This window comes from Tachypleus tridentatus, chromosome 7 (assembly GCF_004210375.1).
Source record: "Tachypleus tridentatus isolate NWPU-2018 chromosome 7, ASM421037v1, whole genome shotgun sequence".
NCBI classification, from domain to species: domain Eukaryota; kingdom Metazoa; phylum Arthropoda; class Merostomata; order Xiphosura; family Limulidae; genus Tachypleus; species Tachypleus tridentatus.
Genome location: NC_134831.1, coordinates 152,883,251 through 154,036,683, shown reverse-complemented (window position 1 = coordinate 154,036,683; position 1,153,433 = coordinate 152,883,251). Strand labels below are relative to the sequence as shown.

At 33.2% G+C, this 1,153,433-nt stretch overlaps 13 protein-coding genes, 2 long non-coding RNA genes and 1 other non-coding gene across 58 annotated transcripts in view; 7 read left to right on the top strand and 9 right to left on the bottom strand.

Annotated features, from left to right (window-relative positions):
- The window catches only part of LOC143256941 (ileal sodium/bile acid cotransporter-like), an 18,220-nt gene extending 4,122 nt beyond the window's left edge, over window positions 1-14,098 (top strand). The window contains exon 3 of the mRNA XM_076514851.1: window positions 11,869-14,098. Coding sequence (XP_076370966.1) covers window positions 11,869-12,506 — 638 coding nt within the window. The 3' untranslated portion in view covers window positions 12,507-14,098. The remainder of the gene's footprint in view (window positions 1-11,868) is intronic.
- A 16,512-nt stretch (window positions 14,099-30,610) lies between these two features.
- LOC143256940 (uncharacterized) lies at window positions 30,611-73,099 on the top strand. The gene is made up of 3 exons (XM_076514850.1): window positions 30,611-30,786; window positions 33,961-34,083; window positions 68,359-73,099. Exon 3 carries the CDS (start codon window positions 68,374-68,376, stop codon window positions 71,950-71,952), a length of 3,579 nt encoding a protein of 1,192 aa, XP_076370965.1. The 5' UTR covers window positions 30,611-30,786; window positions 33,961-34,083; window positions 68,359-68,373; the 3' UTR covers window positions 71,953-73,099.
- Window positions 50,649-59,340, bottom strand: LOC143256943 (uncharacterized). The gene is made up of 2 exons (XR_013031633.1): window positions 58,236-59,340; window positions 50,649-53,204 (listed from the first exon to the last, which is right to left on the bottom strand). It is a non-coding gene; the product is annotated as an uncharacterized LOC143256943 (long non-coding RNA).
- Window positions 73,100-164,225: 91,126 nt separating the features above from the next.
- On the top strand, window positions 164,226-202,343 carry LOC143256939 (ras-responsive element-binding protein 1-like). Of its 7 annotated transcripts, XM_076514845.1 has the most exons (5): window positions 171,306-172,076; window positions 173,805-174,294; window positions 192,411-192,626; window positions 193,266-193,510; window positions 194,337-202,343. In XM_076514845.1, exons 2-5 carry the CDS (start codon window positions 174,279-174,281, stop codon window positions 198,870-198,872), a joined length of 5,013 nt encoding a protein of 1,670 aa, XP_076370960.1. In that variant the 5' UTR covers window positions 171,306-172,076; window positions 173,805-174,278; the 3' UTR covers window positions 198,873-202,343. The 7 variants fall into 7 exon arrangements, with proteins under 7 accessions (XP_076370958.1, XP_076370962.1, XP_076370963.1 ...); XM_076514843.1 differs by lacking the exons at window positions 171,306-172,076; window positions 173,805-174,294 and adding an exon at window positions 164,226-164,336; XM_076514847.1 differs by lacking the exons at window positions 171,306-172,076; window positions 173,805-174,294 and adding an exon at window positions 167,849-167,982.
- Window positions 202,344-232,758: 30,415 nt separating this feature from the next.
- Window positions 232,759-305,820, bottom strand: LOC143256938 (sodium/hydrogen exchanger 3-like). Its single transcript, XM_076514841.1, has 12 exons — window positions 305,267-305,820; window positions 272,729-273,189; window positions 268,886-269,142; window positions 260,114-260,331; window positions 253,165-253,367; window positions 252,773-252,862; window positions 252,336-252,409; window positions 251,326-251,541; window positions 243,214-243,382; window positions 237,860-238,067; window positions 235,023-235,235; window positions 232,759-234,492 (listed from the first exon to the last, which is right to left on the bottom strand). The coding sequence occupies exons 1-12, from the start codon at window positions 305,616-305,618 to the stop codon at window positions 233,870-233,872; spliced, it is 3,084 nt and encodes a 1,027-aa protein (XP_076370956.1). The 5' UTR covers window positions 305,619-305,820; the 3' UTR covers window positions 232,759-233,869.
- A 53,770-nt stretch (window positions 305,821-359,590) lies between these two features.
- LOC143256937 (ras-related protein Rab-22A-like) lies at window positions 359,591-390,599 on the bottom strand. 2 transcript variants are annotated; one of them, XM_076514839.1, is made up of 8 exons: window positions 390,344-390,599; window positions 389,695-389,760; window positions 387,309-387,388; window positions 383,865-383,946; window positions 373,863-373,934; window positions 369,239-369,362; window positions 367,490-367,582; window positions 359,591-364,227 (listed from the first exon to the last, which is right to left on the bottom strand). In XM_076514839.1, exons 2-8 carry the CDS (start codon window positions 389,728-389,730, stop codon window positions 364,139-364,141), a joined length of 576 nt encoding a protein of 191 aa, XP_076370954.1. In that variant the 5' UTR covers window positions 389,731-389,760; window positions 390,344-390,599; the 3' UTR covers window positions 359,591-364,138. The 2 variants fall into 2 exon arrangements, with proteins under 2 accessions (XP_076370954.1, XP_076370955.1); XM_076514840.1 differs by lacking the exons at window positions 387,309-387,388; window positions 389,695-389,760 and having other exon boundaries at window positions 390,344-390,470.
- Window positions 390,600-397,965: 7,366 nt separating this feature from the next.
- Window positions 397,966-429,400, bottom strand: LOC143256936 (glycogen-binding subunit 76A-like). Of its 9 annotated transcripts, none has more exons than XM_076514832.1 (3): window positions 429,298-429,347; window positions 424,491-424,687; window positions 397,966-399,060 (listed from the first exon to the last, which is right to left on the bottom strand). In XM_076514832.1, exons 1-3 carry the CDS (start codon window positions 429,330-429,332, stop codon window positions 398,312-398,314), a joined length of 981 nt encoding a protein of 326 aa, XP_076370947.1. In that variant the 5' UTR covers window positions 429,333-429,347; the 3' UTR covers window positions 397,966-398,311. The 9 variants fall into 9 exon arrangements, 8 of the variants coding, with proteins under 8 accessions (XP_076370947.1, XP_076370949.1, XP_076370950.1 ...); XM_076514834.1 differs by lacking the exon at window positions 429,298-429,347 and adding an exon at window positions 425,055-425,475; XM_076514835.1 differs by lacking the exon at window positions 429,298-429,347 and adding an exon at window positions 425,133-425,475.
- Window positions 429,401-449,055: 19,655 nt separating this feature from the next.
- Window positions 449,056-472,045, bottom strand: LOC143256933 (single insulin-like growth factor-binding domain protein-2). Of its 2 annotated transcripts, XM_076514827.1 has the most exons (5): window positions 471,940-472,045; window positions 468,123-468,175; window positions 467,259-467,319; window positions 458,149-458,272; window positions 449,056-449,434 (listed from the first exon to the last, which is right to left on the bottom strand). In XM_076514827.1, the coding sequence occupies exons 3-5, from the start codon at window positions 467,303-467,305 to the stop codon at window positions 449,288-449,290; spliced, it is 318 nt and encodes a 105-aa protein (XP_076370942.1). In that variant the 5' UTR covers window positions 467,306-467,319; window positions 468,123-468,175; window positions 471,940-472,045; the 3' UTR covers window positions 449,056-449,287. The 2 variants fall into 2 exon arrangements, with proteins under 2 accessions (XP_076370942.1, XP_076370943.1); XM_076514828.1 differs by lacking the exon at window positions 468,123-468,175 and having other exon boundaries at window positions 471,940-472,036.
- Window positions 472,046-475,302: 3,257 nt separating this feature from the next.
- LOC143256930 (lon protease homolog 2, peroxisomal-like) lies at window positions 475,303-581,872 on the bottom strand. The gene is given in 21 exon segments (XM_076514818.1): window positions 475,303-478,413; window positions 487,567-487,677; window positions 489,393-489,596; window positions 490,398-490,610; window positions 494,490-494,728; window positions 495,231-495,366; window positions 495,739-495,835; window positions 502,064-502,143; window positions 505,831-505,978; window positions 516,702-516,861; window positions 516,864-516,886; window positions 517,343-517,417; window positions 518,882-518,928; window positions 525,694-525,745; window positions 530,347-530,504; window positions 532,240-532,392; window positions 540,801-540,910; window positions 542,137-542,332; window positions 544,732-544,825; window positions 558,848-559,043; window positions 581,760-581,872. Coding segments are annotated over 20 exon segments (2,559 nt in total). The 5' UTR covers window positions 558,997-559,043; window positions 581,760-581,872; the 3' UTR covers window positions 475,303-478,299.
- LOC143256934 (uncharacterized) lies at window positions 521,985-1,018,317 on the top strand. 18 transcript variants are annotated; one of them, XR_013031615.1, is made up of 7 exons: window positions 521,985-522,075; window positions 959,837-960,008; window positions 960,869-960,983; window positions 971,194-971,393; window positions 1,001,840-1,001,969; window positions 1,002,790-1,002,851; window positions 1,018,094-1,018,317. It is a non-coding gene; the product is annotated as an uncharacterized LOC143256934 (long non-coding RNA). The 18 variants fall into 18 exon arrangements; XR_013031625.1 differs by lacking the exon at window positions 960,869-960,983 and adding an exon at window positions 998,875-998,959 and having other exon boundaries at window positions 1,018,094-1,018,305; XR_013031617.1 differs by lacking the exon at window positions 1,018,094-1,018,317 and adding an exon at window positions 1,007,844-1,007,996.
- LOC143256929 (chromodomain-helicase-DNA-binding protein 7-like) lies at window positions 609,414-793,269 on the bottom strand. The gene is given in 47 exon segments (XM_076514817.1): window positions 609,414-610,022; window positions 610,317-613,647; window positions 621,045-621,149; window positions 621,656-621,787; window positions 623,812-624,008; window positions 629,302-629,428; window positions 630,131-630,780; window positions 630,932-630,998; window positions 631,319-631,612; window positions 635,396-635,518; window positions 642,004-642,623; window positions 643,060-643,184; window positions 645,005-645,212; window positions 649,964-650,172; window positions 660,598-660,671; window positions 666,056-666,168; window positions 669,075-669,241; window positions 670,229-670,328; window positions 674,834-674,934; window positions 684,852-684,941; window positions 691,606-691,783; window positions 712,369-712,480; window positions 713,144-713,231; window positions 714,896-715,194; window positions 715,698-715,988; window positions 720,907-721,074; window positions 721,703-721,821; window positions 727,816-727,892; window positions 735,947-736,154; window positions 736,703-736,859; window positions 741,240-741,320; window positions 741,938-742,099; window positions 748,080-748,256; window positions 748,614-748,668; window positions 749,043-749,231; window positions 749,881-750,008; window positions 750,407-750,931; window positions 750,934-751,095; window positions 756,844-756,964; window positions 760,290-760,363; window positions 760,790-760,855; window positions 762,976-763,107; window positions 764,809-764,914; window positions 772,693-773,045; window positions 778,464-778,742; window positions 787,054-789,342; window positions 793,063-793,269. Coding segments are annotated over 45 exon segments (11,259 nt in total). The 5' UTR covers window positions 789,253-789,342; window positions 793,063-793,269; the 3' UTR covers window positions 609,414-610,022; window positions 610,317-612,396.
- Window positions 740,176-740,274, bottom strand: LOC143258293 (small nucleolar RNA U6-53/MBII-28). The gene has a single exon (XR_013032260.1). It is a non-coding gene; the product is annotated as a small nucleolar RNA U6-53/MBII-28 (small nucleolar RNA).
- LOC143256928 (ras-related protein Rab-2) lies at window positions 809,547-850,892 on the top strand. The gene is made up of 8 exons (XM_076514816.1): window positions 809,547-809,719; window positions 822,440-822,511; window positions 828,052-828,119; window positions 831,157-831,239; window positions 831,916-832,008; window positions 837,310-837,421; window positions 842,063-842,131; window positions 847,117-850,892. The coding sequence occupies exons 1-8, from the start codon at window positions 809,674-809,676 to the stop codon at window positions 847,216-847,218; spliced, it is 645 nt and encodes a 214-aa protein (XP_076370931.1). The 5' UTR covers window positions 809,547-809,673; the 3' UTR covers window positions 847,219-850,892.
- LOC143256927 (retinoblastoma-like protein 1) lies at window positions 863,894-931,001 on the top strand. The gene is made up of 24 exons (XM_076514815.1): window positions 863,894-864,158; window positions 876,954-877,090; window positions 878,003-878,203; window positions 878,401-878,465; window positions 880,043-880,168; window positions 882,121-882,281; window positions 888,399-888,463; window positions 888,679-888,859; window positions 889,393-889,562; window positions 893,645-893,726; window positions 895,186-895,323; window positions 897,322-897,404; window positions 898,643-898,763; window positions 899,247-899,345; window positions 901,733-901,844; window positions 902,240-902,476; window positions 902,654-902,892; window positions 903,505-903,684; window positions 904,293-904,364; window positions 904,880-904,994; window positions 913,535-913,692; window positions 916,201-916,257; window positions 925,331-925,501; window positions 927,357-931,001. The coding sequence occupies exons 1-24, from the start codon at window positions 864,021-864,023 to the stop codon at window positions 927,534-927,536; spliced, it is 3,288 nt and encodes a 1,095-aa protein (XP_076370930.1). The 5' UTR covers window positions 863,894-864,020; the 3' UTR covers window positions 927,537-931,001.
- LOC143256931 (C-Maf-inducing protein-like) lies at window positions 972,912-1,053,324 on the bottom strand. 7 transcript variants are annotated; one of them, XM_076514824.1, is made up of 19 exons: window positions 1,052,539-1,053,322; window positions 1,034,351-1,034,479; window positions 1,033,302-1,033,352; window positions 1,030,772-1,030,843; window positions 1,022,681-1,022,770; window positions 1,019,608-1,019,715; window positions 1,012,169-1,012,249; window positions 1,011,308-1,011,411; window positions 1,010,338-1,010,439; window positions 1,008,319-1,008,408; window positions 1,004,413-1,004,478; window positions 998,506-998,532; window positions 988,382-988,532; window positions 986,906-987,160; window positions 986,494-986,541; window positions 975,222-975,368; window positions 974,207-974,281; window positions 973,465-973,535; window positions 972,912-973,213 (listed from the first exon to the last, which is right to left on the bottom strand). In XM_076514824.1, the coding sequence occupies exons 1-18, from the start codon at window positions 1,052,737-1,052,739 to the stop codon at window positions 973,512-973,514; spliced, it is 1,821 nt and encodes a 606-aa protein (XP_076370939.1). In that variant the 5' UTR covers window positions 1,052,740-1,053,322; the 3' UTR covers window positions 972,912-973,213; window positions 973,465-973,511. The 7 variants fall into 7 exon arrangements, with proteins under 7 accessions (XP_076370939.1, XP_076370934.1, XP_076370938.1 ...); XM_076514819.1 differs by having other exon boundaries at window positions 974,207-974,312; window positions 1,052,539-1,053,312; XM_076514823.1 differs by lacking the exon at window positions 1,034,351-1,034,479 and having other exon boundaries at window positions 974,207-974,312; window positions 1,052,539-1,053,324.
- A 13,049-nt stretch (window positions 1,053,325-1,066,373) lies between these two features.
- Window positions 1,066,374-1,152,697, top strand: LOC143256926 (N-acetylglucosamine-1-phosphodiester alpha-N-acetylglucosaminidase-like). Of its 4 annotated transcripts, none has more exons than XR_013031611.1 (11): window positions 1,066,375-1,066,557; window positions 1,078,484-1,078,842; window positions 1,091,068-1,091,161; window positions 1,101,916-1,102,055; window positions 1,102,316-1,102,424; window positions 1,118,813-1,118,941; window positions 1,119,653-1,119,903; window positions 1,125,134-1,125,262; window positions 1,127,723-1,127,842; window positions 1,135,564-1,135,630; window positions 1,135,865-1,135,934. XR_013031611.1 is itself a non-coding variant. In XM_076514813.1 (10 exons), the coding sequence occupies exons 1-10, from the start codon at window positions 1,066,475-1,066,477 to the stop codon at window positions 1,150,997-1,150,999; spliced, it is 1,428 nt and encodes a 475-aa protein (XP_076370928.1). In that variant the 5' UTR covers window positions 1,066,374-1,066,474; the 3' UTR covers window positions 1,151,000-1,152,697. The 4 variants fall into 4 exon arrangements, 2 of the variants coding, with proteins under 2 accessions (XP_076370928.1, XP_076370927.1); XR_013031610.1 differs by having other exon boundaries at window positions 1,127,689-1,127,842; XM_076514813.1 differs by lacking the exons at window positions 1,127,723-1,127,842; window positions 1,135,865-1,135,934 and adding an exon at window positions 1,150,933-1,152,697 and having other exon boundaries at window positions 1,066,374-1,066,557.
- The last annotated feature ends 736 nt before the right edge of the window (window positions 1,152,698-1,153,433 follow it).

The following is a 1,153,433-nucleotide window of genomic DNA, read 5'->3' as shown; positions in this document are numbered from 1 at the left end:
AAGGCCCGGCATGTCCAGGTGGGTTAAGGCGTTCGACTCGTAATCTGAGGGTCGCAGGTTCGAATCCTGGTCACACCAAACATGCTCGCCCTTTCAGCCGTGGGAGCGTTATAATGTGATGGTCAATCCCACTATTCGTTGGTAAAAGAGTAGCTTAAGAGTTGGCGGTGGCTGGTGATGACTAGCTGCCTTTCCTCTAGTCTTACACTGCTAAATTAGGGACGGCTAGCGCAGGTAGTCCTCGAGTAGCTTTACGCGAAATTCAAAACAAAGAAACCAACAATATAAACTGTCTTCCCACTTGTTGCGATGGCTACCTTTTATACTCATTAGGCGAGATATTCTAAATTCAGTTGGCAACAATACTTGCAACCATATATTACATACACACGCATCGTACATAAATTTAGAGAACAAGCGGGACTTTCGCAGTACATACTTAACAATATAAGTTACATTTATTTCTTAAGATATATTAAACTGAAATAAACACATATATTAAAATAAATGCAAAACAGCGAATCCTTTACATTCGGTAGAGTTTTGGGCATCATACAGTGATGATATGTAACGTCTAGGAAGTGTCCAACTGTTGGTATTTGACGTGATATCTCGAACTTTCATGAGATGTGTGGAAAAACGAATATCATATAAGAAGAACAGAGCAAGTTAATTTTATAAGTAAGCTAATCAGTTATATACTTTAAATTTTGAATTTGTATTTCAGCAAAGTGTCAAAGTAAGTGACTGTTTAGTTTTGTACGAAAAATGCAAAAATCTTTTTTCACAAAAAATGATATTATTTGTTTCACTTACTAGTGAGATTGTCACTTCAACGTGGTAATGGGGTTGAAGGCTTTCGAAATACGTTTGCGCAGATCAAAGCCTGCGAGAATAATGTTGTACCACACTTTCAAATCAGGCAAAGGTATACTACTGTGTTATCACAGATTACCTATTTTTACAGCTATTCCAAGTAACATATTCAAAGTAGAGAACCTAGATTTTTCACAAGTATCCGTAAATCCCCTTAAGATTGGCTTGACCAACGCAGGGTGTGGATACAGACATAGGATTAAATTGGTACAAGCATCTTAGCATTGACTTGCATAACTTCCGAGTAAGGGATTAGTGTGTGCTGACAATGTTTCAATAACTGATTTAAAAAGACGTCATTAACTACATGGAGTACGCTACAAGAAAGCTCAAAAACAATACCCGAAAAATATACCTTATAAAAAATATATCCTATACTAGTTATGAAAGGATGTGGTTAAAAGTTTTTTTTTTATCATGGCATAGAAGTTTATTTACTTGTTTTTGGCGTTTTTGGATATTCGCACAAAGCATTTCAAGGTTTTCTTTTTTTCATTATTACACTAAGGTCCATAATCGTAACAGACTGGAGGGAAAGTAATAGGATTTTGCCATGTTTTGGGGTTGCTACTCTTATCTGACAGAACAACGAAATTTTACAGCTTTTGTTATTACGTACCAACAGCCTCAATGCTCTAGCACAGTTTTTTTGTTTTTTTTTCCGTTAACAGGACACGAAATATAAACCAGCAGATTCATAGTTAGCGCTATTAACCCAGTGGGCTACAATCGGTCCAAATCAGTAGTACAAAACAATCCTAGGCCATGAAAGCTTGTTTTAAACAATTTGAATCTATTTTAGTATTAGTACATGTAAAGTTGACCTACATTTTTTTCCCCGGCGAAACATGTTTTAAGCTCTAAAGATAAGCCGAACGTAAATGTTACATGATATGCTTTTTGTTTTTGTATTCTAACTAGAAATACCGGTTTGGAAAATTCTCAGGCATTCAATATATTCTAAGCACGTGTGCGTGACAATGTTCAAAAATAAGATTATTCAGTTCTGTTTCAATTACATTTTACACACGTAGTGGCTGCATGTCCCCCGCTGGTACAGCGGTAAATCTTCATATTTACAACACTAAAATCAGGGGTTTGATTCTCTCGATGGACTCAGCAGATAGCCCGATGTGGTTTTGCTATATGGAAACACACAAACACCCACTAGCTACAGTGTAGATATTTAATGATTTATAGTCGTAATACTACTATGAACACTACAATTTAATACACGAAAAAGAGACACAAAAATGAAGAAAAAGGAGGCTATTCTTATAGGAAGTGCATTCTCTGTAATAAATAAGAAGTATTATATATCTTAAAATAGAAACATGTTCATAAATGTGATAGTATTGATTGCATTCCAAGTTTTTACTCTTAAATAGGTTATTGAATTGCTTCTTTTTATTTTAAACTGTTATGTATAAATTAAAATTAATTCTTAAATCATGACTATAATTGCTCTTGTTATTTCAAAGCTATTTTAGACTGGGCATATTAATTAATTAATTTCTCTATAATTCCATTATTCGCTGAGTAATGTCTTTGACTGTGATAATGATTCCACATGATTTGTTTTATTACTATACTACTATTGTGTGGTCGGCGGGTTTGTGAGAGATAGTCGACAGACCCTTCAATTTATTGTTGTGCAGGTTATTTTCAGTGTAGCTTTCACATTCGGATCTATGGATTGTTGTCCCCCGCTAGTACAGTGGTAAATCTACGGACTTACAACGCTAAAATCAGCTGTTCGATTCCCCTCGGCGAACTCACCAAATAGCCCGATGTGGCTTCGCTATAAGAAAACATACACTCTATGGATTGTAATCCATATGTCTGATATGAACCGCTTTATATTAAAATGAAGATCTTAATTTTATTATTAGCTGAAAGTTCTCTGACTTTGCGACATACTGCAGTCTTACAATAATATTTGTTCAACCAGTGGACCAGCGGTAAATTACGCACTTAAATTGTAAAATATAGCGTTCGAATCTCCATGGTTGGCAAAACACGATTAGCTTCTTTCGTTAACGTTGGGCCCGGTATGTCCAGGTGGTTAAGGCACTTGACTCATAATCCGAGGGTCACGGGTCCGAATCCACGTCTCACCAAACAAGCCCGCCCTTTCAGCCGTGAGGACTTAATAATGTGACGCTCAATCCCACTATTTATTGATAAAAGAGTAGCTTAAGAGTTGGCGGTGGGTGATGATGACTAGCTGTCTTCCCTCTAGTCTTACACTGCTCAATTAGGGACGGCTAGTGCAGATAGCCCTCGTGTAGCTTTGCGCGAAATTCAAAACAAATCAAACCAGTCGTTAACGTTGCGCTGAAACAGACAAACGACAAGAAACCCCACGAAACGATTTTTCTGGATTTGTAATTAATTAGTAATTGGCTGTTCTGGTAGGGGCGATGTGGGGGTTTAAGGGAGATTGTTTCAACTACACACTTCCAAAATGAGAGATGCATCACCACAGATAGTTTTCTGTTGTTTGTTCGAACTTGCGAGTTCCCCGCTAGTACAGCGGTATGTCTCCGGATTTACAACGCTAAAATCAGGGGTTCGATTCCCTTCGGTGGGATCAGCAGATAACCCTTTGTGTCTTTGTTATACGAAAAAAAAACACACACACGAACTGGCGAATATACACTTATATGTTATAACAGCACAGTCTGTATGAAAATACGCGTATTTCATTTTAACGGATGTAAACTACAGGTGAATGTAAATATACTTCAGTATACATTTGTAAAACGACATATTAAAAGTTTAACAATAAAGGTTTTAAAGAAACCTGAAGTCAGGTGGTTGAATAACGTTATACGTTTTTATTAACAGTTTTGAATGCGATAAAGTTCAGTCCTAACTATACGAAAAAAAAACTTTCACAAATAATAGTGTTATCTCACTTTGGAATATAAGTAAGTCGTAATTAATAAAGGCTTGACAAATTTTATGCCTATGACAAATGAACTTATAAATTTCGGTGTCTCCAATTAAAATTCTTCTGTATTATTCTTGAACTCTTGTATTTAAAGAACTACTGTTGCAACAAAGATATTAACTTGACTGCAAATGTTTTACGGGTTTTTGCTGGTAAATGAATAGTGTGTGAATCTGCGAATACTACGCATAATTTTAGTTTCTGATGCGATTTTGGATACAATATATATTTACTCAGATGCGCATCTTATCTGGAGCATTGACATTGTGGAGAATTTGTGGATAGTTTGTCAAGATGCGTTGTCTAATCTAAAAACTTGATTATAGGAAATAGTGTGTAACCAAGGAGACTGTTCTGAACAGGAATTGTGAAACGGATGGTTTAACGGTAGCACATGACCTAAAATAACGATTCGTGAGACGTGCAGTTATCGTGATAGCTAATCCATGAGTCACATATCAAGAATGTGGTCACTGGTACCGCATTGGAAAAAAATTCAACACTATACTTTTTGTAAAGTTTGTTTGTTTTTGAATTTCGCACAAAGCTACTCGAGGGCTATCTGTGCTAGCCGTCCCTAATTTTGCAGTGTAAGACGAGAGGGAAGGCAGCTAGTCATCACCACCCACCGCCAACTCTTGGGTTACTCTTTTACCAACGAATAGTGGGATTGACCTTAACTTTATAACGCCCCCACGGCTCGGGCCAACTCTTGGGCTACTCTTTTACCAACGAATAGTGGGATTGACCTTAACATTATAACGCCCCCACGGCTGGGAGGGCGAGCATGTTTGGCACGACGGGGGTGTGAACCCGCGACCATCGAATTACGAGTCGCACGCCTTAACGCGCTTGGCCATGCCGGGAGTTTTTGTAAAGTACATTATCAAAGCTATTCATCTTGGTATGAACCATATCACAATCTGATGACGAAGAATGGGCAATATCAAGCTCTTTTAAATGAGTAAAAACATCGACTTTTAATATCCAACTCCATCAAGTCATCATGTGTTGTCCGCAGAAGAAATTTGGAGCTATATCCTGATGTACAGTACATTACTATCGACATTGTAGAATTGATTTACCATAAAGGAAGATTTAGAAACGTTTAAAAAGAACAGGGAAACTATTGTTGATGACCAAATTCGAGTACATAAGATCTCCCAAAATTTAGCGAAATTTAGCCTTTGACACATACTTATAGGGCCGCTATAATGCAAATTTAATGCTTGAAATACTATATTTATTTACGTGCTATAATATAATCCAATGTCATTCTGGAGGTTCGTTTTCAAGGAATCCCTGTAAAAGTGTTTACGTGAAATATCCGGATTCTCTAAGCGGTTGGTGAAAAGTTTCAACTTTGTACAAACTTTGAGACTGAGTCACCGAGATGATTCCTTAGTGCTATTTAGAAGTTGGTGCTACCAGCAGTTTAGAAATTACGTGATGCACAGACGCTGAATCATATTAAATAGAAAATATATCTCCTACTAAGTCGTAAAATGTTTCATTTTATATTCTCTTCTTAACGATTTTGTAAAATTAATTGGTTTCTTTTATAAATTCATCACAAAGATAAATCATTTCACGAAACTTGTATACTGTACAAATACATAGCTAACTAAAAGTGTTCTTAACTGTTTCTCTTAGACATTACGTCCACCTCAAAATATCAATGGTCCAATGATTCTCCTCCCCGAACCGTATATATTTTTTTCAACTGGATTATTGATATAAAAGCGGATGTTAAAAAACAACGTGTAAGACCAACAGCTGGAACAACAATCATAGAATCTCAGACACGAAGTATCTACCACATTTTGAATAATTATAATTATTATTTGCACTCTAGTGAAGTTCACTAGAGCCAGTCCTACTACAAAGGATTATTCACTACGAATTCAAAATAGAAAGTTGAAGCCGCAAAAAACAACTACAATGTTGTGGATAAAAATACACAAAGAAAACTGTTCCAATACATCAAACCTGAAGCTGTCGATAAAAAGGAATATGTCACTATGATTAATCTTGAATGTAAGCTAACAGAGTCTCTATTGAAAGAGGACATCGCTGAAATTCAAGACATTTACAACGAGTTGTAGAGATTGAGATTTAAAATGAAAAAAAAAACTTAAACCAGCAAATGTGTTAGTTTTGAGTTGTTAGTTGCGAATCACAAGTTAGAAAGAAAGATCCAGAGATATAAAGGTGACTCTAAAGAGTTATCGGCAAAGATGTTGAAATGGTTTTGATCTGAAGCTAAGAAGGTAAGATATAATATGTCGTGGCGACCTCAATAATCAGAACTCACAGTAAACTCCGTATTTATTCCAACATATTCCAAACAAAGCAGGAGATAAAACTTGGTAAGTCCAAAGGCTAAATCCATGGAACAGGATATAGTTTGCACAATCTTCAGAGGTTTCCGCTTAACTTTAAGCTATTTTATTTTTTAAAAAAGTTAAAAATGACGCTTGTGTAAAACACCCATTTACAATGAAAAGAAATACAACGGTAAACTATTACATAATAAATAGTTATTCAAAACAGGGACTTGCCCTAATATGATTCTACGTATGTCACAGTATCTGTTACACCATCTTTAGATTTTTTTGTCGATGCCCGTTGATGTTGTCATCGTAAAAAACTTCGACATCTCATAGTGGATAAAGAGAGACCAGTTCAAATTTCACACAAAACTTGTATCATATACCTAAAACTGGCTATTTCTGGCTTAGCAACACAATTTTTTCTCATTTGTTTCTGTCTTTAATAATGCGGGTGATGGACTTAATTAAAAAAATAAGTATAGCATTTGTCCATTGTGAGTTGCAGGATTTATGTTTTGTTTGTTTATTTTGTTTTGAATTTCGCACAAAGCTACTCGAGGGTTATCTGCGCTAGCCGTCCCTAATTTAGCAGTATAAGACTAGAGGGAAGGCAGCTAGTCATCACCACCCACCGCCAACTCTTGGGCTACTCTTTTACCAACGAATAGTGGGATTGACTGTAACATTATAACGCTTCCACGGCTGAAAGAGCGAGCATGTTTGATGCGACCGGGATTCGAACCCGCGAATTACGAGTCGAACGCCTTAACACACTTGGCCATGCTGAGCCTTGCAGGATTAAAATTACAATTTTTTTATAGAAAATTGTTTGGTTCGCGGCAAATTTAAAATATCAAGTGTTTCATAATTACAGTAAAGTTATTATGAGGATACTAAAAATATATCTTAATTATGTCGAAAATGTAAAATATTCTGATTTTCAGAGCATGTTGGAAAAAGCCTGCATTTTTCAAATTAATGTTTTATGTATCTATTAGAAATCTAGATATCCACTATTCGCCTGTTTTCAACTTTTTTATGCTCTGGATAGCTGAAAAGCGGCATATACCCCAGAGGAAGAGGGACTGTGCTAGACAGATCTTCATATCCAGTTTCTATGACCTGTATGTGTATTAACACTGTTTTTACTCCTTCACTTTGTAACATAATATGAGGGTTTGCTGCCTAAAGACACCGATTATATAGCGTACAAAAAGCACTGAGGATACTATTCTAAGTGCTACAGTCAGCTAATGTTCATCTATTATTGGTTGGTAATTCCTATTTCGTATAAATTCCTTGGTACGTATTTAGGTTAAATTATGCCGCCCGCTAATACAGCGGAAGGTCTACGGATTTACAACGCCAAAATCAGAGGTTCGATTCCCCTCGGTGGGCTCAGCGGATAGCCCGATGTGACTTTGCTAAAATAAAAACGCACACAAACACAGGTTAAATTATAATTCCGTTCTCCCGAAGGAGGACGAAAAATAACCCGGGTCAGATGTAGTTAGTTAAACGCTTGACTTGAGATTAATTAACTACATTGGAGGATGGATGTAATATATACCTTGGTTGTCGTTTTATCGTTTTATGGTCTCAGTTGTGCAAGTTGGTCAAGCTGTGAAGAAATATTTCGTGTCACTTTGTACTTAAGTTTTTTCTAAAGGAACATCATATATTTGTAAAAAAAAGCTGACTTCAAGAGGTAATCAACAACATTTACACGAAAATTATGATATTTTTAGCTTATGTAAAGTGCAGTAGAAACAACTCGACTTTTCAATACTCCCACAACCTTCACAATACCTTATACCTTTAGTATTTTACAAAAGTATGAGTACAATATATCAATCACAAAAAACTATAAGAAAATTGTAGTTAAGCAGAAAGCTGCACAATAGGCTATCCGTGCTCTGCCCACCACAAAGCTGCACAATAGGCTATCCGTGCTCTGCCCACCACAAAGCTGCACAATAGGCTATCCGTGCTTTGCCCACCACAAAGCTGCATAATAGGCTATCCGTACTCTGCCCACCACAAGGATCGAAACTCGATTTTTAGCATTGTAAATCCGCAGACATTACCGCTGTATCTTTAGGGAGATATAATAATAATAACAATCACAAACAGGGCCTGAACAAGAATAAAAAATCTCGGTTTTGGCTATTCACCGATTTTCGACTTTGCGATGGCCTGGATATCTTAAAAATGTCATATACACCAGAAGTAGAGCGACTAAGCCAGATAGCTTTTCATATGTAGTTTCTGATAACCTAAAGAGAAGAAAATCAAGATGTCTTTTGAATTTTCCATGTCATCCCTATATAGAAAATACTAGTGTACTCTCCGATATTTGCAGACAGACAATTACAACCGTCAATCCATTATTTTTATTTTTAAGCAAATTAAACGAGTAATCTGATGCGTCACGTAGTGTATTGTAATACTAATACTAGACACGGCGCAATGTTTCTTGTACAACAACAAAAAAATAACCCTGATAATTCAATATTTGTTTGTAATAATGTGCAATAGAATCCAAGCTGCCAGTACACTACAGACACTGTTTAGGTTGACCATCGTATAGCATTTGTTGAGTTAGTGGTGTTTACGTATTAATAACGTCACATCAGGAAAAAATAAAAGGTGGTGTTTTCACCACACTTACTCGGATCATTGTAAACCACTGAGTGTGAAATACAGACTTTAAAATGAGCCACATTCTAATATTTCAGATAAGTCAGCAAAATATTTCACGTTAAGATGAATAAACAAATTATTTAAGATTGAAATATTGGCAGTTATAGGTTATAGTAGGCCATTTTGTTTTTATATGTTCAATAACGTATAATTTTAGTAGAATTAATTGCTTATAAAATTACTATAAAATGCAAATAAGCATTTCAAAGAAGATTTTGTAGAAGTTTTTGATTTCTGACAAGAAACTAAACGGAAACATAGGTAGTATTAGTGTTATGTTGTTCATGTAAAGTATCTTAAAACACCGCTCAATGTATAACATTACCTTTAAATACTACACTTTAATAAGATGATATTATACGTTACTTAAAAAAAAGAAAGAGAAACTAATTTACATAATAAAAGAAGTTATAATGTTACGGTCAATCCTACTATTCCTTGGTAAAAAAATAGCTCAAGAGTTGACGGTGGGTGGTGATGACTAGCTGCCTTCCCTCTAGTCTTACATTGCTAAACTAGGGACGGCTAGCGCAGATAGCCCTCGTGTAATTTTGTGCGAAATTCAAAAAAACAAAAATATTTCACGCAGATATTTTGCGCCATCTCATAACAATTTTCATAGTCGTGTTCAAGCAGGATTAAATTCATTTAATCACAGTTTTGACATTATCTACATAATTGTGTGTAGAGTTTGGACTTTAGTTACGCAAAGAACGTAAGCATGAGTGAAAACATAAATATATTCAAGAGGGGAAAAGAATGTAAGCAGGGCATCACCTTTTACAGTGTAAATAAAAAAGACTAACGCACATACAGATTTACAGTTTTAATCATAATTGTTAAAAATGATCAGTTTAACTATGATGCTAAATTTACATCATAATTCATGCAATCTTTTGTGAAATGTAAGGGAGTAAATGCATTCTCTTGCCCCTTCCTGCGGACGCCCATGAATGCAAGTTTCAAAGATTTCAAAAAGCACTATCATTAACCACGATAGTAGTTCATAGTAGAGATCGCGGATAAATTAGCTCAAAACTCTAATATATCTTTCTAGCAAAAACTACTTTAAAAGTAGACTTATTCTTGAAACAATTACCAAAACCTTCGTTTTAAACGATTAAGAGTTAAGACTACCCAAACACTGATAATAGGCAAAATAAGTGATTTCACGTATTTAGAAAAAGTCAAAATTTGCCCACTTGTTCGCGTTGTAATTATTCATATTATTGTTTCAAAAGCCTATAAGAAAATCAACTGGGTATTGTACACTAAAGGCTAAACAGGTATACTATATGAAGCTTTGTGCAAGTCCATGACTGTAATGGATTTACCGTAATACGTTTATTTTAATACATACGCTTGTTTCAGTATAGTTTTCTTTTTCCCTGTAACGTATATTCTTCACTCTGTATTGCTCAAATTCCGTCTGTTCTCGAAGTCTGTAAAAGATTCTTGAGAGTAAGAATAAATAATATTTGTTTCATGAAAACAAGCTAGAACATTGTTGAAACTTTGAGAAAGTCGCATGATTCATATAAAATTTGTTGGCTGAGGGATAGAAGAAGAATATTATTTGGTCTGCTACAGTAATTGTGCTATAGGTCTCAGAAACTACAATTATGATTAACGCCTATTAATCAGATAACTACAGAATTTGGCCAAGAATGTTTATAGATTTCGAACATTACAAACCATTCAACTTAAGTAAATTAACTTCGGACGTTAGTATTTCTACGAGGACATTAGATATTGTTGTCGACTAAAGCTTATGGATGCTCCAAGCTAGCTAGCCGTCAAAAGAAGTGTACAGATATATCAGTAAAGAGTTAATTTGCTCTTGGTGAACCTCGATAAAAGATTCAATTCTAGACCGGATAGAAGACTCAGTATAGTTTGTAAGTTTGTAAAACTGTTGTCTGTAAACCATCATTTGCAGTAAATATTAGAAATAACAGTTATTATAAATTGTATTGTTTGTATATTAAAATGTTTGTATTAGAAAAGATAATTGTATGTATCACTCTTGTTGGCAAAAACCATAAGTTTGATACATAATAACATTTGATTAACTTCTAAGTTCAAATTCAAATTTCTGGTTATTTGAAATAGTAATACGTAATAGACGTAACAAAATAAATCGGAGACTTGTTCGGAATAAATTATAATACGTAACTATTACCTCTTTAAAAGATGATTATTTTTTGTTAAAATGTGATTTACGTGGTTATAAATACATAATAGATGTTCTTTGTACTCGTCGCTTGCTAAACGCGTATTTATATGAACCATGGCTTGGTAAATAATGGTTAGGTGGTAAAGAAGCCAATGTAGCAGTAAACTGTTGAAAAACATATAACGTTCAACTGAACGCATATGCACATATGTTGCTTAAAATTTATTCTTTATAAATGGACTTTAAAAAACCTTAAGAAACAAGATAATTATTGGTAAATTAAAAGGGGAGGGATAGAGATCGTCGTAAGAATTCAGAAAAAGTTAAATCAACATATAAGTATTATGTTTTTAAGGCTACAACGAAGTTGTAGGTTGAAAATATAATATTTTCATCTTGATTCAATTTGTTTCTGTACTTTTTGGACGATCCGTATCCGTAAATGAACAATTTTTACTCATATTTTCATAGTTGTAAATGTTGCAAATCATATCTATATGATGTTTTACAATTGATATAAAAACTGATCAGAGTGAAATTTCATAGTAATTACATTTATCAGTAATAGCTGTGGTTCATGTACTATTAAACCTCATGCTCTATCAGGTAGTATCAGTCTTCATAAATATAATTACATTCTCAAACATAAATTGATGTATTTAATTGAATTATTGATTACAGAGAATATGTTCAAAACACTGGTTTAACAGTGATAGTACTCTTATCGTGTTTAAGACAATATGAAAAAAGTTTCAATATGAAATAAGAAAAAGTACATGCACTTTATTTTGGGCTGTTAACATTAGAAATTGTTGATGTTTCAGTTATGATGCCTCTGTGGATTTTCACTCTCGGTAAGACTCTTTTCAGTGGAACCACCAGAATTCCGTTTACAAATATTTTTGTATCATTGGTGAGTATGGTGATCCCTATGGGGATTGGACTTATAATCCAGAAATACCTTCCTAAAGTGGCCACGTTTGGACGTCGTATCCTTGCTACAACCTGTTTAATCTTAATCATTTACATTGTAGCTTTCGGAACATACGCCAATCTCTACATGTTTAAGCTTTTCACTTGGCAAACAGTAGTAGCGGCTCTCATTAGTGTCTGGTTTGGATTTCTTTTCGGGGCCCTTGCTGCTCGCTTCAGTGGTCGACCAGTAGAAGATGTCATCGCTATTTCTGTTGAGACCGGGATACAAAATTCAGGAATTGCCATCGTTCTCCTGGCTTTTTCCTTACAGCAACCAGATGCTGACCTAGCTTCTGTGATGCCAGTTGCAGCTTCTATCATGATGCCAATTCCTTTGACGATGCTTTATATTTCTCAGAAAATAAGAGCCTGTTGTTCCAGACAGGAAACCATAGACACTGAAAGTTTAATCTCTGAAAACAAACACATGCAAAGTATACAGTCAGACATCAACGAAACATACAACTCAATGACACCTATGAATTAATACATTTAAATCAAATAAACAGGCGTTAAAGATAAGTATATTTTGCTTATTTTCATCGTTTGAAAATTTCCGTTTTGAAATATAAAAACTACATATTCAAGTTTTTGTTAAAAACTTATATATAGTTTGAGAGAATATTAATACTAAAGAGTTAAGTAAAATCAAATCAAAATTAAAAGGAAGGACTGCGTTAAAAACAGCAAATCCAAACATCTGACTAATATTAGTCTGTTATAAACAAACACAATATTAGAAGAGGACATGTGAGACATCTTTTGCTATTATATTTTATAACATTTACGGTAATATCATTACTATAATCAACTGGCTAGGCTTAGCTATACTTTACACAGTATGTTATTAGTTAAGGTTGTCACACTTAACTACATAAAGACTGAACAATGTAATGGAAAAGTGCGTCATAGTTAGCAGCAATGCACATTCATTGAATAATTGAAAAAATTTTTCTTAACCCAAACCAGCCGTTTTTACATATATAAGTTTCTAATTTCTGTTCCTGTTCCTTTGTTTTATTTCTTCATGTAAGACTGGCGAACGGAGGTTAAGACTAATATACGGCGTATCCTCACCGCAATGTGGGTCCTATTTCCTCAGTTACCTCCAAAACCTAGGGTATATTTTATATGCTACATTATAACCTGTACCATGGGGTTCCTTTTAATTGGTGCATCATTTTTTATTTTTTTTCTGCTTGTTCTGTTTATAACAAACTGCATATCGTTTGATATATATGTTACACTATTCAAGAACATGTGGTATTGGCTTGGTATATCGTGCATTTTATCTGTAGTTTAGATATCAAAAGTAGGGAAACAATGAAATAAAATGTATCAGCAAAATCAATTTTATTATACAAAAACCTACTTTACACCCCAAAATTACCTGATTCTGGAATACAAAGTACAATTCGTTTATTAATTAGACTTAATTGAAAGCTGAAATGTTGTTCAAAATGGATGGAAATGAGCTAAATTATATCTTCTTTTATAGTAAATTCAACTTAAGTTTCTTCTTTTAGAACATTTCTAATTTGATTATAACAGAGGTTCAAATTTAGTGATGTAAGTAATACCTTTTCGTTACCCAATTTCTTTAAATTGGGCATTGTAGGCACTTAGTCGTTGTTGTTTTTTAGGAGATTTGTATTTTTACTCGGGAAAAAATGCATTATTTTAGGTGAGGGACCACATTTTAAGTTTCTTGTGTTTAAAAAATTATAATTTGGCATTACAATTTCGTGCATTTTACACGTGGCGTAGGCATATAACCTATTTATTTCTCACTTTTTTATTCAACGTTAATTCATTTTTCAATTGATATTATTATTATTATTCAAAATACAATTAAGTAATTTTATTTTCCGTTGTGCTTTATACAGGAAAATTGTTACTGAATTCAACGCGTTTTATGGTTCTAATAATGTACATATATAAACCTTCGACTTGTTTAAAAAATTACTTTTCTGTCACAATTAAACCTCGGCTTTCAAAAGAGGGAAATATGTATTATTAACTTCTGTAATTGATACATTTTGCTGCATGTATTGGGTCATTAAAATAGCTTTTCTATCACTGTGTATGTATGAGTTTTGAGTAACAACTTTAGATGTTCTGATCTTTGTTTGATTCATATTTTTGAAATATTGGAAAAAAAAGTGGTATACATATTTTAAGTTAAGTTCACTTACTGTAGTACACGTGTGTATCATATACATGGAAGTTGTAAAAATGTCGTATCGGTACATGTTTATTTGCTGCGTATTTACTAATTAATAGTTATCATTATAATTCACCACCACAACAACCGAAGTTTTGCAATATGAAAAAAAAAGAACAATTGTGTGGAAAATCAAACATGTATATAAATTTGTATTAAGAATTATTCATCTCAAAAATCTAACCTAAAAACATTCAATGTGTGTACGTTACGTTTGATTTTCCCAAATAGAAGTAGTTATAAAAGCCAAAATACATTTATACAGATATTATAGTTCTATCACTGTCTGTCCATTACGATTTTACTGACAGAGTATAAGGGGGCCATGAGGGAGATGTGCCATGAAACCATAAAAGTGTATTGAGTGTTGGTATAATAATCCTACAATAAAAACATCGTGTGAAATCACCTGGCCGAGTGCACAAAATTTATTATGAAACTAAAAATATAAATTCAGTTTTATTAGACTTTTTTTTCTGAATTAAGCTATTTTATATCACCAATTTTTTTAATCAGCGGATACTCTAAGTTAAGACATCAATAAATTACTTTTCTACTTTTGTCGTCTATACGTATCATTTTATACTTCCAGTATATTTATTAATCTTCATATTTAGTAACACAAAAAATCAGTAGAAATGCTTGAATTCAGCAAACATTTAATATGTTTTGTGTCCCCCTTTTGCTTTAATAACTGCAGACAGTCTTTCTGGCATTGTTGCAATATATTTAATCAAATTTTCTTTGGAATTTTACTAGAAATGCCTGTAATACACTCTCATAGAAGTTTCTTTGGAAGTAACCATTCCTTTGTCAAGTTTTTGATCAATTAAAACCCAGATCTGCTCTTTTGGATTGAGAGCGGGGCTTTGTAAGAATCGTTGCTTCATTGATATGACTCCAGCAGCTCCTTTCTTAGCTAAGTAATCTCTGTATAGGTTGGATGAATTATTTGCAGCAATTTGTCGAAGAGTCCAGCCAGCATAATGTAGAGCTTTTATACAAATTCCCTGTTCTACTGACGCTTTTTGGACCATGGCATGATAACAAAATTTAATATATAGTGTAAAACACTGTTTTTATCATGGTTTATTTGTGGCGTGTTATTAAATTGATTTCTTCTAGTATGCACCAGTATCATATGTTAGTTTCTTTCTATATAGTTAAGACACTGCATAGAGTACCATGGCATTTATTCCAGACCCTGAATTTGACCCTTATGACATACCCTTGATACAAGTGTGTGGAAATTCTGAAGAATGATAAGTATTCTCACCCTAGCTCATTGAGTTGTCAACAAGGATCAGTGAAGCATTATAACAGTCTTAACATTTACATTCTGTAACAACATGGAAGAATTAACCCATGGAAAGAAGAATAAAATATACTCTTGTACCTACACGTTTGCACCGTACACTACGTACACTGCTGGTCAAAATTCGAAGGCCAATGAACATAAAGAAAAAATATGCATTTTGCATTGTTAGACTCAACCACTTATTTGAGTAGAGCTTCGAAAGATGAAAATAAGAAAAGGGAAAATAAAGAATAAATAATGAAGATCAGTAATGTCCAGTCGTTATTTTGCACATGTCTTCAGTAATATATTCTTGAAATTCACACTGATAAAGGATAAAATAAAGTTTTAATAACCAAAAGTTCAGCTCAAATCATTGCACTTTATCAAACTTGTTGAATAATAGTGTAGTATGTTTTGCGATAATATTCATTACATAATCATATATTACACTCCTTAACAAGTATATACTAATATTTGTAAACAAGGACTTTAAAACACAGCAAAAGTAACAGGCTGTTCTGTTGTGTGAACAAAAGAATGTAATTTGGGACGACAAGACACCAATTACAATAGATTTATTTAAAAACTCAGATTACTCAATCGCATGTGAGTGCACAAGTCAACCAATATGAGAAAATTTACAAGTAAGGTAAGGGTGAATTGATACAGAGGATAGTTCCATATTAACAAATATGCACTTTAGCAGAAGGATATGAAAACTTATAATGAATGAAGAACGATAACATCGATTATATAAAATTTTACATTTTCAGTAACTTATATTAGATCTATAATGTTCTAATCGTATCACCATATTACTTATTTAACTTTAACTAATTTTGCATTACATGTTATATTTTCATCTGGCAGTATTACTTGTGAGAGAAAAGTAGCGATAAAAACTGAAGTTAGTGTAGTGCAAGTATCGCATGTAGAGATATACTGCCATTATCTGTCTGAATGCTTCGGGAACTTTGTTAAAAGAACTGGAAGGTCTGGAGCAACTCTGATATTGGAGATAACTACGCTTTTGGTCCAGATACATCAAATTTTACATTGTTTGGCAGCATAATACATTCAAATTCATGGGGATGAACTTTGAGGTGATTGGTCCAACAATTAGAGTGAACCTGTCTTCTTTTAGTCATTGGTTGCCCAGTAAACAAGCGCCAAACTTTTTTCACAGGGGGCCAGATTACTTGGGGAATGAGAAGCGCGGGCCGCATGATCATTATGTTCAATACGCATAAGATAGAGAGGCCCGGCATGGCCAAGCGCGTAAGGCGTGCGACTGGTAATCCGAGGTTCGCGCCCGCGTCGCGCTAAACATGCTCGCCATCCCAGCCGTGGGGGCGTTATAATGTGACGGTCAATCCCACTATTCGTTGGTAAAAGAGTAGCCCAAGAGTTGGCGGTGGATGGTGATGACTAGCTGCCTTCCCTCTAGTCTTACACTGCTAAATTAGGGACGGCTAGCACAGATAGCCCTCGAGTAGTTTTGTGCGAAATTCCAAAAACAAACAAAAAACAAAACATAAGCTAGAACGGAAGCTCTCTGTAAAAGACCTAACACTACGTTTAGGATGCCACATTAGCCATGTGGGAGTAGCATGCAATACACACATATAATAAAAAAACAAACAGAAATACAACCAACATTTTTCTTTACCAAAAAGTTATCAAAGAAGGTGACATTAGCGGGCCGTAGTTTGGTGATCGCTGCTCTATAGTCTGTCTTGAATAAACGTTTTTTCAACTAAGTGGTATCAGAGTACATTTCACATCTCTGAACACAATTGTTTAAACTTGAATACCCATCTAGTTGAATAACTTTACATCCTAATCCTCTCCATTACCACTGATATGTAGACAATGTTAGTGACAAGTGTGTTCAATAGCATTTCATAACTATTATACTGCAACACTACCAAAATCCATTAGTTTATCTTGGTCAAAGCATGTGTGTATTGTAAAGTAGCAGCCTATCTCATCGCAAAGATCTGAAATATTTGTTTAATATTTCACAACATAGCTATGAGTACAAATACTTTAGTTAGCGTGTAAGAAGGTATAGCTGAACTCTTTGATTATTTTAGGGTGATTCACAAGGAAATTATTTCATTAAGCAACCCTTGGATTACGAGTCGAGTGCCTTAACCACTTGGCCATGCTGGGCCTAATGTAAGGAACTCATTATTATAACTATATATAGGAAAAAGAAATTCGTTATACTGCCCAGAGTATTAAATCATATCACAAGTTAGGTGTAAATTAAAGGCATAATTGTGTGTGTTTTTTATAGCAAAGCCACATTGGGCGCTGAGCCCACCGAGGGGGATCGAACCCCTGATTTTAGCGTTGTAAATCCATAGACTTACCCATGTACTAGTGGGGGGCAACTTAAGGGTATACAAACTGGGGATTATAAGACCCTAGAGTGTAAGGAACATGAATTCAACTTAACTGATACTAACTTTTTTGTTCATGCACTCATTGCTGGAGAAAATCTAAGAATATTTTCCAATAAATAATATATTTACAGTGAAATTTGTTTGTTTTAGAGCTAAACTACATTGTACATGTGTCCACTGAGGGGAATCGACTTCCAAAATTTCATTCTAAGTTTGTATATTTACTGCTGTCCCACCGTGAAACCACAAGGTCAAAGGATAGAACATTTCAAAGAAGAGAGTTGTCAGTGTTCTCGGTGTTAATGACGAAACTGTTATAGATCGTTTGTGATAACAACGATTCCCTGGTGAGACAACGGTAAGTTTACGAAGTTACAACGCTAAAATCTGGTGTTCGATTCTCTGCAGTGAGGAGATAACCTAAACGATCTTGAGAAAACAACCAAAATTCGATGCATTGATCAACTTTCGTATAATGTCCTATTGGAATACATGTTTCGTCATCATCACATGTTGATGTTCTTGTCTGGATTGCATGTTATTGCTTTTGATAATGCATTTTTGAATAATAGTGTTCTAATTTCTGTTTTTGTGATGCAAAATGACATATGGTTACTACGATAACCTGCAAACAAGTTCTCGTATAAACCAAAGTCTTAAATTCATATTTCAATTTTACTTTTGGTAAGCAAGTTAAATATCTGAAATCTTATTTGTCTCATAAAATTGTTACTCGACAAACAGTACCATTATCACAGTGTTCTTAAGGTTGAAAGTAATGGTTATAATAATATATGTGCGCGCGACAAAGTACATAATCATACGCATGTGATATTCCCACTAATCACAACTAAAATAACGTAAACTCCAATGAGCTTATAAGTTTCATTTAATTACCTTATGTTGAGCAATCTTCCTTAAAATAACGACCAAAGTTCATTATTTAATTTCTATCATGCACAGTGATGTGTTGATGTGTAAAACATATTTTATTTCATGTAATGAACACTTAGCTCTTAAAAACTTAGAAGAAATAATATTATCAATGAATCGGACGAATGCAAAGGCTTTGTGGTTATGAGCAGAAGCATTTACGAACAAAAAATATTTGATCACCTAAAAGACTAGAATAAATTTTGTATTCTTAACAGCAAAAAAAACTTGAAGAGATTATTTACCAGCGAACAAAAACAGCAACCTCTCTAAGAAGCTTTCAGACAAGCTTAAATCTTCTAGCAGTCGGATTTGGAAATCACACGGTTTACGAAAATGAAATAAACCGAATTTGTCACTCAGTTCCAGTCTATGTATGTAGCAGTGCCACTGAAAATCTGTCTTGGTTTATGCATACAATTTTAGTGCTGTCAATAAATTACTTTCCAGCACACTTAATACACGAAATATGCTGTCGTGATTCAAGAATGTGTCTGGCATAGTAACGAACACAATACTTTTTTATTTACCTTGGGCTCTATACTTATCCACACATACAGAAAATGGAGTCATTGCAGTGTGTGAATTTGTGTTGAATCACATGAAGAATTTGAGAGAGACTGTCAGGCTAATCTTACATTTAATTATTCTCAATATATATTTTTGTTTTCACAACAAGCTACATCTCTAAGTGCAGTCACTGTTGTTTATGCCGTAATATTTATGCGCGTTGAAAAAAAACCCAACAACCCTTAAGAAATAGATCAACACTGAACCTGACCTCTGACTAAGATATATCGTTAGCGAGTCTGGACTACGGAACCGCGATCTTCCTTCTTTGATAAAGTTGTTAGACTTTTAAAACTCCATGGACCCCAATATCCAGTTTACTCTGAACCATTTGAATGAAAAGAGGATTATTGACTTCTTGACGATACTTTAAGGATCGCCAATGACAGTAATGTACAATCTATCTTATTTTATAAACCCGTTCGAAAACCTCTTTTTCTTAACTTCAGCTTCCAATAAATGTACGAATCCCCGTCACATCAAACATGCTCGCCCTTTCAATTGTGGGTACGTTATAATGTGACGATCAATCCCATTATTCGTTGGTAAAAAACTATACCAAGAGTTGGCAGTGGGTGGTGATGACTAGCTGCCTTCCCTCTTGTCTTACACTGCTAAATTAGGGAACGGCTAGTGCAAATATCCCTCGAGTAGCTTTGCGCGAAATTAAAAACACACAAACAAACCGAGGTAAATTATAATACGTAACGTACATAACATCCTGAGAACTTTCAGGACAGGAGTGGAATGTTGTTGGTGAGTTTAAGTAGAAAAATAACAATTGTTTTACAGTACTTGAAGAAATCGTTTAATTATCCTTTTCAATAAGTAGCGTGTATTTGCTGTTCGTTCCAAGGTTATATTTAGAATGATTTTCATTTTATTTCTTCAAGCAAAAGCAAATTTAAAAATTCATAATAGTTTCAAGTTTAAAAAGAGTAAATCAATCCTATAACCCGTCTCATCTATATTATATTTCTGCTTTTTTAAAATTAATTTTGGGTTTTATCATTTGCTTTCAAAAAATGACTTAACAAAGCATGTTATTAATGGAACGAAATTTTTCAAAAATTTATATTACATCAGTACTATATACTATTACTGTTATAGTTATTCGACTACATACAGTTTCTAATTTGTTATTTCAAAGGATCAGTGGTTGGTTTGAGGGTTCACAACGCTTAAATTCAGATTTTTGTCCTTACTATTGGGCTAGCATAGATAATTTATTATCAAACTTTATGTTAAAAAAATTTCTGCGAATGAATATAACCGTATAGCGTTATTTGACAGGAATCTCTTTTGGAACTAAGGCGCACATTCATTGTGTTGTCAAACAAAGTACACAGCAAAAGTTTGCTTTCCTTACTTAAGTTTGTTTTTATATCGTTTTAAATATCTTTGTGGTAGTATTTTAATAGAAATCTTAATGATCAGAAGTAACGTTCCTGCACGTCCTCTAGTTCTTTGGCGTGCCTTACTTTTAGTTACAAAACTTAATGACAGTTGTTGTTTTTGAATTAAGCACAAAGCAACTCAATGGGCTATCTGTGCTCTGCCCACCACGGGTATCGAAACCCGGTTTTAAGCGTTATAAGTCCACAGACATACCGCTGAGCCACTGGGGGGCCTGAGTGACAGTCCTTATTAGTGTGTCTAAAAGGTGTTCTTTGGTTACAGGAAATATGGCAGTCCCTATTCATTTTACAAACAAAAACAGCTGAGCTATAACACTAGATGACGATTTCAGTTAACAGCTGGAAAGAATTTTCTTACAACTTGTGTGTGTATTTTAATATTCTGGAGGATTAATTATATTAGCTTGATTTATCAGTACATATTTCAATTAATTGTATTTTGTACTAGAACAAAAAACAAGATATATAATTTTAAGTACATTTATCTGAACAGAATGGATAAATAGAATTAAAGTTTTACTCATTAAAGGGGAGTTTAGGTACCTAAAAGATATAAAATTATTGAGACGGTTAGACAGCATTACACTATTAATTTTTGAAATTAGAGAATGCTATTCAATTATGTATATGAATTTTGGAAAATAATAGCACCATAGAGAAAAACGTGCCGATTTTTCTATTAGCGTTCTCCACAAAAATAGGTTATTTTAAGCCTGAACTAAAATAAAGTTTACTAAATAGTTTCTTCGCCATAGGCAAATAAACAGTTCTGATCATATCCGCTTGTTTCAAGTTAATTTTAAGCTTCAATGTGTAGAACAGTGACAAACACTCACTATCCTTTCAAAAAAAGTGAAGAAACTTCAATAGTTCATTGACTCCTGACTATCCAGTTATCTTTGAAGATATGCGATATTACTTTAGGCAGTAAACGGGAGCGAAGTAAGAATGACCGAACTATTTTTTATTACTATATTTTGCATGTTTTTGTTGTTGTTTTTTGACTGAATATATTATATTTAGAAATGTACATAACTTACGCTGTTAAAACTGTATTACGAAATTCACACCAATTCACTAAAGCTGTAGAAGATTCTCGAATGAAAAAAATCAACAATATATGTCTGTACGTAACCACTAGAGTATTGTCAGTAACGTTCTGCAGGATGAAGTTTCTAGAAACTTTCCTCATACCCTGTAAATGTAATCAATTCGACGCGCCAAGATATAGTGTATATTATTAGTTTGCTATAGTTGGTATACTATAAACCTCGGAAGTTAAAATTGTGATTAACGCTTATTAATAGAGATCTTCAGATATATGACTAGGAACATTTATAAATTTTGAACATTGCAAACCATTTAACTTCAGCTGATTCACGTCAGACATTTGTATTTTTTATAAAAGATATAACTTCAGTTATGAAAAACTGATTAGCAAAGAGCAAAGAACGCCTAATTAGCCAGTTCTCTGTTAAGAGAACTGTATCTTCATGAACTCGAAATTAACTCGTTCATCATGAGCTCTTGATAAAACACCAAGGAAGTTCCAGACTCAATTCTCTTTTGCAAGTTTGTAAAACTTTGGTACAAAGACCATTATTTGTAAAATATATTACTTTAAATCGTATTATTGTTTGTATATTAAAATATATTTGTATTAAAAAAAACTATGTGTACCAATCTTGTTGAAAAGGATAATAAGTTGAATATATATCGACATTTATTTCACTTCTAAATCTAAATTACAATTTATCTCAGTTTTAAGCTATTTGAAACTGTAATACGTAATAATTGTGGTAAATGAAATAATAATTTGATCTAAGTAAAAATTGTTGTTGATTTTCTTCCAGATTTGTAAAAATTCTTTACGTGATAGAGAAATAAAAAGAGTATTATTTTTCAAATCTGCTTAACTGAATTATAGAAAACCCATTATTAAAACCAAAACAGCTTTAATAAAGTTTAATTTCACGGGCCTGTGTAATTAAGTCTTAACTATGAGTAATAGACAAGCTACTAAAATCATCTGTGAACATCATGGTATTGGTAATCAGTTGGATAAAATCTGTTGTTAGTGATGTTTTGGGAAACATTAACTCTAAAAGCCGGTTTTCAATACCCGTGGTGTTTAGAGCACAGATAGCCCATTGTGTAGCTTGGAGCTTAAATTACAAACAAAGAAACATTCCACTTAACAAGAAAGAAACAAACAAAGACCTTTTTTAAATCTAGAATTTCTAAACTCGAGTTACTTTTGCAGTTCATTTAATTTTTTCATCATTACTTTAAATGTGGTATAAGCTAATAGTCATTGGATTTTGTTTTTATTTATCAGTCATTTTCAATAAATGAAAATAAAAAGAACCAAGGGTTGAGCGGTAATGTTTTTGTCCAAATACATGTACCTATTTTTATTATTGTTTTGCCAAAACACATGTGAATAAAAGTTTTAAATGCCTTAAGATTTCAGTTTGTTAAAATAGTAATTTACTAATCTTTTGAAAAAAAAAAATATAAAGCTACAATAACAACACTAGCAGTTTATTTCTCTAAAAAAACCCTACTAAATGCACTTGCGCAGAATCTCCGAAAGTGTTTTGTTTCAAAAGTATCAGGTCATTCCGTAAGTAATGTCCGATTTTAGGTTTAGAAAAAGAGAAACGATTTCAAACGCTTTTAATGTTATTTAATCAATAATGTATGTTCCATTATTACCAATTACTTCCTGCCAACGATTCACAAGATTCTGAATGTCACTTCTGTAAAATTCTCAGGGTTTGGAGGAAAAGAACGTAGAGAGGATAATTTTGACATTTTCATGTGTTTCAAGCTCTTTTCCATCAAGATAGTTCTATAAACTTCGGAATAGATGATAATTGTATGGGGCAAGGTCTGAAGAATAAGGAGGATGTAGAAGTTTTCCCCCGTCTAGCTTTTCAACCTTTGCAGATGTGATCCTTGCTGTTTGAGACCGTGCATTATTATTGGTGTAACACAACATCTTTACGATTGATCAAAGCAGGCCTCTTCTCTTTCAGTGCAACATTCAAGCGCTCTAACTGTTGACAGTAGAAGTCTGATGTAATCGTTGCATTGAGTGGCAGCAACTCAAAGTGGATCACACTAACAATATCCCACTAAACGCTTAACAAGACTTTCCTAGGGTGGAGGTCTATTTTGGGCTATGCTTTAACCTGTTTACCTGCACGGAGTTATTGTCTGTAACACTAAATATTTTTATAATATATCCATTTTTCATCTCCAGTCATTAACCTGTCCAAAAAGGTAAAATACGTTTACAAGAGTGCAGAGAAGTAAAAATGACTACTCTTGCTTTAAGATTGGGGGACCAATTTACCAAGTTTTGACATCTTTTCAAGCTGTTGCAGATGACGATGTACTGTTGAATAGGTTAAATTATGCTTTTGTGCTAGTTTTTCAACTGTTACAGCACAATCTTCATCAAGTGCAGCCAGCAGCAAGTCATCATTAAGCTCAACAGGACGACTTGAACGTGGCGCAACACTTAAGCTGTAGTCACCTGATCTGAATTTCTGAAATAACCTTCGACATTTTCTTTCATTGAGAGACTCCGCACCATAAACACCTTGAATGTTGCGTGTAGTTTCTGCTGAATTATTGCCTTTTTTAAACTCACATAGCATTATATTCCTAATGTGCTCCTCAGACACATCCATCTTCATAAGGGTTAATTTGATTAATGATCTAAAAAAGTGGAGTTGAGTTAGTTTCTTTTATTTGTCTGAACATTTTTATACACGTCCTACTACATATTTTAGTCATTAAAGCTTTCTACAAAGACGGAAGTGATGACGCACTTTCTGTACTAAATTTTCGGACATTACTTATGGGATGATCTGTAGATAAAGCCGAATATTAAAATTAACAAATAATTTTAGTTTGTGCTTTTGAAGTTCATATGTCATACCGTGTTGTAGCCTATAGAGTACACAATTCTTCTAGGCATTTATGACATGCATGCATTTCATTGTCGTTACGACAGTACAAATTGTAACGTTAGACGTTTCTTGTGATGTCGTTTTAGTGTCTACTGACCGACTAATAGACAATACACTATTATATTGTGGTGCGAGTGGTAAAAGCAGGTGATCCTTTCCTGCTGCCTTTGGCCCCCTTTCGGGCAAAATTGGAAATGTTAAGTACCGAATTTTGAAATTTTAATTAATGTAAAGCAATTCAACGTGTTGTCGGACTACAATTTATATTATTATTATAAAATATAAATAGAGAACGTAATTTTGAAATACTGATATAATTGTTGAGATATTAGCTTTAATTATTCTATGCTCACTGTTGTGTATACCTAAATGCTTGTAGTGTTCATAGTTCTTGAATTAACATGACAACGTAATAGAACATTTTTAACTGGAAAAGGCTGTGTTTCTTGTGTAGTAATCATCCCTAAAATGTTTGTATGTATTTTATAATAACACTATTCCTTCCTTAATATAATTTTGGTTAAAATGCTACTTAGATTTTTATACTAGAAATAACTTGAATAATGTGACGAATTATAGCCGCTTTTCATTACGTAGATTACATCTTTGGCTTACATTGTTTTTATGCCTAAATATGTATTTTATGTATGTATTTTATAATAACACTATTCCTTCCTTAATATAATTTTGGTTAAAATGCTACTTAGATTTTTATACTATAAATAACTTGAATAATGTGACGAATTATAGCCGGTTTTCATTACGTAGATTACATCTTTGGCTTACATTGTTTTTATGCCTAAATCGGTAGTTATTATGTGAATTAAATGGATCTGCGATCACTGGGGACAGAAACCTTTTATTTTACCTGGTAAGGTTGTCCAATGCTGTATAACTCTGGTTTTTATCAAAACTCATGGTGATGTTTTCTTTTCTAATATACAGTCGTGGGTATCTCTGCAGGGTATATAACAGAGGGAGGCAAGAGGACAAAATAATATCAAAGTTGTAACTAAGAAAATGTAAATTTAATAATGCAGGAGAGCAAGTGTCATTTGCGAACGCTTATGCACGTGATATATTTTTGTAACCTTCCTCTTTTACTGGGGAGTTTTAAAAAATATCTGATAAATATAATTCAGCACGTAGTCTAAAGGACAAAAATAAATTAGTTTCTTTCTTCCATTAACGTTTCTACAAGCTCGAACACTTCTTCATTGTCAAAAAATGTTGTAAGCCTACGTTACAAATGGTGTTTAAACCTTTTTAACAATACTAGGACAGATTTAAGATAAATATGTTTGTATAAAGTAACTCAATACACGCGAAAGCTAACACAGATTCAAATACTTCACGAAAACACACTTTCTTTATGTTGCAAAGCAAACTCTACACTATTGTAACTATCTTGTAAGTATAACCTTCTTTCAAGTATGCTACTCCACAACTTTCTATATGGTTTTGGCCTATCTTGTTGGCAATTTTATCATATTGTCATCATTTGGACTAGCAGCTTCTTCTAGCTAATATATTATGACATTAAAAATATAAATTGTAACAAAGGACGAAATAACATATACTGGATAACCAATTCTTTAAAGGTTTCTGAGAAGAATCACTAAGATCGTTGAGAGCCTCATAAACAATGTACCTCCAATAGTTTTTGAAGATGATGCCGTGTACAAGCATAAAAAATTGAGGGCACGGTTAATTTTAGCCTGAATTTTTCCTACTGTTTTCAAACATTCTGTTACTTTTGAGGCTTTCATGAGCCACAGTAGCATAGCAGCATGTCGGTGGACTTGTACCGCTAGAAACCGAATCTTGATACCTGTGGCGGCGGAGCACAGATAACCCATTTTATAGCTTTGTGTTTAACTATAAACAGATAAATGCTACAATGCTACAATTTTTATTGCAACTTAACACATGTACATAATCAATATTTTGATGTAAAAAAAAATAAAGAATTACTCACGATACTGAAAATTTACCATCTTGGTGAAACTAAGTTTAAGATATTTCTCTAATGTTATTATTCTTTAGTGAGAACAAAATATTTAGGATAAAATTAGAGCAGTAGCTCTCAAAATCACTCTTCCATTAAGACCAAATATCATTCTCCATAGTTGGATTCACTTTGTTATGTCTACATAACAATGCAAGATTATTTAATTATGCAAAACATTTTATTTTATATGAAAATTACATATCACTCTTGTGGTGCAAGACATTTGCATATTAAAGCAGGAAAATAGTGTTTATATTTAATCTCATATATTTAACTGTTGTTTACTTTAGAAAAATATGACAAGTTAGGAAATTACAAAGAATATAATCTTTCATGTGTAAATAAAACCGTAAGTTATAAATAGATCAACTTTATAGTTATATAATTAAATAACTAAAAATAAATAAGACGTGTCACCTTTCAATAACAATTTCTTAATTTGCTGTTGTCTAATCTGCATGATGTAATATACGTCCAAAATTTGTGTAAGTACATTTGTGTCTTACTCTAACTTGTATATACCTAAATTTTCATGATCAGTAGATTTTACCATCATCTTTTCTTCAATAAAGTCCACAATGTCCTTCTTCAACTTGTATAAATTTACAATAGTGCAATAATAATTTTAGTCTACCAGCATTTACAATAAAAAATCAAAAGATTAAAATATAAATCAAATTTTTCCTAAATACTGATTTTTTTCCAGAAAACGGCCATGTGGGTAATGTATGTCACAAGTGATTTCACAAACCTTAAAAACATGTTTAATAACGTACAGAAATATCAATGACATATGTCTGCTTTTTTCAATTACATACAGTACATTGTAGTAAATTAGTTTCAACAACACTAGAGGGATATATTTATCTACAGCATAATCAACAATTATTGCCATTAAATGTACGCTTTATAATTATGTGCTAGCAAAAAATTCTGCTATTTAATGTGAGAAACATTTCTGTGGTACTTTGTTTTCATCTGAACATGCAAATATACAACCGACAATGTGCAAAACATTTATAAATCTAAAACATTTAACTGTATTATACACATTACATTTAAATGTAACAGAATAGAAAGGTGTGTTGTGTTTTCTTGTAGCAAAGCCACATTGGGCTATCTACTGAGCCTACCAAGGGGAATCGAACCCCCTGATTTTAGCATTGTAAATCCGGAGACTTACCGCTGTACTACCAGAATAGAAAGGCATATACATATATATTATAATAAAACTAAGCTTGCTCTATTATAATCACTCTTTTATATACCCTTCAGTGGCATCAATGATGATTTTCTTGTTGCTCAAGCATTAAAGTATTTTGGGCCACTTATTCTGCATATCGATTATTTTTCTTAATGGCACTGACAAAGGGGTTCGGTTGGAAGAGGCTGTCTGCAAAAATTCAGTATCTTATGTTATTCTGAAAATGAATCTATTGACAGTATTAGGCCTATATTTAAATGTTTCCAGGCTAAGTCATAACGTTGCTGATCAGATTATATTTATCTTAATCCATACAAATTAACCCAAATTTTCTCTCTTACCCATTAAGGGAAGTAGTAAATTTAATAAATTTCTACCTTGACATTTAATGATAGCATTATAAGTGAATGTACACAAAACTTGTGCCTGTACACAGTTTATGTTTTGGTGACATCTCTGTATATACTGATTGGCCAGGAGGCAACATTAGAATATCAAGGATGATTGTTTCAGCTTATAAGAGCTTAACATTGTCAGCATTTCAAATTAAAAGCTGCCAAACTGTCAAGCCGACCTGTGTAGGTAAAACGGTTTCCAAAAAAGACTCGCATATACATATATTTAAATACTTTTAAACAAGGTGTAAACATCCACGCCAATTCAATGTCGCCACCTTGACCACGACTCCCACTGTAACTTAATATATGATTTTAAAATGTTTTATTTACTCGTGAAATCTAACAGCTAACACCTTTGACTGTTGGTTACGTATGTGTAACAGATGATGGCATAGTGTTACGCTCCCTTTCTTCTTTCGGATCATAACTTAAACGAGCGTCTGTTACTTTCAGCTATTTTACATTTTCTGCTTGTTCTAACTTCAACACATAGCAATAGCGGATGCATACGTATATGCCCCTCAATGATAAAGAGTAATATCTAGTCAATCTAGTGTAATTTATACCTGTGACAACAATATTAGGAAAGTCTAGTACAACAACTAAATTGCGTAAACAAACGTACAATTCTGTCCTAATTATCGCTTTTAAATTAATTTCTTTTTTAATACTTTTGTTATAAAAACTAAATAATCATTAAATATTAAATCACTAAATAAAGTAATAATACTCCTAAATTGAGGTCTTGTATATCCAGCACTTTTTCTTATTTTATAAACCTGACATGATATATTCCTCTTAATTTATAATATACTTCGTTAGCTAATTCCAACTAAAAATATATAATGTAGTAACAAAATACATGTGCTTGGAAATCACAACAATTCCACTATTCGTTGGTAAAAGAGTAGCCCAAGAGCTGGCGGTGGGTGGTGATGACTAGCCGTCTTTCCTCCAGTCTTACACTGCAAAATTAGTGACGGCTATCGCAAATAGCCCTCGTGTAGCTTTGCGCGAAATTCAAAACAAACTAATCCAAACCATATACATTTTTAGCTTTATATTGAAAAGAGTGAAAGACTGAGAATGGGTATGAAATATCTTCTAATAACTGAGACAAGAGACCGTAAAAGTCTACAAAAGAACTGATTGTTTTTTAATTTCGCGCAAAGCTAAGCGAGGGCTATCTGCACAAGTCATTTCTAATTTAACAGTGTAAGACTAGAGGGAAGGCAGCTAGTCATCACCACCCGCCACCAACTCTTGGGCTACTATTGTACCAACGAATAGTGGGTTGTACAGTAACATTATAACGCATCTATGGCTGTAAGGGTGAGCATGTCTGGTACAACGGTCATTCGAACCCATGACCCTATGGTTACGAATCGAGCGCTCTAACCACCTGGCCAAAAAAGGACTGAAAACCTGTAAAATACCTTCTAAGATTCTCTCTTATTGCAGAACATTTCTCGTTTCAGACAGTATAAGCACTTATTAATTATAATTTCTTTAAATCTGCAGTTATTTTCCTTAAACTTAGTCTCATTATATGATTCCATATAGGCAATATTTAGCATTATAAACCTTTTTCTAAATTAAAAGTGTCCAGTCTTTTATAGTTTATTTGTGAATTTCGAATTAGGTGTTAACGTTTACATTCAGTGCGACAAATCACATGTATATACGTATTGTTAAGGCGTTATTTTTGTTAGCACATTCTTCTAACTTATCTGGTTGATGTTTGTAATTAAGAACAAAGCTACATAATGGATTACCTGTGCTTTGACCGACACAGGTATCGAAACCGGATTCTAGCGTTTTACGCCCGCAGACAAACCGTTGTACCACTTGGGGGAGCAAGTTATCTCGTAAAAATAATTAAATGTCCACCCAAAGTAACGATAATATATTACTTTATTTTCCCATTAGTGTTTCTTTAAAACTGAAATATTTGTTATATACTTTAGTTATTAAAAATATCCTTTACTGCATTTTTATGTCAATTTTATGACTTTTTTGTTTATGAAATGTTTTTAATGCAGTATATAATACATTATTGAAAGTTTTCTGTTTCCTCATTTGGTCTTTTTTCTAGCTTGTTTAAACCGAACTGCAGTGCTGGAATGCGGTTTCACGCATGCGCAGATTGAAGTGTCTTTGTTCATTTGACGCCATTGTAAGAGGAGGGATTTAGACCGGTATTTAGCGAAGAAATAGTCTGATTTTAGAAAGCGCGAAGCCTTAATTTAGGATAAACAACTATATAAAAAGTTTATTACATCATAACAGAACATTTTGCAGCTACAGTTTTGAGGGTAAGGCTTGAGTGTCGTACAAAATTGAAAGTTAAATGTTTGTGGATGATTTCACTTAAAACATTTTGCTAATATGGTTACTAAACTTATTGTTAGTTGTTACTAACTTAGTAAGTAAATCAATACATGTTTTTAAAACTTATTGGATAGTGCAATATAATTTAAACTTAAATTGGGTAACAGAAACTTTTGTATAGCCTTTCTCTCGTTCTTTTTTTATAAATTGTTAACAGTAACATCGAATAAGAGTAAGGTTATTAGACTAGTGAGAGTAACCTGCTTTACGGCTAGAACAACCAGCTTTATCAGTAATAATTTGTTCTTACATAAAGTACAATGACTGAAAGTTTGTGTTAATTAGCCTTCAGTTTTTAATTTGTTTATATTTAGATTCTAATAATGTGATGATAATACTGTTATGTTAATATAAAATGTTTGCCTTCTACTGTATACTGGTTTTATAATTTGCTAAGTGATAGAAAGATCCTGTTTATAGTCAATAGAATTTAGAAACTGCAAACTTTGTTTTTAAAATTCTATCTAATGTACTCTTGTGATAAACATAGTCATACAATAAATTTGTAGTAAATGAAGTCAGTGGATTACATTAACCTTTTAACCACAAACTTCTTTTATGACACATTGAATCACAAGTGATCAATTCAGCCTTACACCCACCACTATACCGGTACAGGTATGTTGATGATACAATTGCTAGATTCACATCTACAGAACACATCTTCATTTTTTCAATCACATTAACTCAATACACCCCAACGTTAAGTTCACCTATAAACAGGAAAAAACTAACCAAATAGCATTTCTTAACTTCAAAATCTTTAAAACTGATACACAATTCAAAACACAAATCCACAAAAAACTCACCCATACTGGATTATACATTCCCTGGGTCTTAGCATGTGAAACAAAACAAAAACTCAACATATTAAGAAACCAAATAAATACATACAAAACTATGTCCACCCAATAAAATTAATATGAAATCAACAAAATAAAACACTTCATCAACATCAAATTTCCTCAAACCATGGAAAAAGTACACGCACACACCTAGAATAACAAACAACAATAAATCCCAAGACAACAAACTACAACTTTACAGTACCAAACATTACTATGTATATTTCAAGACTTAAGTATGGTACTAGATTCTCTGATGTTATTCAATGAACTGAAATATTCACTTCATTGTTAAAATGAAGAAAGCATGCTGGTAAATAATTGGAAGCGTTGAGTATCCTTTGTAATTACTTCCTTGGTCATTTGATCTATTCAAAAGAATTGGTTCTGAAAGGTTAAATAATAAGGTTCAGTATTATGTCTATGTGATTTTAACTGAGTAAGTCAGAACACACACACACAAATATGTAAATGAAGTTAATGAACAAATTTAAAGCAAAAGCTTTATTTTTATACAAACCTTGTTTTTTATTTTATAATAAAGTTATTAACACTAACTTCATGTTCCTGCCATGCTTATATTTGCCCTTGAGGCTGATAAAAGCTTATTACAGGAATTTAACCACCTTCAGAAGAAAATGGTCAAGTAAAAGTTGTATTTGGATTGTAACAGCTTCATATATTTTGTTTTTTGATCTGGTTTCCTTTCATATTGACTTCATCTTTGTTCTGAAATAATTATCTAATGAAGTTACATTATAGAAAAGGTTAAACAAGTTATAAATCAAAAACAGTTTGAAAGTTTTAAATTAAAATAATTAACAGTAAATGTTTCAGAACTTTTTGGGTTTGCTTTAAACAATTTGTTTTCAGTGGGGGTGGAGTCCTTTTTGGTTTTGGCTGCCCTTATTTTGAAAGATGGAGACATTCATTTAGCTTGATGTTTCTCCTGAGGTATTTAAATTGCCTTTTTTGTTGATCTGGAGAGAATGTTGATCCTGTTTCATGAAACCTTTCTTTATGAAATCAGCTTCTCACAAGTATGATTTGGATCAAACTCCTTTTTTTTCAGCTAATTATGTGGATTTGTGAGAATTTGAGGCTTTTGTTTGTCCACTCTTAGTCTGGTTCTCCCTTGTTGATGGAAAGGTTGGGGGGTATTTTGTTTTTCCTTCTTTACCTGATTTTTCTTGTTCATGCTGTGAGATTTTCTGTTTTATTACATAACCAAATAGATAGACCTTTTGCCCTCATTTGTATTTTTGCTTGCCTTGGTTTTCTACCTCCTGGTAGAAGTGTTTTTTTGTTGTTTATTTTGGCTGTTGATATGTTATAAGATGGAGTTGCTGGCATATTAGTAGGACTTCGTTTAAACACCCAGTTGTGGCTTTTGTTGTATATAGTTTCTTTCATTTATAGTGTCTGATCTTCAGATTCTTTAGTGATGTTGGCTTGCACTAGATGAACTGTGGATTATTTTTGACATCAGATAATCTTTTATGTACACTAATTGGTGTTTTAATATTACCTGTGTAAGTCAAGCCATACTTAATTAAATATGGACACAAAAAATGCCATCTTGGTATTTGATTTTATTTCTGTAGAGAAGTTACAACTGAAATGTTTAAAACATTTGGAAATTATAAGTGTACAAAATATTTAGTACTTAATGTCTTGTAATTGTTAAATGGAAGAGACCATTACACTGTTTTTCTTGAATTAAAAGTTAACCAAAAGCTTGGTTTATCAAACACTTACTAGTACATATATTTGATGTAAGAATTTTAATATATTTTCACATTTTGAACAAGTGCAGGTTTTTTCTTAATTCAGAAATTTTCTTGACGTACATACCCATTTTTTCTAACAATTACAAGTTTTTCTTATGTCAGAAATTGAACCACACTGATATTCATTGTGTACACCTATTGATTTATTAATTTTATCTTTCTCAAAAAGGCAAATAGTTTTGTTTTTTCCTAAATCATCAGGAATTTTGAAAAAAAAATTCTGCTGCTTTGTGACTTTATTTTCAATGTTTTAATATGGATGTTATCACTCAACACATTGTTTAAGGGTCCATTAGAAAATGTATATGATTAAATATTGGCTTACCTTACAAGCTCATTGCTTGAAAAATGGTCAAAAACAGTTTTCTTTCAATAGTTTACTTAATTTTGGGACTTGCATTTATCCTGTCTTGAAGTGCAAGACAGTTAACAATCCTAAGCAAAACTCTTTCTCTCTCTAAAGGAAAAATAATTTAGAAGACTGAAAGCAGGGAGTTTCAAGAAGAACATTTTTTATCATACAAGACAAGAAGCTATTGAAAAAAGTTCAACTGTGTTTGAGACCACTTTTTCTTTGAAAACAAAGGTAAACAAAAGCTTGGTTATTTACAAAGGCAACGGTCTGTTCTTGAATCTACTCGCATTTGTGTTGCTATTTACTATCTCAACTTTTGTTTTGTAAAGGTTTAATAAAAATACTGTACATCTTGAGTAAAACCTAGTCAACTCTGGAGAAAGGGCATTTCCACATTTCTGTTGCATCTTAAGAGTACAACTTGTCCAAGAAACTTGGGTAAAGGATTTCTCAAGGAGAATACAAAATCAGCTAAGCTACTGGTGTTAGCATTACATTTTACTTCATGTCTTTCTGGTTTTCATTTGTGAACATCTCAAAGACTATAAAGTAGTGAAAACACAAATGAGTTTTAAATAGTTGTCAAGCAAACTTCATTTCACCTCGGTTGTACAAGAAAACTGTCAAACTTCACACTTGTATATTCAACTATTTTCATATACAAGTATAACAAGTAAATTTTTAGGACTTGTACAGATTACTATATAACACATTAAATATTCAAATTGCAGAGGTGGAGAAAACCTTTTCAGATTGACCACTAGTTACAACATTTAAATATTTATGGAACTGGAGAATAAGGACAGTAATAAAAATGGAGGGTTGGAAGATCTTTACTCATTGCATTGATATTTTGGGAAAATATGAAAGTATTATACGGAGCTTATAAAATACAAAAAAAAAAACAATCTTTCACATCTAGTTTTTGTTTTGTTCCTGTTAAGTAAAATTTAGGAAGCTACAATGTAGAATTGACAACAATATCACCTTAGAATTAAGTGATTCTTTTGCATAAGGTCAGATTCTCCATAATTTTTAAAATCGACATATCAAATAGCACAGAAAAAGAAACTGAAGTTTCTCGGAAATTATTAGTATCAATATCACATATTTTCTAATTCTTACATTACTATACTTAATTAAACTGGCTGTGGCACTCTTCTTTAATTGCATTCTTCTCTTAGCATTTAAAATGTCTTATGAGTATACTGCAATATTTTATGTAATTTCCTCCTTGGTCATTTGATCTATTCCAATGACTTGGTCATGGAAGATTAAATGATGTTAAGGTTCAGTATTTATCTATGAATTGGACACAGTGTAAGTCTGGACATGCAATAAACAAATCAATACTTTGCAAATATCTTGCAGTCTAAAGATTTTCAACTTGAACTGCTGTTACACTTCAGAACAAATCCCAGAAGCTCCTTCCTGTGAGTTTAATGCTGCAGTATTCTTGTGAAGATGTGTTATTTTACACATTTGCAAATTTCATAAACAATTTCTTAAAAGGGGTTAAATTTGTTGAATAGGATTGATCTGGTAATAATAGGTTTCTACTTTTATTGAAATCTAATTGACCACTTTTTTACAAAGTATATATCAACTTTAAATCTTCTGGAGGAGAGGCTTCACTTATTGTTTAAACCAGATTAAAATAGCATAAATGTTTCGGTAGATAATTCTCGTTGCAAGTTAATTAAGTTATTTAACATGGAAAAAGTGCCCTTTTTACTACATCAAATGTTTCCATTTAAATATACAATTCATTGATATCAAAGAAATTGGAACATTTTATTTTAAATACAAACAAGGAAATAAAGGCTGGTTTAAAAAATCTGAGCTCTGCAAAAATATGTGGATTAAAAAACTCCATGACTGGTAATAAATGCAAGTAAAATCTTGTTTAAAAGGAATAACTTAATTACGAAACTGTAATACGAAATTCTTAAATTTTAGAAATGTGTAATTGAACTATTCACACAGTATTCAAGAGCTTTTAAATGATGATTATTACAATGTCAAAAGTATAGTTTTTTTGGGCAAAGTCATCACAGGCATCTTTAATTCAAACCTAAACAACACAGTTTAGTTTTCTCTTGTTAATATTAAAAAAATAAGTGAGTTATATACCAACATGAATTGATTACATTTTCATGTTGTACTGGATGTATTTTGTAATTTGTGCAATAATATATTTGAGTCATCTCCCTATGGCAAATGTGTCACAGTGTTCACAAGAGTATGTGAAGACACTAAGAACTGCTTATACTGATACTCTAGAGTTTGCATGCCAGCAGCTAGGTAAGGATACTGTATGGCTGAAGAAGTTTATATCAAAATCGTGAAGGAGCAAATGTTCCAGTCACATTTTACTGTACGGCAGCCTTCCCTAGAATTTGGCACCAAACTGTAGAGCATCTGACAATCAGTTTGGATCTATCTAAATTAAAGGACAGAACAGGAAGCTGCTGCAATTAAAAAATTTCATAATTTTGTCTCAACTTGCACATACTAACTGCTGTTTTTTTATCTGTGACATCAGTTAATGTAACTTATCACTACTGTAATCTAGGTCAGTGACTTGAATTTGCCATTTTGATTATCATGTGAATTATTCATGGTTCAAGATAAAGAAAATAAAAATTTATTGCTCAAATGTATAAGTACATAAATATTTAAACTAACATGTATTTTATCAAGGTAGTCTGGCATACCATTGTACTATAAATATTTTCTCCTGAAACTGGAGTCTCTTAAACATCAATTCTTTATATTGGGTTGAGGAATAATTTGTGAGCATTTTTCAAATTAACAAAATATATTCATAAATGAAACACTTTTGCAAAATATTTCATGTCATTTGGTAGATAATTTTTGCTTTAAAAGATGGTGTGTTTGATTTTCATATGTCTTTAATTTTTGCTTTCATTTTCAGCTTATTAAATGGAATGTCAAGTGGACAAAATCAAGCATTTACGACACCATCTGCTTTTCGCATTTAATTTCTTGCAATTTCGTTTAAAACAATGCATACTATATACCTAGGTATTACATGAAATAAAGTATCATAATAAATGTTTTGGGTGTAATGTGTTCATGCATTGAAGTATTGTATAGTCTTGCATGTAATGCTTGAATGAAATTATTTAAAAATGCTCACGAATTATTCCTCAACCTAATATTTAGGATTGTTTTTTTCCTGCAAGCTGCAGTAATTGGATTTAACATTTGTGTGTGGATTTATGCAAATTCATTTTTTGTTATTTTGAAATACAAACATTTTCATCACATTATTTATTGATGGGGAAGCTTGTCACTCAGAGTTTTGGTTTCTTCTCTATTGGCAAAAGTCACAGAATATTTGTTTCTGGTTTACTAGTGGTTATATAATGTTAAGTCTTTCTTTTTATATAATTCAATTTGACATTTCTGCAGAAAAACAACACTACCTTTTCACAATGATAATTCTATAGCCAGTCATGAAGAATGTTTTTTGGTATTAAAATATACCATTGATAATTATTATTACTGAATGAGCACCTTCACAGCAGCAGCTTAACTTCCAGTTGTATATAACCACATCATAAAAGAGCTTTTGGACAAAGACATGTTAGTATTAACATATCTTTTATCTTTACATTATAAGAATTGCCTTCTGATTAGGTTTGATAGTATTTTAAATCAACTACAGACTGTTTAAAAGATATTTCAAGCTTTGATTGAATACAAGATGTTTGAAGTTAACTTGGAGGGGTTGTATATTCATACATCTTGTTTTAAATATGTGATTATTTGGTTCAAACAGTACAGTGGTATCAGTAACATGCTGTTAATTTTTATCTTGGGAATATATCACTAGACTATAACATTTATTAAACAGCTAATTTTTCAACTAATTCTTTAACAGCAGTTGCCCATGCCATTTTATTCTCCATGATCAAGAGCTGCTTGTGCTACGTTTAGTTTAGTAATGTAAATCAGCAATAGTATCCTGACTTTGGTGGGAGCTACTTAGCATTTTGATTTTTCTCTTTTAGCAAGGAAACTTGTTTGCGAAATATGAATTGTAACAGCTTTTAAGAATTAATAAGAGAAATGTAAGATGTAATCATCCAATCATTTACTATGCATTTTATCGAGTGAAATGTAGAAATCGAGAAATATTATGTAAACCAATCAAAACTAATCTACAAAATGGCCTAAGATGTTTTTTGAAGTTCCTGTTTCTCAAAATGTAATACACAGTTAAAAATTTTTTTTTTCCAAATCATATGATTCGAACTGACTTCAAAGCATACCTTGCATAAGAAAACTAAAATCAGAATTTTTATTTAATGTTCTACGAGACAGATTCTAATTTAATTCTGTATACAGGAGATCAGCCTATTTATTTTAAACATAGGGGTTTGTATGCTTCTGAAGCACTTGATAACCAAACTGAACATAGTTTTTCATGTAGTTCTTGACCTAAATTGCTCACCTCAGTGTATGCATGAAAAGCTTGTTTTGTTAGAAACAAAACTGCATACCACAACAACAGGGTATCTTAAAATTACAAAGACACTCTTAGTTGTTTCTATGCTACTGCTTTCGGTTGTCTAACTGGACATATTTTGAAACGAAGAGTGGACTGATGTGGCAGCTCTTTTAATGTGGAACTTGATCCATGACAGGCTTGCTACAGGGCATTTAAACAAGCTAACCAGTTTGTAGTTGGAGCAGTCTTCTTAAACAGCATCTGGCCTCATCATTAAAGGATTAAACAACTATCTGTATGTCAAGACACCAAACACTTGTGTGTGTCAGAACGTATATTTGTTTTTTTTAATGCAGTTGCAATTCATTTCACTTCCCTCTTTCTTTTCTTCTAATTTGAACTTGAGTCATCAAAACTTTGCCTGCTGAATGTGTAAATTGCATCTCTTAAGATATTAAAATGTGAGTTTGTTTACAAATTAGTGAAAAATACAAAAATATAAAATGTATACACATGGCAGAAGGTATGATGTGTGTCTTAATGTTATGGATGTAAAGTAAATATTTTATTCAACAAGCACCTATTTACAAAGAGGTGTGTATATATCTTTACAAGGTTAGACCAAAGAATATAAAGAAACATTGAGGGTGTTACCGTACTAATATAAAAAGGTTGAGAATGATCTATGGGGCTTCAAATTATCAGTGTCATGTAACCCATTTGCAAAATGACAAATGAACGTTTAAACAATATTAACCTCACTTAAATCATAGCTGTCATACTGGGGAAGATAGAGTACACTAGAAATGAGTAATTAAACAAATAATGTCCAATCTTAGTAGTACTGACTTCTGTTGAAACAAGGATAGTAATGTGACTTGATGAATGTTACTCTACAAAGAGGATAGGTATATATAAATCTTTTCTTTTTAAAATATCAAAGAATTTAGGAAACACCTGAAACAATATACTGGGAAAAGCGTTATCTATATACACGATATTTTAGTGTGGGTGTGATAGTGTCAAGTTTCACAACAATGGAACATTGTACCTGTTTGCAAAGTTACAAATGTTTGTTTTATATGCATATAACAAATGTTGACTATCTACAAAGTTATGCCACGTTTACCCTAAAAATGTTTCATTGCATTGTTTCAAATATACATTATCTATTGTATTCTCAGTGCTCTTAAACTCTTATTGAGATGTTTAGAAACAGAAAAATTGCAAAGTGTTACAGGGGAGGATTCACAAATTCTTAATTTTTTTCACTTAACATTGTTCAGCAGAAAAAAATTTTCAAGCTACATTTGGTGTAATTTGAATTGATATTGGAGATGCACTGTAAAATATTTAATAAATGAAAACAAAGAAACAGGTTTTCATGAAGTAATATAACACAAGTCAGTTTACTGTATAGGTTTAACATAAATCAATGTAAAACAAAAAAGTTAAATGCTTATATTAGCAGTTTTTCTGTATGAAGACAGAAAAAATGAAATTTTTCTGTCGTTTTCAATCATTTAATGGTGCAATCATCTACTACGATAAAAGTATGCATAACTTCAGTTTTACACATTTTAATTTGTTTGTTAATGCAAATGATATTTGATAGTTTTTACTGTGTTAAAGCACTCCAACATATTGTCCAGTATGAATTGACAGTAGTGATAAAGATGCTATGTTTGCAAAAGACTTTATGGTGGACCTACTTTGAGCAGTGGTTTTCTCTGCTCTTATGGTTTTTATAATTACCAGTCGAAAGTTCTACATTTTATGTAAGCTTCATGATATAGTATTTCCTCTGATTTTTACCATATTAACATGCAGTGAAGGAAATTAGAATCATATTTTTATTATTTTAGTTTATACTGTTGACCTCCTAATTATCTTTACTGAAGTAATTTAATCATATTAGTAAATTTTAGGATACTCTTGGCCTGTAGAGTTACTCTTGTAAAGCCATTCTCTTATGACTTATTAAAACGAAGATATTGTGCATATAACTAAAATCTGACTCAGAGTGGTTTAAACTATAATTATTAGTTTGCTCACCAATTTCTAAATAAATACCCCACATTTATTTTTTTCTTCCATTGGACAGTAACAACTTTTGCAGAAAAAATTTCAACCAAATTTATTATTCACGTGTAAACATTACATGTTTAATGTGAACAAGAACAGTTGGAGAAACAAAAATTCTTCTTTCCAGCCTTGGTTCTATGATTGTTTTGGTGGTGCTAAGAAGAGAAGGGTTAAATCCATGCTGTTACTTGTAAGACAAAGGGCCTGTGGTTTTTATCTCCAGTTTCAAGTAGCACAAGTGGATGAGAATGACGACATACTTTATATGGAGAGTGTGCCAGTCCATCGGAAATGTTAGTAAAAAGCAAAGAAAGGGAGAAAAAAATAAAAGACATGTTTTGATTCTTTGGGGAGCTTTAATATATGGTAGATAAAATGTTCCACTAGAGAAAAGTGACTGGCTTTTGTTTTAAATGTGTTCAACTTTTATTACAAACTTTTCTCAAAAATTAACAGAATTTATTCCATGTGCGAACCTGATTTTGTCCTGGATTGTGTTTCAACTTGGCATTCAGCAACCGATACTTAGCTTTTGTATGAAAACATTACATACAATATGCAGCGTACATGAATACTGTGAGGACAATCTTACCACAATCAAATTTATTTCCATTTGAGAAGTAATTATATGAATTGACATTCACGCAGCTTGTGTTTCTGGCTACATTCCTTGTTCCTTCTTTCTCTTTTTCAGTTTATGAACTTTTAAAGTCTAACAGAATTTGAGAACAAAATATACAGTAACTGTTACATTGTGTTATTCATAGCTTTGTTCATAAACTAATTTACAAAATGAATCTATAAACTGAATACTAAGATGTTTACGTCATATGGTACTGTGAACTGCATATATGAATTTAAAAATCTTGGGGTCTGTAATTGTGTGATTATGTAGATTTCAAAAATTTTAAACAGGAAAGGTAGATATCTTTTGATAGATACTCAAACACTATGAAAGAGACGCATGAAACAAAAGCAGTGTAGTCTACCTACATTATATTTTATTACATGCTTCCTTTTTGTTGCAAGTTACTTGTTTGTTAACTGCAATCAGTTAATTGTCATTAAGTAAAAAGAATAAAACTAATGAAGTAAAACAACATCAGTGAAAACAATCTTAAAATTGGGTACATGTTGACCTTAAAGGTTTTTTAAATATATTTTTCCTGAAGTTTTAGTCACCAGGATACCAAAGTATTGATTACTGGGCCTGGAATAACACAAGTCACACAGAAGAGTAAAGTTCATTAATCATTTAATTCTGCTAATAAATGTGTTCCTTATTTATTTTATGAAAAACATAAATGAGTTAACCAACTTTTTTGGTTGGTTATTTACAATGAGTGCTCCTACAGACAATGTAAAATTATCTTTAATGATGCAATAATTTGATGAGTAAAATATTATACAATAAAGCCAAACAAACTGCTCATATTCCACAACTATATGAGGCCTACTTTATTTGCTTCCCTTTTTCACCCAGACGTGATGAGCTGTGAATGCAGCAAAACCAGCCTGCTGTAACAGAAGTAACAAGTCAAATGATATATTAGGACAATACATGTTTTTTCATCTTCAAAGTTCACTTGTTGGTAAAAGAAATTAATGAATAAATGACGCATGCATATGTGTGTGTTTTAAATCTGAAGACTCACTGATGTTGCACCAAAAGACCCATTAAATAGATAAATAATGCAATAATTTGTGAATATTCTTGCTGAAGTCATTTAACGGTTTAATATGATTAATATAAACATTAAAGAAAAAACAGCTTATTAATGTTTCAAACTTTCAACATTTTCAGCCTGTCATGTTTTAAAATATTCACGACAAAATTTGAATGTTTATGTCAAAGCAATACAATGGGTTATCTGTCTACTGTCAGAAATCAAATGCTGGATTTTAGTGTTGTTTGAGTTTTGTGTAATTGTAGCATTGTATGCTGATAAACTTTCCATTGACTTAAATACCCAAGTACTGTTTTAAATGTATATATTTTTAGCCATTTTAAATTAAAATATCTAACCTTTTCACATCAGCTGCATTTGTATTGGAAATGAGACCCTAACAATAGTGCATGGAGGAATAAACATTTGCTGGAAAACCAGATGATCTTCATGATGTCACTAAACATATATATGTATCACCCTTTCAATTACACCACCACTAAAGTTTGTTCCTGAAAAAGAAAGGTCCACCTTTCAAAAGGGTTTGGGTTACAAGGTTTCTGTTTCATTTCTTTCGAGACTTCTTAAACCTACGTGCTTTTCTAACATCATGAATTTTACTGGCACATGTATTAATAAACCTTGAAACAAATGTTTCATACCAATATTCAGTTTTCTGACTGGTACTGACAATACTTGATAAACTGGAAAAGAAGCCTATGTTAAATTTTTAGTGGGATCAGCAGTTTCTGTATTAGATGCACTGCTACTTTTCTTAAGGTTTTGAGAGAGCTGAAGAGTTTTGCTGAATGAAATAGCACTGACATGAGAACAAGATTAAATTTGTACATGAGAAGAGCTCTGCAGTTGGTTAACATGGACCAGAAGGGGGTTATTGTGCATCTTGATAATTTACAAACAGATGTAAATATTAGAGCACAAATAAAAAGACTAAGACATAATACATATTCCTAACATCTTACAAGCAGATTATATTAAAAAAATTCATCGTGGATGTGTTAGTAGAGCTTTTGGCCTGGCTGAGGCAGTGCAAAAGAGGGGTCACAACTAAGTTTTTTTTTTCTAGCAAGAATGAAACTACAGTTTAGAATTTTGAAACAAAAAACCCTAGATGAGCACTTTTAGGTTAACTTGGTTCTGTTTTGTAGGATGGAGTGCAGCAGAAAGGTCTGCTTGAAGCTGTAGCAGTTCAAGTGAGTAGAGCTTGTAACATGGAAGACAAACTTGTCCAGGATACGCTTTGACAAAAACAAATGACCAGATTCCATGGTTGATGTTAGGAATTGTGGTGATAAAGATGTATGCAAACCTTTAAGCAATTTTGAAGCTGTTCTTGTCAGGGTTAGGTGTCAAACTCCACAAGTACTAGAATAATAGAGATCTGCTAAAGTTCCTATCTCTAAGCATCTAAAACATCACTCATGAAAATAAAAGGAAATGCTCTACTGTCCAGAATGTACAGTGTTACTCCTACTTTCTCTGCCTTGTACTTATAGTTTTGCTTTTGGTTGTTGAAACTCTTGTTTACAAGAGGGACTGCAGTTGTCATAATAGAAGGAAATTAACTGAGAAGCTTTGTCAGTTTTAATGATCACAACTAATTGATGATAATACTGATGTCACCTGTATTTTAGGATTATGACCCTTAGCCAAACATTGCTCGTTTACTAGCTTGTTCTCAGAGGGATAGGAGAATTGAGTTTTTAAGAGCTTTATGTTTGATGAATAATGAAACTGCACCAAATTTTTCTTTTGCTTATGAACCATATTTACCTATTTATAAGAAAGAATACAAAAAGGTATTAATCATATAAAGGCAATTGCATAATAAATCTTTTTTAGCATAAGTATCTGTAGTGAGAGTTTTTGGGAAACTTGTAACTATTAAAAGGGTGAATAGTTTACTATTATGGAAAAAATTGCATGGTGATTATAAAGTCAGTATAAGTATTTGGACAGACTTCAGGGTAAACTAAGTAACATAGGAGACATTTTTATATACATGCATAGTGAATCATGGGAAATACTTTTCACTGTTTGGTGGAAATAGCACCTAAAATGTCACCCTAGAAACTATTCAGTGTCTGCTCTAACAATCTTGCTGAATATTTCAGTTTATAACATCTCTGTATATCACCGGAACTAGTCTTAATATGATTCCTTACTTAAGTGGTTGTTGGGATATAGTGAAAGTCCTTATTTGAAAAATTTCATATCCAATAGTCATCAGTTTTCTTATGAATGACTGTTGTTTTATAAGTAACTTAAAGCATCAGCAGCTAGCCATATATGTGTACTTATGTTCTTTGTTGATCTTGCTGTTGTATGCTTGGAATGTGCCTCATTATTACAGTAACTTTGAAAGTACAGGTCCATCAACATGATCTATTGTTATGAAATTAACATCATGTTATGTGTTTTACAAGTCACCAATTAATAGTTTATACTCCAACCTGTATTTATGTACTAAATGCTTCCTGATTTCATTTCCAGAAACCAGTGATTCATTATTCAAATACATATTTTGCTTGCATTTTCATGGTTTGTCCTACAGACTATTCCCAATACACTGTTAACTTTATAATTATCCTGTAATGAGAAACATAAGTATTTCCTGAAAGAACCTAATCACAAAAATTGAAATTTTGGTTTTTATAGTTAACTAATTAAACTTAAAAAAATTTTGAAAACAGAAGGCTTGAAAAATATTTTTGATAAACAACAGTATTGTGCCATCTTAATTTTAAATCTGAACATAAAAACGTTTGGCCTCATTGGAATTTAAATTGTAAATTACATATACTTAAATAATTACCATTTCAAATTTAATTTTTAAATTTTTTTGATGTTATGAATCCATAAAATTCAAAAACAAATTTACAAAACAAAGAGCTAGATCAGGGCACACATGTATTCCATTCAACTTTTCTTGCCTTTGAATATTAAACATCAAATAAGGCAACAGCCAGTGCAACATGATATTTAACACTATTATGTGTGATATTACAACAAAATAAGACTGATAGTTATTGAAATTATATCAGTTTTAATACCCCCAAAGCAAATCCCTACCCCCAAGAAATGTTTAGAGTAATATTCCAAGTAGTCACTTTTATTGTATGATTCAGTCAACAAGGACTTTCTACAATACTAGTATTCATCAAGCTGGCTGGACGACAAAATAGAAAGCTTTATATGAAAAATATATATCAGTTTATGAAATCAGATGTAGTGGATAAAGTGTATGAAGGTACTTTTGTATATTTAGTATTAAACTAAGTACTAGTTCGGTAAACAATGATGTGATTGTTAACATTACTGTTGTGTAATATTGCTTGGATATATTATTTTAAAATAACATTCTACATTCTGAAATATTTGGTATATTAAGACTTGTTAAGTGACTGGCATAAAGAGATATTCAGCTGTGACTGCACATTGTAACTATACTAGTCTAATGAATTCTGGTATTAAGAGAAAAATGTTGTATTGATTAAAGACCCTCATTGTCAGTGAAGGATAATGAATGGGGTGTATTGAAAATTTTATGAACTTACTAGAAATATTTGGTCAAGAATGCATAGTTAATAATTTTCTTTATAACACGTGTACATATAGCAACTCAAAGAAATTAATTTTAATGTGAATGAAACACCTTGAACAAGTTTGTAGCATATAAATTTCTGTAGAAGTGATTTTAGTCTATCAAAAAAGATGTTAGTAAGTAGAGATCAAATGTTGAGAGTATCATCATGCACACTTCAGCTTATGCCAAAATATAGGAATCAGTGAGTAATATACTGTGTTCATTCTGTTTCATATCTGAAAAATTTTGGTATTTATTGTGACAAGTCAGGAGGGATGCTTGTAAGTTTATCACATACTTCATTGACACTATAATAAATTTCTTTGATTCATAAATACTGACTTGTCTGTGATACCAACTTACAAATATTAGCATGCCAACAAACTCAAAAGCATCTCTGACAGTATTTGAACAAAATCATTTTCAAAATAAGCTTAGTAAATGATTGTATGTACTAATGCTGGACAAAACAAGTTTTTATTTAAAACTCTTTAGACCATCTAGTTATTATAAAGATCTTATCAAAATTGGAAAATCTCAGTAATGAAATTTTGTCTACATGCATATCAGTTTTAGGAGGAAAAAATTAATCAGCTCAGGTCAGTTGTATTTCATGTAGTACACTAAAGCAAATTAAGTAAATTTGTAAAAAAATATGAAGTTTTTGAAGCTGGCTCATTCTTTCCACTAACCTTCATCCATCTGTCAAAACTGTTTTCAAAAACTTTGTTTCTAATTATAATCATCAACTAACAAACATTAACACTTTGGAAAAATAAGTCACATCAATATTCATGATTAGTCTTTCACACTATGAACTCTCTGCAAATAGTATTTTTAACTGTGGCATAATAGTTGATTTTATTTTAGTATACAAAGTTTCAGCTCATAGCTTTATCTCTTAATCGATTTGAGATGTAATTACAGCCAAAACTATTGAGGATTCACTGTTGTTTTTATCACTAAAATTGCATATTTTAAAATTACTATAATGCATAGTAATATGGACAATTACTATTTGAGAAAGGTATTTTGTTTAATTTGTGTATTATTGAGGATCATTTTGATAATAATAATAATAAAATAAAGCCCATTATAGGGGATGATAAGGAAAGCATTTTGTTTCTTCTGTACAAAGTTATACATAGACAAACTAAAAGGAGGTCTAACTTTATAATTAACATTAAGTGGTCATTTGCTAATTTTGTAATATCTGTAGCACTGTTTCTTCCTTTGGATACAAATTCACTGTTTACTGAAATCAAACTAATTGGCATATAAACATTAGCTCAGTAGTCAACCAACAAAATTTTCTAATCTTGCCTAACTCATGTATTATGACATTTAAATTGTTTCCTAAGCTTTAAAGAAAACTATAAACATTAAGCCACACATTCTTCACGTTACGTTAAGAACTTTCCCAATCCAAAATCAATATATCTAAATGATGAAAAACATTCATAAATGTAGTCATTAACAATCATTAAATTATTAAGTATGTTTAACACTGTACAATCAAAATGTTGACCAACAATTTTTTACTTTATTTACTGTCACTCACCTGCCTAGTTACTAAGTTCCTTTATCTTGTTTCCCTTTACTTAGGATATAATATCCGAATACCTCTTGTTCTTTATCTGCATTGTTGTCATTCATTCATGGAGGTTTATGGAATCCACTGATGATTTCCTCTCTAGTGATACTCTAGAAGCCACTTCAGCAGGTTGGCTTGCATCTGGTGAAATATCCGAGACTAACAACGTGGCTTTCCTCACACAGACATACTTCCATAGACGGTCATGAGGGTTGACCTATGACTTCAGTTACCCACCTTTCTGGATTCTTCTTTCTTGCACACTATGTTGGCTGTTTTTGTTATCTTGTGCTTCCCTGGAAGTCCAATCTCTGGTAGTGTAAATATGGAGTACAACGGAGATTTCCTCATCATGAGTAGTGAAGATGTTCAAAGGTGTAGGTCTCAGTATGCAGTCTTGCTCTATACCAATTATCCACAAGCCATATTGTATAGAATTCTAACTTTTCTCTTGGAGCTTCATGAATACATTTCCTGCTATCCATGGTCTTGCATTATTTGTATAAGTAACTTCCTATCTTCCAGTATAAGATTGGTTAGAAACATATTAGTTGTAGAATTGGTATCATTCAATATGTTGCAAGGCCTCTCATCATTGAACCCAATGTCTTGTAGAGGGTTTTATTAAAATCATGAATTTTTTTATCTCTGTTGAACAGATGCAGTATTCTCATCCTCAGAATACATTTTTTATTGGTTTATTATCATTGATTTCTCACAGTTACAAACTGTAATTTCATATTTTCTATTCTTGTAGAAACTTCTTTGCTGTTATTCTTTGAGAGCAGTTCTTGATAGTATGTACTTTTAAGTTGCACTTGAAATACCTTCTGGTCTGTGATTTACTCTCCTTATTTGGAGTAAAAGGTTGTCTAATTAAAAGTTTTATGGGCAATTCCTTGTAATATATCTTTGTTCCTTTGGTGTTTGTTATATTCTAAATTAACTCATGTTTTTGGGTTTTGAACTTCCATCAGTGGAAGTTGATAATTCCAAACTATCTGTTCTGATGGTCTCATGATTCCTGAAAGGTAAATTTAGTTGTTTACCTGCAAATTATCATTTCAAATTCCATCATCAGATGAAAAGTTTATTAGAGATGTACATCTATTTTTCTTTGTTCTGATTTATGTCTATTAACCACAATCTTGGAGAGTTCAAAGTGCAAAACTAGCAAAGTGAAGAATGTGATTCAGGGTAAACAAAACGTGACAGGACCTCAACAACAAAAGCAAAATAAAGGAGAAGAAAAGTAGTTCCCAATTAACCAGCAATACCTGTCATGACACATTTGCTTTGCTACCTCTGCAGTAGATTCTAAAGTCATGAGGGTGCCTACTGAGCCACATGCATATTGACACTGAAAAAGAACAAGTGATCATTGTGGATTTGGCTGATGACTGGTATTATTGTGACTCAATCACATGTTAAGTTCAACATTTCATTTCCTTCTTGTGTTCCTAAACTTTGCTTTAGAAACTTCATTTTGATATGACTTTCCATATCCTGTTTGATAAGACAGCACCATTTTTTGGTAGTTGTTATGGCTTTGAGTTGAAAGTTTGCCTAATATATTTTTAAAGCTTGTCTTTTTTAATTTATAGAAAAATGAATAGCTTTCTGTTCACTACTCTATTCATCTTAGAAGTTGTTTTAAACTGTACTTGATATGCTTTGCATCTAGTTTGCAATTATAATCTGTTGGTTTGTCTGTGCAATATTGTTACACAGGTATGCTAAATTCCATAGCTTAATGCAGATGGGTTCTCCAATTCCGTATTCCATAGTGTTTAAAGTAGAATTCTTGAGTTGATACAAAGCAATATGTAATTGGTTTGACCAGTACTTTTGGCATTTTGTTTTATAGATGTTTTTTTTTGAGTTTATGCTTCACTTATCTTTTCATAATCCTGTTATTTGCTATGACTTGCTTATTCCTGCACCTACTGACTTGTTGAACTTTTTTAACCTATTTTTACAATTCTTCTCATTTTATTTCCAGCCTTGTTGTTAATCCTTTTTTACACATTGACCATGACTTCAGTGGAATTTTTGTTGTAAATACTCTAAATCTTGCATCACTCTTGTAATTTCTTTTAATTTTTTTCTTTTTAATCTTTTAATTTGCTACCTCTGTATTATTGTCTTTCCACTATCTCAGCAATGTGTCGATTGTGAAGTTGTTTTTAGATTTTGTACTTTCTTTTTTAGCAAAGTAATCCTATTTCTGAAGCCAGAATTGTAATAGTTTATTTTGTTGGGTGTAGTCTCTTGTTATTGGATGAAACATAATGCAAAGTTCAGTTTTAATAAAGATAAATGTTTCATATCTTTGACTACCCATTCTATATTTGTGTGATTTTGCAAACTAAAATAGGTCTGACTTTAAAAATAATTAATGAATTACTTGCTAATTTTCTCATTATATATTTCATCATCAAAAACACATTCAGTACTCACAAAACTAAAGTGACAAAACAGGTAACAATTTTGTTAATATAAAAATCAATCAAAAAACATAATCTGAAGCAGTATTTTACACCTCTCCATAAATAAATTTGTTGTGGAAAAACAAATTACAAAAAGTACTCAATTACTCGTGAATTTTATTGAAAATTGTTTATAGAAAAATAATGAAGCCTTTCTGGAAACTTAATGAATTTAAAATTTTGTTAATGGAATAGTTTGTGAAACTCGCTTTTAGATTTACTGTATGCAGTTCTTTAAAAGAAATGTGATAGTTATTTGACTTATTTTTATTAAAAGTACAAGTTACTGGTTGAATATTCACTTGTTTAAAAAAATGTTCTCTGATAAACTGGGAAATATATCAAGTATATAGCTCAGAAACAACTCGGTTCTTAAACGTGTTAAAGTGTGCAATTTTTGTTTTGTGAATAGAGTTGAGAATGAGCAGCAGCTAAAGACTATACCAAGTGCTTTCTAATATAAACTAATCCTTGAATCGGAATATGTTTGTCTTTTCTTCTAGATTAGATTAAAGAATGTTCACATATATTCTTCATGTATGTATACAGAACCCATAAGATACTAGAAGAAGTTTAACTGGTGTGCATGTGACTCAGTGTTATTTTCAAAGATAATTTGCAATGTGTACACTGCTAAAACAGTTTTGTTATTTATGATGGCCACAGATCAGATAGCCCATTGTGTAACTATGCACTTAACACTTGTGGGTTCAACTATTCATTTGCAACATAGTAACCCAAGAATTGGCTATGAATAGTTATAACTTTTTGCCTTCCCTCTAATTTTACGCTAAGTTATAGATGGGTAGCACAGATAGCCCTCATGTAGCTCTGCGCAAAATTCAAACTAAATAAACAAAATATCTTAAAAGTATTTTTCTTGCAAAATGTTTATTTAGCACCCAAACTTTGCAACATTTCCATCATATTTCTGAAAACACTTTTGATTAATGAAATACATATCAATTGATTTTCTCACAAATATTGATTAGTTATCATTATCTTAGAGAATAAAATATTTCACATTTTCTAACATATGAAATTAAACTGAGTCGAAATTGGCATCAGTTTCTTAGTTTATGTGCCAAAACCACTCAATACAGAACTAGTTTCACAAATCCAGAATCAAGTAAGCCTTGTTTTACATGTGGCCCTTATGATAATTTATTAAATGCATTGTAAATATATAGATCTACACTGTTGATTTTTTATCTCCTCATATATCAAATAATCTGGGAACATGTTTTGAAGAAATTTACTCATTGGGGGGAAAGGGTCTCACTCATTTATTTAAAAGATAATTTTACAATTACAGAAGAAATATGTATTTCTGCACTTACATTTTGGAAAAAATGTTGTTCATATGTGATTAACAATTCTGTAGCATGAATAACTTCATCAGGGATACCAGTGTGCATTTAAATTTGATGAAAAGGTTTTTACAACAGCAGTCTTGACTACGACAGCATTTAACTGACTCAACACTGGGTTTGGATATTTTTTCATATTTGAATGTATCGGACAAAAACCAGCTGACTAAATGCAACACTGCTTTTCAAGAAACAAAGACATTGCCAATAATACTATTTAATTATTTAAAGAAAATTTTATAAGCTTAAATGCTATACAAGTATTAGATGAATTTTTAGTACAAAAACATACAAAAATAGTTAATGGCTTGTGAGGTTTTTGCTACATATTTAAATTCACAAATATACTGTACTTTTGCATTTGAAGTTGTTTTGAAATGGCATTAGTACAGTTGTCAGTACTGTGAGTGATCTCTTTTCACTTTCAAGGGTTTTAGTAAGTCTAAATGCAAGAAATATATCTTTTAGTGTATGAATCTTTGTGACTTGGGTCTGTGGACTGCATCATTGATTGCCAACATACACTTTCTTCAAAGCCAGTCAGACTAAGTATGAAAACTGAAATGCTTGCTTATTAAACAGTAGTTTCAGTCTGCATGGTCAGACTGTGTCACTGGTTCATGTTCTTACATCAGTGTAAAAACAGTAAAACAAAGTGTAACTTTAATGTTCAGTGACCATGTCTAAAGATAAAAACAATAACTTGTTATTACATGCCAGTAATATTATCTACACAAGATTAAGACATTTACTTAAAATTATAATGATCATTATACTTATGATAACATTAAATTATTAAACTTTTAAATGGTTGACAGTGATAGGTAAAGAAACACCAACCAGTCAGCTGTGAAAATAAGTCTTCTCTTAGTTTGTGGTACAACAGATTACCTACACTGCCCACTTACTAATACGTATTTCTGGTCCAGACATCATGAAAGTTTCAAGATTAATATGCAAGCTTCTTAGGCCAATCTGATTTCATGGTATTTCTTTACTCATAATAAAAGTGTACTTAAAATTTAAATAAAATAATTATAATTATTGCTATTACTGTTACCTTAATATTTTTTTCAACACTGTTTTTAACTTTAATTGTACATACATTTTCTTTAGATAATATATGGTAATAAATTTGATAAGAAAACTGAATTATAACTGCAGTCAAAAGCAGAATGCTATACTTTTATCACCTCTGATAACTACTCTTGTAATGTAATCACATTTAATTAAATGTTTGTTAATAAATTACCTCTGTACTAAGTTCAAGAAAATACAATCAATTAAAACAGTTTATATTATTCTTTCCACATAGTAAATGGTTCCATAATTTTCCTTTATCTTCTTTTCTTCCTTCTAACTACAGTTTATTATATCTCACAAATACAAACTTACATTAACATGTATATTTATATACATGCATACATATATACACACAGGCTGTGCAAGTTTTTGCTAGGAAAAATATAAGCCATAAGTTTTGGTCAAGAAATTTGAATTGAGAGAAGTCACACCAAAAGAAATAAAATAAAAATCCAACTAAAAGGAATACAAGCATAAGATGTTGTTTTACCAGCAAAAATGAAAAGATTAAAAAACAATAAACTGTAAATCACATGTAAAAAACAAGGAAGTACAAAGTGAAGAGTGCAGTAACCATTAATAATTAATTCATCAATAGCATATTGATGAGATGCCATGTATGATGGGACAGTCCATTAAAAAAGAAAAAGGTCAGCAGGGCTAAAATCATTCAGATTATCCTTCCAGTAGTGGGACTTCACATCTCGGATCAACACTCGAGAGATGAGAGTTCATGCCTGGCATCTACTATCTAGTGATGGGACTTATGCATGACATGACTACAGATCCATCATTGGAGCTACTTGTTGTTGACCACTGTTTCTCCTTCAGTGCATCTTCATTATGTCCAATGTGGATGCCACTTGCTCTTCAACAGACCATTAAAATTAAACTTGAAATTAAAGATACTAAAGTGAAGTTGAGGAGAGTTAAATTGAAATTACTAGAATCATGGTTCTCTGCACAGTCAGACTAACCTGAAAAAAGAAAAAAAAATTACATTTAAGGCAATTTTGTGATAAGCTGGTTATTTGTATATATTTGTTGAACACAAGCTTTTTTACATAGTACAATACCATTTTACATTTCATTTTAAAGCAATCTCTTACCATCATATTGTGCAACTTTGAGTTTGCTAACTTCAAGCTGTGCCAAAATTAAAACTTTTTGTTGGATTTTGTTATTTAATCCTCATAAAATTGAGAAGTGCTGCTTATCAAAACTTTGCATACCACTAAAATTTATGGAATAATTTTACTTAATCTTGTGTTAAAGCTTAAAAACATAATAAAGCTTTATTTACATTTAGGCTTATATGATGTAATGTTTATAGGAAGAGCTTAAAAGAAATATTAAGCAGATTTATTCCTTCTTCTTTCCAAAGTTGTGATATGGAGTAAATGGACATACACAGCATTGCCAAATTTAAACCTGTCATTTTATTTCCACATTGATCATTCTCAGAGTTCAACAATAGCATTATAACTTTTATAAGGATACAAAATTCACAGGTAACTGCACTCTTCTATGCCATTTCTACAATCTCCTGCTTTTTAATTCCATAGAATCTGTATACAGCTTCTAATAAAATTACTCCGAATAAAAGCTGTCATCATAAGAGAGATTGTGAACACAAAATTTAGAATAAATACACTCAACTTTAGAAAGTTGAAAGATAGTTTTGGTTCATAAGTTCAATATTTATTTTGAAGTTAAACTTGAATTTTGTTTCACCTATTAAAATTTCATTATTATTATGATAAAACTAATGATTTAAAAGTATCTCACTAAATCTGTTGACATTTCTCACACTTGGTTGTTTTGCACCTTACCAGTATTTTATTACTATTTTTATTATTTCTTTCTTCTATCTTTACTTCATTTTCATATCTCATTAGTATAGCTTTAATAAACATATCAATCACTTGAAGTTGAAATCTAAACCTCAACAGCTATCAGATTATTAATGATTTTTGAACTGAAACATAGAAAGATTCCCATTAATTTCCAGATCATGTGACAAGTGGGCCACATGCACACTGTCACCTCTATATGGACTTCTAAGGATGTGAAACATATTAACTGCTAAGAGTAAAATATGGAAAGTTTTTATCAACAGCATGTATGCTGTGCAACTGACTTCTACATCAGTTTGTCATTGCTTGTTCTAAATTGTACTAAGAGTGGATAATATTTAAATTTTGTAACAAATGGGTAATTCCTATTTGACTAGCAACTCTCATTCACTTGTGCTTATAATTGTCTGAAAGTAATATATCCAATATCAAAATAATGGTAAATGGAATTAGATATTAACTATTCCTATATTTCATCGTTTGGCTGTTTTAAAGGACTTGACACACATTAAAACAATAGCTAGTTGGTGATATAGTGAGTATAGCTTGGCAGTTAGTGAAATATCATTATCAGTTAGTGTAATTTGAATGTTGATTAACCAGTTACATTCATATAAATGAGTATTATCACAACATTTTAGTATTTGAAATAATCAAAAATAGCAATAATCAGAAACATTAATTTCAATTAATTATCTTGAATTAATGAAAAATAGTAATGTGAAATCAAAATGGCAATATATATTGAATATCTCAAGATTTGAGTTGGAATAATTGGAAACAGTAATAATTAGAAATTCTAATTTCGATGAGTTATTTCTGTAACAATCAATTTAATCGTAATTTTACTTTTTTTTTTAATGTAACAATTTCATGTAACTGATGATCAGAGGTAATTGAGTTCATCTTCCAGCTCTATTAGTGAGTAGTGTTTCTTCCAGCTGAATACTGGTACTTTAAAAATTTGGTAAATTAAAATATATCTTGCCAGAGTCATTGTAAGTTTTGCAGAATTATCATGCCTCACCAGTATATGGTGTTTGATGATAACTAAAACAAACCAACAACCTTGTATTCAATCTTGTGAAAAAAGCTTCATAATATACAAACTTTTCTTCGTGTTTTGATGTTTCAAAGACCAAAATATGAAACTTGTTAGAAGTATTATGCTTCACTACAAAATTATATAACATGTTTCAAGCAATCTTACCGACACTGGTATTTAATTGTCTTTATTGCAGATTACTGCTACTTAACAGTTGTTATTGTTGATTATACCACATGAACTAAGTTCTCCTGGGATCTGATAATGTTCACACTGTTGAGAGTGAACAACATTTCATCTTAGTGAAAGTAAATACAAACTAAACAATTTCAAGTGTTTATAGCATCACACACACTTCCAAAAGTAAATTTTGTTAATTTTTACTTAAAACAAGTGTACAATGGTAAACTGCATTACATAGATAGTTATCACTACTCAGTTTTTATCATTTATTCAGTTATTTTTCTGTAGTTTTTAGATGTTCTGTAGTCAAATCCAACACAAACTGTTGCTTTGAACAGTATATGCAGATTTCAGTTATTTGTAACTGCCTGTTAATAATCAGCATTATCTGTGATTGCCCTTAAATTCCAACAGTAGGTAATGGGGAAAAAAAAAAAATGATCATGACTTTATCCTGAAAGGTATTAACTGGCAATGTAGATAACCTCTAGCAGGTTGTCAAGGCATTACAGTGCTTATGTTACTAATTAGAAATTCACTGAATAATAAGATGCTTTTTCTGAAAAGCCTACAAAAACAATTCAGCATTCCATTGATGTAATTTCTGTCATTGGTGCATTTAATAGTAGCAGCTGACACTAGGCCATCTTCTGCTACCTTATTATTGGTAATAAATATGTTAAATTTTATTAATTTGAAAAAAAAACTTGTATTTATTAGTGCTCTGAGATTGTTTAACAAACCTCTTCTGCTCCAAAGAGGTAGTGTGTAACTTTATCATAGCTAAATACTGGTACTGTACACAGTCTTCTATTACTTTGCAATACAGGAAATGGCTAATGTTAAACCTTGTTGTGAAAATTGGTTAATTGGAATGAGCACAATGGATAATATTTTTCTCCTTACCCCATGAACAGTCTGTTAACACTTCACTGATGGTTTGCATGTTTTGCAGTATGGTATTCTTAGATATACTGATTTCCATTAAGGCATGCTTCTGTCTCTCAGTTATTTTTTGCTGCTACCAAGCATAGCTGTAAGCTTAGTCATTACCTGAAGAGACCATTCAATGTGCTTTGAAAACTGGTGTCCAACTCATTGGTGTTTAGCTGCACAAAGTGTCATTCAGAAACGTCTGCCCAACAAGTATCATTAGGTTAAGAGAATAACCTATGAGACATTACTAATAAGCTCTGTAAGACATCATAATTTGCAGCTAGTGTTCATTATAATAATTATTTATAGATAATAAAAGCATGGATTTTGCTGTCTAAACTGTTCTATTATCCCTTTCATTTTAGTGGAGATGATACAGAATTTCCAGGATATTTAAGATCCCATGAATATCATACTTTGCTGGAGATGATAGAGAGTTGTAATCGTGTTTAAGATCAAATGATTTCAATACCTTTACCTGTATAAATTTGTAGATGATCCAGGTCTAGAAGTGAAATTTTCAGGAAGAGAATTAGTAACAGTATATGCAATGAATAAGTCTTCATTCACTTTTCAAAGTAGTTGATAGACTAGCAGCATATATATTAAATGCATATAGTTGTTGCATCACTAAGAAGGAGCATAAATTGAGAAGGGCCAGTAAAAATTGTTGGAAATGACTACCAAAGAAGATACTATCAAGATTCCTTTACAACTGGTACTTGGAATTTCCTACACATTTGTAATACTTGCATCACTTACCCATTAGTAACTTTTTTGCTATTACATGAGCACATATGCAGTTGTGTTGATTATTTTTATGGTAAACCATTAGAAAAATTTTCATTTTTAATTGTCCAGCATCATGAGTTGTAATATTTACAAGCATACATGTTCAATGCCAGAATATATGTCCAGTACAGCAAACTATTTTAAATACCAGCACACTGTATTTCACATCACTGTGGAATTTGATAGCCCATTGAGGTCTCACCTCAGTTTCACAATGACAATATTTTTATTGCTTATCTTGTAAATTTTAACTGTGACTTACCATTGGTGTGTACATGATGCTCAATAGTCATGTGAGGACTTATTTCTATCATACTTAACTTTTAAGTGGATTTGAGCTTTGATGTACAAGAATATTTTGTAATAAACTCTAGAAGACTGCTTAGATTTTATCTCTTGACTTTCCTCCATCCATGTGACAATGAACAGCTATTTACTTTGGGGTATTTCCCTGTTCAGAATGTCTAGTATTTCTATTGATTTGTGGTAAATGATATATATATATTTGTTTTGGGGAGTTTTATGAAACTTCATCATGGGTACCAGAATGGGAAAAAAAATTAGAACTAATCATTCTTTCTCTTAAACTGTTTGTCAGATTTGCTTTCAGGAGATAGAGCATCACAGTATTTTTTCCACATAACACCTGACAAGTTGTGTTGGACTTCAGTACTTTCCCCATCTTCATTAAAATAGTGAGACCAATAACTGCTTTTTTTGCATAACAGCAGTTGAAGCTTTTGGAAATAGTTCAATTTTATTAATCTATTTATCATTGATGGCTGGAGAAATGGCTTGAATCAACTTCAAAAGGTTTTACAAAACCCTTGAGCCAATACAACATCTCATTTAGAAGTCCTACCATTAACTTGTCATCAAGAAAGACTACCCTGTCATATGTAGACACCTGGGGCATGTGTTGCATTTTTGTTTCGGCTAATGAATACACGTCAGACCTATTTTTAAAGAGTTTTAAATTCAGCTTGTTGAATAACTTATTTTCAGGATCAAATTTCTATCACCTCTTTCAAAATATTCCATATCATGCATCTACTGTTCTCATGCTCAATAATGCAGAGTGCTGGCCTTCAGTCTCAGACACTCAATAACTCGTTGTTTTTTTCACTCATTTTATTTGTATATATGCCTAAATTAAATCAAAACCCTTGACAGATCCATAAAAATGAAGGATTTACCTGCTTTTCTTGGTTTACGAAGACAGTTTTTGTCTCATCACTAGCATTTCGTGATTCTGATAGGCTATTACCATCTCATTATGCCCTCACTTTTGTTTCTTTTGCTTTAGTAGTTTTTCAAGGCACCTTAAAATTTTAGTATGGAGAATCGTTGACATGCGTGCTGTATATACTCGGTTCACCTACGTTCCAAAATGGGTCCACATTGCTGTCCAGATAATTCCGACTGCCTGCCTCTTTTGTCAAGCTTCTTGCAGCCTCTGCCCATTGACGCTAGAAAGGAATATTCCTGAAACACAAACCTAGTAGTGTAAGCATTCATGTGGTTGAATTGTAAGAATTTCATACTGAACATGAGGTTAAGTGCAAACTTCCAAGAAGCTGTTTCCCTTCCATTTCAAATGCTGTTGACTACTCAACCGTCTTTAGAGGCACATGCTAGTAGAAAAAAAACTCATTGATCTGGTTATCCGAAAGAAGCAGGAAAATAAAGTTTAAATACAAAGTCAGTGGATCATGGTCAGGGTGCTGCAAAATTTTACTTTTTATTTTTTTTTAAATTATATAAATCGATTTAAAACCTTGGTTACACAAACACTTTATAAGATGTGTCACATAATATTAAAACCCTCGAGCTAAAAGCTTATCCCTTGTGATATATTTACAACTACATAAAAAAATGTTTGTGGAAAAACTTCCTGTTAACCCATCCTGAAACATTGAACATATTTTATAATCAACATGCTTTGAGATTTGGCTTGAAAGGAACGATGTGTTCTCACGAAAAGCTGGAATCAAAGTCCCAGAAGTCAAACTGTCGTTTCGCTGCAACATACTTCTGGTACAACCAACTAAGCTAAGTTGCAAATTTAACACACAGCAATTCCACATTAATCAAATATTTGCATCTGCAATCTAAAGCTTTGTAACTGGACCACGTGCAAATGTTAAACTCCACATACAAACATTTAAAGTACAGATTAATTAGTTTAGGTAAAACTTAAAACGTTTAAAGGATTCAATTCTGAAACGAAACAATAACCTACAATATGTCAACTTTAAAAATAAAAAATATCTTGAATAATTGTACACTTACATAAAATAAAACCTTTTATCTAAACCTCAATCGATTGTTAAATTAATGGTAACTTTTAAGCATTAATCTTTAAATAGCCAGGATAGAAACGCAATTCAATTAGTTATGTAAATTTGGCTTTTTTTTAAGGATAAATAGTAATAACTATAATGCGCGTTTATGATTTAAACAAAGTGAAAGTTTCTAGTTTAATATATAAAATTACGAATTGAAGGTTATTTTTGACACACCCAAGAAAAACTATTTTTGATTTTTGTCTTGAGAGAAAATAGAATACAATTTGAAAGCAATTGACGTAAAAGTCATATGCATAGTACATCATGATATCATTAATTATGATTCTTAATGGGGATTGCAAGAAATTACACAAAGCGTTAATAGAACGCTCGGGCACAAAGTACCTGAAACAGTAAACATTCATTTCTAACAGTTTAAGTCCCCCGCTGGTACAGCAGTAAATATACGGATTTACAACGCTAAAATCAGGGGTTCGATTCCCCTCGTTGGACTCCGCAGATAGTCCGGTGTGGCTTTGCTATTAGAAAACAAACAATTTAAAACCTTTACTGCTGACTGTTAAGGCTGTACGCATGTATATATATACGTGTAAATGTAACAAAAAAAAACGCATGCATGTCAGGCTTGCAAGGAAAACAACATTTCAAAACAGCCCTTTTGTAATTCTTTTTTTCCTTATTATTGCCCTCTTGCAAATCTACAGCAATAAACGTCTTGGTATATTGCATCTAAACGTTTCGTAGAATACCAAATAAGGTACTGCAAAGGTAGAAGTATTGAAAAGCCGATTTGTCTCTTCTGCATTTTACATGAGCTAAAAAGTGTCGTAATTCTTGTGGAAACGATGTTATCAATATCCCTTGAAGTTAGCTTTCTTACGAATATCTAATGTTCTCTTTTAAAAAAGAAACTTAAGTACAGGGTGAAACAGGAATTACCAGTCGATAATCGATACACATTAAATGACTATCAAGTAGGTACTCAGTGCTTTGTACAATATACAGTCGGTGTCTTTAGGCAACTAACGCGTATTTTACGTATGAAGTGGAAGAGTATAAAAAAATCAATACACCTGATATTAAATTTTATTACACACATTTGAAGAATAATTAAAAGACTAAAGTTTATTTAAAGTGATGTGTCATAAGTCTATGCTTCATTTGGAAAGGCTGCGTTTCCACTGGTAAAAGTTTTTCGCGATAAATCGTGTATCTCAGTGTAGCCATATATCTGCCAATTGCTATGCATTATATATAGAAAATTCATCACACAAAAACTATAAATGCTCACTGTATTCTCGAGCAAATCTAGCTGCGGCTTAACATTTTAGCTTAAACTAATGTAATCAAGTAGTCAAAAGCTGCAACAACTCATCTGAAAGTACTTGTGAAGTGCTATATATGCTTTTTATCATTACAAGGTATAAAATTAGTTACCATATCAAGTGATTCTATGCCTTAGTTGAGCACAGAAAAAAGCTACAAATAAGATAAATAAAAACTGGAAATTTAAAAGCCTGCAAATACGAATCGTATAAAGAGTAAGGGATAAAAAACTGGAGATACAATAGAACATTGTTTACTAAAACTACAAGTCCGTATCTCGAGTCCACCAAATGTTGCAGCATGGAGCCAAAAGATAGGTTTGAATGTTTGTAGTTTGAATAAATGTCTTCAGTACCTCCAGCCTTGTTTCCTTACATCTTTACGATCCCTTTGCAGGTTTTAATTCCAAATTTTTTATTTATCTTGTTAACTTTAAATTCACGACCAAATTGAAAGACAAAATGATTTGTTTTTGTGACTTGTCTAGCAACGTACTTTCGCCTAAGCCATTTAAACTAAAGAGCAAACTTAGGACGTATTAATTCCCTCTAACGAAAAAATTCTATTTACAACGTGAAGCTCTGTGAGTGAACCACGTGTGATTCATGAAGTCAGCCAACATCATGCTCACTCTCTTTATTTTTTGTTAACCCACATATAGAAGAAACTTCTTATTTGTTTTATAACCTTTCCTACTTTCCTTAAGTTCCAAATCGGCCGGTTTTACTATTACTCATCCACTCTTCTTTTATTGCTATATCACCACACTCTATTCCAATATTTCAGACATATGTGGTTTAATACCACGCATAGTAAGATATAGTCAACTTTTTTCCTTCTAAATCTTGATGACTAATAATTTTAGGATGGGTAAATATATCTGTAAACGATTGTATATTTATTGTTCAGGTAGTCATTTAAATATAACGAAATAAAAACAAACTGAAATATCTGTAAGAAAAAATGCATAATTAATTTGCAACTCAGTTAAGCATTACAAATTTGTAGTTTGATGTTAACTTGTGTTTTTAGTGTTTAAAGAAAATGAAATTTATTAACTAGTAATAATAACATTACCAAATTTTGTCATAAAAATTAACTTTAAACATTCGTCTTATATAGAGATTTTTAATCCATTTAATAATGTTATACACATTTAAGTTGTAATTAAAGTGTAATCTACATCAGTCGTCAGTGTACTACAATACTAGTTTTCAGTACGGTGTTTATGACTATAAACACCGATTTTATTCGTGTAACATCAAAGATTTGACTACTAGTATGAATATCAAAGTATACTTAAATAGGCAAAGCTGTATTCAAATAATATACATAAAACCTAACAGTTTTATTAATCATAATATGTTAATCAATATCATTCGCTAAAAATGGCTATTGAATAATTATTTTACGTTAAACAAACGTGATTTCAGAGACAGTTAAAATTTTGAATAGAGAAGGACGTCTTAAAGGTTCTGTTGTACTGCAGCGACACTGACACTCTAAAAATATAGCACTAATACACTCGATAAAACTAATATATTTTAGGGAATACATGTGTTTAGGATGAGTTTGACCATAACGTTTCTGTAATCATTAAATGGCACCTTGAAATGTGGAAAAGAGAAATATTAAAACGGTTATAGTTTATACTGAGTTAAAACGATTTTAGTAGGAAGCTTTTCGTCATATTTTAGGACATTTTCAGGCTTTGTATTATACTAATAATTCTATATGTTTGCAGTCAAGTTCTGGGAATGTCTGTAAATATCATAGCAAAAAGTTTCAATTTCTTTTCTTTGTTTACTATTATTACATGATACATCAAAACAATGGTATAAGCTAGTTTCACCGAGGTGACATAGTTTCAAACGGAGTATCCGCTTTTGTAAGTATTATTAATAACTAGTAATATCCTTTTTTAAAACCATAATTCTAGTGTAAACGATGCTATCGTTACCCTTTGAAGTTTGTTTTCTTACAAATATCTGATGTTACTCCTAAAAGCTTAAGCACAGGGCGAAACAAGAATTACCAGCCAATAATGGGTAAACAATAAATATTACAATTGGAATCTCATTGTATTTAGAACTTTGTTACAATTAAGTCTTCATATGTCTACTGAAACACTGCAAAATAGCAACAACAAGCAAACAAGAAAACTTAAAAAAAAGAAGTACGTATAGGGATGGCTAATAGCAATCATCCATACATAATAGCAAAGGAAAAATTAACATATAGCAATATATATAACTATTCAGTCACATCTGAGTTTAATTTATCCAATTTTTGTCTGTTAACTTTCTACTCCATTGTATGCCTATGATATTATATCGGGATGATGCAAGTCAGAGGCGTGCAGATATTAAGAAATAAATTAACATAGTAAACAATACATTAGAGAAAATTAGCAGTCTACCAGGGGCATACAATGATTTGGTGGACTATAAGATACATAAAAATGTACAGGACGGTAAATAAAGATAAAATTATTTGTTGTCATTAATCATATTTAAGATTAAGTACTTCTAATTAAAGATCAAAACAAGACATATTCAGATACTTTATACTTATGTGTTGATTCCACTATCCTTTCTCTTAGAAACTATCAGTCTTTATTTTCAAGTCATTTGGATCCTATTTGACAGGTCAGAAAAACACTTGATTTCTTTAAATGGGATTTCAATAATGGATTACATTTCTCGCACAAATTAATCAATTCCACATAATTTTTAGTAGACTAGTGATACATCATGACCTCTAAATGCTAATTGTTATTCACCCAAATAGTATACTGCTTCCATTTTCATTGTGCATTTGCACATTTATTTTGTGTTGGCTATTTAGTTGGAATTCATTCCTCGATTATCCAAACCTAGGTAGGCCTGGAGTTGAAAATATATGACTGGAGGAATTGTCACATCTTTTAATTGCCCTACGCATATTATTTAAAATAATCAAATTCATGTCCAAAATTTACTGTTAAATAATAAACACAGCCAGAAAAAATGCTTCTGCAAGTAAGGAAAAGCAGTTAACAAAGATTTCCTGTCATATTGGTTTATATTGAATTTTCGAAGGCACTGCTTTGTTTTTCCAGTCAGGCTTAGAGCTGACATCGATCTACCATTTCGGATAATGCTTTCTTTATCACTAAAACTTTGTATACCAAACTTGTTCACTAATAAGCTTTCAATAATACAGTTACAATGTTTAGTATTATATTCTGAATCAGTATTAAAGTCTGAAGGGTGATACTTCATAAAAAAGTTATATATACAAGATATAACAGTATCATTTAATATAATGCCCGAAGCACCTGCACATCACGTAACATCAGAGAGTTAACAAAAAGCCACTATCGCGAGGGGCAGGTCATGAAAAAACAAATGTTTCCAAATACCGCAAGAAAATTAACTGAATTTTTTTCTTATTATACTTGATTTATTTATAGTACATTTTAATTTATAAAATAGTAATTACGAAACGCTAACTTATTTCGCTTAACTTTTTTATTGATTTAAATTATTTAATATGTAGACTATAAATTGTCAAAAAGTTCCAATTTTGCGTATATTTTGAAGTAAGATGAACTGGTAATTGCTTCCTTTATGCCATATAAGAGGCCAATGTAATATTCAAGAGGTGTTTTTTCTTAATTCGAGTATGTATTTGAAATTTTTGATTTAGAAAAGTATTCATGTACGAAGCATTTTATAGTTTAAAGAAATTATGTAACAAAAATGTTTTTAATTAGAAATAAAATATTTTCTAGTCGAAAAAAACAACTAAAAAAAGGAAGCATTTTGCGAGTTGTAGTTCAGATTCTTTTCAACAATGCTTTCTCTCGTACAAAGTGATTACTGATCATGTACAGTATAATGTCATATGTAGCTGATAATTAGAAATTATTATTTTTTAATATATTGGGGAAGTACTGCTTTCCTTGCTATCATGGACCACACACCTTTGATACAAATGCCGTCCTTACTGTCTTGTTTGAATTGTTTTTGAAGGATTGATATTAGCCATGCCTACATTCACTTCCTTCATTAAAAAAAGATTCTATACTTGTTTTACAACTCCAAATGGAGTACGACTTTTCTCTGAATCAGGTTACGGAAGATGGCGTCACTCTTATGATGCTCTGCGTTTCAATCGTTCTGCAACAAATAACACAGATTACATTATTGTATATTTAAGAATAAATAAATAAAGTGTATGAAAATTTTGACAGATAAGTTTTTTGGGTAGTGTTCACTATGAGATTGTTTATATAATCAGAAAAAGTTATATTGTATTTTACTACGAGTTCGGTAAAATACTGAAATACTAGTGTCACAACAGCTAATTACATAATGAAATAAGACCTCAATTTTATTTTTCTAGAGTAGGTTTTGTACTTCTATCTCTGTTGAAGGTGCAATGGCGAAATGTTAACTGCAGTGAAGTTTATTATTATATTTAGAGGACAGTTCGTGTTTTAATTTTTTTCCTTTTATATGTTTCTTTCTTGAGTTGTGTCGTTTCGCTTCTTTTTGACTAGTTACTCTTTTCTTCACTAGGACCCTTCTCTTTAGTTTGTTTTTTATGTTGCTAGATAATAATTTTACACTATATACGTGTTGCTGAGTTTAAAATCTTTAATGATATATTGACGACACGTTGAAAAATCATAATGATTTAACACCCAAATAAATACAGTTCAAAACCTACATGTATTTATGAAAAGAAATTTGATACAGTTATTGAACTACTACTTTTTTCTCATGCAGAAATACAATCTTGTGAAAACCCCATGGATATTGAAATAAAAAGTGACTAATAATACACTGTCTATGTGTATCTTTTTATTCAGAAACGAAGTTTAAAACGCAAACCTTATAATGTAAAGAAAAGAAAGGCCGTGGTATAGAAAGTTTTCTTTCCTTTGATATTTTGATACTTTTTTTACTAAATGGAATTTTGTTATTATTCTTGTACAATTGAATTTTTTAAAGCTGATAGACTCTCTTTTGTATCTTAACACATTTTAGATATTTCAACTAGAAAAACAATGTTAATATTTTGTAGAATTTTACTAAATAGCTCGTGGTTTAGATAAATGACATCAAGAAACTACCTTTGAGTTTATTAGTGCGGTACAGGGGTCACTCAAATTGCACTCTTTGGTTACAAAGGAGAATCCCAAGTTTTGGCCGTTGATTAGCTGCCTTTTCCTTAAGCCTTTCAGTTGCAGAAATAGAGAAGGCTTACGCGTATACTCTCTTGATCTGATCATCTTTGCGCGAACATCCATAAACAAACAAAAAATTTATTAAACCGTTTCTCCATGTATAATTTGTAAGTACAATATTCAAAAGAAAGGATAATTGGAGGTTGTAATATTATGACAAACAAAAACCACGTGTAATGTCAGTCGGCCCCCTTAGTTTTTCTCATGAAAACCAGGAATCTTAAATTCAAATGTTTTATTATTTAGTCTATACTACATTTTGTGACCCGGCATGGCCAGGTATTTAAGGCACTCGATTCGTAATCCGAGGGTCGCGGGTTCGAATCTCCGTCACACCAAACATGTTCGCCCTTTCAGCTGTTGGGGCATCATAGTGTGACGGTTAATCCCACTATTAGTTGGTAAAAGAGTAGTTCAAGAGTTGGTGGTAGGTGATGATGACTAGCCCCCTTCCCTCTGGTCTTACAATGCTAAATTAGGGACGGCTAGCGAAATTTAAAATAAACCAAACTATATTTCTTGGACTTGTATGAAATTGTGACTTAATCCTTCGCCCACAATAAATGCAGACGATTAATATCTGTCAATTCTGAATAGTCACACCTGTAAATTTTGTTTTGTTGAATTTTGGGCAAAGGTGTTGTCTGTAATTATGAAGCCCCCACGATTGAAAAAGCAAGCATGTTCAATTCCGGGATTCGAACCTGCGATTCGCAAGTTGTGAATGGAATGCCCTAACCACCAGTCCATGTACAGAGTTTGAAATCGAAGTTAGTTGCTTGTAGCCATTTACGGACATAATTTCAACATGGATGGTTAGAAACATACCTGATAGTGCCAGTCTGTATTCCAAACGTTCAAAGAAGTAAAATCCATTAATATTAAAGTCCAGTCAGCTCACCTGCAATAATAACAAGACATATGCCTATTGCATCAACCACATTACCATGGAGACAAATGTCCAGCCTATGCTTATTTGGGATGAACATTTAAAGAGAACCTTTCTGTTTTTATGCAGTAATATAACACGTGACTATAATAGAAAACTGGTGTGGGTTAAAATAAACATTGGCGAATATAACGACTTCTACATTTTGTGGAATGGTGTAATTAACGCTACTTATTAAAGACCCGTGTTTAACAGTTTACCCTGACTTAATGGGTAATTATTTTGTGAAATACTCTTGGAAGACGCATTATATTTTGTTAAGTGACGAGACTCTAAATATATTCTAAAAACAGCTCTTTAAAAGGAGTTATCGAGAATAACTAGGAATTTTATCAACTCCTTGATTTTAAACATGCAACGTTGGCGGCATGCTGACCTTTCTGTTCGTGAGTCATGACAACCGTACGCCATATTGAAATGAAGTATAATAAATTATAAAGATGAAAAATACATGTGTGAAATGCCAATTTTGGAGCATTTCATATGCATTTCACGTTATATTATAGATCATCAGACGCCTGATTTGTGTAACAAAATAATTAAGGAGGTGATTAATATAATTTCATAGCTGTTTTTGCTTATCATTGTTGTAATGTTACAAATTCTGATTGCTTTATTATTCTTGAGTAATACGTTAATTTTAATTGGAAGCGTTTCCCTGCTGGCCCAAGTTGTATACGTTCACAATAAAAGGACAGCAACTACTGCTAGTTGCTATAGAATATAAGTAAAAATGGAAAGCATGTTAGGTAAATATTTGGTTGATAGACGAATTCAAATATTAAGGCAAGTGAAATTAAAACAGTAAGTTACATTTTGTTTGCAAATGCATTATCTGTGAAATAGTTTAATTTACCCTTACATAGGTTTGTGTGATACTTTATAACCTACATTAAGTTCATTTATAAAAAATATAAGTTGGTATATGATTTAAATAATAATATGATACACAAATCATTATTGCTGAAAATTTTACGAAATTATATTTGTTACCTGGACATGGTAGTAAAATTGGGAAATTTTACTCTTTAGATTTCATAAATCCTGTAAAATTCCATGAACGTTATCATCTTTTCTTGCAAGCATCATATTACACCACTTGAGAATTAAAACATTTAATTTAATTGCAATAGTTTGTAATACTACAAGGGATAGCATTTATGCTTTGAAATGGTTTTAAGTTTATTTCTACGTGGTATTAGGGAAGATGTGTGCTTAAAAATTATTGTGTGTGGTTATGTATTAGTCGGATTGCCAACTAACTTAAAAATTGCGTCATTTAGAGTAATTAATAGTCAAAGATAACTTTCCTCTTTTAATATTTTCATATTTGTCTATGCTTGAAGCGATGTATTATGCACAAATCTCCTTAATATTTAATATTAGGTTCATAAATTAATAGATCCTAGTTGTGTAAGAATTTAAAGTTATATTTTATTGTTTATGAGAAAATGTTCAATACTTTTGCACAAATACATGCTTTTTTTATTTTTCAATAGGTTAGCCAAGTAAAAATGTCTGTTATCATAAGACTACAGAACCTTCCATGGTCTGCCAATTCTTTGGACATTCGGCGTTTTTTTAATGGTTTATCCATTCCAGAAGGTGGTGTACATATTGTTGGTGGTGAAAAGGGAGATGCTTTCATTGCATTTGGTACTGATGAAGATGCCAGACAAGCTATGGAGAGAGATGGGGGAAGAATCAGAGAAGTAAAGGTGAAGTTGTTTTTGAGCAGCAGAACTGAAATGCAAAGGGTTATAGAACAAGCTCGAACTCAAAGTTTGGGAATCCAACCATCTGTGCCACAAGTACAACCAAAGGGATTATCAAAAGAAAGAGACAGTGAACGTAAGCACACCCCTGACAAACCTAAAAGCCCTGATAGACGACGTGATAAAGAACGATCCCCAAAAGATAAAGAACGGAGCAAAAGGTCAAGTCGAAGTCACAGGAGCAGAAGTCGCAGTCCTCGACGGTCAAGAGATAAGGATAGAGATAGAGATCAAGACAAAAGAAGTGATCGACAAAGAAGAGATGAAAAGTCCAGTGATAGATTAAAGCCACCTGATCATCCTTCACAGGTTAAAGATGATGATATTAGGGTCCTAAATCCTGTACTTGGTAGAGAGCAACGAGATTCATTTGCTTCTGGAGGCATTTCTAATGGAGGAATTGGTATCTCTTCACAGGCTAGAGGAATGATTTATGAAGAACAAACACTAGTTTCAGAAAATGAGCATATGCATCTAGGTCACCCAAAATTTCCACCAAACTATGATCAAGCAAGACAGGTTAGCCACTGGGGCCATAGTTTCCCACATGAAGACACCAGAGACCAGTGGAAAGAAGAAAGACAAGGCCTTTTAGCACCACCAGGTCAATTTGGGGGAAGATCTGACCCAAGAGGAACTCCTTTTATCCCACATGACAAACATTACCATGGTGGTGGTGGTACTTCATATAGAGGAAGGCACCCAGGTAATGAAGATAGACATGGTGTTCCATTTTCAGACCGAAGAATTTCACATGATGAAGATAGAAAAAATGGATATGATGAGCGAAGAGGAAGAGGAGTGGAACCAATAGACAGAAAAACACCTCATGTTGGGCCAGGATTTGAAGAACCAGGTGCTGAACAAATGGAATATTTTGAAGCTCCACTGCATAGATCTGGTGGACATCCGCCTCATGATGACTATGATGGTAGAGCTTATCCTTCTTCTGGAGATCCACGTGGACGAGGAGCACCACCTGGACCTAGAAATTCTGTACCCAGAGGTCAAGAGCCTCGATCCTTTAGGCCAGTTAAAGATAGACCAACGCCACTTGGTTCTGCTGATGTAAGACCGCCACTGTTGAGTGGGCGAGGCCATTATCCAGGTGGCCATTATGACCCAGAATATGAGCCATATGGTGAAATGCCACCACCTGGACTTCCAGGCCCTTGTGTTGAAATCCGTGGACTACCCCATGATGTTCGCCCTGTTGATGTACATGAATTTTTTCGAGGTATTCATGTTCCTTCAAATGCTATCAAACTTGCATATGATGAACATGGAACACCAACTGGATATGCTTATGTAAGGTTTACAAAACCACAAGATGTTGTTGAAGCTTTGAAGAGAACAGGTCAAATGATTGGAAACAATTATGTAGAAATTTTTAACTGTCCAGAAAGAATGTTTATAGAAGCAGATGTATATCCTGGTCCACCACCCTCTGGAAGAAAACCTCTTCCATCTGGATCATTCATGGAACATCATCCACCCAAAGAGGATGATTTGTGCATATCCTTGCGTGGTTTACCCTATCATTGTTGCGATGAAGATATCATAAATTTTTTTGATGGATTGCGAATTTTGGACATTTTTATTGAATATGATAGAAGTGGAAGAGCAATTGGTACTGGATTCGTTGAGTTTGGTACAACAGAAGACTTTCAAGCTGCTTTAGCAATGGATAGAAAAATGATTGGACACAGGTACATTGAACTTTCAATAACAAGTAAATCTATGATGAATGAAGTAAGAGGAGGAGGAGAATCAGGACCAAATCCTCCTGGCTGGATGGGAACCAGAAAAGAGCTTCTCCCTCCACCATCTGAGCAAAAAGGACCCTCATGTGTAGCTTTACATGGCCTTCCAATAGAGGTTTCAGATCAGGAAGTTGCAGACTTTTTTGCTGATGAAGGTGTTATACCTCGTGCTATTCATATTATGTTAGGGCTTAATGGATTACCTTCAGGAGATGCTTTTGCTGAATTTACCTCTAATGAGGAAGTAACATCAGCACTCAAGAAAAACCAGCAGTATCTAGGTTTGAAAGTTGTTGTTGTTAAGCCAATACCCTATCAAGAAATGATTGACATTCTAGAAGGACCACCATCTGAACAAGATGCACTTTTAGAGCTCCCTGATCCAGTTCAGTCTCAAAGACATTCAGGAAAACCATTAATGGACACTCCTCCAGAAAAAGGAAGATATTTAATGGAACCACCAGTAGGAAGAGGACGTGGCAAGCCATTGTTAGAATCTAGGGGTAGAGGAAATCCGCCTGTAGAACCAATGGCAAGAGGTCGTGGTAGGCCATTATTAGAACCTGGGGGCATTGGGAGAGGTCAGTCACCTATATACGATGAGCATATGCAATCAGATAATCTTGGTAATCATTCGCATGTGCTTCCTGGTCGTCGTGGGCCACTGGGACCAGATCAGTGGAATGGTCCACAGGAAGGACTTCCTATGGGAAGAGGGCCTCGTGGATATCCTTCTGACAGACCATTGCTACATGAACGCTATCAGGCTAGACTAGAAGGGTCAGGTGGGCCAAGATTTCATGGTCCAAGACCTGAAGAAGGTAATGGACCTCCTGATCGCTATCGTCCTTCTGGTCCCCGGGGTCCATCTGGATGCCTGATAGGTCCAACTGGCAGAGGACCACCAGAGGGTCCAATGAGGTCGGGTAGCAGAGGACCTTCAGAAGGTCCAGTGGGACCAAGGAGAGGAACACATGATGGGCCAATGGGGCCAAATAGAAAAGGGCCACCAGATGGCTCAACTGGACCTGGTGCAAGAGGAACTCAAAAAGGCTTGGAGGGTCTTGAAAAAATGCACAAAGAAAAATCTAATCAAAATTTGAGCAGAGGATTATTAGATGGTTTAGGAGGACTTGATAACAGAGGATTACTAGATTCTTCACATGGTCCTGGACAAACTGGAAATGTAGGAGAAAAACAACTAGGGCCAGGTCGTCTAGGTGCACTAGAAGGAACAGATTTCAGAGGGCTACCTAAACCAAGAGGACTCCGTCCACCGAGATCTCTTGATCCAGGGCCAAAAGGATTTGGTAAACCAGGTTGTGTTATTGCAGCAAGTAATGTACCATATCGTGCTACAGTTGAAGACTTGTTAAGTTTCTTTGAAGGTTACGAATTAACGAAAAATAGTATCATAAGAAGGTTTAATGAAAGCGGTCAACCAACAGGAGATGCAAGAATTGCTCTTAAATCTGTAGACGATGCCCAGAAAGCTGTTAAGGAGTTAAATGGGAAGGAAATAGCTGGACGTCCAGTGACCTTGCAAGTTGTTTAGTGCTAACTTAACATTGTATTAAACCGATATTGCATTATATTTCAAGGACACTCCACAGTTTAAATGAAACTGAAAGTAATGTGTTGTTTTTTATTGAGGGTATAACTGTCGTGTTGTTTTGGGTCCCGCATAAATATAATGTTTACAATAGTTTCTGTTTTGTTCTTTCAAATAGTAGCGTAATTTTGATCTAATTTGTCTATTAGGTTTTGAGAATAACATGTCCGTACTTACAATAGGTTTAGCTGCTGTTTGTTCTTGACACCTAATTATAATCAGTCGCAACCAAATCTATCCTGGCATTGAACTTATGTAACTATTAACTCAGTTTGTATTTAATGATCAACATTTTTTTCTGTTATTTGTGTGTATATACATATCTTTTAGGTATGTATGTCTGTATATATATAAATTCCTTACTGTCATTTGATTTAAAAGTGGCAATCCAAGCTGAGCCACGAACTTGTGGTTAAGAAACCTAGTTCGTGTGAATTATTGTCACGATAATGTAGATCTATGTATTTTGAATTTCTCTTTCCTTTCCGATACATTATTTCAAAATAATGAAATCAGGTTACTGATGACGTAGAAATAGTTCATTTCTATAAAACATCAGCAGAGTGTATCTTATATAGCAGCAGATAAAAGAGCACTGCATGTGGATGTATGTTCATGAAGGTCTGATACAAACAGGTTACTTTTGTTAACATTTATTTCATGTATAAACTTACGTATTAACGCAAAACAAAGTGTGCCTTTTTTATTTTTCACTACTTCATACTGTTTAAAATGTTTGTGTTCATAAGACAAAAAAACTTGCCATTCAATATTTCAAATGACATATTCATTACTTTTGTAAAAATAAAATTTATGCTCACTAGAAACGTGTATGTTGTATGCAAGTTTTTAATGTTTTTAAAGATAAGATTCGAATTCTGACGTCAGACCTGATTAATTTGAGATATATAATTGTCACACATTTGTTTCTAGATTAGTCAGGTTTCATCCAGGGTATACAGGGTATGCTTTTTAGTTAATACGCAAGTATGAAAATGATCATAGTCGTCTATTTCCAAAGTTTTTTGTCACACTGTATGGTTAACAATTACGAAATAAATCAGTGTTTTTTTGGGGTTTTTTACGAAAATAGTTTGTTCATTACGTGCGGAAAAACATTTTAAAAATACTACTACTTGTAGTATATTAGACATTCCTTATTATAAATAAAAAATTAGTTCATATTAACACAGAAATAATAAAATATGTGAGTAATGCTATTGTAATATTTTATTCATTTTTTATTTACTTTATTTGGATTGTCTTTCCTGCTGTTGGCCGAGAGCTGTAGATCACTCAAGTTATATTTTAGGGCCTAGAATTTATGCACGTTGAAAAAAAAAAAAAAACCCACACCAGAAACGTAGTTCATTGATATTTTCTAAATCGGATGCCTTTGGTAAATGTCATCACTGATGCTATACAAGTTCTACTTAAGCAAAGATTTTTATCCTTACCACATAAACTGAAGTTTGTGTCATGTTTCACTGTATGTGATGAATTTTTACACTACGTTGTTACTGACTAGCAGTTGTTGCGAACAGACGCTTATATTTTTATATTTATACCTGACGCTTAATTTATAAAACAACAACAATCAAATATAGAATTTTATTATAAAAGATTTATAATTCTTAACGTATAAATTAACTCATTAAAAAACTAAAAATCCCGGTCGCATCAAACATGCTCGCCCTTTCAGCCATGGGGGCTTTATAATGTTTGGTCCATCCCACTATTCGTTGGTAAAAGAGTGGCTCAAGAGTTGGCGGTGGGTGGTGATGACTAGCTGCCTTCCCTCTAGTCTTACACTACTATATTTGGGACGGCTAGCACAGATAGCCCTCGTGTAGCTTTACGCGAAACAAAACAAACAAATAAAAGATAAAACGTTAAATTATAGCAGTGTTTCTCAACTACCGATATGCGGATCAGCGTCACAACCATCTCGACGGTTAATGCAGTTTTACGAAGGCAAAAACAGAATATTTATATATCAACCGTAACGTGTTTTTGTTACACTTGTGTTTAATGGTTCGTGATAGTTTAATGACGCAGTGAGCCTATCGTTGGTATAAAAAAGGTTGACAAACACTGAATTCGAATATTTTCAAGTCCTATTATAGTACAGACTGGCTACAAAACGTGCAAAATATAAACTACAAAATAATATAGAATTAACTGTATATGTATGTCTAACCTAATGTACGCATCGTACATAACGATAACCAGTCAACTTTATCAGTCTCTTATGAATATTTAAGTTACGGCTGAAATTTTTGCTAATTTGACTTATTCATTATTTTAAGTTCTGCTAGTTTATTAATGTTAAAATGTTTAATGGTACAAAGCTGGTCAGGAAGGAAGAACGACATACCGATTTTTACCTTTTGACGAAAAATTTGTTACTGAGGCGAGATAAAGTTGTAATACAACCATCTTCTTTCCTAAAATGAGCGTATATTGAGTCAATTTAATAACCATAATTAAAACCCTAAGCCCAGCATGGCCAGGTGGTTAAGGCACTCGACTCGTAATCAGAGGGTCGCGGGTTCGATTCCCCGTCACACCAAACATATTCGTCCTTTCAGTCGGGGGGCCTTAAAATGTGACGGTCAATCCCACTATTCGTTGATAAAAGAGTTGCCGGTGGGTGGTGATGACTAGCTGCCTTCCCTCTAGTCTTACACTGCTACATTAGGGACGGCTAGAGCAGATAGCCCTCGAGTAGCTTTGCGTGAGATTCAAAACAAACAAGAAACCAGTGGAACTTTTGGAATATCTGGGCGCAAATTGAATAACATAATTCTACAGCAAAATTAAAACAGTTATACAAGGTAGGAAAACCTTTGCTACAAGGATAAGTTAAGTACGACAAGGTAAAAACTTCAGAATATATGTGACAAACTGTTTAAAAACGAGTTTTTTTTATTTAAAGTTTCCAAGTCTTGTAGAGGTTGAAAAGATAACGTTAGGTTATGATCTCTTATTTTGTTTCAAAAACTCGGACATCGATCTTGACTTGATATTGGGTGTTGTTTAATCGGATGAAGTCAATGATTTTAAAGTAGAAATAAATGCTTAACGATTTCTAATTGTTTCTTACAAGTCTTAAGGAAATTCAAAAGGAATAAGAATATTATAATGACCAATTAGTTGTCCTGTTAACAATGAAACAAAACTGAAGGATTTAATGTAGGACGAAAATGCTTACGAGGAAGTCAGAGCTAACCCACTTCTCATGAAAATATCAGATTTTAACAAGTCTCTCCGAATAATTCCAGCTGGTTATGATTTCTTAAAAATCTTTAAATGAATAAATTATTTTTCTGTCGTGTAGATACGGCTTGCTAAAACACGGATCATGTCTGCCCTAGACCTATAATATAATATTCAGTGTAAGATCAGTTACTTGCTCAGTATCCAATGGCTATGTACAACATCAATCTCCTGCTGTATAAAAGTCTTTATCGCTAAATATTCTGAATAATATTGATTTTGCCAATGAAATAAAAAGCTAAATATAATACATAAAACTAGCAATGTCAATAAAAAAAAAATATGGAAAACTCACTAATCTAAAAGTTACCAAACACCTCTGAAGGTTATTTTAATCCAACCTCTTTCTGACTTTATACACTCTAGAGCAGGGGTTCCCAACCGGTGAGTCGCGACCCCCCAGGGGGTCGCGTAGCCTTGTTAGAAGTAGCTTCGGATAACATTAATTTTATTTCATCAATTACATTTTCATGCTCTTACATTTTTTTTTTTTTGTTTCGGTGCAAAGCAAAACGTGTGCTACGTTAGTTCAATGCCATTAGGTGATATTATGGGTGTATGTATGCGTGCCTGTGAGTGAATGTGTATGTGTCTGCAACTGTATGTATGTGTGTACTAGTGAGTAGCGAGTATGTGAGTGCACGCGCATGTACGTATGCTTCTGTGTCTGTTTAGCTGTGATTAAGTGTGTGTGTGCTCGCTGTCGACACGTGAGTCACATGTCCGTTGCTGATTGGTGGATGATGAATCGCGCGGCTGGTCACGCTCCTTTCCCGCCCAATACGTACCCCATCATTACTCTACCTGCACCCCCCACAAATAATCAGTGTAAGATCTACAGTTGCCAAAGCGTTCATTATTCAACATTTTTATTTTATTTTAACAAGGAGATAAGTAAGCAGTAGAGGTGAGTTGTGTCCATGGCTAAACGGCGCAGATACTCAGAATGCTACCTCAACATTGGCTTCACCACTGTGCTCGCCAACGACGGCATCGAGAAACCACAGTGTGTTTTGTGCCATACTGTCCTGAGTGCAGAGTCATTGAAACCATCAAAACTCAAGCGTCATCTCGAGACGAAACATCCAGAACACGCAAAGAAGGGTTTGGATTTCTTCAAACGGCATGAACGGTGTCTTAAAAGCCAAAGAATCGATAGAAGTGGGTCGTTTCAGCAGCAGAGTGCAGCCATAGTGGAAGCTTCATATGAGATTGCATTCGAAATTGCTAAACAAAAAAGCCTTAAACGATTGGAGAAACACTTCTTAAACCCTGCATGATGAAAGCAGTAAATCTTATTATTGGAGAAGCCAGTGCAAAGAAGATGCAGCAAGTATCCCTGTCAAATAATACTATACAGAGGCACATTTCTAAAATGTCTATGGATGTGAAGGAACAGGTTTTGACTGAAATTAAGGGTTCCCCTTTGTTCTTCTTTCAGCTCGACGAGTCAACAGATGTAAGTTCATGTTCTCAGTTGCTTGTCTTCGTGAGATACATTAATTCAGGTGACATCAAAGACGAATTCTTATTCTGCAGTGCACTTGAAACCACAACAAAAACTGATGATGTCATGGAAAAAGTTTCAACTTTTTTTCAAGACGAAAATCTTCAATGGGGAAACGTGTGTGGAGTTTGTACGGATCGGGCACCGGCTATGTTGGGATCGAAATCAGGATTCCAGTCGAGAGTGAAGAAGCTAGCACCTCAAGTAAAGGGCATCCACTGCATGATTCACCCATATGCTCTCGCCAGTAAGACTCTCCCTGCCTCTCTGCAGGAAGTGCTTGAATCTGTAATCAAAATTGTAAATTATGTGAAGACTTAAGCACTCAACACTCGCCTATTCAAAGAACTATGCAAAGACATGAATGCTGACCACGAAGTCCTTCTCTTCTACACAGCAGTACGTTGGTTGTCGAAAGGAAACGTTATTAATCGTGTCTTTGAAATGAAAGATGAAATAAAGCTATTCCTGGAGACTCAAGAAAGGAAAGATCTTGTAACTAACTTCAAAGATAAAGCATGGAATAAAAGGGTTGCGTACATAGCCGACATTTTTGACCAGCTGAACAAGCTCAATTTGAAGCTTCAAGGAAGGGAAACACATGTTCTCCTTTTTCAAGATAGTCTTCGGGCCTTTGTTTCCAAACTGCAGACCTGGCGTCGGAAAACCAATCTTGGAAACATCGCTATGTTTGAAAAACTTTGTGGAGTGACGGATGAGTCTCAGATCCAACTGGATCAGTTCCTCAAGGATGAGATTACCGAACATCTTCAGTATCTAGAAAAGGAAGTCGAGCGTTACTTCCTTGAGCTATCACAGGAACAGGAGGCCTTGGTAAGGAACCCATTTTGTACTGAACTTGATGTATCCAGCATCCCAGATGATATCCAAGATGAATTTCTGGATCTAAGGAACGACTCTTCAGCTCGTGATCTCTTCAAGGTGAAATCCGTGACTTAGTTCTGGTGCGCTATGTATCAGTCATACTCCAAAGTCAGCATGATAGCTTTACGTGTCCTTTTTCCATTTGCTTCTACCTACTTGTGTGAGGCAGGATTTTCTACTCTTGTCAATATGAAAACAAAGAATAGGAACAGATTGGATGTTGGAGATGACACGAGACTGGCTCTAACAAACGCTCGGCCACGAATTTCAAAGCTTGCTGCTGAAATGCAACATCGGGCATCTCACTAGCTGGGTTGGATAGCTGTTCAAACCTATGTTAATATTATTTTAAGAAATATATGTTCTTTTTGTGAATTCAGGTTGGACCAATGTGATTTAATTTGCTAATAAATAATTACAGAATTTTTACATATTTTTTTAGATGTTTCTTTCCCTCTCCTTCACAGAAAATAAAAGAAAAATTAAGCTGCTGATAGTAAGCCCTAAGTAGGGGGTCACATGGGTTTCAAACTTTTAGGTAAGGGGTCGCGAGTGCCAAAAGTTTGGGAACCCCTGCTCTAGAGCCACTTCCGGTGTTTCATAAAGCTGGATTGAAGAGGACACGTGAAAGTGACAAAATTTGTATCCATATAAATTTGTTGTTGTTCCATAAAAGTGGATCTGAACTTAACTATAATTGACTACATTTTATGTTGTGATTTGTTTAGTTTATATTTATTACGCGTTGTATGTGTATTATATTAATTGCATGTGTTTTGTTAAGGGCATATTAACCATTTGGTTTGATTTCACAACGAAGAAGATATAAACAAGCAGATCTCCTAAAACTTCCAGGAATATTTCATAAAGGTATTATCAATTGTTTTCCTTTAAATAAAAAGAGTAGGTTCAGCTGTTGCTGAAGTTTCGATACTGAAACGCCTGACTGTGTGGAATGTTTGTATAAGATAACGCTATTTGTTGTTATCTTGAGTTCATACGAAATTTCCATACAAGTTAGATAAAATGATTAAATTATTTAATCCTTCGAGTGTCAGAGGTTATTAAAAATTTATATTTTTACAGTTTACAATTTAAGTAAGTTACACTTTTCTTCTCGCATTTCCGAGTTAGCACAAAAGTTACTACACATACATTTTTTTGACATACAAACTCAATTCACCCCAGATTGACTTGCTACATTATCAATTACGAGCAGCTGGTTTGAAACATCAGTTTATTATTGTTAGGGTATGTGTATATATACTCTCTTATACCTGTGTTTTGCTAAACAAAAACATTACTTCATGTCGAGTCCCCCTTACAGAATATGTAACAGAATTTTTGCGTAATGCTACACAAAAGCCGTGTCTAACTTTAAATTAATAAGCTACAAGGTTTGTTTATTTTTGAATTTCACACAAAGCTACAAATCCGCACACTGGATACCATATTTTGATTTCCTATTCATAACAGGACGAATAGCAACATCTCAGAAAAATCCTCCTTTCTAAGTTTTTGTGTCATCTTCTTTGATTTGTTTGTTTGTTTTGAACTTTGCACGAAGCTACACGAGTGCTATCTGCGCTAACCGTCCCTAATTTAGCAGTGTAAGACTAGAGGGAAGGCGGCTAGTCATCACCACCCACCACCAACTCTTGGGCTACTCTTTTACCAACGAACAGTGGGATTGACCGTAATATTATAACGTCTCCACGGTTGAAAGAGCGAACATGTTTGGTGTGACGGAGATTCGAACTCGCGACCCTCAGGTTACGAATCGAGTGCCCGACGCACTTAGCTATGTCTTGGCTAAACTAAAAGAAAGAAGTAAGCGAACAGTATCTACTGCCATTTCTTTAGCTACCTTTATCTGACGGAATAGTATGAAATGACTATCACTCTTACACACACAAACATCTGAAGTGTGGAGCGAGGTTATTATTTGTTGCAATGGACGTGAACCATGAATATCTCTGATTCATGTCTAGGGATGTTAACCACTAGACCATACTCGGCCAGCCAAATAAAATTCACCAGAAACAAAGCCAATCGACACTTCCTTTACCAAGATATCAAATACAGGTATAAATAAGTCTTATGATCTAAATACAACTTCCTCGATGGTATTGGAAAAAAAATATATATATATATATATGATGAGCATAAGAAATACTAATTATATGGTTCTTGACCAAACCCCATCCATGTTATTAAAACAAATGTAACTCATGCACAGGCTGTGTGCACATAATATGCACATGTTAATGATAGAAATGTTAAAAGAGACATTGTAATTTGTTTAAATTTTTAATCAGAATAATAGTAACTTCAATATTTCACTTTTTTGAAAAATAATTATATATAAGAGAAGTATTGTTTGTTTGGTTTTGAATTTTGCGCAAAGCTACTCGAGGGCTATCTGCGCTAGCCATCCCTAATTATGCAGTGTAAGACTAGAGGGACAGCAATTAGTCATCACCACCCACCGCCAACTCTTGGGCTACTCTTTTACCAACGAAAAGTGGGATTGACCGTAACATTATAACGCCCCCAGGGCTAAAAAGACGAGCATGTTTGGTGCGACAGGGATGCGAATCTGCGACCCGCAGATTACGAGTCGCATGCCTTAACTCACCTGGCCATGCCGGGCTTGGCAGAAGTAAGACACTTTTACTATTATATTGAATTAATGCAAAATACATATATTTTTATTATCATTACTGAAAATGTTGTTCCATGTCACCTTCGTTTCAATTTGTATTTAGTTTCAATAAAGTTTTTTGGTTAATTAATAACCTACGGCTTCCATAACATCTTCTTTATGCAGAATTATTTATATATTCTCATTTTAAATGGTCTGGCATGGCTAAGTGGTTAGGGCGCTCGCCTTTTAATTTGAAGGGTGTGAGCTCAAATCCCTGTAACACCAAACATGCTCGCCCTTTCAGCCATGAGGGCGTTATAATATTACAGGCAATCCCACTCCTCGTTGGTGGTGACGATTAACTGTCTTCCTTTTAGCCTTGTTCCCCGCTATTACAGCGGTAAGTCTGCGGATTTACAACGCAAAAATCAGGGGTTCGATTCTTTCGGTGAGCTCAGTAGATAGCCCGATGTGGCTTTACTATAAGAAAAACACGCACACACCTTTAGCCTTGTACTGCTAAATTAAGGACGGCTAGCGGAGGTAGACTTCGTGAAGCTTTGTACAAAATTTAAACACAAACAAATTCATTGGAAACTTGAATATTTGATGACACAAAATTAATGTATTTATTATACCTAAATTATAATCTGACGTTATTAAGAATTATATATAGATATATATAATTAAGAAACGGCTTTCAATAATTTGTTAATTTTTGTTTCCTACTTAGACAACAGTTATTAAAATTAAAAATAAAACTGAATATTATCAACGTGGTTTAGGATATTAACACTAAGAATGTGACCTAAGTCCCTGAAAAATGTCCCTTCCACTACGTGGCTCAGGCGAGAGTCTTAACACCTGTAGTGCTGAAACGAAGTTTTCAGAGCACATATAGCTCTTTGTGCAGCTTTGAGCTTAACAATAAACAAATGAAACAAATTCTAAAGGATATTACACTTGATATGTCTCAACTTGGTACAATCTTGTCCCATGTTGGCACTGATTTCAGTCCACCTAAAATTTTAATGTGTTTCTTGTCAAAGACAAATCCACATATTGAGCTATCAGTGCTATGCCCATCACGGCCATCAAATCCGGTTCTTAGAGTTATAAGCCTTTAGAGTTACTGCTGAGCTACTGTGGGGAAAGAAAAGAACTGTAAAGTCGATTTCCGCTGTTCACCAATAATAAGTAAAATTTTCGTAAATTTCAAAAAACCATGTCGATATCAGTACATTACAATTTAAAAATTTCGGTTGTACGCAGACATGGCAAATAAAACAGTAAACAATATAGAAATGTTGTTCTAACACATATAATAAAAAAATACATTAACTGCAGAGGATTTTGTTTCAACATTTCTCCTGATTTGTCCATTTCGAATTCAAAATCAAAGACATGTAAAAATGGCTTTTTAGATCTATCTTTTGTCTCACAAATCGCTGCTCAAGAGACCTTTTGCTATGATCAGAAGTCGAAAGTTGGGCTGGACAAAGAAATACAAATTATCTGAAATGCTGTTTACACATGTAATATAATACTTTTACAAAATCGTGATTCAAATGCCGAAAGCTGGCGAACCATTAGAAAAAAATGAGTTTGAAATGCACGTTGGTGCAGTCTATGTCACCACGTTCGTTCATGCTCTTACTGACGATCGTGCATCTTGACAATAAGCCTTGCAGTATAGTGTTCACTAGAAAAGACTCTATTGTAATGCTGTCATGTCAAAGTCACGCCCCTTCTCAAATGATGTCCATAATTTATCTAGAGTAAGATAAAGAAAGTTTTCCAGCGCCTATTTCAACAGAAATATATAGGCCATGCATCTGGTGACTTTATTGGTATGTCTGTTTATGGAATAACATGAATTCCTGTTTTATTCTCCAGCTGCGACGGTTGAATATCTACGGTATGGAAGTTACATACGTATGTGTATCTTGTGTCACTTTTACAGACGGAGATCTGACTAATTATGTATGGAAGTGACATACGTATGTGTATCTTGTGTCACTTTTACAGACGGAGATCTGACTAATTATGTATGGAAGTGACATACGTATGTGTATCTTGTGTCACTTTTACAGACGGAGATCTGACTAATTATGTATGGAAGTTACATACGTATGTGTATCTTGTGTCACTTTTACAAACGGAGATCTGACTAATTATGTATGGAAGTGACATACGTATGTGTATCTTGTGTCACTTTACAGACGGAGATCTGACTAATTATGTATGGAAGTTACATACGTATGTGTATCTTGTGTCACTTTTACAAACGGAGATCTGACTAATTATGTATGGAAGTGACATACGTATGTGTATCTTGTGTCACTTTTACAGACGGAGATCTGACTAATTATGTATGGAAGTTACATACGTATGTGTATCTTGTGTCACTTTTACAGACGGAGATCTGACTAATTATGTATGGAAGTGACATACGTATGTGTATCTTGTGTCACTTTTACAGAGTGAGATCTGACTAATTATGTATGGAAGTTACATACGTATGTGTATCTTGTGTCACTTTTACAGACGGAGATCTGACTAATTATGTATGGAAGTGACATACGTATGTGTATCTTGTGTCACTTTTACAGACGGAGATCTGACTAATTATGTATGGAAGTGACATACGTATGTGTATCTTGTGTCACTTTTACAGACGGAGATCGGACTAATTATGTAAGAAAGCGACATACGTATGTGTATCTTGTGTCACTTTTACAGACGGAGATCTGACTAATTATGTTGTTTACTGCTGTAAGTAACTTTTGTTTTCATGACTTCTTAACTGTTACAAGTTACACTTTGTTTACCACGAGTGAGATACAGTTTGTTGTAGGTCTCTTTCTGGACTGTTCTGGTTATCTACGTTGATCCATATTCTCATGTTATCCAGTACCACGTACAAAAGATATTTCTACCTTGGTTATTTTTATTCCGCGATCTCTGCATCTCTTTAAGATTTGAGTGTATGAATATTTTGCGTCGGAAAGGACTTTTATGTACCATTCAAAAAAACAACAAAAAAGACCGTCCAGTTTTCGGTAACATCACTCTACATACGAAATGTTAAGCGATGTAAAAATTAAATTCTGATACACACAATTTCACCGCAAGTTTTTACTATAACGTGTCCAACACTTTGTTTATTACAACTACTAACACATCAACTGCACAAAAATCAATGATGTTTTTAAAGGATGTTGAATATTGATATCACAGAAAAACTTAAAGCAATTCTGATAAAAGCTCTCATTGCAAAGCTTGTTATTCTATGCATTGGGCTGTAAATTTATTATTGAAATAAACGTGTATTGAATTATACGTGAAAGGTTATATTGCGATTTAGTTTGTTTGTTTTTAATACAAAGCTTTTCTTGATTTCCTAATTAGTTAAACTTATTTTATCAAAGTAAGTAATTCCAAACTTTCTGAAATGTTAATGAAACAAGTAATGGATTGGGCTTAAATACTTCAGCATTTTTTGTCTTTGATGAAACCAAAAAGTATTCGAAATACATTAATTCTTTCTTCAGAAAAATTCAACAGTATAAAGAAATTCAGCAATTAATCACGCCAACCAGACTACAAAAACTTCATAAAAATGCTAACTTCAAATTGATCTAAATCTCTTTCTCATTTTAGTAGATGCCACTAAAGATAGGAATTTCCTGTTGTAAAATATAAATGATTCCTTTCAAAACCACCATGTTTTAAGTTCGATGTCTTTTATTTTTATGCATAATATTAAAGTCTCTATTACATTGTAGGGTGTCTTTCCTCTTTTCTTTCTTGCCTGTCTTTTGTTATCATTTTTATGTAATGCGCCCTCTGGCGTACTCCAGATATCAATTAAAACTTATTTAAGGAAGATATTATATTTTTGATAATTGCTTCGTTGACACATTTATGCGTCTCCACCTGTGTTCCTATTTCATTCCATTTCAGGAATCATACTTAAGTCAGGTCATTTTTAGATAAAGAAAAAATATCAATTTCGAGCTAATATTTTCAAACACCATAGAGGGTGGTGTGCTTGTTTACCTTTCTTGGTTTGATTCACTACTATAAATGAAATGGGCGCTCGCATTTCTCATCGTAATCCTGTTTATGATTCAAGAATAGTTTGTATTTCAAAGAATAAAATAAAACAAAGAATGATTACAATTTGTTAGAGGGCGTTTTCATCAAAATGTTCTTAAAAATTCTTAGTAAAACCAGGTGGCACCCAATAACAGAACAAGATTGTATGTATTTTGTTGAATCGAGGTTGGAATGTGTTATGAAATTACTAATATACTTTTTGATAATCAGCTTAGCAAAGTATTCTTTGTTAGGTCATTTCTTTTTGTACATTATCTACTTAACATTACTCATAAACATAACGTTATGGAGAAGAGCTTATTCATGCCTGTCATATGAATTGTAACGTTCCCTAATCATTATATCAAACATTACAAGCAAAATAAACGTATATTTACATATCTTTAGTATATAATTAAAATATATTTATACTGTCTTGCTGCAAAGAAACTATCTCTTAGGAAGTTATTACTATTACTTTGTAAACGAAACAAACAACAATAAATACCATAAACTACATTACATTCAGTGCTAGTATTTTTCTTTCTTTGAAAATTGTGTTTACTGGTTGATTCGTTGTGTGTCATTACAAGTTTTTGTATTGTTCTACATTTTTTAGCGTAAAAGTTCATATATAATTTGGTATGATCATACCATTAAGGATCTGTATAATAAGTAGAATTTGCAGTTAATAAACCCTGCTCTACTGACTCTGTATTTAGGTATTAACTTCTTACGTGAGTTTTAGGCTTTAACAATGTAAAAAATCACTTTATAGGTTCAATTGGTTATATTAATGCATTTATTTAATAAGAAGAATGTCATTCTATACCTTAAATAGTTATATTGTGTTGTTACATACAGAGTCATAACGCTTAATGAGTCCCTAAAAATTTTAAAGCACAAAGACTTCCTCTTATTGTGAAAAAGTAATTTTTAATTATAATTTGACAAATATTTTAAGCTTAAAATTGCCGCCAAGGAGTACTTTAGTCTCACTTCTTTCTTTTCTTTTTCTCGAATTTATTAGGGTTTTAATTAATATATCGTAAACATTCACAGTATAATGACAAGAAATCAAAAATAAATTAGCGCATGCTCACCATCTAACATTAAAGAATACTACATGTCATTTGCTATATTTCACGAAACACGATAAGCTATTTGAACTAAATTTGATTTATTTTGAAAGATGCTTCAAAACAAAGTAAATTATCAGGTTTGAAATTAATATGAAATTCTGTGATTTATATTTAACTACGAAAGCACAATTAGAAAACAAAACGCAATTACTAAAGAAATAATCGTTACTTACTTCTATGCAGAAGTTTTCTTAAGGATTATTGAAACTTTCTGGTAATAAGCAAAACAACATAATATTATCTCTAACATTCCAACCTGTAGTTGAATACTCTCTTTAGGCCTGATAAGAAGTCCAGTCTATTGTAATATATTTAGTGTTTAAATGATCCCTTGGAAACTAGTTGAATTTTTTTTTTCACTATCTCTTGTTTATGGTTATAGCATTTTGACAAGAAGTCCAGTCTATTGTATCACTACTAATGTTTAAAGGATTTCTGGAGATTCAATTGAATTGTTTATGTAAGCCTTATTTATCACTAATAATTACCTATCAATAAACAAGCCCAATCTCGCAAAGTATCGGCCACTGCTAAACATGTTTCGTTATAGTATTATTTAAATCATCGCTTTATGTTTTATGAACGAATGTGGGCACAAAGAAGTAAGAACTTAAATTTTCTTCACTTTAATCCCAGTTTTGTTTGTATGTTTCTGAGGTTTATCTTATTTTACATTTCTTTCATTTATTTATTTTTAATATATGCAAGTTTGCACTTGCCCCTACTATGTGTGTAATGCTAAATAGTTTTCCTGACATTATAGACCAAAAGAATAATATTAATTCTACTAGTGACTACGCTCTAAGTGATACATCAGTCAATGAACCCTCAACTACACAACAAGTATTACAGTGGCTGATGAACCCGTTTCTATATTACAAGTAATACCTCTGACAAAGAACCCCGTAACTGTACTAAAAATAATACCTTGGACAAAGAACCCATAACTACATAACAAGTAATACCTCCGACGAGGAATCCAAACTTATACTACAAGTAATACATCGACCGGAGAACCCTTACTTAGGTTAAAAGAAATACATTGGGCGATGATCTCGTAAGTGTACAACAAGTAATACAATGATAAAAAAAAACCGTGCTTATACTAAAAATAATACAGCAGAACTGAAACCCGTACCTACAACAACAATTACACGTGTCCCAACTAACTCGGAAAATATAGGAACACTATCACTTACATCTATACATATACAAAAATATACCAACAAATCATACGCTAGTAGTTATCAATAAGAGAACATCCTTAACAATAAAATTACTCGACACAGGCAAGACCTGAAAAAGTAACCGAACATAAGCAGCAAATTATTAGGATTAGGTTCAAAGTTAAGTACAAAGCTGCACAATGGGCTGTCTGTGTTCTGCTCACTATGAGTAATGAAACCAGGTTTCTAGTGTTGTCAGTCTGCAGCCATGCCACTGTGTCACGGGGGGAAGGAGACAAACCATAAAGAAAACTACCAAAATGCAGTCAGTAATGCTAATATCTCGACTCATTGAGAAGGGGTAAGTAAACTCACACTTAGTGTTGTCTTTACAAGCGTATCGTATAGCATTACCATTGAAGAAGTAAAGAGAACTCCAAGCCTAAAACATTTTCATAATCAAAGAGCAGTTACATCCTGGTATGAACCTGAAAGAACAAAGGAATAAAAGTGTTATATTATGGTACACCAATTACACAGTAGAACCATTGAATCCATTTAATAACCCGAACATTAAAGGAAGAAACTGCTAAAAATGTGGCCTTCATCTAGGGCAATGTCTATTTTTATTCGTTACTTAAGGTGTGAACAAAGCCAATATTTTTCACAGTGTACACAATTTAGAAGCAGCTCAATATGTGCTAACTGGCAAAGACAAGGTAGTTCTTCATATAAATGTTTAGAAAATTACAGAATTCGTAAAACATAATCAGCAGATAGAATTGCTTGAGAATTACAAAAACCTAATAGACCAGCGAAGCAACAAACTGATAGACTTACCCAATCAGTGATAATACGAATGTCACTAACAACCCAAGAATACACAATACATCACCAAACACTACCTCAAATCAACTAATACATTCAAAAACCAATAGCACTCACACAAAAACCCAGTACACTAGCAAATCAACATCAATAAATTAATAGAGTTACCCAAGCAATGATAATACGAATGCCACTAACAAAGAATATTGAATACCACTTTACAAAACACCACCTGAAAGAAACTCGTACATGCAAAAACCCAGAGTAAGCACACGCCCAAGCAACCAGATACAATACAATTCAGGAACAAGAGTTTGATTCAGTTGGTAACTGATAACATAACGTTGTTCGTATTGAGTATTTCCAAACTTTGTCATTAAAGAAGATTTAAACAGCAAGCACCCAGCTTATAAGTGCCATTACAACTAATAATAATGAAAATAATAATAATCAAATATATGTATGACCAATTGTTTCTAACTTATCTCATATACCCTAAAAACACTTGGTTGTCAGAATAACGTCTGTAAATATAAAAATTGCTGGTATTAAATTAAGATTTATCTAAACTGAACGATCTGAAACTCAAGCTATTATCTTCTCACGTGAAGTAAAGCAAAACACCAACTTAATGACGCACAACATAAACGTTCTTTCTCGGGCCGTCTGCTAAGTCCACCATGAGGAATCGAACCTCTGGTTTTAGCATTGTAAATCCGTAGACTTACAGCTGTACCAGCGGGGAACCCATAACCAACTAATTCAAAAGTCTAAAGAAAGGACTCTATTAATAGCATCTATTAGAGTGGTTCTCAACATTTTTTTGGGGTCGTAGCCCATATGTAAAAATAGATGGCCAATCACGACCGTGTAAATAGCTTTCGTGCGAAAATATACGCTTGCTAAATTCTCATCCGTTGGTTTAATGGAAAGTTCGAAGGCTTATAAACTATTTTGATACCCAAGGTGGGCATATCACAAAAAAACCTATTGTGTAGCTTTGTGCTTAATAACAAACAAATAAAAAAGACCATTTCACAAATTCTGACGACCCAGCTTTGGATTGCGATCCATAGATTAAAAAATGCTAGTCTATTTTGCAAGAAGCCTTACAGATCAGTCTCGGACTAAACACATATCACCATATAACATCACCAGATATGTACGATAAAAAGACTACATGATAAATCAGTTCAGAATCAACACGTAACGGCTTATCACTAACATCTGAAATGTGAACGATCTGCTATCTCGCCTTTCATCAGTAAGAGGTTCCGTTTACTTCGTTAAATATGCCTCTCCTTTTAAAAATCGCACAGTGGGTACCACATTTTGATTTCCTGTTCGTAAGAGAACGAATAGCAACATCCCAGAAAAATCCTCCTTTCTAAGTTTTTGTCATCTGCTTTGGTTTGTTTGTTTTGAACTTCGCGCAAAGCAACACGAGGGCTATCTGCGCTAGCCGTCCATAGTTTAGCAGTGTAAGACTAGAGGGAAAGCAGCTAATCATCACCACCCGCCGCCAACTCTTGGGCTACTCTTTTACCAACGAATAGTTGGATTGACTGTCATATTATAACGTCCCCACGGCATGTTTGGCGTGGCAGGGATTCGAACCCGCAACCCTCGGATTACGAGTTAACCACCTGGCCACCGGGCCACTTTGGTTTGTATGTTACAATAGTTAAAAGTAAATGGTGATGTCTCATGTCCAAGAACGTTTGGTTTCTTTTACCTCATTAAGACCATCGCATGCTTATTTTTCAGCGCTTAATTACAAATTCAATGCCTAATTATTCATTGTCATCAACGTCATTAGTATATAAAATGGATTTATTAAAATTGGCAAGTATTTTGTTCTTGATAAGCTGGTGATTTCATTTTTAGTAATAGGTCATAATATCGGAAAACCAAACCATTATAGTTCCTTTATTGATGTATCTAATGTTTTATGTTTTTATTTTATTATTATTTTACTCCTTATTACTCAAAAATAATTATTTTACGTCCTTCATCAGAACTTTCAAATGGATTAGCTAACAAGCTTCGAGATAAATTTTTATAATTATACATTTGGCCAGTTTAAAAACTGACTTGTGACTTTAGTATATTTTAATCGTAATCTATATGTAACTATTCTTATCTCTGTTTAACGCAAGTTGGAGTTTATCGTGAAACATTTCTATGCGTGAACTTGTAGGATATCGATAGCTCCTGATGAAGCTGTAATATCGAAATATTGAGCTAATAAAGTTATATTTTGAAAATATAGATCGTGATCTTATTTACGTTTATAGAAATTAACTAATAAATGATTATTTTTATTTTAAAATTTCTGCTTGTCTTCCGCTAGAAAGCACTTTTTTTTTTTTTTTTACTAATTGGTACACATCAACTTATAATGTTTCTTAGAGGTAATTTAGTTTTTCTCGTAATATTGTTTCATGCATAGTGATACATCATAAATGTACTGTAAGTTTACACACTGTTTCCAACTCCTTTGAAAAAAAAAAAAATAACGTGTTACTAAACTTAACGTTCAAGTACATCATCAAACAGGCCCGGCATGGCCAAGCGTGTTAAGGCGTGCGACTCGTAATCTGAGGGTCGCGGGTTCGCATCCCGGTCGCGCCAAACATGCTCGCCCTTTCAGCCGTGGGGGTGTTATAATGTGACGGTCAATCCCACTATTCGTTGGTAAAAGAATAGCCCAAGAGTTGGCGGTGGGTGGTGATGACTAGCTGCCTGGCCTGGCATGGTCAAGCGCGTAAGGCGTGCGACTCGTAATCCGAGGGTCGCGGGTTCGCGCCCGCGTCGCGCTAAACATGCTCGCCCTCCCAGCCGTGGGGGCGTATAATGTGACGGTCAATCCCACTATTCGTTGGTAAAAGAGTAGCCCAAGAGTTGGCGGTGGGTGGTGATGACTAGCTGCCTTCCCTCTAGTCTTACACTGCTAAATTAGGGACGGCTAGCACAGATAGCCCTCGAGTAGCTTTGTGCGAAATTCCAAAAAACAAACAAACAGACTAGCTGCCTTCCCTCTAGCCTTACACTGCTAAATTAGGGACGGCTAGCACAGATAGCCCTCGAGTAGCTTTGTGCGAAATTCCAAAACAAACATCATCAAATTATTTTATAGCATGTGCGAAACTCGTACGTTTAATTAAGTGTGCCAGATTTATAATACAGGATGCTTTCACGCCCAATTATAGAAAGACTTATTCGTGTTTGTAACTTTCGTGTTGAGTAACCATATTTTATCATACAACGCCCCTAGTGGTGAACATATTATTTTGTTGGACATTTTATTATTCATGCATGTGTAAGTACAAAGTATTCCAGCTGTACAGTACAATAAACACGTATTAAAATACTGGATTTTTTATGTGTGGTTCAAACTAATTCAAGTAATCGTTTTTTTATGATTTTTATCTCAATAGATACTTTACATTTACACTACTTACTCATTGTCTGAAAGTTTTTTATTACTCATTTATATGCACATGTGTGTGTTTCAAAAATTATCTATCGGTTTACCTCATCTTAACTTACATTGTTTTGTCAAAGCCTATATTTACTGATATATTTATAAATATATATCAAAGTATCCGACATTAGTGTAGAGTATTTATGTACTGGTATATGTGTGTGTGTTTGTACTTATATTTTACAGTCATTCGTGTGCATGCGGCACAGTGGCATGTTTGCGGACTTACAACGCTAGAAACCTGGTTTCGATTCTCGTGGTGAGTAGAGCACAGATAGCCCTTTGTGTAGCTTTGTGCATTTTTTAATTACAAACAAACTCGTGTGTATATATATTATAACCATAAATTTTTAAGCCATAAACAAAGCACACTAATATGAAAGAAAATACGCTGCATATTTTAAAAAAAGTTAAATTAAATATTTACATTCAAGTGAAGCTAAATGAATAAACGAAATCACGAGGAAGAACTGCGTTAAAAAACTGCAAATCCCAAACTCTGATTAATTATAACCATAAATTTTTAAGCCATAATAAAAACACATTAGCATGAAACAAAATACGCTGCATATTTAAATATATATATACTTATACATACTTCAACAATTTTGTATTCATTTATTCGACTTTAACTTTCACTGTTTTATCAAAGCATGTAGTTGCTGCGTATGTGTATAAATACGTTAAAAAAGTTATGAATTATCCAACATTAAGTTATATTATACGAAATACTTTTATACTTCACATCATATTACTGTTGTTCAGGAAAAATGGTGATACAAATAATGTGAAAACACCTGAATGCGTCTAACGTATCCTAACCATCCTGATAAGTACTAGTATTAACGAAACGTCTAGTTGGTACTGGATATAGGAAATACAATGTGAATGACATATTCTTCTTTACTTTCACTTCTTACAGTTACGTTATGTAGCTACTCATATAGATATTAACATATATATTTGAAACATCTTATATCGGCCCGTTACAATATACATTCCTGTGTGTTTTATTGTTATTATTAGGATTTTCTCTAAATATAATACACACTTTATTTTTCATCTCTTATGAGTTTTGCTAGTTCAATCTAAGCCTTTTTTTTTGTTATTATGTATTTCTGTAGTTACAATATATTCTTAATTTTTCATTTATTATAAGTTCATCTAGTTTCAAAATATACCCAAGTCGTCTGTGTAGTTTTAATGTATACTCAATATTTTTGCTCTTACATCTGGTTATTATCTATATGACATTTACATTCTTATTTAATTTTTTCTAGTTCCAATATATATCTTCTACTTTTCTGTTATTGGGATGTTTATTGTTCAAAGATATACCGTACGTTTCTGTTACTATGAGTTTTTCTAGTTTCATTATGTACTACAGTTTGTGTTATTATAAGTTTTTCTAGTCGTATTATGTACTACAGTTTGTGTTATTATAAGTTTTTCTAGTCGTATTATGTACTACAGTTTGTGTTGTTATGAGTTACTCTAATTTTAAGATATGCTTCAATTGTCTGTTATTACGAGTTTCTGCGATAAGAATGTGTATATGTATTCCAGTTTTCTATTATTTTAAGTTTTTGCAGTAATAACGTATATATACTTTAGTGTTCTCTTGCAACGAATTTCTCTCTATATAGTATGTACTCAATTTGTCTTGTACAGGGTGTCCCAAAAATGTATACATACTTTGAGTGATTATAAATACAATGTTTATTAAGATATATCTAGGTTTTATAATCAAAGTTTAAGAAGACAAGTGTAGAATCTTTTGAGTTATCACAGGTGTTCGAACTGATGACCGTTCTGATCCAGGAACTGCAGATAACGCGGACAGATGGAATTGCAAGCTTCATGGATTATTTCATTTGGTATTTGGGTGCATTCTCTTTCAATTGCTGCTCTCAGCTCACCGATTGTTGCAGGTTTTGTGCTATAAACCTTATCTTTGACGTGTCCCCATAAAAAAAAAAAAAACGTCTGTGAGGTCTGGTGAACGTGGGGGAAATTCAGTGCTACCTCTTGGCCCAATCAATCCGTTCGGCAATTTTTCGTCAAGATAAACGCTCACATTACGTTGGTAGTGGGGAGGTGTACGTTGGTAGTGGGGAGGTGTACGATGGTAGTGGGGAGGTGTACGTTGGTAGTGGGGAGGTGTACGTTGGTAGTGGGGAGGTGCTCCAGCTTGTTGGAAATAAAACTCCTCATCTCTAAATTGCTCTCGAATGCGTGGCACGACAGATTCTTACAGCAAGTTCAGATAAACGAGACCAGTGACTGTGTTTTCGAAAAATAATGGTCCAGTGTCACCCAACGCTGATAATCCACACCACATTGTAACCCCTGGTAAGTTTACGTAGTTTTCAACCGTATTATATGGGTTTTGTGGTGCCCTGTTGATGCAATTGTGGCGATTAACTGAGCCATTTAACTAAATGTGGCCTCATCGTTCCAAAAGATCTTGTTTGGAAACTGCATCTTCGAAAGATTTTACCAGATACCACTCAGAAAATTCAACACTCCCGTCAGGATCATCTTCATTGAGGGCGTGGATTAATGCCGGAATAAAACTTTTTCAATAAATGCGCTTCAACATGTGATGGACACTCGATTTTTAGATTCCTGTCTCACGGGCTGTTTGCCGAACAGATTTTTTTAGAGATCGGTGGAAACTTTCCAACAGCTCTGCTTCTCGTATGGGACTGGTGGATGACCGCCGTCTTCCAGAACGCCCTTTATGGACGTCTTGAACAGTTCAATTTGTTTCAATCTTATCTTTTATGCGAGTAATGATGAGTCACGTTGGTGGATCTGTTTGAAACTCCCTTCTAAACCGTTTTTGCACTACAGCTACGTTCTCGCACTTCCAGTGCCATTTTAAGATAAATACCCTTTTCTCAAAGCTTAGTCTCGCTTCTGCTATTACTTTAAATCAGTTGCACCTGTAAAAAAGAAAGTTTGAGTGAGTTATAATAATTCAAAGTATGTATACATTTTTTGGGACACCCTATATTATGAGTTTCACTAGTTGTTATATACACCCAAGTTTTCTGTCAATACGAGGTTTTCTACCTTCACAATGTGGCCCTTTTCTTTGTAATTATATATTTATGTAATTACAGTTTATCTTATGGAATACCAAGACTTACTTTGATTTTATGTAATTATAGGACGTTCTTATCCATGACATACATGTTATGCTTTTTCTCAACTTGGTATTCGATATCTGTGTTAATGTCGAGATTGATTAATTTGTACAATTGAACATATGTTTGAACTTTTTTACTTGGTTTTTAGAAATGTTGCTAACCTAAGTTTTGGATAAGTAGATGAAGTGAAGTACTTTTGTGACTAGAAAATTTAACCCTACAAGTGATAGGAGACGAAGAGTGGTTTCCATCTCTGCTATTCTCGAACCAACTAATAACTAACTTAAATCTCATTAAACGTTATAGAAATTCGTTGAAAAACATGTATGAATACTCACTTACTGCTAGTAAAAGAAGATTTAAAAGAAAATAAATGCATATCAGTTTTATAAAAGTTACTTTTTATGTTGTTATCCCTTTTCTTTGAAGTATGATTTAAAGCCGATAGATGGCAGAGCAGTATTGTAACCATTTACGCTTTGCTTTCAGATGAATTTTGATTGATAAATCAAATCGAAACACAAAGAAAGGTTAACTGACTCTACAAACATATGTTGAAGCTAACTTTCCTGTTATCATGACTGAGATTTGATTATGAAATCATACAGCTTGCACATTTAAACATATAGACTTTTTTATTATTTTACAAAGACATGCATTCATCAGTATTTATTTTGTTCATAAAACAATTGGTAATTTTTCATCAATTTTAATGTTCATACGATTTTAAGGCCCAGGTTTGCATACGTTTGAACATTGAGTGTTATTCATTAGATTGTTTGTTTGTTTTTTACTTTACTATGATAAGATTTACTTCCATTTATAAATATTATAGGTCTCAACAACAGATTTTTTTCCATATCTAGTGCACTTTGAGTTAGATTATACATACAAATATCCACATTCTGTGTTTAAGAATGTTTTTAATGAACTTTGGAATTTCCCACTTTTCTCTTTACATAGATGCTGTTTAGTTGTTTACATCCACTGTTATGAATTGCACATCTCTCTACGTCCCATTCGCATGATTGTTATTGGTTGAAAGATAATTCTGTTGTCATGGTAACTCGTTGTGTTTTGGATACCTGGACTACTTGGGTAAACATCTCGTGCAAGTGAAGGAGCCACTGACCTGTCTTATCATTTATAGGTTTTGACGTAGACTATGAAAATGGCCTATTATTATTATTGTGTAGTGTGCTCGTTGAATACAGTTTAAAGAACACTGGCAACTGTTTTAACGCAATTTCCGTTTATGAACGATCACAAGAAAATGGAACTGTTTTTTAATGTATAGCTGAAAATGTATTTGTGCCTTTAGAAGTATTTAATTGTTGGAGTTTTAAGCGGCATCAAACTTTACATTGATTTCTCTGATGGAGTGTTTGTGTATGAAAACTTAAATTAATCAAGTTCATCTAATTAAATAATTACTTTTAATAAAATAATTACGTATTTTGTTATTGGTTTAATTTAAAATGGTTTTATGCTTTCATTGTTTTTATCTTTATGGTGGGCATGATGACTAAAAATAGGATTCATATTTCACGGCCTATTGCTGCAAAAAATGCAATCGGATTTTGGGGTTATAGTTTCGATTTAATAGTAATGGTTTGTTTGTTGTTAGACACAAAATTATGTGGGATATTTGTGCTTTGCTCTTCACGGGTAACAAAACTCTATTTTTAGCCTCATAAGCCAGCAGACGTACCGCTGAGCTGAGCCACTGGCCAAATCCCATTATTCAGTTAGAGAAGGGTAGTTTAAAAATCGGCTGTGAGTATTATAAGTGTTATCTTTCAAAATTAGGGACAGCTATGTGGAAACATCCCATCTTGTAGCTTTGTGTGAAAATTCTGAAACAAATAAGTAAGAAAAAAATGCCTGTAAGAAATCTGAAATTGAATTGTTCACTTTAAATAAATCGCTTCCGAAACAAAGTGAATATTAACAGATATAAAGTATTTTGACAAATTATGTACGAGAATGTTTTTAATACTTACTTTTGGAAACTATGTTAATATGGTTTAAGATCGTTTGGTTTTAATTATTAGCCTTCAGCTAATTCCTTAAAGTATCGCTTTATTTCATAGATCTAAATCTTCTCTTTAAAATTTTTTGATATTCTAGTTTTGAGACAAATAGCAGCATCTTTCTTGCCTTTATTGTACAAGGTTGTTAGTTAGTGTCTATGATGGTTTACAGCTTTCATATCTACAACGTGTTAGCACTGTGAAAGTTCAGAAGCCACCTTCATTGTATAAAGATTATCACAACCATAATTAAGACCACGAATTCGAAGTTTTCCGTTTTTTTTTTCTTAAAATGTTCTGTTTCCCAACAATTTATCTGTTTGTTGGTTTTTGCATTCAGGAATGGTTTCAGTCAAGGATTACATTATGTCCAGTTATAGCGCAATTTCACTACCATCAAGGAAGTAAGTAAACAGTCTACATTGTAAGATTCAACTTATTTACAGTGACCTCTGATTCGTCACAAAATAATTTTATATCTGCTCTATCGGATAATGCTTTAGCCCAAAGCATAAGTGTTTCAATGTTTAATCAAGTACGTCATTGAGTCTCTTCATCAAAAGATCGAATTCTATTACTCGTTTTAACTGTTCTTTTTACTGAAATTCTTTGAAAACCGGAGCATTTCTAGCCCAAATAACTTCTTTTTTCACTAACTATTGACACACATATTTCCAAAAGTCAACTTGTTTTAGTATCTCGTACTCCAGGACTACATTCACTGTTCCATGCTTCTTCCACTACCATACACAAGGCAATATACTTACTGGAACACCTGTGAACCTGTATATTGCAGTTACATATCCTCTTGAATCATAATGGATGTAATGCAAGTCTACTCCTTTCGGCAGAGATACATAACTGTCAGAGTTTATTTTTCGAGAAATATATATGTAAAAACGGCTCGTTTGGGTTGAGAAAATATTTTTCGTAGAGGAGCGAACAACGTTTCGACCTTCTTCGGTCATCGTCAGGTTCATAAAGAAAGAAAGAGGTAACTGACCGGAAGCTGGCATCATGTTTGAAAGGGGTTGTGTAACTGAGTGTCGGAATATAGAGGGCGGGCTTAGATGTTTCAATATATAATTTTATATTATTTATTTTATTATTTTTAATATAGGTATAAAGGTGTTCCTTTCTATTGGTTTATTTTGGGTTTAAGTTGTTGTATAAGTAAGGCTTCTTTAATTTTGCGTTTGCCAAATGTTGGTTATTTTTTCTGCTGATGTCGGGAATATATGGTGTGCAGCAGTATAAGGTTTTGTAGTTTGTTGTATCTTGGAATTTATTGTTGTTTGTTTGTTGTTGGTCTAGGGGTGTGTGTATAATTGTTTCTACGGTTTGTGGAAGAATACCAAATTTATTCAAAAAACAGGCACAAAACTGAGGTATATACTATGTAAAAACTACACTGACAAACACCACACCAACATTATTTATAAAATACAATGTGATAACTGCCACGACTTCTATATTGGAGAAACAAGTAGAACAATGGAAACCAGATTCAAAGAACATAAAAAGTCACCTTCACACGTTTTCGAACACTGCAAGTCAAATAAACACAACATAACCATAGAAAACTCTCAAATGCTAAATAAAGAAACAAACATAAACAAACGCAAAATTAAAAAAGTCTTACATATACAACAACTTAAACCCAAAATAAACCAATACAAAGGAACACCTTTATACCTATATAAAAATAGTAAAATAAATAATATAAAATTATATATTCAAACATCTAACATCGCCCTCTATATTCCAACACTCAGTTACACAACCCCTTTCAAACTTGTGGTCAGCTTCCGGTCAGTTACTTCTTTCTTTCTTTGTGAACCTGACGATGACCGAAAAAGGTCGAAACGTTGTTCGCTCCTCTACCAAAAATATTTTCTCAACCCATACCAGCCGTTTTTACATGTATATTTCTCTACAAGTGGGTTTTCTCGACATCACTGATTATTATTTTTCGAGAATAGCATAATTATCATGGGAGGAAGTCCTAATGAGTTGGTCTTTGTGCTGAAAAAGTAGTTTAAAAAGTATTGTGAAAGTCCTGATGAGTTGATCTTTGTGCCAAAAAAGTAATTAGAAAACATCATGAAGGTTCTGATAAGTTGGTTGTTGTTCTAAAGAAGTAGTTAGAAAAACATCTCATCAGAACCTTCACGATGCGGTGTTTCTGTGTTTTTTTAACTACTTCTTTAGAAAAACGACCAACTCATCAGAACGTCCACGTTGTGTTAAAGAAGCAGTTAGAAAACATCGTGAAGGTTCTGAAAAGTTGGTCGTTGTTCTAAAGAAGTAGTTAAAAAATATCTAATTTATTCTTCGTCATATGAAAATGAGCTGGCTGGTTTACAGGACTTACATCCTGGAAAATCTTTCAATGTTTACTTCATCAGGTTTAACACAGAGGTCGCCCGTATCTGTAAGAGGTATGTTAACAACGACAATTTCATCAGTGTTCTTTTTGTATTTCACAATCGTATTTTCAAGGCAATGATTTATTAGTAGTATCAACATGAGCTGGGAGAAACCTAGTATTTAGGGTTCCAGACTGTAATTTCGAGGACCCATGGCTCACGTCTCGTTACTGCAAAAACCGTGGTGGGTGGTGTTAACTATTTGCCTTTCCTCTAACCTACCAAATCCAGCTTAGCGACAGATACTGAAGACAGTTGTTGTGTAGCTCTTTGTGAATTTTCAAAACAACGACAACAATTTTATCAGTTATAAAATCCTGGGTCGCTAACCGTGTGCGAGTGCTCGTGTTCAATCCTGGTTAAGCACTTGTGGATCTTGAATTAACTCACATTTTTTCTTAAATTGCAACATTTTGGCATCTAAAGTTTTTTGTAGGTGGCTGATCTGAAAACGTGTTCATTTTGACAGTTTTTTTAAATCATGTACTTTTCTTTCCCCCACTTTTTATTTACTTTCGGTGTTTAACTATTGTCTTACTTTGTTCCATTATATAGGTATATCATTCAACACTTGAACACAATTTTTTTAACAACTACAGGCATTTAGCTACAACGTTATGACTATTAACAGCATTGTTTTAACTTAACAAGCTTATATCTGAGCTGTACAAAAAATTTTAAACATTCATTTACATATACCATTTGGGTGACTTTGTACGTTATCTGCAACAGTCTCTAACTCGCACAAATAAAATGAAATTCAGAACTAAAATCAGTTGTTGATAAGATTCACAAATAAGGTTTGTTACTTGATAAATGTATGCAATATCTATACGTCTACTAGCTTTCTTACAAATTTGCTGAGATAGAAAATTTAAGTATTTATTCTGACAGTGTTCACAAAATATTTCTTATTCTCAAATTGTTGGTGTAAAGTTCGACAAACCTCAGAAATAGTTTTGGAGAACTATAAATACCACACGTCGATTTAGTATTGCATGCAGTTGTGTTAATAAAGATAAATCATTTGATTTTGTTTATTGGTTTATTAAATTTTATTTACCTAAAAATATACTTGGCGAACTTATAATTTCCTACCAGCCACACCAAACATGCTCGCCCTTTCAGTCGCGGGTACGTTATAATATGACAGTGAATCCCACTATTCGTTGGTAAAAGAGTAGCCCAAGAGTTGGCGGTAGGTGGTGATAACTAGCTGCCTTCCCTCTAGTTTTACACTGCTAAATTAGGGACGGCTAACGCAGATAACCCTCGTGTGGCTTTGCGCGAACTCCAAAAACGAACAAACAAACATACAAGCCACATAGTCGATATTAAAGCTCACAACAGCTGTCTAACTAATGCCAACTTTTTTTCATACAAAGTACCACAACTAGTAAAATTCTCGTTATTTGGAGTATATGATGTTCCTTTTACTTCTTTAGTTAATATCTTAAAGGTCGAAGTTTGCTGATCTTGTCGACATTTGGAGTATTTTGAAGCGATGTATCTGTTATGCTGCCAAGTATACTGTGTTAAATAATAATATATTGGCTTTGGTGCTGGCATGTAAGTGGCAGGGTTCCTTGTTTGTTTGTTGTTGTTTTTTTGGAATTTCGCACAAAGCTACTCGAGGGCTATCTGTGCTAGCCGTCCCTAATTTAGCAGTGTAAGACTAGAGGGAAGGCAACTAGTCATCACCACCCACCGCCAACTCTTGGGCTATTCTTTTACCAACGAATAGGGGGATTGACCGTCACATTATAATGCCCCCACGGCTGGGAGAGCGAGCATGTTTGGCGCGACTCGGGCGCGAACCCGCGACCCTCAGATTACGAAGCGCACGCCTTAACGCCCTAGGCCATGCCAGGCCTTCCTTGTTTGTTTGTTTTAGTATTAACATCCGCAAGGAGAACCACCGCATTGTTACTACAAAATATGCTAAATTCTTTACATGTCAACGTATTTGTACACTCGTAAACGTTCATAACTATTTTTAATTACTTGTCTACGAACATACATACTCGTGATTTTTAACGATAGTTTTGTCTCTATCACTCTAACTGCACTTTCGTACTCGCACTTTTTACATATTTGCTTCTACTTATTATCGCGACTATGTAATCGTGAATTTTACATTATTATCTTCCTTTACACGTCAACGCTACTGTGTACTCGTAATATTTTAAGGATTGTTTCCTCTTGCAGTTTCCAGATAGTTGAACATGTCATTTGAAGAACGGACACCAATTCAAAGTTTCCAAAAGTCAACTTGCCCTAGAACAAGGTACCAGTTTTTTATATTTTCGTTTACTTCAAATTAATGTACGAGTACATGTGAACAGGATATACATCTTTGTGCAAATTAATTGAAAGAAGACGGAAAATTACGATTTTTTCAATTTTTTTCGTTTTATTTCTGAGAATCCAAAAATTACTCGGAAATTAATACATGATATACCCGCCTTTAATTTTCAGATAATTAATCCGCTTTGGCATCAAGTCCACGAGTTGACTGCAATCTTTATTAATTTTTTGGATCGCGGTACCACATCTCAATTATGGCCTCAATTAGCTTATCTTTCGTAGTACAGTCTTTTCCCCGAAGTCTTTCTTTACAAATCGCCCAAAGAATTTCCAGGCCAGTCCAGCACCTTTATTCGCGTTGTAGTCATAAAATTCATCACAAGTTTCGATGTGTGGCACGGAGCCAGATCTTGCTGAAAAATGCCGCATCTGGAAATCTCTTTTTCAATTCTGGAACGATTCTTCTCTGCAAAACTTCGATGTACTGTGTTCCTCGCATCATACCTTTTATGATATGTAAGCCTCCGACTACATAGTAGCTGAAAAATACCCAAAATATCTTCTTCAAGAGATGTTTTACGAACTGATTGATGTGAGATTTTCGATGTTTCTCACCTGGAGACCTGCGAACATGCAGACTTCTTTGGCCCTGTCGAAGAAATGAGTCTCGTCACTGAATAACACCTTCCTCCATTGTTCTTGCATCCAGTTCTTGTATTTCAGACCCCATTGATACTGTTTTTTTCTTCATTGAGTTGGTAAGAAGTTGTTTTTTGACTAGTCTCCTTGCCCTTCTAACGCAATTTCGAATGACGTAATATTCCTCAAAATTTCGTCATATATCCCAAAAATAAAACACAGTTAATGACGCCGTCTGTGTGAAAAATGACTATTAAAGGAAATCAGTGGGTCCAGCGAGCCTACACTGGCCGCCATGCTGAAAATATTGTAAAATAGCCATTTGTTTCAATTAATTTGCACAAGGGTGTAAACATGGCTGACAAAAAACCAGCAACGTCTGGTGCTAGAAGTCAACGTCTGGTGCTAGAAGTCAACGTCAGAATTTATTCACGGAGATAAGATTTAAGTGTGGATTAATCGACTTTCAAAGCACATTGGAGACAATGTCCCTGTCACAATAACGTTCCTATATTATCGCCATTTGTCTTACATACTCTTTCAGCTTTATCATGGTCTACCTTCCTACTCTAAGGTCATGGTCTACACTCTCGCTCTGAGGTCACTTAATCTGTATCAACAATTCATTAAAATTTTTTGCAAGGAACTCAAGTTAATTAGCTATAGGATATGTGAGCAAAGTACATTTGCAGTCTCTCGACTTTTGTTTATAATGCTCGTTGTATTCTGAGCTTGCAGAGTATGTAGTGGGGGTTTTACATAACTAATTTTTCGATGGTAGTAATCCCCTTCACCCCAACCACACCTCATAAGGTCAACAGTGTGGGTGTTCTTGTGTGTTTTGTTAAGTGATTTTCGTTATAACAACACCTCTTTTATGTAATACGAACAGAATATATACTCTTCAAAAAAAGAAACGCAAAAGGCAAAATTTGAGACATATTGTTAACAAGTTTATTCCGGGTAGTTCTGTATGACATGTGTGAAACTTTGCACATTCACTGCTGAACATCCAAAGTCTGCAAAGGCGAAGTCCACGCTCACTAGTTGACGTTTAACGTCACTCAACGTCAATAACGAGTATGCCCCCCGTGAGCATCAATAACTGCTTGGCATCTCCTGCCCATGGAAGCGATAAGATGACAAATCACATCCTGTGGAATGGCTGTCCACTCAGCCTGCAAAGCTGCTGCAAGCTGAGGTAGAGTCTGCGGTAGAGGTTGTCGCCGTCGCAGACGGCGGTCCAATTCGTCCCAAAGATGTTCGATGGGGTTTAAATCTGGTGATCTGGAGGGCCAGGGAAGAACGTTGATGTTGTGGTGTCTCAAGAAGACAGTGGTGAGTCGGGCTGTGTGAGGACGGGCGTTGTCATGTTGAAAAACGTTGTTGACGTTCACCATGATGGGTTGCACATGCGGCCTAAGAATCTCGTAGACGGTTGCGTATGGTCTGATCGGAAATTCTACGCAGCCCTGGTATGGTTGAGGTAGTAGACGTCGCAGTGGTGGTCCTATCCCGAAGGTGACGTAACCGGATGTAGCGATCTTGTGTGGGTGTGGTCACACGAGGTCTGCCAGATCGTGGACGGTCACGAGTTGATCCATGTTGTTGGTGACGATTCCATAGCCTTGTGATGGTGCTTGGGTGGACATTCACAGCTCTGGCAACATCTGATCGAGATTCGATTGCTTCCAAGCGACCAATGGCGTTGTTGCATTGTGCTTCAGTCAGTCTTGGCGTAACTGTATTGCGTGTCGGTGGCTTAACACTGAGCTATGGAAACCGAGAACCCGTCACTTTTTATAGGGATTCTGCACATGTTGCACTTGCAGAACATGCAGATCTATCAAACAAATTTATTGGACACGCATGCGTTTTGGCGAAAATCCGATGTTTTCCTCCGTTTTCAAAGTGCACAACTTTTATTGTCATTTTGGTCTGACAATCAGTGCCTTTTCACGTGTAACATCACATACTCTGAGCTTGTAGCGTTATTACATATATTTCTCTTTAAAATAACAAAAATATCCCTTTTGCGTTTCTTTTTTTGCAGAGTATATTTGTACTTTTTATCATTTGAAAACAAATATATATATTGTTATATGGATTTGTGTTCAAACACAGTTTACTTCTTTATAGTATGTTATTATCTTATTAATCCCATTGAACTGGTGCAATTTTATTCTAAAGTTTTTAAAAGCTCTTCTTGTAACTCTCCTTTCGCAGGTGTCTTAATACAAATATTACCTTTTTTATAATTTAATGCAAGTTTTATAATTCTTGAGTATTTGAGTAATTTTTAATTCATTAATATCCAATTCAGAACAAGTGTTTTAAGTATGTTATGTATTTATATTTCAGAACAAGTGTTTTGAGTATGTTATGTATTTATATTTCAGAACAAGTGTTTTAACTATGTTATATATTTATAATTGACACTCATTTGGAACGTTTCTCATTTCTTATAGGTTTGTTTGACTTTGGTGAAAGGAAAATATGTTTTTTATTAATAACAACTAACACACGTAAAGACAAAATAGTTTGACTTTCTTGTCATTGATTGGTTAATTGAATCATCCGGCACATTTATTATATCAGCCAAACAGATTTGAAGCAGTCTTTGTCAGTATTCTCAGATTAAATCTGACACTACCTTTTTTTCTGTAGAAATGCTCACATTTTGTATAGTAAAGATCTGTATCCCTCCAAGTTTCATACAGTGAAGACATCTATCCACCATACTTCTGTGTAGTAAAGATCTGTATCCTTCCAAGTTTCATACAGTGAAGACATCTATCCACCATACTTCTGTGTAGTAAAGATCTGTATCCCTCCAAGTTTCATACAGTGAAGACATCTATCCACCATACTTCTGTGTAGTAAAGATCTATATCCCTCCAAGTTTCATACAGTGAAGACATCTATCCACCATACTTCTGTGTAGTAAAGATCTGTATCCTTCCAAGTTTCATACAGTGAAGACACCTATCCACCATACTTCTGTGTAGTAAAGATCTGTATCCCTCCAAGTTTCATACAGTGAAGACATCTATCCACCATACTTCTGTGTAGTAAAGATCTGTATCCCTCCAAGTTTCATACAGTGAAGACATCTATCCACCATACTTCTGTGTAGTAAAGATCTGTATCCCTCCAAGTTTCATACAGTGAAGACATCTATCCACCATACTTCTGTGTAGTAAAGATCTGTATCCTTCCAAGTTTCATACAGTGAAGACATCTATTCACCATACTTCTGTGTAGTAAAGATCTGTATCCCTCCATGTTTCATACAGTGAAGACATCTATCCACCATACTTCTGTGTAGTAAAGATCTACATCCCTCCATTTTTTTTATACAGTGAAGACGTGCATCCACCATAGTTTTGTGTTGTACAGAGCTGTATCCGGCCATGTTTTGTATCGTGAAAACTCGTATCTGTCCAAGTTGTGTATAGTAGAGGCATGTATCGTTCATTATTTGTATGGTGATGACCTGTGTCCGTACAGGTTTTATATACCTGATTCAGGTCCTAGTAACTGTCTATTTGATCTTGTGGTATTTCAGTCCAATCTTCTGTAAGTGCTTATTTAGTGTTTATAGTCAGACTCGGGTATGACTTAGTCACTAACGTGCCAGGCTGTGGATCATAAGGTCCAAAATTTAAGCTTGTAACATATTGCAGAACACGTTTTGCACTTTCAGCTGTAGGTGTGTTATGAATATGGCCATTCGATTTCGTTGCTCAGAAGTAGGTAGTACTGGGAAGTTACCCTCCCTCTGACCAACAGTTCTAATTTAGGGACTCTAAACTCCGTTTAGTCCATGAGCCGTATAATGTTCCATTCAATACCTAATACTTACACATACTCTTCGTCTAACCTTTCTCATACTATCATTAATTGTCTTCTCTTGTTACGCGCCTGCTAGTTAAATTCTTCGTTTCTTTTTACAGCATGATCCAAGTTTACACTAAGTACAATTTTACTTGCAAGCAAAGAACACGCGACTGGGTTTTGAGTGCCTTAGTTGTTACCTTGAAAATATTTTACAGTCTAGTAATGGTGCTGCAACAGATATTTTTTGTTTAGATTTTTTTCAGTTTCTCTAAGAAACAACAATAACTTTTTGTTCCAAGCAAGACACACGCGATTCCTACAGTTATGTCTACTAAAAATGTATTCGAATTTTACCAAATTTTCTTTCTTTTTACCTGTGCTTATAAATATTGTTATAAACTGTGTATTTTTAATACTGTAATTTGCTTGTTAGCCACAAGGTGTACGACATTAATGTATACCTAGAACACGTAAAGAGTTATAAAATATTTGAAACCAGGTTTTCTTGTTATAATTGAGGAATAGTTAAAAGTTAGTTAAGAAGATGGTGAATTTTTCTCAGGCCATATAATGAATCAGTTTATTGTGTTTTCGATCTGTTTTAGTTTTTGTACATTTTGAGTAATTTTGTCTGAGTAATCTTTATACCATAGTGTACTGTAGTTAGCTTTGGAGTAAACACGGTCTACAGCTTACCACAGTAATTAAGCTTATAAACATGCTATTAAAGGAGAAAATAAACTAATTTGTTATCAAAATCTGTCAACTTAACAGTTTTAATAATTTCCGATCAAATGGGGAATGAGAACAGTATTTCCGAGTTAAAATTATTTCAAAAATATATGCAAACATGATATAATAGAAATCAAATTTTATTTTCTAAAAATGCAGTAGATCTCAGCTTTAACATTAAAATTGAAGGATCAGGGATTCTTATCGTAATGCTGCTGACCATAATTTGCATTTTCAGTAGCGGTGGATATTAAAAGTGACAGTCATTCCCTCTTTTCAGTTCAAAGAGTTTTGAACAAAACCCTTGTGGCAGCGGGTATAACTATCCAGCTGCTTTCCTTTTGATCAATAGTACAAAATCAGGAACGTCTGGATCCGAGGAGAATTTTGTCTTTGCCATTTAGACCACTTATTTACTTTTCAGGTTGAAAATTGCAATCCCTATCAAAGTGAAAAGTACTTGGAATTCATAATTTCTAAAAGAACTTTTCTATGAATATTTATCAAATAATAATTTTACGGAATTTGAGTAAAAATAAATTTTTGTCATTCCATTCTTAAAAGTGCCTAAACGACATCTCTAAATCCCCCCAGTGACACAGCGAAATGTCTGTGGATTTACTACGCTAAAATCTCGGGTTCGATATCCCTGGTGGGCATAGCACAGATAGCTCATTGGATAGCTTTGTGCTTAGCTTCAAATAAAACATATCTAAATATTGAATTATACTTGAGAATCTTTACAATTTATTATACTATTTTGATAATGATATTTTACATCGGGATAAGTATGATCTTACTTCACTTTTTTTTATTAAAGCAAGCAGGGCGTGACTTAATGGTTATAGCGATCGGACTTTAAGTTTTAAAGTTCATGGTTCGCGACCCCTTTGCTAACAAAAACGCGTTCTGCTCTTTAGAACAGTAAATGCACCATGAGAGTAAAGATTAACTCCCACTGTTCGGCCAGACAAGGGTTGGTTAATTGGTAGTGAATGCCGTTGCTGTCTGTCAGTTCAACATTAGGGACAGCTATTCGCAGTTAATCATTTGTGTGGTTTTATGAGATAATTATGTAATGCAACTAACTCACAGCCTTTTTAACAGAGATAATCACCTACCATAATAATTATAATTATAACCTCTCATAATAATTCATATCAGCATAAACTCTATATTCGAAGATTTGACTTATAAATCAAGCAATGAGTGTATACGAACGAACAATCACTTCACACTGTTAGTAAGATATTTATTGCAGCTGTAGGAACTAATCTGGAGCTATTTTTAATTAACTACCACTGCTGCAACTGTACCATTCCGAATTTAACGCATAGCAGTTCTATTTTAAACGTGTATTTCTGTGAAAACTGATAATTTGCTTCAGAAAACTCGTACAGTCAAATGATTGTCTACTAATGAAACGAAGATAAGTACCTTTAATCATCTATTTCAGTCGAAATAATAGGCATTCACAAGAGTTAAAAACTTATTTATATGCATATTAAATGAAGTTTAATATAAAAATAATGCAAATAATACAATAATAGTTGACCATCCACAGAAAAATCGCTAATTTATGAATTACGACATTTTTATAGATCATCAGTGGTTAATATTCTCATGGTTGACTTAAAAATATTTATGCACTTTCTCATCTATTTACATGAAGCTAAACTTAATATTTTAGTTAAAATATTTGGCTAAACAATGCTTTCTTATTCCTAAAGAAATTTAGACACTCTGTTTTCCAATGGTGGTAACAACTGGTGCTTTTATCGAAATAAAATTGATTCACGCGACTTTTGAATTCGATTAAAAAAACAAAAAACATCAACAATTTATATCATAACTAATTCTACAAAAAGTTATTTTTTCTTTATTATTGGCCCTGCATGGCCATGTGGTTAAGGCGTTCGACTCGTAATCTGAAGGTCGCGGGCTCGAATCCCCGTCACACCAAACATGCTCAACCTTTCATCCGTGAGGACGTTATAATGTGACGATCAATCCCAGTATTCGTTGGTAAAAGAGTAGCCCAAGAGCTAGCGGTGGGTGGCGATGACTAGTGCCTTTCCTCTAGTCTTACACTGCTAAATTAGGAACGGCTATCGCAGATAGCACTCGAGTACCTTTGCGCGAAATTCAAAACAAACAAACAAACCAAACCTTTGTTATTATTATTTTGCAACTTTATTACTGATAGGAAGTTTTCCCACTGCCAGCGAATCCCTTTAATGAATCAACAGTAAGTCTAAAAGTTTGCGACACTAAAATTCGGGTATCGTTACCCGTGATGGATATATCATAGAAAGCCCATTATGTAGCTTTGCGCTTAACAATAATCAATGCAAGATTTTCCAGATAATAATATGCTATATTATATAAGATGGCGTCTAAATTGAAAGTTCCACTTCATCTTACTGGTCCCCTGCTGGTACAGCGGTAAGTATACTGATTTACAACGCCAAAATCAGGGGTTCGATTACCCTCGGTGGACTCAGCAGATGGTCCGATGTGGCTTTGGTATAAGAAACCACACACACGCTCATCGTAATGGTCCCATCAGCAGTAGCTAGATGTGGTTTTACTCTCAAACCATCCCACTAATGATGCTCATATAAACTATTTTTGTACAGTTTGTTAACTTACAAAAGCAAAATTATAATATTTTTATAGTAGTTCACTAAAAACCATTTTACCAGTTTACATATACCACAGAACATCTGTAACTTCGTTCAAATTACAAATCTTACAGGCCCGGCATGGCCAGGTGGGTTAAGACATTCGACTCGTAATCTGACGGTCGCGGATTCGAATTCCCGTTGCACCAAACATGCTCGCCCTTTCAGACGTGGGCCGTTATAAAGTAACGGTCAATCCCACTATTTGTTGATAAAAGAGTAGCCAAAGAGTTGGCGGTGGGTGGTGATGACTACCTGCCTTACCTCTAGTCTTTCACTGCTAAATTAGGGACGGCTAACGCAGGTAGCCCTCGTGTAGCTTTGCGCGAAATTCAAAACAAATCAATCTATCTATTCAAAATTATGGACGGCTAAATGGTTGTTTATTTACTATTATTATATTAAAGCTCAGGATGTCTAATTATTAATATTAAATTTAAGTGTTGTAGGTATAATATCGCTGATGCTATAGCCTCAAATATAATTATTTTTTATGTTACGTACTCTATTGTATATAATACAATTTAATTTGTAATACTTTCTTAAACGACAGCATTAAATTACTTTGTAGATTTGTTGGGAATAAACCATACATCTTATTAAATAACAAATGTTTCCAAGGTAACTCATCAGTACGCTTGAAGATTTACAGTGTTGAAATTCAGGGTTCGATCCCTGATATGTACAACTTTGCGCTTATACAAAAATAAACAATCAAAAATAAAACAATGAAGACATGTAGAATAATATCTTAAAAACGAAGTTTATATTAACATGTGATTTGTTGTGACAGGTTAGTGGTTTTTCTTTACTTATTTCAAAGTTGAAAAAACTGGTATACATGAGCTCTGACACGTGGGTGGTGTAATTTACGTGTGACCCATGACCGCTTTTGGCAAGCCTCCTTGGAAAATAGAAGACAGTTTCCTCACTTCAATATTACTCGAATATCGGAAACGTTTACCCATGAATTTCCAGGCCTAAAAGTCCTAGAAGTGTGTCTCAAGGATATGAAAGTTTAATAAGCCCTTTGATATTAGTATATAAAGTGTCTTTAAGTCAAAAAGAAGACATGTAGGTTCTTTGATGTCACGATCACTAATGGAAGACAGTACCAAAGCGGGTTGTTGCTGTTAATTCAGGGCTCACGAATTCTTTTGTTTCTTTTATAATAACATGTCGCAAAAAGTGGGCAGGCTGGGCGGTTTACATGGTGTCTTTATCCCAACATTCCGTGCTGCGTGTTTTTGATTTGATCTGTACTGAGGTTATTTTACGGGCGGCGTCCAGGACCGATGTCCCCGTGAGAAAAGCAATGTTTCTGTGCTTTTGTCTTCCTGTAATCAAAACATAATTAGTGTTTATATCAGTTGGTAAAATTCCGCCCATCACCACCCACTCTCCTTCTCCTTGACATCGCATCACGCACAGGTCTCCGAATTTAAGGAAAACGCTGCATATAATTATTCCTTTTGTAACAGTTATGGACTAATCGTCCCCGAAAGAGGTGGGAATTGGTAACTGGGACACCTAATCAGATGTTAAGGAGCGCCGTGTGTGACATAAAAAGAGCATATCTGTCAGTTGTTTAAGTTAATTTTTAGTGGCTCAAGATTTCTGTAAGTTTTTCTTGAAAATCCTTGTCGTTGTCTATATGTGATGTTGTCGTTTCGTCAGGTAAGGCTGATTTATTTAGATTGCCACTAATGTATATATTTACCTGAATTACTAATATACAGACGTTTACTTGATTCAAATATTAGTCCTCACTTGGTTTCTCCATATGTGAGACCTCAAATGTGTGAAATAGAGTGATTTAAAACGAGCTTATAAACTTTTGTTGATTAATTAGATTTACGCCACTTTATTCATAGAATAATTTGTACCTCTACTGGCTATCGATTTGTTTTAAATGCACATTTAATAACACACTTCAAGCAGCTTTGGTTTATTTGTGTCCACTTTATCGTAAATGAAATGGTTTACTCTGAACAATATCCGTCAGAAGTCTCACATACCTGACATTTTGAATATGTGAATATTGATTTTGAAAAGAACGATCACTAAGAAAGTTCCATACAAGGCACGCATGTGTGGTGAATTAACCTTGATAACACTTGTAACACTGCAAGCCAGTGTGGTGATTCAGTTTGATAGCAATTGTGTACATCACGCACGTGGTGAAATGAGTCTGATAATTTTACAAGGTACACTCACCGGTAAATTGAGTTTGATAAAGGTTTAAACCCGGCACGCTTTTGTGATGAACTGTGTTTAATAACAGTTTTACACAGTACGCTTAGGTGGTAAATTAAGGCTAATAACAATTTTATACGGTTTTACACTTGTGGTGAATTAAGCGTGATAATTTTAAACGGCATGCTAATGCGGATAAATGAGTTTTAGTGTGTGTTTTCTTTTAGCAAAGCTACATCGGCTATCTGCTGAGACCACCGAGGGATATCGAGCCCCTGATTTTAGTGTTGTAAATCCGTAGGCTTACCGCTGTATCAGCGGGGAACAATTGAGTTTGATAGTAATTTAAATACATCTGATCATGTAATGAATGAATCCACGGATGTACAATGTTGATTCATAAAAATATTCACGTGTTTGTTTCTTAAAATTTCTCAATGCTGGACAAGATTAGCCAGCAATTAAAAATACGTAATAATTTTTTTTTTAATTCTAGGTTAATCCTTTATCAAGTAAAGTTACCTATGTTTTCGTATTGTCGCATAAAAAAAATTAAAACTAGACTTTTCATCATATGAATTTGTTATTGATATGAATTAGAAGAAATAAATATAAAATCGAATAATTCTTATACATTTGTTAGTCACTGCAGATTCGTCGTTTTAGTTCACTTTTGTTCGTGTGGAATTAAGCACAAAGCTACAAAAAAGACAACGTATGCTCTATCTGTCGAAAGTATCGAAACCCGGTTTCCAGTAATGGAGTCGCAGACACACTGAAGTGCAATGGTAGAAAGTAATGGTTTCGTACCCTTTCAAGTCGTCGTAGATGGCATTCAGTGAAGACAGAAAGAAATATATTAAATGTGTATATATATGTATTACATGTCTCTCTCGTGAATAAATCTTAGCTCAACGAAATTTGACATGTTGATATCTATATGTGTGTGTGTAGCCAGTGAAATAAAAATTTAAAGATGCCGTATTTGTAAGATGATAGCCCAGGTGGCTATGGCGTCTGTCGTTCTTGGTAGACCAGCAGGTTTAGGGCTCACTTCATCTTAGTTTTGGCGTCTGTCATTCTTGGTAGACCAGCAGGTTTGGGACTCACTTCATCTTAGTTTTGGGGTCTGTCATTCTTGGTAGACAAGCAGGTTTGGGGCTCACTTCATCTTAGTTTTGGCGTCTGTCATTCTTGGTAGACCAGCAGATTTGGAACTCACTTCATCTTAGTTTTGGGGTCTGTCATTCTTGGTAGACCAGCAGTTTTGGGGCTCACTTCATCTTAGGTTTGGGGTCTGTCGTTCTTGGTAGACCAGCAGGTTTGGGGCTCACTTCGTCTTAGTTTTGGGGTCTGTCGTTCTTGGTAGACCAGCAGGTTTGGGACTCACTTCATCTTAGTTTTGGGGTCTGTCGTTCTTGGTAGACCAGCAGGTTTGGGGCTCACTTCATCTTAGGTTTGGGGTCTGTCGTTCTTGGTAGACCAGCAGGTTTGGGACTCACTTCATCTTAAGTTTGGACCTGCAATAATCATCTCAACTGATCACAGATGCTTAGTGGTCTATCGTAACAGAGAACTTAAGTCTTATCCTGAGTTACGTTTTCATGACATCTTAAAGGATATTACAATTTTTTATTATAATATATATCGTTTTTAACTTGTTTTGTACGTTGATATTGATAATGTTTCATATTGCATTGTAGATTTTGCAGTTGGCTTAATACAAGATATTTGTTGACGACTGACTGCTTTTTAGGTGTTCTGGCACTCTGTGATCTACTTTTTGAGTCGGGCGTGGCCATTCGGTAGCGTACGCTGGGGATGTGCATACACTAAAGAGTGTCGGTATAATCCTACTATTGGATAAGACAAAAGTAGCTCAAGAGTTGGCGGTAGATGATGTTAAGTAGTTGCTTTTCTTTCAGTCAATCAGTTCGAACTTAGAAACGATGCGCAGATAGCCTCTTGTATTGTCTTGAGATAAATCCTGAAATAAACCGACAACCTTTCGGTCAGTTTCGGCAAAACTCGTTTAAACTACTAGCTTTACAAACACAAGGACAAGAGAAGATCCTTGATAGTTGTGGCACTTGAAATTATTTAAGGAAAGATTAGAGTAAATTAATCTATGAGACCTATTTTCCCGGTTTTTGTTAACTATATTTCTCTGCGCCATCAATACCAAACTTAGGCGTGGATATACCCGATTCAACGTCATTACTCATTAGGATTTCTACCAGTCTACCCTCAAATTTAAAATGTTTTAGGCACGATTAGAGTAAATTAACTTATCCGACCTTGGGCATGGTCAAATAAATCAAATGAGAGGGTATGACCTCTTAAGTCCAAAACTTTAATTAGATCTCAATTCGATCAAGAGATGACGGAGTTATGAACCAAAAGTTTGTACTGGGAAAATTCAGAGCTGTTTTATGAGCCACTATATTGCGGCTGAAGATGAAAGAACAATAAAATGATTTTTAATTGAAAACTCTGAATAAAACTGTTCTATGATATGCAAGTGCTATAAACACATAGTTAGAGTTATTTTGTTTTCACAGTCAAACATAACAAAATATAAGTAAATAAAATAATCTTAGTCTCAACATAAATCTGTAAAGCAGTTTGATACATCTTAGGAACTTTATAAACCTGGTTGGACGCAAATTGAGCTGTTATAAAATTATCTAAAATGTATTAAACTGGCTGAGGTATCACATGAAATATGTAAAATATTTTTATGATTTTATCTAATTCTCATACATTACAAACCCATTTGAAATACCCTAATATTTTTTGGAATAAAAAACATATTTTTGTTACTGTTTAAGCCAAATAAAAAGCTACTTATATGAAAGTCTAAAGTTTAGTTATCCTAAATTCAAGAATTGATATTTCAAGAGGATAATTTATATACAAAAAAATTATAGAGTAAAAGTTTCATTTAAGCAATGTTAGACCGAATGTACTAGAACCCGTTCGCATCAAACTAGAAGAATATAAAGACAGAGTAATAAAGAGTAATAGGTAACCTCTCGTACTTTTTTTTTTTTTTATGAGCCTTGTGATATTATTAGAAGAAAGTGTTTTATATTATTGTATTGCAAACATGAGATACTTTTGTATATCAAATATCAATTTTCTTGAACTATTTCGTTTTTTATAATGTTAACCTCTTCTTTCCATGAAGGGTACATTTATGGATGTAACTCATAACGTCCATTACATTCTATAAAGTATATTATAGACTTAATGACGTAATCTTTAAGAGTTCTTAGTATAAACGTACATGCACAGAGTTGTCAGTTTGGATTTATTTTTCACTGTTTCCATGACTAAATCTTGAAATATGTAGTGTATAGTAATAATATGAATGATATAAGAATATAACCAAATACATATCTTCTTAATAACATGAACTGTGTAAGATTGTTACCAAGTGTATAGATTCTAAATAACACTAACTGTGTACGAATGTTACCAAGTCTATAGTTTCTGAATAATATTAACTGTGTAGGAATGTTACCAAGTCCATAGTTTCTGAATAACATTAACTGTGTAAGAATGTTATCAAGTCTATAGTTTCTGAATAACACTAACGGTGCTAGAATGTTATCAAGTCTATAGTTTCTGAATAATATTAACTGTGTAAAAATGTTATCAAGTCTATAGTTTCTGAATAACATTAACAGTGTAAGAATGTTACCAAGTCTATAGTTTCTGAATAACGCTAACGGTGCAAGAATGTTATCAAGTCTATAGTTTCTGAATAACGCTAACGATGTAAGAATGTTATCAAGTCTATAGTTTCTGAATAACACTAACGGTGCAAGAATGTTATCAAGTCTATAGTTTCTGAATAACACTAACGGTGCAAGAATGTTATCAAGTCTATAGTTTCTGAATAACGCTAACGATGTAAGAATGTTATCAAGTCTATAGTTTCTGAATAACACTAACGGTGCAAGAATGTTATCAAGTCTATAGTTTCTGAATAACACTAACGGTGCAAGAATGTTATCAAGTCTATAGTTTCTGAATAATATTAACTGTGTAAAAATGTTATCAAGTCTATAGTTTCTGAATAACATTAACAGTGTAAGAATGTTACCAAGTCTATAGTTTCTGAACAACGCTAACGGTGCAAGAATGTTATCAAGTCTATAGTTTCTGAATAATGCTAACGATGTAAGAATGTTATCAAGTCTATAGTTTCTGAATAACACTAACGGTGCAAGAATGTTATCAAGTCTATAGTTTCTGAATAACACTAACGGTGCAAGAATGTTATCAAGTCTATAGTTTCTGAATAACATTAACTGTGTAGGAATGTTATCAAGTCTATAGTTTCTGAATAACATTAACTGTGTAAGAATGTTATCAAGTCTATAGTTTCTGAATAACACTAACGGTGTAGGAATGTTATCAAGTCTATAGTTTCTGAATAACACTAACTGTGTAAAAATGTTATCAAGTCTATAGTTTCTCAATAACACTGACTGTGTAAGAATGTTATCAAGTCTATAGTTTCTGAATAACATTAACTGTGTAAGAATGTTATCAAGTCTATAGTTTCTGAATAACACTAACGGTGTGGGAATGTTATCAAGTCTATAGTTTCTGAATAACACTAACGGTGCAAGAATGTTATCAAGTCTATAGTTTCTGAATAGCACTAACGGTGCAAGAATGTTATCAAGTCTATAGTTTTTGAATAACACTAACGGTGTAAGAATGTTATCAAGTCTATAGTTTCTGAATAACATTAACTGTATAAGAATGTAACTTATTCTATAGCTTCTGAATTACATGTAAGTTTTAAAAATATAACTAAGTTTATAGTACTTCATGCCGACTGGGATACGACAAACTGAGCAGTGGTCGAGACACACTATTTTTATCATCCATTATTGACCCACAATTGTTTCTGTATGAAATAAATTAAGTTGGTCAAGTGTAATTTTTATCAATTTTACTTAAGTCATTAAATTCTAAAATTCAGTTCATGACTTCCTTTATTAATATTGCATTATTTATTTATTTTAACAGTAAACTGCTTGTTGAATAATATTTTTTATTTATATCTTTAATATTGAATTACAGGCGAACCAGTAAGCTAGCTAATCTTTCGATCCCGTAGCAGGTCACGTGACCACAATGTCAGCGTGAGAAGACCTCTTTAGTAATTATAAATACTCGAGAACGTAGAGAAAAATGTAAATGATATGTCGGTTTTTATCATCAGTTGTTTGGACATCAACTGTTTCGGTGTGGACAAGCTGGTGATTGTAATTTTTATCGATTTTATTCAAACTATTGTACATGAAAATTATATTGATTGTGTACGTGTCTTGGCTACATTATTGTTTTGTTTTGAATTTCGCACAAAGCTACTCGAGGGCTATCTGTGCTAGCCGTCCCTAATTTAGCAGTGTAAGACTAGAGGGAAGGCAGCTAGTCATCACCACCCACCGCCAACTCTTGGGCTACTCTTTTACCAACGAATAGTGGGATTGATCGTCAAATTATAACGCCCCACGGCTGAAAGGGGCGAGCATGTTTGGCGCGATGGGAATGCAAACCCGCAACCCTCAGATTACGAGTCGCACGCCTTAACACGCTTGGCCATGCCGGGCCCTGGCTACATTATATTGTTAAGAACCAATAGGAATAGTGAGCAACCTCTTTTATGTCTAGATAGTCACTGAATTCTGAATAAGAAAGCTCCATAATTACGTTTGTTTAGTTCCTGAAGGTTTTACTTTTCTCCATTTGAAGTTACAAGATTATAATAATTAGTTTGTTTGTCTAGAAATAAGCACAAAGCTACACAATGGGCTATCTGTGCTCTGCCCACTATGGGTACTGAAACCAGATTTGAGTCTGCAGACATGCCGCTGTGTCACGTGGAGAGCTATAACAATTACAAGAATCACATTTCCAACTAAGTAGCAACCTTTTTAGAAGATATTCGATTTGTACAACTCCAAGCGTGCTTCTTTAGAACTAGAATGTAAAATATTCTTAACGCAACTATAAAGTATTACTCGTGCGACTTTAAACAAATCGTAATGGTAGTGAAGCTCAGAACACAATATTTAAATGAACTGAAAGCATATACTTTCAGATCGTTTTCTCAATTCAAGTATGCACAATTAACGGAATGAAAACGAAGTATAATCTGAATCATGAATTATCGTTAGTCACTATATTGTAATCAACAACAACCCAAAACACGTATCTCCCCTAAAGCATAAAATATAAAGTAACACTTGCAACCCTTATTACTTCAAGCATTATTACAAGATACGCAGCAACATTATCTTCCTCCTGGTAATTAAAATATCCTATTACAACACAAAATATGAAGCTACTTTATTTCTCCCTGTTACTTAAAGCATCAGTAACACAATTAAAATATGCAGAGTAGTAGTGTGTGTGTGTGTGTGTGTTTTCTTATAGCAAAACCACATCGGTATCTTTGCTGAGGCCACCGAGGGGAAGCGAAACCCTAATTTTAGCGTTGTAGATGTGTAGACACACCGCTGTACCAGCGGGAGACGGTTTAGTAGTGCAACTGAAAAGATAAATTATAAGAATATGAACTAAAACTGTACTCGCATAAAGTTGGAGAAAAATTAACATCTTTAAAGTTAAGGAGTTCTAAACTGAATAACTAAACTTGACTGGCTATAATGGAAATGGAAATATTATTTATTCAAATTGGTTCCAAATAAATGTGGATAAAATAAAATGTTTTTCGAATATCTCTCATGTTCAAATTCTAAGTTTACTCTGTGCATGTGGTGGTGGCGCTAACAAAATATTTTAAAATATCACTGACCGTGTATGCACTAACAAGGTATATTTAACATTAATTAGTTTACGAAGTCTTAAGTCACTTAAACATGAATTTCACTTATTGTTGCATCAGCAGAAATGCAAAAGACATCCTGAGCTTCTATCATAGAACTCCAACAAAGGACAATAAGTTAAAATGTAATTACATATGTATACACACGTACTTTTGCTTTCAGATAATATAGTTTAATGTACTTTGAAGCTCTCATCTTAGAAGTTATTACGTTGTGGGTGATTTGTTGTTTGCTTTACTTTTAAAGGTTATAAAAAATATGAAACCATATACGAAATAAATCAAGGATGTGTTTGTTTTTAACTTGTATGAACAAGTGTAGGGGATCGTATAAAGGTCACAGGCTTTATATGAATAAATGACATACAAATGTACGTTTAACATTATATTATTTACTATGCACTTAGAATAAGATCTAGAATTGGATCAAGCGTAATCTAATGGCTAGCGTGTTCGGCTATGGATTTGGAAAGCCTAAAGCTTGAGTCGCAATGTCACTAAATAAATTTTGCATTTTCAATTGTATGTGTGTTATAAGAGTGGCGGTGAAATCCATTATTCGTTTCAAAACGGTAAAATGCTCCTATTGTGGCATATTTTACCGATTGTCTGCTTTCCGTCTGATCAGCAAATGAAAATAAAGGACGGTTGTACTCAAACAAGAGACCTCTAGCACGGCCATTCACTCCGTAAGTGTAAGAAGGTGCTACCGTTCAGGTTGAAAATACCAGTACCTAAGAATGTAAGTCATGTTTCGTGGACAAAAAATGTGTGTATAACAGTTTTTAATGATTCAATGACACGAAAAATACCAGAGAATGTAAACAGTGAATAAAGAAGGATGTGTGTGTGGAAGATTAGCTTTAATATACCAAAACCAAAACCAAATGATATAAGTTGATATTAATGAACATTAGAATGTTTTGGGTAACAGTTTATTAGTTATTTCACTCTAAAAATAGATCTGAAGGATGAACTGCAGCGTATCGGTGTACCAATTATACAGGTAGTGGAAAAAAAAAAAAAGAAATACCAATGTAAAGTCATTTAATGGGGTGTTGGACCACCACTTGCGGCCAGTATGACTCGTATGCTCCGTGGCATTGAGTCTAGAAGCATCTGAAATCCTGCAGAGGGAATGCAACATCACACTTCCACGAGAAAGTCGATCAACTCAAGCGTAGTTGATGGAAGTGGAGAACGTTGTCCCAGATGTCGTTCTACAATATTTCATACCTGCACAATTTGGTTCAAATTTGGTGATTGAGAAGGCCATGGCATATGGATAACGTCACTAACACGTTCCTCTAATCACTACTTCACCACTCGTGCTCTAAGGACGGGACATTGTTATCTTGAAAGACAGTCCCTCTCTGCAGGACAGAAATGATGTAACATGCGATGAAGATGATCACTCATTACCTATAAAGTAACGATTAGCACCAACCTTGCCTTCTAAGGACATGAGTGCACCCAAACCATAGTAGAAAAATGCGCTCCACGCTAATGCAAAACCACTAGAACCCTTCACAGTTGGAACCAAGCACTGAAGGCTATAGAGTTCTTTAGGTTGGCGCCACATGCGAACTCGTCCAGTTGTCGAAAACATAATAAAGGATGATTCATGGGACCTTATCACATTTCTTCACTGTTCGATAGTCCATATCTTGTGCTCTTTGCACCACTGGATGCGCAGTCGTGCATTACCAGGTGTAATGAGCGGTTTGTGCGCTGCAACTCGTCTATAGTATCCCATTCTGTGGAGTTCTCATCGGACTGTTTTTGGTAAAACTGGCTGCTCTCACCTTAAGTTGAAATTTATGGTTAATTGATCTGTAGATTTTCGTCTGTTTTACTCTGCAGTTCAGATTAATACACAGACATCACGATATTGGAGTATGTGCTTTCACTGTAATCATTTGCTGATGATGTTTTTCTTTGGAGTTCTTCACAGACATAACCTTAGACATCATTGTTCGTAACATATCAGCAAGATGAGCTGTCTTGATCGTTGAAGTTCCCGTCAAACGCATCCCAAGAATCACCTCTCTTTTAAAGTCACTGAGATCTCGTGCTGCATCCACGCTAGCCATGATTATAGGCAACCAGGCTTACCCAGCCTTTTCATACATGAACATGTGCATATCTGGATGTTATCTGCTTAATTAATGAACGAGCCACACTTATGTGGTAGCCTCTGCATTGCATATAATTTTTGTCCTTCATTTACTCAAGCCTTTCGTTGGTCCACTACCTTTATGGTTTAATTGTGTATTTTCTGTATATGATAACTTTTGAATACTATTCGAATATTTAATTTAAATTGAAACTTCACAGACATTTTTCCTAATTAATCATATTTTATCAAAGTTATACTTATTCGTAAAGCGAGGTTGTTAAATGTATAGAACAAAAGTAGATAACAATCTAAGAGAGTTATTACTGTTCTGGATGAAATCGGAAAATACCCTATCGCAAAGCGTTAGTTAGGCAATAGGCTTCTCATTCATTCCCTTAAATCAATAATAGCAAAACTGCAATTCAAAAAATTAAGGCTATGGTTACGAAAATGAATCTTCTGGCCAAAAAAAAAAAAAAAAACATTGACATGAAGCTGGACATATATCATGATAAACCGAAAGTTCGTAATCCTCTAGCTTCAAAATCAACGTGTGATTTTATTACAAAGTCAACTGAAGAATCTGGCATCACGACAGTGCTTTTCGAACTGATGTAATTTTATGGACTATTTTGCCTTTGATATTCTGGAACATAATGTTAGAGAGTATGATAATTTGGTGGAGAGTCTGTGGGAAGTTTGTCAGGGTATGTATCCTGTGACTGATCGCGTTGCTCCTCGGAGAATTTCGTTACAATGGAAAGTTCGGTATTGGACAGCATGTGTAACCATTGCTGTCAGACTGCTTAAGATAATAAAGGGAGTAACTTCATAAGAGATTTAGAACATCACTGTATAAAATGCGATTGCTCTTCACTATTAATACAAATGTTGAGTGTTATTTGGATGAACTGGTAGCCTGAAGGATACGTTTTATTATTCACTCTCTGTGGCCTGTCTTAAAATACGTCGTTAAATTATTTTCTTTATTTATTAAAAGCTTTTGCATCACAACTGTCGGCTGATAGCGAATGATAGGTTTGGTGCTCAAAGTATATGTTCATATATCTTTTGAACACTGAAAACATGTTTGTAAGATAATAGTAAACATGAAGAACACATGTATATACTTTATTTCTTTTGATGGAAAATAAAAATAAGAACATTCTCTGGAATAACCATAAAACAGGTCAATTATACACAACTGTGTTCATTTCACGTGATTCAAATGCGTTTCTATGGAAAGAACTGTACAATTTTGTGTAAGGGACTGCCGCATTAAACTTTGTTGTTATGGCAACGACTGCAATTTTCACCAATGCTTCAGTTTTAATAAGTACCGTATTTGATATGATAGTGACCCTTGATTGTATAAATATGTAGATATATTGTACATCACCCCGCTAGTACAGCGATATGTCTTCGGATTTACAACGCAAAATCAGGGGTTCGATTCCCCTCGGTGGGCTCAGCAGATAGCCCGACATGGCTTTGCTATAAGAAAACACACACACACATATATTGTACAAGTAGCTTTCAATAAACTTATCTTAATCAAGTTCGGTTCCAGTCTTTCAATAACTATTGTCTTTCATATTCTTAACCAAAATACTCATCTTGATGAAAAATTAGAGAAACAGATAGGGCTAACTTGGCCAAAAATAACAAATAAATGGTATTTGGAAACTTTTTGACAACTTACTAATCTTCCAATCTATAACAATGATAGTTAAAACACTATTCAATGAGACAAGAATAACTTGAGATTTTATTTAAAATTAGCAATTGCTATGCTCGAAATTCTGAAACAAATTTAAAACATTCGTATGATAAAGATGTGACATCGGGTACATTCAAAACTTCACTAACATGGGTTGATACCATTAAAAAGAAATGTAAGGGTATGTGTAATACATCGTTTCCACTTTTAATGTTTGTCATTTCAGAATTTAGAGGCAACCCTTGTATATAGAGTGACAAACCTCATTAAGGCATCCAGCGTATATGCTTTACTACAATGTAACAATATTAAGCGCTCCTGCCCTTATAATTTTTTTTCTTAGCTTAAGTCCCTTTGAGTTCTTTCATTACATGACGCCTTTTGTGAATAGAAGAAATTAAGTAAAACTGTTCCCAGATGTAGACGGCTTTGTATTATAGCATCTTCTAAAATTATAACCAAAGAGTAGGTCGTGAGTGACGTTTTAAAAACATTTTCATCGTTTGAAATTTCACAAATTAACAGACTACCTATTTTGCATACCTCTCTGACCATTGATGAGGTATTTAAAACGGTGCCTTGTTGTGATATTATTGAGGGATTATATACAAGTAATATTTCTGTGAACATCGAACATTTCTCTTAACAGTTTATGTCTGAAGATATTAAATTTTAGATCATCGTCACTAGGTGGGGCTGAGTTAGTCGTAATGAGTTGAATTGTCGCTAGATAGTTTACCTGTCATGTACGAGAAATGTTGCAACACTTGTGATCATAAAAGAATGTGGATTTTCTTTTTATTTATAAAGTTGCAACATGATAGACTATAAAACCTAATGCTCTATAATTATATAAAATTCCAGAGATATTATTTGGCGTATTTAACGTATTCTGAATATAATTACGTCCAAAGACAAAAATTTCAACAAAAGCTTCCGTACTTACATGCCATATAACAAAATAATTTGCTCATATGTACAATTTACAACATCGTTTGTATACCGCTGGTACAGCGGTAAGTCTTCCGATTTACAACGCTAAAATCAGGGGTTAGATACCCATTGATGGACTCAGCAGATAGCCCGATGTGGCTTTGCTATATGAAAACACACACACATAACATCATTTACTCAAACATAAAAAAACCAAAATACGTATAATCTTGTTTTTTGTAACAATATTACAGGTGAGCATAATTAAAGATTTTATTTGCTCATTATTTTGATGTTTTAAATAAACAAATATATTTTGAATAGCAACTAAGTTAAACCTTTCATGCTCTTTAACTTAACCTTTTTAAAATTGTCTTCACTTTCAGTTCCTTCGAGTAACAAAAATACATTATACACACTAATATCATGGGCGGTTACCGATGATGATTAGCGTATTGATCAATTATTGTTATTGATTTAATCAAACAAATCATATAGCCAGATGAAGTAACTCAACTTGTTTAACAATGATTGACATCAAACTGCTGAACAAGTTCGTCTAATGGTTTTGTTGCCAACAGCAACTAATTTCCTTGAAACATTTACTGGTTTATTTGAATAATATTTAATAATTGTTTAGATTCTGTGAGTCGTGAGATGTTTCCTTTCTGAAGGACGATGAAATGCATGCGGGTTGGAAAAAAACAGATCAAATAAGTTTCGATATTAAAATAATCCTCAGTATGCTGACGAGAACAGGCAGAGCTTCACTCGTGGTTATGTTTATTTTTCAAAGGAATAATAGTGGTAGTGTTGAAGTGTTTTTGTTTTTTTAACGATTGAAGTGCTATTCCCTAATTAATTTGAATGTAATACATTGTTACTGTACCAAGAAATACGTCCTACGATTGGATAGCGGTAAGTTTAAGGACTTACAACGCTAAATTTCAAGATCTCTTTTCTGCGATGGGTACAAAAAATAGTCTAATGTGACTGGTTTGTTTTGAATTTCGCGCAAAGTTACTCGAGGGCTATCTGAGCTAGCCGTCCCTAATTTAGCAGTGTAAGACTAGAGGGAAGGCAGCTAGTCATGACCACCCACCGCCAACGTTTGGGGTACTCTTTTACCAACGGATAGTGGGATTGTCCGTAACATTATAACATCCTCACGGCTGAAAGGATGGGAATGTTTGGTGTGAAAGCGATTCGAATCCGCGACCCTCAGATTACGAGTCGAACGCCTTAACCCACCTGGCCATGCCGGGCCCTTTATATTGTGTCTACCAGCAATAAAATTCAAGATAGCTAAAAAAACATTTAATAAAAGGCACCAAAGAGCATTTCGAACATGTGTAGTTAGTGTTGATCTGTCGGATGTAGGTTCTTGGAGTTTGAACATTAAAATGCGGGTTTGATTTCCCACAGTGGACAGAGCTCATATATTGTGCGAGTTTCAGCTTACCTGTAAACTGCTTATAACTTTGGACTTCTGGAGTATTTCGTGTTGACAAGTTAGAAATAAAAATGTAACCAGTACTTATAAACTTGATAGTTTTTATAGCATATAGAAATGTATTTGCTCATTTTCTTCTTCAAGTCTTATTAATTTAGTCATATGCACGTTTGGTAAGAATATAGAAATATGTGTTTATTCGTACGTACGTTCAATAAGAATCAACATGTAAGTTATTATACCAAAACCACGTTTTTTATACTAATGAAATAAAAGCATGTATATAACCGTTAACACCGGGATAAGAATGAAATAAAGTAAGTCAAATTTATTACTTAAAAATATTTTCGAAATCTTAGCCTAATTTATGTTTTTAAGACTTAGGGTATGTAAACAAGTTTCATACACAAGTAATTAGTCGATACATGTTATTCTGTTGCATATGGAATCTTATTATCTCGTTTAACATTTATTAAGTACTGTGTTTTACATTTTTCTTTAGCACTCACAATCTACACTCTTTTAATATACTCTGAGTTAATAAGTTTTCCTATTACAATTAAACTACTGAGAGCGGGTGAAAGAAAGTTTGCTTGTTTGTTTATAATTTCCGCTCAAAACTATGTAAGTGTTATTTGCACATATATATATCCTTAATTCTGAACTCATAAACATGTAAGGAAAGATCTAGTCGACAGCACTTACCGTCTACTCGGATTGCTTTTATCTGACTAAATAACGGGATTTGACCCTCACTTGTATAGCACATTTACGACTCCAGAGTGCAGAGCAAATTTCTTTAGCAACAGGCCGCGAACCATAAACCCTACAGTTCACAATTTGAGAATCCTGACTGTTGACAGAAAGACAACATGAGTGATGTTAAAGCATACAGTTTTCATTTGGGTAGTTTTTCATTAGTGTCGACGTACCTGAACTAGATATTTATGTTTTTCACGTTTCTCACGTGATGTCGGTTCCTGATAAAATGAAGATTCAAATCGAATGTAACAACATGATTTACTTCCATGTCACCTGACGACAGCTTATAGTAAGGGAAACATGTATGTCTCACATTTATAGCGTGAGTACTTGTACATAAAAGTAAAAGTCTGTGCGTATATTTTCATATAAAACTCTGAATTGTGTATCAGTACCACCAGGTTAAAATCTCCATCCAGCTATCAGAAAAGTTCGTAAGTCGCAGTTAAAAATGAGCAACTCGAGCAGTGGTGAATCCATGATGAATAAAAGGCGTTTCTCGAAAGCCCTGGGTTAGCCATTCTTTCCTTAATTTATAAAGGCGTTACTCCAAAAGCCCCTGGGTTAGCCTGTTTTTCCTTAAGCTTTATAAGGTTTTATGATAAAAAATTAATGTTATTGCTAATTTACTTTTCCTTAGAGTTGTTATTTACTTTCTAAACTGAAAAATAACGAAGATAACGAAACAAGTTAGATATAAATAATTTGACACAAGTTTCGTATGTACAACACATTCAGAAATATAAAAAGATTTAGGCGTCTTTCGAAAAGTTTTATTTGTATGCAGATTCGCTCGTTTCTATTATAGGCAATACTTCTGTCATACAAGACTTGCCTGTTTATCAGGTGGAATTTGAATTGCAAAGATCCGGGAAATTTCTGCTTTAATTTAAAGGAGAAGCTAGATAGCAGGAAGCAAGAATTTTGTTGTTGTTTATGATTCACCTCTTTGAATGTGTTACTTGTCATACATTCCAAGGAAGGTGCCTCGTTTCCGTTAAAGATGACAGCCGGACTCTTGATGCTAGAACCTTCACATATTTTATTTTGAATTTTAAACTGGAACAGAAAATATTGAACTATTCTTTCTGTATATTTGGGCTGAATAAAATCTATTCAAAACCAAATAACGTTATAAAATTCAAGATTTTTCTAGCTTTGTGTAATTAACAGTTTATCGTGATAATAAAAATATAAATACATAAACAAGAAAGCCTTGCCTGAGGCTCAACTCACTCCTCACCTGTTCGTGGAGACTTTAGCAAGAACAAGGATGAATCAGAACTATACACTGGTTTCCTTTTATAAAGTAATTTAGGCCAAATAAGGTGTAACACAAGTAAGCTATACTACCACTCCTCTGAGGTGTGTCTGTAAACTATTTTTTATTGACAGTTCCTCAGCGGATTAGAGATAAGTCATTCACGTGCTTTATGGATAAACAGATGAAAATGGCAATAAAATTGTGAAAGTATGTACGATTACATAGAGGCACTTTAAACTATTGACAAATATCAAACTTAATGTTAAAAAGATGTATCAATTGATTTAATATAGATAATAATGACAAATATCAGAATTGGATATTAAAGAAATGGATTAGTGGACTGGTATATGTATGTATGTATATATATATACAAGTGTCTGGAATTAAATTACACTAAAGTTCACACTGTCATATACATTTTGTGTAAGATAAGTTATGTATAAAAAAAACTTAAATCTATATAAAAAAGCTTAAAGTAACATTTGCTGTCCAGTATTCCCGCTACAACTGTGTATTCGTATTTACAGAATATACTTCTCAAGGTAAAACTCAAAATACGTTTGTTTTATTTTCATTTTGTTGTTGTTTTTGTTTACCCAGATAGTAATGTGCGGGATAAAATAATTTTATTTAAGTATTTTCTGTTAGGAAACAGTAAAAGGACAATAACTAATAGTGCATTTTAAGTTACTAAGCCTGTAAATGAAAATAAACGCAAATGCAGTATTATCAACAAACCTATAAAATTATTAAAATGTGGTGTGCGAGAGATAAAAATACAATTCAATAAAAAAAACAGTTTATATTAAGATTACTAATTTCAGGTACAAACAATCTACTAACAAGTTTAAATAGAGAAAAAAGAGCTGACGAGACATAAGAGTGAAAGTAGAAAACGCTAAGGGTTTTAGCCCCTAAACGCTGGTTTAGAGGGGAAAGAGATTCGTTCAGACAATCGATACCCTAAAAAAAAATATTTTGTTAATATTGTATTTTTGTCGCGAACGTTTTCTGTATAACTGATATTTCATACTGGGCACATTAATATGTAAAAATATATGAATCACATTGTTGACATCATTGTTACAAATTTGTAAACGTTGATTCAAATTGTACTCTCTATAATTCCATTTATTGATAATTACAACTGTATGAAATGATGAAAACGTAAGATAAAATAACCTTCACATAGGTATGTTGTATTTATTAAAACTGCTTTTTATTGTTAATGCAGACCATATACTGAATAATTGGTTTGTTTCACATTTCGCGCAAAGCTGCACGAGGGCTATCTGAACTAGCCGTCCCTAATTTTGCAGTGTAAGACTAGAAGGAAGGCAGCTAGTTATCACCACGCACCGCGAACTCTTGGGCTAATATTTTACCAACGAATAGGGGGATTGACCGTAACATTATAACGTACCCACGATTGAAAGAGCGAGGATGTTTGGTGCGACAAGGAATCGAACTCGCGACCTTAGGATTACAAGTCGAGCGCCTTAACCCCCTGGCCTATACTGAATAAATTGTATGTATAGATGTAACTATAATAATGTAATAGAACGTACAAAATATCATCTAGACGGATGAGAACATCGATAGATTTTTAACGGTTCAATTAGTAAGAATTTATTATTTTTTCCACACATATATTCACACAGAGGTTTTACACTTTTTTTGTAGAACGTAGATGAAATCGTGAATAAATATCCACCACCTCTTCCAGATCAGTTGTTTCATAATAATTTACACGAAGTAAGGTAAGTACACTTACCTGCTTCTGACCCCCTGATGCCCTCATTTATAATTATTAAAATGTAAAGCGACTTACGCTCGCGTGAAGTTACAAGTAACGTGCACGTGCACACTGACTTCAGTAATTTTTGTTTTTGAATTTCGCGTAAAGCTACTCAAGGGCTATTTGCGCCAGCCGTCCTTAATTTAGCAGTGTAAGACTAGAGGGAAGGCAGTTTATCATCACCACCCATCGCCAACTCTTGGGCTACTCTTTTACCAACGAATAGGGAGATTGACCGTCACATTATAACGCACCCACGACTGAAAGAACGAGTATGTTTGGTGCGACAGGGAATCGAACTCGTGACCCTCAAATTACGAGTCGTACGCTTTAATCAGCCTGGCCACGCCGGGTCAACTTCAGTAATATCAGGACGTTAGGAAAAAGAAGAGAATTGCAAAGTTTTAAAACACTTACATGAGTAACTGGTCGATACGTCGAACATTTTAGTTTCCAGATTGTGATTTCTATGTCACGTAATTCCATTGAAGGTAGATCATTTTTGTACAGTTCCACTGCATGTAATAAATACATCTGATGACACAAGACCGAGTAGTGATACCGAGATTTAATAACACATGGTCCAGAAGAGGAATAGCCACTAAAATAATTTTGGATCATCACCATATCGTTATATTCCATGTCGCCACGTCAGGTCATACTTTATCTGAAAGTCATGAGTCTTGACAATAGCCTCACAGCGCAGTTTCTACTACAAAAGGTTCCGTTGTAAGGCTATCACTCAAATATAACAAAGCGTTCAATTCTGACAACTTTATTAACATGTGTTCCTATGGGATAGCTGGCGTCGCTTTTCCAGACAGAGGTGGTTCTTAATTATGTTACATACTCTTACCCGGACCATGTGGACAGATTTTGCCATTGATCTTTGTGTTCACGGATTCTCAACTGTCACATAACATTGCACTTTGCTTACTAATATCATTAAATGCAGTAGATATCTCTATCTTGAAGTATCTGAATCCCCAATCTGAACATATCGTAGATATGATCTGAATGTATAAATATTTTGCGTTTCAGAAAGGTTTCTTACACGCTGTTACCAAAAGAGATCAATGTTCGGTAGTGTCAAACTACCTACGCAACACCAAATATTGTCATAATTTTGTTCTGATAAACGCCTTTTTACTGCGACTATATAAGTTATCAAGTCAAGTGACAAATTTACTCTGTCACGTGATTTAATAATTTGCATATTCAAAATCGTTTTAATATAACGTTCGACACCTTCTATAAATGCATTACTGCTAGTGTTTTCAGAATTGGAGTTCACGCAGTTTTTCATTGTTTTATTAACAGTAGTAACTGCAAATTAATATGTGATTGTTTATCTTATTTCTAAGTATTTAAATTATATTGTAGTTCCATATTTATTTTTGATATGATTTATAGCGCAATCAAGTGAAAGTAAAATTTTGCACTTTCATTAAAAGGGTTTGTGTGTTTGTGTTTTTCTTATAGCAAAGCCACATCGGGCTACCTGCTCAGCCCACCGAGGGGAATCGAACCCCTGATTTTAGCGTTGTACATTAAAAGGGATTAAACAAAATCGGTAAAAAAAAACTTTCTGAATGTAACCTCTAACTTCCCGCTTGATAGACAGTTTAATATAATGTTTGTTGAATGCTGACACTAGTTTAAGTTTGATCCAGTTTATAAAATGTTCTCCGTTTCTAAACCTGCTTTATTTCCCAGATTTCTTTCCTTTTTATTTTTGAAAAATGATAATAATCATGATTTATTAATGCTCATCATTTTAGTATCATGAGGCAGTTGAAATAATATTTAGAAAGTATGAAACTGATGAGGAGTGGAAATATCTGAAACTATCATAACACACGTTGATTTAAGTATAGATTGAACTGGAAGTTAGACTTTTAAATTAAACAATTTTCGGAATATTATATTTGTTTATTATGGTAAGAAAGTAATTAAATTGTATGATTGTATTTAAATTCAATCTATACGTAAGAAGCTATAGAACAAAAATTAATTGTAATTTCTGTCTTAATTAGAAATCTTTACGATTCGGAACGTTAATACATTTGTTTACAACATCAACAACCAGATAAATTCATCTTCTGGAAACTAATGATATTTTTGTTCGTTTATCACAACTTTCAAGATGGGACAATCAGCAAATTTAAATGTTTTATACGAATATTTCTAATCTTAAAACGAGATTCAAATCTTACGATAATATATGGATAACAATACTAATAATGTCGAATAAAGAGTAATGCACAAACTACTGTTATTATCTGGAACCTAACACAGACATACACAAGAATAAATGTTCAAGTTTATATAAGGAAACAAATACCTGATTGGTTAAAGTAATGTTACATTCTAATTGTACTAAAAACATATATATATGATAGCATACAGTATCCCTGAAGTAAAAAAATATATTATATATATATGATAACATTCAGTATCCCTGAAGTAAAGAATATAGATATATAAATGTACAGTTTCTGAAACAAAGAACATACATAAATAACATACAGTATCCCTGAAGTAAAGAACATACATATATGATAAAATATAGTGTCTCTGAATTAAATAATATACATATATAATGTCGTACAGAGTTTCTGAAACAAAGAACATACATATATGATAATATATAGTATCTTTGAAGTAAAGAACATACATATATGGGAATATAGTGTCCCTGAAGTGAAAAACATATATATGATAAAATACAGTGTTACTGAAGTAAAGAACATACATATATGATAAAATACAGATTTTAAATTTTAAAGCAACGTTTAAACTGTCACTTTGGTCTGAAAGCCTTCATGTATATATCGTTGTCGTGGACTAAAGTAAAGAACATGCATATATGAAACTATACAGTGTCCCTGAAGTAAAGAACATGCATGTATGATAATATACAGTGTCCCTGAAGTAATACGAAGAATCGTCATCAGCCTGTAAATTCAGTTTAAATTCTCGTATGAATTTATAGATCTAACAACAACTACAAAAAATCTTTCTTTACGACGACTTTATAACGTAAACTGCTACTACTTAAAAGTAATAATTATAAGTGGAAATTACCAATCCCATAGAAACGATGTATTTCTACATGTATCGGTGCGAATGAAATTATTAGCTGTTTCCAACAATATCATGGATATATTATTGTATCTTGCTTAAACATGGACATGACAATATCATGGATATATTATTGTATCTTGCTTAAACATGGACATGACAATATCATGGATATATTATTGTATCTTGCTTAAACATGGACTGAGAACGTTTTATCTGTGGAACGAATACAAGCTAGAAAATAATACCTTATTTAAATAATGATAGCATTTTACTAGAGAAAAGGTGCAAAAGTGATTTTTCTTTTATAACATTATATGAGAGATACCTCTAAAAATAATTAGTTAAATATATATGCGAGTGTATTTAGGTGTGTGTGTGTATTCTTATATATGTTATTTTATGTTTCAACAGTTTAGTATCTCTCAACTGAGAAGACAAGTTATAGCTTCCTTACTGCAATGAAACTGTTCTAGTAATCCTTTACTAACCTTTTGAAGAGAATGCAATTAAATCCACAAATTGTACACACATAATTATAATTGAGAACTTTTGATATGAAGTAATTAAATGAAATGGACAAACAAACTATATTTGTCATGCCATTTTGTATAAGCTCGCAGTTTTATTTTTGAGAGTCTTATGAAAATCGTAGAAGGTAACTATTTCTTAATCTCCAGTTTTCTTTTCTGAGCGATTTGTATTGTCCCTGTTTCGTTGGTTCCCTGAGTCTATTATTTATTATGTTATCATCTGAATTTTCTCGGCTGTGGTCATTTGGATTTCAAAATCTAAACGTTTTGTACTTCAATAAAACCCCGGTAGCACAGCGGTATGTCTTTTGACTTAATTGCAAGAAACCGGGTTTTGATACCCGTAGTGGGCAGATCACCTATAGCTCTTTTTGTAGCTTTGTGCTTAACTAAAAACAAATAAACAAAATATACTTCAATATAAAAAATATCCATATTTTCAAAAAGTACAGAGTTTAAATGTCATTTCAGTGTGAAACAAGCAACGTATAAACTGTCACTTTGGTCTAAAAGCCTTCATGTATATATCGTTGTCGTGGTGATCGTTAAGAAACATTCGCTGACAAAAGTGAATTGAAGGAAAATTAGTTTAGGTAGATACCGAAGAGAAGAGTGAATAAAAAGGGTTGAGTACATTATATTACAATTATTTGAATAAACAAATTGCAACTTGATAACCACAGTTTAATATTAAATTCTGGTGGAACGGAATGTATCAAAACTACATTTTGACTATTTGCGTAGTGTGGTGCCACGAACAATTTATTGGAAGGAGAGTATGTAACATTTCTTTCCGAGGCAAAATGAGTATACACTCATATCATAAAGACAGCATCGATGATTTAGCAAAGACGGAGATATCTCTTGTACTTAATGGAACTGAAAAATAAAAACGTATAGATTAACTTGGGGTTCCACCACCCAGCAAGACCACCAACAAATCATACTCCAGCCTAGGTAAGATAAGTGTGACATCTTGCAACAAGTGAGAATTCACGAAAACCGACGGTATAAACCATCCAAGGAACATAACTAAGAATGGTCTTCTGGAAAATCAACAAATGTTATGGGTACATAAGCAGGTTCTTCGATATATTCTTTAACAATTACATATTTCAAACAGCTGGGAAATGAAACGGCTATTCATGTTGCTCCATAATGACTTATTAATCAAATCCGTAAGATCATACTATTGAAACTAGCGCTTAGGCTAGAGTGATTGGGTTAGGAAGTAATGGTGTACTTTTGACGCAAGGGTCTTACGACAGAGCCTTTTGCAAAGAAAACTACTATGCAAGGATTACGTCAAAATATACGCTTACAAAGAGAACATATCTGAACTTGTCGACATGGACTATAATGACACGATGAGGCTCCAAAGTCGTTTTAATATAATGTCCCCAATCTTTGTATGACGTTTCATTAGTTGTAAATAAAATGATAAAATATTTTTTAGTTTGGGTTATAGAATTTCCAGAGTAATATCACTGAATTTCAAGTAACAATGAAGCAGATTCACACTTCGTAACCAGACCCAATCGTAACGGTGTCTTTGTTCACAAAGTCTATTTGTGAAAGCTGCTTCTCGCGATATGTAGCCAGTTGTTTTAACTTTGCAGTTCAAAGCTTTCACAGTGTGGCGCTGTCATCGTCTTTTGGATGAAAGTTGAACTACTATAAATTCGACACATTTCGTGATAATATCCCGGTAATTTTTATCTGAATAGAAAACATCTGCCAAATGTACTTGTTGATAATGTATTCTAAAAGGAAATAACAGTTCTAATAAAGATCAAGTAATTTTCGGAATATAAAATTTGTCATTCACGCAATTATTTTAATAGGAAAGTGTTAGGGTAAATGTTTCGGTGACGTTGAAAGAAATACAATATGTCATTTTATTTTGGTAGCGTTCATTCTTGTATTAAAAGTAATATTAGGGACATTTATAACAAAACTTTAATATTAGATATGACTCACAATAGCAATGGCATGTGATAAATGAATTTATTAAAATGTGTTTTATAATATAGATATATTTAGAAAACAACTAAAAAGACCATTTTAGAACTTCAAATGGTTTGTATTATTCGATTAAAGTACATAAAGATCTGAAAGTGTTTTATATACGTAATGACTCCACAAAATAACCTGTAAACAGAGTTTACAATCAACGTGTAATTACGTAATAATTCATAAATCAATTTAGTGGACCATGTTATATTAATAGTTCAGTTGTAAGGTCTAAAAATACCATTCCCATGTGTAGTTGAAACTCACTCATTCATAGTATTAGCAATAAGAGTGTGTACAGTTTCTCAAAAAGTATAACTATTTAGAAAATCTGCATGCAATTTAGATGATAGGACAAACTGTTGAGTTGTTTATATTTTCTGTAATGCATCAAAACAATATTCACATTTATTCCTGGATTGAAAAATACATAAACAATTTACTTACTATATGTGTAGCAGAAACCTAAGATTAAAAAAAAGTCCTCGATGAATTCAAAAGAAATGTTTACACTTGAACATTTTATCGCATATTCCCGCGACAAATATATTATGTTACATCACACATATACTTGAATATTTTATCGTATAACCTGGTAACAAACGTTTTCTGTCACGTCACTTATTCTTCTTTATCGTATGTATTTATGGCGAGACTTACAAATGATATAAAATTAATATTCCAGTGGTATCAATCGTATTCTCGGTCTTAACTTTCGGTTTTGTGGTGGTAGTAACAAAAGTTTAATTTGTTTTGGAATTTCGCACAAAGTTACACGAGGGCTATCTTCGCTAGCCGTCCCTAATTTAGCAGTGTAAGACTAGAAGGAAGGCGGCTAGTCATCACCACCAACCGCCAACTCTTGGGCTACTATTTTACAAACGAATAGTGGGATTGATCGAACATTATAACGCCCCCACGGCTAAAAGGGTGAGCATGTTGGGTGCGACGGTTATTCGAACCCGCGACCCTCAGATTACTAGTCGCGTACCTAATCCACCTGGCCGTGTCGGGCCGCTAATAAAAATGCTATCGAGATAATTAAGTATTGAACAAACAAACCTTCCCAAATGAATGACTTACTCTCATTTGTTTATAAGAAATTAGATACTATATGAAGATCGCGACAATGGTAGTCTATACTACTGTTATTATTTTCGTGTCAATAAAAAATGTATTACTTACAGTTGAATCTTCAGATAGTTTATTTATGCAATAAACTGTTAGATATATGTTATTAATAATAAGAAAAATTATATACCGTATTAATGACACTATTTATCATCTAAATTAAGTTTCCAGGCCGACGGTTATCAAGTGGCGACAGAAGTGATGGGGCTATATTATTGTGCTAAACACAAAGACTGTAAACTTTCTTTGGCCACTGGTTTTCAACGGTTGGTCGAACTTCCTGTCCAATAAAAGCCACAGCCTTAAGGTCCGTTCTGTTTCGGTTTGGTTCCCATGACAACCGTTACCGCAACCAGGTAAGCTTACGATGCCGAAAAAGTGGTTCTTTTATGGACAGCAGGATATTGTAAGAAAAGCTTAGTCTTGGTTGATCTACATTTCGCTACATTGAGTGTTTGTTATTCAGAAAGAAATGTTCAAATCACTTTATAAAACGTAATCGATAATTAGGTTCATAGCATGAGGTAGTTAACAGTAATAAATAAATGGTAATGATCATGTAATGTGCTCGAATCAGATGTTACGGGCTAAATATAGAGATGTTTGGGTATCTCTGTTGTTATCTAACACAATTATAATAAGTTATAGAAAAACTATAAACTCATTATTTTTATATTTATTGGTATTATGGAAGTTTGTCTAAAACTTTCATACCATAATTTAGTGAACGTGACATAACTTCTTAACTGATGCACAACTAAACCGTGATTGTATAATAAGGAAAGTATTTTCTAGTTTTATTATAAATTAAATGTATGCCACTGGTGTTATTGATGTACGCTAGCTCTCAGAAACTAAACGTTTCGAGGTATATGTTCAGTTCATCATAATAAGAAAGTTATATGCATATATGAATCGTTGGTGAACTTGTTCCCGACCTCAGAAATGTTAGCCATCCTTAGTTTAGTAGTGTAAGACTCTTGCGGTACTTTTTTGACAACGAATAGTGAGATTGACCGTCATACTTATAACGCCCTCACAGTTGAAGGGGCGAGCATGTTTAGTGTGGTCGGAATTCGAACCCGCAACCCTCAGATTACGAGTCGAGCATCCTAACCGGCTGACCATGCCAGCCCCCGAAAGTTTTAGTAATATGATATATCAATCTACGTAAATCGAATGTTGGGAAAGTATGTTTCACACATTTGTGTTATACAGAATGCAGAAAAATGTACTTGAGTACAAGAACACTCTCTAAACACAGACCCTTAACTATAAAAGTTAAAATAATTCATGAAAAACATTACACTGGAATTAATTTTGTTAAAGGGTTATTGAAAACAGGAAATATTTAACATTTCATTACCCTTAAGACAGCTTACATCATGCCAAATGCTTCTTTCAGTAACAAAAAAGAAAAATACATTCTTATGCCTGTTAAATTATGTAACTTTTAATATATTCTTGTTTCACAACAATGAGACTACTATAAGCTAACTAACGGAAGCTATTTGTTCTACACTATTTGAGTAACAACAATGACACTACTATAAACTTACTAATGGAAGCTATTTGTTATATACTGTTTGTGTAACGACAATGCGACTACTATAAACTTACTAACGGAAGCTATTTGTTCTACACTGTTGTGTAACAACAATGAGACTACTATAAACTTAATTTACTAACGGAAGCTATTTGTTCTATACTGTTTGTGTAACAACAAAGAGACTACTATAAACTTACTAACGGAAGCTATTTGTTCTACACTGTTTGTGTAACAACAATGAGACTACTATAAATTTACTAACGGAAGCTATTTGTTCTATACTGTTTGTGTAACAACAAAGAGACTACTATAAAGTAACTTACGGAAGCTATTTGTTGTATACTATTTGAGTAACAACAATGAAACTACTATAAACTTACTAACGGAAACTATTTGTTGTACACTGTTTGTGTAACAACAATGAAACTACTATAAACTTACTAACGGAAGCTATTTGTTCTATACTGTTTGTGTAACAACAATGAGTTTACTATAAACTTACTAACGGAAGCTATTTGTTCTATACTGTTTGAGTAACAACAATTAGACTACTATAAACCAACTAACGGAAGCAATTTGTTATATACTGTTTGAGTAACAACATTGAGACTACTGTTAACTTACTAACGGAAGTTATTTGTTCTATACTGTTTGAGTAACAACAATGAGACTACTATAAACATTTCTAACGGAAGCTATTTGTTCTATACTGTTTGAGTAACAACAATGAGACTGCTATAAACTTACTAACGGAGTGTTTTTGTTCTATACTGTTTGTGTAACAACAATGAGACTACTATAAACTTACTAACGGAAGCTATTTTTTCAATACTATTTGTGTAATAACAATGAGACTACTATAAACTTACTAACGGAAGCTATTTGTTCTATACTGTTTCTGTAACAACAATGAGACTACTATAAACTTACTAACGGAAGCTATTTGTTTTATACTGTTTGTGTAATAACAATGAGAATACTATAAACTTTCTTATGGAAGTTATTTGTTCTATACTGTTTGTGTAACGACAATGAGACTACTATAAACTTACTAATGGAAGCTATTTGTTCTATATTGTTTCTGTAACAACAATGAGACTACTATAAACTTACTAACGGAAGCTATTTGTTTTATACTGTTTGTGTAATAACAATGAGAATACTATAAACTTTCTTATGGAAGTTATTTGTTCTATACTATTTGTGTAACGACAATGAGACTACTATAAACTTACTAATGGAAGCTATTTGTTCTATACTGTTTGTTTAACGACAATGAGACTACTATAAATTTACTCACGGAAGCTATTTGTTCTATACTATTTGTGTAACGACAATGAGACTACTATAAACTTACTAACGGAGGCTATTTGTTCTATACTATTTGTGTAACGACAATGAGACTACTATAAACTTACTAATGGAAGCTATTTGTTCTATACTGTATGTGTAACATCAGTGAGACTACTATAAAACGTACTAATGGAAACTATTTGTTCTATACTGTTTGTGTAATACGTTTAAGACCTTTTTCCTTTTTTTTTCTAAATAGAAAAAATCTCATAATCGTCAAAGAGAAAACAGTCGATCGTATTAGCCATAAGCAGTTTAATAAATTATATATTAATTTAACATATTATCTTCAACTAAATAGAGCCAAATAATAAAGTTTTTTATCGGTAGAATATATAGTCATATGGCTGTGCTTGGCGAACTAATGAAACTTCTTTCTGTTTAAAAATGTAGTAGTTAAATTTTATGTAACTACATAATGATGCTCAGAATTCAGCTTCCAAGCTGGTTATAAATGAATAATAAAACCAAGTAATAAGATGTATTTTTTGTTAAAACAGAATACTAAAATTAGACGTGACCAAGCAATAGTTTCTGTTAATGTTAAAAACTGGGCACAAATAATCCAAACAATGGGATCTGTTAATAGTAGAAGCTTAGCACAGATAACTCAAGTCATGGGACCTGTCAGTTGTAGAAGCTGGCACAGCGAACTCAAGTAATGGGACAAATTGTTTGTAGAAGCTAAGCACAGATATCTAAAGCAACAGGGCCTATTAATGGTAGAAGATAGGCAATGATAAGACAATCTGAACTGCTTAAATAATGATGTTTTTAAACTACATACAAACGCATAATAAGACCTGTTACTGGTACGACTTTTTATTTTAACGCTGGATATTGTCAACTAGTTAGATCTAACGTTTATTTAAGTGTATTTATGAAATCATGAGACTTGTTATTGGTAAGAATTGTTGTGTTTACGCTGAATGTGGTCAACTACTTGGACCTTCTGTTGATTTGAAAGTGATTTTCAAACTGTAAACAGTCAACTAATGTAACAAACCTAATATTGATTTGAAATGGTCTTTCAAGTAGTGTGTATAACAAAACAAAAGGGATTCTTTTGGTGACATAGCAGTATGTCTGTGGACTTATACTGCTACAAACTGGATTTCGATACCCGTAGTGGGGAGAGCATAGATAGCCCATTGTGTAGCTTTGTGCTTAATTTCAAACAAACAAAAGGAACATGACACTGATATTTGAAAATGTATTCTTCCAATCGGGTATAACCAGTTATTGAGACGTGATAATGATCTAACGTGCACTATCCAGGTTGAATGTGCCTAAGTAATGAGTCCTGATAGTGACTGAGAAATGGGTTCTTCAGAATTAACACAGACAGATAGTGAGGCCTGTTGTTGGTATGAAATGGCGCACTTACAAAAAATTTGACCAACTAATTAGACCTGAAATTGACTTAAAATACATTCTTCAAGTTTGATATAAGTAAATGCTAAGACCTGATATCAGTTTAAAACATATTCTTAAAATATGGCGTCAGTTGCTAATGTCAGATATTAGTTTAAAATACATTTTTCAAGTTGGGCATTTATGATTTTCTTAGGTAAATCGGAATCCATCAGATACATATTAAGACCGCAAAACTGGTGAATTGTAGGAAATGCAAGAAAATTGTGATCACATTAGATTCTATTATGAAATAGAAAATATTTTATTAATTTTAACAGCTTGTGATGGTGACTCTAAATCCTTACAGAAATGGTGAAAATAGACTAGACCGCTTTATATAAGACCTACTTCAAATAAATTAACCAGGCTCGGTATGCTCAGACGGTTAAGGTACTAGACTCGTAATCTGAGGGTCGCGGGTTCAAATCCCCGTCGCAGCAAATATGCTCGCCCTTTCAGCTGTGGTAGCGTTATAATGTGACGGTCAATTCCACTATTCGTTGGTAAAAGGGTAGCCCAAGAGTTGGCGGTGGGTGGTGATGACTAGTTGCCCTCCCTCTAGTCTTACACTGCTAGATTATGGACGACTAGTGCAGATAGCCCTCGTGTAGCTTTGTGCGAAATTCAAAAACAAAAACAAACTAATTCACTTTCCAAGAGGCTTCACCATATACGTTAGAAGACTAGTTTCATTATAAAAAGGGAAACTAACATTTTCCACGTGTCACTTTCTTCTTATTTCCAATATGTAAGATCTCACGGTGGAAGAATTAATGACAGAAGGAAATACACTTGCACTAATCCTAACTTAAAGACTTGATTAAGCATTGTTCGAAGCTGAGTACTTTCTATAAAAGTCTAAAGACAGATAAACTGTAGCGAAATTTTGAAAACAAATTATCTAAATATACCTGAATAAAGATATATTCGTTTTCTATATTATAAAAGGAATAAATTCACAATACATGCGTATTACAGCTCCATTCTTCAGAACTGTCCTTGGTGTAACTTTTATTTTTGAATGTGAAGCTAGACTTTAACGAGACTCTATGACAACTGCAGACGATGACACGTACATGTTTATTTTACAAAGCACAAAATATAGGAAATATTTTTAATGATAGAAAACTGTGTAAATATTTAAAATACTTTAGAGCGTAGAAGTGTAAAGTAAAATTAAATACGTTTTAACGTAAAACTAAAATTACGTATCACGTGAATGAAAAACCGTTTTGCGTTATTAGAAAGTTGAAAAAGGGAATTACATTTACATTATAGGCATATAATATTTAATATTCTACAGCTTAAACACACACACTTTAAATTCATAAACTTCCCACTTATCTACGTACTTCTAACTTGAAGATTTCGTAATTTCTTATATTATTAATTTCACGTATTTGTTACAATTAAATTCTTTATTCCCTAGATTTTAGTTGTTTTTCAACATTTTAGATATGAATAATTCGCGCTTCTCTATATCACCAGTTTCTACAGCTTAATGTTTATGGAACTGTAAATTTATGGCTTAAGATCAAGCATATAAACTCAGATCTCTAGTTACACCTTAAGTGTGTAGACTATTTGACCTTTAGTCTTACAAATTTTCACAAAACACACAAACTATCAAGTTTTCTTAACCACTTTTAAAACACCAGCTTTATACAGTAACGTTTGGTCCAAACTTTAGCTCAGGATTTGAAACACGAAAATCTTGTTTTACTCTTTGCATCTTAAAAATATCTGTTCTCACTCTTAACATGAATATGGCTTTTTATATAAAACATGAACGGATTGGAAATAACAAAATAAATCAGTCTTTGTTAGGACGACGTTCAGTGATTAACATATGGTTAAACTTTAGTTAACACTCAAATGTTTCTTAAATAATCCACAGAATTTCGAATGCCACATTTCCTGCTGATTCTGTTGTTTTAACAATGTATGCTTATGTTTTTCTTTTTACAAAGCCACATCGAGCTATCTGCTGTGTTCATCGAGAGAAATGTTCTAACAATATGTAATCTGCAAAATACTTAGGTACATCTGAGATATCCCACCATAGTTAGATCTTTGGAGCAAAATGCCAAATCTAATAACAAAATAGTTGAAACTGCTAGTACAATCCCGAAACATATTGCTAAACCTTTATGAATAGCTTTACAAGAAATGATCACTTAATATAATTTTTGGGAGCCAAACACTATAATATTGTATTCTAATTTCAATTTACTTCTATTAGAAATTTGAATGTAGCTCAGATTAAATAATCTAACTGCTTGTATGGAATATATATCAAGAATATATTCAGTAAATGCTTAAAACATGGAAATAACTCAAGTTAAAGCTAATACTGAAAAGCGCTAAAAATATAAATTCCTTATTTTTGAAACAAGCTAGCCATTGTGATATCATTTTACTCAGAAAATTGAACATGTTATTTTGCCGAAATCAATGAAATACTTGGAGAACCATGTTTTTCCCTCACTGCAAAGTACATTACGTTACGGTCTTGAACAAAAAACAACAAAACAAATATCTGTAATCGTTTATCTAAATAAAATATATATTCACCATCATAAAGCAAATGCAGAATCCAGTGTGTATCTCTCTCATTGTATTTTTAGTGCTAATCACGGAAATATTTGTCACATGTCTCAATATTCCGGCCTCAGTTTGTTATTACCTGAAAATTGTGTTCTATGCATGTTTACATTCATGTGTGTGTAATATAACGAACATAAAGAAACCCATATATACTATAAAATGCGTGCATATTTCATATACACAAAACATAACATGATATACTAAATTTAGAAAAAAAAGGTGAAGCCAATCACATTTTGAAATAGGAATCAGATTCCTGCTTCGAACTTCCTAACTTTATGATTCTTGTTCTAACCAAACTTTAATCTTCTAACAAAGCTTTTTAAAAATTTAGTTCGCTATCTTGAAGTGAAATATCATTCATTCTCATTTCTCCCTATTATAATATTACAGTAAACATTTTTATTAAAAAGTCGTGCTCTCTCTCATCAAATAAATACAATATAATTGGTAATAAATGTTTTATGAATGCACAATACATAAAACTTTGTTAATAACTTTGGACCAATTTAAAACAGTAAATCACATGATAGAAATTTTTCTTAAGATAATAACGAGAGATCATGGAGATGTCGTATGTGTATGTTTTGTCCTAGAATCTCTTTTGACATATATCTCTGTACAGGAAGTTACGTTTTCATTACTTCAAACTTCAGTCATAGGTTTCAAATATTATATGACAGATTAACAATGACTCATACTCTGATTGCATTAATGCTGGTAAGTATGGAATACATCAATTTACAGTATCGAATGTAAGGCAAACATCGTAAACAATTATACAACTTTCTTGTGGTCATGATTAGTTACGAACACCCCTAGCCATGCCTTCTTCTATAGTGTTGCCATCTGTGGATTGTAAAATCTACTACATAAGGCATCATGATAAAGATTATTCAGACAAAATCCAATAAAACAAGAAGTTTACTACAATGATTTACCATAGTTCAAGTTTTTTTGTAGTGCTTGTTTAAGAGCACAAGTCACCTACGCAACTGAGTGATTGACCCACACTTACTGGACTCGAATTTTTGTCATTGTTTTTTGTATAGGTGCAAACTAAATTCAAATCTAAATACACACAATAAATCCCAGACAAACATCTACCAGTTCTCCATATGTAATACAACCTGCGTGCTTGAAAATTACTAAATCCTTTCAGTCTTTCATTATAGGATCAACGTTCTAGATAAACGTCTGATATCCACACTATATTAAATGTATTGTAGTGAGTCATGAGCACTTGTTCCCCACAGAAACACTTCCATTTTCCAGTGAGTAGTTGAGGAAGTAAGGATAGTCCTAGCTCATCGCCTGTTCTTTTTATAGTCCCAACTTTCATCTATACAACTTTCGTAACCACTGTAATTGAGTTAGTAACACTAAATATCCTGTAAACAGTTCATCATGAAATTTCACTTAATAGCTCAAAAAATAAAGGTCACAATTTTTCATGTTTTATCGCAGAAAACGAACTCAGCTGCTGATTGTTTTTACTTAGACATATCAGAATGGAGATTAACGCTCATCTTTTTGGCAAATGTCCTAAACAGTTAGAAATTATACGCTAGGCTCGCTATAATTTCGCTAGTAACAATCATAAGCAACCATATCATTATTTATGACATTTTCCTCCTTCATCAGCTAAGTCAGATTATATGGTACCTGCTCTTATTGTCTCCTATCTCATTCAACTCCTCGACCTACGACTTCAAATCCAACTACTGCATGAGAGGTTTGTCAGTAGCGTGTGGTTTCATCTTGTCAGTGTGCTTAAAAAATTTATATGTCACATCACTCTGCAGCTCATAATATGTTGGAATGAACACCGTTTCACAACAAACTTAAGACTAGTTCAGTTCTGTTACTTTCATGCTGCAGGACCATTCTAAAGCTACACTCAGTTTCCATGTTTTACTTTCCTTTTTTTTTAATTGTCTTATAGTAACACCACTTTTGATAAATATCGAGTTTACACATCTGTTGGCATGCAAGTTTATTTGCTTCAACTAAACCATATCACAGTCACTCTAAATAATCTTGTTAACATTGTGTCAAATCTCCACTGAAAATGGATCTAAATCATATTCAAGGCGAGCTTCACTTTACAAGTGAACACTGGCAAGGTCAGTGAATAAATAATTATAATGGATTGTTGCTAAACTTTTCTATATGTTTCCAGTGAATTTAGTCAAAATTTGCAAACTCTGAAAGTTAAGTTTCACAATTTTTTTAGGTTCTTCAGCTAAATTATCATACATAGGGTAATATGAAGCAGTTCACATCTTAATCACATCTAACTCATTCACAGCTCTGCAAACAGTTAGTTATCTAAGTTGCTACTTGATTCATGTGGATATCTTTATGTGATACTGACTTGCCAGTGATGAACTTTAATTAAACTTCAACTCTGTGTGAAGTAATTGAACACATAGTGAATAATGATTTTAGTTTGAGGAAAGGACAACCAATATCTAAAGGTATTATTTGACCAATATCTAAAGGTATTATTTGACCAATATCTAAAGGTATTATTTGCAAAAGAGAATTCAAGCTCTTTTAAGGTAACTTTCTCAATAAAGTCTGAAGTATTTCTTGCCTTAAGGCCATCTCAAACACTAACCACACCACAGATAATGCATACATTAATGTGGCTTATAGCAGTAGTACAACATCCGGCTCTCATAGTTTCTCATATAAGTACTGCACATTCTGTGCATATTTACTACATTCGTCAAACTATAAAGGCTTATACTTCACCTTGCTGCATGGTAAATAACAAATGAGCTAGATTTGATCTTTCCGTTTCTACTCTTGAAACTTCTGATGGTCTATTTTTGGTGCACACCCCCTGCTGTAATCATCATTACATGTATACAATTTCTCAATTTCTTCTTCATCTATGAAAAACTGTTTCAATTCCACTATTACTGCGACTATTATTTAAGGTAAATGAACAGTTTTTCATAAGTTAAGCTAAAAGAAGAATATTTTCTTTCAGTCATACATTGTAGTCAGTTTCTAAACAAGATACTATTTGCAGGATCAGTGAAACTTCATCCCTGCCTTCTACGTGGTATTAGTGCACACTTTTCAGGCTTCAGTTTCAAGCCTGCTTTCTTTATCCATCTATGAAATCTATGGCAAAATACCAGAATGCTCATTCTTATAAATGCAACACCTTTCCTGTTATAGTTCTCTCAATATAAACTCTATCAGTCTCCCAGAAATAACAGATAGGTTATGTAATCTAAATATGTAATATTATTTAAACATTCTTACAAGCTATATCAGTTGCTGAAAGTAGTTTTATATCCACTTTTAATGCACAATTGACTTTCTAGGCAACAGTTCATATTAAGTATAGGGAAGGCATCAGTGTGTGGTATCCCCTTATTCTTCTGTAAAATTACTACTGGAGATGGTCAAGCCATTTCGGAGGCTGTATATTTTTAGCAGTGATAAAATTATTATTGCACAAAGAACAAGGCCTACATTGAAAATTGTTTTACTGCATGTGCATCACCTGTGACTCTGTGTTGATGGGTGACTTTATTTTGTACATTCATCATTGGCTCTACAAACACATTAGCAGTCTTCTAAAATTCTGTTGCTGTTCTTATACCAAATTGTCTGCAAAATATTTATTTAAGTGGCCACAATTGTTCTGCAATGCAGCTTGAGCACAGTAATTATAACTATAGCAACAACTTCAATATACTTTTGTCTAACTAACAACGCTAACATTCATTACACTTTACTGCTAAATATCCACTTAACCAACATTGACACAAAACTGGTACTCCGAAAGCAATGTGTTTCATACATTAGCCCTATCACCACAGCATTCAGTAAGTGACAACATACTAAATTGACTGTTTAACATAGAAGAAAATATTTTCATGTACAAATACACTTTGGCTACCTCATAAACATGCACTTATGCATTTTACTATTTATGAGGTACTATTAGTTGCTATTTGTTACCACAAATATCTAAGCTCAAAACTCAAAACCATGCTAACTTCTGTAGCTGGTCAATCTCTCAAATCCCATTGTACAGTTACATTGGTTCAAAGAGAAGCAGCATCAATGTTAAGGTGACAATGCGGCTCTCCACCTACTTAAAACTTATCTTCAAAATCCAAGGTACGTTCAGTACTTATAGGCAGAATAGTGGGTTCATTCGGAATACCTGATAACTTACGAGTCCTAACAAAGTCTGAAAGCATCAGTATCCATAAAATGCTCAACTTGAAGTCCGTGTATTTTCACAGTCGTGCCCAGTCTAGAGTGATCTAAACTTACCACCATACTTTTGGACAAAAGGAGTTTGATGCACCCCTGTATGTGATTAGAACAGCTCAGTCTTCATAGATTAAAAGTAGCTGGAAGAATAACAACGAAAGTTTATGTATGACACTCTGCTCTACAGCCTAACACTTGGCTAGAAATGAACCGTTTATTTTTCTGTTACATAGTAGGTATGGATGGTTCATCTTCTAGTGACCAATCAGCCTGTAATTGAAAGTGTAGTTTCATCCCTCTCAGTTAAAACACTATCTGTAAAGACTTGACCACTGAAAAGATGGTGTTATTTTAACAGGGCTTTGGTGACCCTGACTAATAGCAAAAAATGAAGCTGCACTACAATAAAGGATGATGCTTTTAAAAGTGAACCAGAAGGACATTGTTTTGACTTCGCTAGATTCGACACTCCAAAGCACATTTTGGATTATATTTAGTTACTATAGCCACTGATATCAGCTTCCACCTCTCTGATGACCTATTTGACAAAATTACTTTCAACCTTCCCACGCGTAAATGGCCTCAGTCACGGAGAAAACATTTATTACACCATCACAGCTCGCTTATTTGCTTTACATCACTGTTGTCACTGGATTGTGGCAGTGAATACAACAATACCAGCTTCATGATTGACAGGTACTTAAAACGCTTATAACATCAAATACATTAGTTCTTCTTGGCGGCTAAAGCAATTTTATTCATAAGCATGTGTCTCTTACTCACAAAGTGACATATTATGGCTTTGCATATGTCATTTCATGCCCATACTTCTAGCCTATAAGACGTTTGACAATATTAAGGTTCACCAAGTTTCTCCTGGTAGACTTTCTCTTATAAGGGCCTAAGTTACTGACATGTCTTAAACCAATGCAAAGGAACACCTTTATACCTATATTAAAAATGATATAATAAATAATAATAAATAATATAAAATTATATATTCAAACATCTAAGCACGCCCTCTACATCCCGACACTCAGTTACACAACCCCTTTCAAACATGTGGCCAGCTTCCGGTCAGTTACCTCTTTCTTTCCTTGTAAACCTAACAATGACCGAAGAAGGTCGAAACGTTGTTCGCTCTTTTACGTAAAAGAATTTCTCAACCCAAACGAGCCACTTCTAGATATATATTTGACATGTCTTTGTTAATTCCAACGAGCATTGCGTCTCAGCTTTAGTGTTGATGAACATCTTGGGGTCTTGCATAAATTGATTCACTTAGTCTCAGGATGCCTAACAGTCCAACATCATGCAACCGCATATAAAGTGCATACTTTCTCTCAAACCCCGAAGTAAACATAAAAAACTGAACAAAATATGTAGTTTAGAAAGGTTATGGCCACCATTCTACTCACTAGTATAAAAACCATGAAAACATGGACACGGATCTTTAAATCTGCAGTGAAAGGTCTTCAACAAGTAATGAACTTTTTCTGGCCATATCACATTCTGGAATTTTAAAGTTAATTCAGTGTTTATTTTTCTTCTTGACACTAAGCCACTCATGCTATTTTCATCTTAATTAAAATTTACACTCATTAAAAAACAAAGATGTAAAAATAAAGAAGTACAAAACTTTGCTTTTTTTTCATTTCCACGCAAAATTACTTGAGGACTGATCAGTGCTAGCCATTCCTAATTTTGAAGTAATAGAATAGTAAATCTGGGTAAATCTAACGTTTACAGTTAATCATTAAGAGAACAAAACAAAATCGTGAATGATTAATTAAAGCTTGTTTGTTTTTTTGAATTTCGCACAAAGCTACTTTAGGGCTATCTGCGCTAGCCGTCCCTAATTTAGTGGTGTAAGACTAGAGGGAAGGCAGCTAGTCATCACCACCAACCGCCAACTCTTGGGCTGCTCTTTCACCAACGAATAATGGGATTGGCCGTAACATTATAACGCCCCCACGGCTAAAAGGGCGAGCATGTTTGGTGCACGGGGATTCGAACTCGCGATCCTCGGATTAGGAATCGAACGCCTTAACCGGTTAATCTGGCCATGCCGGACCTTACTTAAAGAATTTCAGTCAAAGAAAAAAAAAGACTAGTACAGTTATTTCCATTCAAAATGAATAAAATAAATACTGAAGGTGTCCTTAACTATAATTTATACATACTAAATGGCAACTGATAAGTAGAGATGTATGAATTACTGCATTATACAAAGACAGCAAGCACAGATAGCCCTCGAGTAGCTTTGTGCGAAATTCCAAAACAAACAAACAAAGACAGCAGTAGTTCTGATAGGAGTAAAAACGGGAGCAGTTCTCAATAGAAATACTTACTTTGCTTGAAACGACACTTAGTGGCCACTTTATTAGGTACGCCCCTTCTTTAACCCAAATAGCCAAACATCAAATCATGTGGCTGTAAATTAATATATAAAGCATGCAGACATGGTCAAGATGTTTAGATGTTGTTCAACCTAACATTAGAATGGGGAAGATGCGTAATCTAAGCGACTGTGACCGTGGAATGATTGTTGGTTACAGACATGGTGGTTTCAGCATCTCAGAAACTGCTGACCTCCAGGAATTTTCACACACTACAATCTCTAGAATTTACAGAGAATTGTGCAAAAAGCAAAAAACATCCAATAAGAGGCAGTACTGTGTGCGAAAACACCTTGTTAATGAGAGAGATTAGAGGAGGATAGCTAGACTTGTTTAAGCTGACAGGAAGGCTACAAATACTCAAATAAGCACTCTTTACAGTATTGGTGTGTAGAAGGGCATCTCTGAACAGCGTCAAAACTTTAAGGGGAAGAGCTACAGCAGCAGAAGACCACGCCAGGTTCCACTCCTGTCAGCTACGAACAGGAAGCTGAGGCTATAGTGGACAAAGAATCATCAAAACTGAACGACTGAAGAATGGAAAAACATCGCCGAGTCTGACGAATCTCGATTTCTTCTGCAATATGCAGATAGATTAGATAGTAGGGTTGGAAGTTGATGTAAACAACGTAAATCAATGGATCCGTCCTGCCTTGTGTAAAAGGTACTTGTTGTTGTTGGTGTAATACTATAGGGAATATTTTCTTGGCACACATTGAGTATCATTTGAATGGCACATCGTACCTGATCATTGTCGCTGACAATGTGCAGCCCTTTATGCCCACAGTCTACTAGTTTTCCAATGACTACTTCCAGCAGGATAATACGCCATGTCACAAAGCACGTATCATCTCTAGCTGATTCCTGGTTCCACGAACATGACATTGGCATCAGTGTACTCCAAATGTCATGTAGATTACCCAGATCCCAATCCAATAGAGCATCTTTGAGATGATATGAAACGGAAAATTCGCAGCATGAATGTTAGGTCGACAAATCTGCAGGAACTGTGTGGTACTATCAAGTTAGGATAGACAGAAATCCCTAAGGAATGTTTCCAGCACCTTGTTGAATCCATGCCGCGAAGAATTCAGGATGTCCTGGAGGCATAAAAGGGTCCTTCCTGGTACTAGAAAGGTGTATTTAATAAAGTGTCCAATGAGTGTATAATTGCATTTACTCTTTGCAAACACTTCCAAGAAAGCTTTACAATACACACATCAAAGGACAATATTATAAAATAAAATGTAACATTTTTGAGTGATTGTTACAGCAGTATTTCAGGTATATCATAGAAAGATTAATGAGTTATCTAATACAGCTTTCCCAATGTAAGAGTCCCTCTCGTGAGGCCGTGAACTTTTTCTGAGGGGCCGCCAAAAATGGGCCGAAAACAAAAATGCTGAGTTAATTTTGATTCTAAATAAACAGTACGCTCATAAACATTTTGTTGAATAATTAAATTATACAGTATGTCGAAATGATTTGTTATTGTCTTTAGTAAGGCACCATTTTCAATAACCATGCTAAAGTAGTGAAGAGAACATTTTGAGGCATTTTTATACATTGGGGACCTCAAAATTTTCTATTCACTTTAAGGGAGCCTCAAATTAAAGAATTTGGTAACCACTAATGTAGTGTACTAGCTACTATCACACACATTTGTACTAGTCCTGTATGACAGCCGAAGTGCAACATCCTTATTTTATTTATCAAGAGCTTTTAAGTAGGTGTAAACAACTTCTGCCCTATTGTTAAAATTGTAGTCAGAAGTAAACGAATAAAGTTGTATTCATAATTTATAGTGTAAAAGGTGTTATATTTGTAATACTGGTATTTCATACAGTCAACTAATTGTATCTGATTCTAAAATTACATAAGATATTCTGGTCGAGCATTACCGACTAATGAGACCTCATAAAGATTTGAAATAAAAGCTTTAAACTAGATACGACCCTCTAGTGAGACCTGAAATTGATTTAAAACTGAGTATTCAAAGTAAGTGTGATCAATTAACGAAATTTAATATTGAATTGAAATTATGTCTTAAATTTATGCTTGATTCAATTAAAAAGATCTAATACTGATTTAAAAGAGAGTTTTCAAATGAGCATGTCCAAGCAAGGCAACTTTAGACTGTCAAAAAATGTTGTCTTAATAAGCCCTGTTATTAACTTTACGACCAATATTCAAACAGGGCATAACCAACTAGCCAGATATCTTATTCATAAAAAAGTCTGTATTATGCTTAGCCATGTTTAACTGATGATATCTGATATTGATATAAGCACCAGTTTTTAAAATTAGTATGATCTATTGGTTAATAAAGTTTGATATTGATATGAAATGTTGACTTCAACCTGTGTATTGACAACTAGTAAAACACGATATCCATTTAAAACTGAGTGGCCAGAATTGACACGATTGACCAATTAAACTTGAAAGCGACTTAAAACTTTCCTCAGTTTCGACCTGGTTCCCTACAGTGAAATCTAATATTAACAGGAAACGTATTCTTCAATTTGTGTAGCCGTCTAATGGGAGACACAGTACTGATATAAAATGAAATATATTAAATTAAGTATAGTATGTTAATGAAACCTAAGACAGAGGTGTAGAAACAGAAATTGCTAAATCGCCCTACTTTTACATATTTAGATTATATAGAAACTGTAAATGATATTAGTTTTCTGGAAGCATGTATTCAGACTCCTCTAAATTGAGCTGATTTTGGTAGCACACGAAAGCTACTTATAACAGCTTCTTAGACTTTCAATCTATCGCTGTAAAATTCACTTCTTCTAACCAAGTAGCCACACTTAGCAACCTCTTCCTACACCCCTGCTGGTAATGAATGTAAATGCTGTCTCAAATCTAAGCAGGATCAACTAATAAGATGTGTCAACGGTTAAAAATGAGTTTTCAAAGTGAGCATAGCCAGTTAATACGACCGCTTTGTTGTATATGTTATTTTAATCTTTAAGTTATACATAACTAAGTAATGAAACATAATATTAATTTAAAATACTGTCTTAAACATGGAAAAAGTTTGTTTGTTTTTTGAATTTCGCGCAAAGCTACTCGAGGGCTAACTGCGCTAACCGTCCCTATTTAGCTGTGTAAGACGAAAGGGAAAGCAGCCAGTCATCTCCACCCACTGGCAACTCTTGGGCTACTCTTTTACCAACGAACAGTTGGATTGACCGTTACATTATAACGCTCCCATGGCTGAAAGGGCGAGCATGTTTGGTGCAACGGAAATTCGAACTCGCGACCCTCAGATTACGAGTTAAACACCTTAACCACCTGGCCCACATGGCAAAAGATGACACGTGATATGTGTTGGTATGGCCTTCTAGCTGAAGGATATATATTTTGATGACTTTCATGCTGGGATAGACGAGTGTCATACTTGTTAAATGGATATAAAATGGGATTTTTTTATATTTATTTTTCCCGTGTATCGTTCATATCCCGTTATTTCATTTCATTATATTTTTTCTTATATTCTCCCGGTGGAATAGCGGTAAGTTTATAGCCTGACAACACTGAAATCCAGAATTTGATTTCCGTGGTAAAGAAGCAAATAGTCCAATGTAGCTTTAGTTACTGAATAATGGTGGTGTAGGTGAGTTTGTGGCTAGGCCTTCTTGGTGTCTGTAGTAGTTGTATTGATACAGAACGTTCTCAGTTCCACTATCTTGAAGATTGTTAGCTGAGTGATTTACTTGAAAGCTCCACCGTTTTCAAGCTGTTGTGTACTACAAGGTTGGTACGTTAGTGAATTTGTTGGATCCATATAAATTGACCACTGTACCTTGTGAAGTTTGTAGTGAGTGTTTTTGTAATCTTTAAAAATTGGACTGTATTCTTAACAAATAAAGATGTTTTACTAACTACAATGATATTATATCTACTAGATATCTAGGAGGTGGCATGGTGGATGGATGTCGGCAGTTAATTATGTAAGAGCAGCTTTAAATTTTATTTTTACTGTAGATATGTGGAGAGGTGCACTGTTGGAATGTTGCTGTTTTCTTTAAGTTCTTTTTTATTTTTTTCTTGGATAGTGAATTTTCATTATTGTCTTAGATGTTAGATTATACTTGGTCATCTCTAGGGTCAATCTTCCACTATCTCTTAGGGTCAATTCTTTATTTTTATTCCAGGTTTTGTTTTGTTAAAATAGGGTTTTGATTTGATGCCTTTCTGCACTGATGACTTTATTTGGACAATAAATTCTTCTCTTCCTTCTTTAAATAGACCGTTACTTGTAATTTCTGGGATTATAATTATGTTTTTTGTAATTAATCACGAATCCACACAATGGGCTAGCTGTCCACCACTGTTACCAAAATCAGGTTTATAGTGTTATAAATCTGAAGACACTGAGGGGCTGTAATTAGCAATTGTTAGTGTTAGGGCAAACAAAATTCTTTACTTAGTACAGTTGTTTTTTTATGTTAATTGTTATTTACTTAAGATTCGTATTACATATTTAAGTGAGTCTGTAGTAGACCTCTTAATTGTTGAGAACAGATAATAATATATTTTCTTTAGAAAGAGTATTTTTGTGTGAAATTTAAAAACTAGTGAGTCTCTTGATAGTTTTTTATGTCGTCTGCTGTAGTATTTAACTCTAAATAGAAACCGCCAATGTTATCCTGTTTGTGTATACGATGGTAGTTAATCCTTTATTAATTATATTTTGAAGTTAGTCTCTGGTATCATAAAGTCTTTGTAGGTAATTAACTTTAAATTCGTGTGAAATTACGCTCTGCTATCTGCATTTATGAAAAAGGCGAAAGGTTTATTTATTTTAACACTCCTACGAAAAGACGTTTCTAGTCCTGATTTCTCCAAGCCCGTTCCCCTGGCTGTGGTTTCACTACATAGTAGATAGGGACAGTGGGAATCTCGTTAATCCATTCATTAATGGATTTAAATGGCAATTTCATTTAAATACAAAATTATTAGCCTAATATTAATAACCTTTCAAGTTGCTCTGGGGCTGACTTGCAGTTGAATGTTTCTAATTTTTTAAAATTTCTCAAACATTTCGATGTTATAGATGATGTTAAACTGATTGCAGTTGAATGTTTCTAATTTTTTAAAATTTCTCAAACATTTCAACGTTATAGATGATATGTAGCGATCGGATACCAATCCTAGTTATGGTTAATAGCTTATATAAGCTCCTAATTCTAATTATTAATTAGTTACTTTTTGACTGATTGAAATTACAATTAGATGATCGTAATATAGCCTAATAAACACATCCCAACTTTGTTGCAAGTACAACTCACTTTATTTGTTCTACTGAAATTACAGTATTTGTAAAGAAGTAAACGCCTTGATGTTTTTTACCGTAGTGAGTGGGCCCGGCATGGCCAAGTGTGTTAAGGCGTTCAACTCGTAATCCGAGGGTCGCGGGTTTGAATCCCCCTCGCACTAAACATGCTCACTCTTTCAACTCGGTCAATCCCACTGTTCGTTGGTAAAATCCGAGGGCTCGCGGGTTTAGCTTTTCGAAATCAAAACAAACAAACCGTAGTGAGTATATTTTCTTTCGTATTGAGTTTAGGAAGTGAATTTAGTTGACTGATACTGCTTTGATGGATACTAAACATGCTCACTCTTTCAGCCGTAAATTATCAAATGACAGATACGTTTTAATTTTTAGTGGTCAACTAATACTTTTCAGAAATATCATCATTCAAAGTCAAGCCTACGAACTTTGAGATTTTTCTCGTAACATTTTAGTCTAAACTATATATGTTTTGGAATATTTGAGCACCAATAAATGTTTCACAAAATTGTGATGTATAGACTGCTGGGATACTTAACTGTGCTATATGCGATGTTTCATTGGACATTTTTCACAAATTTGAGTTCGTATTATATGTGCCTAATGTCACGTGCACATAGTGTAGATGTCATTTCCTGTTAGCCTTCAAACGGCTTAGGTCTGACTGACTCAAATACAACAATTAGTTACAACAAGAATGAGCAATACTCATTTTAAAGTTTGAGACTTATGGTTAACATTAGTCGTTTTTCTTGTATTATCATTATGCTTGCTTTTATATTATATCTTTAATTCACACTGATCTGACAACACAATTCTGTGGATTATTATTTCACACTGATCTGATAATACAATTTCATGGATATGGCTTTCAAATATTATAATTTTTAATCAATTGATCCTGGAAAGTGTATAACTACGACGGCGACTCTAATCAAATAAAGTTCTTAAGAATTGATCAGAACGAATATCTGTAGAAGGGTTAAATTTCGATGAGCCATGTTTCATAACTTGTATATTCTACTTGTCTGATTGTGGGATTTTAAGTCGCAGCTCATAGAACGGCTCAGAGTTTTTGGTGTTTTGTGTTTCCACGTTCTTTTATATCATAAATCCGTCATCTATTGATCGATTTGAGAACTAATTTAGTTTTGAACACTGGAGATCAACTCCTTTCGATTGACGTATTTTACCACGCTCAAGGTTTCATGAAATATATTATTCTAATCCTGCCTGTAAGAAGTTCAGTTTGAAGGTATGCTGGTAGAGGTCCCGATGAGCAATAAAATTAAATAGGGTATGCGCGCGCCCCTCGCGTGGTATTGCTGGTGCACATAAAATGTAGTAATAAAGAGGAAAACAAAGGTCTTATAAATTAATTTACTTTAATCCTGCCTAAAATAATTTCAAGTGACGAGCTATTATGGATTTCTTCTTGTCTCTTTCAGTTACTAATTACTGTACGAACTTTCAAACAGGTGTGATTGGCTGTGTCACTAAAAATGCTGTAACAGGAACCTGTATAGTTTATGGAAACGATTTTTCGATGTGTATTACATAAGCCCGTCACACTAAACATGTTAGCCCTTTCAGCCGTGGGGACATTATAATGTGACGGTCAATCCCACTATTCGTTGGTAAAAGAATAGCCCAAGAGTTGCCGGTGGGTGGTGATGACTAGCTGCTTTCCCTCTAGTCTTACACTGCTAAATTATGAAACTAGCGGATATAGCCCTCGTATAGCTTTGCGCGAAATTCAAAAAAAGAAAACAAACCAGAAAAACACGTCGGTCGATCCTCAGAAATACCGTCATCTTGCACTGAGTCAACCATTTTCTACATCCAAATTTTTAAAATTATTATCTCAGTCATTATTTAAATTATAACCTAATAACTAATAACCTTTAAATTAGATGAACAGAATGCTTCTTCAAGTGTACAGTTTATTACTTCTAATAAAATATTAGAAACCATTCCCACTTTTCAAAATTCTATTTAACGGTATTAGTAACAACTTTCAAAAGTTAAATATTCTATTTTAGATTAATTCAGGATGTGATGTTGATTGTTAGCCACAGTAGTGCCAAGCCTTTGTTTGTACTATAATGTCGTTTTATACGTTATCTTACCCTAGCGTATAGTGTATACGCAATTTTTAGTACTCATATTTAATACACAAGTTCAGTAGTTTTTTGTTTTTTTCTAAGGATCAACATGACGTTGATTATAACGTTAGGAAATGTAAACATAAATCAGAACTGTCTCACACCCGAACTAAACATCAGCTTTATCTGGATTATACACTCTATCTGCTCTCAATTCGTGTGCTGTATCTACTAAAAAGTAAATTTTATATTCATATGCATTACAACAGAAACTTATACGAAGTGACTTTAAAATTAATTATTTTTTTTAACCATGCACTGATTCCTCTCAGCAACTTAGCGGTAAGTTTTACAAGGTTTACAATGCTAAAAATCAGATTTTTGATACCCGCGGTGGGCAGAGTACTAATAGCGAAGTGTGTAGCTTTGAACTTTACAACAAACAGATAAACAAACCATGCATTTAAAGGTTTCAAACAGATCCTTTTTTTTTAATTTATTGTGAACGTTTTCAAAACAGTTAAAGCTAGAAATGCGACATTGAAGACAAGTGGGAGTGGGGGAAGAGTAAACTGCAATATCACATGTAGAAAAGTGGTTTATAATTAGATGATAAACATTGTTTATACACACAGGTTTTCTATTTATTATATTCTTTCCCTGTCAGTTGCTAAACGGCTTTTTTTATCTGGCCAATCAACGTTGCGACGCGAAACTGAAGCTACTTCTACGGTTTGAGACGACCATGTGAAAAACAATTCTGTGGCGTGTTTGTTGCTTGACACAGGTCACTTTTTTGTCCCTGAATTGTATGTGATGAAAATTCAAAGCAAAATAAGGATGTGAAGGAAACTTTCTTTCTACTGTTTGCCTTGACATTCTTTATCCCTAACAACAATCTACAACGTGCGTGGTAGAACATTTATAACAGGCAAGTCTTATCAAGCTGTGTAAAACAAGAGATGCGGATTAATTATTCTTTAAGAAGTATGTAATTATAAGGTTAAGAATAATTTTAATTAAAGTTAGGTAAGTGTATATTTAATAGTAGGTAAGATTTACCTTACGTATGTTCAGTATGACACATATTTTATTCACTTTCATTAATATGACTGTGAAGTAACATTAATACGAATAAGCTTTGTTATAAGTAGAGCTTGTTTTCTGTAGTGTCAGAGTAGGCGTTGCTACTGCGCAAGTGCTATGTTCAGATGCAAAATGAATATGGACAACTTCTATGTTAAGTAAAGTCTTCATACCATTACTTAGAGTAAACACCATTCAGCACTTAAGCGTTTGCTGTCTTGATAAGCTGGAAATTCTCCAATAAATTATTATTTTTTTGGTTTTATACTTCTCTAGACGGCCCGGTATGGCCAAGTGGTCAAGGCGCTCGACTCCCCATCACACCAGACATGTTCGCCCTTTCAGCCGTGGGAGCGTTATAATATTACAGCCAATCCCACTATTCGTTGGTAAAAGAGTAGCCCAAGAGTTGGTGGTGGGTAGTGATGACTAGCTGCCTTCCCTTTAGTCTTACACTGTTAAATTAGGGACGGCTAGCGCAGATAGCCCTCGAGTAGCTTTGCGCGAAATTCAAAAACAAACAAACGAACAAGCTTTATTAATAAAAGTGTTAACACCCATACCAGCCGTTCTGAGATATATTTTAACTTCAAGTGGGTTTCTAACAGACTATCATGACAGATTTATTTAAATATTTGCCCGAATAAAAAATAAATCTTTGTTAACAATGCTCCTACTGGAGGAGCATCTACTTCCATACTCCAACTGGACAAGCATCCTGCTACTGGAAGGGTGCTTTCTATGATGAACATTGGAAAGATTCTTGTTTTTGTGCATTACCTGGTAAAGTAAGCATAAGATCTTGAGGAATCACCTTAAAAATATCATGATCTAGTTTATTTATACAAATAAACGAAGGGGAATGTCGATCTAATAAAGTCACATGGAATGAAAATGTAGTCAACCCCAATATCAAACGATGTCATTGTCCTATCCTTGTCTAATATTTATTTATTTTTATTTATTGTGTAATAAAGCTCAATTTTCTGGCTGAATTAATCTGTAAAGGTATTATTCAAAATAAGTTAATAAAATGAAGTGACGTCATTTTACTAGTTTAGCTTAATGTAAGAAATATCATTGGACGTTTGCACTCATGGTATTTAATAATTAGAACAATATTTAATTACAAGTAATAATAGTAGCACACACTCAGTTATTTAGGTATATAAACAAAAAGAACAAAAGGTTAGTTAATTAAATCTCTAATCACAAGAACATTCACACCGTTTCTGAAAGTATACATTGAAGAAAATCATAGAGACGTAATATCTTCATTCGCTAATGAGAGATTAATCTGATTTGTTCTGAGATGGTGAAAGCATTGGTTTATTGTAATTGGACTAAAAGGGTTATTTCAAAAGTTCTTAAGGCCCGTCCATTTCAAAATATATGTAAATATTAGCACTAACAAGCTATTATTTCGTCACCAGATTATTTACACGCTTGCAGAATATAATTTAATAACGCCATTTATAAACCTAACTACATCATGAAATTATCGGAACTACGGATGTATACATTACTGCAAGATATTTTAAGTTTCTTCCTTTTTGTAAGATATAAACATGAGAAAAAGGAAGAAAAGGTATTTTATCGTTTCATACATATTAAATTTAAATGTAAATCAGGAAATGAACAATTCATTTGTTTTATGAAATGAAATTCTTCCCCTAGAAATTATCAATAGTTGATCTTCTGTTGGAAACGCTATGGGTTATATTCTTGCCTGAAGCCAGCCCAGATGCTACTTATAGGCGAATATATCAAATCATCTCATAAGTAATGTTCGAAAATTTAATACAGAAAGTGCATCATCATTTCTGTCTTTGTAGAAAGCTTTAATGACTAAAATATGTAGTAGGACGTGTATAAAAATGTTCAGACAAATAAAATAAACTAACTCAACTCCACCTTTTCAGATCAGTAATCAAATATAACCCTTATGAAGATGGATGTGTCTGAGGTGCATATTACGCATATAATGCTTCACGAGTTTAAAAAAAGCAAGAGTGCAGCAGAAACTACACGAAACATTCAAGGTGTTTATGGTGCGGAGTCTCTCAATGAAAAAAAATGTCGAAGGTGGTTTTAGGAGTTCAGATCAGGTGATTACAGCTTAAGTGATGCGTCACGTTTAGGTCATACTGTTGAGTTTAATGATGACTTAATGCTGGCTGCACTTGATGGAGATTGTGCTGTAACAGTTGAAAAACTAACACAAAAGCTTAATTCAACCCATTCAACAGTTCACCATCATCAGCAATAGCTTGAAAATGTGCTAAAACTTGGAAGATGGGTTTCCCATGATTTGACAGAAGCCAACCTAAGAACAAGAGTGAACATTTGCACTTCTCTGCACTCTCGTGAATGTAACTCACCTTTTTTGGACAGGTTAGTAACTGGAAATGAAAAATGGATATTTTATAAAAATATTAAGAGTCTCAGACAATGGCTCAGTGCAGCTACACTGGCTAAAGTACAACCCAAAATAGACCTCCACCCTAGGAAAGTCTTGTTAAGCGTTTGGTGGGATATTGTTGGTGTGATCCACTTTGAGTTGCTGCCACTCAATGTAACGATTACATCAGACTTCTATTGACAACTGTTAGAGTGCTTGAATGTTGCACTGAAAGAAAAGAGGCCTGCTTTGATCAGTTGTAAAGGTGTTGTCTCACATCAGGATAATGCACGGCCCCATACAATAAGGATAGCATATGCAAAGATTGAAGAGCTAGACTGGGAAAACTTCCACATCCTCCTTATTCTCCAGACCTTGCTCCATCTGATTATCATCTATTCCGCAGTTTGCAAACCTATCTTGGTGGAAAAGAGCCTGAAACATGTGAAGATGTCTAAACTACCATCTCTTCATTCTTTTGCTCCAAATCCCAAGAATTTTATAGAAGAGGCATTCAGAAGCTTGTGAATGCTTGGCAGGAAGTAATTGATAATAATGAAACGTACATTATTGATTAAATAACAGTAATGTAGCGTCTGAAATCCCTTCTCTTTTTCTGAACGTAAAATCGGACATTACTTAAGGGATGACCTGATATTTGTTTTGATAAATATCATTCTGTACTATCCTTTCAAGTAGTAGCAATCAATTGGCTGTAAAGTATCGTATATACATAAAGTTACTAAAAAAAAAACCATAAAACTGCTGGGAACTTCCGTTATGTTTCTCCATAAAAACAGGCGTTACTTGTCACTGAACTGTTTGGTTTGAACTTCGCGCAAAGCTACTCGAAGGCTATCTGTCCCTAATTTAGCAGTGTAAAACTAGAGGAAAGGGAGTTAGCCATCACGACCCACCGCCAACACTTGGGCTACTCTTTTACCAACGAATAGTGGGATTGATTGTACATTATAACGCCCCCACGGCTGGGAGGGCGAGCATGTTTGGTGCGACCAGGATTCGAATCCGCGACCCTCGGATTAACACGCTTGGCCATGCCGGGCCCCGAACTGTTCATCTAAAGTAAATTTTCTAATTGGAGGTCCAACAAAAATAGAATATAAATATAACAGAATATGTTTGGGGTATTTAATACAACTTATTGTTGCCATATGTGTAAAAGTACATATGGCGTTTTGTGAAAAAACAAAAACTGTACGCGATGGAGAAAAACTCGCATCGTTTTCGGATTCAGCATATAGGAATCACTGTGGAACATATGAAACTTTCAAGACAATAAAACCATCGCAGACTTGTGTTATTAGTTATGTGCGAGAAAATTTCATATACTTTATTCATTGCGATTTTTCTGCGTAAATTGAAGAGCTCTGACCAACAAATAAATATAGAGGTATATCTTAAGTTCGTCTGTTTTGTTTTGTTTTTAATTTCGCGAAAAGCTACACGAGGACTACTGCACTACGCGTCCCTAATTTTGAAATGTAAGACTAGAGGGAAGGTAGCGAGTCATCACACCCCACCACCAACTCTTGACCAACGGCTAAAATGCGACAATGTTTGGTGTAAGAGAGATTTGAACCCGTGACCCTCGCATTACGAGTCCAGCACATTAACCACCACACTATATATGTTAGGAAAGAAGTTCTTATATCTTATCATCTATTCGATCACGAACGGAAAAAGCATGAGAACAAAATATATAACACTTCGTTAAAAGTGAATTCAAAAGGTAAAGCGATGGTTTTTATCTGGACAACATGGACAATGAGTGAGCTAAAAAGGATTGTATTAGCTTTCTGGCTAATTGTTAGAAATGAGAAGAATTTAAACTCTATCTTTCATTGTAGTATTTGAATTTTTATGGATAAATCTATGGTGAAGAGTGGCCAGTTCTGGGGTGTGATGAAAAACGAAAAAAGTTAAAATATTTTGCAAGTATATCATATTTTTAGTTCAAATTATAAAAGAACAAAGGAAAGAAATGTTCTTGTTTAAGAGTAATTTTTATACAATGATGCGATAACTTTTAATGTTTAACTATCTAGACCTAGTTCCCCTCTCTTCTCTGCATACGTGTTAGTGACGGTAACTGGCAGCTTGTTTGGACTAACAATAATACTTGGGGCTGCCTAAGGCAGTGGGTACGTAGGAGAACCTACGTTCCTTCTCTCCCCGTGGTCCGGTAGCAATCTTGTTGCCTACGGGTCTCTTTGTTTCCATTCTCCTCTTGACGTGGGGAAGTGATGTGGACGGATACTTGTATGTGGGCTGTAAAGGCAGGTGGTAGTGTTCAACTAAATCTTCTTTTCTCATGAGTCTGAAAGCGCGCTCTGTTGTTGGCGACTGCAAAATGTCTTGGCGCTATACACAATGTGAATAAATTTCAATTTGTGCCATCGAATCATGGTAGGATATTATAACATTGTTAAATGGCATATTGAAACAAATTAAAGAGTCATCAATGAGTCAATAGAAAATAAGAAATACACAAATGAGAAACATATGTATAATAAAATGAAACCTTTTCAATTTCATTCATGGAGTATTCCCAGTAAGCAAGGTTTAAAGTAGGGGGTTAACCTTTTAATTGAGGGTGTTATAAAAAAAAATACACCAACATTTCTCTATACGTACAGCAGTCATACAGCATTACATGTAAAGGAATGTCAATCATTAAACATGATGAAAGTAAAATAATTACAAAAGCCTGACTATAAACTTAAAGACAACTGATGTCGTTGGTCGAAAATATCAAGTTGTGAGCATGTTTCCCAAAAATCTGTACATGAGCGATATTTCATTGATTTTATGAGCCTCTGAACACGTAGTTAGAATAGCCTGTAAAATACCAGAATTATAGGTGGGTGCTGGTGTGTTTTTCTTATAGCAAAGCAACATCGGGCTATCTACTGAGCCCACCGAGGGGAATCGAACCGCTGATTTTAGCGTTATAAATCCATAGGCTTACCGATGTACTAGCAAAGGGGTTGTAGGTGGTACCAGTAATTCTGTACCTAAATAAATAGTTGCAGCAACCTGTGAAATACCAGAATTATGGGCTGTACCAATCATACTGTATCTGACTGAATATGTTATGTAATTATAGATCGTACTAATCATTTTGTGACTAAATGTATAATTAAATTCGATGAATCGAGCTGTGAGTAACATGTTTTCTTATTAATAATATAAAAAGGCATGAACTGGTGAGAATTAGATAAATAAATACTTTGTACCCATGGGAATGTTACTTATTACAATTTTGTTTTCCTTTTCTTTTCATAATTCTTTGCACAACCTTCTCAAATATTAATATCAGGAACCTTTATTTTAACTATCTAGTAAACGTTTGAAATATTCAACTAAACATAACCCATTTACTTAACATTATTAACTAAAACCTTATTTATGAAGAGCACTTTTATGCAATCGGCGTAATACTAAAATCTACCTTCTGAGGTTTTGTTGAAATTTCATTATGTGCATATTTTACAATTGTAAACAGTAGTTAAGACAATTATTTTTAATTTAATTCTAATAACTGATTTTTTTCAATGACGAAGGAAAAAGGTGCGAAGTAGGGGTGCTTGGCTAGACATGCAAATTTTACAAAGAGATTGCAAATGTAAAAAGTTGCCAAAAGCAGCTTAACCTAGGAAACTCTAGGAACATACTCTCAGAAAAATAATATAAAAATATCACTTATTAGTTAACTATGTAAAAGTGGGGATTCTGCAATAACCCCGGTTCCGACGCCTCTGATTTTAGTCTAAGATTAAACAGCATAAGCTATATTAACACAAGATTTGAAAATACTTTAAAAAAAACTTGTTTTCATCTTAGAAAGAATACAGCTATAGAACCAGTGGTAAGATTTTACTTCTAAGAAACCTTTTATCACTTTTTTATGTTAGGCCTGTAAACATTAGGTCTTCCAAACATTTGGTTATTTTTCATTCTCACAACTTGATGATTAAGTCTTATTAAAGATTAACCTTAATAATGTGTATTTTAGAAAGCTATAATTATGTAAGATTTCTAAGATAGGTCGATATTTATAACATTGCACTAAGGACCCTTAGCTATATCTTGATATTTCATCATTTGCTCCCACTATTTTAAGTACTATTTCATATCCAATAGAGTATTTTTAGCTAAGTCAATCTAATCAAATTATTATAATCTGTCAGTACTACTTGTTAAACCTTTATTAGTATATTTTTTCAAACAGTTCAATGTAAGCCAGTTTTACCCAATAATTGAAAACCAATATTGATTTATTACTCTTGGGTTCAGTGTTTAATTCCCTATGACACGTTACCGTCTTAACTGGGAGATCGACTCTTTTTTAAGAATTCGAGATTTATTAGGAATAATAGTTATAAAAAGTAAACTTGAATATAAATTATGTATCTAGTTATGTAATTTAGCTTCATTGTGTGTTATAACAGCTCCCAGTGGCTCAGCGGCATGTTTACGGGCTTACAAAGTTAGAAACCGGGTTTCGATACCTGCAGTGGGCAAAGCACTGAGACCAAATGTGTGTAGCTTTATGTTTAATTACAAACACACTTTCAGTGATTGAGGAATCTACGTCAGTGGTTTTAGTTATACGTGGCGTAATCTAAGTTATTGTCGAGCAGTTACTTTCAGTTGATCAGTAAAATATGGAAATAAGCCTTAGTCTTGAAATGTAAATGTAAAAGGGGGTAAGGGAGGTTGTGGCATGTTAATGTAAACCGATGGCGTTAATTCTATGATACAAAAAGTGTGATCTACATACAGTTAAAGTAAGATATCGGACTAACGTAGTAGATTTAGATAGAGGAAATCCTAGTAGGGAGGAAGGAGGGTAGAAACGACTTCTATATTTATCACAAGTCCATGCTTGAAAGCCTCTGATAACCGTAATGGCATGCCATTATAAGAAATAGGATATACTGACCAATAGACATTCTGAATTTGGAGGGGAGACCACGGTTCGTTGCCCTCGTGCAGAAGGGTTCGTAGGTTGCGTGTGATGGTTACTTGGCCGGAGGCGAACAGCCAAATATCTCGAGATGGGGCAAAGCGACTAGCTGCTGACATAGGTAAGCACTATTGCATTATTCTGGAAGATAACTCGATTGTGAAGCAAAATACATCAAATACACGAATTTTATCGGAAAGATTAAAATAGTCTTAAGACTTCGTAGATGTGTAAGTTAAAATAAACATTAGAAATTGTATCTATTATCTTAACCCTTTAATTACAGTCTTGGGTATATTATGTGTTCTTATTTAATATTCAGCATTTTGTTAAAGCGTATTTGTATTATTCCATTAACAAACAAAAGTTCACAATCTCTCATAATGATTTTCTTTCACTTACTGTAAACTTTCCTTGACTAATGGAAATATAAGTGGACATGCAAGCTTCTTTCGTGTAACTGTACTAAGGCTGAAAATCGTATGTGATAGATAATAAAGTTTTCCTGAGGTAAGAATTTCGACAACAAACCATAAAGAAACAAGAATTTTGCTGTTTAAACATCGCGTTGTATTTAGTTATTGACAGCGAAAAATTAAACAAGAATAACTCTTTTTTTATTTCAATCTTTACATTATGAAACTTATTGAACTGGTTTTGTTTGGTTATTTTTATTTTACGATCACGTTTAGTTTACATTTTTAAGGTAGACGTTATTCACTAAAGTTCAGACAAGATTTATTGAAAAGTTAACAGAAATTACGTATGCGCTCCCCATTGGCAAAGTGGCACATCTGAGGACTTACAACGGTAAAAACCGGGTTTCGATACCCGTGGTGGGAAGAACTCTTTGTTGTGTAGCTTTATGCTTAATTCAAAATAACAGCACGTACGCAAATTATTATTTTTTTACATTCTGTAGATCAATTTGCTTTTTGCAAATATCTGAAGTGACAAATCATTGTAGAACGTATATTATTTAGAATAATATACGTGTTTTTGTATGATAAATGATTCAGCGTAGAATTAAACGGCAGAAAACGTTGACGTGTACTTGGACGTCATGACCAGTAACAGGTTGGTTTTTACAAACACCTACGTTCTGAGCAAGCAGGGTCTTTGTTCGCCAAGGATCTGTGAAGCTGCGTGGAACGTCACGTGCAGGTGAGCGGAGCGCGAGATGCGGGAGAGTGACTCAGCCCATCTCCTAGGTGACGCGTATACCAAGGTGATGTGTTGGCTGCCCTCTGGGTGTGGTGTCTTTTACTGCCTTCCATGTGCTTCTTGCATCTTACATAGTCGTTTTTTCTGCCTCGCTGCAACACTGTATACAACCGTTTGTGTCTTCATCCTTCGCTGCGTAGGCTCAAGCGTTCTTTTGTTAGACTGATTCTGATTTCCGGTTATATTTAATTACCAGAAAGTTCTGAGTATACATTTCCTAATCTCTTGTTTTCATTCGAAATATATTTACTCTTATTTTCATGAAACCTTTAATCGTTTAATACATATATTCGTATGTATGCATGTACATAAGAGGTAAAGTCTAAAGTGTAAAGAAAGACAAGTACAAAAACGCCCCTGCTATAACAAGAAGCCCCCCAGTGACTTAGCGGTATGTCTGTGAACTTACAACGTTAAAAACCGGGTTTCGATACCCGTGGTGGGCAGAGCACAGATAGCCTATTGTGTAGCTTTGTGCTTAATTCAAAACAACAACAACATAACAAGAAGCATTCTTTAATGTGATGTTTCGGAATTTACACGTTTCATCATCATTGAGATAAAGTGAAGCACATTCAACGCATGGCGTAAAAGATAGAAATATCAACTGCCACAAATAAATGTAAATTAAGATCTATTATTTAGCACAAGTAGCTGTATGACTATTTACGCTGACGGTTGGATGGAACAGAAAATTATAAGTTAACTGGAAGGAAATTAAGTTATTATTTAAAAGTGGGTCTTTATTTGAAATTGCTTAACCGTCTTTGATTACAAGTTCGTTTTTCAACGAGCTTAAAGCAAGAATATTGAAATTATTTGTTGAGATTGGATAGTTGTTGATTTCGCTGCACATGCGTATGGAGAGAATGAAGAATTTATGAATTTTTTATTAGTTTTTCTCGATAATATTTCATGGTTGTATATATATAATCGGCATAAGAAATAAGAAACCTTTGAACTTAATACGTGTGTTTGTTTTCTTATAGTAAAGCCACATCGGGCTATCTGCCGAGCCCACCGAGGAGAATCGAACTTAATATGAAACTGCATTCGTATTTCAACTTTTTTTTTGTCAGTTTCATTTTCTAATACAGTTTCGTTACCCATTCAAGCCGTTTCCAATCTTTATCACTTAAGGTTTCCGACTTGCGATTCAAAACAATTTTTCTGTTATAAAATTGATCCTCGATGGCTTATGGGTAAGCCTGAGTGATTATGTCACTAAATTTTCAGGTTTTATTCCTACGGTGAACGTAACGGGGATAATCCCACTGTGCAGGTTTGCGCCTTACAACAAGCAAATATAGTGTTAAAACGATGATAACTGAACTAAGTAAAACAGTCTAATAACGAGATAATAAAAACAGAACAGTTTTGTATGTCCCTACTGTCAGTAAGAGCTGGAATTACTGGTTTACCTCAATCTGTCCACCAGTCCTGATCTTGCGAACAGAATATGAATGAATGGATTTTGATTAAACTTACGAAACAGTTACTACATACAGATCCGGACCTGATTAGCTTCTGAAGGTCGTGGGTCAAAGATGAGACATAGGTTTTTCTTAAACATAAATTGCACTTGTTTTCCTTAATGCTTTAAAAACAAGTATTGTGTGTTTTTACGTATAGTATATCCCCCATCGTGCTATCTCATGGTCCACCAAGGATAATCGAAACCCACTGACTTCAGCGTTGTAAATCCGAAGACTTATTGCTGTATCAACGGGGGGCAAAACAAGTATTCTGATATCCAGACATCAGATTGAAAATAAAGTCTTTTTTCCATAACAGTTAACATATTTTTAGGTTTATGGTAATAAGATCATAATTAAATAGTCGGACAAATTTGAAGTGGGCGTTAATCTAGTATTCTGAGTCACTTCTATATCATCTTTGGTTTGTTTGTGTTTAGAATTTCGCACAAAGCTACACGAGGGTTATCTGCGCTAGCCGTCTCTAATTTAGTAGTGTAAACTAAAGGGAAGACGGGTAGTCATCACCATCTAACGCCAACGGTTAGGCTACTCTTTTACTATCGAATAGTGGGATTGACTGACACATCATAACGCCTCCACGATCAAAAGGGCGAACATGTCTGTTGTGGCAGGGATTCGAGCTCGCGACCCTCAGATTACGAGTCGAGTGCCTTAACCACCTGGCCATGCACTTCTGTATCACCCAGAAGAATCTTTGCTGGAGTTTAAAGAACATAAATTAAAAGAAAAAGATCATGACATTGAATTGCTGCGTATAATTGCTACTCATGACTTTTTTCTGTGTAATGATATGTCTTTTCAGGGAACACTTGCATCTTTCTAGCATAACCTATTTACCTCTCTGGTATACACGCGCCCCTCCTTCGTGGAACTTCCTCTTCAATCCTCCCTACAGGTGGTTGCGAAATGGACAGGCCCGTGAGGGATGACGGGCATCCTGTAAGGTGTGCGCTGTTTTCCGTGAAACGTAATAAGCAGCAAGGGACCCACGCTAGAAGAAGCAAGCTAACGAAACACAGCAAAGACGCCCTTTAAATGTTGCAAGTAAGTTAAACTCAGAAAAGTTTTTAACTAACTAAAGTTTGAAACCGATTTGTTCTATAAATTGTTAGTTTTACTAGTGGGGGAACTACTTTTAAACTTTTAAACCAAGGTCTCATTCTGCTTATCACGTGATGAGGCTCAACGTTTCATTTGGTTGAGGGATTGATAACAACGTGGTTACCTCTGTATAGACATGGACCTTGAACGACTTTGGCTGCCTCATTGGATTTATCATTACGTACTTGCACTTAAAATACGTTCTGAACTCTTAGTATAATGCCTTGAATAATTAGATAAGCATATCCGGCAGCATTTTAAAGTTTTCTAGTTATCTTTATTGTTAACTCTAGTTTTCAAGCTACTTACACGTCTATTATTGTACAGATCTCAAATTACAAGAAAATCAGTAGTGTTGTATGCATCTTACTTGTGAAAATCTCTTTATATTTAGCGCAAATAGCCCTCGACTAGCTTTGCGCGAAATTCAAAACAGACAAACAAACAAAATCTCTTGATAATTTATATATAATCATGGATATCCACAAGAAATATTAGAAGGGGGCAAGATTAATCCAGGGGGAATAGACACCTCCTTGCAGATACCTATGTACAGGGTATACATATGTTTTATATTGTTAGTGGTCGATTTTGTTTTTTGATGGACACTCTCAGTAAGAAGATATTTTTCGCACGTGTCACGAGGAGTCTATCAGACTTGCGTTGGGTGCCTCAGCTGGTGCTGGTAGTTTCTTCCACACCTTTTTTCTTTAAATGTAGAAAACCTAGTTATTTTACTTCGACTGCGTTTAGCAGGGATGCGTGACGTACTGACATGTCTAATTTGCCTGAAGTGAGGGCATCCAAGCGAAAAGGGTGACGACAACCCAGCCTGGTACGGTTGAACACTCAGCGAAAGAAAAATGAGATTCTCGTGAAAAATCAACCGCTAACAAGGTCGCTGACGTTCGTTACATCTTCTTTCTTTGCAACCCAGTATCAGTCTATCCGATCGGTGTCTCGAGCGTCCGTGCTATCAAGCATGTTGTCCCTGTAGCTCGCAGTCCTAGCAACAGGAGGTTGAAAGAGCAATCCAGCATCCGTATCAAGTCACGTGACATCTCGTCCGGGACACTTCGTTGGTTGCCACAGGGTCTTATTTTCAGTTTGCTGCTTGGCTTTAAAAACACGTAGAATGGAAGTAGTAGTTTCTCGCTGATGTAAATAAGACTGGGGATAGTAGAAAGGAAATGACGACATAGTAATTTTTTTATATTCTACCCTTACCGAGAAGAACTCCTCTTCTGATTGGTGAAGGTATGTAAGTCAACATATTTTAATGCTAACTACCTATACAACCACGTCCTGGTCTCTCGTGGAAAATATAGAAACGAGTGCTTAATGTTCTATTTACCACTCCCATTACTTCCTTCGTAAGAATACTATTAGAGGAAGTATGAACGAACTGGTAATCTTAAGATCATCTTGTATCACAAGAAAGTAGAAGCGACAAATAGTTTCGAGACAGTGATATGTAGTTTTCACATTGTTTCGAGACAATGCTCTGTAATCTTCACGTAGTTTCGAGACAGTGCTCAGTAATCTTCACGTAGTTTCGAGACAGTGCTATCTAGTCTTAACGAAGTTTCTAGACAGTGCTATGTAGTTGTCACACTATATCGAGACAGTATTATAAAACGTTTGACAGTTTTGACACACTGATATGTAGTTTTCACATTGTATCGAAACTCTTATAAAGTATGACACAGTTTCGACACACTGATATGCAGTCTTCAAACAGTTTCGAGACAGTGGTATGTAATCTTCACGTAGTTTCGAGACAACGGTATGAAGTTTTTACAGTGGCAGACTGATAACAAGATCACTGAGAGATAAAGACGATGAAGGATATTTGTTTCAACGCTGTGATTTATTCAAAATTGTTGCTAGTATATTTCATTGTTGTGAGAAACATTGAGGGATAGTGAAATCTTGAACAATGACCAACTACCAGTATCGTGTGTGTAAACTTAAATATCGCAACAGTGTAGCTGTCGTTGGATGCTAGCATCATAGTCACACTGTCGCCATGCCACTTGTTGCTCTCCCTTCCCCCTGGCCCCAAGCATGCAGGCGACTCGGATGGGATGCGATCCAGCAAAGGAAAGAGCTGAGTGCGTGTGAGCGAGCGACGGTACCAAGGTCTGCCTGTAGGTCTCTAGGTAGTAGTAGTAGTAAACAGTCAACGTTATATTGACTCCATGCGCTTGTAGGCGGTTTCTACCTGGGCTGTTGTTGTTACTCGATACAGCATGTATTTCCGCTCCATCATGTCTTACTTGAGGGAAATGCCAGTCTTTCATAGAGGGCTTCAGCTTGCCATTTAATAACACATTAACTTGTTTGTTTGGCTTCCGACAGAAAAAGGAGGCGAGAACTGAACTTACTGTAATAAAAGCCATCCTATTGTTTTCGTAGAAGTAATCTTTCCCATTTGTTGCTTCAAAATAATCTCCCCTTAGAAAACATTTTTAACAACGTTTACAAAAGAAGTAAAATCAGTATATATTGAGGTCATGAAGAATGATCTAATTATGCTTAGACATAATTCCAGCAAGTCCAAGCTGGCTTATCAACACATGATTTTACATAAACGGGAGTGTAAACAAAAATCAAAATACATCTATTGCGTGAATTTAAATAGATTATTTAACGTGCTTTGCATTTTGACTTTGAAAGAAGTTTTTATTTGTTTGTTTTGATTTTGACTGTTAATGAAACCAGGCGCAGCTTGGCCCTGTGGTAGAACCGGCTGGGTTCGAAGCTATAAAATACCCCAAAATATATCCCGCACTTTCAGTTGTGAATTCACTGTAAGACAGTCAGTTTCTTAGCGTGGATGGTGGTTTTAGGGTGTTGCTGATTGGCTACCTGCCCTCTGGTCAGTATCTCAAAATTCGGGATCGCAACAAATAGCCTTAATAGTTTTGCTATAAATATAAAGACTATTAAATTACGGTTTTAAGCCTAGTTCACCTTAACAATTTTTTCCCTGCCAGAGAGCCCATGCTAAAGTTCATTATAATAGTGTTTGTATAAAAGCAATTAATCTTTACCTTACGGATTGATGTAAAAGGAAGCAGCTTCCTAAACCTACAAACTGTTTGATAAACAAACCCGAACATGACATTCTTCGTTTCCTTACATCACATTTTCTGTCTCATCGGTTGAGAATAAATTATTGAGTGTCTGCGCATGTGTATTTATGTACATCTTGTAAATTATAAATATATTTCTGTGAAATTGTACAAGTACGGAAAACAAAACGCATAGATTCGTACATTTATATTTTATATGTAGAAATGTGTATATGTTCGTAAGATTTATGTGACGAAACGATTACTCATATTTCTAACATTATCAGTCCATTCGGTTTCTTCATATTGGTGTGTTGAGCCCGCTATGGAAACCCCAGTTTTATATTTAGCGCAATTTATGATCGTTATCATACAGGAAGACGTCAGTTATTTCGTTGTCTTACCTTTAAGTTCTGCAATGTTTTAGTTTTCAAGATGTAGTTAGTGTTTTGTTTTGTTTTCATAATTGGTACCACAGTTTCCATCACGTGCAAGTTCGTTTTCCCACACCTTAGAAACTTTCTTGTATTTCTGATGTACGCGTAACAATAGTCATCCGTGGAACATGTTGCAATGACGTAAAAGCCAATACGAAATAAACCACAGGCTTAGTCGGAGCGCACCCATTCTTATGGAACCACGTGAGACTAGACTACCTGTCTCGGTGCTTAAAAGTGGATGTTGATTGGATGACGTGCTTCTATAAACCGGATTTTCTTAGTTACTAAAGAACGTTGGTTCCTGGTTGTCGAAGAAAGAAGAGATGTGAACTTCCTACTAAAGTTAGCATCAGGTGTGCATCAAATTTTAGCCATCATATTTATGAGAAGAGACTATTTTACGTGTGCAATGCTCATAAACTTGTAGGGTTAAATAATTTAATATTATACTCAGTGTGGACTTTATAATTTACAATGACGATTGCCAAAAGACATTTGTTAGGGAGTAACGGTAGATGTGGTAAGTAAGAAAGAATTTTTGTAAATAGTTTTAATTAATGTTTTGGGGTGTATAAACATTGTTAGCAGTTGAAATATCCATGATGACGAGAAAACCACTTGAAGTAAAAATGCATCTTGGTACGGCTGGTATGGGTATTAAAACTTTTATTTAAAATAATGTAGATAAAAACTTTTCGACCTTCTTAATATCCGTTAACTGGACAACTTTAAATCTGTGATACTGTATTTGTACATCACTTTTATGATTTGATAAACGGTATGCGGACAATGTCTCATTGGGTTTTGGGAAAAAGGGTAATGTGTCACCCAAATATTTTTTTATATAATGTCCCCGTTTATTTATTTATTATTAGATTTTGAAGACTTCTTGAAAATTTGTTTGTTTGCAATTTTAGGTTTGTTGGTTTCCGAATGAGAATCTAATTAGGTAGGTAATTTGGTAATTATAGCTTGTATTTTTCAAGGTGAGAAATTACACGTTGTTGCAAAAATTTCAGCACTTTGTTGTGTAAAATTGGCATCTGATTAGAAAGAAATGGTCCAATTTCAATAAAACACGTTGCCAAACACATTTTTCAGTCGAATACGAGATACTAAGTGTTCAAAAAATGATTGGAAAATGCAAAAGACTCTTATATACGAAAAACAATTTTGTCTAACCCGAAATAAAAAAAAAAAAACTCGTGTAAAGAAAAACTTAGGGCAACTGCCCACAATTGAAATATCGTCCAAAAACCTCTTTAATATTTATAAAAATTAGAGAAGTTTTGGTGGTCGGCTTCATGTGATCACCACATTCTTATAGTTTTATAATGTTTCACAAAGTATACATTTTATGCTTTTTCAAAGAACTCCAAAATTTTCAAAACTTTGTATTTATGAATAGGAATGCAACATCAAAAGTCAGTTTGTTTTAAAGCGAGAGTCAGTAATCATGGGGGTGAACCATTGTCCTGGATCCGTTATAAGCAACTCGACAGGAAACAGTTCTCAACTTTATGATTCATAGTTCGCCCAGGTAGTTATAACATTAAAATACGTAAAAGGCACTTAATACCTAATAACGAGTTTAAGCATCAATAATTAGGAAAAACAAAAGGTTTAAATAATTATAAAAGTAGTATTTTTCTAAACGTTCAATACTTTTATAATGGCCCGGCATGGCCAGGTGGGTTAAGGGGTTCGACTCGTAACCTGAGGGTCGTGGGTTCGAATCCCCGTTGCACCAAACATGTTCGCCCTTTCAGCCGTGGGGGCGTTATAATGTGACGGTCAATCCCATTATTCGTTGGTAAAAGAGTAGCCCAAGAGTTGTCGGTGGGTGGTGATGACTAGCTACTTTCCCTCTAGTCTTACACTGCTAAATTAGGGACGGCTAGCACAGATAGTCCTCGAGTAGCTTTGTGCGAAATGTAAAAACAAACAAAGTTAATAAAAGTTAAGATCGATATTATTAGTATACTTTTAGTTATGGTTGAGTTGATCCTAAATAATAAGTAAAATGGTTTGTTACTACCTGTTAGATAATTTTTATCATGAGTAAAATGGGATGTCATTACCTGTTAGTTAATTTGTCCGTTGAGATTTTATCAAGTTTGCTTTTTATTACCTCGAGGTTTTATTTATTTATTTTTGGCGCAAACTAAGCCGTAGGTGTAATATTTTCTGTGCTTCAAGAATCTATCAATGAGTGTTATCTATCTACTTAACAAAACTTTCTGGTTAGAGACGTGTTGCCCAATCACAGAAGGGTGTTGCGCGTGAGGCTGGAAGCTCAGGACATTCAGGGAACTTCAGAAGCAGAAAATATGCGACAAGATCGGTTTGTAGCGATTATCACAATTGCCAATACCATAATTCTTCCAAGAAAATATCGTGGTACAGTCATCCTTTCGTAACCTTGTTTTGCACTGAGATCTCGATAACTTTGGACCATGACTCATCAGCCTTCCCACTTATAATGACATTTCCTAGGCAACCTGTAGAAAGCAAGAAGCAATCTCCGTCAGCGAGTGTGCTGTTGATAACCAATATAAATCAAAAACTAGTAATGCTGTCGAAGAAATTCAGAATTATTTAATTATTCAGTTCTAACTTATTAATTCTCCGTTTCGTGCTTTCAAAACTTGTCTTATTTAACAGCATTGTCTACAGTTGACTTTGTAGGTGGTACTAGCGACAATATGTGCACAGTTTACAGATGATGCCGACAACAGGTATATGTTTATTTATGTTTCACACTGTTTTTTTACATATTTGTGCTAATCGTAATTCCACCCTTTATTGGTGTTGCAAAAAGGTTTTTCACATCTGTTTTATAAGTCAGCTAATTGATATCAACGTTGTTTAGAGGAACCTCCATTACAATCTCATTACAGTTAATGAAAACAAACGCATGTAATGCTTAAAAAATATTAATTTTATAATAATAATATGTGTATATAGTTGAGGATATTTATATGTTATTACTTCATTGTGAAGTAAATAGTCACTACTCATGGTCTGAAATCATTTTAACTTTTGCGACATGAACAGTAATATTGTAACAACTTATGTATTGTCTCGAGATTTTATAAACACGACTCTTTAACAGTAATTTTGTCTTGGTCAGCCAACAGCAATGCACGTGATAATGCATCATTGACTAACTAACGCTAGCTCGCGTTCCTTTTCCCATAGCAACCAGTCGAAACAGGTGACACAAAAGCCTGATACCAGCGTTGCCATACAATTTTTTTGTATTTTTTGTGAAACCGTACAAAAACAAACAAAAATCACAAGTGAATATGTTGTCCGCCTCGTCAGTTTTGATGTATTAGAAAAATGTGTATTGAACAGTTATTTGATGTGCAGGAATATGCACAGAGCTCAGTAAGAGAAACATGTACAGCTCGACTAGAAACCAAATGATAAATGTGTTAAATGGAGTTAATAGAAGACATAATGAATAAGATTTAATTAGAGGAGAATGTTTACTTCAATTTGTAGATAGACTTGACAGTTGATTTCATTACAGATGCTTGGTTTTAGTTTAGACAGTAATAAAGGTTTTATTTTACTATTGCCTTCGTTTATAAGCGTATTTGGTAAGATAAGACAAGCAGATGTGGTGGTTTTTCCTGAGGTACTTTGGTACAATGAAACAAGTAGTGCGTGGTAGTACTGACTTGTTTTGGTACAATGAAACAAGTAGTGCGTGGTAGTACTGACTTGTTTTGGTACAATGAAACAAGTAGTGCGTGGTAGTACTGACTTGTTTTGGTACAATGAAACAAGTAGTGTGTGGTAGTACTGACTTGTTTTGGTATAATAAAACAAATAGTGTGTGGTAGTACTGACTTGTTTTGGTACAATGAAACAAGTAGTGTGTGGTAGTACTGACTTGTTTTGGTACAATGAAACAAGTAGTGCGTGGTAGTACTGACTTGTTTTGGTACAATGAAACAAGTAGTGCGTGGTAGTACTGACTTGTTTTGGTATAATGAAACAAGTAGTGCGTGGTAGTACTGACTTGTTTTGGTACAATGAAACAAGTAGTGCGTGGTAGTACTGACTTGTTTTGGTACAATGAAACAAGTAGTGTGTGGTAGTACTGACTTGTTTTGGCATAATGAAACAAGTAGTGCGTGGTAGTACTGACTTGTTTTGGTATAATGAAACAAGTAGTGCGTGGTAGTACTGACTTGTTTTGGTACAATGAAACAAGTAGTGCGTGGTAGTACTGACTTGTTTTGGTACAATGAAACAAGTAGTGCGTGGTAGTACTGACTTGTTTTGGTACAATGAAACAAGTAGTGCGTGGTAGTACTGACTTGTTTTGGCACAATGAAACAAGTAGTGCGTGGTAGTACTGACTTGTTTTGGTACAATGAAACAAGTAGTGCGTGGTAGTACTGACTTGTTTTGGTACAATGAAACAAGTAGTGCGTGGTAGTACTGACTTGTTTTGGTACAATGAAACAAGTAGTGCGTGGTAGTACTGACTTGTTTTGGCACAATGAAACAAGTAGTGCGTGGTAGTACTGACTTGTTTTGGCACAATGAAACAAGTAGTGCGTGGTAGTACTGACTTGTTTTGGCACAATGAAACAAGTAGTGCGTGGTAGTACTGACTTGTTTTGGCACAATGAAACAAGTAGTGCGTGGTAGTACTGACTTGTTTTGGTACAATGAAACAAGTAGTGCGTGGTAGTACTGACTTGTTTTGGTACAATGAAACAAGTAGTGCGTGGTAGTACTGACTTGTTTTGGTACAATGAAACAAGTAGTGTGTGGTAGTAATGACTTGTTTTGGTACAATGAAACAAGTAGTGTGTGGTAGTAATGACTTGTTTTGGTACAATGAAACAAGTAGTGTATGGTAGTACTGACTTGTTTTGGTATAATGAAACAAGTAGTGCGTGGTAGTACTGACTTGTTTTGGTACAATGAAACAAGTAGTGTGTGATAGTACTGACTTGTTTTGGTATAATGAAACAAGTAGTGTGTGTGTATGTGGCGCTTTTGACTTGTTTTGGTAAAATGAGACAAGCAGATACAGCGGTCCTGACTTGTTTTGTTATAATTAAACAAGTGTTATGATCCTAACTTTTCTGGAAGAATGAAAAAAGTTGCTTACTTATAATTTGGAATCATACAAAAAATTTATTCTGCAAGAATTCTTCATATTTGTGTATTGTGTTTAACTTGTCAGAGGTTAACTTCTCGGACAGTCTTCTTTTATATATTTGTGTATTGTGTTTAACTTGTCAGAGGTTAACTTCTCGGACAGTCTTCTTTTATATATTTGTGTCTTAATAAAGAAAGTTTTACTGGACATTAATTTATTCGTATTGGTAACTTTGATATTTTGCCACGTTGTATTAGTAACTAACATAACTTAACCTCATTTTGTACCCAACCCACGGGGAGCCAGTGATAAGTTAATGGACCTACAAAGCTAAAATATGGAGTTTGATTTTCCGCAGTGGGAAAACCAGGCATCGTAATGTGGCTTGGTTGTGCAACCAGAAATAAATAACCTCATTGTATTCTCAATTAAGTAGCTAAACGTACTACAAAATTAATTGTTCTCATTTTATGTTCATCTAGTGATAAACATTGCTAGTAAATGTTTATCAATTAGAAAGATGTTTTTTATAATATACCTTTGGTTATTTTTTATTTAAGAATATTTAAATACACTGTTATAGTGTTTTTATTGCCTTGCGGTAAGGATTAAGCCTTATCATTATTTTTCGTTGTTTGTTTTTAATATTAGAAAAACTTGATCATTCTATCTGCATATATATGAGTAGATTGTATTTGCAACCCTTGAAACGTTACAAACTAGGAACATCTGTATTTGCTGTGTTTTTGTAACATCGTTTAATAACTTGTTTTGATGTTAAGATATTCTTGGCTAGAGAGAAACGCGTAGATAAGTTAGTTTTATAACAAGTTGGTTCATTGTGAAATTTCAACAAATAAACTGTATAGTAATTTTGCTATGAAGTACTATACTTGAAGGTTAATTCAGTATTTCGATTTCGAATTCTTTTAATCAGTGTTGCAGATGTATGTTTGTGTGTGAAGGTTACTTTTGTTTATCTAATACACATATATGTGATCCATGTAATAACATCATTAGTTTCAATGATATGTCGAAATCAAGTGTTACCTTGAGGAAATGGTTGATAATAATTATGCGACATGCAGTTAAACTGCGATGAGTTAACTTCAAACGCACTCATACCTGTATGGAGTGAAACACAAAATCTAACAGTTTAAATAACAATAATAACTGATTAGTGTAATTTCCATTTTTTTTTTTCACCGAAGTGCGCCTGCCTTTCTTCTTTTTAAAACCAAACAAACATAAGCAAGAAATAACCGACTGATTAGTTTGAATTTTGCATAATGTTACATGAGTGCTATCTATGCCAGTTATACCTGATTTAGCAGTGAAAGATTAGAGGGAAGACAGCTATTCATCACCACCCACCACTAACGAATAGTGGAATTGACGGTACATTATATACCCCTCAAGGTTAAAAGGGCGAGCATGTTTTTGCGAGGGGAGGGATTTGAACCCGTGACCCTTAGATTGCGAATCGAGCGAACTAACCCTTTGGTCATGCCAGACTTACGTAAGAAGTGACATAACAGTTCCTCAGATCAGAGGTTGAAATTGTAATCAGGAACTTCTTTTGAACTTCTAATAGGTATATGTGTATTAAATTAAAATTGGGCCGAACGCAGGCAGATGGTTAGCGCGCTGGAGCACGTATTTCTTTTCCCGTTGCCACTGAAATAAGAAATAACGCTTCGCACTCTGGAGTCATGAGTGTGTTATAAGAGTGACGGTCAAATTCCACCATTTGGTCTGGCAAGAATAGTTTGTGGGGAGTGCTGTTGATTAGCTGCCTTCACTCTAATCTATCACTATAAAATTAGAGACGGTTAACGCAATTAACTCTTGTTTAGTTTTGTATAAAATCTGACAAACAGTCAAACGGTTTGAAGTTTTACATTTCTAGTGATTTTATTACGTTAGACTTTTACTTGACGTTTATATAAATAGATAGATAGATAGAAGTGGGTGTGGCAAGTCATAAGTGCAAGTTCCTGTAAACCAATGAGTGTTAGAGAGTTTAGAACTATGTTCATTATTTTAAAATAATTACAAAAGTGTTTTCGCTTTAAGACCTCCATCAAACTATAGTTCTTCTGATAACTTTTAAACCATTGTTAAATCGTTTCGTTTATAAACTATTTGTATATCCTGTTCTTTTTTGTACTTGTTTTTCCTGTTGTTTAATATTGAGAAATTATTAACAAGAAGAAAAACGGATGACCTTCCAGGAGGTCGTCGAATCTGGTATGCTTATAAAGCTCAGGTGAACGGCCTACGAAGGCGTATGATTTCTCCGTTAAGGAGTAGTGAGATGTGACTCACGTTTTCCCCAGTGACGTAATATAAGGAATGTACAAAAAATCGTTGACGTCAGTCGTTGAGATCCTTTTTGCATATAATTGGGAAATTTGTATTTGCGGTGTTTTTGTTCACATCATTTAATGATGTCTGCTGCTTTGACGTTAAATATTCTGAGCTAGAGATACTAAATTATCTAGCTTTACAATAAGTGATAGAATGATAGGACTTATTATATTAACAAACAGTGTACAATTTTCGAGAAAGGGTGATAATTATCAAATGGTTAAATATTATGAAGGTGTTGTTTCTCTTTAGGAACACGAGATGGATACTGATTAATTGCTTTCTGAATTTCGCGCAAAGCTACTCGAGGGCTATCTGCGCTATCCGTCCCTAATTTAGCAGTGTAAAACTAGAGGGAAGGCAGCTAATCATCACCACCACCCACCGCCAACTCTTGGGCGAGCATGTTTGGTGCGACGAGGATTCGAATCCGCGACTCTCAGATTACGAGTCCAATGCTTTAACTCACCTGGCCATGCCGGGCTATGGATACTGAAATTCAAAGTAAAGTAACCTCTATTTATATGCCTGCTCTCCAAGAGTGAATATTACGCAGTATACAATAGCATGTCGTAGAAACACTTTGTTTTACACAAAAACAATAGTCTCTAATAAAGACATTTTCCACTTTTGCCCCATTTGAACCAAAGTCGAACTTAAACTTTATGAAAATTGGAACTAGGCTGCCTGTGTGACAAACGCGTAGGTAATCGTTATTCATGAAAATTTATTATATAACTAGCATCTAGATTTCTTTCGTATTCCAGTTGGCAAGATGAGCCATGGTTTTGGGTAAAAGGCCTAATCGTCACTGCTTTCCTCATATGTTCTTAGAATAACGGATAAGTAAAGCAAGTGTTGCTTTTATAGTCCCACTGATCACATATTACAAACTGACTGTTCAGTATTCCTATGGCAAGAATGGGTTAACAACACAAAACACTCAAGTCTTTATGACCAAACCATGGGTGTTGTAATATTAAAGGTAGCTAAACACCTCATTTCCAATACGAGGGGCTATTACTCACTTTGTCCTCATCATCAGTTTCAATAAGCTTACGATTACCAACAAATTTAATTGAGTTTTTGGTTCCGAATAGTAACTAACATTAAACTAATAAAGGATCTGAAATTAACTTGGAAACCGGAAATAATATAAAACGATAGGATAAACAGATTAACGAAAAACCGACATACGTTGTTTTTCATTCATCTGTTTATCCCATCTTTTGACTGTCTCATTAAATTTCTAATTCTCACATTGATTTTATTTCTTCTTTTATTCTAATTTTCTTCATACTTTGGTTTCCTCAGGTATTAAAATTGTCTCCTAAACTAAAATATTCCTAGGGTAGCATGCCCCTGATTTACTTGAGATTATGCTTGTAAAAGAGGAGTACACTTCTAACAATCTTGATTCACTTCGGATCACACACACATAATCAGACACCTTTTTATTATCTGTGAAACAAACAATCCAGTGGCAACACAAAGGTAGCCACCAAGTGGAGGTAATTTAGGAATCACAACTTTTTTAATGTAATGATTTGAAATGGTGAAAGATAAACCTTAATAAAACTTTAAACACAACTGAAAAATCTATCTAAATTGTCTGAGTGGTGGTAACGTCTTTTTCCATTGATTATTAAAAAAAAAAAAAGTACAAATTAATTATCATAACCTATTTCAAGAAAAGTATCAATGTCCAAGACAATATTTTAAAGAAGTTCATGGGAATGTGTTGTAGATATTGTACAATGTGTATCAAGTAGAATCAGGAATGTAAATTTGCTGTAGTTTGGAGCACCCTGTTGTCCCCCAATTACGATGGGGCTCAACTTCTTAGGTCCATTGAAATCTCAGATTTTATCTTTCTCTTGTTATAACATATCATAACACGTAGCTACAAACACATTCTTTGTCAATAATGTCAAATGATAAGCCAGTGTTATGATAAATGAACAAATTTCTTGATCACGAGTTTTCCTATCTGTTACAATCATTTCTGGACATATGTTGCTGTAGGTTGTCTGCATAAATAGCTACACTTTCTTTTGTTTCTTTGCAGTGGGCTTTGATCTTATAAATCTCCATAAATTGCGTTTTATCAAACCTATGCTGCAGTCTGTCAACCATTACATTCAGATCACCCAGTTAATCTTCACTGAGGTACTTAAGTGCAGCCTAATTATAATTGATGAGTAGAGGTTGTATGTCTCGGTTCAAGAATCCAAGGGTTTCAACTCAACCCCTGTTTGAAATGTTTAAGGAAACATTTAAGAGCTTTCTTGGTTATTCTTCAAAAAGTTGGTGGACTTACAGTTTCGCTTCGTCACTAAGGCAGCACCATCAGCAGCTTGTCTTAGTGTTATTATGACTACTTGCTAAAGTATATTACCATAAACTCAAACATGTTGTGTGCTTTGACAGGAAATCTACATTGAGAAAAAAATCCATTCTCTCATGTCTGCTGGATGTCAACAGCCATGGTGTCATAAAGAGGCATTCCCAGATGGTCGTACCAAGTCCTGGATCGTCCAGATGCTTTGTTTGTTGACTTAACACTGACATATTGATGCCACAGTGCTTCTCTCATGGATAATTAAAAGTATTACTTGGTGGAAAGTTAGGTTTCTCTACTATTTGTTTATCAGTTAGGGTCAAATACCCATACTTTAGAATTTCTGCTTAAATCTGGAAAATAATTTTTCATTGAATAGAGAATATGTTCTTTTGGGTCTTAGCTTCCCAAACGAAAATTACGAGAACACAAAAGAAAGAGAAGAAGAAAAAAAGCAAACTAATTCTCACCTTTATAATGAAATCCTGGTCGATGAGGTATTTTTAATTTACTATGTGTTACTAATCACTTAATATGCATGTAGATATGTTAGTTCTAAAACAAACGGAAATAAATACATTGTATTGACAAATGATGTAGTGATTACTAGAAAATTTGATTTTTATCATTCGCCTGACTAATATAAAAGTATTGAATTTGTTTAAGAACAGAGATGAACATCAAAATTTTTATAAAATAACAATAATTACTTATTCACTTATTTTTATAGGGTATATCTTACTTTATGACATATAACGTCATATTCATTGAACGTGATAGAAAACAAAACTTCTCTTTTTCTATTCTCACTAATCACAAGAAACTTAGTGTAAGATTATGACTTTTTACGTAAAGGAAAATGTATGACTTACAACCCAGTCATATCACTTTCTAAGTCCTTAAGACCAAACAGAGCATGAAATAATTGAAAATTGGCAACAAATAGACAAATTCAACCTTCCTAAGATAACAGTTTAAAATTGTTAAATTTATTAAGAAATGTTCCTGAATTTTGAATGATATTGCATTACAACACTGTACAAGTTTTTTGTTTGTTTCGTTATCAAGCACAAAGCTATACAATTTGTTATCTGTGCTTTGCTTCCCAGATGTATCGAAACCTGCTTTTTAGCCTTAAAAGTCTTCAGGCTTGCTTCTGAGCCGCTGCAGTGGGGGTTGTAATAGGATATTTGTTTTACAGGAGCTCCTCACAGATAACCTGTGGATGTTTTCTGATTATAAAACACCATGTAGACATTGTAGTTGTACTATTTTTGAAAAAAAAAAAACTCTGCACAGTCATGGTTGAAATAATTTAAATAAGAAAAAAAAATCTCACATAATTTGTTTTGTAATGTAAAATAATAACGGATTTAAATAAATTTAAGGGTAAAATTACGGATTTTCCTCCTGAAACAGCGCTAACGACATAGACATTATCAATGTCTAATTTTTAAACATTGTACCATTGTACTAATTATACTATAACTCATTCCACTCAGTATTTCATCGTGGTCTATAATGGTTTATTGAGGTGAGCCCTTTGTACCTGTATGTTGTTACACTCTAATATTGTTTTTTATGCGAAGAGTCTTGAAACCAAATCTCCTATAATTTAACCTTAAGAAAAAGGTTTTTCTATTCCAAAGTGAATGTGCTGGGTAAATATCCTCGTTTGTCAGAAACTAGCAGGTTTCGTGGTATTCTTGACTAATTCCATGAATATATTCTCTCTCTGAGAACGTCACGTGCTTTCACACGGGTACTTGCTTGTTGTGAGATTCTTAGAAAGCTGTTAGTCTATTTGGCGGTTGATATCTGTCGACCATGCTTAATTTATACACCATTTGACTATTTTAATACAGATATGGCTTCCGTTAATGTTAATTGATGATAAATACTATTTTCTCGTGTTCTCTTTGTTGGATAACTAATTTCCCACCATTATTGTTTTAATATTGCTGTCACATTTCTTAACGATGTAAGCCCAGTTATATAAACTACACATATATTGTATTTTTAAGTTGCTTCAAAGTAACAGCGCAAACAACCCAAAGACTGTCTGTGCTAACCATCCCTAAGTTGGAATTAATAAAGGAAAGGTAACTAATCAACCATACTCACTGTCAACTTTTACCTTGCAGAATAATGGGATGCTCTTATAAAATAATCACGGCCTCAACGTGCATAACGCGTTTTTTGTTTGTTTTTAACTGTAACGGGACCCGAATCATGGGTATCGGGGATCCATAATCTGGCAAGCTATCCATTGGTCCATACTCAGCCATTTAATTTATGAAACTATAATATGTGATTTTACAGGCTATAGGCATAATAAATTAGACTTCATCTTTTATAAAGTAGATCGTGATTCAGGGTTTTTTGTCATATAATCTGAGATTGGGTAACACATTACGTAGACGGTGGCAATAATTTCTTTATTCTAATGAATTATAACCACTTGAAACAAGCATATAACCACGAAGTCTACTTTGTAGATTTGAAAATTAAATTTCTCTGGATTATTCTCATTAGAAAGATGCAGTTTTTCCCAACCAATGGTGATGGCCTTTTCAATTTTCACATTCTTAAACAAAGGGAAATTAAGAGATACATGCATTACATAGTCATGAATGAATTAGTTAATGAAACAGAAAAACAAACAAACTCGTAAAATGTTGTTGTTTTTTCCATTTTGAAGTTTCCCCACTAGGTGAGCGATAAGTTTATGGACTTGTAACCCTAACGTATGGATTTAACTTAGAGATTACCCGCGATGGTCAGAATGCGGATAGCCTATTGTGTGGCTTTGCGCATTAAAAACAACAACAAATAAACAGTTTTCAGGACAACTTTCTGGTAACTTATACAACATGTGTTTTATACTTTATAAAGTTAAATTTATGTTTTTAATTTTTGATTATGATAGCAGTCATAAACTATTTTCGGGCTTTCTTTTCCACAATTCACAAGTGACTTGTGAAGGTAAGTGGTAAAACACACGGAATGGTGAACTTTACGAAAGCTACGCGACAAACGACAGCAGTCTGCACTTCACTGCTAAAACAATTTCCTATTGGCTGACTAATAGTCTTCCGCACCAAATATGGTCTTGGCAGGTAAAGTGCGTAGTTGGTGAGAAAATGCGAGACCAGGTAAGTCATCTTTCATTGATCGCGCAGTATCTTTGTGATCCGCTGCATCTAACAACGAGTCAGGTTCTGTGTACAGGATGGTTGTCATGGTAACCTATTGGGTTACTGTTTGTATGTCTAACCATTTGGTGCCTGTTTCAGGTGTTACTTTTTTCACCAGTCGCTTTAGTTCCTGGCTTCCGTCCACCCCCTTCCAGTCTGATGTTTCCTGATATTGATAGTTACAAATTCTGCAACCATAAAATTCAAAATGTTAATCTTGACGTTGTCTGATCTGTGACTATTTGTAGAACGTAATGGCCGATAGTGAAGGTATGCGTTAACTAGTACTCTTTGTTAATCCGTAAAGACAGACAGTCCAACAAATTGAAGTTTTTATGTTATTTAAGTACAAAATATAAACTGTCACCTAGCCCATATCTCCTTCGATATTGACGTGTTTGAATTAAAATAGAGGATTAGTATGAGTTATGTTAAATACATGATATATAATACGTATACACTAAGACTAAGATATGAAGTAGTGGCTCTAATATATATTTATATTATATGTCATAGCATAATAATTCTACATTTGCAATTGTTAGTTACGTTATAAAACTATGAAAGTTACAATATAAGTTTCTAGAAATAACTTTTGTAGGAATTAAAATAACAGTCCGTATTAATAGTAATTTTATAAGCGAGTTACTTTTAAGATTGTCATTACTTTCAAGAGAAATAAATTGTGTATGTTTACAAAAAGTAAAGAGTGTTTACAGAAAACATGTAACAAACTTAAGTATTAGTTTGATGTATTAGTAAGTTGAGCAGTTTGTCGTGTAACACCGTATGATAATACGACCACGCTTATCGTTTTTATTAAAGTGATTAAGAATTAAACTTTGAGATTGGTGATGAGTAATTATGCACTATAGTTAAAGACCTTGTGTGATCTGTTTTAAGGTGGAAAACATGTCAAAAACACCCTAATTATGTAAATCATAGATCTTTAGACAAAATTTGTACGCAGCAATCTGATTTGATATTTTGTGAAGTTTTGTTTATTTGTTTTAGAGCAAAGCCATATTTGGCTATCCTCAGTGACTATCGCGGGAAATCGAACCCCAGATTTTAGTGTTATAAATCCTTAGAACTGTCGTATGTTAACCGCTGTTGTTGTCTGGCTGTTTTTCTACTTTATTATGATTATTAAATGCACACATAAACAATACTCCAGGTTAGCATATGCTTCGTTATTATAAAGAAATATTTCATAAAGTTTAAGTTATTTTCTAACCTTTTATGCTTTACTTTATGTTGTCTTCAAAATTTCAGTTTAAACATATTTTCCTTTGAAAAACTCCTACGCACGTGTGCATTGTACGCGATCGACGCTGTGCCCTTGATAAACGTTGAAATATTTTTATTGTTATTATTATATGTGAGAAAACGTATTGTGAATTACATATATAGCTAGTCTTGTGATTTTTTTGTGTATAAAAAGTGGTTCTGTTACACAAAATTGCTATGCTAAAAATACATGTGAAGTCGTATTTTAACAGTTTTCCCATTATGCTAATTGTACATATAATTATGGAATTTGTAAAAGAAAATTTGAGGCGACATATTTGATCTCTAGGTTACCAAGGTAAATTCATTGTTGTTTCTCTGATGAAAACATTTCTATCATTTCATAACATATTTTACGTATCTTAACGATAATCTGTCATAAACACCTGTTGTATTGATCTGAACAATAAGTTGTAGTTACTGATGTTAACCGTCACGACAGTTGTAAGTTACTTAACTGAGCTTAAAAATTAAGTATCAAAATAACCCATTGAACACATTGTAAATATGCTATATGGGAATAACCACGATCCTAATATTTATATTTTAATTATGCAAATTAACCCATTTCAGACAGACTGTCTTTTTAGAAATACACAACATAAATCAGTATGTGAAATCTGTCAATAACTCGTTAGAATATTTGTTGTTATTGTTAAACGCAATGCCACACAGTGAATTATCTATGCTGTGCTCACCATGAGTATTAAAACTCGGTTTTTAATGGTGTGAGACCTTAGACTTACAGCTGAGACCCTGTTGGCTAGATGTTAATTATGGTAAACTGATATGACCTACTTGCCAATAATGTGTATGAATACTGTCATAACAAAGTAACTAGACGTTTCGTGAATAAAGTGGATGAATTTTGGCATTAATCATTAATCAAGCAATTCACACATTACCTTCTATTCTTAAGATTTTTCTTACATGCTCCTCCCTCCAGTGGCACAGCGGTATGTATACGGGCTTACAACGGTAGAATCCGGGGTTTGATACTTGTTGTGGGCAGAGCAAAGATAGTCAATTGTTTATATCTATGCTTGACTATAAACAAACAAAACTATTTAACATACAGGTGGTCTATGATGCTTGTATGTTTAAGAACGACATGTTCTCTATACTTAAGATCTGTGATTCAGAAACAGCGTATTTTAGGTTCAATTGTGTCCTTATACAACAAGATGGATGATTGATCGAGGGGATACAGCGGTTTGGTGAATGGATTGGTTATTGAATTTACAGGGTTCTAAGAATAAGTTGCTTTACGAAAGATAAAAACAAGTTATTGAAAGTAGTAATTTCAGAGCCTAGAAATATTATTTGAATTAATGCTAGCGTGTTATTTTGTGTTAAGGGCTGTATATGTATGTAATTTTTCAGTATTCGAAAAAAAGGACGCATGCTTTTAGAAATTAAAACAACTTTTATTGTAACTACTTAAAACTTGTAAGTTTTTAAATTTCATTTTTGGACCTAACGCTGACACAGAATTAGAACAGCATAACCTGATAATGATATAATTTGTTGACTAAAAATATCGGATTATCAGATTATTATGTATATTGAGATCGCGTGACAATCCACACAACCTTTGCTTGTTTTGTCTCGTATGACTGAGTCATTTTAAGCTACCAAGCTATTATCATTTAATCAATCTTATCCAACTGCTCGTTCTAAAATATGTTTAATCGAAGCAATAAAAACTAATTTTCGTTAAATGTTTCATACTTTTGTTCTGGAGACGACTTATTTTGAAGACTTCGAAGTTTACCTTAAACAAACTTAGTAATCACATATTTCAGCATTAGCTGAAAGGTATGCATACCTTTGTAAAGGGGCCAGGCATGGCCAGGTGTGTTAAGGCATTCGTTTCGTAATCTGAGGGTCACGGGTTCGAATCCTCCTCGCACCAAACTTGCTCGCCCTTTCAGCCGTGGGGGCGTTATAATTTGACGGTCAATTCCACTGTTCGTTGGTAAAAGAGTAGCTCAAGATTTGGCGGTGGGTGGTGATGACTAGCTGCCTTCCCTCTAGTCTTACACTGCTAAATTAGGGTCGGCTAGTGCAGATAGCCCTCGTGTAGCTTTGCGCGAAATTCAAAACAAACAAACAAACCTTTGTAAAGGTAAACGTATGTCCATAAAGGGTATGACTATGGTTTCGTCTTGTACATATTTGTATATGTATCTAGGTATGTATGTGTATTCTATTTCGGATATCATAAAATGCTGGATGTATAACAAGAACTCGTGAACTGTGTAATATTGAATATATCAAAAACTTTAATGGTGTTAATCGTTTTTGTTTTGCTTTTATTATATTGTCAGTGTCTGAGTTTATTGTGTAACTGTTTGATGTATTCCACTTTGCATTTTTTTGTACATTAGGCCTTTTTTTTAGGAATTACAAAAGTTATCTACTCTATGTAGCTTTATTAATAAATGCCAGGGTTAGCCAGATTTCGTGAATCTTACTTTTTCGCAGCTGGAAATTTATGAAAATGTTGTTGTCCTTAACGTTAGATTAATTTTTCATGTTCGTATCTGCACTGTTATTTGTCTTGAAAAGCAGTTTTGAAAGGTTTTTTTTCAAAAATTTTATCTGGTATTAAGTAACTCTATACAATCCACTAAATATTTTAGTAACCTTGTATTTTCTTATTAGTGTGATTCAGAGATGGCGTAGTAATCGAAGCTTTTTTGTGCTTATTTTTTATGAGATAATTTATATAACTTGGAAGCCTAAAATACACGTTGAGAAGAGCAATTTTAAACATCCTTTGCTAACTTTAATACGTGTAAATACAACAAAGATATTATTAGCGTGGGTAATATTAGAATGTGTAATTTCTCTAATGGTGTAAAAAGTAGGTTTTACTATTAAGATATTGATGTCATAGCGATTGTTTGTTTTTTGAATTTCGCGCAAAGCTACGAGAGGGCTATCTGCGCTAGCCGTTCCTAATTCTGTAGTGTAAGACTAAAGGGAAGACAGCTAGTCATCACCACCTACCGCCAACTTTTGAGCTATTCTTTTACCAACGAATAGTGGGATTGACCGTAATATTATAACGCCCCCACGCCTGAAAAGGTGAGCATGTTTGGTGCGACGGGAATGCAAACCCGCGACCCTCAGATTAAGAGTCGCACGCCTTAACCCACCTGGCCATGCCGGGTAATGTCATAGCGAATCCATGAGATTTCGTGAACCTCTTTCAGTCGCAATGAAAGAAATTCACACCAATTTGAAAACTATCCTTTGAAGTTTTCCGGGTGTAGCAGTAGTATTTGATTTTTCTCCATTTTTAATGTGAAATTATACATTTATTATTCTGCTACCTACTGTATAAATTATATAATTTTTATGATAATAGGTTTTGTTGCACCACCTAGAGGATGTTACAGTTACTTTAACTTTATGTTTTTCACGCAGGATATTATACATTTATTATGCTATTTATGAAATAAACTTTGGACATAATTTTGTTCGGCACCTTTTAAAAATTTCATTTTTTTTGTATTTACGACTTAAAGGAATTAAATCTTCTGAATATTGGGTTTAGTATCGCAAGCAAACAGACAGGCCAATCTATTCACTCACAATCTTAATTAACTAAATAGCCAATGAACTTGGAGGATCCTTATTTTCCAGCTCTTGAAGCTTATTTTTATGCTAATCAGCAACTTCAGAGGGACGATTTAAACATCAAAGGAAGTTTTAAGAAAGTTTTAGTGATGTCTATAATTAACGTTTCTCATCCTCACATCACACAAGATCAAGTTATGAAGTTAATACATAGTTCATAGTAATACAATTTCTACTAGTAGCAAAGTAATCTCTATGATATCTAGGATTTAACGGGTTTCTTAATTTATTCGGCTGTAACTTTGTATGACTGTCGAAGGCTCTTGCGATTTCAGTAGGATCAAAGATGGTTGGCTTCTATCTCCATGTTTCTACGGCTTCATAATACTTTTGATTTTTTTACTGTTCAGTGATGTTAAGTGTATTAGATAACAGTGGGCAGGCTGTTTGTGTATGCATTATGCCAACTAAATAATTTTCTCATTATTTATCTTCACCATATCTTACTAGGGCTTGTCACTTCTAAGTCTTCATCGAAAAGGTGTTTTCTTCCAATCCTTGTATGTGTACACTTAGAACCCACTGAATACATTGATTTTTTTTACATTATCAGGTTCTTTTATATGTAAATCAAGCTAACGTAACTTATTACAACTGATCATTTCTATTTTATTAATCAAGATTGAGAAATGTGATTATGTGACGAGAAACCGTCCAGTCTTGTCTTCGTCGTGTATGAAGTTATTTAAGTAGAAATTATTAGTGAAATATTTTTATTGCAAAACGAATTAAAAACTGTAAATAAGTAAAGTGATCTCTGGATCCTGAGATATTAAAACTGATCAAGATACTTTACATTTCATCTATCCCATGTTTGAACAGACATATATTTTGTAACAGGATACGTCATTAAGAAATTATTGTAGAAGTTAATATCGCTTTATGTCACCTTAAATTCGCTCGAATTCTAATTTAATCCATTATTTTGAATGCTGTACCCTTGAAGTTTTTTTTATTTTCCAAGTTACCCATCGCAGAATAATACATTAAGAAAAAGCCTACTTTGAAAAAAAATATTAATCTACAATTTAGCAGATGTAATAAAACCACTGGCAATGAAACAAGATAACTTATAATGAATACTCTGCCTAAACAATCTATCAATGAAAGATAATTGATAGATGTAATGAAATCACTTTTGATGAAACAAGCGAATTAAATATATACTTTTCAAAAAAAGAAACGCAAAAGGCAAAATATGAGACAAATTGTTAACAAGTTTATTCCGGGTAGTTCTGTATGACATGTGTGAAACTTTGCACATTCACTGCTGAACATCCAAAGTCTGCAAAGGCGAAGTCCACGCTTACTAGGTGAAGTTTAACGTCACTTAACGTCAATAACGAGTATGCCCCCCCGTGAGCATCAATAACTGCTTGGCATCTCCTGCCCATGGAAGCGATGAGATGACGAATCACATCCTGTGAAATGGCTGTCCACTCAGCCTGCAAAGCTGCTGCAAGCTGAGGTTAGAGTCTGCGGTTGAGGTTGTCGCCGTCGCAGACGTTGGTCCAACTTGTCCCAAAGATGTTCGATGGGGTTTAAATCTAGTGATCTGGAGGGCCAGGAAAGAACGTTGATGTTGTGGTGTCTCAAGAAGACAGTGGTGAGTCGGGCTGTGTGAGGACGGGCGTTGTCATGTTGAAAAACGTCGTTGACGTTCACCATGATGGGTTGCACATGGGGCCTAAGAATCTCGTCGACGTATCGTTGAGCCGTAAGATTCCCTCGAATGTGCGAAAGGTCTTTTCTGGCATTGTAGGCGATGGCAGCCCACATCATGACGCTGCCACCACCAAATCTGTCAACATCCTGCACACAGTTTGCTGCAAAACGTTCACCTCGGCAACGGTAAACACGGGTTCTTCCATCCTGCCTACGAAGCATAAAACGTGATTCATCGCTGAACCAAACATGCCTCCATCGTCGATGAGGCCATACCCGATGTGACCGAGTCCACTGCAGCCGTGCTTGACGATGTTGCTGGGTGAGGAGGACGCCTCTGACTGGACGTCGAGGTCGGATTCCTGCATTTCGTAGACGGTTGCGTACGGCCTGATCGGAAATCCTACGCAGCCCTGGTATGGTTGAGGCAGTAGACGTCGCAGTGGTGGTCCTATCCCAAAGGTGACGTAACCGGATGTAGCGATCTTGTGCGGGCGTGGTCACACGAGGTCTGCCAGATCGTGGACGGTCACGAGTTGATTTATGTTGTTGGTGACGATTCAATAGCCTTGTGATGGTGCTTGGGTGGACATTCACAGCTCTGGCAACATCTGATCGAGATTCGCCTGCTTCCGTGCGACCAATGGCGTTGTTGCGTTGTGCTTCAGTCAGTCTTGGCGTAACTGTATTGCGTGTCGGTGGCTTAACACTGAGCTATGGAAACCGAGAACCCGTCACTTTTATAGGGATTTTGCACATGTTGCACTTGCAGAACATGCAGATCTCTCAAACAAATTTATTGGACACGCATGCGTTTTGGCGAAAATCCGATGTTTTCCTCCGTTTTCAAAGTGCACAACTTTTATTGTCATTTTGGTCTGACGATCAGTGCCTTAACACGTGTAACATCACATATTCTGAACTTGTAACGTTATTACGTATATTTCTCTTTAAAGTAACAAAAATATCCCTTTTGCGTTTCTTGTGTTGAAGAGTATATATAAAAAAAATTCTAACAAATTTTAAAACTGAAAATGTGCTTCATACGACTTTTCATTAACTAAAATAACGATTTTCGATCGCAAATCATTTGTATTTAAACGAAAGTTTAACACAAATTATGCAGATAAGTTTCATATTTGTAATAACTATAAAATGTGTATTCTTATTCAAAATAGTCTGCTCTATAGATCCTTATATCATTTTTTTCAGATTCATCACAAGAAAATTCATTCCATGAATCGAAACATATCTGTGATATTTCAAAGGACCATTTGCCTCAAGCTTTTCAAAATACTGGTAATTTTCAGCAGCATTCCTCCTGTGAAGAAAAGGTGAGCGATATGAAACAACCAGAACCACAAAAACAGGAAGATTTGTCAGCCAGTAAGCAGCTAAAAAAGAAAGGTTTCCTATTACGCAGCACTGGTATGTTGTTTTGTTATTGTTTTGATAGAGATCCTGGAGAATGCCCATGTATTTGTTTTGTTCAAATTCAAATTAATATAGCAGTCACTACTATAAGAAATAAGTTGATAATTTTATCCGTCATACAAAATGCGTACGAGTAAAGAGAATCATTATACAAAAAGTAAGAAAGCTAATATCTACTAATTTCTAAAGAACAGTTAATTATTTTGGTATGAGCAACTCATTATTCAGTTACAGCGTTGCTATTATTTAATTAAGAAAAAAAGATAAAAACATTGAAAGTGAATTGTTAGGTGTATTCATGTAAAGAAACAGTGATTCAGTCTGAAAAAATGTGTACTTCTTAAATATTTGAACTTTTGAAACCTAATTAAATATTATACGCGTTGCATTGGCCAATAAATTTACCCCTAATATGTCTGCAGACATACAACACTAGAAACCGGATTTTGATACCCGTGATGGGCAGAGCACAGATAGCCCATTATGTAGCTTTGTGCTTAATACCAAATAACAACAAACAACCAAAAAAGTTTTTATTCAGTATTCAGATTGATCTATTTTCATTTATTTGTTTTATTTAAAAGCTAATGACCTATATCACTTTCAGTTTTTTGTATTTGTATCGTTTATCAGAAATTGCAGAAGAAACTGAAATAGTAGATTCAATGTCGACAGAAGAAATTAAAATGGAAGATACAGATAAAAATGGTAAAAATAAATTGATTGATAAGTCGAAAACAACTACTGAAAAGAAAAACGAAGCTGATGGTAATAAAGGTACTTCAATGGAAGAAATAAACCATTCTTCTCGGATATCAGAAGAAGACGGAAAGGAAATGCACCTCACAGAAGAAGAACTGGAAAATGCTGACGACAAGGTATTTTTCATAAAGTTCATATTTAAGCGTTATGTAATATTGAAATGATCTTGAGGTTATATAATTCTTTCAAGTTCAGAGCATATTTTGTTAACTACAGAAATAAGACCTAAAAAAGGCAGTAGGAAATACAACAAATTATACGGTATGTACATAGGATTTTGAGGTATCTTCAGACTAAGACCGAAGTGGCAGATATCTCTGCCATCTGCTAGATTTAGCCTCATTTTCTTTTCTATTTTTTCACAGCTGAATATAGACGATGAAAGATGGCGTAGATATAAGAAGGTGTGGGCTTGAATACTCACTTTATTTTTATGTAACAGACTAAGCATACGAATTGAGGTTAAATCTTGCTGACGGTGTATACCTACCGTTTGTAGGTCCTGCTTCCTCAGCTATCTCAAATCCCAAGATTCATTCTATAATTCCTCCATACTATATTTTGCGTTCTGGTGCTTTTGTTTGTGTTATCCTACCTGCTGGATGTCTTTAGGTTTGATTTATAATACCAAAAACGTTTCCTGAACTTTAAAATGTGAGTACTTTATGAGAGTGGCAGTGAATGCTTTGGCGTGTATAGAGGGCGATAAGGTGCTGTCTTCCCTTTGGTTAACAGCTTTGTCAGTACTCCTTCCTGATAATCTACAATTTGTTAATTTGCTTTTCTTTTGCTACTGTTATGTTTAGAAACAGCATTTGTATTTTGTGACTGTTTTCATTAAATTAATATTTTAAAGAATGAAAATTAAACTTCATTAGAATGAATATAGGCCTTGTTTTACTTTTTTGGTAACTGAAATTTGTTTATATTTATTTTTTGCAGGTCAAAAGTGAAGAATCATCACTGCAAGAATGTCCCTACTCATGTCCACTATGTGGTGAGGTGTTTAACTCGTCTCCTGCATTCACAATACACATTCGTCAACATAATCCTAGTGACAATAGCAGAACGTGTCGTTTATGTGGCAAAATTCTCAGCTCCTCTAGTTCTTTAGATCGACATATGCTTGTGCATTCTGGAGAACGCCCATTCAAGTGCAAAATTTGTTATATGGGTTTTACCACAAATGGAAACATGCATCGCCACATGCGAACCCATGGTACCCCTGAAGATAATCAGGAACCAAAGTCTAAACCCACATTGAAGCGAAAACATTCTGGGACCAATTTTTCCTCTGGTCCGATTTCTCTTGTGAAAAAATCAGACTTAGACTTAAATAATGGAGCTATAAGTGCACTCAGAAACAGTTCATATGATAGTTCTGATTGTGGAAAATCTTTCGACGAAAAAAATGAATTTAAAAGTCAAATGAACACACATCATTATAATCCACCTAAACACGAGTGTAACGTTGAAATAAAAAGCCAAACAACTTACAAACAACAATGTTTTATCAATCAGCAAAAACTAAAAGAATGTCAGTTACAAAATAATTTAGTTCCATCTTGCATTGGTTTTCAGGATTTGACATTTGTTGATTTTTCTTTGGACAAATTTTCATTAATTGCAAAGGCTTATTGTGAACGAAACAAGAGACATCCGAGTAGTGCCTTTCACAAGTTTCAGTGTCCAGAATGTAACAAAGGATTTCCATGTAGAAGTGCTCTTCGACTCCATAAAATTAATCACAATGAAAACATTACAACCTATTGCCCAAATTGTCAGAGTGACTTCCAATCTCCACTTTCTCTTAAGTTACATCAATTAAGACATAAAGGTGCCGAAAATTGTTTTGAAGAACAACATCAAATGAGAAAAGATGGAGGTTTGTTAAATCTTGAGTCAAAGCAATTAGAACCTAAAAAACAAGATTTTCTTGCTTTATTAGAATTGCAGACCATGGGCTCAGAGATTTCGCTAAAACCAGCACCAAATCGTGAAATGCAAGAAGGAAACTTTGAGAATCCATCATATTTCATTCATGGAAAACCTAAAGAGGAAGTGTTTACAGAAACAACAACTGAATCTGTAAAAGATTTTGCGGATATCCAGTCAATTTTGTCTGTGACATCAAAGGCTCCTTTGGTGCTCGATGTTCGATCCTCTCCTGTAGCTGCTTCAGCTGCTTCATCACCTCAAATAGTCACTAGCGTTTCTCCTGAACCTCTTCTCTTATCTGACACAGACATGGTTCCTGTCTTATCACCAAAAAATGACCATGCTGATTCCAGAGAAGAATTGGAAAATAACAATGAATCTGACACTGAAGCTCAGTCTAATGAAAATGGAAAGCTCCCTTGTGAACATTGCAGCTTTTCCTTCAAAAGTGCAAATGCTTTAAAAAGGCATAAGAAATGCCATTCTCAGGGTTGTATAACATATTCCTGCTCTCTGTGTTCATACACCAGTTTAGACAAAAGTACGCTGATCCGTCACCTTCGAACCCATAATGGGGAAAGGCCATTCCAGTGTGGTATATGCAAATATGCCTTCACTACCAAGGCAAACTGTGAACGTCACGTCAGGAAACGTCATAAGAAAGTGAATAAAATGGAGATCCGAAGTGCTATGCAATATAATCCCAATATGGCTGAATTGAAATCACCGAAAGAAATTAACACGAAGATGAGTGATTCAGAAACAGTGTGTAAGTACTGTAGTGTGGATTTCAAGTTCAATCGTGTTCTTAGACATCACTTAAGATCCTTACAGAACAGCTGTAGTCGTAAACCGTTTTGCTGCACCATCTGCCGTTTAGGTTTTTCAACAAAAAATAACTGCATTAGACATGTTTTGAAACAACATCCAGAAATGAAGGGAAGACTTGATGAAGTGGTGTCAGCAAATGTTACAAGTGATATGTCTGACCAAGAATCTCTTCAATTATCAGACAAAACTTCACAGAAGGAAGATTGTAGTCACCTGTCACGTGGGTCTCAATTTGAAATGGATCAACCTCTAAACCTGACTCTGCAGCCAGATCCTATTCCTCAGACACAGAGTAGAATAGGAAGTACAGACCTCTACAGCATTGATGATGTTGTCACAGCTGCTAACAGTCTTGTCATCTTATCAAACATGACGGCTCCACAAGAAGAACCCTTGGACTTAGCTATACAAGCATTAGATCTTAGCCTAAAAACAAATCAAGAACTGAAATGTCCAAAAAGAACAAAATCGTGTAACATGTTTAGCCTTCCTCAAAGCTCCATAATACCTAGTCCACAAAAGTTCCATGTTTCACCTTCTCTTTTATCTGAACCTAAGACTCAGACAATGGATAGAATTCAGAGGTTGCCTAAAACAGCTCCTTCTTCTCAAGGCATGGTTCCTTTATCAATAAAAACAATAGTAGGATCTGGAATGCTGAGCCAAAAGGATGTCTATATGACCTTTAAGATGGTGAATGATAAGTTGGCTCCACGTAATCAAAGGTCCTTTATTTGTATCTACTGCTCTGCTGGTTTTACTTTAAAATCAAACATGGAACGTCACATTAAAAGAAAACACCCTGAGTATGCACGACCCACAAGAAGTAGAAATTTCATTCCCAATTTAACCCCATCAGTACAAAAGCCTAGTGCACCTACTCTTTCTAGTAAAACAAGAGCTGCTCTTCGTGTTCTTGTCCTTGGAAATAAAGCCCATGATTTATCTAATAACCAGCAGGAAAACTGTAAAGAAGACTTTTTACTGAACACCAATGATACGTCTGTTGGAAGTGATGATCAAGGACAAGAACTTAACTTAACAATGTCTAAAGAATCTCATCATTCCTCTTCTTCCAAAACAGATAGCGTTAACAATGAAAGAGAAGGCTTTAATGGTACTAATTCAAACTTGAGTAATGCTGATTATAATAAAATAAATGTGGACAATTCAGAAACCTCTGCAGATTTAGCTAGTGTATCTGCTCTTATTGATACAGCCAATTCTCAAGCATTTCACCAATACTTAATGGATGTTCGAAAAGATGAAAAACACTTGTGCAGTAGTTTTGACTCAAACAAAGAAAAACCACACATAGAAGAACAGAATGTTTCAGAAGAAGAGACCACACCATCTACTAGTACTAACACTGTTTCTAAGAAGAAAAGCTACTATGCAGATTCCCCAAACAGTGTTTCATGTCCGTTTTGTTCCCGCAAGTTTCCTTGGACAAGTTCTCTACGTCGACATATTTTAACACATACCGGACAAAAACCATTTAAGTGCCCTCGATGTCCAATTTGGTTCACTACAAAGTCAAATTGTGAGAGGCACTTACTTCGTAAACATGGTCGTAACAGTGAGATTCATTCAAGAAGTGTTCCTGAAAGACCATTTAAGTGCAATATTTGTCCTAGTAGCACCTTTTCAACGCCAGGAAATTTACGAAAGCATTATTACTTAAAACATTGGACTAAAAAAGGCGGAATTCTCAGCTCTCACTATTCAGACTCGGAATTGATCAATCATGAGCGTTATGAAGATCATTCTGATGCTGTTGAAGTGTGTGAAGAAGATGAAAGAGATTCAGTTAATCAGAGTGAAAGGGAAACAGAAGATGATTGTTCTGATCCAGACTCTAAACTTCATAAAAACTTGAATGGTATGCACTGTCAGTGTTGTGATGAAACTTTTCCTTCCCGTAAAGACCTTGAAGTCCACACTGGACAACATTTAGATTTACCTTACAAATGTCATCTATGTGAGAATTCTTACGGTAAAAGACAGGGCTGCCTTGATCATTTAAAGCTATCTCATAACTCTGAATACCAGTTATTAATAAACAAGGGAGCTTTGGAACAGCAAGCTTCAGAGAAAGGTGATACGTTATCCTCTGCAGTAGACATAAACATTATTAATAACAATGAATATGAAGAAAGTGATTTGAAAAATAAACAACTAGGATACATTCAACGAAAAGTTATTTGTGCTTTTTGTTTACGCCGTTTTTGGTCGACAGAAGATTTGAGACGTCATATGAGAACACATTCAGGTGAAAGACCCTTTGCTTGTGACATCTGTCATCGAAAGTTCTCTTTGAAACATAGTATGACTCGACACCGTCGGAAACATCAAGGTCAAGGTTCCTTGTCTCTTCACGACAGCACAGATGAAGACTGCCCATCACTGAACTACAGTTTTAGACCTAAATTAAAATTACGAAAACATTCAAGTCAAAATTCCTTACTGTATTTATTGCCACAATCCAGAGGCTTGGGTTCCTCCTCAAAATGGAACACTAGCACAGTTTCAGAGGTACAAAAGGTATCATCTGTTAAAACTAAAAATTCTCAAGACATTTGCAGAGGAAAAGAAGACGAGAATGCTTTAATTCAAAATCTTTTAGGAATTCAGGATTCGACAGTTATTGACCAGATGCTTGATTCTGCCGATTCAGCTGCTAAACTTCTGGGTGTTCAAGAAATATGATATACTGATACTTTTAAAGCCCTCGTGATTACATTGTAGAATATAAAGTTAACGTTTTTTACATTCATGATAGCAAAACTTAATATCGTTTTAAACAGCATCGTAACGGTGTTAAGGAAAGTTATTTGACGTATGCATGTGTGGACTATGCAGTGGTTTAACAACCAATGTTGCACGTTAATTTTATGTTTGGCTATACAATCACTTAAAATGCTTCTCGTTAAGCTATGTAAAAGTTCCTTGTGGCCTCTGTTTCTCAGGAAGGATTGTGTTTCAGTCGCAGTTAATTTTGAGTTGATAATTTCGTACTAATTATTATATTCATATTCATCTATTTATGTGACGTTTCATTTAGAAAATCATCATTGGTACAGAGTGGTTAGGTGGGACCAATTGTTATTTCCCTATATTTAATATTGATATTTGTATAACGTATAGATCTAGAGTAGTTTTTTAAAATCTAGTTTGTGACTGCACTGTCGAAAATGAATATAAATAACTGTTTTACGGCATATACATTTGTAAAGAATCACGTATAAAGTATTGAGAACGGTTGATATTTATACTCGTAGAATGTACATTTCGAAGTGTTTACAAATCTGATAAAGAAATAATGAAAAAAAAATGATAAGAGCATAGACATTCATAATTCTATGCTGTAAATATAGAATCATTCCAGTGGCGAAAATGCCAAAGTGATACTCCATTTACTATACTGTTTTTATTATACACTATCATGAAGTCATAGTATGTTGCAAAAATATACTTTTTTCGCCATTATAGTTAGGTAATAATGTAAAAAATAAATCATACATTACTATATATATATATAGAAGAATAGCTCACTCATGCTGCAGTCCAACAATTTTCACGGATAAACATTGTATGGTATGGATTTCCAAACTTAACGCTGTCTATTATCTCAAAGTGATATATCATCCAGAATAAGTCATGAAAACATGATTATTAAGTGGCCAGCTTTAAAGTGAATGCATTATGCTACGCCAAATTTCTTTATGTAGCAGGTTAATGACTGTGACATATGGCCCAGTATTACATAAAAACTAATAGAATACTTCTCAAGAGATTATCTATGTTCATAAAAAATGTAATTCCATAACATTCCGTCAGAGTAAAAACAAAGAACTTCTAATGTTTTGTTAAAAGTGTTCGTAACCTTCTTGAGACTTTGTAAATTTTTATGCTAGACTTTATAAAGGGTTAGATATATATCACTCACTTAAATTGCTATTCGAAGAAAAAAGTGCATATGCAAAACATTATTTTAAAGCCAGACTCCATGTGCTTTAAGATGTTCAAATATTTGATTGGTTTTTTACTAGCGAATTAATTACTTGTAATGTTCAATCGATTTCTTCATAATAGCTATGACTATTTAACATTAATGGACATTTAACAGTTTTGTGGTTACTTCAGCAATATTAGGTGTAACCAATTTTTAGTTCCACTTGTATATTATGCATTATTCGTATAAAGGTATTTAATTTCAAAATGAAATGCTCCTAAGTCAGGACATGAAACTAAATATTATGTATCATAAAAAGGTGTGAAAAGGGAAAAACAATATACTTTTTAAATACATAAATAATAATGAGTAATACTTTTCTTTATATATTTACATGCTTTCAGTTGATAATCATATTTTTTGGCTATTTTTTGTGTTTAGAATAGAAAATCGTTTATCTACTATGCAGATTTCTCACTGAGCTGTCATGGTCATAAACTAAATGCTTTTGAAAAAAAAGAGGCCATTTTTTATAAAATTAAAAGTACGTTTTTTATATTAAAACTGAAGGGAAATATGAGTTTTTCTCAAATATGAATTCAGATGGGATTTGTTAGCAATTTATTTAGAAAGTCTTTTTAAAACTAATTTTTATTTATTCTTAAATAATGCTATTATAAGTACCGCACGTATAGAAGATTTCTAATAATGTTGGTATTAGTAAAGATGATGTTGCCATCAATGCTGTAGATTTATTTTTGAAATCAGATTGCTGTTGACCAATATTTATGGACAATATTCCCTATAGGTGATGAATATATGCAAATAATATATATTTCATTCCGTGTATTCATCCATTATATGCCATAGTTTAAACCTAAGGTTTTAAATTTGACGTCAAATTATTATGACGTTGTGATTATAGTATTAGTTTATAGATAACAATTCTACTGTTTAAAACAAGGAATTGCTGTAGTAGATGATTTAGTTATTAATAGACTAGTGCCTTAGTGATTGTAGTATCTTTAACAGGAAAATTAGTATCATTAATTGTAATAGTTTTTATACTTCTTTGTTTATCACATACCGTCCACCATATCTTTTAAATTATCTTTAAAAACTATTTTCGGTTTGGTATATAAACAGGCCTTGTTTGGATTTTCAAAGTAGAAAACCATTTTGTGCCTTCGTTTATTCTGTTAAAAAAGGTTCGAAAACAAAGTCGATCGTGAGTATTATAGTTATGTAAAAAGTATGGTGTTACTTCTATCGAACGAATGTGACAAACTAAAATAAAATATTATATCAGGCAATTGTATTTTAAAAATATTGGTGAAACTCTTAAAGTTCATCATACTTCAAAATAAAATATTGAAAGAGTAGTCCTTCACGCTTTTCTTTACAGTAAAATATTTCAAATAAGCAAAACTGTTTTTGTTTGATACTTAATTTAAGAAAATAATAAAACATGCAGTTGAAATTTAAATTTCTATTTCTGGTTTAAACACATTGTAGACGGTAAGAACTCACAAACATTGTAAATAAAATGAGTGACCGAGATTTAACCAGAGATCGCACTACGTTTCATCTTTCGAGTTGAAACTTCTTGCATAGGGTTAAAATGTTACCCACTTGAAGCTATTTTTGTGTCATTTAAAAGAAACTAGCCTGAAGAAGACGAAGTAACTAGTAAAAGGTCTCTTTCTTAGCCTTGTTTGAGACATTTTCAAACTAAATACGAACTAACACAGTTATTACTGGTTATAACTCATTCTCCAGAATATATTGCTTAGTTTTAGTATCAACTTCTAAAATATATTTTATTAATGTTATATGCAGAGGACCAAGTTTCCTTTAATATCAGCAAAGGAAAAATATACATTTGTGAATATGTTTTACATAAAATATTAACTATATGTTAAAGTACTAGTTTTTTTTTTCTGTAGCCCCAGGAAATTGTATTATTTGTTATACACTAACATAAACTAGTCGAAAGATCTTGACCTGTCGTGACTATATTAATGCGTTTAATAACCTTATTACCTGAGCAATACCTATAGTTAAATGAAAAATGTCAATTTCTTTGATTGAATTGAAAACTGTAGTACTTGTAAAATTTCACCGTGGCATGCCTTCGAAATGTCCATTTATGAAGTAACCATTTGAACTTAATTGTATATTTGTGACTGATTATGCACTCTAATAAAATCGATTTTCACCAGTAAGTATTTTGCTTGCAATATTTTATAACTTACTATGACTAAATAAATATCAATACAAGTAAGAAATGTTACAAAGTCTCGTCATTAAAAAAGTGTTTTATTTGTTGTTGTTTTTTGGATTTCGCCCAAAGCTACACGAGGTCTATGTGCGCTAACTGTACATAATTTAGCAGTATAACACTAGAGCGTTAGTATTTACAATTGCGAACCATAGCTACGGCTCAGAATATAATTTAAGAAGTTATAGAGTGTGTAGACTATATACTTAGGAATGGTCAAAGTACTCAATAGGCATAATACACATATATACGTAAAAAAGTAAACAGTGATGGTGTGTTTTGATATAAAAATGATAGTCACTCACTTTCGGTTGTTTCTATACCCAACAAGGCAAAAAACAAAACATTGCTAGGATACCAAACCAGAAAGTGACCAACTCACCAAATTGTTCATTTTTCTTATTCTTGTGTCAGTCCAGATAACTCTACAAGTACATTAGTACCAACGTCAGTTTAAGCCTAAGTTCATTCTATGTGTTTCTGGGCAATGCACGATATTATCGTTTAGTCTTGATTCTAGTGTAAACGATGTTATTCCTCCCCCTCAATGCTAGCTTTTGTACAGAAATATAATGTTCCTTTAAAATGTTAAGCATTGAGTAAAACAGGAATTACCAACCAATAATAGAAGAACATTAAATGAATGTAACTATAGAATTGTGAGTGCTTTGTACACCATACAATTGATCACTTTAGCGAGCCAACCCCTATATTATGTACGAAATTAATGAGTAAAAACATTGATACACATAATATTAAATTTTAGTACACACAAATTCATAGAATACACTAACTTCCAGTAAAAGGAAAACGTCACAAAACAAGTAGTAAAAAAATCATTTTGTAAACGTAAAATGATGTAGGGATGGCAGTACCAAACAAAATGCAAACAAGAGTACAGGAAGTGATACAGCTATACATAGATCATCGCTACATAATTTCAAATATTAACATTTAATGTTACGTCGTATAATGCATATTTAGTTAGTTGTTACAATTTCTAGAAGTCTGAAACTGAGTAAATAAATTAAATTTAGATGTTAAATAAATGTTGAAATTTACGACACTTGCCAAGAAGATTGAAACAAGCAGTTTCTTTTTAATACGAATATATTTTAATATACCAACAATAATACAATTTAAAATAACTGTTATTACAAATAATGATTTATATACAAACGTCTTACAAACAAGAACGAGTCTTCTATCCGGTCTGAAACTGAATATTTTATTCACGGTTCATGATGAGCAAATTAATTTTGAGTTGATATATGTACAGCTCACTTAACGGGGAACTAGAGCTAAATAAATTTATTTGTCCTGGCTTTATGTACTCCAACACAAGCATAAACTACAAAGGTTTAAAACTATGTGTCTTATCTCTAACTTTTCTTAAATTCAATACCAAGTTTTCTTAAATTATCTTGCTCATTTTAAGTATTGGTCATCCTAAATATGCTAGTGAATTAATTTGTCCAGCATTAAATAAAACATATGTTTGTGTAATTTATAGTTTTAATGTTATTTAAGTTAATATATATTTTAGCATCTTATATTATTAGATCAATTTAATACATAACATTAAATTCTTTAAATACTAATAACTACATTAGCCAAATCTGGCAGGGATAGTACATAAACTTTTACACGTAATACTTTTGTTTTGGCATTTTGCAGTTTGCTAAAAGAGTCTAGCCTTGTCAGGTGAAAATAGCTAACACCAAGGATATCCAACTGATGAAAAAAAAATTGTTTTTGCCTGTAATTGAGACATTATTATTAATTGTAAAGTCCGCCGCTGGTACAGCTGTAAGTCTACGGATTTACAACGCTAAAATTATGGGTTCTCTTCCCCTCGGTGACCTCAGCAAATAGCCCAATGTGACTATGCTATAAGTTGTTGTTTTTGGAATTTTGCACAAAGCTACGCCCCCACGGCTGGGAGGGCGAGCATGTTTAGCGCGACGGGGATGCGAACCCGCGACCCTCGGATTACGAGTCGCATGCCTTACGCGCTTGGCCATGCCAGGCCCGACTATGTTATAAAAAAACACACATTAATTATAAAAAGAAATGAATATTTATAGCAACCATTCTGGTGGGCGTTTTTATTTCTATTTTTTTTATTAAGTTCAGAGCCACAGTGAGCTATCTGCTGTGTCCAGCGCGTAAAATCAAATTAGGAATTTTAATGTTTTAAGTCCATACGCTTGCCACTGTCACACTGATTGAAGATACTCCTCAATATACCTCTTATCTGTTTAATTTTTAAGCACAAAACTTCATTCACTCCTGGTTATTAGCACTGTGTCTGCCAGCGGGTAACGAACCCTGATGTTTGGCTTTATAAGCACTCAAGCTTACCACGTAGCTGTAGTGAGTGTGTTGGAAGTTATTATTTGCAACGTATTTTTAATCTAATATACAGTCATGTGAAAAAATTAGGATACCCTATGAAAGCCTGTGTATTTTTGTAACATTTTTGGATATACGAGGGCTGTTCAAAAAATACGCGGACTGACGTCATAAAACAAAATGTACTTTATTTAGAAGTTACAGGTTTGGGACCCCTTCAAAGTACTCTCTTCCCCAAAGCACACACTTATCCCAACGGTGTTTCCACTTGTTGAAACAGTCCTGGTACGCTTCTTTTGTAATGTCCTCCAGCTCCTTCGTCGCATTTGCCTTAATCTCGGGAATCGTCTCAAATCTTCTTCCTTTCAAGGGTCTTTTGAGTTTGGGAAACAAGAAAAAATTGCAAGGAGCAAGGTCAGGTGAGTAGGGGGGGAAGAACAGTGATCGAGTGTTTGGCCAAAAACTCACGAGTTCTGAGGCACAAATTTCGCAGCAACGCGGTGCATCTTCAATTTTTCGGTCAAAATCTCGTAACAAGATTCAACTGATATCCCACACTCTTCAGCAAGCTCCCTGACAGTCAGACGTCGATTTGCCCGCACCAGGGTGTTGATTTTGTCAGCGTGTGGGTCGTCAGTTGACGTGGAAGGACGTCCAGGACGCTCATCATCTTCAATGGACTGTCGACCATCCTTAAACGTTCATGCCACTTGAAACATGCCGTACGATTCATAGCAACATCACCGTAAGCCGTGTTAAGCATAGCAAAAGTTTCAGTCGTAGATTTTCCAAGTTTAACACAAAATTTCACAGCAAGTTGTTGTTCCTTCAGGTCATTCATTCTGAAATCCGCCAAACGAAAAAATTGCACTTCACTTAAAACCGCGTAGCTAATACACAAATGAAGATATCTGCAATCGGGAAATGGCGTCGTAATCAGCTGATCTGTGCGAACCTAGCGACACCAAGGTGATTCCCCTGGAACCAACTGGAGCCGCGCAATTCAAATAGTCTGCGTATTTTTTAATAGACCTCGTATAGATATTTAATCTAAATTTCAACAATACTGAGAGATTATAGGAATATAACTAAACAATTAAAACCGAAGAAAAAACTTTTCAAGATCTTCTGTAAATGTAATTCTACAAAAATGCATATTCTAACTGAGGAAAAAGTTAGGACACCCTACACTTTAATAGCTAGTGTTACCCCCTTTGGCTGAAATAACTGCAGTGAGATGCTTCTTGTAGCCATCTACCAGTCTTTGACATCGGTCTGAAGAAAGTTTGCTCCACTCCTCAATGCAAAATTTTTTCAGCTGTGAGATGTTTGAGGGGTTTCTTGCATGTACAGCCCGTTTGAAGTCACCCCACAGCATCTCAATAGGATTAAGATCTGGGCTTGACTCGGCCATTCCAGGACTTTCCATTTCTTAGTTTTTAGCCAGTCCTTGGTGGATTTACTGGTATGTAAACCCTCATTGTCGTGTTGCAGGGTCCAAGTCCGCTTCAGCTTTACTTTTCTAACAGATGGTCTCACATGATCCTCAAGCACCCTCTGATACATGGTAGAATTCATGGTGGATTCTATGCTTGTGAGCTGTCCAGGTCCTGCTGCAACAAAGCAGCCCCAAACCATGACACTTCAACCTCCATGCTTCACAGTTGGTATGAGGTTCTTTTCCTGAAATGCTGTATTTGGTTTACACCAAACATGTCCTCTGTTTTGGTGTCCAAATAATTCAATTTTGGACTCATCTGTCCAAAGAACATTATTCCAGAAGTCCTGGTCTTTGTCTACATTCATTCTGGCAAACTTCAGTCTGGCCTTGATGTATCTCTTAGAAAGCAAAGGTTTCCTCATTGCACACCTCTCATGCAAGTTACACTTGTGCAGTCTTTTTCTGATTGTAGAGGCATGCACTTTCACATCAATAGTAGCCAGAGCCTGCTGTAGGTCCCGTGATGACATGTTAGGGTTTTTGGAGACCTCTTTTAGCATCTTGCGGTCTGCTCTTGGGGTGAACTTGCTTGGACGACCAGACCTGGGCATGTTGGCAGTTGTTTTGAAAGCCCTCCGTTTGTTGACTATTTTCCGGACAGTGGAATGGCTGATTTCAAAATCTTTTGGGATGTTTTTAAATCCCTTACCAGACTCATAAGCTGCTACAAATTTCTTTCTGAAGGCCTCAGACAGCTTTTTTGCTCTCACCATGGTGCTCACTCTCACTTCAACAGTCAGGAGCACACCAAACTACATGTCTGAGGTTTAAATAGGGCAAGCCTTATTCACAATGTTGAGTAACGATCTTCTAATCACGTGCACCTGGTGTAATACACCTGTAAGTGAGTTGAGCCATATTAAGTGGGTATAAATGTGGGGGTGTCCTAACTTTTTCCTCAGTTAAAATATGCATTTTTGTAGAATTACATTTTACAGAAGACCTTGAAAAGTCTTTTCTTTAGTTTTGATTGTGTAGTTATATTACTTTAATCTCTCAGTATTGTTACAATTGAGATTAAATATCCATTTATCCAAAATTGTTACGAAAATACACAGGCTTTCATAGGGTGTCCTAATTTTTTCACATGACTGTATATATGCACTTTTATAGAAAACAACTTGTTTATATAAACAGAAGGATCGTGCGTCAGATGTTTGATTTGTTTTCTGAAGTGGTACTGATGAAAATCGTCAGGAAGTTCATGTTTCTGTGGTCCCAACAATAAGTCTATGGACTTGCAATGTTAAAATCTTAGGGTCGATTCCCCACGGTAAACACAACAGATAGAGCGATGTTGCAAAATCTTGAGTAATTCACATGCAAGTTAGTTGACATATAAGTTTGGCAAAGCGTTTGGAAATTAATTCCATATATACAAGCACTAAATTCCTAAAGAACTTGGATTTAACGAGCCAGTCGGAGGGAGGTTGAGTTTTAGGGAAGGTTTATGATGCTGTTTTAAAATTATTATAGTCTGACTAGATGGCTTTATTTCTTTGACTTCTAGGTTCGGGAGAACAGGTATGTGATGAGAACGAACCAAACACAGTCACTTGAATGGACCGAAGTATACATTAGGAAGGCTCAGGATTATCTTATTGATATATTCCTTAAATAATGGATCGTCCAAGGTAAATTACATGAAAGACCACCACGTTCTGATCTCACCCTGTGAATGGCTGCTACGTTCTGACCTCATACCCTGAATGACCGTCAAGTTCTAACTTAACCACCAAATGGCTGCCACGTTCTCCTGACTAATTTCGCTCGACTTCTTCTTGTATGGGTTTTAAACAAAATGATGTGAAATAAGTTATGATAGTGAGAACAGTTGAGAAATGTACAGATATTACACTGGACTAGTTAAGAAACAGATGTTTTTGTTGGGTTTTTTACGTGGTGCACTCACAGATTGCCTAAAGGTTAATTTGGCCCACTTTCAGTAGCTGTTATAAACTACTAGGTTAATATTAGGTCATCTCATAAGTAACGTCGTTTAACACTAAGATTTAAAGGAAAAAAAGAACTCATATAACATTTTTAATCAGTTATGTATTTTCCATTACTTTCAATAACAGTCTGCCAACATCTCAAAACATTTTTAATATCACGCTTATAAATATCAGGTGGTTTTGAGACGAAAAGGTACAAAGGCTATTTTTCAACTCATCCATAGAAGTAAAGTATTTTACACTCAGATAATGTTGCAAGTTTCTGAAAATATGGTAGTCTGAAGGAGCAAGACCAGAAGGACAAGCGGAATGCAAAAGTTTCTCCTAGCCAATCTCTTCAGTTTTTCTGTCCGATTCACAAAAGCAGGTCTTTTTTTTTTAAACAGTGTCCAGTTGATCCAGTTGCTGACAGTGTCTTTCAGCAGTCTGGTTTGGTTGTAACAACTCAAGGTGTATTACACCACCTTTATCCCACCAAACACTAAGCAAAACCTTCCTAGGGTGCGGGTTCGCTTTTTACTGTAATTTAGCTGGTTCTCCTGCACTAACCCACTGCCAACAGCGCTTAACATTTTGATAGAGTACACATTTCTCATCTCAAGTCACTAGGCGGTTCAAAAACGAAGCTTGAAGTTCATGAGAGTGAAGAGATGTACAGATGTCTACTCATTCTCTCAAATTATCAGTTGGCGGTTCATGTGGTACCCATTTACCCAACTTTAAAACTCTATCAAGTTGTTGCAAATGTCGATGGACAATGGAAGGAGATGAATTGAGTTTCTGTGCTAATTCTTCATGTTGTAGGATTGACAGTCACTAGTTACAGCACAATTCTCCTCAACAGGGTGCTTAGTGCAAGCTGCATCTGTCAAACTGCAAACACCAGATCTTATTGAACCGTTTCTGACACTTCCGTCTCTGACATTCAGAATGTCACTGTCGTACACCTCTTCAATGCTTTGTGTAGCTTCGGTAACATGTCTCTTTTCTGAACTCGTAAAACATTACATGCCTTATGTGTTCCTCTGATATCTCCATGATAACTAGGACTTCTAAAATAAATATAAACGAAAATTAGTAAAGAAACGAACTGGCTTACACTTAATGGTATCAAGTCATTCCATATAATTTATATGACTTTGAAAATAATTTCATTTAGTCAAGAAATATGCATTTAAACTTCTCCTATCCCAGAAAACTACATTACTTTTGAAATAGCATGATATTTAGATTATTGATTAAAAGTTAAATATTTGCGTAATGTCACGAAATAAGCAAATATATATATATATACATAAAATATAACAAAATATTCTTCGAAACTACAAATCAGGGGTCTAAGGAAAGCAATGGGGTACGTGAATTCTATTATACTTGGGATATTGTATTAAATGACACAATAGTGGTATACTTTACAGCAACTTTCAAGAACGATATTCTAGATACCGTTCTTCACTTGTAACTGATTTCTCCAGCACTTAATATAAAACTTCCTATAACAAAGTTTCCATTGTATCAAGTTTTTGTGAAGACAGTGAGGTCAACTTTGTTTGTTGAATTTCGAGCAAAGCTACTTGAGAGCCATCTATTGTAGCCGATCCTAATTTAGAAGTAATAGACTAGACAGAAAGCAGCTACTCAAGAGCACCCCCACACACACCAACTCATGTGCTACTCTTTACCAACAGAAAGTAGGATTGACAGTCACATTATAACATCAAACGGCTAAAAAAGCAGATATGTTCAATGACATCAACTTCAAATTCTTTATTACTTTATTAATTTTAGCAGATGATATATCCATTTCATTTGAGGGTTGAAAATGAAAGAGTTCTCCCATGTAAACATGGATTTTACTTTGGAGACAAATGTATATCAGGTTTTTGTTTTACATTTTCTGAGCCTATTAATTTCCAAAATACTTCGCTGTGCGAGTTCTTCCCTTTTATGTAAAGCATCCTTTAACTCTGCATCATTTAGCAATTCATAATTTAAATATCTCTTCACAGTAACAACATTTTACTTTAAAAGAGTAAGAAATTGTTGATGTTTTACATGTTGCCCGTAGTGTCATGTTCTACATCTCCAGTAACATGCTATTGCATTAGTATATGCAATTCTTTTTTATGAAGTGTGATTAATCCTTTGTGTTTCCATTTCTCTTATTTTAACTCTTCCAAGTTTATACGCTGAACCATATAAACAACTTACTTAAATATCACATATAAACAACTTACTTAAATATCACATTTCGTTAGATAAATGCTTTTAATAAGGAGTATTAACCGCACAATTACCTCATTTCTAAGCTTTTCAGTAAAATACAATAAATGCAATTTCAATAGTTAGGAGAAAAATTAAACAAATTAGGAAGTTTTCTGATTTCCAACAAAACTGGCAATCCATTTATCGCGTTTTCATTTTAAAGCGGTTTCCCTATTACTGATTTGTTTTTGTTTTTTGGAATTTCGCACAAAGCTACTTGAGGGCTATCTGTGCTAGCCATCCCTAATTTAGTAGTGTAAGACTAGAGGGAAGGCAGCTAGTCATCACCACCCACCGCCAACTCTTGGGCTACTCTTTTATCAACGAATAGTGGGATTGACCGTTACATTATAACGCCCACATGGCTGAAAGGGCAAGCATGTTTGATGCGACAGGGATTTGAACCCGCCACCCTCAGATTACGAGTCGAACGCCTTAACCCACCTGGCCATACCGGGCCCTAGTCGCAGTAGCAATTTTCTATTTAGCGCTGTTTCGACTGTAAAAAATTGAAATTTCCAACGAAGCTACGAATCAGTGAGATGTGTCATATACTCAGTTAATTCGTAGTCGTTTCGTGGTAATATCGTTCTCTGCTGAAGTATACTCTTATTTTCAGGTTATTGTACTACTAACTATATTCAGCACTTTTTTACTACCACTACTTATTACTGTTACTACTTAAGATATCTAGAAGTCTCTTTTTTCTTCTGTTCTTTATAGAACCATTAATTTTGTCAAAAATAAACTTTTTAATTGATTTTAGTTTAGTTTTTTATAATTTCCTTGCTTTGAAAGCTTTTGATTTTAAAAAATTTGGAAACCAGCTTTCTTGTGAACTTGTAACCTTTAAATTGCGTTCATAAGCAAAGCCTTTCTCACACTAATTGCAACAAAATGGAATATTCATTTTTCGTGAAATAAGCTGCTTATGATATACAACATTAATTATTCCCCGCAAGATAATTAATTTGCACGCGTAAACTTTAATATATTTGTGATTAATGTTAACTTCTGAGCATTGTAGGCTACGTACATAAAGCGAAACTGAAAATCAAGTTAATAATGAATATAACTTATTACATATTCTAACATATTATATTCTAACTTATGAATAATGATCGATTGGAAACCCTCAGTGTTAACGATACTTTCGACCGTAATCCCAACAATATCTCAATAGGCTAGGCCAGCTCAGAGGATTTAAGTTAGTCCCGAATACAGCTAAGAAAAAAACACAATCTTTATAATATTTTGTTACAAGTGATTAAGATTTGTAATTAGAACAAGTATGACGTTTCGAACACTGGTGAGATCGTTGTAAATAGTAGAATGACAGTAATAAAATATATCTGTAATGAAGGTTTGACTTAATTTACAGAGTAATATTAAAGAGTAATAGTTTGATATTACTCTTTATATTAATAGTGTAATAATAAAAAAATAAACGTAATAACTTATGTAGATTTAACATTCAATGCAAAATTGGTAATAAAAGTAACAATAATAAATGGCAGGTATACCTTATTTATAGAACATCTAAACACCAGCTGTTGGCTCCAAGAACTCTTGTAAATTTAATGTGCGATAAACAACATAGCATCAATGTAAGCAAAGCTTTGCACGATTCTTCTTTAAAATGAGTTAAAACATGAGCTTTTAATTAATTTTTCTTATCAAACTTTTTGTGACAGTCACAAAGTACACAAGTTGAACAACTGTACTGTTTAATTGCCCCGTGAATTCGTTTGTGTCGTTTGTTTCGCCTTGCCTAGTGATATTCGAATTGATACAAGTATGGTTTATCCACAGTACTGATGAGGGAATGGACCTTAAAATAATATTGGATCTCAAACCCCTTTGTGAGATACTGAATACATGTGCGTCTCACTAAAGTACTCCCATGGATGAGCAGTTATCATTCGAGTTAATACTCTCAATGGACAATAATGTTACAGTATTAACAGTAACTTATGAGTAGAACGTTGCCATGTGAAAGTGTCCTAACGCTACAGAAGTAACATGTTTATTCAGACAAAACATGCAGTTGAAATGCCTAAAAAAAGTCAAAAACATCATTTTCTTTGAAATGAAAGATTATAAATTAATATAAATGAGCTTTGAGCGTAAACCCTAATTTATTTCACAAATTTCCCCCTTTATTTTCAAAACTATTATGTTATTTCTAAAGCTTAACCCATATTTTTGCTTTTAGAACCTGTAAAGTTTTATTTTTTTAAGATATACCCCATTGCGTAGCTTTGTGTTTAAAACAATACAAATGATGTGTTTACAAAATAAATATATAATATATTATTCTTTCAATTAAAAGCCAATTGTTTCTTTTTTGTGTGCGTGGAAAGTCAGTCACGTGTTAATGAATCTAAAAGGTAATTTTAATAAGTCAAATGGCCATCTTATTTTGTTTCTATTTATGTCCCGTACAGTTACGTAAATTTTAAATAAAGTTGGTACAAGTATAGTCTTTTACCAACAAATAGTGGGATTGACCGTAACATTATAATGCTTCCACGGCTGAGAGGGCGAGCATGTTTGGTGCGACAGGGCCCCAGTTTTTATTAATTATAGTGTTAAAAAGCTTCTTTCAACAAATACAATATTCACAAAATCTCGAGTGTTCTTAAAGACACATATACGTAAGTTTGGATTCAGCTCTTAAATTATTGGATGTTTCATCATAGATACAAACATTGTAAAAGAAGTTAGTGATTCTGAACATTTTGGTTCATTTCAATTCATCGAAATCGTTACAGAATAGTTAGAAAGATAATTTTTCCACATCCTCCAAACCTTCAATTTCATAAAAAAATCTCAAGTATTATAGTGAAGTGGGTAGAAATTGAATTGTTTCGTCAATTGATGATATGACTTTGTTCACTACACGTAAGAAATGTTCATTTCTAAACTCTTTCTTTCCTTCGTATGATGCGGTTGATTCTGAAAGAAGAATATATATATTTATTTTTCTAGAGAATCTTTGTTCTTGTAAATCTACGTTCACCATATTCCTTTAGGAATAAAACTAGGCGTTCCATACGTTTTTTGCCAACATCTACTAGCATTTTAGAATATTATATTATATTAACATTTTTTCCTCAGTTTCCATGTTATTCCAGTTGTCATGTTGACCTCAATTTTTTCAAGGTTGAATACAAAAAAGGTTGAATACAGCTCCTGCCAATCAATGACCGGTTATGTCATCTACAACAAGAAAATGTTTTAAATATTTAACAATTTCAAATTGAAAAACCTTAGAATGGAAGATAATGTTTCTGTTGGTTAATATCATGACCAAAGTTAAGAACTGTGATGAACACCAGTTGTATAGTTTCATGATTACCGTCCAACTGAGCAAGAGTTTTTTTACTTTTCGTGCACATGTTCCACATGTGATTAGTTTTCATCCTCGTAAACAGAATGTAAAAAAATCGTAAACTTGTAGCTTAGAGAACAGTTATAGATCACAATTATTGTTTAATGGGACTAAACATCAAATAAAATCAACCACTATCAACAACAATAGGTATAATTAAAGCTCTTGTTCTTCGTAAACTAAAGAATAAAAGACAAAAACCTCGCACGAACAAGAGACTGTACTAATTGGTATCACTGGGTTTACAGAAAAAATAGATCACTCGAACGTACGATTATACTATTTTATATCCCTGGATTAAGTCAAAAATTAGGTCGCACAAGAAAAAAAAAACAAATTACGTAAGTTCAATAGAAAAGTTAACTTTAACGGTACCAATTCCCTGAAAAATATACTACCAAATACAAGGACACACATACACAAAAACAGCAGAGAATAATTTAAACGATGTTTTACAGCGAGTATTACAGTTGCAATGAAGAATATGTAGACGAAAAAATCCTTTAAATGTATGTGTAGAAGAACGCGACTGTAACGTAAAACTTTTACAGAAACTTCAGGTTCATATTCTCACAGTAATAACAGATTAACTAGAATAGTGTGAGAATTATAGATAAAGAAGCATACAATGAGAAAAGAAAGACCAAAGAGGCGATTGCTATCAAAAGTCACAACTGTGAACCTAATTTTTCTTTTACCAATAACGTTCTTTATACAGCCAAATTACTTCGACTTATTTCATGACAAATTCTCTTTTTCTAATAAAACACAAGTGCCCAATTTCAGAGAGAAAAAAATTACACAGATAAGTTCTACCAACAGAGAACCACAATTTTCAAATTCTACATTAGAGTTGTTTAATAAGATATTTTTAATGAAATCCTCCAATCGCTCTCATAATACCCTTAACCCTAAAGAAAGAAAAACTCTTAACAATTTAAAAGATACAATACCATTATTGTAAAACCTCCTTACAAAAGTGGGTCGATTGTTACACTTGATAAAGAAAAATACTACTACATCATTGAAGTTTACAAACGACTTAGCTACACAATCTTTCATAAAAAGTTACTCATGGCCCAACGAATGATTTACAAAGACAATTAATTGCAATCAAAAATAACTCCTTCAGACCATTAATGACAACCAAAAACAGGTCCTTCAGACAATTAATGACAATCTAAAATAGATTTTTTAGACCAATATATTCAATAAAAGTAAACTTTTTAAGTGGTTTAATTTTCCTCTCATACACACTGTGCGATGACATGTTTCAAACAGGTATAAAGGAACAGACACTGATAGCTGATATTTCGCTCAGTTTTGTAAAGTTGTTAATCGTTGTTAAGCCTAGTCTTTAAGATCGATAGCTCATCTGTCATTATTTTCAATTTAGGTAGGAAATAATATTGAACAAAGGTTATATGCTTTCTACGAAACATTTTGCCATAATAAGCTATTGAATACTGGCTCAGAAAAGTAGAAAAGAAAAATAATTTTTAAAATCGCGAAGTTTCAAAATTAGTTGTAGTTGAGAAGTTGACAATATTTCGAGCTATAAGAGTGTGGATTGTGACAATTGAAAACACTTGTTTGTTTGTTTGTTTGTTACAGTACAAAGTTAGAAAATGGATTGTCTGCACTCTATTCACCGCGGAAAATCGATCCTTGAATTTTATCGTTGTAACCCTCTCAACTTATCACTGATCCGCCGGAGGACCGGAAACATTTATTTACATCCTAAGGCTGCTTTTAGTCTCGTAGTTAGTTCTATGGTGGCCTCAAAAGATCATGAGTGATATTGTTACACAATAGACAACAGTGGTACAAATGGCCTGAATGCCAACTCGTCTTTAAACTGTCTAATCTCTGTTTATCATGTTCTTTATCTGGTCTCCTAGATACCACTGTTCGATGTATTCTTGATTATCCATTACTGCAATATTGCTATTCGCATTCTTCTGTGCTCTGGCAGTGTTAGAATAAGTATTGCGTGCATAATCAACAGTAGCGGATTTAAGGTTGTGTGGGCCCAAAGGCTAATACTTTTTGTGGGGGCCTTACAACCCATGCCAAGTTATTTAAAATAAAATAATCAATGGATCCCCATTAAGATCATAGACCCTGGGACTGAGTACCTTTTCCTCTCTACCTAAATATGCCACTAATAATCGAACTTATCCTCTTCATAGCTCATTCTCTATCGCTGTTTAAAATTAATTATCTTGGATAACATCGACTTTAGCTTCCAAAATGTTTTTGACAAAGTGTATTAATGATTTTATTTTTAGTCCAGTTGCACAATGGTATGTATGGTGAATTAAAATTGATTATAATTGTTAATGTTTTATAACTCTTCTTTAAACTAATGGTAACGACCTGTAGTATATGACCGCACTATGTGTTTGCTATTTCTTTAGTTAATGAATTTTTTTAATTAGTGTATTTCGTATCATTCTCAGTTTGAGTTATTCAAATATACCTTTCATCAGAGTTGTTATCCAACGTTCTGTTGCGAGAAAGATAACTTGTTATGCAGTTATTTTTTGTTTTGTTCTTGTTAACGAATCAGCTAAAACTAAAGACCTCCACTTCTTTCGCTCAATGTACATTAAAAAATACACAGATCACTTTCTGTCAGTGAGGCCAGGAGCAAATTTAACTTTATATGTATTACTTGTTTTCATATATAAGGACAGATTTGTATTGGAAGTTTCAGATTAATACCAGCTCATGGTTAGGTTTTAGATTTTCACTTGTAAGAAAGTTTGGAGAACTCAAGGATTTTCTTAAACTTTAAATGTTTTAGAATATTGTGGATTTACCACAGAGTTGACCTCCGGGGACAGTAGAGTTTGTTTAAAACTAATAAGACCAACCTTTACCAAAATACAAATTAAACTTGCAATTTACTTTTACTTTACTTTTACTTAATATGTCAGTGTTATTTCTAAATAAAATTACACTTATTAGCCATGGCATAACGGCTCGTAGAATATCTCCGAGATTTTCAAGTACAAAGATTTAATTCATAGCTCCATTTCTTGACCAGTTTGAGATTTAATTAAACCGCGGCTATTGTGAATTTCCTCTTGTTTTTATTCTTAGTTCACTTGTATGAGTAATTACATTTGAACTTGTATGAGTAATTATATTTGAACTTGTAAGAGATTGTTTGTTTTGGAATTTCCCACAAAGCTACAGGAGGGCTATCTGTGCTAGCCGTCCCTAATTTAGCAGTGTAAGACTAGAGGGAAGGCAACCAGTCATCACCACCCACCGCCAACTCTTGGGTTACTCTTTTACCAACGAATAGTGGGATTGACCGTCACATTATACGCTCCCACGGCTGGGAGGGCGAGCATGTTTAGCGCGACGCGGCGCGAACGCGGGCGCGAACCCGCGACCTTCGGATTGTAGAGTCGCACGCCTTATGCAGAAAGAGAGCATAGTGGTTTTAGTTTAGGCCTAACTTGTAAGAGAAACGGATAAAGATTCTGACATATTTTATTGGTTCAATACACATCAATGAGAAACATTCGCCTTTTTGTTTTGTTTTGTCTTGTGTTTCATTTCCGTATTGAATAGTTAGGTTTATAATGTGTAACTTTGTTTCCACTCTATTTACGTTTTGCATGATGAAATCACTTTTAGGTGGGGAAAATAAGCTCCGTAGTTTGGCGTCCCCAAACTTCCAGTTAGAGGGCGCTGAATAATTACTGTGAGGTAACTTTGAGAACCAAGAAATACCATAAAGTAGAATGAAATGCCAAATTTTGGTGCAGAATATCATAGTTGCAAAAGTTTCGTAACATCCTGGAGAGAGTAAATGGCCAGGCTTGTCGATATTCCAACGAGTTCTCTTAAGTGACTGATAATGTAGCACTGTAATTTTTACAGCACGGTAGGCATACGATCTTGGGAACAAGGAGTTGAGATCAGAAACAAGGGCCCAAAATCTAGGAGAAACCCATTGCTGCAAAGATTCCTGCTTGCCAACACAGTGCAGCAATGAGCTCAGGATAAGGAACAATCTGAAAGCCTGACAAATTCCCTTATCGAGGCTTGATAGTGGAACCCATATAACAGAGAATTAAAGAATAGGAAGATAGTCTAGGATGTCTGAGACTTAGTGAAACAGACGCTCTAAGACCTTTATAGGTATGTGAATAAAAGAGACAAAACCCTACATGTGTAATCGACCAGGGTGAATGAATACCATCAACATGAGCTATGTTACTGGGAGGCGAGAAAACAACCTCTTCCAGATAAAATTATACAAGTGAGCTCTCGAGAATATTCTCTGCAAGAGGAGGCATCCAGCCGAGCTAAGATCCAAACACAAGGTTTTATTATTGTATAAGCTCCACCAAAAAGTGTTGTTCGATCAAAGGCAAGATGGCGAACCTTCAATGGAAGACAATGGAAGGGTATGGTAGTAAGAACCTTTTCATGAAAATGGGTGAGTGACTCTGCCAAGAGTCAGCAGAGAGGTTCCACTAGTTGTAAAACTTCATCAACGATAAACATTTTGCCAAAAGGGGAGACGACAATCACTCACAAAGGAGGATGAGAAAGATGAGCAGAGGTGAGGTACAGAGCACATTCTATGAAGAGAGGAGATTAGCTACTAAGCTGAGAGTTGAAAGTGAAAAATAGTAGTGGAAGATGTCCACCAACAAGAGATGCTTCGTCATTAGAGGAGATAGAAAACTTTCTTTGATGATGACATTGATTGTTGGGTGAGCAGGAATCTCCTCTATGAAGAGAACCATCCACCTTCCCTTACAGCTAGGAAAAAAGCACCATCAGTTCAAGAAGTTTGTAATAAAATATTGTATAACTTACCAGCAATGTATCAAGTTCCCACAAACAATGATGAAGAAGGATGATATTGGAGACAACCTCCCCAAAAGGAGAGGCAACTACAGGTTATAGGGTGACAAGGGGTCTAGAAGGACCTGTAAAAGATATGTGGTCTCCCAAAATGTTGACACCAACCTTCTATTTGTTTGGTTGAGATAATAAGTTATTAGTAAAGCAGTAACTAATTAGTGCAATCATTTATTGAGAGGAAGTGACAAGCTATACTTTCCAAGTTATCGATTGATGTTATCAGCTGTGATTTTGCCACTCACGTGCTAGCTAGGGTAGTCACATGGCTATGCCACCAACGGCTGGAAGAGCTAAGCGACCCTTGCTTTTTAAATTTCCGACTGGTAGTGTGAGGTAACATACAAGCAGAGCACTGTATAGTTACTAGTCATGACACATCTTAAATGGCCGTTTGGTTGAGAAACCAACAACCAAAAATGTTTTGTTACTCTTGCTTTCTGAGAATCTTGCTTATTATCTAAGCTTAACAATGCATCTGACAAGTAGGATCTGGAGGATGCAGTTGTAGAGTTTTCCCCTCTGGCATCCAAAACAACAGTAAACACTATCTGCCACATATCTACTAGTAGACCAAGTAACAGAGTCTAAGCAGCTATGGATCATGGTTTAGATGAGCCCACATTGCCCAATTCAGCCTATAATGCAACACCCCTTGAAGTGAAAGAACAAACTTAGTTGAAGAATTCCAAAATATTTAAGAATGTAATTATGGAGAACTAGACAAAAAGCAGCAGTACTCTATTGAAGAATATTTTGGTGAGAAAAATAACAGGCATGAAATACGTGCTTACTTTCTGTGAGATCATTGAATCACTTATCCTACCAAGACATTTCTGCAGCTATAATACCAGATATTATCTTCAAAACAGGAAGGTACCTCTATGTATCCAGCTTCTGTGCTAACAACCCCAGAAGCAACCACCCAAATAGCAGCCGCCATTGTGTCACCAGTGGCTGAAATTCTACTAGCTTCAATGGTAATATCCACCATCTGTAACTGGATGCCGACATCTCCAACATCAGTGGAAATTCCTCCAGCAGCTTCAAAATCAGGGATGGAAAAGGTAGCACTTCCTTGAAGCTCTGAAAGAGGTTAAAAAACATCTCTTCATCCATGTATATAACAAGATTAGATCACTACTGTCAAGGAGATAATACTGGGTGGTGTAAGACAGATTGTCTGCTGAAGTATATAGAGTTGCCACAATAGCTGAAGAAGAAAGTACATTTTCTGGGAGAGGATCTGGCACAAACTTTAAAGAACTGTAAGAACCAGGAAGATTATTCATTAGTTCAGTAGTTTACAAACTTTTTGTAGATTATCTCTTTCTCTAAACACGTGTTTTGTTGTGCCTCCTCACACCATGTTTAAAAATGGTAGATAATGTTAAATAAACAATTTCAGTTTACTCACCAATCTTGTGTGGAGGATAGGCTTGAGCTTGGGATAAGATAAGGTCCATTCCTGGTTAAACGTTTTACACAGCAACTCAGAAATCCTCCTCTACCTGTAGATGAAATCACTGTTTTGGTTTTATCGTTGTCAGAGCAGAAAATGCTAACTTGCATGCACAGATATAACGAGTTGAAAAGCTAAAGCACTTTCAGAGGCTTTAACTTGAATTCTGCTTGAAGGGGTTTATCACTGGATAGCTCTATAAGCTTTTCTTGAGCTGCCATTGGCAGAAGAGAAGCTATGAATAGATTTTGAAATCATTTGTGCTCTTCTATTGGTTATTGGAATAGATCAGCAAATGGACACTTAAATTTTCCAAGGTTAATAGGAACGATATTATTTAACTTATTTTCTTTAGAGAATTCAATGAGGTTAAAAAAAACTCAAAAACATTTTACAATTTCAGTTCTCAAATTGAATTATCAACAACACATTTGTTTTTGTTTATTTTTACAAAATGCAGACACTTTGTCACTCAGCTGCAAAATAATATAATTCTGTCCTTGTAGTGACAAGTTAAGACCGTTGATGTTATTGAAAATATCAAGGCAGCATACTAAGTCGTACTTTATTCATAACGTGTATGTTTTCATGTAACACCTGATCAAGAAAGCCATTAAGTTTCTTCTTTCTGTTTAGTGTGGGTGTTGCAGTCTAACATTAAAATACTCAGTTCGTCTTTCAGCTGCAACTAGCACATCTCACAAACACTGTGTCAAAACTCTTCATTTTACAAAGTCCGCAGCACTAACGATGTCCCGTAACATTTTAATTACCTTGGTCTGCCATTTCCTTGAAGTTAGTGCTTCTCTGTGTATGTTGCAGTGTGTTAACGTTACACCTGGAGTAAGAACACTTATTTTTGTTTTTGTTACTTTCTCGTTTTCCATAAACGTACCTGCCTCACCAGTGCACATCCAAACACAAGTGATCCAAAAAAGGATTGTTTATGATGAAAAACTCTAAAACTTAATTTCATATTAGTACGTCTTGTCTTTATTGTAAAGTTTAAACAATAAGTTTAAAGGGATGTTCAGATGTTTGTATATGTACATTCGTAGTTTAGGGTGAGTTTGTGTAAAATTTGGGTTTAAGGGTTTTATTTTAGCGCTTTCTTTTAATGCATTACCTTTCTTTCACCGTGAAAGGTTTATGATGGCAAGTCACCTTATGCAATATTTTTCTTTGCTGTGTATTTAATCACATGTGTTCTTGTTAGTTGTATTTTCCTAAAGGAAATAGGTGATTTGTCATTGTTAAAGGGTTTTGTTTTGTTGCAGTGTATTTTTATTTCTTAGATAAAGAATACTATTTTATGTATATTTCAATGTTAAACTGTTTACATTATAACCTTAATTATTTTTAAAGGGAGTTTCCGTATAATTTTGGCTTTGTTTTTTTTTTTTTCATACTCATAGCATAGTTTGTTAGACAACCACTTCGTAACTGGATAGGTGAGTTGTAAAATATGTCTTTATGTTTGTGGTGTTGATTTTACTTTTGTACATATGAGTGTGGTAGAACACGTGGTTTTACTGGGGAATATCTGCAATTTCTTGAGGACTACATGATTAAACTTTGTCCTTTTATATCAGAGGTCGGTCACCAAACTACGGCCCTCGAGATCATTTTTTTCCGGCCAGCCAGCAGCTAGCCACTTGGAAATATAAAGTAACATTTCATCAAATTCCCGACCATCATAACAAAATAAATCACACCGATGGTCGCTTTAAGCTGGCAAACACAAGACGTTATGATAAAAAGAAACAAGGCTGTCACGCGCATTTTTAACCAATAGGAAAATTCTTCTTTCGTCCTTGCTGCCCGTTTATTCATATCGAGGCACGTATCTATGAAAGCATTAGGATTTCGAAAACAAGTACAGACTTAACCCTCGTCCTATCGACTCGTCTTGTAAATTCAGCGGCCTAGGGTCACCGCTTCAGCAAGCTCATTTCTCTTAGCAGTCGGGTTATGCGCTTTTCGTAACTCGTTCTTAGGTAAGTGTCGTGGCAAACGTACGTTTCAATATATTTTGTTTGTACGTTCTTGGACCAGTACAATACTTTTCTCACAGCATTCTGTGTTTTTCATTTTCAGATCCTGTTTTTTTTTCACTCATCGTTATGGCTGCTTTTAAAAGAAGAAAAGTGGACTCTGAGTGTCGTGCTTTCAATGAAGAATGGGGAGAAAAGTACTTCTTTGTGGAAACAAAAACCCAGAAAGCTACTTGTGTGACATGCACCGTGTGTTGCCGTTTTGAAAGAGTACAATCTTAGACGACACTATGAAACAAAACATCTATCAACATGTTTGAAATTTTCAAGAAAGTTCCGTTCTGAGAAATTTGAATATATGAAACGTGTTTTTGAATCTCAAAAGAATCTCTTCACGAGAAAGTTTGCTGAAAATGAATCTGTCATTCGTACAAGTTACAAAATAGTGCATTGGATGGCAGAGCGAGGAAAACCTATTACTGGCGGCAACTTCATCAAAGAGTGTATGTTGGATGCAGCAAATGGGCCGTGTCCTGAAAAAGCCAATTTCTTTGAAAGTATCAGCCTTTCAGCAACTTCAGTTGTACGGAGAGCAGAAGAACTTGGAGAGAACATCGCATTACAGATACGCCGAAAAGATAGAAACTTCCTATGGTATTCTCTGGCACTGGATGAGTCTACTGATCTCTCGAGTACGTCACAACTTCTCGTGTTCATTTGTGGAGTTAATTTGGACTTTCAGATCACGGAAGAGTTGGCATCAGTTTGTAGCATGCACGGAAGAACAACTGGAGAAGACATTTTCATGGAAGTACATAAAACTTTGCAAGACTATAACCTTCAGTGGAATCAGCTTAGAGGTGTAACAGTTGATGGAGGAAAAAACATGGCTGGAGTAAAGAAGGGTCTGGTGGGGCTGATCAGGAAACAGTTGGAAGATCTTCAACTCTCAAGCCTTCTGTTCATACACTGCATCATACATCAGCAAGCACTCTGTGGAAAAGACTTCAGACTTGCGTGCTGAAACCAGTCATTTCTGCAGTGAACTTCATTCTGGCTCATGCACTTAATCATCACCAGTTCAAGGCGTTTCTTGAAGAAATTGATTCGGATTTCTGTGATTTGTCTTATCACACGGCGGTGAGATGGCTCAGCTGCGGTAAAGTCTTGTCTCGTTTTTATAAGCTGAGAAGAGAAATAGATGTATTTCTTATCAAGATATATAGAGCCGATCCACTTCTGTCGGATCCAACCTGGTTGTCAAAGTTGTCATTTTTGGTTGACATCAGATTCCACATGAATGAATTGAACTTGAAACTTCAGGGGAAGAATAACCTTGTCTGTGATCTCTATAGAATCATTAAAGGATTTCGGAGAAAGCTGTTATTGTTTGAAGCACATTTGGAAGGAGGAAACCTCTTTCATTTTCAGTGTTTCAATGAGTTTCATGCTGAAATCACAGAAGATGTCAACATGGAGTTTCAGAAAAAAGATTATTGGTGATTTAAATAAGCATTTTTAGAGAGATTTTCGGATCTCGACATAATCGAAAGTGACATTCTCCTTTTTCAGAATCCTTTTGATTGTGTCATTGATGACATGCCAGTGGAACTTCAGCTGGAAGTCATCGATTTGCAAGGAAATGACTTGTTGAAAGCAAAACACAGAGAGATGCAACTTATTGAATTTTACAGCTGCAAACCTGAAGATGATTTTCCAAAGCTGAAACAGTTCGCATCTGGAATGGCATCAGTGTTCGGAACAACTTATGTCTGTGAACAAGCATTTTCAAAAATGAAGTATGTGAAGTCGGTACATCGATCAAGGTTGACTGATGAACATTTGAAAGCAATTCTAATGATTGGATGCAGCAATTCAAAACCGAACATTGAAGATATTTTGAAAGCCAAAGACCAATGTCATAAGTCTCACTAACTTTTTTGCAGCATAGTGAAATTCAGATATGTACTCACTATGTGCGATGTGACAATTGTTTTTGCTAATTTCACCTTCTTTGATAACCTTTTGGTAAATAAAAATGTTGGTTGTATTTCTGTTTGTTTTTTATTATATCTGTGTATTGTATTCTACTCCCACATGGCTAATGTGGCATCCTAGACTTAGTGTTAAGTCTTTTACAGAGAGCTTTCGTTCTAGCTTATGAGTATTGAACATAATGATCATGCGGCCCGCAAGTAATCTGGCTCCCTGTGAAAAAAGTTTGGTGACCTCTGTTTTACTGTTTTATATGTATAGATATAATTGTAAAATTAGGGACCGATATTTTGGCCTGGAATAAAACAGATTGTAAAATGTGTAGTATCGAACCATATTATGTTTCCTGTTTGTGCAACTAATGTGTAACTTGTTTTTTTTATAATATTGTATTTTTCATCATTCTTAAATTTTTCTTTTGGTGATGCAAGCTGTAAATATGTTTATAATTGGCTGTTATAAGTTTTATTTTGTTTTTTGTGAGAAAGATAGTTGTAATAGTTAGCAAAATTGTTGATTTTCTTTATGATAAACCAGATAATAGCTAAGGATAGTCATGCTCTGTTAACGTGATACGCAATAAACACCTGGGGTTGGGACCAAATTTGGATTTGTGTGTAGTTTTTGCTTCCATATGAATAAAAATCCAGGTTGCCCTGAGAACTTCCGATTAATATTAACTTCTTTTTGATTAGATTTTTTTTACTTTTAAAATATCTTACAGTTTGAAGGTTTTAAGATTAATTAAACATTTATTTTTGCTGAATATTAACCTGCAGTGAACTAGTATAGCATAATTAACGTAGACTTTAAGTACCATTAAATGTGTAGTTTGTTTAAACTAATAGGTTTAGTTTGGTTTCAATTTCACGCAAAGCTACAGGAGGGCTATCTGCGCTAGCCGTCCCTAATTTAGGAGTGTAAGACTAGAGGGAAAGCAGGTAGTCATCACCACCCACCGCCAACTCTTGGACTACTCTTTTACCAACGAATAGTGGGATTGACTGTCACATTATAACGCCACCACGGCTGAAAGGGCAAGCATGTTTGGTGTGACGGGGATTCGAACCCGCGACCCTCGGGTTACGAGTCGAGTGCCGTAACCACCTGGCCCTAATAAGTTTAATAATAATGATTTTTATTTTACGTGTCTTCGTGATTAAAATCAGAACATAACTCATTATTGTTCAATTGGATTTCACGCACTTTTATTCGTAGTTTAACTTACAGAGGAATATACATTTCAGTTTGTAAACGAAATTGACAAACGTTTTTCTCACGTCAATCGTCAATCCAATACACGAGAAACATTTGTTATTGTGCTTTTTATTGAACCTAATAAATATTTTTATAATCTGTGAATTTGTTTCCCGTCTCTTTCTTTTGCATGACGAATTCGTTTCATGTCGGATAAATGTGATCTATAACAAACCAGTTATGTTTGGAAGTTTTGATAACTATTATTGTTACGTTCGTATTTGTCTGTCATATTCTCGTCTTTCTGTTAGATCTTCCAACTGCTTTCTACTTAATTTCTAGCATTTGTAACCATTGGTGGCTGATCATTTTACTTATAACTCCAAATTACTTACTGATATTTCAGTTCTATATTTTGGTTATAATAGACTGTCTGAGCTAGAAATATGAAATTATAAAGTGTTGAAGTTATATAATTTATTAAAATGTGACAACTTGTTACAAGTTTTACACAACAGTAGACAAGCTAAAGCTCACTCCTGAGAGTTACAGTAAAGCTGTCTCGAAATATTCAGAATAACTGTAAATATTTTCTGGATTTTGCTATACAGTTTTAAAAAAATCTCAAGGAATTTACAATATTTTCGACTAAAAAAACATTATTCGTCTGTGAAAAATTAAATATATTAAAGAGAATTATAGAATTACAACTGATAATAAGCAGCTTACATAACACAATAGATGATGTTTTTTAAAAATTTAACAATAAACTATTCAAGTGAAAATTGAAAATACTGCATAATAATGTACAGTGTAATAAGAAAATGTAAATAAAAGAGAAATGGAATAGTCTGACTTAAAAAGAGGTAGAAAACTGTAGAGAAGTAATGTTAAGAGTTTTAACACTTTAGATACACAATGTCATAATATATGGATAAAACTAACAACCCTCCAAATTAAGTTGTTTTTCAGCCTGGTTGAACACCCTGACAATTGTGAAATTAACCTGTTGGAAAATTTTATTAACACTATGACTCTAAAAGCTGAACTCGCAATCTGCAGGTTGCGGGTTCGAATCCCCGTCCCACCAAACATGCTTGTCCTTTCAGCCGTGGGAGCGTTATAATGTTACAGTCAATCCCACTATTCGTTGGTAAAAGAGTAGCCCAAGAGTTGGCGGTGGGTGGTGATGACTAGCTGCTTTCCCTCTAGTCTTACACTCCTAAATTAGGGACGGCTAGCACAGATAGTCCTCATGTAGGTTTCCGCGAACTTCCAAACAAATTAAGCCAATGCACTTGGTCCGACATGGCCAGGTAGTTAAGGCACTCGATTCGTAATCCGATGGTCGAGGGTTCGAATCCACGTCACATCAAACATGCTCGCCCTTTCAGCCGTGAAGGAATTATAATGTTACGGTTAGTGTTGATGACTAGCTGTCTTCCCTCTAGTTTTACACTGCTAAATTAAGGACTGTTAGGACAGATAGCCCTCCTGTAGCTTTGCGCGAAATTGAAACCAAACCAAGCCAATCCTCACTGTAAGTAGTTTCACCACACATTCTACAGAGGTATGAGAGAGAGTAGGTGAGAATCTAACATGGGATGTTTCATAGTTATTATCACTCAGGTGATTTTCTTGGAACTTCTAATAACTTTTACATTAGGAAATTCAGCTAGTAGCTTGCAAAGCAAGGAATACAACGCCCCTTTTTCATTATTTTTTCTTACCCCATGATAGTCCTAGATTATGACAACAGAGTAGACATCATCCAATAGATATTTGGTAGATATCTCTTGTAATACAACTGATTATTAGTTCAGAAAGCAAAGGGTGCTAAGACTCCTCTCAGTTGTTATCGTTGTGATTAACAAACCAAATGAAAACTGGATAATCTAGTCCATTATAGATTAGAAAGCAAGAACGAATACTTTCTTTCAACCAGTGATCCTACAATTAGCGACTGTTCTAGCTCAATGTTACTCCCCTATATTTTGAGAAGCTACCATCAGCAGTTGACTGCTGGAACTGTCTTTCACCTTGTGAATATGGTTCGTCATGAACAAACAGATAAGTACTGAGATCTCTTTTCTTTTCATCAGATAAATTGTCATGGCATTCTCAGATTATCGAACAAGCTATTGCATGAGAAGTTTATCTTTGATACACGGATGAATCTTATTAATATCCTCCACATGCTTTCATGTTTTCACACACATTAATGCACAGACCTGTCCTGCCAGAAATAAGCTAATTCTGTGTTACTGGTGTGTACCATATCCAGGCCCAACACCCACACTGGACAACTGGAGGAAAACAATATATCACGTCACTAAGGAAAAAGATTCGGCGAACATCATACAAACCTTTGTTCAGTTGCCTTATATACTGTCATATGTAGTAAGTGTTCATTTTAGTTAGTTCAGCCAAATGAATAAACATGGAGAGTACATGGTTAATAGTTTGTATTACATATTCTGCTAATCCAGACTGGTCCAGCTCCTTAAGTTATGGGCCACAAGAATACTAGTAACCTAGTTTTATAGGCCATACATACTATTTTTGATAAGATTATATAATTACAAAATTCGATACAATGTTCTCCTTTAATCTTTAACTATGTTTTAAGTAAGTTTTATTCTGATTTCAGTTTTCATTATCTTAACCAGGGAGAATGAGGTTCTAATTTCATCTTAATAAATATTATTTGGGTCCTAATCTTACTATTAATAAGAACATTTGGGATGAGTCTTTTCTTTAAATATTTTAAAACCATCTTCAATGTTGGAAGTCGAGAATCGAAAACATGCAGCTAGTGTGTCGTTGTCCATTATGTTCTGCGTTTTTTATTTGTTACGTATTATGATTTATATCAGACGAATATCCGATTTATTATGTTACGTATTACGATTTCAAATAACCGAAATTTTGAATATGAATTTAGAAGTAATTTAAATGTCAATATGTATCAAGTTTATGATATTTGCCAACAAAACTGATACATAATTTTCTTTCTTAACACAAATATATTTTAATATACAAACAACAACAGAATCTCAAATAACAGTTATTGCAAATAATAGTATATATATGATTTTACAAACTTGAAAACAATACTGAGTCTTTTATCTCGTTTTGAACCAAACTTTTATTAACGGTTTAGGCCCACCAGGCGCAAATTACTATGTTGATATGCAGATTCATAGCTTCCGAGTCTTACAGTTTACTGATTGTAGCGACCATACAATATTCTATTGTGCAACTCTTGATGCATCAATTTATTACACTATGTAACAAAATTTTTACTTTTTCTTGTTCCTGGGCAGAAAGTGTTATTTCCCAATTGCTTATATCTAAAGTAAATGGAAAAAGACCAATTTTTCTCTTCAAACTTTGCTTTTGTGACAATGGTAATGAAATTTTCAAATTTACCCATTTTCCAGAACATTCCAGGTAGATTCAGTGCTAAGTAGCTAATAGAGAATATTCAAGAATTTTCTAGAATGTTGTTGGACTTACGAGAATTTAAGAACATTTTAGAATTTTCCATAGTAATATATACTGCTGGCCAAAATCTTAAGGCCAATGAACATAAAAACAAAATATATATTTTGCGTTGTTAGACTCAACCACTTATTTGAGTAGAGCTTAGAAAGATGAAAATAAGAAAAGGAAAAAAAAACAAAAAACTTTTTTAGCATTTAATAGAGAAAATGTGAACACTATGAAATTAGTCTAAATACTAGCTGGTCAGAAGTTTAAGACCATTCCAAAAAGAAGTCCTAAACTGGGTAGGAAATGCCCAACAAGAGGTCTCAGTAGTGAGTTGCACGGCCGTCATTGCGAATAACTTCAAACATTCGCTTTGGCATGGTCGATATAAGCGTTTGCAGAAGGCTAACTGGAATGTTATTTCAAGTGATGAAGATGGCTTCACGAAGATCATGCACTGTTTGGAATTGCCATCCACCCCAAACATTTTCAATGTGGTTCAGTTCGGGCGAACACGCTGGATGGTTCAAAAGAATCACGTTATTCGCCATGCAAAAAACCCTTTGTCCTGCGAGCATTGTAGCTTACAGCGTTGTCCTGCCGAAATAACCTGTCATTTTCACACAAGCGAGGGCCTTCTGTCATTAATAATGCTCTCTCCAACATGCCAATGTAGCCATCTGCTGTTTGACGCTCCTGTATAACCTGAAGCTCCATTATTTCATGGAAGGAGAAAGCACCCCAGATCATGATGGAACCTCCTCCACTGTGTGATGTAGAAAATGTCTCCGATGAGATATCCTTATCGTGCCAGTAACGTTGGAAGCCATCTGGATCATCCAGATTAAATTTTTTCTCATCAGAGAACAAAACTTTCTTCCACTTTTCTACGTCCTATGTTTGGTGCTTCCCAACAAAGTTTAACAGAGCTGTTTCGTGGTATGGAAGGAGGCGTGGCCTTTGAAGATGTTTACGATTTTTAAAGCCTTTCTCTCGTAGATGCCATCTTATTGTTCTTGAGCTGCATTCTGCGTCCGTAAGGGCCTTAATCTGAGTCTATGATCGGCTGGTGTCTTGCCGGACAAATCGAATTCTTCTGCTCGATGCCAGCGAAATTTTCTTGGGCTGACCACTTAAAATTCTCATTCCATATCCCTCAGGGTCTTTTAAGAATTTTGTAACAGCAGTTTTACTACGCCTAATCTCACCAGCGATGACACATTGAGAGAGACCTTGATTTTGCAGCTTGACAATTGTGCCACGTTCAAACTCTGTCAACTTTTTAGCCTTTGCCATTTTTTTACCCAATGTAACATAGGAGATGTTGACAACGCTAATGCTTGAACAGAAATGACTAAACTTCGTTACGTGTTTACCGATTAACGCTTCGTTTTAGTATGGTCTTAAACTTTTGGCCAGCTAGTATTTAGGCTAATTTCATTGTGTTCACATTTTCCCTATTAAATGCTTAAAAAGTTTTTTATTTTTATTTTCCCTTTTTTATTTTCCTCTTTCGAAGCTCTACGTAAATAAAGTAGTTGAGTCTAACAATGCAAAATGTGTATTTTTTCTTTATGTTCATTGGCTTTAAGATTTTGGCCAGCAGTGTATATACAGGAACTCACCGCTCACCACTTCAGTTTAGTTCTAACTGCTTAAGTGAATACATAGACCTATCTGAGTTTATCAGAGATGGTATCAAGAAGCATCAAAGCTTTTCTGCTCCATAATGGGAATAAGTATACGTCTCTTCCACTGGCTTAACTTGTGTACCTCAAAGAGTAATACAACAGTGTCAAGACCTTGCTAGAAGCCTTGAAAACTTCGCTGCAATTGTCAAAATCTGCTATCTTTCTTCAAACGTAATAAAATAAAAATATTCTGAATGTTCTCTGCAAACGTCGAAAAGTCTGTTGTGCTATAATCTACCAAGAATTCAAAAGCAAACATTAAATAGATGTAGTTTTTTTCCAAAAGTTCCCTTATGTCCCACTTCCAAGTGGGACTTCCAAGATATAAGTTTCCCAATTTATGTCCTTAAATTTAGTAAGGGACTTGATTCGTTTAAAATCATTAGAAGGTTTGAAGAGTATTTGGTTGGCCTCTCAGAGTTATGGAAAGTGAAAATTAGAAATAATAACTAACATTAGGAGTAACAAGTTTAAATGTTGGTACCATAAATACAGCCTTCACTTCACAAGAATATTTTTTATTTGGATATGTAAAAGTGTGAAGTGTTTGTGCCTGAAGAAGTTTAAATGCTTTCATATTTATTGGATAGAATTAAAAACATGAATGTGAAAAGTTATATATGCCTTAAATCGACTAGAAAAAATTGTTTTTGTTGATAAGGGGCAACTTTGTTGGATCAAGTGTTAAGATGTTTTATACTTCTTGGTGGAATTACCACAGACAAAATATGGAAAACTATTTTTAATAGTAAGAAATGTAGTTTTGGACTTGAGGTATGGTAATTTGTGAAGTTTGTTTGTAGTTAAGCACAGTCTTCTACTACTTGCTTCAGAAGTACAAGCTTACCAGTTTGTCAACAGTTCATTGGTACCATTTAAAATTAAGATATAGATGTACTAATGAGATTGAAACAAAGGAGAGAGAGTAATATTACAAAAATGGTTGTGACAACAGTTCAGAACACCTACCTGAAATCATTATAATAGATGAGGTTGGCTGACTTTTGAATTTCAAATAGTATTTAAACAAGCCAAAAGAATTAATCTATCAAATTATTAAACAGTAACTTCAATGGTAACATTTCTATGTGTACAGATACTGAACACCATTTGAGGGATTGCATACAGTAGCATTTCATATAAAAGTACTAACCACATAAAGAAAGATCAATAAAAACTTCCATTATAGCAATGAGCAGGGACACAATATCCCCAAATGTAAACATGAATGAGGTGAATGAAAAATTCAAAAAGAAAAGTTCATAATGCATTAAACTGATGCATTAAAGAATGATATTGAAAATGCTAAGAAATGCAGCACAGTCATGCTATATTGATCCAATCTAAAATTCTCAGAGGATATTTGTAGAATACCTATGAAAGGAAAACAAATTTAAGTATAAAACACAGTACTTTGAAGTTATGTAATGCACCCCTGTATGTCCAAGTGAGATAAACTGTTTAACCTGTAGTCATAATGCTTAAAAAATCATATTTTATTATCATTCCCAATTTGTATATTCTGTCATACATTTTTAACCTATTAATTTCAATAACATATGGCCACAGTATTTAAACTCTTAATATGTCACGCATTAAAAATTATTTTATTTAGTGTGTAAAACTTAGTTAAATGTATTAATGTTATTTAAAAAATAAAAGATCAAGGATGATGTTGACCAATAAGTAAATTAAGAAAGTTTTTCATGTTTCAAAGTTTTTCCAATTTTACAAATATTATTAAAAAACATTAAGAATTAAAGTCTAAGTCAGAATATTTCAGAATTTTGTGTAAGTGTAGTTTAGGTTCAAAGTATCTTGATAATCATCTCTTAACTGAAAGAACATGAAAAGATGAAATGGTGAATAAAATATAAAAATAAAGAATTGTTTTGCAACACAAAATTGATAAAATCTATATTTTTGATAACTTCATTGGCAAACATTTTCCCATTATCTTTAAAATGCAAACACTGTAAGATGATATAAAAACTAGGATATTTAGCATTATATTTACATTTTTGTCTCAGCTTTGTATAAGCCTACAACTATGTACATTCAACAATGAATGGTAGTATACGAAATATCTTGAGATATTCAAAGCTACAAGTTGATCATAATCTAATAATATGGTGATTTTTTTAACACTCATTCTCCATATTAACTCCAGTATCAAACATTTTTTATTCAACACTTTAAAAATGGTAAAAAAGAAATTAATATAATTTTTCTACACCTCAGAAAAAGTATACCATAAGTAAAAAAGTATGACTATTCTTTGTTTCTTGTATTCAATTACATTCTTTAACTACAAGGGGTATAAATAATACCACTATTCAAATAAATATTTGATAAAAGTTATGTATATAACATAAAACCACTTAAAAGGCATGAATTAAAATATTCTAAATTTGATGAATCGAAAGTTATAAATAACTTTGTCGGGTAGTAAGATTACAGTAGCAATCAATATCTTAAAATTAAATGGGCTTTTAGATCTAAGTCTAACAAGATTATCTAAGGCTGTCATTATTAATGATGCATTCTAATTTAAAATGAGAGGTTTTTAAAAACCTACATAAGCTACAAAGAGGTACAAGTTTTTTATAAATCCTACAAAATGGGTAGTCTATATGCATATATTTTGAACTGGTCTCCAAATCTTCCACAATTGATATTTGTTTTTAAATACATTCATATCTGGAATTTTTGGTCAATACAAAAAGAAAAGTACAGTGTACTAAAGAGTAGTTAATAAACTCTATAGTAAAGAAAGTTAAAAACCCTGAAATAAAAGAGAATACATAACTCCAGAACAAAGAACAGTAATATGCTTCTAAAACGTTCTATGTGTATTTCTGTAGAACATTAGCAGATACAAAATTATAAATGTTTCACTGAATTTTGATCTTACTGTAAACAAAAATTGAACCGTTCACAAAGAATAATTGAATACTCCTGCAACATAATGCATCTAAATATGAAAAATGGAAATGGTTTAAAGCTTTTATAAAGTGAGTACGTAAAAACCAGCTCACACAGTTTTATTATGATGATTAAATAAATAAAAAATGTAAAAATATATTTTACAGTTTTAGGCACCTTTGGATGTGTCTTAGAGATATTCTACAGTTAAATCATAAGATAAAGAAAAATCAAAATATGCATCTCAAACATACATAGTTTACTTTGACACACTTTCTTTCCAATGCTTTAACACATTTTATTTTGGCTAGACAACAAACCTTTATAAAACATGCAGACATGAAATTACTTTTACAATCTTTCACTCATAATTTCATCATCACTTACATTAATTACAAACTCCTGTGATTCTTGCTGACTATTTAGCATTTGTGGAACTTTTCGTGATTTGTCTTGCATTTCAACTGATACATCAACTTTGTTTTCTGTCTTTTGGCTCTTGGAGTCAAATTCTTCAGAATCCATGGAAAGAACATGACATGGAACGTATTCTCCGCTTAATGCACTTTTAGCACTTGTATTATACATTTGCCTATTGATAAATCTATTTGCAGTTTCTACATTTTCAATTCCTAGATTTGCAACATCTTTTGGCAATACACTTTCAGCACCTATATTATCTGGTTGACTTACAGTAAATTTATTCACACTCTTAATATTTTCATTTTCGTTATCTTCTTGTATTGGCTTTTCTAGCCCAAATACAGTGAAGACATCTGGTGTTTTTATATCAGATTCTGAGCTTATTTTACTCAGAAATGTGTTTGTTAGTGAGGTATAAACATGATATTCTTTATTATCAACCCATGGAGGAAACTCTTCTTGTTTCCAAACATAACATCCATCAGTGCAATCTTCTTCTCGTTTCCATGGTAACGTTGTTTCAGTTATTGTGGAAGGTGGAGGTGATGTTGCTGTTGATTGAAAAATCTTATATTAACATGAGTAAATAAGTTATTAACCCTACAACAGCAACCGTCATGAATTGATGCTGCTAACTACAGCATTCCTGCTGTTTAAGGGCTAAAGGATATTATTTAGATATATAAAAATCATAAAATAAACCTTTTTCTAAAGCATGTTTATTAGGCTAACAAATTTACCAATCTATTCTCACAGAAATATGGACATAATTTGTCTAAGAACTATTGTGAGATTTTAAATTTTATGCCATTACTATAGTTGAAATGAATAAAGTAAGGTTAAATGCCATAACACAACACTATGAACATTTGATCATAAACGTCACATTATAGGCAGAGAGTTATCAATGAATCAGAATGCAAAAGTTATTTTAACAGTTACATATTTTCTTTAGTAAGAACACTTATAATGTTTAACCACATCATTTTGGACATTTTTTTTTCTGAATGAAAAATAAATTTTAAGTGTCTAAGTTTCAATATAATACTTAATTGAAAATATAGATTTCATATTTGCATACCAGTATTACTACTATGTATATCATGTTCAGAAGATGTCTTTCGTGCAGTAAAGGTTATTCCGTTGTCATCTGGAGAAAACTCAGGACCAAAAAGTGGGTTATAATCAAGTACCATTTCTTCGGTTTGATTAGAAAAGTTTTTAACCTCGGAAATTTCAGATATACTGGCTGGAAGGGTGAATCTCAGTGATGTAGTCTTATGAGAATTTGAGACTGAGAAAAAAAAAAAGTATATATCTTAGCAAATGTTCAAAATGTGTTAATATATCTACTAATAACACAATATAATGGTTTTGAAATACATAATCTAACCAAAAAATATTTTAAGCAATTATTTCCTTGGCTATTTTTTTAAATATTCAGTGAAATGGAACATAAATTCAAGTTAAGAACAGCAGTTATTAGTTTACCTTCGTATGACAGTTATTTTCTTGGATATGTTTTTCCAACAACTGTTTTTGTTTTTTTTAATAAGTGCATCTTTCAGATGGTTAATTAAATCTTTTAAACAATTTGATAATTACAGGGATGTGATTGGATGTTGGTGGACACGTGATGTAATTGTGTTTGCCAACACAAAATGATAAACTTTCTGATAACTATTTTAAATAGTTTGTGTTATAGAACAAAATACAACTAATTCTAAAGTGATTTCCATAACAAGAACTATTAGTTATGATATATATAATAGTTTATTTATTGACATTTACAATATTGAAAACCATGATATGCTGTTACAGAGCAATAAGGTCTGTACATACCGTGACTACACAATTCACTCCAACCATGCTGAATCATAGTAAATGGCATCAAAACAACACAGACATATATCTAACTCATTAACTATGAATAGTTGGTTGTTTTAGTGTTCATGGCACAAAGCAACTATGCTATCTGTGCCAAACATCTGATAAAAAGTTAAAATTAAATTTAGTAAAATTCATAAAAGGAAATTAAGGTAAAACAAAGTTTAAAAACATAAATATCCAAAAGCCAATGTTTACATCTAGTCTACAACGTTAAGAAAAAAACTAAAATAATACATGTTGTAAAGGACTTTCTGTAGCATAATTGTAATTACCATAACTCACCAGGAAGACTAACAGGTAAGTACAAAAACCACCATCAGCCACCTGAAGTTGGCCTTTCCTGTCCTGGTTCCAAGTTATTTGATGTTATGGCCATTTTCAAAAAGTAAAGTAATAAAAGGTTTAAAAGACTTGTAGCAAAATTTTAATAATAACTAGCCAGGATGACTAGGGGGTAGTTCAAACAGCAGTGTAGTCACCTGAAGTTCGCCTTTCCAGTCCTGGTTTCAAGTTATTTGATGTTACGGCCATTTTCTAATTTCAAATCGAACTAAATAGACTGATTTTTAAAAAGAGAATCACATTAAAAAAGGTCTAATGTATAAATTAAAAAACTTAATGGCAATAAAAAGATTAATGGCCTTTAAAAAACTAAAAATATTTCCAAGGTGGACAGTATCACCATCACTAATAACACTGTGTAACATTATGGACAATCCTTGGGACAGAACAAGAGAGTAATATGTGGCTTATTGTGACCCAAGTGTTACACAGACTACACATTGATGCATCAGTTCCAGATAAAAGAAAATGATGAGTTAAAAAAAAACTGTGACCAATGTGTAGTCTCGTTAGAACTTCCTCTTTCCAATCCTTACAGAAGCAAGACGACCAAAGTCCAATATAGGGTTTTATTTGGAAACGTTTGTTGTCGTGTTACTCACTCCAAGTCAACTGCCAGCTGGCACAGAGCCAAGCTTTAAACAAGAACCATAGTCCATGTATGGAACAGGCACAGCAGTGATAGTGCCAGAGCAGATAGATTTAGCTGTAATGTCAGCGAGCTTGTTCCCATGAATACCAGCATGGCCCGGTATCCAGAAAAACTGGATAGAAGTAGATGTTAAAGAGAAATGGGCCAGTAGGTTTTAAATATCGGCAAGAACAGCGTGTGAAATAACATGAAGCAATTCCAGGACCAGTAGAGAACTAAGCAAGTCAGTATAAATAGTGCAGTTTGAGTACTGCTTAGCTTCTATGTGATCCAGGGCAAGAGAAATAGTGTACAGTTCAGCAGTGAACACAGAAGTTGTAGAGGGGATTCTGTACACAACCACTGAACCATAACAAACCATGGCAGAACCCACACAGTCACCTGATTTCAAACAATCTGTATAAATAGGAATGGAAGGATGATTTGAAAGATGTTCAGCAAATAACAGACAGTATTTCCAATTGAGAGTGTCTGCTTTTCTCAGATGATTACTGTGAATAAATGGATAAGTTACATAGATGAAGGTTTTAACATTTAAATAAACAACACATTATTCCAGTGAAAGAACAGACTGATAGTATGCTACAAAATGGCATAAAACCACATTAGTTACATGTATAACATATCATACCAGGTGAATGTAATTACAAAATTCATAATGTTATGTTACAAAAAATACAAAGAACTTAACTGTAACTTAGAATAAAAATACTTATTTACCAACAAGGTGCTGCCTCTCTTGTTCCAGCAAGCTTTTCAGTGAAAATTGTAAATTAGAGTATGAAACTGTTCTTTTTATCATAAAGTTTCCATGGTAGTACCCCATGACAACAGACAAAATATATGTCAGAAATATTAACAACCCTTCTCTTCACATTCAAGCTAACACCTCTAACATAGAGTCCCTCAACTTGAGTAACGCAGGTTTACACACAGGTTTAAAGCAACTACAAAGTTGGGGTTATATATTTACAGCAAAAATATTCTTTTATTAACTAATAATAAATCACTAACAATTTTCATGATCAACTTACCTGTATTTTTTTTCTTCTGCTTACTGTATTTTTGAGTTTTATGTCCATTTCCATTACAGATGTAATCATTCTTATTATTATGGTGATGTCCTTTACGTTTTTTGCTCTTTTTGTCATTCAGAACATGCCGAATCTGCATGCGAGTTTTGTGATGAAAAGGAGGATGTGGAGTAGTCTCATCTATTACATCACGACTGTACCGACGAAACTAGGAAATAAAATAAATTGGTATGAACTTATTTTTCAATTCAAGATGAAAATATGTTGCTGCTCTTATTGAATGCAGTACGATTTTCATAATGTATTTCATGAAATTATTTATTGAAAAGGTTAAATGTACATAATTTTCTTAAGGATATTTTAGTTCTTTCTATTCATTCACAGTAATTCAAAAGAAATAACTTTGAAACTAGAACTTCTAGAAAAATTTTAAAAGTTATAATTATTTTTATTGTCAAATTAGAGGACTTTTTTTCTGCATTTGTAGAATTTTTTTAAAATATGAATTGTCAGTGAGATTTATTAAAATATCTATAAATGACAATATTTCATGTAAGACAGCATTTTTAATAATTTAAGATTAACCCTAGTGTTGTTGGATAATTGCTAACTTTTCACTGTATTTTTTAATTCCAAATGATTTGAGGAATGGTTTCATTCTGAGGAAATGTAAACACTGATTACAATAAATGCATTTTTAACAATAGTTCTTAAATCTATCAGAACAGCTCTGCTCTTTCAATAATTACATACATGTAATTATTTCAAAACTATCTCAATTTCAAACTAGACATATTCTCAACCTAGCTACTTATAACTGACATGCACTAGCAATGATAGGATATTCTTGTAAAATTTACTGAATTCTACATGCTCAAACAATCATGAAGATGACTTTTTATTATTATTATTACTGATGGACTCAAGCCTTCCCTTCTTTGATTTTACAGTTCAACACTATAGATATCTTTTTTCTTTAAAATGCTAAATCATATGTACCTAGCATGCTTTCATAATTGTGCCAAAGTTATGTAATGTAATCTTCATAGAATAGTTCAATTTTAAACTAAATCTGTACTTTCAAGTCACCCATATTTTAAATGAACAGCAATAAGAAAGTCAGGGCTTTTAACTTGGAAAAAAAAGAAGTAATAATATTTCTAATAAACTAAAACCCTATTAAGATGTGCAGTTTGCATGACAAATCTGATTAAGTGTTACAAATTTAATTCAGCAGAAGTGTTTAATAGGCAGTTAGGATAAGCATTTGCAACATTACCAATAAAACAAGTATATATCAGTATATTTTTATTTTGGTTCACTGTTATCTGATAAATAAGATAAGAGAAAAACCTTATAATCTAAATAGAATTAGTTAGATATGTGCCTAACAACTGTGTAAAGGTTTGTTTATTTGTAGTTAGCACAAAACTACACAAAGGGTTATCTGTGCTGTCCCCACCATTCATAACAAAACCCTGTTTTTAGAATTATAGGTCTTCAAGTATAATCACTATACTACTGAAGGTGGCTGTGTAGAAAAATATGGCAGCAAATATTTACTACTGAATTAAAAATGCAATATTTAATAGTTTAAACAGTTTTCAGCTTATTAATTATAAGTACTACCACAAGTTACAATAATTACAGGAAGGACAAATATTTTTAAACATGTACAACATTTTGATCAATGGGGTGACTATTTTCAAATAGTCAGGTTTTATTGGTAAATGGTAAATACAGATGTTTGTTAATTTTAGACTTAATACAAGAGTGTTACTTTTTTGCTTGGACAACAAACTAAATAAGTTAATTTTAGAAGCAATAGTTATGGCTTGTTTGCTTACATATCTGTTTTCGAATTTTGTAGCTTAGTTCAGCTATATTATTTATCTCCAACAAGTCACAAACACCTACTGTAAGAATTCAACCCCTATAAAAACCTGAGTAAAGAAGATTTTAATATTTAAATCAACATTTAACAATCTAACAATGTATTTAAATTTTAGAACTTATAGTGGTTACCTGTGCATATGAATATCAATCTCTACAAAATAACTTCTTTACAGCTGAGCAAAAAAAAAAAAAAGTAAATACATAAGAAATTGTTGAACCATTGTATTAAATATTTTCATAAGGTCAGAAATGTACAAGGAAACAAGGATCAAAGACAAATTAGATGCACTTCCTTATTGAATTGCAGGATTGTTTGATTTTATTAATAAGGCTTCTCCAATTTCTTTTCAGTTAATCTTGTGTTCATTTCAGTATGGCAACATTCTCTTTAAAATTTCTTTCCAAAGTCCATGAACATGTGAACAAAAAAGCAACCATCGTGTTTCAATGTTCTTTTAATCTGATGTTCAAGCTATGTCATGTTGAGGTCATATTAACGTGCTCATGTTTTCCACATTTCTGATTGTAGTATGCTAACATTCTCTACATGGATGGGATAGTAGTACAAGCAATTAAGTTTCATTTGTTTTGTGGAGTGTTTATGGGTTGATTTCTTTATTAAAAGATGTTTGTCTGTTTTATAAGTCCATACTGTAATATGGAATTAGTTTATATTTGTAAATTATACAATGCGCAGCTTCATCTGTGTTTTCTGTGGGGCATACAGTATATATATTAAATTTAGTAGGCTTTGTAGAGTGCTTATCTTCTGGTTGATTATATGATAAGAAAACAAGCGCCTTCTACATATCTAAGCCACAATGCAGGGCTCTATAAGGAAGTGACCATGTAATGTTCTATGCAATGTAAGAGGCCAGAGTACCTGATAGTGGGAAGTCCATGCAACTGAAGCTCTGTATTAAAAACAAATAAATGTGGCTATTGTAACAGTTTGATTAGATGCTCCTGTTTTATGTTGATTCTCTTTTTTGTGGTCTTGTAAAATCATTTATGCATTAAGTTTTACTGCCTCTTGACAAAGGGTTTAAGATAATAGGTTTGACAGATCAAAGCAAGGCAGTTTTGTTACTGCACATACCATGTAAATGTTATAGAATGTTTGAAATTTTTAATTGGGATTACTGTTGAAACAAAGTTCCAAAATCTGGTTGAAGTACATACCAAGGTTGTAACTTTAAACAGTTGTAAAAAGACATAACTGGGCACAAGGTTACTGAGTTTTCATAGACCTTTTGTTCTTGGTTGGTATTTATGCAAACTGTAAAGTTTAAAAGTAATAATTTTTGCTTTTAATAGTATTTTGTAGAGGCACTGGAATAGAGGACCTGAGCGTCAATTCTATCTGACAATGGCCAACTGGTGTCTTGAAAAAAAATCGAACAAAAAGCCATGATCATATTATACTGAAACAACACTTATGGGTGTGAGCTCCAGATCTTTTAAACACTTAGCAACAACTGATATTTTGAGCAGTTTGCTTATTCTTTTGCTAGTGGTTGAGTCAAGGTTAGTATTTGACTGAATAAACTTAAACATACCATTCAATATATTTACCATTAAGAAATCATACTGTTGGGTTGGTAAAAATCACAATAGTTTCTTTTATTGAATTTTTGGATGACAATTTCATTTTTCCTAATAAATTTTAGGACTCTTTGCTGCTGTCAAGGTTTACTTTATAAGCTTGTTTAAGGGATCTGTATTCGATTTGATAGAGAAATTTCTCATTAAGTTGTTATAGTTTTTTGAAATAGTGAATATTTATAGCAATTCTTTACTGCCCTGCAACAAATTAGATGTGGATTCTTCTTGAAGTCTCAGACTTGAGGTATGTTTGCCATTGATTGGATTTATGATTTGATTGTATTATTACTCTTCTGCAAAGGTCTTCAGAGCTAGGTTTTAAATCTAACGTTGGGTTGGTGGGAGGAATTACAACATTGTTATGACCTTTATTTAGGTCTGTGGTTTGAGTTGAAAGTTCACAAAATATAGTGCAATGCAGTAAACAGCAAAACAATCAGTATTATTTAGACTGTGAAGACAGATGAAGTTTTTATAACTGTAAAGGCTTAACTATTAAACAAAATTTAGCAATAAAGTGGGTGCTTTTATGTAATAAAGATTAAAGTACATTGCAATCTTCAGTAGTCAAACATGCAAGGTTACTAGAGAGGTGAAGTTCATTTTCGTGAAGAAATTGTAGTTCTCTGCATTTTTCATTTGTAGTTTCTTTTCAAAAGTTGAGCTTTCCTAGAATATTTTTTATTTTATATGTTAAACTAGAGGTTCAGTTTTACTCTTATAAAAGTTGGCATTAACTTGTGTATTTTTAGAAAGATTAAACTTAAAATAATATTATTCAATGCCAGTTTTTGTTGTTTCTGGGTTTATGATAAATCTCTCCATTCTCTTTATAGTATAGGTGGATTCTTTTGATGAGATTTAAGTGGTTTAATGGTAACATTAAGCTTACAATGCTTTTGTGGGATTAGTGATGAGGAAGTTAGAGTAACTTCCATTGTTTACAGATTTTAGAAAGTGACTTGCAGTTTTAGCTGTGAGAAAGTAAATTCTACTTTAATTTGGTCTTAGAGCAAAACCACTCTGATGTAGCTGTTATACTAACTTCAGGGACTCAAACCCCAGATGTTAGCATTGTGAGTTTATAAAACTTGCTACTGTCCCACCCATTTATTATCAGTCACTTAATACATATAAAATGTCTTTCTGAACTCTTTAAAATCCTCCAAAACTTTAAATCCCACTTTATCCTTTAACTTCTCAATAGGTAGCAGTATCTCCTCGAGAGAGAGCTATGTTGATGTGAAACTTTTAGACACTTTACCATGTAGCTATTTTCATCTGTCTGTCTGTCTGCGTCAAAGAAACCTTTTCATCTTGACAAGTAAAGCCACAAAACCATCCTCTACATATCTCTTCCAAAATGTGGACATGTATAAAGAAGTACCTGTGCAATGTTGTTCTACACAATGTAAGAAAAGAGTGACCAGAGTTCTTGATAATTTAGTAAAATGATACTTAACTCAATTGGTAAACACAAAAGCACCTTTTACTATATCACTTGCTCTGGCTGATATATTCTCCATCTTTACCTATCAAATTCATAAACTATTTCTTTTCTTCCTATTTACCCTACAAACTACCCTACACATGTCACCCTGAACAAACTTCCTTTTTTTCGTTTCCATCCTTATATTTATCATCCTGCATAAACTACAGGCTGAAATCTGTTACTTAATAGAATCTACTCATTGCAATTACATCCTTTATTTCTAATCCTAAGTCTGAAAATTATTTCAAGTGTGACAGAATTAAAAAAAAAAAAAGCATAGTAAATGAGAAAGTGTCAAGGATCTCTACTATTTTCTAGTATCCTAAGCCTTCAATAAAAACATTTAAATAGGTTATCTTACCCTTCGAGGTGGTTTAAACATGGAGTCAGACAAAATATGGTGGAGTTCTGCATCAGCTAGATCTTTATAACTTGGTGAGTATGCAAGCTCACCCATGTCCAAGTTTACAAAACTTGACTCACTTTGAGATGTAACAGTCTGTGAACTTAGACCTGATCCATCCAAGTACCTGGTTGAAATAAAAAAAAACAAATTTTGAAATTTAGCTTTTAACATACGACAGATAAAAGCCTGCATCAAAATTTCACTTTATTATAACATATCAATGTTTAGGGACAACAAGAGACCCACTGGGTCCACCTTAACTGCCCCATTCTCCAAACTAAACTGAAACTATTAAATAAACTAAAAACACAAACCTGAAAACTAGCCCTTATTCATATAGTTATTAAGCCCTCTCTTAAACATACTTCAATTTATTGCCTCCTTAACATTTGAAAGCAGCTGTTAAGTATGAAAAAAGACGATGCATCAACACTATCAAATCCCTTTACAATCTTAAATACATCAATTAGATACACTCTAACTCCTTTCAGAGATCTTAATCTCTCCTCACATGACAGCCCCTCCATCCCATTGTAGTAACCGTCCTCTGAACCCTTCTAATAATTCAAGGTCCTTCCTACAGAAAATAGGCAAAGACTCAACACAATACTCCAAATGTAGTCTACAACAAATTTATAGTAGTCTCTGGCAGATGTGATCCCTTTCAATAATGACTTCCTTTTATATATTACTTATTCAGTGCATAGAATGATACTACAATAATCTAAACTCTCTATAGCAACATTTGTTCAAGAAAAATGTATAAACATGTTGTGTTTTTTGTGTATTTATTTATTTTATTTTATGTATACATGTATGATTCAACTGCTGTTTGTTTGATGTCCAGAGTGGATGAGTGATTACATGCCACACCACACAATGAAATTGAACACAAAGGCTGACACGTTGTCATATTTTATGTAATATTCTTCAAAATATTATCTCTACCTTAATTATTCATTCTGGTCAGAAAAATTGAAGAATTTCAACAGCAAGTAGTACTTGATTACACCAGTTAACATGAGAGTATTTTGATGAGTAGCACACAGTTGGTCATAAAAATGAGACCATAATGCAAGCTGGGAAAAATCTCACCAGCCAATCAGCAGTTAGAATGAGTGTCATCTCAAAATGTCAGATAATGCAGGACAGAGGTAATTCTCCCATTGAGTAGTGAAACTAGCTTGCTTTATAAATAGGACATGTATCAAAGAATAAATTAATTACTTACATTTTTTGTACAAAGATACAGTGCCTCAACATGGCTCGAGAAAAGCAAAAACAAAACCTGATCTTACTTTTGCACACTGAAAATGAACAACAAATATATCTACCATACTCCATGAAAGGTGCAAAACAAACAAAAATGGACAATGTTTTACAAAATAAATTTAGTGTCAATTTGAAATATTTTATATGCATGAAATAAAAATGTGATACCTGTAAGGTTTATAAAATAAGTATGATCAATCAATAAATCATTTTACACAAGACACAAACACATCAATTTTATGTTATCTTATTGAACTGCTACCCATCGAAATTATTATTAATATTATTTCAATTTGTTACATTACCTGAAGCATAGAGTAAAGACAGTTGCAAACAGCAAAGGTGTAGAGAGGTTCATAAGACTGTACAAACTCTGGACTATGGAAGTGCAGAAAGCCCCAGTTCAGAGCCAAAGCTCCTGATAATGAATGGGGTCCAGCATCTTCAAGGCTGAGGTTCTGGCTGAAGTCTCGCAAAATGCCATACCTCTACGTAGTATCATAAGCCTTCTCAATGTCAAAGAATACTGATAAGATGTTGTTGCCTGAGAAAGGCGACAAGGTTTTAGAAATACAATGAGAAGCTGCCTGGATAATACGGTCAGTCGCTGCTGCCACATAGTCATCTATTGATAGCTTACAGGCGATGGCAGGATCTGGTTTTATAGGAATGGTGCAAGAGGGACAATTGGCTTGATCCCCTTCCACTGGGGCATGCAGGTCAGGTGGCATCAACCACAGCCAGTCTCTCTCAAAATTATAGGGAAGTGATCATTGCCTTGTGAGTTATTGTCAACCCTCTATGAAAAGTAGGGTAATAGTGGAGGGGAACAAATTGAGAGAAAAGTAACAATAAAGAACAGTCTAGGTGCATGAAAATAAGTATAAAAACTAGTACTGAGGTGAGAAAGGTTGTGATCTAAGAGCATACACTCTATGGAGTGACCTCTCCTCATCAATATCAGCACCTACCCATAGGGGATTATGTCCATTAAAGTCCCCCAAGATTAAAAAGGGAGACAGCAATTGTATGAGAGTAACAAGGTCTGATTGATTGTGGGTTTCTCCAGGAGAGAGGTAGAGAGAAAGAACAGTGATGGTATAACCCAAGGAAACATGGATGGCTACAGCCTTCAAGGGCGTGTCAAGTGGCAAAGGCAGGGTAGGCACATGCTTGTCGACCAACAATGCACTCGTCCAACACACAACCTGTCGTTTTTGTACAAAAAAGCTGCCAAAATGTGACTGCATAAGCAGGTTTCAGTAATATTTCCTTTTTAGGAGATACATACAGGATGGTAAGAATCAATAAGTGCTTTGATATCATCTAGATTATAAAGTAAACCTCAATAGTTCCATTGTCTCAAAGTGTCAATTTTTTTACTTATGTGTAAGCAAATTGGGTGGAGAGCCCTTCTGTTTTCGACCATGTTTTTTTCTTTATTTATTTGAGGGAAGTCTATCAGCCTCCATGGATCCTGCCCTGAGTCGACTGGGCAGGTTTCTGTCATTGAAATAAGATTCTAGTGATTGAGGGCATGAACGAATGATCATTCTGCATCTCAGGGCCAGAGAAGATAGACCCAAAGAAACACCCATCCCCAGAACCAGTGGCAGCTTGAGCCAAAAAAATGAGCCAAGGCGCATATATTAATAAAATATGGAAACATAATCGTCATTGTTGAGGCTTGAGAACTCCCCAAAAAATGAGCCAAGTCCCCCTCAGTCCCCAATATTGTTATCTACATATATTAATAAAATATGGAAACATAATCGTCATTGTTGCTTAACAATTAACATAGCATGCACGCATAAGTGTATTGTGTATAGGTTAAAACTGTGAAGCATTTAGCTGGTAAGATCATTTTGAGATTGAGCTTGCAACCATGATGGAGCCATACAAGGATGCCTTCATGGATCTCCACAAAGATCTGCCCATCACTTCAGGTGCCTGTGAGAGAACTCAAGACATGCTTGTGCAACAAGTAACAACTGCACCAGCAACCTTGCTGTTATATCAGTAAACCCAGGAGGGCAAAACAACTCAATATTGATTATGTTATTGACATTTGCTGCCAATCACCAGAACAGGTGCATTGGTTTGAAGTAATATTGACTATAAACATAACATGATGAAAGATAGGCCTGATTGTATTAACTTCACATGGGATAACCTGTTTCTGCTATGTAAACTATATCTTTATGTTATATTTCTTTGATTTGTAGCTTTACTCAATCAATCTAAGCTAATCTTGATTTTCTTTATTATTATGTATTACCTACGCATGTTTTCATAAACAGATTATTTCTAATTTGTAATAATGAATTATTAATCAGAGTATGAGTTTCCAGTGAAAACTACATTGAAAATGCAGTTCAAAATAGCACACCTTTCTGAAATGTACCTTGGTATTTACATTATTATAATTTACCATCTATACTTCATATTGATGGCATTTGGGAAGGATCAGATGCCTCTTGCCCAAACACTCCTCCATCTTGGAAAGGATGCATCCAAAAAAAGATGTAGATCGAGATCTGCATGCCCAGCAACATACAAGTCAATTATAGGGTTGTCAATCCTCAGATTTCATCTTGGGAACAACAAAAAAACAAAGTCTGTGGAATAAACAAGATTTCCAAACTGAAAAGATATTTTTGGAAGGATGAGGAACACAATTACCTGCTGCAAGTGCAATTTCTGAGCCACTTCTGACTGATGCTGACAAATCACAGGATCCTAAGAAAGAGGGAAGGAAATGGGAAAAGAGACCAGATAACAAATCCTTAAGAGAATTTGAAGCACCAGTTTATTATCAACTAAGGAATATTAATGCTGAAGAAACTCGAACAACTGAGCCCCCAATGGGTAGTCACCAGTACTGCTGGCAATGGGAGGGTGAGTCATTGAGGAAGGCAATGAGAAGTGCCCCAAATACAAGGTTTGTTTTGTGTTTGCTCTTTGAATCTCGTGCAAAGCTACACAAGAGCTATCTGCACTAGCTTTCCCTAATTTAGCAGTGTAAGACTAGAGGAAAGGCAGCTAGTCATCACCATCCACTGCCAACTCTTAGGCTACTCTTTTACCAATGGATAGTGGGATTGACCATCACATTATAGTGTCCCCATGGCTGAAATGGTGTGCATGTTTGGTGCAACAGTGAATCTAACCTGCAACTCTCAGATTACAAATCAAATGCCTTAACCCACCTGGCCATGCTGGGCCTCAAGTAGAAGGAACAAGCAAAAACTGGGAAGGTGAAGGACATGAAATGGAAATTGGAAGCATACAAGGTTCTGACTGACACAAATGAGCTATCATATTCGTAAAGATAGACTGTTAGTGGACAATGTCACCTGATGCTCAATAGTTTCTGGGGCAGTATCAAAGATACGACTTCTCAGAAATGAGGCCCACACATGAATCCACAAAAAAAAAAAATAGGTAACAAGGAACCTAGCAACTGCTAATGTAAAAATGGATAGTTTGCACAATAAGAAAGGGTGAACTATCAGAAGTCCTCAAAGCTTAGCATGTTAATTCCCTCCCTTAATTGCAAGGCAAATTTATTAGCATAAATCTGAATATCAGGGGATGGGGGAACCTAAAAGGAGGAGAAAGATAGTTCATGCAATAAAGAAAGAAAAGGTGAATAAAAAAAGAGATGAAAGATAAAACATTACGAACCTGAAACAAAATCCATAAAGACCGAATTAGGCCTAGAAGACTCCTCAGATTGGGAAGAAGTGGTAAACTGTTGAGATGGAAAAAGACAAAATCTTCATTAACCTGCATAGGCTCAACTGGTCAGGAATGAGCCTGGGTGGAGTCTGGGGACAAAGGTTGTCCTATGTAACATTCAATATTTTGACATATAAAAGCAGATAAATCTATTGTCAGATTGCCTGCACTAGCAGCCTTTGAAAAAATGCTTGCCACTGAAATAACCCCTAAAGCAGTAATGTTAACTTCAAAATTCATTGCACAAAAAAGGTTCATCAAAATAAAGTATAAAAATGAAGTAACTAGAATTAACTGATAAATACTAATGTAGGAATTGGGTTGAAGGAAAGCAAATTAAGTACAAAACAACTCTGAAGAAAATAAAGTTGAACATGAAGCACCAGGTACAAAAAATAGCATGTCCAAAACTCAAACACTGCCATGAGGAGCAAAAGTTCAGTAAAGGAGTGTAGAGGGAGTCCCATCTCACATGAACGTGTCCTACTCCTATTGGTGAGGATATGGTGCATGGTGATTTGTACAAGAACTGAAGGCTTGTAGCATGCATAAAGAAAAAGTTCACATATAAAGGGCAACACTGAACAAAAATAGCTAACCTTGTGAGATGAAGTAAGTACAGAATAATAAAATTCTATTTGCCCTACCAGTACTAAAGGTATATTACTTGGGTAGATTAAGAGACTAATCAACAAAATAAACCACCAAAATCATTTTCTTCCATAGAACTGCTTAGGTTATTCCTATCCAAAAATATACTCAAGTGGCAACAACCTACATGCATTTATTATAATTTAAACCCATTTGCCTTTTTTTTTTTTTTACTGAACTCCTTAAATGATCTGAATCCTTTTGTAAAGCAGTAGCATGCTCTTCACAGCTAGCAGCACACAAAACCTGAATACCAAAAACAATTTATCGACTATTCCTTCATCTATATCTATGTAATTAGTTAACAACTTCTCCATATATATATATTTTTTTTTTTTTAAATGAGCCTTTTATGTGGAAACTTGTCAAATACTTTCTGAAAATCCAAATACACCAAACCTACATCCTTTCCCTCATCTACATAAAAAGTAACCTTTTCAAACAAGGTCGAAAGATTGCAAAAAAAATTTCTCTTAGTGAAACCATTGACTATCCAATAAGACATTTTTTTAAATGACTTTGCAAAGCATTTTATTAGACTTTCCAAAATTATTTCTCAACTGATGTAAAATTAATAGGTATATAACTACTGGCACAAATTTTATCATCTCCCTTAAAAAGAGGAGCAACATTATCTAATTTCCAATCCTTTGCCACCTTTCCTCTATTAAAGAACTTACAAAACATAGTAGCAAGTGCTTTATATATGCATTCCTTAACCTTCAAGACCCTAGGGGAATTATCTGACCCAGTAAGATTATTATTCTTTAAACCTCCTAATTTTTAATTATGAAGTTCAGACTTTATGCAACCTTGTTTCCATCAACTGTTCAATATGAGGAATGTTGCTTAAATTTCCTTTAGTAAAAACTGAAGAAAAAGCAGAATTTAATACTTGTACCCAAATGTTACCCTCTCAACTATATCTGTATTAAAGTCAACAATAAATCTAAAATAGTATTGTTTCTAGTAGTTTCCTTAACCAATTGGCAAAACAAACCATCTAGAACAATTTACAATAACCTTTCTCCCTCATGATTTGACTACTATTTCCCTATTGAATGCCTGAAATTAAAATCATCTGCAATTATGACCTAAGTAACACCCAAAAACTCAACCTCACTGTAACGTTTCTCATTAATTTCATCAGTATCAGTGAGTAATCTGTAACAAGTTCTCATTAAAAGACTATTCCCTTTATATCCATTAATAGAAACTAAAACTGATTCAGTCTCCTTGTTATTTTCTTTCATATCCTCAAATTCAATGGGATATAAAGACCACCCCTTTCTTAGTACTCTACACTTATTAAATAAACTAACTCTGTGTTTCAAAAAAATTACTACCATCAAAATCATTTATATTTAACCATGTTTCAGTTATAACAAAATCCTCCATTTTTACCAGTGCCCTAAAATTTATCTATTTTATTTCTTATACTTCTAGCATTACAATAGTAACAATTAAGCCTATTATTAGAACAAGTTATATACTTATTTCCTATGCTAAACTTCTCTACATCTTATCTTCCCATTTAGTTTATCCTGCCTCTCAATCACTGTCTAGTCCTAGTTTAAAACTTCTCTTACAGTTGAAAGAATAGTTCCTGCAAACAAGCCAACCCATAAATATAACTATAAACCATCCATTACAAAAAAATACAAAAAAAATTCCTTTTTCCCTTAAACTAATCCCACAAGTCCAACCAGCTAATCTTTTCATCCTTAAATATTAACCTAAGCCTAGTATTCACCTGTAGTGACCTACTCAGTTTCATTCTCCAAGAGTTAAATTTTGTAATATCCCTGAAACAATTAAGCTATAGCCTCTTTCTTTAAATGTATTTATCAACTCCTTGTACTTATTAATGAGCTCCTCTGACCTACCTTTCCTTACTTAATTTGCCACAACATGCACAACAAAAACAGCATCATTGCTAGCCCCCTTTGTTACACTTTTCTCTGTCAGTTGCATTTTCAACCTGTGCCCCTGGATACCATAATCTTATTCTTTTCACCTTATTTACCACACAAACTATCTTGTTCATATGCTTTGTCAAGGAATCACCAATAACTATAATTTCTTTAAGTCTGTTGTTCATATTCTTCTACAATCATTTAGTTTTCCAAAAGTTCCTCATCTACACAACAACCAAGAGCTGGAATCCAATGCTCAATAAAGCAGATATATGAAAAAAACTCGCATAATAAAACTGATAGAAATTTCAAATGTACAATTTTAACAATGAAAAAAGATTTTATCAGGTAAAAATTATTACAACATATAAATGCATTTTCACCCAAGAATTTCAAGAAAAGATAACAAAAAGACATGAACGATATATTTTTTGGATACACTTTTCAAACAGTATTATTACTCTTTCATATCTTGTTAACTATTTACCTTGGCAAGTTACTTTGTGTATATGATCGTATTAGGCTAGAGAGAGAGATATTCTGGTCATTTCTAGTTACAGACCCCATAGTGTTGTTCCGTTTCACAAGATTCATTGCATCTGTTATATTTAGTTTGGAATATGTCTCAAAAATTTTTGGTTCCCTGACATGATGATCACGTGTCAGGAGCGGCCGGATAAACTTGTTGTTATAGTGCTTGAATCTGACAGAGAACAAGAGAAGATTTGTTAGAAACAAAAAGTGACAAATATGAAAAAAATGCTTGTTTCCAACGAAGATTAATGCTATAATGACTAATGTGTGTTTTACCTTCAAAAGGTAAACCTAACATTTATTCTTACTAAATTCTCACTTCAAATGTTTAAAAGATTATACTGGCAGTTCTATACTAATATTAATCACTATATTTTTTTAGTTCACTCAGCTTTTTAATCATAAATAGATAATTAATAATTTGCTAATGAAACATACTGGATAAATCCTTTATTACAATTTAAGAAATTACAAGTGAAAGCAAAGTGGAATATTTAATTTAATGTCAACCACACAACACCTGCCACATCCACTACTAACAGGACCTTTAGCTCAATACCAAGGCTCAACAAGTCAGCTGAGATATGACAGACATAGTGAGCAGTCATCTTAGCACCATTCATTTTATCAACTCCCCTCCCGAAAAAAAAATAATGGATTGAACCAGACCATACAAGTGGATTGTAATTGTTATCAATGTAAACCATTCACAAATTATAATTATTGTAAAGATTAATAAAACAATATATTTTAATGAGGATGATTAAAATATATTGATACAGAAAGATTTATTTCTGTTAAACAATAATAACTACCAGTACCATCAACCATTTAAAACATCATTTATCTTTAACATTTACCCCTGAAGGGTTTTAATCCACAAATAAAGCATGTTAAATGCCTAAATATGAACAGAGTGAATATGAAATATAATTAGCAGAGACATATTATTTGGTAACATACTTATCACGTAGATGATAGTTCCCAATCAAGTGACCAGTAATGTCTTCAATTCCTGCCATTAAGTGGTCTATCAACTAGGAAGAACATGAAAAAATGCATTTCCTGATGAACATTACATGTACTATAGTCTAATAACAATGCTTATGAATAAATCACAGTTAAGTAAATGTTATTAAAACCATTTTAAACAATACAAAACTAACTATTGTTCTGAAGTGTGCAAAACTATCTTACAAGTTTAATATATTTCTGAAATAAATTTTGTTCATAATTATAAAGTTTAGCTTAAAAATGATTAGAACAATCAACCAATTCATAATTTTCAATATTTTAAATTAAAAATATAAATACATGTCTTGTTCTTGATTGAATTTTTTAAACTGTATGATCTAGAACCAAATTACAAAACTTTTTTTTAAGAAAAAATTTACTCTCACCCTGGAATGTAACCTTTCATTCATAGAAGGTTTTGTTTTATTACTTGTAGCAACATTTAAAAACCTCACTAATGGTCCAATTGTCATTCCCTGGAAAGAAAAAGATGAAATATCATTACTAGTTATATTCGAGAGCAATAATTACAATAAAATGATACAAAAATTATTGATTTGGCTATTTGAGAATCATGTGCATTTTACTCAAAAATTTGTCAATTTCAATGGATAACTTTAGTAGAAAGCTAATAATTTTAAAAGAATGATTTTCCCATGCTTAGATAAAAATTTTTTACTTAAACAAATGATAAATGCTAATTATACTTGATTTATCCAAACCAGAAAAGCAAATACTACTATTGTTAAAACTTAAGTTTATAGGATTGTGGCTTTACCTGAAGAAAAACTGTGAAGTACACTACTACTATAATTGTGGTAACCATCATGCTTTTGGAAGGGATGTATTTCTCTGAAACAACAAGCACTAAAGCAAATGCCACTGCACCACGAAGACCTCCATATGCCATGATAAACTGCTCCACTTTATTTATTTTGTGTAAGCGGAAAAAATTTAAAATCCATGTCTGGATCAACACACCTAAATATTACAAAACAAATCCACAATAAAATCAATATGTTCCCAGTGATCTGTAATTTTGAAAAGAAATTGAACTATCACATTTTTAACATAATACAAAATTAGTTTCTGACAAGCTTCCTTAATTATTGAAAAGTTTACTTTTAATTCTTACATATTTAGTTTAGGCTCTTTAGGATAATACTATTTAAGCACAATAAAAAATAAAGAGTAAGGTCCAAGATTAATATCATTCGTAAATATTTTTCTATCCAAATCATTCACAAACAAATTAATACACTGTACCAGCCTACTTTTCAATTCTATTTAAATTTTTACTATTAGGAATTCAGCACTTTAGCTTTACTTTGTTAATGGTCCACTTATATTTAAATGCAGTCAAAAAAAAAAAAAGCTTGAAATATTACACTTGAAACTAAACTTTAAGGGGTGGTTCTAGGTCATCATGTTAAGAATACCAATGTTTATATGTGTTTAAAATCTTTTGTATACTTAACTGATGGGCAAAAGAGTATACTAGTTTTGAGAACTAATAGTTTCTTATAAACCAGAATGAAATCTGTATAATGTTTTTAAAATATGAAACATTTTTGGTTTCTTAACTTCCATAAGTCAAATAAGCTGAACATTTTAGTTAAAACAATTGTAATTCTCCAGCTCAAGGAAACAGTTTTGTTGAATCAATTTCATACATTATCCTTATTTCTAAAATTAAAATCAGTCCCTTTTCCAAACCTTTACCTATAACACAACTGAAACACACACTAATCAAACTTTGAAAACTCCTTTATCTAATAACTCTTAAAACTTTATTATTATTTAGTTGTTAAGTAAAGAGAAATGGCACATGGAATTACCAACTCATTCTATCCAGAGATATATGATTAGCATTTGGTGAGCTCTGGTATTTGCAACTTTTTAAAGTGCTAATGCTAGTGTTGTGTTATTATTTAGTTGGTAAGTGAAGACACCCAAATAAAGAAAAATGACAATAAATTACCATTAAACCAATCATTCTATTCAGAGATATATGATTAGCATATGGTGACCTAGGTGTTGCATATTTTTTAAAAATAAAGTACTAATGCTAGTGTTATGTATAAGAACCTTCATTTGTCACAACAGCAATGACAATTACATGTCTTATCACTAAAGCATCAACACAATGAGGACAATTATTAGTTACTACTTGCCCTTAATTCTGTAGTCAGAAAATAATTCATATTTTACATATAATGTCACTCCTCTCTCTATCTCTTAAAACCATCCCTACTAAATAACCTATAACCCTATATTTTAAAGAAATTCCTGTAATCAAACTTGTTTTCACTTAACCAAGTTCCAGTTATTCCCATTGCATCAAATTCCTCTGTTACAATTAATGCTACAAAGTCATCCATTTTTTTTCTTATACTTCTAGTATTACAATAATAACAGTTTAGCCTATCATTAAAATTACTGTTGTACTTTCTTTCCAGTGCTCTAACCTTCTCTATACCTCCCCCCATCCATTATTCTGGCCGTATTCAGTGTCTAATCCTAGTTTAAAATTACACTTACAGTTGAGTTAATAGTTCTCTGCAAATGAGCCAACTTACATCTTGCTTTAGTAAACACTCTTCTCTTTCCATTGAACTAATCCCATATATAAAACCATCTAATCTGCTTGCTGTTAAATATTAACCCAAGTCTTGTATTCTGACCCAGTGACCTACTAATAATTTCACCTTCACAGTCATATCTTGGTAGTATCCCTAACAGAATTAAATAATTATGGTCCTTTTTACACTTTTTTTTTTTATCAATCCTTCATGATTATCAATTAGCTCCTATGATCTACCCTTCTCTATATTATTAGCCTCTATGTGTACAACAAAGACTAACTACTACTATCAGCAACCTTCACTTTATCACTTGTTTGTTAGCTGTATTCTCACACTTTGATTCTGGGTAGCATTATCCATTTCTTTTCTCCCTATTTCTCTCAAACTATCTTACCAACATGCAGTATTAAAGAATCACTTAAAATAGTGACCTATATGTTTTTCATTTCTATATGTACCAGTCCTTTCTGGTATCCTTCTTTCTTGAACTTCATCTTCACAAGTTAAAGGCTAAAAAATCTAAATCTGAATGAGAAGTGTGGAAATAGTTCTCTTTCCAATTATTCTGATCACAAAGTATTAATTCCAGTGTGGAAAGTTGTGTTGTTAAAAATTACCTTTCTAGAAATTACTAATAGGTTAACCCTTTGGCTCAGTTGATATAGTACTTGGTGGTGTGCAACAGGTACTGAATTCAAATACTAGTCTAAAGAATACAAAAACAAAGGAATAACTATGACAGTGATTTGCTAGTCCAGTACAAATATCCAGAGTTGCTACACCACATCAAAAATGACCATAGGAAAATACTACAAAGCAGCTAATAACTCTAAGATTATGTAATGGCAAAAGTAAGTTGTTTCAGTAACATTTGGTCAGTAAGTTTTCTAACTGTATTCTACGTGTTAGCTTGTTTAAAATTTATTCTCCTAATTAATATTTCAAGGTAATACATATAAATGAATTAAGTAATGTGCTTGTGGAAGTAAGGCAAACTGCAGTAGTAATAAGTGGTTTACCTCCACAATAAATGCTGCTGACTTAAACTATTACCACAGAAAAAAAAAAAAAGAGGGAAATCAACATTTGTTGGCTGCTGTTTAGTTTATCAAACATGCAGGGTCTGATACTCCTCCAGAAACAAGTGCTTAAACTAACTAATGCACTGATCAAATGGTTTAGCAAGTCAGGTTTAATCCAAAGAGTCAAACTAGCTAACTTTGAAAAACAATTCTTCATAGAATATGGTAATATACACTTCATCTGGTAAAACTAACACTGTCAAAACATTTAAAAACTAATTGATTAACATTCAAAAAGTCTAGAACATGTTACATGTTTGGTAAATACCAAAAATCAAAAAACAGATAACTGAAGAGATTATTTTAAGAAAAGTGGGTCTTGCAGTGGATACAATGTTTGATTAACCATCCAGAAAAATTTGGTTTCTCTGTCTACAACATTAAATGTTACAGCTGTACAAAGCAATGAGGTGCATTAAAAAAAAAAAAATCAACATGAGGTATCAGCACACCAGCAATAAAGGAAAACCATGAATGGAACAAATAATGTACAGAAATTGTAAAAGCTGCATCAGTCATATTAGTACCAATGGAACATTTACTCTTCAAACCAACAAGTGACAAGACATCTTTTTAATTTTACAAATATAGACTCACGTGTTCATCCTCTTTACACACACCATTTTGTTTCAATATAAAGAAATCATTGCATTGTTATACATATGCACTTAAGTGTTCAACTGGAATGTTAAGTACTGACTAACTTTCTGTTAGGATAAACAACGCACAAAACAAACAATGAACATTAGGAATTTGTAACGTTACAACTATATTAAGATAAAGTTATTTGTATCCTCCTTTATTTTACCATTATCATTATATAAACCAGACACCTAATGATCGGTTATCCGATGTAGAAACTAAAATATAAAACGATTGGTTATTCCAATATTCACCCTAAACCATAATATGTATACGTAGTACAATTCATGATAGAAATGTATAGCAAAACGTCAATGCTTTGTATTTCTTCAAAATGTATATTGTTATATCATATACAAACAGACATCTATAAGAAAGAGACAACAAAATTTACATGTCTGTTTAAATACGTAAACAGATAAACTAGCAAAATGTACTTGCGCAGAATTTTTTCGTTGGCTTCATAGGAATAGTGAAACCATGTGCTTTGGCGTCATTCATGTAAACCTACTTTTTTAAAAATGATGTTCAAGATAAAAATGCCACAACATACTAGCCCAATCACAAAGCCAATTTATTTCTATGCAATTAAAGTTATTTATTATGCGTTTTTAGTTTTACATCATTTTCACTCACACTAAATACATGCAGATATACTGTATATACATTGCTTCTATTTACTTTTTCATTTACAACAGACTGATGTTGAAGCATCATGAATACGTTAGTTATTAAATTTACCTTTCATATGGCTATTTTGTTTTTAGGTTTAAGCCTTACAAAGGCCAAAAATAATGAAAAGCGAGTTTGGTAGTTAGGCTTTTTATCTCAAATGTTTTCATGTGATTATCGGCGTTTTTGTGAAGATGATGTATGCAATCGTAAACTTTCATTAGATCTTGTTTTTGATAGAAGATATATACCCCAATGAAAATTTTATAGAGCCCATATTTACTTTACCATAATTATTATTTTCCTTGAAAAGTGGATCAAAGTCTTTCCACGTTAGCATGAGTCGTACCTCAAATACATAAGATAGAAATTACTGCTTAGCAAAACCTTGTAAAACAGAAGCGGTCGTTCCTACATCTATATCTATAAAATTGACTTAATTCATAAGCAACGTGAAATGCCAAACTTGCAACTATTTGCGATTCCAGATAAGTAATTTTACAATGTTACATATTATAATTTATTTCGGAAGAGTCGCCAATTTATTAGGTTATATACGTTTCGCATTACGATTTCAAATAACGTATGTCGATATGTATTAAATATATGATATACGAGTTAAAATATGACTGACAGAATTTTCTGTTTTCAAAAATATACATTTTAATATACAATCAATACAATTTTTAATAACGGTTATTACAAATATTGATTCATATACAAAAGTGTATATAAATTTTTCTAAAATTCGTATTAATAAGTGTAAGTGTAGCTACCAGTTTGGTTGCACTTATTTTTAACACCTAAAGCATACCTACAGGGCTATGGAATCGGGGTGGTCACTTCAGAGAGAATCACGCGCTCTCGGAGGTAGACTGAAAAAAAAAAAAAAAGGAAAAGAAAAGAGGGGGAATAAAAAACGAGAGTTAAAAAAATGAAAAAGTATGGAAGGAATAGGGAAGAAATATGGGTCAGATAGAGATAGATAAATCACCGTAAGAATATCAAGATTAAGATTTAACTTTTGTATTTTTCTCCACTCATTTCCTTACCGTCAGAGCACGAAGGCATGCATGTCAGTAAACAATTGAAGAGTGGATCAAGCGAGATGATGCAATGACCAATGTAACTAATTTATTTTTTTACGACTCGTTATGGTTGAATAATGAATATATAGATTTTTTCTGTTTTTCTAGTCAATGTTTATAAGATAAATATACAAAAATATAAAAACAGTATTATACTGTTTTTATATTTAATATTTATCTTGTGATAAAATGCTTTTAGAAGATTTTTTTCTATTAAAATTAGATATAAGGACAAGGATGCTCAGAAGAAAAAAAAAAGACATGCAAGTGCTCGTCAAAAAGTCGAATGCTTAGAATATGAAAAAGTCATGGACAATGACTATAGAAAGGCATATTCAAAGCTGTCACGGTAAAATGTTGAAGAACGGTAGAAGTCCAAAGTTGTCTGAAATCGTATCAGAATCGCAAACCTAAAAGTTTTTGTTCCGCTCCATCTACATCATCACTCGCGATGGAAATCAAAACATTAACACATATATTACCACCCACTTGTCTTTAAAACCAAGAAGAATAAACGTTTATTACAATCAAATATCTTATCCTTTATATAGTCGAAAGAGTTGAAAATTTCTCAGAATGTCCGTATTCTGTCTTCTACGTCATGACGTAGAATACAGTGAAAAGGCTCAAGAGTGCAAGTTCTCTCTTTAAGAGCTCAAACATGTTTTTGTTCACAATGAAATTTTATTAAGTATATTTTACTAAAATGTGGTGATTAAAGAATTACTTCGAGATTAGTGAAATATGTGTATGTACATTACGGAAGTAAAGACAATTTCGTTTCAGTTAAATTCCGTAATTTTCGTTAATAATTCAATAATAGTTACCCGTCATATTTCACGGACTTTTATACTAATTTATTATATAAACACATACACAGAGAGAAATTGTTTTTTGATGCAACACTACACAATGGACTACCTGTGCTCAAACCATAATGAGAATCGAATATCGGATTCTAGTGTTATAAGTTCATACACTTACCGCTGACATGTTTAGAACCTTACTGAGATTGAAGTAAAAGTTAGTAAAAAGTACATGTATTTCGCTTTATCAATACTAATAGCGACTACATTTAGGTTTTCGTAATCCGAGGGTTGTAGGTTCGAATCCCGGTCACACTAAACATGCTCGCCCTTTCAACCATGGGGGAGTTAAAATGTGACGGTCAATCCCACTGTTCGTTTGTAAAAAGTAGCCCAAAGTTGACGGTTAGTGATGATGACTAGTTGCCTTCCCTCTAATCTTACACTGCAAAATTAAGGACGGCCTTTAATGTAGCTTTATGCGAAATTAAAAAAAAAAAAATTAGATTTTGAACTAACGTTCACTTCGTAAGACTTCCAAACGTTTCTTACAAAGCTATGCAGCTGATGTATAGCAGTCCTTTACTTTGAACATGGTAGACTAAAGGGTAGGCAACTAGTCAACAACATCCACCGCCAACTCTTATTATTCACTCATGGTCTCAAAACTTGGAGTGCTTTTTTGTGAAACAACGGAACATGAATCATGAACTTTTAGCATACTTGATTTACAACCTACTGGACTACGCCAAGTCCATAAGAAGACTTAATAGTTTAAATGATTAACATGAACAAATCTCATAAATGAGATTTAACTATATAAATTACATCAAAGCACGTGGCCACACTTACCAATCGATCGGTAGACTGTACAGAACAATACTGTCATGATGACAAACCACGTATTCCAATCGTGGTTTTCATTCACAGTTGATGCACCAAGGAAAAGGAAGATAATAGTTTCCGATGTATTAGCTAGCATCTTCAATGTGTACTTTAAGGTGACATGAGATTTGTAGGATATGTTTTCTTCCACATAATTCTTCATAGTCATTCCACAAAACGTCAGCCTAAAAAGTAATTCAAAATACTAAATAAAATTTAAACAAGAAATAGGGAACTGTTTATACAAACTAATGTAAGAAATGTAAAATATGATAGATTAATTTAATCACCAGTACGAGACCAAACACCACGAACACTGCTTCACCAATTTAACTTTTTTTATTTATATATCACCCTACATTTACTTTAAATACAAGCGTCGGAGTTTTATGTCTATGTACTTGGATTCTTCTAGAGTAGGTGTCTGATTTGTTGGCGATAAATGCCATAATAAACGAACAGCATACACTCCATCTATTTTAAAATAATATATACAAATGGAGTCAAACTATGTCCAAAAATTCCTTATACTACGAATATCACAGTTGCATCTCAAATACTAAATATTTATATTTCTTGTTAAAAGTTCAATTAGAATTATTCAATTACTTTATAATCCAACTGACAAAAAATTATTTCTTTCTACTCTTATCATAATAATGTTTATGAATAATTCACTTACACTACCCCTTGTACTCTGAACTTCAAGTAGTTGTCTCCTTTTTTGACAAACTCAAGTGGGGCTTGAGCACCCCCCCCCCCAAAATGAGCCAAGCCCCACTTCAGTCCAATATATTGTTACCGACATATATTCATAAAATATGGAAAACACAATCGTCGTTGTTGCTTAACAATTAACATCAAAGACAGATCTGTAGAACTCAACGTCTTCATTAAGACGGAAGTATGTGGTGTGATGCGTCCCATAGCAACGAACTGAATGCACCGAAACTCATGCGCTATATTGCCGCTCCCTGTGTAATGCCATTCTATCTTGAGCTTTGACGAAGATCAGACAACCACGCTGATTTCAAGTTACAACAGATCATCAGGGATTTCATTTGATAAACTAAAGGTTTCACAGGTATTTACCCATTAATTTCATTTATCTTTTATTTAAAAGTAAAACATAGCATGCACGTATAAGTGTATTGTGTATAGGTCAAAACTGTGAAGCATTTAGCTGGTATTGTGTCCTCTGTAAGATCATTTTGCATTGTGTATCAGCCAAGAAAGACAAGAGGCAGGAAGTATCCACAATTGGAGCTTGCAACCATGATGAAGCCATACAAGAATGCCTTCATGGATCTCCACAAACTTGTATGCATCGCTGTGACCCTGCCCATCACTTCAGGTGCCTGTGAGAGAAGTTTCTCATGTCTGAAGCTTCTCAAGACATGCTTGTGCAACATTAGTGGTAACAACTGCACCAGCAACCTTGCTGTTATATCAGTAAACTCCAGGAGGGCAAAACAACTCAATATTGATTATGTTATTGACACATTTGCTGCCAATCACCAGAACAGGTGCATTGGTTTGAAGTAATATTGACTATAAACACAACATTATGAAAGATAGTTAACCTGATAGTGACCTTACTTTTCCTCAGTGTATTAACTTCACATGGGATAATTCGTTTCTGCTATGTAAACTATATCTTTATGTTATATTTCTTTTGATTTGTAGCTTTACTCTTAATGGTATATTAAATGTTCAATGTAAGCTAATCTTGATTTTCTTTATTATTATGTATTACCTAGGGTGGAATTTAGGTGAGCTTTCTCTTTTACATATACGCATGTTTTCATAAACAGATTATTTCTAATGTGTAATAATGAATTATTAATCAGAGTATGAGTTTCCAGTGAAAACTACGTTGAAAACGCAGTTCAAAATAGCACACCTTTCTGAAATGTACCTTGGTATTTACATTATTATAATTTACCATCTATACTTCATATTGATGGCATTTTGGGAAGCCCCTCCACACTTTACCTCAGCCCCCCAACGAAAATATCCTGGCACTGCCACTGCCCAGAACCAAAGGATGTGGATCTGAGGGTCTGGTGAAATGAATGGTAGAGACAGAGATGGGTGCTGACGTTGATTCATCATCTTTCTTAACTATGTATGTAAAAAGATTTTTCAATGGTTTAAGAACAATTCTTGTGGAGGTACTGAGAGTTCCATCTGCACTCCCATTGTGGCAATGGAACAAAGTGCATCAGCATACGTCCGAGATGAAGTGGTGGACAGCACCTTTCAAGCTTCAGGGTAAGAAATGTGGTGAACTGTTTTTAAACACTGTACCTCTTTCTTCCACCCATCTAGGGCACGAACGAAAGTAAGATGGGTGAGATCCACTACAGTTAATACAATAAGGGACTATTTCACACTCATAGGCATCTTGGTCCTTGCCATCACAACAAGCACACATCAAGGAACCACGACATGATGTCTCTGAGTAACCAGAGCTTTCTCTTTTACATATACGCATGTTTTCATAAACAGATTATTTCTAATTTATAATAATGAATTATTAATCAGAGTACGAGTTTCCAGTAAAAACTACATTGAAAATGCAGTTCAAAATAGCACACCTTTCTGAAATGTACCTTGGTATTTACATTATTATAATTTACCATCTATACTTCATATTGATGGCATGTTGGGAAGCCCCTCTACAGTTTACCTCAGCCCCCCAACGAAAATATCCTGGCGCTGCCACTGCTTTAAACCTTAACATGTGTAGTCGTCTACATTTACATTTAAACACTGTGGTTTAGAAAGTTCTAGAAACTACGCGAGCAGCGCCGTAAATTAACAATACCCACTAAAGGTAACGAAAAATATACTGAAGATTCGACTAGCGCGACGTCAACAATATTAGTAAAGCCTAGATAACAATGTAATTGCAAACCCATCGTACGACTCGTACAATTACACAACCACATTTGTCACAATTAAGACGTTTAAAATATTCCATATTCAACAGTCTTAAAATATAAAGAATAATTAAATATTAAGTCGCAAATAAACTAAATAATAACTATTAAAGTACTGTATATCCAACAATACATATATATACTTCATACATTCACGCTTTTCAATTTGATATACATTATCTCTTTCTAATTATGATCTGTGTAGGAAAGTGATAATATTTTAGAGCAAAGCTAAACAAGGAGCTATATGCGCTGCATCAGTTGCACCTCTGTTTGTAGCGTTGCAAGTCTGTAAAATTATCGCTGACCTATCGAGAACTGATCAAAATGTAATGACAATTTAACTTAAATGTTTTTAGTAGAAAACTGTTATAATGAAAGACCTCATTCATTCCTATTTCTTTGCACTGGCCATTAGCTAGCAACATCAATTGATGATGGCCGCCGTTTAAGGATTAACGGAGTGGTTCATATGAAACTTAAAGAATACGTTCGGAAGAAGAAAAACAACTGATAATTATTGTGATTATTGACATTTTAAAAGAATAAGCTTTTTATTTGTTAACTTGCTTCGAAAATATTTAGTGCGAGATTTTGACATGGGTAGTTTGTTGGATTTTTTTTTTTTTTTAAACGACTTTTGGGTTTGTCCATGTTAAGTGTAAATCCGAGAAAACAAGCAAGTCATTTGGTACGGAATGTTACCTCAACGCGAAAGAAATGTTTCTGACTTAAGGTTTTAGCATATTTGTTTTGTTTACAGAATTCTTGACATTAGAAATGACGTAGTCTCTCTCACCCAGAGCGATAATAAGTGTCAGTTATAAACATACACGTTTATATTGTTTTTGAGTTTCGCACAAAGCTACTCGAAGGTTATCTGTGCTAGCCGTCCCTAATTTAGCAGTGACTAGTGGAAAGTAATGCCGAGTTAAGTAATGCAAAACCACTTAAGATGAATTATATTAAGTTCCATAAGTTTTCTTTTCACTTAGCAGAATTTCGTGTGTTTTAATAATTTAAATTAAAATAAAAGAATCAGCACTTTTACTTACAACTTACACTTTTAGAGCTTGAAATTAAAAGCCTATCATATTCCTGATACCCACATGAATAAACCGTTTTTATCATACTACCAAAGCAATCGTGACATGTATCCACTACCGTGTATACTAATCATGTTAGCATAAATATTCACTGCAATCTAAGCACTTCGTTAAATAAACAATGAGCCTCATTAATATTAAACTCGATGTTTCAACATTTAAAATATTAATATGAAAGTTGACTTACTATCCAATGAGTCTTGTTATAACGGTTTCTATCGTTTGACTGGTTATTTTTCATTACTTAGTAAAACTAAAAATTAGGTCCGTTTTACTAAACGATAAGAAAGTAACTTGTTTCTTTGACCAAAGTTCAACAGGATTTGTATGTTGATGAGCCTACTCGCAACTGAAACTAAAGTCAAACACAATGTTTTAATTTCTATGATAGAGCTCAAACAAATTCTAAGTACTCAATAGGTTACACATTAATATATTCATTAAATAATTATATAGTTTAAAACTACTTTGTATACAGTATTTCAACAGAGAGAGAATTAAAGAAATGAGAAACAAAATAAGTGTGAAAAACATCATAAGGATAAATTTTTATTTTTCTATAAAGAGAGATAACTAGTATTTGTTACATGTTATAATCTCGGACAAGACTCCGACTTATGTTACGTTTGTTACGTATTACGATTTCAAATAACAGGAAATTGGACTTTGAATTTAGATCCTAATTAAATGTTGATATGTATTAGACTTATATTTGCCAACAAGATTGACATACACAATTTTCTTTCTGAACTCAAATATATATTTTAATATACAAACAATACAATTATAATAACGGTTATTACAAATAATAGTTTATATACAAAAGTTTTACAAACTCAGACAATTGTGAGTTTTATTTGGTCTGAAACTGAATATTTTATCCACAGTTCAGTCTACGACGAGCGAATTAATTTTACGTTGATACACATGTACAGGCCCGGCATGGCCAAGCGTGTTAAGGCGTTCGATTCGTAATCTGAGGGTTGCGGATTCGCATCCCCGCCGCGCCAAACATGCTCGCCCTTTCAGCCGTGGGGGCGTTATAATGTTACGGTCAATCCCACTATTCGTTGGTAAAAGAGTAGCCCAAGAGTTGGCGGTGGGTGGTGATGACTAGCTGCCTTCTCTCTAGTCTTACACTGCTAAATTAGGGACGGCTAGCACAGATAGCCCTCGAGTAGCTTTGTGTGAAATTCAAAAAACAAACAAGCAAACACATGTACTCTTCACTAGCTCTATTCTTCAACGTGAGTTTTCCGTACAACAATATCTAATGTCCTCGTAGAAATACTAACGTCCGAAGTTAATTCACTGATGTTTATAATGTTCGAAATCAATAAACATCCATAGTCAAGTATCTGTTGATTTCCGATTATGAATGTTAATCACAATCACAGCTACCAAGGTTTCTACCGTGTTTCTCCGATAATAAGACCTACCCATAAAATAAGACCTAGTGTGATTTTTGGGGATAGTTTTAATATAAGCCCTACCCTTAAAATAAGCCCTAGTTAAGAGTGGCAGGAAGAGGAAAGAAATAAAAAAAAAATTAATTTATTAATTAGTTTAATAGTTAGTTAATTAGTTTGTTTAAGTATTAATCAGTTAGTTTAATAGTTTAATAATAGTTTATTTTAAATGGTTAGTTTAATAGTTTTACTTTGTAACTTCATTTTTTTAATATATCAAAATAAGACATCCCCCGAAAATAAGCCCTAGTGTCATATTTTGGAGTGAAAATTAATATAAGCCCTGTCTTATTTTCGGAGAAACACGGTAGTATACTGACTGTAGCTAACCAAGAATATTCTATTACTGTCTATTCGCGTCTTCCAAGTATTTGAAATCTTAATTCATAAAGTTACATGATGAGGAGACTTGTCCGAGATAAATTATAATAGGTAATGTTATATAATTACTTATCTGGAATCACAAATAGTTACAAGTGTGACATTTCCTATTCATTATGAATTAAACCAATTTGATAGATTAGACGTAGGAACGGCCACTTCTGTTTATAATGTCTTTCTAAGCATTCAGTTGTTATAAAGCACAAAGCTACACAAAGTGCTCTATACTCTGCCCCCAATGGTATTAGAATCGAATTTTAGCAATACAAGTAAAATAACTAGATGGTTCATGTCTAAAAGATTTTATGTTCTTTGGATAAAATCTGTTTTGTTATGGGGTTTAGGAAGTCTGTAAAGTGACCGATTAAGATATTCACTGTTACTTGTCAAACGGAAGAGTGCATCCTCGTATTTCTCACAGTCTACTCTGAAAGACTGTGCAGCTGTAATGACTAATATTCAAATACGATATTTCCATCTCTCCATATAGCTCTTACAGCCATGCGTTTCTCAGGGAAGCCATCTGTTACTTCAAGCAGTGTCGGTCCTTGCCCCTATATCTCATCTTCGACTTCAATTATGTTAACAGCAAACATACCCTTCTACCAATTTTCAATACGTGTTCCTGCATGGGCCTGCTTAATAATCTTGATGTTTCCAGTAAGCACATGAACATATCTCCACTACATCTTTCTTCGGCTTACACAGTTTGTAACTTCAGTCTCTGCAATACTGTTTCATCTACTCTCTCTCTCTCTTTCATGTGCTGATATGGCGGATGAAATATAGTTGTGGTTTTTTCTCTGACTATTATTTGACTCGTTATAATCTTGTTTCAAGTAGTAACGCTGCTCAAGCCAAGCCAAAGATATTGATATCACAGAGTATTGGTTTGGCTGCTCCTACTTCTGTTAACCTGGCTAAATTACGTGCCCTCTATAACTTAGCTATTGCTGACTTTGTCAATAATGCACACAAGTAGATTCCATATTCCATTTTGATTATGACTGTTGTTCTCAGATTACTACGGCTGGTTCTGTACTTTGTGCTCCAGCACACTTAAGAGAGACAAAACGTTTCATTGATTTTTCTTTCTTAGCTGGTCACTATATGTAGGTATTGTCAATGTACAGTCCATCACACTCAGAGAAATGAGAATCCTCACGTTAAACTCTTTTGCTTACAAAAGAATGGCATGTCTGTATAACACGCAGTAGTCTAAGTGATCGAACTGTAGGTAAACTGTCAATCTACTGACAGAAGTTTGATGTCTTCTTGCAGGTTCTCCACCACTACCAAGATGTTTACGACGATTATATCATCAAAATATGTATATGGTGAACCCCAGAGCCATTCCAGTGCATTAAATAAACCAGCTATGTATAAACTAGAGGACTGGAATCATCAGGTAAGAAAGAGCTTATTTCAAAAAATTCAAAACTCTGCTGCAAACTTTCATAATGCATCACTTGATGTCCAGTATCAAAAATATCTATTGTACGAGAACAATATTTAGCTTCATTGCTAAAATGATTATATACATAGAACACAGCAGTGTATGGATACATCGGCACTGCATTCTTGGGCTATTTGAACTTAGATACCTATAATAGGAGTGGGTATAACTTTTATGACACTGAAATTGTGCACATCTTTCGTGTTGCCACTCCCATCATGGTAGAAATATATTCTCTCTACTCAAGGTCTCACAGAAATATTTTTGTTTTACTTTTCCCATAAGCATTACACAAAAATATTGTACTGCTAATTATTGATTTCCTTTCAATTTGCAAAAAAATCTAAGAAGGTTTTGTATAAAATTGACATTGAGCAGTTTCTGAAGTTCTTCTCTGGTCTCCCCACTTAATCACTTCCATGTATATATAATTATTGACAAATTGATTATTTGTTAGCTTTGGTTTCTTTACCACTATAAAAAGTTTATTTTTAGGGTATCTCACATTATTTGAGTCTGACGTAGCATCTAAGTTACTTAAAACATTCTCTTCAATTCATCCTGCAACTGAATTGTCTTATGCCTCAGATATGTTTAGTTCTGTCTTTTACTTCCTGCCATGAACATCTTGCACAGTCCTGTTCATTTTATTGTAGCTGGCTCATATCTTGCTAAGAAGACGTTGTTTTCCTTTATTAGTTCCAAGCATTTATCATTTGAACGGCTGATCTCTTGTTGCCCATTCCAAACACCTATTTCACGTTCTTTCCATAATTTTTTCCAGTTTTGAAAATAGTTTTTGTTTACTGGGGCTTTCTTGATTATATTGCTGGAAAGAATTGTCTTGTACTGCTTCCTTACTTCGCTCTGATGTTTGATAAAATTATGATACGACTGTATTAAATTCTGCTGTTTTACTTGATCTAATTTTCTTATTTCAACCTCAAGATATACATTACAGGTCTTAACTTATTTTTCTAGAAATGCTGTCTCTCATTTGGGTTTATTGTATCTACCACATTTATTTTGACCCATTTTTTTCCCATTTCATATAACTAGAAGTTTATCGAAAGTGATTTTCTACACTGCTGTTAGGGTGACGTCTGTCACACAAACATTTGTTAGTGAATTAAAAACTAAATAAAACTGAAATTAGTTAATTTACATAAACACAAACCGTAATATAGCATACAAAACATTTATTGTTTTAGTATATTTTCTCAACCCAAACGAGCCGGTTTTACACATTTTCTCGACATCACTGATTATTATTTCAAATAAATTTTATAAAAATACACAAGTTCTTTTTGACGTGTACTGCACATATCAAAATTGCACTGACTACAACTTACATTTTCCTTATCAGCTACTATTATACTTACGCTACAATTCCAGACAAATGAAACAATTCTGCGGTGAGGTACGAGAGATATCCCAGCACGAATACAAACAATGGCTCTATAATTAGCACGTGATGAGTAAATCTAGATAGAAAAGCCACGAGAATACCCCATACAACACCAAGGAAAGCGCCTCCAAGCGAAGCAACAAAGAATGATAGCACTCCAGCCAGGTAGTCGATCGGCAAAATATTTTTTTGACCCATTTCCGCATAACCTTCGAACATGTGGTATAAAACCTGGAACAGTAAAAACGGAATATTTCACTTATCAATATTACGCACAGATATACATACATGTTTATACTTAAATACCTATATAGTCAAAAACTGCCACGGAGCTTTAAACAGTTCAAAATGTATTGACATATCTGCTTAAACAGGGCAATATATAATTATTCTTTTTTTAAATACGAAAGTTACATTGAATAGTTAAAATGTTAGTTTAAGTATATACCATTATTTGAATACATTTATATATATATATATATTTTTTTTTTTTTTACAAGTACGTATTTTTGGCATTTCTACAATTGCGAGGAAAAGCAGTATTTATACCGTAGTAAGGAATATAAACTAAAGTGAAAACAAATATATTTATTTCTTCATTATAAAAAGTGTATTAGCTGTGAATATTACAACCTATTATTTATAGTGAACGTTTTGCGTGTACAGAACGAGATCACATGCCGTCTTTGACGTCAGTATAGCAAGAACTACCTTGAGGAAAGTCAGGAAATCAATCGTCTCTAGAAAGGTGTGTTTTCCCCCCTCTACACATCATGTGTGCTCCGATACTGTGTTAGTATCATCATTACCATTTATTCCCGTGTCGTCGTATGTAGCTAGTGGTATTTAAGGTTTAGACGTTCAAACGTTTCTACCAAGTTTCTTGGTTAACGTACCTCTCAAAATTAATGAGGTTCACTCTTCATGCGTAAACAAGTTCATAATCTATACATGCAGCTTTATTTATTCGATTTTCCTTATTTCAAAAAATGTGTTTACAATCAGAATAACCTGGACGGTTTTTACATTAGGAAAGTGGCCAACCATTTATTATTTATTTGTTTCCCCAGTTTTGTCCATCCTACTACTGACAATGAACCAACAGCATACATACGTTCTTCAGATACGAGAATGAATGAAAGTTTCGGTTTTTATCTTACTGCTTGTAATAAATTATCTGCTTGTTAAGCATCAATAATTACAAAAGTTGTTGAACTTGTTGACGGATTTATTGTTATGTCTTTTTTAATATCGACGTTTAAATTAAATTTATGTTTAGAAACGTTCTTAATTTATACTATTACATTTATATTGCGAAATTCCCAAATTACCATCTATTCTCTAAAAGTTGTAGAAAAAATTTCGAGTGTAAGAAATCAACAATATGTGGTATGTAAACATTAGTGTATCGCTAATACTGATGTACAGGCTGAAGTTTCTAAAAATTCTCCTCACACCTATAAATGTACTCAATGTGACACGCCAAGAGTCAATATATATTATTGGCTTGCTCATAAACAAAAACCAGCACAAACAAAAATCATAAACGCTGCACAAACCGAAAGGATCACTAGAGTAAGTTATATATAATGGGCCCGGCATGGCCAAGCATGTTAAGGCGTGCGATTCGTAATCTGAGGGTCGCGGGTTCGCATCCCGGTCGCGCCAAACATGCTCGACCTTTCAGCCGTGGGGGCGTTATAATGTGACGGTCAATCCCACTATTCGTTGGTAAAAGAGTAGCCCAAGAGTTGGCGGTGGGTGGTGATGATTAGCTGCCTTCCCTCTAGTCTTACACTGCTAAATTAGGGACGGCTAGCACAGATAGCCCTTGAGTAGCTTTGTGCGAAATGCAAAAACAAACAAAATATATATAATGTGGGATATAAAATTCACTCCAAGTTTTGCTGGTGGTTGCAGAAGTACAACCCATATTTGCTATATTTGGGGTGCTATAAAACCTTGAAAACCTCAGCAGTAACTATTATAACGCTTATTAATTGGGAACTTCAGATACTTGACCAGAAACATTTATAGATTTCAACAAACAAACTATTTCAGCGGATTCACATTGGACTATAATATTTTTTATTGAAATATTAATTACCTTCATAGGTGGAAAAACTATCAACAGAGAAAGAAAGAATACAGAACTAGTTACTTCTCTGTTCAACGAATTGTATCTACATCAATTCGAAATTAATTTGCTCATCGTGAACTCCTGATAAGAGAAAGGAAGTGCTGAACCAGAGAATGCTTCAATATCGTTTGCAAGTTTGTAAGACTTTTGTATATAGACCATTATTTGTAACAGCTATTATTGTAAATTGTGTTATTGATTGCATATTAAAATATATTTGTACTAAGAAAGAAAACTGATTAATTTTTTTGGCAAGCATCATAAATTTGATACAAACATTTAACTTCTAAATCTAGATTATCATTTAACTGAGTTTTAGGCTATTTGAAATTGTAATACGTAACATAATGAAGATACGTTACACGATTTTAACTCAAAGTTTTTCCTGGGATTCCCCATAACAAATATTGAAATGATAGTACCTTACAGATAAATATCAAATTCAATTATAGTAGACTTTTCTTTCATTGATGCATATTTTAGTGGAAGCTACAACAAATAATTCAGACAAGTGGTACGTGTTAGACATATTTCTCGACAGACCCGTATAAATGTTTGTATGGCTCTGTTGAAAACTAAAGCAAGTTATCCGAATGAGGACGGGGTCGGACTAATGGAGAAGGAATGGTGATACAATTCGGAACTTACTAATGTCTATACACAAAATATGGTAAGATTGTTGTACACATCAAAAAGTGAATATTACTACAGTATATTTAAAATACATGTACAAATTTGTAAGATTGAACTAATTCACACTAACATTGCTAAGAGTAAGGTGATACTCATAAATTCCTGTCCGTTGTACAGTTCGAGTATTTCATCTGCATAACCGCTAGAACTTTCGAAATGTACATCTGCAGTTTTATTTAGTATCCCTGTATACTGTATCTGATATTTACTCTCCTCTACCTTGAGTTGTAGCTACATCAGCAATGTATAGTATAATTACTAGTTGACAATTCTGACATCAAATACGTGATACCATGTCGAATGGAACTTTGTAAAAGATTGTAACATACGCACTCCTACCCTTACTCGTGTGCAAGAGAAGTGTTTTTAAGCTTTGTCAAACATATTATAGATCTATTGTTACGATATTAATATTCTTCTACGATAACAAGAAAAAAAAAAGCGAATCAGTTACGCATCAGATTTTTACGGTCTTAGGGGAAAACGCGTCTTCCACATATTGCTAATGTACTAGAAATGCATCAGTATCTCAGTTAAATCAAACGTGTCAGTTCCGTGCGCAGTGTGGGTGTGTGTTTTTCTTACAGCAAAGCTACATCAGGTTATCTGCTGAGTCTACCGATGGAAATCGAACCTCTAATTTTAGGGTTGCAAATCCGTAGACTTACCGTTGTACCAACGGGGGACCCGTGCGCAGTAACAAAGACTTTTATGGTCGATGTTTTCAAACTTTATATTAAAATATGAATGCAGCTGATTTACATGTTTAGGTCCTAAAAACTAATCTATCTAAAATACTGATGCTAATTAAAAGCATATTTTAGCAAATAGTAGTTTAAAAGCGTATTTCTGACCTATAGCTGTCTATTTATAACTATTTAATTGACCAAGCTTGAAACTATATATGATGTAAAGCATACATCCTGTGAAGTTACCTTATTCAAAGTGTTTCATGTAACATGCCACAAAGAAATATATACCTACCACTGTGACAGCATCGTTTAATAAAGACTCCCCAAACACCAAGATATACAATACTTCGTTCACATGTATCTCTTCAAAAACAGCTAGCACTGCTACGGGGTCAACAGCAGATACTATTGAACTAAACAACAGCGTGTCAAGAAGAGGCATGTCCACTCCATAAAGTCCGGTTAGTCCAACACCCCATAAAGAGAATCCAATAGTTAAGGCATTCCAAACAGTGCCAACTACAGCATACAACAAGATTGACGCCATGTTATCGAAGAAGAGACGATTGGGCATGAAATAGCCAGCGTCCAGAATGATTGGTGGTAACATGTACAGGAAGAAAACATTGGGGGTCAGAGGTCCAACCCGCTCCAATCCGGTGTAGAAAAGCAATAGACCAATGATCACTCCAACCACGATAAGTATACAGCTTTCTGGACAGATGAGTCCGATCTTTGGAGTGACATGAAACCCTAAAAGAGAAAATAATAATAATGAATTTTTTTCTGGGTCTTTATTTATTACTAGATGCTACAGTGAATAATGCGACTGTTTCTATAATTATACGTCTTAACGTGTGGTAAAATAAATGAAAATAATAGCACTGTGCTAAAATTTGTTTTTGTTGAAATTGACATACACAAGGCGTGATATAATTATCAAACTCTTACATTACTGTACAGTTTAGTAAAACATTCACGTTACGACTTTTAAAATTAAAAACAATTTAAGTGGTTATTGAATAGATCAAATTTCACCACTGATTCAGTCAACTGTTTAACTATGTTCAGCTATATATTACGACTACAATTTACTTTTACTTCAACTCGATCAGTGTTAGTTCCAACATTTTAACTTTTATCACAAGCAAAATATCTATTAATAAAACAAACAAAACAGATCGCAACTGGAGTTAAGGTTGTTTTATTGTTTTTGCAACAAACTTTACTGATAAAAGAATGTATCGTTACCATGAAATAAAATAGTGGGTGTAGTAAAGTTAAATACATATCTATTATTCACCATCCTTAAGCTTGGTATTGCCTTGTAGTTTGGTGCTCGATTCGCGATTGATACTCGCCACCAAAAGTTTACCTTTTGAGCTAAGAGGTGGTATTGTTTACGGTCAATCCCATTACCCATCATGAAAGATTATAGAGTACCACGAGAACTGGTAGTGGGTGGTGTTCACTAGTTGCCTTTCCTTTAGTCCATCGTTTCAAAATTAGGCATGGTTAAAATAAAAAACTCCCGTAAATCAACAAAACTACCATTCTTTATAGGGGCTACTACTTATTTTGTCTTCAATCTTAAAACTATTTAGCTAAAAATTCTTCAACCAACTACATGATTATCATAATGTTACCCTCAAACAAGATCCTGACGAACTTCACTGAGTATTGCTCAACACTTTCACTGCCATGTGTAAATATACATCCACCTCCATCTATAGCACCACCATGAATGCAATATTGCATATTATACATGACCTTGTTTGCTTGGAAAAGTTTGATACTGAGAGTTAAATATTTAAAAGAAACTGAATATAGCAACTAAAATGGAGCTATAGATAGAAAGTCTAATGCAGAGTTCCATTGTGGAAGTAATCTTCTAATAACAGAGCAAGTTTTCTTGTAAAACTTAAATCATTCTGAAATAGATATGCGAGTTGTAAGACATACCAAAATGTTCAATTGTATTACAAAGTCCATGACTTTTTTTTACACTAAACGGATAATTAAAATGGTCATGAACTGCTGAAGAGAGATTTTATTAGAAATATTATCTTTTGACTAACACCATCAAGAGGAAACATGTCCCATCTAGTTTCGTACCCTGAAACTACTGATTCTTTCTCAGCAGCACAATTTCTTCAAAAATCATTTTGTGAAAATTATGCCAGTATGAAACTTCTTGCGAATTGCCAAATGCGAAACTGAAATGATCGTGGACTGTTGTGGCCTCTGTTCATTTGCAGTTGCTTTTAATATATTTTGTCGCATGTCGCAGAATAATTATCCTTGGATAATCGTAATGTAGACCTAGATTAGCGCTATCCGTGACCTGATTCACCACAAAGTAGTACACAGAACAATTCTGCAGTATCTTGCGAAGCAAAATAAATGATAGGAAGGTACTGACAGCACATATCAAAGCATCCATCCACTGCCCAAGCATGAGGCTCGAGATATGGAGACAAAGTTGAAGATAGTTACCGATCTGTGACACCAACAGATCTACATTGGGCAATTACCAGATAAAACATACTTTAAAATACAATCAGACCATTCGGTACTGAAAATTTGATTCTTCTTTGATAGTCCACTAGCATACTGAATTTCATCAGAATGTATCGTAACTGTAGATAAATCTGAAAGTGATGGATCAAAAATCAAATACTAACTAATCTGTAAGGGAAAATACATCCTTTGCTGCCTCAGGTTTTAGACTACAATTACATTATATAACTGAATTGAAATTGTAGTATGCCAACAAACATGGTGTTGGGCATGTGGCACAGTTATTTCTCAACTTTCCATGTGAATGGATCTCTGAAAATAACTCCACATCCTCTAAACTCAAAGGCTCAAGGACCATAGAAGACCCCCCCCCGCCCTGTTGATAGAACAAAAGCTGTTGTGATGATGACATGAATGGCACCCTATAGTCAACGAACTTGCACATAGCCAGCATCAATTATGCTCCTGTAAAACTGCTGAAATACAGGCTTTATGAGAAAATGTTCAGTTAATACTGATGACATAATAAAGACTGAAATCCAAAACGGAAAGTTACCACCAATGAGTGAACCAAAACTCTGAAAAGATAAATCGATTTGTTTTCATATGCTGCCAATTACTCCAGGTTGAAATGTCATGTAATGAGAAGATATAGAAGAAGGCTGTAACTAGAAGGTTTGCCTATTAGAATTGAGCCATTGCTATCGTGATCATTCGATGGTTATCACAGTGGAACAAAAACCTGGACCAATGCTGCTGAATTTGAAGCTAATCAGAACACCCTGGCAGTATAGTGAGATCTGGAAGATGCTTACAGTAGAATACACCTTCCCATTCCTTGACAAATACTCAGAATAAGCACAGGTGTAATATTTATAATAAGTTGTTGCTGCTTTTATTACCAGAAGATGCATCATGAAACACAAGCTGACAATTAGACTGGATAACCATCAACACTGGTCTAACTCGTGATTCATCATTTTCACCAGTTCTTTTTAACATAGATCTAGCCTACCTTGATAATACAATCAGATGCTGAGTGTTAACTTTTGCCAACTATGTTCTAGTGTTCAGCAGTGGCTCTAACAAAGGTAAAAAGAAAAAAGAAAAATTGCAAGCATCTCAACCACGTTAACCTCGTGATAACCAAGGCTACCAGAGGCACGCAATGAAAACTTGAAGCAGTAAATAGAGCAGAACATCAAAACCTACTTATATTCTACCAAAATCTCATACGTGCAATCCTTGATTATGTACTACTGATTATCTGTACGAGTGCTTTACAGATGGATAAGATTGAAAAGATCCAAGTCACCTGATTAAGATTAGTCATAGGATGAACTCAGCCACTTCATTGTCTTCTTACATCTTACAACCCTCAGAGGTGTAAACACAAACAGGAAACAACAGTAACATTATTCTCTAAGGTCTTGAAATGTAAATATTATACTTTCATTCATTGAGCAACTGCCTTTTACAGTTGAGGCATTACAGCTCTACAATGATCCACAGACACTGACCCAATAAAGAATTGCCTAAAATTGCCCCCAAAGGTAGTAATAGGCGTAAAAGTACCAAACAGCTACCATTCAAATAATTTGCCGCCACTAGACTTCCTGATGCAGAATAAAATTGGCACCACTGCATCTGTAGAAATTAGCCTATACAGAAAATGTATAGATTAGGCATTAGAAAATTCATAAAAATGCATGTCATCACCTATTCACCTATGGTGACTCGTCACCATAAAGAGAGTCCCTATGCTAAAAATGTTCAACTATTTCTCACCATTTTTCATCTTGTGGACCAAAATCGTTCTGCATAAAGCTAATTGAGTCTTCAATTTTCCCACAAGCAACACAAAAATGAAGTTGAAAGCCATAAAAAGCAGTCTCTTTACTGGAATACTGAAAGTAATTAACTACAGACAGACAGTGCCACCAACATAATGTGACTGACTCACAAGTTGTATTATGTAAAATTTGGAATGGTTGGTTCCCAGATATAAAGCAAAGTAACAACATGGTAAGCTAAATATCAAAATTTAAAGTTTGAATAGTCTTGTTACAGTATTTTACTGTTCAATAATTGCGTTATGACACAAAGTGCTAAACCTGTTGCCAGGTTAAATTACATATAATGTGGATTTCTCAGTTATCCAGGCTTCATTAAGTCTCGTGCTTGTCTATTACACAGTTGAGCTGGCCATGACAACAATCAACGCAGCTATCCTATAATCTCAGTACTGTCCAGTTGTTAGACAAGCAAAGTTTGGGTCTAATAATAAATAAATGGCATGTTTCTGTAACAGAAATTCTTAATCATATTACTTATTCTGAACTGCATTTCATTTATAGTAAGGCAGACAACAGTGTAGCAACTTCAGCGAATTTGGCCACAAACAGTTAGTAATATAATGTAAAACAAGCTGGGTCAAAGATTAAGACAAGCCACATTGTGACTACTTCTCCCACAATATGACCAAAAAAACAATTCACCTACAAGCAGGAGTGCACAACTTACTTCTTTCAACTTCAAGATTGCCTTCCTTATCTACGGGGCCCGGCATGGCCAAGCGTGTTAAGGCGTGCGACTCGTAATCTGAGGGTATCGGGTTCGCATCCCCGTCGCGCCAAACATGCTCGACCTTTCAGCCGTGGGGGCGTTATAATGTGACGGTAAATCCCACTATTCGTTGGTAAAAGAGTAACCCAAGAGTTGGCGGTGGGTGGTGATGACTAGCTGCTTCACTCTAGTCTTACACTGCTAAATTAGGGACGGCTAGTACAGATAGCCCTCGAGTAGCTTTGTGCGAAATTCAAAAACAAAACAAAAACCTTATCTACGCCGAAATACTATACACAAATTTTCAAAATCAAACTTAAAAGGTTGCTAAACCTCTCCCATTGTATTCTCTTCAGCGCATACTTAATTAGACTGAAACGTTGCAGATACGTTTCGCAGACTAAATAGCATGATACTAAACCCTCTTAAATAAAAAGAACATTTTAGATCTACTCCCATCCTCCAGATAGCACCCCATTAGTTCGATACAGATATAAAGTGTTGATTGATTGGTTGGTTAGTTTGGTGTTTATGCGCAAAGTAACGAGACTTTCTGCGCTAAACATCCGGTAAGAAGCTAAAATTAAAGTAAAATTATTAAAATCTACAAAAGGAAGTTAAAGTAAAACAAGGCAAAGTTTATTTTTCGAATTAAAAACAAATAGCATTAAATCCAATTTTTACGTCTAGTCTACAGCAGTAAGAGAAAAACTGCAGTTATACAAGTTGTAAAGGACTTTCTATAGCATAATTTTAATTATCCTAACTCGCCAAGATGACTAACGGGTAAGTTCAAACATCAACGTTAGTTACCTGAAGTTGGCTTTCCACGTCGTGGTTTCGAGTTATTTGACGTTACAACCATTTTCTAATTTCAAATCAAACTACATGTACTTTGATTCTTAAAAATGAATCACATTAAAAAAAGGTCTAATGTATAAATTAAAAACTTAAATTGCATAAAAATATTAATGGCCTTTAAAAACTAAAAACATTTCTAACGTAGGCAGTGCCACCATCGCCAATAACACTGTCCAATGTTACGGATAAACCTTGAGACAGAACATGTTTAAAATGGAGACGTCGTTGAAAATCGTAACGATGGCAAGACAGTAAAATGGGGCTTATTTGTGATCTAAGCGTTACACAGACAACACATTGATGCATCAGTCCCAGATAAAAGAAAACGATGAGTTAAAAAACTGTGACCAATGCGTTGTCTTGTCAGAACAACTTCCTCTTTCCTATCCTTACGGAAGCAAGATGCCCAAAGTCCAATATAGGATTTTATTTTTATTTGGAAAAGCTTCTTTTCACATTGCTCACTCCAAGTTGATTGCCATCTGTATAGAACAGCAGTGATAGTACCATAGCAGATAGATTTAACTGCAGTGCCGGCAAGCTCGTTCCCGCGAATACTAACGTGACCCGGTATCCAGAAAAACTGGATAGTAGTAGATTTTAAAGAGAAATGGGCTAGTCAATTTTGAATATCGGCGAGACCAGGGTGAGAACTAACATGAAGCGATTCCAGGGCCAGTAGAGAACTAAGCGAGTCAGTATAAATAGTGCAATTTGAGTACTGCTTAGCTTCTATATGATCTATGGCAAGAGAAATGGTGTACAGTTCAGCAGTGAACACAGAAGATTTAGAGGGAATTCTGCACACAACCACTGAACCATAACAAACCATGGCAGAACCCACACAGTCACCTGATTTCGAACCATCTGTATAAATAAAAATGGTTTGTTTGTTTTTTTTAATTTCGCGCAAAGCTAGTCGAGGGCTGTCTGCGCTAGCCGTCCCTAATTTTGCAGTGCAAGACTAGAGGGAAGGCAGCTAGTCATCACCACCCACCGCCAAATGTTGGACTACTATTACCAACGAATTAATCATCACATTATAACGCCACCCAGACTGAAAGGGCGAGAACGTTTGGTGCGACGGGGATTCGAAACCGCTACCCTCAGATTACGAGTCGAATGCCTTAATCCACCTGGCCATGCTGGGCCTAAATAGGAATGGAAGGATGATTCGAAAGTTGATCAGCAAATAACTGACAGTATTTCCAATCAGGACTGTCTGCTTTTCTCAGATGACTTACAGATAGGTCACATTTGGGGACTGTAAGAAGCCATGGTGGGATGGGCTGAACAGTGGATACAGCAATGTTATCCAAGGAAAGACCCAATTCATCTAACTGTGCCTGAATATGAAGGCCAAAAGGAGCAATGGCAGATCGTCTGTTCTGAAAAAGTATGGTCCACCGAGGAAAGAAAACACAACCCCAGGTGGGATACTTTGGTAAGGAACGAAGTTTCAAAGCATATAGCAAAGACAGTTTTAAATGGCAGAGGTGCAAAGAAGGTTCATGAGACTCTCTATAATCTCTGAACTAGGAAAGTGCAGAAAGACCCAGTGCAGAGCTGAAGTCCTTGATGATGAATTGGGTCCAGCACCTTTAAGGCCGAAGTCCTGGCAGAGCAATGCAGATAACCTAGCTGCTTTGTGCCATAATACACCAAACCAACCAACCAACCTGGCAGAGCCATAGACCGGTGATCCATAGTCAAGTTTCGATTGAATAAGAGCACGATATATCTTTAGCATAGAACATTTATCTGCTCCCCAGGTGGTGGAAGGGAAGACATGGAGGATGTTCAGTGCTCTCATACATTTGACCCATAGCTGCTTGATGTGTTGTATAAAAGTCAGCTTATGGTCAAAGATAACCCCAAGAACTTTGTTGCAGGGACCACAGGCAGCACAACTTCACCAATATAGAGTTCAGGATCTGGGTGAATACCCCGTTGGTGACAAAAGTGTATTTAAACAGTTTTAGAGAGAGAGAGGGGGAAATTAAAGCCATTTGCTGTGGCCCACTTCAGTAAATGATTGAGGGCAGTCTGTAGCTGCCACTCAGTATACCTCATGTTCAACGACTGACATGAGATGTGAAAGTCGTTGACATAGAGCTCGTTTGCAACAGTAAGAGGGAGTTGTTTAGTGATAGCAATATTCTTCATATTAAAGAGTGTGACACTCAAAAGAGCCCTGAGGGACTCCAAGTTCCTGTAGAAAAGAGTGAGAAGTGCCAAACTCACATGAACATGGAATCTCTTATGCATTAACATTTTTTAATAAAAATTGGCAAATGGCTACGTAACCCATATATATGGAGGTCTCGCAAAATGCCATACCTCCAGGTTGTATCATAAGCCTTTTCAATGTCAAATAATATTGATACAAGATATTGTCGTTTGAGAAAGGCTTCTCTGATTGACGCTAAGTCGAATCAGATGGTCCATGGTGGAGCACTGTTGTCGGAACCCACACTGGGTGGGCGAGAGGAGGTTGTTTGATTCGAGGAACCAAACGAGACGAGCATTAACCATCCTCTCTAAGGTCTTACAGAGGCAGCTCGTCAAAGCAATTGGACGGAAGTTTGAAAGAATCTTGGGATCCTTCCCAGGCTTAGAGAAGAATAGCAAGAGATAGATGGTGCAGCATTTCATAGTGTACATCATCAGGTCCAACCGATGTACTGCCAGACTGATGAAGGGCCACTTTATAATCATCCCTTTACACTGGTGAAACTCAGTCATAGACACAATCAGCTCAAAAGGAGAGAGGTGATTGCTCTGTCTCAGTCTTGATGGCTAAGAAAGTGGAAAAAGAAGCAGAAGTGTTTGATACCCAGCAAAAGCTTTCACCTAGAGTATCAGTAATGCTCTGGGTGTCAGCTACCTCCTGGCCATCAGAGACAAAAATCAAGGGTACAGAATTATACTGCTCACTGACCTTTCAAATCTTTTCCCATATGACTTTGGAACTGGTGGTAGAATATATGCTTGTTGTGAACTTAATTCAAGATTCTTTCTGACTTTGACGTCTTAACCACCAAGCATGTGCACGTGTCTGCTGGAAAGTGATGCAGTGCGAAAATGTGGGATACCTCCGAAAAGTCACCTAGGCCTGTTTTTGGGCCTTCCATGCCATGTGGCAGGCAGGATTCTACCATGGACGAGGATATCGTGGAAATCATGTCGTGATTTTAGGAATACATTAAGCAGCTGCCTGTATAATACAGTCAGTCACTGCTGCCACACAGTCATCAATTGATGGTAGGATAAAGTTCTGTGAGAGCAGTGAAAGAGGGCCAGTTTGCTAGATCCAGCTTCCACTGGGGCATGTGGGTCAGGTGACATCAACCATGGCCATTCTCTCTCAGAATTATAGGAAAACGATCACTGCTTTGTAGATTATTTTCAACCCTCCATCAAAATGAGACAATAATGAAGAGGAGCAAATTGAGAGATCGATAGGAGTAAAGGACTGACTATGTACGTGAAAATACGTATAAGAAATGCTATTGAAAAGAGAAAGGTTGCGAACAGAGAGCATACGCTCTACGGAGCGACCCCTCCCCATCACTATCAGCACTTCCCCAGAGGGGATGATGTACATTAAAGTCCCCTAGGATTAAAAAGGGAGACGACAACTGTTCAATGACAGCATCAAGGTCTGATTGATCATAGGTTTCTCCAGATAGAGAGAATGAACAGTGATGGTATAACCCAAGAAAACACAAATGGCTACAGCCTCCAAAGGTGTACCAAGTAGCAAAAACAGGGTGGGCACATGCTGATCAACCAAAAGTGCCACCCCTCCATGCACTCGTCCATCACACAGCCTGTCATTTCTGTACAAAGAAAACCGCCGAAAGGTGACTGTATAGACAGGTTGCAGAAATGTTTCCTGCAAAGAAAGACATACAGAATGGTAGGAAGCAACTAGTGTTTTGATGCCATCCAGATTAGAACGTAAACCTCGACAGTTCCATTGTATCAAGGTAGCCATTTTTATTTATGTGTAGATGAATTGGGTGAAGAATCCTTCTGTTTACGACCACGTAATTTTTCTTTACTGTCTTTATTTGAGGGAGGTTTATCGACTTCCATGGACTCTGCCCTGGGTCGGTTAGGCAGGTCTTTGCGCTGTTGGAAGAGCATTTGCATCTTTGGGTGGGAGAAGATGTACCCGAGGAAATGTACGTATCTGGAACCAAAGGAGGTGGATCTTGAGATTTTTTGGAATGTATGTTAAGGGAAAGAGATGGTGTTGAAGTTGATTCATCAACTTTTTTAACCGTGGAAGTCAAAGACTTCACTTGGTTTGAGAACGATTCTTTTGGAGGCACAGAGATCCGTCTGCACTCCCACTGTAATAATGGAATGAACTGCAGCAGCATACGTCCGAGATGAAGTGGTGGACATCAACTTTCGAGCCTCAGAGTAAGTAATGTTTTGAATAGTTTTCAAACGCAGCACCTCTTTTTCTTCTAATCATTCAGGGTAAGAATGAGTGTAGGACGGGTGAGAGCCATTGCAGTTGATGCAATGAGGGTCCATTTCGCACTAATAGGCATCGTGGTCCTTGCCACTGCAATGAGCACACGTCAAGAAACCACGACATGATGTCTTCGAGTGACAAAATCACTAACACAGGAAACATCTGAGAGGGTTTGGAATGTATGGCCGTACCCTGTAATTAAGATAGCCTGCCTTGATGGTGGCAGGTGGATGGTGATGTAAATGTCAGAGTGAGGACACTGGTCGGCATCATAATTCCATCTTTGCGAGTGGAGATACCCTTTACTGCAGAAACTCCATGGGTGGAGAAACCAGCGAGAATCTCTGACTCGCGAATGTTCTTCAAATTTCTCTCAACAATAACTCCTCATGATGAATTCAAAGTAGGTGTAACCTCAATAGGTATATCCCCAATTGCCTTTGAATGCAAGAGGAGTTCACTGTGTGTAGATGTGGATGTTTCCACCAATATGCCACCAGAGCAAAACTTCTATACTAACTACTTTGGAGAGGCAGCAAGTCTCTCTAGTCCCTTCTGAATCAAAGAGACATCTGTCTTAAAGTTTTATCTGAAAGAGAATGTAGTATAAGAAAATGAGGTACAGCAGGTGTTACAGATGTTGAAGATTGCTGCTCAGAATCTTCAAAACATGGCCTTTTACCTATGGACTGTTTTTTACAATTTTATTTAAGTTTTTTATTTGGAGGATTCATAATAAAAAAGAATATTTTGGTGTCCGCTCATCTCACCCACCATGTAGCCCTACGAAGGGATGCACTACAATGCCAAAAAAGGACACTGCAGTAACGCCAGGGTTTTGTGAGCACTAAACCCAAACACCGGCATCAGATACAATGTCCACAACACCTGTTGATAACATCCAACACTGATACTTTATTGACCCTGGCCTAAGTGGACTAGGCAATTGACCCAAGGGAGGCCACCCCAAGGCCGCCCGTCTACAGGAATTCGAGGCCAAACAGGTGTGTTAGAGTTGGACCCCTCAACCACCAGGATCCTCTCCTCTCCTCCACAAGTCACCACGTACGGTAAACACGTGGGTGGATGTTTAGATTTCAAAGGAGGTAAACTGAAAGAACAGAACCTTCACTGGAAGGTCCCTTCACCACGTACAGGAATCCACACCGAGGGGCCACTCAGTGGCGACCAATGTAGTTGATTAAAAAATACTCAAAAATGCTTGCTATTTGTTTATCTTTGACAAAGCTTGAGCTTGACATGGTGCAGCCACTTGAGTAAAGGAGTCTGAGAGATTACCATAGCAGACTTTTCTTCTTTTGTAACTAAGATAAAGTTACTACTTTAAACCTTGTTTTTGCTTAAACTATATTCATTGGAATAAGAATATCTCTGATTCCCAGATGAAGCCTCACCAAGTGGCTCCTTGATGAAACTGTGTATGAAGATATCCTCATCAAATACTTAGGTCATTACAAGATATGCTTTACCGTGAAAATAATGCAAGTCATCCATCTATACGGTCTACCTCTCAAACACACACCTCTATTGTGAGCTTTGAACTCAGTTTGATGAACAGTTCAGTCCATTACTACGCAAATCCATCCAGGCAACTCAGTAATGAGATTGGTGTCTAGTTCCAGAGTTGTGCCTCAGTCGAGTGCTCCAAAAAAAAAAAAGAATTACATCCTGTGTTTCTGAGCCCAGCCATTTTAAAGCATAGTATACCAGAACTTGTTTAGAAAATGATGCGGATCCTATTCAGCTGCACTAATAAATGTCGGGGGAAATTTTGCTTGCTTAGCCTTACTTATAGAAGCCTGTGATTGTGATATAATCATCTTACCTATGGGCTCTATAAGTTAAATGCTCAAATATCTAAAGCATCGAGGGTGCAAATGTAGCGGGTCCACTCAAGTACACCCACACCCCATAAAGCATCAAATCTCTGCATTTCTTTATGTACAACCCTAGACTCCTTGACGACCCTTGTTCGCTCTGGCAGGATATTTCCCATACTGAAGAGGCTCATGATTACTCAATGGATCAACAGCTTACCATTTGGTATACATTGTCCCACCTATTGGTAAAGTAAAACTTTAAATGGTAGACGTTTTACCCCATCAACACCCCCAGTCTCTACTAATTGTTCTCAGACGGCCATGGCCAAATCTAGGATTGTTTCATTCTAACTGGTGAAAACCTGCAATTCCTGTAGACCTTTCAATCCTGTCTCGAAATCAGGTAAATACCGTTAAGAAAATCCTCAGTCATTTAAGACTCCCACTACTGTAAACAAATCCTTAGGAAGTAAGTCTGTCATCTGTTCTGAGTGCATCACATAATGGCAGTTCTCCTTTCTGAGTAAGATCTTTGCACTGTTGTGGAAAATCTAACATTTAAGAGAACTTCTGTAACTAACAATTTTTTTCAGAAAATTGCCTCCCCTCAGTGAACAACTTTTCATCTTGATATTAAGTCCTTTGACTCCTGAGAAATGTCATTTCTCCAAAAACTAAGACTTGGAAAATGTAATAAATCACGTCAGTTAGGGATGGCCTATGGAAATACAAACGTCAGAAAAAATAAGCAGAAAGTTCTCAATAAACAAATTACGTTGTTAAGACAGTAAAATGTTCTCCTTCCTACCTACTACGTGGTATTTTCAGGTGCATTAACATTTAAGTGTAATTAGGTTGGCTCCACAGAATAATAGTAGGTCCAACAAAAATTTATTACAGTAAATTTGAATTCTCTGACTGAGTTTTGGGAACGAAAGAAACTGAAAATTACATATAACAAAATAAAGCGATATTTATTCAACACTTAACGTAATCTAAAATGTTTACAGTCAAAGAACAATACCTTTACCTCTGCATTTAATAAGAAACTGAAGTCTGTGAAATATGTTTCAAAGTAAGAAAACAGTATTTCGTAGGTAAAACAATGATGCAACCCACAAGACTGTTGGTCATTCCCCTCTCAAATTGGGAGATATATATAAAAAACATTACTTAAACCAATGGTCAAACATATCACTACTTTCATGCAGTATTGTACAACTTCACAGGAATCTTTCCCACGAGAATCCTTAGGTAATACCTTGTTTCAGTGTCACAGACACTACGTAGCTAGACCAGGTGCGAATTCTGCCATTACTCGCCGATACTGAATACAAGAAATTCTTGTACAGGGTTTTTTGTTAGTTGCTTTGTCGTTTTTTTACATTCATACATACATTTTTTTCTTTTTCAAAAACAAGTCCACGTTATCCAGCTAAATATCTCTTTTTAGAATTTCACTTCGAGCTAGCGCAAAAAGAACTTAGTTACCGATGCTCAAATGTTAAAATAGCGTATACCGACATAACTGAAAAATCAATGTAGCAAATACAAGGCGTAGTACGACTGAATGTCTCAGTTTATAGAGCGATTGACTGTCTCCCAACCAATCAGAAAGTATCATAGCACTATAAGCTCCCTGACGCTACACTCGTATTACGCGGAATATAGTATTAATACAATCCCATGATGATTCCCAAAAATGATATATCACAAGATAACCATAAGAGCTCAGTCTTAGCTAGTTATATACACTTCATGATCTATTAGATGTATTTAAGACAGCAGAGGGCACGTTAAACTGGCACTGTTAACAAAAGAAATAGTCGAGGTAGTAAACCGAAACTCTTAAATCGGACGTTCATGAGGTATACAACAGTTGAGTACAGATCTAATTAAAACTTTGGTGTAAATACAGGTGTGAATGTTAAGAACAGCTGTTAATGTTGCTTGAAGTTAAATACAAAGCTACTCAGTTGGCTGTGCTCTGCCCACCACGCGTAGAGAAACCTGGTTTCTAGCGTTGCAAGTCTGTAGACATACTGCTGTGCCACTAGAGGCCTTGAAAATTGTAAGGTAGAGTTTAATACTAAACGGCCTCAATGAACGCGAAGTTCCTCAAAAACTACTATTGCGAAGAAGTAACCCAACCATAAGTTAAATATGCGTATAGGCCCAAAAATAGTGGAATAAGCGGAGCTGGAAAAGTGGGCTCTTATAAAGTTTGAACTGTTCGGTCAATGAAAACTAGCTGTAGCATGGTGGAGACCAATACAGTTTAAGGCTACCATCTCAACCAGCATGACATAAAACTGATGTCAGCTTCTGATAAATCATACAGTTCTCTAAGAGTTTTAAACACGACTCATCATCCAGCAAGACAGTAAACCCAATTATTACAGTAAATGGTAGATAGGCCAATGGAACACTCAACCATCGCTTGGCCTGCAATGTTCCAACATGAACATTTTTAAGGATGTATGGGCTGATGCAAAAATTGAGAATGTTAAAAGATTACCAAACACCTTGGCTTAATTGTGACAAATAAGAGGACATTTGAAACAATATATCGTACAGCACGAACAGAAACCATAAACCAGGATAAAAGAAAGAGTTCACATACTAAACTAACTCATTTGTTCACCTTGCTTTTCTCGCATTTGTTTGTCAATAATTGTGGTAAACATTATAACTTCATCTAATTAGCATTACTCATTGATTGTTACTTCTGTTACTTTCAGCATTTTGTGTGAACTCACCACTGATTCTGTCACTGCCTTTGTCACATTTCAGCTTACACTGAGTAAATTATTAATGGAAATAACTAGTCAGTTGCTGGTAAGTGAAACCTAATAACTGCCAAGTTTTTACAACAGTCCTTTATAATTTCTTTTTTTTTAATCAGATAACTAATTAAGTTGATCAAAATTTAGTTTGTGACATTAACCAATATAGCAGATAAATAAAACAAAAGACGGTCAATGTCTCAACATACAGGATTTAAAAAAAAGGTTAACGGATATTCCAAAGTTATGACGACGTGATATCAACGATATTGTTTAGTTCAAAGCTAACAAAACTTTCTATCTGCAGTCTGTTCACCGTGGAATACTTAAAAGTTCCACACGTTCGCAGGTCCGCAATTAGGAAAGGTACATCCGCTAAGCCTGACGTAAGCGAAGAAATTCACACTTGGTATTATGAAACAAACAAAAAATGTTTCTGGTCTCAGAAGCTTCCAAGAATCGTGAAGTGTACATTTGTTTCTTTCGACGAAAATTAATGCAACGTTAATGTTTTGCTGCATCTGAAAGCTAAACATTTTGACCAGCATACTTGTTCACTACAGAAAGGAAAGGTTACTATACTAACTGGGGCGGTTCTCTTTCAGTATTCAAACCGCTACCTGACACAAAACCTCTGCCTCTATACAATGTCTAATTTTTATAAAATTCATGAAAAATTAACGGAGTACTAGGTGATTATGTAGGGGAAACCGTACTTATACTAATAGCGATTACGTCACGGAAGGCCGCTCATTGTTGCTGTGTTTACTTTAGTCACGCGCCTGCATAACCTCGATAACAAGAGGTCGGTGCAATCACGAGCTAGTCCCCCCCCCCAGTGGCACAGCGGCATGTCTACGGACTCGCACCGCTAAGAACTAGGTTTCGATACCCGTGGTGGGTAGAGCACAGATAGCCAGCCCATTGTGTAGCTTTGTTCTTAATTTCAATCAATCATTTTAACCGAAAGTCCTGACGGACTAGTAATATAAATTAAAAATAAAATTTCTAGTTACTGAAGGATAAACTACTGACCTTTGAAAAATACTGTTACTTAATTTCAATTAAGCCTTGAATAAGCCCCTTCAAGAGATCAGGGTCAGTCCAATAGCGAAATCAACGGGTTGTTCGAAATTTTCCCAGTTCACCCTTGCCACCCACCGTAAATTCTCAAGCTGCTCTTTGTCATCAACAGCAAGAGTGTCTGCCACATTATAATATCCCCAGAGCTGAAAGCGCAAATACATTTAGCAATGATTTCCGAATCCGAGGCCAACAGGGAGTAAATTGAGCGCTCTAACCGTCAGGAACCAACAAGTTAAAAAATGTGATGCTTTATTTTTCGTCAGAACTATGGAATTAGTTAACGGTTTTAAGAAGCGGAATAATATTCTTAATAAATGTTGCATTAACAAAAATGCATTTATTATTTATTCGTATAACAATGCTGAAAGCATTATGAAGAAGGAAAATAAACTTTAAAAAACTTAAAACCTGACAATACAGCTAGTACAAGAATGAAAAAGACAAGGTCACGCTACAAGATGTCGTTTAACATAGATCAATGTCCAAAACTACAATAAAACAATGCATTATTTCCATCGTCGTTTGATTGGTTTTGGTTTTTGGAATTTCGCACAAAGCTACTCGAGGGCTATATGTGCTAGCCGTCCCTAATTTAGCAGTGTAAGGACTAGAGAGAAGGCAGCTAGTCATCACCACCCACCGCCAACTCTTGGGCTACTCTTTTACCATCGAATAGTGGGATTGACCGTAGCATTATGACGCCCCCACGGCTGAAAGGGCGAGCATGTTTGGCGCGACGGGGATGCGAATCTGCGACCCTCAGATTACGAGTTGCACGCCTTAACATGCTTGGCCATGCCAGGCCCACCGTCGTTTGAATAGTGGTCAGTCAAAGTACAGCAAGTACGCACACGGAAATATGGAGGAGACACATAAATGTATAGGGGCTTCATTCTTCTATATTCGAGATAGAGTTTTTTTAAATACTAAGAAAATTAATACGAGAAACAATTACAGCAGAAAATACAAACTGTTTACTTTACATACTTTAATTTTTATTCTGCCATAAGAATAACCGAATTACATGTAACGAACTTTAATGTCCTCTTTTTCCAAATATCTCATATTTATTACTTATTTATTAGTTTGGAGTCACGTGATTAGTCGTGTTGCGAGAAAACGGAATACATATGGAAGTAGAGCAACGTGCTCCTACACTTCAGTGACTCTGTTACTATGCGCATTGTTGTTAAAAGTATGATGATTGGTCGTTATGACAATACATCAAAACACCGGTTCCTATGGCAATTAAAAGAACACTGGAACTAAGCCATTCACTGCTCCAGTATTACTTGTCATGCGTTTCGATTGTTAATATGTTAAAGTTTTTATTTTATTCTACAATTTACTTCTTACTTCTGCATGTATTCCTACTTGAAGCCGATAGATCAATCTTAAAATCATAAAATAATTAAGTCTTGCATCGTGGTTGTCCTACACAGTCCTTATGACAAAGAATGCTAGCATATTAGCAACAACAAAATAATACACAAATGCTATGATTATACAAATTACTGATACAGTTCAATTTTGAATAAATATCAACTGTTTAGTGAATCTACACAGCTTTATGGACCGAGTGTAAAATAGTGGTATGGGCGACGGTCTTTGAATCTGAAGATTCTTGGTTTGTGTTTTTTTCCAAAAATCGCACCCCGCATTTTCAATGCATGGGTTTGTAACGGAAGTAATGGTCAGTTCACATTATTTGGTTAGAATAGTGTAAAAGTTGGAAAGCGGCCTTTCTTCTAGTTTATCGGTTCAAAATTAGGTACATCAGTAATTTGATATTACTTGTATAGCTTTGCAAGAAGCATAACCACTTCTAATTGTAAAAAAAGAGACTGAAGAGAAGACAACTAGTTATGAACGCCCATCTCCCACTGAGCTTATTCTTGTTTGATCGAGTATGACAGCAAATCGATGATCCCACACTATGGAGCATATTTCATCAGAAGTGGAGCACGATCCACGAATCATTTACAGTTCGAGCATATTATTCATTCCAGTTCCCTTTGTTTTGTATTGTACGTTTTCTGTTTATTATTCAGTGTTTTTTTAAGAGCTATAGTTACTCTTTTTTATTTTTACTTACCCAAAAACATGGAAATTATCAAAATATTCATCCTGACAAATATCAGGGTTTTTGCCAGTCAAGTCGCGTCTGGAAGCGTTCCACTATTTCCAGGCACAGTTCACCGCATTTGTTGCATGCTTGATATTACTTTGCTGGAAGACGAACCTTTTTCCTAAGCAATAATAAGAAAAATTAAAATATTGCCATCTATTAGCTGTGAGTGTGTAATCAGTTGTGTGCAATCCTCCAACGCCACTGAATGAGACGAGATGCAATCTACACTTGTAATGGTCCTCCAGCATGTCTCTGTAGATAGTGTTCTCTTTTTCCATCGTCTGTTGCCAAGTAATTTAAATTTGTATTTACATGAAAAGAGCATCCACTTGCATTCATCTTCGCTCGTGCCATTTGTTTATGCTTCATAAGCAGTGGTTATCGAACAGTTACACATCTACTGAGGTCACTTCATATTAATGTATATTTTGCAATTCTGGAGGCAACATTCACGCCTCTACTTAGCGAATTGTGTATCACATAAACAGCGTAACCCCAGTCGCTTAACATCACTTATATAACGCTGGTATGGCACTGTCCGATTGGTTGGATACCAGCCATTCACAAACTATCAATACTCTTAACGCAGTTCTTTTTACATAGAGGAAGAATCCCTTAATATTTACATTTTATATTCATCGTGTATAATTATTTCCAATCAATACAGTATATTAAAATGAAATGTGGTGTTTAGAATAACAACCTGCACCAAATTAATACATCACTGTTAAGTAATTTTCTTTATCTACGTATAAAGAACACTGCCAACACCCTAATACTTAACCAAATTAGTACACGAAGATGATTTAAATATCCAGGCATAAAAATACCAATCATTAGTTTAAAGTTTTGTGTTTGTTTCTCCTGTTTATGTACTTGTGCTTCGTATACAGTATTATCAGAATGACTCTAGAAAACATACAATTCAATAAACAAGCTCTATTATATATAAGTGGTAATCAATATTTAGTGGATAAAACACAGCAAACCTGTAAAAGCTGTTGTAAATGTTAATTGTTTAAGATTGTGTGCACGTGTACACTACTTTCAACTTCTAATTTCAAGTTGTAATAAAACAAACAGTTATTATTGTATTAAATTACCACCATAATTTTACGGAGTTATTGTTGGTTAAGTCAAATATTACATCATAACATTCGCAATCTGCGATACTTATCCATCAAATTATACATACCCTATGCTCTATGGTAACTATCCACTAAATGTTAACGTATAGTTACCTATTTAACTACCTCGAAATGGGCCTTTCATACACCTAACAATAAACTCGTGTCAAACTTTAAAAACTTAATTTTTGTTGTATTTGAATCATCCACCTGCACTGTAATCTGAATGAATGTCCATTAACATGACATACTATAGTCTATGGTTACGCACTAATTTAAATGTCTTGGATATGCAAATACATCTCTTAATGGTATAACTGATTAACAGCTATTAATTCGGATTTCTTGCGAACATTTTGTCATCTTTTTCTTCTTAGTTACAAAATTCTCATCTCAAACTTCGTGAACTGATCAATCTTTTTTTCTCTGTAATAACACAATGAAAGAAATTTCTACCACGAACTACTACACTATAAAACAGGTGCTCTTATTACAGAAAACATTTTAGTCCATTATGTACTTCGCTACAATTTGTTTTAGTAAAAAACCCCAAAAAGTCAAGAAGATACGATACGTGTAACTATCGAGAGAAGCTATATAGCAATTGATCTACTATAAAAATATTCAAGCTGTTGTTGCCTACATGTATTATCCATCTAATAAACGAAACTAAAAATTGTCTAAACGTTAATATGTTATACACTTAAAGTGGCTGTGTCGTACAGTAAAGAATAATTCCGTATGAAATCAAAAACACAAACTGGGAGTTAATGGGCTAAATGGGGGCTTAAATGAAGGCTGGTTTCTTTGATAACTTGTGGTGTTTTATTAAACGTGCTTATTTTTTCTATTACACTATATAACAAAATTTACTTTTTCTTGTTCCTGGGCTGAAAGTGTTATTTCCCAATTGCTTATGCCTAAAGTAAATGGAAAAGACCTATTTTTCTCTTCAAACTTAACTTTTGTGACCTGGGAGCGTATAACGAAAACATGATGGGAGACTATATTTGGAGGCTGATACGTGAAAATGATTTACATCATAGTTGCAAATCTCAGAGAACTACTCGCTTCTAAACATTTTTGTATACCTTTAGTATAAATACATGTAATTCTTGATTCACATGTTGTTTTATTCAGACTTTATATAAATGAAAATGTGCAAATTGGCCTGTTTTTACATAGAAAATAGGTTAATTTCTAAATTTCATTATCTCACAAAAGCAAAGTTTGAAAGGAATAATGGCCATTTTCTGTACTTTTAAAACATAAGCAATTAAGAAATAACACATACTATCCAGGAACAAAATTTGTGTTACATAGTGTTATACATAGATATTCGTTCTTTGGTGTTAATTGATAACCGATTCTTGTTCCTATATACAGGCATGAAATAAAGTAAAGGCACGAGCTACAAAATTAGAAACAAGAGAAAGGTGCAATTTGTATCTAAACCCCTTACGACACTCCATGTAAATAACAGCAAATCCTTGCGTTATCTACACATTAATATAAACAAGTCCTGGGAATTTTGATACTTGAATTCTGAAATATCATTGTTACGAAACACGCAAACGTGGTGTTAATTAAATAAATATAAATTGTTACATGAACGAATAAGAGTCTCGAAAGCAGAAAAGATTTACGAAACAGTTGCGAAGATTCACTTTACCTTCAAGAAACAGCGAATTTTGCAAAAAATTCTTGGAAATTTCCTCCGCCTTCCTATAACAGTTCGACGTTTTTTATTAATCGTAAAGTGACATTATTTCCTCGGTGTCCACTGCAGGAAATCAATCCCGGATTTTAGTGTTATAGACCTTTTACCTTAACGTTCAGCAACTGGAAAATAAAATCTTGCCACTCCTACTCTTGAAATAATACTTCTAAAACAGCATACAGTCAGTATACAATTTAAAATATTTTTGATAGAATGAATAAACGCTGCTGAGAAACTGTTTAAATAGATCAATACGCCATATGTCAAAATCGTGTACTGTTTCTAACTCGCGCCTGCGATGGTTTTCTTGTCTCGAATTATTTTACATGTTTTACAATAACATCTGTTCGCCGAATTAGAAAATAAATATTTGTCTATCATGTACAGATTTCTCACAAAACGTTTTATATACACAAGGGAATCATTTTCATTGAAGTCGGATCAATTGTTTTGTGCTTAAAATGTTGTCAACCATTAGCTATAGATTTCTCTAACCAATCGTGACGCGAGTCTTATCGATCATTCTAGAGCCCAAATATGATATAAAAAAAAGTTTATTGTAATAAACGAAATAATAATTTGATCTAAGTAATACTTTAATTCTTACAAAGTTTAAAAAAAATATTTACGTGACAGAAAAAAAAAAAATCGAAATCTGCTTAGCTGAATTTAAGGAAAATCCGTTACTGAAACCGAAACAACTTTTATGAAATTTAACTACGCAGGCTTGTGTAATTAGTTGCTACAGCGTGCGTGCGTGCGTGCGCGCGCGTCTTATAGCAAAGCTATATCGAGTTGTCTGATGAATCCACCGAGGGGAATCGAACACATGATTTTAGCGTTGTAAATCCGTAGACTTACTGCTGTACCAGCGGGGTCAGTTGCTATAGTATGGAATTATTTTATACATGAACTGCGATAAATTACTCTGAAGTTTATTTTTTTCTAAGTTAAAATAGATTTAATGTAGAATTTGTGACACAACATTCATACAATATGACTAAACACATTTCGTGAGAAACTAGTTTTTGTACATTCAAATAATTTTAAGATGGAAGAAAGTTGAGTAAGTATACACGTTATTTTTCAATAACTGTGGCGGCAAAGAGTGGAAAACAAAAGGCAGATATACAGAAAAATAAAGATAAGAAGTAGCAAGATCTGTGAAACCTTTAACGAATAAAATAGGATGTATGCCATAATTGAAAACCTGGCACGTTAGCACGTTCGCGCAAGTCCTACACGCATTGAAAGAAATGCATAGTTTGAATTAAACAATTTTGCACCTTCAGCATTGTTCATTGTATAGAGGTACAGAAGTGACTGTTGAGCTCTGAGCAGGTTTTGATATAGTAACGGGTGTTAAAAATATCTGGAAATTACTGTAAAAACAATCTATTTTGATCAACCAAAACTGTTTGAAGTTTAGAAACAATCTTATGTTAAGTGAAAAATCATCCAGGTCTCTCAATAGTACTTCAGTTTAAAGATTGTTGTTGGTGTACAATTATTTGTTGTAGCTGTAAGATCCACTTAAGAGCAGGGAGGAAAAGTCGATTGTTAAGAAGTCTTCACACACACACAGCGTTAGTTCGTAAATTTTATTTCGGCTATTAGAAACGACTGAAACATTCATTTCAAGGCTGAAAACTTTTAGTTTGATGAACTATCTGGAGATTCAAAAGTATTAACATAATATATAAATAGAGTCAGGTTTCTCTCACACTATATCAATACACAAATGTGTATATCTGTAGACAACTATATATAATTTAAATATTAAAGTTTTATTCATACTTTGACAGTTGTCCACTGTGACTTGAATCAATTTACTGATGAATAATTTAATCTATCATCATAACAAATGGAATAAAAATTCTATTCAACACTGATTTATATATTTTAAAAGCTTTGCAAGTGAAAAACAAACCCCATAAAATATTATTTTGAATGATCAAATTAATATATAAAATAGATCCCCGAATGTAAAAAAAAAATAAAATTCAAACAAATTTTAAATCATTATTTAGCACGCACACTCAACCTTACAAAATTAAAATTACAAAATCGTCGAAAAATCAGTGCAGAATTTATTGATTTAAAACAATAATCTTTCCCTTATTATGTAGAATGGGGTTTTAAATATTACAATATTCACGCGTTCCTGTATTGTTTACTGCTACGCTTGAGCCATCTATCGTGGTAGAATCAGGTTCCAGTTCTGCAAGTCTATTTTGTCTGCAGGGTTCGCGTTAAAGACGCCAATAAATTTATGAAATTAGAATGTCTCAAACCATAACAAAATTTAGGATAAATTAAAAAATTGTTACATACCCCATGACATGTCGCTACTACTATTTTAGTGTATCAACACCAATATCAGTTCTCAGAATATTCAAGCATCATCAATGAAATGAAAGTTACTCTATTTCGAGCAAGCAACACAGCTGTTCAAAATTGTTATATTCCCTTTACAAGTTCCTAGATAACGTTCAGAGAAACATTTCTAAACTGATGCGACGTGTCTGGTGTCTGTCCCTATAAGTAGTTCCAGATGTATTTTAAAAAGAGGGTTGGGGTTCGGATTAAATGATTTTTTGTTTAAGGTGAGGAGGAGGCTATGTGGACGTGAGGGATAAATATTATCGTCCAATTAAATAAAATCAGGTATAACACCCCCCCCCCCCAGCGAATGAACTAATAACGACTTCCAGGATTTCGTTCTTACGGATGGTCTCTTGAATTCATTGTTTTTTTATATCTAGGAGAATCCTCTCCACAACACGAGAGTGACATCCAGACCTGCCACACAAAACTACAAAGCAGTTCGAGTAACGCTTTCTGAACTGTCTCCTCAAGTGGCCACCAGTGATGCTGTGGCCTAATATAGAATGTTAGTAACAGATTTGTCATCTAAAATAATTTAATACCAATGTAACTCAGCAAAGTTACCAAAAGATCAGTATTAGTATTTTTGGCAAAGCTACTAGGATTATTTGACGATGTCCCTTGTTTTGAACTACTAATCAAAGATTACGCAGCCGGTAAACAGTATCCTACAACCCACAATCATAAATAATTGACTATCACTTTTATTATGCATCCACAGCTGAAAGTGCGAAAAATATTTTGAGGTATTGCATGGATTCGAACTAGCATTATAGTACACAGTGGAAGTCACTGCTATTTTAAGGTTAACCTGAAGGTGACCTAAGAAGGTCAAAACGTTTTCTACTTTATTTGAATAAAAGTTTTAATACCCATACCAGCCGTATTCAGATACATTTTTACTTCAAGTGGGTTTCTCATCACTACCAAAGTCACTGCTTAGTAGTTGTTTTTTTGTTCTCATTTTCTCTCAGAAGTATCTTGAATGTAAGAAGTTTTATATGAAATAATCACTGTTGTATAAGCGCGTATTGTCCATAGACTGTCATGAAGACAACGTTCCAGTAATAAATTATCTTCATGTAAGCGCACTGGTACAAGAACACATTTTGCTTTCGCCAGTGATGGATTAAATAAAAATTAACACTAAGCACGTGACCAAAGTACAGATATAACAGATTCATAAAGAATTTTGTATATTCGTAAATAAGAACCTGAAACATTATAGATCACTTACCAAAACAAATAAACTTAGTTTAGTGGCAGCTTGCATCATAGAACCATTAATGGTGCCACCGTTATTTAATATTACTTGCTCTTTCACAGTTGTAAGTTCAGTTAGATTAATCGATTAGGCTTAGTAGGCGCGATCACTGAAATAAATTTGCAGTTCTCTTGTTTGCTTAAAAAATAAACCTTAATTGGCTTAGCATTAAACATTTGTTATGCAAATAAAAGTTTCAGAAAAACAAGTTTAATTAAGAAAAAATAAGAAGCATCAATTGAATTACAATATTGGTTTAATAAATTTGTAATAATCAAGAGAATCTATACTTAGTTTTTCATATACAAAGTATTATAACAGCTAAAGTACTCTGGTTAACCTCGAGATGGAGGTGATTTTTCGTATGCATAGTTGTATATCGTGTTGCCAACTGTTTAACTGAAACGCAAGAGCGCTACTGTAACGCCATATTTTTTATGAAACAAATCCACCTTCTCAAAATCGTGGTTGTTTTATCAAGTCAGCGTCTAAGTGCTCTAACTAAAATCAATATAAAAAAACTGCTGTAAGTGTGCTTTTCTTATGGTAAATTCAAACTTTCAAATTAAATAAACGATCTTAAAGTTTCCTTTTCCAGAAGTTCGCATGAATAAATTTGTAATCTGTTTGTTAGGTAGAATATTAACAACAACATTTATTTTGTACATAAAACCTTTTTCATTCATTACAATTTTGATTAATTAAGAGTCCACCATATGCAGTAGGTACTCAAGTTCGAAAATGCAAATCATATTGAAGCGATACCGATGTTATCCCCACACCCTTTAAATAACATTACAATAGTAATTAACGCTTACATCTAGGCTACCCAGATAAAATAACATTATAATATTCAAAGAAGGGCAGTATATCTATACTCATTACAGAGTTTAGTTTTAGTTATTATCTATATTGGTAGCTTGTCATGATCAGTGGTTAATATTAATTTATATCTTTTGCACCCATTACAAATCAACCTTTTATACAATTTATAAGAATAAGTTATTACTTCCAACATTCTAAATCGCAATAACTTGTATAAAAATACACTCGAAATATAGAATATACTACATACGTGATACGGACGTGTTCTATGAATATACTACATACGTGATGCGGACGAGTTCTATGAGTCAATACATTATTTTCTAAGTCTGTGCACTTAACAGAACTGAATCTTGTGTTAAGAACTTTTAATAGATTCATAGCTAATACTAAAACATGTTAATTAATTCATCTATATTAAAAGTTTGTAGGGGAGTTACAAAATAAGTGCTTTAATGACTGGTGCTCCATAAAGTTAGTAATTGCATTGTTAAAAAATTGTTGTATAGGGTTTCCAATGGTAGCGCCACCTTATGCAACATTTACGTTATACACTCGTTAAAATGTCGTATTAATATTAATAGTTTAACAGCTTAACTTATATACTCAAGCTCTGGCTTTAGCTTGCTAATCAATGAAGTCTCTTTAAACCGATAGTTCTTCTCATCTCGCCTTTTAACGAGAACCTTAAGCATACTGCGATTTATAACTATGCCCCACCTCCAAGCACACGATCACGTATATTTACATAAAGTTTTGAGACAGTATGGGTCCTATTGGTTCGTCTCAGTTGTTTCATCCTCTAAACTAAAACTAATTTCTTTTTTAATTAAGGCCAGCCCTTATCATTCATATACTTAAAGCTTTCTCTTAAATTTACTGCCTTTACAACATCCGAATGCAACATTCCAAAGCCCAACCACCCTAAATGAAAAATAACTTAGCTGAAGATGACTCCTACTACCGTGTCAAAATTTATACTTGTGTCCCACAGTGCTCCTATTCTTACTGCTAATACGCAAAGTTCTCTCTGCCGTTTCAGGTTGTAGATACGTTTTAAAAACACTGTTAAATAACACTAATTGGTAACAGTATCCCAAACATTGGTGTAGGATACTCTTGATTAGGTGCCTCCTCTCTACTTTGCATATTTAAATAGAGAGATGGCTAGCGCGCATATAAATCCTTTGTGATATAAATAGTAAAACCGTACAAGGTCCAAGTTTTTTGTTTTCTGTCTAAATTATGTCCTACGTGTAATATTGTTACTATTTATCACAAATTAACAGAACCTTACTTATAAACGCTGAAAAACACCAAAAATACTTGGTATTATCTATAATCGGAGCAAGAATTCGTATTTGTGTCTCGACAATAATGGCACCACGTAGACTAAGCCTAGACGTTTTTCTCCGATAGTCAGCAATGTTAAAGGTTGTTATTCTTATGTGGTACACATTCAAGAATGCCCTCTGTCAAAGGTTTCTCTGTGTCCAAGGTCACGATCTAACGTGGTCACTTCCCAACAGACATGACAGAGCATACATAAAAGAATTGCAAGTCTTTTGTAACAGAAGTTGAAATAATACTCGAATTTTCTTTGTGGCCACCTTGAATCCATTTTACCTGGATTTATCTCATATATAACTTCAAAATCCAACCACTAAAGTGTAAATCTGTGGATGTCTTTCTATGATATAGTGTTTATCGAAGCACTATTATTATGTACCAGATATAAAAAAAAAACATGTAAAATAACTATTATATTCCATAATTAAGGTAACACGACTATGCTTGGATATATTATGTATGTTAGTCTTACTTCTCGTTCTTTTCAGTATAAAATAAGTTGGGAAAATCTCGTTTAATCGTGCAATACAAACTTTGTGCTTGTAGTATTTTGTACTTAAGTAAAGTTATTAAATACACAGAATTGTCTACATTTTAAGCAGTTAAAACAATTAACTGACATTAGTTTACTGGTTAACTACTAATACTTATTTGTGTATCATAATACAGCTGTACAATTTATCAAAATTATCGTGCTCATTTTAAGACGTAAAGAGCTGTTCGTGTTTTTCCAAAGTTTGAATCGTCTTTCTTCCAATAGAGAACGACTTCTAAGAGAATATTGGTCAGTTTGAAAAAATGATTGTTATTGGTAAGATGTTCATAAAGGCACTGAGCAATGTTCTGCCGAATGGGGACTGACCATGCGTGATAATTACTGTAGGCACCGAGTCCAACCACTTATACTTACTGACCTCTAGGATCGTACAATGCTTGTCAAATAGCACAGGCGCTTCCAAAAATACACCAAAACCAACAAGAGGTAGCCTAGCACGTCTTATCTGTCTCCCTTTAAAAGTTAGTACGTTTAAAAATATGTAGAATCTGTAGACTCCTTGTAGGTAGGATAAAACACGACAGGTAGACGTTAAAACTGCTTACTTCCGTGTCATAACTTTGTCATTTATTTAGGGTTGTTTACTTTAGAGAACAGTGTTAGAACAGTAATCACTTTTCGCAACTACAAGGAAAGCGATGTAGCAATGCTGAGACTTCCTTTTGGGCTTTCCGTTGTTCTTCCGTTCTACACAAAGAATAAATAGCATCGGAAGAACATGTACATGATATTATTCACCTGATAGGCCAAGCAGCTCAAATTAAATTATTGTTAATTCAGGACAGTGTTAGCGACTTATCTTAAATCAGCACTTACGAGAGGTAGAACAAAGAATGAATGTACGTTGGGCTCGTATCACTGTACGTTTACATAGTGGCTTTTGGGATCAATAATAATAATGTTACGATAATCTGTGAATATCCTAGATTGGAGAGCGTCTAATTCTGTTTATTTGGCATGTGTGAGTAACGAATCAGATTCTGTAAATGACTAAGTTCCTGTACTGAAAATAATGAACTACGTGTGAAATGTTCAACCAATATCTCAGTAATCGATGATGAAGAGAAAACCCACTTGTAGAGAAAAATATATGTAAAAACGGTTCGTTTGGGTTGAGAACATTTTTTTGTGAACCTGGCGATGGCCGAAGAAGGTCGAAACGTTGTCCGCTACTCTACATAAAAATTTTCTCCACCCAAACCAACCGTTTATAAATGTATATTTTTCAATATCTGAATAACTCAGACGAGACCAACCTATTTATATTGCCAAATTAGCTTTCCCTCCATTTTTCTGTATTGTGGTCAAAGAATTGAAAACTCGTGATGTAGAACTCCACGATAAGGCAGGCGGCATCCTAAACAGCTGAACTACTGAATACTTCTTTAACGAAAGCAAGATGGCGTTGTCCATTATCTGGAAGCATGGAAGTCGAAAGATCGCCCCCATATTCTAAAAAAGTAAAAACTCCACTATCTTCCTATTTATTTTTAGGCAAACACTTAACTTTCATGTAAATCATTTCAATACTTGGTATAAAAGAAAAAGGTAGGAATTTTTATTTTGTTGGGTAATAACATCCTTCCCCATTCCGAAGTGCTGTCTAAGCCCCTGATTATCAATGGCGCTTATTATACAGTCATAGATTGGAAATCCTGCTTTGCTAAGGTCATTACTCAACACGAGTTTTCGAATGGTGTATTTGCTGGACGTTAATGCAACATTATTCGTATTATATATATATTATATATTTATTTATTAGCAAATCTTGATATTTATAATGCTAAAAACCAGGTTTCAATACCCATGGAGGTGGGGGGCACACGCTAAACAACAACAACAGTCAGTTCTTCGAATCTATGAATACACAGCAGTATCGTAAGAGATACAAAAATGGTCAATTATACATTTGTGTTATTACGGTTACGTATGTGTGTATTATATATATATTATATTAAATATGCGTGTGTGTTTTACAGTGAAACCTGTCTAAGGCGGAATCGCACGGAGCCGAGTAAAATTCGCAGCTTAGACACAGTGAACATGTATTTCCTTAATTAAATATAATTTGTGAGTGAAACATACTTGCTTGACTCAAGGGAAGTAAGACGTTTGTGAATAAAGTTATTATATTGTTTATGCTATATTTATTAGAATAAAAACCAAAATAGACATTCAAAACATACACAGGTACACAAAATCTTAAATCAAATGTATTTGAAGTGTCCAATTTCAACTGTTTCATTTTTTTTTTTTTTTTTAATGGGTTTTCTCATGCGGTTAATGAGAACGCCAAATCTACGGCCTTTTCATGAAGTTCATTTTCCCCCTTAATTGTTGCATACAATTTGATAGTGTTAATATAACTTAACACTTGCGATAAAGTAAAAATTTCTATTTCCTAAATATCTTTTCCATTTTGTTCATCTTCTAAATTTCTCACACTGTTATTATCTTGCGATTCTATTGTAGATTTTAAATCAATTTTTATCAGTTTCTGTTAAAACATTCTTGTCAACGTTCTCAAAACTATCTGCATCAATCTTTTCAGAGTTTAGATTTCACTAGAATCGTCATAACAAATAACTTATCCACAATCTCTGTCATTATCAAGGATAAATACACAGTTTTGAAAGCACTTTTTAAGCATTTGATTGAATTGCTTAAAAATGTAATTGCGTCTAACAAGTCAATTTTCATGGTCATTTCAAATGCTTTCTTACAGTCGTCCATGTTTGCAATAATATGCTGAAGCATCAATTTTCTGTATTTCAATTTTATACACTGTATAATTCCGTTATCTTGTGGTTGTAGAACTGATGTTTTACATGGAGGTAGAAAGACTAAATGAACATTTGAACGTTGAACTTTTGAGTGGCTTGTTGCATTATCTAAGAAAAGTAGAATATTTCTATTTTCTTGTTCCATTCCTCTGTTTAATTTGTTCAAAAATTCCTCGAATATAGAACTTGTCATCCACACTTTATTTGCTTTCTTTTCTGCAGGAAGTTGCTTCTTCCTTAAATTTTTGAAACAGCGTGGATTTTCACGTTTACCTATTACCCATGGTAAATTTTTCCTAAATTTTAAAAGTAGGGAAAACAGGAATTTAATTTATCGTGAGAATTATTTAAAGAGTAGAATTTTGCACCTAAAAAAAATATTTATACAAATCATGAATCTAAAAAAAAGGACAAAATATATTTAACCAATACTTACTGTAACAAAATGTCCGAGAATTTATTGATATTTTAAAAAGTTATTAATTGAATAAGAAATTAATATTTAATCAAAAACATTTTTTCTGCCTTACTCAGGTTCTAATCCTACTTGTTGATGGATGAGGTGGGTGAAAGATAGTTTTCCATCCGCGTTTCGCAGGTTCCGCCATATAGAGGGCTTTTTATAAAAGAAAGAGAAATCTTATATATATATTTCCGGCTTGTACAGGTTTCCGCTTTATGCAGTTTCCGGCTTAGAGAGGTTTTTCTTTGTGTGCGTGCGTGTGCGGCCCGGCATGGCCAGGTGATTAAGACGCTCGAATCCGTAATCTAAGGGTTGCGGGTTCGAATCCCCGTCGCACGAAACATGCTCACCCTTTCAGCCGCGAGGGTGTTATAATGTACAGTCAATCTCACTATTCGTTGGTAAAAGAGTAGCTGAAGAGTTGACGATGGGTAGTGATGACTAGTTGCCTTCTCTCTAGTCTTACGCTACTAAATTAGGGACAGCTAGCGCATATAGCCCTCGTGAAGCTTTGCGCGAAGTTCAAAAATGCAAACATATATATCTTATTATTACGTACAGGAAAATAATAGGTTTTAGCACATTAAATGAAGGTTCAATATTTCTCTTATCAAGCATAAAGCCATGTTTAATATGCTCACAGTTGTGGAGTTGTACTCGAATTTTCGGATAACTGACTTCAGTGAATTTAATCTTTCTTCTTTAATACAGTGCTTATGTATACTTCTGAATTAGAAATACACAAAACAAATTCGACGTGTAATCACGCCAAACAGTGTATGTACGAGCTAGCTAATGAAATTTAATGAGAATGTATTCCGTGAAATCACACCAAACAAGAGAAGCCCTGACTGCCTGTAACATTAAGTAACGTAACTATACGCTAAAAGGTTTTATCTAAATTTTACATTTTATTTACAAGTAAATTTAATTGTTATATTTGCCGAGTCGTGTAGTTGTACATTACAACTGGTTACACACTCTCACGTGATCCTTCACTGCTAGCCACATTTTTTGAATCCTTCCTGATGATGCAGATAAATTTGGGTAAAATTTGCATATTTTACCGAATAATCCTAAAACACAATTTTATTTGGCAGTGACGCGAATCACCAGCTGGTTCCTTGGAGAAACAGAAAATCATTATCGGTATCATACTGACACACCGAAATTTCCCTTGACTGAGGCGGAGACCCGAATATTTTCGTTTAAAACAAAAACGTAAACACCACAAAAGTTTACAGAAACAAAGATGATACAGTTTTCATAACTTTAATTAATAATAATGAGAGAAAAAAAGAACAAGGTAGCACCAAAAACACCTCGCTAGCAGTGGGCAGTTGAAAACATTAATTGACTATTGACTCGAGTCATTGTTATAGAAGCTTCCAGTGGTCTTAGAGATGTTGCATTACTTGAAACAGTCAAAGACTCGGAAGCAAAATCCCCAACACTTGACGTTTTAGTTAAAATTAAGCAATTTCATTTCTAAACTGCAACAACTGATTTCAACACTTTCTACAATATGTTTCACCACGTCTTGTTTACGTGATATAGAACGTGGGCGTAACTACAATGCTATAATAGAAGATGATAAATTTTATAACTGGATACATACTTTAGATACAAATTATTTTTTAATAACTATAAACTCTATAAATGTTCAATTCTTAAAACTTTCATGTGTTGGTTATTTGAATTAACAATTAATGGAGGGGTGCAAATTTTAATGGAAGAAAATACTTATAACGATGAAGGTGTCAAGTCTTCAGCCCTACATGAAAAGTCGAAACTTTCAAAGAAAACAGAAAACGATTTCGTTTTAAGACACAAGAAAAAGTCAGTGGTGAAACTAAGTAATATGTAAGTGGTTGGTTAATTTACGTCACATCATGATTTTGTTTCTTTTCAACTGTTTATAGTATTAAATAAGAACATAAAATTCATTTTAATTGTAGTGACGCACGCACATGCACAAAAAAAAAAACAAATCAAAATTGAAGGCCGTCTTATTGCATGCATTTTTTTCTGGGGGGCGTCATCAACAAAAATAAAATACAGTCATAACTCACCAATTTTCGCTAACCCAGCTATTAAGATCCATACGCTAATAATATACGGAACAGAAACGTGTGGAAAGTCAACTGTAGCCACGTGATAGCGATGTCTTTCATGCGTTTTGTGGCTTTCCTCGACAGCATTTTTTCCTCCATGTATCTTAGAAATTCCCAACGAACTAGTGCGAACCACCGGCGAAACTGTTGGGTTGGTTTTTGAGAGGTGGTCCCCATGTCGTGGGCTTCCTACAAAAACGCTTTCAGTGTTAACCCTTGCATTTTCTGCAAGAACTGCGTTTGTAAATAGATTCAGAATCGAAAACAGTGAAATAAATGTTAATTTTCTTCTGAAGCTAGTACTAGACATTACCGGATTTACTAAAACTGTACTTCTACCATGAGTTATCAGATATTAAAACCAAAATAAAACTGTCATACAACTATTTCATGGACACCTGTAATTCAAGTGAAATTCACATGCAACATTTAAAACACTAGTACCAATCATCTTTACACATCTAACCAAACTCCAATACCTTCTCTTTCGTCACACGACTTAAATACGAGAAGAATGAGCACTTACGTCGCTGCTAGACAACGATGATTCGTGATTGGATGGTTTAGTGACGTTTAAAGAAAAACACGTGACTCAGTGCTCTTGCTCTAAGTACCATATTAATACTCAGCAGATAGGCCAATGTAGCTTTGTTATAAGAAAACACACACATAGCGTATTAATATACTCCCTTCCATAGACTTTAGTAATATATTTCAAAGCTACCGCTTTTTCTTTTTCCTTCAGAAATTGAAATTCACAATATTCATTGTTTCTTTTATGATGCAAAAGAGATGTGTAAAAAAAAAACAATATACGATGAACTAACAATTAACATGCTAAGATATATCAAGAAATTAAAAACCCATCAAGTCTTGTCAACATATTTCGAAATGTTTTCTTTAACGCCACATTTTGTGTTCATTTTTCTTTTGAATAAATACAGTTCAATCCTACAACTTTTCCTTGAATATGAAAGAGTATTATTGAATGTTTTAATGAAGGGAATGGTTCATAATTCTTTATCAGAAATCCTTCTCTGGAACAGTAGTAAATCTTCAGACTTACGTTAATACAATCAGAGGTTCGATTTCCCTCAGCAAAAGCAGTAAATAGCCTCATATGCTTTTACAATAAAAAATACACACACTCTATCAGAAAAGTATCTCATTTTGCGTTATATATGAACAATCAGTAATTTTTAATTTTCAAACAATTTTGTCGTTATAAATTTACGTCAAACAGGTAAATTAAAAATGAAAAGAAAAGCACAATTAAACTTGAATTGTCGTATTTCAGTTTCTCAACATTTGTGTGTCAAGTTTCATGTAGTAGGCCCGGCATGGCCAGGTAGTTAAGGCACACGACTATTAGTACGAGGGTCGTGGGTTCGAGTCCCCGTCACACAAACATGCTCATCCTTTCAGCCATGAGGACGTTATAATGTAACAGTCAGTCCCACTATGCGTTGGTAAAAAAGTAGCCCAATAGTTGAAAGTGAGTGGTGATGACTAGCAGTCTTCCCTCTAGTCTTACAGTGCAAAATTAGGGACGGATAGCGCAGATAACCCTCGAGTAGTTTTTCGCGAAATGCAAACCAAACCATTTCATCTAGTAATTAGACTGACGAATTATAAAAATGGCGTCAGAGCATTCCTAAAATAAGAGTGTTGAAATAATTTAGTGTTTTTTATCTCAAATATTTTCGAAATACGTACTTATTTTGCCGTTGTTTGTGCTAAAGACATCTTAGACAAACTGTATATGACTTTGAACCTAATGTTTCGTATTACAAATATTTCTGTACGAAAATACTTTCTTCACGGGTTCTACAACACCATAACAACGAACGTCAGAAAATCCTTGAACGTATAACAGCCAGTAGTTACAGACACAGATTGTTTGTTTGAGAATGTATTTAAACTGTTGGTAGAATTAATTATTGACGTTTAGAAAGTAAGTGTCACTTAACAAAATATAGTCTTTAAGGTATAAAGCAAGATATTGAAAAATCAAGAAAAATATTTTTACTGCAAAAATATTCATTATTTTAACTAATCTAATTAGCTAAATAATCATATATTATAATTCACGAAATTTTGTTATTATAGCATTTTATTCTTAAAGGGCCTGGCATGGCCAAGCGCGTTAAGGCGTACGACTCGTAATCTGAGGGTCGCGGGTTCCCATCCCCGTCGCGCCAAACATGCTCTCCCTCCCAGCCGTGGGGGCGTTATAATGTGACGGTCAATCCCACTATTCGTTGGCAAAAGAGTAGCCCAAGAGTTGGCGGTGGGTGGGGATGACTAGCTGCCTTCCCTCTAGTCTTACACTGCTAAATTAGGGACGGCTAGCACAGATAGCCCTCGAGTAGCTTTGTGTGAAATTCCAAAAATAAACAAACAACAATATTCTCAAAATTAATTATAATTTAGTTTTAAACAATGGGTGCAGTGTGATATAACCGGGTTTCAGTAAAACGACAATATCACGATATGCATATTATAATTTATCAATGTTTCCTACTTTAATCATAACTTTAAACAAACTATGAATGTTTTATAACTGTCCCAAAATAGGTTTATCAAATATTATGTAAGATTTAGTAGAAGTTTTAAAACATAAATACCTTACAAAACCTGTAATGATTTGACAAAACAAAATATATAAATTTTGCAACTACAAATTATTTATTATCTTTTGTAAATTAAATATAAAAGAATTCATATTCAATACACTTTCCGGGATATAAACTCTCTTCAAAAATCTGTATTAATAATTAAGAATTCTTAACCTTATAATAAACAAAAACTAACAGAAATATTACCCTTCGTCTTCTGTTCGGACAGTAATTAGCTTACGAATTGCTCCCGCTAAAATACGTGGTGCAATTCCATACGTTGGTTTGTTTGTTTTGAATTTCGCGCAAAGCTACACGAGGGCTATCCGCGATAGTCGTCCCTAATTTAGCACTGTAAGACTACACTGAACTAAGCTTACTTTGTTTTGATTGGAAAGTTATTGTACTGTAGTGGGCTAGGATTTAAAAATCGTAATATATATTACGTTTAGAAATAATTTTGGCACTACGTAATGCTGACGCTGACGCGTAGGAATTTTCTGAATGTATAAATGTGATGTCGTTCTTTTTTCTTAACCTGAAGATAACCTAGGAAGGTCGAAACGTTGTTCTCTTCTTATCAATAAAAGGGTTGATACCTATACCAGCCGTTCTGAGATACAAATGTGATGTCGCGTCTCCACTACTCGTTAGATTTGAGTGAAGTATTATATAAAACCAATAAAGTGATATTGCGTGGTTAATTAGTGAGTGAGTCATTTAGCTAAGTGATTAGTTAGTAAATTTGTCAACGTGTTAGTAATGTAGTTTTGAGTTGTGTCATAAGATACGAGAAGAAATTTAACAATTTAGTGGCTCTTAACTTTTATTTATGAGTTATGTCAATCACATGAGTATCGTTAGTTCGTGAAACTGTATGAAATTTCTAATTGAAGAAGTAAAACGCTTTATTTTTTGTGGAATCAACTTCGTTTTTACTGAATTATCAAAAACGAATCTACCTATTGATAGAAACCATCACAACAGTACGATTCCACTTTTACACATTACACCTAAAAATCGATAATGTAAAGGTACTTTGCTGCAGAATCAATGCAACCCAGTAATTATTATTTGTTGTTTATATGACATTCTGTGGTTTAAGTAAATCAAGTAAATTATTTACTGACTTTTTTTTTTTTGTATCTGGTATACGTAGGTAGTTTACTTTGATCAGAAGTGACTGGTTATACACTTGATTTTTGTGGCTTAACTCTTTTACCACTTCTTAAAACTTGATTTCTAATCTTTGCTTAAGCTGAAATAATCATATCACAATATAATAAAAAACAACATCATTTCACAAAATGCTTAACCTAGAAGAGAATATTGTATCGTTGATATATATTCTGAAATAACGTATTTTAACTTCTGATTAAAAATCGGTTATATAATCTCTGTGCGCTCGTGTGCGCGTGTACATTAGGCATAGATTATATAAAAAAAAAAAAGTGGCTTCTAAATTAAGGTAAGTTATAATTATTCATTAAAACTAATTAACATTGTAATATATATATATATGTGTGTGTGTGTGTTGAAAAACTAAACATGCCTGTCAATAATTATCAAGATTTTTTTTAACTGCTAAAATGTTATATACCTTTAGAAAGTTTTCGAAATATTTATAACTGCACTTGAATTTTTAATGATGAAATATACATTCAAAAATATCATGCTATATAAAAAGTGTTTCCACGTAGACTTGACATCAAATCCCCGATCGATGACATGTCTATTTCGGTACAAGCAGTACATGCTGTTTTGAAGTTCTGTAGTAAATCTTGCCTGGTACAGTGTATAGAGAAAATTAACCACATTTTACTTTCTCAAAAACGTCCCAAAACATAAATACATATGTATATTAGAAGCGAAAATATATGACGCCTCACACTCATTTCAGTTTCAAAGGTTTGTTTAACAGAATCTCACGCTGAAAATTATTTTCCAAACTAACGTTATGCTAAGCAGATGCTTTGAAGTTCGATTAATTTTACTTACGTGTGTTTTACAATGAAAATACAACAGTTAAAGTTAAATGCCCTAATAAATGATGAAACACTGATGATTGATGTAGTATTTTAACCAATAATTTAATGCATTTCTAACCAACCTAATGAAATGAGCTCTTGTTCTAGGGAAAAGATTTCGTTGATAATAACGTGCATCGCAAAGTGTATACAGTTCAGACGCTTCTATGCGTCTTCTCATTGGAAAACTACAGTAGAGGGTCAGTAAAGAGATATGTTTAAAAATGATGATCAATATTATTGTTATATATTCAGACATTCCTGTAATTCAAGAAAATCATCGTACATTTAACACAGATTGAAAAATGAAAATAAGTTTTGCGATTGTAACTTAGTAAATTATCTGTAATAAGCATGATCTAGACAGGTGGTACACGTTTGAAAAATGGTTTCTTAAATAAATCTAATCACGTTGGTAAATGCCTGACGTGTTTCTTACGTGAATTTATATAAGCACACTTTATAAACTGATTTCATATAAAAGAATTCCCCGCTGGGACAGTGGTAAGTCTAAATATTTACAACTCTAAAATGATGGGGTTCGATTCCTCTCGGTAGACGCAGCAGATAGCCCGATGTGACTTTGCTATAAGAAAAACACTCAAATGTAAAAGGACAGATATGTCTCTTCTTGTAGACCATAACTTTTGTTGCAGTATCACAGAACGTAAAAATGTATGATTATACTGAAAACACAGACAATGGTATTTATTGTTCCAACGACAGTGAAAATTACAGTATTTAACACACATTCTCCGAAAATTTTCCAATACCTTTGTGAGAGGAATCTAATTTTATCGTTATAATCAGTGTTCTGTGTTGTTATATATTGCAAAATAAAAGTTATTGTTTTCACTGTGTTCAAGTATCGCAAGACAGTAACACAAATTGATTCTCAAGTTGAGGTCATTGACTCCCGTATCATTAATGAAGAATGATCAATAAACAGAGTCAATAGAAAATATACAAATATTGTATGCTAACTGATGTTCGCTATTTTTTTATGACAGTTAATTTCATTTTAGTAATCTAAAATTTTATAAAAAAAGAAAAGAGAAAATCTTCAAATAAAACAAAAGGATTATTAATGTTTTCGTTATATGTTTTATGACAAATTAATCAGCTTAACCATGTTTGTAGTCATCCTTGTAGAGCAAGCCTATCACTAAAGTTTCATCTGAAACTACACGAGAAATAACAACATGATGTCCCATTCACATATAACATGGGGCAAAAAGTCTTCGGGTCATAGACAATGTGTACACCAGCTTCAAGTTGTTGTTGTTTGTGTGATTCTTTAACGGACAATAAGAACCAACAAACGAGCTATTTGTTTGGGAAGTATCTTTATTGTGAAGGTCAAGGTGAAAAAAACGCTGCGGACATCTCTGAATACATTGACGTAAACCATAAGACTGCATATTATACCGATGAATGGAGAAACAGTTAGGTCGTTTCTTCTATTGCTGGAAGTTTGGAAAATGTTTTTATTGTTATGTAAAATCTAACTTACAGCAACGATCTATACGATAATAAAATACAACAAGCATAATTTGAAGGGAAAAATTAACCACTTGAAATGTTCTAGTCTAAGCTAGTACCACTATGATCATTGAGTTTGTTACAAAAACAATAAGACCGAACAATACGAAATTACTAAACGTTGTTGATATAAGCCAGTTACTTTTTTGACAATTATGTTTGAGCATTAAGAAACAATTTTGCCTTGCTGGTTGAGAAACACAGTGAACTAACACTTCGTATGTCAGGTAGAAATTCAAATTCAAATAATAATAGGTTGTATTGAGTTATCTGACATTGGAAAAAAAATCTGTTTTTTTTTAATTTTGCGGAAAGCTACACGAGGTCCATCTGCGCTAGCCATCCCTAATTTAGCAGTGTACAACTAGAGGGACGGCAGCTAGTTATCACCACCCACCGCCAACTCTTGGGCTACTCTTTTACCAACGAATAGTGGGATTGTTCGTGACATTACAACGCCCCAAGGATGAAAGGGCGAGCATGTTTGGTGTGACAGGAATTCGAACTCGCGAATCACGAGTCGAGTGCTTTAACCACCTGACCATGCTGGGCCACGGAAAAATCTAAAAAAAAACATCGTGAAAATAACACTGAGATTTTATTAAACAACGTTAATCTAATGTATGGATGTAACATAAATGTCGTTTATCTCATTTACATGTATTAAAAGAATCATTTCTTCAGCAAGTTAGTCCACAAATAGACTTCGAACCAAAATAGAAAATAGAATGGGTGATTTATCATATTTAAAATTTTCAACATAGAAAACTTCAACGTGCACTTAAAAAACAAATATAAACATAATAATTGAAATATTAAAGAAATTAACTAAATATATGTTCCCAATTAATTTGAAGGATAAACACATTGTGACAAAATTTTAAAAAATCACAATTTACAGACGGTCAAAAGTTCTGACCGGAAATATTATATTTTCTCAAACTCCGTAGAATTACATTTACAATTAGTAATAAATAAACTTCGATACTATATTAATTTAACCTCGGTTGAAGACTATTAAGGAAAAGCCTTTCTTTTATACGTAGTTCCTACTTATTACTAACCTAAGCAGGATCTTCAAATTGTCTTCTATTTATAGGCTCATTCAGCACATACTTCTCAATGCTGGAAAATGTAATTTTAAGTCTGTTTATTCTTTCATGCAATGCCCGGCATGGCCACGTGGGTTAGGACACTCGACTCTAACCCGAGGGTCGCTGACTCGAATCCCTGTCGCACCAAACATGCTCGCCCTCTCAGTTGTAGGGACGTTATAAAGTGACGATTAATCCCACTATTCGTTGGTAAAAGAGTAGCCCAAGAGTTGGCAGTAGGTGGTGATGACTAGCTGCCTTTCCTCACCATTACCTAAAGAACATTTCAAAATTGTATATATATATATCGGTATTATTTCTTAAACCTGAAAAAAAATATAATTTGCATTCCAACTTAAAGACCTACTTCAATTCAATATAATGATAACTGTTTGTTTGATTCTGAATTTCGCGCAAAGCTACTCGAGGGCTATCTGCGCTAATCGTCCCTAATTTAGCAGTGTAAGACTACAGGGAAGGCAGCTAGTCATCACCACCCACCGCCAACTCTTGGGCTACTCTTTTACCAACGAATAGTGGGATTGACCATAACATTATAACGCCCCCCACCGTTGAAAACGCAAGCATGTTTGGTTCGACGGGGATGCGAACCCGCGACCATCAGATTACTAGTCGCACGCCTTAACCCACCTGGTCATGCCAATATTTATAATAATGATGACATAACTTATGCAACTGATTTCTAATAATACAGTATATTTACCTATATCAAGTAATGTTAAATAGCCATTCGTTAAGCAGCATCCCATTTTAACAGTAAAGGAATCCTTATGTTACCAAAATAATCATACATAACATGATTTACAATGCCAATTGGAAAAGTATATTTTAATGACAAATATTTGCTATTTTCTAGTTTTTATTTATGGAAGAATTCATATTTGCTTGTTAATTAATATACTCAGTGAACCAGTATTTCAACCGTATTTTTTTTCTTTAAAGCAGGCCCCCGCTGGTACAGCAGTAAGTTTACGGATTTACAACGCTAAAATCAGGGGTTCGATTCCTCTCGGTAGACTCAACATATAGCCCGGTGTGTCTTTGCTATAAGAAAAACACAAACAGAATCTTCAAAGCGACTAGTATGAAACTATCAGAAATAAAATATAGACCAAAAAGCCTTTTTTATGAAAAGTTTCATATTCAAATACAACACATTCATCGTGAATAAAGATGTCTGAGAATGAAAGCTGATGGTTACGTTGATATTAAAACTGTGAACTTAATATCAGAATGACTACTAACGGTTCTCCATAATTAGAGATAATACAGAATTCATCTGCATATAATCTGTAATATATAGATTTAAACTGAAAAGGATATTCATTAAACCAACGTTTTTCACGGAAACACGGGAACTAGGTAGGGGGTGATGACCAGACCCAACATTCATTTGTTTGTTTGTTTGTTTTTGAATTTCGCACAAAGCTACTCGAGGGCTATCTGTGCTAGCCGTCCCTAATTTAGCAGTGTAAGACTAGAGGGAAGGCAGCTAGTCATCACCACCCACCGCCAACTCTTGGGCTACTCTTTTACCAACGAAAAGTGGGATTGACCGTAACATTATAACGCCCCCACGGCTGGGAGGGCGAGCATGTTTGGCGCGACGCGGGCGCGAACCCGCGACCCTCGGATTACGAGTCGCACGCCTTACGCGCTAGGTCATGCCAGGCCCCCCAACATTCATGTTTGTAGACTTTAGGAATTACATATATAATGCCAGAAAGAGAGCATAGTGGTTTTAGTTTATAATATATTTCTGGCAATATATTTTATTTTCTAATTTTAATAAATATCTTTCTAATTTTTTTGTTTTAGTTATATCTATGCGTAATTTATTTTATTATTTAAAGTTTTGTTAAATTTATTTTAAAACTTCTTCCTTTTGGGCTTTATAATTGCCATATTTTAATTACTACTTAAACTGTTTATAGCCTGAAATCGTTATTTCCTTATATTTGTAAACTTGCTTCTGAAGTTATAATTATTAAAAGATGTTAAGGCATTGCAACTTACCAGAATTTTTGCTGTCTGGGCAAATTTTGTTGCTTCCTAGTGGCACAGTGGTAAGTCAGCGGCCTTACAATACCAGAAACTTGTTTTCGATACTCGGGATGGGCAGAGCACAGATAGCCCAGTTTGTAGTGTTAGGCTTAACTTTAAACAAACATTTTTTTTTCTATAATTGTTGAAACAACCTGTTTACAATACAGTACTTAATCCTTTGAGGTAGAAGTATAAATTTGAAACCACGCACAGATAATCATTTTTGTAGTACTCTTGAAACATAATAAGACAAAACAAATATGACGTTATCAAAATGATCTAAAATAATATCTTTTTTTTAAATTTTCCTAAGTAGTTATTCCTATATTGATCAAAAGAACTCAACCAAAATTAAATGACAGAGTTGTACAGTTTAAGTAAACTGCATTTGTGTCTTAATAATCACTCAAAATTTAAAGATAAATTAGTAGTTAATAATAATTATTTATCGAATTACTGTTATAACTTCATACATCACAATTAGTTAGAAAAAAACAACAAATTAACAAATTAGTTTCAGAATGTAAATAAGCAAATCGTTGTATACATCAAGGCACTGACTACGACATGTAATAATAGCACCAAACGCTTAGGAGTTCGTTTTGTACAGGGTGTGGACTGCTGTACGCCTACGTGGAGTATCACATGGATACATTTCTTTCTTAAAACGATTAAAAGGGACCGTAGACAACGCCCTTTAAGCTAGAATTTTCATGCTGTTATCATTAAAAGAGCACAAAATAGTAAAATAAATTTAGATCACCTAACATATTTTCAGCAGGAATATGATAAATCACGCCCTCATAATGTAATTAATCCGAATATCGCGAAAAAAACAAAACAAACCCGGCTTTAATAACCTTTTTTTTTATCTTTGAACGAAGTGAAAGTCACTAACTGGGTTTTAAATTGACAAAAAAAAATATTTTACCAAAATACCTTAAAGCATAAAGACGAGTGATTTTATTAACTTTATTTTAGAAGTTCCGGATCTTTATTAATAACCTTGAAGTTAAAGTAACGCATTGTAGTAAGTTACTATGACTATATATTTTTGATAGTTTTAGTACAAGCTACCTTTACTTGGATGTTGTATGTAAACAGGATGTACCCAACTGTGACCTGTGCCGCTAATGGTCAGCCACAATGCAGATATGTAGTACCTGTAAGCCGTTAACTTTTTCTGTTCACGACGCTTAGCGTGACATACTTGTACAGGGGGGAAAAAAAGAAATAATGGAAACACAAGTTTCCCTACCTGAATAATAGGTCTAATGTCCCGAGATGGATTATTTGGCATTCTTGAAAGTAATGGTCTTTGCAAATATTTTCGTTTGAAATCAACTGTCCAGATTTTGCCCATATAAAAGCCTAATATATTATATCTTGGTGTCATGAATGATTTGTTTGTTTTTACCACAAGGCTACACGGTAGGCATTTTGCCTTTAATTTACCGTAGAAATAGAAATAGAAACAGAATTCCAAATTTTAGTGTTATCAGTCTCCAAACTTACCATTGACTTATCGGAAAAATTCGTAAATAGGATTGGCAGTTAAAATAAGACTTTTTAACCGTAGTTTGGGGATTTGGAAAGAGGCTAAAGAACGTAATATTAAATTTTAGGACCAGGTCAGGAAATGACAAATGAAAATTTGACCAAAAATGTACTAATTCTAGTGATTTCAGTAAGTAATTTGCAGTGCGTTTTGAAGTACTCACAGATCTTGGAAAGGTTCAGAAGGTTTTTAACCATTCCCTTTAAAAATGGTTTGATGAATTATTTTCTTTATAATATCATTTAATTAAATAAGTGGTTACTTAGCATAGTAGAACTATTAGTATAAAAAAGTAGGGTTAAAGGTAATACCTATTATTTTAGGATATATCCGGTTGTTTTCTAGCATACAAGGAAAAATACATCCCGTAAAATTGTAGCGCACATGTGAACGTGTTTTCTTGTTGTACACATTACATTTGCTCAATGTACGTAGGATTAAATTTGAGAAAACAAACACAACATTTGGTTGGTTGGTGATGACGAGAAGTCATTTGAAGTAAAAATATATCTCAAGACGCCTGGTATTACAATAAAGTAAAGAACAACCTTTCGACCTTCTTAGCTTTGTTAACCTGAAGATGACCTTGAGATAGATTTTTACAAAATTTGGTTGAGGAAATTTCCCTTGCCTCCCCCCCCCGTAGCACCGCAACTGACTAAGGCGTAAAAGAACGCGTAATAAATTATTACAAAAAAAAAACATAGAAAAATGGAAGAGCATGATATAGCTGCTACACTTCATAGCCATGAATTTAACAATTGAAACTGCTTAAGGTGAATTTAAAAATGGCTATTATTACAAACTCTAAATGGACACTAGTCCAGTAATTCTTGTCACCATCGCCAACCCACCTGTTCTCAGTTATGCCCCCTGGAGCTGAAGGCAGAATGTAGATTAGGTAACAAAGAGGTGGTATTCAAATGTTCTTTACAGTATAAAGAAACCAAGTCTGAAATTTTTGCAAGACTTTGCTTTGGAGTATTAAGAAAGTTTCTTTGCATTTTCTGTATTCGTATGGCATAATGAAGTGAATGATATCAGTCTGGCACCAGTGTGAAATAAGATGCGAAATGTTTTGTAGTATCACAATGTCGCGAAGAAAGACAAGTCTTAACATTTTAGAATTGCATTATATAATACAACCATTACTAATATCTTTTTTTCTCATTAATATTTATATACACATGATAAAAATGCACAAAATAGAAAAACGAGTGTCATATCATGCAAGGAGAGGCATTTTCTTCTATCTGGGTGCAGCCACTGTCGATAATTCTGTCTCATTTTGTAACATAATACAATAAATAGTTAGCAAAAAGAAAACGCATGTATCAAATTAATAATTTAATACAGTGGAACGAAATGTATTTTTAGGATAAATACATGGACATTAGAAATTATATGAATATGCTAGAGAGTATCAAAGTGTTGTGTTTTATAGGATCATGAAAAGCACTTATGTCTGATGGAGGAGTGGAAAAAGTATTGTTATAAAGATTTGACTGTTTCACCAAAATACTCTTAGGAGAAAAAAAAACTCCTCAAACATAAGTGCATTTTTAATGAGAGGAGAACTACTTTATTATATTTTTGCTATTTGTGAAAAGACTCGTCATGGCCAGGTGGTTAAGGTACTCGACTCCTAATCCTAGGGTCGCGGGTTCGAATACCTGTCATGCTCGCCCTTTCAGCCATGTGGACGTTGTAAGTTTCGGTCAATCCCACTATTCCTGGGTGAAACAGTAGCCCAAGAGTTGGCGGTGGGTGGTGATGACTAGCTGCCTTCCCTCTAGTCTTACACTGCTAAATTAGGGACAGCTAGCGCACATAGCTCTAGTGTGAATTTGTTTTTGTTAACTTCTGTACAATGTTGTTCCATATATTGATAGTTTCTAGGGTTTAATCGATTACCTTGTTGTTCATTGATCTTTATCATGAAAACTTTGATTTTACTAAATATCTAGTTGTGTGCAATGTTCAAAATCATGTAATTATATTAAAGTTACTGTCCTGTGCTGTACAAAAATGATCAGCTATAGCAAATGTTTTACAGATGCAGGAACTATATTGTACCATAACTTTCTTTTAGTCACTGATTGGTAGTTATTATTATTTTTTCAATGCCGATTTCATTTCAACTTCATGGTTTCGGTTTCTTGAGATTGCTAAATTGTTTAGCTATCGGCAGAATATTTCAAATACTTTTGCCACATTTGAAACAAACTTTGATAGTAAATTTGGTGTGAATTCTCCCGGGTTGTTAATTAACTATCTGACTTAATCTAATCATTCTTAAACATCGCCATTAACACTAACCGTCCAAGAAAAGTGGTAAAAAACTCCTGTCTTTCACTATCTACATTTCGTATTTAATGGGACTGACACGACCCTGTTGGTTACGGTCGACTCGTAATCTGAGAGTCGCAGGTTCGAATCCCCGTCGCACCAAACATGCTCGTCCTTTCAGCCGTGAGGGCATTATAATATGACGGTCAATCCCACTTTTCGTTGGTAAAAGAGTAGCCCAAGAGTTGGCGGTGGGTGGTGATGACTAGTTGCCTTTCCCTAGTCTTACACTGCTAAATTAGGGACGGCTAGCACAGATAGCCCTCGTGTAGCTTTGTGCGAAATTCAAAATAAACTATTATTTCATTTATAAATGTACATGTCTAAGATGTAAAGTATAGTTATGTGCGATACAAATAAATATACAGGTCTAAGACGTAAATTTGATTAAGTTGGCTCTACAATTTTTTGTTTGTGCTCGAGGATTAAAGAGCAGGTGCAAAATGTTCCATTATCCAATTGGCTATTCTTTGACGTAATTTAAAAAAAAAACTGCGTTTCGCATCCGTAATTTCAGCATTCTAGGAAATGTTTAAAAAAAAAAGAAAGAACTAAAGAAACTTTGGAAATACACAAGTTATGTCGAGAACTGAATAATGTATGGAAATTGTAGCAGTTTCTCTATGTTTTATGTCATAAATGTGCTCTTTAAAAATATAAAAGCTAACGTTAATAACATCAATAATTCAAAGCAATTTTCAATAGAATCTATCTCCACCCTTACAACAGATTTTGTACCACTGGAAAAACTGATTCACAGCCAGTGAAAACTTACAGAGTAAATTAACATATTTACCAGTATATAAATCAGTCCCTTGCACAAAACAACCATTGATTTTTTTTTCAGCAAATTAAGTACATTTCTTTGAGGTGTAATGTATAGAGTGATCTTTCTTGTCAAACAAATCTAGGATGTTACTTTTGTGAAGAAATTCTTAAAATTTATTTTTTTTAAATGTGCTAAATGGCATTCTGGGGTAATCAATACAAGCATACTTGTAGTTTTTTTATGCTCTTCAAACACTACAGGCAGCTCAGTGTGGCATAACTTAAGTCACAAACATGTAACAAGTAACTTTACAAAGTTTTCATCACAGTTTAGTTCCTTTTCTATAACAAAATTATACTAAACCTAATGATATAGTAATGTATTACGAAAAAAAATTACAAAATTAATGTATGTTACACATCTAGCGGAATATTATATATTTATTTTAATATCTGTGTTTATTTCGGTTTAATATATATCTAGAAATGCATGTAATTTACATTGTTAAATGTGTGTTGCAAAGATCCCGTCTGTTCTCTAAATTTGTAGAATATTTTCGAGTGTAAGAACTAACAACGTACTACGTTTGCAAGTAAAGCATTATTGACAACTGAACTTTCGAGAACCTCACCTTAAAAGTTTATAAATAGCAACATGCCAAAAGATAGTTTAATATTGTTTTTGGTTTGCTACAGTTAATTTACGATAAACGTCGAAAGTTATAACTGTCATAACCACTTGTTAATCGGAAAACTACAGATATTTGACCAAGAATGTTTATATATTTCGAACGTCATAAACCATATAACTCTAGAGAATTAACTTAGGATGTTACTATTTGTATGAGGAAATTACATATTCTCATTGGTGGAAAACTTACGTGGGCTCAATGTATATCTTAGAACGGCTGGTATGGGTATTAAGACTTTTACTAATAAAGAGAGAACAACGTTTTGACCTTCCCAGGTCATCTTCGGGTTAAGAAAAAAGTAAAAGTGTTAATACCCATACCAGCCGTTCTGAGATATATTTTTATTTTAAATGGGTTTCTCGTCATCAAGAATTACATGTGCTCAGTGAAGCAACTAGATAGCTTACCCGTCAAGTGAAATATACCCGAGTATCATTATAGAATTTTGTTTGTTTGTTTAGAATTAAGCACAAAGCTACACAATGGGCTATCTGTGCTCTGCCCACCACTGGTATCGAAAGCCGGTTTTTTTAGTGTGTAAGTCCGCAGACTTACAGTGCCACTGGTGGGCCATTATAGAATTAATTCACTCATTTAGACCAGATAGAAGACTCAGTATTGTTTGTAAAACTCTTGTATATAAATTATTTGTTATATTGTTATATTTCAAATTGTATTGTTGTTTACATATTAAAACATTCATATTTGTGTTAAGAAAGATGTTTTTTTTTTTTTTTTTGGAATTTCGCACAAAGCTACTGGAGGACTACCTGTGCTAGCCGTCCCTAATTTAGCAGTGTAAGACTAGAGGGAAGGCAGCTAGTCATCATCGCCCACCGCCAACTCTTGGGCTACTCTTTTACCAACGAATAGTGGGATTGACCGTCACATTATAACGCTCCCACGGCTGAAAGGGCGAGCATGTTTGGCGCGACGGGGATGCGAACCCGCGACCCTCAAATTACGAGTCGCGCGCCTTAACACGCTTGGCCATGCCGGGCCATTAAGTGTACGCCATAATCATTAGTACAATTTTGGATGGCTGATACACAATGCAAAATGATCTCACAGAGGACACAATACCAGCTAAATGCTTCACAGTTTTGACCTATACACAATACACTTATACGTGCATGCTATGTTTTACTTTTCAATAAAAGATAAATGAAATTAATGGGTAAATACCTGTAAAACCTTTGGTTTATCAAGTAAAATCCCTGATGATCTGATGCAACTTGAAATCAACGTGGTTGTCTAATATTCGTCAAAGCTCAAGATAGAATGGCATTACACAGGGAGCGGCAATACAGCGCCGCCACTGTTTTTTAGTAATTTGCCCAAACCATGGAATGACCCACCGAAAAATGGTTATTATTGTTACAATGTGTCTTGGCTAGTAAAGCACAAGAATCTTATGCTGCTTTCTCTCTAAAAGGGCCAGCGGTTAAGACAGTAGACTCGTAATCTGAGGGTCGCGGGTTCGAATCCCTGTCACACCAAATATGCTCGCCCTTTCAGCCATGGGGACGTTACAATGTGACGGTCAATTCTATTATTTAAGAGTAGCCAAAGAGTTGACGGTGAGTGGTGATGACTAGCTACCTTCCCTCTAGTCTTACACTGCTAAATTAGGGACGGCTAGCGCATATAGCTCTCGTGTACCTTTGCGCGAAATTCAAAAACAGTCTCTAAAAATGTATTTGGATTATGATAAGGTTAAAGCAGCTATTCTCAAAGCATACGAGTTGGTACCAGCAGCTTATCGCTAAAAGTTTCGTCCATGAAAAAGAGGTTTACTTTGATCAATGGGGCCTGGCATGGCCAAGCGTGTTAAGGCGTGTGACTCGTTATCTGAGGGTCGCGGGTTCGCATCCCCGTCGCACCAAACATGCTCGCTCTTTCAGCCGTGGGAGCGTTATAAAGTTACTGTCAATCCCACTATTCGTTGGTAAAAGAGTAGCCCAAGAGTTGGCGGTGGGCGATGATGACTAGCTGCCTTCCCTCTAGTCTTACACTGCTAAATTAGGGACGGCTAGCACAGATAGCCCTCGAGTAGCTTTTGCGAAATTCAAACAAACAATTGATCGATGGTGTAATTCTATTCATATTGGCAACAGTTTCGACAAACTAAGACAATTATGCTTAATTGAGAAGTGCAAACGTTGTGCAAGTGTTGGCCTAAAAACTCGAATGAAAACAAAGTTGAAACTCTTTCCGACGATTACACTTTAACACATAAAACCACTTTTAATAAAAAAAAAAGAACTTCTAGCCGTCTCAGCAAAAACGTGTATCTGTTCCATCCACTAAAGTTGAGGATTCTTAAAAAAAAAAAAAAACACCTTTTCTTGTTTGAAATCTTCTGACAGTCAGGATAAAGCTTCATCAATATATTCAAGGTTTGTCTGACAATTTTGTAAAACCCTGATCGTGTTAAGTCCAGTTGTTAGAGTTTGAAACAAAAAAGGAGGCAACATTCAGTGTGTTCGTGTCCACATATGAATGTAGTTTTACCAGATCACCTGATGTTGATTTGGCCACTGGTAAGAAATGCTTTTGTAGTTAGGGAAGAATTTAGACCTTTTGTATCTGATAGTTCTGTGTCTTTGACAAATGACAATGCTAATTTCATACCCATACATATTACTGGGTCAGACTCAGTCATTCTTTTTAGAAGGCAGACTGCCTTTAGATTCGAGTTCTGCCACTGATGAGTTTGGCATTGTTCAGGGTGTTGAGGGTAGCTTTCTTAACGTTCCTCTTCATAACATCATACCTAATTTTGCGACTAGTTGTGGCTGCATTAAGATCTACTCTGCCAATTAAGTTTGTATAATTATTGTTGGTAAACAATTTGTTCCGGGAAAGTTGTTCCAAACATAAAATGATTAATGAACTGATCAATGTTTCATCTAAGGACGATATTGTTGTTAAGGAGAATACTTCCATGTTCCCCTCGTGTGATCTGAATCAATCTCGTGATAAGAACTTAATCCAAAAAGAGATAATAAGCACGTCTTCTGAGGACAACATTATATATTTGTCTCAGATATTTTTTGAATCCGACCAGGATTTTGTGAATAATCATCCTACTAACAATTCCTTGGTGAGTGATAATGATAAATATGAGAAATCTGGTTCAACTGGTGAAGTTCCGTTTGCAAGAAGTAAACTAATCACTGAGCAAAAGAGAATCCATAGATCTCCTCATTATTTAAATATGCACTCCCTAAAGATGAAATGGAGTAAGTTCTACATGGTTACTTTTTCAAAGATGGTGTCCTCATGAAAAATGGAGACTACCAAATGTGACAGCTTCAGGAGACTGTGCTGTAGTTTATCAAATGGTTGTTCCAAAAGCATATTGTTGTAAAATATTGAAAGTCACCTATGAACTCCCCTTGGGAGATTATTTAGACATGTAACACAAATTATGGGATATTTCTTTTGCCCAAAATGTGGCAAGATGTTTCTCAGTTTTGTAAAAGTTATCATACATGTCAGCTAGTCAGAAGACCTAACCAGAAAATTCCCAGTGCTCCTTTTAAAGTTGCCCTAGCTTTTGAAGAACCTTTCAGTCATGTGATTATTGACTGTGTTGGGCTTCATAAAAAAATTAGATCAGGAATCAGTATTTGTGGACTATTCAGCTAACAAAATTTCTTTGCTTTTGTTAGCATGGGTTGTTTCAACAGGTTCAGTGCCAAACAGATGAAATCTAGTGCATACTATCCCAAATTTCAAGGTGCTCTTGAAAGATTTCATTTTACTTTGAAAAATATGATGCAGACTTACTGTCTCAGTAATGAGAAAGATTGGGATAAAGTATTAATTTATTATTATTTGCTGTTTGTGAGTCAGTTCAGGAATTGTTAGGGTTTAACCCATTCGAGTTGGTGTTTGTCCATTCAGTGCATGGTCTTTTGAAGTTGCTGAAGGAACAGTGGTTGGAGGATAACATGAAAGAAATTCATTTACTGGATTATGTTTCCAAGTTTTGGTCCAGTCTGTTAGGTACTTGTGAATTGGCTCAATAAAATGTGAAGTCATCTCAGTCTAGAATAAAAAAACGTTTATGACTGCAAGGCTGAGGAACATAAATTCCATCCTGGTGGCATGGTCTTAGTATTGTTACCTATTATGAGACATCCACTCAAAGTTAGATACTATGGTCCCTATGAGGTTATTTGGAAAGTCAATGAGACACATTACATTTTCCAAACACCTGATCATTTGAAGGCTACACAGCTGTGTCATTTATCAACATGTTGAAACCCCATCGCATCCAAGAAGCATCTGAAAATATTTTAGCCATTGAATGTTCTCCTACTATTGATGACAGCCTCTTGGACTCAGACACCCACAGATTTGAAAATGTTAGAGGTGAATGCAACATCAATCTGAGTAATTCTGACATTCGGGCCAATCTTGATTCAAAACTTGATCACTTGCCTTCTCAAGCAAAAATTAACTTACTAGTTTATTAACTGAATATGAATGTATATTTTCAGAAATTCCTAATCAAACCAACATGATGTAGATATTGGTGACACTTCTCCTGTGAAACAACATCCTTATTATATGATTCCAACCAAGGCTGACAAAATGCACAATAAATATCTTATATGCTGGATAATGGTATTATAGAACCCAGTAAAAGTGATTGTTCTTCATCTTGTGTGTTGCTTCCGAAATAGGATGATTTGGTTAGATTCTGTACAGATTTTCACAAAGTAAATGCTTTAACAAAAACATTTTCCTATCCATTTTTATAAATGGAGAATTATATTGATAAAATTGGAAAAACCAAAATGTAACCTACTGAAGGGATAATAGGTTGTTCCTCTAACTAACAAGGTAAAAGAAATCCTTGCTCTTGTCACTCTTGATGGATTATATCAGTACAATGCAATGTCATTTGAGATTAAAATTCTCAAGCAACTTTTCAGCAAATGATGAATCAGTCTCTCAATAATCTCTCAGATGTTGTAATTTATTATGCTGATGTTTTAATTTACAGTGACACCTGGGAAGAATATTTGCATATATTACGTGGCGTTTTTGAGAGGCTTAAGAGAGACAATCTCACTGTAAATTTCACAAAAGGTGACTTTTGTAAAGCCAAAGTTGTTTAATTGAGTCACGTAGTAGGTCACAACAAAACTTCTCCAATTCAAGCCAAAGTTGATTGCATTGTGAATTATCCAACAAATAAAAAAAGTTTGAGATCTTTGGGAATGGCTGGTTACCACAGGAGGTTTTGTAAAAATTTTGCTAACATCACTGTACCATTAACAAACCTACCAAAGAAATATCAAAAGTTCAAGTGGTGTAAAACATGCCAATCTCTTTTTGGAAAAATAAAATCTTTATTGTGCACTTACCTTGTACTGATAATACATAACTTTGAAAAGCCTTTCGCATTAGCTGTTGATGTTCAATTCTGGAATATACCAGTTGCAAATTAATGATGTATTTTTTTGTAAGGTTATACACAAATATTTAGTTAGGAAACTTTCACAAAAAGTTAGTTATCTTAAAAGATTACAAAACCAAGCTATTGCCCTCACTGATTTATAGGATTTTGTATCATAAATTTTGTAATTTATCTTCTAAGAAAGAATTAATGTGTTTCAAAATTGCTATGGAAATAAAACCAGTTTTAGTTAATACTTCATAGTTTTATGTTCTGCAATAGAACATGAAGCAGTGTTACCTTTAAATATTCTGAGTTCTTTAGATTTTGTTGTGTTTTTCATGTGTAAACGTTTATGCAATATTTCCAGGATATTTTATATTTTAAATTTTTTTACATAATTCTTTCAAACTTTGCTGAGCACCTAAATTGTTTTTTTTCTTACATGCTCTGCTAAGATTAAATTCAGATCTAACAAGCATATTTTTAAGAGTTCTTTCACGTCATTCAACTCTCTTTATAGAAAGGCATAAGTTCTTAGAAGTCTTGTGGAATTTTCCAATTAAGTTATGGCAGAGCAAATATCGATATAACAAACTTGTCCTGTGTCTGTATGATGTTTTCTACTTTAAGTTGTTTTCCCCTTTTCTTGAACATAGAAAATACTCATATAATCAAGTTTGTAACCTTTTATTTGTGAGAGCTAAGGCTTTAATTTTTTTCATATGATTTATGACATTTTGTTTCACATTCAGAATCAGTCCAAACTAAATTACCACAAACCCCAATTTTAAAGTTATCAAGATGATATGACTCAAAATTTCAAAACAATGAGTTTACACACGTCTTGCAGTAGATAAAAGTTTGATATTGTTTTATTTTGTTTGTAATTAATGAATTCAAGAAGAGTAACTGTTCAGTGAGTGATTTGAGGAAAGTGTGATGTTGAAGAAAGCAGAGTAGCTTTCCAATCCTGTAATACAAAAGTTAGATTTTTTTTTTCATGTTGAAAACAGATTTCCAATAAATACTCACCTCCTCTCACATAATAACTTTTTTATCTTCCACTGCCCTTTAACATATTGAAAAAACTTCCTTGACTAATGTACTAACTTTTTTACCCCATAAGTTTACGCTGCTCAATTTACTACATGCACAGAGCATGTAACAACCCTATCTATACCAATAAGAATACAACACAATTTACTAGAGCTGCTAGCTCCCTCTGCACAACTTTATGTAAACCTCACTTTTGAGATTAGATCTACAAGAAACAGAAGTACACTTGAAGTGGGAAAGGAGAGCAAGAAATGTGGGAGGATTAACAAAAGGCAATTTAACTTTGAAAATACCCAAAAGTAAGAGAAAAAATAGTTCCATAAATATAAAATCTAAAAATAAGAAGAGGAGGTAGCAAATAAAAAAAACAAAGGACCATAGTATTTAGTGAAGGAGTGCTAAGACAACACAAGGCTAGAGAGAGACTAAAAACTTTAGTGGAATTCCAAAATAATGCAAGACGTGAGAGATTCTCAAAATCTAGGACTGATTCCAAAATAACACACAACTTGATAAAGACTCAAAATCCAGAAATAATGCAAAGATTCAGACAGAGACCCAAAATCTAAAAATAATGAAAAGATTCAGAGAGAGACTCAAAATTTAAGAGTGATATTCATAAGAAAGTATGACACAAATCAAGAACATTGGCAAAAACATGGCAGAATACAATGCTCAAAGAAAGGACTGAAGTCAATAAAACCTTTGATAAAAAGAGCTCTTGATCAAAGAATCCAAGATAAATTAGAAAACTTGCCATACAATGTCTCAACAACAAGCTGTAGTAAGGAAAGAAAATACTTATAAGAGCCTGTATAAAACACCTGAACCCTGAACTAAGGTGTGTAAATAAAGTACTTAATGTTTCAAGAAAAAACAAACAAAAGAAAAACTGGCAACAGAGAATTGAAAGAAAAATTAAAATGTGGAAACTTTCAATTAAGAAAACAAACAAATGTTTAAAAGAATAAAGACAGGTTTGTTTCTAATACAAAAATCACCACAAATACACTGAAATATCACTGGATACTGAATTTCTGAAACTAAAAATTCAGGAATACTTGAAGTCCATATAACTTTGAAAAGTTGCATTACACCCTTGAGTAAAAAGTCCTCTTCAAATAAGAAATTAATTTAAAAGCTAAACATGAAAGAACACTAACAAAACAAAGAAAGAACAAAAAATATTCTCACAGCACAAAGATAAGAAATATAGTGTATGAAATAACAAGAAACAATTGTTGTTTAAGCACATGGTAAACATCAAACTGATGGCGCTCTGTGAAAGATGACTGGTCTACAGATTCTGTTATGGGAGAACACGTACAAACGAGATATGAATGTGATAAAAGGCAACTGTCAGAGAATGAAGTATGTGGTATACAGGTAAACTATGTGTTTTTTATCTTCTCATATTAAAGTATAATTTTTCAAAATATTTTTTTCTATTCCAAATCTAGGCAGTTTTCACATAACACATGGTCATGAAAATTATTAAGTTGATATTACTCTAGTTGCATTTGTTCCTAGTTTTTCTATTAAGGTTGCACCTGTTCTGCTCATGGGTAAAATGATTACTGTAATGCCACACATTGTGCAGAAATCTCAACAGCCAGTGCCCTCCAAAGATAGGTCTGGTGATACCTTAAGGTTACAGCCTCCCCTTTGTTTGGATGAGAATGACAAACAAATGTGAGTAGCAAAGCACTAGTCAGTATAGTTAACTCTAACATTTTCCTTTAAGCAAGAAACAAGATATTTAAGCATTTACATATTGGATTTTGAGTGATGTGGTTAATGGGAATACATATTTAGAGATGTAGCCAGTCTAAACAATAAAAAATCCAGTAAAAAGTGGCTGACTAGAGTCCATAAACAAGTACATACACTGTATTTTGTGACCAATAAAAATTGTTTCCATTGTATACTACACATCATGCCCAGTGTGGTTAGTTCTTCATTCAAGCTTTGTTAGTCTTAGCTCAATTCAATATTGTTTTAAAAAAGATATCCTGCCAATTCTCTTGTTATACAGTAAACCTACACAATAATCTTTGAAGAAATCAGATATAAAAAAGGAATAAAAAATGCATACTTTGACACAAACAAGATAACAGTTAATTATTACAGTACAACTGCAGTTCCATATTTGAGTAATAATTTCCAGAAAATAAGTGAATTGATTTTACTGTACAAAATTAATTATTCTCTATATTTTTTATTTTATCAAACAATAGAATCAAAAATTCTATTTTTAAATTAAAATAAATACAATGAAAGTAAAACTATGAAAAAAAGACAAAACGCTGTTGTTATTTTTGCTCTTTCTTTTTTTAAGATCTAAACAGCTTCTAAGTGATAAAATTGCTTTGAAAAATCTCATTTCTGAGTAACATTATGAATGATTTTGCTTTATACTTAATATGTTACAGGTGATATTTGACATTATGACATGAAGTAAATTAACAGCATCTGATACTTTACTGATGGCATTGTTCAGCTTGCAAAAATATTACACAAAAATGTATTACAAAGGAAAACAGAGAGATGTTCGTCCAGTGTTCTTCAAACATGTTTAAATATTTCATAATTCTTCAATACATATACATGTGTTCCAAAACATACTATACATAACAGTTAACAAATATGTATCCAAAAGAACTTTCTTACCCAGTGAGTCACATGAATTTCTTTTGAATTACATATTTACATGAAAACTGTTTTTGAATGAGCATGTATTAATATCTGTTTAGCTAGGATTACCAGGTTTGTTTCTGTATAATTTTCTTTTTTGCATGTGATGTATATTCTTGGCTGTGCAGTGCACAAGTCCCGCCTGTTTTTGAAACTTGTAGAGAATTCATGAAAGTGAGAAGCAACAATATTTGTTAACAAAAGTATGTTAGATCATTGTTGTCAAACGAACTCTGGTGAAGGTTCTAGAGATTCATGATTTGTATAAAAGTAATGCACCAAGAGGAGAATATTATTGTTCAGCTATAGTCAGTGTGCTATAGGCCTAGGAAGCACATAGACGTCAATTACTTTGTACGTTATTATTTCCTCGTCCAAAAAAAGAACATAAAAAGAGGTATGGCAAGGCAACAAAGGGAGGAGGAACAATGAAAAAACACAATAGAAGGTTAGTGAGTGGGAAACCAGATATAGTTATGTTGAGAAAATAGCCTATATTTTATATGTAAAGAAATAACGAAAGAAGATTAAATATTATCTGCTAGGAATACAAGTAGGAATGTCTAAACATTCACCCTGAATAACATTATATGGTATTAGTGATTATGTCTAATCCGTCTCTTTTAATGACACATGAAGTAGTAATTAACCAGATATAATCATTACAATCAATGTGGACATGTGAAAGAGTAAAGAACTATAAAAAGACATTATTTACAATATGTGCTGCAAAGTACGCAGTATTGTTTATGTAATGGAATGTACTAAAGAAGTAATGTATTAGAATTAAACATTACTATCTATAGACAGACAGTAAAATTGTGATAAAACAGTAATCATTAAGTAGCTGCATCAAAGCACAGCAAATTAAGGAAAAATGAATTATGTTAAGATATTGTCTCCAATATATACATCTTAATGGCAAATGCAAGAGAATTAAGCATGAATATCTACAAATGCATGAGAAAGGGTTACTAGGTTGAAACATCATCTAGTACACAAAGTTATATACAACTAAACAGTATTCACTAAGTGTACATGATAAGATGTAATAAATTATGATGAAACATTATCTTCCAAGTGACGCAAGGAGTAAGGAATTATGATTAAATACCATATTCTCTGTGTTATATGTGAAAAAAAAATAATTAACCAGAAGTAAACATTAACATTTATGTTGATTAGTAATGAGTAATGAGCCATATCTCTTCAATTTGTACAAGTGAAAAAGTAATGAACAAGAAATAAACATTATCTTCTATGTATATGTGTTCAGGAATAAGACACTAGCTAGGATCAATCACTAGTAGTCAGGAGCGTAGTTTTTTACACCCGATGGGGGGATGATTTTTGCAATCACTTATATGGACTGTTCAATTTGTAAATTGGTAATCTCTGATTATGTGAACCTGAAAGTTGTAAACATGCAGTCACAGAATAATCTTGTTGCCACGATACTTCAAGGTTTCCATGTAGGTTTGTATAAGTGAGGTGTTGTGAACAGTTTTCAAAATATTAATAGAATAAAGACAAATGTGTCACAAATTAACTGCCACATGAATTAATTCCTGCACACTGCACAGTATAAAAGATGGCCATTATACTTGACAAGGTTACTAATAACTTTCATTACATGAATTACGTTTTCAAATATTAATAAAATTAGTAATTACCCTTGATAAGTTTATATCTACTGAAAAACTGTTCACGTTGTTTGATAAAAATAATTAAAATGTCTTTGCAAACTCTTGAAAATTACACATCAATACAAAGTAGCACATAATTATTCATACTTTTCATTGAAGTAAGATTCATGTAGTCCTCTAGTCTACATGTTCCCAAACGTAGACCTCCTTTGTGATGATCTGTTTATGAATTCTATCATAAGCTCTTCTATATTTATCTTGTCGACCTCATCTTTGTGAGTGTGACAAATTGCCACATGGTTGAGGCGGCACTGAGACATAGTTGACCTTAACCACGTCTTCAACCGTCTTCATGCAGAAAAGCTGCATTCACATTTGCAGCTAGACATACGAGCAAAATTTTCATGAGAAGAAACAATTCACTAAACATCTGCTGGATTGTTTCATGCATCTTACAGTGAGCATCCTTCACACCTTTCAAAGATACTGCTTTTGTTGTTCCTTTGAACATGAGCAACTGAAACTCAAGCCGTTGTGCAGAGATTTCTGAATAGAAGTTTATAACCAAGTTGTCAATCTTGACAGATGTGATCATGTTATCAAGTGTTGTCTGCATTGAATCTAGTGGTCAGATGTTCTATGACTGTGTCCACAAATTCAAAATATTGGCTTCTGTAGTAATCTCTAGCTGTTGCAGAATGGTGTGCTGAGCCATCACCTGTGATCCTTCTGGGGTGTCTGCAAATGCATGGTAGTTCAATAGGCACCAGATCTAGGGAAGATACCTTTTTCTCAGCTTCATCAAATATCTTGTTGTAGTTTTCCTCTGTTTGTAATACCTGCAATTGTTTAACTGTCATTGCAGATGCTTCAATCATGCCAGATACTGTCGCTGATTTTGCTTGGAATGCACAGTTTAGTTCCTCTAATGCAGCTAATGGATGCTAAGCCATCAACAATTCTAAAACTGTCTTTCCTTTGTCAAATATGTCCAGCAGACCTCGTGCTTTCACTGCTACATCTGCTTTTTCATTTGCTAATTCAGACAAAGAATCAACAATATCACTGTAGTGATCATTAGCACATGTAATTGCAGATAGGTGGCACAACCAGCGTGTTGGATACAGTGGGCGGATGTATTTAACTAAACCATTGTGGCTGTCTGATAATACAATATTTTCAAAGATTATCTTGTATTTGCCTGACCTCTGAAGCAAGACACCAAGTTCATCTACCCACTGAATAGAATCTCGAACACATTCACAAGCTTCAACTGAAAGTTGCATTATTAAATTAGCCTTGTGTGCTCCACAGTGTAAAAACAAAGCTGACGGTTGCTTCTCTTTTATTTTTGCCTGGCATCCACTGTACTCACTACTCATGTTAATGGCTCGATCATAAGTATGTGCTCTTAATCCTGACAGTGGTAAATTGAGTCTTGTAAGTACATCAAGTATAGTGGAGGATATTGTTTCACCAGTTGTATTGGAAACACTGTACAAACCAAAAAATGTCTCATGGATGTCAAGTTTCTCATCTATGTATCATACACATATTGTTTCTGTTCAGCACCTGTAACATCTTGAGTGCCATCAACCATTAATGCAAAGATTTTACTTTGCTGCACTTCGTGTGCTATATTCCTCAGTATTTGATGGCTGAACATCTCCATTATTTTATTCTGAGCCTGGGGTGATGTCAATGTGGTTTTCTTTGACAAGTAGGCTGTCAACTCAGGATTTTCTTCTTTCGGGATCTTCATTAACAGCAGGAAGTTCCCCTCCGTATCAGTATGTCCACGTAATGCTAAACCTTGACGCAGTAAGAAACGTTAACTTCTGAATATTTTGGCTAGACTTCTTTTGCATTCTTCCTGCTGCTTCTTTTTTCCATCATGTAGCTGGACAGTCACTGGAGATATAGCAAATCTGTGCTGAGAGGAGGATTGGTGTTTGTTGAAGTTGCAAAACCGGTGGATATAAAGGTATACCAAACTTCTATTACTGAACGCTATTTGCTGCCTTGCACAATACATATGACTTTTTAAGTCTGATTGTCGAAGTGCAGCCATGGGAACTCATCAAACCATGTTTAAAGTTGATATTTTGCTTTAGTTGTGGGAAGTTTTGCTGGATTTGATGGCATCCACACTGTATCTGTTAAGGCAGAATAACAAGAGGAAAATAGCTAATTTGTGCATGGTGGTGAGTCACTGTATCAGAACCCATTTTCTCAACACATGTTCAATATGACTTTAAAACTGAGATTTCCAACCAATATGAACCAATATTTCTTGGGTCAATATAGCTTCCATTGAGTATCAATTTTTCTATACTTCTTTGTAACATTGACCATGCATTTGAATGGGCAAATGCAGTCTATCACAAACATAATTCTGAATGACAATGTCCAGTAATGTAAGATGCATTATAAAAAAAGTTTTTTCATGTACATTTTTATTAATGTTTTCAACAGATCTGTACCAGAAGATTAAACCCAACAGAGAGAAATGAGAAAACACTCTAGGCACGAAAAACTTAGAGTAAACCAAAATGATTTCTCAAACATTAGTAACACCATACCTTTGATTGCAAAGTTCAAAGAATCTGGACTGCATCAAAGTGATAAAATATTCCCATTCTGTCTTTTTTTTGGAGTTGATTTTAACCAAAGATTTTATGCATTCCAACTAGAAAATACTTAAAAGTGCAAATATATAATTTTAACTAAAAAAACACAAAATGTTTTGTTAGATAATATATTCTTCAAACTATAAAATGCTTCTTACATGAACAATTTTCTGAATAAAAATTTCAAATTCATTCTTGTGTTTAAAAAACAAACATATCTTAAATGTGATATTGGCCTCTTCTATGGCATAAAGGTAGCAATTACCAGTTTATCTTACTTCAAAATAGACACAAAACTGGAAGTTATTGATAATTTATAGTCTATACATTAAATTATTTAAATAACTAAAAAATGTAAGCAAAATAAATAATGTATAAATAAGTTAGTGCTTCATAATTACTATTTTATAAATTACAACGTACAATAAACAAATCAAGTATAATACAAAATTACAGTTAATTTTCTTATAATATCTGAAAACTACTTTTTCATGACCTATCTCATGTATTTGTGCTTGTATACATGTTTGTTACCTCTCCAATGTCATATGATATGCAGGTGCTTTGAGCATTGTATTAAATTACACTGTTATTTTTTTCTATGCATAAACTTTTTAAATGAAATTTCAAGTTTCTTGATTAATCGTCACCAAACTTGGCACAATGATACAGGATGAGATGAGGAAGATCAGATGGAAGAGGGATTGGACTCCCCCAACTAATGTTATAAAATTCCTACACTAAAAATATATTTCCAATAGGAACTTACCCACTCTCACAACATTAGTTATTTCCTATTCAGTAGTGCCCTCTATATGCAAACGTTTTCTTCATGCATGCTGCAAGCCTACTGCTCAAATTGTGAGATTCCTACATCTCTCTTATGCACATCACCTCTTCACCAGTAGGAACATAAGATGCTCACATGACATAACTTCCTCTACACTACTCTACCAAACTATCACTTTGAAGTTTGGCAGAAGATTTCAGCACTGGAGAAAAGTGAAGAGGGAGAGTGGGAAGAGTGAGCAGAGTTAAGTACTTATCAGAAACATTTCTACAGTATATAAAAAATATAACTTCCAATATAGTACATTTCTCTTCTCACAAGATTAGCTAGAATCCCACAGTACGAAAGAGGGAACAGTGTGAGGGAATAACAGATGTATCCTCTGAAAGTTTCCAATGGATACCCCTGAAAATGAGAGATTCAAATCTGAAAATCAGAAGAGGGGAACCACACCATTTCTGAGCCAGATATACCCTTTGTCCACATATGAAATATGTAACATATAAATGTGGAAAATAAGCAGACCACATCCTAATGAAAAATAATGTGGTAGGAAAGTGAATCTAACGAAAAAAGGATATTGTAAATCAATTCCACAATATGAAAAGTGGTAAAACAAGGATGTAGAGTGGCTATGGCATGACAGACCATACTTGGTAAGTCAACTGCATCTGAAATCTCCTCGTGAGAGTAGGATGAGGGTCATATAGTCTTCACTTCAAACCCAAGAATTTGGAATTGAGAATCAAATTCCCAGGTACAATACAAGGATTAGCTCTGAGCTAGTAATCCAGGAACTTGATATTTGGTACCGAAAGGATTTCGATTACATGTAATCGACTCTCTCAACTGGGAGACAGGCTGGAACCATACAAATGGCACTAATATCTCTGTAAACATTAATACAAGAGATAGCTAAATACAGAACCAAAACAATCTCACGTACCACCACTGTGACACAACACAAACAAATGAAGACCAATACCCCAGAACTAGTGTGAAGACTTATGTTAATTGGTTCACTCTAAGTCCAACTGTCCAAGAGGTGCCAACATCCACACGAGGGTAGAGAGAGAACTCTCAACTGAAAAAGTTACCTTCATTCTGAAATCTCACTTCCTTATATAGGTTATCATAAATAGGAGGATATTATGTCATCTGCAACTGAAGGACACCATTGCCCCACTCGATAACTGAATGGTTACTGAGTGGAACTCGTTCAGCAGGATGGTTCCATAATCAATCACCCCAGCAACTTGGAACTGGAAAGGAGTAAGGAATCCCATACAGCACTCAAAGAAGGAAGGGTAACAATGCATTGGAGAGTCTGGAGAAACATCATCATTAGAGACAAATCAGTGGATGATCATTTTATTTTGAAAAGCAAACCATACAGAGTTATTCACTTTAGGTATATGAGGAATGGACAGAAATTCCTTTCTGTTTTACCCCTGCAGGCCATTGGTGATATAGGCTGAGACAGACATCTTATGAGGCAAGATACGGCAAGGTTGTTCACCTACAAGTGATCTTGTGAAGCACTCCACCTTTACAGTGAAATTTCAAAGCCATGGAAGATAGTGCGAGCCAGTATGGCTGCACAGTGCAGATTTAGAGTTAAAGAATGCTTGGCCAGGCATCACCTGCCACAGAGTAGAATCCATGTGAGAAAAGGTAGATAAAAACCTCTGAAAGAAAAGAAGTATGAATAAAAACTTACAAGTGAGAATTGCACCAAAGTATGAATAATAGTAACAGGTGATAGACAAAATCCTGATGAAGAGAAAATTGTGATATGATGGAGATAGTGAGAGATAAGCATACTGGGAATGTTCCACATGTCAAATACAAAATCTCCATATGGACAACAAGACAAGAAGCAAGGGAAAAAGTGAGTTGTCAGATCTTATGATAAGACAACTGGAAAAGAGTTCAGAAGGAAAAAAGCAGGGAAGATAGGCTAATCTAACCAAAAGGTGGACTCAACGGGTGTGGATAGAAGGTGAAAGATCATGAAGGGAGAATTGTCAGGGGATAATGAACTAGGAACAGGTTTCCTGGAAGGTACATTTTTGGATTGGGTTTGTTTGTTTTGAATTTCGCTTAAAGCTACACAAGGGCTCTCTGCGCTAGCTGTCCCTAATTTAGCAGTGTAAAACTATAGGGAAGGAAGCTAGCCATCAACACCCACTGCCAACTCTTGGGCTACTCTTTTAACAACGAATTGTGGAATTGACCGTAACATTATAACGCCCCCACAGCTGAAAGGGCGAGCATGTTTGGTGTGACTGTAAAAGCAGTCGACGTGTAAGTTAATGTACTGTCAGCAATCCTAATGAAATGTTATAGGCTGATATTTTCAGCATTAAAATTAATAGCGCATTGAATGAGTGTGTTTGTATATACATTTTCGTATTTATACTAGAATCAAACTCATGTTTACCTCTACTACCTATCTGTTGTGTCTATCGAAGAGAATCGAGCCCCTGATTTTAGCGTTGTAACGCCGAAGACTTACTGCTGTCCCAGCGGATGATTTTTTTATTATGGAACCACAGTAAGTGGTACTTTGGATATATCCTGTTTTCCTTTAAATTCCATTTCTTATTTTTTGTTTTTTTTACCATTCAAACTTCTCGAAAATTATATGGTAGGTACATATAATGAAAACACTTTTACGCTAATTATAGTGCCTATCAGTATAGATATGGTTGATTGTAAAAATAAAAAAAAAACTTACTACTCTGTTTATAAAGTCTATAGACAGTAATAGAGGATTGTCCTGAGAAAGTTAAACTGGTGTGTCTAAAGCCATTAAATTGGTTTTGTTGATCTCCACGCAATACTTGAAGAAAAGAATAAACCTTTTATGGGAAGTCAAATATATGTACAGCATGAGTAAGTAGTTTGATAGCTCTTAATCATAAAAAGCAACTTTACATACACGTGTAGGTTTTGTGTCTCTTTGAACTCCGATTGAGTTCATTCTCAAAGAAAGAGTCTGCACACAAAATGTACTAAACAACAAAAACATAAAAGGATAAATCCAATACAAACAAGTGTTTGTAGCATGTGTGTTGAATTGTTAGGAATGAAAATGTGAAAAAAAACCTTTGTTATCTCTCTCTTATCACTTAAGCTAAAGCACATGGGGATACACCGTTTATCAGTCTTGACCTTCAATTCGCTAATTTCACAATTGGAGGTTAAGACTAATAGACGGTGTATCTCCACCGCAATGTCGGTCCCACTTCCGCAGTTACCTCTAAAACCTAGGATAATTTTATAATCCCACGTTGTAACCTGTACCCCAGGATGTTTTTGTTTTTTTTATGCAGTGTATTTTGTTTAATTTCAATGTGTTTTGTTTTGGCTTAAAATTTATGGTTATAATATATATACACTACTTGCAATGATAGATTAAATAAATACACAAATAAAATAATGCAATAAGTATATACAGTTAATAAGGAGGACTAAGGATTTCCCCACAGGATCTTCTACAGTAACCATGGATTTACGATGTACCATTGTGGTTTGATGGATAATCACTCTGGCTCTCAAAAGAGTTCACCACAGATACTCGTGAAGATAATGCACCTTCTCCTCCAATTACTTTTGCGACTGTTTTGCTTCAGCAGATAGTTTTTCTTGTGGTTTTACGATGTCAAGGCCTCCATCCACCTGGCTGCCAGTACTTAGCAGTGGTATTTTAAAAGTATAATTTGCTTAACATAAGTTCTCCATTTTTCTGTCTACAGCTTGTGAGCCTTGGGAAGATATGTTAACAAAATAGACGTCCTGGAGCTAATGGTGGTGTTTACTGTCTCACATATAGCTTCCATTACCAGTGTGATGGTAGTGGTGACATTAGCCACAGTTAGTGGTGCCTATGGTGACTTTGGAAGCTATCAAGTAATTTCTTGCTTTTAAAGACATCCTCAGAAATTTTAGTCCCAGGAAATTCCTGCCCAAGATGAGGGATGTAATGAGATGTGACCTACTCTACTGATATTCACAGCCACTCAATCACCCTTTGCATTTTATATAGAAGAGTCGCATGGAGTGAAGTGTACATATGAGAGTCTGTCGCTAACATCTCATAATCTGTTCCAGCGAAATATTGTTACTTGGATGAAGGTGAACAGTCTTTATTAAATGTTCGCAAATGAACCATTGAAACCTTAATCAAACAACTTTTATAGTTATTGATTAGCTATTAGAAATAGCACAATGTATTATATATATTGACTTTAAATGCTACTTAAGTATTTGGAAAGTAAAAATTGCCACTTCATTTCAGTCACAGATAGTACAGAAGGTGACTGTCCTAACTGCTAACTTGGCAATTAATTCCAGTTATAATAATCAGGAAAATATAAATGACATCTTGACCAATCACTACAGATTTCCTTCACCTCTTCAACTGATTCTTCATCTGATTCATCGTGCACACAGATAAAGTTATTAAACTTCTTCTTCATCATCAGCTGGCCTCATATACTCCAAAATAATAGCTTCATCTTCCTCCAACTTATCAGTCCTGAGCTCCAATTTCTAGTCCAATCAAGCACAAGATACTCTTCTGCAACACAATAATGCAACTTATCAGCACACTCGAAGCAGTAATGCCTGCCCTGTGAATGTTGGGTCTCATATATGTCACCAACGTAGCTTTCTCAGGATATTGGTATGGGCATGTCCTATCAAAGCCAAGCTGCTTCTGTGCTGCTGGCCCATATTATACCCATACCTATACAATAGTCTTTCCTGATCCCTAACTTATAAATGTATGTGTATGTGCCATTGTAGTTCTCAGTCACTCCATATAGACCTCTGAATACTGTAGAATTTCTGCAGTTAATGGTGAGCCATACATCACAATGAAAGGAAGTGTCGTTTTCCAAACAAACATGGATATGTTGGGAAAATGTCCTGTTGATTTCTCTCCAGTGGCATAATATAATATGTTAACATACAGAAAGTGCTTATTCTGGTTGGTATGGTCTGGATTAACAAACAAATACTTTTCAAGCTTGTGTTTGACTTTGTGTAGCATCCAGTCTGTTTTCCCATCAGATTAAAGATTATAAGGTGAAGTGTACTTTATAATCCCTAATACTGTGAATAACTCACAGAATAACTAACTATTGAAATTTATTCCCTAATCCGTGTGAATCTCTTCAGGGATTCTGAAAAGGGCTAGCCATTGCTCTACTAGCACATCATCAATGGACTGTTAGAGTGTTGACTAGTGGGTATGAATCGGCTCACTTTGTGAAGTAAGTTATAATAAGTAGTGCATATTGATTACTCACACTCAGAAGGAGGACCAGTGATATTTGGGGTCATTCGTTGAATAGGAGGCCCGACATTGTTTTTTGCTGGAGTTTACTCTGTCTAGTACAATTTTCCCTCTTCCGTGATGACAAGAAGTAAAGGAAAGGACTTGAAGTAAAGGATTACAAGAACCGATACACAATTTAAAACAGAAATCCACAGAAAAATTGCCCATACTGGACTATATATTCCTTGGGACTCAGCACATGAAACAAAACAAAAACTCAACATATTAAGAAACCAACTAAACACAGCCACAAAATTATGCTCACCCGATAAAATTAACGATGAAATTATTAAAATAAGACAACACTTCATCAACAGATTTTCTCCAAAAACCGTTCAAACAATTATACGCACATACCTAGATCAACAACAAACAAACGATAATAAATCCTAAGATACAACAAACTACAAAACCTTACACTGCTGTTCCCGACAACAGCGAAAATATAACCAACATTTGGAAAAACTTATGACAAAGCACAACATTCCAGTAAACACCAAATTTATTCAAAAACCAGGTACAAAACTAAAGTTCATACTATGTAAAAGCTACACTGGCAAACATAATACCAGCATTATTTATAAAATACAATGCAACAACTGTCACGACTTCTATATTGGAGAAACAAGCAAAAAAATGGAAACCAGATTCAAAGAACACAAAAAACACCTTCACACGTTTTTGAACACTGCAAGTCAAATAAACACAACATAACCATAGAAAACATCCAGATACAAAGTATGGAAACAAATATAAACAAACGCAAAATCAAAGAAATCCTACTTATACAACAACTAAAATCAACATAAAGGAACATCTTTATACCTATACTAATTAATAACCTAACATCTAACTGCAACGCCCCCTATAATCCTGTACCTGTTTACACTCTCGTCCGTAATGCATGTGCCCTGTAACGGTCAGTTGCAAATTCTCTCTTTGTTAACCTGAAGATGACCTAAGAAGGTCGAAACGTTGTTCTCTGCTTTATTAGTAAAAGTGTTAATTCCCATATAAGCCGTCCTGAAATACAGTTTTCCCTCTTCTTTTCTCACAGGGTGCAGTACTGACACCAATCAAATGTCACAGTTCAGATAGGGCTAGCAAAACCAGTCTGTAGTTAGCATCTATACATGTGACACCCTAAAGCTCTTCAACCCTTGTGACATACAAAGCCTGAGGAATTTGTCAAGTAAGGGCCCTGGGGACAATTAGTTGTAACACAAGTAGAAAGGCCACATCTAAAGAAATGATAAAAATGGCACATGTTTGTAACAGCTAATTAAAGCATGAAAGACTATACGTACTCAGATTATATATATTTCACAATCTGCACTTGCTGTGTCCGACTTTTCTGCATTAAAGAAGCACCCATGCTGGTTTTGGAACTTTAGATTTATCATTACGGAGACGCTTATTTGTGAGTTTTGATATCTAATTATCAGTGGAATCGCCTACGGTATAGCACACGATAGCTTAAATGGATTTTACTTTGAAATGGTGTATTAGGTCCGAATTATGCCGTACTCCTGCAATAATGTGATTCAACATGTTATCATCCTTTATGGATTCTTAAACTTCATAAGACACCTCAGCAATTCATGATCCACCCTGATGGAGAACTTCCTGCCATATAAATAATGATGATAATACTTAACAAAGACAACCCCTGTAAACAGTTTTTTTCCTTTTCATGCAATATCATTACCACTGTTTCAGTCCCATTTTGCACCTGTCCTGATCTATCACTGTATCTAACAGTAACTCACACTCTTGTCGTGGATATACGAGCATGTAAGCTTCCAATAAAGCCTAATAAAGCATTCTTCAAAAACGACTATGTATGCTTACATTACTCAGTACTAGCTTTCACTCTCACTAAGTGAAAGTGAAAATTGGTACTAAAGTTTTAGAGATATTACCCATGAATCGTTGATAATATAATGTAACTCCAAAGAAACTGAACATCTGTTCTCATCACAAGTAAAGTCCGGTTTGGAAACGCTAATACTTTTATTACGTCAGTCAAAAAGCCATCTTTACTTATTCTGTAAACGAGAATTCAAAAGAGCATGTATTGTGCAGGCTTTAACTTGAATGCTGCCCCTTTATGAAGCTACTTCAGAACCAAGGAATGGTTCATTGCAACAGATCAAACATTTTCTCAAATACCAAGATATCACGCAAGTTCTCTTAATACAGACCAAATAGCATGATTCAGAATTCAAACAAATAATACTGAGTGCTAAAAGCAGTTCTGGCTCCTAATTATCTGGTTTAACTTGTTATTTCTATTGTATCTTCAAATAACAATCATTGGAATGCAAACATAATCTCTGAAGGATGTATGGTACCATTATTCAGCATCTATTTTATCTCCGTGCTGATTAAACGGGTCTGCCTCCCCCCAGTAGCGCAATAGTTTGTCTGCAGACTCACCTAAAATCGGGTTTTGATACCCATGGTGGGCAAAGCACAGATCATTGTGTAGCTTTGTGCTTAATTCTAAACAAACAAAACACAACCCTACGAATATAAACTTCATGAAAGTTGCTTTGGTTTTAATTACAGCTTTCCTATAATTCAGCAACCCAGATTTTCAAAATAATATTTTTTTTTCTATCACGTAAATGGAAAAAAATCTTACTTAAATCAAATTATTAATTATTATTATTTGATCAATAAGCAAAAATTAACAAAAACACAAACAAATAGAAGAAAAGGGAAGAACATTGATATGAAACGGATATCCATCTACGTTCATCCTGATTTTGAGAAATCTACGTCTTTTTGTGTCAAAACGTGTTTTGATATTTCTTTTATGTGTTGCATCTGGAGCATCTTGTTTCAATGACCAGCAGTAATCAGCCATCATGCTGATGTTTCACCTTCCCTGATACATCCTCTTCATCTGTCTAATGTCTTAACGAAACCTTGCCCCCTGTCGTTAGCTAACAGCACCAATCATTTTGCAGAAGTAGTCAATATGTGAGAGAACATTCAAGCTCATATTACAACTCAACTCTTTGAATTTAACGAGCATATTATTGACAATACTTTCTAAATCTTGGTTCTTGTTGTTTCCTTAAAATTGTCAATAACATCTTTAAAGGCAAACCACACTCATTTTTCAACTTTCCTCATTGTCCTTTCGAACTGTTCATCCAAAGTAAATTTCCTAATTTGAGGCCCAACAAAAATTTACCATAAATACAACAGAATGTGTTTGGGGCATTTGCACAGCTTTTTGTTGATATAACAACGAATACATAATAATGAAAAGAAAAATGATGTTAGATTGAAACAAATACTATCCATAAATTACACGTGCGTAGCGTGTTAACCGTTTTATACTAGCCGTATGTTTGTTTGGGTTTTAGAACTATCTGTAAGACTCTTACTTTGCGTTTTGTTAAAATTCTGGATACGATGGAGAAAAATGGATATCATTTTCAATTCAGCGTACAGGAACTACTGTGAAACATGTATAAACTTCAAGATAATAAAATAATCGTGGTACTGTGTTATTTTTCCAGTGCTCTGGAGAGGTATGTACAGTAATAGTTTTATCTGACTCACATATTCTAGTTCTGTACTGTGGTGTGTGATTGCAGTCCTACCCAACTGGCCATCTACTCCCATAAACACATCAGTGTACTTACTTAGCAGATCATTGAGAATTTACTGTTGCATTAACTCTAGATTGATTCTGTAATCTTCAATTAGCATACTCAGCTATACTGAAAACCAAGTATTCTTTTTCTGATATGGAATAACGAAACAAAACTAGTGTTACCATTAGTATTATTCACCTGTACTTTGCTTTTTTGTCCAATGCCCATTTCATTGGGATGTAGACTGTCAAGTCTCCATCAAAGAGTTGCTTTTCTGAAGCGAGTATGCATTGACTCGAGTGGTAGTCGATACCTGATATACCTGATACATAGATGCATCTACTAGAATTCTTGCTATTCCTTCATTGGGATTTAGACTGTCAAGTCTCCATCAAAGAGTTGCTTTTCTGAAGCGAGTATGCATTGACTCGAGTGGTAGTCGATACCTGATATACCTGATACGTAGATGCATCTACTAGAATTCTTGCTATTCCTTTGTCAACAAGAAACTCCATTACCTATGAAGCATTTGCGGCATTCTGGGTATTTAAAATACTTCAAGTATGGAACAAATATATGCAGTAAGGAAAGGTGTGATATATGTGCACAAAAAGCATGAAAAATCATATAACGACAATTGAATAAGAAGAGAGATATGTTGAAAACCATTCCTGTTTATGCAAACTACAAACGCCGTTCTCAAGGTAATGAGAAGGGTCATGAGGGCCTCATTAGAGAGACAGGAAATTAGAGTATCTACAGTCTGGCGCCGTCACAGCACTGGGGAAGCTACGATGAATGTTTACATTATCTTACACAAAGTTGCCAAAAAAGGAACTAAGTCTGAACATTGATGCAGTATCCATTTCAAAAGTATATATATGGATGCAAGAAAAAAGGTTGCCAATTTATTGACTTTACCCGCAACCTATTAAGTGTTAGATCTTCTTTCGGGTAGTTGTGTACACTACTTGGAAGGTCATAAGAATATAAGAAAGAGTTTGTGTAAAAACTCTTGTTTAAAGCCCGAAAAAGGTCCTAAATGAAATCAAGGAAAGATCTTCTCCTAGTCCTGGGCATTCTTTATGTAAGCCATACTTTCTCCTCTCCATAATTATTCCTCTGGTTCATATTCATCCAACCGACAGAAAATTTTAGTACCACTGTTGCAGATACTTAACGTGTTCACAAAAATATAAACGAGAAACCTATACATCAACTCAGAAGATACAAGTCTCTGTAAAATATTATTTGTGATCACAGCACAAACATATCTCTTCAGTGGCATTTTATGGTGCACAAATTTTCAGCAGAGTAAAAAAAGAAGGTCCACTAAAAGTGAGTTTAAAACATACTAGATTGAAGAGTATGGTTTGTGCCTCTCTAAATTCTGACTGAGCTTGTCTTAAAAACTCTACACACAAAAAAAAACACAAACAAAATAAAGAAAGTGTTTATTATGAGTATGTGAAACTGACAAGGGTAAGAATGTGAAAAAAAATCCTTATTGTTTCTCTCTCATCATTTCAGTGTGCGCTACATGACAAAAAAGTTAAATATTAGAAATAAAGCCCCGCAATATTAAGCTAAAATAAGTAAAATTTTACAACTCAACAACCTAAAAAGCCCAAAACCCTAAATAAATGTAAAAATATATCTTAACCCCAAGTCAAATTTTTTTATAAAAATCTAATCTACATAACAGAGGAGAACTCAGTTTTATATACCAAAACACAATAGCACAAACAAAGACAGACTGCTCATATTATACATCTCATTCGTGTAACTTCGAACCATTCGCGCTTGAATATAGGTATAGTGAACCCCTTGATCATTACTCGATTTGCCGATAAAAGAGGCATCTGTCTATTTCTGGATATCACAAATAAGGTCACAGTATTTTTTCATGTAGGAAAACACACTTAATGATCAATTAGTTGATCTAGTCCCGAGTGCAAGCAAAGTGAAGTTACATTGCTTACATAAGTGACTCTCTTCATCCAAACGGAACCAAAACATTTACGTATTAATTGTGTAATAACCACTTCTAGAAGAGCAGATGAAATTCTTTAATTATAATTGCAATTAATGATAAATATCATTAATATCGTAAAGGGATCAGAAGTGATATTGGAACAATATTCTGTGAATACAGAATTTAAAACAAATATCCCCCAGCTTATCATTTTTTATATATTTTAGTAACTATAGTATAAATATTGCAAAAAAATAGGAAAATATGCTTTATATCAAGTCAAGAGCAAAATAAAAAATAATGCATAAATTACAGAATAAAGATGTATGAGGGATATTAAAATAGAAAATAAAAATTAGTAATGAATTTTGAAATTGTTTGTTAATTTCTTTGTTTTTGAATTTCGTACAAGGCTAGCCGTCCCTAATTTAGCAGTGTAAGACTAGAGGGAAGGCAGCTAGTCACTATCACCCACCGCTAACTCTAGGACTAATTTTTTACCAACGAATAGTGGGATTGATCGCACATTACAACGTGTCCACGATTGAAAGGGTGAGCATGTTTGGTATGACGAGGATTTGAACCCGCGACCTTCAGATTACGAGCCGAACGACTTAACCCACCTGGCCATGCAGGGCCGCCTGTTACTAGAGTATATAATATGATTGCATGACCAAACTCATGACCCATTACATATCAATGTACATCAACAAAAGCAGGGAATCTTGCTTGGTGATATACTTGGATTGTGGCAGGGAGCATATTGCTATGTGTACGTTGATAGGTTGTATAACAGGATTACATCAGGACCACTAGAGATGCATTGCTATAGGCTCTTTGCTAGGAGACATCATATGAACAAGTCGTCATACCAGATGGCGCATTATTAACATTTATCTTTTAATATTATTTCATTCGATTTATAGTCTTTACTTTTAAATAAATTACCATGTAAACTTTCTGGGATACTGTAAAAATAACGATACAGAAGACTAAATTTACATTCACGAACTCCTCATTATTTGATGGTACGTTACGAACTTATTTTCTAAGTTACTACTTTCAGTTCTCGATCTCGAACTTATATTTTTGTCTTTTAAAGCAACCGTTGTTTAAAAAAATCACGCTTTTCACAAAAAATCAATTGGATTTAAATTCTCAAAATCATGAACATTTAATTTACTAGCTCTATCTTGAAAGGCATTTACTATAATGTTTTTATACATTTGAGTCAGAGTTAGATATAGCCAGACACCTTCATCACGATCCAACACCACACATATATGAGCTGAATTACTGGGATTATCAACTTCACAAGCCTTGCAATTATCCTTTCCAAGTTTTCATATTACAGGGGATACATGTTCAGTATTCATTTGAATAACAATTTTCAACGTTATCATCATTGCAATTAGATGCAATTTCTGATTCTGTTTATTTTATTGGGTTTAACAGTGAAAAACAGATCTTGTTATCATCATTTGCAATTAGATACAGTTTCTGATTCTGTTTATTTTATTGGCTTTAACAATGAAAAATAGATTTTGTATGTCACTCAAGTTAACAATCATTAAAACAAATTTATCTGTTCGTGTACTTTACATAATTACATCACTCTGTTCTTCTAAATATAATAACCATAAATATTAAAGTGACTTTTTTTCAATACGTTGATATAATTCTAAGTTTTGAAATCTCAGGACAAAAGGTATAATCTACAAGAAAATATATATCAATCCTTTACATAAAATCAGTCTATAAGATCTTTCCTGTAAATGATCATAAAAGTGTCAGATATCACCAATATGATTAGATTGATCTCATAAGTCTCACACTTTACATAATAATCCAAAAAATATGTGTACATTCACGGAATTCTCAATATTTTCCAGAAAAATCAGCTATTTTTTCTTCTTCTAGGTTACTACTTTCTATTTATCATCTAGAACTCACATTTCTGTCGTTTAAATATAACCTTACAAATATAATTAGCCAAGATCTGTGCAAAAGTCTAACTTCATGAAAATATAAATATAAAGTCAGGTAAAGAAACATCAGTACTGTTCATCAAACCAATCTGAGAGTTAACTTTCTTCTAACAAGTTGACAATTCAGTTTACAGTGTAATGTTTATAAATAACACAAACGTAAATACTTTTATACAAGTCTGGATTGCCAAAATCAAATTAACTTTCATACAAGTCTGTTTTTGCACATATATTCACAAGTCCCAGCTATTTTGTTGCATAATAAAGTCATTTCTTGAGGTTAATCTCCTTCTATATGAGGAATTGCAAAAATACTTGTGAAACTAGTTTACCGAGTCTACAAACTGAAATATTACATGACCAATCTAATTAAAGTAAACATTTGTTACGATCTTTTAATATCGTTATCCTAAAATTACGTAGAAAAAGCAGAGAATTACCAGATACATCGGCTGTTTTTTACTTACTTTCACAGGATTTCACTGCCAGGATTGAAAATCAACTAAATGTGTGTTCCTTAGGATTTGCCAGAATCGAAATGTTCCCTTAACAGCACGACGTAGTATAAAATTATAAGTAAGAGCGTAAAACTTTTTATTGTCAAAAATTCCAACTCGAAGCGGAAAGTAATTTAATTTCCAGTGCATGATATGTTTTGCAGAGTTTCAAAGTGAAGAAGTGTTTTATCTTTTGTTGACTGAGATTTATTATATTTGATCACTTAAATGCTAGAACACTAACATATATAGTAAATTCAGCTTCTTCGTGTTTTTCAAATTAGGATTTGTCCAGACATAGGTTATTAATCTGCAGAAATGAGTTCATTTACACAATTGATATTTAAAGGTTGTTTTCAGGGCCATAACATCCTGAGAAAGAGAAAGCTATGTTTACACATATCACCTCTACTCGCGTAAATGTTTTCCTTTTCTAATATTTACAGTGAACATCAACATTAACATTTCTTGAAAATGTCCAAAGAATGGTTAATTATAAATCTGAACAGTTTGTCTAAGATCATAATACTTGAAGTATTATTAATACATTTTTCAGTGTGTACGACAACAGTGTTGTTTAGACTTGATGATTGTTATCTACGTATATTATTGGTGGTATATTTGTACAAAACTTGTATTAACCAGCATTATGCATAACGTACCAAATCAGCAAGAAACAAGTTCCAGACAAAGATTTGTGAATGATGACGATATATTACCTACAGTAGTAATGGTTAAACATAGCTACTGACATAGATCTTTTTTTCAATTTAATATTGTATATTATTTAGAGGTGTAGGCAAACATCCTGTTTTTCACAGCGAATAGGTGTTATACATTACATTTGTTTGTTTTGGAATTTCGCACAAAGCTACTCGAGGGCTATCTGTGCTAGCCGTCCCTAATTTAGCAGTGTAAGACTAGAGGGAAGGCAGCTAGTCATCACCACCCACCGCCAACTCTTGGGCTACTCTTTTACCAACGAATAGTGGGATTGACCGCCACATTATAACGCCCCCACGGCTGGGAGGGCGAGCATGTTTAGCGACGACGCGGGCGCGAACCCGCGACCCTCGGATTACGAGTCGCACGCCTTACGCGTTTGGCCATGCCAGGCCATACATTACATTAATTACGGAAATAAAACTACTGAATTAGTGATAAGTTTTATACGTAAACGCCATAAAATGCAAATTAAATTTAGAAATTAAAATTATAATCACATGCTACGTACATTAACCATGTTACTCTACCCACCTATAAAAAAAAAAAAAGAGTACTAACAAGCCCATTTCCTTTGCGTTTTTTTCCAACCTGTGCTTATAAAACTCGTATCATTTTTTCATTGTTAGGTATTGTAATGGTTTTCATAAGTTTTTTTTTTTCTGTTGTTAGTTTTAGTTCAATGCTGTGCAGGGCTAGATTAAGGGCAACTGATGCCCTATGCACAGCCCAACAATGGTGCCTCCCTCGACCCTTCCATTACTTAACTGACAAGACATTAAGACTCAATAAGTGCTGAAAGTGAAATAAATGTTTCAAAATTTGTAACCCTTCTTTATTTTTCTTCCAGGCCAGACCCCACAAATATATTAAATAAAACTTTTTTATTTTATTTATTTAATAGATTGGGCATGGATCAAAATCAAGCAATGACTGAGGCCTTTTATTTAGAAATGATGAAGGAAATCACTTCTTTGATTAGTGATAATTATAAATTAAAAATAATTATTCTTACTGTAGTTTTGTTTTCACTTTGAGTTAACAATTCTCGCTTTGAATTTAAAACCCTGTAAGCAAATACTTATACCTTAAAATTTATTTAAATTTTAAAAAGTTTTCTTTTAGATTTTTTAATGGCAGAGTCTTTGATCAAGTACTCAAAATTAATTTGACGTAACAAATCTGCTTCTATACTCAGCAGAAACAAGGCATCCAGCCCGTCTTGTCGCATAATTGTTCTGTTGGGATTTTTAATATGCTTGAGTTGAGAAAATGAACGCTCAGTTGTGCATTTTGTGACCATTAATGTTAAAAATATACGCAACGCAATATTTACATATAAAAACGTACACTCAGTTTTGTCTTCTGAAATTATTTTATTATAAAGTTCAGCATAACTGAATCTGGATTTTACAATTTTTGTTGCACTGACCTTATGGCGCACATGTGTGAAACTGCTGAAGCTCAGCAGGGAGATTAGTATCCAAGTCCTCTGGGTAAGCATCAATTAGCTTTGGGAACACTGAGAGTACCTTTCAGTTTCAGAAGATGAAGTGACATCACTTGGCACATCACTAAGGAAAAAAAATATGTTGGCTATTTCTTTGTACACATCTCCTCTTATTCTTATCTGGGTTTCTAGTTTGTAAACAATTGTATAGAAGGTGTTGATAGGAAATTTATCTCTAGCATTCAGATCTACTTCTTTTGCATTTCTGTCATTGAGTACCTTCTTTCTTACATGTTAACGAGTTTGAACTGCATTGTAATTAACATCTGGTAGTATTTCCTTTGCAGCTGCTTCAAATCTTTCAGTCATCCCTTAAAGTGTGTAGTTTGTCAGCTAATGACCCGTACATATCTGCATGTGTTTTTACGTTCACATTCTCATTTTGCAGAACTTGACTTGCTTTATGAAACTTTTGTAAAATCTCATCTCACATGATCAACATAAAAACAAATTCTAGCTCTTATATTTTATTTGCAATATTGTCTGCTTCTCTTCTAGTATCTCCCTTTCGCGACTGGTCTTCAACTAGAGATTCTAAACCTTCCAAAACCTTAAAGAAAGACTTCAAAATTGCTGTTGTTGCCATAACATGTGCCTCCCATCTGGTATCAGAGAGGGATTTTAACACACTTTCATTTCCAAGACAAGTTTTAAGAATTTTCCACCGGCTGGTTGAGGTTGAAAAAAAATGTATAGAGCAAATGCACTGTAGAGAAAAATTTAACTGCTACTTGACAGTAGTCAACAGTACTTTGGCCTACCAGATTTAGTGAATGAGCTGCACTGGGCACACATATGACAAGCTTATTTTCTTCTAAAATCTTGTGCTGCATCCCTTTATAAGGCCCAGACATGTTAGCAGCATTGTCGAAAGACTGACCCCTACATTTTGAAAAGTTAAGTTTGCAAACTTTACGTAAGTACTACAATACCTGGTTTGCCATTTCCTCATTGGTATGGCTTTTCAGTTCCAAAAGGTTAAAAGGCGTTCAATAGGCTGCTCATCTTTTAAGTATCGAAATACAACACTTAACTGATCTATGTTTGATAGATCTGGCGTCGAGTCAATTGACAAGCTAAAATAACTAGAAGAATTTACTTCATCAATAAACGAGTGGACCTTCTGAGCCACTGGTTCAATGAGTTCTTCACAGGTGGTTTTGGACAAGTAAGAGGGATTTCTATATTTCGAAATGTGCCCTGCTAAAAATGGATCAAACTGACTTATGAGCTCAAACAGCCCTAAAAAATTGCAGTAAACCACATTTTTCATCCGTTCCTAAAAAATCCAGGCCATGTTCAGCTAACGTACTAATAACATTACATTAATAATATTACACGCTCCAAGACATGTTCCTAGTAATGGCACTTTTCTGTAATTTGTTTTTCCAACTGTTGTCGCAAGCCTGAACCTTTTCTGCGAGTTAAGTATGTTATCACAGAGTCTCGGTGAGTAGTGCTTCTTTCATGATGATCAATTATAATAGTATTTCGCCAGTTACTGAACCCTTTTCTTTCAACAAAACGTGAGGAAACGTCAGGGGCAAAAAGTTTACAAACAAAGCAGTAAACTGACCGCGTTGATGGTGAATACAATAACCATTCTCTCTTGTATTGGTCACCACTGGCTTTTACCTCAAAGGAAAGTTTTTGCGAACAATATCTTATTAGTTTGCCACAACTGAAAGTATGGCAAGATTTGCCAAATGGCCCATTGTGGTGTTGACAGACAGTGGGTCCACAAGCAATCCAATAAGCCACATCATCAGCAGAGAAATCGAACCACAACCCTGGATCTTTTGTTTTAGTTTCTTCATCTTTTGTACACTGAAGCATTTTACCATAATCTAGTAGATTTTCTTTTTCAGCAATTAGTTCAACTTTAGACTATCTTGTAGAGCAACTTGCATCAATATTAACTCTAGAGATATCAGGAGAATTTACAGGCAGAGTGAGATCAGTTGTGAGACCTGTGCCAGTTGAGCCAGCCTGTGATATCTCAACGTCATCATGATGTTCTGACCTTGAAGTGGACAAAGTGGTACTTGTAGGTGCGAAGCTCGGTTCAACTTCAATCTTATTAGAGTCAGATGCAGTACAAGTGACTTCTGGTTGTAGAAATGGGTTCTGATTTGAAAGATCATGTTGTGTAAGTTCAGTGAAACAAGTAGTCAGCTTTCCAGTTTTGGTTACTAAATCCAAAGCCTTTTGTTGGTTCGTTTTTGCCAGTTTTCTCTTTTGTGCACCACTTAATTGAACATGTTTCATCTTGCAGTCTAAAAAATACAGAAACAAAAAAAAAAAGGATATGAATCATATATAGTTATAATGATTAGAAAAACACTGAAATTCATAAAGAAAAACGTTGGCAAGACAGTCAAACATACTAAACTCCAGGTCTACATTTAAACAAAGATTGTCAGAAAGTTATCCTAGGACCAAGGTCCATCAGCATATAAACATGAATTCATAAATACCTTTATTGATTTGCTGCACTTTTCACACCTACAGGTGTAACCAACGCGACACGCCACGAGACAGTATATACTATTGTTTTGCTATAGTTGGTACACTATAAAGCTCGGAAGCTACACTACATTTCCAAATTTATGTGGAGACCCAACCATCACACCCATATGTGTCTGTTGAACATCTCTTTCCAAAACTATGGTCATTAATATGGAGATTAGTCATCCCTTTGCTGCTATAATAGCCTCCACTCTTTTGGGAAGGCTTTTCCCTAGATTTTGGAACATGGCTGTGGGGATTTACTCCTATTCAAGCACAAGAGCATCAATGATGTCGGGCCCTGATGTTGGAGAAAAGGCCTGGCTCGCAGTCAGTGTTCCATTCATCCAAAAGGTGTTTGATGAGGTTGAAGTCAGGGCTCTGTGCAGTCCAGTCAAGTTCTACCACACCAACCTCGCCAAACCATGTTTCTATGGACCTCGCTTTGTGCATGGGGGCATTATCATGCTGAAACAAAAAAGGCCATTTCCCAAACTGTCGTCACAAAGTTGAAAGCACACAATTCTTTAGAATGTCGTCGATTCTGTAACATTAAGATTTCTTTTCACTGGAACTAAAGGGCCTAGCCCAAACCATGAAAAACAGCCCTAGGCCATTATACCTACTCCACAAAGCTTTACAGTTGGCACTATGCATTCAGGCAGGTAGCATATTCCTGGCATCCACCAAACCCAAATTCATCCGTCAGCTTGCCAGATAGCGAAGCATGTTTCATCACTTCAGAAAATACGTTTTCACTGCTCCAGAGTCCAATGGCAGTGTGCCTTACACCACTCCAGCCGACGCTTGGCATTGCACATGGTGATCTTAGGCTTGTGTGTGGCTGCTTGGAAACCCGTTTCATGAAGCAGTTCTTGTGCTGACGTCGCTTCCAGAAACAGTTTGGAATGCGGTAGCGAGTGTTGCAACTATGGACAGACGATTTTTACGCGCTACGCGCTTCAGCACTCGGCGGTCCCGTTCTGTGAGCTTGTGTGGCCTACCGCTTCGTGGCTGAGCTGTTGTTACTCCTAGACGTTTCCACTTCACAATAAGAGCACTTATATTTGATAGGGGCAGTTCTAACAGGCCAGAAATTTGACAAACTGACTTATTGGAAATAGTGGGATTTTGTGACAGTGCCACGTCGAATGTCACTGAGCTACGACCCATTCTACTGTCAATGTTTGTCTATGAAGATTGCATGGCTGTATGCTTGATTTTATGCACCTGTTAGCAATGGGTGCGGCTGAAATAGCCGAACCTACTAATTAGAAGGAATGTCCACATACTTTTAGCCATGTAGTGTATAATCAGAAAATGACATATTTGACCAAAAACATTTATAGCAGGCCCATCATAGCCAGGTAGTTAAGGCATTTGACTCTTAGTCTGAGGGTCGCGTGTTCGAATCCTCGTTATATCAAACATGTTCGCCCTTTCAGCCGTTGGGGCGTTATGATGCGATGGTCAATATTACTATTCGTTGGTAAAAGGATAGCCCAAAAGTTGACAGTGAGTGGTGATGACTAGTTGCCTTCCTTCTAGTTTTACACTGCTAAATTAGGGATGATTAGCGCAGATAGCCTTCGTGTAGCTTTGCGCGAAATTCAAAACAAACCAAATCAAACATTTATAGATTTTGAACATCACAAGTCGTTTAATATCAGTGGATTTACGTCATACATAAACGTTTTTACGAAAATTTTACACAAGTTCATCAGGTGGAAAATCTTGACGCGTGACCTGCAAAGAAAGCATATTGAGCCAGCTACTAGCTTCCTGGTACGTGGATTGTATCTACATCAACTTGAAATTAATTCGTTTTCCAGGAACCCTCGATAAGATATCAAGAAAGTTTCGTACCAGATAGAAGATTCAAGTTTGTAAAACTTTTGCGTGTATATATATATATACACACACACATATTATGATTTGTAATAATTATTGTAAATTGTGTCATTGTTTGTATATTAAATTATATTTGTATTAAAAAAGAAACTGTGTGTATCAGTCTGGTTGGCAAGTATTATAAATTGGATACACATCGACATTTACTTAAATTCTAAATCTAAATTACAATTTAACTCAGATTTCAGGCAATTCGAAATCGTGATTCGTAACACCATACTTAAATGAGGTTCATGAATTTTGTCCATGTTCGTGATACACAATGTTTCAGTAAAATATTTGTCAGGTGGGAAGAAAGCTCCGTTTACAAAAGCTATTTCGCCACGGAATGACTAATGCTTTATAAATGACACAAATAGCTCAGGTTACAAGAGCATAGTAACTATTCCATTTCCTTTATTCAGACAAAATTTTCAACACTTTCGAGTAGGTACTCTTTATCTGTAACTTGAATGAACTGGATGTGAATAATAGTAAATTTGTATTAATCTTCATCTCTGTTTAGGATCATACACCACTGGACTAGTTCACAAACCTTGTTTAGCTCTGTCATCACTTTCACTAGTTGGGGATCATACCAAGTCTAGGAATGGTTCAAAAATTGGTATAGGATATGGGAACTAATGTTCTGTTGAATTTGTAAAATAGAAATTATAGCCGACGTTGTCTAACTTAATAGTGCATTATAAACACAATTACTCCCTATTTTGTAAATGCAGTGTTTCCTTTCTTTCAGAGCTTCTGCAGCTAGACCATAGTTATATAACTTAAAAGATCCTACTATCTTTACTGTTGACGATTCCCCAGTGAGTTATCACCGGTAATTTTTACCACAATTAAATCCATCACGGTGTACAACGTATAAATAGCCCATTATATATCATTACGCTAAAAAAAAAAAAAACAGCGTTAACTTACAAGAAAGAAATACTATTGTGTGTTAGTTACTCGAGTGAATCAGCTTTCCTTCTCACAAGACATCTTCTAACTCTGCTGTGAATTTTCGTATTTACCTGTCGGACTTATGCGGAACTGAATATAACAGGCATCAACATTCACATTCTGTATTATAATTTTAAGGTTGAAAGTTAAATAATTCAGATGAAAAGTTTTTTTTTCTTTCAAGGTTATATGCAGAGTGAATAGCAGTTGTGGGCTCTTCTTGTATTTGGGAAGAAGTTCATGCACATATTTCTTACAGAAGATTGTCTTGTATTATATAATAAAGAGGTATAAAATTACCTCAGCTGTAGGTCTTAACTTCACACTTACTAAACGTTGCAATTCAATACACTACATTAAAATAACAGAATTATAATTGAATATTCGTATTATATATACGTATTTAGCATACAGAGATAGAATTACAACCTAAACGTATTTGGGAAGTTCAAGTACATATTTCTTACAGAAAATTGAATCAAGAACTGACGTTTTACCTCTATATCTGGCCAATCTTTTTTACTCAGTGTAATATTTTTTGTGTAAAAAAAGACAAATTTTCTGTTAATAATAAATAAATAGCTACAAAAATTTATTAAAAATATTAGTTAAAATCAAAATACTTAAGTATTTACAACACTTAATTTATACTTTCAAAGTGTCATCTTTATAGTTTGTCAACACTGAATACTACCTCAATTACACACGTCAAAAATTAAAAACAAATTCATAATGGAAACTCTTAACATAATATCCTGTCCAACTACTTGTATGTATCAAAATAATTTTATATTACAACAGGTTTCGAGATACATGCGAGGAAGAGACTTGTACGTCAATTTCTTAACTCATTGTTTTAATATAAATTCCATAGCAACTTTTCTTAATAAACAATCATATGACCGCATTAAAGACAACAGATCATTTTTTCTTCTCTCTCTTCTAAAGAAGAGTTTACTATTCCAGAGGACAAAAAAACACACAACTCCAATGTACTCACGTTTTATCACCTACTACAGTTTATCTTAACTTATTGTTTCAATTTCTCATCCTACAACTTTGTTTACTCTTGGATCCCAAGAGCAAGTATTCATGTTTGAAGAACTAACCATAAAATTGACATTTTCTTGTTCAGCAAACATAATCAGGCTTCTTGAAGCTAGAAACGGACACTTATTTCTGAATTTCCTGGATCATCAAGGTAATTTCATGCAAAACTGTCCCAAAAATGGAAATGTTCTTTATTAATTGATAATTATTCATAAAATAAAGTTGAAAGAATATGAATGCTCACTGTGATTAACTTACCAAATTATACATATTGAAATATTTTATTACTAGGAAAAGAAAATACTACTAGAAAACGGTCATTTGAGACAATATCACTGTGAAGCATGGATAAGAATAACATACAGTATGAGTAATGTGGTCAGTAAAGTTTCATGTTAAAGCATTAACAATGCTATAGTTAAAAAAACAATATGTCATGCAGAACAGTTAGGATAAGCAAGTACACTATACAACAATTATAAAGTTGTAGAAGATTCTCTACTGTTTGTTTAGAATTAAACACAAAACTACACAATGGACTATTTGTTTGGTTTTGAACTTTGCGCAAAGCTACGCGAGGGCTATTTGCGCTAGCCGTCCCTAATTTAGCGGTGTAAGATTAAAGGGAAGGCAGCTAGTTATCACCACTACCACCACTGACTCTTGGGTTACTCTTTTACCAACGAATAGTGGGATTGACCGAAACATTATAACGCCCTCATGGCTGAAAGGGCGAACATGTTTGATGGACAGAGATTCGAATCCGCGGCCCTCAGATTACGATTCGAGCACCTTAACCGCCTGGGCTATCTGTGCTCTGCCTACCATGGGTATCGAAACCCGATTTTTAGTGGTGAGTGCGCAGACATACCGCTGTACCACTGGGGGACTCTTGACTGTAAGAATCAACAATATATGTTTTGCGAAAGCACTAGTGTATTGTTGGACCAACTGAATTTTCTAGAACCACGCCTTAACGTTTATAAACCGACGCACTATGAGACAGTTTATGTTGTTGTTTTGCTGCAGTTGGTATACAATAAACCTTGAAAGCTATAATCGGGAAACTACAGATATTTGACCAGAAGCGTTTATAGATTTCGAACATTACAAATCATTTAACTTCAAAGGTCTACCATTGGTAGTTAGTATTTCTAGGACGATAAAGTACACCTTTTGATGTGAAAAAGTCACGCGTGAAGAGCTAACTAGCTCTCCGTTAAACGAATTGTGTCAACAACAGCACGAAATTAATTCGTTCGTCATAAACCCTGGATATATAAAAAAAATAATTCTAGATTTGTATTTAAATCATTATTTGTAATAACCGGTACTACCAATTGTATATTAAAATATATTTGCATTAAGGAGAAAACTGTACATAAACCTTATTAGCAAATATCATAAATTTGATACATCTCTACTTTTAAATTCTAAATTTAAATTACAATTTAATTCAGTTTCAAGCTATTTGAAATAGTGATACGTAACTAATATAAATCGTACTGTATAATCAGAATTAGCAAATAAACTATATAAAAGTTGTCGTTAGTGTCACTGATCTTAACAAAATACCACTTGTTCACCGAGAGTTGATAATATAAATCATATATAGACAGAATAAGCAGGAAACTATACAGGTAAACAAACTATGTAACAGTTACCATTTAGTGACACTGATCCAAACAAAACACCACTTGTTGTTCTAGGTGAGTTAATAATATAAACAGTAATGTATAACTGGGATTAGCTAGTACACTTTACAACAGTTGTCGTTGGCGTCACTGATATACGCAAACTCCAACTTATTCATGGTGAGTTAATAATATAAGTCATATTTTACATCCAGAATCATTAAATAATCTTTGTAACAGTTGTGGTTAGCGTCACTGATTTGAACAAAACATCGCTTGTTGCTCACACAGTTTATAATAATATAAATCATACTGTATGGTTAGAATAAGCAATGAAATTATAGAATATCTGTCATTAGTGTTGTTGATCTGAAAAAACAAAACACCACTTTTGTTCATTGCAAGTTAATAATATAAATGATATTGTTTAGTCAGAATAAGCAATAATACTATAAAATATCTATTGTTAGCATCACTGACATATATATACAAAAACACTGCTTGTTCGTTCATGGCAAGTTAAAACATTCAGACCTGTTGTCTAAGAAAAAACAACTGAGGAGTCGTTTAAGAGCTAAACTATTAATTAATGAAATGCAAAGTTTGATAAACAGAAAGGTAATATATACAAAATTTATTATTAAGCAACAGAGTATAGAAATTGTGGAATCAAAGTAGTTTGACCAACAAAATAGACGTTATGCGTTTTTGTTTCCAAATATGTTTTTTGTGTTTTAACTGATTAACAATGTATAATTAATCAAAAATATGGAGCTAAAATCAGTAAACTGTTATCCCTATCTCTTTGATCAGGTCTGAAAAAGTTATTGATTTGTTCTCTTTTGGGATTTAGTAATTAATAAAATTCCAATAATATCTATTAATTAATTAAACTTTTGAACCGAGGAAGGTTAAAGTTAATCCCATGACAGTTGTCTTGATTTCAGAGCTAGTGGGCAAAGTTCAAATCTTTGCAATACAAAAAGTAGCCTTCAAACCTTAATAAATCCGAATATGTGTTATAACAAAGACAGTCAATCCCTTGATGTGGATGATGGGAGGTAATGTGTTGCTGATTGGTCACCTTATCTCAGTCATTAGAATGGATAGTGGCAGACAGCCTTAGCAACTTTACCATTAATATAAAATTAAATCAAATTAATTATCCAGAGTACTGTAATTAAATTTCATAATCCATGACATAACACAAATTTCATCACTATACCTCCATCAACCAACCACTGAGGATATTAGTTTATTATAATGAATTTTCCGATTATTATAAACATGGGGTTATTAACTATTATAAACATCTTTAGTTTTATCTACAACATACTGTCAGCTGAAATAGATATGTATGAGCATCTGTTGCTTTTTGTGTTTAGCTTTTAACACACATACATATTTGTACATATTTTCTTGTCTTACCCACTTTATTTACTGGACAATCACTTTTTTTATTCTTAAAGCTACACAAAAAACCTGGTTTTTAGAATACCATTTTCATTTAAATGAAATTATATTACTAAAATATGGTTAAAATATCACTCCACTGAAATTTATATGACAAGTTTCACTAATAACAATACCACAGTATTGTTTATCAAAATTAATTTATATAACTGACAAACTGATAAAAAGTGAAGTTTTAATACAGAATGGTAAGTTTATATAAAACAACAAATTTTAAATCATTTTTCTACAGACATACAAGACAACACATTTCATATAAATCAGAGAAATAAATATTTAGGATCACATTATATTTTATGTATATACACACACACACACACACACATGCAAAGATACACATATCTATCTTCTTGGGAAATCTTGAATAAAAAACACTTTGAAATACCTTAACTATTGATAGATTTAATCAATACACACAAATAACAATTGGTCTCAAGTATTAATAACTCCTGTTTACTTATTGATTGAATTTCCATTTCAAACGTCTGTTTTTTTACACTTAAATAATTTGTACTAAAAACTAATTCAAGAGTAACAAACTCTTACATTATTACTGTTAATACATTTTTGTGGTTAATTGAATAAAACACCTTACACATTTTTCTAACAATAACAACTCTGTGTCCTATATCACATGTATAAAATAAGCCCCTAGTTATTACTTACCCATGAAAAAGTTACATAAAGTACAAAATAAACAACAGTCAGGCAGTAATGGGGATTGCTGAGTTGAATGTGTTAACTTCAATCATACAAAATCATCCACAAGTAAAAATTCTACATTATTACAAGTGAAGTAAACAAATATTTCAATGAAACAAAAATTAAGAACAATGTCAAGGAGCACTAATCTGGAGTTATATTAACAATAATAAGCACAACCAGCTCCAGTGCTCTTTTTAAAATATTGTTTATATAGCATTAAGCTAAACTACTGCTTAGGATTCTGACAAATCACCTATTAAAGTAACAACTTTTTGAGCAAAATAGTTAGCAATAATTACTAAGATTATAAAAAATACATTTACAGGTTCATTCCAGTGTATTTATAAAAATAAGAACTGGCACTCATAACAATCTTACCACTCATTTTTTGAAATGTTTAGTGAATTTCAGTTACATGCATTCACTTCCTCAAAAAGCCTATTCATTTTACCAAAACTATTAACTTTTTCCACATTGCTTTGGATATTCTTATGTTAAAACTAATCATGAGATGAATAATAATATTTAAAAAAAACAACTTTTGCATTATTAGTTTCACTACAGAAAAACAACAACTTGGAAAATAAACAGTTTCTTGATACACTATAGTATTTGAGAAATCAGTAAAATTAGAAACATTTATATTTGGTACTCAGAGGAATAATGGAGAATGTTCATGGCCCAGCATTAATGTAATACAACTACTGTATATTTATCTTCTAATGAATCAACATAAAGAAACAAATAACTTGTGAAATAACATTTCATCTCTTGGTCCGATTAATTTATTTCATATAAAAGCTTCCCTTTTGGGAGTGTAAAATCACATATCAACAAACACCTGATGGCCTAGCTGGCTGTGGGAGGTTTAGTTTTACCTTAGATAAGAAAATCTGCAAGAAACAACTGAGTAAAACTCTCTCAAGAAACTAGTAAACTGTAATATTTCTCATTCTGTTGAGAGATCATGAACAAGCAGTCTGGTTCAATGTAAGAAAAGTAAAAAAACAAAAAAACATATATAACATCTTTGTCTCTTTGCATGTCAATCCTACAGAAGTAACTTAAAAATAAAAACACTAATAACATCATTCTATATCCAAAATTTATCTTTTTACATGTGAAGATTGATGACAAATTAAACTAATAACACTTATCTGTGTATCTTTATTACAAAGTACCTCTACTACAATACGTGTATTGGCTTTACTGAAACAATTTTTCCTTCACAACAATATAACTAAGGTGTAAATTTAAATATCTTGGTATCATTCTTAGGAATGTAGGTATAATTCATTTCTTTTTTGAAAAATAAAACTGAATCAATTAATTTAAAATTATATATTACAAAAAGCATTTGATATATTTAGGTCATATAACATTCTCTTCTTGTAACTCACATAAGTATTACTAACAGCTGGTTTGCTTAACAAGGATAGGCTTACTTGGTTTTCATTAACTACGAGAATAAGTGAATCCTCCTCCTCTTTAATATTATATCTCATATGTAGTACAAATTCAAACCCAGAATGTTTTGTTTGTAATAACATCAATATGATTAAAAACAAAAGCTTTATGGGAACATTCTAAAAAGTGAAATAAATGAAGGTACTCTTACATAGAAAATACCACAGCTACCCAAAATTTATAACATAATACACTAAAAAAAATTAATTATCCCTGAGGTTCTATTCATTAATTATAGTTAAAGACCTAATAACTAAGACAATAAACAGGTTTATAAAAAGAAATAAAATTTCACCATAATAACCATTCTTGTTCAGTAATTTTCTTGCAAAATACAAAACTAAAGCCAGTCCATATGTACTGAAACATGTATAAAAAAGTTGTATGTCTTCACAAATAACTTCACTTCTAAAACAAAATTATTTACTGGTGGTTTAATTTCAAAGACTTAAAATACTTTTAAGACAATACTTAAACACTTGTACTACAGTTTGTTGCAAATCAGATGTTCATTATTAGGAGATACAGTTCCTGTAAATGTAATTTTGTGCAATGTCTACAATTATCTGATACACTTAAAATAAAATATTGTAAACAGTTTTATGTGATAAACAAAACTGCAAACTGTTTCTGGGTTAGACATGGGATCAGACATTTGAATGGTAGATGTTTTCATTCATAATGCACTTTTTTGCATTCATGTAGTCTAATATGTCAAAGATACACAATTTTATTTTTCTAATTTTTTACCTGTATTTCTTGATGCAGCTCAGCAATATTCTTATTGTCACTATAATGTTGCATGAATTACAACAAATACAAAGATGTTGGTTAACAATGCATGAACATTTAAGCAAGCTCAATTCAGCATACTAAATATAGCTCATGAACATTTATCAAAGAGTACAATTTTATTGTAGGGTGAGATATCATCCCTTCTAACCATATAGTATGGTGTGAATACTTGAGGCATACCACTGAAGTTCACTAACAGTGCAAATGATGAATACATTTCATGGATTAAAGACTACTTATGAAACAATTTATAAATCCACTCTTAACCAGAAGTTCAGTTTCAAAGCAGATGCAACTAAATCAAACACTAAATTAAGTGCTTGATGGTCATAATAAATTAGAGAAAAAAATCTCCACAATAAATTAAGAATGAATTAAAATAAATTGTGTGAAAAAGACATTAAATATCAGCACTGTCCTAGAAATTAAGATGGAATCTCATTGACCTTGTATCCTTTAATAGTCTGTGAACTTTATATTCCTATTCATGTACATAAAAAGTAAATGAAGAAATAAACAGATATTAGTTAATTTTTCTCTCTACAGTAATGCAAACAGCAATAAATGTATATTTTATATTCAAGTAACTGTGTCCATTTTTATATATCCTAAACTTCCTCCTACATCAGGACAACTAGTTGAAAATAAATATATCAAATTTCACAACTCATTATTAATTAAAGGAAAAGATTACAATTAGCAACATCAATTTATCACATGATTCAAGATGTACATATATAATGAGGAATGAAATCTTCAAATCAAACACATTATGCAGTAACTGGTATTTAAATAACTTTTACAGCTGAGATACAAAAATGTGCACTGAAGTTCACAAGAATGACTTAAGTTTACATTATATATATATATTAGAGAGAAAAAGAGAGTATTATCTAAGCTAAGATATCATGAAGCTGCTCATTTATTAACCAGATTTTGCTTTGCAACACAATATAATAATTAATTGTTAGTTTAAAAATACCTTTCAGGTAAATTTGTCTTAGCTATGCACTATTTTACCAATAATATTTTGAAATATTTCATTTAAAAAAGCAAAACAGGCAAATTATATTAATGAAATAAAAATAAAAATGTAAATTTTAAAGGCTATGCTACAAGGCTAAACAAACTATAAATCACATCCTTATAAATGTATAAGAAATAAAAGCACTCCAAGTTCCCAAAACTTTTTCTTTTTTTCCCCTAAAACTATTATTCAACAACAGCTATTAAAATTATTGAAATGTCTCTTTATACAAGTAACAAACTAGAATTTCAATTAAAATTCACATTAATTTGACCTGACAAAAAAATTATCTTGTCTATTATCTAAAAATAACTATTAATACTGAGACCTACACTTATATGTAGAAAGTTTTCAGTGTATTTTTAATTTTAAACTGCTTACAAGTAACATAGTACCAAACTTAATAAACAAGTAGTCATGTCTTGTTCCTTAAGTCATTCAGTATTCAAATGCACAAGTTATCTGTATACAAGAGTTGAAAATAATGGATAACAAGAAAAAATCACCATGTAAAAATCAATAAAAATTATATAAACATTTGAATGAAGAATCAAATACTGAACTAGTAGAGTTGTTACTACATAAATAGAATTACTCAAGTCACTTGAGAACATAACCGCACAGTTCTAAATCAGCATTCTAGTTGTTTGCATATATAGTACAAAGGCACTTCAATTTCATCTGTTCTTCTGGCTGTTATGAGTATGTACAAAGTCAACAACACTTTTTCTTCTTATGACCTGGTTGAAGCTGAAGAGAATGCTCTACTAAACGAGGTACTGTCTCTTTGGGTATCTTTTTTGCTATGATAAGAAAAGTTATTGAATCAACATATTTTATGTGTACACTTAATAAAAGATCAAACATTTCAAAAACCATTATTCATGATCTTAAAATACAGAACTCCAAAATTGTTGTCAAGTTTTGGAACTAAAATGTAATAAAAGCAAAAATAGAAAGATTCCTCATATGGATTTTGTTTTTGCTCATTACTGACTGTAAAATGACATACCTCATCTTTGATGTAGAAAGATTAACACTTGTTTTTGCTCACAACTACTAACTTACTGTAAGGTAGAAAAACATCATCTTTGTTGAGTAAAATACAATAATTAATTACCAGCTAAAACTGATTTTTAATTTTGTCTGTAACTATTATTCTACATCTTAAAAAAACAAGTGTAAATGTGAACTAATAAAAATTTTAAATCATTAAGGAAACAATGATTACAAGTATGCCGATAAAACAACAGTTTAAGATATTTGTCATCAAAACAATAAATTATTCAAACACATTGTGAGTAAAACATTACACAACTGAAGGTTTTATCCAAAATGTATCTGTTAATTTATGCTTTTATGTTCATCTAGCTGATAATTAAGCATATTTTAAGAATATGCTTAACTACATTTCTAATAACACTGTGCAACACTCAAAAAATTTCAAGAGATCTGTGGCCATTTTTATATGCAAAATGACATGGGAAATCCATTTCTGTCCTTCTTTTTGTTGAATTAGGCATGATTTTGCAGAATTGTCACTGTATACCCTTTTTGTCATTATTATTAAATAAAATTCTCTACTGCATTGTAAAATGGTTTCAAACCCAGGGCTAGAGACCAATCTTAGTAACACCTACAATGTGATATGATAAATAGCACAGTACAGTTTAAAATCATATTTTCTGGTTTATTATTGTGTGCTAATATTTAATTGAGTTTATCACTTAATACTTTATACTTCAAAGCTTGTGTTTAATGTTTTGTTTTTTTTCTTTCAGATCTTATTTGTTTTCAACAATGAGTGCAAGACAGTGCAAAAATGATCCAAACAGATTCTGTTACATATATGGGGAACTAACTTTTGCTAAAGAAAAGCGCAGTATTACATGCCATATCAAGAAAATGTACAAGGCGTACTTCGTTTGTGACTTAGGAGACCAGGAGAAGTCATGGGCTCCTCATGTGTGTTGCCTTGCATGTGTGAAGACATTGAGTGCCTGGTATGCAGAAAAAAATGTTCACATGAAGTTTGGTGTGCCAATGATTTGGCATGAGCAGAAAGATCACTCTAATGATTGCTATTTCTGTCAGCAAGACTTTACAGGCTGTACTACAGCAAAGAAAAAGAAATACATTGTTCACCTAAATTTGCAATCAGCAATGCAGCCAGTAGAGCACTCAGAAAATTTACCTGTGCCCAAACCTCCAGATCAAGAAATGAAGAGTTCCAGCAGTGCAGATGAACATTCCAGTGGTGAATATGTGGAGCCCAATCATCCAGAAAGTGAGAATAAACCAATACCATTTTCTCAAGAGGCTCTAAATGACTTGTGCAGGGATCTCTATTTAACCAAAGACAAAAGTGAGTTTCTGGCATCAAGGCTTCAAGAACGTAATCTTCTTGAGAAAGGAGTGAAGATAACACTGTACAGGAAACGTACAGAGGATCTGCTTGCATTATTCACCATGAAGGATGACTTATGCTTTTGTAATGACATCACTGAACTTTTTGAGCAACTGGAAATACGATATGATAACACCAACTGGCGACTTTGCATAGATGCATCCAAGGACATCATCAAAGCTGTTCTGCTACACAATGGTAACACTCTGCCTTCTGTTCCCATAGCTTATAAGCACAACCATGAAAGAATCATATGAAAATCTGAAAGCAATTCTAACAAGCATACAGTATGATGACCATAACTGGCATATTTGTGCAGATTTCAAGGTTGTGGCCATGCTTACTGGCCTTCAGCTTGGCTATACTAAATTTTGCTGCTTCCTGTGCTTATGGAACTCCAGAGCAAGAACTGAACATTATGTATGCAAGGATTGGCCAATCCGAGATGAAATTGAGCAAAGAAAACACAACATCATGCACAAACAACTTGCTAAAGGTGATAGAATTCTTTTACCACCTTTGCATATTAAACTTGGTTTGTTTAAGCAATTTGTGAAAGCCTTGGACAAGGAATCCTCCACACTTGCATATCTTGCAGAGAAGTTCCCTTCCCTGAGTCAAGCTAAAATTAAAGAAGGTATCTTCATAGGTCCCCAAATTCGAAAATTTGTACTTGATGAAACCTTCATCACACATCTCAAGAGAAAAGAGAAGCTTGCCTTTGAGTCATTCAAGAAAGTTTGTGATAACTTCCTGGGGAACCATCGTTCAGAAGACTATGTGCAAGTTGTGAATGATCTGCTGAGTCATTATCATGATATTGGATGTAACATGTCTCTAAAAGTTCATGTGCTCCACTCTCATTTGGATTTTTTTGCAGAAAATCTTGGTGATGTGAGTGATGAACATGGCAAGAGATTTCATCAGGATATTTCAGTGATGGAGCGACGATTTAAAGGAAAATGGAATCCTGGCATGTTGGCAGACTACTGCTGGGGTATACAAAAAGAAGATCACACTCCACACAAGAGGCTTAGAAGAACAAAAGTTGTTTAAACTGACAGGTGTGTGTTTTTAATTCATAACCAATAAATGTTTTGTTATACCAACTAAATTTTTGTTTTGTTTTGTAACTTTCAGTATTTGCAATGTTGCGTTCAATACGCGATATTTTGCAGTATATTATAAAACATATGGTTCATGGTACAGGAAAACGGTGCCTAATCTGGAGGAATAAAGGTCAGATTCAGAATCAGGACAATTTTTTGACCCAGAAACAAGTCTTACTTAACTTGTACTTTTCTTGAACCTGAAATTTGTTGCACAGTGTAATTACAAAGAAAAATTGTATACAAATTTTAAATTACAACCTTTGTAACCCAATAGGAAAATCAAAAATGACAATGGAAAGAAGAGAGTTCTTTGGATTTTCCTTTATAAATTTTAATATATTTAATTTTTATAGCTCACTGTGTTAAAAACTCTTCCACAAAATTTACAAGAATACTGTAAACTAAAGTTACTGTTATTTCAATTTCTTTTTTATCACAATTTGATACAACATAAATCTTTCAATTTATTATTTAAATTTTTTTAATTAATGTAGATATTCATTATTACAAAAAATCACACCTGTGAAATTGCAAAAAACTACTTACAAATTTCTTGAAATATTTCATTAATGTTGACAGCTTTCAAAGCACTAGTTTCAACAAACAGAGCTCCTATCTCATCTGCATAGTTTTTAGCAGCTAAAATGTGGAAAAAAATAATAAATTATAAAGATTTTGTACATTTCTATCTCATTTTTTTAAACAATAATTTGCTTCAACATGAAAATTTGCATACAGCCTATTCATAACATAAAACACACACTATTTTAACATGCAACATTTTTCATCACCTTCTTACTAATACTTCTTGCTTACTTTCACATACAATTTCTTAATATCTGAGATTACACCTTGCTACAAAAACTTTCATTAAACTTAGCAGCTGACCGGTACATCATTCTACACATAAAAACTACTTGAACTCCAAACAAATTCTTTATTTTATCAATGTTTCAGTTTATGCATTCTCCTGGGTAAATTGTGTTAATATAACAAGTCCTAGCAGCTGCTCCAATAAGTGTCTAACTAAAAATAATATTACAGCATTCTAAATTTTAATACAATTTTATACTTCAAATATGAGACAACACATAACAAGGAATATAAACATCCTGGCTAATTAAAAATAATATTACAACATTCTGAATTTTAATGCAATTTTATACTGTAAATATTTTAACAAGGAATATAAACAAAGAAAATACTTGATGTTAATATACTTTGATAAAATTAAAAAATATCAAGAAAATAATTATAATAAATACTAAAGTTAATCTGCCCAACACCACATTTGTTGATTGTTTCATTTATATTTTGTTATCTACATGTTGTGGTATTTAAATAGTCTAATAGAAAGAAAAAAAAAGTCAGTTTAAAGTAATCCATGTTAAGTAGTATTCAGCTGTAGCCTATAATTGTTTCTACTGAATCAGGAAAGGAAACATTAAACACATGGAAAGAGTCCCATGAACAAATGTCTAACTGATGTTGACAGAATAAGGATCAAGACAGAGGTATCAGTAGGGGAAATTGTGCAAGTCAGAAACACAGTGGTTTAGAATAAGGATAGAACTCTGGAAACCCCTCCAATATTGACAGAATATCATCACAACCACAATTAGCAGCTGTGGAAAGAGAAACCAAAGGGAAGGAAAACATCTGGTGTTTCATAGACATAAGTTGGCAAAGGCATATAAAAGATGTCCCCAACTGAGAACACATCAACAAAAAGATCTGTAGATTGAGGGATTACTCAATAACAAGAATCTTGTTGGAAGATAACCAATCCACAACCAGATTTACGGAACCTGAAAAAAGTCAAGCTAAGTCCACAATGTGGTGACTGTGGATTCAAAAAGGAGATCAAGGATCTGAAAACATAAAAGTCTGGATGTGAAATTCCCTTGCACTGTGATATAAGTGACCACTGTGGAGATGTCAGAATATACCTGCAGGAGAGGAATGAAGTGGGATAAAACCTGACAAACTGCAAAAGGATTGAGACTGGTGATACGAAGAAGACTCCTTGATCAACCAGAGACAAGAAATTTTGTGAAAGTTAAGGTAAGAACCTCAACCCTCTAAAGATGATACCATATAAGTAAATCCAGGCAAGATATTCACAACATTACATAAAAACTATTAGTACTTTGACATATAATAGTCTTTTGAGTCTCACTTTTGTGTAAAACATTCAGTTAATAAAATTTAATATACAACATTCCCAGTGAACAGTTTTGTATTTCTTTCAAAATAAAGAAAGCAGCACTACTTATCAAAATACAAGTAACTCACTTTGATATGACACTTCTCTGTAATCTTCAAGATCACATTTGTTCCCTGCAATTGCTAAAATAATACCTGGGGGTCCATGATGCTGCAACTCTCGAACCCAGCCTTTCAATGATTCAAAACTTTGCTATGAATGGTAAGTGTAGTAAACTTATTAAGAATAGTGTAATTTCAGTATTACAAATACACATAACAAAGTCAGGAACTGGCAAGTTTAACACTGATGTGCCTGAATAATGCACAAAGTATTATCTAGTTTAGTTTTTAGATAACAAGCAAAACAATACCCCAACAAGTTTTATACTAATTTTTATCTATTAATAATCACAAAATGGTTAAACTGTAAAGGTTGCACTGATATCATATTTTGTCCTTACTCATTTCAGACTAGCATTAGCATATTACATAAAGTATTTTTAAATTATTCCTAAGATATGATTATGGATTTTATACAGTTTAAAATCATTAATCAGTAACTTTAAAAACTAATATCTTACTTCTCTTGGTTTTTAATTACAAAAACTATCAATCTCAAAAATATCTAATACGTATAATCCACATATTTAAAATCTAGCCACTTGAAAACTTATTCAACAAAATGTGACATTTCTTATATGATACATCCAAGTGTGTAAAAGTTAATACTTTTTCTTTTAAGAATAGTTTATTTTCCTTTTTGTCACATACAGTATACACTATATACACATATTTATATATATTACCCTCTTAATCAGTAGTTCTCAACCTTTTCTGACTTGCAGCACACTATGACAATCTGAAAATTTTCATAACACACCTGGAAAGCCTTAACGATTTTTTTAGGTACACATTATACAGCAAGCGTTAAAAGCCTTAGAACGAAAATCACAGCCAAAGCTAGTGATATTAATGTCATCTGCACATTGACAATACTATCACTTGCTTTGGCCGTGAATGTCGTTCCAAGGCTTTTAAACAATTTTGTGGTATAGCAAAAAAATCAAAACTTTTTAATTTTACACGTTTTCAATGTGACGCTTGTGCCTGCTTCCAAGAGCAAATCAAATTGAAGTGAGGCTCTAATGCAGACAAACAAGCTTGCATTTCATCATCGACTGTAAGAAGCCTCTCTCTCTTTCTGGCTTTAATTTCAGTCAATGCTGAAAATCCAATTTCGCAAAACCACGAAGATGCAAATGAATGCAGAACTTCAACTGCTTTTGAACTGATTGCAGGATATCGATTTTTAATGGAGATTTTAATTTGGTTTATCCTTCACAGTTGAATGTTTTGTTTCCAAGTGTCTCTTCAGTTTGCTAGGAACAAACGCCTCATTCGATAAAGCTGCATTGCAGAGTAGGCAGAATGGTAATTGAGAATGTTCCGATTCCAAAGCAATAAAACTGTATTTGATGTATTCATTTTTGTACTTTCGTTTGATTCTTTGCTTTTGATTCAACACATTCTCCTTTGTAGCACCAGACTTAAATATTTTTCCATGGATAAATGATAAAGCTAATTCATACACAATAAACACAAAGTTCTGCAGTTGATATAAAATTCCTACCTACAACATAGTAGCTGTAGCTTACCGCAGAATGAGAACGTGTTCCAAAAGCAGTTTGATTGATTGATGCATCATTTATGACGCGAAGCACTTGTTGCTCCACAATTAAACTAACAGTCGAGAATGAAATTTAAGTATGTACTTCTCATTGCTCGAGTTCAATGAAAATTATCAAATATTTTGGAAAGTGTCAGAGTGTGTCTATAGCAGCTTTTATTAACTAATGTGTTCAACTTGCTTGTAAAATCTCAAGAAAGTTGAATGTGTTTCAAAAACACCACTGCACACCTGCCAATCTCTCGAGGCACACAGGTTGAGAATCACTGCTCTTAACTGTGATGTACCATACTCTTCTGTTATAAGTGTTATAGCTTCATAACTATTCAGATGATATTAAATTTGTAATAACTTACAATATTTTATCAGTAATGTTGAAATAATAATACAAAAATTAATAGTTAATGGATTTAATGAAGAAACTTTAAATGAGGTCATTTAACAACTAAACTCTACTAATGTGAATGTATGCCTTGCCACATACAAAAGCTTGTTTAGGGCATGATAATTACAGTAAACTTAAAGAACAGGTGGTGGCTGGGAGCTATACTAGTTAATTTAGATAACCAGATGGGACCTTTCATACTAGTACAATTCATTTACTAGGCTACCAATTAGTTCCTTTCTACCATAACGGGGCTAGAATGTTAACTTCAAGAGGTAAGTTTATTTAACTTACCTCCAAATGGTAGAACCTTTTTTTCTTATTCTTATTTTTTAATTACTTCTTCTTTACTTTGGAGAGCAGTCACCTTCCAAAAATTGTCTGCAGGCAGTGAAGGGTGATATAGATGTGGGACATTGTGGGCTTGAGTACCCACTCTCCTAATTTCTATTTCTATATTTATTATTTCTATTACTGTTCCTTTATTGTATTTCTTTATGTGAGACTGGTAAATGGAGGTTAAGACTGACAGACAGTGTATCTCCACTGTAATGTAAGTCCCACTTCTGCAGCCACCTCCCAAAGCTAGGGTACATTTTATATTTCACATTATAGTTCATACCCTGGGATTCTTTCAATTAGTGCAGCATTTTTTGGTTTGTTTTTTCTTTTATTTCTTTAGTTTATTTTCGATTTGGCTTGTTTTTAGTTATAACAAACTAATATAAAAATAAATAACAAAAATAAAAAAAAATAAAAAAATTTCCATGTAGCTTAAATCAGCTTATTTTAAAATAACTTACCAAAAATTTCTATATATATATTAATAATTATAAGTAACCAAAAATAAGGTGAAATTAATAAAGAGTCTACCTTAACCATCAATTTGTATTAACATATCTGAAACAGACAACTTATTGAACATACTACAAAAACATATCTTGTAATGTTGTACTTTTGCCACAAACAAGAAATAATACAGCTACTAAAAAAGTTAATGATAATATTAATCCTATGAACTACCATTCAGTGAATATTAATTAGTTGGCCTACAAATATCAATTAATAACCAATCTTTCAGTTGTTTTTTTCATAACTCTTATTATTATTAATCTATGACCCTCTGGAAAGTTTGTTCATTATATATGGTATTTTATGCTACTTCACTCAAGTTCCATAGTTATTATTGTAATCTGGAGTTTCATAATATTTACTTTCTAAAATTCTATATTATACATATGTTCTAGCATTATATATATGATTTTTTTAGTACTTTATGATTTAAACTATAATAGGAATTCCAAATTATCATGTATATATATAAAGTGTATTTACATAAAATAACTGATTTCTTATAATTTCATTTGTTTGTTTGTTTTTAAATTTGGGGCAAAGCTACTCAAGAGCAATCTGCACTAGCCATCCCTAATTAAGCAGTGCAAGACTAAAAGGAAGGCAGCTAGTCATCACCACCCACTGCTAACTCTTGGGCTACTCTTTTACCAACGAATAGTGGGATTGAACATAATGTTATAATGCCTCCACAACTGAAATGGCGAGCATGTTTGTTGCAACAGGGATTCGAACCCATGATTATTGAGTTATGGGTCGTGTGCCTTAACCACCTGACCATGCTGGGGCTTTCATTTGTTAATGCAACCTATATTAATTTACTCAATTTTATTTAAAACTATTATCTTAAACATTTTTTTTTTTTCTATTTATATCTATTTTTTAAGTGCATGTTAACTTGTTGAAACATATTGTCAATCCATAATGTACAACAGATTCTGCTAAAGATACATAATTTTTAACATTAATTGGTAAAATATCCTGTATTCTCCTTAATTTAGCATTAATAGGCCTTAATTTATTGCAAATCATATTCATATATTTTAACCAACTAAAAGCATTGTATATAATTAGCCCTAAATATGTCTTAGTATTTACATTTTCTACATATATACTTTTACAATCAGAATAATGTTTGTTAGCTACAAAAAATACTCATATTTATTAGTACATCTCTGATCATGGATATTTAAATATTTTTTAATAATATTTGTATATTTCAACTGAATTACCACTGTTTTTTTTTTTTTTATCAGTATTCATATACATTTCATTTATATTAAGCCAACACCTTAATGTACTTAAATGAACTGTAAAATTTCTAACTTCAACATCAACATGAGTTACAGTTAAAGCTAAATCATCTGGATTTTGATAAATTTTACTCTTCAGACCTACATTTACAATACCATTAACATATAAATCATTTAGTAGTGGACCTAAAATAGAACCTTATGGAACATAATATTTTATACTCATTGAATTACCAATAATTTCTCCAATTCTTGTTATTACAACCCTATAACTCAAATAATTACTGAACCAGTTATGTTAGCTTCCCACTACACCCATCATGTATAGTTTATCCAGCAGAATCTTATGACTTAATGTAACAAAGGCACTACTTAAATCAAGAAATAATACATAAATAAAACCATAATAATAGTACTAATATTTTTTGAATAATCCTTGCAAATCTAACAAATGCATTCATTTAGGTGATTTGATAAAGTGTAGTAAATGTCTTGGACAAAACAAAACAAAAATATTAGTGTTTATTTACTTACTGCTGATGTTACATCATACACTATAATAGCTGCCCCTGCACCTCGATAGTACATAGGTGCCAACGCCCGATACTAAAAGGAAAATTCACAAGTTACATCATCAATTTAGATGGACAGCAACTGCTTCCCTACATCTTTTATGTTTAACTTTTGTTATAGTGTGCGAAGCATGCATCTTTGAAGTTAAAAACACTCAAAAGTAAATTATTTAATGAGCTTTTCTCAAAAACTTGTGATTATTTAAAAATGTCAAAAATTACCATTACATAGAAATAAAATACAAACATTAAGCAGAACTTTCAAATCTAATATACAAAAGTAAACATTTTCCCACTCTGACATTGCATTTCTGATAGATAATTACATCACAAAAAATCTCTTTTAACTTGTATTGTCCTTTGCCAATGTAAATTTTTGTTTGCCACTAGCCTTGACAATCACACTTGTCCCTGCATACTAACACACAGATGATTATTCAACAGCCCTCCCATCAATAGGTATGCAACACTATTCCTATCATAATTAGTGCCCTCTCTAATATTGCAACTGTTAACCACTTCAAGAAGAGTCAGATTACATCAAACCATACCAAAAGTGTGGAGGATAGGTGGGAAATGTGAAGAGGTATCTATCAGAAATACATTTTCAGTTAAGGAAAATGTTAACTTCAGATACAATATCTTACCTCCTCTCACAAAAAGCTCAAATCCCATACTGAACCTGTGAAGGGATGGAAGGAAGATAATCTCCATTTAGGAAGCCTAGGTGTGAAAAGGAATTAAAAACAAACATGTGGGAGACTGCACACTTCTGAACTTCTGAGCCAGGTATATTTCTTTGCCTATTTTTAATGTGGTGCCAAAAAGGCAGAAACAAAGAAGCCCCCCCCCAAAAAAAAAAAAAAAAAAAAAAGAAATAATACGGCTGTAATAGAATGAATATGGTGCAACCAATACCTTGTAGCTTCTGAAATTGTACATCAGGTCCATGGTAAGAAGGACATCTTTTACCATTCATCTATAAAACAAGCACTACCATGAAAGACAAGCTTTTGTACCAAGCATGCACTTTCACCAACACCCAAATCTTCTGGGAACTGACATCCAGCAGATAGTAGAAAGGTGTAAAATCCAGGTGAATGTTCCTCTCTAATCCAAAACTTGATGGCATTAGGAATTTATTCACCCAGTCTACAGTAAGAGGAAAGTAAACAGCTACTATAATCAACACCAGATCCACCATGAACCAACATCCAGCAGATGGGAGAAAGTTGGATCCCTATTTGGGGATGCATCTCCAATCTAAAACCTGGTGGCATTGGGAAATTATTGTCCAGTCTATAGTAGGAGGAGGTTATTATCCAAACATATTTGAAAACTTATGTGACTAGTATAGCTCTAACCAACATCTGATCCATGGTAATCAATATCTAGTGGATGGTAGGAAGGAAGATCCCTCAGCTGGAAGGGCAAATTGCAATAAATGGGGTAGTGCTACATCCAACACCTGGTAGCATTTGGTATTATACATTAGGCCCACACTAGGAAGGAGAATGTTATCACCCAACTCTTAACAAAGTTGTATTGTGCACACTAAGATGGTCAGGCCTCCATGGTCCATCACCCAAGCAACTTGGAACTTGTAAGTGGCAAGGACTCTCATATTCCACTAGAAAATTTCAAAGGATAAGAGAACCAAAGATTGTGCAATGGGTGCCCAGCATACACTATTTTTAAAAGCAGTATGATCATGTCAGCTGAGACAATCATGACATGGTGGAGTCTGGAACTGTACATCAGATCCACAACAGGAAGAGCCTAGATGCCACAGATCATCAATTGATTGATTGATTGATTTAGTGTTTTATGGCACAAAGCAGCTAGGCTATCTGCGCTAAACGTCCGGTTAAAAGGTAAAAATAAAATAAATGTAGTAAAATACATAAAAGGAAATGAAGGTAAAACAAAACATCATTGAAAAACAGAAAAAGTATAAAACCAATGTTGACACTTAGTCTACAATGTCAAGAGAGAAAGCAGAGTAAAAGATGTTGTAAAGTACTTACTCTAGCAAAATGGTAATGATCATAACCTGCCAGAAAGACTAACAGGTAAGTTCAAGAATCACCGTCAGTCACCTGAAGTTGGTCTTTCCAGTCCTGGTTCCGGGTTATGTGTCATTATGGCCAGTACTAAAAGGTAAAGTAATAAAAGTGTAAAATGACATGCAGCAAAAGTGTAATAACAACTCGCCAGGACGACTAACAAGTAGTTCAAACTGATAGTTCAACCAGCAGCGTTAGTCACCTGAAGTTGGCCTTTCCAGTCCTGGTGTCAAGTTATTTAATGTTCTGGCCATTTTCCAATGTCAAATTAAACTAGAGAGAATGAAACTGTAAAAAAGGAACCACAATTAAAAAGGTGTAATGAATAAATATGCAACACTTAAATGAGATTAAAAAAGATTAATGGCCATTAAAAAACTAAAAACTTTATCAAGGTGGACAGTGTCACCATCACCAATAACACTGTCCAATGCTACAGATAAACCCTGGGAAAAAACATGTTTAAAATAGTGCCGTCATTGAGAATCGTAACGATGGCAAGAAAGTAAAATGTGGCTTATAGTGATTTGAGTGTTACACAAACTACACACTGGTGCATCAGTTCCAGACAAAAGAAAACAATGAGTTAAAAAACTGTGCCCAATACGTAGTCTAGTTAGAACAACTTCCTCCTTCCGAACCTTATGAAAGCTAGATGGCCAAAGCCCAATACAGGGTTTTATTTGAAAAAGCTTGCTGTTGCGTTGCTCACTCCAAGTGGACTGCCAGTTGGCACGGAGTTGAGCCTTGAATACAAGACCATAGTCCATGTATGAAATAGGCACAGAGGTGATAGTGCCAGAGCAGATAGATTTAGCTGCCGTGTCTACAAGCTCATTCCGGCGAATACCAACATGGCCTGGTATACAGAAAAACTGGATAGAAGTGGCAGTTAATGAGAAATGGGCCAGTCGATTTTGAATATCAGCGAGAACAGGGTGCGAGCCAACGTGTAGCGATTCCAGGGCCAGTATAGAACTAAGCGAGTCAGTATAAATAGTGCAGTTAGAATACTGCTCAGCTTCAATATGATCCAGGGCAAGAGATATGGCATACAGTTCAGCAGTGAATACAGAAGCTGTAGAGGGGTTTTTGCTCGCAACCACCGAACCGCAGCAAACCACAGCAGAGCCCATTGAATTACCTGATTTGGAACCATCTGTATAAACGGGAACGGAATGATCGTTTGAAAGATGTTCATTAAATAAATGACGGTACCTCCAAACTGGAGTATCTGCCTTTTTCAGATGACTGAAAGAAAGGTCACATTTGGGTGCTGTAATAAGCCATGGTGGGATGGGCTGACCTGTGGAAACTGCAATGTCATCCAAAGACAGACCCAATTCATCTAATTGCGGCTGGATGCGAAAGCCAAATGGAGCAATGGCAGATCGTCTGTTCTGAAAAAGTAAGGCCCACTGAGGAAGAAAAACACATCCCCAGGTGGGATGCTTTAATAAGGAACAAAGTTTCGAAGAGTATTGTAAAGATAGTTGCAAACAGCAAAGGTGCAGAGAAGGTTCATGAGATTCAACGTACAAACTTTGAACTGGAGAGGTGCGGAAAGCCCCAGTGCAGAGTCGAAGTCTTTGGTGATGAATGGGGTCCAGCATCTTTAAGGCCGAGGGTCTGGCAGAGCCATAGATCATTGATCCATAGTCGAGTTTTGATCGAATAAGAGCACGATAAACCTTTAACATAGAACATCGATCTGCTCCCCAACTGGTAGTAGAGAGGACATGGAGGATGTTCAGTGATCTTGTGCATTTGACCCGAACCTGCTTTAAGTGTGGTATAAAGGACAGCTTATGGTCAAAGATAAGTCCCAAGAACTTGGTCTCAGAGGCCACTGGCAGCGAAAATTCATCAATATGAAGTTCAGGATCAGGGTGAATACCCTGTTGGTGGCAAAAGTGCATGCAAACGGTTTTAGAAAGAGAGAAATTAAAGCCGTTTGCCGTAGTCCATTTCAGTACACGATTGAGGGCAGTTTGTAGTTGCCGCTCAATATATCTCATGTTTGACTACTGACATGAGATGTGAAAGTTGTCGACATACAGCCCATTCGCAATAGTGAGAGGGAGTTGTTCAGTGATGACATTTATCTTTATACTGAAAAGTGTGACACTCAAAACACAGCCCTGAGGGACTGAGTTCCTGTACAAAAGAACGGGAAAGTGTTGAATCCACACGAACTTGGAATTTCCTGTCCATTAAAAATTTTTTAATAAACATGGGTAAATGGCCACGTAACCCATATGTATGGAGGTCTCGAAAAACGCCATACCTCCATGTTGTGTCACAAGTCTTTTCAATGTCAAAGAATATTGATACAAGATGTTGGCATTTGAGAAAGGCTTCACTGATTGATGTTTCAAGACGAATTAGGTGGTCTGTGGTGGAGTGCTGTCGACGGAACCCACACTGGGTGGGCGAGAGGAGGTTGTTTGATTGGAGGAACCACACAAGACGAGCTTTAACCATCCTTTCTAAGGTCTTACAGAGACAGCTCATCAAAGCAATTGGACGGTAGTTTGAAGGAATCTTGGGATCTTTCCCTGGCTTAGAGAAAGGTAAAATAATAGCCTGGTGCCAGGCATTAGGAAAAACATTCTCCTGCCAGATCCAGTTAAAGACAATTTGAAGAACATCAAGAGAAGCAGGAGATAGATGGTGCAGCATGTCATAGTGTACATCATCAGGTCCAACAGATGTACTGCCAGACCGATGAAGGGCCATTTTCAGTTCCGCCAGTGTAAAAGGACAATTATAGTCAAAGAGACATTCAGTTCGAAAAGAAAGAGGTGAACGCTCTGCCCGAGTCTTGATGGCCAAGAAGATGGAGGAACAAGCAGAAGTGCTAGATACCCGGCAAAAGCTTTCACCTAGAGTATCAGCGATGTTCCGGACATCAGCCACCTCCTGACCATCAGAGAGTAAGGTCAAGAGGGGGGCATAATTGTAGTACCCACTGACCTTTTGAATCCTGTCGCACATGACCTTGGAACTGGTGGTAGAAGATATGCTAGTTGTGAACTTAATCCAAGATTCCTTCTGGTTTTGACGTCTTACCCACCTAGCATGTGCACGGGCCCATTGGAACGGGATGCGACTTGAAAGTGTGGGATATCTACGAAAAGTATCCCAGGCCCATTTTTGAGGCTTCTGTGCTAAGTGGCAAGCAGGATTCCACCACGAATGAGGATATCGTGGAAAATGTGTCGAGGTTTTAGAAATACACTGAGCAGCTGATTGTATAATACAGCCAGTTACCACTGCCACACAGTCATCTATTGATGGCTGATTCACGATAGCATGATCAAGTTCTGCAAGAGCAGTGAAAGTGGACCAGTCTGCGGGATCCAGCTTCCACCAGGGCACGCTGGTAGGGTGGCATTGACCACGGCCAGTCTCTCTCAAAAGTATAGGAAAATGATCACTGTCTAGTGGATTACTGTCAACCCTCCATGAAAAACGGGAGAATAATGAAGGGGAGCAAACTGAGAGATCAATAGCAGTAAAGGACTGACTAGGTGCATGAAAATAAGTGGAAGAACCAGTATTAAAAAGAGAAAAATTGTGGTCAGAGAGCATACGCTCTGCAGAGCGACCCCTCCCATCTATAACAGCACTTCCCCAGAGGGGATGATGTCCATTAAAGTCCCCCAGGAGAAGAAAGGGAGATGGCAACTGTTCAACGAGAGCATCAAGTTCTGATTGATCATATGTCTCACTAGGGGACAGGTAGAGAGAACAAACAGTGATGGTATGACCCAAGGAAACACGGATGGCTACAGCCTCCAAGGGTGTGTTGAGTGACAAAGACAAGGTGGGCACATGCTGATCAACCAATAGTGCCACCCCTCCATGTACTTGTCCATCACACAGCCTGTCATTTCTGTACAGAGAATACTACCGAATGATGACTGTATCAGCAGGTTTTAGAAATGTTTCTTGTAAAGAAAGACATACAGGATGGTAGGAAGCAATCAGTGTTTTGATATCATCCAGATTAGAATGTAAACCTCGACAGTTCCATTGTATCAAAATGGCCATTTTTAATGATGAGTAGGCGAAGTAGCTGGAGAACCCTTCTGTTTACGACTACGTTTTTTTTCCTTACTGTTGTTAGTTGGAGGAGGTCTCTCAACTTTCATGGATCCTGCTCTGGGTCAATTGGGCAGGTCTTTGTTATTGGAAGGGGAATCCAGTGACTGAGGATGCGAACGAATGATTATTTTGCCTCTTGAGGTGGGAGAAAAAGATGTATCAGAAGAAATGCCTGTATTTGAAACTGAAGGATGTGGATCTTGAGGTTTGTTGGAATGTATGGGAGGAACAGAGATGGGTGTGGAAGTCGATTCAACCTTTTTAACCATCGAGGTCAAAAGGCTTTTCATTTGTTTTGAAAACAATTCTCTTGGAGGCACAGAGAGATCTGTCTGCACTAACCACTGTAGTTGCAGAATGAAGTGCAGCAGCATATGTCTGAGATGGAGTGGCGGGCAGCAATTTCCGAGCCTCAGGATAACTAATGTTACGAGTCTTTTTCAAATGCTGCACCTCTTTTTCCTCCAACCATTTTGGGCAAGAACGAAAGTAGGAAGGGTGAGAACCATTGCAGTTGACGCAATGTGGGTCCATGTCACACACATAGGCATCGTGGTCCTTGCCACCACAACGAGCACATGTCAGGAAACCACAACATGATGTCTTTGAGTGGCCGAATCTCTGACATTGGAAACATCAGAGAGGGTTCGGAATGTATGGCTGTACCCTGCAAATTAGATAACCTGCCTTGATAGTGGCAGGTACACGTGATGAAGTAAATGTCAAAACGAGGGTATTTGTTGGCAGTGTAACTCCATCTTTGCGAGTGGATATGTGCCTCACTGCAAAAACTCCTTGAGTGGAGAGACCAGCGAGAATCTCTGACTTGGGGACGTTCTTCAAATCCCTCTCAACAATAACTCCTCGTAATGAATTCAAGGTTGTATGAGGGGTAACCTCAATAGGTATATCCCCCATTGCTGTTGAATTCAAGAGGAGTTCACTGTGGTGGGTTGTGGATGTTTCAACTAATATGTCTCCAGATCGAAGCTTCTTCACTGGCTTTGGAGAGCCAGCAAGACCTTCTAGTCCCTTCTGAATAAAAAAGGGGGACAATTACCCTAAAGGTTTTTCTGAAAGAGAATGTAATATAAGAAAATGAGGTACGTGTGTTACAGATGTTGAAGATTGCTGCTCAGAGTCTTCAAAACATGGTCGCTTACCAATTGACTGTGTTTTCACTAATTTATTTAAATTTTTTGAAGGAGGATCCATAGGAAAAAAGAAAAATTTTGGTACCCACTGACCCCACCCACCATGGAGTCCTACGAGGGGACGCACTACAATGTCATGCAAGGACAATGCAGCAACGCCAGGGTTTCGTGAGCACTATACCCAAACACCAGCATCAGGCACAATGTCCACAACACCCGTTGAGAACTTCCAACACTGGTACTTGGTTGACTCTAGCCCAAGTGGACCAGCCGATTGGCCCAAGGGGGGACCACCCAAAGGCTGGCCATCTACAGGAATTCAAGGCCAAAGTGGTGTGTTAGGGTTGGACCCCTCAACCACCAGGATCCTCTCCTCCCCTTCACGGGTCGCTACAAACAGCAAACACATGGGTGGATGTTTAGATCCCAGAGAAGGTATCCAAACAGAACAGAACCTTCCTTGGGAGGTCCCCTCACCATGTACAGGAATCCACACCTAGTGGAGATCATCAGAGATGGGCATTGTTACCTGTCTGCTTTACTCATGTTAGTCCATGAGTATATGGTTCAGGACAAACACATTTATAAAGCAACATACTATGAGTAACAGAACACCAAATCTCAACAATGTATGTAATATATATGACATTGTGTTTTGATGCACAGAGGACACATTGATGGAATCAATATACCAACACCTAGCAGTGCCTGGAATTGCACAACAGGTCCAAAGTAAGTAAATGGGGATTGTGGAATAATAGAGAGACAAATGGAAGTAAGGGACCACACTTACTGAAATAATTTTCAGAACCTATGGATCAATCACTGAGGACCTTCAAGTACAGGCAATTTAAAAGAGTCTGGCTCCCTCCCACTAGTCCTGGTACAAGAAAGGTGATCAGAGTAAGAGAAACATGAGGAAAAAAACACATGACTGAGAAGCATATTGAAGAGAGGAAAAAGGCTGCGCAAATCCAAAGCTTCCCGATTACTGAAAACCACAATTGAATAATCACCAGTTTGGTCTGATTGTTGCATGAAATCAACAAACTTTCAAAATACCAGAGCAGTTAACTCATGGGCTGAGAATAATGGTTGGACATGCTTGGTGATTTTGCTGCAGCAGCTGTAGTTGTGACCACCTTAAACTGCAAGTCCATAACTCATGTAATTGAAAGAGAAAATAAATAAAATTATTTGTAACTCTCCACAAAAGAAAATGAAAATGTTAAAGAGCAGTGTAATTAAAGTGGTAAAAATTTATGAAAGTCAAAATATGTCTACTCAATAAGACGGCTAATGCAGAAGTGATCAAAAGCTGCAAGATTAGAGAGAACACCAGTTAGGATATGGGTAATGTTGCATTCCTATTGGTGAAGAGTTGCAGCATAATTATTTGCATGTTAGTATGCAGAGGAAAGTGGGTTAACAAGGCTACTGGCAAGGAAAATTTTACACAAATAAACAACAGTATAAATCAAGAAAGATTTATGTGAGAGGAAGTAAGATATTATATGGGAGAAATATACAATATCATAAACTCAATAGTGTCATTCAGCTAGTAACTAAATAATATATGGAAATGTTTTTTAATGACATACAGGAAAATATACAAAAAAAATTCCTTTACAAAGTGTTGTAACTTAAAATATTTAAATTGATATCTAAATAAGACACACATACTGATCTCAAATTTGTTGATTATAATTAGTACTACTACACTTGTCTCTAAATGTTTTTTTTTTGCTTAAAATATTTAGAATGGAAAGGAAACTTGCAGAGACAAGAAATAATTTTAATTTTCTTCTGACAATTTTATATATTGCAAAGAAAAGCACCAAAAAATGCCAGATTTAAAATATAATGCTAGAAATGGGGATGTGGACTGCCACATTCCATTATTTTGAATTGTAACTCACAAACTATTCATCCTATGTACCCATGTTATGTGTGGCATTAAACATCATTTTGTTCATCACTGAATTCATGTATTTTGTCATCACCCTCCTCAGCTCAGTAAAGACCTTATTCATGGTGTTAAGATAAAGAAAACAAAACAGTTTCTAGTCTCAGACCCTTTATATGGCATTGAACTCTGGGGGTCTACCCAAGTACCTCCTATCAAATTACATCACAATTGGTTCAGTCACTTCAACACAACAGCTTATGACACACAAGACAGATGGAGAAATTACTCTGCTTTGTGTACACCATGTGTTAAAAGCTTCTAAACTGTTGCAATGACTAAACCTTAGTGAAAGCCCTACGAATCATACATAATATAAATTTATTTTTTGTTAATTATTACAATTTGAAACAACCTTTTGGTACAGTATTGTAATTACTTTAAAAAAATGGTTATCCTATTCTAGTTTTAATTCCAACTTGAAATAATAAAGTTAAATTGTAACTTAGAATTGAAATTTTTAAATGTTTTGATTCACTTGGAACACCTAAAGCACTTTATATCAAACTTTACAAATGTGATTTATTCATCATGTACCAGAAACCTCTTATACACAATATTATAAAGCAAGAAGAACATTGTACAGAAAAGTAGAAGAAAAAATTGTATACTACAGGATATCAACATGTACTTCATAGAAAATAAATTAATAAAATTTAAACACTTGCCCTCTCCTGGCCAGCAGTGTCCCAGATGTTAAACTTGTAAGTGTGAGTATCTTCAAGAACATTTTTTGTCATAAATGAAGCACTGTTAATAAAAGTTCAAAAATGTTTTTAATAATATACATTTCCATTGCTCCCACAATTAAAAACTCAAACATTTATAATAAGAGCCTACATCTGTTTTTCAGTTATTATCCTCTGAATACTTATTATTTATCCTAAAGGTAGTCAAAACCTGATGGGCAAGACCAAAAATGCTATACATTTTTTATGAAATTAACCTTATAATCTAAACAGCTTTGAACAAAACCAAGAGTTACAGCAATAGGAATAAATAAGTTATTTTGAGTACAAAGTCAGTCACATCAAAATACAGTAACCTCATCCTTGGTCTTGAGAGTCTCAGTTCACTTGGTCTCACCTACCTGGTTGTGACGAAAATTTTTGATATACATAAACTCAAATTTTTTCTTTATTAATTTGGTAAATTGAAAGTAAAAAAGTGAATCCTACATATTTATCATCTGTAAATCACTATGGAAAATACTGCAAAAGTATTTTTCTGTGATGTCTATACAGCTTTGTTTGATCTTTAAAAAGATCTGGAAAGTTTCTAGAATTAACCCCATAAATGAAATTTATCCAAAAACTTTGGTCATGTAGTTAAGCACAGAGTCATACAATAGGCTACCTCTAGTGTACCCATCAAAGTAATGAAACCCAATATGTTGCATTATATGAACAGAAGCATCCCACTGTGCCACTGAGGGAGTGAGGAGACTATGAAAAAGTTGTTGACAAAAGTTCATAAAGTATTAGTTCAATAAAATTTTGAATGCAAGTCAATAAACATGATGACACAGCCTTTGCCCCGTGACCCCTTCGCAAAATGATTAATTCCAGAGAATTAATTTCAGATACTTGCATTTGTACAGCGACATTAGATATCTCTTTTGGTGAAAAGTCTTCTTGTAAATAGTGTGAGGCCAGCAAAGACTAGAGATCTAGCTACCAATTAATGGAACTGTACTGATATCAACTTGAAACTAATTCACTCATTGTGAACCAGATTCTGTGACACGTCACTACGTTAACACAGAAATTGTCCATTTAGAATGCGATCACCATTATACCTCTGAGTAACAAGTATGCTCATTTTGAATAAATTTATAACAAAGACTGCATACACATACAAATTTTATGATAATATTAATGCAGAACTTAGAACAAAACATATTAAGATAAATAAAAGTAGGGTGCAAACAACAATGTAAAGTTACAAGAAGTATCCTTTGTAAGAGAGGTGTGTGAGGAAACAGAGCTTACACTGCAGCAAGGATACACTGCTACTCGGATTTATCTTCATTTGCAAGGTTACCAAGTGACAGAAATAACAAGGATGTTCAATCCAACATTATCCTACATTTAAAAGTATTTCTCATCAGCTAGCTATGGAAGATAGTTACCCTTAATGAAACAAAACAAAATTACAATAAAAAAATGAAATAGGTTACTGCAACCAGATTATTGGAAATAAAAATCAAACTTGTTTTCTGAATTTAAAATACTCACACATCTATAAGAAGTGCATGATAAAACCTAAGATCTCTAGGTTAAAAATTATCACAAAATTTCAAAACAGTGACAACAGAAAACCCTCCTTCTTTGCACAGATGAACTTAATTTCATAATGATGGCAAATATCATAAATTTAATATGCATTGATATTCAGTTAACTTCAATTTCAAGCTATCTCAAATTGTAATTCATAACACAGTAAACTGAAGCCTCATCCAGAATAAATCATAATAGGTTACAATAATAATAAAGTTCTTGTAACTGAAATACAGGTTTAATTGTTTAAAAACGTGTCTATTCATTTTTGTCTTCACCTACTCAAATGTTTTTGCTTGTCTAAGTAAGTGATAATTAGGTAATGAAACCAAATTTATTTTGTAAGTGAACAACTTGTGTCAGAGGAGTACAAGCAGGGGAAGTTGGGAATGACAAAACTAGCTGGAAACTTATCCAGAAGATGGGGCTAATTATTTAATTCACTGATACCCTCTCCTTGTCATGAAGCAAACTGTAAAGAACACGATAATATGCAAGTTTTTACATTCCATGTGAGGTTACACTATGAAAATTAGTTTTTGCTATCTAAACACACAATAGCTATGGCTTTAAAATTCTACTTTATGCACTATACAGCAGTTCAGTAATTCTGCTAGATCTGCCTCTATATTAACCAATAAATTAAAAAAAAACTATTTTATCACTAGTCTTTTAGAACATGATTTGCCTTTCCTCACATGAAAAGCTAGTTCTTTCACTGCTTCCAATAAATTATGAGTTGGCATACCACCAACATTCATCCTGATGATAAGTTATGAGAAACAATTATTTAAAATATCCACAATCTCAAAGTTATTCTGTTTCAAAGGTTTTACTTCCAATCTTACATTCTACTTATCTTTTATATGTCTAGAGAATATTTTATTGTTAAATCTTACTTTATATGCCAGCTGTTATATAAAAGACCTTTATTGAGGATCTTAGTTTCTTAACTCTTCTATAATCCTCTAAATCTTCTATCCTAGCTGTCAGTTTTTTGTTGTTGTTTCAAATTAAAGATGGACATGTTCTACCTAGAAACAGAAATTGCCATTCTGAAGAACAGGTTCATCTTGAATTTGAAACAGTTTGTTTTTGAGTCTTTTTACATTTCTTTGAAATTCTCTTTTAGCCTGCCTGATCAGTAAACTAAAGTTAAGTCTTTCTTCATGGCCTCAAAATTGACTTTTGAAAATTGTTAATTAAATTTGTACTTTTATTTAATATTGAAAAACAGCAAAGTATAAAACTTAGTTATGCTGTGATCACTTGTAGGTGATTGTTCCCTTACTTGGTTCCTTAACAGTTTGGCAAGGATAACAATTTTAAACTACTTTCAGAAACACCTTATATTCCTCATTAGACTCCAAGTACTCCATTCTTTCTGTATGAAATTAAAATACGTTATGATAATTGCCTCCTTATGACAATTCTATTTTTACTCTAAAGCTGCCCATTAATTTATTCTATCTGAACTGATGGTCTATAACAATTACCATTATTAACCTCATCAACTAACTGAAACTTGTATAGATTCATCTTCTGTTCAATTTCTACATTTCAACATGCTGCAACTCATTCCTTATATAGTTACCTTTCTAACTATTTTAAATATTCAATACATATGGCATCACTGAACTTAGATTATCAATTTTCCTTTCCAAGCTTTTAATGTATATAGCTAGTCTGAATCAAATAAAGGTTTATATAAGAAATATGACTTACAACTTCACACATTAAATAATTTTTAAATTAACTGCAAATTTAACTTGTTAGTTTTCTGTGACACAATGGTGAATAAATAAAAATATTTTTTGGTTATGAAAGTCTTACCCAATTGTGCTTTCAGCCAAAGGATTAAAGGTATTGTTAACAAATCTCTGAACAATACTAGACTTTCCAACACCAGAATCCTGGAACAAAAAAAGAGCACTGTCTGCTCAATCCTAACAATTAACTTGGACTATATCAAGTAAATTTCAGTGTCCTTTCTTAATCTATGAGAAAATGATTATGTTTTCTCCATTTTAAAATACTCTTGGTTGACTAACCAAGTATTTAATCTCCTTAAAACATATGCATGAGATACAATAGTTTATCGATAAACAAAATATAATTAAAAACAACTTTAAAGGGATACACTTAGAAAATATTTAGAGTACCAATTATGCAACACGTATTTAGCACATCTTTTGTTTTAAACAGAAAAAAAACTATCACAAACTTCCATATTATTCATTTGAATGTTACATTTAAAATTATTTCCGACATAATGCATGAAATATGTTTTAAACATTGACTTTGTGCATTCTCAGTTTTGTGAATCAAATTTTGTCACATTGTACATCAAGAGTTATATGAATTATCTAACTTCTTGGAATGATATATTAAACACAACAGAAGTTTTTGAAAATAAGCTGATACTGCTTTACAATAAATCAGCAGAACATATGTATAATTACATGACATTCTCAAATCATGCATAAATGTTAAGAGATATCAATACTTACTTTAGACCATGCATGTCTGCAGAACAATTTATTTACTATAAATGTCTTACTTTAGTTTAAATTAGCACTAGAGAACAAATTAATTTATACCACATAAAATTACTATCTCTGTACAAAATGAATATCAGTAAGATATGGCTCTATCAAGACAAAGCATCAAATTACATATCTAAGTCAGCATGAAAATTTCTAACCTATTCACAGATTCTACCACAAATTTCTGTTTCTGAGTTGCTCAGCCCAAGTAATTTGCCATTTATGCATGGCTAATGAACTTTGGAAAGCACTTTAAGTGGAACTTTTATTGGCATGATTGTGACACAGAGCATTAATCCATAACCATGGCTTTAATACAAACATCGCCTAACGCCGTAAAATGAAGCATTTATCCTTATATTGTTGGTTGGGGGGTGTAACATTTCTGTGTACACTTTCCATGGAACATATATTCATCATACTATTTTCTGTGATGAATATACTATTTTTGAATTCCTGCATCATCTGACAAGTTTATGGTTGATTAAGTCACATATTCTAATTCCAATAGCAAATGAAATAGCAAGGTGGAAGTTCAAACCATAGAAATTGTTTACCTGATGATATTACATGTGCTTGTAGCTTGATTATTTTATACATTTTGTTGTGATAAGCACATAAATATGAATTACATTAAGGTTGGTTGTTAATATAATTTTTATTTTCATCACTGACAAAGTACCACTTAAAAATAGTCAATTGGTCTTCTGGAACCTTGCTTTTTCTTATGTTTCAACAAAGAAGTTTACATTTTTTGAGGAATTTGGTTATTAGACTAGTCGTAGCTAGTATCTATTTGTTAAAGCATACTAGACCAAGCAAAACTTGCCACTGATTGGGATCCAAGTAAAATTATGAGAAGATTCCTGAAAAGGAACTGAATATCACAAAAGAAATAAAGTTGCACCCTCTGTTACAACTGAGCCAAGAAGTAAAGAATCTAACCTCTGACAGCACAAATAAGAGTTCTCCAGGTGAGGATGGAAGGACCAGGCAATCAGACAAATTTGTTACTATCAATAAAGAAGATGAAGATTTGTAAGCCACCGGAAAAATATTCAAAATATTGCAAACATGGAGTACTAGTTGAAAAAGGGGTGCAATAAGCAAAACGTCCATCTGAAGTTCACAAGTAGCTGTCTGAACAAAGGAAGGTGCTATAAAAATAAACTAAATTCTCACTTGTCTTCTCTTGACCTCCCACAAACTGAGTCTCAGAGCCATGAGGAGAAAAAGCATCTAACCACATGCAAGGCTCTATCATTTTTCACATAAGAAACTACATGTTATACTAATCCTGCATAAATCTCAATTTCTCTCTCCACTATATTTTTCTTATTATCCAAGAACTAATTCAATCCAACAAAAATCTTTTGTTAATGAGAGCCTAGTCTGTGTTTTAGTTCATCCTATATTAGAGAACCAAATAATAGATATTCTTGTACTTTGCTGTATTACTTTTGATGCTAAATAAAGTAAGTACTTATAAACTAACTTCTGATGTGGGGCACAGATTTTGTCAAAAAAAAATACGAGCAATACATAAGATGAAATTGAGATGTACACTCGAACAAAAAATGTGAAGCCCAGACCAGAGAATCCCAGGTGTTTTTATGGCTCTGATTTTGATGTATACTTATTTTGGAAAAAGGAAAAGAAAAAAAGTTACTCACCCCAAGCAGGCAAAGCTTTACTTCTTGCTTAGACATATTGAATACCAGTCCAGACTCCACTTATAGCTTCCATTTTATAAAATACAAATCATGAATCAGAAACAATACAATTTCCCTCACAATAAGAAAGTATAATTGTATATTATTAATATGTACTGTTAATATCAACAGCATTAGTAATGTGTCATACACGGCACTACCATTAGCACTGGTATCAGTGACGGATAATAATTCAAAAAAAGTTACTCACCCCAAGCAGGCAAAGCTTTACTTCTTGCTTAGACATATTGAATACCAGTCCAGACTCCACTTATAGCTTCCGTTTTATAAAATACAAATCATGAATCAGAAACAATACAATTTCCCTCACAATAAGAAAGTATAATTGTATATTATTAATATGTACTGTTAATATCAACAGCATTAGTAATGTGTCATACACGGCACTACCATTAGCACTGGTATCAGTGACGGATAATAATTCAACAGTTGAAAGAAAACTTATACTAAATGTTATAGTACTTGTGAGTTTTAACTTATATATTTATAGTACACAACCTCACAGACTGACATTATTAAGTCAAAAATGTCATTTTCACTGATAGGATCAAAAAACTAATAATAATATTAAACACAACACAGAGCCTACCTCATAAATTTAGTAAACGCCCTAACAATACGGTAATACTAAATGGTACACTCGATATCGGATATTTAGTCGTTTGGAGATCACGGAAAAGTATCGTAATTTATATAATTTTAAATTAGCAGCATTTTAAAATAAATAAAAAAGACTGGGTGATGATTATATTTTCCATTAATTTCAATCAACGCCCATATATCTCGTCACAGGCTAACTCCCCACAACACTATCACGTGCTACACATTAAATCCAATTGCCCCCCGCGGTTCTTTTACTGGTTGTTTTGTTTGTTTGTTTGTTTCTAAAATTTATTTAAAAAATAAATAGCATGAAATGCTTTACTTTTTTTACAATTTTGCTCAGTACTGTTTATTATAAAATAGTCATGTATAATACGATTGCTGAAAACTCAAAAAGCTATAAGTAAGTTTCTATCAGAGGCTTATGTTATGAATATATATCTGGCAGTTGCAGTTTCTTTATTGACTTTATTTACCAAGCGCGTAAGGCTTGCGACTCGTAATCCGAGGGTCGCGAGTTCGCGCCCGCGTCGCGCTAAACATGCTCGCCCTCCCAGCCGTGGGGGCGTATAATGTGACGGTCAATCCCACTATTCGTTGGTAAAAGAGTAGCCCAAGAGTTGGCGGTGAGTGGTGATGACTAGCTGCCTTCCCTCTAGTCTTACACTGCTAAATTAGGGACGGCTAGCACAGATAGCCCTCGAGTAGCTTTGTGCGAAATTCCAAAACAAAACAAGACTTTATTTATTTTCAAGTAATATAAACTGGAAATATTAATTAATTTGCGAATACAATTTGTTAGTAAAATTAAGAAGCATTAACTTTTAAAGAGATAAAGCATGTTAATTGAATAGCCAATCAACAGTTTTGTTAAATTGAAAATGTACAATAACTGGGCTCGGCATGGCCAAGCATGTTAAGGCGTGCAACTCGTAATCTGAGGGTCGCGGATTCGCATCCCCGTCGCGCCAAACATGCTCGCCCTTTCAGCCGTGGGGCGTCATAATGCGACGGTCAATCCCACTATTCGTTGGCATAAGAGTAGCCCAAGAGTTGGCGGTGGGTGGTGATGACTAGCTGCCTTCCCTCTAGTCTTACACTGCTAAATTAGGGACGGCTAGCACAGATAGCCCTCGAGTAGCTTTGTGCAAAATTCAAAAACAAACAAACAAATATAATAACTGTTATTGTATGTATCAAAATTTAAAATGCCACAAAATTGCTCCTCTAAGCTACGATAAGTGCCCGGCATGGCCGAGCGCGTTAGGCGTGCGACTCGTAATCCGAAGGTCGCGGGTTCGCATCCCAGTCGCGCTAAACATGCTCGCCCTTTCAGCCGTGGGAGCATTATAACGTGACGGTCAATCCCACTATTCGTTGGTAAAAGAGTAGCCCAAGAGTTGGCGGTGGGTGTTGATGACTAGCTGCCTTCCCTCTAGTCTTACATTGCAAAATTAGGGACGGCTAAGGTTTCTCCTCCTGGTTGGGGGTTGTGCGGTGGGCTAACAATCTACTCACTTAAAAAACCAGCCTGTTAATGAATCCGCAAGAGATTGCGGCCCTATGTTCCTTCATGGAATCGAGAGGCATAAATAATAATAATAAGCTACGATAAGCTATGGACGTGCTACTTTAAAGTAACAACTGATTTTCTATTGTGTACTGCGTTTGTTTGTTTGTTTGTTTTTGAATTTCGTGCAAAACTGCATGAGGGGTATCTGCGCTAGCCGTCCCTAATTTAGCAGTGTAAGACTACAGGTAAGACAGCTAGCCAGCACCACCCACCACCAATTCTTGGGCTACTTTTTCACCAACAAATAGTGGGATTGATCATAACATTATAAGGCCCCACGGCTGAAAGGACGAGCATGTTTGGTGTAACAGGGATTCGAACCGCAACTATCAGATTACGAGTCGAGTGCCTTAATCACCTGGCTATGCCGGGCCTGTATACTGTGTGCGTGTGCGCACGCGTGTGTTTTATAACAAACGCCACAACAGGCTATTTGTTGTGTCCATCGAGAGGAATAGAATCCCTAATCTTTGCTTTGTAAACCTGTAGAGTGACGGCTGTCCTACTGAGAAACCTGTTGTGCACTACTGGCAATTATACCTAAACACATTTACACTTTAGATTCGTACTTCGTGAAGTACAGTAAAACTGTGAAAAAATAGTGACAGTGTTCAAAGTGAGGGAGAATCGCACACATGTGTATCTGCTGTGTCAGTCTTAGAAGCAAAATGATATGCCAACTTCAGAGCAGAGCACAAATACAAATAATAAAGGATCCATAGTTCGTTTGATGGTCTTTCACATACTGTAAGATTTAAAAAAAAAAAAAAAAAAAACAGGCTCTACCAACAATAATTTTTATTCTAAGTAGAGGAGAGAAGAAGCTTGAAAAGTAATGACATGCAATCTATCAACATGGTTGTGGTTTAAATATATATTCAAGTGAGTGATAGAGATTTTCATTTCAATTGTAGTGCATTCATATGAAGACTTGGTGGTTAGGGTGCTGGACTTGCAATATGATGGTTGCAGGTTCGAAATCTCGTTATACCGAACATACTCACTCTGATACTGAACGAGTAGCCCACAAGTTAGTGGTGGGTGGTTGACTAGCTACCTTCACTGCAATGTATCACGTCTAAATTAAGAACAGCTAGCCCAGGTTTTGTTGAATATTGTTTTGTGCAAAATTAAAAAAAAAAAACTTTGCAAGAATTTGCGAACTGAAAATAGGAAAGCAAAAAACCTCCACGTTCATCAAAAATTGGGTTCCCATATTGTTTCTTAAAAACCGTAGGACAGCGTTTTAGATTAGCCTCACTAGTAAGCAGCTAGATAATAATTTTGGTATGTTTTAAGCTATTCCACAGTTATAAAAATAAATATGTCCTGCGTTGATAAAAGACTTGCAAAGGAATTGGGGGATGCAAGGGAATTTGTAGAATAAACGGATGTTGTAACGGATTTACAATTGGACGTTTATTTTAGTACGTACGATCGTTTCAGTATAGTTTTCCTTTTTGCTTGTGATGTATATTATTGGCTATGTATTGCGCAAGTTCCGCCTGTTTTCTAAATTTGTAGAAGATTCTCGAGATCAAGAATCAACAAAATATGTTTTACGAAAATACTAGCAAGTCTCCGAATATTGTTGAACATTCGAAAATTTCTCCTAATGAGTGTATAAGTCGGCACGCCAAGAGATAGAATAACGTATTATTTGGTCGCTACGGTCAGTATATTATAAGTCTAAAAAGCTATAATTGTGGTTAAGGCTTATTAATCGAAAAACTACAGAATTTGACCTGGAGCGTTTATAGATTTGAACATTACAAACCATTCAACTTCACTGAATTAATTTCGGACATTAATATTTCTAGGAGGAGTGTGTATTTTTCTTATAGCAAAGCCACATCAGGCTACCTGCTGAGCCCACCGAGGGGAATCGAACCCCTGATTTTAGCGTTTTAACTTCGTAGACTTACCGCTTTACCAGTTGCGCATTCTAGGAGAACATTAGATACTGTCGCCGGCGAAACTTACGGGTGCTTCAAGGTTAAACAGTCGTCAAAAGAAGCGTACAGATATATCCATAAATAGTTAATGTGCTCTCTGTGAATGTCGATGAACAATTTAGTTCAAGACCAGATATAATACTCAGTATTGTTTCTAAATTTATAAAACTGTTGTATATGAATCATTTGTATTAACTATTTGTAATATCTATTGTAAAGAATATTTGCGTTAAATGTATGTGTGTGTTTTCATATAGCAAAGCCACATCAGGCTACCTGCTGAGTCCACCGAGTGAAATCTAACCCCTGATTTTAGCATTGTCAATCCGAAGACTTGCCACTTTACTAGCGGAGGAGATTTGTGCTAAAAAAAAAAAGAACATTGTATGCATCAATCTTGTTAGCAAATATCGTAAATTTCATGTATATTAACATTTAATTAATTTCTAAATTCAAATTTCCTGTTATTTGAAATAGTGACACGTAACGTACGTAACAAAATAAATCGGATACTCGCCGAAAATAAATTATAGTGGGCCAACACGGCCAATTGGTTAGGGCACTCGACTCATAATTTGAGAGTCGTGGGTTCAAATCCCCGTCACAACACGAGAGCTATCTACGCTAGCCGTCCCTAATTTAGCAGCGTAAGAATAGAGAGAGGACAGTCATTCATCACCACCCACCGCCAACTCTTGGACTACTCTTTTACCAACGAATAGTGGGATTGATCGTAACATTATAACCCCCCAAGTCTGAAAGGGCAAGCATGTTTGGTACGACAGGATTCGATCCCGCGAACCTCGGATTATGAGTCGAGTTCCTTTACCACCTAACCATTTTAGATTTTGTCTTTTAAAATTTTTATTACTTATTGTTGGAGAATTGTATGTTGGGGAATAGAACATAGTGTATTTAAATCCTGTATTGACAAAATCAAGTTATGTGTCGTATATTTCCATTACTTATTCGTTCAAATCAATTTTTAATATATACATACAAATTACATTTTAAAGCTCAGCTGGAAAAGCCTCATTGTCGGCAACAATAAGCAGATATATCCTTCAGTATGTAATAATCAATGACATAACACAATGAAGAAAACTGACATATGCGATAAATTACAAATAAGTTTTATTTTTCAGTAACTAAGTTTCAAACTACGTCGCAAAACGAATGAAAGAAATAAACTTTCATGTGTTAATTATCCTGCTAAATTATAAATGTACAAAACTGCATATCAGTGATGTCGAGAAAACCCACTTGTAGAGAAAAAGATACATGTAAAAACGGCTCGTTTGGGTGGAGAAAATTTTTTATGTAGAGAAGCGAACAACGTTGTCCGCTCTTCTACGTAAAAAATATTCTCAACCCAAACGAGCCGTTTTTACATATATAAAACTACATTTGTAATGTGAATGTTTTCATCAATTGAATTTTAGAACTGTTTAAGAGCATTTTGGCATTTTAAACAAAATTGGTTTTTAGTGTATGTGTAAAAACACTATAAAAATGAAACAAAAAATTAATTTCGATATTATGGATATTTGTGAACTTACGCGTATTAACATAATCGATATATTACAATAACCATAAAAAATTGTAAATGAAACTACTTTACAACTTCGATATTTATGTTTTAATTGTATCTCTGGTATTTTGATAATCGACATAATCCATGCAAGATCTAATTTCGGCTTTGTGTTTGTTGAATTTCGTGCAGAACTATTTGATGCCGTCCTCATTTAGGAGTGATAGAAGGAAGGCAGAAAGCAAATATCATCAACTGTCAATTTTCGTAGGCTTTGTGTTAATCGAAAAAATGCGATTTGACCGTCACTCTTATAATTCAGTCACGGCTTTAAGGTGAGAAAAATAAATCCTCGGATCCACAATTGGGTACGCTAGCAACTGGTCCGCTCTCGGTTCTTGTACATGTCAGTCTCTTTCGGGCATTTGTTGGTTGGCGATGAAGGATGATGTCCTGTATTTTTTATATTTAGAATTACAGCCTTCTTAAACTCTTATAATAATACTTTCATCGAAATATTTTTTTTTATTTTAGTTTTTAAACGCTCTCGAAAATTTATTGCTTTTGGAAAGAGTACATAACGATATTCCTTTCCATTGCAATATGTTCACATACTCGGGACGTTTTCTGATTGGGGGATAGGGCCTGGCATGGCCTAGCGCGTTAAGGCGTGCGCTTCGTAATCTGAGGGTCGCGGGTTCGCGCCCGAGTCGTGCCAAACATGCTCGCCCTCCCAGCCGTGGGGGCGTTATAATGTGATGGTCAATCCCACTATTCGTTGGTAAAAGAGTAGCCCAAGAGTTGGCGGTGGGTGGTGATGACTAGCTGCCTTCCCTCTAGTCTTACACTGCTAAATTAGGGACGGCTAGCACAGATAGCCCTCGAGTAGCTTTGTGCGAAATTCCAAAACAAACAAACAAATTCTGATTGGGGATATTGACTTTCCAACATGAAGATATCCCTTGTAATTAATGACAATAAAAAAACGAATCACCCCTCGGTGAACTCAGCAGATAGCCCGATGTGGCTTTGCTATAACAAAACACACACAAAATGAATCAGGACAATTTGGAAAGAAGCTCACAAGTTGTACCAAAAACATAGCAAGTGAATGCGATCTATTATAAATACTGTAGCATGAATTTGCTAACACGAAGATCAGTGAAAAAGTCGTACAAGTGTCCAGTGCAACAGTATGTTACATGATTAAGAAGAATCTCAGTGGAGAAAAATTAAATAAAACGGGTACACGAGATGCTTACACGATACACGTAGGAAAAGAAACTCAACTATACGAACAGTATACTCACTAGGAAGAGAAGTAATATTAGAACGTAACGATACTTGACGAAATGTGGCAAGTCTTGTACCAGTCAATGGGTTAAAAAATAGTTCGAAATGCTGTACATGGTACGTAACGAAAGTTTTCCAGAGGAACTCGAAGTTGTCATCGCCAGAGTAGTTATGATACAAAGATCAGTGGGAATTATACTTAATAATCAAACTAATGTTTTCGGCCCTTCGTACCACTCAAACTTTATAGAAAAACGAGGCCAGAAGGTTACGAGTTCAACAAGATAGGCTTTCAATTATGCCTTTTGTTCAACCACAGCCTAACTCAAGCAGCTAAAATATGAAACGGTAATTGATGCTATTTAACATGAAAACACGTAGTCTAGTCGTCAGACACGGTCTCCATTGGTTTCTATGCGACTGTGCTGTTGACACTATCGTCCTCATATGGATTATGAAAACATTTTATGGTAGATTTATGTACTTTTGACGGACTTCACGTTGTGGTCTTTTGTAATAAAAACTATGCAGCTAGACAATTGACAAAAAGCACCGCGTCGGAGAGTGATCGGGCGTAGTGACATTGACTGTAACGAAATGGCGAGCCTCCAAAATCATTAATACAATGTACAAAACCTCTGCAGTCATATCTAATATTATCTTGATATCTAGATCGCACTAATGGAAGTTGATACTTTGCAATGAACCGTGTTTTTAAGTTTAAAAGTATACCCCAAACACCATGATGTACTATAATTCAGTAGAAGTGCTTAGTAAAATTCAATAAATACGAAAAGCTATTGCTTGGACCTTAAGAACGTTATCATTACTTATTCGTTTTATCAGTTTCTTTTAACTTCTTGTTGTATTATTTTATAACAATGTTTTATACTAAAAGCTTAGTTTTCGAATCCAGTAGGAACAATTTGTATCTATATTCTGAAGTAGTTAAGTGACAAATACATAGCTTCGATTTAAAATGTTATAAAAATAATTAAAAAGGATTTTTACTTATTTGATAAAAACAATAAATGCAGAACATGTGAAAGTGTAACATAGACTCATTTCTTATCGATTCTAAATACTTCTTAACATTTAAAATTGTATCGTTGTTTATGTAACTAATAATACTTATTTTTTTTGGCTAATTTTCAAATCACTAAATATTAGATGGTGCATTTAAAACTGCGGTCATTTTACAAACATGGTGGAAATCTAACGTTGCATTCAAATCGGGAAAAGTGATATTCCCACACTGATTGATAAATGATCTTTTATTTAATTTTTTGTAAATAAAATATATATTTGTAACAACATTTGCACAGTTGCAATAAGATTGTGTTATTCTTCTAAACAGTAACAAATTTTAGATTTTCATACAACTGAATTATAGAAAATATCATGCAGTAATCGTCGTATAGAGAGGGAACAACATCTACATCCTTGGACAAAGCCACACATTTCAAAACGATTTTCCATACTGGTATATACTCTACAAACAATTTACAATGCTACCATGAGTGTTAGTTACTTTACTTGCCCGTATTTAACTAAATTGTTCAAAATTTGAGCATTTGCAAAAAAGAAAAACAGCACGAGAATTCACAGAAAATGTATCCAGCTGTGATTAATATTCGAAACAAAAGACGAGCGTTTAGGCTCGCATTTTAATTTGTAGTTCAAGCCGTTGTTGTTATCCCAGAATTCCTTACCATCCTGGGTTTGGTAACAAACAGCAAAATCAAGGCTATGGTTGCGAGTCGAAAGATCTTGAGGACAAACAAAGATGTTAAAAGAGAACTTGTCTACGTCTCCCTCGGAAGACCCTTGAATATAGGTGGCGTTGACATCATGGTGACTGTTCCAGCCATCCACTGTGTAGCGTATGAAGATATTCTTATGGAAGGTCAGATTCATCACCGCAACGATACCGTAAACCGTTGTGTTGGCGGTAGAAACGCTGTGAAGACTGACGGCAAGATCACGAACGCGTTCAGTAAAACTGGAAGAGAGTGAAGGCATGATAAAGTCTGAAACAAGCTCGATGTCATAGGAATTCACTTGGGATTGCTTCAAATCGGTAAAGGCTGACGATGGGATAAAAGGCGGAAGGTCGTTCTTCATCATATAGCGAACATTCTCAAGGTCCAGACCTAAAGCGTCAGCAAAACGCACTACTTTTCGCCCTTCTCGTTTCTGGGGTGGTGGTGGGAAAGATTCAGCTCGCTTAGTCTTTCGTAATATTGAGGAACGTTTCTTTAGGGAAGAGCTTTGGCCATTTGTCCACTCCGACGAAGTATCGGGGAAGGATAAGGATGTGTGTGAACCCCCAAGCCACAACCCACAGGACTCTGTGAAGAAAAGCAAATATTGTTTGTTTTTTAAATAAACATAACCGAATGAAGGACTGAATACTGGAGTAGTTTGTCTGTTAAAAATTTATACGATTGAAATGTGAATGATAATTTAAATAATCATTTTCTAATACATTGTAAAAAAACAACTTAAAATGTGCTTATTTCAGAAATGAGGCTTAAAATCAAATCAATATTTTAAGTCCATATCACCTGTAAACCCTAGTATTAAAATTTTTTCAGCATTTATATTTATCATACAAATAAATACAAATTGAACAATTATAAACGACTCACACTAAAACAATTACAAAACTATATAATTTAGTATAATAATATGCTAACACTGCCAAAAATGTTGCTCACTACTTTAATTACTCAAATTAGCATTTTAGTTTTAATATAACACCGTGATTTAGATCTGGATCTAACACGCTTCCATTATATACACAAATGAGGACGAGAATATTAAGTGCCTAAGTTATTTTATGTTGAAGCTAAACAACGCAAGCAATTTAAAAACGCAAAGTTGTGTGTAAGTGATTATGACGCTAACGCCATTTTGCTTGAAAATATATCATTATTTTCAACACTGATTAACGACAAGGAATTAATGATAAACACATTTTATTGTAGTAAAACACAAAAGGGAAAGAGAGAAATAACTATTTTACACATTTTCAAATACTCGAAACTCAAAGATCCCGAAATATGTTCGATGTAATAACTTCATTTATTTTCTGGTTGTTACATTTAATATATTAAAAATGTAACAATTTATATAATTAAACATTTTGTTTAATTTATATTAAGATCAGATTACATTACCTTTGTTAGAAATGATGAACATATGAGGCCTATGTGTGAAACTAAAAATTTTAGATATATTTATGATAATGCAAACAATTTTCGGTGTTATTGGTACATGTTGAGTTTAGATGTTAATACATTGTGAATCAGCAGTTCAAAATTATGATAGAAAAACGTGGGTCAAGGCTGTCGGAGACGCATGTATTGATGATTTTGCAGTTCTGCGGAAAAATGGGATCTTAAAAGGCTGAAATATTATTAGTGTTGATAGAGAAAAACGAAGAGACACCCATAGGATTACATATTAAATAAAGCCAAGCAAAAAATTGAAAATGACAAACAACATCCGAGATCTACAGAGAACAAACACGCATAGCAATGATCCCTATATATTTCAAAATTATCTAAACATGTTAGAGATATCTCATGAGGAAAATAATTTATACATTTCTCTTCTAATTCACTGTACGATTGAAAATAAAAACAAGACACGCACAAAGTAACCTGAACCAGTCAATCTGAGACAAAAAAATCTCAGAGAAGCGCGTGTCGGTTCTGATGCTGGTGTATGTGTGAGAAAAAAAACACCCTACAAGTTGAATGCTTGCTTGAGATTAAATATCCCATCACAAGACAAATCAAGGACACGAAGTCTTAACCGTTCTATTTTGGCTACCAGGAGCGGTATATAGTTGTGTTAACCAATAAAAATTCAATGTAGTTCGATCAAATTCTGTTGAACTTTTAACTCTTATCCAAAGGTCACAAGGAACTTAGTGCCAGTTGCCTTTGTGATTAAACGTTTCAAAGTTCACCTGTCTGTAATCAAGAAAGATGAGATTCAAGAGCTTCCACGACATAAAACAAAGTAATGTCGTAATATTTACTTTTAGAAGCTTTCTCAACATCCCAACAAAGCACAACGGGATTATTTATTGCGGGTACAGCAAAATGATACCCATATAGGAAAATAGTTGGTAATTATTTGATCGAACATATTTGGTAGCATTTGAAACATAATGTACACTTAAAAACTATTTAGTTAAATGTACAGTATTACATTGCATAAATTAGTGGTCTGTAAAAATCAGCAGTAGAAAATTTAAAAATAGCAACATTTAAGTTTAGAAAACACATAATTAACGTGGTAATTACAGAAGTTAAGACATCATGAGAGTCAAATTGGTAACAATGTAGCCTTACATTAAACACACCAGTAAAATTTACAAATAACATCGATCTGATTTTTTGGAAAAAATAGTCCACCAGAATATGAAAGAATCCAAGGTGAACCTTGCTATAAGGCAGATACAAGGTTTTACTGTTCCATTTCTCTTGAGTATGCACTTGATCAGAGAAAACCTGATGAATAATACTCGCACGTTTGATAATTTATTTTAATAAGCCAAAATATTGTATTAACTCACTTTTCCCCCCCTGTTATATGAAGCAAATAGCTGAGAAAAGAAAACTGTCAACTAGTTGATATGTAAAAATCTTTCAGAATTACCTGCCACTTATATTTTCACATGCATCACTTTAATCAAAACTGTTCTATTTTGTGATCTTTTGTGGCTTTTGAATAGTTTTAAGAACTAATTATTTAAAACTAGCAGATGTCCGCTGACAAAAATTCAATGGTAATTTTCCTAAAAATAGTGATGGATAAATATAAAATGTGCAGTCAAGATAATCCTTTGGATAAGAAGATATATGCAATATTGTCTTCTGAAACGTTTACAACTATCTTTTATCGTTTCAATAAGGATAATTTGCATTGCGTTTGCTTTTAAGCAAAGGGAGCTGACTGCAATGCTACTGGAAAAAAGGTTTTGGTTTCGATGCAATAGATGCATCTAGCGCAATAGAGCACTGTTTCCCAAAGTAGTCTTAGGGACTTTTTTCCCAGATGGATGTCACCGCTCCTCGTCATTTTACTGAACGCAAGAAAATACCGATAACGAATTTGAGTATGTATTTGTTTTTATTCTGTTTATATATTTTTCACGTTAATATCGTGTACATGATTTTTTAAGCCATGTCGAATGAATTAAATACCTCCCCTTTGACACTTCTCATAGAAATGCTCTTATATTTAAAATGTTACTTTCAATCAGTCGGCGGTGGCTTTTGTTTGTTATTAAGCACAAAGTTACACACAAGATTACCTGTGCTCTGCCCACGAAAAGCATCGAAACCCGGTTTCTAGCAGTACAAGTCCGCAGACATAACATTGACACTGACGAAGGCCTTACTTGCTTCATGAAATTCATTCACAAAAGCAAACATTTTGTCTGTTTTTTCTTAGACTGATCACTCAACACTTAGCTGTTATATATTATGAACACTGTTTTACCATTGAAAGTCGTCTATAGCTTTGAACATGAATATTTTAGCAGACTTGAACACCCCAGTATTATATATTTTGATGCAAAATACGTTATTGTAAATGCTATTAAGAAATGCAGTTGCTTACTACAAACGGAATCACATGTTAAATTAATACTTCAGATTATGTTTCTTTTATAGTAAATGTTGATAGTTTAGCATAAGATATCAGAAATACCTTAACTTGAAATACAAGCAGCGGTAATGAATTAAAATGTTTCACTCCGTTTTAGATTCAGTGCAGATGCGTAAATGTTACAAATCGAAAGTGTGCTGTCTTCATCTAACGTATGCTATTATGCATATTAATCTAATTAACGATTTAAGAATTAAGATCACAGAATTTTGTAACTTTTGCTATATGGTCATTTTATCTTTTTTGCTTGCATTAATAGGTATCTTCCGGGTTGAATAAATCATGTAGGATATGTGCAATGTTACCAGTAAACCTTTCACTGTGGCAGTTCTAGAAAGGATAAAATAGCAGAATTATATAGACATGAGCTTTAAAAAATTATAGAACAAATATTCGGAATACAAAAAGTTAACACCTACATGCCATAATGTTTGTGTTTCAATAACATTTTGCCTTACAACACATTTACATACAAGAATGTCTGCCATTAAAAAAAAAGGGTTATCTCTATCATTTATTCTTAAAACTTCTATATTGGGTATATATGAATATCTGATATTCTGCAAATAATTTTTGAGAATAATAAAATATTTCCAATTTCGTGTTTTAATAAGTTTGGTGTGGTTTGGTCTGTTTTGAATTTCGCGCAAAGTTACAGAGAGCTATCTGCGCTAGCCGTCCCTAATTTTATAGTGCAATACTAGAGGGAAGGCAGCTACTCATCACCACTCACCGCCAGCTCTTGGGCTACTCTTTTACCAACGAATAGTAGCATTGACCGTCACGTTATAAAGCCCATACGGTTGAAAGAGCAAGCATGTTTGGTGGGACGGGGATTCAAAAATTTTGGTGTGTTCGTGTGTGTTTATACACACACAGAGATTATTATAAACATACTATACTTATATATATTACAAAATTCCCAAGGTTGCCAGAGTGTCATTCGTCGGATTCTTAATAACAGGATCGAATTAGCAGGAAACAACTATAGTACCTTGTATATATCTTACTGCACGATTCACCTTTGATTCCACTGAACAAACAAAATATATCAGTACAGGTAATTACGACACATAGTTTACTTACACTACCCCGATGGGTTAGCAGTAAGCTTTCCGACTTTTAACGTTGTGGTACAAGGTTCGATTTTTGCGCAATTGTAGTTTTGAGCTAAAATAATACCACTAGAATTAAACATTCAGTTAAGTATTACCATAAAAATCTTCCTTGTTTGTTTCAGCAATTCAATAACTTTACGTAACACGTTGACTTCGACCATTATACAAATAAAATCAACAAACCAGAAGGCCACAGGAAAATCTTCAAGAAACGTCCTTCGTCAACGAATGGAATACATACTACACAGAACAAACAAGACTTTACAAATGAAACACACCGTGACAATAACATTTTACCAAAAACAAACAAATTCATAAGCGTCTGTGTGAATACAAGTAAGAATAATTTCTGAAACATACAAATAAGGTCTAAGTTAATCGTTCGTGATCTTATTTCTTCGTTAGGTATTAAAACAACAAGTAATGACACCCGAAGTAGCGACCAAGATCACGCAGTCACGAACAACAAACAATAAAGCTATGTATTCAGTTTTAAAAAATCAAAACAACAGTGGGTTTTCAGAGGTCTTAGATCTTTTCGTCCCGTTCATGGTTTAATAGATTATTGTAAACACTACACAAGAGAGAAAAAAAAAAATCCAACAATTTAATTCTTAAATGGCTTGATTTTCGTTTCTCCGAGATAATAATTGCAGAGAAAAAGAGACGGAAAGCCTGATAGTTCCCCCCCCTAGTGGTACAACAGTATGTCTGGACTTACAACGCTTGAAACCTGGTTTTGATACCCGTGATGGGCAAAGCACAGACAATCCATTGTGCTTAATTACAAACAACAACAAAGTCGAATAAGCCCGAATGCCATCGTAAGAGACGTGTTGTGTGCGTGTCTTCATTTTTGGTTAGCTCAAAGTACTCTCTTAAAAATAAAATAAACACAAAAGATTAAATACATACAGAAAAACAATTAAAACTTTATCATGCGCGATGGAATTAATCAACCAATGCATTTTTTATATACAAATTATACTTGTTTATTGTAAAAAAAAAACACTTGAAGGAAGCGCGAGTAGAAGTTGTGGAAACTATACGTAGCACAATTCTTCTCCATATTTAAATCATCAATACAACATGAAAATAAACTATGAATGATTTTTATCTGGTTGATTGTTTCTGTGTTACATTACAATTCATGACACAAATCTCCAGCAGCTGTTACACCAGTTGGGTATTTGTGGGAGGGCAGAAGAAAGACCACCCCAACATTCTTAAAAAAAACAACTAAAAGGTCCAAAATCTTTGTTTACTATTTGTATATATCTTCACTTGACTGTCATGTAAATCACAATTTGTTTTGTGTTGGAGAAAAGCCACCTGCTTAAAAAAACAAAGAAACCCTCCCACTGTTCAGCACTAGCTACATCCCTGATTATTAACCACTTCATGAAGTTACTGGGGCAGACAGCGTGTGGTTCTGAATATATTTAAGATACTTTAGTAAATATTGTTCAAAATCCCAGGAATGTCTCTACTAAAGTATGAATGAATAATCGTAGGAAAAATGCTTCACTATACAGCAACAAAAAACAAATGTTTTGATAAGTCTAAGATATAAATATTGCAATTAAAACTCTAGAGCTCAATCTTGACCAAAAAAAAACTTGTATTTTTTACCTTCGTTCTTTAACTTATTGTATGGTTTAAAAAGTGAAGAAAGGGGTAACCGCAATACATGAGTAAAATATACAATTATATGGCTTGTTTTTTCCATTCCTTTCTTTTATTATTATTATTATTACTGTACAGGAAGTGAAAAGGAAACTGTACCTTCAAATACAAAATGTTCAAAGAAAGTGTTATCGGGTTCCTGTCTGTTCTGGTTGTACTTCAGAGTCACTCTGCAGCCTTTTCCAGTTAACTTTTCCCTTTACACTTCCGCCCATAATAGGTATGGAGGACATTACTAGCATACTCCTTTTTTAGTTCGAACTTATGATATGAAAAACAATAATCAAAACGTAACCAGTTATACTTACAATAAAAAACAGGTCAGCTGCTATATTACTGTCAAGCACATGTACTTCACACCAGCCTTGCTGGAAAAAGTATTTTTTCCGATATCTTAATATTTATTTCCAATTACAACAGCGAACCAAACTCGAAACAACACGTAACTGAGCGATCTAATACACAGTTTTATGAAAACAAGTTCAGCTGTACTCGCAAGAAGTTAATAGATTATCCTGACAAATGTATGTTTGTTGTTTAGCACAAAAACAACACAAGAGCTTTTGTACTGTGCCCAATGCGACTATCGAAATGCGACTTTGTGATACAAGCCCTTACATTTAACACTGAACCACTGAGGTAATTGCTGACCCAAAATTACAAATGTACAAAACAATGTTATGAAATATACATCATGCCAAGGAAATGTTAACGATATCATTAGCTCTTCATAAACGTGCTGTTTACAAAAACACGTCTATAGGTACACACTTCCTTTCTTAAATAACTTTAGATTTGACTTGCAAAGTACAATAAACAAAAATTTGGATGTCATAATATAAACTGAACGTTGCCTTAACACTTCTGCTACTGTGAATCCATACAAATTTATTCCATCTTCACTCTTCTACGATTCTATTTCCATTAAAACATTTTCAGAGATGAGAGAAATAACTTGTTATAAGCAGCAGGTATACATATACATCCACATGAAACCAGCCGATAACTAAATAAATTTATATAAAAATTCATAAAACTCAAGAAACAAATAGCATTCTGCATAAATATACATTTAGAAAAGAAATATAAAGATAGATGTCACGCAAAAAACTTGGCCACCACGTTATTCATTTTAAGCGTAAATTCTTGTAGCCATAGCATATATCACAGAGAAGCATAAACCCGGACAGTACAGACATACATAGAAACAGACAGACGTTCACTTCTTGGAAAGATACTCAGCATCGGAATGTCTATCCATAAAACAGAACACTGGATAACTTTCAGTGATTTTCTTTCTTACTTGTCGAATATTTTATGTGCTATTGGTTAACAAACGATTGGATGAGCTGGGCGGACGAAAATCTAATAATATAAGATGAAAAAGCGTTCTGACAAGTGCAGGCTGAACAGGTCACGAGTAAAGTCGGTAACCTTCGAACAGGTCACGAGTAAAGTCGGTAACCTACGAACAGGTCACATGAGTAAAGTCGGTAACCTTCGAAAGGCAGAAAACATTGTTTGGAATTAAATACAATACAATACTATGGGCTATCTGTGCTCTGCCCACCACGGGTATCGAAACCTGGTTTCAAGCGGTGCAAGTTCGTAGACATACTGCTGTGTCACTGGGAGGCAGGCAGAAAGCAAGGGTCTTAACGTTGAATTAAAGTAATGTTTACCTTCTCTCAAATTAAACAAGTTTAGTCAGTATGAGCCATCAACCATTGCCTGTTACGTCATAAGAAAGAAGTAAATATAAATACGAGTCACAGGCTGTGATAAATCCTAGATTGTACTACTGCGCCCTTGAAGTTGGCCAAGATAGAGGTTCTGTCTAATATGTTTAAAGTCGATGTAATTTAAGTTGATAAAAACAAACCGTAAATAAATGGTAAAAAAATCTTCGATACAAGGAAATCGTGAAAGTTAAATCATAAAAACAAAAACCGAGTGTTTTGGACGGCAGTTCCCTTATTTACCACTTCATTTTAAAGTTAGAAAGGAGTGTCTTCTGGAAGTGATGAATAGACGTTTTTTGTTGTTTAACATTTGTATGTAGAATAAACTTTGGAAGAAAAACCTTATGCTTTATTTTTAATTACCTATATGTAGCTACGAAAAGTTTCTGAATTGTTAATTCCTTTACTTTCTAACTTAAATGTATAACACGGATCACAAACGATTCATTCCTCACATTTTTGGCTTAAATCTGATGAATAAATTTGTTTGGTTAGACCATGCTTTTTCAATTCTTCAACTGAAACTTTTCATTGAATTTAATATGATTATATCATTAAAATACGTAAAAACCTAAACATCGTAAAGTGGATTTGGAGGAAAAAAAACGCATCAGAAGCTTACTCTGTGCAGTAAGCATTGTACGTTTGTTGGTTGTTAACAATAATAACTGTAATACTATCCATTATTGACCTCACCCGGTGTCTTGTTTTTCAAAAACCACTTACCTTTCTCGTTTTTGTTTTTCTACTATTTTTCAAACTAAAATGTCTAATATCTCAATTCATTTGTTGGTCAAAGGCATGTTTTTTCCAGAATCGGATAAATTGAGACCCACGTTACATTAATTTGTATAATACCTTTTATATTTCGAAATTGAGCACAAATCTGTAACTAGTCTACAGATGGTGCGTTCACATTTACTAATGTATAATCAACGTTTCACTCTGATCACAGCATTTTAATACGCGGCATATCGGCTCATAGAATGGCTCCGAGTTTGTTTTGTTTTCAAGCACATATTATATTTTCGATTGATGAATTTGATCACGCCTAAGATCCCACATTAATTTACTATATCTCTGCTTAAAAGAATTAGGTGCCGAGGTGATGTAATATTATTGAAACGTTAGAATGTTATATATAATACTAAACTACTCCACATAAAGTAGACATAGGTACTAAACTACAAATTAAAAGCTCAACTTTTAATTATTTCAAGTTCATCATTTAATATACAAAATTCTAGAGTATATTAATTTAAAACATCTCCATTAGTTTACGAGAACATTAAACAGCACCGCTGAGAATACGGATGTGTAAGCGACGCTGTCGAATGACTGGCTAACTGACATAGACCAACGAGCTATATCTGTCAATATACCAGTACTACTAAAACAAAGCTGGCTTCAACTGTGACTAAGGTTACTGTTTTACTGATCTTACTTCAGACAGTAGTCAAGCATCAGTATGTTTCAACCACGGCTGGATTTTAGTTTTACTGTTAGTATATTAAATTCAAGTGAATAAAAAAAAACACTAAAAACTGGACTCTACAAAGTAAAACTACAAACTTGTACAGCGTTTCATTATTTCACTAAATTTTCGGCAACGTTCCAGAAACTAGGCACATACCAATAATATGCCTATTAAATGAAACAATTATTTATAAAATGCGTAATTATGAGATTGTTTCTCTTCAATTTGTTCAACAACAAAAAAATGCATACATTCGTAACTTCTTTCAACTAACTTTAGAAAATTAATATATTAAATGCACGAGTATCTATGAAATACTACGTATTTCGTTCTTGATACAGACCATCAGTACTTCAAAGTTCAATGGATATTAGAACTAAAGCTCTAACCAGCTCTTTTCTAAACTCTATCCTTCAAAATACAGACTTAAAACTGTGAACAGCAAGACTTAAATAGCCATTGCAAAACCTACCCTTAATCACTGAACACGGCACTCTACAGTTAACGAGCGCAGGCATCCTAACGTTTCATAAAAAAAACAACTGGCGTAACACCTCCCGACTCACAACCAACTATACTTAAATGCTAGCTAACGCGTAATACTTGTAGAATTCTCATCGACTACGAGATTCGTTCCACCCTCTCGGTTTATTTATAAATGTAATGTTATTATATCGGCCTACATTTCACAATCTCCATTAAAAAAAAAAGAAAGAAGAGCAAATGTTCGGTAATGTGTTTGTTTACACTAAATTTGCTCTACACGTGTCTTGGAGATTGAATAAAAAATATAAACGCACAAAATATTCATCACGTTTGCAGACTCTAACCAATGCCAGTGTCAAGAAATGATTACGTATCACTTCTGAACACACGTGCGCGAAAAGATCGAGTCTACTGACGTAAGTTTCTTTGAAGGTGACATTAGCAAGCAACCTCGTGCTACGCGAATGTATTCTATTCCTATAAAATGGTTAAGTCTGCCAATGGATGATTATGCTTTAGTTATGTGGAAAATTAGGCGCTACCCTAAAGACCGCTCGAATAAACATATCGAAACCGAACTACTTAGTACTCTATATAAAAATCGTTTTTCGAATATAAGAATACAATATCACTATCTACGAGATCGCAATACACCCTAGGAAATTAACTATTTGGGTTTGTTTTGTTTTGAATTTCGCGCAAAGCTACACGAGGGCTATCTGCGCTACCCATCCCTAATTTAACAGTGTAGGGAAGACAGTCATCATCACCCACGCCAACTCCTGGGCTACCAACGAAAAGTGGGATTGACCGTCACATAATAACGCCCCCACGGCTGAAAGAGCGAGCATGTTTGGTGTGACGGGGATTCGAACCCGCGAGTGCCTTAACCACTTGACAATGACGGGCCCTAACTATTTGGGTTTGTTTATAAAGCGAAGTTGGATCACGAGAAAGAAAGGGGTGTAAATATTAACTACTTTCATAGTGTAAGACTGATCACTACATTTAAATATCAAGTTTATCTTAATGCAGTAAAAATAAATAAAGAGAATAAAAGCATGATCAAAATGAATAAATGTGGAATATTTCTTATTTCTTTAGTTATAATAATAACTCTCACGACAACGGCATAAATCACAGCATTATTAAAATATCCTTAATTTGTCAATCAATGTTCGTCTTATTTGATCATGTCTCGCTCGTTAAAATAAAAACAAAACAAAGAGTACTTACTACGTTTCCTATCAACCCACCCAAAGCTGCATGCGTTACTAATGAAAACGGTATGTTTTTATTGTTGACTGTAGACACTTTTACTTTGTGCTTGTTGTACAGTTTTTTTCCAGATTACTCTGTTAAATTTCGCACAAAGGTACTCTCGGGGTATCTGCGTTACCTGTCACGAGTTTTGAAGTGATAAACCAATGGGAGGGGAGTTACAAATTAGCACCACAAACTGTCAATTCTTGATCTATTACTTACCAAGAATAGTCATATTCTAACTCAAAAGACAAGCGTGTTCGGTAAAATTTGTTTTACATTACAAAACTTCGTAGGCAGAGCTCTTTTGCTGTTGTTTTACAAACGCAATTTCTCCTGTCGTATTTTGAACACAAATCTCAGTTTCCTGGAAATTCAGTAGCATTTTTGCTAGTAATTGTGAAAATAAAAGTTTCACAGAAGATCACAATTTCTTGGAAAGTTTCATGTCTATGCTTTTAATCTACTTAAATCTGTTTACGATGATACCGAACTGTTCTTGTATTGACCACAATTAGTTTTACCTGTTGTTACAGGGTCTTCCCTAGGGTCCCATAATGAAGGGCCCTGAACTCTCAAACTTTATCTCAAGAGTCTCAACGAGATTTAAGGGTCCCATGGTTAGAATTTAATAAAATCAAACAAAAAAGGAGAAAACACTTCAGTGTCAGTACAAAACCGTATTTACAATGTACACTATGTTTACCTTCTGGAAGTAGAAAAACAGCATGTTAATACTCAAAGAAAAACTTTACTTACAATCTACACTGCATGTTGTTTCCTTTTATGAATTAAAAGTAATTTTCATAAGATTAAAAATACTTTTCAATAAAATTTTTGAAATATTATTCACAAAATCTCTTAATTAACAAACAGATTGCGCTATGTTTTATAAAGAACTTAGCTTAGAAATACTAAAAAAAAACACGTACAAAACGTCAAATTTGCTGATGTAAGCGCCATTAGCGGTGAAATTGGATATCACCGTTCTCAGTCTTTGTGTGACTTTCCTGTTGTTCAGACGCTATTTTATTGTATTTTTGTTATTTTTATTGCATTTTTATCCATGGAAAACAGTTTTACGTACGATGCCGAATCTAAAATAAAAGTTATTTTGTGCGCTGAACAAATGGGTATCGTGCAGTTGGTAAAAAGTATACAGTGTGAGAGGTAAATGTACGTCGTTGGGGTGGTATGAAAACCGAGTTGTTTTCTTGCAAGCAAGGTCGAGTCGTTTTCTGGCCCACAGAAAGGAAAACATCCTGAAATTGATGCTGCCGTTTTAACGTATTTCAGAGTTACGAAATAAAGGGCTGCTAGTAACGAGAGAAGTCTTAATATTAAAAACAAAAGAATGAGCAGGAAATATTGGTACTTCTTTCAAAGCTAGTCGTGGCTAGTGTGAAAAATTTATGAAAAGAGAAAGTTTATCATTACGGCGAAGAACAACCATTAGTCAAATGAAAATGCTGAAGACGGTACGAAAGATGACATTCTTTGGGACAATAGTGAATCAAGCGATAAAGATGCTTCAACTTCAGAATATAACAGTCAGAAGAAACATTGTAGTAACATTCTGATTAAATTAAGAAAACAAGAAACATTATTGTGATGAAAAATTTAAATTTCCTGTATATTTTATATATTTTTATTATATTTCATTTTAAATACATTATTAACATTTTTGATTCATTCATAAAGTCTTTTAAAACATTTACTTCTTTCTAATTATCATCCAAATTTTCCCTGAAAATCCCTTGTAAAATGTGGGCTGAGTCTTAAATTCGAAGTAATACTGTAATTTACTACTGTACTAAATAATTTATTTAACTAATTAATGCACCAAAGAACACATAATAATAACATAAAAAAATAAGACAATGTTCCATAACTTATATTTTTCTGGCTTTCTAAATGTGCAACAAAAAGCCGTCAAAAATTAACCAAGCTTGTTATTGTGTAGGATAAATTTTGAAATGAAAGGAAAACACAATTCTTTATACACAATATAATACGATACACCATTTAATAAAGAAAATTTGGCTTTCTATTGGTTTTAAATAATATAGTATTAAATGTCAAAAACAACTGCTGGCAAATTCAAATAAAAATATTAAGTAATTTTCTTGGAGGGCGGTAAAAAAAGAGAGAAAATAGAAGACAGATAAAAATGTCACAGTTCTCATCCTAGGGGATGATTGAGAACTTATTAAAAATATTTCCTTTTAAAATGAAGAACTCAAAATTTAAGTAATACTAAACTCCAATTTATTATATATGTTCTGATGTCAAGTTTATTTATATACACTAATAATAAAGTAGCTTAATTAAATTTTGAATGTAACTCTGAAAGGTTGTGGCATGAATAGGTTAATCGCGTGGCTTTACTTTGGTGCAATTTACTGCCATTAATGAAACCTGTTAAACGTTGATGGTAGACAGCTGTGTAAAAATTGTGTCAAATAACTTATATTTAATAATAATAAATATAAGTTAAATATACATGTGTGTCTGTGACCTATTGGCGTTAAATTCGACAATCTACGAACAAGACGCACTCAACTTGTTTTTAAAATGTAACATATTTATTTATTACTGTGTTTTTATTTTACTATTTATGATTGTTTCAGTTTAATATATATTTAGAAATGCATGCAACTTCTATTAAATGTGAATTGCGAAAGTCCCGCTTGTTCTTTAATTTGTAGAAGATTCTTGCGCGTAACAATCAACAATGTACGATATGTACAAATAAAATATCAGTATTGTTGCCTTCCCTGAAATTTCTGGAAAAATCTCTTCTCAAGCTTGCAGAAGGTAACCAACACAACGCAATGAGACAGTTTACTAATATTGTTGGTTCACTACAGTCAGTATAATATAAACCTCGAAAGTTATAATTGTGATAAACGCTTACTGATCGGGTCTCTATAGATATTTGACCAGGAACGTTTATAATTTAGAAGATTATAAACCGTTCAACTTCTGAGAATTAACTTCGGACGTTAGTATTTATACGAAGACAACTCCCATTTCTAATTTTCTCAATAAACACTTCTCTTTACACAAGAACACTGTATCGTGATAACCTACAACTGATGTCCAAAACAAAACAGATTTGCTTAATCTTTACCACTCGCAACGGTACAGCTTATATAATCACGCTCATGGATTATGAACAAGACACTTTTTATCTAGAATTACAGAACCCAAATAAAGTTTGGAGCTTTAGGTGAAAGATTATTCTAAAATACATTCATTAATATTATACTGCCATAGTTATCAGTTTATCCCAGTTAATTTGGGCAAATGATTTAATAAAATAATCCTAAAATGCATCAGTAAACCATTAAAAAATATGAAGTTAGTAATCACAACAACGATGCTTTAAAACTTTACAATTTTATTTTAACACTACTAAAATAGTATACAGTATTATATACTGTTCTGCAAGTAGTTATTACATTTGCCCCAGTAACCAGTGGCTTTGAGACAATGAATAGCTGACCAATTGCTGTAAAATAAATATTGGTTATTTGTTTATACCGGGAATACTGAATACTATAAAACCATCAAAAAAATTTAAAAACTGAGCAATACGGTTGTGGGAAAATGTTTATATGCGACTTTCATTTATGCACCAGTGTGCTATGAGTTATACCCAGTAGTTGTAAATTTACGTGATCCACAAGATGACTTAATCCTTGAGAACTTATTAAAAATATTTCCTTTTAAAATGAAGAACTCAAAATTTAAGTAATACTAAACTCCAATTTATTATATATGTTCTGATGTCAAGTTTATTTATATACACTAATAATAAAGTAGCTTAATTAAATTTTGAATGTAACTCTGAAAGGTTGTGGCATGAATAGGTTAATCGCGTGGCTTTACTTTGGTGCAATTTACTGCCATTAATGAAACCTGTTAAACGTTGATGGTAGACAGCTGTGTAAAAATTGTGTCAAATAACTTATATTTAATAATAATAAATATAAGTTAAATATACATGTGTGTCTGTGACCTATTGGCGTTAAATTCGACAATCTACGAACAAGACGCACTCAACTTGTTTTTAAAATGTAACATTTATTTATTACTGTGTTTTTATTTTACTATTTATGATATAAATATATATTTAGAAATGCATGCAACTTCTATTAAATGTGAATTGCGAAAGTCCCGCTTGTTCTTTAATTTGTAGAAGATTCTTGCGCGTAACAATCAACAATGTACGATATGTACATATAAAATATAAGTATTGTTGCCTTCCCTGAAATTTCTGGAAAAATCTCTTCCCAAGCTTGCAGAAGGTAACCAACACAACGCAATGAGACAGTTTACTAATATTGTTGGTTCACTACAGTCAGTATAATATAAACCTCGAAAGTTATAATTGTGATAAACGCTTACTGATCGGGTCTCTATAGATATTTGACCAGGAACGTTTATAATTTAGAAGACTATAAACCGTTCAACTTCTGAGAATTAACTTCGGACGTTAGTATTTATACGAAGACAACTCCCATTTCTAATTTTCTCAATAAACACTTCTCATTACACAAGAACACTGTATCGTGATAACCTACAACTGATGTCCAAAACAAAACAGATTTGCTTAATCTTTACCACTCGCAACGGTACAGCTTATATAATCACGCTCATGGATTATGAACAAGACACTTTTTATCTAGAATTACAGAACCCAAATAAAGTTTGGAGCTTTAGGTGAAAGATTATTCTAAAATACATTCATTAATATTATACTGCCATAGTTATCAGTTTATCCCAGTTAATTTGGGCAAATGATTTAATAAAATAATCCTAAAATGCATCAGTAAACCATTAAAAAATATGAAGTTAGTAATCACAACAACGATGCTTTAAAACTTTACAGTTTTATTTTAACACTACTAAAATAGTATACAGTATTATATACTGTTCTGCAAGTAGTTATTACATTTGCCCCAGTAACCAGTGGCTTTGAGACAATGAACAGCTGACCAATTGCTGTAAAATAAATATTGGTTATTTGTTTATACCGGGAATACTGAATACTATAAAATCATCAAAAAAATTTAAAAACTGAGCAACACGGTTGTGGGAAAATGTTTATATGCGACTTTCATTTATGCACCAGTGTGCTATGAGTTATACCCAGTAGTTGTAAATTTACGTGATCCACAAGATGACTTAATCCTTCTACTGAACCCTTTTAAAGAATTGTCAGCTATTCGGAAAGGCTGAAGTTTATGGGTCTTGAAACTTCATTATTTTGATGATCCTTTGTGGTAACTATTTCACCGTGGCCTCTGCTGAACTGTAAATCCGAAACAGAAGTGAATTTTGTTCAAAGGGATATTACACCCTTGTGCAAATTAATTGAAACAAGTTGCCATTTTACAATATTTTCAGCATGGCGGCCGGTGTAGGCTCGCTGGACCAGCTGATTTCCTTTAATAGTCATTTTTTCACACATACGGCGTCATTGATTGATTGTGTTTTGCAGTACGGTCGATCTATTTTTGGGATATATGACGAAATTTTGAGGAATATTATGTCATTTGAAATTGTGTTAGAAGGACAATGAAACCAGTCAAAAAACAACTTCTTACCGACTAAATGAAGAAAAAACAGTATCAATGGGGTCTGAACTACAAGAACTGGATGCAAGAACAATGAAGGAATGTGTTATTCAGTGACGACACTCATTTCTTCGTACAGGATCAAAGAAGTCTGCATGTTTGCAGATCTCCAGGTGAGAAACTTCGAGAATCTCACATCAATCAGTTCGTAAAACATCCCTTGGAGATGTTTTGGGGCTTTTTCAGCTACTATGGTGTCGGAGGCTTACATATCGTAGAAGGTATGATGTGAGGACCAGAGTACATTGAAGTTTTGCAAAGAAGAGTCATTCCAGAATTGAAAAAGATTTCCGGATGGATCTGGCATTTTTCGGCAAGATCTGGCTCCGTGCCACACATCGAAACTTGTGAAGAATTTTGACTACAATGCGAATAAAGGTGCTGGACTGGCCTGGAAACTCTCCGGACTTAAAACTTCTTGAAAATCTTTGGGCGATTTGTAAAGAAAGACTTCGAGGAAAAGACTGTACTACAAAAGATAAGCTAATTGAGGCCATAATTGAGGTATGATACCGCGATCCAAAAATTAATAAAGATTGCAGTCAACTCGTGGTCTCGATGCCAAAGCGGATTAATGAACTTCTGAAAAATAAAGGCGGGTATAACATGTATTAATTTGCGAGTAATTTTTGGATTGCCAGAAATAAAACGTAAAAAATTGAAAAAATCGTAATTCATTTTCAAACACCCTTTTAAATATATACGACTCAAAAGTAATGTTTCTAGCTTTTATGAAAGCTAACTCACATTTTGCTTTACAATATTGTACATACTATAGTAGTATTACATTTTACAGAACTGTGGCATAGCATGAATAAAGGTGAATGTGTACATACACAATATTTATTCTTATTATATTGTTGTTTACATACTATCTGAACAGCGTCTACCAAAGGGAATGGAATCCAGGTTTATTGTATTACAAGTATGTCATATTACCTCTGACCCACTGGGTGAAGTACATACAGATCTAGAACAGGACAGGTGTAAAGTGAATATAGTATTCAAAGATCTCCATGCAGTTATGAATATAGTATTCAAAGATCTCCATGCAAGTTATGAATATATAGTATTTTCAAGAGTTCATACTTACACACGACATTAAATATGTATATCTAAAGTATTTAGAACGTAGCCCCACTCCAAGTCCATGATGATATTTATTGCACTAAATAACATTCTCGCGTAAATATTTATTTTTACTGTAACAGACAAATTTCAAAGAGAATGTATCTAGATGTAATGAGGCTTCCCCAATGTCCCCAACGAAACATGGGTATGCCTGGTTACCAGCAGCCGGGTTTCTGCATTTTTGTTTGTTTGTTTTTTGTTGTTTCTTTAAATTAAGCACAGTCTCCCTGGCAGTGTCACGTGCCCCAGTTCACTAGAATGTTTGTTTTGTTCATGAACTGTGCGGAAAATTATTCTAGGCGTCTACAAACTAGTCTAGTACGGCATCTAGCCAGTCGACACGACCACCGACTGCTAATAAACTAGACTAATACGGCATCTAAGCAGTAGACACGACCACCGACTGCAAATAAACTAGTCTTGTACAGCATCTAGCCAGTCGACACGACCACTAAGTGTTGTTACATTGACTAATGGGATTTAACCATTATTCTGAGAATGAACTTGTGGGCCCACGGAGCGCTATTTCTTTTGAAATTTGTTTTTGTTTTACCAATAATGGGGCACGAAATACCAGATTAATAAACGGCACGTTAAACATCGGACCTAAATCTACCGGTAAATGCGACGTAAATTTTCTTGTTATTGTTTCATAACGGCATGCTTTAGATTTTGACACAAGGTTAGTATTGTGCGCGATTAACATTGGTAAATCAAATACTGTAGAAATTGTTTATATTCCATTTTTCTTTCTAGAAACTAAACTCTAAATGGTCGTCACAGATTATTCAAGTCAATTTTCAAACAAGCAATATTATATTAGAAAAATTCAGTTACTTTCGCAAACTCGCAGAAACAAAGGATGGAGCTAGTGAACAAGGAATACTTGTTTTGAGTTTGCATCACAAGATAACGTCATGAAACTTCCGCATAATATACTTTGTCGATATGCAAATAAACACACAATTTTACTAATTTAAGACGAATATTGATATACGACCACATACAAAAAGGAACGATTAACATTAAATAAATTATTGGTTAAAAGAACAAATACTTAGAGCGTTTTGAGTCCGTTTACCGTCACCAGTGTGAAAAATAAGTATTTAATAATAACACAGAAATACCTCTAATGTTAGCATGTTAAGATAATTAAACATCAATTATGTAATTGTTAGGACAAATGAAATATACATAAATATAACAAACTACTCATAGTAACATTTTACGTCTTCTCTGTTTGTTCCTTTCAGTGTCTTTATTAACTACTAAAAATTTGATGAACACAACTACTACTTGGCTAAAACAAAAATTGTGCAAATCACATGAAACTTGCACAATCACTTCATTCTCTCAAGTAATTCAGCACTGAATATTTCCACAAAAATTAGTACAGTATATGAAACTCTTCCACATTATTTTAAACAAATAGCAAAGTTATATCAAAGATAGGATCTCAATACATTGTTCAAAATAGGTGGAGATGCCGCCCACTAACCCCCGAATATTATTCATAAAAAAAACTCGCGAGTTTTGATAATTTGATAATTATTTGCACCACTAAGGCCTTGTATGATCAGTGATTCCCCCCCCCTCAAAGAAACTTGAATAAATCAGTAAGACCTTTATCAAATTCAGAGGCAAATATATATTTGAGGCAAGACGTCTACACAATTAAAACACGTTAAACACGAGGTCATATCCTTACTAGATATATGTCAAAACTCGATTTAATAACCTTAACAAAATACATTTAACAAGCGAAACTACTCGTCCCCAGTGACAGAAGTTTAAATTAATCTACCAACTTAAATTATTTCATGAACTTTAAAAATATTGTGTTGCACTCTGAACTACTTATACCGCCCACCACGAAAAAGTAATTGTTGAGCACTTCAGCCATGCTAAAAGCTGCTCAACAATAATACATGGTAAACCATAATTTAAAATGATAGCGGAATTTATTCCTAACAATTAAGTGTTGCATATGCTGCTTTTGAAATAAAACTTAGCATCAACACCCACCATCCACGCCTGTTCTTCCGTTACATTCAAAGTGTATGTCGAACTTTATCTGGGTGATCAGCTTTTTAAACACAGGGGAAGCGGACGCCATAAACGGATGAAGGTTCATAAAAGAAGATAAATTTTTTAAAACGTCTTATTTTTTAAAAGGAAATTGGTAGTACAAGGTGTTCGAAAAGTAACTGTGCACTTATATATTTATTAACAGACATGTTTCAATATAGAATACAGGAGGTAAATATGAATGACAATTATAAGCAATGTTGAAAGTGACTTCCATTGGTATCAATACAGGCCTGGATCCTTCTTATTTTGTTTCTAAACACCGCTATCAGTTGCTGGCTTGAAATAGACTGAATAAAATATGATTACAAAACTGCACAGTGACTTTCCGAACACCCTGTATTTATATATTAAGAAATGTCATCACTACTACTACTATTACAGATGTGACTGATTTACTATCATATATCTACTTCAACATCGATAGTTGTGATAGTTAGGCATGTAGTACCATACCGTTAAATCCATACGACACAATTCCCGCCTAGTCATTAAAGTTGTAGAAGATTTTCGAGTGTAAGTGTTTATATACACAAACACACGAGTGTATCGTCAGTATTTTTGTACAGACTGAAATTTTCAGACGCTCTCCTCACGCCTATAAATGTAATCAACGATAAGTGCCAAGATACAGTATAAACTGTAAAATATTTCCAGTTACACGTTTATTTTAATACCTACTTGTGTTTTAGTTTGATGCATGTGACGTATACTGTTGGATGTGTACTGCGCAAGTCTCGCCTATTCTCTTAATTTGTAGAAGATTCTCGAGAGCAAATTCAACAATATGTGGCTTACGTGTTTTCAACCATTGTCGAATGTTATAAAATTTCGCCTTAAATACAAACCAACGTGTCGAGAGACATTATTATTATTATTGGTCAGCTACAGTCATTGTGCTATAAACCTCGAAAGCTATAATTGTGATTAACGCTTATTAATCGCTAGTCAGTGCTCGTGTCACTGCTTAGATGCCGTACTAGTCTAGTTTATTGGGCTACTCTTAACCACCAGGCCCCAGCATTTAACTAGAAACGTTTATAGATTTCGAACATTTCTAACCGTTCAACATCAGTAAATTAGTTCGGACGTTATTATTTCTATGAGGGCATTAAATATCTTTGCCGGAGAAAGTTGGCTTCTAGCCGGTGTGAGACCAACCAAGAAAGGGCATCGTTAACCCAAGCGAGATGTATCAATATCAACTCAGAATTAATCTGCTTGTCGTGGTCCTGAACCGTCAATAAAATACTCAGTTCTATACTGGATACAAGACCCAGTGTTCTCTATAAATTTATAAAACTATTATATGAAAATAAAAATTTGTAATAATCGTTATTAATTGTGTTATTGTTGGTATATTAAAATCTATTTGTTTTAAAAAAGAAAACTGTGTACCAGTCTTGTTAACAAATATCATAAATTGTATACTTACCGACATTTAATAAACTTCTAAATTTAAATTATTATTTAACTTATTTTCAAGTGATTTGAAATTGTAATACGTAACACAGGGCTACAAACATTTATGAATGTTTGAGTAAGACGTTTGAAAAAGCAAAAATTTAAAGTGCGGTAAAATGCTGCAACTGGCGAAGATAGTCATCTTTTTGGAGATGAGTTTCTGAGGCATGTTTCTTCCATAAATTTGTTATTTAAGAAAGCAAAATAATGAAGTCTGGTACATTTTCTGAATAAATATATTGCTCAATTGCACCTGATTCCAGCCAATCAACCAGATAGAAAGCTACTCATTTTTAGCAAAACGATTTTTTTTCATTAATGCGTGTGTGTAAGAACAGGTTCAGACGCGTAAGTGTTGTTTGCTCTGTTACTACCAGATTATGTACACAGAAACAAATCTTACTGATGATGTTACATTATAAAATTTTTCTTTTTTGCCAAGTACTAATTTGTTCACGTCAGTTCACACAGGTTTAAGTCTTTAGCTGCTGTTCTCATTATAAAAAATATGTACGAAAAGTAGAAATAAAACTAAATAAAACAGTTCGATAAAACTAGCTAATGAGAAATATAGCCCAAAGTTTTGGTATTCAAAACATGCCAATTGCTGTTCTGATAAACAGTGAGAAATTAAAAAGCATCAAGCTAATAACAATAATTATTAATATTAAATTTATTGGTTTACACAGAATTGTCGTTAAAAAATACACAAGGGGTTAACAAAGCTTTTAACAGTTTAAACGGAAATATTCTTAGCTATAAAGGTTTTAGGTTTAAATAATCTAAATACGGAAAAACGACAATACACCATTATGACCCTTAATGAGACAAGGAACAAAAGGTTAAATTGTTATTTTGTGTAGATTTAAGTAACTTCTTCACAATAAGCCTTAAAATCTTTAAGCTGGGTATAGTGATTGAAGTAAGTGTACCAAAAGTTAAAGAACTCTTGGTAGAATCCTGATGACCAAAAGTTTCCAATTTGATCACCTATTTTCAAAATGCAAGGGATCAGGATATATATATAAAAAAGTGCACATTACTGCAACTTTTGTTAGCAAGATGTCATAATATAATACAAGACAACAATTAGAAAACTTAGCATGAATGTTGTCATTTAATTCAAAGACTTGGGATGATTCAAAAAATTTTCTCCCTTAACTAATATTATATGCTTACAACAGGCGACATCTGCTCCTTTAAGCCTATTTGTGTTTTCCCATCCTACATTTAGAATAAAAAAAATAAACTCTTCTTTTACTTTTTCTGGAAATCATCAATTCCCCTCTAAAACTGCTAAAGGTAAATCATTCCATATGCTGATCACCCTGTGGAAACAATTAACAGGAGTCCCACCTGTCTTTCCAAATCTTAAAAGTTGCACACTTTTGTCCCATAGTTTTCAGATTGTACCAATTAAATCTCTCTTTAACAGAGGCCTTTATCCAATTGAACTTTCCCAAAAACCTGATTTTCAATACAATCCCTTCCCATCTTTCTTTTTTTGAGATAAAACAAAACATGTTATAAGATCTTAACTGATATCTATAGGTAATAACTTCCATCTTAGTAGCTTTGCTGTAATCTTGTTTACATGCTTGGATAAGATCACACCTGTATACAGTATTCCAACTGAGGCCTAACTAGCAATTTGATAAATACACCATAAATTCTTTCAACTTTACAACTTAGTAACAGCAATATTGAATTGCTTGTATGGCTTCTGTGATTTATCTACATTATTACAATATCCTTATCCTCAAGTCCTGTTATTGAGTAGTTTTTCATTTATATTGGATATCTGATCCAAGTTGTGATAACCCCAATGCATTACTTAACCCTTACTAGAAGCATAAATAAAGGTCTTTTGCCAACTATTTGTCACATCTGTTAATCCAAGTAATTCTGGAATCTTCTATATAGCTAAGTAAGATATCCTAAGTGTTTCATGTCATCAGCAAGCTTATTTTGTAACTTTGCCCCTATCATATTTTCAGATGTACAAGACAATAGAGTTTACTCCTTAAACAATGCCCCTCACCTAATAAACAGGTTCAAAAATAGTTCTAGTATGAACTCTCCAGTTAATAACATATTTAACCAAACCACTTGTTCCTTTAACTTATGTTTACCTATTGTATTAAAATAATTGTATCACTTATCTCAATAAATAACTTCTAGTTGTGAAGCATCTCATATGCTAGTTATAATTAATCAAGGCATTTTTGATTTGTAGTGTATTAATCCCATTTGTTATACAAAAATATTGCTAAAATTGTATCTAAAAATTTAATTTCTGTAACATACACTTATTTTATAAACATGTCTCTTTATAGATCACTATATTAAGGTTTAGTAGTTTTTGCAATAGAAAAGAAGTTCAACTATGATGTAAACTTGTTTGTGACTTAACACATTGTAACATGTTAAAAAACATGAACAACCACACCTGTGCTTGAATATATTAAAAGTAGTAAGTTTTTAAGTTTGGAAATCCAAACCCACACTTGATATTTGCCAAAATTTTCTTACTAAAGTTACAAATTTTATTTTGTTTGATGGTAAAGTTGTCAGTTTAATTTCATTTAATCTCTAGTTACACAGATACTTGAATATAATTGACTACACTTGGTTTGTTTAGTGGGTGGAGCTATATTTAATTTACCTGACTGGCTTTGTTTTATTATGCTTATGTTTCTTTTAGGTAAAGATTTGAAAAAAATTTGTACGAGTCTGTTCAAGCAGTACAATGATAAGATGGGAGATAGAAAATTGATTTTCAGGGATAATTTTAAGCATTGTAAATCCAGCTACAGATTTATTCTTCAACAAAAATTATTTTACTCAGTTATACACTTTTGAAATTGTTTATTGTTGTCACTTATTATAATCGTATCTTAGATAGGTAAATAGTTGCATTAAAATAGTTTTATGTTGCAGTTCTTATGTTTTTAATGTGAAAACTGAAACTGTTTTCTTTTAATTCATTCAGGATGTCAATAAATTTTCTTGAATAATTGAATTTTTTGTCTTTTAATTTCAACTATATTCTTTATAAAGTGCGTTTCATTTGGAATTTAAAACTTACTTACATTAAAAGCTTTAAAAATACTAAATTTAAAGATCTCAAATCAATAGTGAATTAGTAAAGAAATATGCACATTTCATACTACATTGAATTGTGGTTCTGTGTCAGTAAGAAAATAAGTTATTTAATGAAACACGTTCTCCTCATAACCACGTTATTTGCAAGTTTTTGATAAAACAAACTGCAAGTTGAATGTTGAAAGACTAGCTTTCATAACGTAATTACTTAACACATTTCCTTTTAAAACTGTTGCAATATAGAGACTGCCATTTAATATCTAAATCTGGAAATGGTATCAGTATTAATATAACTCATTTATAGCAGCCTCAAATATTCGAAATTAAGTATTCACCAAAGTTTACATTTTTTTTTTTTTAAATGGAAATTATAAAATATTACACAAATATACCATTTTATCAGTATTTGAAAATAAATATGTTTGGGTGAACAATGATTAAACTTATAGTGGGCTGTGTACAAGTCAACCCATCATGTTCTAATTAACATAGACAAGTAGAAACTGAAATGATTTAGTAGTGTAAAATAATTTAGTAAGTAAATATGTATCTCAGAATATCTATAGAAATGACCACAATACAGAGGACAGAATAATAATATAGATCACACAGGCCTTACAGATTGTGTTAACCCTCCTTATGGATCCCAAAAATTTATTGCCAATAAAAATCTTCAACTCTTTTGTTTCGGAACCTAGCTTGCACATAAATTACTTTTATTTTGTAGTTTTTATATAGTTGATCTCTTAAGTAATAAAATAATACATCAAAACTATATCCACAATAACAATTCTTGTAATTTGAGTTGATTTAAAATCTCCACTTTCAATTAATTTTTTATTACACATTTCTTAACAATATTCTTTCATCAATTTATAAATAAATTACCTGGTGATGAACATCCAGAGTCATATGGTGAATCTGATAGGTTAAGTTGATTAAGTTTGGCACTCAGAAGTTGAACTTTCTTTTGAACATGCTGTCTAATGACATCTGCACACAGTTGGCAGTAAGAAAGATTTCTTGGCAGATAAAGATAATATCTATCTGTATCTTTAGACAAAGTCATTTCCATAGGTGATGAACTATCAAGTGAATAAGTACTATACTGTAGATTTACAGGCAAGTCCAAAGAAAAGCTAGTTCTATGGCCAAGTTTTCCACGCATTGGCCTTCTGTGAAATAATGGACTAAAACGATCTTTTCCATTAAAGTTACTCATTTTCTAACAGTACATGCGTAAATACTTTAGACTACATTAATGGATTAAGACAGTCAATATAATACTATTAGTGTTAAATTCATGAATATCTAAATTATTTAATTTCTTGTATTGTAAATAGGGAACAATCCTAATGTTCTATATTAAATTATACATACATATATACACACAATTCAGCTATAACAAACAATAAATTCATAAAAAAAAACTATACGAATTTATCTAATTACCCCTTTTAACTCCAAAACGTGACACGTAAATGCATTATGCATACTATATCCTACTAGTAAATTAGTATACAAATTTACATTGTATATGCTGCTAGTGTTATAAAAACAGTTCCTGATGAAAAATTCCAGAAATTATCTTGTAGAATATGCAAAGTACCGACATTTTAAGTTTGTTGGTTACAAGCTTCTTGTAACAAAAAACAAAAAAGTTAACATAGAAGAAATAAACCTTTCTTCTACCGTTATAAGTTATAGAAGATTTAACACAATAACTGTCATAGACTAACACGATTATATCTTTGTAACTTGGACATCCACTATTATCACTTTCAATCATAAATATTAATCGTTGACGTTACTGTTTCCGCTATTGTTATCTTGCTACAACTCTCAACTTTACAAACACGTTCAATATACTAAACTAGTGAACAGTTTAATTTACAGCGCAACAGAACACCAGACGCTATCTATAGCGCTACCTGTTGACATTTTATAACAACTGCAATCAATATATCTTATCAATTACCAAATTTTCAAATACTATAAAATCCTTCATAAAAAATCCCGATTGAAAGGTATAATACAACAATAACTACAATTAATTCACATTGTCGATTTTAATCAATATTCATGAGAATAAACATTTATATACAACATTTTCTTTACTTAATACATGCACCCAAAATGGTTAATTTAATTTTTTGATTGGTTGGTTGTGAACTATACGAAATAACGTAAATTTACTGTACGAATTGGCCATACGTCTTTTAAAATGATAGAATATAAAAGTCACTAAAATATCTCCACTTAATTTTAACCACAGCTTGAGTACGTTATATTAAAACGATTTTGGAGCATCACCACGTTGTTACAGTTTATGTCGCCATCTCTAAACAATTTTGAAGCATCACCACGTCGTTACAGTATATGTCGCCATCTTTGATTATGCTCTATCTGACAAATGATCGTCTTGAAAACAGCTCTGCAATCTTGTTTCTATTTCAAAGAGTTCTGTCTTAAGATTATCATCTTTAAAGTACACACCCTTCGTGACTGCTTTGCTTCTCAAGTTATTTAGTGTCATCGTATGTTTCATTATTCAGAAGTGTGCAACAGTTAAGTCGTGCAAACAACTTGTGTACACATGACTTGTAGAGTTTTTTAAGATCAAGATCTTTTATTATTAATGTTGTGTACTATTGTCTGAGGCACATGGATGTCTTTTTCCCCCGAACTTTGTTTTCCTGATCTTGGTTATTGACATATATTCTTCCCTTTCTTATCTAATGACTTGGGTATAAAGAGTATTTTCATTTTAGAGATTCTAAATCATCGATCTAAACACATCTTTACGATCCAATTCTACGAATATTTTGTTGTCGCATACTTTTCACAAAAATGGTTAGTTTTTGATTGCATCAGACTAGCTACGTAATGTCAAACTATTTTAAAATGCATTTTAATATACTTAATCTATAACGATTTTATATCAGCTGTGGTTGTTAAGTGACTTATTGATTTGTATATTCCAAATCATTTTAGTATAACGTAGTCAACCTTCTGTGTTCCTCTACGAAACTTGTTCTCAACCATTTATACATTTTTTTCTAATTAAACATTTTATTTCACAACATTTTGTGATGGGGTTTCTTCCACTAAGTTGATTTTAACTCTTTAGTCCTAGACTAATATTTTTATTGTACATTTTTATGTTAAGTCAGAATAAAGAAGATATTTGCTCAGATGAACCAAATTATAGAGCTTAGATAAGCTTGTTTGTTTTTTAATTTCGCACATAGCTGCTCAAAATCTATCTGTGCTAGCCGTCCCTAATTTAGCAGTGTAAGACTAGAGGGAAGGGCTAGTCATCACCACTCACCGCCAACTCTTGGGCTACTCTTTTACCAACGAATAGTGGGATTGACCGTCACATTATAACGCCCCCCACGGCTGAAAGGTCGAGCATGTTTGGCGCGACCGGGATGCGAACCCGCGACCCTCAGATTACCAATCGCACGCCTTAACATGCTTGGCCATGCCGGGCCACTGAGATAAGTAGATTGTGTTACTGAAAAAGTCCAAAGTTTGTTTCATCTTAAGAGTAAACTCTAATTTTAATATAAAATGTTCAAAACATACTTGCACATCTTCCATTGCAGTGGCCCTGCATGGCCAAGCGCGTAAGGCGCGCGACTCGTAATTCGAGGGTCGCGGGTTCGCGCCCGTGTCGCGCTAAACATGCTCGCCCTCCCAGCCGTGAGGGCGTTATAATGTTACGGTCAATCCCACTTTTCGTTGGTAAAAGAGTAGCCCAAGAGTTGGCGGTGGGTGGTGATGACTAGCTGCCTTCCCTCTAGTCTTACACTGCTAAATTAGGGACGGCTAGTACAGATAGCCCTCGAGTAGCTTTGTGCGAAATTCCAAAACAAACAAACAAACCAAAACAAATCCATTGCAGCAATGAAAACGCTATTTTTCCAATAAAATATACCAGGGCCACGGTCTGTGACAAGATTTCTATGTGACTTTTAACAGATACAACGTTTTTGGGATTGCATACACAGTTACATTTTATATTTATCGGTATTTTATTATTTTAGTTATTTTGCTCACTCGGTTTTCGGAAATCAACCTCCCCCACTTTTAGAATAATGGAAAAAACGCTTTTACGTAGTTTAATGCAACAAATTAAAATATAATTACGTGTCGTGAATAAAAATACAATATTGGCTTTTGATAATCGCTTTTAAATTTTATGTAAACAGGTTATAGCGTATGCAGGAAATACAGAAACTCACTAGCTGTCGCTCTCTCACTCATATACACAAACACACACACATATATATGTATATATCAGGAAAGATCAGTACCATCTCTCTTAATATATCTCCTTCACTTCTATTGCAATGTTTGCTTTTGCTAGACTGAAATTAATAACGGTTATGGTCCTTTGGCGCCAGTAAATCGTAGGCATGCGTAAAGCAAAGACATCAACTTATGTAATCTAATAAAGTTTTGTTGCTGTTTTGTTTTTCTGGCTGGTTCAGTCTACACGCAAAATCAATATTATTTTTGTGCGATTTTGGCAGTTTAGAAAAAAACATTTAATTCAACCACTACTGTTCGGTGTTTGTATTTTGTCTGCACGTTTAATTTTTAGACTAATTTGAAATTTAAAAAGCACTGGATAGAAGAATGTAATTGAGATAAATGAAAGACATGTCTGCAGATGACCCTTTGTCTACGTACAAAGTGACGGTAAAATTTTTTATTACTTGTTTTCTTGGTAATCTAACAGTTTTAATTCAATAATTGTACATACACTAATGCTGACATGGCTATACAAATGCTTTATGGCTATATTTTATTACATCTGTACATCAAGTAGAAAAAGTTTGATTTTCCTGTTTCCGCTTTTCTTTCTTTTACTTTTTTGGCACAAATTACGAACATACATTTTCCATAAAATACCGAGAATTAAAATAATTTTTTGGTATTCCATTATATCCAACAATTTCTACTCTAGACTGTAGGGTTTAATTTCTGAGATCATGCACTAGTAATCAGTAAGCACACATATACAAGAGCGTGTACATAAATCTGCCGTTCGTCACCCTCTAACCTTCAGAACTGCCGAGTATTGTTGTAAATTCCAACATATTCTGTTTTTGATTTAGTGGCTCTTACTCTCGATTGTCATTAAAGGAAAAGAAAGGCAAGAGGAATTCTTCTTACAAACTGTCAGTATGAGCCCCCCCTTTAATTTCAAAACTAGTAACAGTTATTATTAGATCGTCAGAACTTATATATACACGTATTAACTACACCTACGCATCACACTCACCAAATTCGCTCTCCTGCCCATGTTAAACACTAACTCTTGATGTCATACAAATCATGATGACGTAAGATATCTTTCAGCTAAACTGTGTTGTTAAGCGATCAGCCTAGTGGCTTCTTGTACTTAACAGTCCTAAAAATACATACACTGCTGGCCAAAATCTTAAGGCCAATGAACACAAAGAAAAAATATGCATTTTGCGTTGTTAGACTCAACCACTTATTTGAGTAGACCTTCGAAAAATGAAAATAAGAAAAGGGGGGGGAAAAAAAAACTTTTTTAGCATTTAATAAGGAAAATGTGAACACTACGAAATTAGCACTGCACCATGTTGATAGCTACCTCCAGACTTTCAACTGGCGTGTGGTGCATAACATCCTTCCAGTGAGGGAGCATACCTACCTGTGGAACACATATACAAGTGAGTTGTATCCCATGTGTCACACCCTGGTGGAGTCTGTCTTGCACAGGTTGGTCCTCTGTCTGACATCGGTGGAGATCTGGGAAAGGGTTATGGGCCTCTTCTGGGTCCTGTCCCTCTTGGCAGAGACCATCCTGTACCATGTACCTATCCCTGTTCCCAGCCACCTGGCCTTTTCCTTTCAGTACACAATTACCATCTTTAAGTACGTCACATGGCTTGCTCAGAACAACTTGGTCTTCAAGCGAGCTCCGGTGTCGTACTTTTCGATACTGGGAAAGGCCAGATATAGGCTGTTACTCCGCCTTGAGACGGACTACCAGCGCCTGTGTTGCGGGACGTCTCGCCCTTTTGTGCGTTGGTGGGGGGTCGGATGGAAATTGGTTTATGAACCACTCTGCCTCCACTCTCGCTTGGTGTACTTTTGTACATATTCGGGTTTGTATGTGTGTAAATATATATTTTCTTCATTTGTAAATTTTCATGTTTGTATATATTTCATGTGTTTTTTGTAAATATTAATGTTTGTATACATTTAATGTTTTCTGTAAATATTACTGTTTATATATATTTAATGTTTTTCGCTTGTTTATCTTTCATGTCTTGCCTTTTATGAGAGCCAATGAGAGCAAAAGAGCTGTCTGAGGCCTTCAGACCATCTGTACGAAAATTAAAGCTGAAGCCGAACTGGACCCTGCAACATGACAATGACCCAAAACATACCAGTAAATCCATCAAGAACTGGCTGAAAACTAAGAAATGGAGAGTCCTGGAATAACCAAGTCAAAGCCCAGATCTTACTTCCATTGAGATGCTGTGGGGTGACTTGAAACGGACTGTACATGCAAGAAACCCCTCAAATATCTCACAGCTGAAAGAATTCTGCATTGAGGAGTGGAGCAAACTTTCTTCAGATCGATGTCAGAGACTGGTAGATGGCTACAAGAAGCGTCTCACTGCAGTTATTTCAGCCAAAGGGGGTAACACTTGCTATTAGGGGGTAGGGTGTCCTAACTTTTTCCTCAGTTAGAATATGCAGTTTTATAGAATTACATTTACAGAAGATCTTAATGTATTTTCTTCAGTTTTAATTGTTTAGTTATATTCCTATAATCTCTTAGTATTGTTGAAATTGAGATTAAATATCTATATATCCAAAAATGTTACAAAAATACACAGGCTTTCATAGGGTGTCCTAACTTTTTCACATGACTGTATATATAGACCCAGTTAAGTTGAAAGCTGTTGTATTTTCATAAAAAGCTCCTCCAGTCTTCACTAGTAATCAAATCCAGCATTATTAAAATTACATTTTACTGCTTGCTTTGAATTATCTTTGCAATAACTGCTACTTGTTCCAAAAGCAAGCATAGAATAACACATGATCTACATTTATATGCAAAAACGGCTCGTTTGGGTTGAGAAAATATTTTACATAGAAGAGCGAACAACATTTCGACCTTCTTCGGTCATCGTCAGGTTCACAAAGAAAGAGGTAACTGACCGGAAGCTGACAACATGTTTGAAAGGGGTTGTGTAACTGAGTGTCGGAAAGTTACCTCTTTCTTTGTGAACCTGACGATGACCGAAGTAGGTCGAAACGTTGTTCGCTCTTCTATGTAAAATATTTTCTCAACCCAAACGAGCCGTTTTTGCATATAAATTTCTCAACAAGTGGGTTTCTCGACATCACTGATGATCTACATTGTTTGTAAATCAGACCATTAATTTTATACAGTTTTTAATATAAATGTGTTAATATTTCTTTTGAAATGTACAAGTCTGGGAAGTAGCTGCTAGAAGTTATCGGGTCTGTCCGTCGCCAAAAGGATAGTGCCCTCCTGGAGGGTCGCCAGATGTGGGAGATCACAAGATGCCATCCGAAGTCATATAATTATTGCATAATTTACAAATTATGCCGACAATGGAAGATTGCATAACCGTTATACAATAAGCACGAGAAGATGATGACGTCCACAAAGTTTCACCAGAAGGCCTGTTGTTAGTGATATAGTTCCGCGAAGTGGTCCCAAAGAGCTTTGGTGTCTCACGGGAAAGGGTTGATAGCGTAGTTCCATACCAAAGGGCGAATACTGTTACCAAGGTTGTGCTGGCTGATGGCCGTAATAGGCATATTGTGTGTTTTATAATGAAGGTTAGTGTTTACATACTTGTCGTAGGACTGCATATAGACTTTAATTCGCCTCAACTTATGTTTATAGTTTTCTTTTATATATTTAATTGCGAACGTTTTACAAAGACGAGTAGTGTTACTTGGAGAATCGTGTTTCTAAGATTATGCAAGTGAATAGTATTACTAGACAAATTATGTTATTGAGGTTAGTGTTGTTAAGACGGATGGTGTTTCTTTAAACAAATAGATGAATATGATAAGCTCATTGTCTTAAGGTGTCTCAACATGCGATTACACCATCGTCTATATTTAACTGATGTCCTTAAGTGACAAGTAAAACCATTATTTTAACGAGAACTAAAGTAATACTGTTGAATTTGTCAGTTTTTATTCCACACATCTTAATGTGTAAAAGGCTCATGTTTCGTCATAGCCCAATATGCTTTCTTGAAAAGTATCACATATACTTAAACATTTATTAACAATATCATAATGGACTTTTTCAATTCGGAGATATAACTTATGTTCTCACGGAAAAAGATGTAATCGACAAGAAAATAGACATCTATAATTTTATATACACAACCTAGTTTAATGAAGAGCATTAATATAAATGCACATAATTATGCTAGACATTCACCAACCTGGTTAGATTTATTTCCAGAAACTGCTGGTCAGAGACCATACTTACTTTTTACATCCTAACATAAACAAAATTGTAATGGACATTACTACTTTTCGTAAACCTTATCGTAGTAAGGAGAATTAAGATAAAATCATAAGACGTTACACACGTTTCTCCCTAAGTTACAATTTTAAAAACAACTTATATTAACGAGTCAACTGTTTCTAATAGAGATGAAAAAATATTATAACTCTTGAAGCAGTTCACAATCATAAATAAAAAGCTCTGTTTCGAGAGTAAATAGGCTTACACTACAGAAACTCTTGCTACTGTAATGTCTATTTTCGTTGGCGAAAAGAATAAAAAAAATCAGACTCGTGTTTCACAATAACTTCAAGGTCTTATGCCTAGACTTTCTATACGCAGCCAAGAGTTCATAAAATATAGACAAGCATTGCAATACTCGTAGTTTCTCGACTTGCAAGAATGTCTAAACACACGCAGTAAGATTGATAATAGTTTTTTCTTTTTATAAAACTTTCTTTTTGGTTTTGGTTTGTTTGGGAATTTCGCACAAAGCTACTCGAGGGCTATCTGTGCTAGCCGTCCCTAATTTAGCAGTGTAAGACTAGAGGGAAGGCAGCTAGTCATCACCACCCACCGCCAACTCTTGGGCTACTCTTTTACCAACAAATAGTGGGATTGACCGTCACATTATACACCCCCACGGCTGGGAGGGCGAGCATGTTTAGCGCGACGCGGGCGCGAACCCACGACCCTCGGATTACGGGCCCTTTCTTTACTAATCCAAAATGTAGCAATATCTTGATAGCATACACCTTGCGCTGACCGCTGTTTCTGATGAAACGTTTTGTAAAGTACCAGAGCTGGTTAAGTCAGTTGGAAAAGTATCAAAGACTCAGTCAAAATACTATATATCAGTGTTATATGATTTGTTAAGTTATTTAAGTTAAGGTGTTGCATTTGCAGATTATATAAAGAATTCTATCTAGTACTGGACAAAAAGGTATCGTAAACAGCTGTATCAGTCTCAAACTATAAAATAGTATACATGACTTTTTTACAGACCATACCTTCTGCCATGAAATCACAGAATTTAGAAGTGTACCATCACATTAAAAACGACCATTATGGTATTAATGGTACTTACTGTTCCAATGACGGAGCGATGCAGCAACACATTATTTATAACATTCTATGACATATTCTCAAAATCTATGTAAAGATATAATTTTTTAGTTTGTCAGTGTTCTGTGTTATGTACTGGGCGAGATATAATTGTTATTATCTTCGTTGTGTTCAAATATTGCATGGCAGTAGAAAAAAGTTGACTAAAGTTGAGGTTATCAACTGGTATGTGACTAATTAACAAATTAAAGAGCCTCGAACACAATGGAAATCATACATGAATTGTACATTAGCTGCAATGTACTAACCTTGTAAGAAAGTTAAGTTAACCTTAGCAGTTCAGTATTTTATAATTCCTTCGTGTTTCAGTTTGTATCATTCATAAATATTAAAGGTTATCAAGCTGTCAGCAGAACTTGTCCCTTGGATAAATTAGAGGACTACAACCCAAATTGTAAGCTGGACGACAATGATATTTCTTTACATGTCTAACAAATACACCCTAAAGAAGAAATATAGATCTTGGTAAGTTATGTTGTACACAACAGTGGATCTTAAACTACAAATATGCAAGGTCTAGATCAAAAACAGAAAATAACTTCCAATTGTACTCTCACGTCTTGATAATGTCATGCATATACATTTAGTTTTCATTATTATTACGTAAAGTAGAAGAATAGATAATTTCATTTTTCACTGAATGTTGAATTGCATATATCATCCGCTATTCTTTAATTAAATTATAGCTCTATACAACTGATTTTTGGATGTAGAGTACATTTTGTAATAATAAACAGTAAAAGTGATGTGTTCATGAAAGTGAGAGAATAGTCTTTTTCGATAATCTTTTCTTTTATCATAAGAAATGTAACAAATTTACAGTATACGTTTATTTTAATACTTATGTGTGTTTCACTTTGATGCATGTGACATATTTTGTTAAGTGTGTATTGCACAAGGCCCGCCTATTCTCTAAATCCGTAGAAAATTCTCGTGTAAAAATCAACAGTAAGTTTTACGTTGTTGCTAAGTGAAATTTCAACACTTTCGCCTGAAGATTATAAATTAAATGTACCAAGAGATACAGAATAGAATATTGTTTGGTCGCTGAGGTAAGTATACTATAAGCCTCGGAAGCCATAATTGTGATAACGCTTATTAATTGGAAAACCAGGAACGTTTATTGATTTCGAACATTACGAAATATGCAACTTCAGAGAATTAAACTTCGGACATTAGTATTTCTACGAGGAGATTATATATAAAAATATTTAAAAAATAATCTTCATGTGTGAAAAGTAACCTTGTACATTGTGTTAGGGCAAACAAGAATAGACTTAGCTATCATTTCTGTCAAGTGAAGCAAATCTGCATATTAACGTAATTTGCGCCTCGTACACCTGAACCGTTAACAAAATATTGAGTTTCAGAACAGATAAAAGACTCGGTATCGTTCGCAAATTTGGAAAACTTATATATGCTAATATATTTAAAAACTATTTGTAATAACTATTATTATAAATTGTGTTGTTGTTTGTATATTAAAATACATTTGTGTTAAGAAAGAAAATTATGTGTATAAATTTGGTTGGGAAATATAAATTTGATACATATCAACATTCAATTAACTTCTAAATTCAAATAAAAATTCCGTTTATTTGAAATCGTAATACGTAACTTAATAAATCGGATACTCGTCCAAAGTTAAATTATAATATGCAACAGAAGCAACAAAATTGAAATATTTTGACGAGAGCTATTACAAATATTATTTTAAAAAACTTCAAATGAATGCATGTATATTATTTAAGTAGATAAATGAAAGTTTTATTAATAAATACTTCAGTATATGCTATACCTGAAAAGTTATTTTTCTTACGCACATTAATTATTGCATATTGGGCTGAGAGAAAATGCGAGTTTTATATAAGAAAATTATAAAACACCGATTCGTAAGTAATGATTAATATACAGTTGATGATCTTTCTACAAAGTGTAACACGAGTGAAAAGTAAATCCACAACATGTTATTGAAACACTTTTCAAACTCCAGGTGAAGAAAATACCAATTTTGAAATGTAAAATAATCGATAAACTAGTTATGTCTAGTCTATAAATTATCATCTTATATGCTTAATTAATGTGCATTGAATCCTTTGTTAGTTTGTCTATGCAAGGATATACGATGTCACTCGATATCTTCAGTATTTATTTTCATATGTTTCAAAACTGAAAAATATAACCAAACTGAAAGAGTAATACGAATATGTAGACAAATTTGTGTGAAAGCTGATCCAGTATTTTAATCTAACGTGTATAATTATAGTATAGTTGTGTGTCTTGAAGATTTTATTAGCAAATGTTTCAGTATGGTTGTCAAATCTGCGATTTTACGTTGTGATGATACAGTGAATGTGTTGAATTCATAATTAAAGGCCCTTCTAAGATTACGATTATAAAGTCTTTTTCATTCATAAACTGTTTTCATTTGTAAAAAATGTATTTCGTACTTTGGTGAACTAAAAAGTAAGTGCTTTATTGTACATAAAGTGAAGTTTTGCAAGATACTGAAACATACCTTTTTGGTTTGTCAGTTTTATAGAAACGAAAGTAGTACTTATTTTAGCTTAAGGTGAACACATCACATCATCTTGCACAAGGAACAAGCTTTCTTAACTTGTCATCAAATGAGATGTATCAGCAATAGGTTGACAGAGCAACATGTTTGTTGTGAAAGTTTTTTTCTGAAAAGACAAGAGTATTCCTTGTCAAGTCTATATACGTAAAGTTTCAATCAACAAAAAACAAGCCATAGACAACGATTTGTGAAAATATTTATCGAAAAACATATTCACTTACAAAGCTTATTTTAAACAAGCGTCCTTTCGGAGTGAACAGACGCTATACAATGTATTAATTATAAAAATGAATTAGGAATAAGCAAAATAAAAAAAAAACAGGTATGTCTTGCATATTAAATCTAATTAAAAACAACTTGGATGTGAAAAACAACATGTGTAGCAAAAACCAAAATTGAATGTGTGACTTAAAAGAATGAAAACAAACTTTCCAACCATACCGGTACCTATACTTACAGCATTGATAATAGTAAATGTTGTCCATTCATCAGTTATCCAGGCCGCGTGTTTTATTTAACTGGGACATGATGATAAGTAAAACAAAACGTGCAGCTTAACTAACTAATGAATGAATATTTGATGTAAAATTATTATCAATGCTGTAAATGTAGTAACCATTTTGCTCGCCACCGCCAATTTTTATTTCACTTCTTTAAATCGCACACTCAATCTTTTTTCAGCTGCATATTTTTCACACCTGAGATGTTTCCAGTTAGATATCACGACTTTTTGTCAATAAACGCAAACAAACCACATGTAAAAAAAAAATGACACTCAATAGCAACTCACAACAGCTTTAGGATCCCAACCTCATTTTCCACAACAGACCTTTATTTTACAGAATCAACCACATTCTTTAAAATATGTGGTAGTAGATTTTTTTCTCTCTAAAACAGTGTTAACAGCTTCCTTCTTAGTAACGCCACGGAATTTAGATTAACAGTTTTTTCATCATCCCATGCAATCGATATATCCGTATCAAGCATCATTACTTAAGCTAATTGCTTAAACTAATATTACGAGACGCTACACGGCCTTTAGTTAGGATAATTTCGTGACATTTAGTAAATTAGAGCTGAAAGTTAACAATGATTCTTTTGAAATCTTGAGTAAAAAACCACTAATATATTTTATTTGGCCTAACTAGCTATTATGTATCTGCACGTCATTTCATGTTATAGTTTTAATGCTCTAATCAAGCCGTTATTAATAATAATAATAATAATAACTGTCCACTTTTACTTTAAGATGAAGCTGCAGTAAAGGTATTAGACCGATAGCTCACGTGACTTCTTGCGTAGGCGTGTATAAACATTTTCATCAGATTTAAGCTGTTTTTGTTGAATAAATCTTTCTCATTCAACAAATCCATGAAAATTAAATATAATTTTTCATCAAGTAGTTTTCACACTTTTGGTGCGAAAAAAAAGGAAAAATCTCAATCAAAATTGAAAATGTTATATCTCAAGTATTTCTTTATGGATTGCATTGAAATCTGGTATGTAAAGTAAGGGTATAATAGAATACATCCACGATATTTATATGATAGTTTGGATTACTACAGCTTGATATACAAAAAGTGGAAAATCGCTAAACTACTACTCCAGTCAGAAACACACAGTGTGGTCAACAGCAGGTTGTTTGGACCGCACGTCACCCTACCCGCAAAAACTGTTATCAGAATGTTAATTGTGTACTAAATTGGTACTTAAACACACAATCAGCTATACTATATGTCTCTTTCAATATTTATAAACATGCTACATTATGTATGATAAAATTATTTCAGGACAGATGATTATTATAGCATGTGAAGTAAGTTATTGACTGATATTTGCACGGTCCATATAGTGGATAGATTCGGATAGTATGTGCGATAAACACACACACACACGCACACACATATATATTAGTGTTATATTAGTGATTTTGTTAAATTAACGGTTTTACTTAAGTATTTTTAGAACACATAATTAGATGTGGACAGCAATGACGTAATTACATGTGAGACACTACAATGAGCTCAACATTCCATTGAACTATTTACTTACAAAAACACAATCTATTCGAGTAGCACAAACCTCCTTAGAGATATAATTTGCCAAGTCATAACATCTGCTTATAAAACCTTAATAACCCAATTCATCATTCTTTGCAAAACTTATGCAATTAAATATATACATGAAAACATAAATTGAGAAGAGTTGAAATCTGTATACAGTCCTACGAAAGTGTAGTAAAACTATTTGCGCTATTGTAAAATACACACAATATACCTTATAAAACTATCCATCTATAGAACGTTGATAACAGTATTAGTCTAGCGCAATGGCTCCCAACCAGGGGTGCTCGCACTCCTTGGGGGTGCGAGATAACATTTGTTTTGGCCACTTTCACCTTTATTCTTAAATAAATAATTACTGTGAGGGGTGCGAGAACATATTAAAATTTTTTAGGGGTTCGGGGCGTAAAAAAGGTTTGGAGCCACTGGTCTAAAGTAACGGGCTTTCTTGTATAAAAATATAATACCACCATCTCTATGGGTCTATGAGTTTGGCAGTGCGCCCTCTACTACCACTTCGTGGACGTTATTGTCGTCTGTTGCCTATTATATAATATTATGTATTCGCTATGTGTCGGCATAATTTGTATGTTTTGCATTCCTCAGGTGGCAATTCATCGCAAAGTGTGGGTGCTTAGCTAGACACGCAAACTTTATAATGAGAGACTGAAAACAACTCAATCTAAAGGAGTCTAGAGATTCCCTCCAGAAAAGTAATTAATAATCTTATAATACAATTTACAATTGCTATGCAAATAAAATATGGAAAAGTCGAGGCGTTACAACACCCCTGGCTACGACACCTTTGCTACTGATGCTATAATTTAGGTGTAGTATTTGAATTAACGACAAACAATTAATAAAACCCGTTAAAGCAGTTTTAGTACACAAGTCATCTGCTAATCATAAATAACGAAATTACATAGTGCAATCATGCAAATAGTGACAACGACGGTGTCAAGTGAAAATCAACATTGAACATTACGATACGACATGTGTTTGTACATATGATGTGTAAATTTAGTTGTTTTTGTTATTGTTTTTTTGCCATTGGATTATGGTCAAATCTATAAATAGAGATATTCTATTTTTTCCTGTATAGAAATAGGAAGGCATAAAGAATCGCAAATTTTTTGTAATATACTTCTCAAATAAAAACACGATTTCTACTGGTCTTAATGATATACCTAACACTAATATCTCTGATTTATACAGGAGATTTGGTATCAACCTATAAATGCGTACCAGTTTTCAAACACTGATGAAATAGAGCACTTGCAGTTAGGTAACATCCATTCACCTTAAGAAAGAATCTGCTCGTGTGCGAATCACAGAAAAACAAATGATGTCACGATAATATTACTCATGAATATTCACATCAAAGTATCAATTCTCCATTTTAATATTAATGCCTTTTTATAGCTCCATTTCGTTTTCGACCTTAGACTTGTAAAGAAGTTAGCAGCAGGTAGGAGCTCAGGGAGAAAGGAACAATGCTCACAGCATATTAAACTCGGCATGTTTTTATTTTACCATTTAAAATGTTCCGGCATTAAAATAACGCGTTTTAGTTGAATTAAAGTGTCATGTGACCGAATTCGACGTTGATGATATAATGATGGCATCACACTTCATTAAAAACTTTCATTGTTATTCTGAAGCAGGCTGGACGTGTTAAGACAGTTAATAAAACAGTCTCAAATTAAATAGTTTCAAATTCTTTCATCCATAGTATTGATTATTTCCACCTCTAACCATAAGTCTATTCGCATCTATTAATCACAAAGTGAAGAGATGATTAACTTTCAAATACTCAAAGGCCAGTTAAAACTAATGGCGAAACAAAAATCAAAGAATGTGTCATTATTACTATCTATAATGAACATCCTGGATCGTTGAGGAGGATTTCTAGTCAAAGATAGGTTACAGGTGCTTTGAGGAATATAATAACCAAAGAGTTCAGTGAGGCCAGCCTAATTTGAGGTTATTTAGAATCCCTAAGCAACAATATTCAGCATTCTCCATTTCTTAAATGTAAATTGATATGTATAATTTTGCTCCGATTTTCTGGCATTTAATGTGAGATTCTGGTATCACAAGTTTCCACAAATAACAATGCAGGGACCATTAACAAAATAAAGCACTCTTCAAGCGTCGTTAGGCAAAACTTTCTTTAGGAAAGGTGGATGAATGCATTAAGGAGACCGAGAACTGCGGATCATACAGGATAGAAAACCAAAAAAAAGAAGAAAATAAAGAGATCCTCTTTCATTCCTATTCAATTAGTCTTACAAATAATTAATAACCTAAAATATATCAGTGAATTCTTATCTATTAACACTCAGTTGCATATCATCTTTTTTTTACTCTTGAAGTACTACTAGTCCTCGAGTGCCATGCATAACTGAAAACCTTTTTGTCTTAACAGCTCGCAGCGAATAAAGTGTAGAATCAGGAGCGTCTTTTAGCAGTTATGGACAACTTTTGCGACTGAAAAAAAAATATTTGAGCATAAGAGCAGAAAGGCAGGGATTTAAGCTCACCCATCCACCCACCACTCTGTGCATGTTACTAATGTCGTTTGGCAATTATAAATGTTTCCCTCGTGCTAATGGTGTACAAAAAAATTCAAACCTTTGGTACAAACTATGGATCTATTTGAATAAACATGATACAAAATGAAATTAATTATAAAAGAATACGATTACGAAAAATAAGGAACCGAGGGGTCCTATCACGATAAAAGATGTCTTCGCACAGTCTTCCTCTTAGAAAAATAAATGTCTTTACTCGAGCGTAAACTTTTGTTTTTGAAATTTTAAACTAAACCTCTTTAAACCACGGAGGGTCAGAGTAGACCCAGAAATTATATTAGCTCTACCAATAATACAGCAATATGATTAATGTAAGTAATAATAAGACGAAGCAAAACATTGATATGTAAAGCACAATACAAGAAAAATGGTCCAGTTTAACTATACTTCTTTAATAAAATTTGCTTTCTTTTATCCAGCTTCCCTTCAATCCAATTAACTAGTCTTTCTTTCCAAATCCGAGCTGGTGTGACTTTCATAATTTCGCTGTATGCCACGCCTTTTTTAACTCTAAGTGTGTCAAGTCTACAACAATATCACCATCCAACACAGACTGCATAGTAGCCTTTTGCCACATCTCCAGTTCCTTTGTCCAGATTGTTACATCCTCAAAATAGTTAACAGATGATCCAGAATAGAATTTTCATAAAAAGGAAAATAAAAGATTAATATACAAGTGAAAGGTGAACATATTACACATGTATACATGTAATAATATTTAGGGACTGTCCATAAAGTACGTCAGAGGTCAAGGAGGAGGGGGTTAGCAATTAGCATGATTCACTACACAGATTACATATCATTATATTTGTACTCTGTATTGTTTGATTTTAAGAAAAATAATGGAATAATGAATTAAGTAAATGTGCAATGTCACTAATGTTTAAAAGGCCTTACCTAGCTCTGGCCTTGGTAAAAGTCACAGATCTGGTGAAATTCTATATGTTTATAACGGGCTTTCTTTTTTAAATTCTTGTAATGTACATTAAATGTCTTATTTTAAAAGTTTTGCAGATTATATTTTAAGGAAACTGCACTTCTCTGTTTTATCTCTTGAAAACACAAAAAACACGCACAAATTTGCTAAAAACGAGCAATATTTCAACGAAGATTTTCAATAGTAAATCGGAAGCGAGGAGCTGTAGCAATCGAGTCGAGAAATACACCAGAAATGGCAAAGCAGCTGCGTCATTTCTTGTTCAAAGCAGCCTATTTCACAGTATAGATGTGGTCAAGATTTGTGCTGTCTGAATTTGGTGCATTTAATACATTAAGTTTAATGGTAATCTTATTGCTTTTACGGAAAACTATGTTCTACATCAATAATTAAATAATATTTTAATCATGAAATATGCGATACGTACAATGTGTCCACCAGGTTTTTGGAAAAGAAAATGTCTCGCCCACATATTTTTTATATATTCTACCTTTATATTTATTTTCTATTACTTTTTTTGACTTATTAAAGGTTTTTTTTTTTTGCAATTTTAGGTTTCTGTGTTTCAAAGTGAGAACTCAATTATGTCAGGACAATTACTTCAAAACACTGTTTTTTCTAAGTGAGAACCTAATTAGGTAGATAATTTGGTAATTATATCATGTATTTTTAAAGATGATAAATTACACTTTGTTGCATAAAATTCGACACTTCATACTATTTCAATAAAACAGTTGTCAAACAAAATTTCCAGTCATAAGCGAGTGTAACAAACATTTATGAAAAACCTTTTTGCTATTTTTTTCATATTTTTCGTAAAAAATAAAATGTTATAATTACTAAACAATATACCTGTTACAGAATATCGATTTTCACAATTATGGTTCGTTTATAGCCGACTGAAGTAAGTACTACGACTAAAGTTTGATGCTGAAAAAAACGTAATCCGTTATAAATTATAAACATAAAGCATATCTTCTGTCGACAAATTAAGTGTTTATTCGATTGGTCAAAAATGTACCGATAAGTGAAAACATTATTTAAATTAGAAATGAGTTCTCCGAAATAATAATAAAAAACAAACTTTATGTTAAAAGTGCTAATTGCAAGCGCATAAATGTTTGGCACGAAAGCCAATATAAATAACTTTTCTTATAGGTAAGGATATTTCGTGTTGATACAATTATATGTGATCACCAAAAAATGCTATTAGAATATTATTTAGATTTATTAAGTAAGCAATGATAATGCTTTAAAATGTATACAACTTACCTAAAGTACAGATAACCACGCACCAACTTCTATGGGGCTTTGTCACGTGTGTTACACTCAGTACGCGTACTGAGTACATTGAAATCGATAAAATTAATTTAACTGATATATACTAAACTTAAAATGAATGCTTAGAAGTGGAAGGTCTTACCAAATCCCTTGGTCGATGTGTTGCTACATCCAAAAGCTGTACACAGAAGTGCCCTGATCAAATTACTACACAATAACAGTCATATTATAATATAATGGAATGAAATTTTTATGGGTATGGTGACACTTACTGTTATTCTTGAAGTTAAAAATAAGACCGTTTGAAAAGCGGTTTGTGATATCGAATAACAAGAGATGGCAATTCAGAAACGTAGCCTTTCAAATCTTTGCCGCGTAGTTTAATGATTGCCGTAAAACTAGGAATATAAGTAAATTCGATAAACCGTACATGGCCTCGAAGACACCAGATCCACACGACTGCTTATTTTCCAAACGGTAAAGTAAAAAATTTTAAAAATATATTAAAAATACGTGAAGAATCTGCCGATTATAAGGAAACCTAAGTGTGATTTTTTTTTTAAAGTTAGGAATAGCTGCATCTCTGGACAACACCTTATAAATTGTTCGTCACACGAAATCCTTAAAATTTTTTGTGTAGTCCGTACTGTTTGGTTCATTTTCTTTGTATCAACATTTTAGAACATATGTATACTTTGTATATGTACCTGCTTCGCGCGTGTGTGTTTTTCTCATAACAAAGCCACATCGGGCTATCTGCTGAGCCCACGGAGGGGAATCGAACCCCTGATTTTAGCATTGTAAATCCGTAGACTTAACGCTGTACTAGCGGGAGGCACCTGTTTGCGAATTAGCAGTTTTCGTTAAACAGGTGAAATTTTATTATATTTGTAGTTACATTATGGTTCACTTCTTTGTGTGATAATATCTATATATAGACGATAGACAAATCCCCCTGTCCGTCCAGGAGGAGTTTTTAATTTTGTGCTCTTTTACATTTATATATGTGTTTTATCCAATTCAAAGTGTTTGATTTCAAGTCATTAGCGGATGTAGCCACAGGATATATTTATTCACTACATTACCCCTATGACAGCTATCTGATCATTAAAGTTCTTTACATTTATTTATTTACCACCTTCTCTTTAAGACAGCAGTTTGATAATTATTGTTGCTTATTTCTGTCGCCATCTTCCAATACAATGCTTTTTCAACTCTTCACAGTTATTACGCTAATACTTGTAGGATGGATTCCTATCATTCAAAATTTATTTATAAGTTTATATAATTAAATGAAAAATAAATCTAGAATTCAGTTTTAAAGAAGTAAATACTAAGTAATGGAATTAGTTTAAAAGTAAGTTGTAAAACAAGTATTAATATAATTAGAATTGGTACTAAAGTTATTAATATTGGTGCATAGATAGTTGTAATTAGAATGGTATATGATGATTATTTATTCACAATAAAATGAATAAAAAGTATCATGTCTGGAAAAAGTTTTTTCAATTAGCAACCAAGTTTAAACCAAACTCAAAGCATTCACAAGTTTCCCAAAGCCTTACATGCGGTGTTAATTACAATAGAATTAAAGCTGAGTAGAAAATCGGATTTAAACAATTCAAACAAGTTTTATAAAAATATAAAATACAGTAATAATAATACACTAGTCAAAAGGAATCATGACATAAGAACTTATTATACATGTAATCTAACTTCAGGTTTCTTTTGCACAGAACTCATATATGATACTGTCAAAAGTTTCCAATAGAGAAAAAAACAACAACAAAACACCTCTGTAAATAATGAAACAGGTCCATCCTTTTATTTTAATAGAAAGCGTACAAGGAAAGCGGGCCGCAAGTAAGAATCGTAAAATTCATAAAGATGTGTGCAAAAGAGTTTGTGAAAACACCTGCCAATGAAAAACATGAATACATTTTGCTAAACATTCACGAAGGGGACTTAATAGCCAGGCGAGCACCTTACCATATGTTATGTTGAAGGAATTTGTTTATTCAGAGGAGTTCCATGACGAAGATAAGTCAGATGAACAGACTATTGAGAAACATAATGCACATAATACATTTTTGTCTTTTTGTCAGCATGTCGACATAATCATCAAAGGATAACGTGGAGTGAGTGACAAATCTGAAAGAACATTACTCCCAGTACATGTGAGACACAGCCCAAAATATTATCATCATGAATATTAGACTTATAACCTCAAAACAGAGCAAGTAAAGAAGTTTGTAATTCAAATATGACTTGGGTAACAATCTTACAGAAATGACCTTGTGTATTTCTCAGAACTGCTTGAAGTTCAAGTAGGTGAAACAGTGTTTGAAAGTGCTCTCCCCTGGTACAAGACGTCTGGAAGAACTGCAGTTACTATTGATACTTGATTTCTAGAAAGATTCTTCACAAATATACTGACATCCTCCTCTAAGCTTACTTTTAACACAACAAAAGCATTTTTAACAGAGTGACAGAAATGTTGCCCCGTCAATAAAATTTGTCGTCTAACAAATGGAATTTTTAACTATTGAACGACAAAGATTTTTAAAACTTTTATATTATTTGTTATCTGTGTCTACATATGCAGTTTGTTTTTCAAGATTGAATTTTACTTGCATTTTGTAATTCAAACCTTTATTAATCTAAACACCTGTTTTACTTAAAGGAAATTTAACCCCCTGTTTCCTTTTTCAAATAATTGTACTGTGTACGCTTTTTATTAAAAGCATATAAATAAATATATTTTGGCACATCGCGGTTTTTATTTTATCGTATAATAGGTTTCCTATTTGCAAATAGCAAATGTCTACTCTTTTTCGCCCAGTAGAATTCGTTTAAAAATCCTTTGAAAGCAGCAACACCAATTCCATAATGTAACAAAATTTTTACTTTTTCTTGTTTCTGGGCAGAAAGTGTTATTTCCAAATTGCTTATGCCTAAAGTAAATTGAAAAGACCTATTTTTTCTTCAAACTTTGCTTTTGTGACCTGGGTAATGAAATTTTTAAATTTACCCACTTTCCAGAACATTCCCAGGTAGATTTAGTGCTGAGTAGCTGACAGAAATTTTTTCTCGAACTTACAAGAATTTTCAAGAACTTTCTAGAATGTTGTAGAACTTACGAGAATTTTCAAGTTTTTTAGAATTTTCTAGAACTTTCCATAGTAATATATATACAGGGGCTCACCACTTCAGTTTAGTTCTAGCTGCCTAAGTGAACACATAGACCTATCTGATTTTATCAGAGATGGCATGAAGAAGCTGCAAGCATTCTCCAGAGGCATTCTGCTAGGTATGTGGCCAACTTATCAAGACAAGAGCGAAAAAGTGTTCTGTGACAGCATCTGCTAAAATGTATGAAGTCAACAACGCATATTTCGGCATGCCTGTCTGGGATCAAGACAAATACTTGGCACCTTATTTTACCTGCGAGCACTGCGAAAAAAACAAACTATAAAATGAGACGGACAATTTTTGCTTGCTTGAATAGTAAGATTTTACATTATACAAATTTTAGACCTTTTAAAATTTAAATATCTTTTGGTGCACCTCAAAGATGAATACAACAGCGTCAAGACCTTGCTAGAAGCCTTGAAGTATAATGAGTATGGCTGGAAGGTTATCGGAGAATTCAAAATGATGGCATTCCTGATGGGTTTCCAAGGATGCTTTACACCGCAGCGCACTACAACAGAAAGCACTGGCCACAACGGGCCTAGTTCTCTGTGGGGAGGCACAATGTCAAGTGTGAACCACTAGTGGACCTCCAGGTGTTGCTCTAACCATTGCACATAAAATTGTGTCTTATGAAACAATTTGTCATAGCTCTTGATAAGGAGTCTGCACCCTTCAAGTACCTACGAGACTTCTTTCCTAAGCTGTCTGAGGCAAAGGTCAAAGCTGGTGTATTCGTTGGGCCACAAATAAAGAAGATCCTGGAGTACACAGAATTCCTCAAGAAGCTCAGTAGGAAGGAAAAAAAGCTTGGGGCAGCTTTGTCGCAGTGGTTCGGGGCTTCTTGGGCAATCACAAGGCCGAAAAGTATGTGGAACTGGTTGAGGCTCTGGTGAGAAACTACGGCAAAATGGGCTGCAGGATTTCCCTGAAAGTCCATATCCATAACACTCATCTTGATAAATTCAAGGAGAACATGAGAGCATACTCAGAGGAGCAAGGCGAGCTCTTTCCCCAAGATGTACTGGAATTTGAATGCCACTACCAAAGAGCGTATAACAAAAATATGACGGGAGACTATATTTGGGGGCTGATACATAAGAGTGATTTACATTATAGTCGCAAATCTCGAAAAACCACTCACTTCTAAACATTTTTGTATAACTTTAGTATAAATACATGTAAATCTTGATTCATACTTTGTTTTATTCAGACCTTATGTAAATGAAAATGTGCAAATTTGCCCATTTTTACATAAAAAATAGGTTAATTTCTAAATTTCATTATCCATGTCACAAAAGCAAATTTTGAAGGGAATAATGGTCATTTTTTGTACTTTTACAACATAATCAATTAAGAAATAACACATACAATCCAGGAACAAAATTTGTGTTACACAGTGTTCTTTATCATTTCCTTGCGTAGTTTATCACTGGGGTTAAGGCAAGTCAAGCATCAAACAAAACAAATGTTATCAGATCCTTGCCATAAAACTTTGGTTAGGCTGCAATAAGAGTAGTTTGGAATACCAAAACATTTACATAAACCGTTTTTTGATCTATATATTTGAAACCATTTCCAAATTTTAATCATCAACAAATCATTTTCAAACAAGTTGTTTTGTAAGAGTTTACTACTTAAGCCTTTTAAATACTACTGACAGGGCCATATGTTGCGTTAATGTTTCCCTAATACTTGTTGTTTTTAATATTTACGGGTATGAGATGCCTGTTCGTGATGCAATAATATAATTATAATCCTAATAGTGAATTTATTTATGTAAATGTTTATAAAATGACAAAATATCTCGACTACTTTCTTGTCCATGTTATATTACCGCCATATCGACGCAACTTTAATCACTGGTTGTGACTTTTTATGATATGTCTATACGTGCTAGTTGTGCCTTTTTACGATATGTCTGTATGTGCTGAACAAGTTTATTATTCAATCATGCACAAGCTGTGACATACCGTGATGCTTTCAAACTGTAGATTTATTCAAAAAAGAATGATAATAGTGTAAAAATAAATTAACATTAAATGACAGTAATAAAAACCTTCTCATAATTCTGACGTCTTGTGACATAAATAACATCGATGAAATGTTACACCTGAAGAACTTACTTCAGTTCACACAATGGCAGTAGTTCCATTGTAAATAGATTCTAGCTTACGGGCCGATCGTAACTGACTTATTTTTAGCCTCTGAATGATCAAGATCTGTTTGTCATTGGTTCAATCACGTAGGATTAGTCAGCAAGTTACTAATAATCTTATAGAAGGTTTCATCTTTTCAAAATGCTAATACGTAGTCTCAACCACGTAGTCGTATCCCAGAAGACCCTAAGGTATCTGGTATTGATCAATAGGCCAAGTTGGCACTAGATGTAGCAAATACAGTGCGGTTGAAATCTTATCATACCTTCTTTAATTTAGAATGTTATTGTTAATATGATAGTATCTGTAGTATAGTTATCAATCTATTGCATGACAAATACGTTTAATCATTATCTATTTAAAAGAACAATAAATAAATTGATTTTACTTGCTATCCACTGTCTACGAATTATACCTGAGAAAAAACAAAACAAAAACAAATGTCTCTTAATGGATGACTACTACTCTTCTCTTCTTATCCCACACAACAGGTACAATATTTCAACAAAAACGTAAAGCTCATTCTTTAACTATTGCTTTTGAGCTTAATTGCTCAACTTTGTATTGAAGACTGAATGTGCAATTGTAAAGAATAGAGAGATAGTCAAGAGAATGAATAAATGGACATACACACTGGCTAAGAAATATGCAGAAAACCATACGGATATATTGGCAAACATAGCTACAGGCGTTAGACCAGTATAATTTACCAAATAATTATCATTACAGTTACTTGACTTAGTATTAATAACACTTTAACAAAATGCTAAATTATATTTAAATGCTTTGTTTGATCCATGTATGAAATAGCGTAAGTGTTGTTGTTTTTTAACTTTGATTATAGATAACTAACTAGCAGTATAGGTTATTTATTCACTGTAACAGATAAAATGTTAGTTATTTTCAATATACAAAATTAAATAACTGTTGTTTTCACAGAGACATACAATAAACACTCCAGAGCTCATTTTATATCTGTAAATAAATTTTTATATTCATTAAGGATGATATCTGAATACAGAATAAAAAAAATCAAAACTTGTTTAACACAAAATTACAATCATATACACTAAATAATTAAGAAAAATTAATCTTTCTTTTCCTTATTTGCACTTAAGTGCTTGAATAATTAATAAACAAAGCAAAAACAGAATTAAGTAGAGAAAAAAATGAAAAGTTTCCGGATTCTGAAATTAACCTTAAGGTTCAGTTGGTATTGGTTCTTCTGTGGATCCAACAACACACCTCCCAGAAAGCTGGTAATATGAGGCATTTGGTTGACACTTTAAACCTTTCATACAAGTCCCTGCGTGATTCCAAATCCCGCCACATTGATCGTTTAGTCCCTGTTGAGAGAATATCGTATATATTTAACTCCATAAGCTTAAGAAATGGCAAAGACAGAACTATTTTTGCATGCTATAACTTTTGTTTATTTTGAAATTTGTGCAAAGTTACATGAGGACTATCTGTACTAGCCGTCCTTAATATAACTGTGAAAGACTAGAAGGAAGGCAATTAGTCATCACCACCCACTTCCACATCTTGGACTACTCTTTTACCAAACAATAGCGGGATTGACGGTAACATTATAACGCAATTAGGGCAGAAAGGACGAGTATGTTTGGTGGGATATGATGGAAATAAAGAAAGGTTTCATAAAAATACTGCATGATAATATGGCATAAACGTAAAACATTATTTACAGTGAAAAGTTATCTGATTTCCTGACATATTGCTTCTCAAGTTTACAAGATTCAAGTAATAACACCTACGTCTAATACAGTGGTTCCCAATTTTTTTATGCCCCGCACTCCTAAAAAATTTTAATATGTTCTCGCACCCCTCACAGTAATTATTTATTCAAGAATAAAGGTGAAGGTGGCCAAAATAATTTTTTATAATTAGTTTTTAATGATATATAAACAAAAACGAAACATTTGGAAAAGAAAAAATATTACAACAAATTAAAAGTTGCATAAACCCTACATGGCCTACAAAAAATAAATTTTCATCCATGCATGAAATGAAATATATTTGAATTTGAAATACTCAAATGTTCATAAGCCAATTTAAATTTAATGACTCTTTTGTTCCTGTTTATTTCTTACGAGTTTTTCAAAGCGTGGCGTTTTGTTACTGATAGCAATCTGCAAGTCTGCCTGTGCACCCAAGCGATTTCTGGATTTTGTCTTGATTGACAAAAGGGCACTAAATCCAAACTCGCATACGTATGTCTTCGCGAATGGGATGAGGACATTTAGTGCTTTTTCACAATGTCTTGGAAACATGTCCATTGCCGAACACCAATATTGTTCCAAAGTTTTGCTTTCAAACTGCATTTCAAGAACTCGATTTTTGCACAGTTCAATAAGATCTTTCTTCAGTTCTTCATCATCCGACATATTATCCAAATTGAAGGAGTATGGATTCATAATACATTCTTCAGAAGTTTCCAGTTCTCCTCCAAAATATCCATCAAATGACTTTGATAGTATTTCCAAATGATCTACAATTTCTTCACACACACATGGAATTAGGGACTCATCCTCATCCACCATTTCTTCGAGTGATGGAAAATTTGAAAGATTCCCTCTTTTAACTCATCGACATCAAAGATGTAACTTTTCTTTGAAAGCATTTAACTTTTCGCAGCATTTCAATATGTTTATCTTTTCCCTTGAAGAGATACACTCAGGTCATTCATACGAGTGAAAATATCACTCAAATAGACTAGCATTTGGTTGAATTATTGCGATTCTATTTCTCCGGGCAGATCATAGTTACGTTTTTTCAGAGAAGAATCTCGCAGTTCATTGTAGCTCTCCCACATGACAGCCAGCGAACTTCTGTGTGGAAAAGCAAAACTATTGCTCACTTCCAAAATCTTCACAAAGCAACTTGAAGAGGCGGTGGTTCAGAGCGCGACCTCTAATCTAGTTGATGGTCTTCCCAGAAGTGTCAAGGACCTTTTTCAATTTTAGAGGCAATGTTTTTGATACCAAAGCATGTCGATGAAGAAAACAGTGAGTACCTTGAAAGTGCGGAATCTCTTGTTTCATCATTGCAAAAAATCCTGATTTATTTCCTAGCATAGCAGGGGCACCGTCGGTACACACAGAACCAATAAGCTGGATATCTAAATCATATTTCGCAAAGAAGTCCTTCACACACTGGAAGACATATTTCCTTTTTGTGGTTGTTTACAGATCTTCATAGAACAGGAAATATTCCACTATGGCACCATCACGGACATACCTCACTAGTGCGATGAGTTGACTGCAATTTGCAACATTAGTTGTTTCGTCCAATTGGAGAGACATTTCTAAGGGACTAGTCCTGATATCAGAGATAACTTGGTCCAAAATGTCCGAACTTAAATCACCAATTCGGTTTTGAATAACATTATTTGATAACGGCACTAATTTAAGCTTGTTTGAGGCTTCTTTTTCCAGAACAATTGTTGCCATTTCTAATGCACACGGTTTTATTACCTCTTCTGCAATTGTATGGGGCTTCTTTGATTTGGCTACTTTATACGCCGCGTGGTATGTAGCCATCATCAGTGGTTTGTCAGCAGATATAAAACCTAATTTTGGAAGGGTTGCTCGAGAATCAAAGCGGCCTCTTCTACCTTTCAACGATTCAACATCATAGCCTGCAACAGCTGCTCCACCATGCTGGTTGTTGAAGTGTTCCTGCAGCTTAGAGGGCTTCAAATTTGCGTTTGAAAGGACAGCGTCACAAAGCATGCATGGGGTTTTTGCAGATCCTCAGTTGTTCCAATGCAAGTGAAACCAAACTTCACATAATTATCATTACATTTCCTTTTCTTTGACATAATGAAGTTTTTTTGCACGAACACAGAATCAACAATGCACTGACTATCATAGCGTCACTCATGGGTTTATATACTCTGCGAAACTTTCTAGAACATTCTCGAATATACGTCACATGACGTCATCGATTAATTCTGGATACTTTTGAAATAAATATGAATTTAAAATTTCATTATAGGTAATACACAACATAATATTATGTAAAGTAAATGTTTAAAATTTATTTAAATAAAATTCCAGAATGTTTAGATTGAAGCAACTAATAACAATATAGGTATGTGTAAAGATTCAAAGAACACAAAAAGTGACCTTCACACGTTTTCGAACAATGCAACTCAAATAAACACAACATAACCATAGAAAACACCCAAATACCAAATAAACATAAATAAACGCAAAATTAAAGAAGCCTTACTTATAGCCCAAAATAAACCAATACAAAGGAACACTTTTATACCTATATTAATAAATATAATCCAACATTTAAGCACGCCTCTACATTCCTACACTCAATTACACAACCGCCTTCAAACATGTGGCCAGCTATTGGTCAGTTACCTCTTTCTTTCTTTGTGAACCTGACGGTGACTGAAGAAGGTCGAAACGTTGTTCGCTCCTCTACGTAGTGCTTTCGCTATCCATATCAGCCGTTTTTACATATATATAAGGCTATTCCAGTTTTCACGTGGCTTATATACTGCAAAGTATGTCACTATTGAGTTACTTTCGAGTAATGTACCCATATCTTACTGAGAAGTAACATAGCCAAGGATATTATTTTGAGCTGATGTGCAACAGATACAGAAGGACCAACATCAGGAAGTTATTACTGCTGCTACAGCTCTAGAATATTTCAAGATTCCAACTCAGATCTGGTTACTATCTTGGGGAGAGCAATGAACAAGTTTCACCAAAAGGTGGGGTGGTCAGCCCAACTCTCTCAGGGCTGGATGAATCTTGGTATGTGGTTTTCAGAGTATAAGAGTGAAAATAGAGGTTCTGGATGAGGCAGATCTTGTGGTATATAGGGTATTCTGAGCAAAACCATCACCTGAGCTTCATGACATGAACTTCATTCTGGTGAATGAAGACAGACTACAAGTGAATGAAAAAGTATCATGCCCTAACTAAATCTACATTCTTCCACTAAATATATGGATATAGTTTTCTCTGACCTCGGTTTTGGTATTAACATTTTTTGAATGGATGTACTGTAGGGATTATTAGTGAGTTGAAGTTCACCACTAAAGTTAGCGAGATTGACCCCAAAAACGGTAAGCTGCATTAGTCTATGTGGTATCCCTATGTGTACAAGTGGTGTTTCGAGCATTGTCTAATGTATTGTAATTTGTAAAAAATTACAGAAACACCACCAATGAAATGAGACGTTTCTTATCCACAAAGTAAGCAGCAGTAGTTTGCCAATTATCGGTTCAAGTAATATGAAATGTTGGTGTTCTTCTTTTATTCTGCAGTTTTGGATAATAAGTTACAGAAAGTAACCAATGGTAACATTGACTGCATATCTTTCAAAAGTAAATACATAAAAGTATACCAGAATAGTTAGGCTCGATACAGCAGCAACAATTCAGTGACTTGTTGGCAGAATATGGAAATGCATTTATATGACGAGATGGCTGACTACATCAAACAATAATCACACATCATAAATATACATATGATACATTTCCAATCGAACAACAACTATGTAGGTATCCCTGGAGCATTAAGGATATAGTCATTACTTATGTACAGTTAGTATTCAAAGTTCTGCAAAGATCGTAGATAATATAACAAATAACATCACGTTTAGGGACAATATGGGACCTGTTGGTCCATCTTGGTCCAATCCTCTAAACCTAACTAGAATTAATGAATAATTTAATGCCAGCCCTTATTATTCATATATCTTTCAAGCTGTCTTTTAAAATCACTCAAATTTACTACCTCCACAACATCCGAAGGCAACCTATTACATAGTTCAAAAACTCTATTTGAAAACTAAACTTGTCTTAATTGAAAACAACTTCTACCTCACATAAAACTATATTTGTGTACCCTGGTTGTTTAATTATCACAATTAAGTGTGGAAAATGTTGATTCATCAACATTATCAATTCCTTTCACAATCTTAAACAATTCAAAGAGATCTCCCCTAACTCTTCTTTTTTCAAGAGAAAACAATTTTAAATATCTTAGTCTCTCATATGACAACCCCTCCATCCCAGGGATCATTTTTAGTAACTTTTGTCTCAACCATTTCCAATTATTCAATGTATTTTCTATAAAGTAAAGGGTCCAAGACTGGATATAATATTCCAAATGTGGCCTAACCAGAACCTATACAGTGAAATTTTAGATACAACCTAAAATCCGTTTTGCCCTAATGCTAGCAACAGAACACCGTTTGGATGATTTAAAAGGCTGACCAATCATTACTCTAAGATCATTTTCAGTCATGACAATGCAAAAGTTATTCCGACCCAAATTATATTTATAATTCAAATTACGATAACCCATATGCAATATCTTGCATTTATAATAATTAAAACCATCTCCTAAATATTTTCCCAAATCACTAAATGATCTAAATTCTTTGTAAAGCATCAGCACCCTACTTACAGCCAGCAAAACCAAGACCTTGATATCATCAGTAAATTTAAGTAATGTATTGACCATTCCTTCATTTATGTCATTAATGTTAATCAAAACAATGGTTCTAAGACTGAGCCTTGAGATACACCACATGCAACATTAATCCAATTTGACTAAACTCCATAAAAACTCTCTGTCATCAGGCCAAACATTTTTTCCAATTAGTTAACTTATCCCCCATACCTATAGAGATAAGTTTCTTTTCAAGCCTTTTGTGTGTCAATTTGTCAAATGCTTTCAGAAAATCCAAACACACAAAACCTACACCCTTGTCTTTATCTATAATTGTAGTAACATTTTCAAAGCATGTCATGTAAAGTATGATTTTCCTTTAGATAAGTGCTCGGCATGGCCAGGTGGTTAAGGTGCTCGACTTGTAATATGAGGGTCGCGAGTTTGAATCCCTGTCACACCAAACATGCCCACTCTTTCAGTCGAAGGAGCATTATAATGTACGGTCAATCCTGCTATTCGTAGGTAAACAAGTAGCCCAGGAGTTGGCGGGGAGTAATGATGACTAGATGCCTTGCTTCTTCTTATACCGCTCAATTAGGGACAGCTAGGAAAGATATCCCTCGTGTAGCTTTGCATGAAATTCAAAACTATCTAACTAACCTTTAGATCAATGGTTCTTAACCTTGTTGGAGGTACTGAACCGCAGAAGTTTCGTACTTGCATCCACTGAACCCTTCGTAATTGGAAAAATAAAATATGATTTTTTTCAATTTCAAAACATAAGTAGATATTTTATTAGTGCACAAAAAGAACCATGCATCAGTTGCACACAATATCACTGTGTTCAAAGAACAAAACCAACAAAACATGAATTTCACACAAAAATAAAACTCAATGAATATTTACTGCAAATCAATGTGACTTTTGCTGTTGCCTTTCAGAGACAAGTTCAGAAATGCGCGGCTTCACCTTGGCAAGTGCCACTCTCATATCATTTTCGCAACAAAGTCTGTTCCTTTTTTTCGTTTCTATGTCTACCATTCTCGAAAAGGATTGCTCGCAAAGATACATTGTAACAAACTATCTCAAGGGCTTTCTTAGCAATAAGAAGGTACGCTACGATTTGGTAACACCAAAACGTTGAGAGCGTTGTTGTTCTGAAAAGTTGCTGTTGAACCTGGCTCTGTTGAAGTTAAATGATTTCGTCGAGGTATTCATCATCGAAATCTGCTGTCGCAACACTAAACGTGAACGGCTGTCTCACACATGCTGGATATGACTCTCTGGTGAGGAAGTATCCGTCGAGAGACTTTGCGAGCTCATCTAAGTGCATGGAAATTGCTTGCTTCAGTTCCCCGGGTACAGAAATGTCTCCGATTTCAGACACATCTTCGATCTTACTTGAGCCAAGATGTCATTGCTCGTGTTATCTATTCTGCTGCTGATGGTGTCATTTGAAAGAGAAATTTGGGATAACTTATTTTCAGCAGCTTTTCCCAGCATGATATTCGCCATCTTCAACGCAGCTGGTTTTACCAGTGTTTCACCAATGGTGTGTGGTTTGCCCTGCTTTGAGACTAAGTACGCAACTTCGTACGATGCTGTGAGGATGGGTTTGTCGATGGATACAAAGCCGACAACAGGGAAAGTAGTCTTATCATCGAACCTGGCTCTCTTTACCTTGAATTCAGCAAGCGTTGTGTTCTTGTATTTCCCATCTCCATGCAGCTTTAGGAAGTATTCTCTTAGTTTTGCCGGTGCTAGACTAGAATTGCTCAACTTGGCATTGCAAATCATGCATTGAGGACACTGACTCCCATCATGTTCAGTTATACACGTGAATCCATATTGTACGTATTCGCCTGACCACTTTCTGTTTTTGCTCGACATAGTTAGTATGAAGGGATTGAAAGATTAGGAAAAAAATCACAAATAACGCACGATTACTACAGTCACAAGTCAATGCTAAGCGCACGAAGTTCTCTGCAGCACATATATTAAGGCCAAGTGATGTGACGTGATCAGCCGCAGCCAATGATAGCCAAGTGGAGCCTGACGTCACGAATCATATGAGTGGGGTGAACGGAACGGGCACACATACAGTGTGTGTGTGTCTTGACCTCCCCCGAATCCCTGGGGTTCGATTGAACCCAGGTTAAGAACCACTGCTTTAGATAAAAGTCTAAACTTTGTTAAAGGACTTTGCAAATTATCTTTTATCAGACTTTCCAAAACTTTTCTCACTACTGATGTAAGACTGATAGGCCTATAATTTTTGGGACAACTATCACACCTCCCTTGAAAATAGTAGTGGCATTGGCTAATTTCCAAACTAATGGTATTTATTTACTATTCAAGGACTTCCAAAGAATTGTAACAAGTGGCTCACATATCAAATTCCTGATCCCATTTAAACTTTCAAATCACTGAAGATGAGAAATACCGATTAAGTCTTCATTAGTAAAAACTGAAGAAAAAGCAGAATTTAATAATCTAGCCATTTTATAACCATCAGATATAAGTTTTCCTCAAGGATCCACATCGTAACATTTGTTTACCCTTAATGTACTAACAGTTACTTTTTATGTTTGAAGACAATTTTTTTATGCATCCTGTTTGGCAACCTTCTTTGACAATTTACCTGCTCATTTTGAGCAACTAGCACACACACACGTAACAGACAGTTACAACTGCAAGAAAGAGTGATATACCATTGTTATCAAACATCGAGCAGTGGCACTAAGTCCTTGATACAAATGGTGTTCTCCAGATCTCTTAAGAAGGAGAATTTCTAGATTTTGCACAGCACAATGACTGGAGGATTTTTCGGCTACATTTAGCATTTTCTGTTGTCCAAAGAAAAAGCCAATACAATCAGGTAAACTACACAAAACAATTGTTTGTTCTCCTCTACAAAGAAAGTTTGTGGATAAGCCTTGTCCTCTCCAGAATACAGAACGACATCACCTGCAGGTACTCGTTTAAAATAATTGTTAAATGCTTGGTCTTTCATTACAGCTATCTATATTTTTATCTTGTTTGTTAAAATTGTTATTAATATATCGATTGTTGAAATTATTTTCGCTATTCTGAACTTTGTAGAAAAACATTAACTCTTAAAGATTATTACTAATACTATTACCAGAATATTTGAAAGGATTTATATTTATTTGTCCTTGAAGATGTTTCATTTGTAATGAGGCCCGGCATGGCCAAGTGTGTTAAGGCGTTCGCCTCTCAATCGTATCAAACATGTTCGCCCTTTCAGCCGTGGGGGCGTTATAATGTGACGATCAATTCCACTATTCGTTGGTAAAAGAGTAGCCCAAGAGTTGGCGGTGGGTGGTGATGACTAGCTGCCTTCCCTCTAGTCTTACACTGATAAATTAGGGACCGCTAGCGCAGATAGCCCTCGACTAGCTTTGCGCGAAATTCAAAAAACAAACAAAAACAAGCCATTTGTAATGCGATATTTGAAACAGTTTATTCTAAATGCAAGTTCTCTAGTGTGATGCAAATGAATTTATATGTTGCTAGTTAAAAATTAACTTAAATATTCCAAGAAATGAATTTACAAAACATAAATTTTAATACATTGATTAAATAATTACCTTGGCACAAACGGTACAGCATTTACATTGATCAAGCAACTTTTCCGTGGTGCATGGCTCTATTGGCTCACATTTTGAAGTGTCGCATGTAACACAAAAATAGGGCATTGAAGCAGCAGTGGACCTGTTTAAAATATACAAGGCCTTATTTTAGATTTAATTTTCAACAAAAGAGTACCAGAGCTGTAAATATACTAGTTTAATCTTAAAATGGGCTAAGAGTATTCCTAAAGTGTGGTCTTATGATATTTGTGAAATGTACTTCGTATACTTATCGAAGTACGTACACGTTGTTGTCATTATGTGAAATTAGATTATGGCAACTGAGTTAATAGTTTTCATAAATTACTATTTGTTGTGTGATGGATTTACTATTATATATCTATTTTAATATCGATGTTTGTTTTAGTTAAATACATATTTAAAACTTTACATAACTTATACCGTTAAATCTGTATTGCGAAATTCCCACTTATTTACTAAAATTATAGATTTTCAAGTGTATGGATCAATAGTATGTTTTTAGGTAAACGTTAGAATATCGTTTATATTGTTGGCTAACCTGAAATTTCGAGAAACTGTCCTTACACCTATAAAAAGGGACAGTATACATTATTGGTTTGCTACAGTCAATATACTATAAGCCTCGGAAGCGATAACTGTGATCAGATATTTGACCAGGAACGTTTATAAATTTCGAACATTAGAAACCGTTTAACATCAGTGAATTCACACCAGACATTATCATTTTTATAAATACATTATATAACTTCAGCGGTTAAAAAACTTAAGGTGTGATTAGCGAAGCTCCCGGTTAAGTGAATTGTATTTACATCAACTTCAAATTAATTCGCCTATCGTGAACCCTTGATGAGATATCAAGGAAGTTCGAGATCAGATAGAGGACTCAAAATTGTTTGTAAGTTTGTAAACTTTTGTACAGATACCATTATTTGTAATAACCGTTATTATAAATTGCTTTATTGTTTGTATATTAAAATATATTTGTATTAGAAAAGAAACTGAGTGTATCGATCTGGTTGGCACATATCATAAATTGGATAAATATAGACATTTATTTAAATTCTAAATTTAAGTTATATTTAACTCAGTTTTAGGCTATTCGAAATAGTAATACGTAACAGAAATAATGTTGTAACTGAGGTTCTCTTGGAATAATTTTTAATTGGTACGTTATAATAGGTAACTCTGACTTAACTGACCCTTAAGCATGTGTATTATAATATAATCTAAAAGGATATTCAATGCAATTAATAAGCATTCTTTGGGTAAACTGTCTTCTTCCAGGAGCTGTATATCCTCATTTCATTAATTATGAATAGAAAACTAGTTTATCAGATTAAATTTCTACACAAAGAAATCAATTCAGCTTCTATTCACACCTTAATCATAATGATTATGTTGTCTACAGTACATTAATAAGGTAACAATGAACAATTACCCTTATCCTAAATTCTAAAAGATAAAATATATTTATATATACCCATATAAGTAAATTATTAATAAACAGGCGTATTATTTCATATTTTGTATTTTATTGTAAAAAGCTTGTATCCACATTCCTAGGTTATTTTAATTGTTTTACTTCTCTATTAAGTGTTGGCCTTCTTTTTGAAGATATAATTTAATATTGTGAAGAATATTTTGGAAATTTTAATGATCTTATTATAATATTTCCAAATGTTTTGAGCATAGAGCTTACCAGGACTACCAGCAATAAATTTCTAACGTTAGTTAAAATTTGCTCACCCAAATATCATACATATCAAAAAATAAAAGCAAAAAGTTTTTGAATTGTAACAAAATATTATACTTATCAAAGTTAATAAATGCTTAGCGAGATAACTTGAAAACACTGCTTTTTTAAGCCTGTAAGCTTATTGATAGTTACTATTTATTGATAGTTATATTTAATAAAATATTATACACATCAAAAAAGAAAAGCAAACTTTTGGTTTTAAATCAAAACCATTTTTATAAGGTTTCATGACTGAATGGTCACTTTAACTAAAAATAAGCTTAGAGAGTTAAAATTGCGTTCAATAACTTTGATATGTAAACTATTTACCCACCCAAATATTATACTATATATTTAGTAAAATATTATACATATCAAAAAAGAAAGCAAACTTTTTGAATTATAACTTCTTAGTCTGTATGCTTATTGATAGTTAATATATATATAATAATGTAGCTTTAAAATAGACACAACGACTTCTATGAGTATGTGCGTTTAGATTATGGCTCAAAACAAAGCAGGAGTCACCCAAATATTATACATATCAAAAAAGAAAAGCAATCTTTTTGTTATAATTCAAAACCCTTTTTCTAAACTTTCACGACTGAATGATCACTTTTGTTCCAAGTGTCTTCATTTTCCTATATCGAAAGCTATAGCGAAATACAGTTTTCATCAAAATATTTACATATTTGGCAACAAATACAATTATTCTTATTCTTAAGATGGAATACAAATACACTTAACACTGCTAAACTGAGTAATGCATGTTATATTAAATTTCGACATAAGTAATTTTTTTATCATCAGCTACGTTTTATGGACATCATTAACGATTTATTAAAACAGCGGCCTCCGACAAGGACAGCGGTAAGTCAACGGATTTGAAACGTTAAAATCAGGGGTTCGATTCCCCTCGGTGGGCTCAGAAGATAGTCTAATGTGGCTTTGCTATAAGAAAAACACACACAAACAAACATTAAAATAGCAAAACATTTTATAAGACATTTAATTCAGCATTTCACCTATCACAAAAGAAAACCTTTTGATACAAAGCATATGTAATGGCGAAATATAACATCAATTTATTATAAATAGCTTCTGTAACATTATATCATTTCATATTTGGTACCTGGTTGGTCTTCCTTGTACTCTAATAACGTTTGCAAGATGATATGGCATGCTGTCGATGATATTATTGATGGAATACAACGTGATTTTATCTAAACTTGCCAATAGTAGGCGCTACATCTCAGCTATAGTAGCTGGATCTACGGTTGTGATTAACAATCTTCTGGCTCAGTTATGCTTAACACTTTTTAACTGGATTACGATGTGGAGGCTTTGATGGCCATGCCAATCATATAACATCTTTATTGAGATGATCCTGTACAATACACACTGTGGGCAATGGCATTGTTATCCTCGAACACAAAGTTATTTTTATAGAGCAAAAATATCATCTGCATATGATGCCTGTATGAAGTGCAATTGACGTATCTCTGGAGGACACGAAGATTACCTTTCGGCCATGTACTGCACCGCCTCCTACATGTTCCATGTGGGATAAACAGTTCTCCCTCATCTCTTCTCTAGGTAAACGACGAAGCTGAGTCTTACCATCAGCTTTAACAGACCAGAGACAGGTCTCATCTGAAAATATGACACATCACAAGTGCCTTAACTGTACGTTAGCATGCTGTCTTATTCAAGTAACACAGTAACGGTGGTAAGTTATGGTTAATATAATTCTTGATGACGAGAAACCCACTTGAAATAAAAATGTATCTCAGAACGACTGATATGGGTATTAACGCTTATTGATAAGGAGAGAACAACGTTTCGACCTTCAGGTTAAGATGATCTAGGAAGGTCAAAACGTTGTTCTCTCCTTATCAATAAAAGTGTTAATACCCATAACAGCCGCTTTGAGATACTTTTTTATGGTTAATATCAGTTTGCAGATTGCTCTTTTTAAAAAATAATCTTGTTTGGCCAATCTCTTATTTGCTTTTCCTCTGGATGGCCTGAAATGTATATGTTCGTGTCATTCATGTAGTAAGGTGTTGCAAGACTTCTTTCGACCTTGACGTCTTAACCTAATAAAAACACAGTCATGTTGGGCAGTAGTTTTGCGGCGTTTACCAGTAGTCTTTCCAGGAGCAAAGTTTCCTGTAGTCTGATGACTTTTGCACTTGACAAGGCATGACTCGACACCAAGTACAGATAAATTGTCTGAAAAAGTGTTGCTTTGTTTCGAAAAATATTATGCCAAAAAATCCTTTTATACAAAACAGGTGTGTATGTGTGTTTTGACAAGCAAATGCTCTTAACAACTTATACAGATCAGAATAACAACTGCATATGTTTGCCCGATCATACACTACCTTCACTAATCGAATATTTACTCAATAATTACTTTGTGCATGTATACAGTAAAATCAACACAAAACAGTATGCAACAAATATAGCCAAGATAGTAATCCCGTACAGAGATTATTTAAGATTAAAAGTAGTATGACAGTGCAGTTTTCAGTGGCTCGGTGGTTAGCTTGTGGTTTCTTGGCGCTAAAAATTGAATTACCCTTAGCAATAAAAAATATTTATAAAATTGTTTAATATCCAATACTGGAAACATTTCCTTTCTGTATTTAGTCTACTTGAAATCTCAATTATGATTTATTTATTTTTCTCTTGGCCTCCCATACCTGCATAAATACAAAGTTATTGTTGAGGACGTTTTGTTTAGTTTTTGTTTGTAACGCAAATGTGCATACCTTTTAAAGCATTCAAAACATTATCAGTACACCTAAAAGCTGTGGGTACTGTGATACTGTCTCGCAGGGGCGTAGATTTTTTACACCCGATGGGGGGATGATTTTTGCAACCACTTATATGGACTGTTCAATTTGCAAATTGGTAATCTCTGATTATGTGAACCTGAAAGCTGTAAACATGCAGTCACAGAGTAATCTTGTTGCCACGATACTTCAAGGTTTCCATGTAGGTTTATATAAGTGAAGTGTTGTGAACAATTTTCGAAATTTTAATACAATAAATACAAATGTGTCACAAATTAACTGCCACATGAATTTATTCCTGCACACTGCAGAGTATAAAAGATGGCCATTATACTTGACAAGGCTACTAATAACTTTCATTGCATGAATTACGTTTTCAAATATCAATAAAATTAGTAATTACCCTTGATAAGTTTATATCTACTGAAAAACTGTTCATGTTGTTTGATAAAAAAATCAAAATATCTTTGCGAAATCTTAAAAATTACACATCAATACAAAGTAGCACATAATTATTCATACTTTTCATTGAAGTAAGATTCATGTAGTCCTCTAGTCTACATGTTCCCAAACGTAGACCTCCTTTGTGATGATCTGTTTATGAATTCTTCCATAAGTTTTTCTATATTTATTTTGTCGACCTCATCTTTGTGAGTGTGACAAACTGCCACATAGTTCAGGCGGCACTGAGATAAAGTTGACCTTAACTACGTCTTCAACTGTCTTAATGCAGAAAAGCTGCGTTCACATTCGCAGCTGGATACTGGACATACAAGCAAAATTTTCATGAGAAGAAACACTTCACTAAACATCTGCTGGCTTGTTTCATGCACTTTACAGTAAGCATCCTTCGCACCTTTCAGAGATACTGCTTTTGTTGTTCCTTTGAACATGGGCAACTGAAACTCGAGCCGTTGTGCAGAGATTTCTGGATAGAAGTTTATAACCGAGTTGCCAATCTTGCCAGATGTGATCATGTTATCAAGTGCCAGATATTGCCTCAAGTCATTGTTGTCTGCATTGAATCTAGTGGTCAGATGTTCTATGACTGTGTCCACAAATTCAAAATATTGGCTTCTGTAGTAATCTCTAGCTGTTGCAGAATGGTGTGCTGAGCCATCACCTGTGATCCTTTTGGGGTCTGCGAATGCGTGGTAGTTCAATAGGCACCAGATCTAAGTAAGTTACTTTTTTATGAGCTTCATCAAATATCTTGTTGTAATTTTCCTCTCTTCACAATATCCGCAATTGCTCAACTGTCATTGCAGATGCCTCAATCATGCCAGATACTGTCGCTGATTTTGCTTGGAATGCACGGTTTAGTTCCTCTAATGCAGCTAATGGATGCTGAGCCATCAACAATCTTAAAACTGTCTTTTCTTTGTCAAATTTGTCGAGCAGATTTCGTGCTTTCACTGCTACATCTGATTTTTCATTTGCTAATTCAGACAAAGAATCAACAATGTCACTGTAGTGATCATTAGCACATGTAATTGCAGATAGGCGGCACAATCAGGGTGTTGGACACAGTGGGCGGATGTATTTAACTGGACCATTGTGGCTGTCTGATGATACAATATTTTCAAAGATTATCTTGTATTTGCCTGACCTCTGAAGCAAGACACCAAGTTCATGTACCCACTGAATAGAATCTCGAACACATTCACAAGCTTCAAATGCATGTTGCATTATTAAATTAGCCTTATGTGCTCCGCAGTGAAAAAACAAAGCTGGGAGTTGCTTCTCTTTTATTTTTGCCTGACATCCACTGTACGCGCAACTCATGTTAGCGGCTCCATCATAAGTTTGTGCTCTTAATCCTGACAGTGATAAATTGAGTCTAGTCAGTACATCAAGTAGATTCGAGGATATTGTTTCACCAGTTGCATTGGAAACACTGTACAAACCAAGAAATGTCTCATGGACGTCAAGGTTCTCATCTACGTATCATACACATATTGCTTCCTGTTCGGCATCTGTAACATTTTGAGTGCCATCAACCATTAATGCAAAGATGTTACTTTGCTGCACTTCGTGTGCTATATTCCTCAGTATTTGATGGCTGAATATCTCCATTATTTCATTCTGAGCCTGGGGTGATGTGAATGTGGTTTTCTTTGATAAGTGGGCTGTCAACTTAGGATTTTCTTCTTTCGGGATCTTCATTAACAGCAGGAAGTTCCCCTCCGTATCAGTATGTCCACGTAATGCTGAACCTTGACGCAGTAAGAAATGTAAACTTCTGAATATTTTGGCTAGACTTCTTTTGCATTCTTCCTGCTGCTTCTTTTTTCCATCATGTAGCTGGACAGTCACTGGAGATATAGCGAATCTGTGCTGAGAGGAGGATTGGTGTTTGTTGAATTTTTGTTTTGCCTTTTTCCAGTTGCAAAAACCGGTGGATATGAAGGTATACTCCACTGGCCTCTCCGATTTCCCTGTAAAAAGGCCTTTATTTTTTGCCTTGGCACAATGAAAGCATATGACCTTTTGAGTCTGATTGTCGAAGTGCAGCCATGGGAACTCATCAAACTACTTGCCCTAGAAGTTGATATTTTGAGATTTTGCTTTCTGTTGTGGTATTAGTTGTGCGTCTGGATGATATGGCTTTCCACACTGTATCTGTGGAGTGTCAGATTTTTCATTACTGCACAAACGTGTTTCACTACTATCTGGTGGTTCATGATGTGCAATAGTTGCACAAGCATTTTCAGACTCGTCCTTTGATGAACATGGTATTTTCTCTGTGTTTCTATTCCTTTGCTTGAGGTTGTTGGATTATTTACATCTGCATTGTTACTTGTAGTACCAGTAACTGGCTTGTAGAACTGTCTAATATCGGAAAGTTTCAGACGCTTGCTTGTCATAATTGGAATCTGTTTCCCAGATGACTCAACAGGCTAAAATACAGTCTTTATTAAAAAACTCTAACGTACAACGAACGAAGATAGAACAGAATGGAAGTGGGACTGAACTGTATAATGTATTTATGTCGAACGCACGAACCTCACAGTGACTTCCGAGCCGACTGACCGCCTGGGCATCGCTGGGACAATAAAGTGTGCTAGTTGCAACACAAGTAATTCCAAGTTTCTCGAAAAATACTTGAACAATCACAAATATATTATATTCCTGTTAAAGCTCATCAAAAGGCAAACACGTTGTGATATAATGTCTATAAGCACGTCTATTAAATAAAAACACCTAAACAAAAATTAGCAATACAATTCGAGTAGAGGCTTCAGGCCGTTGAAATCGCTCCTTTCGTGTTCTAATTATACAAGAAAATACAATATATTTGCTATCTATGATAAGAGAATATATTGTTCATTCACCATAAAATTAAGATGTACACTTTATTAGAGGGCGATGATAATCTGAAATTTCATGGATTAATGAGGGCCACAAACACATCTCTAATGAGCCCTGTTGTAAAATCGAGGCTCAGACTAAAGGGAGCGGAGGGGGTTGATGTAGGGCGCGTCTGGATCCGAGCGGCCCGAACCTGTCGTTAACTGTACACTAAACGTACACTATGGTCAGTGGCTTCGGTAGCTAAGAAGAGTAAGGCAAGATAATAAAACTGGCTAGACATTCATAAGAACAAATGGCGTAGGAAAACCGCACAATATACACATAAGATTGATGCAGCTACAAGCTACAAATGGCCTGCAGATCTAGATCACAGGAATTTACGCTTGGGAGTAATATTTTCGAATTTCATGCTCTGTTCAATCTGTTGTGATGAAGATTTTACTTGATCTTACACTACATACAAAACGTAGGTAGATTCTGTGATTGTGCTTGCAAGCCTTGCATGTATACTTAGGCCTACTGACTGATACGAACTATCGGTTAGATCGAAAAGCTTAGAAGCACGCCTATATTAAAGATGTACATTTCGGATACTGAAAAAGCCTACATCTAGGCCTAATTATGTAATTTGATTGGTAAAAACATGAGAATCACAAAAACAAACACACAATTTGTAGGCCTGTGATGCAATAAAACAACTCAACAGACCAAACTGTAGGGGGAATAACTGTATGCACCATACTCCCCACCTAAAATGAAGGGGGGATGTATACCCCCATCCCCTCCAGGATCTACGCCCCTGTATCTTGGTTAGTATCAAAAAACTGTTTGATAATTAAAAGTGAGAGTTTTACAAGTGCTATAAATGTGTGTAAGAGTATCTGAAAGGGTATGCTGACTGAAATACATAAGTTACGTTGTATAATTGAGGTTTGGCACAGAAAACTACACTGCTTACCTTCATGTCAAGGTGCAAAAACTGAGAAGAGTTCTTAATATTCCAGATAAGTCTAAATCAATTGAATCTTTCAGTGAGTTATCCATGTATAATTGGCATTTAGTATTGATTTTACAACTATTAAATGGAAGTTTGGGATATACGGAAAAGTACATTATATGCATTTCGTGATCTAGAAATGAATTGTATAGCGATGTTTAAAATTGAAGTAATAAATGTCTAAACATGCTAATTTTAATGCTACGCTTTATAAAATTACTATTGTTATTGTACTTACCACGAAACAGTGGTCATAAAGATGAACATAAACAATACAATCTGCATTGTTTGGTTTGATGCTGAAAAGGAAAGAATGAACAGCAAAATTAATATATACTACTATATCTGTTATACATACTAAACATCTGCCATACATACTGAATATATTTTTATACATATTACACAAATATTTGTTATATATATCATTTCCCCGAAAGGTGGCTTAAGGTCGCCTTGAGGGGTCATCTGTTTCAACCACTTGCACCACTATACAGTAGTGTAATATCAATCTGTCAGTCAGCAGACACTAAAATCTGTACTTTTGTGACATCAGTAAAGCGGGTGCATGCCATGAATCACGAGAATAATTTATACATTCTGTGAGCTACAACACAAAATAACATAGAAACTTCAAAAGCAAAAAACTAAGCCTCCCCCAGTGGCTCAGCGGTACGTCTGCGGACTTACAACGCTAAAAAACTAGGTTTCGATACCCGTGGTGGGCAAAGCATCGATAGCCCATTGTGTAGCTCTGCGTTTAATTCAAAACAGCAAGAACTAAAATATTTTACGCATAATTTTCATTTTATTTACTCTTTACACAGAACCCTTTCGGACATATATATATGTATGTATGTATATTTTTCTGTCATAGATACTATATATACCTGTCATACGTACTACACATATCTGTCATAAATAGTATACATTTCCTATTCATACTAAATATGTCTGTAATAAATACCATACATATTTGTCATAGATACTACATATCTGCCATACATATCTGTTATAGATACATCACTCATACGTGATATATATATATCTTTCATCACTCTTTCTGTCTCTCTCTATATATACATAAAGTCAAAATAGAATTTACCTGTTTCAGCCACTTAATTTTTTTCCTAATGAGCTTTGTTTCCTCCAGCAAATCTATAAATTATTAAAATATTCATATTTTGTCATTGGTATCACAAAACATCTTTACTTAAATGTTATCGCATTGAAAACGATGCTTTCTGTTCTTTTAGAAACTTTTTAACAATTTATGTAAAATTAAAAATATTCTATAATTCCATATTACTCGTGTTATTTTCCTGTACAACTGTTAAGTTATCTTGTATCAGGTTTTACTAGGTCACTAGTGTTGTCGTTGGTAAAATAGTAGCCTAAGAGTTGGCGGTGGGTGGTAATGACTAGCTGCCTTCCCTTCTAGTCTTACACTGCTAAATTAGGAACGGCTAGCGCGGTTAGCACTCATGTAGCTTTGCGCGAAATTCAAATCGTATCTATATGTATGCTGTTTTAAAAACTGTAGAGAGATAAAAAGAAAACAACAAATAAATGAACAGTACTTATGAATATTCCGCCGAGTGTGTTTTTCTAATAGCAAAACCACATAAGGTTCTTTGCTATGTCCACCGAGGAGAAACGAACCCCTCCCTTTAAAATCGCAAATCCGAAGAGTTACCGATGTCTCAGCAGCGGACTTACTTAAAAAGAAACCTATCTTGATCATTCTTAACCAAATGACAACAATCAGAAAGCTTGTTCAGACCTACGCTGTTTGTTTGGAACAACTTAACTTGGATTTTGTTTTATTAATAAGGAAGTCTTAATACAAAACAGAAGTGTTTCAACAATGCATTTATAAGCATACAAATACTTCACCGAAACTACAGTTCAACAGTTACTAACATCACCTTCACATTTAAAAACCGGAAAGTTGCATACATTAATTCTAATAAAAATATCACTTGGACCAGAATCTTACCATTGTGTGGTTGGTTTGGGAATTTCGCACAAAGCTACTCGAGGGCTATCTGTGCTAGCCGTCCTTAATTTAGCAGTGTAAGACTAGAGGGAAGGCAGCTAGTCATCACCACCCACCGCTAACTCTTGGGCTACTCTTTTACCAAAGAATAGTGGGATTGACCGTCACATTATACACCACCACGGCTGGGAGGGCGCGCATGTTTAGCGCGACGCGGGCGCGAACCCGCCAATTACGAGTCGCACGCCTTACGCGCTAGGCCATGCCGGGCCAACCATTGGGTAATATAAAAGATAATAATATTAGAAAATGTTGTTTTCTTAATTTAATTAAATAATAAACATTCCACGTTTCAGCCATTTTGCTTGATTTTGCTCCAGGACAAGTTTTATAAAAGTTATAACTAATCTCGGTTTGTTCTAACTTAAGTTGCTTACACCATTCAAACATATACGGTAGACCTGTATAGACAGATGTAATAAATTTTTATTTTATTTGTAGAAAACTTATCTTTGATTAAAGCTACACGTGCTCATAACGAGTCGGGAAACGTTCTATAAATCTTCATCAGTCACCTTTCAAATTTTGCCAGATCTTAAGATATTCTTGGTTTTTAATACACAGAGTACTTATGAAAAACGTATTGGATAGCAAATGTATCTTTACAATTCTTGTAAATGTATGATTTCTTTGCTCTGTGGCGTCTCGATATACTTTTACGTTACACCACAAGTAACTGTGATACTTCATGTTAAAATTGAATGCAACAGATAAGTATTAAACCGTACCGATGCTATAGATTTGGAAGCAATGCATGGCGTAGAATAAACTCAACTCAGGTGGCAAAGTAAAGACTAAAACGCAAGTGTAGAACAAAGAACAACAAATTTATTGTTCACACAAAACTTGAAATCAGAAGTGCTGGGGTGATTACAATCAATCTTAAGTTATTATTGTAGAAGGGTATTGACTGCTGGCGCTATGGAAGAATATGTCCTCTAAGAGGGGAGAAAAACGTATCAGAGTTGTATATATACCACGTAGATCAGATAAAGTCCTATTGAGGTATTCCACAATCCAAAATCACCTAGGCCAGCATTTATTCTAATTATATAGATCCAAGTAGAGAATAACGGCTAATACTAACCTGTACATGTATACAAAATTGTTTGAAAATACATATCGGTGAAAATTTTAATTATTAAAACATTCCCTAGTAACTACAACAAAACGCTGCATACGTTAAAAACAATCACCAGGTCACAGGCGTTTATGTTGTTGCAGTTTTGGTAATTAAAGTGTTTTCATCACAAGTTTGGTGTAGCTGTTTTAATACAGTCCTTCCTTTCCATGTTAATATTTACTTAGCTATTGAAACAATAATTTTACATGTATATGTGAGTGAGTATATATTCTTTTCCATGTTATGGAAAGGTAAAACAAAGCTGTTCACTTTTAACTGCCACAGTAAATATAAAGACGATGAATAGTAAAATATTATAACAACGACAGTATTATATGTGGTGATTATATTTCATCTCCAATAATCAATGTAATTTCTTATTACGGTGCTTCTATACGTATAAAAGTGCAAAGTCCAAAACTTATAAACAAAACTCTGTGACAGAAACTTACAGTGTTTTCAAATTTTGGGTCTCGTTTGAAAATCTTTACAACTTTTGTATGTGATCCTGTCTGCTAAATTCTTAATCAGAAACTTTCTAGTTTCAGCTTTGAAAACAACGAAGTTGAAAAAATATTCTTATGAGGCATCATGTGAAATATTCTAAGATTATTCTTTGCAGTTTAATGCATAGCCAGGTGATTAGGACGCTTGACTTGTAATCTGAGGGTTGCGGGTTCGAATCCTTGTCACACCAAACATGCTCGCCCTTTCAGCCGTGGGGGCGTTATAATGTTACGGTCAATCTCACTATTCTTTGGTAAAAGAGTAGCCCAAGAGTTGGCAGTGGGTAGTAATGACTAGTCGCCTTCTCTCTAGTCTTACACTGCTAAATTAGGGAAGGCTAGAGCAGATGGTCCTCGTGTAGCTTTGCGCGAAATTTAATACAAACAAATAAAACAAAGCCTCACGTTGGGCTATCTTTGCTGAGCACTCGTACGAGTAGAAACGAAAATGGAGATTGAAGGGTGCTAAGCTTCTTCAGGTTTAAAACTACAATTCTTCTGAAGACTGGAAATAAAGAATAGCATTTACCCGATAAGATAATGATTTGACACTCGCACGTGTACAATACCACAATTCTCTGTATGATAGTTCTGTTTTAAATATCACAGAACAGTCTCAGTAAACTGGCATCAGGTCGATTGAGCCTTTAACAGGTGTATTAATAACAGTAAAGAATGATTAGCTGTCATTAAGTATGATGACGTTGCTCTGTTCATGATAATACTCAAACAAATTGTACCTTTCACTCCGCCTTACCTTTACTTTTACAAGTTTATTAACTAAGTTAACAAAATTGAACAAGCAATGCGAGAATGGGTAAATGGTGAAGTTCTCAGACTCCAAGGTTAAGTGTTCATCAGATAATTTACTGTACAATATGTTTTCTTCAATATTACAGTAATATAGGGTTATTTAACTACGAAACCCATTATACAGTAGATAAAAGACTGTAGTTCATCAAAAAAATTATTTTTGCCCAGTAATTCAAAACGTCATTTGCTAAGCACAAATGTTCTCAATTGGGCGACATTTTTATCGCCCAGTCACTATATTAAATATGCTCTGCAGTAATCATATATAATTTTTTTCGCGTGCACTTTTCTAATGTACCTTGATTTTCATCTTTGTATTTCCAGATAGGGCTATTCTATTTATTATTTGGCTCATAATTTTTCTGCACCATGATAATCCAATTCACTGCAAAGAGTGATGTTATAAATCGATAATTCTTACCTGTCACTGTACTAGCTTCTTTTCACAGATCAGCCAAGTCTTTCTATAACAGAACCAACTCCATTTCAAATAATAATGTATTCCTCCGCCCCACAGGAAATAGTAGTGTACACATTGATTTCCTTTATCCTTTTCCTTGGTTGATGAAATCTGAAGGGCGCCCAACATCCGGTTAATTAATTAGTCTTTCGTTTTGTTTTTTATTTATATTACTTGGCTTGTTACATTTGTAAGTAGCAATCTTGTTTCTTCCTAAAAACATGTATGTGTCAGTGAACTAACTCAATCATTGTACACACAAATATCTCTCAAACGCCATATATAAGTTTTCGAAACTACACTGTATATATTGTACAGAATACAATAAAACACAATTTAAACATTTGATAGTGTCATTACCACTTTTTTCAATATGTATAAACACAGCCCATTGTTCTCAGGCCGTCTAATTAGATCTGGATGCTTTTCTGCCATAGAAATTCAGTATAACAGTCGAATAAGTAAAACGTTTTGACATTCCATATTGTCGGTTCATTTTTCAGATATCAGTGTCTGAACTGTGATCATGGATGACTAATTTTATTCAATTTTAGTCTGAAATTGCAAAAGGCAGTTGCATCTCTCATTTCAAGTTCATTTGTCTTGCTGTCATTTTCTAGAATAAAATCCATACTGACAAGATTAACTAAGGGCTTTTCACAGAGTATCTGATATGCGAAAAGGTAATATAAAAATTTATCAGTTTCATTATCCACTAGGATATCTCAACATTGTATATTAAGGATATGTCTAAAATGAAAATATAACTCTCTTTGTTGTTAATGAAAATTCTTGGTCTAAAAATGTCCCTCCTATATGTTTCCGTATTAATTTTCCAGTTAACGTTAACTTGTTAACTCAGAGATTAATTAATTAATTATAAAGACTTTCATAGAGACAAATCCGGAAATGTTGATACATCTTGTAAATTTTTGTATTTTAGACTTCAAGTTGTTTTTGAAGCTACTATCATATTTTTGGTTTGTTGTGTTGTATTTATTAAATTCAGTATGGTAGTTGGCCGGATATAGTACTGTTTGAGAATTACAAAAGGGTGGTAATATAGATTTTTATTCTTTTATAATGCATAGCTTTATTTACTTGTTTCACTTCATTTTGCTGTGTTGTTTGTATTTTATGAACTGTAAGGTCTTTGATAAACGATGATTTGCAATTAATGGAATTGTCATTTCCACCATTTCATAATTAGTAAATAATATATATTTATTCTGACGTATTCTGGTACTTCCTTTAAGATTAGATGGAAGTGTTTTGTTGTGTGTAGCTATTGATATTCATAGAAAGGCCATATACTTGTACTAACCCTCTAGTTTTCATAGAAAAACTATTGTTCCATAAAACTTGTGCTTGTCCGGCTCTGTTTCTGGGCCATGCCCTCCTCAAATGAAGTCATATTTGTATGTTTATTTACAATAAATGTTGCCAGTAAATACCTCAGCATATTCTCAACTTCGAATATAAACTTTATTTCTTCACTCATGTTTTTCTCTTTACTGAGTTTTTATTTTTATCTGCAGGGGCAATCGTGGTCCACTGGTTTTAGCACCAGTGTGTGGTGATGATTTTCCGTGGTTCGCGCCTTATTTCCACCAAAAGCTCTGCACTTTGAATTGTGTGGTTTCAACTCCCACTGCTCTGTCCGACAACAGCCGCCGCCCAGGGATTAATGGAGTGTTGTTGATTAATAACTTTCATTCTAACCTATCACTGCTAAAGTGGGAATGGCTAACACAAAAAACAATCCAGTTTTGATTTTAAGAGTTATTATTCTACGAATAATGTATTGCAATTTCTTTGGTGTAGTTATTCCTTTCACTAATTACAAACTGTTAATAGTTTCTTTATCTTAACTTCTTATTCTGCAATTTCATTGACGTATTAAATTAACAATTCTAGCCATTATTCCTTTCGAACCATGCATTCATTAATAACAGTTGAAAAAAGCATTGATGAAGGTGAACTGTAAAGTTATTGAAACGTTGAAAAATAAAAGTTATACGATTAGTTGATACAGAGGAAATTCTTAAGGCTTTTAATGTTAAAAACCGGGTCATGATAACCATAGTGAGCACAGCGCAGATAGTCTATTTTATAGCTTTGCGTTTAACAACAAACAAAAACTTCAAGGCTTGTGTCAATAAGGCCGTCCAGAGGTATCAACTTAAAACATAGAGCGCCCCAAACCCAAGGGAAACGCTGATGTAGGTTATCAGTTATATTTTCTGCTGGCAGAGAACATTTGATTGGTCCTAATGTTTAATCCTTTCTATATTCACTTATTCTACTCACTCATTGTAAACTTAACAAATAATAATAACCTATACAGCTGGTGTGAATATGAATAATTACAATGTGTTTCAATAAGTATTATTTATATTAACGTCTTCTATCACTAAAACAACGTGACTCGTGTTTTTTCTCACTTCATACATTTCAAACAAGTGTATTATTAGGATAATGTCCAAGGCATATTAGGTTTTTCATTTTCTTCAAGCTTAGACATTGAGGCAACTTCTGAGGTGTCCAACTAAAACTGGCAAAATTTTCACACATACGTACGCTCACGTAACCGAATGAAATGTGCCTAACATGCTATCACACAATTACATATTGTTACAGATAATTTCTTTTGGGTGTTACTAAGCCTCCCCACAAACAGTGTGTTTTGACATAGTACAGCCAAACGGAGCTAACTGATGTGTTTACCGAAAGGAATGAAATTCGTGATTGTAGAGTTGTAACTCCAAAGACTTAATACTGTCCTAATGAGGGGCAAACATTGTAGAATTGACAGAGTCTTATATATTATGTGGTCTCTATAGCTAATGTAACTGTGTGGATGTTTAGGAGGCTATATCCTCCCTATTTATCTTATAGAACGACCTCGTGAAGGTATGATGCTATTGTGTTCAGCTATTTCAAATTTGATCCATCAGGTTCATTCAGGTTTCTCATAGTAAAATATCTCTACGGAAAGGTTCTCTCTTTTGTCTAGTGCAAACATATTGTTGTATTAAGATTACTTATCTTATTTTAAGCTTTTTTATTTAACTGCCAATTTTGCGTCCAGTCTTTTCCTTCAATTCAACAAAGCACAGTTTAACTCTGTATAACATTACCATTCTTCTTATTATTGTAGCTAGTATTCATATCTTTGAGTTCAGTACATCTAAGGATATTACATATATTGGAGTTTTAAAAATGTTTTAATACTTTACCTATCGCATTCAATTCTATTGGTAAATGTCTAATTAAATTTTTTTATTTCAAACAAAAGTAAAAATAGATAACTTTATTCTTTAGTTTGTTTGACAGTTTTTATTTATTTTTTTGCTCTTGAAGATCAGTTAATTTAAAACAAGGAATTCATTTAACTAGAAAGATAATTTTTAAACAGTAAGCTAATTTGCAGCTTAATTTTTAAACCTAGTTTTAAAGAGTGGATTTCAAAGATAAAATCAACCTTTTCTTCATTCTCAAGTAATTTCAAACATTCACAATAACCATAAATTTAAACAAGGTATTATAATAATAGTGTACAAGCTTTATAAATCACCTTCAATTTTTTTATGGTCATCTCTAAACATCAAAGGTTCTTTGACTGAGTTTTAAGCTTTTCAAACCTTTGATTTCTTTTTATCAGTGTATTTAGCACGTTTTATTACTTCAGATGATTATTCTTTACTTCCAAATTAAACTCCATACACTGCCATCTGGCTTCATCCTTAGTCAGTGGTACATGCAGAGTTGCTTAACAAACATATAGGAATAAAATCATTACATTATTACCAGTAGCTCATTGTTACTATGAATACAGTGACTTTTATACAAACTTTTAACTTTTAAAACATTTATTTATTATATGTTAAACACCAAGAACATTACTATTTTATACTGTGTAATTATATCAACTTCTATAAAAATATAAAAGGTATTTGTATTTATACATACCTAACAACTTCTCAAACAGACACAATATACAATTTTTGGTAAAAGTATAATTATCTAGAACTAATGCTTGAAGAAATAGTAGTTAAAGATTTTAGACATCTGCAACACAAAATTAATACAAGGTTCTCAAATTTTTTTATCATAATCTGATAGCATCATATAGTTAGCAATGGTTTCAACATTAACTATAATGGCTCAACTATTAAAAAAAAACTCTTTAGACTATGCATAACTTTTCATCCAGTTTAATTAAAGGTAATGAAAGCCATTGTGGCTATTCAACAACACTGATAAGCAGAATAATTGTTCACAAACCATACTTTTGCATCATACAATTCAAGTTTTCTCCAAATAGTCATCTACATAGTAATATATTCTATTGAATAGTTGCCTTTAATTCAAAATTTAAAGATAATCCATTTTTGAAAAATTTATTTCTTGAAAAATATTAATAAAATCTGTTATTATTTAAAAGTGTAGTTCTTGTCTGAGGGTACTGATAATCATTTCATGCAAAATATACGAAGAAAAACTTTATCCTATGAAAACCTCTAACACAAATACATCACAAGTTTTGGTCTTAGGTCCACATCACATGACAGTTTTATCATTGAAAAGTAGGTTCTTAATATTTAATAATGTATGAATCAAGAACTATGTTCTGTATAAATCAACAATATTGATACTCCTTGAAAATAATACCTGGGCTCAGTAGGAGGAATAAAAAATTTCCAACATATTGTAAATTTAAACAGTTTAAAATTTAATGTACTGTAAAGAATATGTCAACCCTAATAAATTCATCAACATCTGTATTAACCTTAACACACTAATATTATCTTTCAACCTTACAATGAATTTCTCTCACCCAAACTGAAATCTACAGAGTTAAAATATCTTTTTTACATAAAAATTCATAATTATTTTTATAAAAGACAAATGCTAATGAATTAATGTTAACCTACTACTTAAGGTTGTTCTTTTCATTCCTGATAAAAATTCTGTCAGTTATTTTTCTGCTAACAGAGTAAAATGTTTTTTTAATACTTAGACATGGTTCAAAGGGCAATAAAACAACATAATGTATATTGTTACAAGCTTACAGCTATTTAGGATAAAGAAATTTAATTTCCTGTTACGATCTAAAGTCATTCATTCTAGATAGAAAAACTACAATAATTTGTTGTTTTTCTTTGTATTTATGAGGTTTTTCAAATCAATTGATCCAGTTTTACATCAGTGTAGAGAAAATAGCAGATATAGTTTTACTACTAAAAACCATTTGAAATGTAGGTTTTAGGGAAAAATGAAAAATGAGATTGAGAGGAGAAAATGTTTGTAATTTTAACATGAAAATTACTTCACATTTCAAAACAAATATTCAATATATTGATGTACAAATCTTCATTTTAGTTTATTAAAAATACTTCACTAAAAATGTGATTTTTTGTTTGTTTGTAAAACTTATAATGTTATCTGAAAGACTGCCAACTTTTCTGATGCTATAAACACTATATTTAAAGATATTTATTCTATAAAGACTTTAAAGTACAAAGAGTTGTTGCTGTTGTTTATGAATTAAGCATAAAGGTACACAATGGGCTATCTATGTTCAGCCCACCACAAGTATCAAAACCCAGTTTTAAGTGAGTCTGCAAACATACCCTGGGAGGCAGTACAAAGAGGACAAGTAAAATCAAATGGACTGGTTCCTTGCTGAAAGTTAATATTACAAGCAGAAATCTCTATAATAAAACATACTGATTCTAAAGAAGATAAAATACTGATTTACAACTTAAGATTAGCATAAATGTTGATTGTTAAATAAAATCAACAAAGCGTTAATAATAAAGCAATGATTACTGTTTATATGTAATATGCTTCAAAACGTTACTTCTCCTAGTGAATGCAGCTGTTGGTCCTAAAGTTAATAAAACATATCAATGTTTCATGCCTTACTGAATGTTAAGAACTTTATTTTCAATAAGGAAACAAGTTTTCATTTAACTGCCCTTGATGTGAACCCAAAACTAGTGCAAGTCAAGTAACATTTATCTTTTGTAATAAGGCATTTTCTTGTACATTTTATATTACTCTTACCCTTAATGTTTTGAGATCCCTTACATCAGAAAAAATATGGTGTACATACACCATTCCCTGTAATAATAAAATTAATTTTGTGTGTGTTTCATACATATTATATATATATATATAACAAACATATACAAGCATATCCAGACAAGTATGATGATTTTTTACCAAATAATCTATTAACATTTTGAAAATCAATGAAAACAAACTGAAGACTTCCAAGTTGTAGCTGTTGTTAAATCCATTAAGTTTCATTTCTCAGAGTTTGCTTGGAACCATTTCTGTACATTGATTAACAGAAGGAAATCCCTCTTCAAAGGCTGCCTTTAATACTTCTTTTAAATGGGACACAAGCTCAAACACAAGATCATCCTGTGGATAAATTTAAGCAAACATAAACATTTGAACATAAGAGATTTATACATAAATCTTTCTGTTAATCAACTAGATTATATTAAATAAGAGGTACCTCTGTAGTTTTGGCAACTTCAAAAAAACAATCATAAAACACAACTATACAATCCCGTGTTAAAATATAACAATATAAGAAATTAAGATCTACAAATGGTTATTGATGAAAAGTAAAAACTAGTATAACAATAATTTAATTAAAACAGTACCACTATACACATAAACATTACTAATATATATATTTAACAACTTAATGAACACTCAATAATTCTAACCATTTGTTAAAAATGTTACTTTTCTTTTAAAAAAAAACAAGAGTTTTAGTTAATCTATTGCTGTTTTAGAAAATAGCTCCAGAGTAGTTGTAAAACATTACAATATTCCAAAGTACTTTAAGTTTAAAATCCACAGTATGACTAGATTCAGTGCAAAGTCGCAAGGGCTATCCATGCTTGCTGTTCTTAATTTAGCAGTGACAGACTAGAGGGAAGTCAACTACTCAACATCACCTACTGCCAACACTTGAATTACTTTCTTTCCAGTAAATATTGAGATTAACAATCCTATGGCTGAAAGGGTAAAAAAAGATGAAAGGACAGTCATTTATAGTAGCTAGAACAGAAATCTATTTTTGATAGAGTGGTAGAAAGTGTTATACATATAAACAAACCTAGTATACAGGACACTTGAGTGACTATACTACATAAAACACTTAACAGATCTCATTTAAACTGTATACAAATATTATTGGTTATACAGAAGATCACTCCTTTTTTAATGAAAAATCTGCTGAATATTTCTACATGCCAGGCTATACTTTTGTATAGGGTGATTTGTGATTCAACAAGTCTTGAATATATACATTTTATATTGTAGAAAAAATAAATACTTCATTAAATTTTCCAGTGCTTTGGTTTCGTTTGTTTTGAATTTCGTACAAAGCTACATGAGGGCTATCTGCACTAGCCATCCCTAATTAAGCAGTGAAAGACTAGAAAGAAGGCAGCGAGTCATCACCACCCACTGCCAACTCTTGGGCTACTCTTTTACCAAAAAATAGTGAGATTGACCATCACATTATAATGTCCCCACAGATGAAAGGGTGAGCATGTTTGGTGTGATGGGGATTTGAACACGTGACCCTCAGATTACGAGTCGAATGCCTTAACACACCTGGCCATGCTGGGTCTTTTCCAGTGCTTTCTTGATTAATAAACATTACAGTATAAATAGCAATAGTTTTTTTTAATAGTCTGTCAGAATATAAGCTTAAAAATAAGGAAGCCAGATGAAAGTATCGTCTGTCCAAAAATTAAAATTTGAATTTATTTCAGATATAGTAATGATTGCTATACATACAAAGTAAAAAGTTTATGTACTTGGCCTGGAAATTATGTATAGTAAGTGAAAGTGTTCTTGGTTTACTGATGAAATTATCTTGTCTTGAATATCTATACAGTTGGATTTGCATGATTTTAAACTCCTACCACAATGTGTGACAAATTGGCTTGAAATTCTGACTACAGATCCTTCATCTTCATTGAATATAGCAGAAACAAATATTTTAAAAAGTGTACTGCCTACAGTCAAACATCAAAAATCTAAGACTTTGCAGAATTATGTCAATTTGGGCTTTATTTATGTTGTTTTTGCATGTACAAAATTATGCCTTTAGTAATGAAAAATTCACAAAGAATTAACATATCTGGGTTCTTCTTTTGTTTTTTATTAAATTACCATAGCAACCTGGCACTCAGGACTGAACAAGTCCTGATTGTATTACATGTGTGCATGTGTGTTAGAGAAATGAAAACTACTGATTTTGCACAAGCCAAAACTGACTCTTCATCAAGTCCTATTCAAGTAAATAAACATATACAAGTATTACACACAAATAATAAATATCTGTTAAGACTATACCTGAAGAAGAGAGACCAATGCTCTGTCAAAACATGCAGTTTGTTACCCCAAAAATAAATCACTTTATTATGCTTATAAACTGCTGTTTACAAATTTATTATTATATTAGCATAATGTGTTTCCTTACTCAATGTTTTGTGATATATCTTTATTTTAGACTTGTAAAGAAAATAAGTATTTCATTCAATGAAATAATGATTTCTCCATTAATAAATTTTACAGTATAAGACAGTATTGGTTTCTATAGTCTCTGAAAATGTAAAATGAAAATATGTTAAAAAAATGTATGATTGTACAATCCACATGACAAGTTCTTAAGTCTTACAGACAAGTCATACTGATGTTTCTTGTTTATAAGACATACTACATTTAGTAATATTAATTTAAGTTATATTTCCATACCACATCTTTAAGATTTTAAACACTGTGGCAAAAGATTATTTCACTTCTGCTTATTTGTTTTTACATATTAAGAAAAATAATCTAATTTACTTTCTTATTTAAGCATGTAAAAAAAAAAAAGAGTTTTATTCTACTACAGATATCTGACAAAATAGTAAATAAATATTACTTGAGAAAAAACAGGATTTCTTAAAGTTTGTTTTGAAGTTTGCTCAAAGCTATGCAAAGACTATCTGCATTAGTCATCTCTAATTAAGCAGAGAGATTAGAGGGAAGGCAGCTAGTCATCACCACCCACTGCCATCTCTAGGACTACTCTTTTACCAACAAATAGTGGGAATGATTGTCACATTACAACACCCCATTGCTGAAATGGTAAGCATATTTTGTGGAACAGGGTTTTAAACCCTCAATCCACAGTTTGCAAGTCAAGTGCCTTAACTACCTGGTAGCCACACCAGGCCTAATTCCTTAAGAATAATTTTCATCTTCTTTATAGCATACACTGTAGCTCAAAGTGTGTGTGTGTTTTCATATAGCAAAGCCACATCAGGCTATCTGCTGAGTCCATTGAGGGAAATCGAGCTCCTGATTTTAGCATTGTGAATCCACAGACTAACCACTGTACCAGTAGGGGTCAGTTCAAAATGAAGATTTCCAAAAACAGAGTAAAATTTCATAATGTTCCCAACATTTAACAGTCTCAGGAGGTGTTGAAAGGTCTATGATACCAGGTTTTCCTTTTTCTTTATAATCCCATTAACAATTTTGACCTGTGATGTTTAAACTTATAAATGCATTCTGCTTTATTTTTAACGTTATTTCTTCCCACAATCACTATCTTCTTATTTGGTTGTCTATTTATTTTTGGAGTAGCAACCAGTGAAGATTATCAAATTTCAAATCTAAATCCACCACCACCACCTTCTGAAAATTTGATTATTGCAAAGTTATTACTATCTAAGCCACCTATTAGGTCATAATGGTACCCATTTTGTCTAAGTGTTAATAATGGAATAAATTTTTGGATAAGCCCATTTAAGTCAATCATTACAGTTCAAGTTAATTTGGCCAAGTTTGTAATTCCAAATTGACTGGGAGTTTCATACTATAACTTTACATATGTTTTGTGTATCTTCACAAAATTTTGCAAGTTTTCAGTAAAAATTACAAGTCTTTCACAGACAAAAAGAAAGAAAAATTCTTAATAATTAATTTTACTAAAATTTTGTTCTTGAATATGTGGAGTCAAAAGTGTTAACTGTTCTGAGTGAAAAGTGATTTTCATATTAAGATTAACAATAATTTCCATCATTTAAAAATTTTCAAATTTCATTTCCTATAATCTCTAAAACCCCCTAAATAAATATTAGCACTTTTTTCAGTAAAATTTTATATTTTATCTCATATTTTGTCTATTCTAACTCTGTATAAATGCAGTTAATTTGATCAACCTCATAACCACTACAATTGATTGATTTAGTGTTTTATGGCACAAAGCAGCTAGGCTATCTACGCCAAACATCCAGTAAAAATGTAAAAATAAATTAAATGTAGTAAAATACATAAATGGAAATGAAGGTAAAACAAAACATCATTGAAAAACAGAAAAAGCATAAAACCAATATTGACATCTAGTCAACAATGCTAAGAGAGAAAGCAGAGTAAGAGAAGTTGAAAGGACTTTCTCTAGCATAATGGTAATGATCATAACCCACCAGGAAGACTAAAAGGTAAATACAAGAACCACCATCAGTCACCTGAAGTTGGCCTTTCCAGTCCTGGTTCTGGGTTATGTTGTCATAACAGCCATTATCAAAAGGTAAAATAAGAAAAGTGTTAAAAACATATAGCAAAATTGTAATCAAAATTAGCCAAATGTCCTGTAAAAAGGTAAAAGTAAAGTAAATGTAGTAAAATTTGTAAAAGGAAACACAGGTATACAGAATACAGCAATGAAAAACATAAAATGGCATAAAACCAATGTTGACATCCAGTCTACAAAGTTGTAAAAGACTTTCTGTAGCATAATGGTAATGATCATAACCCGCCAGGAAGACTAACAGGTAAGTAAGTACAAGAACCACCGTCAGTCACCTGAAGTTGGTCTTTCCAGTCCTGGTTCCGGGTTATGTGTCATTATGGCTAGTACCAAAAGGTAAAGTAATAAAAGTATTAAAAGACATGCAGCAAAATTGTAATAACAACTCGCCAGGACGACTAACGGGTAGTTCAAACAGCAGCGTTAGTCACCTGAAGTTGGCCTTTCCAGTCCTGGTGTCGAGTTATATAATGTTCTGGCCATTTTCCAGTTTCAAATTGAACTAGAGAGATTGAGACTCTGATAAGGGAACTACAATTAAAAAGGTGTAATGAATAAATATCAAACACTTAAACGAGGTTAAAAAGATTAATGGCCATTAAAAAACTAAAAACTTTATCAAAGTGGACAGTGTCACCATCACCAATAACACTGTCCAATGCTACAGACAAACCCTGAGACAGAACATGTTTAAAATAGTGCCGTCGTTGAGAGTCATAACGATGGCAAGAAAGTAAAATGTGGCTTTCAGTGATTTGAGTGTTACACAAACTACACACTGATGCATCAGTTCCAGATAAAAGAAAATGATGAGTTAAAAACTGTGACCAATGTGTAGTTTAGTTTGAACAACTTCCTCCTTCCAAACCTTACAGAAGCTAGACAGCCAATGCCCAATATAGGTTTTTATTTGAAAAAAGCTTGTTGTCACGTTGCTCACTCCAAGTGGACTGCTAGCTGGCATGGAGCTGAGTCTTGAATACAGGACCATAGTCCACGTACAGAATAGGCACAGTGGTGATAGTGCCAGAGCAGATAGATTTAGCTGCCATGTCTACAAGCTCATTCCCACAAATACCAACGTGGCCTGGTATCCAGAAAAACTGAATAGAAGTAGATGTCAATGAGAAATGGGCCAGTCAGTTTTGAATATCAGCGAGAACAGGGTGTGAGCCAACGTGTAGCGATTCCAACAACAGAGAACAAAGGGAGTCAGTATAAATAGTGCAGTTGGTGTACTGCTCAGCAACAATATGATCCAGGGCAAGAGATATGGCATACAGTTCAGCATTGAACACAAAAACTGTAGAGGGGATTCTGTGCGCAACCACTGAACTGCAACAAACCATGGCAGAGCTCACAGAATTACCTGATTTGGAACCATCCGTATAAATTGGAATCAATGATTGTTGAAAGATGTTTAGTAAATAAAAGACGGTACTTCCAATCGAGAGTATCTGCCTTTTTCAGATGACTTAAAGAAAGATCACATTTGGGGGCTGTAATAAGCCATGGGGATGGGCTGACCAGTGGATTCTGCAATGTTATCCAAGGACAGACCCAATTCATCCAATTGTGCCTGGATGTGAAGGCCAAAAGGAGCAATGGCAGATCGTCTGTTTCGAAAAAGTACGTCCCACTGAGAAAGGAAAACACATTCCCAAGTGGGATGCTTTGGTGAGGAGCGAAGTTTCGAAGAATACAGTAAAGACAGTTGCAAACGGCAAAGATGCAGAGAAGGTTTGTGAGATTCCACGTATAAGCTCTGAACTGGGGAGGTGCGTAAAGCCCCAGTGCAGAGTAAAAGTCCTTTATTATTAATGGGATCCAGCATCTTTAAGGCCAAGGGTCTGGCAGAGCAATAGACCATTAATTCATAATCAAGTTTTGAACAAATAAGAGCACGATATATCTTTAACATAGAACATCGATCCGCTCCCCAACTGGTGGTAGAGAGGACACGGAGGATGTTCAGTGCTCTTGTGCATTTGACCCGTAGCTGCTTTAAGTGTGGTATAAAGGTCAGCTTACAGTCAAAGATAAGCCCCAAGAACTTGATCTCAGGGACCACTGGCAGCGAGACTTTACCAATACGGAGTTTAGGACCAGGATGGATACATAACCACTACAAAAAATACAAAATAAATCTAAACTATCCTTTTCTTCTTTCTGAAATGTATGCAACTTGTACTAACAGGAAACTTTAGTTCTTAATTCTAAATAATTTAAAGTTCATAACAGTGTACATTTGTTTCTTAAAATGTACTGTTTTATTGCCTTTTGAACTGCTATGCAGGTTGTAACTCACTCAATAAGCACATAGCTAACGTTACAGTACTGAATTACATAATACAAAATGTACTCGCACAAGAATTTTTAACATTATTTATCTTTATCTTTCCAAATCTAATGAAATTAAGCCCACTATTTTATACTAATCATACCTTTCAACTGAGTTTTTATTTAATTATACAATACAATTAAGAACACAAAATAAGAAAAGTGTAAAAAGCAAACAATGTTCTGTAACTATCATAATTATTCTGGTTTCCTAACTATGTAATAAGATCCTTTAAAAATTTAGCTTAGCTAATCTATGAAATTTCCATAAATTTGAAACTGAAATAGCAAATAAACAATTCTCTGTATAGAAAATAACACTATATATTACATCATTTAATAGATTTAAGCTTTGGTTTTCTATTGGTTATAAATAATATAGTACCAAATGTCAAAGAGAAATATGGGCAATTTGTACACTTTTACACATTAATAAATCAATTTTTTAATGAAATATTTTTATCAAATTTTATCTACATAATTTTTAGAACTTCCTAAAAAAATCAATATAAATCTAAATTACCCCTTTTCTCTTTTTTGAATGATGTCAAATTACATTTGTTTATTCTAAGTTGCTTTATACCTGCCTTTTCACAAAAGATTTGTTCATAAATATATATACAATATTTCTATACACTAGATCAAGTGCAAAATGACTTTCACATTAAGATTAAAAATACTTTTCATCACAAAAATCATGAATTTTATGTGTGTAATCTCTTAAAACCTCCTAAATAAATATCATAAGTTTTATTAGTAAAAATTTATATTTTGTTATTTTCTTTATCCTAACTTTATACAAAATTGATCAATGCATTTGACCTTGTAACCACCAAAAAAAATGAAATAAAACTATTTAAATTTTTTTTCTAGAATACTTCGAACTGTTATATAAGACTACATTTGTTTGCCTGAAAGAACTTTAAACTCCTAACAGTATACATCTATTTATACTTAAATATTATTGTTTTATTGTTCTTTAAACCTTTAATAATTACTATTCACACCACTATAAGATGTAAAGCATTTGACAAATGTGCAGTTCACATTATTCTATTGAACTATGTTAAGGATGAACTATTCGTGTGCATGCCTCATGAAAATTTTTTATTATAATATTATTACTTATTTCATCTAACCTAACCTTGATTAACTTAAAGTTTTATAGTTTTACATTTTAGTTACTTTTATCATAACAAGTAAAATATACACATGTAAAAAAAGGAAATGCACTTACCATACCCATTTGTTTTTTTGCTGTCAATGGCACTTAACAATACTTTTTCACAACAGTTGTAATACTGCACTAATTTTATTTAATTAATAATGCTCCAAAGAACATGAAATAATAATGTTCAAAAAGAGACTAAGTCATGAAATTATCAAAATGTTTCTGGCTTTCTAACTATGCGATGAGAGCTCTTTAAACTTGTGAGCTTGGCGATGCATTTCCTATGGGAATCAATCTTGAACTGAAAGCAAAACTGACGATTCTCTTTAAAGAAAGCAATGTGATGTAATATGTTATTTGTTAGAGGAAAACCTTGGCTTTTTATTGGTTATTAATAATACAGTATATAACAGCAGAAAGAACAATCAGGAAATTCTGAAACAGGTGGGCATGGCGAGAAGAACCTGGTTGTCTATTTCAAGGCTCTGTAACCACATAAGATTAAAAGCTATGAAAATTATGCTTTGCCTCAGCAATGAAAATATTATAATAAGGAATTTACACTACTTTTGTACTTCTTGGAGGGATGGCAAATAAATTAGATAAAGAGGGATGTTTGGAGAATAAATGTCTCAATTTTCACACTAAGGGAAATTGTCACTTTTTTAATATTGCTTTATAAAAGTGAGAACTTAAAATCTATATATTATTAAAATACAGATTTACATTTTTATGTCATATTTATTGATATATCATGTAAAGAAAATAGTTTAAATCTTGAATGTAACCCATTAAAACCTTGTGATATGAGTAGAAAAAGTTGTCTGTGGAGAGAGAGGGTTAAACTAATAAAATTTTGAAATAGACTTATTTTCTATATTACATATAAACACATGTTTATTGCTATTATTTAAATTCCAGATTATGACTGAAATGTTAAAAAGTAAAATATTCTATTTTATAAACCACATAGCAAGTTTTTGTTTTATGGTTAACTTTACAAACAGTACAGATTCACAATGTTCATTTAGTTCCTTTTTCTCTGACACCTGTTACACCTAACGTGAGTTAATAATTTTGATATTACATACACATTTAGATTAGTTATAATACTTGCTTGCTAACAAGAGTCCATGCAGTAATACACATTTTCCAGTCGTTAAAGTTTAATCTTAATCTGGTTCTCCAAACATGAATACTTCAGTCTTTTAACAGATTAAGCATTAAAAACAAAGATATGCAAAGTTCAATTTCCTCTGAACTGACTATGTGAATCATTCTCTGACAATAAAAAATCTTGTAAGGTAATTCTAAAGAGATTAAATATAGTGAAAAATTTGATGACCTAAACTTTTAATTGGTGTGAAGAACCACAAAAAGGGGAAGTGAGGAGTAAGACTTCACTCAAAAGTTGTGGTATGAAGTTTTATATTTTGCTTTGTGTACTATATATATATACCTTCACTGATTGTGGTATTTCAATTAAGTCTTTCTCATTTTTCTTTGGTAAAATCACTCTCCTCATACCAGCCTGATGAGCAGCCAGAACCTTTTCTTTAATGCCTCCAACCTATACAAGAACAACTTTATGATCATATACATCCTACAATGTTATGACAGTAACAACTCTTGATAACTTGATTATAACTTCTTTTTTTTTGGTCATATTTCTGTGTTTAAGCTTTATCTTCATATTCATTACAGTGAATAAATATCCTACAAACAGTTTGTAAAAAAAAAAAAAAAAGTTTCCAATATAAAAATTAACACAACTGTTTTTAGAACTAAAATTTAAAAACAAATTTAATGCATAATTTTCAAAATGAGAAAAATTAGGTCAGTTCAGAACTGTTTAAACTACATCGAAACTTCATATTAATGTGGGTATCTATTAGTACAGATATTTAAAAAGAGTTTTTAATAATGCTTCTAGTAGTTAATTTTTGTCATGAAATTATTTTAAGTATTCTGAAAGGTGATACCAAAAAACCTTCAGCAAGACAATAACCTGGAGTAATCATTGAATAAAAGTGAGCTACAGACTACTACATTCTGATAGTCATGTATTCTAATTACCTGCAGCAGTCACAAAGCTTTAAGCTTAACTAATAGTGCATGTACTAAACAGTATCAAAACTATTAATGTCAAGCTCTGAATGGGAAACAGCTAAAAAGATATCAATCTTAACTACATGGTTAATTAATATAAACAAAAACAAGGTGACTGCTCTCAAAAAAAAAAAAAGTAAAGAAGAAGTAGAAAAATAAATAAGAAAGTAATACCATTTGGGAGTTAAATTAACTTACCTCCTGAAGTTAGTATTCCAGCTCCCATTATGGTGGTAAGGCATTAATTAGTAGCCTAGTAGACAAATTATACTAGTATGAAGGATCCCTACCAGTTATCTGAACTAACTAATATTACTTCCAACCACTACCCATTAAGTCCACTCTAACTAACAATTTTCATACCCTAACAATGTGGGCCCTACTTCTGCAGTCACCTCCAAATTCTAGAGTACATTTTATATCCTACATTGTAGCCTGTATCCTGGGTATCCTTTTAATTGGTGCAGTGTATTTTTACTTTATATATACATCTACCTGACACATACTTAATTTTACTGCCTTTTGAACTATGTCTCACTATTACTCCTGCCATTAAGTTGTAAATTATTTAAGAAATGTGCAGCCCATGACACTTGAGAACAGAGCTGCTGGTTAACACATCTCATGAAGAACTTTTTATTGTTCTTTTTTCATTAGCTAGCCTAATAAGTTTATAATGTTTACATTTTAGTTACTTTTGTAATAATAAACAAAAAACATAAATAAAAAACATGAAGTATAATACCTTTAAGCTCTTGTTTTTGTGCTGTCAGTTGAGAATGAAATTTAATCCTACTTTTTTTTTATAATGATGGTATTAGTACACTAATAATTTCTTATTTACTTGAATAATGCACTTAAAAACAGATGATAATAACACACACAAAGCAAACAATTTGTATAACTATTATAATTTAACTGGCTTTATAATCAGGACAAAATTAAATCCATTTACTGCTAGACTTGAACACATGAGAAATTAAACTGTCAGCACAACACCTTGAAATTTTATTTTAAATGTTTTAACTTTACCCATAGGTTGTAGAAAAGAACTAAAATACGATAGCTTGATAAGGGCAAATGTTTGAAACATTTTCGATGAAAGTCTGATTCACTTCATGATTATATTGCAACATCAGAATATAAAATATGTTTTTTGGTAAATTTATAACATACTGGTAAAACTAATCCTCGCAGAGTGATCTCTCCAGTCATGGCCACATCAGACTCTACCAGGCGTCCAGTAAACAAAGACACAAGGACAGTAACTATGGTAACTCCTGCTGATGGTCCATCTTTCTCCACTGCTCCTGCAGGAAAGTGGATATGGACATCTGTACTTTCCATCAAGTCTATCCCTCTCTCAACTGGAATTCCATACTAAAACAAAAGAACAATTACTAAAAAAAATTTTGTTTTTGTTTTCACATTTCTTTAAACTTCTATGAACTTAATATAAAACAAGTTAGTTATTAAACACAAAAATACAATAATCAAATTAAATTACTGTGTAGCATATATAAAAATAATTTAATAATAACAAAGAAAGAACAAAATATGATAGTCACCCTCAGACTGGATATATATATATATATATTTTCCAGCTAAAACAAGAAGAAAAACTAGGTTTGGAAATGCAAAATATTGAATCTAATCTTTTTTAATTACTTTCACCAAAGATAAAAATTCTTTAATTTTCAAACAACTGATATTTTCCCTTTTTCCAAGTAAAAAATTTATATAATTATTAATAATAAAAAAACAAAAATCTAACATGTTGTACAGGGTCAATATAATAAATTGATATACAATATGCATTTTAAAAGTCAGCCAATAACAGCCATGTAATTGATATATGTACCACCAAAGTTGATACCAAAACTACATATATTCTAGTTCATATCATAATCTTTGTTGTTTGATATGGGCTAATATCTTTTTCAATTAATGAAAGAAACAATACAGGCTGGGTGCTTAAGCTAATTGTAAATCTTGAGTCTTAAACATCTTTGTACTGAAAGATGACATAGCAAATGTACTATAAATTGCATTAATAAATACTTACAAAAAACATAATAAAATTATGACAGACTTAATTTCCTACTGGAGACAATATTTATGGCCTTGTTACTAGTTCCATCTAACATTGTTCCAAATAAGTAAAAAATAGTAGCATTTTACCTCTTCAGCATGACAACGAACCCAATTTAAAGCAAGTTTTGCAGACTCTTTCATGACTTCTCCCAACTGACCAGTGAGTATCAGCTGACCATCTCCATCCATCTTTGTTGCTTCCACAAACATGATCTCTCCTCCAGCCAATGTCCAAGCCAAACCAACAGCAACACCAGGCTGTCCAAGCCTAGCAGTAACTTCACTGTCATACTGAGCAGGCTAAAAGGAAATAACAAAACACAGATACACATATTTACTAAAATATTAAAACCTATAAGCAGCCAGAAAATTAGAGTTTATGCCTTAAGTACATATCCTTTGAGTAAAATGGAAGAAAGGATGGCAGAATTCATTCATCACAAATATTGAATTCCCTCCTAAAGTGCTTTCCTATTGTGGTCCTCATCAAGACTCACACTTAACTTTTTTAAACCAAAATATACTTTTTTAGGGGCCAATCCTATAGCTCATCGTAAAATGTACTTCACAGTGGAAGTTATCAAATCAAATAGGATGTTTGCAGATGTTAAATATATTGAAAAGAAACTCAAGATATCCACATATGCCAATCTATTTTGTTGTGAACTCATATTTCACTTTGTTTCAATGGAAATACACCATTAATAGCTTTATATTTCACTAAAATGAAAATGTTATAAAACAGACATTTGGTAAAATTAACAAATAATAAGACTTGATTTTGTAACATTTTCCTAATTTCACTTTTTTAATGGAGGAATGGTACTTCTTTTATTTATAATAATGTACATTAATTTTGTACATTTATTGTTATCAAGCAAATAACCAAACAAATCACAGTTTCTCTGTACTGAACTCATTTCCTACAAATTTACAGGAATTTTGTAGTAACTCAAACTTCACAAGTTACAAGAGTATTTTTAAAAATTTTCTATGAGTATTAAGTGATTAAAACACTGAAAAACATGATACCAAAAACTGCCAAGTGTAAAAATAACTTACCATGAAGAAAGGGTGAACCTTTGGGAAAGAAAATGAAATATCAGGATGCAAGTTACAGAAAGAAAGAGATAGGTTTGCACACCAAGTTATGAGGCAAGATCCAGCGATAAGCCAGGAACAAACACGAAACATAGAATCACATCAAAGTGCTCACTGAAAAGCAGTTAAAAGAAGTGAGGAGTAATTTTGTGACAGACTGTTCAGCTTGCCAATATATATATATTCTGACCAAAGAACCACCTACAGGTGAGACTGTGGTAAAAAATTTAGACTGCCAGCTTATGTAACTTTTTGTGTAAGTGTGCACAAAATGTTTGGTCAAAACTGGGAAGATTTTGTGAATTAATTTTACATAGGTGGCTTATATTCATATCATATTTGCCACCTAATTTTAAGTTGTAAGGACCCAAGCAGTGCACCAAATTTGAAAAAAAAAAAAAAATCACAAAAATATGTTTTTCTATCAAATAAAGTTCCATACTTTTGGTGCAAAGAAAAAACACAAGGAAGAAATTCAATGAAAACTGGAGATTTTATCTCATGTATTTCTTTATGGATTGCCTTGAAATTTGAATGGTTAAGTAACAGTCCAGAAGAGTACATCATGAAAAATATATGTCAGTTTTGATAAGCAGTCAGAAAATAGAAAATCTCTAAACTATCACTCCTGTTAACAACACACTGTGTGTCCTGCAGGTTGTTTTGGCCACATGACACACTACTTGATGTGCATGTGTCCAAGACATTATCTTAAAGTTAGTTGCATCTAAAAGTGGCTGCTGATTAGTTGGACTGCTTCTGAATGAGGAAAAACTAAGTATTTGGTGTTTTTATTTTTATTAAGAAGTACATTATTGCAAATTAAAATCACAAAAGTGGGCAACTGTTGTAACCAACTGCCTAACAGGGAAATGTATACACTTTAATTGACAGTAAAAGCTAAAATTTCATAATTTTACACAAATGTAAAAAGTGGCACAACATAAGAGCTAAAATTTGAAACACATTTGAAAAAAACAAGTGCTGATCCAGAAGATGATCCTTAAATAATTCCACCAGTTCAATTTAGGTCTTCTTTATCACATTGTGTTTAAAGTTGGAAAGTTGATAATCATGTACATAGTAAAGATAGAATTAATAGCATTTTGTTTTTACCAAGGCCAATTTGTTAAAAAATCTTTCAAACAGTTTGAAGATTCCTCTCTTTATGAACAAAAACTTTTCAAGAGTTTTCACTTTATTTGACTTTTGGTTAGAATACTTTTTTATATTAGAAAGTGGTGCAATTCAAACTGTATAGAACAACAGCAAAAGTACTCAAACTTATGGCTGAAGTGAATGATGAATTTAGGCAATGAACCTCAACAATTTGTTTTTCTCTGTTACATGTTATAATTTATTTTGAATGAGTCTCTGATTTATTAAATTATGTATGTTAACATTTTACTATTTCAAATAACTGGAAATCTGAATTTGAACTTAGTAGTTAATTAACTGTTAATGCATATCATAGTATTTGCCAACAAGACTAATAAACATAATGTATATGCAGTAAGGTGTTCTCCAAACAACTTACAAGTTTGAAGTTTTTACTTGTCTATTTTTAAAAATGTTAAAATAAATAACTTTTATGCATGTCTTTCAAATGTGTGAGTCTTGATGCAGGCTTGATGTCATACATGAAAAGTTAAAAAATAGCTTTCTGATTGAAAACAGTAGCCATATTTATAAAAGTTCAAATAATCACTGTGTATTTCAAATTTTATATATCAATTCCATTACACCAATACAAAAAAAAGTTAGAATATTGGAAAAATTGATGCCATTCTCATTAATAAAAGTGCATTTACTTTAAATACATTGACATTTATAGTGATGACATTTGTGGATTGTACATGGCTGACAAGTGGTTATAAATTTGGGAAGATCCATTCATGATTTGTCATAAGTTATGCTCAGTTAAAAAACACAGATCAATTTATATGAAGTCAAACTTTTAATGACACTTTTGATTTTAAGAAGCTATCTAGCAGATGCTTTGTATGGGCCTGATATTCAACAACTATAAAATATTAATTAAAATTTACTCACTTTTCTTTCGTGGAATAACTATAATGATAAAAATAAGACAAAATGATACATTACAGTATCAAGCAAAATTGAACCTTACAGTGACCATATAAATGAATAATGTGTGTGTGTCTCTCTCTCTATAATAAAATAGCAAATTATATAATTAGTCAGAGGTTTGAATTTGCTGTTTTTGATGCAGTCCTTCCTTATGATTTTACTTATTTAACTTCAATAAAAAATAATTATTTTCACTAATATATATATTAGTACTGCATATTATGATACTTTGAGATTTCAGAGGATAATGGTGACACTATTAAAATATATATCCAATATATTTACTAATTTCTCTAAGTATATGTATTAGTTTCTGGTTGATACAGCTTATGGTGACTAGCAGTGTTATAGCAACAAAAAGACAGCAGGATTTTACACCAAGATTATTAAAGTTATCATACACAGTAAAAGAAATTGGCCACTGACATATACAATAATGCTGAATACTGAATAAAGATATATTAGATGATATGAAAAGTTATAGAAAATTTCTTTTAATAAACTCTTTCTTTCAGAAATATTTTACTTTTTTTTTAGAGAACAAATCAGTATCTACAAGTTAAGACTTAACTGGTTTTTGTATGACAGTTCTTAGGATAGACCAAAATAATTCATGATTTACTGATTTAGTACTTGCTTTAGGACTCAGAATATTCAATAAATTTACAAGCGCATTTTGAGTGCATGAGTGTAAATTAAAAACACATTATAAACTTTCAGTTGCATCCAGAGGATTTATGTAATTACTTATCCTAACATGTTACCTCACACTACATAACACCAGAAGTAAAACTGAACTACATGACTAAGATGTAACATTCCAATCAAATCCAGTAAGATTCTCAATAAAATTGTGTTCAAAATCTTAAATAAATAATTTAAAATGGCACTTGTGCAATACAGACAGGTTGATCCCTGTTTTAAGAAATTTATTGTGCAATTATTTAATCATTGTGCTCCTTTTAATTGTGTATATATGTATCTTACACCAAGTATATCTTCAACAGCTGTTTCATCCACCACAACAGGAAGATCCGGAGGTAGATCAATCATAGCTGCTTGGTCAGAGCTAGCTATGCTTTCTGTCTTCTCTCCACGTTTTTCAGATTCTGGTATTGAGAGTGCTTCTTTCCCACACTCTACAACTTTCACAGCCACTGCTCGACAAACAGCACCTAGTTTTCTTTCTAAACTTCGTACACCAGCCTCTCTAGTATATTTCAGTACTTAAAAAGAACAAAAATATTTTTACATTACATTTTTAATTTAATATATGTACACTTAAAAACAATATTATACAAATATACAAAACTTAGTAAATTAGAAACTATCTATAAAAGTTTTTAACATGTTTAAAGCTCTCTTTACCTTAATCCACAACATACTGAAAAACAAAATGATCTGTAAATTAAAAACCAATAATAATCCATACTTTGTTTAAAATTAAAAAAATAAATAAATAAGGATGTGACATACAGAAATTCACAAGAGCAGAAGACTACAAAGCTTATAAAAATTCAGACATGTATTTGAAAACAATTTTTTGGGTACCTAATAAGAACTAGGCTAAGTGAGAAAAATGTAACACTTTTTCTGGAAGTTGGTACACATTTTAAACAGCAGTAAAATCTTGAAAACATACGAAAAACAAATACATTTTTTTTTGAAACTCATTCATGCACTTACAGCTAAACAAACTTTCAAAAGTAAATGAGAAATAATATTTACTTATAGTTTTGATTGCTTCATCTTGAATAATCAACAATTTATTGGACAATCCATGTTCTTTCAGTTGCTTAGGAAGAAGATGGTTCCTGGCAATATGTTGCTTTTCATCATATGTATAACCTGGTACTGGTATAACCTGCCAATCAATTACACCTAAGTTGGTTACAATTTGTGAGTTTTGAGGATTGAACTTCATACTGCACATTGGAAATGGCAAAACATTCACATTTTGTTTTCTAACTACGGAACTAATAAGGCTCCTATTTCCTAAGGTTTTTTTTTAAATTTAAAAACAACCTACTTTCAACATTTCAAAATTAAACATTTTGTATAGAAAATCATTTTATAAGAAATTTCTTAACAGAACAAAGCTTATTACATTACAATTAAAATTACAGAAAATGTTGTAATTTACTGTAAATTACATCATATCTTGATAAATAATTAGACATATTTGATTACCAAACATTTCACAATGAAAAAAATATTAAAAATGTATTGCTATTACCTCCATTCGATCAAGCAGAGCAGGTGGTATTGTGGTCATAGTGTTTGCTGTTGCAATAAACAACACCTGAGACAGGTCAAAGGGTACATTCAAATAACTGGAGGCAAGTGTAAAGATAAAAACAAACAACACTAACATTAATTATTTCCAGTCTCATTAATTAGAAATAAAAGGAAAAAATATTTTATTTATGCATAAAGTCCTTAACACTTAAATGGCTACCACCATCAATTGCTACTGTGACCTCTTGTTAAGGATTAAATTATATTAATATGAACATACTTTTATAAAAGTATACCAATAATGGAAGTTACAAAAAAGCAGCCTTAAATCATATGAACCCTGTTGTTGTTTTCCTCATTACACAAATGGATTTACTCTTGATCTAATTACGTTAAATTCTGTTGTCAAACACTGACAGTACTCAATTATGTACATGTACAACTTTAAAACTGATGCTTACCAATTTGTGTCTAATAGTACATAAACCCTGTTCATTGTAAAGCATAACCAACTTTAAAGACTAAAACAAAAACAAAGTGGAAGATAAAAACCTTAGTCTATAGTTATTAAATATATATCTCCCATCTAAAAGGTTACAACAATATAAGCTTTTTTAAAGTTTTCTTTATGTTCAAACATTTGTTAAACCACCTGTTCACTCGTGTTATAGTTTCCTACATCACAATGTCCTACAAACTAAGAGAAAACATATATAAGTTAAAAGTCTTATGTTATCAACCATATCATACTAATTTTACTATTGAAACAAAATCTTTTAAATTTTCTCTGCTTCTTTTAATATATTCTTTTAATAGAGGTCTAATGTTTTAGACAAGTATAGTCTACCAACTGGTTGTGAGATTTGTGACCAAACAGCAGGCTTTATCACCAGCAGCAAAACATTAAAAACAACAGAAATGAGGAACAAATGTATTTTTGACTTTGAAACCCTTTAGTGATGCCTTCTGTTTGTTTGTTGTTAAGTGCAAAATTACGCAGTGGCTATCTATGCTGTGCCTTCAACAGGTATCAAAACCCAATTTTTTTATCAATACAAGTTTTCAGACTTACTTACCAATGTGTCACTGGGAACTCAATGTTATGTTATTCAGATATTTTACTGCTTTTGACCTACATAGGATTTGGAGTGACCTTATACAATAGAAGTTGAAATAAAAAGTGTTAGTGATAAAGTAAATGTTTTATGAAAGTATGCCAAAAATAGAAGCAGCCACAAAAGACATACGTATAAAAAATGTAAAAACTACAATGTAAAAAAATGTAAGGTGGACACTAGGGATAACAACAATTCTCCTAAAGGCACTAAGTTATATCTTCATGTTTATTAAATTTTATTCATGTGAAATACCTTAAATTCAGATTTATTTACTTTAATTTACAGATACTTTGATTGTTTAATTTGTTTGAATAATAATAATGTCATTATCATCCTAAATCCAAAAGACTGGAAACAGAAAACATTTCACCATTTGTTACTCACACAAACTGTTTAAACTAGGACATAAACATAACATGTTTTATGTCAGAAAGTTTATTTTCAAACTTATAGGCTTCCTTCTGCTAATTGTAACATTCTTTCATTTTAATACAAATATTTCTCAGTTAGTTAAAAAAATGGAAAAATTTGTAACAAAATGGAATATTTTCCTTTCTATTGTTGACTTTTTAATTATAATTAGTAATTTTTGTTTACTTATACACACTTCAATTAAATAAAGATGATTTACATTTTTCTGTGGCAGCCAATAGCGCACGTAAAATACCATATGCCTTTCATAACAGTTGTATTTTGTTATATATAACAATCCATTGAAAATTGCAACAAAGAATTGAAAAATATTATGAAATGTAAAATTAGTTGACTGAATAGCTTGAAAAAATAAATGCACATGGATAATTCACTAATTTCCTTGTTACTGACTGATTCTTTGTGCTTTGGATATCTTTGTTAGCACTAGTTTTTAATTGCTAGATTAAAAGGGCAGCAGCTACTCAACAGCACCATCTGTCAACTCTTGGGTTACTTTAAGGGTAATTGTGGGATCTAACCATCACTCTTACATTGTGGTAATAGAATGCAAACAATTGACCCATGGATCCTCAGCCTAGCATTGTTAGTACTTAATTTATTGAAAAAAATAAGTTATTTCTGTCCAGTTAAAGTCCAGGTTTTGATTAGTATACAATATATTCAAGTACATTCAAAATATAAAGAATATATATATATTTTTTTCTATAATAACTTGATACTGCAGGGTTTTAATGCAAACTGAATAGGTATATAATATTCATTTATACCTCAACTAGCCAAATAAAACCCTTACGAACCCTTACGAGTTTTTACAGAATTCTTAGATAGACTTTTGAGTATGTTCACAAACTGTATTATTTTTGTAAGAAATATAAAATCATCATAAGCCAAACCAGATATTCAGTGCATTTACAAATACACACATTTGGGCTCTAATAACAGTAAATAAGAATATTGTCTCAAACATTAAGTAAGTATTTAAAAAAAGTGATTTTTAAATTCAAACAGCTTTTACAAAATAATCCACATATATTCTCATGAATGAAGCATGAAGTTTTTTATGCCTCTTTACTTGTGAAATATGGTTAGCAAATAACAAATTGTCCAAAATCTGCATTATATTATAAGTCATTAATTTACACAAAGCTCTCTATTTATGATACACTTCTTTTGAAACCGAAATAATTACTCAAATATGAAAAACTATGGATAATTTTGCACAGAATAAAGAAAGATGTAACTAATGACTGGTAACAAGTACCACAACTTCATTGAACAACATTTATACTAAGCCACAATTAAACATTTATAATATAAAAAATAAATTCCAACATATAAATCTAAACCTATGTAAGAATGCAACAGTTTCACAATAAATACAACACTTTACTAAACTAAAATACCATATATACATACATACAACTTGAATTATTGTTTTGCAATTGATCATATAAGATATATATATATATTGGAAGAAATGTCCAGAAATCAGTTTACTAATTAATATTTTCAAAAGCACACAAGTTTATTTACATGCATATATATATGTGTGTGTGTGTATATTTGTTTGGAAACATGGTTTTGTAGCATTTATTATTTTCCACAATTTTCATTCTATTTTCTCAATTCTAAAATAAGAGTGTTACTTTATGAAATACATCCAATAACCCTTACAGGTCAATGTCAATGTATGCATGTCACAATCTTTACAGAGTTATATTCCAAGTTTAATAACTACTTTATTATCAACATATAATAATAAACTTGGCATCAAAACATAGTTAATAAATCAAATTTTAATGAGTTCTAAGTGCTTAATTTTACAATAAAATATTTTTTTAAAATCCTCAATCTCCTTTATTTGAAAGTATTGACATTTGTTCTCTAAGTCTTCCATTTACTCTAGTTTAATTACCACCACTCCATTATTCATTATAGTATAGATATTACTCAGGAAAAGCATAACTTTTATAGCCTTTGATCTTATTTGGTTTCACAGCCATACACTAGAAAATCAAACCCACTTGCCACACACCCCTATAAAGTCCTCTCTTTCATAATTTATCAAAGGTTCTCTTAGAAATGTTATACATTGTTATTTATAACCAATAGAAAGCCAAAGGTATAATCTGTCAAATGACATATGTTTGTTTATTTTGTACTAGGTAACTTGCCCTATTGACACACAAATTTCAAAATCCTTTACTTGAAAGGTTTAGAAACAAAATAAAAATGTTATCAATCCCTGAAATGTACCATGTTCATCATCTATATTTTTGCTTGAGCTTTCTAACATACATATATTTTAAAATGCATAACTGAAAGGTTTAAACATTCCTTAAATATACATAATACTTTGCATCAATTATCAAGGCTTCATATCTTGCACTATGGGAAGATAATTTTGCTGAAAGTTTATGCATCTTTACTGAAGATACTGTAATTATGACACCACTAACTTGTGCTAAGATGAGTAATAAAAGGTAATGTACAGGAAGGAAAACAAAACATTAAAAACTTAAAATATGCGAAGAGGAAAATACCAGAAATTACAAACATTACCAAAAGAAGATATTTTAAGATATTCCATGAAAAATTAAAAAGTATGTACTTTTTATCTGCTTTATATTTTTAAACATTCCATTGCACTATATGTTCATGATAATATGTACAGTTTGTGATATAATATAGAAAATACAATATACATAATACTTTACTAAACTAAAATACCATATATACATACATAAAACTACATCCTACATTATGAGATTCTAAAGCTTATGCAGATTAAATATGAAATTATAAGATGAAAAAAGTATTTTTATGATTAAAATTAAAATTATCATGCACTTAAACTATTAGAAGTTTAATTGTAAATAATTACAATACTTAAATATGTTTTCAGCAAAAATACCTAAATCAGTTATTTTTTATGTACAAGAAACTTATAATCTCTAACAAAATGTTACCAGTTTTTATGAAGATATATCATGAGATATCATAATTACAATATGTACTGTTGCACAAGTAAAATACATATAATGTCCTCCTGTACACTGCAAGGGTCTGTTGCAAAAGAGTTGAAAGTCCTTACTGCATTGTTTAAAAACAGAATAATGATGATAGTTACAGGATATTGTTTTTTTCCATGTTGTTATTTTATGTTCTTAAGTTAATTATTTAATTAAACAACAAATCATTTAGTGTAGTAGTACTATTAATGCAAAAAAGCAGACATAAGTTTCACTGACAGTTGTCAGAAAAAAAAAAAAGACATCCCAAGTAAATACTGTATTTCTTGTTATGTGTATTCTTTAGTTATTGTTTTAGAAATAACTAAAATGTAAAAATTAGACACCTATTGTATTAGGTATGGTTAGATTAGGTAAGATAATAAAAACAAAACAAAATTCTTAACAAGTTATGTTTGTGAATAGTTGCACTTTACATATTTTAATATGGTAACATGTGCTGCACATTCTTCAAGTGATTTAGAGCTTGTGTGGTGGGATTATTATTTAGACACAGTTTAAAGGTCAATAACACTCTAAAATTAAGTATAAATATATGTATATTGTTATGAGTTTTAAAAAATTTAGAATAATTAATTTTGGTTTCCTGTTAAAACTTATAGTCATTCTATAAAGAAAAAAAGGTAAGTTAGATTTATTTTAAATTTTTGTTTTGGTAGTTATAAGGTCAGTTAGATTGACCAACCTCATACAAAATTACTGCAAAGAAACTAACATAAAAAAGTTTTTCTTAGAAAGTTTGATATTTATTTATGAGGTTTTAGAGATTAAATCCATGAAACTAAAAAATTTCAACTGAAAGAAGACATTTTTAATATTAGCATGAAAATCACTTTGCACTTGTAGCATTCAACTCTCTGATGCCATATGTTTATGGACAAATATTTAGTAAAAATATATTATTAAAAATTCTTAATTTTTACTTACAAAAGTCTTGTAATGTTTACTTAAAGCTTATCAAAGTTTGTGAAGCTACTTTAGGTACTCTCAGAGTTATAATACAAAATTATAATGGCTATTCTTTATCCCTATTGCAAACATGTTCAATAATTAGTCAATAAAAGTTACAACTACTGCATTTATTGCTTATAAAAATGACTTGTATTTTAACCCTCACTATTGACAGAACTTGAAATTTTTTATGCAGAATTAAACTAAGCTATAAGACCTTTGTTTTCCTCCTTTCTTAAATATATTTTACTGCACCCAGGCATTGGGTGCATGTATACCCAGTTCAATTTTATTATTTATCAGGATCTCAACTAGTCTACCCTCAAATTGAAATCCTTTTAGACGAGATTAAAGTAAATCAACCTGAGATTTTGAACATGGTCAAATATATGGATTTCAAAGGTTTGACCTCTGCAATTATATCTCAAATCAATCCAGATGTAACAGAGCTGTGAGTTAAAAGTTTATATTAAAAGAAAAAACTCAGAGCAATTCTACAAGCCAATAAGCTGTAGCTAAAAACACCTAATCAAAAAAGAATTTAAAAAATAACTTTACTTTTCAAATTAATTTTTTCAAACTTATATTATCTTATTAAACAATTTCATGCTGAAAGTGTAAAAAAACAGAATTAATATTTAAGTAAATCAACTAGTAACTTAAATATAGTCAACAAGCTATAACAAGTTATTTATTTAGATTTTTTTCCATATCACTTTCAAAATTAATTACATTCAAGGGAGTACTCAGAATAAGCTTATATAAAAACATAATTATGTAAGGATACTGGTCAGTAAAAGAACAGTTCTGTTCAGGATCCAAAACTTCTAGAAGAGCAGCAGCTGGGTCACCATGAATACCAGCATTCTGTAAAAAACAATTAAAATATAAAATATATGGATCAGGAGTATGACTTAAGATATAAAAACAGAACTTTTCATCCAAATCAATAATAGTGAGAACTAAAAATTAAAAATATTGTAAAAAATAATAATTTTCTCTATTTTTTTTGTGGATAGAAAAAAACTACCAAAACCAGTTGTACAGAGTAGTAAATTAAGCATTTTTAGAAAATTAACAGGGTCTCACAGTATAAAGAGTATACAATCTTCCATTCTATGACATGAAAGACTGGGCACATTAATTTAGCAAACATAAAAAAATGAATTTGTTTGGTAATATTGCAAACCTCTTTTGTTATTCTTATGCACTGTTTACATTATTTTGAAGTTGTTATCCACTATTAATTAGTCGAGAGGATACTATTCAGTTCAGATTAAGACATTTATACATTACGCCTCTGTGTAAATATCACTTTCTGGAAGCTATTAACTTGGCCTTTATACAAACACTGGTAGCCTCTGAACAGGATGAAGTATTTTCATGAAAATTATGAAATTTGTTATAACTTCATAAAACAAAATAAACATGTGTGTGTGTGTGTGGAAAACAATTTTAATGCTGCCCTAAATAGTCTTTAATAAACCATTTGTTATGATTTATTAAAGATTGAAATTTGTTACAACTTCATATAACAAAATAAAAGTATGTACATATATATGTAGAAAGTAATTTTAATGTTGCACTAAAAAAATTTTTAATAAACCATTTCTTATGATTTATTCATTCCAAATAGTTTTGAAGGAAACACGTTTGAAAAGACCCTTATACTTCTTGTACATCCTTGCGAGTGTTTTAACACAACATGTTCTAAAACGATTTCTACTGGTAAGTGGAATATCTCAAGCCAAGCCATTAATAACATTATCACATATTCAATACATTTAGGAAGGAAAATATCTTCTGCAAGTCATTGTAACCATTAAAAAGTGATTGTATGATAATACTAATGGCACCCTATGATATGTTACTTCAAAAGTTATAAAAAAATTTTTTATAGCACTAAAAGATGGTAGAGTTCATGTAAATAAAATGATCTGATAGTGATAAATTTCACAGAGTATCTAGGTATATTTTGAAATATGGTTGTAACGTGTTAAATAATAATACCTTTGTGAATTAACCATAAATGATACACCAACCGATAGAGCACAGACTTATAACACTTTTTTTTTTTCTTTTTACATCCTTAATTTGGCAATGTCCCACAATTACTACAGACTGTATTAAAATGCATACTATAAGCTCACTACATTTATTTTCAGATTATTTTAATATTTAAACTTTTCTTTCATAATTATTTGAGCTTTTTTTCTATTTTTCAGCTTTTTAAATTTCATAAACTTAAACTTTTTTCACTAACTGACAGCTCAAACCTTTTCATTGCAAATGTGGTAAACAACAAATAATTTCTAGATAACAGGTTTCCAAAGCCTCCAAATGAACATTTTCCAGGAGCTTCTAGGGAAATAACTAGAAAATTCTACGATATTTACAGCCAATTAAGTGTCAGAATAACACTACTGAATCAAACTTTATTAAACATTTTATATGTAAGCATTATGAAAATCACTTTTCATAATGGCCTGAAAACATCAACAAAATTACATGATCAATAGTTGTGTTATACAATCAAAATAACTCATTGTAATGAGGTTGGATATAGTCCATTAATATAAGAAGTGTTAAGTGTTTATTTTTAGAAATCTCAATGGTGTAACTAATTTTCTCTTACAAATTAGTAAACATATCATTATTTACTTTGCATTCAGTTCATCTTATCTCTAAAAGTGCACATGGTAAAAAATACTGAAAATAAATTGTGCACTTAGCAATAAACATTGACGACGAATGTAAGAGCATTTAAAGATTCTTCAGTTTATGAAATGTTTAATCACTGTTTGTTGGCCTTTCCCCTTTACCACATAATACCATGTATCACATTACATACCTAGTTTATTACTTATACTTTAATCTTCAAAGAAACTTGATGTCAAAATAAAATCTTATTTTTCAACTTTCTTATTCAAGAACCCATTTAAAAGCAGCAAGAACAAAAGTATGATAAGCTGAGGTGATTGACAGAACAATTAAAGATACAAATGTTTATATTATTTTGCCTTTAGAACTACTTTGTCTTGTGTTTCATAATATAGTAGTAAAAATAAAAATCGTTTTGCAAATTTATTTTAAAATACTTTTGATTTCAGGAAAAAAGATAATAGTAGGTCATTATTACACTTGTATTTATTTAGAGAATCCATCATACAAGTTTAAAAGATATATAAAATCATTAATTATATAGGTAATTAATTAAGCAATACACTGTTTCAAATTCATTCTGGTGAAGGTATACCCCAACAGAACTGTTTCAAACTACACAACTAATAATGTTATTTCACCACCACCATACACTGAAATACTGAACTGTACTACACTACATGAAAAAAAACCTTCATGATACAACATATACTACTAAAAAGCAAATAAAATGCAACTAAAAGAATTGACTCATATAACATTATATATGAAATATAACAAGGGTAAAACTCAATAAAATGGATGTATGCTTTCCTCATAAATGTTAACAGATTTAAGCTAAGAATATAGTTGAAAGCTCAAGCCAAGCAACATACCATTCACATATGACAAACATTGTCCCTGTACAAACAAAATGGAGAACTTTAAGCTTCCAGAATCTTCCACAAAATTTTAACAATTTTCCAGGACTTTCAGTGAAAGAATTTTATTTCCAGTAGTTACATACAGTTCATGTGATTGAATATTTTACACAGATTAATTCTCACTTATGAATGTTTTATAACATGATTGAATGTAACTAATCGGTGTCTATTTTTTGTGATTGTACCGAGTTTCAAGTTCTGCATTACATGGCCTTTATATACAAGTTTACTCTGAGTGATACTGGTTATTGGTCACACTGAACTGTTACTCAGTTCGTAAAAGGTCCAAAACATTATAAATAGGTCAGGACTAAGAAAAAATATCTATTATAGGCAGGTAGTCAAAGATATATGATTAACTGTACAATCATACTCTATCTTATGTTTATCATTAACAGAAGTAAAAATGAATTATTTTGTACTCAATTCTAGAATTAAGTTTAGTACAAATATTCAACATTACTTTCAAGTTACACGAATGAGAACAAAAAGTGCCTCTTATGGCCTAATTGTGTGTAGTAATAAACATTACAAACATATTTATTCATTCAAAGAAACCACAAACCCTAATATATCTAACAATACTGACAATAGTTTGTAATTTGTATTTTTTTAAGGTTGACTGCAGTTCATATAAAATCAGTTTTATTATACAATTAAAAAACAACTGTCTTCTGTATAGTTTTGTCTTGAATTTTGTATGCACTATAATCATATTCACAAGGAAAACTGTTATGCTGTTTTAGGATTAGATTTATCTTTCAATTCGTAAATAGTAAATGTACTACTATAATCATTGTTTATCATAAATCATATCTCATCTTATTTTAATAAAGCATGCAAATTTGACTTAACAAATTGTTCTTAAACAAGTCAAGGAAACTGTTGTCAGCATATACTAACTACAAATTTCTCTTATGACAAAAAAAATAAATATATTATTAAGGTGTGATGAACAATATCTTCTTACCATCTTATCAATTTCATCTAGTAAGAAAACTGGATTTTTTGTTCCTACTGTTTTCAGACCCTGTATGATTCGTCCAGGCATGGAGCCGATGTATGTTCTTCTGTGACCTCGAATATCAGCTTGATCACATGCACCACCAAGAGAAATTCTACAAAGGTACCATACCAGTTCTGTGTCTGACACTTACATTAACTGTGTTTCAGTTTTTCAAATTTTCTAATGAATCAGTTTAAAAAGCATATAATTCTTTTGTTAAATTCTATAATAAATACAACAATTTACTAGGACTTTCATTAGCCATAATTTTGCCAAAAAAACCCACCTTGAAATCATATAAAGCATTAAACTAATTAATGAGAGTTTTTCTTCAATAACCAACAGTTAATCATTAACTTAATGGTTTTGAATATTTGGATAAATACTTTTGAATCATTGTAGTTTATTTTAATTTGGACATGTTGCTGTTCACTAGAGGGAGTTATGATATGACACAATGAGTGCATCACATAAGGAATTTAATTTGGAACTTGGGATATTACTTGAATGACTAAAAAAACACTAAATTAGATTAGTTATTGAGTTAGCAAGTGTATTAATCAGTTTGGTTGGATGGTTTATTTGTTGTTTTATAGCACAAAGCAGCTTGGTTATCTGTGCCAAACATCCAGTAAAAAATTAAACTAAAGGTAAAATTAGGAAATTAAGGTAAAATAAAACAAAGTAAAAAAAAGCATAAAACCTATGTTTACATTTAGTCTACAGCATTAAGAGAAAATCTACAGTAATACAAGTTGAAGAGGACTTTCTATAGCATAACTGTAATTATCATAATTTGCCAGAAAGATTAACAGGTAAGAACAAAAAATACCATCAATCACCTGAAGTTGGCCTTTTCAGTCCTGGTTCTGAGTTATTTGATGTTATGGCCATTTTCAAAAAGTAAAGCAATAAAAATTTTAAAAGATTTACAGCAAAATGTTAATAATAACTCACCAGGATGACCAACAGGTAATTCAAACAGCAGCATTAGTCACCTGAATTTGGCCTTTCCTGTCTTGGTTTCGAGTTGTTTGACTTTATGACCATTTTCTAATTTCAAATCGAACTAGATGGACTGTGATTCTTAAAAGGGAATTTAATTGAAAAAGTTCTAATGTATAAATTAAATAACATAAATGACATTAAAATGACTGATGGCCTTTGAAAAACTAAAAACATTTCCAAGGTGGACAGTGTTACTATCACCAATAACACTGTCTAATGTTATGGACAGACTTTGGGACAGAACATGGTGAAAATGGCACCGTCATGAGAGTCATAATGACGGCAAGAAAGTAAAATGTGGTTTACTGTGACCTGAGTATCACACAGACTACACAATGGTGCATCAGTTCCAGATAAAAGAAAATGATGAGTTAAAAAAGCTGTGACCAATGCATTGTTTAGACAGAACAACTTCCTCTTTCCAATCCTTACAGAAGCAAGATGGCCAAAGTCCAAAATAGGGTTTTATTTGGAAAAGTTTGCTGTCACATTGCTCATTCCAAGTCGACTATATGGAACAGCAGTGATAGTGCCAGAGTGGATAGATTTAGCTGCAGTGTTAGCAAGCTCATTCCTGCAAATACCAACATTGCCTGGTATCCAGAAAAACTGGATAGAAGTAGATGTTAAGGAGAAATAGGCCATTTGGTTTTAAATATCAGCAATAACAGGCATGAACTAACATGAAGTGATTCCAGGGCCAGAAGAGAACTGAGTCAGTATAAATAGTGCAATTTGAATACTGCTTAGCTTCTATGTCATCCAGAACAAGTGAAATGGCATACAGTTCAGCAGTAAACACAGGAGCTAAAGAGGGGATTCTGCATGCAACCACTAAACCACAACAAACCATGGCTAAGCCTACACAGTCATCTGATTTTGAACCATCTGTATAAATAGGTGTGGAAGGATGGTTCGAAAGATATTCAGCAAATAACAGACAGTATTTCCAATCAGGAGTATCTGCTTTTCTCAGATGACTTAAAGATAGGTCATATCTGGGGACCGTAAAACCATGGTGAGATGGGCTGACCAGTGGATACAGTAATGTTATCCAAGGACAGACCCAATTCATCCAACTGCGCCTGGATATGAAGGCCAAAAGAAGTTATGACAGGTCGTCTATTCTGAAAAAGTATGGCCCACTGAGGAAGGAAAACACAATCCCAGGTGGGATGCTTTGATAAGGAATGAAGTTTCGAAGCATATAGTGAAGACAGTTGCAAAAGGTGGAAATGCAAAGAAGGTTCATGAGACTCTACATATAAGCTCTGAACTGGGAAAGTGAGGAAGGCCCCAGTGCAGAGCCAAACTTTTGGCAGAACCATAGTCCAGTGATCCATAGTTGAGTTTCGAACGAAGAAGAGTACAATATATCTTTAGCACAGAACATCGATCTGCTCCCCAGGTGGTGGAAGAGAGGACACGAAGGATGTTCAGTGCTCTTGTACATTTGACCCATAGCTGGTTGATGTGTGGTATAAAGGTCAGCATACAGTCAAAGATAAACCCCAAGAACTTTGTCTCGGGGACCACAGACAGCACAACTATGCCGATACATAGTTAAGAATCAGGATGAATACCCCATCAACAGCACAACTGCATGCAAACGGTTCTAGAGAGAGAGAAGTTAAAGTCATTTGCCATGGTCCACCTCAGTAAACGATTGAGGGTAGTCTGTAGCTGCTGCTCAATATACCTCATGTTCGACGACTAACAGGAGATGTGAAAGTCATCAACACAGAGCCCGTTTGCAACAGTAAGAGGGAGTTGTTCAGTAATGGCATTAATCTTTATACTGAAAAGCATGACACTCAAAACACAGCCATGAGGGACTCCAAGTTCCTGTAGAAAATAATGGGAAAGTGTTGAACACACACAAACTTGGAATCTCCAGTCCATTAAAAAGTTTTTAATAAAAATGGGCAAACGGCCACATAACCCATATATACAGAGGTCTTGCAAAATTCCATACCTCCAAGTTGTACCATTAGCCTTCTCAATTTTAAAGAATACCGATACAAGATGTTGTCATTTGAGAAAGACTTCTCTGACAGACGTTTCAAGTCAAATTAGGTGGTCCATGGTGAAGTGCTGTTGTCGGAACCCACACTGGGTGGATGAGAGAAGGTTGTTTGATTCGAGGAACCAAACAAGACGAGCATTAACCATCCTCTCTATGGACTTACAGAGACAGCTCATCAAAGCAATTGGATGGTAGTTTGAATGAATCTTGGAATCCTTCCCAGGCTTTGAAAAAGGTAGGACAATAGCCTGGCACCAAGCATCAGGAAAAACATTCTCATGCCAGATTCGGTTAAAAATAAGCAGAAGAACAGTAAGAGAAGCAGGAGATAGATGGTGCAGTATTTCATAATGAACATCATCAGGTCCAACCAATGAACTGCCAGACCAATGAGAGCCAGTTTGAGTTCCACAGGTGTAAAGGGACGATTATAGTCATAGATACAATCAGCCCGAAAGGAAAGAGGTGTTTGCTCTGCCTGAGTGTTGATGGCTAAGAAGGTAGAGGAAGAAGCAGCAGTGCTAGATACCCAGCAAAAGCTTTCACCTAGAGTATCAGCAATGCTCCAGGTATCAGCTATTTCCTGGCCATCAGAGAGCAAGATCGAGAGGGGGACAGAATTATATTGTCCACTGACCTTTTGAATCTTGTCCCATATGACTTTTGAACTGGTGGTAGAAGATATGCTGGTTGTGAACTTAATCCAAGTTTCCTTATGGCTTTGATGTCTTACCCACCAAACATGTGCATGGGCCTGCTGGAAAGCAATGCGGTGCAAAAGTGTGGGATACTTGTGAAAAGTATCCCAGGCACATTTTTGAGACTTCCGTGCCATGTGGCAGGCAGGATTCCACCACGAACGAGGATATCGTGGAAAATGTGTTGAGGTTTTAGGAATATGCTGAGCAGTTGCTTGTATAATACAGTCAGTTACTGCTACCACACAATCGTCTGTTGATACAAGAGCAGTGGAAGAGTGCCAGTTTGCTAGATCCAGTGGCAAACACAGGGTAGACACATGTTGATCAACCAACAGTGCCACCCCTCCATGTACTCATCCATCACACAGCCTGTCATTTCTGCACAAAGAAAACTGCCAAAAGGTGACTGTGTCAGCAAGTTTCAGAAATGTTTCCTGTAAGGAGAGACATACAGAATGGTAGGAAGCAATCAATGTTTTGATGTCATCCAGATTAGAACATAAACCTCAACAGTTCCATTGTATCAAGGTAGCCATTTTTATTGATGTATAGGTGAATTAGGTGGAGAACCCTTCTCTTTATGATCATGTCTTTTTTTCTTTACTGTCTTTATTCAACAGAGGTCTATGGACCTCCATGGATCCTGCCCAAGGTCAATTGAGCAGGTCTTTGCTGTTGGAAGAGAGTTCCAGCAACTAAGGATTTGAACGAATGATTGTTTTGCATTGTGGGGTGAAAGAAGAAGATGTATCCAAATGCCTGTACCCAAAACCAAAGGAAGGGAATCTTTGGATTTTCGGAATCTATGGAAGGGACAGAGATGAGTGTTGAAGTTGATTTATCAACCATTTTAACCATGGAGGTCAAAAGACTTTTCATTTGTTTGGAGAACAATTCTTTTGGAGGCACAAAGAGATCCATCTGCACTTCCAGTGTAATAGTGGAGTGGAGTGCAGCAGTATATGTCTGAGATGAAGTGGTTGACAACAACTTGCAAGCCTCAGGATAAGTAATGTTATGAATCGTTTTAGGGCAAGAACGAAAATAGGATGGGTGAAAGCCATTGCAATTGATGCAATGAGAGTCCGTTTCACACTCGTAGGCATCGTGGTCCATGCCACCTCAATGAGCATACGTCAAGGAACCACGACATGATGTCTTCGAGTGACCAAACCGCTGACACTGGAAACACTGGAAAGGGTTTGAAATGTATGGCCATACTCTGCAATTAAGATAACCTGCCTTGATGGTTGCAGGCAAACATGGTAACGTAAATGTGTGAATGAGGACATTAGTCAGCACCATAATTCCATCTTTGCGAGAGAAGATATGCCTCACTACAGAAACTCCTTGGATGGAGAAACCAGCAAGAATCTCTGACTCTGGAATGTTTTTCAAATCCCTCTCAACAATAACTCCTCATGATGAATTCAAAGTACCATGAGGTGTAACCTTAATAGGTATATCCCCAATTGCCTTTGAATGAAAGAGGAGTTCACTGTGCTGAGATGTGGATGTTTCCAATATTACACCAGATCAAAGCTTCTTTACTGTCTTTGGAAAGCCAGCAAGTCCCTCTAGTCCCTTCTGAATGAAAAAGGGAGACATTTGCCCAAAAGGTTTGTCTGAAAGTGAACGCAATATAAGAAAATGAGGTACAACAGGTAGTACAGATGGTGAGGATTGCTGCTCAGAACCTTCAAGACATGGTTATTTACCTAGACACTGTTTTTTCACTATTGTATTAAGATTTTTAATTGGTGAATCCATAATGAAAAAAGGAAAATTTCGGTGCCCACTGACCCCACCCACCATGAAGCTCTATGAGGGGATGCACTACAATGTCAAACAAGAGTACTGCAGCAATGCCAGGATTTCGTGAGCACTATACCCAAACACAAGCTTCAGATACAATGTACATAACACCTGTTGAGAACATTCAACACTGGTACTTGGGTGACCCTAGTCCAAGTGGACCAGCCGACTGACCCAAGGGCCACCCCAAGGCTGCCCATCTACGGCAATTCAAGGCAAAAATGGTGTGTTATGGTTGGACCCCTCAACCACCAGGATCCTATCCTCCCCTTCAAGGGTTGCCACACACAGCAAACATGTGGGTAAATGTTTAGATCCCAAAGGAGATAAAATGAAAGAACAGAACCTTCCCTGTGAGGTCCCCTCACCACGTACATGAATCCACACCGAGGGGTAATCAGTTTGACTGATGCTTCAGTTGTACCAAGTGATTAGCATTATTTTTGAAGTAAGGTGAATTTTTAAAACTTACTGTACATGCTCATTAACCCTATCTGCACAGGCAACATTTACTGCACATATCATGAAGTTTTAATGGCTTACACTCAAATTTTATTAAACTACTCTTTGTTTATGTTGTTATAATTAGTGTAGTATAAAATCAGAGCTAATAACCAATATTTTAATAGTATAAAAGTTTTAAGTTCTTTATTTTATAAAATGTTATATAAAAAATCCTGAACTTCCTCTTGTATGGCACAAATCAACATTTTCGGTAGGCATCCCATCTTTTCTATTTTATTCACCACTCCTCCAATAAGTAATAAACTTAATGTAAATCACTCAGTATAAAATCTTCATTGCTCAGATAAACCAAAATTTTTATAGCTGTCAGCTTTATTAGATTACAGAGCCATCAAATAGAAAACCAGACTCCTCTTGCCATAACAACATGTCACTTCTTCTCTTTCATGATTTGTTAACAGTTCTCTCTTACATTTAATTTTATATTATCTATAACCAATATTAAGCCAAGATTTGTGTCCATCAAATAACATATTAGTTAGTGTTCTGAACAAAGAATTGTTAATTTCTCATTTTATACAAAATTCCAGAGGAAAGATAACAACTACTTGGAAGTAACTTGTCCCATAATTAGAAAGCAAAGCCAGAAAAATTGTGACAAGTAGAAAAAATTGACTGATTTTTCATGTTACTATTCTATGTTCTTTGGTGCATCATGTTATTATATAAAAATTATTTTGTGCATTATTAGCATTGGTGTAAAAAAGCAAGGACAAGCATCACTTTAAAATGTAAAAATATGGATATATTTGGGTTAGTTAAGGTTAGATTAGGTAAACTAAATAAAAATATAATAAAATGTTTCATAAGACACACACACTCAAGCAGCTTATGGTTAATGTAATTCTATAGCATAATATGAGCTGCACACATTTTCCAGTTAATTTACAGCTTATAAAGGTGCAAGGAGTAGTTAGATATGGTCCAAAGGGCAATAAAACACTACAACTTAATTATAAATAAATGCATACTATTACAACTTTAAAGCTACTTAGGAAAAACAAATGCTGTTTCATGTCACAAACTGAAGTCATTCTAGAAAAAAGAGGAGGGTAATTTAGATTTATTTGGATTTGTTTTTGATGATTATGGTGTCTGTGAAATTGACCAACCTTGTATAGAGTTAGTGTAGAAAAAATACATAAAATATGAAGTTTTACTGAAAAAAAAAATTGAAAAACTTAGGAGGTTTTTAGAGATTATAAAGAGGAAATTTAAGAATTTTGAGATAAAGAAACTATTTTTAATCTTAATATGAAAATTGCTTTTGCAAACTAACTTCAAAACAAATACCTAATATATTACCATCAAATCTTTTTTTAGCTTATTAAAAATATTTCACTAAAATATACAATTTTTTTGTATGCAAAAGACTTATAATGTTTACCAAAAGACTGGCAAATTTTGTAAAGATATACACACTATGTTAAAAGTTATGAAAACTTTAAATGAGCACAAAGAGGTAATGTGGTCACTCAAATTAACCAAGTCCATATTGAGAGAGTTAAGTGGACTAGACAATGGATTATTTTTTTCACTCAATACTTTAAAATAACCAACTCAACAAGGGAAACTGTTAGAGCACTGGTGTTAGAAATGCAACTGTTTTGACAAAAAATAAAATGAAAAAAATTGATGCTATACTTCAAGTTGAATTCTTTTATGTACCACTGTTTTCTTTGTATGAAAGTAGTATTGTGGAATATTTTCTTAACATTTTAATTTGGACATTTGTATTATTAACTTGAAAGAGTTTAAATTTGATGAGGTAAGCATGTGATATCTAGAATTTTCTTGAGATTATTAATGAAATTATTTGAAGAGTACAAAAATATGAGTTACACTATAGTAAGTTGTTGGATCAGTTATTAAATCAGTGTGTTTTACAGAGTTTGTCTGTTACTTTACTTTTGTGAATCTTATACTTATGTTTCAGCAAAGAACAAGAAATACAGAAGAAGACAAAGTTACTAGCATTATTTGTGAACTAAAGCTTACCATTCATTGAATTTACAGAACTTGCAGTAGAAAAAAATTAATAAAATGCTATTGGAAAAACACTTGTATACTTACTTGATAAAAGTTGAGATGTCTTAATATATGTAAATTTTCAATATATCTTTCACTCGGAAACAAAAATGTTTTACAACAAATAAGATTCCTATGTTGGCTAAGGCTAAATAAAAATACAGTGTACAGTGAAGGATATAAAACAGTAAATTAAGAGTTCTGTGTTTAAGATGTAAAACTAAGTTTTTACATTTCATTTCTAAAACTCTGTTAAAATGTCTATGAACTGTTTAAAACAAATCACCACTATTAATAAACCTAAACTTATGTTACTCTGAATTAGAAAAATTAAAGTAGTACCAATAGTTCATCTGAAGGTTTTTAAATTCAGTTATAAACAACCCCTTAAAAAAGACCAACTTGAACAAAATGTCAATTCTGTTTTTCAGAACATAATGATTTCTTCATTTTATTTCTTAAAGTTAGCAAAAATATTTCCCTCCTATTAAAAACAGTATTATAAATCATAAATGTGAGCTTATGCTAATTTTTAATAAAAACATTATAATCTGTACCAATATTTAAAAGGCTTTTGAATTCACTTCAAAGCAACTCCTTAAAATAAAGAACTTGATCAAAATTTCTAAAAGCTAACTTCATACACAGAAGTTCTGTCAAATGGACCAACCTTATAGTGTACATTTCATAATCTGTTTACAGAATTAGATTCAAAATTTAACAAGTTTATTATCAATGTATGACAATATATTTAGCATAAAATATTACCCAAATTTTAATATCTTGATTTCAAAATAAAATATTTTAAAAAATTCTTCTTTCATTGGTCACCCATTTATATTTTGTAACTTGAACAATATACTGATTTTACAATGTCTAACTAATTGCACACAACTACACCAAGAGAAAAAGGCAAATATAAATTAGAATCTTCTACTTTCTAGACCAGTCTATGCTAAGATATAAATAAATCTGTCCAATCAATTATACACTAAACATACCTATCAGAAGGATGTGTTTATAACCAACATAAAGAGAATATTTTTATATACAGAACTAATATGCTTGTTTATTTAGTTTTGGTGGATATATCAGTATTTAACAATAAAAGCTTGGTATGTGTTGAATAATGTTATCATTTCAAGCAGCAATGAAATTTGTTTAACCTAGGTACAGCTTAAGAAATAAGTATGGTTACTGGCAGACATCCTCAATGTCTAATATTAGTATTAAATTTCTTGTTTAATACATATCTTTTTTATTTATTGTAATGTATTTTTAACAACAGCAAATAAAATTTAGAAAACAATTTATTAATTTAGACATGAAAACTTAAAATTAACTTTCTCACCATAGCCATCTGCTTCTGTGCACATCTCACGGTTTTAATGAATTATATTCAAAATGTAATTAAACTACTTTCTTTTCATGACACACCAATAAATATAGAATAATAATATAGCTAAAACTTCATATTTTAATAGTATACAAGTTTTAAGTTCTGACTTTTATAAGATAATATAAAAAAAATCCAGATTTTTCCCAATTGTCAGATGTGTGATATTTCCTTTCTAGGCATTCTCTCTTAATTTATTTATCACCCCTCAAATATGTATGAAATTTAACACAAATTATTTATTATATTATCATCATCCATAAAGCAAGGCATAATGTTATAGCCTTCAATCTTATTTGGACATAGAACCATGAAATAAACAACCAGATCCCTCTTGATACACCTATTTTCACATCCTCTCATTCAGAAACTGCCAATAGTTCTCCCTAACACTCAATACTATATTATTTATAATCAATAGAAAGCCAAGGTTTTCATCTATAAAACAATGTATTATATTACCTCATTTTCTCACGTTATTATAGTGTGTTCTCTTGCATTTCAACTTTCATTCTCATGGGAAACATCCAGTTTAGTTGAATTCCTAAAACTTCTAGTTTTGTTGTCAGAAATACAGAAAAACTGTGATAGTTAAGGGACACTGTCTGCTTTTCTCACATTATTATAGTGTGTTCTAAGGTGCATTATTTAATCATATAAATTATTTAGTGCACTTCATTTATTAATATTAAAAAGTAGGGTTAAGTGTCATCAACATCATCAGGAAACTACTTTTTCTTGTTTTTCATGCATGTTTTTTTTATTTATCATTATAAAAGTAACTAAAATGTAAAAAAGGGAATTTTTAAGGTAGTTAAATTTAAATTAGGGAAAAGAAATAACAGCATTATTCCACAAGGTATGTCTATGATCAACTCATGCTTGAGGTAATTTGACAGTATAACGTCAGTTGCATTATGTATTTTATTTCATGTTTTTATTTCATTGTGCATCAGTGATTTTGCTACATTTAGTGTTAGGGTAGAAAAAATAGAAGAATATTACCAAAACAAACTTTTTGCATATACTTCTAAGGTTTTAGGGGTTATGCAAATGAAATAAAGGCTTTGTTAATTCAGAGACAATTCTTCAGTAAAAATACATGAATAAAATATTTCATTTTTATGTATAACATACTTGTAATGTTTAATAAATAGCTTGCCAAATTTTTTGAAGACACAATTAGTACTTTTTAAGTTATAATGTGTATAGCCTTATGGTTTTATGGTGGTTATGAGGATGGCTAAGCTGACCAAGCTTGAATGCACAGGGATAAGGGAAAACTATAAAATATTTTGTCAAATAACTGAGAAAATGATACTGAAACACAAAATACCTGTGAAACTCTCGTCCAAGAGACTTAGCAATAGATCGACCTACACTAGTTTTTCCAACACCAGGGGGCCCAACAAAACATAAGATTGGGCCTTTCAAAGACTTTCTCAATTGTCTGACAGCCAAATATTCTAAAACACGTTTTTTTAGCTTTTGCATCCGTAGTGGTCTTCATCCAAATCTTTTCTATATCAAAAATTACAATTATTAAGCCAAACATTTCTCAAGAAAATTCAATCTTAAATAAACTTGTTTCAAAAGAAACCTTGCTAATATTTATGTGTACATTTTATTTTGTTGGGAAAAATCAAAAGTATCTAAAAGGGACACTAATACCATTGATAAAAATCTTTCATTACAGACTTCTTTAAAAGACTGATTCATTCTGTTCTCCAGAGTTATTACATTCTAAGCATCTTTAACTCTTAAAGAGCATAAGTATATAAACACTGCAAGATTTTATTCAATACATAAATTTAAAAATAAAAATATTACCTATTGCATTAACTTTTATTACATTTATTTTAAAATTTGTTAGAACTAGGCATGTGATAGCTAACAACTGGCTGATTCTAGTAATGTTTAAAATTAATCTTCATTAAGATGTCTACTCAAAATAAATTTACTCAAATAATATCTCACCGGGATTTAGTAATGTCCACGACTTCAGAAGAAATTTTGGACCACGGTAATTCTGTCATTAGCTCCAAATAATTCCTATTAAAATAATGACAATGTCTTAAAAGCTTAGTAAAAAGGTAAGACAGAAATAAAGAAAACTATGAAGTATTTAGTCTAGATTTTAATTACATTTTAATGTCTAAATATTAAAAAAATAATCCTTGCAATCTTGCCTACACCAAACATCTACAGAGACTTGAAAATTTTATATGCAAGTTGTTTTTACATTCAAATTAATAATACTGCTGAATTTCTCTAGAATTAATTATAAAATCTAATTACATACTAAACTTTAAAATTAATATTCTCTTTACTGTTTTATTGTATCATGCTTCAACACCTAAAGAAATGCATACAAATAATTAAAAAAAAGCTGCTTGTTACTTTGAACAGGTTAATGTAGATAATGGTTAAAAGAAGAAGATAACTGTTATACATAAGGCATTTGTTACAACTGTAAGAAACTAACAAATAAAAGTATTAGACAAACTTTGATCTAAGAATACCAAACAAAAAACTTCCTTAGATAAAACTGATGTTTTCATCTGCTATGTGTAAGGTTAACTTCACTTCAAAGAATCACATAAACAGTTTTATTAATAATGTATCTGTAAAATAATCATCTACTAAAAATATGTGAATGCTGGTAAAATACAAATAAAAGGCTATTCAAAGGTATTTGGTGAAATTAGATTAAGGGTATGTAGAGGTATTTGTTTTTTATTAAGTTAATAATCATCATATCATAAAAGATCAATCTATGGTTAAACAAATACTAAATACATCAAAATAATTTCCTTAGTCACAAAACTTGAGATATCCATCAAAAGAGTTCTAATTTACTGACTGTTCTCCCTTGAACATTTTCATGACATCGTGATAAATACTTCATTTATCAAGCAGTATTTAAAACAACTTTAATATTCTAGACAACAGGATTTTGTAAGTTCAATCAACTGAAACAATACAGTGGTTATTTTGGTCCTTACTACGACTGCTATGTGTTTATGTGACTGACTTTAGTTATCACTCAACTATACACATTCATTTGACCTAAATGTTAAGAGAAACTTTAACTTGTTTAACAAGGAAATTCAAACACACAAAGTTGTTTATGGTTGCTCACGAATTCAACAAATACCATGATAATAAACTTATCTTATTTAATGGACTCAAAACCTAATTGTTTCCATACAATTTCACAACTTAATACACAAGAAAAATACAGAACCAGTCACTGATCTATTACAAAAGTAATGATCTACACAAATTGTTAAATTTTATACTTAACTTTATCTAACTGAATTAACACTATTTCATATTACTTATTCACAATAATTATGATAATTGTCTTGCAAATAAATATATAAAGTAAATGAATAGATGCAACAGCTAAATAAGTGCAAAAAAGTTATACTATATTTCCTAACCCTCAAAAAATAAAAACATAACTAGAATATGGAGAAACAATTGTAAACTGAAATCTTCCTGACCCCTTACCTTGTCATAGCATGTTCTGGCATATGTGGTGGCATTTTTTTCAGTCTCTATAAATAAAAGGTTTAAACAGTTTTATTATTTTAATATTATACAGTAGTTCTCATGCTAAAAATATAAATAAAAATATAGAACAAGCTCTGATCTTAAAAACATGCATCATTAAAAGTATTATTGGTATGTGAAAATATATATATATTTTAAAACTCAAAAGCAAGCCAAAACAAAAACAAATTAAACAAAAAATGTTGCTTCAACTGAAAAGATCCCAGGGCACAAGCTATATTTTGTTTGTTATAACCAAAAACAAGCCAAAACAAAAAATGTTACACTAATTTAAAGGAACCCAGGGTACAAGCTATAATGTAGGATACAAAATGTACCCTAGGTTTTGGAGGTAACTGAAAAAGTAGGACCAACATTGCTGTGGAAACACACCATCTATCAGTCTAAACTTCCATTTGCCAATCTCACATAAAAAAAAATAAAGGATTAGCAACAGAAACAAGGAGAGCAAGACGTAGGTGCTCAAGCCCACAACATCCCATATCTATATCACCCTTCACTGCCTGTAGACAGTTGTGGGAAGGTGACTGCTCTCTGAAAGAAAGAAGAAAAAATAATTAATTGAAAAATAAGAATAATAAGATACTACCATTTGGGGGTAAGTTAAATAAACTTACCTGTTGAAGTTAGCATTCAAGCACCTTTTATGGTAGAAAAGCACTTATTGGTAGCCAAGTAAATGAATCATACTACTATGAAGTTATATAAACTAACTAGTATAACTTCCAACCACCACCCATTAAATCTAATGTAACTATCAAACGCAAACACAAATAAACGTGGCAGGGGTTTAGTTTGGAGAGAGAGAAATCAGAAGAATTCTCTCTCCAACTGGGGTGTTCAGGAACGTTGTGGTTCCTCTTCTTCCCCTTTCGTGGAAGGTTATTGAATTTAGCTTTTTTTTTATTTAAATAATTTTTTAAACTCTTTTTTGGGTAAAGGAGTAAAGTTTTAGTAGTATTCGTGAACGAGGCACAGGTAGCACCGGAGAAAACGGTCACATTCCGCCCCGAAAGGCAGTTGTTACGGTAAATGTGAACATAAATCTAAACGACCCGATTCGGGGCATGGCAATAGTTGCCTTGGCTGGGATCTAAAGATCCAATGCCTAAGTTTTTGCTGTGGGGGGAAACAGGAGTGCCCTGAGAAAAACCCACTTTCACAGGACAGGTGCCGAAAGTTTTACCTGTCCTCTGCCCGAAACCTGAAAAAGAAAAATATATAAATGAGTTTTGCCCTTTAAGTGTTTTGTTGTGTGATTTGTGATTCTTGAAATATGTTGTATGGTAAAATAAATTTGGTTGGTGCACTGGTTAATTTACAGAGTGATGCAGTTAGTCTGTTTCTGTTTTCTGCTTTTAAATTGTATTTGTGTGATATTTCTGTTAGTCTATTTCTTAGTGTTTGTAAGTTGCTTATTTGATGTATATAGTTTACTGGAGTGAATGATGGTAGACTGAATGCAGATCTTAGTATTTTATTTTGTTGAACTTGAATTTTCTGGAGTGTGTTATTTGACATATTATATGTGACTTGACATCCATACTCTATTAGTGGACGGATGTAAGCCTTGTATATTTGTATAATGGTATTTGGTGAGCATTTCGAGTGTTTGCTGGTTAAAGTCATTAGGTGTGAAATACATTTTCTAATTGATGAGTGTATGTTGTTAACATGTTTTTTCCATGTTAGTTTTGTGTCGAAAGTGATGCCAAGGAATGTGATGTTTTTATTCATGTTAATGGGCGTATTTCCAAGTGATAATTTTATTTTTTCTAGATATTTTCTTTGTTTTTTTAATTTCCTGTAAAAGGTGATTGCTTGCATTTTGGTTGGATTTAAAACTACTCTCCACTTGTTACTCCAGGTCGAGACGTTGTTCAGTGATTCTTGCACGCGAGACATGGCCATCACTGGGTTTCTGGAGGTGCTCCAGATAGCGATGTCGTCTGCATATTGTGAATTATGCATGTATGTTAAATTGGGGAAAGGTATGTCACTGCTGAAAATAATGTATAGTAGTGGAGAAAGGACTGATCCTTGGGGCACTCCTGCAGTTATATTGAATGATTTGGATATAGTTTTATTGACTTTTACTTGTGCTGTTCTATCTGTTAGGAAGTTTGATATCCATTTAACTATAGTAGGGTTTATTTTTAGGTGAGTTAGTTTGTATTTGATGGCATTGTGCCATACGCTATCAAATGCTTTATTGACGTATAGGAATACACCAATGGTAACTTGGTTGTTGTTAAAAGCTTTGTAGACTGATTCGGTGAGTCGTATGCGAGGTGATCTGTTGTTTGCCTGTTTTTCCTGGAGGCATTTTGGGTTTCTGAAAGGATATTATTTATTTCACAAAAGTAGAGAAGAAGGTTGGAGATTACCCTCTCCATCAGTTTGCCAAGGCAGCTTAACAGACTGATGGGACGAAAATTATCTGGATTGGTCCTGTTGGTTTGTTTTTTTGGGATCGTGGTTATGATGGCTTTTTTCCAAGTGTCGGGGTAATATCCTGTTGTTAATGAAATGTTCATGATGTTTGTGAGGTGTTGTAATAGGAGAGTAGAGCTTTTCTTAAGAATAATGTTTGGTATTTGGTCATGTCTGGGGGAAGTGTTTTTCAGGTTTTTAATATTAATTTTTAGTTCTGTGATGGTAATTTTCCTGTTGATTGAACTTGAGTATGTTTCCAATGTCTCGCCAGGGAATTGTGATGTGAATGAAGTTGTTGACATGATGTTGATGTTGTGTGTCAAAGTCGACTGAATTTAGGTTGCTGAAGGAGGATTTGTAGTAGTCAGCAACTAGGTTGGCTTTCTCTATGTCCGTCCTTGCGATTTTATTGTTGTGTGTGATATGTTGTAGCATGTTATTTGTGTTTTTGTCTGAAGAAATACTCTTGAATTTTTTCCAAAATTCTTTTGGATTGTTTTTGATTTTTTCTAAGTTTTCACAGAAGTTTTGCCAATTAGTTTCTTTTGCTATTTTAATTTCTTGTTTAATTTTTGCATTTGTTCTGTTAATCTGTGTTTTGATAGTTGGATCACGTGTTATAAAATGTGTTCATCTTAATTGCCTGCGTTTGATTATTAGTGCATGAACTTCTATTGTTACAGTCCATTGATTATGTGAGTGCTTTCTCCTTGTTTTAGGGATTGTGTTTTTTATGGCTTTATGTATGGCTTCTGTAACTTGATTTACATAGTTGTCTAATTCTGTTTTGTTGTTAGCATGTTCAATTGGATGGGGTAGATATGAATCTAGTGAAGCATTAAAAGTGAGCCAATCTGTTTTGGTGTAAGTGTACGCTGAGGGAGTCACGTACGCCACAGCAAGGTGGCGCGGGTGAATTATACAGGAAATGGGGAAGTGGTCACTTGTGATTTCAACATGTACTCTGAAGTCAGAGATTCTGTTTACTGTGTCCTTGGGGCTATGATGTAATCAAGTACATCATATGAGCCGTTGGCAACTGAAAAGTGTGTAGGTGTGTGGTCGTTTATTAGGTGCATTTTGTTAATAGAAAGAAAATTTTTTATACACAACCCTCTGTGTGTGTTTCTATTTCCCCTTAGTTCTGTGTGTGGAGAATTAAAATCCCCAATGATGATTGGTTTTGGTTTATGATTAACACATTTCTGTAAGAAGTTAATGTCAATCTCTTTAGTGGGTGAACAATATATGGCTAGAATTGGGATTGTTAGCTGGTTGTTAAAGTGTATATTACAAAAAATGGTTTCATTTATGTTTGATCTAAAAGAATCTTCTATTGAGATTAGATGTGAGATTTCTGTATTAAAGCTATTATACCTCTATTGTTTTCTGAGTAAGGTATGCTGTGTGTGATAAATCCGGGGATTGTGGTATTTTGTTTCTCTGTGCAAAGTGTTTCTGAGACGATGATGATGTTGGCGTTTATATGTTTGTTTATGTTGTAGATTTCTATTCTTTTATCTTTGAGGTTTCCCTGGCAATGTAACTATCATGCTCTAAACAAGCCTTTATATGCAGTGAGGTATACATCCACATAAAGTAGTACCAAGTTGTTAAAAGACCTTATTCATAACTAAAATTAATTATAAATTTTTATTTAAAGTTTCTTTACTAAATCTGTTTACTAATAATTTTTGTATCAGTATTTGAACATTACTAAAAAACTACTGTGATTTATTACAAATTTTACAAAATCTGAATAATTATGATGTTATAATACTTATAACAGAATGGTATGGTACATTACTATTAAAAGAGAGTAAACCATAAATTGAAAAGGTAAAATATTTTCTTTTATCAAAAAATATTTATATTGATATCCCTATCTATTATTTTAATTTCTAAATGTAAACAATGTGCTTCTGTATTAGATATTGAAGCATTTTCAATTCTAATTATAGTGTTAATAACATTATTTCAGGATTTTTTATACTAATTAAATAATCTCTATATTTGTAAGTTAAAGGAAAAATATTTGGGTTTATGTAATTTTCAATAAACCTGTTCTCATAAAAGTAAAAATATAAATGTGGGTCCTACTTCTGCAGTCATCTCCAAAACCTAGAGTACATTTTATATCTTACATTATAGCCTGTATCCTGAGATCCTTTCAATTGATGCATTTTTTTTTTTTTTGTTTTTGGTTATAACAAACTACACACACACACAGTATTCTTACTTAATTTACTCTAAATAAAATTAAAATGAAACCCTAACTATGAACAACTGGAAACATTATAAAAAATTAATCTAACTAATTGTAATATTTTATTAGTTTTTTATTACACATTTTTATTCAAGTTTTTTTTATCTATGCACTAAATACAGTATATTCAAGAATGATAATTAAAATAAAACAATTTTCAGTTTTATCTGAGAAGTTTATCTCATATGACAAAGCATTTGATGGAACACTGTTTATGTAATATGTATTTTCTATTAATCACAATTTTCATAAGACAGATGTAATACATAAATATTTTAGTCAGGAAAAAAAAAGTTAAGAATGATAATTAAAATAAAACAGTTTTCAGTTTTATCTGAGAAGTTTATCTCAAATGACAAAGCATTTGTTTGAGCACTGTTTATGTAATATGTATTTTCTATTAACCACAACTTTCATAAGACATATGTAATACACAAGTATTTTAGTCAGTAACAAAAAGTTAAAAATAAACATGAAATGATTCATATCAAACAAGTTAATTTTATATAATAACTTGTTTCTTTGTTGTTAAGCACAAAGGGCTATTGTGGCCATCACAAGTACAAAAACAAGATTTTTAACATCATATGCCCACAGGCTTACCACTGAAGGTACTACATGAGAATAGCTTTTTTGAAGTGATAAACAGTTTTGCATTCAGTATGGCCATATGTGAATCAAGCACCACAAATTTAACCACAAGAGTCGATGATTTCAAAATGTTAATAAAACAAGTTATTAAATTAATGCTATAAACAGATATTATATGTATTAAATCTAATTCTGACTGAGCTTTAGTTTTATTTTTTTTATTAGGGCAACAAGCAAACAAACTTTATTATTATTAAACTAGTATCACAAAAAAATAAATTATCTATTCTGACATGTTGCTTTATAGGGACTTTCATGAAATCAAGCTGATACATCTTTTTCCAATATAACAGAATAGGCTCATAACAGTATATATGCCAAAAGATGTATAGTCCAGTTTGGGAAAATTCATTGAAAATTTCTGTTGGAAAATGGTTCACAAATGTTAATGTATGTAACACTCAAGTTGATCTCAAATATTATAACTTCAAATGAAATTTGGTGCTTATGCTAGCCAAGGAGTATGACTGAACTTATTGTTATGCTCTTTAAATTAATATCAGATAAAAGAAGTGAAAGGAATTGTTGCATTGTCAACTTAAAAAAAGCCATTGTGCATCAGGGGGATGTAAACAGCATTATAAAGTGAATAGGATTGGCATAAGGATCAGGTACTCTCTAAAAATTATTCATCTCTTAAAAAAAAAATTCAGCTTTGAGAACATTTCACAACAAACACAATGCCAGCAGAGTCAAGTACCTAGAAAAGGTTGTGTTGCATCTGTTGAATCATCAATAAGAAAAGAGCATCATGTGAATCATCAGATCATGTAGCATGCCTTCATTCATTCATTATTCATATTTTGCTCTTTGAGCACCACTAAAGTAATACCTTGCAGCTGTATCTGTGACAAGTAGTTTTTGGACTGGTGGTTATTTGCCAAATGACAGTTAGTCAACTGAGTTACAATCTACTTTGTTCAGTTATAAGCAGATGGCAGACACAGTTTTTATGTGGCCAAGATAGTGCATTCAATTACTATTGTTGATAAACACTGATGGTAGCCAGTAAAAATAAAATCTATAATACACTCCTGTTATCACATCTATTATCACATCCCTTTGAAACAGGAAAATTTCTGCTCTCACAAAGTAACTGAGAGACTAAGACTAACTGTGATGTGGCTACATAAACAAGATTCAAGCAGTCATCTGGTCCATCAGCTGACTAGTTCACTTATAAACTGCAAATAAATGAAGTGTTGAGTGGAGAAGTGGGAGGCTAAAAAAGTATCTAATCAGTGTAACAAACAAATCAATCTATATATTAATACTGTGCATTATAGCAAATTTATTAACAAAAACTAGTTCAACACATATTACTCAAAACTGAGCTTATTGTGAACTTCACAAAACAAGATTACACGATACTTTGAAATTTAAGTAATTATCTTACCTGTAACTCCTTTACTGCAACCTTCTGAACATGAGCTGGCATTCCAGCAGCTCTATAAATTACAGAGAAAAAAAATCAAGAAAAGGCTAGATTACTATACAAATTTACTGCAAAGAGCTGGGGTCACAAATTTGTTCATTATTGCAATTAATTTTAGTAGGTACAAGATGTCCTCATAATGTATTTATTAAGGAAAATAACATTTCTTCTTTACTTTGGAACTGCAATGAATAATTTTAACTAAGTTAACACAAGAAAATTGTAATTGTTATTTGGTCAGAAAACTAAATCAACAAGAATTTTCTTCTAATAGTTAGTGCCAACATCTTATGTTTTAAAGGTGTTTTTGAAATATTTAATAGGATAGATAAATCTGTCAACATACTTTAACAACTACAAGTATCAAACTAATTACTTAAGAAACTCATTAAACATTCATTGTGCAGACACATTCAAGTTGTGTGAAACACATACAAGTTATAAGTGTACAAAACAGGGTTAATTTTGACTGTTAAATGACTATTAAATGTATGAGATTTCAAAATATAAGTTTCTTCTTGAAAAATTTACTCAAAAGTGGACAAAGTGTTCCTTTAAAACAGTATGAAAGACAGCAGAAGATAATGTAACTTGAAAAACATCACAAGGCTATAGTAATTACTAGCAAGACTGTCCTTTGAAAAAGCTATCAAAATATGAGTAAGTAAGTTGCCTCTTTAATGAAACCTTTGGTAACAGTAGTTGGTAAATTGTATTTGCAGAAATAAAATCTGAAGTATCTGAAGAAAAGGTGTATTACTGCAGTAAACAAAAGAAAGAAAGAAAGAAGGCAAATCACGATCTTAATCTAAAATGGAAAAGTTAGATAAGTATATAGTGTATCTTACAACAACAAACTGAAGGCACAGCAATCAGTATAATTTTTACACTGAGACAATTCTTAAAAATAATCTTAAAATTCTGTAGAAGTGCCTTAGACTCCTATAAAAGAAAAGGGTGATAAAAAAAGAGGACAAAAATGACAGAATTTACCAGTATACACTGAACAGGAAAAAAGTTAAAAGCTATCATAGGTACAAGTAATGTGATGTTTAACTCTACAACATGAAAGAGGTTCCTACTGGTTTCTGCTATTTCCAAGAACAAATCTCCAACAAATTAGAGTCACAGAATGGCAAAAAAAAGCAACAAAAAAACAACATAACTTTTATTTCTAACAAATTCAACTAAATTATGTAGATTCTTGTTTTGTTATGTAACTGGTATCCAGGATTTTCATTGTGTAATATTGCACCTGATGATGATGGAGCTTTCTGACAAACCACTTTACTTATTTTTTAAATAAATAAATGAATACAACAATTTTAACTTTACAAATGCCATAATAAATTACGCAATGAGAAAAAATCGAACAATGTTCATTTTTCAACAATAATAAAAACAAATATTCAACAAAAATGCACTGCTATCAGATTTGTTGTTTTGTGTAATACACTGGATGGGCCAAGTAAATATGAATAAATGAACCAACTTGGTTTATGAATTGTAAAATATTAGTTTATTTCAAAACATAATCAGCAGTTTTAATGACAGTATCAATAAAAATGTAAAAAAAATGTGAAAGTCAAGCATACAGTGTGTTGAGTGTTGTTTTACAAGGAATAATTATTAAGGCTTTTAACTCTTTCAGCATGGGCTCAGCCCCAGGATCACCATTGTAACAATGTTGTGGTTGTTTTTGTTTTCATGTTGTAATATTTAAATTAGTAAGTGTATGTTCATGAAATTTAGCAGATTAACAGTAAACATTACAATGCTTTCATATGCAAAATATCAAAATGTTTTCTTAAGTCTAATAGTTTGTTAAGCAACGTTTTCTCATGCTCTTCAAAAAGTTTCATATTTCACATATGAAATCCTTATGATGTCCAGTTAGGTATCAAAAGTTTCTTAAGAAAAACTTTATATTTTTATCTGTTATTATCACTAACAAATTTCTGTACGAGTTCAGTTGATTTGACTGATCTCATAACCACCATAAAAAATTAGGAAATAAATAAAAATTATATCTTTTTCATTCTAGAATGACTAGAATTATAGCACAAAAACATTAACATCTAGAATTAATAGTTTAACTCTCATTTCACAATACAATTATATATATTTATTATTTTTTAATAAATTGGCCTTTCATTCACGTCTGGCTAATTACACAAAAGTTACAATGACAAGGTGCACGTGCACTCATGCTATCATATCCAATAATAATAATAATAATTAAAACAAAAACAAAAAAACTAACCTTTAGTATTAGCTGTGTTTTAGTAGACTAGCATTTTGTAAAATAGTCACATGATTATATATTATATAAGTATATATATCATTAGTATTTACAAACAAGTCCTTAAACCTATTTTTCTTAAAACTTGTAACAGTAAATAAAAAAGTAAAGCAAACAATTATCTCTTCTAGTTATGATCTTTGAACTAATTTGCTGCTTGTCATAGTTCATAAAGCTTTATAAAATTTTGCACGTGGAAGATGTGAAACAAAATAATTTTTCAAGTTTTAAACATATGTTTGAATAACCAAAAAATCACAAATAACATCAATATGACAAAATTCCATTATAATTTATCAAGTTTGGTAATTTAGCTATTGTATTCAAGTCTAAAAATATGAATTTTCAAAAAGACTAAAGACTCAACTTTCCAGCATAAAGATGGGTCTCAAACAAAAGAAATGATGCTGTTATATTTAAAAAAGGCCAAAAAAACTACTAGGGAGACATTTTGAGTTTTCAATTGGTTATTCACGTGTCATATATAGAAGTATATATACATAAGGGACCATTTCCAAAAATGGAAAGATGTGGGTGTTGTGTTTGATTCAGTACATAAGGGATATCACAGCAAAAAAAAAAGAAAGGAGATTCTTATTTTATATTCTAGCTTTTCAATATCATTAATTTGAGTTTCTAATTCATAGAAAACTATGGACTTCGTATTTTGACATCACAGATATATAGTATGAATCAGTGCTACACTCAACATACCACATAACATATAAACACTGACGTTTAGGTGTGTTTTTTAATATTTACTTTGGAAATAAGAAATTAAATATTGTATAATATGTAAATTTTAATTACAATTTATGGTTTGGTACCAAATGTAATAATGTAACTTAAAAAAAAAAAGTTGTTCAATAAAATTTTACAAGCAAATCAACAAATGTGAAAACATGGCCTTTGACCTGTGACCCGTCTAAAAAGGTTTAAGTAATTTATTATGAATGAGAATGATGAATGACACAAATATACATTTATAAAATCTGAATAATCATGGTGTGCTTCACACTGCCTAGTCTATAAGTGGATCCTAAATGAATGGAACTAAAAACAACCATTAAGAATCACATATGAATAATTTTGTGGAGCTCAGTGCAGTATCAGAAGCAAAAATGGAAATTAAATTGAAAGACAACAATATGCTTCTGCCAGTACAAGAGGTTATATAGTTATTAAACAAAAACATGAAAGAAAATTAGATATCTCCAATTTTGTTGAATGTTATGCTGCCAGCATTTGACAACACACTCCTGATAAACACAATCTTTGGCCACTCTGCAGCACTGTGCAAAACATTATTTTTAAGATTTTGTATATTATTTTCCTGAAATTTCAATGTAATAACATATACTTGAAATGCAATTCTTTCACATGAAAGATATCAAAAATTATGATTTCTACAAATGTATTTTATTTACTGTACCAGTTACCATATTTTTAGATTGTATATTAAAACCAATACATTTCATTAAAGTCAGCTATGAAGTGTATATTATGCTCAAAAATTTAAAATAACTCACAAAGTTTAAAGTTTAAATAACTTGTAGCAATACCAGGATTTCATACATAAGATGTAGACATTAATATTTTCCTTAAAGTTATCAGAAAAACATGTAGGTTCATGAAGTCTTGATACAAAATGATAAAAACAATGTAACCTAAATGCTTTTAAAAGGTAAACCTTTCTTTTTGCCCCTGGAGAGGAAAAGTCCACTCAGGTTATAGAGTTTTTATCATTTTGTATTTTTTTTTAAGAATGTTCTTTGTATGAGAAAGGCATTTTCAACACTGATTTGACAATGAAGAATTTTTTGTATACATTAGGAAGTATTTTGATAGGTGTTGAAATTATTTAAAAATCATATGCAAATTTGATATTTAAGTATTAGTATTATGCAATTAATTACAATTCACACAATATATTGCTTTGGGATACTTTAATGTACTTTCAGTTCATTAAGAGATTAAAAAACTTAAAACTGTACATTAAAAACAGCCAAATTTTAAGTCACTAAGTGTTACAGTAGTTTGAAATGTCTCATATATATATATATTTTTACTAGTTTACAAAGTAGTCAACAGATTTTACTAAAAGTAAGGATTCATCTTAACTTTAGACATGATTTATGAGATCCTTATATGAAACCAATCATAAATATTATTGGGATGGTCTCCCTTGACAAAAACAAACACATTAATTAAAAAAAAAAAAATATTTATCTTCAGAGTTTTTGGTTATTTTGATATACCAATTAAACTGTTTTCTATTAAGCATTATTCATATAAATTAAACCAAAACTTACTTTATTTTTCGCTCCAACAAAATAATATCATCCTCTTCCATATCTTCATCATCAATGTCAAATTTCTGACGATTACCTCGAATTGGTACAATCTTTTCCACTTGCATAGAACGTGTTATTGCTTCATCTTTCTTGGAGTTCTGGAGCAGTTTGATGTTCTATTTGAGAACAGGAACACAAACAAAATAGTCTCCCACAAAATACACAATGTATAACTTAAACTGACAGCAAATAAGCTAAAGACTGAAATATTGGTAAACAATAGTGTTGATAATGGATACTACAATATTAAGATCAACTAGAAAATAGTTGGAGTTTTCTGTATTTTAGCTATAACAATACACAACAATTACTATTGAATAATGTCACTGGCACTCCAATTTCAATTTTATGCAAGACAAGTGTTAGGAGACCATGACTATGTAAGCATTTATTACTGTAGTCAGTGCCCACAACTACTCCTTTAGTATTGTGCATTTTCAGCCTAATAAGTTATTAGTATACAGTTATTAATAACAAAATATTATAATCTTACATCCTAATGCAAGTTCAACAATGATATGTCATGCTTCAAATGAGTACTTCAATTAGCTGCTGGAGCAATACACAGTCTATTCTCCATTCAAATGTTCTCCCAAATTATCATCTCATCTTGGATGTAAATCACATGTTGCCACACACTTAAATGGATTCAGAGCCAGAGAACAAACTTAACAGTCCATTCTCTCAATACTCCTTCCTTCCACATAATTGTTAATTAAAGGAGGATAACAGAAGCAAGAGTTACTATATATTAAGGAAAGGTCTAAAAACTACAATTACACAAAATAACATGAACAATTTTAAGACTGTATCCCTGTTGTTACACAGTATTAATAGTGTCATATCATAACACACTAGTCAGTATGACCATCAATAATGAATTGTGCTCTGGCCAATTTACCAGAATCATCACCACTGTATGCATATCTTTTATGCATGAAACTGGGGTGTGGTCTAGTCATAGACACTTATATTTGAATGCAATGTAAAGCAAGGTTTGCCTATGAACAACACATCTGTTCACATCATTTGATGAACCATATGCTTATCACACAACTTAAAACAATCATCTTGTATAAGATGTATTACAATAATACATAACATTGGTTGTACAACATGAAGAACAACATTGCAAAGGCTGTTTCTTATAACCTGCAACATGAATTGTCTTCCAACTGTCACTGGAGTGTTGAATCAATTGGTAAATTAAGAACCACCCATTGCATCAAGCCCATATCATGAAATAGGGTAGACTTATAGGACCATCAACAACAATGCAGGTCTCAGACCAACTATATTACTGGTCTGAAAGCAAGTCTTCATCTTGTTAACTACACTTGATAAAATGTGTTGTCAAACTTCTATAAACTGTTGTGCTTGACGTGCTTCTAGCCAACATACTGCTCTACACAATACAGAAACATAGGTAGGTCTGCACTAGGGTCCTGAAATCAACCTGGATCTCTTTACACACCCTGCTGTTGATCAAGCTTACCTGATATTTTATTTACATTAAATTAAGTGATGTTGTGTTACTAACACTGCAAGCTTTGATTATCTCTTACTTGATTTGAGCAGTATAATATCAGGAATTTGTATAAAAGAAACTACACAAATATTTTTGTAATTACATAGCATATAATTAAAAAAAAATACTACAACACTAATCCAAAGAAATGAGAAATTTTGTAACAAAAAACAGATATGTAAATTATTAATTCCTGTAACATTCAAAGAATAAAAATATTAAGTTTCTGATAAAAGGTTTTACTAACATATAATGAATGTGAATGACTGAAAATTACAACAATGTGAACTTTATAGCCAATACATATTAAGTTTCTTCACTACCTCAATCTGACGTAACAAAAGTGGAAGTATCTTGCGTAACCTTTCAGCAATGTCAATTGTATCCAATATCTCAAGTCGCTCTTCCTGTGTGGCACGTACAATGGAAGCACAAACATCAAGCAAGCTCTGAACAGGTAGGGATCCAAGCAAACGCTAAAATACAGAATACATGAAAACTCTAAATAACTATATGCTTTTACACTTTAATCTTAATAAGCAATTACTGCAATGATGGACATACCTGTGTTCACTAACTGGAGCAGTCACATAATTTAGTTTGCAAACAACAGAAAATATTTTTTAATCATTCTCATTCTTATACTTTGGTTTAATCAAATGACATTGCAAAATTAAAAACACTTATTAAAGAAATATCCCATATTACTTCAATAATTTACCTTAACAGTTACATAAATGTACAGGGTGTTCAGAAAGTCACTGTGCACTTATATATTTATTAACAGACATGTTTCAATATAGAATACAGGAGATAAATATGAATGACAATTATAAACAATGTTGAAAGTAACCCCCGTTGGCATCAATACCGGCCTAGATCCTTCTTATTTTGTTTCTAAACACAGCCATCAGTTGCTGGCTTGAAATAGACTGAATAAAATATGATTACAAAACTGCACAGTGACTTTCCGGACACCCTGTATAACAATCAGTGACAGAAATCACAGTTTCTCCAACACTACCTGATATCGTGATTTAATAAACAGTCACTATTAGTACAGTTATCTTAGCACATGAAAAAAATCATCTGGTTAAAAAAAAAAGTTAAAGCTGCTACTTTTAAAGCATAAACCTCACATACATTTTTAATAAGACACAATGTTCTTACTAATATTCATATATTACATTAGTACAAATATATGCAAGAAAATAAAAAAATGGAAGTTAACATTTTCCTAATTAAATACCATATTTCCACTACATATCTACACACACACACACAGTTCATCTAAGCATCTGCCAAGAGATTTGTATACCACTAGCCTTGAGGCAATGGTTACTTAATTTTACCTCTTTTAATGCAAACAGCTTTGGTCTATGATGAATTAATCATGCAGCAAAAGCTATCCACCAACAGGAACAAGACACAAACTCTATGCATTTGCACACATGGTAACTTTGTTCTTTGATGAAGCAAGACAAAAACGTGCACCAGAAATGGGAAGTAAAAGAAAATGTGTAAAGAGATGGTTACCTATTAAAAGTATATTTTCAGATTAGGAAAATGTTAACTTCCTAGATGATCACTCACCTCTTCACACATTTTCCCTAGATTTTCACAATAAAATGAACCAATGCAAAACTTTACCTAGATGATATCCCTTCAGAAAGCACCCAAATGAAAGCTCATTGAGTGCAATACCCAATAATAGGAGCCCCATGAGGGCACACCGGTGGGAGACTATCTCATCTTACAAAGGGTATAATGTTTGCCAAAATGTAAGGGAGGAACTTACTGAACCTCCATGTGTCAAATAGATGGGCAGAATGAGAACATAACTATTTAAACACTTCCATACAAGCAGTCACTGAGCCAATATCTCTAACAAAGCAGGAGAGTACCTCAGTTATGTAGAACACTCTACCAAACACCCTAGCTACAGGAGGAAGACACAACATTTACATATTATTATTATTTTGATTTTTGTAAAGTCTGTGCTCATCTCACCTATATAGAACAATCTTTATAGGACAAACTTCAGCTGCAGAAGAAGGGCACTGTAAAATTACAATATGGTTTTTGTGTAGTGTGCACTTGTTTGAATTCTACTAAACAAATTCTAGTTACAGAAGGAAGGCACATTAGTTTTGATCACATATTCTTTACATTGTGTGTTCCTCTCAGTTCAACTGAACAGGCTCAGGTCAAGCAGAACAGAAATAAAAAAGATGCCAATAAAAAATCCATCAAGGAGACCAGTATGTAAAGTCAAAGATCAGATGGAGGATGGGACAGAGGAACAAGCATATAGAGAGAGGTGAGATCAGGCCTGGCTGAGAAAATTGATAGCTATAGCCAAAGGATAAGGAATAAGCTACCAGAAGAGAGATGAGAAGGGTAGAAAATGCATCCATAAGGAGTATGCCCAATCAAAAGTAATCCCCATGAAAAATTGATTGAAAACAGGCTTAGATAGGTGGACTGTCATCAATTCTCAAATTCCTAGCAAACAGAAGGCAAAAAAATAAATCTTATGTGAATGGGCCCTGAAGTATATGTTTAATACCTAAAGCAAAGGGTCCTGAAACAGGTGCCTTTTGAATGATTAGTGCAAAACATTAAAATGGAATTGACTGAGTAACACATGACCAAATGATAAACCAAGAGAGGGAAGATTGGGAACATATTCAATGACTAATGAAAAGGTAAAGTGAATTTAAGTCGAGTTAATGCTTATTCAGTGTTCAAGAATCAAAAGTTTTGCCCTTATCCATAAAAATGCCTAAGTTCAAGAAGGGAACAGTGTAGACATGGTCCAGTAACTGTGACAAATACTTGAAAAATTGTTCACAAACTAAGACAATGGAATCCAAGAAAGAAATCATTGGATCATGACAGTTCATTGTAGATGGCACAGGAGCATGTGCCCCAAAGGAATAAGCAGTCCCAGGGAAACCTGAAACCCTAAAAGAACGTCTCATTTAGAAAAGTAACGAGAAACACAAAACCTGGTGACCAGACATGACACAGTTTGCAGGTGAAGAGAAGGCCAAAGTTTACTGATAAAAGATATGAAGAAAATACCCAAAAATATCAAATACTGAGTGAACATGAGAAGATTTAAACCCCATGATAAGTCTCCACCCCAACAACCAAGAAGCTTCCTTTTAAAGAAGAAAGATAGGAAAAGAGGAAATGATCCAAAAATGGGCCAACAGAAATAAACAGTCCAATAAAAGGAAGTCCAGTCCCAGGATGTAAACGTGATGAGTGAAAGCCCTCACAATACCACTGAATACAAAAGTGGCCAATGTTAAGTTGAAGGGAAGAGCATAAAATGGGAAGACACAAAAAATGAACAAAACAAAGATGAAAAACAGGTCAAGAGTGATTTATAGCATTTAACACATTGTCCATGGCCATAAGAGATTGCAAATTCTTTTATTTTTTATAATTATAGTTGTGTTTATCATAATTTATTATTTCCTTCTATAGTTTAGTTCATCTATAAATTTTTAGTTGCATTAAAATGCAAACATCTTTTAACTGTTCATTTGTATTTTGAATAAATACGTATGTACAATAAAACTGACACCAAATTTCTTAGCAATGATGAACAGATACTATCATTGTAGCAGAAAATTATGTAAGTTTATATCACATAAGGTGTAATCTCATGCTTCACTAAGAGAATGAGAGTCAGAAGATAGTGAATGATAAAGTTATTGAGTGATAAACAGCAATAATCATTATTGTTATTAATACTGAAAGGTATTCTTGAAATTTGGCTTTTCTTTCTGGTTCTTTTTCCTGATTCCTTTATTTGAAATAATATTGATATTTATGACATTGTTTATTAACGTTAGTACAATGATCTGCCCAGGCACATGTTTATTAACTATGTTTTGGTAAATGTTGAATTTATTTTTAAGCAATATTATTGTTGAATAAATTGTTTTTTGTTGTTGAACCCTGATAGTAGTGGAATATTTATTTTATACTATTACAGCCAACAGTAGACTAGGTGAAAAAGACCACAGACAGGGTTAGAGGGAGGTTTGGTTTGTTTTGAATTTTGTGCAAAACTACTCAAGAGCTAACTGTGATACTGACCCTAATTTAACAGTGCAAGACTAGAGGGAAGGCAGTTAGTCATCACCACCCACTGCCAGCTCTTGGGCTACTCTTTTACAAATGAACAGTGGAATTAACCATCACATTATAATGCCCCATGGCTGAAAGGGAGAGCATGTTTGGTGTGATGGGAATTCAAACCAATGACCCTCGGATAAAGAGCTGAGTACGATAACCAGATTAGAGGGAAGAGAAAATAAAATGAAAAGAAAGACAAAAAACAAGACTATGGTGGAGAAATAAAAAACAGCTGTTATCAGAAGAAGAGATGGACACACACAGGACCATACATGTCTGATAGCCATTGACAAGAAGAGCAATGAAGTATACTTCCAGTTGAGGGAGAATATTAAAAAGAGGAAGACATGGAAATATTAGGAGTAAATAGATCTAGATGAAAAACAGGAGTAAAGGGTAAAGAGGAAAAAACCAAGGAAGGCAATGAAGATATAAGCTACAGAATGTCAGTCAGATCCCCAGGGAGAAAGGAAGATCACTGAAGACATCCTGGCAAATAAAGGGAGATTGATAATTAACATATACACAATGAGGAGGAAGGAGTAGAATAAAGAAGAATATTAATGAACACAATGAGTCCCATCAAGCAGAAAGAGAACAAAGTAAGGAGGGATAGAACACAAAAAATGGAACAGGTCAAGCTGCAAAAGAAAAGGAAATGAATGTCTAAGACACCCATCTGAAACACAAAGAAATGCTTCAGGTAAAAAGTGAAGTTATAAGAGTGAATACAGGAAGGTAGAAAGAAAGAACAAATATGAAAATTCAAAAACAAAGAACCGGAAAATGAAACAGGTGGTAAGAGGCCCATTTCACAACCTAACAAAATAAATATATCAAGGATGCAGAATTTACAAAAGAAAAGGATAAAGATTCACAATTCAAGATAAAATGAAATATGTACACATAAGGAGGACGAGATTTTTGGGTGAGAGAGAGAATCTACTGGAGAAAGTAAACAATACAAATGCTAACAGGAAAGGAAAAAAAATAAGGCAAGGTAAATCCCAACAATTGTAAAGAATGAAGTAAATAAAGAACACAAGCACAATATAAAGAAGGGAACATACCTGAGAATGAATCCCCCCCTCAAAAAAAAGATTGGAAGGTTAAGGTCCTTTTTCGCTTGATAAGGTAGTGACCAAAGTAAATCAGGTTAAAGTCATTATCCAAAATATTGTTTTTCAACTTAGGACAGGAACAGGATGCCCAGTAAGTATGCACTAATTCACAACATGTTGAACAATGGCTCCAATGACCTTGACAATTAACAAGCTTCCAGAAGCCACGGTAGTAATAAGTCTTCTGTATGGGAGATATCAGTCACAGAAGACTAATCATAAGTCAACATCACCTGATAATTCATGATAAAAAATTAATGCTTTTGAAAAATATAACAACAAAGTTTCATTAACTATATAAATCTCAACAAATTGAACTCAAATGAGAAATTTAAACCTGTTTATGACAGCAATGCCAAGGAGAATAATGAAGTTACTAAAAGTATAAGTGTATGGAACAAAAACATGACAATCCCACCGTATGAAAATGGAGGACCATCCTGTTCCCAATCACTCCATTTTTCTTTATTAGGAGGACATTTCTTGACCTCCTCAAATCGTGTCCCGAGTAGAGTGGGCAGGTCTCTGTCAGTAGACATGGGTTCTAGCAACTGAGAGCATGAATGAATAATCATTTTGCATCTTGAGGCCAAAGACGTCATACCTAAGCACTTTACAGATGCTGGAGCCAAAGAAAGTGGACCTGGGCAATCAGTGGGCAGAATGGTTGTGACAGAGACAAGAATATACATTGACTTGTCAACTTGATTATCCATTGAAGTCAAAAGACTCTGATGTAGGTACAGAATGAGTTGTCTGCACATCCAGTGTAACAATGGAACATTGTACAGCATTTTATGTCCATGATGGAGTTGGGGAGAACAACGTTTGAGTTTCTGGATAATAAATGTTGTTAAACATTTTTTAATTTCTGTACCTCTTTCTTCTCCATCCACTTAGAGCAAAATCAATAGTAAGAAGGGTGGGAATCACTACAATTAACACAGTGAGAGTCCAGTTTGCACTCTTACGCATCATGGTCTTTGCAACCACAATGAACTATAACAAGATGCCTTTAAATTACAAAACCATTCACACTGGAAACATCTAAGAGAATGATAGAAATACATAGCCATACCTTATGGTTCAGATAACCTGCTTTCACAGCAGCAGGTGGAAATGGTGATGTAAATGTTACAATAAGAACACTGGTAAGCAGCATAACTCCTTTACAAGTGGAGATATGTCGCATTGCAGAAACTCACACTGGAAACATCTAAGAGAATGATAGGAATACATAGCCATACCTTATGGTTCAGATAACCTGCTTGCACAGCAGCAGGTGGAAATGGTGATGTAAATGTTACAATAAGAACACTGGTAAGCAGCATAACTCCTTTACAAGTGGAGATATGTCACATTGCAGAAACTCCTTGGTGGGACAAACCAACAAAGATCTCTGATTCAGAGATATTGTTGACAGGGATTTGAAGAACAACTCCTTGTGAGGAATCAAAGTAGCATGGAGAGTAACCTTATGGATATATCCCCAATAGTCTTCTAATTTAAGAGAAGTTCAATGTATTTTGGAGTAGATGTTTCCATCATGATGTTCCCATGACATAACGTTTTGACTGAATATCAAGATTCAGCAAGTCCCTCTAATCTCTTCTGAATAAAAAGAGAGACATTTACTCTAGAGATTTGTCTGACAAAGAATTCAGAATGAAAATATGAGGTTGAGGTACATCATGGAGTGGAGACTGCTGGTCAAAGAGTTCAAGACGTGGTCATTTAACTATTAGCTATTTCTTTTACAATTTTTTTTTTTTTGAGGATTTAGGGGATCCATAATGAAAGAAGAAAGATTCAGTGCCCACTGACCCCATCAACCATGGAGTCCTACAAACGGATGCATTACAATGTCAAACAAAAACAATGCAGCAATGCCAGGGATTCCTAAGCACTATACCCAAACATTAGCATCATACACAATATCTACAACACCCAATAAGAATCTAGCCCAACAGAACCAGCTGAGTAATCCCCTGAATTCAAGGCCAAAGTGATGTGTGGGGGACAGACCACTCAAACACCAGGATCCTCTACAACCTTTCATGGGTTAGTCACACATGGGTGGACATTCAGATCCCAGAAGAGTTAAGCTGAAAGGACAAAATCTTCACTGGGAGGTCACCCTCACCACATACAGGCATTCAAACTGAAGAAAAAAAGAGCTACTGTGCATGGAGGTTGTGTTACCCTTCTGTTGGTGGAGTACTTCTGTCACATGATACCATTCACTTGCTCAATTCACGCTAAAACATATGAAATTAGGTGTTGGTTGCCTCAAGACTAGTGGCATGCAAATCTCTTAAGCAGACACTTTAAAAAGATAGCTAAATTGTATGCAAAGGTGAGTTACTTTCTGGTTAAAAAAAATCAAACCAGAAAAGTTTTAAACATCATTTATAGACTGCATTAATAATTTTGTTTTATAAATACTTACATAAAACAGCTCAGAATCACAAATCACTCTGAAACTCTGGGCTTAACTAAATAAATATAGTAAATCTGGTACTACACAGTACATCATATCCTGGTCACTAAAGATATAATGATATACCTTAAAAAGTATGGCAGGAGGTTTGGTTTGGTTTGTTTTGGATTTCACGTAAAGCTACTCAACTATCTGCATTATTCGTCCTTAAATTAGCAGTGTAAGACTAAAGGGAAGGCAGGTAGTCATTACCATGCACTGCCAACTCTTGAGCTATTTTTTTACCAAGGAATAGTGGGATTGACCGTCACATTATAACACCCATACAGCTGAAAGGGCAAGCACATTTGGTGCGACAGGGATTCGAACCCACAACATATAGCAAGAGGGTATATAGCACTGAATAATGAAAGATTAGCAATATATACATGCAAAAACATATAAGGACACATATTAACTGCTGACTTGGCACAATTTTTTTTTCTTTTTATATAAGCATGCATGGAGTATTATCAAAGAGAAATATATAATTTGAATTTCTGGTATTCATTTTTAAATGTTTCACAATTCATATGTCATATACAGCAAAAAAGTAACAGTTTCATTTTTTCAAACAAAACATTCCTAGAAACATTTTTGTAATGCACAGTAATTCTATAGCAGAACAAAGAATTTTGAGCTAACAATTTCACAATTAAAAACAATAGTATAAAAAATATATAATACTAGCTGGGATAGATTATGAAAAAAAATTCAATTCTTGAGTGCTGTATTACCTGTAGTGTTATAAAAATATTAAACATTGTACATCTCAAAGTAAAAATTTCTTTTCAATTTTAATATCCTTAAATCCAATCCGTATTATTGTTATATCTAACAGTTATCTACGTCAATACCCAATTCACATTAAAAAACAAGTAACATATTAACACATGCACAAAACTTCACAATATTCCAATCACAGTTACCACGAAGTCCAAAAGTTACAAGCACAGGTTGTATTAAGAAATTTTTATAACTGCATGTAAACATATTTTAGACACATAAAACTTGTATATATATAATTTCTTTTTAACATTCAATTTCCATTATAATTTATCGAAATAGACCTTACTAGGTTATGATCATATTATATTTTCCTATATCCACAAAACTAAAGGTAACTTACTTTCAATCTCACCACAGCAGGAAGAGATAAATCTAACATATCAACCAGCTTTGCCGCCTGATCACGAAACTGATCCTTCAGTTCAGACAACTCAGCACTATTTTCATCCTCTATGTATGTTGATATTATGCTGAATTAGATAATGTTTTACATACACTTCAATATTCACAAGTATATATCCATTTCTCATTCTATAATAAGTAGTGTGGTAGAAAATAAAATTTCTTCAACATTACATATCAATGAAAATTTCATGTATATTTTACCAAATAAGCTATACAAGAGGTATAAATTAAATAAGACTGCAGAATCACACTGAACCAAAAATTTAATACTCAAATATATTTATTAACATTTGGTGTTCTACCTTATTATAAAATAATTCAACTTGGATTTACATAGATGTATCTTATTTCTTAAACATCTTAGACATTAAGGAAGATAAACATACACAAAGTGAAATATACAAATAAATTATTTGGTAATTTCTGTTTGGATTTTCATTATGTTACTAAATGACAAATGTTTTTTTATACAAGTAAACATTTAATTAATCAAGTAACATTAATTAAAAGAAAAAGTATTTTCTACCACTGTAAAAGAGTAACACGTATACATTCAATATGAAACTTTTTAAACTTTGCTAAGTTATGCAAGTGTAATATTAGGAGTAAGAGAGAAGTGGGTATAGATAGTAATATCCATTGCAAAGGGGAGTATTCTGGAAATGTATCTGTTATCCCTCAGAGTTCCATCTTCGACACTAATCTTTACATGTTAAGATTCTGTGTGTGAATTTCTTCATTTGTTTATAGACACTTAAGAGTAGTCGTTCCGTCACTATGTTGAATTTTAATACATGCCCCTGTTATCCAGATGTTCAAAGAGTTGCTAGATTTCATGTCTCTTGCTATAAAAGTTGATTGGTTTGTTACTTTTGATCAAACCATTTGTCTTTTGTAATGGAGGTGTTTAGTGGTATCGTGGAATATATTTAACCTTTTAGTCACTAAGACAATCTGTACAGCCATCAAATTCTTTCAGAGCTAGATGTACCTAACCTTATACATGAGTAGTCTAGGCAGGTCAATTAACTGTTTTAATTACTTTGAATGTATGGCACTAAATTTTTTTACTTTTATGCATTCAAATACAAAATACTACAGCCAAAAAAAATGTTTCATGTGTGAAGCACAAGTCTTCCCCCTAGCAATTGATTAGAAATATAAATTATGATTTCTTTTTTTTGTTGTATTCACCTTTAAAATAAATAAGATTATTACTGAATTCAGAGAAATAAAAATGAAGTTTAGTTTCTGGCTTTGTATAAACCCACCTATTTCTTCACCAGGAAGTTTGTCCAGCTGAAAAACAGAACCAATAAGGTATGGAGATTCTTGTACCAAGCCTTCTAGTCTGAAACGACAAAGTCCAGTAACTAAAAGAGTATAAGCAACTTTGGGCCAGTTAGTTCCAGTTACTTGCACTACTATTCCAGCAGTACCAATACGATGCATTGCTGACACATCCTCCTAAATATCAAAATAAATATAATCAGCATCTCAGTGGAAGGAGTTGCTGAATATTTCCTTCATATCATAAAGTAAATATATGGTCACTGCCTCAAGTGGATACAAGTTAAGAGTTGATTATTACATATATTCAACATTTTTCATATCACTAAAATTTTACTGGTTCTCAAGTCAAGCTTTTTAGTTAAATACAAATAATACTACAAAGATACCTTAAAAAAAAACTGTTAACCTGAACAATTCAGTAAGCAATGGTAATAAAATATGAAAACAGAAACAATATATCTTAATAAACTAAAGCAACTAGATAAAACTTTATAGAATAATATGAGAAATATTACAAAGATACCTTAAAAAAACAATTCTATATGTTTTAACAATTCAATAAGCAATGCAAATAAATTAAAATGTGAAAACATAAACAAAACTTACTAAAAATATATATATATATATATATACACACACACACATGACAGGAAAAACAACCAGTAAATAATTTAATTAAACAAATATACTATTGAACAATGTAATACAGCAGGAATTAAAACCAATGCTGAATTTAATTATATAAATTATTGGCAAGAAACAACTAAAGTTTAATATTACTTAATAAAAAATTATACCACAAGAAACAGCAACAGTACTTTAACTAACTTAACAACTAAACCAAAAGCAACACGATGATCTAATTTTACAACACAAAGTACATTAACTGTCTGCTTTATTAGGACTCCAAGCACTAATTTCAAAGAACATTCTATTTAGTTGCATGTACAAAATAAACTTGTAACATACCAAGAAACTACTTTAGTCATTTCTTGATGTCTTTTGAAGATAATAAATTATCTTAATTTTAAATCAGCATAATGCCCATCTATTATACAAGAGTGTCACTGCTGGAAACTGTTTTGTTTTTTTAAGATCTTCAAAGACATTTCCAAGTAGACTTTACCATTACTGACAAATGAAAGGGAAAATGTGTACCATTATGTAAAACTAACTGACAAAGAACCAAAATGACTGAACAGGCTTTCAAAGTGCAACAGAAGTCAGACTGTCTTTCAGAAGAGCAGAATTTTACTAATTCCAAATGTAGAAGTTACTAAATATCTAATATATATATAGGTAAACATGAGAGCATAGTTTAAATGGTACTTACAGTGCAAACTGTAGACAATAAATGACTTAAAGTGTGGTCTGATGAGAAGCTATTCAACATTTTTGTGCACTGATAGTGGAATAGAAATAATATGTAAAAAAACAACACAAAGCACTAGGTTGTGCTTACACGTTTCAACAGTGCAAACTGCTTGAGGTGGGTTAGACGTTTGGAAATATCCTAGTCATAGTCAAGGGGCTTTTTAATTTCTTTAAAAGATAAACTGCATTCATAACTTTTTTTTTATCTTATCTGCTCTTATGGACACAACTTCATTGTGCTACCAGATTTTTGCTGTTGTTGTTGTTGATTAAAAGTTACTAACCTCTATTACTCACAATGACAGTGTAACAATTCATTGTCATCATACTGGACAAAACTGATTTGAATTTATAAGATTTCAATCTGATTAAACTTATATTGGATAGTCATAACAATCATCTGCCAAAGAAGTGAAGTACCTGCAGACCACACTCCTTGATGAGTGAATTACATGTACAATACAACATGCCTTTTTGAATCAGGTGAAGTTACTACCATACTTTCCACATATAATTATTATCCTGAAAGGTATTACAACCCAAAACATAAAGCAGATTACAAGTTATATAAGTATCAGTGCATATTACTCCAAATAAAAGTAGCATCTCATTAAACAATGCTATTGCACAATATCTTATTCACATAAAAACTGATACATGACTAATAATCACATTTTTTTCAATACTGCATATTGCCATCAAAATGAATAGCAAGAAATAAATACTTTTTTAAAGTAATAGTACATAATTAATCACAAAATAAGAAACAAAATAACCCAAGTACTTTCAGAAGGTAGAAAATCTTCCTTCAAGGCTTGGTTAAGAATTACATGGAAGTTTCTTGGTTTGAAATTCACACAGTTTTCGATAGTACGTCACTCTTTATTAGTATACATTCATAATTACTAAAAGTGCAGAAAAACTATTGATTACTGCATAACAAAAAAACTTTTAAAAATGTGCATTTATATGTATTCAGTACACAGAACAATGAGACTCAATATTAATATGATTAAATACAAGGCCAGTTATAAAAGTGACAATTTAGCAACTAATGAATTATTACTACACACTTCCTCTCTATTATAAAGGATTTTCTCTGTAAACCACAAACAGCCACGCAGTTATTATAATTTTTTATAAAATATATTACACATGCAGTTAATTTTTTTTCTCATTACTGATTTAAATTTACTTACTTCTCCATCACTCCCTGGTTCACGAGGTACAATGCCAATAATAGCACTGCTTAATGTATTCCTACTTAGCAAGTGGTTCTTTACTAAGCTGAGGCTGCAAACAACAAAGTTAGTTATACACACATACCAATGTATTTCAAAACATAAAAACCTTATTAAATATTATAATATCTAAAATCCTGATTTATCAGTCAAATTATTTATACTTCAATTAATGTTATTTTCTATTTAAAATTATTAACAGTAAAGCAGTAACTAAAACATACATAGAAGATAATCTCACATGAGCACCGATTTACACAACCACAGTCAAGTTAATATATTAAACTTACATTTATAAAAATAATATTAATAAAACAAAATACAGAGGGAAGGAGTCATTGATAATTTGCATTTATAACGAGACTGTATTCAACATAAAACCTAATTATGTTTTGATGAAAAAGATAACAGTGAACAAATATTAAAACTATATAGAATACATATCCATATAAGTCAGTCTGGCCCCAAATCAACTTAACAGAATAAAAGAACATGATTTCAACAGATGATTCCACACTAGTCTTCCATTTATATACTGTATGTGTCTTACTCTAAAAAAGCTATAAAATTCAATCAAATTTATTTACCCCTTTCTCTTTGTTGATAAAAATGAGATTTAACAACTTACACATACTGACAAAGAAGTAAAGGTATATACTGACATAAGAGCTTATCACTGGCATCTTTAGCTACTACTAACATGCTGACTATTACTGTAATAATGCTAATTCTTAATTACAAAATACAAAATAGCTACTTTAAGGTTTTGTAGATCTTCTATAGAAAATAATGAAAATAAATGAATAGTATTGGGTTTGTTTTTTCTTAAATAAGACCCTGATAGATCACACAGACTAACTGATACACTGTTATTTCCAGCTGTCTTCCTCATGATAATATTGATTACAGCAAAGATAAATTCATGCTGTTAAAAGAAATAGTATTACTATTATGAAAGACTTATAACACTATGGACATTTATCTTGAATATTGCATTGTAATTGTTTGGAATTTTAACGAGTCTTGTATGTTTCCAAAAGTTACTCATACTGAAGAAAAAATACAAAAAAATATTTGCATATTTGGTCTATTTTTAAAACACAAAGGAAATAAAAACATACTAACAACTTTTTTTAAAAAGAAAAATCATAATATTACAGTTATCTTAAAACCAACCATTTAATAAATAATTATCTTGTTCTTTTACATCGCTCTTATTTTAGAAACTCTTAAAACATCTTACAGCATCATGTACAAAGATTTTTTCTGTCCAAATACCACTAACCATAGTTCTTTAATTTTTCAAAGTTCTTAATTATTCCAGACCAATGAGTCAGATAAAAACTGTCTACTAGCAAAATACATTTCTCCACACCAATCTGTGTTGTTGGCTAGGAACTCGAAAACTGTGTAAGTCCTGCAATACATTATTGTCTGCTGTGTCATCAAACCTTCGTTTTTATTAAAATTTTTACCTCTTTTATCTCTATATTAAGTGAAAACTTTGTTTACACCTTATAGTTAGTAAAAAATAATAATTCCAAAACTTTGTTGCATGTATTTGTGTAGAGTGAAGTCTACAAGTACATGATTGATTATGCATTGAAATAAAAACAGTGTACAAGTAGCATATTTGAATTATACAATATAAACAAACAGCATATAACTGAATTCACATGTAGATAACAAAAACAAACAATTACAGCTAAAAATTATAGCTGCTTTACCAGATACAACAGAAAATCAAACGAAAATTATGAATATAAATTTTACAAACATTTTTATTATGGTGGGAAAATTTTATGTAATTGTATAAAATGAAGGTTGCATTTCAGACTTATTACAAAGTACTGTTGCATGTTAGAAACAGAAAATCTAAAAGCAGTAGCTAAAGGGGTTTGACCCTTATCAAATCATTATACAAAATGTTCATTTAAATTAATACATCTCCTTAACTGTATATATCAGAAAATGAATACAATTCATTTGCAAATAGTGGTGAAACCAAACAATGCTACAGAAATAAAGTATACAGTATAAAGATTTTTTTTTTCTTGAATTCACAAAAATTATTCATATATTACAATAAGAGAGTATATCCTTTATCAACTTAGGACAAATTTAAAATGTAAAACTTAATTTGAATTATAAATTGAGAAAAGCTGTTGTGCAATACAATGGCCTAAATTATTTCTAGAGTTATATCTATTTATAGACCGATTTTCAGTCAGTCCTTGACTAGTGAGCAGGTACCAGAGGATTATAAATTAGGTGATGTCACTCCTCTTTTTAAAGGAGGTGATATAAATGTCCCAGTAAATACATACCCATTAGTCTTACAACAGTTGTGATAAAAGTTTTAGAAAGTCTCTTAAAAGGCACTTTCCAAAGTCATTTAACAAAATTTATAGTTTTATTAGATAGTCAACATGGTGTCACTAAGGGAAAATCTTGCCTTACAAATCTCACATTCTTTGAAAAGGTTACTGCTTATCTAGAAAAGGATATGGTTGTAGATTTGGTATACCTGGATTTTCAGAAAGCATTTGACAAGGTGCCACAATGTGATGGTACAAAATATTATCTCTATAGGTGTGAGGAATAAACTAACAAGACAGAAGAGTGGCTTGATGAAAAACCAGAAGGTTGCTACCAATGAAGTTCAATCAAAGTAGATTAATATCCAAAGTGGGGTATCCCAAGGCTCAATCTCAGGACCTTTGATCTTTTTTACTTACATCAATGGCATAGTTCAATTTGGAAGGGAATAATCTCAACAGTGTCACGAAAAAAAGGGATATTGGTGTAACAGCTGATCAGTTTTTTAAACCATCCAATGAGTGTGCTGTTGCTTGTGGTAAGTCAAATAGGATTTTAGGTTGTTATCTACAAAAATATTGAATACAAGTCTAAAGAGGTTACAATTTCATTGTGCAGGTCACTGGTTAGACCATGTTTAGAACACTGTGTTCAGTCTTGGGCTCTATACCTTAGGAAAGACACTGAATTGTTCAAAAGGGTTCAGAGATGGGTTACTAGAATGGTGCCTGGGATGGAGGGATTGTCATATAAGTAGAAGCTGAAAACTCTCAAACTTTTCTCTTGAAAAAAGAAGGTGTTTTTTTTGGGGGGGGGAACTAAATGAGATGTTTAAGATTGTAAAGGGTATTAACAGTACTTGTGTATCATCTTTTTCATATTTAATAGTGACAACAGTTGGACCATAAGACACAAGTATAAATTCTGGCAGGGTAGGAGTCATCTTCACTTAAGACAGTTTTATTTTTCTAACAAGGTGGTTGGCCTTTGGAATGGGTTGCCTTCAAGTGTTGTAGAGGCAGTAAATTTAAATGAGTTTAAGAAATGCTTAATAAGTAGACAAATGATAAAGACTGGTTTTAAGGTTTGTTTGTTTTTTTTAAATTAATTTACTTGAGAGTGTGAAACATCCAAGATGGGCCTATAAATTTGATGTTTCAATAACTGAAATGCCTTAGAAGGTGTGTATTATATGTCATTATGCAAACTGCTTTTATAAAAACACATTCTGGTGTTTATTTGAATATTGACTATAATAGCAATTTCAATGGTTGTTCCAAACACTAGAAGATTCTTCAAGAAAGACATCATTTAAAGCTAATATTCAGAAAGTAACTTTACTTATAAAACACTACAGTCAATCACTAACCATTTTTCTCTCAGTTATTTGAGAACTGTCATTCAATATACAGAACCACTACAGCAAGATACTAAATAACATCTACTCATATTCATTAAAAACAAAAAATATAAAAGTAATTACTGTTGATGTTTAATATTATATACTCTTCTTCACTCAGGTAAGACTATTATTTATAGTAGCTGAGATACACAGATTATTATATAAATTAATACATCATTAACTCTTTTGATCACTCTTACATAATCAGCCTTGGTTAAAATCAACTTTTCTAGTTTCATTTTTATAATTCTGTTTCGTTTGGATGTAGGTATCAAGTCATACCTAATGTTCTAATTTTGTGTACTTACTCTGGCCATTTTTATTTTCTCTCATATATGATGTTTTTCAGTAGAAGCTAAATTTAACAGATGGTGTATCCCCATTACTATGTACTTTTCTTACTGGTCACTAAAACAAACTTTTAAATGAAAGGAAACAAGAGTATGTGTTAAATGTACTATATCTACAACAACCAGTAATGAGGCCTTTCACCCAATACAATGCCTTTTTGGAAGGATGGCAATACAGTAAACACAGTGGTAGATGAGATGCTATTTAAATTAGCAAACTGTTTAACAACAACTTTTATGATTATACATATATTAAGTTAGTGAAGTGTTATTTACCATTCAGATCACAATGTACAGAAAACACAGAGTAAGATTTACTTAACACAATATTATTAATTTATGTTAACACCATATGTTATTATTTTTCTAAAATTAACCTGCAAATTATTCAGAAGACCTAGGAAACCAGCAATCTAGAATTCTTTGATCCTGGAACAGGTCAATCTCAGTGTCCAAAAAAAAATCAGAAAACTAAATTTGTAACTATGAATAAAACTACTTAGTGAAAGTAAAAATGACTACATTACATATGAATCTCTATATTATATCCAGTATCCACATTAGTTCACTTTTAATTTTAGTAACCCCCATTTCTGGTAAGACCTTTATATTTCCTAGTTTTGTTGTTAATTAAATCTCCAGCTTCTTTGTTGTTCTGTATTTCCAATATATACTCATATTTGCATACACTCACATACAATTACTTATTTTCCTCTTTAATTCATGTTATCCATAAAAACTATCACCTAATCTCTCATAAACTTGCACTACTATCATAGGACATAATCCTTCATTAGAACCCTCCCCACTAATGGGAGTGTAATACACCTCCAATGCACAATGATAATCTCTATACTCATACTTGTGACTCCTTTTTTCACAAAGTAATAAATAAATGTGCACCAAGAAAGAGAAAATGGATGGAAACGTGTAGAAGTCAGTATCTACTGGAAATATATTTTCAGGAATGTAAAACTGTTAACTTCCAAAATAAATGCTCACTTCTTGACACAGAACAGCTACAAACCCACACTGAGATGGTGGAGGGACTGGTGCAAAGTTTACCTAGATGAGTTCCCTTCAGAAAATATCTGAAGGAAGCTCATGGAATGTGACATCCAATGTCAGAGGTTTCATAGGAGCACACTCATGAGAGACAGCACCTTGTATCATCCAAAGTATAATCTTTGTATTTAAGAGAAAGACAGAAAAGTGTTGCAAGGATAGTTGGAACAGGAACAACTATATGAGTACTTGTATGTAAGTTGGTGGATTGCCAATATGTGTATTAAAATTAGAGCTTATTTAGAACATACTTTGTTTGTTCACCTATACTCCTATCAGACTTGATGGGACAAAACCAGATGTGGGAAAAGGGCACTTATGATAAGTATTCATGCTCATCTCCTCTATCATCACTACAGGCTGCCATATCAGCAGCTGAAAGAGGATACTGTATGGCTAGTAAACCATCAGTCACTATGGCCCCTTGCCTGTTGTGGCAATAGGGTGTATGAGTGATACATCACTGGTGTATACAGTGTGGTTACCTCAATTCTACCATCAGTCTCCAATGACCCCATACAGTTGCAGAAGGAGAGCACTGAATTAAATGGATCTCCACTTTATAATCAATGTCTACATTTCACATACCAGTTGCAAGAGCATTTCTTTTTGTTTTTAGTGGTAGTATGTAGAATGGACTGGAAATAGAATGTGCACTTCAAATCCAAAGAAAATATTTTTGCAGGAGGAGAAGGATTAAGAACATAGTCATATGTAATATCAGTTTTCTTCAATATTGTATCACAGTTGTATATATATGTATATATCTGCCCTCCACACCACTATAACTGCCAGCCTCACTTTTCACCAAAGAGGAACTCTTTATTCAAGCCCCAGCAGTTAGGTCCGAATCAGTAATGGTTCTCCATGGTTAATCACTTCCACTTGGCATAGTAGGGGGAATTCATATAGGGGAAACTCATATATTTTATATTCTCATTCACACAGAATGAGACCCGATCCCCAATTTAAAAAAAATAACAACAAAAGAGACAGTGAAACTGTTAACTAAAAAAAAACATACTTTTAGAAATTGACAATTGCTAGCCACAAAAGAGAGAAGATATACCACTCTGGTGCTGGCTTTTCCCATGATAGCCAAAGGAATGGGTGTGACCTGGATTTGACATGAAATGTAATATATATAATGAAATACCATGGAAAAACCTCAAGAGATCTTGCAGAACACTCCATCTCACAATACAAATGTGTAGGGCCAGAGTAGACGGTATAACTGCTTTTTGCTATCCTGACCCAATGCAATATACACTGGAAGACAACACTATCTGTATAGAGGGATCATAAATTAGTTGATACTAAAAGTTATAATTTTTCTATACTGAAAATGTATTTCTGATAGGTGCTTCCCTCTACTGCTGCCCTCTATATGCAAACCTTTTTCAATACACATGCCACAAGTCTTCTGCAACCCCATATTGGAATCAAATAATTTTAACTTGTCTCTTATGTAAATCATCATGTGTCACTTCTCCACCAACTGGAACATGGTGTACTCATTGACATACGTTACTCCCTCTATACACCTCCAATAAATACTCACTGTCAAACTTGGCAGATGACAGAAGCATCAGAAATAAGTGAGGAGAAGTGGTGGAAAGAGTGAGCTGCAGGAGATACCTACTGGAAATACATTTTCAGTATAGGAAAATTATAACTTCAGATACTGTACTTCCTTCATATCACAAGATTAGCTAGAATTCTACACTGATTAGGAAGAAGGACTGGTACAACAAAATAGACATACCCCCACAAAACTGTCCAAATGATATTTCCTTAGATAAGAGAATTAGATCTAAAAACCCAAAGAGGGGAACTGCTCTGCTTCTGATCTAGGTATACTCTTTGTCCATTTGTGTAATGTGTAAGAGAACAGGGCAGGAAATGAAAGGAGCACATCCGAATGGGAAAGAATGCAATTGGAAAGTGAAATTAATTGGAGAAAGACATAGTAACTCAATCCGAGATTAAAAAAAGTGAATAAATAAGGATGCATCCTATGGTGTAGTGGCTAGAGCACAGCAGATCATACTCAGTGAATCAACTGTACTTCAGAGAAAATGGTGTATCTCTTCCTGAAAGGTATCAACAGCAAAGGAATCAAGTGAGAAGAGAAAGGATAGAGGTGATGAAGTGGACCAATGTAGAAAAAAAGGAGCACTCTAGTCTCTTCAAAAAGTTTTAAGAACAGTAAAGTGCTTCCATCATAAGATGAAGGGAGGAAAGGTATCTAACCAGGATGATGAGAAAGCTTAAAATTGGGAAAATTAGGTATTAGATAGAGAAACAGCTTATAAGAAATCCAATCTGTACATTTACATAAGAGACTCCAACAGCTGGTGTCAAGGGATGGGAAATTTGAAGACAATAATCAGTCAGACAAAGAGGATGAAGGAATGAAGTTGATTTAGAAGGGATTTTGTTTGTTTTCTGAATTTTACTCAAAGCTGCACAAGGCCTATCTGCACTAGCCATCCATAATTTAGCAGTGTAAGACTAGAGGGAAGGCACCTAGTTGTCACCACACATTGCCAACTCTCAGGCTACTCTTTTAACAACAAACAGTGGGATTGACCATCACATTATAATGATCCCACAGCTGAAAGGGAGGGCATGTTTGGTGTGATGGGGATTCGAACCTGAGCTACAGATTAGGAGTCAAATGCCTTAACCACATGGCCATGCTGGGCCTTTAGAAATAAAATGGCATGTACAGAAATCTACGCAATGTACAGAAATGTTAATTACATTATCATGTAGTAGCACACATTCACATTAGAATGCAAGTTTTCACAAAGCTAATGGCTCGCAATCTAACAGATTTCACAAACTTAAAAGGAAAATAAGCTAGTCTGTGTGTGAAGGTGAATATTAATTTCAGAACTCATCCCCCTATGTCAATTTAAGATTATAGTTTTTATCTCTGATTTTCTTCTTCTTAACCATGGTAAGCTAGAGTTATCCCTTTACTCTTTTTTCTTTAGGAGCATATATATTTTTACTTAAAAGCAACTTACTTTTTGCAAAATACCCTAAATCTGTCTTGCATCACTTTTGAAATAGTTTTGTTCATTTTAATCAAATAAATGTTTCAATATTGAGAAATACTTAGAAAACAATTTGGTGTTTAATTTAATTAATCCATACAATCACTTACCCATGAGCAACAATAACAGTGTTACATAAACCTATCAATTAATTAAATTACAATCACAGTTGCTACAAAAATAATTAACTAATCAACATTAGGGTTTCCAATTATCTAAGCAATTGAAATATTGCCACCAAACTTGTTTGTATTGTCTTTGTTATGGTAAAGCTAATAAGGCTAACTGCTATTGTCAGTAATTTTGAATTGATTCCAACTTTCAAGCTACAATTGTAGATACCAAATTTAAACATATAAATCAATTAATCAAATGTAATCTATTTATGAGACCAGTGATGAATTAATAAGCAAATACTGCTAATTTCCCAGCTCTAATTGAGAATCAAGAAACTTGTTATATAAAATAAAAAAATAATCATGAACACATACACCTATTTTCAAGTGATATTTCTCCAGATCAATGGCTTTAAGAATGTAACATTTAAAAACTAATTTTTTTTTTCACTCTGTGTTCAAAATGGTCGTCAATTTTCTTATATGGTCCTCTCTTTGAATAGTTCATAGTCATGCCACTTATAGTGGGTGTAATGAATATAATTTGTAAACTGATTGCAACAAGTTTTTTTACAAAACAACCATAATGAACAGTTCTGAAAACTACAACATGAAACCCTTCTGGAAAGTGTGACACTGCATATTGTTCAAATGGTAAGAATATTCATCAAGTAACCATTAGTTCATCAGGAGGAGGTTAAAATAACTTCAGGTCAGGTACACGATAAATATAAAATATCAATTTACAATGGAGGAATGCCTGTAACAATTGCTGAATTACATGATTTTAGGATAAATCTTTGAGATAAAGATCTAAAACAAGGGAGGTTGATAAATCATTTTAAAGACATTCTTATAAAAGAGATAAACATTTCTGCTGTGGTAAAGTAAGTTTTGGGATTCTACCCATCCCATTATAAATCTAACAGAACTGATTTGATGGAATATTTCCAGCAGGGATATTTTCTTTATTCTATGCAAAAATAGTCATTGTATTGAAAAGTAAAATATTTTGATGATGGTGCTTCTCTTTACAGTAAATATAAATGGAAAACTCTACAAATAGTAATTCCCATGTTTCTAGATTTATGTATATAAGTTAACATTTTCCTAAGTTGAAAATATATTTTCAGTAATAATTAATTCTTCTCATAATAGCTATTACTCAACTACCAAGGTTTATTCTTTTGCCCATCTAAGTACTGGTCTGATTTTTTTTCTTGTTTGCTCCAGTCTTTTGCACCCAATTGCTCTTGGTAATACCGTCCTCTGTCCACTACATCAGTGATTGAAAAATGGGTTTGGTAAGGATTCTCTAGCTTCACTATTAGAATCTGGGAAATAACATGCACTAGAGGAAATGTTTTTCTACAAACAGAATGTAACACACCATATGCACTCAAATTATCATTTTCCTGCTTACTTGAAACATAGACTATAACTGTGTTTTAATACTGCTACAAAAACTAAAACAGTAGATAGCATTAATTCATGTACATGAAGGAGTTAAGCATAATAGCAATGCTTCAATTGCAATATCAGTGAAATGTTTAACACTTAAATTACTATATAAATATTAATTTATAAGTTGTGCCTCTAACTGTAACATAATTTTAATAACTGTTCATATTGTTTCTTCTTATAAGTACCTCTCAGTAATCAATGTGTGTATGATTTTTTTCAGTGACAGTGTTTTAAGCATACCATTATGGAAGAATGCTGATGGCACTTTATCATAGTAAATGCAAAACCAGACATGAAAACTGACCTTTTGTTGCATTAATGTTGACAGGGGAAGCTAAAATAATTGACTAGCTTATAAGTTTAATGATCTAACATGGTAAAACACACAGAACAGGTTTTGAGATCCAACTAAGTCACCTCCTACTAGTTCAACTTACTGTTTTCTTAGAGAATGCAGTACGCTCTTTTTTGTTTTTTAAAGAGCAAATATTTGGTCTTGGTTTTTCAGAAGTGAAGATTTATAAACAAGAATTGAAATATCCATAAAAAACTGAAATAACAGGTTCATTGTACTTTTTCCACAGGAGTTTTTGCCCACTTTTTTCTTTTACTAATAAAACTGCTCATTAAATTTTCTATCAATATTTCTAATGTTGATGCTTCATAGTTCAAGTATCAAAAAAAAAAAACCCTTAACAATTAATCATGAACTATATATATGCTTCATAACAGTTTTGTTTTTTTAAATAAAAGTTACAAAAATAAAACTTATTAATGCTTGGTGATATAGAATTACATGTAGACATAAACAAATATCTTCAAATTTTATTTTGATGTATTAAATTACATTCTCATTTTCAAGTATTGGAAAACATTTCATTCAAATTTAAATAGATATGAGTTATAAGTTTGGTAACTATACTGTTTAATGGTTTTGACATGCAAAGAGGGTTATGGTTTTTCAGTAACAGTACCTTACTGAAATACAATATACAAAAATTCTTTACATTATAAAAAATTACAGTTGTATCTAAAGCTCTAAATAATTATCTTTTCTTGTGAAAAGTCCACACAGGCTGATTCAATTACTTTAAAATCCAATAGACAACAAAAAACTTCTCTATTCTGCGATAAATTCACTTACATTACTTGGAGGATTAACAAAGTTGTAAATCAAACTTAAAATAATTATCTCCTTTTATCAAAGTCCAAACAGTAAAGTTTATTTACTTTAGAACACCCTTGATGAGAAAAATTATTCTCCTTATCTCTATTAAACTGTGTAGCTCACTTTACAATATTGCCCTTTATCACTCACACACCAGCTAACTTCATACTTTATAATACTTTTCTTATTAAACTTTAGTTGACTTGTGCTTTCTTGGTCACCTATATTTTGTTCATTGAGGCTTGAACTTTCTATAAACTACACAAGTAATAGTAAAACATAACAATACTCACTTAAGATTAGGAAAACACCAAAAAAAAAAAAGAAAAAGAAGAATATTTAAGTTTCAACAATACTAGAACAATTGAACACACAGACACACAATGTAAAACTCTTAATAAGAGTTACACAACCATACTTGTTTTTAATTATCACCTTTAAAATAATTACTTTAGTTCTCTTGTTATGAAAAGTAAACAATCATTTAACATTACATCAATAAATGAACTATATAATAACTTTTACACTAAACAGTCTTGTATATACAACACTCTCAACAGTCATCAGCTGGAATCCAATACTTTTTTTTTTTTTATAGAAATTAAGGACATATGCACAAATATTTAGAAATTCACAGACATTGTAATTGAAAAGATTTAATTTCAACAGAATCTGCAAGCAATTTCAAAACAATGATTCCAATTAAAATATATGAATACCAGAAACTCCTTTAAAACAAAATTACATTTGGTGAACACACTGAGTCCTTTAACCATTCCATCCTGGTTACCCCTTTAAACTCATTTTATCACAAGACACATTCAAAATTTAATTGAACAGATTTACTATGAATGTACATGAGTGAAATTAGCATTATAATGTACACTATGATTGGACGTTTTATGTTATATATGTTTTAGTTCCCTTATTTCAAAAGAAAACTTTCAAACAAACACCTAAAACAACAGGATTTGTTGTAACATGAACAACGAGCTATGAAAAAACTTTTGCACTCTCAATCTTGTTTAAGAGAACACCAGTCATGTAGATGTACACTGATACATGTTTCAAAATTCTCTGTGGCCAAATACAGCACAAACAAGTAACAAATGTTGTCAGTCTATGGCAGGTGTTATGTCCTACTTCTGTACTTTTGCTTCGAGTTTTTTAAAATACTCTACTTCACTTTAACAGTAATATATTTAGCTAAGAAAAACTGTAAATGCTATCACAGATAAAGCAACCTACAAAAATACTAAAGACAGCTACATCTATCAGATGACAGTAACTTCTCACCAATTTCCAAATAATTACTGTTGGGTTACAGTGTAAATTGTGTTAGTTTTACTGACTATATAAACACGTACACAGCAAATCCAGTTGCTGTGTTACTCTTTCTAAGCACTCCAATTCCACACTATCAGTATACCCCCACACACACCACACCTCTTCATCAGCATCTTTAAAACTCAAAGCAACAAAATATTCAAATGTATTACACTGCTACCTCAATAACTGAAACTACCTCTATAGCTCAAACCTCTTTACTATTCTGCAACCTTGTATACCAAGCATTTTTTTCCTTACCTTTTCCCAAAGCTACCTTTATCATAACTATCCTACTTCTTTGACTTCTGTTCTTAATTTCTATTTTTTGTTCCTTCTACTAACACAATCTTTCCCAAAACTATTGTATCTCTAACTTACCCTCAAACAAACATGGCCAGAAGGTGCTGAGTACTGTACTTTTCTTAGCCTTCTAAAAAAATCACAATAAAGCCCATAAGTCAGAAAAATTAGACAGAAATCTTTAAAAAAGGTTCCATTTATTCTAAAACAGAATTGACAGATTTCCCATGTATATACAAAATGTATCATAATAATTTATCTAATCAAACAGTTTAATATACTCAAAATCTTCTAATGAAAATACACATACTCCTCTTTCTCATACATTATCTCACTTGTGACTATACCTAATATCTTGTATTTCATGTGGTGAAACAATTCTTACACAAGCACAGTAATACTGATACGTGTTAGGCAGTAAGTGTATAATACTCATTTTTGTAGTGCCTTACTTTCACACATAAAAAGGAACATATTAAGAAGTAAGGTTGAGTAATACTATGAAATTCACCAATTCATTAGTTAATTTCAACTCCTGCCAAGGAGTAGATTATAAAACTAAATAACACTGCTGCTAGTATACTTATAAGACTATCACAGGTAGAGTATCACATGGTACAAATAATGTTTGTGTTATTTTTCACCATCACAAGTTTTATCCTGGTGTAAAATTTGTATTCAGTGACACACTTACATCCATAATCTATGTTTGTACTGAACATAGGAAGAAAAAAGAAAAACCATGAGAATAAAATATTAATGCTTTTTCTTGTAGGAAAAGAAAACATATTTCTCTTTTGTTTCCCAATCTAACACATTTCTTAATGTTTTAAAATTGAATACCTTAACTTACAAAAACCAGTTTGTATGCTGTAAGTATGAATGCATAGGAACCAAAAATACACATTTTTAGTTATTTTATCTCTGAACATATAAAATCCTTAAAAAATACCTAAATAAAAAAAATGAAAAATGTGTTTGTGCATATTGGACCAATGTATGACCTAGACCAACTACAAATTGTCTGAAAGAAGGAAGAAAAAAGAAACAATAGAAAAACAGTATGTCTCTGTACAGACATAACTGTACATTGGTTAAGAGCTTCAAAATAACTTTCATTTAATAATAACAGACAGCCTGCTCAATCAGTTACGTTACTCACAACTTGCCTTTGAAAACCACATACATATCAACACTTGACCTTCTCCAGTTACATGAAATACATGAAAGTTTTATGTTTTTTAATTATGCAATGGGCATTCTCCATTCATTCTGTTTCGAAGTATTGCTGGACTTTCCAAAAGGCTATATATTGAAACAGAAAGACTAATCAAAATATTAAAACTACCAGTTTCATTAATTTCACTCTCACAATTACAGATACGCATAACTGATAGCATATTGCTAGGGGAGAAAGGACCTGAACATGTTAACAGAATATTTACTTTATATATTTTACAAATATACCAAACTGAAAATTTAATAGTTATACATACTTTCTGTAAGAGGTGACAGAAATTCGAATTGAAGCTCCAGGAAATAAAACCTTATCGATCACCAAAAGTGGTAACTGTCGAGGAAGTTTTATCGTAGAAGTTCTCATGTTTACAATAATGCCTGTGCCATCTGGTGTCAAAATATACATCTCTCTCTTGTGTCATATATATCTTTGTTTCATTTCCCTCGCTCAGACTTCAAATGTAAAAACAACACATTTGAAAACTTGTTAAAAACCATTCTGTTATAAAAGAGAAATACAAGCCGCTTCTATTATTTGATTATCAGCAAGCTTCATCAAAGACAACTCTTAACAAAAACCATTCGCCTAAGTAGCACATTTTCTTCGTTGTTCATCCGTAACAATATTAATATTTTTAAAATTATATGACGTAAATACACACGCTAAAATAAAAAAATTATAAATCCATAATTATGCACGTTTCAGGTTTAGGATCTTGTTTTAAAGTTAACCTAAGTCCTTTAAACATTGAAAACAATAAACAAAACCAGCTTAGTGAAAATACTTCGTACAAATGCAGAATAGTTCTCTGCAATGAGTTCAGTCACACACAGCCTCATTTAACTACCATAAGTCCTACTAAGTTGAACGTCGCTAACCTGATTTTAGCGTAATTTCTTTTTCTTCGCTCTCTCTCTTTCTGAATAACATAGAAATATCAATTTACTAAAATTTCAACCTAAATACGAATATTTATTTATATTATTAATACAGTTCTCTGTAAGTTCTTAAAAATAAAAGTTAATATTATGACAAATATACTGAATTTCACATTTTAATAACTGATATATAACCTAACATTGATCACTATTTTTTTTCTAAATGTTCATACATATCATCACATGCTTATCGAAGGATCGCAAACGTGTACGGTAACATATGAATAACCAAGATTTCTATCTTTTTGGGTCGTTGTGAAATTCATTCCGTATACGTGTAGATTTTATTTACCAAATAGTACGTTAAGTTCATCTCGTTTTTAGTTGTTTTATTTTTCCTTTGTCATTCTCGAGTAGATGAAACCTCTTCTGCTCATTAGTGGGATACATGTTTCTTTAATATTGTAGATTGTGTAAGGGTGGTAACTGTAGTGTTCTTCAATGTTTTTTTAGGTTATAGATAATAAAAAACATTTCGTTGTAGGTCAAACCACCAAAATGTTAACTACAGATATATATATATATATATATATATACATGCACTGACGATGACCGAAGATCGAAACGTTGTTTGCTCCTCTACGTAAAACATGTTCTCAATCCAAAAAAGCCGTTTTTATATGTATATATATGCACTATTGTCGATACATCGTTTCGATAATGTAACAAATAAACACGTGTAACAATTCTTACAAGTACTTGAAACAACAGGAAATTGTTTGTTTGTTATTAAGAACAAAGCTACATCAATGGCTATCTGTGCTCTACCTGCCACGTGTATCGAAACCAGGTTTCTAGCGGTATAAGACCGCAGACATACCACTGTGCGGCGTACATAGATACATTAAGATATACGCACGCATACAAACACATGTTGTTTTGACCTATAACAACTTTTTTTTTTTTTATCCCTTTCAACAACCACTACACGAAATTTCCCACGCAGCTTTATACAGGTTACAGATAGCCTTATCCATGTTCAAATGAGAATGATTACTTGTGAATACTACAGTCAGTCAGTCTAGCGACTCTAGCCTATGGGTTCAGCCTGAACAAATTAACATAGAAAATACAGCAGAAATATACGTAATCCAATGTACGTAAAAAGCAAATAGATATGCTGTGTGTTTTACATCCATTGCAATAAAATTGTTCATTTTATGTTTCACTTTCAATTCATTTATTTTTATTCCAGTCAATATATTGACTGGTTTGTTTTGAATTTTGCACAAAGCTACTCGAGGGCTATCTGCACTAGCTGTCTCTAATTTAGTAGTGTAAGACTAGAGGGAAGGCAGCTAGTCATCACCACCCACCGCCAACTCTTGGACTACTCTTTTGCCAATGAATAGTGACTAAATCTCGTTATTAACTGGACATATTCCATTACTCTAAAGTTTATTCAATTTTACTTTGATATAACTCAGTACTAACCCTTCTACTTAGTTAAAGTTGCATGAGTCTGTGAGTATAATTTCGTATCACTTTAGCACTACCTTCTAAGGCAAGTAAGTTCCATGTGGTGTTTCAAATACTTGTACAAATTAATATGAATTAGAGGTTTTAATCCCGATGAATGTTATTTAGAATAGGTGGTGATGTGTGCTGCATTAGATTCTGATACACCACACTTTTAGTCTTTTGTTTGAATTTTGGTAGTAAATTAAATGTTGCTTTGTCCTGGTCCTACACTAATGGTTTTAGAGAAAGAATTCTTTACCAATCCAGTAAAAATACAAAAAATTAGAAATTAGCCAATAACTCAGAGACTTGATAGCACACTGCTGTGAATGAATATTTTATTTTCTTCATGTTTTTATCTTTTTTGTAAGTTAAGTTTGAATAACTCTCCACTTAATCACCCTGAACCTGCATTACTGCAAATACTTTGACCTGTCCTGCTAGATATCAGTAAACTAAAATACCACAGACTAGTTAGAAAGAATAGTCTTGGTGCTTTGACTTAGGAAATGTTATTTCAGAGTTTATTTTGCACATGCTCCTTTCTCTATCTAATTCTTTGTACAGCAAGTTCTGTAATTCAGGATAATGGAGAAGAAGAGGCTAAAATGAGGACTGGGAGAAGCGCCTTCTTATATCTAGTGCTTTCATCAACAATGGTGAGAGCTATGACAGCATACTCATTCTTTCCTCAGCAAACTGTTAGGCTTTTCTGGGTGCTGTATACACAACATCCAAGGATTAATTAATACATACTAGAGTTCAGCATAGAAAAGAGAAAGGTTGTAGTGGTGTCAATTAACTTGAAGGTTTTGAGACTCATTGAAGTTGTCTCTGTGTGATATGTATGCACTCATTTTGCAAATCTAGGCATTGCAGGGTACTGGCATATACTAACAGTGGATAACAAGTACACTGGACTGCAAGTTCAATCCTGTTAAGTACAGGCCAATCTTCAGAACTGTGTTCAAAACTCAAAGGTGAGGGCCCCAGAAGAACTTGACTGTTTACATTGGTGACTTAAGTATATTGCATTGGAAAGCATTCCCAAGTATGTCTTACACAAATTTTGATAAAATACTTACTGTTCAAAAAGTAGCTGATGAGTTAACCCATATGACATCACATAGGTATAACTGGCATGTCATCTCACAGAAGTGGATTCACCAGCTACATAGTTTGAATAAGTTATGCTGAATACAATACTGCAACAGAGAAAAAAACCAGTAATGCTGACAACTGCAACTGTAAACTATGGCCCAAAACAACTGCCAAAGCTGTAAAAGTCCTTCAAACACCAAAAGACACATATACATGATTGCACCATACTGCAGCTAGTGATGTGCTCCTTAAAATTTCATGAATGTGAAAGAATGATATGTTTCAACCGTGGCACACTTGATCATTAATTGCACAAATGTTTATACTTTGTTGTCATACAGAACCATAAAAAGCACATGTCAAAACTATAACAACTGCAGGAGGGTCAACAATGGGTAGCGTCTGCTGCAGCACCTACCCCTTTAAACTAGTAAAGTATGAGTTGGGCCCAGCTGCCAAATTGAGAAAAAGCAGCAGTTAGCTTGCACCTAATGTCACTTTGACTTGTTGAGGGAATCATGAACTGGGTGTCACATAACACATGTCAAAAATATATGCATAAAAGATTGAATTTTAGCAGTTGCTTATGAAGCCAGAATCTCACTTAATCTTGTCACGTATCGGGTTCTGTAGAAAGCCAACACTTTGGCCAGTTAGCACATATCTTGATCCAGCAAATGGTGAAACACTAAATTTGAGTGTACAGGTGCTTCTTTGAATTCTATGTGAAAAATCTTGAACCTGATGCAAATGGTGAAACAGCTCTTCTATGTAAAATATTTTTGAGTGTCAACAAGTGGGTTTCTCGACATCACTTCTTTGAATTCATTTTAGCAATGCTACATGATGGTGGTTGTTCCTGATCTTGGGTTAGGCATTAGTATCTTAAGTATAGACTTACTATACAAACTATCAGTTTTGGTTGTATAACAGATGAACTACAGTTGTACAACAAAACCATCCAGTGCAAATCAGATTGGCACATCAGGAAAGAGAACAATGGACTGCATGCATACACATTGATAAGGATATGATAACCATTCCCTCTAATGTACAAGTGGTATTCCCTAGTGTACTGTAGAAGCAGTCTAGTGCATTGTTGATGTTGTCAGGAGTGACAGAGCTAATGCATGAAAGAGTTTTCTGACAGAAAAGCAACCTGCACTTACTCAAACAGTCTTCTATCTGGGTATTGGTGATGTACTAGTGCTAATTTGTAAATATACACCATCTATTCAGCTTCCTGCTGGAAATGTCATTGGATAATAGATGAAGAAGTGGTACAAATTAACAAATTTGGTAATTTTGTAACCACTACCTTACATCCAATATTGAGTGTGCAACTTCCAGAGCTCCTGAAAATCTTAAATTGGGACTGTATAACAAACAACGTAAACTCAACCCAGAAACACAGGATTAGCGAATTGTTTAGGAAATTTACTGATATGTTTGTGGGACCTTATGGCTGATTAGATCACACAATAGTCCTAAATCACCATACAGACAGAGGTAAGATATGTCTGATAAACCAGACTTCCTTGGAGTACCAGGTATATATCCAGTGCTGAAATTGGGCAGATTTTGAAGGATGAAATAAAACAACATTTAAAGAGTGATTTGAAAATAGGAACATCAAGGTTCTGTGTCAAATCCAACAGGTGAACATGATAACATGCATCTAACCTCCTTTCCCTTACCATAAACAGATGAATGTGTGGAGGTATTAGAAGAGACCACAGATTCAGTACAAAGATCTGGCTTCTGGAAATACGTAGGTCGAGATGAATGGTGAAAAGTGATTTAAGACTACTTTCAGCACTTGGAAAGAACTATTTAATGTACATCCCACTTTTATGAGGTTAAAGGACACTTTGTGGCAAATTTTTCTAAAATAGCTATACTAACCTCTGCAAAAACTAAGATTAGCACACACATAGAGTTCTCTGAAGCAGGTCTTGGTAGAAGCACCAGTGCTGACTTATCCTCCTCAATTCTATTATTCATTTTAGGTACAAATGTAAGCCATAATAAAAATGGCACAGTTCTGTCATTAGTACAGTACAGTATAAAGCACAAGAATACATGCCAATACTGAACAACAAAGAACTGCTTGCAGTTGCAGTATTTAACAAACATTACAAACATGACTTGTACAGTAAGACATTCACTATTTGAATGTACCATGCATAACTTAAGTCAGAAGATATGCTTTTCCATTAGATAATAATGTTGACAGACTACACTTTGTTTTACAACACCAAGTAGATCAGCAACAAGGAAATGTTAATGGGTTATCTTGCCAATCCATGAGAGTATGTCCATTCTTTGAATATCCAAACTCTGGACATCAGGTAAAGCTATTGCAGCAGTAGTGGAGATGAATCATAAAAGCTGTGATAATATTTCATATCAACATACACAAAAAATGATCAATCAGAAACTTTAGAAAGAGCAATTGAAGGTTCCAGGCATTGGGTGCATGCTACATGCCACACATGCCAACAACAAACTAGTAAATAAAGTGCAAAATCTAGCACTTGCATAGGTAATTACAAGTGTATGATAGGATGTTATACTATTGTATGGACTATCAAGATGTGGTAGTCAACCTGTGATGCTCTTAGAAGTCCTCAGAGCCCTAAGGCAAATAATACTTCAGGCTTTCCATAAAACATAACTCTGGTATTCCTTTGATGCAACACCCAACAGATGGCTCTCAAGGTATAGCATGTGATGTCCTAGTGATTGATGGAAGTGTGCAAAAGAAGAAACAAGTTGCTGGGTGTCTGCATCACACACCAAATGTGCCCTTAGCAACTCTTACAAACAATGATTCTTTTGTGCCTAATACATGAGATTTGCAAAACCAACAGTGCCTACTTTAGCTTATGCACTGGTAAATAAAGAAACTACCTCAGAAAGCAGAGTTGAACAAAAATGACTTCTTCTTAGAGGCAGCATCCCATGCTTTTTTACATGCCCCATTGACAGGATCTACAAAAACAGGTTCTCTTATGCCATTGTTTTTGGAAAGTGCACATTCTGTTGCCATGATACAACATTCTATGAATATTGTCAAGGCTGCTGTTCAACACCTAAATCCAGGTCAGGTTATGGTATTTATAATGGACAAACTACTATTTGCTATTGCTAAAACAATACAACAGAACTTCCCCGACATTCATGGTGAGGGCAAATTATTCTTCATGTTTGGCAGAATGCATGTTGAAATGGTTGCATTCAAGATATAGGGAGAAGTTGATTCGTTGATCAAAGCTACACACTTTACTGGGATTAAGCATGCCCATCAAATCACAACAGCTACTATCTATATTCTGCAGTACCAGATACAACAGATAGTAAGAAAATGTCTCAAAGAGAAAAAAACCTTTGGATTTCACAGCAAGGACTGAAAAATATCAACTGAACAATCCCATTTTCAATATAGGTCACTTGTTCTTGAGTTTGGAATTATGTGACTTCAGCTTATATGATCATTCTGAGAAAAATATCCCCAAGTTCTTGGAATATCTTGTACAGCTTATACCATGGGTATTTGTCCTGGATCGTGTCAACTATGGCCACTGGTTATCAGTTCACACATGAGATATGTATTGTTCTTTACCAGAAAGGCACCCTGCACCACACCAAGAGTTCTGTTCAGGAGCATTTGTGGCACACAAGACAAAGTGTGCATTATCTGCTACGGTGTTATATCAAGCTCATGAATAGGTCAATGCTTTTGTTAAAAGTAGTAAAGGTGTAGTGCTGTTAATAGACAACACTGCAGCACTAAGGCAATGGATGATAGCAGGTCCAGAAGTATCCAAGATGATTAAAGAATTTGAAGGCTGTCAGTAGGTAAGGAATCCACAAAACATTAGTTGTAAGATTTTGATTATGGGCTGGGATTCTTCTATGTTAGATGTCTGTGACTTGTTTGCAGTAAATATGAACAAAAACCAATAGCACACAATCCATTTGTTTTAAAATAATATACTCAAAACAAGTCAAACATGTACAAAAATTATTTACACTATACAATATCATTGTATCTAAAATTCTAAATAAATCTCTGTTTGTTTTATTCTGTTATCACAACATAATTAGTGACAAATTCACTTGTGTGACCTCGTGAATTACCACAATTATATACAAAGCTTTAAATAATGCTCTTTAATGTCAAAATTCCACACAGATGGGTTAAATTAATTTAAAGCATTGTTTAACAAGACAAATTTTCCTTTATCTCTGTTAAACTATGAAACTCATTTTAGATATCACACATTATAGCTAAACTAGCAATCATGTCATTTAACTTCACTTTCACTAACATTTTTTACTTCACTTTTTTAAACTTAACTTGTGCTCACTTGGTTTATATATATATATATATATTGTACAACTGAGGTCTAGAATTTTCTACAAAGACAAGACACTGTGATGTGATAATATTCATTTTTTATAACAACAAATACTGAAGGTTTGGGTAAAGTAACATCAAATTACAACAACTTACTACACACATAACATGACTCTTAAAGTTATATAATAAAGTTTGTTATAATTATCACCTTACAAATAATTAACTTTAACATTATTGTTTTGAAAATTAAATAATCATTAAATATTAGATCACTAAATAAACTAAGTAATAACTCTTACACTTAAACAGTTTAGTATATCCAACAGAAGTACAAGTGTCTTTGCACAAGGAGGTCTCTTACCTGATGACAGCCTTTAAAGGCACAGGTAGCCCTTTCAGTGAGAACAGTGGTGATCTAACTTTGAACTCATAGGATATTATGTATCAAATGTAGTGGAGACCATTAAATGTGTACACAATCCAGAACAAAATCAGTATGACTTCTTTCTTAAAGAAAGGTTTGTACAGCAATCTAAGCTAATCAAGAAACTATTTCAAAAGAACAAGCCATCACTGTTCTCTAAAAGCATGCCTCCTCCAAGTCAGAAAGCCAAAACTTACAGCACTGAAAGATGACCGATATTATTCTCAAAATTATACATAGTATGTCAATCCCTGAAAGACAAATTTGATTATTTCTTCAAGCACAAGTATCATTCATGGCATTCTTTAGGATTTCTTCTGACTCTGGTAAATAACCAGCTGAGCATAGGCCCATTGGAAAGCAATGCAGTGGAAAGAATGGGATACCTGCAAAAGATATCTTAAGATGGTTCTGAGCCATCCATGCTTGCTGGCAGGCAGAATACGACCATGGATGAAAATACCATGTGAAATGTATCAGGGTTTCAGAGATAGAATGAACAGCTGCTTCTATTACATGATCAGTTACTGCCTCCACACAGTCATTCACAGATAGGAAACTAATAACCTGAAGATCAGGTTTGAAAGAGCAGTGAAGGAGAGCCAGTCAACCTGCTCTAACTTCTACCATGGCACACAGGTTAGTTGACATAAACTGCAGCTAATCTCATTAAAATGATGGGGAAATGATCACTGCTCCATGGAACACTATCAACCTTCCAATAAAAATGAGAAAAAAAACAAAAACAACAAAGGTGAACAGACAGATCCATAGCATTTAAAGACTGACCAAAGGCATGAAAATAGGTAAAAAGGCCAGTATAGAAGAAAGATTGTAATCTGAGAACAAACACTCCTCAGAACAACTTCCATCAATGTCTGCACTACCCAAAGTGAATTATATTGATTAAAGTATACCATGATGAAGAAGGGAAACAGCAACTGTTCTATGAAAGTATCAAGGTCTGACTAATCACAAATTTCTAGTGAAGACATGTATGGAGAACAAATAGTGATGGTACAACTCACAAAACTACAGACAGCTACAGCCTCAAGAATTTATTGAGTAGTATTGACGTGGAGAGTATGTGCTGCTTAACCAGCAGTGCTACACTTCCATGAACTTGTCCATCACACAGCCTGTCATTCATGTACCACAAAACTTTCAAAACGGTGACAATGTCAGCAAACCAAAAGAAAATTTCTTGTATGGAGAGACACACAGGATGACAGGTATCAATCAAAGCCTTAATATCATCTAAATCAGAATAAAAACCTCAACTGTTCTACTGAAGGAGAAGAATCCTTGTTTAAAACCATGACAATTTATTTAGTTGAAAGAGGTCTATAGAGCTCCATGAAACCTGCTTTAAGATAACTGGGCATATCTTTAACAGGAGGAAAAGACTAAAGTAACTGAGAACATTACTGAATAATGGTTCTGCACCTTGGGGCCAAAGGAGAAAGACCTGAGAAGTTATTTAAAAAAATTTTGGGGACAAAGACAGAGTAAATGTGGTTTTGTCAACCCTTGCATCTGCATAGTGAGTTAGGCTTTATTTGGAAGCACAGAAAGATCTAGCTGTACTCTTACTGTAGCAGTGGAATGTTGCATAGCAGCAATATCCAAAATGTAACTGCAGGCAACAAATTTTGGGCTTCTGAATAAGATATTTTGTTTACAGTACATAAACACTGTACTTCTTGGAAATACATTTTCAGCACAGAAAAATTATAACTTCAGATACTGTACTTCCATCCTATCAAAAAACTTGCTAGAATCCTACACTGATTAGAAGGAGGGACTGGTACAACAGAAGAACAAACATATCCCCACAAAAACGTCCAAATGATACCTTCTTAGATGAGAGAATTAGATCTGAAGACCTAAAGAGAGGAAGCACTCCATTTCTGATTCAGGTATCTCTTTGCCAATTTGTGTAATGTGTAAAAAATCAGGATAGAAAATGTTAAGAGCACATTGAAGTGGAAAATAATGCAACAGGAAAGTGATCCTAACTGGAGAAAGATATAGTAACTCAACCCCACACTAAGAAAAGTGGATAAATGAGAATGTATCCTATGGTGTAGAATAGCTAGGGCACAGCAGATCATACTCAGCAAATAAACTGTACCCAAAACCTCCTCACAGTGAGGGTAGGATGAAAATCATACCATCTTCACCTCAAATCCAAGAACCTGGGGATTGATAACCATCCTGATTTCTAGGTGTAACACAAGATTAATTCTGATCTATTGATCCAAAAATGACATCAGGTATTTGAAGAAAGTCTATTGCATGCAATCAACTCCCATGACCATAAAACAGGTCAGAACCATCCATAGGTGAATAACATCTAAGTAATAAAAGAAAGTGAGGAAGAGCCAAGGATAGAACCAGAATAACCCCATGTACCCCTGCTGTGACCCATAATACAGAAGGAAGCACCAGAAGACTGTAAGGAAAAAGGGCAGGATGCATGAGCAGATGAAAGTACCTATCAAAAATACCTTTCTTATCTATAATTCAACATTTATTAGGCAGAGAGTTTGTTTAGTTTTGAATTTTGCACAAAGCTGCATGAGGACTATCTGCACTAATTTAGCAGTGTAAAATTAGAGGGAAGGCAGCTAATATTCACTACCTATTGTCGACTTTTGAACTACTCTTTAACCAATGAATATAGGATTGACTGTCACTTTACAACATACCCACAACTGAAAGGGCCAGCATGTTTAGCGTGATGGGATTCGAACCTGCAACCCTTAGATTACAAATGAAGTACTTTAACCACCTGACCATGCCAAGTCTAGGTGGAGGAAACAGTGCAAAAGAGAAACAGATGTACTCCCAAAAACATCTGAATTATACCTTTATAGATGAGAGATTCAAATTGGAAGATGTGAAGAAGTAAACTGCTACACTTCTGACCAGATATGCTCTTCTCCCATCTGTTAAGATTGGAGAAAAAAAGTGGGAAAAGGACAGGATCACAACCAAGTGGGTGAGAATTGAGGAAGTATAAGTATCTGAACCCTTAACTAAATATATGAAAGCCAATCCCACAAAACAGAAAAGTGGGTTGACAAAGGTGGCTTACTGTGTAAAGCAACTAGGGCATAACATTCTCAGTAAATCAACTACATCCAAAACCCATACTGCTAGAAACCAACATCTATGCAGGAGTAGGATGAGAATCATACCACCTTCACCTCAAGCCACAGAGCCTGGAGAAAATCTAGAACCACTCCAAAGATAGCATGTGTTATATAAGGAATGTCTAAATCCAAAAACCTGACACCCAGTATCAAAAAGGGATTTCTATGTAAACAAAATCTACTCCCCTCAGCAAAACCAACTATAACCACCCAATAAACAACAACATTCTTGTACAAAGGTGTATGAAGGAGAGCAAAGTGATAGAACCTAAACAATTCCTCTTACCCCTACTGTGGCCCACAACAAACTTAAAGCACAACTGAAAAAGATGATGAACCTTGAACTTATGTGAGAACTGATTGGTTCACTCTCAGTACAAAACCCAAGTGCAGGGTACCGACATCTGAACAAGGAGAGGATGAAGTCTCCCAATTGAATGAGTAAACTGCAATTCACCATCTCACTCCATGGTAATTGGATAATGCTCACTGGAGTACAGCATGACATCTACACCAGTGGAATGTCACTGCCCTTCTCTGTACTAAATGGTATTGTCATTTTTTTGTGTGGAACACATTCAGTAGAGTGCCTCCATGATCGACCACCCCAGAGGTTTGGAACTGGTTAATAGTAATGACTTCCGTATTCCATTTGAAGAAAGGGGTGTGTGAAAATGCACAGGAAAGTCTGGAGAAACATCATCACCTGAGACAGTGCAATGGGTGATCTTAAAACCCTATTATGAAAAGTAGACTACTCCACTTTATTCAGTCAAGGTATGGCAGAGATGGGCATCTATCCACTTCTGCTTTACCCATGAAGCTCATGGGTGGTACATTCCAGAATGGGCAAGTTTATGAAGCAAAATCATGAGGTTATTCAACTTTAAGTGACCTTGTAAAACATCCCATCTAAATTGTGAACATTATGATGCCATAGAAGGGAAAGTGCAAATCAACATGGCTATAAAGTGTGGATTTTGAACTGTACAATACCTGGCCAGCTACCATTCACCATACAGCAAAATCCATGTAATGAAGATATGAATGCTTTGGTAGAGGTTTGAAGAGAGTTAAGAGGTGAGAGAAAATAAAATAAAGCATTAATATAGACTTGCTTAGAGTTGTACTGAAGCTTACAGAACAGTCACAGGTGGAAGGTAAAACAATGAAATGATGTAAATAATAGGAGATTAATGTGTTAGGTGTTGTATGCATGTACAATTGCAGCAGTTCCTCCAATGGCAGACAAAGATGAGAAATGAGGGAAAAAATGAGGTGTTAACTTTTATGAGAAATTACTCTGAACAAATTCCTGTGGGAAGAGGGCAAAGAGGAGCAAGCCAACTGGATCAAAGTACAAACCCACTAGTGAAGACAGAAAGAGATGAATCTGGAGATGAAGGAGATTGTCAAAAGATAAGAGTCATGATCAAGAACCATGAAAGAAAACCATGTGGGTAATACAGTAATGAAGAGCATATACCAGACATAGAAGCCATACTAAATTGTGATGAGGACAGAGGTAAGCAAAGCAGGTAAAAAGGAGGAATAACCTTCATGTGCCACAGAGGTTTTCAGGAGAAAAAAATGATCCAGATAAAGGAGAAAATAGGAAATATGTTTTAAGGGAATGGTGAAACATAGAATATGAGAAAAGGTTTGAATGGAGGTAAAGTAAGATAGGACCACATAAACATTCTAGTCTGGAGTAAGTTATCAAGGTGAATGATGAATCTAGAAGGAACAGATTATTATGGTAAGAACAGGTGAAGCAAAGACTCTGTGGTAATGGGAAAGATGAAAGGTACAGGACAAGATTACCTGATTAAGAGTTATATCAGAATTACCAGCACAGTATGTCAGATAGCTGGAAATCCCCAGGCAAGAAACCATGTGTGAAAAACTTTTAATTTCCATTGATATAACTACATCGAGTAAGGATGTATCGACAGATCCAAATGGAATGCTATGCAACAAGAGAAGCCTGATCTCATTGTCAAGAACTGGAGAAAAGCTAGGCATGAAAACAGAGAACATGAACTTGAGAATGTAGAATTGGGGACTGGAATTGATGAACGAGGACAGAAAATATGGGAAGAGGTACAGGAGTGAACAACTGGAGTTGGTGCAAACAAGGAAACCATGGTTAAATCAGCCAATAGGGGCTTATCAGAAGGACCTAGCACAGTGGTATGGATTAAGAAAACCACCCATTAAAGTAATTACATAGCAGAATAAACATATACAAATTTGTGTTAAGGCACTGATAGTCAAAGCCTGAGGATGAAACACCAGGGGACAAAAACAGGGGTAATTTGTGATTCAGGGCAGTGGTTTATACATGAATATGAAGAAAAATCTCACTAACAGCCAAGCCACTAGAAAATGAGAAAATCATGGACCACTCCATTAGGGCAGGAAGGACAATACACTACAAGATTAAAAGCACTTGGAACATGGCATGCTATTAAAACTAATGTGGTTGGTGTGGGTCCAGTAAAGAAAATCCAATGTACAAAAACAGAGTGATCTCGACTGCATGCCACATTGGAGATTGATATATACCACCACCATCAAATTGTTGGAATGAATTATCACCAGACAATGTCTGGTTAGAGTTAGGAAGTGATATAAAGTCCAGTGGATAATTAGAAACTCAAAGACATTCATTTGTATGTGCTGCTCATTAAAAGTCCAAGACCTGAAGCTTCCACCAGTTGTTTGCCACAGATAGCCTAGTTGCTTTGTGCCAATAAATACCAATCATCCAACTAGTCAAAGCTAAATGGTGATTGTTCCATACACCCCAGCCATGAAGGAATGTATCCGTAAACAGATGTTAATTGCTTCCTCCTAAAGCAGGGCACCCACCTTTGTACGAGTCTTGTCCAGCTACCAAAGATCATCCATTATGGAAGGAGGAAATGTAATAGGAACACCCAAAGGATCCAAAACAAAGTTCCATTTATTATGCAGAGTTCCCTATAGGGAATGCATATGAGTATGGTCTAGTGGTACCAGTGGTGTCATGAAAGCCCACAATTCCAAGAGTGATAGAACCTCAGATGCAGAAAGTGAATGCATGGCAAATTAATAGTTCCATGGAATGAAATTGGAGAGAAGGTTGGGCACGACTGAGGTGTTTGTTGTAATAAAAAATACCCAAATGGATAAGATATTGGGTAGGACAGAAGTAGGGCTTCTCCAATTTCATTAACCAGTATACCCAAGCAACATCAAGAGGGATTTGAACTATGACTGTCCAACACCTATTTGAAACAGACAAGAAGTAGCTGAAACCAGCCCAAAGAGCAGGATGTAAAATTGTATCACCATCCATGGATGAAAGAACTGAAGATACGGAGAAGACTATGTTGTGCATTGGCAATGTCCACCTTTAAACCTGGAACTAATGCTCACCAGAGGTTAAGCTAAGAAAGGTTAATGGAGCAACTGAGACAGGACAAATTGATGACAGGCCTCCAGTCCCCAGTTTTCTTGAGAACAACAAATAGTTAGGAATAAAGACCCTGTATTTGATGGGCAACAGTTTTGATAGTCTATTAAATGATGAGGTCCTGAACTGCCTCTGACAGATACTGACAAACAATTGGATTCCAAGGTGGAGGGAAGAAAATGGGTACAGAATATAGGGGACGTGTGGCAAGAAATGGGATCTCAAATTCTTCTAACAAAACTTGAAGAATCCAAACATCACTAATGAGAGGACACCAATGATGAAGAAAGGCTGCAAGTTGAGCTCCTACTGGGCCAGAGCCCATCAGGTAGTCATCATTATTATTAATGATGTCCATCATCAAGGGAAATGGCAAACTGAGGCACTTCAAGAAGGGGGGGGAAAGAATGGGAAATCATAACAGGTGCCACACTTGGTTCCAACTGAGACAAACAGGCTACCAGATGGGAAAGGTCACACTGTTGTTGGACTGATGACACCCAAAATTCCAAAGACTTTGTGATCTTATCAAAGACAAAACTCCATAAAAACAGGACTATACATAAATCCCAGAGATAAGGCATAAATAAGAGAGGCCCTTAACAAGGCAACATCCTGACCCAGAAACCACATATGTAATGCCAAAGCTGAAAATGACAAAAGAGCCAATGTGAAGATAAGGAGAGAAAGAATGTCCCTTGGAAACCTCTAAGGATTTCTGTGAAGAATCTCAGATTGGAGATGAATAGTAAAAGATACTGCAAAACAGTCATAAGGCTAAGATATAAATGGAAAAATTGGACATGGATTAAACTGATAAAAGATTCAGGGCATGCACATCAAATGGGTAAAACAGAACCTGACAGTCACTGGTTGAGATAAGAACAGCCTGCATGATAATAAAGCGACAGCAGACAGATGCAAAGCTCATGGGTATGAGGAAGGCTAATGCCATCATTTAAATGGGAGGCAAATTGTTTAGTGTGGACCCAAATGTAAGGGGAAATGGGAAACTAAATAAGGTTGGGAAGAATAAAGATAAAGCACCTGACAAAGTGGTGACATTGACTTTGGAATTCATGCTTAAAGAGTCAACAAAAAGGCAAATGTATAATAAAAAAGTGACTATAATAAGGTATAATTAAAGTAAGGTAATTGTAATGAAAACTGGATAACTTACAAACTACAAGCACTGTGTAAAAAAACTGTCTAAAAGTGAAAGCAGGTAATAAAAAAAATAACCCAAATTGAGAAATAGGGAGATGGTTAACACAGAATTTTTGATATGGTGCTTTCAATGAGACACATGTTGAAATCACTTGATTCCAATAGTAGTACTAGAAAGCTTGTGTAAAGAAAAAGTTCACATATAAGGGAAAGCAATAAACAAGAATAGCTAATCTTGTGAGTGGAGAAAGCACCATATCAAAAATTCTGTGTTAACCATCTCCCTATTTCTCAATTTGGGTTATTTTTTTTATTTTGTCACATTTACTTTTTCAGTGGTGCAAATATATATACATATCTCTGTGTTTTGTTTATTTGAGTTTTAGAATTAGTTTAGGCTTTAATTTTATTTTGATTTTGATTTTATATTCTGCAATATTTATGCTTAAAATCTTTCCTCTCAGGTTAAATTCTGTTTTGTTTGTCTATTACTGGTTGGCACTTGTTTAATGGTAATGTATTTAACTGTGTTTATTCTATACTTCTTGTTTAAAATTTACTAGTATTTCATTATGATTTTATTTCATACTGTTATATTGTGCCTTATTTTGATTTTAACTGTATTTCATTTTGTTTAATTATTTTTTTATAATTCAGGCATCTCTACATCTTCTTGATTTCATAATGGTTCATTTCTATTATCTTATATTGTGCCTTATGGTGAATTATAGCTTTAATCTTACACTTAGTTCTATTTAATTTTGTTTATAGATATCATTGTACCTTTTATGTAACCTAAAGGAAACAATTGTAGCAGTTTACAATATGTAATTCAGACATTAATGTACAAGAATGGAAAGACCCTGAGATAAGAAAAGGTAAGTGTGGCAAAAGACTTAGTCACACTAACTAAATTAGAATACATCTTTATTCAGATATAGCCACGTAACATTTCTAAATTTCCACATGCTTTCTGCTTGCAGTCAACCACATTTTTGTTAAAACATGTATCAAAATCATTCAAATGATTACTAATCTTTTAACTCTGGTAGAGTACATGAGCCAATGACTATATTACTGTATCACTCTGACACTGTGTATGAGACTTATGGAAATTCCGTGAACCCATCTTAAGGAATGTACTGGATACTTGTATAAATTGATATAAATTACAGGTTTTTATACATTTTTGAAGAAAGTGTTCTTTTTCAACCACAGTAGCCAGTTATAAGCAAAAGGATTAAAGGCCAACCAGTAAGACAGACTTGATAAGACATTACTGTTATGAAAGATTTCATTTACTTATTCATTCATGCAAGTTTATTTCCTTTGCCCTATGAGTCTGATCTATACTTACCCATCCTTAGCTTGCATTATTGCAAATACTTCAATGTTTTTTCATGGACATAAGTGAAACTGAAAACCATACACCATCTCTACACTGGATTATAATAATTTACTTCACTCTATAAATGCAGCTTAGCAAACTTTCAGAAGTAATATTTATCATAAAGTTTAAAAGCAAAAATTAATATTACAATTTTTCCTTTGAGGGATGGTTAGTTTCATTTTTCTCAAACAATTTATTGTTTTACATTTCTTTAGCACTCTCCAACATCATTGTTCAGGTTGCTGTGAAAAATATATCTACAACAAATAGTAATGAAATATAAATAGCTATTTTGTTGCATTGTAGCATGTAACTGATCATGTGACAATCCTTCAGTAACAGAAGTATGATACACCCTCCTAGTACTGCTGACTCCCTTCATGCTGATTATTCAATCATCACTTCAAGATTAAAAAAGAAAAGATGCACCAGTAGTAAGAGGAAGGGTAGGAAGTATGAGAGTAGATGGGTATCTAGTGACAACACATTTTCAGTATTGAGAAATGTTAACTTCCAGTACAATACATATCTCTTCTCATATATAGCTGAAATCTCATGCTGAAGTGGTGGAAGACCTATGCAAAATTTATCTGGATTAGACCTTTTTAGAAAGGGCCCATAGGGAACCCATGGAATAGTACAGCAGTGCACATGTGGGAAACCTCACCACATTTATGCCAGAGCCCACTCTTCACCTGTAAAGAATGAGAAAACTGAAAAACAAGGACAGTGCAGAACCTGCATCAGCTCACAAATGTGTTACATGGTGAGGCAGCACCAGGAATGTGTCAGGGCTGTAAGAAGAACTAAGGCCTGTCAAGCCATGGTCTGACTACTTTTTCATGGTGTGAACAGATACTACTTTTTGTATTAAAAATTATTCTTTTAATGCAATATATGACATTGGGAGTATACAATATTTGTAATTAAAATAGCTCAAGATTAAATCTCATAATATTAAATTTTTAAAACTTTTCTGAAGGATGCCCCTCCAAAACACCTAGAAATGGCATGTGTAGTGTGTTTTGCACACATTTTGTCAAACCATTTAGCATGGGCCTGACCACTAATAAATTGCTTCCTCCAGCAATGTGTCATCTAGGTCTTACCATTTTCACCTAAAGCCCAGTGAGGTTGAACAGGAATTTATAATTTGAACTGCAACAGAGTATGACTTATGTTGGCTGGTCCTGCTCCATTCCAACACCATACCACCTTGGAACTCAACATTCTAGCAAGGGTAGGATGTAAAAAACCCAATCGGAGGATGAACTATATTACACACACAAAACACTACTGCCTTACTCTCTAGTGAGTGGAATTGGCAATATTCAGGATGCAGCCTCCATGGACCAGCAAGCCATCAGCAAGAAACTAGTTAATGACAAGGGCTCTCATGTTCCACTAGAAGAAAAAGGGGATGAAAGCAAGTTGGGGAACTTAGGTAAGAAAAACCTCCCCACACAAAGTTAGAGTGCCAACACAGTTAGATGAAAGAGTGATGTACAAAGCTGAACAAAAAATGGAAAGTAGAAGAATAGAAGAGAGAGAGGATAGAAAATTCACAGAGGAAACCACTAACTGAATCAACCAGTAGGGCACCACCAAAAGGACCCTACAAGTAAAAGGTTGATCTATTCCTGATTAAACACATCCATTGCTAGAGTTGATAAATGCAAAACAGGAGACCAGAAGAGGAAAAGCTTGGTATTACAATAAGTGGCTAAGACATTGATGTGATACATGCACAGCCTTTGAAAAACAAGAGAATGGAGAGACTGCTCTGTGGGGAAAATGTTGTCTGCACATGAGAAACAATCTGTGACAGATTCTGGGCACCCAAAACATAAAAGCCCACAAGGTGAATGTGTGAAAAATGGACAATTAGAAGAAACTCAAAGTTTTGAAATAGAGAAACCAAGATGAAGTGCCCCTTTGCAACTGTTATAAGATACCACATAATAATTACTACGTGGATCATTACCAAATAGCCATCACCTACCACTGGAATAAAATGATCCAAAGTCCAACAAACCTCTAAGAGTTCCAGGATGTTCATATTACAGACAATTTCCCCACAAGCCATGAACTCAAAAGCTCAAAAGGAGACAAAACATTTGCTTCACCCCAGAGAAAAAGATGAAGATCAAGATGAGAGGAACATTCCCTGGAGTGTTAAATCAACAGGTAAAAAATATCATATAGAGAAGAGTAAAGATAAGTAAGAAATCCCACATGATTATGAATGTGTGAAAATTGTCCACTGACACTAACAGATGATATAATAACCTTCAATGTTAATTTAACATACTTAAGCATAGACAGTTTTTCTGTTATTTTTATGCAATATTATCTATAGTACTTTCTCATTATTTTCTTCAATCACTGTACTCCTATATACCTTTGCCTTTTTTATGTTTTATAATAAAAATTCTTAGTATTTTGTAAAATTAAGCCAAGTTTCACAATTTCAGGGGGAAGTGGCAAAGATAAACATGAGTTTCAAAAAGGCTTTGTGCTAAACCCAGAGAGAGAGCCTTAGCAGCTCACCCATGGCCTGATATATTGAAATTGCAAATACATCTGCTGTTTTCATTCTTATAGACAATAATTAATGGAGCAGATGGAGGCCTGAGATATGTGCCATTATCTTTCTCTTACTTTAACTAAATAGGTCACATGCCAAATAGTTGTCTAACTTACCAAATGATCCAAGTCATTGTGTAATGTTTCTACAGTAAATGTCCAAAAGTTTAATCTCCTTCAGGAACATGATGAATTTCATGTTAATGTAATGTTGTTTTTTGTTGTTCTTTATTAATATCAATAATGTAAGTAAGAGAAAGAAGAGCCAAATACTGACCCATGAGACACTCTACTAGCAATAAGTCCAGTTTGATTGGACTCCATAAGTAAGAACTTTGAAGTTTTGCACTGTCAGTTTCGGTTTAGTAAATGCTCCTAAAGTTGATGTAAAACAAAATGCTGACTAATTAAATAAAAACAACATTTTGAAGTTATAAGGTTGTTTATTTCTAATATTAACACCCTATGATTCAATTAACTAATTTTTCTCTAACCCTTTCAAAAATGTGATTCTCTTAGCAAATCTTTTGTTTAGCATCTTATCAAACACTTTTTTTTTTATATGTAAGTAACCAAGGTCACACCTTTTCCTCCATCTAGGTGACAAGTAACATCCTAAAAAAAAAAAAAAATCACAGATTAGTAAGGCAATATTTTTCTTTGTTGAATCCATGCTGGCTTTAATTTTGTTATCATATCTCACCAAATACCTTAAATAATTTCATAATGTGACTTAACATTAACACACACAGTAATATATCATTTCGGTGTCCCATAGTAACAGCATACTTTTATATATACAATAGTGTTGTTATTTTTGTAGCCTCTATTGCAGTGGAAACTTTCATTAACTAATATGTAAAGATTTAAAAGCAGTGTCAATGAATTGATATAAAATTTAATATCTTAACAATTAATTCAACTTTTCATTACTTACAGTTGATAAAATGCTTAACAATAATCTCCAATACTCATGCTAGGCTGAAGAAAAAGATAACATTGATATGAACACGAAACAATTAAATATTGATGCTCTGTATACAGGAGGTTTTTAGTTTCTTTTTGCAAAAAATAGCCAAACCTAAGGATAATCTCTTTTACTCCTAATCCACATGTCTGTTTGATACTCCCAGGATCACATTCTAGACAATCCTATTAACCAAAAGTTTATATCAGGATCTGAAACATTTCAATACTTTTCTACCCCTGCCAAGGAACATATAAAACTTGGTACTAAATAGTAGAGCTGCTAGTACAAAATGAAAGATTAGTGACACTGGTAAAGTATCATGCACTGTAAGATAAGGTTGGTATTAATTTCCAATCTGCATTCTCTGTTGAAAGTTTAGTCTAGTATAAAGTTTGTGATCAATGATTTAATTTACATCATCATCCATGCTGATAATGAACATGTGTCCAAAGTACAAAACCTATGTGATTAAAATAAATGTTCTATTCCTCTGTTTGTATGGAAATAATTCATAATTTCTCTTTTCAATATAACATGCCTTACTTTTAAATCTTTTGAACCACATAATTCAACTTAGTAAAATCAGTTTATACAAGTTTTCTGTGAATACTACCTAAAAACGAAAAATTATAATATTAAGTCTAGTCATTTTCTCTACTTTATATATGTTTCCAATTTAAATTAATGGCATCATTATTTCAGTCTTACTAAACACTTTCAAATAATTTCCTTGTTTTAACTACATTTAAAAACAATAAAAAAATGTAACATGTTCTAATAAAATTACCAGCCAATGAAATCCATAATGATATAAAATTATGAAACTTGTAAAGAAATACTGAAAGACTTTTAACTATCATGTGAGATGCAATGAACAACAGATCTTTCTTCTTTATCAAAATCAGTTTTTTAATTTACTTTCAAAGTTATTTTTTATTCAGTATTTATATATTGACAACAATTTTAGTACTTATTTCATATACTTCACAAATTACGCTTTCTTGTCAGCTTCAATATTCCAATATTTTAATGTACTTTTCAAATGCACTTCTAACTAAAAAAATCCCATCCCAATAGATTTATTTCATATATTTATGAATCACAGTTTCCAGATGCAAATCGCTTTTTTTTCTTGAGAGTTCTTGACATCTTGATGATTTAGATGGATCTCAATGATATTTAGTAGGATCCCATGATTTCAACTAAAACAATGGTGGAAACAAACAGTAACATGTATAATGAGGTCTATTTTAAATTGCATTCCTCAATAAACTTGGCTAAAAAAAATATAAAACTAATATCGAAGAGTATGGAAAACACTAAATTTGAAAAGATTACAGAAACTGTGATTAAACAGGTCTTTATGAACTTATGTTTGTTTGTTTTTTGATCGAGTAGGAATAGGAATAAAAATTATTGAATTTCTATATCTACAAGCTGCTCATTTTAACCTTGAGTGAATGTTTTGGTGTTTCTAACTTTATACACAATAGCAACACAAATAACTAATGGATTTAACATAAATTATAATTTTTACTCATAATAATACAGTAAATGCTTTATTATTGGGGAGTTACTGTTCTAAAGTACAGTATTTTTGAATCACCTATAACAATAACAGTTACAAACAGCAATAAGTGACTAAAAACTGGAACTTTTTTGCAAATAAGAATGTAAACAGAGTCAGAACAGTACTACTACCATGTAAACTACAATGAACACATTAATTTGAAAAAATTGAATCTCCCTTGTAAATTATTATTATGACTTAACATTATAGTACGTAGTAAAAGCAATGCTATGACTGACACTATTAGTATTATTGCTATTTGGCATGATTAATTTACACAATTAATTTTTAATGTTATTTGAAGCCAGTTATAATAACCTAATGTATATTAATTAACATAATATTATTAATCTTAACATTATATGTTTACCAAACATCAGTGACAGATTTAAGGTTGTACTGTCCCAAGGACTAATAATTTTTTGCGGGCCTTACATCCCATGTAATTTTACAAATAATAAAATTATCAATGGGCCCCCATAAAGACCATGGGCCCTGAAATTAAGACTTCACTAGACCCTTCTTAAATACGCCATTGCCAAACATACAAGATTAAAAACTTAATAATTATACATACTTTCCGTGAGATGCAACATAAATCCTAATTGAACCTCCTGGAAATAAAACGTTATCAATTACCAACAATGGAAACTGTCGAGGAAGTTTTATTGTGGACGTCCTCATGTTTACACTATAGCATTTGCCATCTAGTGTCAAAATATAGTTTTACTCTTTTTGTACCACATCTTTGTTTTACTCTTTTTGTAGGCCTGGCATGGCCTAGCGCGTAAGGCGTGCGACTCGTAATCCGAGGGTCGCGGGTTCGCGTCCGCATCGCGCCAAACATGCTTGCCCTCCCAGCCGTGGGGGCGTTATAATGTGACGGTCAATCCCACTTTTCGTTGGTAAAAGAGTAGCCCAAGAGTTGGCGGTGGGTGGTGATGACTAGCTGCCTTCCCTCTAGTCTTACACTGCTAAATTAGGGACGGCTAGCACAGATAGCCCTCGAGTAGCTTTGTGCGAAATTCCAAAACAAACAAACAAACAAATCTCTTTTTGTACCACATCTTTGTTTCACTCTTCTTTTTTATGGTCCAAATAAATAAAGGAACAAACCTGAAAACTTTATTGTTTATCAACATATTGCATACCCCTTAGAACTCTACACCGCAAAAATAAAATAAAACATTTAAACCTATAAAAAAAATAAATATTCATGTACATTTAACACTCCAGTATCCGATCATTTCAGGTTTCACATATACTCTATCAGTTTTATTTGTTTGTTATCAAATGCAAAGTTACACAGACGACTTTCTGTGTTATATCAACTTCAGATATTGAAACCCGAATTTTTAGTATTATAAACAATTAGACTTATTGGTGTACCATTCAGGGTGGGAAGGTAGAAAGGCTCAAAACTTCGGAAATGGATATCAGTGCAGTGAAAAAATACGAATTAACACAAAAAATAGACATGCCATACGTTTTCTACCTTTTTATTTTGGAATAAATCTTTCTCATAATTCTATATTTATACAGTTATATGGTTATATGGTGCAGTTCAATTACTCATTCATCATGATATACCCATTGGTATGCGTATTATTGGTAAATTTATTCTACTACCAATCCCTCGCTGTTCTGCGACATATCTGTTTGTTTGTTTGTTTTTAAATTTCGCTCAAACCTACACTAGGGCTATCTGCGCTAGCCATACCTAATTTAACTGTGTAAGACTACAGAAAAGGCAGCTAGTCATTATCACCCACCGCCAACGTTTGGGCGACTCTTTTAAGAGCGAATTGCCCGTAACATTATAATCCCACACACGGCTAAAAGGGCGAGCATGTTTCATGTGACAGGAATTCGAACCCGCGACCCTCGGATTAAGAGTCGAGCGCCTTAACCACCTGGCCATGCCGGGCTCTTATAATGATAATGACCCCAAACACTTCTCCAACCAATGCAGAAATTACTTGGCTGCAGGAGTCGTTCAAATAATGCAACGCCCGCCACAGAACCCGGATTTAAACACAACTGAGCAGAACTGGAATTTGATAGATCAATAACTTAACAAATAAAAGTTACTTCCAATGAAACTTTATAAAAGTTTCTCATAGACATTTATTGTAAAATCCCAAAGAACATTTTGATTAAATATGTTGCAACAATGTCCAAAAGACTGTCTGCAATTATTAAAACAAAAGAGAGACACACAAAATATTAAACGTTTGCTAATCTCATGCACTGCAGTAACAGTTAGTTCAGTTTCTTTTTTTGAATCTAAATCCTTGCAATATCTGAGTTTTATGCCATTCCAAACGAATCCGATTTGTTCCGGATTAGCGAACGATCCGGAAACCCTATCAGACGTGTTTATCCCCATAGACAAGTAGTTCTCTCTTGCACAGAACTTGAATATAACAAAATTGATATTTACCCTTGAGATAATGCATGAATTTGTATATATGAGTGTTTTGTTATATTGTCTTCACACATGTTATATGTCTTCACAATTTTGTTACGTTATAATTATACTATCATTGTCAACCAAATGCGTAAGAATATCTGACTAAGAATGCATATAAAGAGATTCACTTTGAGGTTAGCGTGGTCACAGGTTATGCTGGTCCCGATGCAAGGATCAACTACGCCAGGGCGGAATTCTCATCCAGCCCGCTGATCAAGTTTATCTATGCTAACCATAGAACACTGAAATTAAAGTAAGTTGTTCCCCAACCAAAAGTCCTGTTAGCCTTTTCTCAGTATTCCTCAGGGGCGTCGACCCAACCATACAACCAGAAGAAATCAAACAAGCCATAGAATCTCAAATCCAGGCCAAGTTACATGCTGTACATCGAATTTTCTTCAGAAACACCAAGCTACCTACGTACTTCATGATGATAGTGACAACGTCGAAGTACAGTACTGACTGTATTTTACGTGACGGGTATTACTATCACATATTTCACTTTAAAGCCGAACGCTCGAATCGCCGACCCTTCAACTCGTGGTCAAACAAAGTACCCAAACAACATAGACAATCAACGGAAAACTACAGAAATACCGCCTAGTCCAGAACAAGCCGAAAAGAACACGAATGCAGATTCAGGCAACTTAACTCCGAAGACGACAACTTCCTCTGTTAACAACACATCAAGACTTAACAATCCAAGTAAGACAAGTGATTGTTGCTGCCTGACCTCAGTTCCAGTTTCACGAAATACAACCACCAGCCAGACTCAGACCATTCACATGACGACTATTGACGCGTCAGTTCAAACAGAGAAACAGGCCACAATCACTTAGAAGACACAAACGAAAATTGCAAGAAGAAAAAAAAAACATCCCAGACCGATGAAGAACAATTCACTGAAGAATAACCAGTTGATTCACCACCAAACTCACGTGTTTCTCTATCACCACTGGGCATCAGGTGTGAACGCAAGTTCAACCTGAAGTTCTCACCTGTTCTACAAGACCGCAGCTAATAGTTTTCCTAGTTACCAGACAACCAGCCACATGTATACCATTGCTACAATCCATCAGTTTTCTTTTTACTTCAAAATGTTTCAAAAGCCATTATTTTTTTTCCAGCTACTTCCGGGCACGGCCTGGGTAGATTTTTCGGCGCCCAGGCCGTGAAAGTGGGTTTTCTAGGGGTACTTCCGTTTCCCTTCACAGCTAAATCTCTAGCATTGGATCTGTAGATCCCAGCCAAGGCAACATTCTTGCCTAGTCCTGAAAAGAGCCGTTTAAGTCAATTTTAAGTCAATCTCGAGTCAATGTTTAGTAATTGCTAGCCGTCAGGTTATTTTGGCCACGGGCTCTGGCCTGTCTTACTTCCCTTATTCCACTCTTGTCCAGGTCTCCCTTCTCTCACGTCACTTTTATATTCCCCACCTCACTTCTTCACCTTAAGGAAATTAAAAACAAAATAAAGACGAACTTCCATGTAATGTTCAATAATCTTTCACATGAGGGAACGAAGAGGAACCACAATGTTCCTCACCACCCCAGCTGGAGAGAGAATTCTTCAGCCTTCTCTCTCTCTAAACTAAACCCCTGCCAAGTTCATTTGCGTTTAGCGTGATCATGTTTTTTTTCATTACGAGGTTTTGGTTCGTTTCATTTTTCGTCGATCGCTCGAGCTGACCAGACGTCTCTTCTATAGCTCCTTAGAAGTAGTTTGATTTTTGATTTGTGTGAACTATCTTTATCAACAGTCCTTATCAGGACTATGAACAATGTATAACGAAGCAGCACAAATGTCTCCAAGCTGAAGATGGAGCAGTTTCCTCCGTTTTCTGTCGTGCAAAGGCTTCGTATATGTCGCCGGGCTGCTAGAAAATCTCTCAAGAGATCTGTTGACTCTGCCGACCGTAGCTTAAACTCGTCTTTATCTTCCACGGAAGATCTCGTCCCTGCAGACTCTAATAAGCCCCAGGCCACTTTATCGTCGCCTCGTCGACCACTTTCAGCCCCCTCCACTCCTGGCAAGACTGCACCACCAGAAGTATCAGTCTACACCCACTCTTCAATCCGTCTAGTCTCCTACAAGCAAGTCCCCAGTCAATTCTGCCAACCCTAAAACTCCCCCTGCTATAATCATTGAAGGTGTTTCAGCTGTTTACCGCCAGCCCGACGTCGCTCAAAAAATTTTAAAATGTTTTCAGACATTTAATTTACAGAAATAATCCTCCCGAAGAGGAGGATAGTTATCATGTATTCTCATCCGAGGCACTATGCTAAATTATTATCTCCATGGCCTGGATCCTCCTTCAAAGGATACAAAATCACTACGCACGTTCCTGGTGCCTTTCAGAACAAGTTTCATGTAGTCGTACGTGGCATTCCTCTAGACATCATCACAGATGATGTAAAACTCTAACTTATTGCCACCAATATTAACGCACTTAGTGTAGAACGGATCAAATCCTTCAAGACCGGCCTCCCTACCCCTCTTGTGAAACTTGCTCTCGAAGATCAAGTTGTAGCCAACAACCTCGTTGTTAACGGAATAACTCTCTGGTTTGCTAAATACCCTGTCGAGACTGCGAAAACTTCGTCAGCAAATGTTGTCCTCCAGTGTTTCAACTGTCAACGTTTTGGTCATACTCGTACCGTCTGTAAAGCCTCTCCACGTTGCGTTCGTTGTGAAGGTCTACATCACGTGAGTAACTGTCAGAAGCCCCATCAGAAAACTACGTGCAGCAGTTGTAATGATAATCACGCTGCATCCTACCATGGTTGCCCTAAATATCAACAAGTGTTAGAACTAAAAAATTTGGAACTTTGTAAACCAACACCCTCGGTTGGACCTTCTAGCAATTTCCCCAGCCTTCTTGCGACTAACACCAAGCCTGTCCAGACGCAGCATGTCAACTATGCAGCAGCCCTGAAACCACAGAGCCCAACTGTCAACAGGACTGGAGCACAACAAACCTCGGAGCCTACCCCCAGAAATTCCAAAGGTCTCGATAATGCTTTCTACGAGCGGCGTGCTACTTTTGTTGCAGATGTTGTTCTCCTGGTGATCAAAAAACAATTCGAGTTTACCTACCAACAATATTCCTGGATAGCCCAATCTTCCAAGTTCTTCTTGGACGTCAAAAACCCAGATCCACACGTCATGCATCACTGGATTGAAACAAGAAGACCGACTCCATCCCCAGGTAAGTATTATGTTGTTTTTTTTTACGTATTAATATCCAAGGTGGCCTTTATTTTAAGAAATATGTACTTTTTGCCCTCTGTAATTCGCTGATATCATCTCCATTAATGAAGCCCTATTAAGTAGCCATCACTCTTTCACTCTCCCTGGTTATAAAATTTTCTGTCCCCCATTCTGCCCCCCACCAGAGGTATCGCCCTCCTTTATAAACATAACTTAAATATTAAAGTTCTCAAGCCTCCCACTCAGCCCCTTAACGAAAATATTTTAGCTGAATTAACCCCTTTTAACTCTCCCATCACTCTAGTCTTAATTTGTCAGCCCCTCACAGCCCCAACTCTGCTTTTTCACAATACGCCCTTTCTCTCAACAAACACTCCATAATCCTTGGTGACTTAAACAAGCATAAATAATTCTTTTGCTGCACTAACAATCACAATGGACTTACTATTCATAATTTTTACGTTCGAATAATCTAACCTGTATCAATAACGATCATCCAACACACACGCATGGTAACGGTTTCCAAGATATCCTTGGTCTGGTTGTAGTTACTCCTAATCTTCTGCCTCATACTCCTGACTTTCAAGTTAACAATCACATTAGTAGTGATCACCTTCCTGTTTTCTTCTATCTTTTTGATAATTCTACTCGCTTTTCCCCTCTCACATCCCCTACCCTTAACTTTTCTAATTCCAAATGTGATGCTTTCAACTCTATTCTATCTAACACTCCTTTCTATTTTTCCTCCCTTAATCTCTGGTTCCCAAGTCCTGGACGATCTGGTTCTTAAATTTACTAAATCTATTACTGATGCTCTCCATTCTGTCACTCCCACTCAGGTCCGCACTCTGCCGTTACACCATTGGGCCTTAACTCCTGAATTCCATGGTCATATTACTGAAAGACGTCGTATATTCAGACTTTTTGTCTCCACACGCAGTCAACATCTTAAAACATAAATCAATAAATTAATCAAATAATACCATTAAATGACTAATAAAACAACAACAACAAAATTAGTTGGGAAAACTTCTGCGTCTCAATAGACAATTCCCACAACCACCCTAAAGAATTCTGGAAGAAATTTAAATTTGTAAAACATCACTAAACCTTAACTCTCATAATTTAGTATATAAGAACCAAACGGCCTCTACTGACAAAGATAAATGCACCATTTTCGTCTAAGTCCTCAAGACATCCTTCACTACACCTATCCTTCCCACTTTTGACAGCACTTACCTCCTCAAAATAAATAATTTCATATCCCAACATCACAAACTATTAACTCCCAACTTTAGCTAGACCTTCCCATCCATAACTCTTATATTACCAAACCGCTCACGTTAGTCAAACTCAATTTCCATTAAACGACTCAAAAGCAATAGCGCCTCCGGAAAAGATGGCATAAATAACAGCGCTATTAAACATCTACCCTTAAACTTTCTAAATCATCTACTTTCTATTTACAATTATTCCTTTTTGCATGGCTATTATCCTAATTATTGGAAAAACAGCCACAATAACTGTCATCCCCAAGTCTTCATCTAACCTGTCTGATCCTTCTAACTACAGACCAATTAGCCTTATCAACACCCTAGGCAAGTTATTAGAGAAACTCATTACTAATAGACTTATTTTCTTCGCTGAGACTAATAACCTCCTATCAAATATTCAAAACCGGCGGAAACGTCAAACTGCTGACCACCTCGTTAGACTTATCAAATCCCTATTCCAAACCTTTAACCGGAACCAGGTAGTCGCGGGCGTAGTCCTTGATATCAGGCAAGCCTTTGATTCTGTGTGACATAACGCTCTCCTTTATAAGCTATTCTCCATGAACATTCCAAAAACCTTTATCCGTTGGATAGCTAGCTTTTTACATAACCGTTTTGCCAGAGTTAAAGTTAATAATAAACTCTCTCATTCGTTCCTCTTACTAGTGGGAGTCCTCCAAGGCTCCGTGCTCAGTCCTTTATTATACATTCTCTTTGTAAATGACATTCCTTTCTCTGCCATTACTCATGCTTCACAACATGCCGATCACATAGTAGTTTGAAGTACGTCTACTAACCCTGTTACAGCCGCTTATGGTGTACAGACTACCATCAATGCTATCACGCAATCGTGCTGCAAATGGCCGGTAGCACTGAATCCTCACAAATCTCAAGCCATTTTATTTTATAGATGTTTTAAAAAGAAAAAGAAAAGAACGTCCAAGGTACAAATTAAAATTCATGATACTGTGATCCCCTTCTCCAAATCTACTAAATTTCTAGGTATTCATTTTAATTACAAACTTACCTGGTCTAGCCATATTAACATAATTGCATCACGTATCAGTCACCGCATCTCCTTCCTTCGAGGGATCAGTGGTATAAACAAAGGTTGTACCCCTCACACCATTATGTTCATATACAAAGTATACATTAGACCCTGGTCGAGTATCGTTGCATGCTACTCTGTAATATGCCCGACTCTCTAATTAAAAAAATTAAAAGCATCACAATACTCGGTTATCAGGACTGCCTTCCGTTTGCCATGCTACACTCCCCATTGTTACCTAGATAAAATATGACATACCACCTGTTAAAACACGTTGACTTGAACTAGCCACTAAATTTTATAAAAAAAGCAGTAAACTGCAACTCGCTTACAGCCCAGTTCACCGATTTATCAGCTACCCCCTCCTCTTGGCAAACGCACATTTCACCCATTAATACACTCAACCCTATTTACTAACGTCTTATATCTCAATTTAGTAGTGATTATTATGTCTATCTTTTTTTTTGGGCCTGCCATGGCCTAGCGCGTTAAGGCGTGCGCTTCGTAATCTGAGGGTCGCGGGTTCGCGCCCGAGTCGCGCCAAACATGCTCGCCCTCCCAGCCGTGGGGGCGTTATAATGTGACGGTCAATCCCACTATTCGTTGGTGAAAGAATAGCCCAAGAGTTGGCGGTGGGTGGTGATGACTAGCTGCCTTTCCTCTAGTCTTACACTGCTAAATTAGGGACGGCTAGCACAGATGGCCCTCGAGTAGCTTTGTGCGAAATTCTAAAACAGTCTATCTTTTTTGTTTACAGCTCAGGCACCAGCCAGATATATTTTTCGGCATCTGGTTAGTGAAAGTAGGTTTTTCTCAGGGTACTCCCGTTTTCCTCCACAGCTAAATTATCGGGTATTAAAATTTACAGATCCCTACCATAATGTTGTTTTTTTATATTTTTTGAAGTCAATATTTAACCTCTCGCGGACCACCAACAGACCTTTGCCACCAGATTACAGCATAATCTCGTTAACTTTAAATCTTGTAGGTTTAGCTCTTAATCACTAGCCCAGTTAAATTTAACTTCGCGTATAGGGCGAAGAGAAGGTCTCTTCTGAGCGCCCTCGATTGCTTTGCATCTCTTTTTGAGATGCTAAGTGTTAAATCGGAACACCTACCACGATTTTTGATTTGACTTTAGGTATATTCGAGTGTTTTGTTATATTGCCTTCACAAATGTTATGTATTCACAATTTTGTTGCGTTATAATTACGCCATCATTATCAACCAAGCGCGTAAGAATACATGACTTAGAATACCTATAAATAGATTCACTCTGAGGTTAGCGTGGTCCCTGCCCTGAATCGGGTCGTTTTGCATTGATGTTTACATTGACATCTGCTTGCCTGGCTCTGGCCTGTCTCACTTCTTCGGTGCCGCCTTTGTTTCGCTCTTTCTCAGCCGACAATTTTATAATGTCCCATCGCACTTCATACCTCAAACAAGTAAAATTTAAAAATTAAATACAGGCAAAGTTTCAAGTACAGTCAAATACCATCTCACGTGATGGGACGAAGAGGGATCACAACATTCCTGATCACCCCAGTTATGGAGGGAATTCTTAAATTTCTCTCTTTATAAACTGAACCCCTGTCAAATTCGTTTGCGCTTAACGTAGTCACAACCATGTGGGATTTCTTACAGTAGACGATGGAGCCTTTGGAATTTCAATTAGTGACTCCCCATGTGCCTGCTGGTCAAACGAGGTATTGATTTGTTTATCTTTTGGAAACTTTCAAAGATTGTCTTGATTTTGATAACGTAAGAGTCGAAATGTATAAGATATTTAGTATAGGTCTTAATTCGATGTTTCTATCTTGCCATGATCCCGTGTCGAATTGATATGTCTGTTAAGCTGTAACTTTGTGCTCGCACCAGTAACAATATGGCTTTTGTGTACAATTGTCTTCTATAGGCCTGTAATTTGAATATGTGTGTGCATTTGCTTATATGAACTTTGGCGATATCGCTAAACTTGTTAATTCTTGATTGTTGCAGTTTCATGGTGTGTATGGTATGAATGTAGTTCATCACATTAAATTCCATTTAAACATCAGTGATCGTCGTTTGGGTTCATATAGGGCAAAAAGCACTTCCACTGAGTTTCTGTTGTACTAAATATGAAGATTAATGAAATTATGATGTCTCACCTGTGTTTTACCTTAAATTGTTCTTTTAAAAGTAGTTTAAATCTAATTTTTGTTCTAACACTTTTTTGCGCAGTACTGTATGTAAGTGACTAAGTGACCGCAAGTGAAGTTAAGCCAGAAAACATTAAGCTTGTGAAAGTGAGTTAGGCTGCGTGATTGTTAGTTTAGTCGTAATGATCGATAATCTAAAGTGAGTTTTACAATTTAACAGACATATAGAAAATCATTTGTCTGTTTAAAAGCTGTTCTAAAATAATTGAACCTACATGTGTGGACTTTGACGAAAACGAGACAATCATTTGAATTTCTGGTTGCAGCCGTGGTAACTTAATTGAATTTATCGCAAATTTTATAGTAAGAAACAGAGTAGAGAAAAATAGTTTGTCTTGTCAGTTGGATTCTAAAGTAACTGAATCAGCCTTTGTAAACTTTTGAGAAGAAGATATAATTATTTAGACTTTTAGATATATCTGTGATTTTATATAAACATTTTGGATATAAGTTTGCCTTGTTTTGAATATATTATTTTCAAACAAGTAAATTGTGTGCTGTCTGTTTATTGTTCTAACTTATCGCCAACAAATCAAACATATTTTCTTTGAAGAATCTGCAACCCATATTCGAAACCTGTTATACGGCGAACCAACCATGATTATTTAATAGTAAACAACTGAAAAAAAGATGTGAACGACAGTGGAAGTAGGCCTATATACGCTAAGCTGTAGTGGTGGCGAATATACTTTATAGAGATTACAGTAATACTAAATATATACCATGTAAACAACTTTTGACACGTGGATTGAAAGAATAGTACAACAGTCTGTTCAACAACAGCAACAAGAAGAACTAAAAGAGAAGATAAGACAGAAGAAAAGGAGGAAAGGGAACGACTGGAAATAAAGAGGATAAGAATACAAACTGAAAAAAAAAAAGAAAAGGAGAGAGAGAAACTGGAAATGGAGAAACTAAGAGCTCAAATTGAGATTGCAAATCTTGCCCAACAGAAAGAAGGAACCCAAGAATGACAGTATGGGGTCAGGGTCAGCTGATCCAAGTTGCTCAAGCTGAAGAGTAAAAATGAGATGGCTGCTTTCTTTAAAAATGTGAAAGATTCGCCCAAAGCCAGAACTGGAAGGAAGGTGTCTAAACAGTCTGTCTTAGCCTATTCCTCAAAGGATAAAGTATACAAGTATCTACAAGTATGACGATAGATGTCATGACAAGTTAAAAATACCCCCGCTGAAAAACTGTAAACTTAAGATTTTCGCAAAAGTTCAGAGAAGTCAAACCTGACACTTGAGAAACTCTAATAAGTTTGTGGCAGATCTACAACAATATTTCGCAAGATGGACTGACATGGCCATGTGTTAAAATAGTTTTGAGAGACTGGCTGATGCTCTATGCAAAGAGAAACTAACAAGGAAAGTGCAAATGTTGGTGCAGACCATAGAGTAAGACTTCGTGTACGAACTGATAAGTCTTTTTATATGGTAAAAAATAGTATAAACATTATTGTTGGATACGCTGTTTAGTATAAGATTTATTTAGTTCATTCAATTATCTAATATTTAATGATTTCTAACTTTTATAATAAGAGTGTTAAAAGTAATTGCTTTAAAGGTGACAGTTGTGACAAATTTCATTATATCATTTGGTAAGAGTCGTACTTGCATGTGTAGTTCAGTTGTTTTAATCTGACGTCATATTACTCAAACCTTTTGTATCTTCCTCGTTCAGTGAGTATTATTACATCAATTCATCTCATAGTTTATAAAAGTTCTATTCCTAATTTGGGCAAGTTATATATAAGCGACCAAGTGAGTTCAAGCGAAGTTAAGTCAGCCCCTTCTCACAGATTTACTAGCATGGCCAGATGTTAGGCTGTTGACTCGTAATCTGAGGGTCGAGAATTCGAATTCCCGTCACACCAAATATGAAGACATTATAAATTGGTGGTCATTTCCTCTATTCGTTCGTAAATAAGTAACCCAAAAGTTAGCGATGGGTGACGACTAGATACCTTCCCTCTAGTCTTACTTTGCTGAATTAGGGACGGACAGCGTAGATAGCCCTGGTGTGGCTTTGCGCGAAATTCAAAACAAATCTTTTTACAGGAAAAGGTCTACAAATGTTTACAAACACGAAATCTCAAGAGTATATAGACAATTTTATGTAAAAAGTGACCTTTTTGAAAGTTATGGACTTACTGAAGAAGGGTTTTGAAGGAAATTCAGAGAAGTAAAACTTGATACTGGGGAACTGTATTTTCTTATCTGCAGAGACAGTTTACAAGATGGACTAAAATGGCAAAGTGTGAAAATAGTTTTGAAAGAATGGTAAATCTACTATTATATGAACAGCTCATGATCACATGCTCAAGTGACATGCTCACTGTTTGTAAAGGAGAAAGCATCAAAATGTGTGGACGAGATAATCAAGTTGGCAGAAAGCACATGAAAACGCATGGAGAAAGTATATTTGGCAAGTACACGAATAACCACTAACAGCTGAAACCAGGGATTGTTGACTGGAAGTAATATATCATAAAAGGTGAAACAACTCAACAGACATAAGGGGGAAGAAATGCTATATTTCTGTCACAAAAAGCAGCACATTGCGAGTGAACGCAATTCTGTCACCAACAAGTAACAGCATAAATTTCAACATAAAGCAGCTGGAGCTATTTACAAAGATGATGCTGACAAGAAATAAGAAAAGAGTAACTATCATCACGAATGCTGTTATCAGACGAAACAGAATATAAAAAACTTGTTAGATTCACCACAAGCAGAAAGTACTATATTTATGATTAAACAGTACATGAGTGTTACAAGTTACCAAATGGATCAACAATACCAGTAGTCATTGGAGCATATGACCAACAAAACATAACATAACATGTATGAGATACTGGGTGCGGTAGTGCAACACAACAAGTCTAGTATCTAATGATCAATTGACAGTCAAAGTAAATCCATGTTTGTTGATTGACAAAAGAGTGAGAACGATTTTCATAGCAAATATGAAGGTTACCACTCTAAACTATGTGGGAAACATTGAAACCATATGTGTGGAGGCACCTATCAATGATTTGGTGATTGGAAATACACCAGGCAGTAGACGTTTGGAGAAACAAAATAGAAGGAAGATAGATGAAGCATCTATAGCTATCACAAGAGCTCATGGAAATAAAGCAAGCCTAATATTAAGTCACTTCAAGTCTCCAAAGGTCAAATCCCGAAGGTAGGTCTAAGAGAACTGAAGGAAGCACAGAAGAAAGACCATTAAATGCAGAAACTTTGGGGCAGTACCTAAGAGAACATAGAGCACAACACAAAAAAGAAAGACTACAAACTAAAAGACCAAAAAAGGGTATTAATTCAACAACAAACTCCTCCTGCAGAGGTAAGGACCTTTTGAGGTGCAGGAAGTGGTCAACACAATGGACTATAAGAGGAAAGTGGAATGGGAGACCAAGATCTTCAACAAATTATTCCCTCTCAAAAATACCTACTGAGTGCAGTTATTGAGACACAGATGGACGTAGATACAGAACCAGAAAACTTGGACGTTGTTATAGAAGATTAAAACCTAAAACTGCTATGTATAAGTGAGATGTATAAGGACATCAAATGAAGTGAAGAAATGATTGACAAGCAGAAGAATGACCTACAGAGCTACTTTGTTAATTCACAGATAAACCAGGCAAGACAACTTTGTTCAACACAAGATCAAGACTACAAACAGACATCTTGTCAAAGTGAAGCCCTGCCGATGCCATATGCAATGAGAGACCATCAGTGGAACTGTAGATGTCTCTCTCTCTCTCTCTTTATATATATATATATATCTATATGATACTCTGTGTTAAACAAACACATTTATAATGTCAGTTGTACGTATATCAGGAAAGACAATATTCTGATGGCACACTATATCAAAATGTGCTCTGTGTGTGGCTGTTAATCGCATGCAGTTTCAATAATAAATTAATATAATTATGTATAAATTGTGTATTTTCCCTATAAGTGCAGACTTCTGGGACACCCTGTAGTTTAATTGTTATACTCGGCTTTTGTAATATTGTTGACATTGTTTTACTCAAAGCTTCTAAGTTTTTTCTTTGTTTAGTATTGTTGTCATTAAAATGCTAAATATTTCTGCATTTTTGTCGCATGCTATAAATACGTGCAAATAAGTAAGTTGGTGAAAGTAAAAGTGAAACAAGTGAAGTTAGACTGCGTGATTATCAGTGTATCTGAAACAAGCAATTTCTAAAGTGAGAGTTTCACAATTTGTATTGTAATAACAGAGATAAATTATAAGAATTTGCCTTTCAAAAGGTATCCTAAAGTAACTGAACCCATTGTGTGAGCTTTTATGAAAAGAACACAATTATTTAAAGCTCTGAATACAGATGTGGAAACCGACAGCTATAATGATGATTTCGAAGTAAGTTTCACAACTTGTAACAAAAACGATCAACAAAAATAATTCGTCTTGTCAATTGGATTCTAAAATAATTGAAATAACCTGCGGGGATTTTGAGAAAAGGAATTATTTGAAGCTCTGAATACAGATGTGGAAACCAACAGCTATAATGATGATTTCGAAGTAAGTTTCACAACTTGTAACAAAAACGATCAACAAAAATAATTCGTCTTGTCAATTGGATTCTAAAATAATTGAAATAACCTGCGGGGATTTTGAGAAAAGGAATTATTTGAAGCTCTGAATACAGATGTGAAACCAACAGCTATAATGATGAAGTAAGTTTCACAACTTGTAACAAAAACGATCAACAAAAATAATTCGTCTTGTCAATTGGATTCTAAAATAATTGAAATAACCTGCGGGGATTTTGAGAAAAGGAATTATTTGAAGCTCTGGACACAACTATGATTACCCACAGCATAATGTAAGTGAATTTATCATTGATTGTATTATGATCACAAATAATAGAAAAAATAATTAATATTGTCAATTGTGTTCTAATGTAATTAAATCAGCCTGTGTAGACTTTTGACAATGAAGTAAATTTTAAAGCTCTATATTCAACTGTGGTAAATAATAATGTAACAAATTCTTTTGTACATAACATTTGAATTGTCTTCAAGGTAATATTCGAAAACAAGTGGATTTTGTGCTGGCCATTTGCTATTGAGTATTATCACCAACAAGACAGACACCTACTGTAAAGAATCCAGCCCTATAAAAACCTGATACATTTCTAAACAAGAATGATGGTAGTGGAGAGAATGGAGGTCGCAGAAAAAGCAGCTGGTTCAGGACTCGCTTCTCGCATCAGATCACACTTGTTGAAATATAAATTGTGAAAGGTAGCTTTACATAGATACCAGAGTATTTGCCTGTGTATTGGAGGCAGTCTCGTATAAATTCATTAAGGTTGTGTAACACAAGTAGATCAGTTGCACATAATATAAAGTAGCACATTCACGGAAATAGAAAATTTAATTTGAATGTTAAAACACTGTGATATGAAACTAATGTGATTACTGACCTGAAAAGTATTATTGTGGAATACAAAGTATACTTGTTATTTTCATTAATATTAGTGAGAAATTGCTTCATTGTTTATCATATTCACTTGACAGTGACGTTTTTTTCAGAAAGGATAAATATAACATGATAATTCATACTGTGTCTAAGAGTAAAACTTATTTTTCAAGTAAGAATAAAGTACTTTACAATAATCAAACAGTTTAACTTTACTTTCTCACGAATTAATTACACTCTTTGAACTTATGGCCGTGCTGTGAAATGTTAAATAAACGTTTCAGCTTTCTTTTTCGTGAACTGAATTGCCATTTTACAATAAATGCATGCTTTGACCAAGTTAAACTATTGGCTTGGGACGTGTTGCAAAATAATAGCTGTGAAATGCTAACGAAAGGCGAACATTGAACAGATCTCTGTCAAAGAACTAACACTGTCTGCACACCAGTGATGATAAAGAGAATTCTCACGAAAAGTAATTCTAAACAGACGGATATGTAAGTTCAGACAACTGTGTTCAGGGATGTGAAATGTAATCTAATACCACTCAATTGAAAATATGTTTATTCAAGACAGACTATGCAGGATGAGAAACTGTATACGCAGGTACCTTTTTCAATAACCTTTCACGTTACTTAACGTCAAGCCCTTGGTCACTCGGCAGTAATCACTGAAGGGAAACGAGTCCACTCTAAATGCTGTACAAACCATTTTGAGGTCTGCCCGCATGAGTTTGAGTGGATTATGTTGACAAACCATATAAAAATTGTCTCTGGACTAAACGTGCGGTTGTCCCCAATATCAGAGTTGTTCTCAGCCGTTGGGTCGGACCAAAGGGTTTTAGGTTGTTCTCGGCTTCCCAGTTGCTCGTGTTCTTTCAACGAAGTTCCCGAGACATACAGACAGAAAATGTCAGGTTATCTATATGTGTAAGACTTGCACTGTGCTAACTCCATATAAGTTTTAATTAATGCTCTACTTTAATTAATATTTTCATGAGGAAAAATTATGTATAATACAAAATTTGTTAAATTAAGTGATGCTGGTAGGATTATAAACATTATGTATCTAATCAAAGTGTTATCTTTAATAGATGTTATTGTTTTCATTCATTATAAGCTGTCATATTTTTATGTTAATATTGTGTATATCTTTTCGCGTAGAAGTGGACTCGGTGTTTTTATTCCTTGATTTACACGTACCTTTTTTCGAGTTGGTTGACTCGCGTAAGTAATCGCAACTGTAGATCCTGGGTTTCAAAATAAATCTAATGTAATTGATATCTTGTTTTCCTAAAAGATACTCTGTCATTCCTATGATAGAGAAGCTAGATATAATAATGCATGATATATCAATTGGATTGAACCACAATATTTATAAGTAGATAAAATTGTCAGTAGTATAAGAAATGAATTAAAAGCAGCTTAAATACTATATCAAATGTAAACTTTATGTACCCTGTCATGTAGATTAAAATACTTTACAGGCGCATTGTTCTTCTGAACATTTTATTAGCATTGATTCATTATAAGGTACAAGAATATACAGGTGAATGTGTTAATGGGGTGCAGAAAGTAATACAAATGCAGTAAAACTTTGTGATTGCACTTAAATAATACTAAACGTGTTATCTGGAAAAATTTCTACCGGAAAGACAGTTAAGTGTTAACTGATTCTTATGATTAAAAGTTAGAGATAAATATGCACTAACATCACTACGCCCCTAGTGGCTCAGCGGTATGTCTGCAGACTTACAACGCTAAAAACCGAGTTTCGATACCTTTAGTGGGCAGATCACAGATAGCTCATTGTGTAGCTTTCTGCTTAATTAAAAACAACAACCTTGCTACAAGGAATTTTAGCTACTTCTCAGTCACGCATACTCGTGTGTACGAATTGGTAATCACATGTTGAACAAACATAAGATAGTTACATTATTCAAAAGTGTTAGAACAATGTCAAAAATTATATTTCAGACTACTTTCAAAGAACAATTTAAGGTAAAACACAGGTGAAACATCATAATTTCATTAATCTTCATATTTAGTACAACATAAACTCAGTGGAAATGCTTGAGTTCAGCAAACATTTAACCTGTTGACTGCCAAGTATTTCAGCTGCTACAGCAGCTCCTATGCCGGTTTTTTTCAGCAAAATTGAGTAATTTTTAAAACAAAGGAAATACTATTTTTTCTCTGAGCCAAACTTATAGTAGTACACAAAATGAAGAAATATGTACACAACATGAAACAATAATGTACAAAATGTCATTTTTGGGTATTGAAATACATGACACATTTAACAATTCACTTTCGTGTGAAATGTTTTGAAGCAAGGATCAACACAAAGAGCCGCTTTGCAATCAGTACATTCATATCTGCTTTCCTTCGTGGATTTGTCAGAACACACTTTACACTTTCTAGTGGGGTACTTTTTCTTTTCTTTTTTGGGGAATAAGTGTTGGGAAGTGACGTTCTGTGAGGCGAAGGGAGGTTTTCCAAGGAAGGCCGACCTTCGGTGGATTTTGGGCGCTGGGTGTGGTAATCTTCAATCAGGGTACGGATGACAGAGTCTAAACTCCAGGAGAGACAGGTTGTTTCCCAGTGATTTGTAAACTACCAAAGCATTATACACTGCTATATCCATCATGTGAAAAAATACTTTTTTGTATCACTTGAGAGCCTTGCACATACTCGGGCAAGCATGCAACACACTGTCACATAAGTCAACCCCTCCCATATAACAATTGTAATCAATGACACATTTCGGTTTTACAATAGCTGCACTAGTAGCACGGTTGATCTTTCCAGTGTTTTGCATGGTATTGTACTCAACATGAAAATGTCCCTCTTATCCTTCCAGTGAAAAACACTAATGCTGTCTCTTTGTGCTATTTCCATTTCTCCCCTTTGGATATTTGTGAAACATTTCGGCATCCCAATTCGATTTTTCATTACTGTCCCACACAAAAAAGTACTTTAGTAGCACCAGTGTAGATGAAAAAGTCTCAAACATAGCCTGTTACATTTTCATATAGCTCATAACTTTTGACTCCAAACCTAGCCCTTTTAGATGGAATGTACTATGGAGATCCCAGTCGACATTTCCATTATATCAAAGATTCGTCAATACAAACGTGTTCGTTTGGTACACATGGCGTTCTAAATTTTTCCACATAAATGGTCAATAATGGGCCGTATGTTGTGGTGTTGTTGGTCAACAATATTTTCCTCGGTATTGTCAGCAAAGTGTACCATCGATAGCAGCAAAAGAAACCGGTTTTTTGACATGCACTGACGAAAAATAGGTGTGGCAAGCAAAGGGTCAGTACTAAAGTACGTGGAAATAGTTGGTTTTCTTTCTATGCCCATTAGCATTATCAGATTCATAAATTTCCTTCTCATTAGTTGGCTTCCATGATTTTACTCTAGAATGTTCCTTCAAATTAGTGCGGGCCATCATAGTTTCTGCATATTTATTGGTCTCTGTTACAATATGGTTGACAATTGTGGGAAGGGAGAACTTTTTGAAAAGGGCTTTGAGTCTTGGCTCAAATCGTCGTACTGGACACCATGATTTCCTGAGAAGGGGTTTATAACTAGAGCAACAAAGGATTCAGCATTCCAATCATTGTCATTAGGGCACTTTTTCTTGGAACTGTTCTTACCATGACTTGCAATTTTACGTTTACTCCCTGGTGTTATCGCCCGTTTATCAGTGCTGGTTGATGGCCAGTTATCATCATTTTGCTAACATCTGAGCCTTGTATTTCCGTATTTTTCAAAGAATCTTCAAAATCCGAATCTTCTAAATCGCTACTGCTATCTTCAAACTTCGAATCAAGTTCAAAATACGAGGGCTGTTAAAAAAATACGCGGACTGTTTGAATTGCGCGGCTCCAGGGAAATCCGCTTGGTGTCGCTAGGTTCGCACAGATCAGCTGATTACGACGCCATTTCCCGATTGCAGATATCTTCATTTGTGTATTAGCTACGCGGTTTTAAGTGAAGTGCGATTTTTTCGTTTGGCGGATTTCAGAATGAATGACCTGAAGGAGCAACGACTTGCTGTAAAATTTTGTGTTAAACTTGGAAAATCTGCGACTGAAACTTTTGCTATGCTTAACACGGCTTACGGTGATGTTGCTATGAAGCGTACGGCATGTTTCAAGTGGCATGAACGTTTTAAGGATGGTCGACAGTCCATTGAAGATGACGAGCGTCCTGGACGTCCTTCCACGTCAACTGACGACCCACACGTCGACAAAATCAACACCCTGGTGCGGGCAAATCGACGTCTGACTGTCAGAGAGCTTGCTGAAGAGTGTGGGATATCAGTTGGATCTTGTTACGAGATTTTGACCGAAAAATTGAAGATGCACCACATTGCTGCGAAATTCAGCCCTCAGAACTCGTGAGTTTTTGGCCAAACACTCGATCACTGTTCTTCCCCACCCCCTACTCACCTGACCTTGCTCCTTGCGATTTTTTTTTGTTCCCCAAACTCAAAAGACCCTTGAAAGGAAGAAGATTTGAGACGATTCCCGAGATTAAGGCAAATGCGACGAAGGAGCTGGAGGACATTACAAAAGAAGCGTACCAGGACTGTTTCAACAAGTGGAAACACCATTGGGATAAGTGTGTGCGTTAGGAAGGAGAGTACTTTGAAGGGGTCCCAGACCTGTAACTTCTAAATAAAGTACATTTTGTTTTATGACGTCAGTCCGCGTATTTTTTGAACAACCTCGTACAACTCTAATGCTTCTTCATTTTGTAACTTTTTTCGTGACGCTACTTTGGATCGAAAGTGAAACAATTTATAAGTAGGTCAAATGCATGTATAGTGCTGACATCTAGCGTTGAAGTTAGGTATTACTGAGAACGAATTAACTCGTTTATGGCACTGTGTTACCGGTCGGCTTGGACGAGTTATTTCGTCTACGGCATTGAACAGGTTAATATTTTGTGTCTCCCTTTTACTTTAATAGCTGCAGACAGTCTTTTGGACATTGTCGCAACATATTTAATCAAAATGTTCTTTGGGATTTTACAATAAATGTCTATAATACACTCTTATAAAGTTTCTTTAGAAGTAATTTTTTTTGTTAAGTCATTGATCTATCAAATCCCAGGTCTGCTTAATTGGGTTGAAATCTGAGTTCTAATAAGGATCATTGCGTTATTTGAATGACTCCAGCAGTTTTTTCTTAGCCAAGTAATTTCTGCATTGGCTGGATGAGTGTTTGAGGTCATTATCTTTTTGTTAGAAGAATTATTTACCAATAATACACAAACCATTGGATATACCATGATGAATCAGTATTTTAATTAGTCCATTATTCAACCTATTTTACAAATATCTCCTGCTGCCTCAGTAGAAAAATACGTCCAAACCACCACACTGCCTGCCTTGTGCTTATGATAGAGGATATGCACTGAGGAAAGTATCTTTCACCTTTCTTCTGCCAGATGAACAACTTGTGCTTTGAACCAAGCATTTTAAACCTAGAGTCATCCATTCCTAATACACCTTTCCAATCATCAGCAGTGCAGTTTTGTATGTTTTAGCAACTTTCTATCTCTTGACAATATTTGGAAATTGAAGTAGAGGTTTTTTTAACTGCTACATGACTAAATATTCCATTCTCGTCGAGTTTTCTCGACACTGTAGATTTCTCTCATTTGGCACAATGTCGTTTATCTCATGCTTGATATCAGTGAGTCTTCTTTCTGTTCCAAAAGCTGCATAAATAAAGATAGTTAACATCAGTATCCTTGAGTTCAGATATTCTGCCTCTTTCTTTCCTATTTACTTGTCTCGGTTTCATAATTTAAGGCGTGTTTGACAGTGTTTGGGGAACATTTCAAATCTGCAACAATTTGTTGGAAAAGTCCAACAAACATCAAATAAAACTTTTATGCAAACTCTTCTTTCTAATGACAATTCTCTACACATTTTGAGTCATGAAATGACAACAAAATTTAGTATATAGCATTATATTGTGCTATTTTTATCTTGGTTTATTTGTGGAATACCATTAAATTGATTTTTGCAAGCATATAGTGCTTCCGTAGGTTAGTCTCTTTCTGCATAGTCAAGATACTGTATAGGGTACCATGACAGTTATTTCAAACTCTGAATGTGATCAGTTTGTTCATTCAAGTACAAGCCATATGATATGCCCTTTTTACAAGCATATGGGAATTATAAACCATGATAAGTATTCCCACCCTAGCTCATTCAGTTGTCAACAGGAACTAGTAAGTATTACCATGGTGTTGGGATTTACATTCTGTAATTGTATGAAAAAATAGCTTCATAAAATAGAAATAGTGACAGAATATCATCTTTTTTTTTTTTTTATAACACTCTGACAGAGTACTGTAAATGATAAACTAATGAATATATTTCAAAATGCATACCAAGAGGGTAAGCAAGGTATCACTCTGGCCATCTTAACCCTAGCAAAGTTATTGTTGTCCTTAAATTGGCAGCTGTGAATACTTTAAGATCAATTTGGAGTTTTTCCAGGTTTCATTTGGATACTGTTAATTTGGTTCACAGGTACTATACCTCCTCCTTATATTATGATGAAAACTATTCATTTTCCTTGGTTAGTTTTTGTTCTGATTGTAAAGAGCCCAGGCCTCCACTCTTATGACAGTAATGCTTTAGTACTGGAATTTGCTCTAACATGCACCATATCATGATCACTTATTTGGCAGAGAATTCCATAATCGACTTGTCTTTGGATTTTTCTCTGTCTTTTTGCTGTGATTTTTGTGTTCATTAATGTAGAATATGCCCTTTGGGGTCATCCAGTTCTCAAATTCAAGGCTAAGATAAGATGCTTAATGGTAGAAACTACTGGACAAACTATCCAATCCATTTGCACTGCCATAACCATAGGCCTTGATTTTAAAGTGAAGTCTTGTGGAAATTACCCAAACTTTATATTTCCAAGGCTTAAATGCCTATTGGAATGCTTCAGGTTAGAAAAAGCTATTTGGTATAGTGATTACATTCCAAATGCGTGCACATCCATCATCTCCTCTTAATGCTGGCGTGATCCTATGATGGAACACATCACCAAACTCCATCATGTCTGTTTTAACCTCTTTTAGCAGCATCAACAACACTTCTGACTAGCTATAGTGCTGCTTCCAAGCTTGATTCCTCTAGTTGAGACAGTATAGAGTCCAATGATCAAATGTTGTAAACCCCTTGAACTTTCCACTAGCATTACAACCTTAATCAGTTGTTGCAAGAAATGCGAGTCAAGAAGTCATCAGCATCAATCCATTAAACTATACAGTAAGCTTTCTCAAATTAGGAGATTCAGCAAGTATCACATTTTCAGCCCTTGGCTTTAATACCAAAACTAAAATATAAAGTTGACTGAATTTTAATTAGTCAAAGACTCAGACAAAAACATAAGTTAAAGGGGTTAACATAAGTTAACACATGGTTACAAACACAAAATGTGACATCTGGTACTAGTCATGTGACATGTCTAGAGACTTAATATGTACAGATGCCTAACTCTGCCCATTGAACATGTGTTCAAAGAACTTGAAGACTTCCAGATCCCTGGGATTTTATTTGATATTCTACTATGTGGCTCTGCTTCCACCAATTGTACCTGCCATACCACTGGAGGGCACTCTTCAATCCAGTCTTACTCCTAGCCTACTATATGCATTTGGTCGTGAGATAAACACAACTTGATTTTAATAGGAAATAGTAGAGATTGAGGCTTTAATAATTTTCTTTACAGTTGAGCTGAACTGGGTCAGGAGGTACTAACCTTACTTTGACCATTAGCCTTTGCCACTTCTTTCATTGTTTTTCCTTGGGGTCTTTCATTTACAAGTTGTGCAACAGTTATGGTATGAATTACAAGATTTTGCCTTGTGTATGGTACATTCCACTTCTTCCTATTACACACGTTTGCATTTTCATAACTCAAAACTATATTTTTGCCATGAAACAATGCTCAGAAAATTTTAAGTGTTGGCTTACTAAAAGTATTTTAATCTGCAGGTTAAAAATATTGCTATCAGAATGAAGTAAAACACTGACCACACCAGGTGTATATATTTATTATGACATCCAAGCCATTTCTGTTAATTCCATTTACTCCTCATAATTTCATCTATTCATGAATATTTCAACTTTTCTGTAATATTTTCTGCAATATGTTTCTGTGAAACACCAAGTAAAATTATGTCATTGTTTTTATTCTCTAGCTATAGTGCAATCCTCTATGTAACTTTTATCTCTTCTTTGGAGAATTCACTTTCAAAATTGACACTTTTTCTTACTGGTATTAATAAAATAACAAGTGAAATGCATTTTGCAATAAAACTTTTCAGGTTGATTATTACAGTTAATCTTATATTCATCAACTCTAAATGTCAAGATCAAATTATTTGTCTTCATCTCCATGACCTTATTGTCTTTTTGTTTTTATTGCATTCTTTGTAGGATTGTGTCACTTGTAATTTTAATTTTAAAATACTTACAAAAAAACTCTGTCATGTATATGAGGTATTATAAAGCTACTCATGCACTCTCGTAGTTTATACAGCTCACTTTCAGCTACTGCATGAGCCACTTGATAATATTCAAGTTGTTTACTTAAGCTGTACTCAGGAGTAGTGACAGTATGATCTGGGTTCCATCAAATTTAACTCATTAACAGTTTAGACTTCCTGGAATAAATCATTATCACTGGAAAAATTTTAATGAATTAAAACTTTTTAATTAAAAGTCTATTTACCATGATTAAATTTCATGTGTTACTACCCTACTCAAATAAACAACTATAGAAAGTTATATTCCCTCTAGATTATAAATCTGAGTTACTTCACAAAACATCACGAGAAGTCTAGTAATTACAGAGTGCCATGCTCTGCAGAATTCTCATTACTATCACAATCTATTCCTTCCTGCAAATGTAATAATACTTTTCCAACTACATTATCACTGGCATCAGGTGACCAACAAAACTCAGTCCAGTTGTGGAATGAAGCATCCACGAAAGCATGCTTCAGGAATCCAGATGATTAGTCCCATTCCCAACTCTTTCTAAAGTGTACTCCCACTTTTATGAAAATCAACAATGGTGTTAATATCTAAGAGAAGTTGGCCTCAAATTGTCAGTAATATAGGTGAAACCAAGAAAACTGTAGACTTGCTGCTTCATCATGGGCCAAAGCTATTCTATCACCACAGTGATATCTGGCAAGACTCTAAATTTCACCATGAAGAAACTCCACTTCTATGTTCACAAAGAAGCATTTTCATAGTTTCAGTTTCAACCTTTTGATGTGCACTGGAATATTCAACTCTATGTTTTCAGACAATCATTTGAAAGTATAGCAAAACACCAACACCTTGCATCTCTCCCATTGTAGTCTTAGTGTAAGCTCCATCACTAATCTCCTAAAAAATATTGTATTATGCTGATTAAATGACATGATGTAGAATTCATAACAGCAATCTTTAGTGCTAAATATAGTCTAAGCCATGGTTTTGTTATCCAGCTGAACTTATCAATAACTAGGTGTCATATCCAGGTTTTTGAAGTAATGGAAACCTTCTAATGAATTAAAAAATTCATATGCTTATGACAAACAAAATGGTCCAATGTGACTTACCATGTTTACACATTTAAAATTAACCCAAAGACTAAGTTTACTTTTATTCATGTGTCACTACTGGAGACAACCAAATGCTCTCCAAGATATTACCCTGTTTCCAGCATCCACTGTATTTCAGTGCTCGTGACCCCCTTAGTGCTTCAAGGAAGCTGTCACAACAGTAGCTTTATCAGACATACATCATCTATATCTGTAAGAGGCTAAGTCACATTTTTCTAGCAGTAATTTAGTCTCATAGGCTGTTGAGTTGTTTTTACAACATTGGGTCTAGACTCTTTGTACATTAAAACACCTAAAATTGTCAGCTGCTTGGTACCTTAAAATTTGCATTTGGCTGTAGAATTACAAATGGTAACCTTAGTGTTATAGTTAGTATTAGTTACTTACACTGTGTTCACTGTGCCTACAAACATTCCAGAATCCAGGTGTATAGTTGATTGCCTACAGTCACAATGTAACACTGGGACAAGTGTTAAAACTAATATTAGTTACTTCTACTTTACTCACCATGTCTAGAAACATTCCAGCATTTAGACATAGAGCAGATTGCTTATAGTTACAAAGCAATCCTGACCTTTATCCTTTGTCAGTAAATAATGGTCTGAGCCAATAATGCCTTTTTTCTGGACAGGAAACAGTTAATTTCATGCATAGCTTCTAGAACTACAATATGTGGCACAAATGCACTAGACTTTATCCAAAGTAATTAAACCATGGACATCACTTGTGCAGATGGAGGTACTACATATTCAACTCCATTCATTCATGTAGTGCACTATTTCTGAGCTTCATTTGGCTGAAATTAGATAACTTTTTTAGGAGAATACTAACTCATCCATTGCACAGGCAAAAACTGATGAACAGGCTTTGCATTACATACATCTCAAGCATGCCAATTTCAGACCTGAAATAAGAAGTTATTACTCTTTTATGCCTTCTAGATTGAGCCAGCGATCCGCCTCTCCTTGAATTTTTAGTCTAACAGTAGTTGCTTGAATGAAGTTGGTAACCACTGACCATATCAGTGGTCTCGCTCCAAAGGCTTCAGAAATCATAAGCTTCAGTAGGGTCCTCTTAACTTCTGTATCCACTACCAACTGAACATCTTGTCTTTGACTCTTATTTCCAAATAAGCTTCATTTACTGGCACAAAACTTTGCAATGAAGTGTCTACACCAAGCCCACCACAGGCACTGAAACTCAATTTTTATTGTTGTGAGCCTCAGAGCCTATCACTGAGCCACTGGGGAGAGGGTGGGCATTTCTCAAGAGGTTTGTCTGTTTTAGCAAAAAACTGCACAACAGCCCATCTGTACCATGTCCAATGTAACAATCAAACCATGGACATAATGCTGGCACATGGTGTACTAACGATACATATAAATTCTTTCCAGCACTGAAAACACAGAAGAAAAACTCACCACGGTGTTTTCACTTTATCATACATATGTCAAAAACATTCTCAATTTGCAAACTTCAGTTTCACTTGTTTGATTAATTAAATTACCAGTAACAAAGATGAAGAAATAAATTATTTTAAAAAATTGAAACAAATATCATATTTAATGAAAACCAAGTTTGTTTGTTTTCTTATTCAGTCACCAAAAGTAAAGCAAATTGAAATGTTATGTGTTTATCTCTGGGCAGAACTTATAAAATCAATATTTTGATAGCAACAAGTTATCAGTTCCTTTTGAAATGAAATTACAAAGCTACTGGTAAAATGCACAAAAAAACAAACATGTCTTGAAAATAAAAAAAAAATTAATCTTTATATTTTAAGTATTATCCCAAAATCTGTTAAAGTTATGCCACGTATAAGAAACCACATATAATTACTGAAAACCAAAAAATATAATATATATATTCACACCATTACTTGGTACAAACATCCTTTAAATTTACAGTACAGTAACTTGTAACAGTGGATATTGTTTGGATATAAGTACAGAATGTCCCAAATAATACACGTATTATTATAAAGTTTTTGAGGCTGGGTTATAAGTCAAAGCACATATCAAAATAGTAATTATGCAGTGATGGTAAGTTTATAAAAAAACAATGGGCTATTTATTTAAAATTTAAATTAATTTACAAATGCTGTGTAGTTTTTAATATCTTGACCACTTCATTGATATCAGGTCACATTTTTTATGCTTAAAATGTTCATTGCAGTAAACAAAATAATAATTTGATCAAAGTTTTTATTCTTCCTGATTTGTAAAAATTCTTACTAAATTCAAAAATAAAGCTGAATTTTAAAACCAAAACTTTTTTATGAAGTTCGAATATGCAGGTCTGAGTTATTGCTCTTTTTTATTATTGGATTTTAGTTGTTGTTCGCATGCTGTACTATAGACCGTTTAAAATGGTTTGGTTTGTTTTGAATTTTGCACAAAGCTACACGAGGATTATCTGTACTAGCCATTTTTAATTTAGCAGTGTAAGACTAGAGGGAAGGTGGCTAGTCATCACCACTCACCGCCAACTCTTGGGCTACTCTTTTCATCAACAAATAGTGGGACTGACCATCACTTTATAACACCCCCACAGCTGAAAGAGCAAGCATGTTTGGTGTAATAGGGTTTCAAACCCTCGACCCTAGAATTAGGAGTCAAGTGCCTTAACCACCTTGCCATGCCTGGCCGAGGATCGTTTAAAATGACGACATTTGGCTGCTATGTTAAATAAAGTATTACTGATACTTTTCTCATTAATATCAAAAACTTTAGGCTATTAAATTTATTTATTCTTTTTATTATATATATCTATATAAATTTAAGCTAGTATGATCAGTGGCGCAACCTGTCAGTTTCATAATTACACAAATCACAGCCTGGTTTATACACTTAAAAAGTAGATGCAACTGTGGAAACAAAATGGGAGAAAACAAATTATGTATTAAGTATTTATTACACTCATACAAATGTTATATAATGTAATACAGTCGTGAATACAAAGAACTGGGGTCCATCTTATTACACAAAAAAAGAAGCAGATATTTCCAACTTATAGATGATACTTTTAACAACTTATTTTTAAATACAGTCTGCCTTCTGAATGAACCAGTTCATTTACAGTTCAACAGTAATATAACTAAACAATTGTAAATCCTTCAATGAAAACCTCATTCTTGCTCCTGACAGAAACAACACTTTGTTTTTCAATAAGTTTTAACATTAGTCATACTCAAAATAAATACAAGGAAAATAAAAGTAAAACAGTCAAAAAAGTGTAAGTTACGTAAATACAAAACATGTACAAAGTAAAATAACACAAAATTGCCTTAGATTTGAGTTTAAGAATGACATTTTATTCGTGTCAGTTTAATATATAAATATATGTATATGTTCATGGATTTATATTAATTTAAACAACCAATGAATGTTCTTCACAGTAATTTTAAAGTAACACAGCCTGTTTAATACTGGACCAATAAAACAAATTTTATACACAGAGCCTAGTTAACATAGATACCTGTAGAGAATAAAATAACACGAAATAGTCTTAGATTATAGTTTAAGAATGACGTTTTATTCGTCATTTAATATATAAATATATATATGTTCATGGAATTTTATTAATTTAAACAACCAATAAATGTTTTTCACAGTAATTTTAAAGTAACACAGTCTATTTAATACTGGATCAATAAAACAAATTTTATATACAGAGCCTAGTTAACGTAGATACCTGTTCAGAATAAAATAACATGAAATAGCCTTAAAGTTTAAGAATGACTTTTTATTTGTCAGTGTAATATATAAATAAATAAATATAATAAAATAACATGAAATTGCCTTAGATTAGAGTTTACGAATTATGTTTCATTCATGTCAGTTTAATATATAAATATATATACATGTTCATGGATATCAATTAATTTAAACAATCAATAAATGTTCTTCACAGTAATTTTAAAGTAATACAACCTGCTTAATACTGGACCAACAAAACAAATTTTATACACAGCCTAGTTAATGTGGATACCTATTCAAGAGAAATTGTTCTTATCCAATGTTTTATTAACACAGGTAAAATCTAGCTAAAACTTTTCTTGGATATGTGTAATAATCTATGTAGATTTATAAAAGAAATTCTACATCAATCAAGGTGCAGTCATGCATGTGCTGAAGACTAAACGAAAAACTGAAGTGTACATTTTCTATACAACAATACATGAAATAATAACTTTCTTGGTTTGAAGATTTAAGTTAACCATATATTTCATAAAATGACTCTTTACAGTAGCTTTGATAATTATTTTCAACAAGAATTTAAACACATTTTAAAATGTATATAATTTAGTTAAAATTAACTGTAAGTTTTTAAATCAGTTATATCACAGAGACTACTTTAGTGAAAGATGCATGAGGTACGCTAACAAACGGAATATAAACCGATCGACATATATACACACATACACCATAAGCTGTCCAACATTTACACTTTATTTCACTTATTCTATTAAAAACAATAAAATGCTTATAATTAATATTTTTACCTCAAAGATAGATACTACTTAATTTATAAATTTGTATTATTTATTAATAACTAATATTCTAATATATAAATCTGACTTTCATAATATTACTTATATTTTATTTCAAATTCTTTTTTCTTTAAATATAAGATTAAATTATCTTCATGTATTTCAATCTTTGAAGGATTTTATTTTAACGATTTTAATTTTGTTCAGAAAATTAACTTGCTTACTGAACTTAAAATCACTACTTTATTAACTAAAAATTATAAATATTTGTATACACTATAATATTTTAAAAAGAATCAACATTAACCTAATAAACAATTTATAAAAGAAAATACTTTTAGCAAATTATACAAAAAAAGCTTACATAACTCATATTATTCCCATTTCTTCAACCTTTGCTTAATTAATTTAAAAACTATATTTATACTGAAACACAATATTTTGCTTAAAATAGATACCTTTCTCATTTACAATGTACATGCCAAGTCAGTATTGTAAACCAATACTGGGACAAAAAAATTTTCAAAATACCATTTGATTTTCATCATTTGAAGAACTTAAACTGAAAACATTTAACTTATTCTACCACATAAAATATTTTGTATTAAGTGAGTTATAACAGGACTGCAAAGCACTTGTCAAAAAGAAATAAATTAATATTGGGTGCTTTTACACAACCATACATGTTAATACAGTGTTAGTTTTTCATGATTTACAAACACAAGTCTTTCCCACACATGCACACTTCCACAACTGTACATAAGCATAATAAATATCAAACTATAAAGGAGTTTCCTATTTACATATTTGTAAATAAAATAGCTGGAAACTACAACAGCAATGATCATCACGTGTGAGCACAATACTAAAAACACACACAAAAAAAGAGTGAAACCTGACTATAAGCAGTAACAGGTGACTACAAGTATAAATTAATTGTAAGTTGATTAATCCTGTAAATAAAGTCCTGATTCACTAACCCATAAAAACTAAAAAAAAGGAAAAAATTATAATATAAAATGACAAAGTCAGACAAAACTATTTTTACCAATACACAAAACTCGTACTATAATTCCAGCAAATTTACAGTGGAGGGGTAAGGGAAGTTCCACTGTGAAAAAAACACAATTGTGAAAAATTATAATAAAAAAACATTCAAACAAACATCTTCTAATGAATATAAATACCTCAATCCTTTATGTATATATAGCAGTTGTTACTTTCTTTATCCAGAAGGTAGTTTTTGTAGTGACGTTTGTAAAAGCAGATTCAGTTTCAGACTTTACTCTTTATGGTGATGAGGAAGGTAACTGACATTTCTTGAAAGGAGTATCACAGAAACCAAGCCAATTAATTTGTGTGTACTTCAGTTGAAAAGAAAACAAAAGCTACGATGGTTTGTTTTTCACTGAGTTGCTGCAGTCTGAGGTAGTAGTTTCACTCACTCTAAGTTCACTTGATGAGGATTTTGCAGGTGGATAGGTGTGTACTGTATCCACTCTTCCTTTGATAGTATTTTGTAAAGAGAATTCTGTCTGCTTCATTTCTGAAATGTCTGAACCACTTAATAATTCTTTTGTTCCATTCTTTTTAGTATAAACTCCTGTTTCACTGTCATCTTCACCCAAACTGTCTGCTGTATCAAGTTTATCATCATCTAGGTCATCATAATCATCATGATTACCTATTAATGACTTCAAGCTTTCATCATCTGAGTCTTGTTGGGCTAGAAGGTTATAGTTTCTTCCACTATACACAGAACCAATTCCAGTGACACTTGTTGTAGAACATGTGTTGCTGGCTGTGGCAGTAACTGTATGAACTGAAGAGAGATTACCTAAGGTAGTAATGGAAGAAGACTTTGTAGATGAGAAAACAGGACATATTACAGAAGGATGAGAAACCATGTTTGGTGTACTACTTACATTATTAATCTCAACTAGTCCATTAACTAGATCACTCTGAGCTAGAGGTGCAAAAGAACCAGTCATGTTTGGAGGTAAGGGAAAGCCACCTAAACTAAGTGGATTATACAAAAGTCCTAGAGAAGGATAAAGAAATGGAAATGAATTGGCTGATGCTAGTGATGGTATGCCAGAAGTAGAAGATGTCCCAGTCCTGAGCACTGATGGAACTGTCATACACTTAGCTTTTGATAATGTTCTACTGACTGCATTTTCTCTGGCTTTGTCTGTCTGTTCTTTATTACTTCTATTTTTCTCTGAAACAAGGTTTGAGGAAGATGCAAGACAGCTAATTCCCTGAAGGCCAGGAAGATTAAAGATCGGAAAATTTAAGAGAGGATTTGTTAAACCCATTCCTGCCAGCCCACCAAATGGTAAAAATAAAGGAGGGGAAGCACCCAATGTAACTGAAGATGCTGTAGAAACAGCTGAGCTTGATGGCCCTTTTGAGGGATCCATAAAAGGTTTCATTTCTCCTGGAGAGTCTGAAAGTAAGCTACTACTCTTACAAGCAAAATTACGAGGATTGTTGTTAGAAGGTGATGGAAAAGTCACTGTGGTTGATGGAGAATTGAGAATTTGATGGGAACTAGCAACAAGTGAAGCTGTTTTTCTTTCCCCTCGTTTCTCTGTGGGCATTGTGGAGCGTCCCTGAAGGATGTCTGACAAACTACCCTAATGGAGCACAAAGAAAAGTATTTGGACAGGCATTATCTTTGGCATTTTCAATATATGTTAAATATAAAACACTTTTAAACTCTTATTTTTTTCATTTTTACACATGTAATTTACTATCGGGAAAAATATATTTAAGAGAAACTCAAGTAGTAATTGATAACCTTTTCACTGACCAATAATTTTAAAAAAATATTCCACTGCAGCCATTAAGGCTGATGTTTGAATAAAATATCTGTAAGAAAGTTTTATGTTTTTCCCAAAGCTTTAGAATTAGGACTGCATCATGGCAAAGGTTTGGTATCTCAAGCAATAAGCTTTAAGGATACCTTTAATAACATCTTTAAATACAATTAAAATGTGTTAAAAGACTGTAAGCTATAGCTTAATATTTGAATTAGATATTCATAACTGAGGCAGTAGTATGAAGTTCCTGTTTAAATATAACTAGTTTATTCTTTACTTCAAAATTATTGAGCTAGAAATACCAAATATTCTTAAAACAATTATTCACCTGCACTTCTGATATGTAGATGGCTGTTAAAAAGAAAATTCTACAATGTTCTGGGTTTCTTTTATTTCATTATGTACTTCAAAATAAACACACTGTATAAATTTTTAAGGGCTTCAGGCAAAACCTGGAGTAACCTTTCCACAGAAACAGGTGGGAAAATATTACAAGTAATAAACCAGTGTGTTACAAAGATAACTAGTATCATAATCAGTGATGACGAGAAACCCACTTGTTGAGAAATTTATATGCAAAAACGGCTCGTTTTTGCATATAAATAAAGAAACAAACATAAACAAATGCAAAATTAAAGAAGCCTTACTTATACAACAACTTAAACCCAAAATAAACCAATATAAAGGAACGCCTTTATACCTATATTAATATAAAATAAATAAAATTATATATTCAAACATCTAATACCGCCCTCTACATTTCGACACACAGTTACACAACCCCTTTCAAACATGTGGTCAGCTTCCGGTCAGTTACCTCTTTCTTTGTGAACCTGACGATGACCGATGAAGGTCGAAACGTTGTTCGCTCTTCTATGTAAAATATTTTCTCAACCCAAACGAGCCGTTTTTGCATATAACTAGTATCAGTTTTGTGATATACTTCAGTCAGCAATAAAACAGCTTATATATTTTAGGCAACAGGAAGTTTGTCTCTGATAATGGGTCAATGATTTATATCTAATAAAAACAATACACTCTGAATTCAAAAGGGTACAGTTTCCTATAATTTTTTTGAATAAGCAATGTGCTTATGATGTATTAAGGATGTTCATAAACTTCACCTGCCATATCACCTGGAAACAGATATAAATTTTCCTATCCTTAACAGTTGCCATGTCCACCTTCTACACCTTGAATTGAGATCTACAACATACATGTAGTTAGTTGACACAAATGTATATAGTTATTAGAAAGAACTCAGTTCACATTATACTCTACCGATGGTTAATTTAAAATTGCTGTGCAGCTTTATTTACAGTATGTATGTAACTGCTGTTTGTATTGTTGTATGCTTCTTCAACCATATCATGAACAATGGTTTCTTACTTAACTATGTTACAATTAGGAAAACAGTTAAATTGTCTTTCCATTATATTAGTTAAGTGATTTGTTTTGTTTTGAATTTCTTACAAATCTACATAAGAGCTATCTGTGCTATCAATCCTTTATGTAGCAGTGAAAGTCTAGAGGGAAGGCAGATAGTCATCACCACCCACTGCAAACTCTTGGGCTACTCTTTTACCAACAAATAATGGAATTGACCATCACATTATAATGCCCAATGGCTGAAAAGGTGACCCTTTTTGGTGATACAGGAATTTTAACCTGCAATCCCAGGATTGCAAGTCAAGCACACTAATCACTTGGCCATGCTGGGCACCTTTAGTTAATTAGATATTATGTTTTATCTTAAAAATCATATAAGATTTGTTTAATGATTTTAACTTGATGCTGAGTTTTGAAAAGTTATAAACAAGATGGCACTTATAAGTGCCACCTTCTCTGTAATGTGTCTCTGTGGGAAGTCTGCCAAAATAATTTCATAAAGCCCTATGTGCATCAGTTATTTATAGGCATAAATTATAATAAACAAAGAATTTGAAAGGAAAATAAAAACAAACTATACGTGAAAATATAAATACTTGAAATTATGCACACAAGAAAACTACGAATATTCTAGTGGATTTCTACGAAGAGTTGAAAGGTATGTATATATATTTCTATTTGTCAATTTTAAACATTTCATTACACTTCATGTTGATAATAAATATATTTAGTGATATAGAAGAGAAAATGGAAAATAAAACATAAATATTTACTTTAACGACTTTTGACATTCATTTATGAGATCCTAGATATTATATACATGAAATGCAAAAACTGTAAGATAAAAAAATAGTATTTTTGAACTTCACATAAAAATCCTCCAGCAGGTGAGTTGTTAAAGTCTGAGAGTAAATAATTTCATTAAAAATAATTTTTATTGAAAAATACTAGGAAAAAATTAAATGGTTTATTTTTCTGAAATTACATCTTTTTAAGAATGTTCTTGTGAAATTTTAAACAATTTTCTACATTAATTTTATTTTTGGAATCAAATATGATGATAGTGATGATAGCATGCAGTTTGTGTAGGGTTAATTTACTACATACTTAACTAAAATAATCTAACAGTATACATATTTTTTCATCCGATTTGAGAAACTTAATTTTTTCTTTTGTAACAGTTGCACTGTCCAATCAAATTGTTTCTTAAAATAAATTCTTCACATAGTTTCACATTTGTGTTAAAAGAAAACAATTATCAGTGATGACGAGAAACCCACTTGTTGAGAAATTTATATGCAAAAACGGCTCGTTTGGGCTGAGAAAACACTTTACATAGAAGAAGCCAACAACGCGTTTCGACCTTCTTCGTCATCGCCAGGTCGAAACGTTGTTCGCTCTTCTATGTAAAGTGTTTTCTCAGCCCAAACGAGCCGTTTTTGCATATAAAAGAAAACAATTATCTTTCTGACAAAGTTCAATTTCAAAAATATGTCAAGTGGGCCTTTATGGCATTCACTGTCTTACTGAAAGGCTTAAAGATGGCAAGTGGAATTTTCTGATAAAGAATAAACTGCTGATTGACAATGCTTTAAACACGTAATGAAAAAACATATAGAGATGCAGTTGATCATTGAGTGCTTTACTAAAAAGGCAAATGAACCTTTCAAGACAACTAACATATCACTGATGACAATTAATGAGTTACTGTATGATAATGCTGGGAGTATGAAAGTGGATATTTTAGGTAAAGAATATATGCCAATAGCATGTGCTTTAAATGGATAATTAAATGTAACAAAGAACTTTACAACTGAGATGCTAAGCTGAAGTAGTGAAACAGTTATGATGACAAAAATGAGCTGTTCAATTACAATAATTTAACTAAGTAAATGAAAGTTTTAAGCACAGAAAGAATTGCTAATTGAGAGTGTATGAAGTGGATTACACAACAGTGACAATACTTATAGTTAACAGTGTACAACAAAAAACAAGTTACTGAATGAAAGTGCATCAAGAAGAACTGTGAACATTAGTAGAACTAAAGACTCAACTTACTAGCTTGTAGTTTTGTACTGAAAACATAAGATGATGTCATACAACTTGAAAATGGTTGAGAAAGCCACTAAGGGTACATTCTGAGCTTCCAACTGGTTATTCATATGTTTTAGACAGAAGTAAGTGTATATAAAGGACCGTTTCCAAAACGATTAGTGGAGCCACTGTGTTTGATTCAGTACATAAGGAATATATCAGCAAATAGAACAGATAGGAGGTTTGTATTTTATATTCTACCTTGTCAATATTGGTAATTTGAGTTCTTAATTCATATGAAACTACAGACTTTGTATTTTGGCATCATAAACATCTAATTTCAACCAGTGCTGCATTCAACATACTATATGACATACAAAAATTGATGTTTAGGTGTTATTTGATATTTATTTTCAAATTAAATAATGTATAATACTAAAATTTGAATTATAATCTACAATTTGGTACAAAACTTAATGATGTAAATTCATAAATAGAAATTCAGTAAAATTTTAAATGCAAGTCAACAAATTCAACTACATGGCCTCTGACCCATATGGAAAGGCTTATATAAAATATACTATGGTTTTAATGTGTTGCAAAATTTGTAAACATGAGTGTTTTTTACTATTTCCATCAAGCAAAATAAAACCTTCATCAACTCAAATATATTCAGTTAAGTTTACTATTTAATGAGTATGGTAAGTGACTGCAAAATATTATGATGACAGAAATCATTATTTAATATTAATTTTATGTTTATTCTATTCAAGTAAATTGACTAAATGGTTATAACATTACTTATATATGATATAAATGAAAACTATTGTTAACCTTATCTGTGATAGTAAAATATGTTTTCATTATTTAATTATTTTATCAACAAAAGATCAGTAGGGATAACAGCATATTTAAGAAGACTATTATATAAAAAAAATGGGTAATTTGGAAAAATTACAAAACTGAAAACAAAAGGAAAATGAAGATAAGTACCATGTCAAAATAATGCTGTATAATGTAACTGTCACTTTAACTAATACATACTTATAAACAACTATAAGTGCTACTGTGGACAAAGCAGCAAACAGTTACTACCAGCAACTACATGTATGTGATAACAAAAACTGAGCATCAATTTTAAAATAACCATTGGGAGATTTAAAGCATAAAATGAGTTTGTTGTATTCGATTAAAAAAATGAACATTAATTAGGTATATGTGGCTTGTGAATCTCAAGTCTAAGTAGATACATGGCACTGATAAGGGGTTGGCAAGATGTATTTCTTATATCTACTGAACTCACCCAAAGAACTTTGAAACATACACCCTTGTGCAAATTGATTGAAACAAGATGGAAAATTACGTTTTTTTTCAATTTTTTGCATTTTATTTCTGGGAATCCAAAAATTACTTGCAAATTAATACATGATATGACCTCCTTTATTTTTCAGAAGATCATTAATCCGCTTTGGCATCGAGTCCACGAGTTGACTGCAATCTTTACTAATTTTTGGATCGCGGTACCACATCTCAATTATGGCCTCAATTAGCTTATCTTTTGCAGTACAGTCTTTTCCCCGAAGTCTTTCTTTACAAATTGCCTAAAGATTTTCAATAGGATTTAAGTCTGGAGAGTTTCCAGGCCAGTCCAGCACCTTTATTCGCATTGTAGTCATAAAATTCTTCACAAGTTTCGATGTGTGGCATGGAACCAGATCTTGCTGAAAAATGCTAGATCCATCTGGAAATCTCTTTTTCAATTCTGGAACGACTCTTCTCTACAAAACTTCGATGTACTGTGGTCCTCGCATCATACCTTCTATGATATGTAAGCCTCTGATGCCCCAGTAGCTGAAAAAGTCCCAAAACATCTTTTTTCAAGGGATGTTATATGAACTGATTGATGTGAGATTCTCGAAGTTTCTCACCTGGAGATCTGCAAACATGCAAACTTTTTTGACCCTGTATGAAGAAATGAGTCTTATCACTGAATAACACCTTCTTCTATTGTTCTTACATCCAGTTCTTGTATTTCAGACCCCATTGATACCATCTTTTCTTCATTGAGTTGCTAAGAAGTTGTTTTTGACTGGTCTCCTTGCCCTTCTAATGCTATTTTAAATGACGTAATATTCCTCAAACTTTTGTCATATATCCCAAAAACAGATCAACCGCACTGCAAAACAAGCTAATGATGCCTTCTGTGTGAAAAAATGACTATTAAAGGAAATCAGCAGGTCCAGCGAGCTTACACCGGTCGCCATGCTGACAGGCCTAATCACTGACAAAATAAGCAGTAAACTAGAGATCTGGTAGTGTGAGAATTTAAAGATGAGGAAGGACTTGAGGCTGTAATGAAAGGGTAGAGTTAGACTGATCTGTCCAAGGAGCCAAAAGTAAAAACTGAGAAAAATGTGAAACCAGAGAAGATAACATGACCTGATGCCAGGTTATTTCATGCTAGGTCTTCAGTGAAACAAGAGCAAAAAAAAAAAGACTTCTGAACAAAAAAAGACAACAGAGATGAAGTGGCACAGGTTAATACAGTAAAGGAAATGCAATGAACCTCTCCATTAAACTACTCTGGAGCATAATGTAGTGCCTCAGAAAAAAAGGTGGATAGAGGAGAAGGAACACAGGAGGGTAGTGAGCAAAGGCCAAAGATGTGAAAATGGAACTACAGAGTACAAGGGGATCTGAACCATAACAGGCAAAGGAGATTCCAAAGGCTAAGAATCTAGAAGAGGTAAGAAAGAATAACAGTAAGTCAGGACAAAAAGTCAATAATGAAAGGAGGAGGATGAATGTAGATATGACTCACAATTTGAGAAAGGAATAAGCATGATAATGACTGTACCACTGATTAAAACATCTTACTTATTCTAAAAACTAATCTTATTGTAAAAGCTGTAAATTGTAATAAAATATACTTTATCAGTAAATAAACTCAGAGTGAAACTGTAAACCTATACAATGTTCTTTAAATATTGAGGTAAAAAAAATGGGAATTTCAAAGATGCAGGCAGACATTCCTAGTGATAAAGGCCAAAATTAATGGATATATTTTTGAAAAAGAAGTATGGGAATTTAAAAAGAAAAGAAGAAATTATGCACCAAGATAGAATAAGCACAGCAACTACTTAGATTACTACCATCAATTATTATCACTAAGTTGTGAGAAAATTTATCATCAGCATTTCACTTGGAAATCCATTATTTATTATTTCTTCCAAAAATATTTACTTTTTCAAAATAACTTTCTCCAAACTGACAATTCTTATCCTTCTCAAGTGAGTAGCCCCACTGAACGTAAAAACTTTCTTATAAAAAGGAATGGGCTTGCACCATTATAGGGTTTAGCAATATATATTTTTTCATCTCAAAGTGCTATATCGTACATTATATACATCATCACTATAAAGTGTTTAGCCTGCACAGTGTGTACCATGTTCTGCTAATTTGTTTCTAAACAATTTTTCATAACACAAGAGAAATATTTTCGTTTTGGTCTGATGCTCTATGTTAGGTTGGAAACAAATAATATATCAAGCTTTTTCATTCTTATACAGCACAACACTACAAATTAACCAAACACATTTTATACAGACAAGTAAATAAAAAAGGCAGCAATTTTAATAGTGCTGAGTTTCTAGACAAAAATAAAGTATTTATCACTGAAAAAAAGAAGTCCCTTTAAAACCAACATGAATGTGTACCTTATCTTTCCCCTTAACTATATGGACTCTTAATCTAACATACTATAATTAGTCTTCAGACACTGGACCTACCTTTTCTTTGAATACAGGACCCCATTTAGGGTCAACAGCAAACACTGGATTTTTTTCCAACCATTCAGCTAGATGTTTAAGGGATGGAGCTCTACTACCAGAGACCTGTAAACACATGGGATACAGAACACAATTGTAATTTTCTTTTTTTGGATGTTTGTTATACCTTGGTTGTTCTGTTTAAACCATAAAATTAAATCCATCATTTTACTACTCAAAAACGTGACTGTGAGCATGAGCAGTTATTTTTTGGGTGCCATTTAGTTCAGTGTAAAAATTTACTGCTAACTGCAAAGTCCTGCATTTTTCTGAGTGTCTACATACCACCCAAATCAGGATTCTTAACATACACATACCTTTAATTAAAACCATTATTAATATCTGCTGTGCAGGTAAATATGGGGTAAAAAGCCAGACATTCCAAGAAGTAAAAAAAAATTTTTTTTAATGAAACAACAAAAAATGAAATTGAAACCAACATAATAAATCCAGTCAAAGCAACATAAGCTCTCAAACTAATCTTGTTATAATAATTACGATAACTAGTACTCCTATACCAGATTATTAGCAACAAGATATTTCAACAACAGATGAAAATATTGGGATAAAACCTTTTCACCAGTAACTCTGTTAATAACAGACACATTTTCCTCTTCAGTAAGTTTTGTATGATCTAGTCTGGATGGATGCAGATGGGGTCGCAGCTTTCGTTTTATTCCTTCTGGAAGTTCTACAAGTTGTTTCTGAAAATATTTGAACAACTTATTTTAAAGAATGATAAAATTACTTGGTTTTTGATGGGCATAAATTAAACAGGTAAAAATTAAAACTGGCATTGTTTGTTTTACTTTCAATTAGTTTGATACTTTGCATCTGAAACTATGATATATGTATTCAAATTACTCTATATGATAGAACTGGCTGATACGGGTATTAAAAACTATTACTGAAACCACAAAACAGAATGAAAAAGTGAACAGATGTCATGGAACAATAATAATTATACATATAAAATTGCAGGGGCATTATATATATGTACATATATTCCATCTATAAAATATTGCAGTTATTGGTGTGATATCATGTAGGAACTCATTTAAGGAAATAATTAACATAGGTATAAAAGTGTTCCTTTGTGATGATTCAATGCAGGTTTAAATTATTATATTAAAAGAGCTTCTTTAATGTTTTGTTTGTTTAGATATGTATCTTTACTTGACATGATAGTATTCTCTATGGGTATATTGTGTTTATTTAAGATACAGTGTTTCAAAAACAGGATGGTATTCTTTGCATTCACTGAATCTAGTTTTCATAATTAAGCTTGTTTCTTCAATATAGAAATCAGAGCAGTTGTTACATTGCATTTTATAAGTAGAGTTTGTATTCTGCTCTTAAGAGTAGTTTTCCATAGTATAGATGTGAGTTTGGTACCTCGTTTTTGGATAGATTTAGCGTTTACTGGAATGTGATGTTTTTAAGTTTTTCTCCAAATGCTAGTTACTTTGTTGATGATATTTTGGATATAAGATATGCAGAAGTTTAGTGTTTTGTTGAGAGTTGTCTCATTAAATTTTGAATTGTTGGCTGTCTGCATATTGTGTTATTAGTTGTGGTTTTAATGTATAATTCTTACATTAGTTTTAGAGGAATTTTATTCACACCAATAAAATGTTGTTCTAATTAGTTGACTTTGTTATCAAGGTCATCAAGCAAGTAAAGTTTTGTGGCTGAAATTATTAGGTTTTAAATATGTTGAGTTTTTGATTTGCTTCATGTGCCAAGTTCCAGGTAATGTACACTAAATACACTAAAAAAAAAAAAAAGTACCAAACTACTACATAAATATTACTCTGACAAACATACCACTACCTTTATTTACAAAATACAATGTAACAACTGTCATGATTTCTGGAGACTGGGTGGCCCAGCAAGGCCAGTTGGTTAAGGCACTCAACTCGTAATCTGAGGTTCGAGGGTTCAAATTCCCGTCACACCAAATATGCTCACCCTTTCAGCTATGGGGGCATTATAATGTGATGGTCAATTCCAATACTCACTGGTAAAAGAGTAGCCCAAGAACTGACAGTGGGTGGTAAGGACTAGTTACCTTCCCCTACTCTTACACTGCTAAATTAGGGACGGCTAGCACAGATAGCCCTTGTATAGCTTTGCACAAAATTCAAAACAAACCAAACCAACCTAGAGATTGGAGAAACAAGTCAAATAATGAAGACTAGATTCAATAAACACAAAATAATGCAACTTTATGTTTTTGAATGCTGAGTCTCAAATAAACACAGTATGATTACATAAAATTAACATATTAAGCAGAGACATAAATATAAACAAATAAAAAGAAGCTCTTCTAATACAACTTAAACCAACAATGAATCATCACAAAGGAACACTTTTATACTTACTTATTTCTTTAAAGGTGTTCACACATGATATCACAGTGGTAATTATCATATATACAATATTTTACTTGTCAATTCAGTTGTTCCCATGTTCCTTTTACTTTCTCAAAAGTCATTCTTAACTTCATGATGAACTCAGGAGATTGAAATGTATTTGTTTTGTATTTTAAATAAAGGTTTTCAATACCCATATGAGCCATCTATAATATATACTTACTTCAAGTGGGTTTCTCATCATCATGAAATATTTTATTCTACTCTTATTGTAAATAAAATATGTCTATTTACAGCAACACATTAACACACTTCCATTCCATTCTGTTTCCTTATAACATTTGTGGACTTACATGAGGTGACATGCTGTTTAATGGCCTAAAGGCCATAGCAGCAGCAGTTGCCAAATTAGGATTAGAAGCAATCAACTTCGGATGTTTCTCCATCCATCTCTTTAAATCTTTTTGTACTGCTGCAGCTTCTTCTGGGAGTGAAATATTACCAATATGTCTAGAACCTTCATGACCTTTAGCATGTGTGGAGGATAACTCTAGAAACAAATGAAAACAATTTTCATACTTAAATAGACAAACCTTTCAATGGAACAAACACTACTACAGATATACCTTATGTTTAACTACAAGTTATCCCAAAATCATAATTTATAATTTTACTGCTTCATTAGCAAAAATTATGAAACTAAACAATACACTTTTCTTATTATATGTTAATGTTTTCTTCTTTTTATTATTATTTACACAGGTTAACAATAAATTTAATTAAATGATACTTGTGTTTCATGAGTTAGATCTTTTTGGTAAGATGAAAAGTTTTCTTAGATGTGAACTTATTTTAAAAGGAATAAAAATGAGTTGAAAAATAAAATAAACTGTAAAAAGGAATGACAAATAACAACACTGAAGGCAATTCATGAGATTATATATTTATGTCATAACACATGAATAGATAATAACACTATATGTCAGATATAAAAGACTGTTCAGTGTAGGTATCATTAATTTATTTATTTTGTTAGTGAATACTTCAAGATTGTTTAGAGATAAAAGCAGTTATTTTAAAGGTATTTTAAAGGAGATAGTTATGATAAATTTGGTTACATGATTTGGTAAGAATCATATGTTGTGTTTATAATTTATTGATACCAAGGATATAGAGATTTCCTAAGAGACAGTCATATAATTAGCAGCATGTAGATGAAAAAAAAGAGTAGAAGAGAATAAAGTCACAAGAAGAAGAAATTTGATAAGAGAAAAGTTAAATGCAAAATCAATTGTCATGGGAGTGAAAAGCCAAATGGTTGATATGTTAGAGGGAGATTAAGAATTTTGTAAGAAATAAGGAGAACAAGTTGTTTCATCAAGGGATATTCTAAAGTAATTAAACCAGTCTGAGTAGATTTTGACTAAGGTAAGTTGATTCTTGGAAATTCAAAATAGGAGCAGATGATTTTTAAAGTATGGGATACAACTACAGTAATTCAACAACAATGTGAGTGACCTATACGTGGGTAGTCTGGCAATAAAAATAGAGAAAAATAGTTTAGCTTGTTAAACTGAATTCTAAAATTACAAAGCAATCATATAAGCCTTAGTGGACTTTTGACAAAAATAAGAAAACTATATGGTGTTTAAGATACAAATACAATCCCCATAGTGTGAGGAAGTTTTGTACAAAAGTTTAACTTGACCAAAATATGCGTATTATTCTGAAAACGAGAGGAGTGCGTGCTGTTCATTTATGTTTTTGAACTTATTGCCAACAAATCACAAATGCTTACTATAAAAGAGTTCTTAACACACTTTTATATTTAATTTACCATACATACTATTAAAAAGTTCCTGACATTGTACTATCTGGCTGTGCACCTTCTGTATAGTTTCTTTTATTGCAATGAAAACTAATGCTTGAAATAGTTAAAAACCAGAGACAAACTTTCTCTGGATTATGCAGCCTCTGCAAATTCAAAATATTCCATTGTGATATTTGTTTAAAAACAATTGAAAATACCTTTGTTAAATATCTCTATATTTCAATTATTGATTTTTATGTCTACATTATTCCACAAACTTTCTATAAAGTTTCATTTTTAATATAAAACTGTAGATTTTATTATAAGATTAAAGAAAACACACCATATTCAGTTTTATTGTGTTTATGATCACTTTTGTAATTTAAAAATAGCTTACTATATCAAATTTATATGAAAGTCAAATCTTTTTAAAACTGTTAATACAAAGGCTTCATTTAACATATGTAATATGTTTAAAACAAGTTTCATATACACTCTTACATTTATTTTCAAGCAACTTTCTTTGTTCATTCAAACAGGTGCATATGCCAACAAGTCCTAAAGTAAACATGGCCTAACAAACACGAGCATTAACAGTGAAACAATTTATAATTAGGTCATGTACAAAGTGACTTCATAAAGCCTACCTCATTGTTTTCCACAAAAAAAAAATATTTCTTTTGATAACATAATGTAACCCCATAATTCAAATGATAAACAAAGCTTTAAAAACCAAATATATGAACTGTGACTGGACCACAAGTTAATCAAAAACATATTTTGTTTTAGCAACATATTACTAATTTTTTTCAAAACTATTTTTCTCACTAGGGGCTAAAAGTGCTTTAAAATGTTGAGAAAAATTCAAGAAATTCAAAAACAAACGTTTTGTTTGTAGTGTGTTGGAAGCAACACAAAATCAAATTTTATGATTTAAAACAAATTATATATATAATACTAAATTTCTCCATTAAGCAATTTTTAGGTAAAGCATATACAAGAAAGGGATGTATAAGTACAAGATTATTTTAAAAAATGTTTTTCACCTTCTTGCCACAGGTAGGTCAAAGTCTTCGTGTCATGATCTTATAGGAAGTTACATTCAAAATATAATCAAATCACTTTATTATAAATGTATACAAATAAACGTGGTATCATAACATAGTTGATAAATTATGTTAAGTATACAAGTTTTAAAATATTAATATTAAAAGAAAATATTTAAATAGGTCCTCATCACCTTCAAATCACAAATCCCTATTTTGACTCTGTGTTTATTGTACTCATAAATATTAGTTAAAATACAGATTTACAGCTTAAGAAAATAATGTATACACAATTTCCAGCCTATTTTTTTATCTTTTTAAAAAATCCTAGTTGTTGGTTTAAAAATAATTGTATTTTGATTCAACTTGCTTCTGTACTTTTTCATGATCTCTATTCCTCTTTTTTAAATTAATAATATCTATTTAGTTTGTTTGTTAAGTTTGTTATGCTATTTATGGAGAAAAATTAAGCTACATACCTACATATAAATTCAGTTGAATGTTACATATTTTTCAACAGTTTACTGCTGCACTGGCTTTTTTTTCTTCCACTCAACCATTATTTACTGAGCCAAGAGGTTTTGTGTCTGAGGTTTCACGTATATACACTTTCAACAAGCAAAGTACAAAAATAAATAGAATAGACTATCACTCACAAGAGTAGAAAAATCTACTATAGTAATCTTCTATTATTAGAAAACTTCATGAAATAGTTGCAGAAAACAAAGTAGAGACAAAGTACAACAATGAACTCAAGAAATGATGAATCCTCATTGTGGCAGTTTCCAATTAATGCATAGTAGTTAAACACCATTCATTCAACAGCAAAAACTGAAGAAATTAGAGAAATTCTTCAGGGCAAAAGAATGAAGGTGCTTGAATTAATTTTGAAATTACTTTATGACATACTCAATACTGCATCTCTCCAAGTTTCAATAAAATATTCATAGCCATTTCTACTGTAGTGGTTTGTAAAATATAATCAATAATGAAAACGTTGGAGACACTGTTATAAATATACACATTGTTTACCCTAATAAAACAAAGTCTATCCAAGTGCTGGATATACAAGCCTGTTTTTAAGAGTTATTATTGTTTATTTAGTGATCTAGTATTTAATGATTATTTCGTTTTTATGACAAGAGTGTTAAAAGTAATAATTTTGAAGACAAGAGTTGTGGCAAATTTCATTATGGAACTTGGTAAAAGTTACATGTTGAGTGTGTAGTTCAATTGCTGTAAACTGACGTCACATTAACCAAATGTTCAGTATTTTTCTCATTGCCTTAAGTGAGTACTGTTATGTTATGGTGTCTCATAGTTTGTAGAAGATTTTAAGCATCAATTGAGCAATATATAGGAGACCAAATGAGCACATGTTAAGTCAGACTGCACAATTCTTAATTTAGCCATAACAGATGATATTTTCAGGTGAATTTCACAAATTAACAGAGACAAGGAGAATAATTTGTCTTGTCAAAGGGTGTTTTGAAGCAACTGAATCTACCTGTGTGGACTCTGATAAGGGGGAGACAGTTTTTTAACAGTCTGGATACAACTATGGTAACCCATGGGATAACTTAAGTGAATTTACTCCAGACTGTGTTGTAAGTAACACGGAAGAAAAATAATTAATCTTGTCAGTTAGGTTCTATAGTAACTGAACCAGACTATTTGCACATTTGACACACACACACAAATTATTTAGAGTTTCAGATACAGCTGTGATATGTTTTAGTATAAAGACTTTTTGGTACATACTTTTTTGAATCTATTACTTCAAAACAAGTGAATTCTGTGTTGTCCATTTATTGTTTAAATTTATCACCAATAAATCATAGAATGTCAAGAATCTCAGCCCTACATACTAAAATCCTGACAATGACTAATATAAAATGGAGAATTTCTGACTAGTATAAGGGTGCTTAAATGGTTTCTACATTTCTATGATGTTTAAATGTCTTTAAAGAGCATATTTTGGTAGTGAAGAAGAACTTAGGAAATTTTAAGAGGGTAGAAATTTCAAATTTCAAAAATCAACTTAAAAACAGACTTATCACTTTCATAGGAGTTTGTTTAGTAGCTATGTGTAGATTTTTTCACAGTATACCTAGACATTTTTGCTGTAGGCTTCGGTGCTTGAATGGCACTGAAGATAAACTTGGCCAGCAGCAATGAAAAAAAACTGATAAAATCTCTCCTTCTCTTTCAAGAACCAACACAAAAATAGTCTTGTAACCTGCAGGTAGTTGTTTAAGTAGGTTTGCCCAAGTTTGAATACAATATTCACAGCCACCTTTTCTGTAAGCTTTTGAAACAATAATAATAACATGAAGAAAAAATGGATGAATTTCAAATTTTGTCTGACAATTTAAAAATAATATTTTTTGTTATTATCAATATTTTACCAGCCTTAGCCATTGAGATAGAAGGTCTTGAGTGTCATTTCAAGAACAAATCTGCTTTTTTTAAGATGGTTGCTTGTACGCTTTATTAAAATATTTGCGATTCATAGTAAGAGATTGTTTATTTTGTGCATGTCATTAATCTGTGATTTCGAGTGCATTATTTAAGTAAATAAAAGTTATTTAATACAGTGTAAAAAGTAAGCTTAAATTTCTTGAGCAACTGACAACAAAAAGCAAGAGGTCAAATATAAATATTGCACTGTCATGAAAATCCCTTTACATTTGAAGTGATCAACATTTTGACTCATAAGTTCATAGACAAATACTCAGTAAAGATACTTAGTTTAAAAATCCGATTTTTTGTGCACACACAAAATATATTTACTGAAATCTTGCCAAATTTTGTGAAGACACACATACCACATTAACATTTATTGTATAAACTCTGATGCTCAATTTGAGATTAGAAACTTGATCACTGAACTGATTCTGTATGGAAGAAAGTTAATTTATTGATGTAGTTTTGCCATCAGGTAATGGATGTACCAAATTGGATACCAAAGGATTGAAAAAAATTACCCTTCTTCACTGCAGAATGACCTAATATCTTCTGCTTGTGAGAATGGATAGAAGTAAATGACCTAAATGATGATGACAAGTCACCTTTTCCAGGAAAGTTACTGAGAAGCTGATCCTGCTCATCAGCCTGCAACAAAGGAAAAATAGAAATAATTTTGTAAAACAACCTAATGATATGTTTTTAGTGAAATGTTTCAACAACTGGTTGACAAGAAAAACATTCATAATATGTAATGTTTGTTTACTTTAGATCAAATCATATTGCACTATCTACTGTGTCTACTAAGGGAATCAAACCCCAGATCTTGGCATAGTAAATCAATAAACAAACTACCACCAATTTTGTATTTATCACATATTACAAATAAGTTTGAAGAGAAAAAAACCTGTATACTTCAGATGTAAAATGTTTAATAAGAGTGAATAAAAGGTATTAAAGATAAAAATTACATATGAAACTCCTCCTTAATACTTAGTGTGAATCCCAAGTAATTAATTCTTTATTTCTTGTGATTTTTTAAAAGATGAATCTCATAAATTAAAAAGAAACAGGTATTTATTCAAAACTTTTAATAGCAAGGAAGATAAACTATCCTTTGTTACTTTTGCTTTTTTATTTCAAAATCTAAGGCTTAAATTTGCTTAAAGATTCTTTGATGTAAATAGCATGATACAATTTTTTTAAAATTAGCATAGGAAATAGTTTTGGTAAAAATAAAAAAGTAATTTTTTACTTGTATGTTTCCATCTTTAAATGTAAATGAAATTACTTCAGTAAACTGAATTTAGAAGTTTTATGTTAATAAAGAAATTAAGTAACAGAATTTACCTTATAGGATCTTGCTGTATGCAACAGTTCCACATGCTCGTGTTGCCGTTCCTGTTCCAATAGCATCTGATGTTGTTTTTTGGCTTGCAGGCTTAGAGCTAAAGCATCAATTTTACTTCCTATCCTACCTTGGCCTTTGATCCTGGTCTGAACTTGTCCATGAATATTTGTGTTAGTTACTCGTGCACTGTTTGAGGAATCTCCATGTAAACCATTGTTATGCAGATCATAATATCTGCCTTTGTATGAAAAATGATAATTTGGTTGTCTACTTAATGGCAAAGAATTAGAACTAAGATCTATGGGAGCTGAAGATGACCCAAACAATTCTGGATATGAGGATGTAATGTTTGCATAAGTGGTACCAGAATATGTTGAGGTGGGTTTAACTCTTAGATCAAGTGTTCTAGTAGTAACTGGAACCCTACTTGTTGAGCTCTGGTGTGCTGGAGGGGGACTACTGATGGAGGTAATGGAAATGACAACAGAAGGTTTAACAATTGAGGAACCCTCATCAGATACTTTATGATCATCCTGTAAAGGTATTCTGAGTAAAGATGGAGGAGGTGGAGGACCCAAAAACTGACGTTGCAACTGTTGGTGAAGCTTTTGCTGCTGAATGCTGTGAGACACCACAGTATGCAGTTTGGCTAGAATAATAATCAAAGAAGTTGTATATATTTTAATAAGAATAACATTTAGTTTTAGAAAAGAATTTAAAATACACTTATCTATTATATCAATAGTCAAGCTTTTTCTTTAGAGAATATAATGATAGCTAAAAACAAGATGGTAAATTACCTCTTTCAGCTTCTATTGCAATTCTTCTTCTACGTCTTCTTCTCCGGTGTCCTCCAATGGCGTCGTTCTATTGACCCAAAGCAATAAAATAACAAACTTAGATTTCCAGCTTTAGTACCAAAAGAAAACTAAAACATTTTTTCAAAATCAAAAACAAATGTTTCAAGTAAAATGACAAACAAAAACCAAAATACTTTAAATCTCAAACATTAACTTTTTTTTCTTCATAAATTAATGGTGGTTAATTTTGATTCTCATAATCCTGACAAAAATGTTTAAATTACAAATTCACGAGATGCTTTATAAAGCACATTACATAAGATATTAAATGTAATATAAAAAGGGTTTCAAACCAAAACTGTTTACACCACTGAAAAAGAAACCTACCATAGGTAACCTAGGATTACTTCTACCAACTCCACATTCTGATGCAGCAATAAGTGTGTCCTGTAGTATGGACTCTTTGTGAGGAATCTTATCTGGTGTACAACAGGATGAAATTTCACTTCTGTTTTGATTCACAGAACTGGGGATAGGAGAAACTATTGATACAGATGAAGGAGTGATGGTTGTAACGGCTGCACTTCCCATTACTGTGAAATTTGGCATAAATGCAATGGGCCACTCATTTTTTTCTATAGTATGAGAGATGTGCTCAACTCTAGCCTGAAGCACATGGTCCTGTTTGAGTTAGAGAACAGAAAATATAATGTCTTAAAATGAGGGCAGATAAATTTCACATGTACATCATGAAACTTGTTGAAGGAAAATACAGTAAATCTTCAAGGAAATCATAACAGTAAAAATAACTACTTAATCATTTTCAGTAACAACAGAAAATAACTATAGTATTCTCACATAACTTACATATTCTAAATAAATTATGTTCACAAAATGTTTATTTTTTTATTTAATACAAGATTTCTCCCTCAATCAGAGGTGCCTATTTTGGTGGCAAATACTGGGTGCAAAAAATTATGATTCAACTAATTCTGATGAAACTTATAAAGAAAGTACTATATGCTAGGATATGATGATTAAAATTTACATAGCCAAATCAAACAAAACCTGACCAAGTTATGACTGGTCAAATCAGGAAAAAAAACACCATAGTCAATGACAGTACTTCTTGTATAACTGATGAATTTACTATGCAAGCCTTGTTTTTCTTTTTCATTGCATTTGAGGTTTCAGACCAGAGCCAAAAGACCTTCAGCTGATAGCCCCAAACCTCATTGACCATGACTGGAACTCTGCTATTCTTTGGCATGCCAGCATCAATCACCATTATTCATTATTCCTTTAATTACCTACACATGTAAATGTCTCAAAGGTTCAACTTGCAACCTACACAGTAACTGTGAATGCAACTTTCTGACAGCCATTCATGAGGTAAATGCATCTTCCAAGCCTCAAAGATGTTGTCACAGCACCCAAAAATAGGTATGGTGCTAACAAAGACAGTAGCGATAGTATTAGTAGCATTCTGCCACATCAGAAGATCAAGAACAAGGTCTCTAATCTCAAACAGACAATAAGTAAAGGTTGCATAATTTTATTTGTTCATTAGCTCTATTACTACAGGTTTTCCTATGATCAAAGGGCATGTCTTCATGTTTGTAGACTTAAATTCAAAATTTTCTTCAAAACCAATTTCACCAATTTTATTAAAGTATGTCAATAATATGACAAAATGTTTAGTATTATATATCCGTTAATTTCTTAATTTAAACGTAAATATTGAAACAAAATTCCTAACTATTGATATTTTTTGTGTCACATGTTTTTCTGAATGCAGTTTTGATTCAATTTAGATGTTTGCAAGATTCAAATACAAACCCTTTAGTTCCTTACAAATTAGGACCTCAAATTACTGATACTGGCAAACTAGAATATAAAATAAGAATTACCTATTTTTCTATTTATTGAGATTTGACTATACTTAGTGAATCAACCAAGGTGACTCCTCCTATCCCTTCCATTTGTAGAAATGCTTACATAAACCTACCTTACTTTATCATGTGTTTATGTTTAATCAAAAGTTTAGAATTTCCTCCATGTGGTTTTCTCAGTCTATTAAAGATATCTATTTCCCAAGTTTAGACTTCTGTTTCCAATCTCAGAAGGAATGGGTAAGAGAAAATTGGTTTAAAATAGTATTTTTTAAGACCCAAATACAGTTTAGTTAGTAAGCCTGAAAAATTACTGTGGAATTCCATAATACTGTTAGAGTAGTTTATAACTTTCTGTTACTTCAAAATGCATATATAGAACCTTAAAAAGTTATTTTGTTTCACATCCTCCATGTGTGAAATTCAGCAAGGCTTAGTATGCAAGGAAAAACAAGTGTGTACAAACTTCTTTATAACTGTAAATAGTAGAGATCATGGTTTTCTCATTTCCATTTTCACTGTTCTTTGTTTTGAAAAAAAAAACAACTGAAATTTTAGAATTAATTTGTAAATAGCATATACACACACACATATATGTGTACTGTATTATAACAAAAATGTGACTACTTTACAGACATTGTTAAAGATAAAAATAATAAATATCAATAGATATATAATGCTGGTCAGATTTTTATAGGGCCTGGATTCCTTACAGTAGGTGTCAGTGACTTGATGGTGATAAATTTCAATGGTAAACAAACAACACAAAACCCACTTGTTTTAAAATAATATAGTTGAAACAAGTGAAACTTGTGTATGAAAACTTGTTATATTACTGGTTATCACAGCTGTATCCAGATCTTTAAATAACTGTTTCGTTTTCTTGAAAGTCCACACAGGTGGATTAAATTACTTTAGAGCACCCTTTAACAAGACAACTTATTCTCTACTACTCTGTTTTTACAATACAAGGCTGTGACACTCACTTAAAAATCACCAATGTAATTTTTCTGTTGTTGTATCCAAAGCATTAAGTAATTGTTTCCTTTTCATCAAAATGTACAAAAGCAGGTTTTTAAAACCCAATTGACAAGGCAATTTCTTCTCTACTTGGTCAATACAATACAATCTGTTATTACAACACTCTAAGAGTTACCACTATACACTATTCATGGCTAAACTAGATCTTTATCTTATACTAACTTTGTCTTACTTTCACTAATTTACTTACTTCCACTAGCTTGGTTCTTATATATATTATATGTATACTACCTGACTGAGGCCTAGAGATTTCTACAACTATGAAACATTATGACATAACAATACTCACTTAAAGCAATGAACATAATTCAGAAGGTTCAAGTAATAACATCAATTCACAATAACTGAACTACAGAATAAATTATTTGTCAACAGTTACTTAATCAAATGTTGATAATTTATCACTTCTAAAAATAATAAATTTAAAACTTTCTTTATAATTATGTAAATCATAACTTGTATTAAATTTATATGAAACAGACATGTGTGTGTGTGTGTGTATATATATATATATATAACAGTTATGAGATTTAAACTATTTAGAATAAACACTTGAGGTTTCATGTTACAATTTAATACCATTCTAGAACAAAAAAAACAACTGATTATAAATTTTATTCCCTAATTTTTCTATGGTGATAAAAAGATCTGTCAATCTGACCAAACCTCTACAGAAATAAGATATGTATACAGAAAATAACAAATAAAATATAAAGTTTTTCTAAAAAAATTGATATTTATATGGATTTTATCAGGTGGTTATAGAAAGTTTGCAAGTGAAATTTGACTCTTTCTGATGCATAAAGATATTTTTAATTTAAAATCAAAATTACTTTGCTTGTAGAACAGTTAACATTTCAATAATAAAAAAATGCACAAACAAATATTTAACTAAAAATTCTAATATTTGATGTATGAAAGCCTTATTATGTTTAATCTGCCAAATTTTGTGAAGATACCCAGTGTATTGTAAGTCATAGTATGAAAACTATAACATGCATAAAATAGTTACAAGGTCAATCCCTGGGACTGAGCCCATGGTGAAAGGGTTAAAAGAGATAATCAATTAGCATTTATGATGATTGCTGGTGAGGTGGAGTTGAAATGCAAGACCCCATGTTTCTTCACTGCTTCTGATCAAAATAAGTTATCATAATATGGATCACGTAAGGTGTTAGAATACAGCAGATTATAGACTTTCCAACAGCATATGAAACATCTTCAAGAAGTAACTACTGGTATTTCTTGCTTTTTTGCCTTGTCACCCAAAAATATTATTTCACTTCTGAATAAACAGGAAATCCTGCATTAATTGTTTTGTTTTACTATGAAATTATGTCAAAAGTCATAAGTGGTTACTTTTATTTTCAAAACTATGTACAAAACAAGTATGCATGAGCTAGAATTTTAATAACTGGAAATAAAATATTATTAATTTACAACTTACAATAATGGTTTATATTTTTATTAGGACAATGAAATATTTTCCAAAATGCTATTAGACATGAGAACCAAACACTTTTGAACAAACCTTAGGCCACTGAAGGGAATTTCTTGAAGACTGAGCAGGAAATTTGGTGACAGATGACTCATTGTGTTTGAACTCCAGATTAAAACTACCATGGCACATAATGTCATCATTCTGAAAGATGTCCTATACAGTGAAGATAAATAAGTTACTTTTTTTATTTTATCTTGCTAAACAATTCCTTATTTTTCTACATCTTATATCTTTACAGTGCATTTATTTATGCATTTAAAATAAATAAGCTTTACAAAAATTTTACAGACAGAGCTGGAGGAGGTCAAACTGTTAAATCTGAAATACAAAACAGAAGTACAAGCAAGATGGAAACTAACATTCTGCAACACTAAAAATGTATTTCTGATAGATAATTATCTCCTATCACATAAGATCTTTCCTCAATTTCTGCTACTCTCTATATATGTGCAATTTTCACTTAAAACTAGCCTTGATGCTCCCACCTACCCTTGCATGTTTTCTCTTGGTATATTTGCACTATAGAATGCAACAGCTCTCAATCAACAGGAGTGAAACACCCTCCTTATAAAGCTAACTTCCTCTATATTATAAAACACAACCATGACTTCGATTAGAGCAAAAAGGTAAACTGGGAGTAGGGAGGATCGATGAGAAGTGTGAAAGGAGATAAATATCTATTGTAATCATATTTTCAGTGAAAGAAAATTTCATTTTCTAAAACTATACCTTATCTCCTTTTCTACTCCCAAAATAGAAAGAATTCCACATTAAAATAGTGAAGAAACTAGTGCAAAGATTCCCTACATGAGCCCTTTTCAGAAGCTGCCTGAAGAGATTACAAGAAGTGTGAAACTCTAATGTATGGGGTGACACCCACATGAGATCACACCTCATTTGAACTAAATATACACTTCACCTGTTGGAAAAATGTTTCATGAAATAGGGTGGAAAGGACACACATTCAAATTGCATTTGAAACCTCCAGATGGTGTAAAGTGGTTAGGGGACATCAGACCATATTTAGTATGTCTACTCCAGTCTAAAAACAGACAATCTTCAGTATTTACCTGTAGGAAGAAGGTCCCAATTGTTTTTACTTCAAAACCAGGAAGCAAAAGGGAAAATGACTTGTATTTCACTATTCTAACCATAGCATGAGTGTGCAGACCAACACTACATCACCTGAAAACCCACCATCCAAACAATGGTAGAAAGGTGAAAAGCAATATGGTAGATTGACTTCTGTACAAAACTAGATGGTGTCAGGAATTTTTTTTCTGTTCTGCAGCAGAAGGAAAGTCCCTACCAACCATATGTGTGATGACTGATGCTGGCTAATCCTATGCTAATCCAACACCAGATTGCCCGGGAACTGACATCCAGGCAGTGGTAGGATAATGGAAAGCCTGCTAGAAGGATGAATTGTGTGTGGTACATTCATCCAATCCAAAACCAGGTGGCACTGGATATTTTTCTTCTAGTCCACAGTAGAAGTAGAGTACTCACCACTTAAACTAACAGAGTACCACCATCAAACTCTTGACTGAGCAGAATTAGTTACACTCAGGCAACAAAAAAACAACAGATGACACAGATCCCCATATTCCAAAGGAAGAGGGAGGTATAAGACAGGGCAATGGGTGACTACAACAATCCTATTTTAAAAATCAGGCCAGTTCTGGTTTATTCAATTTGGAAAGGAGATAGGGGCAGTAATCCTGACACTGCTTTACTCATGATAGCCCACAAGTTGGTACAGTCTAGTAAAGGCCTTATGTGTGAAGCAAAATACTGTGAGGTAACCTCTAGTGACCTTGTGAAACACTCCATCTTTCAGTGAGCATCATAGACCCTTCAGGCCATGTAGTGCAGATTCACAGTTAAGTGTACCTAGACAGGCAACACACTACAGAGCTGGAGCAAGAAAAGGTGAAATGGCCACTGTTAAGAGTATAAATAAAAGGAAGAACTTACCTTTACAGAGTCCAAATGAAGTATGGAGAATGGTGACTGACAGTAATGGATAATCAGATGAGGAGGTGACCAAATGATGCAGATAGTGGGCTCTAAATGTCTGTGGTATGGTCCACATACCAGTCTGCACAATTTCTTTTAGTGAGCAATTGAAGTGAACAGCCAGGGAAAAGGTAAGATGGTATATATATCTGATGGGAGCACACTTGGAAAATGAATATATTCAAATAATGACAAATAAATAAGAAGAATAAGCTGGTGAGTTCATATGATAATGATGAGCAAAAAGACCACAAGTAAAGAAAGTATTCCTTGGCATAAAAATAGGATCCACAGAAAGTAGTAGTGTGGGCAACATAAGAATGCAGAAAAGTACAGGACAAAGATGATCATCAGGATTGGAAAAAAAATACAACTGAGAGATAGAAAGAAGAGAAATAAAAGTAAAGGTGACGTCCCCTTCATGAGCTGCTGGGGCCTTGGGGAAAAAGCTATCATCCAAATTAAGAACAGAGATATGATGATAGGGGATACAACATATGTTGATAGAAAATACTTCTGACCTGTGATTTCCATCAGTTAAAAGTAGTAAGAAATAAGTTTTTAGGGAGAGGTGGTACAAGAACCAAGTGGTCAAAGGTTCAAAGAGAGAAATGGAAAAAGCTTAAAGAACCAAATACTAAGATTCCAATCAGAGGGGACATAGACAGGGCAGATGAATCATGAGAAAGAAGCAAAACAGAAAAGGAAAAAATGCAATAGGAGTGGGAGAAATGAAAAGTATTAGCTAAGATCATCCTACAGCTTTCACTGGTGGAATCTGATACAACACTGTCAAAATCCCAAGTAAAGCAATCAGAAATATGAGAATGCTGGGTTGGGAAGGTGAAAAACCACATAAAAAATTCAGGAAAATGCTCTACTTCTTCTAGAAAACTTTTTAAGAATAAGAATGAAATGACTTCGCTTTGGAAACCAAGAGCTCCACTAACTCGATGCAGATGAAAAGCCATCCTACATAAGCTACCACTTGTATGTTAAGGTGTGATTGTAAGAAACTTGTTGGGATGGAGCCAGTTATTCACATAATGATGAAACCACAAACCATGAGCATGAAGACCATGAGCAAAAGTTTTGACCACATGAAAGAAGATATATAGTACTGATGCTAGACTGAAAGCTAGAGCACAGAAATGAAATGCTCAACTCCCTGAACAAAGTAAAGGTAACATTTAGATGCTGGAGAGATAGGAATATGAAAGTAAGCATCTAAACATCTACCCTGGTTATCTAAAGACCTGAAGTGAATGACCAACAAAGACTGAGGAAAGACTCCATGATACACTGCTGGAGTATGATGAAGAGGTTGTGGTTGGAGAGATCAGTGACAGGGTGCCAATCCCTGATTTTCTTGGACACATTAATGACTCAGAATAAAATCCTTGAGATGGATGAAATACTTATATAATAGCATCCTTGTGCAAAAGATCTTGAACTACTTCCAGGAAATGCTAGCATGAAATGGAATTCTGAGAAGTGAAGTGAATGAGTTATTAAAACAAGAGGCACCACAGGTGAAGAAATCTGGCAAATCATACCCTCACAATCTCAAGGAATCCATGGGATAGTCACCAAAACATCAAGCATCACAAAACACAATGATGAGCAATATGGTGATTCACCACAGAAACCTGGTAGTGGGGAAGATGCAGATACGTAAGACAAAGAAACTGGAGAATGAGAAGTTTGTGAACGATGAGAAACAAGAGAGGAATGTTGACATGTAACCTTCACACAATACTCCAAAGCATCAGGAAGATTTTCTAAAACAGGCTGTCAAAAAAAAAAAAAAAAGAGTCAGATGAAGACCACACAAATAGAAAGCATAGAGACAAATAATTCATCCCTGTCAAGAAGATCCCAACAACAAAAGAGCCATGTATAAAGGGATAAGGCTGGGGAAGGTATATGAGCCAATGTGATAAAGAGAAGGTTAAGTGTATCCACCAAAAACCCTCTCAAGAGAACAATGGATAAACTTTTACAAGAGGTGGATGGAAGAAGCAAACAGAGAATGGTGGTGAGGCAGAGAAGACGGAAGAATTTAGCCTGAGCAAACCGTAGTATTGTCTCAAGATTAGAACCCCTGGTCTGAATCAGAGATTCTAAGATCTGAGAATCTAAAAATATAATTGTGACCCATAATATGCCAAAGCATACAAATTAGACAAATGCGGGGTCAAGGAATGCTGGTAATGGAATGTAATTGGACAAAGAAATACAATTGAGAGATAGAAAGAATAGAAATAAAAACATCAGGAGAGGGGATACTAAGTAAACTTATAATGGTGCAGAATAAAGGAGAAAGGGAGACAAATCAGAAGACATAGGATTAAGAGACAACAGGCAACATACCTGGGAAATCATGTCTTGGAAAGCTGATGGTGAATGTGGAAAATTCAAAGGGGTAGCACAGAACAAGATGATGCAGCAAAGGTTGAAGGTAGCCTGGCTGAGGTTCTGGAAACATAGCAAAGAGCAATATAGTTTTCAATTTGTAAAGAATGATGACCTAAACCTCCTCCGTACAAAGTGTGGAGCTTGAAGCCACTGAAGTAGTAAGTGTTCATGGATCAGAAGTAGCCAGATCCATAATAGAAGTCACTGCTGTAACTTGAAAGTGATAATTCATTTTGTGGAAATGAAAAAGAAAAATATTTCATAAATACTGAGTAAAATATAAACATCCTCTAACTGAAAATCAACTCAGAGTTGTTAAAACATTAGAATTAACTGAAAATGCATTCAAACTTCTGAAATAGCAAAAATATAGCAGAACTGCACATTGAAATGCCAAATTGAGAAATGGTAGTTCTACAGAATAGAGAGTCAGCTATGTTAGGAGAATGTGTTACACTACTATTGGTGCAGTGTTATCTCATACTCATTTGCATGCTACAGTACAGCTATATCATAATGTAAACATGTGAGAGTAGGTGGAAAAATCAAGGCTAGTGGTGAGCAAAAACTGCACATGTAAGAGAGGGGAAAGCCCCCACTACAGCGGTATGTCTTCGGATTTACAATGCTAAAATCAGGGGTTCAAATCCCCTCGGTGGGCTCAGCAGATAGCCCGATGTGGCTTTGCAATAAGAAAACACAAAGAGAGGGAAGCACAATTTGAGGGAAGTTACTATGTGAAAGGAGATAAAGTATTCTGTCAGAATTCTAATCCCACACATTTTTTCCTTTTTATTTTTAAATCTAGTTATTCAATTTCTCTATATCACTTGTAGCACATGAATCTAAAGAAATAAAGTGATAAAGACAACATTTTCCACACCTAAGGTGAGTCATTAACACTCTTTGATGTTTCCTTTCTCACAGTGGAAATATGTAATTAAATTATATGAAACTTTAATAGTACAAACATGATAAATAATACCTAGTTTTGGCTTTAATATTCATATAATTTTAATTAATATTTCTTTGATTTGTGAGATCAAACTCTCAAACTGTGTATTAATATAAAAATAAAGCAGTCTCTTGTCTGTCCATGTAACTAATTTGCAGGGTATGAATGGATCTTCATCAAAACTGGTGTATGTAGAGGGTCACTAGGTCCATACAGGAACACATACAAATTTTCAATTTTGCATTTTTTGTTTTTTTACCAAAATGGATCTTTATCAAATTTTGCATGTAGGTTCATTAGGTCCAAGGGTAAATACTTATACATTTTTAGTTTTTGTACTTTGAGGTTTTTATGGGAATTTTTGACAACTACTATGCTCTCTGTTGATGGACCTTTAGTAAATTTGGTATGAAGGTTTGTTTGGTACATGTGGAGGTATATGCATATTTGTGAATTCACATAATGTTTTGCATTTTTTATGGGGACTTTTTTTACAACTACATATAAAGGAAGCAAATTTTCATATCCTAAGATAATCTTTCATTAATCACAAATTTACACAACTTCTGTCCAGGAAACAGATACACCAGCTGGTTCTAAAATAAATCAGCATTACTGTCTACTTTTCATTTAAGTTACATATTTTATTCTACTAATAAAAAATATTTTGATGACACACTGTTTTCATCATTTTTTAAGTTAATAAAATGTAAAAGTTTTGGGATACAGGGAAGTATGGAAAAACAGTTATCCTCCTCTAAAAAATGTATAGAGAAAGTTACTGACACTGGATACAATAGATTTTTGTAACAGACATATTAACATTCTTCTTTATTTTCACTTGTAAGTTCTTAGAATAACTTACATATTAAAAACTGGCTGATTAGCAATATTAACACATCATGTCTAGAAATTATTTTTATTTATAGCTCAATTTATACTTGGTGGTGCAGAAAAAAAAAAGTTAAAGTAATCAGAAACTTTCATAGAATTTTGCAAAATGTTAATGTCTTCATCTGTTTCTCATGCACAAAGTAAGAAAGAAACAGTATTGTACCTTTGTACATTAAAAAAAAGCATAAAAATAACTCATTTTGAAGTTATCATTTTTGCATTATTTATTTAATTTTTATTAAGAGAAAAAACGTCTTTCACACAAAAGGTAATTTTAGATCATAAAATAATTGATTATTATTAAAATACTGTCTCACATAAAATAATACTTAATTATTTACAATGGAAATACCTGAGACTCTTTTGAATTAAAAGGAAGATCAACTTTTGTGACACTTGTATTTTTCTCTTCAACTATTTGAGAATAACAGGAAAGTAAGTTAGAGTTTTTTTCCACTTGAGATTTTGTTGGACTATTTTTCTCTCTGTATGTTTCATTACATTGAATATCACACTTGGTTGAGAGTATTCCAGTTTCTCTCAAAGAATTACTGATATCTTTTACTGAAGTTTCATTTCTAACTATTGTTATAGAGTCTTTTTCTTTAATATTTGCATCTTTAGGGAAATTCTCATGTTCACTATTTAAATTAATTGCCTCTAGCACAGTCTTTACATCTTTTGTTAGGTTAGTTGTTTTTATCTGCTCATTCAGTTCTTTTACGTCAGACATATCTTTATCAGGTCCAATTTTCTCCTCTTCATCAGTAACATCATCTTTAGATGGCTTTATTTTTACCTTCTCAGATTCAAGCTTATTCTCATTTAACATTTCCTCAGAATTTTCTGTTTTGGATTGGTATTTTAATTCACCTACACTTTCATATTCTAATACATCCTTTAAAGAGTTCAGCTTTTCTTCCTTCACTTGAGTCTCCTCTTTAATTTTTATCCTTTCTGGGCTAGTTCTTCCTGTAAGTAAGGACAATGAATTTGAAACAGATACCTGGAAACTACCAAATGCAGAAAAAAAATATAACAGAAACTAAAACATAAAAAAAATTTCATGAAAAATATGAAACTGTTATTTTTATATATGTATCTCTTAAGTATTTAACATAGAAACATCATCAGGCTAGCAAACACACACACAATAAAATAATATGCAAAACAATCTCACACATCTGATATGAATATCTTTTGAATGCACTATTTACATTATCCTTCTTTATCAAGCAGCTAAACAACTTATTCTTAAGTCCTTAAAAAAATCTGTTCTCATGTGACTGAAACAGATAATTTGAAGTTACAAATATTTCATAACCATATATATTATTTCACTAAAATGAGATTGTTTAAATTATTATTATATATATATATATTGTACAATAATCACATAAAAACACACCTGATAAGGTTGGTGACTGGCTACTGTTGACACAAGTTTTACCCTGGCATAATTCTTTTACGACATTTTTAAAAGACAGGTCTGGATCATGAAGAAGATGGAAGTCTAACTGACTCAAGCCATACCTTTAATAAAACAATTTTAATTATCAAGAATTTATACCTCCATTCCAAATAACAAGTTAAAATATGAGAATGATCTACTTCTATTCAAAATCCCAACCCAAATTGAAAAAGCATAATAAAATTAACATTACAAGTGGTAAAATGTTAATTACAGTATATTACTAGTAAGTTTAAGTTAATAGTACAAAAACAAAATAAAAATGTTTCTTATTGAAATACATTAAAATTATTCACTTCTATACTTAAACATAATTCATGTCTTCTCAAACTGTGAGTTTCAAAAACTCACAAAGGACACTGGTAACTCACAAGGTGCTAAAACAAATAGAGTTGAGCCTCGTTTTTGTAAATACTAATATATTCAAATGGAGCTGCTTTATCTCCTTGTTGCTGTCTGGTTTCACTAATTGGGAAATAATTTTTTTTCTCTTCTTAGTTCCTTTTGGAATATCTGGAAATTGCACATAACAGTCCCTAATCCTGAGCTGACAAACTCATGGATTAATCTTGTTTGAATGACTAGTGGGATTTATCTGTCACTTTTACAGCATGCTCTTGATCTCAAAGTAAAGTGTGTTTTTGTGGCAACAGGATACAAAACAAGATTCCTTGGATTCACAGGTTGGGTATACTAACCACTAGACCAGAGACAGCCCTTCATTTTAGAATTGTATTCTTTTTGTAATTGAGTGTTAAAGATATAGAATACTTTAGCACAGGTTCTCTCACTCACACACAAACAAAGTCATGTTTTGGTGCAAAGGAAAGATCAAGAGGGGATACTGCATACACTGTTGGAAAGTCCAAAATCTACTATATTCAAATATGCAATCCACTTAATGGTAATATGTTTCAGTTTGGAGTTATGAGCAGTTAAAAGAACACAGGGTTTCAGAATGGTCCCATCAATTTACCAGTTTTGATAACACATAAAATGATTATGTTTGTTTTGTTAATTCTCAAGTGAAATTATGCAACCTTTTATAACTTCCTGTTTGAGGTTAGAGACCTTGTTCTAGATCCTACCACTATCTACACTTATATCATTATCAGCATCAAAGTAATATTATTTACTGAGCCATCATAGTATCACTGGGCTGAATAGACAGATTTCCTTCAATCAATGTTGTCAAAAAGCTCACTACAATCACATCCACAGCAGATGCACAGTTTACAAGTCAAACATTTCAGGCACTTGCACAAGCAGGTAAGTGAAAAAATAATGATGAAAGATGATGACATGCTTAAACGTAGCAAAGTTCCAATCATGGTCAGCTGTACATCAATTCAGCTGTGGTCTGAAACATAGATGCAATGATGGGTGAAGTGGATAAAGGCTTATGTTGTGGATCTGATACACAACATGAATTATTGTCATTAACTATGGAGTTTCTACTACTGATTAGCCAGTTATAACTCAGTCAATTTTTGTCAGACATGGAAACTGCAACTTGAAAATAAATCAAATCTCAACAAATGTTACTTCTTATATAGGTTTAATCAAAATCAGATAATTTCCAGGATCCTGTATGTCAGATTCCTGCCACCAAAGTGTCTCTGACTGAGGAAAAGATCTTGTGTTAAAATAAACTGTACATGCAGACCTGTATAAGTACACTAACATTTTTAAATTTTAGAATGACAGTTATTCTACTTTAAGTTTTTAGTCATATGGCAAATGAATAAGGGGCTGTCTTGAATGTTCATCCTGGGTCTTAGATTGAGAAAGTTATAAAATCCATTATCTTGATGACGTTTTTCAAAACATGAAAAAAATTATGATAATTTCTTAAACTACACTGAGGAAGATCAATTCTTACTTGGCAGCACCAATGAGTAAATCCTTGTCATGCTTTCCACATTGCCACCAATCTGGCAAGTCCACTGAGGGTTGGCACAATTTTAACCTTTCATCCAGCTCAGGATGAAACAAGATCTCTTCTCGTATCTTGCTCAGGAGTTCAATCCTCTGGAGACAATGACGGGCTTGTTCTTCTGAAATTGGTTCCACAATGAGTGGAATGTGAACTGTACAATAAATTGAAAAAAGTAAAGAAACAGCTGGATTCACAGAACCATTAACTGCATTAACTCACTTTTCAATGTAGTTTACTTTATCCCCAGTAAATTAACATTTTGCTAAACTGAAAATGCATTTCTGATAGATAGTTACTTCTGCTCACAAAAAAACATTCTTAACTTGTATTGCTTTTTACTTGCACAAATGCCTTCTCACCACCTGCCTTGTTACTTCCACTTATTACTGCATACTAAGATCATCCAGCAACCCTCCACCAACTCGAGTATTACACTTCTCTATGCCCTCTCTAATCATGCACATGTTAATTCCTTCAAGATTGGTTACAAGTAACCAAACCAATTAACATTAGAAGTGGGGAGGATAGGTGAAAAATGAGTCCTCTACTTTTCACCTCAAAAATGGGTACTGGCATGGTAGAGGAACTCCTGTATCAAGAACCTGTCTCACATGTATGCACCTCCAACAAAACCAACACCAGATCTACCAGGAACCAGCGGACAGCAGGAAGAATGAGAGCCAAGGTGGGTGTTCATCTCTAGTCCAAAACCTGGTCATCTAGTACTCCATATAAGAAAGGTATCTGACTTTACACATGCAAGAAGTCATGTCTTGTCCAGCTACAATCAACATCAGATGCACTGGGAACCAACATCCAGTGGATGGCAGAAAACAAGATTGTAATTCTGAGGTTTTCTCCAGTCCAAAACTTGGTGGTATTAAGAATTTATCTGCATTAAGAGTAGGGTACTAACCAAACACATGTAAGGACTTGTGTGGCTGGACTGTCTCCAACCACCATCCAATCTATGGCAACCAACTTCGGGAAGATTATAGGAAGAAAAATATCTCAGCCAGAGGGACAAGCTGCCTTTGTTTCATTTGTGTTTAATTTATATATATATATATATGATAGAGTGCTATTTCCAACACCTTCTGGCCTTTGGGATTATATAGCAGGTCTGCAGTCTGAAAGGCATCATGCCATTGACCCCTGCAGAATATCACCACCATCCTCTCAAACTGAGTGATATTATTCACCCTCAGCAAGATGCCTCCATAGTTCACCATCCCAGTGACTAGGAAGAAGTAAATGGCAAGTACTTAAATGCTCCACTAAAAGATAGGAAATAATGCATTGAAGAGTCTGGAGGATTGCAGCACTGGAGACAGTCCAGTGGGTGGCTGTTAAGCCTTATACTGAAAAGAAAAGAAAAGCAATTACACTGATGTAGTGATTCATCCAACACCTGTTGCTATCTGGAATTGTTCATCAGGTTTGTGGTAGGGCAAGCGTAAAATGTCACAGATCATAACAGGTGGACAGTGATCTCCATCTACTTTACTCATATTAGTCTATGGTTTGTTTTGAATTTCGTACAAAGCTACACGAGGATTATCTGCACAAGCCATCCTTAATTTAGCAGTGTAAAACTAGAGGGATAACCATCACCACCCACTGCCAACTCTTGAGTTACTCTTTTACCAATGAATAGTGGAATTGACCATCACATTGTAATGCCCCCACAGCTGAAAGGGCAAGCATGTTTGGTGTGACAGAGATTCAAACCCTCAATCCTCTAATTACAAGTTGAGTGCCTTAACCATCTGCTCATGCTTGGCCCCATTAGTCTATGAGTTTACAATCTGGGACAAACGTATTTATGAAGCAAAGGACTCTGAGGTGCACCTATAAATAGTCTATCAGAACACACCATCTCAACACAACAGTGGGTGTAAAATGAGCTTGTGACATATTATTCTCTACATTGTATATTAATGCATATGGGATGTAAAAGATCACTCAACACCTTGAAGCATCTGGAATGGTATATGAGGTTAACAGTAGGAAGAATCTAAATTTCAGACATGTTGCATATCCACAGGTTGTACAGTGTAGAATAAAGATGAAGTATACCAAGTCAGGCAACTCTTACCACAGAGTAGGATTCAAATATGTGATAAAGGCTCTTGCAAAGAAAAGAAAAATGAATAGAATACTTATCACCACAGATAAATAGTTATAGCATTGAAGCTGTTGACTCATTAGACTTGGGAAGGAATTTTGCTACTAAAATAAGAGCAATCATAATGGTGACAACCCAAAGCTGCAAGTAAATTACTCACAAAATTGAAAGAGAAGATAAAATACAATAAATCATAACTCTTTCAGAAAGAGAAAGAAAACATAAAATAACAAACTGAAAGAGAAATTACATTAAAATAAAAATGTGTGGATTAGTTAATTAAACTGTGAATGAAAACACTCAAGAAGTGATCAATGTATATGACTAGAAAGTGCTAGTTACAATAGGGATAGTCTCACACTCCAATTATTATAGGGTTGCTGCATGATCATTTGTATGTTAGTATACACTAACATGTGAAGTTTTGTGGCAAGTGAAAATTTGTGCTAATACAGAGCAGTAGAAGTCAAGAAAGTTTTTTTTTTGTGAGAAGAGGTAAGATATAATATTGTAATTCTCTCTTCTATATAGTGAACAATTATCAGCAACATATAATATCTTTTTCTGGATATATTTATTTTTTATTAGGGATAACCAGATGTAACAATAATTATATACCTATGAAGAATATCACAGATCATTATCAAGAAAACAACAGAGAATCCTCAATAGCCCCAGCACTTGAAATCCTTTTACGTAGAATTAGAGTAAATTAATTACGAGACAAACCTTTTTCTCTCATTTATTAGCTATATATTTGTGGACCAGAAATCCAATGCATGGAGTGTGCAAAGATCTAATCCAATTTGTCTCCTCAGCAAGATCTCTACCAGCCTACCATTAAGTTGAAATTATTTTAGACATGTTCACAATAAGTTAATCTGAGACCTTGGGCATTTAAAAATACATCAACAAAAAATTTTGACCTCCTGAGTCCAAAACTGTAACTAAATTACAAATTGGTCAAGAGATGATGGAGCTATGAGTTAAAAGTTTGTACCTGATATAAAAAAACCTCAAAGCCATTTTACTAGCTGCTACTTCATGGCTAAACACAAATGAGACAAATGTTATTATCTTTATTTATTAGTATAGAAAATATCTTAAGTTCTTGTTTTGTGTAATATCCTTATAGCATTACACTGCATTTCAGGATACTTTGTTTTACATGGTCAATTATACAAAAAAGTAAAATTAACATTAAATACTGTAATTAATTAAACTGTCTGAACTTTTATACCAATTAACCAAGCTAGGATTACGCAAAATTATCATCATAACAGATTCATCTGGTTCTATCACACAAGAAAAATGTAAACAGATTCAGTTAAAATGGGTAAATATCTCCATGAATGAATTCTACATTACAATTAGAAATGAAGTACTAAGGTGCATGTCAATGATCACAACAACCAATAACTTAAACTGTTTGTTATTGAATATTATCTTAAGTTTATCATATCCAGATGACAAACACAAATCAAGTAACTTACAGTTTATTGAAAAAATACTATATTTATTAAGCATTAGTTAATTTCAACTTAGAGTACTGTTGCTAAAAAATACAGTTCCAAGCCTGACAGAGTTAATGTTGACACCATTTTGAAAGTTGAACACCTAGGTCACTAATAATTTGTCTTCCATGTTTGTATGATTTATTGCTATTTGACAAAGTAGCAAAAAAAGCTGGTTAATATCTAAAATAAATTGAAACTTTATGAGTATATAAAAACAGAACTTTCTGGTAAATAGCGAAAAACTTTAACTTCGAAATAGTATTTTTATGCTTTTGCAAAACTGTGACACACAACAATGTTTATGAAATTTTACAACCTAAAAAGTGATAAAAATACAAAATAAGATTTTATAAATTTTTTAACATAAACTATCTGATATTTAGCAAGTTTGTATAAAGTTTTATGCAAGCTGATTAAGGATTTCTACTTTGATAAATAGGATATCAGTGATACCCCTCCAGTATGGAAAGGTTTAATAAGTCTTAATGTACTGTACTCACTAAATCTAACTAAACTTACTCAATGTCTTGGAATACACAAGAAAAATCCTTTTGTTTTCAAAGAAATATAAGTTAACATGCAAATATTTTCAAAAATAAACAGAATGTTAAAAAGCTAAACAAAATTCCCAGATCTATCATTTATTTCTAAGATTTGTAAACTCCAGATTAAAATCCTTTTATCATCAGTACAATAGCTCCATGTATTCAGTTAACAAACAACTAATTATTACTAAAATCACCCTATTTACTTTATACAGAGACAGAAACATAAGAGAACCTCTTCTATTTAATCATTTTTAATCACTGGATCTAGGTCAGTTTCATAAGTAATTGATATACCACATCCTGCAATACTGTAAAAAAAGTAAGTGCTGTAGTAATAAAGACACTAACACAGAAGAAAAATCACAAAAAAATACATGACATGAATCAAGACACAATAGTTGTTTAGAAAATACAAATCTATACATTTCATTGAGCAGGAAAATTCTAAAGCAATTTATAAGTACAATGTTTGTAGGTAAGTCTCCTTAGAACTATACAGAAATGAAAGCTGGAAATGTTTTTTTCATTTTTCTTTGTGAATTATATTAAAATGTTACTTGATATTAAAATACAAATTCTAAATTGTTTTTGAAAAAAGTTTCAAAATATAGGTTGGAATTATATCTTTTACTTCAAATTTTGAAATTTGATTGATAGGGTTAAAACTTAAACATTATATTTAAAATGAAAACTACAATACAACACTCACTTTCTTCTTCTGTCAATTCTCTGCCACATAATTGTTTACACATTTTATAAAAAGCTTTAAAGTATTCAGTAAGAGTATCATCAAGTTTTCTATCCAATCTTGCTATAGCCTTGAAATGATTCCATACATATTTCCTTTCGTTATGGTTGTATTCTATGCCGAAAGAAGACACAGTACGGTAGAAATCTGCTTCTTCTCTGTGGGACCACCTTATCATAGACAATACATTGTCAGTTGTGATTCACTCAAATCCATCCACCCTCAAAACACATCTAACGACACAGTATTACAATAAAGTACCTTAGTTTCACCTTCTCTGTACCAGGGGATGGTCTATTGATATTCCCTGATTTTTCTTTTGTCCAAACTGGGTAAAAATACTAAACAATATTTAATTTCAGCTTGAAAAAATCAAATAATTTGATTTAAATTTTCTATTTTTTTAAGCTATAAAATTTTAATATTTTTGTTGTAAGACTGTTTTGAGAAAAAAACAAACCAAACCAGAACTTCTTCTCACCTTTGAATTTTCAATGTTGATCAGAAAGTTCAAATTTATACATACAGTTATTTTCAACTATACTGATACTCATTAACGTACATCTTTTAATACTCTATTTTGCTTGTTGGAGTGGTTGTCACTTCTGGATATAAATCATAAAAAGGAAATACAGCAGAAAGTGAAAAAACTTATCAATGACCTGAAATTTGACCTTTTAAAGTGAAAGTTGAGATATGGTATTAATACTTTTGTTAACAATATTCTTAACTAAAACCATTTTATATCTAATAAATATACATTATTTCCAACAACTTCATAAGATCTTATACTCTTTTCACAAATAAGATAACCTTATCAATAACATTGATTAAATAATGATATGAGTCTGTTTGTTTATAACAGAGCAAAGTCATATTGAAATATCTGCCATGTCCACCACGAAAAATCAAACCCAGATTTTATTGTTGAAGGTTTGCAAACTTACCTCAGTCCAACAGTCTTCACACTTTTCCATGAAACTATAAATTATGCTGCACACCACTTTATTCAGTCCACACTAATGTAAGTAGTTTATAATGTGTTACATACAATGGCATTCAAACTTTTAATGCAGCTATTCTTAAACCTGAGTTTCATTAGTACTTTTTCTATCACCTACTAAGGAAATTGAATGGCAGTACTAATAAAACTGACAAGCTAAACTTACACATTCGAGCATGAAAGTTTAAAGTTAAATTGCCTAAAGTGGAAATAAATATTCAGTAGATGTTTACTGATTGTTTAATATAGTCTTCATTTAAAAGACTAGAAATATCTCTTCCACCTATAGAATAGTCTGATTTTTCAATTTATCAATTACTTTGAATTTACTGAGGATTGAGACCATATCACATTCATTCACTTATTGTATGTTCAACTTTCCTTGAACCTAGGATTAGAGTATTCCTTTAAACTAGTGTTTATCAAAGTGGGAGCCACAGCCTCCAGGTGGGTGTCAAAATATGGGCTAAAATCAAAGTAAAAGATGCTGACTTAATTTTAATTCTAAATAAACAGCAAGCTGATAAAAAAATAAAGTGAATTAATTAAATGATACAGTATGTTGAATGGAGATGTTATTGTTTTAACTATGGCACTGCTTTTCAATCACCGTGCTAAAATAGTGGGATAAGGAAGGAACAACTTTGTCAGTCAGTTACAAGACTCAGGAGAGTAGTGACTAACTGTGTTCACACTTAACACCTATAAAATATGCATAAGACAGGTTAGTCTATATTTGCTATACTTTTCATAAAATGTTAGTACAATAGTGAAAGTAAGCCAGTATGAAATATTTGGAATTTTGGTATATTTTATTCCCATTACTAAAACGTCCAATATGACACACAAAATAAATCTCCAGTTGTTGTGTTTCAATAGATTTGCATACATACAATTTAATAAAAAAGTACTTTTTTATAGATACAATTAAAATTCACTATGTACATTAAAATAAAGCACATTTTAAGGCATTTTTATAGGTTGGAGTTTCAAACTCTTTTACTGACATCCAGGGAACATCAGGCTAAAAGTGTTTAGGAACTACTGCTTTAGACAATCCCTTAGTCTTCCAACAACAGTTGATCAGCCATAAGCACCTCAACATGATGAGCAACAGGATTAATACATAATATGTGAATGTTGAGAAAACTGGATATTATCTTTAAACTTGAAAAAATTCTGAATACTCAATAAAGATCTGAACAAAAATTGAAAGTGAACTCACTGATACACTCTGTTGGTTATAGTATTGAGTTTACTCAAGATTTGTATTAGCCTGTGTGTGACAGTGAGAGATTATTACCTGTTTTTTCAGGATTTCATTGTTCAGTGACCTTGGTAAATATAGTTTTTAAATGGTTTTATTGATGGTAAATCAATAGATTGTTGTTCAAAAAGAAGTGTTAAAACAGATTTTTAGTCTGAGTAACTCACACTTTAAACGTTCCAAGGAGTTGGTGACTTGTGGACACAAGATGTAAGATACTTCACAATATTTTCTTCAAAATGAAGTGGAACAAAACTGTTAATGTTTTTTAAGCTATCAACCTACCACTTCAAGAAAAATTAATTAATTAAATTCATGTTAAATGTGAAGAAATTAATGTCCTGGACACTAATACTTATAATGATATTAGACCACATGATTTCCATGCTAGCATAATTTATGGGCTATAAAAATTCAAAAATCTGATTACCATATTAGACATTTTGGTTCCAACATAGGTTATTTTAATTACAAACTTTCCACCATATTCTTATTCTTGTTTTTAACTAATTTTATTTTCAGTAATTACACAGTGAAAGACAGCTTTGATTTTTCTGATAATATTGAAATATGAGGTTTGATAAAAAAGATTATTTAACCAGTCTACATACTGTATCTCTGTTTATTAAATTTCCCATAGATGAAGTTATAAACCTTTGTGTTAATCTTGTTTTCAAAGACACGGAATATCTTAATTCTCTCAACATGGCTCTGTTGACTTGACTGACCATATGACCTATTTGCACTCATTTAGAGACTTCTGACTTTTAATACAGTTTTCTATTCAAAAAATGTGACAGTCTTTCAGTAAACATTAAGTCTTTCAAATAAACTAAAAAAAAAAAAAATTGTGCATGAATATACAGAGTATTTATTTTTAATATTCCATGTCCAAAGTGATTTTCATGTTAAGATTATAAATACTTTTATTCATCTCAAATACCTCAAATTTCAGTTGTGTATTTTCTAAAACTTTGTATATACATTTCAAATGTTTGTTTTCAGTACAACTTTATATTTTATCTGTTATTTGTTCTACCCTAACTCTGTTCCAGGTTGTTCAATTCAATCAACCTGCTAACTACCAAAAAAAATATTAAGATAAATCTAAATTACAGTTTCCTTCTTTCTAGAGTGACTTCAAACTACATAAAACTATACTCTTTTATCCTAAGTAGCTTTAAACTTGTAATAGTATAAATCTATTTGGAATTTACTTCTATTGTTTTACTGCCCTTTGAACCATGTTTAACTAATATTCTTATCATTATAAGCTGCAAATAACCTGAGGAATGTGGAGCTCAGGCTACAATATTGAATTATGTTACCTATGAGCTGTTTGCATGCATACCTCATGAAATATTATTATTATTTATTTTACCTAATCCACCCTTAACTAATTTAAAAAGATTGGTTTTTATTTGAGTTACTTTTAAAAAACGATCATGAAAAACAAGAAATTGAGAACCTACTAAAGTTGTCTTTTTTTTCTCTTTTTTTGCTGTTAACTATCAATGATACTTCACCCTACTTTATTAAAAAAGTAATCAAAATGAAAAAAAATTAAACTTTTCTTAGATTAGATAAAGTTAGATTAGATTACATGAAGAATAATTTAAAAAGGTAAACTCATGAACAGCTTGCAAGTAATTTGTGCATTATATAATTTGATAAGGTACCCTGAGCTCAATGTTTTCCAATTAATTTACAAATTTTATGGTAGGAATATTAAGTTAGATATGGTTCAAAGGTAATAAATTATAAAAATTAAGGATAACAGTTATATATCATTAGGAGTTTAAAGTTACTTAGTATGAGAATATAGTTTCAGGTTACAATTTGAAGTTTGTATGTGGTGCTTACAAGGTCAGTCAAATTGATTAATCTCATATCAGAAAATAACAGGTAAAACATAAAGTTTTATTGAAAATTAATTTCTGATAGATACTTAATTCCTATTACAAAATAAGTTTTATCGATTAATTCTGTCCTCTACTGGCATAAAATTTTCATGTGCATCATTAGCCTTTCACCTAAACGATTATGTAGTAGCTCTTCTCAAATAAGAAAGTCATGCAACCCTTATCATAAGCAGCACCTTCTCAACATTTGTACTCATTAATAACTTCAAGATTAGTTATAGGACCTACACAACACATCACCAGGAGGAGGTTAGGTTGGAAATGCAAAAGGAAGTAAATATCTCTCAGAAATACATTTTCAGTTTAGTGCCTCCTCTTGCTTCCATTATGATGATATCTGTGTCATAATAATTGGTCATGTATTTGGTTTGTCCCATGTATTTTTAATCCCACTTTCTTATTACTGGCATTTAAATTGTTCAAATGAATTTCCACTTTCTTTTTTGATGAATTTATAAAAGAGCGATATATCATCTGCAAACCTTAAATCTGTTAATTTCTCACCATCTACTTTTTATACCTTCACCCTCTAACTTAGTGTATCTGAATACTTCTTACAAAGTTGCTGTAAACAGTTTCAAAGATAATGGATCACAATGTCTCATCCCTCTCTATAACACTGATGATACCTCTTTATCAAGACGTATTTTCACCATTGTGTCTGTATATATATATTTATTAGTTTCTTATAACCAAAAACAAGCTGAAACAAAAATTAATAAATAAATAAACATGTCATTAGTTAAAGCTATTACACTTAAGTTCATAAAGATTGAACAATGTAATGCAAAAGTGCAATAGAGTTAGCAACAAATAACATACAATGAATATATTTTTATAGAAAAAATTAATATTAACAGAGTTAAGTAAACAAAATCAAAAGGAAGGACTGTGTTAAAAACAGCATATCTGAACTGCTGGGAGACTCAGCAGCTAGGAAATGGTAAGTAGGAAGAACTCTTATTCTCCACTATAAAAAAAGGAGAAAAACTGAGTTGGGGCATCCAGAGGACCACACCACCAAAATCGGTGCAATAGGTAACCATGATAGCCTATTTTGAAAAGCAGAATTACCACATTGATGAAATCAATCAATCAATGCTTGTCAGCATTTGTAATTGTATATCAGGTTCACAGTAAGCAGGAACCCCTGTCTGCTTTACTCTTGATTGTCTATTAGTGTATGATCTGGCATGAACATATTTATGAAGCAAAATATCACTTGAGAGTACTATTAGTGGTCACACAGAACATTCCATTCTGATGATGTACATAATCTAATTCTAGAACATAATTTTTGCAGGACAGTACTATTGCCAGTCAAGAAGTAAATAAAAAGTGCAAATGTGGAAATGGCACTGGTTACAACAGGGGTAAGTCATGCTCCTATTAGTGAAAAGTTGCTGCAAAATGATTTACTTGTGAAAATACATAAGGAGGAGATAGAAGGATAGTAATAAACACTGAAAATCTGCATTTATAGAGAGCAATACTAATTGAGAAAACACATTTTGTGAGAAGAGGTAGGATATAATATCAGAAATATCACTAAACCTATTAGTACTAACTTTTTACACTGTAAGTAATGATGCTTTTATCATATCACACTCCAAAAATAAAACTAGAAGGCAAAATTATTTGAAATTTGACAAACATTTCACTGAAAGTATGTAATTTCAAAAAATAAAATATTAAATTTTGATTTTTCTACTATTTCTATGAAAAGATTGTTAATTAACATAGTTATTTGCACTTGGACTCTGAATAGTTCACCTGTAAGATGATTTTCAAGTAAAGTATAAAAACAGTTTTTTGTTTTTTTTCAGTTTTTCACATACATAATCTCTAAATACTAAACGTTTTTTTTTAACTCTTTGGCAATGAAGCCATTTTTAAACCCTGGTTGGGGATGTTACTAAGTTACATTCAAAGTTCCATTTAAAATAAAAAAAAAAAACTTGTATAAAACTTTGAATCATAATGTATTTGATAATACTAACTTCATTATAGTACATCTATTATAATGTGGTTAATTAAACTACAGTAAAAATCACAACTTTACAGCAATTTAAGAGAAACAAGTGTGAGAATATGATCAAAGTAGATGCTGAATTTGTTTAGACATAATTTGAGACCTTTGTAAAGCTAGAGTCAGAGAAAAGACTTTTGAAAATTCCACAGTCAAAGATAAATTGTGTCCATAAATATAAACTCAATTGTTAAGTGATTGTTTTAAGATAAATGGCATGTTTATAATCAATAGTGATTTCTCACTATTTAGCTAAGTAGGCTGAGAGACATAATTAGTGTATGTGTTTGTACATATTAGGCAGAAAGAAAACAGGATATCTAGCAGTTGGCTATATTTTTTGCCTTATATAACAATAGAGAAACTGTGTAATTGCAGTAAGGTTTTACTTTTATATTTTAGTTAATAATATATTATTTGTGTTTAAAGTTCTTATTTACAAGGTGTAATAATCTTCATAAGTTTACTGGTTTATGTATCTCCTACCTCATGAAAAGTTGTAAACAAAGGACAAAATATTTTGCCCACAGATCTGGAAATAAAAATATAACATTAAAATTAAACTACAAGAGGAAAGAAAAAATAGTGAAATAATGCATATGATTCAAAGAAAAGATAAAAGGTATGTATATATTTAAGTTTCTTAATTCTAAACATTTCAATGCACTACAAGTTGATGATAATAGTTAGTTAGTAATATGGTAGTGATAATGGAAAATAAAATACAAACACTTACTTAAAAAAAACATGTGAAATTGTTAGCTGGGAATGTATTGGACAGACAATCCAATTCAGTTTCGAATTAGCCTTGAGAAAATAGTTTCATAAAATCTGCACTTTCTATTGGTTATAAACATGCCATTCAAATACAACCTGTTGCTAAGTAAGAGCCCTTTCTAATTTTGAAAGTGGACATGACTTCTTTCGAATGAAAGAAGACTTACAATAACTTTTTTAAACTCTGTTCTGGGAATTTGGAGCAAGTTAGTGGTAAATAAGCTATATAAGCATACTTTGATTATCTGTACAAAAATTTCAACATTACACACAGTAAAGCTGAAACAGAAGAATCAAAAATTAAAATATTTTTACCTGCAAGCCTAAAACTGAAATTTTATTACCTTTAGAGGTTTCTTTTGAAATAAAGGGAAAAAAACTTAAATAATATAAAACTTTGAATTATGACATACCTGATAATGCTTATTTTATTAAGATATATTGATAGTAAAGTGTTTCAATTACATTTTGAATGTGACTCAGTAAAACTTTTTGTCATGCACAGAATAGAATTTATAGACTGTTCTGGTAGTCATAGGGTTAACAAAAGTAACTAAAATGTATGGATTAAAACATATTAGACAAAGTAAGAAAAGCTAAATAAAAGAATTCTTTCATAGTCAATCTTCAAAAATGCAAGTTAAGATGTACATGATGTAATCTGATCCATTTGTTTTCTCGCTTCAGACAACAAAATTAAGTGAAAGCAGTTCTGAAAAATTAAGAGGTCTAAAGGTCTTATGATAAGTCACTCTAATTGTCTGTTACAATCTGCAGTCATTCTAGTCATAATAAAACGGTAATGATTTAATTTCCTATTCTTCAACTTTTGCTACAGATGATTATGCTTCAATTAGTTTTAGAGAAAATAAGAAATAAGGTATAAAGTTCTAATCAAAAGAAAATTAATAATCATTTTTCTAGAGTTTATGCAAATGAAGTGTGAAAACTTTAAGACACAAATATGTAAATAAGTATTTTAATTCTTAGTAAGAAAATCACCTTTTTCTCAGATTGACTCAATAAAGGCTTTGTAAATTAACAGAAAAATCTTCAGTAAAATACTTTATTAAAAAATTAATTTTTTTTCTGTAAAACAAACTTGTAGTGTTTAACTCAGACTACAGGGCTTAATGCACCACACCCAGTACACATTAATCATGAGAGTAATCATACTATAAATTTTGATAATATTATGCAATACAAATTTTGTTCCTGGATAGTATGTGTTATTTCTTTATTGATTATGTTGTAAAAGTACAGAAAATGGCTATTATTCTTTTCAAACTTTGCTTTTGTGGCATGGATAATGAAATTTAAAAATTAACCTATTTTCTATGTAAAAATGGGCAAATTTGCACATTTTCATTTGCATAAGGTCTAAATAAAACAACACATGAATCAAGATTTACATGTATTTATACTAAAGTTATACAAAAATGTTTAAAAGTGAGTAGTTTTTCGAGATTTGCGACTGTAATGTAAATCACTTTCACATATCAGCCCCCAAATACAGTCTCCCATCATGTTTTCGTTATATGCTCCCAGGTCACAAAAGCAAAGTTTGAAGAGAAAAATAGGTCTTTTCCATTTACATTAGACATAAGCAATTGGGAAATAACACTTTCTGCCAAGAAATAAGTAAAAGTAAAAAATTTTGTTGCATAGTGTAATGTATATGCATCTTCACTGTTATCAGTAAATATCACAAAGGTTTGGTACTTAAAATATCATGTTTCTTAATTAAGTATTAAGACTTTACTTGCCTAATCCCTATAACCTCCTTAACAACTATCAGAAGTTTTTTTTCCAAAAAGCTACATATTTTGTCTGTTATTTTCTCTACCTTGATTCTATATGAGCTTGTTCAATTTGACCAACCTTGTAACCACCAAACAAAATTAGGAGATAAATCTAAATTATCTTTTTTCTTTCTAGAATGACTGAAAATTGTAACAGAAAACCACAAATGTTTATTATAAATACCTTACACCTGGTAACAGTATACATCTATTTATATATATTATTTTTTTGTTTTACTGACCTTTGAACTGCTTCTAAATGACAGTCCATTAATGCAAGTTTCACATTTTCAGGTGTAAGTGCATTTCACGTTATCATATCAAATAGCATAAAAATGGTCTTTACAAAGTACAAATGTCTTATTCTTCTTCATATTAATGTACCAGTATTTTGTAAAATAGTGAAATTTTGGTTACCACACACTAAATACATATATATTATTACTATCTACAGTTCAGATATTTTTCTTAAAATGTATAACAGTAATTAAAAACATATGGAAAACAGTGATCTCTACTACTAATGAAGTAACAAATATTTTGTACCGTGTGTGGTATTTGCTAAGTATCATCAAACTTACATAAAGGATGTGAAAAAATGTAATTTTTGAAGGTTGTATTGTTGCATTTTGAAATGAAAAAATATAAATTAAAATACCATTACCACAAAATTCCATTGTAATTTATAAAGCTATGTAACTAAGATGTGTTTGGGTCTAAAAATCTTACTTCTAACCACTGGATCACCTTGATCAGTCTTCAAACTCTCTGACAGTTATAGTGATTTTACCCATGTAAGTACTTTAGGAAGACTAACAGAATTACTTAGTTCAAAACGAGTCCTTTTAATTGATTATTATAAGCACGTATTTAAGAGAAGTGGTCACAGGTAAACAAGTACTTGGAAATGAGGAAGAAGTAGGCAGAGTCACTGTGGTGGGATTGCTAAACATAATGATAGCTCAGCAAAGAGAAAAAGAAGGAGGTTCTTATTTTATATTCTAACTTGTCAAAGTTTATAGCTTGAGTTTCTAATTCAATAACAACTGTAGATGTTATATTTTATTATACCTACAATAAAATCTGAGTAAATGCAGAAGATGATTACCATGCAATACATAAATATCAATATTTAAAGATTTTAATAATATTTAATTAAAATAATTAAATAGCATATATTAAAATTTAAGTTACAAACTACAATTTGATTTGAAATTTATGGAAATCATTCATAAAATAGTAGTTTAATCATATGCTGAATATAATTCTACAAAATGTGATGACATACTCTCTGATTTTTACCCATATGGAAGGAGTTAATCTGAGGTCCTATCTAGATGTTTGTCCTGATATATATTGATAAATGATTTAAATAAAAAAAAAGTTGGGGTTTTCAACTCAAAAATTAAACAGTATGTAATGAGAAAACATTTGTCATAAGGCAGAAATTGTATAACAGCATAGCTAGTAATAATGAGATATCAAAAACAAAACCATTAATTTTACTAATTTTACTTTACAATACTAAATTTATTAATTATTAACTTACCACAGATTACATCTGATTTTTGTTAATATTGTCAGTTTTTAATTTTTTTGTAGTGACAATATTTTCGGGTTCATGACCTCCATACAAATATTTGTTTCTATTTTTTCTTTTTTTCTTGATACTTCACAAAACACATATTATGTAATATAATAAATACTACAAGTTACCATTTAGTTTCTGATTGTCTGGAATTGCTAAAAATACAAAAGCCAAAATAATTAAAAATTCTGGTGTTCCTTAAGTTACCTTTGCTGAATTTCCATTTTCTTCACTTCTGTTTCCTTAATAACTTCTTCAAATTTCTCTTTTATTTCCATTTTCTGGAAAAAATTAAACAATAAAAGTGCTTTAAGTAATACAATTCACTGGTGCATGAATGTTTATAATTTAACTGGTCTTGACCCAAATATAAACAATTCTCCTTTTGGTACTTAAAAACAAAGAATGCATTATGCAATTCCCCAATTGCATAATTAAATTAAATATAATTTTTGCCATCCAGATAACAAACTGTACATAAAAAAAACAAATGTTTTAGTTACATTCATAAAGATTATTGAAAGAACTAACTTGCCATGCATGTCCAATTATTTTACAAATATACATTAGATAAAAGACATACAGTCAGACTAAAACACATACAATACATTAAAAAATTTCATAAAAAAATCAGCAAAATTATATTTTTCTTATTGACATACCAGTCAAATGAGTATTACTTTCAGTTAGCCTTTCCAAATTTTTGTAGAGAATAAAAATGATTACTTCAGAGTTACTAACTTTTATTGCATGATATGAAGTAGAATACTTGTAAATAATAGACATGAAATCAATAAACATAGTAAGTGTTAAGTTAAAATCACTGAAGGCTGCAAATCATGTGCCAATGAAGAATTAACTATACCACTCAAAGTAAAATAATCCTGCAACTACAAGCCAACATTTAAAATGAGTCCAGAGTTTTAATTTTTATTCATTTTTGTTGCAACACTTTTTCAAATTAGTTTCTTAAACATCTGCAAAAATAAAAACTTGCTAATAATACTTTATTTATACTTAAAAACTCTAGATGAGGAAATGACTGTTTGTTGTTCAGCTAGTCTGATGTAAACTACAAGCAAACATACATAGAATGAACTCATACTACTAGAGATAGAGAGCTGTCAAGCTTTAAGTGGTTAAAGATAAATACAATGTTCAAGATGTACTGAACCAATATTGATCAAAAAGACAAGACCATCTTCAACCCAAAAAACATGGTTGAGTGTCAAAACTGAACTAATATTACAGTTAGGCTTCCAAAACAGATTGGTGACTGTCCTAGTAACATTTGGGGAAAAACATCCAGAGATCTTGGTAGGATGGCACCAAACATTACTGTTTTCTCCAAGAATAGAGGAATTCACTCTAACACTCAGGAAGAAAAGCCTCTGTCCACTGCCTCAATGATTGTAAATTAGGTGTGGTCAGAACTTCCTAATTCCCAAAGTTAAATCTGGGAGGGGGGGTAATGTGTGTTGAAGAATAATCAAGGTCTCTGAAATTTTAAAAGCAAACTAACCCCAATTTATTTAATCCAAGAATCAGCAGGAACAAGCAAGATCCCATTATACTTCTTTCATGCTAGTCCACAAGGGGAGTCCAAAATAATAACAATAACACTACCCAGTAAGCTTCTAGGTGGTCTCATGGATCATTTCATTTCTAAAGAGCCTGTTGCAACATTTATAAAGTATACTGAATTAGTAGTTGCTATTGGAACTGTTTTTATAAAAGTACATTTACATGAGCAACTATCTCCACAGAGAGGGATCCTGTGAAAATAAGGTAAAGGGCCCTGAAAGGTAGCAAAGAAAATACTCATCATTTATATAATCTAGCAAAAGTGGTTAAGGTAGTCATAGGTGGTAGACAAAAACCCTTAAATAAAGATACTGCCAGATCATTTAAATAATGTGAGATAATAGTATTGTTGGAGATTCACATACCATTCTGCACAATGTTCTCCAGAAGGCAAATTAACTGAGTCACTAAGGCCAAAAATGTGACAAATGTGGCTCAAAGAAGATTACTCATCTTCAAATAGAGCTCAAAATAAAAGGTCATTGTTTAGCATATCTAACAGCATTAGTAAAGATAATAAAGCTTCAAAATCCTCAATGAACATGAAAATGATTGAAATTTATGATCAGACATAGAAGCAAGAAACAGTGGTCAGATTAATGAGAGAAAAAGATTCATCCCTTTCCCTCTCTAGCAGTGTCTTGGGTAAAAACTAGTATGAGGACACAGACAGAATAAGAAAACAGTCTTTGGACAAATAGTGCAAATCACTCCAACAAGCATTTTCTGTAGGTCAGCAGCAACAAAAATAAACCTTCATGTAAATGTAATAAACAGCATAAGAGAATAAGTTTAGAAACAAGTGTTGAGAAAAAGCATGTAATGCAACCTTAATATACTACTTAAGTGACCTGTATGATCGTTACGGACAAAGGACCCAAACCCATTTGAGGAATTTAGAGAGTTCTGGGGACTCAAATAATATTTTGCTGTGAGTATTGAATAGTACTTAACAAGTCTGCCTCATAAAGGGTGATTGTTAAAGATGCAAAATCCTGTGTGAAAAAGCCAGGTCAAAAAACGAGTTATGGTTAGCCTTTCTGATTGAAGTGATTTGAACCTCCTCTCATTATAATACTGCCAATATCTGTGTTACTTCAGTTTATAAATGTTCATCAATCAATCCAGAACCACAGACAGCATCAGTCATACAAGAAAAATGGAGAAACCCACAGGTAAGAAGGTAAAGAACAGAAGATTTCCAGACAGGTAAAAGAATGAGGATGACAGTATCTTAGAATGAAACAAAAAATGTAATGTAGACAATGGAAGGCATCCCACATGATGCTAAATGTACAAGAGAAGCCTCCAAAAAAGGACCAATTGAGAAAAAGATATGACAATATGACCCTATTAACAAAGTATGGAAAACAAACAACAATGTCCCACCAAAGAAGTTAACAAGAGAAAATTGAAAGAATGGAAGATGACAAACTCCCCAACATAAAGAAGGTATCAGGAGAAAATCCCTGGAAAAAGGTGGAACACCTTAGAAAGGAAGTAGAAGGTAAATGTTACCTGGAGAAGAGTAGATATGGCTAAATAAAACTAAAAACTGGGTAGAAGAGAAAATGAAAATGATTAACAGAGGGGCAAAGGATATAAAACCAAGAATAAAATTTGACCGATGGTACGCTAGAGCAAAAATAATTAAAATTTGTATATGGCAAGGTTTCCAAGTATCCAATCTCAAAAAGAGACAAAAAATCATAAAGATATAATATTTCAAGAAGGAAATATACTGTGAAATCTGCCTAAACCAACAACAACAAAAAGAGACAGGTCAAGTATGTCGCACATTTACTGTTGAAGGATTGTCACATTTTACATGCGAGACACACTGGAATCAGTCAATTACACATGTAGGAGATTCAAGGCTTTTATTGATAAGGAGAGAACAATGTTTCAACCTTCCTCGGTCATCTTCAGGTTAACAAAGAGAGTTTGCAAGTGACCATTGCCAGACATGTGTCTCATCCGTTAAACATGATTTGTTTCCATAAAATACGATATCCATCATTCATTATACAAAATGTATCATATGCTCGGAGCTTTTTATATGCCAGAACAATGGTAATAACAAATACAATGGAAGAGCTGTATGTATTTTAGCAAGTAAAATTATGACTACTACATTTACATAATGTCAAGTTCATTTTTAGGATAGAGTTATAAACAAACATCATCTGTTTACATACACCTTCATTTAAGAGCATTTAACTGTTCAGGAGAAGTTGAAATTACAATTCAGATGACTTATAAGTAAAACTGTAATACTAATTAGTGGTACTACAAGTTGTGCAGCAGGCCTTTATTTTTAATAGTTATAAAAGAATGTTTTCTGAAAAATACAGAAACTCTAATAGATTTCACAATACTCTTACTTACAGTTCATTAAAATTAATAGTGTTTTTGAAGTACATTCGATTTGATCCATTTAGTTGTGCATTTCTCCAATTTTTTAAAATTGAAAAAAAACTAATTTTTAGTGTACAATATTTACTGATCTATATTTATTCATCTATATAATTTGACATACAGTATTTACTGATCTATATTTTGTCTATAATTAAGGCAATCAAGATATTTAGGACTGAAAAATAACTTGTTATTGTTCAAAGACTACTCTTCAAAAATTGAACATGTAACCTTAGTCTTCCAGTAGAAATTTTTTTATTTTCTAAATTCAAAATATAGTAAAGCTAATGAGATTCCCAAAATTAAAAGCGTGTTCATGTTTTTGTCTGTGGAAACACAATATGCCCCCAACCCCATTCTTTTTTTCTAAAATTATGTTTTTGAAAACAGGAACCATTTTATAAAATTTAAATGCTTCTACTTACAATAAACTGAAATATATAGAGTAAATACTCCAACGCTGAGAATTTTTTTATGAAACACAAACCTGCAAATAGTGAATGCAGGGCTATGTCAACTTAGGAACATTATACATAAACATACGTGAAATAGGAATATTATAAATGTACCATAAAAACGTATTTTTCAAGAAATTCTTGAGTCATAAAATAACCTAACATTTGATTTAAAAAGAAATTTTTAACTTGACAACCATTTATCATTTCAAAAGGTGAAATCAATTTCAAGGAAATAAAGCTAAAGGTGAAATGGAACATAAGCATTATTTTAGATTATAGCATAAATATAAATTTGCCTGCTCAAGCAACTTTTAATTTGGTTACAGTTTAAACCAATACAGTGTATTTCAAAGGCATTGTTTGACATTTCATCATTTTAATCTAATATACAAAATAATTTATTATTATCACAACTAAGATAAGGTTAATAAAATTGTTACAAAACAAGTTTGTTGACAGTATGAATATTCTGAATGAACTAGTTTCAAATTTCTAAGACTTCAACTGATTAATTGAAGTATTTTTGATGAACACCAAATCACTTTATGAAATAAAAATGTAAAAATTGAGCTATTCATAGCATGCAACACATAAGCTTAAAAATAAGTGAAACCAAAAGGCAAAGAAAATGTTGATTTTAGAAAATAAAGGAATATTTAAGCTTCAAACTGTGGTATGTAAAAACAATTAGCCATACCAATATGCAAACAAGAAGAATATAGCTGTATGCTGCTTGTTTGTTCAGGCCAATATAGAGAAAAGATTTTAAAAACAAAGAAGAATTCCCTCACCACTGGTTCATCCTGGATGACAGCAGGACAAAATAAATGTCAGTTTCTTAATAGGTCAAACACAGAATGCTTTTGATGTGTTCTATTATTACACTTGTTTTTATATCTATCACATATCTAGATAAAAAAGGCCTATGCTTCTCAGTTCTACAAACAAATGACTTTTTTCATTTCCATAAATCTACGAATTATTTGCTACTAATGTTTTCAAGATATATTTCTTTATAAATATCCAAAATATGTATAAAGAAAACATTTGACATTACCTATTTTTTTATAATGAGGAGAAAGATTAAGGAAAGTTACATAACTTTAATTTTAGAAAGAAAGTTTGTACTAGAAATTTTCATAAATACTAGCAAATAAAATTTATAAAAAATGCTTTCATTCTTGTACATACAAAGTCAGACTTACTCTTGCTCTTTGTGCTAGTCGTAATTCTTCTTTTTTTTGTGTTTTCTGATAATCAGCAATAATCTTCCACAGTCTTGTGTTTAAATCCAAAACTGAATGGAATATTACTTTGCCTACAAATCAACAATAACAAAATACTATAGTTTAATTCCTACTAATAATATAATGCTCTCCTTTAAAAACATATATGAAGCCTTCACTGAGTTATAACTTTGAAGTCTGCTAATCAAGGATTTTATATTTTAAGTGAAGACCTGTTAATAATTTTATAATAATCTTTAGTGTTCAACTGATAATTATAACAACTATCTACCATCCATAATATTAAGATGGATGCTCAGATTTTTTTTCTTTATGCTACAGCTTCACAATAGGCATCTGTTCTCAGTTTACAGCAGGGAATAAAGTCCCAGTAGTTAGCATTGTAGGTCCTTAAACTTGGTGCTGACTTACTGGAGGACAAGAAGACGAGATGAAAATTATCACAAAAGTGCAAAAACATTTTTAAATATGTGACAGAACAATTATAAAAACAAAATCAACTGGACAAAAAGAGGATTTTCTTTCATTATAAAACTATTAAACACAATAAATTTGGATAACACATAAACTTAAAAATTCAAGTTCTAACAAAGTGTATAGATAACAACTGTTTATGTAATAATAAATTACTCTGAACTAAGAATTTCTGCAGTTCAGCAACATTTACCAGTAAGGTTCAAAAACCTTTTAATTTATAAAAAAAACAATCTCAGGAGTTAGAAAAAAACATGTGTATCATTATTTTAACGTAATTCAACTTTTAAAAATAGCTACTATGTAAGACAAAGAATATGTTATACTATAGAAATTAAACAACAAACAACTTAAAAACAATATAACTTATATGAAAAGAAATACAGTTGCATATGTTTTTTCTTATAGCAAAGCCATACCAGACTTTATAAATCCATAGATTTACCTCTGACCCAATACAATACAGCTGTGTAAACGTTACTAAATATCGAAACACATCTAGAGATGTATTCATAAACTAGACAAATTTTTCTCACACATACAATATTTCATATCAGACAGAAACAGTGAAAAAATACCTTTAGCATACTTATTTATACAATTAACAGATACATTTTAAAGCCATTACTGTTTGTTTTTCAAGTTTTTCTTTGTTTAGCTAGTTTCATTTTAAATATTATAATGTTTTCTTATTCAGTAACTACAATATCTTTATAGGGAGTTTGTAACCTACTAAATTAAAAATTCAAATCAGTAATCATGAGACAATCATAATAGACAGTTGAACACTTAAAATAAAAAACAATTAGTGAATACTGTAAAAAACCAAAATGTGTACCTTAGAAAATTATGTACCTGTATGATCATCAAATATTTGAACAAGGTGCTATCCATAGAAAAGAATACATCTCCTAAGCATGTATTATTTTCTATGGATAGCACCTTAAAATTATGTACTTGTATGCTCATCAAATATTTGTACAAGGTGCTACCCATAGAAAATAACACATCTACTAAGTGTCTCCCTGATGACTGAATTAAGCTTATATGGATAACCTACTTGTATCAGAAGAAAATTATGTAACTCTTGTAAAATCTCTTTCAAATTTAAACTAGCAAATGAAATTGTTTGAATTATGTCAAGAACATTTCTAAAAGTATGTAGTTTTGAAAAAGTAAAATATTTGATTTTTAATTTTTTCTGCTATTTAATAGAAAATTAATTTAATGTAGTTATTTGCACTTGTTTTCTGAATGGTTCATATGCATAGTTATTTCAATATGAGGTACAAAACACGGTTTTATATCTTACATATTTAACATTTCATTTACATAATCTCCAGAAAATCATAAATGAATATCAAAAGGTTTTTAAGGTCCATCTTTATATTTTATTTTCCATTTTCTCCACTATATTACTAACTCTAGCTACTATCATAAACATATAATGTAATTTTTTAAATTAAAAACTCAAATATGATTTTTAAAACACAAATAATACATAATTAACTAAAATATAAAGAAGATGACCTAAAAGAAATTTGACATTCTCTCTAAGTACGGTCTATTCAGGTAACAAACCACCATAAGTGCTATAGTTGATCAAACAGACAGAAACACAAATGGAAATTAATCTATTTCATTCCAGAAACTATTGCTAATTTCAAATTAATCATTGATGGAGTATAATTTAAACTGACCTCCTTCTGATGGTTGTACATACTGGGTCAATTAGTACATCTATGCTATAGATCTCAAGACAAAGTAATGAGGGTGGGTGTGGCACCTGGCAAGTTTGGAAAATTTATTTTTCTTTTCCCAGTAAATAGAAGAGTGAGACTTTGTACCTTATGTGTCAAAAGGACATGTAAACGTACACTGCCATTTACACATTTGATATGTATTGCAAGCTTACATGTTTACACTCAGCTTCTACTGAAGTGGAGATATTTCAAAGTGTGTGGATAATGTGACAATTTCACTGCAGTTTAAGTGTTTTTATTTGTTTCTTTTGATATAATTAACACGTAGATAAGATAAAAATTCAAATTATGGCATACACAGAAATGTTAATTTCATTGACATACTTGGATAGTAAAGTTGTTTAATTACATTTTAAATACAACTCATTAACGAGCATATAAATTAATTTAAAAACGATGTTGTTTCCTTGAAATTAATTGAATAGTTAAACTTATTGAAACAGATACAAAATATTCTGGTAATAAAAACAATCAAATAAGTTCTGTCTTTTTGATTTACTGAAATGAGCAAAAGAGGTCATGTCATACTTCTACAACATGCATAGTAGCTTCACAGCACATATAATATATAACATGCTTTGTTTTTCACAATAAAGTTTTCCTAAACACATATTCTGAAAATAAAGAAACTGCTAAGAGGAGAAAAAGAATTAATTTGTCAAATGACATTCATCAAGATCCAAGTATACAATATTTCTGAAGCCCACAAATCCAATTATAACTTTCTGAGTTCTATATACCTGGTTCATTAACTGATATGCTTGTGGCTTCACTATTCTCAGGTACAGGAATGATCTTTGGAGTTTGAACTTCTGAAGTGGTAGTAGATAAGTTATCATCATCATCTAAATAATCCTTCTCACTTCTATCTTCCTGTGTCACCTTCTCAATGATTCCCTCATCATTACTACAGAAAAATAAAGTACAAAAAAATGTCCATACTTCTTCACACTATCCTAAGGTCTTCCCCAACCATTATGTAATGACCAAAAAGTTTGTTCTACATGTTTTTAATCATTAGTGTCACAAATACATCAAAGTGTTATTAAATAGCATAAATTATATGGTTAACTTATGAGATTTTACTAAATGAGTTTTAAAAATGCAACTTTTGAAAACAAAATTCCATTACTTAATCAAAACTACATAATCAAACTGTCCAAAGTATTGGTAAAAGATGCTTTACATTATTCCTAAGCAATCAATCTTTTTTTATTTTATATGTATCCAAAGATATTTTTTGGAAACAATTTCTTTGTGTGTGTGTGTGTGTGGTGGTGGTTAACAAGCAAAGCTGAAAATCAGATTAAGATTTAAAAGGTTATCTTCTTCAACTTTGTCTGTAGTAAACTAATAAGGTAACAGAACAATTTAAACAGGATTTGTTTCATGACATACTAGTAAAAAATGTCCATAAAAAGGAGTTTAAATTTAGTTCAAATGAATTCTCCTAGATGGTGCAGAACTTATGATCACAAGATTTTGCTTGGCTATTTTACATATAGTTACACAATGGTTTATCTGAGTTTGTCTAATGCCACTAAATAATAAAGAATGTTGTACATGCACAATAATAAACAAAGCCTTTCACCTTTAGTTGAACCTTTTGTACATTAAATGTTACACATGTATAAATACTGGTTAAATAGTTTCAGGGAAATTTGTGTGAACTAAGTTTTGATAGTTTTCTGTGTTTTCACATACACATGTACAAATCCTTAATGACAATTATGTTTTTCTTTATATATTGATTATTTTTCAACCATGTCTCATACAAAAAAACTGTGTTATTGTAATACAAAATTTTAAAAGATATTATTTGGTATAAGCAGAAATCACATACTTTCAATATGATTCTCTCAATATATTATGTTGCCTTAGCTATTTAGCTTACATAGTCATTTCTGTAAGTAATGCAGCTTCATCTGGAGGACCACATTTTCCTAAGAAACACAGTGCTGGATCCTGTCTCATAACACTGTATCGTTCATAACCTGAAACATAGATACCAAAGTTAATAAACCCTGTAGTTATGAAATTACTTCATATCAATCTCTGAAACATTTAAAAACCAGTTTCACTGCATCTTTTCTATTAACTCTCTTCCTAAGTAGTCATTCAGACCTCATAACAATTTTGTCCTCATTACAGTTTCCACATATAACTTAATACACTTTGTGCATCTTCACAAAATCTTGCAGACTTTTAGTAAACATTACAGGTCTTTTGTGCACACAATAAAATAATTTTTTTGTGAAATACTTTCACAGAAGACCTGTCAGTAAATATATACAGTATTTCTACATACTAGTCCAAGTACAAACTGATTTTCATGTTAACATTAAAAATACTTTCTCATCTCAAAAATCTTGAATTTTATTTACATAATCTTAAACTTCCTAAAAATAATTCAATTGTTTTTCATTGAAAACTATATTTTATCTATCATTTTCTCTACCTTAACTTTATACAAGATTGGTCAATTTGACTGATATCATTCATAACCATTAAAAAAGTCAAAATAAATCTAAATTACCCCTTTTTTCTTTCTAGAATGATTTCAAATTCTAATATGAAACTATGTATATTTATTTTAAATTCCTTTATATTTGCCTTTTTACAAAGGAATTGTCATAAATATACACAGTATTTCTATATACTAGTCCAAGTGCAAGTTGATCCTCACATTAAGATTAAAAATACTTTCTCATCCAAATAAATCAAGACTTTTACTTGTGTATAGTCTCTAAAACTTCCTAAATAAATATCATAAGTGTTACCAGTGAAAATTTATACTTTATGTTATTTTCTTTACCCTAACATTATACAAGATTGATCAATGCAACTGACTTTGTAACCACCTAAAAAAATTGAACTATCTATTTTTACCTTTCTAGGATGACTTCAAATTGTACTATGAGACTACATAACAGTATACATCTATTTATGCTGATATTTTCTTGTTTCATAACTCTTTGAACCTTGTCTAACTACTACAAGTTGTAGTAAAAGTTGTAAATCACTTGTCAAACATGGAGCGCATTTTATGCTATTAAATTACATTATACATGAGTTATTCCATAGCTGTTTGCAAGTGTACCCCGTGAAAAAATTTATTAAATTATCATTAATTATTTCATCAAATCTAACCTTGACTAACAAAAATTTCCTGTTTTTATATTTTAGTTACTTCATTAATAAAAGTAAAAAATACACATGAAAAACAAAAACAAAATTGGTTACCTGAGTCTTCTTTTTTATTTGCAGTCAACTGTCAATGACACTTAACCCTACTTTTTCATACTAATGGAAGTACTGTACCAAACAAGTTTTTCTTTAATCAAATAATTCAAAAAAGAACAAAAAATAATAATGTCCAAAAAGCAGAGAATGTCTGATTAATTATTACAGTTTTTCTAACTATACAAGAACTGTTAAAACTTCATCTAAGCTCATCAATTACTTTCCTGTGAGAATCAAGCTTGAACTGAAAGTAACATTGACAATTATCTTTACAGAAAACTATACAATGCAACATGTCATTTGGTAGAGGAAATCCTTAGCTTTCTATTGGTTATAAATAATATAGTATTGAATGTCAGAAACAATTATTGGCATTTTTTAAGAGAGGATGTAACAGACAGGTATGGATTGAAGGCTATGAAAATTATGCTTTGCCTGAGTGATGATGATACAATAATGAGTAATTTACATTACATTTCATACCTCTCGCAGGGGTTGTGTGCTATTATTAAAATATGGAAGCTACATTTATTGATATACCATAATAACAAAAGTAAAAGTAGTTTAAATAAACCTTGAATATAACTTATTACAATCTTATGATGCACATCAAAAGATGTCCACAGAGTGAAAGTTAAGGATGAATTAGGTAATTTGAAATTTATTTAAGATACTCATTAACAAAAAAGCTTTATTCTCTCAGACTTTACAATTGAAAAAATCCACTAAACTAAGTGTATTAATAAACATGTAAGGACTGGGATTTAATTTTGCATCAAATAACAAAGATAATTATTTCAACTAATGCTAGAACAAAGTTTAAGAGTTTAAATGAGAAACAGTTCTTTGGAATAATAAACTCCACAAAATTTAGATGCTTAAACAACTAGTAAATTTTTACACCTCCTACCTTTGATTGTTTTCATCTTTAAAATATTCCACCACTCTTTTTAGATCTAGTCTTTTAGAGGTTTTATGATGAACCAACATCAGTTTTTTGTGGAATTCAATAAAAACTTTTCAAAATGACCAAAAATACATTTATTTTCCTAACTTTCTTTGTTGAATTTCACACAGAGATACTTGAGGGCTATTAGTGTTAGCCTTCCCTAATTTTGAAGTGACAGACTACACAACCACCAATTGTCAAGCTACACTTTAATAATAAATAGTGGGATTAACCATTATATTATAATAGGCTTACAGATTTTGGGTGTCAGGTCACTGTTGTGACTACTTATCATGGTGCCTTGTATTTTTTCCTATTTTATTCACATGTAGGTCTGTGCTAAATAAAACTTCAATCTTGAACAGTTCTGGATCCCTGAGAGCCTGGAACTATTTTCACATTCTTTGAGTTCTAAATTATGCTTTGTTTCTAGAACTTTATGATGTATTCAGCATGTCTTCATATATTTTCAAGAAGGAAGTGCTGTGGTTACACAAGAGGTTACTAATTTCACACTATTTTGTTTTTCTTCTTTCTTTCAATTCAACCAACCAATCCATGTGTTTAGACTCAGATGGGATCAAAACTAATTGGTTCAGGCAATACTAACAAGTAGTTATTGATATCTTGTGATTGTTAACATGCATTCATTACTATGAAAATAAATAACTATACACTAGTCCCTTATTTATCCATACTAATCTAAGGAAAGCAAAAAATCATGATTAATAAAGACAGCAAATAACTGAGGCACTAGTGTTTCTCACTAGCTAGCCCACTGTTTAATATAAAGAAAAAATCTTTAATACATTTAATTTTTTTTTTTAAATTATAATCATTTTACTATTGTTTAATCACATTATCATGAAAAATTATAAAGTTTCATGATCATAATCACAAAAGCCAAGTATTGGTTAGTCACACACAATTTTTGTGAATTTTGTGATTTACCAAAGTCCAATTCCACTTTTCCTTCTATAATACTTCTTTTGATTACCATTTCCTGTGTTAGTGGAATATCCAACATAGGTTTAAATATCACCTAAATTTTGGTACATTTTCTGCTATAGACTCAGATATGCATCAGTGCCCTATCAACACCTGTGAAAAATATGTAAAAAATTAGCATAAATTTATGCCTGGGAATTATTACAAAATGTATTTGTTAAAACAGACTGAAGATACCAATTATATGTAAGGAAGATGACAATTCATAGCTGGATGACATCCCACCATAACATGAACATGCATCTGTTGTTAATGGACTCTGGTGTGCAGCATAAAACAGCAGACAACAATTGAAGTTGAGTAAAATCTTTAAGAAATCATAATGTTTAAGTTTTTCTAAACAATATTTTTAATGATTAATCAAACAAAACTAACCAGGCTACACATATTTTTTCCTGTCTTAACAGCTAAAAATAAAAGAAGCAAGGCTAGACTTGAACCAGTTGATTTCCACTTTGAATGCACACCAAATCCTACATGCAAAACCCCAGATATTATGCAACAATCAAAATTAATTTCTGAGTGACAATTTCTTCAAAACAGGTAAGTTATTGTCTAAAATTGTAATAGCAAAATCATTTTGAGAAAATTTAGAGGAAAAAAAAAACATCAACAAGAGGATCACAGACAACAGATGTGTGGATAATAAAAGCACTAGTGAAGCCACCATTTCCCAGTACAAACAGCAGTGAAGTTAGGTTAGGCACCTCGAGTTTCTGAGCTAACTCCTTGATCTGAAAATATTTGTTGTGGCCTACATCGTAATATCACCATAACTGAAGGGGCAAACATGTTTGGTATGGGTTACAATGCCAAAAACTGCAGATTTCAAGTTAACTGTCCTAAGCATCAGGCCTTGGCAGACCTCTAATTCAAACCAAAAATGTTTTTGGTATTATTCAAAACTACAGACTTAACTTGAATGCAAAATATTTGTTTTTAACCAGTTCCTTCTCAACAAGCATGTTAGGTATTAACACAAAATAAGTTTTACGAAATATGACGTTTAACCACTGCAAGTACCTTTAAATATGTTAACGTTTCTCACATTTTTATATTTCATTTTACTTCTAATAATTTTCAACTACATTAAACATATATGTAACAATTACAAATTTAAATAATTTGCTATATATACAAAATTAAAAAAAAATACTTTAAAGGCAGTAAAGAGTTATATACTTAAAGAATCAAATCATTGATCAGTATCAATGTGAAAAAAAGCTTATGCTCCTTGCTTCATTGCATCATACTAAATACATAAAACAAACAGATTATCTAACACACAAACAGAATTACCATGCTTATAGACACCAATAAGCAAGGATCTATCTGCTTCCTTGTCCCACCAGGAGGCAGGGAATTTTCCATCAGAAATTGTTGTTGGGATGGGAATATCACTGGTAGAAAAACAAAAATTGAAACTTTTCTTCTTTAAATTCAACAAAAACTTTACTCTTTAACACTTTCAAAGTACCAACATGTTTGAAAATTTTATTCTATGATAGTAAATTACAATTTCCAATTGTTCACATTTTTAGGATTAAAATGAGCTTGAAATAAGTACCTACTTCTGAAATGCTGATAGCTGTTCCTTGTTGAATTGCTCTTGCAATGTCAACAACCATGTGTGTCAACTTATCCAGAATTCTCAATGGTTCTACCATCCATGTAACTTACTGTACGTATCTGTTTGAGAAATTACAAAAGCTCCACTCTCTTACTATAGTTCACAGTTATTAGTTGTAGTTGTGATGAAACACACAAATAAACTGGTTGCGAGGAGGTGGGTGTTAATTTATTTTAAAAGAAAGTAACCATTTTAAATCCATTGCAATCCTTAAAATGTAAAATTCAAATTAGATAAGACTTAAATCTGAAATACTGATAGACAGAATACTGGCATTGTGATGGAACTGGGTAGTGGAGAAAGTATCATATAAGGTACAAACCTAGAAAATACTATAGGTGTGATAAAATACAATCTGAGCATAACCCAAAACTAGAAATATTTGATGAAATGTATTTAAGGAAGAAAGAGTAGAGCGGACCAGCCTTATGTAAATGCTGGATCAAAGGGTATTAAGAATGGAGGTATTTTACTCAAGATAATACCTCATCAACCTTAATCTGTTTGGTTCATACAAAAAGATTGATAGGACAGTAATGTCTTAACATAAGTAGCCAGTAGTGGGGCAGAAGGAAGTAATGCTCAAGGAGAGCCAAATAAAAACCTAAGATTTCTTGAAGATGTAACTCAGTAACTCTAGGACAGTGCAATGGGAACAGTAAAAAAAAAAAGAAAATATGGGCTTCTTTTACAAGATGCAGCAATAAGATATCTACTGAAAACATTCATTCCACCTCAGCTCAGATTCCTCTAATGCTATTCATGGCATCTCTGTCCACTTCCAAGGGGCATCACTTTCTTACAAAGCACTAACACAGAGAGCGAAACTGTAATTCATGTAACTTACAGGTATAGGTAGCATACAAGAGTTCAAACAGAACAATTTCACATAAATGCAAAATCTACTGGGTGAAAGAGAGGCCACAAATTAATCACATACAAAATAAAAAAGTAGTAATTTGTAAAGGTCCAAGCAGTTAAAAACTGTATAATCATAAAAGCTGACAAGACAGGAGGCTAGATTTTTGTTTTGTTTTTTATTGTTCAACCAAATTAATCTCAAATCCATAAATACATGTAAGTGTTAACAGAGGTGTTCTGGAACATTAAAATACCTGGGTTGCTGTATACGAGGTGTGTTCAAAAAATACACGGACTGACGTCATAAAACAAAATGTACTTTATTTAGAAGTTACAGGTCTGGGACCCCTTCAAAGTACTCTCCTCCCCAACGCACACACTTATCCCAACGGTGTTTCCACTCGTTGAAACAGTCCTGGTACGCTTCTTTTGTAATGTCCTCCAGCTCCTTTGTCGCATTTGCCTTAATCTCGGGAATCGTCTCAAATCTTCTTCCTTTCAAGGGTCTTTTGAGTTTGGGGAACAAGAAAAAATCGCAAGGAGCAAGGTCAGGTGAGTAGGGGGGGTGGGGAAGAACAGTGATCGAGTATTTGGCCAAAAACTCACGAGTTCTGAGGGCTGAATTTTGCAGCAATGTGGTGCATCTTCAATTTTTCACTCAAAATCTCGTAACAAGATCCAACTGATATCCCACACTCTTCAGCAAGCTCCCTGACAGTCAGATGTCGATTTGCCCGCACCAGGGTGTTGATTTTGTCGATGTGTGGGTCGTCAGTTGACGTGGAAGGACGTCCAGGACGCTCATCATCTTCAATGGACTGTCGACCATCCTTAAAACGTTCATGCCACTTGAAACATGCCGTACGCTTCATAGCAACATCACCGTAAGCCGTGTTAAGCATAGCAAAAGTTTCAGTTGCAGATCTTCCAAGTTTAACATAAAATTTCACAGCAAGTCATTGCTCCTTCAGGTCATTCATTCTGAAATCCAAACCAAAAAATCGCACTTCACTTAAAACTGCGTAGCTAATACACAAATGAAGATACCTGTGCGAAATGGCGTCGTAATCAGCCTAGCACCAGCCAAGCGAATTCCCCTGGAACCAACTGGAGCCACACAATTCAAACAGTCCGTGTATTTTTTGAACAGCCCTCGTAGATCAAAGATGTGGGCTCAAGTAACATTACGCAGATAATAGAGAAAACTCATCTGCTATGAATTCCATATGATTTGGAGAATAACCATTGGTTACAAACAGAATCCTGAAGCACAAGAGAGACAGCAATATGATGTAAATAGAATTTTAGAAACCTATTTTAATTCATCCACATGCCAGCCTTAGGATATCCTCTGATGGGTACCTAGACCAAGAAGCCAAATATACTGGTAAATGGAAAATATGAAAAGATATAACTCAAAATTCACATTTTGGAAAAGACAAGGTGGATCAACTATATAAGTTAATTTGTTAGCACAGACGTTACACAATCCTTGGTATTACAATCACTGTACAATAAAAATAACATTTCAGAGCTCCTCTGAAATATTCTCTTTATGCAATAGAGCAATAAATGGACATGATTAGATATAGAAAGCATTTTTATACATAAATATCTAGCTAAGTCATGGTAGGTAATATAATTAGTGAAAATTAGTGTTTACCTTCTATTCAGGCCAAGTCCTTGGTAAAGCATTTTCTATCAAATGTAATTACAGTGTTTTCATAGATATAGAAAGAGAGAGAAAAGAATAAAACTTATTGTGATGGAAGGGGGGGGGGTAATTTCATATCTACAAACTTCAGAAATCCTAGGAACCACAAACACACAAGTAAAAACCTAAAGAAGTGGAATGAATGATTTAGTTTGCCCTTTTTCTGGAGGAGATTTGAGGTTTGTAAACCAGAATTTGTGATTAACTGGACCACAAGGAAAAGACAATAAGATAAAACTGAAGGATATGTAAAACCAAAAAAATTAAAAATCCAAGGGTCCCACAGCTGAATCAACAATATAAAGTAGTCCCTTTTCACCTTAACAAATGGCAGTTTTGTCATCAATTGAAGAAAGCCATTGAGTGTGTTGAAAGATCCACCTTATCTACATCTATCCTTGGTTGTGAGGTACAGTCAAAAGCAGTGAGTAAATGCCTGAGATAAGGCAGGAGAATAAACATTTATATGCTAATTGTCTCTAAAGAAATGAGTTCAAAAAATAAACCAAAGAGGAGTGGACAAATCACTTGTTATTCAGCAAGACAGGTTAAAGTGTAAAGGGAAAATAAGAGCTACAGGGTAAGAGATACTAAATCAGTAACAGCCACAGCTAAAGTCTGCCAAGTAAAAACGTAATCCTAACTATGCAAATAAAGAGAAAAAAGAAGTAGATGACAGCTTACAATAATTTTGAAGAAAATCTTAACCCTATCACAAAGAGCATCCTTTACTGAGTATATCAAGAGGTTTCAGTGACTCACATACCAAATTTAATTGAACTACCTTTTATGTATTTCCAATTAGTACAGCTAAATCATAAATTCATAGCTAATAATCCATATTTTAATGGTTTATAAGTTTTAAGTTCTTAATTTTATAAGGCAATAATAAATAAAATCCTGAATTTATCCTTATGTAAAATGTGTGACATTTTTTCTCTAGGCATCTCTTCTTTTCGAATTTATTCACCACCCCTCCATCATGTATGAAATTTTACATAAATTATTCACTTTTAAATCATTTTTTTGTTGGTGGTTACAAGGTTGGTCAAATTCACAAACCCTTTATATAACTAGTATGGAGAACATAACAGATAAAATATAAAGTTTTAAAAAAAAAAAACATTTGAATGTATTTAAGAGGTTTTAGAGATTATGCAAATGAAACTTGAGATTTTTGAGATAAAGAAAAAAATTTTAATCTTAACACGATAATCACTTCATATGTGGATTAGTATAAAAATAATCAATATATTTATGGACAAATCTTTTCTAAGTTTATTAAAAATACTTTACTAAAAAAATATTTTCTGTATGTGAAAGACTTATAATGTTTACTGAAAGTTTGCAAAATTTCATGAAAATATACATATTATACTAAAAGTTAATTGTATCAAAACTATAAAGACTTCAAATGAGTACAATGAGGTCATGTGTTTGGCCATATTGACTGAATCCATGTTGAGAGAGTTAAATACAAAGCATAACATACATAACATAAAATGATGATAAATTAATGTAGAAGGCTATGTGATATATCCCCCCCTCCAAAATTTATTGAAAAGATGTTCAAGAACTTTAGATGTAAAATGGGTAGAAGATGATCTACTAAGAAGTTACTTAAAGTTAGCCAATTTTTAAATGCATCAGTAATGGACTGAAAATAAGGAGAAAGTAGAAAATATAAAGATTCAAGAATAGGATTATCCAACTTGACATCAGTATCTAGAATAGAACAAACCAAACAGAGAGAAAGAGAGAAAAACAGAGCGAGAAAGTAGAACTAAGAAATATTATTCTTCAACAGTGAAGGTGACTACACCTGAGCCAAACACAGATTTTCTTCTTTTTGTATTACTATGAGAAAAGAAAATGTATTCCAAATTTAGTTTTCAAGTGAATATGAAACCCATCAAGAACATTCAGGACTAACAACATAAATGTGTTCATCAATAAGGACCAACAATTTTGCTCCAAGATGTCTCTACATACACAAGGTACACTGTCAGTAAGACTTTCAAGAAGTTAAATAATTTTTGATATTGGTGTAAAAATCTGCAGCAATTGTTTACCTTCAGAAATTTCATACTGAGCACAGTTAACAGCTCATGTAAGTTCTCCTGGTATATGCAAAATAATTCATTTGCAGGTATTTTCTTTCAGAAATTTATTTTATGACTAATGTGCCATAGGGCATAAGAGTGCCAAATGCACAATGCACCTACAACTGCAGTTTGGTTTTATTCTAAAATGACTAAAATGGTACAGCTTTAAGAACAACTAGTTTTTTAGACAAAAAATTATCTAGAAATAAAACCTTCAAATTTGCAAAAATATAGAATTAAGTTGTGTGTGGGGGGGTGACTTTGTCCTCCTGTCTTATAGAAAGAAAACTCCTAGTCACATAGAATTTGGAAGAATGGAAGACTCTGGATGAGTTGACACATGCTCCACATTGCATCAATTACATTTAAAACTTTGGCTGTCAACAACAGATGAATAGTTCCATAAGAAAACGTTATCAGTACTTCAGGTGTAAAAAATCTGCCTGAATTTAAAATGACTCTAATTCCATACATAAGTTCATCTAAAAATCTTATAAGACAAGTTAATTAAATTCTCTCTCTAATAAAAAAAAAAAAAAATTGAAAGATATACTTTTCCTATATTGAAAATCTGTTTCTGATAGGTACTTACCTCTACTCCCATAAAGAGTTATCCTCATTCAGTGCTGCTCTTTATATGCAAAACTTTTTTCCACATATCACAGGACTTCTGACTCCACTTCATTGAAAATGACTCATTGCAATTTGTCATGCTACAATCCTCATAAATAAGAGCATCACACACTCTCAATACTATTGTGACTCCATCTATTTAGTTCTACCAAAATAACACTTCAAGTTTTGGCAGAAAATGGAAGTACTGGTTTTAAGTGAGAAGGAAATGTGGAAAGTGTGAAAAGATGTAAGTACCTATCAGAAATATATTTTCAGTATGGAGAAATTACAACTTTCAATACAGTAGTATATTACCTCTTCTTACATAGATAGCTAAAATCCCACAATGAATGTGAGAAGATACTAGTGTAAGGGAAGAAAAGATGCATTCTTCTAAAACACCTGAAGCACACACCCTGACATGAGATAATCAAATTCAGAGATCTGACGTAGAAGACTGCACCACGTCTGAAGCTGGTACACACTTTCCCCTTGTGAGAAAGGTGAGGTAAATATGAGTAGAAAAACAGAGAAACATATTCAAGTGGTGTGTGATAAGAATAATGGAAGTGCCCCCAAGTGTAATGTAGCTAGGGCATAATAAATCACACTTGGTAAATCCACTACATCCCAAACCTATGCCATTGTGAACCAATATCCAATGGGGAAGATCGTACTGCTTTCACTTCATGTTCAAAAGCAAAAGAAGATCTCAAACCCCCTGGCTCTGGAATATGGCCCTTGTTAAGAATAGAAAATGATATACTAATTTGGGAGTTCAACATCCACTATCAAAAAGATATCTATCACAGAGAAATCAACTCCCTCAACTGTGAAATTGATCGAAGCCAGCTCAAATGCAATAACATCTTCAGAATAAGAAACACCAAAGAGCAGAAGAGAAAGAACAGTAACAAACCATAGTATCTCCTCAGTGAAGTATGACACAGACAATATAATGAGGGAAGAAGACAGACATCCATGAGGACTTATGATAATTGGCTCTACTCTAAATCCAAAACCTGGGGTGAACAACAATGTGACATTTCACTTATTTGGTTTCCAAATATTTTACTATAGAGCAAATCACATCATTTACATCATCAAAACACCACGACTTTGTTATGTATCGAATATTATTTCTATATTGATTTTTTATTTCATTAAACTATTCAGGAAGATGCCTCCCTGCTCCACTGCCCCTGCAGCTTGGAAATGGAAAGTGGTAAGGACACCCAAACTCCACTAAAAGTAAAGGCAAGTCTGGAGGAATATCAACACCTGAGAAAATGTAATGGGTAACCATAAAACCTTATTTTTAAAAGCAAAAATACCAGTTTATTCAATACAAGGCCTGGTAGGAATGGGGATATTCCCTTCTGTTTACCCCATGATGTCCATGGGTGTTACAGTCTGGGACAAGCATATTTATACACAATTCCATTGTGAGGGTAAACTTCAAGTTCTTGTTGTAGAACACCCCATCTCAACAATATCCCTTATGTGACCATCAAACATAATAACCTGATGTGGCTGAGCAGTTTAAATTTTAAAGATAAAATAAAACCTTGTCAGGAACCAATCAACACAGAGCAGGACCCAAAAAATGAGTTATGATGACAAAAAGGGAAATAAGGCCATTGAAAAAAATAAAAAATAATAAAAATAATTTATCCAGTCAAAGTCACACAGAAAACTGAAGACTAGATACAGGCAGAGGACAATAACCTGAAGAGGAAGAAATTATGATCCTATGCAAATAGTGACAGGTGAACATATTAGGAGTACTATGCCAAATGAAAAAGTTCCTCCAGTGAATGATGAGATGCAAAAGAAAAGGTAAGTTGCCAAATTTGATGAGAAGAGAGATGGAACAAAGTATGGAAGGACAACAAAAAGAGAGAAATAAGCCAATTGAATCAAATGCAGAACCCAATTGGTGAGGGTAGAATAAGAAAGATCATGGACAGAAAATGGTTGACAAGGGATAAAGAGGTGGGAACAACTAACCGAGCTGGAAACTGTGTAGGCATTATAACATCAAAGAGCATACACAGAATGTAGAAGTCTACCTGGATCAAACTGACAATTATGGTGGAATATGGAAGGAAGGGAAATCAGTGAAAAGGAGAAGAAAGAATGAGCAGGATAAGGGTGAAGAAATGTAGGATAATAAAGAGTACATGAAACATTAATGACAAATAAATCAGAGCTCTGATACCCACAGGCTAATAGGAAAAGGAAAGAAATTTTAAAGGGAAGGTGAAACAAGAAACATATGGAAAGTAGTTCAAATGCAGGCAAGGTGAGGCAATGGAGAACAACACTAAAATCCCAATCTGGAGAGGCATCCTCCATAGTGGCTGCCTCTCCAGAAGGATAAAACAAGGAGTTTAGGTGACAAAAACACCCTATGAGACCTGAAAAAGTAGAAGGTGTGAAAGAAAGCCACCCTATAACTAGAAATAGAGGAGAAAGAGCATCCCTGAAATAGTGGACCAATCAGCTGAAAACTCATGGCCCAGAGGCCAACTGTGGTAAATGTTCCATTTATACAGCAATATTCTTCCATGAAAAAAATGGTATATGGAACAGGCCAGAAACTAAGCTACACATCATGACAAGCCCAATTTTCTCACCAAGGACCAGATAATAAACAAGCATAAGAGAAGAAGACAGGAACAGTGGGGAGGCAGACAAAGTGGAGGTGTTAGTGTAGATGTATAAATGAAAGAAACTACAACTGAGCCAGCCAGTAAGAAGCAACCAGAAGGACTTGAAATGAAGGCAAAGAAGTATAATGGAAAAATTAACATATAGATGTTTATCTGTTTTATCCTGATTGAATGCAATAAGAATCAGGGTAAGAGGATGAGGGACTTGAAACATAAACAGAGGTAATTTGTGGTTGAAGGATATGGAAGAAGCATTGATGCCCCCCCCCCAAAGCAAAGCACCAGAAAACAAAAGAATCAAGAAACCACTCTGTTTTACAAATTTTATATGGAATAGAAATATAATGAATGAACAAATTGAAAGCACCCAGAACATATAAACACAATGAAATGGATATCTTGCAAATGGGCTCATAAAAGAAGATCCAATATACAAAAACACAGGAATCATGAATGGGCACTACTTTGGAGATTGAGATAAATAGTAACTTGGGAATTATTAGAATGAATCATTACCAGATGAAGTCTGTCCAAGTAGAGAAAATGATCCAAAGCACAATGTACAGTTAGAAGCTCCAGCGTTGATAAAAGATTTTTCTAATGCAAATTAAAACCTCAAAGTCTCCCTCATCCCTTGAGAGAAGTATACATAAAAATATGTAAATCCAGATAAGAAGGGGAAAGTGGGACAACCAACACAGATTAACGATTATGGTGAGAAGAAAGGTAATAAGAGCCTGAAAGTGATCCGGTGCAAGATTCCACTGGTCATGAAGAACCCAATGAAGAGCTTGCATATGAACAAGACCTAAGGGAAGAAGTATGGCTATGAAAGACCACATCCCCAAAAGCAATAGAACCTAGCAAGATGTAAGAGAGGGAACAGTAAGAAGGTGGTGAACTGAAAGCACAACTGAACAAAGTCAAAAAAAAGAAAAAAAGGAAGAAAGATTGGACCCAACAGAAGATGAATGTTGAAAAATATACCCAGATGGATCAGATATAGGGTAAGGCAGAGAAGAGACATCATTAATTTGATTAACCAGACCACCTGAGCCACTTTAGTCAGCAGCTGAAGAGTAAGATGGGTAGACACCAGTTCAGAACAAGCTGACAGCAGCCAGTCATCTATATAACAATTTAATGCACCCTGAAAGTATGAAGATGATGAGCTAAAGTTTGAACCACCCTGCAAAAAACATACAGGGCCATAGCAAGCCTGAAGGTGTATGCACAAAACTAATAACTCACCCTTCAATGGACAAACTCAAGATATGGTCACAAGTGCCAAGTCATCTGGATATGTAAGTAAGCATTTATGACATACATCTTTATCATCCATAAACCTGGAAAAAAAACCCATCATATGGTGAAAAACAATTCCATGGTAAAGCAGGAGAGATTGAGAAATTGGCTGGGGCAGAACAAATCTATGACAGGCTGCCAGTCTTCAGTTTCCTTAGGAACAATAAAGCAATGGGAGAAAGTTAATTTAATAATCACATCCACTTAAAACCATTTTTTAACACTTGGTTACACTAAAATATACAAATAACCTATGTTGCTAAAAATTAATGCTTAAACTCTGTTATTTTTTTATTATCAATTACAGTTAAACTTTATTAAAAGCTTCTGTATCTATCCTGAGGCAAATGTCAGAATATCACATTTAATAAATTAAGTACACTTTTTGTTAAAAAATACACTGCAAACTGACCTGGATGGTATTCCTGCTGCTACTAGCTGCCACAGCTCTCCAATCACTTCACATTTCAAATAATAGAGAAGTTTTACCCTCAGCAAAATCCTAAAAATATTGTAAATCAAAAGTGCTAGTGCCCTCTTTCTAGAATCTTAAAAATCAAATATGGCACAAAATAATGAAACATCAACTCAAAAACAAAACAACCAGAGTAACAAAAAATAACGAAAAGGTATAAACTCAGTGACACAACAAAACCAAAGCACCTTCTCAGTAATAACACAACAAGTACTGTGAAGAAAGCATTTAAAACTACAATACCAATTAATTCTACTTTAGAATGAAAAATGCTTTTTTCCAAATTATCTTTATTTTTTATACAGCACTTTGATTTTTGAGAAATAAAACATGTCTTGATTCTTCAGCTAAACATATCTTTCATATCTCTCCATTCCCACATGACAAAATGAATTAGTGTACTTGTATTTTGCTTATTTATCAAGCTTATTTATTTATTATTTTTAAACTAACAGCATACACAGAAGAATGTTACAGGTCACTGTGAGATATATGTAAAATCTTATAAAATACCAACAACTGCACAGGCACCTTTATTAATAAGCACATACCACTATGTAATATAAACTATACATAAATCTCTACATATGTTTTGAATATTTTTTGTTTAACTGTGTTTGTCAGAAATGAAATGTTTAGACAGAGACTAGTAATGTGGTTAACTCACACAAAACACCAACTGCAATACAGGCCTAATACACTAAATTTATGAATTTCATTATCATTAGGCTTATTATTTAATACTTTGATTCAAAGAGCTTTTAATGATTTTCTTAAAATATATTAGTAAAAAATATTACTATTTATACTGAAATTAGGATAATAATACAGGGAAAAAGATGTTCATCCTTCAAGAAAGCAGTTTTAAGCATAAAAGTTCCTAATCTAGCTTATTCATTTTTTACTAATTTCTTTAATCAGTGTTTGATCTATGTCCTGTGTTAGAAAATGAATATTTAGAATAAATAACCTTTTCTTCTGAATACACAATACAGTACAGTGATGAGTAATGAAAACAAATATAAATATGGACCAAAAATATGAAAAAAGCAAATCATAATGATGGTAATTCAGTTGTTTTGCTTCCCATTTTCATGTCAGAAACAAATATTTCTTCCCCTCTCAGTTTTCCTCATTCTTAAACAAATATCCAATATTAAAAACATTTTACTGATATTCACAGAGTTTCAAGGTCTTTTCAAGATACCTCAAGTTATAAGGTTTCTTGTAAAAAAATGTTAAGGATTTTGGTGATGATATATATTCAGAAATATAATTGTAGTGTTTTGTGTGCAATTCAAGGTATTTCATTAGATCACACATATTAAATACAAATTTCAGTGCATTTAAAATTCTAAATTTAAATATGAGTTTCAATTAAAGATGTAACTTTGTATAACTTGTTGAAATACTTACATAAATTCACATGCAGATTAAACAAGAAGTAATACCTATTTATTGATAACTCTATTCTGTGATTTGATTTCAATTTTCAAAAAATACTTGGCCAAGTTTATTCAGACAAACCATTTCTCCCCATACTTTTAATTATATGCCTTAATTTATTCATATGTACTGTGTATTACAACCAGTGCTTGCTAGATGGTATTGAAAATCTTGTTTATGTATATCTCCACCTGATTTGTTCGAAATTACTTATTAAAACACTGGTAAAAACCAATCCTATTCTTTACTATGGTAACTCTGAAATACAGAGACATAACATTTATCTAACAAGCATATTTTGTGCAAAGACATAATAGCAGATCATCAAAAAGCTTCTGTTTCATTAACACATAATCGAAGACTATCAAAAAGTGAAATAAAAACTTGACTTTTCTTTAGCTTATTTCTAAAAAAATTCATATAAGTGAAATCTTAAAGAATTCTGATATATAAAAGTATTTTTAGTCTTGAAATCAAATTTACTTTGCAAGTTCAATAGTCAATGTTTGAAAGGAAAATAGGCAAGAAATAAACATTACTTAAGAAATCTTATATTTTGCTCAAGAAAGTCTAGTGATGTTTAGTAATAATCTGCAAATTGTTTTAAAGATATGCACACATTATCAAAATCATAGTATAATTACTCTCATGGATGCCTTCATGGTTTTTGAGCTGGGTGAATCCAAACCAGCCCATATTGGTAGGATTAAAGCCCCACAAGGGGAAAAAAAAATGGCTCACACATTGTGAATCCATAAAGGGATTAGAGGCCAAATAATATGAATCTTCTGCCACAACCTGCAAAATGAAAAACAGTTCCCAAGCATTTTCTGATAAAAATACAAATGAATTAAAGGAGATAAAATGTCATATTACCATAAATGCTATTATTACTGGGCTCACCAACTATAAATAGAGCAGTAATGGACATTAAACACTTTTTTTTTTTTTGAACAATACCTAAATACATCAGAGAAAAATCTATATTCAACAACTAGGATGCTTGTTGCCAAATATAGATCTAATGAGTCAGAAGATTTAGTGGAAGAAATGAAACATCTAAAGGTCATCCACAATGTTAACCTTGGTGATACTGCATTAAATCCTTTAGATCTTCTAAACAAACTACATAACTTTAAGCTATATCCTATTTTCCCAAATTTTTATGCAGCTCTTTTCACTTTTTGCACATTCCAGTCACAGATGCAGATGTGGAATAAACATTTAGTAAGCTGAAACTGTTAAAACATTATCTGTGCTCAAGCACTGCCCATGGCTGACTGAAATATCTGGGAACCCTTGCAAATGATAACCAGATACTCCATACTTTGGATTCCAACAGAATCACTGATCACTTTGCCAAACAGTAGGCAAAGAAAGTACACTTTTAACAATAAAAATCATACAGTAAACATTTATCTTGCATAAAGAGAAGAAAACTATAAACCTGCTTTGCATTCAACCAGTTCTATCTTATTTTGCTATTAAATAACTAAAATGTTTAAGTGCAGTTTAGTATTGTTTTTGTATATTCACCAAAATAACCAAATACCAAACTTACTGTGGGAGAATTTTATTCTTCTTCATTCAATTTGTATATTTATTTAATAAAATTATTTAATCAGTGACTTTTGAGATTTCTTTCTCAGCAGGAAATGTGTTTGTGTGTTAGTGCATTTTTTAACAGTATGGTGACAGAATTCACAATCTATTTCTTTAGAAATTTCAGTCCATTTTCACCTGAAAATTTGATGAACTGTTATTAATAATGGCTTGGAGATATAATCAATGTGCTTGTTATATACAACAAATACAAAACATTTAACCTACATAATAGTGAGTGTGGTCACACCATGCTTTATTTCTTGAAATAGGAGTCATAAAAAGTAATTTCTCTAGATACAATAGTTTGACTACTGTCTACCTTTTATGATTTTAGTGAGAATGGTGCAAGGAAGCAAAACCTTGTAAGTATAGTGAATGTTGGTACAATAAGCCTAAAATAACGGTATAGTGTAGAATCACCTAGCCTAGAGACAAGTGCATAAAATGTATCACTAAAGTAAAAATATGGTTTCAATTTTATACTTAAACCATTTCTGAATTAAATTATTTTGCTGTTACATTACTAACACTTTTATTAAAAAAACTTTTTTAATCAATGGAAATTGTAAATTAAGAAATCAATTTTTCAGTTTTAGCATTTTATACTTTTAGGTTATACATTTGTTGCTAAGAGACATAAAACCATTGTTAGAAAATAGTTTTACCAAAATGCACTGACTTTTCTATATATTAAAGTTATTAATAAAACTGATTTTTAACAATAATTATTTTACAAATATGCCACAAATCCATTTCATGCATTATTTAAATTTTGAGTGGCTTACAAAGGAATTTACCAACATTTGACTACTTTGATTGCACTTTTCTGCCTTTTTTACTGAAAAAGCTTAATTTTGCAAAATTTATTTATTTCCGATAGATATGAAGTGTGAGGTTAGGGTATACAATGGGTGGGGAATAGTAGTACTTGCCCAGTATTTCTGACAGGTTATATGCTAGTGTATAATAAAATAACAATTACACATATATTGTGTTATAAAATAAGCCTAAGGTGTCATAATTACTTACACATTGCTCTATTTAATTAAGGCAAACTAGTGACTATTAAATTCATTCTAACAGTTTTTACAAATTCTCATAATATCATATCCACCTATAAAATCTATATTAAAAACATAATAGATTAGCAAGATACATAAGACATGTAAAATTATCAAGATGGTATGTAATAGTGCTTGCTTTTAATCCAAGATTTGATAAGTTAATCTAGTAACCCTGTCTCCATGGGCATCTTTTACTGAACATGTCCTAGTATTTTTAGTGAGTTATATTCACAATTCAATCAAACTACTTTTGTTTGTTATACCAATTAGTATACAATAAAATCATAGCTAAAAACCAACATATTAGTAGCATATAGTTTTAAATTTTTAATTTTATAAGCCACTATAAAAAAAAAATCCTGAATTTCCCCTAGTGTGAGAAATGTGACACTTTTATTCTCTCAGCATTTCGTCTTCTCTATTTAATCATCTCTTCCTAATTTAATGTAAATTACTCATTATGATATTATCATTGTTCAGGTGTAGTATAATTTTCATAGCCTCAATCTTGTTTGGTTATAGTGCCATCAAATAAAAAATTAGACCCTTTTGCCATGCCCACCTGTCACATCCTCGTTCTTACAAAGTGCTAATAGTTCTCTCTGACATTTAATACTATATTGTTTATATAACCAATAGAAAACCAAGGTTTTATCTCTCATCCGACATATTATATTACACTGTTTTCTGTACAGAGAAATGTCTATTTCACTTCCAGTTCAAAATTTATTTCCATGGGAAATATATCAACAAGATTAACAGAAATTTTAACAGCTTTTCATAAAGTTAAAAAGCAAAAAAAATTATAACACTTATTGGATGTTGTCTATTTTATGCATGTTATTATTATGTTTTATTATTTATTATACTACTACCATTGTACTAAAAAAAAAGTAGGCTTAAGTGTCACTGAAAGTCAATACCAAAACAAAACAAAAGCCAAGTTAAGTACTTTATTTTCTGTTTTTTTTCTTATGTATTCCTTATTTATTATGCAAGTAATTAAAATGTACAAACAGGAAACTCTTTGGGTTAGTTAGGGTTATAGTGTGTAATATAGATCTTTTTACAATGGAACTTGTGATGTGTGTGTGTGTGTCCAAACCTTGGATCTCAGAAATTACAACACTGATTACTACCAATCATAATTGATGAATATCTTTATAACTAGGCAGTATTTTTATATCTGAGTAATAAATAAAACACCTGAAATTTCCACAAGAATTACATATTTCAGATATAACCAATAAACATTACAAAAAGAAGTAAGTTTTAAATATAAACAAATTTAAAGTATTTGTTTAGTGAAAATCTAATGAGTGTTGCAACAGAAAAGCATGGCACTATCACCAACAATTATATCTACAAAGAAATACTTCAATAAAATCTACTGTGTGATATGATGCTGTGGTGATGGCTCATTTTTAAGATTGCTGCAAGTAATAATAGTATAATAAAGATTTTAAATGAGGCATACATGTTAGAAGCTTCTGGGTAATATAATTTGACAGCATAATGTGAGCTACATGTCCCCCAAGTGATTTGCAACTCATAATGGCATGAATAGTAGTTAGACATGGTTCAAAGGGCAAGCAATAAAAGAATAACATTTAAGTATAAACAGATGCATACTGGTATGAATTTAAAATACTCAAGAAAGTAAGAAATGGTAATTTAGATTTAATTTTATTTCTTCTTTTGGTGATTACAAGGCTGGTCAAATTGAAAAAAAGTAGTTGTGGTAAAGGTGCTTTCTGTTACTTGCTTTCAATACCCAGCAGTTAATGACTTTCCAGTGCTTCATCTTATTAATTAATTGTTGGTTATTGCCTGCAGAAATGTCTTACACAATAAAATTTAAGGCCATGGTTCAAAGTAAGAAATGGGAATAACAAAAAATGGCTATTCATATCAACATCACGCTGGCTGTTGTAATGGTGCAGGTCATCGTTTTAATTGCATTTCTTCACACAGAGTGGCAGAATACTCTGAGATATATAAAACGTATGTTGTGTTGTAGAAAATGTATTTATTTTTGTTGTAGTGTATGAATGTGGTGTCATCTATGAATGTACTTAACTTGTGTGAAAATAATATATGCTCAATAACATCAACAATATAGGGTGGAGTGGTTATGAATTTCCCACTGATTTGCCCCTTGTTCCAAATTATAGTCTTACAAGGTCTTGTTGAGATTGGCTCAGAAACCTGGGAGAAATTAGATAATGGACAAACACACAGATTTTTGTGCTTTATATGTGTAGATTACATGTGAGAACAAAATAAATAGGGTTTAATACTTTCAAATGTTCTTTAATTTAAGAGTAACAGCAATCATTTTAAAATCTGTTTACTTCAATAGAGCTAATTACTTCACTGTTACTATAAACTGTACTAAATCTAATTTGATATATTTAATAACTAATTTTAATTATGAGGAATAGCTCAGTTATTAATACATTTCTCAAAAATATATAAATCAACTTACTAATTTTCTATAACAACTTTAAAACTATTTCAAATCTATAAGATTATATATAATACACACATTTCATAAACATTAAACAGAATCTTACTTGTTAGCATTTTGTTGAAGATGTCTTCTGTAGCCTGTGTCAATAAGCAAGAATTGAGGATTATACTTTTCATTTGGAGCCCAAACTGTCACAATATCATTTGGAGTACTTGGTGACACTTTTCTGTCCTTCCTAAGCTTCCTTCTCATTTTGCCCTTTGACACAGGAGCTGAGAGACCTGAAGAAATAAATATAAATTCTGTTCCAGAGAGAATGATGATAAAAATTTGTTTCATACTCAAAGACAAAACAATACAATAGCTGTTCTTATTCAAAAGTACTGATTATAAATGTTAAGATCATTAAAAGTTGGTTTATTTATCACTTCTAGCTTGTCTCAGTATACCTACCTAATATAATTCTGCATCCTGAAACAAGACATGATCCTTGTACTTTCACCATTGAAAAAGAACAATGAGCAAATTAACTCTCTTGATATGGGTAGGTAAAAGTACACACCACATCTTCATACAGAGTTGCAATTAATGTTTGATTAAACTACTTTACTGCCAATGTAAACAAATAAATTTTACACAAAAACAGTTAATAAATTAAGTTTTGATACTGTACTAGTTTTCAATTTCCATCTGTCTGAGTAATGTGACATTTGTTTGCCCCAACTTGCATATTTCCTACTTCTTTATCACTCCTGTATAATGTATTGTATTAATTCATTATAGTATAAATATTACTAAAGAATAGTCTAATTTTTTAAGTCTTAAAATATCTTTTTATGAAGTTATGCACAAGAAAACAAACCCACTTGCCATAACCTTTTATCACATCTTCTCTTTCACAAACTGCAAATAATTCTCCCTCACATTTGTTGTTGCATCTTTTATAACCAGATAAAAAAATTTTAATTTATGGAATGATGTGTAATGCTACCTTGTTCTTAGTAGAAAGTTTTACTTATTTCAATTATAAATTCAAAATTGCTAATAATATCTTTATAAAGGACTAGGGTTATTTTGTCAGAGTGTCAATAACAAAAATCAAGACACCAAACATAAATACTAAATGTATTTTTATGTAAATTTTATATTTATTGTTATAAAAGTAATTAAAATGTAAAAATTAGAAACGTATTTGGTCATAAAAAGTTCAATAATTAAAACAAAGGATTTCAAGATATGCTTATGAGTAGCTTGTTATTACACCATTCAATATTGTAACTTGAGCTACATGTTTTCCCTGTGATTTACAATTTGTATTTAAGAATTATTACCCTGACACAGAGCAAAGGTCAATATCAAAAAATAAACTTAAATAAATACAGACATAAACTGTTACAAGCTTTAGCTATTTAGGGAAAATATTAGTAATTTTCTGTTATAATATGCAAACATTCTAAAAATAAGTGAATTAAATATTTATTTCACCTTTTCACAATGAGTCACAGATCAAAGGCCATATCATTGTATTTGTTGGCTTGCATCAAACATTTTGTTGTACTACTACTTTATAAATTTATGTTAATAAGTTTGAAATCAAATTGTAGATTATTATTCAAACTTTAATATTATATATGGATTAATTTCTTAATTTAAATATATTAAATTAAGAATATATTTAAATATATTTTAAATATTAAAAGTCCACACCTAAATATAGATTTTAGTGAGACATGTATGTTAAATGCAGCACTGTTTAAAATTATATGTTTGTGATGTCAAAATGCTGAATCTATAGTTTTGTACATATTAAAAACTCAAATTACAAGCTAGAATATAAAATAAGAGCACGATATCTTTTTATTTTGCTGAGATATTGCTTATGTACTGAATCAAATACAGTAGCCCTGTTCACCTCTTTCCATTTTTGGAAACAGTCCCTTCTATACACTTACTTGAATATAAAACATATGAATAACCAATTGACAGTTCAGAATTTCCCCTAGTGGTTTTCTCAGTCATTATAATCAGTGAAAAGGCTATCACATTCTTTCAAACAAAGATTTCAAGAAGGTAGTTTGCATCTTTAGTCTGCTTAAAGTTTTGCATTTTTTAAAAACATAAATACATCTTAATTACCAAGTGTAATAAATTATAATGGAATTCTATGGTATCAGTATAGTTATTTATGATCTTTTGGTTTTTCAACAATATGTATAAAACCTAAAAAAAATTGTTTTTCGATATCTTCCACATACGAAATTTTAAAAGGCTTATCATCCTATGTCCAGCAGCAACCTAGTTCGAAGGCCGTAGCTGGAAGATGTAATTGTTTGCTTTAGTTCTTTATTTACTATTCTATATTTTAAGAAAAATAAGTTTAATAATTTGTAAATAGTAATAACCTATATACATATATAGTGTACGATAATTGAAATGTGACTGTATATTACAAAATACTAGTCCACTAAAACATAGTCCAAGATAGGGAGGACTAAAGGTCAGTTTTATATTACAGAATACGTAACATAGACACATGTTTTAGGAACAAGAATGTGAATGGGTAAGAGATTGTGGGGGTGTTCAAGTTTGATGTCAGGTTATTAATTAATACAGGTATACAGGAGTTCCTTTGTACTGGTTCAACTTTGGTTTGAGTTCTTTTGTACATGGGATGGACTTCTTTGATTTTGCATTTGTTTCCCTACTCAGTATGTTGGTGTTTTCTACTGTTATGTTGTACTTATTTGATTTGCAGTATTCAAAATGTGTAAAGGTTTTTCTTTTATGTTCTCTGAAACTGGTTCCCATTTTTCTGCTTGTTCTTCTAACAGAGAAGTCGTGTCAGTTGTTGCATTGCATTTTATAAATAATGTTGGTGTTATTATTGTCATATACTTTTTATATAGTATGGATTTTAGTTTTTATACAAATTTGGTGTTTACTGGAATGTTGTGTTTTGTTGCAAGTTTTTTCTAGATGTTGGTTATTTTTTTGCTAATATTGGAAATAAATGGTATGCAACAATGTAAGGTTTTATAGTTTGTTGTTTCTTTGAATTTATTATTGTTTGTTTGTTGTTAACTGTGTTGTTGGTCTAGGTGTCTGTGTATTATAGTTTCAATGGTTTCTGAATGAAATTTGTTAATGTTGATGAAGTGTTGTTTTATTTGGTTGATATCATCATTAATTTTATCAGGTGAGTATAGTTTTGTGGCTGTGTTTAGTTGGTTTCTTAACACATTGAGTTTTTGTTTTGTTTAATGTGCAAAGTCCCAGTGAATGTATAATATGGGTAATTTTTCTGTGGATTCTGTTTTGAGTTGTATATCTGGTTCTTGTGACCTTGATGTTGAGAAAATGTTATTTGATTAGTTTTCCCATGTTCACAGGTGAACTTTATGTTGGGGTGTATGGAGTTGATGTGTTTGAGAAACTGTGTCTTCTGTAGATGTGAATCCAGCAATCGTTTTGTTAACATATCTGTACCAGTATAGTGGCAAGTGTAAGGCTGAATTCACTGCTTGAGATTCAATCTGTCATGAAAATGTTGGCAAAAGCTGGTGACATGGGATTGCCCATATTTAAGCCATTTCTTGTCATCATGAATGGAATCACTTTGCACTCAGACAAGTAATGAAACAGACTCAATACTTTTACAAATAAATCTTTAGAAAAATATTTCATTAAAAAATCTGATTTTTTGTGCACAAAAGAATTGTAAGCTTTACTAAAAGTCTGCCAAATTTTGTGAAGATACTCATGCTGTGTCAAAAGTTATAGTGCAAATACTTAAACTGTGCAACTTTAAAGACAAACTCAAGTATATCATACAGAGCCCTTTGTGACATGGTTGTTAAAAGGTAGGTAGAGATGACTGCATCCCTATAATGTTAGGGAAGAGAAACTAACAGATAAAATATAGTTGAAAAACTTTTAATAATAATTTGGGAGTTCATACAAGTCATGCAAATTAAATTTGAAAACTGTAAAATGAAAATTTCTTTTTAATCTTAACATGAAAATAACCTTGCATTCCTACAAGTCAGAGAATGAGTCACAATGTTTGACAGAAAATTAATTAACTCTCTCAACATGGGTTCAGTCAATTTGACTGACCAAGTGGCCTCTATGTACTCATTTATAGTATTTAGAGATTTAATACTAACAACTTTTTGTATACAATATTTTAGTTAACATTATAAGCATTTCTCATGCAAAAAATCATATATCACTAACATCTTGTGTCACATGCAGCACAGTGTACCTGTGGTGATGGCTAAAATAATTACATTCAAAAGTGTTTTTTTTGCATGTGTATTAAAGATTTGTAATGCTAATAAATGCCTGAAACATTCTATGAAGATAATTTACTGTATTACAAATTATGATATATATACTTTTATGTCTACCTGGTGGTAGCAAGACAGTAAAAAATGACTGAGCCTACACAGATAAAATTAATTACATAATTCAAGTGAATGATGAGAGGCAAACATATCACCAGCAGCTTGCTGACTGAGTGACATGACTATTTTAGTCTCCTTCCATTATTCACACATTGTAACTCTTGACTTTCTTTGACATAGTTTCTGTAATTTATGAGAACTAGATATTAGAATCATAAATACAGCAGGCTATGAATTGTAACCACGTTTTGGAAATACTTCACCTCTTTTAGTTTACGTATAAAATACAACATATGATGAAAGATGAGGTCTTACAAACTTACAATCTTTGTGTATAAAAGTAGGATTTCAATCATATTACATATGTAGCTGTAATTTTTAAAAATCTTAAAATTTAATTTATCTTCATACATATATAAATGTCAGTATACATTTCTGCTTTGAACAGAAAAATTAATAAAAATATAAAAGATCTTTTATACTAAAGATTTTCAACTTTCACATTAAGTATTTTAGTATGAAATTGGCCTAATAACATCACAGATACAACAAAACATTATATGCATTATTAACACTCCTACGAAAAGTGGGGCCTAATAGGCCCCAGAGCAACTTGAAAGGTTATTAATATTAGGCTAATAATTTTGTATTTAAATGATAATTGCCATTTAAATCCATTAATGAATGGATTAACGAGATTCCCACTGTCCCTATCTACTATCTAGCGAAACCACAGCCAGGGGAACGAGCTTGGAGAAATCAGGACTAGAAACGTCTTTTCGTAGGAGTGTTAAATGTGTGTAAGCAACAACAACTCACCATTTAGCTAAATAAAATCCTCCTCTTCTTAGTACTGATTTTAACCTTTATCCTGCTAACATTACCATGATATATTTTGGTTATGTGAAACTTGTGTCTTGACAAAGTGAGGCATAAATGAGCTTAAAATTAGGGTACAGGAATTCTTCATATATGCATTATACATACCAAGTAAATATCAGTGTGATAACTATCTAACATATAGGAAAACTGTCTGTAAAATGCTCTCCTCCTAAATGAGTTGACTGATCCAAACCTACCTTGGCATAACTTATTTATCCAAAAGCAAACCAAATTCATAATAAACTGTCAAATATCCTGAAAAATTAAAATAGTTTATGGGATAAACCATATATCATTAACTGCAGTAACTATTGTAAATAACTGACTTTGAACAAAACTTACATAACAAAATTCTATAAGTCAAAAAATGTAGATAAAATTTTCATCATTTTGGCTTGTTTCCCATAATAATCAAAATATATAGTAATAAAATATCCAACATCAATGTAGAGAATACAGATATTGATTATGTTTAAGGTTTTGCTATTTTATAATTCACACCATTTAAACTTATAGTTTATATTAAATTAGAATAAGTGCTTAGGCTTGAATTAAGAAATATTTCATAATTAAAATATTTTAAAGATATTTCTTACTTCTCAAATTCAGATAGTAGAAATCTTGACCACATCTCCACTGTGAAATATACTACTTTGAACAAAAGTGATAGAACTATTTTTCAATTTCTGCCACTTTTCTCAAGTTAATTGCTACATTTCCTCATTTCTGATACACTTTCTCTTGGAATTTTCTCAGAGAATAAATATTATTGATAAACCTTAGAGAGGTTTTGCTTATTTTTACCAAATTATGCATATTTTCAACAATTTCAAGAGACAAAATATGTAGCAGTGCAGTCTCCTCAAAATAAGCTAAAGAACGTTTAAACATTTCAAGTGTATATTAAGAACAGTCAGAGCCAAGTATGCAATTTGCTGCTCAAAAGATAGTCAAAATTGCACATCTACTTCACTTGTATATATTTCTAATTTGATTGAAAAAAAATAATATGTTAAAATTTTGGAATGTCATAACACATTACTGCTATCACAATGAACCAAAAATTTATCTTTAGTTTGTTTTTAGAATATGTAACCATTATGCAATGGGCCTATGTATCATATATGACTTCATGGCTTCCATATAATCATGAAGGTATACATATTATAAATCTGAAAGTGCTTAATGTCAGCTTTTAGTAAACATTATATGTCTTTTGAAGACAAACAAATCAGAACTTTAAACAAAGCTATTCTTACTGGAACTTTTGTCTATAAACATATAGATTCAGAGTGTTGACTACTCCAAGTGCAAAAACTTTTCATGTTAAGATTAAAAATACTTTTTTTGTCTGCAAAATTTTCAAATTTTATTTGTGTAATCTCTAAAACCTCCTAAATAAATACCAAACATTTGCAAAAAACCTATTCATTTTACCTTTTATTTTCTCTACCATAACTCTGTATGAGGTCAGATGGTTTGACTGACCTCGTAACCATTATCAAAACCTAGGAAATAAACCTAAATTACCCTTTTTATTCTCCTAGAATGACTGCAACTTTTAATAGGAATCTATAACAGTATATTCTAAACAGCTTAAAGTTCATAACAGTATGTCCTAAACAGCTTAAAGTTCGTAACAGTATACAACTATCTGTACTTAATTTTATTGTTTTATTGATCTTTTAAACATGCTTAATTAATAATCGTGCTATACAAATTGTAAATAACCTGAGTTATTGTACTGAATAAAATAATGCATCAGCTGCTTGCAGACATTCTCATGAAAAATGTTTATCATTGTCTTACCTTATTTACTGAAAAAGTTTCTGGATTTTAAAAGTTTACTTTTATAACAACAAATAAATAATATATATATAAAGCATGAAATGTAGCAATTACTAGAGTTTTTTCCTGTTGACATCCAATGGACTTTAAACCTACTTTTTTATACTAATGATACTACTACACTAATTTTGCTTACTTCATTAATCCCAATGCCACAGGCATGCTTTACTGCACATCATAAAGTTTTAGTGAGTTACTTTCAAACTGTTAATTAATCTGTATTTTATTTGAGTTATGCCAATTAGTATAGTATAAAATTGTAGTTAACACTCCTACGAAAAGACGTTTCTGGTCCTGATTTCTCCAAGCCCGTTCCCCTGGCTGTGGTTTCGCTAGATAGTAGATAGGGACAGTGGGAATCTCGTTAATCCATTCATTAATGGATTTAAATGGCAATTTCATTTAAATACAAAATTATTAGCCTAATATTAATAACCTTTCAAGTTGCTCTGGGTCCTATTAGGCCCCACTTTTCGTAGGAGTGTTAATAATCCATGTGTTAATAATATATAACTTTTAAGATTTTAGTTTCATGAAACATTGAAAATTCTAAATTTCCCCTACTGTAACTCACATGACACATTTTATCTAGGAATCTTCCCATCTCTATTTTATCCATCACTATCCAAAAAAACTAATAAAATAAATATAAATTACTCCATATAAAACCATCATTACTCAGACAAATAATATTTACAGCCTCAATTTTGTTTAGTCACAGAGCTGTCACATAGAAAATCAGATCCCTCTTGCCACACCCACCTGTCACATCCTCTCTTTCAGGATTTGTTAATAGTTCTCTCTTGCATTTAATTCTATATTATCTATAACCAATAGAAAGCCAGTAACCTATTATATAAGGTTGCTTACCATGCAGAGAATTGTCAATTTCTCAGGTAGTACAAGCTTCATTCCCATGGAAAGATAATGACTACTTTGTAACGGTTCCTGTCACATAGCTATAAAGCCAGAAAAATTTTGGAAGGGAAATTATCTATTTTTCATGTTATTAGTCTGTATTTATTATAGTTATTATAGTCTGTATGTATAAATTAAAAATAATTTAGTGCATTAATACCAGCAGTATAAAAAAGTTAGAGTTAAGTGCAATCAACAGTCAACAGCAAAAAAATAAATAAATGACTAGTAAGTACTTCATTTATTGTGTATTTTTTATTTATTATTATAAAAGGAATTAAAATGTAAAAGTATGGATCTTTTTTGGTTAGATAAAATATATAATAACAGTGTAATAAAAATGTTTCATAAGCCAAGTGCACAAGGAACTCATGTATAATGTAAGTCAATAGTAACAAACTCCATATTCCCCATGTGATTTACAACTTATAATGGCACAACTACTAGTTACACATAGTTAAAGGGTCAGTAATACAATACAATTTAAGTATAAATAGATGTATACTGTTTCAAGTTTAAAGCAGCTTAAGATGAATAAAGTAGTTTCATGCTACAACTTGAAGTAATTCTGGTAAGAAAAAAAAGGGTAATTTAGATTTAATTTTTTGGTGTTTACAATGACAGTAATATTGACCAATGATATATGAGTTAGGGTAGAGAAAATAACAGATAAAATACAAAATGTTACTGAAAACAAGCACTTCAAATGTATTTAGGATATTTGAGAGATTACACAAATCACAGATTTTGGAGATGAAGTAAAGTATTTTTAATCTTCACATGAAAATCACTTTACACACAGACTATATAAAATATATGCTCAATATATTCATGGACAAATCTTTTTCTAGCTTATTTAAAGATACTTTACAGAAAAATACAATTTTTTTATGTGAAAAACTTATGTCTCCTGAAATACTGCCAAATTTTGTGAAAATAAACATACAAGAGTAAAAGTTAAAAGTATTAAATCTATAAAGATTTTACATTAAGTACAAGGAGGTCACGTGATCGGTCAAATTAACTGAGCCCCTTTTGAGAGAGATAAATGTATCTATGAACACGAAATAATAACAGTCAAAAAGCAAACAATGTCCAATAATCATCAAAACTATCCTGGCTTTACTAAGCAATAAGAGACTGTAAAAATTCAGCCAATCTTGCCAATATCATTTTCATAAGAAAAAATTTCAAACTGAAGACAAAATAGACAATATCCTATGCATAAAACAACATAATATAATACGTCCTTTAATAGATTAAATCTTTGGCTTTCTGTTGGTTGTAAACAATATAGTCTAAATCCTCAGAGACAATAACTGATAATTTGTGAAAGAAAGGATGTCATAGATAAGCCTGGCAAGTGGATCTGATTTTCTAGTTTATGGCTCTGTAAACAAAGTTGATTGAAGGATATGCAGACTGTGCTTTGTTAATGTAATATCTATATCATAATAAGTAACATAAATTAAATTTAGTACTTCTTGAAGATGTGTTAAATAAATTAGATAAGAAGGAAAATACAAAAAGCAAATGTGACAATTCTCAAATTAGGGGGAATGTTTTATATAATTCCTTGTACAATTAAAAACTTAAAATTTATATTAAAGACACTAAAAGTCACAGACAATTGCAACATGTGTCCAGCATACAATCTCAACATGGACAATTTTGAATCCATAAAAATCATTAAAATCACAGAAACATAGAAAACTGTTTATTTCATTGCTTGAATTTATGTTTGTTTTTCTTATAGCAAAACTACACTGGACTATATGCTGTGTCCACTGAGGGGAATCAAACCCCTGATTTTAGCATAGTAAATCTGTAGACTTACTACTGTTCCAGAAGACTTTACTGCTTGGGAACTCAAAGAGGGAATCTTTATGCAAAAGCTCACATAAATTGGTTGACATGCAGCTGAGCAGTTCATAAAACCCCAAACTGTGCTTTCATTGCTAAAAATTTAGCAAAAGATAAGAATTCCAAAATTGTCATTATGTGTGTTTGGGGCCTTCAAGTATCTCCCTGCAAGGTCAGATGAATTGACTGACCTTACAATCATTTTTGTATGATATAGTCCCATGTTATAACTTTTAATACATTTTGCATATCTTCACAAAATATGTCACATTTAGTAACCATTACAAGTCTTTAGTAATTGTGCTAAAAATTGGTCCATTAATATATATACTATTTCTATAACTAGTCCAAGCACAAAGTAATTTCCACAAAAAATTAAATAACTCTTTTTCTTCTTAAAAATATCAAATTTTAATTGTTTAATCTATAAAACCTTCTACGTAAATTTCAGATGTTTGCTGTCAGTAAAAGTTTATCTGTTATTATTTCTACTTAAACTCAATAAAGTTGGTAAATTTAAATGATCTTGTACCACCAAAAAACAAACTAAATAAATCTAAATTTGCTTTTTTCCTTTCTAAAATGTTTTCAAATTGTATGTGATATAAAACTACTATTTGTGCCATTATTATAAGATGTTATCCAGTTGGAGAACATGCAGTTCACATTAAAATATCAAATTATATTACAAACAAGCTACTCATAAACATACATACCTTGGGAAAAAAATTTGTTATATTATTATTATTACTTCTTTCATCTAATCTCAACTTATCAAACATAAAACGTTTTCTACTTTACATTTTGACTACTATTAAAATAATAAATAAAAAATGTCCATGAAAAATAAGAAAGAACACCTACATTTTTTTAATACTAGTTTTTAATACTAATGGTTGTAATGCATTCAGTCATTTTTTATTTAATTAAATAATGTACCAAAGAACAATCCTTTATGACAAGAAAACCCACTTGAAATAAAAGTGTATCTCAGAATGGCTGGTATGGGTATTAAAACTTTTACTGATAAGCAGAGAACAACATTTCAACTTACCTAGGTCATCTTCAGGTTAACCTAGGAAGGTCAAAACATTGTTCTCTGCTTATCAATAAAAGTGTTGATACCCATACCAGCAGTTCTGAGATACAAAGAACAATCCCATAACTATCAGAGTGTTTCTGTCTTTCTAACTATGCAAAAAACACCATTAAAACTTCATCTATGCTCACCAACATGTTTTGCATTGGAAGCAAGCTTGAACTGAAACCAAAATTAAAAATTATATTTACAGAAAACAACACAATGTAATAAGTTATTTGAGACATAAAAACTTCAGCTTTCTACTGATTATAGATAATATAGCATATAATATCAGATGGAGTGACTGGCATTTCAAAAAAGAGAGAATGTAACAGGTGGATGTGACAAGAGAGATATGAATATCTATTTGATGGCTCTGTGATCAATGACAATTGACACCTGTGAGAATTATGTTTTGCCTAAGTGATTACAATATTGTAATGTGTAATTTACATTAAATTTGTACTTAATGAAGGGGTGATAAATAAATCAGAGAAGAGGGAATGTCTAGAGAAAAAAATGTTACATTTTACACTAGAAGAAATTGTATATCTTTTTGTGATACTGCCTTAAAATAGTAAGAACTTAATACTTATATACTATTACAATATAAATTATTAATTACATTTTATGTTGTATTTATTGGTATACCATGAAAAGAATGTAGTAGTTTAATTTAAGATAGAATGTAACTCACTAAAACCTTGTGACTTGGTTGACATTTATTGGTGCAAAGCTAGTTGGCTATATGAGCCAAACAACTGGTAAAAAATAAAATAAAAGTAAAATCATTATAAAACGTAATAATGAATCAATGTAAAACTTTAAACAACTGGTAAAAACATAAATAAAATAGAGTTAAAAATGCCAATAGCCTTTAAAAAATCTGAAAACATTAGTGAGGTGGACAGTGTCACCATCGCCAACCACACTGTCCAACATCAGGGGTGAACCTATGTTAAAAAAAAAGTCTAAAATACTGCCATTGCTCACAATTGTAATGACTGCAAGATAAGTCAAATATGAGCTATCGTAGCTTTAGTGTCACACAGGCCACACATTGGTGTATCAGTCCCAGATAAAAGAAAACAATGAATTAAAAACTGTGACCGATGCATAACCCCCTGCCAGGAAAACCTCCTCCTTCTCATCCTTATGAAAGCAAGATAGCCATAGAGCAACAGAAGGCTTCATCGGGAAAAGTTTGTTATCATGTTGAGCACTCCAAGTCAACTGCCAACTGGTGAAGAGCTGAGCCTTGAATACAGGACCATAGTCCATGTATGAAAGAGGCACGGCAGTAATAGCACCAGAGCAGACAGACTTAGTTATGGCATCAGTGAGCTCGTTTCTGCAAATACCAACGTGGCCTGGTATCCAGAAAAACTGGATAGAATTAGATGATAAAGAGAAATGGGCCAATCATTTTTGAATATCAACAAAAACAGGGTGAGAATTAACATGAAGTGATTCCAGGGCCAGTAGAGAGCTAAGTGAATTGGTATAAATAGTACAGTTCATGTACTACATAGCTTCTATGTGATCCAAGGTGTGAAAAATAGTATAAAATTTGGCAGTGAACACAGAAACTGTAGAGTGGATTCTGTATAGAACCACTGAATAACAACAAACCATGGCAGAGCCCACAGAGTTACCTGATTTCAAACAATCTGTATAAATGGGAATGATTCCAAAGATGTTTGGCAAATAGAAGACAGCACTTCTAATCAAGAGTATCCGTCTTGTTCAGATGACTCAAAGAACAATCACATTTGGCAATGGTAATAAGTCACTGAGGAATGGACTAACCAGTGGATACAACATAGTCATCCAAGGACAGACCCAATTCATCCAACTGTGCCTGGATATGAAGGCCAAAAGGAATAACAATGGTACACCATCTTTTCTGAAAAGCCATGGCCCACTGAGAAAGGAAATCACGACTACAGGTGGGATGCTGTGGTAAGGATCAAAGTATTCAAGCATACAGTAAAGACAGTGTAAAATGGCAGAGATGTGGAGGAGATTCATGAGTCTCAGTGTACAAACTCTGGACTTGAGAAGTGCAGAATGCCCTTATGCAGAATCAAAGCCCCTGATGGTGAGCAGGATCCAACATCCCCAAGGCTGAGGTCCTGGCAGAGCCATAAATCAGAGACACATAATCCAATTTTAATCAAATGAGGGTACGATAGGTCTTTTGCAAAGAACATTAATCTGCTACCCAAGAGATAAAATAGTAGACACAGAGGATGTTAAGTGCCCCTGTATATTTGATAAATAGCTGCTTGATGTGTGGAATAAAAGCTTACGGTCCATTATAAGCCCCAAGAACATTGCCTTGGAGAACACAGGAATGCCCAACTTTTCTGAGACAGAACCTCAAGAAAGGGCTGAATACTCCATTGGTGGCAGAAGTTTGTGCAAACGGTTTTAGAGTGAGAAAAGGTAAAACTGTTTGCTGTGATCCACTTCAGTGAATGATTGAGGACAGTCTGTAGCTGCTGCTCAATAAAACTCAAGCTTGATAACTGAGAAGAGATAAGGAAGTCGACATAGACACCATTTGCAACTGTGTGTGTGGGGAGGTGGGTTCCCCCACTGATGGCATCAGTCTTTATAATGAAAAGTGTGACACTCAACACAGAGCCCTGAAAGACTCCACCTGCAAACAGTATCCTAGGCTTGCTTTTGAGATTTCCTTGCCATAAGTCAGCCAGGATACCACCACAGATGAGGATACCATGGAAAAAGAGTTGAAATTTTAGGAACAGATTGAGCAACTGCTTGGACAATACAGTAACTTACTGCTGTCACACAGTCATCTATCGATGGCTTACAAATGATGGCAGGATCAAGTTCCGAGAGAGCAGTGAAAGAGGGCCAGTTGGTCTGGTCCACCTTCCACCAAGGGAGGCATGTTAGGTGGCATCAACCACAACCAGTCTCTCTCAAACTGAAAGGAAAATTATCACTGCCCTGTAAATCACTGTCAAGTCAAAGAGGGAAAAGTGAAGGGAAACAGACAGAGAAATAAATAGCAGTAAAGACTGACTACATGCATGAAAATGAGTAAAAACACCAGTACTGAAAAAAGAAAGGTTGTGATCCAAGAGCATACGCTTTAATATCAGCACCTCCCCAGAAGAGTTATGTCCATTAAAGTACCCCAGAATTAAAAATATAGATGAGAACTATTCAATAAGAGCATCAAGGTCTAATTTATAATAGGTTTCTCCAGGAGACAGGTAGAGACAATAGACAGTGATAGTACAACCCAAGAAAACACTGATGGCTATGGCCTCCGAGAGTGTATTAAATGGCAGAGATGTAGTGGAGACGTGCTGGTCGACCAGCAGTGCCACACCTCAGTGCACTCAACCATCACACAACCTATCACTGTGGTATAGAAAAAACTGCCAAAAAGATGACTATACCAGCAGGTTTCATAAACATTTCCTGTAAGAAAAGATACACAGGATAATAAGAATCAACCAATGTTTTGATGTCATCTAAATTAGAATGGCAACCTCAACAGTTCCACTATATCAATGTGGTCACTTTTATTTATATGGAGGAGAACTGAGCAGAAAGCCCTTCTGTTTTCAACCATGTCTTTTCTCTTTATTCTCTTTAGTAGAAAGAGGTCTATCAACCTCCACAGATTCTGCCCTGGGTCGAATGGGCAGGTCTCTGTCAATAGATAAAGATTTCAGTGACTGAGGGTGCAAATGAATAATTGTTCTGCAACTCAGGGATAAAGAAGATAAACCCAAAGAAATGCTAGAGACAAAACAATGAGGGTCCATTTCACACTCACAGATATCATGGTCCTTGCCACCACAATGAGCACATGTCAATGAACCACAACATGATGTCTTTGAGTGACTAAACTGCTGACAATGGAAACATCTAGAGGGTTTGGAATATATGGTTGTACCATGCAATTTAGATAACCTGCCTTGATGGTGGTAGGTGGACGTGGTGATTTAAACGTAAAAATTAGGACATTCGTTGGCATCATAATTCCACCTTTGCAAGTGGAGATACACTTCACAGCAGAAACTCCTTCGGTGGAGAAGCCAGCAAGGATCTCTCAACAATAACAACTCACAATAAATTTAAAGTAGCATGGGGAGTAACATCAATGGGTATATCCCTAATGGTCTTCAAATGCAAGAGGAATTCAGTGTGTTTTGAAATGGATGTTTCCACCACAATCTCCCCAAAACGTAGCTTTTTGACTGTCCCTTCCAAATAAAAAAGGAGACATTTGCCCTAAAGGTTTATCTGAAAGAGAAAGTAATATCAGAAAATGAGGTACAGGTATTACAGATGTTGAAGATTGCTGCTCAGAATCTTCAAAACAAGGCCGTTTACCTACAGACATGCCAAAGAAGGACACTGCAGCATTGCTAGGGTTTCATGAGCACTATACCCAAACATCAGCATCAGACACAATGTCAACAACATGTTAAGAAGCTCCAATATTGGTCCACTTGAACTAGGGTCAACCAAGTACCAATCAATTAACCCTGGTCAACTGACATGGTCCCCTCACCATGACACACAGGAATCCATACCAAGGGAACCTTATCATTTACACAGAAAAAAAATGCCTATGGAGAGAGGGGTAAAAAAGGTATCTTTATGACAGAGTCCAGGTAAGTTGGTCAAACAAAGGCTCAGAAATTGATCAAAAATCCTATACTTGTGGATGTACTAAACCTTTTGACACTTCTACAATTATGGAAAATTGGCAAATCCCACATTTTCATACATATATGTATTGGGTGTGTAAAAAATTTCTTTGTTCCAAACCTATGTAAAGTAGTCAAAATATGGCAGAATGACTGTCAAAAAAAAAAATTATGCTTTTATTATTATGGTTATATTCACTAAATATTGGGAAGTCTACCATATTTATTCTCAATCTGTGGTACCTGTTGAAAAGTATCTTAGTATGGAATCCCATGTAAATTGATTAATATATATTCTATAAGTATGACTGCACAGAAGTACAAATATACCTTTTTTGGTTGTTTCCCCTTTGACCACCATAAAATCCTGAAAAAAGCCTAAATTGAAAAAGTGAGAAATGTGACTGAAAGTATTAGACTGAGGTAGAACCCTACTAAATTACCAATCAGTCTACCAAAAAGTTGCAGTTAAATGAAAAGTGTTTGTAAAAAGAAGATACAATATGAAAACAATATTTCTCTCTGCAGACACAATAATATTAAATTTTTATTTATTAACTATCTTTTGATGCTGAGTTTAATCACATACATTGATAATAAAGTAGTTTAACTAATTTTTGTATGTAATCCAGTAACGTGTTGTGACATACACACTCTGACCTACTTGTTGTGAAAGGGTTAAACAAAAATTTACTTAGCAAAAAATTCAAGATGGGTAACAAAATATGATGTTAAAAGTTGGAAGTACTGCACATAATCTTGGAGATAATGGTTGAAAAGTAAATTATTCCAAAGAAATTGTCAGAATTTCAAAAAAAACTAAATTTTAGCAATGCCAAATAACTCATAGTGTCATAAAGTGAGTAAATTTTATATCATCTCAGCAGCTATTAGTAGCTTCCCCTAATGAAGAAAGATACAACTGCTAAAGATGCTCAGGTTATAGTTGTCTTTTTTTTCACTTTTGTCTTAAATTGACTTTTTGAGTGTACGTGTTTTCCTAATATGATACCTAGCTGTTAGGTGCACATTTACTAACTTTTAATAAATGTTGAAAATACATATGCTACTACAAATGTTAAACAAAGCAAATACCAACAATTTTGCCCAGGAACATATAGATTTTAAAAAACTGTTTTGTAAATAAGGAAAAACACAGATTTCTAATTTTGTAACAATCTTAGTTTTAATTCATTAAAACATAAACTAGTCATTTGTTAGCAATTTACAATTAACAAGAAGCTTGTTATATGATAGTATGAATTTTTAAGGAGAAACATGACTCTTTTTGTTTCAGATCTTTCATTATTTTACAATTAAATTAACTTTGAAGTTAAAGATGCTGCATACAAAGAAGAACACTGTTCTACAGGCCTAAAATATTAAACTTAACCTTGATAAGAGTTAAAACTCCTTCATATCATCATACTGGGTAGGTAGGTGGTTAATGTAAAACCTATAGTTCAATCTCTGCTTGACCAATTAAAATTTTAGGTGCATTAAAATATGTTTATGTATAAAATGAAATAAAACATTAATTGCACAAATTTCATTTCTGAAACAATTTGTTAATGTGTGTAAAAACAATATTAAGATTATTTTTTAAAATTTTTAAATTAAATTTGGAACTCTTGGTGTGAAAAAGAGTTAAGTGCAAAACATTCTAGGTACCAAAAAATTAAAAATGTCACTTAGTAACCATCATAATCTATGCTAAATTCATTTACCACAATGAATTTTAAAAATAAGAATTGTGAAAAGACTTTCTTACCTTTTTTCCCATCTCCATTAAGAAAATAATATAAATCCCATTAAAACATTCAGCCTGCCCTCAAAATAATCAAATATTAGCTAATGTTTGTGAAAATATGTATTGGTATTTGACACAGGTTTTTGTCAAATCAGATGCTATGAAAAAAAGAAATTAACATCAGAATTATTAACAGATGTTTTTTCAGAATTGTAAAATAAGTGTTATAGCAGCTTGCAGTACTAGAAATGTTACTTTTACTTACTATAGTTGCTTTACAATGTATTAAATTTGTATGGGTGACTTTAATAAGACATTAAAAAACAACAATAATTTACCACAAATAGAGAGAAATTGAATATGTTTATTAACAATACATTGGATTTATCTATTTAGATACTTAACTTGCTAGAAATCTCTCACAACAACACCAATATAAAGGTACTAAATAGCAACAGACTTCCTTTCTAAATCACATACTTTAGAGTTGTTGATAAATGTAACCAAATTATTACCAACAGTTTTAATCTTCTAACAGCAAATCCATACTCAAATGAAACTTTTAAAATTAAAAGTCACTTTACTAATTGTTGACATTCTTCAAGCCTGGATGAAATACCAGTCTTTTCTAATCTTTCTTCAAAAATTACCTCAAAAAAATAAAATAATTATACCTGATAATTTCACCAATGTTTATAATTTTCCTACACTGAAAATGTATTTCTGACAGGTACTTACTTCCCTCACATATATATATTTTTTTTTCAGTGCTGCCCTCTATTTGCAAACTTTTTTGCATGCGACATGCCTTTCACTCCCATGCACCATTAATCTCACATACAAATTATCAGGTGACAAACCTCCACAAATAGTAGTACCACACACATACACACATATGCATGACTTATGTGACTGCCTCTATGTTATTCTACTTAACAATCACTTTGGGTTTAAGGAGAAATATAAGCACCAGATGACAGTAGGGAGGAAAGGTGGAAAATGTTAGTGGAAGTATATACCTGTCTGAAATACATTTTCAGTGAATGAAAATTATAACTTCCAATAAGGTACCTTATTTCCACTCATATATACATAGCTACAATCGCACACTGAATTCAACTGTACAGGACAAAGTACATAACTAAGCTGTAATCTGAAGACCCTAACTCAACATACACTATTAAGAGAAGATGTCTGTGCATACAACATCTTCAGGGATTCACACAAACAAAGTTAATATACAGAAATGTAAAAGACAAATAATAATGAACATGAAATAGAAGTTATGTTATAAAATTAAGTTAGCACTGATAATAACAGATATGATGTTTCGAAGAAAAAAGATTATAATTAACTAATATATGATATACCAGTAGGATGAATTACAGGCAATCCTAAAACAACAAAGACCTATGTTAAGCTTAATCTAACATTATTGGACAAAGAATATAACTAAGCTCTAAATTCAAACCAAAACATGACTATGAGTATTGACCAATCTAACTACTTATGTTGGTGAACTCAAATAACGATAGATAATAATATTAACAGTAAAATATTCAAAAAACATAATAGTATAATACCTTAACCTTCTACAGATGACATACTGTATTTCAAAATGTGTAAGCCCTCAAACTCAAATCATGGTTAGCTTACTGGATGATCAATCTCTTGATGAAGTAAAGAAGTTAATTCCCTAGTCAAGCCTATGTAAATGTACTGATAGAAGATATAATCACCAAAATGATAACAAATAATTCATAATTCAAATGAATAACCAAACACAACCATATTAGCAAAAAGAATTAAAAAGTAGAAAAAATTGAAGAATAAAGTTACATTAGTGTGTAGAAATATAAAATAATTCCACTCTGGGATAAGTTACAAACATCACTGTTGTATAACAAATAGTAAACTTAGAGAAACAAATTGATACAAAAAAAATTTAAGACAGAACAAACCAAACATCCAAACATGAACACTGCCAAATGAGAAATGATAGTTCAGTAGAATAGCATAGAGTAAGACATGCAAGTCACATAAGTGTGTGGCACTATTACTGGTGGAGGTTTGTCATATGATAACTTGCATACAAGAATCAGTTAAACTTTGTGAATCGGGAGATGAGTGGGAGTGAGAGGCTTGTGCCATGCAAAAAAATTAGTGCATACAGAAGGAATCACTGTATGAGAATACCAAATAAGGTATTTCGCTAAACAGCTACATATACATTTGGAGTTTTGGAAGATTGTACAAAACGCAAATTAAACATCACTACACACCAAAATGTCATAAGAAGTAAGAATTTATGTCAAATATTCAGCCATTAGAAATTAAACATAAACAGCTATGTGAACACTTCCTGTAGTTTTTATCCAACACCTCCTCAAATTTCAAGCACTGCTAGTTTTGTCTAAATAAATAACTTAAAGTTTCTAAATATGAATTTTTTAAAATCATGTACTAACTTTCTTAATCATAATATAATACTTTAGTATTAAAAAAGAACATTAAAAATAGTAATAAAAATTCCAAATACTGCTTTCAAATACACTGTAATAACTCTTTAAACTTCCTCTCTGAATAGTTCATGCATAACAAATACCAGTAATAAAAAACATTTTGTAATTTTGAAATGATGTAGAAATGGCAGTGTCAAAAAGACTGCATACCTGACTTTAATATTACTGTAATTGAAAGTTATCTATTTCATATTGTTGACATGCATTTTGTTTATCATAATTTCATTAAATGCTAGAGGGGTCCAAAAGCATGCTGCCTCAAAAACAATTAAAAAAACTAGAAGCACTCTGGTGTATTCTCCCATATTTTTTATATATATCTAACTGCAATTAAGTTTTGAAGTACATTAACCAAAAATGATTAGTCATTTTACAGTTAAATGAGCCTTTTAGTAGTTCCATGTGACAAAATTGCTGAGGAAACCCAAAAAGCAAAATTTATAAAGCTCACTGAATATTATGCATTCAGTTTTCCAGATAAATTACCTTTTAAACAAATTCTTTCAGTTGAATTTTACCACCTGTGGTTTCCTGCTAACAACAAACTTATTTCTAGTCATTTCTCCAATCTTTCTCCATCAGAAATAAGACATAGATCATTCAAATTTCATTTGAACATGTTCAAAACCTGAAGTGCATGCATCAGTCACAAGTTAACAGCTTATTTTTGTTAACCAATAAAATTTTGAATATATTAATGGCACTACTTTTTATTTCTGGTCTTGTGTATAGCAACAGCTCAGAATTGAGCAATCATAATAACTTTTTGGAACTTATAACCAAAAGTAAATAAGGATGTATAACAATATGTCTACCACACTATACTGATAAAAATGTTTGCCTAAATCAAAGGCTCCTAAAGCCACAGTATAGGTTGAAACATTTTTTTACCCTACCAGAATGATTTTTGTTAATCCTGGTCTCATCATCCTCTGTTGACGTGATCAAATCCAAGATGAACCCTTTGATGTTCTCATCTCCACGGTAGTGTTGGAGACAGAAAAGAAGCTACAGTACCCAAACAATCTACGTTAAAGCAGAAACAATATTTCAAAAGACACTATTAAAAGAAAATATTATTAAATAGTTTAAAACACAAACTTATTCCAAAATTTAATGCACTTACTTCAAGTTTTTGCAAGATATGACTGCTTTAACAATAATACTATCTTAATTCAAATAATTACTTAAAAGATGTACAAGACAAATGTGAAGTTATATACAACAATAAGATATATTCCTTTGAAAAAATTCTGTTAAACACAGTTCTTTCTTATAAGTTACAGATATCAAAGTAGATTTTGAGGAAGAGATTTTACTCTGACAAACACTTTTTTTTACGAAAACATACTAATTATAAAAACACTTATCACCAGTATGTTCCAAACAAAAAAAATTATTTACTGTTTTTTATTCTGATTAAAGGTATTTATGCTAACCGTAAACACCTTAGTGTTGAAATTAAATATCAGAATCCTCCAAAATGAATATTTAAAATTCATGATCCTGTTTCCCTTTACCTTATTTCAATTATACATGGTCTTACAAGAAGTTGTTCTGTGTAATGAATTTTTTGATAATTTAATATTTAAAATTTGTTAATGTTAAGTTACATTGAGCAGTATCAAACTTCTTACATTTCCAAATAAAGGCATAATTATATTAGCTTACAATTATCCTTGAGATGTCTTGTACATCTTTTTTTAGCAAACTCCTCTTGAACTGACCTAAAGCTAGACATTCTTCCCAACGACCCCAGCTGTAACATACAAGCAGATCATCAGAGCAACAAAAATAAACTCCCTATAGATTCATTAAAATCATAACATAAAATTCAGTGATTAAAATGTATAACAACATGAGAGCAAATAATAATGAATTATGAAGTCTGACTGTTATTCAACTAGATACACATATACATATTGTAGAGATTTTAAAAAGAAAATTCCAAACCTAGATTAAACAAATATTATAAGAATGAAAATAGTACAACATGCTGTACAAAAATTTTGAAAACCTAAATTACTTGTACTGAAATCATGTGGTAAAATCAACCAGTCACACCCTTCACTTCATGCTTATGCATTTCACATATATGATGATCTACGATACAGTATGAAAGTTATAATTTTCCTGAACTGATAATGTATTTTTGATAAGTACTTCCTTCCTCTCAAAAGATTAGTTTGTCCCATTTTGTACTGCCTTCTACACAAACCTTTTTATAACACATACCTCATGCCTTCTGCTCCCCCCTCTAGTGGAATCAAAGATTCCAGTATGTCTTTCAGTATTAAACCTAAACATCTGAATTAACTTTGGATGATAACATTCAGAATAAAACCTTCAACAAAGCTTTAGAGATCTATATCCTGGTATGTTGTAGGTCACAGACTGTGATGTCATCACAACAAACTGTCTCCCATTGCTTTCATTTTTATTAGACTGTAAACCTTGTTCTTAAGTCAGGTTTTGTGCCAATTACTGGCTAGACAATGGCAAATGTGCAAGAAAAGGCTTAACATGATGGATTGGTTAGGGTGGGTCAATTCCATGGTCTCCATATTTGTCAGAATCCACTACACTAGACTTTTTTCTTTGGGTGTATGTTAAGGACATCGTGTATTGCACACTTATAGCAAACATCACGGAGATAAAGATCAGGACAAAAGATACCACCTCTACTATAACTGTGGATATGTTGCAGCAGACATGAACTGAAATTGATATTGGTTAAACAAGCTGAGAGCCACTAATAATGAACATGTCCACTGACTTGCCATTAAACCTTGAGTTGGGCTAAGATATAGGTTTTGACATGGCTGTATTTCTTTGATTGTTATTGCATTTTAAAATATGAAAGATAATTGCAGAACACCCTTTTACAGTTTTAATACAGAATTACTGTTGTAGCAACATAACAGAGTAGACAGTGACATGACTTCTGTAGGTGGATGAAAAATATCTCACTTTTTCAAGCATTAGTTATCTACAGCAAAATATATTCTATATTCATTATTTTTAAATAAAAGTACCAATAAACTAGCACTCACTTGATAAAACTCATAAATTAATAGAGTGAAAACAAAAGTTTAGTTAACAACAACATTTTCTGAATAACCTTATTTCTCAATCAATTAATCATCTGCAGTAAATTTCAAATCATAACCTCACCATTTTGTTTGAAATGTTAATACTTGATCACACATATTTCAATTTTGCACTTGCAGCTTGCATTGACAGCAGTGGTATGTAGCCTGTGTGCATAGGTTATGAGCAGAAAATTAATTAATTAACCAAAAGTAACTTAATTTTACAAGTACATGAATGTATCTGTGGGTGTGTATACACATACACACAAACAATTTCATGAACATTTTTTCATATCAAATTTCACTTAATACCCATTACTCGTTAACTTACCCAAAAGTAAGCAATCCTTTCTCAACCTTAAAACATTCAGCACTTGACCAATTACCAGATACATTTTCTTCCAGCAAGTCTTCCTCACATTCTCTATCAAAACTACCCCTCCACTGATCTCCTCGACTCCGGCTCCTGTTGCAGCCATGTATTCCTCTCGGAGAGCGAAAATGACGGAATGATATAGCATCATCATCTTCATCACTGGATTCCAATTCAGATAGGCCTACCACCTGATCATCAGCTCCAAATCTTTGGGTTTGAATACGTCGCCTTGGTTCTTCAACAATAAGCTCATTCTGCAAATAAAGAATAATATAAGTTTTGTAAAAAGTTAAAGGACTTTAAATAATACACACATATTCTACTTAAAATATCAAAAACAAAATATAATACAAAAACTATATGTTTAAATTATTTATGAATAAAATATTTTGTTAAACAACTTATATTTAATTCATTAAAATTAAAACATCAATAAATTATTATTATATTTTTATACAATGTACAATAACTACGTAAGTTTGTTTGTTTTGAATTTTGCACAAAGCTACGTGAGGGCTACCTGTGTTAGCTGCCTTAATTTAGCAGTATAAGACTAAAGGAAAGGCAGCTAGTCAGTACCACCCACCAACAACATTTAAGCTACTCTTTTATCAATGAACAGCTGTAAGGGCAAGCATGTTTGGTAGGACAGGGATTTGAACCTGTAACCTTCAGATTGTGAGTCAAGTGCCCTAACCACCTTATCATACCTGGCCAACTATATTAGAAGGAAGAATTTACATCAAAGTATACTTACTTTACTTTTAAGTTCATCTACATCAATATTAGCTTTCTGAGCCCATTTTTTCCAGAACTCTGGATCATCCAAGGCAATGTCATCTTTAACATTTCCAGCTGAAAATGTGGCTTTAGCAAATGTGGAGCCTTTTCCTTCACTCTCAATAGTGATGGTATGAGCCCGACGTTCTAAGATTTGATCTATATCTTCTTCACAGAACCTGTCTCCAGCATTATCATCATCCATCAGGGCTCCATATGCTCCTTTCCTCAATAAGTCTTCAATTTCTTTCTTTGTTATCTGACTTCCCTATATAAATGAAGAATATGTTTTTTTTTGTATGTAGTTAACCCCATTGCCACAGGTATTCTTTACTGCCCACAACAAAAAGGTTTAGTCTCTTGCATTCAAAAGTTTATTGAACTACTTATTGTCTTTTATGTTATTATACTTATAGTAGCATAAAATCTTAACTAATGATACATATTTTAACTGTATACAAGTTTTAAGTTCTTATTTCTCCAAGGCAATATTTTAAAAAATCCTGAATCTCCCCTAATGTGATAGAGGTGACACATTTTCTCTTAACATGTCATCATCATTTTATTCACCACCCCTCAAAAAGTATGAAATTAAATGTAAATTACTCTCTTTAAAATCTTCATTGCTTTATCATAGTCTTCCACTCTGATTGCTAACAGAGCCCCTGAAAAGAGAAGAACCATCCTGCCACACCCATCTGTAACATCTTCTCTTTTATAATTTGTTAATAGTTCTCTCTTACATTTACTTATATATTATTTATAACTAAGAGAGAATCAAGGTTTTGATCCATCAAAAGACATAATATATAACATTATGTTCTGAATGGTTAGATGTAAATTTCACACAAAGTACCAACAAAATTCCCATATGAGAGTTAACAACTAGCTTGGAGAAATTTTTAACAATTCTTGTCACAGAATTAGAAAGCCTGAAAAATTTTGAAAAGTAATGGAACTTGTCTAATTTTTACATGTTATAGTCATTATGGTTTGGTGAATTATTTAATTAAATAAAAATTAAGTGCAATACTATGAGTATTTTAAAAAATTAGGATTAACTCTCTTCAACAATCTAGAGTGAGAAAAATGAAGATTAAATGAGTATTTTAATTCTTGTTTTTCATGTTTATTCTTTACGTATAATTATAGAAGTAGCTAAAATGTAAAACTTGGATTCTTTTTAGGTTAGTTATGATTAGATTCAGTAAAATAAATAATAATAATATAATAAAAATGTTGCTTAAGCTAAGCATACAAGCTGCTTGTATTAGTTATAGTAGTTCATGAATAATGCAATTTGATTGCATAACATGAGCTCAATATTACTCAAGTGATTTACAATTTATAATGGTGTGGACAGTAGTTAAACATGTTTCAAAAAGTGAAACACAATAAAATTTAATTATAAATAGATGTATACTGTTACAAAGTTAGAGCTACTTATGATACACAAAGGTAAGTTTCAAATTACAATTTGATATCATTCTAGAAAAAAAAAAAGGGAGAATTTAGATTTATTTTTTACTTTTTATTTTATTATGAGGTCAATCAAATTGACTGATTTCATTTTGAGATAGGGTAAAGAAAATAACAGACAAACTGTAAAGTTTCACTGAAGAAAACGTTTAAAATGCATTTTGGAGGTTTTAGGTGTAACACAAGAAATTTGAAATTTTTGAGATAAGTAAAAGTATTTCCAATTTTAACAAGAAAATTACTTTACACACAGATTATTCAAAATAAATACTCAATATATTCATGGAAAAATCTTTATTTTATTAAAAATACTTCACTACAAAACATAATGTTTTGTATCTTAAAGACTTGTAATATTAACTGTTAAATCAAATGTTTGGAAGATACATTTACAATAGAAAGTGTTTGTACCCCTGTGTCATGAGTAGTTTTATCTTCATAATTTAAAAAGTATCATGATAAGGATAATGAAAGTATAGTATGTTATAAATATTATACTAACACACATCCACATAAATTTTTATGTAAATTGAACAATAAATAAACTGTTTATAAACAAATAACCAAACATAGGAGGGGCAGAAAGTGTTCATGCATCTACTTTAATGGTCAGTTGTGTAGCCTTTCAGGTAAATTACTTGGTGCAATCTTTCCTCATAGCCCTCCATGATTGTTTGACAGTACTTGACTGGTATTTTCTTCCATTCTTCTTTACAGAAGGCCTTCAACTCTTGCAAGTTTTTCGGATGACGCTAATGAACCCTGGTCTACAACTCATGACAAACGTTTTCAATTTGGTTGAGATCGGGTGTCTGCGATGGCCACTTCAGAATGCTTATATGGTTCCTCTGCAACCAGGATTGCACATATTTCGATGTGTGCTTAGGGTCATTGTTGTGCTGGAAGATCCAACGACGCCCAAGCCACAAGTTCCGAGCATCATTCTTGATACAAGTGCCTAATATATCAATGTATTCTTCTTTTTTCATGATTCCATTGATGCGGTGAAGGCTGCCTACACCAGAATAGCTGAATGAACCCCACTGCATGATCAAGCCACCTCCATGTTTAACTGTATGGATGGTGTTCTTTGGAAGATTTTGTTCCCCCTTCTTACAGAAAATATAGCGAACATCATTGTGGCTGAAAAGCTCGATTTTAGTCTCGTTTGACCAAAGAATACTCTTCCAATAGGTAAGGGTTTATCTAAATGCTTTCTTGCATTCCTCAATCGTGCTTCTAAATGAACAGACTGTAAATATGGAGTTCTACAAGGACGGCATGCTTTGAACCCAGAAGAGTGTAACATGTTCGTAACTGTAGAAGTGCTTACTTCAGCCCCAGTTTTCCTTACCAGTTTCTGTATGTCATTACGTGTTAAACAAGGGTTCCTACTAACTTCTCTGAGAAAGTTCCTCTTGATTCTCTTTGGAATTTTGGTGGGGAGTCCAGAACGAGGGATGTTAGCAGTTAATCCTGTAAGCTTAAACTAGGCAATTATGCTTTGAACAGTAGATTTCAGCACATTACGTTGTGTAGCAATACCAGAAAGAGATACACGAGACTTGTATGTTACAATAATTTGTTTTTTTTAAACCACTGGACAGTTGTTCCCTGTTCACCATGATGACCAAACAGATAATGACAGAGATGGCGCTAAATTGCTGGAAGTACTATTTTTGCTTGCTAAATTCCAATAATTATGAACTCAGTGTCTAGTTCTGGAATGGTATAATGTAGTTTATTCAAAAAACTAAACATTTTTACAGGAATATCAGTTTTTATGCTGTATGAAAACTTTCTGCTCCTCCTATTTTTGATTATTTGTTTATATTCATTTCAGTTTATTTGTCGTTAAATTTACATAAAAATATATGCAGATGTGTGTTGGTATAATATTTATACTATACTTCTATTAGCCTACTAGTGATGCTTTTTAAGTTATGAGCAAAAAACCATTTGGAACGCAGGGGTATCAACACTTTCTGTCGTAACTGTATACACATATTGAAAGTTAGAAGTATTAAATCTAAAATGATTCTAAATTAGAATAAAGAGATTACATGGTTGGTCATATAGACCAAACCTATATTGTGAGAGTTAGCAAATCACATAAAGAAAATTGTTATCATTAAACCCTACGACTACTGGGATCACTCTCTAGGAACGTATCACTACTGTTATATTTCATTTCAAAAATAAAACTAGTTAATGAAATTGTATGAAATTTGACCAGAACCTTATTAAAAGAAAGTCATTTCAGAAAAATATTGATGTTTGATTTTACAACTATTTCTAATTAAAAAAAAATCATTATTTAAAGCAGTTATTTTCACTCACACTGAATAGTTCAGCTACAAGGTGATTTTAATTTAAAGTATAAAAATAATATTTATTAGTTTTCACACTTCATTTGTATAATCCCTAGAACCTCCTAAATGAATGTCAAATGGTTTTTAAAAGATAAATTTTTGTATTTTATTTTCCTTTTTCTGTACTGTATCACTAATTCTAGTTATTATCACCAATGTACGGTGTAGTGAAATGTTTAATATTAAAAAATGGAAACATATACTTCTCTTTTAGTCTTAAAATAATTTCTTTCAGTCATATGAGTAATTTCACACTTTTATCTTTTCATTAATACTTGCAATTTGATTTTATTTTCCTTCCCCATTCTTTATGTTTATTACTTACACTGACACACATTAATGGGTGCCTGAGGGTGACAAAATAGTATGAACAGCACAGATAATTCAGCCTCTGGTAAAATCTTTTTGTACTAACTTGGTAATGTGAGCCTTGCAGAGCAAGACAAAGTTTTGGTTATTTCATAAAAATTATTAAGCACAAATAATGTATAATTAACTAAAATGTAAAAGTAAAGCCTAAATAAAATTTAACACTCTCTCTAATCATAACACATTTAGGTAAAAAATAATTAAAGTGCTACTGTGTTATAAAAAATAGCTAACAATACTACAAGCAGTTACATCTACCCAATGATGAAAATATGACTAATTTCAAAATAACTGTTATTGGATTATAGTGTTAAATGAGCTCTTTCTAATAACAAGCAAATACATGTGGCTTGTAAAACACAAGGATAGGTATGAAAGGTGGGCATAACACCATTCACAGATCAACATAATTTATTATATATTTCTGCTGCATTCAACTAAAGAAGTTTGAAGCACATGTGTCAATAGGGCAAGTATACATACATTACTGTTTATGAACACTTATACAGGTCTGCAACTGTATGACTCAAATTATACACAGCAAATGTTTGAAATTATTGATACCTCATGTATCACATGAACACAAAACCAAAGTTTTTATTATTGCTTTTAATGTTTCTTTTGAAATAAAATAAAAACAAAGATAATTTATAACTTCCTTAAATTTTGAATGTAACTCAGTAACACTTTGTGATACAGTCAGAAGGGAATTTAGAGTGTGTCTTGCCAGTTATATGGTTAATAATAAACATAGATCAGGATAAAATGAATACAGACTTAAACATCCAAATATTTAAAACAGTTATATAAATCTAAAAAAAACATATATGCATACAGTTTTGAAATTGATAACACTTTTAATCTGTTATGCCTCTTTATGATCAGAATTTGAAACCAAATGAGATTTCTTCTCTCAAACATACAAAAAGAAATTCAACTTCTAACTGTTACCCAAATGAATCTTACCAAATTGGGACCTTCCCTTTGAGAATGCATGGACTGTAGTAAAGCTCTGTCTAATCCCAGTTTTATACTTGCTTTGTCAAACATCTCTCTTTCATACGTATTCCTACATATAAGCCGATACACCTTTACAGCTCTTGACTGACCAATCCTGTGACACCGTGCTTGAGCCTAAAGCAAGAATTAATCACTTGCTAACATGACTGTCAAAGAACCAGTCTTATAAAGCCAAGTTACCATAACTATCTCATTGTAGCTGGGACATATAATTCCCAGTGCACTGGAAAATATTTTTCCCAGTTGCAGTAAAATTGGTTAAAATTGAAAGTTTTATGTATATTAAAATATGAATTAACTTTAAGAAATCTTTATAAAATATATTTGATGGAAAATTTATGCTGTGATTATATTAATGGAAATAAATTTATTTACAAACAGTTGAAACAGATACACTTATCAATTTTGATGAAAAAAATCAACTTACTCTATTAACATACATATCTTAATATGGACGACTATATTATATAATGCTATGCTTCATTCTTATGCATTCAAAAACTTTTAAAAAGTATAACAGTTAGCTTTTTATATTAAACTAATTTAAAATGGAAAATCTAAACAAAAAATTATTAAGATATACTGACATAAAAGTTTAAATTGACTTTATTTGTTTGAAAAAAATAATACATGTAAATAAATTTAGTTTCAGACAAGAACTGTCAATAAGTATAATGAATATTGTGATATGCTTTATGAAAATACAACAGTTAAAAAACAACAACAAGTCTCTAAGTTATACCTGAAGATCATTCTGTGGATTCCAGTCAGAATCAAAGATAATAACAGTGTCAGCTGCTGTCAGGTTAATCCCAAGACCACCAGCTCTTGTACATAGCAAGAACACAAACCTATCAGAATCTGTTAAAATAAAGCCACAAACTGATCAAAATCTTATTATAAAATAAATATATACATTAGTCAAAATAAGAAAAACAAATTAATCAAACTACTACAAAGCAATAAACCAGCTAGTCTGATAAAACCGGTGAAAAACAAACTAGTCAAAGTCTGATAAAGAACAGAAGTATCTCATAAAATGAAGTTTATTTTCAAACAAAAGTATTTAATGAAACCACAAACTGGTGAAAGTGAAGAGCAATAATCAACATAATAAAACAAACAGGTAAAAACTAATAACTGTTCAAAGAGTGACAGAACAGGAAAATTAAAATCAGTAAACATCTTATAATACAGATAGAAAAGAAAAATATGACACACCAAACTGGTTAAATTGTCATAAAAAGAAAGAAAAAACAAATTAAACAGTGTGTGATAAAACAAATAAAATGAAAACAAATTTCACATTTCAAGACTATATATAATTATTATAACAAACGTATTGTAATAGTGATGTTTCAACTGGTATTCAGTTGTATTCCTGAATTAATCATCATCAAAACTTATGACTAAACAAAGCATACTTAAGAGCGAGTTTACTCAAAAATGTTATTTGTGACTTCAAAAGGTCATAAAGTACCACATAATGACTAAAATGGTCCCAGCCATGCTCCACAACAAAACACTATGGTCATAACTTTGCAAATTAGTGTAAATCAATTTCTTCATTTGATGCTTGGGAACTTAATATGCACTTTTATGAAGCTACTGCAATTAAAATCAGTGAGAATGCACATTTATAGAATGTTTTGTCTCTCTTATCATCCAATCAAGCTGATGAATGTTGATTCAGAATGAAAAGTTTACTAAGCAGCAACGTACAGGAGACAAAAATAAATCTGAAATTTTATTTTTTGACACATCCAAGATTTTGAGGAACAATGAACAAATTAAGGGCAATGTGAAAAAACAAACAAGTACTAATCTTTGTTTTATGTCTTAACTGTTTGCTTGCTTGTTTTCTTTATTTTGCACAAAGCTACATGAGGGCTATTTGTGCCAGCCATCCCTAATCCATCAGTGTAAGACTAGATGAAAGGCAGCTAGTCATTACCATCTACTGCCAACTCTTGGACTACCCTTTTACCAATGAACAGTGGGAATGACTGTCAGATTATAGCAATCCCATAGCTGAAAGGGCAAGCATTTTGGTGTGATGAGGATTTGAACAAGTATACATCCTAATTAATGATTTTTGTCCTTCTACACTCTTTTAAAACTTTCAAACATAGTTATTATTTTATAAAACTAAATTTTACCTTTTTTTACTGGAAAACAAAGCATGCCAGTTTAAGCTTTTATGATCACTGGTGTACATCAAAAATAACTTTTCACCATTTCAAAATTATGAGCAAACTAAATTTTTACAATTGTTAATCAAAAGATTACATTTATTTAACAAGCTTTAAACCTGATTATATTCATTTGTGTGTGTGTTAAGTACTCATTCAAACTCAAGAAAATTACTATATACACAGCCTAACAAACAAACCTGTGGGGAAACAAAACTTGATATGGTTATGTGAATATTAAGTATGCCAACTTATCTTGTTACATGAGACAAAAGAAATCCTATCATATAGTAGCATAATAATTCAAATGAAAAATAAATAATAAAGCAAGCTTTCTGTATGCTATAAAAAAAATCCCAATTGCACTGTGGCAAAAATTGCTAAGAAAAATTTTTCTTTCAGTTATATATCACTAAACTAGAATTTATCACTGTTCTGATTTCCAGCCAATTCTTGAATGAAATGGAAACCAAACTGGCTAAGACAGAAAAAAAAAAACGTTTTCCCTGCATGTTTAGATCATCAGCCTATGGTTTCTCAAAGCTGAGATATATGCAATTTACATAATACCATTACAACTGAGGTTGAGAAATGGTTGCAGTTCAAGATCTGTATTAGCTTTATTTTATCAAAAGTATTTCATCTTAGTTCCTATGATTTACAAGTGCCACTTTATGTTCAGAAAAACATGTCAGGAAATTCACAAAAAATAATTAATGTTTTCGATCAGAACAAGCTGAAATAATTTGCAATTTGTTTTTATTTTTATATACTTCCTGCATTGGCTGTGTTTTCTAAAAAACAGTGTCATGTTATGACAAGTGCAGAAATATACATTTTCATTGGCTGGAAGCACATTATACATCAATGTTTTAACCAGTTAGTATTTGTGTACTTCAAAACCTTGTTCAGAGTACCCAACAATGTGGCCAAATCAATATGAAGAAAACTTGATGTATAAATATTAAAATAAAAAAATCAAGAGAGGAAGAAAGAAAAAAATGAATCAGACAATAAGGCAGGGTTAAAACTATTACATTAAATGATCTTGACATGCAGTTTGGTTATTCAAGGTGTGTACTTCACTATAGTGGTATTATTGAAGTAATTCTCATTGAGCTTTATGACAAGAAAATTGTAAGATATGAGAAATATACCTGAACTTAAAGCAGAACTAGGAAAATGAGGAACAAAATTAAGAGTGAAGACAGCTAGTAAATCAGAAAGATTGCTTTTTATTTCTTTATACAGCAAGACAGACCATGATAGATCAGAAAGCTTTGACAATGTGAACCATGTATAATAATGTGATATGTAATTTAATGGCATTATTTTGAACTGCCAAATTATATACTATAGGCAATAACTGACAGAGGAGCAAGCAACTTATCAGCTGTGGCTAAAGATCAGATCCTACAGATTGACTACTAATAATTTTGGTGAATTAGTGAAGTTAACTTCATGCAAAGATATAAATACGCTAGTCAAAGAGTTAACTCTTTTGAAACATGTGATGGGTCAAAGACCATGTCATCAAGTTTGTTGACTTGCATTCAAAAGTTTATTGAACTAATTTTTTATGAATTTATGTCAAAACGTTTGGAATCAAATTATAGTTTATAATTCAAACTATAATGTTATATATGAGTTAATTTCTTAATTTAATAAAAAGAAAAAAAACACCTAAATACAGATTCTAGTCAGTCACTTGGTATGTTGAATGCATCACTGTTTAAAATCAGATGTTTGTGATGCCAAAATACTAAGTCTATAGATACTTGCAAATTAGGAACTCGAATGATCAATGTTAACAAGCTAGAATGTAAAATAAGAAACTCATATATTTTTATTTTGTAGAAATATGGATTACACACTGAAACAAACAAAGTGACTTCATTCTATTGTTCTATAATGTAAGAAAAATAAGTTTAATAATTTATTTCCAAATAGTAATAATCAAAATACATATAAAATGAAATGTTACTGTATACTAAAAACATTAGTCTGCTAACACACAGCCAAGATCAGATCAGTTTTATATTAGTGGATATAGAGATATTTGTATAACATAAATGCAAGTTATGTAATTTAGCTAGGCATGAATGGAAGGTCAATATAATAAAAAATAAATAAATAAATATATGTATATGTTACCAAACTTAAGCTATTTAAACTAAATATACATATTTTTGTGTTATAATATGTAGTCACTGCAGCACAAAAAACATAATTTATATTTATTTCCTAATTTTCTCATGATGGTTACAAGGTTGGTCACTTGAAAAACTCGACATAGGGAATAGAAAATAACACAAAATATAAAGTCTTACCGTAAACAAATGTTTGAAATGTATTTCAGAGATTTTAGAGATTACACAAATAATATTTGAGATTTTCAGGATGAAAAATATTTTTTAATCATAACATAAAATCACTTCACACTTGAACTAGTAGCCACACAGACTCAATATTTTGACAAACAAATCTATCGTAAAAATATTTGATTAAAAAATCAATTTTTTGTGTACAAAGAACTTATAATCTTTTCTAAAATTCTGGCAAATTTTGTGAATGGGCACATACTGTATCAAAAGTTATAGTGTAAATAATTAACGTGTGAAAATGTGTATATGAACTAGTGTATATTACACTGAGCCTGTTGTGAAAGGTTCAACAAATGCAACAGCTTTAAGAACTCATCCTCTGCAACATGGTCAAATGTATGAAAGCATGACATTAAAAAAATATGGAAAAGCCACTGGAGTAAAAACAAAGAAAATTTAGAATTTCTGTTTGTACATATTTAGTTTCCAAAACTGACTGAATCTCTGAAGACAACATTGTTTAAGGGTTATATCCTAACACTACAAGGATTAAAGATATAAAACACCTAGTGTAAGATATTTTAAATGAGCATGTTATGATGCAGATAGATCAGAACCATCACTACTAATTCCACTTTCCAATTCAACTTTTGTGTTATAGGAGAACAATATACAATCTACCAGACAAGATTACTTGTGTCTATTGAAAGAAATAATGAAATTATTATTACAGTGTTAAAAAGCAAGATCCACTTCTATGAAACTTATTTTAGACCTGCTGTTCTAGACAAGCACTTTTATAAGAGATATTATAACTTTGATTAAACATCTTTTACTAATGAAAGACAAAAATGAAAATTACACACTATAATTCTGCTTTACAAATCTGTTTATTAATCATATTTTTATACAAATCATTATGTTGGAATACACTGTCTGAAACTGCCTATTTAGCATACTGTTAATAAATAAGTGATTAGTTCTGATTCACAATTACCTTTCCTCTTATTGTATGTTTGAAATTTGAATCCAAATTTTCAGTTGTATTTTATTTGACCTTGGAAAAAGTCCATTAATTACAGCCTGGTATACAAAACTCTGAAGACAACATTTATGAATTAAAACTAACAGACTACTTGATACATCTTTAAATTGTTGTCAAATTCCATTCTGTACCAAAATCCTAAGTTTTCTCAAGTGCTGAAACTCTTCAACACACATATATGTGTGTGTGTATTCTGACATTCTACTTTATAATTACTATACATGGCAAAACATAAGACTATAAGTGACACTTATGTCTGTGAAAGTGGGTTTTCTTAAAATACTCCCATTTCCTCCAACAGCAAAATATGTTCCTTAAATATTTGGAACCAGCCCTGAATTGGTGCTGTCTCATATAATGTCAAAACTGAAGATAAATTCAAAATTAAACCCCGTTCTAAGTTCTAGCTGAAAACCTTCACTTCACAAAACTTCTACAGGTTTCTTTTAAATCAAGAAACACACTACTTTGTCATAGTCCTCATCTCCACATCCTGTCAAGGAATGCCAGATCTTCATTCATGTTGCTATGTCAACATCATGCACACACCACATGTCAAGATCCTGTCAAGTTCAAGTTACAGCCAGGTTCAGTCTCCCCTTCTCTCCTTAAGGCTTTTCCCAGTCATCGTACAATAATTAGACAGTTAGTCTGTTTATAGTACCCATCCTTTGGGGCTTGTTAGATATAAAACCTAAAATGCTGCCAAGTTTGCTAGTTAGTTTCTGTCAGAGCAACGAGCTTACTTGTTTACCTTCACAGAGGAAAAATGATACCCATTAAAATAGGCATAGAAATTAAAATGTTCATTTTAATGGAAATGGCAACACTACCCACAATGTCTTAGTAATTTTGAATAATTTTATACAAACAGTTGATCCACCAAAGCTGATTTTCTTCCACAAAATGCTTGGAACCCTTAGCAGAACCCTGGGGTTCCAAGGAACACAATTAGGGAACCAATGCTCTATACTATACCTATTAGATCTATTACACCAAACATGTTAACAAATCAAATTACTTTTAAAAATGCATGTAACAAAGAATTTAAGCCAATTACTCTAAAATTAAAGACAAAAAATGAGTTCTTCAAAACTAAAGAAATCCTATTATCTAATATTATTTGGATCCTAATCTTCAATAATAAAAAGCATGGTATATTTGTTTAACAGTCCACAACATACTTCCCCATTTAAAAAAATCAGAAAGTTATATTTGATAGAATTTTACTAATATAAAAATAAATTATATAATAATTACTAAAAATATATTAAATAAAGAGTTTCAATCCAACCTGGTTTGCTGAAACGGTCAATTGCAGCTTGTCTCAAGTTGCCACGTACTCTTCCATCTATTCTTTCATAAGGATACCTATGCAATTACAAACAATACATTTCATAAACTGAATAAAATGTTGTTGATATTTGAACAATCTATAATTTTTATTCTTGAAAATATATTTATTCCATTTTAAGCACGAATACAAAGTATTCAACACTGATATCCAATCAAATTTTTAAATAAATGAAGACACTGGTTACAAATGTTTTGAATGTTAAATAATCTGCAATAATGAAATCAGTAGGAAATGAGCTACTATTTGTAAATTGGGCCCTAAAACTTAACAGTTTCTAGTGGAGCTCACTTTTGTAAAGTATAAGTGAGAGGTAAATAGTGCAAATAAAATACTCATTTGAAAATCAGTAGAACACATAAAAACTAAACATCAGAGTTAGCTCTGTTTAGTAATTTGTACTCATCTTTCATAAAACATATTTCTATCTTAATTCCTCAACAGATGTGATAATTATTTATTATATGGATATTTTTCAACTTGGCTAGTTTTTAACACTATCACCACAGATATCCTTACTGAACATTACTCAAGGTTTTAGTCTCTTATATTAACAATTTTATTAAAACTACTATCACTTTTGTTTTATGTTATACTAATTAGTATAGCATAATATCTAAGCTAATAATCCATATTTTAATAGTATATAAGGTTTTAAGTTAATAATTTTGTAAAGCAATATCTTTAAAATCCTGAATTTCCCTAGTGACACACTTCAAATCTTCCCTAAACATCTTTTCTTTGTTTTATCCACCACCTTTACAAAATATACAAATTTAAATGTAAATTATCCATTATAAAATCATCATTGCTCAGACAAACCATAATTTTTTATAACCTTCAATTCTGTTTAGTCAAAGAGCTATAAAACAGAAAATCAGATTCCTCCTGCCACACCCCACCTGTCACATCCTCTATGTCAGGATTTGTTAATAGTTGTCTCTTATGTATAATTATATATTACCTATAACCAATAGAAATACAAGGTTTTTATCCATCATTTATATAACATTGCATTCTGAATTGAAAATTGTAAATTTAACTGTTAGCACAAGAAAAGCTAATGACTAGCTTGGATGAATTTATAATAGTTCTTGTGGTATACTTAGAAAGCCAAAAAAGTTCTGATTGTTAGTGAAAATTGTCTACTTTTTCAATGTCATTATTCTATGTTTTTTGGTTCATTACCTAATAAAATAAAAATTATTCTGTAAACTATTACTATTAGTATAAAAAGCGTTGGGTTAAGTGTCATCAACAGTCAATAGCAAAAAAAAAATATTCAGGTAAGTGATTTATTTTCTGTTCTTGATGTTCATTCTTCATTTATTATTTTAAAAGAAACTAACATGTAAAAACAGGAATCATTTTAGGTTACCCAAGATTAGATCAGGTAAATAATGTGATGAAAATATTACATGAGACATCCATGTGAGCAGCTTGTGAGTAGCATAATTCAATAGCATAACGAGAGCTAAATGTTCTCCAAGTGCTTTACAACTTATAAATGACATGGACAGTAGTTAGTCATGGTTCAAAGGGCAAGGAAGCAATAAAATGTAATTACAAATAGTTGTATGTTGTTATGACCTTCAAGCTACTTAGAATACATTAATGTAGTTTCATGTAATAATTTTAAGTCATTCTAGAGAGAAAAAAATGATAATTTGAATTTAATTAGCTCTTTTTTGTAGTTATGTCAAATTGAACAAACCCATATAGAGATAGGGTGAAGAAAATAACAAAAAAAAAAAACTTTTACTGAAAACAAATGATAAAATGTATTTAGGAGATTTGAGAGTTTTGAGATGTAAAAAAAGTATTTTTAATTGTAACATGAAAATCACTTTACATACAGACTACTTAAAAATACTCAATATATTCATGGGCAAATTCTAATTTTAATTTATTAACAGTACATCATTGCACTGAATGTTTGGAGCATTAAATCTATAGACTTGAAAAGAGTACAAAAATGCCATATAGTCAGTCAAATTGATTGAGCCTGTGTTGAGAATGTTAAATGATATAAAACATGCACAGTAAATCACTAAGTTATAACTTCATTCCTTTCAACAAAGCATTTATTCTGTCATTTCAGCTAAAAACTCATCTGCCTTTAAATTTAATTAAATATTATACTTCTTTCTAGATTATTCTATATTTTAAAGACCAAAATTTTATTTAAGCTAAAATTGTAACACTGTGAAATTATTTTAACTAATCTGAATATTTTCAGTGTAAATAACAGAACAAACCTAAAATAGTAAGTATTGAACTGAAAAGTTGTGTTACTAATGGATATTTTCAATATACTATATTTTTAATTCTTTTAGAATCAACCAGATCAAAAAGTTTGACTATTAGAATTCTGTTTAATATTAAAAAATCAAATGATTATGAGTTTTGCTAGAAAACTATCCAGTTAACTAGCAATTAATATAATATTAAAATATTATCATTAAAAAATTAAAATTATTATTTACAAGATATATTCTGTCTGTCTGTCTGTCTGTCTTAGAGTAAAGGTAAACCACAGGTTATCTGCACTCCATCCAACACTGGGAATCAAACCCCAGATTCTAGCACTTTGTGTCCATGAACTTACTGCTGAACCAATGAGGAACATTAAGATGTACTTACAAAAACATATATTTGTTATTTAAGTATTGTACTTCTAAATGACCATTTTAAATTTCCTCGATGTGCAAAAAAAAATGCTTAAATTAAGATGTTAATCGCAAGTATGCAAAATCATCTGAAACATATGTTGTAATTTATTAAGTTAGAAATAATGAGTGCATTCAACCATTAAAACAGAATTAAAAGCTGCAACTACACAATTTAATATATTTCTAAAACATTTTCTAAAAACAAAAACAAATTACGAACTGCATTATTTAATGGCAAGTCAATAACAAAATTAATAAATGTTCACTGAATAATGAGATAGTTAAATATGTCTTTTTCTTTATACTCACACCTAACCCTTTTGCAGCAGTGTATTTTAAAGCCTATAGCATGACATCTCTGACATTCACTGTTTTACTTCTACAGTTTTTATTGCTATTTAGCTACAACAAACATGAAAAATTTCACTTGTTCAGTTACTTTTCTCAATGCAAAGCTCTATGTGGGTTATGTGCACTATGCCCTCTACAAAGAATTAAATCCCACATTTTAAATACTATAATCCACAAACTTACAACTAGCCTACCATATGACTTCACAAGATATTTTCTCTGCCTATCATTATAGAAATGTCAAAGCTATAAATATTGAAGAATCCCCCATTATTTATTCCAAAATTAGTTTTTAATACTGCATGCCTATAAAGTATGTATTGCATGTACATATATCAATATGTATAAATTATGTGCCTAATATATGCAGGCCTAAAAATGTCATGCAAGCAAATTTTGAGTGTTTTAAAGAATTAATTACTATTACATTACAAAACAAAGAATTCTACTGTAAAATCAAGAACAACTTGTTTTATAAGCAGTGAAATAAAATAGCAAAAACCATAATATTATAACAAAAAAATCCCATAAAGGGAATAAACACTGCTGCCACAGAAAATGAGTTAATATAAAACTTACCATGTACATCTTAGATTATACATGTGAAACTGCACCACTTCTGTAGCATGTGTACTCTTCACTCAGACTTGGAAAAAATTTGGACGATGTGGGCAAAACTTGTGAGAAGCACATTTCAGTGGGAGAGAAAATAAGATTGGATAGTGATTGAAACCACAATCTATAATAATTTCAACTTTCCTTATGAATGTAATATGGATAAATTAAAGGATGTGCCCCAAAGTGTAAAGTGGATAAAGTGCAAACAATTGTACATGGCAAATCAACTGTATCCAGAAACTGACTGCCATTAAATGACATCCATATAGAGGTATTACAAGTATTGCACCACCAATAAATCAGCTAAAATCTAAACCTCAATGGCCAGGAACCATCAAAGACAAACCAATCTAATCAGTGGCATACATATGCCAGAGGGAAGGGGAAAGAAATACTTCTTAAAAAATAAATGAAATATGGAACAAGATAACAAAAGTTCAAATGAAGGTAAAGTAAGGAAGAGCAGCACCACTCTGACATCCCAATCTGGAAGGACCACACACCTTGGAGGTTGACTAATCTGGAAGGAATACAACAATAGGAATAAGGCATGGAAGATAAAATTTCAGAGTACCAGAAAAATCAAAAATGTGGGATAATATAGTTCTATAACCCACGATCGAGAAGACATAAGTCCCCAGATTAAATAACTGAGTGAGGAAATCAGTGATAACAGGAACAATAGGACAAGCAGAAGGAAACTCCAGACCCAAAGACCAATAACAGAAAACATTCTACTTACATTGATTAACCTCCATAGACGAAAGGCAAATGGAAAATGCTAAAAATGAATCTACTCACTGAGACAAACCAGATCTCCTCATCAAGGAAGAACTAGATGAAATTCCTGGAACTATGATAGCCTTAGAAAGGGATGGTGTTACATGAAGAGGCAACAGTGCAGCAAATTGGACTTGGAGCAGCAACAGAAACCACAACTGGTCTAGCCAATAAAGGTCAACCATAAAGACTTGATAAAAATACAAGTGGCATGGATGATAGAAAACACCAGGGAAAGAAATTAGATGGGAGAATATACAAAAAAGAAATTAGTCTATCCAATCCTTACTGAATGCATTGACAGTCAGTGCAAGTGGAAGAGATACTGTAGACCAAAAATGAGGTAACTTGGTGTTGAGGATTGTGGCAAATGCATCCAGGTGTGAAGTAACCTACAGATCACATAACCACTGGAAAAATAAATTATTAGATAAATTTTGTCCAGGCAAGAAAGATAATTTGTGATAAGGCTGAAATATCCCAGTACATGACAGGCAAGAAGATGAATGCAGTACACATGGGCCCAAAAAAAAGGAGATCCAATGTTCAACCACAAAGGGAACGAGAGTGGATGCCTTCATGGTGATTAAAAAACACCACCACTATAGAATTAACAGAATGGATCATAACCAGATGATTGCTAGCAAGATAAAGAAAATGTTCCAAAGCCTGATGTGTAGCAAGAAGCTCCAAAATTTGGTAAGACTGCTCAATCAGAAAACACTGACTTAAAGCTACTTGCTGCTCAACCAATGTCCCTGAGTCATAATGCAAAGCATCTTTGGAAATATCTAAATAACATTCAAACAACTGGGAAAAAACAAGGAAGGGCTACTCCAACTTGACTGACCAATCAATTCAAGCCACCTTCAAAAGAATCAGACAAGTGTGGTGGGAGATTTCAGTTTGGAATGAGAACAGTAACCAGTCATCCACATAATGGTGTATGGGTAACCTTGACCACTCAATAAATGATATACCAAACCAAGGCAAACACAAAAGAGAAAGCAAGGAATTGATAAACCACCACACAATGAGCAAATTAAAGATACTGTCTTTATAGTATAGACAAGATATAGAAATAATATTTAGATAAGCATTTGAGACGTCTACTTTGGTAAACCATAAACCTCATAAAAAGATCACTTGAGGGTAAGAAACAACTCCATGGTAAAGCAAGATAGAACCAAGAAGTTATGAGGGTGGGAAAGATCAATCACAGCCCTCCACTCTCCAGTCAGTTTGGGTACCACAAACTGCCAGAGAAAGATGAATGACAAGTTTGGCAGCATTCTTAGAAAGATGATCTTGTACAACTTGAACAGGTGCTGACATGCAGTAGCATCCCTAGGTAATAAAAAGAAAATAGGTATTAGAGATAATGAAGTTAGGGAGAGGAAGATGATGACAAGTTCCTCAGATAAAATCTGAAGAAACCAGAGGTTCCTGAGAAACTCCCATCACAAAAGTACACCCCCAAATAAACAACACCCTAATGGACAAGAATGTAGAGTGTAGTCACTGATAGTGTTGACAGCAAATAAAACTATGAAACAAAATATCCTCTGGAGAATGTAACAGGCAAATGATTAGGGTGTGAAATAGGCTTAAGAGCAAGAAAATGAACAACCACAGAGAAAAAAGCTGTATCTTATCTCACTGATCCCTACGTTGTCAGAAAGTCTCTAAATACCGAACTATGAAGAAAAGAAGCAAAGCATAAGACCCGAAGATAAGTAGGTGGAAAATAAATTTGGAACAACATCATGTCTCTTCTCAATAGATCCCGACAGAGAAACCATATGTACAAAGAAAGTCCTGAAGTTAATAAACATGCAATGTAATAAAAACAAATGTATCCCCTGAAAAACTCTTAAGATCTTGGTGGATTGCCTTGGAGAGAAAGTGGATGGTGGACAAGTACTGTAAAGTAGGCATGAAGGTAAGACAAAGTGAAAAAATTGGGCATGGGAAAAACTAACAGAATAATAAGGATCCACTCTCCAAATAGGTAAAAATCGATTTTAAGTGCTGAGAATCACAGAACAGAAAATCAGCCTGAAGGTAGGCTAAAGCAAACTGCTTCAAAACCCAAGGAGAGTGAGGCATGCTATCATACTCACATAACTGAGACATAAAATGATCAGCATGAGCCTCTGATACTGGAAGTCAGGGAGAGGAATATAACAGAACATACCTGTGAAAGCATGTTAAAAAAAAGCTGTGTGAGGCATAATTCATCTAACAGTAGGAGCTTGGGATGACAAAGGTTTTGTTTTTGAATTTTGCACAAAGCTACTCGAGGGCTATCTGTGCTAGCCGTCCCTAATTTAGCAGTGTAAGACTAGAGGGAAGGTAGCTAGTCATCACCACCCACCACCAACTCTTGGGCTACTCTTTTACCAATGAATAGTGGGATTGACCGTCACATTATAATGCACCCACGGCTGAAAGGGCGAGCATGTTTGGCCAACCGGGATACAAACCTGCAACCCTCAGATTACGAGTCTCACGCCTTAACACGCTTGGCCATGCCGGGCCAGGATGACAAAGGAAATTCATTTGTAGGAAAATGGCTGTCAAAAGATTCATAGCCCTGAACACGTTTGATTTGTTCAGGAGAAAATGGGTAACATCAATAGAAAATAGCAAGTCCAAATAACAACCAGCCTTTCAATAAGTAACTACTGATAGAAGGTATAATCTCAAAAGTGGCAACTTAAACTTCAGAATTTATAATTGAAAACGACTACAAAAACATAACTGTGTTGGTAAACACAAAGTTTGATAACATTTGTTATAACGTGGCAAGACACGGGAAATTCAGGTGCAAGAAAAAGTCTGTCAAATGTTTTTTCGTCTCAAACAGGATTAGTTTATTCAGGAATAAAATAAGCCCCACCAGGAGAAGAAGGTTGGTTCAAATACAAATCAATCTCTTAATAAGTAACTGCCAAAAATTCCACAGTCAAACTTCCTCCACCTGAAGCCTGCATAAATGTCTTGGTAAAAGGTATAATCTCCAAAGGAATAACTTAAAAACATGAGCACTATGAAATGAGAAGTGGTAGTTAGGTAGAATAACATAGAGGTAGTTATGAACCATGTATGTGGCATTTCTATTGGTGGAGGTTTCTCACACAACAGTTTACATGCAAGAATCAGTTAAATCATAAGAATAAAAAATTGCACAAGAATGAAAGATTGCAGCATGCTAAAAAAAGTTTTGCAAATAGAAGGCAGCATTGAACTAAATAGTTTTGTTTGTGAGTGAAAACAAGATACTTTATCGGAATATAGAAAATGTTTTTAGAAAACATTTCTCTGAAGAATTATTTCCATATAATTTAAGTACATAATTGAAGAAAGGTCCACCTTTCCAAAGCGCTTGGATTTCTATTTCATTTTTATTAAGATTTCTCTGACCAATGTATTTTTAGAACATCATGAATTTACATAATTGAAAATACTGTGCTTATTTTTTTTTTGAAGCATTTCTTCTGAATACTCAAAGAATAATAAACTCATAATGATAATGAGAATATTTTAAATGTGTTAATATACATATAATAATATTTATTTTGTTTAGTTCATAATGAAATGATCTTTATATAGATATTATCAGTATCAGTACAGTGCCATCAGCTTACCTACGATGAACAAGGTAGTCTTCTAAGATATCAAGACACCGAACCATCTGAGAAAACACCAACACTCTGTGATCATTGGCACGCAGCCGAGGCAAAAGTTTGTCAAGTAATACTAACTTTCCTGAAGCCTGTATCATAGCATTTAAATTACCTTCTGGAAGTTCCTCATGTTCGGCTCTGAACTCATGCAAGATTTGTTCTTCAGCTCCTGAATATAAAAAAATTCATACATTCATTTTTACCCAAGTCGAATATTTGCTTACACATACAACTTCAGCAAAACTTCATTAATAAATCAAATAAAATATTACAACACAGCACAAGAGACCATCTAATATTCTGTTTGTTAAGAGAAATAAATACAAAACAAAATCAACTTTTATGTTCATGGTTAAAGTCTCTAGCAGTACAAAATGACAAACCTAAATAAATTATCACATGTATGGTTAAATTCTGATAACTTGTAATTTGATAAGCATCAAATTATTGAAGGACATATATTTGTTAAATAACTATATGGGCTATTACAAAGAAGTTGAAAACTGGATGAATAATTTGATATAAACAAACATGATAAAGTGGTGAAATGACACTAAAAAATAAATTAGATCTGATAGATTCCAATCTCTAATTGTCAATAAATTCAGGTAGCTATCTATTAATATATAGAAGTAGCAAGTTATTTCCTTGTTAATTACATCAAAGAAATAATCATATCTTCCACATAGCTGTGCTTGAAATTCTGTTTATACTTGCCATTGATTAAGTAAGGGTGAATGCAGCACTTTCTGAGTTCCATCACAGTGTTCATCAAGTTTGGTATGTTTGTTCCTGTACTTCCTTTAGCTAAAAAGGTAAAATTATGCTCCAAGATAGCCCTGTAATACTTTTTCTGCACACCTGTGAGCTCCACCTGAAAGAAATAAAACTTCATCAAGCATGTACTGTCACACCTTTAAATAAGATCCTAACACATTATTGTCAAATCACATTTAATTCTCTCAACACAGGCTCAGTCGATTTGACTGACCACATAACCTCTTTGTACTTGTAAAGTTTTTACAGATTTGATATTTCTTACTTTAAATATAGTTTGTGCATCTTCACAAAATTTGGCAGTCTTCCAGTAAATATTACAAGTCTTTCACATACAGTGAAGTATTTCAAATAAACTAATCAACGATTTATCCATGAATGTTTCGAGTATTTGTTTTAAATAGTATATGTGGCAAAATGATTTTCATGTTAAGATTTAAAATACTTTTCTTCATCCCAGAAATCTCCAGTTTCATTTTCAAAATCTCTAAAACCTCCTAAATGCATTTCAAAAGCTTGCTCATCCTACGTATCTTTAAATTCATTTATCTATAGTTAAGCACAAAGCTACACAACAGGCTATCTGTGACTTGCCCACCAGGTGTATCAAAACCAGTTTATACCATTATAAATCTGCATACATACCACTGTGTCACTGAAGAGCCTTTGAATTCATATACTAGTATACATCTATTTATAATTAAATTTTATTATTTTATTGTCCTTTGAACCATGTCTAACTACTATTTGCACCATTGTAAGTTTTAAATTACTTAGGGAATGTAGAGCTCACATTACACTATTAAATTATGTTATCCAGAAGCTGCCTCCCTGTATGCCTTATTAAACATTTTTATTATGCTATTATTTACTTTACCTAATCTAACCCAAAGAGATTTGTGTGTTTATATTTTAGTTATCTTTATAATAATAAATAAAGAGCAAACATGAAAAACAAGATATAATGTGCTTACTCAAGATTTCTTTTCTTTGATGTTAATTGTTTATGAAATTTCACCCTACTTTTTTTTATACTAATGGCAGTAATGCACTAAATAATTTGTATCTAATTAAATAATACACCAAAGAACATAGAATAATAAAGTACAAATAGCAGGCAATTTTCCCTACATATCACAATTATTTTGGCTTTCTGACTATGCAACAAAAGCTGTTACAAATTTATCCAAGGTAGTTATTAGCTTTTCCATAAGAATGAAGTTTGCACTCTGAGTGAAGTTTGAATTATCTGTTCAGAATACACTGTTATACAATATGTTATTTAACAGATGAAAACCTCAGCTTTCAATTGGTTATAGGTAATACAGAATTAAATACAAGAGAAAACTATTAACAAATCCTGAAAGACAGGTGGGTGTGACAGGAAGAATTTGATTTTCTATTTGATAGCTCTGTAACCAAACAAAATTGAAGGCTACAAAAATTATGATTTGTTTGTGCAATAATGATTTTACAATTTATGTTGAAATTAATACTTATTGGAGAGAGAAAGGATAAAATAGAGGACACACCTAGAAAAAATATGTCACATATGTTACACTAACTGAATTCTGAAATTTTTAAATATTACCTTATAAAATTAAGAACTTTAAACCTAACTACTTTTAAAATAGGATTATTAGCTAAGACTATGCTATACTAATTGATACAACATAAATAAAAAAGTAGACTAATAAAATTTTGAAAGTACATCACTAAACCTTTGTGACATGAGCAGTAAAGGATGAACATAGTGATAGAGTTAAATAGAGAACTAGAGTTATCAAAAAGTGCCTTGACAGACATTAAAAAAAGCAGTAAGAGTCACTTATGTAATTAAAATCCTTCAAAAAGGAAAAAAGAATACTGTCGTACACATAGTTCTAAACTTTAATTGTACTGAAACTAAAACCACAACATATTAAATAGTAGTAATTTTACATTTGTTTCTATTATTTTCTTAATTATAATAGTGAAGGAAAAAGTTAAAAGGTTTTTAAAAAACTGCACAAATAAAGATAAATTACTCTAAAAATGTACAAATATGAAAATTAAATAAAAGCAAAGTTAAATTCTAAACAATATTTAGTGTTGTAAAGCCTATTTTAACTCTTGAACAGTGAGCTGGTCAATGATATATTAATACCAACAAAAATAATTTAGTACAAAACCAGTCATTACAAGTTTCAAAGCCACAGAGGTTTCAATAAGACTAAGAAATTTAATGGAAGTCCAAAGAGATACATAAACAACTTCTCTTACAAAGGCAAAGCCTTAAAAAATTAAGTTATTTTATATGAACCCTTTCCACACAAGTCATGGGACAAAGATCATGTCATTATATTTGTTGACTTGCATCCAAAATTTTACTGAACTACTATATTATGAATTTATCTTACTGTGTTTGGTATCAAACTACAGGATATAATTCAAGTTTTCATATTATACATTATTTAATTCCTTAATTTAAAAGTAAATATTAAACAAACACATATAAACATTGATTTCTGTGTCAAGTGGTATGTTGAATGCAGCATTAGTTCAAATTATATGATTGTGTTGTCAAAATACAAAGACTAGTTTTATACGAATTAGGAACTCAAATTACTGATACCAACAAGTTAGAATATAAAATAAAAACCTTTAATTTTTTTCTATTTACTTAACTCTTACTATATTTAGTGAATCCCACTCACCTCTTTCCAGTTTTAGAAAACAGACCATTATATACACTTATTTCTACATCTATGACTTGTGAATAACCAATCAGAAGCTCAGAATATTCTCTAATTGATTTTCTCAGCTATTTTCAAATATAATGGCATTCTCTCTTTCTTTTGAGACAAAATTTCAAACTGGTAAGTTGAGTGTTTAGTCTATTCATAATTTCATATTGTTTTAGATAGAAATATAGCAGTTATTAAACTTGTGATAAATTATAATGGATTTGTATCTTATCGATAAAGTAACTTAAATTTTTTTATTTTATTCAAAATCATCTATAAAACCTAAAAACATTATTTTAATTCACATCCTCCATGTGCAGAATTTCCTAATGCTTAGCAAGTTAAGACAAGAACTAACAAGTACAAAGGTCATAGCTAGAAGAGATAACTGTGTGCTTTATTTTTTTTATTTACTGTTCTATGTTTTAAGATAAATAATAATAAGAAATTGTTTATGAATAATTTTGTGAACATACACTTACTAATTTAAAAGTAATAGCATGAAAGCTATAACAAACACAAAATGGTTATGAGGTCTATTTGAGGAACTGATCCCATGCTGAAAGAGTTAACTATTGATAAAAAGAATGCTGTTTTCAGTCAACATTCAATCATCATTACAACGAAGTGAGAAAAACACTAACAGAAAAAAAGTAAAATTTCAATAGAATAATACTGAACATTTCCTGCACTCAGTAAAATAATGAGAAAATCTGAACTCAGTGAGACCAGCAACAGCCAAAGCTGGTGATCTCTAAGTATTAGCATGGCAAAACATCACTGTGCAGTAAAACTAAACCTGAAAAATATCTCTACCAGCATAAAAAATTATTTCTATTACAATGTATTAAAAATGTTTTAACAGTACAGGATATTTACCAACAACTCAAGTTTTACTTCATAAATTTTATTTTCCTAAGTATATATACTCCGTGGTATAATTTTAAAATACTTGAATTTTACTGTGTGTGTAAAAAACCTCTCAGTACAAATTAACAAGCTTTCCACAATATACAGATTTACAATAAGCAAAGATCCTGCTTATGCTACCCAATAATGGTAGTTTTTCAGTATCAAGTGTTAAATGGATTACATGACGAAAACCAAATGGAAAAAGAAAAATAAATAAATCAGAATTATACAATCGTGATCATGCAGGCTTTTAATCCTGTTTCATGTATACTACTATTGTAATGTGCAGTCATGGAGAAAAATGTTAGTGTCAAATAATATGCATGTACATGAAAACAAATGTGTATACATATATTTCTTATAAATTTTATTGAACTTTACAGAAAAGAAAAACTTCAAAATGCATTACACAAATAGATTTTTTTGCAAAATTTAAGGGAAAAAAAGACTTTTTTTCACGTTTCAGCAATAGAAATGTCTGATCTAAATATTTATTATAGTTAAATATTTTATAATTTTACAATTTAGTTTATCTTGGTGAAGAAAAAAATATTCTTTTTTGCCTCAGATAGACTTAAATCTATGCCCAAAGTTTACATTATAACATGCAACTATAAATATCAGAATAATCACAAAGAAAATATTACAGAATAAATTTACACATCTATTATTTAATGCAAAAATTTAAAAAATATATTTTGAATTTGTAAATGATTGTTTTATTTTTATTTTTGTTCAAATCTTTTCATTTTCTCAGTATTATAACTTAGAAAGGATACCATAAAAAAAGCAATTGAATTCATATTGTTAAAAAAAAAAATCATGTGTTAATATTTTACCTCTACAATCGTTTCTTCTTTTGGTGCCAAGCTTTTCTCTACATCCTCTTTAAGTCTACGTAACATCATTGGTTTTAATATCTATGGAAGTATGTAATTAAAATGTATTAACCCTATGCTAATGAGGTAGTTCAAGAAGCATAACAGTAAGAATAAAAATTTGTAAACAAATTTATAAACTGAAAAACATTATCCTTGAACAATATATTTTACTTAAAACACTATGTACAAAATGCTGCTAACAACTACACAGCTTTGCAAATTACGACAAGCAATATAAGAGTGATTAATTTTAAATGAAAACAACTTGTAAAGTTTTGTCCCACACATAAAGGGAATACATGACAAACCACAACACAAAACAACACTTTAGACAAGTTAGTAAAACTTGCATCACATACTATCTAAATTAATTGAAATTAAAATGAAAAAATTGACTCAAATATTGGATTGATCTACATACCACAGATGTAATTACATAAACATAGCTTATTACTTATAACTCAAAAAATACAAAAGGTTAGTAAGTGTCTCTTGAACAGTAAACATTTTTACTAACATGCTTTGTAAACAAGTACAAATACTTCATCATTTCAGAGAGCAAAATAATCAAAAATTAAGTTTTTTTTAACATGAGTTCTAGTAATTATACAACAGTTACTTAAATCTTCAAAATTGAAAAAAGAAAGACAACATACAGCTTTCAGCTTTTCAATTTGAGATTCTGTTTTTAAATCCCCAAATTCTTCAAGAAATGCTTCATTAGATATAAATCTATTGGGTTCCACAAAGTTCAGTAAACTGAACAATTCTTCCACATTATTTTGTAGTGGTGTACCAGTCAAAAGAACTCTATGTTCCTAAAAAAAAAGAATTGCAAATACAAGATTCTATCACTGAAAACTAATGAGAAACAACTCGGTTCCATCACTCCATAATTTCCAAGCACAATGTTTTATACATTCAAAAACAAAAGTAAAAGGTTCACACAGGATATGGTAAATAAAAGTATTTTCCTTGTATGTCTAAAGTGTATACTTTTTTATGCATTTTCATATATTTACAGCCTCAGAAGGCAATAGGTTTCAAAATGTTGTTTGAACTAAATCTTTACTGTTTAAGGTGCTTTCTGCTTGAATGTTGTATTGGGGTTTTACACAATTCCTCACAATCAATATTATGAACCACTGTTATGGTTTACAATATGTATATCTAGATAAAATATACATTTGTTACATTATTTACACATGCTTGTTTTAAAGTCCACTGATTCAATTTACTGAAAATAATAAATAGATTTTGCCAACCCATGACAAAATGCACACCCACCAGGCTTGAGATTTGCAAAATATATGAACTTATTTGTTAGTCATTTATAACTGACAGAAATAATTTATTTTAAAATACAAGCTCAAAGGGGTTAATTTGAAATTAGTGGGCATTATTTGTTATAAAGTACAATTAATTTCTGATACTGATGAAGCTGTTTTTGTCTTCCATAGCCTTTACCATTTTTCTTACCTTGATAGACATTAGATAGTTAAATTGTACTTAGAGTTTACATTTATATTTCACTGAATTAAGTATTATATATAACTTTTTTAATAAACAGTTGAAAGGTTCAATAATTTCTTTTAAATGTAACCTAAAACTTTGCTTCATTTCACACAGATTAAATTATTATGTGAATGCAAAAACATTTAGTTGAAGGCTTCTCTGTTTTTACTGAAAGTGCACTAATATGCTGGGTTATTTCCACTATAGTGTGTACAGATGAATAATAACATTGAGAACAGGTAAGAAAATAATAACATTAAAAGTAAACTTTATATTAAAAAATAAAAAGAGATGGAATTAAGAATATAACAAAAAGGAGATCTTTTAAGATTACTTAATGAACAATTAAAATATGTACACAAATTTCTACTTCTTAATTTTAAAAATGTCATTGCATTGTACACTGACCATACAAAAGCTACAGTTCGTGTTATGTTTAGGAAAAAAAAAACATAAGCATTTGTCTCACAAAAATTTTGACATTTACTTACTAGGTTCTAGTGGATGTGTAAACAAAATTTAAAAACTATCAGATGAAATTTACTTTAATCTCAAAAATTCTCTTGCATTTGAATTAGACAAGTATGAACAAACAAATATATTTAGACACAATTCTTTACAAGAAATATTTAATTAAAAAGTATTATTTTTTGGGTACAAAGTACATGTAATTTTCAATAAAATCTTAAAAACTTTCCTGAAAACACATTAAGAATGCCCAGAGTCACAGTATGCACATTTTCACATACAATACTGTGTAAAAGTATAAGAACAAAGTCAAAAATTAGATTTAGACTACTTTTAAAGAACAATTTAAGATAAAACACAGGTGAAAAATAAAACTTTTATTAATCATGTGGTCAGCTTCTAGTCAGTTACCTCTTTCTTTCTTTGTGAACCTGATGATGACCAAAGAAGGTCGAAACATTGTTCACTCCTCTATGTAAAACATTTTCTCAACCCAAACAAGCCGTTTTTACATATAAATTTCAGTGGAACTGCTTGAGTTTAACAAACAGTTAATATTTTGTGTGTCTCCCTTCTGCTTTAATAACTGTAGATAGACTTTCAGGCATTTTTGTAACATATTTAATCAAAGTGTCTTCTGCGATTTTACTCCAAATGTCTTTAATACACTTTCATAAAGTTTCTTTAGAAATAACTTTTGCCAAGCTTTTGATCTATCAAATCACAGATCTGCTTAACTGGGTAAAAATCAGGGCTCTATGGGGGTCATGCATCATTTGAATAACTCCATCAGCTTCTTTCTTAGTTAAGCAATTTTTGCATAGGTTGGGTGACTCTTTGGCATCATTATCTTCTTGGTAGTAAAATCCTTTACCAATAATAAGCAGACCACTGGATATTCTATGATGAATCAGTACCTCATGGTACTTGTGCTAGCCCATTATACCCTCTATTTTGCAAATATTTTCTGTTTCCTGAGCCTTAAATATGCCTTGAATCAAATATTTCAAACTTGGACTCATCCATCCATAACACCCTTTTCCAAACATCAACAGCAGAGTTTTGTACTTTTTACATATTTCAGTTTCTTGAAAATATTTGCAGATGAAAGTAAAGGTTTTTTTTTTAAATGCTACATGACCACACATTCCATTCGAGTCTTCTTGCTATTGTGGACCTGGACACTTTTCTCTCATTTGATACATGGGCCTTTATCTCATGCTTGAAATCAGCGGCAGTCTTCCTTCTGTCCAGAGGGCTGCATAAACAAAAGAACTTTCTTGACAGTGTTCGGGGAGCATTGAAGTCTGCAGGGATTTGTCAAAGAGCCCAACCAGCATCAGATGAAGCTTTCATGTAAATTTTCTGCTCTTCTGACAATTCTCTATGCTTTTTTGGCTGTGGCATAACAACAAAACAAAATATTTAGTGTTGAACACTGTTTTTATCAAGGTTTATTAGTGAAGTACTATTAAATTAATTTCTTGTTGCATATACTGGTACCATCTGCTAGCTCCTTGCTAACTTCTTTCTATACAGTTAAGACCCTACATGATCAATAGGTTCTTTTAAGCAGAACCTTTATAACATGCCCTTGGCACAAGTATTTGAGAATTCTAAAGAATGAGTATTCTCAACCTGGCTCATTCAATTGTCAACAGGGATCAGTAAGGCATCATCACAGTGTTCAATCTTACACTGTGTAATGACATGGAAGAATTAGCTCCATAAAATGAAAAAAAATTATAAAATATTATCTTGTCCTAAAACGTTTACACAGTACTGTATACACTGCTGTCACTAGCTTTTGCAGTTCAGATAGGCCTGTCTAAAAAGTGTCAACCAGTTACTACAATGTTGTAATCATTGTAATATCATGAAACATAGTATTTTTATTTTTTAAAAAATTACGTGCTGATTAGTTAAACGTCTAATAACATAAAACCTCCAATTACAAACTTTATGTGAATTTAATGTTAAAAAGAGCTTCACAGTACAAGTGTTCCGTTTGAATTTTAAGTAAATAAAACTGATATTTCAATCCACAGCAACAAGCCATCTTAAAACCATATATGATTAGTAACAACTGCAAATTCAAAGATCAACAGTTACTATCAGCAGAGCAATTTTTAAATAATAAGTATTTGACAGAGTTGGCAATAAATTGTTTACCAAACAAAAATGTAAAAAGTAACAAACACAGTGTAGAAAGATAAGAATTATAATAAGTATTTGTGTTTAAAGACTTCCAAGTATTTTATCTGTACAGCTTCTGAATGTTTTCCTTTATTGCTACCTATAACAAATTCAAAGACCAAAAACTTCATCAAGAGCAAAGCCATTTGGACTTGGATTTTCTCTCACTTTCAAGGCCCCAAAAAATACACTGAAGGGCATTAAGACCACAGTACACATTAATGTTAAGGGAACAGAAACGAGTTTCCCAATTAGTTTAATAAATATGGCATTCATTTCTTCACAAGGGACTTGGAAAGCTTTGGTATCTTTCCAGATTATGTTTATAAGGTAGGTAACTATTAACTTTAACCAATGAGACTTACAAAGTAACAGTACATTAGCTTTATGATTAAAAAATAAATAAAAAAGAAGTATCATACTGATCTAAAATGTCCTGTGACCTTAATAAGATTCTTAGTTTTTGCTCCCTTACAATTCCAAAAGATGTTTCATCTAAAAATTGTATATAATTTTTTACCACCTCTCTACACTTATTAAATTGTCTAAATGTGAAAAGATCAATCAAGATCCCTGAGAGGAAAAGGATTTGATTCTGGTGACCTTACAAATCATGAACAAATTTCAGACATCTTTATTCAGTTGTTAATTTATCCAACTCTGATAAAGATTAGACTACACATATAGAGAATGAGTACTTTGCTCTCTCCTAACCCTAAATGACATCTGACTTAAGATTTGTATATAACTTTTATACACTTCTAATCATTTATTACCTTGACTAGCTTTGAGAACAAACTGTCAAAATCCCTGTGAAAAGGAGAAGTTTAAAGGCCTAATTTCTTCCAAAAATTCAACACCAACGTGTCTGAATACTTGATCAGGATTGATTACATTTAGTTAGATGGTCTTAAAACAGAAGCCTTTTGAGAAATGTGTCAAACAAACAGATAAATAGAATAATACTTTGCCATGACATAAGGATAACATTCTGTTTCCAAATAATACTACCACTAGTATTTTGTTGTATAATTTGTGAGGTAAACTAGTACTGATAAACCATAAACTAGGTCTATACTACAGTATAGCACATGGTCATAACCTATTAATTACCAGTGATCACAAATTACACCATGCAGCATGTTTCTTGTAATTTAGTACTGTTAACCCTAACTAGCTAATGTATTAGGCCTATATATTTTGTGAGTTTGCACATAAAATGTACTGAGCTGAATTCTTGGTATATCTTAATTATCTTCATCTTCTAAACAAGAGGGAATTCTCAATAGCTGCAGCACTTGAAATTATTTTGGACAGTATTAGAGTGAATTAATCTACAAGACCTATTTTACATTTTCTATTAGCTATATTTTTAAATGGTAGCAACACCAAGTGTAGAGTATGCGTACACCAGATTTGATTACTCTTTAGGATCTCTATGAGTCCACCCTCAATGTGAAATTATTTTAGGCATGATTACAGTAAATTAATCTACAAGTCCTGAGTCATAAACTGTAAATATATCTAAAATCAGTCGAGAGATAACAGAGACATGAGCTAAAAGTCTGTACTCAAGAAAAACTTAAAGCCATTTTACAGGGTGTTCAGAAAGTTACTGTGCACTTATATATTTATTAACAGACAAAACTGCACAATGACTTTCCAAACACCATGTATAAGCCACTATGCTATGGCCAAATATCAGGATGTAATTTTCATATTTACCAATGGAAAAAAAGTTTCAATTTATTGTATTTGACTACCACAGGAAAACATTTCATGGCATTATTCTTCTTAACTCATTCCTTTTTGGCATGTTTAATGCAAGAAGTGTCTGATGTCATGCACTTCACCCTAAAAACACAGGTACATGCCAGCTTTGACTGTCATGTTTTCCACTGGCTGTGGATCATTATGAAGACTCTGTAGGGTTGTTGTTTGTGCACCAATATGAATTGTTTGAAGTATGGTATGACTCAACAAACCAAACAAATGTGTTACTGCTTATCAAAATGAACACTTCACTCCTTCCACTACATGCATTTTATGTATGTATTATTTGCAATAAGGTAGTTTCTTTAGGTTGTAAAGCCAGTGTTTATGATCCTAAATGTTTTTCCCTTTACTATGGTATGCAATACAAATTTAGATCATGAGGGCATGATGGCCAAAGGCATACTGAAGGATGGCCATCATGGCCATTTTGTAAAACACTGCAGCAATTACCCCTGTGAATTTCCTGTCCTGAATCCATATACTTCAAAGTGCAGTGCTGAGAATAACCATTACACTTTCAATTTGTAATTGTTGTTAATAAAACATTGCTTGGAGGTATCTCACTCACACAAAATAGAAAAAAATGCAGTTTTAATTGCTTAAAAGAAATGTTTCTTTTGCAAAGTTTTTCACTAATTAAATTTATTCACCAAGTGGAATTCTCATCTGAAAATACATACAAATTTTAGCAAGTCATATTTAATAACTGGGATTTTTTGGCAACTAAATAGTAAAAACCTATGCTAATGACTGCAATATGACACTGTCACCTTAAACTGCTCTCTCTCTCACTATTTTTTCTTTACCCTTATGGCAATTCTAACTAAAGTTTCAGAATCTTACCATATTCAATAAACGTAGGCCTTCCAAAAGTTTGCAGTTTCTGTTTTTTAGCCTATGAGCTTCATCAATGATGACACATCTCCAGGGAATTTCCCGAAGCTCTAAACAGTCCGTCAATAATATTTCAAACGTAGTTATCATAACGTTGAACTTGTAGATCTCAGTGATTTGTTCTCTCTTTAAAAATATCCCAAATTAACAACCAACTGCTAAATAAAGCAATACTATCATAACAGTATGTAAAAAAGCATACACTTTTTTCTACAGATTACTACATAAGATAAATACAAGAATGAAAAATATTTAACTAATATACTTTCTTTTGAATACCTCATTTTAATATATATTAATTTAATACATTATAACAAATAAAATTTTCTGAGCTGTCTGAAGGTAATTTTTAAAAGACAGTAGTTTTTTCATTTTTTGATGATATAAATGATATTTCTTAAAAGTCATTTCAAAGTATTTTTCAAACCAAATAAAAGAAACTACATAAAATCAGCATTCAGACAGCTGAAGTTAGTTACTTACCTTTTGATTTTGATAATACATTTCGTATTCCTGTATCATACTTCTACTAGTTGATCTGCAAATGAATTATCATGAGAATCTGTAGCAATAAATTTTTCTCCATCCAGTTTATTGGGATTTAAAATATACATCACAAATATGGCAGAGTATGCATTTTTGAGCAACTGTTCTATAATAAGGAAGCAATACTACTACTAAAAGGAAGATTATAAATGTAAACATATTTAAACTGAAACTGGACAAGAAGTTTAATCTCAATATCAGAAGTTTCTTATTTTTGATTTTTAAGAGAATGAAAACCTGAGGAAAAAACGTGATAGAGGCAATAATTTAAAATAATGCAATTTTATTCAGTTTTACTTTTCACTTCATACGGAAATTTTCAAAAGTGAAACTATATAAACATTAAGTAACATTAAAACTGCTTACGTTCCATGATAGGTTATAACATTCAGATCTGTCCATGTTTCAAATTCCCTCTGCCAATTAGCTATGGTTGACAGTGGAGCAATTACTAAAAAAGGCCCAGGAATACCATAGTTAGCAATTTCATTCAGGAATGTAATGGATTGGATAGTCTTACCAAGCCCCATCTCATCTGCTAAAATGCAGCTTTGACTGAAATATAATTTTTTTTCTTTTATAATTGATTCATTTCTGTTGCAATTTATTACACCTACATATTGACAGCTAAAGATATCTATAAATAATGACTTAAAAAGCCTATTATTTTTCTTTCTTAAAGCAAATATATGCTGTGAAAAAAATCAAACAAAAATACTGAATGATCTAAAATCCAAACGTGCAGACATTCATGTTACTTTTTGAAATTTGGTATTTAACCCTTTTCAGCATTCGTTTAGCAGGTCATACACACTATAATTTACAAATAAAATTTAAAAAGTATAAGATGAAAAGATATTTTTAATATTAACTTGAAAAATCACCTTGCAATCAGACCAACTTCATAAACCCATGTATCTTTAAAAAAAATACTTAATTTATAAAATCTAATGTTTTTGTAGAAAAGGCTTGTGACATTTACTAAAGGATTGTCATATTTTGTGAAGATACTAAATTAAAAGTTATAGTAAACTTTTATGGAAGGAACTAATTGAAGTTACTACAGATCAAGAATAAATTAGCAAACATGTTATAATCTTTAAGTTCTTGGATTTTTTAAAATGCACTTTGAATAAATAACTTCTAATTCAAACAATATTCTTATAATTACTTTACTGTTACAACTAAAACTGTTTACACTTACCCTTTATACCAACAAAAAGTTAGCCAATTAAGACCTTCAAGTTGATACTCTCGTAAAGTGTTTCCTCCCTTATACACTGGAGAATCTTCTATCTTAATCCACTGTGATGGCTTAGGTTTCTTCTTAGGCTGAAAATATATTTCTTTTCTAGACACATTAATAAAAATAATATTAGATGAAGCATTATATCAAATTTTAAACTCTAATACTTGCTAGTGTAGTAACTGCTTATAACAATTAAATTTTATACTAATTCTGTTTTGGCAGATTTAATTCCATTTGTATTTAAAGACTGTGCAATACAATTACCAATTATTTGCAACCAAGCATATTAATAATTAACTACAAAATTGCTTTTTTAAATATTAATAATGTTTTACAAGTCTTCAAACCAAAGTGGTTATGGTAAAAATACAACTTTAAGAACAATGAAGAAAAGCAAATTAAAGAAATATGAAAAAAAAGTAATATTTGCTGCTGCTAAAAAACAAACAAACAATTGTAACACAGATGAAAAGGGACATACCTTCCACTTTTCCTTTGGAGGGGGTTCACCAAAACGATAGAACTGTTCTATCTTTATGGGATCTACATCTTCTTCTAATTCCCACTTACTATCTTCATACGATAGTCCTCGCCACTTGACTAAATAACGACGTAAGAACTTCTTTGGTTTTCCTTCAGATGTTATAGATTCTCTTAATGCTTTTTTATTTTGTGTATTCTCTTTTTGATTTTCAGTATTTGTATCTGACTCACCTTCAAGTTTATTTTTTTCTACAGCAGCCTGGGCCACATTTTTACTACTATCTTCTTCTGTTTCTTTAAATTCATCTTTAAGAACAAATGTTGGACCTTCTCCATGAGGAACTTTATTTTCTGAAAAAGCACTAAATTCTTTTTTTTGAAGATCAGTACATTCTCCATCTTCGTCAAATCTAATAGCTAGCACATCATCTTTCCTAAGTTTAGTGACTTCATCTACATTTTCAAACAAAGTCTCTTTCTTCTTTTTGTCTTTCAATATTTCTACTTTTGCCATTGTAGACTCCTTTAAAATGTGTTCTTGATTTTATCCATATTGTGAGTATCTGCTACATCACGTTTTTGAGGGAATTTATTTCTATACAATGTGTCTATTAATTCACCAGTTTCTGTTACATCAAGAACCCGATCCACCTCCACATAGTCCAGATTAAAAGGTTCTTCTTCCAGCTAATAATTAGAATAACCAACTTACAAACATGTTCATTGTGTTTCATAAGAATGTGCTATTTACATAGAAAAATACAGTACGAGGTGCACCTGAATTCCTACTTTTATCTATTGCAACATTAACTTTCTATAAATGGCAGGTAATATTTTATAAATATTAAATCATGAGATGTGGCCAACTATTCTTGAAGTACTCTAGAAAAAAAAATCAGGTTCCTCATGGAAACAATTTCACTGCCTTTGTTGTTTACTCTTTATAATAATTTTCTTAATGACTGAGAGGATAAATTTACAGCACTTATCAAAAATTACAAGTGTCATAAAGGTGATAGCTTAATATGAATTTCTTTATTAATACTAAAGAAAACAATGTTCATAGATTTTATAATCCAGACTTTGTCCTATGTTTTGTCTTAGTCAACATACATTTAAATTAAATATGAAATATTTTATATTACCCACTGACTTTGAGTATTAAGCAATTCTGATACCTATATTTCATAGCACTGCATAAAACCACATAACAATGTCAAAGTGGTTAAACAGTAGTGAACTGCTTTCACAGCACCCTGAAGTACACTAAGAACCTACAGTCATGTGAAAATGTTAAAACTACCTATGAAAGATGGTGTATTTTTGTAACATTTTTGGTTATATAGATATTTAATCTCAATTTTAACAATACTGAAATATTATAGGAATATAGCTAAACAATTAAAACTGAAGAAAAGACTTTTCAAGATCTTCTGTAAATGTAATTCAACAAAAATGCATATTCTAACTGAGGAAAAAGTTAGGACACCCCCACATTTATTCCCACTTAAAATGGCTCAACTCACACACAGGTGCATCACACAAGGTGCACATGATTAGAAGATCATTACTCAGCATTTTGAATGAGGCTTGCCCTATTTAAACCTCAGAAATTTAGTTTGGTGTGCTCCTGACTGTTGAAGTGAGAGCAAAAGAGCTGTCTAAGGCCTTCAGAAAGAAAACTGTAGCAGCTTATGAGTCTGGTAAGGGATTTAAAAATATCCCAAAGGATTTTGAAATCAGCCATTCCACTGTCTGGAAAATAGTCAACAAGTGGAGGGCTTTCAAAACAAATGCCAACATGCCCAGGTCTGGTCGTCCAAGCAAGTTCACCCCACCAGCAGACCGCAAGATGCTAAAAGAGGTCTCCAAAAACCCTAACATGTCATCATAGGACCTACAAAAGGCTCTGGCTACTGTTGATGTGAAAGTGCATGGCTTGACAATCAGAAAGAGACTGCACAACTTTAACTTGCATGGGAAGTGTGCAAGGAGGAAACCTTTGCTCCCTAAGAGAAACATCAAGGCCAGACTGAAGTTTGCCAGAGAGAATGTAGACAAAGGCCAGGACTTCTGGAATAATGTTCTTTGGACAGATGAGTCCAAATTTGAATTATTTGGACATCAGAACAGAGGATATGTTTGGCATAAACCAAATACAGCATTCCAAGAAAAGAACCTCATACCAACTGTGAAGCATGAAGGTAAAAGTGTCATGCTTTGGGGCTGCTTTGCTGCAGCAGGATCAGAGGGTACTTGAGGATCATATGAGACCATCTGTACGAAAATTAAAGCTGAAGTGGAATTAGACCCTGCAACATGACAATGACCCAAAACATACCAGTAAATCCACCAAGGACTGGCTGAAAACTATGAAATGGAGAGTCCTGGAATGGCTGAATCAAAGCCCAGATCTTAATCCCATTGAGATACTGTGGGGTGACTTGAAATGGGCTGTACATGCAAGAAACCCCTCAAACTTCTCACAGCTGACAGAATTCTGCATTGAAGAGTGGGGCAAACTTTCTTCAGACTGATGTCATAGACTGGTAGATGGCTACAAGAAGCATCTCACTGCAGTTATTTCAGCCAAAGGGGGTAACACTAGCTATTAAAGTGTAGGGTGTCCTAACTTTTTCCTCAGTTAGAATATGCATTTTTGTAGAATTACATTTACAGAAGATCTTGAAAAGTCTTTTCTTCTATTTTAATTGTTTAGTTATATTCCTATAATCTCTCAGTATTGTTTAAATTGAGATTAAATATCTATATATCCAAAAATGTTACAAAAATACACAGGCTTTCATAGGGTGTCCTAACTTTTTTACATGACTGTATATCTCCACATTTCAGTTATCTAGAAAAGTTGTGCCAAAAGTTCTATTAGTTATAACATATACTGCATATTAGTTTGGGTAAAAAAAGTTACCAATAAACCTCTCCAATCACATCAATCAAATGGACACAAGTAGGAAATGTTGTCTCTTACTACATATAAGAGAATGCTGGAATACATTTTACCCTTGCAAAAGTTTCATGAATTGAATTTCTAATGAAAACACATTTATTAACACACATCTTGTAACCAGTAATTATGAAAAATAACTAGAACTAAAATGAAAAAAAATGCACTAAAATAATATATATTTGAAATTTAGTCAATGAAAAATAATGAATTTCATTATTAACAAAATGTGCAGTAAAAATTCTATGGATTAAGGTTCTATTAGCCCTTATCATACTGGAAGGGTGAAACCAAAATCCTTAATTTTTTTGTAAGTGTAAATACTTAAACAAATTGCATGAAACTTAGTAAAAAATTACTAAATAGAAGATAGTTTCTGCTTACAAAAATACATATAATTTGTTTTATCTTTTCTATCAGTTTTTCTCATAGTAAAATTTCCTTCATGGTCTTTTATTTGTAAAAAACATTTGAAATATTTAAGAATTTAATTTTTTTTATTATTCATTAAGAAAATCCATCTTACATATCCAGTCAGTTTCAACTTGAATGACATTTATTAACTGTTTTGAAACTTTGCCAATTGCTGTATTCACCAGTTATGGTTCTCAACTGTTAATAAAACACATGGAAAAACTGACAATAACTGAACAGTGATCTAAAATGCAAACATTCAGCTTTGCCAATTGGTAATATTGCTAAGCAGACCCCATCTTGTTAGGTATTCACAAGTTAAGGCCTGAAAACACCATTAACAGCGAGGATATTCAACTGACGTGAAGAGTGGTTATAAAATGCTTTTGTAATTTGTCTGCTACTCATAATTATTATAACAAAAATTTACTGATATTATTTTCTTATGCTTAAATGCAGTGGCACTTTAGCAATTGCTTACTCATGATGTAATGATATGTGCAGTTGTATTTGAATGTAGGTGTACTGATTAATAAAGATTATAGAATTACTGATTTTTTAATTACATTAAAGTCAAACAATGTCATTACATATAATAATAATAATAATATATATTCTAATTGAATACATAAAAAACATTTAAATGAAATATGCAGGCATTTCTACAGTTGAAAACCCAAACTACAACATTTATGCTACTAAGAACTAAATAAAGCATTTTGACATTAATGCAACTTTGTAGAAAATTTTACACACAGCTGACAAATAAAAATGTTTACCAAAAATACAGTTATTACTCAGGAAAAGCATAATTTTTAGAACATTCTATTCTTTGATTTCAGAGCCATAAACAAGAAAAATCAGACCATAATTGCCATGCCTACCTGCCACATCCTCTCTTTCCCAAACTACTAATAGTTCCCTCTAACATTTTAATCTGTCAAACAGCTTATTATAGAATAATGTTTTCTGTACAAAGAGTTGTCTATTTCACTTCCAGTTCAAACCCTATTTCCATGGGAAACACATTGGCAAAATTATAGAATTTGTAATGGCTCTTAATTGCATAGTTAGAAAACCAGAAAAATTATGATAGTTAAAGATCATGGTTATATTTTTGATAATGACTATTCTGTGTTCTTAAATAAAAAATTATTTAGTGCTTCAGTCCCAGTAATACAGAAAAGGAAAGTGAAGTTTCACAGTTTTTAGATTTCATTTATATCATTTCTGAAACATCCTCAAAGGATATCAAAAGTTTTGTTCAAGGTAACTGTTTATATTTTATTTCTCACTTTTTCTATCACATTACTAACTCTAGCTATTGTCATCAATACAAAATGCAATAAAATTATTAAAATTAGAAAAAAACATTTGAGTTTTTGTAGAATATTTTTAAAGATGTTATTTTGCTTATATTATTGCTTATATTAATAATTTTAGGTCTTTTTTTTCATTTCACTGTTTTTAATGTTTTATTTTCTGTTTTTTCCCTTTACTGCTCATTATTCATCTCAATACAAGTAAATGGTACCCTTCAGGCATATTACAGGTTCTTTGGAAGACATGTGCAACCCATCAGCAAACTTTTCACTCAGTACATAACAATAAAAGCATTGAAAGTGGACACGAAGAACAAAAATATATCTCAAAATGGCTGGTATGAGTATTAACACTTTTACCACTAAGGAGAGAACAATGTTTCAAACTTCCTAGGTCATCTTCTTTTTTTTTTTTCTTAACCTGAAGATGACCTAGGAAGGTCAAAACATTGTTCTCTCCTTATCGGTAAGTGTTAATACCCATACCAGCCATTCTGAGATATGTTTTATTTCAAGTGGGTTTCTTGTCATCAAGGACACAAAGAACAATGCATGATAGTGATACACACATTTATGTAACATTTTGCATGGAGGCTATAAAGCTCAAACACATCTGTTGAAGGTGTACATGGCAGCTGTAAGGGGTTGAAAAAATATATTATTTGTTTTAACTGTATTCATTCAGAGAACTTTGAAATAAAAGATCAAAAGGTTATCTAAGTATCTCATCATCTACACATACATCTGCACCACTGTTACTGTATTATTGAAAATACAAAGTATCAAAGCATAGAATTTTCATAGCTTGTTGGTTACATGCTAACACATCTGAAACTTTAAGCAGTTTTTATTTTGAAATAACGATCTCAAAACTTGGATGAAATATAACTTCATATCATAAAACACATCATAGTATTAAATTATTTTAAATAAATTTCTATCAAAGTGTTTAATTAAATTTTGAATGTCACACTATGACTTGAGCAGAAAAATATTTAAAGGGGATCTCATTGTAAAAGGTATAAATTATAATAGTTGGAGGACATTGTTTGCTTTGTAAATGTTATTATTCTGGGTTCTTAGGTGCATTATTATAAAACAATAATTTTTAACTTCATCAGCAAATGACAGCAAAAAAAACACGAGATAAAGCTATATTTCTTGTTTTTCATTTATTGATATATCATTAACTAAAATGTAAAGATTGGAAGTTTATTAGGTTATACAAGTTTAGACTAGACAAAATAAAAATATTAATTGTCAACATTTTTGTTGCATAGTTAAGCAATCTACAGCAGTGATTGCCTCTATATATATACACAATCAGTAAATCAAAAATAGAATAATTCAAATGCAAATGAGCTTATTACATTTTATTTGTCAAAATACATTTAATTTCAGAATTTTATTGGTTTGTATGCACTCATATTTTTGCTTTACTGATTATAGAAAATAATACGAGTTCATGGGTGGATCACAGGTTGGATAAAACCACCTTGAGAGCTGCACCTATCTCACAGGTGGAATGTTGCAAATGCCTGCTTCATTTTACAGACCCTCTTTAATAAAATTAGTAATAGTCAAAAATATTTAACTTAATCCTTGTCAGAAATTAACATGTTCATCTTTATAACCCAATAAATAACTTTATTATCATCAATATTAGACCCTATATGATTACCTCAGCCTAATTATTACTTAGTTATTAATATTTCATATTTCAAACCTACTTACAAAATCAAAGAAGTTACTGGTTGATTCCTTCTTTTGCTTAAACTTTTTAATTTTCTGTAACACTCTTTTGTCTCCTTTTTCTAGTTCTTCTAAGGACTTCCATTCACAATGAATGTAAGATCTACAAGACATAGAAACCCTTTATAATAAAACTCTGTCCAACTTCATATCTTAATATAAAATTTAAACATATTCATATTTTCCTCAATATAGAGAATATTCAATTTTAATGTAATCTAATTATAAAAAAAAACTTAAATTAAAAATTAAATATGGGTGGAGAACATCAATGTCCTGACTTTTGACATGTTTTATTATTAATGCTGCTGTAACCAAGCTTACAACTTTATACACTCTTTTTACAGAAACATTTACAGAGCATAGAGTTGCAGGAACTGAGTACAATGTATTACAGCAATTCAAATTACACAAATCACCAACTTTTAAAACAACCACAACTGATAAAAAGACATGCAGAACAGAATGTATCAGAACTATATTTTGACAACTGAAAAGTTTTTGTCTTTTCATGGAAAGATATGTAACAGTCATATCCAACATAAAATATTCATATTCTCAAATAGTAAAGATATATTCAAATCAATGATATAGAATTTATAAGACAAGGATATCTCATTAATACTTACTGGCACTGAATATCAAAGGAATATGGATTAAATTAGCATATTAGGCCCATTCAGAAAGACAGCTGAAACAAGTCATACCACAGCCATTGTAAGCAAAAAATTGCATGTTGTAACATTATCACATGTACAAAATTTGTTTCCGTGACATATCCATTTACTCATTGCATACCTCAAAGTAGCTGAAGAATGAAATGGGTATTCAAGCTATTCCATATAAAGATATACTATTAAAGTTGCTAGGTTTGTTTGTTTTTTAATTTTATGCGAAATTACACAAGGGCTACCCGAGCTAGCCACCTCCAATTTAGCAGTATAAGACTAGAAGAAAAGCAGCTAGTTATCACCACCCACTGCCAACTCTTGGGCTACTCTTTTACCAATGAATAATTGGATTGACCATCTCATTATAATGCCCCCATGGTTGAAAGGACAAGCATGTTTAGTGTAATGAGGATTCAAACTCACGACCCTTTGATTATGAGTCGAGTGCTAAAGTTGCCAGTTGCAGCAAATATGTATGTGTTAATTGGACTGATGAAATGTGTGATTGAACACTAAATGGATTATGGAAGGCATGCACAGACAAGTCATGTACTTCTTTCAAACCTAAATATAATCTAAAAAGCACGTAAAAATGATTTTAGTGCAACCACACAGAATAGGAAATGTAATGGTTTCAACTAGTTTTTTTCACCATGGTTTGCACAGGCTAACTGAAGAAAAATAAATTTCAGGACTCTTCAGAACACAATTTGATTTTGAAAGAGATAAAAATTTACTGATTTTAACAAAAGATGAATTAAAAAATAATCAATACTTTTATTATATTTCATAAAAAAAGCAGGAACAGATGCAACAGATTCTAGAAAACAAAAACATAATATCTGAACTACTGATTAAACTCATTCATGTATTAAGCCATTGACTGTTGATTTGCCTTACTGCGTACAGTCCACCTCTGGCAGTTGAATGCAAATGTGCTGTATACAGTTTACATTTTGCAAACATTCTGCAAGTTTAAAGCAGCCATAGTCAGCAAGTTAAAAAGAGGTCTAGGAAACAAGCAAATCAAAAAAATACTAAAAGACTGCATATTACTGCATCTCCCATAAATTCTATTCCCTTATTTATAAGTTCACTCAGTTTACTGTTTAGTTCCACTTAATGAAGAACTTTAAAAAAAAAATGGAAATATTGGAAGGGGGGTCAATAAAAACCTTGAGATTTCACTGTGGTGTTTAGTCTGTAACTTTTCTTCTATAAAAACAAGTACACACTCTTAAATGATATTTTCCACATGATTTCATTTCTTGTCAAATATCAGTCATTACAGGGTATGATGATTACAAGTACAATCTCTATCTTTAATGATATATACATTTGCCTCAGATGAAATAAAAGCCCTATAGCTCAAGCGCTTACAAAATGTAGATCTTTCAAAAGTGCTAGGATTATAACATTTTCATTTCATCTCTATCATTCTTGAACCTACGTGTTTTTATAACATCATGAATAGATTTAACTAATTCCTTTATGGCAGTTGGTTTTATGCTAATGATTCTATTGTACTGCTTCCACTTGCATTTCTTTCTCTTTTTATTAATGAATTTGAAATAATAACTAATGAGGAACTTAGACTAGAAGTTGTGTTAATTAATATGTAGCATTTGCTTAAAATGGAATTATGAAAATTCCCTAACATCCATATTCTTTATCCTTCAACAATTTTATGATTTTCAATTTTCACCAACATTTTTTTATGCTAACAGCACCATTCCAACAACAGTCAAATGAAACCTGTTTGTTTTCAGAAGGAAGCACATACTTCAAAGCTTTTCACTGGTAACTGTTGCCAAGTAAGTAAATTTACAGTTTTGAGGATCAAAACTCTGATGAATACAGTTTGTCAATAAAAATAAAAGATACGGGAGCAATGGAGTTATCTTTTCTGATATAATAACTATTGATATTTCAAGTTTCACAACAAGTGAAAAACCCTGATTCACCTTTTATATTGATACAACAGTTACTCTTATATTTTATGTCTGTAGATTATTTTATAGTAATACAACACTCTTGTACAAGTATGCAAAAATTCATCAAGTTGTAATCTTTCATCTTCAGAAATTAACCTAAAGAAACTCTTAGCACATGTATGATACAAACACAAGAAAAGCACTTTCCCTAAGTAACTGTATGCAGTATATTATGGCATGGTAAGAGAGACTGAAGTAATATATTAAGATATTAATATTGTTTTTAATAACTAAGATAATTTTATTTCAAATGATAAAAAACTTTCTTAGTTATTAGAAACAAAACTAATATCTTATTTTAAATGATAAAGAAACTTTCTTAGTATACCTTAATTACTGTTTCAACTGTCTACTTTTAAAAGTATGGTGAAAGAAAAATATTGAATTATAATAAATCAACACCATTTATCACTGACTGAAATTGCACCATTAAGTGTAAAGGAGGCACCAACTGCTCTAATTCAAGCTGTAATTTGAATACTTACGTAAAGGACACAGAAATGGAGAGTTACTTGAAAACAACTGTCATTATAACACAAAGCACTATCTTAAAATAATGTATTTAAATATTTCTTTACAAAATTTCTCTAAAGAATTATCACCAAACAGCTGAGTCTCAAATAGTTATTTCAAAAACATAAATTGTCAACTGCATAAAATTCCTTGGTAGTCTCACACCAGATATGCATTAAAAATCATAAAAATAACATTAAAGCTATAAATTATTCAAATAAATACTCTTCACAAAAGATGCTGAACTTACAGTAATTTATACTTCACAAAAAATTCTTCAACATCAGCTTCAAAGGTTGATTCTTTTTGTAATTCACTCTCAACCTAAACATTGAAATTTAATTTCTGAGTGATATCACTGAATCTCTTTATTGTGAAATCAAAAACTTGCAGTGTTCAACTGAAGATACTTTTTAAGTGATGAGAAACATTGAATTGACTATCAAATTATGACAGAGATAAACAGAAATTAAAGTATGGCAACAATAAGTACACATTAAAAGATATGTTAAACAAGAAAGAATTATTGAATCTATAATACTGATATAGAAAGTGCAATTTCTTAAATGGAATGAATTAGAGAACATGGACAAAAAGAAATTTAGCCCAAAATGTCAAAACTTCATACTCTGATATAAGAAAACAAACACATGAAATACCTGATTTTCATCAAAATAATAGCTATCAACTATTCAAATATACAAGTTATTTTCACTTCACAATAAAGCAAAGCCAATACATATGTCTTACATATCTTTTCACCATTCGTGAGGCTAGTACCTTCTCAACTGCCATTGAGACATCATGGTTTATATCCTGCAGGACAAAATAATAACAGCTGTTCTGTCAAAAAGTAATGCTTCATATGTTAATAAGTCAAAATAATTTGGTTCTAACTTTTGTTATCAGCATTTTCCTTACCGAAAATTATGCTAAAACTAATTTACTTTATTAATAAATAAGTTCACTTTTCAAAAGATAAGAGACAACTGAGAGCGGTACAAAACATTTTCAGTATACCTTAAGTTTCACAAACTCTTAAGAACCTATAGTAGCAAACAGTAATTATAGCGTTTTCAAATACAAAGTCAATAAAAATATAATCAAAATTAAATTATTCTTTATTTTGACAATTAACATTTCATTAAAGAAAACTATATACTAAGAGAATAAAAAGTACCTCTGTTACTTTCCTATACAATATTTGTAGCTGAAAGTAAAATACTGCTTTAATAACAATATCAAAACTTCCAGAGATGTTCCTACGAGTAATTTTATTACGACAGCAATGAATCATTTTGTCCTTACAAGCTGTCCTATTCATCAAATTAAACTTAACCCTAAAAACTGCCTCAAAGTCAGCCCTTATTATTGAAATATTTATCATTCTTTCTTCCTTTACACTCTTAGGTGCTTCCACCACATCCAAAGATAACCCATTGCAGATGTCAATCACTTTGTTGGGAAAATAAAGATGTCTTAGCTGAAGATGATTTCATCCCTGCCAATATTTACATTTGTGTTCCCTAGTCTTACTGTTCTCACCATTAATTAAAAAAAACATATGCAACAACACTATCAACTCCTTCAAAAATCTTATAAAACTCAGAGAGATTCCCTCTAACTCCTCTTGTTTGAAGAGAGAACAAGTTCAGGTATCTATGACAGAAAGAGGTTATAAACAAAATGCCATCACCCAACAACTTAACAAAGCTAACATTATATCAAATAAATCTGCCTTGAAAAAATTACCTAAAACAAATTCTTCTTGTGTTCCACTGTTTATTACCTATTACCCAAAACACCTACACCAAATACTGAAAAAACATATTTACCTCCTTCAACTTAATGGCCAACTAAAATCCATTTTTACAAAAGTTTCTATTATTTAAAAAAATGCAACTTTGCATTCACAATTAATTCATGGTAAATTCAACTTTAAACAGACACCAGATGGAAGTCCTCCTTGCAATAAAAAGTGATGCCAAACCTGTAAGTTCACACAGGAAATGAACAAATTTTCCAATAAAGACAACCAAACACAGCTGAAAGTCATTAAATCCATAACCTGCTCTATTAGAAACGTTATTTACCTAATCAATGGCAAAAATGTAACTTCCACTATGTAGGTCAAACCAAAACTATACAGGAAAAACCATAAATCAATTAAAAAACTGTCAGTTACAAAACATTTTAACATGCCTGGACACTCTGTTGAAAACATCAAACTGATGGGTACAGAAAAAATTTTACATCTGACAAAAACAGGGAAAATGAAGAAACTTACTGAAAGGCACTATTTAATAATGCCAAGTAGTGTACTAATCTTGATTTTAGGATTGCTGACCATCATATATTTATAAAATGATTTTTAAAAACTAAAATCATAATTAAACTTACTTTATATCAACAGATTACTCATGTTTTAATTTCTCTATATTAGTATTATTTCCTATATACTGCATCACATTATCATTTTCTCTACTTCCCACTATGTTTTGCCATCATTTTATTTTCATCTTATTTCCATTTTTAATTTTATCTTTATAAAGATTGGTTAACATTTCTCATAATTATCATCAAACTTAAGTCTTCTGTGAACTGCAAACACACCTTTAGCACATACTAAACCTGACACTAACAGCTAGGTATTTATTGGCTATTCCTCAAGGCCAACTCATTTTGAACATCCAGTTTACATGGCATCAATATCTGTGCATATGTATTTCATCACATTCAGTAACAATAACCCTTTATTCTCCCAAAGAAGAACAGTCAACTATTCGATAAATGCTCAAGTTTTGGGTCCCTTTTTAAAACCATTGTAGAGATAACTTATATAAAATTTGACTCATTCTTTGTTGTATAATTACTAATGTACTTAGTCAACAACTAACTTAATTTTCTGAATTGAAAAATAAATACTTTAATCTCACCACAAACATTTGAATAGCTTTATCAGAATTTTTCCCAAATTCTTGTCCATCTAAGAGAGTATCATTACTAAATGCCAGCTGATCATCATCTTTATATCTCTTTCTATTTGTATTCCTTATGGAACATCGTTTCTAAAAATAAAATAATGAAGCTACATGTATTAACAAAAAAGGAAAAAAAAAACACATACACAGTTACAATGAATCATTTTCTAAGAAGCAATGACAAAACTCTAATGTATAATATTGTTGATGGAAAAAATATATACCGATTTTAGTGTAATAAAGTTTTTTGACAAATGAGTTTTGAAACACTATTTAATGTACTTCATTTACAATTTTACTTTTGTATTTTTTACTTTATTACATGTTACTTTTGTATTTTTGTTGCTACTAAATAATTATTATTTTGACAGAATTCACTCATTTCACAAAATCCCACTATTTCACAACTCACTTCCTGAAAAAAAAAGCCTAAAAGCTTCAAACAAAATAATAAAAGTAAAGGATACAATTGTGGAGATTTCAAGAAATGAATAATGGAAAGAGAAAAAAATGAGAAAAAAATTTGTTTACTTGTACTTAAGAACAAAGCTAAACACTGGTCTATATGTGCTATTTTCAACACGAGTATCAAAAACCCGTTTCTAACATTGTAAGCTGCAGACTTCCTGTTGTGTCACTGGGAATCAGAAGAACAAAAAAGAAAATTAACAATCCATTTCAAATGCATTTTATTTTGCCAAGAAATCAGTAACATCCTAAGTTGAGATTTTTAAAAAAATCATATACAACTCTCTCCAAAATTTAGTAATATGTTCAACAAACTCAAAAGTGGCAACAAGAGGAAAAACAGCAGAGAATGTGAAAAGATAATATGGAGAAACTAAAAGATGATCAGGAACAAAAGTAAAATAAAAAATATTAGAAACAAAACACAAACACACTGGAAATTCAATACCAAATTCAGTAGTAAAAAATGTTATGTATCCATGCCTCAAACATAAAAATAAAGAGGTTTACATTACAAAATACTAATATGATAAAAACTAGAAATGCTGCAACATTAAGAAAAATTACAAATTTTTACAAAAATAATAAAAGCAAACTAAACCACTCTATACAAAGACACTGATTCACCAGGAAGAATATATTATACTGGAACCCACTTCAAATTAAGAGAGTTTGTTTTTGTTTTTGAATTTTGCACAAAGCTAAATGAGGACTATCTGCACCAAATTAAGAGAGAGAACAAATATTACAAGGTACTTAAAAAAGATAACCAATAAATAGAGTGGCTTTTCCAGATCAAAGTAAATCCAATCTTTTAGATTTTAAATTATTATTGTTTTTGTCTTAAAGTACCACCAAAATTTTATAGTGGTTTTTAATAACCTTACAAAACAATAAGTACTCGTATACTCAGAAAATGAACATCATTTTGAAAAACCATCTTACCCTGACTACATACTTTAATAATACCATATAATGTTCATTATATGTAGACCAGAATCTTTACAAAGTTCCAAATAAATATTACAATTAATTTCAGAAGTGTTTGTTTACATTTTCAACATTGTTAGATGAAGTTTCCTTTTTTTCCCAAATATTTGTCTGCTAATTAGTAAACTAATTTTAAGGTTGCACAGATATGTAATGTAGGAAATATTGTATTTTTATTCTTTTGTTCTTTACAAAGGAGCAATGAGTGAGTTAAAAAAAACTACTGTTTAATCCTACAAACAAGTAAATGATGTTTCTAATATCAAATTGTTTCACTTAATTTAATTCGAAGTTCAACAACCAATAAGATATATACATATTAATACTTACCTGAGCTCCCTCCCTCTGAGGTGAGGGTGGTGGGGTTACTTCAAGATCAGAATTGTCTGACGAACCTAGACGCTTTCGTTTTTTCTTGCAAAACTTCAAAGCCACTCTGTAGGATACCACAGGTTACTTTTTTGTTGTTTCTAAATATCTGTATATTTTATAATTATTTGGATATTCTAAAATTTTTAACATAAGACTTGACTGCTTAACATTTCTCAAGGCCTACCTTTAATATTCAGCACATGATGTGGTACAAAATAATCAAAGTCTTTGTAGCTAAAATGTTATCAAAACACAAACTAAAAACTTAAAAGTGTAACAATATAAGTGTAAAATTAGAAAATATATTGCATAAACAAGAGATTCAATAACCAAAGTTTAAGCAAAATTCTTCTGTACAAAACCTTTCAGAACTTTTTATAAATCAATCTAGTTACTTTTAGAAGTACAATTGTTAGAGCTTTAACATTTTTAATTTACTGTAGAAAATCACATTCAGGAACTTATCAATACATAAAAAAACAATAAAACTTGTGCATAAAACTAACACACTCAAAGGTTGATACAATTAAACACATTTTAAAACTGATTCTAAGGAAAAAGATAAGAAAAACATTCAAATCTATAAAAAAAAAATTATTGGAGTTCCATAAATAAATCCATTAAGTGATCACCTATAAATATCAATTTGTTTCATGTAATATAACCAACTAATCAAAATCAGTTTTAGATTATTCTCACTATTCAACTACTCATAATATTACTTTCATAATTTTTTATTATTATTTTCAAATTAATTCAAATTTGTTCAGCTTAAATTAGTGTCATGACCCAAAATTTACTCAAGTGACATAAATTACAATTTTTCTAATCTGAAAATGTATTTCTGATAGATACTCACCCCCTCATACAGAAATGAAAGCTACTTCCTCATGTGTCTGCCTATGAGATTTGCATGCCACTAGCCTTGAGGTAGCTCTCACTTAAATTCAGGTGTTTAATATCCACTTACACTGTGCATAATGATGCCATCATGCAACAAAATCCCTCCACCTATAAGAGGGAGGCACAATCCCTATGTGCTGTAACTTCCCCTAAGCACTAGTGATAACATTATTCTTTGACAGGGCAGGACAACAGATGTGCATAAGAAATAGGGAGAATGAGTAGGAATGTGTCAAGAGGTGAATAGAATATATATCAGAAATACACATATTTTAGAAAATTAACTTCTGAAACAATAACTCACATCTTCACACAGAAATGCTAGAATCTCACACTGAAATGGTGGAGGTCTGGTGTAAAAATTTACCTGGATGAAATCCTTTCAAAAAGTGCAAGAAGGAAAGCTTATGAAGTGTGACACCAGGTAGAACGAGCTCTACAGAGGTTCACCTGTAAGAGTTTGCATTTTGTATCAATCAAATTATATTTTATGCTTGGAATGTGAGGAGTAAAAGGCAAATGAGCTCCAAGAGTTGGAAACAAAAGCAGAATAAAAACATAACTGGCCAAGCTCTTGCACACAAATATTAAGTAAGTAAACGTGTATATTATAGTTTAATGGTGATAAGACTATACATTTGTGTGCACACCTACACCTTAATGAACATGTTTTGACTGCAGGAGCAGGACATATTATAACATTGTTATGTGTTATGTTTCAAAACAGTGTGTGCTCACCATGACTCTACTGAACAGATTGGCTGCAGGAGGAAGGACCCATAAGTTAAATTAATTAAAATATAACTCAGCAGGAAATAAATACAAATCTCAAGTAAATGATCAAAAATTTCAAAACATAACCAGCCTAAACAATGCTGAGGAAAAGAAAGAAGGTAATTCAAGCACAAGTACTTTAGGGAAACTATTGCTAAAGGAGGAAGTGTCAACCTCCTGTGGTTGGAGAACTATTGTCAAATGATGACGATATGATGAACTTGTACAATTCAGGTTAATCACATTTACCATGGAGGAAGTAGCTCAAGGATGATGGTATACAAATCTTGTAGGCAGATATATAAGGGAATCAAGCTATTCTATGTAGAGAAGACAAGTATCACCTTGGAATAAATCATTATCCATAATGTGTAGTTAAGTTGTAATTTATATGTATAATTGTATTCTTCATTATTGGATACATTATTCATTTACTTTATCTACATTTTGTATTGTTACATTTATTACACCACACCTTATACTCTCTTGAATTTGTATCTCAATAAATTTGTTACAGGCACTAACATGTCATTAACATGCAACTTACAGATCACAGGGTAAATGACTGATGAGCAGTATCCTTTACTGCACTGAAAAATGCCAGTATTTAAATCACATAATAAATTACAAATGAATATATATTTTAATCAGTTTTCAATAAATAACAATATAAATATATCACTGCAACTTACTCATATAAATCATTTTATTAATGTAACAAATCAATAACAATACATAAATTTTCTTCTTTATCATATGTTATAACCACTTAGAGAATACCATCACATGGGTGAAAGTATACAATGATCATTTTGACTGAAACATATCTACTGATCAGGAATTTTAGTACCCAGAAGATCCCAAAAACAACTGTGATGGCACATATTCTTAAACCCACTCTGAGCCATTTTGGACAGCTTCCAGAATTTACTTTTAACTCAATTTTGTAGAGAAAAAAAAAGAAATTCAAACAAATCTCTTAAAACTTTCATGTTATCTGATGGACAAATAATCACGAGACTAGTTAAATTTTTTAAAGCATTAATACTCAAAACTTTTAAATTTATACTTAATTTGTGTGATTGTAATGTAGCCTACATAAAACCTAGAAAAAAAAGAAAATTATGTATGCAGTAACATAACCAAAAATGAAAAGACACCAACACTAAAAGCTTTATGCATTTTTCTACAACAAATATTCTGATCAGATATGTTTATCAATTGGCAGCATTTTTGCCCATTATTGTCATGAAAAAGTTTATTAATGAACCAATAATCCATAACATGTAATTTTAATCAGAATTAACTTAAAATGACAACTTCAAGATAAAAATTGACATTGCAATGAACTTCACATCGCAAACCTTTACTGAAAAGCTAAAAACTTTTGCAACACACATTATAGTCTTCAAAATTTACATACGTACTTGACAAATGTAAATGTAATTTATATAATAAGTTGCATTTTAAACATTCACTAGATTTTATTTTTATGTTAGGTATCAATAATTTTTTTCTACCTTCATGTATGTACTATAAACAGATTTTTAGTCTCATCAATATTAGCTATTTATGTATTTAGTGCTGATTTATTATATAGAGTTGTGTCATTAAATAGTGTTCTTATTGTATTTGGATTATTATGAAAAAAAGTGTTTGATACAAATTACTATTTATAAATATTTTTACTTATACTTCAGCTCTTGTTTCATATACTGATTTTACTTTTTTGCCAGTTCTATACATCTTTTCTAAATCTATTTCTAAATCTAAATGTTTTATTAATATATAAATTTAGGTAATAAATATATATTAAAAGATAGTTGTATTTTCATTCTATTGTTATTATGTTAATTTTTGCAACTGAGCCTTAATTTATTTTATGTTGCTTTCCAGTATTTTTTGTATTGATTTCATGTTTGTGTTTTCCTAAAAGAGAATTTGAAACTTTTTTTTATAGTAATGTTTGTTCAATTTTATTGAGAAACCATTTCACAAGGTATCAATCACTAATAATGATATCCAAATGTTTAACTTAAGTAAAACGTGCAATCACCAACATACAACCAGTAAGTGTAGTAGCACTTATCTCACTGTGTCTCTCACTAATGTAATAAGGTTTTTTAGTTAAAAGAAACAGTTTAGCTTGCAGACTTATTCTTTGTTACTTTCAAAATTCTTATAGGTGACCAAATATTTGCATTTGCAAGTGGGTGTAATCTTTCATTTACCCTGTGGAACAATTCAACTGTGACATTTTCTAAATGTACAGTGTTGTGCAGGTGGTGAAATACCTATAAATACAAAATTGTTTACAAAAACTGTGGAAATCAAAGCTTATTTTATCTTGAAATTAATATTCACATAATATAATATATACAATTATAGAATTCAAAAAAGTAGTTGTCATTTACTGCAACTTAGAAGAGTTTAGAAGTTTAATAATGGCTATACATTACAGTGAAATATTAACTTGGACATGTTACCATATTTATGTTATTTATTCAGTTTGGTTGAAAACTGTTTTTCTATTCATTTTAATTTCAGTAGTTTGTATAAAAAATACACAACTGACATACACTACATATCCAAAAGTATGCGAACACCTGACCATCACACCCATATGTGCCTGTTGAACATCTCATTCCAAAACCATGGGCATTAATATGGAGTTGGTTCCCTCTTTGCTGCTATAACAGCCTCCACTCTTCTGGGAAGGCTTTTCACTAGATTTTGGAACATGGATGTGGGGATTCGCTTCTCTTAAGCCACAAGAGCATTAGTGTGAGGTCAGGCACTGATGTCAGGCAAGAAGGCCTGGCTCGCATCGGTGTTTCAGTTCATCCCAAAGGTGTCTGATGGGGTTGTGGTCTGAGCTCTGTGCAGGCCAGTCAAGTTCTTCCACATCAACCTCAGGAAACCATGTCTTCATAGACCTTGCTTTGTGCATGGGAGCATTATGATGCTGAAACAAAAAAGGGCCTTCCACAAACTGTTGCCACAAAGTTGGAAGCACACAATTCTCTAGAATGTCATTGTATGCTGTAGCATTAAGTTTTCCCTTTACTGGAACTAAAAAGCTTAGTGTAAACCATGAAAAAACAGCCCCTGACTATTATTCCTCCTCCACAAAGCTTTACAGTTGGCACTATGCATTCAGACAGGTAGCATTTTCCTGGCAAACCCAGATTCATTCATCAGACTACCAGATAGTGAAGCATGATTCACCACTCCAGAGAACGGGTTTCCACTGCGCCAGAGTCCAATGGCAGCGTGTTTTGCACAATTCCAGTCAACGCTTGGCATTGTGCATGGTGATCTTAGGCTTGTGTGCAGCTGCTGGGCCATGGAAACCCATTTCATGAAGTTCCTGATGAACAGTTCTTATGCTGACATTGCTTTCAAAGGCAGTTTGGAACTTGGTAGTGAGTGTTGCAACTGTGGACAGACAATTTATAAGTGCTATGTGTTTCAGTACTCAGTTGTCCTGTTCTGAGAGCTTGTGTGGCCTATCGCTCCGTGGCTGAGCTCTTGTTGCTCCTAGATGTTTCCACTTCACAATAACAGCACTTACAGTTTACCAGGGCAGCTCTAGCAGGGAAGAAATTTGATGAACTGATTTGTTGGAAAGGTGGCATCCTATGACAGTGCTACATTGAAAGTTACTGAGCTCTTCAGTACACCCATTTTACTACCAATGTTTGTGTATGAAGTTTGCATGGCTGTATGCTTGATTTTATGCACCTGTTAGCAATGGGTGTGGCTGAAATAGCCAAATGCACTAATTAGAAGGGGTGTCCACATACTTTTGGCCATGTAGTATATATAATGTATAGTGTATGTTAATGAACAAAATTTCTAAAAAAAAAAAAAAAAAAAAGAGTATTAAACATCATCAAGAAGTGGATTTGACATGGTTCTTATAGATCAGCTACAATTACTAATTTCCTACTACATTTTAATTGATTGTTAATTAAGGCAAATGTGTATTAGATACATTGAGTTTAGCCTAAAATCCATGTTATATGGAACATAAATGCCATAAGAATGGGAAAAAATAATGCATATTTATAAAAAGAACTGATAAGAATAAAAAAACCTGAAAGTAACTTAGCTTTTGACTTGCTAGAATGCATGTAACATATTTTCTACTTCAATAATGTTGCATTACAGTGCAGTGTAATAATGTTTCATGAAAAAAGTTTGAAAACAATCCTACCAACTGCTTTAATATTTTCAAGCAATGTTACTGTAAGTAAATTATTTATTTTTGAACCTAATATGCAATGATAAATAAACCTTTCCTAAACAATGAAATATATAAAATAGCCATTTTGCTTATTCAAAAGAACAACTCTCACTTTGTACAAGAATACTACTTTGAACAAAATAATGATTAATGTATACCACTGATAACCTTATTCTCCTTTACCTCTAACAAGTGAGATGAAAAGTTCTGTTAAATTTATTATCTCTTTACAGAGTGACACAACACCTCAAATATCAAAACACGTTGGATATCCTAAATCTAAATGTAGTTCTTTATATTCTGTTCACTATCATCACCATATGTATTATTGCTTCAATATTGTTCATATGAAACACAATGTTGATTTCAAGACTTAAATGTTTCCAACTTTTCTTAACCTGTATCCACTTATAATCTCACTAATAACTTTTTTTGTCTGATTAATAATAAATATCACAAAGTAACATTTATTTTCATCAAACAAAAATGACCAATTTCAGTCTCTCAGTCTAGTAAAAATCTTTTACTGAATACAATGTAATAGGCAACCACAAAATCCTGTATTTAAAAGCTGATAAGCAATAGCCAAAGAAGTGGACAAAGATAACTTTTCCATGATAAATCATTAAATCAGTACAATCTGGACCAGACTTGTAATGTGATGTAGAAACACTACAAGAAAACTTACAATGATATTGCAGAATATGCTACTTCACAATGGAAATATAAAGAGTCACGGCATATAGTATAAGCATTTTCCACTGTCCTGGCTCAATGCAGATTTTGGGTAAGTATACCCTGGGAGAAACCACTAGCTAAGTAATGAGATTTTAAAGTAGCAATAAAAGAGAAGTACACTCATATGTTGAAAGGTGTAGGGTGAATTGAAGGACGGCAAAGGGTAGAAGCTGGAATCCTCTGGAAACAAGACAGCCAGGTGGTGGAGACAGTGGGTGAAAAGTGTATGACTGGAAAATCTCTTCTAGTTGTCAATGGAAACAAGCTGCCAGAGAATAAGTTAGATATCTTGTATGGTGTGAGGGGACGTGAAAAAGCTGACAACTATCCAGCTCCTAAAAAAAAACTATCCAAACTAGTTGGTAAATTCATCTGGCAAGGATGTAGAAAAAAATATCTTTAGTACTGGAGGGATGAATGAAGAGTTGGTAAAAGGAACCCCACAAGGAGGAAGTAAAAGACTGATAATAAGAAATGGTACAGACACAAATCTCCTGTCTTCTGGAGCCCAAGAAACTAACAGGGATAAAGTCCTGGAATAATTGGCACAACTATCTTTTTACATCCAAATCAACCAAATTCTAACAGTCCTAAAACTATAGATTTGGAGAGATAGAAACACTACAGGTTGGTTGGATAACAATGGTGAAGTTGTGAAGTGAATGACTAATCCTCACTCAAGAACCAATAGTACTCACAAATGCTTGGTTAAGGTTTACCATGCATACAACAATTCTTGAAGCCAAGCTCCCACAAATCCCAAAAACATACAAAAGTAACTGACACCGCTGGCAACAGACTGAGCACTTTGACATTGGTGGAGAGTATCATGAGACAAGTATCTCCAAGTCAATTAAGTGGGATATAAAAGAATAGAGCACATGAGAAAAAATCAGACCAATGTTTAGATGAGCAAAGAAAGATACCCTGATGCTTGAGTGATATCTGTTGTGTGATAGGATGTATGTATGTTTTGGAAAATCGTTTAGAGAAAACATCAAACTATCATTAATAAGTCTGCAGATGATTAATCAATTGGTACATTCATTCTACTAGCTACCTAGCTCTAATAATTATGCTGTCTAATGAGCAGAATAATGGTCTTAGTAAATGAATAAATGTTAAATACTGAAACCTGTACATTCTACATATTTTAATACAATTATTACAAAACTTACTTTGGTAGTTTTTTCTTGGGTAACAGTTTGTTCTTTTCTTTGGACTGAACTGCTTTGGGTTTCACTTCTCTCTCCTCAACTGATCCCTCTTGAATTTCTTCTTTTAATTCTTCTACTTCTATTTGCTTTTTAGCTTTTGCCTTATTTGATTCTTTCTTCAGTTTAGACTGTTCTGGAGGCTTGGGTGGTTTTTCTTTTGAAGTTTTTGATTTCTTTAGCTTTTGGGGTTTTGGCTCTCTTGGTTCTTCACCATCCTTTTCTTTAGTTTTCCTCTTTTTTGCCTTTTTGGGCTTAATATGATCACAGTGTTCATTTTCCATACCTATGACTGCCATTTCAGTCATGGGTAAAACCTAACCCAAAATAGAAGATTATTAACAATAAAAAAGGTATTCACTTAATATTTTTCACTATTTAATACATCCAACTTAGAAAGAAAACCATAAACAAAAATTGTGTTGTAAAACATTTCAATAACAATAAAAAGCTTTAACCTGGTAATAAATGATAAACTAAGTGTAATATCTATTAACATACATTTAAAAAGGTAGATGGAATGAATATTTTACATTATCCTGGCTTAATAAGTAATTTTAGAAAATAAGTATCCCCTGGAAAGCACCATCAGCCACTTGGCAGGATCCTGGAAGAAAGTGTAATAAGCCAAAGGGAAATGTTCACACTCATCTTAATATGGTGTGTATATTGTAAGGAAGATAACAAAGGCAGGCAATGGCCCTTGGGAGACAAGACAGACAGATGGCAAAGAAAGAGGGTGATAAAGTTATACGAAGAAGTCCACAAACCAGCATGAATGAACTTGTCCAGCAGGAATAACATACAAGTGATAAGAGAATAAGACAGATTAAAAATCTGATAGGATGAAATGTAGACCATTTGTGTGAAACAATCTCTAGAGAGGAAAAGACCAAATAAATAAGGTGACAGGCCATATAAACAAAGGCAGAAGGAGATTTGTCCCAGGAAGAAGATGGAAACCCAAAAAGTGAAAGTTACAAGCTAAGTAGCAGAAAATCACACAAACAGGTCAGAAAGTTTGTCTTGATCCTAACAATCATAGAAGAGTGAAATACAAGGATGGGAGGAATGACAAATGTAAAGATCTCTTTCCCAAATGACTGAATTCTAAAGAAACACCAAACAACAGAAAGAAAATTAAGAGGACAATGGAAAGAGTACAAGATGAACCACAAGCATAAAGAGGAGAACAATTATGATCTCAAAAAAAAGAATATGTCTGAAGAGAAGGCAGTACAAGTTGCAGGTTTCCAATAGCTTGAATGGGTGTAGCTAAGAGCATGCAGAATGATACTGATGTCCCAGTTGAGCAAAGGAACAGAGCAAGTGCGTGTATAGATAAGGAAAGAGCTAAAAAACATAGAGGCAACAGGAAAGGAAACACTTTGTGAGACGTCTGATGGGAGAATGATTAGAAGTAAAGTGGTGACAGAGAGACCAACGTTAAAAGCCACACACATACATCCCATGTTGACAGAAGGGCCATATAGCATAATGCCCAGAATGGTAATGGACTACTAAATGGTAAAGTCTAGATTAATAAGCAAAGAACTGGATTATGCCAAACAAGATGAAAGGACAAAATCCAGTGAAGGAGGAGGTACATACTGCACAGGACATAGTTCTGTCAAGAGAGATGGTCCACAACCAAATCATGGTCCCCAGTACATGGCAGGTGAATAAACCAATCTGTTGAGAATTGGTGCATGAAAAAAAAAAAAATTCTGATTTTACAAACAAGAGATTCTGGATCAGATTACTCCATCATAGTCAATATAGGAAAAATTCAACAGTTAGTGGAATGGAACATAACAAAATGATCTACTAGGAGTGATAATGACAACATTGCTCAACAGTGGAAATCAACTATGTGGATATGGAAAGAGTCCCAAGTCCATGTACCAGATGTAAAATATATATTCAAAAACACTCCACAACAAGCAGGAAAAGCATAGATGAAGATTGGTCCAGCCATACATACAAGCAGTAGAATGGAAGTAGAAACTGGAGAATAATCAACTTTAAAAAACCCATGAGGTGTCCCCAGTGGTCATGCAAAGATCAAGTGAGGAGGTGTATATGCATATAACCTGAAGGAACAAGAAGTACCTAAACATGAAACCTTACACAAAGAATGAGTAGGACAGCCAAGAATCCTAAAGACACCAAAGTCACAAGAAGATGGGAGAAGGTTGCCCCAAGCTGAGAATGAGTTGAAAAATATACCCTCAGTGAATAAGATATTTATTAGGAATAAAGAATTGATGCAAATAGTGACAAACCCACATTTAAAGAGACATTGGACATAGATAGAAGTGGAAGGTTTGTTTGTTTGTTTTGAATTTCATGCGAAGCTCCACGAGGGCTAACTGCACCAGTAGTCCCTAATTTAGCAGTGTAAGAGTAGAGGGAAGCCAGCTAGTCATCACCACCCACTGCCAACTTTTAGACTACTCTTTTACCAACAAATAGTGGGATTGACAGTCACATTATAATGCTGCCACAGCTGAAAGGGAAAGCATGTTTGGTGCAAAAGAGAATTGAACCTGCAACCCTTGGATTATAAGTTGAGTGCCTTAACCACCTGGCCATGCAGGGCCATAGAAGCAGGAGAAAAGAAAACAAGAAAATGGCTGAAAGGAGAAGGGTAAGGGAAATTGAAAGTATTTGAGTAAAAAGTAGAAAATGCCTGTGTAGATTAAAAAGTCTAACCACAGGAACTCAAACTGTGACAGTTTTGCATCCAAAGAAGCCACTACAATTAAAATATCAACAAAGAGCTGAATGGGACTGAGGCTGGGAGAAGAGACAGTTAGGAAACAAAATCAGGGAACTAAGCAAGAAATAGAGGTACAAAAGTAGAGGGTAAGGTTGGGGACAATGTGGAAACAACTTACAAGAGTACGAACTGACGATAAGCAACCTTAGCCTGTGATTCATTCAAATTAAAAATACTCCAAACTTCATGGTAAAGAAAGGGCTATGAGAAGAGATCATAGAATGGAAGAAAGAAGTCAAACTTTGGAGAGTATCCCTACACAACAATATCCAGTAACATGGAGGTGAGTGAGTAGGAAGAATAAAAGGAAAATAGTCAATGTGAAAAAGTAAAGGGAATGAGAATCACCCATAAAATATTCTGAGGCATGGTACAGTGCCTCAGACTTTAGGTGTAAAGAGGGTAAGTAAAGAAACGTAGCAAAATGGATTAGGGAAAGATCAATGCCAAAAGTCTCCTCACCTCCTAAAAAAAAAGCAAGAGCAATACCAGAAATGAGAATCTAAAAAAAGAGATGCAGAATGACTAAAATCAGGGAAACAAGAATCAGGCAGATGAGAAAGAAGAAGCCTAATGTTGCAGAAACAGAAGTGGTCCAGGAATAGTAAAAAATACAAGTTAAATAAATTATACGTAAAAGTATGTAGTTTCAGAAACATGAAATATTTTAATTTTTATTTTTTCTATTATTTCTAATAAACAAATTGTTATTTAATTTCACCTACAAGATACGGTGATTTTCATATAAAGTATAAAAATACTATTTATAATCTTACAGTTTTTTGTTTAACTGCTTAATGTGTAACATCTCCTAAAGGAAGATCAAAAAGTTTTTTAAGATAAATGTTTAAATTTCATTTCCCATTTTCTCTACTATATCACTAACTCTATTATTCCCATCAATATACAGTTCAATGAAATGTTTAAAACTAAGAAATGGAAATATGTATATACCTTTTAGCTCTTTGCAGAAGTCTCTTGAAACATGTTTATTTCATAAGCATAATTTCACATTTTTATCTTTCAACTTGGAGTTTATTTTTAATTTTCCATTTCAATTCTTTATCATTTATTATTTATACTGATATATCAACTGGTGCCTGCAGGTCTTTATTATTATTAGTGTGTGGTGACTCTCATAATAAAGACTCATTTCACCAATGCTTTGCATATGCAAATTATACCGTTGCATTTATACACTTTTACAATCAAAGCATGACAATTTAAATTTATGAAAACCATTAAACCTTTATAAAAATGATTTTTAAAACACAAATAATACATCGTTTACTAATATATAAAAGTAGAACTTAAATATAATTTAATTAGCTATCCAACTATAGCATATCTAGGTAAGAAAACACCATGTTCCAGTTGATCAAGCAGTTAACAATATTAATGGCAGATGAGTGCCAATTTCAAAATAACTAATTAGCATCTGAACATTTATGTACATGACAAGCTTATGTGTTTATACTCAACCACTGCTAAAGTGGGAATATTTCAATAGCACGTAGATCACATGACACATAATTGCAATTCATGTTTGTTTCCAATTAAATTTCCTTTGAAAAAAGCAATTAACGCTTTGGTGAAATAACAAGACAAATTACAACACACACTACAATGTTAATTTCATTGACACATACCGATGGTAAAGCAGTTTAATTATATTTTTAATATAATACAGTATCATATGCAGAATGAAATTTAAAAATGCCTCCAGAAGCTATAAGATTAAAGATAAAACAGTACTACTTACTTTATTTAGCATTTTTCAACCTTTAATATTTTATGGTAGTTATAAAGTCAGTTAAGGTAGAAAAAAAAATTTCAATAACTATTCTAAATAAAGAGTTAGCACACAGAATCACATACAAAATGTGCAGTTATTGAAGAAAAAACACATCAAAACTCAAGCATTCCGAATAGTTGACTATTCTTCTTCTGGAAAATAAATGGGTTTTATTCACCTGACAAGGTTTTCGATCATTTGTTTTTCAATTTTAATAACTAAAAGTGCTTGTTAATAGAGTAGCTTGTATTCATTTATATATATATATATATATATGTATTGTGACATTTTATTATTTCTAACAGTAAAAGAAGCAATTCATTTTATGAAATTTTACTGAAATTGCAGAATACTATATTTTGATATCATAAAAACAAAAACTTTGAAATATGCCTGTTTACATTTATTTACTAAAATACAGATAAACAGAAAGGTAAATAAATACTGCATTTTTTAGGCTTAAAACATATAGCAAGTTAAAAATCATTTGATGTTCATTTAAAACATGGGCAAACTGAAATGGTAAAATAGAAAAAGTTCAATAAAGTTTTTATTATTTGTTTTCTTAATAAACATGAAAAACTCTTACTCAAAGTTTTATATTAAAACACTGCATAACATTTTTTTTTGATGGTTACTCCTAGTAGTTAACCATCACTTTATAAGTTTGTTTTTTTAAGATAAATCAAAATTATCATTTCAAATATTGCAATGCTAATATTAATAACAAAAAAATCATATTACTAATATTGAACACACATAAATAAATTTTTAAATAAACAGATAATCTGAGCATCGCACATTTTTATATCTTAATAGTAAATAAACACTACTGAAATTTGTTACCATATTAATTCATTTTAACTGCCATTTGTTCAATGATTTCTAAAAATATTTGTCCCACATGTTTCTTGGCTACAAACTTATTCAGATTTGTATAATTTAGTGATATTATTTATTAATGACAACTGTTGTGATTTTTTGGCAACATATCATTTTCCTCTAAAAATTAAAATATTCAATATTGAGATTTTGTTTGAAGATTGGAATTTTGTAAAAACTTCAGTAATAAATCCTGGTAAAAAAATTATCATCCACAAGAAGAAACTGATAAAAAACAGTGTAAAAGACAAGAGGTAATTTATTCTTAAAGCATACCTGTGGAAGGTCTGTATTACCAGCAGAACATGCTTTTGCAACAGCTTCCATACCAATTTCAGTTGAGTTTGCTTGAGATTTTTTAGACTTGTAACCACATTTGGCACCCTTAGTTCTTTTACCAACAGCAGGTTTTTGTTCTTGAAGATGAAACAAAGTCTGTTCAGATGAAATTGAGTATTTTCCCTCTCTGTGTCCCAAAAATCTCTCATCATTCTGAAGAGGAAGTTGAGGATTCATTACTGGTGCTTCCATCTGTTGCTCTGCTATCACAGGGCCCTAAAAGAAGCAAACAAATAGTAATATATCATATTGAATCAAGAAGCCACACACAGAAACTACATAGTACTTTTAAGTACAATTCAAGAAGAGGATACTAATAAGAAACATTACACTATCAAGTATTATAAAGGAACAAGATACTGAATAATAAAAAACAAATATAAAATAGTATACTAAGACATGACCCTCAATTAGTAAATGCATAGTAATAATAAAGTACGACATTAAAACAGAACCAAGCCTTGTTAACTACCAACAATACCAGTGTTATATTAAGAATTGAACCAACATAACAAATAAACAGTAATATAAAGCACCCCACTGAGACAAAATTTTACCCAAGGCAGATAGACAACACAGCCAAACTATAACAGGACTTTAATTACAATAAAAATAATAATCAAAGTATTAAGCATAATCAAGGTTTATCATGTTTTATATGGACAATCTGTAAATTCTTGTGCAGCAAGTGTTGTTCAAGTGAGACTCTTGATGCCATGGGAAAGAAAATAAGCACCTGTATATTTGGTTTGTAGCAATACCAAAATATCTTGGCACTGGCATGCAATCATGAATAGACTTAAGGTTCAATGTTTGTATGTCACAGCCTTTTGAGAAAATTCACATACCATTATATTTATACAGGAGAATATTAAAGGATGCACAAAAATGAATACAACATTTCAAGGAATGAGATGTTCATTATTCTATTGGAAAAAAAAAGTAATTAAGTATACTACAAGGCATAAATCATAGTAACAGCACTATAATATCACATTGAAACAATAACCAAATAGGAGAAAAACATTATGATATTAAAAAAGGTTCTTATCATTATATATATACTTTTGATATTGCAGTTTTTTTTTGTTAGAGAATGCCTGACATAAAGGCTAAATAATGTTTTAAGAATTGAGCCTATAATATTCTAATTGGACATTACTAACACAAAATGTCTGGAGCAAAGATTAGATTATAAATACATGTGAGCCTATTCTATAAAGCTAAGTAACCTTATAGAGTAAATCAGCAAAGTAACAATAAAGTTTAAAATGTATAGTTGTTTTCTAGCCAGTAAGAAGCAACCAGAAGGACTTTGCACAGTGTGGTATGAATGAGAGATAGTACCTTGTGAAATAACTGGATATCAGGATAAACATAAAAAAAACTTATTCAACCAATTCTGGCTGAAGAAATCTATAGCTAGAGAATGAGAAACCTGGAACCAAAACAAAGGTAACTGATAACTAGGGTGGGGGTTGGGGTGTTAGCAAATACATTGATATGAGAAATGCTACACCGATCACAAAGCCTATGAAAAACAAGAGGATGAAAAGATCACTTCATTGGGTAAATCCAGTCAGGTTGGGAATGAGAAACCAATACAAGGTTTTAAGCACCTGGTACATGTGATGATTGTGGGCCCAAAAGAGAAGATCCAATGTTAGAAAACACAGGAATCTTGACCAGGTGCTACTTTAGTGATAAATATGAGTAACCACTGTCAAACTGTTAGAATAGTTCATAACCCAATGTTCACTTGAGATGGGAAGAAGGTGATTCAAAGCCCAATGAACAGCGAGGGGTTCGAGGATGTTGATATAGAGAGACCATTCCCCAACATATGTACAACCTGAAGCCTCCTGAAGAACAAAGAAAGAATTTCTCCAATTCGATCAACCAGCTGATTTCCGTTCAAAATGAGTGAGAAGAAGATAGTCAACCATGTAAAGTGAAAGTGCAATCCCAGGGCATTAATATGTAGAGAAAAGGTTCACGTCACCGACAGAAAACATATAGCACAAAAGCCAGTGCAGAGGGTAGAATGCAAAATAAGTAAACCACCCCACAGTGGACAAATCGAAGATAAGGACTAGAGTGCTCTGGCATGGTATGGGAATATGCAGATAAGTATTGGACACATCCAAAGAAACAGACAAAAAGCCTGTGGAAGAGTAAGGTAGGATTCTGTGGTGAAGCATGGCATGTGAACATATCAATTGGGATTAGAAAGATCAATGAGCAGTTTCCAGTTCCCTTTCTTTTTGGAAGCTACAAGCAGATAGGAGTAAAACTCTCTGAGCTGCATGGAGCAGGTTCAATAGCTTCTTGTTTGAGGGGGTCTTGCACTACCTTGGATAGGCCTGACAAGGAATCCCAAGGAGGATGAAGAGAAACAAGCATATGGGACGATGGTGAAAGGACAAGGGTATGAACTCTCTCTGACAAAACTTGATGAACCCCAACATTGGAGATAAAAGGGCTCTACTGATGAATGAAAGTCGCCAGTCAAGCTCTCACCAGATCTAAACCCTGTGGGTAGTCATTGAGACCTTCATTGGCAAATATCCCATGCTCCAGTATAAAAGAAGGGGGAAAATATATGTTTGGAAATCCTAAGGAACAACACACAGGAGACTTTGAAATGAATGTCTACAATCCCCTATTTTGAAAAACAGAAAGACCATGGTTGTAGGAATCATGAGTCAGCAGAGATGGGTAGAAATCTCCATATGCTTTACTCCTGAAATCCTTAAGTAGCAGTCCTTTATATGTGATACAGTGATTAAAAAAATATATATATATTAACACACACACACACATACTGTGAAACAAGCTGTCAGTGATCTTACAGAAACATCCCATCTTAACAGTGGACATTATAGTAGTACAAATATTTAGCACTAATATAAAGGATATCTAACCAGGCAGCATCTAGCAACAGGTTGGATCCTGAAAATATGGTGTATTTCAATCAAATTAAATAAAAATAATACTATATACACTTACCCTAGGAAGAAGACAATACCAGCTCAAGGAAGAGATTAAGTCGTGTAGATAATATGAAAAAAAATTAAGAATTATCCATATAGCATCCTAAATGATATCCAAAGGACAGCAGATCTGAGCAGCTTGAGACACAGATGATATATTTTTTCAGGGTAAACATTATAAGATGGTGACTTTCCAGGCACAAGTTGAATATACAAGTTGTATGAGTTCACATAGGGGATAGATGACATGAAACAGAGGGTATTCCATGGAACGAAGAGACTGCAACAAGAACCACAAAAGAAAACAGTATAAGTCACATAACATTACAGGAAACAAACTGGACAACTTAGTTGACTGGGTTCTAAAAGGGAGAACAGGTGAGAAATTAAGTGTAAAAGAATAGGAGAAAAAGCTAAACAACCTTCCCAAATAGTAGATTACTTGGGAATGATGGCTTGATCTGGATAAAGGATAAAATAAGAGGAATGGTAAAGGATGCAAAAAACATTAATGGCATAAATGACAATGAGGAGGAAGAGTAAATTGGTCTTAAGAAAAACATATTCTGTGTTCAAAAGAAGAATCAGACAGGGCAAAAAGGACAACATTGAGATCTCAATCTGAATGAATAAAAGGATGTGGTGAATGTACCATACAAAGGGAGAGAAAAAGAAGGAAAATAACAAGAGGAGAAGGTTTTCCTAAAGCTGGAAAAATGTCCTATAATTAGCAACAGTGGATCCAAATAAATCCTTATCAAACAACCAAATGATGAAAGGCTGGAACAGATAAAAAACAGAAGAATGGGATGGGAGGAAACCATGACAATTGAACCAAAGTCTGACGTCTGCCTCTGGTACACAGACAAGAATGAAGGCTTGAGGTGGATGGAAGATCTAACCACAATAATCCAAAGATCAAGTAGACTCCACAGAAGGCAAAGACATAAATGACCTAAACCATAGGAAAAACAGACAGAAAGGAATCAACCGTCTTAAGCATGAAACCTGGAACATTGTCAATTAATTTTTTTAGTACACATGTTCATAATGTTCTTGAAGCTAAGTTATTCATAGTGTTGAAAGTACCTCACTGCACAAGTGAAATCTTATACCTGTCAGGCATATCCTTTACTAGGTGAGCAAAAGGGTGACCTACTAAACATCAGGTCCATAAACAGATAAAATGTTTCCAGTTCCTGGTAAGCCAGTTGAAAATAAATGCCTGAAAAGGAATATCTGAGCCTCTGGACTGTTTTTAATTACACTTACAGCTTAGATTGAAAGCCAGTTAAGCTATAATAGATTTTGACATACTGTTCTTCTTGTTGATTTTATTTTTGTGTTCTTAAATACACATCTGAAAGATAAATGAACTCTTGTTTCAACAAAATCTTGAAAGTAAAAAAATAGGCCAATTTACTTATGCATTCAAGTGTACATATTTCATGACTCGTAGTATATTGGTGTAAAAGAGTCTCCTAACATATTCCTATGATTTATTGCTTTTCACAGGTGAAAAAACTGCTTACATGGTACAATCCAAAAAATAAAACCAAGAAAAAAATATATTATTCATTTCATTTAATAATTTTCAACTTTTCATTTCAATGTACATTGATAATTTAGCTACCAATGACATAATATTTGTTTTACAAGCATAAAAATCACCTTGCACTCACTAGCTAACTCGGTGAAGGCTTTGAAAATTCACAGCTTTAGTACAAATACATTAAAAATGCTGATAATTTGTGTACAACAGAACTTTAATGTTTACTTAAAGCTTGATGAGTTTTGTGAAGATAAACGCAGTAGGTTCAGAGTTCTAGCTTCTACATTTTGGAACTCAGATCAATGAACCAAGTCATGAGCAAAGAGTTAATACATAACTTGTAAAATAGCATGAACTTTTATATGATTTCAATTATCCATCTTAAAGCCCAGTTTAATTTTCAACCCATTTGCTTCATATATAAACATATAACAAGTCACACATTTTTTGAAAGAACACAAAAATAACTAACTTTTAACTCAAATATTTTTTTTATAAAAATATGTAGAATACAAATCACTGTTGTAAAGTTGTACTATGTATCTATAGCTGGCATATTCATAATTATTTTTCTCTCGTTAAAGAAAAAGCCTACTTGCTCATTTCACATGTAAAGAAATACATCCATAGTTCTTAGCTTGTGTGTGTATGAAAGAAAATAAGCAGTAAAAAATTTTGTAATCATAAGCACCCAAGCCTTTATTAGAAATTACAGCACTGGGATTTCAGATAATAAAGATAATTAAAAAACAAATGTTTTCCATATATTCAAATAAAGGTGAAAACACACAGCCTGTCATTTCTGTACAAAGAAAACTGCCCAAAGGTGATTATATCAGCAAGTTTCAGAAGTGTTTCCTATAAGGAGAGATGCACAGGATGATAACAATCAATCAAATCCTTAATGTCATTGAATTCAAACGAATACTTCAACAGTTCCACTGTATCAATGTGGCCACTTTTACTTCAGTGGAAGAGAATTGGATGTAGAGACCTTCTGTTTTCAACCATGTTTTTTTCTTCATCAGAGGAAGGTTTATCAACCTCCCTGGATCAAGTAGGCAGATCTCTGTTTGTAGACAAAGATTCCAGCAACTGAGGTCATGAACTAATAATTGTTCTATATCTCTTGGCTGGAGAAGAAGATGGATCTAAGGAAATGCCTGAATCCAGAGCCATAGGAAGTGGATTCAGGAAGCTACTGGAAAAAGTGATGGGGACAGAGATGGGAACAGACTTAGATTCATCAACTCTCTTTAACCACAGAGGACAAAAGACTCTTCAGACATTTTAGAAATGACTCTGTTGGAAGCACATAAAGATCTGCCTGCACTCCCATTGTAGCAATATAATGGAATGCAGCAGCATGTGTCCGAGATGGAGTGGGGAATGATAACTTCCAAGCCACTGGGTAGGAGATATTCTTCACAGTCTTTAAACATTGCAACTCTTTCTCCCCCACCCATTCAGAGGGATGTAAACCACTATAGTTAATACAGTGTGGTTCCAGGAATACAGTGTAATTTAGGAATAAAATATTTTGATATAATTGGAAAAAGTGAAACATGGTTAAATGTAGATGATTTGAGGAGAGAAATTTATTTGAACCACATGGCTAAAGGTTATTTAATAGGAACAGAGTAGTAAACAGAGAGGGGGGGATAGTTCTATGTGTAAAGTGTGAGTTCTGTCCAATTGAAGTTCAGGATATTAAGGATAATATAATAGCAATGAATGAGGTTAAAACCATTTGGATATATGTTAGTAGATAACAAGAGAAAATTCTCTTACCAGGAATTTGTTACAGACCACCAAATGAAAGTGATGAAATTAGTGAGAAAGTTTATAGTGAGATTAAGATTTCAGTTGTTAATGAAGTCATAATTATGCACAATTTTAATTTCAGACATTTATTTGGAATTGCTAGAGTCAAACCATGAGAAAGAAAGGCTTCTAGGAACTGTTCAAGATGATTTCTTCACTAACTGGTTAAGGAACCTACTAAAAATAATGCTATTTGGGATTTGTTTTTAAATTCTAATACAAAAATGGTTGAGAAGGTGATAATTGGTGAACACCTAGATTCATGTAATAATTTGCTCACAAAGGATACAAAAGTTAAAAATAAAGAAAAGCATCACAAATCACAAACTTAAGGAATTTAATCTAGATGGTATTATGGAAAAATTAGAAGAATACAGAAAATCAAATAAGTTGGTCAAACAGGAAATTTGAACATCTGAAAGCATGTACAAAAAAATTGAACTGAAAAAATAAAAAGGATTTTTCAAGTACATTAAGGGTTAACTAAATGTTTGGATGAAGATAGGACCCTTGAGGAATGATAAAGAAAGGCTTTCATCTAATGATTATGAATTAGCTAGGTTATTAAAATCTTTTCTTTCAGATTTTATTAATGAAGACCTAAACAGTATTCCTCATCTTAAGCATTTGATAGATGAAAACAAAGATGAACAAGATAACTGCATAAATTCTGAGCTTGTTAAAATAAAATCAGGAAGTTTAAAAAATGACAAGGGTCCTGGGTCACGTAATATTTCCCCAAAGGTTTTAAAGGAGATCAAGGATTGAATATGTGAACCACCTGACATAATACTTGTAAGTCCTTGAATAATGAACAAGTACCAGCAGAATGGAAATTAGCTGACATCACTCCTCTCTTCAATTATGGAGTCAATAGTTTATACAGAAATATCAACTTTGGTCATTCACAGCTTCAAAGTGAGCACATGCATCTGACTGTAAAACACCAACCATTCTGAACCATGGAATGATAACGACAAGAAAAAAGTTCAAATACGAAAAAAATCCATGGCCAGGTTCTAATATCATACCTTCTTTACAAAGGCAAAAGGATGCAAATAAAAACCCTCAAAGAAAAGGAACAAGCATCTACTCAAAAAGAAAACACCACCTCCTCTAGGTGCTAAGGGTGTGCAATATCCTATAAAGAATTGAAATACAGGCAGAAAATAAAAAATAGATTCAGTGCAAAAAGACACAGAAAATTCATGGAAAAGCACCTGTGTGACTCAAAGATCATATGCAAAGAAAATACACAGGTGTATAAAGAGAGAATGCAAAGCTCACACCAGACCAGCGCTAAAGGGTGGCTCCAAAAGTGAATTATATCCATAATCATTGATGGCCAGCCCTCTCAGATGAGTAATATCAAAAGAGAACAAAAGTATGAGAAACAGGAAAGGGGACAACCCAAAAAGACTTCCAAGAACAATAAAAACAATTTGAGCCCCCTTTACTAACAAATTTAGGAAACAATATTGGCACAAAATAGTAGCTCTTTGTTGTGCATTAAAGTGAGTAAATGTTTCTGAATGTAGTCAAACAATTAGTGTCAAAAATTGTAGACACATTTACTTTATTTTTGCAATTAAAGTTAATCTTAATTTAAAAACAAACCTAGCATACATTTGTATCTCAGAATGGTTAGCACGGGTATTAACACTTTTACTGTAAAAGCAGAGAACAACAAAGAATACACATATCTGACACATATTTTACTCAAATCACAACTAAAAATAAAAGATATATGATCCAAACATTCATAGATCTACCTCTCTCTCTCTCTGACCATTTTTTCCTACTATATACATATAATATATTTCAACTGCTAAAATAACAAAGATGTTTAAGAGATTCTGATGGACTTGTGCAGCACCTTTAAAAAACTTAGTGAAAATATTTAACTAAATGAACACTGCTTTTGTACTAAATTAACTAGATATAGATATTACATAGTTACCTAAGACATTCACAAGACATTCAAGGTCTCATTAATTTCAGTTAAGTGAATATTGTTTACAATACACTTTAAGAATGACAACTATGACCTGAGACTTTAAGAAAAACTACAAAGCACAAAACTTATACAAATATTAAGGTTAAATGATTATTATAAAAGAAAATTAAATTCAGATGTTTCATAAGCTAAACACCTCACCTTTTGTTGACCTTGAGGAAATTGGGATAAACTACACAAGTGTTGTTGCAGTTCTTGTTGAATGTTATGTACTTCATAGTTTAATGGCATATTACATTCATTATATGCTGCAGTTGCAGGATACAGCGATGGATCAGTGGTAGAAACAGAAGTGTGATTTGAAGCAACTATTGGAGCACCTTGGGTGTAAGAACAGGACATGTCAGGTGCTGATGAAGAAGAATGCATGAAATTTCTATTACTAGCTGTACTATAAGTAACACTCGTAGTTACAAGTGCTTCAGAAGATGAATTACTGACACTTCTTACACCATCTTTCATAACATTGGGCTCAGAAACCTGTTGTGATAGAGAATTTGACACATATCCAACAGAGTTGTTCACTGATGCAGACAAAGTGAGAGCAGGTACTCCTGGTTGTCCTATGTATTGCTGGGGTCCATAATGTTGTGAAGCATAGGACTGAGGGTACACAGAAGGAGATGGATGATAATCAGCAGGTTGCTGCAGCTGCTGAAATTGATTCTGACCAATAGAGCTGTAGTAAAAACCACCTGTCATATCAACAGGATGGCCAGTCATTGATGATGATATGCTGGAATTCGGTGTGGAAGCTTTTGAATAACTGGAACCAGCTACAGAAGGCATTACCATTTGCTCCAGCTGTTGTAAGCTACTAGATAGTCTACTATTACCTTCTCCAGAAAACAATCCATGATGAGGACTGGACAGCTGACCAGCACCAGGACTTGGATAGCTTCCTTGAGAATGTGGAGTTGTAGATGTTGCAGGATAAATGACTCTATCAGGTGTATGTGAAGTGGACATAGGAGAACCTGTAGAGGGTGTTGGAGTTGGCTGTCTTGGAGAAACAGATATTTGAGAAGGGAGAAATCCTGGGTGGTACTGAGGACTATTAGAAGTTTGAGGTTGATGCTGAAGTTGAGAATAAGATGACAGCTGTGAAGAGTTGGAACCACTAAGAATAGATGTTTGGTGCTGTGATGACTGATGATGATAAGAGTGGGTAGGAGAATAAGACTGCTGAGGATACTGTTGTATTCTAGTTGACACAGTTTGTTGGATAGGAGCCATGGGTTGTTGACCTGAGTTCAAGTGCAAATATGATGAATAACCTGCCCTCTGCATGGATGAAGAGTTCTCTGGATTAATAGCATTAAGGCTGCTGGAAGGTGAGTAACAAAGCCTTGTGCCCCCTGGTTGAAAATTTAAAGAGTATGGTCCCTGAGCTGAATAAGAGGGCATATGTTCTGACTGAGCTACAGGAATGTGAGAAAAAGGGTGAGAGACAGGAACACACATTTGACTCGCATATGGTTCATTAAGACTAGGTTGGACAGTATAAATAATTTGAAGATGATCAGCAGTTGCTTGGCTTGGGGAGGGCACAGTAAATTCCTGCTGTGACATATAATGGTTCGGTGTAGTTGAACTTGGGATTTCCATGGGCATAGATGCATTCCCCATTGAACCAATGCACCTCTGCATTGATGCTAATGGTGTTGGTTGAGAAGATTGAGAGTAGGAGGGTCCCTGAGGCATATATTGATAACCATGCTGTTGTAACATAGTTTCTTGCCAAATATCACCAATCTGACCAAGCTGTTGTTGATGAGGCACAGTACCCCAAATATAGCCAGGATATTGAGATGCACTTTGTCCAATATTAATTAGAGGTCCTGAAGTCTGCTGGCTAAGTTGTGCATACTGAGAGGTCAGAGTGTTTCCTTGTTGATAGTTATAAATTTGAGAGGATGATAATGGTTGTGATATTTGCTGATCCCCAGGTGATGGGATAGAGCTATCATTCATGTAATGCAACCTTCCTCCACTTGAGAACTGATCACTAACCATGTCTGAAATATTTTCATAACTACCATAGTGTTGAAATTTATGAAGGATATCATTTTGCTGGTATACTTCCTGAATCCCCATCTGATAACTTTCTTCATTATCATGAGAATGTTGTGTCATAACATTACTAATCATCTGTCCTGGTCCTGGACTGTGTGCTTTAGAAGGAGATAAATGTGATGGCATCATCCCTGAACTTGCAATAATCTGAGAGGTTTCAGATCCATAACCTACTCCTCCCACAGTGACACTTGGATCATCCATTATTTCTCTACTATCACTCAATTCATATAATCTTCCACCAAGAAGGGGGTAATCATCCATACTAGAGAGCATTCACTCATCCATCTCTGGCTTGTGATGTTGGAATTTTGGCACACATCACCTCAGTACTTAGAACTGTTTATAATAAACCTACAAACAGAAAAATGACAAATTAATCAATAACATTGATTGAAGCAAAGGAATGGAAGCCATAATTAAGCTAGCCAAAAGGATCAATGAGAAAAATCCAGCAAGGAACACTGTGAATTAAAGACAGCACTATGGAAAAGAGTCAAAGAGGGTGATAGTGTAATAGAAAGCAAGTGAACCAAGCCAGGCTCAGTAAAACTGTCACCAGGGCCATAAGATCAGTGACTGGGGTCCAAAAATGTGTAAGCTTAGTGTAGAGGGAGTGGTAAGTAGATTGAAGAGATAATTCTTAATGTGAACAAATCCAGTATATCACCATTTGTTGTAAAAAACAGTGTTTCTGTTGGAAGAATTTGATCTGCTATGTTGCAGGGGCTTTGAATTTACTAACAGATAGGTTGCTGTTTTGTAAGTCTCCTCAAGATTGTTTGTCGATCAACTCTGCATGTCTGATAGGCCCTTTGGCATTCTCATAAGCAAGAAAAAACAAGAGCCTATTCTCTTCAACATATATGTAATCCAGTGTTTCTTAACATGGGTATTACCACCCCTACATGGTGTTTTTAAAATTCAGATGGGCAGCAAACTTTGAGGGAAGCAACAGGGGGTTAATAAAGTTTTGAGAGTTTAAAAATTATATTTGTAAAAATTAAACCATAAAAACTGACTAATAATTTTAGTAAAATGTTCTAATGTTATAAAAATTTATTACAAAAGAGCATAAATACTCATTGTTTACTGAAAGGTTAAAGGGAGTGCTCCAGCAAAAAATGTTTGGGGGGGAATTGATATAATCAGTTACCTGTGTGAAAGGATAGCATTGGTTACTGTCTTGTAAACTCATTAATTTATGTCATGAAAGTAATCTCTAATCTGTGTTAGTTTTTAATTATTCCAACAATCAATCAAAATTATGATTTAATCAACTGTTATGTTTGTTGTTCAGCTCAAAGCTACATAATTTTGAGCTGCTGACAAGAGGGAAGGCAACTAACTGGCTGTCAGCACCCACTGCTAACTCTCTGGCTTCTTAAATATTAAGTAAAATATAATTTTACTGATTTTTTACCTTGTCATATGTTTCTAACTTACAATTGGATAACTGTATGCTTTCATATTATATAAACTACTAACTACCATAAAAGACATTGGAGATGTTTTAAAACAACAAAGATCAATCCTACAGCAATCCAATTAAAGCCTTAATCAACAACTAATGATTTCTAAGCAAACACAACATGAATATTAATTAAATGTTGCTATAGTGAATTTTCATGCCTTGGCTTTTTCCAGACATTCTAACAAAGTGTCCATACTTTAAAAACTTGTTTTCATCAAAGTTAGAATTACTTAGAACACATCCAGCCCCTATAATCTAGACTTGTTTCAGAATTAATTTTTCATTGTTTATAAGGTGTAATTCCCACGAGAAAAACGCTCTGTTTTTTTTTTTGTTTCAATAACCTCTTAGTTGCCAAATAAATAAAATTAATTTTGATTATACATTTCCTTCAATTAACTTTTCCATTAATTTTGTAATTGATCAGAATTGTTCCTTTTTTATTTAAGTTCTGATATCCAATTTTTTGTAGCATGCCCAAGTATTTCTTTTACTATTGCAAAAGCATATTTCTAAACTTACTAGCAGTTTATCTAAACATGAAATTGTTTCAAAAAAATAATTTATTTTGCCCAAACTAATAAAACTTACACTACACACAGAGCACATACTGTTCAGAAAGACAAAAGTTAAAGTTTGGGCTAGTAATGTTTTTTTTGGATGGATAAAAATTTTACCCACGCTTCTATAAAACCTGCAGTATTCAAAATTAATACGAGTCATGTAATTCTGTTCATACTTCTTAATATTTTTTCACTTTCTTTTATACAGCAAATCAAAGTAGGTACACATTGTGAGTTTTCCCCAGTAAAATAATACTGTCATTGGATTAGATATCTTTTGCCAGTGGTTCTCAAAACTTCTCTCCCCTACCTTTACACACAAGCACATGTAATTAACCAGTGAAAAGCATAAAATATACCACTATCAATAAATTTTAAAAATTGCAGTGTAACAAAGGTTTGAACAAACTTGTAAGTTTTATGTAGAGATATTGTTTACCTATTTTCAATAATGTAACTTTGATTTCAAAATTGTGTGGATTGTACAGCTTCCATAGATGGGGTATGCATGAGGGTATTTTATAGAGAAATAAAACAGTACTTCAAAAGCAAGAAGGAAAAGGGCTACATGAAAGGCACACTTTGCATATTAGTGAATTTGCTGAGGCTGTTTAATAAAGCATAGCAGTAGAACTTGTTTTACTTTATAAAACCAGGTAAAAAAGAGTGTAGTAATTGTTTATATTTGCAAATCTTTTCATGCTTCCCCAGAATAAATTCCATGCTCTTCTCACCAGTCAGAATACCAATATAGCATGTAACAAAAGAGCATAGCATAACATTAAAAAAATTAACAATTGCATTTTAAGTATTCAGGCAAGAAGATTTATGATCAAGGTTTATTACAATATGAAGTACAAGGAGAAATGATAGATCTTCTTTCCCCACAAACTCAATTGCAGAATGTTCATTTTATAATTTCAGTTTCTGTGCTTTGTCTTCGAGAGGTTTATCAATATAAGACACTGAGCATCAGTTGTACATTAATTAGAGTTGCCACATTTTACAAAGAGGAACATATGATAACCCAGTTGTTTTTAAGTAAAAATAAAATTATATACAATAAATGCCTAACAAGTCTTCTAATAAATGACAAATACAGAAAATGCAAGACAAAATCATGTTCAGAAATGCTCAAAGTCCAATTCACTACTTCAGAGAAAGAGAAACCTTATTCAGCCAAATGGCCATCTCTCACTTTGTTCTGCATGCCATTAAATATAAAACAAAAAAATATTTGCATACATCTCAAGTTTCAAGGATCTTATCACCAGCAATATTAATAGTGTACTAAATCTATAACTGAACTCTTAAATTTATTTTCCTATTCATCACTAATGTTCCACTGATTGTTCATAATTCCTAAATCTAAATATTCTTAAGTTTATTTGGTACTTGTACAGAAATTCCCCAGTAACATATTGAGTGTTACAGGTGCATCCATTTGTAGTAGTTTAGTTGACAACTCAGGGATATTACAATTCTTGGTCATAATGTCAATTAATATATCTTCAACGTCATTACAGTTACACTTGTTTATAGATCAAACAAGTAAAACAACTAAAAGTAAAATACTGAGTTATCAACTAAACTACTACAAATGGTTGTGGTTCTAACACTTGACATGTTACAGAGGAAATTTGAAATTTATTTAATTATTTAACCACAATGGTAATGTTGCTTTGACGTTAAATATAAGAAGCTGGCACATCAACTTTTAAAACTGAGGCTTATTCTACAACTTATGTCGTCAACGCTGCTAGAAGTAACCTTACCGGTACGCCAAAATAAAGGTCGGTATGCAAATAACCTGATGACATGCGTTGACAGGTGGATTATATAAACGTATTCTACAGAACATACATTGATGCGTACAGAAAATTCCATAAAATAAAAACACCTAAAACGAAACTTATAAAACGCCTTGAAAATTCATCTTGAACAACTTCATAAGTACAATGAGCAATGAAGACGTTTCTTTGAACGCCATTTTCAATTTCTTATATTAAATTAGCATTAATGGTTAAGTTGGCCAACCTATGCTGTTTGTAATGGTGATGAATGATAAACTTCAACGAACATCTGATACAGGGTACTTCTCTTATTCACAATTTAGGCTTTCAAAACATTACTTGTAAAACTTGTCATTTTGTGATTAAATTTTACTTGCATTTGACATCGCAATATATCATCAGATTCACCCATACATACTTCACTTGATATGTCAGAATCGTTCGTGTCGCTGTTGCACAACACGTTAGTATCAGAAAATTATGTTAAGGTGACCGTGATTGGTTAGACTTCAAGATATCGTAATGTGTTATTTTACGCATTATTTTCCTTCGTTTAAATAAAAATAATTTTTATTTGAAGAACTGTGTATAGTTTTCTCTTAAATAATTTACAATACTTATACTATTTAAACTACCCTTAATTCACTATAAAGCGCTCATTCGACGACACACAGTAGTGTGATATGATGTTGATACAATATGATAAAAAAGAAAAAAAGGGTTGTATTTACCCGGTAAGCGAACCAATAGAAAAGCACTGATTTCAGTACTCTCACGTACACTTAAGGACTTTCATGAATGAATTATTATTGCAACTAATCACAGCACTGAAAGGGTTGGTTATGATGAATTTTCGAAAAACAGACTTTTTAGTATGTTGTATAACAAAACACCAGAGAATAATAATATTACTCTACAACACATATTCTAGTTATTTTCTCTTCTTATATTACTTCGCTTTTTGTGAATTATTAGGCTTTTTAGCCTCTCAGTGGCTCAGCTGTATGTCTGAGGTTCCAATATTTATTTCAAGTATAACACATACAGCTTTTTGTGCAGCTTTGCGCTTATCAACAAAGTTTTTTGATTCAGTCTTATCTTTGGAACTTTGATCTTGATAACCACTACATCCAAAATTGTAAGTGAATACTGAAACTATTTAATGCGCCTTGGAAGATAATGTATAAAATTGCCTTTAACGCATCGTACTGAAAGCTTATTTCAGCATTGTTATTCTTTAAGATATTATGTAACTTTTACTTCAAGAATTTCATTTCAACGCTGAATGGTTACACTTCAAAGAATTTGATATTTTCATTTCATGGTGGCTCCTTTTAAACATAAATATTTATCTACGGTATAAAACATTTCAGTAGACTTCAGCTTTTGATATAGTAATAATTAAAATAACTGAGTGTGTAACGGTTACATGTACCTTAACTTCACACATTCCTTGTTTATTCTTATTATTTACTCACAAAACCAAGTAAAATAGATATTTCTGACACATTCAAGTAAAACACGTGTTTTTTTGGTTTCAGAGTTTCAAACTACATCAAATGATTTTTATATTGGTTCAGAGAATACTAATTACTTATTCACAACCTTTTTTTGACAATTGTATGTATCCCATTCGTTGACAGATTTAGACAGCTTTGTTCATTCAAGAGAAGCCGCTGTGGTTGCATTACAGTGCCAGAATGTGTGGATGTGCGACATGAGGCCAACGTGACTGAAGTACTTGAAAATTTTAGTCTACCTGAAGAGTATAGTAACTAAAGTTTCGTTAAAGGCTTTTTTCTGCCAAATTTCCAAACCAAAGTTACTGCCTTATACAATATTTTGTTGGAAATTATATCTGTCAAGCTGAGTTAGACATCCCTCACATTCAGATCATGCTTTAAAGCTTTTTTTGAAAGTTTCTCAAAAATTTTTCTAAATTTGTCCTGTCAATCTACTATTGTAATTCAAAGGTAGGCCTAAATGTGCAGTTGACGCATGTATATGTTCAGCATCTTGGTTCAAAGTCTCTTATGAGCATTTAACTTCACCTAATGGATTGTATAATTCTCCACATAGTCAAATCAGTGAACTAACCCGGAATTGCAATTGTATTCCAGCCCTCCTGTTGCTGTCATCCAGATGTTTCATGGCATCCAAAACTAGGCAGTCCAGACATAGTATTAGGCATTGTACTGCATGCTCTTCATTCCAATCATTCCAGGCAAACACTTGCCTAAAATGCTTCAAACACTGGTCCAGATCTTCTTTCACCATGCCTTTAAACATCAGACCTGAGATCTACTAGGCTTCACTCTCAAGAACTTGTGGTGATGGCCAAAGCCTCTTCCTAGCAGGTTCCACATTCTGTCTACCTTAAATGCTGCCAACGTGAGCACAGGGTAACAAAAATATTAAGAGATATTAAATTTCAGACATGTTATCAGTCAAAGGCTCAGGGCAACATAATGATAAGTTGTTTGTGACAAATTCTGGCATCATCCTTCACAATCCGAGGTTTAGTCACAAACCATTGTCATCATTGCAAGATACCTCTTGTTTCAAAAATAGTCACTGCTCTATGATTCAACTTTCATAACCATGGGTGCCTGCTGTTTCACCTTCCAAAGAAACAACTCTGAGTGGTGAAAGTCATCAATCGGGCATACTACCTGCTCCTCTTGACTAGTCATGGGTTATTTTTCTTATACTTAACAGTTGATATTCCATCTTGCAATATTCAATCATTGTTACCTTTTTTTGCACCAAGATCATTCCTCAGGGGCAAGTCTATGGCTCTAGGCTAGTCAATGTAAGGAGAATTTACTGCATCAGCAAAAGTCCTACTTCTAGGAGAGGACTACCTATTTCCAACAGTAGATTCTACCTCTTGGCCAAGGCTACTTCTATGTTAGGAATAAGCTTTTCATTAAGTGAAAATGTTCCTTTAAATTCTATATTTTAGAGACCTAGTAAGGGGCCAAGAGCATATTGGTTAAAAAAGAAAACTCCAAAATAAGTAATGGCAACAAAATTTCTTCTTCCTATCTACTTGTGGTGTTCTCAGTAAACTGGTTTCTTCACAAATACCAGATAAGCCTGATTTATAATGGATGGATTGCTTTATAATAGGAGGATAAAGCAAAAGCTTTATAAAGTAATATGAATTTGACTTCTGAGTTTTAAGCTGTGATTTATAAATTGACCAGACATAAGATTTAAAGTGCAACCTAAAAGCAATACTACTTATAAAAAAAAAAGTAAACTTATTTTAGTAAAACTCGATATGCATTATCATGCAAATGGTCATTCTCTTATAATTGACTAAAAATGTAACCCATAGATATCATCCACGTGGTCAGTGAAGAATAATTCTATTGCAGACTTATTTCAACACAAAGGGTGAAGTTGTAACCATATCTCCCACAGCCAATGTAGATATCAACTGCTGAAGAACAACAAAGACACTTAGTTTAATAAAACAAAACAATTTCCTCAGTGTTCTGGACCGTGAGTTTATTCTAAAACTACAAAAAACAAAATAAACAATTTTAAAAATGCCTATATTACTGAAAGATTGTAGAAAACATATGACATGTACAGTTATCACTGATCATTTCACACCAATCGTTTAAAAACTGGTGTCATTGCCTGGTATCGAAATTTAACAAGATTTATGACCCCAGAAAATGCTAAGAAGGAAGAAAATACATCACAAAAATTCATTATTGTCAATGGGTATCCTAAACAATTCATAAAGAAAAAGACAATGAAGATAAACAACAAGAATAAGTAAATAAAAATTACAGGTATACAGCCATATTATATGATGTCGAGGGTTTTTAAAAACTTGCAGAATATATGCAAACAGCATTAACCAGAATCCTGTTCAGAAGACAAAACAAAATAAGATCAAATTTAGTGGACACCAACTACCAAGAAAATTCAACTAAGACAATATTTACAACATTTTTCATCAACATAAACTTGTTTATATTCTAAATGTATTAATAAAGCCAGAAACTTTTTAACATGTTTGAGAATATTTAATAGATTATTTGCTTTTCCTATACAAATGTTAATTACTGCTACCTTTAATGTTGGGTGTATAATTTAAGTTGCATATCACAAGTGCAGACTCTTAAAAAATAATGCACTTAATGTAAAGAATTCATTCTTGGTTTGCAGTATGTTCATAATACTTAACTGCTGAATCTATAATTTGCAATATTTGGGTTAATCATTAAGCATCAAGACGTAATTCTTTGCTGATATGCTAAAACACCGACAAGACATCCTTATTATTAAAAAAATTGCTGCACTTCCCTATTGTAACATTATTTTATAAACAACAACCAATATCTCTATTAATAATAGACAAAGTTCATTCTCTCTCTATTATTAAGAGATATATTTATGCAAATAATTAGCATGCAGATCAGAAGGTTCAAATTTAAAACTTGTGATATGCCAGAAAACATGTCCTGCACTTTCAGCTGTGGGTATATAATAAGAGTACAGTTACAAAGAAATATGTAAGTGATTAGTGATCGCCTTCCCTCTAGTCAGCAGTTAAAAATTGATAATCACTAAATTTTTAATCTTGTTTACATATTCAAATAACTTATCAGTTTTTAACAATGTATTTATTTACAGATACAAATGTATTTTAATATGCCTTGTATTATTTCTTGCAAGTCAAAAGATAAGAAGTTTTGAAAATTATAGTTTTTAAAGTATTAAGTTGTCCAGTGAGTGTTTTATACTTTAGTGTGCTATAATAAAACAATGTTGGAGTCCCATCAAATCGTTATTGTCAACATTGCTAAGTCCAGTCATTCCCTGTCTGATGAATGTACGTACATCATGAAAATAGCCCTTCACTGTATTTTACATTAAAAATAGTCCTATCATTCAACTGTCAAGTCGAAAATGCATAACTACTCCCAGAATAATCCATCTACTTTATGAGGTTCAAGGTTTTCCAGTGCCAAATTCAACAGTTGGATCACACAAAAATTTATGGGTGCTATGTCCATGATATGGCCAGTAGCTTTCATATAGAATAACATAAACACTCACTTTATTCTTTAGCTGCTTGATGTATGAAACAGTTAAATGGGATTTATCACTTAAAACCTTATTTTGGTGAACCCATTTCCTGTTAGTTTTGTTTCCAAATTAAATCCTTTTTGATTATGTTACACACTATCGCCTGGAATATGCAAGTGTTTTTTATTAGTGACTTCCATGTTTATGAATTCTTACCTATTACAAAATACTTCTCTTTGCTTTCCAAGTATGTGGTATGAATTGCTGTAACTTTTTCTGTGTGGTCTTGGTGCCCTAAGCTGATCCATATTATTTTGTTTTCAAATACTTTAATACAAGAGATATCCAAATATGGGAACATTAAATCCTAAAACTTAATGTATTTTTATAGCATGAGTATGTGAAGTTTTGAGATTGGAAAGGGCTATTAAGTAATTGACAAAGCAATTAATTTTTCTGAAGCATCACACCAACTACAAAGTACTATATAGTACCAAAACATAGTCTTGATGCATGTTACTTTATAAAAGCTGTGATTATCAATGACGTACTGTCTTGAATATTGAAAATGTTTTTGGTATTACTTATTCAATCATGTATAATATAATTTTCAAGACATAACATTTTTTATCCCAGATCAAATTTGAATACCAGATTGTAAAGGTTTTACAGTTCTTTTAGTTTGAATTATTCATATTTCTACTTAATTTAAATTGCAATACATAAACTGTCACACTGGTAGCATGTAACATACATAAAATGACTACTGTATCCATCAGTAATCCATTGTAACCATCTGTGCTGGCAACAGTGTGAATCTAAGGAAATGACTGTGTCCACCAAGATTTTTCTTGTCTGCCACTAATGATCAAGAAAGCCATATCCTAATAATTGGGTTATGATTGACAATGTTAGTTTTCTCCCCTTATGGTTTTTACCCTGATGGCTTACTCATCCGTCAATCATATACGAGGTACACTTATAATTGAGTCTAGGGGTTGAACATTGCTACCAATTTTACAGATGTTTTGCCATCTTCCTGTTTCAAGCAGTGTTAAGGAGCCATTTTTCCAAACATGTTAGGTTTGACTAATAGGTACTGCTACAGTAATAACTATTACTGGTAACAACTGAACACTTGACTTTTTCTGAATGATATCTTGACATAATAAGACTGAAAATCAAGCATTTACTATACTACGTACAGAAATGGTATTCTTCATTGTAGCTTCTGCACAAGAGCCATTATGTACATGCTACACAAAAAGTTAAATAAGAAAACATTTAATATTTTTTGCTTTAATATATCTGAATATAATTCCCAAAACTTAAAATGTCATTAGTTATGTGCACATACATGAGTTTTGTTGTGAGGATGAGTAATTTCTAGTTTTATATTGTGTACTGTTACTGTTAGTCTAACCTCATACAGGAGCTAGTAATGAAAAGTATTACCATTGAAGTACTTTCATAAATAAGATACAGAAGTTGATAGAAATGAACATAAACTATGAGTTCATTTTCTCTTGAACATGTGAAAAGACAATTATCATTGATGCAGGTGACCTAGGATTGTGAGATACCACATTAAGCCTTGTTCTGATTTAACAATGTGTTATAAGAACAATTATATTTGTCATTTTAGCATGAATAAATATGATACTTTTCATTATCCCAGTTGCCATAGCATTTCATTGTTATATAAAGACTTACTAGTAAATAGTTAGGTACGGAAGCATTATTTCCATATATAATTAAGGCCTTTGTTTTTATTCTATTCTATTACTTGATCGTTTTCTTTGTTCTGTAAGTAGAATTTAGTATCTTGCAAATAAATATTTTTTTATCTTCTCATAACTGTAAGAAAACCGACACAAATTACTTCCAGTTTTAAATGTGTATACTACAGACTAAGCAAATGGTTTCTAATTTTAGTTTTAATTGAGATTATTTTAGGTATTTTTCTTTGTTTCATTTAGCTTTCTATCCGGATTCAATATTGAGTTTGCAGATCGTTATCATGGAAAATTGTTATATAAGATCGCATATACATTAGAAGGGGTGTCCACGTACTTTTGGCCGTGTTTTGGCTGAATTAGCCAAACCCATTGCTAACAGATGCATAAAATCTAGCATACAACTATGCAATCTTCATAGACAAATACTGGCACTAAAGAGCTCAGTGACTTTCAACGTGACACTGTCATAGGATGTCACCTTTCCAACAAGTCAGTTCGTCAAATGTCTGCCCTGCTAGAGCTGCCCTGGTCAAATGTAAGTGCTGTTATTGTGAAGTGGAAACGTCTAGGAGCAACAACAACTCAGCCACAAAGCGGAAGGCCACACAAGCTCACTACTGAGTTCCAAACTGCCTCTGGAAGCAACATCAGCACAAGAACTGTTCATCAGAAGCTTCATGAAATGGGTTTCCATGGCCAAGCAGCTGCACACAAGCCTAAGTTCACCATGTGCAATGCCAAGCTTCCACTAGAGTGGCACACTGCCATTGGACTCTGGAACAGTGGAAATGAATTTTCTGGGGTGATGAATCACGCTTCACACTCTGGCAGTCTGATGGATGAATATGGGTTTGGCAGATGCCAGGAGAAGGCTACCTACCTGAATGCATAGTGCCAACTGTAAAGTTTATTGGAGGAGGAATAATGGTCTGGGGCTGTTTTTCATGGTTTGCGCTTAGCTCTTTACTTCCACTGAAAGGAAATCTTAATACTACAGCATACAATGACATTTTAAAGAATTGTGTGCTTTCAACATTGTGGGAACAGTTTGGGGAAGGCCCTTTTTTGTTTCAGCATGACAATTTCCCCGTGCACAAAGTGAGGTCCACAAAGACATGGTTTGCCGAGGTTGGTTTGGAAGAACTTGACTGGCTAGTACAGAGCCCAGACCTCAACCCCATGGAACACCTTTGGGATGAACTGGAACGCCGATTGCAAGCCAGGTCTTCTTGCCCAATATTAGTGCCCAACCTCACTAATGCTCTTGTGACTTAAAAGGAGCGAATCCCAACAGGCATGTTTCAAAATCTAGTGAAAAGCCGTCCCAGAAGAGTGGAGGCTGTTATAATAGCAAATAGGGGACCAACTCCGTATTATTGCTTTTGGTTTTGTAAGGAGATGTTGAACAAGCACATATGGGTGTGATGGTTGGGTGTCCACATACTTTTGGCCATGTAGTGTATTTTGTAATGGATAAAAGGGTTGTGTAGTTAGAGTGGTGGAATAATTAATGAGTGTAACAGGGAACTAAGAAAAACCCTTTCCTAGATCAATGGTTTCAGTTAGCCTTGAAACAGCTAAGGTGGAAAATAATCTATGACTTTAACAGGAACTATAAGAATCCCTGTTGTAAATCAATGACTTTTACCAGCATTGGTGAAACCAAGTCTGCATTCTCGATTCATCCTTAGGAGTGAGAATTTGAAGAGCAGTTAGAAGATATCCTAGCTGTTACATCAACTTGACCACTATTAATTACTTTCTGTATGGCAAAACAAAGACAGCAATGATGAGTCATGATACTGATAACTAGTCTAGGGATTCTAAGATCAAATAAAATGGTCTTTATTGTTTTCATTAACTACTCAAGACATCCAAAGTGTTTGTAGAGGTTGTCAGAGACATAAAAGAGTCTTGAGATGCATATAGTGCATAAGTCTACTAAGTAGAACTGTTACTACCAAGTAGAGAAGCCAACATCTCATTACAATCCTGTTAATTATTTAGCCACTCAGAAGCAGCCCAAGCTGGAAAGACACACTAATAATGTTTTAAAACTGCATGTGGTAAATGAAGTTCTCATGTAATTCAGAAACAATGTACATCTTAATTTATTTTACCTTAGGGAACCATATACTTCAAGTTCCATATTACTTGATTTTGTGAAGGATGAGGAAGACTATGTTTAATCACTATTAAAGTGTCAGCCACATAGCTTTAAAGATTTTAGCAACAATTACTACCTGCTCTACTGTTGCACAAAGATGATTAAGCAAAACAAGTTAAGTGCCAATATTTAAAGAGAAGGTAAGAAGGGTTTGAATAATTTCCTCAAATATATTGGAAAATCACTTCCTGATAAACAGTGTAAAACAATTTATGATACTGGGTATGGCTGATTTATTGGTTGACATCCTTGAGTACTTGAAAGAGAAGCAACTTTATGATTAGGAAATAAATGCCATCACGTTGCACTGCCTATTTTCTCTCCATGGAATTTTTCCAATTTTTCATTTTCTTGATTAGATAATGGTGTTGAACTGGTCTGCTAAGTTCTGTAACATGGAAAACGAGTGGTGTATGTAGCTGGAGTGAACCAAGAAGGTTATGTAGTCATAGGAGGAAAAGGTTATGGTAAGTTGTAGCAGTTGTAAAGTAAATAGGTTATTCTATCCCATATGGCATAGTTAGTAATTCTTTACGTCAGAATTCTTGAACAGATGCAGAAAGAAGTGTAGTTGTTTTGAAATTTGCATTTTCTGATCCAGTCTCCAATTTTTTACCATGTTGTAGACGTTCTTTCATTTTATTGGCATATTGTTGTGCTTTGTTTTCTACCTTATTGGTTTTGTTGTTACCATCCTTTTGTACTTCACTGTTATAGTTTTCAATTTCCTTAATTTTATTGTTACAAGTTTGTTTTGTATTTTTCGCAGAGCTACACAAGGGCTATTTGTGCTAGCCTTCCCTAATATAGCAGTATGAGACTAGAGGGAAGGCAGCTTCACCACCCACTGCCAACTCTTGGGCTACTCCTTTACTATCAAAACATTTTATTTGTTAGAATCCTACTGTTTACTGTCTATGTCTTTTAACCTTCAGTATGTACATCCTCTACATGTCTTCCATCAAAATATTTTGGGATTTTCAGTGTTATTCTTAAAATATTATGTATTATGTTTATATTTTTACTTTTTACCTCTAATTTTCTGTATCTTTTTGTCTTGGTTTTCTTTTCACACACTGTTTTATCATTTCCAGCAAATTTTCAATCTATTTTGAGCATGTGTCAACATCTTGATATTAAGTTTTCATTATTTTATTTTTCCCTAAAATAATCCTATTTCTGACATGGACATTGTAAATGATTCTATTGCGGAAGATTGTTTTGGATCATTCAGTAAACACAATGCAACATCCAACTTACTTAATAATATGAAAACCATTTTATTTCTTTAGCATTTGGTTCTATAAATTGTATGTACCTTAACATGATTAACAATACAGCTTCTAACTAAATAAATGCAAGGATTAAACTAACCTCATGTTATTCTTCAATGACTCGGGAGTTCCAATCTTTTAATTTTCTGTCTTCCTTTTCGTAGTCTTCATTCAATTTTTGATCATTTTCTTTTTAGTGTTCTATGAAGTTCCTGCCTCATACCTCCTGATTTTGTTTTAATAATTTTACTATCTATTACAAAATATAAAATTGAACTCACCTGGACTACATTAACTACCATTATCACTCTACCACCTGTTATTGAAGTACCTTCTTGGATTACTACAGGTATGACACTAGCAAATACAGTTCCAGGCTTCAGCTGGCTAGTTCAACATCAGCCAATAGAGAAACCAATGGATTATGATTGTAAGGTTCCATTGGAGCCATACTAAGTTCACTTTGAAGACATTTTCAAAATCAATGGGGTGCTTTAGTGAACAATAAGTTACCTATCTTGTTGCCTAGCTAAAAATACCAACATTAATAATATGAAGTAACTTTCCAGTTGAGAATTGTAATGACAACCAAACATTGATAGTCAACTCATCCAACAGGTTCAGATTATTGCGACAGAAAAAAATATCCAGAGAAAGTTCTGGAAAGATGTTCAGAGGAAAGAAGAGACTTAGTTGAACTTGCAAAAGATTTGAAAAGGCCTGCCAGATTATTTTACCCCAATATTGTTCATGAAATGATTGAGTCAATGAGATGTGATAAAATTATAGATGCCGTAACATATAAGAATATGAGAATCAGGCTGAACCAATATATGTTTATAACCTTAAAGGAAATTCTACAATTGATGATGGAGCTGGAATAATAGACCAATAACATCATCATTTCACAAGGAACTGCCAGGAAAAATAATTATCCAAGCTTTTCCGAAGCTCATGCAAGTTTAGCCAAGCTCTCTTCCTTCCCTTTTCCAGAACATTGTTCTGGATATCTCCTTCTAGTAAGTCATTTCAAACCTGTTGGATAAGGCAGCTACCTGTGCTTGATATTTACTACAGCTGAAAGGTTAATGAATGCCTTTAAAATTTGTCCTTTTAAATGGCACTGAGATAAATATCTTGTTAATCACCATTCCATCTGATCACTTAAGTTATTTAGAACTGAATCTGATGCACCTCTAATAGCACTTTTCTGTCAGAGTCCATTAATTTCTTAATCAGGTATATCAGTAGTGTTAATGGGTATATATTAATTAAATGTTTTATTCCATATTTTACAGTAAAAGGTATTTTAAGTTGGAATTCTTGAGTAGATGTAGAAATAGATATGTCTGGTTTGTATCTTGCATTTATCAGTTTTTTCCAACTGTTTTATTCTATCACTGACCTTGTTTTTAATTTCACTTTTTTCATTAAAGGATTTCTGCACTTGATTGATGTCTTTGTGTAACTTGTTTATGTTTTTTTTTGTACATTGTTTTTGTTGTCATTAGAGTATTTATTTACTTTTTGATGTATTTATGCACTTCAAATTTGGTGTTGTAATCTTTATCCATGCCCCAATAGCTTTTTACATCTTGTCTGCAGTAAGATATAATTTTATTCTTAATTCTTATTTAAATTATACTTTATTATTGTTGTTGCTCATCTTTTTTTAGTTAACAGTTTAATCAAAATTAAGAGTGTTTTGAGTTCGCTTGATGAGTTCAGTTGCCATTTTTTTTCAACATGTTTAGTTTTATTTTACTTTATTTTCATCAAACATAACTCCACTTCTGACACGTTATAATACTTGTTTTGGAATTTCGCTCAAAGCTACTCGAGGGTTATCTGTGCTAGCCGTCCCTAATTTAGCAGTGTAAGACTAGAGGGAAGGCAGCTAGTCATCACCACCCACCGCCAACTCTTGGGCTACTCTTTTACCAACGAATAGTGGGATTGACCGTGACATTATAACGCCCCCACGGCTGGGAGGGCGAGCATGTTTAGCGCGACGCGGGCCCGAACCCGCGACCCTCGAATTACGAGTCGCGCGCCTTACGCGCTAGGCCATGCCGGGCCGCGTTATAATATGTTTCATTGTTTGACAAGACATTTTGGATTATTTGGTAAAAGTAAGGCCAAGTTCAATTCGTGTAACGATAAAAAGAAAGTATATTTCTTAACTTTTCCTACAGGATATATTTATTTGTGCATAGTTGTGGGCTTAAATTCACTATTAAAGTTTATGCTTTCAACATATATTTTGAGACTGTGGTCAGTACACCTAATGTACTTCATTTTGATTAATAAACAAACACGTAATTCACCATGTAACAGAATAGCAAGTAGACAAAATACTTCTTGTTTTCTAACACTTAATAAGTTTCCTGACACTGAACTAACTTCTCATTAACAAACAACTCACTGAATTTCACAGAATTCACAACCATTATTCATTAAATCATGGCCAGATGGTTAAGACACTCAACTCATAATCTGAGGGTCGCGGGTTTGAATCCCTGTCACATCAAACATGCTCAGAGAGGTGGGGGCGTTATAATGTGACGGTCAATCCCACTATTCGTTGGTAAAAGAGTAGCACAAGAGTTAACTGTTGGTGGTGACGATAAACTGCTTTCCCTCTGGTCTTACACTGCTGAATTACGTACGGCTAGCGCAGAAAGCAATCGTGTAGCTTTGCGCGAAATTCAAACCAAACCACACCATTAAATTATTTGCCAATATATAAATATATATACCCAAACACCAGAGAGATTTGCCATTACTGAACTGATTGTTTGCACATATTTTTGTTAATATATTTTTGTATATTACATAAAATTGTTTGTTTGTTTTTTAATTTTGCACAAAGCTACTCGAGGGCTATCTGTGCTAGCCGTCCCTAATTTAGCAGTGTAAGACTAGATGCAGCTACTCATCACCACCCACCGCCAACTCTTGGGCTACTCTTTTACCAACGAATAGTACAATTGACCATCACATTATAACGTCCCCACGGCTGAAAGGGCGAGCATGTTTGACGCGACGGGGATGCGAACCCGCGACCCTCAGATTACGAGTCGCACGCCTTAACGCGCTTGGCCATGCCGGGCCCATTACATAAAATATCTCGATCATTTACACCAACCTTATTACCAGCTCTCTCTAGCAAATACTTAAATAGCAGTATTATAAATTTAAATTACAGCAATACCTTCCATTTGTTTCAGTAGTTATTCTGTTCTAAAGATGCTATGAAGATGTCCAGTATATCTTAAAACCCCAGTATATTTTGTTTGTGTATAATAAAGATTTTTTCTCGTTTCACGTAAGAATTTGAGTTATTTGTTTGCTTCCTAATTCAACTATTCTATCACACATAAATAATTTTTATTTTCTCATCATTTTTATACTTAGCACTTAACTGTTTATTTTAATTTTATAACGTAATGTTTAGGGACAGCAAAAGATATGTTGGTTCATCTCGACTATTACGTCATCTAAACTAAACTAAATCTATTTAATAAATTATTATTTTTTAAACCTTAAAACCAACCCTTATCATTCATATAATTATCAAGCTTTCTCTTAAACTCACTTGAATTTACTGTTTTATAACATTCAATGACAACCACCCTGTTAGAGAAATAAAACTATCTTACTATCATATCTGAGGATGACACCTACCTTGCCAAAATTATATTTGTGTCTCCTTGTTCTATTATTCTCGCCGTTAAGTATGAAAAAAAGATGCATCTACACTATCAACTTCCTTTACAATCTTAAACACCTCAGTCAAATCCCCTTTAACTCTTATTTTTTCAAGATAAAAGAATTTAGAGATCTTAGTCTGTCCTCATATGACAACTCCTCTATCTCCGGCACCATTCTAGTAGTCCTCTGAACAATTTTTAACGGTTTAAAGTACTTCCTAAGGTGAGGAGCTCAAGACTGAACACAGTATTTCAAATGTGGCCTGACTATTGACGTATCTATGAAAGGAAATTATAACTTTGTGGACTTGATGTTGGCAACAACTTACACCTAAACGAAATCAGTATCTGGGAATACGCCTTACCTTGGTTAAATCTTAATTCAATTTATAGAAGGGGTACTTTTGTGATTAAGAACATTACTCTCACAACAGTTGTGTGAAAGAATAGTAATGTAAACGAAAATAAATATGACCTGGTGCTGTGTTTTAAAAAATGATTTGATTTTTTATAAATTAATATATGCTCATACCATTTGAAAAAACGTAATTACTGTAGATCTGTTTTTAAGACAACCACTGAACTTTAGCAATCGATGTGTTCAGAGGGAAACGAAGTTTCACGATAAAAAGGATAACGAAACATAAGATAAACAACATTGTTTAGTTATAACAGAAGTGGACACAGAAACATTTAAGAATTTTATATCTTACATCTTCTACTCCATCTCAAATTAATTTCGGATTAGTTTTTAAACCAAAGTCACGCACACAGGAATTTATTCTGTAATAAAGAACATTTGTTCATGGCGTGGGTATCTTTACATGTGTGAAGAATACAAGATCACTTCCATTGGCAATACCAAACCCCAGCTACTACAGGGTGTCCGGAAAGTTACTGTGCAGTTTTGTCTGTTAATAAATATATAAGTGCACAGTGATTTTCTGAACACCCTGTAGTTAGAGCTAATGAACATATGAAATTTTCATCGAAACAAACTAAAAAAAATACTGAATAACCTTTGTGTTTTTTCCATACGCCAACATACCAATGAAACAGGATATGAATTTAACTTATCACATTTCAATATCATTTACAAAGGTGAATACTGATTTGAATTTATTGATTAAAGAAATTCTCCATATCAAATAACTTTTAACAACACTGAATTGCACATTTTTAACATGTAAATTATTTTGTTTGTTACTTCTTTGTTTTCTATATGTGTTTTAATTTTGATTAAATTATCGTTATTCCAACAATTTATTTTAGTTAGTTACTTGGGAATTAATATATTTTTTCTTTAGATACTACATATGGCCAGGTGGGTTAAACGTTCGACTCGTCATCTGAAGGTCGCCGGTTCGAATCCCCGTCGCGCGGAACATGCTCACCCTTTCAGCCGTATGGGCGTTATAATGTGACGGTCAATCCCACTATTCGTTGGTAAAAGAGTAGCCATAATGGTGATGACTAGCTGCCTTCTATCTAATCTTACGCTGCTAAATTAGGGACGGCTAGCGCATATAGCCCTCGGGTAGTTTAGCGCGAAATTCAGAAAACAAACAAACAGATACTTTAAATGTAACCTGTATAATTCCGAAAGGTTTATCTATATCTCTTTCTGTTATAAATAAACAGTGTTTTTAATCTTAACATAATATTTTGGGACAACGTAGAACTTATTGGTTCAGCTCGGCTGTTCCATACACGAAAATAAATTAACTTAAAACTTGAAGCTAGCTAGCCCACAACATTCATATCCTTATCAAACTTTTTTATAAAATAATTTCGCTTTATTGCCTTTGCAATATCTGAAGGAAACCCATTCCTAAGGCCAACCACCCTGTTATAAAAATAAAACTCTTAATTGAAAATTCCTTCTATCTTGCCAAAATTTATACCCGTGTCCCTTGTCCTACTATTCTCACTGTTAAATATGAAAAAAGATTATAGATCAGCACTATCAACTGCCTTTACAGTTTTAAAAACTTCAGTCAGATAATCATAAATCTTCTTTTTTCAAGAGAAAACAATTTGAAAGGCTTCAATCGTTTCTCATATGACAACCCTTCCATTACAGACACCATACTAGTAACTCGTATTTTATTTCAACAATTTGATGTCATTCCTAAGGTAAGAAGCCCAAGACTGAACACAGTATTCCAAATGTGGCCTAACTAGTGACACGTACAATTAACTTATAACCTCTTTGGACTTGTTTTCAATATTTCTGTAGATACAACCTAAAATCCTGTTTGTCTTATCACTGCAACAGCACGCTTCTGTTTTTCTCTACAAGGATACGTTTACCTCTGGGCCCGGCATTTCCAGGTGGGTTAAGGCGTTCGACTCGTAGTCTAAGGGTCGCGGGTTAGAATCCCCGTCACACTAAACATGCTTGCCCTTTCAACCGTGGGGTATTCCAATGTGATGGTCAATCCCACTATTCTTTGATAAAAGAGTATCCCAAAGTTGGCGGTGGGTGGTGATGATTAGCTGTCTTTCCTTTAGTCTTACGCTGCTAAATTAACGACGGCTAGCAGAGATAGCCCTCGTGTAGCTTTCCGCGAAATTAAAAATAAACAAAAACGTTTATTCAGAAATGTAATATGATGTCAAACTAATTATTTGTATAACTAATTCACTGTACAATAAATCACAAACGTAATTTATTTCCACTTATCAATTTCTACTAATGAAAGTAAAATAAACAAATTTTTATCATAATAATAAAAAACTCAGTATTTACAATATTTTCCAATAACAATCTATATGCATATGAACACTAGAGTGTATTACTATCCAGCAGTGTGTTTATTACTTGACTGTGACGTAAGGTAAAAGTGGTGATACGCAACTGCTTGTTTGTGGAATAATAAAAAAGCAAGAATAGTGAACAATCTTACTATGTCCTATGCGTATTTGTTCAAATATATAATTATTGGAGACACAGGTGTGTATGAAATACAAGATTTATGAACTATTTACTGCTCAAATAATTTGTGGGTAGAAGCATCATGAGTGAGACTAATAGTATTAAGTTTATTTGAGTTAAATTATATTTTTAACATATTAAATTCATTACAACTATTCGGACTAATACTAATAAGATAAGTATTAACATTGCTTAAATTGAAAGAAATTTCAGCCTTTATCATATATATATACTTTACGTTAATACAACCACGTTTAAATAACCAACAGTGCTAACGTTGCTTGTTAATATCAGTGTAATGACGTAGTTTTATGAAAATGACAGTTCTTCACTTATTGTATGAATTTGCCCTGCACAGGCGTTGACGTTATGGTTGATAAGCTGTGACTGAACTGGCTGTAACCTCAGGGCGTAGAGGAACCAATTATTTTCTTATTTATATTCTTGCAACATATGTTTCTCCTTGCTTTGTTTTCAAAATGTTTGTTTTGTAAAATAAACACAGGCTTATTTTTTTAAAAAAAATTACAGGTTGATTATAATTATAATTTCATGCAAACAGCAAACTAACGTAACACAAATGATCAGTTGTTCTTCTAGCTCTTTCGAACTCGCCACTAAAGAAAAGAATAAAAACTTAAACCCACATTGTATTTTTTGTAATTCCCAAGCTCTTTCTGGGTTTGACCTTTGCTGCTGTCAGTTGCGATTTATTTCATGAGCAAATCACTTTAGTAATGAAACTGCCATAAACAGAACTTAATCTGTCTTTTTCAAATCTTAAACTTATGCCTTCATATTATATTATTTTCAATATATAATGCAATGAAACTGGAGTTCTTTATTTTATTTATCCCTTGAACAATTTGGTAAACAGTAAGATCACTCCTTACCCTTCTTTTCTCAAAAGAAAACAAAGAGATGTTATCCTGTTGGATGAGATAAGACTTTAGTATCTGGAATCATCTTAGTAGCCTTTCTCTGAATCCCCTCCTGCAATTTTCTGGGTAGCTCTTGTAATTCTCTAATGGTAATTTCCATTAACTTGGTAAAAATAGTCAGACTGATTGACTTGTAATTTCTTGTACTTGCTTTAGATGATTCCTTTTTCAAAATAACATAAAGGTCAACATGGGATTTATTGTATCTCTGAATGGCTGGTATGGGTATTAACACTTTTATTGATAAGCAGAGAACAATGTTTTGTCCATCCTAGGTTATCTTCAATTTTTCATAGCTTTTAGTAGTTCTTTTCTGTAAATTATGGATAATGTTCATACATTGGTTAAAATTCTTTGTTAGTTTTATCTTTACAAAATTAGGGATTAGTTTTTCCTTTCTGAACTGTTGGATGAAATAAATGTCATTTCTTCTATTGATAATTTTTTGATTTAAGGGATTTACTGGTTCATCCCATCCACTTATAAAAGAAAAATGACTGTCAGAGCTAGTTCTCTCTCAAATATTTGTCAAGCCTTCCTTTAAACTCCATTAAATTTACTGTGTTCACTACATCTGAAAGCAACTTATTTCAAAGGCCAACCATCCTGTTTGAAAAATAAAACTGTCTTAGCTGAAGTTGATTCTTATCCTGCAAAAATTTGTCTCCCTTAGTTTTACTATTTTCTCCATTAAGCATGAGGAAAGATGATGCACTGAGACTATAAATTCCCTTATTGATCTTAAACTCCTCATTCAGATCTTTTCTAACTATTCTTTTTTCAAGAGAAAATAGCTTTGAACTGCTTTTGCAAGTAAGCAGAAAAACAATTGAGGACTGGTTTCAGTCTAAATACATCTTGTTTGATGTTAAACAGTATGTAAGCCCACATGATGAGGTGTGTTTGGGATATTGTAAGTCTCTTTTGAACAGCAAGGTAACTTGTATTTGATCTTCTCAATATTGAAATGACTGATTAATTAGTGTATAGAAGAAGGTTATAGGAATTATTCTAATTTTACAGAAATGAGCTATGATGCTAGACTTAAACTTTTGGTTTATGGATCATAGGTGAGTTAATGAGGACTTTTTTTAAATGTTTAAAGCATTAGGTATGTTTCATGTTAAATTATTTCTAGAAAAATTTGAAAGATAGAATGATAAGGGAAATATATTTATTTAAATGTTGAAAGTTTGTGACTAAAAGCTTAAGAAGCTTAAACAGAATTATTCCTTCTTATGGTGTGCTGAGAAATTACTAAGTGAAATAGTATACTAAATACCATTTTCTTGTTCAATACCTTTAATGTAAGGAGACCAATATTTAATACAGATGTGGCATAACTATCTATCCTGTATTATGAAATCACTTTTATAGATTTTGATTCAATATTTTGGGAGACACAACCTAAAATTCTCTATCTATAGCAGTAGCATACTGTACTTAGGATGGCTTATATTATAATTAGAAGTTGTGATTTAATCAATTACCTATGAATATTGGTTACATTATAGTGAATTAAAATTGTGCGGGCTGGTATATGGACCTCTTCTAATATTTTTATCTCACGTTATTTCCATGATCTGGCAGTATCTTCCTCTGAGGGTTTTATGTTACTCTCAGTAGCTATCTGAACTACATTTGCTAGATTATAAGGAAGTGCAAGTATCTTCATTACTAATATTTTTCTCTTTATTTGTCAAGGTCTCTTACTTCTTTCTCACAAGATCCCATTCTGTGCTGAGTGTTGCCAAGGCAAGTGTGGTTTTATCAAACCAATTCTGCACTAGTAACTTCTAACACAACTTACTTTTTTATCTAGGTTGCAACAGGATTTGCAGAAATGAAGTGTTCCATAAGACCTGAATGACTAGTATTATTGTACTATGGTGGACTGCCACTCATAGACTGTTCTGAGTAAAGCACAAGAGGATCCTGCTTGTCCCTCCAAATCATTGTATTGAATAAATTGGAGCTGGTTTAAGTTAAAAAAAATTGTGAACTTGGTTTATCTAATGCACTGTTTCCAGAGAATTGTTCCTTGTCACTCCCCAGTGCATATCCCTCTCTCTTCATTTCCTACTAGTGGAGCTATGGAGTCCTTATTTAGTTTCCAGTTGCTGGAGTGATGGACAGAGGATGTTCCTTCAAAATGTTCAAGTGACTTTTCTCCACTTGTGGAAAAAAGGGCAAATTTGGGGGCTCTCATACCTATGTTTCTGGATTGTTTTTCTCCAGATATTTGTAGAAGTACCAGTCAGCAAAGGAGCCTACTTGTAATACAAGTTCAGATTTATTGATCTACTGTGTAGTTGGGTTGAGTGTGGCCTTTTCTTTTTCAATGTCAATTCAGTACATTGTTCATGAAAGAGTATCCTTTGTCCTCTGGTAATTCTAAATACACAGGGGTTCCATCATGGTTACCCTAGTTTGTTCCATGTCCTCTCTATAATTCTGGAGGAGAATGGAATTAATTTTTCCAATGTGGTTAGGGAATGAGGGTGGTAGTTCATAATTCTAGACTGTGTTCTGTTTTTACAGGTTGAGTATGGCATATGGGATCCTGTCATTCCAAGTTTGGAGTGTTGCTTTTCAAAATTATTCAGGTTGAAGAGAGAGTTTGTTCAGACTGATCTTGCTTACTTTCCCATTATGATGCCAGTGGCTTTTAAAACATTGTTGCAGCAACAGGTTAGGATCCATCCACAATGGTGTGTGTGTGCTTATGTGTATATATATATTGCAGTCCAAATGCCCTGCTTTCAATGTATGGGATTTCGGAACCATAACTCTATAATTTGAACCCTGAGCAGTGGGACCTCAGTTATCTCGGTGAGACCTGGCCTATTGTGATGACAGATCATATCAAATGCCACCTAAATAGCCTGATTTAGGTTTTAGGTGAAGACCATTACTGTCCTGGATGTAGTAAGGTTCCTCTACTAGGGTATGAAGCTTCTGTTGGCAAACCCATAATCTATGAAAATGCATTTTATGTGTATAATGCCTTCACTGACACTTCCATATTATCAATGTGGAATTCTACCTGTATTGTGAGAGGAGGTTAGTTTCCAAAGTTAACAATTTCTTAAATCAAAAATGTATTTCCAATAATATTTACCACTTCTCACATTTCCACCCTTTCTTCCCACTAAGAGCTGGTATTAGAGACTGAAGATTGGGTCAGTTTTGAACTGGTAATAATATTATATGAATGAGATGCTTATATGCAGTACCAAGATGTAGGACACATTGATATGGGTGGAGAGTGTCTCAATATAGGTATTACTAAGGGCAGTTAAGTGGGAAATAAAAGTCTGGAGCAAGCAAGAAAAATACAGTCCAATGCTGAGATAGGGAAAGGAAGGAAACCCTAGCAGTTGAGAAATATTTATAATGTGAAAGGAAGCAATTATTATTGGGAATACATTTTTTATTAAACCATTTTTGCAATGGGTCAGGGGTTAAAGGCTATGTCATTGAGTTTGTTGACTTGCACTCAAAATTTTAGTGAACTACTGTTTTATGAATTTATGTCAATAAATTTGTAATCAAATTGTAGATTCTACTTCAAACTTTTTCATGAATTAATTTTTCAGTTTAAAAGTAAATATTAAAAATTAAAATAACACATCTAAATAGAGATTTTATTGAGTCACATGGTGTATTGAATGTAGTGCTGGTTAAAATTAAAAGTTTATAATGTCAAAATAGTAATTTTCTAGTTTCTTAGAAAATAGGAACTCAAATTATACTAATATTGACAAGCTAAAATGTAAAATAAGAACCTTGTATCTTTTTATTTTGCTAAGATACTACTTATGTACTGAATCAAACATAATAGCTCTGTTCAATTCATTCCATTTTTTGAAATGGTACCTTATATACACTTATTTCAATATATGACATGAATAACCTGTCAACAGCTTAGAATGACCCAAGAGTGGTTTTCCCTGGCATTTTAATCTACTACATTCTTTTGATCCAAGAGTTTAATGAGGTAGGTTTTGTGTTTTAGTCTGCTAGAAGTTTCATATTTTTTAAAACCTAAGTACATTGTAGCTACTAAGCTTAATAAATTATAATGGAATTCAAAGATATGTGTATTGTTATTTGTGATTTTTTTGGTTATTAAACAGTGTAAATAAAACCTAAAATATAATTTGTTTGATATCCTCCATGTGCAAAATTTTAAAATGGTTAGCAACCTGTGTCCAGCAACAACCAAATACAACTGTTGTAGTGGGAAGAGATAATTGTTAGTTTCTTGATTTCTTGTTCCATATGTTAAGAAAATAATTTATTTCTAAATAGTAACAAGTTACATACATATATAATAACTGGAATGTGACTATATATTTCAAAATACTAGTCCACTAAAACACAGCCAGCACAGGGAAGACTAAGTCAGTTTTGTGTTACTGGATAGATGACCTAAGTGCACATGAACAACATCAGTGCAAGTTATATAATGTCAAGTAGGCATGACTGGAAGGTCAGTATAATAATAAATATGTATGTTCGTATATAGCATTATGAGAACTAAGCTTCTACGATTAAACATTTGTGTTTTCATGTTATAATGTGTAATTATTCTAGCAAGAAAAAAGCATAATTTATGCTTATTTCCTAATTTTGTTATGATAGCTATGAGGTTGGATAAGTGACAGACTTCAGAGTTAAGAGTATAGAAAATAACATATTAAGTCTTCACTGAAAACAAGTGTTTGAAATGTATTTAGGAGGTTTTAGAAATTACACAAATAATATTTGAGATTTTTGAAAAGAAGAGTAGTTTTTTTAATCATCACATTAAATCACTTTGCATTTAGACTAATAATGAAATAGACTCTATTTTCCCAAAAAATCTTTGGTAAAAATATTTAATAAAAAATTCTGATTTTTTGTGTATAGACAGCTTGTAATATTTACTACACGTCCAGTAAATTTTGTGGCAATACACATGCTGTATCAAAAGTTATAAATGTGAATACATAATGTGTGCAGTTGTGCAGAAAAACTTGTGTGAGTTATACTAAGCCCATTGTGAAAGGGTTGAGGAAATGTTAACTTTAAATGTATGTCGATAAACTTGGCATCAGTGTGGAGTTAATAAATCCAATTTTAATATTATACAAGTTTTAATTTATTAACTATAATAGGAAATATTTGATTTATATAATTCAGTTTTGTTTTTTACTATAACTTGAACTAATCACTTGCCAGATAATTGATTTATAACTTCATTATGCAGGTTTAGTAGTTAAACATGGGTCATAGAGAAATACAATAATAAAGTTAAATGAAAACATGTAACTTTATAAATGAATAAGAAGCTATTAATCATAATTAATTTTAATTTTCTGATACACTCTACAGTCATTTTAAGGTCAGTCAGATGGACCAAGGCTACATAATTTTATGATAGAGAAAATAACAGATATTATATCAAGTTTTACTGAAGAAAAAAAATGAACTCATTTATAATGTTTTAGGACCAATGCAAATGAAATCTGAAAATAGGATCTTTATTATTAACATGAAAATCAACTTGCACTCAAAGTGTTCAGTCTGAGTCACAATGATTAAAGTAAATTCAGAAATAAATTTTTAGTATAAATACTGTATCAAAAATTGTGTGCAATGTGAAACTTGTAATGTTTCAAAAAAAATTGCCAAAATTAAGTAAATTTAAAATTATAGTAAACCTTCATTTTTTTAACATAGGCTTGATCCAGTGGACCAACCCTGTGCATGTAAGATTATACAGGTGGACATGAGATATTCAAAAAACTTCAACAGCTTAACTTTCAGATGCCTTCACTTTCCATTATTGCTCAAACAACTAGTGTATCTAGACCATGAGGCCCTGTATCAACAAAGTTTTCAATAACCAACACCTGCCCCTTGGTGTGGATTCCTGTACGTGGTGAGGAGACCTCCCAGGGAAGGTTCCGTTCTTTCAGTTTACCTCCTCTCGGATCTAAATATCCACCCATGTGTGGCAAATCGTGAAGGGGAGGAGAGAATCCTGGTGGTTGAGGGGTCCAACCCTAACATACTACTTTGGCTTTGAATTCCTGTAGACAGACAGCCTTGGGGTGGCCCCTCAAGGGTCAGTTGGCCGGTCTGCTTGGGCTAGGGATAACCAAGTCCCAGTGTAGGATGTTCTCAACAGGTGTTGTGGACATTGTATCTGATGCTTGGTGTTTGGATTTAGTGTTCACTAAACTCTGGTGTTGCTGTAGTATCCTTGTTTGTCACTGATGTGTGTCCCCTCATAGGACTTCATGGTGGGGGTTGGGGGTCAGTGGGCACTGAAATATTCTTTCTTTATTATAGATTCCCCAAATAAAGACTTAAATCAAATAGTGAAAAACAGTCCATAGGTAAACAATCACATCTTGAAGATTCTGAGCAGCAAACTTCAACATCTGTAACACCTGTACCTCATATTTTGATATTACATTCTCTTTTAGACAAACCTTGAAGGCAAATGTCTTCATTTTTTATTCAGAAGGGACTAGAGAAACTTGCTGGCTCTCCAAAGTCAGCCAAAAAGCTTTGCTCTGGTGATATATTGGTGGAAACATCCACTCCCAAACACAGTGAACTCTTACATTTGAAGGCAATTGGGGAAATACCCATTGAGGTTACCCCCCATGATACTTTGAATTTATCACAAGGAGTTATTGTTGAGAGGGATTTGAAGAGCATCCCAAAGACAGAGATTTTTGTTGGTTTTTCCACCCAAGGAGTTTCTTCAGTGAGGCATACTCAACTCACAAAGGTGGAATTATGATGCCAACCAGTGTCCTCATTTTAACATTTGCATCACTAAATCCACCCTCCACCCACCATTATCAAGGCAGGTTATCTTAATTGCAGGGTATGGCCATATATTCCATGAGTGGTTGAAATAAAATGAGGTGCACCAATGTGTTGTTAGTGTAACACTCAAATCACAATAAGTTACATTTTACTGTCTTTAGTTTCTTAAAGACCATTGACCTTTTTAATGCTATTTAACTGTTTAATTCATAAATTTGACTTTTTTTTTTAATATGATTCCTTTTTACAAACTTGAAGTACAACTAGTTCAATATGAAATTAGAAAATGGCCGTAACGTCAAATAACTCAAAACTAGGACCGGAAAGGCCAACTTTAGGTGACTATCGCTGATGTTTGAACTTGCCCGTTAGTCATCCTGACAAGTTGTGATAATTAAATTTATGCTAAAGAAGTCCTTTAAAACTCGTATTACTGTAGTTTCTCTCTTACTGCTGGAAACTAAATTTAAAAGTTGGTTTTAACACTATTTAAATTTTTAATTCAAAAATTAAACTTTGTTTTACCTTGATTCCTTTTTACAAATTTTAATAATTTTACTTTACCTTTAACTTTTTACTTGGTGTTTGGCACAGATAGCCTAGCTGCTTTGAGCCATAAAATGCCAAACCAACCAACCTACACCCGACAGTCTGTATAGTGGTGAAGCAAAAATGGCCTATGAGCCTAACATTTGTGTTATTTTGGGTAAGTTGAGAGGAATGCAGAAAAAAAAACCTTTGCAACTTGCATTATTTCTTTCTTATTACCCCTAATGAAAAACATCTTGGGAACAGTATTTTGAACCATGCTACCAGTAAACCTACACTGCAGACATTGAATGGTGTTAGTCAGTTGGCATCCAATATAGATGACTTTAAGCTGCATTTTTGTTATTTTGGATGTGCTATTTAGCTCAAATAGGAATTGCAAAACTATCAAGGCACCAGCAAGTGAAACAAGTAATCTTCCATTTTAAAATTCTTGAAATACAATGGTAAGAAATTGAATATTCCATTTGAAATATGCATTATCAATTTTGTTTGTAGAGTCAACTAAATTATATTAAAACTGCAACATTAACCATTAATTTGCTAGTTTACAAGCATTCAGTTTGAGCCCTGTATTAAATTTGTGTATGTAGTTGATTGTAAAAATGATGCTATTTTACTCTGTTTGAAGAATAGAGCAAATAATTGGCAGATGATACATAATTATTCTAATTGAAAATTAAGGCACGTGATGAACTTTAAGTACAACTGTAACTACCACAAGTGCCATCTTGATAATAATTAACTCTGTGGTGTTATTGGAAGAAAATAATCTTGGTGTTTTGATCTGTCATTTTCTTAAATCTTCCAGACTGTTGTTGCCAGTGGAAAAGTAAATAGAATTTTGAATTATATATACAGGAATATTGAATATAATTCAAAAGAGGTTACTTATTTGTATAGATCCTAGGCTAAGCCTGATTTGAGGAATTGTGTTCATTCTTGCATTCTTCTCTTGAAAATAACAACATTAAATGGTTAAAAATGGTTCAAAGTAGGACTTTTGTGATAATATGAGGGATGAAATGTCTGTGCATTAGACAGCTTAAGGTTATTATAATACTTTTCTTTTGGGAAAAAAAAGGTTTGAGGCTGAGATGGTATCTGATTGAAACACTCAAATTTATGAAGTGAATAGCTGTGATATTATTTTTAATATCATAATATTATGATATTATCAATGATAATATTATTTTTATAATACAATTGTATGAGTGAAAGTGAAAGGGGACATAGATTTAAGATTTGCTATGGTAGAAGTTATTTGCAGGTCAGGTAATTTTATTTTTCAAATAAGGTACTTGCCATGGGGACTAAATTGTCTTCAATTGTGGCAGATGCAAGAGGATTTGGAAGGTTCTAGAGAAGGCTTGATGAATTCCTTACAAAATCAGGATTGACTATAAATAGATGAGTATCCCTTGTAATAAACAGGAGAGCTACTTGTGTCTCATATATGCTACAATTTCACTTGACTAATGTTTTGAATAGGTGGTCGATAGAGATAATACTAAACACAGCAAACAAGATTAGCTCTAATATATAATCCTTTCATTGCAGTTGGGATGTATATTTCCATGCTGCAATGAATGGGTTAAGTACTACTTATTACAATCATCAAATGTTTTAAATAATAAGAGATTTTTGTTTGCAAGTAAATTTCATCCCCCACAAATATTTAGTATATTTATTTCTGTTTTTTTTTCTCTTAAAATTTGTGAATATTTATATCAAATTCCACATGTTATCACAGCATACTCCATGCATACTCAGGAGTGTAGTTTGTGTGTGGGAGGGGGGTTGATTGATCATTCTAATATTCCAAGAAATTATTTACAATTGAATGGCTTATTAATATCAGATTAGCTAAGCTCCTCTTTATTTTGCTTTCATAGGTTTTAAATACTCTCCTTCATTTACAGGTTCCATTTAGGTTAAGGTAAACCTTTTCCTTTGTGTAGAGGAAAAGTATTGCATTAAAAAAATGACAGACCCCCTTTACTCTGTAGTAGAGACTGAGGCACAAATGGTAACACTACTTTTATAAGCACTGCTTCAAACATATGTACTGCCTCAGTTGTGAGATTTTATCTTTTTTTCTCATATTTGTCTGTGACTTTCTTTCACTGGGTAAATTCTATCACATGGTTAAACCTATAGGTTAAGATGCTAAGGTAGATGTAAATAGATCAAGATTTGCATATAAACGGTCAGAACCATGAATATCAAAAGCAAAGCAGCATATTAACACATTATGATTTATTTTACATCCAGGCCTGTATCTAGTGTTTGGATTGCACAAATGTAAAGAACTGTACAATTAAATACTAAGGGATAGCTGCATCTCTGGTCTAGCAATAAAATATGGCATTATAATAGTAATTCTGTTGCTGTATTAGAGTCTGAAATTTCCTTTTGTATGCAGCAAGTTGAATGTATATAAATTTCTGAGATGCCCATGCTTTGATACTATGATTCTGAGAAGAAAATTGATTCCAGTTTCAGATTTATCTTTAAAAAGATTCTTTTTCAAATGAACATCTGACATGGATTTTAAGATTGTAATTTGTTTTTGAAGCCCGTTGTTCACTTTTAGTGATTACAAGAAAATAAGCTACCTTTACAAATGAATCTCTACCACTAGCATGGTAATGAATCATATGTTAATTTGGCTGTTATAATTGCTTGAAATATACAAGTTACACTGGCAGCTTTTGTAACATTTTTTAGATGCACACAAAGCATATTGCACACACACTTCTAATCAGTTAATCAACAAGCTTATTATTTGACTACATTCAGTTGATTGATTCGTGCAGTGTTCCCAAATTCATGGTACACATTTTTCTGTATGAACAAGAAAAAAAAATAATCCAAGAGTTATTACTGTTCACTAGTTGCATTCATCGTAGTGAGCAGTTCAAATTCAGTGGAAGTGGCAGGTAGCCTTAGTAGCTTTTTCATAAGAAAGAGTGGTAAACAAGTTTGGTGGCTATGGAAATCAAACTAACTACATTCAAATTGGAAAAGACACACCTATTCTGAATTGTAAGTCCATACTGGCCTAAAGCTGGAAAAAACTTTAAACTAAAAATCAAGTTGCAATACCCACAGTGTGCAGAGTACAGATAACCTGTAATGTAGCTTTGTGCTTAACAACAAACATAATGACAGTATTTTGGTTGCTTGGATAGTTGGAATTATGTAAAACAGTAGCAATCAGAAACACTAATTTTAAATATTTGATTATTTTTGACAGTCATAATCTAAGCAAGTGTTGGAATAATTGAAAACAATAATAATTTCAGTTAATCAGGTATTTTCCATAGTATATGGCAATGATTCCATGAGCATTGTAATTGCTGCTCATATATAATCAATAAAATTGCCCAGCTTTAGTTATAAATATGAATAATTTTAAGACCTTCAGGGTTTAGTTGTGTCAAAACAAAGCTGATAACACTGATAAATGGATTTAAATTTTTATCTCAAAAGTTAAGATGTTCATCTCATTTTATACAGAACAGTTGTTGGCTTTGTATTATTAAAGTATTGTGTTAGTTTTTGGTTTCTACATTATTTAAACTTGAATTTCTGAAGAAGGTACAATTTGTTGCTTCCAGAATGTTTTTTGATTTTTAAAAACATGAAGTGTGAAGGTAGTGAAGCCTAATCTTTATTGAAAGTTATGTAATTTGGGGAGACTGGGATGTGCAGCCTTTGTAAAAAGAAAACAAAACTATTGTAAATAGCTGTAGTTAACTATTGTTTGAAAACCTACAATAATTATAAGCTCATTTGTAGAATTGCTTTTTTTTTCAAACAAATGATTTTTAGAAAAGCTTTATTGAAGAATTATTTGTATGTTGTTATTATGTATTATTTCAATTCTTTATTTAATGAATTTATAAAAATTAATATGAAGCTGGGTGTTTTGTGTGAAGGAGATAATAAGCTTTTCATTTAAAAAATAGTTTCTTAGTAATTAAAAAATTACACAATGTACCATCTTTATAAAACAACATATGTAAGCATGTGTTTAATAAAACATTATGGTAATTGGTAGAGTTTTTAACATTTGTTTTTTGTTCTATTTCATAAGTTATTGACCTATTAAAAGTAGTTGCCACAAATGATCATAGTGTTTTGTGGTAAGTATGTGGTGTATTAGATTGTATGAATTACATTTATGTTGTTTTTTAAATCATTTTTACTGTATTTTTCTGATGTAATCAAGATTTGTATGAGTTTTACTTTAATCCCAAATGGTAATATATTTTTGTGTGAAAATAATAAAAAATCTAACCATTTTGCTTAGCTGAATGAAAGTTTTATGTACCTGAAGTGATTTGCAGGATATTGCATTGTTCGTGTATTGATTTTATGTGTATATTAATTTTTTTCTCTCTCTTTGAAGGTGTGGGGAAATCATGCCTTCTCCTTCAGTTTACTGACAAAAGATTTCAACCTGTTCATGACTTAACTATTGGTAAGTAGTGTAGTTTTATTGTACAAGTCTGATGTGTAAACATATTAGAAAGCAAAATAACAATTAAATTTAGCTTTGAATGCTTAGACAAAATTTTCTTTGATATTTCCTAAAAGCTACTAAATTGATAAAAAGATGATTTGACCATGAAGACCACATTAATTTATAAATATCAATTTTAAAATTTAATTTTTGTAAGAATCAGTTTACTAATAAACACCTATTGTGCATTATACATCACACTGATCATCTTTATTAACACAATTTTGTTATGGGAATCATTTTGTGAGCTTGAGGTTTCAGTAAGTTATATTCAAAATTTAATAGTTACTTTTATATCATAGTATATGAATATATTTGGCATAAAAATGTAGCTAATAATCCAAATTTTAATACTATACAAGTTTAAGTTTGTAATTTTACAGGGCAAAATCCTGAATTACCCTTGGTTTGAAAATTAATATTTTCTCTTTCTAGGCATCCTCTTTCTTGTAATTTATTTACCATCTATCCAACAAAATTGAAATTTAATGTAAATTACTTGTCATATTATTGTCATTGCTCATGCAAACCGTAACTTTTATAGCCTTTAATCTTGTTTAGTTACAGACCCACTTTCCAAAACCACATGTCACATCCTCTCATTCAGAAGTTGCTATTAGTTCTCTGTAATGTTTGATGCTGTATTACTTGTAACCAATAGAAATTCAAGGTCTTAAAATATCATTCAGAATTTTATAATACATTGTTTTCTGCACAGAGAATTGTCTATTTTACTTCTAGTTCAAACTTTCTTTGCACATAAGACACATTGACAAACTTAGCTGAATTTTTAATGGCTCTTGTTACGTAGCTGGAAAACTAGAAAAACTGAGATGGTCATTGTCAGAATTTACCCTAGTGTGAGATTTGTGACATTTGCTCTTTATTCATCACCTCTTCTCTGATTTGTTTGCCATTCCCTCAAGAAATGCAAAATTTAATGTAAATTACTTGCTATAATATTGTTATCATACAGTCAAAGCATGATTTTCATAGCCTTTAATCTTATTTGGTTGTAGAACCATGAAATAAACAATAGAACCCTCTTGCCATACAAACCTTTCACAACCTCTTTTATAGAAAATGCTGATAGTTCTCTCTGCTGTTCAAAACTTTATTCTTTATAACCAATAGAAAGTAAATGTTTCCCTTTTAAATGACACATTATACTGCATTGTTTTTTGTAAAGAGAATTCTCAATATCACATTCAGTTTAAGCTTGATTAATGCAGGAAACACATCAATGAGCTAGGATGAAGTTTTAACAACTTTAGTCACATAGAAAGCAAAACAGGTCGTGATAGTTGTGAGACATTAGCTGCATTTTCCACATAACTATTCATTGTTCTTTGATGCATTATTTATTTAAATAAAAATTATTCCATGCAGTATTACTGTTAGCATAAAAAAGTAATGTCAAGTCTCATTGACAATTGACAACAAAAAAGACCCAGGTATGTATTTTGTTTTTCATGGGTGTTCTTTATTTATTATTATAAAAGTAATTAAAACATAAAAGTAGGAAACTTGTTCATGTTAGTTAAGAGTTAAGATTAGATTATGTGAAAAAATAACATTGAAAAACTTTCATGAGGTATGCTCTTGAACAGCTTGTGGTTAACATTATTTGTTAGCGAAACATGAGCTGCACCATCATTACATAATTTAAACCTTATAGTGATGTGTTTTAGTAATTAGTCATGGTTGAAAGGGCAGTAAACAATAAAATTTAAGTATAAATAAATGTATACTGTTAAAATTTTAAAGCTATTTAGGATGAACAAATGTAGTTTCATATTAATATTTGAAGACATTTTGGAAAAAAAAAAGAGTAATTTAAACTTATTTTGGTTTTTCTTTTGTTTTGGTGGTTACAAGGTCTGTCAAATTCACCAATCACACATAAAGTTGTATCTATTGAAATATATTCTATGTATTCACAGACAAGTCTTTTGCAAAAATACTTCACTAAAAATATGATTTTATGCATGAGAAAGACTTGTAATGTTTACTGAAAATCTGCCAAATGTTTTGAAGTGCATTGAAAGTTATAGTATGGAAACTATAATGAGGACAAAATGGTTATGATGTCAGTTGAATTTAACTGACCTCAAAGCAAGAGCATTGAATGAAAAAAATTAATTAATGCAGTGGTAGTATTAATATAAAAAAGTAGGGTTAAATGTCATCGACCATTAGCAACTAAAAACTAGAAGACCAAGGTAGGTAATTTATTTTTTGTTTTATGTGTATTCTTTAGTTATTATTATAAATTTAAATAAAAATATAAAAATTAAACTTTTTAGGTTATATTAGGTAAAGAATGATGAAACATTTTCATAATGTGAGGTAAAGCATCTTGCAAGTAGCTTGTGTGTTATGTAATTCCATAAGGTAATTTGAGTTACACATTAGTTTAGTAGTTTACAAGTTATATAGCACAAATGTCATCAACATGATTGAAAGAGCAATAAAAGAAATTTCAGTATAAACAGATACATAGTGTTATGAGTTTAAATCTGTTTAGGATAAATAAATGTGGTTTTGTATTACACTTTGAAGTTATTCCAGAAAAAAACAAAAAGCAGTTTCAATTTTATTTTCTGGTGGCTAACAGATAAGATACAGTTTTACTGAAGAAAAAATTATTTAGATGGTTTTAGAGATTATGTAAATGTGAGATTTTTCAAAGGAAGAAAAGTATTTTTAATCCTAAAATGAAAATAAATTTGCATTCAGAGCAGTCAACACTGCCTCCATATATTCATGGAGAAGTTTTCAATAAACATACTTCATTATAACTTCCCCTTGAGGAGGATTCCTGTGTGTGGTGAAGGGACCTCCCAGAAAAGGTTCTGTACATTCAGTTTACCTTCTCTCATATCTGAACATCCATTCGTGTTTGTCGTGTATGGTGATCTGTGAAGGGAAGGAGAGGATCCTGGTGGTTGAGGGGCCCAACCTTAACACGCCATTTTGGCTTTAAATTCCTGTAGTGGGTGACCTTGTTGTGGTTCCCTGAGGTTTAACTGGCTAGTTGTGTTGGGCTAGGGTCAACCTAGCACCAATGTTGAGCATTCTCAACAGGTGTTATGTCTGATGCTTGTGTTTGGCATTGTAGTGCATCCCTTCACAAAACTTCATGGTGGGTGGGGTCAGTGCACACTGAAATTTCTTCTATTTATTATGAATACCTCAAACCATGAAAAATAATTAAAACTGTAAAAGAACCAGCTGATTGGAAAGTGATTACACATTACTTATTCATCATCTGATTCCGTACTTCTGAATCACAGATCCTCACTTGTTTCTCCAGCCAGTGTGTGTTTCTGCTGTGTGCTATATCTCCACTCACAAGGACAGAATTATGCTGCCAACCAATGTTCTAATTGTTACATTTACATCACTACATTCACCTGCCTCTGTACAAGCAGGTTATCTGAACTACAAAGTTCAGCCATACATTCCTAACCCTCTGATGTTTCCAGAGCCATCAGCTCAAAAATTCAAAGGCATCATGTCATGGTTCTTTGGTGTGTACCTGTGGTGGTGGCAAAGACCGTGATTCTTTTAAGTGAGAACTGTAAACCACATTTCGTTCTTGCCCTAAGGTGGTGGAGGAGGACGAGGAGGTGTAGTATTTGAAAACAGTTAACAATCCTGAGGCTTGAGAGTTGTCCCCAACTCCATTTCAGACAATACTGCAACACTATGTTTCACTGTTACCATTGGAGCATAAACAGTTCTTTCTGTGCCTCCAACAGAGTCATTTTCCAGCCATGTGAAGAGTCTTTTGCCCTTTAAGGGTAAAGCAAGTTGACAAGTCAAGATCTACTTCTGTCTCTGTTCCCACCATTATTTCCAGTAACTGCCTAGGTTCAAATTCTTTGGTTTCAGCTTCTGGCATCTGCTCTGGCCCACTTTCTTCAGCTCTGAAATGTATAACAGTAATTTGTTCTCACCCTCAGTTGCTGAAATCTCTGTCAACTGACAGAGACCTGCTCACTCAACCCAGGGCAGAATCCATGGAGGTTGCCAAAGACAAAGACATGGCATGGTCATAAACCAAAGGATTTTCTACCTAAATAAAAATAGCTACTTTGATACAGTGGAACTATCAAGGTTTCTTTTCTAATCTAGATTACATTAAGGCCTTCATTGATTTCTCACATCCTGTATGCTTTTTCATACAATAAACATTTCTGAAACTTCCCAATACAGTCATTTTTCAGCACTTTTCTTTATACTTGAATAACAGGTTGTGTGACAGATGAGTTCAGGGAAGGGTAGCACTAGCGTGTGCCAATTGTGTATTTGAAGCTTGATACACCCATGAAGGACATCACCATCCATGTTTTGATCACATCATTCTTTCTTCTTCCTACTTGTCTCCTGGAGAGACTTATGATAAATCAAACCTTGATGTTCTTATTAAACAGTTATTGTCTCCATTTTTACTCCTGGGAGATATTTATGGACACAACCCTCTCTGGGGTAGTGCTGATATTGATGGGAATGGTCGTTCTATAGAACATAGGCACCATTTTAGATGCATTTTCGATGGGTTTACCCCTGACTCTGAACAGTGTCATTGAAGATGGTAACACTGTCCACCTGACTTGTGTTTTTAAATTGTTAAGTACCATAGGACTCTTTTAATGCTATAAAAAAAATCTCTTGCCTGATTTTAGTCATTGTTTTGTTTTAACTTGATTTCTTTTTACAAGTTATAATGATTTTACTTTTATATTTTTACTGGTTGTTTGGTGCAGGTAGCCTAGTTGCTTTACACCAATAAAAGCCAGACAACCAACCAGTAATTTTTTGTACACAGATGACTTGTAATAATCACAAAAAGTTTGCAATATTATGTTAAGGTACACAAGGCTCTCGTCCCTAAGATGTGTCCGTCAATGGTCAAATTCAAACACTCTCTTTTTTTTAACTTGAAGATGACATAGGAAGGTTGAAATGTTGTTCTCTCCTTATCAGTAAAAGTGTTAATACCCATACCAACTGTTCTGAAATATATTTTTATTTCAAGTGGGTTTCTCGTCATCAAGAATATTAGAAGGTATTGTATGAAAACCATAAAATTCAGTGTGCGATCACAAATTCAGCTGATTTGATCAATTATGCAGCAAGAGAGTAAAAATGAGTATATATTTTGTAAAACAAGTTTCCTGGGTAAAATGTGCAATTAAGACAACTACCTAGTAAAGATGTTGTTTTTGCAGTATTTTTATGGTAATAAATGTCAAGAATATTTTATTGTAGATATATAAATTCTGAGATTGTTTTGACAAGAAACAGTTTTCATTGCAAGTAGGCAACACTGACTTGTACATAAGCATTATGATCTGTCACGGTAATGTTTTGTCAAGGTGATCCTTTTTAAAATCCTTTTATTATTGTATTGTTTTTCTAAGCTGTCACCTTCATTGCTAGAAAAAAGTGCATAAAAACATTAATAAAAGAAATTTTAATTCATCTTGAAGGTGTGGAGTTTGGAGCACTTATGATCACCATCGATGGAAAACAAATTAAACTGCAGATATGGGATACTGTAAGTACAAACTTGTAAATTAATTTTCTGACAGGTGGTATTTAACAGTACATTTATATAAACATTTCTTTAGGCTTTTAATCCTGCTTGATAACAGTAAATTTCTGTGCAATCAGTAGAACAACTGAATCATAAATTTACTGATGAACAGGATTAGTTGAATGTCAGATCTAGACAGTAATGTATGTTAAATAAGAACTACATGCAGTTATCTCAATTAAAATGTGATAATAAATTATTATAAACCATGACATAAGCCACTGGATACATTGGTACCTAGAACAGGTTCTGTCTACATTCAAGGGTTTTGATGTTAGACCAGATCAACACCAGTGACATCAGTAATTATTGTATATCTTCTGGGTCTGTTGGGGCTTAGCTTTGAGAATTTCTGGATGTGTGATAACCTAACCATAGGTCCAGGAGCATTGCATGTTCATGAGTCAAGTTAAGTTATTCAATTTACATCTTCACCACTAATATTCACCTAACTTGTAGGATTTCTGTCTCATGAAGATCATTAGGATTTGAAATTTAGTTCTAAGGCTATTAGAGTTTTGGTTGTTTTGGAGGATAGTGAGAGAATCATGCTACTTTTTCAGAGGTTTTATTTCTATAAGTTTTTGGGCATATGTAGACAAGAAATTGGTGTTCAGTCATCTATCTTTGTTATCTGTATCAATCCCTTGATTCTCCAAAGTTCACAGGTAACTCAGTTCTCAATCTCAATCAACCTTTTTTATAGGAATTGTAGATGTTCAAATTTGTTGCAATTGGCTTTTGTTTTGTATAAGGCTAGGTACTGCACTTCTGACAGTTTTCACCTTCAGACTCACATTGGGTTCTGCTGTGTTGTACAAGTGTTTTCTCATCACTTCCATTCCATTGCACTATGCAATTTTTAGACCATCACATCCTGATTTGACTTTCAGAAACAATGAAGGCAGGCTTCATTTTTCAGGGCTATTCTTGCTACAATTCTATATGTCATCAGTCTGGAGTTGTTTCTTTTCATCAGTCAGATGCAGCTGTCTCCCATTCATCTCAATGTTTTTATATAGGTCACCCAACTCTTACTTCAACTTTTCCCACTAAACATGAATGGTTGTTTATCTTTTGGGAATATGGTCATCACTTGCAATCCTCATTCCTTTGGAATGAGAGCAAAATATATCCTTTTAATGGTCTTTTTTGTATGACCAAGAAGATCATAAGCTTTGAATTACTGGATTTCTTAGTTTCCTTAATGGATATTGTTTGTTTGTTCTCAAGGGGTTTATAAGTCAGGACACTACTACAATATGGGCTCCTCTCCTGTCACACCTTCCAGAGTCCCATCTCTTCATGAATGCCTTGCTTTGGGGATGGGGTGCATATTCCAACAATCAGAAATTTGAGGATCTGTGCATGGAGAACTACACTCTCCTTTCAGCCATGGAGGCATTATAATATGATGGTCAATCCCACTATTCATTGGTAAAAGAGTTGCCCAAGAGTTGGCAGTTGGGGTTGGTGATAACTAGCTGTCTTCCCTCTAGTCTTACAATGATAAATTAGGGACAGGACGGCTAATGTAGATAGCCCTCGAGTAACCTTGTGCGAAATTCAAAAACAAACAAACGATCATAATTAATGACAGTGGCAGCTTTATGCTTATAAACAAACATAATGGCAATATTTTGATTACTTGGATGGTTGGAATAATGAAAAATGGCTATAATCAGAAACTTTAATTTTGATTAGTTAATTATTTACATGACATTAACAGAAATAATCATGACTGAGATTGATTAATTCAGTCACACTAACTGATGTAAATTTTCATAAAAAGTATTGTTCATTTTATTTTCTGATTTTCAATTCTTTGTAAATTGATGGTTTTGTTACAGTTGTTAGGATAAAGAAAATAACAAATATAGTACAAGATTTTATTTAGAAAATATCTTTAACCTTTTGCTCAGTTAGGGAGGTTCCAGAGTTCATGTAAAAGTAATGTGAAAAATGTAAGAAGAAAAGTATTTTTTATTCTTAATATTAATGTCACCTTGCACTCAGATTGACTCAGTAGAAGCTTAGGAATTTTATAAACAAATGTTTTGTAAAAATATTCAAAATTCTAATATTTTTTTATTTTTCCAACAGACTTGTAAACTTTACTAAAAGCTTACCAAATTTTATGAAGATAAATATAGGATATTCAGGTTCATAGTAAACATTGCTATGCTGAGCCTCACAGATATGGCATTAGTTCATGCACATGTAGTTAAAACTGGTATCATTTGTTATTAAATTTAATATGTTTGATTTTTTTAACCCAATATTTGTAATTGTAAAGTCTGTTTTTATAAATCTGACAAATGTAAAATGTAAATTATATTGCTTATCTTATTTCCCAGTTTAAGCAATGATACATTTTTGTTTTACTGTGGTATAATTTTAGTATGTTGTTTGCTGTTACAAAGGGTAAAGGTGTTATATTTAAAGGACAGATGTAGGTAATTTTTTGTCAGTAACTCAAGGACTGGTGTGGCACCGTGAAATGTTCAGTGATTACTACTCATCTTAAGTCCAGAAAAGTGAGTAGTATATCATCACCAATAATGCTGAAAATAAGATCGGGCTTTGACAGAAATATGTAAATCATTTTTATACAGGCCAGTGTGTGTATGTGTATAGTAGCTAAGTAGTGCTTATAATATCTAATGAGAATTTTTAACTTCCAAATAAAAAGTTTAATGTATAATTTAACATTGAGAAGATGAATACTTTGTTTCAAGATAGTTTGTATGAGTATTTGCTTGATGTGTTTTTGTATTTGTGAAGATAGTTTTCTTTATGTTAAACAATATTGTTTTCTCCAAAAAAAAAAAAAAATTCTAGTTCCTTTACAAGACAATTGACTCAATCAGGAAATTTCTTAAACTTTTGAACTATACATCATTATAGTATTTTTGTTTCTTTGGAAAATATCATATAATTCTGAATAAAACAGGTTAAGTAAATAATATTGAAAAAGTACTTTTGTAAAATTTTTCAGGCTGGTCAGGAAGCATTCCGTTCCATCACTCGCTCATACTATAGGGGAGCAGCAGGTGCACTTCTAGTGTATGACATTACAAGGTTAGAATGAAACAAGTTTGCTCTTAGATGAAAAAGATAAGCTGTTATGTACCATTCATATTTATAACATACCAAAGTGTTTGTTTCAAATGTGCTTATCATTAGAGAAAGTTTAACTCGAAAGACTACAAAACATTTTCACTGTGGTTGTGTGACTTACGTTGGAAACAAGAATACTAATTTTATGGCTTTCCAGTAATTCTTGAACAATAATAAAGTTAATTCAATCTAAAATAGTTAAAGTAAAATTATTACAAAGTTACAAATAATATTAAAAAGAAACTAAGTAATAGTGTTTATTAATCCTTACCTAGTTGTTATTTGCAGATGGATTATTAAAATTATAATAAATACACTTCAATTAATCTAGTTCATACCATAACAGTTATTCATGCAGTGGATGATTTGGTAATGTCTAGATCAAAAGACTGCACTTGGTACCAAATCTTGTAATGTGAGGTTCATTTATCACAATAAGGTAAAGTTGTTTGTACGACTTTAAAGAAACAAATGTAGTATAAACTTAAAAGTTTTAAAAATGTTGAGGAGGTTAATATTGATACATATGTTGCAGTTAACAATTAGGTCAATTTAAAAAATGTTTTTCTTTTTTTGTTGTTCTTAGAATACTTTTAGGTAATAAAACAGAGTAAGTAGCTATAATTCTGTTTTTCAGGCGAGATACTTTCAATCATCTAACTACATGGCTGGAGGACGCTCGCCAACATTCAAACTCCAATATGGTTATAATGCTCATTGGAAATAAAAGGTAACACCCTATAGGAATGTCGTACATATCCTCCACAAGTTTTTGTGTTTAGGTATCTAAAAGAATGGAGGACCTGAACTTTTTAATAAATAAATATATGCTACTTTTTTACTTTCAGTTTGATTTTCTTGATAAAACAGTGAAGTTACTGGTCTTCAGTATGATCCATTATACATAATTTGTTTACAGGTGAGTTGTTGTTTTTCTAAAAGCTGTATTTTTGAGATGATAACTCACAGAAATGAAATTTCTCCTGCACATCTGCCTGTGACATTTATATGCTACTGGTCTCGAGCAAATTGTACTATTCGTATTGAGTTGCTTAACTCTATACTGGTCCTGGAATTGCTTCATGCTAGTTCTCACCCTGTTCCTATCAATATTCAAAACTGACTGACCTATTTCTCTTTATAATCCCTTTCTATCCAGTTTTTCTAAACACCAGAATACGTCAGTATTCATTCACTCCCACTGTCACTGGAGTCTTCATATACTGACAGAAAGATGGCCAATCAACCCAGGGCATAATCCATGTAGGTTGACAGACCTACTTCTAATAAAGAAAAACATCATGATTGTAAACCAGTGGGTTCTCCACTCACTTCTTCTCCACCTAAATAAAACTGGCCATTTTGATGCATTGAAACTGTCAAGGTTTCTTTTCTAATGTGAGTGACATTAAGGATTTGATTGATTCATATCATCCTGTCTTTCCTTACAGGAAATATTTCTGAAACTTACTGATACAGTCACCTTTCAGCAGTTTTCTTTATACTGAAATGGCACATTGTGTGATAGACAAGTGCATTGGGGTGTGGCACTGCTGGTCAACAATTATGTGCCCACCCTGTCTTTCAGCTCAATCCATCCTTGGAGACCATGACTGAATAGTTGCCATCTCCCATTTTACTCCTGGGAGACTTTAATGGACCTAATCCCCTCTGAGGTGTTGCTGATGTTGATGAGAGAGGTCATTCTGTACAGTGTATGCTCTAGGATCACAACCTTTCTCTCTTCATTACTGGTTCTTATCTGTATTTTCACACACCTAGTCAGCTGTTTACTGCTATTTTTTATCTGTCTGCTCCCTTTCATTTTTCTCTTCTCCCAAGTTCCAAAATCACTATGGGACAAGATCCAGATGGTAAGTGAAAAATATTCTTTCCATTCCCTTTTCATCTTGCACTCCAATGGACAGGAAGTTGCTGAAAACCAGAGCATTGTTGATATTCTCGAGGAGAGCTTTTCTTGGCCTCTAGCATTTCGGTTTCTTCCCCTGCTTTTGGTCATCATGTCTTGGGCAGAGTAATCACCTCTTTTGAGCTGATAATCCCTTTACGCTGGTGAATTGCTTTGACTGTGAGGTATTCAGAGGATGGTTAATGCTCATCTTGTTTGGTTCCTTCTTGCTCACTCACAGTTCCATTGTGGACCACCTGATTTGACATGAAACATCAATCATGTAAGCCTTTCTCAAGTTATAATGCCCTGTTTCCACGTTCTTTGATTTTTAGAAGGCTTATGACACTATGTGGAGGTACAGTATTTTGCTGGACTTCCACTCCTGTAGGTTTCATGGCCATTTACCCATTTTTTATCTGGATTTTTTTACAGAACAGGTGATTCCAATTCCATGTGGGTTCAGTGCTTTCCCGTTCTTTTCCACTGGAACATGGCGTCCCTCAGGCCTGTGTCTTGAGTGTCACACGTTTCAGTATCAAGATCAATGCTATCACTACACAACAACTTCCTAATATTGCAAGCTGGCTCTGTGTCAATTATTTCCACATTTCGTGTAGGTTGTCGAACATGAGGTTTTTCAATTGCTTATTAAAGTAGAGAATAGTGAATGGTTTTTTTTTTTCACCAAACGTTTTATATGCCCTTTTGCCACCAGTGGAGTATACACCCTGACCCTGAGCTCTGCCTTGGTGATGTTGTTTACGGGGTCCCTGAGGCAAAGTTCATTGGGCTCATCTTTGAACTTAAGCCAACTTTCTCTTCATCACATCAAACAATTGTGTGTCAAGTATATGAGGACACTAAAGATGTGGAGTGGATTGATGTTCTGTGGTCATGGTCTATCATGCCCTCATTTGATCGAAAGTGGAATATGGATCTATGATCTATGGTTCTGCCATGACCTTGAGCTTGAGGATGCTAGATCCCATTCACCATTTGGAGCTTTGACTCTGCAAAAGGACTTTCTGCACTTGTCTAATCTAGAGCACCACATCTCATAAAACTTCTCTTCATCTCTGCCACTTGCAAATTTCTTTGCAGTATGCTATTAAACTTCATTTTTTACCAGAGCATCTCACCTGGGGTTGTACTTTTTTTCCTCAATGGGCTGTGCTTTTTTCAGAATAGACAGTCTGCTATTCTTCATTTTGGCTTTTATATTTGGTTCAGCTGGCTGAATAGGGTGTGCAAATGGATGACATTGTTGTCTCCACTGATAAGTCCATCCCACCATGACTTATTACCATCCTCACCTGTGATCTTTCTTTGAGTTATTTGAGGAAGACAGATACTGCTGATTGGAAGCACCTTTTCTATGCTGTATATATTTTATTTCCATTTATACAGATGGCCCAAAATCATGTGGCTCTGTGGAATCTGCCATGGTTTGTTGTAATTTGGTGGTAGCTAACAGAATCCCCTTCACAGTTTGTGTTCACTGCTGAGTTATGTTCCATTCCTCATGCCCTGGATCACACAAAAGCTACACAGTACACCATTTGTACTATTTACATGGAATCTCTTTGCTCTCTACTGGTCCTGGAATCACTTCCCATTAGTTCTCATCCTGTTCTTGTTTATATTCTAAAATGACTGGCTTATTTTTCTTTATGTTTTGATTTTTCTGAATACCTGATCACATCGATATCTGCAGAAACAAGCTCGTTGACACCACTACTGAGTGTATCTGCTCTGGTGCCATCACAGCCATGCCTATCCAGTGTATGGACTGCAGTTCTGTATTGAAGGATTGTTTTTGCACCAATTGGCAGCTGACTTGGAGTAAGCAAAATCTTAACAAGCTTTTCCAGATCAAATCTTCAGTTGTGCTTTGGCTATCTTATTTCCATAAGGGTCAACAAGAGGAAATTTTCCTAACTAGGTCACAGTTTTTAACTCATTATTTTATTTCATCTGGAACTGATCCACCAGGTTGTGGTCTTTGTGACATTCAGGTCACAATAGTGCACATTTTACTGCTGTTATGATCCTGAGCAATGCTACCATTTTTATATATATATTTTGTGTGGGCTTACCGCTTATGTTGGACAGTGTTGTTGGTGAGGATGACTCTGTCCAACTTGCTTGTGTTTTTAACATTTTTACAAGCCATTAGTCTTTTTAATTCTGTTCAGATCTTTTATCTGAATTTTTGTCATTGTTTTGTTTTAACTTGATTTATTTTTTTTGCCTTTTCTAATAAATTTTACTTTTTTTACTGGTTGTTTGGAGCAGATATCCCAGTTACTTTGTGCTAATAAACACAAAACAATTAACCAAGATATCTGCTACACATTTCTGCTGGGTAATGTGTTTTGACCAAATATATATGAATAAGAATTGTCAGTGGGTTTATTAAAGAAAACTTGTGTAAATTTGTAAACTTAATCTTATTTATTGATGTCATACAATCTTTTAAATTTGAAAGTGAATAAATATTTGATACATATAAACATACTTCAATGAAACTTCTTTAAACTGGGCATCTTAATTAAGGCTGTCAAAAACAAGCAGTTTATAATAGGGGCTTTAGAAACATTTAACTAATCTTATCTTAATTTCCTTGAAAAAGTTTTTCACTGTTTTGTTTCTTGTGGATTTTTAATTTTTATATAATAGACAGTGTTTGCAATTGATGATGAAATAGAAAATGAAATGTAGTTATTTCTATTTTAATTATAATTTGTTCAAATAAAAGTCATGAAGTCACTATGAGTAACAGGTTCATATGACATTCTATGAGAAAACATGTTTGTATCAATGCTGACACACTCTCCACTAACTTTGAAGGCTGACAGAATATCGTGTTCTCCATTAATCGACTATTTGAAGTTGGGTAGTGAGAGTAGAGCCCTTTCTAAGTGATAATTCAGTATGTTTATGCTGTGCTGGTTGAGCCATGAGTGATGAAAAAAAAAAACCTTTTACTTGATCAATAAACATGAAATTGTAAAACTGGATCAAAATTACTGTAAAACTCCTTACAACAACATTTGTGGGAAGTGTTTAGTATTGTGAGAAAGTTATAATAAATGGTTATAGCATTTCAAAAATGGCAATTATCAAAGGTGGAACCAGTTTTCAGAGGGATTGATTTAGTGAAGTTTCACTTTATTTAGAGTATGACCAACAGGTGTATCATAAATGTAATATCTTGGAAGTACTTTTTGAGTAATGTGGAAGAGATTCATTTTACAATTTTGGGAAATTATGAAAAATACTACACAAAATAAATACATTGAAGTTGTACAAAAAATTTTTAATCGACTACAGTAGTTTGTACTCTAGCTGTTTCAGCCAATCACAGTATTTTGAATTTACTACTTACCATATGTGTTACAAATGCAACATGAGACTTTTAGAAAATTTGTTCTAGATTTTATAGCCTTACCTTTTTTCTTCTTGTTAATAAACGAACTAAGGGTTCGACTACTTTAAATGTATAAAATTATGGTCTGAATAATATCTGCAACTGATTATTATGCCCACACATAGTAATGTATTTTGAATTTAATTCAATCTCTCTTCAGACTGGCTGTGGAATAGTGATTGGGGTGCAGGATTGTGGATTATACAGTCTATACTCTGTATTCCATTAATGAAAAAAAAAAAAAAAATCATTACTTTGGGATCATGTTTGCACATTACCAAATAAGTTAATCCAAGAATTAGCTGTGGGCACTGTTCACTAATTGCCTTTCTTCTTGTCTCTCAGTTCAATACTTTGGATTTCTGGCATTTGTGAAATTTATGTTAATATTCAAAACAAACATTTTCTGTTCTGAGGCACTAGAACTAACTGTGGTAGAAATTTAGAAATTAATTTATATTCATTGCTTTCAACATGAAAATATTTCTTATACAGTGTTATGCATACATACACACTATCTTACAGTTAATTATAAGAATCCTTTTTGTACTCCATTATGTTTATATAATCTACAAATTAAGGTAAAAACAGTTCTCCACAATTTTGAGACAGTTTCTGTGTGTGTAGATATATCACTACTGAAGTTTTTCTGTTGGTGTTAATTTATATATGAAAATGTTTCTTTTCAGTGACTTAGAATCTAGAAGAGAGGTAAATAAGGAAGAAGGGGAAGCATTTGCCAGGGAACATGGGCTAATTTTTATGGAGACTTCTGCTAAGACAGCAGCCAATGTTGAAGAGGTAAAAATGAAAAAAACAAAAAATATCATCTTAATGGAAGTCTGCTATATATTTATTCATTTATTTAAAAACTAGAACTAAAGATATTTTGACAAGAAGTTTACTACAGTAGTTGTCAGACAGCATGTTTAATGTTTTCTTATGTATGGTTTCTGAAAATGTCACACTGAACTTGTAATAAATTAATGGGAAGCTTCTTTTTTGGAAGGTATCAATCACAAAGAAGAAATAATAAAGTGTAGAGATTTTGTTCAAAACTGAGCCAAAAATATTAAGGAATCTAATTGTTTCTAGTTAAGTTAATAATATATTCAGTATTACACAGATACTTCATCCTGTGATTAAAGAATCTGTCAAATCTGAAATACTTTCATATCCATCTTGTATCATTAGTGATTTTGTATGGGAGATACAAGTTTATTTGGTAAAATCTTTACTGTTACTGAACATGTATATGGGCTTAGTCACACCAATACATCCTTTAACCATGTGTAAACATGAAAGTTTACATATTTTATGTATGAAATATACTAAGTGTATCATCACAAAATGAAACGAGGTTTAAGTAAAAATCACAAGTCTGTTCTGTGCAAAAAAAAAATTTAGAGTTTTTTACTGAAAATTTGTGAATTTACAAAGTCTACTTACTGAGGCAGTCTGAATGAATAGGTGATTTTCATGTTAAGTGTAAAATTCTTCTTTTTGTCTTAATTTTCTTATGTTATTTGTATAACGTCAGAAAACTTTCTAAATATAAACCAGAAGTATTTTTGCTATATAATGTTATTATACTTTATATTTTATATATTTTTTACTCTGTAGCAAAATCATCTGTAGTGAAATTTGAAAAATGTAAAATAAAACCAAATGAGTATTTTTAGAATAACTGCAAATTGTAACACACAGTTACAAGTATATATCTTAAAATAACCTTGAGCTGTAAGTTTTGCATCTGCTTCCTGTAGTTTTGAATATACACTTTTTGTTGATTACAAATATGTCCAATAGCAATACATGAAAGAATTACAAACATTTTTTTCAAAGAAAGATGATGTGGAAAGGGGATGTCAATGGAAGTCGAATAAGTATAGTGATATCAGACTAAACCACAAAAATAAAAGGTTGACATTGTATGTTCTGGCTTTTTAATGTGTGTAATATGTGTATCTAATTGTTTGAACAATCTTGAAGCCATTATGGTGAAGAAGAAATATCTATAAATGAGAAATCACAGCATCAATGTTTCACAGATTCAGAGAAGTGCAAAATGAAAATCTATTTCAGTGTTTCCTTTTGAAATTAAGAATTGAAATTTTGATAATATAAAAAGTTTTAATTAGTAACTATGATTTTATGTTAAATTTATTAACATATATTGATATGAGAGTAACTTTTATAAATTTTGAATGTAATTCTGTGAAAAAGTAGTAACATGCACACTTTGATCCACCTGTATCTATAGATCTAATATGTTCAATAATTGTTTTCAGCATTTATTTGTGACTTCAAAACAATTTATTGATAAACTACTTTTATGTAATGCTCTGTTGAGATTGTGGAAAAAAAACAACTAATATTTAACCCTTTGCATTTGCACCTGGTTCTTTTACAATGTTATATTCAAAATTTAATTAAACTACTTTATTATAATTATTATTGTATGCATATAAACTTGGCATCAAAATGTGGTTAATAAATTAAACTTTAATATTATATAATTTATTAATTTTATAAGGAAATAAGGAAATATTTTAAAAATTATTTAATCTCCTCTAGTATGAGAATTATAACTGTCTCTTCCTCTAAACATGTGTTAAATATTTGCAAACAGTACACCATATACAGCTCACTCACATTAAATGGCCCAAGGTAGGCTTTATAATATAGTTATTCACACAAAACGTTTTTTTATAGCCTTAAATCTTATTTGTTTTAAGAGCTAAAAACTAGAAAATTAAACCCAGTTTTCATACCCACCTGTAACATCCTCTCTTTCATAACTGACCAAATTGGTTATTTATAACTTCCAAATTCAAAATTTTCTTGTGGAAAACACATCAACAAGTTTAACTGAATTTTTAAAGTCCTTATCATAGAAGGAATTTGGTAGTCATAGTACATTGTTTACTTTGTGCATATTATTGTTATGTGTTCTTAGATGTATTATTTATTTTTTTTAAAAATTAATGTTGAGGTACCATTAATATATAAAAAAGCTAAGTTTCATTGCCAATTGACTGCAAAAAACACAAGGACCCAGGTACCCTGTATCTTGTTTTTCATGTGTATTCCTTGTTATCATAAAGGTAACTAAAATATTAAAATTAGAAACTTGTTAGGTTAGATTAGTCAAAATAATAATTATTTACAAAATTTCCTTGTGAGCAGCTTATGCATTATGTACTTCAATATGGTAATCAGAGTTGCAGATTTGCCAAGTGATTTACAACTTGTGTTATTAGTTATTAAGAGATTATTAGTTAGACAAAGTTAAAAATGCAATAAAACAATGAAATCAAATATAAACAAATGTATACTGTTACAAGTTATAACCTATTTAGGATGAACAGATGTTTCTTTTTACAATTTGCAGTCATTCTAGAAAGAAAGAGTAATTTAGGTTTATTTCCTTTTTTTATCGTGGTTAAAAAATTGGTCAGGCAGACTGACCCCAAATAATGTTAGGATAGAGAAAATAATAAATAAAATATGGTTTTTTGGAGGAAAAAATGTTTATTTGCTTCAGAGGTATTAAATATTACATAAGTGAAATTTGAAAAGTTTCAGGTAATAAAAAGTTCTTAATCTTGACATAAATCATTTTGCACTTGAAACAACTGACAGTTTGACTCCATGTATTTACAGACAAATTTTTTATTAAAATACTTCATTAAAATTCTGAGTTTTGTACATAAAAGTCTTAAAATGTTTACTGAAAGCTTAAGAAGTTTTATGAAGATAACACAAAACATATTAAAAGTTATAGCATAAAAACTCCAATTGTCATTTTGAGGTCATGAGGTTGGCATAATCCACCAAGCACATAGTAAGAGAGTTAAGCAACTTCATTAGTAATGCATCTTGATAAATGTACTTGATCTGTTGCTCTAAGTGCTTAAGGAATTTTTTAATCTATTTGTAGCTTTATCAGAAAGCCAAGTAACTTATAGTAATTTTTCTGATATTCTGTTCTATCAACTGATATATTTTTTATGTTCTAAAACGTGTATTTGAAAGCTACATTGCATTTTTTTTAGACACTCAAATTTGTAAATGTCAATAAGGGTTATTGGAAGAATGTGTACTCCAGTGTAAACTGCCTGAAGTGTCAGTGGATGCTATAAATCATTGTTTTTTATGAGTTTTTTTGTTTATTTTTTAATAGAAGCAACTACAATATAATATTTATAAATTTCTCATCTTAATCTAACAAAACTTCATAGTAAAGTCAAAATTATAGTAAACTTAATTTCATTACTTATGTACAGCTTCAAACTGACAAACCTCGTGAACAGAGGTTTAAATTTAACTCCATTGTATCTTTTAACTGTAAATCTCAACCACATAACTAATTGATTTTTAGGATCCTGTTTGTTACACGTTCTAGAAACTAGTGCTGCACTGTTTGTATTTTCTATTTTTTTCTTTTACTTTCCTCTTTGGGGATGGTAATCTTTGTTTGATTTTATATCCTTAATCAATTTGAATGCTAACTGAAGTTTTTGCTCAATGAAACTTGTATAGTAAAAGCATATATAGCCTCTTCTTTTAGAGTATAAGTTTTGTATTACATAGTATTCTGTCTTATAGCTTTTGTGGGATTTATTTGTATAGTCTTGCAGTACATGATGCTGTTAAGCAGCATACTGACTAATAAAATGTTTTCTGAAGATAGAGATCATATATGTACTAACTATGGAAATTTTGTTTAATTTGTACAAGAACCACTGTATTAGAGGAGAAATTTGTCATTTAACCCTGTTTAAAATCATGGAATACGGTATTACATTAAAATAATTATTGTGGTAGTTAGTAACATCTATGTACCTTTATGAAATAGATTTCATATTTGTTCCTTTGTGACTCCAATTATGTAAAACCTAAATTCTTTTTTTTATTAACAAGTGTTTTCATCTGATTAAAGTAGTTTGTGTAGATACTATGATGATTTAGTTGTACAAAATTCCAAAATCAGTGTTGTCTAAAATTTTGTTTGTGTGCATTATTCATTGCAACAAGCATATTTTATAAGTTACTTAATAATATGTTACTATTATAATATTGTGATTGCTCTTTTCAGGAGATTTGCATGTTACATTAAATTTAGCAGAACTTCTTAAAATTTTAATAAACAAAATTATTGGATGTTTTTTGTAAATATAAACACATGTAATGCTTTCAAATATGTTTATGTAAAAGTAATTGAATGAAGCCCTTTTTAAGTACATTTTTTCTATTCTAACAACCCTTAAAAATTGAACACTAGACTGGTAATTGTGTTATTACAATGCATTTTTTGTATTCTTGAAAGTTGCATAATTTTTCCAGTATGTCAGTGTGCTTTATAATCTTAATTTTTTGTTAATTATTTTGGAAGTGGGTTTCTGTGAAATGATTATTTTTCTGTTTGTTTAATACTAGGCTTTCATCAACACTGCTAAAGAAATATATGAGAAGATTCAGGAAGGAGTCTTTGATATAAATAATGAGGTAAATATTTGAAAGAAGCACATACTTTTTGGGAGCACAAAAATGTATTGGAGAATAAAGCAAGAGTTAAAACTGAGGATTAAAGTTATGATTTTACATGAAATTTGATTAAAAAGTTATAATTTGAGTACAGTTCTGTTATTGTGATTATATAGCTCAAAAATGTACTCAACATTTTATAATTGAAATTACTGTTGTTTTTGCCATTAAGTCTCTAAGTATGGTTCAATTTGACCAACTGTGACTGTTTTGTACGACTTTAACCCTTTAACGATGGGCTTAGTATAATATACACAAGTTCATCTACACATTTGCACACGTTAAGTATTTGCACTATAACTTTTGATGCAACATGTATATCTTCACAACATTTGGAAGACTTTTGGTAAAATTAAAATTTTTTGTACACAAAAAATCAGGTTTTTAATGAAATATTTTTACTGATGATTTGTTTGTGAAAATATCAAGACTGTTTTGTTACTAGTCTGAGTGCAAGGTGATTTCATGTTATCATTAAAAACTATTCTTCTTCCCCAAAATCTCAAATATTATTTACGTAATCTCTAAAACCTCCTAAATACATTTCAAATGTTTTTTCAGTAAGACTTTGTATTTTGTTATTTTCCATATTCTAACTATATGGGATCTGTCACTTGACCAACCTCATTACCATGATTAAAAAAAAAAAAGGGAAATAAATGTAAATTATGCTTTTCTCATGCTAAAATGACAACATGTTATAACATGAAAATACACATTTTTAGTCTAAGTAGCTTAAGTCCCATAATTGTATATGTTTATTTTTCATTATATTGACCTTCCAGTCACACCTAGCTAATATTACATAACTTGCACTGATGCAGTGCACATGCACTCATGTTACATATTCAATAATGTAAAACTGACTTGTAACCTTCCTTGTATTAGCTATGTTTTAGTAGACTAGAATTTTGTAATATACAGTCACATTTCAGTTATTATACATTATATATTTATATAGATTTCTATTTAGAAATAAATTATAAAACTTATTTTTCTTAATTTACAGAACAATAAATAAAGAAGTAAAACAAACTGTTATCTCTTCTCATCACAACCTTTGTACTCGGTTGCTGCTGGGCATAGGTTGCTAAGTCTTAAAATTTCACACATGGTGGATATTAAACAAATTATTTTTTTAGGTTTTATATATACAGTTGAATGACCAAAAAATCATAAATAACTATACTGATATCATAGAAACCCCCTATAATTTATTAAACTTAATAACTAAGATGTATTTAAGTTTAAAAAAATATGAAATCTTCTTTGAAAGAATGTGATAGCCTTTTCATAGATTAAAATGGCTGAGAAAACCTCTAGGGGGACATTCTAAGCTGTTGATTGGTTATTCACGTCAAATTGAAGTAAGTATATATAAAGTATCAAGTCCAAAAACGTAAAGAGGTGAACAGGGTTTTTATGTTTGATTCAGTACGTAAGCTATATCTCAGCAAAATGAAAAGATATGAGGTTCTTATCGTATGTTCTAGCTTGTTAATATTAGTAGTTTGAATTTACAATTTGTATTAAACTACAGACAAACATCTAATTTTAAACAGTGCTGCATTCAACATACCCTGTGACTCACTTATAAATCTATATTTAGGTGTATTATTTTAATATTTACTTTTAAGAAATGAAAAATCTAAAGTGCCTCCTTTTTCTTTCCAGAATGACTTCAAATGTAACATGAAACTACATTCGTTTATCCTTGTATATATCCATTTATTAAATTTTAGTGTTCTGTTGCTCTTTTATATTACACTTTGAACTGTTACTGACTACCATACACGCCATTATAATTTCTAAATCACTTGGGGAACACATAGCTCACATTATGCTATTGAATTACATTACCCACAAGTTGCTTGCATGCATGCCTCGTGAAATATTTTTTTTATTTTATTTATTAATTGTAACTAATGTAAAGAGATCCATATTTTTACGTTTTAGTTACTTTTTTCATCAATAAAAGATAAAGAATAAGCAGGAAAAAGAAGAAATAACATACTTACCCAAATCTTTTTTTTCCTTGATGTCAACTGTTGTTGACTCCTGACCTTACTTTCATATAGTAATGGTATTAATGCAGTAAATAATTTTTATTTAATTAAATAATGCACCAAAGAATATAGAATAATAACAGGCTAAAAACAGACAATTTACTTTACTTTTCATAATTTTTCTGGCTTTCTAACTAAGCGACAAGAGCTGTTACAAATACATCCAAGCTAGTCGTTATCTTTTCCACTCAGGAAGCAACATAATAAGTGATTTCATAAATAAAAACCTTGTTCTTTTATGGGTTATAGATAATATAGAGCTAAGTGTAAGAGAGACTATTAACAAATTGTGAAAGAGAGGATGTGAAAAGTGGATATAGCAAGAGTCTAAATTTTTATTTGATGGCTCTTTAGTCAAACAAAATTGAAGCCTGAAATAGTTATGGTTTCTCTGAGCAATGACAACTTTACAGTGAGTAATTGCTGTCAAATTTTATACGTATTGAAGGGGTGATGAATAAAATATAAAAGATGAGAAAATATATCACACAAGGAGAAATTCTGGATTTTTTAAAAATATTTCCATACTAAATTATGAACTGAAAATTTGTATACTATTAAAATACTTATCTAAGAATTGTTGCTGTACTGATTGATATAACATAAATAAAATGTAGTTTAATAAACTTTTGTATGTCACTAAACCCTTGTGACATGCACAGTAAATGATGCCCAGACAGTCAGGGTTAAAATATTTTTTTTACTTTTACACTAAATTCTCATTAATGTCCTTGATCTGTTTTCAGTTTTTTATAAAACAAACAACTGTTTAATGACATTTTAATGGATTTCTATATGTATAATTTATATGTAGTTTTATTATAAATTATGAACATTTAAAGTGTTAATTATGATTGTGATTATATATATATATATATATATATATACACACAGATACCCATATGTAATTATATGTATATATAATACCTGTACTTACTGTATAATTCCTATTAATGCCATAAGTGTAGTTACTCGTTTGGCTGCCACTTTCGACTTCATTCCATGAAGTTACACATTCAGTTCTTTTTTTGGCCTCACTGATATTTCCCACATGATGTGTTTTTTATTGGATATCACAACTTTTTGTCAATACACACCAAGTAACCACAACAAACAAGAAAGTGGCATTCGATGATAACCAACATTGGCTTTTGAATCGCACCCATCTTATTTGGAACAGACCTATATTTTTCAGAACCAGCTAGGTTCTTTAAAATATAATTTGAAAGTTTTCTTTATTAAAACAGTGTGAATAACTTCCTTTATTGTAACACCATAGAATCCAACTTAACGATTTGTCATCACCCATATGTACTCATTACAGCCATATCAAGCATCAATATTTATGCTGATTGCTTAAGCTAATATCATATGATGCTAAACACTCTTTAATTAGGAAAATGTCATAAAATTTAGCAAATTTGTGCTTAAAAGCTGCTAATGAATAATAACTGTCCACCTGTATGATTCTTTTGAAAACTTGATATAGGAACTTCTAATTTAATTTGCTTGGACTAACTAATACTTTTGCATCTGCACAGGCTTTTGCCTTGTAGTTTTTCTGCTCTAAATCAGCTATCTTTAGTTTAAATGACAAAAATCTAAAATTGTAAAATTACTTTTATATTGATATACAGGTATACATTTCCTGATGTGAATGCTAGCTAGCTCTTCTTGACTGGCCTCATACTCTTACTAGGTGACTTTTTCTGATAAAATTATTTAATGTCCTTGTACAAATAATAATGTCCAAAGTAATTCATGGAAGTTGAACAGTTTGTAATATTTGAAATCTGTAAATGTTCCTGATCAAATTCTGTAGTTTTCCAATTACTAAGTATTAATGACAGTTATAGCTTCTGAGGCATATAGCACACTCACTGTAGCTCTCCAATAATAATCTTCTCTCTTACCATGTTGCTTTCATACGAAACACGAGACTGTAGAATTTTCACTAAAGTTTGTTTGTAACAGTACTGTAATCACTAGTATTACATACACAGTTAGTACATTGTTGATTCTTACAATCAAGAATCTTCTCCAAATTTCAAAAACAGGTGGGACTTGTGCAATACACAACCAACAACATACATCAGAGGCAAAAAAACCAAAAAAAACTAAGGAAACAAGCACAGGTACTAAAATAAATATATAACGGTAAATCCATTACACGGGTAAATTACAGATAATCATATGACCTATACCTTTATTTTATTACCAGGCCATGTAACATATATTTAATATAGTCTTCATAAACACTTGTATAGAATACCTGCATTTCACTATGTGGATCAGATTCTAACTTGTGATTCACTGAGGCTACAGTGTACCAATCAAACTCTTTCATCATCCCTACTTACTTATAGCTATCTCAAGTGGAACTTGAATGTGAAAAAACCTTTAGGATATCTGCTCATGGCACCTGAGCACGTGCCAGGTTTGGTTTCAAAACTGTGAATGTACTGATATGCATGTATACACATGCATATACAAAGTTACAAGTTGAATTAGTATAGGATTTCATTAAAATGTTTTCATGTGGAATTTTAATGATAAGCAAAATTCCTAAAATTTCATCATTGATAAGTAATGCACTGTTTATTGGCCATTGTTTCAGACTCTACATTAATAGTTTTATTATCTTTGACATTCTTAGGAAATTCTGTAGTTCATGTAAAATCAGTATTTTTCTTTTATTGTAATTATGAATACAGAGGATAATAAAAGAGGATCTGCAACTTGGAAACTGCTTTTTGCTTTCATCAGTCCCAACTATGTTAGTGACAAGGATTTTAATAATTTGATGTTTAAATTTTTCATGACCATTTTATAGAGCTATTATGTTATTTTTGATGAAATAATTCTTTTTTTCTCCTTCAGGCTAATGGGATAAAGATTGGACCTCAGCATTCTCCAACAAGCTCAAACCTGCCATCTGGTGGACAATACCCTAGTTCAAATCAGGGTGGAGGATGCTGTTGAAATGTACAAGTTGTAATGAGAAGATAATGTCAAGAACTGACATATTTGTAATTTTGGTGGTGTTACTAGGTTTTCACCTTATGTTTTACAAACCCGATATATTCTCACAAAAGCTTTTTTTTTTTGTAATTCTTCACTTCTTCCCATTTTCAAATCATCCCTAGCTTGTATTTTGCTAAAGTAGAGTAATTATACTGTGGAACAGGATGCACAACATTTTCTTTCTTTTGTATTAGTACCCAAAGGTTAAACCTACAGGAAACAGCTTCTAGCTTGAATATTATAACTATATATATATGTTTGTATAAATATGAAATTTTAAGTGTGGTCTCTTTTTCATTTTTCTATTAAATATTAGTTTTCTATATTATTGTCTTGTAATAATGAGTTCCCATTCAGATATTACTGTTTAAGCTGCTATTGGCTTAACAGCAGTATTGGTCTTGTGTTGGTATCTCTTGAGTAATGTAATTGATTTAAACTATCTTTGTAAAAATGTTTAGAGAATATTATATCAGTTAATTTAAAAAGAAACATTTGACGTAAATAGGAAATGCCTGTGAAATCAGTACTGATTTATTACAGACTATGCCAACTTCATGTGATTGACAGTATTATTTATCTTCTGAAGCTTGCTTTCTTAACATTCTGTACTAAATTCAAACATATTAAAAAATATATACCTCATTTTTCTCTTACACAGACACACATACATATAAATATAATTTTTAGTTTAATAAATTAAGTATAAAAGGGACAAATATAAATATTAGAGTGTAAGGTTTGAAAATAATACATCGTTATATTACATAAAGAAATTAGTTGGAAAAACTGAATTTTTAACTGAAGAGTCTTATTAAATTTACTTCTTTAAATTGCAATATCTCTTAAAATAATAAAAGAACATTTTATGTGTAGTTTTGAAATAATAATAAATATGCCATTATTTATTAACTCAAATAATAAAGCTTTTAATCTCTATTTAAATATTGTTTTTATGGAACTTAAAGTTAAATTGAGATGTTAAATACTGTAATTTAACTGAATGAATTTTTTTTGTGTATTTTTAGTTGAGGTTCTAGTATGTTTTGCATCATAGTAATATTTTATGTTTGTGTTTATTGCTATTTCTTATCAAAGTACATTTTGCCCCTCCCCACTAGTACAGCGGTATGTCTACAGATTTACAATGCTAAAATTAGGGGTTCAATTCCCCTTGGTGGGCTCAGCAGATAGCTTGATGTGGCTTTGCTATAAGAAAACAATCACAAAGTACATTTTAAAAACAAGTTTTATATCCTCATTTTATCCCATAAATGAATCTCTGATATATTTTTTGTCAATCATATAACTGAAGTTGATACAAGTTTGTAGTAAATTAAACAAACTACTAGTTACAGAATTGGAGATGGTTTTATAGGTTTCTCCATCATTCATGAGTTCTATTGGTGTGCATTTAAAAATTTATACATGCCATTCATATAATATCTGATTATATAATAGTTGCCTGAAAAAGCCATTCCAGTGTACAATTAAGGAATATTTCATTTTCAAGTACAATATGTTGATGTATATTGTTGGTTGAGTTTGACATTTATAACTGCTGATAAACATGAATGAATTTACTATTTTTGAATATATTGTTATACTGAATATTTTTGTGTAAAGGTAATGAAAAAATTAAAACTTTAGTGCTTATAAATCAATGTAATTTTGAAGAGTAAGTAGAGATGAAAGTAGAACTGATAGATTATTGATCACACATTTTTCAAGCTTAAATTACTTTAAGTTTTGTTGAAGTTATGTTATAAGTTAGGCAAGCGACAAATATAGATTTTAAGATTATATGCAACATATGGTAATTGACTTTTTTTCATGAATTCTGAGTTGAATTTGTGATAAATTACAAATTAGAACTAAACATACATATTCAGAGCATACTGTTAGAGTAACTTTTACCAACCAACAATGTGAATGTACGGTAAATCATGAAACTTGTTTTAAGTTGTGGATATTATTGTCAATTTATAAAGATATGGAAATCTTTTATTTTTCAGTGTGCTAAAATTTTAAACTAATACTTGTAACATTGATAAAAAGCCTTTTGCACTGGCAAATAGTATTATCCTGGTTAGCAAGTTATAAATAATATAGGATCCAAATCACTGGCTCATATTATGTATTATACTTAATATTGTCACTATTTTATGGGCTTGAAAATTACTGAAAAAATGAAAATAGCTTGATTTTTTTAAAATTTAATTATTGACAGACTTGCATAAAAAACAAGTCAGATTATTTCACTATATCACATAAGTTTATGGTATTCTTATATTAAATAATCTGTTGAAATAATAAGCTTATATTTATATAATAGTTTTTAGTTCTTTGTCACTTAATGTTTTTTCTTCTACAATAAATTAATAAATTTGTTTATGTAATTAAATATATCTGAAATAATCCTAAATCAGTAAAAATTTGGTGAGTTGAATGAACACTTAATAAAGCACAAGTACTGTAGACATTAGGGTGTAAATTATCTTTCAAAGAATGAGTTCTTTAAAACTGCTTTTTGACATTCATTCTTAATATTTTGTATAATTTCCATATAATAAATAAGTAAATATGTGAAGGTGATAAAATGAAGAAAGTAGACTTCTAGAGAAAAATCACCTTTAAAAACTGTGGTAGTAATTTTTCTCAAGTCTTTTCTTAATTTCCACAAAAACTATAAAAGGGATTGTGATGTGGGGAATTTTAATCAGATTGTTACACTTATGTTCTGCAATGTTTTCTCTCTAGGGTATATCATCATAATTTGTTTAGAAATGTATAAAAGGAAGATCAGTTTTCTTTACTTTCATTATTAAATATATTGAATTTATTACATAATATGAAAGTTTAAGCTTCATGAAGAGCTGAAAAACAAAAACAGAAAATAATTTTCTTTAAACACTCAAGAATACTTAAAGAAATGTGATTTCCTACATGTAAAGGATTTAAACATATCACCCATCAAAAAATGGGTGTTTTTAAAACTAAGTGTACTTTTTTATAGTTTGAACTTGAAGCTATTGCAAATCTGTTATTGACGAATTAGTTACGAAATATATGATTAACACTGGTTTTTAACACTTCATGTACTAGATTTATAGCATTATTAAAAAAGGTAATTTAACACCAACTGAATTGTTTACAATGATTTAACAATTACAAAGTGTTCACAGTTTTGTAACTCAAGATTTAAATGCAAATTTCTGTTCTTGTTAAGCTTTGTGAAATTGTTTGCTATGATGAGATGTTGCGGGGAAGTGTGGTTTTCTGCTTATGTGTACTGGTCTTAGTGTTGTAGCTGTTGTGATGTAGCCTAGTCATTAACATTCCTTGAATCTGAACATTTTGTGTGTTGAGACTGGATTACTGATCAAGTTTCTCGAGTTTGGACTGGTTTCTACCAATGGTGTATCTTTAACAGGCCATTTCAACACCAATAAAAGTATAGAATATATGTATGTGGGATAATTTATATAAAATGTGTTTTACTGAAGACATATATAATATTAAGCATTCAAATATATTAAAAACATGCAAATCAGGTTGTCACATCTCAGCCAAATTTATGTAAATATGATTTTGAAGTCTGTAGGTGTGTCAATAAAAAATGTGTAATTAAAGTTTTGTATTGCAAATTTTTTTAATTTTAGTTAGTCACTTCTTGCTTTGAAGGATCTTGTAGCTTATTTTGTTTTAAGTGATTAGTTGATTGTTTTTCAACTATGTCTAATTTTATTTTATTGTAATTTACAGCTTTTATAATGAGCAAGATTTTTTTTAGAACAGGTGCTGTGTTTTGATCACTGGTGCAATCTTTCTCAAGTACACAAGTTTTAAGGGTGAAGAATATTTTGGTATTTAAATTGACATTCAACAGCATAATCAGTGATGTAGAGAAAAATATATATGTAAAAACAGCTTGTTTGGGTTGAGAAAAGTTTTTACATAGAGGAGCGAACAACATTTCGACCTTCTTCGGTCATCGTCAGGTTCACAAAGAAAGTGGTAACTGATCAGAAGCTGATCACATGTTTCAAAGGCATTGTGTAACTGAGTAACACCACACCAACATTATTTATAAAATACAATGTGATAACTGCCACGACTTCTATATTGGAGAAACAAGTGTAAAAATGGAAACCAGGTTCAAAGAACATAAAAAGTCACCTTCACACGTTTTCGAACACTGCAAGTCAAATAAACACAACATAACCCTAGAAAACACTCAAATACTAAATAAAGAAACAAACATAAACAAATGCAAAATTAAAGAAGCCTTACTTGTACAACAACTTAAACCCAAAATAAACCAATATAAAGGAATGCCTTTATACCTATATTAAATATACTAAAATAAAATTATATGTATTCAAACATCTAAGCCTGCCCTCTACATTCCAACACTCAGTTACACAACCCCTTTGAAACCTGTGATCAGCTTCCGGTCAGTTACCTCTTTCTTTCTTTGTGAACCTGACAATGACCGAAGAAGGTCGAAACGTTCGCTGCTCTACGTAAAAAATTTTCTCAACCCAAACGAACCGTTTTTACACTACATTCAACAGCATAACAATGTATTTAAATTATAGTATTGATAGTGGTTAACTACTTGCATATTAAACCAAGTGAATTTTCAAATTATTTATTTATTCATGGCGAAACAGAAAAAACTACCCAAAAATAAATTTAAAATAACTATGGAATATTTTATGCAAAATATTTGTGTTAGTTTAGGAAGGAATATGTGGGGAAATAACAATCGAAAACATAGAGATGTGCCTGGTTATTTGTTTAGTTGTGGGATTGTTTGATTTTAGTAATATAGCTTCTTTGATTTTTCTTCTGTTAGTGTCTTCTGTTATAGTACCCTAACATTCTGTTCAGAAAAACAGTATTTTTATTCATATGCTTATGGGCACAGAGTTTGTGGTGTTAACCACATTTTCAAGCTATGTTCTGTTTCACCGATGCAAAAGGCTGAGCAACTGTTACACTTTATATATTATAAATGTTTTCTGGTGGGCTGGGTTTGTTATATAATTTTTTCAACATGTGTTTAACTTTCATTCCAGGGTTGAAAACAAATAGAGGCATTGTATTAAGGTTATATTTATGTGCTAATAATTTTGTAATTTCTGATAGAGATATGCTAATACTTTTTATATATAGAATAGACGAAGTGATTGGGTTTCCTTTGTTTTTGGAATGTATAAGTTTGTTAAATGCTACTTTATTGTGTTTAATGTTTTTCAATAGTTTCTATGGCAACTTCAGTATGGAACTGATTAATGTTATTAAAGCATGGAGTGAAATGCATTATTTCTTTATCTACGTTTTAAGCCAAATTTAGGAGGCTAATTTTGTATTCTGACATTAAACATGAGATAGCAGAAAAGGACTTCTATTATTTTTTGTAAAAGAGCTGATTTTAGAGTATTGAATTACGTAATAAAGTTTAGATAATGAACTAATAATTCAATCTGAGGACATGGTTCATTCTGCTTACCCTATGATAAATTTTCATCATATATTATTTCTGAATCCTAATCCAAACGTTATCCTTTAACTTAAATCTCTCCGTGAAAATTTGGGAAAAAAAATTGTTGTGTTTAGTTCATCTCGACCAACTTGTAAGCACAACACATGGGATTCCATACTTACGTCTTTTAGGCACGTAAGATAGCTCATACCTTACTTAACTATTTGGCCTACTGCGCCAATCTGCGATACAAGAAAGAACTGGACAATTATTGTGGTAGTGCATTATAAACCAAATTCTGTTTATACAACTGTTTCAAAATTATATTACAGGTTGTGGACTAGCAGGACTGCCTCGTCCTACGCTGTACTAGTTAAGTAATTGTGCCCTCAGTGTTAGTTACATTTCAAGGCTTATCCTAGAATCTGTATGTATTTACACCTACTTATGGCACAGTTCTCAAGAAATCAAACTAGGCTTACAGGGCTGAGTTAAAATATTAGTTTCTTTACCTTTTCTTCGCCTAAGTCGTTTACCCATTCGCGATTCAAATCCACATCCAAGTAAACCCCACTTTGGTTGTGTGTAGTGGAGAGGAACGAATGTTACGTGATATAAGAAGATACTCTTCGTGGAAATAAAGTCAAGGTGCAATTAGGTATTGTATTAAAGTTCTGTGTACTTAGTTGAGAAGATCGAAATTATTTCAGTGTTTTGTGTATTCTAATAAACACTTTATAAAATAACTTGTATACATTCAATGTACGTAATGTCTAGCAATATTTTGTTTTCGTTATAAATTCAGGTATGTGTGCGTGTATTGTATTGAAATACGGAGCATAAAAGTGAAATAAATCTTCAACATCTAAATCACAATTTATATATACCGCTCTCTTTATCTAAACCTTTATTTTTTCCTTCAGTATTCAAATTAGGATTTGAAGTTCTTAATTGTGTGTAGAAAGCTTTTGATATTATTGTGTAATAAATATCAAATACTAAAGTATTTTCAAAAACGTGATACAAAAACATCTTGCTATTTATACTCGTTGCTTCCCATTCTTACTCTTCACAATCGAGAATTTCCAATTATAAACATAAATTTAAGTTGCGATACTTCCATATTCCCCTTCCCCTAAAAAAAAATGTTTTACCTACTCAATCTTTGTATTCTTGAATGATTGGGGGCGCTGAAATAATATGAGCACGCTATTTCGAATCCTCGCCACAACAAACATGTTCGCTTTTTCAGCCGTGAGGTGGGGGTGCTATAGGGTGACGGTCAATCCCACTAATGGTTGATAAAAGACTATCCCAAGAGCTGATAGTTGGTGGTGATGAATAGCTGCCTTCCTTCTCGTCTTATACTGCCAGATTAGGAGCAGAAAGCCCTCGTGTAGCTTTGCGCGAAATTAAAAAAAGTAAACAATCGGTAAGTAATGCATATATAAGAAAATGTAAATGAACTCTTGATATGTGGACCATAATGTAATGTTGTTATAACTTGCGAGTCCTACATTTTTAGTAGTCTCCCGCTGTTACAACGGTAAATCTATGGATTTACAACGCTAAAATCAGGGGTTCGATTCTCTTTGGTGGGCTCAGCAGATTGTCCAATATGACTTTTCTATAAGAAAACACACACACACACTTGTAATAAATTAGCTTTACACTTTTAAATGTTTATAATAAATCTGTCATTGGTATCAAAGTATTTTATACAAAATATTTAAAAATAATTTTATATTTTCCGACTTCAATTTCTTTTCTCTTAAGGAATCGATTCTCAATTTTCGGTAATAGGTTACCAATTCTAAATGCCATTATTCGTGCTCTTTATATATTCATACTTACTTTGACTACAATAATAATTTAATTTATTAATTGTATGTTTTAGTCTCGCTATCTACTTTCGTAGGAATTGGTTTATCTTTATGCATTACGCCAATTAAAAGAACTTGTAAATCTGTAAAATAAAATTAAGTGGTAATTATTGTGGTACATCGCTCATGTACATAGAATATTGCCTTGTTTTATGCCTTTTTGTTTGTTTCTTTTACATATGTAATACATGAATCGCTATTCAAAGAAAGAGAAGCACTTTGTAGAAATTCATAAAAACTAATAACACAATAGTGTAATAATGCGCAAGTGAATAAAGAATTAACAAAAGATACTGATAAACCCGACTCGTTTTGACAGGTTAGGCTTGTCATTCCCAATGGAACAATCTTACCCTAACCCGACACTAGTCGTTTATTTTTCTTTGTTTTGTTAATTTTTTGATCAGCTGTTCCTTAATTTATTGGTGTGCTATTACTGTTTTTGTCTTTGCAGATAAGATATTGTTATTCTGTTGTTTCTTCTTTATTTTTTCTTATTTCGAATACTTTATAATCGACTGCTATTCCCTCATTTTTGAGCAAATTGACTTGAAACGTGTTAAGATTATAACTTGGTCCAATACGTCCAAACACCGTATACATTCTTTTTTTATATATTTAAGTCTTTTTAAATAATTTTTTTAGACACAAGAGGAACAGACCAAAAATGTATGTTTTAGGCATCTGTACAGTCGTATTTACAGCAGTCAGATGAAAATTGCCATAAACATAAATTATCATGCATATTCTTCTTCTTTTTTTCAGAGAAAGTCAAAACTCACAAAAAAGTATAATTTTAGGGGTTTTAGTCAGTTACTTGGCCGCATTTTGACTGACATGGATTTGGTACAAGGATACCTTTCTACAGGCCTCATACATATATCTACAAATATGTGAGATATGCCCATTTTAGGGAAGATGACGACAAAAAAAATAATTTGGGGTATTTCGGCCAATTTAAATTAGATTAGAAACAAAGATACTTTGTACTGGTCCCAACTAAAAATATAAACAATTTTTAAATATTTGTCATTTGTTCAATTTTTCAACGATGAAAGTGCAATTTGGAGTGCTTTCAAATCTATCGGTGCTGATTATTTAATGCTTCGTTTGTGTAATATACTTCTTTATATTGCCTTTTCGAACAAATCAAATGTTTAAAAACACACCTTTTATTACAATTATTAACTTACAAGAAATAGAAGGAAATGCACATTACTTTAAGTTCAATAAACGGAATAAAAGTGCATTATTTATAAACACGTAATTAAGAATTCTAGTTCGTTGAATTTGAAAAAATAAAAAAGCAACTGCGAAATTTCCTAATAATTTTTCAGATAGCTTCTAGTACTTTTCTCAAACAAGAAACCAAAATAGATCATAACATAGAAAACTACCTTTGTATCTAGCACAAAGCTACGCTTGGGCTATCTGCGTTATTCTTCATTAATTAATTTTGAAGTAATAGACTAGAAAGAGAAGCCCAAGAGTTGGCAATGGGTGGTAATGACTAGCTGACTTTTCTGTAGTCTTTCACTACTAAATTAGGGACGACTATCGCAGATAGCCCTTGTGTAGCTTTCAAAACAATTGAAATTCAAAACAACCAAACAATCTCTTAATTATTATATACAAGTATTTAATATTCAGATAACGAAGTTTTGCTTTCTCTAAGTTCCTAAATTTTATGTCATTCATCTTTGAATTCAATAAATTCATAAAACACACATTTTTTTTATTTTTATGCAAAATAAAAGAAATCCTTGTTACTCTTTTCGCTGTTATTATCACTCTATACATTTGAAATATTCTGTTATTTGTTATGGAAAGCTACATAGTAGGTCGTATACACTCTACCTACCAGGATGGGGGACATTCAAATAAACTGTTTGTTTTTTCAATGTTATATTTTTATCCACAAATTCCTTGTCTGCATTTAATCCTAAATAAAATTATTCAAACTTTTCATTAAATAAAAAGTTACATATTTGCTTTAAATTACGTAATCAATTACACACCATTTTTTGCTTTTTATCAAGTTTACTGATTGCAATATTTCAGGCCCGGCATAGCCAGGCAGTTAAGGCACTCTACTGGTAATGCGAGAGTGGCGGGTTCGAATCCCCATTGCACCAAACATGCTCACCCTTTCAGCCGTGGGGGCATTATAATGTGACAGTCAATCCCACTATTGTCCCCCGCTAGTAGTACAGCAGTAAGTCTATGGATTTACAACGCTAAATTCAGGGGCTCGATTCCCCTCAGTGGACGCAGCAGATAACCAGATGTGGCTTTGCTATAGGAAAACCCACACACACAATCCTACTATTCGTGGGTAAAAGAGTTGGCTGTGGGTGGTGATAACTAGCTCTCTTCCCTCTAGTCTTACACTACTATATTATGGAAGGCTAGCGCAGATAGCTCTGGTGAAACTTTTACAAAATTAAAGAAAAAACAAACAAGCAACATTTTTTAATATAATGTCTGAAGAGGTATTACGCTAAAAACTAGTTTTCGATCCCCGTCCGAAGCATTACACAAATAGCCCATGGTGCAGCATTGTGCTTAACTAACGAACAACAACAATAACATAAGTTTAATTACAAAATATACTGCTATAACGTTGGTTTTGCGTTGAGGTTGTTCTTTCAAATGAGTGGTTACCTTAGGACATGTAATGTTGCTTCCCTTATATGTAATTGTTAAAAAACGCCCATTAAAACTGCAAAACCGAAAATGTGAAACCACAAATTTGCATACATTTCCACATCAATCTACGCAACCTTCATACCAAATTTGGTGAAGATCCATAAAGAGTAACAAACGCAAAAACGTCCATAAACCTGAAAATTTATAGCTCCCCATAAACCCAATGAATCTTTATGTTACAACTGATGAATATCACCTACAGGGGGAGAAGTAGTGGTTAAAAATACAAAATCATCCATAAAAACCTCTAAATTGAAATTTTTTATGTACCTCTGCATGAGTCAAATGAACTTCCATACCAGTTTTGGTGAAGATTCATTCAAACCCTGCGAAGTAGTCACATGGACATACAACAGACAATACTACTATATTTACATGTAAATATAGTGGTATTGTCTATGTATACATAAAGCCAATTCCATCCCATGTAACAATAACAAATTATCTTATTTATTTCTTACCTACTTCCTATTATTATTTATACACAGCTGTACTTGTAACGTCACGAATAATAATTTAATTTTCACCAAAAAGTTATTCACTAATGGTATTACGACTAATGTACTGTTATAACGTCGTTCTATCATTAGAGTTTGTTTTGAATTAAATTAAATCGTATTAACTTAACGATAACAAATTACTTTATTTTCTCCTTTATCGATTATACAAACTTTAATTTTGGATCTATGTTAAAAAATTATGTTTCTTTGTTTTTAAATTTCGCGCACAGCTACACGAGGGCTATGTGCGTTACACATCCCTGATTTATCAGTGTGCAAGTAGAGTGAAGGAATAGTAGGATTAACCATCATATTATCCTTCACCCACGGCTGAAAGGATGAGTATATTTGGGGGGACAGGGATTCAAGCGACCTAACCACCTCGTCATGTAAAGATTGTGTTACTAACCTAAAACAAATATACTCAACTGTATAAAGTAACAGCGATAACTAACAAACAGAACTTATAATTTTTACCTTGAAAATCACTAATCACTTTACAACTGTCTGGTATTTATAATCTATCACTTCTAACATCACATAGAACTTTCTAAGTGTTCTGCGCCCTCGAGATAACATTGTGGATTTAAAGTCTCTTGAACAGCCTTAATGCCAAACAAAAACGTACACAACACTAAATTGTTTATTTGCCAATATTTGTTTTTCAGTTTTCTCTTCTAAGGCTCATGGTATATGGACGAGACAGTGTCTTGTCACTGGGAGAGTTTTTCTGAAATAAATGATTGGATGAATCCTTTGTTTAATCTAGCTTTGATAATCACCTGGAAGTTGTCTTGAGAGAAACAACAGGCTTCTATATACACTGAAGCTCTACTGGAAAGTTATCATCTAGAGTTATCCAGTTTACTGTTTTCATTCACAAACACACTTCCAAGAATGATCATGATGGAAGACCTAAATTTTGTAAACTTCATCACTGATTTTTTTTATCACAACATATGGCTTCTCTAAAATTAATGATAAAATTCATTCTTTCTTGCAGCAAGGATGGTCGTACAGTCGTACCATGTCTTTTCAGTGGAATCCAGTCTTATTAACATTAATATTATAGGAGATTTTCATTTTATCACTAGCTGATTTAAGTCTTTTTCAAGTAAAGTCATATATGTAATAGATGGTATTCATCCGTTACCCTTCATATTCTATGAAGATTATTCTAAATAACTGTTCTCTTGGCGAAAGTACAGGTCAAGTGGTACTTCTTTAAGTTTTTTCTTAAACATAAGTGATGATGGTGTTTCACTAGAAGTCTCGTGTCTTTCTCTACGGTAACTCATCAGTAAGAGCTGAATATCTTGATCCCATATTTTCTGATGTTCATCCATAGAAAAGGCTAAATGATTTAATAGTACAACTATATCTCTCTACCATGTTATCAAAATATGAATGAAGAGTCGTTGTCCTGTTGTTGTTTTTTCTTTTACATTCCTAAAGACTAAACACATTCTTGTAAACAAGTCTGATTCATAGTTCGTTCTTGATCCGAGTGAAACTCTACAAGCACACCAAAGTTGGAATATCAAGGCAAAAGATACGAACTTGAAACTAATTATTAGGTGTATTTGAAACAAATTTGTTGGCAGGTTTCTTTACACAAGTTTCTGCTTCCTGGTTAGAAATATCACATGCTTCTGGCTATTTGTTGAAACAGTCCATTATAACCATTGTTACTCTATAGTAGGGAACCGAACAAATCGACAGCAATATTTTTAAAGTGGTGTTCCAACACATAGTGCTGTAGTTGCCTATGCTGTTTTTTCTTATGGATCTTCCACTTACAGCAGTGTTCACATGTTTTACAGATTCCTGACTCCTTACCCAGTTTAAGTGCTCTTTTACTTGCTGTTGTATCGTCACGTCTAAGTGTCCAGCTGTTGGAAGATTGTGGAGATGATGAGATGCTATGGAATGAATAAACTTTAGAAGTACCAACTGTAGTTATAGTTTTTTTGTCCACTGGTATCTTACTCTTTCCGGTAGTCGTTTTGTAAGCATAAGGAATCATACTCTACATCATTTTTTAAAAGTTGTTGGTAGTGGCTATTTGTATTGAGAATAGTTCTATACTGATCGTGATACACCTAATAATTGGTTTCAAGCTCATATCTTTTGCTTTGATATTCCAACTTTGATATTGGATCAAATCTTTATCATCAGTGGTGGGTGCCGCATCTTGGACTATACTTCAGGTTTTCCTATAATGCACTTTCTTGTAACAGTGTTTACACACTTCATTAAAACACAGTCTTAACGAAAACTCGTCAGTGTTTCCATGATTCTATACAGGGCAGTGTATAATGTTATTGCTGTATTCCGAAGTTTTAAAGCCATCTTACTATTTGGATTATGAAAATCCACCAACCACATCAAAGTTCTCCATATAAATGATGACAGAAGTGGATGGGACTTGATCAATATTTAATGGTTCCATTTGAGTTGAACAATACGTGTTTTATGTGGCACTCGTTGTCTTGCCATAGTAGAGAATCGATTTTTTTTCTTCTGTATTATGATTGGGACGAAATTGTTCTCATTTCAAAATCATTGGCGTCTATGTCTAAAACCAGTGGATATTCTATATATGAAAATACTAAAGTAGTGGTCAATTCCTTCTCCAGTTTGTAAAATACTTATTGCCAATCAGCAGTCCAACAGAACTTATTTGGATTTTCAATTAGTTTGTGTAGAAGACGACCTATGTCAGAGTAATGTTTTATAAAGTAGCAATAGTAAGAGCCCAGACAAAGGAATCTTTTTACCTTTACTCTTTGAATTTGGCCAATTTTGGACTGAGTCAATACATGACGGATCTGTAAACACCCCTTCTTTGTTGGCTATGCGTCTTATAAAAACATCTTTTCCTGAAATAAATTCACTCTTCTTAGGATTCAACTTAAGACTCTCTTTCATCAAATAATTCAGAACCAGGTTGTTGCAATTTATAAGATTTGAAACTAATTAACAGTTTTTGTAAAATTGAGTAGAATTGGATAAGTGTTGAACATTCTGAATCCAACATCAGGAAACATTACAAAAGTATAAGAATGGTCAAAAGTAAGAAGTATAAACAACATAGTGAATATACTTTAGCATTTTTTAGAAACAATACATCTGCATGCGTTCGTTCTTGACTTAGTGCAGATAGCCCTCGTGTAGCTTTGCACGAAATTCTAAAAACAAACAAACAGTTTCTCTTTCTTTGATTTTTCTTCGGTTTATTCTCTTCATAGAACTTGCTTTTGACTGTATGTTAAATATCAGTGCACTTAAATATCATACCAAAAACTGAGAAAGTTAATATTTATGTGCTGATAATTTAAAAATGCAGACCAAAGCATGGCCCAACATGGCCAGGTGGTTAAGGCGCTCGACTCACAATCTGTTGGTCGCAGGCTCAAATTCTCCATCCAGCCAAGCATGCTCTCCTTTCAGCCGTGAGGACATTATAATGTGATAATCAATCCCACTATTCTTTAGTACAAGAGTAGCCCAAGAGTTGGCGGTGGGTAGTGAGAACTTTCTGCTTTCCTGTTAGTCTTCCGCTGCTAAATCAGGCACGGCTTACGCACACAGCTGTCGTGTAGCTATGCGCAAAATAAAAAAATCAAAGTAAATTCGTTGGTCAACAGGTTTGTGCAATATATTTTTGATATGTTGGTTGAACACTTCATAGTACTATTCTGAATATTAGAAGAGATCCACAGAGGTGAAGCAGCTAACTTTAATGGCCAGTTCTTGCATATTTGTGTTAAGTTGGATTAAAAGAAACTCAACATTTCACTTAAGTCTGACGGTTTGGCTGAATTTGGCTGTACAAAAGCTAGAACACACGAAGTGAAAGAGATAGGCATCGATCACATGCCATGAGGGAATAAGACCAACAACGTCTTGATTTCCAACTGATTAGTTGGATGGCGTCAACAGAAATTTTTTGGGCTGTGTTTTGCAATAGTTAATGCACATGAATTTTTTTAAGGTCCTCAATTATTATTTGGATGTACAGTCATTGGAACAATGACAATATTCCCATCCAAATACTGTTTTATAAAATATTGAAGGATTCATATTTACGGAAGTAATTGATTAAAGTGGCTTCAGATTAAAACTGTCAAAATATTTAACAGATCAGAAGTTTGAGCTTGGTGACTAGATATATATATATAGATATAGATATAGATATATATAAACACATACCTGCAACAAGTAAGTAAGTCTGCTGAGTTTAGGCTGGTCTGTATCTTATACATGTTGAGGGTCTTATCAGTTGAAATACAAATTACAACAGTTTTACAATTCACTTAACCACGTCAAATGTACAGGAAGAGTAAAACTATTTTTCTCCAATGACTTTATTTAGAAATGATCATCCCAAAGGTCAGAGGTATATGAGTAGATTGACTCTTATGATAAAAGTGATGATTTTGATTGAGTGATAAGCAACAGGCTGCTGAAATTATATACTTTGCATACATGAGAAGACAACAGTATAGGAAAGGTATGTATGTTCTGATGACTTATAAATATTATCATCTATCTTATTATCATTACAGCTAAGATGAACTAATTTATTAATAGTTGAACTAGTTATTTGCTTTAAAAATTAATCACTGAAAGGAAGTGTTATTTCTTTATTATCAACCTATCGAGAGGAGCATCATCGTAAAATCTTTAGGAATAATGAGATAACCGTGTGAATATAGTACAATTAGAGTAATTAGAAGATTGAAATAACTTTAGCTAAAAGACGTTGCGATTTGTATTTTTCCTCGTCATCAAGTAGGTGTTGAAAATGAACCATCGTCTGATATCTCGTGATAATTTCTCCTTCTATCTAGTGAGTTGTAGTGGCATTTCTGTAGAGTAGATCATGCTACACTCAGAAGTTAAACAAACATCTAAAACAGATAATATTGTCCTAGAAAACTGGCTCGTAGTCCATTTATTTTTGAAAACTGAAAATTTTGTACAATCCAACATAGTGAAAGGATTTTGTAGTCTTTGCTTTAAGAGCACTTGATTAATGTTTTTTTTGGCAAACGTTGATGGTTGTTTGCGAGTGAATTTATAATATTTCACATAAATTAGCGTGATTTTTTGCTGTGTCTCCATGTAAGACCGGATTTGATAGTATGGTGTGATCATATCAGTTTTTCTGAAGTGCAGTAAGAGAGTTGTACTTTAATAAAACATGAAACCAACAATAACTGTATGAAATCAGAATGAAGTGCGTGTAATTGAATTTTAGTTTTGTTTGAGATATTTTAAACGTTTTTTTGGTGTAGGAGGTTTACACAAGCCATAAACGTAATCGCAGTATCATAGTAGTGGGAAAGGACAGTAGTTCTGCCTGTTTCGTTGCATTATTATTGTGATGAAACTAATAGTGTTTTTATTTCTAATTTATCGACAAGAAATAGATGTGATATGTGGGCTACGCCCATTCCTTATATGTACAGTGTCTAAAGGAATATGTATTGTTGCTGCGTCCTGCAGTAATTGATACATATGAATTTACATTTTAGCAAAAAAGTGAAGTAACTGTATGTTAAAAGCAGCATTATAACAAAACAATAATATAATACGGGATAATTAGTTGTGACAATTAATATAACATTGCTAACTGAACTTCTGAAAGTTGGGTTGACTTGAACTTTTCAATTAAAAACATGTGAATTGAAGCATGAGTGTTTTAAGTTGTCTCACAGTCCAGATCAGGTTTTTCGATTATTATGTAATGTCAACAGAGGGCGATAAAGTCAATATTATTTGTGTAATTTCAGCTTTCACTTGAACATCTGATAGGTTTTCCCGCGTAAATTGAGTGTGTTTTACTTTGGTATTTAAACTGGACTACTTTCAGATAGAATGTTTCGTTGCTGGTTAATTAGCCGAGAGCATTTTATCAAGATAGTGTACTCATTTTGAAAAAACAATGATTATTCTTAATGTTTACGTTTGGTTGCTGAACTAAGTCAGATTGCTTTTAGATCTACTTGTTTTTAGTGTACTAATTTGTTAAAAGAGGGTGTGTGCTGCGGTTAATTTCCCGCCATTCGTTTAGGTAGTGTCTGTTAGCAACGAAAGGTATATCGAAACCTCTGTCCTGTTAAAAAAGTAATGATTTAGGTCCACATTTATTGGTGTAAAGTAATTAAAATGGAGAACGCCGGAGAAAATGGGACGGAAATAAGATCAAGATTTCAAGATCTTTGTGCTGATTTAAATATGGATAAAAGTGCTTCTGACGAGGCATGGAATTCATTTCAGCGGATCAGTGCAAACTATACACTTGAGGTTAGAAAAAATTACTTAGTTGAATTAACTTACTATTATTAAGCCTAAGGAAGATTAAATCGCATTAATATTGTTTGATATTAGTAATAACTAACATATACCATTGCCGATGAGTTTCTAGATTTGATAAGGTATTAACCCCTTTTTGTACATTTTGAACAAGAAATGTTTTCTGAAGCAATGTGTTAAGTCAAAATGAGTTCATAGTTGTAATGTTTAGCACAGGAAACAAGTAATTGGAATATGTAAGTATTACTTATGGTAAACTTGTTACCATTGTAATGCTAAAACCTCTAGTACCAATAAAATTAGAAGTATAATAAATTAAAATAGATGATTTTCAAGTACTGGGAGGAATGAAGGATTTTGATTAAATAGGAATGATTGAAATATTGTTACATGTAGATAATTTTGATGACAAATATCTTTTAAACTCGGGTTATGGGTTATAAAAATTTATATAGATAAAGTGCTAGAGAAAGAGGGAGTTGCTGTATATATAAATCATTAGTTACATCCTGTTGAAGTTGATAATATCAAAGGTAACAGTAAGAAGATTGAATCTATTTGGGTTTCTGTAGTGGATATGAAGGGAGAAGGTTTTAGTGGGAATTTATTACAGACCACCAGTTGATACTGATGAAATTAATGAGAACTTTTATTACAGCAAGACTAAGAATTAATCTGTTATTCAAGTTGTGATTATAGAGTGGTTTTAATTTTAGGCATATATATTGGGAAATCTTAAAAGCCAGACATGAGAAAGAAAAGTTTTTGAAAACTGTTTAAGATGTGTTTTTTTCTACTAGTTGGTTGAGAAACCTACTTGAAAAAATGCTGTTTTATATTTATTAGTAGCTTTCAATGTGAGAATGGTTGAGAAGGTGGAAATAAGGGAACAACTAGGTGGAAGTGATATTTGGTGTGATGTTTTACTGCATATGGAGATCGGGAATAGTGTTTTTGTTACAAATTTAAAAAATGCAAATTTGGTATTTAAGCTATTTGAAGAGACTGATCAAATGTAGAAAAGCTCTAAAAATGAAATTTTAAATATAGACAAAGAAATTTCTTGGAAAGAAAAATGTGGCAACAAGTAAAACAGTTTGGCTTACAAACGATAAAATTAAATTTAAGACATTTAAATTGAATGGTTTGAAAGGAGTCTTAGGAGATTGTACAATATGAAGAAAGTTGATCAAAGAGGAAATTAAAACATTGAAAAGGATATGTGAAAAAATATTGATTTAAAATGTAAGAAATTAAATGTTTTCTAAATTAAATACATTAAGGGTAAACAAAGTGTTAGGGCAAGGATAGAACCATTGAGGGATAACACAGGAAGGCTACTATTACAGTTACAAGATGACTGGGTTGCTAAATTTTGCTTTATTGTTAATTTTTACTAATGGTGATTTGAGCAATATTCCTCTTCGTGAAAAGTTGATAGACGGAAACAAGATTGAACAAGATGATTAAATTAATCATGAGTTTATTAAGAAAACATTGGGAAGTTTAAAAAACATTAAAGCTCGTGGGCCAGATGATTTTTACTAAAGGTTTTTTTAAGGAGGTTAAGGAATGGATATTTGAGCCACTTGCTTTTTCTTTTTGTAAGCACTTGGGCAGTGGGTGGGTATCAGAGGACTGGAAGTTGGTCAGTGTTACTCCTCTTTTGAAGGAATATTTTAAAACTTGTTCCAGTAATTATAGACCCTTTTATCTTATATCAGTTGTAGGAAAAGTTTTGAAAAGTGTGATGCTTTGCAAAGCCCTTTTACAAAGTTTAAAATTTTGTTGAATAGTCAGTATGGTTCCACTAAATGGATAAATCTTGACTTGCAAATCTTTTGACATTCTTTGGAAAGATCACTGCTAATGCATGTGAGGGTAGAGATATAGAATTGATGTGTCTGGATTTTTTCAGAAAACACTTGACAAGGTGCCAAATAAAAAGCTTATACAAACATTATTTCTGTAAGTGTGAGGAATAAGCTAAATATTTCAGTAGAAGAGTGGCTGAATGGAAGAAGCAGAGGGTTATTTATTATAGAGTTCAGTTGAACTGGATTAATTTACCAAGTAGAGTACCCCATGGGTCAGTCTTAGGACCATTGCTCTTTGACTTGTATCAGTGACAAAGAGATAGGAATGATAAATTTGCTGATAATACATGGGTATTGGGTGTTCCTGGCTGTGAATAAGATGTTGCTTATTTACAAAAGGATTCTGATTATTTATTGAGTTGGACAAATAACCAGGAGATGGGTTTTATGTATAACAAGTATGAGGTAATATATGTGGCTTATCATAATATGAATTGCAAGTATAATTTGGATGAGAATAACCTTAATAGTGTTATGAAAGAAAGAGACCTTGGGTTTAATAGTTAATCAGTCTCTTAAGCCATTTAAGCAGCATGCTATTGCTAGTAGTAGGGGAGATAAGATTTTATTTTTTGGTTGTATCTACAGACATTGAATCCAGTATACAGATGTTATAGTTTCATTGGTGTATTGTTTTCAGAGAAGGGTTACCAGAATGGGGCCTGGGATGGAAGAGTTGTCATAAGTGATTAATATCTGAAAGTTTTTCATAAAATGAAGTTAGAGGGTATCTGATTAAGGTATTTAAAATTGTAAAGCAGTTGATGGATCATCTTTTTCTAACATATTGATGAAAATGGTAGGATTATGGAATGCATACAAATTTTGGTAGGGCAGGAGTATTCTTCAGCTAAGACAGTTGTAATTTTCTATTTTTTTGGAACATGTTGCCTTCTGATCTTGTGGAAACAGGAAATTTAATTAAGAGAAAGCTTGGTAACTATGCAAGTGCTAAGGACTAACTTCAGGGTTTAGTTATTTATTTTTAATTTAGTTAAGAGCACAGGACAGTCCACATGGACCACTTGGTATCTTGTTGACCCTAAATGTTATGTTACTAATTGTACAGAACCTAAATACTGAAACAATATTTTGTTATTTGTTTATAATGACTTACAATATCTATTCTTTAGTTAATGAAATGAGCTCCAGTTCTTTAAGTTCTTGTTTGTTTAGGTAAGTAGTCAAAGGGCTTTTATTTTTATCAAGGTTCATTTTTGAATGTTTTTGTTTTCCAAGCATATTATTTTATGATTATTCTTAGTTGTTTAAGCTTTTAGCCCCAATATTTTCAGTGTTTTTTATTATGCCATAGGTTTATTTTTTATGCTTTTTTAAGTGTTTGATAAAAATATTTCTGATAAGAATTAAGGTCCACCTTTTGAAAGTGCTCAGGTAATAAAGTATTGTATTATAGTGTTAAGAGGAGTTACTAAAGTTTTGTAGCCAAAAATGTTAAATCTGATATAATGGTTTGATGCATAATCTCATGGTGAAAGTAAATCAAAGCCATGGGTAATATTGGTCTTTTAAGTTTGAAAAAAATGAGGAACTTCATTATGGAAGAAGGAAATGTGGCTGAACCTAAAATGATTAATTTATTCTTATTAACCATTCTTTTAATTTTTAACAGAAGAACAAAACTGAGTTATTAAGTTTAAATGTCGAAAGAATTTTTATTCAAATAATTTTATTATCTAGAACTTTATTAGTAGTTATCTCACAAACAGGTGAGAGAAAATGTCTGAGAATGAAGCTCCTGGTCCTGTATCTAAATGTTTTTTAAAGGTTTGAAGGAGACTCATTAAGGGCTTTATCAGTTTTAGAGAAATCTATTCATGCTTGAGAAATTCCTTATTGAAAAGTTTTCAGTGATATTACTGTTTTTAAATGGAAAGGGAGGAACTATAGAATGATCAGTTTGTCTTTTGTTGTCATCAAGTGTTAGTTGGGATTGTCAGTCCTTCAGAAAAGCACTTAAAGTTGGCATTTAATGATTTCTCAAAAAAGGTTTTAAGTGTTGTGTTATCAATCAGGTTATAGAATTTTTTATGTTGTTGTAAGGCTAGCATGAGCTTTTTTAACTGAAAACATCCTAGTTGTTTACTCTGGCTACAAGAAAGCTTTTGATATCAAAACACTAACAAGTTAATAACTTATGGTATCTCATAACACTAACAAGTTAATATAATCTTTATGAAGTCTGTTAGGGAGTGAGAGTGGTGATACATTTTTCCACTTCTAAAAAAACAAACATTGTCCATATATGGCAAGTTTCCTGACTGGCTTGAATCAATTGTTTGCCTGACAGCTGATGGGGCAGCTGTCAGTTTTGGCACAAATAAAGGACTTGTCAACAGATTGAAGGTGCAAAAACCTTATTTGATAGGGATCCACTGTGTTAGTGACAGATTGGAACTTGCAATTAAGACCATCAAAGACATCCCTTACCTTGATAGTATTCAAACCTTTTTAGAAAACCTATGGAATTTGCCACAGAACTGGGCTGGCCTCAAAAAAGCTGGTAAAGCCAACAACATTTTTTGTTAGAAAGCCAACAAAAGGGACAGGAACCTGGTGGGCAGCCTACAAAGAGCGCACTCTGGAGTCAGTTTCTCATAACTGGCCAGCTTTAGTGGAGCATTTGTATCAAGTAAAGCTGCATGACAAAGGGGAATGTGGACAGAAAGCTGCAGGATTATACAGTACTTTGACAAGCCTTAAATTCATCCTGTACATGGACATACACTTGGTAGTTCTGCCTGTTTTGACATCTCTTAGTCTCAAAATGCAAGATAATTCTGTTACTGTGAACATTGTTTCTGACAAACTCGCTGTTTGCAAAGAGAACTTAGGCAATCTGAATCATGTTGTTAAAGAGCTCACAACATGTGAACAAACTTGTCAAGTTTGAACTTTGAACTCTGTTACACAGAGGAAAAGTGATTGCTATTAGTGACAAGGGCCAGAGGCTCAAAAAGTGCCACAAAAGAGACATTTGCTCAATCCATGGCTGAAGAAACTGCCATCTTCATAGGTAAAATTGTCATATATCTGAATGAGAGATTTGAAGAATTTGATAAGGATTTTTTTGGTACCTTTCAAATTTTTGAACCAAGCAACTGGCCAAAAAGCAAGGAAGCATTGTCATCTTATGGTCATAATGAACTCCAGACACTATTGGACCAGTTTGCTCTACTAGAAGCTAAGGGTTTCAATATTGCAGCTGATATTTGCCAAGCTGATTTACATGAGACACTGCTTAAAGCCACAAGATTTGCAAAATCAGATGAGTCCCTGGCTAGTAGTGCAAGTGGATTGTGGGCCCACATGTTAAGTCAGATTACTCTTGAGGACAGTAAACCTTTTCCTGGATCAACAGTGTTCACCTTGGTATGCCTCATTTCCGTGTCATCTGCTGAACCAGAACGTGAATTTTCCCAGATGGCAGTTATTAAGGATGACTGGCAGTCCAAACTTATAAATGATTCTTTTAATTACTTAATGACAATAAAAATAGCTAAGAACAAAACCTGTGATCTTGCAAGCACAGAATTACTGTGCAAATCTGTAGAATCCTGATGGAAGGACAGTAAAAACCCAGGCGATTTGTAAGTCCACATGGAACTCACACACGTAGAGACAATAGAGATACTGAGTCTACATCAACTGATGTCTTAGTGCTGGATGACTAAATCTACCAGTTTGATTGATATGTCATTTTTAATGGATACAAGGCTTGTTGCCACTTGCTTTGAAATAATGCTTCAGTGCCATAAATAAAATGATTGTTTTATATAATAATTGTCTGTACTTGATTTCTTGTTTTCAGTAATGTTTGGTAACAATTTTGAGGTGTCCTGCTAAAATTTCAGATGTTTGGCAAGTTTCACTGTCCAGCAGGACGTGTCCTGCTGAAAATTTAGAATATTTCTACCTGTACATATTGGTGGAAACATCCACATCTCAACACAGTGAACTCCTCTTTAATTCAAAGGCAATTGGGGATATACCTAATGAGATTACACCTCATGCTACTTTGAATTCATCACAAGGAGTTATTGTTGAGAAGGATTTGAAGAACATCCACGAGTCAGAGATTCTCGCTGGTTTCTCCATCCAAGGAGTTTCTGCAGTCAGATGTATCTCCTCTTGCAAACATGGAATTATGGTGCCGACCAATGTCTTTATTCACACATTTGCATTTCCATGTCCACCTGCCACCATCAAGGCAGGTTATCTTAATTGCAGAGTACGGCCATACATTGCAAACCCTCTGCAATGTTTCCAGTGTCAGCGGGTTGGTCACTTGAAGAGTCATGCCATGGTTCCTTGATGTGGGCTCCTTGTGGTGGCATGGACCATGATGCCTACGAGTGTGAAATGGACCCTCATTGCATCAATTACAATGGCTCTCACCCATCCTACTTTCGTTCTTGCTCTAAAGAGTTGGAAGAAAAAGAGGGGCAACATTTGAAAACTATTCAAAACATTAGTTATCCTGAGGCAAGTTGCTGTCAACCACTTCATCTCAGACATATGATGCTGCATTCCGTTCCACTATTGCAGTGGGAGTGCAGATGGATTTCTCTGTGCCTCCAAAAGAATTATTCTCAAACAAATGAAAAGTATTTTCACCTCCATAGTTTTATAAGGTTGAATCAACTTCAACACCCATCTCTGCCCCTTGTATACATTCCACCAAACCCCAAGATCCACATCCTTAGGTTTTGGGTACAGGTATTTCCTTGGATACATTTTCTTCTCCCATTCAAGATGCAAAATGATCATTTGTTTATGTCCTCAATCACTGGAATCCCCTTCCAACAGCAAAGACCTACCCATTCGACCCAGGGCAGGATCCATGGAGGTTGACATACCTCCATCGAATATAGACAATAAAGTAAAAAGACGTGATCATAAACAGAAGCACTCTCCACCCAATTCATCTACATGTAAATGAAAATGGTCACCTTGATACAGTGGAACTGTCGAGGTTTTTCGTTCTAACCTGGATGACATCAAAACATTGATTGCTTCCTATCATCCTGTGTGTCTTTCCTTACAGGAAACATTTCAGAAACTTGTTTGATATAGTCACCTTTGGCAGTTTTCTTTCTACAGAAATGACAGGCTGTGTGATGAATGAGTGCATGGAGGGGTGGCACTGTTGGTTGATCAGCATGTGCCCATCCTGTCTTTGCCACTCGACACACCCTTGGAGGCTGTAGCCATCCGTGTTTCCTTGAGTCATATCATCACTGTTCTCTCTACCTATCACCTGGAGAGACATATGATCAATCAGGCCTTGATGCTCTCATTGAACAGTTGCCATCTCCCTTTCTAATCCTTGGGACTTCAATGGACATCATCCCCTCTGGGTAAGTGCTGATATTGATAGGAGGGGTTGTTCTGTAGAGTGTATGCTCTCTGATCACAACTTTTTTCTTTTCAATACTGGTTCTTCTACTTATTTTCATGCACCAAGTCAGTCCTTTACTGCTGTTGATTTCTCAGTTTGCTCCCCTCATTATTCTCCCATTTTTCATGGAGGGTTGGCAATAATCCACGAGGTAGTGATAATTTTCCTATAAGTTTGAGAGAGACTGGCCATGGTTGATGCTGAATCACGCAAACTGGCCCTCTTTCACTACTCTCACAGAACTTGATCCTGCCATTGTCTGTAAGCCTTCAGTAGACGACTGTGTGGCAGCAGTAACTGACTGTATTATACAAGCAGCTGCTCAGTGTATTCCTAAAACCTCGACACGTTTTCCACTATCCTTGTCTGTGGTGCAATCCTGCCTACCACATGGCACAGAAGGCTCAAAAATGGGCCTGGGATACTTCTGTAGATATTCGTGGGAACAAGCTCGCCAACACCACAGCTAAATCTATTATCTAAATCTCTATTCTGGCATTCTCATCACTGTGCCTATTCCATACATGGACTATGGTCTTGCATTCATTGCTCAGCTCTGTGCCAGCTGGCAGTCGACTTGGAGTGAGCAACGCAAAAACAAGCTTTTCCAAATAAAACCCTATATTGGGCTTTGGCCATCTTGTTCCATAAGGATTGGAAAGAGGAATTTGTTCTAACTAGATTATGCATTGGTCACAGTTTTTAGCTCATTGTTTTCTTTTATCTGGAACTGATGCACCAGTGTGTAGTTTGTGTAATACTCAGGCCACAATAAGTCACATTTTACTGTCTTGCCATCATTATGATCCTCAACGATGGTACCATTTTAAACATGTTCTCTCCCAAAGTTAGACAGTGTTATTGGTGATGGTGACACCACCTTGGTAATGTTTTTAGTTTTTTAAAGGCCATTAATCTTTTCAATGCCATTAAGTTTTTTAATTTATACATTGGCCTTTTTTTTTATTGTGATTCCCTTTTACAAATCAAAGTCCATCTGAGTTGATTTGAAATTAGAAAATGGTAACGTCAAATAACTCTAAACCGGGACTGAAAAGACCCAATTTTCGTGTCTAATGCTGCTTTTTGAACTACCTGTTAGTCATTCCAGCAAGTTATTATTAAAATTTTGCTACAAGTCTTTCAAAACTTTTATTACTTTATTTATTACTTTTTAAAAATAGCCATAATGTCAAATAACTTGGAACTAGGACTGGAAAGGCCAACTTCATGTGACTGACGATGGTTTTTGTACTTACCTGTTAGTCTTCCTGGTGAGTTATGATAATTACAGTTATGCTACAGAAAGTCCTTTGCAACTTTAATTGCTGTAGTTTTTCTGTTAACGTTGTAGACTAGATGTAAACATTGGTTTTATGCTATTTATATCTTTTAAAACTTTGTTTTCTTTTACCTTAATTTCCTCTCATGAATTTTACTAAATTTACTTTAATTTTAACTTTTTACTGTATGTTTGGTACAGATAGCCTAGCTGCTTCGTGCCATAAAACACTAAATCAAACAACCATCCAACCATAATCTCTTTTATGCTATTTGGACTTCCTCACCATATTTTGTAACAAAAACCTGTGTCCTTTTATATCCTGACCATTCCTTCATGAAATATTAAGTTGCTAGTAAGTGTTAAAATTTTATGTAAATCTTAAAAGGTATCAGATATAAAAGCCTGTTTAAAAGCCTGTAGGTAGTATTAACTAATATACTTTGCAACTTGCTTTAAACTATCTGGGCCTAGAACTGAGTATTGGTAGAAACAATGTGATGTCCTAATATCAGTTGGAAGACCTTGCTGATTGTCTTAGCCATATTAATGGAAGGTTTAAGAATATTTTGTTTTAATATTATTGCTTTAATAAAGGCATGGCTTAATGTAGGTATATATCTCTATAGATGTATCCAACTTAAGTTCTAGATTTAGACCTGTATCTAAAATACATTATAACTTACCCATTTGCAACTTTGATTTGATGTTAATGATCTTGACTGCTGAAATCAAATTCTAGATTTGTGTGCATCAAGGCAAGTCTTCTAAACCAGGTTTCAGCTATATTGTAATATTTGTGAGATTTAGAAAATCACTTAAAAAAAAAAGCTGGTTGTAATATTATTGGGTTTGTTGTGAATTCTTGCATTTGTGAAAGGGGTGGGTAAATACACACAGGAATAAACAAAATGTTAAAATGGCAGTAGTGATGGAAATGTGTTTGAAGATTGTGAGATGATCAGTTTTTAAATGTTCTCTTCTGCTTTTTGTAAGAGTGGATGTTAATGATGTTTTCCTGACCCTGAGAATCCTATCTGGAAAACTGGGATTGAACTGACCATATAGATAATAATTGTTTGGGTGAGAAAAAAAACAACAACAAAAGATTAAAATTTAAGCATTGGTACCAGGTGCTGTTTTTCCTAAAGTGTTAAAATGTGGAATGGTCAATTTGGCTGATCATGTGACCTGTACTTGTTAAAATTCTTTATATATTTAGTACTTCTAAATTTCAGTATAGTGTATACCTTCACAAACTTTGACAGTTTTTAAGTAAACATTCTGAGACTTTCACATACAAAAAACTTTTTTTGAATTATTTTTAATGAAGTAAAAGATCTGTCCATGAATATATAGAGCAGAGGTTCCCAACCTTTTGGCACTAGCGACATGAAAATGTAATTGATGAAATAAAATTAATGTTATCCCAAGCTACTTCTAACAAGGCTATGTGACTCCCCTGCCAAGGCTTTATACTAATTGGTATAACATAAATAGTAAGTAGTTTAATAGACATTTGAATGTGAGATGCTAAAACTTTGTCATACATAGTAAAGGATATCTGGGGTGAAAGGGTTAAAGATGGTCAAAGTTTAGCTATGCAAGTCTTGCTAGTTTTTGGTAGGTCAGTAGGTCACAATTGCAGATGCCTGATTACTGAAGGATTTTAAATTGTACTGATATTTTTAAAGGGCATGATAAGAATTATAGACCAATTAGTTTTACTTATGTAATGGGAAAAAATTCTACTCTGAAAAGAGCAAAATTAATAAATTTGTTAGAGATTGCCTTTTTGCAATCGTAACAGAGACAGATGATAGTGATCCAGTCAAGTCCACAGCTACTCTGTTGAATGACTTTTCTATGAAAAGCACCTTGACCACCTTCCTTGGTGTTGTCCTTATGTAGTTCTTGCATGAACTGCAGTATTTCCTCACATCTCTAAAGACTTAAGGCTAATTGAAACTGCTGCTTATTCTGTCATTTTCCTTGCTCCTAAGTGCCCTTCCACAATTGAATCAAGAACCAGCTTCATCATTTGAATCTGTTATTTTGTTAGTACTCTTATCTGTTTACTTTTCTCAGTAGAACTATCATGATAGATCTAGTATAGCATTCCTTTATGGTTCTCGTCTGTTTTGTAAGTTTCTCTCCTCTTTGGCTTATGCTTAACTTTCTCCCAGGCACTGCCCCAAAGTTTCTGTAATGGAGGGTTTCTCTTTTGCTTCCTTCAGTTTCCGTAAAACTAAATTAGGGATGTCACCTTTCAAGACTTGCAGAGACTTGATGTTTTGCTTGCTTTTCTTTTCTTGAGCTCTGGTGGTAACAACAATACTTTTTCAGTTTTCTTTTATCTGATTCCTCAACTTTCACTGCCTGGCATGTTTCCATCCACCAAGTCATAGATGGTTGTCTTCATACTCATGGTCTTGATGTCTCCCATATAGTAAGGAGTATCCATCTCTGTTTTTCCTGAGGATAACTTTCTCACTATTCTGTCAATCAACACACACAGCTGTACCTTGTTTGTCATCTGGCTGTCATATATATATATGAACAAAACTTTATCTAGCCCGGTATGGCCAGATGGGTTAAGGCATTTGACTCGTAATCTGAGAGTTGCAGGTTTGAATCCTTATGGCACCAAACATGCTCGCCTTTTCAGCTGTGGGGGCATTATAATATGATGGTCAATCCCACTATTTGCTGGTAAAAGAGTAGCCCAAAAGTTGGTAGTGAGTGCTGATGACCAGCTGCTTTCCCTCTAGTCTTACACTTAGTCTACACTAAGCTAGCACAGATAGCTCTCATGTAGCTTTGTGTGAAATTCAAAATAAAAAAAAACCTTTATTACACTACTGGTTGTATCACAGTTACAACAAATATTCAGAGCTTTAAATCATTTCTTTTTTCTTTGTCAAAGTCCACACAGTTGGGTTCAATTACTTTGAACACCCTTTGACAAGATAAATTATTCACCTCTATCTCTTAAAATACAATCTATGAAACTCACTATAAGTTGCTTTTATGTGTTCTTTGTGGCTAAACTCACAATGATGCATTCTAACTTTCACTTACTGTGTTGCCCATACATTTATATTGTCTGACTAAGGCCTAGAACCATGATACTTTATGATGTAACAATACACACTTAAAGCAACAAGAAAAATTCACAAGGTTTGAGTAATGTGGCATTCACAACAACTGAACTGTGCAGCAAATGATTTGTAAATGATTATGTAAACATGCTTGTCATAACCTGTTAATTCTAAAAAAAAAATTACATACTTTAAAGTGCATACAATATAAACTAAATACTACTCTTGTATTAAACTTAAAATGAAAAATTGTATGTATCTAACAGTTCCCATCTAAAAACAAAATATAAGAATATTGATTAACTGGAAAGGGTTCTTACGGTAGCTGATTTAATGGTTCGTGGATGGGTTAAGATCTCATAATGTGTTTTGTTTTGAGAGAAGGAGGGTAAGAGTAATTTTATTTAAATTTTAGATTATGCACAGGACTGAAAGGATAAGAGTTTCTGATTTTTTTGTTCCATGTTTTGAAGAAAATGGGATGAGAGGAAATGTTACTAACATTTGGAATAGGTAGTCTAGGGTCTAGATTATGAACTGAGTTGCTGCTGGCAGTAGTGAGGGCCTGCAAGAGTTCAATAGCCTACAGGAGTTTGAGGGAAAGGGGCATTTAAATTTATAATCATTACATAAATTATCTTCCTTGAATTATGTCATATAAATATTGGAAATATGAATGTGTTTGCAGAAATATTTGGTTTCAGATATGAAAGCTTAATGGCTACATTATTTAAGAAAGAGTATAGGGAAAAGTTATCAGGATGGTTTCAGTACTTGGAGGAAGGTATCATCTTGATTAGATTAATCCACTGAGATGATTCCACTGGAGAAAGGATCTTGAGGAAACATGGAAGTTTTTATAATTTTTAGAGGTTTGCAGTTAATAATCCAGATGACATTTTCATAAAAGCATTTACAGACAGTAAGACCAGAGAACAATTTTATGATATGAACTTGTAATGTTTATGTTCAAGAGAATGTTGTTGTGTTTTGGGTTTCTTTTATAGTATTTTTCAAAAGCTTAATATATTAAGATTTTTTAAGTTTATACAGATGATTTATTGGAGTTAAATGCATTTTGAATTTGTGAATAAATATTTGCAGGGTGATTCTCTTCACTGGCTGGCTTGTGCTCTCTATGCTGCTTGTAGAAGTGGTGTATACCAAACAGTGGGTAGGATGACTTCTGTGGAGGGTAATTGTGTGTCCTTGACTCGTCTTCTACGCTCCTGCAAACTAAGGTTCTTGTTTTATTTCTCATAATAAATCTACAAAACTATATGATTACGTATTTTATGTATCTGTGGTTGTATAGATGCCTAAGTATGAGGTTATCTAAATCTATGTATTTAAAAACGGCTGGTATTGGTAGAGAAAACACGAGTGGAGGAGCGAACAATGTTTCGACCTTTTGTGGTCATCGTCAGGTTGACTAAAGAAGGTTGAAACGTGAGCTCCTCTACTAGTGCTTTCTCTACCCATTCCAGCTGTTTTTTAGTATATAATTTTCTATATAAGTGTTTTCTTGTCTGAATTATCCAAATCCAGCTTTTAGCTACTTCAAATTTACTATAGCTCTTGATAAGCTTCAGTTTAGTTTTCATTTACATTTAGTTCAACAAATATTAATGAAAAAAATAATTAAAAAAAGAGCTAAATCACTGAAACTACAAATTTTATGGGTATGTAGATTTATGTTTAAAAGTTATGTTTAATGCTGCTATTTATTGTTACCAGGAGAATTTCAGTTTATTTCACATGAATATTTACATGAAGTTTTGCATTTGAGCAAAGCAGTTTGTTTACAAAAGTAAATTGATTATTACTGTAAAACTTTTACAAAATCATTATTTTTGCTGAAATAAAGAGAAAGTTCTCACATACAGTAACTTTTTACCAGGTTTTACTTATAAGTAAGTTTTAGTTTTCTATATTGAATATTAGAAAAAAATATAAAAACTTTCAAAATTAAGTCTAGATTTTTTTGTATTTAAGAATAAGAAATGAATATTTTAAGAAGTTGTGTGATAAACTGATCTTTGTTACACTGATAAATATAGCTGAAAGGTTATTTACTTTTTGAGGTTAAAGAAGTGACTCAGTGTCATAGTTTTTTCTTATTTATCTGCATCTGTTTATCATATTTTTTTTAGTTTAGTCCAGTTTTTTAATAAAATGAAAAAATGGGCAGATATGGCAAATTTACCTCAAGATACAAGAAAGAAGGTTGATCATCTTGAAAGGAATTTCAATGTTTCTACTGTCATTTTCAAAAAATATGAACCAATTTTTCTGGATATTTTTAAAGATCCATCACAAGACCCTCAGCGACCAGTTAGAAGTAGAAAACAAAGGTAAATTATGAGTCTCTTAGAAACTGTGTGGTGTAGTAGTTAATGTTCAGTGCATTTCTTTATTTTTGTAATGTGCAAATTATTATACAGTGTACTCAAACAATAAAGTTGGAAATAATCTCTCTTAATTGTTTAACAGTATTGCATAAATTTAACTTGCATTTTTTTTGTCTTTTTGTGAAATGTTTGTTCACTAGAAAGCCACCATGCAGTATTTCGGATGTCTTCTCTTTCTGTTGGACACTCTTTGTTCACGTCAAAGGTAAAAGTAGACTGCAGAATTTGCTATTATGAACTTTTGCATTTGCTTAAATAATGCACTTACAATAAATTATTATGAACTTTCAAAGCCAGGAAATAATCATAAATTGTAATTTGCCATTGTTATTAGATATTTGTTTTACATATGTTAAATGTTGAAGTAAACTGCATGCTAGTAGCAGTAAATTAATATATATGAATTCACTATTATATTGAATAGTCATACGTTACAACCTGCTGCTAGTCAGTACATGAGCATTTTTCTATTGTACCTATGATTTTCGTATATTAGGAATTTGCCTAGTTACTTTTATTTGTGAACAATCCACTAATTTCTAAAACCTATTCTTCACCAAAAATTTTCTTTGTTTCGATATTATAATTGTAATAATAAAATAAATAGTAGTTTTTAATATCATAAATTCATTGAAAGGTAGGAAAATGCAATATATGGTAATTTCTTTTCAGTAGTCAATGTTGAATTCAATTCTAAAATGTTTTTCATAATTTTTTTCATTTTATTTTGTTACATAATATAAAATTGAGTGAAATGTTGCTCTATTTTTTGTGTATTCAGTTATTGCTTTCTTGTGCACTTCACTTTAAAGTTTTGTTAAATACATTGATAATAATGGTACAGTGTCCCAGTTGTGCTTTTAATACTACATTGTTACTGCTTGTAAGCACAAATGGGTACTGAACAACATTTTATAAGATTTAATATGGTAACCACAAACACATTCACTAAATAAGGTAATAGCAAGAGAGAGAAAAAGAGGAAAATGAAAGAGTTAATGGTTATTACGTTATTTTTCATTTTTCCACAGTGTACACATTTCTCACTTTTATTTTTGGTATTTTGATGATGTTACTGTAAATACCTTAGTATACAGACCAAAACACTGTCTATCTCAACCTGAAGATAGAGAACTGAACTGGCTTCATAGTGTATTTATTTTACATGTATGTACATATTATTGTAGAAAGTATAAATCATAGCATGTGCTTTGTTGTATTCTTTGGTATTTGACATTTTGTGTGCTGAAAAAACTACTTAATTTATTAATTTTAAGTAGTTTGTCAGTTTTGTTCTGTTATTATATACAGAAACATTTCAAAATTCAAAAGTGAATAGGAAAATGTACAATAAAGTTACTTGTACTGAAGACTTCATGGCAGGTTGAAGCTGGTTTGGTTGATTGAGCTCATTATGTTCATTCTTGACACAATAATATAACAGTCATAAATTTGTAACTGCTGAAATGCACAACATATGATTTTAAAGCAGGTATGTAAACAAACCTGCAATAAACTATTGCATCTAAAAGTAACTAAATCTAACACTTGCACTACATAAAGAATTTAAGTTGTAACACTAGGAATAAACATAATTTGAAGTTATCAAGTAATGTTTCCAGTGATGAAGCTTGTATATTAAGTAGAGTTCATGATGTATTACAACTGTGGATAAGGGTCTGATAGCTTAACTGTAAGAGATGTATTTATAGGTGTAAAAGGTTTAATCTTTTGAAATGGGTAGGAGTTACTGATTTATAACAGGTGAAATTTGTATTTCAGGGAATTTTCCTTCAATTAGTGATGACCTTGTGAATTCCTATCATTTGTTACTGTGTTGTATAGACTTGTTCTATGGTAATGCACTTCTTGCTGACCGGAGAGATCTCCTGAATGACAAATTTGCAGGTAAAGTATGAAGTTCTGTGATGTTAAAGTGGAATAAGTTATCTTTACAGCCCTGAATTTGTAAGAATAATTTGACATTTCATTAAATGATTCCAGCTGTATTTGGTAGAAAATATGACTTTTACATTTCAGATTAAAAGTTAAGACATATTGTGCATTTAAATAACATACACTGCTGACCAAAATCTTAAGGCCAATGAACACAGAAAAATATGCATTTTGCATTGTTTGACTCAACCACTTATTTGAGTAGAGCTTTGAAAGATAAAAATAAGAAAAGAGAAAATAAAAATAAACTTTTTTAGTATTTAATAGGGAAAATGTGAACATTACGAAATTAGCCTAAATACTAGCTGGTCAAAAGTTTAAGACGATACTGAAACTAGGCGTTAATTGGTAAACACAACAAAATTTAGTTATTTGTGTTCAAGCATTAGCATTGTCAGCATCTCCTACTGAATATCCTGTGTTACATTGGGTAAAAAAATGGCAAAGGCTAAAAAGTTGATAGAGTTTGAACGTGGCAGAATTGTCGAGCTGCAAAAGAAAATCTCTCTCAACATGCCATTGCTGGTGAGATTGGGTGTAGTAAACCTGCTGTTGCAAATTTCTTAAAAGTTCCTGAGGGATACAGAATGAGAATTTCAAGTGATCGGCCCAAGAAAATTTCGCCGGCATTGGGCAGGAGGATTTGATGGGTTGTCCGGCAAGACACCAGCTGATTGTCGAACCAGATTAAGGCCCTTATGGATGCAGAATGCAGCTCAAGAACAATAAAATGGCATCTACAAGAGAAAGGCTTTAAAAACCGTAAACATCTTTAAAGGCCACACCTCCTTCCACACCATGATACAGCTCTGTTAAACTTTGCTGAGAAGCACCAAACATGGGACGTAGAAAAGTGGACGAAGGCTTTGTTCTTTGATGAGAAACAATTTAACCTGGATGATCCAGATGGCTTCCAACATTACTGGCACGATAAAGATATCCCATCAGAGACATTTTCTACACAACACAGTGGAGGAGGTTCCATCATGATCTGGGGTGCTTTCTCCTTCCATGGAACAATGAAGCCTCAGGTTATACAGGGGCATCAAACAGCAGATGGCTGCATTGGCATGTTGGAGAGAGCATCCTTATTGACTGAAGGCTCTCGCATGTTTGGAAATGACTGGATCTTTCAGCAGGACAATGCTGCAATCCACAATGCCTGGAGGACAAAGGACTTTTTCATGGTGAATAACATGATTCTTTTGTACCATCCAGCATGTTTGCCCAAACTAAACCCCATTGAAAATGTTTGGGGGTGGATGGCAAGGGAAGTCTATAGAAATGGACATCAATTCTAAACAGTGCATGATCTTTGTGAAGCCATCTTCACTACTTGGAATAACATTCCAGCCAGCCTTCTGTAAACGCTTATATCGATGATGCCAAAGCGAATGTTTGCACTTATTCACAGTGATGGCCGTGCAACTCGCTACTGAGACCTCTTGTTGGGCATTTCCTACACTGTTTAGGACTTCTTTTTGGTATGGTCTTAAACTTTTGACCAGCTATTATTTTGGCTAATTTCATAGTGTTCACATTTTCCCTATTAAATGCTAAAAAAGTGTTTTATTTTCCCTTTTCTTATTCTCATCTTTTGAAACTTTACTCAAATAACTGGTTGAGTCTAATAATGCAAAATGCATATTTTTTCTTTATGTTCATTAATCTTAAGATTTTGGCCAGCAGTGTATATGAAATAAAAAGTATGTCATACAAATTTCTTATAGAGTGGGTTGGGATCTTTTTGTAGCATAGAAACTAGCCAGTTCCTTGTAATGTGTTTTACTTATTTAATTCATATGCGAGTTACTCTTTAATAGTGATGTACATGTAGAGTAGACATCAGACGTATATTCTGCAATATTACTTATTTAAAGATGGATATTTTTATTATTACACAGGCTTACCTGAAAACTTTCACAACAAGGATTATAAACCCCCTGTTGATCCTCCATGTACTATTCAGTTTCTCTGTACTAAGCACCAGGGTATTGTGGTAGAGGCAAAAGGGATAAAAGAACACTGGTGGAAACCTTATATTCGTAAGCTCATCAAGAATGAGGTAGTCAAATTGTTTTCCAGTGGACTTAAGTAAATGATTGCCATTTGTCTCGTATGTTTTTACACTAATATGTGGATTTGAAACATCTATATACAGAAAAATCTTGTGATAAGCTGCTGTTTTTGTATATAAGGTCATAAAGCAGTCATCCTTCCATTTCCATGGAAGCTAGACTTATACTGCAAATCTATTAGTCCTTTATGCCACAACATGCCTGATCACTTTTTTGAGACATTTTTCAAAAAGCTGCAATGAAAAGGAAAAGTAATAAATCTTTTCCCGTATAATGATTTGAGTGGCTTCTGGCAATTGTAAAACATTTATCATATTAAAAAAAAAGAAATTGGCAAAACTTAAACATAAGCTCATTTATATAAAAACTATAAAATGAATATAAAAATGAAATAAAATATCTCTAGAGGTATAGCAAGAAATAAATGAGACATAATGTCATAAAAATACATATTTGTTATGATAATTACATTGGTGAAAAATTTCATGCCTTAAATAATTTTTTTTTTTTTTTACTAATACTTATTGTTTGTGGTGAGAACTGACCACCATTTCTGTTGTGAAATTTGCCATCCATCCTGTTTGCTCAAATCAAGTGATGGCAATATTAGTCAGGGGTATGTGCTAGGGTTAGAGAAAAAATAAAAGTACCAGTAGGCAAAATCAGATTTCCTTGTCTGCTTTGAGGCTCACACTAAACTGAAATAAAAATGTTGGTTTTTTTTAACTTGTTGATTGCTGAGCAGCTGATAAATTTCAAAACACATCAAGATGAATATCCAATCATTTGAAATGAAAACTCTTTCATTCAAAACATATGGGAGGGATGAAGTGGGCATGTCACTACCTTTTTTAAAGTTAACATTAAAAATTTAATTAAAATATTTTAACCCCAAGATCATAAAAGTTTATAATTCATAATTTTGAATTTATTTTAATTTCTGAAGGAACTGTTTGAATAAGTTCTCAATCTGCACATTTGAGTCAAAACAAAAGCAAGGTGTTCTCTAGCAAAAAGGGTTAATAGATCTACAGTAAAAGACTGGACTTTCTTAGGAATGGAAATAAAATTACTTTGACCTATAGCAGATAATTATATATGAAAACAGTCTTATCAGAAGGTTATTTGTAGGTATATAACATACCCGAAGATGATATGCACATATTTCTTTTTTTTTTTTTCATTGAGGTACTTAACTGCTTCCATGTTTTATTGCGTGTTTGCTTTGCTTATAATGGTTATGTGTTGTTTGATTGGTCAGAAACATATAATGTAGATATTGACAAGCTATAATAAAGGACAGAGGATATGGGATGGGCATGTCATTTTGGATTGAGCAAATACTGATATCTTGTTAAAGTAAGTTGTTAATTTTACATTCATTATAAACATGTTCAACAGCAAGATAAATTCAAAACTGCTTAAAAAAAGACGTTTGGTTTTATTTAAGTGGTAAAAGCGGGTATTTTATGAGGAAATTTTGATGTTTAAACTAAACACTTTACTCAAAGTAGAAATGAAAGTTTTTAATCTATTTATAGGCTAGTTAGTCTGATAAATTATGGTAATTGTGGGAAATTCTGTTTAACATGTGATATATTTTTCATTCTAAAATGCATATTTGAAAATTTATGAGTTACTTTTTAGACAACCAATAAAGGGTTTTAAAAAATCTTGTTAAACCATGTGCTTACAAAAGTGAGTAAAATGTAAAAATTAGAATGTTATTAGGTTATAAGGAAATTTAAATGAAAATAATTTTTCTTCAATGGAACTTGCACAGGTTATAGTCTCATGATGTAACATAATAGTCTGCTTATCCTTACTTCCTGTATTCTCTAACTGGGTCAACAAGAAATAAAACAAAATGAAATGGAAGTAAGAGGGAAATTGTTGAGAGCTTTAGGTTGTTTATAATAAAATAATTGCCATTGTATTTCAGAATCCACATTCATTATAGAGAAAAAGGGGATTTTGTTTTTATTCCATATCTTTTACAATAGAGATGAGAAGAAACCTAGAGAAAATATACTACATTACTCATACTAGGGGAAATTCAGGAGTTTTTGAGTGATTACTTTATAATAAAACTTCTATTAAAATATGGGTTAGTGGCTAAAGGTCTATGCTGTACTAATTGGTATAACATAAACAAAAAGTAATAAAATGTTGAATGTAACACAAACTTTCTGCCATGCACAGTAAAGGATACCTGGTATGAGAGGGCTGACTAACTAAGGAAATACAACTATACACTTTTCAGTATCTTGCAGTTAAGTTCAAATGTTTTTTTATTGACATGCCAGTGGACTTCTAGATGTGCACCATTAGTGGCTTTAAGTTTTTGTAACTGATATGTTATTTCATTCAGTGTTTTCTGCAACATATCTGCAGTTAGTGTTACTGGCCTGTTTTATCATGATATTTAGTACCACGATATTTGCTGTTGGTTTTCTATAAACAATATCTTTAAAATTCCTTCATACTTCTTTCCTGTATTATCATTTGCACTTGTGCTGCACCACAGTTACTGACTTGGTCTTTACAAGCCAAAAATGCATTGAGCCATTTTTGCATGGTCACCATTTTATGGGAAAACATCACTCACTAGAGTGAAAAAAAAGTGACAGTAAAAACTGCGAGTTGGGCTATTAGATTGAAAACTGTATGGTTGTATTTTCTTAGTTATTTACTTATTAAATTTGCATATAGAAATGATGATTTTAGAATACCTTATTTTTATTTTTAGCATTGAAAAGTACCTGATTGAGTGACTTATGACTTAGTAAAGGTTTTGGGCATTCAGACAAATCTTTAGCAAAAGTACTTTATTAAAAAAAATCTTTTTTGTACAATGTATTTCTAAGTGTTATGAAAATCTTGTCAAATTTCATTAAGGTAAACTTTGTTCAACTAGAATTGTTTTATAATGCTTTATGGTTACATTTAGGATAAAATGGTTAATATACAGTGGTTGCTACCTGAACATTATGCACAGAATTCTGCTGTTCTCCATTGTTACATGTAACAATTTCCATATTTTAAATCTGTTAGGAATTTTCAATTCAAAAGTAGAAGGTTGTTTTTGAAATGTTGCTCAAAACTTTTTTTTCTGGTTAGAAGTTACCTAATTAACCCTTTTGTGATGGGTTTGGTATAATATACACAAGTTTGTTGACACATTTGCACATGTTAAGTATTTGCACTATAACTTTTGATACAGCATGTGTATCTTTACAAAATTTGGTAGAGTTTTAGTAAAGGTTACATGTATTTTGTACACAAAAAATCAAATTTTTTAATGAAATATTTTAACTACAGATTTGTTAATTAAAATATCAAGTCTGTTTTGTAACTCATCTGAGTGTACAGTGATTTCATATTATGATTAAAATAAACTTCTTTTTCCCAAAAATCCCAAATATTATTTGCATAATCTCTAAAATGTCTTAAACACATTTCAAACATTTGTTTTCAGTAACACTTATTTTCTATACTCTTAACTGTGTGAGATCTGTGAATGGTGCCACTTTGATTCACTACATAAGCCACATATAAGCAAAATAGAAAGATGAGGTTCTTATTTTATATTCTAGCTTGCTGATTTTAGTAATTTGAGTTCCTGGTTTGTGTGGAACCTTAGACTTGGTATATTCATATCACAACATCTAGTTTTAAACAGTGCTGCATTCAACATACTGCATGATGCACTAAAATCTATATTCAGATGTGTTCTTTTAATATTTGCTTTTAAGTTAAGAAATTAACTCATATAATATTAAAGTTTGAATTATAATCTATAATTTGATTCCAAACTTACTGACATAAATTCATAAAATAGTAGTTCAATAACATTTTGAATGCAAGTCAGCAAATGCAATGATTTGACCTGTGACCTGTTGTTAAACTTGGTTTGACTCACCACATGACCAGTTTGTACTTGTTGTAATTTTCATACCATTAACTTGCAATATATTTTTTTCTGCAAAATTTGGTAGACTTTCACAAACATTACAAATCTTTTATGTACAAAAAATAAGATTGTTATGAATACCTTTTTATGAAAGATTTTTTTTCCATGAATGTGTTTTTTTTACTAGTCCTAGTGCAAAGTGATTTTCATATTGACATTAAAAATACTTCATTTCATATGTCATTTGCATAATCTAAAACCTCTAAAATACATTTTATTTTTTCAGTGAAACTATACTTTATCTGCTGTTTTCTCTACTTAGCTCTGTATAAGGTTGGCCAATATGATTAATATCGTTGCTGCCAAAAAATTGACGTAAATCTGAATTACCCTTTTCATTCTTACTAAAATGACTTCAGACAGTAACATGAAACAACATTTGTTCATCCTAAGTAACTTTAAATTTATAACAGCTACTTCTGTTTATACTTATTTTATTGCCCTTTGAACCCTAACTACTGTTTGCTCTATTATAAGTTATAATTTACTTGGGGAACATGTGGCTCACATAACTTAGTTGCATTATGTTACCTATGAAATACCTCCATGCATGCTTCATGAAAAGTGATTTTATTGTTATGTATATTACCTAATGTAACTTTAACTAACCTATAGAGGTCCCTATTTTTATATTTTAGTTACTTTCATAATAATAAACAAAAACAAAGAATACCTGGACTTGCCAACTTTGCTGCCAACTGTTGATGACACTTACCCCTACTTTTTTATGCTTATGGTAGTAGTTTAATTAAATAACACACCAAAGAACATAGAATGAGAACAAGAAAGCAGACAATTACATCTAATTATCACAATTTTTCTGGATTTCTAACTATGCAACAAGAGTTTATCAACTCATACAAGCTAATCAGTTTTAGCTGTGGGAATGAAGATTGAACTGGGAACAAAATACAGTTCTTTGTGTAGAAAACAACACAAGATAATATCATTTGATAGATACAAAATCTTGGCTTTTATTGGTTATTAATATAATATTAAACATAGAGAACTATTGACAAATCCTGAAAAAGATGTGATAGTTGGGTGTTGCAAGAGGGGTCTGATATTTTGTTTTAATGGCTTTGTAACCAAACATAATTAAAGGCTATGAAAATTATGCTTTACTTGAACCATGATGATATTATAATGAGTTGTTTTAATTAAATTTATGGTTCTCAAAGGAACAGTAAATAACTTAGAGAAGAGGGGATGCCTGGAGAAAAAAACAGTCTCATTTGTTTCACTGCTGTAAATTGAGATCTTATTTGAAATATTGCCTTATAAGATTAAGAACTTGTATACTATTAACATAGTATTTATTAGCTATAATAACATTTTGTAACCTGAACAAAAGGTAGTTTAATGTATAATAAAAGATGCCCATGGTGAGAGGGTTAAATGAGAGGAAGAAATATTGTGCTTGTCAAAGTTCTCTTGTTTCTTAGAATGCAAAACTGGTTCTACAAAGATAGTAAGGTAAAAAATGAAATATTTTAAAAACTAAACATTTTATCACTCCACAAGGTTCTAACAATTTTTGAAAGGATCTCAAAGGATGTACAGAGAAGCTAATTACACTACCTATACAAGTCATTGCACTACATACATTCTTGCTTTAGGCATATTCCCATCTATTCAACAGTGTAATACCACTATGAGTGCAGATTATGGTCTTCAGAGCATATAAAACATGATTAATGGTTAAAGAATATATTCCAAGGCCAGAAAGTATTATTGTGTGTTCAAGTACTTTAAAATTCAATATGTGGTTTGAAAATCTTAAATTTTAGATATTTTGAAGTTGATATACGAAAGAAGTATAATTTTTATTTTGCTAAACCTAATTGCTTAATTAATTATTAATTTTGCTTGTATGTAAATGTTCTAACTGTTCAATAAATAATAGAACGCAAAAAAAATGTAGAATTATGAAATAAAAACTGGTGAGTACAGTAAAGAATAGCTAATAAAGAAAGTTTGATATTTTATTTCATGCTATATAAAAGCTGTAAAATAAATTGCAAAGTAAATGAGTAAAAGAAGCAAGTAAAATGGAAGTTACTGATATCAAATGTTCAGATTTTGTTTTTGAAGTGATAGAATAACTTTTCATTTATTTTTTGTGACAAAGGAGTTAAAAGGCAGGGAAGAAACTCTCACAGGATTATTAGACTTGCCAAATTTTGAATCTAACAGGTAAGTTAAAATCTTAATGATATATTTTTGTGCTAAACAAAATATGTAGATTTGTAACTGACTAGAATTAATTTGTCTTAAATATCATGTCAGCTTTTTTGTGTGTGTGTGTGTGTGACAAAAACAATTGAATACCAGTATAAAATTTCGATATTTTCATTTTGCTTAATATTTTAAAATTTTCATTTTTCTCAAATCTTTTTTATTTTTATTAGCAAAGCTATTAACAGAGCATATGAGGAGTATGTACTAAAAGTAGGAGATTTTGATGAGCGAGTTTTTCTTGGAGAAAATGCTAATGAAGAAATTGGTACACCTGCCAAAAAGCCCTACTTTAGTAATGCAGAATTTGAGGAAAAACTGCTTCCAAGAAATTTAAAACAACATTTGGAACAAGTAAGACACTAATCTGTTGTCCACCTTTTTCAGGAAAATTCATCATTACAGGAGTTGTTTGATAGATTTTTGTCTTTAGTACTTTTTGTTAGGTAAGTTTAATGAGATGCATTGTCTATACTGCCAATTATGAGAGAGAAGTTTCAATGTATTGTGGCTAAGTGGTCAGATTTGTTTAACTCTGACTTTGTAATGTTTTATCTTCAGTATTCTCTTTATCTCATAAGCTTAAAAATCTGCCCAAAATTTTAATCAAAATAATGTAGGCTTTGAGTATATTTATTGCTTGGTAATATTAAAGCATAATGTTGTAATGTACTTGCAATCAGAAAATGTTAATGACTAAGCATGAATTTTAAACATGGTTTATTCTTGAAATGAAGTAGGAAATTCAAACTGCTGTTTTTTCAATATTTTGCAAGTCTTTATAATAATTATAAAAAAAAAAAGAATCATATACCTGTTATATTGATATAACAAGAACTTTGAAGAAACTTTGAATTAATATTAAAGAATGAAACATTTTAATACAGACAAATTCCCTTGCCCCTCCAACTCCATTGACTAGTCGTGTATACCTAATGGACAAAGAAGCAGCTAATGTCACCCCTGTGTCCACTGCAACACAGAGTGTCAGTCGCCTTCAGAGTCTGCTGAATGGCTATAAAACAAGCCCTTCTGATACACTACTTGAACTATTCAAGTAAGTTTATTAACTTTCATATTATAAGGAATTTTGAATGCTTATTAAATGAAACATCACTCTGTGTTTGTCCCAATTCATTTTTATTTATTTTGATTGTTGTAGCCAGTTTTCAAAACTGTTTTATTCTAACTGTCTTGTATACAGCCTACTCTTATGATCTTGCCTGTAATTATATAATTGTCTTGTTTCCAGTGATGTAACAGTATAATAAGTCTTAATAATTCATGAGAAGTGTTTTATTCTGTTAGGTATAGCAGAAATGTTTTCATTCTAATTTCAGATAGGTTCTGTCATATTTATATTCTGTGTAAACCAAATTACCTAATATCATTTGGAATAATCAGAATATATTAATGTTGTGTAGGTTGTAACTCAAACTGCTTAAATGTTACTGCACTTAGTAACTAATGAATAAAAAAATTTATAAAATTTGAATTTTTTTGTAAGTACGTTTTTTTAGCACTTGTCTCCCAGACTTAATAAACACAAGTGCTAGTGCAAACACTGTATCTGAAGTGAAAATGATCTGTTATTTAGACTGTCACAATTAACTATTTATTTTTCTCATAAAGTCCCGTTTCGGTTGTCACCTAGAAGTGAATCACAATTAAAAGTGCTCCTGATTCTTCATGAATTATGACTAGGCTTTAAAGAATGTGGAAAATTGCCAGTCATAGCAGGCTGTTATGAACTAACTGGCTACAAATGTCATTTTAATAACAGCATGAGTAAATGAGTGCTGTGTGTTCATGATCAGATTAGTAGTCATAGTTGAATGATGTGTTAATATACAGTTGCTCAAATAACTGTACAAAGTAGAGCCTTTTCTACTGGCAGTCACTGTCAATTCTTTCTCATTGCAGAGTAGCAGAGTACCCTTTTCAAGACTGAATTAAATATTCAGTCACAAGTATGTTTCATGTCAGTATGCAGATAATTAAAAATTTATTTTAAGAAGACATCCTCTTTTCCATATACCATGTGAGGTGCTTTCTACTCGCAGCAACTTACACAACAGCTAGCTTACCTGCAGTTAGTGCCAATAATATTCTTGTTTGAGATTTATTGTATTTCACCTTAAAACTATGTAATACATCTAGCTTAATTTGATTAAACTGAAATCGGAAATAATCACCTTTTCTTACAGGAACATAATGTATACTGTAGCAGTGGATTATGGTGTAAACAGAAATAATTCTTCAAAAATTTTACTGCTACTATGAAGATCATATTTTATTATCTTTTATGTTACTATATGTTTGTGCAACTGGTCTTCAGGCTTCTGATTGAAAATGCTGTCCCCACCATGCTAAACTGTTTGAAACATTTTTTGAAGAGGAGGATGACCAAATGAAGCATCCTACATGTTTAGTATATTTCAGTCCCATTTAAAAAACATGTTTAGGATGTTCTTAAGAGACTCATTTTGCCAATTTAAGCTACTGAAAATGTTGTAGATAAGGCTCCTTCAAAGTAATGGTTTAATTGTGCTTTGGGACATTACTAACAATAATAATGACTAATGTTATGTTGATGCTAGGTTACTCATGCTCAATTATCCTTCAGTTGTTTTTTGCTATGTATTATTCAAACAGTTAACAAATACAGTTCAGGAGTGACACATGGACTCTTTGTATTATGTGCATTGAAATGTGTAGGCATATGTGTGTGTATATATATATAATGCTTAGTTAAAGCTATGACAGCTCCAGTTTATGTACTGTTAAAACTAATTTGGTATTCATTAATATATTTATTTTGCTGACTGAAACAGTCCTTGCCTTCACAGGCTTTGTTTACCACACTTGTTGAACCTAAGTATCTTTACCTGGTTGCATAGAAAATAAAGTATTTGAAAAGTATCTAGAGGTTGCTTTGTTCTGGTTAACTACACTCAGAGTCAGTATTTTTTTTAAGTGTAACTATTTGTCAGATTGATTTTTGTATTCTTGAATACATAACTTGAAAGGTAAGATTTTATTTACCTTTCATTTTGTTTGGAGCTGCTCTGTTAACTCAATTATCGCATGTCACACGGCCATGTTACTGAATTTGTTAACTTGCATTTAAAGTTTTATTAAACTACTATTTTGTGAATTTGCATCAGGAAGATTGGTATCAAACTGTAATTTATAATCCACATTTTAGTATCATACATTAATTTCTTAATGTAAAAGTAGATATTAAAGTAAGACAAATATTGATTTTAATATGTTGGGGTATGTTGAATGCAACACTGATTTAAATTAGGTGTTTGTAATGTCAAGAGTGTTTGTAATGTCAAGATACTACGTTTATATTTTTATGGATTAGGAACTCAACTTATCAGTATTGACAAGCTAGAGTATAAAATAAGAACCACATTTCTTTTCACTGTGCTGAAATATGGCTAATGTACTGAATTAAACACTGGTCCCATCCACTTCTTTCCATTTTTGGAATTGGTCTCTTGTATACAGTTACTTCAATATGTGACATGAATAAACAATTAACAGCTAAGAATGTCCCCCTAGTGGTTTTTTCAGCCATTTTAATGTTTTAAGACCACCGTGTTCTTTCAAACCAAGGTTGTCTCTAGTCTGTTTGAAACTTTTTTATTATTATTATTATTATTATTATAGAAACCTAGATACAGATTCAGTTACTAAGCTTGATACATTATAGTGGAATTCTATGAAATCAGTAATAATTTGATATTTTTTAGTTATTCCACTATATACATAACCTTAGAAAAAAATTATAAGCCATGTGCAAAATTTTAAAAGGCTTAACAACCTACATCAAACTGCAATCAAGTACAAAGGTCACAGCTAGAAGAAATAATTGCTTTCTTTACTTCATTTAATATTCTATATTTTAAGAGAAAAATAAGTTTAATTTTTTTTCAAATAGAAATAATCTATATACATATATAACATAAAAAGTCATACATGAATGCATATTACAAAATACAAGTTTATTAAAACACAGCCAAGGCAGGGTCACTTTCTTTTGACTAAAGGTCATTTTTATATTATTAGATAAGGTAATATCAGGGCACATGCACCTTGTCATTACAAGTTCTGTGATGTTAGCCAGGCATGATTAGATGGTCAATATAATAAAAATGATAAATATACATAATGTTGTGAGACTTGAGCTATTTAGTCTTGAAATTTGTGTTTTGTGTTATAATCTGTAGTCATTCTGGAACAAAGAAAAAGCATAATTTATTTCCTTTTTTTTTTATAATGGTTACAAGATTGGTCAGTTTATAGACCCGACATAATTAGGGTAGAGAAAATAGACAAAATATAAAGTCTTGCTGAACATAAACATTTGAAGTATACTTAGGAGGATCTGGAGATTACACTGCTATTTGAAATTCTTTAAATAAAGAGTAGTGTTAATTAATTATAATTTGAAAATCACTTAACATTGGTGTTAGTAACAAAACAGACTATTTTCACAAACAAATCTTCGGTAAAATTGTTTCATTAAAAAAATTGCTTTTCCGTGCACCCAATTTTGTGAAGACACAAATACATCAAAAGTTATAGCATACATAACATATGCACATGTGTATACAAACTCTTGTGTATTATGTGGAACCTGTCATTGAAGGGTAAATGCAATTAAAAAATGTCTAAATAAGGAAAGTGGGGCTATGACTGGCAGTTAGTTAACTAAATTGTCAGTAGCATTACTGATTAAATTGACTTTCTGATATTGATTGAAAATGGGTTGGTGAGACTTTATATATGAGGCTCTAATGACCACTGAAATGACCAACCAAAAGACAGTAGACTTGGTTAGTATAAAGTGTAAAAAAGATACTTTTCAAAATAAATTACTCGCTTTTCTAAGCTGAAAACCATTAATGGAGCTTTTGAATTGAACCATTAAATATTATCAATTAACAGTGTATTAACACTTCCCTTATACTTATTGTCAAAAGTTGGATAAGAAGTGAGATAATTATGTTTCACTGAATTGGTTTCTAAGTACTTTTATAAGATGCAGATGTGAGAACAACCACCACTTTGAAACATGAATATAGTCATTTTTAGCTGAATGAGTAGTTTGGTTTTCCTTTGTAGAGAATGTACTCGAAACCCTATTGACGACATATTGGCAAGAGTTAAGAAAATGGGAGAAATGTTTTGTACACGCTATGTTCAGGTGAGTGAGAAATTAATATTTAGATTCACATGTGATTGTTAATAAGAATACAATTTTCATGCCTTGAATTCAGTAATACACATTTGTTACTTTAAACGTGGAATGTTTTTTACAACCATGGAAATTTTGATGAAACCATAATAAATTCTATTTACCTCTTATTAATAAATAATATAAAAATTATACCCATGTACTATAATCTTTTTTAATGTGCATTAAGTTGGAAAAAACAAGTTGTGATGACTTTCAAGTGGTTTGGATAAATCAAGAGTCTGAAAATATAAACACATTTGTGGCTACATTTAAAAAACAAGCTATCCTGTTCAGTAGATTGTTAATTACAAGGGTGTTCATGTTGGTGCTTTTTGTGAGTGACAAAGCTGTAAAAGTCATGCCACCAAGCAGTATTGATGTGTGTACTTTTTCTTGTGTTATGCACTTAAGAGCAAGTGTCATTACTGTACTACAGAACATTTAGAATATGTATGCTTATTGGGTCCCAAAGCAATATGCAGATATCCATAAACAGAAGTATAAGGACATGTACCAAGCTTTTGAAGGGTGAATGTAACCAGACTGACAACTGATGGCTTGTTTTATTTCAGAAAATAAAGGCAAATCATAAATATCACCCTATGTTTCCCATATAAATAAATGCATGAAAAGAAATTAATAAACTTTTCATTTTTATTATATGTTATACAATTTGTAAGTCAAGGTGTACAAAAATAAAATGTGTAATTTATATTTTCTGTCAGGGTGTAGAGAAAAATTAAAAATGTAACTTTGCTTACTCAAGAAAGAGAATCCAAATAACAAAGTAGTCCGATTTTGATGTTAGTGTGCTTCAAATTCTGGGATGCAGGAGTTTTGTAATTTAATATGCAGTAGTAATTTTTGTATGTATATAAATGTTTAAACTTTTATGTTATACACACACACCTTAGGTTTTGCACTGTCCATCAATTTTCTTATGAAAATATTTCTTTATGCAGTGAGAGTATGTAATATTCAATCAATGTATTAATTATAATTTAAAATGAAATTAGTTATTTGCTTTGAAATTATTTCACATCTGGCTTTTAATTTTTTTCTGTGTCTGGTGGTATAATACTTAGATATTAAATATCTGCACAGGAAGTTTGCAAAGTTTCCCTTTTTTTTTTTAAGAATTGTGAAGCATTTTAACTTGTTTATCATATAAATGTTAAGGTTTCTTTTCTTTATTTTAAGAAAAATTAAATGTTATTCCTTATTTAATAATTCTAGAGCAAAAACATTAATAAGTACAATGCTTAAGTTTCTTGCAAATCTTACAAATGCTTGTATAACTCAAATAGTATCATCTAAAAATCTTAGAAATATAAACCACATTGAAGATTTAAGAGAGAGATGCATATTTGTTACATGTGAAGTAGTGTTAGAGTTTGAAACATATTTTATGAATGTGGTTTTCCAGCCATGGGAAGATCATCCTGGTTCCCAGTTAGATTTTGCTAAGAAGCGACTTCAGCTTGGAGAAACACTCTATTATAAAGTTTTAGAAAATGTCATGACAAATGAAAAGAAAAGACTTCCACCTAAAACAGACTTATCAGTAAGTATCTATTTGTAAGAATTATGGATTGTTTTTGCTAAATCTGCTTCTATATAGTGCTCCATTGTCAAACCTTGATATGAATACCTAAATCTCATTACCATTGAAACTCAAAGATGTGGTATTAAACTTAAAATAAGATTTCAACATATGAATTTTTATTATAATTTTGTATTATTACTCTTAAAACGTGAAATATTAAAACGTTGTATTTACCTACTGTCTCAGTTTATATTTTTTGTTTAGAAAACATTTAATATGAAAACTTAAAGCTCATGATATATAATATTTGATTACATAGTTTAATAAATTTACTTAATAGTTACTGTGAGAAAGTTAAAAAATATATATGCTTGATTTGAATTTTTAGAATTTACGTAAGTAGTAAGACTTTTTTTTTAACGTTATCACCAGGAGCATCCTTTTCTGTGCATAACAGAAGGTTTTAGTGACTGATGTTCAGAATTTTAGTGATATATCTTTTCTTTATGTTCTTCCAATTAGAATACCATAAATCTTTGCAAATAATCCATATTTTAATATATACAAGTTTTAAGTTCTAAATTCTTTAAGGCAGTATTTAAAAAATTCAGAATTTCTCCTAGTATGACATTTGAAACATTTTCTGTGGGTATCTTTATTTTATCCACCACCCATCCAATAAGCATGAATTTTAATTTAAATTATCCACTTTAAAATCATCATTGCTCATAAAGAAACAATTTTTATAGCCTTCAATTTTGTTTGGCTACTGAGCTATCAAATAGAAAATAAGACCCTTCTTGTCACATCCTCTCTTTTGGGATTAATAATAGTTCCCTTAGATTTAATTCTGCATATATAATCAATAGAAAACTAAGGTTTTCATCTATCAAATGACATTTTAAATTATGCTGTTTTCTGAATAGAGAATTGTTGATTTTATTGTTTATACAAGCTTTGTTTTCACAGGAAGGATAACAATTTAGCTTGTATGAATTTGTAACAGTTTTTGTTGTGTAATTAGAAAGCAGAAAATTTTTCAGAATTGTGGAAAATTGTCTATTTTGCATATTATTGGTTTATGTTCTGTGGTACATTTAATTAAAAATATTTAGTGCATTACTACCATTAGTATTTAAAAAAAAAGTTAAGTGCCATTGACAGTTAATAACAAGAAAAAGAAAAATTCAAGTAATAACTTTATTTCCTGTTTTTCATGTTTATTCTTTTTTATTATTATAAAAGTAACTAAAATATAAAAATAGGGATCTATTTAGGTTAGTTATGATAAGGTTACATAAAATAAGTAATAATAATTAATGTTTCATGAAGCAACTTGTGGGTAATGTAATTCAATAGCATAACATGAGCTCCTCATTTGCAGAGTAATTTAGAATTTAATAATGTTGCATATAGTAGCCAGTCATAGTTCAAAGGGCAGTAAAGAAAAAATTTAATTGTGAATAGATGTATACTGTTACAAGCTTAAAGCTACTGTTTAGGTTAAACAAAGGTAATTTTATGTTATAATTTGAAGTCATTCTAAAATGATAATTTAGATTTTTTTGGTGATTTACAAGGTGGGTCAAATTGACCAACCCTGTATGGAGCTAGGGTAAAGGAAATAATGTATAAAATTTCACTGAAACATTTGAAATGTATTTAAGAGGTTTTAAGTATTACATAAAGGAAATTTGAGATTTTTTAGGTGTATTTTTAATCTTGATGTAAATACTCAATATAATCATGGACGAATCTTTATTTCTGTTTATTAAAAATACTTCACTTAAAAATTTGCATTTTGGTTTGTGAAAGACTAACAAATTTCATGAAATTATACTATATTAAAAGTCAGCAGTGTTATATCTATTGAGACGTAAATGAATACAAAGAGGTCATATGGTAGGTCAAATCAACCAAGCATGTGTTGAGAGAGTTAATTAGTTTTTATGTGATGGTGACAATGAGAAATTTAAATTTACATTCTTTAAGTTATGTTTTTTGTTGTTTTTTCAGAGTCTCTTGGAAAAAGATGAATTTCACAAGACGTTATTTGCTTGCTGTCTAGAAATAGTACTGTTCTCATACAATTCTCAACGGTAGGTAGTACTTGTGACCAAGATGGTTGTGGAAAAGTGGCTAATAGAGTCAGGTTAATATTAAATAGTTCATAAGTATTGTATGTAATACGTTGTGAAGTTTTTCTTAACAAAAGTTGTATTTTATAAAAATTGAATAATAATTAGTCTCAAAACAGAAATAATCTTAAAAATTAATCCTGTCTTAATGCCTTTGATTGGCTTCAAGGTCTCATTTTCATGAACTTCTGAATACTTAGTTTATTGTGAATCGATTAATAATAAACTTCATGAAAATAGTATTGCTGCTATTGGGAGAAATTAAAAATTAATAGAAAGGTAAGGTCACAATCTTTGACACCATGCATTAATACAGTACTGTTATCATGTCACCAAGTTTTATGCAAAATCATGTTGTATGGAGTGGCAACAGATATTCTAGAATAATAGTGATGGTGTTGAAATTGAACTGTTTGATTCAGTGATTCATCTTTAGTTCTGTGTCACATTTACTTATAAACAGTGCTAGACTTTTTAATTTTAGTGTTCTCAAACTTCATTGAGAATCTGAAATCAACTTTATGGACTACATTTGCTCTAAAACTGAACATGCCCAAGTGAAGTCACATTGAAATATTTTCTGTTTTGTGTATAAGTAAAGGGGTTCAAGAATTATTGAAGATTTATTTCCAGGTCTACTCCAAGTATTTTATGTTGTTTTAAAGAACTCAAACTCCTATACTCTTGACATGTAATTGGTAAAAATTGGTTTACCTGGTTAAAGCCTCATTGAATAGGTAAATTTGGTATGATCTACAAATATATTGTCCATTTAGTTAGATTTAGGTTATATAAAACTTTTTTTTATTCTAAAGCTAAAATTAATTGTACACAAATTCAAAGTTGAAATTCATGTTAGCTGCACATGGGACCTAATTAATAGGGAAAAGTACTACACTACAGTACCTAAGAGTGATACTCACTGGTTTGTTCATACAATTGTACACAGCAGTAATCCTCATATTTCTTCAGACATTTTTGAAGACTTACTCAGTAGCTTTAACTTGCTTTGTTGAACAAGATGCATAGAAATGTCATAAACCTCCATGTTACCACTCTGTTGAATAATGAACTGATTAAATACATTCTTTAAATATTCCTAATTATCAATAGCTTTTATATCTGTGAAATAGCATAAAAATGCTTTTGAATAATCTTTCTTTGACTGTTTTCTAAAAATAAAATATCCTGTCTTTTAGCACATTTCCTTGGATTTTGGAGGTGTTTGATTTTTGCTCTTATGACTTCTACAAGGTAATAGAACCTGTCATTCGAGCTGAAGAAGGATTGTCAAGAGATGTAGTAAAGCACTTGAATCATGTGGGTTACATTTTTTTTATCACCTCTGTCTTTCTCATTTGATGCTTTTTGTTTTACTTTCATTCTAGGGTGCATAGAAAAGAGGGTGTGAGTTTTACTTTCTTTCAGTACCTCTGTGACACATCTTTACTGTAATGGAAAAATAAAGAAATGAGAAACAGATTCATTTAATACTTATTTTTGTCTGCTTCTTTGCAAAGAATGTTCAATATACCTTAAAAGCATTATCAGTACAACAAATCTATAATAAATTTTTAAAACATTTCCTATTTGTTTGTGATGCCAGTCTAATTTTTCATGTTTTAATGATTACTTTTAAAAATGTTAAGGCAAAGTTAATTCCACTTATTTCTTATCTGTTTTATATAAATTTCTATGATGTCTTTTTTTAAATGTTTTTTTTTAGTTTAATAAACAGATTATGCTATAATGAATCTAGTTACTGTTGAAAAAAAGTTCATGTTTCCAATTTCTTTGTTTTAGGTTGAAGAGCAGATCCTAGAAAGTAAGGCCTGGTCTTCTGAGTCTCCCCTGTGGGAAGCTCTCAAGTTATCAAGACTTCCTGTTCCATCTTGTGAAGAGGTGTGTGGTACTGATGTAAACCTAAGTATCTGTTTCTGTTAACACTCCACATTTTTGGACATGTTTTCTATCTTGTAGAGCACGTGTAAATAGATAGTATGGTTGTTTTTAATTGCTTTTACTGTTACTCGTCCATGCATCAAATGAAAATATTAATGGATGCAAAAATGGAAAAATAGGATTAACTTGTAGTTCATATAATATGGTTAAGTGCAAATATATTGTTTTTTTTTTACAATTTGGTTAAAACTTTGGAAAAGACTATTCTATAACAAACATAGTGGATGGGATATCCTGTATATCTTTCATATTTTATAATGTAAGTAGCATTTTTGAAGCTCTATAACCCTATTTGCCCAATTATTTACTGTACAAGTCACGAGGTTTTAATGACTTACATTTAAAATTTTATTACTTTTTATTTGTTATGCCAATTAGTACAGCAAAAGTCATTGCTAATAATCAATATTTTAATAAAGTATAAGTTTGAAGTTCTTAACTTTATAGATCAATATTTAAAAAAAAATCCTGAATTTCCTCTCATGGGACACATTTTCTCTGTGCATCTCCTGGTCTCTGTTTTGTACACCTCTCCAGTAACTACAAAATTAGATGTAAATTATTCAGTATAAAATTGTCAATGCTCAGACAAACCATAATTTTTATTTTGTTGTTTTCTGAAGGAGAACTGTCAGTTTCTCTGTTACTATAAACTTTGTTTTCATGGAAAAGATAATTATTTTGTATGAATTTCTAAGGGTTCTTGATGCATAGTTAGAAAGCATAAAAATGGTGATAGTTAGAGGTAACTGTTTGGTGCATTATTTAATTAAATAATAATTTAGAGCATTATTACCATTAGTATGAAAAAAGTAGGGTTAAGTGTCATCAACAACAAAAAAGAATACTCAGGTAAGTGCTTCATTTCCTTTTTTCATGTTTATTCTTCATTTGTTATAAAAAAGAACTAAAATGTAAAAATAGGGATTTCTTTAGGTTAGTTAATTTCATAGTGTTCACATTTTCCCTATTAAATGCTAAAAAGAGTTTTTTATTTTTATTTTCCCTTTTCTTATTTTCATCTTTCAAAGCTCTACTCTAATAAGTGGTTGAGTCTAACAACACAAAATGCATATTTTTTTTCTTTATGTTCATTAGCCTTAAGATTTTGGCCAGCAGTGTATTAGATTAGGTAAAATAATATGATAAAAATGTTTTACGAAGCACACGTGTGAGCAGCTTGAGGCTACTGTAATTCGATGGGATAACGTGAGCTGCATATTCCCTGAGTTATTTAGAACTTATAATGGCACATATAGTTAATCATGGTTCAAAGAGCAATAAAAGATTTTTGTGAGGTTACAAGGTGGTAATACTAACCAACCATTTATGGAGATAGGGTAGAGAAAATAGCATATAAAATATGAAGTTTTGCTCAAAACAAACATTTGAAATGCATTTAGGAGGTATTAGAGATTACACAAAGAAAATTTGAGGTTTTCGAGATGAAAGCATTTTTATTCTTAATGTACATCACTTTGTAATTGAACTGTTCAAAACAAATACTTAATATAACCATTTGCAAATCTTTATTTCAGTTTATTTAAAATAATTCACTAAAAATATTACTTTTTGGATATGAAAGATGTATAATGTTTGTTGATAGTCTTCAAAATCTTTTTGCAACTATATATTGTGGTTTCACAAATACTTTGTAGATTTTATACATGAGCCTAGTTTGTTTTTTTATCATAAACAAAATTTAATGTTTAATGCAATATACTACTATGGAGTCTGCTGGATTCCAGCATTAATATAGAAATTCTAAAAAGATGTATACTGTTATATGTTTATACTGCCAAATATTGTGTATGAATGTTTGCTTGCAATTGGCATTGGGCCCTGGCAATTGACTTAATTTGAGGTTTGCAGGTTTGAATTCCCATCACACTAAACATGCTCATCCTTTCAGCCATAGAGGCATTATAATTAGAAGGTCAATTGCACTATTCATTGGTAAAAGAGAAGCCAAAGAGTTGGTGGTGATGACAAGCAGCCTTTTACACTGCTAAATTAGGGATGGCTAGCACAGATAGCCCTCATGTAACTTTGCACTAAGTTCAAAACAAACCAAACTACTTGACATTGATTCATTTTATGAAATGCATTTTGATAGTATTTGTTTTGTCTGTAATTTTATTCTCGTAGTTTATACAGTTATAACAGAAGGTATAATCTGTGTGACTTTTTCTCTCTCCACTCCTAGGAAGTAATTTGTTTCCATATAATTTATGTAAAGGTATTTTGTAGCATTAAACAAGTTTATATGTTATGTTTTGATTTGTTAATTGCTTAATTTGCTTCAAAGTGGTTCTTCATTATTTTAGGTTTCTCTGCCCAATCAATCTCATCCTATTCAATTCGGAAATACAGTGCTCCAACCCATTTTATCATCTCCTCAGACGAATAATGTTGTTCGACGGCTTGTGGGAACGAGAGGTAGGTGACTTTCTAGTAACTATTCAGTTTTTTGATTGCTAATGCTAACTAATTTGATATTGATTTGGCTCTTTCAAATATGTTTTGAATTAGGTGTACTGATAAAGTTGAGCTTTCTGAATGTTTTTTATTAAAGTAAAAATTGGGGTGTATTAACTTTCTGGCTCTACAAAGTTAGAACAGTATATTAATATGAAACTTTGTTAGTTTCTATCAAAACTAGGATATCATCAGAATTAAATTTTTGAATGTTTGTTTGTTTTGTGATTTAGATAACATGTTATCTAACCATGACATTTTTGATCTCATGATTTAAAAAAAATTGAAAATTTGAATCATTCTATGTGTGCTGTTGTACTTTTAATTCTTAACCAATTTTTTTCTCATGTGCTTAGAACTTCATGGATCTCCTGCCAATCCTACCCTTGCTGATCGTTTTCAATCTCCCATTGCTGGCAGTGGATCACCATCCACACCAAGAAGACGACTGTTTGGAGTTGTACAAAATAATCAGTCTAGTCCAGTTGGACCAATTATAGTTCCTGTACGTCAGAGTACAGATGGAGTGGTCACACAGAGTAGTCAGTCTTCAACACAGAGCCAAGGCCAAACTATAGCTATTACTATACAAAGTATGTGTAATATGTTTGATTTTGGAAGAATTTATATTTCCTATCCATTTAAATAGATTAAAATGGATGTTGTTTTGCTGGTTTTATATATATGTACATAAGGTAACAATACAAAAAAGTTTTAAAATTGATATTTGTTTGAAAAATAGACAAAATCATGTTTGACTTATTTTTCAGATGTACAAAGTAATAATGGATTGGCTTGTTTAATTCCTACACAAGTAACAAACTCATCTCAGTCAGAGATACTTATTCCAAATGGCCCGAGTAACCTACCTTCTGTTGCACATACTACTGGAGAAAATTGTACTGCTGATTCTGAGATTACTGTAACAGCTACAGAGACAGTTACTACTTCTGATCGAAAACCTAACAAACCTAGGCAAACAGGGTCTCTGGGATTGTTCTTCAGGAAGGTAAAAATTAAGTATTTTAACTTAGTTTGTTTGGTTATTTTATTTTAAAACCTGGTGGGTGAAAGAATGAATCTTAAGTAATTTTATACCAGTTATGTACATCTGGGCTTGATTTTCTGTTTTTCATGTTAATTTTTTAGATGCTTTATGTCCAGTTAAAGTGAAAATTTCATCTAAAGCACATGTCTTTGTACCTGTGCTGTTATTGTAAACTTTTGTACAGGTACATTACAATACTTGAACTTTATTTATTGTTGGTTTTTTTTTTTTTTTTACAGTTTCAAGTCTTTAAAATCTTTAGTTTTTGTGTACAGTAATGAAAATTATTATGGTGTTTAATATTTATAACACCTTTCCTTACATATTCCGTGAAAATCAGTGTTAAAGAATTTGGCTAGACACATTAGCCTTAATTAATTTTTTTTATTATTATTTCTAATGGTAAGTTTATGTCTAAGTAAAATTCATATCAAGGCATTTTTAAGATAAAATTAATAAATGTCTTATCCTTAGTGTAGAGATTAAAGTGTTAGGAAAATATCTAATACTGAATGTATTTAATATTTAGTGTGCTGAAGTATATGTTCTTCAAGGTGTTTGTATTTCCCTCAGGTATACCATCTAGCTGGGGTTAGACTCCGGGATCTTTGTGATCGGTTACATATCTCAGACGATGATCTCAGAAGAAAAATATGGACATGTTTTGAACATGCTTTAATGCATCATACAGACTTAATGCGTGATCGTCATTTAGATCAGTTGATGATGTGTTCAGTTTATGTTATTTGTCGGGTAATCTGTTGATATCAGTATAATTATCGTAAAAAAATCTTTCCTTCCAAAATGGTGAAAATTATACTAATTTAGCTGAGTATTTGACTAAATATGAAACACAAGTTAAATTTTTAGTGTTTTTGTGTCCATCTTATATGTTGAGATTGAAAATTTAATTGCTATTTTGGTCCTGTTTTATAATATTTTAATTTTTAGTCTAATTTTTAGCTTATCCTGTAAATTATAATTATAGCTTTTGTTCCAGTGTTGCCACACCATTTACCACTTAACTGGTATGAAATGAATGTTATTTAAAGCTAGAATAACAACATTTTGATTGCTTAATGGTGAAAATGTGTGGCATAAAACTTGTGTTCTAGAATAAAACTACTTTACCAACATTCAGTTTTAACTGGTTTTGTAGTTTTTAAGTGCAAAATGTAAAATATAAAGTTTAATGTGCTGTAATAGAGAAAATAAAATTACTTTTATTATTCCTTGCAACTTTAGAATCAGTTATGAAATGTTAATCTGACTTAGATATTGGTATCATTAATGAAGAATTGAGAATAAAATGTTAACATATATGTAGCTATAAATGCTAATAAATGTCACTTTTTATGAAGGCAACAAAAGAGGACAAGTCTTTTCAGGAGATTATGAAGTGCTATAGACTTCAGCCTCAGGCTGCTAGTCATGTAAGTATTAATGAAGCATTTTTAACTACAATATAATCTGTGTATGTAAAGTAGATGGCTTTAGCCTGAACTTGTCTTGGCATTTTTAGTGAAATAATTTTAAAATAAATTTATTCAACATTTTGTCTCTCTGTAGCAGTAACCCAAATCTAATTATTATTAATATTTTTTTATGTTGTACTGTAATATTAGTAATGTTTATAAGTTTTATATATGTGTGTTTGTTATATAGGAATCACTGCCACTTTGGTATAGTAACTGAAGTATAGGTAGTTTTTATGAACAGTAGCAAATTTTTCAAGCCTTCTCTATTGGTTAGTTGAAGTTTTCTGTAAATGAGATTTTGAATTTTGCAGTTAGTAAGTACTTTAGTTGATTTAAAAGCAAATAATTACATTTTCATTGAAGAATTACAAGTATTACTTTTACCTAAAGATTTGAACTGGAAAATTAATTCTAGAAAACCATTAAGAAAATGAAACATACATTGAAATATTTGTCCTTTTATTAAATAGGTTTATCGTAGTGTTCTTTTAAGCAGTAAGAAACGGCGAAACTCTGGCAGTAGTGAAAACAGTGAAAACTCTGGATCCAACTCTCCAATTCCTGGAGAAGAAGAAAAAGATAAAGGCAAGATTTTTAAAATCGAACAATTATTGATGAAGGGCAAAAAGATCAATAACTACCAGGTTTATAAGTTGTTGGTCCATGATTTTTTTTTGTCTCATGATACGAGTCATTAGAAAGAAGAAAAAAAAATCAATATTGCAGTTAATCCTAGAGCTGTACTAGGATTCTTTGGAATATGAGTGATTTCACTTAATATTTTCTTCCTTTTTTTTTTAAGAACTTTTCACAGTGGGTGCTGTAATAGGTTTAAAACATAGTTATTCAATATGATGTATTGTTTTCTTTAACTTAAACAATTTTTAGACTTTAGTATGGATTTGTTTTATTATCTGTGATTTTTTTTTTAATAGAGTGCATTATCATTTTTACCAGGTTAATTGTTTCTCTCTCAATGGTGGCTTGGTCTTTATGACTGACCATCTGACCTATTTGTACTTTTTTAGCCTTTTTAGATTTAATACTTGTAACTTTCAGTACAGTGTGTATATCTTCACAATTTGACAGTATTTTAGTGAATATTATAAGTCACACAAAAACACGCATTTTACTGAAGTACTTTTAATAAAATTAAACATATTTATCCATGAATAAATTGAGTATTTATTTTGGATGGACTAGGTGCAAAGTAATTTTCATGCAGAAATTGAAAATACTTTTCCTTATCTCAAAAATCTCCTAAGTATTTTCATTTTTTTTTAACCAGTAACATTTGATAGATTATACATTAATTTCTTTACCCAAACTTAAAACAGTATTGGTCAATTTGACTGAGATTTTAACCACAAAAAAATCTAACTAAATCTAAATTACTGGGTTTTTTTTTCTAGAATTACTTCATATTGTAAATGTTACACCACATTTATTTATCCCAAATAGATCTGAGTTTGTAATAGTATACATCTATTTATAATTAATTTTTATTATTTTATTGCCCCCTTAGATGTTGATTCCTGCATGTGGTGAGGGGATCGCTCAGAGAAATTTCTGTACTTTCAGCTTACCTCTTCTGGGGTCTAAACATCCACTCATATGTTTGCTGTGTGTGGCGACCTGTGAAGAGTAGGAGAGGATCTTGGTAGTTGAATGGTCCAACCCCAACACACCACTTTGGCCTTCAATTCCTGTAGATAGGTGGCCCTCTCAGGGTCAATTGCCTGGTCACTTGGGCTTGGGTCAACCAAGTACCGGTGTTGGATGTTCTCAACAGATGTTGTGAACATTGTATCTGATTTTGGTGTTTGGGTAGAGTGCTCATGAAACTGTGACATTGCTGCAGTATCCTTGTTTGGCATTGTAGTGTGTCCCCTTGTATGGCCCCATGGCGGGGTGATGTCAGTGGGCACTGAAATGTATTGCCTTTATTATGGATATCCCCATTTATGAAAAAAAACAACAACAGATTATCGGAAAACAATCATACGTGGATAATTCTACTGTACAGTCACTAGCAGTCAGATTCTGTACCTCAGTTTCTAATTATGCATTCCTTTTTCAAGAAATCCTTATGGCAGTTGTCTCCCTTTTTTATTCAAAAAGGATTACAGGGGCTTGCTGGATCCTCTAAGTCAGTAAAGAGGCTACGCTCTGGAGATATTTTGGTGGAAACATCACCACAACGTACCAAACTTCTCTTGAAATCAAAGGCCATTGAGGTTACTCCCCATGCAACTCGAATTTTTCCAGAGGAATTATAGTTGAAAGAGATTTGAAGAACATTTCCAATTCAGAAATCCTCTCTGGTTTCTCCAGCCAAAGCATTTTTGTGGTGTGTCAAATCTCCATTTACAAAGACAGAATTGTGATGTCTACTGATGTTCTGATACTGACATTTACATCATCACATCATTTTGCCACAGTGAGCAGGTTATCTGAACTGTCAGATATAACCATACATTCTCAACTCTCTTGGATGCTTCCAGTGTCAGCAGTTCATTCACTTAAAATCGTGTCATAGTTCTTTAACATGTCCTTGGTGTGGTGGCAAAGATCATGATGCTTACGAGTGTGAACTGGAACCACACTGTTAATTGTAGTGTGGTCCACGTGCCTCTTTCTCTGTTTCTTGCCATAAATGGGTGGAGGAGAAAGAGGTGCAATGCTTGAAGACTGTAAATGATATCTCCTACCCAGTGGCTCAGAAATTATTTTTCCCCACTTCATCTCAGACATTTGAGATGCTACACTCTGTTCTACTGCCACAGTGGGAGTGCAGACAGATCTCTCCATGCCTTCAACAGAGCCACTTGCAAAATGTTTGAAGTCTTTTGCCCTCCATGATTAAAGGAGTTGTTTGAATTTATGTCTACTTCCATCCCTGTTTCCACTACTCCTTCCAGTGACTGACTAGTTCCACTTCCTTTGGGTTCAAGTGTTTCATTGGGTCTATCTTATTTGACATCTCTGAGATGCAAAATGATTATTCATTCACATCCTCAGTTGCTGGAATCTTTGTCCACAGAGAGACTTGCCTACTTGACCCAGGGTAGGATCCATGGAGGTTGATAGATTTTCGTCCAATAAAGGTAAAAAATGTGGTTGAAAACATAAAGGCTTCCCCGCTCCACTGTCCTTCACATAAATATAAATGGCCACTTTCCTCCAGTGGAACTATTGGTATTTTCACTTGAATATAGTTGACATTAAGGATTTGATTGATTCCAACCATCCTGTGTGTCTCTCCTTACAGGGAATGTTTCTCAAACCTGCCAATACAGTCACTTTAGGCAGTTTTCTTTGTACAGACATTACAGGTTGTATGATGGACGAGTGCATGGAGGGATGGCACTGCTGGTTGATCAGCATGTGCTCACCCTGTCTTTGGCACTCAATACACCTTTGGAGGCTGTGTTTCCTTGGGTTGTGCCATCACCATTTGTTCTCTCTTCCTGGCTCTTAAAGAGACCTATGATCAGTCAGACCTTGAAGCTCTCATTGAGCAGTTATCTTTTTAATCCTGGGAGATTTTAATGGACATAATCCCCTCTGGGGTGGTGTTGGTATTGATGGGGAGGGGTTGTTCCATAGAGAATATGCTCTTGAATCACAAAAATTGGGCTTTGTTTTATTTTAGCATGATTTCTTTTTACATATTTTGATAATTTTACTTTTATTTTTTACAGGCTGTTTGATGCAGATAGCCAAGTTGCTCTCTAGCAATAAACCAATGTGCCATGACTAACTACTGTCTGTGCCATTATATATTGTAACTTACTCAGGACACTTGCAGCTCACATTATGCTATCAAATTACATTACCCATGAGCTACTAAAACTAGTAGAAGCAGCTTGCCTGTGCACCTCTTAAAACATTTTTCTACATATTTTACTTAATATCATAACTAACCTAAAAGTATCCTTATTTATACATTTTATTTACGTTTATAATTACATGTAAAGAATAAACATGAAAAACAAAATAATAAAACTTGTCAAACCTTTTTTCTTGGTGTGAGTTATAGAAAACAGTTAACCCTAATTTTTTATACTGCTAATAATATTGCAGTTAATTTTTAGTTAATTAAATAACGCTCCAAACAATATAGACTAATAACACTCAAAAAGTAGACAAATTCTCTTACCTCAAAAATTTTCTGGCTTTCTAACTCTTGAATAGGAGTAATTACAAATTCTTCCAAGTAAGTCAATAACTTTCTAACAGGAATGATGTTTGTACTCTGAGTAAAAGTGACATTTAACCATTCAGAACATAACATTATACATTACATCATGTGATAGATGAAAACCTATTCATTATAGGTAATGTATAATTAAATGTAAGAGTGAACTATTGATGAATTATAAAAGAGGATGTAGCAGGAGAGGTATGATTTACTACTTGATAGCTGTGTAATTGATCACATTTGAAGACATAAATGTGGTTTATCTGACCAATGATTATTTTGGAGAAAATAATTCATTTTGTTTTAATTTTTGAGAGAGAGTTATTTAAATAGGGATAACGTGCTAGGAGATAATATGGCAAGAGAAAATGTGTCACACTAGGGTAAATTTAGGATTTAAAAAAATATTTATTATGTAATTAAGAACTTAAATGTTGTATACTATTAAAATATAGATCATTAGTTAAGATTTTATGCTATTTTAATTGATATGATGTAAACAAAAAGTGGTTTGATAAAATTTTAATGTAAGATGCTAGAACTGTTACCTAGGATACCTAGGGTGATAGGTTTAATTCATAACATTTACAGTTTTCTAGCTTTAAAGTATTTTATACGAGTATAATTTGGTAGGATGTTTTCTTAATTTTTTGATACTTGTAGAAATTCTATTCATTGTAATTTATGTAGTTGAGTATCCTCCTATATTCTTAGTTATAGTTTAATACCATTAAAATTAGAATCAGGTTATACCTGTAGCTTTAACTTTTAGTTGTTGCTGTTATTTTTACTTTAAATAAACTCTTCCTTGTTTGTTATTGGTGTTTTTTTCTTCTGTTTTTTAATATAAAATTATTTAATAATGCTTATGGGTGCCCTTTTCTTCTATGCATATCATGAAGTGTAACTACATTCAATAATGTAGTTAAACAACTTCATTACGAGTGTATATCAGTGAGATTAGTATTATAATGTGCTTACAATTCTATGATTTGTATTAAAGTTTTAACTTTATGGGCTCAGTCACAGGGACTAACATGTAACCATTTTATACTATTATACTTTTAATACAGTACATATATTTTCATTAAGTTTTGCAGATATCAGTAAATATACAATGTTTTTGTACACAAAATATCAGATTTTATTTGTTTTATTAATTTTTAAATAATAATTTGTTCATGCAAAATAATTTTGTTTTTAACCTCCAAGCTCCAGCCTTCATGATGTTTTAATGACTTACATTCAAATTTTAATTAAATTACTTTTTATTTATGTTATTCTAATTAGTAGAGCTTAAAATCATAGCTAATCTGTATTTTAATAGTACATATATGTTTTAAGTTCTTAATTTTATAAGTCAATACTTTTAAAAATATTCTAAATGTCCCATAGTGTGAGAAATATATTTTCTCTAGGCATCTACTCTTCTCCATTTTATTCATCACCCCTCCAATATGTCTAAAATTTAATGTAAGTTACAGACTATAAAATTATCATTGCTCAGACAAACCATGATTTTTATAGTTTTCAATCTTATTTGGTTACTGGGCCATCATATAGAAAATCAGGCTCCTCTTGCCACACTCACCTGTCACATCCCCTCTTTAAGGATTTGTTAATAGTTATGTCTTAATACAATAATATGTATAACCAATAGTAAGCTGAGGTTTACATTTATCAAATGAAGTATAGTATGTAGTTTTCTGAACAGAAAATTGTAAGTTTTTTATTAGTACAAGCTTCTTTCTCATGGGAAATGTAATGACCATCTTGGGTGAATTTGTAATGGTTCTTGTCACATAGTTTAAAAGCCAGAAAAATTGTGCTTCTTTTTGCATGCTTTTATTTTGTTCTTTGATGCATTCTTTAATTAAATAAAAATGTGCATTACTACCATAAGTTATAAAAAAAAGGTTTAATTGTCATCAACAACAACCACAAGAAAGAATACTTAGCTAAGTACCTATTTCTTGTTGATTCTTTACTTATTATTATGAAAGTGACTAAAATATAAAAGTAGGCCTCTCGTTAGTTAAGATTAGTTTAAGTAAACTAAATAATATAATAAAGATGTTAGTGAGGCATTCATATGAACAGCTTGTGGGTATTGTAGTTCAGTAGCATAATGTGAACTGCATGTTCCTCAAATGATTTACAACTTGTAATGGTGTGAATAATAGTTGGACATGGTCCAAAGAGTAATCAAATGGCAATAAACTAATAAAATTTAAGTATAAATAGATGTATACTGTTACAAGTTTACTGCTACTTAGGGTAAACAAATGTAGTTTCATGTTACAATTTTAAGTATAGAAAGACAAAATGGTAAATTAGATTTATTGATTTTTTTTTGGAGGTTATGAGGTTGGTGAAATTGATTAACCCTGTATAAAAATAGGGTAGAGAAAATAATGAATGAAATACAAAATTTTACCAAGAACAAAAATTTTAGCTGTGTTTAGGAGGTTTTGGGATTACACAAAGGAAATTTGAGATTTATGAAATGAAGAATTGTAGTTTTATTCTTAACATAAATTATTTTGCACACTGACCATTCAAAAAATACTCATTGGCAAATTTTTTTAGTTCTTTGAAATATTTTACTAAAAATACAACTTTTTGTGTGTGAAAGATGTGTTTACTAAAAGACTGCCAAATTTTGTGAAAATATACATACTATATTGAAAGTTAGTAGTATCAAAACTGAAGACTTTAAACAAGTACAAACAGGTCACATTGTCAGTTAAAGTGACTGAGCTCCTATTGAGAAAGTTAAAAGATTAAAAATACTTTTATACATCAGAAAATTGTTAAATTTCACAAATCTTTATAATCTTCAAATAATTATCAACTTTTTTTGTAAAAAAAATATATATAGGGAAAAAGAGAAGGATAGAAAACAAAGGTATTTTCCGTGTACAAACCTTGCACTTGCATATCATAATATGCTAAGCCTTGTCAAATCTCGCATGTGGAGGATGTAAGACAACTTTTTTTTTGTTTTATATGTGATTTTGAAATTTTAAAAAAGTCATTACTATACCAATGCCACAGAAATTCCATACAATTCATTAGGATGAGTTACTAAGCTGTATCTGAGTATCATAAATATATTTTAAGCTCCATTTTCCTCTTACCTTTCTGCTTTGATTGTTACAATAGAAAGGGAGGTTTTCTCAGGTAAACGTTTTGCAGAATTTGCAAAAACCAAATGAGGGGACATTCTGAGTTTTCAGTTCACTACACACAACTTAGAGAATGAAGTGTACATAGCATTTCCAAGAATTGAAGAAGTGGGCAGAGCCATCTTGGTTGGTCCTCTAAATACAATAATATCTCAGAAAATAGAAGAGATACAAAGTTCTGACTTGTCAGTATTGGTAATTTGAGTTTTTATTTTATAAGAAACTATAGACTTTATATGTTGACATCACACATCTAATTTGAACCAAAACTGCATTCAACATACCACAACACAAAAATCAGTATCTAGGAATTTTTTAAAATATTTACTTTTACATTAAGAAATTAATTAATGCATAATACTAAATGTTTAATTATAATCTACAGTGTGATACCTGATGACTGACATGCATTTATAAAAGAGAAATTCACTAACATTTTAAATGTAGGTTGACAACTGTAATGACATGACCTTTGATCTCTGACAGTAGGAAGACCTGTCAAGATAGGATTAATTCCTTTATATCAAAGGAAACCAGAAGAAAGAAACTTCACTTTTGTTGTCAGATGACAACAAGCATTTACAACTCTAACTTTTGGTCTCTGTAACCTTACTGTACAAGGAGTACTATTCTACTTTTCTGCTTAGTGAGAAACTAGGTTAATTTCTTTGTTTGTACATTCTTCTTTCAAATTTGCTTGGGTCAGTACTTCTCTGTCACATGAAACAAATTTTGTTTAGTCTTGTGAGATACCATGCCCATCTTGTATAATTAAACTTCAGATTTAGAAGCTGTGCTTGATGTATGTGTTTATAGCTAATTGAAAGTACTCATAATGAACTATGTAGTACTGTTCATCATCCTAAATTATTGATGCAAGGAAAGCTGCTATATCATTGGAGAGTTTGAATGAAGTGTAATGATCAAGGCTGTAATCTGAACACAAATGAAATTTTTAGACCTACATATGGCTTAGTTAGAAAGTCATAATTTTATATGCTTTGTTATTGTGCTATTAATCTAGTGATTTATAATTTTTTAATGTTTGAAAATGCATAATAAAAATCTTTAAAAATTAGTTTGCCTCTATATGATATTCAATGAGGGTTATCAAGTACAGTGCATGTGGGCAAAAACATTTTGTAACAGTGTAAGTACAAGATATCATTCATTTTGAAATATTATTTACTATTCTGTATTTTATGAAAAGTGATTGAAATTTAAGAACATATCATTAAATAGTAGTAATTTAACATGTAATGTGTGGTAACTAAAATCTATTTATGGGGGAAAAGTGATGTTTGAAATATCTGTTCATTTGTTCTCAAACACCTCACTGTGGTCCATAAAAATAGTAATGACATCAGCAGTGAATCATAACATAATGATCAGCAAGTTTCTAAGTTTGTTGCAAAAAATTCACTAACGAATTCAGAAACAAATCTAGTATTTAGTTGTTTTTTTTTGTATAAAACTTTTTAATGTTTTCAGGTAGTTTACAACACTTTAAGAAATGCATGCATTTTTCAGAAGTTATAGTATGACTAATCTCACCATAACTTTGGTTGTTAAATGTTAAGCTTTTTGGGTGTAAACTGAAGGCATAGAATTAAATCTTTCCATTAGGATGAACTTCAGTGTTAACTGAACTTACTTTATCAATTACTTCTAAAGCACAATTTATTGGAGATCATGGGAAAGTTGTGATTAAACCAACATAGATTTCTTTATAGATTCAAAGAGAACTGAGAGACTAAGCACAATACGATCCTCAAGTACTCTTCCTGTACCTCATCCTAGCAGCCAACCACCCACACCCACAAGACTTGCAGGAACTGGGGCACATTTTGAGTTTGATGAATGGGGTGATCTCATTCAGTTTTATAACAAGGTATGCAATTTCAGGTTTTTGCTGGGAACATATTTAAACTAAATAAATTAAATTGTATTATATTGTGTATCATTATGGAGTAAAGAGTAATTGGAGGTCACTACATGATGTTTAAAAAGAATGTCCATAATGACTTGTATCATTTTTTAGACTAAGTTTGAGTTAGTTTTATTCTGTAATAAAAGTGCTTTTAAAATGTGTAAATTGATATATTTTACTTTTTTAATAACTTTTGTATGCTTATAGGATTATAGTACATAGTATTTAAATTAAGTGAAGTTACAAAGATTTTTTTGTTTATGGTTACATCTAAATGCTTTACAGTATGAAAATGTATACGTAATTTTTCTTTAGTTGATGATTTATTGCTTAATAAAATACAACTTTAGTTCATGTGAATAGCATCCTACTAGCTCAGAGGTAAGATTGAGGTCTTACAACACTAAAATTTAAATAGGATTTGAAGCAAGGTCCCTATCAATATGACATTCAGGTGATACAGAAAGTTTTGTTAAAAATAATAAGGTTATGTGTCTAGATTTACAAACAATAGCTTCAATAAATTTTTAAAACGCTCTATATTATATCAGAGAGCACTATATTAGAAGTTATTGGGTTACAAAAGAACAAAATTGACAAAAACATTCTGTAGCTTAATGACTTTCAGCTTACTTTTCTCCAAATTTTTATTATATAATTTATATCATATTAGTTCAGCATTGATTTCATTTATGCAAAATCTTATTCTGTGTTTGTGAAATGCATAAAAATAGGAAAGGAACCTAAAAGTAAGGTTCTTCCAAACCCCTTTCCATAACAGAAGAATATGGGATATCACTTTAATATTATTCCTTCTGGTAGTAAAAATACTTAACCAGTTTACTGTAACTTAGATTCAACCTACAGTTAAAGGTGCTTAAATAATATCTAGTTTTGACCTAAAGAAATAAATTAATTTTTTATTCCTGTCATTCAGTTATGAAATGTCAAAATGTTATGAGACACTATTTTGGAAAAAAACAAAACAAAAAACTTCATTTTGAATTTGATTTCAAAATAGCAATCTAAAAGATCTATAATCTTAATCTCAGCTTGTAAAAAAGCATTTGACTACAGAATGTATGGAAAGGATTGGTGTTGAGTATTTGAATTGTATAATTAAAATTTTTCATGACTGCAGACAGGAACAGTTTTTTTATTTTAAATATGCATAATAACATTTAAAGATATTTTCTGTGGTGCTGATGTTAAATTGTTTAACTTTTCTTTTTTAATCAGAATTTTTCTTTCCTGTAACTGTTGTATTTTTATTTTTTAAATTGATTTTCAGTTAAATATAACTTAAAAACATCAGGATTCTTCTTGGTACTTCTAAATCTAATTCTGAAAGTTTTGTTTTACATTAATCATCAAATAATTTTAACAACTAATACGATCCAAATATCACCTAGTTTTTAATTTTTTTATTTAAATCTAAATTCAAATTACAAAAAGTTCAAACTTAAGAAATGAAAAATATAGTTTTTGGTTTAATCTTAATATAAGTTTATTTTGAGCTATGAACTCAAGTAATCGTTTTATTATAAATGGTAGTTCTACAAGTTACAAAGTAATATAAGTCTATTTCAAATTTCATTTTGGTGTTTTTATTTTCCTGGTGAGTTACATACATTAAGACAAATTTTGAATGAAATATTGTCCAGATGATTAACTATTTATATCACCAATGATGCAATGTTTGACATACGAGTTCTTGAACATGGGAACATAAAAGTTTGCACAGCTACTTGCTCAGAAAAGTGTCTCAGTGTTATTTATTCACTTGTATGAACTTAACCATCCACAACTGACCATATTTTCATTAAAATGCCAAAAAAAATTGTTTTTATAGCATATAGTGATAGTGAGTGTTTGAAGTTGAAGGTAGGTTCAGCACTAAATATTTTTGTAACACTATTATAAATCCAATGTCATATATGCTGTCATCAAGTTATTTTTATTGATATACATAACTTCTTTACATTTTGTTTGGCTGTAGTATTAATATCAGATTTTCAGTTTTTCTACAAAAATTAATAAAAATTCAGATGAGGATTCCTTATGAATGTTTTACTATGTAATATATACATATATATATTTGCTCTTGAGGTTCTGTATTAAATAATTCTTTTGTCTTGTAATTTTTATTTTTTATGCAGTATTTGCTATTGATTTTTTATTTTACTTTTTTAATAATTTTTGTATGCTTATAGGATTATAGTACATAGTATTTAAATTAAGTGAAGTTACAAAGATTGTTTATGGTTACATCTAAATGCTTTACAGTATAAAAACATATACGTAATTTTTCTTTAGTTGATGATTTATTGCTATAAATTATTATTATTAATTAAATCTCTAATAATGCTTAAACTAAAAATCTTAAATTTTGTTACCAGTAGTTATATTTTTAAGAAAACTGGGTAGCTTTTCTAAAAGGTATTAGATGTGCCTTTTATTATTATTTAGGTGTTTGTGCCAAAGCTGCAGAAGTTTGCCCGGAAGTTTTCTCAGTCCATTAATGGGGTAAGTTAATTATAAGGAAATAAAACTTGTATGAATTTATTGAATTGTGTTAGTGAATTATATTCTCTAGACTAATGAAATTTGTCTTGAAACAGGTTCTGATTTGGGACCAACAACCAATATTTTTAATAATTCTGAAATTTTATTTCTCTGTGGTTAACAAATAGAAGCATTAAATTAACAATTGCCATTAACATTTTAACTTGTGTTTCTAAATCTTATCCTCAGTTTGTTGCTAATTCATAATTGAACATGAAGGTTAATTTCATCAAATTTTTTGGCTATAAATATAAGCTAAAAATCAAATACATATGTTGCAACACAAATACATAATCTTCTAGGGGACTCAGTGTGAAGTGTTAGGGTTTATAATACCAAAATTCAGGATTCAATTCCTGTATGCATAGTGCACATATTCCATAAATTTGCACATATGTTAACAACAAAAACATTGTATGGTATGAAAAAAAATCTCAGATGCTTGTGTGAGTGTGTTAGACAGGTGAAGATAATAACTTCAGATTGAGGATTGTAGCACTTCTATATTTCTCTAATAGAAACTAAAGTAATAATGCTGCAGTATATCCTGTGAACAGCCTATCAGAATATTACTAGAATTATGCTTCTATCACAGATATGCTACATTTAGTTTTCAGTTTTGAGTAAAGAAGATAAGTAAGTCTAACTTTTTTACATGGAGTTGGTTTGTGACCAATCTTGAAATGATTAGTTTTCATACTGTAACTTTTATATAGTACTTGCAACTTCACAAAATTTGGCAAGTTTTTTTGTAAACATTGCAAGTCTTTTGCACACAAAAAAATATTTTTTTTAATTAAATACTTTTGCTAAAGATATCTGTGAACATGTAGAGTCAGTGTTGAATGTTGGAATCTTGTTTTTATCTAAACATTTTCAGATTTCATTTGCATAACCTTTAAAACATCCTAAATAAATAGCAATTAATTTTTTCATTAAAACTATTTTATCTTTTCTTTTCTTTACCCTAACACTATGGACATGGAGGTCCTAAACCAAAAACTCTGTAGTCCACAGGTACATTCTGAAAGGGTTTATGCACTATTCCAGTACTGTTAGTCATGATAAGTTAACATGGACTGAATTCTGCCGTTGCAAAGTTTTCCTCATTATAGACAAAATTATTTCATGTTTTAAATATATAAATATATATATTTTTGAACAGTATTACAAAAAAAATTTACTATGTAAAATCTATAGGCAGTTTAATAAGTTTACGTGTGTGATACCGATATTTCTGATGTATTGAAAATAGCATGATATAATATTGAATGTATGGAAGTACAAAGTCTGTGGGCAGTTGTCCAGTCTGCATTTATGAGAAAATCATCATAACAGACCACATTACTCTTTTGCATGGTAACTGGGGAAGAAGCTGGATTTGAATGGAAAGGTGTATAATTTCACCTAAGAACTTGTGTAATTGAATCTTTGCACTGAGAAATGCTTATTCTAATCCAAACTAAAACTAGGTACATATCTTGGGAATTATTATAAATATGAAAGTTAACAGTTGAACAAAATAATTTATGATTTGATAATTGTTACATGTCTCTCTGTATATTTTGCGCGTAAGGCGTGCACTCGTAATCCTAGGGTCGCGGGTTCGTGCCCGATTGCGCTAAACATTCTCGCCCTCCCAGCCGTGGGGGTATAATGTGACGGTCAATCCCACTATTCGTTGGTAAAAGAGTAGCCCAAGAGTTGGCGGTGGATGGTGATGACTAGCTGCCTTCCCTCTAGTCTTACACTGCTAAATTAGGGACGGCTAGCACAGATAGCCCTCGAGTAGCTTTGTGCGAAATTCCAAAAAACAAACAAACAAAAGCCTCTGAAGAATTATTCTATCTGAAGGTTTATCCCTAATGTTAGACAGTGTCATTGGCAATGGTAACACTGTCCATCTTACAAATGTTTTAGTTTTTTAAAGGCCATTGGCCTTTTAACACTAAGTTTTTATTTCATAAATTAGACTTTGTTTTGTTTTTATTAATATGATTCCTTTTACAAATTAAAGTACATTTAATTTGATATGAAATAAGAAAACAGCTGTAACATCAAATAACTCAAAACCAGGACTGGAAAGGCCAACGTCAGGTGTTTAACGCTGATTTTTTTAACTTATTTGTTAGTCATCCTAGCAAGTTATGATAATTAAGATTATGCTACAGAAAGTCTTTTAAAACTTGTATTACTCTAGCTTCTCTGTTACTACCGTAAAGTAGATTTCAAAATTGGATTTAGTGCTATTTCAGTTTTTAATTCAAATATTAAACTTTGTTTTACCTTGATTCCTTTTATGAATTTTAATAATTTTACTTTAATTCTAATTTTTTTTACTGGGTGTTTGGAGTCCAGTTGTTTTACGCCATAAAATGCCAAACCAACCAGCCAATTTACTGCTCCATGTGCATTTTGTAGCAATAAAGACTAAATGACTCATCTTCCTATGCTTTTTTTCTATGCTGTTTTTTCCCCGTATAAAAAAAATTGCTAGGTAAAATGTTGCCAACTTTGTCAAGAATGGCTTGAGGGGCCTTAAATGTGTAAATAAACTTAAATTTGAGTTGGGCCTGACAGCAACTAATACTTCAGTGTTTTTGCCTTCGACAGATCAGTAAGAACATCAGAACACTATTTTGATCTTGATTCTGATGTTATTTCAAAGACAGTCTGAATTTGATCTTAACATGACTTATTTTCATGTATTAATGACATGCAGTCAAAATGTTGCATTGTTATATGTTGATGTTATGCCATCACAAACTATTAGTGGTTGTAATTAGACTTTAAATTCCTAAATTCTTAGCCAATCAAAAACAAGTATTTTAGGCCTAATATTGTGATTCAATCCAAATAACATACTTATCACTCATCTGAAATAGGGCAAGATATATTTCAGCTTTGGTGTTTTATCATTATTATCAGATAAAGGATTTTAATGTGTTTTTTTGCATTATACTGACCTTTTACGTGTTGTGGCAGTAAAAGCCATGACTGTCATGTTGAGCCATTTTTCATGAACAGTATTTGGGCACTTGAGGGATTTATGCAGTTGTCTTCTTGCTTGTGCTTGTTGTTCTAGCGGTGACTGTAGTGTTGAACTTTGTGTGAATTGTAATGGCTTGCAATCCTCTTACGTATGATTCCTAAAATGGTAGGGAAAAGGAAGGACAGTATGTCAAAATGCTGAACAAGTTTTTCTGCTGTAGTGCTTTTCACTGTTTCAGTTGGGGTACAGACTCTTCACCTCTGTATCACCTCATGAATTGTCATTGCTTTTTGTGAAGGTTTCATCTTCATGTGTCTTTGAACATATCCTATATTCGTATTTCCTTTAGCCTCATAGAGTGTCTGTCTCTTACCCCACAGGCTCTCATCAGCAAGATTCCTATACATTAACAGCATTGAAGGTGCTGGTTAGTCTTTCACTGTCACAAAAGACATTTCTTAAACCTATCAATGCCAATACAGTTCAGTGTTGTTGTTATTTTTTCATTAATTTAAAAGGATAAGTTATGTGATGGTTGTATTTATGGGGAGTAATTTTGCTTGTTAGCTAGAATACTCCCTTCATGCCTGTTCCACTCACTGTGCTACTGGAAACTGCTACTATCTGTGTGTATCTGTTGACCAGCCCATTAAACTGCTCTCTATTTTTCTCCACTTATCACCTAGAGAAGAGGGTGATCAAGCATACCCCAATAATCTTGTTATGCAATTGCTATCTTATCTTGAAGACATAAATGAATACTACCCACTTTGGAGTGATGGGGGTGAAAGTATTGGTAAGAGAAGTAGGTATGTAGAGCATCTGTTATCTAGTCATTTTATGTTTTATTTGTATTAACAGTTGTATTAACACGGATCATGGGTTGAAGGCCACGACTTTGCATTTGTTGATTTGTGTTCAGAATTTTACTCAATTACTATTTTATGAACTTGTGCCAATTAGCTTGGTATAAAATTATATCATATAATTCAAATTTTAGTAATATACATTAATTAATTATATTAATTTAAATATTGAAAACAAATATTGATTTGTGTGTGTGTGTGTGTGTGTTGAATACAACAATGGCTCAGGTGTTTGTGATGTTTAAATACGAAGTTAATAGGTTTGTTTGAATTAGAAACTCAAATTACCAATATTGAGAAGTCAATGTAAAAAAAGCACCCTTTTTGAGATATTGTATTTAGTGAATTGATTTTGGTGATTCCACCAATTTCCATTTTTGAAAAGACTTGTATATACCTATTTCTGTTTATGATGTGTCAAAAGCTCAAGATGTCTTCCACAGTTTCTCTGAGCCTTTACAAATTATTCATGGGGAAACCCTTCATTTTCTTGATAGATTTCATATAGTAAAGTTAGATAATAGTGAGCTCAAAAGTTCATATTTTTTAGACCCAGATATAGTTTAGTTATTAAGTTTGATAAATTACAGTGGAATTCTGTGGTACTGATATAATAATTTGAGTTTTTGTAATTTCAAAATGTATGTACAAAGTCATAAAAAATTTTGTTTCACATTCTCCACATAAGAACTTTGATAAGGCTTAGCAATTGGTGACAAGCAGAAAACAAGTACAGAATTTGTAACTAGAAGAGATAATTGTTTACTATACTTCTTTATTTACTGTTCTTTGTTTTAAGAAAATTAGTTTAAGAAATTACTTGCAGATAGTAATAATGTGTTACAACTGAGATGTGACTGTATTTTACAAAATACTAGTTCACTGAAACCAGTGCAAAGATAGTTGCTTTATAAAGGGCAGTTTTATATTCTTGGATATGGTAGCATGAGTGCATGTACACTGCATCATTACAACTTCAGTAATGTTAACCAGGCATGACTGAAAAGACAGTATAATAAATATATACAAGTTTAATGTTATGAGATTTAGATTAAACATTTGTGTTTTTAATTTATAATTTTTAGTCATTTTAGAATAAACAAAAGCATAATTTATATTTCCTAATTTTTTTATGGTGGTTACAAGGGCAATCAAAGCAATTGAATCAGTACAGAGATTCAGTTGTGAAAATAAAGTGTAAATATTTTTCTTATTATATGCTTAATTATTATTTGGAAGTTATAAAGATTTTGCATGTGAATTTTGACATCTTTTTGATGCATAAGTATTTTTAATCTTAAATCAAAATTACTTTGCACGAGAAAAACTACTTAGCAGATCTTAAAATGTAAAGAAAAATGTCTGATATTTTGCATATGAAAACTTGTAATGCTTACTGATATTCTAAAAATGTCATTAAGATATTCTAACTAATATTAAAAGGTAAAACAAAAACTATAACAAGCACAAAATGGTTACAAGATCAATCCTTGGGACTGTGTCCATACTGGAAGAAATAATATTTAGGTTTGGATTTTAAACTATAAAAAATTTAGTACATTGAATTAAAATTTTATATATATATAAAAAGTTACATTAAATCAGGGGTTCCCAACCTTTTGGCATTCGCGACCCCTTACCTAAAAGTTTGAAACCCATGTGACCCCCTACTTAGGGCTTACTATCAGCAGCTTAATTTTTCTTTTATTTTCTGTGAAGGAGAGGGAAAGAAACATCTAAAAAAAATATTTAAAAATTCTGTAATTATTTATTAGCAAATTAAATCACATTGGTCCAACCTGAATTCACAAAAAGAACATACATTTCTTAAAATAATATTAACATAGGCTTGAACAGCTATCCAACCCAGCTAGTGAGATGCCTGATGTTGCATTTCAGCAGCAAGCTTTGAAATTCGTGGCCGAGCGTTTGTTAGAGCCAGTCTCATGTCATCTCCAACATCCAATCTGTTCTTATTCTTTGTTTTTATATTGACAAGAGTGGAAAATCCTGCCTCACACAAGTAGGTAGAAGCAAATGGAACAAGGACACTTAAAGCTATCATGCTGACTTTGGAGTATGACTGATACATAGCGCAGCAGAACTGAGTCACGGATTTCACCTTGAAGAGATCACGAGCTGAAGAGTCATTTCTTAGATCCAGAAATTCATCTTGGATGTCATCTGGGAAGCTGCATACATCAAGTTCAGTACAAAATGGGTTCCTTACCAGGGCCTCCTGTTCCTGTGATAGCTCAGGGAAGTAACGCTCGACTTCCTTTTCTAGAGACTGAAGATGTTCGGTAATCTCATCTTTGAGGAACTGATCCAGTTGGATCTGAGACTCATCCGTCACTCCACAAAGTTTTTCAAACATAGCGATGTTTCCAAGATTGGTGTTTCGATGCCAGTTCTTAAGTTTGGAAACAAAGGCCCGAAGACTATCTTGAAAAAGGAGAACATGTGTTTCCCTTCCTTGAAGCTTCAAATTGAGCTTGTTCAGCTGGTCAAAAATGTTGGCTAGGTACACAACCCTTTTATTCCATGCTTCATCTTCGAAGTGAGCTACAAGATCTTTCCTTTCTTGAATCTCCAGGAATAGTTTTATTTCATCTTTCATTTCAAAGACATGATTAATAACGTTTCCTTTCGACAACCAACGTACTGCTCTGTAGAAGAGAAGGACTTCGTGGTCAGCATTCATGTCTTTGCATAGTTCTTTGAATAGGCGAGTGTTGAGTGCTTGAGTCTTCACATAATTTACAATTTTGATTACAGTTTCAAGCACTTCCTGCAGAGAGACAGGGAGAGCCTTACTGGCGAGAACATATCGGTGAATCATGCAGTGGATGCCCTTTGCTTGAGGTGCTAGCTTCTTCACTCTCGACTGGAATCCTGATTTTGATCTCAGCATAGCCAGTGCCCCATCCGTACAAACCCCACACACGTTTTCCCATTGAAGATCTTTGTCTTGAAAAAAAGTTAACTTTTTCCATGACATCATCAGCTTTTGTTGGGTTTCAAGTGCACTGCAGAATAAGAATTCGTCTTTGATGTCACCTGAATTAATGTACCTCACGAAGACAAGCAACTGAGAACATGAACTTACATCTGTTGACTCGTCGAGCTGAAAGGAGAACAAAGGGGAACTCTTGATTTTAGTCAAAACCTGTTCCTTCACATCCATAGACATTTTAGAAATGTGCCTCTGTATAGTATTATTTGACAGGGATACTTGCTGCATCTTCTTTGCACTGGCTTCTCCAAGAATAAGATTTACTGCTTTCATCATGCAGGGTTTAAGAAGTGTTTCTCCAATCGTTTGAGGCTTTTTTGTTTAGCAATTTCGAATGCAATTTCATATGAAGCTTCCACTCACGGCTGCACTCTGCTGCTGAAAGCGACCCACTTCTATCGATTCTTTGGCTTTTAAGACACCGTTCATGCCGTTTGAAGAAATCCAAACCCTTCTTGCGTGTTCTTGATGTTTCGTCTCGAGATGACGCTTGAGTTTTGATGGTTTCATTGACTCTGCACTCAGGACAGCATGGCACAAAACACACTGTGGTTTCTCGATGCCGTCGTTAGCGAGCACAGTGGTGAAGCCAATGTTGAGGTAGCATTCTGAGTATCTGTGCCGTTTAGCCATGGACACAACTCACCTCTACTGCTTACTTATCTCCTTGTTAAAATAAAATAAAAATGTTGAATAATGAACACTTTGGCAACTGTAGATCTTACACTGACTACTTGTGGGGGGTGCAGGTTGAGTAATGATGGGGTAAGTATTGGGAGGGAGGGGAGCGTGGCCAGTCGCACGATTCGTCATCCACCAATCAGCAACGGACATGTGACTCACGTGTCGACAGCGAGCACACACACTTAATCACAGCTAAACAGACACACAAGCATACATACATGCGCGTGCACTCACATACTCGCTACTCACTAGTACACATACATACAGTTGCAGACACAACCACATTCACTCACAGGCACGCATACATACACCCATAATATCACCTAATGACATTGAACTAACGTAGCACACATTTTGCTTTGCACCGAAACAAAAAAAATGTAAGAGCATGAAAATGTAATTGATGAAATAAAATTAATGTTATCCCAAGCTACTTCTAACAAGGCTACGCGACTCCCCTGCCAAGGCTTCAGTGGTCGCGACCCACCGGTTTGGAACCCCCCTGCATTAAATACAAAGTTCAGTGGAATGGCATGCATTTTGACAGTTTTGCTTTTGTTAGGTAGTTTGATGCTACCATGACTGATGATGTTCAAAGGGTAGCAAAGCTCTTTCTGATGCAAAATACTTGTACACTCAAAGTATAAAGATATATTAAAATCTTGAAAATAGAATTTCAAAGACAAGTACTCTCTTATACTTAATGGTATTGGAAAACAGGAATTTGAATGAACTTGATGCACGAGAATCATCTAGAAAGAGACTTCCAACGTGTTGTACCCCAAATGAGGTGAAACCAAAAAATAATCTCATAACAGGTGAGAAAAATGAACACAAGGATAGTGGCAAAAGCCATCACTTATCTAAAGTTACAGTACTCAAAATAATCAAGAAGAATTTTCACATGGAAAGGTTATGTTTACACAAGTTACTTGTGTGATATATCCAAGAAAGGAAGTTTCCAGTCACTTCTCCCATCTAGCCATCACATACCTCAAGCAGTTGTGAAAATTAAATGGATGTTCATAATATACTGTATGGAGATGCATTAATTAAAATGTAAGATGCACTGCCTGTGGGTTTCTATGTCAATCAAGCTGTTGAAATGGTAATGGTAAAAACCATTGTTCTCATAAACTAGAGTGTTTATGGAAAGCATGCAGGGAAAATGATGCACTTTGGGCAAGACAACCACATGTAAAAAACCTTTTTCTATGGAAACTACATTACAAGGATATTGTTAAAGTACAAGAGATCTTCAGAAAGAGCATGAATGGTCTGTGACAGTGTGGTGAAGCTCCAAAATAATTTGAATTTAATTTACTCAAATCCTTTTCAAAATTAAGTGTTTTATCCTTGATAATGGATTTTTATATTGGAATTATTATTATAATTGTGTTTTTTTTGTGCTACAGTTTTTTGGTATTCAAAAGTGTTTTTAAATTTTTAATTGTTTGAAATATCTAACTCTTGTAGGTAGAATCTCCTACTCTTTCTCCACTTCCGAGGCTTAATGCCAACCCAATGTCACCCTGGCGACGGGTATGTAACAAGCATTCTGTTTTCATCAGTCCATTGAAAAATGCTAGTTTTCCACCTTCTCCACACCGACCAATGACATATAGTTTTAACAGAAGTCCTTCAGAGGTGTGTATTTGTTGTTCTGCATAACTACAAATATGCTTATTTGTTTCCGATTATGAGATCTTCTGTTATGATCTCTTAGTATGTCTTTTTGACTTTATGTATATTTATACATATTTTAATGTCTTTTTGACTTTATGTATATTTATGCATATTTTAATGTCTTTTTGACTTTTTGTATCTATATATATATATTTCAATGTCATTTTTATGTCAGTATTTTCTTTTCAATTTCTTAGTGTTTTTATGTATAGTTACAGGGTATTAAGTATGATGTTTTAATTTCTGAAAAATATTTAAAGAGAAGTATGTTGCAGGCATCCATATGCTAAACTATTTTAAAATTTGACAGTTATTTGCTGGTTAAAATTTAGTTGTGTAGTACAAAGTTTTTAAAATGAAACATTAAAAGTTACCTAAACATGTATAATAATGTGAATGGACAGTTGGTATGTACTAAAATGCCCAAGAAGATTTTCACTTACTGTATCAACCTATATGGTGTGATTACTTTAAAACAATGTGTTATTATTGACATATGTGTAAAATACCTAATTTTCTCCATCCTTCATTCAATTTTAGTAATTCCAAACAAGACATTTAAAATTAAACATTTTGTATGTATTAATCCTAATCAAAACCTCAGTTGAACATTAAAAAAAATTAAAAACAACATTTTCTTGTACAATACTTAGGGATTATGTATTTTGTTGGTGAAACAAAATTAATGAAAAATGAAGATAATATATTGAGACAGTAAAAGGAAATCAGTAACGTTAGTTACTGAAGAAATAAATATAAATAGTCAGCCACAAAAATGTTAAGCAAGAAGTATAGCTTCTAAATAATACTCTGCATTATTATACATTTAAGAGCACATTTAATATGGTTCCATTTGTTTTAAGCTACAAATCTGTAAAGGTTTCAAAATGAATATTTTGGATATAAAATCAATTCTTCCAAGCTCTCAGTAAGTTCTGTTTTGTGATTGTATTTATTATCATGGAAAAAAAAAGTAACAAGAAACAGTGGTAAAGCTTACAAGCAAAATATGCATTTGTACACAAGTTGTATAATTATAGATTTTATAATTTACTGTTAGAATTTGCAACTGGAAATACAAATCATAAAATTGTGTAAAGCATAACGTTTAGTTTCTTGAAATCCAGGGCACAAAATAAGTTTTATTTAACTCGTAGACAGTTGCAATGTATGTGTTTTGCTTATCTTATGTGAGTAATCTTAACTGTAGAATCACCTTTTAATGTATTTGCCATTTATTTAAAATGTAGCATATATAGGTAAACCTTTATACCTGTTTTTATAAAGGCAGAAAATTATTTCAAGATCAAGATATCTGAAATTATACTCAGTAATAAAATAAGTTACCAATAAGAAATGTTATGTGGTTACTAATGAAAATTAAAAATAACATTAAGAAATAAGATACCTTAATAAAATTAACTTTTTATATTCAAATACACACAATTTCAAAGGTGATTGATATGTTTGTATTTAAATCAGTAAATGTATTTGAAAAATTACCAAGAGACTGAGACACTGTTTGAAATTTAAAATCTTTGATTTTGATTTTTATGAGGTTTTAAGTTATTGTTGTGTATTACTGATTTATATTTTGATATATTTATGTTGTTTGGTAATAATTTTAATTTTAAATATAGTATGAAATATTATTTATATTCATAACTATAGATTTTAAGTTAATTGTCAGTTTACCTACTGATTTTTGATGTATTTTTGGTAGTTTGAAATATTCCAGAAATACAGTTTGAACAGCATAAAGTCTATTTAAATTTTACCTTTTAATGATTTATGCCAGTAAAATTTATTTTGTCAGGACTTACGAGCCATCAACAACATGGTACGAATGGGTGAAAAGAAGGTTGGTAAACGTATCCTTCAGGATGATACAGAAATGGAGTGTCCAACCAAACGAGATTGTTCCAACTTACGGATGCAGAAAATACAAAATGTGATCACTGAGCGGCAGGGACCAGCTGGTGGCACTACAGAGTGACAATCACTTAAACCTAGCATTTTAGTTTGAACACAGATTGCTCTGATAATCTTCATGTCTCTAGAAATCAAGTTTTAGTGATGTACCAAGATGTTAAAAATTTATGTTGTAGGCATACAAAGTGGAATGTTTTGACAAACTGTTTTCTCAGTTGTACTTGCTTGTTTAAGTTTGCAGTAATATGAAGAGTATATGTGGTTGTTATGTTACTGAATTTACTTTACTTAATGTGTAGCTTAACTGAGACAACATCAACTTGTGGAGCATGTTTATTGTAGCAGTAACTGTTATCTGAAATACAATAGCTATAAAATAGGCCCATTTTATCAGAAAAAATAAAATTGTATGTATTCTTAAATATTCAACCAAGTATACATAGAATATGTATCAAATTTTGTTAACAATTAGGTTTTAATATTTTTTTGAACTACTGAATAATCATGCACTTTTTCTTGTAATTAGCTGTGCTACATTGACAATGATCCTGTTTAATCTTAATTTTGTTGTATTTTTAGAACAAAATATAGGTTTTTGTTTACTTTTCTTTGTCTTTGTAACAAATTATGACAGACGTGGCTGTGTTAAATGTTTTTTTGGTAGAACTTGTTCTCAAGGTGATAACCAATAAAATGTTCCCATCATTTAGCAATAAAGAAACAAGTGCATGTACAATTTAAACTGATAAAGAAGAATTGATCTCAGAAATTTTAGCTGCAAATTTCATATTGTGTAAAGAATTTAGATTTAGGGTTAGAATTATGAAAACTGCAAGTGTTTTTTGTATGACATGTTACTTTTAAGATCTTTTTATATTTATCCATCTTCATCCTTTTGATTTTAGGTAGACAGTATAAATGTAATTCTTAATTCATTTACTCAAAACAGTAGTGCTTATGATTGGTGACAAAGATTTTGTATAAACAGTAAAACAATTATATTTTTATACAAGTACATCTTATTCTCACAGAATCTTTCTCACATTTGATAAATTAGTTTTGTCTTTTAAGTAAAAAAAAATAGTTTTAAGTTGACTTTATGTCTCAAAACTTACCAAGTAAACTGCATGCTTCAGGTTTTAGGTGTTAACCCAAGATGTAAAACTGTATAGAACTCTATTTAACATCATTTAAATTGTATGTTAAAATTAAAAATGACCTTGTCATTGTAGTGTTATAAAAGAATTGATATTAGAACCTTTCAAGTTAAGTTTTTCAAATACATTCTGTTTATTATTTTGAGCTTTGTTGTTTTGCAATATTATCCAGTTTGGGAAATTTGAACTGTCTTTTACCCTTTCATAATTTCCAAAATTCACATGTATTGTTTAGAATGTTTAAGTTGTGGAATAGCTGTCTTAAGTTGAAGAAGTTTGAGTAAAATTTTTTTCTCTGGTATCTAAGATTTCTATATTTAATAACATTTATAAAACAACCTTTCAGTTTCCCTAAAACATTACTGTACTTGTATATTATTTCATGTATAAATTTACTTTTGGGAAATCTAAAAGAACCTAGTGTTACACCCCCTTCCCTTGCTCTATTAAGGAAAAATATACAACAATTTAGAATCAAGTGCCACAACATTTGTGTTACAGGTTGCTATTTAAAGACAAAAAAATACATTAAACTAACTAAAATATTGCTATCAATTGAACAGTGCATGTTAACAAAATATCATTAAAACTTGGAATCATCATGTAATTATAAAGAGCGAGATATTGGCCTCTAATCATTTGAAGTTAGTCTTTCGAGATGTATTAAGCCACTGCATAAATTTTAAAATATTATAATAAAATATTACACTTGCATAATGTAATCCATTGTTATTTTGTGCAAGCTTTTGATCTTTTATAAACTCATCATCAGGCAAATGTTAATTGCAAATGCCAAGGTACTGGACTTAAAATAGGAATGACTAGTAGAGATTCTATAGATATTGAATGTATTTCTGCAACACTTAATTCCAGTTTATTTCTGTTTATTAAAAGTCAGTAATCAGTAACTTTAGTGTAAATTTCAAAATATTTATTTAGTGACTTGCCACATTCATTTAATCCATACTTTTTAATTCTTGACTACTTCAACAATTTCAAGTCATTGTTCTTTAATTCTAGATTCAAAGGTTATCTTTGTAGAATTTATATACCTTGAATTACATTTGGGACATTTATATTGATAAGCAGTCTTAAAATTCAGAGAATTTGGTGTTATCTTTCACATTTGGCTTGATGGTAGTCTGAAGGCTTATAATGCTAATAACTTTTTGTACCTGTGGTGGGAACAGCACAGATATTTCTTTATGTAGCTTTAACATGACAACAAACAAATTTTTCATATTAAAAAACAACTTCATCAGTGCTTAGGACATAACCACAAATACAGTTAGTGTTTGTATTAAAATCAAAATGTAAAATTAAAAATTTCTTAAGTTAGATATAACAGAATTATAAAAAGGAAATGAAATGAAATTGTTCTAATTAATAAAACAGTATATTAATAAAGTACAGGGTGTTGTAAGAAATGGAGCTAATTTTCAAAATTTGAGAAAGATTCGAGAAAATAAGATTGACAAATATATTTATTAACTCTTAAAAGTTAATAGATCAGAATTAATATAGGTTTTATACAGTAAATCTAATGTGTTCTATAGTTATTACTACATAAAATCTTTCAACCATCTTCTCAAACTTGTCAGGTACATTAAAATTGTTCCATTATATTATCAAATGTCATTGAGTAAAGTTTTAACCTTGAACTTTGTTTTAGTTGTAAAGTACAGGGCTGTATTAAGTGTGTAGGATAATAGTTTGTCTGGTTCTAAAAAATAGCTGTAAAATTTGTAACTTTTTTATGGTGTGATCCAAGTGTTGTCCAAGCTGTTGGTATTCTTTACCACATTTCTTAGTTTGTTTCCATGCTCTTCAGTCTGTACAATGATTGTGGAGATATTTTTTTTCTAAATTAATTCATTAAAACTTAGTTTAAGGTATATTTACACTTGATTTTTTTTATAGATGGTATTTTGTTAATTTTAATTTTGTCTTTTTAACTATCTCATGAATAATGATTCTTTAATAGTGTGAATGTTAAATGATTTGCCATTTTTTTGTTTGTTCGTAAGGTTTTTTATTTTGACCATTCTTAGAAAATTTAAATGAAACTTAGCTATGTTGTATTAGTTTAAACAATATTTGTTATACTTTTATAACAAAAATAATTACTTGCATTAAAGAACTTCATGAACTACGAATTCTATTAAATACATTTTCTGGACTTCAGGTTATTATTTTTTGAAATTATAATAAAACCATCTGTGAAAAATTTACAAAATGAAAACTAACTACCTGGATCTTGGAAAATATTAAACAATACTTGTTTTTGCAATTACAGAATAGTAGGTGTCCTGTTAATGTAAGATGAAAAATTGTAATGAGTTTACATATTAAAATGAATACCGTAACCAGCAGAGTGGTAAAGCTCTTGTCAATCCAGCTGTGTTTATTATCATGTATGTCATCTGCAGGAGATGTAAGAGAGTGCAACTAGAATATCAAAGTATTTTTTTTGCTCATACATCAATTTTTATACTCTTTCAGAAATTAGCAGTTTTTAAATTATTTAATGAATAGTGTAAAGCTAGGTTTACATATTAATAAATACATTCTGACAAAAGCAGTTCTCAAGAAAAATTGTGTTAAAAGTAAGGTATAAACACACAAAAAAATAGAAGATTGGTTGAGAATTAAACTTGAGCTGATGAAATTAGTCTTTGTTTTACAAACAGCAAAAGTTTTGAAACTGCAACCAAGACTAAAATATATGTAAATTTATATTTTGTAAAGAATTAGATTAGTTAATATTCTAATTAGATAACTGCAAAATTGTTCTTACTAGAGATATTCTATTTATTGGGTAAAAAACAAATCCTATATCTCATAATTTATTTTGTTTAAGAAACATTTTGATATTGGGTGGATTATTATTGTTTCATTAAAAACTTGGAACTTTGAAATGTAGGTTGTAAGAACGTTACTACCCTAATGTTTGGAATCATGCTGGAAGCAAAACAAATGATATTCATGGTGAATGCTTTAGTGTTGGCCTAGAAATATGTGTATAGATAGTAAATTATTTTTTAACAAATTTTACAATATGAAGAATGGGGTAGTATTTATATATCAGAAATGTTCCAGTATTTTTGAGGTTCCTGAATTAAACAAGCTTCAAACTAAGTTATACATTTTTTAGTTGCTTTGTAATTGCACCTTGACTTTCAGTAATTAAGAACATGGTCTGAACATTTCAGATTGTAACACTTTTATTTAAATGTCAGATTTTCATTTAAACTTAATTTATCAATTTTGACAAGTTTCACCATGGGTATCAGTTTAATATGAATTCTAATTTATGATCATTTGTTTGATATATTAATCATATCATCACATAATTAAAGTTTTTGACATTTTTTTCATTATTTCTGCTTAAGCAGCTGTTATTTTGTGTGTACCTGGACCTAATATTGACAAATTTGACTACAAATTTACTTGCTGTACTGGAAAGTGTTTGGACTATTTTAGTAACTGCAAAATTTCTCTATTTTTTAAAAACATGATAGTTTTGAAATTTGTATCAGACTTGAGTAATCTAACTTTTTTGGTACAAAGTGTAGTTAATCACATTATTTTAATACATGTAGAACGGTTATGAGCTTTTGTATTTTGAAACTGAAATTATGAACAGACATGCCTCAGTGTCTAACGTGTGGTGAAAACATTTTAATCTTTTGTTTGTTCTTTTTTATTATTGAATTAAAATGAATTAATAAATGAGCCTGAAAAGAAGTTAAAATTATAGTGATAAATTATTACTTGAAAAAATCAAAACTTCAAAAAGTAACAACGTACATGCAGATATTTAAACTAATGATTTAACTGTAATTTCAGTTTTAAATCCTTTCAAGTGCCAGTGTGCAAGTTAACTGAATTTGAGTTGCAGTACTGAATGAGAAACCATTAATGTTTGTGTGTGAATCATTCTGATTTCCAGAAATGCTGATATTTTTGTTGTGTGTGTCAAATTGTCTTCAAAGTTCATAGGTTAATTGCTAACTTTTGTATATATATATATATATATATATTGTTTTGTTTTTAAATGTCACATTATGAATGGGCTTATTGTTGTACAATAGTGATAGTAGATGTACCTAGAGGATTAGGGTACACATTAAAATATCAAGAAATCACTATTATGCTTAAATAATTATTTTTTGTATAGTCATAATCTTTCTAGAATTGTAGATTTAAGGATCAATAAATTAATTACCCTTACTTTAACATTGTGTTGTATAGATATGAACATGAAAAGAGACTGTTCTTAGTGTAACGTAATCATTACACACACACACACACAATTTGATAAATTTATTTATAATGATTATTGATGTCTAACTATATATTAATAAGATGTACAATAAACAGCACATACAGGAAACGTATTGTGCCTAATTCAAACATGGATAGCAAAGAAAACAAAACCTAAAATACTTGCACATAAATTACAAAGATACTTTGAGTCTCCCTACGATATTACATGGCCAACCTTTGATCTAACTGCTGAAGTAATTAGGAAGAGTAAGTTTTACAAAGTACAAGAGCAGTATGTTCTCTATGAATAACGGAAATATAGTGCGTATATCACTAAGTCAAAAGTCCTGTTCAGTATCTCGCATTCTCAAGTTGCCTATGTGTATGATCATTTTCATTGTTTATACTCAAGGAGAAGTTGACTTTCAGTTCTTACTGATTTCTCGCTTTCTATCATCCTTCGAAGGAGTGATGTTACAGAAGCATGGCCAAGAGAGTATAAGCTTCAAAAAATGTTCCTTGTCGTAGGTAACCCTACCCCAAAAGATGTATTAATTCAAGTAGTTTGATTATTCTTATCCTGTTTACAGGAGTGCTAACTACATGCACAATACCTGTATGATTTTTTAAAAATCTCATTTGACTATAAAGATATTTAAGTTATAGAAAGGAAAAACATAGTTGTTTTACTACTACGTAATCCCCCGTCTTTATTTTAGGATTAGAATCTTCAAAATTGTCTAAGTACACAATTGTAAAACTAAACCTTAAAGTTACAGTTAATTCTCATAGTATTTATAACACATTTTTTTCTAAACTACTTATGGATCAAATTATTGGTTAATGACTTAATGTACAGGCTATCTAATAACGAGTTATACAAAAGGAACTTTAAAATACTGATAATATTGCAGTTATTCCCGTTAATTACTGCTCATACATCCAGTGTATTTTTCAAGATTTTTTCATTTGTTTAGGTCTTTTCAATAAGGTCTGGCATGGCGTGGTAGCTGGGCTTCTTAACAAACAATCTGTAGGTTGTGGAATTAAAAATTTCACTGAATGAAGTCTCCCTTTAAGTCATGAGTGTTTTATAATGAGACAGGTAATCCCATTTTTAATTGGTAAAAAGTAGCTGCCTTTCTTCTAGTCTATCAAACCAACTTAACGAAGGAAACACGCGAGTAGTTTTGTGTAAAGTTTAAGAAATAAATAATTTTACATAGTTAAGGAAAAGCATAATTGCTCAATTTGATGCAATATTTCGCCTGTACAGGTAATAAACAATTCAATCTGTAACTTATCCTTAAAACACAAATACCAGATTAAACCAATTGAATAGTAATAAGATTTGGACGAAAAGGGTATCAAATTTCCCTGACATGACTTTATTATGATTGTGGGGTACTTTCAGTTTAAATTGATTTTGCTGAAAGTATCAACACAGGCCCACTAACAGAAGCAGATTTTATGAGAAAACGTTCAATACTGATTTAAATAACTTGACTGAGTTTTTCGTATGTAAGATAAAATGAATAGACAAGTGTGATGAAATAAACAAAAGCTTTACGTCTTCAATTATATAAAAAACAGAAACAGTTGGTGTTTCTACTAGCCTGCTTTTATTCCCACAGTTTTCGCATTTTGGGTTTCATCTCTGAAGAACTAAAACACGATCCTCAAATAGCATTTTTAGTTGACGTTGTCCCAGTAGAATGAATTAAGAAAGTGCATTTTAATTTTACAGGTAAACTCTGTTTAAGATAGTTAAACTAACTAATGATAGGAAGATTGTTCATGAAATAGAGTTGTAGTTTTTGTTTGTTTAATTGATTGAGCTTCCTTACCGTGTGTATGTGAAGTTATGAGATTGGACAAGTTTAACAGAATGAACATAACGTTTAATTGAAAACATAAGAGATTGCAGTAGACGAACTTGTTTACATAAAAGGACAACTTCACCCACTACTAGATTATGATTTGATGAACAATTTTCTTCCTTTTAGGATAGACTTCTATCAAAGTAAATATGCTAATCCTAATGTTTATACTTACTTGAAGAACTGCAATTAGAATTGAACTAAAGAAGTGTGCTAAAATTTTACAAGTAAACTTGGTTTATTTGTCCAGTCAACAATGTCACCTCGTGACCTTTGTTCTCTCATTTTTCAGCTACAACATACAAATAATGTCAGTTTGACCAACAAAAGATATTACACCCACTGATACTTTCAACATGGACATTATGTGTTAAGGCAATATTTCACTTAGTAAAAATAGACTTTCTACCATTGAAAAGAGAGGAATAATAGAACTTCAATAACCTTCCACACAATGCTATAAAGCAAAAACTGCATAGAAACTAAACAATTTTTTGTTTTAATTTCTATATATCTAAAAGCGGGTGGAAACATGGAATGCTTACATATAACACATTTCTTCTTTCTTACAGACTTGTCCGCAAGCGAAAATATTAACTTTAAAACAAATAACTATTAAACTCGTGCCATAGCCAAGGAGCACATGAATTTTCCTTTACTCTTAATAATGATAGAAACAATCACCTAGTGACACAGTGGAGTGTTTGTGGACTTGTAACGCAAGAAATTGTGTTTCGATAATCATGTTAGGGGGCCTGGCATGGCCTAGCGTATAAGGCGTGCGACTCGTAATCCGAGGATCGCGGGTTCGCGCCAAACATGCTCGCCCTCCCAGCCGTGGGGCATTATAATGTGATGGTCAATCCCACTTATCGTTGGTAAAAGAGTAGCCCAAGAGTTGGCGGTCGGTGGTGATGACTAGCTGCCTTCCCTCTTGTCTTATACTGCTAATTTAGGGACGGCTCGGTGCACTGGGCTAACAACCTACTCACTAAAATACTTGAAGAATCCGCAAGCAATTGCGGCCCTATATTCCTAGATGGAATCTAATGGTGATAACTAACTATAACTAATCATGGTAGGAAGAGCACAGAATGCCCTTTGTGTAACATTGTACTTAATTACGAACAAACAAACTGTAAAAACGCACGTATACTACATGGATAATATAAGTCTAACAAAAACTATAAATACAATAGTAAACCCTTTAACAATTAGTTATACTAATATATATAATAATCATGTATTAATTTGTGAGTAATTTTTGGATTCTCAGAAATAAAACGCAAAAATTGTAAAAATCGTAATTTTCCGTCTTTTTTCAATTAATTTGCACAAGGGTGTATATATAATCAAAAATGAAATACACAAATAATAATTATAATACAAATAATCTAAACTGTTTGATTTCACCCACTCCTGCGTACACACACACAAAAAAAGAAAACATAAATACATACATATATATAAATAAAATAAACGTATGTGTATAAAAACTTAAAACTTTGTTAGTCACACATACGTGCATTTATGAAAGAACCAGTTCACATTATTACAATTAAAAATAGATAATACATATATATATAATAACATTAGCAACAAACTGTTATTCCCTGTCTTCCTTATACATTTGCGAGCGCAGAAGACAGAGGCACTATACACTAAGAAACGATAAAAAATATATAATAAACTGAATATTCACAAAATGTATACTAAATCAGAGAACAGTCAAGAATTCACCTTCCTACCCTTATTCCTGCTAGCAGAGCATCTAGTGTTGCCACCATCTTTCAGTTTTCGGCTATGGATGCCTTAAAACCATTTAAGTTCTTTTCAGGTTTTGTTCAGTTTTAGTTAGCTTCATTCACAGGCAGTGGACCTCATCTACGAATTTTAATAAAAGAGTGACACTTCATTCAGCTAATCTTCCACGTGATTATAGAGTTCTCAGGCTTCTACCCCTTTTCCTGACGTCTTTTGATAGTTATGTTTGAATATAACAGGCTGCTCTAGCATGGATTAACTTGTTATTCCCTTTGGTGTCCTGTGAAGGAGTTCCATACTCCATCCCTTCAGAAATTTCTTTTCTGATCTTTTTTCCAGTGTTGCTTTAGTTGCCACAGCCATATAAGTCTTTTGAAATAGTCCATTGGACAATACCGGTAATGAAGCTCCCTAATCGATAGCAGCATCGATGGATGAGTCACGTGGATAATCTGTATTACTGTAATCTTGTTCTTTGAAAATGACATTAAAATCCTGCTGGAGCTTACACTGCCTTCATCTCCATGAAAATGGGGCACTCATATAGATGTTTTAGTGCCAAGAAGACTCTTTTTGGTTATGAGATATAAAGATACCAAGAAAGATGCAAACCTTTATATCATCTTTTTTCTCGTGATGGTGCAACACTTTACAATAGGACATTTTACTTGACCTCATTACACTTCAGTTTTAACCTTTTTGGGAGGTAACAATGCCAATATTGACTCTAGCAATTGAACCACATGCAGATATGTCTCCTACAGTCTGGATGGTGTTGAGTTGGTTATCCATTGCTGGGAATCTCGTCGGACTTCAATGTGGCATCATGGCTTCCATTAGTTACCATATGTAGTGCTCAGTTCTATAAGACATCAACACCCCCGACTCACTAACTTAGCAAACTCTCTTAATCGAATGCATTAAAAAGCAATGTGTCTTCATTCATGAGTTTACTAATAGTATATATCAATCTGATACTCTCTGTATGTACAATATTTTCTCATTCAACATTATACATGAAGTTCTGGGTATCCTGGAGCTGTTGCATAGAGAAAGAGTCCATGGCAGAATAAGGTCTTGCAAAAAATATCTGTAGCATAAACTGACAAAGTAGGACAACCACTGGCTATGGCTAAAACCTTTATCTCAAATATTAAAAATCCAGATGCAAAGTAGTTAATGGTCCAGCTGAGCGTATAAAGTAAATTATTTCTTAACACTTGGTTACGACATCAAACTCTGATATTAGTTACTGATCAAGTGAAGTGTACAGATTTACGTTATAGTCATGTGTAATTTTGTCCATGTAACATGTCTACAAAAACCTGAAGACTTCCTGATTCCCGCCTTTCCCTGGGTTTTTACTTGACCAGCTGCCTCATGAATGTGCTGCCCTCCGTTGTTAATTCCACACAATGAAAACACTTCACACTACAAGCCAGTCTCATTCCTAGCCTGCTATTTGTTTGTCACGTAGATAGGACCTATTTCTAATAAGAAGAAATGGATGTTAAGGCTGCAGTATGTTCCAACTCAGTCAAGCTGATTCGAGTTAAGCAGCACTAACCTTATATTTTACCTTGAGCTTTTGCCAACTCTTTCATTATATATATCCTTACAGACTTTATTCCATTTACAGTTTACATTTTCATGTTTTAAATGTATTTTGTAGTGAAAAAACATTGAGAAAATACTTACACAAATGTTCAGTTAAACTGTTTGGTTATCAAAAGTATTTTAACCTGGAGGACCAAAAATGTTGCTATCACAACCAAATAAAACACTGAATATATCATATGTATATATTTGTTATTATACATGTGCTAATGATAATTTCATCTACTCACAAATGAATATTTCAACTTGATAAATCTAGAATATTTTTTCATACAAGAGAAAACTATGTTAGAGATAATAGGTTAAAATGTTTTTTTTTCTCTAGTTACGGTGTGAGTCTCTGTTAATTTTAACTCTTTTGTTAAAATTTCACCACTTGTCAAATGTTTCAACATGAAGAATGAAATATTATCTAATTATTATTGATAAAAATAACAGGTATATTGCTTTTTTAATAATAATCTTATGTCAGTTATTACAGTTAACTTTATATTCATGAATTCTTAATGATGAAATCTCATCTTTTGACTTCATGTCCTTGTTTTCTTTTTGGTTACTACACTTCTGTGTGATACTTTGCCTTACCTTACTCAAAAACACTTATAGAGGTCGCACATGTAACCATATGCTTTGTCTAGCACTCTGGCAGTTTATACAGCTTACCTTCAGATACCACATAAACCATGTTCGAGCTATTTGCCAAATGAATACTTGGTAGCAACAGTAATTTCATGTGGAAGTTAATGAGACTTGGCTCATTCATATTTCAGGCTTTATGAATTAAATAATCGCAGATGAATAAGGACTTTTAACCACAATTTATAAAGATTAAAGTTAACTCTGTTACTACTGTACTCCAATATACACTCAGGGAAAGCTGAAATGGTAGACCTGACTTATTTCTTACAAAGATCAATAAAAATCTAATTGATGTAAGGTATCGTGTTCTGCATAGTTTTCATCATTCAATTGGACTTGTAAAGTAATTTTCTCAGAAAATCAGACATTTTGCATCAGAAAACTTAGTGGCTCAGATATAAAGGAATCTCAATACCCTTTTAATCTTTGATTTTTCAGTTACATTATTGTCCTAACTGTCGATAACCGTGTGTTAGTTATAAAATGCAATACATAAATCATATCTCAATGTATGCCACTTGGTAGCTTGGAAAACAATGGATGCTATTTCCTTTGAAACATCTGGTGCTCGACTTAATGATAAATTTAACTTTTAATCAAGTGTGAATCACGCAGTGTGGTACATATACACAGTATAGTGTGCATCATTTGATAGCTTGGAAAACAAGGAATGCTACTTTATTTTAACTGTAACATGTTCAATGTAATGATCCTAGCTTTTCATGATCAGCCCCACCCACATCTATTGGGAAATCAATGCTGGAAATTTATTCACCATTCAGTGCTGGTAGTCAATTTCATCTCAAACGACTCCTCATGTGGTTTATCAACGACTGGCAAGTACGTTTTTGTACTTTTATTCTCATCCATCTAGAATGACTTGAAACAGTGTGCATATTCTTCTACGAATTGGTTTTGAAGTATTAGTGGAATATAAATACTAAGTATGCTAAATATGTGAAGATTTTCAAAAGTACATTTTTATTTTATAAAGTAGCTATTATGGTATAGTGTAAACAATAGATAAAAAATGGTACAAGAAAGCGCTGGCAATAACTCGTGAACCACGACACCAGATGAGGAGGATACAGATTAAACATACTGGGGAGAGTAAACTAAAAGCAACTTTCTAGTCGTAACTACAGAGGACAATAATTCACACACGTGATATTTCGAGAAAACTCCAGCAGTTAGATGAATCACACAAAGAAACAAGTCACTGTAAGAAAATATAAAACAGTCAACGGATGGTGATGAAAGACAAGGATGAACTACTAGTGAAGAGTCCCTCGTTAAAGGGTTTGTCTCTATGCAATCTAAGTTAATTGTCTTGGATAATTTCGCCAAGGATATCAAATAAATGACAGGTATAAATTCTGTAAAAACCAATAACAAAGTGAATTTTGGTTATAGTCTGGTGGAATAGTCTACTTGTTGCTGGAAGATTCTTTTTGTACCAACCGAGTTAAAATAACTAATTTTGAAAGTAGATGTTCCAAATCTCTTCGATAATCGAAAAAAAACTGTCTATATAAATCTATGTTTCTGACTCCAAACAATACGACTTCATGAGCTTCTCCCCACTGATCCGATCTATAAAGTGTCAGAAAATCGCAGGATAGAATTATAGAAATATTTAAAAGAAATACTTCGACAAGGTGAAATAAAATATACTAGTAGTCCTTATGCATCTCCAGTTGTCTTAGTTCTTAAAAGAGATAATGGTTAAAGAGTGTGAGTAAATTTTAGAAATGTGAATGGTGTAACAGTCAAAGATATATATTCGTTACCTAATATTCAGGAAACGCTGGATAGTTTAGGTAAAAGTAAATATTTTTCGTCCATTGGCTTGCAAAGTGGATATTGACAAGTAGGGCTCGAAAAAGCTGAAGCTAAAATTGCATTTGAACTTATTTCAGGTAAGTACCAACTTAATATATTTACATATGATTTATGTAATACTTCTTCAAAAATCAGAGATCAATGGTTGTTTACTATTTAGCTAACAACATTCAAATTGCTTTTGTTACTCAAATGATGTCATAGCCTTTTCCGCAAGTTTTGAAGATTTAGAAAGATTAAGACGTATCTTTGACAGGTTATGCAAAGTAAATTTAAAGCTAAAACCTAGTAAATGCTAGTTTTTACCAAAAGAAGTGGAATATTTAGGTCATTTGGTAATCGCAAAAGGTATTAAAATTTTCAGATATTATTTGTATGGTAGAATATTTACCATAATCACAGATCATGCATTCTTGAAATGGCTAATAACATTAAAATATCCATCGTTTAGATCAGGTGGATGGGCATTGCTGCTGTAAAACTATGACTTCCAAGTTATACACAGACTGGATATGAAACATTCTAATGTGGACCCCTTAAGTAGAAATAAAATTTCAGACTTATAATCAGAAATTGACCATAATTATGAGATATTTTGGGATTTGAACCATGTCAGTAGCAAACAGAAGAAAGATGAGATGGTAAACGCCATCAGAAATAAAGTATTACAGGATAATGTACAGAAGACACACTAGATAAAGTATTGCTATACAGAGAGTAGCAAATACGAAACATATGGATAGGACATTACATACAGTTGTACCAACAGTTTAAAGTATAAAGTTATTAAAACTTATCACACAGCTCACTTAACATTTGCAAAAGCACACAGTTGAATCAGTGAACGCTTCTTTTGGATGAATATGAAAAAGACATTAAAAATTATTGTGAGTCGTGTTTAGAATGTCAAAACAAAAAACTAATCCGTACTTAAAGAATGCTCCTTTACATAAGATGTCCAGTTCAACTGCACATTTCCAGCTAGTGGCTATGGATATTTTAGGTCCATTGCCTTCATGTTATTCATAAAGTAAATGTATTTTGGTCATTGCTGACTACTTAACTAGATTTCCAGAAGCGATCTGTTTAACAGATCAAAAAGAGAATAAGGTAGGAAGTAGTAGAACAATGATAGCTACATTAGTACAGGCATTGTATATAGCTGCAGATAAGAAGCTAAGCTAGTTCTTTCTATCCCTGGTAAACTAGAAAGAGTACTAGATGACATTGAAAGAAGACTGCCCTCACATTTACAGTTTGTAATCCAAACACATAGCGATCTAATCTGTTGGGTTGAGGAATAATTCGTGAGCGTTTTTTCAAGCTAACAAAATATATTCATAAATGAAACGCTTTCGCAAAATATTTCATGTCATTTGGTAGATAATTTTTTGCTCTAATAGATGGTGTGTTTGATTTTCATATGTCTTTAATTTTTGCTTTCATTTTCAGCTCATTAAATGGAATGTCAAGTGGACAAAATCGAGCATTTTCGACACCATCTGCTTTTCGCATTTAACTTCTTGCAATTTCGTTTAAAACAATGCATACTATATACCTAGGTATTACATGAAATAAAGTATCATAATAAATGTTTTGGGTGTAATGTGTTCATGCATTGAAGTATTGTATAGTCTTGCATGTAATGCTTGAATGAAATTATTTAAAAACGCTCACGAATTATTCCTCAACCTAATACATGAGTTATACAAGGACTGATGTGAAAACAGTTGCAGTAAGAGATACACTATGAATATTTATAGAGGTACCCCAAAATGTAGCAGACAGAATATTTAAACATATCGAGTAATATATTTAACATTACTTATAAATAATTTGCTAGTTATTAACTATTAAACGTGAAAACCAGATAAAGCTCTTTCTAATGATTATTGTTTGTTTTTGAATTTCGCGCAAAGCTACACGAGGGCTATCTGCGCTGGCCGTCCCTAATTTGGCAATGTAAGACTAGAAGGAAGGCAGCGAGCCATCACGACCCACCACCAACTCTTGGGCTACTCTTTTGCTAACGAATAGTGGGATTGACCGTACATTATAACGCCCCCACGGCTGAGAGGATGAGCATGTCTGGTGCGACGGGGATTCGAACTCGCGACCCTCAGATTACGAGTCGGACGCCTTAACCCACCTGGCCATGTCGGGCCTCTAATGATTAATAAAAATACTTAGAACCAACAGAGAAAGATATACTAGACTGTATACAAAGACTCTTTAGAGTTTGCGATCCTAATTCAGGAATATATTGGATACCCATAATCAACTAAACATAAAAATTCCTGATGTACAATAATTATTAACTAAAAAAGAATCACAAATAATCAGGCCCACAGAAGTGAACCCAGAAAGTAAAGAATTAAAAAGCGTATTAGCAGGAACACAACATTTACCCCTAAACGATCAGGATTAACAACTAAGGAATACCAAAAGTGCGTAGAAACCTTGCAATCTACATAAAGAAAAAAGAAAAATAAAGAGGTCAGTTAAACTGAAGTTGTCAAATTCAGTGGTGATAACACCATGCCTATTAGGACTCCTGATAAGCACAAACTAAATTGGCTTTAATCAAAATCTTAAAACTGGATTTAATTATCAAAATCCGAGAAGTGAAAGAGAGCTGAAAATCATATTAAACATTTATCATTCTCTAAAACTACTGAGGTAATAGAGTTAACCGACTTTGAATCGTAAAATTAAGTAGCCACTAGATAATTACATAGATTAATGACAAAATTAGAATAGATAAAAGCAAATCGAAATTGTTAGTGGATTATAAATATAAAATATTAGTGTTAAATTAACAGGATTAGCTTGATTTATCATCGGAAACAAGAAACAAAGGGGTCAAAGTACAGAAAATCCAGAACGAAACTATTGTTAATTTGTGAAGAAGAGCAGTGAAATGGGTGAAACCCATACTGGAAGTGAAACGTCAATCTCGTGAAACTAGTCTACGTAATACAGATCAGACGAGGATCGACACGAAGTTAGAATGAAACAACGCGAAACGGAAATGTTAATACGATATTGAGGTGTTAATAGTGTGTCTACATAACATACTAGGTGTGTTATGTGTTAAAACGTGCAACTACACCATTAATGAAATTCCTGGTAACATGCAAAGCAATATTCCGGCTATGATCCTGGAGGGCAAGAATTTACAGCCATACGTTAGACAGATGTGACATGTTGAGAAAACCCCAATAGTTATATAAAAGGCACAACAAAACGAGTTAATGCATGAAAAACAAGCAAAAGAAAGCAACAGTTGATGGAATGATGATAAAAGACAAAGGGTTAACCCTGGTTATAGAGTTTGTATTTATACGCCTTAAGTTAATTTTTCTGGATAATTTCGGCAAACATATCAGATAAGGAACAGATATGAATTTTGTAAGGACCAATAACAAAGTGGATAAGTTATTTTGTAACGAGTGTATGGTTGAACTTAAACACTAAGCTCATGGGCTGTCTACTCGCCCATTGTTTTCTCTCCAGAGTCATTGTTAAGTTTTTGCATCAAAAGCTCCTCTCTAAAGCATGGAGACAACGTATCAATATGCTTCACGTATTCTCGGATCTATTTTAGCTCATATCCAATCACAATCAAATTATAGCACTTTTACTGATGTGGCGTCTTCTTGAGTTGTCATTTACGAGTAGTTTTTCTTATTGAAACATAAGCAGGTTTAGTAAATGGCCTGTTAATCCCTGTTCTATTTCTTTTCATGCAGTAATCATATATGAAAAAAGTTCATCCTAGTCAATTCTCTCATATTATCACATTTTGCAAGCACCTGCTCGGTAGCTATGTTACTTATTTTGCCTAACCATCAGAGTGTACTTGATAGGATAAATTGTGAGTCTTTACTATATCTAATGTTTTTCAGAACTCATCAAGCAGCTGGTTGTTGAAGTTAGCTCCTTCATCTGTATGTCTGGTTGTCTGGCGTTTATCGGCGCAAAGCAACTAAGCTATTTGCGCAAAACAATTGGTAAATAAAACGTAAAAGTAAAATTGTTATGAAATGTAAAAAATGAATTAAGGTAAACAAAACAGAGTTCAAAAAACAGGTACAACATTTAAATATAATTAAAAAGGCCAATGGTCCTAAAAGATTTGAGACATATGTAAAGTTGACAGTGTCATTATCGCCAACGACCTGTTCAGTATCAAGGGGTAAATCCATGGAAAAACACTTCTGAAATGGTGTTGTTATTGAGAGTCGTCGCAACAATAAAACGTTGGCTACTGTGATTAGAGCACAACAAAGGCCACACATTGGTACATCCGTCTAATATAAAATAAAACGATGAGTTAAAAATTGTGACCAATGCATAGTCTAGCCAGGACAACTTACTGATTCCGATTCTTATGAAAGCAAGACGCCCAAAGAGAAACAAAAGGTTTGATCTGAAAAAGCTTGTTATCATGTTGCTCATTTCAAGTTGACTGCGAACTGGCGCGGAGTCGAGCTTAAAATACAGGACTGTAGTCTATAAATGTGATAGCACAAGAGCAGACTGACTCAGCTGCAGTATCAGCGAGCTCATTCTCAGGAACAACGACATGGGTTGGTATCTAGAAAAACTGGATAGAAACGGAAGATAAAGAAAAATGGGCTAGATGGGTTTGAATTTAGATGAAAATAGGGCGGAACTAATGAAACAACTTCAGGGCCAATAGAGAACTAAGAAAGTTGGTATAAATAGTAGTCTGTGTAGTGCATGGCCTTTACGTGATCCAGGGCAAGAGAAATGGAATACAACTCAGTAGTTAACACAGAAACTGCAAAGGGGATCTTTTGAGCAACCACCAAACCATCACAAACTGTGGCAGAGTCCACAGGGTAACCTGATTTCGAATCATTTATATAAACAAAAATAGAAGAATGGTTTGAAAGATGTTCGGCAAACAGAAGAAGATACTTCCAATCGGGAGTATCCGCCTCCTTCAGATAACCCAAAGAAAGGTCACAGGTGTAGATGGTAATAAGTCATGGGATGAGGTGACCAGTGAGATATGAATATCATCCAAAAAAGACCCAAGTGTGCCAGCTGTGCCTGGACACAAGGGCCAAATGGAAAAATGGCAGACTGTCTATTCCAAAAGAGCATAGTCTACTGAAAAAGGAAGACACAACCTAAGGTGAAATGCTGTGGTAAGGATTGAAGTTCTGAAGCATACTGTAAAGAAAGTTACGAGTGGTGAAGGTGAAGAGGAGATTCATGGGACTTGGTGTACAAACTCTGGACTAGAGAAGTTTTGAAAGCCCCTGTGAAGAGCCAATGTCCGAGATGATGAGCAGGATCCAACATCTTCAAGGGTGATATCCTGGCAGAATCATAGCCTGGAGATCTATAGTCCAGTTTGGATCGATTGAGGGCATAATAGTTTTTGAGCATAGAACACTCATCTACTCCCCAAGACGTGGAAGAGAGGACACGGAGGATGTTCAGTACCTTTGTTTACTTGACACATAGTTGCTTGAATCGTGGAGTGGAGGTCAACTTACGGTCAAAGTTAAACCCCCAGATCTTTATCTCAGAGTCGAATGGGAAAACAGTATCACCAAGACGGAGCTCGAGGTGGGGGTGAAAACCCTATTGGCAGAAAAAGTGCATGCAAACGGTTTTAGAGAAAGAAAAGATAAAACATTTTGAGAAACGGTTGAGGGCAGTGTGAAGCTACTGCTCAATAAACCTCATGCTTGACGACTGATACGAGATGTGGAAGTGGTAGATATAGAGTCAATTTGCAACAGTAGGAGAAAGTTGTGCAATGATAGCATTAATCTTCATACTGAAAAGTGTGACACTCAAGACACAGCCCTGTGGATTTCAAGTTTCGGTAGAAAAGAACGATAAAGCGTCGAGCTCATACAGTCTTGGATTCTCCACTCCATTAAAATGTTTTGGTTAAAAGTGGGTAAATGGTCATGCAACACATATGAATGGAGGTCTTACAAAATGCTGTCCCTTCACGCAGTATTGTAATTTTCCAGAGTTAAATAATATGTAAATAAGATATTGTCGCTTGAGAAAGGCTTCTCTGATTGATGTTTCAAGTCGAATCAGGTGGTTTACGGTGGAGTGACGTCGTTGGGGCCTACACTGGATGGGCGAGAGAAGGTTGTTTGATTCGATAATCAAATGCAGAAAGATTTATACCAAATAAATGTCTCCATTCGACCAAGCCTGAGTGATATTTAATCAAAACGTGATTGCAAATTATTTTCTCGGCATTTAAAAATCCAACCATATTTTCATTCCAACAATTCAAGAGAAACCAATAAAAGCTACCTTACAGAACATGATATAAATAACATCAACCAAAATGGTAAAACCACACAAACCAGTACAACTGAAGATCCCTTTTGCAATTTATAACACACTCCCAGCAGATGGACCCTTCCAGTGGGTCACTTCCACCACTTGATTATTAAATAGACAAATGTTGTACTGAGATAAACAAGTTTAACGTCAAAGCACGGAACTCTAAAGACAGTTTCATGCATGAAGAACGCAAAGGCTTGGAAAATGTTCGGTATAGAGATTATATTATTATCAAACCATCAGGTAAGGGAGTAACTGTGGTCGTATGACGTAAAGATATTTGTCTTCAGGAAGTTTCATGTAATTTGAATGACTTATTATTATACAAACTACTTCAGGATGACCCATTACCAAAATATCATGAAAACATCACCAACACTGTCAACGAACTGATTGATGCTGAAGAACTACCTATGTAAGCTAGAAATTTAATATTACCCATTTCTAACTAGAACTGCTGTTTTCTATTTAATGCCTAAAATTCATAAACCCAACAACACTGGTAGACCCATTGTGTCTACTTTTAATACTCCAATTTCACTTATCTCTAACTATTTAGATTTCCTAATGGCTTCCCTAGTCACTCATTTTCAACTTTTATTAAGGACACTTATCATGCTCTTAGCCTCTTCAACACTATAACTTTTAAGCCAAAACCAGATTCAGTCCTTTTATTTAATATAGGTATCAAATCATTATACACCGTAATACAACAACAAGAGGAATTAATATCCTTAAGACACTTTTTTTGACAAACGTCCTGAGCTTCGCTCTTCCACTAATACTTTGATCCGTTTAGCAGAACCGGTTTTAAAATGCAGTGGATTCTGTTTTGACAATGAAATTTATGAACAAGTTAGCAGCATAGCTATTGGAACTAAAATGGGGACACTTTTGCAAATATTTCTGTTGGATATATGGAAGAACAGATGTTTACACCGTATGATGGTCCTTTACCACTACTTTACAAGAGATATATCGATAACGTTGTTGGGATTTTCGAGAGCACCTTGCCCGAGCTAGAAACGTTTATTCGTTAAGTAAGTAACTTCTATCTTTCATTGTGTTACACGCATGACATTTCCGATTCATCTCTACCATTTTTAGACGTGTTTCTTACTAAATATTTTGATGAAATAACAACCAGTGCTCATTATAAACCTACAGACACCCATATCTATTTGTACTTTAATTCTAATCAACCCATACATATAAAAAAGAACATCCTCAAATCCCGATGTAGTGAACCCGGTTATTTTAATGCCTACTCTACAGAACTGGAATCTTTTTTTGTTGATCGTAACCACCCCAAAAACATTCTGAAAAACTCTCATCTCTCACGGAAAACAAACTCTAAACTGGTCTGTATCATGCCACCACACTTATAACAAACAAATTAAAAATATTATTCTAAATAATTTTCACATTTTAATGGATTCTAACACCATTAAACATATTATTCTTTGTCCCCTTTAATTTCCTACCTTCACGATACTAATATTTGAAACTTCGTAATATATAGTTTCCTTAAAACAGACACCTCAACAGACACAAATTTTATTATATGTTTTGTTTTTGTTTTTGAATTTCACGCCATCCCTAATTTAGCATCATCACCACCCACCGCCAACGAATAGTGGAATTGACCATAACTTTATAATGCCCACACGGCTGAAAGGGTGAGCATGTTTGGTGCGACGGGGATTCGAGCCCGCGACCCTCGGATTACGACTTGAATGCCTTATTATAGGTAGCTACCCATGTAATAGAAAGTGCTGTAACACGTGTGCTTACATTGACTCAAGAACATCCATGCAAGGCCTTCATTCAATCTTTTACATTAAGGATGAATATAAATGCACATCAAAGTGCGTAATATTTTTTGTTCGCTCATATTGTGCAAAATTATACATAGGAGAAACCAGTAGATTATTAGCAGAACTTACCCGAGAAAATATTAGATATAATAAATTGTAACGTAGATAAACCAATGGCCCGATACTTCAATTTGCTCTTGACCATTTCAAAATACTTGTTTACGTAACCGTAAATTACAACAAAGCAAAATATTTTTTGACCTGGAACTTTTCACCACAATGGGCTGAGCTAAATGGACTTGTAATATTTTTTGCTTTAGTTTAATCCACACTCAAAAGGTTTTATACATAGAATAATTATATATATATATTCATTGGTTTAAATAGGGGCGTAGATTTTTTACACCCGATTGGGGGGGGGGGATGATTTTTGCTACCACTTATGTAGACTGTTCAATTTACAAATTGGTAATCTCTGATTACGTGAACCTGAAAGTTGTAAACATGCAGTCACAGAGTAATCTTGTTGCCACGATACTTCAAGGTTTCCATGTAGGTTTGTATAAATGAGGTGTTGAGAAAAGTTTTCAAAATGTTAATAGAATAAAGACAAATGTGTCACAAATTAACTGCCACATAAATTTATTCCTGCACACTACACAGTATAAAAGATGACCATTATACTTGACAAGGTTACTAATAACTTTCATTTCATGAATTACGTTTTTAAATATTAATAAAATTAGTAATTACCCTTGATAAGTTTATATTTACTGAAAAACTGTTCATGTTGTTTGATAAAAATAATTAAAATGTCTTTGCAAACTTTTGAAAATTACACATCAATACAATGTCACATATAATTATTCATACTTTTCATTGAAGTAAGATTCATTTAGTCCTATAGCCTATATGTTCCCAAATGTAGACCTCCTTTGTGATGATCTTTTATGAATTCTTTCGTAAGCTCTTCTATATTTATCTTGTCGACCTCATCTTTTTCAGTGTGACAAACTGCCACATGGTTGAGGTGGCACTGAGACATAGTTGATCTTAACCACGTCTTCAACCGTCTTAATACAGAAAAGCTGCATTCACATTCGCAACTGGATACTGGACATACAAGCAAAATTTTCATGAGAAGAAACACTTCACTAAACATCTGCTGGCTTGTTTCATGCATTTTACAGTAAGCATCCTTTGCACCTTTCAGAGATACTGCTTTTGTTGTTCCTTTGAACATGGGCAACTGAAACTCGAGCCGTTGTGCAGAGATTTCTGGATAGAAGTTTATAACCGAGTTGTCAATCTTGCCAGATGTGATCATGTTATCAAGTGCCAGATATTGTCTCAAGTCATTGTTGTCTGCATTGAATCTAGTGGTCAGATGTTCTATGACTGTGTCCACAAATTCAAAATATTGGCTTCTGTAGTAATCTCTAGCTGTTGCAGAATGGTGTGCTGAGCCATCATCTGTGATCCTTCTGGGGGGGGTCTGCGAATGCGTGGTAGTTCAATAGGCACCAGATCTAGGGAAGTTACCTTTTTCTCAGCTTCATCAAATATCTTGTTGTAATTTTCGTCTGTTCGCAATACCCGCAATTGCTCTATTGTCATTGCAGATGCGTCAATCATACCAGATACTGTCGCTGATTTTGCTTGGAATGCACGGTTTAGTTCTTCTAATGCAACTAATGGATGCTGAGCCATCAATAATCCTAAAACTGTCTTTCCTTTGTCAAATCTGTCCAGCAGACCTCGTGCTTTCACTGCTATATTTGATTTTTCATTTGCTAAATCAGACAAAGAATCAACAATGTCACTGTAGTGATCATTAGCACATGTAATTGCAGATAGGCGGCACAACCAGCGTGTTGGACACAGTGGGCGGATGTATTTAACTGGACCATTGTGGTTGTCTGACGATACAATATTTTCAAAGATTGTCTTGTATTTGCTGACCTCTAAGCAAGACACCAAGTTCATGTACCCACTGGATAGAATTTCGAACACATTCACAAGCTTCAACTGCATGTTGCATTATTAAATTAGCCTTGTGTACTCCGCAGTGAAAAAACAAAGCTGACGGTTGCTTCTGTTTTATTTTTGTCTGGCATTTACTGTACGCACCACTCATGTTAGCGGCTCCATCATAAGTTTGTGCTCTTAATCCTGACAGCGGTAAATTGAGCCAAATCAGTACATCAAGTATAGTCGAGGATATTGTTTCACCAGTTGTATTGGAAACACTGTACAAACCAAGAAATGTCTCATGGATGTCAAGGTTCTACTCTATGTATTGTACACATATTGCTTCCTGTTCGGCACCTGTAACATCTTGAGTGCCATCAACCATTAATGCAAATATTTTACTTTGCTGCACTTCGTGTGCTATGTTCCTCAGTATTTGATGGCTGAACATCTCCATTATTTCACTCTGAGCTTGGGGTGATATGAATGTGATTTTCTTTGACAAGTTGGCCGTCAACTCAGGATCTTTCTCTTCCAGGAGCTTCATTAACTGCAGGAAGTTCCCCTCCGTATCAGTATGTCCACGTAATGCTAAACCTTGATGCAGTAGGAAACGTTAACTTCTGAATATTTTGGCTAGACCTCTTTTGCATTCTTCCTGCTGCTTCTTTTTTTCCATCATGGAGCTGGACAGTCACTTGGGTTACATCAAGCGAACCTTCTGGAGATATAGCAAATCTGTGCTGAGAGGAGGATTGGTGTTCGTTGAATTTCTGTTTTGCCTTTTTCCAGTTGCAAAAACCAGTGGATGTGAAGGTATACTCTACTGGCGTCTCCAATTTCCCTGTAAAAAGGCCTCCATTTTCCACCTTGACACAATGAAAGCATATGACTTTTTAAGTCTGATTGTCGAAGTGCAGTCATGGGAACTCATCAAACCACTTGCCCTGGAAGTTGATATTTTGCTTTCTGTTGTGGTATTAGTTGTGCATCTGGATGATATGGCTTTCCACACTGTATCTGTAGAGTGTCAGATTTTTCATTACTGCACAAACTTGTTTCACAACTATCTGGTGGTTCATGATGTGCAATAGTTGCACAAGCATTTTCAGACTCGTCCTCTGATGAACATGGTATTTTCTCTGTATGGCAAGTTTCTATTCCTTTGCTTGAGGTTGTTGGATTATCTGCATCTGCATCGTCACTTGTAGTATTAGTAACTGGCTTGCAGAACTGTCTGATATCGGAAAGTTTCAGACACTTGCTTGTCGTAATTGGAATCCGTTTTCCAGAGGACTCAACAGGCTAAAATACAGTCTTTATTGAAAATCTCTAACGTACAACGAACGAAGATAGAACAGAATGGAAGTAAGAAAGGAAAGGAAAATACTGGATAGGTATTTAGGTTAATTTATAATTTAACTTAACCAGGGGCGGTCAGAAATTACTGTTTTTCTTCACCCCACACGCGACGAGAGAAAATTTCTCAACGGTGTACAAGATTGGTGAACTGGACTTGAGTGGCAAGATATTTATCAATGTGGAGTGGTGGTCACAGATGACCCCGAAATTAACATACTTATGCGACTGTTTGAGGAGTGTCGAACCAGCTGCGGAGGAGGTCGACGAGTCGGAAAGAGATCGAAGACTGTGACGAGAGGCTCAGCACCTCATTCACATCCATTTGAAGGTTTTTTTGACGTAAATGTGGTCGAAGAAAGGCGAAACTAGCAGAGAGATGCAAACAGTACGTCAGCCTAGTTAAAACTCATGATCTAAATTAACCGAAATTTTGATTCTAAAAGTTGGTAATGTTAAGATTCATTCTTACTGGTTTCTTTTTAGGGTTGGGATCTATAAATCCTAAGAGAAAATAATTTTGATGTGGGGGGAAACGGGGGTACCTCGAGAAAATCCACTTTTACTGGTCGGGCGCCGAAAGAAAACAACCCCATCAGTGCCCAACACTGAAAGTATGAAGGCATATACGGTTAGACATTCGAGTTTACGTTCAGGGCATGTATGTAATTGTTTGGCGAGAGGTATCGCTGCCAAGATCGTGGGGTGGCTGCTAGTTGTGGAAATTGTCTTGTTAATTGTGTGCGGTTGCTTGCTTTTCTATAGTATTTAGCTGCTAGATAGGTAAGTCTTTTCTTGAGAGGCGGGATGGTGCTTACTTTTTCAAGGTAAGCTATCGGTGTGTACCTGGGGAGTCGATATGCAAGTCGAATGGCAAGATTAACCCTGTCTAACCCGAGATTAACCACTGTCTGGTAGATTTTGAGAAGATACGATGCACGGCGTATATTTCAGACTTTGTCTGGCTTTCTATGGCGTTTTTGATCTCGGACGGATGTATCGAAGGGTGTATACCTCTCAAGAAAACAGTGAAAAGGCTCATTGGGCTTTTTGTCGGAGAGAATCTAATGTTAATTACAGTGTTCCACGGTTCACAGAAGTATGAAAGGTCGGCAGGAGTTGACGGTTGAAGGAGAATACCTCCTCGGCGAAGTAACCGTGTTCTAGAGGAGTCTATGGAAGTGCCGGGCTTAGCTTGGACGATAAACGTAGCTATTTGTAAAGGCGAAAGGTGGGGTGGTAGACCGTCGACGATTACCGGCGGGACAGGAGGCGTGAGTGGCACGGCAGGTCCGGGTAACGAGAACGACATGCTGGGAAATCAGAAGGAGAGAAAACACACGTCTTACTTACTCGGCGTCAAGGGCGAAACTCCCTGTGACCTTAAATATGGAAGTAGGACGCAAAAACGCAAACTAATGTGGCAGGGGTTCAGTTTAGAGAGAGAGAAATCAGAAGAATTCTATCTCCAACTGGGGTGTTCAGGAACGTTGTGATTCCTCTTCGTCCCCTTTCGTAGAAGGTTATTGAATTTAGCTGTTTTTTTTTTTCCTTTTTTTTGATTCTTTTTGGGTGAAGGAGTGAAGTTGGTCATAATTAATATTATTCATGAATGAGGCACAGGTAGCACCAGAGAAAACGGCCACATTCCGCCCCGAAAGGCAGTTGTTACGGTAAATGTGAACATAAATCTAAACGACCCGATTCGGGGCATGGCAATAGTTGCCTTGGCTGGGATCTAAAGATCCAATGCCTAAGTTTTTGTTGTGGGGGGAAACGGGAGCGCCCCGAGAAAAACCCACTTTCACAGGACAGGCGCCGAAAGATTCACCTGTCCTGTGCCCGAGACCTGAAAAAGAAAATAAATAATATTTACGTGAGTTTTGCCCTTTTAGTACTTTGTTGTGTGATTTGTGATTCCTGAAATATGTTGTATGGTGAAATAAATTTGGTTGGTGCACTGGTTAATTTACAGAGTGATGCAATTAGTCTGTTTCTGTGTTCTGCTTTTAAATAGTATTTGTGTGATATTTCTGTTAGTCTGTTTCTTAGCGTTGGTAAGTTACTGATTTGATGTATATAATTTACTGGAGTGTATGATGGTAGACTGAATGCAGATCTTAGTATTTTGTTTTGTTGAACTTGAATTTTCTGGAGTGTGTTATTTGACATATTATATGTGACTTGACATCCATACTCTATTAGCGGACGGATGTAAGCCTTATATATTTGGATAATGGTTTTTGGTGAGCATTTTGAGTGTTTGCTGGTTAGAGTCATTAAATGTGAAATGCGTTTTCTAATGTATGAGTGTATACTGTTAACATGTTTTTTCCATGTTAGTTTTGTGTCGAAAGTGATGTGTTTGCTCATGTTAATGGGCGTATTTCCGAGCGATAATTTTACTTTTTCTAGAGTTTTTTTTTGTCCTTTTAGTTTCCTGTAGAAGGTGATTGCTGGTGTTTTGGTTGGATTTAAAACTACTCTCCACTTGTTACTCCAGGTCGAGACGTTGTTAAGTGATTCTTGCACGCGAGACATGGCCATTACTGGGTTTCTGGAGGTGCTCCAGATAGCAATGTCGTCTGCGTATTGTGAATTATGAGTGTATGTTAAATTGAGGAAAGATATGTCGCTGACAAAAATAATATACAATAGTGGAGAAAGGACTGATCCTTGGGGCACTCCTGCAGTTATATTGAACGATTTAGATATAGTTTTATTGACTTTTACTTGTGCTCTTCTATCTGTCAGGAAGTTTGATATCCATTTAACTATAGTAGGATTTATTTTTAGATGTGTTAGTTTGTACTTGATGGCATTGTGCCATACGCTGTCAAATGCTTTTTTAATGTCTAAAAATACACTAATGGTCAGTTGGTTGTTATTAAAAGCCTTGTAGACTGATTCGGTGAGTCGTGTGAGGTGTTCTGTTGTTTGCCTGTTTTTCCTGGAGGCATTTTACGATTCTGGAAGGATATTATTTATTTCACAAAAGTGAAGAAGACGGTTAGAGATTACCCTCTCCATCAGTTTGCCAAGGCAGCTTAACAGACTGATGGGACGGAAATTATCTGGATTGGTCCTGTTAGTTTGTTTCTTTGGAATGGTGGTTATAATGGTTTTTTTCCAAGTGTCGGGGTAATATCCAGTTGTTAGTGAAATGTTCATGATGTTTGTGAGGTGTTGTAATAGGAGAGTAGAGCTTTTTTTCAGAATAATGTTTGGTATTTGGTCGTATCCGGGAGAAGTGTTTATCAAGTTTTTAATATTAATTTTTAGTTCTGTGATGGTAATTTTCCTGTTGATTGAACTTGAGTAGAGAATAAAGCTTGGTTTGTTTTTATGAAGTTGTTGACATGATGTTGGTGTTGTGTGTCAAAGTCGACTGAATTTAGGTTGCTGAAGGAGGATTCGTAGTAGTCAGCTTTCTCTACGTCCGTCCTTGCGATTATATTTTTGTGTGTGATATGTTGTAGCATGTGATTTGTGTTTATGTCGGAAGAAATACTCTTGAATTTTTTACAAAATTCTTTTGAATTGTTTTTGATTTTTTCCAAGTTTTTACAAAAGTTTTGCCAATTAGTTTCTTTTGCTATTTTAATTTCTTGTTTAATTTTTGCATTTGTTCTGTTAATCTGTGTTTTGATAGTTGGATCACGTGTTATAAAATGTGTTCGTCTTAATTGCCTGCGTTTGATTATTAGTGCATGAACTTCCGTTGTTACAGTCCAATTGATTATGTGAGTGCTTTCTCCTTGTTTTAGGGATTGTGTTTTTTATGGCTTTATGTATGGCTTCTGTAACTTGATTTACATAGTTGTCTAATTCTGTTTTGTTGTTAGCATGTTCAATTGGATGGGGTAGATATGAATCCAGTGAAGCGTTAAAAGTGAGCCAATCTATTTTGGTGTAAGTGTACGCTGAGGGAGTCACGTACGCCACAGCAGGGTGGCTCGGGTGAATTATACAGGAAATGGGGAAGTGGTCACTTGTGATTTCAACATGTACTCTGAAGTCAGATATTCTGTTTACTGTGTCCTTGGGGCTATGATGTAATCAAGTACGTCATATGAGCCATTGGCAACTGAAAAGTGTGTAGGTGTGTGATCGTTTATTAGATGCATATTGTTAATAGAAATGAAATTTTTTATAATCAACCCTCTGCGTATGTTTCTATTTCCTCTTAGTTCTGTGTGTGGGGAATTAAAGTCCCCAATGATGATTGGTTTTGGTTTACGATTAACACATTTCTGTAAGAAGTTAATGTCGATATCTTTAGTGGGTGAACAATATATGGCTAGAATTGGAATTGTTAGCTGGTTGTTAAAGTGTATGTTATAAAAAAATGGTTTCATTTATGCTTGATTTAAAAGACTCTTCTATCAAGATTAGATGTGAAATTTCTGTATTGAAGTAAGCTATTATGCCTCTATTGTTTTCCGAGTAAAGTATGCTGTATGTAATGAATCCGGGGATTGTGGTGTTTTGTTTCTCTGTGCAAAGTGTTTCTGAGATGATGATAATGTTGGCGTTTATATGTTTATTTATGTTGTAGATTTCTATTCTTTTATATTTAAGGTTTCCTTGGCAGTTGATGTGTAAAATTTTAACGTGTTGAATCATTGTGATGTTCTACTTCCCTTGTATAAATTCTAAGTAAAAGATGATGTGGTTTGAGATGGGAAGGTGAAAGTTGTGTCTTGCAAGGCTGCAAAGAGCCTTGAGTGACTCGTGTCTTGATTCGAAGGTGGGGAATTCGCTTAATTCGATTAGCATTGCTAATAAATTTGTAGTGAATTCTGTGGGGTTAAATGTATGTGTTCTTTTCATACGTGTAACGTCTGCGTATGTACGTGTTTATTGTGGCTGAGTGGTTGTGTTTGTGATCTGTGAGTCTTTTGGAGTTTAGAGTAAAGGTTGTTTAGTGATGTGAGTGTTGAGAGGTTGTTTGTTACTGTTCGTGGTTTTGAAAATGATTCTGTTGTGTATCTGTGTGTATTTAGGAGAACCTTTGTAACTAACTGCGTGAGGGCTTTGACAGTTTGCGCATTTCACTTGGTTTCGCTCATTGAGGCAATGAGCAACCTCGTGAGGTCCACTGCATCTCACGCATCTGTCTTTGGCCATGCAGTTGATTTTTGTGTGTCCGAATCTTTGACATTTATAGCATTGTAAAATTGGCTGGAAGTAGGACTGAACTATACAATGTACTTAAGTCGAACGCACGAACCTCACAGTGACTACCGAGCCGACTGACCGCCTGGGCATCGCTGGGAGAATAATGTGTGCTAGTTACAACACAAGTAATTGCAAGTTTTCGAAATATACTTAAACAATCACAAATATATTATATTCCTGTTAAAGCTCATCAAAAGGCAAAGACGTTGTGATATAATGTCTATAAGCACGTCTATTAAATAAAAACAACTAAACAAAAACTAGCAATACAATTCGAGTAGAGGCTTCAGGCCGTTGAAATCGCTCCTTTTGTGTTTTAATTATACAAGAAAATACAATATTTTTATTAGATATGATAAGATAATATATTGTTCTTTTACCATAAAGCACCAGCACTTTATTAGAGGGCGGTGATATTCTGAAATTTCATGGATTAATGAGGGCCACAAACACAGGTATAATGAGCCCTGTTGTAAAATCGAGGCTCAGACTAAAGGGTTGTTGTTGTTTTTTTTGGAATTTCGCACAAAGCTACTCGAGGGCTATCTGTGCTAGCCGTCCCTAATTTAGCAGTGTAAGACTAGAGGGAAGGCAGCTAGTCATCACCACCCACCGCCAACTCTTGGGCTACTCTTTTACCAACGAATAGTGGGATTGACCGTAACTTTATAACGCCCCCACGGCTGGGAGGGCGAGCATGTTTGGCACGACTCGGGCGCGAACCCGCGACCCTCAGATTACGAAGCGCACGCCTTAACGCGCTAGGCCAGACTAAAGGGAGCGGAGGGGGATAGTGTAGAGCGCGCTTGCATCCGAGCGGCCCGAACCTGTCGTTAACTGTACACTAAACGTACACTATGGTCAGCGGCTACAGCAGCTAAGGAGAGTAAGGCGTTCGACAATAAAACCGGCTAGATATGTATAAGAACAAATGGATTAGGAAAACCGCACAATATACACAAAAGATTGATGCAGCTACAAGCTACAAATGGCCTGCGAGATCTAGATCACAGGAGTTTACGCTTGGGAGTAATATTTTAGAATTTCATGCTCTGTTCAATCTGTTGTGATAAAAATTTTACTTGATCTTTCACTACGTACAAGACGTAGGTAGATTCTGTGATAGTGCTTGCAAGCCTTGCATGTATACTTAGGCCTACTGACTGATACGAACTATTGCTTAGATCGAAAAGCTTAAAGCACGCCTATATTAAAGATGTACATTTTGGCTACTGAAAAAGCCTACATATAGGCCTAATTATGTAATTCGATTGGTGAGAACACGAAAATCACAAGAACAAATACACAATTTGTAGGCCTGTGATGCAATAAAATTTAACAGACCAAACTGTAGGGGGATAATTGTATGCAACATCCACCTAAAATGAAGGGGGGATGTATCCCCCATCCCTCCAGGATCTACGCCCTTGGGTTTAAACTATAATACACATAAGGTCATGTATGCATATGGATATATCCGTGTGTGTGTGTGTATATATATATATATATAGGAAGAGGTATGTATGTGTGCTTATATACATACAACTTTCTATTGTTTCAGGTGTTTGTAAGCATTGCTATTCACGCTCATTTGTATCACTGTTATGCGACCTTCAATTTAGAAGGTTTTTGTTTACGGACTTACTGTTAAGTTAGTGATACTTGATGTGGACAATAGTATATATATATATTTGTATTTAACTTCTTGGTGGCTTTACCTTTAACAGCACTATTTGTAATTTCCCATACAGTTTTAAACCAGTATAATGTGTAGTCTGTTTGTTTTTGGAACTAAGCACAAAGCTACACAACGGGCTATTTATACTCTAGCAGTGTGAGCCCTCAGACATACTGCTGTACCACTAGGGAAAAAGGTGTAATCAATCTCATTTTTTCATTGAAAAAAAAAGTAATACAAGAGTTCGTAGTAGGTGGTACCTGTTTCCATAGTTATCTAGTTTATCACTTTGATAAGTGATGACTACCACTGCCAATGCAGATATCCTTTAATCTTTGCACAAAATTCCAAAAACAAAATGAATGTGGGTAAAGAATATTTACCATTTCCCTTTCCTTCCAATAAAGCATTAGCATATAAAAATGTATGCTTCATTATGTAAAACTAAAAGAAGTTTTAAAAACTATTTTAGAATAATTTTGTTTATGAAATATGAATTGGGTATACAATGTGTTTTTTTTCTATTTGATTTTATTTCTTGCAGTAGAATAACTGCATTAGGTAGTGATATCTAATAATACTATGCTGCCCAATTTTTTCATGTCACCTTTTTAGTTTGGTTCACTAAGGATATGTATATGTATTTTTAAATACAGGTTATTACATCTTTTCAACTATTTTTGAGCATAAGGTTAAATCAGAAGTGGTTATTGAATATGTGAATTGAAAAATAATTTTAATTTAATCAGTGTAACCAAAGAGATTCAATCAATGTTCTGTAAGTAAGTTGGGTTGTATTGTGAAAAATAAAGGGAATTGACCATGATACTTTTCAGACAAGAAAACTGGATGGGCTGAGACAGATTGTAAGAAGACAATATTGTAACAAATTGGTCAGAAAGTAATCTACCTGCAGTCTACTTTACCACTTTCATCTGGATGTTTAACCAGCTTGAACAGAGGCATTGCAGTCAATGTTGAAACTACTTACTTCCCTAAATGCCTTTGGTGAGTGGAACTTACAAACAGGATAATGACTTTTTATCAAAGGATATTAAAATTTTGAGTCTAGTTTTACTCTGTCAGTGTAGATATATTGCTCACATGTTGACATAATATATGGAATCCCAGAGCTACTTGCTGGAATTCCATTTTCTTACAACTTGTATTATATATAAGGATTTTTTAGAAATCAAAATAAAATATTTTTAAGATCTGGGAAATGTGAATTAAAAGATATTGGTAATTTGGTAAATAAAAACAAAACATACTACCTATGGTATCCATACCTATGTGATCCAATTCTGGTACATTTTGTTGGCATCTCATGTTTGAAGTTAAGAATGAAAAGGTATTCTGATATCGTATTAATGATGGTTGTTTTCAGGTTGAGTATTTAACTAAAAAAAATTCAGTTTTCAAAGCATAAAAACAAGTATAAGGTTAATAAGAGAGAAACATGTAGAAACAAATAAGGTTGGAAGGAGGGAGTGAAATCTCAAAAGTTTGTAACAATAAATGTGGGGAATAAGAAAAATAAAAAATCCTGTATTTACTTGGATTGGTAGCCATTTGTGCCATACAATCTTTAGGCAATTGCTGTACAAATAATATAATTTGTTAATATTCAGTTTAAGATGAGTTTTACAATTTCTCTTATAAAAATTTTAACACTAAAGATGCAAATTGTATAAATAAGCCAAGTTTTATGACTTCATCCATGCTTAACTATGATCTGAGTTTTTACTCTTGCACCTTGCTGTTAGGTTTTGATGAGTGAAGATTCAGGAGTGAGACAATTGAAGTATGCAAAATTATTTAGTGAATTCATGAGATTGAAGCATCAATTTTTTTTTTTAATAATTCAGAAAGGCCTAGCACAAGAGGGCACAGAGAGGAATCTTATACTTGCATAAACATCCAAAAGAAAGTTGGAGGAAATACTGAACTGTTAAGATACTTGAATGGACATTTTACTGAATGGTATGATTGTCCTTATTTGTAGTTGAAATATCAGGTTGAAAATTTTAAAGCAGTTATCATCCCTACAAAAAACATTAAACATGACATTTTATCAGTTTCAGACCATATTTAAAGGTTGTTCAGTGAGGTTGAAGTTCTAGACTGCAATGGCCTGGTATGGTATATACTATGTAATATAAAATCATTGACCTTACTTGGCTCCTAACTTCTTGATATTCACCTGGATGTGCTTTGGAGATTCAGCATGCCTTTCTTTTTGTTTTCATTGCTCATTTTGTCTTTGTGGATATATTTGAATAAAAGAACACCATAACAGTGAGTTCCACATTGAGATACCAAAGATGTCTAGGATTTTTTTGATGGGCAGGTTTTGAAATATAAGAATTCACTTTCTTGTATTTAACAAAACACTGAAGTAAATTCAGATCCTTGTGAGTAACAAACCATGCCTTAAGATAGACTTAAACAACAAAGATGCAGATGTTGCAGGGTCACTGGCAGCTGATCCACTTGTTCATTCTATATAAGATCATTGAGATGCTTGCTATTCCAGGGAACTACAGGTGAGGCTTTTGTCATGAACTGTTTCTTAAAGTTTTTAACAAGTTCTTCACAAAAGTAATGTTGAGACCTTCAGATCAAGGAACTATTGACAGTTAACTCCTGCACATCATGACCACCACTGTGAGATGTGAAAATAAAGACTAATGTTGCCTTTTTATTACTTAATTGGGTTTTCACATAGCTGCTTCTAAATTGGGAGTGATATATTTTTTCATCTTAGCATCTTTTTAGGTTTCAAAGGAGATGATTCTCCAATTGCTTCTTTATCCTCATCACTGTTAGTGGTACTGTATCCAGCAATCTCATTATCATTATCTGTGGGATAATTCCTAACAACTGACAGTTTCATTCATAGTCTGCTGTGCCTGCTCTGCATGCCACTTTCCATCTATACTTTCATCACTTCTTTTCTCAACCTTTGATTCCTTTAGAGAAAGAACATTATATTACCTTTCCTATGTACCCATGATTTATTCTTTTCCTTTGTTGAGCTAGAAAAAAGTCTTTGTTTTGGGAATGTTGATCAGAGTCAGGTTATCTGTATTCAGTAATGTCAAAAAGGTAATAAGGTCATTGTAAAACTTTGCTTCATTAGCTCATTATGCTTCATTTTTACTTTTTGATTTAGACAGTTCTCCAGCCTGATAATGGCAGATGTTCTTGATGAATATGAATTTGAGCCTTGTTCCAAAAACCTTCAGCCTTCTTGATCCCAACATATGGGTTTTTATGTAATGTTGTTTGTAATATTTTGTGATTGTAGAAAAACATACACAACTCTTATGCATTAGGAAGTAATTTGCTTTCTGTTAATTCAGTTTCTTCTGAACCAAGTAGCCAAAGTGTAGTCTTGCTTCTCAATACATTATCCATTTTCAACAATATAGTGTCAGCAGATATAATACAGAAGAATTTTCTTAAGTGCTTATATGCCCTCATAAAAAATTTTAGAAACTGCTGTCATGTATGCAGAATATTCCAGAAGTGACAGCTGGATTGCATATATATTGAATGTTCTTAAATATTCTTCATCATATGAATACTCTGGAATATTCCAGAAGGTGCTAGAGAATAATATAGAAACTTTCATAATTATTTAGAATATTCAAATTATGAAATTTAATGCAAGCTATGAGATAAAATTTCAACAACCTTAAGTTACCTCTAAATGTTAAAATAATGAGCTGTCTAAGTTGTTTATTACATTTATTATTATTTAGAAAAAGTAATTTTTTTGGAAAAGCTTAGATATCTTACAGATGGTAAGGTTCCTGGTCTTTATGTTATTTATCTAAAGCTTTACAAAATTAAGTAATAAGTTAATAGGAGTTCAGCTGAAATTGTTCAGAACAATTTACACACAGCAAATTCTTGATGGTTATTAAGAAACCAATTAAAGGGCTTATGGAACACCAAGAAAATTACAAGCCAGTATAGCTGGGTAGTTAGTGGTGTTTACAAATCAAATAATCAATTACTCCTTAACTGATTATTACAGTGTTTCTCAAACCGTGTTACATAAATCAAATAAACCAGACAGTTGCCTTCTCTCTAATCAATAATTTAAGAATAATTAAAAAACATTGGCCACTGGCAGGTGCTGCTTCTAGTAGCCTTTTTTTAGTCAGAAGTTTAAACACAGTGACAGCAGCAGGTAAGTTTAACAGGTTTGCCATAACAAATACAGGACCAGTAAGTCTTGTGGTGATCTAAAACAGTAACAATTGGAAAGACTAATTTTGAGTAATCGATTAGTCTACATGAGACTGATGGATGTAACTGCTGTTCACAGGTAATTAACAAGCTTAGCTTTACAGGCCAGTCAAGTTGACATATGTTTCTGGTAGACTCTGCTAGTAGGAATAGCTTGGGAAAATAGCACTTTGAAGGTTAAATTTGGATTAAAGATTATTGGTATATTTTGAGAAAAGGGTTTTTGTTGTCTCAATGATTTGATGAAAATTTTTGTTAAGGATTATATGTATAAGGAAACCCCTATTTATGTTATATATCTAAATTTCCAGAAGGCTTTTCATAAGATTCTTAACAGTATGTTGTTTAGTAAGTTGAAATATTTACAGAACTGGAGAAAAAAACCCAAGATGGAATAAAAATTTACTTGAAGGTAAAAAAAGTGGAGGTGAGGTTTGTGATAAATAGAACCATTCTACTCAGGAAAATGACTGCTGACTGTTGGGATGTGTTAAGGGTCTACTTTGGACTCTTAATTGCTTCATGTGTGTGTCAACTATATGGTCTATGGTTTAAGCAGTAAGGTTTCTGAAGTATCTTATGGTATTGAAGTGATGATTAAGGCCTATATTTTAGAAAGTGCTTTCTTAATAACAATAATTGGAAAATTTTGCTCAGTGGGCTATTCTGTGGAAAATTAGTTTCAACTAGGACTGTAACAAAGGATAGTTTTTGACCTTTGGTAGTACTAATTTGCATAATTGATGATATAACTATAATTGCTAATTTATACTTCATTAATTTATGTTACAGATAATTTGTATAAATGAAATAAAACATTCACACTAATTTCTAAACGTTTGTTATGTAGAACAGTAATCATGTTTTTTGTATTATAAATAAAATTTAAAAAATGCATATTGTTTATTTACATATGTGCTACATTTGATATTTATATAGCTTTTTGAGTAAGACTGCATTCCAAGAGCACCCAATTAAAAGTGTAGCTGACTTAAGTTAAATAAATTATTTTTAACAGTTGTTCTTTGAAGCATTTTAACAATGGTAGTATTTTGTAACAAAATTGATTAATCGACATAATAATAAATAGTACGATAAAACAGATGAACACTAAAAGTTTGTTTAGAAAATAAACACAGACCTTCAACTATAACAAAAATTTACAAAGAATAGTGTCACCCTAATTATGTTTTAACAAAACTGTCAAGTAATTAAACTTATGCCTTGGATAAAGGTGTCAAGCAAATTAATAAATGGTAATGTTAATTAGTGGAAATAAACATTAAAATAGAACAGAGTAACAATAACATTTTGGTTACAAAAGAAATAAGGACTTTTAACAATTTGTACACTAGCCATTTAGTGCATCTTATTGAAGCAATGCAGCTGTCAATTGTACTTCTTTTCTCTTTGCTTCACCACAATGGTCTGCTCCTATACAGGAAAGGAGCTGCTTTGTATAACCTTCTGGTACAATGTGTGTATGGGATTTATCTTTAACAGAACAACAATGTTTTGCATCATGGACATTTTACACATCAAAATATTAAAGTTTCCATGTGAGTGGCATTTAATGTGTGATTACTATTCAAATACTGTTATTTAGATTCCATTAAAAGGAGGTAAAAAATCTAATACTGTTTGAATGCTATCTTAAAATTTTTGAATGTTTAGAAATATTTTTAAATTCCTAACTTGTAAATGAACCTTTGAACACTGGCTTAGTTTTAACTTAATGGCATAAAATATTTTATAACATTTTCAACCAAAGGTGGATTATGATGGAAATGAGCAGATTAAGTATCCTGGGCATATCCAACAACATCACTGAGTACTCACTCCATTACAGGGCTTTTGAGGCACACTTATTATAAGTAGCAACATTACCAATATAACAGAAGAGAGATTCCTGAAGAGAAAGAGGTCTTGCACATTTATATCCTATTTTAAGATGAGACTCTTGGATATGAGTATCATTCAGACTAGTGTCATGACAGGTTCTGGGATGGTAAAGATAAGTCATAGCTAGAACTTCTTTAGCATTAATTTGTAGAACTTGTGATGAATTTGCCAGCTAGTTCAAATAAGTGCAATAGTCAGCTCACATGTGGTGTCATGGTAGATGGTTTGGAATTCTGTGAATTTGGCATCACCTACCATATGGTAATAATGAACATGAACACAAAATTGTGTTTTTAGTAGACACTGGAGATATCAGAACATTATTGAATCTTGCTATATGTATATACATCAGACATCTGCCACTTTGTTATGCTTACACTAGTTCTGCTCAAGTGACAAATTAGATATAAGTGAAGTTGTCAGCTAGTTTTATTTGTACAACAGGTGATCTGCAATTCTGTAGCAAAATCATCTAGTGTTAACAAGGTTGGGCTGGAAAATATTAAGGAGATAATGATATTAGTGAATGTACAATTGGTTACCCATGATGAAAAGGAGGTGTAGTTTATTGTTTGTCAACAGCTGAGATGGTTGTCAACTTCATGACAGAGATAGTCTTAACACATCTGGTCCCACAAATAATGTTAACAAAATGTGCAATTGGATCAGGTAACACTCATATAATCACATAACTGCAGCTAAAGCATTCATGAAAACAACAGTCTTTGAGTTTTTGTTCTAAGTATCATCTTGTTTGACCTACATAAATCAACCTAAAGGAATACCAAGTTTAATATATAATGTCTTTGAATGTTAAATAGTATGGAGATTGTTTAACTATCATTAGAAGATTCTTCAAGCTGTTAACATTTTGAAATAGAATTGAAACTTGTATATTTTTGGGATGTTGTAACTTAATTTGAGAATGAAAAAGAAAGAGTTCTGTCATTTGATTCTGCTTCTGTTTTCCTGTCGTCTTTTTGTTTAGTGTTTGTATGTTTTATGAAATTTTCTGGTTCTGTAAAGACAGTTGACCTTTGCATAGTAGCATTTTATCTATTTGTAGTTTTTGTTGTATTGTAGATTGTTTTACTCAAGTGCAATTTGGTTTGTATTGATGAATTTGTTGGTTTTGTAGTTTACCATTTATGCCAAAACTAAAAAACATTAAATTTATTCATTTAGGTAATAAAAAAAATTGAAATTCTGTTTAAGTTAAATTGTGTTAGTTGAGACCTTTATATATTTTGTTATAATGCCTTAGAAAAGTTTGACATTTCTGAAATACATTATACACAAAGAAGTTTTTAATTGTACTAGAACAAACTCAGATAACTATTAACTGTAACTATTTGAAATAGACAGTATTATCAAGGAAGTCTAAATTTTTATTACTTGATTTATTACATTCATAAAACTACTTTCAAAATATATAATATGACATTTTTTATATCCTTTAGGTTCTACTTTACTTCCATTTGAAGATGGAAAGATGCATGTTTATAGCATGCAGTTTTGTCCTTATGCCTGAAGAATATAATTGATGCTTACAGCAAACAATATTCAGTTAGTTATTGGTTATCATGATTTTCCTGTAGAATATGTTTTTGAATATCTTGTTTGTAGTAAAGGCATCATAAATGAATGACAAACAATATTAAAATATAAACAAACTTGTCAAAACTCTAGTGCTTTCAATGTGGCCTAGTGTTTTGTCAAGTTTGTTTTTTTGAGATATGGTTTTCTATAAAGAAAATAGGTTTATTCTCACAGGTGTTAGGATTTTATTATTATTTGTATTTAATGTACTTAACCAACTTTCTTTTTTATCCTGCATCTTTTCACTTTGATAAATGTAAACTATTTAAGTTGGATTGATATTTCTCTAGTTATTTAATGATAAATGGTGTAATCTTAATTGTTCTTTTCATAACATTTTTTAGTAATATATCTGTATTTTGTGTGATGGAAATGTTTATAAGATTTTTATTGTTAGTATAGCTTATTCAGTCTGATTGGTCATGCTGCCAAGAGGAGTGGGCTGCTATTATGAAAGTTTGATTTCAATTTTAATGAATTAATGCATTTTGATGAAGCATGATATTTTAAATTTGTTGGGGATTCTTTTGTGTGGAAGGTCATGTTAAGAAATGTGTCATTCTAGACTCTGTATTTTGGTAATAACACTATAATTAGAAATGCAGCTGCTCAGTAATAACAATAATAAAGTTATTCTTTTGCATGATTTTAATGAAAACATTTGTAAAGTTGATAAATAATGTACATGATTTTAGTAAAGTTGCATTTCAGAAAGTGAAATATACTTTGAAAAAAAAAATTGTGTGGTTAATTTACTTGTGGAAGAATGCACATAAATGTGGAATATTTTTATTAGCTCAATCAAGCTAACTTAATTCTAACAAAAAATTCAGTCTGAAATATATAAAAAATGAAATTATTAACACATTAATAAAGAAAGCTTACAAGAATGTGAATGAATGGATGTCAACAAAGACTTAAAATACTCTCTCCATCATAGAACAATAAAATGGAATGGAAACATAGTTGTAATAGTTATTATTAATCTCAAACATAGTCTCTGTCACAAAGTATAAGAAGAAAACATCATATTTTTCAGTTGTACATAAACAGTGTATGGTAATATGTTCATAGAATGTGTTTTAACATATCAAGTAGAGAAATAAAAGGAACATTAGTTGAAGTGGTCTTTTGGGGGGAGAAAAATATAGAATTGATACTTGCGATGAATATTGTGCATATGATGATGTTAGATTGTGACAAGTTTCAACTCTGTCTCAAAAGCTTGAAAGGCAAAAGCATGTGGAAATAGTAATGCATTCTGATCAACATTGACCAATACACTATCTTAGTTGGCATTCTAGTGTACAGATATGTGTTTTAACTCATTCTCCATGTGACTACAAAATTTTTTGTTGTGCTTGATCCAGATGAATATCAGTTTCAACTTCAAGTGTAACCTTCTTGTGTTTGATTTTCATGGTTTCTACTTTGTTCATATGAATTTGAGTTTTAATATGGGAAATGATATTATTTCTGTCATAAGTTGACAATGGTTCTGACACTAGTTACAAGACTTAAGAGTTAATGATGTTCTGTTGGTGAAGAACACATTTTAGTTTGGGAGGAGTTTTTGTCTTATGTTTGGATGTTGTTGTTTTTTTCACGTTACAATTTTTGTACAGAGGAAAGGATAGAACCACTGCATGAAAAGTTTTCTTTCTTTGGTACTTTCCACTGATACTGTGCTTTTTTTGTAACCTGCTTGGTTAGATCTTCATCTTTTTTTCACAGAATACATGTGGTAAATTTTTAACAGGTATTTCTCACTTCCTGTAGGTATACCCATATTCAATGCGTTTGTGTGAGCTGGTATGGATGGATTTAATTTTTAAGTGTGATAATTTAAGCCATTCATGTCCTTTCTACCCATTGTTGGATAATTCAGATTTTTATATTTATTTTACCATCTAGGTTATTTTAGTTTCAGCCTGCATTTGAAGTTTGTTTGCTGCTTTATTTTTGTTTACATTTTTTATTGTTAATGTTATTTAGTTTTTAAGTTTTTTTCTTTTCTACTAGTTGCATCTAACTGGGGGTTATTTGTAAGTCATATTTTGTCATTGTTAACTGGGTGCCTTTTTATTCTAATGTTATTTAGGGTAGGTTTTATTTTCATGTCCTTTGTCTTATATATTCTTTAAGTGGACTTATATATTTATGGGTTGTTTATCTTCTGAGTCTCTTTAGTTGTTTTGTACTTTTGGTGTAACTTAATGTTTTATGTTGAACTTTTTGATTTTCACACTTTGTCAGTTCATTAGTAATGACAACTTTATTTATGTTCCTTAGTTTATGGGTCTTTCTTGGTACACTTTGCAACAGTTCTATTGTTTATATGGGTTCTTTCTGGGGATTTCTGTCTTCCATTTCATGCCTCCCTTTATCCTTTTCTTAGATCTTCTTCCCTTCTTTTTAGGATTGTATCTTGTCCAGTCATCTTACCAAATTTCTTCAAGTCTTACCTACAAAGTATTTTACTCCTGTCTTTGTTTTGTCTCCAAATAGAAGGGAGTTTTGAGTCCCATTATTGATCTGTTTTGTCTGTATACTTATCTGGATATGTTTTGCTTCCTCATGGAGTTCTATCTTTCACTTACGTGGTTTCTTTTCCCCAGTGTCTCATCCTTTTTCTGCAGTTCCTCTCTGAGGATTCTGCCTTCCAGTTCTTGATGCTATTGTTCTGTCTTTCTCCAGCTCTGTATGTATTTTGTCAACTGGTATACTCATTTACATGTTATCTTTACTGGTTTCTGCTCACCTTTTCTAGTGCCTGGTCAGTCAATCACACATGCTTTCTTCTTCATGAAGCTGCTTCGGTGGGGTTTCTCACCAATCAAATTGGAGTTCTTTCCAACTTTCTTGCATTATCTTATTCATTTGGGGGTTCTTTTCATTTCACATCATTGTCAAGTTCAGTCTTCTCCACTTTAGCTCCAGCTTATGGAGCAGGCAGTCATGTTAGCCCTTCATTTTGCTCCCTTTCTGCATGTGAGGCTCTATTTATTTTGAGGAAGAAGACTTTTTTGGAAGCTATCATTCCCTTGTGCTGGACAAAAGTGCATTCTCTTCATTGGATGCTTCTTGACCAGTGGGACTTCCCCATGATCCCATCTCCCTGCCCTCTAGGATCAGGGCCAACCTTGCTTGGTGGTTCAACAGGGCTTTACCATGGTGAGGCTTCCCATTTCTTTGTCTCATCTTTCATCTCATCTGTTCACAGGTGTTTCCTTAGTGGGTTAGGGAGGTTTTTCTTGATTTCCCAGAAATTTGGAGTCTGTGGCTATTTGAGGAGGCTCCTTTTCATATTCACATTCTGGAACCTATAGCAGTTCATTGGGCTCTGTATTATTTCTTCTCCCTCCTTTGGGGGAGCATGATTATGGTTTATTCTGACAACACCATTGTTGTCAACTTTATCTCCAAGTAAGGACAAAACAGTTCCAGATCTTTATCTTGTCAGCCTCTGGATTTTGTGTACTAGGACTATAACCATAACATAACAGTTCTGGCAAGTCATGTTTCTAGAGTTATGAATATTGTGGCTGATCTCTTATAATGTCCCAACCAGGTTTTTCACAGTGTGGTCTCTTCATTCTCAGGTATTTTTGTGGATGTGTTCTCAAGAGGAAACATCACATATATGTATGTGTTTTTGACTTGTTGAAATGTCATACTTCCATACTTTTTTGGTCTACATGTGGGCAGATGCTTTTAGTCAAGATTGGAAGGGTTTTCATTTATATGTCTACCCTTCATTTTGACTCCTTTTCTTGGTTTTTTCTTTTATCCAGACCACTCCTTGTTATTTTCTGCTGGTTACTCTGTATCGTGTGGTTCAAATGTGGTTCACTCTGCTCTGTCCTTATTGAAGCAATAGACTCTGCCTTTTTCTATTTACTGTTCACTTCTCTGATGACCACAATTTGTTGTTAAGCGACCTTTTAAACTGTTGCTTTGTATTTTTTATTTCATTTCATCACACATCTGTGATGAAAATATGTATGGTAGCAATGCATCAGGCTCTCTCATGCAAGTTTAGGAAATATTCCATCTAATTTTTAACTGTTATTTTGCCAGATTTTTTACAAGAAAAACTAATTATTATTTTTAGTTTTAAAGGCTACAGGGTGGTTCTTACATAATTTTTATCTTTTCTCTTAAATTTTTTTTTAGTTGCATTATTGGAGTGTTACTTAACATTTTAGTCACTTTGAATTTCTTTTCCCAGTGAATTACCTTGGTATTATGGTATTACATTATTTGATATAAACTAAGTGCCCAACCAGTTCATTAAGCTTTATATAATTACTAAGGTAGCATGGCCTTACACCTGCTAGAATGACATTATTATTTATAATGAATATACACAACAGCTAGGATTGTTATATAGTGTGGTGACTTAAAAGGTTATGATTTCTTTTCCTTGTAGGTTCAAAGTCTGGTGTTCTAGATTGTGTAATTTGGCTGTTGGAACATTTGCCTGCAATTCGTTTATTGTGTAATGAGCTAATAACTATATTTTCAACTTCTCTGTCTACTTTGAAGCAGGAAGGAAGATCAAGGCAAAAGTAAATTTTCTTTCAGAAGAACAACATTCTAATTCTATAAAAGACTAAAGGACCAGAAGCTGTAAGTATGATAGAGAGTTGTGATTGGGTTATATAACTTTTTCAGTAGGACTAAAAGAAATAATATTACATTTATGATAAAACATATGGGGAAAAAAGCTATATTGAAAGAAAGAATTTATTATGTCATGTTGCTTAGTTAATAACTGAAGTTCAATGTGTTTATTGTATTAGCCATATGTTTAAGATAGAAAAGCAATGAAAAGCAAGTATTAATTAAATCAAATAGTTTATGCAAGTAATTTCTGAATGGATTTAAGAACATAAAATCATGATTCATCATTCAGAACAATTCCTATAAATGTACTAAAATGGTAAGAATAAAATTTTGTGATTAACTCTACATTATTCACAATAAGTTCATGTTTTAGAGGTGTATCTAAATATATTAATTTTGTTGAGTGAAACTGATTTTTATAATATATGGAGCTGTAACGTGAATTATTACTGTCAATAAAACAGTTGAATTTAGAGTTAGTAGAAGTGTATTTTACATTTTAGTATCTACAAGTGATTTATTAGTTTACCTATGAACATAAATGGTTGTATTTGTTTGTCAGCCATTAATAAGCAAGTTTTGTAATGTGTTAGATTCAGCTGAAAACTAAATTAGTAAAAACATATAAAAGGGTTATGCACATAAAAAGAAAAGATTTGAACCTATAACAATATGATGGATGAAGTAGTAATAATAGATGAAAGTACTAGAAAATGATATGAACCAATAACAGCATAATGTGTTCAACTTCTTGGTTATCGTGAACTGCTTTTTCCCATTGTAAAAATTACCTTTTAGTGCTTAAATACGTAAAGTTTATTTAATAACTTTCTCCAGTCATGTTTAAAAGTATTGAAATAAAAGAAATAGTCAATTATAGTCAGAAATAGTCAGATTGTTTTATAATGAAATTATATTTTCAGTTGCTTTTATTAAGTCCAAAGAAAAAACAAAAACATTTTTATGTGTGCATTTAAGATATACTAAGAAGTTTATTGACTAGATTTTAATAATTTTCTAAACGTTCTGAATTTTTATGACACAAAATATTTGTCTCTTGTACAATACAGTGTTTTCTAGTTATATTTACTACAGTAATACTGTTACTTTGTTGCTAAATATAATACAAACTAGCTGGTGTAAGATTACAGATTTTTGTAAGAGTTGAATAAGAAAATAATTTTCTTCAGAAAGAAAACATCTTACCAACCATTTGTGTTAATTTTTATGATTAGTAATTATTGTGTAATAACATATAGGTATTCTTTTTTATGCTAGTGGTAACTGGTTTTAGATTTTATGTGCAATTTTCATCATTGTAGATTAAATAACTTTTAATTTTTTATATATTTTTTTTCTTTTTAAGTGACATCATAATGCTCTTTCATGAAAGTAACTTCAGTAACGTGATCAAGATAAGTTACAGTTATGATTATTATCTGGTCCCTTAGAGCTATAAATCATACATATACATATCACATCCAGTATGTATGGATAACCAGAACAATACAAGATAGCAAATGACCTTTGTTACTATTTAATACATACAGTTATACATATCCTTCTTTTAAACATCACATCTTTTGTATAAAATTAACTATGGTAACATCCACTTTGTTCCAAAAATCCACATTCTTTGTATTAATATTAAGTTAAACATTATACATGATATCTATGTGGGAACTACAGTAGTTTTCAGGTGTAGCACACTTGTTCAGGATATATTGATATATAATGGTGCTTCTTTTTTAGCATTCATCAGTCTATATTTACCAGGCATCAGTGTATCGAATATCACACTCTTCTAATGCTGGAAGTTTGGTCTGAAAATGTCATGAATTGTTTCAACTCCATGATATTTAAAACCATGCATTTTTGTAAACATTATTTCTTTCAACACTTGTATTTGGTGCCAGGAGCCCTCTAAATTCATAACATTAGTGTATAGAAGTCATAGTTAATATTTTCAAGTTTTTGTAGTTTAAATAATAGAATCACTAACAGTTTTAAATATTTTTATCAAATGGGGTAACAATACATTGTAAATAAAATATGGTATAGATATGAAACTCACCTTCAGCTGTTCAAATGTTTGAGAAGACAAGGAAGTACTGTTCAGGTTTAACTTCTGGAGATTTTTAAGATCTAAATAAGAAATAATGATTTTGTTTTTTTTTGCATGACTGTAAAGTTCATTAACACTGACATCTTTCTAATATAGATATGTTAATTGAAGATGTTGTGATAGTTTATGCTCTTTTAGGTCCATTCAGTAATTTCCTTGTGGGATTTTCCTTAGTTGAAAAGTATTTGCAATACGCATTATTATATCCAGAAATTTATAGTGTATAAATGAACAGTGACAAGATAACAAATAGTTTCACTGTGAGTGAACTCAGAAAGTAACCGATGATAATTGTTTTTGACTTTTATTAAACTTAATAAATACTAGATATCTTGAAAATCAGTAGTATATAGTCTGCTACAATATTGGTTAATTTTATTTGCCTCCTATCAAAGTGAGTCCAGATTGAATTGCCTATTGATTTAATGTTCACAAACTTTGTAGATATATATGTATGTCTATATACATATATATGTATAGAGATTTTAATTTTAGATAAAAAGTAGGAAAGACTTTACCCTCAGTTTTCAAAATGTAAAGTAAAATTACATCGAACTACAATTTCCCCATGAAGGATTCCATGCCAAGATGGGATTATCTGTTGTACTAATATTTTAAATAATTTGTGTATATAGTGTTAGGATAGGATCTGTCAGAGAGATCCAGGCTACTTCATGAATTAGGTACTTACTTGATAGTGTAATGAGTCCTTTGTCTGTAACTTGGGTCTCACACAAGTTGAGCACCTCCAGTTTGTAAAGGTGTTCTGAAATCAACATAACACCTGAATCGTCAAACTGAAAGGAACAAAATTTTAAGGAATAAGAAAATATATTATTAAAACAAGTTTAATATAGATCAGTATTTTGATTTTTGTTATTCATATAATAAATTCACCCTACAAACTGCAAAGTTAACCTAACTACTAAATTTGGCTGCAATGAAAGAGCATTAAGATGTGTTTATACATACATATATATACCTAGAAACAAAGCTTTATCAGACCAAAGGCTCTATCTATAAAACTGCTTAGAGCTGACATTACTTGTAACTACTGTTCTCAACTGATCATGTGGATTTTGTTACTTAATGTAATTTTGTATGATTCCATATCACAGGTTAAAATAATTTTTCTTAAATTCTTGATCATCCAGGCAGCTTGAGGCATAACTGATTTTAATAATGTGCAAGTTATAATAAAATTAATTGTAAATATAAATTTGTATACATAACCTCATAGTGCATGTGTGTGACTTTGAAGAGGGCATTGGCAGGTTGATATGAGAGAGTGCTTCCCAAAGTCAACAATATTAATCCAATAAGAAAGTAGAATTCCAAATTAGTAACAAATTGCAATGTTTCCCATTATGTTATGTATATTTCTTTCTTGAATTTGGACATTTCTTTCATTTACAATAAAAATTGGTTTTTAGAAAGCTAATGTAAGCAGTAAATTAATAACTTACTTTGGTTCTAAAGTAATTAAGTAATGTAAACAAATATTATATATATCACAAAACACAGTAACAAGCTAAAACTGACAAGTGTTACATTGTCACCAAAAGCATTCCATTAACCTGGGGAGCAAACTGAATTATGATATCATTCAACACTTCTTTGAGGTATTCATTTTACATTACTAAAATCATCAACTCACATCACTGGTCATCAAGTTATTCAGATATAATGTGATGGCATAGGCTCACCTGGGTAGACCAGAGACTGAGATAACGTAAAGAAGGAAGCTTTATTAAGTGTTCAGCACTGACACTTGTAATCTTGGTAAAAGCAAGAGACAACCATTCCAAGTTTCCAAAAGGACCAGAGCTCAGCAAATGTTGTAGGTCACTGTCCTGTAACAAGTTTTAGAATAACACTTCAGACAAAAAATAATAATAGGTGTCTTTTTGTGACAAGAGGCTTAGAATAACGATTCAATCAGATATGAAGAAATAGTTATTTTATTGCAAAAAGAAATTTGAAAGAACATTATTATTACACATACACACAGTATTTACATCCTACACTGTTAAATTCACATTCAAGCATATTTGGGAATATATTTAAAATGTTCCCATACCACCATATAATGAGTACTTGATGTGGGTGGTATGCCATTCAGCTTTTTTTTTTAGGAGGGCATAAAAACCATACTGTTACCTATTAGTAGACTTGAAAATTATTCTGGAACTTTTCAGTTGCCTAGGGCAATGCTAGATATCTTACCATATCTTTCTTCTTCCTTTTGCACAAGTACAGGCAGCAAGATGCAACACATAGCAATAGTAAAACAGAGTGCAACTTACAGAGCCACTTTTCATAAAGAGTTTAATTCACTAATCTTCCTCACTGAAATGATAGTCATGACTATAAGAAGAGAAAGGTTCAATAGATGATGTAATAAGTATTTATGGTGGCAGGGAACTGGGACACAGAAACTATATATTTTCTTTTAGAATGTCATATAAGAATGAAGCATGAATTACACAAGGTAGTAGAAGGATGAAATGAATGAACCCTTTTGCTACAGGTTTGACTGATATGACAGAGTGTGAAACCAAAAAGTAACTATTAGTTTCCATACTATAACTTTTAATATGATACATGTGTCTTCACAGTGTTAGGCAAGTTTAAAGTGAACATTACTTCTTTTGCAAACAAAAAATGAAATTTTTTAATCAAATACTTATGTAAAACTTTGTCCATGAATATATGGAGTCAAAGTGTTGACTTTTCCAAGTGCAAATGATTTTCATGTTAAGATTAAAAATACTTTTATTGATCTGAAATTTTCAAATTTCATAAGCATATGTCTAAGATCTCCTAATTAAATATCAAACTCTTTTTGATAAAACTTTAAATTTCATGTGTTATTTTCTCTACCCTAACCTTGACTGATCTTGTAATTGCTATAAAGAAATTTCTGGTAAAATTCTCACTATATAATGATATAACAGAAAGATATGTAGCTTTCACTATATTACTGCACATAAGTGATTCTAGATCATAGTGGAGCTCCTTTTTATTATATTTAAATAATAAACTACTTGAAAATTAACATAAAATAATTTGAAAATGCACTACTCTACACTAATATGAATACAAACAAAGGAATGTTGCATGAAGTAAATCTTAAATTGACCAACTGATTAAATTTTCAAAGTTGTTCTAATTTTGAAACAAAGAATAAACAGGCCTAGATTTATGCACAGGATGATTAGGTTTTATAGAAAACTCTTGATGGTTGATGTATAGGTTATATCTGTGTGATTACACAATTATTATATGTTTAGTTAATACTATTATAAAAACTCAAAAAATGACCATTTCAGGCATCCATTATCTCTGATAATGAGATATTTTTTCAAGAATGATTAATTTTTCTTAACCAGTTTAATCAATTAACTTTTGTCCAACACTTTGAAAACAGCAGTTCCAATTATTAACTATCTGTAAGTATATAGACTGGCAGGAGATGTGATAAAGGTAGCATTCATGGAGGCAGAATAATCTGTTTTTACTCCTTTTTACCACTGGTTGATTACAAACAAAACCTTGTATTTAAAACATTTATATTGTAAATGCTATTTGTAATATGTAAACAAAATTTCACATTTTACTAAGAATTATAGGTTTTATGCAGAAAGGTATGTCTAAACTGTGCATCTGGTGAAGTTTTTTTTACTCTAGGTCATGTATTTAAGAGTTATTTTAAATATGCAATTTCATTACAATCTCCCTGAATATTAAGAAGAAGGATATTTTCAGTTCATTGCTCAAAATCTTTTCCAAAAAGAAACAGTGTAGTTTCTGGAACCCCATTAGATTCCATTAATTACTCTCCAGGAAAAAAAAATCATTTGTGCAGAACTGAACAGAGCTAATTTGATAAATGAAGTGGGGATTTTACCGTCATAAGTACAATGTTACTTTTTGTCATTACTATAGATATTTTTACATCATGCCTGTTAAGTCTCATTTCTAATTATCTTCTCTTCAGGTCAATACATTGCTACAGGGGTCTACAGCTGGCACAGTTTAAAAACTACAAATTTAAATCTTCAGTATTTAGTTAGAATATATATTTACATAAGTGCATTTAGTAGCATTAATTACATTTTCATGCATGTGTTTTGCTTGTATTTAATTAGTATCTTTGTTAACATATTGTACAAATCACTTCATGTAGACAAAGGCTGCATACTACATCTATTCTTCTTTAAGACTTATGTGACCCAATTTTTGTGTAATGCTCTCAGAGTGAGGACTTACTCATTTCAAGGTGTGATATGAATATTTGTATAAGTTAGTGTGAATTCTGGATTTATCTCTCTTGAATATCTTTATTGGTAATGATAATTAATGTAGATAATCAGAGGTGTGGATACTGCACCATGACGTTTGTCTTACTTGAAATATTTTTGCTCCTGTTTTATATTGTGTGGATATGTTTTCTTCAGCATAGAGAGTTTTTTGAGGCAAAAATAGAGAAACTTACCAGTTTGGTAAAGACCAAGCATTCATTTATTTGTTTGCTTTTTTTTTTGCTATCCATGTCCTTGTGCAATAGATGTGAATGAAATGCAGTGGGGATAGTTTTGCCTGTTGCTATTGTGGAGATAAAAGAAGTGAAACTTATTAAAACACAGTTTTGTATTTCAGTTCAAAAAAATTCATTCTCTGTAGATCAATATACATTTTTATGAGAAGTTTGAAATCCATGCCAAAGTATAACTTCAAGTATTACTGTATAAGTCCTTAAGACTCATATAACCACAGTTGGCCAGTGATTTATGTATTACGTTTTGATCAATTTGTTTAAAATACTACTGCTAACCACCTGCTTCTACTAACGTTATTTGAGATTTATGGGAGTAATATGTTCACCCTGGACCATACACTCATCAAGTAACATGACTAAAGCATTTGATGCTCATTCTACTGTGGACCTGATATACAATTCTAGATGCTGCCAGGTGTTGAAAAATGCACCCTATCACTTCAGTGTTGTAGTCCTCCAGACTCTCCAATGCACTATTATTCTTCCTTCTTCTAGTGGAGTATGAAATTCATTGCCACTTGCCAGTTCCTAGCCACTGGGGTGGTGGACCATGAAGGTGTGTCCATCTGAGTGTGCATGATACCACCTAGTTTTAGAATTGGGTTGTGGCATTTTGTGGTGGTCAAATGAGTAACACCTTTCCTACTGTAGACCTAATGTACAATTTCAGAAGTTGGATGTAGCATTCCACTCTGTATTGCAGTTTGCTCCTCCAGCTGAGACCTTCCTTTGCACTATCCTCCAGATGTTGGTTTATGGGGGTCAGATATTGGTTGGAGATGGTTCAGCCACATAAGTACTCATGGGTGTATGGCTGATACTCTTCTCCCACTGTGGCATGGACAGTAAATCTAAATTCCACAAGGTTTTGGACTGAAGATGCAGCCCCTAACTTTTGGTTCCTCTTCCTATCATCCTATGGATGGCAATTCCTGATGTAGCTGGTGTTGGTTATAACTGTATGTGGCAGAACTTCCTACTTGTGTTAGGCTGAGTACTCTCCTCCTACTATTGACTGAGCAATGAAATTCCCTTTAATGCCAGGTTTGGACCTGGGGTGAACACCCACCTAGTTTTCCTTCTTCCTGTTGTCTGTGGGAAATTAGTTCCTGGTGGATCTGGTGTTGATTGCATTGAATGTATGCACATGCAGATACAGGTTCTTGGTATGGGAACTCCTCTTCTCTGTAGGTACACATTTGAGAGGTAAAAAGTAGAGGACTGTTCTTGCCATGGATCTGATATACAATTCTAGATTCAGCCAGGTGTTGATTGAGATTGTACTTCCATTTATCATTTATTGTGCTCTAGCCACCCATAATTTCTTTATTTTTTGCAACCTACTCAAGCTCCCACCTTTTACATTTTAGCAACATGTTACTAAAGATTGAGGAGTATACCTGACTCAGAAGTAGTGTGGTCTCCATTGGTGTGTTGTTTTTAATTCCACATCAAATCTCATGTTCTTTCTTTGAGTGCTACCTAAAGGGGGATCATCTTTTCACTGTTCCTCACCAATTCAATGTGGGATTCTAGCGTTTTGGTGGAAGAGATAAAATATTGTATCAGAAATTAAAATTTTCCTAAACTGAAAATGTACTTCCTATAGATAATTACCATCTCTTACATTTCCCACTTGTCCTCCCAACTTCTGGTGTGACTTGGTTAGTCATGACCAGTTTCAAAGTAATTACCACATGCATTATAAGAGAGAGCACCAGTTATGATAGAAGTAGTGTCATACTTATTGGTGGAAGGCTGCTGCATGTTAATATGCAGTAATAAGTAGCAGTACCAACACTAGTGGCTAATGAAAATTAACACTGATGGAAGGTAGTATAAGTGGTGAAGGCATTTTGTGAGGAGAGCTAAACATCTATCAGAAATACATTTTGAGTTTAAGAGAATGATAACTTCACACCTTTTTCTTGGATTCCCAATTCATTCACAGTCAAAAATGAATTTTGAATTTCATGTCATGACCTCTACTATTGCTACTACTTCATATGTCATGACACAGACTTCATGTATGAAGGTCTCTGCTGAGGATGTCTTGGTTTGGGAGATTGAACTTTGCATAGGTCATCCCTCTTAACCTGACCATTCCTAGAGGCTTTAAATACCAGTAGAACTCATTCTTGATGATGGGAAATTTTACAGTCTGTTTTTTCTACCCCTTTACTATGCAAGCCCATGCCAATCCTGAAGGATTATCTCAGCTTTTTTGAAAATGATTTCTCAGATATGTTACCTTTTATTTGTATCCTAAATTTCATATGATCCTACTTCGTTGTTACACACCAACCCATTGTCTGAGTACCTTGTATTTATTTCTTCTCCAGATATGGTCCGTGCTGATCATTTCCTCTGAATTGAGGCCAGAGACCAGCATGCCCTGACCCAATGGGCTTCAGATATTTTTGCTTTGGCTTACCATCAGACTGATTTTCCTTTTCTGGACTCACATTAGCTCAAGTCGATTCTATCTGTATGTGGAGCTGATTCTGAGGGTTCTGTAAGTTTATCCCAGACCCAGTTTTCCTACCTTCATCTTGTCCTTACTTCTTTTCTTCAGGACTTTTAATCTATATACCTTTTTTCTGAGATAATATTACTGTTTCCCTGAGGGAAATTTTGAGGTTACTTGTACCTTAATTCCATCCAAGTTGGCATGATTGTTCTTCTCTGCCATTTCCCTTCACACAGAGCTTCTTTACTGCTGGAATCTTCTGGTTATGGATACTCTTTTATCTTTTATCAACACAACTTATGGGTGGCCCCCTTTCTGCATAGATCTGTTTTTGGAGATATCCATGAATCTTTGGAGTCATGTGTGGAATCTATAAGGCAACACTCAACCATTTTTTCCTTTGGTTGCTTGTTTGTCTCAACCTCCTGTTTTAGCTTCAGTTAAAGTTTTTCATTCTTTGTCCTCTCAATTCTTGCCTGTTCCTTCCTTCAGAGGTCTTATAGAGAGATGTTTTGCTCACCATCACCACAGATAGTTTCAGTGACTATTCTCTGAGCACTTGTCCAGTGGGAGCTTCTTTTTCTGGTTCTGGTCCATCTGTGGCATAGGTGATTGGTGTATTCTCAAATGGACTTTTTTCCAGTTCTTCTCCCCACCTCCATAGTTTACAAATCCTGTGCCCGTCACTGCTCTATAGAATCGTTCCAAGGCAGTTCAGACTTTCACAGCATGTTATAAAGCTCGTCAGTCTTCCTCTTCTGTGATTTTACTCCAAGCTTGTTTTCATCCCCAAGAAGACTTGGGGACTGGCATCCTGTGATCGATCAGTATCATATGAACCTTTTTTTGGTTTTCCAATTTCACTATGAAGTCTTTTCTCACTCTCAACAGGTATGTGGATGACAAAGGCAGACATCTTAGATGTGCACTTTAGTATTTCAATTTTCTCACAGTCTAGAAGCTATCTTTGGTTTGTTCACAAAGGGGTTGCTTATCAGTTTCACATACTACCCTTCAAGCTGGCTTCATCACCTTATATATTTTGTTGGTTGGTTAGGACATTTGACAGACTTATGCATCCTTGTTGGGGTGGGGTGGTCTGTGCTCCCCATTACATGGACGGCTGCTTTCTGTTAACTCCTTTTGAATCTGTAGCTTCTCACCATACTTGTCTGCTTTTAATCCTATAATAGCCATGACCCGAAATTGCAAACTCCTAAATTCAGTATGTTACATTTCATTCTAAAAATAAAACTAGTGGATTAAATGGTTTGAAATTTGACAAAAACCTTCCTCAAATTGTGCAGTTTCAGAAAAATCAAATATTTAATTTTGATTCTTTCTTCTATTTCTATTTAAAAAAATCGTTTTGAATGTAGTTATTTTCACTTGGACTCTACATAGTTTATCTGCAAGGTAATTGTTATATATGTAAAGAAATATATTTTTCATCTTACAGTTTCAGATTTTATTTGCATAATTTCTAGAACCTCATAAACGAATATCAAAAGTTTTATATGGGAAGTGTATGTTTTAGTTTTCCTCTAATACCTCACTAACTTGTCATCAACATAAAGTACAGTGGAATGTTTAAAGTTAACAAATGCAAATATGCACATACCTTTCAACTCTTTGTGTAGTATTTTTAACTTCTGATAAGCACCTCTTCTCATTTGCTTTGTTCTCAGATATTGGAACTCCTTTATTTGGCTAACACATTTCATATATGCCTTATGGTGTGTCATATGCTGGGTGCCTTCAGTCTCGTGACAGACAATCTTTCATGCTCTGACCAAATTTATCCCATGCAGCATTCCCTCAGCCCTCAGGTTTACTGGTGATTCTGCACTAAGTGGAATGCTCCTCATTAGGATGCTTTTGCCAATTGTCTCAATACTAAGTTACCTCTCTTTTGGTCTCTGGTTCCCCATCCCCAAGCCTTGGCTGTGGATGTTCTATCAGGATTGGACAACTTGTATTCATATGCCTGTATCCAATAAGCTCTTTCCCAGGTTGAGTTTGATCATTCAGTTCTCTTTCTGTCAGATTATTCTGATTGCTTTTCTGGCCAGCACATCTCCTTCAGATCCAAATGACTCTCCCAATCACTGGCCATCCCTGCCCTTCACACACTTTGCCTTCACATGTAATATTTATCTGGTTCCTTGCTAGGAAATCTAGTTTATCCATGCATGCAATACCCCTTTTGTCCCATTCCATTTTCCCTTCTTCCATCATGGTTTATCAGTAGAAGTGGAAGGTCTGTCAAAACATTTTTCCTTCTAGGCCCACTGTCCCTCTTCTACCAGATTTCCACACCAGGTTATTCCAACATGGTGCTTCTATTTTATTCTGTTATTCCAGGTACTGCCCTGTGTTTTACTCTCCTACCATTTCCCTCTTATCGCATTTCTTCGACATTAGTAGACCTTTATGTTGGACAGTCCTTCAGGGAAGGGATGTCTATCTCATTTTATACTTCCCCACTCTCAATCCATTTGAGCTTCTCTCCTCCTGTTCTATGTATCATCTATCCCTTAAGAATTACTTCATTCTTCTGTGGGTGTTGTCAGTCTAAGATCTTTGCCATCAGAATTTCACATATTCTTTTTAATTCAACATATGTTTTTCTTTATCTTGACCAAGCATTCCTGCCCTAAACTTTGACAGTTTTGAAGTGAATTCCTCATTTAAGAAAAATTTCCTCCATTTCTCACCTGTATTCTCAGCCAGATCTGGATATTCTTCCATGCTTTTCTTGTGCTTTTCCTGTTATATTGTTTGCACAACTTCCTTCTTTGGTTTCCTATCCCACCTCTTTATTCACTTGAACTTTTATCATAGTGTGATATTTCTCTTTCTAACCTGACAAGCTGTGTTAATAAGCTTATCAGTCTGGTGTATTTCTTCATGTTTCCTCCTTAAAAAGATTTTTCCAGGTAACGTCTTATCACATATGACATCTTACCTTCTCCCTGCATCTCATCTTCATTGTCCTATAGAAGAAATTGTTTGGTTGGGCATGTGGACTACCTGTAATATGTTGATTTCCCACTACCTTTATCAGTTGACCATTTCTTCTTGATCTGGATACAGTCTTCTACCATTGCTATACTTCATATATTGGTTCGACTGTGACTCAGAATATTTGCCCTTTTTTTCCTTTTGATTACAGAGATATGCACCTATTTGGTTGTGAATCCTACTCAGTGTTTTCTGTCCAAGTATATTTACTGCACAAAATTATACACTGTATGGCTTAGCATAAGCCATATAGAGGTTTATTTCTTATTCAGGAGTTTATGTTATGTTGGACCAGCTATATTCGTCCCAAATGCTGAGGTTGGATGTGGCATTGGCTGGTATTTCATGTGCTCCAGCTTTTGTGCAGTTCTATCTGGAGGATGATGTTGTATAGTGTCCACATATACCCCAGGTGGTCCTGAGAATGATGTTGTGCAGAGGAGTGCATCGAAATCCCACAATCTACCTCCTATTTTGGACATTGTGACTCTGTGGTGTGTGGCATCTTCTTCATGTGCTTTATAAGTATGATATTGTGAGGTGTAGCATGGTGAGGGTTGGTTGGGACATCGCACCAAAGTTAGTTTGAGCAGAGGCTATACTCACCAATTTCAATTTATACAAATGGCCAATATTGCATACTGTTGAAATATGGTGTTCCATGAGACCTCTTGTAGGTCTTTTTTTCCATGTTTTGCTTCATAACTATGTCTATTCCAGACCATACTGACTCATTGACTACGATGAGTAAAGAAGAAGGGGACAGCTGCTCATCCCTGCCATTTCTTTCATTGAATAAATCAGGGGCAGTCTGCTTGTTAAAATAATGACTTTGTGGTCATCCATTGCAGTGTCTTTAGTGTTGTCTTTGCTCTGGACTCCCAAACACACTCTCTCCTTTCTTGTAATGGAGAAAGAGAGTTCTTATCACTTATCAATTCCTAGCCCCTAGAGTAGGTGGACTATGGAGGTAGCTTCCTAAAGGTGCTCAATTCTATTTAGTTGAGAGTATGGCAGTGGTGTCTGCTGGTGCAGATCCTCCACCTAAATCATACACTGTGTCATGAGTAGATCCAGCACAATGAAATTTCTCTGTTTTGGATCTCTTGACCTACCATCGACTAGATGTAAGTTCCCAGTAAGTGGTTTTGGATTAAAGTTGAATTGGCGACATGCGTCAGTAGTGATTCTTCATCCTACCTAGTCACGTGGTTCTATCCCTTGCACTCCAACTCCATTCAAGTGACTCCTAGAAGCTGATATTGTGCAGGACAGCTGTAGTTCCTCCATGCACTCCACCTCCATGAGGCTCAAACCCAGAGGATGATGTTGAATGGAGTGGTACCAGTCAGATTGGTTTTGAATTTGATCAAACTACGACACTGGTACATCTCTTCCAATTGTTATTTGGATGTTGGAATCTCGGGTGGCTGGTGTTGTTTATAAGTTTGCACATATGTGCCCTGTTCAGCTGGACAATGCGAAATTTCTTCCTTCTGTATCCTAAACTTGAGGTGAAGACAGTGTGGACCCTTCTCATACCACAAGTTGGATGGCACAAACTGATGCAGACTGGTTGTGCACTAGAGTTAAACTGCTGGTTATGGTCCATCGTGCCCTAGCCATTCCACGCCAAGGGGTACATCAGTTTTTCTATCACTCCAGAATAATTTTGAATATAGAGAGGAGAACTGGACGATAAAAGCTCTTATGTGAGTACCTATCGGAAATATATTTTCAGTGTAGGAAAATAATAACTTTAGCAGTTTACGAGGAAAATAGTTGTTCTTTTATTTGTAGATTAGAGTGTGATGATTTAATGATAAACTCTTTCACATATTAGTGGTATTGTGATAGGAAAGAAGAGTGGACCTTTTGAAAAATAGTATTCTTACAAGGAATTTCACTGTTATTAGTTTTATATCTCTCCTTAGAAATATGGTGTAAAATTACTTAGAACTTTTGAATTTGTTTGACAGTGTTCAAATTGAAACCTGGAACACCGACTGCCAGTATTTGACCTTGCTTTTTAATAAAGTGTATATCTAGCTTATGTTTTAATATTGTAAAGAAGAGTTTCGTCAGTTTTCACACCACATCCCCTTGGCTTCCAAATGTGAAATATATTTTAATATTTTAAAGGTTTAAAGACTTTATGTGCATAATAGACTGATTATGTAACTGTGTCAGGTAATTGCTTGAGTCTTATACGTGCAGACATCTAACCATATTACAGTTAATCTGCAGAATACTGGTTACGGACAAGGATCACTTCCTCTTTTAAACAAGTATTTTAATGGAACTACACCAAACAGGGGTGTCTTTATTTAATAATTTAATCAACTGTTTCTAGACATCTGTTATCAGAGCTTATAAAAAGTAGAAATCTCAAAAGATACTACACATAAAAACTATTTTTCAACTACTCATGACAGTCAGGAAACAAAAGTTGAGCAGACTTAAAAAGTCCATTTTAAAGCAGATTGTCTTAACTGGCTGATGTTTTTTAACAGTGGTCAGAAAAAAACAACAACATAGTTGCTGTAGTACTTAGTGCCAATTGTGGCTATGAGGTTTATTTTGTCCATTTCTAAATTTATGTGAAAGTGATAGAAGAGAAAACAGCAAGTCACTAAATGAGCTTTATTTAAATATTGCATTTAATATTGTAATCTGTAATCTATTGATTTTAGTTCTCATAGAATAGACTGCTTCCCAAAATGAAATATTTAGCATTTCGTGGAGCTTAGTTCTTGCTAGTTCAGCTTTTATAAAAGTGAAAGACTAACTTGGTATCAAATATATATCAGAATAACCAGTGAGTATAGTTCGGGTAGAAAAAATTTACAAGCGTGATTAAAGCAAAAAAAATGTATTATGTTTAATTATTTAAATTATTCTGAGGCTTTTAGTCTAAACTTACTGTTGATTTTGGTGGTAGAACAAGCTTTCGCGGCCCTTCTTTCTGTTGCTAAGAAAAAGAATCAAGTAATTTGTAAGCGTAATTAGTTTTATTAATATGTAAATTTAAATTGTGGATTACATTTTAAAAAGATCTAGGGAAATTTATTTTAATATTACTGAATGTAAATTACATTTATTACAGTACATTTTATACACATATTACTGATACACTTTTAAAAATCAAGGTTTAAAACCATTATTCTCAAACTTTTACCCAAACTTCATTTAATTTTGTTGGATACATGATTGGTTGAATACATTTATAACCAACCCTTATCTGTTTTGTGTTTTTCACAAATTTATTTTATAACAATAGTTCATTTCGATACGCAAACTCTAAAAGAAAGGTGAAACGTTTGAAGATTACTTACAAACTCTCTTAAATGCATCTCTCTCTGACACAGGGCAGCATATTGCTCCCTGCCTGATGGGGTGCTTTGAAGAGTTGCTATTATCTGAAGTTTCGTATTGAGGTTTTGTACCACGTCCATTTCTACTATTGTGGACAAAGCTTTTTGACAAATTTCGTCTTCTTGTAGGGCTCTGAGCATGCATGGCTCTAAGTGTTTGTTTAAAATGTGAAGAAATCGCTTTCTTCCACAACAACACCCAAGTAACTGTTTTAGCTAAAAATATAACATGACGAACTTTAAAATGTTTATAAAAAACAGTTAATATTTCGAATAAATTATTAAGGTTTAGAGTTGCCATAGATTATGCGAGATGTTAAAAATTAATTGCAGATTCACAAAAAAGATATATATTACGGATAAGTGATGGACTTGAAAATTAATATCCATTTTCATAGCATATACCTTCAAATCATAGCTACATAAATATGAAATTTATTACATGATGTGTCAAGAAATCGTCATAAGAACTACTAAATTATTTCAATGATCTATTTCTCAGCCCATCTTTTAAACATCCATTTGATGCAAACTCAACACATTTTTTTTTAAAATCTCATGTGAACTAATCATTTATAGTTGCACGTGATATATACACGCAACAATTATACGTGTAGTTCGTTCACTACATATAGATCAAACATATAGTAGAAAAAATCTACAATATGTATACAGATTAAGAAAATCAGATTGCAGTTTAGCCCTGTTTTAAACGTATTTTTGTGTTATTACATTTCTGCATACGACAGGGGAATTAGCAAACGTTGCCAAATTTTACTTGAAGTAACTTTAAGTATTGACATTAAATTAGCAGACGACAGCGCTTTTCGTTCATATTATAATCGGCATTTTGATATTAGGTTTATACGACTGTTGTTGATTGTAGAAAGTATAATCATATTTAAGTACTGTTAATACTATGGTATTCGTCGTTTTGGAATATTTAGTACAAGTGTGTTTATTTGTTTATTATTAAACGCAAACCTTCATCTGCTCTCACGTTTCTTATTACATTATAAATGGTGTAATCTAAAATAACAGACGGGTTGATTGGTACGAAAAACATGAGTAATTTTTGAATTGTGACTGAAAGTTGCGATTTGGCTAATATTTTAATAAGAATGGGGGTCTTCGAAAATTTTACTCGCTGAAATGCAATTATTAGAATGAAATGTTTTTTTTGTGTGTGTAAGGTTCTGTTCAAAATACTAAAATAGTTTTCACTCCTCATTTACTCTCGCTAACAGCGCACGAAAAATGTAACGTGATTATGGATAGTAAATCTCAGCTTATTTATTAATATTTCAAATTCATAGATCTGAAAGTAATAGTTATGTTTAAGTAATTGTTAGACATTTGAAATTTTAATTCGTAACTATCTTATATGTTGTATTCTATACAAAGAAATGAACAGAATATTAAAATAATGATATTTACAATAAGGCTCCAGAGTTCCCCATCATCATCATCACCTCTTGGGCTGTAAATTTCAAACCAACCATCTTTCCCATCACGAATTCCTAAAAGTGTGATATGAACTTCGCATCTGGAGTCTTTACAAATTTCTTCTATCACAGGTTGAAAGTTTCTGTGTAGAGTGGAATCAGTGAATGTTAGAATAATAATAACTTTCACTACAGCAATATTGTTATTAGCCATAATCACAAGTTACTGAAATCGAATGCATCAAATCAGTTTACGAAGTTTAACAACTTTTGACATGAGCTAAACAGCTCACTTCCATAGTGAAAATTCAGAGTAAATTTCTATTTTTGTTATTATTATAATGAGTTACTTTAAGTGGAACAAGATGTAGAGCACACTGAAATAAGGCTGGATTTAAAATTTTATCTATATACTTCTCAATTTATTTTTCAGTACCTTTAGAATAATTGAATTTATTAAATTTTCAAGTGGTTTTGTAAAAGGATACTTTCAGATTTTTAATTTAAATACTGTTTTATCGATCATGTCAAATCAGAAATCACCGAAGGCCAATTATAATAGCGCGCAATCGGCCCAATTGTAATTAAGTACACCGTACAATAATAAAGTTAAGGGTGTCATTGTGTAATACTGTTGACAATTTAGCCTTAAAATTTGTAACAACTACAGAGAGTGTGCTTTGAAGCTTTGTTAAATATGAAATGAAGTTATCAGTAAATATTCCATGCCAAAACAACGACAAAAACATGCTCATCTCTTTTTTTTTATTTGAACAAGTGAAACAAAAATGGGGACTGACCTTGTGGCTAGTACATGATTGATATATAACATTATGCGATTGTTTTGAGAGACAAACAAATTGTTGAGATTCATTGGATAAATTCATCATTCACTTCAGCCACAAGTTCAAAAACTTTTGCTATCACTCTACACATTTTGAACTAAATCACTTTCTAAATCACATGAGGAATTCCAACCAAAGATCAAATTAGGTCACAGCCTTTCAAGTAATGTAATGTAGGATACACGCACATAGTGTATGCTATGGAGTGTCAGATTATGGATCCTACTGTATAAATTCAGGCTACCATTGACACAGCGGTATGTCTACGAACTTATACGCGATAAAACGGATTTCGATACCCATGGTGGACAAAGCACAGATAGCCTATTGTGTATCTTTTTGCGTAATTGTAAAGAAACAAACTTAAGCTCAGTGTGCATATATCGTGAATGTTTGTTGTTTACAGAACATCCCTGTACTAACTGTACTAACTTGTAAACGATTTATGCTTTATAGGAATTGCTGTATACCATATCATAAATGGCTCTGCCACTTATGACAATTGCCCACATTAGCGACTCTAGTTTTTAATATTTGTTTCCTACTCAAAAACCCCAAACATCTAGTTTTCTCATTCTCTGTAGTTCCCTGATTCTTTGTCAAAAAGTAGGTAACACCGTTCTCGTCACATTTCGATCCCAAAATGAAAGTAATGGATGAAAAGATTTAAAATTTGACAAGAATGGTTCCTAAAAGTATGTAGTTTCAGAAAAAATATTATATTTTCTTTTTTTTTGTAATAAAAATTAGTTATCTAACGTAGTTAATTTCATTCAGACTATGAATAGTTTACGTGCAAAGGATTTTCATGTTAAGTATTTTGAAACTACTATTTATAGTTTCCATATTTTTCTTGCATAATCTTTAGGACCTAAATGAATACAAAAAGTGTTTAAGGTACATGTTTATATTTTACTTTCTCTACAACATCACTAACTGTAGCTACTATCATCAAGGAAATGTTTAAATAGAAGAATAAAATATGTACATAGGTTTTAAATATTTATTGCTGATTTTAATGGCATTTTCAGCGATATCACATTTTTTATTTTTTCTTATAATTTAGTTTTAGTTTTTTTATTTTCTTTACAACACACATGAATGATGTTTCTTTAACTTTGGGTGTTAAGTTTAGCCCCTCAGATATAATATTTCTTGCTCTCATAAGATTTTCAAAGCTGTTTTGTCGATTCAAAGTATAGAATAATTTTCAAAAAATAATTAAACCTTTGAACATAAATAATAAAATATAAAAAGTTTATAATTAGCTAAAGTGTAACAGTAAACCTAAATGCAATCTGTATATTAAATTAATACATATAAAACAAGAGAAAATTGCTAAGCGCTTCAGACACCACTCTCAACAGTGAACTTGTCTTCATTACAATAGCGTTAAAAGTAAATATATGCTACATGTATTGTGTAAAAATAAACGACCTCTAAACTAACTCCCTGTCAAGTGAATTGTACCTACATCAATTCAAATTTAACTCTCTCATGGTGAACCCTCGATAAGAAAGTTTCAAACCAAATAGCATGCCATTCAATTTATTACAGTCGCTAAGCGACTTAATATGACGGATTTACTTTTCTGGGGAATTACTTTTGCCACAGACACATTTTTCTGCAACTCTTTTGCTAGAGTGGACTTACTGGTTATGTGTGGCTTGCCATCCAACGTTGCAAGAGACACGACACAGTACATCTTTTATGTACGGCTCCTTTCGTGTTAGAGCAATTGGAATCATCTTCCAAAGAGCATTCGGCAGACTTTTAATATAATTTTTTCCCGCCTGTTTTAACTTTCTTGATACCTTTTGACAAATTAGAAAAAGTTTCCGCTATTTGTTTGCTGATGTGATCATGAAAGGCAACATTTGGGGGATGAATTTTCAAGCATTCTTCTTTAAATTTGCCATACGCAGTGAGTCCTTTGGTTTGTGATTCTAGGATATCATTGGCAATGCCCTTTGGGGTAGCTGTTGAGTTGACAGACAGTCATTTTTGAAATGATTTATCCAACTGTCTAATCTGCTGTTTCATCCTTATTTATTCTTTAGGATGAGGTATGGAAACACTTGATTTGGTAGGTGTATTTGGCAAATAAGGCCATGATTGTGGTTGGTAGTTATTTCCAGGATGTCCAGGTAGATGAGGCAGAATCATAGAGAATGGCATTACCTACAGGTGAATTAAGCTCTTAGGATTCGATTTGACCTTGTAGTTTCGTATTTTCTTTGACAAGGTTATAAACAGAGAAACAGTCTGGCACAAATTGTTGTCATGCTTAATATTACAACCTTATCTTTTTTCTTATAATTTACTTTTAGTATTTTATTTTCCTTTGTTTCTTTATGTATTTTGCTTTTACACAAAAGGTGCACAGTTTGTCATAAACTCTTGTGGATTGGCCCAGTCTGATCACGACGTGTGAACTAGATTAGTATTGCTGAACCTTCAAGACAATCATATGATGTTCTCGTTGATTTTGTGAAATTGTTGTTTCAGAGATGAAGTGAATATATATTCTACCTCGGGCCTACACAGAGTAAAAAAAGATGGAATGTGTTAAAATATTATCAGAATATTGATATGTAACAGTGTTAAGATGCCATTGTGTTGTGTGTTTTTTATATAGCAAAGCCACATCGGGCCATCTGCTAAGTCCACCGAGAGGAATCGAACCCCTGACTTTAGCGTTGTAAATCTGTAGACTTACCGCTGTACTAGCTGAGATGTTATTTATGACTTAGTAGTTTATTTACCATTTCATAGGATCTAATTGACAATCTAGAACATTCGTTACTACCACCACCAGAAATATGTATGCTAATATTCCCTGATTAATTATATTACTGTATACGAGTTCTATCTAATATTTGAAAATATAACAATATAATGCAACTTATTTTTACGAATCATCGAACAGTTCTATATATGGAAAATAAAACTTTGGATCAATTAGTTATACAGGTTGTTTTGAGTCGCTTTAAACACTGAATACGACTTGTTATGATAGAGAAGATGAATGAAAGAAATGTAATAGCTTCAGATCTCGGCGAAGGGAGCCCACAGTGAACAGGTACTAGTATATAGGTGACACCTAGTATTATATTTAACATTTATAATAATGAATCTTGTTTCATCAATTAATTAGTTAGTTAACTGGATTATTTCACGTTGATCTCAGCACGAAATACCAGTAGGACTAGAGGGTGACGCCAACAAAATGGGACTCAAGGGCGAGACTTTTACCTAAAATTTCAGAGATGGAATCAATCTATTCATAAAATATGGACTGCATTAAAATATCATCAGAATACTGATATATAACAATCTATCGTTTGTGTATTCAGTACCATATTATTAATATTCTTTACCAAGTGTATGTAAAGCAATAAGTAACATTCGGAACCAAAACATTTCTGATGTATAGGTATAAAAATGAACAATACATATATATATACATGAATACCAAATAAATGTTATTTGTTTGTTTGTTTTGAATTTCGCGTAAAGCTGCACAAGGGCTATTTGCGCTAACTGTCCCTAATTTAGCAGTGTAAGACTAGAGGGAAGGCAGCTAGTTGTCATCACCCATCGCCAACTCGTGGGCTACTCTTTTACCAACGAATAGTGGGATTGATCGTAACTTTATAACGCCCCTACGGCTGAAAGGGCGAGCATGTTCCGTGCGATGGAATTCGAACCAGCAACCCTCGGATTACGAGTCGAACGCCTCAACCCACTTGGCTATGCTGGGCCTATTTGAAAGTAAGTTACTGAAATAATAATTTAAAACATTGCATTTGTTCTCACTGGAAGTGCAAATAGTAATAGCAACTGAACTCCAGACTATGTTATACAGGAAATGGCTACGATTAGAAATGTCTTTTTCTTGTTGGCAATAAAGTGCGTGCAAAATAGTCCATCAGCAAGAGGTCAGATTTGCGTCATTTGGTTCCACTCAGAAGGTAAATTCTCATTGCATTTTTTAATGCTCATAGTTTCTAATTTCAGAAAGAATATCATAGACATAAATTATCCAATCCAACTACCGATCAGTTTGTATCCCATCCTGCAGGCTGATGTTTGATATGTTAAATAATGAACAATGCTTCCATGCTTAAATTGCTTTAGGTAGTTAAAATATCGTTTTATTCAATAATTAGGTGAAATATATATTTAGAAACAAATATACAACCGTGATATAACAAAATAAATAATCTAAAGCCCAAGCTAATTAACATTTAGGCCAGGTGGGTTAAAGCGTTGGTAAAAAAGTAGCCCAAGAGTTGGCGGTGGGTGGTGATGAGTAGCTACCTTCCCTCTAGTCTTACACTGCTAAATTAGGGACGGCTAGCGCAGATGGCCCTAGTGTAGCTTTGCGCGAAATTAAAAAAACAAACAATAAATAAAGGAATAAAAATTTAAATAATTTAAGAATTTGAAACATAATGTACTTGATAACACTAATTTCATTAAAATACATTGAGAGTAAAGTAGTTTAATTAAATTTTCAATATAACTCAGTAATACTTTGTGACGTGCAGAAAGGGATTTTTTAAGGTTACAGGGATAGCTGTGAACACGGCTCTGCAGTTATGGTAATTGCTTACCTTCGTGATTTCTTGTTTTTCAACTATTTGATTCTTACAAGAAGAACTCAAAACTTCTATGTTTTCTCATTCAGAAACAATCCAACTACAACTAAAAAGGAACTACACATATTCATAACTAACGGGATTGTGAAATGATGAAATAGAATGGTCTATAGCTATCCAAAAGAATAGTTATTTGTATATATTTGTATACACCTGTTCATCACTTTACCTATAGTGACATCTTCGACATCGACAAATGCAATTCAACTAACTGACAAAACCCTCCTACTGGAAAGTAATAGGACATTTCAAATTTCAAATTGTTCTGTTGTCATGTGTCATTCGTCGACCGCCCCAAACAGTAATCTAGTACACAGTGAGGTGTATCATCCCGAGAACTTCGTCGGAAATTCCGCGTAGATTTCCAGCAAGCACACAGTGTGTATTAACTCTGTGCATAGATGCTATTGTTAATCGTTTGCTAATGAACGGTCCATAAAGAAATGAGTGTGCTTTACGATGTGTGGAAGATTGGTTTTTAACATTTCTGTCGTTAACTGTATTATTCTGTATTAACTTATTTAAATAAATGATAAACAGAGATTGTTTAAACTCATGCTTTTTTCATTCTGTTTGTTTTTCGAATTTCACGCAAAGCTACTCGAGGGCTATTTGTGCTAGCCGTCCCTAATTTAGCAGTGTAAGACTAGAGGAAGGCAGCCAGTCATCACTACCCACCGCCAACTCGTGGGCTACTCTTTTACCAACGAATAGTGGGATTGACCGTAACATTATAACGCCCCCACGGCTGAAAGGGAAAACATGTTTGGTGCGACCGGGATTCGAACCCACGACCCTCGGATTACGAGTCGAATCTCAAAAACACCAGCAAAAGAAACTTTATAACTACAATGCATCGGAGGCATAAACAATGGCTGTAATACTCATAGTATTATGAAAACTTACAAAGCATATAATAGACCCCTGTATGAATACGAATGTCCCTTCACTTGTAACATGTTTGACATAGTCCACAATAAGATCCGCCAGTAACAACATACATCTATAAAAACACCATTTAGATTACTCAAATATACCCCCCAGGAATATATCAGCAACCTCACGAATCACTGACCACTAATAAGCGCAAACACAAATTAGTACACAAGATCTGTGATAAGTTACGCACACATAACAGTCAGACTAATACTTTTAAAGCATTACCTACATGGCATATATACAAATCACCTCTGAACTATATAAAACCACAAGTCAATACATCTTAAGACCAATGTAACAGAACAATTAAAAAGGAGAATCGTCAAAAAAGTGCAGAACCAAGTTGGAACAAAATGCAAAGATAATGTTTCCAAACAACTAGAGACTCTGAAAACGGAAACAACAAGGCTGGAAATAGTGTCTACATTATTTCCTCAAGCTACAAATCCCTATTTTGAATTCACAAAAGTTGATAACTCTACACATGGAGTCAAAATAGGGATTTGTAGCTTGAGGAAATAATGTAGCTTGGTCTGTTTATTTCTTTTTTTTAGTCTTTAGATGTAGGCAAAAAAATGTAATCTTTTCATTTTGATTCAACTTGTTTGTGTACATTTTTAACAATCTGTTACTATTTTTAAAATAAGAATTTTTATTATCTCGTGTCCGAAGTGTTTTTCGGTCAATTCATGGAGACTAAATTTTAAGCTATATACGTGCCTATGCGTTCAGTTGAATGTTACATGTTTTTCAACAATTTGCTGCTGAATTGGCTTTATTCCACTCAACCATTATTTACCAAGCTAGGTGGTTTTTTGTCTGAGATTTCGTGTACAAATGAAGCCGTTCACATTAAGACTGGTATACTATGTATTTATAGTCACGTAAATCAGCTTTTTAAATAAGTCATAGACATTTGCAGCATTTCATATAGTATACCTGTCTAGTTTTGGTGTATATTACCCAGCCGATTTTGTTGTAGGCTTGCGAAACAAAACTATGAATGAAATACAGTTCAAAAGTACGAAATCAGTAGAATATATTACCACTCACAAGAGTAGAAAAATCTACTATGATAATTGTCTACCGTGAAAAAACTCACTGGAATAGTCGCGGAAATCGACGTTGAGACAAAGTACAACATCGAACTCACGAAACAATGACGAACAGCCAACACGAGAAATGATGAATTCTCAACTTTGGCAATTTCGAATTAATGTGCTATAAGCTGCGCAAATTATTTTCCATTTGAAATAGTAAAACATCAGATTATTTCAATAGGAAATTACTTTTAAAATTATCCTGTAGGAAATTACTATATTCATTACTCTTGTCAATATTTTAGTAAAAAAAAAAAGCAAATGGATGAATTTTTAATTTTGTCTAACAATTTGATAGACCTTGAGTGCTGTTTCAAAAAAAAGTCTGCTTTTAAAGATGGCTTTTGCCCTATGTTATGCAACAAATTTCATGAAATTCTTGGATAAACCATTTTATGAACCAACACTGTGGTTATGGTTCATGATGTGGTAACAAACTTTCAGCTCTGGCACGGGTTACATAGAACACGCAACTAGCGCGTGAAGGTAGGTTTTTCTTCAGACACTCTGTATTTCCTCTTCATCAATATAAACCAGTGCAATAGATAACATTATGCCCCTCTCCCTGAAAAAGGCTATATCTGTTGTAAGAAGTCCATTAGGCTGATTTAGTATAAATTAAATACTATACAATTTTTAGCAACCAGTCAAACAGGAACTCATATGCTTGATTCTGTCTTCCCATTCTCACCTCGACTTAGTTTATGTGTCGTGCAACAACAAAAACACATCCTCCTACAACTGAATGATGGCGTCTTCATGGCTTTCTCTCTCGGCTCGAGTCGACACTTGTCATGTCTCCACACATCTTGAACAATGTACTTTTCTAAAGATAAACCCAGAAGTTATTTATCATCCAGATTCGTGTGGTTTTAAAACTTTAGCTCATGTGTGGCAAAGAGGAAGAAAAGTTTCTAACCATCTTGGGTTGTCTTTCAAACCAAAAACATTCTTTGATACCTTAAAGGTTAATACCTAAATTTCTGCAAATTATTTGTTCTTTTCGTAATTGGTTTCTTGTAGGAAGGGGTAAACTATTTGATGCCTGTCCTGTGAAAGTTGGTTTTATCGAGATACTCCCCCATACAAACACATGACAAATTCCATGGTATTGGAGTTAATGATGTCAGTCAATGCACTGAGTTTATAGATCACCACCAACCTATGATCCTGATTATGGCCAATCAATGTTTGTCAATAGTTCTAGAAATCTGGGATGCCAGCCTGGACCTTCACTACGTTATCTTTGCTGTAACTTTGCCATCCTTGCCTTCACCAACTCTCAGAGAAAAAAAAAAATCAAGAATGATATTCTAATACAGTTATTAAAAGCCCACTTTAGTTAAAGGTAATCTTCACGAGTGAGTCAAAGGGTGATACTGATATTCCTGAACACCCCAGTTGAAGAACATTTCTATCCATTTAAAACTGAACACCTACCACAAATAAAATAAAATATAGTAAGGGTAAATAGCAAAGACCCACAGGTAAGTAAGTGTCATCTCTTGGAATTCTGTTTTGACTTAATTCTGGTAAAGAGTTATATTTAGCTTAGGTAAACAGCCATTTTCAAGGTTGCAATAGCAATAACAAAGAAAAATTTAAGTATTTTTATAGCATTAATATATGTTCACACGCCAGTCTTCTGAGCAAATCTGAAACATTGTGCTTCGCCTACAGACTTACAGTGCGAGAAGCCGGATTTCGATACTCGTGGTGGATAGAGTGAAGATAACCTATTGTGTAGCTTTGTGTTTAAATTCAAACAAATCGAATTATTACCACGAGATCTTCAGGTGAGCTGATGTCAGTGGAGAACAGATTCGACGTGCTTGGGAAAGCAGATAAAAGCCTCTTCATTAGCGATAACTACATAACCATCGACATTTCACATTACAGTTCCAACTGTTCGAGAAACACACCTACCAACTCACCAAGGAAGTCATTAACGATAACAACAAAGGAACCCCAAACTTACAACACCACCTACAGCAGTCAAGGCACCACCACTTCCACCCGCAGCCATCATTGAGGGTATTCCACCAACATACTATTGATCCAATATCATGAAGGAACTCACATCAAGGGATATGCATAATATGGATCTGTATCAAATATACCCACTCCCGTGGGTATACAACTAACCTGAAACCAAGGCTCAAAATGCTTTAGAGAAATCAAAATTACTCAGTACTATTTAATAAAATTGTATTTGTTGAAACATGGTGTTTTTAATATATATTTTGAGTATTATGAAACCTGCCATGGTGTTACATTAGGGAACGTAACTTGCAGTTTGGTGGTTGTGAGATCAAACTACGTCACCAGATATATTTGCACTTTCAGCTGTGGGGGCATTGTAATGTGATGGCTAAACCCAGTATTTACTGGTAGAGTATACCAAGAAAGTTAACGTGGGAAATGTTAACTAACTGTCTTCCTTCTATTCTACCAGCTGAAATCTTTGTGAGATGGCTAGTACAGATAGCTCCCTAGTAACTTTGTGCCAAATTCAACACACAAATTAATATAGTTTTAGTCAACAAAAGGAAAAAGTTAACTACTTACTTTGTAAATTGTCTGCATTTCAGAGCACTGAAAAATAATGAAATGAAATGAGCAAATATTTGATATATGAAAAATCATATAAGTTATGATTATATAACTGGGATTACATCACTATTACATAGTGTTATGTAATATATATTACATATATGTAATGAATATGTGATTTTCTAATGAATATTAAAAAAAATAGTTCGTTATAACGTAACGTAACTTTATAAGCATTAATTTCCCTTAAATATATGTATATATATTAGTTTGTTATAACTCAAAAAGAAGCCGAAACAAAAATAAATTAAACTGAAAATGCTACATCAAATGAAAAGATCCCAGGGTACAAGCTACAATGTGGCATTATAAAATTTACCCTAGGTTTTGGAGGTGACTGCGGACGTAGAACCTACATTGCGGTGGAAATCATCGTCTACCAGTCTTAACCTCCATTCGCCAGTCTCACGTAAGAAATAAAAAAAGTAGCAATATATATAGAACTAAAAATAGAGATTAAGAGAGCGAGATGTGAGTCCTCAAGTCCACAACATCCCACATCTATATTACCCTTCAATGCCTGCAGACAACTGTCGGAAGGTGACTACTCTCCCAAGTAAAGAATTAATTAAAATAAAAAAATAATAATAAGAAAATAAGGTACTACCATTTGGGGGTAAGTAAGATGAAAACTTATCTCTCGATATTAGCATTCCAACCCCTAATATCGTAGAAAGGCACAAATTGTCAGCACAGCTAACGAAGTATACCAGCATGAAGCGTTCTATCTGGCTGTCCAAACAAATTGGTATAGCTCCAAACCATCACCCACTCATTAAATCTACTGTCACTATCATGCTATAAATAGTGTTAAGTATTTAACACTTAATAACCCAAGTTATTAAATGACCTTATTCTTAACTAAAAATAGTTTTAAGAAATTGTTATTAAAAATTTTCTAGATTTTATTTCTTTATATTTATTTAATATGTATTATATATATATACATTATACTAGATATTACAGGCAGTATTATAAACCACGTAGGTACCTCATGTAAAAAGTGGGCAGACAATGTATTTTATGTATTTCGACCATATTGAATTCAATAAAACAGTCTATCAAGCCATGTTTTTAATTTTCAATGGTGTACTTTTGAATTTAAAGTAGCTGCTATCTTGTGATGTCCGCTTAAGTAAGATTATTGTTCATCTACAAAACAGGTTGTTTTGTAATGATAATGTATTGTTTTTTGAATTTATACTTCAACTTTTCAAACTACAAAACACTTATAACTTAAGAAAATTAGTTTTCACGTTGTTGCAGATTGTAAAACATCTGTCTTACAACTTTGTATGGTAGAAGCAGTTTGTAAGAACTTAATACTGCAAAAGGCATACTTTAAAACAACCATACGCTATCTTACATTTGTGTATAATTGAGGACATAGCACGATCTTCATCACTCACAATGACATTTGGTAGATTGTAAATTATGCAGATAAACATCACTTCTCACTTCATACTCTCATCTGTTAATTGTCCAGCACCAAGGCTGTTAAGAAGCTTTAAATGTTCACTAAGTACCTTCATTACTGATACCTTACTTATTCCTGATATACAGCATTAGTGGCCTGAAAAGCAAGCAGTGTTAACACTTTTTCACTTAGGCGCTGGAAGATTACATTAATAAAATAATACTTTGGCTTTCTGGAAGTTCTAGTTTTCTTTCACAGGAAGAGATATGTCATTTAGCTAAAGCATACTTGTTACTAGAAGTATTAAAATATTTTTTTTTTTTAAATCACCACGTTTTCAGTTTCTGCACAAATACAATGCAAAATGATGTGTGTGCCAACTTTTCCTGGACTAATTTTGTGGGTCATCAAAATTTGTTATTACTTCTGTTAATATACATCTACAACAATTACCCTTTGGTTTGCTGGCATTTATAGCAAAAGCTGTTTTGATAGATAGAGAGCCACAAGATAGTTAAGAAATTATTGGTGTTTATCACCCAATATTGCTATTAATATTGGAAGGTATTTTGGAAATATTGTATTGCTGTATTTTTTGAAATTAGGTTTTTCTTTCTGATTTTTTTTCCTGATTCCATTATTTCAAATAATCTTGATATTTATGATACATTGTTTATTAACGTTAGCGTCAAATCCTGGCTAGGGACGTGCTTATTAACTGTGTTTTAGTAAGTTTTGGATTTATTTCTAAGTGTTGTTATAGTTGAATAAACTGCATTTTTGTTTTCGTTGATAAACCCTGATTGTAACATAGTGTTTGTTTTACACTATTACAGTTTTCCAGTATACATAAAACATCGCTACACTAACATCTAGGAATTACAACATTATTGTATTTATATGCTACATTTTTCATAAGTGCTGTACATCGTGATTAACTCGCTAATTCAAGATATGAAACAAATATTAAGCTTCTTTCCCTTTAATATATATAAGTAGTTACCTTAGAACTTCAGTGTCTAAAGCAGTGGTTCTTAACATTTTTCAGTGTTTGCACCCCTTTCAAATCAGTAATCATTTCTCGCACCCCCTGGAAACTTAAATATAAAAAAGCTAAAAATACAAAGTTGATGTAATCAAAAATTTTTTTAATCTTCATACATACAGCATACCTTTTTCAAGACAAAAATTCAGGGTACATAATGAAAAATTAATTTCAATGTTTCTTCTTAGAGAAATATAAAGCATACTCTTATGTAAAAATATAGATTTGCTTTAATTATTCATGGGCATCCTCGCACCCCTTGGGAATCATCTTCGCACCCCTGGTTAAGAACCCCTGGTCTAAAGGATGCCGTCACAGAAGAGGTTAGGAGAACGAGTGACGAGGTCACAGTTAAACTTTTATCACCGGATGGCGCCACACACACGATAGAGTGTGTGAGGTCGTAGTTGTCATCAGGGCACGTTGTTAAGTCGCCTTGATAGGTTCCCACAATGTATGATTATATCACATAGTATAGTGTGTTTCTAGATAGCCATGACTCATACAGTGCGTGTTTCAAGGTGAATGTATAATTAAATCATCCTGAAAAGGATGCTTAATACTAATTTATTTGCACACAAAACTTGTGCAAGGATAGAATACATTTCTAAACTGTTTACAGCTTCTTTCAGTCAGTGTTCTGTAGGACATTTACTTTCACAAATCATACATAACCAATAATCGCCCTACAGGTAAATATAATGAATGAACAACATACATATCACTGTTGTTTAAAATACAGTGCGTGTATTACTTAAAGAACTTTAAGATTGTCTATTATAACATACGTACAAATTTCTCAATGTCGTTTCTGTTATGTTCACAAGAATAACGAACTGATTTAGACGTGAGAAAGGATTGTGACAGCACTTGATCAAATGTCAAACTTTCTGCTCCAATACCTTGGATATACTGATGTCACCAACACACAGTGTATCAAGAGTAACTCATTCAAAGGTCAGTTCTAAGTTGACTAAGTATATGTGGTTTGCAAAGTATTGTTTTGCAATGTAAAAGTAGAGCAGTGTTTGACGAAAACACAGTAGTTCAAAGAAACAAAGCATGACAGTTGAAAATGTTTGATATTCAAGGTTACTTAGAGGCCTAGTCTACTGGATTGGGATGACAAAGTGTATTTGCAAAATAACTGGATAGCTAGTATAGGGGCCAAGTGATTAAAGTTCTGATAGCAATCCAGTGTTTATAACTAAAAACATCAGTTACTGTAATAATTTTATAATAACAATCCCTAATTAATATTCACTTTTACAGATTGCTAATACTATATATATACAATATATTTAATAATGAACTGTACATATATATATTATACTTTAAATACTGAAATTTAGGAAATATAATGATTTGAATCAGTGAACACAAACACAATGCTACATAGAAAGGTTTTTTGACACTTAAGACAAAGGTCACTTCTGAGTTGACAAAATCTATTTTGCAACATATAGACAAACAGGTTACCTCGACCATATTTATACAGTCTATATTTACTTTGAATTAATGTGAATCTTATGTAATTATGCCCTTTGAATATATTTCTAAATTAAATGAAACCAGTACTGTTACATATCTATTTTGAACTTAATGAAGTATTGTTATAGATAACTTATATTTATGTAGGAAACGGTCCTTCTCTCGATCAGCAGCGAAGATGTCGATTAATTATAGAGAATTATGAATTAGTATTTTCACAATTTTTATATTGATCAATAAGAAATTCTATCCAAAAATTGATCTCATTTACTTCTTTATTTTTCAGACACTGATTAAGATGAACAAACTTTTTATGGTGTAAAGAGATCGTTTATCATGGAATGAGAAGTAAGTTTTAAAACCTATATATAATTCATACACCTTAAATTACTTTCCTTTGCAAATTACTTTTAGTAATATTCTCTGTCTTTTACAATTATCTGTTAGACATCATCACAAGGAAGACAGATAATTTATTGTTAGAAAGTCTGTGAGTAGAAGAGTTAAAAATATAATGCATCTTTTACGACTTGTGGTATTTATTTTAATTCTAAAACACAACGACTCGAGAGTATTTTTGGACTAACAATAAGTATTGGATGATACAACTAAACAGTAAAGATAAAGTAAGAGTATGTGTTTATTCAAACTATCTGGACAAACCAATAAGCACATGCTCACAAAATAAAGATCTTTTTATACTTGAAATGATTTTATCTGCAGTAGAGAAAGTAAACAGTATATATCACCAGATGACTCATTTAAAATTTAAGTTACAACGTTAAAATTACCAGTAGGTAGTGCCTAACACAAATTATTGAATATCAGTCTTGACCAACTTATGAAAAAAATCACTTATTCCTATAAATAACAACATCGATTGCTAAATCAATAGTATTAGGCTTTGCATATATCAGAAAGTATCCAAATAATAAGTATATTAGAGATAAATAATGACCACTACTGATACGCATGGCTAATTACTTACATACTTTGGCTTGTGTGCCAGAAGGATCATGCGGCATAGAAGATATTAGTAAACTTGAATTTATTTAAATGTTGAAATACGTGTACCTTCATTGCAAAATTTAATTGGGTGATATATAAAGGTTATTCACGTTTAGTGAAAATTTATTTATGGCATCACAATCACTATTTTCACATTATAATATCAATGAAAGGTTTCCTCCGGGTAAATTATCATTGTTTAGAATATGAAAAAAAAATCGTAAAATTAAATTGACATCGTTATTCAGTGTATTTTAATGTTTGTTATAGTAATGAATGTCTGAAAGGTCAACCTGTTTGTTCTGATTGTAACAGATTTCGTAAATCTGTAGAATGTTACAACAGACGTAAATCAAAGAATGGTGGACGATTGAAATCTACATGTGATAAATTTTACTGTGCACGAATTGTTTATTATAAACAGATATAAACGTAATCCTGAATTTCATCCTCGTGGTAAATACATTGATGTAGGATATAAATCGCATGTCGGCACCTATAAGACAAAGGTTCTTGGCTTGCCACTGTCAGTTACTGGTTGTTTGTGTTAAACTTCACAAATGCGTATATCAAAAGTTTGTTATAAAATAAGAACATTTATGAACATTATTTCTATATAAATACGATGTGGAAGCTAAAAATACTAATCCGTGAAAGTTTAATTATTTTTTAATTCATATCAGTAGCTAATTTCAAAAATCTGGAGTTCAGTTCTGTGAGTCCCCAAGTATTATTGCTCTACTACATTTCGTATTTATATCAGAAACGATAATCATTTATGTCTCAACAAGGCGCCAACCACAAAGCCTAACGTTTACACACAAATCTGTGATCAAATGAAATTATATATAAGCTACATATTATTATATTAGATCAATTTAGATATAATAAAACAACTTACTCAGGATGAAAGGGTATAGGCTGCAGAAGCTTCGCTAAACCCAGTCTCCAATCTTCAAATGAAGCACTATAATCATAATGATAAAACACAAAAATTATTTTCTGTATTAAATTACAGGTTTGGGCAACTTTCTCAAAATGTTCAAAATATTTATCAACTTCATTTTCATTAAGTAGAGGTACCTTAATATACATTGCCATTTTGCCTTGGTCGATTGTAGTTGAGTCTAAATTCCATTTCTTCCAATCCTAATTCTTTCATGAATTCGACACGAGCTTATTCGGCTTCGAGACGCTTACTTTCTTTCCCGCTTCGATACGGGCTTTCTCTTTCTGAGCTTTGATGCAGGGTTGTTCAAGCTAGATTTATTTGAGTTTTAACTGGATTTCTAACTTATCTTTATCACATATCTCAGGTTGATTAGTGGAAACACTAGAGTATTTCCCTAATGCTTTCTCAGAAAACAAATCATCATTGACTAATATATGAACAATAGACTTTTTAGCTCATTTTTTCTCATTGAATTTTTAACTTCTAATTCTGAAATTTCGGCAATTTCAAGCAATTCAGTTTTGCTACAGCTTTCTAGTTGTTCGAGAGAGGGTGATTCAAGAAAACCTTGATAATCAGACACGATCAATTCTTGTTGGCACTGAAAAGTATAAACTGAATTAAGATTTGATTTTTAATTTAGAACTAATTTTGTCGGTGATTCAGATCTTAAATGCAAGCTCCTAGTTTATTATGTTGCGTATTATGTTTACTTCGGACAAGTCTCCGATTTATTATGTTACATATGCGAACCTGTTACTATTTGAAATAACCGAAAATTTGAATTTAGAAGTTAATTAAATGTTAATATCTATAAAATTTATGACATTTGCCAGCAAGATTAATACAAATGATGGTTTATATACAACAGTTTTATAAACTTACAGACAATGCTGAGTCTTATATCCGGTCTAGAACTGAATACTTTATCGACGATCCAGGTCCACGACGAGCAAATTAATTCTGAGTTAATATTGTCACATACTTCGCTTACGCTAGCTAGTTTGGTTTATATTTGGCCTAACACCCTTATTAGCTGACACTTCCTGGCGAAGATACTTAATATCATCATAGAAATAATAAGGTCCGAAGTAATTCACTGATGTTGAATGGTTTATAATGTTCGAAATCTATAACGTTCCTGGTCAAATTCTATAATTTTCCGATTAATAGGCGTTAATCACAATTATACCTTCCTAGGCCTATAGCACACTGACTGTTACTCCAATAATAATATATTTTCCGTCTCTTGCTAGCTGCTTTTTATACGAATGATACGAGACTGTAGAACGTTCACCAAAGTTGGAATGGCAATAATACTCTTAATCATTAGTATTACACACATACTTTGTACATTGTTGATTCTTATGTTCAAGAATCTTCTACAGATTTCAAAAACAGACGGGACTTGTGCAAAACACAGTCAAGAATATACGTCACACGCAAAAAAAGAGAGAAAAATATATAGAAAAAAAGCGTAACACTAAAATAAATGTGTAACAGTAAATCTGTTATACTAACTAATCCAAAGTTTCATTTTCCGTACATAAAAATTGTCAATGATTTTATTGTTATGTTTCAAAACATTAAAAAGACATTAGATAGAAGTTGTAGACAGTGATATGATTAGCCATGGAATCGTTCTGTAGTAACAGTAGCATACATATTCCTGTATAATACACTACCAAGATGGAGATGACACCTCAATACCTCGTGGGAGACGTTATTACATGCAGCACAAATCATATATTACCAAAGTCTATTGTCCATTTAAAAGAGAATGCCACAAGGGGAAGTGACATAATTATCTTACCCCTGACAATCCCGAAAATACTAGCGTGTCTCTGAATACTGTTGAACATTCGAGAATTTCGCCTAATGAGTATATACGTCGACGTGCCAAGAGACAGAATAAAATATTGTTTGGTCGCTATAATCAGTATACAATAAGCCTCAGAAGCTATAATTGTAATTAAGGCTCATTGATAGAAAACTACAGAATTTAACAAGGAATGTTTATAGATTTCGAACATTACAAACCAATTAACTTCAATGAATTAACTTTGGACGTCAGTATTTCTACGAGGACATTAAATATTTTGGTTGGTAAAAAGTCAAGTTATACGCGTAGTGAGGCCAGCTACACAAGCTAGTTTAAGCAAAATGTAACAATATCAACTCAGAATTAATTTACTTTTCGTGGACCTGGACCGTCGATAAAATATTCAGTTCCATATCAGATAGAAGATTCAGTATAGTTTGTAACTCTGTAAAACTCTTGTAAATAAATCAATATTTGTAATAACCATTATTATAAATTGTATTGTTGTTTGTATATTAAAATATATTTATATTAAGAAAGAAAATTGGGTATATCAATCTTGTCAGCAAATATCATAAATTTGATACATATTAATATTTAATAAATTTTAAATTAAAATTTACGGCTATTTGAAATCTTAATATACAGTGTACGTAACATAATAAATCGTATCTTCATCGGGATAAATTACAATACGTAAAAATTTAGTTTATTTTTTTCAATTATCATATGTCCAAACAGGTAAAGATTGTGTACTATAATCTATATATATATATATATGAATACATAACGACTATCTATGTTATAGGTTTGATTTTTGGAATTTCGCACAAAGTTACTCGAGGACTATCTGTGCTAGCCGTCCCTAATTTAGCAGTGTAAGACAAGAGGGAAGGCAACTAGTCATCACCACCCACCGCCAACTCTTGGGCTACTCTTTTACCAACGAATAGTGGGATTGACCGTCACATTATAACGCCCCCACGGCTGGGAGGGCGAGCATGTTTGGCGCGACTCGGGCGCGAACCCGCGACCCTCAGATTACGAGCGCACGCCTTAACGCGCTAGGCCATGCCAGGCCCCTATCTTATAGGAATAGAGGTAGTTGTTTTGTATTTTAGTAAAGTAATCAAATTGTACATAATACCACATAAGGTTACATTGCATTAATGGATACCTAGAACCTAGAAACTACAGGGGTTCATGAAAATTTACATATTTTTAATTCTAAAATTTGGGTTCGATTCTTCTGGTAGGTACATCGCAGTTAATTCACTGTATGGTCTAAAATAAATTGCATTAAATTGAATCAACAAAACTTATTTCCCTACACTAGGAATTACTCACACGAAAAGAAGGACACTTATTAGCCAATATCCCAATCAAAGCATCGATTAATTACATTTTAACCATTTGTTTCAATGTAATATGGATTGTTGAACTAAACGAGCACTATCTTAGACGTCTTTCCAGCGAACATTATAAATATATGTGATTATAAACAGGTGTTATGTTATATAATTGAAACTATTCATTACGATTTCGTTTGTTTTGTTAGAGAAACGTCAGAATGGACTATTGGCTGTGTCAACTGCTGGAAACTGAACTCCGGTTCTTAGCTTTGTTAGTCTGTAGACTTAACGCTTTCCCACTAGATTATATTCGTTACGAACTTTGCTAACGTGTTACAGTCTACTCTCTGAAAATAGTTTGCCAGGTTATGAAAAATCTAAACATTAGGTTATCAGTTATTAATATGCATTTTGTACTTATTAATGTTAACCTATACAGTCTGATTGAATAAGAAAAATAACATTTTTAATTTTCCAATAAATCTTTAATAATTAATATATCTTTTACTGAAAACCTGTTTTAACTGTGTGTAAGGTTAGCGGTTTCTTAGAATGGTTATATTAAAACAATAAACTCTCGTCTTTCGCAATAAACGTTTAAACATGGTGCATATTTTAATTATTACCCGCGTTAGCATACACTTCCAGAACTTTTTTGTATATTTTCTATAACCTACTTACATTGTTTGAAAAACTGCAAGAAAACACTGGTGTCGAGATTCCCAAGACAGTGTATCTCCTAACACGTTGCTGAAGTTTTCTGCTCGACACCTGAAAGTGATATCGAATTATTAACTGGTCGATAAACAGAAACGACTCACACAACAACTAAACCATTGTACCAATTTACTCGTCATAACACGAATAAACATACTTTTTAAAAAACTACTGCGTTTTTAAAGGAAAAATAGAACTAAATGAGATTTCGAATCTGTGATTTGCTCATTATAAAAACTTAAAAGAATTTTGATTAGAATCAATACAACACGACTGCCATCCTTTTTAATTTATAATTTTCCTAATAATTCATTATGATGGCCTTCTACGATTTGTATCAGGAGCAACTATTATTACGCTGAAAAATAGACCCTTTTTGTTTTGGAATTTCGCACAAAGCTACTCGAGGGCTATCTGTGCTAGCCGTCCCTAATTTAGCAGTGTAAGACCAGAGGGAAGGCAGCTAGTCATCACCACCCACCGCCAACTCTTGGGCTACTCTTTTACCAACGAATAGTGGGATTGACCGTCACATTATAACGCCCCCACGGCTGGGAGGACGAGCATGTTTGGCGCGACTCGGATTACGAAGTGCACGCCTTAACGCGCTAGGCCATGCCAGGCCTGAAAAATAGACCCGATAATTGTTTAAAATGCTAAATTTTTCGCTCTTTTCAATAATATTGTTGTGCTATAATATTTATCTTCCTACAATATATTTCTCTCATGAAATATAGAAACAACCAATGAATTCAAACTCTACCAAAGTATTCGGCATTTTAAACATAAAAACCTTTCGACCATAATGCGCGTGTGTAATGATGAGGCAATCGTCCAAATTTCATACGTCTTATAAGTTAAAAAGAAGATATCTAAACTGACGTCATTGCTATTGTTGTTATTATAACAATTTATTATTCATTATTTCATTTAGTGGAAGTAATTTGGTTTGTATACTTGTTTTAATTTTAAAAATACTGTTACTTATAATAGTTTTAACTTTGATCTTTCAGTTTGAACTACCACAGTGGCACTTCGTTATTGTTAGCCATCTAGTTTAATTGTTAGCTTTGTGTTTGGTGGAGTGTATTTGAGTAATGTTATTGAGAGTAGTTCAAACAAGGTTTCTAACTGCAACCGAGAATGTTTTATTAGGTAAGACGAAATAGCCCGAGTCATGTTTTGATCAGAGTTACAATTGTTAAGTTCATAGTCACCTACCGTGCTTGCTGAGAAGAATGTGTTGATACGACTTTTAACCTTTCTCTGAAATTGAGACATTTTGTGTTTCTATAAATGGTTGGAAGATCTGCTTTAGCTCTGAGACATCAGCTTAATCTTATTGAAAAACTAATACTTTAGTAAATAACTTCACGTAGCTTACGGGCGTTATAATGATACGGTCAATCCCACTATTCGTTGGTAAAAAAGTAGCCCAAGAGCTGGCGGTGGGTGGTGATGACTAGCTGCCTTCCCTCTAGTCTTACACTGCTAAATTAACGACAGCTAGCGCAGATAGCCCTCATGTAGCTTTGCGCGAACTTAAAAAACAAACTTATGTCGACATGTATACTTTAACCATTTATCCCAGACACGATTACACCATTAATGATATTTACGTGATTTGGAAATACTTGATAAAACTCGTTATAATGGAAGAAAACGTTATGAGACAAAATAATCTATATATATATATATATATATATACTTTAAAACATCAAACCTCATAGGATCTAAAGAAATTCCAATAACTGCTTGTGCGTCCAGCTACAGTTCATGATTAACTTTTATAAAGTTTGGTGAAGTGTCATAAAAAAATGACATTCGTGAATAAGTAAGAGAATGATCAGGTAAGTGTAGATATATTTTCTTTGTATAATACCGTAAAAATTGGGCAAACTTGGGTATTTTTATATATATTTTCAGTCAACTGTTGTTTAGTGAACGCACGTAACAGCTAAACCAACGTGAGAGGTCACTCACCTCTTTTTCTCTTCAAACAAAGAATACACTGCTGCAAGAGATGTCGAAACCAGGTTGCACATGAGACGGGGATGTGGACACAAACTCACTGGTCCATGAACGCTGTGGAAGAGATAGAATTAACGAATGAATGTGCATAACGTAGCGTCTGTTTAAACACTAATTTTTCACATTTAACGCCAGTTTAATAAATAGTTCTGGCTTTCAGAGTTGGCAACCAGGATTCGAATTCATGAAACACCACAAAATGTTCTCCATATTTTAAACCGTGGATGCATTATAAGAGCAACAGTAAATCCTTTAGCGTGAATATTAGGGTGCTACTTATAGACTGGCTCTTTTTCTTCTAGTCAGTAGCCCAAAGCTATGAATTTTGACAAATTGCCTCAACAGTTTTATCAAAAATACAAAACAAAACACTCTAGAATATCGTAGTTACATATATATATAAGTATAATGATAGGCCTACAGTGCTGAAGAACGGGTGATACCTATAAGAATATGTGATTCCTCCTCTAAACCATTTTACTGTCTAGTCGTGTTACAGGGAAAGTATTTACTTCTTGTATTGTACAGGTTTTGTGGTTGTTTTAAAGTGATAGAATTGTTTAGAAATAAAAATGTTATGTATTGTATTTTTCTTTATCTGACAAAGAATACATTTTAACTTTTAATTAACTACTAAATTAAAATTTGAAGTAGTAATATATTAACATATGTAATATAATAAGTCGGAGACTCGTCCGACATCAATTATCAAATGTAACATAAAAATGATATACAAGTCAACCATCCTACTAATTATCAAACAATGTACAAAGACAGTGTATATATTTAAAGATATACTGAAAATAATACATATCACACAAAAAAAAACTTTATAGTGGGCATATCAGTTCACAATCTCAAACATACGTCTAAAGTTATCAAATTTTACGAGGTATAAAAGTTGCTTTCAGAATAAAGTAACCTTCGAACAAAATCTTGAACACCTTCAACATTGTCGCTTTGAAAATATAAGGCTTGTATATAAGCTTGTACCAAACGACGTCTTTTTGGATGTTTTCCGAAATCCTAGAAAATCATAAAAGGAAATTAATATAAACAATTAAATCAAAATAAGTTAAAATGTACGTGAACGTTGCAACTCTATGTGTAATATAGAATTTTAAAATGTTACTCTAGAAAAGGGCTTCGTAAACATGATCATACAGTCTTAGAAAGTGAGCTTAATATAATAGTGCCGGGAACATCACACCTTCAGGTGCACTGGGCGAATATTGATTTTTAATCATATTCTACTTTCAACTAGGCCTTTCGAAATAAAAGCAAATATATGTATGTAGTCTTCATGGAAGGATTTTAAAGAAAACCAATTGCCATAAAACTATCGTTTTTTTGTTTTATTTTCTGTGTAGTTCTTCTCAAATTTCATGCACACTGTTAGTAAACAATGATCAACACTGTTAGTAATCAATGATCAACACTGTTAGTAATCAATGATCACTGATATTTTAATAAACTATTTCTATTATCCTTCTTTAGCATTTTTATCTGAGTTGATCTTCAAATATTCGCATTCCTCCAAAAGAAAAGAAAAACGAAAAGTCTCTTGGTTATACATAGCCTATATTGGATACGAAAATAGACTTTATCTAATAAATAATATCTCATTTAAATAATTGCAATATTATACAACACCTTTCATTTCAGTTCATTAATAACTCTCTGTTATAATGTTAATGATGTAAAATGTTTATAAGACGCTAGCAAAATACTTACTGTGGTAAAACTTGTTACCATGTTGGCTTACCATACAAACTATACATACCACTGAATGTTTAAGAATTCGTTGTACGATAGATGGCAGCACGTTCACAACGACGTGAGATCCCGGGCTTTCCTTACAGTGCTAAAAAATATTTAAATAAAATTTGCAGCATTTCAGTATATTTCATATTTATTTTATGTTCCTTGCATTATTTCATTCACGTATTATTATTAGTTAAAATCTAAAACAACAATAACACGTTGTACTTCTCGTCTGTAACATCTATGTAATTTATAAACTACTACTATGTAATTAATCCTTATTGGACTACGGAGGGTTAACTTTCTTCTTTCTATGTGTAGTATTCGTTAACCTAAAATATTAGGTTTCATTTTCATGCTCATATAAGTATATGGCTATTATGATGAAAGAAATGTAAACTTCAGGAAACAAATTTCATTTATTACCTCTTGTGGTCCTATTGTAGAGTAGAAATCTCTTTTCTTTTCGGCCCAGCATGGCCAAGCGTGTTAAGGCGTGCGACTCGTAATCTGAGGGTCGCGGGTTCGCCTTCCCGTCGCGCCAAACATGCTCGCCCTTTCAGCCGTGGGGGCGTTATAATGTTACGGTCAATCCCACTATTCGTTGGTAAAAGAGTAGCCCAAGAGTTGGCGGTGGGTGGTGATGACTAGCTGCCTTCCCTCTAGCCTTACACTGCTAAATTAGGGACGGCTAGCACAGATAGCCCTCGAGTAACTTTGTGCGAAATTAAAAAAAACAAACAAACTCTTTTTTTTTTTTTTTTTTTAATCTGAGATTTTGTTTCGCTGGGAGCCATTTCTGAGACTGCAGTTTGCTATAGTCGATAAATGGCATTTTGAGTATGGAATGTTGTAGGATTGAACAGCCATATTTGTTCCTAATTTTTAAACTCTGCTTTTACTTATAGGTTCATTTCACACGTAAAGCTTCAGAATAAAGCTTAAACCTGATAGATGGCGTATCTTCATCATTGTTTGCGTCCTAGTTTATCAGACACCTCTATCAGTCGGGTCCATCTTATATTCGTGTATCTCATTCGTATTGTTTTTTTTTTATGCGCGATGCCTATTTTGGTGGGAGAGGACTAATTTTCAGAAACTATGTATGCACAGAAGAGCATGTATAGGCTATAGCAGCTATACACAGTTAAAGATGTAGTCAAATATGTAAACTGATTTGCATCTCAAGTATGTCGTATTTTGTTGAGTATGACCATTTAGGACTAGTTATTCATCTTTTAAGTGTCAGAAAAATAAACGAAATTGCTTTTTATGCTGTACATAGATTTATTAATATCCATTAAGTTTTTGTTTGTTTCACTTACAATGCTACACAATGGGCTATCTGGGCTGTACCATACTAGGGTATCGAAACCCTATTTTTAGCAGTTTTAGCCACCAAGTTTGGTGCTGATCCATGATGGGGACCTATTTAATAAGAGATTATGAAAAATACATATTTTTATATGTATTTTACACTTTTTACAAATTTTTCTATCTGATTCCCGCCTTCTGCCAAAACATCGGGTTTCGATATCCCCAGTGGACAGAGTACAAATAGCTCATTATGTAGCTTTGTGATTAATAATAAACAACAAGAAAAACTAATTTATTATAAAGAGTGACAAACAAACACAGAAGAACGAAATGTGTATTTTTCAATTTTCTCTTCAGTTACAGATTATATATTTTAAAAAGGCTTAGTTATATGAACAATACTTGCAAATGTACGTATTTGAACGGTATTATTTTAGAAACTCAAGGTACTTTAGTGGCACTAGAGTAAAGAATGAAGTACCAAGCTCTACATATTATATACCTTGGCACTAATCGTACACATATGCTTCAAAAATCATCTATGCGCCTGTTTTTCACTTGTTTATATTTTACTGAATCCAAGAATGCCAATAGATGACGTTTCAATAATTACGGTAAAAATCAAATAAAATAAACTTCAAGACATTTTCTTCTTAACGTTTTTTCCACGGAGTAAATGTTTATATATCAATAAAAACTAAGAAGATTTACGTTGTCAAATTAATTCACTAGTTTCTTTTTATGTAGTTTTAAGACTAAATCGTAAAGAAGACGTGAGAACTATGAAGATATAATTCGAGAAACTTTTCAAATCAGTTCACTTCTAAGTATGAAACACCAGATATTAAATATTATCGAAAGTTCTACAAACTCGCTTGATTTGTATAAAAAGCGATTAGCCGAAGATACGAGATTATTATTGGACAGCTATAACCAGTAAGCTGTAGGCCTAGGAAGCTATACAGGGTGGCCCGTAAGTCCCTACCCATCCATATGTTACTATATTATATTCAATTACGCATGTATTATAAATTTGTCTCTTTTTTTCAGAGAAATAAGACCGATTTAAGCCCATTTACACCTGAAGAGCGTATTGTGACAAGTACGTAGGCACATGAGCGCAAGAATACTGGTGACACCACACAGATACACTGGATACATAGATATATGGATGGGTAGGGACTTACGGGCCACTCTGTACTTTGTATTAACATCTACTAACCGGAAACAACAAAATTTGACCAGGAACGTTTATAGATTTCGAACATTACAAACTGTTTAACTTAAGTGAATTAGTTTGGTTGTTGTTGTTTCTACCAGGACGTTAAATACCTTCTTCGATAAGGAGTGAATTTCTACCTGGTATGAGGCGAGTTAACAACGTCTTTCTTGGACACATTGTAAGAATGACAGTCAAATTTCCCTGTTCGGTCAGACAAGAATAAACCAATAGTTGGCAGTGGGTGTTGTTGTTTATCTGCCTTTGCTCAAGTCTATGTGTTCAAAATTACGGACGATTATGCGCAGATAGCCCAAGTTTTACAACCTGTCTTTCCTCCAGGTATTACTTTTGTTATTTTTTGTATTAATAAAACTATAATACCATACTATATAAAACTATAATACCATACTATATAAAACTATAATACCATACTATATAAAACTATAACACCATACTATATAAAACTATAATCAATTCACCTCTTTCAGTTATTAGTCAAATTTAAGAAAGCTTTATACATTATAGCCTCCACACGGTAACGATAAAAATGTGAATATTATTTTATGTGTGTTTTATTAATTTTATGAAAATACAAAGTTCGGAGACGATTTGAATGGGGAATATAATAAATTTTATTACAAGTTAACAAACGAGCAATGTTCCGACAAGTGTTTTTCATCACTTTCTGGTTGAAAGTATTCGGCAATCACGATTAGTTGAAGAAAGTAGAACAACATATTTAGTCTATCTGATTTTTAAAACAGAATATACCATATTTATTTGTTTGCTTATTTTGGAACAAAGCCACGTTTCACTATATGCTATGTCCCCCGCGGGATTGAACCTTGGATTTTATCGTCCTATCGGAGGACTGCCATCTTTAGCTTGCTTGTTTATGATAAGATAAAGTAAAATATACCATATTTAGTTTGTTTGATTGTGATAAAAAATGAATAAACATTTTCTGTCACGAATATTAACTAAAATTTCTAGAACAGTTCTTCAAAATTACCACAATCTGTTTGTCTTGACATTGGATTTTCTATGTACGACAAAAAAGAAAAGAGTATAGCATTCAGTTTATATGCTTGCTATGGTATAACATTCAGTTTATATGCTTACTATGGTATAGCATTCAGTTTATATGCTTGCTGTGGTATAGCATTCAGGTTATATGCTTGCTATGGTATAGCATTCAGTTTATATGCTTGCTATGGTATATTAAATAACTTTAGTTAATTCCATTATTTTCTCTCTTTTTATTCGCAAATTGTCAATTTTTTATTAACTTTTATTGGACATAATATTTCGCTATCTGTACCTCATCTGGTTCGCGTTTAACTGTAACAAATTAATGACTGTAAGTGTACGTTTAGAGTAAGTTAAGTGTCTAATTAAATTTATAATTTTCCAATCGAATTTCTTGAAGAGACAACTACTACAAATATGTTTTCAGTTCAGTTCACTTCCAAAATAAAACTTTTTATTACAAGTACTACTTCTTATTAGTGTAATAAAATCGCCCCCCGCTAGTACAGCGGTATGTCTCCCGATTTACAACGCTAAAATCAGAGGTTCGATTCCCCTCGGAGGGCTGAGCAGATAGCCCGATGAGGGCCCGGCATGGCCTAGCGCGTTAAGGCGTGCGCTTCGTAATCTGAGGGTCGCGGGTTCGCGCCCGAGCCGCGCCAAACATGCTCGCCCTCCCAGCCGTGGGGGCGTTATAATGTGACGGTCAATCCCACTATTCGTTGGTAAAAGAGTAGCCCAAGAGTTGGCGGTGGGTGGTGATGACTAGCTGCCTTCCCTCTAGTGTTACACTGCTAAATTAGGGACGGCTAGCACAGATAGCCCTCGAGTAGCTTTGTGCGAAATTCCAAAAAACAAACAAACAAACAAGTAATAAAATCTGTTCTTGTTTAAGGTGTTACGTATTATAATTTATTTATGGCGACTCTCCAGTTTATTACGTTACGTATGTTAACCTGTTACTATTTCAAATAACCGGAAATTTTAATTTTAATTTCGAAATAGGTTAAATGTTAGTATCTACTAAATTTATTGTAGTTGTCAATTTTCTTTCTTCAACACAATATATTTTACTATGAAAACAACAAATTTATAATAACGGTTATTACTAATAATTATTACAAATGATTGTTTATATAGAAGGGTTTTATAAACTTACAGACTATACTGAGTCTTCTGTTTGCTCTAGAACTGAGTATTTTATCTACGTTCACGGTCGCGGGTTCGAATCTCCGTCGCACTAAACCTTTCAGCCGTGGGGGCGTTATGATGTTACGGACAATCCCACTATTCGTTGGAAAAGGAATAATCCAAGAGTTGGCGGTGGGTGGTAATGACTAGCTGCCTTCCCTCTAGTCTTACACTGCTAAACTAGAGACGGCTAGTGCAGATAGACCTCGTGTGGCTTTGCGCGAAATTCAAAAACAAACAAACAAACTACGTTCACGGATAGGAAGTTAATTCTTTAATGATAAACCTGTATACTTCTTTTGACGGCTGGCTAAGATTGAAGCACCGGTAAGTTTTGCCTGCGACAATATTTAATGTCCTCGTGGAAACAATAACACCCGAAGTAATTCACTCAAGTTGAACAGCTCCTAATGTTCGAAATGTGCAAAAGTTCCTGATTCAGTTCTGTAGTTTTCCTATTAATAGGAATTTATCACAATCATAGCTTCCTAGGCCCGAAAGCACACTGACTAGCTAGAATAACAATATTCCTCTTCTGTCTCTCGGCTACTAAGCTGCTTTTATATCCATCACGCGAGTTTCTCGAACTTTCAACATTGTTCTTAAAGAGGTTAGTGTTCGTGAAACAACTACTCTTGGCTTTTACTCTGACGAATTTTCTACAAAGTTTGAGAACAGGCGGGACTTGAGCAATACATAACCAACAACATACGTCACAGGCAAAAAAAGAAAACTATAATGAAACAAGTGTAGATACTAAAATAAACGTGTAATAGTAAATCCGTTACAAAGGTTACTGACGAAGGGTTCAATTCTATGAAACATTTATAACATAGTGACAGTGTACACATCATTATTTGAGTAACAATAGAAGTAAACTGCTAGTGTTGGCTTCGCTCTGCTTATATTTTTCTTGTTGTTTGTGAAGGAATATTGGGTATTTAGTGATAGTAACGGTAAATATGCATTTATCTTTTTCGCAGTAAATATAAGAATTATATTGTTAAAATTATGTTATTTGGTGTGGAACGCGTATATTTTTTTATTAATTAGTTAATTATAGATTTATTTTTATATCAATGACATAAATTTTCATCTGCTGTTATGTTACGGTGAGTTAAATTATCGTATTTAAGTCAATTGACGAGATATTTTTAATCGTATTTACCCTTTTCAATTTGTCAGGATGTCAGTTCAACCAGCAAATAAACAAAATCGTTTAACTGAAAGGAGCAACAGCAGAGATTTTCAAGAATCGTGGACTGAAAGATTTGGCGTAATCAAAAAGGTTGATAAAGCATTATTCATCTTATGTTCTGAAACAGTGTGCAGGACTTCCTCTGTAAAGCGATATTATGAAACCGTTCATAAATGGCTTTGTGGTAAGAGTGAGCAAAAACAAAAAGAACACATTTCTCGAGATGTCAGCAACAACAACATGCAGTCAAATGATATAAAATTTGTGTCCTCTTTGGTGCAACAGCAAAAGTCTCACTAAGAGTAAAATATGCTTACTTTACTTTCCTTGTTTTTTATTTTTTTTAATGTTACATAATATGAACCAAAGCTTATCATTTCACAAAATGGTTTCTCTTTATAGTAAAACAATAAATAAACATAATTAAACAAGAGGACTCATTTTTCTTCCCTAAAAAAAGTCCATTATTATTGTTACTAATTCATTAACTTTATTTCTTGTGAATTGCTATAGTTATTAATAACATGTAACTCCTAAAGTTGCTTCATTTAAAATAATTCAGAATGTTAATAAATGATAATCTGCTGTTAAAAATTACCTTGGGCACGCCATCCCTGGACTAGAGGAAAGACAGCTAGTAAACAACGTCCATCGCAATCTGTTGGTTAATTTAATATTGGGATTTATTTCCTTCTTATAATGCATCTACATTTCTAAGTGAGGATCGCGATTTTATGGCAACGAGACGCTAAACATGAACTTCAAATTCACTCTTTGATACTCTAACCACGAGGCCTAGTACAAAGATGTCTGTGTGTATGATATTATATAATAATAAGACCAATAATAAGTTATAATAGTTTATTCTTTGCTTGGTGCGTTACACTACGTCCAGTGAAGAACGATGTCACGTACATATTGTTCTTAATAAAACTTTTTAAACTGAAGAGTATACAGTTATTTTTAATCTGTTGAAACTTAAGTTATTTCCACTTTCGAGTTTCTAGTAATTTTCCCTTACAATGGAATAACATGGCTATACTGAGAGTAAACCCAATTAGTTTTTGCATTCTTGGCTCATATGTGTTTGTATAGAACACCAAATCTTTTAGGTTTTATATAAGGTTGAAATAATACATTCAGATACCAACATTATACGTATTAAGAACTTATGAGTGAAGACAAGGAAGTGTATGTTATATCCAGTGCCTCAGAGTCCTCATCAGGCTGGCTGGTATACAACATAAGTAGTAGTGGTATATGCTATTCGTATCATCAATTTTCGTGATATAAGATCAAATCATCATCGCTTTGCTGTATAAAGTTGTAATTTTTCTCACTTTAAACGTTAGCCCTCTTAATTTTACTTTGCTTTATTGTACATTTCGCTTTAAATAGCAAGTTGCTTTTACTACGTAGCATAAGATAAAAAAAGAAACAGTTTTATTTTTCATAATGCAAAGGATAAATGTGGCCTCTGTTTCATTAAGTTTTTACTTACCCAACACAGAAACTCGCAGATTTCATCAGAAGGACTTGCATTTTCTAATAAAGGCGCCATGATGCTGATCACAGTTTCTCTAGAAAAACGTGGAAGCTGTTTTTGGTTCTAAAAAAATCGGAATAGTAAGTTGCAATGATTCTTCATAGTACTTGCTAAAATACTAAGGTTTGTAACAACACACAAAGATTTTTAAAAATATTTCAATACAGGGGGCTTACGTTTTGTAATATTTGTAGCATTAAAACTACCGACAGGATAGATATTTAATGGTATTTTTATGGACATTGTCCTAGACTATTTATGAGCCAAACTGTTTTACAGATTCATGAATTTGTTGGTTACAGAACCCGTAGTAACATATAAGCTATCAGTACTTCATTTAATACTGTTATTTACTGTGGGGGTTTCTCATGCAAAACTGCAGTTACTGTAAACGAACAAATTCATGGACCCGTCGTAACGTATGAGCTGTCAAATACTTCATTTAATATCACTAATTATTACTGGCGTTTCTCATGTATGATGACATAAGTGATTAGTAATTTCTCATTTTTGGCCAATTATACTCTAATTGTTGTGACAGATAAAAAATATAAAATTATTCAATGTATAGACACAAATGCTAAAGCCCCCGCTAGTACAGCGGTATGTCTACGGATTTACAACGCTAAAATCAGGGGTTCGATGCCCCTCGGTAGGCTCAGCAGATATCCCAATGTGGCTTTACTAGAAGAAAACACAAATGCTAAAAAGTCATTCATTTAAGAATTAACTTTTTTAGAAAAAACTAGAGGTCCTTATAGTTCCAACTATCCAGTAGCCGATTGCAGCGTCGTGGTCAGCATTCTCAGATGATGAATCCAAGGGTTCATAACCCGTTGCTAGAAAAACACGCTTCACGTGAACTTTGGAGCCGTAGGTGTCGAATAAGATTGATGGTCAAACCTCTGTAATCGGTCAGACAAGATTAACCTAAGAAATGGTTGGCAGTGGCTGCTAGTCACTAGCTACCTTCCCTCTAATTTCTCAATTCCAATTTAGGGACGGCTAGCACATATAGTATTTTATGTTGTGAAAATTCTGAAACAAACAAATAAACGATTTGTTCAAACTGATCGTCTTGTTTTGGTAACACAGGAACTATTTTGCAGTTTCTTGTGGCACAACATGGAATTAATATGTAGCCTCTTCCTCCATATGAAGTACAGGTCATGTGCTACAAACAGCCATAACAGTTTAGAGTTGAGTAGATATGTTAACTAGTTACGCGGCTGCACACAAGCAGTCAAGCACCGCCCACTTTATTATTCCAGTCGCGCCAATCTTCAGCAATAGTGAGGTGTATTAACATTAAGACAGCATTAACCCTTAAACAGCGACCATCATCAATTGATGCTACTACCTACAACATTTCCACTGTTCAAGGATTAATAACCCTGGCAGTTGATAAACGTAAAGCTCAAATAACCTGGCGGTAGAACTGCAAAGCGGTCTAATGATCAATAGGGTCGATGGTCTAAAATACACTCCGCGCATTGCCTTGATACTGTTGCACATAAACAAAAAATTCCCCTCATGGATTGAAAAAATAGAGAAAACACTGATGTTAATTACCTATTTATTTTCAGACAATGTATAATTATCACACTTACAGTGCGTTCTTAGAATATTGTATCACATTAAATTAAATATGTCAGCATTGATATAATTCTAACTTTACGTTTTTTTTTTTTTGCCGTTAAAATTTGTAACACGTACACGTTTTATATTACTTTTATCTTCGACCTAGTTTTTTTATATATGTAAGTTAAGTATATTTGTTGTCATCTACAAAGATTGTCAATGACCTATCTGCTGGATTTACGAGTGATAAACCTCCAGACGTATATCCAAATGGCTCAGCATGGCCGGGTGGGTTAAAGCGTTCGACTCGTAAGTTGAGGGTCGCGGATTCGAATCCCCGTCATACTAAAGATGCTCGCTCTTTCATCCGTGGGGGAGTTATAACGTTACGGTCAATCCCACTAATCGTTGGTAAAAGTGTGGGCGGTGGGTGGTGATGACCAGCTGCCTTCCGTCTAGTCTTATACTTCTAAATTAGGGATAGTTAGCGCAGATAGCCCTCTAATACCTTTGCGCAAAATTTAAAAAAATTACATCTGAGACACGGTGAGGGGTATCATTTATGTGTGTAGCGTTTTTCATTTAATAAAACATTTTATGGGTACTGTAATATACATTTAATATAAATTTAAAAAACCTTTTTTTCAGATACTGTGTTTTAAAATCTGTTTTATTTTCGTTAACACTAAACTGCTGTTATCGTATAAAACAATAATTACATGAGTATATTTACGCCCACAATATTACTATTTTGAAAAAGATATTTTATTTTTCCTGTGGTAGGCGACTGATCAGGGTTTTTGTGATTACTTACAATAACGCGTCATTAACGGGTAACTTTACGTATCGATAGACAAGTTATTTTGTATTGGGATAGTTTATACTAACAAGCAACTTTTATGTAAGAGGGTTATGGAATTTTGCTACGTACGTGTGTGTACGTTTAATGTAGTAACAGATTCTTAATACACTGAAGTTTTACTTTCTTGTTAGTTAGTATTATTGAGGATTTTTTGGATCGTTGTACATTTGAAATCTTAAATTATCTATACGTCGACCAACAATTCCGAATTAGTCACTCACACCAAGAAACAGTGTTAATGTTTCATTAATACTAATTTGTTACAAATGATTTGGTTTGAATTTCGCGCAAAGCTTCTCGAGGCCTATCTGTGTAAGACTAGAGGGAAGGTAGCTAGTCATCACCATTCACCGCCAATTCTTGAGCTACTCTTTTACTAACGAATACTAATGACTAGCTGCCTTCCCTCTAGTCTTACACTGCTAAATTAGGGACGGCGAGCATGTTTGGTGTGACGGAGATTCGAACCCGCGAACCTAGGATTACGAGTCGAGTGCATTAACCACCTGATCATGCTGAGCCCGTTACAAATGTAAGACTAAACCAAAATAACGCAGATAATAGAAATAAATAGTTTAAAGTTACCTTTTTCATAAAACTTGAGACGATACTTAATGGAATTTTGAAGATACTTTCTCCCTGGAGTGGCGTGGATAAAGCTAGATCCACAAGACTCTGTGAAAAGGCAGAAGAGTTTGTGGGTCATCGAAAAAGTGAAATCACAATTAATACAACGTGAGTTACACGTGATAAAATATGGTACAGCATAACGTGCGTTGTACATAATAAAATATAGTATAAAGTGAACTATACAATAACAAATATATTATAGCATAAAGTGAATTACACACGATAAAATATCGTATAGTATAAAGTGATATAATATTATATTTTATGAAGAAATTTTAAAATTCTTAGTTTATTTGGTAGTTTTAGCGGAGACATGTGACCCAGAAAGTAATTGAGATTGCAATGGTCTGGTTGCTTTGTTTCTTGTCTCTCTATAATACTTAGCATCTATTCTGCCTGACAGTATATCGCAGTAATATATAGAATCTGGGTAAATAGGGTTAACACTGTAATATTCTTAGCTGGCCGAGCTGACATTTGCTAAATATAATAGCCAACCACTGCCTTAAGAGAACAAGTGTCACGAGGTAACGCTTCCGACAAGACAGTGTTACGTTTTACAGGCCTGTTCATTTCAACAATGCATGTTAATACCCAATTACTTTAAGTCGACATTATGCTAAATCGTTCTGTATTATTACTAAGATTGTTTCCATCTCTCCGCAGCTAACAGCGGTAATTATTAGCAGATCTACTGTTTAACATTGTTAAATGACCTACAAACAAAAGTATACTTTATAAGACAGTTTGAAGGTTTTACTGTTTTCGTAGCTCACGTAACATGATTTTAAATCCCCTATGAATCAGGAGGCAAAGGGACAATAAAAACACAGTAATAGGTATTGACTTAATGAAAGGTACGTTAACAGCGACAAGAATGTGCATCACAAATCCATATTATTAAATAGGCATAATATTCAAATCAGTAGGAAGTGGTGTTCACTTGTGTCAATGGCCAGGTGGGTTAAGGCGTGCGACTCGTAATCTGAAGGTCGCGGGTTCGCATCCCCGTCGCGCCAAACATTGTCGCCCTTTTAGCCGTGGGGGCGTTAGTAAGTTACGGTCAATCTCACTATTCGGTGGTAAAAGAGTAGCCCAAGAGTTGGCGGTGGGTGGTGATGACTAGCTGCCTTCCCTCTAGTCTTACACTGCTAAATTAGGGACGGCTCGCACAGATAGTCCACGAGTAGCTTTGTGCGAAATTCAAAAAACAAACATCGAGTCAGTGTTGGTTTACCTTATAAGTCTGCCAGTGTTTTATAACGTTTGGTGTCATTTTTTACGTGATTAAATCGTGTGGTATTCAAGTAAGTTGTAATTTCGTCTCTTTTATTTAAAAAACAACAATAAATAAGTAAATTTAAGCTACTTACTACATGGTGGAGTGAAATAGACTCAAAACACATGTTACTTATTATAATTTATCTGGGATAAGTCTACCATTTACTATGTTACGTACGTTACGTATTACGATTTCAAATAGCTGGAAATTTTAATTTTAATTTAGAAGTTAAATGAATGTCAATATCTATTCATTTTATGGTATTTGCCAACAAGATTGATACACACAATATTCTTTCTTATAGATAAATACATTTTAATATTAGAAATAAAAATAAATAAAAATACAATTTATAATAACGGTTATTACAATTAATAATTTATGTACAAAAGTTTCATAAATTTACACACAATATTAATAAGCTCAATCCCGCCTGTAATACGTTATCGACAGTTCACACAGAACAAATTACTTTTATGTTGATACACAGACACACTTCACTTGATGGGATTGCTAGCTGGTTCTGTTCTTTACACGTGAGTTTTTTTTCCTGACAAAAATATCTCAGAAATAGTAACGCCGGAAGTTAGTTCACTGAAGTTGTAATTTTCAAAATCTATTAGTGTTTCTGGTCAAATATCTGTAGTTTTTCCAATTAATAAGCGTTTATCACAGTTATAGCTTCAGAGATTTATAGTATACTGACTGTTGCAAACCAACAATATTAAACTTCCTCCCATTGTGCTGCAATAGCTATCTTTTATTCTCATTAGGCAAGATTCTCGAAAATTTAGCTTACGCTCAAGAATCTTCTACAAATTTAGAAAACAGGAGAGACTTTCGCAATATACCTTCAACAATATACGTTACATGCATTTCTAAATACATATTAAACTTAAAACATAGGTATTAGAATAAACGTATAAAGGTAAATCCATTACACACCGCATAAATAAATAATTAATTAAATATTCGTCTAATAATTATATAAACAGTATATTACGGAAGTTTTTAAGAAAGAATTAAGGCAGCAAACACAAGTGAACATTCAATCATTATTAAATATTTATCTTTAATAAAGCTGACTTGCTTCCATGTTCGTTCATAATGACGTCTGTTGGCTGTTAGAGCATATGAAACTTCACTTTTGCTCTGGAAGAAAGACAAGAGCTCTAATGTGTTCATACATACCGTTAAGTAACAGCCAATGTTTCTAGAGCGGTGTCTCACAATAATATGGCATGCATTAAGGCTGTTTCCTATTGTCACATATTTCAAATATATAAACCATTACCTCATACAAACTTTAACAAATCGTTCTTCACAAAGGCAAAAGTATAGAGGTTTTATGTATTATACTCTACATGGCCAAAAGTGTGTGGGTACCCGACCATTACACCCATATGTGCTTGTTGAGCATCTCATTCCAAAACCATGGGCATTGATATGGGGTTGGTTCCTCTTTGTTGTTATGACAGCCTACACTCTTATGGGAAGGCTTTTAACTAGATTTTGGAACATGGCTGCGAGGATTCGCTCTTATTCAGTCATAAGAGCATTAGTGCGGTCGGGCACTGATGTCGGGCGAGAAGGCCCGGCTCGCAGTCGGCGTTCCAATTCATCCCAAAGGTGTTCGATTGGGTTGAGGTCAGAGATCTGTGCAGGCCAGTCAAGTTCTTTCACACCAATCTCGGCAAACCATGTCTTTATGGATCTCGCTTTCTGCACGGGAGCATTGTCATTCTGAAACAAAAAAGGGCCTTCCCCAAACTGTTGGCACAAACTTGGAAGCACACTATTCTCTAGAATGTCATTGTATGCTGTAGCGTTAAGATTTACCTTCACTGGAACTAAAGAGCTTAGCCCAAACCATGATAATCATTTTCAGAGTATTTATTATTCCTCCTTTACAAAACTTTACAGTTGGTACTATGCATTCAGGCAGGTCACATTCTCCTGGCATCCGCCAAACCCAGATTCATCCGTCAGACTGCCAGATAGTGAAGCGTGATTTATCACTCCAGAGAACACGTTTCCACTGCTCTAGAGTCTTATGGCAGTGTGCTTTACACCACTCCAGCTGACGCTTGGTATTGTACATGGTGATATTTGGCTTGTGTGCAGCTGCTCGGCCATGGAAATCCACTTTTTGGAGCTGGCAACGAACAGTTCTTGTGCTGACGTTGCTTCCAGAGGCAGTTTGGAACTCGGTAGTAAGTGTTGTAACTGTGGACAGACGAGTTTATGCGCTACGCACTTCAGTGCTCGATGGTCCTGTTCTGTGAGCTTGTGTGGCCTACCACTTCGTGGCTGAGCTGTTGTTGCTTCTAGACGTTTCCACTTCATAGTAACAGCAATTACATTGCTAGGGGCAGAAGTCTGACGAAATGACTTGTTGGAAATGTGGCATCCTATGAGAGTGCCACGTTGAAAGCCACTGAGCTCTTCAGTACGACCTATTCTACTGCCAATGTTTGTCTGTGGAGATTGGATGGCTGTATGCTTGATTTTATGCACCTGTTAGCAATGGGTGTGGTTGAAATAGCCGAACCCACTAATTAGAAGGGATGTCCACATACAATTGGTCATGTAGTGTAGTAAAATAATTTTGGAGCTTTTGTACATCATTATAGTTTATGATGCTTCGTACAGTGATGCTTTTTCTTATTACCATGTATATTGACAATTTCCCTACAACATGGTTTCAATTACAAAAAAACTCCATCGTGAGACTGTCTTGTCTAAAGCACATTCTTCATCTCTGATGGTTTTCATACGCCACCTATTGAATGAGAACAGCTATTTTCCAGTGCCGCTTTCAACAGCTCAGTCACACAAAAAATCCTTAGGCGTTGCGCCTAGTGACTTGATTGGTATGTTGTGTAAGTACTTGTATTGCTTTAACAGATAGAAATCCTTCTTGATTATATTGCATACATGTGACACGTAGACGGCTTTGGTCATTGAAATTTGTGGTCGTGGATTCTCACCTGTTACAAAACGCTGCATTTTGCCTACCACAGCCGAGTTACAGTTTATTGTAGGTTTCTTTTTTGGATAGTCTTGATACCCCTAGTTGACCCATATTTCTCTGTTTTCCGCTGTCATTAAGTACAAGAGATATCACTCTCTTGTAAATTATAAATATTCAAATTGAAAATGTCTTTATAATTTTAGTGTGTGAATATTTTGCATCGTAAACGGCTTTTACATAATCTTTCAAAAAGAGAGCGATTTTACGTGTCGTTACACTACCTACAAATTGTTTTAAGATAATGTAATCAACTTTCTATAAAATTAAGAAAACAACACGCTCTCAAGTGTAGCGAATTTACCGTTGTACATTTATTTTAGTGCCTACGCAATACACTTCTTTTTTGTAGGTGATGTACATTCTTAAGTGTACATAAGTCCTGCCTGTTCTCGAAATTTCTGGAGAATTCTTGAAAGTGAAAAATGAACAATACTTGTTTGACGAAAGCGCGCGTGAATTTTGTCGAAATTTCTACAAACTCGCGTGATTCTTATAAAAGGTAGCTAGCCGAGAGATAGCTACAGCTGGTGTGCTATAGGCCTAGGAAGCTATAATTGTGAATAGCGTCTATTAATAAGAAAACTACAGAACTGGACCAGGAATGTTTATAGATTTCTAACATTAGAAACCATTGAACTACAATGAATTACTTCGGACATCATAGTTTCTGTTTGTTTGTTTTTGTTTTTTGAATTTCGCGCAAAGCTACTCGAGGGCTATCTGTGCTAGCCGTCCGTAATTTAGCAGTGTAAACAAGAGAGAAGGTAGCTAGTCATCACCATCCACCACCAACTCTTGGGCTACTCTTTTACCAACGAATAGTGGGATTGGCCGTCACATTATAACGCTCCCACTGCTGAAAGGGCGAGCATGTTTGGTGCGGCGGGGATTCGAACCCGCGACCCTCAATTACGAGTCGAACCCCTTAACCCACCTGGCTATGCCGGGCACCTTATACAAGCAACTTTTGCAAAGTATATATATATATATATATATCATCGTGAAGTTGTTCTTTCGAGGAGAAGTTCTTTTAAATTATTTGGCGCAAAATAATTCAAAGTTCAAGCTACATAAATACAACAAGTTAGTTTATTTATTTATTCTATAGGCTTGTGCCTTTAGTAACTAAATAAACCTATTTTTAAAGTAACGCTAACTGTTCAACATCAACGTAAAAATAAATTTACTTGTACAATTTCATAGCCGATATATTGGTAGCTGCCTCTTTCCTCTCCAGTGGTTCAGTGGTAAGCCTGAATGTTTATAACGTTAACAAGTGCGTTTCGATACCTATGGTGGACAGAGCAAAGATAAGTCTATTGTATAGCTTTGTGCTTAACATCAAACAAACGTTATGGTGGACAGAGCAAAGATAAGTCTATTGTATAGTATAATCTATTCCTTACTTTTTGAAAAACCTGCATAAAATATTTAACATCAAACAAACGTTATTTGCCATTCATTGGCTGATTCACTCTACCGGCTAGCAGAAACTTTTGTTTGTTTATGTTCTGACATAAAAATTTATGTCTGCATACATATTTACATAATGGGCTACCTTGCTCTGTTCATCACGTGTATCGATGCTGAAACAAAGCCATTCATTGGCTGATTCACTCTACCGGCTAGCAGAAACTTTACACAATGCTTTAATTCCTATCATATGTATAATCTATTCCTTACTTTGCTGGAAAAACCTGACATAAAATATTTATGTCTACATTACATTATTAAATTTTTCGATCTTAACGTCATGCGTCCTGTAGCTAATTTAATATCTAAATTATAATACTGAAAGCAGTTTACAATGATATCTTCAATTCTAAAATGAGAGATTTTACACAAAGTGGGTTAAGGTTTCATAATTAACCAGCAAGTTACAAAACTGAAAGAATTTATGAAATACAGTGAAAATACAGAAAAACAACCGAGAAAAATCACACCAAAAATCAAACTGTGTAATAAGGAAATTACAATATTAGGACACAAAACTTTCAACTAAAATTATATTGAAAACTGATATTAAGAAAATAATAAAAGGAAAATAACTAAAATTATTTATTTTTATCAAGATGTCGAATATGTCTTTCTGATAACGAATAAATTATGGATGGAAACTAAAAGAATAACCATCAATAATTTGAGATACTGCTGTAAATTTGTTGGTATACCAATTAAAGCATTTTACATGACGTCAGTTTCAGCAATGAATTTATTGTTTTTTTAAAATAATCCATCGCAAAATACTTTAAGATAGTTTCCAGTTTATTATTCCATGATAAAGTGGCCCGGCATGGCCAGGTAGTTGAGGATTCCGACTCAAAATCTGAGGGTCGAGGGTACGAATCCCCGTCACACCAAACATGCTCGCCCTTTCAGCCGTGAGGGCGTTATAATGTTACCATCAATCCCACTATTCGTTGGTAAGAGAGTAGCCCAAATGTTGGCGGTGAGTGGTGATGACTAGTTGCTTTCCCTCTAGTCTTACACTACTAACTTAAGGACGGCCAGCGCAGAGAGTCCTCTTGTAGCTTTGCGTGAAATTCAAAACAAACAAACCAACCAAAGATTTATGTTCACCAGAACAGAGTTCGAGTCAGCTGGAAGTTTTAACTCTCGTGAACATCTGTAACAGTTTTTGTCGAGAAAATCTGGGATTTTAAAAAAACAGTTTTAAATTTTCAGAAATCTACCCAACCATAATTTTAAATTATTTTCACTAGTGTTGGTGCTCAAGTTGTCATTTACACTATTATTTCAGTTTGTTTGTTTTGTTGTTAAGCGCAACGTTGTACATTGGGCTATCTGTACTGTGCCTACCGATTGTTAGCGTTATAGGCTTTCAGAATTACCGCCGAGCAATTGTTGTGAGGGAGGCTATGATTTCAGTGAAATTAAAATATTTCCATCAGTTTTATAACGATGAATAGAAATACTTAACATACATCAAAATGGTTTCAAAAACATTAGAAAAATACATGTTTACACTATTTTATAACTTAAAACGTATGGTTTTGAACTACTAGCTGTAACTATTTCATTTATTTATCATTTCAATACGAACTGCGATTTTTTCACTGTTCTTCTAAATTGTAGAATAAATCTATTCCATTTTCTAACCACCTGTAACATAGCAAGAATTGTATTCCTTTAAGCCTAGATGCGCTTACATCTGTTTCTCTGTTTGTGTATCTATATGATAATTAATCATCATCACAAATATATTTTGTTTTTACGAGTAATACACCTTTTGAAATATCTGTGGCATGTGTACACTCGAAAATAATAATAATGTAATATTACTTCAGGAGCACAAAAAGTTTACCCCTTCCCTCAATTGAAGAATGGTATGTCTCTGAACTTATACTGCTAGAAACCGGGTTTCGATACCCGTGATGGACAGAGCACATTTGTATAGCTTTGTGCTTAATAACAAACAACACGAAACTTTACCCTGCTAATAAAAAAAAATAACATTTGTGCACAATCCTACATTAACTGACTGGACTGTTTAATCATTTACGAGTTTGAGGTAATTAATGCTACTAACATTATAATTATTACAATTAACCAAACAACTGCTCGTCTGTTACTTTTTAATTTCTATAAATCTAAAATGTCGAACTATCTTAAACAGAAAGTTAAGTATATCCAGACGTCTATAAAAACAAAGAACGCTATTTATTATTATGAATATATAAAGCGAGGAGAAACAAAATATTACAGATACCTTTAGTTCCTTCATTAGTATATCGCATCCTTCGGTTCGGCTGAGCGACATCTGGTGACGAAGCATAGTTCTCTAAGTGAAAAATAACTGTTATTTCAACAACTCAAACGCATGTTCTGATAAGCATAATAAAACACATGTTATACGCCCTTCTCTAAAACCATAATATCGGATAATAAATTTTGTTTATATCTACCACAGTGTGAAATCAATCACCCCACTCTAGAGTGAATATATATAGAAAACACAGAATCTCTACTCGTACAGTAAAATATTAAAAACTGGAAGAGTCTTTACAATACTAAAACGATAGATCTTATCTTTACTGAGCAGTTTATGAGTGTAATGTATTTACAATATACGTCTTCCTGTAAATTGTAGTTAAAATTCAAACTTATGATTTAAAAAAAAATCGTATGGATGAAAACACCATCATTAATCATGTGCAAAACGTGATTCTAGATGTGTAGCTTCCATAGCTAGTGCCAGTCTAGACTGTCTATATTAGGTGGAACTTTAAAGATGTTGACAACCAAATCACTCTTACTGGCTCAACTTTTCAACTAGTGGAAATGACTCCTGCTGTACAGTCAAGGTAGGAGTTCAATGGTTGAGACACATAGATTTCAAAGCGTGCGCACTGACCTAGTATCTCCTTTCTTTTCGTTTGTCCTCGTAGACAGTCTTGCAGTGTATTGCTTAAGTTCCATTTCTACTTTAATTTTTAGTTGTTATTTGTTCTGTTACACTTAAAGTATTGTATCATTCATTTCTAATCTTTCCGCTATTTCAGTGAGTTGTGTTTTATTTCGCTTCGCTTTTCCTCTTAATTATTTTGTGAGATGTAGACAAAAAACAAAACAAAAACATTCACTGACTTTTTTTACTTTACTCAGAGTAAGTAAAATATTAGATATTTTTTCTTGTTTTTTTTAAATTTCAAAACATAATATCTAGATATTGCAGTATACATAACGCTAAAACTCTGGTTTCAATACCTACAGTGGATAAAGCAAAGATAGCTCTTTCTATAGGTTTGTGCTTAGCAACAAATTAAATTCGTGGTCCAACATAGACAGGTGGTTAGGGCGCTCGACTCGTAATCCTAGGGTCACGGGTTCCAATCCCCGTCACATCAAACATGCTCACCCTTACAGCCGTACGCGCGTTATTATGTGACGGTCAATCCCACTATTTTAGTAAACGAATGGTCCAAGAGTTGGCGGTGGGTGGTGATGAGTAGCTGCCTTCCCTCTAGTCTTACACTACTAAATTAGAGACGCTAGTGCAGATAGCCCTCGTAGCTTTGTGCAAAAATTCAAAACAAACAAATACAATCCGTAGTGTAGTGCTTGAGCACTATGTGCTTCATTTATAAATAAAACATTAGCTTAATTTTTAACATTTTAATGGAAGTTATTATCAAATAGTAGAAATAATTATGTATAATAAATATGGGAAAATCAATATATATATATATATATATTGTAGAATAATTTTTATACACAGAACAACAATATCACTTCTTGTATTTATCATTTATTAGGTCTGTTGTGCTTTTTAATACTGCATTTTGTTTGTTTGTTGTTTAGCACAAAGTTACACAATGGTTTGTGTTGTGCCCACCCTGAGCATCGAAACCTGGTTTTTGGTGATGTGAGCTCTCAGGCCTTCAGCTGAGCCACTGGTGGGTTTAACACTGCATTATTTAGTCCCTCATGGAGTTTTCTATGCTTAGTTAATTATGATCATGTTTCGACAGCTTCAAAAGTTGTTCACTGACAACGGTATTGTTCTTTATATTAACTTTGTTAACTCACTTATAATTTCGTCAGAACTGCTTATATGTAGAATTTATAGTTTACCAGGTTTTCTCAGTTGCGGTGTTATGTAATTACCTTTATCTCAGCTTTGAGATGCCATAGGCTAGAGATTTTATTGCAATTCGTCTCGAGATTGGAACATAGTGATGAAAGCTAGGCTGGGCATATTTTGATGAAAGAAAAATAGCTTATAAAATCATTAAATTGCACTTTATGGTGTTCTATTGTACTCCGTCTAACGGTGCACTTCTGGACCTCTGAGTAAAAGTATACATTTTTTACTTATAGGAATTTTTCTTTTAAGGCTGATCTACAATTTTATATTTCCTTCTCAAACTTTCTAAAACAGGTAGAATATTTTGAGTTCAAATTATAATTTTGCCATATCTTCTTGTTGTTGGTTTGAATTAAGCACAAAGCTATACTATGGGCTATCTGTGCTCTGCCCACCACGGGTATCGAAACCCGGTTTTTAGCATTGTAAGTCCGCAGACATACCGCTGAGTTACTGGGGGCAGTATGTGTGTATGTATTTTTATAACAAAGTCACATTGGCGTATCTGCTGAGTCCACCGAGGGAAATCGAACCCCTGATTTTAGCGTTGTAAATCCGTAGACTTATCGCTGTACTAGCGGGGGGCTTGCCATATCTAATAAAAGGTTTATTGCATATGAATATGTAAACACATAAATACTTGTACACTTACCTTCCAAAAAAGAGAATGAAGCCATTGATCTCGTACGTAAGTACTGCTGACCTTAAAGAAAATCGACAATATTAATACGCATGCACATATCTGTATAGTCAATGAGTGATAATTTATTACAACAATCTAACTGTTCCAGATAATACTGTAAAATAAAAATGGTATATTACACTTCCTTCCTTTTTGGTACTAAATATTAGCGTAACTGATTTTAATCATACACCAAATATGTATATATATCCCAAGACGACGTTAAAAAATTAATTTTCAAAACGTTTGAAATGTAACTGCCACTATAGTTGTAACAAACATTTAAACAGAACTTATTGATACATAGCTCCCCAAGGTTACACAATGTTTAAATAAACATCATTTACTGACTACAGTTATGAATGAAGTAAACTCTTTAGTTTGGCCTGATTTCTTCATGATATCACTACATTAAAATATGCTATTAAAAGTATATCGAATTTTCGTCCGATTGGATTGCTGTACAATTAAGTGAATACACGTTTTGTGAAGTTCGGGTTCTCTGAAAAATAACGTTTATTTACAATAGCTTCTATTTGCTCATAGCACTTGTTATGTAAAACATTACAACAGTTTTCGTTGGTGGAGGCTGGTCCTTTGTTACTAGCCTCCGTCTCGCAAAGAAGTCCATAGGTTACTTTGAAAATTCGAAGTGTAGACAGAGAGAGTTTTTACAATAAAGAAATTAGTTTAAGAAATCTGAAATTCCTGTTTATATGTGTCTGTGTATACTGATGTTTATCAATTTATAACGTATATCTTTCCAGAACCGGTATTTACGTATTAAAATATTAGTATTAAATATGTACTTAAGAATGGATATATTAGTAATAAAAGTATACTTATTTTTCTTTAACATGTTTTTCAAATATATCATTTTACACAGAAATCCGCTTTTTTATATAGGTAGATGTAAAGCTATCCTCACTCAAAAATACTCTGCACCGTGCATGGCTCTACAAATTTATATTTATGTTGGCCCTAATCGAACTCTTCACACTAAACGAACAATTTCCTACCCGTAGCACCACAGAACCACTTGGAATCACGATTCTGATACATATCTTCTGTGATGACACCCAGGTAGGGAGACAATGGATTTCTTCAATCTGAGAGTAGGGAATGGGTTCTTCCATGAAACCAGTGGACTGTGGAAAATGACGCAAAGCAATGTAGTATTAAAAGATGCTGTTTACGTAGGAACATTGAATGTTATTTACACAACCAGGAACAAAACTGTTTTTGTAAGAACGGGTAATTCTATTCTAGTAATAGTAGAGGATTTAATTATTTATATAAAAAATGTACAAGTAATAATAAACAATTATGGAGAACTATTTACTTAAGAAAATAAAAACTATATATTAATCAAGTAAGGAATAATTTTATTTAACTTATAACAGAAAATAATATATACATAAATATAGTTTTAACTGATAACTATAACAGATTTAATAGCATATATTTATTTTAATATCTAGGTTTATTTCAGTTTAACATATATTTAGAAATGCATGTAACTTATATTATTAAAAGTGTATTGCGAAAGTCCCGCCTGTTATCTAATTTTGTAGAAGCTTTTCGAATGTAAGAATCAACAATACAAGTTTTACATCGTTATCAACTGAAATTTCAAGAACCTCGCCTAACGATTATAAAATTATTTGCTACAGCTGGTATACCATAAACCTCGAAAGTTATAATTTTGATTAACACTTATTAATCGAGAAAGCGCAGATATTTAACCAGAAACGTTTCTAGATTTCGAATATTACAAGCCATTTAACTTCAGTAAATTAATTTAGGACGTTAGTATTTCTATGAACACGTTAGAGATCTTCGTCGGAGAAAAGTCAGCTTGCAAACGGCATGAGGCTAGCCATTAATGGAATTGTAACCATATAAACTCAGAATTAATTCACTCGTCATGAACCGTCGCAAAATATTCAGTTCTAGACCAAATAGAAGACTCAGTATCGTTTTTAAAACTTTTGTATATAAATTATTATTTATTATAACTACTTGTATTAATTGTTATTATAAATTGTATTATTATTTATATGTTAAAATACATTTGTGTTAAGAAAGAAAACTGTGTGTGCTAATCTTATTGGCAAATATCACAAATTTGATACATATCGACATTAAATTATCTTCTAAATACAATTCAAATTTTCAGCTATATGAAATTGTAATACTTAATGTACATAACATAATAAATCGGAGACTTGTTCGAGAAAAATCAGAATGCGTAACATAACATAAGAGCAGGAGCAGAGAATATATTCACATTCATAATTCAAAGGAGTAGTTTACTTTTTTTAATGAAAATATTATTTTAAGACAAATATAAATATAGGTAAATTGCTGTTACATGTCGAAACAGATCATCAGCAGGGTATCACGATTACCTTACATTACACCTCTTATGTATTGGATAAAACAAACACGTTTGCATGTTGGAAAATGTCATTAGGATCTATTGTATATGTTGTGCATTCAGCGTTTGTACAACCTTCATAGCTGAATTCTTTATTTAGCTGTAGTAAGATATAAGAAATGTATTACTTTAGTACCACTATTACAACTGCAAGCGGCGATGCTAATTTAAGTATGTTTTTTAATCGATTTTTATCTTTGACATTGGATGATGTCATTAACGATAGTCACACTGTCACTCCCTGATTTTAGCGTTGTTAATCTGTAGATTTATCACTGTTCCAGTGGGGAAAATTCAGATAAACAAATAAAGATGTTATAATTAATTTACTTTGTTTAGGCAGTTACCCCATGTATACCAGATTACTTTCGCAGAGTTCCCGAAAGTGTTCTGTTTCAAAGGTAAATAAAACCAAAACTAAAAGTAACACTTTTTTCGTGTGTTGTTATACTGTGTTGTAGACAACAGTATTCATAATTGTTATCTTTATTCGTGGTATGCACACGTTTTGGTAACGTCACAACAGTACAAATTGCAACATTAAGCGTTGCTTGTGTGATATTATTTTAGTGTCTACTGACTAACGCCTCCAAGTGGCACAACGGCATGTCTGCGGACTTACACCGCTAAAATCGGGTTTCGATACCCGTGGTGGGCAGAGCACAGAAAACCCATTGTGTAGCTTTATGCTTAATTCTAAACAAACAAACAAATTACTGATGGCAGGCAGGCAACACACTGCTGTATACTAGTGTGTGGGTTTATAACAAATGGCCTCTCCAGGAGGCCTTTGTCCCCGTTTTGGAGAAATCAAATTAAGGTATTTTATCCCGAACGCTTTCATAAGGTGGATTTTTTCCTCTGAAGAAGAAAGGCCCACTTTTCGAAAGCGCCCGGGTTATACGGTATCGTATTTTTATGTTATTTTGATTACTTTGATGTTTTTCTAACATCACGAATGTAACCTCGCGTGTATAAAAGTAGTTCTGTTCTAAATTTCTGTTTATAAATCCAACTCTACCTTCTTGTTTTTTAAAGATATAACGAGAAATAACGAAATATACACAAACATGTAAATGGTCACAATCACAAAGATCTGCTCACAAAAGTAAAATAAAATGGATAATTATTAAATAATGTTTTTGCGGTGGTACAGATTATATCAAACATTTTGTAATTAAGATATGTCAGGGTAAAAGGTTTAATGCTATAGATATATTGGATTAACTGTCGACGATGGTGAGAAAATAAATCTAACTCTACGGTCGTCAGTGAACGTACGACGTCACGAATGACGTAAAACGAGATCCAGAATATGTCAAGAACAACGAGGTGTGTGTATGAGTGCGTAACCACCCTGTTCTAATGATCTAGAATCTCGAGACCCGAATCTGAGCTCTGTATAAATGTGGAACAAATAGGAAAGTGATGTACTGAACAACAAAAAACAAATACATGTGTTCTTATCTATCTAACTATGTTACATGGAATAGCGATCACTGATGAAAAGATAAACATCATAAATCAACAACATACTATTTACATGTTAGTTTATAAATACTTGTAACAAAGATGCTATTTAACGTACCTAATATGACTACAAAGAGTACATTTCTTTACTTTTTCAAATATCTATGCACGTAAAGTTTGTTTTCTTTTTATTTCGCACAAAGCTACTCGAGGGCTATCTGTGCTAGCCGTCCATAATTTAGCAGTGTAAGAGTAGAGGGAAGGCAGCTAGTCATCACCACCCACCGCCAACTCTTGGGCTATTCTTTCACCAACGAATAGTGGGATAAACCGTCACATTATAACGCCCCCATGGCTGAAAGGGCAAGCATGTTTGGCGCAACCGGGATGCGAACCCGCGACCCTAAGATTATGAGTCGTACGCCTTAACACGCTTGGCCATGCCGGGCCCGTAAAGTTTTGAAGGCAACCAATAAATAAATTTGCTCGTATGAACCAATGGATGTGCTAAAGCCAATCACTTCCAGTAACGCCTTTAAAAAAATAAATTATTTTATTATATGTTACGGCTTTCAAAGTAAGGTAGAACATTTTGTAAAACAGGTACTACAATAACTGGTGTGATCATTCACAAGTACACTTCCTATTGTGTTGAGTATTAAACAAAATATTATTGTTATCCGTCGACATTACCGTACGTGTACGTTAAATTTAATTGCTCTATTGACAAACCGTTAACGGTTTTGTTTACTCGGTATAATTAAACGTAGAATATTAAGAATATGATATTACACTCCTCATACTGACGGACAAAGGTTCACCAGAGTTCTTATAGTAATATATATTTACATATTGTAACGGATTTAATATTATACATATATTTTTTATTTTAGTTTAATATATATTTAGAAGTGCGTGTAACGTATATTGTGAAAGTTCCGCATGTCCTCTAAATTTGTAGAAGATTCTCGAACGTAAGAATCAACAATGTACAATGTGTGTATTGCCAATACTATTACCAGCTGAATTTTTTGAGAATCGCACCTAACGAGTACAAAAGGTAGCCGTAGCAATACGCGGGAAAGACGGTTTATTATTCAGTGATGTCGAGAAAACCCACTTGTAGAGAAATATATATGCAAAAACGGCTCGTTTGGGTTGAGAAAATATTTTACGTAGAAGAGCGAACAACGTTTCGACCATCTTCGGTCATCGTCAGGTTCACAAAGAAAGAGGTAACTGACCGGAAGCTGACCACATGTTTGAAAGGGGTTGTGCAACTGAGTGTCGGAACGTAGAGGGCGGTGTTAGATGTTTGAATATGTAATTTTACTTATTTTATTATATTAATATAGGTATAAAGGCGTTCCTTTATATTCGTTTATTTTGGGTTTAAGTTGTTGTATAAGTAAGGCTTCTTTAATTTTGCGTTTGTTTATGTTTGTTTCTTTATTTAAAATAGATGTCATTTCTTCTATTGATAATTTGTTGGTTTAAATTTCTTAGTTTCTTAACTATCGTGTGAGCGTGTACTGTTAATAGTGGTGTACAGTATGCTAGTTCAGACATAATGCTAACGGTTTATTATTGTTGGTTCACTATAGACAGTATACTATAAACCTCGGAAACTGTAACTGTAATAAACGCTTATTAATTGGAAAACTGTAAATACTCGACCAGGAACGTTTATAGATTTCGAACATTACAAACCGTTTAATTTTAGTGAATTAACTTAGAACGTTAGTACTTCTTCGTCGGAAAAAAGTCGGCTTGTAAACAGTGTCAGTGTATGTGTGTTTTCTTATAACAAAGCCACATCGAACTATCTGCCGAGTCCACCGAGGGAATCGAACTCCTAATTTTAGCGTTGTAAATCCGTAGACTTACCACTGTTCTAGTGGAGGACAAACGGTGTCAGAGTAGCCATTAAGGGAAGTGTAGCAATATCAACTCGGATATAATTCGCTTGCCGTGAACCGACAACAGATTATTCAGTTCCATACCAGATAAAAGACTCAGTGTTATATTTAAGTTTGTAAAACTTTTGCATATAAACCGTTATTTGTTATAACTAGTTGTATTAATTCCTTTTATAAATTTTATTATTATTTATATATTAAAATATATTTGTGCTAAGAGAGAAAACTGTGTGAATCAATCTTGTTGATAAATATCATAACTTTGATATATATTAACATTCGATTATTTTTACATTCAAATAAAAATTTCCGGCTATTTGAAATCGTATTGCGTAATGTACGTAACATAATAAATCGGAGACTCGTCCGAGATAAGTTATAATACGTAACAATATAAAATAAATGTATTTATAGTGATAAATATTCTCATTACTTAAATTTATTTACAACTTCTAGTAAATCACATCCAAATTTGCCCATCACGTACCGTTTCATCGCAATCTTCAGTTTTGTCATGTTTTTTCTTATATTTGTGTCAAAAAATTTTCGTTTCTGTAAGAGACCAATGAACAATGTTTTGTGCAGTCTGGGCATGTCCAGGCATGAAATCAGGCGAGGTTGGAAGCTGTTCTGTGGAAGTATACAGCCCGGGCATGCCTTTTGCAGGCCGGAGCCAGCTGGACACTGTCTCAGCAGGCCATACAAGTGGCTTGCATACACAGATGCTGCTCATTGGATTAATATAGACCTTATAGTGTGTACGTATTGTTTCAGAATATAGCATTGCCTCAGTAGCACTGTAACATGTAAGTTAGATGTTATAGACGTTTTACAGGACGATTGGTGTCGGTAAATAGGTCTCATCAATGTCGTAACAGCCGCGATACATTCTGCTATATTTGTGGAGTAGCGCTTGTTCATCAGAGACGCTCAATGACTGCTTTTACGAAGAAAGCATATCATCTATACATGGGCTGTAAAATTGGTGATCAAGACCAGGAATGGACGCCTCACATTTGTTGTGCGACATGTGCTGTCTGTCTGAGAGCTTGGCTCAGAGGCACTCGAAAGACAATACCGTTTGCTGTCCCGATGATATGGCGAGAACAGAAAGACCATGTGACGGACTGTTACTTCTGTTTGACTAATGTGTCTCGTTTCTCTGCCAAAAAGAAGAAGTCAATTGAATACCCTAATCTGCCTTCAGCAATGAGACTCTTGCCACATGACGACAGTCTTCCAATTCCGAAACCACCAGAGAAATGGACCTTAGACGAACCAGATGAAGAAACTGCAATGCAGGGAACTGGCAGTGACATTGATCAGGATTTTGAACCGTGCTCCTCAGGCGATCCACATCTCATAACACAGTCAGAATTAAACGATCTGGTCAGAGATTTGGGTCTGTCAAAAGCAAAAGCCATATTGCTGGGTTCGAGACTGCAGGAATGGCGTTTGCTGTCACCAGGTACGAAAATTTCTTGTTTTCGAAGATGATATAACCAAATTCTGTGCACAAGTTGAAAGTCTCTGTTAATGTGTTGGTATCGAAGGATTGTTCTCTGCTTTGGGTTGTGACCATGACCCGCAAGAGTGGCGTCTCTTTATTGATTCATCAATGTTAAACCTCAAAGCTGTTCTGTTACACAATGACAACGTTCACCCTTCAATACCTGTTGGCTATGCAGCACACATGAAAGAAACCTCTGAGAACATGGAAATGTTGCTGAAGCACATCCAGTACAGTAAGTACAACTGGAATATCTGTGGAGATCTGAAAGTCGTTGCTCTGAACTGCAGCTCGGCCATACAAAGTACTGTTGTTTCATCTGTGAATGGGACAGTTGTGCCAAAGAGTCACATTACTCTAGACAGAGCTGGCCACTCCGTAAAAAGTTAGTTTCAGGACAGAAAAATGTGGCGTATGAACCGCTTGTCGACCCGACAAAGATGTTTTTGCCTCCTCTTCAGATAAAATTGGGACTTATGAAGAATTTCGTGAAAGCAGTGAACATAGAAGGCGAAGGTTTTCGACAGAAGTTCCCAAGAATAACTGAGGCCAAGATCAAAGAGGGCATTTTTGTTAGCCCTCAGATCAGACATGTTATAAGTGACAAGCGGTTCGAAGATCTGTTAGTTGGACCGAAAAAGACTGTCTGGAAAGCCTTTAAAGACGTTGTTGACAATTTTCTTGACAATTACAGAGCCTCACACTACATTCAGCTGGCAGACAAACTTCTCAAAGCATATAAAACAATGAAGTGCAACATGTCACTCAAGATTCATTTCCTTCACTCACACTTGGACTTCTTCCCCGCAAATCTCGGTGCTGTCAGTGACGAACACAGTGAAAGGTTTCACCAGGACATTGCTAAAATGGAAAAACGATAACAGGGCAGTTGGAATCCGTCAATGCTTGCTGACTACTATTGGACACTGCAACGTGATGCACCGGACATTGAACACAAACGAAATTCAGGAGCAAAATGCTTTTAATTATGTTGAACTTAATAGTGTATTAGAAACATAAACGAAATTAAATACGTTATTGCCGGTAAACGGTTAACTGTCTATTTCTCAGAGTTCCTACGTGATGAAGCAAAACGAAAGCTATATTTGTGCATACCCACCAGGTACCTGTCACAATCAGCAAAAACCTTTTAGGAAGCAAAACTTTTCAAAAAAATTGTTGTGCAGTGTAATTGATACACAGTGTTTTAACCAAGTTTGTTTTTTGAATTTCGCGCAAAGCTACACGAGAGCTATCTGCGCTAGCCGTCCCCAATTTTGCAGTGTAAGACTAGAGGGAAGACAGCTAGTCATCACCACCCACCGTTCTCGTTACTTTTTTACCAACGCATAGTGGGATTAACTGTAACATTATAACGCCCCCAGGGCTTAAAGGGCGAGCATGTTCTGTGTGATGGGGATTCGATCTCGCGACCCCCAGATTACAAGTCGAGCCCTCTCACCACTTGGCCACGCTGTGCCGTTTCATCCAGCCAAACGTATACACTCTAACCACTAATATTGAAATGCATTTAACTGATATAACAAATAAACAAATAAATGATAATAAATACTTGTCAATACCGCTAGGTATATATTCTTAGAAAATCAGGCTTAAAAACGCGTACCAGAAGGTCTTATCTCATTGAATTACGCTAAGAGTTGTACAATACATATGCTACACTATGCAGGTAGACAAAATGAAAACTTCTACAACAGATTACGACCTTTACATGGTTGTTGAGGTATTGCCGTACGAGTTATTTGCAGGATTTGTACTTAATCCGGATAGACACACATTTATCGAAAACTCGATAAATACAATATAAAGTTTTATACTGTTTAACGTCATTTTGCCACCTCCTTTGAAAACAAGTTTAGAATATTTAATGATATCCAGAATTATATCCAGCATGGCGGTAGAGTGCATCGTGTTATCGGGAAAGTTCAAAGGTCACTATAAACAAAAGTGATTAATTTATTCTGTTTCAGTCTCGCTAAAATAATGTGTTAAGTCACAGTTATCTAACACACGGAGTCACTGTAAGATAATGTGTAAATTCAAGGTGAGGTAAAGTAAAAGTTCAATAGTGAAAGGTCGATGTAAAAGTATAACATGTAAAATCAAAGGAAAGGTAAAACACCAAAGTAAGATTTTGTATAAAATTGGATAAATTAGGATCATTAGAATGGTATAACTAAAAAATATGAACAAAATCTTGTAAGATCTTACAGAGCATGCGTGACATAACTGACCACTTCTGTGTAATACTATTTTAGAAACTCCTCCCGCTAGTACAGTGGTAAGTCTACGGATTTACAATACTAAAATCAGCAGTTCGATTCCCCTCGCTGGGCTCAGCAGATAGCCCGATGTGCCTTTGTTATAAGAGAAACACACCTCTTCAAAGAATTCATTCAAACTATTCAAGACTATGTTCGGTTTTCAAGAAAGTAGCAACAGCTTTCAATTCAGTTCAAAACTGGTGTGTTAATCAAATATTATATATACAATTGCATAGTTAATCAAGTAGTCATGTAACTATATATTACAGTATGGCCCTAACCGACGGCACAAAAATTTATTTATAATAATAAACAAAAACATATGTTTGTGTGTGTGTAACCGCCATAGCTTCTAGAGGAAAGAAACTAAAGACCTGAAATTTTGAACCTATACAAGATGGATCCTGAGCTTATGCACTTGGTATTATTACTTATTCATGTGCATGCGCACATGCGCATCTTTTTAATAAGGCAAAAAAGCGGAAAAACCACGTAGAAAAAGTAGTTCTTTATATTGCAAATTATAAATCACAGACGGAGAGAAAATAGCAATTATTTTTTTCAGTTTTGTAGTTTATACGTTTCATATTCTAGTTTCAGCATACAGAGTCTTTAATAACAAAATTAAGTTGTACATTTACTGCTAAGCAATATACTATAAAAGCTATTGTTGGAACAAATTACTATTAAAATGCTCACACTAGTTTTCGTATATATTTAAAGTTGTAATATAAGTAACCACTTCTTTTCTACGTGTTTTTTCGCTAAATCGCCTCTTTAACAAAATGTGCACTCATTCACAAGGCTGCCTGTGATTTAAATCTATAATTTATAGTACAAAGAATCACTTCTTTAATTATATTATTATAATAATCATGATAATATTATTATAGAGTGTGTCTGTAAGACTGTTTCTGATTTCCTTGGGAAACCAACCAATTTATCTAACCTGAAGCACTGCACCAGTAAAACTGTAATAGATTCGGATAAAATGTAATAGAAATTTATGATATCAAATATAAATGTAAAATATTTAACGCAATGATAAAGTTCCTTGATAATAAGTAATTCTTACTTTACTATACTTTTTAGCGATTTTTTTATGTTTTTGGAAAACAGAAATGTTTAAAATATTTTCGACTGTTTTTCTATACCACATGAGTTCCAGAATACAAACAGTTACATAGTAATCTAGAATCAAGGGCGTAGATCCTAGGGGGATGAGGATACATCCCCCCTTCATTTTAGGTGGGGGTATGCTTCATATAATCATCCCCCCCTAGAGTTTGGTCTGTTGAATTGTTTTATTGCATCACAGGCCTAATTATGTAATTCGATTGGTAAGAACATGAGAATCACAAGAACAAACACACAATTTGTAGGCCTGTGATGCAATAAAACAATTCAACAGACCAAACTAACAGACCAGTTACGAACTATCGCAACTATCAGTCAGTAGGCTAAGTATACATGCAAGGCTTGCAGCGCGATCACAGAATCTACCTACGTCTTGTACGTAGTGTAAGATTAAGTAAAATTTTCATCACAACAGATTGAACAGAGCATGAAATTCGAAAATATTACTCCAAAGTGTAAACTCCTGTGATCTAGATCTGGCAGGCCATTTGTAGCTTGTAGCTGCATCAATCTTTTGTGTATATTGTGCGGTTTTTCTAATCCATTTGTTCTTATACATATCTAGCCGGTTTTATTGTCGAACGCCTTACTCTCCTTAGCTGCCGAAGCCGCTGACCATAGTGTACGTTTAGTGTACAGTTAACGACAGGTTCGGGCCGCTCGGATCCAAACGCGCTCTACATCATCCCCCTCCACTCCCTTTAGTCTGAGCCTCGATTTTACAACAGGGCTCATTAGACCTGTGTTTGTGGCCCTCATTAATCCATGAAATTTCAGATTATTACCGCTCTCTAATAAAGTTCTGGTGCTTTATGGTAGAAGAACAATATATTCTCTTATCATAGATAGTAAAAATATTGTATTTTCTTGTATAATTAGAACACAAAAGGAGTGATTTCAACGGCCTGAAGCCTCTACTCGAATTGTATTGCTAGTTTTTGTTTAGTTGTCTTTATTTAATAGACGTGCTTATAGACATTATATCACAACGTATTTGCCTTTTGATGAGTTTTAACAGGAATATAATATATTTGTGATTGTTTAAGTATTTTTCGAGAAACTTGCAATTACTTGTGTTGTAACTAGCATACATTATTGTCCCAGTGATGCCCAGGCGGTCAGTTGGCTCGGTAGTCACTGTGAAGTTCGCGCGTTCGACATTGTATACATTGTATAGTTCAGTCCTTCTTCCATTCTGTCCTATCTTCGTTCGTTGTACGTTAGAGTTTTTCAATAAAGACTGTATTTTAGCCTGTTGAGTCAATCTGGGAAACAGATTCCAGTTATGACAAGCAAGCATCTGAAACTTTCCGATATTAGACAGTTCTGCAAGCCAGTTACTAGTACTACAAGTGACAATGCAAAGGAATAGAAACTTGCCATACAGAGGAAATACCATGTTCATCAGTGGACGAGTCTGAAAATGCTTGTGCAACTATTGCACATCATGAACCACCAGATAGTTGTGAAACATGTTTGTGTAGTAATGAAAAATCTGACACTCCACAGATACAGTGTGGAAAGCCATATCATCCAGACGCACAACTAATATCACAACAGAAAGCAAAATCTCAAAATATCAGCTTCCAGGACAAGTGGTTTGATGAGTTCCCATGACTGCACTTCGACAATCAGACTTAAAAAGTCATATGCTTTCATTGTGCCAAGGCGGTAAATAGAGGCCTTTCTACAGGGAAATCGGAGAGGCCAGTGGAGTATATCTTCATATCCACCGGTTTTTGCAACTGGAAAAAGGCAAAGCAGAAATTCAACGAACACCAATCCTCCTCTCAGCACAGATTCGCTATATCTCCAGAAGGTTCACTTGATGTAACTCTAGTGACTGTTCAGCTACACTATGAAAAAAAGAAGCAGCAGGAAGAATGCAAAAGAAGTCTAGCCAAAATATTCTGAAGTTTACGTTTCTTACTGCATCAAGGTTTAGCATTACGTGGACATACTGATATGGAGGGGAACTTCCTGCAGTTAATGAAGCTCCTGGAAGAGAAAGATCCTGAGTTGACGGCCTAGTTGTCAAAGAAAACCACATTCACATCACTCCAGGCTCAGAATGAAATAATGGAGATGTTCAGCCATCAAATACTGAGGAACATAGCACACGAAGTGCAGCAAAGTAAAATCTTTGCATTAATGGTTGATGGCACTCAAGATGTTACAGGTGCCGAACAGGAAGCAATATGTGTACGATATGTAGATGAGAACCTTGACGTTCGTGAGACATTTCCCTAGATCTGGTGCCTATTGAACTACCACGCATTCGCAGACCCCCCAGAAGGATCACAGGTGATGGCTCAGCACACCATTCTGCAACAGCTAGAGATTACTACAGAAGCCAATATTTTGAATTTGTGGACACAGTCATAGAACATCTGACCACTAGATTCAATGTAGACAACAATGAGTTGAGGCAATATCTGGCACTTGATAACATGATCACATCTGGCAAGATTGACAACTCGGTTATAAACTTCTATCCAGAAATCTCTGCACAACGGCTCGAGTTTCAGTTGCCCATGTTCAAAGGAACAACAAAAGCAGTATCTCTGAAAGGTGCGAAGGATGCTTACTGTAAAATGCATAAAACAAGCCAGCAGGTGTTTAGTGAAGTGTTTCTTCTCATGAAAATTTTGCTTGTATGTCCAGTATCCAGTTGCGAATGTGAATGGAGCTTTTCTGCATTAAGACGGTTGAAGACGTGGTTAAGATCAACTATGTCTCAGTGCCACCTCAACCATGTGGCAGTTTGTCACACTGAAAAAGATGAGGTCGACAAGATAAATATAGAAGAGGTTACGAAAAAATTCGTAAAAGATCATCACAAAGGAGGTCTACGTTTGGGAACATGTAGACTAGAGGACTAAATGAATCTTACTTCAATGAAAAGTATGAATAATTATGTGCTACATTGTATTGATGTGTAATTTTCAAGAGTTTGCAAAGACATTTTAATTATTTTTATCAAACAACATGAACAGTTTTTCAGTAGATATAAACTTATCAAGGGTAATTACTAATTTTATTAATAGTTGAAAACGTAATTCATGTAATGAAAGTTATTAGTAACCTTGTCAAGTATAATGGTCATCTTTTATACTGTGCAGTGTGCAGGAATAATTCCATGTGGCAGTTAATTTGTGACACATTTGTCTTTATTCTATTAACATTTTGGAAACTGTTCACAACACATCACGTATACAAACCTACATGAAAACCTTGAAGTATCGTGGCAACAAGATTACTCTGTGACTGCACGTTTACAGCTTTCAGGTTCACATAATCAGAGATTACCAATTTGCAAATTGAACAGTCCACATAAGTGGTTGCAAAAATCATCCCCCCCATCGGGTGTAGAAAATCTACGCCCCTATCTAGAATATATCAACCTTATATCCCGAGGTAAACCGGGTACTTTCGCTAGTAATAATAATGGAGCACTGCGTGTGTATGACCGCCATAGCTCCAAGTAAGAATAACCTAAAGACCTGAAACATTGCATGTATACTAAAGGTTTGTTTTTAATTTCGCGCAAAGCTACACGAGGGCTATCTGCGCTAGCCATCCCTAATTAAAGTGGTGTAAGACTAAACGGAAGGCAGCTAGTCATCAACACCCACTGCCGACTCTTGGGCTACTCTTTTACCAACGAATAGTGGGATTGACCGTAACATTTTAACGCCCTCCCGGCTGAAAGGGCGAACATGTTTGGTGTGACGGGAATTCGAATCCACGACTCCCAGATTACGAGTCGAGCGTCTTAACCGACCTGGTCATGTCGGACCCATACTAAAGGGATTTTGAAGGTGTCCGCCTGGGTATTATTTTGGCATATTTTTGCCCTTAAGCCTCATAATTCAGCAACCTGAGGGTCTATAGAAAGCATCTTTACATATTTCTGATTCTCACTTACTAAATGAACTCTGTGTTGAGGTTTTTTGTCAAATAATCTTGAAAAAGAAGAAAATGATAAAAAATATGACAAAATTTGTTTTAAGTTGGGGGAATGAACGTACAGTACTGTGAAAAAGTGTTAGGATAATATATTTTGTCATTCTTTCCATTTTTATTCTTTCATGCTATCACAGAATGTACATGTCAACACTAGTAATGCTTCACTGATCCTTGTTGACAATTGAATGAACCAAGGTGAGAACACATATAAATCTCTCATATGTCATAAGGGTTCTGCTTGAATGAATATACTGATCACATTTAGGGTGTGAAATGACTGCGTGTTATCCCATGAAGTGTATTATTTATATAGAAAGAAGCTAACATATGATATCGGTATATGTTAGAATAAATCAATTTAATAGCACTCCACAAACAAACCTTGATAAAGACAATGTTTAACACTATATATTACGTTCGCATAAAAGCTTTACGTGATACTGATTGAATTATCCGACAAACTGCTGCAGACTTGAATTGCTTCCCAAATATTGTCAAGTTCATCCTAGATTAGGGACAGCTAACGCAGATAGCCCTCGTGTAGCTTTGCGCGAAATTCCAAACAAAAAATTAAAAAAAATCCATTCTTTTACACTGAAGTCATCCAATGTTTATATATTACAAACCGAAACTAATCAGTATTTATTTATCATAAATTGCCAGAAAACTCTGATGTGTCGTAAGCAAATAATATGTATAGAAGGCTGTGGATTTTTTTTCATTTGTTGTGGGCCCAGCATGGCCAAGCGTGTTGAGGCGTGCGACTCGTAATCTGAGGGTCGCGGGTTCGCATCCCCGTCGCGCTAAACATGTTCGCCCTTTCAGCCGTGGGGGCGTTATAATGTTATGGTCAATCCCACTGTTCGTTAGTAAAAGAGTAGCCCAAGAGTTGGCGGTGGGTGATGATGACTAGCTGCCTTCCCTCTAGTCTTACACTGCTAAATTAGGGACGGCTAGCACAGATAGCCCTCGAGTAGCTTTGTGCGAAATTCAGAAACAAACAAATCATTTGTTGTGTGTCGGTTAAAGTTGTATTAAGCACAAATTCAGCTACTCAACTTGTTTAGTCGTAATTGTATAACCAATAAGCAACAAGTCATTTCAAAGAATACAAGAAAAACATAAAACTCAAAAAGATAAATTAGTTACATTGCTGCCATTTTGATTTAAAAATAATGTATCTAAACTGGTATATTTAGTTCTAAGTTGGTCTGAACTGTTTCTGAAAGTATAAAGTTACTAGATTCTGCTCTTTCCATGCACCGTGACAAAAACAAAGAACACACTCACTACAATGATATATACTTACATATTTGAGTGTGTGTGTGTGTTTTCGTGATGTTTTCTAAGGAACCATTATTAACAGAACCACACTGTATATAAACTTAAATAATTTCATCAATGTAATATAACTAATCTTATGTATACATACATAGAGTTAAATCGCGCTCAATAAAAACGAACGAAAAATCTCTACAAGTCTACAACAGCTGCAAAAGTTGTATAATAAACTGGTAGGATACAGCTAAATAGAGTAGAGGATGGGGGTACCACGTTTTCCTGTTTAATTTTCAAATCGCAAGTGGAAACCAGTTATACAAGCAACTGAAAAACAATAACAAGTAGGGTAAGGCTTGAGTGCTCAAATCAATAAGATCCCACATTGACCAGAAACCATAAAATAGTAATGCCAAGACATTCATACACTAGACAATAACAATAAAATTAATCAGACAATAGGCTTATCACAACCATCAAACTAGAGGACATAAACTTAAGTATGAAACAATATAGTGGAACTATTATCGTTTCGTATAACTTGATATTAAGTAATATAATTTACACCCACAAATCCAAGGTTAAGTGGATGTGACCACTAAATAGAAAAAATGAACTAATTTACTAACATTGTTCAAGAACTTGAAATGAATGTATCAGCCCCACCAGATTCCATTTCATCTGTTCAATACAAGTGGGACTTACAAGTACTATCTAAGTTAATTTCTGTGACGAGGAACTCACTTTGAGACTAATAATTGTTTGTTTGTTTAGAATTTCACGCAAAGCTACACGAGTGATATCTGCGCTAGCCGTCCTTAATTTAGCAGTGCAAGTCTAGAGGGAAGACAGTTAGCCATCGTTACCCACCGCCAACTCTTGAGCTACTCTTTTACCAACGAATAGTGGGATTAAGCGTAACATTATTACGCACCAACGGTTGAAAGGGCAAACATGTTTGATGGGATGGGGTTTCGAACCGACGACCCTCATACTACGCCCTAACCACATGGTCATGGAGATTAATAAAGCTCAGACACAGCTTGAATGGATAAAAGTGAAAACCTTATTACAAATTAACACAGTAACAACTGTATATTAATTTGTATTTAGAGACGACTTAAACTGATAATGAATGCAACTTTATTACAAACTAAACAAAGTAGTAAATGTACATAGATCTGTATTTTGTGACTGTTCGAGTGAGAAATGGAGAAAATTTAATCACAAGTTTAACTAATAACAATTATAGATACATTTGTGTTTAAAGACAGCTTCAGTGAATAACTAAGAATTACTACGCGTTAAAAAACTGTTTCAACTTTGTTAAAATTGTAATAAAGTGTTTTTTTTTTTACCTATTTAAGCAGACCCGCATGGCCAAGTAGTTAAGGCACTCGGCTCCTCATCACACCAAACATGCTTATTATGTTAAGGTCAATCCTACTATTCGTTGGTAAAAGAGTAGCCCAAACGTTGGAAGTCAGTGGTGATGACTAGCTGCCTTCCCTTTAGTCTTACATTGCTAAATTGGAGATAACTAGAGCAGATAGTCTTCGTGTAGCTTTGCCGAAATTCAAAAACAAACAACCTATTTAAGTTTTAGTATAAAGTTAGTCTTTATAGATCAACGATTTTAATATACAAAATACGGGTATAGTTATCTTATAAAATGTAACCTTGAAACGCCCTTCAAATCGTCTGTGTATATATATATACACACACACTTAACATAAGAACTCAGCTTTATACTGTATCCTTGAGTGCCTACAGACTCATTGATTTCACTCTACGTGTAAGCGTAAAACAAATCAACCTCATAAGATTAAGTAATTGGCGAAACCTTCACCAGTCGAGAAACCTTGTCTAGTAAGCACTTCCATCGACAATATTATTTGTCGACCTTCTCCATTTTTCAGTTATATTTAATGTGCTTTATTCGTTTTTTCTTCCTTTGGTTTGTGCGACAATCCTGTAAGTTACAAACAATCTCGGTGATATTCACTCAATTTCTTTTTTTAAGATTTAGCTCATTATGAGAGCATTGTGTATAAATGTCCTTTCAATGTCGTCGTAATTCTTTAAACTAATGATATGATCAAGGTATAGCTGTAGGTGCTCTCATATTATGCTCATTTTTATTAATCGGGAAAAGGAATTGGTCGTCGACACTCTCTACGTAAACAGCTTATACTAAATTTAATTTTGGTTAAATCATAAAAGTGGTCCTCTGACGTGAGTGACAAGGTATTTGGGGAAATCCAACAGAATTTAAACTTAAATAAAACTCAAAGTGAGGTTAATTATCAATAAATTCTGTCTTTGTCTCAATTAGCCTAATGTTTGTTATCCAGATGAGCCTACTATCTAGTGGTATAATCAAGCCACCTTTCGCGATTAGCTTAGTTAAACAAAGTGTTGGTTTTGTTTCTAAATTTGCTAAGTTCAGGTTCTTAGAACTTCATGTTTTGCTGACTAGAAACTCACTCCTTGGTTTCAGTTTTCCTGAGAATATCACATGGTATTAATTCAAGAAGTTTATTTAACAATCTATTAATATGTGTGTGTATATATATACATATGAGTACAGCAATTCCATGTCTAAACATTTCTAGTCCTGCTGCTTTGTCCAAGTTTAGTTACATTTGGCATAAGTGGAATGATTTCTGGTGAAGAAAGTTTCATTATGTGATGTTTTAATATATATATATTTCTCTTCATCAGCAACTAATTGTATTTTTTAATTTATCGTGACTTGTTCTTCATCACTGCTGCATTAATGATGAATCACGAGAATGACAATACGAATAATGGGGACGCAGGAAAGGTGAAATCAGGAAACCATTTTTCTCACTCATTTAGAACTGTTAACGAAACGGCTTAATTATCATGCGTGTTGAGACATATACCTGACCTGTTTATAATACAGTAACTGTGATACGTTACAGATCAAAATACTGGACATTACTCTTATTTACCTTTTAAATATATTATATTAATACCAATGAGAAATATGAGTAGATTGTACAACCTTCCTATCAAATAAGTTATGTATCAAAGCATATTTTCATGTCGAGTAATTGTTTTCCTTACTAAGGAGAGAAAATACAACTGCTACATTTGTACTTATTCTAGAAGATTTCTCCGTCTGTCTATACGCGTGCAAGAAAAAAAAAAATTATATTAAACCTATACTTACGTTTCGAAATAATAGTTCGGTGTCGGTGAAAAAAACGTGATGATTCTCCCACTTGCAGAAAAACTTTGTGCCAAGAAGTTTTCGAATCACATTTCTCGAATGAAACACCCTAAACACGTGCACATCGGCTTCCTGAAGAAGTATAAATTTAGCTCCTGGAAGAGTTTGGAAAGGTAAACCGCCAAATGGAACGTGACACATGATTGAATACTGATGTCCAGAAAGGCACAAGCTGCAGCTACCACATGGACATTCAGAGTGAATGTCAGGTAATTCGAATAGGCGGCTTCTCTTAAAGTGAAGTGGATTTCTTACATTGCCGCTATTTAGATGTAGATTTAAAACTGAAGGGCGTTGTCGGGCTATTGTTGTATTCTGAAGGAAGACAACTTACCTCACGAAGAGGTCGAAGCTTTTTTATACTATACATAATACTATTTGGGTGTTTCAAGGACAAGAGAACGTGCTCCGCTTTTCAAACAGACATCCTTGGAACCCATGGTGAATTCTTTGTCTTTTTTGTGCGTTCGAAAGGGCCTTTGGTTTAAGTTTGATTTGGCATCAAATGTGCCAATTTCTCAACCTCTTCTGTGGTTAAGCAACATTTAAGTACATAGCCCTTAATAATAGTCTCAATTTTGAACCGTAATATCATTTCGAGATTAGCATACATATTTCCGAAAAGTGTACAACAAACATTGATATGAATGCTCCTTGAACTGTAACGAACCTTCTAATTTCCTGTTCAAATCACAATACATGAGTTTTAAAATAATAAAAGTTCTTGACTTTCCGTGGGATGTACGTTCTGTATGTTCATACCATATATAAATATATAGTAAAGCCTGTAGCATAACTGTTCACAAACGAAAATAAGCTGACATTTTTACTCGCTGGTTTACTTAAAGAAAACTCGTTTTCATTAAATCCACTGCTTGTTAGTTAAAATAAGATGGTTATTACCATATTTAATAGAGGCCAACTAAGCTGCTGTCATACGAGTGGTTTAAAATGTAAATATGCCATAAAGTAGTATAGGTCGAAGTATACTTTAACACTGTGTCAGGAAGCGTGCTGCTTTACATTCTCTATCGCTACTAACACTTTCGCTCAACAAATAGGTGCATCAACTTGCACTAAGAAGCATTTCATTGTCAATATTTGTCACTAGATGACAGCACTTGCGTATGATAAATATAAAAAATTGGATCAATGATATAGATGTACCACAAAGTCTCAGTGAAAATTAATTTCTTATATTTTCGTATCATATCGTTTTGCTACCCACAACACAATCATGCAGAAATATAAATGGCGACTTTTACTTGCTATCTAATTAAGAAAGTGCAATCACTAAGTCACGCTTAAACAAAGTAATGGAACCTAAACTTTTCAAGTGAAAAAGTAGTTTATATATGAAAAGCTGAAATAAAAACTCGTTTGTAACAAAGGATAGTAAATTGCTCTCTTATTTTATTTTATTAACGTTATAAACACTAAAAGTAGGATAAAAATACAAGAAGGTACGACTACTTGAAAAGACATACTGTTTTCAAGAATTATATCAATATGAAATTAGGTGGGGATTTCAACCCTCCCCCCTTTCATGATAATTCCCATGTCATTCTGTACCATTGTATCAAATTGTGTACTGATTAATCAAGAAGTATGGAAACGGATAAGGAACAGATGAATGAAAGGTGCGAACAAACTTAGCTTTATGTATTATATTTCCATTCCTGAAACTTGTTATTACAATCTCACAGTATTTCGTGATGACGAGAAACCCACTTGAAGTAAAAATGTATCTCAATGGCTATTAAAACTTTTATTAAGATAAAGTATAGAACAACGTTTTGACCTTCTCAGGTCATTTTCAGGTTAACAAAGAAAGAGTTTGCAGCTAACTGTTACCAGGCACGTTAGAAATGAGAGTGTAAACGTCTACGGGATTGTAGGTGGCGCTGCACTTAGATGTTGGGTTATTAATTAGTATAGGAATAAAGGCGTTCCTATATATTAGTTTAATTTTGGTTTTAGTTGTTGTATAAGTAGGGCCTCTTTGATTTTGCATTTGTTTATATTTGTTCCCCTACTTAGTATCTGGGTGTTTTCTATGGTTATGTAATGTTTATTTGATTTACAGTGTTCCAAAACATATGTAGGTGTTTTTTGTGTTTTTTTATCTGGTTTCCATTTTTCTGCTTGTTTTTACAGTATAGAATTTGCAGCAGTTGTTGTATTGTATTTTATAAATAGTATTGGTGTTGTATTTGTCAGTGTAGTTTTTACATAGTATGGACTTTAGTTTTGTATCTGGTTTTTGAATAAATTTGGTATTAACTGGAATGTTGTGTTTTATGTTTTTTTTTCAAATGTTGGTTATTTTTTCGTTGATGTCGGGAACATATGGTAAGCAGCAGTGTAAGGTTTTGTAGTTTGTTGTATCTTGGGATTTATTGTTGTTTGTTTGTTGTTGATCTAGGTGTGTGCGTATAATTTTTCAACGGTTTTTGGAGGAACTTTGTTTGTGTTGATGAAATGTTGTTTTATTTTGTTGACTTCATCGTTAATTTGTATCGGGTGAGCATATTTTGTGTCTGTGTTTATTTGGTTTCTTAATATGTTGAATTTTTGTTTTGTTTCATGTACTAAGTCCCAGATTAAGAAACCAAATAAACACAGCCAAAAAATATGCTCACCCGATAAAACTAACGATACAACTCGTCTGCTGGTTTAAACTAATGAGATCTGTGTAACATCTCGCTACTGATTTGAGTAAGAAAAGTAATCTTGTGTTGTTTTTTTTCTGGTGTGGTTACTAGTTAAATGTCTACAGGGCCAAACGTCTGTAAAAGTATATGAGAATAGCTAGAATTTTAATAGTTTTCATGGTTATCATTACAACTATGTATACCATTTCTCTAGAAAATAAATACAGACTTTTTCCTTCCATAGGATTTACTGATTTACAGAGAAATACGAATATTAGTAGTGTTGCTAAGGATTTGGGATGCAGATCTCCAATCGGGATTAGCATTTTAGTTTAGATGCCTTACTATCGAGAGTGTGATGGTTTTTTTCATTATGAGATTTGCAATGAGAACAGTTCTTACCTTTATGATTATCACTTTGGTGTTTAGTCCTAAGTTTCAAGCTGAAACCTGGGTATAGCATTTTAATATTCGCAACAAGCATGTCTGAAACAGAAGCCATAGAATGTTTCTTTCATGGTATTTTCTGAGGATGATACTTTGTTTGTAAAGACAAATCTATCATGCTATTGGAGAAGCAGATAAATTCTAAAAAAAGATAAATGTTTACAAACAGCTGTGCAGAAGTTTGAACATTTTTACGATTTTACTTGCAACTTACATTAACCAAATGTTACAAAATGACAAAATACCAGTTCTAGAGCTCATCGATATCTCTAAGGGCTAAACATTAAAAATTCTACTCCGAAACTTATGGTTTGCAAACTACAGACAGACTATTGTGTAACTTTGTGTTTAACAACAAACAGACAAAATCAACTATAAAATTATTTTGAGTAAAAACTGGTACATATATAGTTATAGTTATTAATTTTACATAAATTTGAAATTTGACATGCAGTTATCACTCAACGTTAGAAAAAAGTGCTCACTTGGTCTTAATAGAATTAATACACGGCCCTAATGATTCCCATATTCTTTTCTAACTAATTATGTTTTCAAATCTATTCAGACCATATGATATGCAATAAGAAAAGCTATGCTATCACTCTCTAACCTCATTTTATTCTGATTATTTTAAACTAGATTTGGCATGAACAGGAGTTTCCTTATTTATGGCATTAGGCTATTGTCTTCTCTTTCCTAATATCCTAAAAGGATCTCATGTTTCCTGTTAATTAATGATCCATTGATTTTATTAGCTACTGGTGTAAAATGCCAAGGAAGATTGTTAACACCTATCTTATTTAGTTTCTAGAAACAAACAGCCTCATTTCTGACAACCCAGTGTGATTTTCAGTGATCCACCTTTGACGACCCGGTTTAACATAATACGTTAATTAAGGTAACTTTTCTCCAAAGATACTATATTGTTTTTATAGTTTTTATTTTTACCTTGGAAAGATTTGTGAGAACACACGTAGATCTGGTATTTTTAGAGCTTCAAGTTTTATTACATATATTACCATATAGCCAATTTTAGTGATATTTTACCATAGAGTTTAATCTGAATCTATATGAGTTCGACAATATTCCATTAGTGCACACAGTAACTCAAAGTACCAGAGGCTTATGTCTTGAATGTCATATTTTGTATCATTAAGATTAATGCTAAGCAACTTTATCCTGCAAACAGCTTCTATATTGATGACTTTCATGTTTCATTTCAGTTATTATATATGAGGATTTTGAGCAGCAGCTCCGAATTTTTAAATTTTCTTCATTTAAGATCACTAGCATACATATAGGTGATGCAAAAATTCCTGAACATAATGTGACTTTTATTCCATACATGAAACTACTTAAAGTGCAGAAGAGCAAATGGGTGTTCTATTCTGAAGATCCTTATTTATGTAAGTTAGTCTATGGTCTTGCGTCCACACCTTAGCCAAGGACTTTGCATTGAAAATGTTGGACCTTGTGCATTAACATAGGCTTTAGATATACACAGGCTTTTTTTGACTTTCTAATTCGCAGTTTGCGGACAGACTTCTACGAAACTCCACTTCACCTTTGATATTTAAACATATAACTGGAGTACTCTGAAAGATACCACATTCTTCTACACGGCACTGTCTATGTGCCTCAATGGACTGTATTTTTGCTTTTCGATGCCTCGCAGTCTGTAGCTTTGGTCTTTATACCCAGGCGAATCTGACTGAGATGTGCCTAAGAGTAGATGTTATTGCTGAATCTAATGATCATTTTATCCCAACCTGATTTATTATCATCCTACTTTGCCATTTTTGTTTATCCAATTGATGAAGTTGTATATTACTGATTGGAATATAGAATTATCTTTAATGACCAACTTTCAAACAGTTCTTGCATTCTAATGTTTAAAAAATGATTTGAGATCAGGAGATTATTAGAGTCCATCATGGTTTGCTGCAGCTCATAGCTGCTCATAGAATCCCCTCTCTATAGACTCTGTGTTTGTGTTCATTGCTAAGTTATATGCAGTCTCATTTGGTATGGATTATATAGAAACTAAGCAATCGTTTTATCATATTTACTACACCAATTCACTTAGTTCATTCGATTACGATTATGTGTATTTTCTTATAGCAAAGCCACATCAAGCTATCTGCTGTGTCAACCGAGCGGAATCGAACCCTTAATTTTAGCGTTGTAAATCTACTGAGTTACAACTATCCCAGCGGAGGACTTTAATTAAAACCCTAGAATTGCTTAATATCTGTCCCAATGTAGTTCTCTCGGATATTTTGAACTAGTGTTTGCAGTGTCATGGTTATCATATGTGTGTGTTATAAAGAACTCTAACGTTTAAGCTTACAAACACATTACTATTACTTACAAACACATATTTGAGTATAGATAATCATCTATACTCATTTATATGTCTACCGTTTGTGTACATATTTTGTCCAATCTTTTGTTACTTCAACACAGATCTTAAAATTAAGGTAAGCGGTGGTACTTCAATAACACCGCACAACAAAGTTTTTGCTTCTTGAACACTGTTGGGTGTTCCTTATAGATGTTTGGTTGCTGATCACGAAAATCACATCCAAATTTGCCCATCACGTACCGTTTCATCGAAATCTTCAGTTTTGCTACAATGGAAAAACGATATCAGTGCAACTGGAATCTGTCAATGCTTGCTGACTACTATTGGACACTGCAACATGATGCACCGGACATTGAACACAAGCGAAATTCAGGAGCAAAACACTTTTAATTATGTTGAACTTATTTGAATATCAGAAACATAAACGCTATTAAATACGTTATTGCCGATAAACAGTTAACTGTCTGTTTCTCAGAGTTCCTACGTGATGAAGGAAAACCAAAACTATGTTTGTGCATACCCATCAGGTACCTGTCACAATCAGCAAAAACTTTTCAGGGAGCAAAACTTTCCAAAAAATATGTTGTGTAGTGTAATAAACTAAGAACACAATTATCTGATCTTTACAACAACAACAAGAGGTCAATAGTTGTAGTATTTGAAAGGTCAAGCGTAATGATCTGCTACAAATAGAATGAGAGGTAAAACACAAGGTATGAAGTTGAAGCAAAAACAAACATTTTATTGATAAAAAACAGAAACACGAACGAATGATTGAGAACACTGACAGCCAGGAAGTCCTGAATTGTTGTAAAGCTGAAATATGATGAAAATGTATTAGAATAAAAAGGTAATTATATGATGGTGTGCTTAATAACATAGAAATATAAACTATGTAAATATGTAATGGACTGAAACAAAGCGCTATTACAGATAGGGTCGAAGAAAAAACAGTTTGGCAAACTGTAATAAAAGAAATCCAAAATAAAACTTTCAAACAATGGAATACAAATTTTTTCAGATAAACAAACATCTAGTAAGTATGCGCTTGCCCAAGACTTGGTACATACTTTATTAAACAATACATAATAAATATCAATGCTATTAATTCCAATAAACAAAAAAGAACTTGAAAAAGAAATTATTTAATTCCGAAATAAAACACAATATTCGAAATTTAAACAATTCCAAGATTGACAGTAAGGCCCCTAGTAGCACAGCAGTATGCCCGCAGACTCTTCCCGCTAGACACCGGGTTTCGATACCTGTGGTGGGAGGAGGACAGATAAGCAATTATGTAGATTTATGCTTAATTACAAACGCTAACATTAATAATGAGTAACAATCACTGCAAGCTGTGAGTCTTTGAATAGTGGAAAGGTACCAGAGGATTGGAAGTCAATCATTTTTTCAAGGCAGGTGTTAAAAATTGTTTGAATAATTGAAGACTAATTATTAGTCTTACATTGCTAGCAGGAAGTCTGGTAAAAGATGCTTTGAAAAGTCATTTAACAATATTTTAGAATCTTATTGGCTAATTACGCTGATTTTACTAAGGTAAATATCTTTCCTCATAAATCTGTTGATATTCTTTGGAAAGGATACTGTTTGTGTAGATGAAGATAAGGGTGCAGGTTTGAGGAATCTGGATTTTCAGAAACATTTGACTAGGTGCTACATAAAAAGCTTGTAAAAATGCCATTATAGGTGTGGGGCTAAGTTAACCAACTTGATAGAAAAGTGACTGGATGTAAAAAAACATGATTTTTACAAATGGTGCTCAGTCAAACTTGGTGAATCTCACAAGAGAGGTACCTCATGGTTTAATCATAGAACCTTTACTCTTTTTTATTTATATCAATGATATGGATAATGAATAAATTACTTAAATTTGCTGATGATGTTGTAGATGCTGAATAACTATTAAATTATCTTTTTTTGAAAAAAGAAGAGTTAGGGGGATCTGATTGAGCGTTTAAGATTGTAAAGGGAATTGATATTGTTGTTCTTTCATCTTTTTTCATATCTAATAGCAAGAATAGTACGTCTTGGGGACAAAAGCATAATTTTGGTAGGGAAGGTATCATCTTCAGCTAACTTATTTTTCTAACAGTGTGGTTGACCTTCAGAATGGGTTGCCTTCAGATGTTGTGGAGGCAGTAAATTTGAACGAGTTTAAGAAAAAAGTTTGATAAGGGTAGGAATGACAAGGTTTGGTTTGTTTTGAATTTCACGCAAAGCTACACGAAGGCAATTTGCGCTAGCCGTCCCTAATTTAGCAGTGCAAGACTAGAGGGAAGGAAACTAGGCATCACCACCCACCGCCAACTCTTGGGTTACTCTTTTACCAACGAATAGTGAGATTGACCGTCACATTATAACGCCCCCACAGCTGAAAGAGCGAGCATTTGTGGTGTGACAGGGATTCGAATCCGCGACCCTCGGATTACGAGTCAAGTGCCTTGACCACCTGGCCATGCCAACCCGAATGATAAGGGCTGGCGTTACGATATCGTTTTTTTTTTTAAAGTTAATCTAGTCTGGAGTGTGGAATAACCGAGATAAACCAATAAGTCCCATGTTGTTCCAAATCATTATATAATGTTAACCTGTACCCTATCAACCATTTCTTTATTAGAAACTTACAATAAATCTAAAATAGCATTTTTCCCAACAGTATCGAAAAAACCTGTATACTTTATGATTTCACTCTAATATTTCCCAGCCTGTACACCTGAAATTATAACCTCATTGACATTTGAAATATTTTTCTTCCTGTAAAATTGTCTTTAATTTCATTAGTTTCATCTGGTGGTGAGCAACAAATTCTAACTAAAACCCTTATATCCACTACAGAAAAATAAATAGATCCAACCTCATTTCAATTTACTTTGAAATCCTGAATTTGAACAGAAGAGACTCACATTTTACATATAAAGTCATTCTTCTTCATCTTACTGGTACTCTCTCTCTATTAAAAAACTACAATCCTGTAGTAAAGATTTTTTTCCATTACGAATGCCAACATTAAGCCACGTTTCAGTTATTCAAACGATGTCAGAATCGCCTTTTCCGACAAGTGCTGTAAAGCTATTCATTTTATGTCTTATATTTCTATCATTACAATAATAAAAGTTTTGCCTACCAGTAAAGCTACGTTTGTACCTTGTTCCTATACAATACTTCTATCCACACCTTATTTTTTCTCTCATTGTTCTGGCCTTGTCCACTGTCTGATTCTAGTTTAAAGTTGCCTTTATAATCGAGTTAATAGCCCTTGCAAACAAGCCAAACCTTAATCCATCCCAAAATGTCCTCTTTTCTCATTAAACTAATTCTATAAATCCAACCAGTTAACCTGCTCATTTTTACATATTTAATCCCTATGACCGACTAATAATTTCATCCCCACAAAATTAAGTTATTATAGACCTTTTCCTGTTAATACCTTGTACTGAATTATTATTTTATCTTGTTAGTCATTACCCAGATAATTAGCCCTATGTGCTCTGTCTATAAAGACTGCATCACTACAGGCACCCTTTACTATATTACTTTCTCTATCAATTATATCCGCCCCCCCCGCCTGGATAGCATACTCTAACTTTTTCTGTTATGTTTTTCATTCCCGTCCCTATCTGTCCCTTTCGTTATCCTTCCCTCCTCAAGGTCATCATCTATACAAGCCAAAGGCTGACATATGTTCTATGCTACTTTGCTTTTATAATTAAATTTACCACTGCTAACCTTATTATTAATGCTTCCAACTTCCAACATTTAGACCCTGTGTCCTTCGCATGCAAATGCTCAATTACCACTCTAAATCACGATGTCCACTTCTTGCACCTTTCCCTCCTCTTCTACCATCTCTATCCTACTTAAAAAGTTTTCAGACCCTCATCCAATCAGCATTGACTTACGAAATGAGTTGCTGCCAGCAGTAGTGGAGGCCGGAACTCTATTGAGTTTGAAAAGGAAATCACTATTTTATTGAAATATAAAAAGCAGCTTTAAATTTTTACCATTTCTGCACACTCACTCTTAAGAAAAAGTAAACATTTAAAACTACTTTTTACGAGCAAGTAATAATGTCACTGATTGCTTATAATATAAGAAAATATTCAGGTCTAACTTTCTAATAAAACGTAATTTGCACAACAAGAAACCATTCTCCTTTAAAAGCAAATTACGTTTTAGTAAAAAGTTAGACCTAAATATTTTCTTATATTATAAGCAATCAATGCATTATTACTTGCTCATAAGATGTAAATAATATGCATCTAGAGAAATAAAGTTAGAGGTTTAATATCAAAAGTTTATATGGTTTTCATTTCAATAACTAATTTTTTTTTTTAGTTTATTCTTATCATACTCGTAAACTTTTCATTCTTGTGCATTTGAGACAACATGGGACCAATTGTTCCATAACGGCTGTTTCACACTCTAAACTAAATTGACTTTAAAAAATCTTAAAGTAATCTCTTATTATTCATATAATATTCAAGCTTTCTCTTAAACACACTTAAAATTACTACCTCTACAACATCTGAAGTCAATTCATTCCAAAAACCAACGACACTTTTAGAAACATAAAACTGTTTTTGGTGAAGATGACTCCTACCTTGCCAAGATTTATTCTCACTGTTAAATAAGAAAAACAGTTACATCAACACTATAGATACGTTTTACAATCTTAAACACTCAAACAGATCCCCCTAACTCTCCTGTTTTTTTCAAGATAAAACAATTTGAACGATTTCAGCCTCTATTCTAACAACCCTCTTCTAAACTTTTTTCAACAATTTGATGTCCTTCCTAAGGTAAGGAGCTAAAGATTGAACAAAATACTTCAAGTGTGGCCTAATTAGTGACCTGTACAACGAAGTCATACTTCTTTAGACATGCAATTGGTATGTTTGTAGATACGACCCAAAATCCTATTTGCCCTACCACAAACAACAACACATTGCTTGGACGACTTTAGACTGATCGACTGTTAATCCAAGATCTCTTTCTTTCATGACACTGCTAAGGTTATTCCCATCCAACATACACTTATTACTCAAATTATAATAGTCCACATGCTTTATCTTGCATTTATTATAATTTAAACCGAAAATTATCCAATGCTACAAATGTCAACGGTTCGGACACACAAAAACTAATTGTATGGCTAAGGACAGATGTGTCAGATGTGGCGGATCTCACGAGGTCGCTCAGTGTCCTAACGAGCGTAACCAAGTTAGATGCGCTAACTGTCAGGGCCCCCACGCAGCCAGTTACAAAGGCTGCCCCAAATACACCCAAATACGCAACATATTTCCTTTTCAAAACCACGAACAACAATAATCAAACCCACGGCTACCAAAACAACACCAAACAACCTTTACTACCAACTCCAACCGACTCGCAAATCAAACACGCTCAACCTCAACCAACACGTACTTACGCGGACGTAACACGCCCGAAAACAACACAAGCATTTAACCCATCAGATTTCACCACAAACTTGCTAGCAATGCTGATAGAATTGAGTGATCTCCCCTCATTCGAATCGAGGCACGAGTCACTCAAGGCTGTTTGCAGCCTTGCAAGTTATTATTTTAACCTTCCTCACCTCAAACCACACCATCTTTCACTCAAAATTCACGCAAGGGAAATAAAACAACACAATGATACAACACATTAAAATCTTACACATCAACTGCCAAGGAAATCTCAAAGACAAAAGGATAGAAATATACAACATAAACAAACATATAAACGCCAATATAATCATCGTTTCAGAAACACTTTGCACAGAGAAACAAAACACCACAATCCCCGGATTCATCTCACACAGCATACCTCACTCAGAAAACAACAGAGGTATAATAACTTACTTTAGTACGAAAATATCGCATTTAATCTCGATAGAAGATTCCTTTAAATCTGACATTAATGAGACCATTTTTTATAATATACACTTTAACAACCGGCTAACTATTCCGATTCTAGCCATATATTGCTCACCATCTAAAGATATCGACATTAACTTCCTTCAAAAATGTGTTCATCGTAAACCCAAACCAATTATTATTGGAGATTGTAATTCACCGCACACAGAATTAAGGGGTAACAGAGACACACGCAGAGGATCGTGCATAAAAGATTTTATCTCTAGCAATAAAATGCACTTAATTAATAACAATACACCTACACACTTCTCAGCCGCTAACGGCTCATATGATGTACTCGATTTCATCATCGCACCCAAGGACATGGTTAACAGAATATCTAACTTTAAAGTGCATGATGAAATCACCAGTGACCACTTCCCCATGTCATGTATGATTCACCCGCGCCACCCTGCTGTGGTGTACGTGACTCCTTCCGCATACACCTACACTAAAACAGACTGGCTCACTTTTAATGCCTCTCTGGACTCATACCTACCCCATCCAATCGAACATGTAAATAACAAAACAGAACTAGACAACTGTGTTGATCAAATTACAGAAGCCATAAAGAAAGCCATAAAAAACACAATTCCTAAATCAAAAAGAAAACAATCACTTATTCAATGGACTCTAACACCAGAAATTCACGCACTAATAATCAAACGCAGACAATTAAGACGAACACACTACATCACACGCGATCCACACATTAAAACAGAAATCAATAGAACAAATACAAAAATTAGACAAGAAATTAAAAAAGTCAGAGAAAACAATTGGCATAACTTCTGTAAAAACCAAGAACAATCCAAAAGAATTCTGGAAAATTTCAAGAGTATTGCTGCAGACAAAAACACAAATCACATGCTACAACATATCACACACAACAATAAAATCGCAAGGACGGACGAAGAGAAAGCTGACTTATTAGCTGACTATTACAAATCCTCTTTTAGCGATTTAAACTCAGTAGATTTCGACACACAACACCAACACCATGTCAACAACTTCATAAATACAAACCAAGCTTCATTCTCACCAGGATTCCCCGGCGAGACACTAGAAGCATACTCAAATTCAATCAATAGAAAAATAACCATAACCGAACTGAAGATTAATATCAAAAACTTGAAGAACACTTCCCCTGGACATGACCAAATACCAAATATTATTCTGAAAAAAGTTCCACTCTCCTACTACAACACCTCACAAACATCATGAACATTTCACTAGCGACCGGGTATTACCCTGACATGTGGAAAAAAGCCATCATAACAACGATCCCCAAGAAACAAACTAATAGAACAAATCCAGATAATTTCCGCCCCATCAGTCTGTTAAGCTGCCTTGGCAAACTGATGGAGAGAATTATCTCAACCGTCTCCTCCATTTTTGCGAATCAAACAACATCCTTCCAGAATCTCAAAATGCCTCCAGAAAAAAATAGACAAACAACAGATCACCTCACACGACTCACCGAATCAATCTACAAAGCTTACAACATCAATCAAGTAACCATCGGGGTATTCCTAGATGTCAAAAGCATTCGACAGCGTTTGGCACAACGCCATCATATACAAACTAAATCACCTACAAATAAATCCACGATAGTCAAATGGATCTCAAATTTCTTAACCAATAGAACAGCACAAGTAAAAGTCAATAAAACCATATCCAAATTATTGAATATAACGGTAGGAGTGCCCCAAGGATCAGTCCTCTCTCCACTTCTATACATAATTTTCGTCAGTGACATACCTTTTCCAACTCTAACATACACACACAATTCACAATACACAGACGACATCGCAATCTGGAGCACCTCCAGAAACCCAGTAATGGCCATGTCTCGCGTACAAGAATCACTAAACAACGTCTCAACATGGAGCAACAAGTGAAGGGTCGTGTTAAATCAACAAAAACACAAGCAGTCACCTTCTATAGAAAACTAAAAAGCAAAGAAAATCTAGAAAAAATAAAACTATCACTTGGAAACACAACCATTAACATGAGCAAAAACATCACATTCCTTGGCGTCACTTTCGACACAAAACTAACATGGAAAAAACACGTAAACAATATACACTCATCAATCAGAAAAAGGATTTCATATCTAAAGACTATAACTGGTAAACAATCGAAATGCGTACCGAACACCATTATACAAAGTTACAAGGCTTACATACGTCCACTACTTTCATTTATTTACCCATCTGAATAAATGATCGAGATCTTTTTTTTCTTCTGTAAAGCAGCGGCATCCTTTTGAGAGCCAACAACTTTGCATAAAAGTAATAAAGAAGGCATAAAATAATTAGTCAAAAGCAGTATATAAAGTTAGAAATAATTAAGTTGATTAACATCAGAATTTTTCGGAAAAACTGACGCCATGTTACAACTATCGTGAGCAACAAACGTTAAAACTAAACGTAACACTTACTTCCATAACGTAAACAAATATACAGTGTATAATGTTGTTATCAGGTGTTGCGGGTTTTTTAATATTCACGTATTTAGATCTCCAGATTTCGGCTGAAAATGTGGAAGATTTTAGGTGAATATAACGTAAATATCTTTCCAAATTAAACATTAAAAGCCTTAATTGTGAAACTTGCCCTGGAATTTAGATTACCAGAAACAGAAAGATGAGTAGATTAATACTCCAACTTTGAATACTATTAATAGTATTATGTGGTAGTAGTAGTACCATATCCTGCATAATTCAGTCTGTGAAATACGTTTCACTTAAGAGTTTGTAGTATTAAATTCTGTTATTGAATATTATTCAGTAGCAGTTATTTCAATGTAGTTTACTAATAGCATTAGTCAGATGTTAGCGAGCTTAAGAGTGTTTTACAAATTTAGACAAATTATATGATTTTATGTTATTACTGGTAATTAACGCAAAAGTAATAGTAGTAGTAGTAGTATGTTTATGATTTATTTCATCTGTTCATGTGGTTTCGCATTTTAAAAACATCATTTATAATGAGTAAAATTTTAATCATAATTAATACAACTTATGATTTATAATGTAAAATAATATTAACATTAAAAACAGCTTAAGTACGTTAATTTGTTTGCATGATTTGTTTTGAAAATTGTAGTGTTCATTCACAGTCATATGTAAATATAGCATGTACTTCAGCCCTTAGTTCTGTATTTTCTAAATTGCAGTAAATTGCCATATGCTACTAGAGTAGCAACTTTCACAGTCAATGTAAGATCATATAAATCAAGACCTAAATGAGGTTTGTTAACAAAACATAAAATATGATTAATTCATGAATCACTTGAAAGGGAATAAACCCACAAATATAAAATGTACTTTGAAAAGAATATCTGGAATAACTTCTAGTTCTTTCTTATTATTACTAATTGTTAGTATTGTAATCCTTATCACCAGTATATGAAATAGATTACTTTAAATTAAAACTGGTAGGAATGAAGGATTTTGATAGAATAGGAGTAACTGAAATATAGTTAAGCAAAGATGATTTTGATGACAGAAATTTGTTACAGACCACCGGATGGTACTGATGAAATTAGTCAAACACTTCACAATGAGATTAAGATTTCAGCTGTTAATCAAGTTATAATTATGGGTGACTTTAATTTAAGGCATTTTAAATGGGAAGTACTAGAGTCAAGCCATGAGGGAGAAAGGTTTTGAAAACTTTTTAGGATGGCTTTTTCATCATTTAGTCAAAAAGTCTGCTAGAAACAATCTATTAAGAAACTGGTGATTTAGGGTTATTTTGATAGATCTTGATGAATGAAACTTGATACAATTTCTAAAGTGAAAGTAAAGTAAATATAAATAAAAATGTAACATGATGAAATCTATATGTAGGTCTTATGCTAGAAATTATACCACCTTTTTTCTATTTATTTTTTATTACAGAAATAGAATTTTCAATTTGAGAATTGCTAGGAAAATCATCGTTTAATGCATCTTGCATCTGCTTCAACTTCAAAACTATATCTTTGGGCTCTGTTATGCATTATTTCACAGAATATTGAAACTACTGAGTTCTTATATGTGATTCCAATTCCTGTTTATGAAGATAACAATACTATGGTCATATATTTCCATATCAGTGTAGCAATCAATTGACAAATGTAATTCAGCTGATATGTCAAATTGATTGACAATTTTTGAATAAGTTTTTCCATCATTTGACCTGTACCCACTATCACATTCACAACCACATCTAGAACAATTCAAGTATGTTTCATTATTACATTGTTTTACTTAATATTTACAAGTTAACTTCTTCATGTTGACTTTCATGGTCTCAGGTCAGGATGCAAGTTTTATCACAATCAGTGATGTAGTGAAAATCCACTTGTAGAGAAATATACATGTAAAAACGGCTCGTTTGGGTTGAGAAAATTTTTTATGTAGAGGAGCGAACAACGTTGTTCACTCTTCTACATAAAAATTTTCTCAACCCAAACGAGTCGTTTTTACATATAAGTTTTATCACAGGTCTGAGCTAGTCACATAGACCACAAAAATATTGACAAATATCTTTTTTTTTCTATCTAACCAAAACAACCAAATATTTCTGGAATGAGTTAGTTGTTTTTTTTTTTAAATCCACATCAAGATACTGGGCAGGCTCAAGCATTAGGTATTAAATTAGAAACTACAGATTATGGTGTTCTTATTTTTTATTTGAGTAAGGCATAAACTTGGGGTAATTTTGTGACAAATTACCAAACAGGTAGCACTGAACTAATTCTGATTTAGACCAATTTCAATATGTATGGTTGTTCAAGAACAAATAATTAAAATAAATAAATTTTTAGTCTATTCAAGTCATGGCATTAGGAATTTATACAGAAGTCAAAATTTGGTTTATAGATGACCTCTTGACTTTTAGTATATCTTTTACACCCATACTAGTTGTATTTAGTGTAATTTTATTGAACATTGTGTGGGGAATCCAGAAATTACTTGTAGTGTCTTTGGATAAAAAGGATACACTTTAACAAAACTTTCAACATTGGGATGAAACTTCAAAAATAAAATGAAAAACTTCCATGGAGATTATAGAAGATTAAGAGAGTTAGTCAAACAGAACATAAGATAATTGTCATCGTCAGGTTCACGATGACCGAAGAAGGTCGAAACGTTGTTCGCTCTTCTATGTAAAATATTTTCTCAACCCAAACGAGCCATTTTTGCATATAAAGAAAGATATGGTCAAAAACAGAAGGGCTCCTCATCATGTTATCCAGTCTTATCCAGTGGAACTGTTGGGGCTTTCATTCAAATATAGATGACATTAAGGATTTGATTGATTCTTATCATTCTGTGTGTCTTCTTACAGGAAACATTTCTGAAACCTGCCAATACAGTCACCCTTCAGCAATTTTCTTTGTACAAAAAGGACAGGTTGTGTGATGGACAAGTGCATGGTTGGGTGGCACTGCTGGTTGATCAGCATGTACTCACCCTGTCTTTGCCACTTGATACACCCTTGGAAGCTGTAGCCATCTGTGCTTCCTTGGGTCATACCATCACTACTTGCTTTCTCTACCTGGCTTCTGAAGAAACTTATGACCAGTCAGACCTTGATGCTCTCATTGAGCAATTACCTTTTTAATGCTGGGGGATTTTAATGGACATAATCCCCTCTGGGGTGGTGCTGATATTGATGGGAGGGATCATTCCATAGAGCATATGCTCTTGAATCACAACCTATCTCTCTTCAGTAATGATTCTTATACTTATATTCTTGCAGCTGGTCAGTCTTTTACTGCTATTGATCTTTCTACCTGCTCTCCTTCACTTTTCTCTTACTTTTCTTGGAGGGTTAACAGTAACCCATGGAACAGTGATCATTTTCCTATCATTTTGAGAGATACTAGCTCTGACCCAAGTGCTTCAGTGGAAGTTGGACCAGGCCAACTGGCTCTCTTTCACTTCTCTCTCAGAAGTTGATCCTGCCCTCATCTGTAAACCATCAATAGACAAGTGTGTGGCAGTAGTGACTGACTGTACTGTAAAGCAGCTGCTCAGTGTATTTTAAAACCTAAACATGTTTCCACAATATCCTTGTCCTAGGTGGAATCCACCCAACCAGAAGGACTTGTGATCCCCTTTATTTCCTCTCATATCTCGTTTTTCCCATTTCCTTTCTTCCTCTTTGAAACTTCATTATCAGTCATTCTCTGTCACAAGCAATTCAAAAATTGCTATCTCAGCAGGATATCAAACCTATTCTCTATCCTTCATCAGGTTTTTATTCCTGACTTTTAGTTGTCCCCAAGAACACTGAGGACTGGTTGCTGATCATAGGTTTATCTTCCCTCAGCCACTTAGTTGTTTACTCTCTCAGTTTACTATGGAATCTTTTCTTACCCTGAGGTGGCCATCTTCTCTTGGTTTATGGATGACCAAAATGGATGTTGTCAATGCTTATTTCCACATACTTTTATCAACTCAGTCTCATCTTTATTCTTGGTTTGCTCATCTTGGAGTTGTTTATCAATTTTTTAGCCCTACCATTCAGGTTTGCTTCAGCTTCTTATGCTTTCTGTCTGACAGTCTTGACTATTGCTTGACATCTTCATTTTCTGGAGTTGAACATTCAATATTACATGGATGACTGGCTTTTCCTGGCTGATTCTGAACTTAAGTCATCCACCATGCTTGGCAGCTTCCTTTCAAGTAGGCTGGTTAATGAAACTGGAGAAGTCCTTCCTCTCAACCTACTCCATATTTTATCCATGTGGGAGTTCCTTTCGACACTCATATCAATCAGGCTGTCTTCTCTTCTAGGACTTTGTTAGTTAGCCACACACTCAGTTCCATCACTTAATGCTCGTGAGGTTCTGGTGGTAGGTGATCTGTTTTGGTGTTTAGACAAGTCACATACATCAGCAGGTGTGACACTTCCTCTCCCACATCCAAATCTACATCTTTTTAAAGGTACATCCTGCTGAACAGCCTACTATGGCTCTGGTTGTGGAATTTCTTATTTGTCTCTTTTATCAGGCTTCCTTGGTCTCCCCAGTTGTAGGTCATTGGGTGGTTTTATCTCACACCTTTCATTTTTCCTGATATCATAGAGTTTTACTTTACCTGTTCTAACCATGCTCATGCATTTCTTCTGGGTGTATTGTTTTCTCAGGCAAATGACCCTTCTGCATTGCTTTCTATTGTACACACATTCTGACACTATGTTTATTTTTCAAGGTGTTTCCACTAGATGATTTTTGTCCAGATGGATCATACGTGACATAATAAAATGTATGCCGAGGGGCTTCTCCTGGATGTTATTGCCTTGTGCATAGCTTGATCCTTAAGAGCAATGCCCAATGTGCTATTGTAGGTTTGTGGATACATGTGACATCAGAGGGTCAATATAGAGGTGATTGTCAGAAAAGTTTGAAACATGGACAAAAATCCTGTTATGTCCGTATGGAGACGGTTAGACTCAACCCCCTCAGTGTGGATTCCTGTACATGGTGAGGAGACCTCCTAGGGAAAGTTCTGTTCTTTCAATTTACCTCCTCTGGGATCTACACATCCACCCACGTGTTTGCTCTGCATGGTGACCAGTGAAGGGGGAGAGGATTATGGTGGTTGAGGAGTCCAACCCTAACATACCACTTTGGCCTTGAATTCCTGTAGATGGGCAGCCTTGGGTCAGTTGGCTGGTTTACTTGGACTAGGGTCAACCGAGTATCAGTGTTGAGAAAGAAGTGTTGTGGACATTGTATCTGATGCTGGTGCTTAGGTATAGTGCTCACAAAACCCTGGCATTGCTGCAGTGTCTGTTTGGCATTGTAGTGCATCACCTCATAGGGGTCCATGATGGGTGGGGTCAGTGGGCACCAAAATATTCTTTTTATTATGGATTTTTCAAATAGAAACTTAAATAAAATAGTGAAAAAATGGTCCATAGGTAAACTACCACATTTTGAAGATTCTGAGCAGCAATCTTTAACATCTGTAGCACCTATTGTACATCATTTTCTTATACTACAATCTCTTTCAGACAAACCTTTAATGCAAATATCTCCCTTTTTCATCCAGAAGGGAATATAGGGACTTGCTAGCTCTCCAAAGTCAGTAAAGAAGCTTTACTGGTGACATATTGGTGGAAACATTCACATTTCAACACAGTGAACTCCTCTTGCATTCAAAGGCAATTGGGGATATAGCTATTGAGTTTACACCTCATGCCACTTCGAATTCATCATGAGGAGTTATTTTTTAAAAGAATTTGAAGAACATTCATGAATTGGAAATTCTTGCTGGTTTCTCCACCCTAGGAATTATTTCAGTGAGGTGTATCTCCACTTGCAAAGATGGAATTATGATGCTGACCAATGCCCTCATTGCCACATTTATGTCGACATGTCCACCTGCCACCATCAAGGCAGGTTATCTGAATTGCAGGGTACGACCATACATTTCAAACTCTCTCAGATGTTTTCAGTGTCAGCAGTTCGGTCACTTGAAGACATCATGTCGTGGTTCCTTGATGTGTGCTCATTGCGGTGGCAAGGACCATGGTACCTATGAGTGTGAAACAGACCCTCATTGCATCAATTGAAATGGCTCTCACCCATCCTACTTTTGTTCTTGCCATGAATTGTTGGAAGAAAAAGAGGTGTAGCACTTGAAAACAATCCATAACATTACTTGCCCTGAGGCTTGAAAGATGCTGTCGACCACTTCATCTCAGATGTATGCTGCTGCACTTCATTCCACTACTACAGTGCCAGTGCAGATGGATCTCTCTGTGCTTCCAAAAGAATTGTTCTAAAACTAAATGAAAAGTCTTTTGACCTCCATGGTTAAAAAAGTTGATGAATCATCTTCAACATTGATCTCTGTCCCTAACATACATTCCAGCAAACCCCAAGATCTACTTCCTTTGGTTCCAGGTATGGGCATTTCTTCGGGTACATCTTCTCCTATCTCAAGATGCAAAACGATCATTCGATCATGTCCTCAGTCACTGGAATCCTCTTCCAGCAGCAAAGACCTGCCCAATCAACCCAGTGCAGGATCCCTGGAGGTTGATAGACCTCCTTTGAATAAAGATAGTAAAGAAAAAAGATGTGGCCATAAATAGAAGGGCTCTCCGCCCATTTTGTGTACACATAAATAAAAATTGCCATCTTGATACAATGGAACTGTTGAGGTTTATGTTCTAATCTGGATGACATCAAAGAACTGATTGCTTCCTACCTTCCTGTATGTCTTTCCTTACAGAAAACATTTCTGAAACCTGCTGATCCAGTCATCTTTCAGCAACTTTCTTTATACAGAAATGACAGACTGTGTGATGGACAAGTGCATGGAGGAGTGGCACTGTTGGTTGATCAGCATGTGCCCACCCTGTCTTTGTCACTCGTCACACATTTGGAGGTTGTAGCCATCTGTGTTTCCTTGGGTCGTACCGTCACTGTTTTATCTACCTACCTGTTGTGTAGAGAGACCTATGATCAATCAGACCTTGATGCATTCATTGAAAAGTTGCAGTTTTGCTTTTTAATCCTGGGAGATTCTAATGGACATCTTCCCCTCTGGGGAGGTGCTGATATTCATGGCAGGGGTCACTTCATAGAATGTATGCTCTCTGATCACAACTTTCTCTTTTCAGTAGTGGTTCTTCTACTTATTTATATGCACCTAGTCAGTCCTTTCCTTCTACTGATCTCTCAATTTGCTCCCCTTCACTATTCTTCCACTTTTCATGGAGGGTTAACATTAACTTACAAGGCAGTGATAATTTTCCTATAATTTTGAGAGAGACTGGCTGTGCTCAATGTGACCTGACCCATGTGACTTGGTGGAAACTGAATCAAGCAAACTGGCCATCTTTCACTGCTCTCACAGAACTTGATCCTGCCATTGTCTGTAAGCCACCAATAGATGACTGTGTGGCAGCAGTAACTGACTGTATTATACAGGCAGCTGCTCAGTGTATTCCTAAAACCTCAACACATTTTCCAAGATATCCTCATCTATAGTGCAATTCTCTCTATTGCGTGGCATAGAAGGCTCAAAAACAGGCCTAGGATACTTTTTGTAGGTATCCCACACCCTCAACACCCTCAAACTGCATCGTTTTCCAGCAGGCCTGTGCACGTGCTTGATGGGTAAGAAGTCAAAGCCAAAAGGACTCTTGGATTAAGTTGACAACCAGCATATCTTCTATCACTAGTTCAATGTCATATGGGATAAGATTCGAAAGGTCAGTGGGCAATATAATTTTGTCCCCCTCTTGATCTTGCTCTATGAAGCAGCTGATACCTGGAGCATTGCTGATACTCTAGGTAAAAGCTATGCCAGGTATCTAGCATTTCTGTTTCATCCTCCACCTTCTTAGCCATCACAACTTGGGCAGAGTGATCACTGCTTTCCTTTCGAGCTGATTGTCTTTATGACTATAATTATCTCTGGTGGGTCTCAAAGTGGCCCTTTATCAGTCTGGCAGTACGTTGGTTGGTCCTGATGATGTACACTGAGAAATGCTGCACGATCTATCTTGTGCTTCTCTTACTATTCTTCTAATTATGCTCAATCAGATCTGGCAGGAGAATGTCTTTCCTGATGCCTGGCACTAGGCTATTGCGCTACCTTTCTCTAAGCCTGGGAAGGATCCCAAGATTCCTTCAAACTACTGTCCATTTGCTTTGATGAGCTGTCTCTGTAAGACCTTAAAGGGGATGGTTAATGCTCATATTGTTTGGCTTGTCAAATCAAACAACCTCCTCTCAGCCACCCACTGTGGATTCTGATGACAACACTAAGCCATGAACCACCTGATTCAACTTGAAACATCAATCAGAGAAGCCTTTCTCAAATGACAACATCTTGTATCAGTATTCTTTGACATTGAGTAGGCTTATGATACAATATGGAGTTATGGCATTTTGCAAGACCTCCATTTATATGGGTTATTTGGCCATTTGCCAATTTTTATTTAAATATTTTTAATGAACTGGCAATTCCAAGTTTGTGTGGGTTTGACACTTTCCCATTATTTTCTACAGGAATTTGAAGTCCTTTAAGGCTGTGTTTTGAGTGTCACACGTTTCAGTATAAAGATTAAAGCTATCACTGAATAACTCCCTCTTACTGTTGCAAACGTGTTTTATGTTGACAGCTTTCACGTCTCATGTCAGTTGTCGAACATAAGGTACAGCTACAGACTGCACTCAGTTGTTTACTGAAGTGGACCACAGCAAATGGTTTTAACTTCGCTCTCTCTCAGAATATTTGCATGTACTTTTGCCATCAATGGGGTATTCACCCTGACCCTGAAATTCGTGTTGGTGAAGCTGTGCAACCTGTGGTGCTTGAGACAAAGTTTTTGGGGCTTATCTTTGATCATAAGTTGACCTATATACCACACATCAAGTAGCTGCAGGTCAAATGTACGAGAATGCTGAACATCTTCTGTGTTTTCTCTTCCACCACTTGGAGAGTGGATCGATGTTCTATGCTAAAGATATATTGTTCTCCTATTGGATCAAAACTAGACTATGGGTCTCTGGTCTATGGCTCTACTAGGACATTGACCTTGAAGATGCTGGACCTCATTCATCATCAGGGACTTCAGATCTGCACCGGGGCTTTCTGCATTTTCACAGTTCAGGGCTTATACACAGAGTCTCATGAACCTCCTCTGCACCTCTGCCGTTTGTAACTGTCTTTACTGTATGCTTCAAAACTTCATTCCTCACCAAAGCATCCCACCTGGGGTTGTGTTTTTCTTTTTTGATAGGCCATGCTTCTTCAGAACAGATGATCTGCCATTGCTTTTTTTGGCCTTCGTATCCAGATGTAATTGGATGAATTGAGTCTGTCCAGTGATAACATTGATGTATCCACTGGTCAGCCCATCCCACCTTGGCTTATTACAGCCTCAAAATGTGTCTTTAAGTCATCTGAGAAAAGCAGACACTCCTGATTGGAAATACTATCTGTTATTTGCTGAACATCTTTCAAACCATCCTTTCATTCCTATTTATACAGATGGTTTGAAATCAGGCGACTGTGTGGGCTCTGCCATGGTTTGTTCTGGTTCAGTGGTTGCACGCAGAATCCCCTCTACAGCTTCTGTGTTTACTGCTGAACTGTACACCATTTCTCTTGCCATGGATTATATAGAAGCTAAGCAGTACTCAAATTGCATTATTTATATTGACTTGCTTCATTCTCTACAGGCCCTTGAATCTCTTCATGTTAGTTCTTTCCCTGTTCTTGCTGATATTCAAAACCAACTGTCCCATATCTCTTTAACATCTACTTCTATCTAGGTTTTCTGGATACCAGGCCACGTTGGTATTTGCAGGAACAAGCTCACTGACACTGCAGCTAAATCTGTCTGCTCTGGCACTATTTTTGCTGTTTCTGTTCCATATATGGACTTTAGTCCTGTATTCAAGGCTTGGCTCCATGTCAGTTGGCAGTTGACTTGGAGTGAGCAACGTAAAAATAATCTTTTTCAAATAAAACCATTTATTGAACTTTAGCCGTCTTGCTTCCATAAGGATTGGAAAGAGGAAGTTCTAACTAGACTACGCATTGGTCACATTTTTTTAACTCATCATTTTCTTATATCTGGAACTGATGCACCAATTCGTTGTGTGTATAACACTCAGGTTACAATAAGTCACATTTTACTATCATGTCATTGTTACGACTCTCAACAACCATACCATTTTAAACATGTTCTGTCCCAAGGTGTATCTGTAACATTAGACAGTGTTATTGGTGATGACACTGTTCACCTTAGAAATATTTTAAAGTTTTTTAAAGGCCATTAATCTTTTTAATTCTATTTATGTTTTTTTTATTTATATGTTAGACCTTTTTTAATGAGATTACCTTTTAAGAATCAAAGTACATATAGTTCAATTTGAAATTAGAAAATGGCCGTAATGTTAAATAACTCGAAACCAGGACTGGAAAGGCCAACTTCAGGTGACTAACGCTGCTGTTTGAACTACCAATTAGTCATCCTGGCGAGTTATAATAATTAAAATTTTACTACAAGTCTTCTGAAACTGCTCCCTGCTAGTACAGCGGTATGTTTTCGGATTTACAACTCAAAATCAGGGGTTCGATTCCCCTCGGTGGGCTCAGCAGATAGCCCGATGTGGCTTTGCTGTAAGAAAACACGCACTTTTAAAACTTGTATTACTTTTCTTTCTGAAAACGGCTATAATGTCAAATAACTTGAAACAAGGACTTGAAAGGCCAATTTCAGGTGACTAATGCTGATTTTTGAACTTATCCGTTAGTTATCCTGGCAAGTTATGATAATTATAATTATGCTACAGAAAGTCCTTTACAACTTGTATTACTGTAGTTTTTCTCTTACTGCTGTAGACTAAATGTAAAAATTGAATTTAATGCTATTTGTTTTTATTTCAAATATTAAACTTTATTTTACCTTAATTTCCTTTTATAAATTTTAATAATTTTACTGTAATTTTAGCTTTTTATATATTTGAAGAACAAAGTTAGTAAATCTTGCATAAAATGCAGTTCTTTCAGTATGAAATATCTTTACACTTTCTTAACTCCAGAGTTCTCATAAGAGTAATACATGCTAACAAAAAAGAAAAAAAATGAAACATTGCAAAAATAACCTGTGGTATTGGTACCAAAATTTCTTTAATAATTTGTGGTATTCTCAGAATAAATTGAGCTTTACAAAGACTGTATAAATGGAAGATCAGCAGTCATGGTGTAAGTCTGAATTTAACTAAACTAATTGCTTTCAAGCAAAGAAATAAACAGACTGGATCAGATATGTAATTAAAAATGAAAATTATTTATATACTTCAGTGGACAGACAGTGTACATTCTTGCTTTCTTGACTCAATATGGCTGTCTATGCTGTGCTGGTGAATCAGTCAAAATATTTTCTGTCAATTAACTCACTTGAGGTTTTCAGGAAAATGTTAAAATGTAACATTTTATATTTAACAGAAAACATTAGATTTACACTTAAAGACTAATGCTATCCACATGACTGGTCATTCTCCTTTCATGTTCAGGTATCTGTCATGCCCTAGCAGCAAATGACAATGCTGTCATTGATCTTCTTACATAATGTGCAGCAATTTTGCAATGTCTATGGGTAGAGCAGGAAATATTTCTAGAGAACAGCAAAGGAACTAATACAGTTAGGATGAAGTAAAGAATTTCCTGAACTGCACCTTTTGTGAATTAAGAGCACATAGATTTAGAATCAATAAAAAATTTTGACATTGATATGAGAATGTATAAAATGCATGATACCCCTGCATAACACACAAGTATGCCTTGAGGAGACTGATATCTTATGTGACGTTTATAAATTAGGTTAAATAGTCTGAACATATGTAAAAACTTAAGAAAAATTAAAATATAGTGGATAATCTAGTTTTAAATTAAATTAATTTGAAATTCCCTGGTTTATAAAAGTTATTGTGTGACCTCATTTTTACAGTGAAGATTACCTGACTCCATACACAAAACAACATGGCTCCCACTTGAATCACAGACAGATTCGAGAATGCCAACCTGCTCATTATAATGGTATTCCATATGAACTTGTTCCATCAGACACTTCCACAGTTTTGGAACCTTTGCTCAAGAGATTTATCAAAAAGGTAAAGAATAGATATGTCAAAGGACATTATAGCATTGTATCAGATCCATTGCGGACTATTTCTATTCTTGAACCTAAACAGATTGGAGGTTGTGAACTGAAGATTAGAGATACTGTTGTTAATTCTGCAAAACAAAAAAACTGTCTAGTGGCAATAAATGCTGGATTTTTCAACACACATACTGGAGCTTGCTTAGGTAAGTATACAGTATACTACTTTGGTTATTATTTTACTACATGTGTGAAGTTTTAGAAGTTAAAGAATTAGAGCCTGGGCAGTTAGTGAAATTTTATGGACAATTAATCATTGGCTCATTAAACTATAACATTCATCTTACTGACTATTCTCATGGGATTTTGATAGTTGGAATAATTGAAAATAATTATGGGAAACATTAACTTTGATTAGTAGATTAATTTTGTGAACCTTGACAATAATCATTTATGCTAAACAACCATGAATTAATTTAAAAAATAATGTTAGTGCTAATATTTTAACTATTTGGATACTTGGTATAATCAAAAGCAGTAATAACTGGAAGTGCTAATTTTAATTAGTTGGATATATGTACCATCAATCAATTTAATATAAGTTTTGATGAATTAATGTTTTTTCTATGTGACACTTATCAGCATAAGTGATGATTGTAAGTAGTTGATTGTACTGATGAAGTTTATCAACCACCTTTAAAAGGAATTAATAACATGAAATTCAAGTTGATAATAAATTGAGAACTTCATTTAAAACATGTTGTTGAGATTATATCAATTAGGCTTTCAATCTATGAGAGTGTAGTAAGTGATTTTATAGCAAAATCATCAATTATGTCTTCAAAGTACAAAGACCTAATAGCCTTGCATGGCCAGGTGGTTAAGGCACTCAACTTGTAATCTGAGGGTTGCGGATTTGAATCCCCATCACACTAAACATGCTCACTCTTTCAGCTGTGGGGATATGAAGGTCAATCCCACTGTTTATTGATAAAAGAGTAGCTTAAGTGTTGGCAATGGGTGGTGATGACTAGCTGCCTTCCCTCTAGTCTTACACTGCTGAATTAGGGACGGCTAGTGCAGATTGCCCTTGTGTAGCTTTATGCGAAATTCAAAACACAAAGACCTATTAAGATCTTGCTTAACTTCTAGAAAAATCAAGACTATTAAGTCTTTCTTGTTGGATTGTTGATCCTTGTACACTTTTGATTGTGTTGATTTTGCTGAAAGATCTTTTAGCTTTAGAAACAATGATGAGTGTATTATAGAAAAGCTGCATAGTTACAGTGACATTAAGAATACTTTCAGACTGAAGGTCTCAAAATTTATTTAACAATTATTTGAATTATTTATTTCCAAATTTTACCTTATAAATTACTTTCACATGTTTCATTTCAGTGATTTCCATGAATATATTGTTCTTACATTCTTTGCATAAAGCTGAACGTAGGTTTTGAATCTGAGTATCAATAAATTCCAAACACAACTGCAAAAAGTTAATGAGTTACTGATGTGTTGAGCTTCTATGTTAATCTCACAATGACTCAGTTAACAAGCTTGTGAAAAACTTTTAAAATTCCTCTTTGCATTTTTCTTCTCTCACTTGGACTTTTGGAATTTTCTTGTGAATCTTCTCGGAAATTTCAGTTTCAGATAATTAGCAGGTCTGATGGAACTGGTTCAGCTGTATGATTGACTTGTGATAGAAGAACTTCAAACTAATCACATAATGCTTTAAAGCTACTATGCTATCGATGTTTTGTACTTGTACATCAAAAGTTGTTATTTGATTTAAGAACCGTATTGTACTGATCTATGGCAAACAACATTTTAACTATATTGTTGCCATCAAAATATATTTGGATGACTTTATGTAGGACTGAATTTCCTTTAACTGTGTTTTGCAATTGGAAAAGAAATATAGTTCTTGGCACTCAATAGTTGTGCGTGTTATTAGTGGCAAGTATTTCGCCATTGGTTTAGCAATTTTAATGTGCGCTGACAATCTAATTTTAGAAAGCTTGTGTAATGAGCATCCAGTCTTTGTATTAAATATTTGTAGTAACAACAGTATTTGAACCACACAATTGTAATCTCTGAGCTCCACAATTAGAAGGTCTGGTAATACTGATATAAGCATCATTATATGTGTCAAAAAGACCACAATTTTCCATATGTAATATGCACTTTAATATTCATAAATAAAAAGTAAATTTGTTTTATTGTTTTAAATAATATGCACCTAGACTTTTGCAATACTGTAATTAAAGTAACCCTTTGAAGATAAGAGTGTTAAGAGAGCTCAAATAATCTTTTGTGTTCAATGTTGTGCTTGCTGTGTTTTTAATTATAGCTTGCAAATAAGTATTTTCAAATGTTAGACATCTGTAAAATCTTGAAAAGTAAGCTCACTTCAGTGTTTTCTATTTTTCAGTTGTGGGTGACAAATAAATGTTCTTATAAACCCACTTACAGCTGGTAGAGAAGTAGCACTAACTATTTAAGGAGAATGACTTGGACTCATAATTTGAAGGTTCTATTAAAATGATTTGTGTAGTGATAACTAGTTTTGTATTTCTAAACATTTCAAAGTGTTAACTTAAATAAATCTTAAAGCACCCAAAACTTAGCTTCTTGATCTTTTTACTTCAAAACCTACATTTAAAGATACTGAAATGGTGAAAATTTAAAATAATTCTCATTTATGTCTTAGAAATAGAGATAATTAATGCAGCATACCAATGAAATGCAACATTTCTAGTCAGCGTACTGTATTGTTCAGAACATATGTTGGAAAAAGATGGTCTGGACTCTGTTAAAAAAAAAAAAAGTTACCATCACTATATTCACTCTAACCTCCTCCAGATAATTTTTTAGTGAAAAAATGAATATTATATTCAGAAAAGTATAGTATTCAAACCATTGTTGTACACACTGACTCCTGTAGTTCCATAGTGGATTGTTTTTCAGTATGTTTATGATAGATTAATGACATCTCATCTTGTTTTTTTTATTATTGAAGTCAGCAAACTAGAAATCTTCCTTTCATAGCAGAATATGTATTGTTATATTAAGCATATCTCAGAAAGATTGCACTTCACATGAAAAGAATCAGGGGTGGCATGAAGTACCACAAGAAATATTTAGATTTTAATCTTTCTGATAATATTCAGTGACGTACTTTGGATGAACACATTCTGAAAGTCTGCAGAAACAGTGTGAGCTTGAAGTCATTTTCTATAATTTTGATATTTTCTTACTTTAGCAATATGATTCTGAAGAACTGTCTTGATATAATTTTAGGAAAAGTTCCATAGTGATTACCTGATTTTGTGTGAAATGCCCCCAAGTACAAATTTTCTCTTGCTCAGGAACAGAATCATTTAGAACATTTGGTGAAATACATCCTTTCAATATTTCACTTAAGCTGTTATTTCTTATGTAGCTGTGAATTCTTACCAGCTCCAATGAGCAGGCGTTCTCTTTAAATATTGCTATTTCTGATAGCACTCTTTGTGATAATCATTATTTTGTAAGCAGGCAATTTATCATGTAGTTTTCACTATGAAAATTCATTTTTCCAGCCACTGTCACTTGACAAAATTGATATACAAGACTCTGTGTTTGAACTGAATAATCTGTATGGGAAATGAAAAATAAATCTTTTCCTTAACTAAACTAGCTAATCCTTGTCACCAAGTTCCTAATTTATTTGGTTGATTTTAACATGATCTTCAAAAACTTTTTCCATCACTGGGAAATGCAAATGAAAATGTTGATGACTTTTTTCAAACATGAACAATAGCTTCTATTAAACTTGCATATAGTGCACTATTTGAAAACAGTTCTGTATAAAATACACATCCTTACTTTTTTTAAGTGCAGTATTTCTTGGACCTCAATATATTTTTTGTCAACAATATTTGAATTATTAGGTGAATCTCTACTAACTGTAGTATTAGTAGTTATCACTTCTGCATGATGTTCTTTAGGCATAACCTCCACATTTAAACAAAATTCTAGCATCCTTCTTATTTTCTCTCCATTTCTGAACTCATAACTTTTGTTTGTAGACCATGTAAAAACATTAGGTATAAATATCGGTGAAATAAATAGTAATAAAAAAACAACAATCTGAAATATGACATACCACATTTCAATTAATTTGTTACATTACATATACAAATAAAAAGATACTCAGATTGACATTGCTAGAAGTCTGAGTTCAATAATACTTTGCTGTGATTATTATAATATGTGTGTGTACATATGTAGTAAATACAGTACTAAACCCACCAAAGTTCTTAAAAAATATTCAACAAAAATATTAACTTTATGAATGGTGCAAGCACTGTGTAATGCTTTTACATCTTGGGGGAAAAAAAACAAAGGTTGATTTAAAATTTGTACCAGGAGAGAAATTTAAGCCTGAATACAAGGACAAATATTTCAGTATATTTATGAATTTCATGAAATTTGTCCTGGTCAGCAGTTAGAATGTTAGAATCTCTTTGTGAAATACTTTATGAAGTTATTTTTTATATACACATACACACACACACACACACATATATATATAATTCAGGTAAAAATAAATTGTCAGCAAATCTTTTTTTATATACCAACCAATCAGTAAAAATATAAAACAGACTACACTTCACTATAACACAGCAGTTAATAAAATTTTGCACAGCAGATAAATACACAATACTACCTAAAGGAACTTCCTTGTATCTCACAAAATGTTTATGATAAAAAATGAATTCCTTCTTTTGTCTGACGTCTTGTGTAAAAATATAATGTAGTATGTTAGTTGAATTTCACATTACAGAAACCAAACAATTTATGTTAATAACCCCAGTGGATTAAAAAACAAAGTATCTTGTCTTCCAGTTTTTGAGCTTCATTTTCTCTAAACTCACTTATTGTAACAAATACTTTAATATTTAAATAAACTACAATTTTTGAAAAATTTTCAACTTCCAAAAAATTTTCCCAGCCATGTTTTTTTTAAATAGGCTTAAAAATGAAACCAGTTTTTGTTTTTAATGCATTAATGCTAGCTTCATAAATATTGTATGTTAGACCTGTAAGGTTTTGAGTTTTGCAACACACTTATTGTGCAGACTTGTGTTTGATCAAGTTTCAAACTTGAGACCGTTTTTGTGCAACCAGTCTACAACAGCAGGAGGAGGAAACAAGTAATTGTTTTACATATCTATCCCATCTGTTACACACACACACGCCACCTATGGAAGTGTCACCAGAGACCCTTTAATTCTCGGCCTGGCATAACCAAGCGTATTTAGTTGTTCAACTCGTAATCCGAGGGCCGTGGGTTCGCATCCCAGTCGCGCTAAACATGCTCGCCCTTTCAGCCGTAGGGGTGTTATAATGTGATGGTCAATCCCACTATTCGTTGGTAAATGAGTAGCCCAAGAGTTGGCGGTGGGTGGTGATGACTAGCTGCCTTCCCTCTAGTTTTACACTGCTAAATTAGGGATGGCTAGCGCAGATAGCCCTCGAGTAGCCTTGTGCGAAATTAAAAACAAACAAAAAAACCCTTTACTTTTACATGTTCTCTCACAAAAATTCATTCTTCGTTTTTTCTTCTCCTCTTGTCTTATCCCCTTCGTGGGATCCCATTTCCATTCAGCATCTGCCTGAGGAAGTTCTAGACCTTCTTTGCATACCACTTCTTACATTGACAATCAGTTTCTTTTTTAAGAAGCTGCACTAGTAGGTTAGTTGGTCACAATATAGAAGTTCTTCCTCTCCATTATTAGTACCTTGTTCATATTGTGGTATTTTTCAGTCCTCATCTTAGCTTGACCAGCCTTCTCCTTTGTACTTGTGATTTTTGGAGCTTCTGGTTTGAACTGTTTCTTCCTCTTTTTATCCAACTGTTTAAGAGGTTCCATCTCTTTTGGGGATGTGGACACTTTTGGAGGTCTTCATTCTTCTTGGTTGAGTCTATGTGAAACCTCCTCAGTGGGCTTTAAAAAGTTAGTGGAATCTCATTTAGAATCCATTGGATGTCCCTATCTATCTTTTCTTTTCCTTTTTGTATACTTTGCCAGGCAGTTGAATAGAAACAACACCAAAATAGGTGTGCTTCTCTTCCTTTTCCTTGTCTAGAGATGCAGATGCACCTTTTCATTGTTGCTTCTCTTATTGGTTGGGGTGTGTTTCTAGACATGTAAGAGGTTTATACCCATTGTTCTGTTTTGGATCATCTTTGCATATAAACTCCTTAGAACTATCTTTATGATCCATTCTGACAACTGTATGTTTGCCTAGTAGATCTCTTGGCAAGGGGTATTGGGTCAATGTCTTTTTGTTTTCACATATTGGACCTCCTGTTTTTGATCCATTGCCATTACATTTGATTGATGGAATATCACATACAAGATGTCATGAATCTGATCAATCTTTTATTATGCCCCCAAAAACATTCATCTCACAGAGTGGTCTGTCAACAGGTATTCTGTTGGCTGTGTTCACAGGGGATTACTTCAGAACTGGATGCATTTACTGTCCACATGAATTACAAATGGACAGATGCTACCTTTGTACATATCCTCCCATCCATCTTCTCTCACATTATACTCGCAGCTGTATAAGCCTGTTCATATCAAGTCTTTTTGACAGTACTTCTTTGCCTGGCACAACTATGGTTTCCACTTCTGCATATGCTCCTACTTTTCTTCCTGTGCCCCTCTCAGTTACCCTCCTCAGACAACCTTAGTTGGGTGTGCTGCTCCCTTTCCTTCCAATGCTCTCTCTTCATATATAATTTTTGTCTGGTTCCTTGTTAAACTATACCTGTAATTTGCTTTCCTAAGTTTTTCATTCTGTGTGCCTTTTCTACATGTCAGTTTACCATTGTAAGTGGTTTATTTATGGTTGTTGGTCTTCTCATCATGGTTATCATGTGTTCCATCTTATTCCTCCACAAATAACATCTTTTTTTTATCTGGCTTTTTGATAAGAGCCTGTTGTTATCCACTGTTGCTGGTTATCTCATGAATTTTGCTTTTTCTTTGGTTCTCTGTTCCTCACTCTTTTGTTTTGTTCCTTCAGGTCTTGCTATCCCTCGTGTCTTATTACTCTTTCTGATTAGAAACTCATTATTATTCTCCATGCTATCACATTTCCTACCTCTGAACCCCTGTCTTCTTCTTTCTTATGCCATCTCTCCTTAACCTTATAATAACCATTACCATATTTAAGTATCTTTCTACACATGTCAAAAAATGTCACTGACTTGTATTTAAAATTCAACTAAACCACTTTATCCTCAGTGTATTTTAATGAAATTTGTGATGATGAGAAACCCACTTGAAGTGAATATGTATCTCAAGATGGCTGCTATGGGTATTAAAACGTTTATTAAAATAAAGTAGACAACAATGTTTTGACCTTCTTAGGTCATCTTCAGGTTGAAACGTTGCTCTCTATTTTATTAAAAGTTTTAATACCCATACTAGTCGTTTTCAGATACAATGAAATCTTTGTTATCAAGTACATTATGTTTCAAAGTCTTGTATTGTCTAAATTTTATTTCTTTATTTTCAAAGAAACTGCTCAAAGAATAATTAAAAACTTCACATTTGCTCTCACTTGAGGTGCAAATGGCTATAGCAACTGAACATTTGACTTTGTATACAAAAAACAACTATTTTTAAAAATGTCTTTCTTGCTGGCAATAAACTACATGTACATACAGTTCCTTCTCCAGTTGCTTAATACAAGTTCCTAAAACTGGTTTCAAAAGGAAATTGTTATAAACATTCCTAAGATCAAGCTGTGCCACACCAATTTGCATAAACAATAAGCTTGGTCTCTTGGTGATTGTTTTAAGTTGAATATCATGCTTATAACCCATAGAAAGAGCATATTTTGCTCTTCAAGGTCATTTTTTTTATACTTGACACATGTGGTATATATAGATTTATGTTCAGCACTGTTAAAATAAGTATATGTCCATTGTTGAGAATGGTGTCTGTAGCACTTGGAAATTTTACCTTATCTTATGTATTACCTCATAGATAGTTAGATTGCATTTAAATTTAACTTTTATATTTTAGTTAAACATGTATTATTTATGTTTTATGGTTTATAATTAAAAGGTTTAATCATTATTTAAATTAATAAATACTGTAAATTGCTAAAACAGCTTTTTGAGACACAATTGCAAAAAATATGATACAAGAAGGACTAAGCCTAACAGCTAAGGTTAATGTAACATTGTCTGCAGGCACTTGTTGATGTGTGTCAACATAAATAATCAAAAATAAAGTACAGGAGAGGAAAACAGAACATTAAAAATGTATAATAAGTTATAAGATGAAGATGTGAAATTATGCTTGTCAATCTTTGAAAATGTCAATAAAATAAACATTGAAGGTTTAATAAGTGTGATCATATTTTTAATTCTTTATTTTATACATGTCATTGCATTGTACATTGATGATGATAACTAGAGTTAGTTATGCTGTAGAAAAAATAGCAAATAAAATGTAAACATGTACCTTAAAAAACTTTTGATATTCATTTAGGAGATTCTAAAGATTATGCAATGAAAATATGAAATTGTAAAATAAAAATTAGTATTTTTATACTTAATGAACAAGTCTCTTTGCAGGTGAACTATTCAGAGTGCAAGTGCAAGTAGCTAAATTAAATACATTTGTATTTAAAAAAGTACAAAATATCAATTTTTTTTCTGAAACTACATATCCTTAGAAATGTGCTTGTCTGATTTCAAACAGTTTCACATATGAGTTTTAGTGTTTGAACAAGATATTGTTAAAGATGTTTGGTGCTATAAATCACAGTATGAAGTATTCCTAGGGTTAAAGGCGTTCATCGTCCTCCTCTTGGTGTGTGGACAGTGATATTCAGATTTGTTCTTTCTCACATTATATCACAGGTTGTATGTCATCCTCAACCAGGATTGATTTCAGCTGCACGTGAGAGTAAATTTGTCATCACTTCACTCCCTTCCATTTTTCACCTTCATGTTTTTTTTTTTCCCAGTATGGATCTCCTCTTAGGTCTTGTGCAGGCTTTGTGTTACATGGCTCATGCTGCTTCCTTCTGTGGTTTTGGTTTCCATTTGTTTATTTATTGGGGTCCTTCCTTTTCCCATGATATTTCTCCTATTACTTTTATGAGTTGGATTTTGTTACTGATTTTTCTGGCTTGTTGTTTCCTTTCTTCTTTGATTGTCATCTTTTTCAAATCTATTCCCATCAAATCCATCACTTTACCTTGACCCTGGCTATGTGCCTCCTTCATCCTTGAGAGAATATATTTAATGCTGCCATCATATGGCCATTTCTGGTCTACAGGATGCTGTCTAGCTCCCATTGCTATCTTAAGTTCCATGGTTACTCTGTGAGTGGGTAAGGTACTCTTTTTCTTTTTTTAATCCTTTCTTCTGTTGGAACTTTTCTCACATATATGAATCCCACTCTGGTGAGTATTGCCTGACCAGGTATACCTATTCTTAAACTCGCATTATACAACCATTCAAGTTGAGAGGGGGTGTTCTAGAAGGTCACTGGCAGGTTTTTCTTTGCAGTATTGTACATCACAAATAAATTCACTGTGGACCATTCACTCAGATTAACATGAGTAAAGCAGAAGGATATTGCTGTTCATCCTTGCCACTCTATTGTTTTGCTGTATCAGGAATGGTGTGCTTTGCAAAATAAAGTTTTGGGCTCATCCACTGTACTGTGTCTGGCATTGCATTCCACTAAGCTCTCCAACACTTCCTGCACACACACTATTCTACTGGAGTATAGGAGTTCCTGCCACTTGCTAGCTTCTAGCTGCTGGGGTGTTGGACCATGGAGGATTAATCTTGAGTGTGCTCAATTCTACTCAGTTTAAAGTAAGGTGATGGTTTTCTGCCAGTGTAGATGGTATATATAGACATTCTACCTACTGTAGACTTGATGTTCTTTCCAATGGATGTGGATTGGAAGACTTCTGCCATAGTGCAGTTCTTTCCCTTATTATGCATGGACTTGCATCTCTTTTTTTTCTTTTCTGTATAATTTCACATTAGTTTGTGTCTTTGTTTTTATGCATGCACCTTTTTTAACTTGCATCACAGATTGCCTTTTGGGGGGAGATATTCTGTGTATGTTCAGTTTTTCAGTGTTTGTACCTAGGTGTATTTTACACTTTTTCTTTTTTTTACAGATCACTCTTTTTTTACATGTATTACCTGTAAGTTCATCAGGGTATTATGGTAATATCCTTTTCGGTTGTATCATTTTCATGACCTAAAAACACTGATTTTGCTCATTTTGTCATTTTGCAAGATATGACTGAATCTTATTACTGTGCTGTGTCAGATTTTGTTTTTATGGCCTTATTCATTATAATATGTATTATTAAAACCTGTTAAAATATTTTCTGGTCAACTCATCTTATTGCAACAATGTTCAGAGGGTCAGTTTGTGTCTTTTTATGTAGGTGTTTTAAGTCTTTTATAATTAACTAAGTTTTATGGTAAATAAAATTTTACATGTGTGTGCATATATGTATATATTTTCATCTTTATTGAATAATACATATATAGATATTTAGTCCAATTTTAATTGAATATTTTTGAATTTATATGTGTGTAGTTAATTGTACTCTATAGTCTTGATCATGCTTTTGAAGTTACTGACATTTTGATAAAAATCTAATTTATATCTATAAAAGCAAGTCTTTAGGTAGATTCATGACAAAGTATGGACTCTTCCAAGAATGATTTCATGAGTTCTACTATGGTAAGAAAACAGAATATCTAATCATACAAATGGAAAGGGCTATTATACTGTGATATGTTAAAATTAGAAAGTAAAATAAAAAACTGTATATTATGAACCACAAAATTCATAATAGGGATTGCAAACAATAGTACAAAACTCTAATAGAAAATCTGGACAAAAATCATTTTAAACAGTAAAAGATTAGTTCAAGGACATTTTAAAACCTTTACTTAGGCTGTACAAACATAATAATGCACAAAGAAAGCATGCATGTTAGACTTGCAAGGAAAAGAAAAATCAGTGCAGATAGCTCTCGTGTAGGTTTATGCAAAAATAAAGCAGAGCCAAACCAAAATAAAAATCTACTCAAAATGATCCATTTGTATTTCTTCTCAGTCGTCTTCTTCTTCTTATTGACTTGCCAGCCTACATCAAAAAAGGTTTGTTGTATTACATCTAAACCTGTTGTTGAATACTAAATAAGGTGCTGTGAAGGTCCAAGGGGTATTGAAAAGTCAGTTTGTGTCTTTTGTGTTTTATGTAAGCTCTAAAACATCACAATTCTCATGTAAATGACATTGTCACTACCCATTCAAGTTAACTTTGTTACAAATACAGCTTAAGTACAGGGTGAAACAAAAAATTACCAGTTAATAATAGATCAACATTAGATAAGTGTAACTAGTAGATAGTGCTTTGTACACTATACGATCAGTGTCTTTAGGGAGCCACCCCCTATATCATGTATGAAGTGAAAGAGTAAAAAAGAAATCAATACACATAATACTCAATTTTATTACATATATTTGTAGAATAATAACTTTGAAAGATGTAAATGTTTATATCAAAGATGTTTTAGATGTGTATGGTTGATTTGGAAAGGCTACTTTTCTACTGGTAAAATTGTACATGTGCTTAGTGGTGGTTGTGGTTTAGTCTTGGAATATATTTGCCCTTTGCTATGCATTACATATAAAAATTTAGTTACACACAAACTATCAATATTTACTATATTCTCAAACAAATCTCCATTTGCAGCTTAATGTTTTACATCTTGAAATAATGCCATCAAACAGCCAATAACTACAGTAAGTTACCATGAACTGTATCAGATATTTACTAAATATTCATTATAATTACAGTGTTTGAAGTTCGCTACCATATCAAATAATTGTACAGTTGTAAGGTCCGTATATGTATGTGTGTGTGTGTATATTTCAAGCCAAATAACTTGGAAGAATGTATTTCAACAACCATCTAGAAACCATAAGTAGATAAAAACCAGTAACTTCCATTAACAATACTTCTGTGTTATGCATAATTCATGGAAATTACGTAATTGAGATAAATATAATTTCTACATATTCTAGAAATGTGATATATAAGTTCAAGTGTGAAGTAAATAATCCATCATTACTCAAGTAAAAAAATTTGCAGCATTCCTTCATATACAAACTGAAGACTAATTACACCATATAATAAACATTTATGTCTAAGCAGTATTTAAAAATTTTACATATTAGTGTTTGTGTTAATTTTACTTTCTACATTTTCTAATATTTTTATAATTTTAAGTATTGAATATATTTATAAGATTATAACCAGGAAATATTGGAGTTTGAATTTACTTGTTCTTCTTAACTATTTTTTCAGGGAATTTGGTTAGTGATGGAAGAAAAGTTCAGGATTCTGGTGGGCTCCAAAACACTCATTTTGGTATAACAAAAAATGGATCTATCTTCATAGGGTTAGTGTTGTTATAGTATTTGTACAATCCTAGAATTTTTTCTTTTGTTTTACTCTTGATTGGCACTTGTCAGTGGTGTTGTTAATCATTGATGAAATCATGATTTCAATTTGTGATAATTTTGTGTGGATGAACAAAAAGCTGCATATTCAAATGTTAACTTTTTAGTCTAAAGCTTAGCAATTTATAACCTGGTGAAATTATTTTTCTTAATTTAACCATTTATGCATCATGCCTATTGTATAGTCTGTGATTAATCCTGAGTGTACTGTTTTGTTTCTTACTTCCAACTGGTTCTTTAGTTTTCTGTAGATTTAATGTTAACCTACTTGTTTAGGTAATTTCTTAAATTTGTTCTAAAACTGACACTAATGCTTTAGCTTTGACTTTTCAGAAAATTGCTACTTTTGTTGTATTTTATTGTTTTCTGTGTAATGAAAATGGTGAGATAACTTTTAGAAACACTTAAGTATATCAGTTTTAAAGACTTTCTTATATTTTGTCTGCACCTTGAGGTGAATTCCTGTGTGTGGGAATGGGACCTTCCAGAAAAGTTTCTGCACCTTCAGGTTATTTCATCTGGGATCTAAACATCTACCCATGTGTTTGCCATGCGTGGTGACCTGTGATGGGGAAGAGAGGATTCTGGTGGTTGAGGGGTCCAACCCTAACACACCATTTTGGCTTTGAATTCCTGTAGATGGACAGCCTTTGGATGGCCCTCCCAGAGTGAATTGACTGATCTACTCGGACTAAGGTCAACCAAATACCAGTGTTACATTCTCATACTGGTGTGTCTGATGCTGTTGGTTGGGTATAGTGCTCATGAAACCCTAGCATTATTGTAGTGTTCTTGTTTGGCATTGCAGTGCATCCCCTCATAAGCTCCATGATGGGTGGGGACAGTGGGCACTGAAATGTATTATATTTATTATGGACACTCCCATCCATGAAAAAATAAGTAAAACTGAAAAAAATTGAGAAAAGCAGATAATTGGTAAACAACCACATATGGATGCCTCTGTTGCATAGTCACCAAAACAACTGGATTCCATTCCTTAATTTCTTATTTTACATTCCTTATCTGAGAAATCATTAGGGCAAATGTGTCCCTTTTTCATTTGAAAGGGATTAGAGGGGCTTGCTGACTCTCTGAACTCAGTAAGGAAGTTGTGCTCAAGAGATATCTTGGTGGAAACATCTTCATCACAACACACTAAACTCCTCCTAAAGTCAAAAAGCATTGGAAATATACCCATTGAGGTTACTCCCCATGCTACTCTGACTTCCTGAAGAAGAGTTATAGTTGAGAGGGAACTGAAGAACATTCCTGAGTTTGAGATCCTTGCTAGTTTCTCCAGCCATGGTGTTTCTGGGTGCACCATATCTCTATTTGTAAGGATGGAATAATGCAGTCTATCAGTGTTCTTATTTTGGTGTTTACATCACTATATCCATGTACCACTATCGAGGCAGGTTACTTGAACTGTAAGATGTGGCCATATATCCCCACACCTCTCAGATGTTTGCAATGTCACTCAGAGAATCCTGTTATGGTTTTTTAACATGTGCTTGTTGTGGTGGCAAAGACCATGATGCCTATGACTACAAACTGGAACCATTCTGCATTAACTGCAGTGGTTTACACTCCTCATACTTTCATTCTTGCCCTAAGTGGGTGGAGGAGAAAGAGGTGTAAGGTTTAAAGACAGTGAACAATATCTTCTACCCAGAGGCTTGGAAGTTGCTGTCCCCCACTCCATCTCGGACATATGTTTCTGCATTCCATTCCACTGTTACAGTGGAAGTGCAGACAGATCTCTCTGTGTCTCCAACAGAGTTGTTCTTCAAACACAGAAAGAGTCTTTTGCCCTCCACGGTTAAAAGAGTTGATGAGTCAACATCTACTCCAATCTTTGTTCCCAACACTCTTTCAATTGCTCCCTGGATCCATTTCCTTTGGCTCTGACTTCTGGTGTCTGCACGGGTCTGTCTTTTTCTTCAGCCCTGAAATGCAAAATGATTATTTGTTCATGCCCTCAGTTAATGCTATCTATTTCCACTGACAGAGACTTTCCCACTTGGCCTAGGACAGGATCCATGGAGGTTGATAGACCTCCTTTGACTAAAGAAAAATGATGTGGTCAAAAAAGAAGGGATCTTCAACCAATTTTTCTCCACCTAAATAAAATTGGCCACTTTGATACAGTGGAACTGTTGATATTTCCATTCTAATATAGATGATATTGAGGATTTGAATGATTCTTATTGTGTGTGTATTTCCTTACAGAAAACATTTTTGAAACCTTTCAATAAAGTCACCTTTCTAGTTTTCTTTGTACAGAAATGGCAGGTTATGTGATGGACACGTGCTTGGAGGGGAGTTATTACTGGTCGACCAGCACATACCTATTCTGTTTTTGCCACTTGATACATCCTTGGAGGCTGTAGCCATCCATGCTTCCTTGGGTCGTACCAACATTGTTTGTTCTGTCTACCTATCTCCTGGAGAGACTTATGGTCAACTGGACTTTCATTCTCTCATTGAACAGTTGCTGTCTCCCTTTTTATTCCTGGGGGACTAATGGACATAATCTCCTCTGGAGTGATGCTGATATTGATGGTAGGGGTTGTTCTGCAGAGCATATGCTTTCAGATCACAAACTATTTCTGTTTAATACAGGTTCATATACTTATTTTAATGTACTTAGTTAGTCTTTTACTGCTATTGTTCTTTTTATCTGTTCCCTTTCAGTTTTCTTGGAGGGTTGATACTGATTCTTGGGGCAATGATTATTTCCCTGTTGTTTTGAGGGAGACTGGTCATGGTTGATGCCACCCAACCTGTGTGCCTCAGTGGAAGCTGGACAAGGTCAACTAGCCCTCTTTCAATGTTCTCTCAGAACTTGATCCTGCCATTGTTTGTAAGCCATTGATAGATGACTGTGTGGCAGCAGTAACTGACTGCATTGTCCAGGCCATTGCTCAATCTATTTCTTAACCCTTAACATGTTTTCCATGTTATTCTCATCTGGGGTGGAATCCTGTCTACTAAATGGTAGGAAAGGCTCAAAAATGGGTCTGGGATACCTTAAGTAGGTATTCCACACTTTCATACTCCATTTCTTTTCAGCAGGTCCATGCACATGCTTGGCAGGTAGGATGTTAAAGCCAGAAGAAATTTTGGATTAAGTTCACAACTAGCATCTCTTCTATCGCCAGTTCCAAAATCATATAGGACAAGATTCGGAAGGTCAGTTGGCAGTATACTTTCATCGTCCTTTCAATCTTGCTCTCAGATGGCCAGAAAGTTGCTGATGCCCATAGCATTGCTGATACTCTTGGTGAAAGTTTTCAAATGCATTTAGCACTTTTGTTTCATCCCTTACCTTCTTGGTGATGAAATCTCTTGCAGAGTGATCTCTTCTTTCCTTTTGGGCCAATTTCTCTATGACTATAATCGTCCCTTTACACTGATGGAACTTGAGTTTGTTCTTCATTAGTTTGGCAGTACATCAGTTGGACGCGATGATATTCATTATGAGATGCTTCGCTATCTCTCTTCTGCCTCTGTAGCTGTTCTATTTTTAAGTGGGTCTGGTAGGAGAATGCTTGGCACTGGGCTGTTGTTCTCCCTTTCTCTAAGCCTCAGAAAGATTCCAGGCTTCCTCCAAATTATTGATGAGTTGTCTCTGTAAGATTTTGGAGAGGATGGTTAATGCTTATCTTATTTGGTTCCTTTAATCAATCAACTTCCTCTCACTCACTCAGTGTGAGTTTCTACGACAGTGCTCCACTACGGACCATCTTATTCGACTTGAAACATCAATCAGGGAAGCCCTTCGTAAGTGACAACATTTTTTTGCATTTTCTTACCTTGAGAAAACTTATGATATAATGTGGAGGTGTGGCATCTTGCAAGACCTCCACTCATACAGGTTACATGGCCATTTACCCATTTTTATTAATTATTCTTTAATGTACATGTGATTCCAAGTCTGAGTGGGTTTAACACTTTCATGTTCTTTCCCACAAGAACTTGGAGTCTCTAAGGGCTGTGTCTTGAGTGTTACACTTTTCATTATAAAGATTAATCCCATCAGTGGACAACTAACTCCCCCTACAGTTACAAATGGTCTCTGTGTTGACAACTTCCACATTTTGTGTCAGTTGAGTGTGAGGTTTATTGAAAGGCAGCTACAGACTGCCTTCAATCACTTACTGAAGTGGACCACAGAAAATGGTTTCACCTTTTCTCTTTCCAAATCTGTTTGCATGCAGTTCTGCCACCAAAAAGGTATTTACTCCAATCCTGAGCTCTGTCTGAGTGATGTTGTTTTTTGTGTGGTCCCTAAGGCAAAGTTCTTGGGGCTTATCTTTGACTCTAAGCAGACATTTATTCCACATATCAAGCAGCTATGTGTCAAGTGTACAAGGGCACTGAACATCTAAGTCCTCTCTTCCACCATTTGGGGAGCAGATCAATGTTTTATGCTTCAATATTTATTGTTCTCTCATTTGATCAGACTGGACTATGAATCTGTGGTTTATGATTCTGTCAGAACCTCACCCTTAAAGATGTTGGACCCCATTCACCACCTGGGACTTTAGCTGTGCATGGGGCTTTCCACACTTCTCCAGTCCAGAGTTTGTACACCAAGTCTCATGAACTTCCTCTACATCTCTGTTGCTTGAAACTTTCTTTACTCTATGCTTTCAAACTTTGATCCTTACCATAGCATCCCACCTGGGGTTTTGTCTTCCTTCCTCAGTGGGCTACACTTTTTAAGAATAGGTGGTCTAAATTTTATCCTTATGGCCTTCATATTCAGGCACAGATTGCTGAATTGAGTTTGACCTTGGATGACATTGCTGTCTTCACTGGTCAGCCCATCCCACCATGACTTATCACCATCCCCAAATATGACCTTTCTTTGAGTCATATAAGGAATGCAGATATTCCTGATTGGAAGTACTGTCTTCTATTTGCCCAAACATTTTTTGAACCATCCTTGTATTCCAATTTATACAACTGATTTGAAATCGGGTGACTTGGGGTGCTCTGCCAAGGTTTGGTGTTTGCACACCTCTACAGTTCCTGTGTTCATTGCTGAATTGTATGCCATTTCTCTTACCCTGAATCATGTAGAAGCTATGCAGTATACAAGTTATACTATTTACGCTGTCACACCTAGCTCTCTACTAGCCTTGGAATTGCTTCATGTTAGTTTTCACCCTGTTCTCATTGATATTCAAAATTGACTGGTCCATTCTCTTAACTTCCATTTCTATCCAGTTTTTCTGGATACTAGGTCATGTAGATATTCATGGGAACGAGATGATATTGCCATGCCTATCCCCATACATGGACAGTTTGTTCTGTTTCTTCCTCATCTATTCTGTTAGATTGTTGGGTCCTTCAACAGCTTACATTTTGACAGATTTTCACTACTTATTTGTTTTTCTCCTCTTTTTTTTTATTTTGAAATTTATTTTTACATTTCTCTTTCCAGGTTATACCTACAACAATTTCTTCATCAAAGTAGAATAATATGAATTTCTGGCTAATGATGCTACTCAGATGGTTTTTTACAGTTACTTGACAGTTTATACCACCATGTTTGTGTATCTCAAGTATATGAGTAATGTTTATTCTATAATAGATTTCTTGAAGATACTTTCCAGTAGTACAGTTGTATGTCTTCAGACTTATATCAACAGACATCAGGTTTTGATACACATGGTGGGTAGAGCACAGATAGCCCTTTGTGCATCTTTATGCTTAATAAAAGGTAAGAACATGGTGTTGAAGACAAACCTTGTTCTTACTTTTCCTAAATTATAAGTATGTCTGTAATGATGTCTTCTGGTAAATAAACATTACTGAATGATTAAGATGACATCTAAACATCCATGCCTTGTTTCATTTTAAGAACATCTAAGTATTATTTAATGTGCATTAATTATTCAGACGCAACACAGCATGTAACGTATTTAAATTTATTTCATTCAAGAATGCTTAGTATAAAATAAAAAAACAGTTTAAATTTTGGAATTTCATATTTGATGCAAATTTTAGTTTGCAGGATGTTTCGAGCCATTAGCTTAATACAATAAATAACTATTCATATTCAGTGCTTTCCTCTTTATGTAAAAAATGTTTTTTGCATGCCATAAGCCTTGATATTCCACATACCTCACAGTTAACTGGTTCAAATGTGTCTTGCATACACATTTTCGTGCAACATCCTTTTACAAGTAAGAATGTGACTCTTCTGATGTATATGACTTTTTCTTTCAATTCTACCAAACTCCCAATTTTTTGGTGGTACTTTTCAAATGTAATCAACTTCCTAATTATTTTTTGAGCTCTTTTCCAAAATGGAATTTGTTAAATTTTCTTCAACAATTAATGACTTTTCCTATAACTTACCTTCATGGTTTTTATTTATTATTTAATCAAACACTTGTGTTTGATTTACAGTTTTATAGAGTGAATTCTGAAGTTCAAGTTACCACTTCAAATATCGTACCTTTTACTAGCACATTCATGCAGACAACTGGAGGGGTGACTTGTCTTAAGATTTATGGACAATCCTCCACTGTGAGATTGATCATTATAGGAGCCAACATGTCTGCTTCTCCTGATCTTGCCCCTATTTCTTCTGAAAATGCTAAACCTATTCAGGTCAGTGAGGATTTTGACACCTTTTGTGCCACCTGATTTTTCTGAGTCTTTTTTTTTTGTCTCTACTGTGGAATCAGCTAGGCCTAATATAACTTTTTTTTTTTTTAAGAAGTAATTTCTCAATTGTGTTCTATTTCATCCATTTTACCAATTTCATGTGATGTCTACCCATCATTATTATGTGATAACTCTTCATTTTAGTATTTAGTTTTCTCCCTTTCCCCAGATATTATGATTTATACTGAACATTTTGTTTCTCAGATGGTTGAGGGTGCCAGCATGCATTGGCCTCCTTGAGCTTTGGATCACTTTATCTTGACCTATTATCAGGTTGAATGTTTGTTTCTGAAATCTCAGCAGTTAGAATTGATTTTGCCCATATGAGAATAGCCTTGATAATTCTGTTTGTTTATCTAATGCATGTTTTTCCTGTCTTCATTCTATTCTTTTGACTCTCCTGTGGTACTTGCTTACTATTCACCTCCTTTCTGAGGCAAGCTGCAGAGATCCTGGTTGTTGTTGGGTTTTTTTCAGGGATAACTTCTCCCTGATTACCTCCTCTTTGGCACATTTGTTTTCTTTAGCTCTAGCCTCATACTCTTGATTTCTGTGTTGTTTAGATTTTCTAAAAAGGGATGTAGCTTTGCCTGAGGTTTGCTTATCATCTGCTTATATTCAGGACTTGGGTATGGTCCTTTTTCTCTAGTGGTATGTTTTTAATTAATATTTATAAGACTTTAGAATTTTATGTGAAATTATTGGATCAGAGCACTACTATTTCTTCTTTAGTAGATCATTTGTCACATTCTGAGCCTAGACATGTCCCCACTACTTTTTCCTGTGCAGTCCTTCTTAGCCTTTACCTATTTTTCCATCTCTGGATTCCTCATTTTGTCATTTCATTTGGCACAGATGAACACATTTTCAACAGTACTGGTGACTATCTGGTAGATTCAAACTACTTGGAATCACTTGTCAGGCTTTGTTTTTTTGGGGGGACTTTTATCACAGATCAGTGGGTTAAGTTTTATCCAAGGAATGGCTTTCTAAACAATTTATTTCTTTGTTATCTCGGATATCCATTTCCTTTCCATCACCTCAGGATCCTACCATCATTTAGCATCTGTTTGAGCCAGTACAAGATGATTTTCTCTCCTGTCTGGGCATCAAACCTGTCAGATATTCTTCTCCAGGTTTTTATTCCGGACTGTTTGTAGTACTCAAGAAAACTAGAGACTGGTAGCGTTTTCCCACCTCAATCAATTTTTGTTCTATCCCAATTTACCATGTAGTTTTCTCTCATATCAGGTGGGCTTTTTCCCTTGATTTGTGAGTGAGCAAGGTAGATGTTGCAAATGCTGCATATCCCAATATCACCTCGGTCGAGACACAGTCTTTGGTTTGTTCATAACAGGGTAAATTTTTAATTTAATGATCTGCTCTTTGTGGCTTACTTTAACCCTATATATCTTTTTTTCAGGTATTCAGTGTGTTTGGCCAACATTTACGTGCTTGAGGGCTGTGCTTCCATCATTAATACTCCTACGAAAAGACGTTTCTAGTCCTGATTTCTCCAAGCCCGTTCTCCTGGCTGTGGTTTCGCTAGATAGTAGATAGGGACAGTGGGAATCTCGTTAATCCATTCATTAATGGATTTAAATGGCAATTTCATTTAAATACAAAATTATTAGCCTAATATTAATAACCTTTCAAGTTGCTCTGGGGCCTATTAGGCCCCACTTTTCGTAGGAGTGTTAAGTGAATGACTAGCTTTTGTTAGCTCATTCTGAATAGGAATTAACTCATCATCCTTATTGGCTGCTTTTAGAGGTAGCTTGTGTGGACTAGTTAATCAAATTGGAGGAGTCATTCCTAATGCAGTGCTGTACAAAAGTACAAAAATAAGATAATCTTTTGTCATTATTTCCATTTTCTGGAGTTAATTCTTCCATGCAATGGCAGAATGTAAATGTTAACACTTTAATAATGCTTCACTGACCTCTGTTAATAATTGAATGAGACAGGGTGACAAAACTTATTGTTTAGAATTCCCACATACATACACATACCAAGGGCATGTCATAAAGTTTCTGCTTGAATGAGCATACTGATCAAATTTTCTGTTTAAAATAGCTGTCATAGTACCCCATGCAGTGTCTCAACTGTATAGAAAGAAGCTAGTAAGCAGCTAGTATATGGAATAAATACATTTGAGAAGAAATAAGTGTAATGCACTCCATAAATAAATATGGTGGATAAAAACTATTTAAGACTATATATTAAGTTTTGTTGTCGTACTATGGCCCAAAAAGCATAGAGAATTCTCAGTAGAATACAGATTTTGCATAAAAGCTATAAATGATGTTGGTTGGATTCTCAAACAAATTGATGCAGACTGGAGGTGCTCCTCAAATAGTGTTAAGGTCACCAATTTCACTGCCCCAAGTGTTGTCATTCCTCTATTGTAATTTCTCCCCACACCCCTCATTTTCTCCTTTATCTTCCAGTAGATCATGGGAGTCCTTATCACTTTCCAGTTCCATGCTGTTGGGTTGGTTGACCAAGGAGACATCCTTCCGAATGTGATAATGGTAAATATACATAAAATGATAAAAAATATTCTGTTGCTATTAGGGCAGTGTTTTCTGCTTGTATAGATGATGAAACATTCTCTACTATATATAATTGGAGTAAGCCATCAAAATTGCAGTTCACCCATTTGATTGAGATCCATTGAACCCTCCACATGGATGTCAGGTTCTGTTAGCATGGGTTTTTAATGTAATTGACTTACCATGCACAGTCCGTTATGTCTTAGCTCTCCTACACCTGGAAGCTCATCCTTTTACTCTAACGTACACTGATGTATGCATTAGGTATTGAAATTCCAGTATTGTTTGGTTTAGATCATTATCCAACCATTGTTCTCTTTTAACCATTTTAACCATTGTCCCATTTTCTACCTGTGTCTGCAACACCTCTTTCACACTAGGTAAAGAGTATACCTAGTATAGAAGTGGTGTGATCTTCCACATATGGTTCTTTACTGTGAGGATCAACACTGTTAGGGTGCCCTTCAGATGATTTTCTTTCTCTTACACTAGTATTGGAAGTTAAAATTTTTCTACACTGAAAATGTATTTCTGATAAGTACTTCCTCGCTACTGAAAACTTGGTGCTTCTATTTTCTGCCAAAACTTGAAGTGATAGTTTGGTAGAATCGAATAGTGAAAATCATGCACCAGGAGAGTTTGTTGCACAGTGCTTTGTATGGGTTTTCTTTGGGTACTTTCTGAAGGAAACTCAACTAAATAAGCCTTTGTACTTGCCCATTTACAATTTCAGTAGGGGATTTCTGCATAACTGTATGTAAAGGTGCATCTCAGATGTTAATATTTTTATTATCTAAAAATGTATTTCCAATAGATACTCATCCCTTAACACATTTTCTACCCTTTGTCCCCACTTTCAGTGCAATATAGTATTCTTTTTCTTGCCAGACAATGAATATTCATGAGTGCTGAAAGAGTGAGTGTTCAAGGAGGTGTGTCACTTGCTGCATAGTATCAATTTGTAGTAGTGCAATTCATGAGAAATCTTGTACAATTTGTTGGAGGTTGCCTAAAGGTTAGTGGCATACAAATCTCTAAGGCAGATGTGTGTGGAAGATAGCTAATTCTGTGCAGAAGTATTTATTTTGAAATATATTTTTAGGTAAGGAAAACATTAACTTGCAGTACCTCAAGACCTCAAGTTACTGGCTGTTTACATTCAGTTGATATGAGAACATCACCTGTGATGGAAATCTCAAAAGCTTTTTGTCATTTTATTTGACAGAATAATTTGTTTGTATTATTTTACTACTGTAAGTTTTATTTGCTTTCATACCAGAGTCCAAACATTCATGTTTGTTTAGATTCATTACCTAAATTACTTAATAGTATATTTCTTCCTTTATTCTACATTTCACCATCTGTTTAATACGTTTTTATTTCTTTCACTTATGAAAAAAATATTAGCCTCATACTCACAAACAGAAATTAACTGATTTCTTTTCTGTACTTAGGTACCTTGCAGAAGAAGAAATTCAAAATGGGCCAGGCGACTTTCTGCAGCTAGTAACTGGAGTAGGATGGATATTGAGAAATGGATATTCATTTACAAATGTTAGCAAATATTTAGAGTGTGAAGACATAGAAGAAACTGGTGAGATAAAAACATGCATTTACTGTCTTCATTTGATGAGAAAACTTAAAAACTGTGATCTTTCTCTTTAAGACATGCAAATTTTTTCAAATTGTGAAATCATAATTTTGTTTTAAACAAAAACATAAAATATTTTGTTAATTTAATTTTGTGCAATTTAAAATTTGAATTAGTGATTGTAGTTGCATATGGTTTGTGGAAATGGCTAACAGAATACTTTCTTACTAATTTTTGTGTGTATTTTTGGAATTTATTTTCAGGAACTGTGGAAAAGTTTATCAATGTCTTGTCAGCACGCACTGTAGTAGGACATGACAAAGAAGGAAGAGTTGTTATTGTCCAAATTGATGGAAAAACTTTATATGATGGGTAATGTATTATATATCTAAATATTCAATAAATTGTGCTGTGGTTAGAAGCTCACAGTGATTACCTTATTACCTTTGTCACTGAAGGTGACAGAGGTCATGTTTTTACCTGTATGCATGTGTGTTTGTATGATTGTCAGCAAGATTTCTAGAAAACAGTTGAATAGATTTTGTTTACATTTGGACTATGATCTAACTTAGAAGTTTTTAGTTTTTTTAGGGTCAATGTCACACAAAAAATCTCTTATCTGTTAAGAGAGGACCCATTTTTCACACTAATTTTGCTCTGTAACTCAGTCAAAAATTATCAAATTTGAGGCAACTTAGTGGACCTATATGGAATATTATTCCTTATTGTCTGTGCCCATTGATAAAAATTGACACATTTTCGTATTTTTTGAGGACCAAATATGATTAATACTGTGTGGTGGAGGTATGTGCTGAACTGAGTGCCCCTCTAGTTTTGTTCTGAGATTCTCATACTATTTGCAGAATTAATATTTTTCTTAATTTTTACCAAAAATGTTATTTCATCTCAATATTTATCTAACAACTTAATACTGATTGACAATTTACAGAGGAATATGTTCAAAACATAATGTGATTGCTAAATATATCTCAAAAGGAAGAATACCCCTCAGTGTGGATTCTTGTACGTGGTGAGGGACCTCCCAGGGAAGGTTCTGCTCTTTCAGTTCACCTCCTCTGGGATCTAGACATCCTCCCATGTGTTTGTCGTGCGTGGTAACCCATGAAGGGAAGGAGAGGATCCTGGTGTTGAGGGGTCTAACCCTAACACACCACTTTGGCCTTGAATTCCTGTAGATAGGCAGCCTTGGGGTGGCCCCCCTTTGGGTCAATCGGTTGGTCCACTTGGGCTAGGGCCAACCAAGTATCAGTGTTAGATGTTCTCAACAGGTGTTGTGGACATTGTATCTGATGCTGGTGTTTGGGTATAGTGCTCACGAAACCATGCTGTTGCTGCAGTGTCCTTGTTTGGCATTATAGTGCATCCCCTTGTAGAGCTCCATGGTGGGTAGGGTCAGACGGCACTGAAATGTTCCTTTTTGTAATGGATTCTTCTCCACAAAAAAAAATTAAATAAAATAGTGAAAAAACAGTCCATAGGTAAACGACCACATTTTGAAGATTCTGAGCAGCAATCTTCAACATCTGTAACACCTGTTGTACCTCATTTTCTTTCAGACAAACTTTTAAGGCAAATATTTCCCTTTTTCATCCAGAAGGGACTAGAGGGACTTGTTGGCTCTCCAAAGTCAGTAAAGAAGCTTCAATCTGGTGACATATTGGTGGAAACATCCACATCTCAACACAGTGAACTCCTCTTGCATTCAATTGCAATTGGGGATATAGCTATTGAGTTTACAAGGAGTTACTATTGAGAGGGATTTGAAGAACATCCCTGAATCAGATACTCTCGCTGGTTTCTCCACTCAAGGAGTGAGAAACTTTGTGAGGGGTATCTCCACTCACAAAGATGGAATTACGATGCCAACCAATATCTTCCTTCTGACATTTACATAACCACGTCCAACTGCCACCATCAAGGTAGGTTATTTTAATTGCAGGGTATGGTCATACATTCCAAACTCACTCAGATGTTTCCATTGTTAGTGGTTCGGTCGTGTGATGTGTGCTCATTGCGGTGGAAAGGATCACAATGCCTATGAGTGTGAAACAAACCCTTATTGCATCAATTGCAATGGCTCTCTCCTCTCCTACTTTCATTCTTGCCCTAAATGGTTGGAAGAAAAAGAGGTGCAGTATTTGAAAATGATTCATAACATTACTTACCTTGAGGCTTGAAAGTTGCTGTCCACCACTTCATCTCAGACGTATGCTGCTGCACTTCATTCCACTACTACAATGTCAGTGCAGATAGATCTCTTTCTGCCTCCAAAAGAGTCATTCTCAAACCAAATGAAAAGTCTTTTCGCCTCCATGATTAAAAAAGTTGATGAATCAACTTCAACATCCATCTCTGCCCCTAACATGTATTTCATTTGTTCATGTCTTCAGTCGCTGTAATTCCCTTCCAACAGCAAGGACCTTCCTAATTGACCCAGGGCAGGATCCATGAAGGTTGATAGACCTCTCTCAAATAAAGATAGTAATGAAAAAAGATGTGGCCACAAACAGAAGGGTTCTCCACCCAATTCGCCTACACATAAATAAAAATGGCCATCTTAATCCAATGGAACTGTTGAGGTTTATGTTCTAATCTGGATGACATCAAAGAACTGATTGCTTCCTACCATCCTGTAAGTCTTTCCTTAAAGGAAACGTTTCTGAAATCTGCCGATACAGTTACCTTTTAGTGGTTTTCTTTGTACAGAAATGACAGGCTGTGTGATGGACAAGTGCATGGAGGGATGGCACTGGTGGTTGTTCAGCATGTGCCCACCCTGTCTTTGCCACTCGACACACCCTTGGAGGCAGTAGCTATCTGTGTTTCCATGGGTCATACCATCACTGTATGTTCTCTCTACCTGTTGTCTGGACCTATGATCAATCAGATCTTGATGCTCTCATTGAATAGTTGCCATCTCCTTTTTTAATCCTTGGGGACTTTAATGGAAGTTATTCCCTTTAGTGAGATGATGATATTGATGGCAGGGGTCGCTCCATAGAGTGTATGCTCTCTGATCACAACCTTTCTCTTTTCAATACTGGTTCTTCTGCTTATTTTCATGCATCTAGTCAGTCCTTTACTGCTATTGATCCCTCAGTTTGCTCTCCTTCACTGTTTTCCCATTTTTCATGGAGTGGTTGACAATAATCCATGAGGCAGTGATCATTTTCCTGAAATTTTGAGAGAGACTGGCTATGGTCGATTTTTTGAAGTAAATTAGAGATAAACAAAATGTTAGGATTCAGATAGAAACCTTGAATCTGATTATTACAAAATGGCTAGGTTATTAAATTCTGCTTTTTCTTCAGTTTTTACAAGTGAAGACTTAAACAGTATTCCTAATCTTCAGCACTTGATAGAAAAAAAAGCAAAGTTGAACGAGACAATTGCATTGATTCTGAGCTTGTTAAAATAAGCTTGGAAACTTTAAAGAATGATAAGGATTGAATATGTGCAGCACTTGCCACAATTTTTTGTAAGTCCTTAAACAGTGGACAAGTTCCAATGGATTGGGAATTAATATCACTCCTATCTTCAAGGAAGGTAATAGAACTTGTCAGTAATTATAGGCCTATTAGACTTGCATCAGCTGTGGGAAAAATTTTTGAAAATCTGATAAAAGATACTTTGCAAAGTCATTTAACAAAGTTTAGAATCTTATAAGATTCCTTCACAGAAGGAAAACCTTGCTTTATAAATCTTTTGACATATTTTGAAAATGTTATAACATATGTAGATGAGTGTAAGGGTGTAGATTTATTTGGATTTTCAGGAAGCATTTGATGAAGTGACTCACAAAAAGCTTGCAAAGAAATTTATTCATGTAGGTTTGGGAATAAGTTAACTAATTGGATAGAAGAGTGGCTTCATGGAAGAAAGCAGAGGGTTGTTATAAATGGAGTTTGGTCAAACTAGATTAATGTTGCAAGTAGTGTACCTCAGGGCTCAGTCTTAACACCATTGCTTTATTGATTTACCTTAATGACATAAATGAAGGGAATGGTCAATAAATTACTTAAATTTGTTGGTGATATTAAGATCATGGGTGTTGCTGGCTGTGAAGAGGATACTGCTGCTGCTTTACAAAGGGATTTAGATAGTTTACTGTCTTGGGCAAATAAATGATAGGTGGGTTTTGGTTATGATAAATGCAAGATATTGCATGTGGGTTATTATAGTTAGAATTATAAGTATAATTAGGATCAGAATAACCTTAAGAGTGTCATGAAAGAAAAGGATCTTGATGTGATGGTTGACCAGTCTCTTAAGCCATCCAATCAGTGTGCTGTTGCTAGTGGTAGGGGAAAAGAGGATTTTAGGTTGTATCTACAGAAATATTGAATAGAAGTTTAATGAAGTTATAATTTCATTGTATAATCGCTGATTAGGCCACATTTGGAGTATTGAATTGTTGGTAAGAGGAGAGTTACAAAAATGGTATCTGGGATGGAGGGGTTATCATACAAGGAGAGATTGAAATCTCTCAGATTGTTTTCTTTTGAAAGAAGAAGAGTTAGAGAGGATGTGATTCAATTGTTTAAAATTGTAAAGAAATTTGATAGTATTAATGAATCATCTTATTTTCATGCTTAACAGTGAGAATAGAAGGACTATGGACACATATATAGGTTTAAGCTTAGACAATTTTTATTTTTCAAGTAAGGTGATTGGCCTATGGAATGGGTTGCCTTTGGATGTTCTGGAGGCAGTAAATTTGAGTGAATTTAAAAGAAAGCTTGATAACTATACAAATTATTATGGCCAGTTTTAATTTTTTTATTTAATAGTGTAAGTTTGTTTTAGAATATAGGACAGCTAAGATGGAGTAACAGGTCTGTTGTTGTCCCTGAACATTGTTCATTTCAAGATGATAACTCACCTCTCAGTGCAGTTTAACTATATTCTCTGCACATATGCTGAAGAGATGTGCACAGAACTAGCCTTTAGGCAACACCCATCTAGTTTCATGTAATTGTATGTGAATTGTGCCATTGCATGGTGACATCATCATGCAACAAAAGTCTTTTATCAACCAGAGGACAGCACACCTCCATATACACTAAATCTCACTTTTCATTTGCACTTGTGGTTTTTTATTGTTCTTCTTAGCATTATATTCTACATAAGCACTTAAACTTCTTATCTGTGTTCAATTTATTGAGATTTACATCATTAAGGAACTTTGATTTTTATTTTCTTCAGCTATTGTTTCAAAAGCTTTAATTTTTTATTATAATTTCTCAAAGGACGGTAATTTATATTTTATCATGAATATAGAACATTGTTCATTCACACTTTAAGACTTATTTATGCTATGACTTTTTGAGGCTTGTTAACTGTGAAGTTCATTGTACCTCCACTGTTCAATGTGTTATAGATTACCATGGGATTAATTAGTCCTATAATTCATTCTCATCAGCCAAATTTCTTTCTTCTAAGTTAGGAATGATCTCTGAGACATTGACCTTCACCTGATTTGTTTTGGATACTCTTTACCATTTGTGAAATGACCTTAACCTTTCAATTTATTTCTGGATTTCATTCTCAGATGTTTCTTACCAGCTCTTTTGCCTATTTTCTTTATTATTTTATGATTCACAAATTCCTCCTTTGATGGAACAGTGCTAAGTTTATGGTCTTACAACCCCATAATCTAGGGTTTGGGTCATCATGGTGGATATACTAAATAGCCAGATGTGGCCTTACTTTAAAAATAACCAACCAAACGACCCACAGTTACTGGGTTTATCTCTTTTAATTCTTGCCTGCTGTCAGGTTTAGTAGTGTTTCCTTTACCGAATAGATCTTTTCTCATGTCCAAATGCCTTGTCCTCTTCATGTTTGTGACACTGTTTCTTGACTTGTAGACTTTTATTCCTTTCTTTTCCTAATTACCTTTAATTGGAATCCATCTGACCAGCTTAGGGATTGGATCCTTTATCTTCTATTTCACTTCTTAGTTTCCCACTTTCAGGTTTTTCTTTTTCTTTTTATTTTTCTCTATTCTTGTATGTTTCATCTCTTAACTCCACCTTTTATTAAGGCACTTCTGAAGGTTTTCTGTTTGATCTCTTCCAGTTCTTCTGCTCTTTCTTTCTGTACTTTTTCCCCTACTGTCAGGACTTGTTGGGATCATTTCTCTTTACTGTATCCCTTCCTTCTCTTTGTGTACTTGTTTTATAGGGCTCCCTTTCTTTACTCATATTTCTTTAATGATGTTCCTTCCTTCTGCTAGCCATACCCCTCGGTGTGGATTCCTGTACGTGGTGAGGGGATCTCCCAGGGAAGGTTCTGTTCTATCTAGTTACCTTCTCTGGGATCTAAACATCCATCCACGTGTTTGCCATGCGTGGCGACCCGTGAAGGGGAGGAAAGGATCCTGGTGGTTGAGGGGTCCAACCCTAACACACCACTTTGGCCTTGAATTCCTGTAGACGGGCAGCCTTTGGGTGGTCCCTCTTGGGCTAGAGTCAACCAAGTACCAGTGTTGGAAGTTCTCAACGGGTGTTGTGGACATTGTGTCTGATGCTGGTGTTTGGGTATAGTACTCACGAAACCCTGGCATTGCTGCATTGTCCTTGCATGACTTTGTAGTGCGTCCCCTTGTAGGGCTCCATGGTGGGTGGGGTCAGTGGGTACCGAAACGTTTTCTTTTTCCCATGGATCCTCCAAAAAATTTAAATAAAATTGTAAAAAAACAGTCAGTGGGTAAGTGACCACGTCTTGAATACTCAGAACAGCAATCTTCAACATCAGTAACACACGTACCTCATTTTCTTATATTACATTCTCTTTCGGAAAAACCTTTAGGGCAAATGTCCCCTTTTTTTATTCAAAAGGGGCTAGAGGGACTTGCTGGCTCTCCAAAGTCAGTGAAGAAACTTCGATCTGGTGACATATTGGTTGAAACATCCACATCCCAACACAGTGAACTCCTCTTGAATTCAAAGGCAATTGGGGATATACCTATTGAGGTTACACCCCATGCTACCTTGAATTCTTCACGAGGAGTTATTGTTGAAAGGGATTTGAAGAACGTTCCCGAGTCAGAGATTCTCGCTGGTCTCTCCACTCAAGGAGTTTCTGCAGTGAAGCGCATCTCCACTTGCAAAGATGGAGTTACACTGCCAACAAATACCCTCGTTTTAACATTTACTTCACCACGTGCACCTGCCACCATCAAGGCAGGTTATCTCATTTGCAGGGTTCGATGTTTCCAATGTGAGAGATTCGGCCACTCAAAGACATCTTGTTGTGGAGGCAAGGACCACGATGCCTATGACTGTGACATGAACCCACATTGTGTAAACTGCAATGGTTCTCACCCCCTCTTACTTTCATTCTTCTTCAATGGTTGGAGGAAAAAGAGGTGCAGCATTTGAAAACGACACATAACATTAGTTATCCTGAGGCTCGGAAATTGCTGTCCACAACTCCATGTTGGACATATGCTGCTGCACTTCATTCCACAACTACAGTGGGATTGCAGACAGATCTCTCTGTGCCTCCAAGATAATCGTTTTCAAAAAAAATGAAAAGCCTTTTGACCTCCGTGGTCAAAAAGGTTGATGAATCAACTTCCACACCCATCTCTGTTCCTCCCATACCTTTCAACAAACCTCAAGATCCATGGAGGTTGATAGACCTCCTCCGACTAAAGACAGTAAAGGAAAAAGATGTGGTCGTAAACCGAAGGGTTCCCCAGCCACTTCACCTACCCGTTCTTAAAAAATGGCCACCTTGATACAATGGAACTGTCGAGGTTTACGTTCTAATCTGGATGATATCAAAATGCTGATTGCTTCCTACCATCCTGTTTGTCTTTCTTTACAAGAAACATTTCTCAAAACTGCTGATACTGTCTCCATTCGGTAGTTTTCTTTCTCTGTACAGAAATGACAGGTTGTGTGATGGTCGAGTACATGGAGGTGTGGCACTGTTGGTTGATCAACACGTGCCCACCCTGTTTTTGTCACTCAACACACCCTTGGAGGCTGTAGCCATTCGTGTTTCCTTGGGTCATACCATCACTGTTTGTTCTCTGTACCTGTCCCCTGGAGAGACATATGATCAATCAGATCTTGATGCTCTCGTTGAACAGTTGCCAACTCCATTTCTAATCCTCCTAGGGGATTTTAATGGACATCATCCCCTCTGGGGAAGTGCTATTATTGATGGGAGGGGCTGATCTGTAGAGCGGATGCTCTCTGATCACAATCTTTCTCTTTTCAATACTGGTTCTTCCACTTACTTTCATGCACCTAATCAGTCCTTTATCGCTATTGATCTCTCAGTTTGCTCCCCTTCATTATTCTCCCATTTTTCATGGAGGGTTGACAGTAATCCACTAGGCAGTGATCATTTTCCGATTCTTTTGAGAGAGACTGGCCGTGGTCGATGCCACCCTACCCACGTGCTCCGGTGGAAGCTGGATCAGGCAGACTGGTCCACTTTCACTGCTCTCACAGAACTTGATCCTGCCATCGTAAATCAGCCATCAATAGACGACTGTGTAGCAGCGGTAACTGACTGTATTACACATGCAGCTGCTCAGTGTATTCCTAAAACCTCGACACGTTTTCCACGATATCCATCTCTGTGGTGGAATCCTGCTTGCCACTTAGCACGAAAGACTCAAAAGCGGGCCTGGGATACTTTTTGTAGATATCCCATACTTTCGAACTGCATCGCTTTCCAACGGGCCTGTGCACATGCTAGGTGGGTAAGACGTCAAAGCCAGAAGGAATCTTGGATTAAGTTCACAACCAGCATATCTTCTAACACCAGTTCCAAGATCATATGGGACAAGATTCGAAAGGTTAATGGGCACTACAATTCTGTCCCCCTCTCGATCTTACTCTTTGATGGTCAGGAGGTGACTGATGTTCGGAACATCGCTAACACTCTAGGTGAAAGCTTTTGCCGGGTATCTAGCACTTCTGCTTGTTCCTCCACCTTCCTGGCCATCAAGACTCGGGCAGAGCGATCACCTCTTTCCTTTCGAACTGACTGTTTCTTTGACTATAATTGTCCCTTTACCCTGGTGGAACTAAAAATGGCCCTTCATTGGTCTGCCAGTACGTCTGTTGGACCTGATGGTATTCATTATGACATGCTGCACCATCTATCTCCTGCTTCTCTTGATGTCCTTCTGATTGTTTTCAACCGGATCTGGCAGGAGAATGTTTTTCCTGATGCCTGGCGCCAGGCTATTATTTTACCTTTCTCTAAGCCAGGGAAAGATCCCAAGATTCCTTCAAACTACCGTCCAATTGCTTTGACGAGCTGTCTCTGTAAGACATTAGAAAGGATGGTTAATGCTCGTCTTGTTTGGTTCCTTGAATGAAACAACCTCCTCTCGCCCACCCAGTGTGGGTTCTGTCGACAGTACTCCACCACAGACCACCTAATTCGTCTTGAAACATCTATCAGAGAAGCCTTTCTCAACCGCCAACATCTTGTATCAATATTCTTTGACATAGAGAAGGCTTACGACACAACATGGAGGTATGGCGTTTTGAGACCTCCATACATATGGGTTACGTGGCCATCTACCCATGTTTATTAAAAATTTTTTAATGGACAGGAGATTCCAAGTTCGTGTGGGTTCGACACTTTCCCGTTCTTTTGTACAGGAACTTGGAGTCCCTCAAGGCTGTGTATTGAGTGTTACACTGTTCAGTATAAAGATAAATGCCATCACTGAACAACTCCCTCTCACTGTTGCGAATGGGCTGTATGTCGACGACTTTCACAACTCATGTCAGTCGTCAAACATGAGATATATTGAGCGGCAACTACAAACTGCCCTCAATTGTGTACGGAAGTGGACTCTGGCGAATGGCTTTAATTTCTCTCTCTCCAAAACTGTATGCATGCACTTTTGCCGTCAACGGGGTATTCACCCTGATCCTGAACTTCATATCGGTGAAGTTTTGCTGCCAGTGGTCCCGGAGACCAAGTTCTTAGGGCTTATCTTTGATCGTAAACTGACCTTTATACCACACTTAAAGCAGCTTTGGGTCAAATGCACAAGAGCACTGAACATCCTCCGTGTTTTCTCTTCTACCAGTTGGGGGGCAGATCACTGTTCAATGTTAAAGGTATATCGTGCTCTTATTAGATCGAAACTCGATTATGGATCAATGATCTATGGCTCTGCCAGACCCTCGGCCTTAAAGATGCTGGACCCCATTCATCACCAAGGACTTGACTCTGCATTGAGGCTTTCTGTACCTCTCCAGTTCAAAGTATATACATTGAATCTCATGAACCTTCTCTACACCTTCGCCGTTTGCAACTATCTTTACAATATACTTCGAAACTTCATTCCTTACCAAAGCATCCCACCTGGAAATGTGTTTTCCTTCCTCGGTGGGCAGTACTTTTTCAGAACAGACGATCTATCATTGCTCCGTTTGGCCTTCGCATCCGGGCGCAATTGGATGAATTGGGTCTGTCCTTGGATAACATTGCAGATTCCACAGGTCGGCCCATCCCACCATGGCTTATTACAGCCCCCAAATGTGACCTTTCTTTCAGTCACCTAAAAGGCAGATACTCCAGATTGGAAGTACCGTCTCTTATTCAATGAATATCTTTCAAACAATCATTCAGTTCCCATTGATACAGATGGTTCCAAATCAGGTAATTCAGTGGGCTCTGCTATGGTTTGCTATGGGTCAGTAGTTGTGTGCAGAATCCTTTCTACAGCTTCTGTGTTCACTGCTGAACTGTATGCCATATCTCTTGCCCTGGATCATATTGCAGCTGAGCAGTACTCCAACTGCACTATTTATACTGATTCGCTTAGTTCTATACTTGCCTTGGAATCGCTACACGTTAGCTCACATCCTATTCTCGCTGATATTCGAAACTGACTGGCCCATTTTTTCATTAGCAGCTACTTCAATCCAGTTTTTCTGGATACCAGGCCATGTTGGTATTCGTGGGAACGAGCTTGCAGACATGGCAGCTAAATATGTCTGCTTCAGCATCATCACTCCTATGCCTATTCCGTACATGGACTATAGTGTTGTCTTCAAGGCTCGGCTCCATGCCAGCTGGCAGTCCACTTGGAGTGAGCAACGCTACAACAAACTTTTTCAAATCAAACCCAAAATTGGACTTTGGCCATTTAGCTTCCGTAAAGTTCGGAAGGAGGAAGTTGTTCTCACTAGGCTACGCATTGGTCACAGTTTTTTAACTCCTCATTTTCTTTTATCTGGAACTGATGCACCAATGTGTAGTTTGTGTAACACTCAAATCACTATCAGCCACGTTTTACTTTCTTGCCATCGTTACAATTCTCAACGACGGCAATATTTTAAACATATTTTTTCCCAGGGTCAGTCTGTAACATTGGACAGAGTTATTGGTGATGGTGACTCTGTCCACCTTGATAATGTTTTTAATTTTTTAATGGCCATTAATCTTTTTAATCTCATTTAAGTGTTGCATATTTATTCATTACACCTTTTTAATTGTGGTTCCTTTTTTACAGTTTTAATCTCTCTCATTCAATTTGACATTGGACAATGGCCAGAACATTAAATAACTCGACACCAGGACTGGAAAGACCAACTTCAGGTGACTAACGCTACTGTTTGAACTATCTGTTTGAACTGCTTGTTAGTCGTCCTGGCGAGTTGTTATTATACTTTTGCTGCATATCATTTCACACTTTTACTACTTTACTTGTTAGTACAGGCCATATTGACTCATAACCTGGAACCAGGACTGGAAAGACCAACTTCAGGTGACTGACGGTGGTTTTTATACTTACCTGTTAGTCTTCCTGGCGGGTTATGATCATTACTATTCTGCTACAGGTAGTCCTTTACAACTTTGTTGACTGGATGTCAACATTGGTTTTTATGCCATTTTCTGTTTTAATTGCCGTTTTGCTTTTATCTTCAATTACTTTTACAAATTTTACTCCATTTACTTGACTTTTATCTTTTTACTGGACATTTGGCTACTCATTATTACGATTTTGCGGAGTGTCTTTTAAAACTTTTATTCTTTTACATTTTGATAATAGCTGCTATGACACATAACCCAGAACCAGGACTGGAAAGGCCAACTTCAGGTGATTGACGGTGGTTCTTGAACTTACCTGTTAGTCTTCCTGGAGGGTTATGATCATTACCATTTTTCTAGAGTAAATATTTTACAACTTTGAAGACTGGATGTCACCATTGGTTTTTACACCATTTTCTGTTTTAATTGCTGTTTTGTTTTTACCTTCATTTACTTTTAGAAATTTTACTCCATTTACTTGACTTTATCTTTTTACTGGACATTTGGCTACTCATTGTTACAATTTTGCTATGTATCGTTTAAAACTTCTATTCTTTTACATTTTGATACTGGTTGCTATGACACATAACCCAGAACCAGGACTGGAAAGACCAACTTCAGGTGACTGACGGTGGTTCTTGAACTTACCTGTTAGTCTTCCTGGCGGGTTATGATCATTACCTTTTTGCTAGAGTAAATACCTTACAACTTCTTATACTCTGCCTTCTATCTTAACATTGTAGACTAGGTGTCAACATTGGTTTTATACTTTTTTGTTTTACCTTCATTTCCATTTATGTCTATTACTACATTTATTTTTTATTTTTTTTACATTTTTACCGAATGTCTGGCACAGATAGCCTCGCTGCTTTGTACCATAAAACACTAAATCAATCAATCAATCAATCTGATAGCCATAACTTTTGTCTTCATTATTTTCTTTGTTTTTTTAAACCTTTTCTGGACCTTTGTTCTTGACTTGTTGAGTTTTATGGTAGAACTACAGTGAGCATAGAAGACAGTCTGAATGAGTCCCAACCACACAACATATATTGCCTATCCGATTACTTGTATGCAGTTATTCAAATGGTCACTTACCAATTATGTCTGTCCCTACAACATGACAGTGGTTTCTCTGCTGGCTCCATTTTTCTCTTGAGATGAAAAAGGTACAAAATATAATAGGTATACCTCTATGGAGCCTCTGGCGATTAGGTGCATTCTGAATAGGGCTCACCTAGGCAAATGTAAATTTTTGCATTTCCTCTACATTGTGGGATTCTAGCAAACCTGTGTGTGTGTGTATGTGAATTATTCTCTCATAATTTAATGTTTGTGTTACCTGAAAAATGTATTTCATATATGTATATCTGTACAAATTCTCACCCATTCTATTTACTTACAGTGCACATTTTCTTACTTGCCTTATCAAAGAATGAAGATTCACAATTGCAAGTGAATATGGGGAAATAGTGTGCATGGAGATATGTTGCTCTTTTATTGGCAGATGACTTTTGTCTCTTGATGATGTGGAGCAATTCATAGAAAATCACATGAAATTAGGTGGGAGTTGTCTTAAGACTAATGGCATACAAATCTTCTTGGCAGATGCATAAGAAAGATAACTAAACTATGTGAGGAGATTAGTACTTATTGAAAATACATTTTTCATAAGAAAAGTATTTACTTTTTTTCATACAGATTAGAAAGAAAGAAAATACTCATGTCATCAAGCATATTTTGGGTGAAACTACCCAGTAGGTATTCTCTGGTAAGGAATGTTCATTCTTTTAAGCCATAAGAAATTGTGGGATAAAGAAGAACATAGTGATACAAAAGCTAGGAGACTAAACAGAGTAATGAAAGTTACTACAGCTAAATTTATGTGAACAAATTCTGCAAAACAGCGTTTCAGTTCAATTCCTATAATGTATTTGTGTGTCCTAACTGGCTTCATGAGTTTTGCATTGCACAAAACATATCATTGGCAGTGAATATTATGGACATGTTGTAGTTGAAACACTATTATACACTCTTCTTGAAATACCCTAAGGGGGTGAACAAAGAAAGTAATGTTAAAAAATATAATAGGTGTGATACTGATGTCTTGTGACAAGTATAATTAATTATAGTCATGCTTCACCAATTTAGAAAAGGCATTGAATGATAACAATCATTGTTTAACAAGTGGCATCTGTAAATAGCATTCCATTTACTTCTGCATTTGTTGTGGTCCAGTGAGCCTGATGTATATTAAGTGAAACACATCACTTGCAGCAGATGTGGTGGCAGTTTATGGATGAAGTACTGTCAAACACATGACTTAAAAATTCTAAATGTAGTGAATAAAGAATGCAGTGTTAGAAAATGCAGTAGGCTTAATAATTTTGTCTTGTGATAAAATATAATTAATTTTTAATCTTTTGATGTCTTGTTTTCTCAAAGTTTGAAATTGCATTTTTCTTCAATGTTCAGTTCAGTCTTTTTACTAAAAGAAGCTTATTTCTTAATGCTTTTTTTCCCATTGCAGCTTTTAATTCTATATCTTTGGAGCACAATACTCAATGACACCTCAAAGAATCTCATCCACATGCCATCATCTTTGTTTTACCATGTTGATATTCATCTCTAACTCCCTAGTAATTAAAAGCCTGTCGTCAGGAAACCTGACTACCTTTATTTTCTTTCTTCTGATTTTAACAACTGCTTCAACTCTTCCCATGTTTTTTACACCATTGCCTCAGAGCAAGTAATAAGAAGGAGTAATAGTAATGGGTATTCTTTCTCATCCTATTATCCATTTTCCCAAGCCACCACCATCTATTTTTATGACAGCTATTTGTTACATGTACAGAGATGCCATTAGTGGAATATTTTTTTTAGTCTATTTCAACTATTATCAGTAATTCCAATAGCTTTTGCAGTCTTAAGCTATACAATTCTTTTCAAAATCCATTTATCATGTAATCACATCTTTTAAAAGTTTCAAATTCCATTTTCTATTTCTACTTTCTTTTACTTTTTCCAGTCATTCCCCAGAGTGACAGCAATAAGTATATAGGCTTAAAACTCAAAAATCAGGGGTTTGATTCCCCTTGATGGATGTAGCAAATAGCCCAACATTATTTTGCTATAAAGAACACAGACACTTCAATCATAGATTTGTCTTCATAACTTCAAGATTATCTCAGTCTTCATTTGCACTTTGAAAATTATGTGGATTGACTATGTTCTTTCTGTATTTTTGTCTAACCAGGATGTAGTCCAGTTTGTAATACCTCTGACAGCCATGTTTTTCCATGTGTACCTTCTTTTTGTTATCATGCTGAAATCAGATGTTTGTTGTTGTCACTCTTCTCTGTGTACAGTGTCCTTCCAGCTTTTCTCTTCTTTCATTTCTTCTCCATGGTCTAAAATTGCACACATTATTTTCACCTCTTCTTGGTGACTTTACTCCAAATAGGTATTTTACTCTCTCTCATCACTTTTCATAAATAATATATCAAAATCTAGGTAAGAACTTTTATTTAGGTTGTAGTTATAAGATCCAATGTAGAAAAAGGAAGGAATGAAAAGAGTAACTTTCTTTAACAAATTTTTTGGTAAATATACATTTTCATTAAAAATATTAAACTTTTTATCCAAGCAGGAGTATTTATTGTGTGTACTACAACTTTTTATTTGATTATGAACAAAAGAAACAATGTTTTGGATCTTACACATTTTTCATTTTTTCCACGTACAATATGTTATGAAGAACCAAGACTTAGTTTAATGTTGCTACATAATTTGGTCTTGTCAGTTTTGGTATTCTCTCAGTACATATGTGCTAATTGTTGTGGTTTGGTTTTCCCATTTATTAATGCTATTCCCACACCTTATGCCTAGTGAACTTTATAAACACAGTGCTTATTATGTATTAATCATATTCCTTTATTCCCACACAATTTTGCAAATCATTAAAGACTTGTATTTATTGAGAATTTTCTTACATTCTCTGACATAACACACTGGCAAACTCTTAAGACAGATGACAAAGGCTTGAATTAAGTGCAGGTTTTGATATGATAGTAATTTCAAGGAATTATTGGTCAATTTATGATTTGAATTCTAAGCAACAATTATGAAAAAGATCTGTTAATAAACAATTTCACTTTAGTTTACGTGCCACAAATATTTGTCTGTTGATAGTAAATTGCCTGTCTTTGCATTTGAAGTCTACTTGAAACAGACATTCCAAAACTTTGTAGATTAATATCAGTTATAGAATTGTCTCTTTAAAAAAAAGAAAAGAAAAAACCACAAGGCTTTCTACTTTCGTAAGTACTAAAATTACATGTCAGTATGACAACTCTTAAACATTGGACAAATGTAAAGACATTTTTTTTATTATTAAACTTCCAAATATAAAATTTGTATTCTTAATAACTTGTGTTTGTGCAATTAGGTCTTGAAAAATTATGCTAATGAAATTAAACAAATTTATGTGGTTTGTTTGATATAATAAGTAAGTCTATTTTAGAGGCTACAACATCATCAGTAACATTTTATTACTCCTGTAGAAGAGTACATTGTACAAACCATTTAGCATAGAAAAACCTGATAACTGTTATTAATAGTGTCATATGATGAGCAAATATGTTGCAACTGGGATTGTTCACGAAAACTAAATTTAAGTATGCTGATATAAACCATCACTAGAGAAATGCTACAGAAATAGTGACAGCAGTTAAAGTAACAGAAGAAAAATAATTTAATTAGAATGTTAAATGTAATTTTTTAATGCGTAAGTCTGTGTACAGTTAAGTATTTTTAATATTAAATCCTTCATTTGTTTCCTTTACTTAAACTTTGAGTCAGTGGATAGTTTTCTAGCAGCTGTGATTTATGAGTTGAAATAATTTTTACTGATCACGTAATATTTTATGTTTTAGGGTTTCTTTGTGGGATTTGGAAGATATCTTAAAAGAATTGGGCCTAGTCAATGCTATCAACCTAGATGGAGGAGGGTCAGCGACTTATGTAATTAACAATACAGTAGTCAACTATCCATCAGATAAATGGTAAACTATATACCATTCTTTTGAAAACATTTTGACTGAATTAAGTATTGATTTTAGACGAGTACAAATGTCATCAAGATGAGGTATTTTGAAAATGGTCACAAAATGTTATAATTTATAGACAGTTGATATATATAAATCCATTTCTGAGGTTTGTGACTTCAACTTTAATTTTAAGAATAAGATATTACTTTTTGTGGTAGTAATTACAATAAGATTTTATATTCATAAACTTAAATGAATTAGTGCAGAATTCTGTCCTTTCTAAATTTGTCTTTATGACTGATTTATAAAAATGTTTAAAAGAAGTCAGGCTTTTATACCTTCTAAAGTTTAGTGTTAGATTTATGAAGCCAGACTTGATTTAAACTACTTACTTTGGAGTTTTGCAAGCTGCCAACATTGTTATTATAACTTATGTCATAAAATACTTTCATCAGTTTTTCACAGTATGTTTAATGACATAGTAGATTTTCTAGTTTGGGAAGAAGATATTTTGTATCAGAATATGAATGATAAGACCCCACAAAGACAATGAATGGGAATTGAAGTAAAAATGGATCAACTTATGAATAAAGACACTGAAATGTGACTGATTTATTTATGGTACTTGGCACTCACTCGAGCATTTTTAGAAGTCATTTTTGAGTTCAAAGTCCTGTTCCAGTATTATGATCTTGGTTGTTTTTGTTTTTTTTTATCTTGTATTAGCTCTGATAAACGTTTCAACTGTGAACGTAAGGTCAGCTCAATCCTTTGTGTTCATGAGCCAGATTGTACACCTATTGATTGTAACAGTCATGGTCAATGTATCAAAGGACAATGTTTGTGTGACCAGTTCTGGAAACCTCCAGATTGTAAACAGTTATTCTGTGATAAAAAGAACTGTTCAGAACATGGTTTGTGTACTGTAGATGGCTGTAAGTGCAGTCCAGGCTGGAGAGGAGAGGACTGTGAAAGCAGTAAGTTTAAACTTTTTAATAACATAGATTTTGATGATATGAATAACAAGGTGGAGAGGTTTGTTTTGGATGCAAATGAAGTATGAAACATCAAAATCTGAAATCCAAATTGTTTTTCAAAGTAAATTCTAACTTAAAATCTTTATATTCTGAAGTTAATAATCATTATGTCTATAACTCCATTAACAGTTTAAACATGGGTATTCCTTTAAACATTTTTCTGCACAAGCTGCCATGTTACATTCAAAATTTAATCAAAAACTTTTACTATCAATTTATGTGAATTAAATTAACATTATAATGTATGTTATGATTCAAAATTTTATATTATCTCACTTTTAAGTCCTTTATTTCAAAAGAAACCTTTAAAAAAGTATTTAAAGCTTCAAATGTATTGTCACATAATCAACAAGCTATGAAAATCCTTTAATTTGGTTCTCTGTATTTTCAGTAATACAATGGTAGTTGTGTAGATATGTATCTTGACTTTAAGATGCTTACCTAACTTTTGACTTGTACACTGCAAAGATCTCTGAATAAATGCAGTTGAAAAAAACAACAAAAATCAACACCTGATAGGTTCCATACCAACAAAGATTTGTTTGAGCTGTATAGCTTACATATTCTTCACATTACAGTCAATAAATTGATTAAATTTGTAGATATTAAGGTCTTGGGTGTTGCTGGCTGTGAAAAGGGTACTGCTGCTTTACAAAAGGATTTAGATCATTTGAGTTGGTCAAATAAATGTCAAATGGGTTTTAATTATAATAAATATAAGATAATGAATGTGGGTTAGCAAAATTTGAATTATGAGTGAAATTTGTATTTGAATAACCTTAACATTGTCATGAAAAAAAGGGATCTTGGTGTTATAGTAGATCAATCTCTAAAGCCATCCAAATGATGTGCTATTGCTTGTGGTAAGGCAAATAGGATTGGAGGTTGTATCTACAGAAATATTGAATACAAGTCTAAAGTGATTATACTTTCATTGCATAGGTCACTGATTAGGCCACAATTGCAAAGACATCAAATTGTCTGAAATTGTTCAGAGAAGGATTATTAGAATGGTGCCTGGGATGGAGGGGTTGTCATAGAGGGAGAGGTTGAAATCTCTCTAACTGGTTTCTCTTGAAAAAAGAAAAGTTAAGGCAGAGATCTGGTTGAGGTATTTAAGATTGTAAATGGAATTGATAGTTGGTACATCATCTTTTTTCATGTTTAACAGTAAGAATAATGGGTCTGGGTGACACAAGTATACATTTTGGCAGGGTAGGAGTTTAAGAAAAAGTTTAAGTATATGAGTGCTAAGGCCTGGTTTTAAGTTTGTTAAATTAAGTTACTTTGGAGTGAAGAACAGCTGAGATGGACTAAGAGGTCTCATGTTATCCCAAAATGTTGTGTGAAGAAAAGTATTTTTATACTTAAAATGAAAATCACCTTGCACTCAAACAATTTAAAAGTTTGAGTGCAGATAACAATATAGATAAATAAAATTTTTATTAGAAAGGTATAATTAAAATAATGTCACTCTTTAATTACCAAATACTTAAACTTTAAACATTATGAAGTTTTGTGAGGAATGCCCAGAGTTATTTTGTTTTTTTGCATAAATGTTCTTGCTCAGTCTAAGTGATGCAGATTGCATTATCCCATGGTGAAAGGGGTAACTCTTTAAACCTGAGGAGATACGATAAGCATTTGGCTAGAAATCCTGATTTACCCTTAGGATGGTAATAGCATCTGGTAACTAATCAAAACCTATGTTATTATTCACAAAATTAAAGAAAATTTAGGTTTTATATGGTATAGTGATAATTAAGAAATCATGAAAGTAACTCTGGCAGAACATGCCTAAAATATTCTATTTTGAGTGATGTGATGATATTCTAGGTAGATTGCTGAAAGAATTATTAACAAGGGGTTGCACGGATTTGGTAAATTTCTTACCAAACTGTATTTTAAGAAGAATACAAATTTTTTTTGGTCTCTTATTAACCATAGTCCAAGACTGATTTAGGTACTTACACGAGAAATGTGCACAGTTTCATTGTATGAATGGTTACAAATATACTTCATTAAACCATCATGTGTATCAAATGCTTAACTGTCTCTTACACTGCATTGGTTTAAATAAAACTAATATGATGAATAATTATGTGTGTTAAATGTATCCATAAATAAGTTGATAAATACTTGTGTTAGTATCTCTATGCTCTGAAGGTTTAAAACATTTAATCTACTATTTAAGGTGTAGTTTATAACCAAAGTTTCAACTTAAGAGGCTGTTATTTGTATTGAAATATAAAGCTATAGATAAATGATAAATATGTCTGAAACTATTTGAAATGTTTTCAACAATAGGAAAATACCAGATTATTAAATCGTTACATTACAGATTGAAATAAAAGAGAAAACATTCAGAATTTTGTTTAATATGAACATTTTATAGACCTTTATTATGCATTATTATAATCCATTACCTTCTGATAGTAATAGTTTTTTGTATTTGAGGTCGGAAGTTAAACTAATTTTTTTTAAGAAGAATGATAGTTTTAAAAATATGTGACCAAAAATTTCATAAAATTAATGAATCATTTTATTGGTACCAACTGGATTATTTGCATCATTGTCAAGCAAGTAACTAGTTATAAATAATTATAATTTAGAATAAGAAACATCCAAAACAGTGAAATTTATCTTATCAAGTGACTAAAATTGGAGTAACAAAAAAGTAAAAGGTTTTATTATTTGGCTGGATGTTTGTATCATACAATATTTATGAAGTTATTTTAGACTCACCATTAGACTCACCAAAAGTTAGTATATGTGGTTTTTCTTTATCACATTTAGCTGTGTGATAAAATTGTTCTTGAGTTTAATTTATGATGAAAGAAAACAATTAGTGGGAAATTAAAGTTTTTGTTAATTAAAATTTGCAAGGAAAACTATTTCTCTTTTTATTTTGTAATTAAATAATAGTTACTTGACTACTTATAATACAAGGAACTTAAGAACTAAATTGTTTAACAATATATTTTTGTTATTGTTGATTTAAGTAAAACATATAATAACTTATGATTTCAAAAAAGCTCTTATTTATAGGTATTATAAAGTAAATTGATGTGTGAATGAATGGAGGAAATTTCAGGATTTGAAATAAGTAAGGAATAGGCTTTAAAACTATGTCTAAAATCTATAAAGTTAAAAAAGAAGTAATGTCAGACAAATTATCAGCTGCCTAATGTAATTACTATCCAGAGCCTGCATTCTACTCAGGAAAAATGTGTAAAACTCTTTAAATTACATTAATTCCAACATATTTTGAATGACACTTCACAAGTGCGTAACTTAGATATATTATGTTCTCAAAATTCAACAGTGTACTATTAACATTGAATCAACATTTAAAGGTTATATAAAAATCAGACAGAGATAGTGCCTTACCAAGAGTGGATCTATTTCATGGAACCTGTGTATCCATTAATTAATTGTTGTGAATCCCTGCTGGGCTTATTAATTCTGTGTTACCCCCTTCTCCTTCTGTGACGTCATTTATTCCTCATGTTACTTTGTAAACACCTTTTATGTACATGTTCCAACAACATCAGTTTGGATAATGTATAAATATATCTTTATGTACTTTTATTTTACCAAAAACATTTATCTTGTTACAAATACCTATTTGTATGGTTAGTGAAAGTATTAAGCCTTTACTTATTGTTTAACTTTATTACTAAGCATGGTAATTCCTAGTATGTAGAAGTAAGCCAAAAAACAGTAGCTGGTGCATTCATCCTATTGTCCTATGATACATACAGATAACTACTAAATTTAAGTTATAGCTGTATTTGAGCACCTAATTACCATTATCAAGTGTTTCACAGCTTGTGAGGCTCCCAGTATCATTTAAAGATGTTGTTAATGTGGAGAACTGGGAATTAGCTAAAGAGTAAAAAATGCCATCTTTTGTTTTTCTTTTCCCAAGTTAACTAAACAATTGTGTGAAATTTTCACAAAGGCTTTAGTATGAATGAAAAGTATTTTAAGAGTACTTGGAAGCCAGGCTATCACTGAACACAGCAGAACTTAATTTAAGCTATAAAAATCATAATTGCAGAGTGAGTGATGTTATCATTACCTCTTGAAGTTAGCTTTTTTACAGAAATCTGGTGTAATTTAAAAATGAAAACCTAATTGTACAGGCTGAAATAGGAAATACAAGCCAATAATAGCTGATAATCAGATGAGTGTGAAATATAGAATACTTGATGCTTTGTACACTATACAATCACTGTGTTTAGAGCACCTACCCTGGTGTTATGTCTGTAGTGAGGGAGTAAAAAAAAATCAATAACACACATAATATTAAATTTTATAATACACATTTATAGAATACATTAATTTGCAGTCAGGGGAAGAAACATGACAAAAGAAGTAATAAAAAATATTTTGGAATGTAAAAAATAATGCAAACATAAATATAGGGATAATACATTGTACATTTTAAATGTATTCTTTCATTACTGTGTGTTCTTCAACACTAAGTCCCAACAAGTCAAGACGATGACTGACAAAACTGATGTGATATTAACAATATATATTACCATTCAATTACAAAAGTGAAACAGATGTTTACTTGTCAACCTATTGTAATGAATGTGTTTCAAAAAAGGGGGAAACAAGTAATAAAATAAATATTTTGTAGAAATTAAATATGATGTTGAGATGTTATGTCAAAACATATAGAAACAAGGATGAATACATAATCGTGCAAAACTCCCTACATTAGTAGCCATATATGTTGAGGAATATTCTTTTATGTACAATTAAATGTTGAATTCCTGTCAGAAGCATAAATTCATGTTTGAATGAAAGCATCTAACTTAATAGTGCTATATAGTCTTACAGTGACTAATAACCATAAGCTTGTAAGGTCAAATAATGAACTTACTTTTAGGGATATTTTTTGTATGGTTTTGTGTGTTCTTTCATATTTTATTCATGTACTTTTTAACATTACCATTACTACATTATACTTAATTTTTACATTTTTTTATTACTAGTTTATATTTAAAACTAGAAATGTTATGATTGTTTTAAAGGCACTACCTTTTACATTTTGTTCTGAGAGAAATCCAAGTGCAAAAACTTTTGTTTGGAATTTATTTCAGCTGGATAAGGGTTATACACATATGTAATTGAGATATTTTTCCTCTTTTCATAGTTTGCCAACCAGGTTGGTATGGACAAGACTGTCAAAGACCTTGTTTATGTGTGAATGGTGGTACATGCAACCGTGTCACTGGAGAATGCCACTGTAGTTCAGGTTTTGTGGGAGAAATGTGTGAAAGAGGTTTGTACTTTTCCTCATTTAGAAACTTTAGTAATTTATATAAATTGTACCCATATTGAGTATTTAGTGTTAATATTTGATATTCAGCTGATTTCATTTCCTTAAGAAGCATCGTCTTAGTATTGGTGTTTGGCATGAAATTTCCAAATTAATGGATATACTATTACCTTTTCAACTTATGTTTCCAATTTTATAAATTTCATTTCATTTCCTTCTTAGTTTACATGGTTACACATTTACTTTTATTTTGTAATATACAAGTATCAGAAACTTAATTTTTCTGTAACAAAGAATGCAAACAACTTTATTTATACATCTTTTAACAATCTTACTGCCAATAAATGTGTGTGGAAACATGTGCTCATATAATGTGTATACATCCAGACTGTCACACACAGGCAGAGACTTAATCAAGGAATTCTTATTTTTTCATCTTGTTGTGTAAATCCATTCTGTAATCTTAATGCATTGTGAGCATGCTAAGTATATGTGGAGATAGAAACTTGGGTTTCTTATTTAACTTATGGAACTTATAACAAGGTATTCTGGGAGCAACAGCAAATCTTGGTGTTTCTAATACATCTCCAAGCAGATTTTTCACATTTATCTTTTAATGGTTCACAAGTAAAGTTGTCTCCAGTTATTATAGTTACTGTAGTCTATCTGATCTGAACTAGAGACAGTATTATTATTCAATGCTTTGTCTTGCTCAAAAATCACTGATTTCTGTCATCATTTATCAATAAAGTGATTTTATTTTATGAACAATTGATTATCCCTTTTTATCATATCAAGTTTATTCACAAACACTACATTACAAATCTTTCTGTTTTTTGTTGTTTCTTAAATCATTTGTTGCTTCAAGTGTTACACTTATTTGACTTGAAGTTTTTCAGGTTAATGCATTTTCTGTTCATTTTTGATTTGAAGTTTACAAGTTTGTAGATTTATTATTGTCATTAGACATTAAATTCTACAAGTTTATTGAAGTACTTTTCTTGTTTGACTTAACATTTGACACTTATATTTTGTGAGTATATTATACTAGAAAATTATTGCTATTATTGTAGTACTGATTGACTTGTAATTAATGATCATATTAAGCAGAAATAGTTATTAGATTACATGGTTTCTTTTCTGTGAATTTAAGCTAAGTTTTGTTGTTTGTGTTAAGTGTTTTTCAGGTATTACAACAGGTATTTCAGGTATAAATTTAAAAGAAGGATAATTCATTAGGGAAATACAAGGGAGTATGTTAAAATTTCTTTATTGGGAATTTTTCTAACTCAGCATCTGATAAAAAAAACAGTAATTAGCTTTTGCTAGGGAGGAGAAAGTGACAATAAAAAAACTATTCTTGCAAAAAATTATTTTTTTGTATGTTTCAAAAAATAGCAGTTGAAACAAATTTCAAGAACACAAGTTAATTTTTTGGCAAATTGTTGCATCATATTCTGATACATACACCCATACGTAATCATTATTTTCAGCAAACATGTAATACAATCATTTTAGTTTAGATGCTAGAGACTTAGCATTATGAATGTTTAAAGCATTTCCCTTTATAGTACAATGATATTTTTTTATTTTTTTCAAAACTGACAGTAGCTTTCCAGTAGGTTGTTTTAATAACTGACACAATGTATACAGTTAACAGAATACTGATTCATATTTGAATATAATTTTGTGGAGTTAGTTTGAACAAGTAAACATGTAGAACAGTTAAACTCAAGTTTAGATATTACTATTGTTATTGATTGTGATATTTGGGGTGTGATTTGTAAGTTGTATTTTGGAATGTGTAATGCATACTGCAGAGATTTACAAATTTTAATAAAAGTTAAGAAAAACTACCTTTACACTTCAGATAATTATAAGACAACTTTTATTTCAAATGAAGTTTCACCTTTGTAGATTTTGTGGCTAGTAGGTAAAGCAGCTTGATATTGGAGCATTGGTTAAATTACAAAATTACTTGTAATATTCTATTTCTTGAGTCTGCTGTATTGTGCTTCTAACAGTATATGGTATATTATTAATGTTTCACTATTGTTTGATATTATACTATTGTTATGATACTAACATTTGACATATATTATTTATATTGAATATAAAAACTAAAGAGAATTATAAAATATTTTATGATTAGTTACCAAACAAATAAATGGAGAATAGAAGCTGCTAAGAAACAACATTTAAGCTTGAAAAGATTCAAAGTTGACTAGCAGTGTTCAAAAAATTGTTAATTGTCAGTTGGGATTGTTTAGTGGCTTTATGAATCTTGGTTTTAGTTGTATTATTTATGAAAGAAATGTTCATTGTGGGTATTTTTGTCTATTTGAGTCTGTTACTCTTGTGATGTTTTTGTTTTGTTCTTTATTTGAAAATATTTATCAATATAATATTCAGAGGGATACTTTTTGTAGGTATCCCACACTCTTACACTACATTGCTTTCCAGCAGGCCCATGCACATACTAGGTGGGTAAGATGTCAAAGCCAGAAGGAATCTTGGATTAAGTTGACAACCAGCATATCTTCTATCACCAGTTCCAAAGTCATATGGGACAAGATTTGAAAGGTCAGTGAGCAATATAATTCTATCCCTCTCTTGATCATGCTCTCTGATGGCCAAGAAGTAGCTGATGCCCAGAGCATCACCAATACTCTAGGTGAAAGCTTTTGCCAGGTGCCTAGCACTTCTGCTTCTTCCTCCACCTTCTTAGCCATCAAGGCTCATGCAGAGCAATCACCTCTTTCCTTTTGAGCTGATTGTCTCTATGACTGTAATTGTCTCTTTACACAAGTGGAACTTAAATCGGCCCTTCATCGGTCTGGCAGTACATCGGTCAGATCTGATGATATACACTATGAAATGTTGTGCCATTTATCTCCTGCTTCTCTTGCTATTCGTCTGATTGTTGTTAACAGGATATGGCAGGAGAATGTTTTTCCTGATGCCTGGTGCCAGGCTATTGACCTACCTTCCTCTAAGCCTGGGAAGGATCCCAAGATTCCTTCAAACTACTGTCCAGTTGCTTTGATGAGCTGTCTTTGTAAGACCTTAGAGAGGATGATTAATGCTTGCCTTGTCTGGTTCCTTGACTCATACAATCTCCTCTCACCCACCCAGTGTGGGTTCCAACGACAGAGCTAAACCATGGACTATCTGATTCGACTTGAAACGACATCTTGTATCAATATTCTTTGACATTGAAAAGGCTTATGATACAACATGGAGGTATGGCATTTTGCGAGACCTTCATATATATGGGCTACATGGCCATTTGCCCATTTTATTAAAAAATTTTTTAATGGACAGGAGATTCCAAGTTTGTGTGGGTTCAACAATTTCCCATTCTTTTCTACAGGAACTTGGAGTCCTTCAGGGCTGTGTTTTGAGTGTTACACTTTTCAGTATAAAGATTAATGCCATCACTGAACAACTCCCTCTTACTGTTGTAAATGGGCTCCATGTCGACGACTTTCACGTCACGTCAGTCGTTGAACATGAGGTATATTGAGTGGCAGCTACAGACTGCCCTCAATCATTTACTGAAATAGACTACAGCAAACGGCTTTAACTTCTCTCTTTCTAAAACTGTTTGCATGCACTTTTGTCTCCAACGGGGTACTCACCCTGATCCTGAACTCTGATTTGGGGATGTTGTGCTGCCTGTGGTCCCTGAAACAAAATTTTTGGGGTTTATCATTGACCTAAACTGACCCTTATACCACACATTAAGCAGCTACGGGTCAAATGTATGAGAGCACTGAAGATCCTCTGTGTCCTCTCTTCCATCACTTGGGGAGCAGATCAATGTTCTATGTTAAAGATATATCGTGCTTTTATTCGATTGAAACTTGACTATGGATCACTGGTTTATGGCTGCTTGACCTTAAAGTTACTGGACCCCATTCATCATCAAGGACTTCAGCTCTGCACTGGGGCTTTCTGCACTTCCCCAGTTCAGAGTTTATATGTAGTCTCATGAATCTTCTTTGCACCTCTACCGTTTTCAACTGTCTTTACTATATGCTTCAAAACTTCATTCCTTACCAAAGAATCCCATCTTGGGTTGTGTTTTTCTTCCTCACTGGGCCATACATTTTCAGAACAGATAATCTACCATTTTTCTTTTGGCCTTTGTATCCAGGTGCAGTTGGATGAATTGAGTCTGTCCAGTGAATAGCATTGCTGTATCTACTGGTCAGCCCATCCCACCTTGGCTTATTACAGTCCCCAAATTGACCTATCTTTAAGTCATCTGAGAAAAGCAGACACTACTGATTGGAAATACTGTCTCTTATTTGCTGAACATCTTTTGAATCATCCTTCCATTCCTATTTATACAAATGATTCAAAATCAGGTGACTGTGTGGGCTCTGCCTTGGTTTGTTGTGGTTCGGTGGTTGTGTGCAGAATCCCCTCTTCAGCTTCTGTGTTCACTGCTGAACTGTACACCATTTCTCTTGCCATGGATCACATAGAAGCTATGCAGTACTCGAATTGCACTATTTATATTGACTCACTTAGTTCTTTACTGGCCCTGGAATTGCTTCACGTTAGTTCACATCCTATTCTAGTTGAAATTCAAAACCAACTGGCCCATTTCTCTTTAACATCTATTTCTATCCATTTTTTCTAGATACCAGGCCACATTGGTATTCACAGGAACGAGTTCACCAACACTGCAACTAAATCTGTCTGCTCTGGCACTATCACCACTTTTTCTGTTCCATACATGGACTATGGTCCTGTGTGCAAGTCTTGACTCTGTGCCAGTTGGCAGTCAACTTGAAGTGAGCAACGTGACAACAAGCTTTTCCAAATAAAACCCTATATTGGACTTTGGCCGTCTTGCTTCCATAAAGATTGGAAGGAAGAAGTTGTTCTAAATAGACTATGCATTGGTTACAGTTTTTTAACTCATCGTTTTCTTTCATCTGGTACTGATGCACCAGTGTGTAATTTTGTAACACTCAAATCACTGTAAGCCACATTTTACTTTCTTGTCATCGTTACAACTCTCAGTGACGGCACTATTTTAAACATGTTCTGTTCCAAGGTTTGTCCATAACATTAGACAGTGTTATTGGTGATGGTGACACTATCCACCTTGATAAAGTTTTTAGTTTTTAATGGCCAATGATCTTTTTAATGTCATTTAAGTGTTTGATATTTATTCATTACACCTTTTAATTGTGGTTCCCTTTTAAGAGAATCTTAAATCTCTCTAGTTCGATTTAAAATTGGAAAATGGCCATGACATTAAATAACGCGACACCAGGACTGGAAAGGCCATCTTCAGGTGACTAACGCTGATGTTTGAACTATCCGTTTGAACTACCCATTAGTCGTCCTGGATGTTATTATTACAATTTTGCTGCATGTCTTTTAACACTTTTATTACTTTACTTTTTGATACTGGACATAATGACACATAACCCAGAACCGGGACTGGAAAGACCAACTTCAGGTGACTGATGGTGGTTCTTGTACTTACCTATTAGTCTTCCTGGCGGGTTATGATCATTACCACTATGCTACAGAAATTCATTTACAACTTCTATTACTATAGTTTCTCTTTTAACATTGTAGACTGGATGTCAACATTGGTTTTATGCCATTTATATTTTTTAATTGCTGTTTTGTTTTTACCTTCATTTCCTTTTATGAATTTTACTACATTTACTTTACTTTTACCTTTTTACTGGACATTTGGTAAATTATTATTATAATTTTGCTACATGTCTTTTAAAACTTTTATTACTTTACCTTTTGATAATGGCTGTAATGACACATAACCCAGAACCAGGACTGGAAAGGCCAACTTCAGGTGACTGATAGTGGTTCTTGTACTTACCTGTTAGTCTTCCTGGCGGGTTATGATTCACTTATCCCTTAAGACATATTTTCTTTCCTGTTGGCTTGTGGATGTTGTCAGCCAGATTTGATTACTATAAATGTTTCAAGTACTTCATATCATTCTACATGTATACTCCTTCATCCAGATTTGTCTTTCCTTTCCAGTACTTTGTGGGCTTGTGAGAATAATTCCTTATTCTTGCTGATTTCTCTTCCTTTCATTTACCACCTGTACCTTGGACAGATCCAAATAGTTAATATGTCCTATATATACTCTTTATTGGTATGTTACCCACATGGCTTCCTTCTATGGTGTCTGTTTCTATCTTTCATTCCTTGTCAGATATCCTCTGCTTGTGATTTTTTCCTTCTATCCTTGATCAGTTAGGTTTAGCTTTTAATTTGATAGGCTTATTCTTCCTTTTTCATTCAGTAATTTGTTCCAGTGACTTCTCATCAGATAGGTCATCCTACCTTTTCCCTGGCATCTCATCTCTACCTTCCTTGAAAAATGTTCTCCAATCAAGCATGTGGACTACACCACAGATGTTTGTATCTCATTACCTGCATTGGTTCACTGTTTTTTTCATTGTTGGGTTATTATCTTCTGCCTGTAGCCATTCTTCACATTTTGGCAAAACTGTAGCTCGATAAATTAGTTTTTGTATATATATATCTTCATTTTCTAGGGCTTTTACTTTTGTTTTGTTTTTTGACTGCTCAAATCCTGCTCTGTGGCAAGTAGTGCCTGTTCAGGTGTATTTCAAATAATCAATTCGAAACTGTCAGGCCAGGTTGACTGCATATTTATAATTTCCATTCTGATAATGATCACTGTTGAGATGGATTGTTCCACAAGATCATTTGTAGGTTTTCTTCTTGAAATGTTTGCTTCATTAATATGCCCATTGTGGACCATAGTCACTCATGGACTTTTTGGATAAAGCAGAAGGAGATAGCTACTCATCCTTGCCATGGTTTTGATTGAATAGTCCAGGATTGATCTATTTTTCAAAGTAGGATTTTTGAAATCATACATTGCACTGTCTCCAGTAGTGATGTTCCTTTGAACTCTTCCCACTTTTTCTTCCATTAAAGTATGGAAGTTCTTGCCACGTTTTAATTCCAAGCCACTGGTATCTGCCTTAATGTGGTATTGAAATATGATGCAAATAATGGTCAAACTATTTAGTTGAGAATAGGGTGGTGGTGTTCTGCTAGTGTAGATGACAAGATGTTCTCCATTGTCATGCTCCAATCCTTTATGGGTTCATCTGAGGGGATGTTGTAGCTTTGGAGTGAGCCATCACAATTGCAGTCCATTCCTTCGATTGAGATTCCTCATCCTAACCACACACAGATGTTGGTTCCCAGTGGATTATTTTTGTATTTAGAGCTGAACCACTCAACATAAGTTCTTATCTATGTGTTATAGATTTCTCTGTTTCTCACTGAATTATACTCTTGTTCCTCCACCCATGTTGTGGGTCATGGCAGTTGAAGTTACATATTAATGTAGTTCTTTCTCTTATGCTATCTCAGGATAGTTTTCATACATTGATAATGTAATTGTACTGGTGACAGTTTCTGTTGGATGATTTTGAGTGGATCAGTTTCCATTGCATACATTTTTATTAAAACAATCATATAGATGTTTGGTTCCTGGGTCGATGGAACAATTTATCACATTGCTATCATGCGTCTTTTTCACAGATCAGGGGATGTTCAAGATTCTCTCCATTCTACTGAACTTGAGGTGAAGATGATATGATCCTCTTTCCTACCCCTACCAGATAGCTGGGCTTTGCATTGGCATGCACACCACCTACATGATTTTCTTCCCTACCCCCATATGGAAGTTAGTTATTTTATTCACATCCTGTTCATTAGGGAGATTGAAATTATAATATATTGTAGCTGAGATCACTGTCCTACCATTTTCTTTCCCATTGGGATATGCTCCTCACAATTTTCCATCCAGATCTGTCACACTTTTTCCCCATTTGTGCAAAAGAGTGTATCTGGTACAAAAGTGGTGCAATCTCTCATGTAGAATTTTTTTATTAGAAGGTGAGTTCATTAGGGTGTCTTAAAGGATGTTTCTACTTTTTCCCTCACACCAGTCCCTCCACCTATTCTATGTGGGATTCTAGCTATGTATGTGAGCAAAGTAAGATTTCTTGTTATAATTTTACTATACTGATAATGTATTTATGATAGGTACTTCTGCTCACACTTCTCATCCTTCCTCTCCACTATTAACAGTTGTTTATGTTTCTGCCTAAACTCAGTTATAGTTAGGTAGAATAGCATAGGGGGAATCACATGTGTCATGTGGGTAATAATTTGCCTCCAAGAATCAATTACATTTGACTCAAACAGGTGCATGGGAGTGGAAGGCTTGTGGAATGCAAAAACTTTTTTTCAAAAAGAGGACAGCACTGAATGAGAATAGCTGTGTATGAGAGTGAAAGTATGTACCTGTCAGAAATGCATTCAGTCTATGAAAATTATAACTTTTGGGAATGTTTTGAACTGTGTTAGTGTGAGTATATATATTTATTTAAAATAATGTTCCTACAGAACATTATGCTGTTTCATTAGTAAGAAAAGTGTCTTGGATTTGTCTTTTACATTATTTAAGTAAATATCAAATGCACATTTTTCTGTATAGAAATGTAAAGACTATTAAAATCCATTTATATTCTTTTCAAATTTTATAGAAAAATTCAAAGCTGTATATAATATACTGAATATATTTTGAATAGTTAAATGTTTTTATTTTGAAAAACCTATATACTAGAGAAATACTTTAGAAACAGCTTTTTTGAAATAAAATTTTGAACATAATAATTAAACTATATTGTCAAGTACAATATTTTTATCTACATTAGGAGTTCTAAAAAATTAAACCTAATGTTTTATTATGTTTGTTGTAGGAATTTTGTATTTGACAACTTAATTTAATAAATACCGTTCTTTCTTGGTTCTATTTACCCTAATAATTAACATTAAGAATAATATGAAGACAGTATAAAGAAACATCAGCTTGACAGATAGCTATGGAAAGAGAATAATTCATTTTTATTTCTTTTTCACATTGCATCATGATTCTAAGAGGTACAATGCTAAGCAAAAACTTTTTATGTTTAACTATGTTAAGCAAATAATTTAATTTTGACTTTTGTTTTTTAGTAGTGAATCAATATTTTAAGATTTACAGAATATCATACATGTAAGTTTTAAACTTGTTACTTTTAAGGAACAACTATTCTTTTATTTCTTATGATCTAATTGCTGATGGAGAAAAAGTCACAAGTCAAGACATTGTTGACAACTAGGGACATAATGCAGTTGTAAGGATTAAGCACTAGTGGATTAGACCCAGGTTGTTATGTTTCTCCTATGGCTTACAGACAACAAAAAGATAAACTCTCTTCTAAAAAATCATTCCCTATTGTTTAACCCTATATGCATGGGTGTGGATCAAAGTGTGCAATTAACAATTTTTTTAATGTAATGCCATTCCACAATGTGTATTTGACATCAAAGTTATCAACATTTCATTTTATCAAGTGCAATATGCAATAATGCTGAAAAAGCTGTGGATTTTAAAATTCTAGAATTCATGCAACTTGTGTGGTAGATAAAAGTACTTTCATTTTCCACATGAATCTCAGCTTGAACCTACTCATAAGAGTTTGAGTCAAGCTGATGTTGTCAATTCAGACATATTTTGCACACAGATACTTTTGTAACATGTATGACTATTTTGTGTGCAGTGGAATTGTAGTGGAGTTACTACATTTCATGAATATATGCATAGTAAATTTGGAATTATAGTCAACATCTTTCCATCAATACAAAGCCAGTTCATTCAGTTAATCAAAAGGCTAAACTATTTGTATTAAAATTACCTTCATTTTATTTGAAGTTGTAAAACATCATAGTTGAAGGAACAGTGAAACAGGGCAGTAGTTGGACAGTATAAGTCTGTCTTCTGTGGAAGTGCAGATGAGCATCTTGAATTTACTAATTCATGAAATGAGTAAGTCATATCCATGAGCAATTGATATCTGGCAAGCTTATATTGATTTTATCTCTATTAACATGAGCTTATTAGAATATCTGATATATAACAATATATATTGGTTTCCTCCATTAATGTTAGACATATGACCAAAATATTAGTGTTTTCCTTGGTTTTTTAATCAGATGTTTCAAAAATAGTGTGATCTATAGTACATCCATTTTAATTTTTTATTTCATTTTTGAAATAAATGGATCATTAATTATTGATTTTGTATATATGCTTACCTGTAACAAAAAGGACAAGAAAAATAATTAAATTCAGTTTAATCATATAATACAAACTACTAAATATTAGCTACAGTTTTTTGTTATTAGTAACTAAAGGTTTTGTTTTCTTACAGCAACCTGTACAATGGGAAAATTTACACAACAGCATAATCTAACAAGAAATGAGGCAAAACAGTACCAGTGAGTGCTTCAATCTTCCCTCTTAGTTATGTTTGAAAGAAAAATAAAGAATTATATATATTTTTTCTCATTAAACGGAAAGATTTCCTTAAAACTTAATATGAGAAAAGTAGGAAAATAAAGCATAAAACAAAAACATAATTATTTTTAATGGCTTTTATGTACATCATACAATTCTATCTTTAGTTATCTGTATCTCAATGATCTTGTGTTGAGAAGTTTCTTATTCTTTAGGTTGTGGCTAACACTCTTGACCATTATTGGTGCTGTTGCTGCTGTTTCTTTAATAGTCAACATGATCCTTCTTTGTTACAACTGTGATAATTTCTGCCGAATTAGATCATCATACTTTAAAACAAGAGAAAACCTTTTTCAGAAACAGAGGTCTTACAGTTCCTATAATCCTCACTCAAACTTAGAGATATCTTCTGAAGAAGAATTGGTGTTGATGCATGGACAAGGAGATGGTGCACAATAACTTGTACTGCTCTCGTTGTATTTGGTGTTCCTACTGGTTTCTCAGCTTTAGGGTGATCTGTGATATAATTTTTCAAATACGAACTATTTTTTTATTGAGCTAATCAGAGTTTTAATAATCCATTCAAGAATTTTGAATGTAATTTCTATCTGAATAGTTATGATGATGTTTAGAGTAGAGCCTCTTAAGGGTGAAAATTCAGTAATGGGTCGAATTGCTTCCTTAATATAGAGAAAAATAAACTTTAATACATATATTTTTTAAAAGTATTCTAATATATTCACTTACTAATGCCAATGTCTTGTGCTGATAATTTCTTTTGAAATTTTAGGTATTTCTACATTGAGTAACTTTTCTGTGCATTCTTCAACTTGGTTATAAATTTGTATTTAAATTCTCTGCAACAGTCACATTTTCTGTAGCTTTAATTTCAGTACAGGGATGGATAATGATGACAGTTAAACCTTAGATGACACTATCAGTATATCCTATATTCATATGGATGAAAAATTCATGATCAAAGCTTTTTTTTTTTTCACATGATCTAGCCCTTAATTTCAGCTTTAATTTGAACCCAGCGAATGTAGTTATTTTAGTCACATATAATGCAAATATACTTTATAATTAGATATGAGTAACTTCAAACAGGCATAGAAAATTAAGACTAACTATACCTCATTAGTAATAAACATGATAATTAATACATTGTTGTGGAGGTGAGTTACAGTAACAGGGTTGAACACATTTTGATAAAGTGCAAAAGAAATTAGTTTCAATAATAAATCACATAGAACATGTGCATTCTAACAATAAACTGAAAAGACACAACAAACATTAAAAACTTTTACATGAACATATGCATGTGCACAAATATGTGAGTTTCATAATAAAACTAATATCTAAATATAAAAGTGTCAACTTAATTCATGGTATGACTTCAAAATGATTGAATCACATTTTGCTGAAATCAAGAAATTGAAACAATGAATAATAAGCTTTAAAACATATTAATGTCTAAAAAGTTACCTAATCTTAAGGAGCTAAAAATAATAAAATAACTGTGTTAAGAGGCCAGACAAAAGTGTTTAAAATAATTATTTTCTGGGGATCTGCACCTTGAACCCTTGCCAGGGCTTTGCTCCTTGACCTCTCTAGGTCCCAGAGTAGTATCTGGATCATCATTTAGCAAGAACCCATCAATGTTCTGCACTGGGGTCCATTTGTGCACTTTTTAATGTTAATGTTTTCTTCTCTTGCATTTCTCCCTGTCAAATACATCATTTATTAGTTGAACTTTTCTGCTTTTCATTTCTCTTTTCCACCTTTTCTTTCTTTAGCATGATTTCTTGTCTTTGCAGGTCCCCATTTATTTTCTGGCAATAACACCCCTTATGTAGAAATTAAAGAAATCAGTGATCGAAAATGGCTTTGTTGTAAAGGTTCATTTAAATAATTTTTCAAGTTTACTGTGTGATATTTTTTATCAGTTTATGTAAGATCTGTTAATAAAAAAAAAATTTGATTATATATGTGACAGAAGTAATAATTAAGTCTAAATTGATGACTGAAATTGACAAAAAAACTATATTTTTAAGCATAAAATCAACTCATTCATGATGGTGGTAATTATCTATTTTGGATAGACCTTTTCAGTAGCAACTGACATATTTGTGACTTATAAAGGTAATCCAGTACCTCAACCTGTCAAATGCTTTCTTGTTGATAAATCGATATATTTCTTAAAAGTTTTCAACAGATTTGAAAGATGAATTAATATATGTTTTAGAAACTGAGCAGCCATCTTAAAACATGTAGAAAATCAATTTATATCTGTCTTTTCACAGCCTGTCATAAGCAGTCCTAATCAGTTTGGCAGTAATTTAGGTTTTAAATCTCACAGGCTTCAGAGGAGCTGGCAAGACAATCTGGGGTGCTTATAAACTTTTGTTTCTTTTCAATCCTGCACATGTTTAGAGGTGGGGTGTCACAATAGTGATAATGATATGGTTTCAGGGAAGATCCATGCAAGTCATGTGAGTTGGGAAGAGCCGTGAAGGAAAGTCCAGAATTACCAGTACTTGAAGTGTAGACCTGGCTAGTGGGATCTGTGAATGATGAGGTTCAAGGGTTTGAAGATAGCAGCATCTGACATTGGAGCAGAGAGATTCAAGCTGGAGTGAGTCATGTAATGTTGTGATGGGGAAATAGTGAGATAAAGGAAGAGAGGGGTGAAGGTAGCTAGATGGGATGAGAAAATATAGTAGGTGATAGACATAATCCAATTGAGTGGGGAGGTGTATTTAGCCCAGAACAATGGGGTGTCTGCTATGTATGAAACCTGTTGGGTCTGTGCATTTCTGTTCTTGGCACAATTGTAATATCAGGAAGTGAGTTTAATAAAGCAGTCATATACTGGACGTAGTTCAGTTAGTGTTTCAAGATATGTGGATGGGGTGTAATTAGGCAATCTAAATGCAATTTTTATGGCTTTGTTCTGTAGGTTCTGTAATTGTGAGTATTGGTACTTAGATGCATTGCAGGTGGCCTCATTGCCATACTTGAAGAGGGGTCTGATGTATGTTTTGTAAGTAGTGAGGCTGGTTTGGGTAGAGTAGCCTTTGCTGGGTCTGCTAATGCATTTTAGGAGTAGATCCTATTGCTGGCTTTGCTGATAATATTCTTGAGGTGTCGTGTCCAAGGTAGGTTTTGTGAGAACTAGAAATTTGACAGCACTGGTGAAGTGAATGTTAGTATTATTGAGGTTTAGCTTGATATTTCTGAATTTTTTCCAGTATTTGTTAACTTTCTGGCAGAAAGCAATAGCTTTAGTTTTAGTAGGGTTCAGGTCAACATGCCATCTCTTGCACAAATGTGCCATAGTATTTAGTGTTGCGTGAACCCTGGCTACTGCAGTGTGGGGGTTGCTATGTTATTAGCATATTGGGAAATTAGGGTATAGTTGAGGGTGGGAAAGGGTATATCATTAACATAAATATTGTAGAGTACAGGGTTGAGTACCGAACCTTGGGGAACCCTGGCACTTAGGTCAGGGTTTGAGCATGTCATATTTATCTTATCCTTAGCTGTGCAGTTGGAGAAGAAACTTGATATCCATTGGACTAAACCAGATGGCAGACCTAGAGCCTGGGATTTATATTTAAGGCCATTGTGCCATACAGAGTCAAAGGCTTTTTGGATATCAAAAAAGGTAGCTACAATGGTTTGTTTGCAGATAAAGCTGTGAAAAACAGATTTGGTAAGTCTAACCAGATGGTCAATAATTTGTCTTTTACTTCTACTAGCATTTTGATTATCACTTATTAGTCTGTTAGGTTCTAAATATCAGTTAATTTGGTTAGTTATAGCTTTATCCATAAGTTTGCCAAGCATGTTAAGTAGGCTTATCAGTCTGTAATTACTGGGATTACTGAGGTTGTTGTCTGTTTTCACTATTATTTTAATCACTGCTGTTTTCCATATTCTAGGGAGAGGTTAAAAATCCAGACTAAGTGATTAAGGTTAACATCAGAGAGGTTTGTCAGTATGATGTTACTTATGCATTTGATTTTCTTTACCAGGAGTTTGATTTCTGTTCTGGAAGAAGGTTGGGTGTAAAATGAGGGAGGATAGTTAGGTTGATTTGAGTCGATGGGGAAACAAGTTGTGAAGAGATTATAATTTTGGCTAATAAATTGGTTTATATGACTGTGGTGTGTTGCATCGAAGGATAGAATGTTTGGGATAACAAAGATGTTTTTGAAGAGTTTGGTGAATATGTGTGTTTTTTTCACTATCAGTAGTTGCCATGATGTTGTTGTATTTGATCTTAGGTAAGTTGTTGCTGGACTGGGTATTTGTTATAGCTTTGACATAAGTTTTGTTACAGCTTTGTGTAAATGACATAAGATGCTCTCATTATCTGAGGGGGGATGGGAGTTAGGAGAAAGATCTAAATTCAGCATCTCTGGATATAGTACTATCCATAAACCCCTCAGCTTAGGCTGACATAACATCACTGTACTACACTGCAAAGACCTCAAAATCTCTTGATGTTGAATTTAGATTTTTCGCTGAGTAGTGTTTCATTTAAATTAATGATATTAGCATTTACTGATTGACTGAATCTGAGTAATTCGTATTTTTTATAACTTAATCCACCATGAATGTTAATTTGTGTTAGTAGTATCACCTACTAAAAGTTAGAGGTGCTTACCTGGTGGTTGAGACATGATTCTTACAAAAACTGCACGTTGTTTTTCTAAAATTCGTCCGAACATTACTGGGTTGGCTAGCATCATAGTTAAGATGTCATTATAGTCTTCTAGGAGTGAAGCATGAGTCTGTTGAGGTTCTTGGATGGCAGCTACATAAGTTTTCTGACTTGGAGGTTGAGCTGGGCGTTCTGTGTAAACACTGGGTTTATTGTCCATGGAATCTTGGTGACAAGAGGCCCACTGAAACAAAGTGACTTCTTAGTTGGGTTGGTTGTTGGGTTTTTGATCACTAGGGCACTTTAAACTTGTGGCATTCTCAGTAGGATGCCATGTGTAGGCCATTGCAGTTAACACATCGAGCCTCCTCTTGTAGATTAATACAGGCAGAAACAGGATGTGGTCCTCCAGGTCTGATGCAGCAGAGAGTAGCCTTGCATGCAGTGGTGGTGTGTCTGAAGCATTGGCATCTGTAACACTGGATAATTCTGGATCCATGGTTTTAGCTTCTTCGACTTGATGGTGTGAGAAGAATAGGGTGACTCCAGATTACAAGATTTTTTCTGCATCCTTGATGTTGGGAACATTAATCTTAACCAGGGATGTTGGTAGTATGGCACATGAAGATTTGGTTCTCTCAATTTTAGCAGTTGAGATGTCTTGGGTTTCAAGTTCTCCCTTGATCTCGTCTAGGATAATGTCAAAAGACACTCAGTATCACAAGGTCCTTACCCAGGAGCTGGGGTCTGGCTATGTGGACGATGAGGTCAGCACCACTGAATGCTGTCGTGGGCCAAAGCTTGAGTACAGTTGTATAGCCTTGGAGATTGGTACATTTGATTACTGCTCCTCCTCTTGGTAGGCACCAGAGGTGGTTGAAAGAAATCTTGGGGAAAAGTTGGCAGAGTACCTTAGCTATATCTGGTGTTCTGATGGTGATGGGTATTCCTTCGATGACAATGGGAGGAGCCATCTTGGGTCTATTAATGGTGCCTGAAGGGCATGAAAGTTTGGATGGCTCAGTTGAAGGTTTACTTGATGTAGTGATGGTAGGTTGGTCCTTAATGGGTTCGTTAGTTGTAGATTTGACTTTGCTGTCATCAGTCTTGGTCGGGCATAGCTGCTTATGATTTGGAGAGTTGCTCGGAGTTCAGTCCTCATCATTGGCTGTAGTGAATGAATTAGATGGTTCTGCTTCACTCGGGGAGTAGCAGTTTATGGCCTCTTGGAGGAGCTGGTATTGGTTGGTAATGGATTGTGGGGTGCCTGAGGATCTGATGGTCATTGTTCAGGTCTTCATTCTGGTGTAATGCTGATTATAAATTGACTTCAAACTGCTGTTAAACAGATATGGTTAACTAAAAATCTTTGGTAGCCTTATTATCAGTTATAAATAAATCACTGAAATTAACGTTCACTGATGAAACTATTCCTGATAAGGACTATAAATACTGTCGATGGAAAACCTGGCAACAGAGTGGAGAGGAAGTACATCTAAACACAACAAGATCTTAAACTCAAATAAAAAAAAAACAATAAAAGGAGTCATGAGCAATCCATTGTTTGTGTTTTAGATACAATTATTAGATGATAGGTGCTGCCACCTTAAATTGTAAATAAAATTATTTCACCACAACAGAATCAAAGCTGATGTAAAGGAACAGAAATTAATGCAAAATGTGATGAATCTTTGCATAATTGTAGAATTTTTTTGTACACTAATGCCAAGTGCTTAGCATATGCCATCATATACAATACATAAATAATGAAATTTATTATTAATATAAAAATCACCAGTTATAATATACCTAACACAAGGAAAAGTGAATATTGTCCTTTCAAGGTATAACTTGCTTATCAGGAAATGGTGGAGATAGTGTAGAAAATTTAAAGAAATAAGTCAACCTTCATGTTTAATGCAATTTGACAAACATTTATTATTCATTTATCAGACGATGGTATCACCAATTATAGAGGCAGCATTTTGGCCTATTATCATATTTTCATCCATGGGTTATAAATAAAGTTTGATTTTGCATAAGTTTAATCCAGTGTGTGTTAACTGAGAGGGAATTTAACTTTACAATAATAATGTGGGGAAAGCAGAGCATTTTTGAAATAATTCCTTGTCAGTTAACTAATATTTACATCTTGCATAATAATCATTTATTCAATTTTATTTTCATAACAATGTGGAGTTAAGTACAAGATGTTTAAGTTTAATTGCTGATTTCACAAGAACATTTAGTCATTTTATTTTCAACTGTATAACATTTAAAAATTTCAAACACTTAAAGGAAACTCCACCTCTTGATATATTGTAACTGTGTGTGTGTGAAAGTGTTATACATGCTTAATTATATGTGTTGGTTAAGAAATATATTATATTACAATAACCATAAAATAAGATAATAAATGTAAAACTACTGACTATCATGTGTTCCATAGGTTACATCATGCATGTTAATGATTGCATATAAAAAGATGCAAGTATTTTTAAAAGGTTCAAAGTTGGAGAACTTTCAGATAATTAACTATTCTTTAGGATAGTAAAGGGTGATAAACAGTGACCATAATGTGATATAGAGGTACAGATGTTGACATTATTTAAGCCAGTTGTTCCAGTTGTAATGACCTTGAAGACTAGCCAATTATAACTGGAAATTTTAGTGTCAAGTTCAGTTTGTACAAAACAATGTGATATTATGGTCAAAATAGTTAAAAACATGTTAAAAAATGTAAAATAGGATTCAAAACAATGCATAAGAAGTTATAATAACACTAAGATATAGAAATACAAACATAATAATAATTTTTGTAAAAAAAAACTTCCATACTTCTTGAAAAAAATTCTGAATATAACTTGCAATTTAATGTCATTCCACATTATGATATTTAAAGTGCTATCCAGTAAACTTCCTTAATTTCTTCATTTCTGTTTGACATACAAATTGTATCTCGACTTTAATGTATCAAAATAATTGTTAGACATGTTAAAATGTTTTGCAATCAGAATTTCTTTTTCTTTTCATTTTGATTTTCATTTGTAGTTGTTAAACTATTCCTATATAGTTTATTTGGTTTGGCCTACATACTGGAAGTTACATTTTTGACTTTGGATTAAGTAACTAGGTTTTTTTTTGTACAGCAGATTCTAGGTTCAGGAAAGTTAAATTCTTTGGTTCCCTTTGTTAGTAGCTTTGTCATTCTTCTGTATAAATGTGCAGGTTTGGAAATTCTTGCTATTGCAGGGGTGACTTCCACTGGATAACAAGTTAACTTTAACATGAATTAAAGTGTGATTCCAGAGTTTTATTTTTTTTTCCTAAAAGGAACAATAGGAACTTCAGTTGAAATAGATTTTTGTGATTAGTAAGTTGAAGGAGGTAAAAGTGTTTTCCTAGTATCCAAGGTGGGTTTTAATTTTCACTGATAAGTAATAACAAATAGTAGAGTAGAAGACCTGTTGCTGATGGCTACATAAGAAAAAGTACAAAGTATCAAATATATACAGTACTTAAGTAGCAATAAAGTGAAAAGTATTAATAAAAAATAAGTAATGATAACATTATTAAAAATAGCTTACATCTGACTTATTACCAAATATAAATTCAACAATCTTTATTTTATTTTTATTAAAACAATAAGTATTACTGTCTATGGTGTAGCTCTTCACAAACTCCACTTATTATTAAGTTTTGGTAGCAGTTGATTTTCAAAGTTCCTACTAGACAGGTTGTCTCTGTGTGAACAGTAGTCCCGCAGAACTAAACAACTGCTCACATGCTGCAGATACAGGCAATTGAGTATTTGCAATAATTAAAACATTAAGGATAGATGGGAAACTTTTCAGAATCTCCATATTGGCTGAAGTGTTTGCCAGGTATCTATCTAACTGTAATAACCTTCTGATGAGCTGTTATGGGGATCCCAATAAAGAATTTCTGTTAATTCCTCTTCTTGCTGCCTGATGAACTCGAGCCCTTACATAGAAATAATAGCCATACTGGAGAAAAACTATACATAACAGAGTTCAATACTGCACAATAAACATGACACAGAAAATGTATTTACTAATAGTAGGGATTTGATAACCATGAATTTTGATAAAATCTCTCCTTGAATGGGTTAGGCTTTACCAGCATTATTCATTTTTGTAATGAAAATTGGTATTAGTGTAAAACAAATGAATGCTTTGGAACTGTTAGGAATCCTAATGGCAAAATATTACAGTATATATTTCCATTAGCAATGAGCAATGACATGTTAAAGAAATAAAGAAAGTAGGATCACATTATTTAATTTTTTTTATGATTCAATCAATATTGATCCATGCAGTCTTCAATCTTGGAAAAAAGATTGCAATAGTGATCAGCTCTGCCTCCTCCATCATGTAGCCAAAGCAGTTCTTGATATCAGATTCCACAGCACTTACAAATGGTGTACAGAGCTTGATCTTTCTAAGCTGTGTCAGGACCAAGTAGTCTGTAGAAAGTAGGTGTCATTAGATTCAGACTTCTTTATATCTACAGTCAAATACTAGGTTCAACAAATGGCAAACACAGCATTGATGTTTTGGGAGCTGGTACTTGAGGCTCTCATTCTTCTTCACAATAGTTCCATTTTCTTCAAACTTGACTTCATCCTCACCAGTGTCCTGGAATTCTTTCATATAATGTTCTTCTTGATCTTCAAATCATTTGACATTTACACTAAATTGATATTAACATGATATAAAGCTTCTTTTCAATGTTTGATTGAAGGATAACTGAACAGCTGCAATATACAATACATCTTTTAAAGCCAAAGGTATCTAAATGTTTTGAAAATGAAAGAACTTAAAAGAGCAATGGCAGAATATAAGCATAGAAGTAGGCTTTAAATCCTTTGACATCGACCTTAATTGTGTGCTCTGTTTGCCTAATTATATTTATAAATAATAAGCATTTTTCTTTAGTATGATGCTTATATTTATGTGTGGAATCATCTTCATAGACTTAGATTGGGCATGATTTGATGAAGGTTTGGAGAAATGAGAATAAAACAAATCTTGAAATTGTTTTCAGAAACTGAGGACATGAAGCATTCATGTTTAACATATACTAAGTAAAAAGGTTGTTATTAAAAACCTAAAATCTGTCATTTTAGTTCAATATTATGACATAGTATATCTTTGTACTTAAGTGGAAGTCAGCAGTAAGATAAATAATAATATCCAGATGCACACCCTCAGGTTCCACTTAATTGTGTTTTTTGTAATGTAAGAAACCACTTCCTTTCTATGCGATTTTTTGCAAACTTGCCTCATTAAAAGATAATTTATTGTCATAGTGCATCCAGATTTCAGCATGGATCATTTTGCCTTAGAATTAGAGAAATGAATAGTAGTGTAGGCAGAGGCTCATTCATGAACGTATATGCAATACTTCCTATCTTCTCTTTTAGAAACTCAATTTATAAATAAATAACTGTTCAGTAAGTTACCCTACTTGAAACTTGTCTGCACAAGTATTACCTCAGTAGTTTATGAAATGGCCAGTATTTATTTATCTGGTCTAATCTTTGCAATTATAAACTTCAATCTAGTATATGTTCAAATACTTCTTGAAATAACTGTTTTAACTAGTCTGTAATTTTGATTATTTGGACATGAGCTAATGTAGCACATATCCAATGTTTACTGATTATCGTGTTGGTAAATAATGTGAATAATCACCAAATTGATTGTTGGTAAATAATGTGAATAATCACCAAATTAATCTAGAATGCATCAGAGAACACACAGACCAAGTTGGCTTCTGTCATCCATGGACTGGGATCCAGGACCAGCCAAATTTATTTTGCTGTTTCTGTCTATGATTTGGTATAAACTACATTCACACATACACAGAAAAAAGTCTTAAGAAAATGTTTTTCTTGATGTTTCTGAGAAATTCTATCATTTTGTAAAGTAATATTCATAGTATTTTAATAGTAATTTGAATAAAAAAAACATATACAAGGAGATTAATACTATTGAGAAATTTGTTTTTCATTCTAGCTGATGTTTTGTGAGTAAAATGTCAGTTATGTTCACCTTTTACTTGGTGATGCATAGACTTATTTCTGCAGATCTTAATTCTAGTGCTAGTGAAAATGCTTTATACCAAGTACATTTCAAATATTAGTTGTAAGAGTTTAGCTCTTCATCCATGTTGGAGATCTTGTTGTTTTTTTAAAAAATAAATGATGTTACTTTAAAACAAACTTTTATATAATAGTTATGAGTTAATGATTATACTGACAGAAAAAATTTGAAGTTGTAAGTATCAGTTTTTTTTTATATTAGAGATAACAGTGCTATTAAAATTTTCTTTATAAATTTATGTTACACAGTTTGTTGTTTATTCAGATTAAACTTGACATTTTCAAAATTTTATACGAACAAGCAAAATTATGATTATTTAAAACCTGACTATCAGTGAATGGTAAGGGGAAGGATTATAAAACATTTTATATGTACTAATTATTATGATGTAATAATACAGTGTGGAGAATGTAATGTTGGATAAATTTGAAGGTGAAGACCAGACCACTAAATTAACACTTAAAAAAAAAAAAAAGAGTTTAATTATGGAATCTAAGAATTAATTGAAATCTACTTCCATTCTATGTTTCATTCTCCTATGGTATGCTAAAATAAGCTGAATTTTATTTTAAGATTGGTCAAATTTTCCTTGGTCATGCTAGAATAAATTTAATTCAGGGTTGTCTCTTTCTTCTAGAGTACACTAGAATGAATTAAATTTCACTTAGTGTCTTTGTGTCAGTTGTTTTTAATATAAGTAAATTATCCCAGACATGCAAGATGTGAACGTGGTAATCTGTTTTTTTGCACCACTGTAAACGTATTTTAATGAAAGATGGTTATGTTATCTAAGCATTTTGTTACTTAAGTATACTTTTTAGCAATAAAATATGCATATTTAAGCAAATTTAATAAGTTTTAAGAATCACATTTGAAAAATTAAACTAACTATTCAAAATAAATAGGTGACATTTCTGGCAATGTATTAGTATGCCTAAACGTGGAGTTGCTGGACTGACTACTTATAGACAATAAACTGAATACAGTTTGAAAGTTTTGGTGTTAGATAACATTATCAGTATCATTGTGTTTGTGTATTCAGATGATGAAAATATCACCCATAATGTATTTAGGATACTCGTATTTTTGTGGATTCTGTAGCTTTAGATTTAAACTTAGATATGAAGAGGTCAGTAAGTATTGCTGAAAATAGAAAAACATGGCTAAGTTAATTGAATATTTGTAAAAACAGTTCTTAAATTGAAAATATGTGGGACATAAATTGTTAATGTAGTCAACAGTGAGGTTGATTCATAGATTTAAACAAGGGTCTATTTTCAGTTTTTGTCCAGTAACTGCAAGCATGTCATGAACTGATGTGAAAGAAAACGTGGTGATAACATCAAAATATATAAGTATTTTATGAGTGAATGTGAGTGCCTTTAAGTTATGATAACACAGGTTGTGGCTTTTGTTACTTGCAAAGTTAGTATTTTCCCATACTGAAAATGTTCTTCTGATAGATACTTACCTCCTCTCACAAAATAGCTTTTTTTGATTAGCACTGCCTTCTATTGGCACAAATGTTTAATGTATACCACTAGCCTCCCACCTCTTTCTTCTGTATATGCAGCTCTCTACCAAAACAAGCATGATAACATTCCTACCAGTTCCAGTTTCCTCTTCACACCTGCATTCATTAATCACTTTAAGACAGGCCAGAAGACCTGCACCATGTACTATTTGAAGTGAGGAGGCTGGGTGAGAATTGCAAGAGGAAGTAAGTGTTTGTTGGAAACACATTGGAAACTGTAGGAAAATGTTAACTTCTAATATGATGTTTTACATACTCTCACAAAATAACCAGTTCAGTGTGGGATTCTAGTTGAGGGCGTATGAAAAAATATGATCTCTCTTTATTAAGTGCCCTAAGAGAGATCAGGAGGTGTGGAATCAAAAGAGAAAACATCACACCTCAGTGGGAAACTGCACTGCATCTGATTCAGGTATACTCTTAACTCTTTTATGACAGTGTCATGAACATAAAAGGTGGTAACATGAAAGAATCTTAAAATATGTATAACCCATGAATGTGATATGGGTGTTAAGTGGCTAGGGTGTAACAGACCATAGTGGTAGTTTGACATCATTCATAATCAGGCAGTATCTGGAATGGTACATCAGATTCATGATGGATAGAGAAACACCTACCTCTTCACCTCAAAACAGGAATTACTAAGGAAGAACAGCTTCTGTACCAAAATGCATCACCATCTGCATGCATTTCAAACCCAAACAACACTAGATCCACCCAGGAACTGACATCCAGAAAATGATGGGAAGGTAGAAAACCTGATGGCAATGGGTATAGTAATTCTTGTGTGTAGTAGGAAATGGAAATCTGGCCATGTATAAGCAAGAAAACGTGCTGCATCCAGTGGCAATGAAGTCCACATCTACCAGGTAGCATCTGTAATTGCACATCAGATCTGTGGTAGGAAGAAACTCAATGCCACAGAGATGGGCAACAATCCTTGTCTGCTTTACTCGTGTTAGTCAATGAATTTGTGGTCTAGGATTAACATAATCATGAAGCAAAATATTGCTAGAGAGAACTACTAGCAGTCCTACGGAACACACCAACTATATAGTGATGGAATTATTTAATTATAGATAAAAAATATACAGAAACATACAACCAACACCTGGTGCCATCTGGAATTATACATCAGTTATATGGTAGGAAGAGCTACAGTGTAACTAACAACTAGCATGTTGCAGGATGGACAGTATGTGTTGTTATAAATAAAAAAAACTATACCTGGTCAGACATTTGCCATAGAGTGAAACATACAATACAAAAAGAAAACATCTGTGACAAGTGAGTATATTTTCAATAAAAAAAGCAATCTAGCATAATACCCATAACACCAAAATGTGAAAATGAAGTTAATAGTCTAATTGAAATATCTTCAAATCTGTGAAGAAAAATTAGCATATCTGTACTATTACCGATCAAGAAGTGATTAACATGTACAGCTGTGAAGAAGGTACTGGTTACTCTAGGAGTGGTGTTGTGCTTTTGTTGGTTGAGATCTGCTGCATGGCCCTTTGCATGTGGATGTGCAGAAGTAAGAGGTGAAAGATTAATGAAATGCATTGAAAACTTGTGCTAATAGAGAGCCATGATAGTCAAGAAAAGCTTTTTTGTAAGCTGAAGTAAGGTATTGTATAGGAACTGCTTCTTTTTCTGAAAGGAGATGGTACACAGAAAATATAACATAAGCTAGTTGATAGTGAGGTGAACCTGCTAGACTAATAATTGTTTAAAGTGGAACATCTGGTTTATGTACCTTTGGGTGGGGCTTACAGTTGTGTAAATCTGCCTCTTAGTGGAGGTTTAAATCATGGTTAAATCATATTTACTTGTCATGTGGTCTTTTAGAATTATGAGTGGGATCTTGTTGAAGCTTGTACTATTTTCTGTCTTCAACAATGATCTGGTAAGATGGTAATGATGCTAGAATCATACTTTACGAACTTTATAGCTAATTTCTCATTTCTTGTGACATTTTGCTGTTTAAACGTGTCTTCAAGTAGCACAATGATTTAATTCCTTAGCTTCATTCAGAGCCATCTCTGTGGGAGTATAAAAGTCAAGTGTAAACATTTTGTGAATAGTTTGGACAAAGTTCATAAACATTCTTATTTTTCACTTTTCCTAATAAACATATTAAGACATTACACACAGGTTTAATATGAAATATTTATTTCATCAACATAACCATGAACAAAATTTCTTTCCTTAGTGTTACTTTTTGACACAAATGACAACTACCACATATGTCATAAATAAATTACTTCATGGAACCTACAATAATTTTTTGTAGTAAGTAGTCTATATACGTTTTTTGATTGTTAATGAGATAAGCTCAGTCCACGTTTCGAGAACTGATTTCTTTTATTGTTTTTTTCTTTAAATGAGTTCATAATCTAAGTTGTTCAATATATTTTAAACTCAAATGAACATTGAGTAGCAACAAGTAGAAGAACTTGTTTTTTCTTCTTTGTGTTTTTAAGCCTTTCCTCACCAATCTTAAAACTACTAGTAATTAATTTTGGGAGTAGTGAATGTTTTAAAAATAATAACTGTCATTATAATTTCAGTCCTAATTCCAACATATTTGATTTGGTATGTTGAAAACAATTACTATTAACATCTAAATGTCTTTTACAATTGGTAGTATTGTAGCAAATGTCAGTGTTTAAATCTGTGTTTTATTATTATATCTACAACATTCATTAATAAATAATTATATTTATTCAATTAAAATTCATTGGCATTTGTGTAAATGTTCAGTATTAAAAACTTGCTTTTTATATTGGGTTGAGGAATAATTCGTGAGCGTTTCTTCAAGTTAACAAAATATATTTATAAATGAAACACTTTCGCAAAATATTTCATGTCATTTGGTAGATAATTTTTTACTCTAATAGATGGTGTGTTTGATTTTCATTTGTCTTTAATTTTTGCTTTCATTTTCAGCTCATTAAATGGAATGTCAAGTGGACAAAATCGAGCATTTTCGACACCATCTGCTTTTCGCATTTAATTTCTTGCAATTTCGTTTAAAACAATGCATACTATATACCTAGGTATTACATGAAATAAAGTATCATAATAAATGTTTTGGGTGTAATGTGTTCATGCATTGAAGTATTGTATAGTCTTGCATGTAATGCTTGAATGAAATTATTTAAAAATGCTCACGAATTATTCCTCAACCTAATAAATAATAAACAATGATATTGTACACAATTTTAAAAATAAGACTGTTTACAGCCTCAAAAATAACATACAAAATAACTTACTTTACACAATAAAAGAAAAACCATGAAGAGACTGTATAGTTTCATACATGTAACATGTTTTGACAGATTTACTATGTCATCTTCAGGAATGCAATGGTTTGGAAGAAACACTTATTTATATACCCTTATAACAAGTCAATTCAATACAGTTTACATGTTAAACAATTTAATACCATCTACTGAAATTTCCATCAGGTTCATCAAACTTCTTTAATACTAGCAGATTATCCAGCAATGTTTGGATAAAAATGGTTTTAGATATCCTGAGTTGTTTTCATTAAATAAATCATATTAGTTGTGAATTTCTTGCAAAAAAATAAAATTGATTTTTTTCCTAACTAAATATTTTGTTTAAAATCAATAACAATAATAATGTAAAAAGAATGTAATAATGTAAATGCTGTGTACTTAATTAATTACAATTCATTATTGATGTGTTCCTGATTACAAGATAATTTTAGTACTATATCCACGTATTAGTAAAAAAAAAAGTTTTCTAAGATCTATTGTGACAAGATTTTCGATGGAGAGGAAGTGATTACAGAAAAATGTTTATGCCAAGTAGTAGCATCCAAAAAAGGTAAACAGCTATTTGTCTCAACTTCATATGTAAATCTGATAGAATTGTCAGTGTTATTAAGGTAATTGTAAAAATGAACCAATTTCTGCCTGCTATGCCACCATACCAAAAATTAACCAAACTTCAGTTGTTTTTTATTCTATTTATACTTACATTTCAGTTTTAGTGATGGATTAACTATCATATATCTATTTTAATATTGATGTTTCAATTAAATTTATATTTAGAAATGTATGAGACTTGTACTGTTAATTCTGTATTGTGAAATTCCTGCCTGTTCACTAAAGTCGTAGAAAATTCTCGAATGTAGGAGTCTCAACACTATGTGTGTGTATTGTTTATACTGTTTTGTAAACTGATCTTTCAAGAAATACTCTTCATCCATATAAATATAGCCAATACGATGTGCCAAGTTACAGTATATATCAAGGGTCTGCTACAGCTGGAGTGCTGTAAATCTCAAAAACTTCAGATATTTGCCAGGAACATTTATTGATTTTGGACAATAAAAACTATTTAACATCAATGGATTAACATTGGACATTAGTATATTAATAAAAATAATGCATAACTTCAGTGGTAGAATAACTTGGCATGTGGCCAGCAAACAAAGAAGAATACAGACCTAGCTAATTCCCTATTAAGTGAATTGTACCTACATCAACTCAAAATTAACTTGCTCATTGATATGTAACCCTTGATAAGGTATCAAGGAAGTTCCAGACCAGATAGAAGACTCGTTGTTTGTAAGTACATAAAACTTGTATATAGATCATTATTTGTAATAACCACTCTTGTAACTTGTATTATCATTTGTATATTATTAAAATATATTTGTATTAAAAGAAGAACACTGTGTGTATCAAACTCATTGGCAAATATCACAACTTGGATACATATCAACATTTATTTAGCTTCTAAATTTAAACTATTGCTTAATTCAGTTTAAGGTTAATTAAAACTGTAACACATAATAAATTAGGGGCATGTCTGGGATCTGAATCAGTAACAAAATTTAATCTAAATTAAAACTCAAATCATAATTCAATTCATATTTCTCAGTGCTGACAAGATTTGATCATGTCTGATTATCAACTAAAAATATATAACAAAAATGAATTGTTCGATGTTGTCAACATTTTAGAACTAGAAGTTAAGAAATCAGTGAGAAAAAGATGTTCTTAAAAATAGTGTATTATTGAAATACTAATTAGTGATGATTTGTTGTCTGGTGAAGTATTAGGGGAATATTCTAGTGTCCCCACTGGCCAGTTGTGGCTGAATGGTAAAGATAAGTTTGACATCCAGCTGAAACTTAAACAAACCAAGCTTGAATGAGCTCATATCCAAGCCAGCAAAGAACAAGCTTGTGTTGAAGCTGAAAGATAAATGTCCCTTGGTTGTAAAAGCTTGTATTGAAGCCAAAACAGAAATTAAGCTGAAAAAAATGGAAATTAGACTCAACTCCAATTGACCAAAGAAAAATTACAATCTTAGACATCATCAATGTTTCCAAAATTTTGAGAGGTTGTCCAAATCACTAAATGGCCCACCAAAAAATGGTCATTATTGTTAGAACTGTTTTAACTGGTGAA

Coding starts and splice junctions, on each gene's coding strand:
- LOC143256937 (XM_076514839.1), bottom strand. CDS start 389,730: ATGTCTAAGCAAGAAGTAAAGCTTTGCCTGCTTGGG. Junction 387,389..389,694: donor TAAAGCTTTGCCTGCTTGGG/GTGAGTAACTTT, acceptor TTTTTGTTCCAG/GATTCTGGTGTTGGAAAGTC. Junction 369,363..373,862: donor TGTATGATGTAACATCAGCA/GTAAGTAAATAA, acceptor TACCATTCATAG/CAAAGTTTTGAATCATTGAA.
- LOC143256933 (XM_076514827.1), bottom strand. CDS start 467,305: ATGCAGATTGTATTGTTTATGTTCATCTTTATGACCACTGTTTCGTG. Junction 458,273..467,258: donor TTTATGACCACTGTTTCGTG/GTAAGTACAATA, acceptor TATTTTAAACAG/GTCCACTGCTGCTTCAATGC. Junction 449,435..458,148: donor GCTGTACCGTTTGTGCCAAG/GTAATTATTTAA, acceptor TTCTCTCAACAG/GGACTAAACGATCAATGTGG.
- LOC143256938 (XM_076514841.1), bottom strand. CDS start 305,618: ATGTCTAGTACTAGCTTCAGAAGAAAATTAACATTTATTTCACTGTTT. Junction 252,863..253,164: donor ACTTCACAGTTTTTCTTCAG/GTAAAGCCACAA, acceptor TTTTCTTTCCAG/GGAATGACAATTGGACCATT. Junction 252,410..252,772: donor ATGAAAGGTTACATTCCAGG/GTGAGAGTAAAT, acceptor TGTTCTTCCTAG/TTGATAGACCACTTAATGGC.
- LOC143256927 (XM_076514815.1), top strand. CDS start 864,021: ATGGAGAACGCCGGAGAAAATGGGACGGAAATAAGATCAAGATTTCAA. Junction 864,159..876,953: donor GTGCAAACTATACACTTGAG/GTTAGAAAAAAT, acceptor AAATATTTGCAG/GGTGATTCTCTTCACTGGCT. Junction 888,860..889,392: donor TAAAACAACATTTGGAACAA/GTAAGACACTAA, acceptor ATTTTAATACAG/ACAAATTCCCTTGCCCCTCC.
- LOC143256928 (XM_076514816.1), top strand. CDS start 809,674: ATGTCCTATGCGTATTTGTTCAAATATATAATTATTGGAGACACAG. Junction 822,512..828,051: donor TGTTCATGACTTAACTATTG/GTAAGTAGTGTA, acceptor TTCATCTTGAAG/GTGTGGAGTTTGGAGCACTT. Junction 828,120..831,156: donor AACTGCAGATATGGGATACT/GTAAGTACAAAC, acceptor AAAATTTTTCAG/GCTGGTCAGGAAGCATTCCG.
- LOC143256931 (XM_076514819.1), bottom strand. CDS start 1,052,739: ATGTGTCACGTTCCATTTGGCGGTTTACCTTTCCAAACTCTTCCAGGA. Junction 986,542..986,905: donor AGATGCATTTAAGAGAGTTT/GTAAGTAATCTT, acceptor TCTTTTTCTTAG/CAACAGAAAGAAGGGCCGCG. Junction 974,313..975,221: donor TCAGTCTCTGGTCTACCCAG/GTGAGCCTATGC, acceptor TGTTCCTTTCAG/TTTGACGATTCAGGTGTTAT.
- LOC143256939 (XM_076514843.1), top strand. CDS start 164,267: ATGGTTACTTGGCCGGAGGCGAACAGCCAAATATCTCGAGATGGGGCA. Junction 192,627..193,265: donor TTTCCTATTACGCAGCACTG/GTATGTTGTTTT, acceptor ATCGTTTATCAG/AAATTGCAGAAGAAACTGAA. Junction 193,511..194,336: donor TGGAAAATGCTGACGACAAG/GTATTTTTCATA, acceptor TATTTTTTGCAG/GTCAAAAGTGAAGAATCATC.
- LOC143256936 (XM_076514830.1), bottom strand. CDS start 424,824: ATGAGTAACTTTAATGGAAAAGATCGTTTTAGTCCATTATTTCACAGA. Junction 399,061..424,490: donor CTCTGGATGTTCATCACCAG/GTAATTTATTTA, acceptor TTTTCTTCACAG/AGTCCTGTGGGTTGTGGCTT.
- LOC143256940 (XM_076514850.1), top strand. CDS start 68,374: ATGTCTGTTATCATAAGACTACAGAACCTTCCATGGTCTGCCAATTCT.
- LOC143256926 (XM_076514812.1), top strand. CDS start 1,066,475: ATGTTGTTATCAGGTGTTGCGGGTTTTTTAATATTCACGTATTTAGAT. Junction 1,118,942..1,119,652: donor AACTATCCATCAGATAAATG/GTAAACTATATA, acceptor ATCTTGTATTAG/CTCTGATAAACGTTTCAACT. Junction 1,135,631..1,135,864: donor AATGAGGCAAAACAGTACCA/GTGAGTGCTTCA, acceptor CTTATTCTTTAG/GTTGTGGCTAACACTCTTGA.